Source organism: Syngnathoides biaculeatus, chromosome 15, assembly GCF_019802595.1.
Source record: "Syngnathoides biaculeatus isolate LvHL_M chromosome 15, ASM1980259v1, whole genome shotgun sequence".
Classification (NCBI taxonomy): domain Eukaryota; kingdom Metazoa; phylum Chordata; class Actinopteri; order Syngnathiformes; family Syngnathidae; genus Syngnathoides; species Syngnathoides biaculeatus.
Window position 1 is genome coordinate 16,143,864 of NC_084654.1, and position 1,044,567 is coordinate 17,188,430.

At 42.5% G+C, this 1,044,567-nt stretch overlaps 44 protein-coding genes, 5 long non-coding RNA genes, 2 other non-coding genes and 1 pseudogene across 129 annotated transcripts; 24 read left to right on the plus strand and 28 right to left on the minus strand.

Moving 5' to 3' along the window:
* Positions 1-473: 473 nt before the first annotated feature.
* Positions 474-77,666, minus strand: LOC133513501 (uncharacterized). 5 transcript variants are annotated; one of them, XR_009798508.1, is made up of 7 exons: positions 77,362-77,666; positions 66,999-67,084; positions 64,186-64,224; positions 43,495-43,617; positions 19,948-20,077; positions 971-1,155; positions 474-871 (listed from the first exon to the last, which is right to left on the minus strand). It is a non-coding gene; the product is annotated as an uncharacterized LOC133513501 (long non-coding RNA). The 5 variants fall into 5 exon arrangements; XR_009798510.1 differs by lacking the exons at positions 474-871; positions 971-1,155 and adding an exon at positions 11,890-12,233; XR_009798506.1 differs by lacking the exons at positions 474-871; positions 971-1,155; positions 19,948-20,077 and having other exon boundaries at positions 42,977-43,617.
* On the minus strand, positions 60,837-60,909 carry trnas-gga (transfer RNA serine (anticodon GGA)). The gene has a single exon. It is a non-coding gene; the product is annotated as a tRNA-Ser (tRNA).
* Positions 77,667-81,516: 3,850 nt separating the features above from the next.
* Positions 81,517-84,802, minus strand: colec11 (collectin sub-family member 11). The gene is made up of 5 exons (XM_061844122.1): positions 84,724-84,802; positions 84,584-84,655; positions 82,306-82,359; positions 82,124-82,219; positions 81,517-81,921 (listed from the first exon to the last, which is right to left on the minus strand). The coding sequence occupies exons 1-5, from the start codon at positions 84,770-84,772 to the stop codon at positions 81,530-81,532; spliced, it is 663 nt and encodes a 220-aa protein (XP_061700106.1). The 5' UTR covers positions 84,773-84,802; the 3' UTR covers positions 81,517-81,529.
* Positions 84,803-89,305: 4,503 nt separating this feature from the next.
* On the plus strand, positions 89,306-141,356 carry myo6b (myosin VIb). Of its 2 annotated transcripts, XM_061844108.1 has the most exons (33): positions 89,306-89,468; positions 93,415-93,561; positions 97,602-97,671; positions 97,749-97,822; positions 98,192-98,321; positions 98,749-98,854; positions 98,934-98,989; positions 99,073-99,170; positions 99,263-99,427; positions 100,320-100,400; positions 102,495-102,675; positions 103,035-103,179; positions 104,413-104,570; positions 105,777-105,868; positions 106,193-106,265; positions 108,693-108,820; positions 113,723-113,818; positions 114,182-114,352; positions 116,208-116,246; positions 116,336-116,429; positions 117,042-117,172; positions 117,279-117,356; positions 117,444-117,573; positions 118,176-118,266; positions 119,563-119,713; positions 122,535-122,743; positions 122,821-122,899; positions 129,736-129,896; positions 130,054-130,113; positions 135,607-135,710; positions 138,035-138,169; positions 139,591-139,809; positions 140,744-141,356. In XM_061844108.1, exons 2-33 carry the CDS (start codon positions 93,445-93,447, stop codon positions 140,941-140,943), a joined length of 3,822 nt encoding a protein of 1,273 aa, XP_061700092.1. In that variant the 5' UTR covers positions 89,306-89,468; positions 93,415-93,444; the 3' UTR covers positions 140,944-141,356. The 2 variants fall into 2 exon arrangements, with proteins under 2 accessions (XP_061700092.1, XP_061700094.1); XM_061844110.1 differs by lacking the exon at positions 130,054-130,113.
* Positions 141,357-142,741: 1,385 nt separating this feature from the next.
* Positions 142,742-182,432, minus strand: impg1b (interphotoreceptor matrix proteoglycan 1b). 9 transcript variants are annotated; one of them, XM_061843959.1, is made up of 20 exons: positions 182,358-182,432; positions 176,725-176,805; positions 172,741-172,931; positions 172,402-172,534; positions 166,010-166,228; positions 164,473-164,639; positions 163,734-163,762; positions 163,320-163,369; positions 163,196-163,242; positions 162,971-163,120; positions 161,182-161,240; positions 160,622-160,806; positions 160,161-160,541; positions 158,581-160,094; positions 152,732-152,951; positions 149,803-150,013; positions 147,142-147,327; positions 146,873-147,056; positions 145,393-145,476; positions 142,742-143,300 (listed from the first exon to the last, which is right to left on the minus strand). In XM_061843959.1, the coding sequence occupies exons 4-20, from the start codon at positions 172,469-172,471 to the stop codon at positions 143,217-143,219; spliced, it is 3,840 nt and encodes a 1,279-aa protein (XP_061699943.1). In that variant the 5' UTR covers positions 172,472-172,534; positions 172,741-172,931; positions 176,725-176,805; positions 182,358-182,432; the 3' UTR covers positions 142,742-143,216. The 9 variants fall into 9 exon arrangements, with proteins under 9 accessions (XP_061699943.1, XP_061699941.1, XP_061699944.1 ...); XM_061843957.1 differs by lacking the exon at positions 172,402-172,534 and adding an exon at positions 173,832-173,988; XM_061843960.1 differs by lacking the exon at positions 172,402-172,534 and having other exon boundaries at positions 163,335-163,369.
* Positions 182,433-188,940: 6,508 nt separating this feature from the next.
* Positions 188,941-230,076, plus strand: nt5e (5'-nucleotidase, ecto (CD73)). The gene is made up of 10 exons (XM_061843972.1): positions 188,941-188,991; positions 221,055-221,413; positions 221,502-221,724; positions 224,844-225,032; positions 226,212-226,409; positions 226,518-226,672; positions 226,917-227,025; positions 228,013-228,162; positions 228,485-228,685; positions 229,901-230,076. The coding sequence occupies exons 2-10, from the start codon at positions 221,078-221,080 to the stop codon at positions 230,074-230,076; spliced, it is 1,737 nt and encodes a 578-aa protein (XP_061699956.1). The 5' UTR covers positions 188,941-188,991; positions 221,055-221,077.
* Positions 197,202-198,723, minus strand: htr1b (5-hydroxytryptamine (serotonin) receptor 1B). The gene has a single exon (XM_061843892.1). The coding sequence runs from the start codon at positions 198,614-198,616 to the stop codon at positions 197,483-197,485; it is 1,134 nt and encodes a 377-aa protein (XP_061699876.1). The 5' UTR covers positions 198,617-198,723; the 3' UTR covers positions 197,202-197,482.
* A 1,619-nt stretch (positions 230,077-231,695) lies between the features above and the next one.
* On the minus strand, positions 231,696-258,017 carry LOC133513313 (sorting nexin-14-like). Of its 5 annotated transcripts, none has more exons than XM_061843967.1 (30): positions 257,848-258,017; positions 257,562-257,727; positions 257,374-257,494; positions 256,390-256,463; positions 255,362-255,440; positions 255,225-255,268; positions 254,985-255,072; positions 254,818-254,902; positions 254,564-254,720; positions 254,334-254,409; positions 254,174-254,218; positions 253,971-254,051; positions 253,743-253,857; positions 253,392-253,547; positions 253,175-253,299; positions 251,042-251,100; positions 250,831-250,857; positions 246,722-246,854; positions 244,104-244,290; positions 242,647-242,730; positions 242,424-242,524; positions 240,426-240,537; positions 240,170-240,210; positions 237,892-238,011; positions 237,129-237,252; positions 236,876-237,040; positions 235,461-235,556; positions 235,283-235,374; positions 232,052-232,108; positions 231,696-231,832 (listed from the first exon to the last, which is right to left on the minus strand). In XM_061843967.1, exons 2-30 carry the CDS (start codon positions 257,714-257,716, stop codon positions 231,794-231,796), a joined length of 2,838 nt encoding a protein of 945 aa, XP_061699951.1. In that variant the 5' UTR covers positions 257,717-257,727; positions 257,848-258,017; the 3' UTR covers positions 231,696-231,793. The 5 variants fall into 5 exon arrangements, with proteins under 5 accessions (XP_061699951.1, XP_061699955.1, XP_061699950.1 ...); XM_061843966.1 differs by having other exon boundaries at positions 231,698-231,835; positions 257,853-258,017; XM_061843965.1 differs by having other exon boundaries at positions 231,698-231,835.
* A 739-nt stretch (positions 258,018-258,756) lies between these two features.
* On the minus strand, positions 258,757-266,670 carry LOC133513315 (heterogeneous nuclear ribonucleoprotein Q). Of its 3 annotated transcripts, none has more exons than XM_061843974.1 (12): positions 266,391-266,670; positions 264,702-264,861; positions 263,762-263,880; positions 263,125-263,232; positions 262,867-262,980; positions 262,229-262,405; positions 261,869-262,004; positions 261,287-261,492; positions 261,055-261,204; positions 260,845-260,966; positions 260,434-260,759; positions 258,757-260,198 (listed from the first exon to the last, which is right to left on the minus strand). In XM_061843974.1, exons 2-12 carry the CDS (start codon positions 264,847-264,849, stop codon positions 260,173-260,175), a joined length of 1,632 nt encoding a protein of 543 aa, XP_061699958.1. In that variant the 5' UTR covers positions 264,850-264,861; positions 266,391-266,670; the 3' UTR covers positions 258,757-260,172. The 3 variants fall into 3 exon arrangements, with proteins under 3 accessions (XP_061699958.1, XP_061699957.1, XP_061699959.1); XM_061843973.1 differs by having other exon boundaries at positions 258,757-260,201; positions 266,391-266,666; XM_061843975.1 differs by lacking the exon at positions 264,702-264,861 and having other exon boundaries at positions 258,757-260,201; positions 266,391-266,664.
* On the plus strand, positions 264,883-272,676 carry cga (glycoprotein hormones, alpha polypeptide). 2 transcript variants are annotated; one of them, XM_061843976.1, is made up of 4 exons: positions 264,883-265,651; positions 270,166-270,277; positions 270,393-270,580; positions 270,992-272,676. In XM_061843976.1, exons 1-4 carry the CDS (start codon positions 265,646-265,648, stop codon positions 271,064-271,066), a joined length of 381 nt encoding a protein of 126 aa, XP_061699960.1. In that variant the 5' UTR covers positions 264,883-265,645; the 3' UTR covers positions 271,067-272,676. The 2 variants fall into 2 exon arrangements, with proteins under 2 accessions (XP_061699960.1, XP_061699961.1); XM_061843977.1 differs by having other exon boundaries at positions 264,883-265,541.
* A 1,816-nt stretch (positions 272,677-274,492) lies between these two features.
* On the plus strand, positions 274,493-294,915 carry znf292a (zinc finger protein 292a). The gene is made up of 8 exons (XM_061843955.1): positions 274,493-274,824; positions 277,172-277,326; positions 280,973-281,051; positions 284,622-284,757; positions 284,856-285,058; positions 287,740-287,876; positions 288,170-288,311; positions 288,396-294,915. The coding sequence occupies exons 1-8, from the start codon at positions 274,675-274,677 to the stop codon at positions 294,501-294,503; spliced, it is 7,110 nt and encodes a 2,369-aa protein (XP_061699939.1). The 5' UTR covers positions 274,493-274,674; the 3' UTR covers positions 294,504-294,915.
* LOC133513884 (5S ribosomal RNA) lies at positions 278,344-278,462 on the plus strand (annotated as a pseudogene).
* A 1,041-nt stretch (positions 294,916-295,956) lies between the features above and the next one.
* Positions 295,957-307,123, plus strand: orc3 (origin recognition complex, subunit 3). Of its 3 annotated transcripts, none has more exons than XM_061844685.1 (22): positions 295,957-296,040; positions 296,790-296,834; positions 296,981-297,176; positions 297,277-297,334; positions 297,404-297,501; positions 297,753-297,891; positions 298,010-298,114; positions 299,671-299,855; positions 299,941-300,068; positions 300,710-300,869; positions 300,970-301,083; positions 302,453-302,586; positions 303,211-303,274; positions 303,358-303,474; positions 303,561-303,640; positions 304,733-304,863; positions 304,975-305,063; positions 305,145-305,242; positions 305,305-305,446; positions 306,442-306,558; positions 306,746-306,825; positions 306,927-307,123. In XM_061844685.1, the coding sequence occupies exons 3-22, from the start codon at positions 297,150-297,152 to the stop codon at positions 307,030-307,032; spliced, it is 2,172 nt and encodes a 723-aa protein (XP_061700669.1). In that variant the 5' UTR covers positions 295,957-296,040; positions 296,790-296,834; positions 296,981-297,149; the 3' UTR covers positions 307,033-307,123. The 3 variants fall into 3 exon arrangements, with proteins under 3 accessions (XP_061700669.1, XP_061700670.1, XP_061700671.1); XM_061844687.1 differs by having other exon boundaries at positions 296,024-296,040; positions 296,990-297,176; XM_061844686.1 differs by lacking the exon at positions 296,790-296,834 and having other exon boundaries at positions 295,961-296,040.
* Positions 307,124-308,062: 939 nt separating this feature from the next.
* On the minus strand, positions 308,063-311,214 carry LOC133513347 (akirin-2-like). The gene is made up of 6 exons (XM_061844051.1): positions 311,059-311,214; positions 310,608-310,781; positions 310,352-310,489; positions 309,198-309,347; positions 308,713-308,784; positions 308,063-308,608 (listed from the first exon to the last, which is right to left on the minus strand). Exons 2-6 carry the CDS (start codon positions 310,777-310,779, stop codon positions 308,598-308,600), a joined length of 543 nt encoding a protein of 180 aa, XP_061700035.1. The 5' UTR covers positions 310,780-310,781; positions 311,059-311,214; the 3' UTR covers positions 308,063-308,597.
* Positions 311,113-332,064, plus strand: LOC133513348 (uncharacterized). The gene is made up of 3 exons (XR_009798461.1): positions 311,113-311,233; positions 311,377-311,459; positions 330,119-332,064. It is a non-coding gene; the product is annotated as an uncharacterized LOC133513348 (long non-coding RNA).
* On the minus strand, positions 314,512-315,888 carry LOC133513477 (cannabinoid receptor type 1B-like). The gene has a single exon (XM_061844325.1). The coding sequence runs from the start codon at positions 315,886-315,888 to the stop codon at positions 314,512-314,514; it is 1,377 nt and encodes a 458-aa protein (XP_061700309.1).
* A 2,701-nt stretch (positions 332,065-334,765) lies between the features above and the next one.
* Positions 334,766-372,090, plus strand: LOC133513502 (xaa-Arg dipeptidase-like). The gene is made up of 8 exons (XM_061844361.1): positions 334,766-334,786; positions 337,451-337,636; positions 342,674-342,807; positions 343,879-343,955; positions 344,084-344,256; positions 364,573-364,699; positions 369,378-369,418; positions 371,952-372,090. Exons 1-5 carry the CDS (start codon positions 334,766-334,768, stop codon positions 344,221-344,223), a joined length of 558 nt encoding a protein of 185 aa, XP_061700345.1. The 3' UTR covers positions 344,224-344,256; positions 364,573-364,699; positions 369,378-369,418; positions 371,952-372,090.
* LOC133513346 (gamma-aminobutyric acid receptor subunit rho-1-like) lies at positions 347,243-372,055 on the minus strand. Of its 2 annotated transcripts, XM_061844049.1 has the most exons (11): positions 371,937-372,046; positions 364,900-364,950; positions 364,303-364,409; positions 363,322-363,389; positions 362,975-363,198; positions 360,972-361,054; positions 360,140-360,280; positions 359,569-359,721; positions 352,853-353,049; positions 349,006-349,182; positions 347,243-348,878 (listed from the first exon to the last, which is right to left on the minus strand). In XM_061844049.1, the coding sequence occupies exons 1-11, from the start codon at positions 372,044-372,046 to the stop codon at positions 348,600-348,602; spliced, it is 1,590 nt and encodes a 529-aa protein (XP_061700033.1). In that variant the 3' UTR covers positions 347,243-348,599. The 2 variants fall into 2 exon arrangements, with proteins under 2 accessions (XP_061700033.1, XP_061700034.1); XM_061844050.1 differs by having other exon boundaries at positions 348,740-349,182; positions 371,937-372,055.
* Positions 372,091-374,774: 2,684 nt separating the features above from the next.
* Positions 374,775-393,448, plus strand: tonsl (tonsoku-like, DNA repair protein). The gene is made up of 28 exons (XM_061844239.1): positions 374,775-375,417; positions 375,512-375,607; positions 376,716-376,858; positions 377,132-377,312; positions 377,413-377,542; positions 378,824-378,995; positions 379,080-379,194; positions 381,532-381,683; positions 381,786-381,938; positions 382,015-382,140; positions 383,082-383,283; positions 383,368-383,423; positions 383,495-383,584; positions 383,728-383,800; positions 383,894-384,057; positions 384,422-384,551; positions 384,626-384,855; positions 385,884-386,325; positions 386,401-386,603; positions 386,814-386,920; positions 386,989-387,145; positions 387,210-387,288; positions 389,273-389,580; positions 390,723-390,894; positions 391,371-391,546; positions 391,669-391,742; positions 392,755-392,888; positions 392,988-393,448. Exons 1-28 carry the CDS (start codon positions 375,393-375,395, stop codon positions 393,185-393,187), a joined length of 4,290 nt encoding a protein of 1,429 aa, XP_061700223.1. The 5' UTR covers positions 374,775-375,392; the 3' UTR covers positions 393,188-393,448.
* A 2,415-nt stretch (positions 393,449-395,863) lies between these two features.
* Positions 395,864-400,598, plus strand: LOC133513669 (actin, alpha cardiac muscle). The gene is made up of 9 exons (XM_061844632.1): positions 395,864-395,946; positions 397,627-397,777; positions 397,854-397,982; positions 398,159-398,269; positions 399,239-399,323; positions 399,576-399,737; positions 399,815-400,006; positions 400,089-400,270; positions 400,364-400,598. The coding sequence occupies exons 2-9, from the start codon at positions 397,649-397,651 to the stop codon at positions 400,505-400,507; spliced, it is 1,134 nt and encodes a 377-aa protein (XP_061700616.1). The 5' UTR covers positions 395,864-395,946; positions 397,627-397,648; the 3' UTR covers positions 400,508-400,598.
* A 1,613-nt stretch (positions 400,599-402,211) lies between these two features.
* Positions 402,212-404,614, plus strand: olfm4.2 (olfactomedin 4, tandem duplicate 2). Its single transcript, XM_061844167.1, has 5 exons — positions 402,212-402,393; positions 402,470-402,637; positions 402,975-403,187; positions 403,541-403,682; positions 403,772-404,614. Exons 1-5 carry the CDS (start codon positions 402,337-402,339, stop codon positions 404,563-404,565), a joined length of 1,374 nt encoding a protein of 457 aa, XP_061700151.1. The 5' UTR covers positions 402,212-402,336; the 3' UTR covers positions 404,566-404,614.
* A 1,837-nt stretch (positions 404,615-406,451) lies between these two features.
* rps6kl1 (ribosomal protein S6 kinase-like 1) lies at positions 406,452-436,619 on the plus strand. Of its 2 annotated transcripts, XM_061842970.1 has the most exons (12): positions 406,452-406,772; positions 407,280-407,396; positions 408,362-408,524; positions 409,356-409,480; positions 409,625-409,717; positions 409,801-409,848; positions 410,369-410,501; positions 431,973-433,295; positions 433,363-433,452; positions 434,026-434,108; positions 434,390-434,485; positions 434,930-436,619. In XM_061842970.1, exons 3-12 carry the CDS (start codon positions 408,389-408,391, stop codon positions 435,038-435,040), a joined length of 2,238 nt encoding a protein of 745 aa, XP_061698954.1. In that variant the 5' UTR covers positions 406,452-406,772; positions 407,280-407,396; positions 408,362-408,388; the 3' UTR covers positions 435,041-436,619. The 2 variants fall into 2 exon arrangements, with proteins under 2 accessions (XP_061698954.1, XP_061698955.1); XM_061842971.1 differs by lacking the exons at positions 406,452-406,772; positions 407,280-407,396; positions 408,362-408,524 and having other exon boundaries at positions 409,372-409,500.
* A 143-nt stretch (positions 436,620-436,762) lies between these two features.
* dlst (dihydrolipoamide S-succinyltransferase) lies at positions 436,763-447,538 on the minus strand. The gene is made up of 15 exons (XM_061842974.1): positions 447,322-447,538; positions 446,090-446,123; positions 445,962-446,001; positions 445,619-445,680; positions 444,252-444,326; positions 444,103-444,158; positions 443,781-443,889; positions 442,780-442,959; positions 442,593-442,666; positions 442,389-442,486; positions 439,712-439,842; positions 439,359-439,432; positions 439,184-439,267; positions 438,480-438,647; positions 436,763-437,389 (listed from the first exon to the last, which is right to left on the minus strand). Exons 1-15 carry the CDS (start codon positions 447,382-447,384, stop codon positions 437,255-437,257), a joined length of 1,383 nt encoding a protein of 460 aa, XP_061698958.1. The 5' UTR covers positions 447,385-447,538; the 3' UTR covers positions 436,763-437,254.
* A 27-nt stretch (positions 447,539-447,565) lies between these two features.
* prox2 (prospero homeobox 2) lies at positions 447,566-464,165 on the plus strand. Its single transcript, XM_061842973.1, has 6 exons — positions 447,566-447,643; positions 448,658-448,808; positions 450,069-451,627; positions 454,581-454,691; positions 456,982-457,176; positions 463,096-464,165. Exons 3-6 carry the CDS (start codon positions 450,107-450,109, stop codon positions 463,261-463,263), a joined length of 1,995 nt encoding a protein of 664 aa, XP_061698957.1. The 5' UTR covers positions 447,566-447,643; positions 448,658-448,808; positions 450,069-450,106; the 3' UTR covers positions 463,264-464,165.
* On the minus strand, positions 453,431-508,101 carry LOC133512905 (uncharacterized). 2 transcript variants are annotated; one of them, XR_009798337.1, is made up of 8 exons: positions 508,001-508,101; positions 507,775-507,889; positions 507,276-507,404; positions 502,402-502,573; positions 497,033-497,130; positions 478,752-478,957; positions 477,032-477,185; positions 453,431-453,799 (listed from the first exon to the last, which is right to left on the minus strand). It is a non-coding gene; the product is annotated as an uncharacterized LOC133512905 (long non-coding RNA). The 2 variants fall into 2 exon arrangements; XR_009798336.1 differs by lacking the exon at positions 453,431-453,799 and adding an exon at positions 475,843-476,849.
* A 149-nt stretch (positions 508,102-508,250) lies between these two features.
* LOC133512906 (uncharacterized) lies at positions 508,251-513,697 on the plus strand. The gene is made up of 3 exons (XR_009798338.1): positions 508,251-508,374; positions 513,070-513,170; positions 513,251-513,697. It is a non-coding gene; the product is annotated as an uncharacterized LOC133512906 (long non-coding RNA).
* Positions 511,292-513,182, minus strand: LOC133512907 (uncharacterized). The gene is made up of 3 exons (XR_009798339.1): positions 513,045-513,182; positions 512,361-512,422; positions 511,292-511,460 (listed from the first exon to the last, which is right to left on the minus strand). It is a non-coding gene; the product is annotated as an uncharacterized LOC133512907 (long non-coding RNA).
* Positions 513,698-515,843: 2,146 nt separating the features above from the next.
* On the minus strand, positions 515,844-657,313 carry esrrb (estrogen-related receptor beta). Of its 12 annotated transcripts, XM_061843322.1 has the most exons (16): positions 657,275-657,313; positions 652,156-652,224; positions 629,595-629,660; positions 628,380-628,530; positions 628,076-628,155; positions 621,986-622,041; positions 610,137-610,212; positions 609,874-610,053; positions 563,689-563,903; positions 556,839-556,907; positions 547,945-548,354; positions 541,534-541,659; positions 534,663-534,773; positions 534,133-534,294; positions 523,114-523,383; positions 515,844-518,607 (listed from the first exon to the last, which is right to left on the minus strand). In XM_061843322.1, the coding sequence occupies exons 11-16, from the start codon at positions 548,339-548,341 to the stop codon at positions 518,363-518,365; spliced, it is 1,311 nt and encodes a 436-aa protein (XP_061699306.1). In that variant the 5' UTR covers positions 548,342-548,354; positions 556,839-556,907; positions 563,689-563,903; positions 609,874-610,053; positions 610,137-610,212; positions 621,986-622,041; positions 628,076-628,155; positions 628,380-628,530; positions 629,595-629,660; positions 652,156-652,224; positions 657,275-657,313; the 3' UTR covers positions 515,844-518,362. The 12 variants fall into 12 exon arrangements, with proteins under 12 accessions (XP_061699306.1, XP_061699303.1, XP_061699304.1 ...); XM_061843319.1 differs by lacking the exon at positions 556,839-556,907; XM_061843320.1 differs by lacking the exons at positions 556,839-556,907; positions 610,137-610,212.
* Positions 642,098-678,787, minus strand: LOC133513049 (intraflagellar transport protein 43 homolog A). Its single transcript, XM_061843330.1, has 12 exons — positions 678,625-678,787; positions 677,646-677,744; positions 672,042-672,112; positions 670,015-670,050; positions 669,245-669,291; positions 664,293-664,365; positions 663,660-663,735; positions 663,509-663,571; positions 658,867-663,322; positions 657,275-657,436; positions 652,156-652,224; positions 642,098-643,884 (listed from the first exon to the last, which is right to left on the minus strand). Exons 1-9 carry the CDS (start codon positions 678,667-678,669, stop codon positions 663,224-663,226), a joined length of 609 nt encoding a protein of 202 aa, XP_061699314.1. The 5' UTR covers positions 678,670-678,787; the 3' UTR covers positions 642,098-643,884; positions 652,156-652,224; positions 657,275-657,436; positions 658,867-663,223.
* A 1,473-nt stretch (positions 678,788-680,260) lies between these two features.
* tgfb3 (transforming growth factor, beta 3) lies at positions 680,261-701,546 on the plus strand. Its single transcript, XM_061843491.1, has 7 exons — positions 680,261-680,999; positions 688,538-688,701; positions 692,438-692,567; positions 693,503-693,610; positions 696,769-696,913; positions 699,909-700,062; positions 700,861-701,546. The coding sequence occupies exons 1-7, from the start codon at positions 680,654-680,656 to the stop codon at positions 701,017-701,019; spliced, it is 1,206 nt and encodes a 401-aa protein (XP_061699475.1). The 5' UTR covers positions 680,261-680,653; the 3' UTR covers positions 701,020-701,546.
* Positions 701,547-702,204: 658 nt separating this feature from the next.
* On the minus strand, positions 702,205-768,615 carry ttll5 (tubulin tyrosine ligase-like family, member 5). 6 transcript variants are annotated; one of them, XM_061843487.1, is made up of 32 exons: positions 768,306-768,350; positions 768,155-768,214; positions 767,924-768,046; positions 764,891-764,997; positions 763,497-763,579; positions 762,391-762,497; positions 761,758-761,888; positions 760,283-760,365; positions 756,814-756,883; positions 756,625-756,709; positions 755,699-755,800; positions 754,093-754,184; positions 753,906-754,013; positions 746,102-746,183; positions 745,474-745,535; positions 742,499-742,575; positions 739,967-740,059; positions 739,770-739,861; positions 739,321-739,383; positions 738,605-738,753; positions 738,098-738,353; positions 737,316-737,433; positions 736,725-736,871; positions 736,547-736,638; positions 736,304-736,452; positions 735,511-736,035; positions 735,223-735,410; positions 732,993-733,120; positions 726,682-726,880; positions 721,901-722,082; positions 715,598-715,680; positions 702,205-704,541 (listed from the first exon to the last, which is right to left on the minus strand). In XM_061843487.1, exons 3-32 carry the CDS (start codon positions 767,980-767,982, stop codon positions 704,495-704,497), a joined length of 3,759 nt encoding a protein of 1,252 aa, XP_061699471.1. In that variant the 5' UTR covers positions 767,983-768,046; positions 768,155-768,214; positions 768,306-768,350; the 3' UTR covers positions 702,205-704,494. The 6 variants fall into 6 exon arrangements, with proteins under 6 accessions (XP_061699471.1, XP_061699468.1, XP_061699469.1 ...); XM_061843484.1 differs by lacking the exons at positions 768,155-768,214; positions 768,306-768,350 and adding an exon at positions 768,358-768,615; XM_061843485.1 differs by having other exon boundaries at positions 768,155-768,347.
* Positions 768,616-768,798: 183 nt separating this feature from the next.
* Positions 768,799-770,558, plus strand: erg28 (ergosterol biosynthesis 28 homolog). 2 transcript variants are annotated; one of them, XM_061843419.1, is made up of 5 exons: positions 768,799-769,016; positions 769,105-769,242; positions 769,909-769,999; positions 770,090-770,208; positions 770,297-770,558. In XM_061843419.1, the coding sequence occupies exons 2-5, from the start codon at positions 769,110-769,112 to the stop codon at positions 770,383-770,385; spliced, it is 432 nt and encodes a 143-aa protein (XP_061699403.1). In that variant the 5' UTR covers positions 768,799-769,016; positions 769,105-769,109; the 3' UTR covers positions 770,386-770,558. The 2 variants fall into 2 exon arrangements, with proteins under 2 accessions (XP_061699403.1, XP_061699402.1); XM_061843418.1 differs by having other exon boundaries at positions 769,094-769,242; positions 770,297-770,555.
* Positions 770,559-770,627: 69 nt separating this feature from the next.
* On the minus strand, positions 770,628-795,087 carry flvcr2a (FLVCR choline and putative heme transporter 2a). 8 transcript variants are annotated; one of them, XR_009798387.1, is made up of 12 exons: positions 789,088-789,180; positions 785,415-786,064; positions 782,994-783,135; positions 781,340-781,480; positions 780,340-780,407; positions 779,973-780,076; positions 776,823-776,933; positions 776,247-776,352; positions 776,056-776,167; positions 775,819-775,883; positions 774,497-774,645; positions 770,628-771,700 (listed from the first exon to the last, which is right to left on the minus strand). XR_009798387.1 is itself a non-coding variant. In XM_061843413.1 (12 exons), exons 2-11 carry the CDS (start codon positions 786,027-786,029, stop codon positions 774,543-774,545), a joined length of 1,539 nt encoding a protein of 512 aa, XP_061699397.1. In that variant the 5' UTR covers positions 786,030-786,064; positions 789,088-789,180; the 3' UTR covers positions 770,628-771,700; positions 774,497-774,542. The 8 variants fall into 8 exon arrangements, 7 of the variants coding, with proteins under 7 accessions (XP_061699397.1, XP_061699398.1, XP_061699396.1 ...); XM_061843413.1 differs by having other exon boundaries at positions 774,497-774,617; XM_061843414.1 differs by lacking the exon at positions 774,497-774,645.
* Positions 795,088-795,394: 307 nt separating this feature from the next.
* On the minus strand, positions 795,395-804,167 carry jdp2a (Jun dimerization protein 2a). Its single transcript, XM_061843416.1, has 4 exons — positions 804,008-804,167; positions 800,140-800,357; positions 799,393-799,497; positions 795,395-797,664 (listed from the first exon to the last, which is right to left on the minus strand). Exons 1-4 carry the CDS (start codon positions 804,120-804,122, stop codon positions 797,479-797,481), a joined length of 624 nt encoding a protein of 207 aa, XP_061699400.1. The 5' UTR covers positions 804,123-804,167; the 3' UTR covers positions 795,395-797,478.
* A 3,009-nt stretch (positions 804,168-807,176) lies between these two features.
* On the minus strand, positions 807,177-810,269 carry LOC133513222 (protein c-Fos-like). Its single transcript, XM_061843765.1, has 5 exons — positions 809,944-810,269; positions 809,082-809,297; positions 808,706-808,813; positions 808,024-808,624; positions 807,177-807,937 (listed from the first exon to the last, which is right to left on the minus strand). The coding sequence occupies exons 1-5, from the start codon at positions 810,100-810,102 to the stop codon at positions 807,819-807,821; spliced, it is 1,203 nt and encodes a 400-aa protein (XP_061699749.1). The 5' UTR covers positions 810,103-810,269; the 3' UTR covers positions 807,177-807,818.
* A 751-nt stretch (positions 810,270-811,020) lies between these two features.
* LOC133512991 (acylphosphatase-1-like) lies at positions 811,021-827,499 on the minus strand. 8 transcript variants are annotated; one of them, XM_061843159.1, is made up of 16 exons: positions 827,405-827,499; positions 827,153-827,234; positions 825,935-826,024; positions 822,891-824,531; positions 820,962-821,141; positions 819,402-819,503; positions 819,214-819,293; positions 819,001-819,105; positions 818,200-818,269; positions 818,057-818,125; positions 817,837-817,945; positions 815,612-815,771; positions 815,486-815,509; positions 812,952-813,030; positions 812,709-812,860; positions 811,021-812,617 (listed from the first exon to the last, which is right to left on the minus strand). In XM_061843159.1, the coding sequence occupies exons 4-16, from the start codon at positions 823,168-823,170 to the stop codon at positions 812,546-812,548; spliced, it is 1,482 nt and encodes a 493-aa protein (XP_061699143.1). In that variant the 5' UTR covers positions 823,171-824,531; positions 825,935-826,024; positions 827,153-827,234; positions 827,405-827,499; the 3' UTR covers positions 811,021-812,545. The 8 variants fall into 8 exon arrangements, with proteins under 8 accessions (XP_061699143.1, XP_061699144.1, XP_061699141.1 ...); XM_061843160.1 differs by lacking the exon at positions 820,962-821,141; XM_061843154.1 differs by having other exon boundaries at positions 811,022-812,617; positions 820,962-824,531.
* Positions 827,500-827,596: 97 nt separating this feature from the next.
* LOC133512992 (serine/threonine-protein kinase Nek9) lies at positions 827,597-839,033 on the minus strand. 2 transcript variants are annotated; one of them, XM_061843163.1, is made up of 24 exons: positions 838,900-839,033; positions 838,232-838,440; positions 836,787-836,964; positions 836,658-836,713; positions 836,494-836,564; positions 836,300-836,405; positions 834,680-834,811; positions 834,487-834,597; positions 834,316-834,380; positions 834,193-834,243; positions 833,933-834,125; positions 832,878-833,022; positions 832,584-832,784; positions 832,414-832,460; positions 832,169-832,330; positions 831,920-832,028; positions 831,672-831,833; positions 831,435-831,602; positions 831,298-831,351; positions 831,004-831,191; positions 830,734-830,889; positions 829,625-829,729; positions 829,500-829,553; positions 827,597-829,104 (listed from the first exon to the last, which is right to left on the minus strand). In XM_061843163.1, exons 2-24 carry the CDS (start codon positions 838,415-838,417, stop codon positions 828,922-828,924), a joined length of 2,883 nt encoding a protein of 960 aa, XP_061699147.1. In that variant the 5' UTR covers positions 838,418-838,440; positions 838,900-839,033; the 3' UTR covers positions 827,597-828,921. The 2 variants fall into 2 exon arrangements, with proteins under 2 accessions (XP_061699147.1, XP_061699148.1); XM_061843164.1 differs by having other exon boundaries at positions 838,232-838,358; positions 838,900-839,026.
* Positions 839,034-845,448: 6,415 nt separating this feature from the next.
* LOC133513504 (CD209 antigen-like protein B) lies at positions 845,449-848,611 on the plus strand. Its single transcript, XM_061844362.1, has 5 exons — positions 845,449-845,611; positions 846,818-847,081; positions 847,168-847,331; positions 847,733-847,872; positions 847,956-848,611. The coding sequence occupies exons 1-5, from the start codon at positions 845,449-845,451 to the stop codon at positions 848,113-848,115; spliced, it is 891 nt and encodes a 296-aa protein (XP_061700346.1). The 3' UTR covers positions 848,116-848,611.
* A 504-nt stretch (positions 848,612-849,115) lies between these two features.
* On the plus strand, positions 849,116-854,072 carry LOC133513159 (CD209 antigen-like protein B). Its single transcript, XM_061843614.1, has 6 exons — positions 849,116-849,452; positions 849,568-849,684; positions 850,132-850,383; positions 850,474-850,637; positions 850,735-850,871; positions 853,879-854,072. Exons 1-6 carry the CDS (start codon positions 849,257-849,259, stop codon positions 854,018-854,020), a joined length of 1,008 nt encoding a protein of 335 aa, XP_061699598.1. The 5' UTR covers positions 849,116-849,256; the 3' UTR covers positions 854,021-854,072.
* Positions 854,073-854,135: 63 nt separating this feature from the next.
* Positions 854,136-860,380, minus strand: ttc8 (tetratricopeptide repeat domain 8). 2 transcript variants are annotated; one of them, XM_061843612.1, is made up of 14 exons: positions 860,181-860,380; positions 859,633-859,750; positions 859,498-859,561; positions 859,262-859,421; positions 859,090-859,179; positions 858,962-859,006; positions 858,782-858,867; positions 857,203-857,290; positions 856,583-856,693; positions 856,256-856,395; positions 855,998-856,172; positions 855,771-855,893; positions 854,645-854,728; positions 854,136-854,560 (listed from the first exon to the last, which is right to left on the minus strand). In XM_061843612.1, exons 1-14 carry the CDS (start codon positions 860,292-860,294, stop codon positions 854,444-854,446), a joined length of 1,515 nt encoding a protein of 504 aa, XP_061699596.1. In that variant the 5' UTR covers positions 860,295-860,380; the 3' UTR covers positions 854,136-854,443. The 2 variants fall into 2 exon arrangements, with proteins under 2 accessions (XP_061699596.1, XP_061699597.1); XM_061843613.1 differs by lacking the exon at positions 859,633-859,750 and having other exon boundaries at positions 854,138-854,560; positions 860,181-860,318.
* A 565-nt stretch (positions 860,381-860,945) lies between these two features.
* eml5 (EMAP like 5) lies at positions 860,946-910,563 on the plus strand. Of its 7 annotated transcripts, XM_061843928.1 has the most exons (43): positions 860,946-861,493; positions 870,854-871,013; positions 874,822-874,920; positions 875,328-875,396; positions 881,537-881,722; positions 883,811-883,946; positions 884,498-884,541; positions 884,614-884,699; positions 886,056-886,193; positions 886,284-886,540; positions 886,656-886,868; positions 886,932-887,099; positions 888,648-888,754; positions 888,841-888,959; positions 889,049-889,235; positions 889,331-889,436; positions 890,987-891,080; positions 892,971-893,071; positions 893,178-893,371; positions 893,524-893,635; positions 893,751-893,878; positions 894,615-894,756; positions 894,871-895,023; positions 895,112-895,243; positions 895,319-895,407; positions 896,215-896,391; positions 896,468-896,669; positions 896,766-896,892; positions 898,749-898,827; positions 899,086-899,215; positions 899,299-899,397; positions 900,728-900,748; positions 900,835-901,008; positions 901,100-901,308; positions 901,495-901,652; positions 901,760-901,874; positions 901,968-902,156; positions 903,679-903,851; positions 904,875-905,037; positions 905,119-905,222; positions 905,506-905,659; positions 906,346-906,446; positions 908,237-910,563. In XM_061843928.1, exons 1-43 carry the CDS (start codon positions 861,297-861,299, stop codon positions 908,271-908,273), a joined length of 5,829 nt encoding a protein of 1,942 aa, XP_061699912.1. In that variant the 5' UTR covers positions 860,946-861,296; the 3' UTR covers positions 908,274-910,563. The 7 variants fall into 7 exon arrangements, 5 of the variants coding, with proteins under 5 accessions (XP_061699912.1, XP_061699911.1, XP_061699914.1 ...); XM_061843927.1 differs by having other exon boundaries at positions 884,498-884,699; XM_061843929.1 differs by lacking the exons at positions 860,946-861,493; positions 870,854-871,013; positions 874,822-874,920; positions 875,328-875,396; positions 883,811-883,946 and having other exon boundaries at positions 881,644-881,722; positions 884,498-884,699.
* A 288-nt stretch (positions 910,564-910,851) lies between these two features.
* Positions 910,852-914,963, minus strand: isca2 (iron-sulfur cluster assembly 2). Its single transcript, XM_061844112.1, has 4 exons — positions 914,834-914,963; positions 914,481-914,649; positions 911,384-911,499; positions 910,852-911,312 (listed from the first exon to the last, which is right to left on the minus strand). The coding sequence occupies exons 1-4, from the start codon at positions 914,896-914,898 to the stop codon at positions 911,138-911,140; spliced, it is 525 nt and encodes a 174-aa protein (XP_061700096.1). The 5' UTR covers positions 914,899-914,963; the 3' UTR covers positions 910,852-911,137.
* A 269-nt stretch (positions 914,964-915,232) lies between these two features.
* LOC133513373 (NPC intracellular cholesterol transporter 2-like) lies at positions 915,233-918,861 on the plus strand. Its single transcript, XM_061844113.1, has 5 exons — positions 915,233-915,365; positions 915,580-915,683; positions 916,429-916,536; positions 916,631-916,803; positions 918,397-918,861. Exons 2-5 carry the CDS (start codon positions 915,605-915,607, stop codon positions 918,478-918,480), a joined length of 444 nt encoding a protein of 147 aa, XP_061700097.1. The 5' UTR covers positions 915,233-915,365; positions 915,580-915,604; the 3' UTR covers positions 918,481-918,861.
* A 332-nt stretch (positions 918,862-919,193) lies between these two features.
* On the minus strand, positions 919,194-923,083 carry gskip (gsk3b interacting protein). 2 transcript variants are annotated; one of them, XM_061844114.1, is made up of 3 exons: positions 922,853-923,083; positions 921,483-921,728; positions 919,194-920,387 (listed from the first exon to the last, which is right to left on the minus strand). In XM_061844114.1, the coding sequence occupies exons 2-3, from the start codon at positions 921,723-921,725 to the stop codon at positions 920,229-920,231; spliced, it is 402 nt and encodes a 133-aa protein (XP_061700098.1). In that variant the 5' UTR covers positions 921,726-921,728; positions 922,853-923,083; the 3' UTR covers positions 919,194-920,228. The 2 variants fall into 2 exon arrangements, with proteins under 2 accessions (XP_061700098.1, XP_061700099.1); XM_061844115.1 differs by lacking the exon at positions 922,853-923,083 and adding an exon at positions 921,805-921,882.
* A 166-nt stretch (positions 923,084-923,249) lies between these two features.
* On the plus strand, positions 923,250-948,523 carry atg2b (autophagy related 2B). Of its 2 annotated transcripts, none has more exons than XM_061844025.1 (43): positions 923,250-923,348; positions 923,823-924,223; positions 924,307-924,469; positions 924,561-924,713; positions 924,776-924,878; positions 926,249-926,411; positions 926,494-926,673; positions 926,766-926,862; positions 926,948-927,112; positions 928,088-928,239; positions 929,383-929,485; positions 929,660-929,903; positions 931,089-931,251; positions 931,348-931,440; positions 931,530-931,718; positions 933,177-933,450; positions 933,558-933,666; positions 933,744-933,945; positions 934,080-934,222; positions 934,529-934,686; positions 934,797-934,972; positions 935,064-935,214; positions 935,293-935,495; positions 936,844-936,924; positions 937,010-937,116; positions 937,236-937,328; positions 937,415-937,485; positions 937,562-937,638; positions 937,713-937,883; positions 938,741-938,873; positions 938,958-939,157; positions 939,483-939,712; positions 939,809-939,926; positions 941,112-941,303; positions 941,389-941,490; positions 941,579-941,657; positions 941,737-941,944; positions 942,028-942,097; positions 942,181-942,263; positions 946,153-946,274; positions 946,506-946,660; positions 947,576-947,725; positions 947,799-948,523. In XM_061844025.1, exons 2-43 carry the CDS (start codon positions 924,062-924,064, stop codon positions 948,027-948,029), a joined length of 6,219 nt encoding a protein of 2,072 aa, XP_061700009.1. In that variant the 5' UTR covers positions 923,250-923,348; positions 923,823-924,061; the 3' UTR covers positions 948,030-948,523. The 2 variants fall into 2 exon arrangements, with proteins under 2 accessions (XP_061700009.1, XP_061700010.1); XM_061844026.1 differs by having other exon boundaries at positions 939,824-939,926.
* Positions 948,524-949,102: 579 nt separating this feature from the next.
* tmed8 (transmembrane p24 trafficking protein 8) lies at positions 949,103-954,642 on the plus strand. 3 transcript variants are annotated; one of them, XM_061844533.1, is made up of 6 exons: positions 949,103-949,262; positions 949,569-949,680; positions 950,758-950,839; positions 950,918-951,008; positions 952,623-952,919; positions 953,684-954,642. In XM_061844533.1, the coding sequence occupies exons 2-6, from the start codon at positions 949,571-949,573 to the stop codon at positions 953,899-953,901; spliced, it is 798 nt and encodes a 265-aa protein (XP_061700517.1). In that variant the 5' UTR covers positions 949,103-949,262; positions 949,569-949,570; the 3' UTR covers positions 953,902-954,642. The 3 variants fall into 3 exon arrangements, with proteins under 3 accessions (XP_061700517.1, XP_061700519.1, XP_061700518.1); XM_061844535.1 differs by having other exon boundaries at positions 952,626-952,919; XM_061844534.1 differs by having other exon boundaries at positions 949,103-949,680.
* A 335-nt stretch (positions 954,643-954,977) lies between these two features.
* On the plus strand, positions 954,978-962,754 carry zgc:163014 (uncharacterized protein LOC100038766 homolog). 2 transcript variants are annotated; one of them, XM_061844531.1, is made up of 13 exons: positions 954,978-955,144; positions 955,227-955,397; positions 955,476-955,569; positions 957,052-957,165; positions 957,252-957,344; positions 957,497-957,674; positions 957,750-957,878; positions 959,435-959,622; positions 959,688-959,884; positions 959,974-960,065; positions 960,172-960,226; positions 960,378-960,475; positions 962,210-962,754. In XM_061844531.1, the coding sequence occupies exons 1-13, from the start codon at positions 955,083-955,085 to the stop codon at positions 962,422-962,424; spliced, it is 1,686 nt and encodes a 561-aa protein (XP_061700515.1). In that variant the 5' UTR covers positions 954,978-955,082; the 3' UTR covers positions 962,425-962,754. The 2 variants fall into 2 exon arrangements, with proteins under 2 accessions (XP_061700515.1, XP_061700516.1); XM_061844532.1 differs by having other exon boundaries at positions 960,404-960,475; positions 962,210-962,349.
* Positions 962,755-962,806: 52 nt separating this feature from the next.
* On the minus strand, positions 962,807-966,529 carry gstz1 (glutathione S-transferase zeta 1). Of its 2 annotated transcripts, XM_061843341.1 has the most exons (10): positions 966,254-966,529; positions 966,031-966,159; positions 965,896-965,947; positions 964,932-964,999; positions 964,776-964,856; positions 964,557-964,682; positions 964,394-964,469; positions 964,257-964,309; positions 964,140-964,189; positions 962,807-962,982 (listed from the first exon to the last, which is right to left on the minus strand). In XM_061843341.1, the coding sequence occupies exons 2-10, from the start codon at positions 966,046-966,048 to the stop codon at positions 962,856-962,858; spliced, it is 651 nt and encodes a 216-aa protein (XP_061699325.1). In that variant the 5' UTR covers positions 966,049-966,159; positions 966,254-966,529; the 3' UTR covers positions 962,807-962,855. The 2 variants fall into 2 exon arrangements, with proteins under 2 accessions (XP_061699325.1, XP_061699324.1); XM_061843340.1 differs by lacking the exon at positions 966,031-966,159 and having other exon boundaries at positions 966,254-966,528.
* A 473-nt stretch (positions 966,530-967,002) lies between these two features.
* LOC133513505 (uncharacterized) lies at positions 967,003-970,162 on the minus strand. The gene is made up of 4 exons (XM_061844363.1): positions 970,028-970,162; positions 969,455-969,646; positions 968,793-969,116; positions 967,003-967,310 (listed from the first exon to the last, which is right to left on the minus strand). Exons 1-4 carry the CDS (start codon positions 970,077-970,079, stop codon positions 967,003-967,005), a joined length of 876 nt encoding a protein of 291 aa, XP_061700347.1. The 5' UTR covers positions 970,080-970,162.
* On the plus strand, positions 968,310-1,005,379 carry fsip1 (fibrous sheath interacting protein 1). 8 transcript variants are annotated; one of them, XM_061843334.1, is made up of 10 exons: positions 970,149-970,874; positions 971,731-971,900; positions 972,393-972,474; positions 972,543-972,632; positions 973,000-973,130; positions 974,871-974,990; positions 976,748-976,891; positions 993,868-994,020; positions 1,000,775-1,000,827; positions 1,001,671-1,005,310. In XM_061843334.1, exons 1-9 carry the CDS (start codon positions 970,679-970,681, stop codon positions 1,000,811-1,000,813), a joined length of 1,125 nt encoding a protein of 374 aa, XP_061699318.1. In that variant the 5' UTR covers positions 970,149-970,678; the 3' UTR covers positions 1,000,814-1,000,827; positions 1,001,671-1,005,310. The 8 variants fall into 8 exon arrangements, 6 of the variants coding, with proteins under 6 accessions (XP_061699323.1, XP_061699322.1, XP_061699319.1 ...); XR_009798381.1 differs by lacking the exon at positions 1,000,775-1,000,827 and having other exon boundaries at positions 970,151-970,874; positions 1,001,671-1,001,880; positions 1,005,158-1,005,379; XR_009798382.1 differs by lacking the exon at positions 1,000,775-1,000,827 and having other exon boundaries at positions 970,151-970,874; positions 1,001,671-1,001,880; positions 1,005,202-1,005,310.
* A 32-nt stretch (positions 1,005,380-1,005,411) lies between these two features.
* On the minus strand, positions 1,005,412-1,014,035 carry LOC133513050 (thrombospondin-1-like). Of its 2 annotated transcripts, XM_061843332.1 has the most exons (22): positions 1,013,833-1,014,035; positions 1,013,652-1,013,735; positions 1,013,000-1,013,559; positions 1,012,835-1,012,913; positions 1,012,600-1,012,689; positions 1,012,137-1,012,246; positions 1,011,709-1,011,834; positions 1,011,375-1,011,471; positions 1,010,855-1,011,028; positions 1,010,600-1,010,776; positions 1,010,347-1,010,520; positions 1,009,987-1,010,267; positions 1,009,675-1,009,893; positions 1,009,477-1,009,584; positions 1,009,109-1,009,268; positions 1,008,884-1,009,002; positions 1,008,337-1,008,571; positions 1,008,023-1,008,250; positions 1,007,659-1,007,930; positions 1,007,481-1,007,578; positions 1,007,259-1,007,398; positions 1,005,412-1,007,182 (listed from the first exon to the last, which is right to left on the minus strand). In XM_061843332.1, exons 2-22 carry the CDS (start codon positions 1,013,713-1,013,715, stop codon positions 1,007,175-1,007,177), a joined length of 3,519 nt encoding a protein of 1,172 aa, XP_061699316.1. In that variant the 5' UTR covers positions 1,013,716-1,013,735; positions 1,013,833-1,014,035; the 3' UTR covers positions 1,005,412-1,007,174. The 2 variants fall into 2 exon arrangements, with proteins under 2 accessions (XP_061699316.1, XP_061699315.1); XM_061843331.1 differs by lacking the exon at positions 1,005,412-1,007,182 and having other exon boundaries at positions 1,007,248-1,007,398.
* A 3,245-nt stretch (positions 1,014,036-1,017,280) lies between these two features.
* On the minus strand, positions 1,017,281-1,017,364 carry trnal-uaa (transfer RNA leucine (anticodon UAA)). Its single transcript has one exon. It is a non-coding gene; the product is annotated as a tRNA-Leu (tRNA).
* Positions 1,017,365-1,044,567: the final 27,203 nt, after the last annotated feature.

Here is a 1,044,567-nt window from a genome sequence, read left to right on the forward strand (position 1 = left end):
GGAGCACTGAATATGAGAGGGCCTGGTGTCAAATGGATTTGCATCTTTAGTTGTGGTGCTTTGTCAATGCTGATGGACAATTATTCACACTGATGCTTTTGCAGAAAAACAACGAAATTATATCAACTAATATGCACATAGCAAACACATGCCTGAACGATTTGCTATATGTCCACCTCCCCCAAACTTAATATAAATGCCACTCCCCAAATAGACGCGGGACAGTGACTCTGGAAAGTGCCGTAGATACTCGACTAGTGGCCTCCTACTAGTGACCTCTTATTAATTTTGTGCCTCTATTAACTCAAACAAACAAGGTTACAAAGTAATTTTATTGTCAATTCTTCTAATTGCGTAACATACAGAGGAATTATACTATGGTACTCAAGGGCCCACAGTGCTACAGAAGACACTACAAATAGTAATATAAAAGTTAAATAAACTATAGTATCTAAAGTAGAAAAAGTATGAGTATACAAATATCAAAGGTCAGCCAACATGTGCAACAGTCAAGGTCAGAAAACCAAGGCAAATGAGACATTTATAAATTAGATGACAAAACCACAATGGTGTTAAAGCAGCTGCCCCGACCCTGAGTCTTGGGTGAGTGTGTGTGTGATTGTTTATATACTTGTTTCTGGGATATCAGAGTTTAGAATTCAGTTGGGCAGAGGACAGAAGAGGCAAAGCGGGCAGAGAGTTCGGATTCCTGACACCCTAATGGATAAAACTGTCTTTGAGTTGGATAGTCCCTGCCAGCAGAATCCGCAGTCTCCTGCCTGATCGCAGCAGACTGACGAGACAATGACGGATGAGTAGCATCCCTTGAAATGTAGAGGGTTTTTCAAGTGAGGCTGGTACTGTAAGTGTCCTGCAAGGAGAGAAGAGAGGTTCCAATGATTTTCTCAGCTGCCCTATCTATGCCACAGAGAGTCTCGCAACAGGATGCGGTGCAGGCTCCTCAACATACACTGATCCAGTTGGTCAAGATGCTCTCTGTGGTCCTTTGCGGACCAGCAGATGGTGGGGGTCGGGGCTCTGGATCTTCTCAGTTTGCGCAGAAATTGGAAACGCTGGTGAGCTTTCTTGGCTAGTGATGAGGTGTTGCTGGTGCAGGAGAGGTCCCCAGTGATGTGCATTCCCAGGAACTTGGTGCTGTGCATCCACACCACCACAACACAATTGATATTCAGGGTAACATGCTGAGAGTGAGATGTCTTGAAGTCTGCAACAATTAATTTGTTTTTTTTCCCACACACCCAAAATGGCCTTTTTTTCCTTTCAGTAAATAAGAGGTGTAATAACCTAGACAGTAGCCAAATTCCCACATGGCAGTGCAATTGTGTTTGGGACCCAACACATTGACTTGGTTAGCATTTACATCGCAGACATGACAGGTACTAGATTAGCTAGGTAGATATCTACATGAGCTCATAAAAACAAGAACCAAATTATCTTCACTCTCTTGATCGTAACACTTCATTTTTCAAACTGTACTTTTTGATTTCTTGTCTTTTCTTCCCACATGGCAGTGCAATTGTGTTTGGGACCCAACACATTGACTTGGTTAGCATTTACATCGCACACATGACAGGTACTAGATTAGCTAAGTAGATATCTACATGAGCTCATAAAAACAAGAAACAAATTATCTTCACTCCATGATTGTAACACTACATATTTCAAAGTGTACTTTTTGATTACTTGTTATTCGCCAACAAATATTGTAGTATTTAATAGACAAATAAAATAATGACACGTCACAAACAAAATCAGATCAGTCCTTATGTACAATGAGAAAATATATAATATAAAAATTTTCAAATTAACAGATCTGATAATCCTTCACATTTAATATTTCAGCTTTGATTCCATTAAAATGATTCATTTGGTGTATCTTGGAAGTTTTTTCATGTAAAACGTTTAAATACTGGAACAAACAACAGTGTTAGTCAAAAAGTTAACTCTTGCTAATTTAACTTAGTTTTGTATAAAAGAACAACAGGAATGTTCAGTGTTTGTACACATTCAAAGACAAGCTACACACGTGCAGGATTTTATTGTTATTTAACAATCTGGTATTGTGTCACTCTGATTTTACTGAGATAATATATATTTAACCAGCAGCTTCTCCATCCCCAAAACACATATGACTGCATATACCTTGACTCAAGCATAATTTATGTTTTGCTTACAACAGTGGAAAGCTAGATATTTTCTAAAATTTGCCGGATTACTTTCGATTGTCTGCTTCACACATGCTCTTCAAGCAAATGTGGAGTAACACACAAATAAAGGTCTCCTCTCAAATAGACACCTTCTTAAGATAATGAATTTAAATACACCTGCCCCGAATTTAAGAAATAGAGTATTATTTTGAGTTGGGACAAACTTTTTCTTTTGCATGCGTCCAAACAGATTGCTCCAATGCTGACAGCCTCTAGGGGACATATTTGTGAGTTTGGTTTGATATCCTGTGTCCATTTATTTTATTCTTTGGCATTTTAGCTCTACTGCAACATCACTCATGCAATTCCAGAGGGAAGAGCAATTTGTAATTATTCACTGTCATCCTTAATGTATTGCAACATAATTTTAGTTGAGCATAAATCAATTACAAAGCACTGGGATTTTAATGACCTTGAATATATTGAGTGAGAAACAGCTAATAAATGAACAAACCAAATAAGCGTTTACGGCATTTGCCATCAATCTGTCAAAGTCAAATTCAGGAGTATAGGAAGTGGCACTGTATAGGACTTATTATCTTCTGCCAGCTAATTTATCGACCGAGGACTTAATTGATTTGCTGACACTACCTTCAAAGTCACCTCACCTGATATGTTGCAATGAATCAGAGACACTGCTCTGGATGAACATAGCTTCTCATTAGCAACAGTAAAATGATCAAAAAGGCAAAACAGTGTTTAGGCTATGTTATAGTTAATGGTAATGCTCAAGGGAAGACAATGCCATGCGAGTATTTTATGCTCTTGTAAGTCGTAATGAAAATTACCCATGTTCTCAATACCTCCTAGATATTGTTAATAGTGCAGCAACAAGTCCAAATTAGTCATGGCCAAAGCCAGAAAAAGGTCAGCTGACAACAGCATCAATAAATAGGTCACAGCAGGAGAAACAGGGAGCAGACAAGGCAGACAGGCAGAGCTATTCCGAGATCCCAAGTCCTAAAAGAGCAACCCAAGTCCTCCCCGGGTGACTGAGTTCATACTGATGAAAGTCACCTGTGCAGGGATCTGTCAAGGCAGTTTCATTGAGATTTAGATGCATCAATCTCTAAGCCTCAAGAATGTGGCTGTGTTGGTTTAAGAACTTGATTGAAACACAACCAGGCGCTCTTTGACCATTTATTGGAAGAAAGACATCCTTTTTGGGGTGGGGGAGTGGGGGGACTTGTGTCAGCAAGCATTTTAGTCAATCTTACTGATTTTGTGGTTTGGCCAGGGGAACGTTTTCCAAAATTCAATTTGAAAATGGACTTATTTCTTTTGAGATAATTGCAGTAATATTTTCTTTTGTAAGAATGAGCAGATATGGTAATACCGCAATTACCATATCTGCTGCACAGTTCTAAGGTTCTGGGTTTGAATCTCTACTCCAGTCTTCCTTTGTAGAGTTTGCATGTTCTCCGTGTGCTTGTGAGGGTTTTCAGATAATCTGGGTTCCTCCCAGGTTCCAAAAACATGTTTTTTAGGTTCATGGTTAAGTGTGAAGGGTTGTTTGTCGATATGTAAATAAATTTAGCAAGAACACATTAAGGATGAGCAGTACAGAAAATGGATGGATGGATGGATGGATGGATGGATGATAACCTTTAATAGCGTGAATGTGAGTGTGAATGGTTGTTTATTTATTCCAGTGGTTTATCCCCAACCACTTGGGCATGTGTAATCAGGTCACACACCAGGATATGGGGCACCTTCCACTCCACCACGTTAGGGACATTGTGCCATCCCCCCATGTTTCAAGGATTTTGCTTCACATCAAGAAAACGAACAGTATTGAGCCTAATCTGTCGGCAATTAGATCCGTCGCCTCCCCAACCCTTCCACTCCGTTCCCCCTGTTGACAGGTGGTTGTATGTACTTTTCTGCTAGGAAATGTGCTTTGGAAATATCCAGCATTGACCAGGTGGTACAGCGTTCCTATTTTAAACTAAATGTTGCGGGTCCCCCAAATCCCCCATTTTGAAACGTCCTGGAGCAACAAACTGAACCATCAGCTATTCCCAAAGCTGGGTTTTCACTTTCCTATTGTGACTATATATTCTTTTCAGTATTGAGTCACTAGGTGAATGAGTTTAGTATTAAAGTTTTAAGAGTACTTTTAAGGTAGAAATGTGCTACATGGGATCCTCAATTTGCAGAGTTTCATTCATCCAAATGTGAATTGCTACAGTTATTGACCCTACAATCAAAAATATTACAGAACTGTCATCCTGTCTCGATGTATTAAGATTTTTTTAAAGGACAAGAATACATTTCAATAAAAATTACGACAAGGGGGAAAATAATCATCACCTAGAAGCTTGTTTTGGTTTATCTTTAAAAGATTACATTGCAAGAGTTTCATCCCGTCTATATCCATTTGTAGTTTTCTTTGGGAGAGTAATTGCTTGCCACCACTGGCTGTCACGTCGTGTCAGTGTCTCGTTAGCTTTGCCATCAGTTCAGTCGTTGCCAGTGTGAAAGGTCAGAGTGGCAGAGTTCGCACTGTCGCATTTCGATCAGACAAGGGGGACTCAACAGGCTTTATCTGACCCGATGTGGCAAGTCCGTTGGTCAGACCCTACGATTATTTATTTATTTATTTATTTTTTCAGAGGATTGTCGAAAGAAAGCTATCCAACAGGGGTGTGAACAGAAGCTTTCTGGAAGCATTCCCACAAATTCAAAGTGATGCAATTGTGGTAGAGCATAAAAAATAATTACAAAAAGATCAATTGACCAAGGTTTAGATGCAAAATAAGTATTTCAAAAAGTACAAGGTCCAGTGAAGACCCTAAAATGGAAACAGCGATTTCTAAAAGAAAAACAAACGACGCTAAGTGCTTTTCTTGTTATGGTTTCAAGTCCAGTTTCAGCTAAAAATATTTGGAATTACTGTAACACAGAGTGCAACAAAGCATCTCCTAAATGTGGAAACAAAGTGTCTGCTGGCTTCCCAAACAGTTTGAGTTTTTTTCACAGATAGATTCATGAAACTCATCATCGGTCAGGTCGGATTATATTCATACAAGCATCAAGCAGTGGACAAAATGTTTGGTGAATTCAAATGTTCCTGTTCAAATAGGCAGTGCATGGAGGATGGGAGTGGAGGGCCATCCTTTGAAACACCTTGGTGACCTGATGCCTGTGATACATGCCCAAACTATAATGGGAAAGAGACCCAAAAAAATACAATAAAAAAAAAGACGGACCAAATCTATTTCACTGCGCTGCTTCTCCATTCATTTTTTTTCACGACACCAGGGTGCTTATCAACTAACTATTAGCCGCATCAAATCAATGTGTTCATTCCTCTCTTTCCTCCAATGCGCTCTTCCCTTTTCTCCTCTTCTGCCAGACAGGCCAGATATTAGAAACCTGTATTATCAGTTCTTCCCAGGATGCTGGTGGAAAAGTTGATTTGTAACGCCTGATTGAATCTACTTATCCTTCATGGCGGCCAGCTGCCCCGGCAGACAGGAACCCAATGGCCTATCTACACAGAGGTGCCAACGAATAAAAATATCTACAGAAGGAAGGAGGAGGCTGTGGGCTGAGGGGGGGTCATGGTGGGGCAGAGTATTAGCCCACATGTCACACTGCCTTGGACAGCAAAGAGAGAGCAAGCCAAAGAGGTGGGGGTCATAAATGGACTCCTTTCCATCCCGATGCCTGGCTCATCACCTTTATCTGTTAGCATTATGCACGCATTTATTCATCAAAACAAAAAACATGTCATTCCATAATTCTAAATCAGATCACCCTCATATCCACGAGCTATATTTCTTTGCGGAATTAGTTAAATGATTGAAAGGAGACGAGTGGAGCAAAAGGTGACGGAGGACATTTATTAGAATGAGAGTAACTGGCCGCCAATGAAGGCAAGTTCATGATAAAGGAAAATAATTGTTTATCTACTGGGCAGGCTGCCGCTGCAGAGGCTGTGGCTGTCGATAGCACAAAAAGGCCCATTGCTACTTTATCTTTGTAAAAATAGCAGGGCAAAACCTGCATGGGGAAGGGATGATGGTGGTGTAAGTGACTGATGAGAAGAGCATAGAACTCTGGCTGCTGCTAGAGAAAAGGAGGAAGAGTACACACCATGGCAGCAGCGGGGGGAAATTGCATTAGATTGCTACCTCCATCGGGGGGTAGTGGCACAATATGCGTGTGCGCGCGACGATTTGTGAACGCAATTACTCCAGACCTCTAAGTCTGACTGCTGAATTGAATCAACACTATGGTAGCAACTCAATAGGCTAAATTTGCCCTTCATTCAGAGGACAAAATGGGCAATTTGAGTAATGATAATGGCAGGTGTTCTCACATAAAATCTCTGGGTAAAATACATGAGGATGAATACAGAACATTCCAGGACACATAACATTCCATGAAAATTAGAGAGAAGGGAGAGTAGGAGAGGCTAGCGTGGTAGACCAGGAAGTAGCAATGATTAGTAACGGAGACGCTAGAAATGCACTACAAGATGAAAAATGGAAAGGCAGTTGGTCCTGATGACATAACTGTGGAAGTATAGAAGCATCTAAGAAAGCTTGCTGTTGAGTTTTTGACTATGCTGTTCAACAGAACTCGAGTAGGAGAAAAGATGCCTGAGGATTGGAGAAAAAGTGTGCCAGTTCCCATTTTTAAGAACAAGGGTGATGTGAAGACATTTGAGAATAAAGTGACTTTGTGAGCTGCAATGAAAGCAATGCAATTATTGAGTGATTATGCCGAAACACCTTACCAGTTCTGTGTGAATTTAGAATTGTTTTGTCAAAGTTCAAAGTATCATTTGGATGTGAAACTTCAAAAACATTCACTAACTAAATTGTTCTTGTGACGTTATCTTTTATTTTGGGGAAAAAAGTCAAAAGAAAAAAGCAAATGCTTGTCCTTCGCCACTGTGATCTTGTGAAAAATGCTGACTTCATAAACTATCTACCATCTAAAAGCTGTGTGACTTTGGAAGTATGACTTTTGAGGTTTCACTGCATTGTGTTTTACCAAACTGACACCGCTACAGATTGAGTCGGAAGTAGTAGATATCAACATGGATGTCAGAAGACCAGAAGTGGGTGAATGGTCTAGGGCCAGGCTTTAATGACTAATCTCACATAGATGCCCCCCAGGGAAAACAACCTTGGGCACACCTGCATTTAAAGTTCCAAATTTGAACCACAACAACCGACAAGGTCTTTGGTTTTTGTTTTCTTTGTTGGTTCAAACTTCCAACCAAAATAACATTGGACTTATGGGCCTTGGAAACTTTTAATGGAGTTCATTCTGCAATGAAAGTGAATGGGTGAGCCAAGTGAACTTTGACTTTTTTTTTTTTTAAAATTGTTCAGCACCAATGTGTTTATTGTCCGAGATGACCAGAATCCCTTCGCTGGCCTGTAAAGGGGTCACTAATTTCAAGACAGTAAATGAGGCAATTAAAACATCCTGGGATGGTCACTTTCTATTTTAGTAAACTTTATATGCGTGACACAATTACATCTCCACCTAAACATGTCAAGTTTTCAGTCTGTCACCTGACACAAATGGTGAGTCCACCTTTGACTTCCAAATGGTGATTGTAAGATCACACAGTCATAGAATTAGTGTGGTAGCGTGATGAAGTGAATCTTCACTCACCGTTGAAAAGCCTAAAAAGGAATAACTATTAAAAAATAATTTTAAGTATGTTCTGTTACTGAAAATGAACAACAGCCTTCTGGTATTAGGAACGATTTAATTATAAAAAAAAGGCATGGAGAAAATACTTGTGATTGAAATTACAAATGTTCTCAAATTAGCGATAATCATATTTATGAATTCCTACATTAAATTATCCTTTTTTTGTTCGAAATATCTAAATATGACATATACTGAAAATGAGTGTGCAAGTGTGTATTAGTAAATATTGATGTTGTTAAATACTAGATATTACAAACATCAAAAAAGTGCAAATTAACTACTGTAATTTCCGTCTTATAAGCCGCAACCTTTTTCACAAGTTTTCAACCATGCAGTTTATGCGGTGATGCAGCTAATTTGTTCATTTCTTCTAACAGCCACAAGGGGGCAATCTAGCGGGAAAGGTAAGAGTGAGACCGGTGGAATATATGTGCAGAGGAAGTGACTTTTACCGGTCCGGCCTTGTTAGAGCTGCGCTAGCGTGTTACTGCCATGTCTCAATGATTTTTACCAGTATGTTTTTTGTTTTAACTGGCCCTGTTAGCGCAGCGGCGCTAGCGTTAGTATTAGCGTGCCGGCCCTAGCGTTAAACTCTGTGTACCGTTTTTCCTTTTTAAATATCTCATGTTTCAATGTGTGTTTCAATGTGGGCATTTGCGGCTTTTATACAGCTGCGGCGTATGTATGTACCAAATGGTATTTCCTTTACAAATGTACTGAGTGAGCCTGATAACAAGGTGCACTATGTAGGCCGGGAATTACAGTAAATTGCCCCTACACAAAAAAAGTTTTCAATTTTACCCCTTTTTTTCCCCCCTGACAAACACAATGAGTATACTTCTATTAAAATCTACATCTCTGCAAACATTTCTAAAGGGGAATGCATGATGTGTACAGTATGTACTTAACGTTTCATCCTTGATCACCATATTCGGGCACAGGATGAAAATAGAAGGGACACTGAAGAAAAAAATAGACATGTAAAATCTACCTTCTGATGCACGAATACAAACAAGACTCATGTTTACATTTTTTTAAAGTGAAGCGTTCTTTTTAGGAAGCAGAATTTCTTTCTGAAGGTGAGTGATTCATGGTGCCTGTCCTGTGACAGGGAAAGCAGATGGATGGCTATTAGGCGTGCCATTTCACTCTCTGCAAGACAGCGCTACAATTCAGGAAAGTATGGGAGAGAAGGGGCGGGGGGAAAGGTGCCTCAATCTTGTGAAAGGACTGCCTGTTTAGTTGTGCTCTGAGTGGACACCAAAGGTAGAAGCAGCAGTGAATATTGGAAAAGCTAATAGTAGGGCTGGTGTAATGACTGCAATGGTCGGAGGCGGACAGAAGCATCAAGCTCTCGTAAAGTACTGCAGACAAACATTACAGCGGGCTTCTGAGATGGAAGTCCTGGGAAGGAGGCACATGCCTGATTCCACAGGGGAAATAAAGGGCCTAAAATAGTCACAGGGGCAGGAAATGGATTTTATTGGAGAACTAATCAAGGAAGCCGTTTTACTAGGGCACAATTTAGATTTTGATTAGATTCCTAGTGACATCGAGCTTATCAATGCGGCTCATTCTGGGAGGTGTAATTTGATCTTTGGTGTCAACATTGTTGTCTTGATGTATGTCCTGCTGGATGGACAATGACTGCTTTACATTTGTTGCCAAGAGGGTGGTGGGGTTGTCGTACTTTGGGGCTATTGTTTTGATTAAACGTCATCATCTGACTTGAGTTCTTTTTAGGACCATTCCAAGTTACAGTTGGGAAATTGTTCCCCCTGTGCTCTTATAATAGAGCTCGTGCACCTACGTCATATAGTCACGTGACTTTTGTTTACGTTGCCATATTGCCGGTCCAGCAGAGCATTGTTCAATGCTAAGTCGGTTGGAGACGACACGAAAATATGTCTCATAGCACGACACCCAGAGTCTTGTCCGATGCCGTTAGACATTTAGAAGGTGAAAATAAACGAAGGGACATGGAAAAATTGGATAAACTCAGCATAGAGGACCCGTATTTAATGCCGAAGTCGATGTTTTCGCCGATAAGAAAGTGGACTGTTAACTCGCTTCCGCTTGTATTGGACAACTGGATATACACACGTATGTGGTGAGTAAGTCGTCAAGATTTACACGGAAGAGTTTGAAAGCGTAGAAAAGTCTGGACACATACAAATACTTAGTTGCTGGATCTGTTCTCAATCAGGAATAAATACCACATAGTGATGGGTTGATGGCTCATGAATGCGGAAGTCTGTTCGATGACACGTTAACCTTTGCCGGAATCCAATCTTTTCAGCTCGTATTCAATACAAATACCAATATTTAAATAAATGACCAATGGTTTCACACAAACTTGAATTCAGTAACTATGATTGAGAAAAAAAAAAGACGACGGGTTTTCGGCTCATGAACGCAGGAGTGGGTTCGCCAACACGTTAACCTTTGTCGGAATCCATCGATCTTTTCAGCTAGTATTCAATACAAATACCAATATTTAAATAAATGACCCCTTGTTTTACACAAACTCTCATTAACTATGAATGGATGAAAAAAAGGATGGAGTCATCTCCACAGAACGTACACGGAAGCGATTGTGGCCACATTTAACTTCCTTAACCCTCTGCGACAGTTTTTTTTTTAATATGCATTGTTCTCAAATGAGCTAACTTGGGATTATAAATATTTCTTGGTAATTGGAGATTGATAAGAATAATTCCTACCTGAAATAACGCAATTGCTACACAGGCATGTGTGTGTTTTGGTTGGGCACCATCCATCATGTTTAATTGCCAAAATCCATCGATCTTTTCTGGTCTTTTCAGATGTTATTCCATAGAATGATCTCTTCGAATATCTGTCTCGTCTGTTGTGACAACCAACAGTACAACAGGTCTCGGGTATTGTAAATATTCTCCTCCGCTTCAATGTCTCCCACAGTGTCGAGCAGCTCTGTTTGATCGGCAAGATGGCGCCGTGAAAATGGTGACGTCACGTGCACTAGCTCTGTATTTTGTGACATGTAATTGATTGTCAAATAGACAGCTGAATAAGTCCATTTGTTCACAAGCTCATGTGGGTGGTTAAGTATTCGAAAGCTAAACATGATTAATATTACAGAGGAAAGTTAAAAACACTTGATTAGCAATCACATTATGACTTTGTTGCAAAGGTGGAGTGTTTCAGGGTCTTCACAGTTTTTTCTGTCCTGATTATTAAGCATTAAATTATAAATTTCAGATCTGCTCTCTCCTCCTTCAGTTGAAATGCTGTGGTTACATTACTCGCTTTTATATGACGTGACGAGTGGAAGTCCTTCGCACGTACACGGGTAGCGAGGCAGTTATTGCTCAGCGGTGCTTGCCGAGAAGCATTTGAAATTGTGTTTTTTTTATTTCCTGTAATTAAAGTAAACAGAGTTGTTTTGGCTGCATCAGCGGTGTGCTGTTCACATGGATCAATATTAGAGCCAGAGACTGGCCCAGCTTGGCAGTTACAGGACAATAATTAAGAACAGAATTATAATGAATTGGCCGTTAGCAGTGAATGCTAACGCACATCTGTGGACAGCTGAAGTGAATTTACTTTCATTTAAATATTGGCTCCATACCCTTTGCTAGTCCGTTCTGCCCATTCCATTAGGTGTCCTGAAATGTGTGTTTATTGAAGTCGACATCTGGTGAGTTGACTGGTGATAACTGATCCTAATTTAGCTTCTGGCAAGCGCAAACTCTTCTGTCCAAAGACTGGACTGTGACTGGCCTTGTTTGCATAAGCGACGCTGCACTGTGTAGATAGATCCTTTTAGTAAGCTATAAAAACTTATGAGGACCTCTGAGCACACCCACAAAAAAAGCCCACTTAGATACATTTAGCTGACATTGATGAGATATCACAAGTCCATAAGGAGCCGACAAAGGTTTTGTAGGAGGAAACCTTTAATATACAAATATCGGAAACTCTGTACGCACATTAACAAGGTACACAAATGTTACATTCCAATTTGGTAATTTTGAAACACTCCCAGGTTTATCAGTGCCTCCACCATACCATTTGATAAATATAATGTCACACATTTGAATAACTTTCAATATCCCATTAGTGGTTTGCTAAAATTCCAGTTATCATGCTATGCAGAGATGAAGAGCACACTCTTTTCAAAGATGCAACACACTAATCCCGCTTCAAATGCAGCCAACACGGATGAGTGCCAAGACTTCATCAAAACCAGGTGGCTTTGATGCCCGCTCCAAGACTTGAGAGACGGCGGAATATGGCACTGTGAGGGGCAGCCAGGTGGGTGCCGCCTCATAGTAATTAGGCCTGAAACAAATTATAAAATAGCAAGGAATATGAATATTGCTTATTAGCAACATATCTTATGTGTAGAGGATATTTAGGGTGATAGGGAGGATCCACAGTTGCTATGGGAATGCCTTAAAACAGTAAAAATGGAACAACCAACTGAATTCATTAAAATTTCGAGGCGTGAATTCAATTGGATCGGAACTTTCAGAGACAGTAAAGAGAGAATGTTTGGCTTCATGTAAAAATAGCGTTGTCAGGGCTACTCCACCTTTATATATTTTTTCTTTTCAATTCATCACTCGTAAAGTCAAGTGTGAAAGTCACAAAAAATTTGGAAGAAAAATATTCCTTTTTGATCACAAAAAAAATGCATGATGAGTACAGTTGACCACAGGTCATGTCTTTCCCCCCCTTCTCTCTTTGGCCTTTAATGATACTAGTTACAAAAGAAGGAACACCCTCAAAAAGATGGGGTGAAAAGACAAAAAACAGAAGGGTCTCCATCCAAAATAAAAGCAAAATAAGAAAACTGACATTCAAAGCTGTAGTGTCAGCATCACATTATTGGACATCTTTTTAAACTAAACGATTCAGAATGTTAAAAAAAATGTGATGAGCGAGATGCACAGTATCGGTGAAATGATCCCCTCATCAATATGGCCTCATCATGAAAGTTGAGATTTTTTTACCTTTGCTATTCAGTGAGATCAAAACATGGAAGCCCTTGTTACAAGCAAGAAGCTATGATTTTAGCTCTCCAACTACAGCAACTGCAAGGACGTTTCATGGTTTGACAGCTTTGTCATTTCCATGCAGCTTAAAAGCGTTTCAACACAACATGCAATGTTTGCATTTGAATAGAGGCTCTAGTCAAGCCAGTATCAAATCACGTATCTTTCTTTTGTATTAAAAAGGAACGAAAATACCCAACAAAAATTCTCAGTGTCCCGCTGATAAAAGGCAATCCAACAAAGTATATAATTGTCAAGTCAAGCAATTATTGCCTGTATAACTATCGCCTAATGCTGAAATAATTAAGAAAGTCTCTTACTGGGGACTGAAATGCAATTATCACCTTGATGACAGTGGCTTACAAAGGCACTTGGAAGGGGTGCACAAAACGAGAGCGCGGCAAGTAACTAAAATGACGGCGATAATATAATTAGAAGAGGGCTGATGTGGAAGGAAACAAAGGGGAGACAGCCTTGAGGCTTTTTTCTAACAGGGTTGCCATGTCTACACACTTCATTTGCATCCTTATAATGTCAAACAATTAAACTCCATAAGCAGCCGAATCCTTGCAGGGAGCTCATGTAGCTACTTACGTAACTATTTCAACATCTTTGTTTCTCTAACTTTAATACTGTGGTTTCCCAATGGACAGCATGTGTCTGCTTGCCTAAGTTTAGGATTATTTGTTTGTTTGTTTCCCCAAAATCAAAGTACCTCCTTGTACGTGCAAAAACTGCACTGTTCTGAAGCTAATCAGTCGAAATGACATGCACTACCAAACGGAGGCGCATGAAGGACAAGTGTACAGTGGAAATGGAAATCAGGTGGGGCTGGTACCATCTGCTTGGTAATGTCATTGCATTTTAATGATCTGTAATGGTCCTATTGTACAAAATAGCCAGACCCTTTCCTATTTCATACCTCCATTGCTAGTTCTATGGTTTGATTTGTTACTTTTGTCTTCTTTGCTGTCAAATGGGACCCTTTCTATGGTGGCAACGGAGAAAACCAAACCCCAAAACACATCGGGCTCTATTTTTGTAGATTTGCTATGGTTCGTAAATCTTGGCATATCTTGATTGCTGTTCAAGCATAAGACTGGCTACCATATTTGCCAATTTGGCAAAGTTTCTGTGCCAAGATGAGCGTATAGCAATAAGGCATGCCCTTTGGCACCGCCCAGCGCGTGTCACAGTTTGATGACTAAAGGCCAGTCTAAATGTTCATAGCTCAAACCACGTCTAACTTTTGGTGGTCTAATGCCATTTTGGTGAGTTTGACTGAGGTGTATGCAGACACATATGCAAGAAACATAGACATCTATAATTTATCAGACATATTTAATTCATAAATATGTGAACAGGGGGCATCGAAACCTTTGAAGTATTGAAAAAAGGCATTCATTTATTACCATCATAATCATGATATATTTTTAATTACCCTGCTTGCCGGCACACAGCTATTATGGGGAGGCACATGTACAACGTGGGTGGGGATAGCTTCATGAGGTGTTTAATATTTAAGTTGCCCACTGATATCAACAGCTCATAATGCATTTGATTAGCAGTGACAAAGCTCCAGTCACATACGAATCAGAGTCCTCTTCCACTAAGTTGCAGTGGGAAACTATTGTCTCTTGGGTATTCAAATGAAATGAAATAACCCATTTCGATTGGACAGGACTGAAGTCAGAATGAACAAACCAGCGCACACAGTTCTCACAGATTCCACGGAGAAAGTCCTCTAGATGCTCACTGAGCCAAACTCTCACAAGATTAGCTGATTTCTTGCCAGATGATCTTTTAAAATCCAAATTTTCTTTTGACTTTTGAGTTATGTTGTTACACTTGTCATGCATTTGATGGTCAAGAGTAGTTTCAAATATTTGCCTTTAGAAAGAAATACAATAATGCTCACTTTTGATTCAAACTTTTGTTTTCCTTTATTTAAGAAATATTTTGTCAGTACATTGAAATTTACCTCAAAAATTGAGGACTCAGGACAGTCAAATATAAGGAAAGCAAAGCAGAGCAAACATACGCATTTATATCGTGCATTTCATACACCAGGTAAGTTGTGCTTTACATGATTCGAGTCAGGAATAATGGGAAGTTACTAAACATTTAAAACACGGGAATAAAATGTGTCCTCAGATTTTACAGCAATGACAAAGCACACTTGAAATATCAGTCAACCTGGTCCTAGAAATTTGGAATAGTACCTCGTTAATCCTGCACTCTTGAGTGCAAAAGTAGCACATCTCTAGAGGAGCTGCTCCTCTACTTGCACCAGCTTCCTCTTCCGACTTTCCAGCTCATTTGAAAGTTTAATTCAATAAGCATCCAGATGGAGCAGATGTCAAGCAATGCTTCGCTCTCGACATTTACTTAAACCATCATTCTCTTTGACTAGCCCAACAGCCCAATGTGCCCAAAGCAGTGCAATGATATCCTCTGCAGAAAGTGTCATATTCACTATAGCTTTATTACAGATAGCATAACGTGTAAGGCGCTGTATGATGTACTATGCAATAGTGGACAAAGTCATCGTATATAAGAAAAGTGGGGGAACGTACTATTCCTCATTGTGCATTATTAAAGGTGGAGATCAAATGAAATATTCAACAGATGATATGCTGCTTTAATATTCATAGAAATGAACTTTATATTAGAGAACACATTTTTATGGAGAGTGGACTGGAGGCTACTGATTAAATTTCATTGTTTGATCACTATGCAGGGACATTATGACGCATGATGGGAGCTGGCCAGTGGTTCCCCTCTTTAGTAAACATTTAACGAGCGGTCAGAGTGGCCACAATTTTTTCATAAAGTTTCAACTTTTATTTGGAATTTGAAGGTTGTTGACTTTCAAGTTGTTTTAATGTAAAAACAATATTTGATAAATGCAAAAATGTAATGTGAAAAAATTTTGCTCACTGATCAAGTTTTAGCAATTATGAAATCTTAATTGTAAAATCTATAACAGAGGAAATCTACCTCTCCTTTGAAAATGCCCATTTGACATACAATGAATGCCACTCAGCTCATGGTATTTTACTGCTACTGTAAATTAAAGTGTAATCATGTTTTTACACATATATTTGACATTGTTGGCAAAAAAATATATAAACTTGCAATGCTCGTGTTTTATTGAACAGCCACAACCCTTGGTAGGTTGCAAAGTTTCATTTCCATGTGGTAGCATAACAAAAAAAAAAAAAAAAAAAAAAAATTACGACACCAGTCCTGTCGACCCTCTCTGCAAATACCGGTAGGTCAAACATGATTTGTTGACATGTCTGATGATGGTTATTATCGCAAAAAAAAAAAAAAAATACATATGTCCAAATTGTAGCACTTTTAGCATTTGACAGAGGCTCCACAGTGGGTGCATTATGATACATGAGGATTTCTAGCTCAGTACACGTTACAAACAGTACTGATAAATAAAATAAGATTAAAAATAAATTCAATAAAAAAAGAGAATTGAGTGGTAAACATGGCCATCACAATATGTTTGGAAAAAGAAAAAAAACAGTTATTCATATTCATGCATTTACTGGCAAAGACATTACCTAAGGCGGGGAGGACTGTAAATATGAATAAATCAGTTAGAGTCCCTGTAGTGCCTTCATTTGCTAGAGTAGAGTTCTTATGTTGTTGTTTTGTTGTGCTCCCACATTTTGTTGTTTACATAAGCACATTCAAGAGTTAATTAAGTTTAAACTTAAAAAACAAACAAGAGCTCCGTTCCGCCGGCATCCAGAGACATTTGAGGAGACGTGCATGAGATGCAGAAGAGGGCGTCTAAACCTTTCATTTTAACTATGTATGTATGAAAACAACACACGTGCATGCACACGAGGAACCTTTAGGTCATAATTCTGGATTATCACACACACATTACTGAATGTTTTTAACTTCTTACACACAAACTACTGAAAACCTTACACACATAGCATTATACTGAAAGCCGCTGACACATACTCAAATGTTCTTGTTAATATCCTGAAGCGTTGTGACATTTTATGCTGAAATGCGTTCATGCTACACTAATACTATACTATACTAATACATTTCAGAGTAGAGAGGGAGTTTCAGTACTGCATGTTTGTCCAGTTCGGTGTGGGAGAAATCATTTCAGTTGTGTGCGTGTATGTGTGTGAGATAGAGAGTATTATACCTGTGTGTGAGAAGTACTATTCACAACGCTAACTGCTTGACATAGACAGACCTACACACACACACACACACACACACACACACGCACACACACTTCTCTTTCTGGTCAGACAGACCTGCTGCGACTCTTAACAAGATGGTATTCACAGAGGTCAGAGGTGACGTCTACATTTAAAGGGATGTGAAACTCGGCTCGGGTTTTTAAACAGTTATCTAATTGGATTAGGGCCTCAAACACCCACCCCGCTTTCTTTTTCATCCCCCTTCATGGCCGGCTTTTGTCAATTCACTGCTGAGCTCAAAGGGCTCCAGACACAAAGGAGGAGGAGGACGGGCGATGTATTAGGTGGAGGTATCCTGACCAATTAAGACGAGGCCAGGTACCATGCTGATTGCAGGAAAATGGAGACCTCGGCCTACGTGTCTAATTCCCTGCTCGCTGTACCGTAGCCACTCATTTGCGTAGCCGCCCTTTTCTTCTTCCTTTGGCGAGGAGACGGACTTTCCTTGACCCTTCCTGTCCACGGAGGCCTAATCAGTCTCCCCTGGAGCTCCCGTGAGCTCTGATAGCTGCTACCTCAGCGAGTATCCAACCAGAGATCCCTCAAGCTAACACTGCAGGTTTAGCACCCATCACACACAATCAGATGGAGGAATGTCAAAGAGCACAAAGGTGCCTTGCAAATTTGCTACTTCAGTGCAACAGCAAGCAATGAATGTTGATGAACCACAGACAGTAAGCCCCTTAGAGGAAGCTACAAAAAAATTAAATGAAACCCCAGCTGATTTTGTTGTGTTTTTTCACCACTTCCTTTCACTAATCTCATGCGGCACACAAATGCAGCGATTAGCAAGCAAACGAAATGGAGCATTTAAGCAGATAAAAAGCCCAAGTGGGAAACAAAAAAAGCGGTGGGTGAGGGGGTTGTAAAAACAAAACAATTAATGGATTTACATTAGCCACCTCAGCAAAAGACAAAGTGGTGTGCTGAACTTTGAACCACCAGTTATGGTACAAAATTTGCCCCAAAATTCAATAACTTTTAGAGTTGTCATGATATTTCCTTTTTTGGTCGTATTATATGATTGGACAACCTTTTATGAACAAAGGGCTACATTTGGCTCTGCGCAACGTGTCTCGTATTTGAGTCTAGTTTTTTGTGAACAAGCATCAAGTTAAGGTTTTCCCGATAGCCACAAGCCAGCCTCCACTTGTTATATTATATATTAAATCTAAGGGTTGTTTTACATTTTAGGTTCATCCTGAAAACTTCACTCAGAGCCAAAGCAAACTACGAGTAGTGTAAAACACAGTGGTGGTACCTTGAACATATAACGGCTTTGGAATTCATCCAAATTTGGTAAAACATTGGTCCTGAGGTTCTACACATTTTTCAAAGTTCGACGACAAAATTCTGTTGCATTTCTGACTAACTTTACCCCCCCAAAAAAAACCTTTAAATGGACCTATTATAGGCATTTAAATCTGTCGAGTCGAGCCAGGTTAATTTCCAGACTCGTATTAGCTTCTCACGCTCCCAAATGGAGTAGTTTTGTGTGTAAGTGCGTGTGGGTGCCCATGTGATTTTTTAAAAAATATTTTACATTTTATTTGCGGTTGTCTTTTCTCTCTCTTCTAATTTTGAAAACAATAAGTGCATAAATCACACATCATTAAACTAGCATCTAACTGACACACTTAATCATTATCTGTGTAAAAGTAGCATATAGTGTAAGTACAAGTTCATAATGAAGTGGCTGGTGTTGAATGTATGTTTAATGCAAAAAAAAAAAAAAATGTATTTGAGCTACTTGAGACTCTGTACTCTGACACTAAGAAAAACCATAACTGAATCAGAAAATGGCTGATTTATAAAGGTATACATGTCTTTTTTCCAGGTTTTCTTTACCGTGGGGCATTAAAATAAAAATTGTCACATGCAAACAGCCTCATATTCCATATTACATGAAACTATGATTCCCTTGACTATTAATCATAAAAAACAGCAATAATAAGAGCTTTTTCACATTATTTGGAGCATTAAATTATTCTAATATAGCCAAGGGCCAACTGAAATGGAAACAGGAGCATGCAGATCCAGTCTATTATGCATTGTTAAACGTTGATCTATGGTTTAATATTTGCTTGCCAACAGCGCTGACAATGTGTTATTACCTTGACAGGCGGCTATAATGTTCCTTGACACGCTGGTGATTATTTAAATAAGCTGCAACAATAAATATGACGCCACATGATATGCTATACGAGCTTCACGGAATAATAAAAACTAAAATATGTAGACGGGTGTAAAAAAAAAAATAGGATTGAAAGCAAGGTTAGTAGAGGTTGGGAGTGAAATGTGTCAATGAGATTTATCAGGAAAGCGGCTCAATGTAATTTTGAGATTAGGCTCAGGAACAAAGCGGAAGTCAGATATCGTGCAAATGAATTATTAGCATGTTAAAGCAGGAGAATTCTTGATTACCACCATTGTCAACATGGAAATGACTAGCCCTATATGCCCAAGGCCTGAACAGAATCAACCAAACCTGTTGTTTTAATCCCCACAGCTGTGCCTCAGTGCCATCATTCTCTTTTCTGTGCACAATGAGTTTCTTGTACACAGTTTCAACAAACACAAAATCAACATCTGATTATTGCCCAAACTTTCCAACGTCACTCTCAAGCTGCAAATGTGCCACTGAGCAGTTGGATCAACAGATAAAGATGCAAAATTGCTCCTCTGACAAAGACTAAATAATCAGGAGATATCAGCTAAAATAAACATAAAAGCCTCTTCCCAAACACCAACCGTTATGAAAGGCAGAAGATAGTGAGCATACTGGCATCCGCGGTAATTAAGGGAGAAGGGTTAGCGGGTGACTCTGCGGGTGCAGACTTGAACGGCCGCTCCGACACCTGTTCATGCGTCTGGCTCAGACCTGAAAGAGAGGAAGAGAGAGAGACAACTTTGTAGCGGTGCCATTTTAGCGCAGCATCGTCTAATGAGATTAGATGCTTCACTAATGAGCTCTACAGTGAGGGGAGTCAACTGCCATATGAAGGTCAAATAAAGTCTGGACTTGAATGTGTTGTTGGATTTCAGGAGTAATTAACTAAAACAAATAACTTGAAGCAATAAAATTGTGCTCAGTTATCTTTTCACTGACGACAAAATAATTGGGATGGTGCATTTGCTCATAAAAAAACAAGGGCAAATCTGTCACATTCACAGTGACGCCAGAGTAGTACATTTCAGTTTAGTTTGTTGATTGGAACTTTGATCTGTACTGTAGAAGTTACATACATAAAGCAATAAATTTAACATGACAGTCACTATCACAAGAAAATATTCTCCAATCCCATTCCTTGAGTGGCAACTTTCTGGAAACCAATCTGCAGCTCATTGTGTCTAGCTACACACTTCAGATAGCATACTACTGTAAAGTGTACCAGAACAGATTGTCGCACAGAATGGGATATTCGTGTGTACCATAAACTGTACAACCTGGTAGAAACACGTTTTAATGGCCTGTAATCCTAGTGAAGGAAGCAATGTGGGCATGGTTTGTGTAGAGTTGTCACTTGCATTACATAAAAGAAAAAGTGCATTAGAATCTCACTCAATGACAGAGTTGCTGGTGTTCTCTGAGGGGATCAAACAAGCAAAAAATGTACACCAACTTTGTCAGTCCACTATAGATCTATACTGAGATGCCATAAAAATCTATATAAGCTATACTCGCTAAACTAGATATAGTGAAACCTTGATAAAATGGACCCCACTTTAATGGATATCGGATAAAGTAGACCCTCAGGATGGAACAGTGTGTCCAAAAATTGTTTTCCCATGCATGTGTCTGCAGAGACACTCCAGAGACTTACTCGTTGGGGAATATTTTGGGTATCCCCTAACATGCAGATTGGTCCTACGGATGATTATAATTTACACACCCACTACTACAAGACTTCATCTGTACAACTGGGCCCACGACCCCTGTCCTGCATGCTTTCTCTCCGGTCCCTGTCCTGTCCAGTCACCTCCAATATCCCATAGTGTCCTTCCCTCAAAGGGTGTAGCACTACTAACTAGTATAACACTATATATAACAAAACATATACAACACCCACTGTGTCATAGTACTAGTTATATGATGCTTTATTTTCCTCATCTTGTTTACAGCTCTTAGTATTTCTTTGTCATCTTTTTTTACATTATATTATTACTTTTTCACTCTCTCCCCTTTGTGTTTTCTTTTTAAAAAACATTCTGTTCGACTGAATTACTGTTGATTAGAATACAAAGAAACCACAGTGGTAGTGTAAAAATTCTACTGTGGCACAGTAAAAGTGTTTCAGTGGTTTTGTGCCACATTATTTCTTGTAAATGAATATTTTTTTGAGCGGTTAAGTCAAATTTGATAATTTTCCCATGGCACACGAGAAGATTGCTCATGGCATACTAATGTGCAACGGCACACTAGTTGGGAATCATTGCATTAATTTCTCACGAAAGTACTGTGTACTATCGCAGCTATCTTCGAGCAGGAGGCGGTGTACACCCTGAACTGGTTTCCAGCCAATCGCAGGGCAACTCGAAACAAACAATTCACACTCACAAATCACACCTAAGGGCAATTTGGAGTGGCCAGTTGATGCATGTTTATGGGATGTGGGTGGAAACCGGAGTGCCCAGACAACACCCATGCAGGCACGGGGAGAAGATGCAAACTCCACGCAGGCAGGGTCGGTATTTGAATCCCGGTCCTCAGAACTCTAACCAACCCCACAACCGTGCCTCCATTCTAGTGGACGTTTGGGTTAAAAATAATTGGTCAAATGAATTGTGGAAGATACCATGACCATGCAAATTCAACAGCCATTAGAAATTTAAGAACTTCATTAGGGTCTTTTGAGATCAACTCACAACCTTTTCTCAAACTTGTGTCATTCATTTTTACCACCAGGGCAGCTGGTGACCACAACAGCACGGCAATGAAGAACCATTTGACTGGTACCTTTTGTAATGTGCAGACATGTTGCACCAGATGGGAGAAGGCAATAAAATAATGACCTATTCTTTTAGACAAGGTGTTAATCGTTTTATTTTTCCATTCCTCCCTATTGTCGGTTGAAACAGTGTGAGCTCTCTTCAAATGAATTTAATTGTCTTTGCCATTAATTTTATTTGCGATGGAGAAAAGCTGCATGGCTACTGAAATGTTTACATGTATGTCAGCATTTTATTGCCAATGAACTAAAATATTTACTTTTTGCACCCTTATTATATGGAATGCCCTGTTAAATAGTGATAAAATGAATTTCATTTTAGCTATATTAGAAAGATTTAATCAAGCTCCAATTTGTTTAAGTGCATAAGCTTTTTTGTTAGCACTGCATATTTGCAGAGGAAAGATTGCATGGGTAGGTGTATTAGCACAAGGATGGTTCCATGTATCTTCCGACCAAAACGGCAAGATCCTTGTCACCACTATCTCATGTAATCTTTTTAATAATGTTTATGTCAGCAAAATTGAGCATGTGGCATGGAATCACTAATGCCACGCACACAATTTAGTGACAAAACTCTACTGGGGCCGCTTATGGAGGCTGCACCCTTGAGGAGGCCGTCAGAATAGTAATACATCCTTTCTTCCACCTTTGTAAGCCTCAACGGCATACACCGAACACGGGGAAGTCAGAAACTACTGACCTCGGCCCTGGAAAAGTGAATTGAAATTGGAACTCAAAGTAGGAATTCCTTTTGAATATCTGCCCAACACCTCTGGAAATAGAATGCTGTAACATGCCTAAGGCCATTGTAGAGTTCTTTGGCTTGTTTAGCCAGCTAGTTGCAGTTGTTTTGGCTGCAGGAGCTTTTGCAGGCCGTTTAAAACCATGATACTGACAATTTTGCTATAGACTTTAACGTTTATGATATTACATATACTATATATTTATTGAATGTTTATAATGCGAATGCAGGCTAGTCCGTCACATTTGTTGCCATGTCAACACCAACTACAGAATATCATGTCTTAACAAATTAGCATATTTTCCCTCGGTCCTAGTAGAAGCTCCAAACCAATTTATCCACACTGAGACCCAAAATCATGTCCCACCTTTTGATAAGGCATGAGAGAACTTTTTCCCCTTTCAGACAGCATTTCAATTTTTATAAATTGTTCGGTCCCTGTAGGAACGGTGTCAGAGTTTGGTCTGCATTACCGGCAGTAAGTCGGACTCTTTTGTGGTGAGAGTTGGACTACGCCACGGCTGCGCTTTGTCACCAATTCTGTTCATAACTTTTATAGACAGAATTTCTAGGCACAGCCGTGGCGTCGTGGGGGTCTGGTTTGGTGGCCTCAATATTGCATCTCTGCTTTTTCAAGATGATGTGGTTCTGCTGGCTTTATCAAACCAACATCTCCAACGGTGACTGGAGCAGTTCGCAACAAAGTGTGAAGTGGCTGGGGTTGAGAATCAGCACCTCCAAATCTGAGACCATGGTCCTCAGTGGGAAAAGGGTGGCGTGCCCTCTCCAGGTTAGAGATGAGATCCTACCCTATGTTGAGTTCAAGTATCTTGGGGTCTAATTCATGAGTGAGGGAAGAAGGGAGTAGGATATCGAAAAGCAGATCGGTGCAGCATCTTCAGTGATGGAGAGATGGAGTGATAGATACATTGTGGTAAAGAGGGAACTAAGTCAAAAGGCAAAACTCTCAATCTAACAGCTGATCTTTGTTCCGACCCTCACCTATGATCACAAGATGTGGGTCGTGACTAAAAGAGCAAGATCCCAGTTACAATCGGCCAAAATGAGTATCCTCTGCAGGGTGTCCGGGCTCTCCCTTAGAGATAGGATGAGACGCTCGGTCATTTGGGAGAGGCTCAGTGTCAAGCTGATTCTCCTCCACATTGAGAGGAGACCGATGAGGTGGCTGGGGCATCTGAACCGGATGCCTCCCTGGTGAAATGTTCCAGGTACATCCCAACAGAAAGTGACCCCGGACAAACTGGAAAGATTACGTCTCTCTTGGCTGGCGTGGGAATGCCTCGGGATCCCCCCAGAAGAGCTGAATGAAGTGGCTGGGGAATGTGAAGTATGGCCATCCCTGCTAAAGATAACCCCGCGACCCCAGCCGGAAAAGTGGTAGAAAATGGATGGATAAATTGTTTCGTTTTGAGAAAAGAAATGTCACAACATTTTACGGAACGTTTATCATTATGTGTCATGGGGGGTGGGGGTACATTCCAGACCAGACTGCAAATCGGTAAAAATCAGCAATATAAGCAATAAGATAGACCATTTAGCACTAGACACCCCCACACATGAAAATAGACAAACACTAACACTTTTCTAGTGGATGCTCTCACTACAAAACACAGTTCTCCAGATAATAGGCCATACTTGCTTACTTTAAGATGGTATTAAAATACAGTGTATTGTGATAATTTCAGGGTTAATTATTTGCGCTTTTTATTTACAGTTGATGTGAGGGTTTTGTTTTTACAATTTAGTAGTTTGGATAAAATCCTCTTCCAGGTCACATGTAGCCAAGAGGCTTAGGTTTTCACACCTCTGCTATAGATAAAACAATAAGATAGGATACGGACATTTATATCTGTGTATGAGAGAGTGTCTTCTTGTGAGGATGATCTCACTGACCCGCAGGCCGGGGCCGAAAGTAGATGAGAGAGCTCAGGGTGACGACTTGGCCACTCACTTAGAGAACTTTGACTTATGAGGTGCGCTGCATTTAGCCAAGCTAATGCAAGTGAGGACCGTGCTATTAACCTCAGGAAGAGAAGGCTCGGCAGTATGATGCATTCCGATTGACAGAGGACAATATTTCACCATGACAGGCATTACCAATGAATAATTAAGTGTTTAATATAATGATCTGGAGAGGGAGAACAGGAAGAAAGAGACAGAGACAAAGGGGGCAGAAAATGGTAATTCCACAATTCATTGCCTTTAAAACCTATCTAACGTTATTACCAGGCATCGATGTATAGAGGGAGGGAGAAGGCTTTTGTTGAAACAAATAGGTTTTTGATGGCTCACCGAGAGTAGAAACGGTTATTAGGTTTGAGAACTCCTGCATGATAGAAGTGGGATCCTGCCGAGCGGGAGATCATGAAATTTTAAGTGGGGAATTTACAGCAGAGAGGCCACGGGACAGCGAGGCCGTCTGGGCAAAAGCCTGAGGACACATGCGTTTCGGTGAAGCATAATGCTGGGCTAATGTCACCGCAAATGAATAGTTAACAAGCTGGAGATTGTTGTTCTTGTTAGAGTGGCAGCCAAGTAAAATAGACCCTTTTTTTTAAAAAAAAAAAAAAAAAAAAGAATTTTTGAGGCTAGCATGCAAAAACATCTGTTATTGATTTCATAGTAGGAATAAAGCCAATACTGTATTAGCAAATAAAGAATACTGTACATCCCAATCTTTATTCCGCAAAGGCACCAATTTTCCATAATAAATTATAACAGTACAGCACACCAATCAAAAGTGTGACAAAAGCTATAAATAATGAATAAATGATGATTACGGCACAATCCACTCACTAATTGATTTGATCAGTATGAAATTTGGCTCTGTTAATTTGAATACAAAACTGATACATGCACAGAAGCCGTAACTTATTGGGTTGTATGAATGCCAACGGGTGGATACGTTGGTGTTGCTTTTTAGTCTAGTGGAAGAGCATTTATTTGTTCTGCATGTCATTATATTTTGCTGGTATGGCTTGATGAACAAGATATATTTAAAATGAATAAATTAAGTTAATTCATGAATTACCATGCTCAGGCATATCAAGTGAAATTGGAGAGCTGGAAGCTTTCAAGTAATTGGTCAGAAAATGGATATTTATGTATTAAAGATAATTTGATATTTGTTCCTTTAGCAATGTGATGAATAGTGACAGGCACAGCATTGTAGTTTATGTAGAGCTTATCATGACCCATGTTACAGTGTGACATGTTACATGATTCTTCCAAACATTTCAGGGTGGGAGGTGAACTGTCACAAGGCACATGGCATGAGTTCTGGGCTCCCCCGACCCTGCCACCATTGCGGTCCCCATCTTTGTCTCTCCTCTCAGGCATCCCTAACTATCCACTTTCTGTTCTGGGTCACAGTCTACCATCCCTCCCAGGGGGTGGCTGACCCTGTGTCGGCCCTGTTGGCAGGTCGGGGGTCACTTGCTCTCTGGGTGTGCTCTGGAGAGTGGGTTGGAGTGGTGGTTAGCTGAGGGGGTGGCTGTTGGTCCCTATATCCTTCTTCTGGTGGCTGGTTTGGGTTCCTCATTGGAACTGTGCTGGGTCCATGAGAGAAGGTAATACCCTCTTAACCAGGTTCCCACAAGAGAGCATCCTGTCCTGTGCTTTTTTTGGATGGGCGAGGTGGAGTCCTTCTTTACCATCGTGCTGATTCAGCAATTCTGGACAACTGAAGACCACCATGCATGTGTGACGGTGTTAATCGACAAATTGTACAAAATATTTCCAGAGAGACACATGTGGGATCAAGACGCCACTCATAGTGACAGAGACGTGTTTATTTTAATTAACTCTCTGGACTGCCCTTTCATTTTTCTCTCGAGAGTACCTGAAAGATTTAGGGATTACATAGCCATTGCCATAACAGACCAGTAACACTCCCAGGCTAACTACTGTCATCCTATCGTGTCCTACTTGCTAATTGTTGAATTCCTTCCTCATGGGGGAAAAGGATTTATGTACTGTTATTCTGCTGTTGTTTTTTTTAATTCCGTTATGCTCTTTGCGCCCTTCTTCTGTCTGTCCCCTAACAATGTTCATTACCAATAAATATCACAATACAAATGACCACAGAGGGAGTATTTCAAACTCTACTGTTTCACAAACCAACTCTTCCAACATAAAAAAAAAAAAATCCAAATTCAGCATTCTGAATGATCATGCACCTGATTTTTTTTTTTTTTTTTAAACGTTCTCTTCTCTCTCTTCGACAAATGTAATACGCTCGATGCGCATCCTCAGCATCCCTTAACGACTGGCCTGACAGGCATTATTTTCTGGTACAATATAAGTGTCGGCATTTTTTTTATTACAGTAGATATTTCTCTGCGTGGAATTACCAAATTATGTCATTGTGTTTCTGCTAACTCAAACCAAACTAAAGAAAAGAACTTCGGCCAAACTTCTCAATCAAAAGTGTCCTCTAAAAGTGAGACTACATTCACGCAGCATTAACATAATTCACAGTCCACCCACGCCCTCCAAACACTTCTTGCATGTCTCCAAATGCCCAACGAAGAGCTAATTTTCACGCCTTACACTAGTGACCTTTGGCATCACATATACGATATGAGCGGTGCCTGTTGCTTATATGACAGCTTCTTATGAATATTCATATTGATATATGGCCCACCCCACACGAGGCCCTTCTTACTCTAAAACACACAAGGCCACACACTACTGGCTGCTCTTTATGACGTCCGGTTGAGGGATGATTGTGTGAGTTTGGGAAATGAGTGTGTGTTTTCTTAGGGATCCACAGGAAAGTGAGATTCTTTTTAAAGATGTGTGTTGATGTGTGTGTTTGTGAGTGTGTGATGATGAGACGTCAAGAGTGGGAAGTGCGCAACTTGTGGGGGTGGTGCATTTGTGCAAGTGGTTGCGTCTTTTTAGAGGTGCGTGGGAGTGTGTTTGTGTGTGGTGTGGCACACGCTCACAAGCTCTTCTTGTTTGTGAGGTGAGAAGAGAGGAAAAAGTAGAGTCCCCCAGCATGCCTCCACCTCCTCTTGTTCCATCTGCCCATTTCGCTGCATTCTCCATAAATTAAAAACGCCCTACATCTGCTTTGGGGTGCATTGTTAGTTGTGTGCATTCTGTGGTTCCTCTGCTTATGAAAAATTGAACACTTTCCTGCATTGGATTAGTCCCCAATTCCCGAAAGCCCCAACTGCAGCAATGATGACAGGGGGGGATGAGTCAACCAACATCAACAGGAGTGGGCAATATCTCAAGTAAAATTGGGGGAGTAAAGGAAATAATAACATCTGTTTAGGATAATAGTGAGCACATGTGTGAAACCTGAAATTATTTTTCAACACTAGCATTAACACCTGGTTCTCACAGGATTTACAATAAAAATCCACAACACAACATTAGGTATACAATAGTCACTGCAGTGGAACCTTAAAGACGCTGGTTTATTTCCATTTCATAATTTCAAAACCATCTGTCTTACTGGAAATAATAAAATGTAAAACTCAAACTGTTGCCATCATAAAACCTTTCGGATCTAACAAACCAACTATGCTGGCAATTAGGTGTTTTGTGTGTACATTTTATTTCTCAACTATCATACAATTTTAAAGAGACATTTTTGAGTAAAACTGGGGGGGCGGGGGGTGCTGTACACATGATAAACACTGAAACCAGTCGAAAATGAGCAAATTGTAGCTATTTTCAATTGGGTTCATTTTACGGTTTTGTTTTGGAACTGGGCAAATAAAATGGACCAAAAATATAAAGTTAATGAACAAACGTTACATAACATACTGGCAGCAACCCAGACTTAAACACGCTAGCGTTCTTTAAAAAAAAAAAAAAAAAAATTACGTGATTTATTCATTGCAGGTACTTCTGACGACGATTCCAGAAAATATTCTTGCCTATGAAAGAAATTCGAGGTTTGGAGTTCCATTGTTGTTCTGAATGTTTGACGTCAGACGTATGTTAAATAGTCAGGAGTACTGTGTGTAGGCATCCTTGCTATTGCATTACTTTTATGAGCGTGTCGTCCATCCAAAGTTACGACTCGTTCCTCACTAGTTTAGCTACATGGAATGCGATGATACTTTGCTCCCACATGCTTAGTGTCGCCATAAGCACGACGCTGAAATGGAAATGACAGGTACGATGTCGAGAGTGCACTTTAATCGCGAGCTTCTGGTTTCCGGCATCGGCTTCCTGGTTTTACATCGGTTTGTCAGTGACTTTAAGTTTTAAAAGGAATGAGCTCTTTTTTTTTTTTTTTAAATCTAAGGAGTAGAAAGTACAGCTATATTTACAAAGTATAGAGTCAAAGTAAAGAGTCGCCAGAGAAATAAATCCTCAGGTAAAGTACAGATATCTGGAAAGTCTACTGAAGTACAAGTATTGTTTCTTCTCACCTCTCCTGATCAATGAGCCTGTATTGCATATGGATTTGATGCTGTACACACAGTATATTGTACTTTAACACAATCAAATCATAAGAGCAATAGTAAAAGGAAAAAAAAACTTGTTAGTAGATTTGCATCACAGTTCAGATTACCGGGTTCAAATCCAGCCTTGCTTCTGTGGAGTTTGCATGTTCTCCCCATAAAAGTGTGTATTCTCTGGGTACTGCGGTTTCATCTCACATCCCAAAAACATAGTTTGTTAATTGAAGACTCTAAAATGCCCCTAAAGTTTGTTTATATGTGTGTATATTGGTTGGTGAACCCCGCTGCTCGCTCTGAGTCTGCTGAGATAGGGGCCACCATTTAATTAATAGTAATAGATAAAGTAATTAATAGTAAAAGCAAGAAGCGGGTTGTTCGGGCGAGTGGATGTGTTTGAGAAATTTAAGGGAGTGGAGCTATTTTAAGAGGCTTGGTTGCTCCCATTCATTTCAAAATGTGCAGCTCTTTACATATGCACATATTTAGGCTCTTAGCTTCAATTTTTCATCCACAAGAACATTAGAAATTAAAAACAGTTAGTGTAGTAAAACAATTTTTGATGTGTTGTACTGCATACTGTTTTTGTAGCCATCACAGTGTACGTTTTCCCCATACTTCTACTGTACGCATCTGTTGGATCAAATGACTTTATCCATCCATCCATTTTCTGAGCTGCTTATCCTGACAAGGGGGTCCAGGAGCCTATTCTAGATCTTATCGGGCAGGATGACGACTGGTTTCCACCCAATCGCAGGGCACATGACGACAGAGAACGGTCACATTCACAATTACACCTCGGGGAAATTTAGAGTGTCCAATTAATGCATGTCTTTGGGGTGTAGGAAAAAACCGGAGTGCCTGGAGAAAACCCACGCAGCCATGGAGAGAACATGCAAACTCCACACAGGCGGGGCTGGGATCCGAACCCAGGTTCTGAGAACTGTGAGGCCAACGCTCAACAGCTCATTTTTAACTGTTTTTGGTTATATGACTTGTGCAATCACAGAAATCAACCTGAAAATGGGATAACTTCAACCATTATTATACTGGAGTTGTTTCACCTCAATTGTACGACTCCCATGTGCTGCGAGGCTCCCAAATGTGCACTTGCTCCCTTGCCTAAATGGATTCCCTTACAAGAGGACAGGCCTGATGAAAGATGGTCTCTAGTAAGTCAGGGCATCTGTATGCAAAGGGTGTGTGGCAGCAGATGAATAGACATTTTATAGGCCACTGTAGATAATTGGGACAAAAGGGACCACAAGATGCCCCCTTAGAACAGCCTGGCTTGAGAGGAATAATGAGTGTAATCAGAGGTTGTGGTTGCAGTGCCGCCCTATACAGAGCACCCAGGACACAGGGGAGGACCCGTGTTTGTCTTTGACATTAACATGCGAGGGCTAAGTTCAGCCATATTTGGCCATGGTTTGGTAAGCGGGAGCCCTAGCAGGAAGAACAGGTGTTGCAGGCCGACGAGGCCATCAATCTTGCGCTGGTCCGTCTCTGATGTATTCAGGGTTAATTATCGTCAAATAATCCATTAAAGAGAAAGATGGAAATGCGGAGGATGTGGGGATGCTAACCTTGGCAAGAGAGGTAAGTGCTTGGGGGGACGACAGCTGGGTATGGTTGTGTTGGCTTTGGTGGTTGCTAAGTTACACAATCTGACTCTAAAAAATGTGAATAAAAACTATACTGGGGGGGAGGCATTTTGGTGATGCAAAAAATAGCACTCCATACATGCTTATGTGTTTGATCCTCTCTTTCCTCCCCAAAAGTGTGTAGAGCAAATTACAACTACCATACACAAATTAATGTTAACTAGCAGATGCTTATGTACTATAAATACGCAAATCTAACACTAGGGAACACACACTGTTATTTAGTATAGCCAAACATCTGACAAAAAATTATAATAGCTCACTACTCAACTTGGGAGGTTCCAATGTGGTATTTAAAAAAAAAAAAAAAAAAAAAAAAAAGGGGTCTCAGGTTATCACTTCCTCAGGTAAAAAGTAATGAAAGCAAAGGTGAGATTGGATGTTAGAATTACATAGATTCATACCTTTATAAAACACCCTCATAAAGTGCTCCTTTTATTGCAGTGCACCTTTAGTCTTCATGGTATCCATCTCATTCTGGATTAGTCCATAACGTATAAATGGAAAATGCCATTCGGCTTTCTTTCCCTGCTCTTAACATATTAATTGGCATTACAGTAAATGTCGGTGCGTACAGTAAATTGTATTCAGAGAAGTCAGTGACACTTGCCCTATTGAAAATTTTACAGTGTGCTTATACCTTCATTTATCCGTTCAACGTGCCCATGAATATTTAAAGCTAACAATTAAACTCCGGCTGACCTGAAAAGATGGAGCTGGACCAAACTCTGTCAAAATGAGCAACCATAGTCATCAAAAGACAGAAAACGTAGTCCTGCAAGCACCCCACGCTCCCCAATGTGCCTGTCTGATGTGTGTACACAAAAATGCACGAGTTGTAACAATGACGCACTGTCATTGTGACGTGATGAGCATATTATAAATGTGTCGTGAGGAGGGTTGTGCGTATAAGTTGATGCACCCAAATATCCTGCTTCACCTTGAAGGAAATAAGATTTCCTCACATGGAATGATTACCTCTGCCAAGCAACACGTCTGCATTTTTATATAGGACAGAGAAAGGAGAACTAAGTCTATCCATCCATTTTCCATACCGCTTATCCTCACAAGGGTCACGAGTGGGCTGGAGCCTATCCCAGGTGACTCCGGACGTAAAGCGAGGTACACCCTGAACTGGTCGCCTGCCAGTTAAAGTGGAGATAGTGTCAGAGCTTTAAAACAAGTGGGGAAACATGTATATGGAAATTCCACAACCCAAGAACTGGATTAAATTATCTGAGACCCAACTCTTCCATTATCGGTCTTTGGCACAAACTTTTCCGGCGATGTAATCATCTGATTGTGAGATGGTATGTTGTTGGATGAAAGTGCACAATATTGTCGTCACTTACCTTTGTTTAAAATCCACAGGATGTTTATTAGCAAGGACTCAATTTTCATAGACAGCATATTTGCAGAGGGCCTTTTCATCTTTCCAAAATGACCAGATTTTATGCAACAGATGAATGTAAAATTCAAAAGGTGGAGGTGGAACCACAGCAATGCGACAAACATTTTTACAGGACTACGAATCCCATTACGCGGAAATGAGGCTGTCGGCATGATAAAGCGGCATACTGCAGTCACCTGACTTTGTGGTTCCCCTTAGGGCTATGGAGCACCAAAGTGTCTTTTAATAGCTGTTTTGGTATTCCTTTTACACCCCACAGTGGTGTCATTTACTTCGTCAACTTTTGTTTCCATAGAAGAAACAAAAACAAGTCCGAAACATCACTGCCTTGCTCAAGTTAGAGAAGCCATGTTCATAATTATAAAACGGGGAGAAGTCAAAGTCCAAATGGTAGGATTATTGTTAATAAAATTTGACTTGTGGTCAAAGAAACCACATTTATTTGTTTCGGATAATTTTTTGCCACATAAGATTTACTGTAGGTTGTGTGGTATAGCATCGCTATTCAAGAAAATGCCTGCAAATCCACTTTATGACATTTTTGGCTTAAGATTCTCCATGATCTCGTCCATGCAACATTAAAAATGTCAAGTCAAACAGTCAAAGAAATTATGTGTTATACTCAGACCATGTTTCTGAGTTCTAAAAAAAGTATCTCAACTGTCCATCAAATCACATCATTTTGCTTCGGACTACACTTATTCCATTCTTAAGCAAAAAAAAAAAAAAAAAAACCTTGTGCTTTTTAAAATGTAAGTGCTGATAACCTTGGTTAATGAAAGGCATGTTTTAAGTGACTAACAGCAAAAAGGGTATATTTTCCCTGTCTGCTAAATTAAAAGCAGACAAAGATTTTCTTCCAAAAATGATTTGTCAACGGAGAGTGGTGTGTCAAAGTGGGGGGGAATCTATTTAATTGAAACTATTGCAATTAATTCAACAGCTGCTAAGATGATGGAGAACAACACTAATGTTACAGGAGAGTCTCTGACTAAAGTGCAGTATATAACGTGATAGGACACCAACAAAATGCTGTATTCACTGACAGATATGCATCGGCACACCCCTAATGCAATAACCATCACAACCAGGCAGATTGAAGATACCTCTGTGTATGTGTGTGTGGGGGGGAGGGGGGTTGACCATGCTGTCACCTTATTTTCATCTCCAAACTCGGATTACTGCATGTGTCTGCCGAATGAGTCTTACAGCAGTCTTGGTTTTTAATGATGTAAATAATGCAGTGCTGCCATTGAAATTAAGCAGTCTTAAACAGATGTCGGCTCCTTTACTTCCCCATCTAGAGTGAGCCATAGCGTCTATAGGTCAGATTACTTTTTCATATGTCATGAAATATAAATGACATAAGCCTTTTTTTCCCCACCCCTTTTTTTACCTCCTCTAATTACTTTTCTATATTTTTATCACAGTGGCAATGCTGATAGGTGGAATGACTTCCCATTCTCATCATACCCTAAGGCAAGCTGTCCCTTTTTTCCATGAAAAAAAAAAATAGATTTCAAAGGACAGACGTGACACAGTGGAACATATAAATTCTAATACCTCAACTTTGGATTTTGAACAAAAAATTTAAAGGGAAAAACTATGCTGTAAATATTCAAATCTCTTTGACCTCAAATGAGCTCTTTTCAGCCAACATCAAAAATTCAACTCTGCTGAATTGCGACACTTCATATGAATGATGGATGGCGATAGGAAAAGAAACATATCCATTAGAAGTTAACGTGAAGTAAGGAGATTTAAGAAGACAAACCAAGACGACTCTGGGTATGTCTAAGTACTGTTTTCAGTGCTATGATAATCTTAGATGACTAAGGGTAGGTGTTGCTTCTGGTAAACACATTTTTTTCAGATGTAATTTTAATTGTTGCAAGGTTTTGACTCCCTATTTTTACAATTTTTATTCTGTAACAAATTATTACAAACAAAATTAAATGTACAGTATATATTTTTTGGAGAGTCGACCAAATTATAGTCAGCATCATGCGGCAGATTGTGGATGACCTTCAAAGTATTGCTGTATGTATGAATGAAGAATCCAAAAGTGCATTTTCCAGCATAGGAAAGTACCTGTATAATAAAACCTAGTCAGATAAACTTTCCCAACTTCCATTGATTCCACCGAGTGAACTCTTTTCCTGCAAACGTATATGGGGGGGATCACGAAATTGGTAGACAGGTCATCGCGTCCATTCTGGATTCTTGTCCAAGTTCTAAAGTTTCCATTTATGAAAAATGTCTGGTTAGGAGTCTATCATTACAGCAATCATTTTCCTCACTGTTGTATCATCACCCCTCAAGCACACATCCTATTTGAAGACCTGTAAAAACAGTCCCCGCTAGGGCCAGGGTCCCCCCCCCCCCAACACACACACACACACACACTATCATTTTGCACCGACAGTGATGTCCACAGACAATCTGCATTTAGCTGTGGCACACGTTTGCCATGGGAATAAGAATCAGACACCTGTCTGCAGTGGGAGGCTTTATTTATTTTTATTCCCCCCACCCAGCACTCACGCCCACCCAACACACCCACACACACACACACACACACTACAACCGCTACTGTGCAGCCAAGCGTATCAAAGCAGTGGAGTGAAAATGTCTCCTTGAGGAGTAAGAGAAAGGTACTTCAGGGTTGTAAAATAAGAGCAGCATTATGTGCTATGGTTATTTGGGACAAATGGCACTACTTTTAAAATGTAAATTTTAAAATGTAAATCAAACCAGTGGCAGTAGTGATGACAAACATAGCTTTTTTTGGTCAATCCAAGTCGATGGGGGAGGGGAGAGGTTAAGTTGTACAATTTGTTGAGCAACATCATTATTTCTAACATTTAAAAAAAAAAAAAAAAAAAAAAAAAACAGTAATGCTTGAAGTAGCAGCATTGAGGTTGTTGCCGTTGTTTAAATGTGTCCCGGGAGAATGCTAGCAAGTCTTGAGGGAAATAACGGCATTGGTGAATACCATATTGACAACATTGTTTGCTTCAGTTTTCTGCAGATCAGATCAAGAGCCGTAGTGAAGAAGAAAAAAAAAGGATTTCATAGAGTCACAGAGTACAATATATAACTTCAAGTGGAGTGTTTTGAAACCAGCTTTGGGCTTTGAACAATACAAGAAGTCAAACCTGCATTTTACATTCATTTGTGTCACTACTAGGGTATTTTGGTACATTAAATGATTATTATAAATTCATGCCAAAGTGAATGTTGATTGAGCAAGTTTTTAAGCCAGCAAATCACAATCAGTATCAGAATCCGCTTTAATGGCCAAGTATGTAACAACACACAAGGATTGCAATACTTGGCTGCCACCATGAGCAAAAGAGCTTTTGATTTTGTGTTTTTTTTTCTTTTTTCCCCTAAACAAGATCAACAGAACATCAGCTATGGGGAGGCAAGTACAACATCAGAGGCATCATTATTCTGTTCAATACAACACAGGAATGGTAAACAGGAGCTCAGAACATGTAATGACAGATTGTTTCACCCCCATAAAAGCAATACTAATTTGCTGAATATTATTTTCCGATAATTTAGCAAAGGTATTTTGTTCATCCGTAGACAATTGACCCCTCCGTACAGGGCACTTAACCACGCCCCCTGAAGTGACGTCACGCCATGTGCGCTGACGTAAGACAAACAGTAAAAATGGCAAATACAATACAATACATTCTGAACTGAGACAGACTCCATGCTTCTGATTTCATTCAAATCAACGATATATTATAGATTCTAAATACAATACGTTCTTAACTGAGAGAGACGCCATGCTTCTGATTTCATTCAATCATTCACACGTAGCAATGTTATGCTAGCGCAGAACGTCTCATTCATTTATACGAGACGTGTATTAAAAATCAAATTTAGGGCATATCTTCGTGCAAACAGTCTGGTTAAGCTTCGGCCGCGAGCCAGCAAGAAATCAATATGTTTGTGCAGTCCAATAGTCGCTAAATATCGCTCAACAAAGAATAAGTGTGGCAATCGTTCACACGCAGCAGTGTTATGCTAGCGAAGAACTTCGAATTCATTTATACGAGACATCTATTGAAAATCAAATAGGGCATACCTTCGTGCAAACATATGTGTTCCGGTTGATATTAGATGGATTTAGTTGATGCGGTCTTCCACAAAGTTTGATCCATCGAAGGCATTTTTCGTACTGGGTCTTCGATTTTGGAAAGGGTACGAATCGAACTCCACCAACTAGCCTTTCAGGATACCTGTCGTCACTATTAGAAAGTCCGTGAATACACCTCCTAACCATATTTTTTGTTAAATAACCCAAATACGCGATAAAACGCTAACTAAACCTATACTGGACCATTCAATGTCAGAGAAAATGGCAGGAGCAAAAACGGGCTTTGGTCCACGCAGATCTCTGGCCTCTGATTGGTCAGTGACGCGGATTACGTAATATCCACGGAGGGGTCAATTAGTCATTAATAGAACTGTCCACACCCCAGAAAAATCTTGAAACTCAAATCCTATTCTTTTCCACAATTGTGAAATAGGAAGTGCCTCGCTAACTGACAAAAACAAGGGGAAAAAATACAGTTTTGGTCTTGATACAGTCCATTTACTGACAAAATCTTAGACTGCATATCAAATGACCAATTCTTTTTGGATTTTGAATATTTTTACAGTTTATTTTTTAGAAACTATTACTAAAACCCTTGACTTTTAATGGTCCACTATTATGTTGGATGAGCCTGGATAATAGTATTGAGTTTATGTTATAGTTCAAGGTTGTGTGTGTAGTTCATAAAATAAAACCTTAAAATTTACTTTAATAACAGTTTAGGTTTTATATAGGAACATGTGAACCTTGGGACAAACAACCCAATTATTCCTTTAAGCTACACGCATTCCATTTGTAACACCATTAATTCTTCACAATTGCCTTATGCAAATCCAAACTCTTCTTATCGCAGAGACTTCATTAAACTGCAGTTCCATCTATTCTGGTCTACTTCTTGCTCAGGGTGTACCCTTCATTAACTCTACTTGACTTTTTTTTTTTTTTTTTAGGGAATGTTCAATCTTATGCCAGCCGGGTCAAACAATACCACATATTCCTATATTAATCTTGAAGAGGACGACAATATACTGTAGAGACATACCTGTTTAATCAACTCATATGGCTATTTTGAGCAGGTGCTGACACACACACACACACACACACCACACACACACACACTTTTTTTGTAGCAAAGAGGGCCCCAGAATGGATGGTCTGCTTGAGGACCCCTTGGAGTAATTTTACCCTGTATGTTTGAGGCTTTTGGGAGGTTTCAATTGGAGTCCCCTGCCCTCTCTCCTCTTGCACACTATATAAAAACCATTATTAATATTCACCGGGAATTGCCAAGAAGTGCAGCAGAGGGTCGCTACATCCAGATGGATGCCCCTTAAATCTGTCTTCAATTAGTCTCCACTAACTTACATCTTCCAGTTGAATTCTGATTAGCTGATCTGGCAATTTACTGAGCCGACGTGGAGAGCCCTCGGTTCCCCCTCGAGTGCAACCTTGCTGCTTTTGAGTATTGAGAACCTTTGATCAGCGCACTCTTTTTACCTATAAAACCCAATTCTATTAGATTTCCCCCATCCATGTGCATAGTGCTTTCTATCCCCTCATTTATATCAAAGAAAGAGAAGATTATTATCGCTTTTACTGAATATATACCTTATAGCTTTCCAGCACTATGATTAAACCTGTTTGTGGGCTGCCCTCTGCCTTCTCCTTAGCTTGCTACTCCCCTCTTGTGGCCAACCAGCACACACAGATGAGGTCCACAAGTTCACTTTATGGTCCTGTCTATACAATTAGGAATGTGTATCACGAAAACATTGCACAAACACTCTGTGCACCACCAGGGGAGCTACGCCATGCCTATCAACATATAGAATCTTTATTTCAATCCCATTCCCATTTCCATCCATTTTAAAGAGTAATACCAGCAGGCTGCTGCAGTCGCACCGCATGAAGGTGCGACTGAGCTTCACATTTGATCGTTTTTATCTGATTGCTCGGGTAAACAGCGCTGTGATGGATAAGATCTCATTACAAGAGGAAAGTGAGAGTTTAATTTCCTGTACATGTTCTGTCTTTATTAATGTCAGAGGCAGCGGGTCATAAATTGCATTAGAGGTCTCGCCGCTCCTCCTTGACACAAATGAGACCACAGAGCCATCTTACATGGGATTACATTGGGCACAATTCTCCAGCCAATTTCAATTTGGCCTTGTATTAAGGCAGCTTTATATAAGGCAAAGTGTAAAATACACCGAGGGTCTGATAAAAAGCTCAAATGTAAGCATTACACATTTCACTTTTAATCCGTGTGACAGAAAGGGCCTTCTCTCAATGTGTTAAGATGGTCGCTGGGGTGGTAAAACACCAGCTGCTAGAAGAAGCAGCCTTGAGTAGTTGTCTGTCAAGATGCCAACGAAATAAGAAGGCGATAACTGTCACACACAAACGCTACCCGTCCAGAGCAAGCAAAACTTCAATAATAAACCTGTCAACACTCAAATCTGAATACCCAGGAGCCACAACGTTGCTCCTCTGGCAATACGCATCAACATGGACTCTCCTGAGAGACCGCATCTATCAGTCTGAACACAATACACCCCGCACATCCCAGCATTTGTTTCATTATTTCCACAACGCATTTCAAAATAGCTCATCTTATCCAGGAAGGGAATGGTTGAGATCAATTTAGTGTTAACGGTTCCAAACACACAATCGGTTTTTACCCAATGAAGACAGTGTGGCGACCTGGTTTACCCGTTTCCTAGCTATAATCTTCAACTCATCAGAAGAAGCGCGTCTCGGTGGGCCTCTGTGGGCAGGAATAGAAAGTGCAAGGCGCCAGAGACTCCGTGTCCCTTCACCTGATCATCGGCATGCTAAATTTGTATCGATTGATGCGGCTCAAAAGCTAAACGGGAGTTATTCCCATGGTAAAACGCGTGTGTAGTCTCTGTGGTGGTGGGCTCCAGATAATCCAAGCAAAACCACAACATGTAGAATGTGTTTGGCCATAGATAAGGCTGCACGCATTAAACAGTCGATGTCAACCTGACCACAGCTTCACTGATGACCAACCATAGGAACACACGCATTGCATTTTTAAATACCTAAAGCTCTTTAACCCCCACTCAGCAGTGTACAAATACAGTAAAGTCTTTGTCAATACCAATGGACTCTTAAATGTGGCTTTAGGTCAGCCCACTGGAAACCTATTGGGAGCACTATAAATCTTTTATCTGTGGTCATTTTCATCAATTGATGATTTGAGGAAAAGGTAAAAGCTACTATAGTAAATCAAGGGAATGAAATTAATGAATAGGCAAATTCAGTCCAGCAGTCTCTAGCACATACAGTCAATGTACTTGACCTTGACATTAGCATCTGCAGATTTTGGGCAAATTGCCCGAGGTTAGGTTGAAATACTGCTGAGGCTTCTGAGAAAGTGGCCTTGGAGAGAGTGTCCAAAGGCTAAACACCCACAGAGAGACGAAAATGAAGGCAAAGAGCTCGGTAACCGAAGCTCACAGCGCAGCCCTCAGGGGAAAGCAGTAATTAAACAGTGATTAAATTAAGGGGCAATGCAGGCAAAGCCATGGCTGATTGACACTTTGCCCCCCACCCCCACTCCCCCAATTGTTCACTGCTTTGCTCTCAACTCTGTCGTAGAGCATTGCTTTGTATTGACCTCCAATTACTCCCTCACTCTGAATTCTTCGAGGTCCAGTTTTCAAAATCAGTTTTCCTAACGGTGTTCCATGCATGGATTGCAGCCCAGCTGTTTCTAGAGAGTGGCAGGTTTTGTGCTTCCAATATTATCAATGTTTACCTCAGATAAACTGAAATCTACAAATCATTGCACTGCTGTGCTGGGAGTACCATCAGTCATTGCTGGCAGATATGACTCCCAATCACAAGAAGTGATTTAGAAACTATATGCATGCAGAATCCCAAGCAAGCGTAACAAGCCTGCAGCCAGGCAGCCTCACGGGAGCTTTATCAAATACTTTTCTAAGGATCAGGGGGATGCTATAAATTATCTATGGTGACTCCTTAAAGACAAAGCAAATAAACATCTAGGCAGACATATAGGTGCTGGACAACAGCAATAAAAGCAGCTTTAACAAATAATCAGAAAAGGCAAGACACAGAAATTGCCTTCTTCAGGGGGTATACAATTCTCCACACGTTCCCAGCTTACCCTGTGTGCCACTGCAAATTGCCTGCAAACCCGTATATAGATTTTTAAAACGCAGGTCTTGTCTAAATCAAAATACATTGAGGGTCCTTAAACAATCTGTTAAGTCTTCTGGTTGTGAAGAAGGCCCTCTGAGTGTGTAATGAAAATTCAAATAGCAGCGCGGCGATGGATCATGGAGAGACAAATAACAGGAGCCCACTTTAGCGGATGAGCTAGAGATGACAGCTATTGATTAAAATGCTCCAAGAGTGCGGCAGTGAAAGGCCAGCTGATGCCATGACGGCTCATGAAAGAATCATACGGGTTCGTACTCGAGGTACTCAGCGATCACACAAGTGGTAGTGAGTGTGTCCAACTTCAGGCCATAGATTTCACAAGTTAATGATTTCAACATTAAAATAAAAACATTTTATTTTGCATTTTTAGAAGCTACTAGGTGTGTACGAACTATTGAAGGTAGGCTGTGAGGCACATGCACTCCTGTGTGGATGGATGGCAATCAAAACCCTCTCCAAGAGCCCTTGGAGGGATATCATTTCTTGATGTAAAATAAATAGTTGGTGCACCCGCCCAAGCTTGGATTGTGTTCTTCAAAATGTTTTCAACAATCCCAAGAAAAAGGTGACTTTAAATCCCCAAACTGCTCTTTGCCTAACTCCCCTCATCCTTGACATTTAACAGTGAGTTTCATTCTCCTCCAAATAGTTCAACACTAATTTGTATCCAAGCACCCAGCCAGGATGTGATGCGACTCCAACTGTGAACTATTTTGTGAGTCTGCCTTTACCAGAGGAAAGGTGGGTTAAGTTCCTGGCCGACTCCCCCAAAAGCCCTCTGATCCAAGATAAAAGTCAGGGTTGCGTCAGGAAAGACTTGACTTTTTCAAATAATGCTAGTTAGAAACACAACTCCCCGATGTTTTGCCAAGTTGGAGTGAGAGACTGAATGGGGACTGGCTCACCTTCTACCGCAATCTCGCTTGTCAAAGCGACCAGCCCAGTGCATCGGGGTTATTCGCGAAACAATTCTTCTTTGGAATGTATCCCTCTTGTGCACTGTCAAAAGTCTCTACATCCCTTGTTCTGATGGAAACCAGGCAATAAATGCTTGTTAAGCCCATCATGAATATTTAGCTTACTAGTCCGAGCTGCTGGTTCCAACCTCATTATCCTTGGCCTGAATACTGCCACGTTTGCTTGCCAAGTTACAGGCGGGATCACTTATGAAAAACCCTGAACACTGAACGCACTGCAATGCTTGGCTGTATTTCAGGATCTGAAAACAGAATTATCAAGAAGCTTTGCAGAGTTCAACTTTGACTTGTGAAATTTGGTTAAACCGTCCAATGCACTCCAACAAATCAAAATTGCTCATTGAGCAATAAGTCTTTTGGAGTGGAAACACAATCATTAAGAATGTATGGTTTGTTCTTTTTTTAACTCTCCATTATGGATGTCACTATATGTGGTATTAAAAAGCTCATATAAATAAATATAACATTATAGAAGCATCCAGAGTGAAATGATGTGTACCTGGAATGTGAATTTCACAGAGCCATGATCCAAATATTTTCGATATGCCACTTGTGATGCACGGAAGGCACATTTGACTTGATTACTTCTTGGCATTCCCCCCCCTCCGAGACTGAAGGCAATTGTCGATAAGGCAATCATGGCACTGACACAGTGTAAATATATAAATATACTCATTCATCCCGCTTGCAGATAAAGACATAAGGGCGCATAAATGCATGAATGTACTTGTCTCTTCATACCTGCCTCCCTGGCCGCCTGCCTGTCCGTGGCGGCTTGACAGTACAGCGGCATGCCCTTCATTATCACCGGGTAACGCTCATCACAATGTCTTTTCTCCATAAACCCCCTCCGACTCTCACTCACAATGAGAAATAGAGGGGAGATAAGGTGTGGGAGACCATTTCTCTTGACATCCATGACAGCAAACTCATCAGTCATGCTGTCAAAGGCGCTGGTATTGGCTAGTTTGGGATTTACCCATTTGAGGAATAATGATGTTGTAAAAAACAACAGTTAAAACGTTGTGCTTTTGGTTTTGCTTTGGGGGTGTTGTGTACTGGAGGAACACTCGACATAAAACCCAATTTCATTTGTCAGTGACCCCCCTACGCTGCCTTTCGAATTCAATCTTGGCAAGTTTGAGAAGGCCTGTTTGAGCTGGCCCTGGCATTTCCGCTTTACATGATGAAGGACAACAGAGGTGATATCTTTATTTACGAGAGAGTGATGCATTGCCTTTAATCCTATTCTGCAAGTGGCTCACATAAATGCTAATTTACATTTCCTTATAATTCCATCTACCCATCCATTTTCTGTACCAGTTATCTTCACTAGCATCGCGGGTGTTCTGTCGCCCATCTCAGCTAACTCTGGGGGAGAGGTGGGATGCAGCCTGAACAGGTCGCCAGCCACATTCAGGGCATCTACTGAAATTTCAATGTCATTTTGAAGTGCAAAATTGTTGAAATGTATAACACAACCCTTTGGGACCACAATCTAGGGATGTCTCCAGCCACTAAATTATTAGTTGCGCTAATATTACCAATTAGATTAATTACTTTTCTTAATGTATCTTAAGAGAGCGCACCAGGAGGAAGAGCAGCTTCTGAATAGACAGTCCATCAAGTGTTCCACTTTAAAGTGTATTCAATATATTCATGCACAGTACTTGTAGTTTCATGTTCCTCCACCTGCTATCAAAGTGCAACATTGCTCATAGCCACTGTTCGAATTACTCAAGAGAATTTGGGGCAATTTTTATTCAAGAACGCACGAGACCTCTTGAAGGTGGAGGGTACTTGGGACTGCATGGAAATGAAGCCATGAGATTGTAGCCGAGGGGATGGAGGATTGACAGCGACATTAGCCCCTCGGCACCTCGGTTGCATCACATGTCGGCACCTAAAAAAAAAAACTGAGACATAGATGGCAAATTAACTCCTCTTAATAGTAGCGAGGGATTTACAGTGTGTTTGGTTTGAACTGTTGGACCGCACGAGAGCGAGAAATGAAGTGTCGTGCTTTTAGCGGAATGGCATCAAGAGGCTGTGAAGTGTTTTGGCTAATTGGCATACAGCAACCAACTTCAGACACACATTTATATTAATTTGAAATGAACTCATGAGGAAGGCTCATCATCCGATACTTCAAACTAGTTCAAAGGGTCATAGGCAATTCATTTTGATATTCATTGGCTACATTACAAACACGGAATTACACTAAGGTTGCGCCGTTTACAATTCCTCTCTCTTGTCTAACCATTTACCTGGTTGTGCTAAAAGTAGCTGTCAATTGAAAAAAAGAAACATTTAAAATGAATCTGGCTTTATCCGAGAAGTTGGGGTAAAAAGGAAAAAAAATGTACTGCGTAGTTTTGAAAACCATCATGTTAACATACAGTCTTCAATCTGGAATGAGTACCTTCTGTCGCCGACTAGAGGCTGGAATTCCATATTACAATAACTGAGCTGTCTTGTTGATAAAAAGAGGATAGGTTGAGCTCCTGGCTTCAAGTGTGCGATCAGGTATCAGGTTAGGGTTAGGTTTTTTTTTTTTTCTTTTCTGAAGCACAGCCAGTTGATTAAAAAAAAAAAAAAAAGGTGGATGATTCAGAAGTAGTAATTGTTTTATTTGTGCTACAGAAATGCAACATTTTTAGTTTTATACAAGGGAGATAAAGGGCAGTCCAGGGCCAACATCGGTCCGTCATTTTTGAAAATGTCATTTGTGGTGCGCCAGCAAGCACAGAGCACACGAATATCACTGGTAGAAAATACTGCAAGATGATGGATGACCTGATAGGCTTGATAGCATTGTGTCAACTCCTCCAGAAGTGGTTTGGACGAAAACAACTTTTTTTTTTTTTTTTAACAACAACAATAGAGTTACCTGCTGCACCTTTAACACCGAAACACATTGATATACGTTAAAAACAACAACAACAAAAAAACGTTTTTGCTGATTGCGTTACCTTCCAAACAGGGTACGATGGGTAACGACATAACTCAATTCTACACCCAAACTATACAGCAAATATTTCAAGCAAAAGCGTCACATGCAATTTCGATCATTTCTGCAGCTGAACTGGCATTTTGCCTGGGTTGTTAAATGCATATGACACTTTTTCAGAACACACATTATGTCCAAGATGATTTTTGCCTCAAAAAGGTACACAGAGAACCCGTTGTATATTGTTTTCTCAAAAACACTTTCTGCTAGTTCAACATGCAGTGGCACAACTATGCTTTGACTACAAAGCATAACGTAGCCAAAGCCAAGTCGGCAAATCTTCGCATGCCTGCGCACACACTTAACAGTATAGGAGCTCCACAAGCAAGGGAGCAAGGTGTTTTTCAATGCATTTAGATGAGACCTTTAACAAAAGGTCCCTAATGCAGATATCAATGAAGCAGGGGAGTGGGCTATTGCAGCGAAATAGGCTGACGGAGGGATGTCATCCCATGTGCATGAAAAATGATGGATCCCATTTGTAAACTTCTTTATCCTGCTGCCTGCCTGCTACGTTCTGCCTCACAGACGTGTGCACCACCCCCCACACACCCCTTGCCAATTTCTTCCACAAACTGCTGGCTCTTAAACAAGGAAGCAAACCTGTGACTTTGCCTGAGAATAGCAAGTGGTCTGGTGAAATTGGCACTTCAGCGGCTGTTCTGAGCGAGTGTCAGGAAAAGCGGAGATGGCCGAGAAGACCTCATACATGACAGAATAGATTAGCATTGTGGCCATTTTTTCCCCCATCATTCTTTCATTCTCCACATCTCAAAATACATCAATAAAATGAAGACCCAAAGAGCTACCAATTTTTTTTTTCTCCAAATATTAAATTTTAAGGATAGGCTTGCTAAAGCTCCACTTTCTCCTCACTGATTTAAGAACCAATTGAGGAGACGCAGTACAGAAAATAGATGGATGGATCGCAACTCCGTGATCCGTCAAATAAACTGAAGATGAGCTCACTGCTCCAAAACAATACCTTTTTTGTGCTACAAAATAGATTTGATATCTCATTTAACCACAAGAGGTTCCAGATTGAGTTCACTGACAAACTCTCTAAGCCAGGGGTCAGCAACCCCTCCATTCTGCTCATAATACTCAAAGAAATGTTTGGACAGTCTCCTACAGGAAGAAAAACAAAACCATCAGGAGAAACAAAACCTTCTTGACATTTGCAGTGAGAATAATACTGCACATATTGAAAAAAACTTTATGTATATATATTGAAAAATTTAAGAAATCAATGAACTGCTACAGAGGGGGGAAAAAAGGGCACAGAGTTGAGGCTCATTTTCAAATAAAATAGTCAATGTCAATTTGATACATGCTCACATTCATGAAATTAAAGACAATCTTAAATTATTCAGCTGCGGTGAAACAAGACTACCAAACAAAAATGTTTTCTTTATTCAGTCATTTCACGAACAGTGGATCATGCAGTGAGCTATCAACTTGACTTAGTAAACAGGAACAGTCCGCTTGATAATTTAAAAAAAATAATGGTCAATTAAAATTATTTTACCTGGCTAATGTGATGTTTGTTTTATTGGTACAATAGTGCCATAATTGTCACATTTAGAGTTAGATTTGGAGAAATGAACCAATGAATTAAAATTAAAATTATTTGAATCATGACTAAAGGGTTTATAAATATGTCAGCATGACCGTGGAACTGACTACATCCATTTCCATTATTTGATGTGGAGAGAATTGTTTTGGAATGCTGTTTGAACAAACCAGAAATTGACCAAGGCACTGAAGCAGACCGCATTTGACCATAGTAACCATTAGAAAACAATGCTGCATTGCTAATTATCCCAAATTTTTTGGTAAATGAATACTTTCCTGCTAAATGTAAATGAGATTCTGAAAGCTGGCAATGCACTTTGGCTGATGCTGTGACTTTGGAAAGGTTTTCTTTTTTTGCGAACTGCCAATGTGTCAGAGTCATGCCTGAGGGTTGAGAGGTACATTTGACAAGTTAATCACATAATGAGGCCAATTAAACATCGGCACAAGTGGAGCAAAATGGGAGATGCCACAGAGCCTTCAACAAATGAGGTTGGGCCAATTCCCTCTGGACACGGGCCGGACAGCCATCCTATGGCCGTCTAGCGGCTCGTCTCTAGTATTTATCTAAAACTGGATTGTCCTCCAGAGGCAAAAAAAAGTCAATGGAATTGTGTTGTTGCTCCTGCGCAGTCCCTCAACTGAGGACAACAGCAACATTCATTAGAAAACCTCAGCTCCAGCATGTGGGTGATAAAATGTTACGGCCAGGCACATGTAAAGTCAAAGTAATGGCATCAGATTTTATGAGAATTATACTAACCTATAAGCCCGTAAATTTATACTGCATTGCATTTCATAAGATCTTGAAATCGGACGAACACACGGACCATCAATCGAGACGAATTAGGGGATTTCTACTTTTACCCTTCTATCCAAGTCAGCATAGGTCTGATGGATGTCGTTGATAGATTATGTTGTGGCGTGGGGTTTTGAGTGATTTTTTTTTTTCCCCCCTTCTTGAATGTTTTCGGGATGTGGGAGAAAACCGAAGTACCTGGAGAAAAGTCATCCACCGCGGTCCCCATGTATCTATCTATCCATCCATTTGAAAAATTACCGCATTATTAGAATAAGCTGCTTATGCTACCCCTTCATCACCAACAAGAATTTTCACTAGCAATGCTCCCCTTGATGGTAACTGCTGGAACGCGTTGACCAGAATATGTGAGCGCGAGAGTGCCACGAGAGTGCTTGGAAGAGGATAAATCACTCCAGCTGCAATTAGACCTTGCCGAGTGCCTCTACCATACATGTAAACATGGGGTTGGCAGGCACATTAGGTGGGTTAAAGTTCAAAAGGGTCGTATCTGAACAAAATGGATGGCAGCCAACGAGTAGATTTCGGGTTTATACATACACGTTCAAGGGTTGGCCAATTATGGCTCTTCACCATGTACAGAGCCTCAGTGCTTTACCCATACAGGATTTTGCCAAGTTAAGAGAATTTAATAGTTACCCAGGTGTCTCAGTGAGCCTGATGTGGTCGTGGGTGAGCTGTAGCCTATTCCAGCTGACTTTGGGAAGGGCACATTCAGACAACTAAGCATTCACTCATTCACTTTAGCCACTTCAATGAACCTAACAAGAATATTTGGAATGTGGAAGCCAGAGGATCCAAACTCCACAGAGGAAGGCCTGAACCCGGATTCACACCTGAACCCCACATTGTGAAGCTACTATTTCAAGGACATATTTTTTATTATTTTTTTTTTTTATTTTGTTTAGTTGAACAATAATGCTATATTGATGGAGGGCATTAAATTATGATACATGGGGAGACCGGTAAAATATTTCATTCAGATCAAGGCTGTATTTGTGGGGGAAAAATAATTAAAAAAAAATAAATAAAAAAAAATACAACCCACCGTGCTGCACTGATGAGGACTTTGAGGATTTGTCCCGACTAAGACAGACAAGGGAAATAAAGCCATGCCCGTTTTATCACGTCATACGTTGATGATTTGTTAAAAAAATTGCAAAGCGACTGAAGCATGCCTCTGATTTCGACTTAATCCGTCATTATCCTGCCTTTGAAGTGACCTCGCTCTTCATGTTCAGACGGGGACCTCAAAGCGCACTCGCAGCTTCTTCATTAGCTGCCATGAAATGGAGCCTCAGAAGCAACTTTGAAGTCCCCCCCCCACACACACGCCAGATATCCTTAGGTCTGTCTAGACTGGAACATGCTGAAACAGTATGTGTGTGTTTTTTAATCAATTATGGCTTTCACCTTTGGGGCCACACATTCATTACATATGATGAGAGCACCTTGGGGACATTATCTGAATTGCACAAAATGTGATTTTTCTTGCAAATCCAAATGGACAAATTTGAATAGTTGGAGGAGAGACAAAGGCTGACACTTTTGCACAACTCAGTATCAATGATTGAATTCACTGTCTCAAGATGAAATGCAGTCAATACAATAAAAAAGTAATGTATACATTTTTTATTGTTAACTAGTTTCCCATTGGAGAAAATAAATTAATCAATTTCTGAGTGTGCACAAGAAACATGTTAGGTTAATTGAAAATTCATAATTATCCATAAGTGTCAATGTGTGAGTGTTTGTCTACAGTGTATATGCCCTTTGATTGGCTGGTGACCATTCCAGGGTCTATCCCACCTCTTACTCAAAGTCAGTAGGGGATAGGCTCGAGGTTGCACAGGGGCTGTGACCGTGACTGATGTTTTGCAGAATGACTGGATGGAAAAAAAAAATAAATAAAATAACAGCCTGAGGGCATTTTCGAGGTAAGCACGTCTGCCTCACATTTGGGAGATCTAGGATCAAATCTTCAGTCATCATCTCTGTGTGTGGTGTTTGCATTACTGCCTGTGCTTGGGTGAATTTGCTTTAGATACTTAAGCTTCCTTTCACACAAACAAATGCATGCTTGTTGAAGACTTATTGTCTAATTCTCAAAATATATTTAAGTCTCGCAGGAAATAAATAGGTGTGGTAAAACAGAACAAAACAAAAAAGATACATCCATCCATTTTCTCAGACTCTGATCCCCGAATGGTCACAGGAATGCTGGAGCCTATCCCAGCTACCATCGGGCAGGAGGCGGGATACACTCTGAACTAGTTGCCAGGCAATCGCAGGGCACATGGAGACAGACAACATTCGCACTCACAATTAGACCTAGGGGCAATTTAGAGTCTCCAATTAATGCAAGTTTTGAGAATGTGGGAAGAGATTGGAGTGCCCGGAGAAAACCCACACAGACGTGGGGAGAACATGTAAACGCCACACAGGCGAGGCCTAGATTTGGACCCCAGTCCTCAGAGCTTTGAGGACAACGGTCTCACCAATTGTGCCACCAAGTCAAAAACAAAAAAAAGTAAGGTTGAGAGTTTAGATACATTTTCTTCATTTGTGTTTTTTTTAATTTGGCGACTTTGCTCTGGAATGGTCACCACAGTATATAGCTGGCCACATACTGCATAATACCAGTAGACAGACCGATTCACTTACAGTGTACTCTACATAGGCTTCCATGCATGTTTTTGAAATGTGATAGAAAGCCAAAACCCTTTTTCCTGTATGCAGCATCTTATCACAGGAGACCTAGTGTGAAAGTGGAGTATGGGTACACCCAGGACCAACAGACCCATCAGCCGTGGGAATGCAAACATCCATCTTTGCGAGGACAGCAAGGCTGGGAGTGGATAAGGTACAAGTAGTAGCAACGAGCAAGAGCAACGTCTGAGAATTTTGCTGAAGACAAGGTGAAATGCAATCAGAGGGTCAGCAATGCAGCAGTCATGTGGACATGTTGAACCAACGAGAACAATGCAACATCTACCATAACAAAGTAAACAAAGGGAGTTTTCATGAATGTTGACTAGTAACTATCACCAAGGCTGAAATGTATTTCAGTGGCAAAAATTGTTAACCATCGGTAACTCTGAACGGTTATTCTGACTACTGACACTAGAAGCGAACATTGTAGTGTGAATGTTGTGAAACGCGAATGATAACCGCAAAAAGCCACTGTGAGAACATCTGAACTTCAGAAAACCAGAATATATTTAAAAAAAAAAAATTTGGAAAAGGAAATTCAAACTAATACAGAAAAGAGGGGGAGAAGTGGTTCTGTTGATACTAAGCTACGGTCAGGCAGCCCAGCAAAGACTGCACTTACAACTCCCATGAAGATTATTCAGGATGTTAAGAAAAACCCAAAAGCCTCTTCAAACGACATGCAAGCTTCCGTGCAAAAAAAAAAAAAGGGAAAAAAAAAAAAAAAAGGAAAAAAGTGTCTTGGCTGTTTCATGGCACACTATAAAGAGGTACTAGAACAAAAATAAGATCCACTCTGGAGTTTTTAGAAGTAAGCAACATGACAAAACATCCCACTGACAAAATCTCAAACAGGTCCGGAACGAAGTCATTTAGAGTGACAAGACCAACATTTTTTTTTTTATGTCGACAACCATAAATGTTATGTTTGTAGCAGAGTCAAGAAGACTTATGATGAAAAGTACACCATCACGTCTTTGAAATAGGGAGGTCGCATCTTGATGCATCATGGGAGGGAAGGTGAGAAGGTCTTTTTTTGACACATCCTCTCTATCAGTGGAGATTTCAAGGCCTGTTTTTTTTTTTTTTTTCCAATTTTTCAACTTTCTGTCTGTGGCTGCAGGATGCAATAAAACCTCCATTATAGTCACATTCTGCTCTGGAAAAAGACACTTCATCAGAAATTGATCACCTGCAAAACAAAGCAGCATGATGGCTCATAACACAAGACGGTGGAGTCAAGTCATTTTATCCAGATGTGTCTTGTGATTTCATTTGGAGCACCTAAATGTTATTGGTTTGCAGAATGCACAATAATTCATCATCTAAAGTTAGCATTTACAATTGCAGGAACAAGCTGTGCATTTCGTACTTCTTTGTACAACAGTAGGAAATAGTGATCCATTTTCCATCTTTCATACTGCTTATCCTCACTGGGGTCATGGCTGCCCTGGCGTCTATACCAGCTGACTCTAGACGAGAAACAGGGTCCACCCTGAACTGGGCGCCAGCCAATTATATGCCACATATAAACAACCATTCACACCTACAGGGAATTTTGAGTCTTCAATTAACCTACCACACATGTTTATGGGATGTGGTAGGAAACTGCAGTGCCCGGAGAAAACCCACACAGGCACGGGGAGAATATGGAAACTCCAAATTGAACTGTGTGACAGAAGCGCTCACCACTCAGACATTGTGCCATCCAAATAGTGATGACGATGTGATGATGGATTAGATCAGTCTTTCCCAACATTTATTAACTCAAACCATTTATTTTACATTTAAAAAATTGACCGCATGCCACTATATAAAAAAACCTTCTGGCATCTACAGTACTAAAAGAGTTTCTAATGTTTTCTGCCTGTTACTAGACATCACACCAACACATAGATAAAGCTAGTTCTAAATGTTTAATTTTCACCCAAATTAGTGAAATTGAACAATTTCCACACAGTGGTTGGAAATCACTGAATTGGAAGGATGGATGGATGGAGGGAGGGTTTTGGCCAAAGGACGCATGGACGGGTAAATAGTTGAAAGGAGGGAGGCGGAGGCTGTGCTCGAGAGGAAAATACAGTCAGCTCAGCCTCTGGAAAGGGGTTGTGGTAGTTAGCCAGAAGCTTTTGGCAGTACCTCTAACTTTTTAACTCAATTGAATTAGCATCATCCAAATGTTTAAACAGCTGTTATTCACATCAAGCCAAAACAATAAATGCCGTTGGGGGTATTGTAACAAGAGTTCAAACTGTTCTATAGGTTATTGTTGCACTTGTCTTCTTCCTCCATTTGCAAAATATAAACCACTGATGTTACTCTTTCCTAAAAAAAAGTTTCAAGGTTGCACAGTGAACTTTCTATGATTCATATCTGTCACGTGTTTTGCTGTCAAACTCACAATGACTTGCTGTGAAAATACCCTACTCCTCCAAAGGCCGATTGGCTTGATAGCGAAGAACAGTGTGATGGAATACTGTAGTCCAGCAGGTCTGATAAATTGGCGAGGCTCCTTGTTGGTTTTGCTACTGGCAGTGGTGGCATTTAACAGCTGCTCAGTTTGAACGGCTAGAGTTGTTGATAAAATGAACACTCCCCCTCCCTCCCTGGCATGAAATCAGACAAGGTCAATTAGGATAGCCAAAAGCAAAATGTCAAAATGATGAGAATTTTTTTTGAAGATATTTTCTTTACTTTCTTATAAGTTCTATAAGTTTCTCATAAGTTGACATACATTTCATTTGTATTTGGCAACATTGCCTTTAAAGTACCGTTTATGACTTGGGTAAAACCTTTTTGCCATTTCTCTTATTTTTCTATTTTTGCTTTCACAAGCTTCTCCCGATACATAGTTGGCAGTTTTTGGGCGCATTCCTCTTGACAGAACTGGTGTAACTGAGCCAGGTTTGTAGGAGACTTTGATCGCACAAGCTTTTTCAGGTCTGTCCATCCATTTTCAAAGGGACTGAGATCAGGGCTTTGCGATGGCCGCTCCAAAACAGCCACTTTGTAACCAGTTTGACAATATGCTTTGAGTTATTGTCCCCTTGGAGAACTCAAAATTCACCTTTTTGGCCAATGTTCTCAGATGTTGTTGCTTCAGCATTTAAACACAGTACTATTACCCCAAGTAATGGATACTAAACAAATCAAGATTTGTAGTATCCCCTATCGCTCTGGATAGTGGTTTAAAAAAAAAAAAAAAAAAAAAAAAAAAAAACAAGTATCTGAACGGTAGGCTACCTTAAAAAAAGACATGCTAGGCTGTAAAAGACAATGGCGCCATTACTTTGATGACCCCTCCCTGAAAGCGACATTCAGCACTTTAGCGACCGTCTTCCAGTCAGAACACACGACCTGATTTAACATCACACGGAGAACAATAGTTCAGCTGTTCACTGGAGCGTTTCGGGTGGTCCGAGAAGCGTGCCCGTCGTGTGCGGTGACCGGTCCATTATTGACAGATGGCCAGGACCCCTTCCCTCCCTGAAGCAGACGTCTAACCCAAACAACTGGATACACATGAGGTGATCCTCACATCAATAGCAATCAATTATTCACAGATTTGCGCCGGCTTGGAAAAAGCAGATCGCCTGCAATGTGACGAGTGCGAGACCGGCATGCATTTTGTAGGAGCGAGTTCTGCTCCCACGGTTGTGGCGCAATGACTTTCAGCCTGTCAGAATTTGACAGAACTGCGATTAAGTGGGTCAATGATTGCCATTGTCTGCATAATGGCTATTAGCTTTTATGGCAGAATACATAATGTACGATAGCTCTGGTTTTCCAGTACATGAAGAGAACGTTGTTTTATTCATTCCAAATTGAGGCTCAACTTTGAACTGTGCATATTTGAGAAGAATACTTTGGACTGTGCACCTCATATATAGTGCAGAGAGACGAAAAGAGTTTTATACATGCTGCTTTTCCTCATCGCTGATGGGGCAATCCAGTGAGGACATATGGCTTGATGTGCTTCCAACACAAAGTTTTGAGTACACTGCATTTAATTAATAGATTGCTTCAGTACATTCTATCACCACTTCTGATAGAAACACATCAGTTGTTTTTGTTATCACTTTTTCTAGTCGCTTCTTGAGCACAACATCTAGATACAACTATGTATCAGAGCTTGCTCACCCATTGGGTGATACAGGAGAGTACTAAGGGCACCACACAGTTTGATATATGGTCTTCTGTGTCTGCTGACACTTGAATCCAAGTGCAAGTTTTATCAGAGCTTTTTGTGACACTTACTTTCGAACACATTAGCATTAGCAGCACTATAATTTGACGGGTGCGCACATGCCTGTGCGCCATCGCACTTTCAAATCTGCAAATCATGCGCGTAAAATTCGTTATGCCTAGAAATACATTGATACTGAAAGCCATTGCTTATTTTGCGAAGTCTTGACCAATGTTCCCTCTAAACTGTGCTACTGCGCACTTGTCGCACACTCTCAGCACCCATGAAAACTGATCCAGACTGCTTTCCCCCCCAACATGGAAACACACCGTCTATAACAACTGCAGCTGCTCAGCCTACTTCTACTTCCTAGTTTACCTGGCACCGCCGCCCTCCGCTCTTAAAAGAGTACACTCAATTACAAAGACAACATACCCGAAACTTTATATCTGTGGGCATGACTGATGGACCACACCCGTACATTTTTCAAATGTGAGTGACTGCATTAGGCTATTGTCAGTGTTTTTAAATAAATTCATCTCAATGTCACAAACCTTTTAAATACATTTATAGTCCTCTCCATTTTATAAAGGTTCAATTGCAAACTTTTTTTTTTTTTTTAAAGTTTTGAAGCACTCTGCGTGCTGACAAAACCTGGGTATTGCCTTTCAAGAGAAGCATAGACAAGGCTTCATGATTTCTGACTGTCATGAGTTTCACAGTACTTGGACTCAAGCAACAATTTGTAATGTGTAATATACAATAGGGCAGCACGGTGGGTCACCAGGTAAAGCGTTGGCCTCACAGTTTTGAGGTCCCGGGTTCAATCCCAAACCCACCTGTGTGGAGTTTTCATGTTCTCCCCGTGCCTGCATGGGTTTCCTCCAGGCCCTCCGGTTTCCTCCCACATCCCAAAAACACACAACATTCATTGGAGACTCTGAATTGCCCCTAGATGTGATTGTGAGTGCGGCTGTTTCTCTCTATGTGGCTGGCGGATGCCTGGCGACCAGTTCAGGGTGTACCCAGCCTCCTGTCCATTGACAACTGGGATAGGCTCCAGCGCTCCCCGCGACCCTTGTGAGGATAAGTGGCAAAGAAAATGGATGAATGGATAATATACAACAGCTCAAAGGGATGGCTTGAATGGAATAATTCACAGGATAAACGAAATATTTGGATAGAAACGTCGTAATGCAATATGTAGTTTTGTAGTCGCTGCTCTTGATCCAAAAATGAAACACACACACGCGTGCGCATGCACACACAAACACTTGCAAAAAATAAATTTATCAGAACCCCTCACACGAAACAGTGCCTGGGACCATCGGTTCTTAATAATTAAAGTCCACAATTAGGAATCTTAGCATGGGCTCAGTGTGGGTCTCCATGCAATATTCATAACTAGACGTAATTATGCAATATATTCACTGAAAGAAGGGGCCATATATCCACAGCGGGCCTGTCAAGAGCCAAGACATTTTTATTTGCTTTATAACACTGTTTCATTTTCTACATGAGCAGCTGGGCTGTGGAGACTAAAGAGAATGAAGACGTCTGGCCCGTGGCACATACTGGCTCATTGAGGGAAGAAGATGGCGTGGGAGATAAGCAATGAATGGTGATGCTTCCGCTATAGGACCCCACTAATAATGAAGCCTATTGCCGGACAACAAAGACACCTTGGTGGACTGGCGTCAGCTTAGTACATGATGCAGAAAGAAAAGCAGTGGCGCTATATGAAAATAGTTGCTCTCTTGAGATGGATTGTATGATATGCTTGGAAAACTTTTGTGTTATTGGAAAAAAAAAAAAAAAAAAACGTAAGGAATGGAAAAAAAGACCTTGATGGTGCCTGAAGCAAATAAGCAACAGCAGCAACGGTCTACAGTGGACACACTGTGGACAAGGTTGGCTTTCATCTTGAGATGCGCTTCAAAGCGAGCGGTGAGCCGCTCAACAAACCGCCAATCAAAGCCCCCGGCAGCAACCGGGCAGCGTCGCACTTCACAAAAGCTCGTCGTCCGGGCCGCGGCGCAGATCACACGATCAGGCACCGCTCGTATCACAATGGCTGATTTTTGTGTCTTATCATTTTACACCATGTGAGATTCCTCTTCGCGGTTGCTGGGACATTTTACACCAGAATGGATGAGAAGCAGATGTTTTCTTATCCAATTTGACTGTAGTGTTCCCCCCCCATCAAGCTATGCTCAAGGATGATTCCTTGTGTGCGATTGAATAACTGGTAGGTGCAGACAAACCATGGTATATTCTGTCTGAAATGACGACAAAAAAAAAAAAAAAGCCTTTCTGGACTGTATTTTATTTTAACTGGAATGGGCAACAGAGACACCAACTTAGTACTTAATCAGTTATTGAGAACCGTTCAATTAAAATACAGATATTCACTGCCAGATCTCCATGTTAACGACTTAAATACGATTCATTCATCCATCAATCAATTTTCTGAGCCACTTACCCTCACAAGGGTCGCGGGAGTGCTGGAGCCTTTCCCAGCTATCATCGGGCAGGAGACTTGCTACACCCTGAACTGAGTACCACGCAATCATAGTGACTTAATTACCATAAACTATAAATGTGGGCGAAACCCAGGGACTCTTGTAAGCTTCACATCGGGTGGGCCTGAGCTCAGATTCAAACCCATAGCCTTTTGAATGTCAGCCACTTGTGCTGACCATAATATCACCATGGTGCCCTGACATGTACATTATTTGTAAAACAAACAATTTCACTATTATCCAATCTTGTAGGAAATCTGCCCTTGCCATGCATGATTAGTTTGCCATTTATTGTTGTAAAAATTCAGAAACATTTACTAATAATCAGGTCAATAACCATGCAGTTACATAACTGAGGGACATCTTGCGCTTTTAATTGTTCTATAGCTCACGATCTGTCAAAGTATCCTCCTCCGGCATATCCTTCATGACAATAAACAAAACCTGTCTGCGTTAGTCGCCGTGTGCTGTACTGCCAAACAGTGACCTTTGTGAATACGGCGGCCATTTATTGTCGGTATAATACAGATGTGATTAACATAAATAAGAGTCAGAGTCAAATATGCGTAAAGGTCATCGCTTAGGAGTAGTTGAGACTCCGCAAAAGTGATTTACAACAACTTAATTTGACTGTGTGGAGTCATTTATCTGCCACAGAGGGAGCCATGCAAGTCTCGACGGGAGGGGACAATACGCCGTCGCTGCACACGTCTCGGATTCGACCAATCAGTCAAGATGCTTTACACCTTCTGTCAGGGACCCTAACAGCTCTCATAAATTACAGGGCCATTGTACTCGGTGCCAATAACTTTTGAAGGAGAATCTCCACCGAATGCACCGTACTGTTGTGGCATCTATCAGTTTTTATACATCACAGTAGATATGGTACGTTCAGAGTGTGAGGGAGACATCTTTATAAAGCAGTGACGTGCTTGAAAATACATTTCCCTGAATGAAATGATTGCCATAATTAAACTGAAATGATGTGGTAAAGTAAAATATTTTACTAAACTGAAGCCAAAAATATTGGAATCACTCAATATCATTCCACTACACTAAACTACAATAAAATGTTTAATGAAATTATGAATACAATTTTCTGTTTTTTTTTTTACAAAAATAAAAGTTCCAATGGTAAGTTGAATTATTTTCACATATGCATTTAATTTCATAAAATAATTGGTACATGTTGAGGTGTAACAGTACATGTGTTCATATTCTGATTTTGAGTTATGGACTGGAAATTGGTAAGTGCCAGCTAACTGGCTTGGACCCTAGCCACACACCAGCTCCTTAAAAAAAAAACAGTGAAGCTCGACCACTGGCTAGTGGATGTTTATGCATTTGACATTTTGTCAAACTTGTCAACTCAAAAACGGTATTACATGAATGTGAACATGAAGAAAACAACTTCTGACAGTATTTAAACCGCCTATTCCAAGATCATCTGTTGGAGCATAAAGCAATAATAAATGCTCTTGGCATTTTTATAATAATTTATTATGCTCAAAGTAATCATGTTACAGCATGCTTGAATTCCTAAAAGGGACTTTTTATTTTGTACTTAAAAAAAAAAAAAAAGTACAGAATTTCTAACATTTTATTTGAATATTTATTTTAATTTAATTGCATGCAAGGTTTTGGGGAAGAATATTAAGTTATATTTCATTCCTTTAATGTACAGAGTGGGAACTGAACAGTGACCTTAAATCTGAGATGCAGTAAACCCATACGATATGGTGGTTCAGTTTTTGTGGTCCCAGTATTGCAGCGTTTTTTTTAATTCTGGGAATGTTATTACAATTTTTTATACAGTTTATAAAATATTTTTGTTATACATTACTCTTGCACTCTCAATATATTCTAAGTTCAAATATTTTTGTAATTTTTCAAAAGTTTGTTTAAAGACAATTTTGTAGATTTTCCACATGTGGAGAGGGTCTGGAACTTAACCCCAGTGATGGAGGGGGTTTGATTGTAAATACAGTATCATAATTTCTGGCATATGCTTACTCTTACATTTTTTTTTTTTTACTAGTTTACTTTTTTGGTTAAAAAAAAAAAAAAAAAAAAGCTCTGGATAAACTCGTTCACTCATATTTTCACTTTTACCAATGTTCATCCTTTTTCCACTTATGTGGAAATCCAGTACTGGCTGACATTTATTCTGTACTACCATGCTTCCGGTGTTCCAACTGAAAGGTTTGACTCATCCTTTTCATAGATGTCATCCGCACACGCACCAGCAAGAGTGCTAGAAGGCGTAAATGATGCAGTCATTTATAAACAGAGACAACAATGTGATGGGGACAGAAATAAATATGAGCATCTGCTGTCTGCAAGCAGTAATGTGCTGTGATTCATTTCAAATGCCCACCCGTTGGGAGACTATTGATATTCTGTAGGAGAATATTGTCGAAAACTGCAATGTACTAGACCTCTGCTACCATCAATAAGGGAATAATATGCAGAGAATACAGGGAAACCATGTTGGTAAATGTGGCATATTCCACAAGTATTTGAACGATACTATTTAAGTGATGTTGGGAGCCTGCTGTTGTGCCAATGCATTCATATAAAGAGAATGGGTTCTTTTTCTTTCGGCTTGTCCCGTTAGGGGTCGGCACAGCACGTCATCTTTTTCCACCTAAGCCTATCTCGTGCATCCTCCTCTCTAACACCCACCGTCCTCATGTGCTCCCTCACAACATCCATCAACCTTTTTTTGGTCTTCGTCTCGCTCTTTTGCCTGGCAGCTCCACCCTCAGCACCGTTCTACTAACATACTCACTCTCTCACCTTTGAGCATGTCCAAACCATCAAAGTCTGCTCTCTCTAACCTTGTCTGCAAAATATCCAACTTTGGCTGTCCCTCTAATGAGCTCATTTCTAATGCTATCCAACATGTTCACACCAAGCGAGAGCCTCAGCATCTTCATTTCTGCTACCTCAAGTTCTGCTTCCTGTTGTTTCTTCAGTGCCACTGTCTCTAATCCGTACATCATGGCAGCCTCACCACTGTTTTATAAACTTTGCCCTTCATCCTCGCAGAGACTCTTCTGTCACATAGAACACCAGACACCTTCCGCCAACTGTTCCGTCCCACTTGGACCAGTTTCTTCACTTCCTTACCAGACTCTCCATTGCTCTGTATTGTTGACCAAGTATATGAAGTCATCCCCCTTCGCTATCTCTTCTCTCGGTAGCCTCACTCTTCCCCCTCCACCACTCTCATTCACATACATATATTCTGTTTTACTTCAGATAATCTTCACTCCCCTCCTTTCCAGTGCGTACCTCCATCTTTGTAACTGTTCCTCCGCAGGTCACAAGGTCATCTGCGAACATCACGGTCCAAGGGAAATCCAGTCTAACCTTGTCTGTCAGCCTATCCATTACTACCGCAAAAAGGAAGGGGCTCAGAGCGGAACCCTGATGCAGTTCCACCTCCACCTTAAATTCTTGTGACACACCAACGGCCCACCTCGGCGCTGTTCTGCTCCCCTCATACACGTCCTGTACTATTCTAACATTTTTCCGCCACACCAGACTTGCGCATGCAGTACCACAGTTCCTCTCTTGGTACTCTGTCATGGGCTTTTTCTAGGTCTACATCAATACAATGTAGCTCCTACTGACCCTCTCTTTTCCACGAGTATCCACAAGGCAAAATAGTGCACCTGTGGTACCATACTGTGGCTCGCAGATACTTCTGTCCTGAGCCTAGCCTCCACTACTCTTTCCCATAACTTTGTGTGGCTCATCATCTTTATTCCTCTGTAGTTTACACAGTTCTGAACATCCCATTTGTTCTTGAAAATGGGGACTAGCACACTTTGCCTCCATTCTTCTGGCATTTTCTCTCCCGCTAGTATTCTATTGAATAAGTTGGTCAAAAACTCCACAGCCACCTCGCCAAATTGCTTCCATACCTCCACTGGTATGTCATCGGGACCAACTGTCTATTTTTCCCCCCCATTCTGTTCAGTGCCTTTCTAACTTCTCCCTTACTAATCAAAGCCACGTCCCCGTCATTCACGCTTACCTCTTCTACTCTTCCTTCTCTCCCATTTTCTTCATTCATTAACTTCTCAAAGTACTCTTTCCATTTACATACAGAATTTCCATCACTATCCTTAATCACCTAAAATCAAAATCACATAAAAAATAAATCCTTCTTCTTTCGGTTTGTCCCTTTCGGGGTCGCCACAGCGTGTCATCTCAGATGAACGCACATATGTTTGGCACAATTTTTACGCCGGATGCCCTTCCTGACGCAACCCTTCTCAGGGAGTGGGGGCCCCAGTGGGATACGAACCCACAACCCCTGGTTTTCCAAACCAGTGCTCTAACCACTGAGCTACGGGGCCTCCATAAAAAAAATAAATAATTGTAAAATAAAAGATGTGAACCTCTACATACAATTCCATTTCTACAGTTCTACATGTTAAAGTGACCAATGGTGTACTTCCCTGGCTTGAAAACAAACTGGATATAGTCTGTCGGAAATTATAAGACACATGGGAAATTGAAAGAGTGGCACACCTTGACACACAAGTGCCTTTAACACTAAAATAACTCATCTGAGATTAAGGTTGGGGGGGGGGACCCATTCAAGGAGGCGGCTTCCAAAAAAGCATGGGTGCTAATGTTCCCCCAGATGTAGAGAGGTGCTTGCGGTTGGGCTGACACGCAACGCGAGGGAGGACCCGCTAATGCAGATTGTATTAGAAGCCACTTTATGGACGTGCTCGATGCTACGCAGGGGCGAGATGCGTGGGGCTCCACTTGTGAGCTACAACCTGGCTTTATGCTTTGATGCGCCTACCCTTGAAAAAGGTGAGGGAGGCTCGCCGTGAGAAGACATCACGCTCTCTAGCTTCCTGGAAGACATAAATCACTTTTTCCATATCATCATCTAGTCATATCCAATGCATATGCAGCCTTAATCAGTAAATCTTTCAGCTTCATCCTCTTTTAGTGATATATCAGACTCGTAATACTCTCGCACATATGCAGTACATCTCCAACAAAGCCTACTTTTTTCTATTCTGAAGAAGTTCACTCAAAACGGAGAGAGTGGCGCTCTCAGCGGGACTTCGGAATGAATTTCCACATTCCCTACTGAATACTGCAGAACATCTCAGCCTGATTAATGGCTGTACACTGTCTAATGAGCAGTAATTGAATGGTATAATACGGTCGGCCCTTGGAGGCCCAGAGGAGCAGTCTTGGGCTGTCTGTGGAAATGCAAGTGACATTGTCTCCACTTGATTATAGTTGACCTTGCAAGCGGAGAGGAAGGCCTCTGCAATGGCCAATGTGAGCATGGGGGAACAGGAGCAGCGAACAAGGCTTAGACACAAATGGATTTGACTTGCTTTGGAGAGACAACAGAACGGATCAATGGGGTGCTCGATCGGGGGTCGATTTTTTTTTTTTTTTTTTTTAATCACCAAATTCTTAAAGGAAGACGATTGATCAAGGTGTCCCCGGTGTAAATGACATTTCTAACAATATTAATTAAGAAAAATGCATAGCTGACTGCTTGATAAATCAGCCAATATTGTTAAAACAAAATGGTTGAGTCTGCTCCGATATATTTTTTTTTTCCAAATGTTGTGATGTGAAGGATAACACACACACACACACACACACACACACACACACACACAAAATCAATCAGCTTCTTAATGGAAAAAAGCCTGCGGAAAGTCCAACAAAAGTCACTCGAGTGATTATAGGAAAAGCTTTGACAAATGTGACCAGCCGGATCGTCTACATTTCCTCCCAGTGGACATTTGCACTTGCCAGAGTCCTGAATGCTGAATTGCATTATTCTTTATTTGGCCACCACCACACAGGTCAATATAGCAGGCACGCACACACACATAGTAAAGTATTCTGTGTCCGTGCATACAGTTGCGAATTAAATGCGATAAATCACTTAAAGCCGGAGCTGAAAATGTAATCATGTAATTGGATTTGATCATCAATATCTCGCGTACGGTACAGGGCGTGCAGGGGAATTTCACAAGTGCAAGGGAATGCGTTTTCAGTCTCGGGTCAACCAGTCACGGTGGTGCAGTTACCCCTCATTCATATTCACAGAGCAGTTTTTATGTAGACGGCGCCGACCAACAGACGGCCTGGGCCTCAAAAGAGGAGAAAGTGCACGGACAGCATCTGGACTCGTTTGGAAAGATTCACTGGTAGTGAGACTACTTTAGCAAGATCGTTGCTTAAAAAGGACAATACACCAAACCTCTAACTTGGACAGGATTTGAACTGAGAATTCAAATGTACTCAGACGAAACAATACTATATGAATTAATCTGTTACTCCACAGTGAAATAGTTGCTATTATACAACATTAATAAACTTTTATATGCAATGTTTTACACACTAACAATCTTAACTGTGATGAATGTGTAAAAAGAACTTAACCGCAGCATTGTAAATCTTTGAAAACAAATTTACTCACCCTTTGACACACGAACAGACAGTAGAACGAAGTGGAAAGCAAGGATTCCTGCAGTAGAATGGACCTTTCCAACCTGTCAATCACTCGTTCAATAATAGCCAGTCAGATAGCTGCATTGTCTTAACCCCTGGCTTGACACGCTCCTGCCGCCATGTTGTCCCACAAGCAATACCGGTTGTCAGTAGCGTGTGCTTGGAAAAGTTAATGTTATGAAGGAAATGGTCCTCAGATGCTCTTGGGGAACGTGTAATTCTGATGAAAGATATCCTGCTAGGTTACAAGGGGCCCACTTGATTCATTTTCCAAAGCCTAAAACACAGTTGATGAAGTGTCTATGATGGATTAAGGCTTGCGAAAGAGCGCACGTACAACTAAATGTAAACAATATCAAACACAAGGCAGTACGTTCGAAGGTAAGTCAGGGTGAAGCATCTTCTCTGAGTTTGATCGAATTATTATCAGTGCTTTATACATTGCAGGAGAACAACTTTCACTTTGTTTGTGTATCACTGACTTACCTAAATGCGCAATGTCATGCAAGAGAAATGTCTATTTGCCTATTTGTATCACATCGAACTTTCAAGACAGGCCACAGCCAAGTCAAATGAATACATGCACTCACTTATAAAGCCTACAATGATATTACTTGTGACTTTCCAATTAAATAGTACTTACCCTGCTTTACATGTGCAGTACGATTCCACTATTTTATCCTGTTGGATTTCAATATGAAGTTTGCAAGCAGTTTTTTTTTTTTTTTTTTTTTTTTTTGCATCGATCGCCAACATTTCACTGTAACTGACATTGTGTCCTGCTCCGTCCAAAATCTTAATTCTGTGTACATATCCTTGCGTGAAATAGTTGAGACCTCTATGTAGAACCCTCTTGGACAAGTCTGGTGCATTTGCCAAAAAACATACCACAATGTTACCAGGAATACACGATAGAGAATCCACTTCAAACCTGTTCTGCTCAGTCGCCATTTTCGAAGTTTGTGGGAGATGGCAACTGTAGCTAGGGGGGCAGAGCTGAAGATCACCAGTCGGAAAGGTCCATTGATTCAATTTATCTTATTTTTGAACACTCCAAATTCCAACCCAAGTAAAAAAATGAAATTCTTTACTGTATAAATTATAGTTAAGCATGGAAACTGCCTACTCACCCTTTTGATCACGGTTGTGTAACCTTCTGTGGTGGGATTCTAAAATAAAATCCAAAAACAAACATAAAAAACCCAACAATTAAAAGTTAAAACACTTTACTGGAGCTGTAGTCTTGTAAAATATTTTGAACACTCATTGATATTTCCCTGTCAAGGGAGAGTCCGATATGAACTGTATGTTTTTCTGCAGCCAATCTGAATCAGCAACATTCATGCAGGACTTAAAGCTATAAGTAATGAACGGAGATATTGATGAGGTCCTTAGCCAGGGTCATAACTGCCCCCCAGAAGTCAATAATTATTCCGATAAGAATATCTTTATGAGAAAAGTGCACACGACAGCAAAATCCTCGCCACACCAAAACATTCCCCCGCGGTGTAATTGCCACCGCTTGGAATTATAGTTTTCATTAAAATGGAATGTTCAAAGTTATTGATTGCTTAAATAAGACTCAATATCTTCTCATTTCAAAGGCGAATTAAATTGCTGGGAATGGTAATATCGGCCAACTGTTGTGCACATTCATTTCCACGTTAGGCTCCCGCGTATTGCCATCCCTCGAGCATTATCAGAGAGAAATAAGTGTATTTAAATGAGTGTAATTTCCACGGGGCACACATCCATGCAAAGGCGTCTGGAAAGCTCGGCTGCACTTCATCACCGCAAATGTACAAAATAACCAAAACACGCTTCAATTACAGGCTACACATACCAAGAATGGCCTTCTATGATCGCAAACACACATTTTCAAGTGTTTTTAAAGCTTGATGCAGTGGTCTCACAGGACACAAGAGCAGAGCAACATCCTGTTTACTGCACAATGCCGGCTTTAATGATACTTTGAGCCCCAAAGAAAGACACCAACTGCACAGTGAACATTAAGTGCGTTATGCGTTCAAGAGAAAATTTGTGTCGACCATAATTGCAAGTTCGGCTGTTTTCCTGTGACATAACCTGCAAAAAAAAAAAACAATGAACAAGAAAACTTGACTACTTAATGAACTTATAAACAATCACTGTACACTTTGTTGTTAGGTACAGGATCCCAAATGACATCCAGTACAAGAGCTGACTTTACCAAGATAAAAACAACAGAAACAACAAAATAAAGAATATAAAAAGAAAAGAATCTCACACACACACACACACACACACACACACACAAATACTAACAATTTTGAATCTGCAATTAACGCAGCATAGATTTTTTTAAATGTGTGAAGAAGCCAGACTATGTGGTGAAATCCCATGCAAGAGTGAAGTTGTACCCCCAGCGGAATCTCAGAACTGTGAGGAAAATGTACTTATCACTACCCAGCTGTGCTGCCACTCTACCAACAGTTTCTGTCATGTTTTTATTTATTTTGCTGCCTTGACTTTGAAAAGAAGTTCTTTATTGTTGTTGATGTGGGTTGCTGTTTGATTTATCGACCTTGTCTATCCCCTCAATATTTTTCATTTTATTTTATTCAGGCAACACTTCAGCTCGGTGAACATCTACAACTCAAGGACAAATGTTTTGCTTTTTCTTTGCCTGATATTGTTTTTCCATTTTATCAGTGATGGCAAAGAGGAAATTAGGAATAATATGAGACCACTGTGCTGCTTTTAAAGGGAATGAAAGAAGCTACTTCGTTGGGCAGGATTGAAGTCGGCTGTGATGACTCCCACACCAGTCCAAGCATCGCAAATTTAAATGCACTGGAGCTACGCTGGTCCACAAAATGAACAACAACAAGTGAGTTGGCTCCTCTGTACATGAAGTGTGTTGCGGCCACATTTTAAACTTCGGTAAACCTCTTCGTGACAGACTTTTTTTTTTTTAAGATATGCATTGTTCTCAAATGAGTCCAATGCGTATTTTAAAAAAAAAAAAAAAAAAAAAAAAAAAAAAAAATACTGCTGGGATAGGCTTCAGCCCCCGTACATGGAAGTGTGTTGCACCCACACATTAACCTACGTAAACCTCACTGTGACCGTAAATACGCATTGGACTAATTTGAAAACAATTCATATTAAAAAAAAAAAAAAAAAAAAAAAAAAAAAATCGTCAGGGAGAGGTTTACCGAAGTTTAAAGTATGTCCACAACATGTTTCCGTGTATGATGGAGACGACCTGTCTTTTTTTTTTTTAAACACATTATTCTCAAATGAGCCAACATGGCATTATAAATGCTTCTTGGGAATTTCAGATTGAGAAGAATAATTCCTACCTGAAATGAAGAGATTGCTACACAGTCGTGTGTATTTGGTTGGGCACCATCCATCACGTTTAATTGCTGAAACCCATCGATCTTTTCGGCTTGTATTTCATAGAATGATCTCTTTGAATAACTGCCTTGTCTGTTGTAACAACAACCAACAAATTTCAGGCATTGTGTATATTCTGCTCCAGTTCAATGCCCACCACACTGTCGAGCAGGTATTTTTGACCAGCAATATGGCGCCGTGAAAATGGTGACGACATCTGCACGAGCTCTATACAATGGTTAACTTCTTTTTCCCCATGTATGAAAATCTCAAAAACATTGGTCGTCTTTTCGATAAAGGTTTTGTGAGAACAATTTGGAAGTGAACTTGCATGAATGACAACCCCCCCCCCCCCGACCCCATTAGTTTGGTTGTCCAACTACATTGATTTATTAGATGCACGAAATCAACAGCTAATTGATTTGGATTTCCTTGTATTGGATTATGGATGATGAAACCAAGTGCCGTGTTGTACCATTTTTCTGAAAGGTATTGCGGTTTTTCCTTGTGTAATTGTCACAGTAAATGCGTTTTAAAGATATCCCGTCTACAGCTTGTTTACCTGAACAATGGGCAGGTGCACTTTTAACAGCAACAGCAGCGCTCATTCTGTCTTCTTTCTTTTGTTTGGCGCACTCGACATGCCCTCTGAGAAAAGTGATTAATCACAATTACTTCATCGGCTGGCAGCCTCCGCCTCATTCTTCTGCACGCTCCCTCTCCCTCCATCCCTCACTGGGCTCGTCTTCTTCCTTTCCATTTCCCTTCTCAACTTCAACAGAGATCAATGCCGCTGTCGAGCCATTTTATTTATTTAGACTGGTCCTGAGGACAAAAAGGGGGCCACGGAAAGCCGTGGCCTGGCCCGCCCGGCGTGGACTTACACTTTGGGGTTGGCTCTTGACAGAAACAGATTCTCCTTGATGCAAGTGCTTGTACAGCCCCGTCAAACAAACTACTTTTCAGCTGCGCTTCATTAATAGAAAACACAATTGGACACGAATCTACTTCAGTAGCCTCAAGTCATTTAATTTCAAAGGCAACAGTCTGCGGCTGTTGGATTAATTCCTAGTGGGAGCAATGTAAAGGCTTCATATTTAGTTTAATGGAGGTAGCAGACTGATTAAATAACACTGAACCTCTAAAACTGAACACAATCAATCCAACACTGGTCAAAAGTGGAAAAGAAATTGTCTGTTCTAGGGTCAAACTATTGCAATCATTAAACGTATATATTCTCTCAGTCATTCATTTTCTAGAGTGCTTTTCCTCTTTACAGTCTCGATTAAGACTGAGCCCATCTGAGCTGACATTGGATGAGATCCAAGGTACACCCCGAACTGGTCACTTGTATCAACCGCCAATTGCATTCTTAATGGTCACACAAGTGTGAAAGTGTGTTGAAAACTGGACGCGCTGTATCACATTTGACGTCAAATTTAAAGGGAACAACAAAATATTCAATACAAAGTTCTTATGGTTATAACTTACTTAACCTTCATAAGTCAGTAACTAAAAATGAGTCTATATATAATGTTTGTGGTTACATTGCCCATATATTGAGGAAAAAAAACATACCCATAAGTCAATAGGTTTGTATTAAAGAATTTCGGCAAATGAATGCACCAATGGAGTCTATTAACAATATAGCCTTTATGAATGTTAAACTGGAAAATTGGTTGTGATCAGCCTTTTGATATGATGCTTTTATCACTCCATCAGTATGATTCAGAACTGATTACCATTTTAATTCCAACATCAGATGGAAATGAGAGCATTTTGTTTTTCCCTTCCACAAAAGTTAACCAACAGGCCTTTCCGGATAAATATTCCACACAATGGCCCGATTGATTCATTTATCATTTAACCCCGCTTGACGGTGTTTGAAGTCTTGTTCTCGTGATTAATATCCACCGCAACTAACTGAAAAGCGGGCCAGAGTGGGGGAAGGGGGTGGTGAATGTTATGTTCGGAATTAAGAGTCCACTGGTAAAAACAGTGACCCATTTTAATACATAATTAACTAGGTACTCCATCTAGAATACAATGCAAATAAGGTTAACATTTTTTTTTTTTTAGAGGCTTACTGTATTTATTTATGTTTCTTTGCCTTTGAGTGGCACAGTTGTAGAGCATCGGTCTCACAGTTCTGAGAACTGGGGTTCAAATCTTTTGAAATTTGCATGTTCTCCCAGGCCTGGGTAGGTTTCCTCCCACATCCCCAAAACATGCATTCATTGGAGGCTCTAAATTGCCCATAGGTGTGATTGTGAGTGCGACTGTTGTCTGTCGCCATGTACCCTGCGATTGGCTGGCAACCAATTCACGGTGTACCCCGCCTCGTGCCCGATTACACCTGGGATAGGCCATTTTATTTTTCATTCATTCATCAATGACAAAATCATGATATGCTCATCTTTGTCTCCTTAGACAACATCTTCATCTTCTCCCACTCACTGGAAGAACATCGACAACATGTTTACCAAGTGCTTCAGCACTTTCTGGAGAACCACCTTTTTGTTAAACGTGATGAGTGGGAATTCCACCATCTCCGCTACAGACTTTCAGGGATATATCGTTGCCAAGGGACAATTACAACCAAACCTGGCTAAAATAAATGAATAAAAATAGGCAATCGTCCACTGGCCCATTCCCTCCACTCACAAAGAACTGCAATGTTTCATTCCTCCCACGAGTTGAAAATCCCCACAACTCCCTCACCAGCCACACCACAGGTATGAGTCACTTCATGGTATAGTCCGATTTCCAAGCCGCTCTGTTCAAGGAGTGGGCACATCCTGTGGCAGTTCCTTCAGTAGCACCTGCAGCAGATTCAAGCTATTTAAAAAGGACGTCAGAGAAGATTTTACTCATCTGGGCAAAAGGAATAAGCAGTTGGCGGAGCGTCATCATTACTCTACATCGGGATATAGGGTGGGTCGAATGCTGTTGCTCTCCAAGACCTCCCTCTCCGATCTGAGTCAAGTAAACTCACACCACACTTCATTTGGTCACCAAAATCATCAACCACCACATCGGCACAGGTTCTTATCTGGGTCCTGGCTGTCCTGTCAAGGTCCTCAAATGACACAGACAGCATATAAATTTATGACAAAAACAGTGAGAGATATAGAATTTCCTTCAATTTCTCTATGATTTATTATTAACATGCTGCTGATAATGGGAAAAAGATCAAATAAATTGTTTCAACATTCTCAACTGACCTCCATTTTTCTTGCATCTTGTTGGTCTCCCATGACTCCTACGCTATCGAATTCATCTGCCTCCAATACATCTTATGTGCACAATCTATCAATCACAGGGGAGTGTGGTCCTAATAATTTATTAATGAAAAGGGGGTAGAGAGGGGGGCATCTATGAATTTCTAACGGCATTTGTCTTATTTATCAAGGCAGATCAAACAATGAAACTCCAACAAGCATTAAGGTACCAGACAGCAGTCTGGTATTCATGAAGAGGAAGGGAGAAAAGGAGGTTTGGGACTCAGTTTGCAAGGAAGAGGTGGAGGGGGGGGGGGGGGTTCAGACAGCAGGGCACACATCTGAATTAAAGCTTCCCTGAAAAGGCAATTTTTTCCTCATCCTTTCTCTTGTAGGTAGAAAGGTGAGCTGCCTTACACAGAATGAGAGGCACAGGAAGACTTAATGCGTCTGTAACCACATCGCTCTTTTGTTCACTGGCTGCCATTCCTGTGCGGGCTATTGAGGTCGGGGGCGGGGTGGTGGTCGTGGCATGAAGTAGTGAGGTGTAGTGATCTCAAGCTTCCACCAGACTGCACTTATGACAGTGAGTTTTTGCAAGCTCACTAACATGGAGTCTGGGGGGAAGGCACCGTTGGTGCTACTCACTTGTTTGCTCTCTTAAATATATATGCTGTTGATATTCGGTTGAAATCCATGCAGCCTGTTGGTGGGCTGAGGAGTTTCGTGGGTGGGGGGGGATAAAAACAAGGGAGTGAGGTTCGCCTGGTGGGTTGGACGAAAAAGATGGGTTGAAATAGAGTTCACTCTCGCATGCTCTGCTGTGTCCACAAGCAGACGAGATTAAAGACGAGAAGAACAAGTGGCACTCTCACAGTGGTAGGGAGTGCTAATTCAATTTCATAAGATTAGTTCATGATTGAAATCAAAATATGTCTTGGCAAGCCCAAAAAAAAAAATAAATAAAAAAAAAATAAATAAAAAAAAAATTAAAAAAAATCAGCAAACTGCTGTCTCTTTACATTTCAATGTGATCGATGGTATTTGAATCAGCAGACTAAAAATCGAGATGCAGCCTCTTTGGGGAGAGGTGATAAGGCTGCAGTGGCGTATAGCTTGGGGTGGCAAGGACTGGCAAGAAGAAATGTTTATGACTGGATTATGCTACATTGTTCAAGTGATGCAATTCTGTACATTTTTTTTCCTTTGTATTGGAAAATTCACTAGGGGGCGGGAAGCTGTTTCGTGGTTAGCATGGCTGCAAACCTCAACTCTGGTCTTCCTTTAATGAGTTTGCATGTTCCCCCCGTGTTTGGTATTCTCCATGTACTGCGGCTTCCACCCACATCCCAAAGATATGCACGTTACGTTCAGTGGAGACTAAATTGTTTATCAGCGTGAATGTTATTCTCGTATCCTTTGTTCCATATTGCCGTAAGCAATTGCGATCACGAGGCCTCATGATACAGCAGCTGTAATGTGTTGCGTTTACTTCTGCGTTGTCAGATCTTGTGCTCACACCTTAGTCATAGAAACCTCCATCCATTCAGCCTCAACTCATTATAGCTATAGTCTGCATAAGTTGACTGAAAAAGTAAATCTATTGGATAAATCAGTAAACATATACCTCAATGGTTCATCTTGTATGTTAATAATATTTGCTGCACCATTGACTACCCATCCATCTACCCATCATTGTCTGAGCCCCTTATCCTCACAAGGGTCTGAAAGTGCTGGAGTATAGTCCAGCTATCTCTGGGCAGGAGGCAGGGTACACCCTGGACTGGTTGCCAGCCAATCGCTGCATTGGCCACCCTAAATGGGAAAAGCTGAAACAACAATGTTGCAGCTATGGGGCAGTCATACAACCATCCCTTTTTTGCAGTTTTCCCCCCCTCACAAGAAAGGAGTGCTGGAACCACTCAGGGTACAATTCTTGCTGTCCAGCAGGAGTCATTTTCCAAGCCGCTCATCTTCACAAGGGCGTGGGAGAACTGGAGCCTTTCCGGCTAACTTTGGGTAAAAGGTTGACTACACCCTGAACTGGTCCCCCAGTCAGTCACGGGCCACATACTGATGCAGTCACTGAGTGGGAACTGAATCCATGCTGCCTGCACCAAAGCCAGGCGAGTGTCCCATTACACTGAGTGAGTTCTCCTCAAAATTTTCTGTGAAAAAGAAATGAACAATACAGTGAACAAATCGTTTTCCCAAAGTAATTCTAGTGAATCATCCATCCATTTTCTTAGCCGCTTATCCTCATGAGGGTCATGGGAGTGCTGTCAAAAGGCAGGAGGCGGGGTACACCCTGAACTGATTGCCAGCCAATCGCAGGTCACATTGAGACAAACAGCCGCACTCACAATCACACCTAGGGGAAATTTAGAGTCCAATTAATGTTGCATGTTTTTGGGATGTGGGAGGAAACCGGAGTGCCCGGAGAAAACCCACGCAGGCACAGGAAGAACATGCAAACTCCACACAGGCGGGTCCGGGATTGAACCCGGGTCCTCAGAACAGTGAGGCCAATGGTTTCCATCTGATCCTCTAGTGAGTCACTACACTTCAAAGGACTGCTGTGCCCACCAAAACTGTGACCCAGCCACTACTTCATAGTGCTGCCCTCCTGAAATTTACATAATCCAAATGTCAAATCTACTATGACTGCCACAGCTACTACTGGTTCTTCTTTTTAAGAGGACAAGATGGGATTACAGTACAAGCATCAGGAAACAAGCAGTGGAGAAACTGAGGTCATCCATATCTCCTACAGTATATGATATCCCGTGGGAGCACACAACAGTGTACATCAGGGTGGGCCGCAAGCAAGAGAGGGAGAAAAAGTTCAGTGGAGATACTGAAGTGGTGGACTGCGTAGCAAGTAATCGACGGTCCTCTCCAGCGTCACATGAGAGGAGTCAACAAGAGGACACTGTGATATGATAGCCTGGAGGCCTAGAGGTGGGGGGGACGGCAGGGGGGCGGAGGTCCAGACCATGCGGGCCTAGCAGCCTCCAGCTAGCATGCGAGCTGCGGTATCAGCAGGATCCACTCCTTGGCCCGGTCCTCCTCGGAGAGCAGACACACTGGCAGCAGCAGGAGGTGTAATTTTCCACAGAGCGCAAATAGTATTCCTCTCACCTTCCTTCCCCGTTAGGATATTTTGGAATAGTGTTGAAATGGACAGCCTTCGGGATGTTTGCCCATCCTTCCACGGGTCTTTTTACAGACATGCTATCAGGTGAAGAATTTTACTTTCTGGAGGGGTTTCTTCTAAACACCTACCTGTACAGTGAATCCCCCCCACCTCCCCAATTTCACTGGTGAAGGGGATCATGCCCTGCAGCAAAAAAAAATAAAATGGGGGAAAAAAAAAAAAAAAAAAAAAAAAAAAAAAAAAAAGAATCTGCAAGTAGCCGACAACCACCCTGGAAATCTTGTCACCGGGATTCTACCATATGGTGCCAAATGACTTATTGCTTTAGCCTGAGCACACCAAAAAAAAAAAAAAAAAAAAAAAAATGCATGAAAACTGGGTTTTTCCAGCTCATAACCAGGCATAGAAAAAAAAATTAAAGAAAAGTTCAATTTGACTGCCCACCTGTGAATATGACGGCAGCATCACTGTACACAGTATCTCCGCTCATCTATTCATATGAATACAAGAGAAAAATTCAGCCTTAACTATATTGACAGAGCTATGGCTTTGACGGTCGACACCCACTTTCTGAGGACCTTCAAATAGCGTCTTGCTTAATTTCACCAATAGCAATATGCATAGTTTGACAGAAAAAGGAAAGTAATATGTAAACAGCAAATATATTGAACTGGCCAGCACTGACCTTGACTGGCCGGCAGTGTAGGCTCACTTGTCAATAGGCATGTGCACAGACATTTTGTAGGGCAGGTCCCCAAGCCCAAAAGGGGGTACCCATCCGCAAAATTATTCATACAATTAAGAAAAAGCAGTGTTCAACTTTGCATTTCTGTTAAAAGGAATCAATATAGTAACTAATACAATCGCGAACAAACATGTAAACCTTTACACCTCAAATGATTTAAAAGTGCTCCAAGTGGAAGAAAAATAATTGTCTTATAAACAAGGCATGGCTATGTTAAGAACTGAAAAATCACATTCAAACATGTTAAATCGTGAGTCATATCTATTAACCCCAAATACATTTCCTATGTTCTAGTAGGCTTTTTGTGATCATTTTGCTGTCACGTCTTACAAAACAAGCCATCGTCTGCAGCATCAGAGATTTCATTGTTGAAAAGGTGTTATAGTCAAAAGTAAGGTGCAGCAAAATGTTAAGTTCTGGCAACATAGTTCTCATTTCCTCATAATTTTGGCTTCTCATGCATGGTAGTCAAATATGACAGGCGATTATGAAGACCGATTTGGCAAAGCACTGCTAATTCTTACAACTGATGATGCACAATGATTCAAATTCCACAGTTACTCTTTTTAATCACCAAAGAGGAACAGTTTAGCTCATGCTGCCCACCACTTTTCACTGTTTAGCAGCAACACATCATGAACTTCCGCTGTTACTCATTAAACGTAATGCTCAGAATGACTGGATGGCAAGTCAATTCTCCACCAGACTGAAAGATGAGACCATTTTTTTTAAATTTATAAACTGTCAGGTTTTTACAGTGAGTGATGCACCTTCTCTATACGGAGGTCATTTAGATCAGCATTAAAAGATTAAAGATGAGAACTGAAGCCAAATAGCATTATTAAAACATTCTTAATTTAGGCATTCAGGGAAACAGCTACCTCAGCAGTGTAAGACCAACAGGACAATGGATGATGTCATCATTGTACCAAGTATGTATTCAAGTAGTATTTGTTCTGCTGCAGATGTCCAATTCGGCAATTCGCTGCCTGTGCAGCTCAAGCGCAGTTCCCCACACACCGCAGGCAAGGTTAAATTTTACACATCCTCTGCGGGCATCATTTTAAAAGATCTTTTTTATGGGGCATTTCTTAGACGACTGCTGTTTCTTTGAGAGATCGCACCGAGATTAATGATGCAGATGACCCCGTTAAATGGACACCTTAACAGGTGACAGATCGAGGCAGGGAGGGCCGGAATCTTTTGAGCCACCTAAAAGGGCCTTATTAAATTGGACACATTATGTTTACAGATATTCATAAGGGATCATTGAGGGGATTCAACCCTGGTACCATCATGTCTGCCTGCTAAATGGCTCGTGCTCCGACTCAGACTGGAGGAAGCAACAACACCCATATCCCTGACTCTGTTTCCATCTAGTGGAAAAATATGAAAAAGCAAGTTTTGTTTTCATTTGTACTTGGCCCTGACTGAAATACATTTTTTTTAAATGATCATTATGCTACAATGCTATATACTTATGATTCCATTTTATGATTATAGTAATATTCCACTTACTCATATATATAGTTCTGAAAATGTGTACAGTAATACACATGCAATTTAGTATGTTATGAGATCTTTTAAAATAAAAAAATGCAAACGTTATGTTTAGATTGAAACTATTCAATTTCATTACACCTTTTGTCATTGATTGCCTAGGAAAGAACACGGTGAGTTTATGAGTCTGGAATGAGTTTTTCCCAAATCATATAAAGGGGTATACATACACAGACGGCAATGTAGTGCTTGAGATGAATAGTAATATTTTAAATGTAATATATGTTATCACTTGCCCATTCAAGCCACTTGTTACAAATGTGCAAAATTACTTAAATACTTTTAAAAACACCTTGTAAAATCCCTGAGAAATCTGGAAATATTCCATTTACAATAATGGCATGATTGTTTTTATAAATGGCAGAGAGGTGGCGAGACTGGTTAGAGTGTTTGTCTCACAGTTCTGAGGACCGGGGTTTAAATCCCGACCCCAGCTGCGTGGAGTCTGCATGCTCTCCCCTTGCATGCGTGGGTTTTCTTCAGGCACTCCAGTTTCCTCCAACATTCCAAAAACTCAACTCAACTCAAAACTCAAAATTGCCCTCAAGTGTGATTGTGAGTGCGAATGGTTGGTCGTTTCTATGTGCACTGCGGTTGGCTGGCAACCAGTTTAGGGTGTGCCCCAGCTCCTCCCCGATGATAGCTGGGATAGGCTCCAGCACTCCTGTGACCCTTGTGAGGATAAGCAGCTAAGAAAATGGATGGATGGATTCTAAATTTCTTCAGTGACTAGGAGAAACCACATCGTCATGAGGTCGGTGGCATCCATTCAACCCAACCAACTCAAACCAAGCATGGCTACTTGTCACAAAAAAAGCAAATCCAATTTGCAGAAGTTGATATCCATAAATGTTTACAATTTGGTGCTGCTCCAAGTGAACAGCCTTGTAGGTCTGTGCTCCTCTGAATTACTTTAAAATTCAAACTCCAGCATTCAACATTGAACACTTGTCTTCTGAGACTTGCTGACATTTACAATGTCAGAGTTTAAGCAAAATGATGAACTCATCCAAATCATCCCGTTGAACTTTTTTCCATATTGCTGTAAATATACAGTACGCACTGTTGTGCAAATATATATGAATATATAAGGCGTCAGTGGATACATGTCTCATTTTTCTCCATATGAAAAACTGGCATGTCATTGTCATCTTTCATGGTTAGAAACATCACACATCAGGTGACACGTCGAGCTAAATGTGCATGTTCTCGTCTCCACCAAGACACGCAATCCTCATATGGATTCAAAGCATTCCAATGTCTACTTAATCACAATATGAATATGATTTTTTTTTATACTGTAAGGAGTCCTACTCTTGGTGCAAATGATCTGTGCACAAGTCCCACTGCACTTGATCAATTGGGCCAAGCTGCCACTGTCGGGATTACCCATCAAAGTGGAACGTAATGGTAACTCTGTGCCACATGCAGACAGTGATGGATGACAGCGGCGTTTCATAACCAATTGCATTGCCACAATATGTCCTGTCCGTGGAGAAATGTTAATTGAAATGCTGGGCATGCAAAACCAGACACGCTTGCCACATATCACGGGAGCAGGATGGAGCAGCAATATGTTTGCGTAAATAAGAAACCAATTCTGACGTGATAAAATTTACTACAACCTGGATAGTGGGAACATTTTGTAATTAGTATGACTTTTGGGGATTCGAAAGGTGCATGAATTATTGAAGTGGAGCAACTCCACGCATTGCCATAATGTTTAATATCTATCCATTTTCTTATCCTCGCTTATCCTCACAAGGGTCACGGGGAGTGCTGGAGCCTATCCCAGCTGTCAACGGGCAGGAGGCAGGGTACACTTTGAACTGGTTGCCAGCCAATCGCACATAAAGACAGACAACAATCGCACTCACAATCACATTTAGGGGCAATTTAATATGTCCAATTAATGTTGCATGTTTTTGGAATGTGGGAGGAAACCAGAGTGCCTGGAAGAAACCCACACAGGCACGGGGAGAACATGCAAACTTCACAGGCAGGTCCAGGGTTGAATCCAGGACCTCAGAACTGTGAAGCCAATGCTTTACCGTGCCGCCTGCTTAACATTGCTTATTTTATTAAATGTGAGTGACTCCACATTAGAAACAGAGGAGGGGGATAGAGCAAGTGTGCACGTACTGCTGTGGTATGGTGTACTTAAGATGATAAAAAACACAGAGCTCACATGTCGCAGCCCCAACCAACAATCATGTGTCTGTAGTGTAATAACCAGACTGACCTTAGAGAGGTAGCATCATGCTACAGGGAATCCAGACTGTATGTTGAAGAAAAAGAAAAAAGAAAAAAAAGTGCCACAGTCAGTGTGATGTAGGCAAGGCTGCGTGTGGAGGACCCAAGTGAAGCGAAGCAGGGACACAAGGCAGGTGTAAGGAATCTTAAACATATGTAATTCTTAAAGACACCTATACAAAGTAACAAACATAACTAAAATAAACCTACACCTGACAAGACATGGCACAAAGAGACATGATGACTGCAATGACGTAAAGAGCAGCACAAGACAAGGCAATGGACCGACAAGAACTTAAAGAATACAGGGAGTTAAATACACAGAGATTGGCGAGAGGATGAGAAACACCTGGACAGGACATGAGTGGCTGGCGGGAGCTGATTGGTCAACCCGAGGGAGGCGGTGAAACAAGAACAGGTGAACAACTAACACAATGAGCACACAAGACATGGAACACAGGAAACAAATAAATCGAACCCAAAACAGAGAACATGAAAGGAAGTATAAGAATCTAGACTGTTCAACCTGGAACAAAAAAAAAACTCTTGTCCATGCATTTTTATTGCAGCAGATGACTTCGGAGACACGTTATACAAACTATCAATACAACCAGTTGCCCTTCTGTGCTCAACAACAACCCGAGCTTCAACGAGCATCCTAAGATGTCGTTTCTACATTTTAGTTTAATTTCAGTTCGTAACTCGGCCGAAATCCGTATTGTCTTGACCACATACTTAAGGCCCGCCGCCCACCGCCGACCACCATTGAACAGAAGCTGTAATGTTGCAACATGAATCTTGATTTGAGCATTCCAATCATCATTGGGGATCGTGTGGACAATGCTGGCAGTGGGATTATGATTTAGGCAAGCTTCATTTATTGACAAGGATCACAGCTGCATTTTATTGATGGCTTTTGAAAGCAGAGACGAGTGACGAGATCCTGAGGCCCAATGTGTCATTTACCCATGACCATCAACTCATGCTGCAGCATGATAATGTCTCAACCCTGTGTTGGAAGGATCTGTACACAATTCCAAGAAGCTGAAAACATGCCAGTCTTTGCATTGTCACAAGTCACCGAAAATGTCACTCACTGAGCATGTTTAGGATTTGCATTAAGCTGATTGTAGTTGTTGTAGCTTCTAAGTTGTGGGAGCCTTTCCTGAGCTCTTCTCTTCTATTCGCTGGCCGGTCTCATCTTAAAGTGGCGCAAAGCCAGCCCAAAAAAAAAGTCATGTAAATATGATGCACCACAAAGAAAAGTAATGTTAACAAGCCTGCCAAGTTTGAATGAAAAACAAACCCCACTAAGTTCAAAACTTGAATCCAAAGTGCCACCCCACCACTCGGACGCTGTCTGCGTGTCAAAATGAATTTGCCAAAAGGATTGAAAGATATTTTATATGATGTACAGTCACATTAGGAGGCTCAACTTCAGACTTAAATAGTTATTACGAACTATGATCGTAAAGATAAGCACACAAGTCAACTAACCCTCGTTGTTGGTGACATAATGTCATAGTAGAACATGGTACCAGACGATTGTGGGATAATAGGAGGAAGCCCACGTAGTTGAAGACTTGGCACTGCCCCGTTCACTAGTATCAACTTACCCACGAAGCTATGTTGTCTCTGCTGCAAGTTTACAAAACTATCCATCCATTTTCTTTGCCGCTTATCCTCACGGCGGTTGCTGGGAGTGCTGGAGCCTATCTCAGCTGTCAACGGGCAGGAGGCAGGGTATACCCTGAACTGGTGACCAGCTGCACTCCCAACCACACCTAGGGGCAATTTAGAGTGTCAAATTAATGTTGCATGCTTTCGGGATGTGGGAGGAAACCGGACTACCCGGAGAAAACCCACACAGGCGCGGGGAGAACATGAAGAGTTTGTTTTCAAAATGAGACATATCCGTTTTTTTCATTTGGAGAAAAGGGCTTGGTATTGAAGTGAAAACAATAAACTCAATTTATGTTTCTAACTATTGGGGGATGGAAAGAGATGCTAAAAAGTAACTAAACACCATACTACAAAAAAAAATTGGCTTTAATATTCACCGAGTTTTTTTGATCACAAATTTCATTTTTTCTCCAAAATGAGACATATCCAAACATTCTATTCTTGGCAAAGTGAGACATATCCAAATTTCGACTTAAACCTTCAGGAGCAGCTGTATTTTTTTTTTTTAAATCAGTTGCTTTTGATAGGGAATCATGAAAACTATTTGCCTTTCAACATTTCAAGCATTTTAAAATAATATTTAAGACCATGACCACCACATTTAGAGAGTTAGGTATCAGAAATAAGGGTCAGTCACCAGTCACAATTTTCACAATTAGCTCACTAATGTCAGATGTTGAAAAAGGAGATGAAAAAATGGGAATTTCTTTTAAAAAGGTGTTTTTCAGTTATTTAGAAACTGTTTGTTTGTTCAGTACGAGGTCTTGGAAAGGCTGAGTTTACATCATTGTAATTTTGTGTATCAATATGCGATTCTGCAATCTGACATCTGCAGGCATTGTGTCACTCAGTTGATTAATTTTGTTTATAAGTTGATGTGAGATCATTAAAAAAGTAAACTGCTTCAAACCAGTCTACCAAGGTTAATATGGGTTGCGAGAGATACCAGCAGAAAAAAAAATAGGTAGTCGATCTCATACACACATCTCCAAAATGAAATCAGTTTCAAACTCACAAATTCACTGTTTGAAATCTGACTCATTGAGTCTGCTTTCTTTTGATTTTATTTATAGCTGTTGCTGTCGGGGGAAAGAACACTCCAGAATAGGATATAAGTCTGCAGTAATAATAACAGTATTCATAGTGCTCATAGACGGAAATTGAGTCTACTCCAAGGGTGTTGATTTCCTTTTAATGTCAACTTTTCTTAAGTCATAGCCGATAACTTTCCTTATAAAAAATGTCAAAAAAAAAAGATTGCATAGAATTATAAAAATTTATTCATTCATTCATGATCGTTGGTGAAATATTTTGAACAACAAAATTACTATTCAAGCATTACACAATCATAGACAAAACAGTATGTTTATTACATTCAGATACAATGGTACTTGGATGAGAACTGAAGTATTAAATTGCAATAATTTCATAAAGAATTAAAATTAAATGGGAAAAGCACCCTCACAATGGGAGAGCCTGGAAGTAAACCGGCACAATCACTGATTCATTTATTCGATATTATTAAACATTGATAAACCAAATACAAGACTTAGTTCAGCTTGAAAGCAAGAAACACTGTAAAGATAAAATCGACAAAAATGCATGCCAAGGATCCAAATAAAAAAACATGGTAAAATGTATCACATGGCAAAACAATGAAAAGGTTTGCTACTGACTGTACTGGATATTTTTCAGTGTCAACAAAAACATTCTGCAAAGATCAAGTCTTTATTTTCTTTCAATTCATAAGTAGAAAAGAAACATTACCGATTCACACATCAGTAGATTCTATTAAAAATAGAATTCATGTAAAAGAAAATCCAAATGTGATAAAAAAGGAAACAATAGGTCAACTTCACAAAGAGAAAAAATAGGGTCAACTATCATAGCAAGCGCTTCTTCTTTTCTGACCCCGTTTTCGCTGGGTTTCTTTTCCTTCCCAGCTTCATTCTCTCCGGTGTCTCGTACATAAAATCAAACTCGGCATTAGCATCTCTCTCAAACGTGGGCGCAGCCATTTTGGATGATGATGTGGAAGATACCGGAACTTCCCTCTAGACGAATTCTGATTGGATGCTGCTTGCTTCAGCAGCGCACGCTGATTGAATGAAATGATGTCGCATTTTGCTCTAAATAAGATCTCGATATGTCGCATTTTGAAATAAAACGCAATCTTCCTTGGCTGATATGGAACGACATGTCGCACTTTCAACAAAAATCAGAGTATCCCGATAACTACCATTCGGAGCTGGATAATTTTGGTGCGAGTTTCGTAAATCTGAAAAAAATGCCTATGTTTGAAAACAAACTCTTCACATGCAAACTCTACACAGGTGGGGCCAGGGTTCATTTACAAAAAGATAATAATTCACATTTACAGTATTACCTTCAAAGGTTTATCTTTATTTTGAAGTTGTACAAAACTTTATAATTTTGGCATCATGTTGTAAAAAGTCTTCTCATCCGATACCAACTCAGACAGCTTCCTTGTCGAATTCACACACAAAATACATTGTTGGATGGCACGCAACATCGGTCCACTCTCCGGAGGCCACCATCTCAGCACAGTCCTCATCGTCGTAAGCATTATTGGGCTCCCCTTTTCTCCATTTGCTGAAGGTGGACATAGGAGAGCGGTCCACGTACGTGAACACTCCTTCCACGTCCAGGTCGTGAACGCCGATGTAGACTCTGCTTAGACCCTCAGCCGCAATGTAGCCCGCCAAGGCCGTGTTGGCAGCCTCATCCTTGGGCATGGCCAGGTGCCCACCCCTCGCCTGGCAGTGGCGCTCGGCATCGGTGTAGCGTTTCTCCTCCTTCACCAGCAGGTACACCTTACTGTCTGTCTCTTTAATGCCGGCGACAGCTGCAGGGGAGGGCAGTGCTGAAAAATGAGCACTTGTTTTTCTATAAATTTCACATTTGACAAGGCTTGCATTTTGCTGGTCTTTGAGGTTGACAAGTGAAGCATTAAAGGAAACATTCAGGACGCACGCACGAGTGCATGCATGTATGCACAAACACGCATAGACAGATACTCGCACAAGATCGAAAAAATAAAATCCTACCATTCTTGATGAACTTCAGTTCAGAAAATAGCTGGGCCACAACGATGTCCATTTCGCCAATCATCTTTCTTATTGGTGTGCACTCACACGGGGCACCTAAAGAGCACAGCAAACATATTTCGTCAGACGTTAAATATCATGGGTTTAAAAACCCAATTTAACGAAAGAATACAATATGATACCTGGATCTCCATCTGGACCTCTTGGTCCTGGATCCCCCATGTCCCCCTTTATGCCTGTGGACATATATCATTGTTGTTACTTGTCAAGAGAAAAGTTCTATTACTTTGAAAATCAACAAAATCTTTGGATGAAATAAGCTTGTTAAAAGTCATAACGGTAAGCAAGACTTCACCAAATGTGGTGAAACCTCCGTTCAGGGAACATCTACAGAAGGGTTACCAAGCTCAGAGCTTTGTAGAATTTTTGATCAATGAAATGTGCTTCTGTCGTACTATTTAGCATTAGTTTGGCCATTATGATCTCTTAGGGCAGGGAGTAACCATTTCTCATCCATGTTTATTTGATAGCGCTTGTCCTTATTAGGATTGCAGGTGGCCGGAGCCTACCCCAGGTGAATTTGGGGAAGAGGCAAGTTAGACCCAGACTATAGAGCTCGTGCACCGACATCACTGAAGTCACGTGACTGGCCATATTGACGGTCTAGCAAAGCATTCTTCAAGGCTAAGTCGGTTGGAGATGGGACGAAAATATGTCTTATAGCACGACGCCCAGAGTTTTGTACGATACAATGAAACGTTTAAAGGTGATAATAAATGAAGGTACGCGGAAATATGAGAGACACTTGGGATAGAGGATCCATATTTAATGCCGAAGTCGGTGTTTTCGCCGATACAAAAGTGGCCTGTTAACCCCCTTGCGCTTGTCTTGGACAACTGGATTTACACATGGTCGAGATTTGGGTCGAGAGTCGTCGAGATTTACACGGAAGAGTTTGAAAGCGTAGAAAAGTCTGGACACATACAAATACTTCGTTGCTGGATCTGTTCTCAATCAAGAATAAATCCCACATCGTGATGGAGCCACCAGATTTTTTCAATACAAATACCAATATTTAAATAAATGACCCTCCGTACACGAAGCGTGTTACGGCCACACGTTAAACTTCAGTAAACTTCTCCGTGACAGTTGTTTTTTTTTTTCTAAATATGCATTGCTCTCAAATGAGTCCAATGCGTATTTAAAAAAAGAAAATAAACCGCTGAGATAGGCTTCAGCCCCCATACACGGAAGCATGTTGCAGCCACACGTTAACTTATTCAAACATGCATTGGGCTCATTTGAGAACAATGCATATTTAAAAAACGTCTGTCAGGGAGAAGTTTACCGAAGTTTAACGTGTGGCCGCAACACGCTTCCATGTATGTTGGTGACGACTCCCTGTCTTTTTTTTTTCCAACCCTAACCCTAACCAGCTCTATACCGACCTAGTCACAACTATACAATGGTGAAGAGCAAAAAATTGCTGTTCACAGCAATGAAAATGCCATGCACCTCTCTGACTCAAGGAGTAATAAAGTAGCATTCATAAAAGGGGAAGAAAACTGGAATGCACACAGCAAGTTGGCAGGTGGCAGCTGTGTTTCGTATTTATATAAAGAGACTCACCTCCCAGGCACACTCTCTAATCCCCTCCCTCTGCACATTTATCACTGTCAGTTAACAGCGAGTACACAATTTATTGTTTTTGTTTTTTTAATACAGCCCACTTACCTTACTTTTGTAACTTTATGACAATTGAAAATCTTAATAATGTGTGTGCATCGATAAATCTCTTTACAGCAAGCTAGCATCACACATCATCTGAATATGAGTAATTTATTTTTGTTTTATATAGCAGTAAACTTTTTCTTTTTTTTTTTTTTTACAATTGTTGGACCAGTAAGAACGTTACTATGGTGCTTAAAGCATAACCTACAAAACATTTTATGATGATATGAATTTGCATTCTTTTTAATATGGAGTATTTTCTGAAGTGTATGCAAAAATATTTATACTGACCTTTCATTCCACTTGGTCCCACTTTTCCATGATGTCCCATAATCCCCTTTTGCCCTTTCAGCCCAGGTTGACCTGAAACGTATGAATGCTAGCACTATGTACAGTATTCATTTATTACAAAATATATCACGTCTCATTTTCTTTAGATGTCGCACACCGCAGTCTATTTATACCTGGAACGGAAGCAGCCAGTGCAATTTTGCATGCGTATAACGAGCTTGAACACGCTCCACTTCTCATTAAACTCTTCCATAAACACATGTCTACTGCTTTGGATTGTGCAAGTCATTTCTCATCCAAATATAAACACCGGACCAGCTCTGATTAGCTTGACAGACAGCACATCAACAACTCGAGCAATGTGATTGTTCTGTGTGTGTGTAACCTTACAATATAGCCAATAACAGAATAAGACTAGAAAGGAGAAAAAAATTATACCAATTTTCCCTGGTGGCCCTACTCTTCCTGGTCTCCCTGGGGCTCCCTTTGGTCCTTTCTCCCCTGGTTCTCCTTTTTAGAAAAAAAATCACACAATATGAAAAGAAGTGGAATGTGTCACGAATCCTTGAAATCCTTACCTTTGAGGCCGGGGACAAGGATTTGAACAGTGCAGGTCTCCTCTGTCATGCGTTGTCCTTTTGACGTATGTAATGTCAATAAAGTCAGAACGTACATGACGAGGAACGATCGTATGTGCTTCTGGCCGTTCGTCATTTTACAAGGGCTGCTGAGTCGGCTGTTCAGGTGGGAAGACTTGGGTTACGAAATGACAAATTATTCACAAAAACCCAAACTATGACGATGCTAATCAATGGAAAATAAGATATGATAATGGCATTAAGTCATTATGTGCCAAAAAAATCCGATGCAATCTGCCTTTGTGAAATCAACAAAAAAAGCATTTTATTACAATAGTTAATATACTAACAAAATAAAGCTAACATTAAAAATTACACGAGAACTACAATGCATCATAATTATGGGATTTCTCTCAGATTAACCAAACATCTAGTATAATTTGGTATGAGAGAATCTCATCATCCAACTTTTCTATGATTGTAATTTGCCCCTTGCAACTTTTATTTGTAAAAATAATTTTTAATTGCTCTTGGACAAAACTCATTTTAAACAATAATAATAATCACTTTGGTTTATTAGCACATTTCCAGATATACAAATGCAATAAGAAAACAGATTTGATTTAGCATTAAGGAAACAGATTAAATAAATTGACAGAAATCTATCACATATCTAGAAAGCAATTGTACTCTGTCTCTAGTCCTATCACCATACATTGTAATTTATTTTTAGCATTTTATGATCACATGGCTCACCTGTAAACGTTTTTTTTTTCTCTTTGCAGTCAGAAGTAGAGCCCACTTGGTGGAGAATCCGTCGGTTTAAAAAGATGTGAAGAAGTTTCTAACACAAGCGTGGAGGAATGTCGGGATTTGGACATTCATAAACACAGATAAGGTCGGGTTCTGCAGATAATTGGCTGGGAAACTTGCTGAGTGATTGACAAGAGGAGTGCGGGGTGGGAATCGACCGATAGATGCTCACTTCTAACCTCTAACTTACTCGGACCAAAAAGTGCTTTTTCTAAGATGTGCAGAATTTAACAGTGCTTTCCGTTACTTTACTCAGCGACCGCAGTAGATTTGGTGCCATATTGCTTTGATTAGTGAGCTCCTTCATATAATTTCCAATCTTGGGAGTGTGTGGGTTTTGTTGTTGTTGGCTTTTTTTTTGATTCCACAATGGAACGTTATTACAGATGCCGACAAGGGAAAAGTGTAATCATAACCACAGAATAAAATGCCAAAAGTGACTAAGTAGAACTAAGTAGAGCAGAACACACATTTCAAAGTCACCTACAGTGTTTCACATACTGGATTTATTAGGTCACAGCTCAATGAAAGGTTTATGCCACAGATGGCCTGCTGGCTAAGACATTTGTAATGCTGTATATGAAGTGAAAAGATTCACCTCCTGTGGCAGATGTTGAAATGCTACATCTGCATTTTGTGACCACACGTCATCACTTTTATGGCAAGCACATCATGTATCACTTTGAAGTTTGGCTATGCAGCAGCTATTTATTTTTACACTTGTATAACAAGTACTGACTAGGTCTGTTAAAATAAAATGTAACACATGAAGTGGACTCTGTAACGGTTTAGAAGAGAAAAGTACATTATATATATTATAGTTTTCTTGGGCACGGTGGACCAGCTGGAAAGCGTTGGCCTCACAGTTCTGAGGTCCTGGGTTCAATCCCAGACCCGCCTGTGTGGAGTTTGCATGTTCTCCCCGTTCCTGCGTGGGTTTTCCCCGGGCACTTCAGTTTCCTCCCACATCCCAAAAACATGCAACCTTACTTAGACACTCTAAATTGCCCCTAAGTGTGATTGTGAGTGTGGCTTTTTTTCTGTCTCTATGTGCCCTGTGATTGGCTGGCAACCAGTTCAGGGTGTACACTGCCTCCTGGCCGTTGACAGCTGGGATAGGCGCCGACACTTCCTGCAAGAGAAAATAGATGGATGAATAGTTTTCTTGCTCAAGCAAAAAGCCTCAATCCCAGAGATTTAAAGATTGTTTTAAAATTAGGAGTGCCCTGGGAGTGGCTGACGATCAGCCCAGTGTATCCCAAAAGTATACTGGGATACGTTTCACCTCAAGCATGACCCTTAAAAGATGACAAGCGCTATTGAAAATGGATCATCAGAACAACCTGAAAGCCCATGAAAATCGGAGGTAGATTGGTTGGAAACTGCCCGCCCATACGTATCGACTGGCCTGACACCTCGAACTCAGAAACAATGTGAGATGGTATTCTCTAAAACCATTGGGAGCATTCGGTTTTCGCTTTGAGATCCATCCATCTTCTTCACCGGTTATCCTCATGATGGTCATGGGGAGTACTGGAGCCTATCCCAGCTGTCAACGGGCAGGAGGAAGGGTACACCCTGAACTGGTTGCCAATCGCAGGGCACATTGAGACAAACAGTCGCACTCACAATTACACCTCGGGGCAAATTAGAGTCTCCAATTAATGCCTGTTTTTGGGATGTGGGAGGAAACCAGGGTGCCCGGAGGAAACCCACACAGGCACGGGGAGAACATGCAAACTCTACACAGGCAGGTCCGGGATTGAACCCGGGACCTCAGAGCTGTGAGGCCAACGCTTTACCAGCTGATCCACCGTGCCGCCTCGCTTTGACATAATGAACAAATAATTTTGCACTTTTTGGAAAAGCTATAGGTCTCGCGTCACAGATGAGTGTGCCCACTAGATGGAGGTATTGTCCAAATAAAGAAAAATGGGGACAGAAAAGCATATATCACACTATGCAGTAAAGAAGCATTAACTTTTATTTCAAATAAGTGTCGTAAATGTAATGATTGGCGGGATAACAACCTATCAAATACGAAGAAAAAATGAATTAGCATAATAGTACTGTAGTGTACTTTTTTTTTTTAAAGCAGGATACATTTATACTACTTTTGTGATGATCATGTTTTACATTTAAAGTGGAACGTAAATCTTGAAAAAAGGTCAAGCTGGTGTCTCCGTCCTGTTGTCCAGTAACAGTAACGAGATACGGCTGAAACTTGGGGTATCGTGTGTCCGAATAAGATCCACAAACTCTGCAGCGGCTTTCAAAGGTGGATTGGGTGTCACCTTCAAAAATCCTCCTGAAAGTTTTGGGTAACATACCAATAAAATATTCACGACTCTCAAGGCAACATTTGAGATCTAATCATTGTAAATGTATTTCAATTTTGTCCCCCAGTTCACATTTGAAAGATTGTATTATTATTAAATAGGTTTTAAGTATATGCGCTAAAGATTGGGACATACAAACATGGAAGCTTAAGAGTCACAGGGGAAGCCCTGCATTGCATTTCTAGTTTTGAATACATATGCATGCAGAGAATACACCAGATAATGCACTATTTTAGAAGGTATTTGCAGTTCGCATCTGTACTAACATCTCGGACTGATGGTTAATTCTTTAATCTAACACTTTGACAAACAGCCCAAAAAATAATTTTTAGATGAATAAAAAAAAAATTGGAGGGCGACACGGTGGCCTCAAAGTTCTGAGGACTAGGGTTCAAATCCCGGCCCTGCCTGTGTGGTTTGTATGTTCTCGCCGCGCATGCGTGGGTTTCCTCCTGGCACTATAATTTCCTCCCACATCCCAAAAACATACGACATTAATTGGACACTCTAAATTGCCCCTAGGTGTGATTGTGAGTGCGACTGTTGTCTGTCTCCATGCGCCCTGCGATTGGCTGCCAACCAGTTCACGGTGAACCCTGTCTCATGGCTGATGACAGCTGGGTTGGTGCCAGCCCCAACGCGGCCCTTGTCAAGGTAAGTAGCTTGGAAAATGAATGAATGAATTAATTAATTAATTAATACAAAATATCAGGAAAACCCCATGGTCATGCAGACACATGTGAAACCCCTCAGGTACGTGGAAGAAACTGACCAAAAAACAAAACTAAAAAAAAAAAAAAAAAAAAACCCATCATGCTCAGTAATGTTCTGACTGTGAGTATGAACAAATAAAATCTGTCTAAAAACACAAGCCACTCTGCCAATGTAACAGAGGTAAAACTCTAATCAATTCCTCAGTTAGTTAAGATAATCAGCAGGAACAATCAAACAATATATGGATGGTATGAGTGTATTGCACTGACGTAAAGCATAGCAAGTTCATGTACAACTCAACGTGCTGAACATGATTAAACATTTAAAAAGAAAGAAACAAAAACATTTAAACATTTAAAACAGATCTGCAGCTGTAAAGTGTGGTGTTTATATGTGATGTATGAGTGATTATACAGTATTGGTGTATGCAGTTGTCCCTTGTGCCAAGTAGAAAGAAAAATCGCCTTAGGGTAAAAAAATAAAGGCAATCTTTAAATTTTGGAGAGAGACAAAAGGCAAATTCTGTTGATATCAAAGTTAACGGGTCAGAGCAACAACCATGATCTTGCTTTTAAAGTTGGGAGTAAAAACACAGGCAGCACGATGACGTGCCAGAAGATATTCCGAGCTGCACTTAAACGCACCGTGGCCCCAAGCTATCTCTCCTGTGCTGGGCTCGACTGTCTGCTGTCACCCACACAAGCGTCAGGTCGCTCCGTCCTGGGGACGACAAACATCATTTGCGGTTGTCAGGGGAGTAGACGTCAACAGCACCCCCCCCCCCAAAAAAAAAAAAAAAAGTCAATTGTACTGATAAAACGACACCCGGCGTGAGTTGACGATCTTGCACCAAAATTTGGAGGATAGCTGCAGCAACAGGTAGGCTCCACTTGTGTCTTGACTAAACTCGGTTACTTACTTTGTTTTGTTTTGATGACATTGTTGGGCCAATCACCACAATGAATGGGCCGAAATAATTGCATCTTTGTACTCACTTAGTCTGCGATGGACGACTTGAGCAAAACTATTCATTTTGAACTCTGATGACGTCAGAACGAGGCAGGCGTGCTGCTCGAGATTTAAGGGGTTTATTGAAAGGGGGGTGCCCCTACTCCTGCCGCATTCAATTTAGTGTTTTAAGACTGTCTGCCCTGACATGTTCTGAAAGTGTTATACAGTAACTTTATTCATAAAGTGATTTATTATTATCATTTTTTAATCACATATATCACCCTTATTGTCATCAAGTCCCTTCCTGCATAGACTCTGTACTCTACTCTATTTTAAATGTACATACTTCGGAAAACACAACATCTGTGTATGTCCGTCTTCATCCTGATGTATTTTCCATGTACTTTCAACCAGTTGGGAACAGGAAGCAGGAGGCAGGAAACAAGAGTGTGTGTTCCTGTCAGGCCCCGTCCATTCCCAAGTTTGCATTTCCCACTGCATCACAACGTTGGAGATGTTGCACTGATTTGCATTTTTTAAAAATAATTACTTGACTTTTTATTTGTTAGGTTTTAGACATCCCCCCCCCCCCCCAACGCCTCACTAGCCGCCATTGTCTGGATTAGGGTCAGATAGTAATAGGATTTAAGGCGTGAGCGGAGCACCGACGTATTTGGTTCAAGATGCCACTTTTAGGATGACGCTGTTGTTAAAGTCATATATTGTGCCATACTGTTTCCCTCAAATGTAGCACATTACATGCAAATGCCTAAGCCCCATTACTGTGAATCCTCGATCATGTACCACAAGTCACTGAAAAGTGGACTACTAACTCTGAATTGCCTTAACTCAGTGTGAATTAATTGAATTAACACCTAACCTCATATAGATGCCCAGCTTTTTTCCACTCAAGAATGTAAAAAATAACAGTTAGTGTCACTTGCTAGCTCCAGCCATCCCTGCTAAAAATTTTCCAAAGAATTTCTAAAGAACTATAGAACTTTAGGACCCAACTCCTATAGAATTTCTAGAAATTCTTATTATTCTGTAGGATTTCTATAGAAAATCAGAGCCAAAGTTCTATAGAACAAGTTGTTCTGTACAAATTCTATAGAATTTCTATAAACAAATTTTTAGCAGGGATGTTTCCAGTCACCAGAGTGGTACCGTTTGGCTCCCCACACTATATCCTGATTTTTTTTTTTTTTTTTTTTTTTTTTTTTTACGTTTACATGTGCTTCATGAGCTCGACATCAGCAGCAGTGCAGTGGATAACTTGCCAGTGAATAAAAACAAGTGTGTGGTGTGGCTATGATCTGTAAACATGAGGCGTAGCCCCAAATCCTAACCAGCTGCTTTTCTTCAAGGCTATTTTGTTATCATCATGTTCTTTAGCAAACAAATCTAGCGGTCTTTGTTTAAAAAAAAAAAAAAAAAAAAGCTATTAACCTTTATGCCAAAACCAATCCATGCAAAGATGGTTGAAATAACAACAAATCTCTTGTTAAATACACAATATAACAAACAAAACACAGTGGTTATGTTCAAGTAAGTAGAAATAAAATGGAATTCAATATACTTTGCCAGTCCCTCTCATCTGTCTGCTAGCATCATGTTGTGTATAGATGTTTGTCTATCATATGTATGTGATGGCAACTCAAACAACAATTAGTTCAGACTCCATTTGCAGTACATTATTGGGCGCAATAAGGGATTTTTTAAAAAAGACTCTAAGAGAAAGTATGTGATGTCAGGGAGTTACAGGAGATGCCCATCTTATCGTGGTTCAGCACGATGCATCTTTTCCTCAAATGTTTTCCTTTTTTCTTTGTTCAATTTTGGAAACCACCCAGAAAGAAAACCCTATTTGATGTTCACAAATAAAGAAAGAAAGCATTTGAGGTAGACAACTGTGGGAAATCTGAAGGACTTCAACCATGGTCTAACTTTTGGAGGTTGAGAATAAGGTGCGGTTATCTTATCCCATTCTGAGAAATAAAAATGTTGTCCCCCCCCCCCCCCCCACTTGCTCATACTGCATGACTGTGTTAAGATAATGGCATTCACTCCCCTCATCTAGTTTTAATCTCTGTTCCAGAGGAAATGTGTTTCGTGTCACTGACCTCCTTTATAATTCAGTTGCATGTCATTTCTTAATGCGAATTTGATGTTGTAGAGGTCAATTTCATTGTAAAAATTGGATAATTTTAATGCAATAAGAATTTGTATTCATACTTTGCAAACCAAGTCTAACAATGCAAAACACAGTGAAAGACTATTTCAATTATTTCAACTAAATTTGCGCATTCTCTATCATGTAAGCATTTGAACACATTCCCTTCGTAGACACTAGAAAAAGTTAAGGATCATTTAGTTCTGTGCTATGTACATTAATTTGAGAAACAGAAAGGAAGGGTAAAATAAATGTGGATTAACTGTAATTCCGAGTACTGCGTCCCCCAAGAAAGGACAAAGCAGCAGGTAGACTACAACTTACTGCTCACGTCGAATCTGCTGAGTAAGTTGACCTACTGAATTAATTTCAGTTAGCACGCCTGCATCAGCACTTTAAAGCGCCGATCCCCTCCGACATTTGACCACAGTCTCTCACCTAATTGGATACTCCAGCATAACGTCAGCTCTTAGTGTCGATGTGGTCATTTTAGGATTAACCCTCCAGAGCTGTTAATGGCGTTGATATAAAGCTTTGACGCTATCAGTGTAGACGCTGAGATTTTCAACGTGTGATTCGGACAGAAATTCGTTACCCGGTTGATTTGTAATTTGTTCTGTTGTCATCTGTTATGTTACTGAATGTAATAAAACAACACATCAATATACTAGAAGAGTAGTAGTAATAGTCTTTCTGTGGGAGACCAAACCACAACTTCAGTGAAGCTTCATTTAAGGTCCATAACATGTCCCATACAGAAATATCTAAAGATCTTGTTAGCTGTGGGTTATGGAGATTATTTTTTTTCCACCAAACTATAACAGAAAAGTAAGAGATTCTCCTGAATTGTATTCCTCAATTCTTCAGGAGTGATTTCAAATCAAGCTCCAAATAAAATAATCTATTGTCGCTAAGAGACTTACAGGTTCATGGAAAGAACAAGTGAGTGGGATTTGGTTGAGTACAAGACAGGCAGAAATTTGATTTGACATTAGGGTGTTTAGCAATTATGAGAAATAACTTGGCAAACTGTGATCTTCATCTAGATAGAATCATGGCAATGTGTAGTTTAACCGCTGACTCTTCACCTCAGCTTTTTGTCTTCACTCTTAACTGGCCATGATCAATATTTGAAATCAAGGGAGTGGAAAGAAGGTCATCATTTGATTAAAATGAGTTTTACTGTGCCATATTGTTGAGTTCATTGCATTGAAACAATCTGAAAGTCCCTTTGTAAACAAACAACAATAATTCCTGAGGGCAAAAGTTCAGAAAATGAAATGATCGCTGCTTCCAGTTCAACCAAACAAGAACAGAACAGAAGGAGTTACATTCTCCTATCCCATCCATCCATTTTCTTTGCCCTTATCCTCACAAGGGTCGCGGGAGTGCTGGAGCCTATCCCAGCCGTCAACAGGCAGGAGGTGGGGTGTACACCTTGAACTGGTTGACATTCTCCTATCCCATTTCAAGTAATACAATTTGAATAGTTTTCCTCATAGTCCATCAAGGACAGAAAGCGGGTATGAAGGCTCTTACCAGTATATTTCATAATTTACTACGTCAAGCTCGACTGGTAGCGCTTTTATTTCTTTTAACAGTGATTGTGTACCCTTCATATTGTAGTTATGTAGCCAGAAAAGAGAAGCAAAATAGAAGTATGCCCTGAAAAAATGTCTGTTCCTGTTTCCTCGCATTCAGGTGTAAGGCTGTGCTGACCGCCACTAAGCCATGGAGGATGGGAAGCCAGTGTGGGCCCCCCACCCCGCCGACGGGTTCCAGCTGGGCACCATTGTCGATATCGGAGCTGACACGCTCACCATAGATCCGCTGAGCCAGAAGGGCAAGGTGGGTCATTGGGCGCACAAAACCAGAAATAAGTATGATGTCATGATGGAGAATTGCAGCATGACCTATTCAGTATATTCAGATGTTTGGCCTGAATAACCACATTTCAGTCTGACCAGGAATAGCAATTTATATTGCCGCTATTATCTATTTTAGAACAGTAAGGACAAAACAACACGTAGTAAATGAAACACGAGAGAGAACACATTTTCACAGGCATGAATAAATAAAGGGAGAGGCAGCAGGTGCCTGATAGTGTTGCCAATGGGAGCTGCTCATTAGACGATGGAAGCCACCTGTTACACCTGAACTGTCACGCCTTGCATTTTTTTTCCCAAGTATTCCCATTAGGGATGGAACAATATCGATATTTCACGGTTCTGTTTTATCACTGTATGAATCTTACAGGACAATAATTGTTGCGATTATAATGGGGAAGATCATGGCATGGCAAGAAGACTCGCGGCAATGGAGGAAGGTTCACGGTATAGCTCGGGAAGAGCAGGAAAACTGAAAAACGTCATTTGTGATATTGTAGGATAATTTATTTCTCTGGGTAGCCTCTGTTTTCATTTAAAATGCTATCCATCCATCCATCCATTTTCTTTGCCGCTTATCCTCATGAGGGTCGTAGGGAGTGCCGGAGCCTATCCCAGCTGCCAACGGGCAGGAGGCAGGGTACACCCTGAACTGGTTGCCAGCCAATCGCAGGGCACACAGAGACAAATAGCCGCACTCACAATCACACCTAGGGGCAATTTAGAGTGTCCAATTAATGTTGCATGTTTTTGGGATGTGGGAGGAAACCGGAGTGCCCGGAGAAAACCCACGCAGGCACGAGGAGAACATGCAAACTCCACACAGACGGGTCTGGGATTGAACCAGGGACCTCAGAACTGTGGGCTCAGTTGTAATGTACTTGCTGCAGGATATGTTGTAACGTGGAGTCGGAATTTTTATTCACGCTCCATGTGATGTTCTTCTGACTTGAGATAAACACTCACTAGTATACCACTAAAGAGTGCCGCTGTAATAACGTGCCGGATCATCTCTTACAGGCAAAACGGTGGTGGCGGCCCACAGAGGGTCAGTTAGCGGCCACCAGGGGCTGGAATATGGCTTCACAAAGCCACTAGCAGAGGATGCCAGCCCGTAGGTTAGCGTTTCCTCAGATAGAGGCTCGTGTGCACAACAAGGCGCCCCTCACCCAATTAGTTGCGATGCGACTCTCAGACTGGCATAGTGGCTGAGGGATTCGGGCACCAGGTTGTTTCTCCCAGTCAGCCAATCGGGGGATTTTTTTTTTTTTTTGACTTACCACCTGGTCACATTTTTATGTGTCTTATTGGTTACGTTTCTACTCTTAATGAGAATGTGGAGCACTGTGGACTAGCTGTATCAGCCTGGCTACGCAGTGTGACTTACATAGCTGGCCCAAAACTAATTTCTCAACACAATGGGTATATATTTTGTATTTTCAATATTAAAAGAAAAACACAATAACGAGGAAGTTTTAATTTTGCGACATTATGATATTGTTGCATCCCCAGTTCCCATCTATACGACTGTTCGTAATCTCCAAGACAAAACAAGTTGTGTGGTAATGAAAAAAAAAAAAAAATCATTTACAAAATAGGGTTGCTGTTAGCAAATAGGAGTCACTGGAGTCACACTCTTAAAAAAATTGGAAGACCAAGTCTGAAACCTTGATTTACTGATAGATTTTGACCCGAGTTTTAACAGTCATCAAATCACTTACTAAAACTGACTCCTACCAGTTGAAGAACATATCCAGAGTGAAGGCTTACATGTGCTAAGGAAAGTAGGAGAAGCTCATCCATGCTATTATCTCAAGTTGACTTGACTATTGCCATGGTCTTCTGACTGGACCCCCCCCCCACCCCCCCAATAAAAATATTAGGCAGCTGCAACTCATTCAGAATGGTGCAACTTTGGTTCTGACCACAACAAAGAGGTCAGACCATATTAATCCAATTCTAAAGTGTTTATACAGGCTCCCAGTAAACTTTAGAATAGATTTTCATGTTTTGCTACGGATCTATAAATCACTAAATGGTTGAAGTCCTGAATGTATGAAAAAAAAATATTAATGAAATATAAACCGGGTAGGTCTCGGAGATCAAAAGACTATGGTAAAATCGCAGACCACACAGTCTAAAGCAAACATGGTGAAGCAGCATTTAGCTATTTTGCATCATACAAATGGAATAACATATCAACACAAGTCATGTAAAGTTTACCAATGAGAATACAAGACCTGAATAGAGTGATTCTGAAGATACCCGTACATATATTAAATGAAAAGGTAGTTTAGTGTATGTGGATGTACAATATAGTTAAACCCTACCATTAACAATGTTGTACTGGTGGTAACCCCCTCAAATTCTTTTCCCACCTGACTGTGTGATCTGAAAGCATCATTCCCGCTGAAGATCTGTCATGACTGAAATTTAATGACCACCGCAATTGGCTAGAATGCACTGAATTATGCCTCACTTGGAACGGCTGTGAACTTGATCGTCAGTTTATGCTTTAGTGCAAAACATAAACTATGATCCATTCAGTGAGGTAATGAAAGGCCCATTGAGTATCTCTCTCGCTCTCTCTTTCTCTCTCTCTTTATTGCAGTGCTGTACTCATTAGTGGCTGAGTTCAGTACACAACCATCGTCCTGGTTTGTCATTTTTATTGTCTAGGCACCTGTCATGTGGCTTTTATTGTGGCCAAATCAAACTGCGCAAAGTGTTTCTCTGTAAACGCTTCCATTCTGTTTTGTGAAAATAAACCATGTGTCAGTTGAGACCGTGCAAAACGGGAACCTGAAGTTAACCCTCGTTTGTCGTTCGTTTGCAATCATGTCGTTGGGTCCGATGGCTTCATGACAATGGTAGAACTCCACCTGGTGACGGTCTCAAACTCCTATGTCTCCAAACGTTTGGTAATGCTGGACAAGAGTACTGACAACGGCAGAATCTTTCAGCTTTAAAGGGGACATGTGGAAAATTTATCAGTAAGAGTGGTTGAAATTCCAGAGTGAGAGAATCAATTTGAAATGGCGGCTGAAGCGCAATTATACCAGGCCAAAAGCAACTGCAATGACACGGATTGGCATTAACTCACGGTTTTACCATTATTATCTCCAATATGAATAATCTCATAGAAGTGTTTGGTGATGTAAAATGGGGAAAGAAAAAAAAGTGTTTTTTATAACGTTTAAGGCACCCCAAATTTCAAAGTTAAGGAACTCCAAATTTTACAACCTTCAAAGCGATTCAGGTTACACTGTACTGTACTTGTGAATTTACTCCAGCTAATTGTGAAATTGGGAGTCTGTCTTATTTTAACACTGCATAAAGTTTATTGGTTTCGCACAGGACCAGCACAGAGTGTTGCCATCATCTTGCACACTCAATCAGTCAGGTGTCCCAATCCAGTTGCACTTGACACCAAATTATTCATCATACTGCCATGTCTGCCCTTGTTTCTCTCATGGCTCGCTTGATCAATTGAGTTTATTTCCATTAACGCTCCACTTGCCCGGGAACGTGTTCCTCCAGATGCCATCACCGTACCTCTTATATTAAAATATGAAGTATGTTTCGATATGTACCCTGCGATTGACTGGCAACCACTTCAGTCTGTAGTCCGCCATTCGTCCAACGTGAGCTGGGATAGGCTCCAGCACTCCCTCAACCCTTATAAGGATCAGCAGCTTGGAAAATGGTGATGGGGATGAATGATTCATGATTATGCATTGATTGAGTTATTTTTTTTTAGGTTTGATTTCACTCTCTTTTCCAGAACTCAAATGAACAATTATACACACACACACGCACACAAGTTTCAATAAAACTTTACATCCACCTGTTGCCATTCAAACAACAGAAAACTATCTATAAATGCTCATGTAAATTGGGTGCCTTGGCTCAATAAAAGATTGGATAGTAATATTAAACCCTGCGCAGGCGACTACATTCTTTACAACAGATTAATAAAATGTTCTACCCATCCCATGACAGACGTTCCTTTCTCCAATAAACCAAGTGTTCCCAGCTGAGGATGACGTCAACAAACATGTTGAGGACAACTGTAAGTTAAACCTTGTGCTGTGTTTAGCTCTCTAGCTGTTGTCATCCATCCAAACACAATTTGCGTTGTCTTTTCAGGCTCCCTGATGTATTTGAATGAAGCCACTCTCCTCAACAACGTTAAAGTGCGATACAACAAGGAACATATCTATGTATGTCTTTTTTTATGCTCTTACACTGACTCGACTCTCTATGCTACCTTACCTCACATCTGCATTACAAAAGCTCACTGAAAGTTAGAAGGCGGAGACGGGGGGGGGGGGGGGATTTCTATCATCAATCAAAGGGCGGAAAGGGCCAGGTGGTAAAGAGGAAGGGGCGATTATCTGAGGGTGACGGAGTGACTGTCAAACAGTATACCGATCCCAGTCACTCACTTAAGAAATGAGGGACAGCCGGTAAATGGGAAAATAAAGGCAAGGAAACAAGTCAAGGTGGTTTCTCTGACATCTTTTGTCTCACAAAGATTCTCTCATTTATGTTTGGCCGTTCTAATCTGCCTTTTATTGTTTCTTTTGCAGACTTACGTGGCCAATATATTGATAGCTGTCAATCCTTACTATGACATCCCCAAACTGTACGGCCCTGAAGCCATCAAGTTATACCAAGGGAAATCTTTGGGGACTCGGCCCCCCCACGTCTATGCAATAGGTGAGCGCTCACACCTTTAAAAAAAATGTACGTATATGATGAATGTGTTTGAGTGGTCACAAATAAAAAGCTAAGGTAACTGTTATATGGTAATACAGGGAGTCCTCGGGTTAAGACGGTCTTGACCTGAGACGTTTCGACTTTACAAAACAACTTGAACGTCGACCAGCACCACGGAACAGATTCTGTTCAACATTGGAGATTCCACTTGAACGCTATATAGTTAAACATAATAGCCAATTTTTTGTTATGTCAGTGCTATGACAACATGATGTTGATATATGGAAAGTATATTAGTAAGCCACAAAACTGAATAATTTCCAAAGTATGTATTGCCTAATTGTTGCAGTTCGGAGTATCCTGTTTTTGGCGCAGAAGGTTTACTTCGTGATGTTTTTTGTTTGATTATATTTGTCTCTTACTTTAGCTGACAAAGCCTACAGGGACATGAAGGTACTAAAAATGAGTCAGTCCATCATTGTTTCCGGTGAATCGGGTGCTGGCAAAACTGAAAACACCAAGTTTGTCCTCAGGTATGATTCTTAAAAAGAAAATGCATTTTGCCCTCTAACTCCATTGTCATTGTCTCTTAACTGCGTCTCCATCCTCTAGATATCTAACCACAACTTATGGAAGTGGTCAAGATATCGATGAGAGAATTGTTGAAGGTAAAAATACATGAACAAGGAACTCGATGTAGTGCAGATGGCCAATGTGATCTTGACTGTACAGTGTGTTCGTCCCGCTTCAGCAAATCCCCTCTTGGAGGCATTTGGAAATGCTAAGACAGTCCGGAATAACAACAGCAGTCGCTTTGGGAAGTTTGTCGAAATCCACTTCAATGAGAAGGTGATAAAAGATGAAATCTTTTTGTTCAGTTCGCTATTCTGTGTGTAGGCCGAGAAAATTGAATCTCTGTGGTTTTCCTCTCATGTTCCCAGAATGCGGTTGTCGGTGGATTTGTCTCCCATTATTTGCTGGAGAAATCAAGGATTTGCATGCAAAGTAATGATGAGAGGAACTACCACATTTTCTACAGGCTTTGCGCCGGAGCGTCTGAGGATATCAAGGAAAAACTGCACCTCGACTCCCCGGACAGCTTCAGAGTTAGTCCATTCCCTGTTTAATTTTTATGTACATTAAAATGGAATATGAGGGCTTACAATTCACCCAGTTATGAAATGAAGTCATAATTTTAATATAACCTCTTTTTCTTCTAATATATAATTGTGTTCTCGTTAAATAACGTTTTCTTCATAACGTTAAATTTTATTTTCTAAAATGTTGACTTTATTCATGTAATTTTTAGTCATATTACAACTTTATCCAGCTATCAGTTTTGTATGGATTATCCTGTTCATGGTCAAAATACAACTTTATTCATATTGCTACTTAATCCTCATATTACAACTTTTTTTCCTCAACAATTTTTTGTCTGATCATCTTTCTTTCAATATGAAAGGCCACTAGATGTCAGAATGGAACATTTTAGTCATATTGTATTATAATCTCTCCATCAATTTTCTATGGGGTTTGGGCAACTCTATTATCCTCAACCTGTTTTCTCCAACTCCAGATCTTCATAATTTGGAAATAAAATGTGATTTCTAAATTGAATAACTTTAGAGCACTAATCATCTGAAGGGGTGCATACTCAGAAAATCATATTACGGTAAACTTGCTCATCCCAGGCACAGCATGTTCATTTATTTGCCAAAATAATAATGCAAACAAGCAGCTAATTCTGTAATTAATTCAGCTTTCTAAGTGACAGCAACATCAAAAGATGGAATTCATATTATTGCGCTGCAATCAACTATGAGAGGCAATATGTACAGGTGAGAGGAAGTCTTCTCCATGCTGACAATCGATAGGAATACAATATCTGCCTCAGGTTTTCACACAAGGGTGAAAAATGTGTTCATGCTAAGTTTAGGTTTAATTATGAATAGATAATTGTTTCTGAAAATCTGAAATGTTTTTCTTTCTACGTTGCAGTATTTGAGCCGAGGCTGCACCAGATATTTTGCCAGCACAAACTCTGATAAGCAAATCATGCAGAACCGCAAGAGTCCTGAGGTAAAGTCAGTTTCACTGCTTGCATTTATTAGCTTTGCAAAAAAAAAAATAATAATAATAAATGCCTGCTATCCTTTCCAATGAAGTAAATTGTTTTCCTGACCATGATAAGAGAGGGAGGAGTGCTGAGAGCACAATATCAGCAGCAAAGGCTAAAATGTAAAGCATGTTTGCTCAATATTTATTTGATGAATAATGTACAACACAAACTGGAACCTGTGCTCTTGTTGACTTGAACCATGGAGGAGATACAGAAAATAATATCTTCAAACTATTGAATATACAATTGTGACGCAGTATGTTGCACTCCGCAAGTAAATCAAGGCAGTATTTTAGTTCCTGAGAGTTGGATTATATGGTGAAATATCAGTAAACGAAGAAACATTCCATTCTAGTCATGAAATGTGAATTGAGTGGTACCTGTTACTCTCTGTTACGGATGGGGATCGGTTATTGATGAATTAATCTTGTTGAATTCTGTGTGAAATGGATGTATTCTTGGTGCCTTGAGAATGGAGTACAATACTTAACGTGCATGTAATTAGCAGATACACTTGATTCCGACCCAGAAAGTGTGCTGTCAAAAAAAAAAGACCAAAGTGACATCAGTTATGGGAAGCTGAGCTACGTCCACAAGGAATTATGGCTTAATGCACCAGACACAATTTTTAGGCTCCATACAACACTAGCACAGAACCAGGAGATGAAGAAATTCAGTTTCCCATCCCATTGGGATTAAGAAAATTTAAATAGATTGATGGTTAATTTCCCATAAAGGCCTCAAGACCATTAGTCAAATGTCCATCCCTATGCTCGATTGGTCGGTGTTGGACTCGATGTCCTTTGCTTTCAGAACCATTATTTTCTACAATTTCCATGTTGCAACATGTTATTGTCTTAGGTGCATTTTTATAAGGTCTAATAAGTCAATATTTACCCATCCTGCATCGTATTTGTGATGAAAAGGACAATAAGGTGATGTCTGAGATTTATTGTACTTTATATTAAATAGAGCATTATTTTTCCTTCATGCTATTGTTTGTGCTGCAGATGTGAAGAAGTGCATGCCGGGTGGTGCCTTTTCTGATTTTTCTGGTTTTGCTGTGTTTAAACTTTCAATTTAGAATAGTACAAATACACAACTTTAATTCCTTAGGGGTTAGAGGGTACTTACAGTTCCACTGTCATGAAATGCATGATTTTTAGTATGTTATTAATGGGGAAAAAAAGGCAGCCGAAATGGACCCATCCGATTTCATAACATGATTTTGATGTATATGGCTTTTTGTAACTCCTGCCATGAAAATCCTCTCGAGGGAATTGTTTTGGAGAAGAAGCAGGAAGTGACGTTAACAGCAGCAGCACACTCAGGCAGGCTCGTATGTTTATACTAGTTTTACCTGTTGGAAGGGAGGTCTTTGTTCCTTCGGGTTAGCCAAAATGCCGGCTGAGTACGCTACATACTGTCATACTGTCGGGGAGTCTGTTGTTAGGTAGAAGTGATCCGCATATCATCTAAATATGCCTCTAAACGCCCCGGTCACTTTACTCGATTATGAGATGTTGTCTTCTTTGAAAAGACCTTCCGTGTCCCATAGCAAGTCCCACTACGTGTTTTCAACGGCAAATGTCCCGGTGTAACGTCTGCTGATGACGTTGCAGGCAATATGGCTACCACTTGGATGTCGGGTGAGACTTCCGCAACTTTGCGCGTGGATGACGAGCTCTCCGCTCATATTTATTTTTTCGTATAGACATTGAAGTGAATAATGTTGTATGTATTTTTCATTACGATATCTATTTTAGAATGTTTGTAGGTATGACAGTGGAGCTTTAACAATAAAGTCATCGTGGAGCAGCCCCTCGTTAATTCTGATTGTGTGGTGAAGCCATCACATTTCACACTGCATGCCTCTTCTCGCATTACTTATGCATGAACTGAATGAAATAAGCTCAGGTAGTCCATTTGGAAGAAGTCCGTTTGGTGTGTGCTGTTTAGGGTTGGGATATGGTGCGCTGATGAAAGCATTGAAGTATAAAACACTTCACACACTTTATTTCCATAATGACTTTCTCCTGCGGTTCTATCTGCAGCATGTGAATGTGGGCGCACTCAAGGACCCGCTTCTCGACGACCAGGGTGACTTTAATAGGATGTGCGTGGCCATGAAGAAGATTGGCCTGGATGACACAGAGAAACTGGACCTGTTCAGGGTGGTTGCTGGCGTTCTGCACCTCGGCAACATTGATTTTGAGGAAACGGGAAGTAGCTCAGGTTGTACAAATTAGATTATAAAGAACTTTTAAGTCGTTAATTTACATTTTATTTGGTTTTATTTTCAAAGAATAATTATATATATCTTTTTAATTATTCAGTTTAATTTACACGTTTTTAAACGTACATTTTTTTCCACCTATATCTTGCATTTTATTTCAGTTTAGATATTTACATTCATATTGAAATTAATTTTAAATTAAATGTAGCTTGTTTTTTCTTTTTTAATTAATTTCTTTATTAGATGTTTAAATTGAAGTTCAGTTTCATGTAATACAGTATTAAAAAACAAAAGTAGGACCATAGCGCAATTAAATAATTTTATAATAAATCTGATGTGTTTTTTTCGTATGTTGCAGGGGGCTGCGTTCTGAAGAATCAATCCAGACGTACTCTGGAGTATTGCGCTGATCTGCTGGGTCTGGACCAGGATGATTTGAAGGTCAGCCTCACAACGAGGGTCATGCTCACGACGGCAGGGGGCGGCAAAGGAACAGTTATCAAGTAAGACCTGACGCATTGTGGTCTGCCACATGATATATGAATTTGCTCAAGGCAGAAAGGCCATTAGAGAGCCAAAAATCATTTTAAAAAGAATTGTAAATTCATGAAAGAAGTAGAGGAGGTAGAGATTTTTTTTTCTTCAAGGCTTTAAAATATTGACAAAAGGTTGATTGCGTCTGTTCCATTGATAATGTCCTTTTGGACTTTCAGACATTCATTAGGCGCACAAGTACTCATAAAACTAAAATAGTGGTACAGATGTCTTGCTTATTGGATTTTATCCATATATCCCTTATTTAGCACTTAACAGTCCATACTAACATGTACATGTATAGGAGATGCGGGGTTTGAGTGATCTGACCGGGCTTGGTCAATTAATATTTGAAGAGGGCCAGATGCTGGCCTGGCCTGGAAGTGTTTCCCCAATATGAATAATGGATCTGGTATCTGAGGAGAAAGCCAAGTGGAGCTTAAACACCATGCAAAAAAAAAAAGGCCTCCGTTTTCAGGAGGAGGGAGGCGGGGCCTGCCTTTGTCAGAAAGCCCCAGACTGATTCACGCTGCCTTGGGGAGTTTGACTGCAGCATAAAGCAGTGGACGCTGTTATTGTATCACTCATGGCTGAATCTCTCTCCAGAGGGGATGTGAAACATTGCCACGGATAAAAATGCTTGTCAGATCTCTCTAACATTGGATGCGTGTTATACGACCTGCGGCATTTAAATTGCGCTGTTACAAAATGGAGAAAGTGAACGATCGGCATACTCATGACTGACTTTTTTTTTTTTTTTTTTTTAACAGAGAACTGAGTGGGAAAATGTAAAAAAGATCCATGATGGCTAAGATCCACATATATTAATATTAAATTCCCCCCCAGTTCTCCCAGCTAGAATATCCAAGTTGAACTCTGTGTCACTGTGGGCTTGCGCTTTGTCCTCACCATCAACCCTGATAAATAATGAATTAAAAAAAATGTCTTAAAATGCCATCTGAAAGTCAAGTGAAGTTCAAGGTTCACAGTGCGCTTTCCATTCATCTTTGGCGAAGAAATTTGACTTGAAACTTGACTGCTATGCAAAAAAAAAAAAAAAACTGCCAAAGAGATGACAACAACCCGCAGCAGTTTTTTGGATACAAAAAATGTTTCTTACTTTCTACATAAAGGTAATTAAATGTAGAGCTGGCTGTCCCACTTCCAGGCTGCCTGTCTTACCATATCATGTGCCCCTCTAGGGTCCCGCTAAAGGTGGAACAAGCTAACAATGCCCGCGATGCCCTTGCCAAGGCGGTGTACAGCCGCCTCTTTGATCATGTGGTCAAACGGGTGAACCAGTGTTTCCCTTTCAAGTCGTCCTCAAGCTTCATCGGGGTGCTCGACATCGCTGGCTTTGGTAAATCAAAGAAGAAGAAGAAAAAAAAATGCAGTCAAATGAAGAGTGACTAAATGCTTCTTCCAAATAATGACCTGAAGCAGTTTTGTAGTTCAGTGGAACCTCCAATTTTTTTTCTATGATGCAATCATAACTTTCAAGAACTTCTAATTTCATTTTGAAAAATTCCCACAGGAAATAATGCGTAGGGTATTAAACTGTCATCATCATAAAACTTCGGTAGTGGTACAGGAAGCATTTTTAAATAACACTTTCGCAATCCTCGCTCTCGGTCAAGCATAAATATTTTTTTTACCTCTGCATAATTGAAAAATAAAATACTCGCGGTGGCACGGTGGCTCAGCTGGCAAAGCGTTGGCCACACAGTTCTGAAGTCCTGGGTTCAATCCCGGCCCCGCCTGTGTGGAGTTTGCATGTTCTCCCAGTGCCTGCCTGGGTTTCCTTTGGGCACTCTGGTTTCCTCCCACATCCCAAAAACATGCAACATTAATTGGACACTCTAAATTGCCCATAGGTGTGATTGTGAGTGTGGCTGTTTGTCTCTACGTGCCTTGCGATTGGCTGGCAACCAATTCAGGGTGTACCCCACCTCCTGCCCCTTGACAGCTGGGATAGGCTCCGGCACTCTCCGCAACCCTCGTGAGGATAAGCGGCAAAAGAAAATGGATGGATGGATAAAATACTAACACTGAAGACAGAAATGTAATGGCGATGGAATGGAAAGATGTTTGTGCCTAGTCACATTATTATATCATTCAAGTCTTCTTATTTTAGTTCCATTATTGGCGTCGTGAACAAGTGTTAAAGCGAAGGATGAGTAGTCTTGTGTGGTGTATATGTGCATTCATGAGAGTATCTGCTTGGTAGAATTCATCTTTGATTAAATTGTATTCCTCCTTCAGTGACATTAAATTGTTCACCTTTGCTTTCAGTAGTACCCCTTTGTGCTAATGCCAGATAAAAAGACAATAATTTTTGTAGTTAATCCTGAGTATCAAAATGCTTGGGAGGGGATCCACTATAGAGTACTTTCTTTTGAATTAATTCTCATGTGCGAAATCTATCATGTGTCTTTCGGAAATAAATTAGAATGTGTATACAAAGATAATCTCACGAAATGGAGGTAAATGTGACATGTGCCCAAGTTGTTGTTTTTTTTTTTGCACACTTTTCATCCATTCATGCTGTGATCTTCCCTTTTCTCAGAGTACTTTGAGCACAACAGCTTTGAGCAGTTCTGCATCAATTACTGCAATGAGAAATTACAGCAGTTCTTCAACGAGCGCATCCTGAAAGAGGTAAATAGGGAGCGCCTTTTAATCGCCTGCAGAAATTCTTTGCTGTCGTGTCACAAACTCACAACTTATTCACACTTTTTAAGTGCAGCAGGACACAGTGGATGACATCCCCCCACCCGTACTGTATTTGTCTCTATGTGTTCCCGACAAAATTACAATGCTAATTTCCCAGGGGATGTGATGAGACTTCTTTCTCTCCTGTGATCTCTTAATGTGATTTTCTTCTAAGAGCTCCAATTAAAGGAGTACAGTTTTGAAGTTTCTTCAGGCACTTTCAGCCATTTATAATGGACTTTTCAGACTACTTTTGGACTTTTTGTGCAGGAACAAGAGCTCTATCAAAGGGAAGGACTGGGAGTGAACGAAGTGCATTATGTTGACAACCAGGACTGCATTGGTAGGTTCACTTTGAATCTGTGGAAAACAGGGACATTCCACAAAGAAAATATGTTTAAATAATTGCTGTTATATCATGAACGCGGGAGTCATCACAATGTGACTGACTGTGCTATATAGATTTTTTTTTTTTTTGTACAATTGCAATTTTACCATCTAATTTTTTTTCTGTAAATTGTGACTTCATTTCAAATATCATTATTGTTTTATAATCCTCACAGTGTACGCATTAGTTGTAAGAACTACATCTACCATACATGGCAAAAGTCTTGATTCACTGAGGAACATTTAGTTCTCAATTGGTGACACAATTTCTAACAGAGATTCTCATTAACTATCGATTGTTGCTCTTTGTGACCCTGTTAGTTTTGGCTGATTATTCTTTCACCAACCAAAGACTTTTCCAGTTTCTAGCTATTTACATACTGTATGCTGTTTCTATTTTTCAAGCAAAATGGAGCATCTGTGTCCATTTTATGCCAGAACAGTTTTACTTTGTCACAGTGGAGGTTTTAAGTTGCTGATGTGGTTTCTTAGTGTTATAGTTTGACTATTGAAAATCAGAGTCCATTCCTTAAACAGAAACAAATTTAAAAAAAAAAAAAAGCCAAAGCACTAACTGTAAACAAAAATTAGATCATTACATATCTGCAACAATGAAACATTAGCTACGTATGAGTGTTGTATGGTGCTGTAGTGCTATATCCTGTGAGGACAAGGACAGGACAAGATAGGGCAGGACAAGATAGGACAGGACAAGGTTCGTGAACCCGGCTGTACAAATGAAACATGCTACGATTGACTATAAATTATAAACATCTACAGGATGAGGGGATACCCAAGCAATTTGCATATTCTGTTATTTGTCGCAATCAGTGAGTGGCTCCATTGCCAGCGAAACATTCCCAGGGCTGCCTGGGAACATGTGCATGTGAATAGTCACCATTTCGCATGCACAGAGACTGACAGAAGTCCTGTAATTGCTGGGCCTGCCCTCGGAGGGTGAGGACCCCGCCCAACGAATCGAGGGGCGGGATCGGGCCAAGGGGTTCACCCAGGAGCATCCCGGTGGACGGGACATATCACACACAGAGGGAGCCAGGGTGGGCTGCCGGTTCCACCGAGCGCCCCGTCAACTGGCCAACGCCACCCAAAGGAAAGCCGCCCGAGCCCGCAATGCAGCCATTCCCTGGCCAGCCCGAGATTGGGAGCATGTCCTTTGTTCATTGAAAAGGAGGGCGGATAGGGGCACCCAACAAGGGAATGATAGTGTAAATAATTTAACTGAATAAGGCAATTTAATTTGAAATGGGTTTTCAAAATATTTGAACTGAAAAGGAAACACATCCTCTTGTTAGTATAAATAAACCAATACAGAATAATGGAAAGTGACCTTTTCCCATAGATTATAGAATACGTAAATATCCGATGAGAGTAACAATACACTAATCCAAAAGCCGCTTTTGAGGGTTCACTGATATCTTATTCTACATTCCCCTGCTTGTGATTTTCAAAAAGGGACCAGACACTCAGTTTTTTTTAAATGCCAAAAATCAGTCATGCATACAGGACTAAGTGCAGTAACCGGATATTTTTACATTTGGTGGCCTTCTGGCATTAAAAAAGCCACTTGGACAACACCCGGGGACATTTAAGATTTAGGTATGCTATGTGGGTTAAGATATGCAAATTCTGCAAGAGTGGGGAAAAAAAAAACATAGTTTGTATGCATAAACTGTCCGAGGACCCGACATTAGAGCCACACGCACCCCAGTACTAAGGAGGCTTGAAGTATGACATCAGTTCGCCCACGAGGGTTTCATTTAGACCATTATTCTCGCTCAGACTTCTGTCAGAAAGGCAAAAGTCTACCTGTCACTATGACAAAAGCGCAGATTTCTCATTATCCACGAAATGTGCGTCTGAAGGGAGGCCATATAATGAATGAATCATTGCAGCTTTTGTGGATTCTTTATTGGGACATGAAGGCGGGAAAAATGATACAATCTTGTTTCTTGTTGTCCCACATGTCAAGTAAATTCTGGAATTAATAGGATGGAGTAGCCCGTGTACCAAAGTGAAGTATTTTGATTTGTATTTCAAAGGCTGCGATTATTCAGGTGTGAGGTTAACTGACAGCCGTGAATAACATTTATGACTTGCAAATGACCATTTTTGGCCGCGCATTAATTCGCTCATCAGTCTTCAGGATTCATGCACAGGTGCTTGATCATGCAAATTTTTCTGGGAGGTCGTTGGCTATTAGATTATATTCCAAACACAGGATGCCATATGAATAATTCAGCCACGATACTAAATGAGCAGCCTGTTGAGCACGTTTTTGTGCTTTGAATATTCACACGGGCGGGACATTTCTAATACAGGTTACAAGATTCCGGTTTGCTAATAGATCGTCGTTTATTTGCAGATCTCGTCGAAGCCAAACTGGTTGGCATACTGGACATTCTGGATGAAGAGAACCGTCTTCCTCAGCCCAGCGACCAACACTTTGCACTGGCTGTTCACAGCAAGCATAAAGAGCACTTCAGACTTACGGTTCCACATTTTGACTCCTTGCGCCTCAACAGACACACACACACACACATCTCATTGTCTTTTATCACCATTCTCTCGTATTGTGTGTCCAGTGAGATCCACTCTACGTTAGATTCATCTTTTTGATCATTACTACCAGAGCTGTGTGGTCCGACACTTACATGACTAAGGCGCCCACTTACTCCCTGCCTTTGTTCATCTTCGTTGCACTTGTTTGTTTCAGCCTTCTCTTTGCAGGCTTGAAATCCTGTTAGAATGCATTCTCCTATTAAAGGAACTCATTAAATATTTTCTTTGAAAAAGGTAACCATATATCGATGGAAACTGTTGATAACCAAAACAGCAACTTCCCGGACATTTAAACATTTTCTCAGATTAAGTGAAAAGTGTGAAGTCTTACCTGCTGCCACTTTAAATTAGATACCTGCATAGCATTACAACATTCAGATTAAGCACTCTTTCCAGTTTGCCTAAGATTGATTGTTCATTTTTTCCCATTAAACGGCAGTTTCATTTTCCATAATTCTAGGTTTACTATGAGTAGCGCCTCTCAAGTATACAATACAGTAGTGCCTTGGTTCTTGAACACAATCCATTGCAGAAGGTTTGTTGAAAACCAAAACGTTCAAAAACCAAAGCATGTTTTCCCATTACAATGAATGGAAAATGAAATAATCTGTTCCAAGCCTAAAAAAAGTTTGTCATTTTTTTTTTTTAGATTTTTCCTGATAATAAACTGCATAGTAGAAATACATGTATATTTTAAATATTTTATATAATTAAATCATTTAAGAAATATATTTATTGTTTTGCTTAAAATGTATGCTTTAGCCTGGTAGAGAATGCTAGGCTGGGAGTAGCAATACCGTATCTGTAGCGACTCGGCCCCCAGTCTTGTAAACCTTTTTTTATTAACAAAAGTGCGGAAAAACTTTAAACAACCAATAATGAGAGGTGAAAAAAAACATTGTTTTTTATTTGCACAGAAAGTACATAACATGTAAAAAAAAATAATAACAATAATAACTTGTGCATTTATCCCCTCTCCAAAAGGTCTAAATAATATTTCCCCTTATGAGTTAATGTCATCCTAATTTAAATAACCAATCTACCATATAAACTCCCCACTTTTTTTTTTTTAACTGTCTTGCACATAGTCAAATAATAGACCTGGTTATGTAACAAAAAGTGTGAACATTTAATAACATTTAATAAAAAAAGGATGGGAAATCAAATATCTATACACGGCAAACAGTCAAATAGACAAAGTCAACATAACGGGTACACGATGCAAACCCAAGCTAATCTGACTTAACTTACTTTAAGGGCCCAAACAAATATGAACATAGCCGACAAAACAAAAGAAATTCAAGCCCCAATGTCCCTGCAGTGTTTCAGACGTCGAGGGTTGTGTCCAATGGTCCAGCCTCATCCTTGTCCTCACGGTCCGATCCGGTGCAAAGCTATTTCCTTGTGCTCCAATGCAGGCCTCGCTAGTGTTGGCTTGTCGCTAGCGTCCTCGTCTTCTTCCTCGTGGTCCAACACAGGCCTCCCTAGCTGGCGTTAGCTTGTCGCGAGCATCCTAGCAAAGTTCCATGCATCCACTTATCCTCTGTATTACCAGCTAACTCCACCACGTTACGACGTGATATGAGTAGTCCCCTCAAACAAAACACTATCACAATTGAACTGTCAACAGTCCTTGTCAAACACATTGATCAAAGTTGATAAATGTCCGCCCTTAACTTTTCTTTTCTTCAAACAACCACTGTACTATGCACTTCATCCCGCTTTCTTTCTCTCTCTTTCTCTCTTCCCCACCTCTCTGAATCACATCACTTCCTGTCCTTCTCAAACACTGCTTACAATAATAAAATGACAAACAAAAGTATTTATTTTCACAAATTAATAAAACACATTTGAATACAAATCCCTCCAAAAGAAAATAAATTCAGCACATACAAATATTCCACCATCTTGTATAAAGAAAAAACAATAACCTAATTGCTACCCTATTAATTTTAACTTTTAACTGTAGGAATTTTTTTAACCGGGTTACATATGGTATTGACATTAGATGTTTCAAGATGAAGGGCAGAGTGCAGTTTTTGCGTCATAACGTAAGAATATATGAGGGGCCGTGAGGGACATTATTCAGAATTGGCTCTCCCACTTACTTTTCAAATACTCTCAAACAAACAAACAACTGAAAGGTTAGGCTATCACTTGTCAAATGATGAGCACTCGTCAAATGCTCTTACAAACACTGCCAAACACTCATGCACGCCTGAAAGTCTTGCTCTCAAAAACATTCGTCAAGTGCACTCACGGGAGCGTGTAACTGGCGGTCACGTGCACTCGGCGGTGACATTCACGTGCAGCTGTCACTGACACTCGGACATGCATGTCAATTAGATTCGTGCTTGTCAATGGCACTCACGCACGTGTGTCACTGGCGTTTGTGTGGTCATCTCGCTGACACTCACGTGTGCACACATCACTGGCATTTATGCACTGACACACACGCATGTCAAAACACTTTCACGTCGATGATGCTCACGCAAATTGTGTAAATCTTAATTTAAATTTGCCTCACAATTCTCAGGATTGCAGTTCAAATCCCAGCCTCACCAGTGTGGAGTTTGCATGTTCTCTCTCTGCCTGTGTGGGTTTTCTCTGGGTACTCCAGTTTCCTCCCACATTCCAAAAACATTCATGCTCAGTTGACTGAAGACTCTAAATTGCCCATGGATGTGAATATGAGTGTGAATGTTTGTTTATATGTGCCCTGCGATTGGCTAGGGACCAGTTCAGGGTGTACACTGCCTCCCACCTGAAGATAACTGGAACAGGCTCCAGCATTCCCACGACCCTTGTGAGGATAAGTGGGACAGAAAATAGATGGATAGATTAAATCAGTGTGGAAAAGTGTTATTGTAACAGTAATCCACAAGCCGGCAGCACAGTGGAGCAACTGGTTTAGAGCGTTGGACTCACAGTTCTGAAGACTGGGATTTCAAATCCCGGCTCTGCCGGTGTGGAGTTTGCATGTTTTCCCTGTGCCTGCATGGGTTGTCTCCGGGCACTCTTTTTTTCCTCTCACATTCCAAAAACATGCATTAATTGGAGACTCTAAATTGGCCTTAGGTGTCATTGTGAATGCGACTGTTGTCTGTCTCCATGTGCTCTGTGATTGGCTGGCAACCAGTTCAGTACCCGCCCCCTGCACGTTGACAGCTGGAATTGGCTCCAGTACTCCTGCAACCCTTATGATGATAAACAGCTCAGAAAATGGATGAAGGGATGAACTATGATCCACAAGCACACGACACATATACATTTTATTGTATATTGATTATTTTTGACTCGAAGACATGATTAAAATTAGATGAGTCCCAAAAGCATAATATTGTTAGGAAGTTCAATTTAGCAGCATTTCAATTGTAAGTCTGACAGTTAATCCTGAATTATGGCCCTAACGGCTCCCTCATATTACACAGCAGGTATAGGAACTGAACTCAACATCCTTCCTATATGTGGGAAAAACTATTACCATTCTTCTTCAGTGACCAGGTTGGATAGGATTAGAAATGAGCTCATTAGAGGGACAGCCAAAGCTGGATGTTTTGGAGACAAGATTCGAGAGAGCAGACTTCGATGGTTTGGACATGTTCAGAGGCGAGAGAGTGAGTATATTGGTAGAAGGATGCTGAGGATGGAGCTCCCAGGCAAAAGAGCGAGAGGAAGACCAAAGAGAAGGTTTATGGATGTGGTGAGGGAAGACATGAGGGCAGTTGGGGTTAGAGAGGAAGATGCAGGAGATAGGCTAAGATGGCAAAAGATGACACGCTGTGGCGACCCCTAACGGGACTGCTGCCATCATACATGTCCTGTACTATTTTAACATACTTCTCTGCCACACCAGACTTATTCTGTAGAGCTTCCACTTTATTTTATTTTCCCTTTTCTAGATACTCTTTCCTCCCGCTTCTTCAAAAGAGTATACTTCTAATTTCTACACATCCCAGCCTCTTTTCTTTGTGAGGGAACAAAACTGAGTTAAGACTATATATAAAACATTATCACAATATGTACAAATAAAGAGCTTACCTAGAGTCTAATAGATGTTTAGTCCTCCTTGGACTAAGTAAGCACTCCGTTTTTTATTGTCAAATTTTTTTTTAATCAACTGCCTGGGAGTTCATGCAGTTGTACATGTCGTATTTAGTCCCAAAGGCTCGATTTTGAATGCCCACCTAAGTTGCCAAATAGGGTTCATTGTCGAGGAAATGGGCTTCACTTTTCTAGCGCTTTTCGACATTCAAGGTACTTGAAACACTCTGTCACCTCGCTCACCAACTGAATAATGACGGTGGCATGTGTTGCCATGGAGGGAACGTCTGAGGGCTTGATATCTTTCTCAGGGATCAAAGCAACAACCTTCAGTTTGCAAGGCAACTACTTCACTACCTGAACCAAGAAAAAAACTGCCACATTTTTACAAGTACCAATTATGCTTCTTATATAAAGTCAGGATGTATTACATAGTTACATACATGCATGGTACAGCACTTTCAGTGTGCCTTACAATGCATGTGGGGGGATAAATTGATTCAGGCAAGCAGCCAAGCAATCAAATGAATGCAAATGACACTTTTTTTTTTTTAAAGATTATTCTCTCTCTGGTGCGATATAACGAATGGAATCTTTGTCAGATTTCAGTCCAACTCCGTTGAATCAAACAAACCTTACACAATCGATACTGTTGCTGCATTCAGTTGATAAACAATGTTCTACTGCGTAGACAGTGATGGATAAGTCAGGAGTGAAATCGTTACATTTGTGGTTCAACGCTGTCAATATAAAAGATTTGATGCCTCTCCGTCTCACTTTGCCTCTCAGGTTCCTCGGAAGTCCAAACTGACTATTCATCGGAATCTCCGGGATGATGAAGGCTTTATCATCAGGCACTTTGCTGGAGCTGTCTGCTACGAAACGGTAATTTGTCCCGCAGTCTCTAATATACGGAGCAGTGTCGGCGTCATAAATATGCAAGGCTGCGTTGTGCAGTGACGACAGCAGCAGTGAACACAACGGTGGCAAATTACCAGGGAGCAATGGAGTTCGGAGTTGTTGATTAAATATTATGCCAGATGCTAAATTGGTGTCAAATCTGAATGCAGCGACTCACTTTAATTCTCATTTGTCATTTTGGCATAAATGACTATTGTAAGAAAGTTAATATGAATAAGGTTTGTCAGCTCTGTGTATTGACAGACCGCACTAGAAGCTGCTAGTTTTCTTCAAGTTATTTTCTTTTTTTTACGGAAAGTCAAATACTGACCGTGATTGTGTCAACAGACTCGTTTTGTGGAGAAGAACAATGATGCCCTTCACATGTCCTTGGAGAGCATCGTGTGCGAATCGAAGGACAACTTTGTCCGACAGCTGTTTGAGACGTCCACGTTCAACAAGGACTCCAAACACAAGGCGGGAAAGCTCAGCTTCATCAGCGTTGGAAACAAATTCAAGGTCAGAGAGGCCCCAGAGTTTGCCCCAATAGATGCACAAGGCGGTGAACAAGGTCCACGTGTTAAGTGATTAATAATATCAAAAGAATGATGGGCACTAGAGAAATCAGAATTGTCAATCTGAATATTCACGAAAAAATTGATAGAACTGAAGTGTGTTAACCTCCAAAACATTCATTCAGATTTTTGTTTTGTTTTTAAGACGTTCGTAAGTTGGCTTTTCTCAAGAGTCTTCCTGCTTCCTCCCACATGCCATAAACTTATACATTAGGTTCATGGAGCCTCTAGTCTAAATTGTATGTTGCTGTGAATGTGAGTGTGAATGCTTTTATTTTCATCCATCCATTTTCTTAGCCGCTTATCCCCACAAGGGTCGCGGGGAGTGCTGGAGCCTATCCCAGCTGTCAACGGGCAGGAGCCGGGGCACACTCTGAACTGGTTGCCAGCCAATCGCAGCGCAAATCGAGACGAACAGCCGCACTCACAATCTTACCTAGGGGCAATTTATACTGTTCAATGAATGTAGCATCTTTTTGGGACGTGGAGTGCCTGGGAAAAAAAACAGGCACGGGGAGAACATGCAAACTCCACACAGGCGGGTCCGGGATTGAACCTTGACCTCAGAACTGTGAGGCCAACGCATTCCAGCTGATGCACTGTCTCGCCCGTTTTTATTTTTATTTCTTTGTTTTTTTTTAATGCTCTATGAGCTTTGCAAGTTGCTGAACTACTCCAGGTTTCAGATTTTCTGCAACATTAATGCACAAGCACTAAAGCAAAGCAAAGTAAATTTATTTGGAGAGCGCATTTCATACACGAGGTAACTCAATGTGCTTTACATGAATAAAGGCATTTGAAAACAAAGAGATAAAACATTTAAAAAGCGATAAAAATGACAAACAAAATATTTTTAAAAAGACAATTCAAACCACATACAGTGCAAGTAATAGCATCAAAAAGTGGATATATTCCAAAAAGCATAAGAAATAGAAGAGTTTTCAACCTCACATCTCAGAGCTCTACTGGGTTTGTATTCTATAAGCATTTCTTTCATGTATTCAGGTCCTAAATCATTTAGTGATTTATAGACCAGTAGCAGAACTTTGAAATCTATTCTGAAGCTAGCTGGAAGCCAGCGCAAGCGCTACATGGATATACGGTGATTTACTTATAGTCAATAATGGTTTTACGATGGAGATGGAGAGTCTCGAAGGAATCAGGTCTTTAGAAATTATTTCGAAAAGGAACAATCTGGATCACAGAACAGATTGCATCTGACTGTAGAGCTTCCACTTTATTTTATTTTCCCTTTTCTAGATACTCTTTCCTCCCGCTTCTTCAAAAGAGTATACTTCTAATTTCTACACATCCCAGCCTCTTTTCTTTGTGAGGGAACAAAACTGAGTTAAGTCAGCATCAGGTATTACAGAGCAGTGATGGGAAAATTGAACAGCAGGTTGGAAGCAAACACCTGAAATGAGACACTCACAAAGAGTGTTTATTGAACCACAAGCACACAGTGTTCACGTCATCTGTTTGTTTCAAGGAGAGGAAGTCTGACCCCTCCCTTCCCCAAACCCCCAACCCTCCACCGTCAGGTACAAACTACGCGCTGTGTTTTTCAACAGACTTTATCACTGCTGAGACTGCTGCAGGGCTTTCATCACTAATGCACCAGACACGGACTCTCGCACAAAGATAATACAGAACCGTTCAATAAGGTGCTGGTGGCCTAAAGTGTGTTGCAGAGGATGTGTGGCACCCGCAGCTTATGTGGCCGGCTCAATTCATCTCATATTCCACAAACAAACAAAAAAAAAAACAACTTACAAGTCCTTGTCTGCTTCTGTTCGCAGACTCAGCTCAACTTACTCCTGGAAAAGCTTCGTAGCACTGTGAGTTCCAATCACCATGGCATCGTGGACTCAAATCAAAACTTCTGCTGGCAGGTGCACTCTCTAATGGTTGCCCTCGTTCTTTTCAGGGCTCCAGTTTCATCCGCTGTGTCAAACCCAACCTTAAAATGGTCAGCCACCACTTTGAAGGCGCTCTCATTCTCTCACAGCTGCAGTGCTCAGGTAATGTTTTTGTTACATCTGTCTGAAAGCGTAGTGCCTACTGGTATGTCGGAATGTAATTAGCTGGACTGAAACAAACAGCCAACATTGATTTTAGAAATCAATTAATAATCAGAAGGGTGCAGACAGATTGACTCTTTGCAACTAAAGACTGCACAAATTGTCAGACTTGAAGCAAGCATTAAAAACAGTAGGCACAATCAACAAACAAATTAATCAGCCAATAAATGAAAAGTATTGTGAAAGTGTGGCAACTACTACTGAGATTAATTACAAAACAAGACATTGGTAAGACCTCCGAGAGTGGAAGAAAGCTCATTGGTAGTAGAAAAATGATGGGATGCCAAAGGTCCCAGAATTAAATCAGAGCTGTGAGGGACATAGTGTATGAAATCCTAAAACTCCCATGTTTTAATATACTGGAAAATGAAAATGAAATAAAATGTAAGCTCGGGGAAAAAACTAACTTCCCAACAATGAATGTAAAATAAATAAAGCAAAATCTTGTGGAGGAAACGTGAAATACCAGTTTTTAGTGTATTGTGTATGTCGGGCCATCATGCGACTCTTTTTTTAGCCTATTGCATTTCAAGGTGTTTTTGTTTCACTCAGGAATGGTGTCTGTGCTGGACCTGATGCAGGGCGGGTTCCCCTCCAGAGCCCCCTTCCATGAGCTTTACACCATGTATAAACAGTACATGCCTGATAAGCTTACCCGGCTGAACCCGCGACTCTTTTGCAAGGTACAATATTTTCTCCCGAAGTGTTGCCCAGTTTTATTTAAGTAACACAAGTAATTCAGGAGAACAGTATTTGGCTGTTTATGATATTGTATATGTTCTTGTGTAGGCTTTGTTCAAAGCCCTTGGCCTGAATGACATTGACTTTAAATTTGGGTTGACCAAAGTGTTCTTCCGCCCTGGAAAGGTATCCGATCGAGCTCGTGTTCTGCAAAACACAAACACGCCCTCAAATGGCCCGGTCAAAAGTAAGTTTTGATTTGTGTGTTCTCAGTTTGCCGAGTTTGACCAGATAATGAAGTCGGATCCCGACCACCTGGCGGAGCTCTTGAAGAAAGTCAACAAGTGGCTTGTGTGCAGCCGTTGGAAGAAGGTCCAGTGGTGTAGCCTGTCGGTGATCAAACGTGGGTCCGGTCCACCACATATAATAGCTCCTCAAATCTGCAACATTTTCAATCCCCTCCAGTAAATTATAGTGCCCCGATGGTGTTACTAAAGTCATACTTCACACCCTTGAATTTATCCGTCATGTGGAAAGTAGCTTCAAGCAATTAGAAATTTGACTCCCAAAGCAGTCGGCGCTGCAAGACTTGATACCGGGCTTGCTTGTGGACTCCAACCGTTTAACAGCAAGCGTTCTGCTCTTTGTTTTGAAAACATTCAATTAAATTATGGAAGAAAATTGCCTCCTTGATGAGGCATTTCCTGCATAGCAGACCATACAAGTCTTTTATGGTAATTCAGTAGTCATTTTATTTTATTTTGTTTTGTGTTATTATTGTGTGTGTGCGTATTTGCGCGCGCGCGTGTGTGTCTGTGTGTGTGAGAGAGAGAAAGAGAGAGGATAATTTTCCACAGGGGTTAAATATGCTTTTAGAGGCCTTAATGCTGAATCCCATTACAGCATGTATGATGGAGTCAGATTTCTCTGTAATACAAGACTTTTGCTCCGGTTACAAATCTATTAAGTGTTCCTTTTTTTTTTTTTTTTTCCCACCGTCGACAGTCAGGAACAAGATGAGCTACAGAGCTTTGGCGTGTATTAAAATTCAGAAGACGGTGCGCATGTGGTTATGTAAGCGGAAGCACAAGCCGCGGTGAGTCTCCCCCTCAATATTATACCCACCTTAGTAGTTCAAGAGTCGCAGTGTTTGTTGTCATGGGCTGAGCAGAAACACAGCGGTTACACAAACCAAAGACATTTTTACCTGGCCAGTTCCCTTCATAGCACTTGAAATTAAAAAAAAATAAAATAAATAAAATGAACTATAGGGTAATAAAATCTACCGTGGAAAGCTCTAAGGTCCTAAAACCAAACACTGGTACAGACTCTGCTAAATTATGCTTTGTTGCCATTTAAAAACCAAATAATAGCAATAATCCATTCTGTTTCCACCTTTATTAAACTTTTGTTAACTGTGCATGAAATGTTTTAGGATTCTTAACAAATTTGGACATGATTTTAGCGAGAAAGTTTATAAATACAGGGAATCCTCGGGTTAAGACGGTCTTGACATAAGACGTTTCGACTTTAAAAAACCCGTCCCCGGCCGCCATTTTGTCCGCCTAATGCTCGTCTGTGTTTGTGCCCCGGGAGTATCTTTGCATTTTTCATCCTCCTTTTTAGACATTATCGCCCCAAAGAAGAAAGCTGTGTCTTTTAGTAATGCTTCTGCAGCCAAAAAAGTAAATCCATTATCATGGAAATGAACCTCAAGATCATAAAAAGAATGGAAAAAGGTGAGACCCCAACACCATCAAGGCTTCAGTCGGTCGACCGTGGTGACAATTATTAAAGACAAAACCCGTATTTTAGTGCACGTGAAGGGTTCTGTTCCTATGTTGGATACAATGATCACAATAGAAGCTTCTCTGATACTCTTGTTGAATTGGAGAGGATTGAGGACCAGGTTCTTTCGCAATAGTTAAGCACAGACTCCCCTTCTTCTTCTCCATCCACCTCTCAGCACTATTGCTCAGTACATCATCTTGTTTATGTCAATGTATTTGTTTTTTATACAAGTCTTTTGATGTAAATTCCGACTTTAATGGTGGAATCCGACTTAAGTCGAAATTCGAGTTAAGTCGCTACTCTAGGAACGGATCTCAGTCGTAGTTTGAGGACTCCCTGTAAAGAAATCCTGAACTAAAATACAAAAGACTTTGTAATAGATTTCCAGACAAATTCCAAATTGCACAATTTATTGCAGAGTTAAATTGTACAACTTTTTTAAACATAGTACTCCAAAACGTCTTTTGGGAATGTCATTGAGAATTAACGTCTTACTTTGCCTCTGCAAAAGAATCCCTGCACGCTGTTCTCTTTATAGGATTCTATTTTTAAAAGCCGGTAAAGGCAGCCATTCATAAAATCCGCTTTTATGTCATCACAGCATCGATGGTATGGTAAAGGTGAAAAACCTAAAGAAGCACATGGAGCGCTTCAACGAGGTGGTCAACGGGCTGAGGGAGGGCAAACAGGAGATGGCCAAGCAGGTCCAGGACATGGCGACCAGCATCGACTCTCTGTTAGCCAAGATAAAGGTGAGTCATCGTAAACTTTATGCCCTTCCTTCTCACGGCATCCAAGGATTATTGTCCAGTTATAAAGACTGATCTTATTATAGGGACTGTAAAGCTGCTTACTGTATGCCATCAGTCATCATCAGATAGATTCTCTACTTGTCATTCATGCTTATGAGCACAACAAAATTCTGCAAAACAGGTTACATCTTCCGAGTCAAATAAACGGCGGAACCGTATAGCGGGACTCTGGGACAAAGCAACTTTGGGAACTTTAAATATCTACAATGTCTCCTCTTTTACACAAAATGTCTTCCAGGTCGACCAAATGAAAACTAGCACATTTTTGGCATTGTCTGTGTTTACACATGTCCTATTTTTATGGATAAATGATGTGCATGTCATGAACTTTTGTATGATGTCAGCACCCATATAGAAAACTAATTCTTAGAACCATCCTGTCAGCATCGCATTGTTATGTGAGTTATTGCTGCATACAGAGGAAGTCAGCTAACTTGTCGCGTGATGTTCCACCTATAGTAGACTGAGATGTGCATGAACGATTTTGTTCTGAGTTTGCTTCAATTATGAGTGTTTGAACATTGTATTGTGACACTTGTGCACACAGTCTTCCTTGCTAAGTGCCCAATCCTCGTGTTTTCTCTCCCAATCGATCTTTTGAACTCGGCTCATGTGGAAGAAATCCTCTCTTCAATAATGTCGTTTAGTGTGGCCGTTTCAAACTTGATTAGGGAAATCCCAGTTCACCCCTGCGGCAATAAACGCGAACTTTCATTGGCGCCGCCAAGAACTGTACAACAAATCACCAACCAATCTACATCCCATTCAGTGAGCAGTCCCCACAAGTGCTGTTTTCCTTCAAACTGTTGCTCCTCACGCACCATTAGCAGCTACAATAAGTGAGCGGTGAGGATGCCTGGGGCGTCCTGACTGAAAGTGATGCAGGGTTGATTCCTGACCCTGTCTCTGCTTCATCTCAATCAGCCTCCTTATTCTTCCCTTAGCCTATTAGCAGAGCAACGTCAACACTCACAATGCTCTAAGCACTGCGTCGGCGAGTGAATAATTCATGCAATGCAATGCCTGTCATTCAGCTCTCCATACATTTGGGACAAGACCTTGTCACCTCCCATCTTTGTGTTCCCGTTAGTGACTCACTCTAATGAATCTCCACAATATACTGACCTCTCCTACCCTAATTAATTATCTGACAAGCACCGCAGGCAGTCAGTCGTCTTTTTTTCCCCCCTATTCTCTTTGTTGCTGCATGGTGCAATGTTGGCACCAAACAAAGGTCATGCAGTCACTGAAAGTAATGCAAACTTGGAGAAAACTTATATGTAAAAATAAAAGGTATCACAAAATCTTTAGCCTTTATCTTTAAATACAAAGTATTAACAAATATTTATGAAATATTTTACAGTTGAGACTACGTGAGCCCAGAGTGCAGGTCATGGAAAGTTTCTGTCCTAAACAACCAATGAAACCAAAGCAATACAGAAATCCTCCACTATATCACAGGTCTTGCTTTGCAGTCTTGCTGTATTATACATTTGCATTGCACTTATTACTGTCTTTAATACAGTTGGTACAATATTTTTGTTATCCACTGCTCTTGCTCTCTATCAATACGCGATAGCAATTTTTTTTACAACATATTTTCCCCAAAACTTTCAAGATAGTCAATAGCATTGTTGATTTTTTTTTTTTTTTTTTAATTATTAGTATTCCACAGATGTAGCAGTATTAAAGCATGATTAAGGGTTGTACACCTCTTACAAATTGTGCATTGGTAATCAAACATATCAGCGCAACTGTGTAATGTTCTCTCATTGAATAAATAAAAGTAGGGCTGCATTTCACAATATTGATGATGCAGATATTCTACGTTGCGCGCAAAAATAACAATCCAATGCAAATTGAAAGTATAACATATAGGTATTCAGTTTGTGGCATTTTGCAATGTGATTCAATGAGTGACTGATGACTGGTTGTTACATCCAATGGCACAATTCACATACATACTTTAAAAAATGAAAAGAGGAAGCCACTGGTTTCTTTTAAGAAGCACAAGGAACATTCTCTAACAACGAACGCTGCTCCGCCACACTCTCTTTTTCCTGGTATCCTTTACACCCGATCCCCATCCTACCCCTGCTCTTAAAGACATACACTCATAATTACAAATGTTACAGAAGTTATGCTGCCCATCAATAAGTTTTATAATGACAGCATCCACCACTCCTGCTTTAGTTACCAACACAGTCTGGGCAACGTAGAGCAAAGACGACCTAGACATACTGCCTATGTTTACTTTTGATATTAATGGAGAACGTTAAAAAAGAAATGCTGTTGCTTCAAGATGCAATGACTGTCGGAGTATGTGAATAATTGGAGAAAAACTGGTTAAACTGGATGAGATTTTCTCTTTTCCGAGTGGGAAAGGTCTGGTCTGAAGCAAAAGTAGAAAGTGCAGGATGAGCTGGTGTGTCATATTAAAATTCCACCTTGGCACAGCCTGATCCAGGATGAAAGCACAGACAATACAGTGCACAAAAAGCTAATTCTGTATTTTAAATATCGGAGGCAACACAACATTAACCTTAAAATGGTTTGGGAGCATCATCATCATCATCACCTCCCTCCCTGCCTCCCTCTGTCGGTAGCTCGCGAGAGGCTGGCTGCTTGAAAAGTAGATCTTGGGGTTAAAAAAAAAAAAAAAAAAAAAAAAAAAGTCTGGGCACCCCTGCTGTCGATCTATGAGTGAGTAAGCTACAGTATCACTGATCTTCATCTTTTGACCTCTTCTCCCCTCCGACAGAGTTCAGTTATGAATTGGAAAGAGATTGACACGGAGTACCAGGTGTTGGTGAAACGCTCAGAGCAGCTGCTGTCCTCAATGCAGAAGAAGAAACAGCAGGAGGAAGAATCTGAGAGGCTGAAGCGCATAGAGGAGGAGATGGAGAAAGAGAGGAAGCGGCGGGAAAAGGAAGAACAACAACGCAAGCAAGAAGAAGAGGAACGGAGACTGTATGTGGCAACAAGGGGAAAAAGTTAGGATGAAATAAGTTGTAAATGTGCTCACGGTTTCTGTCTCCACTCTCTAGGAAATACGAGATGGAGCTGAAACGGAAACAGGAAGAGGAGGATAGGAAAAAAAGAGAGGAAGAAGAGAAGGTTCTGCAGGTTTGGGCAGCTGTCATTTGTTATGTTTGTCTGTTTTGTATTCAACAAATTTAATGGCTGTATGACACTGCACAAGTTAAGAAAAGCCCCCACAAATTATGTTTGAATAAAATAAACATAGAGTAGTATTAATCTCTCCTCAGAAGAGCACTACTACCCACTGCTCTTCCATGATCACCATTGTCAGCGTCGCAATAGCATTTGGTCTTAGGAACTACCGGTAGTTGTCTGCGTCCAAAAGACTGTCGAGGTCTTGAGGGAAGCACCCCCACACCCACGCCCCCAAAATAGTGTAATCACCCATCACGGTCATCTCTCCCTGCATCCTACATATCTGTGAGTTACGGTCTTTCTCCATGTGGTTTGCAACTAAAATATAGCTGCTAATTGAATTTCCCCTTGGGGTATCGTAATGACTATATAATAAAGTTGAAAATGACTTTAAATTAAAAGTGGACCAGGGAATTCTGGCTGCCTCTATGCGGCTCTGTGCAACAAATTTACTTTATTAGATTCGCTCCCGCGGCTCTCGTATCTTTTTATTTGGACAACAGTGCACGGTGAAGTTTTCCCAGAGAAAGCTGGAGATAAAACAACTGCACTGCAGTAAACATACATTTAGAAATCAGCATTGAGAACATGGTATGCGGTGAACCATACGTTATATGTTTGTAGAAACACATTAGCAGGCTAATAGGAAAACATGTTTGTGTAAAAAGGTAAAAACTTGTTTTATTTCTTTCTTTTAACAGCATATGAGGTCTTACATTACGAGTCCGCCATTTCAGTCCAAGAAGTTTGAGTTGTATGTTAAATTGGTATTGAAAACTCAACATACAGTAGACTTTAAAAAATGGGGAAATTAAATCACATTTATTGTGCTTTTTTTTTTTTTTTTTTTTTTTTTTTTTACATAGTATAATTAGTTCAGAACAACGTAATGATCTCACAGTGCAGCTTTCTGCTCCCCTCCCATGGCTACATCCCGCCACACCATCGGTGCCCCACCGCTTACCCGCAAATGCTGGCATCCAAATATTCTTCACAATGTCTCCAAACTCGCTCCCACCAATTATTGTTTACTTGCCTGTACGGTCCTGGGTGAGCGCATCCCTGACTGGTGAACGATTCTGTTTCTGACAGTTTGGGCAGACGTATGCACACAAGTTCCTTGTGGGAGCTTATTTTAATTTGTTGGGCTCTCAAGGACAAACAGGTGGAAGAAGCAGATACAGTAGCTGTCCTACTGCTGGGTTGTGACTGTCTCTCTTGAGCCCTCCACGTCTACTTGTGTTTTCTCTTGTCATTGCTCTTGGTACTGCAATGTGCTAGGAATCTGCAATTCTGTGGACCATCCTATGTAAAACCGTTCCTTGCATTTGTCTTGTAAATTGCGACAGTTTCCCACCTTTCACAACATATTAGATGAAATTGATTTACAATGTTTATTTTTTCCTAACTGGACAACTTGACAGCCCATTATTGAGCTTGACTTTGAGGTAGACTGAGAGGATTAACAGTGTGTTTTTCTCACATTTTCCCACATTTCTGCCTAAATGAAGACAAGTTGGTCCTGACCTTGGACCCATTTCCCGAAGACTTCCCATGGTGTCTTGATTGATGATCCTATTCTCTGACAATTTTCCTCTGAACTCCCATTGTGTTCTCTTATTTGTTCGTTGTTATCCGTTTTACACTCGTGTTATTTGTTCCATCCATCCATCTTTGCCACTTCTACTTATTTGTAATTCTAAAGTTTTTGATTCTTCCTTTCCTATTCTTTCATATCTTTGTGGCTACAAGTAATTTTTTTCTGTACATTCTCGCCACTCACCAATTTAACCTAAACTAATTTCTCTCCATAAACACACACTAATAACAGCAGCCTTTTTCTTTTTTTTCCATCCAACTTTTTCACCAAACTCTGCAACCAGCAGAACTTTCAAGGGTATTTACAAAGTTACGCCTCTCGCATTTATTTTATTTTATGCTGCTTCAAGGACTCCCATGATATCTTGCCCCCCTCAGTCCTTAAATCATTGTGTTGTGGTGTCATTAGGGAAGTTCAGAGTGAGAGGCTTTGTGATTTAGGTTTGCTTTAGAATTACAAAACCCATGTAATAGCTCTTCCTTGGGCCGTACCGGGCTTTGTTGGGAACCATAAAATCTTTTCCTGTGCTCGGTGACTGTGGAGCAGCTCACCACTCAGATCACCTCATGTTTCACTCTGATCGTGCGTCATACATAGCTGCTGATTTGACCGTCGGTCAACATGAATAATACATTATTGGCCGGGAGGAAATTCATATTTAAAGCTGCTTCTTAAAGGAAATGACCCTATGTGGACATCATCAATGGCTGTAGAAGTGGGCGAAATGTTTCAGAGTTCAATATTCTGTGCATTGACCTGAACTTTTTGGGTGATTTTGCACGTCTGGTTCATGTTTTGCTGCACTTTTCAATAGGTATGAAAAGTTTCTACAGGGTAGGGGTCACCCCATGGGCACCACTGGGAAAAAATAGCTCACCAGCGGGGAAAAAAGCACTATATACACAATATAGGACAGGGCAGGACAGAAAAGGAAGCATGCAGAAAAGAAGTAGTGAACTACCACTGAAGTGCGCAGGGAATGGGTAATGTAAATTCTGAGCATCTTTAGAAATCAGTACCATAATTTCCGGCCTACAGAGTGCACCTGATTATAAGCCTCACCCAGTACATTTGTAAAGGAAATACCATTTGATACATACATAAGCCGCACCTGTCTATAAGCCGCATGTGCCCACATTGAAACACGAGATATTTACAAAGAAAGACGGTACACAGAATTTTTAATACCTTAGCTTAGCTTAACATCGCAACAACTTGGTAGCACGAACAGGCCTGGTAAAAAAAAAAAAAAAATAAAACATACCAGTAAAAAAAAAAAAATAGCCGCGGCAGTAGCAACACAGTAGCGACCGGGGGAACACAGCACTCACAGGGCCAGTTAAAGAAAATATATCTAAATCACTGAGATGAGGCTGTAACACAGCAGCAGCACGCTAGCGCGGCGCTAACAGGGCTGGTTTAAAAAAAAAAAAAAAAAATCACTGAGACACAGCAGTTACACGCTAGCACAGAGCTAACACTAGCGCAGTGCTAACAGGGCCAGTTAAAAAAAAAAAACACATACCGGTAAATCACTGGGACACGGCAGTCACACAGCAGCAACAGGCTAGTGCAGCGGTAACAGGGCCGGTTAAAAGCAAACATACCGGTAAAAGTCACTTCCTCGGCACATATATTTCACTGGTGTCACTCATACCTTTTCTGCTCCAGTGCCCCATTGCGCCCGTTCGGAAAAAATGCGCAAATTATTTTCAAGATATTATTTTCAAGAAATTATTTTCTTAGCGCGTGCTAACGCGTACAATATTGATTGTGAATATTTATTTGAGAGGTCGATGCTTAAGTCACAGAGTTGGCACAGTCTTGGGGGAAGTGGAATTCTGAAGTTCAAAATATGTGAGTGTTCTTGCGTGACCAAAGTCTAAAAGTATTGAGTTGGTGTGCATTCCCATATAGCACAAAAATAGGTGTCTGGAGTATTTTTAGTGCATTGCGTGCGTATGTTAGATGAAGAGGACCCCATTTTATGTATAATGTATTGAGTCAAGTGTGTTCTGTGGAGCACTTTGTATTGTATAAGCTCTAAATTCGGATATTTTGTCATCCTAAGTGTTACATATCTGCATCTAGCAAGTACAGTCAGCAGACATATTGTAAAAAGGTCTTCTTCCCATTTAGTGTTTGGTAAGTGCATTGATTTTGTACATGAGATTCATTTCACAAAACTCCCAATAATTTTCTGGGAGGGTGGGACCTTTACCTGGTTTTAGTAGTAGTTTGATTGTAGCTCTGTTCATATGGCTATTAAGTGGACCTTTTATCTTTTATCTCCTTCACTGTTCTGAAAAATATAAGCACCTAGTACTGGCAAGAAATGTTTAATAAATTCGACCAAAATTCCATCTCGGCCAGAAGCTCTTCCTGACTCCATATTTCTTTTAATGCACTTTTAAACTAATTCTGTGGTGGTTAACAGGGTGTCATTCCTGTTCTTAGTTTCTGTATTTAATAGAGGAATTTAAAAAAAAGTTTCAATAACTTTTTGGTCTGGGTTGTTCGAAGATGCATATCAGCTGCTACGACTATAAAACATTTCATTTATTTCTAGTGTGACTGAGTACACTTGCTGTTTAAATGTTGAATTGCTCTAATTAATGATTTGTCTTTTTTTACATTGAAGTTGGTTTGCAAGAAATTTGTCTAATTTTTCATTCCAAAAAGTTGGTGTGTTTTGTTATTGGATGAATTCTGTTGCTTTTTTTATGATGTTTACTAATTGACGGTTTGACTTTTGGAGTTGGTTTCTGAGTGTTTCTGTTGGATTTATTGCATACTATTGCATACATACTTGTTACATAAGAGGTATAATTTTTTCCTCAGTCATATTTTGGAATTTTAGCTCAATGGTTAGAGCATTGGTTTGGTGAACCAGGGGTCGTGAGTTCGTATCTCACTGGGGCCTCTACTCCCCAAGAGGGGTTGCGTCAGGAAGGGCATCCGGCGTAAAAACTGTGCCAAACAAATATGAGCGTTCATCTGAGATGTTACGCCGTGGCAACCCCTAACGGGACAAGCCGAAAGAAACTCTCAGTTCTGTTTTTCTCTTGTACTTGTTGTAGTTAGATAAGATTCAACCTCTCATTACAGATTTCCCGGTTTGATTAGGGAGTCATTGAATTTCAATGTTCATTGTTGTCCAGTGCTCTCCTCACAAATAAATCAATGTCCAGGACCTTAAAGATGCGTTAAAGTGCCCTGTTGGTGGGGGTACCTGATTTTACTCAGTGTTTTGATGGAGAGAAATGCATGTGTGATCAGTGAAGATGACTGGATGTACTTTGGAGGGTTTTTCAATGAACTACCAAACTGTTTGAGAGGGGGGAAAACATTCTTTAAAAAAAATGGGATACCAAAGGGGGACAAAAACTTTTTTCCTTCTGTTACAATTTAAAAAAAAAAAAAAAAACATTTAGACCTGATAGTGGGTGTAACCATTATTAATGCCAAATAATTAGAACAGTTAGTTCTTTGGTCTTGGGCGCAAGAAGGACCTCTGGACCTTATTACTGTATGTCATCTCATTGTCTCCAGAGATGTGATGCATCATGGTGGTCTGCAAATTTAATTACAGGGTTGTCAGCAGTTTCCTCCAACCTTCATTGTGCCAAGAGAGCAATTTTTACATTTGAAAAAAAATCCCACGGGACACCACCAACCAAAACACCAAAACAATGTTTATTTTCTCTCAATTTACTCACAAATGGACTAACTCAGTGTGAAATTGCTGCTGTTCCTGGTGGGAGACGGCAGTGTCGACTTCTGCGACAATGGCATCCTCTGTCGATCTGGGAGTTCTGTGTGCTAACTCATGTCAGTTGATTATAGGTAGGAGACAGAACATGATGTGACATTGAGCCGGTGGGTCAAAACACTTGAGATTAATTGATATCAGTCGTCACTGAGGCTGCTGATGCTGTATTTTTTTCAGCTTGTGGAGCAGGACGACAGTAGCCAACTTCAGGCACAGTGGGATGAGGGTCTGGATCAGTAATTCATTAAATCTCTTAAAGACTGGCCTGCACATTCTTAAAGGTCAAGTGTCATCCCTATAAACATTCTAAAATTGATATTGTAATGAAGAATACATATAACATTATTCACTTCAATGTCTATACGAAAAAATAAATATGAGCGGAGAGTGCGTCATCCAGGCACAAAGTTGCGGAAGTCATTCGACATCCAAGTGGTCACCATATTGGCTGCATCTCCTGTCTGTGACGTCACCCCGGACATTCGCCATGAAAAAAAACTGTGGGAGACAAACACGCCCCTTCTGACCTGGAAGCTCTTTTCGGAGAAGAGAACATCTCACAACCCGGTGAAGTTACCGGGGCAATATTACCCTATTGTTTCGAGCCATATTTACATGATATGCGGATCAGGGCCAAACCGGGGAGCCGACACGGCAGCCGTCTGACGTGCACATTGACACATTTAGCATTCCTGTCATATGTACGCGGATCTTTTGTTACGTTATGAGAGATGAAATACGTGGTCCGCCCCAAACGGATTTTTTTTAATAGCTGTATACACACCTACCTGTCGTTTGGGACCCACGAAGCTCTCGTCCTTTGCACCCGTGCAATCCATTTTTCACCACAAACCGGTTCTCTTATGAATTTATGTAGGGTAAATCCATCCTCTCGAGTGTTCGAGGAATATCCAGCAATGCAACAAGAAGGAAAAACAAGCTACCATCCCGCAGGTAAAACTAATAGAAACAAACGAGTCCGCTGGAGGGCGCTGCTTCCCCGTATGTCACTTCCTGCTTCTTCTCAAAAACAAATCCCTCTAAAGGATTTTCATGGCAGGAGTTACAAAAAGCCATGTACGTCAAAATCATGTTTTGTGGTGGAAAAAAACCCATGGGTCCATACCGGCTGCCGTTTTTTCATTCATAACATACTAAAAATCATTCATTTCATGACACTTGACCTTTAAGACATGCCCATTCAATCCATCTGGAGAAAACTATTGTTATGAAAGCGCTCTCAAATTGTTTTTGCCCTGTTTGTCTAGACACATAACCAATAAAGCTTTGTTATTAGTGGATTAATAGCTTTAATCAGGCGTGAGCATACACCAGAGTTTTGTTTTATAGATTCTGGCGAAGCAGACACCATCCGTATTAAACCAACATGCAGTTTGTGGGTGATTTTTACAGGCGGAGCTCGAAATCCAGTTTGCCCTGGAGCGTGAGGAGCAGGTCCAGCGGACTGCCATGCTGGAGCAGGAGAGACGTGACAGGGAGCTTGCCATGAGGATTGCTCAGAGCGAGGCCGAGCTGATCACTGAAGATTTTCAGCTGGACCCCAGTCTGCGCAGGTATGAGATGTCCAATTTTCAAGATGGGTAAAATAATGCACACGGTTGCATTCATTTTACAATGACGTGAATGAACAAGCATCAACGCCCACATGGAAGCGGCTGTCTGGCGGATTTGCATGCAAGTGTAACTCCTTTTCTCCTTTATATCACTCAGTCCTCTCAGTGATGAGCCGTTTTCGGATCTTCCTATCTCTGCATCCTCAGCCAAGGCCATGTAAGAGCTCAGCAAAACTTCGTAGTGGTGCAAAAATTCATAGTTCCGTGCATGCCTGCTTTGAGTAGATCAGCAAAGCAAAGCCCATGTCACCAAACCCACAGTTACATATCAAATGCAACAATAGAGTTTTTGATTAGCTAGAATCACTGGTTGGGCCGTTCCAATCAAACCACAATTTACTCTCCGTGTTTGCACCGTTTTCTTTTTTTGCTCACACATTGATGTTTGGGCATCACATCCAGAAGATTGATTAGAGCTACTCAGTATGGGCGCCAGTTGGGTGCTTTTATTTCAATTGATTCGCATCTTAATTCTTCATGAATCCATGATGGTTGCATTCAAAAAGGTGACTGTGTTCTTTTTGCTCTGTTTCTTTTGAAAAATACATTCATTTTTCCACAGCCTTATACCTGCTCACAAATGATGCTTTTCAATAGGCACACCTAGATATCACACCGTAGTATTTATCAGAATCATCTCTATTTTGCAAAGTTTGTCAAAAACACAATTTGTCTTCGGTAGTTGGAGCCGCTCTGGTACAACAACAGACAGGCAATTGGCAGAGAATATTTTGGAGACATAGTCATTGAAAATAACAGTCACTGAGCAATAAAAGGTTGCTAGTAATCGGTTATAACGTTACATTTTTTTGGGACAATTGTGTAAGAAGATGCAGAGTCCTCTGACAATTATAGCAGTTTAAATGACTAATTAAGCAATAGAGCTCGTGCACCTACGTCATAAAATCACGGGACTTTTGTTAACCTCGCCATATTTCCGATCAAGCTAAGCATTGCTCAATGCTAAGTCGGTTGGAGACGACACGGAAATATGTCTTGTAGGACGACACCAAGAGTCTTGTGCGATACCGTCAAACATTTAGAAGGTGAAAATAAACGACGGTACGTGGAAAAATTTGATAACTCTGCATAGAGGACCCGTATTTAATGCCGAAATTGATGTTTTCGCCGATAAGAAATTGGACTGTTAATTTGCTTCTGCTTGTCTTGGACAACTTTATATACACATGGATCTAGTTAGTAAGTAGTGGAGATTTAGAGGGAAAATTTTGAAAGCGTATAAAAGTCTAGACGCATATGAATACTTTTGCTGGCTCTGTTCTCATCAGGAATAAATCCCACATTAGTGACAGTTTTGACGGCTTGTGAACACGGAAGTGTGTTCGGCGACATGTTAACCTTTGCCGGAATCCACCGATCTTTTCAATTCGTATTCAATACAAATACCAACATTTAAATAAATGAACCCTGGTTTTACACAAACTCACATTCATTAATTATGATTGGAAAAAAAAAAAAAGACGACGGAGTCATCTCCATGGAACCTCTGGAAATCTCTGCGACAACACGCATTGTTCACAAATGAGCCAACTTGGCATTATAAATACTTTTTGGTCATGTGAGATTTGAGAAGAATAACTCCTACCTGAAATAAAGCGATCGCTACACAGGTCTGTGTGTGTTTTGGTTGGGCACCATCCATCATGTTTAATTCCCGAAATCCATCAATCTTTTCTGGTCTTTTTAGCTGGTATTCCATTGAATCTTTGAATATCTTTCTCATCTGTTGTGACTACCAACAGTACAACAGGTCTCCGGTGTTGTAAATATTCTCCTCCAGTTCAATGTCTGCCACAATGTCGAGCAGCTCTTCTTGACCGGAAATATGGCACCGTGAAAACGGTGACATCACGTGCACGAGCTCTATAGTCCGGTTCACTGACCATTGTGTAATGGACGCTGTGACTTCAAGAAATGTATGCACTCTAAAGTGTACTGCAGTAATCTGGGACAATGTTGATTGTGCAAGTGGTGCAGATGCTACTCACCCGCATTGCTCAACAACAGAGCAAATACACTTAACGTTGTGTACGAGTACCTTTTGAGTTAAGAAGTGTGAGGATGCTGGCGTATATGTTGCTGCTTAGCGACCGGTAAAAATACCAACTCAGTCATAGATGGATATACTCTTTTGTTTTGTTTTTTTTTAAGTACTGTAAATATAGTAGTATGTTAAGCCCACACAAAGCCTCCCCTTCTTGTCTAACTTGGACTTCAGTCATCCGCAGTGTCACGCTGGCCAGTTATCAACTCGTGGCTTTGACGCTAGCTATTCCTTCGTTAACATGGTACCCTTAATACAGTATAATGTTTTAATTACACCTTTGAGATATTTTTAATTAGAATCTCTATTTTGCCAAATATATAAAAACACATGGCATTTGTCGATTGGCAGAATACATTTCAGAAATAGAAAGACATTGTGAGAACAGTCACGGAGCAATAAAAGGTTGGTAGTAATCTTGCATTGGCGGAACAATTATTTATAATTTTTGATTGCTTTTGACACTATTTGACAAAGATTGTAATGATAATAATATACAGTGTGTATATTTATATATACAATAATGTAATGTCTGCTAGTCTACGTTTGCATTGTTTGGTAGCGCCTACTTCGAGGGAAGAAACTGGAAGAGCTGGCGATCAGGATGTGGACGGGCCAATAGAATTTTAAGTGTTCTTGTCTTAATTCTGGCAGCGTGCTAGTCCTCAAGGATGATTAGGGGTTACATTTATTATTGTCATTATATTGTTATTGTTATTATTATTATTACTGTATACATATCCATAATGTACAGATTAGAGATGGTGGCACTGAAAAAACAACAGGAAACAGTACTGGAGGTACCAGAAATGAAGATGCTGAGGTTCTCGCTTGGAGTCAAAAGATGGGTTGGGATTAGAAATGAGCTCAATAGAGGGACAGCCAAAGTTGGATGTTTTGGAGACAAGGTCCTCGAGAGTAGACTTCGAGGGTTTGGACATGTCCAGAGGCGAGAGAGTGAGTATATTGGTAAAAGGGTTCTGAGGATGGAGCTGCCAGGCAAGAGCGAGAGGAAGACCAAAGAAAAGGTTGATGGATGTTGTGAGGGAGGACAGGAGGACAGTGGGTGTTTGCCATGACCCATCGATGCAGGAGAAGACCCAAATGCAGGACTCCGGAGACGCAGAGGCAGTTTGGAAAAAGTGTTATTTCGTTCCAAGGTCGGGGATCAGGCAGACAGTCAACTGGAGCAGCTTTAGCCAGGACATCAGGCGTAGAAGGCAGGTCAGCGGGCAAGCAGGGATCGGTACACTGGAGATCAGTCAGGGAGAGCAGCAGTCTCAAGGGTGTCAAGCTTACGGGGTTGGTCGGAGGACAGGCGAAGGTCGCTACACAAGGGTTCAGGATCAGGAAACGAGGACGTGCCGGAACGAGGCATGGATGGCAACGGTCTGGCAAAGCCAGACCATCCGCTGGGTCCTATATATATATATATATATACTGGGGTTAATTATCATGTGCGCCTCCTAATCAACGCACGTGTGTAGGGGACCTGCACAGCCAGGGTTGGGACCAGCAGGACCATGACAGTGTTAGAGAAGAAGATGCACGAGATAGGCTTAGATGGAAAAACATGACACGCTGTGGCGATCCCTAACGGGACAAGCCGAAAAGAAAAGGAGAAGACTGTATACACATCCTGGAATGAGAAAATATCTAACATCCACTGATCCTTAAGATCTGTATGCTGCAATATGACACTCCACAGTCTCCACTTTGCTGCTGGGTTCCATTTTCTTACTCCCCTCAGTTTCCTCGCGTATGAAAACATACACAATCATGGATGTAAAGGAGACTATTGTTCATCTAACGGAAGGAGTGTACCCACAAATATCCCATGTGCTTCCGCATATAGCACAGAAAACTCAAGCACACTTAATTTTACATGCATGCAGTTCACCTACAGTATACCCACTTCTTGGCTTTGCTGGTGTATTCTCACAGAGTCTTATAATTGAACAAAATAATCATTTAGATTCTCTCCGTTCCCTTGCTGCACCAACCAAGCATTTCCTATTAGCAACAGCCCATCGCTTTACTCCCACTGCTCGTTTCCTGCCTGCACAATCCTACTCATCATGCTCTTCCCCGTGTTTCAGATAGAATGATGATGATGACAATGATGTTTTTCACTCTGTTTCACCATTTTAGTCAGCATCAATTATAAGCGGTAATCTGGATGATTAGAGCAGAGATCCTCTTCTCTTAGACATTAGCAGCTGTAAATAGAGGACTTAATTCCTCAGTATTATTGAATTAGCAGCCTCATCACTGCGGGAAAGCTTGGGGATGTGAGCTCAGACCTGCTGTTAACTGTCTGAAGGTCTGTCCCTCCCATTTGATTCATAAATTACGCGACAGAGCGCAATGCCAGCACATCCATGCCGTCGCTGAGCAGGTTGTAAACACACTGAAACAGTCAGCGGGAAAGGTGGGGGCAAATTGCTGCGTCTTCCCCTCCAGCCTATATGCTTGTAATGTGGATTGAAACCCGTGCAAAGGGTTAGATGTATCCTGAGGATTGTATTGATGCAGCAAACATCCACCAAAGAAGCCATGAAATGAATTGAGCATGCCTAAAATGTGTGTTAGCCAACACGTGAAACATTAGTTCCCACTTTGCGGGACGTCTTTATAGCTTCATCGACTGCAGGCACGGGGTGGCTGCCCTCCTGAGGACTTCTGGTAACTGTCCAATGAATCAAGAGGCTGTCAGTAGGGTCCTCAAAGATTTTGGGGTTGGAAAATTCTAAATGACAGTTGACACCGGATTGTTCTTTCTGTTTCATTGAAAACAAATAAAAACGTAGTGTTTGTTGTTACAAGCCCAGAAGTCGAAGCCATTGCTGTGACCACAACAATGACTCACTGCAGCGCCATTGTAGCATTTGTGGTAAAGTACGACTTTATTACCCTGCTAATGTGTCTAGCATTAATTATTGATCCATCTCCTCTTGTACCGCTCGTTCCTGTTAGGGTGGGCAATGAGATATCTAGTCAAAAACATTCATACTCACATTTGACATGGTTTAGGCTCTTCAATTAATCCAAACTGCACGTTTTTGTGATCTAAGAAGAAGCCAGAGCAGCTGGTGAAAACCCACACAATCGAGGGAAAACATTTAAACTCCAACCTGGAAGGCCGGAACCAGAATTTGAATTACAAACCTCTCGATTGTGCGGCAGATGTGCTCACTACATCCTTACCCTGCTGTCCGTCCTATTAATAAGTCCAATCTTAAAGCGGCACACGAATGTTGTAATAGAAAGCAAGTCATCCTGTCTTACTCTCTGTCACTCCCATGCATTTTCATCTAAAAACTGCACTACCACTTATGGTGCCTGAATAAATCCTTAAATATACTTTAAAGTGCTTCGGCTAAAATCATTGCAGAGCTGATGTTTATATCGGTCTTAAAGAATAAGACTCCTGCTTGTGAAATATGTACTTTAGTAACAACCCCACAGCATGAGCTCGTATTTCCTCCACGTCGGGAGACCGACTGTGTCCCTTTTGTGCACTGTCATTGTCTCCATCTGTATGCGTTGTACGCACACCCATCATCACCTGGTCTTTACCCACAGGGGCCCTCAGGTGCAGGCGACCAAAGCCGCCGCCGGAGTGAAAAAGTACGACCTCAGCAAGTGGAAGTACGCTGAGCTGCGAGATGTTATCAACACTTCCTGTGGTGAGGAAACACGGCTCGCTTATTTGTGTGTATCATTTGCCGCACTCATTTCTTTAAAGTATGTAGCGCGGTTGCCAAGAAAGCTGAGCCTGCAGCTGCATGGAGCATGCGGGCAGAGATCTTGCGCCCAGCAAATGAAAAGACCGATCAGTTGGTGCTTCCACAGCTGCTGCTGCTCTTTAGGCTGGCTTTTTTTTTTAATAAGTGGCACAGAAAGGAAGTTATCACCATTATGGAGGACGACGGACCTCTGCCCTTCCGACTCATTCTGAGCCAACTTCTACTTAGTCAGCATGAAGAGCAGATGACTTTCCACTGGCTGCACAGCTTCTGCCTTTATGGGGATACTGTTAAGTTGAGCAACTCGGATACTGGCTGTGAGATCCCAAGGACAATCTGGATCATCTGTGAAAGCCATTTCATGTAATGCTGCTGTTTACATAAATCACTTCTCGAAGGCTAATTCATGCGGGCCCAATATTTTCTCATCCAATATTTTCTCATCATGCGTGAAAAGTTGATTACCTCCACCAAGGGGAATATTTGTGTTCAACTCAAAATTTCGAGCATACGTATCTACCTGCTTTTTTTGTTCTGAGAACTTTCCTGATAAATAATGAATTTTAATTCATGTTTATTCAAGTTCCATCTGATTTGCCCATTTTTCATCAATTCATTCAGCATTCATAGCTTTGTCCGGTATAATCAGATCAATTTGTGTTTTGCTTCTGAAGAATTTCCCCCCTAGAGCAACCCTTGGATTCATTGTCATCCCTTTACATCAGGGGGGCCCAGACTTTTTTACCCCAAGATCTACTTTTCAAGCAGCCAGCCTCTCGCTAACTACGGGGCGGTGACGGTGCTTCCAAACCGTTTTAAGGTTAATGTGATGTTGCCTCCTATATTTAAAATACAGAATTAGCTTTTTCTGCACTGTATTGTCTGTGTTTTCATCCTGGATCAGGCTGTGCCAAGTTGGAATTTTAAAATGACACACCATTCATCCTGCACTTTCTACTTTGGCTTCAGACCAGACCTTTCCCACTCGGAAAAGAGAAAATCTCGGCCAGTTTAACCACACTTTTCTTTGATTATTCACATACTCCGACAGTCATTGCATCATAAAACAACTGCATTTCTTTTTAAACGTTCTCCATTAATATCGAAAGTAAACATAAGCGACATGTATAGCTCGTCTTTGCTCTACATTGCCCAGACTGCATTGCGAACTAAAGCAGCGGTATTGGACGCTGTCATTATAAAACACATTGATGTGCTGCATAAGTACTATTACATTTGTAATTATGAGTGTACGTCTTTAAGAGCGGTGGAGGCGGGGCGGGTGTAAGGTAAAGTAGGTAAAAGAGAGTGTGCCAACAAAGAATATCTGCTAATATCTGCATCAGCGGTGCACAATTGCGCACATGCGCAGTTTAGAGGGAACGTTGGCTGATGTTTTTTTTTTTTTTTTTTTTTTTTTGGCATGCAGTCCCGCTATTGACGCATTGAGCAACCCTGCTTTACATTAACACCAAGTTTTTGTCTGTCAAACGTCATGTTTAAAAGTACAGCTTTTGTAACAGTATAAGACCTCAACTTACGTCAAACGCAGCTATACTTTTTGTCCCTCATGGATTCAGTGACATTCAGAAAGTTCCCTTTGATTCCAGTTTAGATTGATCCATTGAGCAACCTTTATGGTACATAATATACAGTACTGCGCAAAACTCCCTTTGATTAGATGCTCCATTACATTTGCTGCTTAAGCAATTCTTTAATGACCATGTAGAACTAAAATGTCACTCAGTGGAGTGCAGACCCGTTCATTGTCATCAAGCGTTATGTTTATGTTCATTTATCCATCTGTTTGTCGGCTGCTTTCCAGTTTATGATCGATGACTAACTTCATTGTGGAGGCTCAATTCGTCATTCAAAATAATGAACTTTCATACCTTCCTATATTGGCACCTTTATCCAGATGTTCACCAAAGTGCTTTTTTCCTTAGTGGTGCCTATAAAATTTGCATTATCCCACAAGCGAGGTCACCAAGACACACAAGTCGCATGCAGGTCTATAAATATCAGTGAAATTGAACCCCCCTATATTATAAAAATGATTTGAAACATTGTTAATAACGGTTGTGAGAAACAATTTTCATGATCAGTGTCTCTACATAGAAGAATATCATTACTTACGAATAACAAAAGTAAAAGGGATTTGAGCTAATTTGTAAACTCTGGTAACCTTTGGCATTAATCTGTACTTTCAAAAAATGGTAATCCCTGATCTATTTTATGTATAACGGAATATTTTGTTTGGACAGACATTGACCTGTTGGCGGCCTGTAGAGAGGAGTTCCACCGGCGCCTGAAGGTCTACCACGCATGGAAGTCCAAGAATCGGAAACGCAACGATGACGGAAGCGATCAGAGGGCTCCGAAGTCTGTCACTGACTACGGTCGGTTCTGGAAATGTTTCTGTCCATCTTCATTCCAATGCATTTGGATACTTCATGAGCAGGGTTTTCCCCGTTTTCTTCTTTGGCAGAGATTAATGACCTGTCTGTAAATGGGCTGTCTGTGCTTGGGAAAATTCAATTAGTCTCTAAAATACAGCGCCCAGAAAATGCTGCCACCTCCTATGTGCTGAAAAATATTTATTGTAATTAACAAGTAACTGCCGGTCATGCTTTGTCAGGTTCAGCAGACGCTAATGTGACAGTTGACTGCTTTGCTCTTGCGCCACAAGTGAGTGCGCGCAAACGCGCGCTCAAATTGTTTAGCTGCATGAAAGCAGACTGCTGATTTCCATTTTGGCATCTTACATGACAAAAATGTTGATGATTGTTGATGCTGATAATGAAAAGGGACATGTTTGACCCTTTCCTGTTCCTTTTCGCCTGTTTACTATTTTATGATAATTCTCAATTCTCAGGAGACTCTTTTCAGAAGAATTTACTCTTGTATTTATCATTTGTATTAAAAATCCAATCCATCATTTTGAGATCAATTGTACGGTATTTGAAATTATTTCTTCAAAGCTAAATTATCAGGGTCATCAAACCAGTACTGACTATGTTGTTCAGTACCATGCCAACATTTTCATTGTCAACTATAATGAAACGTTAGCTAGCCTAATATTAATCTGTTAGAAAGGACAAAATGCCATTAAAATGACCTTTGATATAATGATACATTTTGGGGGTTATAAGCATCACACATCTAATTTTCTGTCACACAAATAAAAAATACACTTTAACCACGAGTGCAAAGTCCAATGAAACGCGTTTAAAATTTTGATGGCAGGCATATGGTAGTGAGCTAGACTTCACTCAGTCCCTATCGCAAACAGATGGACTCAAAGGCACAATACGAGTCACAGCAAATCCAGAATTTATGTTCCCTTTTTATTTAGTTTAATTCTGGCAAAAACGAGAATTAGAAACTGAGAAACATTCCTCATTTCTGCTCAGGCAGTCGCATGACTGCTCATCATCTCCGACTACCATAAGACTTAAACATTCGCTTGTGAGGTGAAGTGACGGGATCCTCCATGCATCCGTCCATTTTCTGCCGCTTTTCTGGGTCGGGTCACGGTGTATAATACACATATATGTACATAACATTACATAACGGTAGATTATCTACTAAGACTCAATGTCCCCTGCCTCCTCTGGGACGTGAGTAAAGTTCTTTCGGAGGTGGCTGCATGGGAGTTTGCCCAACCATCCTACAAGTGTTTTGTAGACTTGGTGAAGGCATTCGACCGTGTCCCTTGGGAAGTCCTGTAGGGGGTTGTTTGGGAGTATGGGGTACCGAGAGGATCCTTTTGCACTGAATTCGCTGACACTTTGTGCTCTGTGGTTCCATCTCATTGCAGCACAGCAGAACCCAGCCCCCGCCATGATGTCCCAGCACCAAGAAGTGGCCATGAACCGACAGCAGCGCTACTTTCGCATTCCTTTCATCCGACCGGCCGACCAGTACAAGGACCCCCAGAATAAGAAGAAGGGGTGGTGGTATGCCCACTTTGACGGGCCGTGGATCGCCCGGCAGATGGAGCTGCACCCGGACAAACGGCCCATTGTGTTGGTGGCGGGTGAGTCGAGAGTTCATTTTCACTAAAAGATCGGAATTAAGACAGGAATTTGGGTGTTTAAAATGTTGTACGTAGAGATGAAAACCGTTTCAAAAAGATATCTCCAAAAACAAGTGGCAACAGTTGACGAGCAGGATTGTGTGAAGAAAAAAAAAACGGGGCTTTTAAGTCATGAAAACTCAAGATATTTCTCTTTTTTTCTTTTCTTTATTTTCTTTTCTTTTCTTTTCCCCATCAACTGTCAATCAAATACCATTACTACAACCTGAAAAATGGCTGCTGTTCGTCAAGCAACTTTTTTTATGGTGGACCCCCCCCCCCCCCATTGTATTGCTAGCTTGTCACCACTAACGTTTATGGTTAACTAAACTTCGTTCGTGTTTATTCCTTGACAGGCCAGTGCATTGAACTTTTTTTCAGATAAAGCTTTTTCAGATCAAGAATTTTTACTGTTGAAAATTTTTAAATACCGTTTTATATCATGTTCTACTAATATTAGTTGAAATTAGAAATTATCATTTCTGAGTTTGAAATTTTCGTTTTGTATTTTAGTTATGTATTTTTAATTTACAGTTATGTTATATTAATAACATAAGTCAATTATTTTAAGGTCTTGAGATTCCATCCCTAATCACACCCGCAACTTTATCTGCAAACATGACTGACCACACCTGTACATTTTTCAAATGTGAGCGACTGTATGAGTGGACCCATTTTCCTCAACCTACTTATAGTTCCCAAATAGGATTTTACTACAGAAATATCAAAGTTATGGACAGAGAAGCAAAGTGATCAACATGTTCAAAAGCCTTGGGATTGCCATATTTATAATATGCTGTGTGCCCTTTCTTCCTTCCTTTCTTTCACATTTCGTCACACCCGCTTTCTTGAGGGAATTAGAACGTTCACTGTTTGGAATTGCCTCCCACCCCAGGGAAAGATGATATGGAGATGTGCGAGCTGAGTCTCGAAGAGACGGGTCTGACCCGGAAGAGGGGTGCCGAGATCCTGCCCAGACAGTTCGAGGAAATCTGGGAGCGCTGCGATGGAATCCAATACCTGAAGAAAGCCATTGAAAACAAGCAGGCGCGGCCCACGTACGCCACTGCCATGCTGCAGAATCTCCTCAAGTGAACTCGTGCAAATGCAACACGTGTCAAAAGGCAAGCGGGATGTGCTCGATGACGCAATCTAACCGGTTTCCTTTCATGCTGTGTTGTTTGTAGATGTTTGTGCTCACCACCTTTTGAAGAGGCCTTAAAATTGCACCTCACCAAAAAAGTTCAACCTGACACCTTAATGAACGACATGAATTGTTGTTTGAATTATGTGTGGAAAGCGTCTTATGTTGTTTCTTTAACATTCTTCTTTCATCTTTTTATCTCATCTTTTGACCTTTTTTTTTTGTATTGATGCCCACTTGATATGCGGGAGGACTTTTTTTTTTCTTTTCACGTTTGCAGTGTGTTTGTTTGCTTCTTCAGAACACATCATCGTGGCAGTTTTCTTTGTACTTTCACCGAACACTGTAGAGAATAAAATACACAGTACAATATCCTTCATTGTACGTTTTTATTCCTCATCCTATAGCCCCTGAGCTCATCAAAGTCAAAATATGAAGACTCGCGAGTAGCGGAGCATTTACTCGCAAGTAACTCCTAACTGGACCTGACGCCCTGATGGGCATTGCGGCAAACGAGATTAACGTACTGATTATTTCAAAGGGAGGCGAACGTACGGCCGCCGTTCATCCGATGCTCGCTTGCACGCACGCAGGTGATCAGCGGCATTAAAGCAGATTAAAGGTTCACTCCAGGCGTTTGTTCTTCAACTTGCGCCTTTCGTGCGCCTCAACAAGCTAAATGGTAAATTATCTCATCAAAACAACAATTTGTCTCAATTAAGCTATTTACAAATGCTTGGCGTCTGGTTATTTGCAAAGTGAATTGTTACTTTCCTGTAATTTGATGCGGGGCATCTGTTATGTGGGGGATGAAACTCGTTTTTTATTACAATTGAAGGTGATGTGTTTGTTTTAAGGGAGATTGTTCAAGAAATAGCTGCTGTTTTTTTTCCTGGTTGGGAAAAAAAAGGCTATTATGAGGGTCTTATAACAAGGATAAGATATTTACTTGTTTGAGAGGACAACATGACCAACAGGCAATTGGGACGATGCATTTGTTAGTGGAAAGATTTGTTTCCTCATCTGGAAAGAAGAAAAAAAAAAAGGTGTCATCTATTGAAGTGGTTTATTTTTTCCTTGGAGGAAAAATTGATTATTTGAGGCAAATGTCAGTGCATTTCCTGATGGGAGGGGAAAAAATTGGGTTTTATTTGACTTGAGGCTTTTATTTGCTTCAATAGACGACACACCCTGAGATTTTTGTATTGCATCCATTAGTAGAAATATATTCTTGCTAGGGGAAAAAAACATCCTGTTGGGGGGAAAAATATATAGATATGACGTTGAGGCATTTATTTGTTTTGATGGAAGAAACAGCGAGGGATTATTTGAAGCATGGCCTCTCTTAGCAGTTACATTTTTCCCACAAAAATAAAAAGAGCCATCTATTGGAGAAGAGTTTGTTTCAGTGCACGGCAAAACTTGTGAGCATTTAAGGCATGGCGTCTGTTAGCAGGAATATTTTATTCTGATTGGGGATTTTTTTTTTTTTTTTCTTCAATGGATGACAGCTTTTGAAACATGAAGTTGTGACATGGCGCCTGCTTCAAGGAATATTTTTACCTGACGGGAAAAAAAAAAGGAGACTTTTTTTTTTGTTGTTGTTGTTTCTGTGGACGATGCACCCAATGATGATTTGAAGGCATGACATTTATTATTAGAGATGCAATATACAGGATGTATTGCTACCCTTTCAGCTGCCATTAAAAAAAAAAACTTTTTGCAAAAGCATTTTATTCTGTATTGTAATAGTAAAATGTGTACAAAAAAGCCCAAATCCTCAAAGATGAATGATCAGACTGAGAGAAGCTTTAAACTAAACTCCTAATTTGTTTGAAAATATTATCAGCTCATACATTCTCTTATTTTTGGGATGCGACAGTGGCGCATAAATGTCTAAAGTGAGGTACCACCAAGTGTGTCATTTTGTAAATAATAAATACCTCATTGTGAGGAAAGAACTGCCGTACAGGAAATTTTCCTACCATTCATCATGTGTAATAAATATTCGATTCCTCATGAAAAACAACATCAATGCGCACATATTGCAATATCCATAGCGCTCAGTCTAGCAAGACACTTTCATCACTATGAACAATTCATGACCTAACACTCTACGAGGGCTTCGGTGGGGGGGGGGCGTGGCATCAAAGATACAGTTAAGCGCAGATCCTTCGCTCGGTTTGTTGCCGCGGCAACTCGGGCCCAGGACGCCACCGCGCTGTCACACCGCGGTGGCCTCGCCGCCTTCGCTGTCTGATGTCCACAGAAGAAAACACGGTCTGTATTCATCTGGCAGTCGCCATGTCTAAGACAAGAAAGGAGAGATACAAAATATAAAAAGAAGTCCGCACACTCTCTGGTTCCGGTGTCATTTAGCATTCTATCCACAGTCAATGCAACTATGGACAATGTGCAGCGTCTGATTAACCCCAGACAAAGTTCTACTGTTGTTGTGGGATTTTCCTTCCATTTCCAAAAGCGAGGAGGTCTGCAGAGAGCTTCCAAAGCAACACAGAGATCTCATTTTTTCAAGGTATCAGTCGGGACAAAGGTACAAAGCAATTTCCGATGTAGTACATATGCTGTACAATGGGACACGTTGTTACTGAAAATTGGACTTCACCCGGAAAATTGATTACTATTTAGGGAGGCTATGAGAAGGCCTACAGAAATTTCCGGCAGGTATTGGTTTTATCCTACATGTCATAAATCTGAGCGTTTTTTTGGGGGGGGTCATTTTTGTCACATTGTGCAACACAATTGGTCAGGGAGGCTGCAAGGAGGCCTACAGCAACATCAAAGAAGCTGGAAGAATTGCTTTTTTCAGCTCTTGGCTTTTTCCAACATGTTGACTGACAACAATCTCCTTTTTGTCATCTATCTGGGATTTTATTTGTCCTCTCTTTGCGGCCGGGTGGCTTTTTGTGGATTAGAGAAATCTGATCAGGAAGGCTATGAAAAGGCTGACAGCAACATTAAAGGAGTTGCAGGTATTTCTGACAAGTACTGCTTGTGTCCAATATTGTATATGACAGCAAGTCTGCAGTCTGAATGATGGGGTCGAGTCGGAAAACATCCAAGTCAGGATAAAATTAATGAAAACAGATACAGTAAAGCCTCAGTTCTCGAACGTCCCCGTTTTCGAATGAAAATTGGTACTCGAATGCTCCCAACAAAACCTGTAAATAACATATCGCAGGCGGCCAGACCAGCAGACCCATGACACGCTTCGTAATGAATTCCCGTGGCGCCGAAAAAACCCGGAAATAAAATAATGCACGTGTCGCAAGCAGTTCACCCACCCATGACACGCTTTGTTATTGTCAATTCGAACGTCCCCCCCTCCCGAAAAACCCGAAAACAACATAATGCACAATAATGCGGCGCAAACAGTTGACCCACCCACAACGCCTTTTGTTATTGTCTATTCGAACGCCCCCCCCCAAAAAAAAAAAACGAAAATAACATCACGTGTGGCGCAAGCAAGTTGACCAATCCACGACACGTTTTGTTATTGTCAATTAAAAGGCCCCCCAAAAAGAAACTCAGAAATGACATAACACACACGGCGCATCCAGCGCACTTTTGTTATTCGGTATAACGCAGCCTCTGTACACAGACGTGTCCCGGTAGTAGCTGTTGATTTTCTTCTTATCGAGGACTACCATATTAACCCCCAATCATGGTCCCAAAGAAGGCAAGTTGCTTGTTTAAAGTTATTCTGCACTTTTGTTAATAAAAAAAGTTTACCAGTCTGGGGGCCGAGTCGTTACATATACGGCAATGCACTCCCAGCCTAGAGTACTCTACTACTAAAGCATACATTTTAAGCAAAAAATAAATATATTTCTTTAATTGTTTGAACTATACATGTATTTCTACTATGCCGTTTATTATCAGGAAAAACTGCTTTAAAAAGGCTAATTTCTTTAGGCTAAGAACGCATTATTTCTTTTTACATTCATTGTAATGGGAAACATCGATTCGGTTTTGGGACAAATCACTTCTCGAACTATTTTCTGGAACGGATTTTGGTCAAGAACTGAGGCATCACTGTATGAGGCCGTGCCCAAATCCAGATCCAGTTGAAAATGTATCAAATGGTCTGACAACAATTTCTTTGTCCTGAGCAGACTGCGAAGCAACAAAACAATTCAGGAATGCACGTTTTGTTGGGAAGGGTTGAGTTCGTCTCATACCCACATTTAGCTTTGCATGTCTTAAAGAGCTATACAATATTCCATGCAAACATGATCAAATATTTACACTCACTTGAAGATAAAGTGCATATTTAACCTGAAGGGAGCAAAGCAATGTTTAATCATGAATCCATCTCGTTCCCAGTCCTGCTCTCCCATCCCCGCCCGGGTGTCATTTGACAGTCTGCGGTTTCTCACCTCGTTGTGCGGGATGCATTGATGGAAATCCACCAGCTCCGACACTAACTTTTCGGATCTTGTGGTGTAGAGTTGTCTGGGGATCTGTGGGGAAAGAAACGCACACATGCGCTCAAAGTGGACACCTGCTGTGTTTACAACACACTTCATTAATTGCTGGTGCCAGCAGTGGCGCCTGGAGAGCACGGAAGCAGATGGAGAGTAAATAAAAAGTGACGAGCACTACAGTACAACAAGCATTTTGACCTACAGCTATAACTACACAGCAGATGTCACCGTTGGAGGGTTTTGCACAGCAGATTTGAACGTTTTGCGATATTGTGGGGAGCCTCATCTGTGTTTGGCATCCTCAGAGCAGGTCCTTACACACTTTAATGCATGTACAGTGGAACCTCTAAAGTCAGGATTGGTATTCTTTGTGAAAAATTGCAAGCGAGCGAGAATAGAAAAGAGGCAGGTCTCCCCCAGGCAGGATTTACGGCACAAAATCAACCCGGCTTCCACCTTTGGTAATGGGACCACGAGGCATCCTGATTGAAGACAGAAACTTTTCTGGAGAGGCGGGAGCCAAAATGCACCAGTGTACTCTCTTTCTGGTTCAATAGAGCTGATATTATATTTTGGAGATTTGATATGCAGAACTATACATCAAAATGGAAATGTCATTAGTTAGAATATGACATGTTTGTTCCTGAATAGTACACGGAGTAACAATTTGATTCTGATTTCAAAGTCATTTGTTGCTGTCAACACAAATAACAAATCGGGATATAGAGAGTGAGTCCGAGCCATAATTTTTTCAGTAACATAGGCTGACATAATTGCTCGCGTTCCTGTTTGTGTTCTCATCACGCGTTTGTCTTTGGTTGCTCGGCAGCATTTGGGGGAAAAAAAAACGTCAAGTAGCAGTCACATCCAATTGGCTGTTTGAATAACAAATTAGGATTAAACTAAAATGGCATGTCGGAACACGATTAGAAATAAGGCAAAATTAGCCACTTTCAGTGATTAACTTTCTTTTTTTTTGTGACTTTCTGATTTGGACTGCTCTCATCCTTCAATTTCGTCATGAGAGTTACGTTCCATAACAAGAAAGCATCAAAAGATGTTATCTACATACACTATGTATTCATTGATCGCTTTTCACAATGCTTTTGCTGTTTTATTTGGATTTTCGTGGCTTTTGTTTTTTTTCCAACCTATTTTTTCCCCAAAAAAGATGGACTGACATCCAGAACTTCCCTTGAGAGCTCAGATTATTGTACAATACGTCTTCATTTGCCCAACAATGGGTTGTTTTGTTTCCTTTATTTCCTATGGGGGGGGGGGGGGGCTATTTCAAACCAATTGGGAGTTAGAGGTTCTGGTGTAATAGAAAAAAAAAAAATCCTGAGAGCATGTTAGAGCAGTGAGTCGGCTACTTGAGAGGTCAGTAGCGTGGCGGTTAGTTCGAGTGGCTGTGCCGCCCAGCGCTGTGTACCTCAATACTGAGATGTATGTTTTCAACTGAGGCGTACACTTCCTGCTCAGACCGGTGAGAGTGGAGTGAGGCCGCACTGGAGGGACACGGCAATGTGGACACCTGGCTTAAGATGCCATCGTCATTCTCATATACTGGGTTCACCCTCAAAGTATTTTCAGAGGCATAAGGAGGGAGGCTTTGCCTACAGGGGGGGTGGGAAGATGTTTTGTTTTTGTGTAAAAGCCTCACATCACATAAATAAGAGCGCTAAAGTGTTGCCGACTTACACCAAAGTCACCGCCTTCCTCGTCGCCGCGCACTTCTTGTTAATGAACACCAGAATGCCGATGATGGCGCACACGAGGCAGAGGCTCCCCACGAGGCAGGTTATAATTAGTGACGGGTCAAGCGGCAACGACACCAGCTCGCTGCAGCGCTCTCCGTGGTAGTGCCAGTATTTGCCAACAGGGCATCTGGAAATTATGTGGGTTAGGGAGAGTAGGGCACGTATGCAACAAATCACTTTGGGAGAGGAAAAAATATGAGTTCAAATCAAGAAAAAATTATCTGTATGCATGTCATGGCTATATTTTCTTCAATTCCAGTTTTTCTTCACAGTCAAGACACAAATGTCTGTAGCTCCTTCCGAACTACACAGCTGGTGTACATTTTACAGATGCAGAAAGATAAATCAACAAAATGGCTCTGAATCTTTTTTTTACATTTCTGTCACACATTGGTCCAGCCACTTGTTGCTAGGCAAACTAAGGCTGAAACATCACGCTGTTTGAGTGGTGAACTAATAGCCGCCGATGCTGTCAGCAGAAGGAGGAGATCGGGCATACGCGCCCGAAAGAAATTGATTTTTTTAACTAAAGCACCAGTCTGTAAATATGTATTGAAAGAAATGAAAAGCATTCACTCTTATTCCTCCCCAATTAGTGTGTTCTCCCAATAATGACCCTTAATTAACAAAACAATTAGTTTTACTTTTTCGTTGGCATTTTTGGAAAACTGACACCAAGGAGATAAACAACAGAAATGTTTGACTTCACTAGAGAGAGCCACTTATCCCAATGAGGTGTAAAATTACATAATAGTGATGTCTAATTAATAGCATGTATCTCCAAATGATGTTTTTTACATCAACAGCAAAAAAAAAGCTTTTTCTTTGAATGTTGAGGAATTTGCATTTGATCGGACTTTTCCAACATTCCCACCACATGAAAGCGAAATAATAATCTCTTGAATTAGTCTGACACTTACGAGTAACTTCAAGCCAATGAAAAAGCACGTAGATTAAACGTGCATTTTCATGCTAAAATCTTAAACAGCTCTTTTGCTTGAGGCATCATACTGGAGTTGTGATTATCCTCAAAGCCAAGAGGACCCGTGTCTGAATCTCAATCCAGACCATCTTTCATCTAGTTGAGGACTCTTAACTGTTTATTGACTATCTGAGACAGGCTCCAGCTCATCCGAGGTCCGAATGAGGACATGCGGGATGGAAAATGGACGAATGGATGGTTTTGTTGATCCACTGGTGCATTTAGGAAAAGTCAGACATCTGACATCCTGCCAAGTTCAGGGGCCGTGTCATAAAAATTAATGAATATATAGAAGGGGCAAGTGGTTAGCACAGCCGCTTCACTATTATGACCCCGGGGTATCAAATACGAGGGGTGCCTTCCTGTGTGGAGTTTGCATGTTTCTCCCCATCCATGCATGCATGCATATTTTTTTTTTTTTTTTGCGGGTACTCCATCTTACTCCCACAGGACGTTTTAGGTCCTCCTCCAAATCACAGAGCAGCAGTTTAGAAAAGGGCTACAAGCTGTACCGTATGCATCCCTCATTTTACATCCATGGACATGAAGTTTTCAATCCATACACTTCCTAACATAGTGGTTATGTTAGATATGTCATCAATAATCTAGTGAGCAGTCCTAGTTAGTTATAGTGTATGCGTGTAGTATTGTATTAATGTTAGTCTGAATTTTTCCAGTTATTTAAGCAGAATATATCGACCACTGTGTTCCAATCATATTTAAGTACACTTTAATCTCAATTTAAGAGACTAATAAGGAGGAGCGGCCGTCCATTAAATCGTATTGTCTGTAAAATTGAAGCACTTTTTTGTGGCCTAAAAACACCGGTATAGTACAAAATAAATTTGTATTCCAAATGTAGAGGTAATTTTTAGTTCCTGGAACTGGTCTAAACACGTTGGCCTCACAGTTATGAGGTCCGGCATTGATCCTGTGTTTCCTCCCACATCTCAAAAACATGCAACAATAATTGGACATTCTAAATAGCCCCTAGGTGTGATTGTGAGTGCGGCTGTTTGTCACTATGTGCCCTGAAATTGGCTGGCAACCAGTTCAAGGTGTCCACCCCCTCCAACCCGTTGACAGTTGGGATAGGCTCCTGCGCTACCCACAACCCTCATGAGGATAAGCGGCAAAGAAAATGGATGGATGGACGGATGGATGGATGGAACCAGTGTATTTCTCCTATTAATTGTAATGCTTGCATGTACTGCAGTATCCAGGAAAAACAGTTCTGAGACATGTAATCACAATCAAGTCATCAAGTCAACATTGCTTGGAAATATTTGGCTGCTTAAAATGCTGTCAAATTTGGATGGCAATGTGCACATTGGAACACAACAATCTTCATGGTGTAGACTGTGCTGCTTTTGAAATTAAAAAAAAATCTTTTATGAGGCTCAGACTCGTCATTTTACTCAAGATTATGAATACAAGGCTGTCGTAGCTCACCAAACCGGAAGAGTGTGAATCTTATCACCCGCAACGGATATGACATCACGCCGCTATGTGGAAAAAGCCCATTGTCTTAGGTGTGAATGTGAGTTATAAATAGTTGCTGTTTGATGTTTGTATATACGTGTCCCGAAGTTAGCTGGTGCTTTTTACTGAGTATTGCACCTGCATGTGGCTCCATGTCCCGGAATGATTTCACACAGGCCTCCATTATGGCAGTAGTCCGGCTGCAGGTCGCATGCGCTCTGACACGGAAGGCCATCCACAGCGCTGTAGCCCGGCTCGCACAGACACTCGGCCTCGCTGTTCCAACTGTTCTCCACGCAACGTGAAAACTCATTACAGGCAAGGAACTTGCACGGGTCCGCTTCGTCAGCTGCGGGAAAAAGCAGGAGAGTGACATTAACATGAGTGCGGTGTGCAGAGCCAGCCAGTCAGCCAACTAGCCAGCCAGGCAGCGGCCATCTCTAGGTTCAGAGAAGAAATGAAAGGGCGCTTTGATCGATGAGCAGCGAGGCGTCGACTTTTAATAAGATATACAGTTGGGAACTCGTGCATGCAAACAAGATGCATCACCTTTATGCTGGGGCTGGGGACTTTGACCTTGTGGCATGAATGAGCATATGACGTGAGTCCAGAACCGACCAAACTTCATTAGAGAAGAACAAGTCAAGCTCCGTAAATTTCCCATTATTATTCATAACCGCGCCATCGCCTGTGAAGTCAATGCAAGAGCGTAATGTGTGAGCTAGAACTTTTCTCAGTCCAAACACCAAATGCCTAGTTTATAGCACATCTGCCTCTCAGTTTTGAGGTTGAAGATTCTGATCTGATTCTGAATTTTGCATGTCGTCCATGTGCTTGCATGGGTTTTCTCCAGGTAGTCCAGCTTCCTTCCACTTTTGAAGAACCTGCATGTCAATCTAAGCGAAGACTTTAAATTGGGGGTGTCAAACTAATCTTGGTCACTCAAAACGTTGAACAGTGACCCGGTGCTACAAAGGAGATGAAAAGCTATTCCCTGCCGAGACAATTTCACCATCACAGCATCTCGGGTCAGGGGTTGTCAAAGCTCCGTCTCCATTTCCCTCCACCACCCTCCTCGGTGCTGCCTGCCTGCAGCTAGCCGAGCTGATGCCTGCCGCCCCCCTTCGTGAAGGCCCACTCACGAAGGATCCAGAAACTCTTCAGCAGTGAGAACATTGATTCTACCAGTAGTAAATATTTATGCTCTTGGTTGTTTTTTGTTTTCAGAAATTTGTTGCAATGACAATTAAGGCTATTTGTGTTCAATCTTTATTTATAGCTGCGGTTGTTCTTGTTCTTGTTCTAGAAACAAAAGTTCAGTTGAGTGTCTCAAAGATTAAACCATGGAAATCCAAGTGAGCACAGACCTACAGTATTCATACAGTGAAACTGTGAATGGCTCATTGAATGGGGCAAGATTGCTTCATTGATACTTGGATAACTTTTTTTATAATTCCAGCAGATCATGCCTGATTATTGCTATTGATGTGTGTTTGCCTGGCAACCGGAAGTTAACACATGGCCATATGAACCTCCAATGTGGAAGTCCTCCATCCATAAAGTCCATTCTTGTCGGGAACCGCAACTTGTGATGTACCTCAATCACCAAGCAATGTGAAGGTATTGGAGTGTTTATTGTAATTTTTCAGACAAATCGATCGCCTTTTTAAGAGCCGAAGAAAAGCCTTTTTTTGTAATTGCACATAGCCCGGTAAAAATTGTATGCATTTCAATGTGACCCGAACAGAACCCGTGACATTCACTCAGTAGGGGCCCCTGGGCAGTCGACACAAAGTTGGGTGGACATGTCTATCATGCAATGGACCTTTCTGACCTGTCAATCACTCATACAATAATAGTCAATCAGAAAGCCCCATTGTCTTAACCCCTGGCTTGACAGGCCCCTCTCGCCGTATTGTCCCAAAAGCAATGCTGGTCATCAGTAGCGTGCGCTTGGAAAAGTTAATATTAGGAAGAAAATGGTCCTCAGATGCGCTTGGGGAACGTGCAATTCTGATGAACGACATCCTGCTAGGTTACAAGAGGCCAGGTTGATTCTTTTCCAAAGCCTAAAACACAATTGAAGTGTCTATGATGGATTAAGGCTTGCGTAAGTGCGCACGTACAGCTAAGTGTGGACAATATCAACAAACACAAGGCTGTATGTTCGAAGGTAAGTGAGGGAGAAGTATCTTCTCTGAGTTTGATTTCATGATTATCAGTACTTTATACATTGCAGGAGTACAACTGTCACTTTGTTAGTGTATCACTGACCTGCTGAATGACGTGTGTCATGTTTTATGCCGAAGAGTTGGGTTAGTGATACGTAAATGCGCCATGTCATGCAAGAGAAATGTCTATTTGCCTCTTTGTATCACATCGGACTTTTAAGACAGAGCATTGCGTTCCATTACAAGCCAAGTCAAATAAATACACCCACTCACTTATAAAAACTACACTGATATTACTCGTGATCTTTCCAAGTAAAAAGTACTCACCCTGCTTTACATGCGGTGTACGATTCCACTATATACTATGAAGTTTATGAGGCGTCAAACTTTTTTTGCATCGATCGCCAACATTTCGTTATAACTCTGACATTTTGTCCTGCTCTGTCCAAAATCTTAATTCTGTTTACATATCTTTATGTGAAATAGTTGAGACCTCTCTGTAGACCTCTCTTGGACAAGTCGGACGCAGTAGGCAAAAAGCATAACCCAATATTATCTGGAATACATGATAGAGAATCAACTTCAAATCTGTTTTGTTCAATCGCCATTTTGTAAGCTTGTGAGACATGGCTAAGGGGGCGGAGCTTAAGATCGCCATCGGAAAGGCCCATTAGCATTCACCTGCAGATGAGCAGAGACTGACAAACAACAGCCTTAATACATCCTAAGTACAAATTTCTCAAGACATTTCAGCATTAAGATCCAACTGAGTGAACCTTTTTCTTTTATGGATTTTTCTAGTTTTTATGTTTGTACTCCTGAATAGGGAGAGAATACAAAATAAAATGTGTTTTCAGGGTGTGTAGCAGCGACTCTTATCAGTAAAGACATCTCACCTTGTTCTATCTCCAGGGAGCGGCTATCAATCTCAATGTCAAGCCGCTTGGACGCGGCGCTACAGAAGTCTTCGAGCACGCAGTGCACCGCCTCGGTCACGTTGTACGGCACCTCCTTGTCCAGCTTCAGCCTGCTGTTCACCACCACGCTGCCGTTACGGAAGTTGAGGATTTCCAGCTCTTTAAATCCGGTCAGATTGGACTCAAGGTAAGGTAAAAGCTGCAGGGAGACGAGGATGCAAATTAGATTTTGTTTAATTTCTCCTGACAAAAGTCGAAATATGATTTGATTTTCTTAGCTATGTGGCTAATATCTCGGTTAGTACTCGGGGGGGGGGACTGAATGTGGAAAAAGGGGTTGCAAGGTAATATCATAACAAAAAGAAAGTCTGTCTAGATCCTGAGAAGAAAAGACACATTTAACATCTACTTTCCCCACCTAAGAAGAAGACCACAGCAACAGGATCTATTTTGAATCGTCTGAAGGTTGAGATTGTCACTGCATCGTCCGATCCATAAACTATTTGGGTCACATTTTACAGTTTGATGGCTATGAATAGTTTCTGATTGAATTTTTAATGCGAGCATGAAATCCTGCCATGACGGCACTCAGCATAATAAGATCGAGAGGCGAAATTAGGGTTTGCATTAGTCGCACGGCACAGAATGTGCTAATTGTATTCACGGAATAGAGAGGAGAGAGATCATCCACTTAGCAAAAGATGTTCATAACAAGCAAGACCTTGCATGCAAAGGTAAAAAAAAAAGCTAACACACACACTGCAGACCACAAACATTGCTTTCATTTGAAGGAGCCCCAGTGGCTCGGGCCTGAAGCTGTGATACGAGGAAGTGAGGGAAAAAAAAAGAACCTATTAAGACTATAGAGACCGATGACGCTGGCGATATTTAGCGGAGGAGGAAGTCAACCGGCTCAAGTACTGGCCCCCTCAATGGGAATCGATCGCACTGCCAGTCCCGAGCTGCTTCATGTTGGGCTGCAGACGAAGGCAAACACCAAGCGGGGGGAGATTAGGCCTTAGCTGGATGGGTTGTGGAGCGGCAGATAAGAAGGCCCTTAAATCGCTCGTCTCTGATGGGGTTACTTCACATCTTCGCCGGCCGACACGTTAGTGACAGCCACTCCCCTGCGGGTAATAGTCTTCGGCAGGAACAGAGAGGATGTTATCCAACATTCCCAACTGTTGGACTCCGAGCGCCGATGTATAAATTATCCATGAACAATGGATTAGAGAGCAATCAGCGCCTCTGCAGCCTAGCCTGCGTAAGATCGAAGTACCCGTTTTATCGCAAAACCCCCACTACAGGCGCGTGGCCATCTAGGCGGGAGAAACTACTACTGGTTGTATCTACTGGTTCCCAGTGAAACATCCCTTCTCTGGTGTCACAAGGCCAAACGTCACAAGGAATAGGAACCTGGCTTTCCACAAATTGCAACATTGTCCATGAGTCATTCCAACCTCCATATCCAGTTTTTAGTGGTTGCTTCACAAACCAGTAGGTACGGGAGTACAGGAATGAAGGAGTTCAAAAAAAAAAGAAGGGGAAGCTTCATGTATACAAATCTATACATGTCAAACTGGGAGTGCAGCATCACTAATGGGGGTCTGACAAAACCATTTAAATGGGCTGTTTTATGTCACTTTCAAATGGTCCCTTCTTTTTTACAAATAGCCCATTTAAAGGACTATTCTAATGGGCTATTGCTGATTAAAGACAGTAAATACTTACCATCTCAATCGTCTGACCACATTATGGTTTGTGCTTCCAGTAAGCAAGGAATGATGAGGAGAACTGCACAAACCTTTTTTGGGGCAACCATTAAAGATTGGAGATGGAGAGGCCTTTCTTTTTTTTCCACACATTTGTTCATCAATACTTATCATTTTACTTTAGCAATTTGATCATGTGATGTCAGACATTCAGGAATGGGATTGCTTCTTTCTTTCAAGATAAATCAACATTGTCAACAAGATGAGTTCTTTTCAGAGAGAAACTAAGAGGAAAACGGCTGTTTTGAGAAGGAATCAGCTGCAAAGACTAAAAGCTCACCTGAGACTGAAAAAACACTTCAATTAAATTTCTGCTCCTTTGCTTTCGCACAACTTGACAAAATGGTAAACCCCTCAAACAACGCTGCCTCGAACGTCTAACACACCGGAGGTCATACAATTTGAAATTGGGTTGAATTCTTGGGGGAGAAGAAAAGCCTGAAATCATCATAAAACTTTACATCAAATTTAAGTTATTACAGGTGAGCTCTTTTTTATAACTGATTAGAAGTAAGAATATGAAGACGTAAAATGTATTAAGCGATGCCATTTCCTTCAACATTATGCCTTAATCATGGATTTCATTATTTATTGTTTTATATTTTTCTGAGAACCGTGGCTATGAACAGTCCTACCTATTAACTTCTCAAAATTTGTTTGTCAAAAATATTAAACAGTGAAATGATGTGATTCATACGTATTATGTCGTCATTAAAAATGCTTTAAAGGGGAATTCCACTTTCCAATGGTTTGCATTAACAATGTATTTTGACAATGTGATGTTAAATCCTCTCTCATTTAATAGTGTTTTGAGAAGATTTTTATCGACAATTACGAATTTTCAGGGGCGCTGCCATTTTTGTGAGGCACATGACCTACGTGCGCGCATGTAACGTGTTACGTGGGGTTCCAAACACTCAATTACATGGGACACCATTATGCCCAGTGGTGATTTCTCGTATTTATCCGCATCTGATGAAAAAATAGCAGTATCGGTTGATCAGGAAGACGGAGGAATACTTCCATACACAGCCGTGAGCGGCGCCGTTTTGTTTTTATTTTTACATTCACCTGCAGTTAAGTTGTTTTCATATTTAGGACAGTTGAGAATGTCAAAGTTTGATTCAACGGGAAACTCACCATCCCATCTTCCCTTCCTCAATAAAAACGGTACTTTCATTTGCTATTGGATGACAGAAAGGAATCCGAAAAATAGAAAACATTTGCACAAGACTTTCTTAACTTGCATTGGTCAATGAATTTTCTTTACGGTTGTGTGGTTAATCAATCTTTCAAGATGGTTTGTCAGATGATTTCAATTATTCATGACGCCGTAGTATTGCTTCTCAATGCAAACAAATTGGATTGCGTGGGTCTTAGAGGTTTACGCTCGCCGGTAGTGCTGGCTACTATAGATACAGCGTACTGTATATTCTCCCACAGGAGTGACTCAACAAATGCTCCACCAGCCAAAAACCTCAACCAGTACCAATTGTTCACCTTTATTTACATTAGAACTTACATCAAGGTTGTCTTTATATCCAAACGAGCACTCACGGGTTAATGTCCCAACATGCATGCATATGTCCACACATGGCACAAAAGCAGCTTGTAATGTGTGTGTGTGTGTGTGTGTGTGTGTGTGTGTGTGTGTGTTTATACAGTATGTGTGTAGGGCAGGAACTGACCTGAATAACAGAAAGCTTCTTAGCATGCACAAATGACAAACCTCCACAGTGACTAAGGCAAGCCAAGGTCTCATGATTCAGACTACAGTGCGTGGGCCGCTTTGCAACCCCAAACAGCAGCAAACAACACACCTGTAGCACCCCTAAAAACGCATCAAGGATGGGAATCCTCACTCCTAATGGTTATTATAATAACCATAATAATAATAACAATAAATCTCGAGCACCATTTTTCTCCCATAACTATTCAGTATTAATAATGTATTTGTACTGATAGCGGCATTAGTGCATTTGTTCAACTACAGATGGAGATGCAGATCTGTGTCATGGAGTTTAAAAATAAGAAGGAATATCTAGAAAAATATGCAGTCAGGTAAATGAGCGGATTCTATTTAAGGAAATATGGGAGTAATGTACAATTTATTCTAAAGAACAGACAAGCAGCGCTGTATTTTTTCCATCTTTTGTAAATGGTTATGGTCTTATGAATAGGAATACAATTTATTTTGTTTTACATTTCTAAAGTTTTTACACAATGTACAAAATTTACATGTATGGAATTACTATGTACTACTGTTTATAAATAGTCCTACTAATCTGTCGCAAGAACATGACTCTTTATCATTAATAAGGCCCCAACACATCAAAGTTATGTAACACTGAACGAATCGGAGCATGTTTCACTCCATCCACCCCCCACCCCAGCCCCAAAAAATAAACAAATCACTGTACTGCATTACATTGAATTCAACTGCAAAGCTTAGATTTATTTCATATAAGAGATTGGCCCTTAACCGTTAAATTTAATTCTGCTCATTTGAGCTTCCGGTTTGATGAAATATTGGTTAGTTATATTTAAGCTAAAACGTTAGCATAACAAGGTAAATTCATTTGTATTGAAATATTTATAATGTTTTAAGCGTGCGTTATCTGTGGGGAAGATTAGCTTGAATATTTTTTTAATCTCATAGTTTATCCTGGAACATGCATTTATAGAATATTTCTCATTATTTTGTCTTGCAACAAAATGTGTGCTGCCCCCTATTTGGTTTGGAATGTGAATAGAAATTTGCAAATTATTAAAAGTCAGCATGTTTGAACATTTGTTGTTCATTCTCATTTGCACAGTTTTATTAAAATATTTATATTACATATAAAGAATGCAAATAATCAAACATTTCTATATGATGAAGACAGAATTAAGGCAGAAAAAAAACACAAACGTGTCAGCAGCTACGGTGACGTCTACGATTAAAAGTGTGTTAGCGTGCCTTTAATTTGTCATAGTGAGTTAGGAAAGATGTGTTAGGAAATGGTTAGGTAGAAAGTTTGCGCTCTCTCTGAGACGTCACACAAGTGAGTTCCAATATGGAAAAAAAATACCGGTATGGAGGCTAAAGTTGTCTGTCTCCTAGGCCCAGATTTACTGGATGCTCCAGGATTTGGCAGCTTTCTAGGCCCAGAATGTTGAGTCTGAGTGAAACACAATTATATGAAGACCTTTTTCATTCCTCTTTGTCAACCCTTGACTTGACGTAAGCCATCGTTTGAGCTTAAAATAAAAATTATAAAGTCGTTTGTGCTGAAATGCTAGCTTGTAATGAGATGACAAGACAGAACCAACCCTGATTCATCTACGGTAGTGGTCTAAAATATTCTGAAACAGCCAGGACACTGCTCCAACTGTGTTAGCGCTAGCGTCGGTGCTAACGTCACTGTGATGAGTTGTGGTGGTATTTTGATATCCATGATGATATAATCACAATATTTGTCAGTTTTGTTAGTGTTTAGCACGTACATTCATTGGCTTGGCTTTCTTTAGCTTCTTTCAGATCTGGACTCGGTCTTTATCAGCAAATAAATGATAGCCACAGTCAATTTCCGTTTCAATACAGTAGAAAAAAAGTGGATATACTTCACAACTGTAGGGGCAGCCACGAAGTAAAAAGACAAAATGAAAATAAACGTGTTTTTCAATGAGTTCTGTGCATTTTGTCCTACTGCAAATCACTGTTAAGGTCCAGTGCTCAATTTTTATACGATTTAGTGGCAACAGCACGCTATTATGAATTTGGCCTTTGCTGAAAACCATATAATACTTGCAAATACAAATTTTATAAAAGAAATATACAGTATATACATATAGTTTGAGGACAATATTTAAATGTGTTACAATATGTTTGGTACGATTGGCAGCTGTGAGGATAAGGCTTGCTACAAAGTGCATCCTCACAAAGTCTGTATTGAGCTCCAATGACCTCATCAAATGCAAATAAACATTTTCATCACACTGATGTGTTCATAAAAGAAAATACCCAAAGCTAGCATGCATCAATATTACATCCAGCACAAAAGCTTGTGTACCTACCAGCTCAAGAAAGGTATTCTCCAGTGATCTATATTCTGGGGAGGTCTTGTTGAACAGGTCGTCAGAAAACATCATGTTTGTCACCCTCAAGCTAAAGAAAACCACCAACTCTCTGCTCTGCTGCACTGCGGCCATAATGGGTGTGCTGGCTTGTTTTGAGGCTGGGGCAGCTGTGGACCGCTCGTCAGCCTCTGACGGGTATATAACACTACTGCTTTCCATCTCCAGAGGCTCATTCAGTTCTGTCCCACCCTGTTTCGGCTCCACGTCATCCTGGATGTTAGAGTTTTCTGAAGGAAGGTTCGTCAAGGGTGGAGTGACACCGTTGTGTCCTCCACTGGAATCAGCTCCTTCTCTTTCACTGGGGACTGGGCTGGGGATCCCACTGGATACTTCACTGCTTGCTTCACTGGAGACAATGGTGGGGGCTTCTGTTGGGACTGCGATGGGGACCTCGATGGGCCTGTCACTTGAGATTTTGCTGGAGGCTTCATTAGGAAGTTCAGTGGGGACATTGTTGGGGGCTTCACTGGACACTGTGTTGGCGGCTTTATTGGGGTCCTCGCTTGGACCTTCACTGAAGACTTCACTGTGGGGTTCACTGCTAGCTTTGTTGTGGGTAATAATGGGATCTCCTGTGGTTACATCATTAGAGAGTTCAACTGGGGGCCCGGAGTGGACCCCGCTGAAGACTTCAGTGGGCACAATGCTGGCAGATTCACTGAGGCCTTCACTGGGAACTTCAATGGAGGCTGCACTGGGGACAATTGCGGGGTCTTCCCTGGTGGATGCAGTGGAGACGTCACCTGGAGATTCACTAATTACTTCATCGGGGGCTTCAATGGAGACTTTGTTCTGAAGCTCCCAAGGGGCCTCACTGGAGACTTCATTTGGGAGCTCAGTGCTGAGATTACTAGGAGCTTCACTGGAGACCTTGTTGGGCACACTGCTAGGGACTGCACTGGGGACTTCCATGGGGGTTTCACTAGATAATTCACTGGGGATTTTGTTATGGGCTATACTGGAGGGCTTGATGAAGGCTTCACTGGGGGCTTGACTGGAGACCTTGTTGGGGACAACGCTAGGAAAATCACTAAGGTCTTTACTGAAGATTTTGGTAGGAACGTCGCTGGGAGTTTCACTGAAGACTTCATTAGAAACTTCGTTCGAAGCCTCACTGGGGGCTTCATTAAGGGTTTTGCTCATTAATTCAATAGAAACTTCATTGGGAAAGTTGCTGTTGGCGCCACTGGAGACTTCAGTTGGGGCTTTAGTGGAAGCAATGCTTGATAATTCATTTGTGGCTTCTATTAGGAAATCGCCTTTGTCTGGAGGTGAAGATATTGGCTGCATGTCGAGCTCTGGCTCCATGCCTATAATTGCATCCTCATGAAACAGCGATGGAGATTCTGTGTCAGGGAGGTGAGCTTCATCAATGATCACTATTTCAGGATGGGAGTCTGATGGTGACGTGGTTAAGTAATCGTTCTGTCCTGTGTTTGGTGCTTCAGATTCTAGCAAAAGAAAAAGACTTTCATTAAGTGTTTACCCAAAGAGTAATTGTGAACTTAAGGGCTTACCTCCACTGTTCATATCCAATGAACTTGTTTCCTTGACATCCACCTCTTGTTCCTGCTCTGGGATAGCTTCTGCTGCTGTAGTTGGAGTGGTGACATCACTCATCTCCCCTGAAGGATCACCTGAAGACGCGTCCTCCACTGCTGGTGCAACTGGCGCCTCAATGAAGAGTGTGGGTTCAGAGGTGGGTTCTGGAAGGTTGGTCAGTTCGGAAGGCACAGAGGTGTGTACTTGAGGTTGGATTTTGGTACTTTCAAAGGTATTTTCAGTTGCTGCGACTGTGGGCAAGAATTTTGAGGTCGCGTCCCCTTCCATGACCTTGACTACATCCCCGCTCCCAGTGGTGTACATGGTGAGTTCTGCATCTGGGTAAGCTGTTGATACTGAGAAGAAAGACGTAAAAAAAACATGTTTAACTTTCTCTTCAACAGGTTTACTTGAACAATGTAAAAACTGTGCTCACCAGCTTGAAATGTTAGATTCTGTATATCCAGCAAAAGCGATGGCTCTTTTTGTAAAGCTTTCACGATCATGTGCCTCAGTTTAGGAGGATCCACATTTGTATGGCCATCTGGAGTCTGTGGGTCATCACTGAGCTCAGTATCGCCATCAAAAACCGCCGCGTAGTGCACAATCACATCCTCTGAGCTGATGCACACAACAAAACAAGTCACAAAGCCGCAAGCCTCAAACAGCAAAGCGTGTATGAATGGATGTTTTATGGTTTGTTTGAGGTTTTTGTTTGTTTGTTTGTTTGTTTATTTTGGGGGGTTGTTCTTTGTAACAATGGCCTCTTGGAAACAAGGTAGTCCTTCCGTATGTTCCACTCATCGTATAAGATGGACTGTCGTAGGATAATGGGCTACATTCATAATTTAACAAAACACCCCCACAACGTAGTATTTCGGGAACATATCAAACTGTATGTGTGCAGCAATTCTGTTTTATTCATTGTTTTCTACTAATCATTAGTTACAATGCGAGCTTGATACTATTTAACATTTTTAAAAACTGTGAACTCACCTGAATCCCAACATGCGAATTTCTTTGAATCCTGGAATTTTTTTAAGCACATGAAGCATCTACAAAAACAAGAACAGGCATAAAGTCAACTACAAGCCAGTTCAATGTTTTAAAATTTACTCCTTACTAGTTTTATCAAAAGCGTGTTTAATTTGGCTAACTTATCCTATATCTGAGACAGATTCAACTTTCCATCAGTCATTGCACATCTTACTCAGCCTGAGTCACTCACAGTTTCCATAAGCTTTGATTCTTGGGCCACCTCTGTTCTTCAAGTATATGCTACCTCTTGGACATCTCATACACTGGGCTATGATACTGATGATCCCAAGATTTCCAGCTCTGTTAAAATCATGGACTCTAACATCTGTCCCACACTCAAAAACAACCGCTGTATGGCCAGGAACTTGAAAGTGAACCGTCATAAAAGAAGTGATCATCCAGGCTGCAAACCTCCCCTGATGACATCTCAGAATCGGTGGTCACCCAGTTGCAAAAGTTAGCCCTGCTGCCTCACCTGGTTCAACTCTTGCTTCAACCCTGCTTAAAACCCTACTTTGTAGGGAATGTTCTGCATCATGTCTCCCTGTGCCAATGTGGGTGCTCTTAATTTTACAATCATCCATTTTCTAAGGCACTTGCACTTATTACGGTCGCAGGTAACCTTTCCCATCGAACTATGGCGAGAGGTGGATTACTCCCTGGTCGCCAGTCAATTGCTGGGCACAACTAACAACAGTTTGGATTCACTTCTAGCCATGAAACAAAGTGCTGATGATGACACAGCATCTGCATTACCCCCACTAAACCTCATGGATGAGTTAAATAAAGACAAAAAATGTTACTGTCCCTATTACAAAATAAAGTACCTTTAATTGCACTACTGTCAAATCCAAGAACACATTACAACCATCTTCCAACACATTCACTTGCTCTTTGTACAGCACAGGATCATATAAGCTTCTGCCCCAATACCTCAAGGACTTCCTTCAATGTGACAGCCCACCTCAGCACCATCAGATATAAACCTTCTGATCCTTATCACTAGGACCAAACACACCAACTCGGGGATAACGTTGCCTTTGCGATTGCTGCCCCAACCCTCTGGAACTCCAATCAAGACAACATCTCCAGCTCTAAACCACTCCACTGATTTAAAACGCTATTAAAAACACATTTATTCAGAAATGTCAATAATCCAACTCCCCTATTGCCCTCCCAAATCTGAACTCCCAGCATGGGAACTATCACTACCGTGTCAATGCCTCTAATAGATTGCTTTCATTTCCATAGCAACGCTGGACTCGCCAAGAGATCTGTGGCCCAAATGCAGCAATGAGTTTTCAGTCCATTCGAAGCTCTGCACTGCCAAAGGCTGAAAATCTAAGTTGATAGGGTATTGAATCATATCAGAGATGGTAGTCTTCGCTAACAAGTGAGAGTGTCAGGTGACATTGGAGTACTGTACTTATTCAACTAATTAGCCCGACACCTAACCTTCTGGCTCGTAAGCTACAGGACCCCCTGTGGACATAAATTCATGACTGTGTTTGGGCCAAGAGTAAAGTGGACACACTCAGCCATCTGTCAGGGAAAATACCTAGTTGGATTCAGTCCAGATCATAGAGTAGCTCAGTCTACAAAGCAATGCCAATACAACCTGATGATCAACTGACATTTACTTAGAACAGGCTGCAACTGTTTGATATTTGCAAGAATGTAATTTATGGAAATAGTTTAATAGGTAGACTAAAGTTTTCAAATCTGTGGATCCCTCATGAGGTCGTACCTTTGCGGTTATTTCTCCGGTGATGTCATCAGCATCCCCTGCCTGTGGGTCGCGCATCAGCTCGATGTATGATGGCTCCACAATGGTGGCGTTAAACTCCACAATGTACTCCCCAAAGTTGTTTTTTGTCAAGGTAGTCTCTTCTTTTGTCTGGTAAAGAGGAAGTTATTATTCAGGGCAACTGTTTTTATTTTAAAAAATAAAGCTGAAACTTTGTTTTAATACCATATCATTTTCTGTCGGAATGAGAATCACCGGTGGTGTCCAGGTACCTGAGACCAAATTAAATTAACACAACATACAGTTAGTCAACCAATGTTAAAAACGTATTGGTAAATCATCAACTCACTTGTTTTTAACTCGCATTCCACTCCCGGTTCTGGCGTTTCCATTACAACACTGGTAAAACCATGAGACAATAGTCATTAGAACATGAGCATTTTACCAAAGAAGTTCTAAAAACAGCAGACACTGTATGCTTCATATTTTTTTTATATCTTACTTGATAATGAACAAATAGATTGGAAGTTACATTTTTTTTTGTTATTTAACAAGTGTTGAATTGTATAGGTTAAGAGATAAAACATTTGATGACACAACCAGCAACATAAATTCATGTACATATTCTTATAATATTGTAGAAACTGTACTTTTTAAAAAATGCATCTGGGCCTTACTTGGTCAATGTACAAGTACACAAATGTAACCTTTAAAAACTGACACCAAACAGACATTAAACAATACTAAAGAAGATGAGACATACCCTTCAAGTTCAGCCTCCTCAGCTACTCTCTGAAAGACAAACAAATGTTCAATCAGTGGTTCTCAAAGTCTGCTATGTGTATTAAATGCATGCAAAATATTAGCCTTTGAGCTACAGCAGACATTTCCTACTTTGAGAGAACCGTATGGAGATGAGGCACTGTCTTGTTCTAACATGACTGTTCATCAGTGCACAAATCTAAATGTATAAAGACACGGATGAGTGAATTTAATGCGAGGAACTTGGCTAGCCTGCGGAATCCTGACCTCAACCCTATAGAACACTTTTGGATGAATTGAAGTGAAGAACGAGAGTTGAGCCTTCTTGTCCACTATCACTGTGTAACTGTCATAAATGGTCATCCAGCCTTTTTCTTTGCCGCTTATCCTCATGAGTGTTGCGGGAGTGCTGGAGCCTATCCCAGCTGTCAACGGGCAGGAGGCGGGGTACACCTGAAATGGTTGTCAGCCAATCACAGGGCACATGGAGACAGACAACAGTCGCACTTACAATCACACGTAGGGGCAATTTAGAGTGTCCAATTAATGTTACATGTTTTTGCAATGTGGAAGGAAGCCGGAGAAAACTGACGCAGGTACAGGGGAGAACATGCAAACTCCACACAAGCATGGCCAGGATCGAACCTTGGACCTCCGAACTGTGAGGCCAACGCTTTCCAGCTGAGCTACCATGCCGCCATAAATCGTCATATATACATGAAAAAAAAAATAGAACTCACTCGAGCCACCATCTCCAGATGCTCCTGAGAACTACTGAAATTCTGAGCCAGGTCGTCCATACAGAGGTTTTCGTGTTGGCAGACGTGAACCCACGATCGGTACTCCTCTGTGTTTGGCACCCTGTCCAAGAAGATACGAAAGGCTTCCCAAATGGCTTCCTGACAAACTGGAAAGAAAGAGCAGGTGTAAATTTGTGTGAATATTTGTGGGATGGGCAGAAAGGGGACCATTTTCACACAAATGACCAATTATGTTAACTTCTTTGCACGCGTTTGTTTTCCAATCTTTACTGACATTCAGTAACACCTGTAAATTTGTAACAAATACTCTCATACCTTCTTACTGTTTTTTTTTCATCAGAAAATTATAGCACTGAAAAAATGTATGCAATTTGCATACATTTTACGAGAAAAAAGAGGATTAATTACTTTGGGTTAATTATTGCATTCTGATCAATATTCATATATTCATTAAACTAATCTGTAAATTCACAGAACAGACTGGAACTCCTCCTAATACTGTTTGACAATGATCCCAAACAAAATACAATAATATAAATAAAATACTAAAAGTCCAAATTCTACAAAGGTCGACTTCTTCACGTTTTTAATTTCCCCCATTTGCATATCTTTATGAATATAAATATCCCAAACACGATGGCAACTTCTTGTGGCCACAAGATCCAAATTGTCCAACGGCATCTTTATTCTCTGGCAAATTAATTTCTGCGCGCAGCAATTACGGCCACAACAGCAAAGTCATCTTTCTTCTTTTTTTAAATGGCTCATAGGAGCGTTGTCAACGATTGCATTGGAACAGCCAAGGTGGCCATTTTAATGCACTGCTCGAATCAAACACCAGCCGCCATTGTCGACACTAACCATTTGCATATAAATGCTCAATATCAAGACATTCTTTGTGTGTTATGAACGTGTCGATTTTTTGTATCCCCCCTCCACCCCCACCCCCTGCAATTTTTTTAGTCTAGTACAGCATTTTCAAGGTTTTTCATGAGAATTGTGACAGGCAGAAAAAACAGCTATGCGTCACGATCAGACAGGTACGACACAGAAGCTGACAATCTGTATTGTCAAATAAAAGATATTTTTTCAAGATTTAGGTGAAAGGTGCCACGAGCACATCTAGATAAAAACGACTCAACTAAAAGACAAGACAGGCTTGTGGTGACACCCCTCTTGAAGCGAAACAAGAACTCAGGGCAGGGACACCGTTTGGAAGGGCAATCTGCAATATGATTGCTTGTTCAAAGGGTTTGTAAAGGTCAATAGTTGAAAGGCAACACGGACAAAAAGAAAAGCACCAATTTGCAAAAAATATATATATTAATGGCAATGATCATGTTAAAAATAAATACATGAAATGAAATCAAAGTAATAAAGAATTCATCATTGAAAAGCTTATATACAGCTATGTTGTCAAAATACAGTAAAAATCGTAAAAAAATAAAACACATTTGAGCATGTGAGTAAGGTTCACTTCAAGCAAAAAAAAAAAAAAAAACATGAGCGCATATACCTCGGAGCTTGTAGTACGCCCGATGGCTGCCGATGACCGCTTTTACAGACTCCTGGGGACATACTTTGACACCAGTCGTGAGAATGGATGACCTCTTTCTCCGATGTCCATCCTCATCGGCTCCTATTTTGTGACTGTTGTATTTAGTTGTTCTAGAAGCTTCTAAAAAGTGCCGGTACCTCACATCCCTGAGTCCGGAAATCCCATGGTCCTGGATGTCTGCAAGGAGGACGGACAGAAAATATGCATACAAAAAAATCTCATCAATCTGATAATATTTTATAAAAATCAAAACCTGGTCTCGTCTCTACAGTAAAAGCTTAGTTGCAGCATTCTGGATTCTGGCTTTGTTGGAATAGGTAAAGAAAGAACTGCAATAGTCTTGACGTGAACATGAACATTTAGAAACATTTTGAAGTAAGAATAATAAGAAAGGGTTACAATTTTAATGTGTGTTGTTTTTTTTTTTTTTTAACGTATGACCGGATTGTCTATGACACCAATGGACCGGATTGTCTATGACGCCAATGTTTCATAAGCAGAAGTGCACATTTTTAGAAAGTAATCATGAACAGCTGGCAACTTTAGGAGCCAAGTTGTTGGGGGCAGCATTTAATATTTCCTCAAGTACTGGAAAGCTGCATTCTCTTGATACAAGTTGTAAAACTTCCAGCAATCAAATGCATTCAAGCCATCAGCCATGCGACCGCATCCTTGATCACCTTAGATGGTCTCTTACAGTCCAGAACAACCTTTGCTGGTCTAATTGTCAGTCAGTCAAGGTAGCATGAGGTATCAGTTAGATATGTCATTCACTCTTCACTGACCACCCTACACTTCACTCAGTATTTTATCAGTACGAATGCGTTTTTTCTTTCTGTACTTGTAATTGTTCTGCCTGAATCTTTAATATTTAGCCGTTAAAGCAAATTAATCATTGTTAAAAACACAAAATGGCTGTTTTTTCCCCCCAACGCAGAGTGAAGACATGCAATCTGAATCGTCATATTTTGCAACGCTTATTCATGTGTAATTGAGAGGATCCTGTCCGGCTAAAAAAACGAGTGGTTTGGGAGCTTCTGTAAAGGAAGAAATCCCTTATGAGAGTTGTGTGCCTCGCCTGAACCGAACAATTTATACTGTGCCAGGCTTTTGTGTCATGCCTTAAGTATCGTAAATGACCCCACAGGTCTTCCTGCTGGCAGCCTTTTTGTTCTTCTCCCTTCAGGCAAGCGTTCCTATTCTATTAAATGCTCCAGCTCTTGTTTTGCTGAGAGTTTCATTCTCGCACTGTATCTTTATGTCAGGTGTTGCAAGCCTAGGAATTTCTTTTCCTCTCTCTTTGGTAATTTATTCTGTACATTAATGTATCCTTGTATAAGTGCAAGGTGATTATCAGCCTTGCATGTTTTCCCCTTCCAACTTTTATTGCTGCGCTTCTGCTCTTTATTTTGTTTATTACTGTTTTCCAATGCAGTGCTTCTACAAAAGGCAGACAAACACAATCTTATTCTGGTTCTTTCAGCATTTCTTCAACACCTTACTTCAGGGGTGCCCAGACTTTTTTACCACAAGCAGCCAGCCTCTCGCGAGCTACCAACGACGGGGGGATGATGATGCTCCCAAACCGTTTTAAGGTTAATCTTATGTTGCCTCATATATTTAAAATAGAGAATTAGCTCTTTGTGCACTGTATTCTCTGTGCTTTCATCCTGGATCAGGCTGTGCCAAGGTGTAATTTTAAAATTACACACCATTTCATCCTGCACTTTCTACTTTGGCTTCAGACCAGACCTTTCCCACACACAAAAGTGAAAATCTCGTCCAGTTTAACCACATTTTCTTTGATTATTCACATAGTCCGACAGTCATTGCATCTTAAAACAACACCATTTATTTTTTAACTTTCTCCATTAATGTCGAAAGTAAACATAAACAGCATGTCTAGCTAGTCCTTGCTCTACGTTGCCCAGACTGTGTTGCAAACTAAAGCAGCGGTAGTGGACGCTGTCATTATAAAACATATTGATGGGTTGTGTAATTACTGTAACATTTGTAATTATGAGTGTACGTCTTTAAGAGCATGGGGGGGGGGGTAAAGTAAACTAGGAAAAAGAGAGTGTGGTGGAGCAGTAGTTGTTGATAGAGAAAGTTCCATGTGCTGCCAAAAAGAAACCAGTGGCTTCTTGTTTTCATTTTTTACAGTACGTATGGGAATTGTGCCATTGGCTGTATCAACCAGTCATCCTTCACTCATTGAATCACATTGCAAAATGAAAAATTGAATAGCTGTATGTTCTACTTTCAATTTGCATTGGATTATTTCTTTTTTTGCGTGCAACCCAGAATATCTGCAAAGAGACTACATCAGCAGTGCACAATTGCGCACACGCGCAGCTTAGAGGGAACATTGGCTGACGACTTTTTGGTTTTTTTTTTTTGGCACTCAGTTCCGCGATCGACCAAGACTGCATCGACGCATTGATCACCCCTGCCTTACTGCGTAGTCTTAAAACTCACAAAAACAGTCATGTCATTAACGTTTCAACGGCAAAGGCCACTTGTCAAACGTTGCGCTAATAAGGATCCAAATTAAGATGTCTTTGAGCACGCACCTTCTACAACACTTTCATGTCATTGACCGCTGTAATTGTCATTCATTAGCAGGAGTACTTCTTCGCTAGCCAGCGTACATGTCAATCATCATGATGAATGTCAAATGTCTCCGGAATATCCTGTCGACAGCGTGCGGCTAAATTAGACCTGGATTACATCACGACAGGTGCCCAAGAGAGATTATTGAAGATCAAGAAATATGACTCAGAACACTAACACGGGCGGCCATGTGGGCACGGGCGAAGTGCGGCACACTGCCCACGAGCAGGAGACCTCGGCTCGCGCGGCGAGTACAGGCAGGAGCTAATTCGCTGCTGTTACACAAGCCGGCACACAAGTCGTCAGTATTGCACCAGAACTATTTGAGAAGAAAAGCCAGCATTGTGATGCCAGGTGGCAACCCTCAGAGTGATCCTTAAGACAATAAGCCAGGATTTATGAGCCTCCAAACACAGACAGGAAGTCATCAGCCCCCAAATAAAAAACGGGCCTCCTCTGGATTATCAAACAAGCTTGGAGGAAACACAACATTTTTATGTTGTTGTTCTTTGTTGTTTTTTGGGGGAGGAAGAAAAAAAACAGAGATCAATTGTGCAACGTGATCCTCTTCAGAATCTGGCAAGCGAGATGGAATCACGCACGCTGTGTGCAGAAGGTGGACAAACAGCGTGCAGCACAGAGCACTCGGATGGTGTTGCTGTGCAAATGTCTGAGATGAACACTCGCTTTGTTGTTTCAACGGCCTCCTTCCCAGGACTCACTTTGACATGAGACTGGACGCAGCTCAAGGAAATGGACTGATACAAGGTTTAATATACTGTACAGCCAGACACATTGTCAGGTATACTGTATTGTTGTTTTTCTTAAGGGTGTCCACAGTTTGAACTTGGAATAGATTATTTTTATCCTATCAAATATAACATTCCATCATGTTCTAAGGGACAAATTGTTAAAAAATATGACCCGCAACCATCGCAGCCAATACCCAATTTGTTCATTTGGCATTTTGCCTTCCTCCATCCTATAGCGCTTATCCTCATTAGGGTCGCTGTTGAGTTGGAGCATGGCCAAATTGACTACGCGGGAGTCGAGTTACACCTTGGACTGTTCTTCATTGTGTGTATTTATTAGACACTCGTTCATTTTGTCATGCAGATTCGTAGGAATATATAGAGTACAAATATACAGCAACTACAGTATGTGTAATTTTTGCATTTGAGTAATTTACTGTTTTCTGATTGCATTTCTACACTAGGAAATAATTATGTGTACTGTGTATAAGCACAGCCTTGCAGCATTGCTAAAAAAAATGTAAAGAGAAAAAAGGAAAATAAGTCTGCCTAAGAGTTCTGACATGACACAAGGTCACAAAGATGATTCTGGTACTGACAATGTGCTCCCTACGCATCGTTCTGCTAATTTGTCAGTGAAAAGGAAAGCTGATGAAAAATGTTCAGAATGTGATTTTGAGAGAAAGGGTGTCGCGTGGGTGTGTTGCCCCCTCGCCCCCACCCCCGACATCAGCCTTGGAGATCGACACGCCATAGCACGTCCTTTAGATTTCCACGTGAATGAGCAGCATCTGAGTGATATCTGATCTCTCGTGCGAGGAGACATTGGCCAATGAACTCAACTTTTGTGACGCCCATTGCGTCTTTTCGTTCAATTCTTTCTTTGTTTTTCCATGAGCCCGCTGTATTGTGTTGCGGTGACGTCCTTGACATCATCTTTGAAAGGCGATGGGCAATTGTGATTACTTTGCCTTGCACAAACATTGACTCACGATCTCAAATTAGAAATGGTTTCAAGATGAGAATTTGCAAACAATCGTTATCATTCTCATTTTGTTTTCTGCAATCACAGTTTATAGCCTTGTTTTAAGAAAACATCATCTTGACATTCAGTGCAGTGAAGTTGTGGTTTGCGACTCGGTCTCACAGTCAGATGATCGTGCATTGAATTCCTGGTGGAACATCTTTGTGTGGAGTTCCGTTTATTTGTGCCTGCCGGAATGATAGACCGAAACTTCACATTTGATTGAATTAGTTTTAATTTCTATTAGCAGCCTGCGATTGGCTGGTGACCATTTCAGGGTGTTCCCCACCTCTCGCCTCAAGTCGGTTTGGACGGGCTCCAGGTCACCCGTAGCCCTAATAAGAACACAAACTGTCACGAAAAAGATGCCACAAAAAATGACGACTGGATTCTCATCTGGGCCACTAGCCCTTGTTTCTTGCCTTTCGGGCAAAACTCGTTACTTTGACGAAACATTAGCATTAAAAGTGGTCTGGCATAATTTCTTTTTTTTTTTTTTTTTTTTTGATAAGACAGCCTTCAAATAAGGGTGTTTTTTTGTCGTTGTTGTTTTATCGTGCACATGCACAGCCACGGGGATGAGAGTGGGGAGGGGGGACGAGAGGCCTTAACGGCGAACGCAGGCGCATGAGGCTGCCTGGCGAAGTTACAAGCCAGAAAAGATTAGCGTCCTGTGACGCGGGGAACAGAATGGCTTTTGTTTCCTTCAGCGTAATGAGCTCAAGCGGGCACATCACACCAATCAAGACACTAGATGTTATCACATTATACTATCCACGCACACACAGCCACCTGTTTTGTTTATGCAGAATACTTGTGGGCTTCAACTGGCTTTTGTGCTGTCATTAAAAAAAAAAATTCTCATTTTATTCCGCAGTGTCGGCCTTTGATCATGCTAGAAAAACCACTGCCCAAACATTAGGTACACCTGCAACCTCTCCACATATGAGTGATATCAAATATTATGCACAGCATTGATTGGCATTGCAACGTCAATGACGTCATTGCATTTGCCTATAACATTTCTGATATTTTGCTCCTCCCCTGTCATTAAATAAATATTTGCAATGTATTTTTTTAATATTGGCAGGCTCTATTTAATTATCTTTTTTTCATAGTTTATCTGTTGTTGTTGTTTTTTTTTTTTTTTACCTGTTCTGGAATGTGTACAAGTTTTTTAAAAGCCTTAAAATGTTTAATATAGTGCATCAATTTTAAGCCATTGGCAGTCACAAGACGTATGGGTTACGTCAGGAAGGGCATTCGACATGACCTCCCCACGTCACCCCCAACAGGTTTAGCTTTTCCACTGAACTTCAATTTCATGGAATTATGTAAGTGTTATGCTGTTAAAAATGATGAAACTATATTTGAACTACAATCAGACAAACCCCAAACAGCACAATATGTGAGCTCGGCGACAGGGTGGACAATTCTTGGCAGCACGATTCTATTACCAAACTGGCCCTGTACTGTTTTGGAAATATGAAAAGTTTTTAAATCAATTTTCATTTCGCAATGGCAGAATCTTGAATGTTAAGCTTGAAAAAATATCCCACAATGTGATGAAAATTTCCAAACATGGGAGTAAATAAATCCATCTAATCACTGTTTCAGGCTCAACTGAAGACAAAAAGCTCATCCTAATTAGAAAACATAATTAAAACATTTTAAAGCAAGCAATTAAGGGAAAACCTTTTTACCAGTATATGTCAAAATGTCCACTTCCAATAAGACCTTAGAGTTTTATTATTCTGACTACATTTTCAGGATGACTGAGTGATTCAACAAATGCACTTTTTCGTGATAGTGACACAATTCTGAATTAAAAACACCAAGGAAGATGGATCCCTACCTCTTGGAATCAAAACATGGATGTCTTGATAAAGTGTAGTTTAATTATATTGTGTAGGTTCTATTTGCTAAAGACAAGCAAGCGTGAACTCTGATTGCTGTCTTACCTTTAACCTGACTTGTTTGGAGGCCGAGTGGACACCAAATGAAGAAGAATAGTCCTAATTTAAAAAGCATGGTGGGTTAATTTCCGAGGGGGTCTTCTCTTGCAGAGCGTGTACGTGTCCTCATTAGTGCCGTCTAAGTTTCGGGGCGCCGTGGGGGGATCCCCGTGGACAGCAGAGGCGGCCGCATGGATGGACAAGTAGAGGCAGCAAAAGGGAGGAAAAGAGGAGAGACGGGGTGGGACACGCTCGGAATCCCAACTGGAGCTCGGGCCGCTTCCCGTCAGAGCGGCAACAGTGAGGTTAAAATAACAGATTCTGTTTAGGGTCTAATCTCTTTACCTTCTTCTCGCGGCTCGTAATCCACCACGTGCCCACCGAGCCTCATCCCGTTAGCCACCTTCTGGACACGAACGAGCACTGTCATCTGAGGCCACGTTTGGGCCAGTTCCAAACAACCTGCTCAATGGCACTGCCCACTCCACTCTGGCCCGTCCCGGCCTGGCAATGTCCCCTGGTCCTGCTGAGACGAACTGTGGAGCAAAGTAGGAGGGAAGGCCTCTTTTTATGCAGGCACCCAATGAGCTTTACTCCTTACACAACCAAACATGTGCGCTACAAGGTGCTGCATGCTGGAACCTCTGCTGGATGATGTCAATTGAAAACAGATTCTTGCACTTTCCACCTTGAATCTAATGATTATCTTTTTTTTTGTTGTTTTAGGCTCTTTTCTCACCCCTTCAGGTGTAATTAGCATCGCTATGTTTTCTTATGCTATTTTTTATCTTTTCTCTGTGCCAGTCCAATTTAAAATGACATCCTAATGCCGAGGTATTCAGAGAGCCTATCTGTCCCTTCTCAAGCCTCTCCATCAACAGCTGTTACTGTTGTGTTTTGTTGTCATTTTGTCTATTTTATTTTATTCTTCAAAACTATATACTAGCAGCTGTTGTTTTCTTTTGCTATTTTTTTTGTTGTTATCTCTTTTATCTAAGTATCTCCCCTCTCTGTGGCATGGTAGACAACTGATTAGCACATCTGCCACACAGTTCTGAGGCCCTGGGTTCAAATCTGCCATCACCTCTGTGAAGTTTGCATATTCTCCCCGTGCCTGCGTGGCTTTTCTCCAGGTACTCTGTTTTCCTCTCATCCCCAAAATGTGCATTATAGGTCAATTGAATACACTAAAATGCTCATAGAATGTGAGTGCGAATGGTTGTTTAAATGTGGCGTGTGATTTGACCAGTTCAGGGTGTGCCACCCCTTCCTCGCCCAAAGATAGTTGGGATAGGTTCCAATATAACCGCAAACCATCAGAGGATAAGTGGTATAGAAAATGAATGAATGAATGGCAGTTCCTTCTCATAATTCCCAAAAGTGGCCCTTTCATCAATCTTCAGTTAAATACATCCAACCATCCGTCATCGCTTTACTTGTAACGTCACAGGACAACAAGATTGTGGAACGTCATCGCTCCCTCCACGGTTTTGGCAGAGTGACGCAAACGTGTTGACCTGCGTCCTCATATGTCGTTTGGGGCGTATCAGGGCGGGAAGTCTCCGTGTGGCAAGTCTCCGCCTTCATCTCCTGCTGTGAAGAGGATTAGCTGCTCATGTTAGTTGCTAACAAATTGCTGCTGTAAATAAGCCTCTTCAAGAGCAGCCTAATCCCTCCTGGCACTTTTCTGACACACTAATCTCAATTTGGAACCGGCAAGGTCTGATGCGTGACACATTGTGAAGCAATATTCAATAGCTGGTGTGCCGAATATATGTGTGCATACGTGCATGACTGTACGTGCATCTTTTATTGTACTAGTTGTGAATTTGGATGTGGGCGTTGGAAGTGAGCTGGACCCAAACCCGGGTGACTGTCCTCGAGAAACAAAGTACACCCTGAAGCCATTCGTAGCCATTCGCAGGGCAAACATAAAAACCTACTGAAAATTTTGAATCTTCTATGAAACTAAGTTGCGGGGTTTTTTGTCATCAAATTTGAATGCAGAAGGAAGCTGGAGTACCTGTAAAAATTCAACCCAGAATATTTCAACTGTGACATAAAAGTGCTAACTACTACATTACCATACTGAGTTCGGCACCCACAGATTCAGCGATTCAGAAGTTTTCAAACATTTGTCCCTTCTATATTTCTATTTCTTTTCTATTTTTCTTTTTTTTTTTAGGGTGTAACCACCCACAAAATGCTAATTGGCGTTTAATCCCTGTTTATTCAAGGTTTTTGAACACAATTTTAATGGGCATCAATTATCCGTGGATTTTCTCTATTCATGGTGCAGCCGGGGTCTCAATCCCCTACAAATAGCGGGAGTCTACTGTCCTTCATAATCCCCATCAAGTGAGCATAATCAGTGGTGTCTGTGGACTGAGCAAGCAAGGGAAATGCACTTTGCATTTTGTATTCCAACACACAGCTGCTCAAATACCTCACCAGAGAGAGTTGGGAAAATGTCAAAACGTTTGATGGATGACCTAATGACCTATGATGTCATGGTGCCAGCGCACGTACGCAATGACGTCCGGTGGCCACGCAGGGCTCACATTCGATGAAAACAACATGAGATCATGTTCCCACGTATTATTTTGTCACATGAAATCATGTTCAGGGACACCTGTTTGGAACAAAGGAAAATAAGAGGGGCGGGGGGTCGTATGGGCAATAAAAAGGTCATTTGTGATCATACATGTCAACGTCACGTCAACGGTTCATGTAACCGCCTTCTGAAGGCTTCAATGAGACCACTGCAAAGAAAGGTCATCATGTGACCTGGGCAGGTGAAATCATGTCATGTCCAGAGGTCACACGGTATTTTAATGCATTATGGCCCCATCACACCATGACGTTCTGGTCAACGTTCTCTGAACATTTCAATCGTTCTATTTTTCAGCGTTCTCAAACGAGGATGACACATCTGGCGTGTGATTAACATGTGTCTAACGCCTGACTAACGTGTGTCTAACGCACGAGAAGCGTGTAAAAGCGACCAAATAAGATACCCCTAAAAATCATTAGCGTCTACTAACGTGTCACTGGCGCGCGACGAGCGATTTGTCAATGTTAGACGAGCGTGTTGAGCGTGTGACTATAAGGGTGAATAACGACAGAATAGCGTTTTGCTGGCGTGTAATTTTTACAGTGGAACGGGAACGAAAACGTTGGAAATTTCATACTCACTTCAGTGAGTTTGAACAGTCAGCATCATGCCGCCTAGATGAAAAAAAGGTGGGGTGCAAACTTCAGCAACTAGCGCTGCAAGTAAGAATGCAAAGCATCGGTTTATATACCCATATGCATGGACATTCGGGATGGACGCCAAAGGACGTTCGTTTGACTTTAGTTACACGCTGTGTGCGCTAGGAGATTGTTCAGTGGTCGTTGACAGGTCGCCAGTGAGTCGTTCACTGCAAAGCAAACGATTAAGTAACAACCAAGTAAAGCTCGGGTTACGACTGACTAACGATAGCCAAACGCGTGCAACGCTCGTCGAACCTGAGTTAAACGTTCCACGAACGTTCTTGAACGTTCTGCAGCGTTTAAAATTAAACGTTGATGAACGCTGGTCTCGGTGAGAACTTTTGTGCATGTTCAAAACTTTTTTTCCGGACCGCCGTTCTCCGCCGATTCCCAGCGATTATTGACGTTCACTAGCGTTCAAACAGTGCTCTTCTGGTGCTATGGCGACCATGGGCGACTACCAACATTTCCTCAAACGATATAGAACACTGACAAGAACGTCATGGTGTGACGGGGCCATTACAACTGCACTTGTTTTTGATAAGAGCTTTGAGAATGAGAACAGAAAAAATACATCGTCTTGGCTAAATACTTTATTTTTTTCAGATCTTCTCTCATCTCGGACACACGATTTCACCTGCCCAAGTCACTCGAGTGTCCCCATTCTATGACATTGCTGTGTGACCTCTGGTGATGACCCCTAACATCTCAGACACATGATTTCACCTGTCCAAATCACTGGCCGCTTGCCAAGTGATGATGTCATGGGTCATTAGGTCATCCATCAAACATTTTGATATTTTGCCAATATTGTTAGTCTCTCACCAGTCAATACTTGAGTGTGTCTGGTTGCTGTGAAATCTGAGAGGGGGAGTTTCTTAATTTTCTTTGCTGTCATTTTTCTGTTTGCCTTCAGCCAATTTGTCCATCATATGTCCCACATATTTTTTTTCTGAATCTGAAATTGGCTTTTTGTACTTCCCCACAAGCGACCACTCTGCTACTTTTTGTTCTAGCTGCTTGCAGTCTGACGTGATGCTACAATTTAAGTGCATTTATTTTTCTTGTTCTTACCTTTGAATGTGGAGTAAACGTCAATGCTCCATTTCAGAATTCAATTTCAAACTCGTCACCACCACTGCAGTCTCCTGGAATCTTAAGCACAAAGAATGCAAATGTTTCAGTCCATTTTTCTTTGAATTATCGATTGTCACTGGGCACCGTTCTCCTAAAAGTGTCGTCCTTGTGCAATTTAGGCTCCTCCACCTGAAAAAGTGTCAGTGAAAGTCACAGCAGTGAACTCGGTGACCCACTAACAGCCGGTCTGAATAGTGTTGTCATGGAGACAAGTCCTACTATAAAATGTGCTGACTCAACTAAAATACAGAGGGAAGGAAAACATATTGTTGAATGTCCACGCAACAGGTGCCCACCTCCCGGGGGACCACAAATACTGTACAGTATCGAGAAAATTCTGCCCAGTGATAGCTGGGATGACAGCCCTCCTGCGACACTCATGAGCATAAGCAGCTCAGAAAATGGATAGATGGATGGATGATTTAAATACCTGGGCACCAAACTGAAGTACAGTACTTCCTTCCTTGCTGCATTCCTGCTTGAGAGCGCATCACCCAGTTAGTCCAGCCTGTACATCACTTACATAAAGTGACTCTCATCTCTCAAAATAGAGTCTAAGATTAAGTAAGATTAGCATTAACAATATCAACTTCGCTTGTGCGCCATCGACGTTTGTACTTCATTCGACTTTGCATGAACACAACCCAATTGCGGTGGATTCATTTTGCCATTGAAAAGAAAAAGAAAAAAAACGCGTGGCTGAACCAGGATTTGATGCCAACAAGCATGACCTTCTCATGCGGGATGATGACTTGAATCATCGTGCAATTACAGGTCACTTTAAATTATGCAGCAAGGGCGGAAAGGTCCACTTGCCATCTGTCAGAAGGACTCGTGTTGCAAATGCATCCAAACGCTATTCTATTATTCTTGAAGTGCTTACATCCCTCAACTGTAGCTTTGCATTTGGATTTTATTCGATTTGTTGTACTTTATCCATTCCAAAGGAGAAATTGTCTTGATAACGAAAACTTATTGCCTGAATTCCTCCACAATGAGAACAAGGGAAGAGGCAGTGTAGGCAGGGAAGAGTGATGGGGGTGTGCCCTCGGGCACTTTGGGGGTAGTTTGTGTGATTGATTTCCTTTTATTTATTTGTTGCAGCAGTGGCAACGTGGAAATGTTAGACCTGAGGTACACATTTAATTGAATTTGATTTAATTTATCAGTGCTGCATGGTGGAATAATGCTTGTCGCACAATTCTGCAGTTCAGGGTTCAACACTTTCCTCAAACTTTCCCTGTCCTTTCATTTGAGTAGCAAAGGTGTGACGGTTTTCTAAAATGTTACCCTTTTCTAGACATTTTATGTAAGAATATCACATAAGTACTCTGTATTACAGTACTCAATGCACCTTCAAATAATCGTCAACATGTGTGCTTACATACCGTCTGTCTACCCTTGTATTGTTTACGATGGCGTTGCAGTGATGTGACAGTCATCCAAATTGGAGAAGGGGAGGCTAAAGCCCAAATAAAGCCGCGATTGGCGTAACGCTTCCCTTTGGGAAAGTCCATTTGCAGTATAAACCATGTGGCGTTAGAGTGGCAATAGCAACTTTATTTTGTACGCGACGATTGTCCGAATCTGCCTTAACCTGTGCTGACGATCTAGTAACTGTTTGGTCAATCGGCCCCCAAGTGGCTAAGTGGATGATAAGCATCAAAAGTGGAAGTGTGCATCAATGGCCCACCATCAGGAAGCAGGAGGCAATTAAATGGTTTAATCGTGCTTCTGCTGGCCTGCTCCCCACCTGGAAGGCCACAAAGCAAGCAAAGTGGAGGCAGTCATTTGCTTAAGGTTCTTTTCCGGCCTGTTGTCGATTAGTTTGTTTTAAAAAAAGGAAATAATTATGCTGATATCAAAACTCTGGAGTTTTCCTTTCACCTGAATCAAGCAGAGTGCATGAGTGGCAACTCATGATGAGATTTTTTTTTGGGACAGATGTTCTCAGGGTGAGAGTTTGACATCCTTCCAAAAAAAAAGGATCCCCATTAATTTGCCTTTGATTATGTCGTATCTTTTGATTAAAGGAATATCATGAAACCTGCACATATTTTCATGTGCTGCATCGTTCAACAAATCTTCAGTGGTTTACTTGTAGCAGAATACTTGTGATCTTGGACAGAAACTTAATTTGAATATTAGTATTCTACTATCTTCAGTATATTCAGCTCTGAGCCCCTTCCTGTTTGCAGTGGTACTGGATAGGCTGACAGATGAGGTTAGACGGGAATCCCCTTGGACCGTGATGTTTGCAGATGATATTGTGATATGCAGTGAAAGCAGGGAGCAGGTGGAGGGTTAGAAAGGGTTAGAAAATTAGAAAGATGGAGACGTGCAATGGAAAGGAGAGGAATGAAGATTAGTTGAAGTAAAACAGAATATATGTGCGTGAATGAGAGAAGTGGAGGGGGAAGAGTGAAGCTCCAGGGAGAAGAGATAGCGAGAGTGGCTGACTTGAAATACTTGGGGTCAACAATAAAGAGCAATGGAGAGTGTGTTAAGGAAGTGAAGAAACGGATCCAAGCGGGTTGGAACAGTTGGCAGAAGGTGTCTGGTGTTCTATGTGACAGAAGAGTCTCCGCCGGGATGAAGGGCAAAGTTTATAAAACAGTGGTGAGGCCAGCCATGATGAACGGATTAGAGACAGTGGCTCTGAAGAAACAACAACAGGAAGCAGAACTGGAGGTAGCAGAAATGAAGATGCCGAGGTTCTCGCTCGGAGTGAGTAGGTTGGATAGGATTAGAAATGAGCTCATTAGAGGGACAGCCAAAGTTGGATGTTTTGGAGACAAGGTTCGTGAGAGCAGACTTCGATGGTTTAGACATGTCCAGAGGCGAGAGAGTGAGTATATTGGTACAAGGGTGCTAAGGATGGAGCTGCCAGGCAAAAGAGCAAAAGGAAGAGCAAAGAAAAGGTTGATGGATGTTGTGAGGGAAGACATGAGGGCAGTTGGGGTTAGAAAGGAAGATGCACGAGATAGGCTTAGATGGAAAAAGATGACACGCTATGGCGACCCCTAACGGAACAACCTGTAAGAATATATACATTATATATATTATAATATTATTTATGTCTATTCATGAAGAAAATAAAGACAACTGTTAATATATCTTGTGGTGTACTACCCTTGTGCACTAGCCTTTTTGTCTTTGTTTGCCCCACCGAATAATCATATCAAATTGTACTATCATGCTCTAAAAACATGAAACCTTCACCCAAAAGGTATGTTGAAAATGAACAACTTTATTCTAATAAGATTTTCTCTACTGGGTTTTGACTATTTTCTATAAAAAAAAATTGTTCTGATTACAACTTTTTCACAAGATTTGAAGTTTTTCTTTCAAAAAAAAAAACATAACATATTACAGTAAATGTATTTCTTTTTGTTTGGGGGGGTGACTTTTCTTAGAACTTTATTCTCATAACTAATTAGAACAAAACCAACCCAAGGGTTGGAAGCATAAAAGTACAATATTTTTCTCTGACGAATCATTCACCGGGCAAAAACACTTTTGGAGCAGATTGTTCTGCTGCCTCACACAGAAATCGGATCAAATCCAGTTAAGGCACTTTAACACGAGAGGCATCCATTACAAATTGTTGATTAACATGAGTAACATAAGATAAGTAAAAAGTAAAATATGTATGGATCATAGACATTACTTCTCGTGCTTTGTAGGAAAATGTTGACTATAAAATTGTTTGCATTATACACACACACACCTGCAGTTTTAACCATTTTGTTCCAGAGAAATCATTCAAATTGTATCTGTCCCATTTCTTCTAGTGTCCCGCAGGGCTCTCTCTCAGCTCCCCTGCTCTTTGTCACCTCCATCCTATCTCTTGACAATGTCTTCTATTCATGAGGTCAAGAGTCGCGATGTCATCCTCATCAGCACACTCCCCTTCCAAGCACACCTAAACAACATTACCCATTCTGCAAGCTTTCACTTCTAAAACATAAATCACCTCCATGCATCCCTTTTTGGTCTCCCCCACAAGTCCCTACAAAAACGACAGCTTCTGCAGAACTTTGTCACGCATATGATCACAAGGACCCCTTCTACTCACGACATTGCTGCAGCCTTGCAGTAACTCCACTGGCTCCCTGTCCGGTGCTGCATTGAATATAAAATGCAGATCTCCACCTTCAAGGCCATCAATTACCTCACTCTGCCATATTTTGCTGATCGCTACCAATTGACCTCTGAGCAACATTCTTAATTCACGCTCTTCAAATCCAAATTCAAGACACACCTATTCACTTTAATGTTTGCCATCGCATTCGTGGTTTATGTTTTATCTTTTTTATTGGATCGTTTGATTACTTTTAACTATGCTTGTGTGCTTGAGTGGCTCGAAAGGGGGTCATAAATAAAATCCTTGTCACTTCAGCCCTAAGCATTTCAGTCAGTTATTTGGAAACACAGGGAGAACATGCAAGCTAAACAAGGGGGTGGGGGGTATTTGACCCCCAGTCCTCAGAACTGTGAAGCTGACGATTAACCAGTCATCCACCTTTCCACCCAATTGTTGTTGTTTACAAATACAGTCAAACAAATTTGGTCAGATATGTTTCTTCCATAGTAAATGATCTGTTCTACATTTAAACTTGTCATCACAAAATTTTGTCAACTGCACTAGCAGTTTTTCCAATTTCTTTTGATCATGCAAATGTAAAAAAAAAAAAAAGTCAACTACTGCACTGTAAAGAAAGAGAAATTACATTCCGATTTTTAGGAGCTGTCCATGGAACCAAAGCCTTAAAAAAAATGTTTTAACAAACTGCACATCAAAAGATAATTGCTCAGTGTTTCCCATCCTTTATTGAGTAACGGCATCTGTTTTAGATGAGAAAAATCTCATGGCACCCCATCAGAAAGAATGTCACAAAAAGTATGAATACCGATATAATGATAATTTCATCACAATTTACTTACAAACTGACTTCATTTGGGGTCTGGGTCTATTTAATTAAACAGTGCGCCAATGAACTACCAGAAGCCAAGGCTATGACTTGTAATATGGCAACAGGTGGAATGACAACAAATAATATCCACGTTGTTATCATATCTGCTCCCATGTCACGCAGCGGGGTTTGTTTGTTTTCCATGTCACTATAATGTACGTCACTGGCATAGAAAGCTAAACAAACATAGCGTAATTCCCGGCCTACAGAGCGCAGCTGGTTACAAGCCTCACCGAGTACATTTGTAAAGGAAATACCATTTGGTACATACACCGCAGCTGTGTAAAAGGGGCAAGTGCCCACATTGAGACCGACATTGAAACATGATGAGATCTATCCAAAGAAAGACGTTACACGGAAAGAGTTTCACGCGAGTGCAGCGCTAAAGTTAGCGCTAATGCTAGCGATGCATATGCAAACGCTAGCGCAGGGCTAGCCCTAACGCTAACAGGGCCAGTTAAAATCAAACGTGCCGATAAATATCACTGAGACACGCCAGCAACACGCTAGCACAGCGCTAACGCTAGCACATCGCTAACAGGGCAGGTAAAAGTCACTTCCTCAGCATATATTTTCCACCGGTCTTATTCTTACCTTTTCCTATCGCGTGTTCCCTTGCGGCTGTTAAAGCAAAGCAAATTTATTTGTATCGCACATTTCATACACGAGGTAACTCAATGTGCTTTACATGATTAAAGGCATTTGAAAACAAAGAGATAAAACATTTAAAACGCAATAGAAACAACAAAAATGACAAACAAAATATTTATATTAAAACCGCATACAGTACAAGTAATATGATCAAAAAGTGGATGGATATATTCTATCACGCATGAGAAAAAAGTTTTCAACTTGGATTTAAAAACATTCACACTTGGGGCTGACCACACCTCTGTTGGCAACTTATTCCATTTGTGTACAGCATAATATTCAATTTATGTGCAGCATAATAGAAAAAAAATGCACAAATTAGCCATATCACTGCATAAACCGGAAAGTTGAAAGGGTGTGAAAAAATGTTGCGGCTAGTAGGGTTATTACGGTATACTATTTATAATTACTAAATAATTTTAGGACAAACTTTTGACAAGTTCCTTCAGAATATCTCACCTGGCAGCCTGGTTTGTAATCACTGTTTTAAATTAATTGGGCCTAATTATCAGTGTGTGCACACCCCACGTTTACAAAAAAAAAAAAAGACCCCCGACAAGGGGTGAGCAGGGATGATACATGCACTTGGCATGAATGGCATACATTTAGTGACATGTACTGGGAGATTGGCTTTCCTGGCATCTACTATGAAGACAGATGGGTGATGATGTCAACACTGTGTACTTTGAGCTTGCCTTGCAAAAAAAAAAAAAAAAAAAGAAAAAAAATACACACACAGAGCCTAAAACCAAATAAAATCCAAACAGCATGAATTTTAGAGATCTTCATTCTAATGTACGTCAACCTTATAGAGCGTATGCAAAGCAACATGCGAGCGTATGTCAAGGTAACCTGATAAGAGGCACAATTGTTTGAGCAGAAAGATGAGATTAAATATTGAAGCCGTTATCCCAGAGATGACATTAATTGTGACGCCGGGGAAATTTCTCCTGGAGACACTCTGATTAAGACGCTTCAGTGACAAGATGCTTTATGATGAGGAAGTAAGTGGCCCAAAGGTGTCACATGGGAGCCTGAATGGGGCTCACGTGAGGAATCATAACCTTCCTTGCTTATAATACAGACCACAGGTGGATGAAACGCTCACGTTTGGGCCCTGAAGGGATTCCAGCATCTATTGAAGGAGAAGCTGGAGGAGGAGGAGCAGGCAAAGTTGTGCAGGTAGAGGGAAGATGGAGCCATGAATCGTGCTATCCGGTGTGTAATATCCCCAGTGGGCTGGGTTCATTTCATCAAGCAGGACCGGGGAGTCGAGCGAAGTTGATGTGTGTGGCGGCGATAAGAAGCAAGTGAAGGACAATGGGCCAACGGAGGAGGAAAAAGTGGTGAAGCAGGATGTCGTGAAAGGGAGGCAGACACATAAAAAGCGCAGGGGAGGATGGGAAAAGTAATAACGTGGAGCGAGGACGCCGAGCACAGGAAGTGGAGAAAGAGGTCGAACAAAGTGGCAGCTTATCAAAGGTGACTGTGACTGCAGTGAGGATGAGCTCCATCGGTGTGGCGACTACTTAACTCAATCAAATACAATATAGTAACATAGTACAATACATAATACCATGTTCCATTGCTTGCTGCATAAACAGCTTGCTTATAGTTGTATATTTGTGCTTATCTATTTTTCTTAGATGAGAAATCTGACCAAAAATCAGACATTAATGTTACATAAATGTCATCAATTGATTCAGAAAATCTAATAACCTAAAGAGGGCAGCATGGTGGCTCAGTTGGTAAAGCGTTGGCCTCACAGTTCTGAGGTCCCGGACCCCCCTGTGTGGAGTTTGCATGTTCTCCCCATACCTGTGTGGGTTTTCCTCAGGCACTCCAGTTTACTCTCACATTCCCAAAACATGCAACATTAAAGGGGAAATCCAGTGCTTTGCATGAACAATGTATCCAGTAGGTCATGTAATATGTTCTCTATTTTGACAATGTCATGTTCATTTAATAGTGTTTTGAGAAGATTTTTATCGACAATTAAGAATTTTCAGGGGTGCTGCCATTTTCGCAAGTCACATAACTTACATGCGCGTGACCAAAGGCTCGATTACATTGTGCCCAGCGCTGATTTCTCGGATTTATCCCCATCTGATGAAGAAATAGCAGTACCGGTTGATCGGGAAGATGGTGTCTGGCGGAGGCTGCGAGCCGAAGCTCAGACGCCGAAGCTCGGCTCGTAGCCTCCGCCGGATGCCTAAGCACAGCTTGTGGCCTGCCGCAGGAGCTCGCTTATCAGGCTCCGCGTCATTCCCATCCAAAGAAACATTGCGTCTGCCGGCCCGGGGACCTTTGTTTACGCACTTACGTACCGCGTGTCGGCCTTCCAGTAGTCAGACTCCGGCGTCATTCCGCCCGAAGAACCATCCGAATATTCAACATTATTTACAGCCACAGGTTCAAATTTGTATGGAAGTATTTCTCCGTCTTCCCGATCAACCGATACTGCTATTTCTTCATCAGATGAGGATAAATCCGAGAAATCAGCGCTGGGCACAATGTAATCAAGCCTTCCGTGCGGCACCTTCCACTTCACATCCGCGCATGTAAGTCATGTGACTAGCGAAAATGGCAGCGCCCCTGAAAATTTGGAATTGTCGATAAAAAGCTTCTCAAAACACTATTGAATGAGAGAGGATTTAACATCACATTGTCAAAATAGAGTACATATTACATGACCTATTAGATACATTGTTCATGCAAACCTCTGGATTTCCCCTTTAATTGGACACTCTAAATTGTCCCTAGGTGTGAGTGTGGCTGTTTGTCTCTATGTGCCCTGCAACCAGTTCAGGGTTTACCCTGCCTCCTGCCCGTCGACAGCTGGGATAGCCGCGACGCTCATGAGGATAAGCGGTGAAGAAAATGGATGGGTGGATAGATAACCTAAAGAGAAGCTGATGTCATTTTCAGATTCACCAGTGCTAAACTGTCCTAAATCGGTTGAAAACCCCCCACCACCCTGAAAAAAAAAATTACAACCCAGTTTAATTTATGGAAATTTGACCCTGGACCAGAAGAATTTCCATTATTTCCTAAGGGGAAATGATTTCATCATAAGAAGAACTGTAACAGATGGTGTTTGACCTTGGACATTCCAGTGTGTGTAGAAACCGTCTTTTGTCCCAATACTTTCATCCACGCTGCGTATGCTCACTAGCCCACTTGTCGCTTCTGATCCTCATCCAATTTTCAGCGATGACTTTGTCACATAAAAGAAGTTCATCATTTTTGAAGCTATTAGCGGGCTTTTCATGACTCACACGCCCCTGCGTGCATCTATCAAATGATTTTCCCCTGCTCGCCCGAGTCTTGATTGCTTTATCGTGCTGTGAGCACGGGTTGTTTTATCGTCACCATGACAACTGCTTTCAAGAAGCGTTAGCAGACATGAAGCGAACCTTGAGCAAGTCACAATGATGGAAGGTGCAAGGAATGAACGCCGTGAGAGGATTCAGAGGAGGCATCAATGTGATTTTTAATCAATGAAGGCAACAATGGATGCGGATGCAGAGGATTATGAAGGTCAAATGTAGGGCGTTCTTGGTGAAGCGACCCCTAAAGCTGTTCCAAATACCAAACCTGTGTCAAAGCATCTGACAGCGGTGGTACGTCTGCGGGCAGCATGGGGAAATGCGCGCCGACAACAAGCTGGAGGCTTCTGGAGGCCGATGAGGAGAACGCCGAATTAGGCCCACGTCAGGCAAATTTCGCGCTAATAGCCGCTGTGACATTTGGTGTTGTTATTGCATGTGAAATTGAGAAATTACAAACGCCGTCGTCGGGTTTCCGTCTCGATGCACCTTCTCACGCTTAATATCGAAAGGTTAATAGACAATATGTAAATGGAGCCTCAAGGTGCAGGGAAAGCCCTCATTGATATTCCTGCAGGCTCGCCGCCAAGTCCAAGTCCACCCGTGTGGTGTTTTATTTTGATCTTTTTCCAAATGCAATGCGCATATAATACATACTAGGGATTTGTTGAGCAAATAATGTACTTGTATGCAAGTGTGTGACAGCCCAATCCCACTTTAAAGTTTGCCACACTGTTCTATCCTCCTTTTAACTTCTAGCATCTAAATCCCAATCTATTCTGCATTGTGAGAAAGGGCAAGTTCTTGACGCGCTGTCTTCCGCGTGGCGTGGCTTGTACACTCTGCATTTTAAAGCAGTTTGGGAGGAAACTGTGAGCTTGACCCCTCAGTGGGGGGGCCTTCAGTGGCAGAAAAGAACAAGACAGCTCATTGTTTCTTTTGTATATAATATATTCTTTTTTCCTCTGTGAAGGTCCAAGTGAAACTAAAAGGAGCCTTATTCCTACAAAGCCACTGCAAAGCCCATCAGAGAAAGGACAGCGCGAGGCAGGATGAACACGATGTCAGTCGAACACAAACAAAAGACATCGTAAATGCATGTGTAAACAAATTAAATGGAATAAATGTCTCTTTTGGGGTCTATTAAAATAAGAATAATGTGGCTCTTCATAATAATAAGCTGGGCAAAGAATTATTGAAACATTGACCAGTTGGACCTGTGCCTTCAAAATGTTAGAGAACCTTTCCGACTGGTAATCTTAAGCTCCGCCCCCAAAGCTACATTTGTATTGTCCCACAAGCTGCCAAAATGCTGACTGAACAGAACAGGTTTGAAGTTGATTCTTTATCGCGTATTACAGATAATATTGCGGTATGTTTTTTGGCTAATGCGTCAGACTTGTAGAAAGAGAGTTTGGAAAGAGAGGTCTAAACTATTTCATGCAAGGATATGTACGTGGAATTAAGATTTTTGACGGAGCAGGATGTAATGTCAGAGTTACAGCGACACGTTGGCGATCGATGCAAAAAAAGTTTGACGCCTCACAAACTTCATATTGAAATCCAACAGGATAAAATAGTGGAATTGTACTGCACATGTAAAGCAGGGTGAGTACATTTTACTTGGAAAGATCATGAGTAATATCATTGTAGTCTTTATAAGCGAGTTAGTTTCGATTTTCTACATGTAAACAATGGTGATTAACTCAGTCAGCACCAAAGTCATCAGATGAAAAAGTTTGACTTGGCTTATAATCGAACCAAGTTCTCTGTCTTAAAAGTCCGATGTGAGACAAATAGGCAAATAGACATTTCTCTTGCCTGACATCGCGCATTTACGTATCACTAACCCAACCCGTCGGCATAAAACATGAAACACTTCATTCGGCAGGTCAGTGATAAACCAACAAAGTGAAAGTTGTTTTCCTGCAATGTATAAAGCACTGATAATAATTAAATCATACTCAGAGAAGATACTTCTTCACTTAGCTTCGAACATACACTCTTGTATTTGTTGATATTGTCCGCATTTAGTTGTACATGCGCTCTTCCGCGAGTCTTAATCCATTGTAACGACTTCATCAACTGTGTTTTGGGTTTTGGAAAATGAATCAACTGGGCCCCTTGTAACCTAGCAGGATATTGTTCATCAGAATTGCACGTTCCCCAAGCGCATCTGAGGACCATTTTCTTCGTAATATTAACTTTTCCAAGCACACGCTGCTGACAACCAGCATTGCTTGTGGGACAATACGCCGAGAGGGGCGTGTCAAGCCAGGGGTTAAGACAATGCGGCTATCCGATTGGCTATTATCGTATGAGAGATTGACAGGTCGGAAAGGTCCATTGGAATTAAGTTCAGCTGTGAGTCTCGCCGCACATCGAGCGATGCGAATGAAAGCGTTGCACTTTCAGGCCACCATAGTTCAGTGGGCGGTGTTCCGTAATGTAGTTTTTATGAGAGGCCAGAGGTTTTCTGGCAATTCAAAATTCGAATGAATATCAAAGATATAATCGTCCATCAAAAATGCACATGAGCGTTCACAAAATAATAATAATATTTCCAGATTCTAAGCATATGCGAGACCCAGTTAGTAGCCGCAACAGGACCACGAAGCTGTACCAATGCAGTATATACAGTTAGTGCCCATCATTTTCATCCTTGACAACCAAAACCATACTTTGTGGTTTAATATGAAATAATACAGTACAGAATACCACATGAGGAGCATTAAAACCCGATACAGGGTCACAGTTTTTCCTTTACACTATACGGATGGATCTGGGCTTCACTTAATGAGTTGGTGAGCGGTGAAGAGTCGCCAATATCAAGTTATCAATTTGGATAAAGCTATGTTGATAGTGTGCCTTAATTGTTGTAAATCATCTTAGATTCATCCCGGAATTACAACCAACTTTTTGTCAGTAGTGTAAGTAAAGAGCCACAAGTTAAAGTAGTCGCACAATCAGACAATAAAAATGATGGTGCTGGATGTCTGGTCATATCTTGCATTGCTGTTGATGTCTAGCAACACATGGTTGTTACAGGGTTTTACTAATAAAGAAAATATTTTTCTTTCTATCCACGCATCCATTTTCTGTACTGCTCCCCCTCATGTCAATTAACCTACAATGCATGTTGTTTTATTTATAAAGTGGGAAGGAACCAGAGTGCCCACCCAGGCAAACAGAGAACATGCAAGCTACACACAGGGAGGGCCAGGATTTGAACTCCATTCCTCCAAACTGTGAGTCAGATGTGCCAACCATTCTTCCACCGCCCCACTCTTTCTATCCATTCAAAAGGAAAGTAATCAAATACCATAATTCCCGGCCTACAGAGCACACCTGGTTATAAGCCTCACCCAGTACATTTGTAAAGGAAATACCATTTGGTACATACACAAGCCGCAGCTGTGTAAAAGCCGCAAGTGCCCACATTGAAACACGAGATATTTACAAAGAAAGACGGTACAAAGGAACTTTAATGCTAGCGCCGCCATGCTAACGCTAATGCTAGCGCCGCGTTAACAGGGCCGGTTACAAAAAAAAACATATCAGTAAAAATCATGAGACATGGCAGTAACACGCTAGCGCAGCTCTAACAGAGCCGGACCAGTAAAAGTCACTTCCTCCGCACATATATTCCACCGGTCTCACTCTTACCTTTTCCGCTCGAGTGCCCCCTTGCGGCCGTTAGAAAAAAATGCACAAATTAGCCGCATCACTGCATAAACCGCAGGGTGGGAAGCGTGTGAAAACAGTCGCAGTTTATAGGCTGGAAAAATTACGGTACACTATCTTCACAATAATGCAGCCCTATGGGGGCACAAACCAGTGCAATCTGTAGGCCGGTCCCAAGCCCGGATAAATGCAGAGGGTTGCGTCAGGAAGGGCATCCGGCGTAAAAACTGTGCCAAACAAATATGAGCGTTCATCTAAAGAATCCCATACCGGATCGGTCGTGGCCCGGGTTAACAACGCCCGCCCCCGGCACTGCTAACCTGCAGGGCGTCGGTGGAAATTCAGCTACTGTGGGTCGAAGACAAAGAAGAGGAGGAAACCGGATGCAGCGTCAGAAGAAAAAGAGGAATGCACAGAGCCTACAACTGAGTGTAGGGACTTTGAATGTTGGGACTATGACAGGAAAAGCACAGGAGTTGGTTGACATGATGATTAGGAGAAAGGTTGATATTCTGTGCATCCAAGAGAGCAGGTGGAAAGGTAGTAAGGCTAGAAGTTTGGGAGCAGGGTTTAAATTATTCTACCACGGAGTAGATGGGAAGAGAAATGGAGTAGGGGTTATTTTAAAGGAAGAGCTGGCTAAGAATGTCTTGGAGGTGAAAAGAGTATCAGATCGAGTGATGAAACTAAAATTTGAAATTGAGGGTGTTATGTATAATGTGGTTAGCGGCTATGCACCACAGGTAGGATGTGACCTAGAGTTGAAAGAGAAATTCTGGAAGGAACTAGATGAAGTAGTTCTGAGCATCCCAGACAGGGAGAGAGTTGTGATTGGTGCAGATTGTAATGGACATATTGGTAAAGGAAACAGGGGCGATGAAGAAGTGATGGGTAAGTACGGCATCCAGGAAAGGAACTTTGAAGGGCAGATGGTGGTGGACTTTTCAAAAAGGATGGAGATGGCTGTAGTGAACACTTATTTCCAGAAGAGGGAGGAACATATAGTGACCTACAAGAGCGGAGGTACAACCACGCAGGTAGATTATATTTTGTGCAGACGATGTAATCTGAAGGAGGTTACTGACTGTAAAGTAGTGGTAGGGGAGAGTGTAGCTCGACAGCATAGGATGGTAGTATGTAGGATGATTCTGGTGGTGGGTAGGAGGATTAAGAAGACAAAGGTAGAGCAGAGAACCATGTGGTGGAAGCTGAGAAAGGAAGAATGTTGTGCGCCCTTCCGGAAACAGGTGAGACAGGCTCTCGATGGACAACCGAAGCTCCCGGAATACTGGACGACGACAGCCAAGGTGATCAGAGAGACAGGCAGGAGAGTACTTGGTGTGTCATCTGGTAGGAAAGGGGAGAAGGAGACTTGGTGGTGGAACCCCAAAATACAGGGATACTGAGAGGACTGAGGAGAGGCGAAAGGAGTACATCGAGATGCGACGTAGGGCAAAGGTAGAGGTGGCAAAGGCTAAACAAGAGGCATATGAAGACATATACATCAGGTTGGACACGAAAGAAGGAGAAAAGGATCTCTACAGGTTGGCCAGACAGAGGGATAGAGATGGGAAGGATGTGCAGGAGGTCAGGGTGATTAAGGATAGAGATAGAAATGTGTTGACTGGTGCCGGTAGTGTACTAAATAGATGGAAAGAATACTTTGAGAAGTTGATGAATGAAGAAAATGAGAGAGAAGGAAGAGTTGAAGAGGCAAGAGTGAAGGACCAGGAAGTGGAAATGATTACTAAGGGGGAAGTCAGAAAGGCACTACAAAGGATGAAAAATGGAAAGGCAGTTGGTCCTGATGACATACCGGTAGAGGTATGGAAGCAATTTGGAGAGATGGCTGTGGAGTTTTTGACCAACTTATTCAACAGAATACTAGCGGGCGAAAAGATGCCTGAAGAATGGAGGAAAAGTGTTCTAGTTCCCATTTTTAAGAACAAAGGGGATGTTCAGAGCTGTGGGAACTATAGAGGAATAAAGTTGATGAGCCACACAATGAAGTTATGGGAAAGAGTAGTGGAGGCTAGACTCAGGACAGAAGTAAGTATCTGCGAGCAACAGTGTGGTTTCATGCCTAGAAAGAGTACCACAGATGCATTATTTGCCTTGAGGATGCTCGTGGAAAAGTACAGAGAAGGTCAGAAGGAGCTACATTGTGTCTTTGTGGATCTAGAGAAAGCCTATGACAGAGTACCAAGAGAGGAACTGTGGTACTGCATGCGTAAGTCTAGTGTGGCAGAGAAGTATGTTAAAATAGTACAGGACATGTATGATGGCAGCAGAACAATGGTGAGGTGTGCCTTAGGTGTGACAGAGGAATTTAAGGTGGAGGTGGGACTGCATCAGGGATCAGCTCTGAGCCCCTTCCTGTTTGCAGTGGTAATGGATAGGCTGACAAATGAGGTTAGACTGGAATCCCCTTGGACCATGATGTTCGCAGATGATATTGTCATATGCAGTGAAAGCAGGGAGCATGCAGAGGAACAATTGGAAAGATGGAGACATGCACTGGAAAGGAGAGGAATGAAGATTAGCCGAAGTAAAACAGAATATATGTGCGTGAATGAGAAAAGTAGAGGGGGAAGAGTGAGGCTACAGGGAGAAGAGATAGCGAGGGTGGACGACTTCAAATACTTGGGGTCAACAATACAGAGCAATGGAGAGTGTGGTCAGGAAGTGAAGAAACGGGTCCAAGCAGGTTGGAACAGCTGGCGGAAGGTGTCTGGTGTGTTATGTGACAGAAGAGTCTCTGCTAGGATGAAGGGCAAAGTTTACAAAACAGTGGTGAGGCCAGCCATGATGTACGGATTAGAGACGGTGGCACTGAAGAAACAACAGGAAGCTGAACTGGAGGTGGCAGAAATGAAGATGTTGAGGTTCTCGCTCGGAGTGACCAGGTTGGATAGGATTAGAAATGCGCTCATTAGAGGGACGGCCAAAGCTGTATGTTTTGGAGACAAGATTCGAGAGAGCAGACTTCGATGGTTCGGACATGTTCAGAGGCGAGAGAGTGAGTATATTGGTAGAAGGATGCTGAGGATGGAGCTGCCAGGCAAAAGAACGAGAGGAAGACCAAAGAGAAGGTTTATGGATGTGGTGAGGGAAGACATGAAGGGCAGTTCGGGTTAGAGAGGAAGATGCAGGAGATAGGCTAAGATGGCAAAAGATGACACGCTGTGGCGACCCCTAACGGGACAAGCCGAAAGGAAAAGAAGACACTATCTTCACAATACAACTCGGTTACTGTTTTCTTGAAACCAGGTAAAACTAAAGTTATTGAATTACAATATAACTTTTCTGTGTTTGCTAAACATAAAATATATATGTGTGCATGTGTGTGTGCATGTGTGTGTGTACTGATGATAAAGATACGGCTAGGGTTGTTTGACCAATGCGACCAAGCAGAATCTGCTTTTTCCTCTCAAGGTGGCCATCATGGCTGCTCCTCTACAATGCCACACAAATCCATATAAGTAATTTTATGGCATTGTGCCTTTGGACGTGTGAGTGGCTGTGAAATGTGATACATTTCAACGGCGAGCTCCTTGTAGTGCAGCGTAGGCGCCACTGCAAGCGGAAACACGGGCAATGGCCTGTCGAGTAGGTCAAGGAAGCTGAGAGGTTTTTTTTCGTTAATTATTATTATTACTGTGTTCCTTTACAGCAAGCCCCATACAGCGTGTCCAATTGCATGATTCAAACAGGCAGCGGAATATAATATATTGTCTTCGTGGGCGACAAGTAGCGCTAATGTGAAGTGCCGGGGGTCTTTTAAAAGCACCTTTGGAGCACACGTGTGCATTGGAGCACGCGCTGCATAAACATGATGATTAATAAGATAAAATGTGCATTATGGGTGCCATCCATCGTACATGTTAGCCCCCGTTGTGGCTACATACTGTTTGACAAAGCAGAGAAGATATTAGGGCTTCTGTTTATACGCATTGATTTCAATTAGTCTTTTATTTTATTATTCATTTCCCAGGGAGAAGGCTTTATGCGTGGAAACGAGCTGATCAATCACCACAAAAACATGCACCAGATTGAATCCGGCGCAAACAAATGAGAGCATTGATGAGAAAAAAAAGTTAGTTTGACAGCCCTAAATGGTTCAATCTTCTTCCCTTCTTGGTTCGCTTAATAGATAACCTGCTGACTGATTCCGCCGCACGTCAAGGTCAATTGTTCTCACCTTGGTGGAGCAATTTATTTATAGCAGATGGGCCCGCGTGTTTTCAATTTCTGGTGATGAAAGCCACCGGGCCTTCCTGCCACCACCGTCGGGTAAAACTATAAAGCCGTTAACCAAAACTGCATTGAGTGCTGACATAGTTTATGACTCCATTAGCCATGTGTTGTGGCCATTAACATCGGCCTCCGTCCTTCACTCCATGCAAAGCAGCCAAGCAGCCCATTGGGCTAAGAGGAAGAAGCCACTGTTGTTAATCTATTTGTTCTCGGTACGCAATCACGCTGTGTTTGCCGGCGGAGGCACATAAAGGTGCACAAGCCAAAGGAGGAATTCCTTTGGATATGCAAAATAATATCAAGTGTCAAACAGAATCAAATGGATTCCAAGCATATGTGCACAAGATCCTACAAATTTTTTTAAAATAATTTAAAAGGGAATTCCGGTGGTTTGCATTAACATGACCTACGTGGCCGTATGTGACGTGTTACATGCCGTTCCAAACGCTCGATTACATGGGACGCCCTTGTGCCCAGCGCTGAGTTCTCAGATTTATCCTGATCTGATGAAGAAATAGCAGTATTGGTTGATCAGGAAGATGGAGGAATACTTCCATACAGATTTGAACCTGTGGCTGTAAATAATTCCACCGAGGCGTGAGCTGAGCTACGCCGAGCGGCGGAGCCGTGAGCTCGCGGGGGAGCGAGCGAGCTCCGCTGCTCGGCTGTAAATACTGTTGAATATTCGGATTGGTTCTTCGGGCGAGTCTGATGTGCTTGCTCCACCGAGCGGCGGAGCCGTGAGCCAGCTCCCCGGCCGTGCGAGCTCCAAGGCTCGGCGGGGAGCAAGCTCACGGCTCCGCCGCTCTGTATTGAAGTTTTCGTCCATCTTCCCGATCAATCGATACTGCTATTTCTTCATCGGATGGGGATAAATCCGAGAAATCAGCGCTGGGCATAATGGCGTCCCATTTAATCGAGTGTTTGGAACTGCATGTAACACGTCACATCCACCCACGTAGCTCATGTGTCTCACGAAAATGGCAGCACCCATGAAAATTCGTAATTGTCGGTAAAAATCTTCTCAAAACACTATTAAATGGGAGAGGATTTAACATCACATTGTCAAGATAGAGTACATACTGTATTACATGATCTATTGGATACATTGTTAATGCAAACCACTGGAATTCCCCTTTAAGCTTTGTTTTCTATTTCTGCAAAACCTTTCCATGAGCAAGCGTTGTCGGATTTTGAAGTATCCTTTGGTCTTATTTACACGAGACAGCCCCAGCACCAAGTTTCCCTGGCCATGACTAAGCAGCTGTAGGATGTTGTAGACCTGCCAGTTTCACAAAAGCGCTATCATATCAAAATCATTAGCTAACAGCGTTAACAGTGTAGTGATAGAGAGAGAGCTGAGTAGAATAGCCAAAAAGTTAAAGTATAAGGGAGTCCTCTTTGAATATCAGTATTTAGTGGCGGGAAAAAATGTTGAAGTAATTGGTAAGTTCCAATTATAGTTTGATATCATCAAACATATTTAAGGTTTCACTCAGTTTATCATGCATGTTCATGTTTATTTCTTGTGATGTCCTCACAAGACCCGACCCCAGTGCCAAGAAATCACCAGAGGCCCAGAAGTCCCTCCACCACACCTACCCGCTAGAGGCAAAGCACTCAGGCACACCGCAAGGATTCTAGGTTGGATGGGCCCAAAGGCACGTTCACCCTCGGCTCACCGCCCGTATAATTACTACTTTCCAGTTCAGTCGCACTTACCAAATCCCAGATTGGCAGATATAACCTTGGCTGCGCTGTCCTGGCGGTTTGCTCCGTTTAGGGCCGGGATAGGCTTGAAGACCTTGGTGCAACGCTGCAGGGCGGACGCAGCATGATGTTAGCTCGACGCATCAGCAAGCTGCAAAACTGCAGAATTGGTGCTCCATAAGTGTTTACACCTTTTATTCTAAAACTGAACATGATGGAAATCACATGTTCACATGGGTTGCTTGTCATACCGTTCACCCATAATAAAAATGACATCACAGTACAGTATATTGTTTCATTCAGTTTCTACTGACCAATTCATATTTGAAATGCAACCCTACAAAATCTGATATTTAGTGAAATAGCTTAGTTTGTCCACGATCTAAGGATGAAAATTTAAGAGGCATATTTTTGTTTATTGCTTGTATGGCGGTCTTTGAGCATAAATTCATATGACATACATAAGACCCTATCCTATCCAAAACCAGATTGCAAACTGTATATAAGTGTGATTTTGAAGTGAATCTCCCAAAATGGTCAACTGTGTGTGTGTGTGTGTGTGTGTGTGTGTGGTGTGTGTGTGTGTGTGTGTGTGTGTGTGTGTGTGTGTGTGTGTGTGTTGACATCATGAGCAGCCTTTTCTAGATGATCTAAGTTACTATCGCAAAGTTGTAAGCTGTCATGTGATACTGTTTCTCCGATGGAACAGACTACAAGGTTTTGTGAATACCACAAGCAAATGAGGGGCTCTGGAAAGTTTAATGAGGTTGCGCCATTGATAATAAAGCATCACAATGTCAATAGAAATAAAGAAAAATGCATTCCGTCTGTCTGGCGCGCTAACTCAGAAATTAGCTGCGTACCCAGAACAACTCATGGAACAGGCCAAAGAAATACTCATCTTTATTGCACAGCATTTCTGAGAAGAAAGAGATCAATCCGTGTGTGTGTGTGTGTGTGTTTGTGGAGGTCAAACATCACAATGCCAGACACACACGATAGCAGCCCACACATCTTATCTGTGTTACATTTGAAACCATAAGAAGCATGATATCAAAAGTGATCAGAAAATACGCACACATAGACAATCTGACTCACAACTGTGCAAAGCTTGAGACGGTTTCACAATGAGGATGCACCGCACGATCGAATGCAGGGGTGGAGAACCTCCTTCCTATCAGGGAACAGCCTTTTCATTGACTGAAGTCTGATACAACACTCCAACAAATGTTTATCTTCATCATATATTTTAATATTTTTTATAATATATATATATATATATATATATTATACTCATACATGTATGTATAAAATGGTTCAGCTGAGGTTTAAGTTGTTTTTAGAATTGCACGGCAGACTGGATGGAATGCTTTTGCGGGCCACATGTGGCCCACGAGTTATAGGTTTCCCACCCCTGATTTTAATACAATCCAATACAAGAGGTATACTAATAATTCTGCCTTTTTAGAAAAAAAAATGATGCAAACTCCTTTTTTTGACTAAGTGCGTATTATTGTGGTTGTGTACGACAAAACATATGCGTACACCCGCCACACTGCAATGCAAACCTCAACAATAAATAAATACAATTACTATTTCACATTAAGTGGAAATAGAATCTGCCCCTCAATGATTAAAGACAGCAAAATAAATAAAAGAATATACTCAATTTAAAAATAAAATTAATAAATAAAATAATATATTAAATTTAAAAAGTGTGAAATTAACACACAAAGCTGCACTTTACTATCTTTTTAAGGCAGTTTTTTTTTTATATGGATCTATTAGATTCTGCATTTTTTGGGGAGGGGGGGTGGCTTTTTGGTGTATTTTTATGCTTGACGACAACAGTCACCCTGCAATGGATGTCGGGTTTTTTTTTTGTTTTTTTTTTAGTACATGAATCTACTTTTTCCAAGTGCGTGATAGCAGCAATGTCATATCCAGTATAATAAATGAATCCGTGGATTCCCTCTGACAAGAATGTCTCTTTTTTTTCTCATCCTCTCCACCCGCCATGGCTTTGAATTGTTATTTATGGCCTCTGCTTGTATTGACAAAAAAAAATAATAATAATAATTTGAAGGGTCACCCTCTGCAGCATCTGAAGAGCACCAGTTTGTGGAAAGCTTTCTTGAAGTCCTCGTTGGACATGGTGTAAATGATGGGGTTGATGAGCGAGTTCAGGTAGCCCAGCCAGGTGAAGAAGTCAAAGAGCTCCTGGATGACGCAGGCGTCGCATGCGGCCACCACGAGCGTGTAGATGAAGAAGGGCAGCCAGCACACGATGTAGGCCCCCAGGATGATGCCGAGCGTCTTGGTGGCCTTCCTCTCTCTCGCCGCCGAGATGCGCTTCTTCTCCAGTGCCGCGTCCGACAGAGTCACCTTCACCTGGTTGTCGCTGGTCGACGAGTTGGTGTCGCTGCAGGACGGCGCGTCGTGCCTGCCGCCCTGCAAGGGGCTTGTGGAGGCGTTGGAGCCGGGGGAGCCCGTGGCCTGCAGGTACGCGGTGGTGAGCCTCTTGCCCGCCGCCTTCTTCTTCTTCTTGGGGGACTGCTTGAGAATGCGTTTGCGCGCCTCCACGTAGATGCGCCCGTAGAGGACGATGAGCAGCAGGGTGGGGATGTAAAAGGCGCCGAAGGTGGAGTAGATGGTGTAGAAGATGTGGTCCGTGTTGACGCTGCAGCTGGTCAGCTCGTCCGCCTTGACCTGCCTCCAGAAGAGCGGCGGCAGAGAGATGGAGATGGCGATCACCCAGGCGGTGGCCACCATGCCGGCCGCGCGCCCCGGCGTGCGCTTTTTCGAGTACTCCACCGCGTCCGTGATGGCCCAGTAGCGGTCCAGGGCGATGACGCACAGGTGGAGGATGGACGCCGTGCAGCAGGTTATGTCCGACGACAGCCACACGTCGCACACCACCTGGCCGAGCGTCCACTCGTGGATCACCGTGTACAGGACGCACACGGGCATGACCAGGATGGACACCAGCAGGTCGGTGACGGCCAGCGAGGCGATGAGGAAGTTGGCGGGCGTCTGGAGCTTCTTGGACTGGGAGATGGTGGCGATGACGAAGGCGTTGGACAGGCTGGTGGCCAACGTGATGGCGGAAAGGAGCGAGGCCAGCCCGATCTGGTAGGCGAGGCTGTGCGCGCCCCAGCCCGCCTCAGACGCGTCCTCGGGCTGGCTGATGTTGGAGGCGTTGACCGCCAAGACGCCCTCCATTACTTCTCCGGTCACTCTTGGCTCATATTCTCTGCCCGATCTCTCACGCTGCGGGGGGGAAATCCACACAAAGTCGCCTCCCGAACGCCATGGCACGAATCGTTCTGCTTTTTACTTGTAATCCACTACCCGCCGCGAGGAGAAAAGTTCTGCAGTCTTCATCGTGCCTGCGCGCCCCTCTGATGTGCTGCAGCTCCAGCGCGCGAGGCACATAATCCGCATGGAAGGTGAAAAGTTCTCCAGACGCGCACCTCCTTGGACGCCCGCGGAGGGTGACTGACGAGGCGAGCCTCAAATTGCGGCTTTTTATACGTTCTGTGACATCAACTGATGGCTCCACCAAGGGCCAGACTGTCCGCTGGGTCATAGCGCCCGCGAATCTTGTCACTTTGGTATGCCAATCACACCTCCAACGAGGTATCCGCATCTTGAGAAACGCTTAGCAGAGCCTTGTCGTGCAACATGAAATTTTTTAAAGCACAAAAATCATTCACGATGATGGGAAAAAAATAACTGTTTCAATGCTTAAATTTGATCCATAGTCTCCAGGTTGTTTTATTATTATTATGATTATTTGCAGTGTGTTTCAAACTCTCAAGTGTTTGGTGCATATCCACTGTCTATGAAAAATTTTGATTGTTTTTAAATATATCCTATGCCACACGTTGACAAAAGTAATAAAGTTCAAGGGTCATTGCTGTAATTATTAAATGGATGGTTGGTTTAAATCAAGTCACACTTTATTGTCCTGACATTAACCAAGCCGCTTATCCTCACATGGGTTGCAGGAAAGCTGGAGCCTAACCCAGCTAGCTTCAGGCGAAAGGCGGATGACACCCTGAACTGGTCCCTAGTCAGTCACGGGTCAGATATTGACACAATCACTGAGCAGGAATCGATCCCACGCTACCTACACGGAAGGCGGGCACGAGTACCACTCCACCATCAGTGACTCCCACACTTTAACCATAAAATTCAAACTGCTTTACATGTATTAAAATCGATCCCGCCACTAATCTTGAAGGACACAGGCACACTGGCGTACACATTCAGGTTAAAAATAATGATGCAATGACCAAAGGATCTGAGGCTGGGTACAGAGCATCCGGGTGAGGAAACCCCGAATCCCAGACCAGATCACAGGCCGCCAGTCACGTAGGTGTGTGTGTTTGTGTACATGGCAAGAACAGATGATTGGTTGGGTATGTGGTTGGGACTTGGGACATGTTGCTTCTTTCTAACGGCTGGATGGTTGCTCATTCTGTTGGTTAGTTTGGACAGGTAGGTCATCAAATTGAGAGTCAGGAGGGCGAGTTGGTTCATTGGTCTTTGGTTATGGATGAATGCATTGCTCAGTCATCACTTGAATTTAGATGGCTACATTGGTTATTGGATGGACAGCCGGTCAGGTGGACGGGCAGATCTGCCAGACTCAGTTTTCAGGAAAAAAAAGTTCCAAGTGTATCTACAAGAAAGCACGAGAACCACAGATATTGAATTGTGATAGCAGTTTTTAAGACACTTTTGTTTTGGTTTGGTAGTATAAAGGGCTTCCACAAGAAAAAGTCACTCCTCAGCTTGTTATAAAAAAAAAAAAAAACACCATGATAATAAAGCCACAAGTAAGAGCCAATCACAACGCATGTCGGCTGTCACCATGTAGCCTTGAATCACCCTTCTGGCTTTTCCATTCCCACACGTGCATGGTGAATTTAGGAGCTACTGCTCACACATTTAAGTTTGGCTGCTTTTGGCACCTAAACGGCTCGAGGTGATGTTGGTAACGGCTCGGCGGCACCAGGCTGCGAGGGCACGGCTGGAAATTGTGCTGTTTCGGCGGAAAGCATCTACGAGTTAAGTGGCAGGCTCAGATGAAACACGTGTGCAGGACGTTGTGTTTTATATACTCAGTGGACAAAACATTAAGTATACCTGTCCAAGAGCTGGATAAAAAAAAAAGTTGTTTTCACAAAAATAATTCTAAATTTTGACTGATACCTAAATGTCTATTATTAATGCAATTTGCCTTGCATGACACTGAGAGGTATTAATTTTCCTAACGTTTTAGTTAGGTTTTTGTTTATACTGTATAATATTTAATTGGGTGTTATTTCCGTAAAATAGGACATTCAGTATTATGAAAAATGTACTTATTATTGTTTGCATTTAAAAAAATGGTTAAAATATATCCCTGGAATGCCAACGTAACCATCAAGTGTGAAATGAAACAACAAAGTAAACAAAGACTCAGCTGCCTATTTCCTGAGCATTTCCAAACAGTCTCAGTGAGGCAAAAAATTCTGGGGTGTTGAGTGTACTATAAGACTTGATCCTTGGGGCCTTCACTAAAGAATGCTATGCATAAGTTATTAAGACATATGGAGCGGTTTTCAACTCTGGAGAAAAGGCATCAGATGTACAATACCCTCGAAGACAACGCAATGTATTGGCTCGGGTTCAAGTGTGTAGGTGTACCTAATGAAATGTCTGGACTTTGTAAAAAAAGATGTGCTTTGCATTCCTGGTGCCTCACTCATTATGCGGGGCCAGGATTCTTGCTAAAGTCTACGTAGGCACAAAAGCTTACAATGGCGTACGACCCCTAAAAATTGCCTTAATCATTCCGTGCATACGCAATGTTGATAAGTCAGGAACCCTGGCGTCTTGTTGGCAGCTATTTAAAAGCACCTCTTTCATTTTTTTTTTTTTTTTAGGGGGAAAATCCACATTCTACTGAAAAAGCAGTTTTAATCAAAAACAAGAAGTACAACTTTCAATGTACATAATTTCCGGTCTATAAACCGTGACTTTTTTCACACGCTTTCAACCCTGCAGCTTATGCGGTGATGCGGATAATTTGTACATTTTTTCTAACTGCCGCAAGAGGGCAGTCAAACGGAAAAGATATCTTTTCTTTTTTTTTTTTTACCGGCTCTGTTAGAGCTGTTCTACAGTGTTGCTACTGTGTAGCTGCCGCTGCTGTTTTTTTTTTTTTTTTACCGGTATGTTTTTTTTTTTTAAACAGCCCTGTTTATGCTACGTGTTGTTGCTATGTTAAGCTAAATTAGGATATTGAAACTTTGAACACTTTTTCTGTGTATCGTCTTTCTTTGTAAATATTTCATGTTTTAATGTGGGTTTAAATGTGGGCACTTGCGGCTTTTACACAGCTGCGGCTTATGTAAGTACCAAAAGGTATTTCCTTTTCAAATGTACTGGGTGAGGCTTATAATCAGGTGCGCTCAGTAGGAGGGAAATGACAGTACGTAATATTTCTGTATGTTTATGTAGATGAGATTTTTGCTCTAAAGAAGGGACAAATGAACAATCCCACCTCTATTTCATGATATTGCTTTTATGATGACTTTGCTATTATCATCATTAACTCTGTTATGCTATGTGACTTGGCCGATGTGAATCGTACTATTCTGCCGCCTTGCAGTGAAGGCTCGAAGTAACCATACGTGTTTCGCGGTCAAACAAAAAGGGCTATTACAAAAAGATGGTGACAAGTCAGAGCTGCCAGAAGCAGACAGATGGCCGAATGGCTGAGAATGAAATCTATGGTAATGGGAGAGGGTTGGAAATTGGTGCTCGTGTAGAATGATGACAAGAGAAGAGGGCCATGTTTGCATGTCAATGAGAAGATAAGAGTCACAGACAGAAACAGTAAAAGCTGAAGATTTGGTTGCAAAGAATGATTTGCATGGAGCACCTATGAATGAGCTCCCTTGCGCATTATTATGCCGCAAAACAGTCAGCGCACCCTCCTGCGAGTTCGCGATTGTAGTCCTCGACCCGCCGGGGCTGTGCGGCGCAGCCACTCTTCCAGCATCCACTTTCTGTTTTCACACCTTTATTCCGACACCCAAAAAAAACTGCAATGTCCTACTTTGTTCTGCCCATGTACCTCTGCCACCCTTTTTACTCTAACTCTGTTCCCTCTCCAATGAAAATTCAGATAAACAAATATTAGGTTTACACCAAAGCTCCCAGCGTGTTCCTTTATTTGCATTCGATGATGTCTTGTTACCAATTATTGTTTTTTTAGGTTACAATTTATTGTGTGCGACCCAGTTCAGCAGCAGCAGCAGTAGCAGCAGCAGCAGCAGCATTTTCTCAGATAACGCGCACCCCTCTGTGTAATCTCATCTCATCTCTGGGCACATTTGGGCAAAGCACAGTCGCAGACTACATATGCTATCTATCCCATCTCCCGCTGATTCCGAAAGGCTTATTTTTAGTTTTGTAAACCTCCACAACATTTTTCCAAGGAATACTATTTTATAGATAGAGTACGAAGCGCTTGCTTCTTTCCTACAGTTCCAAAGTTTGACGTATGTACAAAGCTTTTACTGTACAACGCAATTAGACTACAATAACGAGTAGTGAAATTGGAACCATTCGCCTCTATGATGGACACAAGAAGCGCCCGACTCTTCTCTCTAAAAGCATTTGATGCACTCAAGGTCAGAGTTCAAATTCTTCAACACCAAATCGATCCAATCATGCCATTATAGACATTGATCTGCACATACCCGGAACACGCAAAATGAACTTTTCAAATCCGTTGAAGCATGCAGTTGGCCAAAACATGTTGGAAAGGTAAATATTAACATATTTATTCTAAATGCCTCACCAATTAATTGATGAATGTATCCCGTAGTGATGTAGCATCCCCCCAGTATATGTCTTGATTAGTAGGGGGGGGGGGGGCTGTATTGGATTTTTTTCCTGGAAAAATAACTTGTGTGGTTAAATTTGACACAAACCTTCTTAGGGTATTTTGGCTTTCTTTCACTTTCCTTGCAAGTTGAAAACATTGAAGATTATAAATTGCTCATGAAATGGTTGGGGTTTTTTTTTCTATATGTGCCCTGCGTTTGACTGGCAAATATTCCAGAGTGTATCGCTCGCTTAAATTCAGATGGCATGGGCTCAGCTGAACCGTGAACCGAATGATGACAAGCGCAATCGAAAATCCACTGCTGATGCTCACCGCGCTCCTCTTCGCACCCCGCTCCCCCGACCCATTTAAGAATCTACGTTGGTCATGGTTATAAGCAACTAGGAGGTATTCCAAGTTCAGACCGCATTTGCAGTTTTTCCATCTCAGAATGACAAACAAACGGAAGGTGACTTGTGACAATGCGATCTAACCCTGCTTTGTTTTGATACACTTTTACTACAGTGGCTGGGGAAAAAAAAATCAGAATATCAACAAAAGAGGACAAGGATGTTCAGGTCCACTGGCTAGTGGGATAATATTTGCGATCCACATTGCAGTATTTCACTAAGCATAAAACAGACAAGTCACCCTGGAGTTCCCAACTTACATCCCAAAAACTGCCGGCCCCAGGCAATACAGCTCGTGCACCTACATCACTGAAGTCCATGTTGACAGTCTAGCAAAGCATTCTTCAATGCTAAGTCAGTTGGTGATGGCACGAAAATATATTTTATAGCACGACGCCTAGAGTTTTGTCCGATACCGTTAAACATTTCGCAGGTGATAATAAACGAAGGTACGTGGGAAAATGAGAAACACTTGACATAGAGGACCCATATTTAATGCTGAATTCGATGTTTTTGCCGATAAGAAAGTGGAGCATTAACCCGTTTGAACAACTGGATCTACACATGGATCTGGTGAGTAAGTCGTCGACATTTACATGGAAGAGTTAGAAAGGGTAGAAAAGTCTGGACGCATACAAATACTTTGTTGCTGGATCTGTTCTCAATCAAGAATAAATCCCACATAGTGATGGAGCCTCTCAGATTTTTTCAATACAAATACCAAGATTTAAATACTGTAAATGACCCCTGCTTTTACACAAACTCACATTCATTAACTATAATTGGAAGAGAACAAAAAGACAGACAGTCGGCTCCTCTGTATACGAAGTGTGTTGCGGCCACACGTTAAACTTTGGTAAACCTCTCCGTGACAGACGTTTTTTTTTTTTAAATATGCATTGTTTTCAAATGAGTCCAATGCGTATTTAAAAAAAGATAATAAATCGCTGGGATAGGATTCAGCTACATAAACATCACTGTGACCGACGGTTTATTTTCTTTTTTTAAATATGCATTGGACTCATTTGAGAACAATGCATATCAAAAAAAAAAAAACGCATCTGTCGGGGAGAGGTTTACCAAAATTTAATATGTGGCCACAACATGTTGCCGTGTATGTTGGAGACGACTCCCTGTCAATTTTTTTTTAACGCGTTGTTCTCAAATCAGCCAACTTGCCGTTATAAATACTTCTTGGGAATTTGAGATTGAGAAGAACAATTCCTACCTGAAGTGAAGTGATCGCTACCCAGTCGTGTGTATTTGGTTGGGCACCATCCATCATGTTTAATTGCCGAAATCCATCGATCTTTTCTGGTCTTTTCAGCCCATATTCCATAGAATGATCTCTTTTAATATCTGTCTTGTCTGTTGTAACAACCAACAGCACAACAAGTCTCGGGCATTGTGAATATTCTGCTCCGGTTCAATGTCCACCACACTGTCGAGCAGCTCTTTTTGACCACCAATATGGCGCCGTGGAAATGGTCACGTCACATGCACGAACTCTATGTGTCTGCCCTGCTGCGGCATATCCTTGCCGTGTTAACTACCATGATGAGACGGGGGGACAAAAGTTGTTAGTAAGCAAGTGAAAGATTGACATTTGGATGGATGAATGATATGTGTATGAATGGATGTACTGTATGTATGAATGAATGGATGGACAGACGGACAGATGGACGGCTCAAGACAGTCTCAATCAAAACGTGTTACATTGTGCAGGTTTAGCTAATGAGTTGCTCTGTGCCTGCCTATCCGATCACAAACCTTCACGAACAGCGCAAATGGGATCATGATAGCATTCATTTGAAAACACACTTTCAGACCACCTGCCATGAGGTGGCTGTTTTTAGAGCATCATTCACATTCTGTGCAGCTACACACTGCATCTGCTACAAAGTGAAACTGATGAACCACAAAAAAAAAAAAAAAGAAATGAGAAGTCGTTTCAGTCGGGCTGTGATTCTCCACAGGTTCACATCACAATGAGTCATAAATCTAGCTTTTAAAGTAAGGGGAGATTCTACGAGAAGGTGGGAATCTCGACACATCACGATTCCATTATGATTTCGAGGGCTACAACGCACGAGCCACCGTCACCCCGCCGCCTCTACTTTGGGGCCAATGTCGAGAATGGCTTTCGTTACCATGACAACTGGGGGCAGAGCTGGGAGGTTGAATGAGGCAAGCATGGAGGAAAACCCGTTTTTTTTTTTTTAATTAGTGTGTGAGTTTATAGATGTGGCGCATGCGGCCGACATATTGCCAAATACATACCAAGACATCTCCGACAACTCATATCGATAATTTCACCAAGGTCTCAAGTAAGCCTCACAACATTCCCTTAGTCTGCGCTTCTGTGTCCGTACAAAAATTAATCTCTTTTCTCCCAACCATCAGTTATAGCTCAAAACCCGAAACAAGTTTATATTTTCATTACACATGATGAAAAACAAGGTATGCCGTTGTGATGTCACAATGTCGGAAAAATTCTGAACAGACACATTTACAGAAATAGGATGATTCACTTTTTTTTTTTTTAAGTTCACATGGTGGGAAAAGCAGGCGGCATGGTGCAGCAGCTGGTAAAGCGTTGTCCTCACAGTTTTGTTCAATCCCGGACCCGCCTGTGTGGAGTTTGCATGTTCTCCGCATGCCTGCGTGGGTTTCCTCGGGGCACTCCGGTTTCCTCTCACATCCCAAAATCATGCAACATTAATTGGACACTCTAAATTGCTCCTAGGTTTGATTGTGAGTGCGGCTGTTTGTCTCTATGTGCCCTGCGATTGGCTGGCAGTCCCACGACCCTAGTGAGGATAAGCAGCCAAAGAAAATGGATGGATGGATGGTGGGAAAGCACTCAAAGGAGTTGTTTGTATCCAGGCAATTAAAAAATAAAATTTTCTTAACATCCATCCTTCCATTTTCTGAATTGCTTATCCTCACAAGGATCTCGGTTGCCCTGCCCCCTGGCTCAGCTGACTTCAGGTGAAGAGGCCCGGTTTTCCCAAAATGGTTGTCAACCAATCACAGTTTTCATCAAATCCCCTTTAAATATACAGTTTGTATTTATTGTGCTAGCAAGAGGAGGAAAAAGGAGGAGCTGTGTTAATAATGTGTTTATGTCTTAATCATCAACGATAATCAAAATGTATTAATCGATTCTGAATTGTTAACATTTTTTCAATACGACAACAGCCCTCATAACACTTATTTCATTTTCACTGGTCAGCTTTGAGCTCCTGCGGTCTTCTATCTGCAGTATATCTATCATTGCCAACGGCCAGCGTTGGTGACTTGGGACCAAATAGGACAAATCGAAAATGAGGGCAGATCCCTTGGTTGTCACGTCTCCCCCCGCTGCCTACCCAAAAATCACCACCGCAGGAAATGTCTTTATCTTGTCCAAGCGATAAAGGGACGACACGACACATTGGGGAGGCGACCACGCTGAGCAGCTAGGTCAGCCGCGTTGACTTTGGGAAATCTGGAGGGGAAACAAAACAAAACAAAACTGGTTATGTCATTGTCTGTGAGACAATATTCAATAAGTCGGTCTAGGATTGCCATGTTATGATGTGTGTGAGGGGGCGCTCTCTGACGGGTTCAAGTCACCATGTCAGGCACCAATGTAGGCCACGTGTTGAGTTCCAGGAGCTGCCCCAGTGCAGCGTGGCCCAGCTCTGGTCTGGTCGCATATGGCGCCTTGCACTCCGCCAATCCGCCTGCTGAAAGTGTGTCACAAGAAAGATAACCGCTTCAGAAGTGAACCATTATTTTGTGTGTGTGTCTGTGTGTGTGTGTGAGGGTTGGGGTCGAAGTTTTCACATGATTGAGTAAGAAGGGCCCGTGTGCCACTTTTTTGCGGTGGCCCTGCCCCAATTTTCAGACGACCCCTTGTACGTAGGTAACAGCAGCGAGTAGTATATTTGGTAAGTGACCACTCCAGTGGGGACTTACCCGACTTAAACAACTTCTTAAAACAATCACGAGCACATCGCAGTTAAAGAAAAAAAAAACACTAAAAAAAAGCACGCAGCCAAATGGCACAATCCACCTCCGCGGTGGCGATGAACAACGCTGGCGAGTAACGACAACGAATGCCGCGGCCATGCACACCGACACATTTAACACCCGTGACTTACATATTTTATTAAGTTATTATGACCCACATCTTTTGTTACTTCTGAGAGGATTATGTCGTCTCCCCCAACTATTATTTTTTTAATAGCTGTATACACACCTACCGGTCATTTGGAACACACAAAGCTCTCGTCCTTTGCGCCTGTGCAATCCATTTTTCCAATTTTCATGATGATTCAGGTGTTTTGGAAACGTGTAAAGCGTGAATCAATCCTCCCGAGTGTTCATGCAATATCCAACAATACAATGAGACGGCATTTTGGCTAACACGCAGGGAAAAAACTGCTACTTTCGTGCCAGTAAAACTGGTATAAACACATGAAACCACCAATGTGGGCATCTGGAAAAAACATCATTTCCTGCTTCTTCTCCAAAACGAATCCCTCGAGAGGATTTTCATGGCAGGACATACAAAAATCCATATACGACAACAACATCATGACGTGTGGTGAAAAAATTGATGTGTCTATTAAAAACACACTAAATATTATGCCATACATAGTGGTAGGACTTTGTTACAATAGCCAGCACTACTGTGAACGCATGTGATTCATTGGGTTTACGATTATGCGGGGGTATTGCCACAAATAGCAAAAACAATTGCCTAATGGTGCTAATGCACTTATTTTTCAATTAGAGAATGCTATCACCTGACAAATGACGCTTCCCCCCAAGTACAACCTGAGTATTTGGTAGCAAGGTGCCACCAAATGCCAAGAACTCAGCGAAAAAGTGACTCTTTTAAATACTAAACTGCGACATTGCCGGGGTTTCACGCTACAGATTCTGAAGGCCTTGAGCGGATTAGATTGACATGACAACAGAGAGGCTGAAAAGAAAAAAATGAAAATCCAACATCCACGCACAGGTGCTAGGAGCAGTGCAGCCGAGAAATATACAAAATAAAGAGAAAAGACTGTTGGGAATAAATTATTATGAAACAATGAGTGAAAGAAAATATTGGAGTTTAGGTTGGGAATGTTGGTCACTGCTTCATATAATGTTTAGGCCAACACAGAAGGCCTTGCTGACCATCTGCCAGTGGTAGATTAGCACTTGTGTTACTTTTTAGTGGCCAACCTAATAAGAGGAAGGTCAAAAGCCCATCTAACAAGCCAAGCGTGATGCGCAACTCCATCCCCGTTTGGGGAATACGAGACGGGAAATGAGGCGTGTTACCATGTTCCGGCCCGTTACGGCTAGTGCGGGAAAAGCCAAGTCCATTTGGTAGCACAATGGTCAGATGGGGAACCGACTGGCGGTTGTTTGCATGATCTCGAGGAGAGAGAGCGAGTCAAAAGCATGAAATTGATTTATCAAAGCTGTGGCCCTGTTGTTGTACCGGTGCCATTGTGGCAATCAACAAGGATTGCTTGCATTATGCATTTTTGAGGTCTAAACATTCCCAGAAATCAACCATAGCACCACAGATGGATTCCTCTAAGCAATTAATAGGAGATTCCCCAACGGCCCAGCCTGCAAAGAGTGTAAATGGCACATCACGATGAGGTATGAGCGAAATTAGACACAATTATTTGAGCGGGGTGAGATGAGGCTTGATTTGCAGCCTCCCGCAAGAATGGCAGCGAGGGGCGGGGGGGGGGGGTGAAAGACGTGTGCACTCGGTGTGTGTTGACACACACGAGGCCACTGACGCAGAATGTGCAGGCGTGTGCTAATCACGCGTCAGTGCTGGGCCAGAAGGTGAGGAATAAGGTTGGCGTTTACACCTGAAAAGTCAACTCGTTGTTCAGCCTTTGCCAAAGTTTTGAAGCCACGCACCTGCTTCAGTATCGCCAAAGGTTTTACGCACCCCCAAACACACACTTTACAGGAATGGCTACTAATTCAATAGAAGCATTATGTTTCATCAAGCAAACCATTTGAAGAGGGCAGTATGGTGGATGAGCGGTGGGCACATCAGACTCACATTTTGAGATTCATGGTTCAAATCCTGGTGCTTGGATTATTTTTTTTTTCCTTCCACATTCCAAAAACATGCCTGTTGACTTTATGAAAGACTAAATTGACCATGTGTGATTGTAGCACTGTAGTTGGGATTTTTTTGTTTGTTTGTTTGTTTGTTTGTTTGTTTTTGTCTGTATGTGCTCTCTTATTGGCTGGCTGGTCAGCTGGTAAATTAAAAAAAAAAAAAGTTAGTCAATTTTGTTCTGTTGCTTGAAATTAGCTAACAAAAGCCAGGAACACATATTTGTAGCCGTGATTATTATTTATTTATTATTTTTTTTTTTTGGTCATAGAAGAAGCTAGTGTGGGATTCCAAGTCTAACTTTTTTCAAATTCATTATTTTTTTTCCATTTTCTAAACCGCTTATCCTCACAAGCTTCGTGGGGAGTGCTGGAGCCTACCCGAGCTGTCAACGGGCAGGAGAGGGGTTACACCCAGAACTGGTTCCCAGCCAATCGTCGGGCACATGGAGACAAACAGCCGCACTCACAATCACACCTAGGGGCAATTTTGAGTGTCCGATTAATGTTGCACGTTTTTGGGATGTGGGAGGAAACTGGAGTGTCCGGAGGTAACCCACGCAGGCACGGGGAGAACATGCAAACTCCACAAAGGCGGGTCCAGGTTTGTACCCGGGACTTCAGAATTGTGAGGCCAACGATTTACCAGTTGAGCCACCGTGCCACCCAAATTCATTATATTATTTCAAATTATTTAGCTGTTATTTTTTTCATGCATGATGGAATAGTGGTTATCAAGTCTGCCTGAGTACTGAGGCTCGGGATTGGGATTTCATCTCTGGGCTTCCTCTGTGGAATTTGCACATTCTTTCTTAATTACTCTGCGTATTCAAGCTTCCTTCCACATTCCAATACAAATAAACAAAGTAAACACTCAGTCGTCCATTGGTGTGTAGTCTTATACAAGTATGTCCTATGCTGTCCTGTCCTGTGTCCTGCAATTGGTGACCAGACTTTGAAAATTTGTTTGATTGTTGCAACACGTTTTTTTTTTTTTTTACATCAAAGTGCCATATTTTACTAAACCAACGTTTTGTAGTATTTGGGATGTATACTGGCTCTGTGGTACTCCACTAAAAATGTGAAATAAGAATTAAAATCATCCTCAAATTCCCGAGTTATAGCTGTTTTTCGACTTTATCAAGCTTATATCATTAGTGAAGTCGGTCTTCTACATGCGGGTGACCAATTGGAGGAAAGGGGCCAGTCTAAGTCAAAGATGGGCAAAGCGAAAACAAAACTCGGTCAAACAGAAGTGGCTATCAGAGGATTTTTTTCTGGACACCCGTATGGCAAAACCAAGGTGTTTTTTTTAAATTAAATTGACCAGTCCATGTTAGAATGTCACTCTTTCGAGGTCTAAATCGCCAAAATATGTGACTTTTAATGTACAGAGTGTGAATCAAATCTCTTTAGGCTTTAATACATATATTATGAGCGAAAAATAAATTGAGAAATCGTTGGAAATGATTTCAAAATGAGTAGTAGTACAAGTTTTTAATTTGCTTGTTTGGTCCTTTTTTTTAAATTTGGCCCTCCATGGCTGCTGTTATCCAACACTGTCCTCCTCTCCATGAATTTCTCATGGCGTGAACAAATTGACGGATGTGACGGTGGATGTCTACCATCCTTAATCCTGTAGTTTCTGTAAAGATGCGTGTCATATTGTGGTCCACGAAACCAAATCGTGCGTTTTGGGGGGATATTTTTTAGGAGGCCATTTAACAGAATCAAATTCATAAAGGGACATCTGTAACACGCAGTTGCAATTGGATGAAAAACATTCATAACCGGTGATTACATCTTTTTATAAATAATAAATATTCCCCAAGCGTGCTCTCCAAGAAACGATAAATAAGATACATTTACAGTATCTTAGCCGTTAATGTACCAAAGGCTTTATTTGAGAAATGCCGGGCAGATGTCTGGATCAGATGAGGGATTGTTTACAAGCCTCAATGCTGCTGCTTGGGCTCCGTTTACACTGCGTTCCCAACGGCCACCGCTGCCTCGTTTCGGCCGCTGTGTACAAAACGCGATGATCGTGACAAAGTGGGAGGACAGGGTGGGCAAACGTAGGCGGAGATTGCCGTGGATGCCCGGCAAGCTCTTTAAAGTGTCAAAACATTTGCCATGGCAGTTAGGGTGCTAATGATAAACCTAGTCAGCCCTTGTAAAACGGGATGAACACAACTTGACCTTACAGTATATAACAGGGGTATCGAAACCTGGAGGTGGTCTGTATTGTGATGGAAAAAATATATATATTCACCGTCCATCCCTGCTGATCTTTTATTTTTTTCACCCTTAGCTACATGCATGTCACATCACGTGAGTCAGAGAACTTAGGGTTCTATGGTGACTGAGTCACAATAAAAGCCAGTTTTAAAAAAAAGAGTCTATGTGTATAAATGAGGTCAAACCTCCTTGACAGGAAGAGCAATGCTTGCTGGCCAGATTAGATCACCTGACGGGCCTGGTCCAGGCCCAGTAGCCATACATTTGACACCGCTGGTAACCGTTTTTGTAAACAAAAGTGCAAATATAGCTTTTCTACTTCCTCCACATAATTCCACAAGAGTGGGTCGGCTACTTTGGGTTACTAAAATTAGAATTTCCTGGCAGTTTCTCCATTGGATTCTGCATGCAGTTTGTTTTTCTGGCTGCTGAGACGTTAAAAATAATGCAGACGTGGTCAAACTACAACGGAGAAGAATCCTGGCCTTTATACTGTTCATTTGTGTTTGGTCGTAAAATGATTTTCCCAGAAAGACCACATTGCTTTTAACTTAATATTTTGTAAGTGAAATGTCAGCCTCTTTAGTATGAACAAGGAAACAAAAGTAGGCAAAAGGCCTTTCTTTAAAGGCTTTTCTTTTTTTTTGTTGGTGATAATTATTCGAAATGAAGGAGCAACCTCACCCAGAGCTGTTAAAAGAAGAATATTTATTTGATTTTTACATCGCTTTTTCATACATACTGAATAATAATTTAAGATGACAAAAACAGAAATTTGACAGATTTTGTACAAGAAATATACATATTCTGTCCGCTAGAGGCTCCAACCGAGGGGATGCCAAAGACCACCAAGGACCCGGGGAGGTCTCAAGCCCGACCGAAGCGCCCGACCAGTCCCAAAGGGGAGGACCAAGGTCACCGGACCACCACCCCCCATGTCTGCCCTGCACCCCCCACCCAGTAAGCCCATTGCCGGCAACGCCCCCACCACCTCCGGACATCATGGGGAGCCCAGACACCAACAGGGCCCATCACCCCCTGATCCCCCCAAAAAAATCATAGCTAAGCAAATGTTAGAATTATTGTTTTATCGTGCATTTGTTTCTATTAGTCTTGCTCTGAATTATTCTCTTTTTGAGCAGATGTGTGACCCAGAGTGTGACCCAGCGAACACTGGGAAGCGATGTCTCCCTCCTGACCTCAGGCAGATACTCCCCAACACTGGGAGGCGATGTTAACCTTCTAACCTCAGGCGGATACTCCCGAACACCAAAAACATCTCTTCAAATTATGCCGTGCTAATATCTAGTGGGTTTATCAGGACACTGTTGCAGCCCTAAAGAAACATTTATCTTTGTGTTTTGGTTAGTATCTGTGTAGCCATGTATTTCACCATTTGTACTGAGTGAACTTGAAACCATGTAACCTTTCCCTGAGAAAGTAATAAAAAGAGGTACAACGGTGAGGCTGACTCAGAATGTAGTTCGGAGGTGCAGCTGGTCAGCCGAACCCGTCCTCCTCATCAACCAATTGAAGACCTTGTTATTTGCATATAAGATCAGCAGTTCGGTGTTGAACCTGACATGTTGTCATTTTTCAACACTTCCAACAATTTTAATGTATTCGGGGAAAAAATAGTTTACAAGCACTTTAAGAATATTAAAAATAAGACCTACTTTAATAAATTGCCTGCAACATTAATACAGGGGGTCCTTGATCCTTCCTTTAATTAATCTGTATAGTATACGGCATATTACACCTACAGCCAATTTAGTGTCTAAATTAGTTTAATTATCTAAATAATTTTGGGGGCATCTGTTATAATTACATAAATTCTGAACACTCCAAATAAATACTAATGTCTCTACACATATAAAAATGGAAATCCATCGATCCATCCATCCATTTTCTTAGCCGCTTATCCTCACGAGGGTCGCGGGAGTGCTGCAATCTATCCCAGCTGTCAACGGGCAGGAGGCGGGGTACACCCTGAACTGGTTCCCAGCCAATCACAGGGCACATGGAGACAAACAGTCGCACTCACAACCACACCCAGGGGCAATTTAGAGTGTCCAATTAATGTTGCATGTTTTGGGGAAGTGAGAGGAAACCAGGGTGCGTGGAGAAAACCCACACAGGGACAGGGAGAACATGCAAATTCCACACAGGCCGGTCTGGGATTGAACCTTGGACCGCAGAACTGTGAGGCCAGCGTTTTCCATCTGATCCACCGTGCCGCCTTAATTGAACTACTAAAATATACCCAAAACACCTTGTACAATATTCCAATTCATTAAGGTGCACCTGTAAATGCACATTCTGCTGTGATAAGCGTTCCAGTATTTTGCAGCCTTGATGATGCCGCAAACGCACCTTGTACACACTCACAGACGCACAATAGTGTTTTTGAAAAGGATGGATGGAGGCATCCAAAGCTTGTCAAGATGTATTAACGCAAAGAGGAAGTGAACGACAACTTTGTTTGTTTTTGGGTGCACTCGGTATTTCAGAGAGGCACGGCTCCCGCTCAATAGGCTTTGGCTCCTTACCCGCGAGTTACTAAAGCCCGCAGGTCTCCATGGCGACAAAGCTGCCATGTGTGTCTCCAGCTTGCCTGCCGGGTAAAAGGACGCTTTGTGCACTGCGCATCATCGACTGACAACACCGGTGCGGCGTCCTCCGCATGCGAGCGAGCCGGCCTTTCCTCTGGTCATTTCTTATGCATTGAATTGCATATGTGACACCGTCGGGAAAAAAAAAAAAAAACCTGTGGATCTATTATTGTAGTTGCCATGGAGAAGAATAAGAGGGCATCATATTGAGAGGTTTTTCATATTGCGCCCCTCCAACGGAAAGGTAAACAAACAGCTCTCAGTATCTGCAACCGTCATAATAAATATCTAAAAGTGATTTTCATTGTGTTTGCAAAGGCTCGTTATTTATATTGTAAAGCCCTTTTATTAGAGCTTATTAAACTAATTGAAAATATGTAATTAAAGTCAAATGAAAAGATTAGGAGTCAAATATTATAGGTAAAACTGCATTTTTGTACCATCATAATAACAACATTAAGAAATACACAAGCGAGTTCAATAAGAACACAACAGAGATGTTATTTCTAAGGAGTATATATAATAATATAATAATATTTTAAGCCATGATGGTATCATGCAGTTTGATCATTGATATGTCACTTAAATATCAGTAGGAGAAAAATGTACTGAAATATTGATTCAGTTCAAATGTATTGAACAATAAAGTTAAGTACAACTAAACTGCACTTAGACGGGATTTTTTTTTCATCATGTACTCTTAGAGCACTGGTGCCAAACTCAAGGCCCGGGGGCCACATCCGGCCCACCACACGATGTTATGTGGCCCGTGAAGGCAAATCATCTTTATCAACTTCCAAGATTTTTGTTCAAATTTGTACCCAAATTTAAATTGTCATATCATAAATAAAAACATAGAGATATTCCAACCATTTTTGTGTAAGCAAACATTAACAATAGTTGATTTCTCAATCCAAAATCTATAAATTCCACGTGCAAATATGATGAGGTGATTAAAGATTTTTCATAAGAGGCCCTGTGAGGAAAACCGTGACTGCAACGTGGCCCGTGAGAAAATTAAGTTTCACACCCCTGTCTTAGAGGCTTCCCACAAACCTTACCACATTGTTAGCTAAGAGTTTGCCCGCTTGGCTTCTCACTTCTGTCTTTTCTGTGTATTTTCCAGCTAGATCTGCAAATAATGATGATGTCCACAAAAATGATGGCACTCTACTGCGATCAGACTTTGCAATTTACCCTCAAGTTGTCTGAACTTCAACCTAAGAAGTCTGGCACTGAATCAGATTAGGTCACATTGAAGAATGAGATGAAAAGAACAGGCTGCTGCAAGTAGCCACCGTTCACAGTAGACCCAGTAAAAAAAAAAAAAAAAAAAAAAAAAAAAGACAGATTCCACAAACAGCCAGGACCTTAATTAAAACCTTCTCAACACATGCCGGGGAGAAAGTGAAGTATGTAGTATAAGTGCAGTAGCCCACACATTAACCAGACGTGGGTGCAGGGTGAGTCGCCGGGAAATAACACAAATTAAGCACCCGCAGTTGGACATGACTCAACCAGACTAATTAGTATACTAGTCCAACAACGAATCCAGACATGACAGAATTCAGCCTCTGCAGGCCAGACTGAGGCCAGACCAGCGACCATTTGATCCCAGGGAATGCTCAAAAATTAATTTAGGTGGGTTTTTTTTGGGGGGGTCTTTTGCGATTGGAACTTGCTCAATCTCTAGCCAACTATCTTTTTTGTGAGACGAGTTATCAGATCCAAAAACCTTTTTTTTCATCTAAAAAGAAAAACCCAACGATTACTCAAAGAGCCTCCATAGAGTGACTCGATAACATGGATTAAGTATAAAATTGTCAATTATATTAAAAAAAAGATAAGAAAACACCTTGGTTTTGTCATACATGTTTCAGGAAAAGGGGGCTCTGACAACTTTTTTTTTTTTGTTTGGCCCAGTTTTTAATCCATATTTGGCAAAGACCGCCTCCTTTCCTCTGATTGTTGGCCTCCATGTAGAGGAGTCACTTGTAAGAGCACGTTTGAATATCCATCCATTTTCTTACGTACATATTATCAAAAATACATTTTTTGGGCATCTGTTATATTTAGATAAATTACTTCAAATAAATACTAATGTCTCTTCACATAAAAATGTAAATCCATCGATCCATTTTCTTAGCCGCTTATCCTCACAAGGGTCGCGGCAGGAGTGCTGGAGCCTATCCCAGCTGTCATTGGGGAGGAGGCAGGGTACACCCTGAACTGGTTGCCAGCCAATCGCAGGGCACATTGAGACAAACAGCTGCACTCACAATCACACCTAGGGACAATTTAGTGTCTAATTAATGTTGCATGTTTTTGGGAGGTGGGAGGAAACCGGAGTGCCCAGAGGAAACCCACGCAGGCACGTGGGGTTGAACCCAGGTCCTCAGAACTGTGAGGCCCACGCTTTACCTGCTGAGTCACCGTGCCGCCTCTTTATGTTTAGGGTTATTAGATTTTCTTATTAAATTGACGACTGCGGTATTCCAGCCTTGAACGCTTTGATTTAAATTTGAAAATGTATTCATGAAATACAAAATTGATGGGCATTATATTCATTGTCTAGGGTGTACGCATAAGCCTCGAGAATGAACGTGCAGACCAAAAACCAGCCAGGGACAAACAAATTGTCCTCTTTATAAATATATAAAGGCATTTCAGTTTATCACTGCAGCCTTTTGCCACCAATGAGATTTGTTAGAGAATTGAGGCGCAGGCTCTGGGTGCAGTGATGCATGCCAACTTGATTGCACACAAGTGTTTTCACTTGTCACTTATCGTTGTTCCGCACCTCCTGTGTGCAAGTATTATATTGTCAACTTTTATTGCTTTCCATTTCGCTCCCTGACAGCTGAGCGCCGGCTCTCCCGCTTTGTGTTTTTCCAACCCCAACGCTGTTTGTTGTGTTATCATCGCACAATTCATTTGTGACTGCGGTGATGTCTCGCGCCGCAAAGTCTCGAGACAGATGGATGTGGATCGCCCCCCCACTCCCCATTATTTTATTTGTATTGACAATAGCTGATTTGAAATACACATTCAAGCTCTACTTTGGCTTTTTCTGATGATATTTAAAGGTTGAAAGAATGTTTGATCAATACTCTTTCCACGTCTTTTGAACTAAACTCACTTCAGAGCTGTTATCTGAATCTGACTAAAGTTGTTTCTCATTAAAGGCCCAATTCAACTTTATTTATGAAGCACTTTGTGTTAAAATGTCATCACATTTATTTTTTTTTATCTCAAATGTTATATTTCACAACCAACAAATGTATTTAGATACACTATTGAAATATACTCCCACTTTTACAAATGTTTTCACAGTAAATTATGCAAAATGAATAATTTCCCTCAAATACGAGTTCAATAATATTTTAATTTTATCTAAACACATCAAAGATATAATTTGACTTTACCAATTAAATTTTCCCTGGAAAAGGGTTCAAGTGTTAAATGAATTATTTTTCCTCTGTAGCATTTTTATGGCCAAAACTTGGATTTAAAACACACATCTAAGCTATACTATGTCGATTTTAACAATAAACAACAAAAAGGTTAAAATTATGTTCCTCAAATATCATATTTATACAGACAACCAGTGTTTCAAACCTCTCCTATGCCCTACTTGGATTTATACTTATTTAGTTTTCCAAATAAAGACATTAAAATTATGCTCAATGAATATACTCAAATATTAAATTTATACTGTCAAAAGATGACAATACAAATACAACACTGGTCAGAAAAATATTGAGTCAACATTTTAACAATTTTTTAAAAATGTAAAAATGGATTTTAAAAAATGAATCTCAACAGGTTTATTCATTTCCCACCTCAACAATTAACCGTCAATTATCTGGACAAGGGAGGAATTGATGTTCAATTAATATTTTGGTCGCTCAAATATCACTTTAATCAGGAATTTTAAACATACATAACCTATATACAATTGAAATTCAATATTAATGTTATTTTCGTTCACGTGGGCTTCAAATGGCTCATACGTGATTCAAGCTTGCAAATGACTTTATCGTCGTGATCTCGCTTGTGCGACACCTCACTGTGTCCACTGTGGGTCGCCGTTCAAGCACAGAGAGTTGATCTTGAGCACAGGTGGCGAGAGTAGCCAAATATTGTCCTGTTCGTACTCAAATAAGAGTACTGTTACTTTTACTTATTAAGTATTTACTTGAATAAGTGTAAGAAAGTAAAAGAGTCATTTGTGAGTAACTTCAGATTTTTTTTCAAGATCAGAGCATGAGCATCAAATTAAAAAACAAATTAAGATATGGGAGTTGACACACACCTGCCACCATTGCTGTTTTTAACTTCCAATTTAAAAACGATCTGCTTTCTTCACTTCAATGACCTCACGAAGAAGCTTTTTTGCTGAACAGACTCAGTGATTTTGCGTGCACGTGCATTTTGTTCATTTTGCCACATCCACAGCCAAAACAACAGCAAACGATAAGGCCTCCAATCCCCTACTACGACTACTAAAAATAATAATTCAAATTAAAAAAAGCTTCCTCCGTCCACCAGTTCACTGAACGAATCACTCTTTAGCTCCTCAGTGCACCAGTAGACTTAATTCTTTCTCCCGCTTGTATGCTTTTTTGGGGGTTGTGGGAGGAAACTGGAGTCCCCAGAGAACACCGACAACAACCGGTGTGGGTTGTCTCCGGGTAGTCTGTGCACACAGACACCCGGAGAGAATGCAAACACCACACGGGAAGGTTGGAACCCAGAACTGAACCCACAAGCTCTGAATTGTGAGGCGGATGTACTAACTAGTTGGCCACGTACTCCTTACAGTAATTACTGTATTTGTATGAAAAACACTTTCTATGTTTTAAATATAAAACATTGAAAAAGTTAGTGGAGCAGTAACGTCTTGTGCAACACGACAGACATATTGTGTAACCTTGTCTAAACCAGACGTCAGGAGCATGGCACAAGGTCGCCCCCAGAAACCACAATAAGTAGCAGACGGGCGTGGTCTAAAATTAGATGACCAGTGATGGGACATTGTGGTTTTCTTGGACTATTGTAAAAGTGTGTGCCCTGGTACTAACTGGCGAGCAGTTCAAGGTCTAGTAATCTGTATTCCCCCCGAAGTTGGCTGGGATTGGCTCCAGCAGTCCCGCGACCCTTGTAAGGTTTAGCGGCTTGGAAAGTGAATGGATGTGTTGTAAAAGTTCTGAGGATTCAGGTTCAAATCTGACCTTGCGTGTGTGAGGTTGGCATATTCTCTCGTATATTTAATTTTTTTTTTTTGGGGGGGGGGGTTCTTTTGGTACTCCAGTTACCTTCCACATCCTAAAAACGTGCACAGCGGGTTAATTGAAGACTTTAAATTATCCATAGGTGTGATTGTTGATTAGTTTCAATTTGGCCTGCAATGGCCTGACAACCGGTTCAGAGTCCCCGAAGATAGCTGCAATAGGCCCCAGCATACCCGCGACCCTGGTGAGGATAAGCAGTGAAGCAAATGGGTGGATGGATAGTGTAAAAGTGATCATTTGACTATGGATAGGTTTCCAATTACACCATCTTGTGTGTCATAATGAGCACAGGTGATAGGTGAAGTTTGAAGTTTTTTTCTATTGTTAATTTATCCGATTAGGGCTGTGGTTACATCATGGGAAACCTATGCATATAAACATCCATCCATCCATTTTCTTTTGCCGCTTATCCTCACGAGGGTCGCGGGGAGTGCCAGAGCCTTTCCACGCTGTCAAAGGGCAGGAGGCAGGGTACACCCTAAACTGGTTGCCAGTCAATCGCAGGGCACATAAGAGACAAACAGCCGCACTCACAATCACACCTCGGGGCAATTTTGAGTCTCCAATTAATGTTGCATGTTTTTGGGACGTGGGAGGAAACCGGGGTGCCCCGAGAAAACCCACGCAGGTACGGGGAGAACATGCAAACTCCACACAGGCGGGTCCGGGATCAAACCCGGGACCTCAGAACTGTGAGGCCAACGCTTTACCAGCCGATCCACCGTCCCGCCTCCATATAAACGGTTGTAGTGATTTATTGAAATACGAATATGTACAATTTATTGTGAGAAATCATTAACATAATCAGTGCCTGCACGCAATGGATATTATTATGAACATTTTTAAAAAAGGTATTTGTGTGTGAAACTGGTAGAGCGCTATACTCAGGCTACCGAAGAAATACCTCCCATTTTGGAAATATGTTTTTTTACGCCTGTGGTCCAAACAAATCGTCATGGTGATGACGTACGGAAAAGAACTCCTCAAAAGATGGGAATGAAAGTGTCAAGACTCAACCCACAACTGTAAGTAAAGCCCACGCCTCTTTTTCTTCTCTCCCACTTGTCGCTGTCACCCAAGCAGCTCACGAGCAAAAAAAAAAAAAAATGAGCGTCTCGTGGAGGCTCGTCTGGCCTTTCCTGCACTTTCTGCTCCTCGGTACGTGCCACCGGGCTTGGAGCTTCGAGCTGACCCTGCTGCACACCAACGACAACCACGCGCGCATCGAGGAGACCAGCGTGGACTCGGCCAAGTGCCCGGCCGGGGGTCGCTGCTTCGCCGGGGTGGCGCGACGCTTCACCAAAGTGTCGCAGATCCGCAGGGACGAGCAGAACGTCCTGCTGCTGGACGCCGGCGACCAGTTCCAAGGCACCGTCTGGTTTAACTACTACAAGGGCGCGGAAGCATCTTATTTTATGAACAAAATTGGCTATGACGCGATGGTAAATGTCTTTTCAGAAATTGCAAATGGAAAATCTTGCAAGTGGAAACAACTTTTCCCCCCTCTTTTCTCCTCCTCCATGGTCGCAGGCTTTCGGGAACCACGAGTTCGACAATGGAGTGGAGGGTCTTATCGCTCCTTTCCTGCAGAATGTTAATTGCTCAGTGGTGAGTTCCAACATCAGACCGGACCAGACACTGGCCCCGAACTTGAGCCGCTATTACCGGCCTCACGCGATACTGAGCGTGGGCTCGGAGAAGGTGGCCGTGGTGGGATACACCACCGTAGAGACCCCCTTCTTGTCCATGCCAGGTAAAAACGGTCCCAAGTAGAGTCTCGCCGGTCATTTCGGGTCGAGTCAATGCCTTTGGCGTTTTAAGGCCACTCTTTTCTCTCATCTCTGTAAGACTTTAGTGTCTTCCATATTAGGAAAAGGAAAGTGAAGTACATCTCACACAGAGCACAGCGTGAAATCTGAAATATCAAGAGCCGGCTAGAGCACTCAAACCCGCTCGTTAAACAGAAGTACAGATTCTAAAAATGCTCTAGTGGAATTACTTTCAACTCTTTGCTGAGGTAAAATTCACCCATCCATCAATTTTCTGAGCTGCTTATCCTCACAAGGGTTGCGGGAGTGCAGGGTCCTAACCTACCCATCATCGAGCACCTGTATTGTGTTTTGTTTTTACCAGATTAGACGGTCGTGGGTTTGTGTTTTTTTTTTTTTTTTTTGACAAAAGGAGTAAAAATGCCCGATACTAATTTTCAAATGTAGAGCGTAAAAGCACCAGGGATGAGAATTTTCCGCGGATTCGCAGAATTCCGAGTTTTTTCACCTGAAATTGACATTTTTGTGAAACATGTAAATCCGTTGAGAATTGTTTTTTCTTGGGGGGGGGGGGGGTGTAGGTTATGGCTTGACGCAGGGCGAGGCTGTGATCAAGACCGGCCGCCAGCATTTATCGGCAACGCTCGTCGTGAAATTAGTCAACGCTGTGGTCGCGGAAAACGGCATTGCTATCCGTTTACGGCATTGCTATCTGTTTGCATTAAATTTGGTGTTTATAATAACACCAACATTTCGATTTCCGGCAACATTTTGGTGGTATGTCGTCGGTATTTCCACTCTGATGTGAATATTTCTTAGAGAAGCATTCTGTTTACTACGGCATAGATATAACTTACAGACATACGTATACATATGTTATCGAGCGGTCTCCACGTTTTCCAGTATAGCGAAAGTCTTGGAGCGAAACAATGAAAATCGTGCTAGGGAAATTGATAAAAACCACGGATTAAAAAAAACTGTTTCAGATGGGCACGGCGTGAAAAAAGTGTAACCGTGCAGATAGGGATGAAAACGGTATCAACATGTCTAACCGAACACATACAAAAAGTGGACGTTCCCGGCAAAGTGCCGTGCACTCTGTGTTCCGACAGGAGCAAAAAATATCCAGGAGCATATCCAAACCAGGAAACACAAAGGTAAGTTGGATGTAAATTTCTCAAATATTATATAATTGACTACTGTTAATACGATGAGGCCTATCTGTAGCACTGACCCTGTAGATCATGCATTTTATTGCTCACTTTTATATTTCATTCTCTCTCTCATATATATATATATATATATATATATATAACTTCTGTACTTATTTCTGAAGTATAACTTCTAAGTGCAGTAGCCTATTTATATAAATTTCACTCAGTCTACATTTTTATGTCTGGCAAGTTTGGCAAAATTATTTTGGTTGTTTGGACTCATATTTTAAGTTTTCAAAATATTATGATTGCCCTGTTTTTACACTGTTAGAACTAACCAGAGTTCACCATTTAACAGTGTGTTTTATAAAAAATGTTCGTGTCCAAGGGGAGGGGGGGCACCCCCCATTGAAGCTCTCCCCGAAGGCAGGCATTTTCAGTGTTTTTTCAAATTGGTCATTCTCATCCCTGAAGCACAAACTCACCAGAAAAATAAATACTCAAAGTGCAGATTCAGGATAAAAATCTATTTAAGTGGATTAATGAAGCGTTTGCGCGTTATTTCGCACTGCTGGAAATATCACACTAAAAATTAATTCAGAACACTGCTCAAAAGAGCCAAACGTGTCTCAGATCCAAAGCAATGATCAACATTTAATTTGTTTGATTACACAATCATTTCACTCAGAGATAATGAAATTGAATGCAAACTAACTATTAAATATTCTCAAGTGGCGGCCAAGTGTAAAAAATACTGAATGCCCCCAGCCCCCCTCGCCGAGTCAGCTAAAACAGGCCCCATTTCATCCACAATTCTCATGAGGACAAAACCTAAAGAAAATAGATTGATGGAGTTTTTAAGCGCTTGTATACAAATACTAGTACTTGGATTACTTGGCCACCTGTGAGAAATCAAACAACAAAGTCAACTGTTATCCGCCGATTTCGGAAACCGTGTTTAGAAGTGAAGCGTTCTGATTTCCACCATAACCTCTCACACGCTGTTTGCCCATGACTTGGATAGCTAGGCTGGCTAAAGCTCCAGATTAGAGCCACTTTCAAGCAATGACTAAAGGAGGAAATCAAATCGGCGCAGTCTTTGTGAGGGCTCACACACCAGCTTCAGTTCGCAATTACTTTTTTAATATTCGGGCCACAATGTGCAGCCAGCCTTCGCTTGCCCCGAGTCGTCATGCTAATGAAATTGATACATACCATTGGCCCGGCCGGGAGTATGTGATTGGGATCAGGGTGGGCTTACTTGCCTGAGATTTTTGCTTAAAAACTCAACTGTTTGCTGTTTGCTCAGTCCAAAGCAAAAATGTGTGCCCCCTTCACTCTTAGAAGCCGTTTGTCTGTTTATAATCAAACAAAAACAAAAAAAAAAGAACTTCAGCACCACACCCTTGACAGCACAAACTAAATTTAAAACATTTTCAGAAAAAATATACAATTATAAAACTTTTTGGGTTGCATCAATTACTCCCAATTTTCTTAGAGTAGCTATTCATGGCCAGGCCTGGAGTACTTACTTATCCCCAGAATAGGTTGAGACGCTCTAGCTAGCTGAAAATAAAATATTTTTTAATGCTTAGCACTTTTTAACGTTCTTAGCTGTCATAAAAGTATAAAAACTTAAGCGCCGTGATATCATGCTAAAAAAATATATTGTTAAATTCAAAAGCAATGAAGTGTTCCCTTTTATAAGTGTGCATCTCCACTATGAATGTAATTACAATACATTGTTTTAAATAGTGCTGCAGTCACAAATAACATTGAACATTTACATGTCCCTTAACACATTTATTGTCATTGTCTAATGTGCTAATGGCCATCAATATGGCTTTTTTTTAAAGTTCATTGCTCAAGGGCTGTTTGTATATTTACATTTAGAGTTGAACTAACTTGTTGCTGAGCCTTTCCTTCCTTTTTTTGTGTTTGCAAATTAGGACCACACCTGAAGTTTGAGGATGAAGTCACATCCCTGCAGGTTGAAGTTGACAAGCTGCTCACACTTGGCTACAACAAGATAATCGCCCTGGGACACTCGGGTTTCGATGTGGATCAAATCATTGCCAAGCGAGTTAGAGGAGTCGATGTGGTCATCGGAGGACACACAAACACCTTCCTATATTCAGGTACGCATTTTTCGTCTTTCTTCAGTCAATGTGCCGGCAGTCTTAAATTTACATGCCATAATTCCCTGCTACAGAGTGCACCCAGTTATAAGCCTCACCCAGCACATTTGTAAAGGAAATACCATGTGGTACATACATAAGCCGGACCTGTGTAAAAGCCGCAAGTGCCCACATTGAAACAGGAGATATTTACAAAGAAAATCGGTACACAGAGAGTTTAACGCTAGCGCCGCCCCGCTAACGCTAGCGCCGCGCTAACAGGGCCGGTTCAAAAAAACATGCTGGTAGAAATCACTTAGACACGGCAGTAACACACTAGCGCAGCGCTAACAGGGCTAAACCGATAAAAGTCCCTTCCTCGGCACATATATTCCATCACAAATTAGCCGCATCACCACCAGGTTCAAAGCGTGTGAAAAAAGTCGCGTTTTATAGGCCGGAAATGACGGTAAATCCAACATAGACTGGAATTTATCCCGAATTTACACGTTGTTGCTAGGTTATAACCACAGATCTACAGAGAGCATGCAAACTCCACACAGATGAGGCTGGATTTGGACCCAGATCCTCAGAACTGTGAGGCAGATGTGCTGACCGGTCGACAACATACCGGCATGATATTGATACTTTTTCACACTTTAATATGATGCATCATGAAATTGGGGTTGTTTCACCACTACTGCCAAATTAAAAGTCTAATAGTAAACTGTACCTGTGATTTGTAAGTGTATCCGTTTTCATAATATTTTACCCTGCTTTTTACAGATTATATTTTACAGATTACACGGCGCTCCTCTTCCTCTCTGCATCCCTCAACTGTTTTTTCTGCACTACTTGTTTGCGTGCATTCTGCTGGCAGGATCACGCCGGCCACGCTTATTCTCTTGTTTACCCGGTGCCGCTGATTCACATGACGGGTGACACAAAATCAAAATAAAAGAGGGATGGGCTGCCTGAAGCTGCATTTAACTTGGCGGTACCGTGTCAGCGAAGTTACACCTCTCTGATCAAAACTGCACCAGTGCATACTGCGGAAGAGAAACCATAACTCAAGTATCGTTCTCATGATACTGATACCCATCTATATAAATCACAACATCTTTATAGATATTTGGATCGATCCATCCAGCACAAGGGTTAGTAACTGAGTAATAAAGATTTTATTGTTCCGCCCTACAGGATCCGCTCCATCTATTGAAGTGCCAGTAGGTCCGTACCCATTCATGGTGAGGTCGGATGATGGCAGAAATGTGCCGGTGGTTCAGGCGTATGCCTTTGGAAAATACCTGGGCTACCTGAAGGTGACCTTTGACCAGGCTGGAAATGTCATAAAGGCAGTTGGAAACCCGATCTTGTTGGACAGTAGCATACCTCAAGGTAGACTGCAGTACTTGACCCAGACATGTCTGGCTGTGTGTGTCCCACAAAAAAAATCTTACTTCATGTTTTCATTTCCTTTTTTTTTTTTTTTCCCCCAACCTCCAGATCCCAACATCCTTGCTGATGTCCATAAGTGGAAGAAGAACCTGGATCAGTACTCGCGACAATATGTCGGCCAGACATTAGTTTACCTCAACGGGACCTTTGAGGAGTGCCGTTTTCGGGAATGCAACCTTGGAAACTTGATTTGTGACGCCATGGTAATACGTCAGAACTTCTGTCACGCATGAGCCGAAATAAACTGCGCAGTTAACCACGAGACAGCACGTTTAGTACACCAGCTTTGACACTAACCTTGGTTCCTCCCATGTGCACGTTCAGCCTGTCAGCTCTTGTGGGCTTTTAGGTTTTAAATGGCTGCAGACATGAAGCATAAGCACTTACATCAGAGTTGAAAAGCAGAGTTACCATACCTCAAATTGTTCTTTTCTTTTGTGGCGTTAGGTTAACCACAATTTAAAAGAAGCGAACGAGCTGCAGTGGAACCACGTGGGCGTGTGCATATTGAACAGCGGAGCCATTCGCACAGCAATTGACGAGCGCTATAAAAATGGTAATCTATTAAGCGGACACTTTTTTTGATGCTTTACCACTGTATGCACTGTACTTCATGGCATGTGGCCACAGGCTGTAGTAGGGAAGCAAATTACCATAAATTCTGGACTATAGAGCGCACCTGATTATAAGCCTCACCCACTACATTTTTAAAGGAAAAAGCATTTTGTACACACACGAGCCGCACCTGATTAAATGGCATGTGCCCACATTGAAACATGAGATATTTACTAAGAAAGACGATGCACAGAAAGAGTTTTCAAAGTTTTAATAATATACCTTAGCTTTTCTTTCCAAACAGTGTCTGTGACGCAGCAGTAACACAGTAGCAACACGCTAGCACAGCGCTAACGCTAGCACACCACTAACAGGGCCAGTTAAAAAAACATACCGGTAAAAATCACTGAGACGTGGCAGTAACACAGCAGCAACACGCTAGAACAGTGCTAGCGCAGCGCTAACAGGGGCGGTTAAAAAAATATATATACCGGTAAAAGTCACTTCCTCAGCACATATATTCCAGCGGTCTCACTTTTACCTTTTGCGCTCGAGTGCCCCCTTGCAGCCGTTAGAAAAAAAAATTACAAATTAGCCGCATCACTCCATAAGCCGCGGGGTTGAAAGCGTGCGGAAAAATAGTCGCAGTTTATAGTCCGAAAATTACGGTATTCAAGATGTGAAACTGACCACTCCAACAAAGCGGAAACTGTGGAGTGTGACACAACAGGGTCAACTAGCATAAATGCTTTTAGCATTTCAAGCTACAGTATGTATCCTCAAATGTTAGGATCAATCGACTTGACGAACGAGTGACCTGCAGTTGTTTACGTCACCCATTTGGTATGAAATCATCATAAGTAGTAGAAAACGGACCTGTTTTGACACGTGCCAATAATGAGGAACACTATGGCAAATCAAGTCAGTAGAAAACAGTGCAGTATATCTTATATTTGTGTTGTGTTTCTGTGTGATTCCTTCCTCTCAGGCACCATAACAATGGAGGAGATCCTCACCGTCTTACCATTTCAACAAACAGTGGACTTGATCCAGATAAAGGGCTCAACCATGAAAAAGGCTTTTGAGCACTCAGTTCACAGATATGGAGGCATGCACGGAGAATTCCTGCAAGTGGCAGGTCTGGTTTCTCATCAACTAACGTTGCTTTACGATCTCAGTATCAATCATTGATCGCAGTTTGTTAGCGCCGAGGTTGGCCAGTTAGATTGCACAAAAAGTAGAAATTTGTGTAAGGTTGTTGTGTAAGCGAAGTACCAAACACTTGTCATTTCCAGCCCACAATCAAAACTGCTGTTTCATTTAAAAATTATTCTGTAATAAACAAGGAAATAACCTACTAACTGCACAAAAAAGCACAGCCTTGGGGTCTGCATCGCACTACGTATAAATCTACTTCTGTTTTTCTTACCAAACCTCCCATTTTTTTCTGTTTTTGTTAGGCATCCATGTAGAGTATGACCTCTCAAAGCCAGTAAATCAGCGGGTCGTATCCTTGTCTGTGCTCTGCACCCGCTGCAGAGTGCCAAAGTACGAACCGCTGGACATGGAGAAGACTTACACGGTGGTCATGCCTTCCTACCTCGTGGCCGGAGGTGACGGCTACACAATGTTCAAAAAGGAGATGCTCAAGCACAATACAGGCGAGTAGAGGGACGTTTCAGCGGATTCTCTCACTACTGCGTTTATTTCCTATGTTACAAAGACTGTCCAGACTTTGAATCCTCTAAAGAGACAATTTGCAAACCCATTTCTCCTGCCTCATCAGATTTGAGTCAATGGCCATCTAAATTAAAACAGTTTTAAAAGCTACATAGATAACGGGGAGGACGATCCATCAAAATGAGAAAAAGGACCTTATGATGAAGTGCAAATGCCCGCTAAGTAATGGTCCATATAAAAATGCGAGACTGGTGATTAGTCAAAATTCGCCCAAAATTTGCTTGGTTGTTTAGAATAAGACATAGCATAGCACATGCAATACATATACCAAGTATACTTACCCCTGTTCAATATTAGTGACATTAAAAATGAAACCTAGATCAATAATTACCCATAAAGTGACCTATAAACTGTAACTAGACATCTTTAATAGATGGGAAGTAAAAATAAGTAAGTACCTGCCACCCTTTAAGTGCCTATGAGGAACAAAAGTTCAGATGCTCTAGTGGGATTTTCCTCTCATTGCTCATGGTACAGGGCAGCTGGAAAGCGTTGGCCTCACAGTTCTGAGGTGCCGCGTTCGATCCCGGACCTGCCTGTGTGGAGTTTGCATGTTCTCCCCGTGTCGGCGTGGGTTTTTTCCAGGCACTCCGGTTTCCTCCCACATTCCAAAAACATGCAACATTAATTGGACACTCGAAATTGCCCCTTGGTGTGATTGTGAGTACGGCTGTTTGTCTCGATGTGCCCTGCGATTGGCTGGCAACCAGTTCAGGGTGTACCCCGCCTCCTGCCTGTTGACAGCTGGGATAGGCACCTCCATGCCCCCCAGCCCTTGTGAGGATAAGCTGCAAAGAAAACGGATGGACGGATGGATGTCGGATGGTATAAGTCAGGAGAAGGGAACAAAATGGTTTCCAATGCATTAAATACACATATGTGGACAAAATTGTTGGTACCCCTCTGTTAATGAAAGAAAAATCCACAGTAGTCACAGAAATAATACCTTGAAAAAATACAAAATTAAAATATGAAAATCAGACATTGGTTTTTAATTGTGGTTAAACAGAATTATTTAAAAACAAACATGTGAATCAGCTCTGGACAAAAAATATTTTTCTGTGGGCTTCAAAAATCCCAAAAGTTCCCTTGCAAATTAATGTTTTTTTTTTTTTAATCATTTCTGCCTCTTGCAGGTGATATGGACATTTTGGTTTTGTCCAAATACATCTCCAACATGAAGCGCGTCTACCCAGCTGTGGAAGGACGGATCAAGTTCAGGGGCACTTCAACAAATAATAATTCTGCACCCTTATTGGCCCAAAGCCTCACCCTGCTGTTGTTGTGTTTAATTTTTTCTCTGACACTCTGATTGGAAATTCGGATCAGAAAAAAACAGCTAGGTTTCTTCTCAGGGGAGATTGAATAGCAAGCACGATATGTCCCATAAACCTAAAAATATTTAATGAAATGGGCGGATTTAAAAGCTGACACACCAACCCCAATAAATGCCTTTTTTTTTGTTTTGTTCTGTTTTTTCTGGAGTAAAATTATTTCCACAAAAGTGCCTGCCTGCTGCTAGTTTGTACATACCGAGACAGCTTTGGCAAATATTGCTACATTTTCGACTCACATTATGGCGCACATCAACCTTGAAAATATCCATTCACTCAAAACAAACCATGTCCTATTACAAGAATATCTATTGCTTTATATGCATTATATTATATTATATGCATGCGTTATCTGCCAGTAGTAGTAGTAGTAGTAGTGTTTTTCATAAGATCTATCAATGACAAGTACATAAATTGAATTGAGGTAGTGTATTTTGTTTAAAACGCTTTAAAAAATGTGTGTATATTGTTTTATAAAAATATACAGTAATTGAAAAGCTATAGCTATTTAAATGTACTTTCATAATCTCCCTTAGGGGAAAATCAGGTGTCCTGTAGCTTATATTATATGCATTCAGTGTACCCTTGCAAACGAATCTTTAGTCACGAAAGTATTTAGCATTACTTTGCTCTATATTTATGCAAAACACATTTTGTTTGTAATATTTGTTATTACAAGCTTCCATTGTCTGACAAGCCATATAACATTTTCCCAAAATTAACAAACACGCATCAAAATAACTCTTGCAGTGATTGTAACAGATATAGATCATAGCGTTGACTGCCATAGCCTTCATTTTAGCATCGCACTAAATGTTCTCAAATGTACAGAGAAGTAAATATTTGGCTCCGTTGATTCTCTTACTGGTAACTTAAAAACTTGATTTAACTGTTGCGTTAGTAAACAGTACTGGTTTTATTTCACAGTGACTATGATGACTTGATGTATGATACTTATTTCCATGTACTGTCATTAAAAAGGATGCCATGTCAGATAGAAAATGGGCAAGTTGTATTTTACTAGAACTTGTTTGAGTGTGTCCAATTCTCTGACTTAACCATGTTCAAATATCCAGTATTTACCGAACCTAATACTGACATAGTTCAAAAGAAATCGTTCAATTTTGTAATCCTTGTTACTCAGAACTGATTTTGAATGATTCCAAACATATATGTAAGAGTTCAGACGCAAAAGCAGATATATCCATTTTTGTTGTTTCAAAATCAAAGAATCTACAGAAACAACAAAAATTGATCCATCCGTTTTTGCGTCTGAATTTTTCATTTGTTCTTGTAAAAATTGATTTGTTCCAATGAAATGTAGCAATCCTATTTCATCCTCTCCGAAAGGTAACTAGATTTCTAAACTGCCATCAGAACCCAATTGAAATAAACCACAAACTAAAAATAGTGTTGAAAACATTTGACAGTATAATTTGAATTTGAATTCAAGATTTTGGTGCGTGATTTCTTTGGTTTATTCATTTATTTTGTAGCAGCTCAATTCTTTCATTTTCTCATGTACTGGTTTACTTTTGCAGTGAAGAATAATCATTCAACATTTCTGTATTGCCAGTGCTTTACTTTACAAATTAAAGTCCAAGTTACAGCAGAAGAGGAAAAAAAATGTCTCCGTAGACATAAAAGTGCATTAAATGTGCATTAAAATTGTTAGTTTCTGTCAGTTGGACCAAGTCACATCCAAGGAGCATTGATTGAAGACTCTTTCTGCACCTGCTGAGAGGATATGAAATGATCAACACTGAAAAGAATAAACATTTTCCATGTTTAAATATTCAAAATGAATGATATTCATTATGTTAATGATTCGACTGATTACACACACACACACACACACACACACACATATATATATATATATATATATATAAACACACACTTTTTGGGGTTGATGGTGTAAAAAAAATTGTTAATTAAGTATGACATGGTTACCTTGTTCAGCTCAGGAAAAACTTCTTGAACAACAATATCCAAAAGAACATAGGTTAGCTGAAATGGCAAAAACAACAAAACGTAAACATTGAGGCTGATGATCTTGATGTCTCCGTATGACCACAGATCGATTGATGTGTTGTATCGCAGTCTAAAACAAATAAAAGGATGAACCAAAACTTCCTCTAGTTAAACCACAACAAAATGGAGGCAACTGCTCTTGACAGTAAAAGAGGTTTGGTGGTGGTAAATACCAGGAGTTATTCGCTCAAAAACACAAGTGTGATTCATGTTACCAGTTTTCTTTTTCAAAAACTTTGAAAAATGAAAAAACAGATTCAGACCTGGCTTTCAAGAGTCATATATAATCAATTACTAAAAGCCCTTTCTACCAACTGAACATATCCAGAGTGAATGCTTGCCTCTGACCAGATGCTCATCCATGCTTTCATCTCAAATACCCTTGACTATTGCAATGGTCTTATGACTGGACTGCCACAAAAACAGCTGGAACTCATTCAGAATGCTGCAGCTCGGGACCAGAAAAAAAAGACGTCTGAACATATTATTCCAATTATATAGCCTCTACATTGGTTCCCATTCAGTTTTACAATAGACTTTAAAGTTCTCCTACTGATCTCCAAATCATTAAAAGGCTCAGAACCCCACCCAATCAATCAAAGGACAGGATCGGGCCCAAAGGTCAACCCAAGAGCTACCCACTGGACGGAAGACGTCCCACACCGAGGGAGGCAGGGAAGTTGGCCAGCTGTAGTTTTTTTCAACTTTAGCTCACTGCGCATGTGCAAACAATGACAGTACAGGAAGATACGGTGTCAGTGAGTCCCCCCCCCCACCCCCATTTTAAGCTCTCGCATAAGTAATCTTGACAAACATGAGTATGGATGCTGCAGTAAAGAAGCCAAAAACGTATCACTTTCATACGGAATGGGAGGTGGACTTTTTTTTCACAATGTCTTTTCGAAGTGCCTTTGCCTCATCTGCCAGCGTAGTGAAATGTGGAACAGCATTTTCAAACTGTTTATGGAAAATACGACACCGACATTCCGCCAAAAAGCAAGGTGAGAATGAGAAAAGTGAACGAACTAAAATCCCAATTGGCTGCACAGCAGTCACCGAAGCATCGTTTCCGAGTTCGTCACATCACACATAAAGGGGCATAGCTGACTCGTTGTTTAAAAATAAGGCGGGAATATTATCTTCAATAAAATCTTTGCAGCTGTAAAGGAGTACAGTTACATGGCGCTGTGAAGCCATGGCTGAAGTGTGGAAGGACATCGGAGATTGTGTTTCTTGGATGGACGTCAGTTGGACGAATCCACTGACGTGAGTGAAACAGCCCAGATGTGCATTTTCATTCGTATGGTGTTTAGTGATCATTAACATGAACTCAGATAGTTACAAAAAATGTTTAAAGTTAATTATGTTCTGTAAAATCGACTTATGCGGTTATGCAAGGCACACAAACATACATATACACATAAAGAATCCTCACTATACTTTAAAGTAATTATGTTTTGCATTTTTGTAGTGGGTAGATCTTTGTGACTTCGTGATTGTATTTCATCATTGGTCATCGTCACCCACCCGCCCCTTCGATTGCGAGAGACTGGATGCTTAAGAAATAGATCTTGGGGTAAAAAAAAGTCTGGGCACGCCTGCCGTAGGTCATGAAAAGGGAGCCCCAATGCCAAGCAAGCATCTAACTCGGGGAGTTCCGGCCTCAGGAGCTAAGGGAGGGGGTCACCAACGCTGTAGCCACGGGCGAATGGTAGCCCACGAGGACCATATAAGACGCCTGCGAGGTATGTTCTAAAAATACCAAAGCCCATAAATTGTTACTATTATTTGTGCTTTAAATTCTGAATCTGACTTGCTTACGCAAATTAAAATTTGAAAATTCCTGTAATGTCATTGACTACAATAAATTAAAACAAAAATATTTCATGTACATGTGATGAACGGAGTCTGAAATTTGCCGCAAACAGGTCACATAGCCCTTCATACGATCGGAGCTCACGAAGTAGTCCTCAGCCTCAAAAAGGTTGCTGCGCCCTGAGCTAAAGGCATCCAGCTAAGTGAGCACCCACCAACTCTCTCTTACTGCCAGGTCCCTGACTGGCAGTCAATGGCCCTATCCCGTGTATCGGTGCCCTGCCCTCCCACAGTGGTGCGGTGCATTAAAATCTGGAGAGGCCAGTGAGCTGAAATGGAGGTGTGCGTGTGTAAAAAGGGGGGGGGGGGGGCTTCCACGGTGCAGGCACAGCAATTACAGGACACTTCTGGCAGTCTTTCTGCATGTAAAATGGTGTCAATTCACTGGCATGTGCCCACAGCCACACATCCTTGGGAGTCTTTCACTGGGTGTGAAGCTGCTCACTTATTGCGATAAATACCTCATGTATATGCGAATCGCTTGTGTATCCGCTCACTTATGAGCTCGTCCCATGAGTTTATAATTCACTCAGTCAATCCCACCACACTTCAGTCGTGCAGCCGGGTTCACGATCCTTGTCTTGCGTGCTCCTTTTCCTGTCATTGTCCTGTCCTTCCTTCACAGGAGGTAGCACGTCAGCCCCATGCAACATTTACATTTAAAGTTTCATTGTTGTAGGTATGTAATACATGTAAGATGTAAAAGAATATTAAACGATGTGTAATAAAATAATTCACTCATTTTTATCCCATTACTTACAATCGACGTATGAGGCCCCGTAGCTCAGTGGTTAGAGCACTGGTTTGGTAAACCAGGGGTTGTGGGTTCGTATCCCACTGGGGCCTCCACTCCCTGAGAAGGGTTGCGTCAGGAAGGGCATCCGGCGTAAAAATTGTGCCAGACATATATATGCGTTCATCTGAGATGGCACGCTGTGGCGACCCCAAAAGGGACAAGCCGAAAGAAACACACACTTACAATTGGCATATAATGAATGAACCAATAAATAAAATAAATAAAAACCAGGACATGGTGAGGATATTTTTGTGTTTGACACTGGAGCGCGGACTAAATTCGGATTATTATGGTTCGCTCCATTAAATGCAGACATTCCATTTTACTGAAACAATCACATCCATGTTATAACAGACAGTATTTGCCACAGCTAAGCGAAGTTCATATTTCACCTGAACAGGACAGGCTATTCAAGAGTGGAGTAGGCGGAAGAAGAGGACGCGAGGCATGCATGTGATGGCGTGGGCGAGTGTTGTTACCTGCTTGTTGACAACGGGCTGCTGGAGCCCATCAAAGAGGAGACATAAGCCTTCATACTTGGCCTCTTCGCCGATGCATTTCCCCAGCAGGTCTGCAGATAAACGGCTTTTGAATTGGCAGCCAGCCTTTTAAACATCTTTGTGTCTTGTGAGGGGGAAAACGCTGACAGGAAATTACCAGGAATGTATCTCATCATCTCTGCAAACGTCCTTTTTGCTCTCCTCTGCTTATCTTGAGCTGAGCGAGGTGGACTGCTCTCACAGAAAACAGCATCTGTGGGAACAGGCAGTCATTTTTCCATGATTTTTTTTCTTCTTTTTTAAATGTATTCACACCATATCCATCTGAAACAAAACTACTTATTCACTGATTAAAACAAAGGCACTTTGATACACATCTAAAACAACAAATTTGCTCTAAAGACCTTTAATTATATATAAATGTTTAAAATAAATGATATTCATTGATGAGAACACTGATCATGTTCATGATTGATGACAATAATTCTAAACTATGAAACAGCAAAGTATGACTCAAATATGAATATGAAAGTTTGTATTTCTATAATTCTCTACAAATGTTCACGTTTTCAAATGATAACCGACATTTCTAGGAAATCACTATGTCCCATTTTGACTGACATTGTGACAAATTGAGGTATTATGGTCTTCACAACAGCGTTGCGACCACTATGATTTTGACCTCTGCACTAATATAGGATATATATTTATTTTTCTTTTTACTTAATAAAAAATGTAATATTTTAAAACACTTATGAAATCTTACACTTACATTTTTCCATTTCCTTTTTTTTTGTCACAGGTGTTTCTTCCAGATGTTTTGGGGCTTAAAGTACATTTTGCCTTTTCCTTTATAATTCCTCCAACATTTCAATTTTCAGGCAGAACAGTGGAGCAGCTGGTTAGAGCATTGGCCTCACTGTTCTGGGGAATGGGGTTCAAATCCCAGCTACGTCTGTGTGGAGTTTGCATGTTCTCCCTGTGCCTGTGTGGGTTTTCTCCGGGCACTCTGCGTTCCTCCCACATCCCAAAAACATGCATTAATTGGAGACTCTAAATTGCCCGTAGGTGTGATTATAAATGTGATTGGCTGACAACCAGTTCAGGGTGCACCCCACCTCCTGGCCGATGACACCTGGGATAGGCTCCAGCGCTTCCACGAAACTTGTGAGGATAAGCGGCTCAGAAAATGGAATAATGACACTTGTGCGGATAAGCAGCTCAGAAAATGGATGAATGGATCGATGGATTTCCATTTTTATGTGTGTAGAGACATAGGTATTTATTTGGAGTGTTCAGAATTTATCTAATTATAACAGATGCCAAAAAAAATTATTTTGACCACGTGTTGATGAAAACTGGAATTTAAACTCCAAATTACCCATTGGTGTGAATGTGAGTGTGAATGGTCATTTGTTTTTATGCACCCTGCGATTTTCTGGCGACCAGTTCAGGATATACCCCACCTCTATGTGTATCATTTTCTGCTTGGTCACGTACTATTTATTTAAAATGCGAAATAAGCGCAAACTATTTTGTCAATGGCCAATAGGAGATGTCACTGCAGCGCACCTCTGAGCAGGGTGATGAGGGAGACCAGGCGGTGCTCTTCCACCACGTGGTTCAGTTTGTGTTGAAGGTAGTAATCAGTATAGGCCTCCAGTGTGTTCTTGAACAGGATCCTTCCACCCATCAACAAGTGGTGTAACCAGTCAGGAATGTGGAAGACGACTCGGCCTGCCAAATAACAGGGGAAGTAAATGTATCGCGCAAGTACCGTTGAAATTTTCCCTTACATGTGGATTCTGGGAATACATATACTTACCTACATACATTAAATAGTCATACACCCCCTCCACAGTGAGGATTTCCATGAAGTAGTTCTGGTTGTGCCTCTTTTCTGCCATTTCAGACCTGTTTGCATTGTTTTTGAAGAGTTCGTTGAAGAGCTAAAGAAAAAATAACAATAAAAAGCAAACCTCATCATGTTCATTTCCGCCACATACAGCTTTTCTTCCTGTCTTCTCAGTGCCACTGTCAGTAATCTGTACATCAGGGGTCTCAAACATGCGGCCCACAGGCCATTTGTGGCCCGCGCGATGATATTTTGTGGCCCCCACCTTAATATGAAAGTATAATGGTAGTGCGGCCCTTGAGTTTTATATGGATGGCACTTTTATAGTGTTGTGTGCGGAACAGACCAATCCCGGTGGGGCAGATGGCTATCGGGCATGTGACATAACCTTGTGCTGAGGCTGCAATGGATAACAAAAATATTGTTAAAAAAAATCTCAATACTGTACTAAAAATCTGCAATAGAGCGGGATCACAATGCACAAACTGTGATACTGCTGAGTATTACTGTATCTGTATTCTGTGATGATAAAGTGCATGGACTAATTGTTCCCAGGCTGCTATTCTTGTTCCCATGACATGTGCGTCCCACATGTGCATGTACACTTTCATGATGAAATGACAATTTAAAAAACTAAACAAACTAGACAGTAATCCACATGTATGTACTGTATGACAGGGTCTTCTCTCAAAGTGCTTTGACTCTACCTGAATTGAAAGAAAATGTTGCAAACCTTCTTATCATTTTCTGAGGTGGGGCTCAGGATGGTGAGCTCAGGGCGGCTGGGTTTGGGTTTGGGGGACTCACAAGAGTTGAAGTAGGACTGGATGAACGGCTCAAGATGCTGTCCTTTCTAATGGGTAAAAAGCAAACAGTTACAACATTAATTCTTCTTTGGTGATTATGACAAACATTCATGTTTTGACTAATTAATGTTGAGACTTGATTTTTTTTTTTTTTTTTTTGCAGTCCACACAGACATGCACAACAAAATTCCTAGCAGTAGTGTGGACATGATGATGCTTCATGTTAATGGTGGAAAATAAATCAAGTAAATCTCAAGTCTGAATTGTTTGAAAAATGAGTCATGATGGTAACAAAGAAAGAATTCAGGGCCTCTTAACTCACAATCCAAAAATTTAGGAAGCCAAACATGGGTCAAGTTCGACCCTTTGACATAAAGAAGAAAGTCTTAATATGAATCATCTTAAAACATACACAGATTACATTGAAAGTTTAAAAGGCGGAGATAGATTTCAAATCCCGTAATTGTATTTTTTTTTTTAAATTAAAACTTATTATATACGCACAGGTATTACAGTATTACGTGTTTTGTATGCACTATTAAATGTTAGCAGTCAAACATAAGGTAAGCGCAACTCAAGTGACTGTTAAAATGTGATCAAAATACATACTTCCGAGAGTTTTCCAAGAGTTTAATAGTATCTCGGAGCACGCTTGAAAAGCAATGAACCGTAAACACCTATTTTGTAACAATTTAACAAAGACCCCTTCTTGAAATAAATTTTATGTGACCTATGCATGACTCACTCATTTCGCCTTCAGCTATCTTAAACTTTGGGGGGGTGCTTTTGTCAGCAATATTCTCAGTTCCTTTATCTTCAAAACCAGTGGTTCTTAACCCGGCTTTGCTCATACCCCAGGGGTCCGGTGAAGGTCACGCCACACATTGTGTGTGCCTGTGTCCGTCTATAAAAGCCTTTTCACACCACACTTAGTGGGGCCCAGCATGGGCTAAAGGAGCCCATTCATTTTGTATCTGCGTTGGGGGCAGGAGGGGGGGGACGACAGAACTGTTCACCATTGCCGTGCCGCTTCGGAGTTGAACATTATTCAACTCAAGGTCGCTGTGAGAACATACGACACAGCAGAAGAGTCGCCGCAGTAGTTTCGACCAGTGTTATTTATTGCGTGTTTATCAAAAATGAAAATAAAAAAGAAACATAAAAACTTAAATACAAAAAAAGAGATGTAATAAGAAACATATTGATGTCATCTGTAGCTTTTGTGATGAATGCCCTAAAATTGTTGTTTACTTGTTTTTGCACTGTCCATCTTCTAATTGGTCTTTGCAGGAATTGTGATTTTATCGACAATAACATTGAAAGGAATGTTCTGCTCGCTTGGAAGAATGTATTCTTTAGCCTCTTTGTAGATGTTTTTTTTTAAAGATCACATTTGGTACTTTAACTAATCTTTTATTGCCAATCTCAATGTAAGCATTCACATTCATTGTCGTAAATACCTTGAAAGCAAGCCATGCTTCACTGCGTTCCAAAACAAATTGCGAGAACAGTCTTTCAATGAAAACTATTACATTGCTTAACAAACCCTCACACCCCAAGCATAATAGTGTATGTAGCATAACCTTTTTAGCTTTTGTTATGTTTCCCTTCTTTGTCTTCCTTTCCCTTTCTTCATTTGTTAATCTTTTTCTTCAGTGACTTTTCTATTTGTATTGATTCTTATATGCCCCTTATACTGTGATAAGTGTTAACTCTCTTCCCACTTATGTTTTAAACAATCATGCATTGCAACTGCGATTGGCTGGGAACCAGTTCAAGGTATACCCAGTCTCCTTCCCGAAGACAGCAGGGATAGACTCCAGCACTCCCGTGACCCTTGTGAGGTTAAACAGCTCAGCTAATGGATGGAATGCTGGATGGATAGATTTCAATAAACTATAGTTACTGTATTTACATTACTCTCTAGGAGGCCGCTAAACAACTTAAAGTACTTCCCAATTTGGGCAAGCTTGCACTGTTGTCCCAGCTGAAGCCATAGAAAATAAAATCTGGACACTGAAACAAACTCACCACACTGTTCCGCACTGGTTTATACCACACCACGTTGTGACGTCCCAGGGTTTGGTGAATGTGAATATGAAATTTGCGGGATTCAATTTTTCCAACAATGTTCAGAAGCACTGTTTTAAATCTCATGAGAACAAATTGCACACACACGTACACTACTAGGAATGTATCACTCACCTCTTTTATGAGTTTGCTGGGGACTGACTTAATGATTTTCCCTATAAAACAAGCATGATTTTTTTTTTTAGTGAGGAATGATTATGATGAATGATTTGGCTGTTATCCACAGTCACAAACATCTTTTCAACATAAATCAATGTCAGGTTAATCAAACGTGTTTCTAACAAAGTCCCCAAACAATCCCTTTCACTGAACTTCACTCAGTCACATTCCTTTCTTCTTGTCCACATGCACAGTCGGTCTCATACTGTACCGAGGTTCACGTCAGGCAGCATCTTGTCCAAGAACTGAGACTCCACACTGTGCGGAGACAGGAAGTCGGCAAGAAGTTGGCTGTTGCTCAGCTCAGGGTGTTGCAGGAGCTTCTGTACAGTAAACACGTGAAAGGTAAACGTCAGTAAAAGCATGAGCAATACCATAAATTAAACTTCAAGTAGGATGCTACAGGAAATTTCAAAGGAAACGCATAACAGATGATAACCAAATTTTGTCACCGTGACACAAATTGTGGTTGAAATACTAAGAAATAACTATAAAAACGCAACATTTTCAACATTCACAAAAAAAATATGGCGAGGTTCATACCATTATATTGTGAGTTTTCAAATGAGATGCCAGTGTATCCCTCGAAACCTAAGATCAGTGCGCATCGAAAGGATAATAATTCACATGTTTTTGTGATGCCACCACAAGAGCGTGTGGTCATGGGAAGGAGGAAAGGTGTAATGATGAGTAGAAACAGAATTAGAATCGAATAATAGAACCGAAGAGAATGTATCTCTTCAGTACAATACAATCAGTACAATTACTTCATTATCATTTACAAAATAGTACAGTAATCCCTCGTTTTTCGCAGTTAATTGGTACCAGACCTACCAGCGAAAAGTGAAAAACCTTAAAGTAGGGGTAAATGTCTTTTTTTTTTGCTTCATAGGTCCTTGTCGTCTTGCTGGGGATGCCGCATCACATCACATCAATGTGGCTTCCCACTACAGTACTGTACTAATGTACGCTGGCAAAGGGCGCATTAGTATGTAGCGATCTGTCTTTTTTAACATTTTTTTGGGGGGGGGCAGAAATCCGTCATGCACTGAATCCGCGACAGGTGATCCGCAAAGTAGAGTTGGATTACTGTAACTGTTTAAGAAGATACATTTATCCACGACATATTTATTTATAAATGTCTATGAGGCATCTTCACACAGTGACTCGATTGACCTTTTGTTTATTTTCAATACATGGTGGTGAAATTACTTGAATACTTGTATGACAGCTAAAATGAAATGATAATTTTGAAGTGAACGAGGCACTTCCTGTGGAGTCATTGTTTTTAGTTTGTTTTTGTTTTTAGATGAGGCTGATCAGATGAATAATTCCCTTTCTGTTCTGTTTCCTATCTTCTAATTGTTTTGAAATAAAAACAACTTTGAAGTTGACTTACATCATAAATAGTGACTAACTTTGGAAGTTCACTGTACTTTTCAGTAATATATTTCCAGTGTTTTGAGCCGTAATTGGGAACGGTTGGCGTGGTTTTACTGCCTTTATAGTGAGGTGTCCACTTTTACTCATCAGAAAAATAAAAAAAAATAAAAAAGGTCAAAATCCCTGCCAACAAACTATTGCTCATCCAACACTGCTCTCAAATACTCCTTAATCAATTGCAGGAAGTGTGAATGAGTTTGAATAACAATGGGTGACCTTGTTATGTTTTCTCTTTAACAAAAATCATTTCTTGTCCAACACATCTGGCATTAGTGAGTGAGGTTAAGTGTTGAAAGGCCATGGACAAGTGGGGATGTGAATTTGGTCCCCTTAAAATAAAAAAAATAAAAAAAAAAGAAAAGAAAAAATAAGAAAAGCACTCTCAAATTATTCACAAATCCGTCCTTGTGGCTTGCCGTAAAGAGGTTCAAACCTGAGAGCTTCCAAAACAACACGGCCCTCTGACAGTCCACAGTGACCCCCACTTAAAATACCAATTACAGTAGTACCAAGCAGATTTAGCTGCGTGTGGAGAGGGTGACAGTGGAATCAACAGAAATGACTCCTGCATCTGCATGTCATTGTCACCCTGCATTCCCAAAATTAGGTTGGCTCAGAGTGAGGAAATTGTGAAATAGTGCTTGGCTTGACAGTGGGAAATACTACAAAGCATTGCATTTACTTGACACGAGTAGAGTCCACATTGGGCAAGCTTTTTTTGATCCCATCTAATGGAATTCATCAGCTGATAGCTTAAAAGACCCACCTGAAGATACTCCTGAAACTCCTCTCTCTTGGATGTGAGGAATTCATAATTTTTGGGGCCGATGATTCGCTTGGAAGGCAACTGTGCGTCAGGAAATGAACCTACATATTCAGAATTTCAAGAGAAATTCCAACAGAAAGAATAGTTGAAAGTCATGATTACGTGTCACCAATACTATTCATATTGCATGATGCATATTGCAGCTCTACAAAGAACAACCTACCGTGGAATTCGGTTAGCTTTGACTCAAGAACATAGAACTCCAGATATCTCCTGTATACAGACCAGTGCTCAGTCTCGTGACCCACTGTGGTAAAACACAAAAATAAAAGGTCTGCGCACGCCCCAACAAAAAAAAAAAAAAGCACACTCAATTGCTCTTGCAATCAATTTTCTACTAGCACATTGTGTGTGGGGGGGGGAGGGGGAGAGTATTTCCAAATAACTTCATTGAGAACGCATAATTTCATTTGTGAAACCTGAGATAAATTCCAATGGCTGATTTGGGGTCTTCAAAATATAGCGCCTGAAAGACAGGAACAAACGACACCACTCTACGTAAGCATGACTGAAGGGCAGAGGGAAAATGGAAGGTGGACGGAGAAGAGATCTTCCCCGCTTGAGTAAATATTTTGGAAATACTCTAAACAAAGACTATTGCGACACGTCATCTATTTAGCCTGCAGATTCAGAGCTTCTGAATAATCTAACGGCTGACTTGGAGCAAGTTGCCTCTGACAAAACTCCTTTCAACTCTCCATTTCCTGACATGTGGGTTATGTCAGCATGCCGTGATGATTGTATGATGCTAGCCTCTCCCAAAGCAGTTGAGCGATAGGAGCGAGATAAACCAAACAAAACATGGCTTCTACATGTTTGCATGCTTCACCAAAATTATTGAACGAAACGCATTTCTTTTGCGTCAGTCAGTAATATGTCTTCCAATGACACCTCCAATTCCATCACTTCAAACTTTATTCTAACCAAATGTTCCAGATTGAAAACCAGCATGACCTAAAAGACATAAACCTCTTGTAAATATGTGCAGTCTGTTAGAGGGAACATGTAATTTAGCACCCACTGTTTGGGATCTGAGGAAATCAGGGCCCAAGATTTCAACAAGCTACAAACTCATGCGCAGTTTAACACTGAAAGGAGTTGTACCCCTCCCCTTTGCAGCTGTAGCTTCCACTTTTCGGGGAATAATTTTTACAAGATATTGGTGTATTGCATGTGGGAAATCATTGTTTCAGACATGCACAGAAGTATTCTTGGATAATAATCTTGGATGACTGGGACCTGCTGGCTCGCCATTGATGTTCTAGTTCATCCAGACTAAAATCAAGAATGCCTTACTGTACGTATCATGACACATCTTTCCCAAACTGCTGACACAAAACTGCCAAAGCTTTTTAGTTTAAATGAAGAAATACGATTCAGGGGGTTCATCCGATAAATTACGCCACTGCTTAGGAGGTCCATGTGAGTAGTGACAAGTCAAATGTCATTGTCAATTATGTAAATTGTCATTTATCGCCACAACCTTTGCTGAATGTTCAGACTATCAGTAATTACTGTTATATATCTGAGCAAGACTTGAAGTTGTTTCATAGGGTGCAGCATAGATTTTTCCAATACACTGGAAATTTGTGTTGAAACATCAGGGAGACAGCGCTTTACCTGCTTTCCGGTCATTCCGCTCTACGTCAATGCAGAACACCGGAATCCTCTCCCTCTTCACGTCGTCATCATAGAAATCAATGTAAGGGATGGTGATGTTCCAGGCGGACAGGTTCCGTGGGGTGCTGGGAGTGGAAGCCGCCTCCATCGGGGAGTCATCCTCCAGCACCATCATGGCTTCCTCCACCTAGGTTGAAAGGAAGTGGCAGAGGTTTCAGTCTCATCCACATCATGTCAGTTTGTTCATTTTACAATGTGTTCTTTTTCTTGTTTTTCTTTCGGCTTGTCCTGTTAGGGGTCGCCAGTGTGTCATCTTTTTCCATCTAAGCCTATCTCATGCATCTTCCTCTCGAACCCCAACTACCCTCATGTCTTCCCTCACAAAATCCATCAACCTTTTCTTTGGTCTTCCTGTCGTTCTTTTGCCTGGCAGCTCCATCGTCAGCACCCTTCTACCAACATACTCACTCTCGCACCTCTGAACATGTTCAAACCATCAAAGTCTGCTCTCTCTAACCTTGTCTCCAAAACATCCAACTTTGGCTGTCCCTCTAATGAGCTCATTTCTAATCCTATCCAACCTGCTCACTCCGAGCGATAACCTCAACATCTTCATTTCTGTCACCTCAAGTTCTGCTTCCTGTTGTTTCTTCAGAACCACCGTCTCTAATCCGTACATCATGGTCAGCCTTACCACTGTTTTATAAACGTTGCCCTTCATCCTGGCGGAGTCTCTTCTGTCACATAGAACACCAGACACCTTCCGCCAACTGTTCCATCCAGCTTGGACCCATTTCTTCACTTCCTTACCACACTCTCTATTGCTCTGTATTGTTGACCCCAAATATTTGAAGTCATCCACCTTTGCTATCTCTTCTCCCTGGAGCTTCACTCTTCCTCCTCCGCCCCTCTCTTTCACACACATATTCTGTTTTACTTCAGATAATCTTCATTCCTCTCCTTTCCAGTGCATACCTAGATCTTTCTAACTGTTCTTCCACCTGTTCCCTGCTTTCAGTGCAGATCACAATATCATCTGCGAACATCATGGTCCAAGGGGAATCCAGTCTAACCTCGTCTGTCAGCCTATCTATTACTACCGGAAACAGGAAGGGGCTCAGCGCGGAACCCTGATGCAGTCTCACCTCCACCTTAATTTCTTCTGACATACCAACGGCACATCCCGCTGCTGTTCTGTCGCCCTCATACATTTTACGGTGTGAAGAAAAAAAATAAAATGGAAATTATGCCAATATCTGCCGTATACTGTATGCTACGATTCTATTTTAACTTATTCACTTCATCTTAGTTTCTGTTTATTAAAATAAAAACTAATAAATATTCCACGTGTTCAACCATCTAGCTAATCTTAAATCACGGAACAAAAAGCGGGGATCTTTTTGGCAACACTTGACAGCAAATAAAGGAAGTTTAATGGAAAACAGGATATCCCTTGACTGCAATGATAGGAAGATTATACGTGAAGGAGCATTTCTCAAGTAGCCTGTTGAAAACCTTTTCTGGGTGGGTCACAAAGAGTAAAAAAAAAAGGAAATACCACATGATTTAACATGCATTAATTGTTGTATTTCGATTTTGAAACGTATTCACTGGAAATGTGAGTGATTCAGCCTAAAAAATTGCCGTTGCGACAAGTGCTTGTTGCCACCCAAACCACAAGCATAAATACGACTAGTGGTGTTTAAACTATTTGTACATTGCAAGTAAAAGGAGACAGAAATCCAAATGTTTGATATGAGATTACATTTTCTGAGTTTTATACACTTTACAAATGCAGTCGGCATGTTGAAGTTCAACATCTATTTCACAACTGTATGAAATAGATTTGTGTTAGTCATCTACCTTTAGCTTTAATGGTTTTGTTCAAGGGTGATTTCTAATTTGGCTTTATTAGTCAGTTCTTTCACAAATTTGCTCTGAAATGCATGGTCAGCATTGTAATGATACACCTAATGACCTGTCTAATAGGGGACTCAGATGTAGTATTGTGAAATGACTTGTATGATTCCCAACCACTGTGCTGCAGCACATTCGTGTGCCCTGAGAGTTCATCGGGGTGTCATGTGGAAATTATAATTTGCATGAGGTACATTTGTGCATTTGTTATGATAGTAATGTATAGTGATAGGCAAAAGAATTAATTATGGCAGAAAGAACAATTACCTGTCTAGATTCCTGTTACCATTCATACAACAATTTTTTTTTTAAACATGATAATCATTATTTCAGTAGGCTGCACTACTTATTTTTATGGCATTCTTATTTAGTGGTGTGCTGTGAAATATTTCTGATGTAAAATGTATGTCATGCCTCTATAAAGGTTGCGAAAACTAAGGAGAACGCGTAATGAATGTTTAACCATGCGTTCCTGACTCACTGGCCCCCTCTTGTGGCAATGCTTTTGTGACCGTCCAGAACAGTGCTGATGAGACGTTCATATTTAATACAAGCATACTGTTGACTTTAATGCATGAGCAATACATATGTGCAACCCATGTTTATGACAATAAGGCTGAACAGGGACGAATCAGACCACATTTACTTCAATCTTTACTCAATTATCTAAAGATGTGCGTGTATGTTTGGCTTTGCCTCACCAAATCATCCTCTCCCTCCACCAGCCCGTAAGCTGGCAACATGGCTCCCTCCATGGTTGTGCTCTTGAAAACGCCCTTGATCTTGCTGCCAATGCGGCTGATCCCAAAGGACTCGCCTCTCTTTGACGTGCTCCTGCGATGGCCAAAGGGGGAGGGGGGTTATTAAACTGTGCTTAATTGAAGAGATGTGCTTGGCTTCAGAGGGGGACGAGAAAAAAAAAGCCCAGCGATCTTAAGAAAATGACAGAGAAGCAATTGTAGCACAAAGCGAGGGAGGGAAGCGCTTGCACACTGCAGCCTATTATTACTGCACATCTGGGAGAAAAAGAAGAGGACGCCAAACCAAAGCCACAGGACATTCATGGAATGTATCGTCTTAATCAGTTACCATGGGAACAAAAGCAAATAAAGCAAATAAGCAATTCATCAGCGGAGGTCTTGGGTCAACTAGAAAACAGCACACGGGCAATCGCCAATTGCTGACAGAGAGCTGACAAACACATCAGTAAGATCTTTGTGTTTGGCTACATCAAGCATCTTGAAAAGGTTTTTTTTTTTTTTTTTTTTTTTAAATCAGTTAGACATCTTGCTATGAACATTTCTTGTTAAAAAATATCTGACCGGGAGAGATTTTTTTATTTAATATTGAAAGATACTCAAGACAGAATTCAAAGTTAACATTTCTTGTTATGAAATGAGACAGTTTTGTACTTGTAAATCGTGAAGATAAAAAAATGTATCAATGGATCGGACCTCTGACCTCAGCGAGGTCAGCCATCCTGGGTTGTTAATTACAATCAAATAGGATCTCACTTTGAGACCAAAATGCTGTGAAGATGAAGAAAATCGATTTATCACAGCACTCTGGAGAGCACTACCGTCGTTAAAAACATGATTAAAGCTTTACCAAGAAACGTGGCGATTAAAAAAAAGCAAACACCCCTAAGGGTGTAAGATTCGTTAAAATATTTTAATTTATTTAAAAATATTTTCTTGGATTAACAAAGCCCAGCAAATAATCCTGAAAGTTAAAATTCAGTTTAAAGATGTCTCCGTGAGAGCGTTGTTGTGTGTCCTTATTCTTACGAAACTTGAGCGGTCATGCTCGTTCTTCCTTTGACAGAAATATTAATTCTGAACGTTCAGAATGTGACATTTGGCTGCCACCACACAGCATTCTTTAAATTAGTGGGGTTATTGCTTTGAGGCACTACACAGCAGAGAGTAGTAAAGGAAAATGTCCCAAAATATCTGACAAGGGGTGTATATCTTGGAAAGCACAATAAACCCGAAACGTTTGAAGAACATCACGAAGAATTTGTGACGTGTAGCGTGCTGAAAATATACCAAAAACTGAACACACAAGTCTTCTAATGCCAAGTAATCCTATCGTTTTAATCCGGACCACAATGACCATATTCAAGTTGTATCTGTAGCACAGAAACACAACATTTTGGGAGTAAACTTTATAGGAAATGACAATAAATTAATAGTAAGGATACAAGTAAGAAGGTTAGCTGCATGCTGGTGTTTGGGTCAGGGTCGGTGTGGGGGTTGCTACACTGGGAAGGCAAAGTGGACAGTATGACATCACACTGAACCACACCGGGAGGTATGGATGGACCCTGACTTACTTGGGTGACAAGGAGAGGCGGTGGGATAGTGAGCCGTATGGAAAAGTTGTTAACGCGGGCTGGGTATGGAGGGAGTTAAAAGAAGCAGGTGAAGAGCTGCCGGAGGTGGTGAACTGTGAAGAGGGGGACTCGGGGCCCCAGTCCCAGGAACTATAAGCAGAACAGGGTTATGTCCCCATGGACAAGAAAAGAGGAGAGGATGGATCATACCAAGGCAGGAAGCATGGCCGTGACAGAATCAAGAGTGCACACACACACACCACACACACACACAACACGACACTGCGTGGCGATAGGAGTCCGTACATGATACACTTAATGGAACAATGTTAGGACAGCGAGCCTGAGTGGATGAAGATGATGATGATGTTAGTTCAGTCTCATTCATGCTTCCGTGTTAAAATGAAATGTGAGTGTCTCTCTCTTCTGTTTTGAAAACTGCCTTCGTAACAAAGGACCAAAACATAACACGAAACACAACAAGCATCTGACAGTTTCCATATTCTAATCATATTTTTCAAACTATTTTCTGAAGTGATCAAACTACAGATTGAAAAACTCAACTTCAAAAATCATCAAAACTGACATTTTACTTGTACAATCTAACGCGATCCATACAGCTGCATTTTATTAACTATTAATTTAAGAATATGTTTATTATTCTGGTTGTGGTTTGTACAAATTTAATGTATAAAAAAATGAAACATCATATAGGTTTTTAGATTTTTTGGAGTTGCATTATTCACCTATATTATTTAAATACTGCAGTGCAGTTCTACATACCTGCAAACTAAAACAAATACATTCTAGTTTAAAGGTCAAGTGTCATGAAATGGATGATTTTTAGTATGTTATTAATGTAAAAACGGCAGCCGGTATGGATCCATCCGTTTTTTCACCACAAAACATGATTTTGACATATATGGCTTTTTGTAACTCCCGCCATGAAAATCCTCTCTAGGAATTTGTATTCAACAAGAAGTAGGAAGTGACGTTGGAGGTAGTAGCACGCTCAAGCGGACTCGTTTGTTTCTATGAGTTTTACCTGCGGGAAGATAGCTCGTTGTTCCTTCGTGTTAGCCAAAATGCCAGCTCGTTGTATTGCTGGATATTGCTCAAACACTCGTGAGGATGGATTAACCCTTCATATGTTTCCAAGAGGCCCGGTTCGTCGTGAAATATGGATTGCACGTGTGCAAAGGACGACACCTTTGTGGGTTCCAAATGACAGGTCGGTGTGTATACAGCTAAATAGTTTGGGGGAAGACCACATAATCTGTCTCTCATAGCGTAACAAAAGACTTTCGTACGTATGACTGGGGTGCTAAATCTGTCAATGCGCGTGCCGGACGGCTGCCGCGTCAGGCTAGCCAGCGAAGGCTGCCGCATCTGGCTCGCCGGCGAAGGCTTCCGCGTTGTGCCTCGCGGACGAGCACGGCTTCGGCCGGGCTGGCTCATACATACTGGGAGTCTGTTGTTAGTTAGAAGTGATCCCCTTATCATCTAAATATGGCTTGAAACAATAGGGTAATATTGCCCCGGACACTTCACTCGATTGTAAGGTGTTCTCTTCTTTGCAAAGAGCTTCCATGTCTCATAGAAGATGGGCAGACGACCCGCCGGCCAAGCTGCCGGCCAAGCAGACGAGGGGCACGGCTTCAGCCGGGCTGGTTCATACATACTGTCCAGGAGTCTGTTGTTAGAAGTAATCCGCATATCATCTAAATATGGCTCAAAACAATAGGGTAATATTGCCCTGGACACGTCACTCGATTGTGAGATGTTCTCTTCTTCGAAAAGAGCTTCCGTGTCTGAAGGGGCGTGTCCCATAGTAGGGGCCAAAGCGTCTTTTCAATGGCAAATGTGGGGGGTGACATCACGGACAGTAGATATAGCCAATATGGCGACCACTTGGATGTCGAATGAGGGTCCTGCAACTTTGCGCATGGATAACGTGCTCCACGCTTGTATTTATTTTTTCGTATAGGCATTGAAGTGAATAATGTTATATGTAATTTTCATTTCAATATCTATTTTAGAATGTTTATAGGGATGACACTTGACCTTTAAGTCGTAACCATTACATTTCCAAATGTCAATCAGAATAATAAAATTCTTTGCATTTCCGAGACACCTTTTTGTTTTAAGCGTTCATTCAGTTACAATGGCGTACGTAATTAGAAGTCAAGAAAGCGTAAATAAAATATTTTAATTAGCCAGACTCTTGATTGAGCTGAATAAGCTTTGCTTACAGGCGCTCCTATTTATACTTTCAGCACAAATACCACATTTAGGAGTTTGATTAGCAGAAAAGGCATTATTGTAGTATGACAAAAATGCTAATTGGCTTGCTTTTGGAAGGTCAGGCAATGACGGAATTGTTAAAAAGGCAGCCTCCTCATGTAGAAGAGTCAAGCGAGAATGGCATGTCAGCCAGCCACTGTTCAGATCAGGACACTGATGCCTTGTACTCACCGGATGTCATCCATACTGACGCTATTTCTAGAACAATATGCATAATGAGTTAGTGGCAGGGCTCTGGGCTACATGCGTACCCCACGTCATGACAGACAGAACCCATCACTCAAGTCACGTTGCTGACTTGGCAAACATACAACTAGCTCAATTTTGTCGCGTTCATCGTTTTTCTTTTGGGGGCACACACACGTAATAGAATGATACCTACCTGCTCATTTTGGAGTTCCTGGCAGGGGATTCGGCCCCCCTCAAAAGCTGGCGAAAGTACTACAGAACGGGGGGAAGAAAAAGAAAAATGCATGAGTCATCATCATAGTAAATATTCATACCGACAGCTTAATCAGACTACACAATGCTTTGCGTTTGGAGGCTTAAATACTGTAATACTAGTAGCGCTCATGTACTGTGGGTTTCTAGTAGAGCCATTCATGAAAATGTGGCATCACATATTTTATTTTCTAACCACTCGACTCAAGCAGAACGATAGCATGCTGTGCACAATGGGTTGCCTGCACCGCTCCCAAACTGTGCCCATCGAGACGACATATTAGGGGTGAAATTGGTTTCGGCAGCTGATCTTAATACCAGCATCGCCTCATTGGCCACAGTTGTGCGTCTCGTATAGGTGGCACTAAGTTACAGATTGGCCATAGAATAATTGACTCAAATTATCGCCAGTTCCAGAATTTCCTGAAACCAGCAAAATATGATTTTAACAATAAGACAGCTGTGAAGTGATTAGAAATGGGATCCATTGTGAGTCATCAAGAACTATTAACAGTTTCGATCTTATTCGTACAAATGTATGACTGCACGTTAATGAATGTTAAAAACGTTACTCAAAAGACTCAGTTCATTTAATAAAGAGCTAGGGGAGCATGATTAGCTCATCAAGAAGGACTCGGGCTTTGGTAATGGAGTGTTATGGTCCATTTCATCTTCCATCCCAGTTATAGTGTTAGGGTCGCCAGGCAACCGCAGGGCACATACAAACAAATTCATATTCACACCTACGGGCAATTTAGTCTTCAATTAATGTATGTTTTTGGGATGTGGGAGGAAAACCGGGCTGCACGGAGAAAACCCACGCAGGCACGGGGAGAACATGGAAACTCCACACAGGTGGGGCCGGGATTTGAATCCCGGTCCTCGGAACTGTTGGGCAGATGTGCTAACCAGTCATTGGTTCAAGTCTTGCTTATGTACAAAAATTTGATCCATTTTCATTATTTCCATTGGGATACAACTCCATGAAGTACTGTAAATCCGCATTTTTCTAGGGGGTTTATCATCCAAAAAGACCCAGGAAAAGTGAAAATATCCAACACCAGTTTTAAAAAAAATTATTTATATATATATATATATATATTTTTTTTTTTTTTTTTTTTAAGGGTACTGTGATTTGTGTTACGGTTGCTAGCAGTGGCTGTTCGGTGTGCTGGGCACCCTTGCTCTGCTTGTGCAGTAAATCGGGAGCGTTTACAGCAGGGGTCTCAAACTCAATTTGGCGACGCTGAAAGCACAGTTTGGCGCACATGTACGCTCACACAATTAAAGGTTTTTTTTTTAAATCCATCATTCTCAAACGTCTTTTATTTTTTAACATAAAATAAGATAAACAAGGACGCTGATGTAAACAATTTATGTGCAAAACTACTAATAAAACTCCATGGCAATGCTGCTGTAACTTCCACTGATTGAAAAATGTTTCTCTGCTTGCATTAAGCCAAGTCGATGTCACGCCCCTGAGAGCCAAATGCCCCATTGTGATTGGCAGGGTCGTAAGCTCCACACACACACCACTGCAAAAGCGCCATTCGAATAAAACTTGAGAACTGCACTTTAAAAACTTTCATATTAAGGTTGGAGGAACAACATTTCATCTGACGGACCATTTCCAGCCCGCATGTTGCCAGTTTGAGACACCTGATTTACAGCTTTTCAGTCGAAAATGGATGGTATACATAGTTATTTTTTTCCAACTGCTCTGGAGACTAAAAAAAAAAAGGACTACTGACTACTTTATTACCATCTTAGAAACAGACCATTATGAAATTCAATGCAAAGGCATAGGAACCTGCAATATAGTGTGGAAATCTGCACATAAAAATTAAAAATCTCTAAGTAGCCGTGGCTGTAACATCTCAACCCTGAGCTTAGTAGAGTCTATTTAATCTATCAGAGTTTGAACAGTATCCCAGAGTGGAAAGTGCTTCACTGTACTTTTGTGTGCGCCACCCTGCGACAAGCAGTGATTAACCTAAAAGTACAATAATGTGTATTTTGTTTACGCGCGTGTGTGTGTCTGTATGAGGATTTTCTTTTTGGGCCGAGAGCTAACCTCATCACTGTGGCAGAACATGGGCGTGAAAACGTTCTCCAGGAGGGATAGGACATGCTCATATGCTTCAAACAAACATCTCATAGTCTGAAGTTTCACCACCTCCTCATAAGGACCCTCAGCAACTGGGGATGCACAGAACACACAGCAACTGAATTCATGTAAAGCATATGATAGGATGATATGTTACAAATGGGAATTGAAGTATTTCACACACTGTTGCGTATCTCTTCCACAATAAAGGGATCGAAGCGGATTTTGTCAATACTCTCGTCTAAACAGTAGGTCTCGTATATCTTCTTCACCTCCTCGTGAAGCATCATCTTTTCGGAATCGGGCAGCTCTGGGCACAGTATCCTGTCGTTGAACTCCTCTGAGACATTAGAATTGAAAGCGTAACTTATGATTTAGAATTGAGGAAAAATCAGGTAGGTAAACGGTGCTTGCATGATCTACAAAAACAAACTTTCAAATAATCTCACTTCACAATAGTTTGTCGTTTAATACCTTTAAATAGTACAGTATACATTTACAAAAACTGTATTTGACAGGAAAGGGACACACTTACCCACTGCAAGACAGAACTGAAGCACGTGGACAGCTCCCTCTTGCTTCAAAAAGTTCATGAAACGGAAGAGTAGATCTTGCTGCTCTCGAATTTCCTTTAACTCCAGTTTTAGAACCTAGCAAATAATGTTTTTTAGACTACAATGAAAATCTGACTTTAATTGGTCAAGTGTAGTGAAAAGTTCTGTTTATTGTCGTTGTCAAGACACACATTAGTGCAAGTGCTTACTGATGGCTTTCTGCTACGTGGATCAGAATATTTTTGAAGGAAAGGAACCAGAGCTGACGTTGGCTCTGTGGCTTCTTCGGGCTTATGGAGAAAGATAAAATAAATAAATAAATATGTATTTTTACCTATGAATTAGTTATAACTAATTTAAATATCCAAAGTGTATTCAACGTTCGTGTTAATCCACTTCAAGAGTTCCTTACCGGAGAATTGTCGATGAAGAGCAAAAGCAAATGGTTCACCGTATCCTAAAATGTAAAGCAGCATACACAAATGTCAATTGCTGCAAGCACTGTCCTACGCTGATGATTTGGAACCGTCAATCCACTTTGAGACTTTAAGAGTCAATCTGACTACACTCACAGGATCAGCCAAGAAGTCCATTGAAGGAAGGAAGACAGAACCAGCCAGGACCTCTCTTATCAGCAAAGTGAGAGATCTGATAGCATTTAAGGACAAGAAAATTAGATATTAAGGAATTTTAAAAGCCAATATTGGCTTGACAACTTTTAAGGAGCAATCAAATACATTGAATAAATTGACTTTTAGGGGGTCATCGAATGCATGAATATATTTTGCGGCACATGGATTACCTGCAGTCAGTAGCCTTAGGTGGCAAGATATAAGGAAAAAGCATCTCAGTCAACTTCCTGAGGTAGAGAAGCTCATCTCTGCGACTGCGGAGGGCAACGTGAAGGTCAGGGCCATACTCCTCCAGGGCAGCTTGTTGAAGAAACTCAGTTCTATTCACTAAAGAGGAGAGAAGAAACGTTTCCTTTTTTTTTTTTTTTTTTTTTTTTATGAAGGATACAGACGATTATGATGAAGATGACTATTTCGACAGTACCTCTCTGCCGAGCTTTCGCAATTATTTCAATGTGCTTCATGGAGGCTTTCAGAAGCTTTCGCGTAATGAGAGACGCCACGTCAACCTGAGCCATAATTGGATAAAACAAATTACAATAATGTGCTCCTCATGTATTCTGAATTCCAGTTTTCAACATGACTAGTCACCTTTTGGATCCGGCGAACCAACACAGCAGCGAAAAAACGTAGAGTCACCCTCAGCTCATCGACAAACGCCTCATCATCTGTGACATCTCTGGGGGTGGGGGGGAGCGCCTGGTTACCATCCCCACAACATTATACAGAAGCAGTCGTTTAACAATGAAGTGTTGTATAAATGCACTGTATCATACCCAAAGGCATATCTAAACAAGTGTGTGATTCGTATGTGATAACTCTCAATCCTACCTATACCAAGGATACACAAAGTTTTCAAGAACAAGCTCCAGAATCTAGGTGAAGGGGGGAAAAAAAAGAAGATTTACAAGATTTATGCTGAATATTTATTAAAAAGTAGAAAATATATGTAATATTTTATACTTCACCTCCGAAAAGGAAGCATCCACCTTAGAGGACACTTTCAGGTCAAGCCATGGCTGATAGTTTTCCAGTAACAATGTAGGTCTAAAATAAATGAGATTGTGAACAAAAACATATAAATGATACAGGGTCTTCAGTTTATAATTGTAATGTTTGACGATTTCGAGATTAGTAACAACATGCGATGTACTGGTTTTCACTTTTTTTTTTTTTTTTTTATTAAGTGCTTAGAGATGAGAGCGCAAATAAAATTTCACCCAGAATAGGGAGCTTGCATTGGAATTCGATGTATATGCTATTTATTGTACTTGATCACATTTCTTGTAAATTGTAAAATCTAATGTAATGGTGTTCCGGTTTCTGTTAATTTGTTTTCCGAAAAAGTGTTCCACAATTTGTAATGTTTGGCCACTCCCAGGCCACTGTACCTTTTCAGTTTCCATTAGGGGGCGGTGGAACATTGCAAATGATTTGGCGATAAACCATAACAAGCCAAACACGTTTGAGAAACATTAATTAATTGCTGTACAGCAGGGGTGTCAAACTCGGGGGCCACAATGTAGTTACGGTTTCCCTCAGAGGGCCGTTATGACTTGTGAAATCATGAAAATCACTGACTGCCTAATCATATTCACATGTGGAATTTATGAAGTAGTTTTGGAAACATAAATCAAGGGAAGGGTTTTTCCAAATATTGTTTGAAGTTTGGCAACACAAAAATACTTGCAATATCTCAATATTATCATTTAGGATATGTCAATCAGAAATTTTGGTGCAGATTTTAGCAAAAAACGTGGAAGTTGTTACACATGATTCGCCTCCCCAGGCCACATAAAATCACGTGGCAGGCCGGATCTGGCCCCTGGGCCCTGAGTTTGACACCTGTGCTGTACAGTATTTTAGAAAGTAGCAAATGTACAATTATTCACACGATGAGTCGCATCACAGTCATTACCAGTTGTTAAGAACAAAATTAGATGTGACAGTGAAACGTACTTGTACTTCGCAACGGTAACTTGAGCAGATAACTCACCTGTGTCTTTTGCATCTGATCTTCCCACAAACAGCACAGCTGTGGCCTAGCGGAAACAACTCCTGCTGGTAGGACTGTCAAAACAAAAACAAAACAAAAAAAAACTAATGCATGAATGCAACTGGATCCAGACTGCATAATAAGATTAAATGTTTCAATTAACAATTACTGTACTATCATATTAACTCAAACAGTGGCCTCTGCAATGATCCTGTAACTCAATTAATTGTGGTATCTAAATATATGCCTTTGGAAAAAATGAAAATGAAATAAAACCAGGTGCAACCATAGATGCTTGCAGTATGACAGAAACCACAACAGACATGGCATCTGTAAAGCTCAAGTTTACAGGAAGGCCTGCTATATGGAGTGATAAACAAAAGCTAAGAAACATTTTAACATTTCACCTTCATGAGAAAGTGCAGTGCACAACACAAACATTGTTGAATTATTGCCACTCACATTAAACGATAGTGGGCATCTTTACAATGGCTATTATATATATTAATTCATTCATTTTCTGTGCCGCTTATCCTCACGAGGGTCACGGGAAGTGCTGCAGCCCATCCCAGCTGTCAGCGGGCAGGAGGCGGGGTACACCCTGAACTGGTCGCCAGCCAATCGCAGGGCAATTTGAGACAAACAGCCGCAGTCACAATCACACCGAGGAGCAATTTAGAGTGCCCAATTAATGTTGCACGTTTTTGGGATGTATGAGGAAACTGGAGTGCCCGGAGAAAACCCACGCAGGCACGGGGAGAACATGCAAACTCCACACAGGCAAGTCCGGGATTGAACCCGGGACCTCAGAACTGTGAGGCCAACGCTTTCCATCTAATCCACCATGCCATGCAATTATAAATATATATATTTTTTGTTTTATTTATTTTTTAATTAACTGCCATTACATTGTGCCAGAAATATATTAATTAGTTGTTAAGTTTAGTATACTAGCACTTTTTGCGGTCAGTCATTTACAGGTACCTTGATCTTTGGCTTGATGTTGACCAGGATGTTTGGCAGCAGAGACTCGGGTCCCAGTGAGCAGTAGAAAGTAACAACACCAGCCAGAAAAGACCAGACCACCATGATGATGTGAATGTACCTGCAGTGAAAATGGGAGGCTGGAACTGTAAACAGGAAACCGGTTGATGCGACCCTACTACTGTTACCTGTTTAACAGGACGGTGGACAGTAGCAGGATCAGTAGAAAGAAGCAGAAGACGGGATACTGTCGACCAAAATCTCTGAGTAGGTCCAGCTTCATTTTGCGTCGTATCCGTTGTAAACAAAACCTGATGCTTCCCATCGTTGCACCCTCACCCATACGGGAAAATGCTATCAAAAAGAGAACGCGTTACAATAACTGTATCAATAAGTCAGTGACAATCTGAATCGCACTTTAAAGTGACGTTTTGCACTAACTGTCGGAATCGTACGTGTTCTATGAAATCTTACCTTACATGTCAATTTGGTCGCGGGTGTAGGTGTGGGTTCACGTTTCGGTGTAGTCCTTCGCAGATGTTAGTGTGCCGATGAATGGAGAGGGAAAGGCGTAAACATCAAGTCCAGCCGATCGAGCAGTGTTGAGCTAACCGTTACCACCATTCTGTGCAATCATTTGAGGTTGGTCGAGGGGCGTCAAAAGAGTTTGGGGGTGGGGGCTGCGTGATGTCACCTCAGCTACGCAGGGCAGAAAGCGTTCGACGTACAACGCTTTATTAAAAACATCACATATGTATTTAAACAATGAAACCGCGTACGGTACTTTCAGTTGTCTGCGGTTATCGGTCGAATCGTCGCTATTTTTTAAATAAATTTACGCGTGAAAAGATAGCGGGTGTATGGTGTCAGCTTATTTGCCAAGTCGACGTGGCCATCTTGATAAAAATGGGCAGTAAAGTGGCGTTTGTGAGGCTTGGAAGCAGTTATTTTAGAATGAGAATGTACTAAATTTTAAAAGGTTTGGCACGGGACAAAAATTTTAAAAAAAAAGTCAACGGTTCCCTTAAAGTGTCTTAATTTTTTTGGTATTGACACGCTTTGCGTTCCCGTCCGTTTGCTAGCATGGTACTCGTGACTTGATGCGAAATTTAAACGAGTTAATCTTTAACTCCAGCACGTGAGTGATTAGCTGCCATTTAAAATGCACCAGCTCAACGTAGTACGGTTATGATTTTAACAAGTTGTTTTCCAACACTTAATATTTCCGTATGTCTAATTTCGTTCACGAGACCAAATATCAATCCAGACATTTACATTACCTAATCGTATAATTGTCCATAAACTTACGTTTTTCTGGTCCATCACAAGCCAACCTCCGCACGCTGGTAGTCATTTGATCAATCAAATGATTTAAGACACACATAGAAATCAAAAACTTTATTACAAAAATAAGTTACACTCACCTCCATTTTACAGTATAAAACAATTTATTTGCAGGAATGCAAAAACGTTGTTGGCCACCAACAATAGTTTAAAACTGCTAACATGTTTTTTTTTTTCTCAAAAGGTGGTAATGATTTTACTGAGGGAGTTAACTGTATAGAAAACTGTAATTGATTAACAGTTTCCGTGAAGCTATACCTGGAAATAGGATGTATTCACTGCAGCATCCCTTCTACCATGTGATGTTGACGATCCTACACCAAAACCATCACTTTAGACATGCTTTCTTTGTCTGGGCAACTAGCTCGAACACATTTTACCAGTCAGTGGGTTTAGGAGATGCACAAGGGACCTGTCCGATGTTAAACAATGTTTATGTTCACCTAAAAACAAAGCCATCGGATTGACAGTGGCACAAAAGGGACACTGCAGGGCTTTTATTTTTGTTATCGGTTAAAATCAAAGGCAGTCTGTTGCCCGTGACATTGAAGCCTTTACAAAAGTAACATTTTATCCCAAAAAAAAACAAAAAAAAAAAACTATACAAACAGTAACTACATACGCTGAAGAAGCAAGGCAGCTAATTCAGTTTAAAATAGGATAAAAGCAGGGCTTATTCCGACTCATCTTATGAGTTTGTTTTGCATGCCCAGTTTGACTGTTTGCAGTGTCAGAGCTGCAGTGAAAATGACTATATTACATTAAGTACATTGTTGTGCACTGCAGCTCTTGTGCATATTTTTTTAAGAGAACAAGCCCTGTTTTCATCAATATAGTTTCCCTATTTACAGTACAGGCCGGGTAGTTTAGTCCTCTGTACTGAGGTAGTCAACCAACCCTTTAAAGACAAGTTCTGAAAAGAACCACTTTCCTGGAATGCCTGACTTATCCATGCCAGGTGGGTACACCCTAAATAAAAACCTGCAAATGTTCTCTTTCAAACATCCACATCAAAACGATTAACATGGATATTCCAACATTGAAAATTGCGATTAGCACAAAAATATACAATAGCATCAAGCTCCTTCGAGCCACTTCAAACCTAAGAAACTTAAAAAGTGCAAATTCTTCAATAATTATTAAAAAACAAGATGGCATTCTCAGGAACAGGGAACAGGGGGAGATTGTTAGGGCAAAAAAATTGAACCCTGTATCAGGGCAAGCTATAGGAATTCATGGGCGAAAGAGGCTTAGGCGAATACATTAATTGTGTGGTCATCTTTTTCAAGGTGGCAGTTTCATTAAAAAAAATAATAAATTTGGGGCAGGGGAGATGCTTCTTCTGTAAGGCTGGAATATCATTGGACCTTTTTTGTCGCGCTTTTTGTTTCGACATCCTTTGCAGCTCAAGGTGTAATCCCACACGTCAAGTCAGTATCCGCTGTAAGTGACAGGTCAAGACCGCCCTCGGCCTCGCTTCCCTGCTGGACCAATCACAGGTGAAAACAAATTACATTTATAAAACCATGGAGTACGTAGCTTTTGGCAAGCTGACAGAATTGAATACAAACTCGTTTTGAATACAAGTAATTGAATTGATTCAAATTAAGTAATGCATTTAATTACCTCACTTAAAAGGGACAAATTACAAGCTTTGTTTGTATTCATCGCTATGTGGCTTTAAAAATACTAATAACAATAATTACAATGAATTACCTCTGCTTGTTCCAGGGCCACCCCGCTGCGAGAAGCCCAATCTCCCCCTAGGTGTGATGCCACCACGGGCCCTGGTCTGACCAACCCCGCCGCGGACACCACCCCTCGCTCCTCGACCTCTCCCAGAGCCCTGGAAATCGTCGTAGCTGTAGAAAGGGTCGTCGTAGCCACCTCGATAGTTGTGGTAGTCATATCCATAGTAATCATAATAGTCTTCATAGCTGTAGTATTCGGGAGGGTAAGAGTAGCCTCCGCGCCCGCCTCTACCGCGGCCTCTTGTGGGTGGCGGCATGTGGGGAGGCGCATAGTAATAGTATTCATCATACCTAGGAAAGGGGGAAAAATGTCTAACATGGAAGCCTGCTTTACAATCAAGTTTAATACCAAAACATTTGCTTTTACTCCTCTTACATTTGTGTTTTGGCTGCCTGCCTCTGTGCTTTGCGCTCTTTCCTCTTCTGGTCAGGAGGCTTGGCAAACACTATCTCAATATGTTCTCCTTCCAGATCTTTTCCATTAAGATCAGCAAGAGCCTGTGTAATTGTTCAAGACAATAGCTGCAATTAGTTCCCAGTGCAAGCACAACCAAAACCTTGCTCATGGCAAGCATTATTTCAGTACCTTGACAGCACCATCTCTTTCCTCAAAGTGAACAAATGCATAGTCTTTCAATTTCTTCACACGCTCCAATTTACCAAATTGACTGAAGGCCTTTTCAAGAATTTCCTCAGTTACAGAGCTAGCTAAGTTCCTCACAAACAACACTTTCACCTGTAAACAGAAGACAACATCATGACGAAAATTATGCTGGGCTGTACCCGAAAAGGCTGACCAATTACACTCTTGAGCTTACCTTAGCCATGACCTCTGGGTCTGGGTCCTCAATGGGATCTGCCCACTCCACGGTGACCACGTTGCTCCACACCTTCACCTTACCACTCATCAGACGCCGGCGGGCCTGAGCCGCTGTCTTGTGGTCTTCATACTCCAGGAAGCAAAAGCCACGGTTCTTCTTCTTGTCGTCAGGTTGGTGGTACAATATGACATCATTTAAGCCCTCTGTGCATCAGAAAAGTGGAAAAGGAAGTTATATCCACGGTAATAATTTCTTACCGACTAAAAATATCTTCAATGTTAACAGTCCAGAATGTTTCACTTTTAAAACCTAGAATATGAGTAACGGTAAAAATTAAAGAAAATTCAATAAAAATACACCACCTGTTTTGTAGTCTAGGGGGGAAACTGACCGGCAAATCAACGGGTATACTTGATACGAAGCTCAATATACCATAAGAACTAAGAGAGGTGTTTATAAGTATTTTGCTAACTTAGCTTCTTTGCAAGGGGAACACGTTACACTAATTTAAATTGCAATAGCAGTGAATTTGTATACAGTTGTCTTAAAATAAAGGAGGTTAAAGAGGTGGCACATCACCTGTGACTTTTGCAAATTCTTCAACAATCTGTTCTTTTGTTTTACTCTTGGGGATAGAGCCAACAAACAGCCGATTATTGGCCACTGAGATGCAGACGCCAATTAGTTTGCCAGGTCGGATTTCATTGTTGTTGCACTGCAGCGCAAAGAAAGAATAGAGACAAAAAGAACAATGTCATCAACATAAAGGGAACTCGTTTTATTTCTATCACCCAGACAAGTTTCTGCAGTGTAGTGGGGACCTTTGAACATTATATTTTATTTTAGACCCCCATCAAAACAATTCTTGACAATTATATCATAACCTTTCCTTTCACTCTCTCTCAACCTTTGGTCCAAATTGTAGGAAAATGAACATACCAATTTGACAGCCTGTTGTGCAGCCTCTTTAGTGCAGAAAGTGACAAAGGCGTAGCCTCTGTTCAGGCCGCTGAGGGGATCCATCATCAAGCGCAGGTCCCAGATAGGGCCAGCTTTTTCAAACAAAGGAACCAGCTCATCCTCAAAGAGGTCTCTGGGGATTTTGCCAACGAATATCTGCCAGGATAGAAAAAAGATAGCATGTAAATCTTTAAAAAAAATAATAAGATAAAGCCATGAGCAAAAATAATCTTGATTTAAGGTATTCTATCAGTGCTTCGTTGTAAATATCCAGACCGATGTTACTATAACATATTAATAAAAACTGTTGTGTGAACACTTCACCATCTTGTACTATAAATTTATATAAACTATTTTTATAAACTACAGCAGAAAGTCCAAGTTTGAATAGTTGCATTTCCGGTTTGACTGTTATTACACTTTTGCTCGTGTGTTCCGACAAAAACAAATCCTCAAAAAAACCAAACCCCTCTTGTGGGAAGTTTCAACATTGTAGAGGATAAGCGGGCTCAGAAAATGAATGGATGGTTCCCCCGTATAAATCTAAATATATCTAGTCTTCTATACAACTTAAGGTTGCCTCAATAACCTGCAAATAAATCAATGACTTTGTGTACCTCTGTCCCAACAGTCGGCTGAGCCCCTGAATGAGCTGACTCAGGTGGCGGACCACCATACTTCCTCTGACCTGTAGTGACATCAAGTGTGTAGCCAGTCCTCTCCAGCAATGCCTGACAATAGTTGTAGAGATGTTATAGAATACATGAGTCCTCAAAACAATACCTTTTTGTTTAACTTGAACTGCCCTGTTTTGTTTTATTCTTTTATCATTTGAATAATTCAAACTTTAATGCACTTTGTAAATGGGTACTCACTTTGATTTTGGCTTCATCTGGTCCTTTGTTGGTTTCTGAGACTTTGGTCCCTTGTTTCTCTCTTTGCCTGTATGTCTTCATCACGCCACAAAGAAAGGCACTTTTGTTCTGAAAGAAAGGGGGGAAATGAAGGAAAAAGGACAAATTGCTATCCAGTAGATGAGGCTAATGGCAACCATAAGATATTTTGTCATGACAAATTAACATTATCGCCACATGGTGTGAAGCAGCAATTTCCCAAATTGAAAAATTGATTGATTGCCCACTGAGCCGTCAACCTTTAACATTTTAATGGGATAGTGGAATCTCTATGAATGTTCTACAATAGTTTCCATGTCAATGACACAACTGAACAAATAAACGCTGCCAGGAGGTGTGGTCCCACAGTCAATGTTTTTGCAGATACAGTTCTACTTCTCACAGCTTTTTTTTTTTTTTTGCACAATAAACTATTCAAGAATGAATTGACAGAGCCTTTGCCGGTTACACTCAAAGTATCATTTATTTTGTCTCAGGCGATTAAAGAAAATGAATCAGCAATCAATTCCGCACCGGCAACTGAATTCCAGCGAAGGTGTTATTTATGGACTAACGCTAGTTTGAAAACCTATAAACCTTACGGTTACGGCAAACATACCTGAACATGTGAGAGGTCACTGTCCTTGAATTGCAAAAGGACTTGGAGAGCACCTTCGTCGTTGAACTCCTTCAGAGCCTCAATTGCTCGATCATCCAAGTCACTGTGTGACACCAATCCTGCAGTAGCGGGAGAGTAAACATGCAAAGGACTGAGTACCAAAATTTCAATATATTCCTATGCATTGAAAAAATAGGACAACTGAAGTCACTGTGCATATAAAAGGAAGAATGATAACTCCTGTTGAGGGGTTTTCACAGGTCAACATAAAAAACAGCTGTGTTGTGTCGCTGCAGGTTATTTTGCAACGAGCATTATACTGCAGAACTATTCACACCAAATGAGAAAGTGCAACTCTATACACACTCTAAACGTTGCTAATGAGTTGCTGTGCATTTAGTTCTACCAAAGGGCTGTCACCAGACAGCTGTCACCATTGTTTCTGCCCTGGACCCATCTGGCTCAAAGAGTTTTAAAAAAAAAAAGGCTAGACTAGTACTTTTTGTGATGTGGCTGATCAAACAAGTAGTAAAAAAGCTACAGATAAAGTTTCTCAGTAGCCCTACGAGTACAAACACACTTGTTAAAACTAATTCAAAACTGCTCCAAAGAGAAACAAATCGTGGTCGGGTTCATACTGCATAGGACACTGGATATGCTCGATGATACAAATAGTGAGGGGACAACTGATGATCTCACACCAATGGTCAAGCAACCATGTAGGGAATGCAAATGCTGCCACCGTTTACACTTTCACTGTTGTGATGTGTAATATAACATTATGTAGCACTGCAGTACCCATTTTGGTAGGAACCACAAAAAGTTGCTTCGGAATACCAATTCCCCCACTCAAAACGGTAATGAAGTGACAGTACATGCAAGAGATTTATCGACAAAAAGGTTGCATATTAGCATATGCAAATGTGTTTAAGTGTCTTACCTGCTATGTAAATTTCATCTAGTTTTTCAGCAACTTTCTGTGGTAAACCAGCTTCTAATAAAGTCTGGAAGTGCTCAGAATGGGTAACTGCAGCAGAGATGTCCATTGGTTCTTCTGGACCATTTCCATTAATATGTTCTGTGGCCATGTCCCCAGAAATCTGTGTAAATGCAATGAGCCAAATTAATTCTGGTGCAATGGCATGGTTTGGGATGCGTTTAGGATAACGGAATGTCTCAAACTTGACAGGCAGATCATTTCACATTTGTCCGTCACGGAGGCCAAGAGTGCTGAATTTATTATAGCTGGGTCGTCTCCACAAGTCTATACACTTTTCCCTATCCAAATTTATACTGCATCAAGTAACCTGCATGGGCTACACAGGCTGATTTTTGGGCCCAAAACAGACAACGTGCATACCCAATTCTCCACAACTATGAATAACACGACATCCTGTAAAACTCTGTACCAAGTCAGTGTGACAAAATTCCACCAAATTTACTTAAGACAAAGTTAGTGCTTCTAGTGCAAAAACCTCGCCTGCTCTGGTCTCCAAATTACATGTTAGCTTACCTTCTGAGTGCTGACTTCAGCACAGACAAGAGAGCTCATACACGTGTTCCATCCCTTAGCACTCCAGTTTCCGGCAGATGCCACTTACTTACATGTAAAGTGTGCACCTTTTAGCGTTAGGCTTCACGCTATCATATGATTACTATGATATTGGTGCTATAATTAAACTTTTTTTTTTAACTTTAGCTTCTTCTAACAGTCTATACTTAGGTAGGCCAAACAGTCTCCTCACATTGCAGCATTCGGTAACGTCGTTTCTGCAAACTGGTGGGTGCACTTTAGGAGCGTAAACTCGCATTAATTTTAACGTCTGCCAAAGCTGAACTGAACTTCAAAGATATGTGCCTTGAAGTGATTAACAGTCTACTGTCATGTCGGTAAGCACGTGCTTTCGATGAAAATGTCCACATCTATACGGCGTTCATTTTAAGGTTATAAATTGCAAAGGGGAATTGTAACGTACGCCAAAAAAAAGTTAATCCTACAGGAGTTAGACGCAGGTTTAAATTATTTAGTTAGGAGTGTGCCTCGCGCACGTTGGTCAAGCTAGTGGGCTAGTTTGCAAGGCTAATGCTATTCTAACTAGCCATGGATTTAGTGGACAATAACACAGCGCGCTTGTGTGAAGTCTTCGAGAATACGTCTGTATTTCGTGTTTAAAATGACAATCCGTCTCCCAAACCAATTAGTTTAAGAATATTGACAGCACCAATAGCCAGTTAGCTTCAGTTAGCATGTGATGACAATGAGCGTGTCAGTTCCATGATCTGTCAAAATAGGCTAGCTTACGCTAGCATGCTAAGTCGAAGGGAATTTCAGTGAGGCCATTGTTAGAACGGCGACGATCGGCACGGATTTCACTAAATGGGAAAATATCAAAATGAGAGTTTTATCGTATTGTTAAAAGTATGGTAAGCTAATGATTTAGCTTGCTAGGCGCGTGCGGTGCCAACGTGCCGCCACATAGGAAGAGTCCATTTTCAAAAAGCCGGTCAGGAGAACTCGTTCCCAGCCACTACCAGTTTCCACATTGTTTCAAACAGCGCCGCACCAGTAAGACTTTTCACACACAAACCGGGCAACACCAACGAGGCCAAACAGTTGCAATCGCCCTACCTGCCGCTGGCTCACCACTGTGTACGGTGTAGAGTAAAGTGGAAGATAGAGTTTATGTTTAAAAGACGGAAAAAGTGGAAAACTCCCGGCACGGGTCCGGCCTCAGTCATTCACTCTTGATGATGTAAAATGGCTGCCACGTTCACGCCTCGAGTTTTGTCTCGTCGATGGGGTTTCTTGGAGAGTTGTGCACGGGCTCTGCCTTGTAAGCGTTTGTACAGTAGGCGAGAGACCGACTAGTCAGGCTAGAGACACGGCGAGGCCGCCCGCTAGGGCCAAAACATCAAGGACAATAACGTACTAGTCGTGCTTATTCTTCCCTCCACGTACCTAGCACTTAATAAACGACCATTAGAATGGATACATAAAAGAAACAAAAACATAAATAAATAGATGGAATTGTGAAATAAAAGTTCACGTTAAAAAAAAAAACATTTATAAGAAGGTTATTAACGGTAGTTAATGGCTCGGCTACTATCTTGGTTAATAGTCAAGGTAAAAGGTCAAGGTAATCAATTAAACAGTAATTATTCGATTTATCGACAACTAATGGATCAGCAAATCAATCGACTGCTATTTTGATTGTTGATTATTTAAAAAAAAAAAACTTGAACTTGCAATTTTCACAATGCTTAGCCTCTCAATAGTAAATGTGTTCAGGTTTTTGTAGCCCTCCATGAAAGCAGATGGATTATCTTTGTGTTTAATTAAAATAAGAACTTTAAAATCTGCTTATCTGCTTTTACTTTAGAAAACACTGTTCACAATTTTGCATCTTTTCTTACATGGAACGTACCAAACCTCAAAGTGAATCATAATCAATTTGAAAGATTGTCCTGTTTTAAACAAAGGGATGGACATTTTTTTTATCTTTTTTTTCATGCAAATCGTTGACCATTTTTAAAACATTAACACATTTATCAGTTATTAAAATAACCATTAGGCTAAGCCTAAATATGTCAGAGATGTTATGACGTGTACATAACAGTTGGAATAGTAAACGATGCACTTTCACAAAGAACAAAATTGGTGACTGCTGAACTATTATTTCTGTAGGTTCCCGTTTCTCCCACACTGTGTCACTCTTCTCGTGGAGTTCACACAAATCAACATTGACAAAAGAGTAATAAGGGTGGTTGCCAAGGAAAGCAAGAGGATTATTTGCTTGAGCAGATGCAGCTAGTTTGCCCAAGTCTATTTATTTGTTCCTATTGTGGGGAATGCTTCCATTATTGTTTGGTGATTTTTGCATTTTCACCCTTGCAGAACAACTACAATGGCAAATCTTTATCCATTCAAGTACAAATTAAAAAACAACAACTGGTTATTGTCCATATGGGATGCCAAAGTTCAAAGCTGTTGACCGATATGTCTTTTTCTTTTGCTCACACTGATGAGGATACCTTCCAATGTTACTTGCCTTCAAAGAGAGTGAATTATGACCTTCATGTAGCATACTCAACATCCATTTAATTTTGCGCTTTAATGTTTTAAAATCAGGTCTTCCTCATGGGACTTTTTTTTTTATTGATGTACAGTACAAACATTCATACCAATATTTTAACGTACAAACTCCAATTCCACTGAAGTGGGCATGTTGTGAAAACAAAAACAGAATGATATGCAACTACTTTTCAACCTATATTAAAATGAATACACTACAAAGACAATATATTTAAGGTTCAGACTGATACGTTTTATAGTTATTCAGAAAATATTTACTCTGTATGATGCCTGCAACACAGACAGTTCTTAAAAAAGCTGTGATGGACTTGTTTACGACTGTGTTATATCTCCTCTCCTTTTCATAACAATTAATAAGTGTAAGGGACCACAAAAGACTTATTGTTGAAGCTTTGTAGGTGGAATTCTTGACCAATCTTGCTTGATGTAACTCTTCAGTTGATAAACAGTCTGGGGTCTCCCTTGTCGTACTTCATAATGTCCCACACAATAGGAGACAGGTCTGGGCTGCTGGCAGGTCTGTGTAATTAATGTTAATCGGTCCAAACATGAGCATATATTGTCTTTACAGTGTAAAGCAAAACAAGCATTGTACTCTCTTTTTATTTACATTTTACACAATGTCATAACTTACCGTATTTACGCACTATAAGGCGCACCTCATTATAAGACGCACCTCCAATGAATGGCCTATTTCAAAACTTTTTTCATATATAAGGCGCACAGCATGATAAAGGTGCATAGAATAGACACTACAGTAGAGGCTGGGGTTACGTGATGCATCTATTTGATGGAGCTGCACTAAAGGCTCAATATTGATTCATATAAGGCGCACCTGATTATAAGGCGCACTGTCAGCTTTTGAGAAAATGAATGGCTTCTAGCTGCACCTTATAGTGCAGAAAATACGGTAATTGGAATTGGAGTGAGTATTAATTTTTCACTTCAGTACAACCAATGCATGCATATACTTATAATATATTGTTGCTGGGGAAAAATGTGCTATGACTGAGAAAGATAGACTTTTCACTATGCATTAATGTTAGGACTATTTAAAAAAACAAAAACATTTTCACGGTAAATATGGTAAGCACTTCAAGAGATGTGGCTGTCAGACAATATTTTAGGATGTGGTGTTTCAGAGAAACATACAAATGTTGCAATATATAAACTGTAAATAAATCTATTTGTTTCAATGGGAGTCCTCCTCCTCCACTTTAATTGAATTAAAAGCCTTGGGATTTATTACCTGAACAACCAAGCATGCGAGATGAGGGTGCTTTAGTAACAAGAAACAAAATAAATTCATATTAATCCTTGACATTTCAGATACTGAGGGCGCGCAGATGTACCTGGCCTCTCAAACACTATCAGGTTTCTTTCTGTTTATTCACAGGTTCCTCTATCCCACCAAACCCTGCACCATGTTTTCAGCAGCCAAGCCACTCAAACACGACCAATAACAGCAGACATTGAAGGCAAAGTACATTTCTCTTCAATATCCAAATACTTTGGATTCCTCAAAATTGTATTACTCCTACACAAAGTGACTATTTATCCTAAATGTTAAATCCCAGATTTTTAAGTAATAAAGATGAAAAATCACATTATTGACTGGTACCATCTATAATTACTATGTTGAATAGTGTCACTCAAATCCATTGTGGTGCATAGTGTCTAAATGCAAAAACCAAATAAAAAAATAACCTCATTGTCCATACACGTTTTGAGCTTCAGTAACTGTCACTCGCCGCTGCAGTGAGCCTGTGTAGAATAGAATAGAGTAGAATAGAATCTTTAAATTAAAAGTAATACATTTCAGTTAATCTCCGTCTTTGTGTAATGACAATTAAATGTATTCATTAGTAACTAGATTTAAAAAAAAGTATTCATTCCAACAGCCATCACGGAAGAAAGGAGGATGTTGATTTTCCATGATTGCTCCTACTAAATTTCTCGATGCTTTCAAGGGATTATTAAAGAGGTCATCATGCACGAAGAGAGAGATGATAGATAAGGTTGTCAGGCTTCACTTAATCCAGGAAGGGGTGGAAAACAAAGGCCCACAGGTATAAAACAGCTTGTAACGGGTCCTCATTGGAAAGTCGTCCAGAGCAGAAACACTTCAAAGGTAAAACTTTAACTCTTACAATGGTAATGTAACATCTTACACATTTTTTTTCAAGTGTTGGGGTGGATTCCAGATCACCTGTGACCCTGAACAGGATGGGCAGTAGAAAACTGGTGGATATATTGGTCAGTTTTTATTGAAACATGCATTTGTCTCTATGTCTCTCTCGTGTAATTACAGGCAGCGATTGCAACCATGTTGGGATCTATGAAATCAGTTGGACCAGTTCTTCTCCTGTTGATGTCTGTTCTCTATGTGGCCAGTTCTTATTCAGACTTCGACTTTTCACACAGTAAGTTGGAATGTGGCTATTTCAGGAAAAACTGGAAAAGATCGTGCACTTTGTGTTTGGGTTTATTATGAGAACACTAACCACAAATTTTCCGACTTTGATTACTTTTCTACAGTTGGATGTAAGGAGTGCAACCTGCAAAAAAATGAATTTTTCTCACGGGATCGGCAGCCAGTCTATCAGTGCATGGGCTGCTGCTTCTCCAGGGCTTATCCGACACCTCTCAGAGAAAAGAAGGTCATGATGAACCCAAAGAACATCACCTCAGAGGCAGCATGCTGCATTGCAAACAACAGCCACTGGGTAATAAACCCCGCGAGTGTGAGCTTTCATTTCATTACATTTTAATACGGATTAGGGGTTAACTTGTGAAGTATATAAACGTGTCTCATAATTCTCAAAACCATGGACTCAATCGTATCCGTTGTTCTGGCCAATGGAACAAAAAGGACCCGTTCCCTAATGGTGACTGGTGACCACTCAGTCCCAGTCACAAACTAGATGACTTTGGGCAAGATGCAGGGTACACCCTGAACTGGTAACCAGTCAAGCACAAGGAACAACAGACAACCAATAAAACTCACATTGGGACTGAGTGGGGACTGACCCCGCACTAAGTCAGGGGAGTGTACAACAACACCATCAGTGAGTACGTCAGTGATATTCTAAAAAGAATATAGCTTCAGGTTTTTTTTTTGTCTCTTTATCCCACAGGTAAGAGTGGATAACCTCCCGGTGAGAAATCACACAGAGTGCTCCTGTGGGACCTGCATATATCACAAGATCTAACCGATGGGAATATTGAAATGAGTGAGCCAGTGTTCCTCTGCTACAGCGTGACTTGTCCTCAATGTGCACCAGCTTTACTCTATTTAGGAAAGAATGCTCTTTACAATGCCCCAAGTACCCAAACAACGTGAACCCACAGTTTATATTGTCACATAATATTATTCATATTATTACATACAACATTAATATTGTATGTAATACTGTATTGATGAATATTGTGTTGTTTATAATTTGCAATGGTTCTGTATGGCAGATAAATATAAAAAAATGTGTAAAAAAACAAAAAAAAAACCAAATCCAGTAGCTTTTTGTGGTTCAAAATATGCAAGCTAAATGTACTGTAACATTACACTAATGCATATCTTAGAATTGTTTTACTTTATCGAAAAGTAATAACAATTAACACCCGATGTTGAAATATATATAGTATATAGGGAGATAAGACCCCCTCAATGAATAAAATATCTATCCTTCCACCGGTTTTTCTTCATTAGAAATGAGCAGGAGCCTCTGCCCAGCTGATTTTGGGAAAGAGAGAAGGGACTGCCTGGACTGGTTGCCAGTCAATCTCAGGGCAAATAGAAGAGTGATTTCCAATCTTTATGGAGCGAAGACACATACTTTACATTTGGAAAATCTCATTGTGACACCAACAAACAAATATGTCACAAAAATGTGATCCCCAATAGTTAGTTCCTGCCGTCTAATAGAATAGCATTTATTTGTTCTGTCCATCACTATACCTCACTGACTTAAATGCAGGAACAAAAATAGATTATTTATTCACTACAATTTGCTAATTTCCTATGCTACACCTGAAGATCACTATTATGCCAACGCACACTGGTTAGGAATCACTGACGGACAAATTACCATTCACACTGATGTTGATGCCTACAGATGAAATTTTAAGCTTTCAATGAACCTAGCATCCATGTTTCGAGAGTGTGGGAGGAAGGTGAAGTGCCCAAAATAAGCACAAGCAAGCACGAGCAGAACATGAAAAATGCTCACAGGAAGACCATCCTGTCCAAACTTTAGAACAGTGAGAGACTCGCATTTACCACTAGGTCACCATGATGATCTCTAATCTTTTCTATATTGGAAATAATGTTTATCTAGCAAACTCATTTAACCCCCATTGTACCTTTCTCATCCATTCATCCATTTTCTGAGCCGGAGCAGGACATGTACAGTATAAACAAACAACCTTTTACACTCACATTCACACCTACGGGCAATTTAGAGTCACCAATTAACTTAGCTTGCCTGTTTTGGATGTGGGATGAAACCAGAGTGCCCAGAGTAAACCCATGCGGGCACAGGGAGAATATGGAAACCCCATACAGACGGGACCGAAATTCAAACCCTAGTCATCAGAACTGTGAGGCAGACAATCTTTTCTGCCCCATTGTAATTTATTTGAATTAAAATAGTTAAAAGGCTAAATTTACAGACTGTTAGCTCCTGACCAGTCCAGGTTCTAAAGCGGCAGCTGGGATGGACACGAGCTCATCCGCAACCATTACAAGCAGTGTAGAAAATGGATGGGGCAAGTTAGCAACGAACCAACGCACAGTTCTCAGAAGCATTGCACAATGCAATGCTGAATAATTGCAAGATATTAATGTTTGTCGTTCGTGTGTGTTTTTCAAATAAATAGATCATTAAATGTGTGCAACGGTGCCTCATTTAACCATCACATTTATTGTTGATTTGTGTTGCATTTTGTGTGTTTCGGTCAATTCTGCTGTACAATTTGTTAAATCCAACAGGGGATTGATTGTTAAAATCAACAAGATCCATCCATCCATTTTTTTCTGCTTATCCCCAGGTCTGGTCACAGGGGCAGTAGCTTTAGCAGGGAGCCCAGACTACCCTCTCCTTAGCCACTTCCTCGAGCTCATTCGAGGGGGTCCTGAGACGTTCCAAGGCCAGCCAAGAGATGTTGTTTACTCCATAATGAGAAACCCCAAAGATAGGATAGAGACCCTAGAGTCTTCTTCCTCATAGGAACGTGTCGGTGGAGGAGGTCTTTTTTATTCTACCCACTGACTTTGGGAGTTGAGGTCAGCAGTACCCCTACTTCATAATACAGTGTTGATGGTGCTACGCTTCCCTTTCCTGGGATGCCAGATGGTCGACCAGAATTTCCTTCAAGACACCCAGAGATCATTATCCATGGCCTCAACAAACCCCTTGATGGCGTCCTTCACCGTTGGTGTCCACCAACAGGTTTGAGGATTACCACCATGACACCCATCGAATACTTTCCAGCCACAGCTCTGGTCGGATGCCTCGACAATGGAGGTGGGGAGCATGATCCACTCGGACTCAATGTCCCCCACCTCCTTCGTGACGAGGGTGAAGTCGTGCTGGAGGTGGGAGTTGAAACGCCTTCTCACAGGGGATTCTGCCAGACATTGCCAGCAGACACTCACATAACATCTGTGCCTGGCCCAGCATCTTCCCCCACCATCTTAGCCTAGTCACCACTAGGTGGGGATCATTTGACAGCTCTGCCCGTCTCTTCACCCGAGTGTCCATGACATGCAGCCACACAAGTCTGATCACACAACCACAAAGTCGAGTTTCGAAGTGCGTCCCAGGGTGTCTTGGTGCCAAGTGCAGATGTGTACACCCTTACGCTTGAACATGGTCAGAACTTCTCAACCTCACACACCTACTTTGGCTCCTTCCCTGCCAGAGATGTGACGTTCCATTTCCCTAGAGGCAGCTTCTGTAGCTGGGGGATTGGATTGCCAAGGATTGCCTTTGGCTACCAGCCAGCTCAGACTGCACCCGACCCATATGGCGCCTCCCTCTGGTGGTGAGCCCGTGGGACGGGGGAAACATGTTACCCTTTCGAGCTGTCCCAGCCAGGTTTGATGGGTGAGGCCCAGCCACCAGGGGCTCGCCTTCAAGCTCCACCTCCAGGCCTGGCTCCAGGGGCGGCCTGGTGACCCGCATTCGGGCAAGGGAAACCTACATCTATTTGCTTTCATTTCCATTGGGGTTTTTGGACCCATGCTTTGTCTGTTCCCTTATCTAGGACCTGTTTGCCGTGGGTGACCCTACCAGGGGTGTGAATCCCCAGATGACTTCGCTCCTTGGATCAATACCCAAACGCCACCGCCTCGATAAGGTGACAGGTCAAGGAGCAGAAAATCAACAATATGTTTGCACAATTCGAGCGAAGTGTTATTTATTACCAACATTGAAACTATTATTGTTTCATAATTTTCTGTTTTATTTAGAATGACATAGGCTTTGTCAGAATACAAGTATACAATAGCAATCACGTTTGTACATCAATTGCATCATAATCTTTTTAGAAATAAAGGGGACAGAATTGTATTCCTGCAATACTGAATGAAAAAGATCCCCACTTCTGCTTTATAAGGTCGTGAACGCTTTGTTTACATTTTACGGTGTGTGAGTGTGCGACGCGCACCTCTTTAGGATAACCCCCCTCACCCCACTGACTGAGACCCACCCACCGACGACCCTTTCACCCCGCCCTCCCCCACCTCGCGTGCACGTGCGTGTGTGCCTTTCTGGCCAGCGTAACATCTGTGCGTGCGTACGCGGTCGTGATTGTTGTGAAGATGGCGGAGGGGGAGACGGAGAGGGAATATGACACACGGAAAGCGAACGACGATCTCCGCGGCCGCTTCCACGGTTTAACGGTGGCCCTGAGGGAGAGCTCGCAGTCGCCGCTCGAAGCTTCGCTGATTTTCTGCCAGGAGTTTTGCCAGGTTAGCCCACTCTTTGCTGTGCGTCCCTTTGGCTTCCTGGCCGAGGATGCCCGTCTACAACAATGTAGCTAAGGAGCTAACCGCACTGTTAGCTTGCTGCTAGCTCCGAGATGGGGAACAAGGAGGGGGTCTCCTGTGCGCTTTTCCGCTCTTCGTCCGGGGATGTTTTCACTGTTGTTTATTAATTCTTCATAAAGACCAGCCATTTTGGTAGCGGCAAGTCGGGCTCGTGTGCGCGGACTATCCTTGTGTTGCTCGCATTTTCCAGGCCAGATTGCTAGCAGGAGATCAATGTTGCTAGCTGGTATGCAGGGTCCCACTGTCCTGTGCAGTGGTCATGCTGTGGAAAAAAAAAAAAGGATAGCTACGTTAGCGAGAGCTTCGTGAGCGAATGTTGGCCGAAAAAAATGCATAGAATTATCTTATTACACTGGGAGCCGATGTGAAATCTAGCCGTGCAAACCACAGCAATTCGTTTCTTTTTGATGCATTTGATCGGTTGGGGGAAATGGGCTAGTTTTGTAAGGCAGGAAAAATCAATTATATGTTGCTAAGGTGTTAGCTCAGGCCTTATTCCCTCATTTTTTTTTACCCAGCTAATCACATATGACATTCTTATTTAAAGTCGCCACATTAGCATGTGATTTGACTGCAGCTTGGTGTTATTTTGTATAGCGGCAGTGGTCCTTCGACTTCAAAACTGTCCCACCTTTCTTTTATTTATTTTCCACGACCACATATATATATATATATATATATATATATATATATATCATATGTTGGCGTGCTCGATGACCAAACAGTTCTTTTAAGATGTAATGGTTGCGTAGTAGTCAACAAAGATGTGGCTCCCATTGAGGATTTCCTGCAACTTAAAGCGAAGTTCTTTGTGTGCAAGGGAGAGTGCAGTTTGCCCTGTGTGTAACTTATTGGAAGGAGTTGTTTCTTAATAGTTAAGACAAATTAAAGAAATAAAAGAGTCGTTCAGCGTCCAAATAAAGTGGAGGGATCTTTTGGGGCTGGGGCAACTTTAGAGTGAACATTCTTGGTCATAGATGAATTGTAAAGTACGTAACATTTTGTGTCCGTCTTTTTGTAACGCTGTGTATAATAAATGGGTTCAAATGCTTGTGGAATAAAATATTTCTGTTCAATTATGTAACTATTTTGCTATGAGTGTAGTCGAGCCTATCAAACACCAGTACTATGTCATATAAAAAAATACAACAAAATATGCTTTGTTGCTATGCATAAGATTTGTTATCCCAACAAAGATGTAATTACATAAGCATGGATAACATTGCAATTTTTTTTATCATTTGAAATTATTCCATTATAAAAAATGATAAAAACGTGATTCTTGAAGAACAAATACTCCTCATCATTCACAATTTGTATTTGCCAGATAGTATGACCAGTACTTAATGATTGGACACACAAAAATATCGAATGTGTTGTGATAATAAAACTCATGTAAAATTCTGTAAATACACTGCTGTGTAAAAGTATTTGCCCCCTTTCAAACTCATTTTTCTGCAGCCAATTTTTAGGTTTAGATAGCAATTACTTTTTCACGCAAGTCTAGGTTACTTTGAATAGTATTTTTTCTTATAATAATAAAATAACCATCTAAAAAATGCATTTTATGTTTACTTGGCTTTTTTTTGTCTGATATTTACGTGTTCGATGATCTTAAACATTTAAGTGGAAAAACTAAGCAAAAAAAAAAAAAGGAGACTCTTAGAAATACTTTTTCACAGGAGTCTTTTGGTATGATTTTCTTTGTTCCTCTGACAGTGAAAGTAAAGTTTCTATTCTAGTCTCTTCATACTAAATTGTGCCCTCTATGGCGCATGACCCAACTTAGTTAATCTCTTTGTAATAACTTTTGTTTTAGTGTATGTGTACACCACACAGTAGTAAAGTAACGTAAAAGTAAAGGTATTGGGAGGCAGGGGTAGTTCAAAATAATTTTGGTTTCATAATTGTCTTTTCAATGCTACAAAATTGTTTTGTTGAAAAATAGATGTGGCTGATATACACCATGCATGTAATATGCGAAAAGTATTGTAGACGACCACAATTTATCCCACCACTTCTAGTGTCTGTTGTTGTAAAAGTGGACGTTTTAATACGGATCTTGTGTTGGATTTTTAGTATAATATGGCAGTGGTCAGAATGTGGTCCAGCCAAATGGGATAAGAAAAATATAATGCCACATACCTGTACGATGACTAGAATCAAACAACTTGATCAAAGCAATGACAACTTTTGAAGCACTTTTCTGTTGGGAATGGCGTACTTTTATCAGCTTTATCCAATTTACTGCCTTGTGCTTTCTGGTCAGGCCCTGGTGGATTATGCGGGCCGTTGGAAAACCGATGAGGATCCACTGCCTTTGCTGGAGGTCTACACTGTGGCTGTCCTCAGCTTCGCCAATGCCACCTCCTGTCTCTCCCCCGAATGTGAAAATGTGCCACTCCTACTTGAAAAGTTAACATTGTAAGTGCAAAGCCTGGAAATGGTCTTCATTTAGTATTTTCACAACATGTGGACAGTTTATTTTTTTTATTTAAACAAGATATCACCACAGAACCATCAAAGAGGAAAAATAACCATGGTTTAAGCTTCCTTCATGTTTACATGTATCATATTTTTATAAATATATGATGTACAGGAATTTAACCTTCGTCTGAAGAAACCAGCCTTAAAGAAAACAAAACTTTTAGCAAGTTCCGTCACAAACAGTAATGTCATCAACCCTAGAGAGTGGCATACAGTCAGCTGTCGTATTTTTCCCATTGGTCATGTGCTGTTCTGCATATAGCAGATTGCTTGAAAACATTGCGTTTACTGTCTGAATTAATCTTGTTTTTCCATTGATTGCAAATGAGATTTGTCAATGTGCACAGAAAATTAATTTGTTGAAAATACGAGTACACTCAAAGCCTCATTTTTCCTTAAAATGTGTCACTGTTTCTTGAGAAATGGATTAAAAGATCACTTTACAATGGGGGTGTACTCATTCAAGTGTTACATTTTGAGTATTTTGTCACTGATTCACTGTTTACATTTTTATTTTTTGATATACACTAACCTGGCACAACATTACGTACATCTTCACAATCTAGTGAGCGCCGACACAAGATCTGAATAAAAAAAAAACCTTTGCAAAGATAATGTTTTGATTGACACTTTCAGACAGGCAGTGATTAACTGCTCAAGACATTGAGGTGTGTTTTAATATTTCGAGTTTGAACTTCAGCAAAATATTAAACAATAATGCTGTCAAGGCGTTCGTGTATGATGTTCAAAATGTTAACAAACCACATCTGCTGTTTCGAAGTGATTACATAGATATACAGGACAGCAGTCAAATCGATAAACATGATGGCGAATGCGCCTTCAGCTTTTTGCCTTCAGCCCCTTCCGGTCTTCGGCTCTATCAAGCCCTGTGAAGTCACACGAGCCAGGTTGTTCTTTCGGCTTTGTGTCTTATTATTCTATGCTGTTGTTAGGGCTTATGGCCATGCTACCCCGAGAACGCCCTATCTCATCAGATCTCGGAAGCTAAGTGGGGTTTGCCCTGGCTAGTACTTGGATGGGAGACCGCCTGGGAATACCAGGTGCTGTAAGCTTCTCTCCCCGGATAAATGCAGAGGGGTTGCGTCAGGCATGGCATCCGGCGTAAAACTGTGCAAAACAAATATGAGCGTCCATCTAAGGGGACAAGCCGAAAAGAAAAGAAGATTCCATGCTGTTGTTCCTGTCCTTGCATATTTGCTGTAGTATGATTTGGCAATGTCAACATTGTTTATTGCGTGGCATTTGGTTGTACAAATGGTTCAGGCAGTGTCGAGAGGGTTTTTTAAATTTTTTTTTAGCTTTCCAAGTATAAAAGGAATACATGACCAGTGGATAGGCTAAGTAAATTGATAGGGGAAGAAGCATGGCGAGCTATTGGGGCCTAGCAAGCATTCCAAACTCTGCTGATCAATTTGAACAGGCATAGTTTGAGAAAGACTTAGTAGAAAGCATTGGATACAGATGGTGGATGCAGAGGCAGAGGTTGAAACCTGTTCCTGTGCCTACTATTTATCCCATTACAGTCGGGACATCAGTCTTCAGCAAGAAATAAATCTTGGAGCTGCCACAGTTCCGTGGCGCAGACAAGAAGTAAGGATTTCCTTGAATCTACCTAGGACTCTCGCAATTAGTAAAAAATACTCATGCGGTACTTTTCAGTAATGTAGTCTGTGCTTTTGCCTATATCACAAGCCAACAGACATTCCGAAGACTTTCTGTGCAGCATGTTATAAAGCTATTTGAGCGAGGGGAGCACAATATATAGAAATACTGCATACCAAGTAAAGGCGTGTGCCATGTCAATGAAACATATGAATATATAATACTCATAGTCGTATGAAAAAATATTGGGACACCTGGAGTGCCATTATTTGTAGCCACAACTCTATAAAAAGTCATGCTTTGGACATACTGTTACATTGACCCAGTGACCCTCTTTCTTTTGTACAGCTGCTCCTTGACTGCTTGTCATTCTCACGTTCCAGCCGCCTGATTGGCTATAACATAGGGTTTGACAATGCCAATTTCAGTTTTCTACTCCTGTACATCAAAATCTTCCTCTATTCTAACACATTGCTCACCATTGTGCATAGAGTGGAGCGTAGATGTGTTTGTTAATTGCAACGTCACTTCTGGTAGCCCGTGCGATGGATCGAATAACCACAGCTCAGTGTCTTTAGGTTCAGATATGTTCAGGGAGTGCTCAATACACTTGCGAAAAAACACATTTTTAGCCAAATTATAGTTGACAACTTGCTGGAAGCTATGTGCTTGTATTACATAACATATAAATAATCCAAATATGAATGTTAACTAAACCCTTTTTCATCTGACCCTTTTAACACTTGTGTTCTATACCAGTGATTCCCAACCAGTTTGCTGTGGGACGATAATGTCCCCTGAGGACTCTTAAGGTGTGCATCGATCAAAATTCACTTAATTGATGAGAAAATTATTCATGAAACATAATGGATCTTTGTTCATCTATCCATGCCAGCGATGTTGAATGACAGATAGAAAAATTAAATGCTCTTCCATTAGATTGCAGAAAGTACATAGTTCACAGCTGGATCCATTTTTGGCAACATTTTAGTTTCTAGTTGTGCCGTGAGTTTTTTCCACATATAAAATATGTGCCTTGGCCCAATAAAGGTTCAAAATCACTGCCCTATACAATTGGATAACAGATGATATTCGGATAGAACATTTAAGAATTGACAGTATGCTTGACAACAACAAGGAGACCTTGTTGTGCATCTAGGTTAATCATGCACCAAAATCCACTTGTAAATATATTGAAATAATATGTGAAGTAGTGCTGCATTTACAACTTGACGCTTACACACAACAAATCCTCATGGGTCAGAACAAATACGCCCTACTCACAATCCGAGCTTCCACAAGTTTTTGAGACCCCGATCCAAGAGCTTTGTTTAAAGCTCTGTTGTCCTGACAAAAATCATGCTGATCCGATTGATTCTATTAATTACAAATTATACAAAACAAAAGCAAAATTTTAACTGTAAAACACTGTTACTATATGGTTGACTTTTTTTTTCAGTGACGTAGATATGGACTCAGTTTTATTACCTTATTTTATCTTACTGCAAGGGGGAAAATATTGGGAACACTTCTTAGTAATGGAACCACAAAAAGAAACATTGTTAAATTCATACTTTTCTGATAGCTTCAATCAAAACTTTAATATTATCTTTGTAAATGTAGATAGCTCCTGAATTGGTGCTCATTAGGTGGCAACGGTGAGGTGGTAATTCTAGTAATCCTCATAAATCTAGTAATTGTATATAAATATAGACACAAAAGCAGTATGCAAGCGTTTCATCATTTTGTAACTACAGAGAACGTCTGTTGTCATACACACACACACACACACACACACACACACACACACACACACATTATTGCGCCATATTTCCTGTTTACCATGGATGAAAAATGACATCACAGCACTGCTCTACATTTACGAGGTTGTACTTGCAGGCGACAGTGGTGATGTGACCTAAATGTGGTCTTAACAAATTCTGAATGTTTGGATTTGCAGGAGCTGTGCGGAGCTGGTACTCTTACTGCCCCAGCACATCCCTGGTGCCTTATGGGAGGAGTTTCAGTCCTCCATGAAGGTCAGTATCCTCTCAGCCGTCAGTGGGCTTCTTGGACACTTATCTTTGCAGAGATAGGCCAATCTGAAGTAATGGCAACGCAGCTGAGTTTAGCTAGACTTAGAGAAAATACATGGATATACACTAGGGGTATAACACAAAACGATTTTAATTGAAAAATTGTTTTTCATTACAAAGATGTGATTACACTGAGTAATGGATATGTTTAAGTACAGCTTGAACACGTCGATGGTTCGATCTAAAAAGACTTTATTTGGTTACCTCAGTTTGTGCTGTGCTTTCAGTTTGTTGAAGAGAAAATGTTAGGGAAATGCATGGAGGAATATCAAACTCAGAGAGACAGGATTGAAAACACTCACAGCAAGTTTAAAGTCTAAAGTGCGGAAGAAATTTAGATTTTACATGAATAATGGAGGAGTGCATAACCACTTGCAAAGACTGAAACTGATAAAGTACACTGGTAGCACTACAAATCTCCAAACCCCTTCCGTGAGATGACATGGGGAAACAGGCAAGGAGGAGGCTACCACAGCTATCACAAGGACAGACAAAGAGGCAGAGATCCGAGACTTCTTGCAGCCAAAACTCACCCACAACTTGGTGAGAGAAACTGTAATAATGGTGTCAGTCACAGTTTGTTGGTAAGGATTTAAAGCTTTACTGGCCATTGTCAAAGAGAATGAGGGCTTTTGAGGCATGATTAAAAACCAGGGATGTCCCAATCCCAACTTTTTCACTTCTGATCCGTTACTAGCATTGCAGCTTTGAATTTTGTTTTATCCGTGACAACGGTCTGATCCAATATCAGCAATAAACCATTCTTCCATAGATTTTCTACACCACTTATCCTCACTAGGATCGCAGGTATGCTGGAGCTTATCACAGCCAACTATGGGCAGGAGGGGGATCGGATGGGGGTACACCCGGAACTGGTTGCCAGCAAATTTCAGGGTATATATAAATAAACAACCATTCGCACTCACATTCATACCTCCGGACAATTTACAGTCTTCAATTAACCTACTGATCATCTAGAGTACCAGGAGGAAAACACACACAGGCAAATCCTTAAAAATAACTTCAATAAAATTAGACTTAACACCAATCTGATTGGTTTGAGCGATACCGGGGCCAACAGTTAGTGTTTGATGCTGATCACCTTTAATGTAATCGTCCACGTCATTGATCGTCACCACAAAAGAGATTTACTCCATGTCGCCATCGTATAAAGCTCGTGCACGTGACGTCCCGTTTTCACCGCGCCATATTGCCGGTCAAACTGAGTTGCTCGATATTGTGGGAGACATTGAACCGGAGGAGAATATTTACAATACCCGAGACCTGTTGTGCTGTTGCTTGTCACAACAGACGAGACAGATATTCAAAGAGATCATTTTATGGAATACCATCTGAAAAGACCAGAAAATATTGATGGATTTCGGCAATTAAACATGATGGATGGTGCCCAATAAAAATACACACACGTCTGTGTAGCAATCGCTTTATTTCAGGTAGGGATTATTCTTCTCAATCTCAAATTACCAAGAAGTATTTATGATGCCAAGTTGCCTCATTTGAGAACAATGCACATTAAAAAAACTGTCGCAGAAGTTTGCGGAGGTTAAGTGTGGCCGCAATCACTTCTGTGTATGTTCCATGGCCAGTCCAATCAAAGTTAATGAATGCAAGTTTTGGGAAAAACCAGGGGTCATTTATTTAAACATTGGTATTTGTAATGAATACTAGCGGAAAAGATCGATGGATTCCGGCAAAGGTTAATGTGCGGCCGAACGCTTCCGTGTTCACGAGCCGTCAGCTCATCACTATGTGGGATTTATTTCTGACGAGAACAGACCAAGCAACGAAGTATTTGTATGCATCCAGACTTTCATACGCTTTCAAACTTTTCCGTGTAAATCTTGATTTACTCACTAGATCCATGTGTATATCCAGTTATCCAAGACGAGCGGAAGTGAATTAACAGTCCAGTTTCTTATCGGCGAAAACATCGACTTCGGCATTAAATACGGGTCCTCTACGCCGGGTTTATCAAACCTTTCCACGTACCTTCGATTATTTTCACCTTCTAAATGTCTAACGGTATCGGACAAGACTCTGGGCATCATGCTAAAAGACATTTTCGTGTCGTCTCCAACCAACTTAGCATTGAACAATGCTTTGTGAGACTGGCAATATGGGAAGGTAAACTAAAGTCATGTGATTTTATGACGTAGGTGCATAAGCTCTAAACAGTATATTTCAAACCATCATCCACAAGGTCCAAAATATAATCATTCATTCATTTTCTGGACTAACTTTTTTTGAGGCATAATCTTTAAGTTTTCCATCTTGAGTTGATATGCACAAATAGAAACAGAGTACCTACATCTCCAGTAGTGATGCAGGTTAGAATGAGATGAAAATTCTTGGATGAAACAAAAATGACAAAACAAAAGCCCGAAAGACTGAAATAAATTATTGTGCCAATTATTAGTACAATTGCATTTATGGCTAGAACTTGAAAACTGCCAGTCTATAGAAATTCACTTCCAGAAGAATTTGTTCAAATTTCCATATTTTAAAAATTATTTTAAGAACGTGCGACACGGTGGCGCAGCTGTAGAGCTTTGGCCTCACAGTTCTGAGGACCGGGTTTCAAATCTCGGCCCCGCCTGTGTGGAGTTTGCACGTTCTCTCCATGGCTGTGTGGGTTTCCTCCCATATCCTAAAAACATGCATTAATTGGAGACTCTAAATTGACCCGAGATGTCTTTGTGAGTGCGATTGTCTCTGTCACTTGTGATTGGCTGGGAACCAGTTCAAGGTGTACCCTGCCTCCTGCCCGATGACTACTGTGATTGGCTCCAGTACTCCCATGACTTATGTGAGGATACGCAGCTCAAAAAATGGGACTTGCTTTTTTTTCTACCAAACGTTGAATTGGTAAAGGCATATTAATTTATAAATGGATATTTTTGACGACGAGATGTCTATCTCATATACTTTGAATGGGCCAGCAAATGTGTCTGTCAATACGTGGTTGATGCAATAAAAAAAAAGTAACAAATATTTAAATCACAATTCAGCAAGGAATAAGATTATGGACTAATGATTATGTTGTGCAATTGAACCGTATGCAAAATTATTTTTATCCTACTACATGATATACTGCAATAACTGTCCCATTGTATCATTCTTGACAAAATTTTGAAAATATAAAAATTCAGACATATTTGGAGAATTTTTTTTTTTCGGAAGTGAATTTCTGCAGATTCCCAGCACTGCATAATAATTGTCCTCAGTGTCAACTTCTGTCTTTGAAAAAAGTAATGTCTGAAAAATCCTTCTCTCTTCTAGTATTTAGAAAACGGAATACATTTGGAAAAGCTCAAGTCTGATTCCATGTCAGACAGTGAGGGGCGGGGGCTTGCAGAGCATATAGCAAGATGATGTATTTTTATGTAGTGTATGTAAACTTCTCGTTTCAACTGTATATTAGAATTATTATTTTGTGTGGGAAACCGTAAGTATATAGTCAGTGACTTCATATTCATTTGTGTTCTATTACAGTTGGCACACAGCCTTTTGCAGGAAAGTGGGAGTGCACAGCTTCGCCCTCTTTTTGCTCTGGCACAGCAAGATGGCATCTGGTCCAACACCACACTCAGCAGCATCTTGTCCAACACGATCCCTCAAACTGAGCAAGGTTTTTGCCCATTCCCTCACATAGTTGATTGGACATTGTTTATATGTCTTCCACATGTAGTTTCTCATTTTTTCTCTACCTTCTTTCTTATTGTTTAGTTCACGAGTATCTTGAGTTGGAAGGTCCCACGCTTCTCAGCATGCGCATAAAGCACCTTATCAAAGTAGACAGTGCTGATAAAGCAGCAGCCCTAGCAAAGATGTGCTCAGAGTATCCAGGGTATGAAGGAAAAGGGAACTTCAAACAAACCTACTTGCTCTGCATTTGCATGACCAAAAGTCAGGAGCAACTCATGGAAGAGGTAAGAAGCATCTCATCTACCATTTTGTTCCTCGATTAGCCTGCATTTCCCATCATCAGCAATAAACATTTTACGGTGTTTGGGTATCCATAAGATCTGATGCAAAAAAAAAAAAATTCTCCATGTTTGACTTATAATGGGAAAATTGCTTTATTCAGCACTGTTACCTATGGAACAATTGATAGCGAAGCACAGCTCTGACAAGCGTACTATGCCATAGCAAGTTGCAAAGTTTTTGCATCCCTTCCAATCCAGCCTTCCGGTCACATCATGTGGGCCGGTCAGCCAAACTGTGGATTGCTAGTGACATACCAACATGGTCCTATCAGTACAGTGTCTAATTGGGGTCCCTCAAGAGGAAGTAAAGCGTGCCAGCTGCCTGGCTAAGCGGTGTGTATGGAAGTAAATATGTGGCACTAGGATTTGAATTAAAAATACCACTGAAAATGTTATGTTGTATTTTTGTATACATATTTTTACTACATTTTAAAATTCACATTTTTATTTCAAAGTGATCACATTTTCAATAGGTGTATTTCGGTTTAACTTTTCAATGTTATCAAATTCAGCAGATTAAAAAAAAAATCAACCTTTCAAAATATTTTCAGTCTCCTGAGATTCAACTGGCTAAAATTTTGTGTCTGAAATTCAACTGGCTAAAATTCGCTGTTTGAAATTCAATGGCTAAATTTAGTGTAAAAAAGGCCGGGTTACTTCAGGTCACAGACATTAACAAAGGATGTCAGAACCCAACACCCAGCCAATCCAGTTACGCTCTCTTAAGTCATGTGACGTCACATAGTGGCACATATTTACTTTGATTGGCGTGGCTTTGTACAGTTGGCCCAAATCTCAACTTTAAGCCCATTGGCTCATTTTTAACTGAGACAAAACCCCAACGACATCAAGGCACACTTAATTTCACGACACCTCGAATATTTTGAGCTCCCTAAAAGATATCATTTCTCGTACCTGGTCACCTGTGCTCCCAAATGTGTTCAGCCAACACCATAGAGTTGGAGCGTATATGTCGCCATTGCGTCATTGTATCCTTTGATTCTACTCTGGTAGAAGTGTCAATCATAAACACACACTGTATCGTTAATTTAGCGTATTGGTGTGCCTTAGTTTACAGTCTGCCTGTATTATACTCCACAATCTCCACTTTGCTGCAGCACATAATTTGTTGCTGCTCTTAGTTTCCAGTCCATATGAAATTTGTTTCCTGACTGTGGCCTATGGCCACATGGTGAGAAATAAATACAGTAAATATGAATACTCTTCCTCCTCCATGTTGTTGGATGTACCCTTCAATGACGCTTTGAGTTTCTGGAGTTTCTGTATGGACTGCTTTAAAGTCAAATACTTCAGTAATTTAAAACATATATTTGATAGTAAAGATGTTTGACCCAACTGTATCTGGCAGAACAGTATTTCAAACAATTCTAGCCACCTTTTACCCAAGAAACTTATTCATTGTGTTCATGTCAAAGCCCCTCATTAAAATTCTCTTGTAGGGGCAGGCCATGTTTTAAAACTGCAGGCCAGAGTCAGCTCGTCAGACAACTTTTAAGCCCTCTTTACACTCCAATGTTCGCGCGGTCGACAACGCCCACATTGCATCAAGTGACATACGCATTCCCCTGCACAGCACCTCTGCATAGCTTGCCACGCACGTCAAAAAAATGTTTCTGCGCCGAAAAAGCCGTGTGATTGGTCCATTTTAGTCACATGCTGTGATGACGTAGTCGCTGTTCTTCCCAGCTCGACATACTCCCTACGTCGCTGCCTTCTTTATTGATAATAATTATTTTTTAAAAATAATAATCAGTAAATATTATATTATTAGATGTATCATTTGGTTATTTAGGCCCATCTCGTCAAGCAGACACTTCCATGGTCACCATTGCTCTTGCTTTGTTCCTTATTATGGAACGGAAAGTAAAAACTGCTACCAGAAATGGCCAAAATGTGCTGAGGAAACTCCACACTGTGGCTTCCTAGGCCAATACCAGCTGTAGTGACGCCGCTGACTTTGAGAAAGCAAACTCCGTGATGGATAACCACAGTGACTTCAGCGTGGTCAAATTTTATGATTTGAAACATAATTTGCAACAATAATCCTTCACGGTGGCGCAGCTGTAAAGCGTTGGCCTCGCAGTTCTGAGGACCGGGGTTAAAAACATGGCTCCTCCTGTGTAGAGTTTGCATGTTCTCCCCGTGCCTGCGCGGCTTTTCTCCGGGCACCCTGGTGTCCTTCCACATCCTTAAAACGTACATTAATTGAGACTCTAAATCGCCCCTAGTTGTGATTGTGAGTGCCACAATGGTCTGTCTCCATCTGCCCTGTGATTGGCTAGGAACCAGTTCAGGGAGTACCCTGCCTCCTGCCTGATGACAGTTGTGATGGGCTCTAGCACTCCCGCAACCCTTGTGACGATAAGCGGCTCAGAAAATGGATGGATGGATGAGTACTTTCCAAATTGTAGTTTTGTGTACATCCAAGAAATCTGGTTATGGCCACAGAATGCTGGTCTGGCCCACTGCAGAGCTATTTGGGGTGAATGTGGCTCATGAACCTCAGTGCGTTTTGACACCTCAGTTTTAAACAAACCCTTAAACATTTTGCATACAATCACCATACCACATACATGAAATTGCTGTTTCTTTGGCTTACATAGATATCATCAATAGACTGCAAAGATGCTCTGGAAATGATCTGTAACTTGGAGTCAGAAGGAGATGAGAAAGGAGCACAGTGCTTATGTTCTGCCTTTCTTAAGCGACAACTTCTCCAAGGAGACGTTTATTGTGCCTGGTAAGTGCTGATGTTTGTTTGGAACAAATACCCTTAGAACTCTTGCTGAAGAACTTTCAAAGTTGTCTGGGGGATTTTCTATTTCAGAGGAACAGAAACATCAGTATAAACACTCTCTCGAGCAGAGCCAAATAACTTATTATTGTTAATACTTCAAATACTGTCATATTTTTACATTGGCGTGTTTCTATGCATATCTTTATGGTACACCAGTTTGTGGGTAACTTTTTACTATAGTTTGGTTGTTTTTCTCGACAAATTCAGTTCTTTTAATCAACTTAATCATTTTACAGGGAACTGACATTGTTCTGGAGTAAGCTACTCATGCGTTTGGAGTGTTCGGCCGACTCCTTCCTCAGCCACAGCAAAGAAATGGCTCTTCTCTGCAGAAGTGTCTGTCACATTTTATTCCTTATTAAAGTCATCCAGAATGAGGTAATGACTGATTTAGTATGTCAAGTGAATTTAGCTATCCACTTTAACAAACTTCTACAAATCTTTTGTTCTGTCTGTCCTTAGGTTGGTGAAGTGGGGCTTCCGGTTTGCGTGGAAATGTGCATTCAAGCTCTGAAAATGACCTCAAGTGACCATACGGATAGCAAGTCGACGATCTGCAAGACTATTTCCTGCATCTTGCCAACAGATCTTGAAGTAAAGCGCGCATGCCAGCTGACTGAATTCCTCCTCCAACCTACTGTTGACTCTTATTACGCTGTTGAGTCACTCTACAACGAACCGGATCAAAAGCCTGAGGAGGATGGGAGTCTGCCGGTGCCCAATTCCTTACGCTGTGAGTTACTGCTGGCCTTAAAGACAGAGTGGCCTTTTGATCCAGAGTTCTGGGACTGGAAAACCTTGAAATGCAATTGCTTGGCACTGATGGGTGAGGAAGCAGCGATCGTGTCATCTATTGACACGCTTAACGACACAGATGAACAAGAGGTGGAAAGTACACATGGAAAACTCCCAGACTACAGAGACCTGGAGGACTTTCTATTAAACACTACAAATGAACTCAACGAAATCACAGATGAAAAAGAAAAAAACAGAGAAGCAAAGAAACTCCGGGAGCAAGGATTTGTATCGGCTCGTTTCCGAAACTGGCGAGCCTACATGCAGTATTGTGTTCTGTGTGACAAGGAGTTCTTGGGTCACAGAATAGTTCGGCACGCTCAGAAGCATTTTAAGGATGGAGTGTATCTGTGTCCTATTTGTGCAGACAGCTTTGATAGTAAGGAGGTTTTAGAGCCACATGTAGCATCTCATGTCAAGCAGTCTTGTAAAGAGCGACTTGCTGCTATGAAAACCGCAAGAAAGGGGATAAAACTACCGCAGTCTCCTAAAAGTATGAAATGTTTTCCCACAGCAATTAATACTCCTGTCAATAATGACTCACAAACTGGTGTCCAATCAGTGAACGTTGAACAAACTACGTCTGTCCCACAAATAAGTCAAGATTGCTTCTGCCCCGTTAAAAATTGCTCCAAAGCATTCAAGTTTTTCCGCAACCTCATGGCTCATGTCAGGTCGCACAAAGACGACGAAGAGGCCATGAGGTTTTTGGAGATACAGAAACAAAAAGTGGTGTGCCAGTATTGCAGGCGGCAGTTTGTCAATGTCCGACATCTAAATGATCATTTGCAAATGCACTGCGGCAGTAAACCATACATATGCATACAACTGGGTTGCAAGGCCAACTTTAATTCAAATTCCGAACTTCACATGCATAGGAAAACACACTCAGAATTTAAGGCCCAGTGTATGTTTCCGAACTGTGGGGAGATTTTCAGCGAGGCTTACCTTTTGTACGATCACGAGGCTCAACATTACCTTACCTACACCTGCCCGACAGATGACTGTGGTAAAATATTCTACTCGCAGGCTCAATTCTTATCTCACCAACAGGTTCACAATACCAACAATACAGTCAACAATGTGGTAGTCATACATGAGAACCCTCCCGTCATTCCCAGAGTTGAAATGCCACAGGAGAATATGGCATCCCAAGAAGACACGCATTCTGCTGTTGTTTGCCTTGATAAAGGTAATTCACATGCGTTCACAAAAGAAGCATCAAAGGGAAACACATCGCCATGCAGTTCCCCAGAAGTTGCTAAAGACCTCATTCCTGTGAGAGTCAAACATTCGATTGAAAACATGTTGAATTCTGTGGGGCATATCCAACTGAAAGATCCAGACAAATGTTACACTCCACTCACAAATCCGAGCTCAGCACCAGCTGACTTGAAAGCAGCCCCTGAGACTTCGCATGCTCACCAGGAAATAGTAGAGGAAGCAAACATTCCCCTCTACCCTGTCCCCAGTGCTATCACTCTCATGGCAAGTCCACCGGGCGAAGGTCATAAAAACATACAAGCCGATGAGTTTCAGAAAGCAACACCGCAAATTATTTCTCCCACCCAAATCAAGATAGAAATTCCTTCGACAGAAATCCCTTCTTCACTGCCTGGATACACACCAAGAATGCCGGCTGTATCCAGTAACGGGGAAAACCTGCACAGCTGCCCACATAATGAGTGTACAAGGGCTTACAGTACCAACAAAAGTTTGTCGAGACATGTGAAGAAGCAACATCCTGAAATCTTCGAGGACTGGAAGTTAGCCAAGAAATACAACAAAGTGGCCAAAATTACAGCAAAAAAGGCACCAACTGGAGTAGCTGCACGCAAACAGTATCCCAACGGTGACAGCAAGATTCCAAATCAGCCACCAAATCAGCAAGGACCTCTTTGTAACAAACCTGGGATGGATCAAATCGATTACCCCGCAGCATGTTCAACCTCACCTTCTCAGTGTTATCCTGGGTCAATGGACCCTGTGCCCATCACTCCAATGGTCAACCCCACAGTGTATGCATCCTGGGGGAGTTCCACCAATACCGGGGAACCCAGTCAGCCCGATGTGTCCCAGTCCTGGTCTTCACCCCCAATGAACAGCTGCTACCCAGATACCTTCAACATGAATGAGTACCCCTCCCGCAGCTATCCTCAGTGGCAGCCTGATCCCTATCCAACCACAGCTTCACTCCCAGCTGAAAGAGAGCCCTCAATGGCAGCTTTACAAGGATCAGTTGGGTCTCACGGTCCTTCAGATTCAAGTTTGATGTCCCAATACTTATCCAGTTCATTGATGCTTGACAATGGAGGGCAAATGCACAATGGCGTAAATCAATATGGACTAATGCCTCCCGATGGCAGGAGTGTTTCAGTGGATGGAAAGAAAACAAATAGAAACTTGGCAGGACAGTCAGATAATGGGGACAGCGTGTCTACAATTCACAGTCTACCTGAAGGAAGTTACCACATTCCCTACCCTCAGAGTGATAAGTCAGTGAGTCAGAGTTCACCTGTTGACGTTCCCATGAAATGTCTGAGTCCAGAGGCCCAAGAGACATCGAAAGAGTCAACAAAATTAATTAAAACAGAAAACATAGCAGTGTCTGGATATGAACATATGGACAACGCTGTGGATGGCATGCTTAACCCACAAACCATCACCACGACTGACTTCAATTTTGAAGGGGACTGTACTAATGTGGAATGCGAAGCTACTGATGATAAAGATGAGGGTGAGGGCCAAAAAGCAAAACGTGGTAAGCTAAGCAAGCGAACCAAATGGCCAGCAATTATAAAGGACGGAAAAGTCATTTGTAGGAGGTGCTTCAGAGAGTTCACAAGCACAAAGTCTCTCGGAGGTCATCTGTCCAAACGGTCACAGTGCAGGCCTTTAGATGAAATTGATCTGACTGCAGATCTGCCGACATCATTTCTTGATTTTCTCAATGACCCACATCTCCCAGAAACTAATGGATCCATTTTTAACTTGGCAAATGGTGATTTCCCACAGGATTCATGTACCTTGACCCCTCTAAATTCTTCCATGGCATTGAAACAAGAACCCCAACATACAAATATAACTGACTTCTCAAACATTTCTGCTGCTGACCTTGAAAGTAATCAAGAGAAAGCAGGAGGGCTTTCTTACACTGCTCCTGATCCTCCTCATCAAGAGGATCATTTGATGGAAATATCCAATGCCTTTCAAAGGTTGGATTTAATTGAAGCTGCCCAAGAAAAGATGCGGGGTAATTTGTCCTTAGAGCAAAATCTCATCCGTTGTGATACAACCTCCGACCGTAAAAAAAGCAAACCCATGCCAACCAAGAAAGATGACAAGGTTTTGGCAAAAATTTCCAAACCTTTTAAATGCGTCAAGGAAGATTGTGAGTACTCATTCATGACAAAGGAGGCATTATTCAGACATTTAAATAAAATGCACGATTACACCGCTGGTATGATTGAAGAACTGAAACGAAGTCCATCCAAATTGTCTCCTTACTTTTGCCAGATTTGCTCCAAAACCTTCACAAGAACAACGGGCTTGAGAATTCACTATGAGAAGGTCCATCGATTATCAAAGGCAGAAGCACAAAAGTACAAGATAAGTGCTCGAAATGGTCGACAAGCTGTTCAATCAAATGATATTTCGTGCACAAGGGAGGCTGATCCTGACACAAGTGGTGTCACCAAACCCACTGTTAGCTTTCCGTATATTAAACAAGAGCCCCTCGACATTGAAATTGAACCTCAAACTGACAGTGGAGACAAATCAGAAGCTCCTCAAATTGCTCCACCAGGAAATCCTGTAAATGATGCCCTCCCACATGCAACATCAACTGTCACCTGTTTGCCATTGACTGAAAGTTATTTAGATGGTAGACCGTTGGTTGAGAGCATGCAGGCAGATCTTGAAACGTCCCAGGAGCAGCTGACTCTGGCAGTTGCATGTCCAGATAGCCAACAGAAATTTGGTTTAACAGAGAATTGTGATCTCATGAAACAAAGAGAACATCCCACAGTCAGCAAAATAAGAGAACCTAAATTCAGCCTTCCAACTGGCTCTGCCTTATCGTCCCCAGAAAAACCAAGCAGCTCCAAAAGCACACCTAATCAAGAGGAAGTCCACAAAAAGCTTCAAAAAAGAATTGGGCTCAAAATGTGTGATGCTGACAACGCCTTCAGTCCCTATAGACCATATCGCTGTGTTCACGAAGGATGTACTGCTGCATTCACAATCCAGCACAATTTGATCCTTCATTACCGAGCCATGCATCAGTCGTCTCTACCCCCGAGCAAAGGAGAGAGCAGTCCCGAGAAGATGAGCGTACCAAATGGCCAAGAGAGCTATGACATTACAGGTAAAGATCACGAAGTCAGATGTCAAGTGAAAAACTGCTCACGGGTGTTCATGGGAGTCACAAGGTTATTGCAGCATTACCTTTTGCTTCACAAATTCACCCGCGATAAAGCCACCTCAATGATGGCCAGCATGGCCATAGGGACCTTCAACTGTGATCGGCCTGAGTGCGCGCTCCCCTTCAGCTCAGTGGACAAGTACATCGAGCACATAAAAAATTTTCACAAAGAAATTGCCATCTCGGAGAGTGGCTCAGTCGATACCACATTTAAGTGTGAGTATGAGGGATGCGAACGCTTTTACTCCACAAAGTCTAATCTTCTTCGCCACCTGATAAAAAAGCATGAATATGTCTATAATCCAAAATCAAGTGATGGAAGAAGGAATAGATCCTTAGTGCTGTTCCCAGCAATGAACAACGGAAAAGAAAATGTGGAAAACAAATTCAAAATGAAGAAGAAAAATCTAAAGAAGAAAGATGGGAAGATCTTTGAACATTGGACCAATTTTGGGAAGCCCACTCTTAAAACCCACGATGAAGCGTCAGCCATGTGCATTAAGAAGTGGCCATTGCAATATCCATGCATGCTCATAGGCTGTGATACAATTGAGGAAGCTGAAAAAAGTATTTTTAAGCATTATGTGACACACGGCCTCACCGAGAGATACATCGAAGACCAGAGGAGCCAGTTCATTTTCTGCAAAAAGTACAGATTCAAAGATGCAGACAAACCCGAGGGTGGATCGTGCACGTCCTCAGAGGAGACGGAGCCAGAAGAGGGCGACAAATCCACTGAGCTAAACATAGAAGAGGAAGTTGAAAAAATGGGCCCGGAGGACAGTAAGCTTTCGAACGACGAAAGTGTCGAGTCTCAAGTGTCAACTGGAACAGAGGGCGGAGTTAAAAGAGGGCGTCCCAGAAAACCCGTCAATCCAACACCAGCTTGTCCTGAGAGGATGCAAACCCTTCGCAATCGTACGACTGTTAGCAGCTCAAGAGAGAACTCAAATCCTGGCACCCCTGTAGCCCAAGAACAACAAGAGGAGGCGAACACCATGCCGTCTTTCAAACCTTTAGGACTGGAGGACTCTTTTCTCAAGTTCTTGGAAACTTCCGAATCGGCGCACCCCTGCAAACGCAAACTGAACGACAAGCCCACTGTCGAGTTGCCATCCAAAAGACGCCCAACTCACAAACAGAGGACTGCTTTGAGAACTAAAACAAGCGATTACTTTCGAGGTTGTGAGAAACTGGTAGACTTTAGAAATCCACATAATCTCAAATCAGTGAGCAATGTGAAGATAGTCATGGATAAAACGTTTTCAAACGGTGCTGATCTTTTGCTCAAGCAGCTACAATACATGAAGCCCATGGTCATGATAAAAAAGTGGCTTTACAGCGGATCATAGCCCCATGTTTTATTTCCAACTCCGTCTCACTCAGGATTTGAGAAGTATGCTGCAGAATGGTTTGACAATGCATCAAATTCCCAACTCTTAACAGTCATGGTCACAGTTAATGATGATATGGCCTATTTTATACATCATAAAGTTAAATGTCTTGGATGATTTTATGTATGTTAGTCCTAATAACCAGGTAATCCATAGGGCATAGATTTTAGATTCATGTTTGTATTTATGCTTAGTACTGAAGATGTTTTTTTGCTAAATGGATACTTTTAAAGAAAAAATGTTTTTATATATCCCTATGGGATTTAATGTTTTGTTTATATTTATTTCATCCTTTTTTCAACACTAGTAGACCTATCTGTAATATTTACATGTCTTCCACAAAGTGTTCAATAAAATGTTACTGTTTTTTTTTTTTGTAAAATACTGTCTGTGAACTTCGTGTGAATGGCATATTGTCAGCAGGATAAATTCTTTGCGAATACAATAAGTAGTAATTTCGTGTTACTGAATTTATTAAGACTTGAAAAAACTCACTCAATTAGGCTTATAAAAACATTTAAAAATGGGTAAAATTAAACTGCAAGAATACAGTACATTTGCTTTATTTTGGTATTAATATATAATCAAGGCGGGTCGGTTAGACAGTCTGCCTCACAGTTTTGAGGTCCGAGGTTCAAATCCCCAGCCCTGGTTTTTTGGAGTTTGCATGTTCTCCCCGTGCCTCCTTAGGTTTTCTCCAGGCACTCTAGTTTCTTCCCACATCCCAAAAACATGCATGAGAGGTTATTTAAAGACTAAATTGCCTGTAGGTGTGGATGTTTGTGTGAAGAGTAGTTTACGTGTACCCAGCAATTGGCTGGCAACCAGTTCAAGGTGTACCCCACCTCCTGACTCAAAATGGGTGGGATTGGCTCCAGCACCCCATGACCTTTGTGAGGATAAGCATCTCTGGAATTGTGTGGATAGATATATAATCAATGCAGTATGCATACAACAATGCGCCACACCTTAGGTTATGGTTTATAGTTCTTAAATTCCATGAATTACAATTTATATATTTCTTTCGAGCGTCACCACCACCCCAGTTGTCTCCAATTATACAAAATCATGAGGCACTTTGAGAGAAATGTTCCTGTTCAGAGTGCGCTCTGAGAGGTGTTACTATTTTGATCAGGAAAGAAGATCAACATTTAATTCATATTTAATGAATGAAACGTAACATTCAACCACTGAAATAATTCTCTTCTGGAATGTAATTTAGTAAATATGATTTCCCAATTTTAATGGGGAAAACAAAGGGTACTATTAAACTAGACAATCATATCTATGTGTAGACTTTTATTAAACTCAAATATAAATCCTGGCTGACGCTGATAGCGGACAGGTTCTGTACTGGGAACACCACTGATGTTTAAAAAAAAAAAAAAAAGTTGGATGGCTCATTGGCCACCAAAACTGAAGTCGCTACCCGCCATCTTGATACTCCCACAACAACCATGCCGACCTGTGCAATTAATCGCCTGTTTTGTGGCTGGTGAGTTAGAAAGATTTACTTTGACACTGTTAAACTTTGTTTGTAAAGGTTTTTATTTTATTTTATGACAATCTTAATTCACTTGAAGAAAGTTTTGTTTACGGTTGTGGATGTTACCTGTTTACTATCTGCTTCACTTTTATAGGCCGACGTTTTATTTTGCAAAAAGCGATGTAAATATTTTCCCAAACTTCATGAGTGGATAAGGAAGAAAACACATTTTCTGTGAAATTTGTGATTAATTTCATAATACAGAACTCTGCAAATTGAATTTTATTTTCAAATGCGAGGGAATAAGTTTAAAGTTTGTCGAAAATAGGACGTCTCAGAGACAACAAATGAACAATGCATTTAGCATGTATTTCCCCAGTACGAGTCCTTATTTCCAAAATTATATTATTATACTGATTGACTTAAAATTGAATGTTTTTATGACCAAAAAAATGCTTAGTCTTTTGCTATGTTATGATAATGCTTCACAGCGTATTTTGGGAAAAGTTACTCTTACCAAGTCGAATTCAAAATCCTTCATGTTACCAGAATTTAAAAAAAATGTTCAGTTGACACGACCAGTTTTAATTCTACATGCCAAACTGAGAAACCCCCCCCACCATAATCCAATCTGTAAACCGTGTCCTTCACACGGTTTGGGAGTACCAAGAAGGCGGCCACCTGGCTTCAATCAATCGACATAGCACTCCACGTGTATGCACTATCCAGTCTTTTTTTTTTTTTTTTTTTCCCCCAAGATCAGCGACTAGGACACGTTGAAAGACTTTTCTTCTGCCAACAAGGTAACTGCGGATGAGTGTTCAAAACCACAGATATTTTAAGTAGTCATTAACGCGGGAGTTGATGAAAACTGAAAAACGTTTATGCGGCTTGCCGTTTTAATTAATTTCCCTTTTTTTTTTTTTTTTTGATGAACACGCTCTATGAGATGTTGCAGGCAGGATTAGAAGTTGTGAACGCAACCCTTTTCCGGCAACGTCATTATGGCGGGAAGTAGCAGGCTCGTCACTGCCGGAAGCAGTCTAAGAAGGAACCGGTGAATGGTGTGGCGTCACTTTACGGTGTGACGGGACGCATTGTTCAAAAACAATACTGAAATGTCCACCACCTCGTCAGTGTCAACGGTAAGGCTTCATGTTTCCCTTATTTATTATTAGATGATGTGATTTATATCTGGGAGGAGGGGGGTCTGCGCACTTTCTGACGCTTAACTCCACATTCCAGGGTTGTTTTGTTTTCAAGCCAAAATCCAAGAAGAAGAAGAAAACATCCCCCAGTTTAGGTAAAGCATTACTTCCACCACAAGATAAGAAGCTGTTTTTAAAACTTTTAATCTACGCTTTTCCTACAGACGACTATTTCACTCGTGGTTGTGAAGATGCTGAGACCAGTGACATACGGTTCAGACTCTTTCATGAACTATGGAACAAGATTAAAACGGATACAGAGGTATCTAATACAGTGATATTCTGTGATGGGGTTGACACATTTACAAGGGGTTGTCTAGACATGACTTTAGTCCTTTAAATGCATGTGTTTTTGTGTGAGTGATAAGACCCCCCCCCCCATCCCCAAATTTTAGACTGTGCTGTAGACTACTAATCAAGAGGCGGGGTACAACCTGATGTGTTCACGAAGGCAGGGGACAGTTAAACAATTATTGTAGGAAAAGTATAATATTGTACTGTCTTCATTGTCAGCTTTTGCAGGATGAGCTCAACAGGCAAATCCTGGACAGCTTGCTGGACTTCACCAGAAAGTGCTCCTCCACTCGCCAAGACGACCACTGGGCTTCCCAGATGAGGGCCAGCGAGATTCCTACAGCGGCGCTAATGCTTGGTATGATGATAATGATGAGTTTATAGCTTTCTGTCTTCGTACCGAGAGCTAAAATGAATCTGAGGTAAATATCGTACGCTTTCAAAATATATATTTTGTCATCTCTTGTTCTCACTAGGGGTGAACATGCCTGACCACGATATGACCTTCCAGAGTCTGTCTGAGCTGCTTCAGCAGTCAGTCACACCTCACGTGGCCTGTGTCCAAGCCAAAGAGTGTGCAGGTAAGTTAATACTCCACATTGTGAACAAAGTTAAAACAACTAGTTACAATGGAACTCAAGTCAAAAACATAGTGACAGTTTTGAAAAGATACTTGATTTTTTTTTTTTTGTCTTTGGAAACAAATTTTATCATTGGAGATAAATTTCCAGGGTTCAAACTTTCACGATTATTAGTTAACTTTTCTGGCAATGTTTTCATTCATATATTATGTTTCATAACTGCCATAATAGTGTATACTTAAAGGTCTGGTGTCATCCCTATTTATATTTTAAAATAGATATTGAAATGAAAAATACATCTAAAATTATTCACTTCAATGCCTACACGAAAAAATAAATATGAGCGGAGAGCGCGTCATCCGTGCGCAAAGTTGCAGAAGTCTCATTCAACATCCAAGTGGTCGCCATATTGCCTGCATTTACTATCCGTGAGATCACCTCGGAAAGTCTCCATTGAAAACACGCTGTTGCACCTACTGTAGGACACGCCCCTCCAGACACGGAAGCTCTTTTCGAAGAAAACATCTCACAACCGAGTGAAATGTCCGGGGCAATATTATCCTCTTGTTTCGAGCCATATTTAGATGACATTTGGTTCACGGCCAAACCACCTCCCCGCCCTATCCACCTCTGCAGCGGTGATAAACGCCCACTTCCGCAACGGACAGGAATCACCCCAGCCAACAAGGCCGGCGGCAGGCTCGTCCTTGTCAACAAAGCCACGGCCTTTAGCAACCCTGATTTATGGGTTACGCACCCCCAACTATTGTATACACACCTTCCTGTCATTTGGAACCCATGAAGCTCTCATGCAATCTATTTTTCACAACAAAGTGGGTCCCTTGCAAACTTATGAAGGGTAAATCCATCCTCCTGAGTGTTCAAGCAATGTCCAGCAATGCAACGAGTCGGCACTTTGACTAACACGAAGGAACAATGAGCTACCTTCTCGGAGGTAAAATTAATAGAAACAAATGAGTCTTCTTGAGGGCGGTCCTGCCATATACGTCACTTCCTGGTTCTTGAAAACAAATCCCTCGAGAGAATTTTCATGGCAGGAGTTACAAAAAGCTGTATATGTCAAAATCATGTTTTGTGGTGAAAAAACGCATGGGTCCATGTCGGCTGCCATTTTTTTCATTAATAACATATTAAAAATCTTGCATTTCATGACAGTGGCCCTTTAAGTTAACCACACAGTCTTACGTTTAGAAAAATACAAATGACAATGTATATTGTGAGATTCTCAACTCACACAAGGATAGTAAAAGGTTGACCACTATAATATTTGAAATAAAACAATGTACATTTGTTTAGAAACTTATAGAATACAGCTAGCCAGCCAACCTGTGACTAGTTCCAGGATATCAGCTAAACTTTTCACTCCAGTCTGCCACGATGTATAAATGATGTATAGTCAGAGTTGATGCATGTTGTTTCTGAGTCTGCAGTATTGTGTAGCCATACAGCCATATTTTTCTCTAAAAAGTTGGTTAGACTTGGAATTTTTAGGTTTGGACACCTGTGTCTAAGGAAATGTATTTATTTTTTTTAAGCTTTGAAGCACTTGATGAAGAGGGTATTGGAGCGATTGATGCACACGGTGGTTGCTACTGCTGCTGATGATGAGGAAGAAGAAGAGCAGGAAGAGGTTGCAATAAAGCAGGGCATGACTCCGCTACACAAAAGCGTGCACTGCTCCCTGAGTGTGCTCTCCAAATGGTACAACACACAAACAAAGGTTGAGAGCTCACTTTATGTCCAATTATTCTCTTTTGCCATGTTTTTTTCTCCTCATCTATTATTCATCTGCCATTGCTTTTTAGAAATCCAGCACTCCTGGGAAAAAGCGCAGTTCTCCAAGTAAAGACCATCGTCCCCCGGTTGTCATTATTTTCAAAGATTTTGAAGCCTTCAACCAAAAAGTTCTTCAGAAATTCATTCTCATCTGCAGGTAACAATGAACTCTCTTGGAAGGTTCCCCTGGTGGCTTGAATGAATGAAAATGGATATATGATGTCAAAGTTTTAAAGTGCTACGATTTTGGTTCAACGTTTTTGCTTTACAACCTGTTCAAAAGATGTTTTAATAACTTACGTCCCTACTTTGTGAACTGATTTTAAAATATATATAAAACGTATATTATTTTAGAATACAGTATAGTAGGACAATCATAGTCAAACACAATGTGTTCTGCTGGTTGACTTTAAAGTTGTTCATTAAAAACAGATTTTCACATGGAAGTTGAATTAATTAGTACGCTGCATAGTCCAAATCTGTCTGGTGATGCTTTGAGTGATATTTTGCAACATTCTTCAGAATACATTAGCCACGGCATGATAAAAGAAAAAAATACAATACTAATGTAAATGTATGCAATAACAAAAATGTAAACTGACTTATTATTTGAAGACACCTGACAGACAAGTAAGGAAAGGTAACACAGAGGTCTTACTATCGTGATATTGTCAACAACCTGTGACTCACAGCATACATATTGCTGTAATTAATAATGTAGTAGTGTGGGTAATAAGTGGAAAATTGGTGAAAATATAACTAAGGTGTGTGAAGGTGACTACCCTGTCTGTGTTGCAGTCGATACATCGAGTGTCTTCCCCTCATGTTCATATTCGGCATTGCCACGTCGCCGAGCACCATCCAGCACATGCTGCCCCACTCAGTGTCGTCACTGTTGTGCATCGAGCTCTTCCAGTCTCTGTCGTGCACTCAGCACCTTTCCACTGTCATGGATAAGGTGCACATTTGCTCACTTAGCACAGAAGACCTCAAAACTTACATTTTTTTGTTGTTTTAACTAAATTATAGTATTTGTTTTGCTCAATTTAATTTTATAGTTGATCCTGACATCAAAGTTCCCTTTTAAGATGACTGGCAGAGTGATGCAGGTGCTGATTAGCCTCTTCCTCTATCACGACTTCTCTGTGCGAAACTTCATCAAGGGTGTGCAGGTATAGCTTCTGACAGCTTTGCGTGTCTCATCCTGGGTTCTATTGTGTATAGCCCCTTTCTCTTCTGCTTATCTGTTCTACATAAAAAGAACCAAACCTGCATTTTTTTTCACCTTCTGAGGTATTATAAGAGGTGGGATGACAGCTGTGTTTAAGGAAATGCCAGAAATGTCTGCCAAAAATGTTCAAATTTAAGACACATCCATTGAAAGCAGTTGCAGGTGTCCAACAAGTCTTTCATACTTCACACCAGATGCTAGCACAGATGTTATCACACATCTACCGGAATTTGTCATGTATAATGCGGGCCCATGTATATTGTAATACGTACTCCAAAGTTGACTCACAAATTATAGAAAACCCTTCTACCTATGTGTGATCCATTTTTACAAAGCATGATTTTACTTCTCCCCATATGATCAAAACATGGAAGTATTTTCTGCATTTTGTTCACCCCCCCCTCACACACACACAAAAGAATTATTCTGAAGTTAAGCACTTTATTTGAACACATAATGCTTTTTCATTTGCTCTTACCTTTTTTTCCGGCTGACAAGCCGCTACTTTTTTCAGGAACTGTGAACCCTGCGGTGTATTTAACGATGTGGCTGAAAGAGCCCCCACCCCCAGTGGCTATGAGTTTGACTCTTGCTCGTCTGGAATGTTATATTTGTTCTGAAAGTCGCTTGAAACTGTTATTTTATGTCAGTACCTGAGGTCCAGAAGTTCTTGCCGGCTGTTGCAGTGTAGTGACAAGGTATATGTGAGCAAAAAACAAAATACAGATAAAAGCATTGATTGGGAGAGACATAAGCCGCTCCATCCGTGCGCACCGCCATCCACCAATCAAGAAAATAATGCTTGTTGTTCAGTCATCAGTTATATTTAAAAATACAATATTTCACAAATTCTGCTAGGGTATAATCTTATGAGCACAATTGCACATATTATGCAATCATATGTGTCCCTGTCATATTAGAATGAAAATTTCAATAAAGGTTTAGGCTACATTTTTTTCCATTACCTCCAGGTGTTGTTGGTATATTACAATGAAAGTCTACACCTTTCTCATAAGCTCTGGGTGGCAGTGGCATATTGTAATGAAAGTATCCCACTTTTTTTGCAACATCTAGATAGAAGCATACATTTGTCAAATGAGACTTATTTTCCCCTGTACCTATGTATAATAATAATTAGTTATTATTCATAAGTCATAATACGTGAGAAATATGATTGTGTTTTGCTGATTTGAAGCGCACATACTCTTGCTATGACAATATGCTGCTTTCACCGGGTCTGTGCAAAATGGAATGTTTTGGGGGGATCACTGCATAAAAGAAGCTCATGCAGTAGACTTTTTCTGTTCAAGATGGCCCTCCTGGAGCACTTCCACTCACAACCTCTCAGCATCCTGTGCTGCAGCAAGCAGGAAGCACTGCGTAATGTTGCGCATCTCAACCACGAGAGCCTGGAGAGGATCAGGCAGCTGCCTTCGTTCAGCAGGTATGGTAGTCGCTGGTCAAAATATAAACGAACTCCATGTGGACAAAAGTACTTGGAAAGTACACACACATACATACAGTAAATCAACAGGTTATTTAAACAGACCATCTCTTGACCGGGTTTGTGGCCTGTTAATTATTTTTTTTTTTTTTGTTTGGTGATTGATCCCAAAAATCCTGATCAGGTAAAGTCTACTAATATATGGCAAAATCGTAATGCTGGTTTCAAAAGGTTTTGAACATCCTAACTTTGCACAGCCGGAAGTAGCTGTCAAAATAGTTGATTCCTTTGAAACATCAAAAAAATTCAAAGACTCGAGATAAAACCTATGGAGTCTTAATATCAGAAAATGTGTGCCTCCTTTATTTTCTATGAAATTTAATGTGTGCATTCTTCTGTCACGTTTTTCTCTAATTGAATATTACTGAGCAGCATTCTGAACCAAAACCTCCAAAAAGTAGCGCTTGATTGTCGCTAATTTGTCATACACTTAAATTCTTATTTGTACCAACATCTGTTTTACAGTATAAGGTGTGACTCAATTCTCTGTGTGATTCATGTTTAAGATAGCGTCAAATGGACTATGTGAGAATGTAGGCTCAGCATCTGCATGCTTTCTCAAAGGTATCTTGACAAGCAAGAATCCCAAGAGCAGGTTGGACTGTTAAAAGAGGATGCTCACTTAAAGGTACAATGTTCTCTTCTTTTTTTTTTATAAAACACTTACCTGTGCTGACTTGAACCCATGAGTGAGACTTTCAACTGTATTAGGAGGTTTGCCAAAAGCTGATAAAGGAACTGCATGAATACCACAAGAAGTATTATCCCACCCTGAGGTGTCTTCATGCTTTGACCTCCTCGCTGCCTCGCTATCCCCTTGGAAAACAGGCAAGAATTGAGTTTATCTCAACAAAGCCTCCTTTTTTTCCCTAATCTGTCATTGTTGCTGTGGTGTAACACTGGATTACCCACAGATCCGGGAGCTCCATTTAATTTGCCTGGAGAAGAATGTTTGGGAGACGGAGGATTATCAGTCAGCCATGAAGCTTCTTAAGTAAGCAGAGATAATTAATTTTTCTTGTCTTGGTATTTAAATGGCTCAAGCGTAAGCACTGGCTGTAATGCAAATGAGAATATACACTCACTGGCCGTAAGACTTGGTGAACCTGGACATACGCTCATCTCTTTGAAATTTCCTGCATGGTTGCAGTTAGCACTATTGTAATGCCATCCATCCATCTATTTTCTTTGCCGCTTATCCTCACGAGGGTTGTGGGGAGTCTTGGAGCCTATCCCAGCTGTGAATGGGCAGGAGGCGGGGTACACCCTGAACTGGTTGCCAGCCAATTGCAGGGCACATGGAGACAGACAACAGTCACACTCACAATCACACCTAGGGGCAATTTAGAGTGTCCAATTAATGTTGCGTGTTTTTGGGATGTGGGAGGAAAGCAGAGTGCCCCGAGGAAACCCACGCAGGCACAGGGAGAACATGCAAACTTCCACACAGGCGGGTCCGGGATTGAACCCGGGACCTCAGAACTGAGAGGCCAACACTTTATTAGCTGATCCACCATGCTTCCCTATTGTAATGTTGCCAGAAAAAAAGTAAACTTTACAAGGGGAGGGGGGGGGGGAGAAGAAATGTAGCAACATGTTAAAAAAAAAAAAAAAATAGTTACCAGAAAATATCGGGTCAAAATTCCCACAGCTTCTAGAAAACTACTTTAAAGTAGTATCTCTACTTACGAATGTCTCTAGTAATTAAAAATTCAGGTTATGAAACACCTTTTTGGAAAAATATTGTCTCATGTTACGAAGGATAAATTAAGGATATGAAAGGCAAAAATAGGTGCTGTATTTGCAGCCCAGAAATTCCACCAAATCTAAACACCCTGATCTTGGTTTCTTTGGTGCGATAGAGCTGCTCTCCAATTTGCTATCGTCGTCGCATCTTCCCAGCATCCCATTCGCTAGGAGGGACGTCAGGGAGAAAATGCTAACTCCACACAGGCGGGTTGCTATTTCAACCCTGGTCCTCAGAACTGTGAGGCAGATGTTGACCACTGTTTCAATGTGCTGCTGCTGATTTTTAATTTTTTGAAAACTTGGAACTGTTATGATCCTCCCGTTGTTCCTCCTCCAGGATGTTGGCCAAAGACGAACTGATCGCTTTGCTCCAAAGATGCGTGGAGATTCTGCAGCCCCCCAACTCAAAGATGAAGAGCGCCCTAGTCCAGTTGGAAGACATGCTCAGCAAATTTAAGCAGTTGGACGGTGAGTGCTGAGGAGCATCTGCTGAGTGTCGGCTTTACTTAAATGGCCTCGTTTCCTGAGGATTGTTACGACAAAAGAATTAAGCATCGCTTGCTGGTGTTTTGCATGCAGGGGCCAGTGAGGTGATGACATGTGACGATGAGATCCCGATTTCACCTATGAAGAACCTTAAGAAAACTGACCTGTACCAGCTGCAGAAGGTACTATCGCTCTCCACTGTGGGAGGTTACTTACAAATCTTTGTGGTGATAGCTGTCGCCCATTTCACGTGTTGTCAACAGGCTCTTCTGGAGATGAACGAGTCTAGAAGAAGGAAGAAATGCAGTCCCTTTGAGAATCTGCGAAGTGAAGCGGTCACATTTATCGACAACCTCGTAAAGTGAGACAAATGGATCTTCTGGTCGTCTGTCTCCTGTTTATGAACACTTACTTGCTTTGTAGGAGTCACCTGTCTCCTCCAGAGTCCCAGACGCTGAATGAAGTGTGCTACTACAGCTCTTCGTCGTCTGTGAGACGCTACCTTAACGCCACACCCCGCACCTCCATTCAGGCCGCACTCAGCAGCCCCTACTATTATCTTCGGGTATGTCAACATTATATGTAAACACTTTCAAGTCATACTTTTTGTACAGTTGCACACACATGGTGGGACTGGGAGATGACATGTTGATGAAGGACTATGTCTATCTCAAAATATTTTCAAGCTTTTCTTCTCTCTAAAACACAGAGAAACATACTGTTGAAGTTTCAAGGTTTTTTTTTCCCCTCCTCTTTTTGTTTTAATGTAGTTGATGCTTTAAAGGTAGTGTTTTTCATTAGACAGTGATGTTAAAGATCTGTTTTCTATCCCATTTGTCCTTGTTCACGTCGCGGGTGTGCTCAAGACTACACCAGCTGACTCTTGTTGAGAAGCAGGACTGGCCATCGCATGAAAAGTCAGCATATGTTAAAACAGCTTCATTGGAAAAAAGGGCAACCAAAAATTGCTAAAAAAAGATATTCTGTACATAATATATGAGGTGGCTCAGAAAGATTCTAGGACTTGTCACAAAAAATCTATTTTAAACCCAAACTATGTACTTGCAATTAAGTTGTAAATATATAAATTAATTATATAAGTAAGTTATTCTATTGTACTTATTATGAAATGATTATTTCACATTATAGAAACACATTTGCAATGGTTTTTTTTTGTTTTACAACAGAATCATTTAAAAATGTTTTTTTTAATTCAAAAAAATGTTTGGACAAAAGAGAGCGTTGAGAACTACTTAAGTTTAGAGATGTTTAATTGGAAATCAACTATTACAAGGAGGAGCTATGATGACACTCAATTTCTATACTTATCAAACTTTACCGCAACCTTCACTCACCATAAATAAAAATCAGATAAATCTCCTGAGGTTTGGCAACGTGACTTCACTCATGATTATGGTTTAAACGGCAGTGTTGTTTGACTTCCAAGTAATTATTTTTTTTCCCCGACATTTTGGTTGAACTCCAAATTGAACCACTTTTGGGAGGATCATTTTAAGTGCATTGTGAATGTCTTTTTAAAATAATGATTTCTTGTTTCAGAATGAAAGCCTAAAAACAGATGACGGGAGTGTTTCCAACGCGGCGCCTGACATCTGCATCGTTTACAAGCTGCACTCGGAGTGTGGCCGCCTCATCAATCTCTACGACTGGATGCAAGTGAGTTGATTCGCCTTAATGCCTCATTAACAATAACTTTGCCCTGATTAACATTGTATATAAACAATTGGAATAGGTTTATGGTTCTTAATGTTTTGTTTTTCCTTCTCCATGTTGGTTGTTTTGTGAATCAATGCTTTTGATGCAAAGGTTTGGATTTGCAGCGTGATGGTGTTTATGTTTTTAGGCCTTCTCTACTGTGGTGTCTGCAGCGGAGGGCAATGATCCAAATTCGGACAACTTTGGCAAAGTGGATGATGTCAAACAGTATCCTTTCCCAGCATGTTGTTTATATGTTCAAAATTCAGGGTATAAATCAGGTTTGCAAGGTATGACGTACAAAGGTGACTTCCTTAACAATGCTCCAGTGCTCGGTTCATCCGGGCTGTGTCAGAGCTGGAATTTTTGGGGTTCATAAAGTCCACCAAGCAGAAGACAGACCATGTGGCCCGACTCACTTGGGGAGGATGCTGACCATTAGTCCAATAACAAAATATAAATTCCCTCTGAAATGTTTTTTTTTTGTAGTTTTCTCCCATTAATTAAAGCTGTCTGATACCTTAGATCATGTGTTAATTTCTTAAAATATTAATTGAATGAGGTGATACTAGATGAGACGGGACACTGCACTTTTTCTAAATCCAATACCGTACTGTGTACACTATTGGATCTGGAGTCAAACCAAGAGGCAGAGCATCACTGCGTGGAACCAACCCAAATATGGTACAATTTCAAGTCATGCCTTAAAAAAAGTCATTGCGAAAACAAAGTGTAATAATAATAGCATCTGGATTTTTGGTTTAATTTATCACAACGCTATTTATCCCGGCAATACCTATAAATGGGGTCTCCGGGTGACATCGTTCTAACTGTTCTTTTAACCCCGCTGTTATCGCTTTTCAATCAGATATGTTGACTTAAGTGGTTTTGCCGTATTTTGATTTTATTCTGCTCTCTATACTTATTTGAGTTAAGAATGTTAGAAATAGCATAAACTGGTTAATTCACATTGCATTGTTTCCTGTAGGACATACTACACTTAGGAAGTCAACCAACATCATACAACTTCTTTGACTTTGTATGTTCCACTATATTAGGGACACAATCAAATGAGAGCCGATTTAAACGGTGCCAAAAGTGAGTTGGTGAGACTTTTTGTAAATAGCATGGTGAGTAGTGGTTAGCACATCCGACTCAGTTCTGAGATTGCAAAACTGCCAGGGTCGCTCGTCTCCAGCTACTTGAGCTTCCTCGCCTGTGCTAGAAACATGCATGTGCAAGATGAAATTGGCCATAGGTGCGATTGTGATGTCAGTTTGTGCTGTGATTGACTACTGACCTGACTTGGTGTACCTAATGGACGGAAGTTTTCAGACAAAGTCCTTCTCAACTATTGTACTGACTCGCATTATATTGTTTAAGTGTACCTAATGTTGTCATTTTTTTTTTTTGGGGGGGGGGGGTTATGTGTACCCTCAAAGGTCAATAGACTGCAGGCTTTAACATTAAGTCCTTTATTATTTTTTTCCTGATTAAGTACAATGGATTCAAAGTTATACAAGTAAAACAAATGAAAATAAATAAAATACTTGAACCGGGAAGGAAGGGAAGGAAAAAAAATCTATTTGACCTACTTAGTGCTTAATTATAAAAAGGAACAGAGGAGCGACTGGAAGCTTCCTCTGACAGCAAACTCGATGCTGCTCCAACATATTTACATGTAACAAGCTGAAGAGTGAACATGCCAGGAATGCTGGGAGTTATCACCAAAAGTGAGAACTGTCAGCACACACACAGCTTGGACCAACCACCCAGGTGGGAAAAGGGAGTGGGGGTAAGAAGGGGTCTGCTTACATCCGGAAGCACCGGGTTGCTTACAACCATTTGCCCAACCACAGAAATATGGCACAGTAAGAAAGTTTCATTTAAACCTAAACTGAATCTCGTAACAATGATGAATGTTTTTTTTTTTCTTCTTTTTTCCTTCCTGGAGGTGTAACGCAAGCTGTATGCAGCAATAGGCAGCCGTCCTTGTGTGCTCAGGAAACATCTGGGGAAGAAAGCCAGATGAACTCAAAAGTAAGAAAGCAGATGTGTAACTGAAGATTCCCCTGTGGGACAAGAATGTGGGAACAACGCACAGAGAGCACTCACAGCTCGCAGGTTGTTCACCGAATCGTCGCATTAGCTGGTCGTGCGTGAACTTCACAAAAGTGTCATATTGTTCTGCAATGAGAAACCACACACACTTGGAACATTTTGAAGACTACTACGGGTGCGACGACCCATTTGTGTCAAAAGACGGACTAGTGACATATGAATCCTGAGAAATTAAAGAAACCTTTTTATACAGCACTAGATTTAGCAACGCTATGATTATATTTTGATTGTCAAGGTCCAACTGATAACAAATCAATATATACCCTGGGATTATACGATGGACTTTCAGTGACTCAAATGGTGAAAATTTGCTTTATCCAGATCTCCAAACTAAACTAATCTGTGAAAAAGCTTGAGGAAAATCACCAGTCACATAATAATGCATAATCCTTGTCCCACTTCGCTGTCAACATTTCTGTTTGATCAGTAACATTTTTCCTCACCGTCTTGTGTTCCAGACAGTGGGTACATGTACCTACCTGCCAGTTTGGATGTCATGGTCTCCTCATACTCCTCCCGCACCTTCTCTTCCCTTTCTTTCAGCAGGCGCTCACAGATCATCCCGACTTGTTTGAGGGTGAACAGTGGCTGCTCCTTCCTCAGTGGGGAAACTGCTCCTGAAGGTGTTGCTGCAAAAGCCCAAAAAGCATCTTCATTGTTAGTCAATCTCCAGTTATAAAATGAAATGCAACTACAGCAATGTATTCCTTTAAACTCTAATTAATTAATGTAAAGCATGAGTAATATAACATTGATTAAAAAAAGCCTTACCAGACACCATGTGCCTGAATTTAAAAAAAAAAAAAAAAAAAAAAAAAAATAGTCCATAGGCACATGTTCTTTCCATGTCACGGTGGATTGTTTCTGTTTTAAGTCCAAGTAAGTTTAAGTCCTGCTGACCCATCACTTGCTCGTCATGTTTCACTTGTGTAGTCATTGAGTGGTGTTCATGACAAACTATCCAGTAACAGGCCAACTTTCAAAAGAAAAATGCATACATCACTGTGTATTCATTTGGCAAGCTACACCACAATAGCTAAACTTCCACTGGGCCACTTTGTAATTAGTGTTCATTCATGATTGTACCTTCACAAGCTGGCTTTTCAGTCACTGTTCATGCAATTGTTGGCCATCTACATGTAACAATGAACATTGTGATTGCCCCACTTGGAAAACTGTTCATGCAGTTATTGGGTCTTAGCGTCTATATTAACTTATAGCCAATAATTATTTCATGTCACTCATACTATATACACATTCGTCATTACACATGGCATCAAAGATTACACTGGGTAGAAAGATAATTTTTTTAACCATGTTTAATCAAATGTATAATGTCAATTTGGGTAAAAATAGGGAGGCCATGGAAAAAGATATCTTCATGAACTAAGCATGACATCACGTAACAGTGGATGTTGAAAACATTTGTAAATTTAATTAAAGATGATTCTTTTTTTTTTTTTAATGGGGCAAAAGTAATCAGCATCACAGATGTAATTAGACTGTTGTTAAGGTAAATACAAATCTAGACAGTAATACTGTAATGAAGCTAGTATAAATTGATAGCAGATTGTAATAAACAATGTATGACATTTTGGCAGTAACTCAGCCTTGGGTGTGTGCATCAACCAACCTGACATGGTGGACTGGGACTGGGATGGAGGAGATTCTGGAGAGCAGCAGCACTCTGGAGGCTGGTAGCCTCCAGCCTCTAGATGCTTCCTTTTTTGTATACGTTTGTACTCCTGCTTAATGCTATGGAGTATTTGTTCTAGGGAAAGGGGGACAAAAGGACTGTTGACAAAAGACATTATTGTCTGAAACGAGGCAGAACTCCATTTTCCTAAGGCCTCTGGGCTCCAACTTTGCTCGCCAATTAGGAAGATTACCTGCGCTGAGTCTGGAGGATGACTCCCCGAAAGGCGAGGGCCCCAAGCTCAGATACTTCCTGGGGGATGAGGACGACGGAGACACGGGCATGCACCTTCGTCTCTTGGGGGAAGCGGGATTCATGAGCGGATCAAAATCCATGGTTCTCTTCAGGGTAGCTCCGCACGCCATTTCTTGAAACGGATCAAAAAGGAGGAAGAGGTTGTCAAACCATGCCCCAAATGAAGAATCTACATCGTCAGACCTCTACAGTCGTAAGGTTATAATATTCGTCATCACAGGCTACTGTCATCGTTCGCGTCTCTACCAAAACCACACGGTGCCGCTTATCAGGCACATGATAATCATGTTGCGCAGCTGAGGCTTTAAACGGCTGCTAACGTTAGCTCTTGAAAACAAAGCTAACGGTAGCTTTAGCTGTCGAGTTCTCTATTTACTTTCATGTCTCACCTTTTAAAAGGGGGTGTCTTGTATCGTAAGTGAAGTGTCTTCCAAAAGTTCCTTCCTGAAAGAAAGTTGAGGAAGCTTGCAGCCCAGCAGCGGGCTGACTGCCGTGAAAGATAGCGGACGGAGCTAGCTTTAGCAGACGCGACTAGGCTGCCCACTTCGGCTGGTGGCGTCACAGGTGACCTCACTGCAATGCATGATGGGGATTGTAGTCAAGCGCGCTACTCAAAGGCGGACGACATACTGTGTCTACAACAGCGTTCTAAAATGGATGACGTTAACAGTTCGTTTTCCTTTTTCGGTGTTTTTCATCGGCATCAGAGGCTCGAGTGGCTTTAGTCAGCTGTCTGACCGAAGCACGTTCAAATCAAAATGAAAACGAGAGTCGTCGGTGTCCACAAGAGGTCAGTGTTCTACAACTTTAAACTATACCTATTTTATGTGTACTGTATATTCACTACTGGATACATATTTATTCAAATCCAGCGTCTGGGCAGACTCCAGGCTGGAAAGCAGGTGTTACCAACCTTTTTGAGGCTGAGGGCTACTTAATCAGCATCGGTCGTATGAAGGCCTATATGACCTATTTGAGGCAAACTTCCAAAACAACAAAACTTGTGCTTTACGAATATCTAAATACTTTATATTACAAACATTATTTAAAAAACATGTAACATGTAACCATGTCAGTTTTAAAAGTCAATGCACAAATAATAATAATAATAATGATGATGATAACAATCTGACGTGTGCATGTAGAGCATGCCTTGCGGGCGCCCTAAGTGGTCCTCCTGGGCAACCGTGCACCCGGCGGGCACGGCGTTGGTGACCCTTGCTGCAAAATATTCAGCAGTGAAAGTTTGATCTATAATGTTTGATTTGTCCCACTGATATTGTTCCCGTAAAAAGTGGTAGGCACACATAGAAATGTTTTTAATTCTTCCACATTCACAAAATGTGGATGGAAAGAGCCTCAAATTAAAGATGAAAGTCTGCAGTTGAACCCAGTCTTATTTCATCCCAAATCTATAATGGTGGTGTTTTGATAATGTGATCGAGCAAGTGTGCACACCAGTTAGGCATGATAATGTTCAGAATGAGTCAGATTTAAACTCCCGCTAGATGGGATTCACCGCCTGCATGCTAGCCCTTTGTCCAAAATTACCCCAAATTAAATCCGTCCTTCTCTGAGTTGGCTTTTGCTGGTCATGATTTTGCTTTCGAGCGGAGGCTAGAAGATTTTGTGTGAACAATAAATGCTATTTGGGACTATTCATAATTGCTTCAACCTTGACTAAGTCCCCCAGTTACAGCTGAAGAAAAACAGCCGGGTAGCACTCATTTGAAAGAGTGTCACTGTTTTCCGGACATATAAAGAAAATTGGAGATTGTTTTTATGTCCTAAACATCCAATACTTTCCAGAAATTCACACAGCTTCATAATATTGTTCGCCTCTTGCAAGCCTTGCTGACTAAAATTTATCTGGATTTTTAATCGACTTTTTTAATTTTTGGAATGACTTATATTTCTCGATAATGTCACTCTGGTGCCACAATTTCCCCCAGTTGATGATGACTGTCTTCGCAGTGTTCCATTATTTAATGGCTTGGAAATTCTTTCCACCCTTATCCTGACTAGGCAATATTGACAGTGGATTGCTAAATAGATCAAATCTGTTCTCTTCCGGCTTTCAATAATGCCTCATATTTTATGTAAATATGGCCGTGCCGTGTGGTCGGGGGTTTAGCATGACTGCCTTTTAGTTCTGAGATTTTGGGTTGAAATACTGGCTCTTCACTTGTGTAGTTTCCACGTTCTTCTTCTGCTTGTGTCAGTTTTCCAATGACTACTCTGGTTTTCTCCCAAATTTCCCAAAACACACTTCTCGGGTTAATCGAAGACTGAATTGTGGGCTCCAGCCCTTCTGTGACCCAAACCATTCAAGTGCCATAAAAATTGGAAGAATGAATTATTCCTCTCTGATACACACATGCATGAATTACTTGAATATTGGATCCACTCTGTTTGATGGTGTTTCATGTTTTTATTAGGAAAAAATATCACCTGTCTTCACAATTTCATGAGGAGAAAAAATAAGCAGATTTTCTATGTTCACTGAAGACAGAATGGCACTATGGATCCTTATGGTAGGATCAATTTGTCACATGTTTTACAAGCACACTAAACATTCCCACAAGATGCAAATATTTTCTGCTATGTAAAAAAATAAAAAGCCAGGCATGTTTCAGTTTTTGCCTTTACAAAGCCAACTATAGACTTCTACAGTACACAGTTGAAGAGTGATGAAATGCCAAACATCACAACATCTTACATAACCACCCACGTCTGCTTTTGAGTCAAAGATACTACTTTCTATCAGGTAGTTTAGTGGTGGAGCTTTCCAGTGGACATTTTGGAAGCCCGACAGCCACACTATTGCTATGATGATATAGAGCATTTGTGAGGAACCTGTTTCACGGGTTATACTATACCATGATTATCCTGCACACCATGCAATTTTAAATACAAAGAATACAAATGGGAAGCTCACAGAATCCGTTAACCCACAAATAGTCATAAATAAATAAATAAATAAATACTTGAATTAATATACATTTTCCCTACAATTGACTGCCGGCCAATCCAGGGTGTAGTCTGTCTTTCTCAAGTCAGCTGGGATCGTTTCCAGCTCCCTCTGATCCTAAACAGGATAAATGGAATGAAAAATGGATGGATGAACAAATAAAACATTTGTTCATCAATTTAGTATGCCCTTTGGAGGACTTTTTCAATATACTGGCTGGCTTTCTAATAGAAAAATGGTTTCCCAATGCCTGTAGTGTGGAATAGTATGAAAATAGTAACAATAAATATGGTTACTGTTAAGTGTTTTACGATTGAACCATAACACAAACAAGCACATTTTATAATTACTTAATATGAACGCCTGGACAACTGAGTGACATCCATGCAATAAAGTAACCAATGTGCAGAAAAAGGGGCTAAATTCAAGTAACATTTGATTGGAGTCTTGATAATGCTAGGTGGGTCCAATTAAAGAATGTAATTCTGGACGTGGCCCACAGAACATACTTTGCCGACCCCTGGTTTAGATGCAGGTAGTGCAGGTGTACCTAAGGAAGAAGCTGTAGGGTTGCTCTTCAAAGCAAGCTTCCAGTGAATGACTTCAGAGGAGTCTTTCTTTGACATACGCCACAGTCAAAAAGCAAGTACACTAAAAGAAAAATTTTAATTCAAACATGTACATCTCCTGTACATGATGAAAATCTATTTAACATATACTCTATTAGCTTTTTTTTTTTATGAAAAGGGGAAAATTACAGTATGTCAGTTTACCACACTTTCATCACAACCAAATGAAAATAACTTTTTGGGAGTTGCAGTTTATTTTACTCAATATTCATGAGATACTTGTACCACTGTCAGATGGATGTTTACACTGAATCTGGGGTAGAAGTCGTATCCGTCACTCCAGAAATATAAACTTGGGAAGCTTTGACTCGAATGTTCCCGCCACTTCCTGCGCTTCCGCTGTCCTTGCCTCTTACGCTCCTGCTGTTCCAATCGCTTTCCCCGCTGTTGTCCAGAGGAGTTGCGCTCCCTTGGCAAAGACTGCAAATGTTTCCGAAAGCCCTGCGCAGGTCCTTGCTCCTCATGGCGTAAATGACTGGGTTGGCGGTGGAGTTGAGCAAGCACAGCATGCTGCAGAAGGCGAACACGGTTTTTATGAAGTCGTCCACTTTGCCCAAGAGGTCGTAAACCATGATGGCGAGAAGCGGCCCCCAGCAGATGATGAGGGCCACCAAGATGAGTACAAGGGTCTTCGCCAACCGGAGGTCCATGCGGGCTTGCTCAGGCCTCACCATCTGAACCTTGGTGCCCTCAGCAGTGTAGATGATGACACTCCTCTGGGAGGTGCGGCTCAGCATGCGCACAGCGTGGTGGTGCGATTTCCACAGAATGAACATATAGGCGTAGATGATGAAGAGCAGCAGGACACTGGTCATCCCAATCCAGAACATGAGGTACCTCTGGTCAATGAGGGGGAAAATATCTGAGCAGACAGAGTTCAGTTGCTTGCAGTTCCAGCCCAGCAGGGGCAACAGCGCAAATACGATGGACACGGTCCACATGACGCTGAAAGCCACGATCGCTTTGGTCTTGGTCACGATCCGCTTGTACGCCATGGGCCTGTGAATGGAGATGTAGCGGTCGATGGCGGTAAGGAAGAGGCTGCCCACAGAGGCGGTGAAGGATGCGATGACACCAGCCAGCTTGAAGAGGAAAACTTCGGGGCTGTCTTTCCTTTGAAGGACGTGGAAGTCCAGGAAGCTGTAGACAAAAATGATGCTGCCGATGAGGTCCGCCACAGCCAGGCTTCCTATGAAGTGGTAGGACGGTCGCGATCGCAGCGTCTGCGAATGCAGGATGACGCATAGAACTATCAGGTTCTCCAGCACTGTGAATGTACCCAATGTGAGCGCCAAGATGGCAATGGCCAGCTGCTGGCCCGGAGTCAAGATCATAAAACACTCCATGTTGTCCACAAAGTTCTCCCCGCACTGAGCCGCCCTCACACCAGTTACATTAGTCAGCAGAACGTCTGACATGTTGGTGGGGAGAATGGGTGCGAGGGTGCTGTAAATGATCTTGTTTGCACTACTAATGGATGCCGAGTACATTTTCTCCGAGCGGAGTCCAGGTTTGACGGAACTGTCATCGTAGACTGCATCGTTGGAGCCCAGGTACGGTATGACTGTCGTCAGGGCGCTTGTAGTGGCGCTTGCCAGCCTGTGGAGAGCCAAGTTCATGGTCTGGGAAGTAGTGGTACAAGTGGGTCAGTGGACTGGTGTGCCAACAGTCTAAATACAATAGAAAAGGTTATTTTTATGAGACAATAAAGCCTTACACTGTCAGTACATCTCATACCACAAGGGGACACAATTGATTATTTAAAAAAACAAACCATTTAATTCAAATGAAAAGAAAAAACGTTTTTAACATACAGTGAAGAAAATTAGTATTTGAACACTGCTGTATTGCAAATTCTCCCACTTGGAAATCATGGAGTGGTCTGAAATTTTCATCGTAGGTGCATGTCCACTGTGAGAGAGATAATCTAAAAAGAAAAATCCAGAAATCCCAATGTATGATTTTTTTTTTTTTTTTTTTTAACGATTTGTGTGACACAGCCGCAAATAAGTAATTGAACACCTGTCTATCAGCTAGAATTCTGACCCTCAAAGACCTGTTTGTCCGCCAGATGCACCTGTGTGAGGTCAATAGCAGCATAAAGACACCTGCCCACCCCATACAATCATTAAGACTCAAACATGTAACATGGCCAAGACCAAAGAGCTGTTCAAAGATACCAGAGACAAAATTGTACAACTCCACAGGGCTGGAAAGGACTACGGAGAAATTGCCAAGCAACATGGTGAAAAAAGGTCGACTGTTGAAGCAATCATTAGAAAATGGAAGAAGCTAAACATGACGGTCAATCTCAATCGGAGTGGACCCTCATGCAAGATATCACCGCGTGGGGTCTCAATGATCCTTAGAAAGGTGAGGAATCAGCCCAAGACTACACGACAGGACTTGGTCAATGACCTGAAAAGAACTGGGACCACCGTTTCCAAGGTGACTGTTGGTAAAACACTAAGACATCATGCTTTGAAATCATGCATGGCACGGAAGGTTCTCCTACGCCCGTCTTGAATTTGCCAATGACGATTTGGATGATTCAGAGGAGTCATGGGAGAAAGTTTTGTGGTCAGATGAGACCAAAATGGAACTTTTTGGTCATGATTTCCACAAGCCGTGTTTGGAGGAAGACTAATAATGACTTCCATCCCAAAAACATCTCTACTGTGAAGCATGGGGGTGGTAGCATCATGCTTTAGAGGTGTTTTTCTGCACATGGGACAGGATGACTGCACCGTATTAAGGAGAGGATGACCGCGGCCTTGAATTGTGAGATTTTGTGGAACAACCTCTTTCCCTCATTCCAATAATTGAAGATGGGTCGTTCCTGAGTCTTTCAACATGACAATGACCCGAAGCACACAGCCAGGCAAACCAAGGAGTGGCTCCGTAAGAAGCATATCAAGGTTCTGGCGTGGCCTAGCCAGTCTCCAGACCTAAACCCAATAGAAAATCTTTGGAGGGAGCTGAAACTCCGTGTTTCTCAGCGACAGCCCAGAATTCTGTCTGATCTAGAGAAGATCTGTGTGGAGGAGTGGGCCAAAATCCCTCCTTCAGTGTCGGCAAACGTGGTGAACAACAGGAAACGTTTGACCTCGTTCATTGCAAACAAAGGCTATTGTACCAAATATTAACATTGGTTTTCTTAGGTGTTCAAATCCTTAGTTGCAGCTGTATCACACAAATAAGTTGTTAAAAAAAAATCATACATTGTGATTTCTGGATTTTTCTTTTTAGATTATCTCTCTAACAGTGGACATGCACCGACGATGAAAATTTCAGACCCCTCTGTGATTTCTAAGTGGGAGAACTTGCAATATAGCTGGGTGTTCAAATAGTTATCTTCACTGTATGGTTGCCGTGTGTATACGCCCCAAAAAATGTTCAAGCAGTTTTTGCTTCAACTACAGCACAATCATGTTTTTTTTTATATATAGACCTATTCAAAAATTGTGAGAAATTGCACCGTTCAGTTGAAGAATCAACAGGTGACTTTTTTTTTTAAAATACATGTAGCTTTAATTACAGTAAAAAATGTGATCAGAACATTTTCTCAAACTTTTAAAACAAATTATTTTGTAAAAAGGCTTTAGGTGGAGGAACACAAAAAATGTCTGTGCCTTTTTGTTTTTCCATCCTTTTGAAACATGTCTTTTGCAGATCTTATTACAATCTATTGTGATGTTTTATGATTGGCACTGTCAGAGAGACAATAATTACCTCCGTCAAGAATATTTCATCACATCGCAGATTGTCTTCATGCCAAACCTTTAATAATTCATTTCTCAGTGAGTCATGAATTGCTCTGAATGACAAACCTGAAGCAAGAGGTGAATTTAAGGCCACAATATGTTGCTCATCCAAATTAGTGTCATTGTGGTTTGTTAATATATAAATACACTAAGAGGTGTTTCTAATTCTGAACTGTGTATTCTTGTCTTATTTACCATGTGAATGGGTCAAAATATTACAAACAGATCTCACTGCAATGCAGTGCTGTTATACTCCATTGCAAAGTACAGGCACACAGAAAATTCTTGAATGTTTTTTCCTCAAAGTCAATCAAAAGTGATAAATTATCAGCATTTGTTTTTTGCTACATGCGTTTTATTGGATCCATAATGAAATTGTGGGCGTTTCCTCGTGAATGCAAATGTAGTAGGCAAAGCAATATGTTTAAGTGTTAAAAGATGCATGATGATGTCATTGTATCTGCTCGGGTCAATCAGTGCAGCTGACGGCAGAGCAGACAATAGTGAGAAAGTGAACAGTTGATGACAAGGTTGCACAGCCTCGGGGGAAATCACTGCATTTAAGTATGTAGGACAGTCAACGCTCGCTTGCTTGCTTGCTTATCAATTAAACTCAGGTCATTCAACGTTGGGCTTTTTAATTCAATAATCATCTATTTAATGAAGTGTCAAAATGTCTCCACAGAGATTTAAATTATGGATTTCAATTAGATATGTTTTGCATAAAAACTTTGGGTCGGTGGTTTACTGACTTGTGATGATGCATGAAACTTCCTAGAGCAATGGGAAAATTCCTGAATACACTTACGTGCAGTACTTCGGGACTAATTGACGAAGGATGGATGCAATTGTAGATTTATGTTGCATCAACATAATTGTTTACCCTTCATTTTTTCCATGCTCCTCAACAAGTCTTTTGAACATAATTAGACAAAATAACCAAATTGATAGGGTTAAAGTAAAAAATAAAAAATTGGGAACATTGTTTCTTCTTCCCTCTGCAGCATTTGTGATCATAATTTGAGCAATGCTGTCTGAATTTAAAACATTTATAGGGACTATTTAAAAGCGTTATAGATAAGGACTTGATACAATACTTCATAATAAATTATGGCGCTGATCAAAATTCAAATGAGAACTGTAAAAAATAAACATGCATCCACGTACCTCAACTTGGCGCTGGTCCATGATTCAACATTGATGTAAAGCATCAGATGTAAACATCATCTAATTTTGTTGCAGCAACTCCTCCCTCCCCAAATATAAGTTAATAAAATTTTACTCCCCGTGTTAAAATATTTTTTGTGATGACTTGCCCTCTATTTTATTGCATGTGGATTCAGATGATGTCAGTAAGCGTGCAAAGCTTGCAGGCAGCCAGTGGGAGTGTGTGGGTTTTGAGCGAGAGTGGGTGTCGTTTTTTTTTTTTTTTGTTTTTTTTTTTTTTGGTGTATGTGTGCGCGGCTGGTCACGTGGTGTCACACGCACGTGGGGTGAATCTGCGCGCGCACCACCTCTCAGCTCACGACCCAAACCACCTCGTTATTAATAAATGAACAGAGAGTCAACCACACGGGCACAGACACCAACAATTAAAACTATTAGCGAAAACGCATTATACGTTATTCTGTGAGTTGTTTAAAAAGTTGAAACTAAACCTATGATGTAATACTTTTGTTATTACAGTTTTTAATATTTATAATGTAACATTACATTAGCTAATTGGGCCTTTTAACACAATAGTGTGGAGAGCAACTTCTTCAATTTTTGTAAACTTTAAAAACATACTTTTGTTGTCAGAAAACCATACAGTGACGACGGAAAGTATCAGACCCACTTAAAAGTTTCACTCTTTGTTGTAATGCAAGCTTTTTGATGAAATCATTTGTTCATTTCCCCTCATTAATCTACACACAGTCCACAAAAAATGGAATTAACAACATTTTTGCAGATTTAAAAAAAAAAAGAAATAAAAGAAATATCACCGCCATAAGTGGTCAGACCTTTCCGCTCAGTATTTACTAGAAGCCTTGTTTTGAGGTAATACATGCAGGGTCTTTTTGGGAATGAACAGGTTTTTCACACCTGCATTTGGGGGTCCTCTCCAGTTCTGTTAAGATTGGATGGAGAATGTTGGTGGACAGCCATTTTCAGGTCTCTCCAGAGATGCTCAATAGATACTTTTCTGTATGTGTACTGTGGTATCTTCCACACTTTTTTGACACATCTTTTCGGAGGTCTTTGAGCTGTCAATATGTCTACTAGCACCCACAGTGAAACTTTGCTTTCCATGTTTGTGGTTGATAACGTGAACCTCGAGGCTATCGCTAACCATAGCTTTTAGTTGCACTTTTGCTAACTCGTGGGAGCGGGCTATGCCGATCGCTTTTTCGAGCATGAGCTCCGGCCCCTGCCTGAGTAACTTTTCGCGCACACACTCGGTGAGTTGCTAGCAAAAAGTATGCGGTCTCTGACCATCTCATTGCTGTTTGTGTCGTTACAGTCTTTACCCATCAGCTTGAGTTCTGTCACAAAGTGCTCAAATGACTCACAGTTACCTTGGGCCTTCTCGTGAAACTTATATCTAGCAATGGGGTTTGCTTTCGGAATGAGGTAATCAGAGAATTTTTCGTAATAAGTTTTTAGCAACTTATCTCTATCTCCAGTCACCATCCATGTATTGCCGGCATTCCGTCCTTTATTGCCGATCCACAGCAGGAGAAAACTGCACCTTTCCTCTTCAGCTTTGTTTTTAAGCGGTCCCGTGAACATGAGTTCGACGTGTTGCTTGAATCTCTGCCACGCATCTGGTAAATTGGATGAGTTGGAACACCGAACGCCTACTCATCGTCTTCATTTGTTTGTTTTTTTCCCTGTGAGTTCAGTTTTTTTTTCCCCCCCGTGAGTCCGTAGTTATACTACCGTCACTCTGACACCATATTATGATCTTGCTGTCGTGTTATTAAAAAACGTAGACGTGAGTCCAACTGTACTTTTTAACGTGGGTGATTATTTTGCTTTTCCCCCCGCCAACCTCTCTAGCTCACTTCCTTATCGTCCTGTCTCGTCGCGCCCTGCTGACGTTGACACAATCACACCACACTTGCTATATACGAGAAGTACTATATCTCAATCTAATAATAACGAGACGATATTTGCTCTCAAGTTTCACATGCGGCTTAATTCTTTATTCCTCACTCCAGCACAAGTGCCTCAATCGCCTCTGGTTACAGTGTTCGTTTGTCAAAGTACTTTCAAGATAAATTATCAGACGATAACCGTAGCCAAAACATCACAGTATACACTTATCACTTCCTAGCCATGATATGTAGACATGATCTTGCCGTCCAAAATGGCTTCAAAATGGTGTTGTCACGCTGACCACGTGTTTTTTGTTTACGTCAATGAAAAGTATCTATTGGGTTGAAGTCAGGGCTCTGGCTCGGCCATTCAAGAAGAGTAACAGAGTTGTTCTGAAGGCACTGCTTTGTAGTTTTAGCTCTGCGCTTGGGTCATTTTCTTCTTTGGAAGGGTCCTCTTTTCCCTTTGCCCTTTTCCTTTCCTTTTTCTTTGCCCCCTCTTACCTTCCCCCCCTTTCCTCCCCTTCCCCTTTTCTTCCTTTCCTTTTCCCCTTCCTTCCCCTTTTCCTTTTCTTTATTTTCCTTGCCTTTACTTTTCTTTGCCTTTCTTTTCCTCCCCTTTTCTTCTTTTTTTTTTCTTTCCGTTTTTGTTTCCAGCTGCACAATTATTTCCCCTATCCTCTCCTAGCAGAGCCATTGGCCAAATTACATGCCATTTGGACACACAACAACATGGCAAAAACAATTAACACCCTTGGGTGTGAGCTTGCAGGACTGCCCATCACTTGTCACTACAGTATATTAAGGAAAAAAAAAATCCAACTGAAGTAAAGTAAATCATGCTAATTCTAGTTCTATGCAAATAAGTGCGGCAAATCACATTGGTCTTGTCTTGAGTTGACTATGAATGTGTTTTCGGCTCGGAAAACACGATCTACCACGTCAAAAGGAGCAGCCAGACATCTATCACAGTAATTAGCATCATTATTTCAGTCAGGGAGAGAGATTTTTAACACAGGGCTCTCTGACAAATGACAAAGGCCTTGTGACTGTTTTGCATTGACCAGTATGAGAAACGGATGCTATCATTTTATGTTTACCTCGGCTGGCGAATGCGCCATGCAACTTAGCACGATTGATCTTGCTAGGCTTGCCTTTGAAATAGGAGGCCAACACATCTTTGATTTGATATTGATCTGTTTTTTTTTCGAAGTGCTTTCACACAGTTTCAACTTTTTTCCCAGAAGGAAAAAAAAAAAGTATGGATTTTGGTATTCTTTCAGCAACACTTTCTCGAGCTATTGTACAACCGTATGGTTATTCTCACAGATGGCTGATTATTTGCAATCAAGGCTGCAAATGCAGTGTTTCCACTCAGCATGTTACCAGACGACACTCTAAGGTGGGCGGGCAGTCTCTGGTGTCTTTGTGAGGAGGGAACAGATGAGAAGAAATGTGAGGATGAAAAAGATGCTGTTACTGTGATCTACTGCCTCCCTGGATGGAAAGGAAGTTTCATTTGAAACTGAAATGAATCACCACCAAACCAGCAAAAACCTCAATGTGTTTTCTCAAGTCAGGTACAAATAAAGACTTACCAGTATTTACAAACATCCATCCATCCATCCATTTTCTTAGCCGCTTATCCTCACAAGGGTTGGTGGGAATGCTGGAGCCTATCCCAGCTGTCAACTGGCAGGAGGTGGGGTTCACCCTGAACTGGTTGCCAGCCAATCGCAGGGCTATTTACAACAAAAAACAAGCTTAAATATTTTATTCAGTGGGTATATACTGATAATCAGGCCTAATTTCAATATTTTTCCTCCTTTATGATCAAAGTTAATAACAGCACAAATCTTAGATGTCACGAAATGTTATCACGATCCTGTGGTGTTACGTGTGTTCAGAATGATTTTTTTTTTTTTTTTTTCCTCCCTGGGGAGGTCAGGGGCTGTCAGTTGTAAATGTTGAACCCAGTCAAAATTTGTTCTCAGACTTTTATTTTTAGATGCAAAACATGCAGGAGCCATCAGAAGAACGCTAGCCAAGAGTAAAAGTATTGTACATCAACTCCTCAATGAGAAAGACCCGCATAGATAAAGGCAGATCAACATATGACTGTAAGTACATTTATGATCATAGTTTATGTAGTATTTGTAATGTTGCTTGTCGCTGAATATTCACAAATTGTGTGGTTTCAAATACACTGGGCAGAAATTGGGAAACATGTCACATTATTGGAAATTTGTTAAGATAAACAAGTTAGATCCGTCTTTTTTTTTTTTTTTTAAGAATAAATGCTTTATAGATTTAAATCAACAGCAGCTGATACAGTATAATGCTTGTGTTGACATTGTAGGATCTGAACCCATAAATTTTACTCATCTTTCATTAAATAAAGTGAACATTTGAACTACAACTATGACTATACAGTACAATGACAAGTCTGTTTGGATACAAATATTAGCTTGTTGAACTAATTATCAAAGAAATGTAAAAACTTGAAAGGAAAAAATATCAGAAAACTAAGTTGAGTTTTTAAAAAGAGGGAACTTTATATTTAAAGGTCCACTGTCATAAAATGCATGATTTTTTTTACCAAGTTATTAATGAAAAAATGGCAGCCGGTATGGACCCATCTGTTTTTTCACCACAAAACATGATTTTGATGTTCATGGCTTTTTGTAACTCCCGCCATGAAAATCCTCTTGAGGGATTTGTTTCAGAGAAAAAGCAGGAAGTGACGTACAGGGCAGTAGCGCACTCAGGCGGGCTCGTATGTTTCTATTAGTTTTACCTGCGGCGAGGTAGCTCTTTTAGCCAAAATGCCGGCTCGTTGCATTGCTGGATAATGCTCAAACACTCGGGAGGATGGATTTACCCTTCATAAGTTTCCAGGTGACCCGGTTTGTCATGAAAAATGGATTGCTGGAATGGAGAGCTTCGTGGATTCAGGGTAAGAGTGCATTGAGCTACAAAAAAAAAAAAAAAAACAACACCGTCGCGACGCTGGGCCACGGCGGTGATAAACAATGTCGCCCACGGCCAAACATCGGATGGGGAGGTGGTTTGACCGCGCTGTCGTTGTCGTCACTCGCAGCCGTGGCCCCCGTTGTTCATCGCCGCTGCGGAGGTGGATCGGGCGGGGAGGTGGTTTGGCCGCATGCGGCTTGGCTGTGATCTGCATATCATCTAAATATCACACGAAATAATAGGGTAACATTGCCCCAATCACTTTGCCCGGTTGTGAGATGTTCTCTTCTTCGAAAAGAGCTTCTGTGTCAGAAGGGGCGTGTTCGTCTCCCACAGTAGGGGCCACAACATGTTTTCAGTGGCAAATGTCCCAGTGTGACGTAACGGTCAGAAGATGCCGCCAATATGGCGACCACTTGGATGCAAAATGAGAATTCCGCAACTATGCACATGAATGATGCACTCTTCGCTCATATTTATTTTTTCATATAGACATTGAAGTGAATAATTTTATATGTATTTTTCATTACAATATCTATTTTAGAATCTTTATAGGGATGACACTTGACCGTTAAAGGGCAAGAGGAGCATGTTAGACCAGATCTGGTTTTGGTGCAATATTAGTCATACAAATATTTAACTTTTATTTAAAAAAAAAACAAACTATACAACAGCTATATGTATTTTATCAGTTTTTGTTGTATCGTAGTTGACTATCATTCCACACATCTTATGAATGCCGCTTATCATACTATATTTATCATGCGATGCGCTTTTTAAACGACCGCTGTTAACTAATCTAACCATCTACCCGAGAGCAGAGTGTTAGACTTTCTCACTCTGTAGTGTGGCCAGTGGGAAGCAAGCATCCCCTTCATGCGCCATTTAGTCACATTAAGATTGAATTTATCTGAGCTGAACACTGGGGGTGATCACAAAGACTTAGCATGCGCTTCAGTGGACCTTCTCTTGCGGAAACACTATGCAAATTACAGCTGTGGGCGCGCACAGACACACACACACACACACACGCAAGCACACACGCAAGCACACTCACAACAGCTTCAAATCAGGTTCATCCCTCACATATTTGGGGTGATGTTGGCACCTGGAGCTTCCCCCTCTAGTTTGGCATAATGATCTCCATGATTGCCAGCGAGGAAATTAACTCATGTGATGATCATGAAACTCTGCTCAAGTGGGGATGTGAGAGCGCGAGCCACGGGGGCCTCAAAGGGTCGTCGTCCTCGCCAAGTCACAGCCGCACTGTAATTCATTTGGCCCAGGAGCAGGTGCGCAGACCTTCCCAGAGTGACAAGAAAACCCAAATGGGCCTGACTACGGTGACGCAACCGTGGCTTTACCTGGAACCGCTCGGCTCTTTTCTGTCAGATGAATGATCCATGTGAAATGGAATGGGAATTTTTTTTCTTTTCTTTTTTTAGACCTCCACCTTGTTGTTTAAGGACATGTTAACAACTCTCCAAAAAAAAAAACCAAAACATTGATAACATTAGAAGTAACATAGGATACGTGTTGTGATGCGACTCAGGTGTGCGTGGTTATCTTCTGCCACTGTTCATTTGTCTTCATAAAACAGAAACTTTAAAGATCTACTGACACGTATGGCATGCTTTTTAGTATGTCTTCAATTTTAAAAAAAGGCACATCCGTTTTTTTCACATCATCATGATGTTGTCGAATATGGATTTTTGTATCTCCTGCCATGAAAATCCTCTGAAGGCCTTCGTTTTGGAGAAAAAGCAGAAAGTGACGTTTTTTTCCAGATGCCCACACTGGTGGTTTTGTGTGTTTATGCCAGTTTTACCGGCGGGAAAGTCGCTGTTTTTTTTTCTGCGTGTTAGCCAAAATGCCGGCTCGTTGTATTGCTGGATATTAAAACAACAATTTAAATAACACTCGGGAGGATGGAGTCACTCTTCACGCATTTCCAAAAGACCCAGTTTGTTGTGAAAAATGTATTGCACAGGTGCCAAGGACAAGAGCGTCGTGGGTTCCAAATGACAGGTAGGTATGTATAGAGCTATTAAAAAAAATAGTTGGGGCGGGGGACGACGTAATCCTCTCAGAAGTAACAAAAGTTCTGGGTCGTTGTTCATCGCCACCGCGGCGGTGGATCGGGCAGGGAGGTGGTTTGGCCGCGTGCGGGAGGAAAAAGGAGCTCCCCCCTCCCCCACCGGCCACCGGTGTTTCACCCGGCATGGGTTCTCCTGAGTCCGCCACACACTGTCTAGAAGTCTGTTGTTAGTTAGAAATGATCAGAATATCATCTAAATATGGCTCGAAAAGATACGGTAATATTGCCCCGGTTACTTCATTCGATTGTGAGATATTCTCTTCTTCGAGAAGAGCTTCCGTGTCAGTAGGGGCGTCGGAAGAATCCGAAAATCTCTGTTGTCGGTCTCCCATAGCAGGTGGCACAGCGTCTTCTCAATGGCGACTGCCCTAGTGTGACGGTTGTAAATGACGTAACAGGCAATACGGCTCCCGCTGGGATGCCGGGTGAGACTTCCGCAACTTTGCGCATGAATGACACGCTCTCCCCTAATGTTTTTTTGCGTGTAGAGATTGAAATGAATAATATATGTAAGTTTCACAGCAATACCAATTTTACAATGTATATAGGGATGTCGGTAGACCTTTAAGTAAAACAGCAGCACAGACCAAGACATGAACAATTGAAGTAAGTAAAAAAACAAACAAATACATACCTCCCCTCCATTCACACTTGAATTAATAACCTTGGCCCGTGGAGTCCATTTGAATTATGTTGCTAACCAAAACGGCACCACACACCAATGCACATAATCCCTCGGATAAAAATGCACAAAAGCACATAAACAGCCTAAGGTGAATTTAAATGTGGTAAGGGGTATCACCTAGTAGACAACCCCATCTGGATTCAATTAACAACGATCAGTTTTTGAGTACAGACTCAAATTTGGTCGCTCCAGAGTGCTGTGTACGACTACGCGTCCACGTTGATGCTCTACATCCCAGTTAGATTATCAAAGAAACAAAACATTAGATCACAAATAAATGTACTAGCATACTGTGTGACCTCCTAAGGAAAAAAAGTGGTAATTATGCTAGTAGATGCCATGTTCCAATTAGTCAGTGGCTTTTAACACACACGAGCACACTCACACACACACACACACACACACCACACACACACACACACACACACACACACACACACACACACACACACACACACACACACACACACTGCTGCTGAGCCAATTTTAACTTGACTGTGGCCCATAAACAGTTTCCCTATTCAAAAAAACATCTGGAGTTTTAACACCTTATAGAGAAATTACATGCACAGCATGATGATAATGCAAACACCGCATCTTTATTGGTCTGTTGAGTGGTGTTTTGCTGCATTTCTTTGTGACTATCCATTTGATTTACTTTTGACTTTGCTCTGCTGGTAATATTATTTAATTCCCCCCACCCCCCAAAATACATTTTAATATACCCTACCCCTAATAGACATCTCCTCACAACTGCAGATATAATAATTGCCATGGCCACTTTTGTGGAAATATGACTTAATACATCATATAAAGACAAATTCTGCTCATAGATTACGTCCCTTCCCATCCTGAAAATGCACCAAATCCATCATTGCCAAGTTATTTTGTGTTTTAGTCCTTTCGAGATCCCGAAATTGGGTTAAAGTGTCACAACAATGACTTTAAAATTGCTCTGGGATTTTGTGTCCTTTTGTTTGGCCAGTAATTACTAGAGGTGGAAAAGTAGTACTGACAGAGCCTACTGATTATGTTTGACATTTATTTATTTCACTTTCTTTGAACTGTTTTCTGCAGCAGCGATAACCTCAGAATTGTCACTTCAGACGCAAACAGATAGAAATAGATATATAGTATTTGCAAGAGAGAAAGAAACAAGCTTAAGTATTGTGTTAAACAGGTTACACAAGAATGTATCACGTGTAATTTGAGCATTTTTCTTCTCTTCTACTTTTGTGTAGATCCTAAAGTCAGTGTAGTTTAGATGTACTGCCCGAGTTGAAAGCCCAGGGCTGCCTTTGCACACCACTCCTCACCGGTTCAGCTATTTTTAGTGCTTTCTGGTCTTCTCTGCTGTACCTAAACACAATCAGAAACAGTGATGTACATTTCCGAGCACAATTATAATAATTATTTCTTGAAATTGAATGATTGTAGTCCCAATTGTTTATGCTCTTCATTTTGTAGCATTGTAGCTCTTGGCTGTTCTGCTGTCAGCAAGTGACGGTGTATGTTGGATTTTTTTTTTGTCCAGGCAGATTTCTGCTTCATTTAAATTGGAAATTCAAATTCTTCCTGCCTTCTGTCAGCAATTCTTCCTTCTTCAGGTTGGTTGGTCAGAGCCAAACCTGTTCCATCCAACTTTAATTAGTAAAACACATCTGTCGCAAGCTGTGCAACATTAATTCATAAATGTATTAATCAGCATCTTGGTGAGTATGATGTATTTTATTTAAAAAGTTTGTTCCACCCCCCGAACTTCCATGTCATCACATACATTCTTCTGGCAAAGTTGACTTCTGTTGTATTGCATTTTTACTTAGTACTGATGGTTTCTACAGCTACGATATGATTGTGGCTGTATTAAGAATAAGTCTGTTAAAACTCCTCAGAGAGATCCTGTACCAAGTACATGGTACATGTCTGTACAGTGTCTAGGAGTGGTGTGGGCAATTATTTTTACAGGCTACTCGAGTAACTAGAATTGTGTGAGAGGGCTGCACGATTGATAACTCACTCACTCACATTTGACGAGCGCGTTGTGCCCGCGCGCCATCGCACTCACAAATCTGCACAGTTCAGCACGAAAAATCACACGCGTAAAATTTGTTACGAGTAGAAAAAATAGATATTGAAAAACGTCACTTATTTTTTGTAGTTTTGACATTAATTTACGTGTTTATTTCATAAACGTTGGTAACAAAACAAGCCTGATCCGCAACAATCAGTATTCACCCGGAAACAGGAAATGCAAGTTAACCGTACTGAGCGTGTTCGGAAGTGATGCAAAAGCACATGTTCAGAGCTGCTTCATGTACTGCAAGCGCATTTACGTCGAATGTCTTCAACATCACGAGCCATGTCAAAAGAAATTCAGTCACACAAGGCGTCCTCAATGCGTTGATCGCGAGGCAGTGTTGGTTGATCGTGTGACGGCGTGCCCACCACCACCTCGTGGCTTGATTCAGGTGTGGCCAACACGTCGAGCACACGTTCTAGCAAGCCGGCCTCCTATTTATGGCAGTCGCGGGGATGCCCCTCAACCCCCCACCTGCCCCGCTAACTATCATAAGAATGCAATTGTGATTTACTTTGACTTGATCTAAGTTCTAAGATTAGACTAGTCTGTCCATATATCTAAATGCGAATAGGTCATTTTCCCCTGTGGTACCGTGTTATCTTGAAGTTGAAAACCTTTACTCTCTACATGCTTTAGGAAGATATAGATCTACTGCTATCTTTCATCAATGGACTGACAATAGATACCGTCATAAATTATGCGAGATTATAACAATACATCATGATGAAATAAAATGATTTATGTGAACATTTAGTTTTGAAATTGGATGTCTATTTACCTCTTTAAAAATGTCTGTCTCAGTTTGTGCAGTGTCAATATATTATGATTATGGTATGAGGTAACAACTAAATACTCGGGTATAACAACTCAGTAAGTTTTTTTTTCCAGGTCTTGAGATTCCATCCCTAATCACACCCGTAACTTTTTATCTGCGGGCATGACAGACCACACCCATAGATTTTTCAAACGTGAGTGACTGATAACTTAAACTTAATTCTCATCTTCGACGATAGCTAGGATGGGTTCCAGCACTCTCGCATCCCTTGTGAGGATAAGCAGCTCAGAAAATGGATGCATGTATTTTTCTGTTTTAAACAGTTTGAAAAGCAACATCTCAGCACACAGAAATATAGCACTGCTGATTTTCATTGTAATGCTTGTCATTTAAGACTCAAGCCGAGCCCCCTGAAAAGTAATCACAGCCATCCGTCCCGGAAAATGCACCGACGGCTGCAGCGCACAAACATCTCTGCAGGCCGCCCACTGCCAGCCATCCAGCGGAAATTGGCAAAGCGTGAGGATTCCTCTACTTTACACCTGCAACCCCACCACCCCATTAAACACTTCCACACACTTCTTATCACTTCTCAGCTTGGGGCATAATTGACTTGAGGCTGTCGCGTACGTGCCCGAAACTTCAATCCGTAGATATTATCCCCTGTGGCCCCAGCCCGGCATAACAGCTCATCAATATACAAAGTGAGGAAATGGTTTCTTATCTTCACTCCTCACCATCCAGCCAGACACACGCCGTTATGAATGTTTTTTCTGCTTTATTCATGTCTATGTACATACAGTATCTCTGTGTGCGCCCATCTTATATCGCTAGAAAACTCTGCAGACGTACACTCTCGACTCTTTTTTTTTTTTTAAAATGAAATCTCTTTCAAACGAGCTGCGCAGCAGTTTTGTGTGTTAAGACCTAATTTTTTAACTTTCTATTTTTAAACCTTTTTCAATGTTTGGTTACAGTACATAATTATTCATTTGCTTAACATTGTGTTAAGTCGCATTTCAAAGTTATTGAAAAATTGATATGAGCACATGGGGATCCGTCTCTGTTTTTGTGCCATGCACACATCACTCTACAAGGTGCAATGTTTACAGGTTGGACGTCAGCTCATTAGTGTGCGCCAGCTTTGTCTTTGCAGAGGTTGAAATCCCCGCTGTCAGTTACTCATCAGGTCAAAGGGCCGTGACCACCAGCGTCGAAAGTGCATTGTTAAGTTCTGATTGATTAATGGCGTGTCATCGCAGCGGCACCTGTTCCCCAGAGAAATCACACCGCAGTATTTATTTTTTCACAGATTATTCTCCCTTTTCTGACTCCACGAAGGCTTGTGATGGAAGTCTCGCTTTGCTTTAATGTGAGGAAGGGGAGGAATGGAGAAGTGAGGCTGTTTCAGTTATTTTTGTGACGCACAATACAAGCTCATGAAGTCTGGGACTGGATTTACGATATCATTAAAATGCAGGGGAGCCCCCCACCTCCGGAAAACCCAATCGCTTCCATAGTGCTGGTTGGGCTTTGATTTTATCGGATACCAAAACAAAATATTCCAATTTAGGCGACTTTTATTTGGAATAGTTAATTCCGGTAGCACAGTGGTTTAGGCTTCTCTCAGGTGAGAGTTTTCAGGTTTGAATCTTGGCTCAGGCCATCTTGTGGCAACTTTGAAGGTTTTCCCCACTTTCTTCCTTCCACATTAAAAAAAGAAACGTTAACTTAAGACTCGAACTTGGCCACAGGTGCTAAACATAACTTATCAGAAGCGACAAACAAGTTGGTTTAGAAAAAAGATGCGAATATGAACATGTTTGGAATTCAAGACAATAAGTTCCACAAGTGCCGTCATTCAAACTAAGTGATTCTTGTAATCGTCTTCTTTTCCTTTCGGCTTGTCCCGATTAGGGGTTGCCACAATATGTCATCTTTTTCCATCTAAGCCTACCTCGTGCATCTTCCTCTCTAACCCCAACCAAGCGCCCTCATGTCGTCCCTCACCACATCCATCAACCTTTTCTTTGGTCTTCCTCACGCTCTATTGCCTGGCAGCTCCATCGTCAGCACCCTTCTACCAATATACTCACTCTCTCGCCTCTGAACATGTCCAAACCATCGAAGTCTGCTCTCTCGAACCTTGTCTGCAAAACATCCAATTGATTCTTGTAATCGTTCCCCATCATTCGCAATCAGTTAATATTGTTCCATCCACACCAGCTCAGAAGGAATACGGAAGGAATATTGAAGGTGTCCATTAGTTAGGGATAGCTGTGTATCCGTGGCAATCATATTAAACATAATGAACAGTGAGCACCAAGCACAACACCGACAAGAATCCCCGGGAGCGCTCCTAATCCTAATTAACACTTCAGTTCTCTCCCTCACGGTGTGGAAGGGCGTGAGGCGCAGCAACACTGATTCATCCTCTTGTCATGTCCATACTGGGATTAAAAAAATAGTCAAGAGTTGCCATTTAATTGAGTTTACATGGACTCTTTAATGAGTCTTATTGTTCATAAGATTCACTTACCATCTGGTCCAACAATACAAATCCTTGTCATTTGAGTTTGCTGTGAGAATTCTTCACTGATAAAAGAATCAAAACTCTGCTTTCTCATTTTCTCCCTGCAGGCCCGACATCATCATTATTTACCGTAATTCCCGGGCTACAGAGCGCACCTGGTTGTAAGCCTAACCCACTAGATTTGTTAAGGAAATGCCATTTGGTACATACATAGGCCACAGCAGTGTAAAAGCCGCAAGTGCCTACATTGAAACTGACATTGAAACACGAGATATTTACAAAGAAAGATGGTACACGCAGAGTTTAACGCTAACGCCGCCGTGCTCACAGGGCCGGTTAAAAAAAAACCCAAAAACATCATACTGGTAAAAATCAATGAGACACGGCAGTAACAAGCTAGCACAGCGCTAACAAGGCCGGACCGGTAAATGTCACTTCCTCAGCACATATATTCGATCTCACTCTTACCTTTTCCGCTTGAGTGCCCCCTTGGGGCCATTAGAAAAAATGCACAAATTAGCCGCATTACTGCATAAACGGCAGGGTTGAAAGCGTGCGAAAAAAAAGTCGCGTCTTATAGGCCGGAAATTACGGTAATTTAACATGTGCTTGTGGCAATTATCTGTTCTGGATGCCTTCTTCCTCCACTGGAACATAAAACTGAAGCAATTCTTGTCCAACTAGAGTGCAGTGTCCAATGTAGAGATGAACCTATCAAGAAATCTGCTCACCAGGTACAAAATGAGGTGCAGGATTACGAAGGTTTGGTATCAAGGTTAGGAATTTGGGGCATCTTGGTGTTCAAAGTTATAGATTAGGTTTGTGGTTATGGTTAGTGTTAAAATTAGGGATTAAGGCTGAGGTTAAGGTTAATTCTCAGGCTAGTGAATAGTGTTGGTGATTCAAGTTAAGGGTAGTGTTGGTGTTCAAATGTTAGTACTAATGTTTGTGATAAGTGTGGGATTAGTGGTTGTAAATAAGGGGTTTTGGGATAGTGTTAGCATTAAAGCAAGGGATTTGGGTTCATCTTGTGTTTAACTGTAATTCACAATTATGATTTATTATTGTTGGTGTATTGTGCAGCGATGTCGCGTTTATCTTTGACGACAGGTGAAGACAAATTATTAGAAATGTTTCTCAGTGGTTTTGTTCACCGTTGCAAACTATAAGTACAAGAACATTCATACTGTATATTTTGAAGAGTGCATCCGCTCTCGAACGTAAATGTCAGTTCTGGTTAACACACTCGGCTGTCGTCTTCCCCCTCACGCTCGCACTATGAAATTGACGTGATTTGAGTTGACAGCACCCTTGCCACTACCGTCAAGTGAAGGAAAGGCTCATCTCCTACAGGGCTGCTCTCTAACGCTACATTTTCTTATTTTAGAGACAATTGCCGCTTTTTAGCGTTGCCATTTGAGCAGCACTGTGATTTCTCTTTATCAAAATATAGAAATTCGAACAATGCTACTCTTGCTTACACTCCCTTCATGCATTCTGATGGCTTTAACCACACGGGCCATCATGATTTTCTTCTCTAAATTACCCCTAGTCTGCCAAAATAGAAAATACCCCTCTAAAATAAATCCAGCTGAGTGGAAAAAAGCTTTTTGGAATTGCTTGCAGCCACATCAAATTATTTCATTCCGTTTGCGCTTAAATGGTTTAACAGAAAATACATGCATACATTGTTGTCCCATCTCCCCACCCCCATTCAAACTCCACACCCTGAAGATGTAGGACGAGGCGTTAATATATTCGAGCACCGAAAACACAAGCACACACTGATGCCAATGATAGAAATGACACTTATGCACACACGCGTATCTCCGAGACCTCGGGGTGCAATTGGAGATACGTTTTTGCGGGGTACCCCTTCCAAGCGTGAGATGCTGACAGGAGGTAGGAGGCTCAAACTGACACCATGTCAGCTTCAGGGCGGAACCTTCATGTTTAAAATCAATGCTCATCGACACCTTTCAACATTCTCTCTTTTGGAACGGACTGTTGTTAAAGTTGACTGCTGTTTTTTAATTGTTTTACTTTTGCACATTTCATGAAATATTTTCTTGTGACCCTTGTGAGAATAAACAATGTGGAAGAAGGATTGGTGGGTATTTCCAAAGGTTCTTTTGTTGTCATTTGTCTTACATCTTATGATGCTATTTTTCATCATGACATAATTGTTTATTGTATTATATAGCTATTTCAAAAATATTTTCTTTCTTAAATTATCCAATTGAAAGAAATGTACTATTTCCGTCCTGCTTTGTGGTAGTACCAAACGAATGATCTGTTCTAGAACTTCGCCAGTGGACAAATCCTTGACTAAAACAATGGCGTGACACATGGCGCTCCCTCCCCAACTCTTCAACCCTTCATTCCCCTTCCCTTCCGTGTCATTTAATTGATGCACACAATTGAGAGTGATGGAAATGTTCGGCGGCGCGTAAACCTCGTTGACGGACACATCACGTCAGGACTGTGACTAGCTGAGAGCTGTTCAACATGTCACCCCCCACCCCAAGTGTGAGTGACAGCCGCCCCCAATTAACCTCCCATTGCACAAACACATACACCTGCTTACTCCCACGCACTGAGCTGTGTCTCTATTCACTGCGGTGACCTCGTTCTGCAGAAGCAGCTCATTTGCATGTTCTGCAAACAACATACATAAATATATACGCGCACGTATACATATCTGTGTTCGTCGCCATTTCACAGAGGTCTAGGTCCCTCTAGCGTGTTTCCAGAGTGACGGCTAGTGGATTGGACCGGATCCCGCTGGCTTGCGTACGCTCTCATTTCTTACAGGCCTCATCATGTACACGATGGCCCCCCCAGTGACCTTTTTTCAAACAATAGTGGCACATTTCTTCCCTCATGCGTGACGTCAGCATGCAAAAAAAACCGAGTGGTCGCTTTTTGGAGGACATTTGCGATTGACAATTATCAGTGTTAAATTTCGTCGCGGGAATCGTTTCCTAAATAAATTTAGGTGTCAAATAATCTTACTGCAGAGTTTATAATGAGAAGGCTTCAAGAGTAGACCAGGAGATGGAGCCACTTGCTTCGGAAAGCCATCCAGCTATATATTATATCGTTCTAACAAATCATAATAAAAAAATGAGAATCATCCTAAAATATTCTGATAATGTGCACGGTACAGTACAACAAAATGCAAACAATAGGAAGTGATAACAGGAATATGTTCTCATTTTATTTGTTATTCTATTCTATTGATTTGGGTATATTATCGATTTTCTATATTTATACGTACATTATATGTATATTTTGAACCTGTTATTCATTTATTCAATTATCTGGTCACATATACTATACATAATGTGCAACTACAAAAATGCAAATTAAAGTTTTAAAAAATCCAATAAGATTTTCAAGCATTCTAACTGTATAAGGGAAAAAAAAACCTGGTAATAATTCTTAACCCCAAAACAGGTTTAGATTTATTTTTCTGAAAATCAATTTATTATTTATTAAAATTAAATTGAAATCATGTAAATTACTTTATCCCTTTCCTGGGTTAAACTGCCACCGTTATAAAACGATTACTCGTCATGACCATTTTAATTATCATTTTAGCATTGTTACTGGTCATCATCGTGTAAGAGGGGTAAAAAAAATCATACAGCTGTACCTAAAAACAAACTTGAATGACAAAGTCTTACGTGTACATTTTTTCAAACTTCTTTCACCAAAGTGTGAAAAGAGCAGATGTTGGCTGTGCACTCACCTCCTGCCAGGTTGGAGTCATCGGTTATCACCTCTTGCCAAAGTCTGCAACTGCTTGATGCAAGCAGCTGCTAATTTCTAAAATAATGAAAAAGTCTGGCCCTGAAAAGCTTGCAATCACACCCAAGGCCACATTGTTGAATAAAGCTGAACAACATCATTGGCGTTATCCCAAATATAGTACAGCAGTTTCTTTTTGACTTAAGAACTTTTCTCACTGTGCCTCTGCATGCCCACGATCTATCGCCCACTAAAGTAATAGTAATTTTTTTTTTCAGGTGTGTGGTGCATCTCTAATGGAGCCAGTAAATAAAGAAACAAAACCCGTTTTAAGATAACTTGTTACTACAACATTACTTGTTAGTTACATTTTGACATATGAGAGGGGAGAGCAGAACATTTTAACAGAAAATGAGATTTATTAACAAGGACAGGATTTACACAGTTGAAAAGAAAATGCAGTTGACAAAAAGGTGACATAAGCCATTAACTCGTATGCCATAATTTCTCTGACTTGAAATTTGACCAAGTTTCCTAACATGATGGACAATCGCTTACACGTCCCGCCAGCATCACTTGTTGCTAGGCAGTGTTCATTGGGGTGAAGCAAAATTGCTCCATTGGCAACTGATTAAAAAAGACAAATAAAATGGTGACAAATTTCCATTAGGCTGTTTGAATGAAAAAGCCCACGGCTAAGGACGCCATGCAGGACCACAAAAAGAGATTAAAAATGAATAATTATGCGCCAGTCTTGCCCTCCAGGCTGCTTGATTGGGGAAAAACTATATAGTGAGTAATCCAGACAGGAACACGACCAATAAAGACAGCCACGCTCATGAGTATCTGCATCTTTTTTTTGCGGCTAAATTGTTTGTCTTTGTTTCTGCAACAAAGAGAAAGTATAATTTATAATTTTAGGCTCTTTTGGCACATAGGAAAAGGAGCCGAAAGTTAGCAGGAACAAGATTTCAGTCAGACACAAAAAAAGGAACAAAGACGGTAATGTACCACTTCTCTGCTTGAAATACAAATTGCATTTTTGGAATAAAGTGAAGATATTCTGCTGTATCTGATGCAAGGGTTGCCATTCTAATAGAACTTCTGGCCACCCTCTTTGCAAGTAAAAAAAAAGTAAGATTCTTTTGGCTTGTCGATTGGGATGTAAAGGTGGCTGAGGAGAACATATAGATTAGCAACATCCGTTCGTGTAGGGCTTTGTTAGTTCCAGCAGCATACGACAAGGAGCAAGCACAATGGATTAAGAATCTGGTTCAGTCATCTATAGACAGTCACAGGAACGAGCTGCACAGGTTGAGTCGGGACATATGGGTCCATCTGCTGGTGAGAAAAACTTCGCCCCTTCACTTTTTCTCCTTGCACCCAGCTTTGGCGTCCAGCCTCCAAAGTCCATACGAGATTCTCACTGCTTTCCGCTAGGAGGCACGAAGGGACACTCGGTTCTCAACGTGGCCTTTCTGCAAATACGACGCCCAGCCCGAGATTTGTCACGCATGTGGGCAAAGCCTGATTGCTGGCGTGGGAGTGGCGGATGTTTTGGGTCTAAAAGCTGCTTTGGAGGGACAAATGCAACTTTCACTGCTGGTCACGGTCAGCACAGTGGATGTGAGAATCTAAAAAGTTTTTTTTTTTTTTTTTTTTTTTGAGGATAGATGACATAACAATGCCTACACCTTACAAATTACCGTTAATTAAAGGGGAATTCCGGTTTGCATTAACATTGTATCCAATAGGTCATTTAATATGTACTCTATCTTGACAATGTGATGTTAAATCCTCTCATTTGACAGTGATTTGTGAAGATTATTATCAACAATTACGAATTTTTAGGGGCGCTGGCATTTTCGCGAGTCACATGACCTGCGTGTGCGGCTGTGACGTGTTACGTGCCGCAACAAAGGCTCGATTACATAGGACATAATTATGCCTAGCGCTGATTAATGCGCGCTCTGGGGCTCGCCGGAGAGCTCGCTCCGCTGCTCGGCTGTAAATAATGTTGAATATTCGGATGGTTCTTCAGGCAGAATGACGAGTCTGACGAGCTCGCCCCCCGCCGAGCGAGCTCCAGGGTTTGCTCCCCGACCAAGCGAGCTCATAGCTCCACCGCTCGGCGGCATTATTTACAGCCACAGGTTCAAATCTGTATGGAAGTATTCCTCCGTCTTCCTGCTCAACCGATACTGCTATTTCTTCATCAGATGAGTATAAATACAGACATTGACCCTGGGCATAATGGCATCCCATGTAATTGAACGTTTGGAATGGCATGTAACACGTCACATACACCCAAGTAGGTCATGTGACTCACGAAAATGGCAGTGCCCCTGAAATTTGTCAACAAAAATCTTCTCAAAACGCTATTAAATGAGAGGATTTAACATCACATTGTCAAGATAGAGTACATATTACACGACCTATTAATGCCAACCACTGGAATTCCCCTTAAATGTTGAATTTAGAACAATATTTTGTGATATTTCATAGTTCATCCCTTGCAGGTAAATAACAGTCAATTATTGGTTAACGAGACCAAAACAGTAGTAGTGATGTAATAATATGTGTAGTTACATTCCAGTCACCTTTGGTATGTGCAGCGCTGGATCAATTCCCGCTCAGTGATGGTGTCGATATCTGCCCTGTGACTGACTGGCGACCCGTTCAGGGTGTAGTCCGCCTTACTTCCGAAGCGAGCTAGGATAGTCTCCAGCTTTCCCGTGACCCTTGTTAGGCTAACCGGCTTGGATAACGGATAGATGGATAGTTACATTCCAGGCATTTGGGACATTTCAACGGCAATGGCAAGGGTGAAAAGGTCGTCATCTGCCAGTCACACCTATGACCTGAGGGTGTCGCACAGGAACCGCAATGAAAAAGGTCAGAATGTTGAGGCGCCATTTATTTTATTTTATACTGCAGGTAAAGAAACCAGATCAAGGGAAAAGTTTTTAAAGCCATTTACTGAAGCCGACATGATGTGTGTGTGTCTGTGTGCGTGTGTGTGTGTGTGTGTGTGTGTGTGCGCGCGCTTTGCGAAAGGGCTAATGGTGCCGGTCCTGGGTGTGCCCTGCTTTTCGCCTCAAGTTATCTGGCGAGACTCCAGCTCATTTGTGACCCTAATGAGGACAAGAAAATGAATGGACGAATGGAGCCAAAACAGCTGAATCCCGAAGTCCCCGTCCACGCACACACACACACTTCATGGCTTTGAACAATTTTCTTTAGCGGTTATAACTGTTGTCATAGTTACAGTACATTAACTCTTTGCTAAGTTCACAAAAAGAAAACGGAGTTGAATGAAATCCACTGCAGTCAACATATTAATATGTTCAAAGAGAAGGTCTTCCATCACACCCAAGCCTGTTCCTCAAGTGTTGCCATGGCGACCACGGGTGTCATCTCGCGATTGAACTTAAGGAACAAGAACAACCTTTCGCTTGTCTCCCAAAGCAGCATATCCTCGACATTCCTGCTGTTTCATAGTCTCCCCACGTAGGACGCCACCATTTAAGGAGTTCGAGTGAAGAGGCCGTAAGCAGCAGCAGTCGTCAGCCCCTCAGGATACACCAAAAATAACCCCAATGCCAACGTTCGGATTACACGCTGCTGTGCTTTAGCTTTGCGATGCGGCACTCTTTACCCTTTGCAACGGCGTGCCCATTAGTCTCTTCTCAAATAAGATTGTCACTGTCACGTTAAAGGAGTAAATGCTGGGCACAATGTGACAGCCAAAAAATACCTACAGTAAAGAAAATAAGTATTTGAACACCTTGCTCTATTGAACGTTCTCCCACTTAGAAATCATGGAGGGTCTGAAATTTTCATCGTAGGTGCATGTCCACTTTGAGAGCGATAATCTAAAAATAAAAATCCAGAAATCACAATGTATGATTTATTTATTCTTTTCTTAACGATTGATACAGCTGCAAATAATCCCATCCCAAGAACACCATCCCTACTGTGAAGCATGGGGGTGGTAGCATCATGCTTTGGGGGTGTTTTTCTGCACATGGGACAGGACGACTGCGCTTTATTTCCGCGGCCATGTGTTGTGAGATTTTGGGGTCAACCTTTTTCCCTAGTCAGCATTGAAGTTGGGTCATGGCTGGGTCTTTCAACATGACAATGACCTGAAGCACACAGCCAGAAAAACCAAGGAGTGGCTCCGTAAGAAGCATATCAAGGTTCTGACGTGGCGTGCCCAGTCTCCAGACCTAAACCCAATAGAAAATCTTTGGAGAGAGCTCAAACTCCGTGTTTCTCAGACAGCACAGAAGCCTTTCTGATCTAGAGAAGATCTGTGTGGAGGAATGGGCCAAAATCCCTCCTGCAATGTGTGCAAACCTGGTGAACAACTACAGGAAACGTTTGACCTCTGTAATTGTCAACAAAGGCTACTGTACCAAATATTAACATTGATTTTCTCAGGTGTTCAAATACTCATTTGCAGCTGTATCACACAAATAAATTGTTAAAAAAATCATAAATTGTGATTTCTGGATTTTTCTTTTTAGCATATCTCTCACAGTAGACATGCACTTACGATGGAAATTTCAGACCCCTCCATGATTGCTAAGTGGGAGAACTTGCAATATTGCAGGGTGTTCAAATACTTATTTTCTTCACTGTACCTCTTAACTCTTAATTTTCTTACAATTTACAAGATAATCCAAATTCAAAATTACGTGTCGTCAGTTTAGTTACCTCTTGCCGCAACATGGCAGGCAGCCCTAAAATCTTTTGGAAGGCAGCCTAGTTGAGAGCAAGAAGAAGAGGCGGAGAAGGTCTCCAAATAAACGCATGTGGCCACATGAGATGATGAACTCTTTGGTTGTTATTGAAATTAATAGCGTTCAAAGAGCCATTTGAGAAGATGTGCTCATGAAGAATTTATAGTATCAATACAAAATTTCATCAGCAGCTTGGTGCCACTGGGCCTCAAGAAAATCTCTCTGAACACACCCCACACCCATGGTCGACTCTAGGATCAGAGGTTTTGGGAGGCGGGGGGTGCTGAGCTCCCAGCATGTTAAGGAAAATCTCACTGTTTTGTACATTTGAAATGAAATTCCATTCCTGCATTTCATTTCATTGTTCAGAAAACGTGCGTCCAAACACAGACACAAACACACGAAGCCTTGGAAATCAGGTATGACAAATGGCCACATGCACGCATGCACACACAACCCTAACCCTAAACAATTTCTCATTTTCATTGGTTTTGATCCCTCTTATAACTTTATCTCAATGTCAGTGGCTGAAATGAATTAATTTACACTTTGAATAAATTCAATATCATAGTATCGGCAAAGTTGATGCCATCACAGCATTCCTCAGGGCTCTGGTTGTAAATAGTTCCCCTTTATTACCTGTGTTCCATCCATCCATCCATCCATCCATCCATCCATCCATCCATCCATCCATTTTCTGTTCCACCTGTCCTCACAGTCATTCATTTCATCTCCTAGTTTGGAATACTTTCCCTTTAATTCCCTTCCTTTATTGTATTATTTAACTTTATTTTGCTACATGTACGGTCATTGAATGCTGTGTCATGTTTAGCCACCCGCTCCGTGTCTCTCGTTACCGCTGGCACCTCTCTGATATTACCTAATCGGTAATAAGCGAGACGGGCGTCTCTTTCACTTGTCTCCGTGATTCATCTTTGACACAATGTGAAGATAAAAATGAAAGGCTTCACTGCTGGTGGAGCACAAAAACATAATTGGAGATGGGCGGCAAGAACACTATGAAAAAATAAAGAAATAATATCTTGCTCAGCTACAGTGGTTTCGAGACCTTTTCACTCAAATTGTCTAAAACAGGACGCATAGTTTTGAGAGTATTTTACTGAATGTAGTGCTTGGAATAAATATTTCACTACAGTTTTTTTATTTTTCCTTTTTAGAGCCAGCATCTTCTTATTTGAAGAAAGTCACGTGTAAATCACTTACAGCAAAAGCAGATAATTCCACTTCTTTGTGGTCTGGATCCTCTCAAAACAAGTACTGCGTGTAGTTCTTATATTTAAACATTGTCTTTGCACTATATGATCAATAAAGAGTCTTCTGGGAAGCTAACGTGTGTTTTTGGGATGTGGGAAGAAGGCAGAGAAGCCGGAAAAAAACCCAAGCAAACGCGGGGAGATTGTGCAAATTAGAGATTCAGATCCTGAACTTCAGAAATGTGAGGCAGGCATGCAAACATATTAAGATGTAAAAATCAAATATCGTCTTACCTTTTGATAACAACGCTGAAGTCTTTTTCCCAACTTCTCCTATTGTCAAAATAAAACCCAAAGGAAAAAGTGTAATTGAATCCTTTTGGTGCTAGCTCAGCTGAGCTTTCATAAGATACGCAAACATCTTCAATAATGCATGACCAAGATTTGAACGCTGAAATTTTGGGTGACTTTGAAAGTGTTTTTGTTGTTTTTTTTTTTCAAACGTTTTAGTCTGACCTCTATCTGTCACTCAAATTCAATCTGATCCCTTTGAATTTAGGGAATAGTCCAGAATAGATGCAACATTATACTGGTAATGCTTTCTAATCAATTTTTTCCCCCTTTTGATTGTCATAGGCAAGGCAGAAGATGTGAAGAACATGATGAGAAAATGGTGTCATGTCGGCATCCACGCAATTTAAACGGCCCTCGTCATCAGCGTGCACTCACGAGCCCAACATCACACCCGCATACGCAGACTTGGAGTACTTTCTGCGCGCCGGCATCATGCAGCACCATCGGGTTTTCGGCTGCTGCCATGGCGACCGGTTGCCAAGTAAACGTCCGGCCGGTCACGTCCCCCTGCTATGTCACTTCATACCTTTTCGTGCTAAGATACAGATACAGTATCATCCTTTACAGTAAGCATATCAACAAGATGTAGATACTGTGGCTTTATGAAGTCTACACACCCCTTTTCAAATTCAAGTTTTTTTATGATTTAGAATTAAGATCATAAAAAAAATTCCACCATTAATGTGACCTACGGATAACCTGGGGGAAAAAAAAAGAACCATCATATAGAAACTCACGTGAACACCAATATCTTAAACTTTGATGGGAAAAATCATGCACAATCACAGTGGCTTCAATATTGCCACAGGTGTGTTGACAGCGAATGGTGGCCCATTGAAATATTGTACACTTCTTACATCACAGTAAAGATAAAAGAGCAGAATGGTCGCTACAGCTTCATAGCAACCATGTGACTTGCCTAATTTACATGCTTTGCCCTTCCATTCCTCCAAATGCAACTGCATAAATGGTCCTAACTACTCACTAAAACTATTACACTCTTGCTTTATACATTCGACATCCGATTGTTCTGAAACTTTCATGAATTTCTACATACTGTACCTATTCTTAAAAAAAAAAAAAAACTATTATGCAATCTATTTGGGCTTTCTGCAGCTGTGTGAATGCAAAATGGCTGACACATCCTGGCACTTCAGATCGCAGATCCCCCTGGTGTCTTGAAACAACGTAATTAGGTTCCCTTCGCTGGCATTAATGCTAAAAATAGCTTGGGTGATATAAAGGACCTTTTGTAAAAGATTCAAAAATAAAAAGCAAAGCATATTAAGCAAAAAAGAGAAAAATCCTACACTGTATCTCCAATAACATTTTGGATTAAAAAATGGTAAAGGCACTTTGGCATTGAAAGTACTGTATTAAAAATATTACTTCAGGAAAAAAAATTGCCCTCAGAAACAATTATCGAATGACTACAACCGGTATTACAAATACTCATACCCGTAAAATTATTGCAACCGCTTTTCAAAAGGAAAGAGTGCAATATATCTTTTCCTGCTATCAACGATTTTGTTGCATTTTTCAAATCTTGCAGCTTCATCAGACTTTGGCAACGTGTCGTCTATGGCTCAGACATGTTTAATCCCACGGAGGAATACGCCAACGCAGCAGGTAGTACAGTATAATAATACTCGTTTAAGCCTTGTTGCTTGCCTGTTTACTTCATGTCCATAATACCATCTCCTTCTCCTTCTCCTTCTCCTCCTCCTCCTGCTCCTGATCGGCTGTGTCTTTGCCAGGCGCTGAAGAAGCCCAGATGTACAGCCTAAGGGGGGCCGAGGCTGTGGCCATGACAGCTGCACATGTCGTGTGCGACCCACATCTGACGAGCCAAGTCAAAGAACACTTTGCTGTGGCCAAACTGAAGCAAGACAACTGACGAGAACCCACACCCACCTTATAACACGGAAAGGTAAAACAGTTTTGTGGGGGATTTGGGGTTTATACACCAGTGCAATTGATTACAAAGAATGCAAAAGGAGCTTTCAACTTTAATTCAAGCAGAGTCACAAAAATATGATATTTATCAGTTACATTGAAAAGTCTTTTTTTTTGCTGAGAATTCCGATTTCCAGCTAGTCAAAGAAAGCTGACATTGGACACAGCTGTAAATAAAACCATCAGTTTTAATAGTTAGATTGAAGTCAATAGAAGTCTGGAGGCCACATCATTTTCACATTCACATGCTCCCTGTTCGCAGAGCTTGTACTTTACATTTGTCTTCAGTAAATGAAAAACATGCTCTTCTTGCAAGAACACGTCATCAATTTCATCCAGCCATCCAATTTCTGAGCCGCTTATCCTCATGAGTAATGGTCAGGAGGCAGGGTACACACTGAACCGTTCGCCAGGCAATCGCAGGGCACACGGAGACTGATGACAGTCGCCATCACAATCGCACCTAATGGCAATTTACACTCTCCAATGAATGCGTGTTTTTCAGGATGGGGGAAGAAACCGCACTGCCCGGAGAAAACCCGTCCAGGCACGGGGAGAACATGCAAGTTCCACACAGGCGAGGCCGGGATTTCCAACTGGTTGGAGCATTGGGCTCACAGTTCTGAGGACGAGGGTTCAGATCCCGGCCCCGTCTGTGTGGAATTTGCATGTTCTCTATTAATTAAGGACTCTAAATTGCCCCAAGGTGTGATTGTGAGTGCGACTTTTGTCTGTCTCCATGTGCCCTGCGATTGGCTGGCAACCAGTTCAGGGTTTACCTCATCTCCTGCTCTTTGATAGCTGGGATAGGCTCTAGCGCTCCTGCAACCCTTGTGAGGATAAGCCGTTCAGAAAATGGATGGATGGATAATCTTTCAGCAAGTTTCTGTAGATTTTTTTTTTCTCACTCCAGAAATCCGTCTGTCATTATGCACTTGAAGGCAATGACATTGAATATTTTTCAGTGACTGAGTCAACCGTGTCCTTTTCAGATACTGAGGACAAAATTGAAGGTAATTGAGTGTAAAGCATGTTCATACAAGTACTGAATAATCAGTTTTACACTCGAACTCTACGTACCCATTCAAATGCCAGATTTTTGTGCTATAAAAAAAATTGTGATCAATCATTTCAAAGTTTATCTACCATTAATGTGACCTTTCACCTGTGCAATTTTAGTGAAAACCAGTACGATTTTGTAAAGCAGGCAATTAATCTAAACAACAGAGCTGATCGATGTGGTTGCCATCCACAAAAAGTTCAACCTTCATTTCATCTGACCATCACACATTTTTCCACATTCGTTTAGGAGATTTCAAGTGTGATTTTGCAAACTATCTGGGCCTGGATGTAAAGCTTCCGTCCGTGGTCGTAACTCAGACAAGAGATTGTTGTCACATGTCCTAAACAGCCAGTACTTGGCAGAAATTTCTGCGGCTTTATCAATGTTGCTCTCGGCCTCTTGGCGTCCTCTCTGATGAGATTGTGTTGTTCAATTTTGGAGGGACATGCGCTGCTGAGTCATGTAAATAGTGCGGCACATTTCAGATAATTCACGATGATTGTGTTCACTGTGTTCCACAGAACATGTTGTGGCTTGGCAATTCTTTGGTTCCTTTGTCCCGACTGATGCCTTTGACAATGTGACCGCTGGCTTTCTCTGAAAACTCTTCTGCAGATCATGTCTTTTGCTGTAACATGAGAGAACAAAAATGTCAGGAAAAGACAACTAAAACATCTGAACTTTGTTTTGGTTGATCGAGGGCACTTCAGATGGTGGCAGGTGTGTCCTGATTCCCATTTACATGCATTTAAATGGTTTTTAAAAAGGGGGGGGGGGGTGCATACATGTGCAAACATAATCGCAGATGTTTATTTTCACTTCCCCTGTCTAAAATTTTTCCTTTTTAATCATCGGAAACATTAATGGTGGAAAAAGATATCAGCGTGCGTGCGCAATTGTGCACCGCTGATGCAGTCTCTTGCGGGCGAAAAAAAACAATCCAATGTAAATTCAAAGTAAAACATACAGCTATTCGGTTTGTGTCATTTTGCAATATGATTCAATGAGTGAGGGATGACTGGTTGTTACATCCAATGCCACAATTCACATACATTCTGTAAAAAATGAAAAGAAGAAGCCACTGGTTTCTTTTAGGCAGCACACGGAACTTTCTCTAACAACGACCACTGCTCTGCGACACTCTCGTTTTCCTAGTTTACTTTACAACCGCCCCTCCCCCCTTAAAGACGTACACTCGTAATTACAAATGTTACAGTACTTACACAGCCCATCAATGTGTTTTATAATGACAGCGTCCACTACTGCTTCTTTAGTTCACAACGCAGTCTGGGCAACGTAGAGCAAAGACAAGCTAGACATGCTGCTTATGTTTACTTTCGATATTAATGGAGAAAGTTAAAAAAGAAATGCTGTTGTTTTAAGATGCAATGACTGTCGGAGTATGTGAATAATCAAAGAAAAGTGGTCAAAGTGGACGAGATTTTCTCTTTCGCGAGTGGGAAATGTCTGGTCTGAAGCCAAAGTAGAAAGAGCAGGATGAGATGGTGTGTAATTTTGAAATTCCACCTTGGCGCAGCCTGATCCAGGATGAAAGCACAGACAATACAGTGCACAAAAAGCTAATTCTGTATTTTAAATATAGGAGGCAACATAACATTAACCTTAAAGCGGTTTGGGAGCATCATCGTCATTTCCTCCGACACCCACCACTGTCGTCGGGAGCTGGCGAGAGGCTGGCTGCTAGAAAGTAGATCTTGAGGTAAAAAAGTCTGGGCACCCCTGTCCTATGGTATAAACAAAAACTGTGTGCCCAAAGTTTGCTGGGATATAGAGTCCAGCTCACCTATGACCCTAATGAGCATTCCTACAAAAACATTGTAACGCAACGTCTCAGATGTAACATGTCAGAGTAAAAGTTTAATAGTGCACCTGCATCTTTTTCTTTTTCAGGGGTAGGTTAGGGGTAATTTATTCATAAATCAGCAAAGTATGTTTTGAGTGCAAGCATCTAGGCAGGATCACAGTGAACCTCAAAGCTTCACAACACCCAACAAGCTGTACTTGTATGATAAAGAAGAAATAAAGTCATTTTAATGAGCGAGTACATCAGCAAGTGCTTGGCTCTTGAGTTATTTTTTTTTTCTTTCCACATTTGTAATTAGTTTTTAATGAAACATTGTCCGATCACAAAGATGCAATGCGATAGCTTCACAGCACTGATACAAAAGTCACACCAGGAAACATACAATGAGTCATATTCAGCGTGCTGATTGTCATGAGGAGCTTTAGCGTTGTGTGACTGATTGGCAAGTGTGCAGAAACATCGGATGCAATACGTCTCGACGTTCTCGTTCAGGGATCGGGAACCTTTTGCAGTGCGATTCGAAAAAGAGAAGAACGTTGCAAGCGGTGCCCACATCACAAAAGCGTCCAGGCAAGCTGTAAATATTCCATTTTTGTTTACATGTGCCATACCGTTGACCAAACCAGGGTGTACCCCCACTTAATGCCCCCAAGCAAGCTTGGCTGGACTCCGGCTCACCCAGAACCCAAATGAGGGATGGAGTTCATCAAAGTGTGAACCTGGGAATTTGCCCAAAATGGTCAATTGTTCAATTTTTGGTACGAGTCTTTGAGATTTAATCTTGCGTTTTGCCTTTGCAGAAATGTCCACCTAATTTCTTGTTGATCACTATTTTTTTTTTTTTTTAATTTGTTTTTGTAACTTTCCAAGGGCGCTATTGTGACATCAGGGAATTGCGTTCAGGTCCCCTTAAAATCGAGTTGACACATTTTAATCAGGATACACAAGTCGGGGGCCCCCAAAAAACAATTATGATGGTTGAAGCTGCAATTTAGTAAAGAAAATGTTTTCATCGGCTCTGGCACGCCCGCGAAAATAAGCAATACAGAAAATGGTTGCACGAATCCTCCAACTGATCATTGAACTTTGACACCATACTCCACCCACATTGCTCAATCGTCTAAAGAAGAATAATCAATGCTGCTGAAAGGGAAAATATTTCCACCATTTATGAAAGACTTCCAGGCATGTTGAGGCCTGCAAAAGGGCGACTGATTTTGTGTGTAGAATAACAAAGAACAATTCCAAGAAAGCCTCCACGTCACACGGTTCTCCAACCCTAACGAAAGTCCATTGCAACATTGGAAAAAAAAAAAAAAAAAGTCCCTAAACATTTAATGCTTATAATATATCATCAGAAACATATTTGTGCGGCGGTTGCATCAGTTCATCTCTTGAGCGTTTTATGAAAAAGTGCTGCTCTCCCCTCTCATAGCAGGTGTACATCAAGCGACAGCAAACGTCTTTTTGTAAATCCACAACAGTCACAGCATGACGGGACACACACACACACACACATGCGCGCATTTGGATCGGAACCAGTGCAAGCCACCAGTTGTACGAGGCTGTTGTTGAGAAGGCGGAGGTCCTCGTTCTTCGTTCCCAGTGGCGTTGCCACTAAGTCCTCCAAGTGTGGGTTCTTCTCAGCCGGGCGCCCTAGCGTGCAGTTCACCCCCGGTCGGACGTGACGGCGCTCCAGCACGCGCACCTTACGAGTAGATGGACCAGTAGATGATGTTGAATAGGATATAAGCGCTGGGAAAGACCACCCGCGAGTATTTATCTATGGCGTGCGTGTCGATCCATATGTTCACGTAACCCCTGGAGGGCTTCACCTGGCCCGTGAGCTGCGGGTCGTTTAGGGCCACCTGAGCCAGAATCCGGTCCTGTCGCCCGCCGTTCTCCGGCGTTGCGTAGTTCCCCGTGGTGTTGATGTCCACGGTGCCGTATCCGCTGATCTGGGGGTCGATCATCATGTCGTCCGGGTTGCCGATGCCGCACGTGCAGGGGAGCTGGGCGGGCAGGCAGGCACACGTTTAAAAAAAAAAACCACGATTATTAGTTTCTTCATCTTTAATCAAGACCTATAAATAACTGACAATATTCATGTATGAATACTGGAAATGTTCCTCGGGGGGGGTGTACGCGGTGGGTGATTTTGGCTCTGTATGCCCCGGTATTTGCCAGATGGAAATATTGTAAGATGGGTGAGTTCCAGGCCTGCATTGATTAGCCAAGCTTCCAACTGATGCAATTTAGAAAATAGTCGCTGCAAATTAACATCATATATTATTCATTCTCGTGTGTGCCAGTTTCTAATTTCCCTCATGTTGTGTTTTGGCTGGTTTATTCAATCGCGACTCTTGACTATAATTCATTTTAAAACCAGAGGAACTAACATGAAGTGGTTCAAACTTAAACTGCTGCCTTCATAGAACGAGGTTTAAGACATTTCAGTATGATGAAGAGCGTTCAATGTACCAATTTGTGCGCATAAAACAAGAACGTTCTCTACAGGCTACATTTAAGTAATGTTTTAACATTATCTTAATACCTAGCATACGAGTATCAAGCGAGAAAGAGTACCACAGAGGCATTATTTGCCCTGAGGATGCTTGTGGAAAAGTACAGAGAACGCCAGAAGGAGGTACATTGTGTCTTTGTGGACCTAGAGAAAGCCTATGACAGAGTACCAAGACAAGAACTGTGGTACTGCATGCGCAAGTCTGGTGTGGCGGAGAAATATGTTAGAATAGTACAGGACATGTATGAGGGCAGCAGAACAGTGGTGAGATGTGCCATAGCTGTGTCAGAAGAATTTAAGGTGGAGTTGGGACTGCATCAGGGATCCGCGCTGAGCCCCTTCCTGTTTGCGGTAGTAATGGATAGGCTGACAGACGAGGTTAGCCTGGAAGCCCCTTGGACCACGATGCCCGCAGATGAAATTGTGATATGCAGTGAAAGCAGGCGGAGGAACAGTTAGAAAGATGGAGGTACGCACTGGAAAGGAGGGGAATGAAGATTAGCCGAAGAAAAACAGAATATATCTGCATAAATGAGAGTGGTGGAGGAGGAAGAGTGAAGCTCCAGGGAGAAGAGATAGCGAAGGTGGATGACTTCAAATACTTGGGGTCAACAATACAGAGGAATGGTGGTGTGGTAAAGAAGTGAAGAAATGGGTCCAAGCGGGATGGAACAGCTGGTGGAAGGTGTCTGGTGTTCTATGTGACAGAGGAGTCTCTGCATGTTCGCAGTGGTGAGGGCGGCCATGATGTACGGATTAGAGACGGTGGCACTAAAGAGACAACAGGAAGCAGAACTGGAGGTAGCAGAAATGAAGATGCTGAGATTCTCGCTCGGAGTCAACAGATGGGATGGGATTAGAAATTAGCTCAATTGAGGGACAGTCAAAGTTGGATGTTTTGTAGACAAGGTTCAAGAGTCCAGACTTCGATGGTTTGGACATGTTCAGAGGTGAGAGAGTGAATATATTGGTGGAAGGGTGCTGAGGATGGAGCTGCCAGGCAAAAGAGGAAAGGAAGACCAAAGAGAAGGTTGGTGGATGTTGTGAGGGAAGATATGAGGGCAGTGGGGGTTCCAAGAGGAAGATGCACGAGATGGGCTTAGATGGAAAAAAATGACACGCTGTGGCGACCCCTAATCAGGACAAGCCCGAAGGAAAAGAAGATACAAGTATCAAGCTAACAACTGGAATGAAACTGAAAGAAAGTAAAACTACCAATCTCTCAAGAACATTTCCAGTTTGCGACGCATGGTCCAAAAAATGTTGGTCATTTTCATGTTAGTTATCAGCCATTGTAGCACATGCCAAGAATGTTCATCTTTGTCCAGTTCAATTGTGTGTGATTAATAGTTAATCAACTGTATTGCTCATGTTCTACTGAGCAGCCACACCCTCATCTCCATGGCAGAGAGTTCCATTTGTGGTTCTCTGGTGATGGTCACCCTGTTCTCTACACTTATTTGGTGTCACTACATTAAAAATAACAAAACAAATAAAAAAATCAAAGAAAAAGAAAAAGGAAAACACACTTTTGGAGTTGCAGGGGGCATATTTTTGGGTCACACTGTACCACTTTTAGGGTGTTCAATTTCAGTCTTGCATCCTCTTTCATATTTCACGTAACATTTTAACAAAAATTTAGGACTGTATATATTAAAATATGAAAATAATATACCTTAGCTTCAACTGCATATGTTGCCCTTAAAACACGACTAGACTATCTTATGTAATGCTGCCTCAACAGAACCCATCCATCCATCCATCCATCCATCCATCCATCCATCCATCCATCCATCCATTTTCTTAGCCACTTATCCTCACGAGGGTCACAGGGAGTGCTGGAGCCTGTCCCAGCTGTCAACGGGGAGGGGGTGGGGTACACCCTGAACTGGTTGGCACATAGAGACAAACAGTCGCAGTCACAATTACACCTTGGGGCAATTTATAGTGTCCAATTAATGTTGCATCTTTTGGGGATTTGGGAGGAAAACAGAGTGCCCGGAGATAACCCATGCAGGCAGAGGGAGAACATGAAAACTCCACAAAGGTGGGGCCGGTATTGAACCCGCGTTCTCAGAACTCTGAGGCCAACGCTTTACCAGCTGATCCACCATGCCGCCAATACATGTTTTTACAGTATTAGTGTAACTGTGTTATATTAATATAACTTTACCGAAAATGGCCATCGGCCGGATGCCTCAGTCCTGCCGTTTTCGAAATACGGCTACAGGTTTACATCTGAAATCCGACACAAACAAACAGCCACACAAACGATGAGATTTAAATTATTCTTTTTTTTTTTTTATAATGAGGTAAATCTCTCTGCATCTGTCTTTTCCATTTGGCGGATGAAAATAAAATATGAATATCCATGAGATGAAGTCCCAGCAATAATTGGCCGTAGCCCCGAGAGAAGCTTAAACCGATGCAATTTCAAAAATATGTATTGAAAATGGGCCTGCTAGATTGTGTTATTTATTAGTGCACGTACTGATTTCGAGCTGTTTTTTTGAATTAACATATTCAACCATCTGTCTCGTCATTCGGGTCACTGGAGCCTTCCTGACTCAGCTGTTATCAAACATTTATTTTGCCTGTCCCATCAAATATTTCCCGTGAGAAAATGTACACAATATTAATCTTTCTGCCTGTGCCAGTTTATTTACTATTTTACATGTAATATAGGTTTTTACTTTGAATTCACACCACTCAACGAGGCCATTTAAGACGTGAAATAAGATTTGAGATTTTAATCTGCTTTTTCCAGTCACTCATTTCATATAGTTCCTCTTCTCGGTCTCAGTTTTTTTGCACACAGCAGAATAGCAAAACAGCCTTCAGGCAAGAAGTGAGTATGTTTGTGTTTTCCGCATGGAGGGGGGTGAGGTGGTGGTGGGGGGGGGCTACGTTGATTTGAAGCAAAACAAGTGCGTTCTTATTGGCTTTAATAAATCACCTCTCGGCGTCACTTGAGATCAGACGAAGGCTTCGAACAGAAAGACGATACACATTTTTTTAATCTTCCCTGGGTAATTTGTTTGCTCAAGTGCAGCGCGTCGGATAATCACTGCAGGAGACAATGTGAAAGTGCAATTTTCCCAACATCTCTCAGGGTACCTGCTCAATTAACCGTTAAAAATGGCGAAAGCAGTACGTACTCTCTCTCTGAGCTTGCGCTCTTTCCTCTCCTGCACCGTGGAGAGGTAGTTGACGGCGGCGTACTCGATCACCGACAGGAAGACGAACACGAAGCTGACCCACAGGTAAATGTCCACTGCCTTGATGTAGGAGACCCGCGGCATGGAGGCGTTGACCCCGGTGATGATGGTGGACATGGTGAGCACGGTGGTGATGCCTGCCGTGAGAAACGCACAAAATACCGCAGCCATTTACATGCACATGTTAAATCAAAAACTCGCACAAAAATAGAAAGCAATACTGAACAGCATGATTATTTGTGCTCCAGAGTAAGGTCAGAAAGGAAGTACGCCATGTAGGACACGGGCAGCCTGCAGCTCTTCTCAGCGCTGCACCTCCGACTTTACAATGTCACATTAGGTAATAAACCAGCTTTTTATTTTGAAGGCTGGATGAGAAAATCACACTTTTGCAACCAGGAAGTGAGTTTTCATTGATGACACACGGCGGTTGGGGTGGGGGGGGGGGGGTAGTGTGCTATATTTACACATTTACTCATTACTCATACATTTCTGTACATTTGGGCTACAATGTACTTAAAGGGGAAATCCAGTGTTTTGCATGAACAATGTATCCAAGAGGTCATGTAATATGTAGCCTATTTTTGACAATGTGATGTTAAATCCTCTCTCATTTAATAGTGTTTTGAGAAGATTTTTATCAACAATTACGAATTTTTAGGGGCGCTACTATTCCGGCAAGTCACATGATCTACGTGGGCGTATGTGACGTGTTATCTGCCATTCCTTTAGCCGAGCTTCGGTGTTGGCGGAGGCCTTTAGCCGAGCTTCGGTGGCGGCGGAGCCCTTTAGCCTAGCTTCGGCGTCCGGGGCTAACGGCCTCCGCCGCCTGGAAGCCTAGCTTGCGGCCGGCTGCTGGAGCTCGCTCGTCAGACTCCGGGTCATTCCTGTCCAAAGAACCGTCCGCGGCTGCCGGCCCAGAGCTCCCGGGGGCCTTTGTTTACGCACTTATGTCGCGCGTAGGCCTCCGAGTAGTCAGACTCCGCGTCATTCCGCCTGAAGAACCATCCGAATATTCAACATTATTTACAGCCACAGGTTCAAATCTGTAAGGAAGTATTCCTCTGTCTTCCCGATCAACCGGTACTGCTACTGCTATTTCTTCATCAGATCAGGATAAATCCGAGAAATCAGCGCTGAGCATAATGGTGTCCCATGTAATTGAGCGTCTGGAAGGGCACGTAACACGTTACATCTGCGCACGCAGGCCATGTGACTCGCGAAAATGGCAGCGCCCCTGAAAATTCGTAATTGTCGTTAAAAATCTTCTCAAAGCACTATTAAATAAGAGGATTTAACATCACATTGTCAAGATAATGTACATATTACGTGACCTATTGGATACATTGTTAATGCAAACCACCCGAATTCCCCTTTAAAGTCGTTTTATGTGAAGCTTGCTTTTCACTTTTACTTGTTTATGTTAAGAACTGATACTTTTACCTTGTTACACTAGGCTACATGCTGCTCGTTACATTCATTTATCGATAATTGCGCACACGATCCATTTTTAGATTCTTGTTTTTGACTTCTGCATCGGATGCCCGTGCTCTAATCCTTTGAGCACAATGCTCAAGTTTAACAATCAAGCAACGCAAAGAAAGTTGCGTGTCTGCACACAATGTCTTCACACTACAAAAATCTAGTTTTGCTACTGCGCAAAATGTCTGTCCACTTCTGACTTGAGAAAACCCTGCAGTGAGTTATAAATGAATAGTATGTTCTGCTTATTTCCCTCTCTGAATTTCTTTCTCTCTCTCTCTCTCTCTCTCTTCTCTCTCTCTCTCTCTCTCCCTCACACACACACACACACACACACTTTAGCAAAAGGTCAGCAAAGCTCTTCTTTATTAGGTCAATTTAGTGGATAAAGAAATAGTGTTTCCATATGACCCAACCCGTGTTTTTTTCCACTTAAAAAGTAAAATGGTGACATGTGTGAGAACTCCCGTATTGATCATGAATTTGATTTGTGATCTGTCACTTCTGAACACAGTCACGTGTCACTTATAGAGGGAGTGCATCTTTGTGCAACCAGATTTGTCTGTAATTATCTCATTGAAACTATTTCACCAGGGGCGACATGGTGGAACAACTAGTTAGAGCGTTAGCCTCACAGTTCTCAGGGCGGAGGTTCAAATCCCGGCCTGTGTGGAGTTTGCATGTTCTACCTGAGCCTGCGTGGGTTTTCTCTGGGCGTTCCGCTTTCCTCCCACATCCCAAAAATATGCATCAATTGGAGACTAAATTGCCCCCAGGTGTGATTGTGAGTGTGACTGTTGTCTGTCTCTATGTGCCCTGCGATTGGCTGGCGACCAGTTCAGGGTGTATCCTTCCTCCTGCCCGCTGACAGGTGAGATAGGCTCCTGCACTCCCACGACACTCGTGAGGATAAGGAGCGAAGAAAATGGATGGATGGATTTGATTGGTGCTCTGATTTAAAAAAAAAAAAGTTACTCATGACTTAGTAGTATTTAATTATTTGTAGGAGTACTTTTGACTTTTACTTGAGTCATCTTATACTTGAGTACAATATTTGGATACTCTACCCACCTCTGTATGACGGATGGGTCTAATTGCTGATTAACGGATTGTGAACAATTGAGACAAGGCAAGAAGAAGAAAAAAATGTTTAAAAGAAAAACTCCTTTGCATGAGCAATGGAAAGTTCCTCCACGAGTCCTCTGGGCAACATTATTTTGCTTAATTGGATGGTGGCATGGAAACAGGAGTTTAGATGATTTAGATTCCCTCATCTCATTATAAATAATAATGTATAATGTCAAATAACCCAAAGGTCAAATTCCACCTAAATTTTGTCGAAAAACAATGCGGCTTTAACTGTGTCAACACCAAACCAAGTAAAACATCCAAAAGGAACATGAACTGAATATTTATTCATGAATTTCATACATATGAAATGTTTTCTTTATCCGTGACTTTATGAACCGCCACAAGTAAAACGCAGCCATTTGGGAATGGGTACAATAATTGATTATTTCTGGGTGGGCTCCCTTTTGTGGTATAAAAAGAATTACAGAATCAAATTTACAAACTGCAGAATGTTGTGATGGCTTTCTTTCTTTTTTTTTTTTTTAATCCAGAGCAGTGCATTTGTTAAAGTGATTCAGTGATTTAACATTTAAACACAATGCATTTTCATTTAATCATTTACAAAAAATATATATTTTTTTAAATAAAAATGTCTTCTTTTTCTTTCGGCTTGTCCTGTTAGCGGTCGCCACACTGTGTCATCTTTTTCCATCTAAGCCTATCTCGTGCATCTTCCTCTCTAACCCCAACCAAGTGCCCCCTTTCTTCCCTCACAATATCCATCCACCTTTTCTTTGGTCTTCCGCTCACTCTTTTACCAGGCAGCCCCATCCTCAGCACCCTTCTACCATTATACTCACTCTCTCATTTCTGGACATGCACCCTTGAACCTTCACCTTAAAATCATCTGTTACGCCTACGGCACACCTCACCACTGTTCTGCTGCCCTCATACAAGAGATGTCCTGTACTATTCTAACATATTTCTCCGTCACACCAGACTTACACATGCAGTACCACAGTTCTTCTCTTGGTACTCTGTCATAGGCTTTCTCTAGTTCCACAAAGACACAATGTAGCTCCTTCTGACCTTCTCTGTACTTTTCCACTCGCATCCTCAAGGCAAACAATTCATCTGTGGTACTCTTTCTTGGCATGAAACCACACTGTTGCTCGCAGATACTTCTGTCCAGAGTCTAGCCTCCACTACTCTTTCCCATACCTTCACTGTGTGGCTCATCAATTTTTTTCCTCTATAGTTCCCACAGCTCTGAACATCACCTTTGTTCTTAAAAATGGGAACTACCACACCTTTCCTCCATTCTTCAGGCATCTTCTCGGCCGCTAGTATTCAGCCACCTCTCCAAATTGCTTCCGTGCCTCCATAGGAATGTCATCAGGACCAACTGCCTTTCAATTTTTCATCCTTCGTAATGCCTTTCGAACTTCCCCCTTACTAATCATTGCCACTTCCTGGTCCTTCACACTTGTCTCTTCTACTCTTCTTTCTCTGTCATTGTCTTCATTCATCAACTTCTCAAAGTATTCTTTCCATGTATTCAGCACACTACTGGCACCTGTCAACACATTTCCATCTCTATCCTTAATCACCCTTAGCTGCTGCACATCCTTCCCATCTCTATCCCTCTGTCTGGCCAACCTGTAGAGATCCTTTTCTCCTTCTTTCATGTCCAACCTGGTGTACGTCATCATCTGCCTCTTGTTTAGCCTTCCCCACCTCGACCTTTGCTCTTCATCACATCTCAATGTCTTCCTTTCACCTCTCCTCGGTCCTCTCAGTGTCCCACTTCTTCTTCTCTAACCTCTTTCCTTGGATGACTTCCTGTATTTTGGGGTTCCATCAGCAAGTCTCCTTCTACCCTTTCCTACCAGAAGACATGCCTGTTTCTCTGATCACCTTGGCTGTCGTAGTCCAGTCTTCCAAGAGCTCCTGCTGTCCATCGAGAGCCTCTCTCACCCCTTTCCGAAAGGCCGCACAACATTCTTCCTTTCTCAGCTTCCACCAAATGGTTCTCTGCTATACTTTTGTCTTCTTAATCTTCCTACTCACCACCAGAGTCATCCTGCACACCACCATCCTATGATGTCGAGCTACACTCTCTCCTACCACTACCTGACAGTCAGTAACCTCCTTCAGATTGTATCGTCTGTAGAAAATATAATCCACCTGCGTGTTTTTATCGCCACTTTTGCAGGTCGCTATATGTTCCTGCCTCTTGTGGAAAAACTTCAGTCATTTCCATCCTTTTTGCAAAGTCCACCACAATCTGTCCTTCAAAGTTCCTTCCCTGGATGCGGTACTTACCTATCACTTCTTCATCGCCCCTGTTTCCTTCACCGACATGTCCATTCAAATCTGCATCAATCACAACTCTCTCGCGCTCAGAACTACTTCATCTCGTTCCTTCCAGAATTTCTCTTTAAACTCTAGGTCACATCCTACCTGTGGGGCATAGCTGCTAACCACATTATACATAACACCCTCAATTTCAAATTTCAGCCTCTCACTCGATCTGATACTCTTTTCACCTCCAAGACGCTCTTCCTTTAAAATAGCCCCTACTCCATTTCTCTTCCCATCTACTCCATGGTAAAATAATTAAACCCTGCTTCTAAACTTCTAGCCTTACTACCTTTCCACCTGGTCTCTTGGATGCACAATATATCAACCTTTCTCCTAATCATCATGTCAACCAACTCCTGAGCCTTTCCTGTCATCCTCCCAACATTCAAAGTCCCTACACCCAGTTGTAGGCTCTGTGCATTCCTCTTTTTCTGCCGAGGAATCCGGTTTCCTCCTCTTCTTTGTCTTCGACCCACAGTAGCTGAATTTCCACCATCCTGTCTTGTTAACCCGGGCCATGACTGATCCAGTATGGGATTAAATAAAAATGTATTCATTTTTTCATTTTCCGTATTGGTTCTCCTCACGAGGGTCACAGGCGCGCTGGAGCTCATACCAGCTATCATTGGCCGAGAGGCAGGGTACAATCTGAAGTGGTCGCCACACATAAACAACCAATAAGATTCGCATTCACATCTACGGACAATTTAGAGTCTTCAATTAACCTACTGTGCATGTTTTTGGGGTATTGGGGGTAAACCGGAGTACCCAGAGAAAACCCATTCAGGCATGGGAAGAACAGGCAAACTTCACACCTCCATCCACAGGTGGGTCCAGGATTTGAACCTTAGTCCTCAGAACTGTCGTCCACCGTTAAGTTTCAAATGTAATATGTTTTCATTGAGTAATTTAGGCACAGTTTTTTCCTTTTAATATATTTCAGCACATGCTATCAAAACGGTACTTTTTAGGACTCAAACCTCTGCCTCGTTTTTAATGAACACTTCTGTATTTTATTGGTGGTCATTATGTTGGTACTTGGCAAGGGCAGTATTTTTAATGGTGGTACGTTGTGTAAAAATGTCAACAACCACTGTCTTCGAGGAAAAACCTGAACAAATTTGACAGGAAAACAGCAGAAGCAGGATTTTACAAATTTTAAGCATGCATAGCGACCTCTAAAATTATAACTTTATAATTGTATATGAGTAAACTCTTTGAGCAGGATTACCATTTTGTGAGGATTAGAAACTTGCTAGGTTTTAGGAATTGAGGCTACGGTAGGTAGGTAATAGCATTGCAGTTTTTCCTCATAATATCATGGGAGGGGAGGGATCTCATAGCACTTACTTGGATAATCATATTACTGCGCCATAGTCGATTTGCTCTCTGCAGCTCGTTATGACAGAGTTTGATGCATTTACCAGCGCTTAAAGTCCCGCATTAATTTCTTTCCTCTTTGCATTACCCTAGGAGAGGGCATCTCGTGGCGAGGTTTTAAGGGAATTGCAACCTCTAATTGTCATTATAGTTCCAATTACGATGTTAATTTCCAAATTAAATCAGACTGAGCAGCGGCATATTTCAGAATAAATCTTTTTGTGCAAATTGAGGCTGCGGAGGAGCCCCGTCCCGTAGGCGGGGTTTTCTTGGAAAGTCTTCCTTTGTGAGCATTAAAGCCGCATTGCTCCAAAACCTGGAAGGGTAGATCCCCCGTGGGGTGGGGGCCGAGGGCCTACCTAGGGGGACTCTGGCGGGGACGGCCCTGCGGTCGATCCAGAAGGACACCCAAGACAACATGACCATGAGTGTAGCGGGGAAGTAGGTCTGCAGCAAGAAGAAGAAGATGTGGCGCCGCAGGGTGAAGTGGATGTACAAGCGGTTGTACCAGCCTGGAAAACACACACACACACACACAGTGGGTAGGACATGAAACCACTGGAAGGAAAGGTTCATGCTATTTCTGGCAAGGGAAGATAGCGCGCAAAATCCTTTAAACACTTGAAAGGCTCTTGTGAGCACAGAAGTGATGGGCGCTCAGAAAAGCGCCGGAGGGCATTCAAAGCGCCGCACAAGTTGTTCGAAGTCATTCGATTCATTCGCCGTTCGTGTGAAATTGAAATAGTAGCACAGTGTCCACGGTGGGGCCGTGCAAGCAGACGCAGTTTTAATTGACCCCGCGTTTGCTTTTTGGAGTATCTCGGCTCACCGGGGATCAGTGCGGGAGAGGCTGAACGGGTCGAATTGGAATCCTCGTGATGTGTGGATGCTCACATTTTTGGCCCGAGCACACCAGAGGGAGGAGATTACCTGTGCTGCTGTAGAAAGCCAACTTGGTGGTGGTGTGAAATTTCTGGATCAGGAACTGGGAAAGGGATATTCGGTCGTCCGTGTTGAGGGATTCGTTGCCTTTCTTCCAGTAAAGCATCAGATCGTCGTCCGTGTACGCGTCTGCGATAAGAGGGAACAAGCCGAACCGTGACGATCGTGTCCCGCCCCTGCCCTCAGAGACGTTTAGCACAGACATAACTTTGTATATCAATGTTCTGTTGTGAAAAATAATGGTTCATCTCTTTGAGTGAGTCGACACACAGCGACTAATTTGATTAATTGAAGGAACGTCCCTTGAGGAAATAGAATTCAGGAGGTCCTAAGTTTAGTAGTATCCTGAAGTTTGACGTAAATTGGAAAGTGCCACAGTTTATCATTAACCCACAGCAGTGGTTATACATACATAATTACAGTACGTATTTCTATGGAAAACATTTACAGGCCATAACTAGAAAAGAAATGAAAAACAGCATGTTGAGACTGTCCTATAACTGAAACCCCCCTTGTATATTAACGTGGTACTAAAATGATATTATTATACTGGTAGAGTCTGTTTCGAATATTCTAGGATTGTGTGTGTCATTTGTATTCTTACAAATAGGTCAGAATGAATGAATCACTAAAAGCACCAAGCTTATCTTCATTTCAGTCATCATACACGTATAGCGTACCACATTCGGTTGCATCACATGTGGCGGTACACAAGATATAAAGGAGGTGTTTATTTTATTTATTTTTTATGTGACTGTATCATTTGGGAGCCCGGGGGGGATGTGAAGCACGCGAAATACGAGATGATGAAACCACTCACAGCTTTCGATCTCAAGTGAGCATGTCTGAGTGTCCAGAGGGAAGCGGCTGAGGTCCATGTTGCACATGGCAGTGACTGTGACTCTAATTTACAAGACACACACACACACAGAGAAAAAAGAAAAAACACAAACAAACAAACAAAAAACAACACAATGACGTGAGTGGCACTTTGGCCGTGTTCTTTATTTGAATGGAGAGCTGCCTTCAAACACGCCCACAGTGCTTATTATGATTCCATCACTGAATTGTTGGGAATCATTTCATATTGTCTTGTGATGAACTGGAAAGCATCACATTCGTCTCGTACTGCGATTACAGTGATTATATGATCACATAACTCAGTCGTCGTACTCTTGCCGTATCAACCTTCGTCTCAAGGTTTGTTCCTATGCGGCATTTCACATGAATGATTCATTCTATTTGAATCCCATTGTGTTTTCGGAGAACAGCCTTTCTTTCTTTCACTATCACACAAATACGGCCTATGAATAATTCTTTCTTTTTTGTTGTCTAGGAAATTGCACACGACGGGTAGTTCCAATGGCTCCCTTTAATGTCCTGTATATTTTGAAGAAAGCCTGTTAAATAACTAATTGTCCATCTAGACAAGGAAGTTCCATCAATTTATAACGCAAACAACAGATGTTTGAAACTTCAGACAGAAGGTCAGATAAATGACTTATCCTTCCAAATGTACACAATATTTTCATTTCCTTTTCCCAGACTAACCCTGTCTAGATCTCGCACAACTGTCTTTATTTATTACAATACACTGGCTGTGTTCATAAAAAAATTATATCAGTATGATGGCATCCAAAGTACGATAAAAGCAATAAATGGCCAAGGAACGTATTATACTGAAGAAAATAAGTATTTGAACACCCCGCTAGATTGGAAGTTCTTCCACTTAGAAATCATGGAGGGGTCTGAAATTTTCATCGAAGGTGCATGTCCACTGTGAGAGAGATAATCTAAAAAAATCCAGAAATCACAATGTATGATTTTTTTTAAAGATATATTTGTAAGATACAGCTGCAAATACGTATTTGAGCACCTGAAAAAACCCATGTTAATATTTGGTACAGTAGCCTTGGTATGCAATTACAGAGGTCAAACTTTTCCTGTAGTTGTTCACCAGGTTTGCACACAGTGCAGGAGGGATTTTGGCCCACTCCTCTACACAGATCTTCTCTAGATCAGACAGTTTTAAGTTAGGCTTTGACATGTGCTGGTTTAAGCAGGGAACCTTCCGTGCCATGCATGATTTCAAACCATGACGTCTTAGTTTATTACCAACAGTGACCTTGGAAACAATGGTCCCAGCTCTTTTCAAGTCATTGACCAAGTCCTGTCGTGTTGTCCTGGGCTGATTCCTCACCTTTCTAAGTATCACGCGGTGATATCTTGCATGGGGCTCCACTCCGATTGAGATTGACCATTATGTTTAGCTCCTTCCATTCTCTAACGATTGCTCCAACAGTTGACCTTTTTTCACCAAGCTGCTTGGCACTTTCTCCGTAGCCCTTTCCAGCCGTGTGGAGTTTTGTCTCTGGTGTCTTTGGACAGCTCTTTGGTCATGGCCATGTTACAAGTCTGAGTCTTACTGATTGTATGGGTTGGACAGGTGTCTTTATGCAGCTAACGACCTCACACAGGTGCATCTGATTTAATACACGGAGTGAAGGTGGACATTTAAAGGGGGGCTAACAGGTCTTTGAGGGTCAGAATTCTACCTGATAGACAGGTGTTCAAATACTTATTTGCCGCTGTATCACACAAATAAATCGTTAAAAAAATAATCAATTGTGATTTCTGGATTTTTCTTTTTAGATTATCTCTCTCACAGTGGACATGCACCTACGATGAAAATTTCAAACCCCTCCATGATTTCTAAGCGGGAGAACTTGCAATATAGCAGGGCGTTCAAATACTTATTTTCTCCATTGCATGAAGAAAAATAGAAAAATCTACTCTCAAATGTCAGCCATCTCCCGCGTTTACCTGAGGCTGTAGAGGACGTTGCCGTCGGGATAAACCCTCAGCATGACGTTGTCTGTGGTGGTGTCGTGGATAAACGAGCGCTTGGAGTGCACGAAGAACATGTCCGGGACCCAAATCTTCTTCACCAGGCGACTGTCAAAGGTCATGCTCTGGTTGTTGGTGCTGGGGAACGACAGCCGCTCGTCTTTCCAGTAGTGACGCAGGTAGAGCGTCATGGTGAAGTCCTACACGGGGGAAAAAAAATGAAATAAAACACATTTCATAAGGTACGCCACGTCTAATGAAAGCTTGATCAGAATAACCGAACGTTGCTCCAATTTTATTGACACTTTCAGGGATTTACTTACCATATCCACTTCAGAGATGGTGTCCAAACTTTCCACCTGAACATCGACTCCCACTGGGATGGGAGGACCTGAAATAAAACACAACGGGGAATCTTGTGCAGACGGTCTTTCACGGTCACACTTCTGCAACAGTCAAAATATGTTCAATGTAATGGTTGAAGGCCGCAAATCGGTCCCGCCGGGATTCGACAGTGCATGTGACCTATTTCTGTTTTTGCGACTCCGCGGTATCATCCTGTGATAAAAGTGCGCGAACACAATTAGGTCGCAATCGCGGATCACCGTTGATGCAGCGCAAGGGATGAAATCCGGCCTGCGCTTGCACTTTAAGGATGTGCACTTAATACGGGGATGCAGGAAAATATAGGTTTGGTTATGCTCGTGTGTTGTGAGCAGAAGTTCCCCCTCGTGTGCATCAGTAAATTCTTCAAAATAGGGTTTAAAGCCAGAGAGCTGAATCAAATGTTTTGATTGACATTCAAAGGGGTATTCATTTAAAAAATATGATTATTACTGTGGTCGTACTGCACATGAATGAAAATTATGATCACCACAAGGAAAGAAATAATAAATAACAGATGATTACGGGTAATATAAAACACACAACAAACTTAATGTCCTTTCACATTTTTGCACACAGGAAGCATTTTCCTTTTTTCAATCTCATTCATGAAATGTGTGCAGAATTTACATTCAGTGTTGTTTCTGGATAAAAACAAGTTTCTGTGTTTATGCTACTAATATAATTGAGTCCACAATTCTCCAAATCTCTTGTATAATATAAACAGCTCAGCTCCGCCTGGCATAGAAAAACTCGACTTGATAAGCAAAGACCACGAGACCTCAGTTTACAAAAGCAATTTGGCCCGAGGAAACGATCGTACAGCACTCTCGTGGCTCCAAGCAAGGTCCTTTTTTACTTTTTTTTTTTTTTTTTGCAGAACCCAAACATGCGTCACGCATCCACATTTCTCGGCTGACCTCCAAACGCCGGCCTCATGGTGAAATCGTGGTCGTCTATTCTGAGAAGCTGCTCCGATTTTGTCATCAGAGATTTTGTCATGTCAGGGCTTCTCTTGTAGATTGGGCTGCGGGAGTAGACACAGTTTAAGCCGACGCGGGCCATTTGGCGACATTTCCCCGACGCGCGGTGAAGGAAATCAATGAATGGATTCATTGTTATGTGTTTGGTGTTACTTTTAATGGGACTCGATGATAATTAAATGCTCTGAACTCTTGTTTTCATTGCAGCGTAACGAGCAGAATAACGTTATGCCACAGTGGATGTCTGCAAGGATGTACAGTAGTTCACCATCAAATATTCCTGATATCGTGATATTCTCCAACATGCAAGCACAACTGCTGAATGCAGTTACATGTAAGTACCGCTTTTTTAATTTGACTTAATTACGACTCATCGTGGTCGCATAATCAAGTTAACGATCAAATCCACACAATCCATACAACGATCACCAACAATGAATACAGAATTTATTCCTATTGTTGTGGAATTTAGCGGTGGAATATCAAGGGTGAAATTAAAAATGTTATGAAACCAGTACTGTTGATTTAACTAACCTTCCTGTTTTGTGACCTGAACCTCCATCCATTCTTGTTTCTCTTCGGGACCTAATCATTGACATGAAAATAAAATATGAGTGTGGATTTGGTTATTCAGAGCCTTTCAGTACAACAGGATAAGCAGGAGAAAATGGATGGATTGGTGGATGGATAGACGGACAAATGTCAGCCATTTAGGGATTTGTATGTACAATAAATCGGAAAGCCCATTTTGAGGGGTTCTGAAACTGCCATCAAATGAATCCCAGCACCCCTTAAGGCTCAATTTTTTTCATTGTGTAAAACCACAATGCTTGGGTGTAACTGAATATTTTAACAACCAAAATACACCCCCGGGGTGCTATCTGTGCTCTATGATTGGTTCTACCTTTTCAAATAATGCCCAAAACTCCAACCTTGGTTTAATTGAACATTAATAAAAATGTTCCAAAGACGTGTGAAAACATGATTGCAAAAGATATATTTGGTGCAAATACAAAACTGCTCATCATCAAAAGCGCACCATACCGATTTTTTTTTTTTTTTTCAGCATAATGGTGGCAGCGTCATGCACTGGGGCTGTTTTTTTCCCTCAGCTGTAAACACGACCTCAGCAAGGTGGAGGGAGTTATGAACACCCCCAAATATGATTCCGTGTTAGCACGAAACCTTCAGGCTTCTTCATGGAAGGTAAAACCAACCAACAAATAATGTCAAGAAAACTCCACTGCAACAGCTAAAATGTATTTGGGGTGAATTGGAGGAACTTTAAATGAGAAAAAAAATTATTGAGTTCAGGCAGCTGGTAAAGTGTTGGCCTCACAGTTCTGAGGTCCCGGGTTCTATCCCAGCCCCGCCTGTGTGGAGTTTGCAAGTTCTCCCCTTGCCTGCGTGGGTTTCCTCCGGGCACTCCGATTTTCCTCCCACATCCCAAAAACATCCACCATGAATTGGACACTCTAAATTTCCCATATGTGTGATTGTGAGTGCGCCTGTTTGTCTCGATGTACCCTGCGATTGGCTGGTGACCAGTTCAGGGTGTACCCTGCCTCCTGCCCGTTGACAGCTGGGATAAGCTCCAGCACTCACGCGACCCTTGTGAGAATAAGTGGCAAAGAAAATGGATGGATGGATGGATGGATGGATGGATGGATGGATGGATGGATGGATGGATGGATGGATGGATGGACATGAGTTCAAATGTGATTGGTTCATCCAAAAAACAGACACGTCCTAATTATAAGAGGGTGTTCACACATGTGCAACTACATCATTTCCGTACTTTATTTTTTACCCCCCACCCCTCCCAAGGCTAAAATATTTTTTTCCATAGAGTTGTACAGGTTGTAGGTCACATTATTGGAAGGAAAGGTTTAAAGGGTTCATTTTGATCTCCATTCATCCATTTTCTCTAGCGCTTATCCCCATTAGGGTCACGGGTGTGCTGCAGCCTGTCCCAGCTGACTTTGTGCGAGAGGCTGGGCACACCCTGCACAAAAGGCCAGTTAACCGTAGGTCACATATTGACAAACAGACAAATCAGCGTTCCTACTCACGTTCACACCAAAGGACAATTCAGACAAACTCACATGCGCACTTTGGAAGTGTCGGCGTAAACCTGAGTACCCATGGAAAAGCACCACTAGCACGGGGAGAACATCCCCACAAAGGAAGGTTGGAACGTTCATACAAACCCGTGATGTCTGAACTGTGAACTGATCACAATAACCAGTCGGCCGCCGAGCCACTTTATATTTTCCCGACGTTTGAAAAGGGGTGTGTAGACCTTTTATATCCGATGTATGTCTGCACTCGAAACACCGCACGTGTTTTCTACCCTTCTGCTGCTTTTCCCTGCTTTAAGGAGCTATAGTGACCATGATTACATCAGCCGCACTTCAATCCCGGCATCAATCACACGGGGGCCAAAAGGGCATCATCTCCTCGTGGATTCCAAGTTGAGCGAAGCCGCCCTCGGCCTCGGCGCCTTCGGTGTGGTCGCGGCTTAGCTGGGCTTTCGTCAGACCGCGTACGGCACGAGAGTGCGAGAGAAAAGATGAATTCCAAGCCCTCGAAAATGGATTAATGGAGTCGAGCGTGTTGTGACAGACAGAGATAAATCCCTCTGACAAGCACAGACGAACATAAAGACGACGGCGCAGAAGCGAAGAAAGAAAGCAAGAAGGGAGGGAGGGGGAAACGGAAACAAGGGCAAATGACGATGAGGCGATGGCCGCGCCGATGGCCGACGGGCGCTACTCGTCTGCTTCCATCCAGCAGCTGGTTCCTAATCCTCTTGGCAGAAATGACGCTCCAATCCCCTCTCGGACTGTCATCGGAACACAGCCGACTGCCCGTCTGCACTCCGTTTTACCTCGCAGCGCTTCCTCCTGGGGGAGCCCCAGTTGTAGGCCTACTCAATCAGTCCGTAAGAGCCCCCGTGTTGCCGATTTTAATATGCAGAAGCGAGCAGCGGGGACGATCTCGGCTGCGTTTGACAAAGCCTTACGAGGCGTTTCTCGTGTGCCCCACTACCCGTCGCCTCCCCTCACGATTCGGCATCCTCGAGGCTGAGAGCGGGGAGGAAAATGGGACTTAACATTAAACGACCCCCCCCCCCCCAGCACAAAGCATTGGCATGTTTTTGTAATTTCAACTCTTCTGAGAGGAGGCGTTAGGCGACAAGATGATTCCCTGCGTGGTGAAGATCGTGTACGCTGTGCAAAATGGAACCTCATATCAGCAAACGCCCCCGAAGTCGTTACACATCCAAATCCAACCCACATTTTCGGGAAAAGTAAGTCAATAAGTAATAAGTGGGGAATCTTTTTGCGACTTCCGCTCTGCAAACATAAACCCCGCAAGTGCTTCTAATTTCACTTTAGTGTGTTTCCAAGCACGTGATCGAAGGATGCTGATGGCAGCAAAGAAGTGTGACGGTGATGAGTGTAGTGAAAAATTCGTTATGGTTGCTTTATAAAATAGGACAAACGGGGGTTGGCGTTTGACAAAATGGGTCCTCAGTTGACGAATATCAAAAGTTAACCCTAAAGAATCTTGCAATTTACGATTTAAATTCATCCAAGCTAGTAATTCAATTGATTTAATTATCAAATCAGTTTCAAAATCACTTGCATACATCCAAACAACATTTTTTTTTCATTACGGGTTTTCAGTCAAGAAAACAAGAACTGTATTGTAAAAAGACTGTAGAACGTAATAAAAAAATGTTTTCATAAAGAGGTGCCACGGTGGCTCAGCTGGTAAAGATGGTTGGATGGGGATGGCTGTGCATTGCTGTTATTGGGGGAGGATAAAAATTACCACATTTGGTTTCACAATAATCAGTAATCAGTAATAATCATTACTCTATAATTGTAATAGTTAATATACTATGGCTTCAATATTTATTTTACTGTATTTATAGCATCAATTTTGTAATTCTGGATGCATTTAAAGACAAAGATCTTCTCTTTTCGTATTTCCTGTTTCCACTATTGCGGCTGACATGCAAATTCCCCAATCTCGGAAAAATAAAGGTTATTTTCTACAGTGTACTCTAAATATGTGTTACATATACTTTATTATATGTTTTTTTTTAATATATATATATATAGGCGGCACGGTGGGTCAGGTGGTAAAGCTTTGGCCTCACAGTTCTGAGGTCCCGGGTTCAATCACGGACCCGCCTGTGTGGAGTTTGCATGTTCTCCCCGTGCCTGTGTGCATTTTCTCCGGGCACTCTGTTTTCCTCCCAAATCACCAAAACATGCAACACTAATTGGACACTCTAAATTGGCCCGAGGTTTGATTGTGGGTGCTCCTGTTTGTCTCCATATGCCCCGCGATCGGCTGGCGACCAGTTCAGGGTGTACCCCGCCTCCTGCCCGTTGACAGCTGGGATAGGCTCCAGCACTCGCCGCGACCCTCTTGAGGATATGCGGCTAAGAAAATGGATGGATAGTATCATAAAGAGTAATTATTATACATACTGTAACGATTTGTGTCATGCATATAAATGCAAAGATACACATAAAGCACATATTGGCCAATGGTGTAGAGGCATTGCTTGACACTGAGGAAAGGCAACCAGTGGGGGCAATCCACACTGGGGAGGTGCCACAACCTGTAGGCACAGAGGCCATTACAACTTGGGTAGGTCGGGGCAGATTCTCCACATTCTACAGAGACCCCCAGTCTCTCGGGTCTGGGGAACATCCCAGTGGGAAGGCCAAAAACACCTCCCAGCGTGGAGGCTCCCACGAGCAGAATTGAACTTCAAAAGAACAGGAGCAAAAAATTCAAAAGACTGTAAGATATCCAATAAACAAGGTAATAAATCCATCAGGGAGTAATATATAAATGTCAGAATAAATTATAAAGAGAGCAGTCAAAAGCTGAAGCAAACAAGTGAGTCGCAGATGTTTGTTTGTCAAACAGAATCCAAGCATTTACTGCCACCGATGAACATATTCTTAAAGTATGTTTTTCTACAGGCGACCAAGAGGGTCCGGTCCAGTTCGTCTGGGAACTTCAGGTTTGTAAAGCGCTGTAATGATTAACATGTTCCGATCAATCGGGGCATTGCGTCCGTTTGGATTTGAGATCAGCACCATTTTGGAGTTGAAGATAAAGAGTCGGTGGTGTATCATAGCTTCTCATGTCCATTATGAGGGAGAGAAATAAAAATAAGTTGGTAGTCGGATATGTTTAAGCACCTCACACTCAAACACCATAGTTGTATGGCATAAAAAGACTAAATGTTGCAATAATTAGGAGAAAGTGTGTGTCGCAGTCGTGAGAAGATGATCATGGAGTTCATGGAGTGGGTGGTGAACTGTGTGTAAACTTACAGTGCATTCCTTAGTTGAGTATCTGTAAATAGGTTATTATTTTGCCATTAGAAGCCCTTTCTCCGTTTTTTGGGGCAGTTGGTTCAGTGACCTCGCTCCGTAACTCAAATTTTGGCTCGCAACACAAAGCAAAACATCGTTTCCTAACTCAAAAACTCCTCATTGGATCACTCATAAGTCAAAGTACCACTGCATGTGTTTGTGTCACGTCTAATTCATAATCAATTTATTAATGTAAATTGACTGGTACGGATTCTTTAATAAATGTCTTGAATTTCCTGAATTTCTTTAAATTTGAACAAAAATATTAATAATTTCGAAAGGAGAACCCTAGTTACACCGCAAAGTCAGCTGTTTTTAGTCTTTATAACAAAAATTGGTGCCACGGTGGGTCAGCTGGACGACCGGGGTTCAAATCCCGGCCGCCTCCCACATCCCCACAACATGCAATATTAATTGGACACTCAAAATTGACCCTAGGTGTGATTGTGAGCGTGACTGTTGTCTCTATGTGCCCTGCGATTGACTGGCAACCAGTTCAGGGTGTACCCCGCCTCCTGCCCGTTGACAGCTGGGATCGGCTACAGCACTCCCCGCGACCCTTGTGAGGATAAGCGGCAAAGAAAATGGATGGATGTCAAGACTGCGCATATCTGAAGCACATGTTGTAATCTCATACTTCAGCACACCATCATAGTTAATGGTGGGTGAAAACATTATTTAAAACATTTACATTACGTTTCATAAAGATTTCAAGATGACAACAGATTGACCCTGGAAGGGATTCATTCTATTTGATTGTAAAATTGGATTTGATTTGATTGAAGACGCCCCCCCCCAAAAAAAAAAAAAAGAAAATGTACGAGGCCAGATTTGAGATGAACACGAGAGGCGCTTGCATCCACAAGTGCGCTCGTCGTCCTACTCGCCACCCGCCAATCTGTGAGCTGATTAGCGACAAAATGGTGCACAAATGACTTGTGGTTGATTGCCGCCGACGACAGCGAGGCGTTTAATGTCTCCGGTGATCTCCGAAAGAACATCTGGACAAACGATAGCGTCTGCAAAGGCAGCGGGATTATCTGATATGATGAGCTTTTGCTGTCGATAGACTTGGTACTTCTTATCATCCTCAACAGAAACCAATCAGAAGTTCATTGTGGCCACTGGCTACGGCTGAAACCAGTGGAGTATTTAATGAGAAATGCATTTTCAAAGTCAAAAGATGGTAACTTTTCCTTGCGTAAATACTTTTTATCCCCGCTACTTGAACCATCAAAACAGTCCGCTTTCATTTCTGATTAGACTATCATTTTTTAATGAAGTAATTTTTTTTTTTTGATGAAAAGAAAATCCTTAATCTATATCCCCGGCTCGGAAATAAATGTTTTCATCGACCGGATGGTTTATTAATTTAAATTCGCAACAATTGAATTAATCTTAGTCTAGATGTGTGGTGAGGGTCTTTTTTCAGCCATTCTACCTTTCAGAAAATATGCTACAGCGATCAAATAAATGTTTCTTATCATACATTATGAGCATTTTTTAATTATTTTATTTTAAGTCTGGCTATATATAGTTAATACGCAGTCTTTTTCCCAATCCCTGATTTGTTTGCCTAGCTACTCTACTTAATTAAACAAGATGCATTCTCCGGATATGCCCTGCCATTGGCTTGTGACCAATCCAGGGTGTCGCCCGCCTCTTACCCCAAAGTCAGCTGGGATAGGCTCCAGCGACCCTAATGAGGACACACAGCAAAGAGAATGGATGCATGGATTTTGGGGTGGTGTCCCATTTGGGGAAACAAATACATCCCACACACCAAAAAAAATTTTTAATTTTTTTCCACATCATATCATCATCTGAATCCTGAAAGCCGACAAGTTCTAATTGCATAAACGGTCAGCAGGAAGTCACCAGCGGGTGAAGGTATGCGCTTGCCTGCGGTGGTTGTGGGGCAAAACAACTTGTCAACGCTTCATAAATAGATGGAGGGATTTAGGTCTCCCTTGCTCTCCAAACTGCTGTGTGGGAAAAGAGGGAAAAAAAACCAACACCAACAACTAACGGGGAGGGGCGAAGTAGCGCACAGGTGATGCCGGCCCGCATCCCGTCCACCTAACCCTTCTTGAACTCCTTTTTTTTTTTTCGCGCACACGCGGCAGCGGCCCTTGTGACCGAAGCAACAAGCGTTTGTACCTGCTTTGCTTCAAGGTCTCCAGCTTGTGACCCCGCGACCGAGCCAGCTTCCCGGCGGCAGCCACCAGACAAACGCAGATGAAGAACACAAGCACAGTATCCGCCCGCATGGCTCACATTCCCCGGAGGATGGACCTCTCGCTCTCTCTCTCCCTCTCTCTCTCCCCTTCTCTTTCTCCCTCTCTCTCTTCAGTCAGTCAGAACGTGCTCCTCTCTTGGGCTCCAACTACTTCCTCAGGCATCCCCTTTGCCAGCTTCTTAGCTCTTATATTGAAAGACTGGAAAAAGGGGAAAAAATGTTTTTTTTTTTTTTAAATAAGCAGCAAGCAAAGCAAAGCTACACTGGTTTATTCTACAGCCCGAGTGGAAAACATCCTACGTCCTCCGGTGCTTAATCTCCACAGTGGGAAAAGCAATTTTGACTAAACCCATAAATCCTTGAGCGTCAGATGGTACAGATTTGATCCCTGCAGCGAGCGGCGGATGTGCCTGCCTCTCTGCTGCACTCACTTATGTGTGCTCTCTATTCCACTTTGCGCCGCCCAGAAAAAAAAAAAAAAAAAAAAAAAAAAAAAACAATTCCCACAATGATGCAGCATGCTCATTTGTAAGGTCAACGCTTTGGAGATGCGGACTCACAGAGGATGGCACGGTGAGGTGGCTGAAGGGGTGGTGGTCTGAGGTTGACGCAAAAGGATATTTAACTCCTTGTGAGCCTGTCACCACAAAAATCCGTTCCATAAATTGTCTACGCCACTTAACTTCGAGACGGATGAGTGTCGATTGGCGCCAATCCCAGATGACTTTGGGAGGGCGGCCGTGTGCAACCTGGACTGGTCGCCAGCCAATCGCAGGGGCTCAATTGACAAACATTCAGGCTCACGACGAGAGAGATGACAGTTTTCAATCATCTGAGAATTAAGTTTTTCGAAGGCGTAAGGAAGCCGGTGTATCCTGCGAGCTTGGGGAGAACGTACGCACCCCACACAGGAACGTCGGCGGCCAGATTCGAACCCTCAATCTTACAACTCTGAGCTGGTGGCATGGTGGCTCAGCTGGTAAAAGCATTGAGCTTACAGTTCTCATGTCCCTGGTTCAATCCCGGTCCCACCTGTGTGGAGTTTGCATGTTCTCCCCGTGCCTGTGTGGGTTTTCTCTGAGGACAAAGAGCCACACCTGGGGCAAATTAGAGGGTCCAATTAATGTTGCATGTTTTTGAGATGTGGGAGGAAACCAGAGTCCTCAGAGAAAACCCACACAGGCACGGGGAGAACATGCAAACTCCACACAGGCGAGGCCAGGATCGAACCCGGGACCTCAGAACTGTGGCCAACGCGTTACCCGCTGATCCACCATGCTGCCTTAAGCCATGCTAAAAATAAATCAAAAACTTCAATAATAATAACACAACTCTTATAGAAAATCCATCCAATGAACAAAATATTCAAAATTACATAAACACATTTCAAGAGACTTGTATACGTTGCTTGTCATTATAAGCGAAGTAGGTTACCGCGGGCCTATCAGTTTAGACCCTGGACTGGTCGCCATCCAACTGCATGCACATCCAAACAACCATTTGAACTCAAATTCACAACCATTTAACTTTTATTTAAATCTAACAGGTTTTTGGGATGTGGGCAGAAGTAGGTAGAAATCCAACATAAGCATGGGGGGAACATACAAACCTCACACAGGAAGTCAAAACCCTAAAACTCAGAAGTGTGAGGCAGATGTGGTTAAAAACATCTTACTTTACTTTTTTCTAGCAAAGTCGCCTCCTAAGTAGCATGCTTTTTCGACCCAGTTTCTTCTATTTTAGCATTTCATTTTTGCATAAAGACACACCAGTTGAAAGTATCCCAGTGCTGCCAACCCGGCTTTTATTTATTTGGCATTTTATCTTGCGTTTTTTTCTTTCTTTCTTTTTTTTTTTAAAACACACAGACAGTTGGATTAGAAGATCATGGATTTGGGTTAACTCCACGGACGTCAGGCTTGACAATTGGTGTAAGTAATACGGTATTAGGTTTTGTTTGTGCAGCTGTCTTTGCAGCGGCACAAATATGACAGCACAAGTTTGCCCTTGGCCCAACCACAACTACACTAATTCTGTCTTCCTAAATGTTGGGATATTGTCGAGTCTCATTTTATGTTTTTATATATATATATATATATATATATATATATATATATATATATATATATATATAAGATAGCGCCAGCATCTACCTGCCTACCGATCTAATTTATTATTTAAGAGAAATGAGACAATAAAGGGAGGATACCAGTCATTTAATATATCTTGCATTCATTCAGCTATTTCCCCCCAACCAAAATTGTTTGCTTAATTTATATTTATTCATTTTACTATTCATTCAAATCACTGAATAACTGGTGGATTGGGTGAGTAATAGTGTAAAAATATATAAACTTTATTTTAATAAGTCCTTGGTAAATAATTATAACTTAATTATTAAAATAAAATGAGAATAAAATACTTTACTTGCAAAATAAAATATTTTAACCATTTTACATGTAATGATTCATTCTTTGTTTCGTTTTTATTTGTTGCATAAAATAATAGCAGTTTGCCCAAACACAGTAGGACTACTTCTGCCTTTCAATGTTTTGGCCGCGAGACAAAAATATCCCACTAAGATATGTTTTCCTGTACTTTCAAATGAACAACTTGCTCGTATTTAAGTATTTACGGTTGCAATGTTTCTTAAGTCATACCATAATAAAAAATTGAGGGCACAACCTGTGCTTCTCACACGCATATGAATATTTACTTATTTTGCATCTCGTATCATGTCTTCTAAAATAAAAATTAAATCAAAACAAATTAATCAATGTACTGTACTGTATTTCTGAGGGTCATGACGCAACAGATTAAACGTCATACTGTTGTTTTCTTGTTTCCAAGCGTTATACGTCACGTGCACTCACGGTACCCAATCATTTTAGATTTTTTTTCTCATTTAAGTTTGACAGGCATAATATACACCTCGTTTTACGACGATTAAGAGAAAAATATAAACTTTCCTGTCCTGTAGCTTTGTTAATTAAATTTAAGTATTCATTTGAAATATTACTTTTCCATGTGATCAGGCAAAGATGAGTTTTACCTGACAGTCAAAATATTGGGCATATACACAGACCTCATATGATTGGTTGGCAACCAGCTGGCGGGGCTTTGCAAAGTTCCAGAAAGGCAACACAGTCGTGTTTGCCTCTAAAATCGTGATGTTTTCATATCGGGAGTGTTTCACGATCGGTAGCGTAAACTACCGGTAACGATGTGTACGCGAAAAGCTGCCGTAAAAGTATTGGAAGGCCCGTGAGTCGCCATTTGCTTTTAAATGTAACATATTGATCTGAGCGGGTTCGGCTGTCATTTTTTTCGCGAGCAAGCTAGCTTGTGGCTAGCGAGCAATTCTTCAAAGCTTCACGATGAAATTTTCACGAGAGATGAAGCGTAAGTATCGCCTTTCATTCCTTTGCTGTCTCCCCCTCGCCGCCATTGTTTATTTCTTGTTTGTTGCCGTTGGCGCCGATTGTTGTTTTTGTAGTGCTCCAGAAAGCGAAAAACAAAGCCCAGAACAGCAAGGACTTGAGAGAGGAGGCCACCATCTGCAATCAGCTTGGAGACCTGCTATCAAGAAATGGTCAGTGCTTGATTGGTGCCCTTAAAAAAAAAAAAAAAAGACCTTTTTATTTCAAGGATAAAGGAGACAATAACGGGGCGGGTCACGTCTCACTTGAACTGTCTACAAGGGTTGGTTAAAATCACACGCTGCAAGCTTTGTGGTTGACAATAACGCACGTAAAAAATTGAAAATTAAAAATGTATTTAAAAGTGCACAGATTAAGCACTTGAAATCTATCTGAAAGCAAGTAGGGATTGTAATCATTATATTTACATAATATTGTAGTAATCACATTATTTTTACATTAGCCAGCAACAGTTTAGTTTAGTAATATTGGGCTTTGAAAAACAGGCTTTGAAAATTCTGTGATATTGCATATCTAATGTTGTGCGTTTACGGAACATGAGGTTTTTTTTTTTCAAAGTTTGGTACGGTGAGGATATATTTTATGAGCAACATAAAAATATTTTCCCCATTATGATACTCTGCCACAACACTGAGGATGGTTGCAATGGCCACTTCAACCTTAGCACCAAGAATTTAGAAAACTGGATGATGGGTTCCCTCAAAATGGAGTCTTTTGTTTTGGACAAAATCAACTGATTTGTCTGCTACTCAGGAAGCCCTTCTCTGATTGGCTGACAAGTTTCAGTTAAGAATATCCCCCGATTAACTTCTCCTTTGTTTGGTATAATTGCAAATGTGCCCCAAATTTGATGATCTGATGAAACCATTTTGGCACTTTTGCGTAACCAATTCGTAGTTTTCGGTCACGTGACGTTTTTGTTCAAGTGAAACACACACCGACACGAGGTTTCATTTAATGAGCTTGGCGCAAGCCCTGATGCACCAGTGTTGCCGGCCCCCTGACTAGAATTTTATACGTAACATTTTCCCACTACTGTAAATACCTCAGCTGAGAACAATCCCACATGTATCCATCCACCAATTTGAGTAAGAAACAGTGTATGCGACTATGAGGTACTTTAAAGTATTTTTCTACATTTTAATTAATTAAAATTATAGGATAATCTACAGCAAGGAAATATTCCATATTTTTTGTTGTTGTCCCTTTTGCAAAAAAAAAAAAAACAAAACTTGTTTTTGTGCATTTCTTTCACCCAAGGTAACTTTGAAGCAGCCATCATGGAGCACCGGCAGGAGTTGTCGCTCTCCGAGGTGTTAAACGACACAATTGGACGAGCTGTGGCCAATCGTAAGATTGGAGAGTGCTACGCCGAGCTAGGAAACTTTGAGGCTGCACTGAAAGTGAGTTCATCTGCAGGACCAGTGTCAAACTCGTGGCCTGGGGGCCATATCTGGCCCGCCACGTCATTTTATGTGGCCTGCAAAAGCAAATAAAAATTGCAAATTGTGTTCTGAAAAGAAATGTAATTGAAAAATGTGTTTTGTAGGCTTCTCGTTTTGTCTTCATAGGTTTGTCGTGTTATTAGTTATAAATGATCATTCCTTTTATGTACAAATATTAATTTAGAAAGTGTATCTCTAAACAGGTTGCGTGTGCGTGTTTGTCTTGTCCAGCATCAGCGGTGTCACCTGGACTTGGCCCGCTCTGTCAACAATCTCGCAGAGGAGCAGCGGGCGCTCGCCACCATTGGTCGAACTTACATCTTCCGTTTCGAATCGGACCAATCGAGGAAAAGTCTGGAAGAAGCAGAAAATGCCTTCCGGAAGAGCCTGAGTATCGTAGATGACCTTCTCGGTGAGAACCTGCTGCTGTCTTCTCTCTTCTCCTTTCATGTATGAATATAATAATGACCTAAATGAATCTTTGTGTGTGGGTCTCTGTGTGCATTTTTAAGGGACAATGCCGGAGCTCGAGATCAACAAAATGAAGGCTGGACTTTTCCTCAATCTCGGTTTGGTTTGCAACCACCTGGGAGAGCCCAAGCGCTGCAGCGAGTTCATTCGGCGCAGCGTCTTGACCGCAGAGTAAGAGCAGCCTCAATAAAACATAGAGCGCCTCTTTGTAAAGTCAACTCTGTGAACCCTTTTTTGCACCTTTCTTTAATCTGTGTTTGAAAACATCATCGGGTCAAGGCGAGATACAAAATTATCTTTATTTCAAACATGGAAAAAGATAGTGATGGTTTAAAATTAATTCTAGAGTACTTTCTCTGACTGACGGCATCGCACAGCAGCAATTATTGCTGGCTTAAGGCCAAGTGTATTGTACATTCTGTATCTTCTGCTCTTTCTCGACCACGTATGTAAATAACCCTGCTCAATATTTACGATCAAAACTCGTGTGCGGAAGTCGTGATGCCGAGAATTGTGACGTGGAACACAATCCAGCCAATCAAGAAGCACACAAGACTGACGAGTACAAACAAAAATATCTTGTGTAAAAGGATGGTAAGATGTGCTTTCCAAAGGAAGACAGTTTTGAAGGACATTGCTGCTGTAGCAGTTTAAAAAAAATCTTTGTGTACCAGGCCCGAGTCTCAAGCACGAAACTCGTATTTTACAGGTGGCCTTTAAAACCGCTGTGTCCTTATTATATTATTTCAGTCAGTTCTTGCCAACAGCGCGAATCTCTCAAGTGGTTAACCTCATGTGAGTATGGAAATTCACTTCCCCCGAGAGCGTTTCTTAAATGTAAACTTGGCATTTTTATGTTTAATATTAACATAAGTTATTGTTTTGTAGCATAATTAAACCGTAACTTACCTGCAAGGCATTGCTTCTTCTCTTTAGATGTTTTCTGTTGGTTCTGTGATCTCGAGCGTCTTTGCGTAATCAGCAAAATTTGTTGCTGGCCTTGTTGATTTTAAGTATTTCTGCTATACTAGATTATAGGTAAAAATCTTTTCTTTTTTAAGGGTTGGTCAGGAGTAACCTATGCTCTAGTGGGGTTAAATGTTGCATCGAGGCAGATTTTACTGAGAGCATTTTTAAAATTCAAACACCTTTCATCCAAGTCCATTTGGTTCCTCTGTCTTAAAAGAAAGCAAAGTTACAAAGTTAAAAACTAGAAACCAGAAGGGACCATATTGTCATTGGATGTTACTGAGAGATGATCAACCATTTATTGCCTTTATCCCATTTTTGTTCTGGTATTTGATATTTGTTGGACTTTTGGACCATATTTTCCAAGAAATGTCATGCTGAATTTCACTGAGCTGCCAGAGAATCCTCCGCAATTTCAACTCTCAACTACCGTCCATTGCTTGGTTACTTGGTTAACGTTCTTCCCGTTTGCTGTTAAAAAAGGAAGAGCGGGCTGGTGGAGGACCTCTACCGAGCCAACTTCCATCAGGGCAACATCTTCTTCCAGAGCGGGCAGTACAGCAACTCCTTGCGCTCCCTCAAGCAGGCCAAAGAATGCGCCCGGAGAATGAAGGACAAGTTCAGCGAAAGCGAGTGCTTCCATTGCATCGGCAAGGTGACAACTTACTCTGGAAAAGGCATAACAAGACAGAAGCTGAATGAGTTTTGTGACTCTTCTCTCCTCCCCCAACATACTCAGGTCCAGCTTTGTTTGGGGGATTTTGTGACCGCGAGACGATCCCTTAAAAAAGCTCTGTTGTTGGGTTCCCAGCAGCCACAGGACAGGCAGGCGGTGAAGAAAACATTTAAAAATGGTAAAGGAGCTGACTTGCTTTTCAATATACTCTACATAACATTTACTGCTAAGTAATAATAAGTACATGTTTTTGGCCACGATTAGATTGTTTTAGAAATGCTATATTAAATACAAACGGGTCTTCCACGCTACTCAGTTTCAGGACGGTGACTTCTGACATGTTTTTGTGTTATTATATATTGCCCTTCAAGTGTTTGCATCTTAACCTTGAAGCCATGGTTTTCCTCCAGAATGTAGCCTGCTTAAAAGGTTCTTGCCTGTGAACACAGCCAAATATTTTGTTATCTGTTATCTTCCCTGCGTGGGCAGAGCTCGGCAGACGTTTGCAAGCAAAAGCTTGGACAAGTTGTATCTCTAGTTTTAGCCACTGCTTGTTGCAAATGTTTGTCGTATTACTGCAATGCTGAATTTGACATGGCACCAACGTTCCCTCTAATTTTTTACGTGTCTGGGCAAACACGCTAAGGCCGTGAGCGCTTCTTTTGACCTCTGTGAGCAACATCAGACGTATGCACTGCAGTCATTCAGAGTCATTCATTGAAGTTACATGCCTCATTAAAAGGTTCAGATTACATTCCCATCAGAACATTTTTAAGAACAATTTTGCGTTTTTGCAAACTTACACTGAAAATATATTTAAAAAAATACATTACAATACAAATATATATACCAAGCCAACTATTAACTATACATTTGAAATGTCGGTTCCAACTTTGTTTCATTTTTTTTTTTAACCCATAATGATATTCCCGTCTGTTTTTCTTGGTGTAAAACTGACTTATTGTTTGCAGAATATCTTTCGCAATGCATGTTGAAAGCGGAATGATGCTCCAAAACAGTTTTAATGTTATGTTGCCTCCTATATTTAAAATACAGAATTAGCTTTTTAGGCACTGTATCGTCTGTGATTTCATCCTCAATCAGGCTGTGCCAAGGTGGAATTTTAACATAATACACCATCTCATCCTGCACTTTCTACTTTGAGCAGACCTTTCTCACTCAAAAAGGAGAAAATCTCATCCGGTTTCAGCACTTTTTATTGTATTGTTCACATACCCCGGTGTTTTTAATTATAGGTGTACCCCTTTAAAATGGAGGGGGGGGGGCGGTGTCAGGTGAGGAAGTAGAATGTGTGGCCGAGCAGCAGCTCTTTGTGAGGGGCAGTGTGCTGTCATGTTTAAAAAAAAAAAAAAAAAAAAAACACGTCAGGCTGTAGTTCACTGCGCTGGATCTGTTTTCTTATGGGCTGAGAGTGTGCGCAAATGGGCAGTTGTGCACCTTAGACGGAACATTGCCTGGCACAGTTAAAGAGTTTACTTGTGTCTATTTCCTGTATTCCGGATTTAGACAGGAATGACCCCAAACGTAAGATGTGAAAGTTGAAGGCACATGACTTCCTGTTCCCGCGTACTTCAGAAGCCTTTTTTTTTTTTCTTTTTTTGGGTGTGGGGGTGGCGATTACAACCTTGTCCATACGATGTAATTCACATACAAAGCGCCCCATACTGGGAAGGAGGTGAGTTGATTTAGAGGAGTTGCTGAATCGTTATTGAATTAGGGGTGGAAATATTGTGTTACGTTCATTAATTGATATTTTGATTTTGACTTTAATATACTGGTAGGATAGCACAAACCAGTTAAGTCCAGTATTCAACTCACAGTCACGTATTGCACTCTTTATTACCTCAATTGAATGAAGACGACTAGTCGGCAATTAAGTCCACAGTTTAAATCCAAAGGATTCTTTCAAGAAATGGACACCTTATCCATCCTCAACCTAACTGCAGTTTAGGACCTGTGTTGCCATGGTAACAGGTCCGATGGCAAATAGGGATAACCATTTGACAACATTTCCTCAAATGAGTATGGACGGTAATGGTGAAGCCAGGACAAAGATACACACATACACCTTTCATTAATTCACCACTACTGTATCACATTAAGTGCCGTTTCCACTCCAGTGGTCATCACCAACACTTGTTTGCTGTCTCTGGTACCTTTTCGTCGTGTGCCCCTTTTGAGGATAAGCGACTTGGATCATGGGTGGGTGGATAAGAGACAAAAAGGCTGCAATCAAATGAGGTGCAATTGAGGCAAATGGCAGTATAGTATTAATATTGGTAGAACTAATGAGACACAAATGGTGAATTTACATGCATCTGCAACTTTATCCAGATTCTTGCTAAAATATATTTGCGTTTTGGTTGGCCTATGCACGCACGACAGCTTTTAAAAGTTCTGTGGAAATCTGTTCAATTTGTCTAATCCTGTTAACTCTATTTGCCCTGCTATTTATGTTTGTATACAAATGCACTTTTTTTAATCCATTCCATAGCCGACCGGGGCTGTAAGATTGAAGAGGAGTTGGGGGAGGATCTGACCAGGAAACTGAGCTCCCATGAGGCTGTGGGGCTGGCAGAAAAACTCGGAGATATTGCCTCCAAGGTTGGCTGCTTCCACAAAGCTGTGAACGCATATCAAGCTCAGGTGATATATTTTTTTTTTTTGTGTGTGTTTTAGGTAATTACTTTGAAAATGTCATTTACAAATGCACTTTTTAAATTAATGCCGCTTATCCATCCGGATTAGCTGACACTTGCCGAGGCGTTGGGTAAGCCCGCACGCGAGCTGGCGGTCATCCACGTGTCTCTGGCCACCACCTTCGCTGACCTGGGGCGGCACAGCGAGGCTGTGGGCCACTACAAGCAGGAGCTGACGTTACGGCAGGGCAGGCCGGCCGAGGTAATCTGATTTGCCAGGGATGGGTATAACGTACCAATTCGCACGTCAGCTGGATCTATGTGTGTGCGTGTGTCAGGAATGTAGCACTTGGCTAAACATCGCAGCGGCCCAGGAGGAGAGCGGCACTGCCCCCGAGGAGGAGGACAGCAGCTACAGGGCGGCGCTTCACTGCGCTCAGAAGAGTGGCCAGGCAGGATTACAGGTCAGGAGGCCTCTGAATCCAAGACAGGCATCTTGATTGCCTCTGGGCAATAATAATTGTATTGTTCCAGTCACTTGGAGTTTTGATTTAGATTTTTAGAATCTTGAAATGTTCTTAACTCTTCAGTCGAAGCCAGTTTTGTACTGAAAGGTTTTGCTCTACAGTGGATCAACTTCCTGTAGCTGACGTCATCTTTTCTTCATCGGACCACAAAAGAGTTGCCGCTGATTCGACAGGTTGCAGTCAAGTATTGCACACTAGTTTGCCTCCAAATTCATTCAGGTTATGTTTAATCCACAAGGAACTCCCCGTCCGTTTAACTTTTTAAGCAGAACTAAGATGAGCCTGTCACAGAAAAAGTCATCTCACCCACTCCGAAGATAACTGCAGTTTAGGATCTGTGTTGCCATGGCAGCAGACAGCAGTTACATCAGAATCATTCGCCTTTGCGGCTATTCTTTGGTAACATTTGTTTCTGTACACATACTGAGATGTGCTCCTAATCATTTGGTTATTATTTAGCACGTCTGCTTCACCATCGAGAGGTTATGAGTTCACTTCTCTTGTTTGGAACGAGCACGTCTTCCCCGTGCTCATCTGGCTTTTCTGCGGGTATTGTTAAAAAAAAAAAAAAGTTTAAGTTCAGGCAAGAATGTGAGTGTGAGCGCTCCTCTAGCTGTATGCACACTGCAATTGCCTGGCAACCACTTCACCCACGACTTATCGGGAACATTTGCTGGATTTAATTGAAGGACAGTTCTCCACACATTGCACTGGACATTTTAAAGGAATCTTTCTCTGTGAGTTTCATCGAATACAGTTGTGAAGGCAAATTATTTTCATGCTGCTTTTGTTTGCCATTACAATGCGCATGTGTACCTAATATTGCGGTCAGTCTGTGTGCATATGCCGAAGTCAGCTCAGGTTTCCTTCCTGTACAGAAGCGTGTTTTGAGGTTATGGTTGGCGGCCCAGAGGCGAAAGGGCTCGTCGGACGCCGACGACACTGAGGTCAAGCTGCTGGAGCTATGTGCCTCCGAAGCCTTGAGTCCAGATGGCAGTGATGGAGAGGAGGAGGTGGAGGAGGAGGAGCTGGAGAACAGTGAATCTCAGGATGAAAGTGATGTCGTCCTCTCAGACTCAGGTGTTTGTTTTTTCTTTCACTCAAAGTGTGCAAAGGATGCAGTTGCTCTCAAGTCGATCTCACAATGCCTCGTGTTGTTTGTAGATGAGGACCTGGAGGGATATGACAAGATGGTGTCTGGAAGGAGGAAACCAGGAGGGGTGAGAAAGATGGAGAAACATTAGCTCTCAATTTCAGTGTCGAATGTCTGCTGCAATGCGTGTTTCTGCAGTGGAACAAGAGGAATGTCAAGGGTGAGACGTGCCTGCACAGAGCGTGCATAGACGGCGACTTGAGGCAAGTCCAGTATCTGATCGAACAGGTGGGTCAAAAGTAGATTTCAACAGGGAAAACATACAAGTTCTTGGAATGCCGTCACAGCCTGTACTTGTGGTTGTGATGGGGGGCTTTGTTTATATTGCAATATGCTTTAAAATGTTTTTCCATTAATGAATTTGCTGTCAGGGCCACCCGGTGAACCCTAGAGACTATACTGGCTGGACTCCCCTGCATGAGGCCTGCAACTTTGGTCGCTATGGTAACTCATTTCAAGTCATCAAACCACCGTACTGTATACGTTTCTTCGGGAGGACCCTGTCTCACGCTCGGTGTGTCCTCCATTTTTCTCCAGACATTGCGGCTGTGCTGCTGGACCGAGGCGCCAACATTAACGATCAGGGCGGCGAAATGTGCGATGGTTTGACTCCTCTGCACGACGCCCTGAACTGCGGCCACTTCCAGGTGGCCAGACTTCTGGTGGAACGAGGGGCCGACGTCAACCTCCGCAATCAGAATGTATGTGTGTTTCATTCTCAGTGTGTTTTTGTGTCGGTCTTACGTTGTTATTCTGTGGTCATTTCTGTGAGTGTTTTGTGTGTCATTATGTCTGTGTTGGCACATCTTTAGTGTTTGTTTTATAGTGTTACTGTGTCTCAGGGAGTTTGTGTATTTTTTTTTCTCTCTGTTACTGTTAGTATGTCATTTTGTGCGCTTAAGCATTTCGCCATTGTCGTGTATCAAGTCAAAATTTAAGTGATTTGTTGACCATATTTCCGTGTTCCCGTGTGTCCATGGATATTCAGTACCACTTTTTCAGACTGATGCCACGTGTATGAGTATTCAACTCTTTCACTCTCAAGCTGTCTTTTCTTTCTCTCAGGGTCAGACTGCTTTAGACACACTCCGTCAGTGGCACAAGATATACAAAAAGGAGCTGGACCAGGAGACCAAGCAAGAGTGTGCAGCTACAGAGCAACTGCTTCTGAGGCGGTTGGATTACAAAGTGCCTTGTTTTTCTTATTCAGTCAATTTGCATCATTTAGCATCCCAAAAAAATCTGATCTCATTTTCCTGCCTTCCGCAGCACACATCACGGCAACCGCTCCAAAACCTTTTGACGCTCTGCAGGACAGCGAGCTGTTCGACGCCGAAAACTCTGAGCCACTTTTGTCCCCGCAAGCCGGCAGCCAAGACAGGTCCAGGAGCAGCGATAGGTTGGAGTCAAACGCTTGTCCTAGCCTCAAGAAGCGGCAACCGGGCACTTCATCGGAGCGACTCCAGGCCAGAGGAACAGAGTCCACTCTTCTTTATGGGGTAATAAGAGTTATTGTAACACACTACACACTACTCTAGATGCTTCATCGCCACCATAACTCAATTAATTGTCCAATGCCAAAAGTCGGCAATAGTTCCAAGTTTGTCAAAAAACAAGAGCGAGATGAATCATTTCAAAACTCATTATACCCTTAATGTGATTTATGATCTGTTTAATGCAACTGGAAAAAAATATATACATTTTTAAGAGGGGGAGTGGAAAAAAAAACCCAACTGCATCTCCTTCAACACGGTGTCGGCCTCACTGACCAGTTTTCTTCTCGTCGTTCCATCAGTTCTGAAGTGGCGTCCACTTCTTAGTAATGTCTTTTTTTAGCCCGTTTTTCTCTACTTGATGACTCACTTCACTGCGTTCCATGGTACAATATATTTAATGACTTGGAAGTTCTTTTGTACCCGTCTTCTGACTGATACCATTAAATAGTGAGATCCCTCTGATGCTTAGAAGTTCTCAATTTGGACCACGACTTGTGCTCTTAACGTCACGACCAAAATCTCAGAAACAGGCAGCTGGAACTTCTGATTTTTATTTGGGATTCATCAAAGGCACTTTAAATAGTAATGTGCTGACTCCCATTTTACACAAGATCGAATAGGACTGAAAAATACTGTACCTAAAATTTTCTTGAAAGACCATTTGGGATTAGCATTTGAAGTTGGTCATAGTCAAAAATAAAGTGAAACAGACTGATGGCTGTAAACAATAAATATCATCATTGAAAAGCACGTGTATGTGCAATTTGAAAGCCAAATCTATTTTTTCCCCTTCCTTGTGGTCTAACAGCCGTGCATCAATTGCAAACCTGTAAAGACGATCCTCACGATTGTAATGATAAAAGTACATAAATCATATACACTGTGACTTGTTTACAGCTTTGGCAACGTTAAATTGTCTTGTTGTACCCTCGTTTGCATGCATCCCCAGTACAAAATTTGACGTGAAGAAATGCTTGAAACTCTCTGCAATCGAGTAAGTACAAACTACATTTATTATGTTTTGTTTTCAGACAAACTTTTCAGATGACAGCGATTCCGACAGCCATGTTAGTCGTCCACGTCCAGCCCGCCAAAGACTATCTGTCCAACCAGCTCAGAGTCAAAAAGACACAACTCCAAATAAAGAAGCGGGTTCAGCTGCCAACCCCGGCCGGGAAAGTGGGCAGGATCCCCCCGCGGCCTGCATCTTCGCACAGGACGAATACCGCAGTGCCATTCGAGGATTAGGCAGCGCTAAAACGCTCCTACAAAGCCGCTCAGCACAGCCTCACTTCCCCAGCACGTCTGGCCTTTCGTCCAGTAGCAAATCAGCTCTTGTTCCCGAGGAGGAATACATGGAAGACGACTGGCTGGACGATGATTTGGGAGAGAGGCAGCCCAAGAAGAAGAGGCGGCTTCAAGATGAGCAGAACTCTACCGCGAGAGTTCCAAACTCTCAGATCTTCTACAGGAGTGAGATGAAAGGGAAAAAAAAATGTGATCTCCTTGTTGTGTCCATAGTTTTGAAAATATCTGTTGTGCTTTCAGGTTCTGCGCTTCCGCCATCCGGCACCAGGGGGCCCTCTTTGAAAAGGAATAGCTCACTGAAGGCACATCAGGTGAAAATGACTCAGATGCCTGGCATGATCCGTTTGGGAAGAAGAGAGGTCAACAGGTCACATAGCCCCACCCTGACTGATGACGATGGGAGGCCAGACACGCCTCTGCCACCTCAACCAATACACATGCAGGTCAGAAAACAATCATACATATTCATGTTTTAGGTGACATACTGAGACAAATGGGTTTCCTCTCTAATTTACCAATTCAGAAAATATTATAAAATGATCCTTTGAAATGCCATTAATGAATATATTGTAAATTATTATTTCTGATACATTCCAGTAGATTGTGCAGATCTCAATAATTACACATATAATTTAAGTTTTTTTTTCTTTTAGCCTCCAACCCAAACCATGCCTGCCTCTACCCCCACATCACTTCCTCCGCCAATAAGGGTGAGGGTCAGAGTTCGGGAGGACGTCTTCCTAATCCCAGTCCTGCAAAGGTTTGACGCAGTGAAAGCATTTTGTTGCATTTGCGTGATGTTAATTGTCAATCTGTCATCCACCGCAGCGAGGCCGACTCCTGCACGGTGTCATGGCTGTGTGACCAGGCGGCACAGCGTTACTACCAGAAGTGCGGCTTGCTGCCTCGCCTGTCACTGCAGAAAGAGGGCGCTCTACTCTCTCCGCACGACCTACTGTTGACCGTCCTGCACACCAATGAGGAGGTTTGGATTGTATCAGCGTATTTGTCGTAACAATTTAAAAGACTGATCAAAACTGATGTTGCAGGTGTTGGCTGAGGTGTTGTCTTGGGACCTCCCCCCACTTCAGGAACGCTACAAGAAGGCATGCGTCAGCCTGGCAGTGGGTGAGTGGTCAACACACACATTTGCAGACATGCTAATGCACTGTGCAACTTTACAGGGCCCATATTAGGGCAGCGATTCCCAAACATTTTTGCAGCACCCCGCTTTTGGTGATGAAATGTATACATTGTACAAATTCGGTTGAATCATTCAGAATATATTTTTCTAAATGAACCAATATCGTCTTTGAGTCGAGTCAGCCTCTATGAGTCGTGATCTGAATCGAACGGTTGCTTAAACGAATTGTAATACCCTTAATTTATATAAGTATTAAAGTGTGTGTCAGTGTGGTGCAATATGCTGAGTTTGGAGCATCTGGAAAAGATAATTTTAAAAAAATCACTTATGATGCTCTTGTGTGTACCATAACAGCAAGACTTTACACTGGTGTGACCGTGTATGAGGCATGCTTATGGCTCGGTCCCTTTGACAAAATAGTTGGCTCTTAAAAACAAGCCAGTTTCATCAGGTCAAAAAAAGTACTCAGCAATTATTGATCCTTGGCCTCATTTGATGTAAGCATGCCACATACCATAAATGCGCAGTTTTTTCCAAAAATGTTTTCAGAAAGTCAATTGAGCACATTTAGGTATGGATGAAAAAAAAATACAATCACACTGTATAGCCGCATACAGGTATATAGAGTGGTAAAAAAAAAAGGTATACATATAAATTTTGATATGATATTTGATGTCTTATGTTACACATTTATATATATATATATTATGGTAACGTGCACCACCAACCTGAACTCTGACCTCTGCAGGGGGGCGGGGGAGCTTTCGCATTTTACGATCGTTAGCGTAGCATATTTGTGTGTTCAGAGGCGAGAGAATGAGTATATTGGTAGAAAGGTGCTGAGGATGGAGCTGCCAGGCAAAAGAGCAAGTGGAAGACCAAAGAAAATGATGGATGGATGTTGTGAGGGAGGACATGAGGACAGTGGGTGTTAGAGAGGAGGATACACGAGATAGGCTTACATGGAAAAGATGACACGCTGTGGTAACCCCTAACAGGACAAGCCGAAAGGAAAATAAGAAGAAGAAGCGTAGCATATTTGTTGCTACTGCACCAACTATCAGAAACGACTGCCCGCGAGTTTGTTTTATAATTAAGACAAAAAATGTCGACTACAAGGGTTAGTTCTGCAGCCGCTTTTAAATGAAATGTTTCACCATTCCGGCCGATGACACGGCCACACTGGAAGCAAAATAATGTGGGCTGAAACTACGTAGTACAATTATTTAAAAAAAAAAAAAAAAAAGGGATAGCGCACACAATTGAAATGCTCGTGTGTTCATGAGGCTCATTTTGACATAGTTTGAGGTTTGGTTTTGATCGCTATGAAGAGCTGGGACCGATTGCAGCCGAACGGGTGCAAGAGGCTCTGCTGTTAGCACAGTGGACCTTCCCCTTGAAGCGCTGACAGTAATGACGAATAAAGGGAACCAAGACTCTTGGGATTCAAAAAAATGTTTCCTCACAAACGCCATGGATGGCACAGAAGATGACATGCTGTGGGAGCAAAATAGGATCACTGTTCATGAATTCAGGAGGCATCTGAACTAGGCCAATTCATCAAGGATGAGTTTGACAGTGATGCACAAAGGTAGCTACAATGGATATTTTTCACATTGGAGATGAGTCAGATGCTTCTTTTGAAGTCTTGGCCAAGGATGTGTAATGTAGTGAGTAAACTTCACTATGAACTAATGTTTTATGCACAAATATGTAATGGGAAAAAAGGGTTAGTACAAATAAAAAAACAAACCTGGCAAAATACAGATAATTGCTAATATTTTGAGCATATGGATTGCAGAAAATTGGCGGTGCGGATTGTTCATTGGTCGAAAGGTCAACTTGGGGGATGCATATTATATTTCAGGACGCATTATATTCGAGAAATTACGGTACATGTTATCAAGACACTTGGGACCTGTTTAAAATGGTGAGAAAAAAATGTCAACACATCTGTGTTCCACGCAGAGGAGAACAGGCTCGTGACCCAGCTGTGCGCGGTGCAGGAGGGGAGCTCCTCCATGTTGGTGTGCGGCCTGGGTTTGGCCTCGTCCTCCCTCGCCGCCCTCCTCCGTGCCCTCAAACTGCAGGCCAGCCTCACTGAGCTGCGCTTGTCGGGCAACCGCCTCAACGACAACCTCCTCGCCGACCTGGTCGCCACCGCCGTCACGATGCCTCGGCTTTCTCTGTTGGACATTTCGGCCAATCAGGTCACAGGGGAGGGGCTTGAGAAGGCTGCGAGTACCATAAAGGGACTCAGCCATCCTGCATTTCCCGTAAGTAGCATTTCAATAAGCGTTCTCATCTAGATGGCTGACTTTTATTTATTTTTTTAAATTACAAAATTTATAGCGAAACCTCCATGTTAAACACTAACTGTTCTCCGAGGCTGGTTCATAAAAGTATGAAGAAGAGTGAAGCACTGCATAATAGGATTCATACTAAGTACATAAAAGTACTCGGGCTTTGAAGACGGGTCACATATGTGAGGAAAATGGGACGGGAAGTGTCTTTTGTAGTATTTATCTTGATTATATTTATCTTAAAAATATATGTATATGCAGTCCTCGGAAGGTGTCTGTGCGCCAGCCAAGACAGATGGAAGGATGAATTTGTAGTTCATGTCGCTCCATCTTCAAAAATATCAGCTCCATTCCATTTCTAGCGCTATTGTGATCACTCACAACTTGTGGTGATGTCACAAAATAAAAAACTGAACTCGAACTGTGGTCACAATGTTCACAACATTTCAGAGCTCCTATTTATGAGACCCCGAGCAATACCTTTTCAAAAATAGCAGAGTGCCTCTTCAATTTATGCTGAGAAACAGTACATAAGGGAATCATTATCCATCCATCAATTTTCTTTTGCCGCATATCTTCATAAGGGTCGGGGGGAGTGCTGGAGCCAATCCCAGCTGTCAACGGGCAGGAAGCGACCCCGAAAGGGACAAGCCGAAAGAAACTTGCTTGCTTTGGGAGGAAACCGGAGTGCCCGGAGGAAACCCACGCAGGCACGGGGAGAACGTGCAAGCTCAACACAGGCAGGGCCGGGATCGAAACTGGATCCTCAGAACTGTTAGGCCAACGCTTTACCGGCTGACCCACCGTGCCGCGAATCATTACGATGTTCAAATTTATTTTCTGTGTGACAAGAAATGAGCCGTCTGCCTCCGTGTGCCCTGCGATTGGTTGGCAGTTCAGGGTGTACCCCGCCTCCTGCCTGATGACAGCTGGGATAGGCTCCAGCACTCCCGTGACCCTCATGAGGATTACCGGTTTAGAAAATGGATAGAAATGACCTGGTAGAATCAAATCACATTGAACATTACCAAAGACGATATACCTTGGAATAAGCTGGACATCAGGCTTCACCTGTGTGTGTCAAATCCTGAAAGTTTGTTTGTGTTTCCTGGCAGTGTCTGAAGGAGTTGAACCTCAGCCTGAACCTACTCGGTGACAACATATCAGAGTCTCTGTCCTCGCTGCTGTCTTCCTGCCCGGTCCTGGCTGAGCTGTCTCTGCAGGGCTGCGGCCTCACGTCGCGCTTCTTGCAGCAGCATCGTTTGCTGCTCGCCAGTGCCCTGACAGGTGGTTTCTCAAGGCACAATGAGAAAAGATGTCATTGCACATCACCTAACTAAATTGTCACATAACGTATACCGCATATGCTGCGACAACGATGCTGTCGTCTCACTTAAGGTGCAAATTTACTCTTAGTGAAATGTGGCCCTGTTTAGTTGAAGACAATGCTATTCTGTTGTATGAAGAGGAAAAGGTAGATGCACAAGTTTATTGGGCCTCAAAATAGTAGAGCACTTGATTTTTCGGCCTCTCTCTGTGTTACTACACATCACTGGGATAGACACAAATCGATGAACAAAGGTAACAACAAATTATTTGCAGTAAATAAGACTCTTTGTACCCATGAAGTGAAATTGGGTAATTTTGTCATCTCTCCTGGCAGACTAATCTGTTTTGGCACACTGGCTGGGGATCATCGGTAGCAGTTGTTTACAAGCCCGTCACCCCAGTAAATGACTATATTCATGTTGCTTACTTCCTAGGGACGGGCCACCTCAAGTCAGTGTGTCTTTCCCACAATGCACTGGGCTCCACTGGATTTGAGCTAGTGCTGAAAACGCTGCCTCTGCACACGCTCACACACTTGGACCTGGCAGGTGTGCGTAGGGGCACAGCTGATTATCTGGCACTGGAGCACCTCACCAACATCCTGTCGCAGGTACGTCCACTTGCGGGTCATAACGTTAGGAAGACCTGCACCGTGAATGAACCAATACATTTCCTGGTTCGCATATGTACAAATAGACATGTTAACAATGTGTTTTTTCTCCTTTTTAATAGGATGACTGTTCACTAACCCACCTCAGTTTGGCATCTAATGGCTTAACTGATGGCAGCGCTGCAGCCTTGGCCAGGTTCAGTAATAGCATGCATTCTTGGACAAAATCATTTTTACATCTACAACAAATGACACTGCAATCGCAGATGACCAGTCCAGGGTCTACCCTGCCTCCTGCCCAAAGTCATCCGGGATAGGCTCAGAAACCTTTGTAAATATCTGATGAATTTGTACATCATGTTGCTCCAAAAATATCATTCCATCTATTTTCTGTAGTGCTTGTTGTCACCTCAGGTCTTGGGATGGTAGTCACACCCTGGACTGGTCGCCAGTGAATCGCAGGGCGCTAAAAAATTACCATATTTCCCGGCCTACAGAGTGCACCTGGTTATAAGAGACACCCAGTACAAAGAAAGATGGTACACAGAGAGTTTAATGCTAGTGCCACTGCGCTAAGGCTAGCGCCGCACTAACAGGGCCGGTTAAAAAAAAATGGTAAAAATCACTGAAACACGGCAATAACATGCTAGCGCAGTGCTAACAGGGCTGGACTGGTAAAAGTCACTTCCTCGGCACATATATTCCACCGATCTTACTCTTACGTTATCCGCTCGAGTGCCCCCTTACAGCCGTTAGGAAAAAATGCACAAATTAGCCGCATCACCGCATAAACCGCAGGGTTGAAAGCGTGTGGGGGGAAAAAAAGTCGCGGCTTATAGGTCGGAAATTACGGTACTTTGAGCCCATTTTGTCAACTGCTGATCATCACATCTAGCGATTTAGAATTATTGTTTACTTTGTTTTAAAAGGAGACATGCTGTATTGTACATTTAGACAACTTAAAATAGTTCCCAAATGTCATCATAATCAAGGTGTTGAATTACATTTATCGATGAGTGTAGTGGTCAGCGCATGTGACGTAATGACAACACTGGAGAACATTGTGATCCATGCTAGTTAGCACAAGTTGACACTGGTAAAGGGACTACTACATAAAGGATAAAGAATACAATAATAAATATATGTATTATGATTGTAATATGTATTCTTCTGCTAATTTATCTTTAATTTTCACCCTCCTGTTCCAGGTGTCTCCCTACATGTCCCCACCTGGTGAGTTTGGACCTGTCAGGAAACCCGTCAATCACCTCAGTTGGATTCCACAACATCCTCAGCGCCCTCCGGGAAGCAAGTCGGTCCCTGACTGTTCTAAACATTCAAGGTGCATATCCAGTAGTAGTGTGATTATAATAAATAAAGAAAATGTATCAGAGGAAGTCCAGTAGGTACATTTGAATTCCGTTTGTCGCACCACCGTCAGGTTGCCAGGTGTCGGGGCCTTTGGACAGCGAGGATCTGGACACTTTACCAGAGTTGGTTCAAGAGCTGCGTCTTTGCTCTCAGGGCCTCAACAAGCTGGACCGGCAGACTTTAAAGCAGAGCTGGACTAGTAGGAAACCTCACAGCTATTTTCTAGACCGGAAAGCAGCGTTCTTCCTCTCGACTGGGCCCACTGTGTGATGTAAACGTTTGTGAAATGTGCTTACAGACTCGAGACGGTGTCATATTAGTTGTTCAACTGCGTGGAACCTGCAGCTGAATTTTATTTCTAAAAATTAAAACTCAACAAAACAACAAAGCATTTCTTCGAAAACCAGAAACTGCACTCTAGTTAGAACATTCTAACAGTTTTGTGTAAATACTTATTCTGATTGTATTTCTTATTTTTTGGCTTTGTATTTGTTCTAAAAATACTATTAAACAAGCCTAGTTTTAAAGGTCCACTGTCATGAAATGGATGATTAAAAGTATGTTATTCATGAAAAAAATGGCAGCCGGTATGGACCTGTCCGTTTTTTCACCACAAAACATAATTTGGCTTTTTGTAACTCCCACCATGAAAATCCTCTTGGGGATTTGTTTTCGAGAAGAAGCAGAAAGTGACGTACAGGGTAGTAGCGCGCTCAAGTGATCTTGTCTGTTTATACCAGTTTTACCTGCTGGAAGGTAGCTCGTTGTTCCTCCGTGTTAGCCAAAATTCCGGCTCGTTGTATTGCTGGATATTGCTCGAACACTCAGGAGAGTGGATTCACTCTTCATACTTTTCAAAAAGACCGGGTTCGTCGTAAAAAATGGATTGCACGGGTGCAAAGGACGAGAGCTTTGTGGGTTCCAAATGACAGGTGTGTATACAGCTACTAAAAAAAGTAATAGTAATAATAATCTGTAAATCAGGGGTGCTCAATGCTCCGAGGTGGATCGGCTCGGGAGGCGGTTTGGCCGCGGCATTATCGTCGCTCGCAAGTAGCGTTGTTTTTATCACCGCTGCGCGAAGGTGCATCGGGGGTGGGGGAGGTGATTTGGCTGCATGCGGTTTGGCCGTGATCCGCATATCATCTAAATATGACTCGAAACGATAGGGTAATATTGCCCCAGTCACTTCTCTCGCTTGTGAGATGTTCCCTTCTTTGAAAAGAGCTTCCGTGTCAGAAGGTGCATGTTTGTCTCCCACAGCGTGTTTCCAATGGCGAATGTGTGGGTGTGACGTCACAGACAGAAAAGATGCAGCCAATATTGCGACCACTTGAATGTCGAATGAGACTTCCACAATTTTGCGCATTGATGACCCGCTCATATTTATTTTTTCGTATAGACATTGAAGTGAATAATGTTATATGTATTTTTCATTACAATATCTATTTTAGAATGTTTATAGGGATGACAGTTGACCTTTAAGGAAAAAAATTCATGTATAGAGCCCAGATGAAGTAATACATTTTACTTGATTTCCCTAAATAGTGCCCTTCACTTATTATGGCACATCCCGTTTCCCAAACTTTTCCTTTGCGATTTCTACAAGCTGATCCTCCTGTTGCACAGACATGCTCGATTTGCTTGGTTTATTCGCAAATGAGTCACGAATCCACTCCTTTGCAGTTTGTGGGTCTTTTGTGATTGGGAAGTAGGGCTTAAACTTTTGTTAAAGCATAGATGGGTGTTTGCAAACCAGCTTGGAGAAAGCTCGTCCAGGAGATGTTTCTTTTAAAATCCCTGCTAATGTCTGAAACGTGTCAAAATACCCCTCCATTCGCTCTCACAATTCCAGTGTCAGGACTCAAAAAGTGTGAGAACCCCAAATTAAGATGCAAGAATTAAGACTGACTCTGCAGAATTAACTTATTCAGATGTAATACCCATTTTTGTTCTCTTCTAAATATGTCCATATATATACTCAGCATATATGAAATGCTTGTGGTGAAATGAACTTGTACATATTTGGAAAAGAATCGTGTTGGTGTCCCAAAACTGAACAACGCCACATAGCTCCCACCTCAGATCTCTGTCTACATCCTTCAAATGACTTAAACACACACTGTACTGTTTGCCTATGTATGTTGTAGTAGTAAAAGTATTTCCGCCCTCAGGACTGTTTGTGTCCCTCCCTGAGCAAGTTTACCTCATAAGGTTCACTATGCGTCAAAGAAAATAATCAGTTATGTGGGCGTCACAGATATGGAGCTCATCGCGGCGACCGGCGGCTCAGTCGCATCAGCGGCCGCTCATTAACGACTCCTCTGGCGAGCATAACCCTAGAAGGAGACGGCCGGGCCAATCAGGGCGCAGCAACAGAAGTCTGACGGCCAAGCCGCTCACGCGCGGTCCGAGCGCACTCGGGCTTTAGCGTCAGCTGTCGGCGCACATGGCTGAGGCTCAGCGCACATACCAGCCGCATGCTTCACAGTCACACATAAATGCAATGTTTTCATTTCCTTAACGAGACACCGAGCGGCGCTGGCCTGACTGGATCATCAGAGTGAGCCTTGGCCATGACTGGTGTGAAGAAAAAAAAACAAAAATGCAGCACTAAATCAAAATATGAGGCAGCCATCCCCTGTATTTATTAATTTCACATGTCGTTTTCGTGCATAAAAGTACATCATATAGTATACATGTGTAATAAACACCCTGCAATAATATTTCATCAAATAGTTTTTGCCTCTTTGCATTCCTGTAATTCCGACTTTGTTCTATCTGTGATCATAACGAAACAATTTTCCAGGGAAGCGATCATATCCCTATTTGCCAAACACTCTCCGGCCGGGGTTGTAGATTTCTTTCTCTTGCGGCACTTATTTGGAGTTGTGTGAACTTTCAGACACGCCCCCCCCCTTCCCCCCCCCCGCCCCCGGCTACAGACTGGGCCAGGGTCTTATTTAAGGGGGCTCATCCCAGCCCCAGTCCTTGTCCCAGTGGAAGCATCCATCTACGAGTGCACCTCGGTGAGTATGCTTCATTGTACACATCTTTTTTTCTAGTACTGTATATTCTTTTATTTCACGGGTTGAACATTGCGTGACGCTGATTTTATCTGTTGAGCATCACTGAAAAGAATGCTTGACCAGTTATTTGAAGGAGGGTGAAATGAACTTTTTTATAAATATCCTCATACACAATGGAGAAGAGAGGAGATAATATTGAAATTTTCACAGTGCACCGCTTGAGACGTTGCCAAATTACTACATTAGTTAGTTAGTACAGTAGTCCCATAAACAAGGTTACAGTAATTGTTGCTAGGGAACGGAGTGATGTAGTAAACCAAAAGTGTCAAAGCGTGGCAGGAGCGGGACGCCGGCAGACTTGAAATCGAGGGAGATGAGCCAAGTGTCACTTGCATTACCCTGTTAAGTACTTTGAGTGGTGGGGGGCCTAAAATAGACATCTGGCTCTCTGGCTGTTATGACCCTTTTTGGTGCTACCTCAGCAGCTCCTGGGAACAATCAAGCAGATATGATATCAGACATTCTGCAACAGGGGAGGGCAAATGTTTGGGCTCAACGGCCGCGTTCGGTTTTCAAAACTGACAGATTGGTGAGGCCAAATTGGGTATGAAGTTTAAAAAAAAAACAAACAAAAAAATATATATACGGCTAAATCTATATGTAATGGGTCAAATCTTTAGCCTACCAACAACATTTTACTGTATTTTTTTAAATTTGTATTTATGTTGATGCTGGCGGCACGGCGGATCAGCACGGCGTTGGCCTCACAGTTCTGAGGTCCCGGGTTTGATCCCGGACCCGCCTGTGTGGAGTTTGCATGTTCTCCCCGTGCCTGCGTGGGTTTCCTCCGGGCATTCCCGGTCCCCCCCCCCCCCCATCCCAAAAACATGCAACATTAATTGGACACTCTAAATTGCCCCTAGGTGTGATTGTGAGCGCGGCTGTTTGTGTCTACGTGCCCTGCGATTGGCCGGCAACCAGTCCAGGGTGTACCCCGGCTCTGCCCCGTTGACAGCTGGGATAGGCTCCAGCACTCATCCCGACCCTCGTGAGTATAAGCGGCAAAGAAAATTCATATTTTATATATTTGTTTCATGTATTTATTTATTTGTTCATATATATATATATATATATATATATATATATATATATATATATATATATATATATATACACACACACACACACACACACTGCTAAATCTATATGTAATAGGTCAAATTGTTAATCTACCAGTAACAGTTTACTGTTTTTTTTCAATTTTTGATTTATGTTATGTTTATGTTATATTTATTATGTTTTAAGTAACCCTCCTTTTGTTTCTCCATATTTAATCATAAAAAAGGTCTTTTTTATTTTAGTGAATAATAGAAAATCACACAACTATCACAACAGGAAAAAAAAATTAATGTAGCAGAGTAAAAGATTATTATAGGACTCTTAGTAATGTAATCGCTTGGCAGGCGAGATTGAATAATGTATAGGGCCGCATGTGGCCCACGAGCCGTACTTTGGAGAGGAATTTCACCTATGAGTTTCCAGAGCAAAATACCGGCACAGCCGAGTTAGATATCACCCGATATCGAAACATCAGTGTCAGGTCAAGTCACACGAATTGAATAAAAGTTTAGGATACTGCCAGTGAGCCACTATAAAGTGTCTTTGTGACTCAAATCTCAGACCTCTCCGGTGAAGCCTAATCATGTGTGACGACGACGAGACCACCGCCCTGGTGTGCGACAACGGCTCAGGCTTGGTCAAGGCCGGATTTGCCGGAGATGACGCTCCCCGTGCTGTCTTCCCTTCCATCGTCGGAAGGCCCCGCCACCAGGTCTGCTGGACTTGCCAGTGCGCCAGTTCTCTTGTGCTGGACGGAAAGTTGAACTCGCGTTGTATTCCTCCCACAGGGTGTGATGGTGGGTATGGGTCAGAAGGACAGCTACGTAGGTGATGAGGCCCAGAGCAAGAGAGGGATCCTGACCCTCAAGTACCCCATCGAGCACGGCATCATCACCAACTGGGATGATATGGAGAAGGTGCGTATGCCCGTCGACGGCATTCATGGCAGCTGACCTTGCGGATCCTCGACAATTCGCAGGCGGACCACCACCGCCGGAGCTATTTTTACCACCCCGGCCTCGCTTAGAGGACCGGGTCCCCGGACCTGTTGTTGTTTCAGTCCTGAGAGCGGCTGCTGTCTTTTGTCAATCAGATCTGGCACCACACCTTCTACAATGAGCTGCGTGTTGCCCCTGAAGAGCACCCCACCCTCCTCACCGAAGCCCCTCTGAACCCCAAGGCCAACAGGGAAAAGATGACCCAGGTGCCTCTACTTGGTTCATATTCTTTTATTTACATATTTATTATCATCTGTATGGTCTATATTAATCAATTCCACCTCTACAAAGTAATACAATGTGCCACCAATTCACCTTGCAAGCCTTACATTTCATTGCATTTTGTAAAAAAAAATGCATTAATGTGGACAAGACTGTGTACTTTCCAACAACAACCCAGGCTAAACTTAGCTCCTCCCCAATAGACCAAGATTACCACTTTACTATTAACTTGTGCTTTGGTGCTATTTTCTGGCAAATCAGAACTTTAGAGAAAGACCACAAATAGGTGTGTTTTTCAACAATTACCCAGGATAGGTTCTGTAAAAAACTTTTTTTTTTAATTTATAAAAGCAAATTGAGTTAATTTGTCACCCCCTCAAGAATTAAAGGGGATCATTGTCAAAATACACTCCCATTTTAACTACTGGTAGCTATTTTGAAAAAATCGTTTTAGTTAGTGTTTGGCAGCACGGTCCCTCAGCTGGTAAAGCGTTGGCCTCACAGTTCTGAGGACCTGGGTTTGATCCCAGCCCCGCCTGTGTGGAGTTTGCATGTTCTCCCCGTGCCTGGGTGGGTTTCCTCCGGGCATTCCCGGTCCCCCCCCCCCCCCCCACATCCCAAAAACATGCAACATTAATTGGACACTCTAAATTGCCCCTAGGTGTGATTGTGAGTGCGGCTGTTTTGTCTATATGCCCTGCGATTGGCTGGCGACCAGTTCAGGGTGTACCCCGCCTCCACAGCTGGGATAGGCTCCAGCACTCCCTGCGACCCTTGTGAGGATAAGCGGTGAAGAAAATGGATGGATGGATGGGATAGTTAGTGTTTTCTGTTTTGTATGAACGTTCACATTTTTTGTGACTCAGTTTAATATCCATGGGAAAGGCTTTGTGAGCAAAATACAGCAAATACGCTCACTCACGTAGTTTTGTTGTTTTTGCCTTGTTTTGCAGATCATGTTTGAGACCTTCAACGTCCCCGCTATGTATGTGGCCATCCAAGCCGTTCTGTCCTTGTACGCCTCGGGCCGTACCACCGGTTAGTCCATTTCTATATTCGCCGTACGCGGCATTATCTATATTATATGAGTCCGGAACTTGAAATGGTGCCACAAGTGAGAAATGTTCACACTTGGGGTGTCAACAATGTGTTGGGATTTCCCTGACTGTAAACAAAAGGTGTTAGTCCCACTTCAACAAGTTGTGTGCAACTAGTCGTCAATCATTTCGCTATAATACATATTTCAAGCGAGTTAACAGTTTCTGAGTCGTACTTTTTTGTTTGGCGAAGGTATTGTGCTGGACTCTGGCGACGGTGTGACCCACAACGTCCCGATCTACGAGGGTTACGCTCTGCCACACGCCATCATGCGTCTGGATCTGGCCGGTCGGGACCTCACCGACTACCTGATGAAGATCCTGACTGAGCGCGGTTACTCCTTTGTCACAACTGGTCAGTCCGCTCATCTTAGATCATTGCTTCCATCAAGCGCAAGTGTCATTTACTAACCGGAACTCCGCGCGGCTCAGCCGAGCGTGAGATCGTGCGCGACATCAAGGAGAAGTTGTGCTACGTGGCTCTCGACTTTGAGAACGAGATGGCCACCGCTGCCTCCTCTTCCTCCCTGGAAAAGAGCTACGAGCTGCCCGACGGGCAGGTCATCACCATCGGCAATGAGCGTTTCCGTTGCCCCGAGACCTTGTTCCAGCCCTCTTTCATTGGTGGGTGTCCATTAATTTTGGTTTCCATTCCCCCCCATGGTTGCAGCAACTCATGTCACGTGTTGTCCTTGTCACCTATCAGGTATGGAGTCCGCTGGTATCCACGAGACCGCCTACAACAGCATCATGAAATGCGACATCGACATCCGTAAGGACCTCTACGCCAACAACGTGCTGTCCGGCGGTACCACCATGTACCCCGGTATCGCTGACCGCATGCAGAAGGAGATTACAGCTCTGGCCCCAAGCACCATGAAGATCAAGGTAAAACAACTACATTTTTTTTTTCAATTTTGACTTGATTGTGCAAATTTCCAAAAAAAAAAACCCTGCATTTCCTGTTTTTCTGTATCTTAGATCATCGCCCCACCTGAGAGGAAGTACTCCGTTTGGATCGGCGGCTCCATCCTGGCTTCCCTGTCCACCTTCCAGCAGATGTGGATCAGCAAGCAGGAATACGATGAGGCAGGCCCGTCCATTGTCCACAGGAAATGCTTCTAAACGCACAATCGACCTCATTCTTCCTGGATTCGTCCACCCTTGTCTCCTGTACATATATGTTCTGTTGTAATAAAACAAAGCCCTTGTGAGAGTAGCGTCCCTGTTTGTCGTCTTGCTTCCGCTGCCTCGAGATTTGAGCGTGGACTGATTCTGCTGTAGCTGAAAAGTGAAGAAGTAATAATAATTATTATAAGGTCGATCAATGACGTAAACATCGGTTGTCATTTAGGCCATAGCCATGCAGATAGAAATCTATCATCACCAGCATTATTAGCAAAAAAATTTATGCTAATCCTGACTCAATATACAGTAAATGTTACGGGGTCCAGGGTAAATAATGTTTTTGTTTTTTTTACCAAGTTGATAAATTTTTACAACATTTAAGAACTCATTGGCTATTTTATGCAAGTGACATCTTTCACCCATCAACCCTTGCCCCCCCTGGCCCACCACCACCACCACCACACACACACAAAAAAAAATCATATTAAAAGCTTAATTGGCTGGGTTTAATATCCTAACATTAACACATAACATCATTTTCCAATGTCAAAACTTGTAAAACTTACATTTCGTTCAGTCCTGATTTTGATAAATTAAAAATGTCTTACTTTTTCAGTGACTGTTCAGCCACATAAGGCTAACATTTTAAAGTGAGAAAAGAATAACAGCCCTTTCCAAAAAAAAAAAGACCCACACGCTGATACATTATCATTATTATACATACATTATAAATTCATATAATTATTATATATCATCACTGCAGCTAAATGTACGTGTGTCAGGCAGGATCAATTCTGCTTTTTAGCCCTTTTGTTTGCATTGACAAATCTTTCCACTCAGCTTACCCAAAACTGAGCATCTCCCAAAATGCTTGACTCACTCGTCCTTCAGAAAATGTTACTTTCACTGCTTAAATAATACAAAACCTTCCATACAATATTATTATCGCAAACCTTTCACGGTACGAGACAAAGTGAAAATTGGCTTTACCATCTTATTTACGCCCCTTCTTATTATTGTTGTCTGTTGTCATTTTTGAAAACCAAAACATCTTCAGTTTATTTTGTGCACGCCGTCGCACTCGCTCCACTCAAGCTTCCACTCCTACGGATCAGATTTGTGCCAAAAAGGATTCTCGGACAAAAAAAAAATAATTTTTTGATAAAATTGCTTTTAATCACGTCAAGCGCAATGAGTTTGTGGATGAAATGCGTTATATAACTGAGTTTGATGTGGGGTAAAATGTAAAATGGGCCTATTTTTTAGATACATAAATGGGGCCACAATATGAAAATAAACGTCTACAACTTTTAATAAATTACAAATAGTGATAATTTCCTTGATCACTGTTAAAACTTCATGGAGGGTTGCGCATGTTGAATTTACATTTCTACCAAATGTGGGATTGCGTTCAGATTAATTTGAAATGAATTTTAAAAAAATTTATTTTTGAGATCATATGTAAAAAAATTGCATTCAATAAAATAGACACATGCATTGTGAATTCTGTTCTTAAAATTGCAAAGCGACTGCAATAAAAGTGACACTCCATCTGCCACGTTTGCACTAATCTACGCAAACAAATCGTAAACATACTTGGAGGTGTTTGGACTTTTACATGTGCAGATTTTCTCATCCGGCCTGTGGTAACGTTGAAACGGTCATCAAACAATTTTGTGTGAAGCGACAGCTGCGCTGGTGTTTCAGGGCGCTCCATAAATTTGGGAAAGGAAGAACATGTTATTTGATGATCTGATGAGATATTTTGTTTAAAAGGGCTTCAAGCAGGCTATCAAGGAGACACTTGAGAAGCGAACGGAGACGAGATGCTGTCTACTCTGTTCCTGCTACTACCGGTTTTCGGTCCCACTCTGGCCTGGATCGTAAGTTACGGTGACTAAAAGCTAACTTGAGTGTCATCGCTATTTGCTAACAAGGAGCTTTTCTTGGTTTTGTCAGCCAGTGGAGGACTGGGGGTCCGGCAACGTGACGTCGTCAGTGGGGAGTTTGGGTGAGTGTCTTTGTCACGTGTACCTGCCCGACACCACCTTCCCTGCCGATCGGGTGCAGCACATGCAACAGATTAGCAAGGATCTGATCCAGGAAGTGGAGATTCAAATCAACAAGGTACATCAGAGTAAGAAAATGGGCTCAGGTTAGGTACTTGTTGGACGTTATCTAAGTTAAAATTTTTGCATCAACGTGTTACAGGGGTGTGAAACCAAGTTCCAGCTTTACTTAGTAGTACGTACAGTTAGCACTTTGCTAACTATATTTCGATAAATCAGTTCATGTAGCTTGTAACTATAAGGCTAACAAAGTTGGGGTGGGAGGGGGGGATGATGTGACGGCCTTTGTGGCGGATTTTGTGTCAGTAACTGGTCAATTTCAGCGTAAATGGAAATAATCCGACCGCATCCCACTTTGACTTCTGTGTCTTTCCGTTCCTTGTCGATCGTGGTAGATCAAAACGTATGAAACCAAACTGGAGAGCCATTTGGAAGAACTGAAGAAACTCCTGGATCGAGTGGCCATCTTGGGCTCCAGCGCCGACGACTACATCAAACTGGACTTTGAGCTGCTCAGGATCGAGCTCCGAGAGTTCGAATCTCTGGTTTCTCAGCTCAAAGATGCCTTCAATTCCTCCTCACCCATGTTTGACTCTCTCTATACTGAGGTGAAAAACACATTTTTTTTATTGTACCCACAGGATATATAACCCCTGCCAATACTTATTTTTTAATCAGAATAATGATAATTTTATTTGTTAACATCTAGACATATGAGGAATGAGTAAAATGCCAACCTAGCTGTCTTATTTATTTTTTGAAAAGCTTTATGAAACTCCAAATGTCATGACAAACTTCCCAATGCACAACAGGACGTGCGTAACGGGATTTTACAGCATTGCGCTTGCAGCGTGGCGCAACAATGGATTTTATTACCATTTTTTAAATTATTTTTTGAAGCTGCCGGAGATCCGGTCCCTGGCCTGTTTGATGCCATTCGCTTTCTAACTTTTGCTCACAGATTCGCAACATGACTCACATTGTCAACACGCTGGAGTCGTACGACAAGAGCAACCTGCAGGTGATCCGCATCGAGTTCGCCAAACTGCAGAAGAAGCTCGAGGAGTGCCAGAAGGAACAAGAGTTCTTGAAGCCAGATATCGGTCGGTCAACTTGTCACCTCGTGTTCAAATAACAGATTTAGGAAGTCTGACCCTGTAAGGTTTTTTTTTTTTTTTTTTTTTTTTTCCAGGAAACTGCAATCACACAGGAATCATGAGACTCAGCAAACCCATGGTTAGCCAACTCAACTCTCATCTGCAGACAAGTTATGTCCTGGGCGGATGGGGGAAGGACTCCAAACCCGCTAAAGGGTCCGAATCCATGTACTTCTATAGCGGATCCAGTGGCATGATAACAAACCAGTTCTATTTTTACCCAGACTATAAACATCTGCTTCTGATGTCAACATCTGATTCCCTTGAGATGTCGCCCACTTACAGAGGCTATGGTAACAATTACATAGTCCACGGTAACAATATTTACTATCAGAGATACTCGCCATTTAGTATGGGCAAGTACAATCTTACCAGTAAACTATACGACTCGAGAGTGATTCCGACCGCCACCACGGAGTTCTCGTACAGTTACTGGGGTGGCCAGAACATGGACTTTGCGGCGGATGAAAAGGGATTGTGGGTCATGTACGCCTCTGAGGAGAGCAAAGGTAAAATAGTCATCGCAAAGATCGACGAGAGAGGCTTCGGCATCGAGAACGTGTGGAACACTGGCGCCTACAAAAAGATGACCGGCAATGCCTTCATGGCCTGCGGGGTCATGTACGCCACCAGGTCTGTGGACCTGAACACGGAGGAGATCTACTACTCTTACGACACCAAGAGCGGCGAGGAGAAACAGCTGAACATTCGCTTCCCCAAGTTCCAGGAGAGGTACGCCAGCCTGGACTACAACCCCACCGATCAGCTGCTCTACATGTACAACGACGGCTACTACGTGTCTTACCATGTCAAGTTCAACATGGCGTGACGGCCCTCTTCGGGATCAGCTGCATTTTCATTGATACGGTTGACCTTTAGACCCTTTTTGCTCAGTGTACGTTTACTGTCATCTCAATAAAAAAAAATCAACATGAAGCATTCAAACAACTTGAAGCGGGAATGAATGAATTCGTGGAAGCATTTCCCATTTTTTTTTTCCTCATATCCTGTCGCACTAGTTATTAGCTGTGTTGGCTGTTTTGCTCCAAATTTCTCAACCTCTTTGCATCAAGACCCAACTTTTACATTAAAAGAATCTCAGCACATGACTAAAAAAATGTAAATAGTGAAAAAATAATGAGCTTGTCTTAATTTACAAAGCATTTTACATCCATCCATCCATTATCTACCGCTTTTTCGGGTCGGATCGCAGGGGAAGTAGCTTCAGCAGGGATACCCAGACTTCCCTTTCCCCAGCCACTTCTTCCAGCTCTTCCGGAGGGATCCCGAGGTGTTCCCAAGCCAGCCGAGAGACATAGTCTCTCCAGCGTGTCTCTGGTCGTCCTCTGTGTGTCTTTCCGGTGGGACATGTCCAGACCACCTCACCGGGAGCCATCCGAATCAGATGCCCCAGCCACCTCATCTGGCTCCTCTCAATACGAAGGAATAGTGGCTCGACACTGAGCCACTCCCGGATGACCGGAAGAAACTAATTTCGGCCGCTTGTATCTGGGATCTTGTTCTTTCGGTCATGACCCACAGCTCATGCCCATAAGGTGAGGGTAGGAACGTAGATCAACTAGTAAATTGAGAGCTTCTCCTTTCGACTTAGCTCCCTCTTTACCAGAACGGATCGATACAAAGTCCACATTACTGCAGACGCCAGACCAATCATCAGTCGATCTTCCGCTCCATTCTTCCCTCACTTGTGAACAAGACCCCAAGATATTCGAACTCCTCCACTTGGGGAAGGATCTCATCCCTGACCTGGAGAGGGCATGCCACCCTTTTCCGACTGAGGACCACAGTCTCGGATTTGGAGGTGCTGATTCATATCCCAGCCGCGTCACACTAGGCTGCGAATCGCTCCAGTGAGAGCTGGAGATCACAACTTGACGAAACCAACAGAACCACATCATCTGCAAATAACCAATTTACATCGTTAATGTAAAATTTGTGTCTGTTTAACAGTGAAGGTTCTGGTGGGGGCTGACAATTCCAATTCCATATCACGGGGTAGGGGGGGTGGAATTACTTGATGAAAAGGAAGATCGTTCAGGAAAACGCGAAAGAATCAAACCTTTGCTGACTTTGAACATGCAAGGAGGGAAAATGTTGAAATTTGGACTTATCGTCGCTGTGTTTTTGCATGTACTCCTCATGCTCGCGAGGCTTTTCTCCAGATACTCTGGCTTCTTCCGAAATTCCAGAAACTTGATTTTTTTAGCAGTATTCAATGTCACGTCCCAATCCATGGATCTATTTCGAGTCATCGATGGCCCTAACGTGTATGTTTCTGGAAAGTAGGAGACAGGAGGAAGTGATGTAAGCACAGGGAGAACATGCGAACTCCATACGGGAAAGGACAACCGCTGAAATGTGGTGGTGGTGGTGGTGGTGGGGGGGGGGGGTGCTACCCACTTTTCAGATATGCTGACATGGACTAAGCAAAAATAGGGAGGGGGATAATAGATTGAATCAATAATGAGCTTTTAGGTGCAGGCACTTGCCACATCCTGTTTTGCATTTGAGAAAAGTCTGTTTCTTCCTTTATGCCCCCCTCCCTCCCTCTCAGGCTCTCTGTGAGTCATATAAGGTTACTACTTCCCCTCTGTAATCCTGCCCTTCCCTGGGGGGGGGCAGAGGGTGAGGGAGCAGCCTAGTTCCGTCTGGTACTCAGCGTCTGAATACGAGACTTCCGTCGACGGCGGCTGGCACATACAGGAAGGAAATTTCTCATTTTTACTGGTCATACAATTGATTATGCCGGAAGTTTGAGCCCAACACAGTTCAGTTTGCTCGTCAGGGTGACAAATGACAAGGCCCCGGTTCTGAGCACGCAAGAAAACAACACTGTCGCTTTAAATCAGACAGCATCTGGCAGGATGAGAGTGGGGGAAGTGTCAAATGGTACCCGAATGCGACGTCACAACGCAGCCAATCCCAGGCCGGGCCTGCCGCCTCTCCTCCTCTGCTGCTCGGACGAGCGTGTTGTGCGCGGGTTGATGCTGATGCTGCTCGGCCTCATCGCTTAAGGTACGCTGGGTTTATCTGTGCATTATCGGGGGTTTTACGTGGCGTTTCTAGTGCTTATTGTCACGGGAGAATTTTGAAGTGCCGACTACGCTTCAGTCCACGTCAAGTCGATGACGACTCCTAGATGATGATGTCGCCTGCTGGTACAAGGATGCGATGCTTGTGCTTGGCAAAATTAAGAGAATGAGAATGCTTTACATTATTATAATCAAATGTCCGTGATGCGGTTGATTGTCAGTTCAGATAACGTCCTCATGTCTTGTTTGGACAAATTATAAGAACCTTTTGTTTTCCCAAAGATAACGATCATAATAAAATTTATCATTAAAGTGAAAAACATTGACATTGTGGTTAGAAAGACTTCCTGACGCTGCTGTGATTAAACATTTTAAAAATGTATTCTATTTGCAGCTGTCCTTACATCTAAAATATCAGGCCCAAGTTATTTTTACATTCACTTTTCTTTCTGTACAAATGAAGGTTAACTGTTTGCTCGCACTTTTCCAGGCCATCATGTTCCGTCACAGAGGCCGACAGCTCAAAGTCACTGGGGGAAGAACCGCGATGAGCCCCGTGACGCCTACCAGAGGCGTGTCCTGCTCTTCATGAGACCAGGAAACAAAGGTGAGCCTCCGTGTCGGCTGAAAAACTGAATTAGAAACGAGTAGAAAAATCAGTCATCCTCACATTTGAATGACGTAACATTCACTTACTCTTTCAAGTTGAATGGAACAAAAATAGATGAACATCTGGTTGATCAGTATTGACTTCAAGTTATAGTTTCGCGCCCACCACTCACAAAACCCCAAATGTGACTAATTCAGTTTCTCGGGTGAATTATTTAACTCCAGTGAGCAACAAAATTGAAAAAGAAGGAATTGGACAGGTCGTTCTCTTCGAGACAATACTTTCTGAGATGAGATGAGCTTGGAAAATCACCACATATGTCACCATTCTCACCAGGTCATCAGGTTGTAGTTATATATATTTTTGGGTGTATGGGTTGTACATTCTTTGGTGGCACAGTGGCTCAGCTGGAAATCTTTGGCATCACAGTTCTGAGGGTTCGATCCCGCAGCCGCCTGTGTGGAGTTTGCATGTTCTCCCCGTGCCTGTGTGGGTTTCCTCCGGACACTCCGGTTTCCTCTCACAGCCCGAAAACATGGAACATTAATTGGACAGTCCAAATTGCCCCTAGGTGTGATTGTGCCCTGTGATTGGCTGGCAAACAGTTCAGGGTGTACCCCACCTCTGCCCCGTTGACAGCTGGGATAAACTCCAGCGACCCTTGTGAGGATAAGTGGTGAAAACAATGGATGGATGGATGTACATTCTTCAAACTGGTAACATTTTGTGTAATGTTGTGTGCTTGCTGACGGTCGGGAGAGCATAACGTGCTTTTAATTTTTTTTTCTTCTTTCAAGTTGAGTGAACTTGTGGTAGTTCTTTGGGCAGAGATGTGAGGGGGGCAAGGTGGTGGTGGGAGGGGCGGGGTACAAATATGAGGCTACATTTAAATATTGTTAACTGTTTGAAAACTGCACATTGCACTTGTGTTGTATTGTAAATCCTTCTGATACTGTGCCCAGGCCCAAGTGGACCTTGACAAGGTGAGGATGGCCAAGCGCGATTACTTGGTGGAAGCAGCCAAGCAGATTCGCATGGCGCTGGACAGTGAGGTCAACGAGGACTATGAAGCATCTTTCAGTTATTATAAGAACGGCGTGGATTTACTGCTCAATGGCGTCCAGTGTAAGAGGATCCTTTATTTTTTTTGTCATTCCTACTTCATAACCCATCCATCCATTTTCTGAGCCGGTTATCCTCATGAGGGTCGCGGGGAGTGCTGGAGCCTATCCCAGCTGTCAATGTGCAGGAAGCAGGGTACACCCTGAACTGGTCGCCAGCCAATCACAGGGCACATGGAGACAAACAGCTGCACTCACAATCACACTTTTGGGCAATTTAGTGTTTAATTAATGTTGCATGTTTTTTGGGATGTGGGAGGAAACCGGAGTGCCCGGAGGAAACAAGGGGAAAACATGCAAACTCCACACAGGCAGTTTCCGTGATCGAACCCGGGTCCTCAGAACTCTGAGGCCAACGCTTTCCAGCGGATCCACCATGCCGCCTACTTTATAATATTCTTCTGTTCTTAGCTACGCTATGTATTCCGTTATTATGGTCATATTTTCTTAGCTGATTGGCCAGTATATGATATTTTTGCACATAGTGTGGCAATTTAATACCACAACTCAAAAGTTTGCAAACACCACTTATTTCAAGAATATGAGCATGCGTGTTCAGACCCGTGACTTTCTGGTACTGTAGCTAAGAGTTGACCCAAACCCAGAGTTAATCCACCTTATCTGCAGTTGTGCACGTTTATTGCATCATCACCCCAGAGTGGTTAAATATGATATTTGTGCAGCACAGGAAACGTAACGGGAACAGACTGGACCAGAATAAACACAGGAAGTTATAAATCAAAAGTTCCACTATTCTCTTGTACTATTTTTTTTAGGCAAATACACACGGGGAGTGGCAATGATACATTTCAGTCTTATAGCGTTTTTCTTCCAGTGGACCCAAACAAGGAGCGTCGGGAAGCTGTGAAGAGGAAGACGACCCAGTATTTGAAGAGAGCCGAGGAAATCTTCATAACGCACCTGCAGGACAACCTCAGCAAAGGCAGCTCTCATTTAGGGGTATGACGATTGTACACAAGGTACAAAACTGGTTCTCCCTTTACGTGGTAGAGTCTCCCCAGCAACCAGAATCTTACAAATGCCTCGTTGACTTAAAAACGCGGCAACTAATTTAAACCTTGCCGTATTTGTCTGTATTACCAGGGCTACAGCAGTCTGAGATTCCGTCCGGTGAGACATTTGAGTTCTCCTGTGGAAGATCTGGAGATGTGTAAGGTGGTGGGCGTGAGCGACAAGGTAAACGAATCAGTGGAACTTCCGTCCGTGCAAATGGGTGATCGGCTTTGACATCCTTGTAATTTTTTTGTTTCTTTGCATAGGTGCTAGTTGTCCAAAGCATGGTTAATAAAGAGACGTTTGTAGTCAAGGTGGGTATTTGTTTATGTATAGCAACGGAGGGAGGGTAGTAGATGTTTTTGCCACGCTGAAGCCATTTGTCGGGGAGAGTCTCCTCCACGTTTGTCTTCAGCGAAGGAAAAGCGAGCGCCGTGCAACGACTCGGCCTTCAGGCTTTTCCAACTTTGTCACGTGATGTGGAATGCTTTGGGTCATGAGCTGTTCCTTTCTTTCTGTCGCCATTTGTACGACTAGTTACAAAAATCACTTCACTTACCAAAGACAAAAGTGAAAGCACCGAGGGCAATAAATACTGAGAAGTGAAGTTGGATGCAGTGAAGGTCTGGCAGCCAGGGAGGAAAAGAGAATTTAATGCAAAGTTTTGATATACTGTGTAAAGGCTCAATTCAAACACTTAGCTTAAAATAGATATATCAATGAACCGTGCTCACACAGTACAGTACAGTACAGGACCCAAGTATTTCTACAAAGTACTTTTTCGTGTTTTCCTTCCAGAGAAGCTTCAACAATGTCTCACTTTGACTTTGGCAGAGTCTGATGAAATCCAGCTGGGAGAGCAGAGAGCAGCCGACAATCATTCCTCAGGGAGTGCCGTACATGGTGAAGCTGCTGAGGTATTACGTCAGCGAGGACACGGTTTACCTCCATCTTGAACACATCAAAGGTAAAGACAACGACAAGACGGAAGGGCATCTTTAAAACTCGGAGGATTTTAGTAGGCGCGACTGCTTTGCTACTCACAGGAGACAGAAAGAGTTGGTTTATGTACACTTAAATCCCATTCCATCCGTGTCTCAAATGCAATAATTAAAGCTTTTCATTTAATATTACGATTAGTACTACATTAAATGTATATAGACGTCAAAAAGTGCAAAGATTTGCAACAATATTTGGAAAAAAGTTGAACAAAACGGCAACTTACCGAAACGAGGGTGTACCTTCCCAGTCATGAATCATTCTATGTTGACTTGTGAGTTGATGTTTAAATGGATTCTGGCAACCGAGCTCACTGTGATGGGTTGATTTGAGGGAGCCATGTGACGTCCAACTTCACGATGACTTTATATCGCATCCGGGTGATTTTATAAGAGCGTCATGGTGGCTATTTCTCTGATTGCAAAGATTTGAATCTTGTTGGTTTAAAGTGTCTCATATCTTCCTCTTTTTATCAGTTGACCCAAACAGAGCTTGTTGAATATATGCTACACCGCCGGTAATACCGCCTTCCTCCAGGAGGAGGCAGTGTAACGACCCCCCCCAAAACAAAAGTTCAGTTTGTTTTTTTAATAGACCCGCAGTGTAAAAGATGGCGTCTCGCTATTTTGCCAAGGCTGCCCTGCAGCGTCTACTCACGGGCGCGATCCCACTACCGAGCGGCACGGGGGCTTTGACCTGCTCCGTTTCCGACCTGGGCCGGTGCACCCCTCCTTAGGCGACCTGGTGCTCCTGAGCTCACCCGGGAGTGCCATATCGATACCGAACTTAGTGCGGACACCCACTCAACGTAGTCCACCGCAGATCAGAACTCCTGAGCTCAAACAATCCGCCAGCCTCAGCCTCCCAGTGACTTGGATTACAGGTACACGCCACCGCACCCGGCGAATGTGAGCACTGCGGTTGTTACAAGATCTTCATGGTGGCTATTACCCTGATTACAAAGATTCCAATCTTGTTGGTTTAAGGGATCTCATATGTTCCTCTTTTTACAAGTTGACCCAAACTGGGCTTGTTGAATATGAATATGGTACACATCGTAGTGCTACATTCCACCACGAGGAAGCAGTGTAATGACCCCCCCCCCCGCCACTCTCCAAAAAATGTTCTGTTTTTTTTTTAATAGAGTCGCAGTGTAAAAGACTGCGTCTCGTGATTTTGCTGAGGCTGCACTGCAGCGACTATTCACAGGCGCGATCCCACTACTGAGCGGCACGGGGGCTTTGACCTGCTCCGTTTCCGACCTCGGCCGGTGCACCCCTCCTTAGGCGACCTGGTGCTCCCGAGCTCACTTGGGAGCGCCATATCGATACCGAACTTAACGCGGACGCCCGCTCGACATAGTCCGCCGCAGCTCAGAACTCCTGAGCTCAAACGATCCGCCAGCCTCAACCTCCCAGTGACTTGGATTACAGGAACGCGCCACCGCTCCCGGCAAATGTGAGCACCGCTGTCGTGGGTTTTGACCTCAACTGATGTGACGTCATCAGAAGCTATGGCGACATCTAGTGGTCTCTTCCCCCAAACAATCAAACATTCATGACTTATTGCACCTTCCTTGCTGAAAGGGGAAAGCCACTGCTTTGCCTGAACAGTGTATCCAAAAGGTCATGTAATATATACCCTATTTTGTGAATGTGATTTTAATCCTCCATTTATGCCCAGCGCTGATTTCTCGGGTTTATCCTCATCCGATGAAAAAATAGCAGTATCGGTTGATCGGGAAGACGGAGGAATACTTCCATATAGATTTGAACCTGTGTCTGTAAATGTTGAATATTCGGATGGTTCGTCGGGGGGAATGACGCCAGAGTCTGACCACTCAGAGACCAACGCGTGGCACATAAGTACGTAAACAAAGGCCCCCAGAGCTCCAGGCCGGCAGCCACGGATGGTTCTTCGGACGGGAATGACGCGGAGTCTAATGAGCGAGCTGCGGCGGTGGGCCACGAGCAGAGCTTCCAGGCGGCGGAAGCCATTAGCCCCAGATGCCGAAGCTAGGCTAAAGGCCTCCACCGCCACCGAAGCTCGACTAAAGGCCTCCGCTGAAGATTAGCTAAAGGCCTCCACCAACGCCCAAGATGGGTCGCGAGCTCTGGCTGGGGAGGCCGTTAGCCCTGGACGTCGAAGCTCTGCTCGCGGCCTGCCTTTGGCATCAGCGGAGGCCTTTAGCGGAGCTTCAGTGGCGGTGGAGGCTTTAGCCTAGCTCCGGCGTCTGGAGCTAATGGCCTCCGCCGCTAGGAAGCTCGCTCGTCAGACTCAGCGTCATTCCCGTCCAAAGAACCATCCGTGGTTGCTGGCCTGGAGCTCTGGGTGCCTTTGTTTACGTACTTATGTGCCACGCGTAGGCCTCTGAGTGGTCAGACTCTGGCGTCATTCTGCCCCAAGAACCATCCGAATATTCAACATTAATTACAGCCACAGGTTCAAATCTCTATGGAAGTATTCCTCTGTCTTCCCGATCAACCGATACTGCTATTTCTTCATCAGATGAGGATAAATCCGAGAAATCAGCGCTGGGAATAATAGTGTCTCACGTAATCCAGAGTTGGGAGCAGCACGGTACACGTCACACACTTCCACGTAGATCAGGTAACTCGCAAAAATGGCAGCGCACCGGAAAATTCGTAATTGTCGATAAAAATCTTCGCAAAATGAGAGAAGATTTAACATCACATTGTCAAAATCGGGTATATATTACATGACCTATTAGATACACTGTTAATGCAAGCATCGGATTTCCCCTTTAAAAAGCAACACTGCTGCCTGACAGAACAGAAAAAAAAATAATTTTGTATGGACAGAGTATCATCATGAGCTGCCCCTTGTGAATTTAGCATTAACCAAAAATGCACATATAGCATTTTGATCACAGGTATCATTGTTTGGTATAGGCTCCAGCACTCCTGCGATCCTTGTGAGGATAAGTGGCTCAGAAAATAAATGGATGGATATTCCCCTTTTTACTAGTTGACCCAAACTGACCTTCTTGAATATTGCACATATCGTAGTACCGCGTTCTTCCTGAAGGAGGTCATGGAACGACTTACAAAAGAAACAATATGAGGGATTGGATAATGCAAAAATAATTGGAGCCGTTTTTGTTTTTTTGAAATAGAGCAGAAGTGTAAAAGTCTGCGTCTCGATGCTTCGCTGAGGCTGCACTGCAGCGTCTACTCACAGGCGCGATCCCACTACCGAGCGGCACGGGGGATTTGACCTGCTCCGTTTCCGACCTGGGTCGGTGCACCCCTCCTTAGGCGACCTGGTGCTCCCGAGCTCACCCGGGAGCACCATATCGATACCGAACTTAGCGCAGACACCCGCTCGACATAGTCCACCACAGCTAAGAACTCCTGAGCTCAATCGATCCGCCAGCCTCAACCTCCCAGTGACTTGGATTACAGGCACGCGCCACCGCACCCAGCGATTGTGAGCACTGCGGTCGCAAGTTTTGACCTCAACTGAGCTGACGTCATCAGAAGCTATGGCGACATCTAGTGGTCTCTAAAGACAATCTTTCCCCCATCATGGTGGTTTTTACAAGATCTTCATGGTGGCTATTACCCTGATTACAAAGATTTCAATCTTGTTGGTTTAAGGTATCTCCTATGTTCCTCTTTTTACTACTTGACCCAAACTGGGCTTGTTGAATATTAATATGGTACACATCGTAGTGCCACATTCCACCAGGAGGAAGCAGTGTAACGACCACCCCACTGCTGTCCAAAAAATGGTCATGGAACGACTTACAAAAGAAAAGAAAAGAGCGATTGGGGAAATGCAAAGATAATTGCAGCTGTTTGTTTTTTTAATAGAGACTAAGTGTAAAAGACTGCGTCTCGATGTTTCGCTGAGGCTGCACTGCAGCGTCTACTCACAGGCGCGATCCCACTACCGAGCGGCACGGGGGATTTGACCTGCTCCGTTTCCGACCTGGGTCGGTGCACCCCTCCTTAGGCGACCTGATGTTCCCGAGCTCACCCGGGAGCACCATATCGATACCGAACTTAGCGCGGACACCCGCTCGACATAGCCCGCTGGAGTGCAGAACTCCTGAGCTCAAACGATCCACCAGCCTCAACCTCCCAGTGACTTGGATTACAGGCACGCGCCACCGCACCCGGCAAATGTGAGGACTGCGGTCACGGGTTTTGACCTCAACTGATGTGACGTCATCAGAAGCTATGGCGACATCGAGTGGTCTCTTCCCCCAAACAATCAAACATTCATGACTCATTCCACCTTCCTTGCTGAAAGGGGAAAGCCACTGCTTTGCCTGAACAGTGTATCCAATAGGTCATGTAATATATACCCTATTTTGACAATGTGATTTTAATACTCCATTTATGCTCAGCGCTGATTTCTTAGGTTTATCCTCATCCGATGAAAAAATAGCAGTATCGGTTGATTGAGAAGACGGAGGAATACTTCCATATAGATTTGAACCTGTGGCTGTAAATGTTGAATATTCGGATGGTTCGTCGGACGGGAATGACGAGAGCGCTCCGGCGGTGGAAGCCGTTAGCATCATTCTATGTTGACTTGTGAGTTGATGTTTAAATGGATTCTGGCAACCGAGCTCACTGTGATGGGTTGATTTGAGGCAGCCATGTGACGTCCAACTTCACGATGACTTTATATCCCATCCGGGTGATTTTATAAGAGCGTCATGGTGGCTATTTCTCTGATTGCAAAGATTTGAATCTTGTTGGTTTAAAGTGTCTCACATTTTCCTCTTTTTATCAGTTGACCCAAACAGGGCTTGTTGAATATATGCAACACCGCCGGTAATACCGCCTTCCTCCCGGAGGAGGGAGTGTAACGACCCCCCCCCCAAAACAAAAGTTCAGTTTGTTTTTTTAATAGACCCGGAGTGTAAAAGATGGCGTCTCGCTATTTTGCCAAGGCTGCCCTGCAGCGTCTACTCACGGGGGTGATCCCACTACCGAGCGGCACAGGGGTTTTGACCTGCTCCGTTTCCGACCTGGGCCGGTGTACCCCTCCTTAGGCAACCTGGTGCTCCCGAGATTATCTGGGAGCGCCATATCGATTCAGAACTTAGCGCGGACACCCACTCGACATAGTCCGCCGCAGGTCAGAACTCCTGAGCTCAAACGATCCGCCAGCCTCGGCCTCCCAGTGACTTGGATTACAGGCACGCGCCACCGCACCCGGCAAATGTGAGAACTGCGGTCGCAAGTTTTGACTTCAACTGATGTGACGTCATCAGAAGCTATGGCGACATCTAGTGGTCTTCATATTAATCTTTTCCCCCAAATCAAGCTTTAAAGACTTATTGCACCTTCCATACTTAAAGGAGAAATCCAGTGCATGAACAGTGTATCCAATAGGATCATTGTAATATGTACCCTACTTTGGGGTCCTTTGTTTACGTACTTATGTGCCACGCACAGGCCTCTGAGTGGTCAGACTCAAGTGTCATTCCCCCCGACCAACCATCCGAATATTCAACATTTACAGCCACAGGTTCAAATCTCTATGGAAGTATTCCTCTGTTTTCCCGATCAACCGATACTGCTATTTCTTCATCAGATGAGGATAAATCCGAGAAATCAGCGCTGGGCATAATAGTGTCCCACGTAATCCAGTGTTGGGAGCAGCACGGTACACGTCACACACTTCCACGTGGATCAGGTGACTCGCGAAAATGGCAATGCACCTGAAAATTCTTAATTGTCGATAAAAATCTTCGCAAAATAGTCTTAAATGAGAAAGATTTAACATCACATTGTCAAAATCGGGTACATATTACATGACCTATTAGATACACTGTTAATGCAAGCATCGGATTTCCCCTTTAAAAAGCAACACTGCTGCCTGACAGAACAGAAAAAAAAATAATTTTGTATGGACAGAGTATCACCATGAGCTGCCCCTTGTGAATTTAGCATTCACCAAAAATGCACATATAGCATTTTGATCACAGGTATCATTGTTTGGGATAGGCTCCAGCACTCCTGCGACCCTTGTGAGGATAAGTGGCTCAGAAAATGAATGGATGAATATTCCCCTTTTTACTAGTTGACCCAAACTGACCTTCTTGAATATTGCACATATCGTAGTACCGCGTTCTTCCTGAAGGAGGTCATGGAACGACTTACAAAAGAAACAATATGAGGGATTGGATAATGCAAAAATAATTGGAGCCGTTTTTGTTTTTTTGAAATAGAGCAGAAGTGTAAAAGTCTGCGTCTCGATGTTTCGCTGAGGCTGAACTGCAGCGTCTACTCACAGGCGCGATCCCACTACCGAGCGGCACGGGGGATTTGACCTGCTCCGTTTCCGACCTGGGTCGGTGCACCCCTCCTTAGGCGACCTGGTGTTCCCGAGCTCACCCGGGAGCACCATATCGATACCGAACTTAGCGCGGACACCCGCTCGACATAGCCCGCTGGAGTGCAGAACTCCTGAGCTCAAATGATCCACCAGCCACGGCCTCCCAGTGTCTTGGATTACAGGCACGCGCCACCGCACCCAGCGATTGTGACTACTGCGGTCACGAGTTTTGACCTCAACTGACCTGATGTCATCCGAAGCTATGGCGACATCTAGTGGTCTCCAAAGACAATCTTTCCCCCATCATGGTGGTTTTTATAAGATCTTCATGGTGGCTATTACCCTGATTACAAATATTTCAATCTTGTTGGTTTAAGGGATCTCATATGTTCCTCTTTTTACAAGTTGACCCAAACTGGGCTTGTTGAATATTAATATGGTACACATCGTAGTGCTACATTCCACCACGAGGAAGCAGTGTAATGACCCCCCCCCCCCGCCACTCTCCAAAAAATGTTCTGTTTTTTAATAGAGCCGCAGTGTAAAAGACTGCGTCTCGCTATTTTGCTGAGGCTGCACTGCAGCGTCTACTCACAGGCGCGATCCCACTACCGAGCGGCACGGGGGATTTGACCTGCTCCGTTTCCGACCTGGGCCGGTGCACCCCTCCTTAGGCGACCTGGGGTTCCCGAGCTCACCCGGGAGCACCATATCGATACCGAACTTAGCGCGGACACCCGCTCGACATAGCCCGCTGGAGTGTAGAACTCCTGAGCTCAAACGATCCACCAGCCTCAACCTCCAGTGACTTGGATTACAGGAACGCGCCACCGCTCCCGGCAAATGTGAGCACCGCTGTCGTGGGTTTTGACCTCAACTGATGTGACGTCATCAGAAGCTATGGCGACATCTAGTGGTCTCTTCCCCCAAACAATCAAACATTCATGACTTATTGCACCTTCCTTGCTGAAAGGGGAAAGCCACTGCTTTGCCTGAACAGTGTATCCAAAAGGTCATGTAATATATACCCTATTTTGTGAATGTGATTTTAATCCTCCATTTATGCCCAGCGCTGATTTCTCCGGTTTATCCTCATCCGATGAAAAAATAGCAGTATCGGTTGATCGGGAAGACGGAGGAATACTTCCATATAGATTTGAACCTGTGTCTGTAAATGTTGAATATTCGGATGGTTCGTCGGGGGGAATGACGCCAGAGTCTGACCACTCAGAGACCAACGCGTGGCACATAAGTATGTAAACAAAGGCCCCCAGAGCTCCAGGCCGGCAGCCACGGATGGTTCTTCGCACGGGAATGACGCGGAGTCTGACGAGAGAGCTCCGGCGGTGGGCTGCGAGCAGAGCTTCCAGGCGGCGGAAGCCATTAGCCCCAGATGCCGAAGCTAGGCTAAAGGCCTCCACCGCCACCGAAGCTCGACTAAAGGCCTCCCCTGAAGATTAGCTAAAGGCCTCCACCAACGCCCAAGATGGGTCGCGAGCTCTGGCTGGGGAGGCCGTTAGCCCTGGACGTCGAAGCTCTGCTCGCGGCCTGCCTTTGGCATCAGTGGAGGCCTTTAGCGGAGCTTCAGTGGCGCTGGAGGCTTTAGCCCAGCTCCGGCGTCTGGAGCTAATGGCCTCCGCCGCTAGGAAGCTCGCTCGTCAGACTCAGCGTCATTCCCGTCCAAAGAACCATCCGTGGTTGCTGGCCTGGAGCTCTGGGTGCCTTTGTTTACGTACTTATGTGCCACGCGTAGGCCTCTGAGTGGTCAGACTCTGGCGTCATTCTGCCCCAAGAACCATCCGAATATTCAACATTAATTACAGCCACAGGTTCAAATCTCTATGGAAGTATTCCTCTGTCTTCCCGATCAACCGATACTGCTATTTCTTCATCAGATGAGGATAAATCCGAGAAATCAGCGCTGGGAATAATAGTGTCTCATGTAATCCAGAGTTGGGAGCATCACGGTACACGTCACACACTTCCACGTAGATCAGGTGACTCGCAAAAATGGCAGCGCACCTGAAAATTCGTAATTGTCGATAAAAATCTTCGCAAAATGAGAGAAGATTTAACATCACATTGTCAAAATCGGGTATATATTACATGACCTATTAGATACACTGTTAATGCAAGCATCGGATTTCCCCTTTAAAAAGCAACACTGCTGCCTGACAGAACAGAAAAAAAAATAATTTTGTATGGACAGAGTATCATCATGAGCTGCCCCTTGTGAATTTAGCATTAACCAAAAATGCACATATAGCATTTTGATCACAGGTATCATTGTTTGGGATAGGCTCCAGCACTCCTGCGATCCTTGTGAGGATAAGTGGCTCAGAAAATAAATGGATGGATATTCCCCTTTTTACTAGTTGACCCAAACTGACCTTCTTGAATATTGCACATATCGTAGTACCGCGTTCTTCCTGAAGGAGGTCATGGAACGACTTACAAACGAAACAATATGAGGGATTGGATAATGCAAAAATAATTGGAGCCGTTTTTGTTTTTTTGAAATAGAGCAGAAGTGTAAAAGTCTGCGTCTCGATGCTGCACTGCAGCGTCTACTCACAGGCGCGATCCCACTACCGAGCGGCACGGGGGATTTGACCTGCTCCGTTTCCGACCTGGGTCGGTGCACCCCTCCTTAGGCGACCTGGTGCTCCCGAGCTCACCCGGGAGCACCATATCGATACCGAACTTAGCGCAGACACCCGCTCGACATAGTCCACCACAGCTAAGAACTCCTGAGCTCAATCGATCCGCCAGCCTCAACCTCCCAGTGACTTGGATTACAGGCACGCGCCACCGCACCCAGCGATTGTGAGCACTGCGGTCGCAAGTTTTGACCTCAACTGAGCTGACGTCATCAGAAGCTATGGCGACATCTAGTGGTCTCTAAAGACAATCTTTCCCCCATCATGGTGGTTTTTACAAGATCTTCATGGTGGCTATTACCCTGATTACAAAGATTTCAATCTTGTTGGTTTAAGGTATCTCCTATGTTCCTCTTTTTACTACTTGACCCAAACTGGGCTTGTTGAATATTAATATGGTACACATCGTAGTGCCACATTCCACCAGGAGGAAGCAGTGTAACGACCACCCCACTGCTGTCCAAAAAATGGTCATGGAACGACTTACAAAAGAAAAAAATTGAGCGATTGGATAATGCAAAGATAATTGCAGCTGTTTGTTTTCTTAATAGAGACTAAGTGTAAAAGACTGTGTCTCGCTTTTTTGCTGAGGCTGTACTGCAGCGTCTACTCACAGGCGCGATCCCACTACCGAGCGGCACGGGGGATTTGACCTGCTCCGTTTCCGACCTGGGCCGGTGCACCCCTCCTTAGGCGACCTGATGTTCCCAAGCTCACCCGGGAGCACCATATCGATACCGAACTTAGCGCGGACACCCGCTCGACATAGCCCGCTGGAGTGCAGAACTCCTGAGCTCAAACGATTCACCAGCCTCGGCCTCCCAGTGACTTGGATTACAGGCACGCGCCACTGTACCCAGCAAATGTGAGGACTACGGTCGCAAGTTTTGACCTCAACTGATGTGACGTCATCAGAAGCTATGGCGACATCTAGTGGTCTCTTCCCCCAAACAATCAAACGTTCATGACTCATTCCACCTTCCTTGCTGAAAGGGGAAAGCCACTGCTTTGCCTGAACAGTGTATCCAATAGGTCATGTAATATATACCCTATTTTGACAATGTGATTTTAATCCTCCATTTATGCCCAGCGCTGATTTCTCCGGTTTATCCTCATCCGATGAAAAAATAGCAGTATCGGTTGATCGGGAAGACGGAGGAATACTTCCATATAGATTTGAACCTGTGTCTGTAAATGTTGAATATTCGGATGGTTCGTCGGGGGGAATGACGCCAGAGTCTGACCACTCAGAGACCAACGCGTGGCACATAAGTATGTAAACAAAGGCCCCCAGAGCTCCAGGCCGGCAGCCACGGATGGTTCTTCGCACGGGAATGACGCGGAGTCTGACGAGAGAGCTCCGGCGGTGGGCTGCGAGCAGAGCTTCCAGGCGGCGGAAGCCATTAGCCCCAGATGCCGAAGCTAGGCTAAAGGCCTCCACCGCCACCGAAGCTCGACTAAAGGCCTCCCCTGAAGATTAGCTAAAGGCCTCCACCAACGCCCAAGATGGGTCGCGAGCTCTGGCTGGGGAGGCCGTTAGCCCTGGACGTCGAAGCTCTGCTCGCGGCCTGCCTTTGGCATCAGTGGAGGCCTTTAGCGGAGCTTCAGTGGCGCTGGAGGCTTTAGCCCAGCTCCGGCGTCTGGAGCTAATGGCCTCCGCCGCTAGGAAGCTCGCTCGTCAGACTCAGCGTCATTCCCGTCCAAAGAACCATCCGTGGTTGCTGGCCTGGAGCTCTGGGTGCCTTTGTTTACGTACTTATGTGCCACGCGTAGGCCTCTGAGTGGTCAGACTCTGGCGTCATTCTGCCCCAAGAACCATCCGAATATTCAACATTAATTACAGCCACAGGTTCAAATCTCTATGGAAGTATTCCTCTGTCTTCCCGATCAACCGATACTGCTATTTCTTCATCAGATGAGGATAAATCCGAGAAATCAGCGCTGGGAATAATAGTGTCTCATGTAATCCAGAGTTGGGAGCATCACGGTACACGTCACACACTTCCACGTAGATCAGGTGACTCGCAAAAATGGCAGCGCACCTGAAAATTCGTAATTGTCGATAAAAATCTTCGCAAAATGAGAGAAGATTTAACATCACATTGTCAAAATCGGGTATATATTACATGACCTATTAGATACACTGTTAATGCAAGCATCGGATTTCCCCTTTAAAAAGCAACACTGCTGCCTGACAGAACAGAAAAAAAAATAATTTTGTATGGACAGAGTATCATCATGAGCTGCCCCTTGTGAATTTAGCATTAACCAAAAATGCACATATAGCATTTTGATCACAGGTATCATTGTTTGGGATAGGCTCCAGCACTCCTGCGATCCTTGTGAGGATAAGTGGCTCAGAAAATAAATGGATGGATATTCCCCTTTTTACTAGTTGACCCAAACTGACCTTCTTGAATATTGCACATATCGTAGTACCGCGTTCTTCCTGAAGGAGGTCATGGAACGACTTACAAAAGAAACAATATGAGGGATTGGATAATGCAAAAATAATTGGAGCCGTTTTTGTTTTTTTGAAATAGAGCAGAAGTGTAAAAGTCTGCGTCTCGATGCTGCACTGCAGCGTCTACTCACAGGCGCGATCCCACTACCGAGCGGCACGGGGGATTTGACCTGCTCCGTTTCCGACCTGGGTCGGTGCACCCCTCCTTAGGCGACCTGGTGCTCCCGAGCTCACCCGGGAGCACCATATCGATACCGAACTTAGCGCAGACACCCGCTCGACATAGTCCACCACAGCTAAGAACTCCTGAGCTCAATCGATCCGCCAGCCTCAACCTCCCAGTGACTTGGATTACAGGCACGCGCCACCGCACCCAGCGATTGTGAGCACTGCGGTCGCAAGTTTTGACCTCAACTGAGCTGACGTCATCAGAAGCTATGGCGACATCTAGTGGTCTCTAAAGACAATCTTTCCCCCATCATGGTGGTTTTTACAAGATCTTCATGGTGGCTATTACCCTGATTACAAAGATTTCAATCTTGTTGGTTTAAGGTATCTCCTATGTTCCTCTTTTTACTACTTGACCCAAACTGGGCTTGTTGAATATTAATATGGTACACATCGTAGTGCCACATTCCACCAGGAGGAAGCAGTGTAACGACCACCCCACTGCTGTCCAAAAAATGGTCATGGAACGACTTACAAAAGAAAAAATTGAGCGATTGGATAATGCAAAGATAAGCAGCTGTTTGTTTTCTTAATAGAGACTAAGTGTAAAAGACTGTGTCTCGCTTTTTTGCTGAGGCTGTACTGCAGCGTCTACTCACAGGCGCGATCCCACTACCGAGCGGCACGGGGGATTTGACCTGCTCCGTTTCCGACCTGGGCCGGTGCACCCCTCCTTAGGCGACCTGATGTTCCCAAGCTCACCCGGAGCACCATATCGATACCGAACTTAGCGCGGACACCCGCTCGACATAGCCCGCTGGAGTGCAGAACTCCTGAGCTCAAACGATTCACCAGCCTCGGCCTCCCAGTGACTTGGATTACAGGCACGCGCCACTGTACCCAGCAATGTGAGGACTACGGTCGCAAGTTTTGACCTCAACTGATGTGACGTCATCAGAAGCTATGGCGACATCTAGTGGTCTCTTCCACACACAAACAATCAAACGTTCATGACTCATTCACCTTCCTTGCTGAAAGGGGAAAGCCACTGCTTTGCCTGAACAGTGTATCCAATAGGTCATGTATATACCCTATTTTGACAATGTGATTTTAATCCTCCATTTATGCCCAGCGCTGATTTCTCGGGTTTATCCTCATCCCGGAAGAAAATAGAATCAGTTGATCGGGAAGACGGAGGAATACTTCCATATAGATTTGAACCTGTGTCTGTAAATGTTGAATATTCGGATGGTTCGTCGGGGGGAATGACGCCAGAGTCTGACCACTCAGAGACCAACGCGTGGCACATAAGTACGTAAACAAAGGCCCCCAGAGCTCCTGGCCGGCAGCCACGGATGGTTCTTCGGACGGGAATGACGCGGAGTCGAATGAGCGAGCTGCGGCGGTGAGCCGCGAGCATAGCTTCCAGGCGGCAGAAGCCATTAGCCCCAGATGCCGAAGCTAGGCTAAAGGCCTCCACCGCCACCAAAGCTCGGCTAAAGGCCTCCACCAACGCCCAAGATAGGCCGCGAGCTCTGGCTGGGGAGGCCGTTAGCCCTGGACGTCGAAGCTCGGCTCGCGGCCTGCCTTTGGCTTCAGCGGAGGACTTCAGCCGAGCTTCGGTGGCGGTGGAGGCTTTAGCCTAGCTCCGGCGTCCGGAGCTAATGGCCTCCACCGCCTGGAAGCTCGCTCGCGGCCCGCCGCTGGAGCTTGCTCGTCAGACTCAGCGTCATTCCCGTCCAAAGAACCATCCGTTGCTGCCAGCCCATATATATTACATGACCTGTTAGATACAGTGTTAATGCAAGCATGGGATTTCCCCTTTAAAAAGCAACACTGCTGCCTGACAGAACAGAAAAAAAAACTATTTTGTATGGACAGAGTATCACCATGAGCTGCCCTTGTGAATTTCGCATTAACCAAAAATGCACATCTAGCATTTTGATTGCCTGTATCATTGTTTGGGATAGGCTCCAGCACTCCTGCGACCCTTGTGAGGATAAGTGGCTCAGAAAATGAATAAATGGATATTCCCCTTTTTACCAGTTGACCCAAACTGACCTTCTTGAATATTGCACATATCATAGTACCGCGTTCTTCCTCAAGGAGGTCATGGAACGACTTACAAAAGAAAAAAAATGAGCGATTTGATAATGCAAAAATAATTGTAGCCGTTTTTGTTTTTTTTTAAAATAGAGCAGAAGTGTAAAAGTCTGCATCTCAATATTTCGCTGAGGCTGCACTGCAGCATCTACTCACAGGCGCGATCCCACTACCGAGCGGAACGGGGGATATGACCGGCTCCGTTACCGACTTGGGCCGGTGTACCCCTCCTTAGAGGACCTGGTGTTCTCGAGTACCATATCGATACCGAACTTGGCGTGGACACCTGCTCGATATAGTCCGCTGCAGCGCAGAACTCCTGAGCTCAAACGATCCGCCAGCCTCGGCCTCGAAGTAACTTGGATTACAGGCACGCGCCACTGCACCCGGCAAATGTAAGCACTGCGGTTGCAAGTTTTGACTTCAACTGATCTGACGTCATCAGAAGCTATGGTGACATCTAGTGGTCTTCATATACAATTTCTTCCCCCAAACAATCAAATGTTCATGACTTATTGCACCTTCCACGCTTATAAAGCAAGACTGGTGCTTTACAGAACAGAAAAAAACAAAAACAAAAATTTTATATGGCCAAAGAATCATCATTGTCTGCTCCTTGTGAATTTAGCGTTAACCAAAAACGCATATTGCAAGCATACAGCATTTTGATTTCAGATATCATTGGTTAGGACAGGCCCCAGGACTCCCGCGACCCTTGTGAAGATAAGCGGCTCAGAAAATGAATCGATGGATGTTCCCCTTTTTACTAATTGACCCAAACTGACCTTGATGAATGTGGTACATATCATAGTACCGCCTTCTTCCAGGAGGAGGCAGTGTAACGACTTACAAAAGAAAAGAAAAGAAAAGAGCGATTGGGGAAATGCAAAGATAATTGCAGCTGTTTGTTTTTTTAATAGAGACTAAGTGTAAAAGACTGCGTCTCGATGTTTCGCTGAGGCTGCACTGCAGCGTCTACTCACAGGCGCGATCCCACTACCGAGCGGCACGGGGGATTTGACCTGCTCCGTTTCCGACCTGGGCCGGTGCACCCCTCCTTAGGCGACCTGGTGTTCCCAAGCTCACCCGGGAGCACCATATCGATACCGAACTTAGCGCGGACACCCGCTCGACATAGCCCGCTGGAGTGCAGAACTCCTGAGCTCAAACGATTCACCAGCCTCAACCTCCCAGTGACTTGGATTACAGGCACGCGCCACCGCACCCGGCAAATGTGAGGACTGCGGTCACGGGTTTTGACCTCAACTGATGTGACGTCATCAGAAGCTATGGCGACATCGAGTGGTCTCTTCCCCCAAACAATCAAACGTTCATGACTCATTCCACCTTCCTTGCTGAAAGGGGAAAGCCACTGCTTTGCCTGAACAGTGTATCCAATAGGTCATGTAATATATACCCTATTTTGACAATGTGATTTTAATACTCCATTTATGCTCAGCGCTGATTTCTTAGGTTTATCCTCATCCGATGAAAAAATAGCAGTATCGGTTGATTGAGAAGACGGAGGAATACTTCCATATAGATTTGAACCTGTGGCTGTAAATGTTGAATATTTGGATGGTTCGTCGGACGGGAATGACGAGAGCGCTCCGGCGGTGGAAGCCGTTAGCATCATTCTATGTTGACTTGTGAGTTGATGTTTAAATGGATTCTGGCAACCGAGCTCACTGTGATGGGTTGATTTGAGGCAGCCATGTGACGTCCAACTTCACGATGACTTTATATCCCATCCGGGTGATTTTATAAGAGCGTCATGGTGGCTATTTCTCTGATTGCAAAGATTTGAATCTTGTTGGTTTAAAGTGTCTCACATCTTCCTCTTTTTATCAGTTGACCCAAACAGGGCTGTACCGCGTTCTTCCTGAAGGAGGTCATGGAACGACTTACAAAAGAAACAATATGAGGGATTGGATAATGCAAAAATAATTGGAGCCGTTTTTGTTTTTTTGAAATAGAGCAGAAGTGTAAAAGTCTGCGTCTCGATGTTTCGCTGAGGCTGAACTGCAGCGTCTACTCACAGGCGCGATCCCACTACCGAGCGGCACGGGGGATTTGACCTGCTCCGTTTCCGACCTGGGTCGGTGCACCCCTCCTTAGGCGACCTGGTGCTCCCGAGCTCACCCGGGAGCACCATATCGATACCGAACTTAGCGCAGACACCCGCTCGACATAGTCCACCACAGCTAAGAACTCCTGAGCTCAATCGATCCGCCAGCCTCAACCTCCCAGTGACTTGGATTACAGGCACGCGCCACCGCACCCAGCGATTGTGAGCACTGCGGTCGCAAGTTTTGACCTCAACTGAGCTGACGTCATCAGAAGCTATGGCGACATCTAGTGGTCTCTAAAGACAATCTTTCCCCCATCATGGTGGTTTTTACAAGATCTTCATGGTGGCTATTACCCTGATTACAAAGATTTCAATCTTGTTGGTTTAAGGTATCTCCTATGTTCCTCTTTTTACTACTTGACCCAAACTGGGCTTGTTGAATATTAATATGGTACACATCGTAGTGCCACATTCCACCAGGAGGAAGCAGTGTAACGACCACCCCACTGCTGTCCAAAAAATGGTCATGGAACGACTTACAAAAGAAAAGAAAAGAGCGATTGGATAATGCAAAGATAATTGCAGCTGTTTGTTTTTTTAATAGAGACTAAGTGTAAAAGACTGCGTCTCGATGTTTCGCTGAGGCTGCACTGCAGCGTCTACTCACAGGCGCGATCCCACTACCGAGCGGCACGGGGGATTTGACCTGCTCCGTTTCCGACCTGGGACAGTGCACCCTTCCTTAGGCGACCTGATGTTCCCAAGCTCACCCGGGAGCACCATATCGATACCGAACTTAGCGCGGACACACGCTCAACATAGCCCGCTGGAGTGCAGAACTCCTGAGCTCAAACGATTCACCAGCCTCGGCCTCCCAGTGACTTGGATTACAGGCGCGCGCCACTGTACCCAGCAAATGTGAGGACTACGGTCGCAAGTTTTGACTTCAACTGATGTGACGTCATCAGAAGCTGTGGCGACATCGAGTGGTCTCCATATACAATCTCTTCCCCCAAACAATCAAACGTTCATGACTCATTCCACCTTCCTTGCTGAAAGGGGAAAGCCACTGCTTTGCCTGAACAGTGTATCCAATAGGTCATGTAATATATACCCTATTTTGACAATGTGATTTTAATCCTCCATTTATGCCCAGCGCTGATTTCTCGGGTTTATCCTCATCCGATGAAGAAATAGAATCAGTTGATCGGGAAGACGGAGGAATACTTCCATATAGATTTTAACCTGTGTCTGTAAATGTTGAATATTCGGATGGTTCGTCGGGGGGAATGACGCCAGAGTCTGACCACTCAGAGGCCTACGCGTGGCACATAAGTATGTAAAAAACAAAGGCCCCCTGAGCTCCTGGCCGGGAGCTACGGATGGTTCTTGGGACGGGAATGACGCAGAGTCTGACGAGAGAGCTCTGGCGGTGGGCCGCGAGCAGAGCTTCTAGGCGGCGGAAGCCTTTAGCCCCAGATGCCGAAGCTAGGCTAAAGGCCTCCACCGACACCGAAGATGGGCCGCGAGCTCTGGCTGGGGAGGCCGTTAGCCCTGGACATCGAAGCTCGGCTCGCGGCCAGCTGCCGGAGCTCGCGGCCTGCCTTTAGCTTCAGCGGAGGCCTTTAGCCGAGCTTCGGTGGCAAAGGAGTCTTTAAGCCTACCTCCGGCGTCCGGAGCTAATAGCCTCCGCCTCCTGGAAGCTCGCTCGTCAGACTCAGCGTCATTCCCGTCCAAAGAACCATCCGTGGCTGCCGGCCCAGAGCTCTGGGGGCCTTTGTTTTTTACATACTTATGTGCCACGCGTAGGCCTCTGAGTGGTCAGACTCTGGCGTCATTCTGCCCCAAGACCCTTCCGAATATTCAACATTAATTACAGCCACAGGTTCAAATCTGTATGGAAGTATTCCTCTGCCTTCCCGATAAACCGATACTGCTATTTCTTCATCAGATGAGGATAAATCTGAGAAATCAGCGCTGGGTATAATAGTGTCCCATGTAATCCAGTCTTGAGAGCAGCACGGTACACGTCACACACGTAGATCACGTGACTTGCGAAAATAGCAGCGCCCCTGAAAATTCGGAATTGTCGATAAAAATCTCAACTTAATAACACTATTAAATGAGAACGGATTTAACATCACATTGTCAAAATAGAGCATATTACATGACCTATTGGATACACTGTTTGTTTGGGATAGGCTCTAGCACTCCTGTGACCCTTGTGAGGATAAGTGGCACAGAAAATGAATGGAGGGCTATTCCCCTTTTTACTAGTTGACCCAAACTGACCTTCTTGAATATTGCACATATCGTAGTTCCGCGTTCTTCCTGAAGAAGGTCATGGAACGACTTACAAAAGAAAAAAAATGAGCGATTGGATAATGCAAAGATAATTGCAGCTGTTTGTTTTCTTAATAGAGACTAAGTGTAAAAGACTGTGTTTCGCTTTTTTGCTGAGGCTGTACTGCAGCGTCTACTCACAGGCGCAATCCCACTACTGAGCGGCACGGGGAATTTGACCTGCTCCGTTTCCGACCTGGGCCGGTGCACCCCTCCTTAGGCGACCTGGTGTTCCCGAGCTCACCCGGGAGCACCATATCGATACCGAACTTAGCGCGGACACCCGCTCGACATAGCCCGCTGGAGTGCAGAACTCCTGAGCTCAAACGATCCACCAGCCTCAACCTCCCAGTGACTTGGATTACAGGCACGCGCCACCGCACCCAGCAAATGTGAGCACCGCTGTCGTGGCTTTTGACCTCAACTGATGTGACGTCATCAGAAGCTATGGCGACATCTAGTGGTCTCTTCCCCCAAACAATCAAACATTCATGACTTATTGCACCTTCCTTGCTGAAAGGGGAAAGCCACTGCTTTGCCTGAACAGTGTATCCAATAGGTCATGTAATATATACCCTATTTTGACAATGTGATTTTAGTCCTCCATTTATGCCCAGCGCTGATTTCTTAGGTTTAGCCTCATCCAATGAAGAAATAGTATCAGTTTTTCGGGAAGACGGAAGAATACTTCCATATAGATTTGAACCTGTGTCTGTAAATGTTGAATATTCAGATGGTTCGTCGGAGGGAATGACGCCGGAGTCTGACCACTCAGAGGCCTACGCGTGGCACCTAAGTATGTAAACAAAGGCCCCCAGAGCTCTGGGCCGGCAGCCACGGATGGTTCTTCGCACGGGAATGACGCGGAGTCTGACGAGAGAGCTCCGGCGGTGGGCTGCGAGCAGAGCTTCCAGGTGGCGGAAGCCTTTAGCCCCAGATGCCGAAGCTAGGCTAAAAGCCTCCACCGACACCGAAGCTCGGCTCAAAGCCTCCACTGAAGTTTGGCTAAAGACCTCCACCAACGCCGAAGATGGGCCGCGAGCTCTGGCTGGGGAGGCCATAAGCCCTGGACATCGAAGCTCGGCTCGCGGCTAGCTGCCGGAGCTCGCAGCCTGCCTTTGGCTTCAGCGGAGGCCTTTAGCCTAGCTCCGGTGCCCGGAGCTAATGGCCTCCGCCGCTTGGAAGCTCGCTCGCGGCCCGCCGCTGGAGCTTGCTCGTCAGACTGAGCTTCATTCCCGTCCGAAGAACCATCCGTGGCTGCCGGCCCAGAGCTCTGGGGGCCTTTGTTTACATAATTAGGTGCCACGCGTAGGCCTCTGAGTGATCAGACTCTGGCGTCATTCTGGCCCAAGACCCATCCGAATTTTCAACATTAATTACAGCCACAGGTTCAAATCTCTATGGAAGTATTCCTCTGTCTTCCCGATCAACCGATACTGCTATTTCTTCATCAGATGAGGATAAATCAGAGAAAACAGCAGTGGGCATAATAGTGTCCCATGTAATCCAGTGTTCGGAGCAGCACGGTACACGTCACACACGTAGATCACGTGACTTGCGAAAATAGCAGCGCCCCTGAAAATTCGTAATTGTCGATAAAAATCTCAACTTAATAACACTATTAAATGAGAACGGATTTAACATCACATTGTCAAAATAGAGTGCATATTACATGACCTATTGGATACACTGTTTGGGATAGGCTCTAGTAGTCCTGCGATCCTTGTGAGGATAAGTGGCACAGAAAATGAATGGAGGGCTATTCCCCTTTTTACTAGTTGACCCAAACTGACCTTCTTGAATATTGCACATATTGTAGTTCCGCGTTCTTCCTGAAGAAGGTCATGGAACGACTTACAAAAGAAAAAAAATGAACGATTGGATAATGCAAAAATAATTGGAGCTGTTTTATTTTTTAATAGAGCCGCAGTGTAAAAGACTGCGTCTCGATGTTTCGCTGAGGCTGCACTGCAGCGTCTACTCACGGGCGCGATCCCACTACCGAGCGGCACAGGGGTTTTGACCTGCTCCGTTTCCGACCTGGGCCGGTGCACCCCTCCTTAGGTGACCTGGTGCTCCTGAGTTCACCCGGAAGCGCCATATCTATACCGAACTTAGCGCGGACACCCGCTCGACATAGCCCGCTGCAGTGCAGAACTCCTGAGCTCAAACGATCCGCCAGCCTCAGCCTCCCAGTGACTTGGATTACAGGTACGCGCCACCGCACCCAGCGAGTGTGAGCATCGCTGTCGTGGGTTTTGACCTCAACCAATGTGATGTCACCAGAAGCTATGGTGACATCTAGTGGTCTCCATATACAATCTTTCCCCCATCATGGTGGTTTTTATAATATCTTCATGGTGGCTATAACCCTGATTACAAATATTTCAATCTTGTTGGTTTAAGGTATCGCATATGTTCCTCTTTTTAGTAGTTGACCCAAACTGGGCTTGTTGAATTTTAATATGGTACACATCGTTGTGCCACATTGCACCAGGAGGAAGCAGTGTAACAACCCCCCCACCCCCCGCTCTCCAAAAAAATTTCTCTTTGTTTTTTAACAGAGCCGCAGTGTAAAAGACTGTGTCTCGCTATTTTTCTGAGGCTGCACTGCAGCGTCTATTCACAGGCGCGATCCCACTACTGAGCGGCACGGGGGATTTGACCTGCTCCGTTTCCGACCTGGGCCGGTGCACCGCTCCTTAGGCGACCTGGTGTTCCCGAGCTCACCCGGGAGCACCATATCGATACCGAACTTAGCACGGACACCCGCTCGACATAGTCAGCCGCAGCTCAGAACTCCTGAGCTCAAACGATCCGCCAGCCTCGGCCTCCCAGTGACTTGGATTACAGGCACGCGCCACTGCGCCCGGCGAATGTGAGCACCGCTGTCATGGGTTTTGACCTCAACTGATGTGACGTCATCAGAAGCTATGGTTACATCTCGTGCGCTTCATATACATTATCTTCCCCAAACAATCAAGCGTTAATTTATTGCACCTCCCATACTTATAAAGCAACACTGTTGCTTCACAGAGCATTTTATAAGGGGGAGTTGTTTTTTATCAATCGCCAGTTGGGATAATGACTTTGGATGTGTGCAGTGCCGTGAAAACCTACTGGCGTCCTTATATTTTTGGAGTTTCCCCAATTTAAGCTCATCAAAACAAATGTGAATATCAGAAAAATAAGAACCTTCTGAACTAATCTTTTTCATGAACTGATTCAAATGATTGTGTGCACTCAAAAGAACTCCCATGGCCATCAGTAGAGGTCACACGTGTGTATGTATTTGTCTGAACTTTTCCCAAGGTGGGAGGCTCTTTTCCAAACTTCACAAGCTGAGGAAAGAGCGCGCCAAGGAACACCCAGAATGCATCACACCTGGCCAGCACAACATCAAGATGAAGAGCAGCCACACCTCACCTGCGATCTGCACGGATTACCAGCGCAGCGTCAGCGAGGAAGGCGACCCTCCGAAAGTCAGTGACCGGAGCCCGGATGTGGACGACCGGCGGTCCTGGGACGAGACCCAGCGGCGTCTGGACAGTTGCGGGACTCACTCCTATATCGAGGAGACGGGCTGCTTGCAGAACTCCCGCTCGGTGGCGTCGCACGCCGAGCTCGACCGTGCGACTTTGCTTTCGGGACCCGCAAGAACGCAGGTCGGCGCTCGCATTCATCCACCAGCTCCTACTTTGTGTTTGCACTCCTCTCAAACTCAGGACAAGCCCGCTCTTCCTCTGTCTTGCGCTCGCATCAGTCAAGCTCTGGACGCCATGTTAGAACTCGATGAGAGCAAAGCTGGGACTGGACTAATAGAGTGCAGCTCTGCCTTTGAAGTGGCTTGGAAGGCTGCAGATCCGGCACTCAAAGGTGATCAAACCAACGCCTATGCAGTTACTACTGACAGCGACTTGAACACGGCACCTCATCCAAAACTCACCTCGTGTATAAAAATGGGATTTACAAACACTAGAAGTCATATTTTAAGTTCCTCTCCAGCCATTTTGCATCTTCCTCTGCATTGCCAAACACAAGTTCACGGAAGGGCCTCTTGGGTCGCCCCTGGCTATCGCCAGGAATCGGTTGTAAGTGCAGCAGACGAGGTTACAAAGTCGGGCGCCAAGCATTCCAGCAGCAGTCCCGCCTCGGAGGAGCGAAATGGACTGGTGGTCCTTAAGAGCACGGACCAAGCTGTGTTCTCAGAACACCGGGAAGCACGGACAGGCTCGGGAAGCTCCTGGCCTTTATCCGCGAGGGATGACGTGAGAGACGGTGTAGAAGAAGCCTGTGAGCTTCTCACTCCAGAAAATGTAGCCCCGACCACGGACGGACCCTTTTCCAGCTGGTACTCGCCTCGCCTCGTCGGAGCCCCGAAGAAGACTGAGGACTCGCCAGTGAGGACGGCCGACCGAGGAGATGACCAGATCATTGAGGTGGATGGATGGTGCCACGTAACCCGTGCGGCGCTCAAACCCTCGGACAAATCCGGCTGCCAGACCTGCTGGGGGCTCCCCGAATCCGAAGTGCGTGTGTGGGGGGCCCAGATCCTGCTGGCCCTTGAGAGCCTTCATCAGCAGGGCATCTTATGTCGTGACCTCAACCCCAAAAACGTTCTGCTCACCAGCAACGGTGAGTCTCTTGCAGATGACTGACGTGGTTGACGATACGTAAAGTTTACTGCTTTATATTTACACAGGAAAGGTCTGCTTGACTTTTTTTGGACAATGGAGTGAGGTTCAGTCGGAAATCAACTGCGATGCCGTGGAACACATGTACTGCGCCCCAGGTAGCTCCAATATATTTGATGACTTGAAAGCATACATACTTCAAGGTCGTGAAACTACATGAGACGACAGCGGAATAGTGCATGACCAGAGAGCCAATCACAAACGTGTTTAGAGGGGGCACCTCGTGGAAAAATGCAGAGCTTTTGCAACAATTTTTTTCCCCCAAATGTAACTTAAGTTGTAATCCTGTTCCAAAAGCAACTGCAATTTAATTTTACATATTGTTAAAGGGGAAATCCAGTGGTTTGCATGAACAATGTATCCAATAGGTCATGTATCATCTGAATATTCAACAGTATTTACAGCCACGTAATTGTCGATAAAAATCTTCTCAAAACACTATTAAACGAGAAAGGATTTAACATCACATTGTCAAAATAGAGTACATACAGTATTACATGAGCTATTGGATAAATTGTTAATGCAAACCAGTGGATTTCCCCTTTAATGTAATAAATTTTAACTGCATGCATTTTTGTAATTACTGTAAATGACACAAGTTAGTAGTTACTCCACAACACTGATTATAGGCGCGTTCATGAATAGCATTGAGTGTCTACTTTTGTCACCAGAAATTGGTGGAGTGTCCAGAGCTACAGAAGCTTGTGATTGGTGGAGTCTGGGGGCCCTGCTCTTTGAACTTCTCACAGGAATTGTAAGTGACACACACAAGTATGCACAGAAGCACACATACATGCACACACACTGCATACAAAACATGAAGTATATTCGGCTTTCGGGTGAAATTTCAGAATGGATCTGACGTGCACTATTACCTTCACAGGTAATATGACATGTTCAAAACTTTTGAATACACAAGGGGAGGGCATCGGGGAGGGTCCAAATTTAGTTGCGACATCTCCACTCGGGACACGTTGATGCATTTCTTGTGTCGGACCCCCTTTTCATGCACATTCTCGCTCTCTGTGCTTTTAGCCGCTATGGCAGCTCCACCCGACGGGCATCACGTCCCACACTCAGCTGCTCATCCCGGACCACCTGAGCACCGCGGCTGCATCCCTGCTTTCTGAGGTGTGGAAAAAGTTATTTTGTGGCGACACCGCTCTACGTCAAGAAGTCTTCAATCATCCCCAATCTTTATTGAGCCAAGGCACATATTTTACAATAATATCAAGGCTCGCCGCCAAATAGTCTCACAAAAAGTATACCTGTACACTGGTAAATTTTCAGGATGAACGTAAAAAGCACTCAAACCTTTACAGATAAAAACAATTTGATGCTTCTCTAAACTTTTAAACAAATACAGTAGGTCCAGCTATTCGGCACTTTTTGTTGTTGTTGTTGTTGCACAACTTACACGTGTTTGATTCACGAATCAACTAATACATTTCAAGAATGGCTGCTTCTATGCCTTTCTGTAACTTGGCCAATAAAGTGAATTTAGGTCATTTTCCACATAACAATAACGTCTGAATTATTGGATGAGACAAGGCCTCTGCTTCCACGCTTCCACAGTTGCTGCAGTTTGACGCCGGCTATCGCCTGGGGTGCGGCGGTGGAGGTGTGAGCGACATCAAGTGTCATCCCTTCTTCAGCAGCGTCTCCTGGAAGGCTCTGAGCTGCTAACCCCGGTTAGGGGCAGACGCCGCTGAAACCGAGGCTTCTGTGATGCACTAGAAGTGAAGAACAGACGTTGTGCCCGCCCCCCCACAAAACAGAAAGACTACCAACATTAATTTCCATCAACAGCATATTCACAAAATGGTTACATTTTTATATATTCATGACTTTTTAAAAAATATTCATGCTTATCTACCATTACCACCATGCATATGACATTGGTTAATGTCGGGCAATTTTTTAGACCACCTGTCATGAAAATAAGACATTTCACACTCAACAGGATCATCATATCACCAGTCTCTGTCAAGAACAACTGGTAGTTGAAAAAAAAAAAAAGTTATCAAAAATATATCTGAAATTATTCTTAATAGTGAGAATCAAACAAATCCCACTACATTCATTCACAAACTGAAAACGAAAACAACAAAAAAAAACTTTTGGTAGGATCAAAGTATTCATAGTGCTGATAAAAGGTGCATGTACATTTCAAACTGGAAATTATATGGAAACATGGTGGCAGTTTCCATTTATATAGTACATAACCAACTACTGTACTATGTATTTTACTTCAGTAACAGATTCAACTGCAACTTTCCATTCAACAGGGATGAGAATTACCAATTTGGAAAAACAGTGAAAATGTCTGCCTTTGGGGGGGGGGGGGGTTCAAAGGGGGGTGTGCCCCCCTTTGGGCACTAATTTATTTATAAAACACACTGTTAAATGATGACCTCTGGTTACTTCTAACAGTGTAAATACAGGGCAATCATAATATTTTTGAAAATGTAAAATATGAGTCCAAGCAACCAAAATAATTTTGCTAAATTTCAGACATAAAAATGTAGACTGAGTGATAAATCAAATGGGCTACTGCACTTACAAGTTATGCTTCAGAAATAAGTACACAGTGTTTATATAAGAGAGAGATCATGAAATATAAAAGTGAGGGATAAAATGCGCGATCTACAGGGCCAGTGCTACAGATAGGCCTAATCGCTTCAAGAGTTGCCAATTATATAATATTTGAGAAATTTACATCCAACTTACCTTTGTGTTTCCTGGTTTGGATATGCTCCTGGATATTTTTTGCTCCTATCAGAACACAGAGTGCACAGGACTTTGCCGGGAACGTCCACTTTTTGTATGTTTTCGTTTAGACATGTTGATACAGTTTTCGTTCCTATCTGCACGGTTACACTTTTTTCAAACTGTACCCATCTGAAAGTTTTTTTACGCCGTGGTTTTTATCACCTTCCCATTTTTTCGCTCCAAGACTTTCGCCATACCGGCAAACGTGCAGACCGCTCGATAACATGTGTACGTATGTTTGTAAGTTATAACTAGGCTGTAGTAAACAGAATACTTCTCTATGAAATGTTAACATCAGAGTGAAAATACTGACGTAATACCGCCAAAATGCTACAGGAAATCGGAATGTTGTCATTATGAATATCGATTTTAATGCAAGGAGAGCAATGCAAAGCAGTTTTCCGCTATCACAGCTGACTAATTTCACGACAAATATTGCCCATACATGCTAGCGGGGGGTCTGGATCACAGCCTCGCCCCTCGTCAAGCCGTACCTTACCCAAATTTTCCTCAACGGATTTACATGTTTCACAAAAACGCCAATTTCATCTGGAAAAAAAAAAATAATCTGAATTCCGTGGAAAATCCTCAACCCTGACTCAATGAGACATGTAAGGGATAAATCAAGAAACCAAGTCAAGTAATGTAGATTTTTATTAAAAGACTCTTAAATATTCTACCAGAGCACGTAGAGAATGTTCGACATTGTTTTTGAAACAGCATCAATTCTCCAATTAGAGTTCTTAGCTTTGGACATAACATTGTGTTTTCTTGGTCTGAATGCATCCTTATTGTTCCATCACCCTGCCTGTTGACTCAATATTGGCCATCCCATATTACGTTGCACATGTTGTATGAAGAAAATTACACATGGTGACATACATGATTGAATATACTATTTGATCTAAACACCAGAACCTGGGAAATTCTCAGACGGTACCAAACCCTTATTTCACTGCGAATCCTATATTGCACAACTCAACTGTGCCCCCCAAAACCCACCAAAATAAATCTTTTTGAGTGGACCAGCTTTGTTTTGTTTTGTTTGTGTAAAGTCCGTCAGGTGGGTATCGCCGCTGGTCGTGGGAGGCGGTTCAGTCGGCCGGGCCCGGAGCTGTGAAGAGGGACTCACATGTCGAGGAGCAGCACCCTGGGGTCCTCCACCACGGACTTGATCTTCCGCAGGAAGGTGACCGCCTCTCTTCCATCGACGAGGCGATGATCGTACGTCAGGGCGACGTACATCATGGGACGGATCTCCACCTTTGCGTCCACAAAAAAAAAAAAAAAAAAAGTTAAAAAAACAAAACAAAACTGCACTCCACTCACTGGATGAGCAGTCTTTATGGAGTCTGTGTTAAACGAAAAAAATTTATCCTCTTACTCCATTTTTTAACCTTCCTCTTGTATAAATACAGAAGCTTAACGTGCAACTGTGGAAAATTTCAACCAAATGTAGAAGAGAGTGCCACTGTGTGGCATTTTATGGCGCTGCAGAACGTGGTCCTGGTTTTACTTCTAAACGCTTCATGCTACTCTAAACGCATACACTCACCTTCCAAAATTTTAAGCACCAAAACTCTAAATTGAGATAAGTTGTACAATAAATGCCTTTTAAAATATGGAGTTTTGATGAAGTTAGAGCTGTTTTGTAATGTATAGCGCAGAACTGCAAGACATCGCAATAACACGTTACCTACCTGTAGTAACATTTATGCAATAGTATACCATTGTCATGGCATCAGATAGCTTCAAAAATTAATCCAACCTGTCTTTTCTTTAGTGCTGTGATGTCCAACTATAAGTGCATCTCTGATACATTTCAATACTGTAGAAATGATCAGTTGAACTCAAAAAGTGACACTCCCAGCTATACAGACTCAACATAATATTGCCAATTCCTACCAAATATTCAAATTTCTTGAGATCGTCAATTTGGGTTTTTGGTAGCTGTAACGCTATCACTAAAATATGGAGGTTACTTTCGGCTTGTCCCTTTCGGGGTCGCCACAGCGTGTCATCTCAGATGAACGCACATATATGTTTGGCACAATTTTTACGCCGGATGCCCTTCCTGACGCAACCCTTCTCAGGGAGTGGAGGCCCCAGTGGGATACGAACCCACAACCCCTGGTTTACCAAACCAGTGCTCTCACCACTGAGCCTCTACGCTATCACTAAAATATATATACATTTAATTACAACGAGAATATTTTAATGTGTGGACTGAATCTATTGAGTTTCACCCTTTAATTTGAACTCTTCAAAATGGACCTGCAGTGTCTAGCTAATGTTCATTTTACTGCAATTTTTTTTCCTTTTTTGCACATATGGAGATGTGGGGAACACAAACCTTGCCAGCCACTGCCACGGGCCTGTCAAATATGCCGTGCATTCCTAAAATAGCAGACTGCGGCGGGTTGATGATGGGTGTGCCAAACATGGAGCCGAACACGCCGCCGTTGCTTATGGTGAACGTTCCTCCATCCATGTCTTCCACGGCCAGCTCGTTCTTGCGGGCCTACAAACAGATAATTACTGAAACTTTAGTTACACTTCAAATATACTATGCGGCTATATGAACGTAGAGACTAAATCTTCAAAATGTTCCCTTGAATGTGGAATCTTGCATTCGTTTACATTACTGCTTATCCTCATTAGGTTTACAAGCGAGCCGGAACCCATCCCTGCTGATCCTATCGGAGAGGCAAGAACATTGGTTCCCAATTACAGTGTCCCTGTATGCATCCCGCACAGTAATGCAGCTGCCGTGTGCCTTGCCTAGTGTCATTCCGAAGACCAAATAGGAAATTTGGCAGGCGTACATTCTATTAGCAGTTCCAAAGAGGTCCCGTGGCTTGTCACCTTTAATATTAGTTGACACACTGTATATTACAAACCACCAACATCACAGCAGACCCAGCAATGTGACTATTGTGCACACATACATTGCAATGGGGATGCTCAAATGTTGTCCAGCCCTAATTTAGATCCTGAATCTCAGAACAGTGAAGCCGATTTTGTAACCAGTACACTTGTGATTTTTTTTAAACACACCTTTTCACCTAACATATTGATGGTCTTCTCAATGTCCGCAAAATTCATCTCCTCAACATTCCTGATTACTGGAACAACCAGACCCTGAAGGAGAAGTCACATGAGGCTTTTGAAGTGTGATGTTGAGCACTTCCCATGAAATCGACACACACGCGCACGGACACACAAAACCTACCTTTGGCGTGGCCACAGCCACACTGATGTCTACGTAGTCCCTGTACACAATCTCTTTGGTTGTGTCATCAATGACTGGGAAAACAAAAGATAGCACACACCTGGACAAATATACTTTACATGTACGTATAAATGTGAAAACCGTCTTAGACAATAACCCCCCCACCAAAAAAAAAAGCACTAATACTTCACTGTGGTAACTAAGTAGGTCAGCATTAGAAAAGTGCTGTAAATACATTGGGTGAAGTCAGTGGCGGTTTTGAGGTTCGACACTGAAGGGAACTTGACAGGATGCACTGAGTGAAATAAAACCATAGCGTGATACCAGGCGGTCTTGTGTGGTGAAGTCTATACCAGCATTGACAGCAGGTTGGTCAGTCAGCGCGTAGGCGGAGGCCTTCACAAACGCAGACATGAAGCCCAACTTGATGTTGTGCTTCTTAAGGAAGGCGTCTTTGTAGGTCTTCCTCATCTCAGAGATGTTGCTGCAGGGGGTGAATGCAAGGAAAAGTCACAAATGAGCACAGACCATCCTTCTACAAAACATTCACAAGGTCACTTTCCCAGTAATTTCAAAACATGTCGTCAACATTCTCAGGTATAAGACATATGTGAGAGATGCAAACTCAAAGATTTACAGAGTAAAATATCTCATAATTTGGCTGATTACTGTTTACAACTAAGAAAAGAAAATTCAGCATTTCAAGAAATTGTATTTTTAATAGGCTAAACATTGGTCACCTTGTGTTTAATGACATTAAATGCAAATTTGACTTTTTAAAGTGAAGTTCTGATTTAAAATATATATATATATATATATATAAAAATAGTATATTCTAATTTGAGATGCACCGGCAAACCAAAAAAATGCAGTTTCAAAATGAAGGTGAGTTGCACCGTTACCCATTCCGCTTCCAGCACAGAAGACAATTAAGCTTTTTACAACTCTTGTTTGTGACAATTTCAAATGCAAAACGTAATTACTTTGAAAGCCCTGATAACAAAAGAGTAAACTTCAAGCCTGGATGTACTTTTGGACTTTGTAGGCTAAATTTTATAAAACTTGACAGATTCAACATCCTGGGAAAAGCATCAGTATAGTGGTGGGGGAGCAGCAAAGACCGAAACTCTTCTTCAGGAAATGTGTGGTAAGGACGGAGACAGACTCTATCTTGTCAATATTTGCCGGATAACCATTTGGTAGTGTGGAAATATTGCAAAACTTTTAAGCTTTAAAAGAAGATAAGAGCCCTTTTGGTAAACTGTTGCGATTAGCTTGCTAATCATTTTACCTTTGCTCATTTTTCACTTTTATCTTTCTTTTTGTTTGTTTTCCTGTCAGTAAAGCTCTAGGGTTTCTCTGCTAAGCTAATTAGCTCCTCCCAAGACACTGACTATGTGAGAAAGAAGAGAAGAAGCGATAAAAATCTTCTCTTTCCAGAGTGTGTAAATCTTATTGGGCTGTCATAAAAGCCCATATCGGCGGAGGCTGCCCTTGCACTCAGGGCGCAGGTCTCTGCGGGCCTGCGTAGATCCTGCCGCCTCGCGCTCTGACCGCCTCCTTCGGCTCCAGATGAGCCCAAGCCTGGGAAGTCTTCCTCCAGACCGTCAATGTCAATCCGATTAGGATACATGGGAAAGCTTCAATAGCCGAAAGCTGACACCGCACATTTGCGGAGGAAAGAAACCGTCAAAGTGTCCTCTTGAGCACCGGGAGCGAGGGCAGACAATAACATTTCCTTTTAAATTAATAAACCCCATTTTAACATTTCTTATCTTTGTATTCGATGGAATTATAACCAAATATTTACATTCAGGTGTTTCAGATGGGGGTCCGGTTTCAAAAAGCTTTTTCTGTTGGGCAGATTCCAATCTGTGACCATTTGTGTTAGTATCATTTGTACTTACGGACAGTAGTGCACTAGATGGTTGAAACACTTGAATATGCAAATACTTGCCACATTTGCTAGTAGAAGAGCATTTGAAAAATAAAGTTGGGAGGGGTAAACCTGTTCTTCTGGGTTACATTTCATTATTAAAAAACAAACAAAAAAAAAACACAAGCAGCTGGGCTAAGTCTTTTGCAGGTGGTAAAAAAAAATAAAATTGAGGAAACTTTTTCTGATATTGCTTGCAGAAAATCTGGTTATTAAAACAAACAACTCTTTCAAATTAGAGCAAATCACCCATCATCCATTGCTTTCAAAATTGTGAAAACATTTCCGCTCAAATATAAGTTGCAACTGGAGCAAAACTGTATAACTTGACTTGCATAAACCAAGTAATGACTGGACTTGACTTGCTTGATTCCCCCGCCTCCCGCAGACTCCAACATTTATGACTTATTCCCAACTCTGCAATTGACAATTTACCATAATTTCCGGCCTACAAGCCGCGACTTTTTCCACACGCTTTCAAACCCTGCGGTTTATACCGTGATGCAGCTAATTTGTGCATTTTTTCTAACGGCCGCAAGGGGGCACTCGAGCAGAAAAAGTAAGCGTGAGACCGGAATATATGTGCCAAGAAAGTGACTTTTACCGACTATGTTAGTGCTGCGCTAGAGTTAGCACTGTGCTAATGTGTTGCTGCTGTGTTATTGGCGTGTCTCAGTGATTTTTACTAGTAAGTTTTTTTTTTTTTTTTTTTTTTAACCGGCCCTGTCTGTGTATCATATTTCTTTGTAAATATCTTGTGTTTCAATGTGGGTACTTGTGGCTTTTGCACAGCTGCGGCGTATATATGTACCAAATGGTATTTCCTATACAAATCTACTGGGTGAGGCTCTGTAAGACGGGAATTACGGTTATTTATTTGTAATAAACAATCATTAATCAACAAAAGGAAATATCTTAAAAAACAAAGACCTTAATCAATTTTAAGCAACAAAAGTTTACTCGTCACAAGAAATATTACAATATCCTAATAATTTTACTGCTTGGTGGGGAAATTTAAGAATGGAGTGGGCAATCTGCACTCAAATCATGGTGTAAAGGGAATGATGAGTACAGCTTAACCAATATAAGCTTACCTCATGTCAATTTCATTAAAGGTAGTCAACATTGCACAAGTGTTCTGGGCTTCCTTCAGCCTTTGGGCAATTCTCAGTCTCATGCGGTTCATCTTTACCTAATTTAGAGACAGAATTATTAGCCCTAGCAAAAAAATCTCACTCTGCTTTACTCAATTACTAGCCTCTAAATTCTCCCCCAATATGTATAGTTTATTGCTTTACCCTGCTCTCTGTGCGGGCTGCTTTCGCCCCTCCATCCACAGGAGCTGCCGGTATAGTAGGCTTGATGGCTGACACTGTGAAAAAAACAAAAAGTTGTTGAGGACTTGTTGGTCACATAGCCAAAATAACAATTAACCATGCATTCTAGAGGGTCAAAAATTGTGAGGCGGGCACACAAGCCGCGAACCTGGTTTGGCATCCATAGCATGTGTTGGCACAGGTGGCACAGGGGGCATCGTGGTGGGAATGGGGCCAACAGCTGAGGGGGGAGGAGGTGGAGGTGTAGGCGGGGGAGCAGAAGGTGGTGAAGGGGCTTCTGCGGCCGGGGCCTCAGCTTTCGGGGTTGCTTCAGCTTGCGGAGCGGCAGCTAAAAGGTAAAAAAACTGACAGTTAAATAACACTAATAATCGTATAATCGGGTCAAACTAGTTAATACTTTTCAAACAGTATTTGTCATTTTTAAATGTGTGCTTTTCAATTACACCACAAACAAACCAATTCACATATTTTACATCGGTAACAAAGCAAAAGCACACTGCAATGCAAATACCGACCTAACTTGGGATAAACGTCACATTCATGTTCAGATGGTTCAGGGTCAGCATCACGTGATGCGTTTAACACACCGAAATGTATTCATTCTGCTACCGAGAGGAGCCAAGAGGTAAAGCTGTGACACGAGGGAGTGATTTACATGAAAGCTCTCAATCATAATTGTTTTTAATGCGCCCAAATTCAATGTAAATGCGGGCTAATCATTCAGATGGCACTTTTTTTTTTTTTTTAAATATATCAAGGGTCCCACACATATGCGCTTTTTAAAAACTCATTATTAAACAATCAAATACGATTTTGCAGACCAAACAGTGACTTTTAAGTCGCTCCCTTTTTTTTTTTACTAACCCATCTGAAGCAGAGATGTGTATAAAAACATGAATTTTTTTTGTATCAGATAAAAAAGGATTTGATATCATCGTGAATGGTATGACATGACACAGCCCTATCATTCTTTCTCCCAATAGGTGGCACATTGACAATCCAATACGTGCTGCACTCACATATTTAACCAGAACTACATTTAATAAAAGATTATTGAATAATTTACAATGAACAATTGATTATTCCTCACACAGCAACACTGCACTATACATTACTGACAACAAAGCTTTTCTATTAAGATCTACCCACGGCCTTTTCGAAGCTTGAAGAGAGGCGTCCCTCCCTCGACTTTCCCTCCATCAGGAACCAAAAGCTCCACGATCACTCCAGAAGAGGGAGATGGAACCTGCACGGATGTCTAGCAGAGAAAATAATAATAAAAAAATGAAGATGTTTAAAGGTAACTTTTGACCCTTGAATTGGGAAAACATGCAACTATTCCCATACTACTAGGCCATCAACACAATTTTAAGACTGTACGTTTACGTGACGAAGATGCTGTCACAATGATAAACAAAGTTGACTGCTGGACTTTTACTTGCTGCCAGTGGTCTTTATGACATGTACTTACCTTATCAGTCTCAATTTCACACACCACCTCATCCTCTGAAACGGTGTCCCCCACAGCTGTAAGAAGAGAAGTTTGTTTCAAGATCAAAATGTTAACTCCACCTGGGCCACATCAAAAGCAAATACTGAGCTAAGGATGAAATTTGTTACCTTTCTCCCACCTCACGTCCCCCTCTGTAACAGACTCCGCAAAAGCAGGAGTCTTAACGGTGAGGACTTCATCTCCTTAGCCACAAAGAGAAGATTACAAATAGTTGTAAATCCAGTTCACGTTGTATCTTGTGCAGCTATGCAATTGCGTGTATATGTACAATAGGTACGTCTACGTAGTATACAAGTGCATCTCAAACATGGTAGAATAAAGATTTACATCACTATTTCAATTCAAAAGGGGAAACTCATAGATTCAAATAAATTTAAGAAGGAAAAATTTAATTTTAGTGTTTGTTATGTACTGGTAAAATTCATTTTCCTTGAAATGCTGAATTCGGAGTTTTAATTTCCTTGCAAGTCACTCATCCATCCATTTCCTATGGTGCTTCTCCTCATTTGTGTTGTGGGTAACCGGGAGGCTATCCCTGCTAACTTCGGGTGAGAGGCAGGGTACAGCTTGCAATGTGCGCCAGCCAATTGCACGGCACATGTAGACAGACAACCACTCACAGCAAAGGAAACTTGGACTCTTCCATTAACATAACAGGGATTTTGAAGATGTGGGATGAGGCCAAATTAATAAATGTTCTCCCTGCACTACACAGGAAAGCTGCAGTCTGGATTTGAACCCCCACCTCAGAAATGTAAGACAGATATACTAACCACTCATCCACCATTAAGCTATCATCAAAATTTCATTAAAAACGTATGAAATTATGAAACATTTCACTGATTGGAGATGCGCTTTTTGAATTGAATGAAGAAAAATTTTTCCACGATGTTGTAATTAGGCGATGCAGCATCTAATATAGTATTGTTGTACAAGTACAACTAAAACATTTTGAATATCGTGAAAAAGTTTGATATTTTTTGTCAGTCATTCCCGAAAGTGAACAGAATCATTACACAAAGACTGAAAAATTACTGAGAATCACAAGACAAAAATACAACTACCCCATTATAAATGTTATAAATGAAACCCCCCCCCCCCACATGGTACCATCATTTTTGTCCATGCCTGTTTGAGTGTTTTTAAAAATAAAAAAAACATTTGTTGAACCATAATTAAAAAGCAGTGTCTGATTTGCATTGGTTGACTTTCATTTCCAATGTAACAAAATGTAGTTATATTAATTACTTTGTCAGATTCATATTATTTTTGTCACCACTGTGGGCTCCCCCGAGCCCCTAATTAACAGCAGGATAGCAACAATTTTGTCCATGTGTACATCAATATAAAACAGGTTTTACTTCTGAAATAGCTAACAAAAAAATATTTAACTTATTTCCCAATAGTCACATTTTTAGATCTACCTACATATCAATATATTTATATGCATAAGTAATTTACAACACAGTCATACTGTATGCAACAGAGGTCCTGAAGTACTGGATTTGGAAGACACTGGAGCGTGGATCAGATTTTCTGTAAGAGAAAATATTACAGCGTGTATTAAATGTCTGTTCAACTGTTACTCAAACTTAAAATTACACACTGTCACTACAGTTGCCTTGAATTTAAATCAACAGGTATGTGTTGTTCGTTTTAGAACTATTATATTTGTCAACCTGAAATGCTTCTCAAATCAAAAACGCAAGATACAACAATCGTTTACTCATAGATGGAATTATTTATGCAAATGCAGTAGGGGCAGAGCAGTGTGTTTTCCAAAAAGTATGGTTTTCAACATCAGTGTGTGCTCTTACACAGTGTTCCTGAGAGTGAAAGGGTAGGTACTTGATATAGCTGCGGAGAAAAAAAAAGAAGCACAAATAGACAATAACTTGACAGCGGCATTAACACAAAGAAGTGCAGGTATGGACTTCACACATACCTGCTGCACCTCTCCGAGTCAACACATTATTTCCCTATAAAAAACACACGACATAGTAAAACAACAGAGTGCAGTGAAAACTCGCCCATTCGCACATTTTTCCATGAAACCCAACAAATGACTATTCGATCTATAACAACTAATCACGCCTATCAGCATAGTTTTGCGCTATTTCGCAATTGTCAGTACGTCTAATTGGAACATAGAAAATGGTGTCTAGGAGGCATGTTCAAGTAATGTATGTCATCGGTTCTGAAATCTTTGCATGTCAAGGAGGAGTTAAATTTGGCCAGACATGTTATCAGAAGTGACAGAGTGAATCTGTGTTTTTCCTCATCTGAGTTGCTATTGAAAAGCTCAAGTAAACAAACGGAGGCGGTATTGTTGCTTCACAACTGGTATTTTGCATTGGTACATTTTTCTCCCCTAACATCAAATCTGTATTACATTAAGTGTTAAATTATGTCAGATGACCACGAAAGGACAAGTGTTTTTGGATTATAGTTCACGATACGTTCAGAGTTTGAACTTTTAAAACAGAAAATGAAAAGTGATGCCATTTTTTTTTTTTTAAATTGGGGATATCATTCTTGGTCCCTAACGTCATCATCTCATACTATAAGTGCATGTTAAAGTAACAACTTCCAGCATTGACTCGAGCTGGCAGTTGTGAGTTAAACTACAAAGCAAGGAGAGTCAAAGGCAGGAATAGCATCCTGGGTCAAAGGTAAAACGTGAGACCCGTGTGAGAACACTTAACGTTCGTCCAAAGTAATATACTCAAATTCATTAAAATCTACTCACGGCTGTCTACTTCTATTTTCGAAACATGGAGATTCATAATGAAAAACTATATTGGACTTAACTCTAGGTACCTTTGTTAAGTTAAGCTAGTGCAACATAGTGACTAATAACATCCGAGTTAGCATGTCATTGCTAGCTGGAGACACAAAGTTTAACCCCAATGCTACCGTTACGTTTTAATAATGGAAACAATTTAGGGCGGTACAGACAACAAAGGCGTATGTCACTGTTGTCAAGAATATCAGAGAGGACACAAAAGACTTAAAACGCAAAGTGTCATACTGTCCTTGGCTCACAATGTTACGGCCTGTTCCGTGGCCTACAGTGGCGAGGCTAATGCTAGCGGTGACAGCGGCCGAACCGACGCACGCCCAAAGCGTTTCAAACCAAGAGTCCTCCTCCTGTGGTGTTTGTGGCTTTTGGCCTACCTGGCGGATCGCAGACAGGGAACGACCAATATTCCTGGAGAGACACCGGGAACGGGACAACATGTTGGCGGTGTGACAGCTGCCTGTCAACGGAGGGGAGCGGGTCAAAGAGAAGGGCTGCAAATGGACGAAGCGCTGAGGGACAAACCAAGTGCACCGAGGCGAGAGGGGTGCGAGCCGCAGGCCAGCACAGTGGACTCTTCTGAAACGGACGACCGACAAGTCAACCCCTGCAATCCGGGAGGAGAATCATATGCATCCACGCATTGTCGATACTTTTATTCTGGTCAGGAAAGCACGCGGCGTGCAATACTAAAAGGAGGTCCGTCTCATGCTCCATTAATACGGGAGGCCATAAATACATGTTAACATGCAGTTGTTTATTTGGCATTTTATTGTTATCATTTACAATAAATCAATGATTCCTAGGGGTCGGGATGGGTGGCATGTTTTAAGTATGGCCCATGCCAACTATCAGTTTTTAATACAAATAAATTGAAACTTGGACATCAAAATACTGTAGAATTAGAAGAGGCTCGTTGCGATCACCTGCAGGCTGCCTCAGAGTGCACCTCGAGGTGGAACCACGGCCACGTAACGTTGCACGGAATCTTAGCAGTTTGATGTTGTATCTTTTGGAATGTACAATCAGTTCCAATTTTAAGGGACATGATCAACTAACCTGACGACTTGGTGACAACTGTGACATGACGTATATAGTAGTTTTTCCATACTGGCCCACGTGCCGTCAACATATACGCCAGTTATCTACAATTATCTTTACCTTGATGTGGAGTAGAGAAACAATTCCTTTTTTAAATGAAGAAATGAAGAATGATTTGTCAACAGATCATTTTAATAATATACTACTGTCAGGTCTAGAAAGTTTGAACATGTGAGAAAAAGTGTTTGTAAAAAACGCAAATTGTACCTTTAATTGAATAATATAATTTAAATAATGAATCAGCATTGTTATTATTAAAAAATAAAATACAAAACATTAAAAATTATTTTTTTTGCATTTATGTGGTGACTTAATTATAATTAACCAAGTAACCCCCCCCCCCAAAAAAAAAAAAAAAATCACAATGACCAAGTAGTTTGCGGTACACGCTTGGTCAATTTATTTAATTTAATTACAATATCAGATCCTACAAAACTTAATTTGGACCAATTATTTTACATATATTAGATTGATATTTTTTCCCTTTCCTAACATACGAGTGCATCCGTTCCAACACATCAGTCGGCTCCACTCTCGTATGTTGTACTCCTACAATCCAATCTAGTAATCGAACATGGGGATATGCACACACGCGCTTTGCTTCTGGACCAGGCAGGTCCGAGGAGCCGAGCACGGGCACCGGCTGTCTGTCAACTTTCCTGGCGAGTGATGCGTTCATGGTCACGCCTCCTCGAGCACTTGAGCGCATCTGCTGCCGCACTCCTCACATCACAGTGAGCGGAGGCCACCAGGCGGGCAACAGGTAAGAGGGATCGCTGTCACTTTACTCCCTCTTTTTCTTCTTTAACAGACAAGTGGTGTCCGAACTTTTCACTCCGCGGGTTTTCCTGTTTTCTTTAAGAAGCTGTGATCACGTGATAGTTGAGCTTTTAAGTTTCAACAACGTTTCCGGTTTTTAAAAACACGTTTAGATACAGATTTGTTTGTCAATCAAATATTTCTTGAAACGTAAACGATTGAGGACACTCGTCCATACATTGATTTAAACTTCTTATTCCGTTCATTCAATCACTGTTTTGAGAATTAAGTAAAACAATCAAATTTTACTAGTCATTTTAATGTTAACTTTTATATCTTGATCAGTTTTGCTTTCTACAAAATGTGCATCATTGTACCCTTTTCAAAGAATTTAGAAAAAAGACAATTTCAGCATTTTAATGGCTTTAATTTCATTTACACTTACAAATAAAATTATGTTAAAAGGAAGACTACTAAAAATGACCATTTAAAAATAGCACACGTCAAATTGGAAATTTTACTGAAAAAATAAAGTGTAATGTACAAAAACAAATTGAAACTGCCATTTTCAAACCGCATCTATTCCAGTTGCATGTTGTTGTTTTTTTTTTTTTTTTTTAAAGAATGCACTAATGGTCCATGATTAAATTTGTGACAGCCAGTGTGCAATTGAAATGAAATGAAAGCCAGCAATGGGGACACGATGAAAATGAAAACGCAAGTGTAAATGGATATTTGCTTGCCGATGAGATGAAAACAGGATTCAACATAATAGCCCTTCGAAATCATTCATACACAGTTTCAAATCACATTTCTTTTATCCTTTGCGTTATCACACGATCAAAAGGAAGAAACTAATTGGTGCAAATTAAGGTTTAGCTTCCTTACCGTCGTGAAAATACTGCACGCACTGTTTGCCGATTTTTGCTGTGTGCAACAAACATTTTGCATGTTCAAGCAGTTCTGTAACTTTCAAATATTACTACACTTTAGTGGATACATCAGATTAAGGCTGAAGAAAGGTGGAAGTGTTTGGTGAAGATTTTTTTACACAGTATATAAACTACAGTGTGTATATTATTTATACTGTATACGCAACAATATTTAGACAATGTCCTTCTGTGCATTTTCCTTTTCTGATCACACAAAAATATAAAACTATTGAGACATTTTTGAATACATAAGGATTATTTGTCTTCTTGGAAAACTGTGGTCCCTTGGTTATTATTTGCTGAATTATCTTCATTGTCCCCCATCTTTTCAGATTCTGATTTTGCAAAGAGTGTGCAGAGTTTAGCGAAAATGAACCTCAGCCCTTCAGACCAGACGGTGCACAACGCCAATGAAGGCTGCATGGAGGATGACAAACACAGTGTGATGCTGCCTTGTTTACACAGAAACATCTATGATGAGCCGCTTTCCTCGTACGCCAACGGGTCCATCATATCGCAGCTCCTCCGGAAGACCATGCACACCAAAAGAGCACTAGATGAAAACCACTTCTACCTTTCCAACTCTACTGCCACTGACTCTGGACAGGAGGACCGCACCAGTGTGTCGTCAAAAGACAGCACAACGGAAGCATCCTCACCTAATTGCCACCTTTCTGCAAGGTGCAGCTCAGAGGGAGAACCACCCATGACGGACCACCTTCAAGCAAAGCGAGCCCGAGTGGAGAACATCATCAGAGTCATGTCAGGTTCTCCAAGCAACAGGCCACATGGGGACAATGAACGGCCTGACGTTGATCCCCGAGACACCAGAGAGTCCCGAGAGGCGTACCGGGAGAATAAACGCAAACAACGGCTACCTCAACACCAGGAGCACAGCATTGGAGCGCCAGCAAGTCAAAAACCTGCAAGGGATCACGATGATACTAACACCAAGGATGAGGAGTGCCACAAACTAAAAGAACAGCTCCACAGTATGCAAAAACTTCTATGTCAGCTCCAGGAAAAATTCCTTCAGGTTTACAAGCAGGAAGATGGAGCTCATGATGACAAAGCAGCTGTAGCTACTGATTGTCACACCCCGGTGGGAAGCAGCTACAAGGGCACCGAAGATGGTTTCGAGAGGAACAGCAGGCTGATTTCAGAGTGTGAGGACAGAATGAAAGCTGGTCAACCGGCTCTCCAAAGAGAGAGTCAGAAACTTCGGGAAATCTTGAAGCAGGAGCTCTCCAGAGCTATAAATGACTGTGTGGACCGGGTGTTGACCAAGGTGTCCTCGTCAGGACTTGATCTGTCCTCCGAACAGCGAATGTGCCCGTCTCCGGAGATGCAGATCAGTTTGAGTGCAGGCCAAAAGAACCAACAAGACGGGTCAATACAGGAGCATCTGCAAGCTGAAGAGATTCCCGTTAAGACCCACACTTTGGAGTGTTATGATAACTCAGAGGTCCACCAGGACCAGACAGAAGCACTCTCACTGGTGGTTCGCAAACCAGTGACAAACCCTCTGAGCTCAGTCACCACCACAGTGAAGAGGCCCTATCCTGTCCACCAGACGCCATTCCAGTTCAACTACAATGCCCCTCTGCACGAAAGCCAGATCTTGGAACACCTTCTCAAGTACGGGCCACACTCTAACTTTGCGGGTCTCCACTGCATGCCCCATTCAATGGACAGGACCTCCCCAGACCCAGTGGACCTGCCTTGGGACACCATTGCGTTGCGATCCAAAGTGGCACCCAGTCACATCAGCCACCACTCTCGTCCCTCTGCGCTGGGGCCTGTGACGGTCGAAACTCTGTGCCTCCCTCATGTCAAACTCGAGTGCGGTGAGCTGCAAAGTATAGCCGAACGAAACCCCTACATGTCCCTCAACATATCCTTTCACTAAAGTAGCCAGTGTGGGAGACTGTTTGTGATTTTCACGTTTTATGTGTGTCCAAACATGGCAGGAGAATTGGTTAGCATAAAGAAAATGAGTAGTCCAGACAGTTCATAGAATTTCTTCAAGTATTTTGAATTTGAAAGAGGAGACCAGAAATAACTTTATTAAAGACGTGAAATATCGAAGAAATAAAATCCATTGAGGAGCACAATAGTGATGAATAGTAACCACAAAGCAATCCTTAGATATCACATTAGGGATAGAACTTTCACAAAGTATCCTTGATTAATTCATGGGGAAAATGGACAAATTCTTGATCATTTTAAAAAATATTCTAAATGAAGGAGTAGGAGGATATCGCTCTGAATATTTTAAAATGCAGTTTTGTATTTAATTCAATGGAACAATGCGCCATAGTGAAGTTTTTTATCAATGTAGGTCGGCCTCTCAGGTGATGTGATGTTGTTGCAAACTAGTTGAGGCCAAAACTATCTAGAAAACAACATCTGGACAGTGACTTCTACAGGCATCATATTGACATCCAAATTGCCATGTATGTAGTGCAATTGAGTACTTACAATATGTAAAGGATACTCGTAATACAATTGTCAAGGCTGATATTTGCAAATACCTTCACTAATGTTAGACAGAAAAGATTTTCTACTACAAAGTCCAAACAGTAGTTTCCAAATATAGTGAAATATATATGTCTATAGATTTACCTTTTTTTGTGAAACAATGCATTTTCCTGCATGGGTGAAAGCCTACTGCAACACAAACAATTTTGACCCAAATTGCCAAAAATCAAGTTTAAAAATGAAACAAAAAAAAAAACATTTAAGGCTAACGCAAAACCGTAGATATTCCGGGTTGACAACAAGGTGTCCATAATCCATGCCATGTCAAGTTAACCAATTACAGAACAGTGCAGGGAGTTCAAATAGTGACCCGACTTTGTTTTCTATGGCTTTGGTAAAGACTAAATCAACAGCGGCTCTGCTGGTTCCAGCCAAGAGAACACAATTTTGCCCCAGTTGCTGCGAAACATGATTCATTCAAACAATTATGCAAAGTTTGATGTTATTCTTCATGATCTTAATATTCCTGACGGCGTGGCAGCAGATCAATCTGATAAATCACTTGAGTGAGTCCCTCAAAGCAAAGCCACAGCAGTAGTTGACGAGTATTTGTTTTGACAAAAGCAACAGGTAACCCGTCCGTAACAAACCAAACATTAGTTTTGAATGTGTTGATCTGAGAGCAACTTCTTCTCTTTCAGAATGTTTCTAAAACTTGTGATTTTTTTTTTTTTTTTTGTACGGATCAGATTTATCCAATTTTTTTGGGGCCGTTCCTGATCCAACAGTTACTATTTAATCCATCTTTGTGATTGGCCGTTGATGAAATTCAGGGGAAATGAACAAAAGTGAAACAGTAGACTACCAACTATCTTTAAGAATATTATTAGGACTAAAAAAAAAAAAAAAAAAATTGAATTTGATGCACAATAGGATTATAAAAGCATGTAGTAGCTCTCAGTAGTCACAAACGTGTTATGTTGCAAGGTCTCTTAAAAAAATATGTTGGAGAAAAATAAAGTCAATCAAATCACTACAGTGCTATAATATCGTTATAATGACACAATGTTTGGCGCCGTCTCATCTTTTTACGCTACCTTCACTGTAATTGAGCTTTGGCACACTGGTCAGTTTATTCTGGTCATGGGCAGCGCCAGTAACTTCAAGGAGAATTTATTGCTTTGATCTTGCTCCCCCCCCCCCATTGAAAATTACTGCATCTTCTTTAATCTGAACAGAGTAATGACTTTAAGTCCGCAAAAAGACAAATAAAAAGGAATACAAGGCTTTGATAAGAATTGCCAGGAACAAAAGCCGACTTTTCAAAGGCAGAGAAAGCATCGTGTTGTTACAGGAAGCGTCATTTTTTTTTCCCCCATACTTGAAAAGGTGCAGGATCTATTTCTCCATCATCATAGTGATGGGGGTGCGCAGAAAAGGTCACATCTGAGTGCTGGTGGAAACCACAAGTGCCTCCCAACCATAACACTTGAGCTCTTGTCTTGAGTATGTACCTTTGTCAGAATGCACACAATTGTACGAGAGTACAAGATGACAGCGGCAGCTCGGACCTGCGTGAACGCTGAAAGAAAACAAGATGCTCCGTTCACATCCTCCGCTTAAACCAGGTGGCATCTATCATTAGTTTGATTACATTTATTATACTTCAAGGAGGAAATAATTCAGTCAGTATATCTTGTGTGGGAGAAAGATGGGATCGTGATTTCGTTTGGCTTTTGAGTGCAAATGGAAGCGCAATCTCTTTGAACAATAGCACATTAATCTTTCATCCCTGTAGCCATGTTTCAAAGCTAGGCTTCACTAATAAATGTATCATGTTGTGTCCTGATGAAGAAATTTTGTGACCCGAGGCATTGTGGTGGACTACAGAGGAAATACTCCATAGCATCTTCGTTGCCACGGGGGGGAAAAAAACCTGAGTAGAAGCCGCGCTCATTAAATTGCTGTGTATAACCCTGTAAATATATAGGTTTGAATCTAAAACTGAAAAGTAACAAAATAACCAGAAGTAAAAACCCCACCTTGAACCCCCCTGTATGTATTTATTTTTGTTTTTAAAGAAAAAGCGTGTGACATATGCTGTCTTTAAATTAGCCCTCCTTCGGTTTTTAACAGCCAGCCATGAAGTGCTTTGCTCGCTAATTAAAAATCCCTAATCTAATTCTTAATTCTGTTTTGCCAATAAGCACATGTTAGGGTCATTATTGACTCGAGCAACTCTTCAGCCAAATGAGATTTTAGCCCAAGATTGATGCAACACGATACTCGGCTCCACTATCACCTTGCACCCCACTGCGCTCCGCGTTACTGTTTGTCCGGGATTCTGCCTTAACGTGACGGTGAACATCCAGGAGGGTCTCACCCCGAGCCACTTGAAGAAGGCCAAACTGATGTTCTTCTACACCCGCTACCCCAGCTCCAATGTCTTGAAGACATTCTTCCCTGACGTCAAGGTAACATTCTCTATATAACCTTTAACAACTCCTAAAACGGTTTCTCCTGCGTCTGACTCCCGGTATCAACTCGTCAGTGTGTGTTTGGGACGGAAAAGAGCCGCAGTGTGTCGGAGGAGAGAAACAAAAACGCAGAGGGTTTAAATAACAAAGCCGCTGAGCTGCTAGTGTGTCCTCGGGGCAAAGGGAGCCACAGAGCCATTCTCTGTTTAAAAAAAGCCACTCCAGTCAGCAAATGAAGTGACAAAGGACTCTGTAGGCAAGGCATTGCTATTGAGTGTCAACAGAGTTGGTATTAGAGACTTGCTGGCCCTAAACACAACATCCTGTTGGCCCTGGTCTTGTGTCTCTCGCCGTTCTTCGCTCCCGGCTTCCGTTCTTTTTTGTCTCCGCATCATTTCTTTTCACAGCATCGCTTGCCACATTGTACAACTTCTCCAAAACGCTTCTTCTGTCCCCGCCTCTCGTCCCTCGTCCTCCCTCGGTCCGGGGCCCCTGCCTCCCCAATCTATGTTGACCCCCTGGGTCATGGGGGAGGACGCCGCGGCGGCAGCCTGCGAACGTCTCCTCCTTGCTCACAATCCGGGGGTGGGAAGTGGCACCGAACAAAAGAGCACCTAATCCCAGTGTCTGATTCCATCCTATCAGCCTGAGTCAACGAGAGGGAAGCTTCCTTGTGTCCTTACCGCTCCGCGTTCACACCCATCACACCAGTGGGAAGAAGCGTCTTTGATGCCTGCCCAGCCCTTAGGCCTTTTTTCTTTTCTCTCCTTCTTTCACCCAGCTTTCTGGATGACAAGATAGAACAACACAACTAATGTCAAGACTGCCTTTAGAAACACAAAAGCCTGGCAGGTGTTTTTTTTTTTTTTAAATACTTTGGACATTGGTGGGAAAAGATCAGCGCAATTTGTGTCTCGCATAAATGGGCTGGCAGACGATTAGCCGGAATTTTGCCCCACAGGTACCGAACGTAAGTCAGCACAGTCAATTATTGCGAGGGCCTTCAATAACACACATCTGCCACAGAGTCAGTTTTAATGCGTTTGATTTAAAAGCACAGGGCATAATGATTTTAATTGGATTGAAGTCTCATATAGGAATGAGCGATTCACCCTAAACATACCTGTCAACTTTACAGAGCGCCAACATGTATAAACTACCAAAAAAATCCTTATAGAGAGCAAAAAATCCTTATAACATATCGAAGCAAATTATATGTCAAAATAACGGAGGGGAAAAAACACAAAGTTTTTCAATGATTTTTATTGTAGATCTCCATAATGATAATATCTGAAGTTAATGTCCAATTCTACTAGGTAGAATGATCAAAATGATGGTTATTTATCAGCCAGGCTACAATACCTCAGATATTTGTGAGAGAGATTCACCAAAGAGAATCAGTGATGGGAAAAGAAAAATGTTCGGAAAGATTACATTGCTACTGAATGCCGATGATCAATTCCTTATTTTTAGTGAATAAGGAAGGAGTTGATCTGTATGAAAAGGCTAAGAATAAGCTACACATGAACTCACTGATGTTAGCTGTTGTTCCTATGAGGCTATTGTCAATCTTAGTAAATGGATCGTCTATCTTGACATACAGTACATATGACACCCTTGTGGTGAAAGTACAGCATTCTAGAATGCTAGCAAGAAGAGTTACAATGTCAGCTACAATAATCCCATGTATTTGTAATGAGGCCCAGATGGCTAACTAGCGAGTGTGCACGCTACATTAGCTATGAGCTAAGACACATTAATTTGAGCCACAAATGATTAAATTCAGGATAAAAAAAAATGACACTCACTTTTTGTTGCAGTCAAGTAATATCCCCGTATAGCTCCTATGTCGATAAGTCAGCATCACCAATGGCGTATCGTTAACAATTTGATCGATTGTGACAGGTAGCCGAGAGCCGGCCAGCAGCTCCTCGGCCACAGCCTCCAGCGGTGCTTGATCCGGGCCAAGGATTTACTGGAAAGTTACCGGAAATGAAAGTATTTTGCTAATCTAAAACATTTGCCGCTGCGCTAAACATCACGCCTGCTGTGACAAAAATCTTTGATGCAGGCTACCTTTGGAATTCCCTAGCTTGGTGTTTTCCCCACAATAGAGTAGACTAGCGCTATTCTGGGCAAAAGCAAACGGAAATTTTCAGAATCCATATGATTTGTGATATACGGCCGTATACGTAAGATTCACCACAAAATCCGTATGAACAAAGCCCAGACCGTACGGGTTGACATTTGCCTTCTAATATCGAGTATTTTATTTTCCTGTTCCCAGTTCAATCGCTGCATCACATCTCAGCTGATCAAGTGGTTCAGTAACTTCAGGGAGTTCTACTACATCCAAATGGAGAAGTTTGCCCGGCAAGCCATCGTGGACGGCATCAGTGAAGTCAAAGAAATCACAGTCAGCCGAGATTCCGAGCTGTTCCGTGCACTCAACATGCACTACAACAAGGCCAATGACTTCCATGTAAGTGCTGCTTTTTACACTGCATGCTGTATTGTTACCTTGGCCAGGCAGGTTCGGGTTTTATCGACGTGGCTTTGTTGTCCAGTCAGATCAGCTTTTAAATTGTGTTTCTGAAAGATGTCTAAGGTGGATTTTAAGAGATTTAACCCATTTTAGAGATTAGGATCCAACAATTGCTTTAACCTTGGAGGAAGTTTGCACTTGCACAAGTGTTCTGTTGTTGTGTATTGTGATTTCAAGCTCAAAGTATTTTTTTTTTCTTAAATTGTTCAGTTTTGTGTCAGCCTTGTGGGTTTGATGATCCAATTTCGCTTCATTTGTCTGAGAATTATTTATTTATTGATAATACAATAAATCCGGTGACAGACAGAACAATTTGATGCTCTTCCATTAGATGGTACAAACCCCAATTCCAATGGCGTTTCAACATTGGGTAAAATGTAAATACAAATTATTTTCAATATTCAATCATATCCATTGCAGAAAAAAAGCAATTTCATGGGCAGGCAAAAGGAGCATACTGTACCTAAAGGCTCATTTGTTCACAGGCAAGGATGAGGTGAAGTTTGCTACTTTGTGAACAATTGCATGAGCAAATACTCATACAGTTTCTGAACAATATTTCGGAACATCCATCTATCCATTTTCTTAGCCACTTATCCTCACAAGGGTCAACGGCGAGTGCTGAAGCCTATCCCAATCAAAGGGCAGGAGGCGGGCAATGTGGGAGGAAACCGGAGTGCCTGGAGAAAACCCACACGGGCACGGGGAGAACATGCAAACTCCACACAGGCGGGGCCGTGATCGAACCCGGGTCCTCATAACTGTGAGGCCAACGCTTTCCAGCTGACCCACCGTGCCGCCATTTCGGAACATACGATTGCAAATTAATTTATGGATTTCATAATCTATAGTCCTTAATATCTCAAAAGAGTTAGAAAATATGTATGAATCTCTGCACATAAGGCCGAAAATCAACATTGGAACGCCCGTGACCTTTGGTCCCTCAGGTGACTCTGCAAACCAACGTCATTGTGGAATGGTGATTGGCGTATTGGCAAAGGAACACTTCAAAAAAACACTGTGACTTAACGCAGTTCGTCGCAATACCTACAAATCAAGTTAAAACTCTACTATACAATGCGAACGTCATACATGTCAACAACATCCAGAAATTTTGCCGGTTTCTCTGGCCCCGAGCTCATCTGCGATCGAGTGTTACATAGTCTAACTGTGTGGTGGGGCATGACGGGTCCACGTTTCAAATTGTTTCGGGAAATCGTTGATATTGAAGATAAAAAAACTACCATCTAAATTGTTTCCAGCCAAAGTTCAAGATCCAGCGTCTGTGATCGTATAGGGGTGTGTTAGTGCCTATGGCATAGCTAACTTGCACATCTATGAGGGCAACATCAACGCTGAAAGGTACATACAGGTTTAGGAGCAACATCTGCTGGCAAGATTTTTCTTCAGGAATTGCTCTGGTTATTTCATCAAGAGTGTGCCTTTAGAGTAAAAGAGTACAAGTACTTAAATGGCTTGCCAGCAGTCCAGGCCTGTCCCCCCGTCTTGAAAATGTGTGGCACATTTGAATCACAAAATATCACAACGGAGACCACTGACCGTTGAACAACTGAAGCTTTACATCAAGCAAGAATGAGAAAATTCCACCAACAACACTCAAAAAATTATTGTCTTCAGCTCCCAAACACTGACTGAGTGTTGTTAAAATTAAAGTTGACGTAACACAGTGATAAAAATACCCGTCTTGAGCTTTTTTTGGAATGTGTTGCAGACGTCAAATTCAAAATCAGTGAATATTTATCAATATAAAATACAAGTATAAATGTTGGTCAGTTTGAACATTAAATATCTTGCCTTTGTTGTATTCAATTGAGCAAATATTTGGAAATCAAAACAAAACATGGTATTCTGTTTTGATTTGCTTTTTATACAACATCCCAATTTAATGGAAATTGGGCTTTGAAGAGGGTACAATAAATCTCTCAAAATTAGTCATTTTATTCCCGCTTGTTCATTAGCTTTGCGTTCAATTAAACAAGTGCAGACGTCACACTGACGAAGTACATTTGTGAGGAAATAGACGAGCTCATAATTATTTACTATTCGTAGGGTTTGTAACCTGTTTGTTTTGGTGGTGTGTAAAATGGGTGGCTTGAAAAAGGTTGCGAAATACTTCTCCAGATGAACTTCATGCTCAACTGTGCCAAAGGCTTAAGAAAGATCAATAAAAAGGGCAACACAATTAAGTTTTATATCCGAAACGTGCAATATCATTCACGACCTTCATGGTTGCTGACACAGTACTATGCTCGGCAGTAGCGTCGAACTGAAGGGGGAAAAAGGGGACCAATGTCCAAGGGGCCCTGAGCATTTGGGGGCAGGGGTGCTGTCAGACAGGGGGCCCAAAGACGCCCCCCTCCCCCAAGGGTAGAGAAATAATTTTTGCAGGGGTCCCTCAATGAAGGTGCTGTATGTGGGTCCGGAATCAGGAACAAACCCCCTGATGCCCAGGTGTAAAAACCAACTAGGAAATGTTTAGGATATCATATTCTATTTAGAAAGAACAAATATGATCGCTTATTAGACGGGATAGTCTCGCCAAATAAGGTATTTGTCGATACATGACCTGCGTTTGGGTGGGGACCAAAGTCTACCCTGTCTCTTGCCTGAAGTTACTTAGGCTCACTAAGGAAAAGGACTATAAGTGGATGGATGTTCAATTGTCTTTGATTGTTTACTTAATGGACCTTTCCGATGGTGCTCTTAACCGCCGCCCCCTTATCCTTGTCCCACAAGCTTACAAAATGGTGATTGAACAGAACATCTTTGAAGTCGATTCTCGATCATGTATTCCAGATAATATTGGGGTATGCTTTTCGCCAAATGAGTCAGACTTGTTCAAGAGAGGTCTCAACTATTTCACGGAAGGACATGTACACGGAATTAAGATTTTGGACGGAGCAGGACGCAATGTCAGAGTTACAGCGAAACGTTGGCGATCGGTGCAAAAAAGTTCGACGCCTCACTTACTTCATATTGAAATCCAATAAATAAAATAGTGAAATCGTACTACGGATGTAAAGCAGAGAGTACTTTTTACTTGGAAAGATCACGAGTAATATCATTGTAGTCTTTAGAAGTGAGTGGGTGTATTCATTTGACTTGGCTCGTAATCCAACCCAGTGCTCTGTCTTTAAAGTCTGTGATACAATAGGGCAAATAGACATTTCTCTTGCATGACGTCACGCATGTACGTATCACTGACCCAATTCTTCGGCATAAAATATTACACACTTCATTTAGCAGGTCTGTGATAAACTAACAAGGTGAAAGTTGTTCTCCTGCAATGTATAAAGCACTGATAATAATTCCTTCATTTACCTTTGAACATACAGTCTTATGTTTGTTGATATTGTTCACATTTATTTGTATCTGCGGTCTTCCGCAAGCCTTAATCCATCGTAGACACGTCGTCAACTGTGTTTCAGGTTTTGGAAAATGAATCAACCGGGCCTCTTTTAACCTAGCAGGATATCTTTCATCAGAATTTCATGTTCCCCAAGCGCATCTGAGGACCATTTTCTTCGTAACATTAACTTTTCCAAGCGCACGCTACTGACAACCAGCATTGCTTGTGGGACAATATGGCAAGAGGGGCGTGTCAAGCCAGGGGTTAAGACAATGCGGCTATCTGATTGGCTATAATTGTACAAGTGATTGACAGGTTGGAAAGGTCCATTAGGTCCACCACGGCTACTCTACACTGCAGAATTTGAAATTGTGCAGTGGATGACAGTACTTTGCTGTCTGTTTGCGGGTAGTCAAAGAATATTCACGTTAGAGCGACAGGAGGCTATCGATCAAGGGTATACGCTCCAACTTGCGCAGTCAGCTAGAGAAGGTATATAGAAGTAGAGAATACTGCATTCGGAAAGAATAGCCACATCAGCATTCTCATTACTACCTTGCCGAGTTTTGTCAGAGCTCCTGCATGTGGCACAATCCTCACCTACGTCCTTCTACTGACCCGTGTGTGTCACACTGCACCTGCGGCTTGCCAGCCTTCGCGGCCATTATCAAAACGCCAGAGTGATGCTTTATCAAACTGTGGGAAGAGGAAGCCGCGAAATCCGGCTAAAACAACTCCGGATTAGGGGACCGGTACGCCTGAGCGAGGCCCAGATTGCTACTGATGCGTAATGCTGAGAAAGACGCTGTGGATTGCGAGGCAGAAGGCCACTCAGTGGGAAAGGGATGAGACCGTTTTCTTTACCTTGGGACTAAGACATTCCTTTCCCAGAGATGCTTTGTGTCGGGAGATGAGGGGAAAGAAAACTAACTAATGCCAACAACTAGTGCCGACTGCCTGGTCAGTTGATGGGAAACGAGGGTTTTTCTCCCAGCATCCCTTGTCAGCGGTGATGTTATTGTTTGTTTATAAACACTGTTTATATTGTTATAACTGAACTTTGTCACATCTCACCTCTGGCATTACCTCATGTCTTTGGCCATTTTTGGGCATCTGTGCACGAGACTTTACTTGTACGCATGTAAACAGACACAAAACTTTAAAGTCTTTTTTGTAAAGAGCAAGCTTCAATCCTTTTCGACTGCGATACATCCATTCACTTTCTGTACCGCTTATCCTCTGTGAGGTCAAGGGTCGTACTACAGCCTATCCCAGCATTCTTCGGGTGAGAGGGCGAGTACCCCCTGAACTGGTCGCCAGCCAATCGCAGGGCACATATAAACAACTGTTCACACACATTCACACCTGGGGGCTATTTAGAGTCGTCAATGAAACTACTAAGCATGTTTTTGGGAAGTGGGAGGAAAGAAAACCCACACAGGGCACGGAACGAACTTGCAAACTCCACACAGGCAAGGCTGGGATTTGAACTCCAGTCCTCAGACATGTGAGGGAAATGTGCTAACCAGTCATTCACCGTGCTGCCCACCCTTACTGTTTTAAATATTTCTATGATCTTAGTTTTTCTTTTCTTTTATTAGATTTTATATTTTGTGTGCAGGGACTATCTGGATGGAGTGTATATGAGTCAATTTCTGTCACATCAGTGTTTACGTTTTTAATGATAGGATTTACAAAATGGGCGGCACGGTGGGATCAACTGGTAAAGCATTGGCCTCACAGTTCTGAGGACCTGGGTTCGATCCCGGCCCCACCTGTGTGGAGTTTGCATGTTCTCCCCGTGCCTGCGTGGGTTTTCTCCTGGCACTCCCGATTCCTCTCACATCCCAAAAACATGCAACATTAATTGGACACTCTAAATAGCCTGTAGGTGTGATTGTGAGTGCGGCTGTTGGTCTCTATGCCCCCTGCGACTAGCTGGCGACCAGTTCAGGGTGTACCCCGCCTCCTACCCATTGACTGACGGGATAGGCTCCAGCACTCCCCGCGACCCTTATGAAGATATGCGGCAAAAGAAAATTGTTGAATGGATTTACAAAATGTGAGATTGCATGAGTCACAAAACTTCAGTTAATGCAAGAAAACAATCCTCTAAACAATCAACTGCTATTTACTGCCTAAATGCTCTTTAACCATTCATCAATTTTCTTCCGCTAATCGAAAACAACCCAAACTGCCACAATTGCTTCAGAACAAGATTATTGATCAATCAGTGCTTCACATTATTAATGATAAATTAATTACTGGCCATGCCCGCACTCTCCTCGGAAGAACAACTGAGGAAAAACTTTACCAATATTTTGCTTTCTCGTGTCAGGAAATTATTTACTTTAATACTTTCTGCTTGAACACGCTCATAAATCAGTCCTGATAGAACATTTTTATAATGTAAAGTTTTGACGTGAACCTTATTCATTTTAGCTGCAGTACACTGCTCTTCACTATCCATTTGCCTTCTTTTCCAGGTTCCCGACAAATTCCTGGAGGTTGCCGAGATCACGTTGCACGAGTTTTACAAAGCCATTTCTGTGGCCAAAGATTCGGACCCCTCCTGGAAGAAGGCCATCTACAAGGTCATCTGTAAATTGGACAGTGACGTTCCTGACGAATTCAAGACGTCCTCCTACTTGTAGGCCAAAGCGGATAAATGTGACAACGACTAAAAGAATTTATGGCAACGTCAATTGAATATTCTGATCAGTTCTTGTAGTGCTTTTTACTAGTGAAGTGAAATGTAGCTTTTGGATTATGTTGGATGACTAGAATGTAGGTTAATATTCTTGTTACATCACGATGAAATGATGAATTATTGCTTTTCGTGTATTACATTGCTCACGTTTACTTATATAATCTGCCTCAGTACAATTATTGAGTTTGCAGTTGTGCCAAATATTTACCCCAAAAAATTGAATCCTTATTCAAGGCCATCAATAGGGGCCGAGCCTTTGAGTACATTTCATTGATTGACTATGAGAGGTTAATTACTAGAAATTCCCAAAAATATACATTTCAATAAGATGGGAAAGTTTTGCTGAAAATGTTCTGGATTCATATTTCGATACAAGTGTTTTATTGGGCTGAATGAATATTGCAGCCTACAGGAGTTGTGCCATAGCATGGATGGAGCTCAAATTCCATTATTATTATTATTATTTAGACCACAAACTTGCTGCCGGCCTTCATCACTTCCAGAGGAAGTTAGCCCGCAGTCAATTAAATATCAGTTTTCAATTCGAAACAACAATTTAGCGATTTAATTGTTCATCATGCCCATCCAAGTATCAGCACATAGTTTAGCTTGATTGTCATTTAGATGGTACATTTCTTCAAAAACAAAAAAACATACACAAAAAAAAAACCAACATGCACTCATGCTTTTCGTGTCAAAATGTTTTGTGATTTTGCTATAAACTAGTTGCCTAACAAAGCACATGTGGAAATAATGCAAATGATAAAGGTGAAAAACCTTTAAGTACAATCATTTTCAGATGTTTCAGAAATGGACAATGTAACGGACGACATTGGAATTAAAGATGTAAATTATGACGTAAAACCAATTGACTATGTTTTCTCTCACAGGAATCAATCATTGTTTTCATTCAATCAAAAGCTTTGTTTTCAGCCGCGTGTTGAAATATAAAAAATACCACGTCCCAGGCTGCGAGCCCTGAAGGTGCCTCTAATCCACATTGACCCCGACTATTCTGTTCACATTGTTCACCGGAGCCAATTCAAGTCAACTTTCTAAGGCCTACATTCATTGTGGAGCCGCTGCGGATGCCGACTACTGCCATTTTCTTAAAAAACGGCCACAATGCATTCCCTCCTCATGACTAACGCCCGAGGTGACCTCATAACACAGTTGTGCCACCGAAGCAGAATTCCACAAACCCACTGGTTCTTTCTTCCAGGCAGCCGGCCGCTCAAAGCACGCCAGTTGCAAAAGCGTGCGCGCAAGTCGGATGACATCGAAACACCGTGCTGCTTTTCACGCCCCGAGCTTTTCGTGCTTCATGACAACAAACAGAAGATGATTCAATTGGAAAGTTTGTTTCGCAATGGAGGAAAAACATGGTCGGAAAGCATTTTTTTTAACATTTAATGTTGTCCTTATATAGTGTATCACGTATAGCTAAGCTAAGATTTATTTAGTTGCTGTCCAAATACATTTGAAGCGATGTTAAAGCAAGGAATGCTGCACGAAAATGCCCAAAAGATTGAAGTTACAATAAGGCGCAGGTGTCAAACTCAAGGCCGGGGAGCCACATCATGTCCACCACATCATTTTCTGAAAGCAAATCACCAAGGCCCCTTTTTAAAAGAAAACATTTAAATAATCACTCAACAAATCATTTTCTGTGATCGTTCGGCGACCAGTTAAGGGTGTACCCGACCTCTCGCATATAATCACCTGAGATAGGCACTGGCACATCTGCAACCCGAGTGAAGATAAGTGGTCCAGAAAATGGATGGATGGACAAATATTTTTTACTGCCTTCTGATTTCAAACTAGTTATCCATCAAGTGTTGATTTTTGGTGTCTGTAATAACATGACATAAATCCAGCTTGCTGTTGGCAAATTTTGACACCGGTCACATAGGACCTGAACAGCTCCGTATTGTATTAAAACACCCATGGCAACCCCCACAAGCAACCCCCTGAGGAACTTTACCCAAGTCCACAAAGCACATGTACAGTGAAGAAAATACTGTAAGTATTTGAACACCCTGCTATATTGCAAGTTCTCCCACTTAGAAATCATGGAGGGGTCTGAAATTTACATTGTAGGTTCATGTCCACTGTGAGAGAGATAAACTAAAAAGAAAAATCTAGAAAAACACAATGTATGATTTTTTTAAATGCTTTATTTGTGTGATACAGCTGCAAATAAGTATTCAAACACCTGAGAAAACCCATGTTAATATTTGGTACAGTAGTCTTTGTTTGCAATCACAGAGGTCAAACGTTTCCTGTAGTTGTTCACCAGGTTTGTACACACTGCAGGAGGGATTTTGGCCCACTCCTCCACACAGATCTTCTCTAGATCAGACAGTTTTAAGTCGGGCTTTGACATGTGCTGGTTTAAGCAGGGAACCTTCCATGCCATGCATGATTTCAAATCATGACGTCTTAGTGTATTACCAACAGTCACCTTGGAAACGGTGGTCCCAGCTCTTTTCAGGTCATTGACCAAGTCCCGTTGAGTAGTCCTGGGCTGATTCCTCACCGTTCTAAGGATCATTGATACCCCACGAAGTGATATCTTGCATGGGGCTTTTCTAATGATTGCTCCAACAGTGGACCTTTTTTCACCAAGCTGCTTGGCAATTTCTCCGTAGTCCTTTCCAGCCGTGTGGAGTTCTACAATTTTGTCTCTGGTGTCTTTGGACAGGCCTTTGGTCTTGGCCATGTTACAAGTTTGAGTCTTACTGATCATATGAGGTGGTGGACAGGTGTCTTTATGCAGCTAAGGACCTCACACAGATGCATCTGTTTCAGGATAATACATGGAGTGGAAGTGGACTATTAAGGGTGGACAAGCAGGTCTCCGAGGGTCAGAATTCTAGCTGATAGACAGGTGTTCAAATACTTATTTGCAGCTGTATCACACAAATAAATCGTCAAAAAAAAAAAATAAAATCATACATTGTGATTTCTGGATTTTTCTCTTTAGATTATCTCTCTCACAGTGGACATGCATCTACGATGAATATTTCAGACCCCTCCATGATTTCTAAGTGCGAGAACTTGCAATATAGCAGGGTGTTCAAATACTTATTTTTCTTCACTGTAGCCTGTTTGGACACTCTTATCCACTCTCCAGAACCCTTGTCTCATGAGCCTGAGATTCCTTTACATTTATTTTCAGTGAACGGAGACAAGACAACATAGCACAGTGCAAAAGGGCCATTTTTTCTTGTCACTGTGTCGGTAGCAAAAAACAAACATTTTAATTGGAAAAGTCGTTTGGTAGCAAAGCACCAATTACAACAGAAATGATAACATTAAGGAAATTGAAGCATTAGTTGGATTTGTTGATGAGAAAGACAGGAAACAATAAACCACACTAATCTTTTAATAGACGTGTCTTTTCAATTAGAGCTGCCTTCTTCAGCAAATTGATTTACATCCTCCACACAATTAAAATGCCTCCGGTTGGAGCAAAGTGCTTTGCTTCAATTAATTTGTCGGGTGACATTTCCGGAACAAGACTTGGTAACCTCTGATAGAATGAAAGAAACAAAGGAAAAATACCTTCAATTGCCTCTGGCTGACAAGGCTTCCACTTAAATGCTCTGATACAAAATTGTGTTTTAGGTGAAGCAACGTGCGTCAACAACGAAGATGGAAAAAAGGGCTGCGGAGCGAGATGAAATTGAAATAGGAAATCACACAGTCATTTACTGCATGTGGATTTCTGAGAAAAATATGAGCCTAATGAATCTTACGCCAAAACTGTTGGGCTGAACTTGAAGAAAGGAAAGTCAAACACTACCATCTAGTGAAAAACAAAGGTAATGCGTACACTCCTGCCTCAACACGAGACCTCGAAATGAAATGTTTAAAAGTTAAATATGGCCCTAAATTATGCCAGAAATAATTACTGCTCGCCGTATATAAAGAATGCACAAGAGCGAGCAGCATTTTCCATGCAATTGAAGTGAGGGTGGCTGAGCGGATCCTCTCGAACAGGGAGGATGAAGACGGGATCAAGCGGCTCCAGGAGGCCGGAGAGGAATGGAATCAGTCAAGTGGGAGCCCTGAAACGTTCTGCCTATTTAATCTCCACGCTCATGCTCATATACAAGCTTTTTTGGCATCGCGAGCAAGGGGAGTGCAACTTGACAATGGGGGGAGGCTGACTTTAGGCTGCCCTTCAGACAGCCACTACTTAGTGTAGTTTTGCGCGATCACCAGTAAATCTTTATTAATTTTAATTGGAGCCTCCATTTAAAAGAGCAATTAAAGCGGATTAATCGAGCCCATCCCGTATAATGTCTTCTGTTAATTAGTTTGTCAGCACTGTTTTAATATCGCTTAATGACTTCATATTTCAGGGATGACATTAAAGGGATGCTGAAGGAAAAGAAATGGCCTTATCACAGTGGGCTGCTTTAATAGAAGATGTCCCCAACCGGTGTAGGCAAGGTCAGACCCGTGGCCCGCTGGGAGGAAGATGCTGCAGGGTGGCACCGGGCTGCTATGCTCCTGGGATGCAGACATTAGCTCACACACACACACACACGCACACACACTATGCCATTTAGTAAAATGTATTTCGTCATGCACTATTACTAGGAGACCTCAAAGTGGGGGAGGGATTGAAGATGGAAAGTATAACTCTCAGGTCAAAGTGTGGAAAAAGCTTGCATGTGTTACCAACATCACATCTGTATTAAATTCAGTCATGTAAATGATTTCTGTAAGGTAAGCATTTTAGACACTTTTTAAAAAAAAGCTGTGCTGAGTAATATACACCATGCATTCCTAATAGCAGTTATTAATTCAATTTCCACCGTACAGTTCGAGAACGGGGCCATTTGGACTGAAAAATTTGGAGATGCTTGTATGGGAGTGAAATAGAATGCACAATTAGGTCCCGAAGTATTTGAACGGGGCGGCATGGCAGATGAGCTGGTAAAGTGTTGGCCTCACAGTTCTGAGGACCCGAGTTCAATCCCGGCCCCCCCTGTGTGGAGTTTGCATGTTCTCTGTGTGCCTGCGTGGATTTTCTCCGGGCACTCAGGTTTCCTCCCGCATCCCAAAAACATGCAACATTAACTGGACACTCTAAATTGCACCTAGGTGTGATTGTAAGTGCGGCTGTTTGTCTCTTATGTGCCCTGCAATTGGCTGGCAACCAGTTAAGGGTGTACCCCGCCTCCTGCTCGTTGACAGCTGGGATAGGCTCCAGCAGTCCCCGCGACACTCGTGAGGATAAGTGGCAAAAAAAATGGATGGATTGAAGTATTTGAACAGCGAGTTTATATGATTTTGCCTTCATACACAACCACAATGGATTTGGAAATGAAATGTTTGAAGTGTAGGCTTTTAGCTTAATTAAAGAAGTTTCTCAAACATATGGTATTTACTATTTGGTAATAAAAAGTATCTTATGGAAATAGTCTGGATGTTTGACTGGCCCATATTATATACAGACCCGTTACCTCATTGAAAATGTGAGGTGTATTATTAAGTGCAAAATATGACAAAGTCCCTGGAGTGAAGTTGTACATGTAGTAAAAATGTGAAAGGTCGAGATCCAGATTTAATTTTGGAGCACGTTGAAGGCATTAAATTTCTAAATCGGTGAATATTTGGGGGCGGGGGGGGGGGTAAATCCCTCAGTTTGATTATTGATTATTCTATTATTTATTATTCTAGTGTATTTTTTGTTGTCCAAGTGTCAATGCGCAAGCAAATGAAAACAGATGAACCAGAGTAGTAACAAGAGAAAAACTGAGCAAAAAAAGTAACTCCTGGCAGGTCTCAAATCAAACACAAGCAGCACAACAGGCAACGGACCATTCCGACCTGTCAATCACTCGTACAATAATAGCCAATCAGATAGCCACATTATCTTAACCCCTGGCTTGACACGCCCCTGCCGCCTTGTTGTCCCACAAGCACTGCTGGTTGTCAGTAGCGTGCGCTTGGAAAAGTTAATGTTACAAAAATGGTCCTCAGATGCGCTTGGAGAACATGCAATTCTGATGAAAGATATCCTGCTAGGTTAAAAGAGGCCCGGTTGATTCATTTTCCAAAGCCTAAAACACAGTTAAGAAGCACAAGGCTGTATGTTTGAAGGTTAGGAAGAAGTATCTTCTCTAAGTTTAAGTTCATTATTATCAGTGTTTTATACATTGAAGGAGAACAACTTTCATTTGTTAGCGTATCACTGACCTGATGGATGACGTGTGTAATGTTTTATGCTTAAGAGTCGGGTTAGTGATACGTAAATTTGTGATGTCGTGCAAGAGAAATGTCTATTTGCCTATTTGGATCACATCGGAATTTTAATACTGGGTTCCATTTTGAGCCAAGTCAAATGAATACGCGCACTCACTTCTAAAGACTACAATGATATTACTCGTGATCTTTCCAAGTAAAAAGTACTCACCCTGCTTTACATGCGCAGTACGATTGCACTATTTTATCCCGTTGGATTTCAATATGAAGTCTGTGAGGCGTCAAACTTTTTTGCATGGATTGCCAACATTTCGCTGTAACTCTGACATTGCGTCCTGCTCCGTCCAAAATCTTAATTCCGTGTACATATCCTTGCGTGAAACAGTTGCGACCTCTCTGTGGAACTCTGTTGGACAAGTCTGGCGTATTTGGCAAAAAACATACCCCAATATTATCTGGAATACGCGATAGAGAATCAACTTCAAACATGTTATGTCCAATCCCCATTTTGAAAGCTTGTGGGACATGGCTAAAGGGGTGGAGTTTAAGGTCGCCATCAGAAAGGTCCATTGCAACTTTCAATGACAATATCTCAGGCTCTCTCTCCTGGATCTGAACACCCTGCTGATCGGGATTGTAAAACGGTGTGATGCAGCAGACTCCACCCACAAAGGCACCCTGAGGAACTGCAAACATGCAGGAACAGGAAATGAGCAAACAAAACCAAACATGGCAGGTTTTACCGAATATCTCCACTTGATTGGAATTGGGGTTTTGCAGTTGCATCGTGTGATTGCAGCCTAGCCTGGCTCGCATCCCCGCTAATTTGAGTGTGCCCTCGCACCTCAGCAGATTCATAAATCTCATTCCCATTATCCCGCTAATTAGCCGGGATTACAGGAGCATGTAATGCTCCTACTTCCCAATAGATTGATTGGAGGATGGTCCCTTTGTTTTGAAATCACTTCCTGATTGATGTACAGAGCCCTAGTTTGCAATTGTAATGGCCCAGATGTTAACAATCAAATGCGTTTCCGCTCCAGGAAGTAACAGTCTGTCATGGAAGAGGAGCCAGCCGAGCGTGTAACGACACATCACAGGAGTGTGGGGAAGGAGGGATGCCAGAGGAGGGGGGGCGTGCAGGGATGGGAGCGAGGGCAACTGCAGGAGCCCCGGCACGCAGATGGTGCAACGCCGAGGTCCATGTGTACAAAGTTGACTGTTGTTGCGATAAAATACTCGGTTCTGGGTTTTCGATTTCTTTCTTCGTTTTCTTTGGCCATCCCATAAAAGAGGATTCCCGTTTGGTTTAGTTATTTAACGAAATAAGATAGAGAGAGGAGTAGATCAATGTGTCTTATGGTTATAAACACAGATGCGATTCCCCTAAAGTTCATCAGAGCATCTGGCCTGACGAAATGATCAGATGGAATCGGGACAAGCTACAATCAGTAGAGGGCACTATTGTCTTACTAAACCGCCTGCTTCACTTTCTCATACCTTTCCCCCCCCCTTACCCTTCACCAATAAATCACTTTCGCAGATAGTTAATGGATATAGAAGCAGATCATGAGTGAGCTATCTGCGCGGCGATAATTTAAGTGAAGATCCCCACACTGATTGCTGTGAAAGGTTATTTATTTCAACAATAATACGGGACACAAAGGGGGACTCTGGGCGAGATTACCTGCAGGTGCACGCTAGAGTGCTCATCTCCAATGGAGCAGCGTGTAAATTGGGTTCACTTTCCCCCAATGAAAATACAGACTGCAGTTTATTTCTACTTTATGCACATGGAAGGCTGTGCTTCCCGCTCAAGGGTGGCTGGGGACCCGGAGATGGCTCGGAAGGGAGGGCGGGCTGAGACCTTGAAAAATGTCTCTTTTGTCCCCGAGTTTTCTCAAGGCTAAACTGTTGAGGTTTGGTTGTCCACCCGACGGCGTCCACTCCCAGCTAATTAAATACACAATAAGAAAATTGTCTTTTGCGTCGTGAACTAAATCAGAAAAGGCCCTCCAATGTGCCCTTGATGAACGCTATATCTCGCATTCGTGCATGCGCACATGGGTGACGCGATGGGCACTATTGATTGTCTGTGTCGGTGGAGCACCTTGGGGCAAAGAAGCCAGCTTGGAACAGACTCTCCGCTTCTCCCCTCATGCAGAAAAATGCATGATTAAGGCCTAACTGACATGTCTAAAAAGTCCTGGGGAGAGAGAAGAGGAAATGGCTCCATATGCTGCCTCATGTGGTCGCAACAACCCAAATAAAAAAGTGCGGCGGCAGTGGGTGTCTGCTGGGTGCCTGGCGTCCGATCGCCTCTAATCACAGTGTTCTGCCAACAACTGCAAACGTGCCGCTGCAGAGGCGCCACAACCTAAAAGCCTCCGTGCGTGATTCTCCGCACACTCGGGTATACAATGTATACTTTTACATGTCTGTCATGCTGCGGGCTTTTTGACTACACTGTCAGCCGAGATATGCATCAGACATGGATCCAATGCAGTGTGAGATATAAGCGTTGGGTGAAAGGATAGTGAAAGGAGCCCTTGAGCTGCATGATAAGCGCTGTCACATTGACATAACATATGTAGCTATGCCATCCTTTGCTAAGTGCTCCATTGGGCTTTGCCCGACTCTACCTGGAATCGCGCTTGAACGGCGGGACGTGACAGCCAGCAGCCCAAACAGCTTCATCGCTGCGACTTGGAAGTTAAACTGGAAGCTTCTCCAATTGGGCCTTGTGATCACTGATCAGAAATACCAAAAATCCGTAGGTAGATGTACATGTACTGTACCTGTGATATAAAAATAAAAACTATATTGATTCCACTCATCATTCTAAAAATGTAATAAGCATATTTGGACAAAGTAAGGAGTACAAAGTAGAGATCGGTTTTCAAATATTGGCAGAGTTGGGGAGTATCTAATTACATATAACTAACTAACTAGATTCCATAATTTAATGATAGAATTGATTGAATTGTAATCTATTACTGGGAAGAAATGTGTCATTTAATAGCTGTTGCTTTTGGAAATGTTGACGATTACAATTTAAGCTATGTTGGGACAAAGGCCCCAAAAGCTTTAATTTCTTTTATATCACTTCAGTCATCTAAAACTGAACTCTTGCGATGGATTATGTCTGTTCATGTGCAATTCTGCCGTTGTTTAGAACATAACCTAACTTTCCAAATCTGACCTTGAAGCCCCACCTTGTGGTGCAAGCTGTTGGTTGTCTGATATTTTGAAAAGGTTGTGAACAGATTAAATAAAATTGACTTTTGAATAGGGTGCCACAGTGGAGCAGCTGGTAACGTGTTGGCCTCACAGTTCTGAGGACCCGGGTTCGATCCCGGCCCCACTTGTGTGGAGTTTGCATGTTCTCCCCGTGCCTGCGTGGGTTTTCTTCCGCGCGCTCCGGTTTCCTCCCACACCCCAAAAACATGCAACATTAATTGGAGACTCTAAATTGCCCCTAGGTGTGATTCTAAGAGTGGCTGTTTGTCTCAATGTGCCCCTGCGATTGGCTGGCAACCAGTTCAGGGTGTACCCAGCCTCCTGCTCGTTGACAGCACTCCCCACGACCCTCGTGATGATAAGCGGCAAAGAAAATGTATGGATGGATGGACTTTTGAATAGTTTCATCTTTATAATTGACTTTTTGAAAATGTAGTTATTTTGTTTGTCATATAAAGCAAAATTGTCTTACTTGTACATGTTCGGTGGTTTTCCACATGCTGTGCACATTTAATGAGAAAATATTTTAATGATGTATTTACATTATCACATTTTGTTATGTATTTTTTTGCGTAAAGAACAAATATGTCCATACATCCATTTTCTTTCCCGCTTATCCTCACGAGGGTCGCGGGGAGTGCTAGAGCCGATCCCACCTATCAACGGGCAGGAGGCAGGGCAGACCCTGAACTGGTTGGCAGCCAATCGCAAGGCACATCGAGACAAATGGTCGTAATCACAATCACACCTAGGGGCAATTTAGTGTCCAATTAATGTTGCATGTTTTTGGGATGTGGGAAGAAACCAGAGTGCCCGGAGAAAACCCACGCAGACACAGGGAGAACATGCAAACTCCACACAGGCGGGGCCGGGATCGAACTCAGAACCGTGAGGGCAACGCTTTCCAGCTGCTTCACTGTGCCGTCCAGAAAAAATATGTGATTAATCAAAAATGAATGATGTAGGGTTTTCATCCACTTTTTAGAGGAAACTTCTAATGGGTCTGGCATTCATTCAAAATTAAGAAAAGTCACCAAAATGTTATCAGTTTAATTAGTGATATTACTTTAAGGAAGTAGTGGAAATACATTAGTATTATATTTTCCAAAGCCTAACTTGCAGTTGTTACTGACTACGTTTCCAAAGTATTCTAAGCAACACTGAATATAAGGGGCAAAGGCAAAAAGTCATTAAAAAAAAAATCAATGTTCGGGTACAGTACAGTACAGATATCTTAAAAAAAAAAGCGACTTTGCGCAGTGACAAAATATTTTCCCACCACTGCACTCCGTCCTCGGGGAGAAAGAATCAAGCAGGCTTCAAACAGCCCGCTGTCCAGATGGACGGATCAAATCCCAGACCCAAATCCCAAATGTCTGAATGGAGGAGACATTTGGGAGGCCTTTCCCAGGGGAGCACAAGGAAACCTGTGTGAGACTGGCAGCTGTATCACTCCCTCCTGGCACAGGACACCCGGGGGTGGACCTGCTGCTCAACTTGTGCCATGGCGACGTGTGACAAATGGCGACACGCTTCCGCTGCCCTGTTTCGTTTGATCACAAGAGCCGATTGAAGGACAACAGCAGAAATTGACCAGGATGATCTTGAGAGTTGCAGATGGGGGGGAGGAATGAAAAGGCCGTGGAGGGTGTTTTGAAACCCTCGCAGTCAGACAAATGAAAATAAAGCAATATCATTTGAGCACATAAACACATGCAATTTTCCACAATAATGGGGCAGCGGAGATGAGCCATCGTTTTTATTTCCATATGGATGAGTCAATTTTTGTTTTTATGCATGCTGCTCTCTTCATTATTATGTGCACTTGAAGTCAGTCATTCACAGGACGATCATATTTCACCGAGGAATAAGGGGAGTTCCAAAGCATTTTGAAGAAATAAAACAAGAAAGACCCCCCTATCCCCACCCCACCCCCCGTCACCCCCCTGAAGTTCAAGCGGCCTTTATTAAAAGTGCGCGATGATTGATATCCTGTCAGTCATGGGAATAATGGCGGCCAATCCCGTTTGTGGAAGCCAGCTCTGCTTCCCGCCCTCATCCTTTATGCCCCTATCACCCCCGACACATCCACTTGCCATTGAAAACTTGTAATTGAATGCGCTTTTTGTCATGATTGTGATTAATCATATTAATTTGAACTAATTAAGAGATGTGTGAAGTTATGACAATTAGATTAATGAAATTAGTTTTTTTTTTTTTTTTTTTTTACTTATCTTAGTTTAAAAAAAATACAACAACCAGACTAGCACTGCTATGAAAACCCTGGAATTTTGCTCTAATTGAATGTCTGATTTTATTAATGATGAAGTTTATAAAAGTCCATGAGGGGAAAATGAACACAGATTCGGTTCCTAAGAGTGGAAAATTAATTAAAATTCCTTCTGATGTTCCTGGCGCAAGCGGCACAGGGCCTGTTAACCCCGGTCCTGCCGTGTGTACACAAGAGGGCCCCTGAGGTAACTACGAGCAGGACTGAAGGCTTTTAAAGGATGGCAAATAATTGTTAATAGCCCCGGAGATAAGTGGCGTATTAGGGGACTCGAGTGTATTTGTCCAGCCTCTTTATGGTAACTTATACAATCAACCTAGGCTCTGCCTTTGTCCTTACTACCATTGTACAACAATAAACACTTGCTTCATGTTTTAGACCTGACTGGAGAAGGAAATGAACAAGCCGTCACTGTAAATGTTGTGGTCCACATTCTGGGCTTTTATGGAACAGGCTTGAGATGGATTCACATTGAATGCCTTCTTTAAAATGTCCAGACGGGCTTCCAGACCCTGTTGTGAGACTGCGCACGGGGGAAAAAATATACCGTATGGAAAATACACATTTGAGAATTCCAATTTTTAGTCGACCACCTATTCAACTTTCTCCATAAATAGGAAACACACATATGGTATAATGTGGCGTCCTCCTTTTCATTACTGAAAATTGCTGTAATTTCTCGTGTATAATGCGAATAACCCCCCCCCCCTCCCACACACACACACATACAAGATTGTCAAAAGTCAACAGGGTGCATTATAGATAGATATACGGGAAAACAGATGGCCACAATTGTTTTCTAATTTACAAAATAAAAGTAGGGCTGTGAGTTTGAAAACAAGGGTTTTCCAGAATCTTGAGGTCAACTTTGGGAGTGTGTATTATACATGGGTGCTCATTATACACAAGAAAATACGATACATCACCAGGCCTTGCTTCCAGGTACATTTAATGGAAATTTTCTATAGTTCTTTATGTTGAAATTGATACTCAGTGAAAATGATCAGTGTCTGCTTTGTTTTCTTTAAATATTTGAAACTTTTCATTTGACCACAATTATGCTTTGAGAAATTTTATGCCATAACTGATACACAGTCATGAGTTAATGTTGGATTTTTGGGAGTTGCCTATGTAAAATTAATTGCAACATTTGACTTTTTGAACAATTTCTAACTACAGTATAAGACTCCATTGCAGTAGCACAGTGGAATAAAAAGTAACATCAGTCTCAGAATCTGGGTTCAAACCCCTGCTTGGGCTATAAGTGTGAATGTAACTGGGAATGTTATATGCTCTGTGATCAATTAGCAATCATTCCCGAGTGCGCCTGTCACTCACCCTGTGTCAGCTGTGACAGGCTCTAGCTCACCCCCAATCATAATGAGGACAAATATTATAGAAAATACATGATAGATTGCATTGCAAGTATGTAGTTGCAAACAGTAGTCAGCTCAGTTCATGTCAGGTGAGTTTATGGCACTCGTTGTTGGACTGTGGTTCTTCAAAAACACACATTGAGATTTTCTTTACTAACATCCAGTAGCAGGTTTGCATTTTTTTTTTTGGTGCTGAAATGAAAAATGTGTACATTTTTATGAGTCGAACTGTAGTTTTTGGGTCAAATCCAAGCATTCCTTGTACTGTTCCCTGGCCTTTCCCAATGATTGACACCCAGGTCAAGCTCCGCCACTTCAGGTGCAGTCGGGGTCTGACACTTGTGTTGCATTGGCTCCGCGTGCCCCCTTTAGCTCTGCATATTCACTAGGCTGTCTCCCACTCTGTGGGCCAATTCATAATTAACAGCTGTTGGCTTGTCAAGAGAGGCCCTGGCCATGGTCCGCGTGCACACTCACTCACGCACACACACATATATTTATATTCACCGTGAAGACCCCCTTGCCATGGACGGAATGTCAGAGGCCATGAACCCATCGTCTTTTCCTGAATGATGGACACTCACCTGAAAAGCTGAAATGCATCCTCGGCGGAGCCGCTCTCAGCATCCCATCACAGACTCCCTCCTTTTCTCTCGGCATCTCACTCATTTATTTCCTCGCCCGCCTGCTCTGCGCCTTCTGTCAGGAACTTTTGCGTGAAATCCAGCTCTGCCTTACCTGAAAGAGAGGAAAGTGTATGCAAATGAGGCACGACCGCGGCTGGCCCTTTGCTATGTGTGTTTGTCATGCCTGTTTAGCTGAAGTTGAAATGTAAATATAGACCACGGGAGATCTCGGCGCCGATAGGCTGCTTGAAATTCCAATGAACAAGTAGCTGTCCACTAGTTATAAATGATACCCATAAAAGGGGGTGATTCCCTGCGCAGATAAAGATGAAAAGTAATTGTTTGTGCTCACACAAAATTAATCAGATCAAAACAGGGGCAATCATTTTAAAGAGACACCAGACCCATAAAAAAGGCAGAGCTGTGATAAAGTATTGGCTATCAGGCACACAGTCTGGAGGTTACTATTACAATATTATTGAGGGCCGGTATTCATGTGGCTGGAGATAGCATTATTGCATATATTCATATACTTATGTTGCATACACGCAGATTCACAAAGGCGCTCGAGGTACAAGGTCATAAGAAGAAGAGAGTTTTGCCGATGTTCAAGCCCAGTTCAAAGCGTGTGGACAATGTTTGCTCTGATTATATAATATTGCCTTAATTTTTTTGCCCAAAAATTTCATAGAATACTTTAACTGTCCTCTACATTGCCTTCGTAGATTTAACAAAAGAGAAGTTAATATGTTTGTTTCTCACTGCAATTTAAAGTTTTGATTTTGATTTGATTTAGCATTGTAAAATGAAAAATAATGAAAAAAATAAAACAAAAGTTTTTTTCTGGTGTCTTACTATGGTTAATTTTCCCTTTTTTTTTTTTAATAAGATGATTATTCAATTTGGTTGGGGGCCCATTTTATTAAGACTCCCTCATTGGTGGGGTTTTGAGACTTAACTTCTGTTTGGAGTTTTCAGCTCCCTTCCCACACTCCTAAAATATCCATATTAGGTGAATGAAGTCTTTAAAATGTCCATAGGCGTGAATTTGTTCACCTATGCCCTGTGCTTGATTGGTTTATAGTCCCAGGTGTATTCACGACCAATAATAAGCAAAATTAAAAGCCTGTGTGAAGTTTGCATGTTCTCCCCGTGCCTGCGTGGGTTTTCTCCGGGCACTCCCGGTTTCCTCCCACATCCCCAAAACATGCAACATTAATTGGACACTCTTAATTGCCACTAGGTGTGATTGTGAGTGCGGCTGTTTGTGGCCTGCGATTGGCTGGCAACCAGTTCAGGGTGTACCCCGTCTCCTGCCCGTTGAGAGCTGGGATGGGCTCCAGCACTCCCGTGACACACGTGAGGATCAGCGGTTAGGAAAATGAATGGATGTATAGTTTATCCAGAGAAGACAGACTCCAATAGGGTAAAATAAATACAGCATTAAACTAAAGTCAATAATGGGAAATTCATTAATACTATATTTTATTATTGTGATTGTACTTCCCAACTATAGTACGTACCAAAAGGTGTCAACAATGGCATTGCCGATTAAAACTGACCATTCTAAAACGTTGGGGGAGTAAGTTGTGGCCAGTGAGTTTCTTTGATTAGAATTGCAGTAACTTTGCGGCGCTCCAAATGAATGAAGGGCACGGACATTTTTGCTATTCAATACCTGATGGCATTTGTCTATCACGACATGGTCACGCTCGGATCGTGTTTGCTCTGCCGTGGCTGCCACCGTGGCATGCGGCTGAAAGTAAACTCGTGGCAGTGCCAAGCCGGGGTGTCCCCACCGCCCACATGCCAGTGACCAACACACGGTGTGTGTGTGTGTGTGCGTGTGCCGCTCGCTCTGAGGACCTAGATATGACAGATCACCTGGAAAGAGAAAAGGCAACGCAAACATGGTTATTTTCACAGCTTTGATGTACTAAACATACAAAAGCCTCTCCAGCGTTAAAAAAAGGGGCCAGTTGGGGCTGCTCGGCGATCAGTCGCTCACATGCTGAGGACGCGGAGCAGCCGTATTGAGCTCTTGTGCACTGGCTCTGGTCCTACGCAGCGTGTTTGGAGAGAAACACCACGATGCACACAAATAATGGAGCACAGTTCCTGGAAAGCATCCATACTCTTAGTTGTTGTGAGAGAACCTAATTTCTCCATTTTATAACTTGACTTTTTACAGGCACTTTCATGAGATTTTTTTTTTTCTGATTAAGTTTTCAATACTTTCTGAAAAAAAAGTTAAATGACAGTGAGCTGTTTTTCCAATTTGAGTGCCTCCATACCAAACTTGAGCCCAACGATGGTGTCAAGTGGAGGTGATCAACAAGTCTTCCACTTAGCAGTTGTCCTATTTGAGAGGGTCCCGAGGCTCCGACTCCCCAGTAGGGTATTGTATGCTTTGGCAAGTGTCTCATCTTGTTACTTTTAAAAATGTAAGCCCAGCGGCTGACGACGGCTCTTGTATGCAAACGCTTTTTCCTCTCTTTCCTCTTCTTTGGCAGGTTGTATTGGAGTTAATTGTACAATAAAAGCTATTCTCTAAATAATTTCCTCTCTGTCCAAACAAGATTGATCACAGAACCAATCCTTTCTACTGGTGTAATTTTCATATTTAATGAGCGTGACTCCCAAACTATTACACTAATTAGTCAAATCTCACATATCGGTAATGATGCTCGCAGTAATTAATATTGTATTTAATTAAAAAAATGACCCATTTCGATGGCTTGCATGCCTGGAGGGGGGGGGACGTTGGAGAGCGGGTGTGTGAGAGGGGGAGGGCTGTTGGACTACAATGGGATGGATAGAGAACTAGAAGACGTGGTGGGGAGAGTCGGGGGTGTGGGAGAGGACAGGTGTAGGTGCCCCTCCTCCCTCTTGCTGTGGCTTTGCAGGTTCTTGCAGCATATGTCTGTGTGGTTAGGGTGTGCTAAACCCCCCCACCTCTTTCCTGCAAAGCCAGCAGCCAAGCTGCGTGATTTATGTGGGGTCCCCCGTTCCACTGTGCATACACTGGAAAATCTCCAGTTTACACAAGAATTGCTTGAAAAATGAGATCTGTGACTACATTCTTTTCATTAGGGGCTTACGCTAGCATGCAGCCTGGCAGCTTGTGAGCTCCTAATGATGCGCAGTGCAGGCCCGCACACTTGCAGCTGCTCACACACACACACAGACACACAGACACACACACACACAGACACATACACACACACACACACACACACACTCATTACCTGCAATATCTGAGTCACAAACACTCCTTTTTTTAATTTACACAACAATTAAAAAAAAGAAAACTAACTGAATTCATGCCGCTTGAGGCAACTCGATGCTATGTTTGTGCACGGGTATTTAGATGAAAATGAGCTATTATCAAACGCCTTTCAATATTTACTTTCAATTTAAAAAAAAAACAGAAGCAAGGTAGGAATTTAAGTAAATGTGGAGCTAATGTGAAGCAATGCATATATTTCCCAACCTGAAATATTTGACCTTTTCCCACAGGAAGGTCAACGTGATGTACAGAAGCAGCGTTGAATTCATCTATCACCTATTTTTAAAAAATGTGTACGGATTGTGACTGTGCAGTAGGTACATTTCCCACCAGGTTATGCCACTTTCAATTGTCAAATATTTAGGCTCCAGAAAACACTTACAGGGGAAACCCCCCTTCCCCCCATACCCCCAAGCATCCTCTCATAGCCCTGACATGTCCCCTTAAATACCACAGGAATTATTAATTTTTTTAAATAGTTCCAATGTAAATATTTATGACCTGCTCAATGAAAAAGGAAACCACATAAGATTTAATCAAATTAAATATTTATCCATTATCACCAGCTATTACCAATTCCTCCTCCTTTGTATTTTCTGGCAGTCTTGAATCCCCAGTTGCACTATACTGCCTCTCACAAGTCCATATTTGTGGTACTAGTACTGTATTTTCCAGCAGCATGAATTCCAAACAGAATTGGAGCATTCCTGAAAAATCTGTGGTCCAATTAATCGAGAAATTAACATTTTTCACTATCTGACTAGTGTACAGTAATAACCTTACCTGCGTGGAAAATCTGGGGTGGTGCACTCAGCCTGTATGGCTGGCCCCTCCCCCTCATAAATAACACAAACCGTGCTTGGCGTACCGTGTTGGTCATCTAGCACACCATAAGAGAAGCAAGCATGCATATGGTGATATTTTCCTCATCACGTGTGTGGTCTCTCTCACATGTAAAAAAAAAAAAAGTCTCTTAAATCGATGCGTGCATCCCGCTTTTATCCAAGAGGTTAATGAGGGCCACTGCAGCAAAGTGGAGACTGTGGAATTGAATATTGCAGCGTCCAGAGCCGAGCCACAACAACTTAACACGTGTGCTTGGATGTGATGAAATAACAATGAGAACCTACATCGGTTCTTGACCAGGTATGAGAAAAAAACGTGTGTATGCGATCAATAAAATTCTTGTTGGCAGATCCGATTGTGCCAATGAAATCAATGCATTTGTTTATCCAACATAATCGGTTGAAATCATCCCCAATGCCGGTCTCTGTGGATTGCTTTGAAATACTGTTGGACTATTATGAACAACCATCCGTTTTTTTCTACAGTTTTTTGCCAGCATTCAAAAGTTGTTTTTTTGCGGTAACTACTGATTGTTTTCGAGCCATGCAAAGAATATTCAGGCTCTCTTATTTAACGAAACAAGAAAGCACCAGATCTTCTCACACAACACACACATATAAGTACACGAAAAAAAACGCACCTCATCCCCACTTCCCCAGCCATCAGTAACAAACAATGACGCTCTCATCCCAGGCAGCAGTTCAGTTCTCTTATCTAAATAAGATTTAGCCTTCATTTAAACGGGACCTCCATCAGTTGGGAGAGATGGCAGAGGAATAGTCAGCAGGATGGAGGACCTAGGGCACCTCATTTTATCTTTATTTATGTCTCTCTGCCTCGCTCTTTTACCAGCAGCAGGACTGCTTGTGCACATGCTGCCGCTGCGACGCACTCAACAATGTAATTGGGGTGATGAAAAATTATCGTGATTGGGGGCACTGCTTCTTTCCCCCTCGCCGCCCCCCCTGGTCCCCGGGCCTGGTCCCACTCCTCTGTACGCCATCTCCCCCGTGCCTCCCCTAACCAGTAATAACATCTCCGGGCCCATCTGTCACCATCTAATGTGACAAAGTTTTTATCGCATGTATTAAGGCGGCCAGATTAAAAAGTAAATACAGCAATCTCACCAGGCCGCTGCACTGGCAGGTTATGGCGCATTTCACGGTGGCCTGAGCACCTCATCAGTGTTCCGCCGCCTGTGCCCCTGGCAGGGAAACAAACAGGCCCCCAGGGAGCAGAGCCGGAGGGGGTGGAGGCAAAGAGAACCGTGCTGGGCTTGCGGGTGGGCTGCAGGGGGGAGAGGAAAGGGATGGGAGGTGCTCAGCACCCAAGGGGTAGGGTGGAATGTGGGGGATCAGGGTTAAGGAGATGTTAACGGATACCATTAATGTTATATGTCTTCCTCCCCAAGAGGTAGACAACAGCCGAGATCGGGCCTTTGTTCCCTCTGTGTTTTCGCTCCCGGATCTCTACGGGCTTAAAAAGTGGAATGAATCGGGAAACTCTTTTGAACGCTCAGGCAGAAAGTCTCTCACGCTTTCTGGCTGTTTGACCAAGCTTAAAGTCACCCTCTGCTTTCCTGCGTCACTTTACACCTATGGTCAATGGCTCGATTCTAGACCGGGCGTCCATCTGGCCCACCCGTCCCCGCTCGCCACTCAGAAGGAACCCACAGCGACTCTAAGCACCCTCCCTGGCAGATGGGGGACTGAATGCTGTGTGCCTGTCAGATTAGCTGTTGTAATGGCTCATTTGGGCTCCTATGAGGAGATATTAGCACATGTGTTCCATACGTCTGTGTTGAGCTCCATTAAGCCACCGGGAGAATCCTTCATGAACACGAAACACACCACAGGAGTCATGTGAACAGAACACAGGAGTGAGTACACTGGCCACTTGGAACTTGTAATCGCAACCTCAGGCAGTAGGCTGGTCAATGGCAGCTTGTTCAGATTTCGAATTCATTATAAGCGTTGCAACAATAACAGCAGCACCAAAAATCTATGCGCAATCAACCACATTCTGGAAAAGAAAATGACGCTTTTCTTTCTTTGCTTTACATTTATGACAATTGCGACAAATCTAATCAAAAGCCAAAGCTATTGTCATTAAGTGACTGTGACTATCCACACTACAATAAAACTATTTTGGTTTAAATACACAACATTTAATTCTATTTTTCTTTACAGTATGTGTGGGAGTGACGAATGAACAGCTGGAAGCAAGAACAAAGGATTTTTCCTCTTATTTTGAGAACTGGGTGACCAAAAGAGTAATAACAGGTGGAAAAGAATATTTAAAAATGTATGTCTTAAAAATAGGCTGTTGTAACAAATTTAAATATGTTTAAAGACTGTGGGAGGGGTCACACTCTATGCAGAATACATATAAAAAAGTAACATGGTCACTCTATTTTAGAGATTTTTAGATTATACTGGTGAGTTTGGAACATGGTCTTGTATAAATTGCCATCTGAAAGTTATAGTTGGGAAAATTACTGGATCTGAACAGAAATTTATAATGGTAACAATTATCTTGTAGAATATTACTTGCATAAAAGTGAAAGTGTCCGACCTTAAATGTATTCAAGTACTGTATCAAAAGCATTGTCTCACATTAAATTACATATTATAAACTGTATATTTAATTGAGTGGAAGGAGTTTTTATTCAGGTTTTAGCTTGTCTTTTTACTTTTATTTTTTATCTATGTATTTAAAAAAAAAATCTATTTAGTGAGCATGTTGGCTGATGAGCAAAGTTAGCTAGCACACGTTAGCCTGGCCATCAAATTAAACGCATGGCTGAACAAATGTTAAAATTTGGAATTCATCCAGAAAATTTCAGGAAAATAACTTGTCCGGAATCCTCAAGAGATCATTTTAGGCAGGTCACACACTCCCAACGCTGATCTTGGGCGATTTCAAGGTTTCAACGTAATTCTCTCCTCAAGAGTACACGACAGCACAAAACAACTTTCAACAGCAATTAAAAGCAGCAAAGGGCTGTTTACTTGTGTCCGGCACGTGTTTAACGAAGTGACCAAGATTGCTTTAAATAAAGCCGGGCCTTAATGAACCACGGCAACAGCAGGCTTGGCGGAGCAGCAGACAGAAGCGAGCGCGGAGATTGTCAGGCGAGCACCTGGGATAGGGGGGCCGCGTGCTGGGCCGTGCGGGCTGACGGCCCGGCCGCTGACAGCTTTGTGACAGGTCGGTGTCTGTGCGCGAGCGCTATCTGTAGCCTTCCTCCGGTGGGAGAGCCGGCGAACATGTGTAGCTGTCTCTCCGCCTGTCATTAGGGGCTGCTTAGCGAGAGGGCCCCAGAGCGCCACTCCAGTTCACAATTAACTTTGCAGGAAGCTGCAAAGTGACAGACTGGCGAGCGCAAGATGCTTCCGGGCCGACGGCGAGGACAGGGCGGCCGCTGTGCCGCTGTCCCGCCCGCAACAGATGCGGGTTCACGTTGCCTGGGACCATTCGCAGTCTTGCGGATATGAGAAGACACTTTGGCCCGAAACCAGCAAATACACTTGTCACGTGCATCAATTTATGGTCTGGTGGAATTCGCAGATTATGCTGAAAGATTTGCATGAAATCAAAGCCAGTCTTGTGGTTTCAAGGTTCTTTGGTTGCAGATCCTTCACATACCACCGCTTGGAGATAACTACAATCTTTATTGAAAACATACAGCTGCCTTTATAAAAGAGTCTTCATAATAAGAAGGATGCGTTCACTGTATCTAAGTGACAAAATAGGATGATATCATCATATGTTTCGGAATGTCGAACTATCGTGCAAATAGACTAATTATCGTACATCTGGCATCATTGCGCTGACGTCCATCGGTTGCAGATGGAGGACACCTGCGGTGCTTAAAAGGCCAGGGTCAAACGCTCTGAAGTCCATTGAGCAAATAGGAGGCCGTCGTAAAAGGTCAAGTGGAGGCGTTTCTGCATTCGGGGAGGAAGACGCGGAAGAAATCAATTCATAATCTGCTACAACCGAACACTTTTGTGTGCCCGCAAGCGAGCGGGCCATCTTTGCTACAATATGTCTTTTTCTTGACGTGCGCTTTGTTACTGAATGACCTATTGTGTATAAAGTGTCGACACACACGCATACGGTTCAGTCACAACACTCACCTTATCCTGCTTTTACAGGAGGTGCGGGGGAGAATCTAAATAGAAACGCAGCTACGTGACTTTACTTCCTGCGTAGATGAAGAGAAGTTATTGTTGTGTCTTTTCAGGACTCCAAAGAAATATTTCACATAGTGTAAAAAAACACAAATGTGATACCGGCACACATTTTGTTCTCAACACCTCAGCGTTTCTGCCAAGTGGACATCTATCATTGATTCCCGCAGCCGTCGTGATCAGATATGTGAATGACCTCTCATTAAGTCAAATACAGCAGATTAATCAGGGCCATTGGGTCCCGTTTAGTAGTAGGATGGGAATAGGAGGAGAGATGTAATGACTGGGGTATGAAATGAGACCGAGAGGGGGAGGAAAGGGATGTGGAAAGACACAGAGAGAAATGGATCAGAGCTCAGAGGAAGAGAAAGTCTCCAAAAGTGGAATTTAGTCAGGATGACTAACCCGAAATATTTTGTTTATCTGTACAAGTTAGATCTATTGACTCACTCGTATCAAAGACTCATGTACAATATTAGGTACATATGCAGGGTAGATATCTGGAATGCAAATGTCACGATAGAAGAAGCTTATCCATCCATCCATTTTCTGTACAGCTTATCCTCACTAGGGTTGAGCCAATCCCAGCTACCGTCGAGCGAGAGGCGGGGTACATCCTGAATTGGTGGGCAGCCATTCGCACCCACACTCAAACCCAGGGGCGCTTTAGAGTCTTCCATAAACCTACCACGCATGTTTTTGGGATGTCGAAGGAAATCGGATCAGATTGGGGAGAATATGCAAACGCCACACCGGCGGGTAAGCAGGCTGAAGACCTTGAAAATGTCAAACAATTTTGGTTATTGCTCTTCTTTGGCTGTGGCTGTTGGGACCAGGTGGGGTGTGTGGAGAACACTGGGGGGCAAGGTCTGCCTTTGTGGATATTTTTACCATCACTTTATTTCTTAAGCATCCACCTTTAAGTGTCTTTTTTTCCTCAGAATAGCATTCGCGACTGAATGAACACTTCAATTAGACCAGATTGCGTAAACACTTGGCTAATAACTGCAGAAACCTGCGCGTAAGCGGCGCAAACAATTGAAGGAGTTTCACTCATTATAACAATGAGAGCAATTGTGTCACACAAATGATGATTAGGTGTCATTAGCACATACAAAGTGACTTCATTAAGGATCAGGAGCACAAGCACTTGAGGTTCTCTGATCAAACTTCCTAGGAATAAATCCAGTAGAGGTTGAGGCTTTACAAGCGCAATCACCGGCGCAAAAACAAAATATGTATAAACAAAGAAGCATTCCTTATGCGATGTGTTTTATCATACTCGCAGGCTCCCTCTTATCTTCCCAAGGTTTTATTCATGGAATATTCCTGCGGTAATCTGTAGCGGCCCGAAGCATCCCCCATTGCGACAGGGAGATGGGACACTCACACCTGAACTTTTGATACTCTTTAGAATAATTGCATATCAGCATACAGCATCACCGTGGTGCACACCAAACAAGCTCTCAAGCATGGGCAAAAACCCCACTGTTTGCATAAGCCCATTTATTATGAGTGATAGCGCTGCCTTCACTGACATTTTGTAAACTGGAAGTGCCTAATCTTGTTTGGGCTTGATACTTATTAAAATACCAGAACAGTCAGGCAGCCAGTGTCCAAAGCGGCACTGGCCGTGTCCCGATAGGAGGCGTGTTTTCGGTTACAAATATAAATACATTTGTCTTACAGCCGACTGTGGCTGCCTGGGTATGTCCAAAACGCTGTCCGAGGTGAGAGGAGCCCCTCCGACTGCTTGGCTCGGTCACATGATTTACGATCTGAAAGAAGAGCGCAGGACGACGACGGTGAATGGTGAGGGAAAAAAGTCCTCATTCAGAACAAACGTCAGAACAGGGATGCCGTCAATAGGACCGCGAAGACCATCAGATGTGAAGGTGGAGGGGTAACGCAACTGGGAAGCCCGCAGTTGACGACAGGAGGGGGGTAGTGATGTTGAAATAATTGAATTTTACAAAGACTGGCAGATATCTGAATGTGACTTTGTGCGGTTCCAATCCTTTATCCATTCTCGGTTCAGAGTATTGACAGCTAAAAACAACAGCCATTATCTGTTAATTACATTAACATTTTATCAGCCGTCGGTCGCTGGTGTGCGTGTCCCACAGCTGGACGATATCTGCCAGTCAGCAACACAAGCGCCGAGGATGGCCCCAGTCCAGAGGGGGATTCGGAGAAGCAGATCTCGCAGCCCGGTGGCGCCGACGGGGGCTTGCCATCACCTATCCACACAAGACAGGCCAAGATAACCACTGACACCTGCCAAGCTGGACGCCCCCTCTAGGGGAGGGGGGCTGACACTCGCCAATCCAAAACATCTATTCGGGACAATGGACTCGAGACACATGACGTGCGATCAATGACGGCTCCTGTGGACGACTAATGTGGGGGCTGTTGCTTCTGAAGCCTTTTCTTACAATCACAGATGCTGAAACGGTACTGGCGGCCCAGACAATTGCCTTGGGCAGTCGCTCAAGCACTACCTCAAAAAGAATACTTTACAGGTGCTCTCCAAGTACCACCTTCATGACCAAACGTAAATGTATATTCAGTAATATTGTGAGAAGCTATTTAAATAAAACTTTTAAATCAGTGAGAATGTTTTGTACTTAAACATTAAGAACTAAGCTGTGGACTGTTTTTCATTTTTATTTTTTTTTTTTTGCATATGAGGGAGCCTGAGCATCACTAGTGGTGCAAATACCAAACTTTAAGAATCAGTGGACTGGGGACCGAGTGACGTCTGACATTGGTCTATATTAATGACGCAACAACGGCACCGCAAGGTTGGTGATCTCACACATAGTGCCCCTTACTGGCTCTGAGACTTCTTTCAAGAGTCTGCTGGTTGTGGAGACGTCTCTGTGGTGTCATCTGATACCTTCTGGTGACTTATTTGCTCACTATAAACCTTTTTCGTAGACTGTCCCAAAACTGCAATCACTCTTCACCAAAATGCATACAGATATCTCTACTTACTGTATGCCCACTTCAACTTCAGAAAATATCAGATCACCATACCATTTTGGATTTTGAGGACGTGAAAGTATTACCTCCATACGACACGCACACAAACATAATATGCATTATGTATTTCCTTCACAAGGGTCGTGGGTGTGCTGGAGGCTATGCCAGCTATCTTTGAGCGAGAGGAGAGACAGACCTTGAACTGGTTGCCAGCCAATCGCAGGGCAGATGTAAACAAACATCCATTCCCATTCACACTTACGGGCAAACTAGTCTTCAATTAACCTCCCAATGCTGATTTTGATGTGGGAGAACACCGCTGTACCCGAACAATACCCATGTAGGTACATGAAGAATATGCAAAATCCGCAAAGGTGGTGCCAAATTTCAACTCAAGTCCTTAGAACTGTGAGGAAGATATTATAGCCAGTCAGTCACCATGCCACCAATTTTATATTTATTTAATGAATTTTATATTAGAGAGATATATGTGTATATATATATATATATATATTATATATATATATATATATATATATATATATATATATATATATATACGTGTATGTGTTTGTTCAGGTGTGCCCAGTGATTTGCTGGCGATCAGCTCAGGGTATGCCCTGCCTCTGTATTGGATAGGATCCAGCTTGCGCATGACACTAATGAGGATAAGCGTTTCAGAAAATGGAAGGATGAATGGATGGATATAGGCCCCTATATAAGTGACATCCGGTTGAATTGGTTGTCTCCTTCTCTGGGGAGTGGAAAGGTTTCTCAGGCTTATTCCCGGTGAGAGCACAAACAATATTTTGGTCTGTCTGGTCCCAGAGTCACCACAATGTCTATGCCAGGGAAAGCTGCTGGCTAGAAGGGAACCCCGAGGGATGGCTGATATTTGTTCATATCAGCACGTTTAACAAAATATTAACAGAATATGCTTCGGGTAAGAGGGAATCTTTTGCCTGAGTCGTGAGGATGAAGACTAATTTCAAACCAAAAGAGAGGTTCTATGGCGCTTGGATATGGAAGACAGCAGCTTTTTTTGCACAAGCTAAGAGATGCGTGCTTAAAAAAAAAGCACAGATATTGTTCTGAATGTGGTCTTGGGACAAACCTGTGAGCGATTCTTCTTCCCCCATTTCTTTTGTTTTTTTTACGTGGTTGTGTTTTAATATTTTGAAAATTTTGCACCTTTCAGATTTGTATTTTAGGAATACAATGTATGTAAATCTTGCTTCCATTGTGTTTTATTTTTTTTTTTTTGCATCAATTGTTCAAGAAAATATATTTCTGCTTATACAGTAGATTGTTCTTGATTTAAATATTTTTTTTGGGGGTGGGGGCTGAACAGTTCTTTTTGCCCGGGGACCACACATGGTCTCGAGACACCCCTGCTTACAACTGGAGTTGGACTCACTCCCCTGGCCCGGCAGCTCCTTTTCTCATTACAGCTCTCATATGTTTTATTTATGCCGTCTATAGAGTGTCCAGTTGGGCCTGGCTGTGGGCATGGGTGGCGCTGCCAAGTGGAGGATAAAAGCAGAGGGTGCCAGCTAGCATTGCGGGATTTGGCAGAGGGTTCCTGTGTGGAGGCCTCACCGTCGAAGGCTTGGATTCAAATGCGCCTGCAGGACTTTGGGGTGATCCGCAGACCTCAATCGCATTACCCCCTGGCTCGTCGGGCCTCTGCCATCGGGACCAGGTCCCATCCCTCATTGCTTCTGGGCCTGTTCATTGATTAAATGTGTACTTATAACTTAATATTTCACCTGCTTCCTTTTCCCCACTGAGGCCGCGGCACTGCCTGTCAGAGGGGTGATGAGGGATCAATGGGAACCTTGTGTGAGAGGGGGAAGGTCTCAGCAAGGGTCGTCCGCTGATTGACAGGAGCCTGCCGTTCACCTGGCAGCGTGACAGCTCACGGTCAACGAGAAAAAGCAGTGTCACTGCGGCCACTTCGGGTCTCTTTTGCAATTAACAAAGTCGTCGTGTTTTTACATGCGAAGGGATGGGGAGAGCCTCCAGTCACCGAGGGGTTGCAGGCCACGCGCCGGACCGAACACACACAAACACCATGAAGCAAACTATACACAAGAAGTGCCAAGAACCACGAATGACAAAGAGAGAGTAAAAAAGAAAGAGATATCAAGTGTAGTAATCAAAATGAAAAATGGGTCCCCGGCTACTTTAAGCACGAGCTAATTTATCACCAGAAAGTACGGATAAGTAGCCGAGATGTTGCCGTTCAGTAAGTACCCGTTCTGCACCAAATTATTCCACCCCTGCCTGCGTGCAACCATAAATCATACACTTCCACACATCTTTTCCTATTAGCAGCCTTGCTAGGCATGGACGCGTGCTCAGCTACCAAACACAGACTAATAGGCTACAACTTTTAATTTTACGAATGCACCCCCGCCCCTAAAAGCTCCCCTCCTCCAACCACACATTTTCACATCGAGGTCCCCACACTACTGTACTCTCATCATGAACATGACAACCGCGCTGTCCAGCGAGGCAAGGCCCAGACAGCAAACCCTGTCCTTCCCCCATGTTTCTTGTTTTCTAGGAGGCTTCCTGTTCCTGTTCCAGACAGGAGCACAACCCTCTTTGCTAGATAGAGCTGATCTTTTGCCTCTTGACACAGCTGCAACACCTGCAAGCTCAGCGCTTATGTAGACGACGGTCATCAACCGAGAGGATGGGGCTACTGCAAGTATGCATCGAGAAAGTCAATGTAGAGAAATAGTGTATATTTGCCGAGCCCACGTCAAAACAACAAGAATTCAAAACTATAATGTCTGTTAATCTATTCCAGGATAGGAGATACCATACAAATACACCCTAATTGCAGTAGTACGCAAGTTACTTCAACGTCACATGCCAAGTCACCAGGCTCTACTTCTTAAAGGCACACGCATGCACGTAAAGTACTGATACAGTACTAATATACGGATTTTGTTTTGGCAGATTTTCTCGTGTTGCGGGTATGTCTGGAACATAACCCCACGAAAACCACAGGTTCACTGTAGCTTAGTACACCCTGAACTACCCAGCACATTGCAGGGCTAGATTCTGTCATTTGGAAAGTAATTTGTGAATTTACAAATCTGGTTAATAATCTGGTTGGACGCTTCGTATGTGCTATGATCTTCCAAGTGAAGTGCACTCATGATCTATTGCCACAGTATTTAATTTTTCTCTTCTTGCAGGATAAAAAGGGAAAAAGGCAGGGAACCTTGTTTGGTAATATCAGTGTGTGTATGACCCCGCTAATAAGAAGAAATTATAGAGAGTCCTCTCAAGCCATTTTTCATAGAGAATCCTTCGAATTATAATTTGACACCATGCTATGTGCACGTTAGATGAAGGAGACAAAAAAAAAAAAAAGTAATTTAAACAAATTACCAAGCAGGAGTTCAATAAAGTAGGTACAAGCCCAAGAATTTGTCCAAAGTGGTTGCGTCAGACCAAAACATCTGATGACCTGTTCCATTTTTTGCAAGACATTTATCGACATATCCATCTGTAAAATTGGTGAGTTTTAGGACATGATGCTTCAAAAAAAAGGAGATTCATTGGTCGGGATTTGCTGGATCGCATTCCAGGTCACACCTGGTCACCAGTCAACCTTACAGCATTTGGATGAGTGCCCCATCCTTATAATACGTGCTAAAAGAAATAAGCAGATCACATTTCCGCACCTCCAACTACTCAGAGGAACAATGGCCACGGATTAATCACGACATCCCCGATGAGTCGGACTGTGAAGTCTCAGCGAAGAGTCAGGTGCTAAAGGGACGCGCCAAGGTGATGGATGGAGTCTTCGACGAGCAGGGGAAGTGGCATGGCGGCCTGGCATCTTCCTGAAGTGCTCCACTCCGCATTGTGACCAAACCCTGTTATGTCGCCGTTTCATTGTGGTGACAGCATGAGGAATTCTCGGGTTTGTTCTCTCCACTGTTGCTATCCATCATCCGTGGACAAATAGGAGAGCTCAATGGCAATCGTTGCCGGGGCACCTACAGGAACTCCCCCACAGCCCTTCCAAATCCCTCTGTTGAGACATCCTGCCTTTGCCACAATACAGCCGCTCCACGCGCCTGCACTATCCCTACTGCTTTTCACAGACTCAACACTCTATTCCGCGGGCAGCAGAAAGGACAGAAGTGGAGGTACGTGCTGCAGCTCTATTCAGGAACACTTAGCTCGTAAAGGCAGCCTCCCCTTCCTCAATCAATTTGTTACTCAAAGGCGGATGTAATTGGAGCTCAGTCAATGTGCCCGCTGTTGAAAGCATCCTGCCGCCTGCTTTCCCTGACCTGAAATCACACGCACGTAGGCGTGCACGCACGCACTCACACACGCGCGCACGTTTATGTCCGAGCATCTAATTAAAGTCTCACTTGATCACATTCTGGAGCAGTCAATTGGTGGGGAGGTGTAACAGTGTAATTACTCCCACCCGCCCAACATAAAAAGTGCTTGGAGCTAATATTTAATTTGAAAATAAACAGAAAAGGCAGGCCTTTGTATGCAATCATGATCAATGAAGCGCAGCAAGATCCTATATGATAATAAGGGGGGGAAATTCCAAGCTTATTGCCACATAAAAGGATCATAATTAGTCAAACGTAATTAGCAGAACATTACAGAATGACTGGGCTGCACAGCCATGTCTTTCATGCTTGTGCGAGGAGAAAACAAGGAGACGACTCATCTATGCGCCGACCATTCAGCTGATATGGAGAATGATTATGTACTCAAGCAAAACCTGCACGACTTCACAAATATTGCAGTCTTACTACATCTGTTTTTCACGAGGAAACCAGATGCTCAATGAATGGAATGTTTAGAAAGTTGAACTCAAAATGATTCCTGTTTCATATTAACATTTGTTTATATAACGTCTTCTAGATGGAACTGACGCAATCATGGGGCAAAAGATGTAAAGATATGTCAAGGGTTATGTATTATTAGTATGATCTTTTTCTTTCGACTTGTCCCGTTAGGGGTCGCCACAGCGTGTCATTTTTTTCCATCTAAGCCTATCTCGTGCATCTTTCTCTTGGAACGCCCACTGTCTTCATGTCCTCCCTCACAACATCCTTCAACGCTTTCCTTGGTCTTCCTCTCGCTCTTTTGCCTGGCAACTCCATCCACGGCAACCTTCTTCCAATATACTCACTCTTTCGCCTCTGGACATGTCCAAACCACCAAAGTCTGCTATCTCTCACCTTGTCTCCAAAACATCCAACTTTGGCTGTCCCTCGAATGATCTTTTTTCTAATCCTATGTAACCTGTTCACTCCGAATGAGAACCTCAACATCTTCATTTCTGCCACCTCCAGTTCTGCTTCCTGTTGTTTCTTCAGTGCCACCGTCTCTAATCCGTACATCATGGCCGGCCTCACTACTGTTTTATAAACTTTGCCCTTAATTCGAACGGAGACTCTTCTGTCACATAAAACACGAGACACCTTTTTCCAACTGTCCCACCCCGCTTGGACCCGTTTCTTTACTTCCTTACCACACTCACCATTCCTCTGGATTGTGGACCCCAAATATTTGAAGTCGTCCACCTTCGCTATCTCTTCTCCCTGTAGCCTCACACTTTCCCCTCCACACCTCTCATTCATGCACATATATTCCATTTTACTTCAGCTAATCTTCATTCTTCTCCATTCTAGTGCGTACCTCCAACTTTCTAATTGTTCCTCTGCCTGTTCCCCTTTTTTCACTGCAGATCACAATATCATCTGCGAACGTCATGGTGCAAGGGGATTCCAGTTTAACCTCGTCTATCAGCCCATCCATTATTACAGCAAACAAGAAGGGGCTCAGCGCGGAACCCTGATGCAGTCCCACCTCCTTAAATTCTTCTGACGCACCTACGGGCTTATCTCACCGCTGTTCTGCCCTCATACATGTCCTGTACTATTCTAACATTTCTCCGCCACACCAGACTTGCACATGCAGTACCACAGTTCCTCTCTTGGTACTCTGTCATGGCTTTCTCTAAGTCTACAAAGATACAATCTATTATTACTATGATCAAAAATGTATATGTCAATACCTGCATATCCAATGTTGTAAATTATCCTTTGATTGTCTGGGTTATACTAGATGAACAGAAAACAGACAACTGTCTAACATAGGTTCTTACGGTCATTTTACCATTTTTTTTTTGCATTATTTCAAACTAGATGTTACACAAAACATCACTTTAAAGACCCTGTAAAGAGAATTCAGAAATTGGTTAATAAAATAATGATTCATGGTTAAATATAATCGCATCCGTTGAAATCCAATAAAGGTTCTGAAACTTTCAAGGAAGTGTCCTGCATCATAATGAGAGGTGTTTCTACACTTATCTACTTTGCTAATTGTCTTCATTAGGATTGGCAGTGAAATGGAAGTTATTAATATTATCAGTATTTTCATTACTTAACACTGGGTCTCTTTTAAGTGTAGCAGGTGTTTGTGACAGTGCGTATGACGAGCTCAAGTGTTGGGATGTCATCGGATAAAAAGGCTTATAAATGTACAACCATGTGATGTCACATAAAAGCCCCCTCCTGATTTATTCCTATTGATCAACTGCTGAGGACCGTGTCAACCCCGCGACGGGAATCAACGCACGGCTGCGGCGGGCCTGCTGCGCGCGAAGACCGTCGGGATTAAAATGGAAATTATGCACGATTTATCATGCTTCACTTGAACGTAACTCCACGAGAGGGAGCACGGCGTGTACTGTGCGGAGCGGCGCAGACAGGTGGACGTCTAGGAAACGCATGAATATTGCAGGAGGAAGCCAAACAAGCACTCCATCGTCAACTTTGGTGAGCTTTGAACAAACAAGCAGGCGCGAGCTGACAAGTATGCTCAGCGTTTATGTGACATCACAGCTGACCAGGGCTAGGCAATGACCCTCAACCTGTCGCTGTATGGTGCCTCAGAGGTGTCATAAAACCTGGCCAGGGAGCTTTGCACGGGATGACAGAGTGCCAAGCGCTCTCCCACCAGGACCTCATTTCCCCTTGTGAAAATGGATAGCACGTCCCTTGCGTAGCTTAGTTTAAAATGCAAAATGTGGACATTATCTGGCATGGAGATTCAGCGGCATCCATCACGCTATGCTAATTCGGCCCAGTGGTTAAGATATTCTAATGTAAGCCACCCTGGAGATGTAGAGGAATTAACACAAACAGCGCAGGGCGGCGAGAACACAGAGGGGTCAGGAGATATAGGACTCGGGGGTGGGGGCTACTCCTGAGACAGGGGTGAGAAGCCGTACGCCCGCCCGCACTTATTCACGCACAAAATGAATGAAAAATTCACAGCAGGAGTCTTCAATTAGATGAAATGTGCGGTATATTTGTAATGTTAAGAGAGCATTTGGCAATTCTTCAGCCTATTTCCTCATTATCTTTTAGAGAGCTCCACATCCCGAGTGTTTGTCTTTTTCCACGCCAGGGCAACAATGCTGACAATCAGGCTTGCTGACTAAACAAAATAACGCATAATCTTTAGCTGACTGTCAGGAAACAATATTTGGCCCTGTAAAATAACACGATCTATTAAACTATACACTTGCTGGGAGCAAATAACAAAGGTTAAATCTCAGAACGTAGTTTTTTTTAACACACATAAATACCAAACATGTTTGACAATTGTTGGCTCCAATGGACCTTTCCGACGTGTCAGTCACTTGAACAATAATAGCCAATAAGATAGCCACATTGTCTTAACCCCTGACACCCCCCTCTCGCCATATTGTCCCACAAGCAATGCTGGTTTTCAGTAGTGTGCACTAGGAAAACTTAATGTTACGAACAAAATGGTCCTCAGATGCGCTTGGGGAATGTGCAATTCTGATGAAAGATATCCGGTTTGGTTACGAGGGGCCCGCTTGATTCAATTTCCAAAGCCTAAAACACAGTTGACAAAGTGTCTACGATGGATTAAGGCTCGCGGAAGAGCACACGTACAACTAAGTGTGGACAATAGCAACAAACACAAGGCTGTATGTTCGAAGGTAAGTGAGGGAGAAGTATCTTCTCTGAGTATGATTTCATTATTATCAGTACTTTATACATTGCAGGAGAACAACTTTCACTTTGTTAGCGTATCACTGATCTGCTGAATGAACTTTGTCATGTTTTATTCCGAAGATTCGGGTTCGTAATAGGTAAATGCGCAATGTCATGCAAGAGAAATGTCTATTTGTATCACATCAGAATTTTAAGACAGAGCACTGGGTTCCATTACGAGCCAAGTCAAATGAATACATCCACTCACTTATAAAGAGTACAATGATAATACTCGTGATCTTTCCAAGTAAAAAGTACTCACCCTGCTTTACAGGCGCAGCACAATTCCACTATTTTATCCTGTTGGATTTCAATGTGAAGTTTGTGAGGCGTCAAACATTTTTGCATCGATCGCCAACGTTTCGCTGTAACTCTGACATTCCGTCCTGCTCTGTCCAAAAACCCAATTCCGTGTACATATCCTTGTGAGCAATACTTCTGACTTCTCTGTAGAACCCTCTTGGACAAGTCTGGCACATTTGGCCAAAAAAAAAAAAAAAAACATACTGCAATGTTACCGGGAATACGCGATAGAGAATCCACTTCAAACCTGTTCTGTTCAGTTGCCATTTTGGAAGATTGTGGGAGATGGTAACTGTAGCCGGGGGGGAGAGCTGAAGATCACCAGTCGAAAAGATCCACTGTCACCTGAGAAGATCAGGAAGGAAAAAGAATCCATCTTAACACATCTCACACCACAGGTAGTCGCTCAGGATCATCCGGCCTGGACTGACAGTGATGCTCATTTTTGAGCCCCATTTTAGAAGCATCCAATATTTTCAGCCACCTCCTGCTTTCAAATTGATTATGGACACATGCTACAACGCATGACAGCGATGAACTAATTGTCAACACTTGGCTGAAGTGCGGTGGAGGAGCAGTGAATCAGTTGCTGCCATCATGCAGGCTGCACGGGCGCACTCACCGCAGCCTCTCTCCACTTTAACAGCGTGTGCCAGGGCCCCGCCGAGCTGTACGTGCACGCATTATTATCATTATATTAATGTGACATTAATTGCTTTTACTTTTTCACTCCATTAAGTGTGCTCCATCTCTTTGGGAGCCCGGCCAGATGGTTTATCACTTCCCGTGCTGTTGGTAGCGCCATTAATGGGCTAAGACACCGAGCTATAAAATAATTGCGCCGCTGTGTTGGAAATGTTCGGCGTGCTAATTGAAAAGTAATTGCGGAGGTATAGTGCAACTGTCACGCCATAAAAGGCTGGCGTAGGGGAGGAGGAGGGCTCTCTAGTAAAAAGGCTATTGTTTGCTTTCATACTATAAAGTGGTCAAAGACATGGAGCAACAGTCTTTATGTTAATGGGGGGGAAATGATCCATTGAAAAGTCCAATGCTCACCCTCATCCTCCGAGCATGTAAATATATCACATTTTATACTCCAGTCATTTACGTGTGTGCATCTACATATAGTAAAATTAACATTGTGAGCAGGAGTCAGTTAGGTAACAATGGCAATGGAAGAGCTGCGATATGACTTTGGAGGGGGGAGAGCAGGAAATATAGTATGATGAAGCAAGTCAAGTGTTTTTCTTGCTTCTGTGGAAAATGACTCCCTGCATAAGCTGAAACACAATAAAAAAAATGTTCTTTATACTGTACTCACGCGCGTGTGTGAGCCAGATTTCCCTTATCCACGTAGGACAGCATCTCGAAAGGGATTTTGCTGCGCATCGGGACACACCTCGAAACCCCAAACCCAGATTATTGTACAACTTTTTACAACCGCCTGAGCCTTTGTAAGAAATGTTACGGCAAATGAACCGAAGAAATAAATCAACGCGTTACAACATTATACGGAGCCTTAAAAGATAGCAGTTCATCATCTGGGGAGAGAAGGAATGCCAAGGTTTTTACCACCCTCAAACTCAGAAATGTCAAACAAGAAATTACTCTTCCTTCAACTATTGTATGCAAATTTTGAGAGGTGGTTAATACCAGCAGTGAGCTGCGTATTATTTGGTACTTGGGCCTTCGTTTGGGATTCATGCCAGAAGCAACTTATTAAATGCATTTGTGCGTCCTGATCGATTTGTGTTTTACAGCTAGAGAAAACATTTTCTATCAACAGACAGTAGCGGATCTAACTCCACCTTGCACAAATAGCCTCATTTTGAATAAAACACATGGCACGCTCTGCAAGTGAGTACCCTTGGCAACATTTGAGGAAATACAAAATGGATGGATGACTAAAAAGGGCTTTTTTTTTTTTTGTCTTCTGCGACTGTGAGCAAAGGGCTCAAAGGCTCCCCAAGTGTCAGTCCAGAGACTTTGGTGTCCGTCGCATTATTGATGAACGCTCGTTGGTTAAGGTGATGTCGGGTCAACGAGAGGGCCGCCACGCTCTCATTTAAGCCGTCATTATGAAAACAAATCAGCCTCTTGCTGCTTATCAGCCTCTCATCGACTCCCTTTCGAGCCGCTGTCGACCGGCCAATCCAACGTATTGACACCCATTGACCGGGACTTGAGGAAGAAGAAGATGGTGAACTTGTCCCACACAGATCAGGGTCAGGCGAAGTGAGGGGGGGGGGGATTGGGGTGGGGTTCGGGGCCTTTGTTTGTGTATCTGAAAGAGATCCAATAGTGCTGCGTGTGCCAAAACGAATGGGATGAAAATGAGGCCTGGAACTGGACTGATTCAATCTACTAGGTATGATTTCACATCCTGTTTTGTTGTTGTTGTTGTTCTGTTTATTTTTTCCACTACAGAGAGCATAACGATTTGATTAAAAGAAGAAATATCATCCCTGTAGGTCAAAGATCCAGTAGGAACCGCACGTCTCCTCCCCTCCACGCCGCCTCCTTCCTCTCAAGGTCAGCTCCTTCCAAAATGGGTCCAAGGAGGAGGAGTAGGACTCCAAGCACGGTCACACCTTCCACCGATGCCCGCTCAAGGGCTTCGGGAGGGAGTGACGGTATGTCAGACTAAAGTGAAAAGTGTACCCATTGCCTCTTTATGTCTCCATTTGGCACCCTCATTAAGGCCCTTCATGAGCACTTTGGAAGGCCCCGGCACATCCGCCCCCCCGCCACACCGTTGCCAATCAAATAATTCTCATTAAAAGTCCATTGGAGGAAGAGCGGGTCACCACAGTGCTTGTATCCGTATAGTGCCATCATACTGATGTAATATTGATTGCCCCTAGTCGCCACGGCACCAGGACAATAGTCCAGTTTTACAGGCCTCGGGTCAGGCCGGGGCTCACACACTTGGGCGTGTTTTGGATCCACGCAGCAGACTGAAAAGCACGGCTCGACGCGAGACGGCAGCGGCAGACAAAATGGGAGGACAAAAATCGAAATGCATTCATAAACATTGTCCTCAAAGAGGCAGCTCCACGCCGTCGTAAATCTCCGCCTCGTCCCGTTCTCCTCTCAATTCCCTCCCCCGGCTGGCCGTTGCCGGCCTGTCAAGCTTCAGAGGGAAGTACAAGAAGTGTGTGAAAATACAGCGAGGTGAAGTGTGCACAAATGTGCAGCTCACGCCAAGTGGTCCCCTGTGACTGTATGTGCAGCAGTACACAGCCCAGACCGGACCGGGGGGGGGGGGGGGGGGGGTGGGGTGGTGCTGCCCGGAGCCAAAGGATTTGTTTGTTCTCACACTCAAAACACTTGACCGCTTACATACAATGAGAAAATATGCGTTTGGAGCGCGCTTTTCTTTTTGAATTGACGTCAGATTGCATTCCAAATCCCTGAGAGCGTATTCTTCGGTTTGTTTTGTTGGGGACAGCTGTCGGCGTCCGTCCTGCAGACCACACAGAAACAAGCCGTGAGACATGCAGGGGGAGAAAAAGAGAGGAGACCGTTTTCAAAATGTCTCAGTTGCTTGATCATCCGTGTCTATTTTTGATTCAAGTGAGTGATTTGCATAGAAAAGTTCATAAGCACGAGACATAAGGATACGGCCGTAAAAGCCGGCGATAAAATTTTTTACTATGACAGAATATTAAAAGTGGCAGTAAATTGTGGCAAAGGCGGCGACTTCGTCAGTCGGGACCGCTAATCTCGGGCTCACTGTACACAGAGAATAAAACATCACCTGCACCGCCCTGACAGATCCGCTCGGCTCTCGCGCTCTCATCCCGGCCGCGTTGTTAAGATTTAAGATAATGACACAATGACTTTCACATTGATGCCGACATTGAATCTTTTTTAAGAGGCCTCCCGCCGCACAGCTGCGTCGGCCTGTCAGCCGTTGGCAGTGAAAGAGTTGAATGTCGTTTCCCGACGTCGGGGAAGAAATTGTTCGTAACATCGGGCCCTCGCACTTGTCTCAACTCATTTATTCCATCCAAGGTCTACGGATATAAATAAAAGGAAACGTTACTGCCGCATTTCGACTCAGAGCTAGCCTTGAGAGCGCTAATGTAGCCACATATCATCAAAAGTGCTGAATCTCCTTTTGTCACCACACATGACGTGCAATTCCTCCAAACATATTCACGCCGGTTACCGTTCCGACAAATAAATAACCGCGCAACACTCAGGACGGACCCTGAACATCAGCCCGGGAGGTAACGCAGAGTGTCCATCAGACTGAGACAATGGCAACATGGACCGAGTGCGAGACCAAGTGCCCAACGTCACAATTTAGGCTTCAAACAAAATTCTGCACTGAAGGGGGGAAAAAAGACCTCAAAATTCTAATAAGACATTAAATTCCAACCATCTGTAATGTGTTTTTCTTTTTCTTTGGCTTACTGCGTTTTTGGAATGATATTGCAGAAGGGTGTCAGGGAGCAGGGCCGTCAAACTCATTTCTGCTGTGGGCCAAATGGTTTTTCTCAGGGGCCTGTTATGACTGAAACCATATGCGTAAATTGCCTCATCACAAAATTATACACGCACATGCACAAAAAATTAGTTGAAAAGTAATTTTTACATAAGAAGTCGAGGAAATGGCGGGGGAAATGAGTTTTAAAACTAAAACTGCTAAAAATACTTTGCTAAAAGTGAAGATATTTTGAGTGAGAAACATGGAAGAATCACATGATTTGAATCAATATCATAAAGCACCTTCAGTGTCCTCGGAATCCCTTGGTCGACCATTTCCACACATACAGCTGATAAGTCTTAAAATGTGGTCGACTTTGCTATTTTTAAAAATTGGATAAATATTTTTTTAACTGGATAGGCTATTTCCCACGCACTCGTGTAACTACTATGTGTAATAAGTGACACCATTAATGTCTATCAGTAATTTAACAAAAGAAGTCAATGCACATATTTTTTCATAATATTAAAAATTTTGCACGTCCCAGAAATTTCTGTCCCTCCTGTCATTACGGAGTAACCGCACAGCTACGATGTTTCAGTGACATTGTGACCAGAACTTTGTCTCTTCGAAAAAAACAATGTTGTAGCTCTCATCATGTCATAGTGAAATATTAACCAAAATAATAAAAATGATTCTAAAATTTTAATGAGTTTAAATGTACAGCGTCTGCTTGCTAACCATGTTGCCAGGTTCAGGTCCACCATGTGCTCATATGTGCAAACATTGTCTGCACTGTCAGCAAGCTCACATATTTTCCCATTTCGACCAATATGCGTAACATCGACTTCATACAACGAATATGAAGTTCAGATGAAATTCTCCACTTTGTGGAAGGTGAAACGGAGAGTCTCAAAAGCACCACATGGCTCTATTGATTGCTTTCCTTAACTAGGCCACATGAAAGGATTTGACCCCTCGGCCTTGACTTAGCACGGAAGAAATTGTGATGATAACCATAGAACGGACGATGGAATTAAGGACCTTGCTTTTAGAACTCAAGGCTCGAGTTCTGAAAGGAAAATCTGCTTTCTGACCACTGCTGAAGTGTCCCTGAGCATGGGAGCTTGAGCCTGAGACACGCCTACCAACCCTTCCCCCAGTTCAAGAGAAGCGTGCACCTTTATCACTGACTTCAGTGGGAGATGGTTTTGTGTGTCATTGTAGTTTAACAGGTGGTCCATAGGTGGAGCTCTTCACATTAGAATATACATGAAATGACGTGAGATTACAGGGCTTCGTTCCTCAGCAGCATCTGCCTCGAGGATTCCGTCTTTTCTGCCTTCTGGCTTTCTGCACAAAGGAAAAAGACATTGAGCGAAACATGTACCGCCTTTCAAGTGTCACTCCTTTGAACTTCCCGAGTCTGAATGTCCATTTGTGCTCCTTTGCCTGTACTTAACAGAGCGCACACCCTGTGAGAGAACCACAAACTGACGGGTCCCCCGGAGCAAGGATGACTTAATTGAGCTATCCTGGGAAATCTAATTACAATAATACACAGAGGATTGTGGGCTATTTCCTCCGCTTCTGCTCCAACACCGTCACAAGTGAACGGGCAGAGGGCAGTGGAAAGAGGCACAACGCACAACTGTGAGAAAACATTTATTGGGAGATGTTTTAATCACAATTCATAAGCCAAGAAAAAACAAAACAAAAACAAAACAGCACAGGTCAAAACAGAGACACTTTTACTTGATGGGGCACCGGCCATGCATTTGGATTCCGAGGATGAACTCAAATTAATATGGCTCTTAGTACAATCTATGTAAAGAAAATACTTCAAACTCAAGAGATGCTGATTATAAAATGTGTTAGCATGTGCAGATAGTTACAGAGATTGGTTTACTCCTCAAAGTTGTCTGGAGCATGTTTTGCTCTGAATCACCAATCAAATGACGGAAATATGCTGACGGTGTTGCGGGGCGGATAATACAGGGATCCCGGAGAATGATTGACAGCTCTCTTTTGACCAATCAGTCAGCGTCATTTTCTGTGTAGTCCTGTTTATATCCGATTCGGAAATATGGTGCTTCGATGTGGCTGGGGAACGTGTAATGGAGATCAGAGCTATCCACAGAGATTACTGGGAGGGTATCTGGTGTGCTGTCCCACCTCGAAGCGTATTTTAGATAAATGCAAACGGTGGATTAAAGGTCAAGTGTCATCCCTATAAACATTCTAAAATAGTGAAATGAAAAATACATAAAATTATTGACTTCAATGTTCATATGAAAAAATAAATATGAGCAGAGAGCGCGTCATCCGTGCCCAAAGTCTCATTCGACGTCCAAGTGGTCACCATATTGCCTGCATTTACTGTCCGTGACGTCACCCTGGACAGTCGTCATTGAAAACGCGCTGTGGCCCCTACTATCCTCCTATATTATATGCGGATCACTTCTAACTAACAACAGACTCCCCGACAGTATGACAGTATGTTCCGTACTTACCAGCGAGAGATGATAAGACCGGAAAGCGGCCCGAATGATGAGCCACCCCGGCCGAAGCCGCGACCGGCAGATGCAGCGCCGAAGCATCGTGCCTCACGGACAAGCACGGCTTCGGCCAGGCTGGCTCATACATAGTGCCACGGCGGTGACAGACTCCCAGAGAGTATGTATGAGCCAGCCTGACTGAAGCCGCGCTCGTCCGCGAGGCACGATGCAGCAGCCTTCGCTGGCGAGCCCAACGCGGAAGGTGTCCGACGCGCACATTGAAACATTTAGCACCCCTGTCATACGTGCGTGGATCTTTTACCATGAAAGACAGATTACGTGGTCCACCCCAAACTATTATTTTTTTTAGTAGCTGTATACACACCTACTTGTCATTTGGAACCCACAAAGCTCTCGTCCTTTGCACCCGTGCAATCCATTTTTCACGTCTCTTCAAACTTATGAAGGGTAAATCCATCCTCCTGAATGTTCAAGCATTGTCCAGCAATGCAACGAGCCAGCATTTTGGCAAACACGAAGGAACAACGAGCTACCTTCCCGGAGGTAAAACTAATCGAAACAAACAAGTCCACTTGAGGGCGGTCCTGCCATGTACGTTACTTCCTGCTTCTTCTCGAAAACAAATCTCGAAAGGATTTTCATGGGGGGAGTAACAAAAAGCGGTATACGCCAAAATCATGTTTTGTGGTGAAAAAAACGCATGGGTCCATATCGGCTGCCATTTTTTCTTTAATAACATACTAAAAATCATGCATTTCATAACAGTGGCACTTTAAGGCTTGTGGCCGACCTCACGACCAGCTGAACGTATTGAAGATGAATCAGCACAAAGCTGTCTGTTCCAAGGTAAGTTATTCAATTAGTCGGAGTAACAACTATAAAGTATAAAAATGATGATGAACATCTCCTGGAATGTGACAAAGGACTTGCTTTACAAACTGACAAAGACCATCCCATTATTTTCACTATTATTCATTATTTTAACCTGTAGTTCATATGGGTCTGACAAAGAATCGGTTTTCTACTCCTCCTTTCTGTTGGTCGAGCTGCAGCGACTTCACTCATCCGCACTGGTTTGATTTTGGACCCTCTGGGTTTATTCCACTGCTGTGGCAGACGTGCAGCTCTGCTCACACGGCACGTGAGAAAAGTTATGGCGTTTGAGCCCTTGTAGACTTTGAATCAAAGCAATAATATGGGAGTACACAACAAACACCAACCAGCCAACACGTTGCAGAAACTTTGACATTATGAAAATATCCTTGTTGAAAGTAAAGGCCTTTCTGTACACTCTGACATTTCTGATACCATGGGCATAAATGAAACAGAAATACTATCGGGAATTCGGTCTAATGAATCGCTCATAACATGTTTCGGCCGCACTGCGTCTGCCATTATGATCGGTAGCTTGGGGTGCCTAACAACAGCAAGTAGGCGTGGCTTAGGCGCCCTGCGCGGATCCAGCCATTGGCCCTGTGGTGCAAATTTGAAATGTGAAGGAATACTGTTGCTAATATAGTCAGTGGTGCGCAAGATGGGGCGCGGGGGGATGGCAGTTTGTGATATGACCGATATGGGCCAGGACTGCCTCTACAGGGGGCATCCAACTGGGTTTTGCTGGACATTAAATGACCCCCCTCACCACCCCCACAACCTCCACCACGTTGATTTTTTTTTGCTGTGCCCTAGGCAGCAACACGCTTTTGCTAACCACTGAATACTCTATAGATTCAGTTACATGGGCCAGCACATGGGCAAATTACATTGACCTGGCACCATAGGCTGAAATCTGATTGGATCAAAAAAAAAAAAAAAATACAAAAGCAGAGCAGCCAAGAGAAATCCTGCGAAATAAAGAGAATAGATTGTTGGTAATAAACGAATATATCATTCAGGTTGTAAATGTGGGTCAGTTCCAGGGCACCTTTTCAGATCGTGTTTAGGCCAACAGATAAGGCAAAGTTCCTCCCGAAGGCCCAACATGGGAATAAAAATGTTTTTTTTCGTGATTTCATTTTTGCTCACGGCTCCCCCAAAAGAAGACCCGCATCAGGGCGGACGTGTGCCAAAAGAGGAGCCATATTAGTGTGAAAACACACTCAATTTACGATTGTTCCGTGCAGCTGGGGAACGATCATTGCCACATCAGCGTGCAGCGTTATGAAGCAAATCACCGCAATTCAAAAGTATGTCGTTGTTGCCAGCGCCCTGTAAATATACCGCAGAAGCGTTACAGACGCACGCTGTATTTATTGGGATTTATAACGCACCATGTGACTGCTCACTGACGACGGCATGAAAGTGTCTCCTGTGATCTTGTGCTGAGGTAAAGAAAGTGTTTTGGATGCAACTCCTTATAAAACACAGATGCTTTAATGTTAGGAATGCAAATGAGAAAAAAATATATGGCGAAATGTCAACACATTTGTGGGACTGACTGGATTTTCCGTTAACACTGCGGACATGAGAATGGCGTATGTGCTTTCTTATGCAGTCGGTAGGAGCGTGCGCGTTTGTGATTGAGAGCAAGGTCAAAAGGGACGCCACGCAGGCTTGCCAATGGGGGAGCGGCGGACGACGACAGAGGGACGGGCGGTGGGGGCTTGGCGTGGGGCTGCGCCCGTGCCCAAGGCCAAAGCCACACAGACGGACACCATATTGAAATTAGCAAATGGACTGCATAGTGTCGCTCGCTGCCCCATTTGCGCTCGCCTCCTCTGGATGATATACACATGCGCTCAGCCAAGGGATGCCGCACTTTCAAAAGGGCAGCGATGAGGTGCGGTGCAGGGTTGGGGGGGCTGCTGTGGGAGTGTCTAACCTCCCCCTGTCCTAAAACCAAATGGGTAGGCTCTTATTTATTTACAGCATGTTTTGCACTCATCTCATAACACTGTAAATTACCTGCACGGTCAAGGATTCCCCCCCCCCACGCGCAGAAGAGTGAAGGGACACTAAAGCATTTGATCTATACGAAAATTTCATCCAGGAATCACATGCGATGCGTCTATTTCAATACATCACACTTTACGAGTCATATTTTAAATACACAATCAAGTGTATATGAATACAAATGTGTAAATTATGAGCACGCGCGGGTGTGTGTGTGTTATATGACGCACAATATGTCTGTAGGCTTGCGACAGACAGAACCTCTTGCAAATATTTATGAGAGTTGTGAAATATATCTGGGAAAAGGATAAGGGATTTTTGATGTCCCTCAAGCGGTCTTTGGGGGCTGATCAGATACTGAAAATATAACCGCATATATCAGTACAGTCGAATTCTGACTGGCAAAATAACAATCCATATGTTATCACGGAGAGCGACGACTAAAAAAAAAACAAACTTTCAAAATAAACACTTAACCGAATTTCACATCTACTCAAATGTCTCATGTGCGTGCACGTAGACAATTCCATGGGAAGGAATTCTCCCGGGGCCCCGCAGAGACCGGCCTTAGCTATAAGAGGCGGGGGGCTCATCCATTATGGCGAACAAGTACATTTGTTTTAAGGCCAGTGGAGATTTCTAACCTTTGCTTGACACGCCGCAAAAGGTCAAGCCCATCTGCGGCGTCCCTCCGGAGTTGAGCCAGACCATTTCCTCCTAGCACCTTTGGGCCCTGATAAAATCCTGGCATGAAGGTTTCACCAGTCATCAGTCTGGAAGACATTCACAACATTCAACAGCCGCACCGATATGACGGTTTTAAAAGTGCTTATTAGTCCAGTTTTTATTTTAGGCAACTGAAAATATAGCAAGCTATAATTCTCATTAAACTCTTCTGGAAAGATATTTTTTAAATGTCTATCTTTTTTTTTTTTAATGTGCCCTGGTTTCTTAAGAAATGTAATTCAATTTTTGTTACCCTGTTGAGGCAAAACTTTAGCGGACATAAATGGAAGGAGGCGAAGCAGGAATTGCAGGATTGTGAAAACAGCTTTTATTCAGACACAAAAAAATAGGCGAGCAAGGTTAACTGAAAATTCTTACCACTAAATTAAGAAAGTGCCAGAAAACACATAAACTCACCAAGGTAACATGACGAGATACGTGACTCCAGCAACATCAACCAACAGAACTAAATACAAGCTGGGTGGCGAGCTCACGAGCAACACCTGGACAAGACACAAATGGTCGAAGGGAGCTGATTGGTTGACACGAGGGACAACAACAGGTGGAAACGAGAACCTAACATGAACATGTGACGGGAAAAACTTGCCCTAAAACCAAAAATGAACTAAAGAAAAAAACTGACCTTGGCAGGTATCGGTAATTCCATTTTTGCAGAAAATTGCTTTAAAATCTTGCTTGCCTTTTACTTCGGTGCAGTGTGTTATGCGGAAGCGAGATGCTATTTCAAAACAAAACCACAACAAAGCAGTCAGAGCATCTAACTCCAATCCTAAGATCCTTGCGGTGGCTTCCAGTCAGCTTTAGAATAAATTTTAAAGTTCTGCTACTGGTCTATACATCATGAAATGATTAAGGTCCTGAATACATGAAAGAAATGCTTCCGGTAAACAAACCCAGTAGAGCTCTGAGATCGACCCACTCAGGTTAAATAGTGGAGCGCCGAGTCCCAAGCAAACATGGTGAAGCAGCATTTAGGGATTGCTGCACACAACAAAGGTGAGGTCAGCCCCAAGTGTGAATGTTTTTAAATCCAGGTTGAAAACTCTTGTTTTTTCTCATGCTTTTTAGAATATATCCACTATTTCATCATATTACTTGCACTGTATGCGGTTTTAATTGTCTTTTTTAAAATATTTTGTTGGTCATTTTTATTGTTTTCGTCCTGTTTTAAATGTTTTATCCCTTTGTTTTCAAATGCCCTTAATCATGTAAAGCACATTGAGTTACCTCGTGTATGAAATGCGCTATACAAATGAATTTGCTTTGCTGTTGCTTTGCTTTCACACATCACCAGCTTTGATAAAACATTCGTTGGTGTGGTTGTGAGTATAACAATGACAAATGAATGAATGAATGATCTTGTCTTTGGTATCCAGTCATATACAGTACATCGATTAATGAATAAATAAATACACACATAAAACATTTTCAGCCAATTGATTAAGAAAACAGTTATGATATTATAAATAATGGACATAATTTGAACATATCACAATCGAAACATATACAGCATAATGGTCACCAAAAAGAAACCATGATAAATAAATAAAATGATCATAAATAGCTTGGTGTAGCAAAAGAACTACTTTAAAAAAAATCAAACTGATCTGGACAAAAATTGGGATACCCTGAACATAATATCCATCCATCCATTTCCTTACCCACTTATCCTCACAAGTGTCACGGGGAGCTCTGGAGCCTATCCCAGCTGTCAACGGGCAGGAGGCGGGGTACACCTTGAACTGGTTGCCAGCCAATCGCAGGGCACATGGAGACAAAGAGCCGCACTCACAATCACACCTAGGGGCAATTTAGAGTATCCAATTAATGTTGCATGTTTTTGGGATGTGGGAGGAAACTGGAGTGCCCGGAGGAAACCCATGCAGGGAGGAGGAGAACATGCAAACTCCACACAGGCAGGGCCGGGATCGAACCCAGGACCTCGGAACATAATGTTTTATTGTAAAAAAAACTCTCGATCATCACTGCAACCGAATAATTCTCTACAATGCATATTTCATGTTTTTTGGCAGATGTTCAATAGGGTTTAGATCTGGGTTCAGCAAAAGCCAATTCAGAATAGTCTGATGTATTGTTCTTTGGTAATTTGGGCTTATTTCAGATGTGTGTTTCGGGTCTTTATCCCGTTTATGACCTGTCCATGATACAATACATACCAAGCTTTGTGCCTGTATATAAGTATAATATTTATGACTGCCATTGTCAGAAGTATAATAAGTGAACCCTTTGGGATTACTCGGACCTCTGTATATATTTGTCATAAAACGTGATCTGCTTTTTATCCAAGTCATAACACCGGGCAAATATAGTTTATTTGAACGAATACCGTACCAACATTTGGATTTGATGGCTGATCCAGCTCGACCAAACATTCGCATGTAGCAGCAGATCAGATCAGACCAGCACAATCTGGCATTTCATACCATTTGTCTAGTTCAGCAATATTCCTGGAATGTTTGGTGTGGATTGAGCGCTTGAGCTCATGCCAAGGCATCTCATTTGGTTTGAGATCAGGACTCTGACTGGGCTACTCCAGGAGACATTTTCTTCTTTTGAGCCCATTCCATTATTAATGATATGTAATTAAATGTCTTCCGAGAGCTTTGCCTGAAATTCTGAAATATGAGGATTTCAGAAACCCAAACTTTCAACATTTTTTTTTTTGTAAAACCCAAGTGTGGGTGTGCAAAATTCATTTCAAAGACACCAGTGAAATTTATTCTCCGATCTTCACATCCATGACGGTAAGTGCTTGCGACTACAACTGCACTTTAGACAGTAATAAAAACTCCTAGCATCAAATGTCCTCAAACATCAGATAGCTGCAATACCCTAATAATGGAGTTCAAGGCGGTGCCTCAGTCCTCGGTAATAACGCTGCAATGAGCCCGTGCGGCTTTTTCTCCATTTGATAGACGTATCCCGCGCTTATCAGTGTCCCTTATCTCCCTTCATTATTTCTAAAGCAGTGTTTAAATTGGAAAAGCCCATAAGAACGTGTAAATACATGGCAGAGGCAATAAAACAGTGAGAGAAGACCCCCCTCCTCAAAACACACACGCACGCATTCACAACTACGCACACCTCCCACTATAGTCCTCTCAATGGTCGGAGGTAGATACATTCTGGAGATAGTTGGAAATATTTCAGCTCCCTCACAGCTTCATCCCGCAGATAAAGATACAGAGCAGCAAATAAATCTCAAAGCGAGGGACAAAAACCCTCGCCGCACAGTTAGCCAGTGTGGCTTTATTGTTTATTACCTCGCAGCTTCTATACATACGCCGTTCCAGCCAGCGGAAACACACTTTTGGCCTAAATGCAGCAATTTCTCAACAAGATTGCAGAGTCTTTGCCGCCGCCGCTGGTGCATTTGTCTCTCCGAGGCCTTAATTGTCCTTGTGTTTTTAAGCTCAAACGAGGACGGCTAATGCCGCTGACTCCGTTTATTCTTTTCTTTTAAATCATCTATTTTAGATTGTCCCCCGTAAGAGTCAGCCAAAAGTTCCCGAGCAGAGCAGGACAAAGGTCCGCTTGTGTGTACCGTGAGGTTTTTCGGTCAGGACAGTCGGCTCAGCTGTGCATTAGCGCGGAGGAGAGCCGCCGCGTAACCTGATAAATGCACTTAAAACAGTGAAGACGGACAATGAGACGGCGAAATCTCAGATGGCCTGCAGTCGCTGCGCCTGCGAAGCACTTTGACGGCCTATCGATCGGCCGCAGGAAGCTGTGGGCGGAGTCAGACCTGCGAGATGCACCAGGTACAGCTGGTCAGCAGTAACACGGCGGAAATCATTTCAACAGGGTGACCACAGAGTCGCTTTACAAATGATATCGGAAAGCAACCACAAACATCAAGTGCATTATTATTACGTATATTTTGGACATTAATTTAAAAAAGAAGAGAAAATAAAGAACATTTTTGAAATCCATGCAATATCTGGATGTGTGCCAGCTTTCACAGCCAGACCCGGAAGAAACGTCCTTGACCCCGCCCCCGTGACCTCACCGAGGCTTAGCATTCCAGACCATTCTTCGGTGCTAGACCAAGATGCTGACATCTGTAACAACAATGAGATAACGCACCCAAAGTTGTCATTCTTTAACCTCCTGTGGGGTAATTTAATTATTATTGTTAATATAATTATTAATTAATTAATTAAAATTATTTTTGTTTGTAATTATTTTTCACAAAAGGCCAGATAGTGGACGTTCTGTGTTCGGTGAAACTGTATCCACAAGCTTTGGGGTCAGAACAGGAAGCACTGCAGATGTGGCAAACGCTGATTGGCTGTCAGTTTTCCAGCCGGATTCATTGGAATGTCTGAGCGAGAGAAGAATTTTGATAATAGTTTCCAATTTAGAGATGTTTCGAGGTGAAATCTGTGGATAATTGTGGCATGAAAAGAAACACTGAACCCTCATCTACTAACTTTTAATGTGTGCTCCCATTCCCATTTTTTTCGGCAAAGTCCTCCTTTAAAATGTCCATGTGTGAATATAAGACTGAATGTTTTTGTCGTTTGTGTTTGAGTCACCTTTAGTCAATTCGGATTGGGCCCAGCTCATATGTGACCACAATAAAGCAAAGAAAATAATTAAATGGAAAAATTATTTTACAAAGACAAAAAAAAAAGGTTTGTAATGCACAACAGGTCAAATGTTGTTCACACTGCTTTGTAAAGATTCAGAACACCGACTGCTTTTTCTCCCGTCTCATTCAAAACTGCTTTGTTTGCATTTATCCATCCATCCAGTGTCTTAGCCGCTTATCCTTACAAGGGTCGCGGGGAGCGCTGGAGCTTATCCCAGCTGTCAACGGGGAGGAGGCGGGGTACACCCTGAACTGGTTGCCAGCCAATCGCAGGGCACATAGAGCCAGACAATTTTCGCTAATATGACTGCATTTGCACATAACCAGAAAAAAAAAATCTTTTGCAGCTTTAAAACTGCGAATGTACCTGTAATGACGTCGTCTTTAAAAATGTCCCCTTTGAGACCATATAAGGTTAGCATTTTGAAGCTGAAAAAAAAAAACAACAACAACAAAAATTATGGCATAAACAACACTAAAACGTTAGTACAGATCGTTTCTCATCCAGGGAAATCGGTTTGGGTTAAATGATATTTTCATACAGCGAGCAGTGATTCCCAACCACTGTGCCGTGACACAATAAAGTGTTGCGAGAGCTCATCGGCTGCGCTGAGGGGAATTTCACCGCACTAGGAGAAAATTATTACAGTAAATATTGACCGTGTAGTATCTCTTCAGAAGGATATTCTTTTACAACGCACGGAAATAACGTAATAATGTCCTTTGTCAGCTATGTGATGTAATGTCTGAAAAAACTGATATTATTGAAAGGTAACAGCTTTGTCAGGCCTGGGCCTCCAATTTCACAAATGGAGCAATAAATAGAAAATACAAAGGAGGGTCTGCACCTCAAAAAAAGGGAACAGTTGTTTGAAAGAGAGAGAGAGAAAGAAAGAAAGAAAGAAAGAAAGAAAGAGGTGTCTCAGTTGTGGTTTATGTGCCAGCAGCTCTCTTGGGCCTCGGCGCGCTCCGTTTTCAAGCGAAGTGTAATTTGAGCATGGTCTTGATACCAAAGAGTGTGCAGCGGCTGTGTTCAAAGCCAATCACTCACCCTGACGTGTAATCCTTTCCCTCAGTATCATCAGCGTTGCTTAGGGAATAATGAAAGACACTTAAGCGACGCGGCAGCCGGAGCTCGGCGAGCGGGGGCGCGCATTTCGACGAGGTGCCCCGGAACGTAAGTCTCGACAGAATGTGCTTGGACGACTGCCACGCCTTTCCTTGATCTGGGGCCAATATCATGTTTTTGTATTTCAGGCAATTATTGGGGTTTTATGGGATCTGGCATGTCTGAATTTAGAGTTCCCGGCCTTCGGTGTAGTACCAAGTTGTGCCACAACATGCCAGGCAGCAACGAGGTCGACTGGATGAGATGTAGCGGAATTAACAAGAAGAAGAAGAGGAGACAGTCGTGGGAGCACTGGAGCCTATCCCAGCTGTCATCGGCCAGGAGGTGGGGTACACCCTGAACTGGTTGCCAGTCAATCACAGGGCAGATGGAAACCGGAAGGCCCGGAGAAAACCCACGCAAGCACGAGGGAGAACATGCAAACTCCGCACAGGGGGATGCCGGGATTTGAACCCCAGACAACAGAAGTGTGAGGCCAACCCTCTACAGCTGCCCCACCGTGCCGCATATCATTAAAATTGATTCCATTTTAAAAATGAAATTCAGTGGCCCATGTCTTTGCTGTTATTAATAAACTTACCCGAATATGAAAATAACCCGTATGCTTGTGAGCATTATTGCATGCACTGTTAAAATGTGTTACTGCTGCTATATGTGTGTGTGTGTGTGTGTGTGTGTGTGTGTGTGTGTGTGTGTGTGTGTGTGTGTGTGTTAACGCTTTCCGGGCAGGGGTTGCAAATTTTAAGTCCAGAGTATTATTTTCTGAAACTATCAGATTTTTTTTCTCTGCAGAATTTCATTTGGTCCAGAGAGGGTTAATGTCACAGCTGTTTGAAGGGTTATAATTAGAGGAACAGCTATGCTAATTTCTGTTAACCCATCTATGTTGTTTCACAATGTACAGTAGTATTAAACCAGGTGACTTTCCTTCAATTACATTATTTGGTTTGGTTGACTGTTTTGACAATTCAATTAATTCCATTTATTATTGTTATTGTATGTCAGTTTTACAGTAACCTTCAATTGGGAGGGACAAAGAAAAATCCGGAAGTCAGCACACAATCTTTTTCTTTCCGCGAAATTGTTATCTGATGGTCTCCCCTTCCTTGACAACAAGTGAGAACGGGCACAAAGGAATATACTGTAGGTGTCTTTTAAAGTAAACGAAAAAAATGTTTGTGTCATTACTTTATATATATATTAGTATACTGCACCTTTTTGCCTCACGTCACAAACAGGTTCCTTCCTTTCATTGTCTTTGCCTTCATCCCTCAACTACACTATCCCTGATGATGTTTCCATGTCGGGGATTATTTCAATTAATTGGCTAGCGAGACATTATTTCAAAAAGGGAAATTGGCTCATATAATTATATAGAGAAGGGAATACTTGAACTCCCTGGAATATCAGCTTCCTGGAATAATACGGCCCCAGCTCCGTTCCCCATCATCCCCGCCATCATCACAGCGAACACGTTTGCGGGTCTGTTTCCTGTGACGGATGCATTCGCGATGCTCGACGGCCATAGTGTGGAGGCGATGAAAGCCACTTGTGCCACTTACCGCCACCGGTGTCTGGTCTCCGGGGGACGGATGAGATATCGGCTGCCCCCACCCGCCTCCTCACCTTTCTTTGCTTGATTGGCGGACCAAAAGAAGAATGGCAACGCGGCCTTGATGACTCTCCGGGTCGCGGTGAAAACACCTGAAATGCAGCATGGATGGATGTGTGCGTGAGATATATATATATATATATATATATATACATATATATATATATACATATATATATATATATATATATATTTATAAATACATACACACATATATAGATATATATATATATGTATACACACAGATATATATTTATGTATACACACGCAAACATTCATACATATATGTATATAAACACACACACACATATATATATATATATATATATATATATATATATATATATACATATAAAGGTGCACACAGTTAAGAATCTCCTCAAAGTTGACTAGAGCACACGTTTGACAAGATCAAAATTAAATAATCAGTCTTTTTTTTATGTTTTTAAATGTGTGTGTGTAATATGTTAATAGGTCAAGTTTATAGAAAAAAGAAAAGCGGTTCCTGGAGTGCATTTTGCCTTTTCTTGTTAAAATACCACTTTTATTAATTTTTTAATATTTTTCCCCCTTGATCAGACTAGGTCATGTTCTTGTAATTTTGGTCTTGATTTGTTTTTTTTTTTCTCCCACAAATCACTACAATTGAAGTTTTCCTTGGACCAAGATGTATCATTCAACATTTTTTTTAATGCAAATTCACTTAAAATTTACCAACATCTGACTTATATTATTAAAGTACAAATGAGTGAACACAATCCATAACCTCGCGCCTCATGCTTTGCAACAAAATTAATAATTCATTTACACCTGTCTACTTATCCTAGTGATTTACTTTTCGCGCCGACTCGTAAAATCTTCGGGACAGCTAGCTGTCATATTTGATAATGTTACGTGGAAAAGTGCATTGTTTGAATAAAAAAGTTAAAATAGGGGAAAAAAAGAATCACAGATTTCAGGGAATATTTAATTCATTGATCCCTTACCTTACTGAAAATCAGAATGGATACAGAAACTGGCGACTGAATGACCAGAGATAACAAATGTACACCATTGCAAATGATATATTTCACACCATAAATACTCGGTAACGCAGGAGAAGTGGGGGGGGGAGTAAGTCACCTGTCCCCCCCTGTCTGGAGTCCATCACTGAGAGACCAATTGTGATACACTGTTCAAAGGAAACGGGAACAAAAGAAACACACGTACCCGCTTTGTAACCACCATGGATAAGGGGGGGAGGTAAGTGTAGGGGGGGTTGACGGTAAAGTTATGTGAGTCAACGTGAAGCATGCGTTACCTTTACAAACAGATCAGTGAACAATGAATGGGACGGTCATCAATTACAGTTCCAAATATATTTGGCAGGAGCGCTGAGGGAAGATTAAAAAATCAAAACAAAAAACAAAAAGAAAAACATGGATGGCTCAGGTTAGGTCACAGACATGTAAAGATGATCAAAGGGTGCTGAGTCAGAGAAATATTGACATATGATAATGAGGTAGTAGTCAGCAGGACGCTGCATACTTTTATTTTCAATGGTACTTCGGCAACCTACTGCAATGAAGGCTGATATATTTACACACTTAGCTCGTACTGTAAGACATTTTGACGTTAAACAGTGCTGCATTACAAGGTGGGCAAAAATAAATAAAAAGGGAACCTTTTTTGTTTGGTAATCATTATCCACTACAAAGGATTTCTTTAAAAAAAAAAAAAAACATTTCCTGTATAATGCAGTTTTATTTAAATGACCACAGGTTTCTTGACAGTGGAGCAAAGTAAATACATTTCTTAATCTTCTTAAAACAGATTATATGTGATTGACGAGAGGGATTCAGGATGTTATTTATTAGCAATAGAAATTTTGTGACGATATCATCCAGAAGTGGTCCTTGTTGTATTTCACAACAGCGCTTGGACTTACAGTGTTACGCTACAATGGACTTGGTGGGGAAGGGGTGGGGGTGGGGTCGATTGGCAAGGAGGGCCTGGTACTGTGAAACCTGGAAAATTGCTGGCCATCGCTATCGCGAGCTCGACGGTGGCCGCCTCTACTCCTTTGATCACAGTATCGTATTTTGGTGACAGCGCCGCCCGTTTATCACGTAACAAAAAAAAAAAACCTTCAGGAGTATAAACGCGCACAATTGAGCTGGACTGGACAGGACTGGAGATCACGGATGGCGTGACGGACGTGAAACTAAAGGGAGCCTCAGATCTCCTTCTCCCAGCAGGGTTCACACCTTGTAGTGGCACATTGTTGGCTGGCTGTTACCCTCGGGCGTATGCCGACACTTTGTTTCTTGCATAGCTCGGCCATCCCGCCCTCGCTCGGCCGTGTCGACGGCGGGGGTCAAACAGCGGCCCACGTGCCCGCCGTCACGCAGACGACGACCTCGTGCGAGCTTAAATATAAACCTGGTGCGAAGTGCCTCTGCACCTGCCGTTTACCTTGGTGCGGTCCGGCCTCTATAAATGCCGACGCGGCTATTTAAAGACAGGAGGTGTCTACGATGGTGAGAGCAGATGCTGGCCACCTTGCTCCTCAGTGAGTGGGATGACTCTGCCACGAGCTTAAAGGGTTCCAAAATAGAGCACTCTGACATATGGGCCTCTGATTGTTTGAACACGGGAATCTCCTGGACCGGCGCCACTCTGCAGAAAGCCTTCGATACCGACGATCGGCTTTCACCTACGGACTTCGGTTAGCTCGGCCCATTTTTCACGGGTTTGTAAAGGACGCGTTCGGGGCTCGGCGGCTGACACGAGGAGGAGGGTGGGGGGGGGACCGCCGCACGTGCTAACCGTTGAACGGGACTAAGTGAGCGGGCGCGGCCTTGGGGCAACAGCAATCGAATGGTAGCACACGAAAGATGAAGGTTCCCACACCGTCGTTTATTGCTGAGTCACTACAGAAGAAGACTACCTACTAGTGTAACTGCCTATGCTAGTTTGGTTAAACAAGCCTTCCATTCTGAGACACGTCAGATCAAAACTATTCTTGAGAGGTACTGTACTGTTATGTCCCGAGGACATTTGAACTGTTAACAGTTCACATTTTAAGCAGTTCTTTTTTTTTTCTTTCCCTCCCTCCCCTCCCTGCAGGCGGAGGGTGAGAGAAAATGGCCACCAGTATCAACAGACTTTAAACTGTACACTCAGTCTCCTAGTAATAAATATATATTGTACATGTCCCAGACAAACACAGTGAGTGTTGTTGTTGTTGACACCTCTGCTGTCGTCAGAATGATTTCAATGAGCAAAATCATTTTTCTTGTTACTGGCATCTATTTTTCTGAAGATGCTGAGGGGGCATCTGGGAGCATGAGCAACAACAATTCACAAAAGAAATTATTACTGTACATAGTATTTCTTATATATTTTAAATTATTCTTCATCATTCTTATATTTATATTAATAACCAAGTTTGCTCTGGTTCTTTTTTTTTTTTCTTCCTTTTATTTTTTTTAAGATGGCGTCCCAGTGTTGCAGAAGGAGGGGAGGAAGGAAGGAGGTCAGCCAGTCTGCGTGCTGAGGTGTCCCCCCCCCCCTCAATCCCGAGCACCCCCAGAAATCTTCCTTCCAAAAAAGTCTGAGTGTGCAGCACTAAAAGCAGCTCCAAGAATCAGACCTTGGCCTCCAGCATCTCCAGGAACAGTTTGTGCATGGGCACCTTGCCCTGCACCTTGATGCTATAAAAGTGCTGCACGGCCTTGGTGGCCGTCTGCCGCAGCAGTGGCAGGGTCATGAGCAGTTTTCCCGCCCGCCGCGGGTCCTCCGGGTGCTGGCCGCTCTCGTAGTCCTGCAGGGCTTCGTGCAGGGCGTCCTGCAGCTTCTGGACCGCCTCCATGTCCTCTATGTGCATGGAGTCTATCAGGGTGACAAGATTTAAGAAGAGTAAGAAGAAGAGATGTGGATTTTTTATTTATTTTGTATTTTTTAAATGAAACCCCAAGATTGATATGAAGTGCTATCGGTGCAGCGAGGTGAGGTAGGGAAGACGTTATCGGACTTATCTCAACCACAGACAGGACAAAGAATGGATCATAAAAAACAACAACAACAACATGTGCTTTGTTTTCTTTATGTCCTTCCTAACTCTTCGTGGTGCCGTGCGGCTTATTAAAACGGCCTTTGACCACCCACACTGAAAATCAATGTTCCCCCCCAGTAACGACGGTGTGAATCGTGGGCTAATAGTACACATTAAAAACCCCATTTAGGAAAGACAGACAATTATTAGTAGATATAAAGGAGGGCTCCATTAGAGCAAGTCTGCAAATCAATTAATTTTCTTCTTCTCTCTTTTATGTTAGGGAAAAAAAAAACATACTGTATTTCTCGTGTACTCGTCAAATTTTTCCAAGACTGCCGTATCGACCTTCAGTGTTCATTCACGCCTGCATTATGCAAGATTTTTCAGCAATAGTAGTGAAATTAATCAGCAATTTGTATTTATTTATTTAGTCAGTCCTGATAAATTCTTATAATAGGACAGGTTTGGTATATTGTTATATTTCACCTTGATACAATGTAATCTGTATTTTGGATAAAGACGATGCACATTTACAAGTAGGAACAATGTATGTAGCAACATAAATTTAAAATTATAGTGTTTATAGAAGAAATCATCATTCCTGATGGGGGGCAATTCGTTCAATTTGGGTCTTTTATACCTCCACAAATACTTTGGCAAGACTGTAAACTAGTTCATTGTGCTATTTTATATTTGCCTACATTTTGTACCATTGGGTAAAAATCGTTGGAGTATTTTTGTATGTTCGTTTTAATTTAGTTCATATGTTAAGAAATGATTAGACTACGCTCGTTCTTTTTCAGTACTAATGTTTTAAAACTGGCAGTTTAAAATTCCCAAAGAGCAAAGAGACTGTAACATTGCTGTATACGCTGTTTGAATGTGTTACTGATGTGTGTGTGGGTGTCGTTCCTGTCATACTATGTTGCCTGTTTTTTATGCACATTAAGGACAAAGTTTTTAAAAATTCCTCAATAACAAAAATAAAAAACACCATTTAAGCGGGACCTTTATCCTCATGTTTTTGAGATTGTAGGGTGAAAGCTGCTGCTAGCTACTAGTATGGACTAAATGGGTGGCAACAACAGGAAAATAAAATGGCTGAATGGATGAATAGCCAGTCAGGAACATCCTTCCATTCATCCATCCATTTTCTTTGCCACTTATCCTCACGAGGGTCGCAGGGAGTGCTGGGAGTGCCTGTCAACGGGCAGGGGGCGGGGTACACCCTGAACTGGTTTCCAGCCAATCGTAGGGCACATGGAGATAAACGACTAATTGCACTCACAATCACACCTAGGGACAATTTAGAGTGTCCATTTAATGTTGTATGTTTTTGGGATGTGGGAGGAAACCGGAGTGCCCGGAGAAAACTCACGCGGGCACGGGGAGAACATGCAAACTCCACACAGGCGGGATTGAACCCGGGAACTCAGAACTGTGAGGCCAACACTTTACCAGCTGATCCACCGTGCCGCCAAGTCAGGAACATATTTAAAAAAACTATGACTTGATTCATTTTTGACTGGTAAACTTCATTCGAAATTTAGAATTCAGAACTATGAGCTGAATCTACTTCATCCTTGGAATGATGAACTGAACTTTGAACCAGTGGGTGTCGAAGATGAATTTTCCCAAGAGTGCTGCTGACAGCATATTGCGAGCCATCGAGCCAGAGGTTGAGCTGCGTTGTATTGGTTTATGAAGTAAACTAGCGACTTCAGCAGAAGTGAGGAACATTTCCTGTTGCTTGTCTACTGTAACATGTGGAGACTTGGTATGCCTCTTGACTGTAGGTCTACCCAAAAGAATAATAATAAGAAGAATATGAATATGTTGCTGGTGGCAACCCCCTTTTAAAACATGACAAAACCATAAAAAAATACCAATAATTTTACCTTTTGTTTCCATTGCATATATTCCCCTGCCGTGGCTGGAATGTATCCCCTGCGACAAACAGGGGTTGACTGTACACGCACAAACTTGGACTCAATTTTTAATTGACCACCTGTGTAGTCTTGAGTTCAAATACATGTCTGGAGCATCATTACGGGCGCCTTTCTCATTGTGGCCTTTTGTTCTGTTGCTATCAGCCGTTCATTTAACAGGGAGTCTCCGCGGTGGCACGTCCCTCACTGGCTAACCACCGTCTGACACCCCGGAGGCGGCGGAGTCATTGGACGCCTCGCACGCACTCAGCTTGGCGCCTGTGCATTTGGCCACGTGGCACGATGAAGGCAAAACAGCTTTCTGACTGGGGCCCGTATTCATTGACTGGAACAAGCGTATTCCCAAAACCTTGAGACATTTTTCAACCTGACGGCTTTCCAGCCCGCAGTGGTGACGTGAAGTAGGTCATTTGGAAAAGTACAAGGCGGGGGGGGGGGAACATAATTATCTCATGTTGGAATAGAAAACAGAACCCTTAATGAGCATTTTTACTCATCAGAATTTTTTTTCCACATATTAAACTTGAAGTCACACATTTCAGCCCCAATTTAATTTATTTTACAAGAATGTTTGAAGGAACAAACAGAGGCCTTCTGCAAAGCTGAAACATTAAAAAGGGATTTTCCCTTTTCTTGACTGTGTATGTTTCTGCTAAGTTTAGCTGCAAAAATATTTAGTTTTACCAATTATAAACAACAAGGAATTTGATAGGCCTACTCGTTTGTGATCCAATCATTGAGAGGTCACACTTTAATTGGAAGATTCTTGTAAGAACATTTAAAAAAAAAAAACGTAGGTTGGTGTATGAAAAGAGGTCTAAGGGGCAAACTCCTTGGCAGAGGTAATAAAAGAAAAAGCAAGCAGTGTGTTGTGCTTGTAGGAGGGATGGGCTTAAAAAAACAACTTTGAAGAAACAATTTCCTTGCAATCCATCAGTGAGCCCACGTCGATGTGATTGATAAACTGCTAATTACAAAATCAATGGCTATGAATTTTCACAGCTGTCAGACCGGAGGTGTGTGTGTGTGTTGGGGGGCTTCCCAAGAGAACAATTTCCCAGAGACCTTGTTCTAACGTGGCAGACACCCTCCTGCTTTTCGTCTTCACCCCCCAGCCCCACCTCGCGACCAACGCTCTCCTGTCTAAAAGCAAATAGCTTATATCAGCATTTTCATTTTTCAGCCTGGACAAAACAAAGTAGGGGTGGTGGTGGTGGGGGGGTGATCCCAGCGGGCATCGATCAGAAGGGGGCGGGACGGGGGTGGGGGTGTCTCCTCAAAAGGAACCTGTCAATAGCAGGGTGCTGTCTTCACATTGGGACAAACGAGCTCTATCACGGCCTGATACTCATTCCATTCGACTTAACACATTTTATTGACAGCCACTGTGCTCCTAATGAAATGCTAAATTTATCTCCAGTGGCTGCTGTGCCCTGCAGCTACTGTTATGGAGATAGCGGAGGAGAAATACCACAACTCGGAAGGTGTTCAATTAAAAAGCCCCCTCCCTTCCGTGCCTCTTTCCCGTGCACTGCCCTTATCTTCTCCCCATCTGTGCAGCTCACGCTCCAAACGAAAGGTTACACACTAAAACTCTTGCAAAAGTGAGAAATGTCATCGAGGAAACTGTTGGCCAATAGCTCGGTTTCAATGTGTGGTCAGCATACACATCGGCCAAGTAAGAAAATTGTTAAATCTAGCAAAAAGCATTCATGTATTTGTTGACGTGTTTTAGATTCCACACTATCCTTATATTTAATCTAGTGCACAGGTGTCAAACTCAAGGCCCAGGGGATAGATCTGGCCCGCCACATGATTTTATGTGGCTCGCAAAGCCAAATCTGTGTGAAGTGTGAATTTCTGTGATTGTAAAAAGTCTGTACCAAAATGTCAAATTGTCATATATCATAAATGATAAAGTTGAGATATTACAAGCATTTTGTGTTACCAAACATGGATAGTTGAAAAACACATTACCCTTGATTTCTGATTCGAAAAGTAGTTCATAAATTGATGATGTAAAGAGATGTATAAATATTTTTGTTCCACCGTCATAACAGCCCTCTGAGGGAAACCGAAACAACAATGTGGACTGCGAGAAAAATGAGTTTGACACCCCTGATCTAGTGTATGAAAAACTAAAACGTTAGGATTGTGAACTTTCTTATTTTTTATTTAAGGATTATTTGTGAATATTTCATTTAAAAGTGTGTATTCAAACAAAACCATCACATGAGATGTAAAAAAAAAAAAAAAAAAAGGACAAATAATTCACTGCCATGAGTAGTGGTACTCATCAAATAGTTTAGTTTTAAAATATTTTATGTGATTTGTTATTTAAAAAAGGACCAGTGTGTGTGTATGTGCGTGTTGTTGTTGTTCCTGGCCCACCTGAGTTGGCGAGAGCAATGGCCTTGAGGGTGACAAACTCCTCCTTCTCCACCTTGAGCTTCTTGCATTTGCGGACCAGCTGCAGGATGGACACGTAGAGGTCAAGCAGCCCCGTCAGCCGCGAGTGCTCCTCGTCCATGATGTAGTCCTCGGCGTATACCAGCTCGTCCTCGTAGGGCAGCGAGCGGAACACGATGCTGAGGATGAGGATCTCCATCCAGGCGCTCTGCAGCAGACTCATCTGGTCGCCCAGAGACAACGTGGAAAAGCCTGGAAGGTAAAACAAGCGGATGCCGGGTGAGGTCAGGGGAATAAATAAATACATTTTGAACCACAACCGTGCTCAAAATAACGCAACCTCCTCTATTTTTGTGTGGCCGCACATTGCATGCAGTAAATAAATAGCATTGACCTGCAGTATACATGAATTGTTGTCATTAATGCAATCATGCATTATTCACAGAGAAATTAATCAAAAAGCTACATTTATAATTTAAACAAAACTGTACTTTTGTAGATCTACAATGGTGTGTTTTCTCCCACCCCCCCACCATTTATTCTGCAGTTTTTTTTTTTGGTTTGTTAACTAGACAGAACAATAAGGACAATGCACGCATCCACCAAGCCAAAATTATTGACTTGAATCAGCATTCAGTTTCAGGTATTTATTTATTTGTTTTTGTTTGCTTGTTTTTAATTCTTCATTAGCAAAAAATATCTGTAAAATTCTGCAGATTTTTTTGTATTTCTTTTAGATATCTTGTGAAATTTTTCTACCTAACAGACTGTTGGTGGAGGTAAACACCAACACTTGTCATTTTCCCTGGACATCCCCCCCCTTCCAAAAAAAATTGTGGGTCAAATATGAAGCTCAAGCTTGAGCGCAAAGGGTGGCACTGCTTAAATTTAAATGCAAACAGGAAAGACCTCTTTGAAGCAGGTGTCAGGGTGTTTGAGTGGGCTTTACTGTGAACGAGGACAGTAATTCGGTGCAAAGGTCTAGAACGCACAAAGCCAGGTGGTTACACCTCGCATCCTGTCAAACTTGCACTGGTGAGCCGGGGATTAACGCTCGGACGAGTTCTGGTTGCAGAGGTTGAGGACGTGACACAAATGCATGGAGGAGAAAGAAGGTGATGACAAATCTTCACAAAGTTACACCAACACACGCCGTCAAAGAAAAAAAAGAGACACACGGGCAAACATGGGCCTGCCAAAATGCCCAAACAAAATGCACACATGGAGACAGAAAGCATGGGGGAGGCGGGGTCACATGGCTGACACCCACACTTAAGACAAATCACAGCGTTGTACTTTAACAGAAGCTGTGGATGGCCTCAAATTGGCTAAGGCACATCAAACCTCTCATGTCATGTTGCCATGTGAGAAATTCAAAAGGACAAAAAAAAGAAAGAAAAAGATTTTAAAGTCAATTTCCCTTGATATTAGGCAGCAATAAACTGCCAAGGCTACCCCCCCCCTCCCCATGCAACCCGCCCTTTCCCTGCCTCCCCCTTTTGTGCCTGCAGGCGGCCCATTCTGACAGCATATTAGGCTCTCCAGCTCCACCCATGATTAACATGATTGCTTTTACAAGTTTGCCGTTGCCATGCCACCTGCCACTGCGTGATTAAGAAGCGATAGATTACAGTATTGACCCGGCCCGCTCAACACATCTATGCCCCGTGTTTTCTCTGAGAATAAATGATCACACTTGGGGACCGCCACAAGCCCTTGTGTTTATCTGTGCCTGCCCGGGACAACAAAGAACACACACACACACACAAACCCACACACAGAAATAAAAGCCGTGATGTGGAAGCAGCGGGAAAAAGAACCAGAACCCGGCAGAGTGGTACCTGTGTTCAATTCCCCTTATCGTGGCGATGACCACTGCAGGGGGAGAGCTGCAGGATACATTAATTAAGAGATTGGGATCAGAATGTGCGGGCCTTCACATTTTGAAGGGGAATCAATAGTCGGTAGAATAGAGTGCTAACGGTCCGGCAGGACCGGTCGGAGGGCTGGCGAACGAGACCACACAAACAACTGCCGAAAGCACTCTAAGTACTTCACTACTATCATTGGAGGCAATAAACCATGGTTTGTAAAAGCCCACGCCATTAAACATATTTGGGTTGCGAATGTTAAATGCTTTGTCGTGTTATTTCCTTGTCTGCATACGTGTCTATTAAGCGGAACCAAATGCGGACCGGCCAGAGGGAAACTGTCATCCGAGCAAAGGGGCCCCTCTTGATGGCCGCGTCAGGTTGGCATCGCAATCACAGGCGAAGCTCTGTCGAGCCTTTTAATGGCAAAGAGGGACGAAGCGGAACTAAAGCGCCGCTCCCAATGTGACAGCCCGCGTGAAGGCCTCGTTCAGTTCCTGTTGAAGAGGCGTCAGAGTTGCTCTGATACTGCGCACGGTCCTCGGCCACATGCACACAGCCCAGCAGCCTACAATTACCTTTGATGCTAAAAGTCCTTAAATTTAATCCGCTGTTGTGAGATGGAGAGGTGGTGTTTTCCCGCCGCTCCATCCATTCTCGTCAGGGCCTAAATTATCGCTCCAAATGGAATCCCGTGTCGTTGCCTCGACTTTTTCCACTCAATTTAATCGAGTAATGAAGTGACTTCCCGACTCCGCAGGTCACAAAGCGCTCCGGCCGCCGCACTCTGAAGGTGGCCCGGTTAAGTGCCGCCAGAGTGGGTGATTTCCTCTAATGAAATATCAATATTTACATCTTCATTTCCAGCCCGCTGCCGATAGTAGGGTTTGACCAAACATGACACGATATTGACCAAATCACAGAGGCCCGCCTGCACACTTGAATGCCCCTTTCCACTTCACTTCTGAGCGGATTAAGAAGTCCCGCGCATCCCAAAATAATAACGTTAAAAAGAAAGCATGGCCTTATCAAGTGCATTTCGCTCTGATTTTCATTTTCAAGATAAAAGGACATAAAACATGTTCAGGACTATGTTCGCGTCCATCAGGTTTAAAAAAAAAGGATTGAAAGTGACAGAGTTAAACTGGATTGTGCTCAAAAAGGTTGGGGATAAGAGCAGCAATGAGCCAAAAAGCCGCCCCCACCCCACCCGAGAAAAGAACATCACCTCTGGCTTTATCTCACCAGCGGGCCTCTACAGGAGGGGGCAGCTCAGACCCATAGACGGCCAACTCAAGCCTCTCAGAGATTAATCACAAACCGTTTCGTATACCCGGAGACGGGATGGTCCAAAATGAAATGCTGGAGATTTCTGTTGAGCTGGAGCTCATATTCTATTAATTTATTATTGTTTCCCTCTCCCTGAGGGCCATTAGCGTGGGTAATAAAAAGAGATGTAATTACGAGGCACGGTGGCCCCCTCCAGCTGCAGCCCCCTCATAACTCACCCTCAATCAGACAACAGAGAGGAGCGAGCGAGGGAGAGAAGGTAACAAAAAATGGAAGCAGAGTGAGGGACTGAATTGCAGGATAAAAGAGAGAAGAAGATACGGGCAGAGAGGAGGCAGATAAGGACAAGGGAAAAGGAGACCAGCGCGCAAGGGGGGGTGAGGAAATGGGAGATAGACAGTCATGCTGGCTGGACAGAGGCTGATCTATCATAGCCAGCTATCAGAAGGACAAGCAGGCCCTAAAGACTCGTGCCCGGCAGCATTCTCACCCCAGCCAAGGCAAGTGTTCTCTGGGCTCCAGTTGGACTCAAACTGCCTCGAACTGCACCCCAGAGATTCTGCACATCTTTCTTTTATTTTTTTTTCCCCACCACTACATCCTCAAACTGAGTAGAGGGATCATGCTTTGAGACACTTAGTTTATATCAAAGCTTGCTATTTCAGATGGCGCATAAAATATAAAATACATCTCTGATTTTGTAGAACTCTCAAATCTCCCATACTGTGGGATAAATTGTAAAACCAATATCACTAAATGTAGGAATGTGTGAACCATGATTTTTCTTGAATTGATAAGACAACATCAGGATTAATTACAACCAGATAATAATGTGGCGATTAACGTAATCTTTCCCTTAGCCAAACCAACTCACATAAATGTTCAACAAACTTGTGACAACATCCAGGAAACACTTTTGTTTTACTGTGCACCCCATGACCTCCTGACCCCAGGATTGGAAGACCCACCTCCCAATCTCAATGTTAGATATCATTGAATGGCTCCTGGAAAGAAAAAAAAGCCTTTAATCATTGCCATAATTACACATAATTTATTTCTCCAGCCACGAAGCGGCACAGTTTAATGAGGGAAGAAGCTGTGTTGACGATCTCTTAAAGGCATACAACCATTACCAGCAGGAATTTCTGATATATATAAAACACTAAACCACTGAATGTCTGACCTCAAACCGTGGCTTCTCTTTTAATATCCTGTAACTGTGACCCAATTCCACCATCCAATTGAACAAATACAATATATAGCATGTCACATCTCGTAAAAAATATAAATGTTTATTGTTATAAGTTGTATTTGTGTATATACAAAGCACGGTGGATCAGCTGGTAGAGCGTTGGCATCACAGTTTCTAAGGTACCGGGTTCAATCCCGGACCCGCCTGTGTGGAGGTTGCATGTTCTCCCCGTGCCTGCGTGGGTTTCCTCCAGGCACTCCGCTTTCCTCACACATTCCAAAAACAAGGCAACATTAATTGGACACTCGAAATTTCACCTAGGTGTGATTGTGAGGGCGGCTGTTTGTCTCAATGTGCCCTGCGATTGGCTGGCAACCAGTTCAGGGTGTACCCCGCCTCCTGCCCATTGACAGCTAAGATAGGCTTCAGCACTCCCCGCGACCCACATGAGTATAAGCGGCGAAGTAAATGAATGGATGGATGGATATTTTTCCAAGATGTGGAATTGGGTCACAGTTACAGGATATTAAAAGAGAAACCACGGTTTGAGGTCAAACATTCAGTGGTTTAGTGTTTCAATGTGAGGTGAATGGCTATATACCGCAAAAGATGTGTGAGGTGACAGTAAAATTATTTCCATCGCATATTCAACCAAATTGTGAAATTGTCAAATTGTGAAAACATTCCAGTCCAAATTTGTAAGTATTCCAGTGGGACCAAACATAGACTGTAGGCTTCCATTCCAGTTGTCATCATGATGGAGGGTGTACCTCCTAATATCTGGGAAAAAAAAATAAAGCAAAACAAAACCCTCCCCCATCCCACCTGGCAGAACTCCCCATTGCGGCGTCGCTTCGTCCTCCTGACTGTCTGCCTGTTTACGATACACTGTGTCGCATCTCAGTCTCCCTCACCTTCCAGCAGCTCTTTTCCTGTTCGGGTTCAGGCCTCAGCTTGCACCTGATTGCTCAATCTATCTTTATCTCCTGTGTTGAAGCCTACATCAGAGGGTAAATTGAATACACTAAGAGCTGTCTGTTGATGTCTATATTTAATAAAGTGCACTGATGAGGTGCTGATTTATTGCTGGCCAGCATTCACACTCTATTACAAGGAGATTACGCAGCTTGAGTGGGATCAGGCCGGCAACTGAGTAAGTAGATTTCACAATTTAATGGCGAAGAGAAAACAAGAGCTCTGTGGGGGAGGAGGGTGGGATTGGGTGAATATTATGCCGAAGGGCTACAATGATGCTAACATGACAACTTACAACAACTCCTAACACGGCAGACGGCTGTCAGTCAAATGAAAATCTGACAGAAAAGAACAAGTTTACAGAACAAAGCAAAAAAATATATCATTAGAATTTGGTTTAATTCTAATACCAAGATATGCAATTACATATGAAGAAGAAGGGTTTTTTTTTTTTTTTAGGATGACATCAGTGTGTTTCCAACAAACTATATTGTATGGGTTACATACAAAATGAAAAATACATTTTATTCTTTAGGAGAAAGGGAGCGGCTGCAGCAGAGTGTCAATGTTTGCTTGGCCCTTTCGCCTTCCGAGAATTCCCAGGTGAAAACACTCGAGCCTCGGAAGCTGGGGTGGGAGTCGGCAAACACTGCACGACAAGCCCCTCCTGTATACGTCGCATGCATAGCAGCTTTTACATATGAGCGCATGACATTCCCACAACGGGTGGAAAGGAATTTAGGGTGTAACAGGGGGAGAAGGGCGGGAGTGGGGGTGGGGCAGGGGTCACAATCACCTCCTGTCACTCCTGAAGAAGACAAAAATGTCAAAGTAGTAAACAGCCTCGACCACACTATAGCTATGGCTATAGGGAGTTCCCTGTTACACTAAAGCTCTTGGACAAAGTGAAATGCAGGTTTATGGGATGCAAGGCGATAAGATGGGTGGATGGTGGACTACGTATATGTATGTCAAAGGTTGTTAGCACCTATAGAAGCAAGTAGTCATCTGTCAGCATCCCTCTAACACTGCTACTTATGACCCTCTCCCCCCTTAGGCAACAGCCGTGTTAGACTCAACTGCATGGCACTATTTGGAGCAGGACAGTAGTGAGAAGAATATACACAGTCCTTCCAAGTTAATCATCCATCCATTTGGTTTGCCGCTTATCCTCACAAGCGTCGCGGGGAGTGCTGGTGCCTATCCCAGCTGTCAACGGGCGGGAGGGGGGTTACAACACCCTGAAAACCCTGCTATATTGCAAGTTCTCCAAGTTGGAAATCATGGAGGGGTTTGAAATTTTCATTGTAGGTGCACAATACATGGCCGCGGTCATCCTATCCTTAATACAGTGCAGTCCTACTGACCCTTGTGCAGAAAAATACCCCCCAAAGCATGATGCTATAAACCCCATGCTTCATAGTAGGGATGGTGTTCTTGGGATGGAAGATGGGCACTCATCATTAGTCTTCCTCCAAACACGGTTAGTGGAATTCTGACCAAAAAGTTAAATTTTGGTCTCATCAGACCACAAAACTTTCTCCCATGACTCCTCTGTATCATCCAAATGGTCATTGGCAAACTTGAGACGGACCTTGACATGTGCTGGTTTAAGCAGGGGAACCTTCCGTGACATGCATGATTTCAAATCATGACATCTTAGTGTATTACCAACAGTCACCTTGGAAACGGTGGTCCCAGCTCTTTTCAGGTCATTGACCAAGTCCTGTCGAGTAGTCCTGGGCTGATTCCTCACCTTTGCAAGGCTCATTGAGACCCCATGAGGTAATATCTTGCACGGGGCTCCACTCCGCTTGAGATTTACAGTCATGTTTAGCTTCTTCCATTTTCTAATGATTGCTCCAACAGTGGACCTTTTTTCACTAAGCTGCTTGGCAATTTCGCGGTGTGGCGTTGTACAATTTTGTCTGTGGTGTCTTTGGACAGCTCTTTGGTCTTGGCCATGTTACAAGTTTGAGTCTTACTGATTTTATGGGGTGGACAGGTGTCTTTATGCAGCTATCGACCTCACACAGGTGCATCTGATTCGGGATAATACATGGAGTGGAGGTGGACTTTTAAAGGCGGACTAACAGGTCTTTCAGGGTCAGAATTCAGGGGTGCTCAACGTGTCGATCACGATGTTCAAATACTTATTTGCAGCTGTATCACACAAATCGTTAAAAAAAAAAATCATATATTGTGATTTCTGGATTTTTCTTTTTAGATTATCTCTCTCACAGTGGACATCCACCTACGATGAAAATTTCAGACCTCTCCATGATTTCCAAGTGGGAGAACTTGCAATATAGCAGAGTGATCAAATACTTATTTTCTTCACTTTATGTTAGGTCGCTCTCTGTAGACAAATGGGAACTATGAGAGCGGGGGATTTCCCAGTAACCGGTTACTACGTACCCAGAGTTCCCCTGTTAGTAACGCATGCGCATTAATCGCAGGGGGACTTTTCAGCACGGGGGAGCGCTCAGACCATCACACCGGGATTGAACCCGGGTCCTCAGAACTGCGAGGCCAACACTTTACCAGCCTACCAACACCCTACTTTGATCATGTTTAGTGATAGATACAAGACAATGTATCCACCATATAAAAATGTAAAGAATATGAAAACATAGCTAGTAAAAGGTAATATCTAAACTCATTAGAAAGTTTCTACATCTTCTGTTTTGCACCTCATTCTATGTGCTTCATTCAACATGGATAAAAAAAAAAAAAAAAAAAAAACTTTGGACTTTAGTTATCGTCCTATCTGTCAGTGGTCTAATCAATGTGGTGCAGTTCATAATGAACTGTTAATCTTTTTAATTCCATTGCCTATGGCCTCAGAAATCTATCAGAATGCAATCACCTCCTGCCCCCACCCCCTTTTTTTTTTGGTCCCCCAACAGACTGCAGCACACTGCAAACGCACGGTACACTACCCTGGGGTTGCTTTGGTGCATGGAGAGTTAAGAGCGTGGAGTGGCAAAACCACTGAACCGTCTCTGATCAGGTTCAGCCATGTACAACTCAATTATGTTGCTATTTCATGGCCAGAGGACACCCACTGTGCTAATACAGACGCCGAAAAACGTGGCAGACAAAGCACTCAGCGACCAGTCGTCTTTATTTTGCCAACTTGTGTGTAAAGAACGATAGATACTGTCAGAAGATAGCACGTATAAAACAGATGCGAGCAGGTTTATTTGAAAGCAGACCGGAATAATCTACTTAAGAGTCTAGAGTACTGCAGGTAGTGTACATTTGTTTAGCAGAAGACACTCTGGCTTACTGCCTTAGGTTTTGGGTTAAATGATAATTACCGCGGCATTTGGAATGACACAAATCCCATTATCATTATGCATCTATGCAATATGTGTTCGTATAATCTTATTATCGCAACACTGTCACTCTCAGAAAACCTAGTTAATGTACAAATAGTCCACGATACAGCAATGATGCGTTTTCTTTTATTAAAAAAATTTAAGACTATTGTGTGTCCTCGTCTGAGGAAATATTCTGTATTTTAAACGTAATGGACTGGGCTCCAGTCTATATACAGTAGTTCATATAAATGCACACACAAGCACGATCCAGGTTTGGGCTTAGCTACAAATCTGTGGGAACTTTTTTGGGACCGGACAATGAGAATGTGTGTTACCCGGTCACCTGAGGTCGAGTCCTGAGTAAGCTCCTTGATTAAACTCTCAGTCTGCTGACCGTGCACGGCGCATGGAGAGTTATCCAAACAGTTTAGATGCATAACGGGCCGGGGCTGAGGCCGAGGGTCGGGAGCATATCCATCGGTAATCTCCTTACTATCAGATCTGTAAGTGATTAATACCCTACCTTCTGAGAAGTACTTAAGACCTTTTCAGCACAAAATGCACCTCGCCGACTCGACTTTGATGAAAAGAAATAAACTGCAATTGGATGTTGAGTATAGCTTCACCTGTTTTGACATCTTGCATAATAGTGCTTGTGCGAGAAATAACTGACAGTGTATGTGTCACTGTTGTGTTTGTGCTACTGTGAGTTGTGCTACTAAAAGGAGGTTATGAAACTAAGAGAGTGGCACACATTCATTCGTCTTTTGCCCCTTCCCGAACACTACTGTGATGTTAGAGAGCAGGGGTGCTCAACGTGTCAATCACGAGGCAGTCCCTCGAAAATGCGCGAGTGCGCAATTGTGCACCGCTGATGCAGTCTCTTCGCAGATATTATGCATTGCTTGCGCAAAAAAAAAAAAAAAAAATCCAATGCAAATTGAAAGTATAACATAGAGCTATTCAGTTTGTGGCATTTTTCAATGTGATTCAATGAGTGAGGGATGACTGGTTGTTACATCCAATGGCACAATTCACATACGTACTGCAAAAAATGAAAAGAAGCCACTGGTTTCTTTTAGGTAGCACACAAACTTTTTCTGACAACGACTGCTGCTCCGCCACACTCTCTTTTTTCCTAGTTTCTCAATTACCAATGTTACAGTACTTACGGAGCCAATCAATGTGTTTTATAATGACAGCGTCCACCACCGCTGCTTTAGTTCGCAATGCAGACTGGGCATCGTAGAGCAATGATGAGCTAGACATGCTGCGTATGTTTACTTTCGATATTAATGGAGAAAGTTAAAGAAATGCTGTTGTTTTCAGATGCAATGACTGTCGGAGTATGTGAATAATCGAAGAAAAAGTGGTGAAACTGGACGAGATTTTCTCTTTTCTGAGTGGGAAAGGTCTGGTCTCAAGCCAAAGTAGAAAATGCAGGATGATATGGTGTGTCATTTTAAAATTCCACCTTGGCACAGCCTGATCCAGGATGAAAGCACAGACAATACAGTGCACAAAAAGCTAATTCTGTATTTTAAATATAGGAGCCAACATACCATCAACTATAAAACGGTTTGAGAGCATCATCATCATCATCCCCACCCACACCCTCCAACCCCCAACCCCCGTCGTGGGTAGCTCGCGAGAGGATGGCTGCTTGAAAAGTAGATTTTGGGGTAAAAAAGTCTGGGCGTCCTGTTATAAAGTTATGGGGTCAAGCTGAAGATCACGGAGAACTGTCCTTGGTGGCAAAAAAAAAAAGACGGGTTAAACAATGTGTTCTTTGTCAAAATCAGAGCAAAAATGTTCCAGGAAGCAAAATCTCTGCTGACGTGAGATGTGCTGTGTCCTTAATTCGACAGCCTCTTCTAACCTAACACCTCGTCTATTAGAATGTCTATGGGCCGAAGAGGAAACACGATTATGCCCATCAATAATTCAACACGTGTGTGTGCCTGTGCTGAGTGTGCATTCATGTGGGCATATGTGCATCTGCATGTGGTAGGGTTAGGATTGTGTTGTGTGAGTGGGCAAGACCCCAACTTTACTCTATATCTCCCTTGTGATTACAGCATGCAATGGCAGCAGGTCAGTGTGTTCCCCTCTCCATTTAATGTCGGGATTTTAGATGCACTCTATTGATTTGTTTCTTGCACAGCTACGTCCATTTCACAACCCCTCCATCCCACACGCCCCGTGGCGTTGTGAGCTTCTGTCATTAATTATCTGTGTGAGCGTGTGGCCACATTATATTCGTTTAGCATGAAACAGAGGATAGGAGAGAGAATGGGAAAAATAAGGCAGCGCAAAGTGGTTAAAATAGCAGAACACGAGATTATACCTGGGATGTGCTTGGCCCACCCAATGATGACGACCAGTTCACGGTCAGCCAGGTCGCACAGTGTGGTAAGAGCCTTTATGTCACTCTCCGGCATGGTCGGGTCAGGCATGGCGTAGATCTTCTCTGGCTCTGCCACCAGCAAGTGAGATACTATCTTTGTGACTGAGGGTAGAGGAGAAAAGGAGGGCAGACAAAACAAAATAAATGTTAAATGTGTTTTTAAATAAGCTCCGCGAGCCGAAACACATCTTTGTGAGAAATTTTGTCTGCAGTCAAATGAAGGCCTACAAATCTCTTTTCAAACAAAAACAAATGTTTGGGTGCAAAAATGGGACACTATTGTATTTGAGCTCCTGAATAATACCGCCCCACATTTTCGGAACAATAAACTCAGAATTGCTCAAACAACAGACAGGGAGGGGAATGTTATTTGGCCTTATATTTTGCTCAACCTTTACCTGATTGCTGGCCTGGCAGAGGAGGCGCGACGGAGAAGGGAGACAATGGGCTAGTGACGGGACGGTACTCACGAGGCTTTTTTGTAGGAGGGGGGAGCGCCAAGCCCAAGTAGGGGTTGTTTTCAGTGTCCAACCTCCTCTTGTATTTCTGTCTGCCCCCTCGAACTCGATCCAAGCGAACCCCTACGGAGGACAAATTGAGAAGACCACAAAAATCGACACAATCAGCATCAAGCACATTCGCGGAAAACTTTAGCAAAAAGAGATATTGAAACCGGAATGTTACAGATACACTAGGCAGGTTTAGTAAATCTAAAGTGCTACTGTGAGGGATTGTTTGGGCTCTAGTGTTGAGAAAAAAAAAACACAAAATGACTGCATGGGGCAGTAAAAATTGCACGTGTGTGTGTAAGCATGCATATCAGTGGGCGTGTGGATATGTCAGAGGAAAGCCTGTCTTCCCATATGTGGTCCATGCCTGGCTGGTCTACTGTGACACAGCTGAGCCCAGAGCAGGTCAAAACATATGAATATTTAACGCAGGGTCAATGATCTCACAGACTGGCCCTCTAATTATTTAGCTTTTGGATGAGGCGTTCTGCATACTAATTGGCTCTTTACTTGTTTGTGCGTGGGTGAGAGCGCTGTTGTGTGTGGTCCTTAAGATCCAGTAAAAGAAACGTGACCAGCCAACGAGTCAATACACTGTCTCCCCCCCCCCCACCCACACACACACACAGCGGGAAAAAAAAAACATCCGCTGTCATACTCTCCACAGATAACTAGGTATTGCTTCCTCATAAAAGACCCTTATTTCACCCCTCTTTCAGTGGAGTAGCAACAGAGCCTTATCACCCCCAACCACACCTAGGGGTCCGGGTTCCACACCGATACTGTAAATGTCAAACCAGCCTAATCATAACATGAGTTATTTATTGTCTCATTATTTGATAAGAATGTTTCTATTTGGATGTATTTTCTATTCCATTCATTTTCACTATAGTTAAAACACTTAATCTACGTTGTTCTATTTATTTGATACGACTGGGCAGGTATTCACTTATTCAATGCAAATGTATGCAAACCTTTATCCTCCATCCCCATATTTGTATCAGGCTGTCACTGCTTCCACCCAGCCTAAACATCCCTGATATCTTAATCCTGTCAAGAGGGAAAATCCCTTCAATTTACCTTGTATGAATAAAGCAACCTCCAAACAAATTTAATACTATAGGGTGGATGAGAAGAGCCTCAATGAAATGCGTGAGGTGGTGGTGGTGGGGGGGAAGAGTTAATTTGTTAGCTGGCTACGTCCTCCGAACGAACAACACCAAGAACCAGAGCACTTCCTTGATGATTTCATCACTTTATAACAGAGAGGACGGTGTCAAACCTGCGCATTGTGTGGCCACTGCAAATGAGCCTAATACAATTTGCCCATCAGCAAATGCTCTTGGAGAAGATGAGTTTGGATGAGTCCCATGCATGGCCATTGGCAGTCACACACTCGATGTGGGAAATGGAAAAATCAGATGATGTAAAGCACAAGTGCCGTTTACCAAAAAAGGGATTCCAGGGCGGATTTATGTAAAATACATTCTTGATTTTAGTTGCACTTCTGTCGCCACGGCCGACAGCTACCCTACGTGGGTGGGGTCGTAAAGCGTAATATCATCTAACTGTAAAATAGAGATTTCTTCCACTTATATAAATTATTTGATTCCCTAGGAACACAAATCTGATTAGGATTGTCTTTCAATTTCCTGACACTGACAACCCACTAACCTAATTACCCCCAATTCCCAACAGAGATTCATCCTTCCCAGCAAGAAACGGGGAACAATCTGATGGCAACTATACCTGCACTTTACATGCACACTCACTGACAGCTTTCACTTAACATCAATCAAGTCAAGAAATACTGATGATTTTTTTTTCCCAGCACGTAATCTCTGACTGTGTCCTTGGAAACGTTAAAAAAAAAGAAATAAATAAAATCCACTTGCCGCTGTTTATTACAGGCAATGCCAGAGTCATGGAAAATTCCTCTCACGGTCCAACGTGATGTCACCACTTTCTACAGTTTCTTGCGGCTCACCCGATGAACCCGAGCGCTGCCAGGTGGCTGCACTCCCATTCTCGATGATCCTTTCGACCGGTTGAGTCATGTGGCTCGGAGAGCCGGTGTAATGCCTGCATTTGAAGGTAGGTGGGTGCCTCTTTTAATTAGAGCAGTCTTGGTCATAATTAACAGATGCTGACAGGAATTAAAACTTGGCATGATCCAGCCTCATTTTTCTGTCCAAGAGGGCCAGAGACGGGTCCCGGAGAGGAGAAGGGTCATTGAGAGCGGCTACGACTAACTGACTCATTCGCTCCCGCTGCCAGGCACTACGGGCGGAACATTATTGGGGCCTTTGTGAGGTTCATACTGTATGTCCCCTTGGTGGCCCTCAGCCGTAAGTGGTCTGACTCTGCTGAGCTCTCTCCATAGTAAACAGTAGGTGTGTTATAAATGTGCGAAGAGATTTAACTGCCACCTCATCTAAAGTCATCTCACTCTTTTATGGGCCGCCGCGCAGAGCGGCGAAGCTAGCAGAGGTTGAGTGCGGGTATCATCTCTTCAAAGCGGGGTGCTGGGGGAGAGGGCTTTTGGCCAAAGCGGCTGGCATTTGTGCACGGATTAGCACGGGCCTTAGGGTGGGGGCTGGGGCCAGCTGACCTGCGGCTCCGCTTTCTCTCCAAAAACAATAATAATCCCCTTCCAAGCACACTCCTACAAAAGAGCCTGTCTTCACTCACTTTGTACGGCCAACCATGATAGGGGCCCTTATTTTGAGTCTCTCACCTGTTCTGTGTCTCTCTCCCTGGGGAAAGTGTCAGGATGTCTGGGATGGTTGGCAATGCCAAGGGGGGCTTAGGCAGACCCTATTTTAGCTGGGAAAATCAGAAGGCCACATGGCAAGGCATGGTGAACCTCGCCTTTCAAGGAAGCCGCCCTGCTAAACTGCCGTCAGCACTATTTCCAAAGACCCCCGTTGCCAGTGTTGCGTGCTCGTCACTGTGTGGCAGCATTTTTAATCACGGGCAGTGATGAGAGAAGGAAGCACGCTGACCCCTTCCTCATAGTCAAACCCAGGGGGCTGCCGCACTGACACTCTTGTCACGTATTCCATTTACAGGTTAGCTAGATGTTCCCAGGTGAGTTGACATCCCTGCCCCTACTGCTGTCTGAAAACACTAAATGGTACTTAAATTACACATTAGCACAATAGTAGTAAAACTACTAGAAGAAAAAGTTATTGTACATCAATAGGTCAGTCCATTAATGACTAAAAACGACTATTACTACCACTCATATTTTTTATTTATGCAGCTGATGAACGAGCCCACTTGTTATATTGAGTGCATTAAACATTTTAATGCATAGATCTAGTTCGACTTGCTATCAATTATGAACAATGATGTTACTTTACGTACTTTAAATGTTTTTGTGGGCTCGCAGACCACGTTAAAGCATTTGAAAGATTTTAGTGCTAACATTTCTTCCTCAAGGCGGATCAGATGGTAAAGTGTTGTTCTGTAAAGTTCTGAGGACCCGGGTTCGATCCCGGCCCCACCTGTGTGGAGTTTGCATGTTCTCCCCGTGCCTAGGTGGGTTTTCTCCGGGCACTGCGGTTTCCTCCCACATCCCCAAAACATGCACCATTAATTGGACACTCTAAATTGCCCCTAGGTGTGAATGTAAGTGCGGCTGTTTGTCTATGTGCCCTGCGATTGGCTGGCAACCTGTTCTGGGAGTACCCTGCCTCCCGCCCGTTGACAGCTGCGATAGGCTCCAGCACTCCCGCGACCCTCGTGAGGATAAGCAGCTAAGAAAATGGATGGATTTCTTCCTCACAGTAATCAAGAGTATACATGCCTTGATTATACTGAGGCTATTTCATATGCAACTGTGTATTTTTACAGGAATCTGTGTTGGGTTACACTTCAATTGACCAAAAAAAGCTCGTTTTCTGCACTAATGTGTGCGACCTAGTAAGTATAGGATTTGTGTGTGTGAGTAAGCAAGAGGGAGAGGAAGATGGCGCAAAGAGCAACTGTCACGGAGCGATGTCAATGTAATCTTTCAATAGTATCTTGTCTTCTCCCTTGCTCTAAGCTCTAACCCGTTTCCATTGATCAGAGGAAGAACCTGTTGCCTCTGACATTTGATTCTTTTATTGATCACTTCCTCCTTTATACAGTGGGAGTGAAAGTACAGCGGCTCGACACAAGGTCTGAGCAGGTCTCCTGTAATCAAACTGATGAAAACCATTTTTCTTTCCACCATGTGCGGCCAGAGAAAATGATTCGTGTAAAAGTAAAAAGCAGTCCTCCAAAAAATTACTTTAGTAGAAGTGTTTTCAGTGAAATGAGTATGAACGAGTATGAGCGTCAAATAAGCAAAAATATAGATTGGGAATATACAAATTTAGATATTGACCAACAATATCACTAATCTGAAGTAAATTCAGCCACAAGAAATGGTTTCAAATTAAAATGATTTGTTCACACTCATGAAACAAATAGCGCAATAGGCACAGCAGGGAATAATTGCACAGCAGACTGTAAGATGTTTTGACAAGTTTCAAGATTAGTTCTTATAGTCTGAAAGGTGGATTTTTTTTTTTTTTTAGGGCTAAACAGATGACAGTGTTTGACATAACTGTTCTTTTTTGTACTCACAAAGGCAAACTGATTGAATGTGAGGCCAAGAATGTGTTCTTTCTCGTTTGGCTATGAGTTGGGCATCTTTGTTTCTTTTATTGTTTCCACCATGCTTCAATAGATTTGTCACATTTTCTGTGGGGCAGCAGAGACTGTGTGTGCAGTCCTGTGACTGCCGAGCTCCGTTTGATTGGCGAAATCGAGTCAAATGTCACTAAGGGTAATAATGGATTGGTGAAACAGTCATGTGACAGCACCCGAGGCAGAAGTCCCACTGACAGGGCCCCAAAAAACAAAAGGCTTACACGAGCGATAATGAAAGGAATCAGTGTGCCCAATGTAACTTTTTTTTTTTAACTTAACCATAATACGAGTGCAAAGTTCAATTTCTCCAATAAATTATGCACCAGAGTAAACGTAGTGCATTACTATCCTACTTTATGTACTACTTTGGAGACGATATGAACTAAACCTTTAAACAATTGTGAGAACAACCTAATTTGATCTGATGTCATTCATTTTTATTATTTTTGTTTTTCCTCCTTAGAGGGTGACGGGGCAGTGCTGCACCTTTGTTGGAGCAGTAAAGTTATAATTAGGCGATTTTCCATTGGCACACAATGTGACCTTTCTGCCGTAATGAAAGTAAGTGGCAACCACAGTCACATGAGTGGTAGCCATTTCCACACTCGGGCCTGAGCACGGCGTTGAGCTGACGGCTTCGTAGAGCTTACGGTGGACGCTGACCACGTGTCTCTATTTCCATTTCGTTTCAATGACACTTATAGATGGTCTACCTAAAGAAACCTTATGTATGTAAAAAAACATACGGGACCTCTCATCGCTAATGATGGCAATGATGTAATGCTTTTAATTGTGAACCAGATCTGAGACGATTATCAATGTACTGTGATGACAGATGTAAATGTGCTGAATGCAAAGAAGTTAGCATTTGAACCTCTGGCTTAGTGGTGAAGTCTGCATATTTGCGTTTTACACTCTTTTTACTCCGACTTGACACTGGTCATTCATCTATAGCCGTGACTACATATTTTTGTAGTCTCATACTCTCCAAGATGATATATTGGCATAAATTTTTCATCAGATAGTAATGCGATTACTCTGTCTTTCTGGCACTAAGGCTTTATCTGGCTGCATGCAGTCCAGGGGATTCGGTTTCCGTGCAGAGATCCATATAGGTTACGACTCTGGCTTCAGGTGGCGGCTGGATATATATGCATCTATAAATCCCTCTCTTTGGTGAATAATGGGAGGAATAATGTCAGAATATATACAGTGCGAGTTTGCCAGAGAACATCAAAGTAGGCAATTTTATGCAGAATTGTATCTGTAAGGGCCTCGATCCGGCAGACAATTGAAGCTACTGAATAACCATGAGGGGGCAAGCTTACTTTAAAAAGTGTCTCCTTAACTATTTAATCATCAACATTTTAGAAAAATCAAGTAATGCAACAAAAACAGCTAATCACAATTTTGAACGTTATTCCCACAGGAGAAGTGAATAAGTATAACACCACAATGACATTTCAATCCAAAGGCACTCATTATATATTGGTACATATTATCTGCTTTATTATTTTTCTTTTTTCTTTTTTTAGTATTAGGAGTAGCCAAACAATAAAAAGAGAAGCACGGAAAGAGCACATCCACCACTAAAGCACTGGAGTAAGGGAGAGGAGATACTGTCAGTGTTTTTCTCATGGGGGTCCTTGGGGTTGGGGAGAGGGGGAAAAAACCCACTAAGACCATTCCATCGAAAGTATGTTTTAATTGTCAGGGAATTCTTGGGCGGCATCCACAGGACGTGACCCAACATGTTCAGAAAACATTGAGGGGATCAATAATCCAGGGGGAGCTGACACTGTGCCGAGTGAGGGCATTTTGCAGATGGAATACGCTTATATTCTTATCACTCAGAAGGTGGAATGATGCATTACAGCATATTTCTTGTCCCCAGCAAGGGGGAGCAAGGAAACCGCTGTCTTGGGGCCACCCAGTGGTTTGTATTTGTGGGTAGCAAGAACTGTCTAGTTTAAAAGTATTTCAGAGCCTGTGTAAAAAAATTATCCGTACATTAAGTGTTTAGGGCTACAAAATGTTCACATTCACTTCAATAAATGGTGGTTGCGTGTACAGTATGTTATATTATCAAAGGTATAAGTGCACAGTTTTTAAATGTATGGGTGCAAGAGGAAATAAAAAATGCTCTTACTCTTCTTACCTTCTTTCAGCATCCCCACTTTGAGGCATTTCATGAAGCGACAAGCCTGACATGATTTGCGTCTCCGTTTCGTGATCTCACACTCATTTGTGGCAGGACAGCTGTATTCAATGTTGCCTAAGAAAAGGAATAAACAATATTCATTAATCAACTGAACTGGATTTTGAATGAACCATAAAAGAAATGATTGATTGATCAATGTGTGACAAACTTTGTGCATTTTCAGATTATGTTAAGAAATGATAAATAAGGAGAATGTTTTTAAACTATTGTGCTAATGGCTCGGGTGTAGTTTAGAAAAAAAATCCTTTCAGAACTGAGACCCAAAGGAGAAAGTGCTCATACCTGAGTGGGGAAACAGTTGGGCTGGAGGGGGGTTGAGATAAAACTACAGTGGTCCTCAAGGGTAGATGCAACCCTGGTCCTCCACTAAATTGGCCTTGTTAATTCTGCGCATGGTCCCTTCAGGCCCCAGGCGCAGACCATGTCCCCCCTGTGCTCAGAGGGGCCTGCCACTGCTTCAATAGCAGGTCAGAGAACCAAACATGCTGACCACTTTACATAATACTCCTGCAGAGTCAAACCTGTTCTTAGGCACAGTTGCCAGTGTTCACTATTTACATACAGGACAGGCAAGAGGCCTTATGCATTATTCAATTTCAGCATATGATCCCGGGATGGCGCAATGAAAGAGTTTCATTGCGCCATAAAAAAAAAAAAAAAAAAAAAAATGTTGTTCTCAACTCTAACATGGACAGCAGGACATCCTTTGCCTTCGTTTAATTCCCTATATTTTACTGAACTCGAGGATTTGGGGATTTTCAATAAACGGTTTCAGTGTATTACAGTCCTTTGGAATTTGAATTACTTTCATTTCAACTGGCCTGACATTGGTCACACAAAACTTTTTACCGAAGTCTCTGACAAATGCCTTTATCACTGTAACCGCATGGATTTTCCATCTTTTCCTCATTCACTTCAATACGCATTTGATCACGTGACTCCAATGATGGGGATTTTATGAAAATGCCATATATTTTGTACAGTATAATTATTATTTTGCACAGTGAACATGTTAAACAATTGATGCCCCCCCCCCCAACACACACCCTCCTAGGAGCTTTGCCCCTCACTTCCCATCCAGAGAACCAGCAAGCTGTGTAATATTCCACTGGTGTTTCCTCCACTGGCCCTCCAACACCCTTTGACAACTTATGCAATTATGTTAACATTATTGCACAGATCAAGTCAGGGGTCCCAAGATGTTATAAATAATTAGAAATTCCTCCTTATATCTGGGTTAGAAATCATTATGCTAATTCCACTCATCTCTTTGGGATTGGGGGTAAATAAAGGTGTGAGGCAAGCGGCTGATGAGCTTTGATTGTCTTTCCTGGCTCTGTTTTCTCTGTTGTCATAGCAGAAGCAGACCATAATCATCCTTTTCATTTTCACACATGCCAGGAGAAGACAATCTGTGTTGCCCAGTGCAGGAATCATTTTTCCCCCTTTTTTATTTATATCATAATTGATCAGCTAATCAGTCATGTGTAATGGTGAATACTGTTAATTACCGGAGCATTAAAAGCACATTGTTTAAAAGTCATCGGTACTATGTCTCCAAATGACAAAATAGAATAAAGACAATTGAAAGGATGCAGCACATTCCCCCCATTGGTAACAAATTGTGAAAGCTGATTCATTGATTCCGTTTATTTGTCAGCTAATGTGGCCAAGACGGCGGTCTATTTTCATATTCATTTCATGTCATCATCATGGAAATGCAGTCAATTGACCCTGTTCATCCCAGAGGGCATTTTAGCATTCAGGTTGTTGTTTTTCCCTCTTTCTCCTATCCTGTACTTCCCCTTTATCAGGGTTTGAGTGAAGATGCTTACAAACTGCACCAGGTGGTTTACTAAAAGAGCTACAGTGCTTTGATATTCACCCCCCCCCCCCCCCCCCGTCCCCGCAAGCCCCAACAAAAAAGCATGCATTCACACACTTGTGCTGCAGCATACACATGTTCTGTCAAGCCCTTTGCACATCTGCTCTTCCGTCAAAGGGGGCTTCTCGTAGATCAGTGATGGAGACAAGCATCTTAAGTAATTTTTAATCTCTTTATCTCCTTATGAGTGTCCAAGTATCAGTCCACAGCACAGACCCTGCTTTATACACCTTAACAATTACATCAGTCAATAAAGGGGACTGCTCGAAAGAAAATAAAAAATGAAGGTTGAGGTTGTGAACTGGACAGCATGGTGCATGACTGCACATGTGCCTCAGAGTTCTGAGAACCTGGGTTCAAATCTGGCTATACCTGTGTGGAGTTTGCATTTTCTCTCCGTACCTACATGAGTTTTCTCTGAGTACTCCGGTGTCCTCCCACATCCCAAAAAACATGGATGGTAGGTTGACAGAAGACTCTATACTGTCTGTCACTTTGAATGAGAGTGTGAATGGTTGTTTATATGTGCCCAGCGATTTTGGCTGGCTATCGGTTTAGGCTGCAGGGGTCACCAACGTGGTGCCCGCGGGCGAATGGTAGCCCGCGAGGACCATATAAGGCGCCCGTGAGGTATGTTCTAAAAATACCATAGGCCACAAATTGTTACTATTATTTGTTCTTTAAATTCTGAATCTGACTTGCTTACGTTAATTAAAATTTTAAAATACCTGTAATGTCATTTATTACAATAAATTAAAACAAAAATATTTTATGTACGTGTAATGAACTGAGTCTGAAATTTGCCGCAAACAGGTCACATAGTCCTTAATACGATCAGTGCTCACGAAGTAGCCCTCAGCCTCAAAAAGGTTGCTGAGCCCTGGTTTAGGGTATACCCTGCCTTTAGCCCAAAGATCACTGGGACAGGCTCTAGCACACCCGTGACCCTCGTGTATTCATTTGTGCATGACTTCGTTATCATATTTTCAGCTGTAGAACTGTCTTGCATCTTTCTGACACTTTATAATCGCTCATGGCTAAGTATGGTGAACATAATAGCTATTTTGTCTTTCGGTGACATTTTGCATATATACTTTCACAGCTCTCATTTTCAAGAGTTCCACATATTACCATCAGCAAACTGTTTAGAAAAAATCTCTCTCTATATATATATACAGTATATATATATATATATATATATATATATATATATATATATATATATATATAACTAAAAATTACAGTTGCCAATTTTGCTACACACCAACAAATTGAGCACCACACATCTGCCAAACCGATGCAAAAGAAAACCTGTCACTCCATACCAGGGTTGGAGGGTCCCCAAGCAATATACTATACTGTATTAGTATTGAACCACAAAAAAAAGGTACTCCGATGGTCAAGGAAGAAGTCACAAAATAGTAAAATAGCAACGACAAAGAACAGAGTTAGGATATTTTGAGAGGGTGTATACAACAACAGATTCATATCTAATAAGGAATATAATTAGGTATAATTGTAAAACAGAGCCGCTTAGATCCTGTGAAATGTTTTGGGGGTGAAAGCTTGTGCATTTCTGATTGGCTGTTAGATCTGTGAGGTTGCGACAATCGATTTCAGTCAAATGAGTCACATGTCCATCCCGAGTCGCAAATTATTGCAACAGAACATATTTGAGTATCATCAACAGAAAGGAAGCCCTCTGGCCATTCTTTGCTTATAGACCATGCAGGTTTATCTGTCTTTGGAGAGGTTATGGTTTGGTTGCCAATAACATCGCAGAGTGAAGGGAGAAGAAAGAGATTTCGCTTCTTCTCTTGATAAGTATCTCTCAATCTATTTTATGGCTTTTCAGGACCCGTGCCAGGACACAGAGGGGAAAGTCAGGTCTTGTAAGTAAATTACAATAAAATGGCAGGTATTTCTCATCAAAATCTAAACTGACTTTTACAGGCTGACTGTCAAGGTCTATTACTTCATTTCAAAAAGGGTCACCGAGTTCAGTTGCTTTTGAAAAGCGTTTTTCACATGGGATCAAAAAGTGGAAGAAAGCATGGATCAGAAGGTTTTTGTTTGGTCGGGCACGTGAGGTGCAGGGATTGGCGTGTGAATAATGCAGTCCAAAAATTATTAATGCCTTACTGTATGATGCAGTACTGTTCTACATAATGCTACAACTTCAATAATAATAGCATCTTTGAATAAATTTCTGTCAATGTGCAACTTAAAAAGATTAAAAAAAAAGATTTGTGACTACTGTATTGTTCAATTGTATCCACAGCTTTGGACGGTGAGTGTATGGTTGCACACAAACATAATAATTCATGTAAGCATCCCTAAAAAAAAAAAAGAAACAAATCCAAACACTTTATAATATGAAGTCGGGCAAATGAACATAAGGTGAGTCCAAGGTGATTGGAATGAAAAAAAGCTCTCAGTATGGTTGTTAACATCAACTTACCATGTTATTTCCCTTAAGTGCAGCAATGCAATAAAGGGCTAGAAACGAGGGTGTCTTTGTTTTCGTCTCATTAACAAAGGCCGTCTCACACTCCAACCTTGACTGCCTCGTTATTCCTTTAATTAATCAGTTCTCATCAACCTCACCTTCTCGTCTCAAATGCTCTACATCAATCTATTTACAGTTTCCATGTTCCTCTTACCTGCACTGCATGTGATTCTATTATCATTTGGGTGCGCTTTAACCTCCCCCGAAAAAGTCCCCGCATTCTCTTTCCTGGGACCCCATTCTGATTATTATGCCATTAAGCCTCTCGTCTTCTCATGTGAAAGAGCAGCAGTCCCTCTTCAATCTAAAGAAGTCCAGGGTTTTCTTCCCCTCCTTTCCCTGAAATTACCCGGCGACGCGTGCCTGAGTTTCTAATTGGCATGCCCGTCCCTGGAGACGGCCCCCTCCCTTCTTCCTAATGAAAAGCCTCGGCCTTAATTACACTTTCCAAACGCTGATTGTTATTGACAAAACTCCTGTGGCTCGGACAAACGACGGCAGATTAGCTCCATTACAGGCAGCCCTCCAAGAAGGGAAAGAGAGGGATTTCAAATCGACAATGCAAAGTGGGGGGAGTCGGAGTGTGTGTGTATGTGGGTGTGTATGTGTATGTGGGGGAGTTGCGGGGGGTAGGTGCTTTCAATTTCTTTCTCCATGTACCTTCCTCTTAATTGTTTAGGTCCGTGCTTCACTTAAGACATCTCCTTCTTCTCTGATGCCTCTTTTCTTTTCCATTGTGGTGCTCAAAGCGAAGGGACAAAAGCGCAGCTATGTTACTTGGGAGAAAATGTTCATCTTTTGTCAATAGACGGGATTGCTGATGGCAGCAATGGTAAACATGCGGATTTGGCCTAATGCTTTTGTTTGCCTGAAAAAGGTACATAGACTGTCTAAAGCTGATATGGATGCGAGGTCCAAAATCAACACCTCCCATCAAGACAGGCAGCATATTCATAACGCATGCAGTTCTACGCGGGTGAATATCTGCTGGCAGCAATAGGTGGAATCTGTCAAATTCATTTACCTCAAATGTAAATATTCTTACATTTTCACTTCGTTTATTTAGTTAAGAGCATGAAAATGGATGGATTCCACTCTTAAAACGAGTAGATTTTGACACGGATAGCTGTGCCTGTTGTACAAACTTCCAATTTCTTCAACCTGAATAATATCTGTTGTTGTGGGTAAGCTGTATGTGTATGTGTGTATTGGGGGGGGCTTTCATTGCATCTATAATGAGAAGCTGTGAAACATCACGCCTTATAGATAGCCAGTCGGTCGTACCCTGGTCCCCAGATGCAGCACACACAGAGAAAGGAATAATAATGCCTGTTCTGGGAAGCATCTGGACAAACAGACCATCGTACAGCACCAAAAATGACCAAGCTGTGAGGGTCTACCATCAACCATGACAGATCGTGATGACATATTTGAATTACACGTAATCTCATACCAAATGGAGAGTGTTTCAAAACTAGTCCAGATATTGTGGAAACAAAAAAAAAACGAAATCATACTTAAATCTACAACAGGAAGTTTTCCAGCATTTGACCTACTGCAGTGACTTGATAGCATCTGCCAAAGTCTTGGTTTTTTAACTATAATTGTGAGTTAGCAAGCTGAATAAGTGACTCCACAGCCAGAAATGAACTTTCTACAATCTTGCTTTAAAATATAGATTTTAGCCAGACAATTGTTGTCAATGAAAACGTACAGCAGCCGTTGTTTGAAAGCCACATTAGCGTTCTCAATCGCTATCTGATATCTTCATGAAGGCGATGACTGTAGTTTTATACAATAAATCAATGAGGGTGAATATATTTCACTCTTGTAATATCAGAGGTGGTCTGTAGAGGTGTTTCTTGTGTGGAAAAAAAATTGTATGAAATCATATCTATTCAGTGTGTTCAATGTTTGGTTGGGGGGGAGAAGTGGGTGAAAATACCTTGTATTGTCCTTTTAAAAAAGGCTTTGCAGGCCTCACAAGAGGCCACACCATAGTGATACCCCGAAGCTATATCTCCACAGACCAGGCACAGCCTCTTGGGGAGGGAGTTCAACATGTATTCGCACTTTATGGACGAGTCCTCCATGATGGTGCTGGAGCAGTCATCATAGCGCTTGCGGCAGGCGCCTGCTCCGAGCCCGCCGGGGGTGAACATGGGCGGTGAGTCCAAGCCATTGGAGTGGCTGTTCATGGTGCTGACATAGCCACCGCTAGCGTCAGAATTGCCGCTGGGACTGTGGTGGCTGACCGTGTCAATGACCGAGGATGGACTGGATGGCTCTGTTTTAATGTAGGACCCGCAGCTGGAGGGTAGGTGCCGGTCATCAGCGGCCATTCTATTCAGCAGCCTGGAAGAGGTGTGGCAAGAGACAGGACAGGGAGGAAGAAGAAAGACAGATTATTAGCAAGTGATTTTTATAGATTATGGATATATTTTGTAAATGACTGGAATTTATTTTGAAAAACAAGCGAATCACAACACTCAACACACAGTCACGTCACATAGGACAAAAGTAACCCCACAAACTAGCAAAAATCAATTTTAAAAAATGTTTGGAAAGCTTCTTCAAAAAACGGGAACATACCAAACAACGAAACAGAAGAAGAGCCTAAAACTAACGAGAAAAATATACGATAGCTGTATTAGGAGTCCAATCTGTGGTTTGGGTTTATTGGTAACTCCGTCACACATGTAACCCACTCTGCATTACATATCGCTATAGCCTCACAAATGAGGCAATGAAGAAGCAAAAAGGCTTCAACAATGTCTTTGTAATTTTTTTTTGTAAGGAAAAAAAAATCTGTTCTTTAAAAAGAAAGAAGCGCAGGGCAATGTAATGGCATAATGGTGACTTCCATCCGTCCATCCATCAATTTACTAAATCCTCACAAGGGTCGCGGGAGTGCCAGAGCGTATCCCAGCCATCTTCGGGGAGTAGGCGGGGTACACCCTGAACTGGATGCCAGCCAATCGCAGGGCACATAGAAACAAACACCCAATCACATTCACACCTATGGGCCATTTAGAGTCTCCAATCAATGCATGTTTTTGGGATGTGACGGGAAACCAGAGTGCCCAGCAAGAACATGCAATGTCCACAGAGTTGGGACCACGATTTGAACCCCGATCCTGAGAACTACAAGGCAGACGCTCTAACCAGTTGTTATCCTAACTTGTACAATACATTTGTTTTAATACAGGTCTGTCAAAATGTCTTTACATGAAACGAGTCGGTGGTGCAAAAAATGTTGGTGACGCTGCTCAAAAAGACATCTTTACATGGCATTAACCAAATGTCAATTATCTCTTACATGATTAAATCCAAGTATGATTTACAGTTGCAATGTATGGTCGCATATGCACATGTAATTGGACAAACTCAAAACTATGGGGGTGAGAGTAAAGACAATTCTCTACACATACTCCACAAAGCAGGAGGGAGAGTGGACCTTGGTTTGTCTCCTTGAGTCAGCATTGAACCAAAAGGAAACAGAATGACAACATATTGACTTCTCGTCTGTCTGTCTAATAACTGTGTTTTGGAGTACACTAGGTCCACGATGTAGCGTGTGCAGGATAAAGTGCAGCAGCATTTTGGATAAGGACAGAAGAAAGCAGTACAACATACTGTATTCCTCGCGTACATCAACAATAGGCCTCATGCTGCGACCTTTAGCAGTGAACTGAAAAATACGAGAACTGCAACTTTGCTAAACTAATGTTTTTTCTTTCCTGGCAGCAAATACAGTCAACTGGATTGGTGTGCTGATAAATGGAAATAACTCATCGGTGTAACGTGAAGATTTTGTGATTTGTTAAGCTGTTGGCAAGGTCATACATACACTTGAGAAAAGGGACATCTATTTGCATTACATACAACAGTGGAGGTAAAAGGTCACCTGGACTTTCCTGCATTAACAAAATTGAGTATTGCATGGTCTCTGCAAATTTTACACAAAGGCTACATACTGGAGAACAGCAGCAGTGCAGTTAAATTACAGCCTTAGCATATTACTCCACCCGCATATAACCAATGAGTGGTAATGTTTACATATTTGACATCAGAACAGCATTTACATTGCTGAACTCAAGTCGCCTTGCTTGGAATTTAGCTGTCAAGTCTGCGAGTGCTTTTGCTGAGGACAGGAAACCAGAGGCCTCTCCCATGTTTCCAAACCGCCTCTCGCTCTCTGAGGATGATTTAATTGAGAGGTTGGGTGACAGAGGTGTTCAGGCCCGGGGGGGGTCATCGGGTCAACCTTATTTTCTCACCCCGGCCTCCGAAGCCCGTGGAGATGGGGGTCAGTGTGTCAATTTAAATCTCATTCCTGGATTTCTTTCCCTGCTGTCATGTATATTCATCGGAGCTCCAGGTGCCTACACCACTCCTGGAAATCCAAAAAAAAATGGTTAACTGCTAAAATAAATAATTAAAAAAAAGCTCTCTGGTACACCATTGACCTTGAGGAATAAGCCCACCACCATCCAGAACTCGTTTTTTTCTCCTCATATGAATGTCCAAACGAAGCAAAAAAAGATTTGGTCTTTTAGTGTTGATTCAAAATACACACAAGTGTATTTTATATTACGAATGGCGTTGTGTTATTCAGATTTGCTGCTTAAATTTTTTTCCCCCCATTTGTACTCTTAAACGTCCTTGCAGACAGAAATTGAAAGGTGAATCAATTTCATGCCTTTCTAAAATAGAACTTGCCGCTCTTGATAATGAATGCAGATTGCGTCTGCGTAAATTAATGCATGGGTGTCTGTTCATCTGCTTTATGTTCTCCGTTTCAGATGGATATGTGCACCTGTGCGATGGGGGTACCTGCACTTGGCTTATTAAAGGCTATATATTAAAACGCAGGCACACAAGATGGCTCCATTTAGCTTTTATTTCACAAATTCGGAGTAAGCCTAACCTCAGTTCAAAGGCCATCTTCAGGGTGACACTTAGCATAATTGCATAAATGTCTTAACTGTTTCGCCTCCAGCTCAATGTGGCCATTTATTATAAATGTGCTGGCTACAATTCCCTTAGCTCATTTTGCTATGACACATTAAACCACCGCTATGCGTATGTTTTTAACAAGTCTGCATATATTGATTAATGACACTGAGGGAATACTAACCACTTGAACTTGCAGTATTAATCAAATAGTGTAGGGGAAAAATGTCTATAACTATTCTCGATCTAAAATGGTACTGTACTAATTGACATTATTAACATAAATTATGAACTACATATTTTGACAGTCACAATAGGAAGTAATAAATATTTCAATATGTGGGATAGGTGCTAATTAGCAACTGTGCTGCCCAATACTACAAACACCTTTTAGCGTTAAATCGGTTTTACTTCCTTTCCCAAAATAAGTACAAGCATTTTATATACTATTGTCTGCCTGCTCAAAGAAACCCAGCTCTTTTTAAATACAGTATTGCTGCTTTTTTCATTTTTTTTCCTCACTTCCTTCTCTCTTTGGATCGGTCAAAACGTATGCCGAGCAGCGGGAAATGGGTGTGTTAACACACGGCACAGTTTGATTCCACGTGGTCTTTCGTTCAGAATTTCAGATCCCTAAAATCATTCCACTGGTGCTCCTGCGACCAGGATTAACCTGACTAATGACTCTCTTACATACGGTTCCTGAACATCTGAGAGAAGATGTGAAGAACATTTGTTCTTCCACGGTTTGACACTTCATCCTGCTGCAAGCGAAACCCAGACAAGACTGTCTTGAGAACAGCTGTGATCTAATAGAGCCAATTTGTAAGTATTCCTGTGAAGACCCTCTTGCTCACTTCAGGGGGGGTAGTGACATTCTCCACCATAGACTAAGACTCATGAAACACACAAAGCGATGCTACAGGCTCAGCTCATACAGCGAGTATAATTCCTGATGTCCGTTTAACCGGCAAGGCCACCTGATGCCAAAAACACAATTTGAGACCATTTACTAACCTCATCACAAGGTGTCACATGCCTGCTACCTCAAACTGAGTGAGGATGGGGGTAGGGGGGAGTGGGGGTTGACATCTGCAGGCAGGGTGATGGTGATATCAGATGCCCCAGTAGGGGCAGATCTGTCTGGAAGGCCCCAGGCGATGTGGTCTGATAAGCCACTGGTCCTGGAGTCAGGCGGAGGTAGGACAAACTCAATTAGCTCCTGACAGACCTCCTCTGAGCCCAACTCAGTCTCTAGCAGAGTCACAATCTACTTGCAGCCGCCATCCTGACCTCTTCTCGAGGTGCCACTACCACATTTTACAGCTTCAACACACAACCAGGGACTCGGTGGAAAACCAATGGCTGACGGAGGGTGAGGGGGAACCTTAGAGACAAAAAAAGTCAAATGAAGCTTGCAGGGTGTGTTCACATTGGACTAAACAGACGAGGACGAGCAACAGGGTTCCAGAGAGACCTAGGAGCAGCCCACAGGATTCAAACATGCAATCACCTTAGCAATAAATGATCCCTTTTGTCTAACTGGTTCCATGTTAATAATCATCATGGGAATATTGGGCAAATGTACTCCCAGCGAAAGTAATTTTCACCATTGTCGAATGAGTTTGTGTGCTTGTTGATCTAAATATATTTTTGCTGCAGACCAAATATGACAAATGGAATCCCGGTGGGCAAAAGTGGTCTGCCGTGGTTGCGCTCCTTGGGGACACTTTTGAATCTATGAAGATGAGGCCCCTAATTTGGTAAATTGCAGATCCTTTGTCTTGTTCTGCCATTAAAAAGAGTGGGGGTGGGCAGGAGAAGAGTTGAGACCTGTTTAGACCCCTACGTCCGCTTTTCATCATGTGACCTACACATTGCCCCGCACAACACCTAATTTGCCGCGCACACGTCAAATAAAGTTACTGTGCGGAGAAAGCCGCGGTGATAATATCTCGTGATTCGTCCATTGTGATGGCGTACTCACCGTTCCTTCCTGCTCCACATACCACCTACGTCGCCGCCTTCTTGATTGATTTTGCAGCATAATTAAATGGATCATCTGGTCATTTAGGTGGACTTGTTCAAGCACACACTGTTCCACAGTCGACATTGTTGATGCTTTGTTACTTGTTACAGAAAGGAAAGTAAAAACAGTCACCAGAAATGACCAAAAAGTGCTGAGGAAACCACACCTTGTGGTGTCCTAGCCAATACCAGCTATAGCGACTCCTCTGACTCTAAGAAGAACTGCAGCACATTTTCAAAACGGCAGGTGGGTTGCGCTTGAGTATCAAGGCAAACTACGCGTAGGAAAGCCGCAGTGACGCCAACGCGGGCTCCGCCTGTGCGAGTATAAAGAGGCCTTTAGGCTTAAGGAATGCAAAGGGCTTCCACACAGCAGGGAAAGTTTTGGATGTGCAAAATGAAGTTGGACAAAAAGAAATTTACAAGAAAGAAATACAGGAAATGAGAGAAAAGGAAAGTAAGCGATACGTAACTAGAGCGTTTGTGGTATGAAAGGAGATTGAGGGGCCCCAATCAATAGTCCATGGGCCAGCGGCTAGTGCTCTGTTCCCATTGCAGGGTCCATGCGCTCTGCAGCTTCAACAATTAAGTCTCTCAGTCTCCGGCACAGGATTATATTTAGCTGCTCCAAAGCAATGCTGCTATCATCTTTATAAAGCAATGAGCTCACTCCACTATGACAACATGAGCCCCACGGTCCGGCAGCACCATACGATAGCCCAGACCAAGAAATACTGTAGATCACATCTATTGATCCGCCGCCTCCCGCCACCTCCTGCTCCTTCCTGTTGGAGATGCTGCCGGCACATACTGTAGGCTACGCTTTTCGTCTGACGTAAACCGTCTGGGCCGCACAGGGCAGATCTAGTTCTTATAGGGGGCTGAATTGAGGAAGTTGACGGAAGCAAATGGCTTGTGATAGAGATATTGCCAAGGGGGGAAGCGAGAGCGGGGCCTGGCGACTGACTAAACTTTAGATTTTATAGAGCAAAGAAGTACAATCTTCTTCAGAACTCTGTGGGGAACTTCCCTGCAGAATTGAACAGCTCATCATGCTTTATGGGAAAAAAAAGAAGCTCATGATAAGTCTAGCCCTCAATGCAGTACATTTGGGATTAAATGTCTAATTGTGTCTTTTTCATTTGAAGTTCCCATTATATCTGTTCTGTGACATTGTCATGGTATAATTTCACAACATGAAATCACAATGGCCCATGAAATATTGAGTATAAAGTAATTAGCATTCCACTTTTTGACTACTGGTGCTGCAACAAAACATTTTAGCACACAAATATTTTGTATATTAAACGTTGTTTTCGAGCCATGCAATACGATGCATCTGATCGCTCACACCTGCAAAATGGCATCATGCAATTCCTGGAGCTTATCATCAAATCACACTCCATATTTTCAGATTTACTTCAAATATTTTTTAAAAATGAGCTATTTTTCCATCCAAACGCGGCATGGTAAATTATCAAATTTCACTTACTTTAGTGTAATTGCTCACACCCGAAAAGTGGCATTGTGTAAAAAATTGAATGTTGTTTGTACATTGAAGACATTGAATATTTTGAACATTTTTACTATAGCTGTGTGACACTTATTGAAAAAAATGTTTGTGACGTGGAGAAAAAAAAATGTCAGCGATTCATGTGGTGTCGTTAAATGTGTTTGCGTGGGTGAACGCAGAAATATTATTATAAAGGGTAAAGGCTATTTAAGTCCGGCGTAGCTCACAGGTTTTTGACACAGCGAGTGTGCGTACAGAGAGACAGAAGCATAGCGCCATGCATGAAATTGCTTCATTAATCTTCCCCTGATAGGCTGTTCTTGTTTAGGAGGCAACTCTACCTGCTTGAAACAAAGAGCCTGTCCTGCCTCCACAATAAACTACAATTCCAATCAAAACAGAAGTCAAATACAAACAGGCCATAACAGTCCTCATATTCAAAAAATAATAATAATAAAATGTCCTTGATTTTTTTCAGAACATCAGTAATTGGGCATGTACGTGTTTGTATAGGTTACAGTCAGTGTCCCCTGTTATGAAGCATAACACAAAATTCTAAGTGTCTAAAAATTATGCACGTATCAAGTCAGACTTCAAATTTAGATGATAGTAAATTAATTGATGCTATGATGATGTTTGCGGCTGTGGCGCACATCGTCATAGCAATGGCCTCTGGCTTTTTACAAGCTCATCTCTACCAGCTGCCGCATAATTCCCATAAATAGTGTTGGTAATAAAAGGCGGGTGGGCCTTACTGATTTATATGGTAAGGTCCGGCACCACACCATTCAGAAATAATTAAACTTTGGGGATATTTCATGAATTAATGCGTTTCCTTCAGGGGGAAATCTAAACATACATTTTGGAGTGCGCCACGTCTGGTGTCCGCGGACACACAGCAAGGGAGGTGTGTCGGGGTGCTCTGCCTCCAAGGGGGCAGGTTCAACAACCAGCCACTCAATGTAACTATTTGATTGCACTTAGCCCTGTCGTGGTCCTCTCATAAGGGAGTGATTGAATTTGAGCATATTTTGTGACTGGTGTCCAAGTGGACCGGAAAACACAAACTGATAAATGAACGCGGAAAGTTGTGAAGAAAATACTTCAAACGGGGGATGAAACACCCTGAGGACGAATAATTTCCATCACATTTAATGGTAACGCATGTTTTACATTAAGTGTATATTGTGCAATATTTTTTTTTTCATTTTAACAATTATAGTTTGCTTTATATATATATACATATATTTTTTTTTTACACACCATGCATGTCTGTGCAGATGCATACACAGGCCTGCCATTTTCTCACAGCTTTCAAAGAACATCATGAAAAGCGCTTTGTGGAAGGGTGCGAGGCTCGCCCGGCTTACGCAGAGGAGACTTGGCGAAGCTGTCAGTGGGAATGGGAGCTGCTGCTGTGACGGACGCTTTCCAATATTGATTTCATAAATAAACAAAGCTAACCATCGATCCTAATGTTATTTTGCATTTCAATTACTGCTCAGAAACATAACCTTCAAACAACGGGCCGCTCAATACCAATAGCCTTCACTGATAAACACCCATATAGTTATCCCCTTACATCACTTTTCCAACCGAGTGGGACCAAGTGGCTCATTTGTACTGGGTGAAAGTTTGCAAACTAATTTCATGTTTTCTCCCACATTTATTATTTTTTCTTGAGTTTTTTTTTTTTTTAAGGAATTTGTATGAGCAATATGGGGCAATGCGTGTGTTTGCGCATGCAAAAATGTGTCTGTAAATGAAGAGGAGCCCTTCACTGTTGGAGCAACAGGAAGAAGTGCTGACGCGCTGTGTCAGTGATAGCACTCGGCTGCCACAAGGGCATGAGAGCCCACGTAGGCTAGCATTATCCTTCTACACTAATGGACCTGGTTATTTTTAAACAGATTCTCACAATGCAGCAGAGGTCTCCAAGGTTACCATGGATGAAAAATCAAGTCAGGGCACATGTGTCGATGCTAAGTACGTCTGGTAGATGAGCAAAGATGGAAGCGTGCTAGCTCATCGCTGAGCGGTATGACAAACAAACATGGCTCAGGGTCCACATTGGGGGACTGCGTATTGTGCTCATCAAATTGATAAAACTTGTATTAAAGCTATTTGAACACAATTAGCAGAAATTTAGATGAATGATGTATGTCATTTCTGTATGAAAAACGTTATGGTTGTTTAGTGCTGACATAAAAAGAGAGAATAGTGAGCATCCATGCAGTATTAATATACTCTGCATCCCCATTTGGCCTAGGGACTCACTCCCCCTCCCCTCTTCAGCTCAAACTGAGTGACACATTTACAGTGAAAGTAATGATACTAGATACCAGAAATGAGAAGGCTCCAGCGTGGCCAGTGGACTCAGGAATCTCTCTAATGAATTGGACAACAAAGCCCTGTTGGTACAAGGAAGAAGTATTTAGAATGGGGTGACAAACTGAATTTTATAGACATCATAGACGCCACAATGCCTCCTGAGTGCAGGCAGCACGGGAGAAGGCGGCCCCGGTCAGCTGGGGCGGCAGCTTCAGAGGCTACAGAGGCTCGCGTCTCCTAGCAGGGTGGCCATTCTCAGCCAGGAACCACGTCTTGCATTGTATTCTGAAACCAAATCATTGTAAACTGATCCCATCTGGATAGTGTCTGTGCACGGCCGCTTTGGTTACCCACCATTGCCTCTACCCAGTGATACAATCTCCATGAAGACAGCAGAAATCTGATTATCCCAACAACAAAGAAACACTTGGTCAAAGAGCAAAGAGCTTTTAACTTAAGATACACTAATGTAATTCCCTCGCTTGTTTTCCGAAACCCAATAAGAATCTATCGGATGGACTCCTGCACGAGTGTTTGCGGGCTACAATGCAGCACAAGCTGGGAATAATGTCAAATGAATTCAAATCTAATCCATCAATGTGTGCTAACTTCTTTCTGCTTCTCTTAAAAATAAAAAAAAAAATACATGAAAAAGGTCTAATTTCACAAGGCCCTGGCTCGGATCGCGCATTTAACTGTTTAAACTGTTTAAAGCAGTGGTGGTGTCAGGCTAAAGGAAAGCCAGCGTGTTGACGGAACATTTTTAAGAACACACAGAAGTCACATGCTTACTGGCTGAAAGCGCCGCTACATGGTAATGTTCAGCTCTTAGCGTAAAGTAGTCACTTTAGTTGTAAATAAAACAATAATGGCCTGGTTTTGAGAAAATACATATGCAGAAAAACGCAATTAAAACTATTGTTGATCAATTTATTATATAACATTTCAAAATGAAGGTCTAGATTTCAGGCAAAGGCGAGGTCCTCGAGTCCATGTATAAAGTCATGCTATCGTGATTTTATAACCATAACCGATTACACTGAGACCACCCTGCACATCTGACCAACCTTCACATCCAACAATCTGAGTCCCATTCAGTTTCACGTGTGTGATTCCAATGCCACTAAACACTAAACAGGAGGGGGCTCCTGCAAGTTCAACCAAAAAAAACTCCTGGAAAAAAATGATTCAAGTCTTTCAGGGTTTACAAGTAGACAAATGATTTTTCTCTATTTGGCCTGGGCATTGGTTGGGGGGAAAAATATGATCATACATTTTACAGGACATATTTCCCAATATGTCTACAGTACATTATGCCTACGATAATTCAACTTTCGACTCTGAATCCTGTGATATGTATGAAAATATCAGTGTTAATGAGCAATGATTAAAAAAAAAAAACAACCTGTACTGAAAATATATAGAAAATCTGGAACTTGACATTTAAGTAAGTGAAAAGAAAGTTGTGCTTTCATCTGTTTTAAAATTCAAGTAATATCTGTGTGTGTATTTGTTTGTGTGTGTGTGTGGTGGTGGGGGGGTTAAGTAGAATGAAATGGAAAAATCTTGACAAAAACTACTTTCAATACCTAGGAAATTTGAAATGTTTTTGCTTATTTATGGCATGTTGAATTTGTCTTAGAAATTAATTTGTACGACTTTAATGAGTGGATTCTTCTTCCAACTTTACAGATAATCAACCCAATCCACACGATTTACTACACTAAAGAATCCAGCAAGTAGTCTGAAAAGCTGCTTTTGAAAATACTAATATCTTTGTTTTGTGAAAGTAATATCCATGCCTAAAGTTATTACATCAGGTGTGTTTCAGATGACACATTCTAATTTTATAATATGATTAAAAATGTACGTGCATAAAGGGAACAAAGAAGAAAAGCAAGTCCACAGCTCTTTAATTTTCATTTCATTTATCTTGAAATTATTTCCGCTTTTGTTTCAATTAACAAAATCAAATGTGCTGAATTAGGCAGCAGGTAATGATAACGTCTAAAAACTTTTATCATTTGAATTGGCAGAGACTGTTTAACAGTTTAATTAAGGGCATCATCATTTCTTAATTTCACTCATGTATGCTAAATTAATTTCTTTGGGTTTAGATGCCAAAATGTGTTGTTCTTAATTAGAAATTTTGAATGAATCAACAATCCTTGAGAAAATATTCCCCCTTCAGGATTGCCAATATCTTTATTTTTATTTTTGGAATTGAATAAATTTATCTACAACAACAAAAAAAATATGTCACACACGAAATTTCCATTTACAAATTTTGAGATGGGTAGCGATGTCAAACGAGATGGATCAGACCATTGAACGGAGGTGACAGCTTGTTTTGCGTGCCGCTGCTGGGACAGAGCAGCCAGCCACCTTTCCAGTCTTTTCGTTTATTTTGTCCGGGCCTTTACTGTGCAATTTATCTTCTCCACTGCTACATACATTTACTTTCAGCCTAAAACCTAAAACGTTGCTCTCACATTTATCAGGTGACCGTCTATACAGCCAAACTCATCCCCTTAAGTAATGAACAAGCTATGATGTTTTTATTGGGAAAACACAAATGAATCGATCGTTGACGTTCACAACGCAACATGTTCAAGGCCGAAGATGTGTTCACACATGCTCACACGTACAGAGTTTCTCTTACTCTGTCGCTTACGCAAAACACAGTCATCCAAAGTCCATCCTGCATGATTAACAGGAAAAGTTCATGCGCTAAATAAAAGTTGGATTGACAGAAAAGTGCAGACCGAGTGAAACGAGATATAACGTGCGCGGAAGCGCAATAAAGGTTAGACAGAGGTGTTAAAAAAGTAAAAAGAAGGGAATGAAGAAAAAGAACAGGAAAGAAAAAGAGTGCACCTACTGGTTATGATAGCTGAGAGGGTCTGGAAGACAAAGTTCTGAAATGTCCATCAGTCCAGTTTTAGCATTCCAGGAATGAGAGGAAGAAGAAAGGGGAAAAGATAGAGAGCCGCTTCTTTTTCCGAATGACGGCAGAGCCCCCTCAGAGACGTCGAAAAGCCCCGCCGGCAGCGCTTCCCCCAGCCTGCACAGGTATGGTGGACTCTGATGGACTGACTGGGTGCGCGGGTGAGTAAGGGGACATGTGTGTTGTGTATGTGTTTATGTCTAGATGTGTGGCAAGAAGACTGCGTCTCTGATTGTGTGAGAGTGCGTGTGTGTGTGTGTGTGTGGGACAGAGAGAGAGAGGGAGAATGAGAGAGAGCGAGAGAGAGTGAGAGAGAGAGAGATGTAGGCAGTGGTGGGATGAGGACTGAGATGGAGAGCGCATGAGAGCGACAGCGAGAGGAATGACTCTTTCCACAGGCGGGATAGGGCTCTTTAAGACTCAAGGGCTTGATGAATATGGAACAGCTGCTGTTGGCTGGCTCCGAGGGGGGAGGACTTAAAGTGACAGAGGGGCCGGCACAGTACTGGGAAGGAGGGATCCAAAATGCTCACACGCCATGTATGCACGGACACAAGGCGGAAACGCACGCACGCACACACCACAACAAATAAATATTTGAAGCCGTATAAAACTTCCCAAATATACAGGAGGTTACGATAAGCAAGCGGTATTTGTCAGCGCAAAGTTCACAGCCGCCGAGAAGACCTCTACTGAGGCCAAACATTCAAAATAAAGAAATAAACTCCACACTTTATAGATGCCCACCACCTGCATAAAGTATGCGTGCGTTTTGTCATCGGTCACTGAAAAATGAAGAGCACGCCGTCAACCAAATCCACACTCCAATTCCATTTTCCCCCAACAAAGTCGCCGGAGTTTTATGGAAATCTATAGCTTTTGCCTAATCCTTTCAAAGTAACGGCGACAACTTCAATCCTAAAATTGGATTAATCACTTTCTCTGTAGCAGGCGTCCCCAACGTTTTTGAAACGGAGAACTACTTTTTGGGTACTAGCACTTTGATACACATTTAGGAAATGACAAATGTGTTCAAATTACCTGTAATTACATGTTATGAGCTATGATAACACTGATTTGTGTTCATGATTTCTCACAATAATCATCACCACTGATTGAACAAGCTAAGAAACTGTTGCATAGCGGTACAGAGCATGTTATTTCTATACATCTCCGTAACTGTTTTCCATTTTACAATTGATCACTTCTACAACATTCCTACAAAATAAAAAAGCCCATCACCGGTGAGCTATTTTTTTTAGGATAAGTCCATGGGCTGCTCATGAGGTCCTTGGGGGCTTCGTGGTCTAAAGAACCAAAGACTATGCTCGAAATGCTGAACGTATGGTAAAAAAAAAGTTCAAATAACAGTTGCGAACCTTACTTCGTAGTGACCTACTCCAAATTTGACAGAGTCAAAAAGAAAAAAGTGCAGCATGCATGTGTAAAAGTGTCACAAAATGTGAACGTATAACACATAAAAAGAGTGATGCAGCCTCAGCCTCAGCCACAGTATGGACGCTGCACCACGCAGTCGAGTGCATTTGCAGCACTTCACTTCCAAAAAGCAATAGCTTTCCATCTACTAAGGACAGTTAATGTATTTATCGAGCTGCGTCGCTGGCTCCATTTGCGGGCGTTACATGTGAGAGAGCATCGTGAACCTTTCGACACCTGCGAGAGACGATCTCGAGCTATAACTCATGGCGTGGAGGCCCATCATCTTCTAAAGCGGCGGAAAATCCAGCTCTGCTCCTCTAAACCCGGCTTTAGAAGGGCCTGTGTTTCAGTGTTGATCAAGCTCAGGAAGAATGCAGAGAATGCAGATAGTATTTCACAGTCAGCAAGGGTCGCCCTGTTACTGTATCCTCAAATTGTCAGAACAGAGCGAGTGGCATCTTTTGGGCAAACCGCCCAAAACGCCCCTTTCGAGGCCAACAAAAGTTAGTCCCGACGCAGGTGGGAGCAGCTCGGAAGGAGGAAGAAAAAGGCAAAGTGGCTTCACGCAGCGGTTTTGCTGGATGCGGAACAGGAACAGTGTAACCCCCGGAGAGGAATCCTGTTCCATTCATCGGTTCACGTTTCTATAATCAATGCAAAAACATCACGCAATCCCTATTGATCATCACAGGCCTATTGATGTGCAACAATAGTGTCTCCACAGTGGCACTCGTTTTACAGCATCTGCTCTCCTCTTTTTGGACAAAAACAAATGACTAAATAAATTCAATCAAATTAAGACCGGTGCCAAATCCAGCACCTGTCAGCCTAATTCCTGGGATAGGAATAAACACACTGTCAAACAGAGTTGTAAGACTCCAATAAGACACCGCACTACAAGCGGGGATGGAAATAAAACGGAGGGTGCAAAGCAGATGATGCGATGCCTTACAGTAAGGCTTTGTGTTTTATAGTGTGTTGGGCTTAAAGTCAAATAACCACGGATGAGCCCAAGGGGAATCAGAAGAAGTGGAGATGCTGTCATGATACAATGCACAATGCTATTATCCCGTTTTCTAAAATGCACGCTGCCTTTCACGTTTGGTGACTGCCTCCATGAGACAAATCTCATATCTGCATGTTTTCATGTGGCTTGGCAAAGCTTTTAAGTGACATCCTGACTTGTGTCGCGCCGTGTGAGCTATGAAAGCCCCCGCCGAAAGCTGCTATCGCGCCTCCTTATCAGCGCCGTTATGAAAAATCACAGGATGTGACAGTTGATTTGACAGAGAAGGATCCGATAGAAATAAAGAATAGAGCCACGTGAGGCCGGCACTCGATCACACGGCATGAAAAGTTAAAGCAGTAACAGGAGTAGGACAGGGGCTGATTATGTAATCTGTTGGAATTGTTACAAGCATCATCTGAAAATAAGTGGTTCTTTTGTCTCAGTGTATATCAACTCAGCTTGTGTTATTCTCTATGCTTTGTACAAACTTGGAGTAGTTCACCAACTTCTCAAGATTTCAAATAAGGAAAAATTATATTTCCAATCAGTTGTACGGCTAAAGTCTGCTGGTGAAATATAAATCTGCACATCGATTTAGATATTTGTTGAATATTCTGGTAAAAAAAAAAAAAATGCTGACTAAATTGCAGTTAATTTAATGACAGTAAAAGAGAGAGCTTTGTCAGAATTTAAATCAAGTGCATGTGTTTAATTGGGGGTCCGGTCTTCTTTTTTTTGGAAGAGAGCGGTGAGAAAACAAGGAGTTAAAAGATGAGGGCAAACTTAGTTCACCAATTCATGTGACATCATCACAAGCTCTCAAAAACTAAATGTGATTTAATGCTGCACCTTAACACCTCAAACAAGTAAATACTTGGTCACTGTAATAATGTGCACTGCTGCTGAAATAGATATTTACTATATAAAGTGAAACAATGTGTGCGCCCTGCTAAAAAATTCTATAGAAATCTATAGAATTCTATAAAATTTGTACAGAACAACTTCTTCTGTAAAACTATGGCTGTGATTTTCTATAGAAATTCTACAGAACAATAGAATTTCTATAGGACTTAGGTTCTAAAGTTCTTTAGAAATTCTTTATATATGTTCTATAGGAATTTTTTTAGCAGCGTGTGAGTGGAACCTCATCTGAAAAATACAGATAACACGATTGCAATTAATCCATTTTTTACCCTGACTGAATATTTAAAAAAAAAAATACCACTCACCAAATTTTTTGAAAAATTCTAAAGTGTACAGCCAAGTGTGCTGTACACAACCGCAATTTGGACTGCTCGCGCAGGAGTGTCATTTAGCTAAATATAGCTAAAGGTGAGTCGTTTGAACACGTGAAAGGCAACGAAACAACTCAAGACAGGCGTGAGGAGAGTGGGAAAATGGAAAATATTTCACCTGAGAGTGAGAAAAGACTTGAGAAATGTGAGCTAACTAACGTATAGGGTACCTTTCTACGTCATGTCGCTGCCCTAGGAGACAGCTGTACCGCCAGGCAAGTGATGTTGTCGGGTCTCTCTCCGCCTCTGGAGGTTCCAGTGGCGGTGGTGGGACTCAGGTTGTTTCGCCGCGTGGTACGATGGCTGTTTTTTTCCACGACGTCCCGTATGGCAGTCGCGCACTGGAACCTCGCTGGCAACCCCGCCTCCGGCACGCGTCCACCGCCTAAAACAAACACTCCCACCCCCAAACGCCAGGTCAGACAGAAACAGTGCCAAAACAGGTTCATGCGCTCCATGTTAGATTATTCTCATAAAATTACAGATTTTTTTTTCAATAGTTTGTGATTTAGCTGAATAAATGATATAAATATATATAGGTATAGATGAATATCATTCACTGCTGCAGTTACAAGACAAAAATACTCATGGGGATAATTAATGTGTCCTAACTTTGTGCGTTTTACATTGCCCAAAATTTATGTTTCCAACTGGAAAAGCAACATGTTCAGCACTAACACTGCAGAAAGTGACTAGTGTTCCCCTAATGGAGGGGTCAGCAAGGTGGTGCCCGCGGGCGAATGGTAGCCCGTGAGGACCATATAAGGCGCCCGCAGGTATATTCTAAAAATGCCACAGGCCACAAATTGTTACAATTATTTGTGCTTTAAATTCTGAATCTGACTTGCTTATGTGAATCAAAAATTTAAAACACCTGTAAATTTACAACAATAAATTAAAACAAAAATATTTTACGTACATGTAATGAACTGAGTCTGAAATTTGCTGCAAACAGATGACGTAGCCCTTCATACTATCGGTGCTCACGGAGTAGCCCTCAGCCTCAAAAAGGTTGCTGAGCCCTGCCCTGATGCATGGATGTCAAACTCGAGGGCCCAGAGGCCAGATCTGGCTCGCCGCATCATTCCATGTGGTCCGCTAAAGCAAATAAACCGTCTGTACTTTCTCTCTCTTGTTCAATAAATAGGCTTGCACTTTTCATTTACATTTAACAGGCAGCATACTTTTATCCCTTCTGATCATAAATTGAACCAGGCCAAGATCCCGTGGGAGTTTCTCACACAGACCGACAAACTGGTCGGCCTAACAGAGTGGCGGTGGATAAACATCAGAAGACGGCGGCCGTGATAGATGTAGCAGTCCCGAGAGCAACAAAAGGAACGCAAAAAGCTCGAGAAACACCTCGGCCTGGAGGAGGAACTAGCAAAAATGTAGATGGCGAAGGCAATATTGGCGCCTGGAATCATCAGGGCACTGGCGGCATGAAGCAGACACCAGGAACAACATTGACATTTGTGCGCAGAAGAATGAATTATGGGGAGATCCCAAGCATATATATATATAGGTTCTGTGCAGGATATATACACATATACAACCAGTTCAGAGTGTATTGGGATAAGCGCCAGCACTCCCACGACCCTTGTGAGGATAAGCAGCTCAGAAAACAGATGGATATGCACATACATATCGGACATCACAGACATAACAGAAGAATAAACAATATTAATCAAGAATAATGTGATTTACAAAAATCTCAGCATTCAGAGCAGGTTTTTCCCGCCTCCCTGCTCAGATCCAAAAGTTGGCTCATCTGACTACCTCAGCTGCGGGCTCAGGCTTGAAAGAGCAGTAAGTACTGCAGTCCTCTCCACTAGAGGGAGGGCTCTCTCACAACAAAGCCAGAGGAGCGACAGCGGAGGTGCCTTTATTAATTTTGTCACAAAGACGGAGTTATTCAAAAGGCAAAAGAATGACAGCCAGCAGAGTCCCAACAAGCGGGTGGACAATGGACACGCAACTGCTCTGACTCGTCAGAACAAAAAAAGCCTCTCCTTTACAAACATGTAATTACTGTCCCTAATAGTTTAATTCACGCTGAAAGATAGAAATTGACTCCAGACTATTGATGGAATCATTTCAGGGAGGAAATTAAGTGACATTAAAAGAAAGATATTGCCGGTCGTGAAAGTATCATTGATTCTTCTCGAATGCAATTAACTGTATTTGAAACTGGGACCCGGACATTGAGCCGTACATTAGGACCGCTGAGGATCACTTCATTTGAGAGAGATATAAAAACCAAATTATCCCATCAAAGAGAAAATCTATAAATGTAATGGTCCAGCCCCGTTGCGCTAAGGAACGACAAAAAGGCCCTGATCAGTTCACTCTGTTTAGAGCACTAACTTCTGGTCAGTATTTAAAAAAAAAAAAAAACACGGTGGATTAATTTTACCTATTTTAACAATAATATTTTCTTAATTTTTTTTCAAGACTCACAATGTTATATTCCCTTATAATGTGTCATTTAAATTTGAGCCGGGACAAAAAGTGTTGTTAACAAGCCTGGCAAATCTGAATGAATAAAACAGTTTGCAAGTGTATGAAAATCCTGAAAAATTGAGACTGCACTCAAATCCTGTTGAGGTGTCTGCTTGATAAATTAAAAACGTCCCGTGTATAACTTTCAACTGTCCCTCAAATATGTTCGCAGGGTTAGGATTTGTCTACACATGGATATAAATTTGAGCTCCAAAAATGTACAAGTATCCACTTCACGCCTCTGATAGCTCCAATATATTCCAGACAATAGCCACCTCCTGGATCGCTGGCTAACATATCTGGACGTCGCTATCCGGCAGCAGGGTTATCCAGAATGTCACAGCCATATTCGGTTATGTTTGCATAACAGAGGCTTTTCAGGTTTAAGTAAGCCATTTATTAAACACAACCGCGTTATTCAACCTGTGGCTCATACTGGTGCATTTGAAGAATCCCACTTATGTTATAGGCACATCCCACGCCAATAATACTGGATGCACAACACACCACGCTGCGATATAATTGGCTGCTGTATCCCAGTAGAACATGCCCTACTGGTTCTGGCTGGGAAATGATATAATTCAATTGTGGCATCATAAATATCCATCCATCCATCCATTTTCTTCACCGCTTATCCTCACAAGGGTCACGGGGCATGCTGGAGCCTATCCCAGCTGTCAACAGGCAGGAGGCGGGGTACACCCTGAACTGGTTGCCAGTCAATCGCAGGCATCATAAATATGAATCCCACTAATCCTAACTCCCTCTAATCCTAAACCTGACCCATTCTAATCCCAACCCTAGCCCTAAATTTAACAATAACAAACATCTTGGTTTTTATTTTTTACAAATACGACATATCAGACTGTGTTTGGAATGGTCATCTTGTGGGAAGTGGGATTCATTACACCGACAGTAATTTCCTGCTAGTCGTGAACCCCACAGTGCTTTGTTTCATGTTATTCCGGTACCTCGAATAACACAAAACTTAAAATGGGAATTTAAATAACGACACCGCGCTGTTCCGTAAATTCTTGCATCTAAGATGCATTTTTCAGGTTGTAGCCATAACTTGTCTTTTAGTTGTAGAAATGGACCTTGTAATAGAAACCCACAGTTGCAAAGTTAAAGAGTTTAGGATAGGTATCAAGATGAAGGAGACTGTGGGACTCTGGAGGCGGCTGGTTCATACTGGCAGGGCGAGTGCAATGGAGCTTTGGTGCTCGCTGAGGAACATTGTGGCCATGGGAGGAGTTTGGTGATGCCATGGAGAAAAAACTTTGGGTTTGGATTGTGGTCCCCCCAGCTGGTGTCTAAGGAAAGAGAACCAATGCACCATCTGGATAGTGAGGATGGGCCGCTGCTGACCTCAACTCGGGACGTTGTGAATCGAATGGATGAACACTTTGAAGATTTCAGCTCAACTGACACACCTTCCTATGAGGAAGCAGAGATCTGGGACGCTGAAGTGGGCTCCCGTATTTCTGGGGTTGAAATAACAAAGGAGGGTGAAAAGTTCTCTGCTGCCACAGCCACAGGGGTGGATGAGATGCACCTTAGACGGGGCTCTTAATGTTGCGGATTTTGAACCTTCGCCGCTGATCCAAGCAGGTTCTTTTTTCCCTTTGAATGAAAGTTCTCTACAGACACACCGAAAGAAGCTATTTATTATGCAGTACAGTGAAAAATTAGTGGACCCGTTCTCAAATTCTTATACTTTTACATAGTTTCCCTACTTTAATATTTAAGAGCATCAAACAAATTCAAATACCCGACAAATATAACTCAAAGGAACGTAAAATGCTGTTTAGAATTGATTTCATTTATTCATTAAAAAAAAACAACCTTCACAGTTGGCCTTGGGCCAGTGTGAAAAAATAATGCCACTTTTTAAAAATCATGAATTAAATGTGGATAATGACAAGGTTAGGTTAATTTTCACTGATCACATCAATCAATTCAGAAATCACAATTCAATTCACAGTTTAATTGAAAAAATCATCCATCCATCCATTTTCTTTGCCGCTTATCCTCACGAGAGTCACGGGGAGTGCTGGAGCCTATCCCAGCTGTCAGGCGGGGTACACCCTGAACTGGTTGCCAGCCAATCGCAGGGCCCTTGGAGACAAACAGCCGCACTCACAATCACACTTTGGGACAATTTAGAGTGTCCACTTAATGTTGCACGTTTTTGGGATGTGGGAGGAAACCGGAGTGCCCAGAGAAAACATGCAAACTCCACATAGGCGGGGCCGGGATTGAACCCGGGTCCTCAGAACTGTGACGCCAACACTTTCCCAGCTGATCCACCACTTGAACTGAATTTTTCTCGACAAAATCAAATCAAACAAGATCTAAAAAAGTTACTACAAATTAACAAGATCCAAAGAAATTCCAGAACAGTCGAGAAGTGAAGTAATAGACATTTATTAGTCTGGAAAGGGATACAAAAAAACATTTGGAAAGATTTCGGATTCCGGCCAACCATAAGGAGAACCACTCTAAATTGCCCGTAGGTGTGAATGTGAGTGCGTATGGTTGTTTATATGTGCCCTGGGATTGGGTGGTGACCAGTTAAGAGTGACCCCGCCTCTCACCTGAAGATAGGTGAGATAGAATCCAGTATGCCATTGACCCTTGTGAGGAGAAGCAGAAAAAAAGATTAATGAATGAATGTTCAGACAGAGTTATTACATTGTTTTAACAGTTTACAATTAAGTTTTCTTAATTTTACAGGTAAATCACAGGCAAATTTACATTTCATTTGTCTCAAAATAGGAATAAATAAATAGGAAATGGGAAAAGGAATGACACCATTTTGGAAAAATAGTGTTTCATACAACAGTTTAAGTCTGCATTTGACATTTTCACCACCAATAACTACAAACCAAATAGTCAGTAACCAAACTCAGGTGTGGAACTTTGCTTTTATAGATACAGATATAACAAATAAATGTGGCAATGTTGAAAGCAACCAATTGTTCTCTCCAAGTGGAATTTAATAGGGTGTGTGTGTGTGTGTGTGTGTGTGGCCTCTCTCAAAGTCATCCTCAATCAAACTGCGATTATCGCTCTCTGCTGCTTGCTCTGATGGCCCGATGCTTAACAAGTGAAGTGCTCTAAAAATACATTTTTGACACAAGTCAAGCTAAAGCACTTTCAAATTAGAAAGGATGAAGGAGCACACACAGAGAGACGCGCGCAAAAACACACACAAGCGATATCTCTTGATATATTACATATTTATTCTCCTACTTTTAAACCCTGTGTATGGCATGTATTGTTTTGTCGACTGCTATGTTGTGCAGTTGCAAGCGCACTTTTTGATGGATTCTTCTGCAAAGCCTCAAGTGCGGGATCTGCTGCTCCGCTCAGCTCTTTAACTCAGTTACACTGTTGGTACTGCAGCGAAAGAAATGCAGTAATAAAAAAAAAAGAAGTACAATCGAGTGACAGACGTGAAACATGTTGGGCAGCAGCGCCGTTATCTTGCTGCCATCTTCGGAGGAACCGGGCATCCATCTCCGGTCGTGCAACAACCTGCCGCATAATTCAAACCTGAGCATTTGGACCTGTGATTGCGATTTAAACTGAACCAGAAGGTTCGAACCAACGCTTGCTCTCCACCTACTGTCGGCAACCTTCAATCCAGCCCCCCCCCCCCAAATGTCATTTAGGAGACATCTTACTCCCCTTCCCCTGCTCTTTGATGCGGCCTGCGTTGCCATCCCCGCTCTCTCTCTTTGAATTCCATGCAACCGCGGCCCTTAGATTTCCGTGCTTAACAAATATGGACAGGGGGCTTAAGTGGTTTTTGAAATCTTCAAATGGACTTCGGACTGCCGGTTGTTGTGCTCGGTGGCGAGAGTCTCCCCGTCTCTCCCTCGGCTTCAATCACCCGCCGCGTGTACTGTATCTGCCATTGTGTGTGTTTGCGTGTGCACGTGCGCGTCTGCGCGCCGGCGCATGCGGCTGCACTGGGTGGAGCCGCAGTCTGGAAATGAGATAAGGATGTCTGATTCATAGGATCTGACAGGAAATCTATATCCTGCAATGTTTATAATCCAGCCATTACTACACAGCCAAATGAAAGAACAATAATCCAATCATTTACTCCCATATTTACCTGAGGCACATTCTCGGCTTTAAAGGCAAAGCGCGGCCGCGGAGGCTGCAAAACGGACGAGACGGGCGATGGTTGGCAAAGGGTGGGAAGGGGGGTGGTCGAGAGTGAGCAGAGAGTGGGACATCTTGTAGTATGACCATGAAACATCCTCTCGGGAGATGTGTCCTCGGGAAGCGGGACGGTTTACCTGCTTGCTTCCTATGGGGTTAAAGGTCACTCATTAGTCATCATTTAGGTTTTATTGATTGATGTGTAAAGAGGAGGAATTAGAATATGTAAGGAAGGGTAATAACAATTCACTGTCACGCGTTTTCTGCTTCTTTGAGAAAGAAGGGTGTCATTCCACTCTCTCGCCCTGATCCGCTGTTATCCATCAGAGAGAAGTCCTTAGAGGTAACGTCTCGCCATATAAGCATGGTGGAATTCTCTGGTGGTGGTTTACTTATCATAGAGTCTTTCGTGACACTATGAGCTGCTCTTCATTGTGCACGAGGAGGGTGGGGGGTGGGGGGGTTATCTTATTTGGAAAAGTGACGGGGAGTGGGGGAGGGGGCTGCCCTTATCTGTCAATAAACAGTAATTAGATTTTGTGGCCGATAGCGTCGATTGGTTTCTAATCTAGCTGTCGCTCCAGACGTGTGTAATTAAAATCCCGATTGATAAAGGGGGTAAAAGCCCACCCACGCTACCACTTTACCGGGCCCTACCCCCGACCCCTTGAAAGCACAAACAAGGGAGATATGAAAGAATGCCTTAGGAGAAAACTGCACTTCTTATTGATCCGTTCTATCTGCCTTCCTATCAGTGACCTTTTTCCACAATGGAGGGGCTCGTACAAAGGTTGCCGACGTAAAACTTCATAGCTAATCTCCATCCGACAGATATTATCCCTCTTAATAGTCAAACAAAAACAACAACTAAAACATTTGAGGGAGTTATAGATGTTTTGTTAAAGATGTGGTATCAAATGTCAAAGGGAGCCTTCTGAGTGTTTAACCTGCACAGAATTATCGCTGCCCTCCGTGGCTGCCATCGGCTTTGTAGAGCTTCATTGTGACGTTCAGTTCCACCATTTGTTCAAGTACTTCACTTTTGAAGTCGGAGTGTTGCTTGTGAACTATCAGTAGTAGAAAAATCGGTGAAAATAAATTGGGATGAGTGAACAGTAAAATCTCAATCCTCAGCCTTTTTGCTTGTTTGTCTTTCTGTCCTGTTTGGCTGTAAGATCAAGCAGAAAGGAAGACCTGTATCCCTTTAAGGCCAGAACAGTTTTATTGTGTCACAGTGAACTTTTTAAGATGCAATTGTGATTTATTTGCATTCTAATGGATATTTTTTGATATTTTTTATATGGCGCACCGACAATGAATGGCCCATTTTAAAACTTTTCCCATATATAAGACGCACCACACTATAAGGTGCACTGGTTTATAAGGCGCGTAGAATAGACACTACAGTAGAGGTTGGGGTTACGTTATGCATCCATTATATCTAGCTGCACTAAAGGCCCAATATTGATCCATATATAAGGTGCACCCTCGGCTTTTGAGAAAATTAAAGGCTTTTAGGTGCGCCTCATAGTGCGGAAAATACGGTAAATAATGTAGAAAAAGAAGACAACAAAATACAAAGTACTAGCTGTAAACAAGATGAGGAAAGTAAAGCATAAAATAATGAGTACAATGATACATTGGATTAGAGTGCTGTATGGGTCAGTAGTGCTAAACCCAGTGAGGAAAAGACAGGACAATATAGGACAGCATTGGACAAGACAGGGACACAAGGGAAATGTACAATTGAAGCATTGTGGGAGAGGATATGTACTGTAAATTGGAAACATCTGTAGTACCATAGTGTAAGTGACGGGATACCCAAGAAATTTGTATAGTTATAGTAAGTTATTTGTCGCAACGAGTGAGCGGGCACACACCCAGAGAAAAAGACGCTTCGACAGGTCCCAAAAAGCGACGATCCAGAGGAGGCCACGGGGACTCAACGCCACTCCCCAGTTAACTCCCACCCACCACTGTTACTTTATTTTGTGTACATTATTTCCTTTTTTTTTAACTTTAAAGATATATATATATTAAAGTTAAAAACGTAACGTATATGTATGTATGTATATATACATATATATATATATATATATATATGTGTGTGTGTGTGTGTGTGTGTATACGTTGCCTAGAAAGAGTACCACAGATGCATTATTTGCCTTGAGGATGCTAGTGGAAAAGTACAGAGAAGGTCAGAAGGAGCTACATTGTGTCTTTGTGGATCTAGAGAAAGCCTATGACAGATACCAAGAGAGGAACTGTGGTACTGCATAAGTACGTCTGGTGTGGCAGAGAAGTATGTTAAAATAGTACAGGACATGTATGATGGCAGCAGAACAATGGTGAGGTGTGCCTTAGGTGTGCCAGAGGAATTTAAGGTGGAGGTGGGACTGCATCAGGGATCAGCTCTGAGCCCCTTCCTGTTTGCAGTGGTACTGGATAGGCTGACAGATGAGGTTAGACTGGAATCCCCTTGGGCCATGATGTTCGCAGATGATATTGTGATATGCAGTGAAAGAAGGGAGCATGCAGAGGAACAATTAGAAAGATGGAGACATGCACTGGAAAAGAGAGGAATGAAGATTAGCCGAAGTAAAACAGAATATATGTGCGTGAATGAGAAAAGTGGAGGGGGAAAAGTGAGGCTACAGGGATAAGAGATAGCGAGGGTGGACGACTTCAAATATTTAGGGTCAACAATCCAGAGCAATGGTGAGTGTGGAAGTGAAGAAACAGGTCCAAGGAGGTTGGAACAGTTGGCGGAAGGTGTCTGGTGTGTTATGTGACAGAAGAGTCTCTGCTAGGATGAAGGGCAAAGTTTACAAAACAGTGGTGAGTCCGGCTATGATGTACGGATTAGAGACGGTGGCACTGAAGAAACAACAGGAAGAAGAACTGGAGGTGTCAGAAATGAAGATGTTGAGGTTTTCGCTCGGAGTGAGCAGGTTGGATAGGATTAGAAATGAGCTCATTAGAGGGACAGCCAAAGTTGGATGTTTTGCTGACAAGGTTCGAGAGAGCAGACTTCGATGGTTTGGACATGTTCAGAGGCGAGAGAGTGAGTATATTGGTGGTAGGGTGCTGAGGATGGAGCTGCCAGGCAAAAGGGCGAGAGGAAGACCAAAGAGAAGGTTTATGGATGTGGTGAGGGAAGACATGAGGGCAGTTGGGGTTAGAGAGGAAGATGCAGTAGATAGGCTAAGATGGCAAAAGATAACACGCTGTGGCGACCCCTAATGGGACAAGCCGAAAGGAAAAGAAGATATGTATACGTTGCCAGGAATTTGTGCATGTTAAAATAGGACTACTGGGACCATACATGCCTCCATAATTCCAATTTTTACAAGTTGACACATAAATAAACGGATATATACGCAATAGTTATAATCTTGTAGTACTGTAAATCTGGCTCCACATAGAAAGCTGTCACGTTAATGGTAATGATGTTGAACTTGATATGTGACCTGATGATGATGTTGATTGCTCTAATAATTAAAGGTTTTTATGTTTGCATTATCTAGTAATAGAGACAATTCACAGGGATTGTTATGTCATTCCTCCTCGAGGCATCACCTTATCGTGGTGGATGGATTTGTGGAGCTAAGAGCTAAGTTGTCTGGTAGGGTCACCCATGGCAAAAAGGTCCGAGGTGAGGGACCAGACAAAGTACGACTCCAAAACCCCTATGACGAGTACAAAAATCAGATCTTGGTTTCCCTTGCACGGATGCGGGGCACCGGGGCCCCCCTCTGGAGCCAGGCCTGGAAGTGGGACTGGAAGGTGAGCACCTGGTGGCCAGGCCTCCGCCAATGGGGCTCGGCCGGGCACAACCCGAAAGGGTGACATGGGACCCCTCCCCATGGGGTCACCACCTGCGAGAGGGGCCATAGGGGTTGGGTGTGATGTGAGCTTGGTGGCGGGGACCTTGGCGATCCGATCCCCGGCTACAGAAATTCTAACCCCTAACCTGTTGTGGTAAAGAGGGAGCTAAGTCAAAAGGCGAAGCTCTCAATTTACCAGCCGATCTAGTTCCTACCCACACCTATGAGCATGAGCTGTGGGTCGTGACCGAAAGAACAAGATCCCGGATACAAGCGGCCAAAATTTGTTTCCTCCATAGGGTGTCCGGGCTCTCCCTTAGAGATAGGGTGAGAAGCTCGGAGGTCCGAGAGGGGCTCAGTGTCGAGCCGCTGCTCCTCCCCATTGAGAGCAGCCTGATGAGGTGGCTGGGGCATCTCATTTGGATGCCTCCCGGACGCATCCCAGGTGATGTGTTCCGGGCATGTGCCATCGGAATGAGACCCTGGGGATGACCCAGGACATGTTGGACAGACTATGTTTCCTGGCTGGCTTGGGAACGCCACAGGATCCCTCCTGAAGAGCTGGAAGAAGTGGCTGGGGAAAGGGAAGTCTGAGTATCCCTGCTGAAGCTACTTTCCCCGTGAGCTGACGCGGAAAAGTGGTAGAAAATGGATGAATGGATGTTATGCCATCAGAACACAAAAAAAATGGTCTGAACGATGCATAAATGCATATAAGTTTGATTAAGTGTGCATCATTTAATAGACAATCAGGCACATACAGTACCTCTTAGAGAGAGGAGTGAATGTTGCAAGCGGACTTGATCATCTGGTCCATGGAGGTACAGGAAGAACTGCTGAGAGCTGGCAAAATTCAGGAGGAAAAAAAAAAGTGGATAGAGCTGGTTGACATCCACTTTAACTTAATTCACTCATTTAGTCAACAAACAACTTGAAATATTAAACAATTACGTTATTGAAGTAGAAGGATGTCATGTGTTTGAAATACGTTTGCTACTCTGCAGGGTTTTTGAAGATGTGTAAGCCAGAAATGACCTTTCTTGTCTGACACTGGTCACCTGCTGTCACATGTGACCACCAACCATCACTGAATGATGGCTGCCTTATGTGTTTCACCCCCACCATCACACACTCACAAAATGAACATGCACACATACTGTGGACCCACAGCGGAGAGAAGAAACCAAGCAGAAGCTGTGATACAACCATACAAAGAACATAATAAATCACACATTAGCAACAGTCGCTCATTGGTGGGTGTATGTTCAAGAAAAGCGGTGGTGTAGTGGTTAATTTGGTTCTTAATGGAAGGCAAAATTTCCAAAGGAAAACTTTCATCGGGTGCAAATGACTTTCCTGAGTTTTCACTTTCGTAACACAGAGAGAGTGTGATTGATAAATGCTGGCAGTGCAGTGCCAGCCCATGCATGGCGTTACCTCATTTAGCGGATTTCTGTAATTTCCCCATAAACAATGATTAATAAATGGCAACCCGCACAAGTGAAAGATAGACAACTCAGATGGCTATTGCTGAGAAAGCTTTTTTAATTTCTACATTGTAAATCAGACGGAGAACTTGTCTTCAGGATTGTTCTTTGGCATCTTGAACCATTGTCATTATTTCCATGGTATTATCTGCTATCCAAATCATGATTTTATTTCCATTATTTTTAAAACATTTTGAAACTGGATAGTGCCGTAAGATTTTCAGGTCAATTGTTCACACTCTTTGAGGTATCTTTTTCTTTTCAATGAATATCACCCCAAAATGTTGAATGGTACTTTTTCATTCATATATTGCAAAAAAAAAAAAAAAAATCTTTTCTTATTAGAATTCATTCTAAGTCACAAACCGTGTCCCTACGAATTTAACCAAGGAGTGATATGGCTTGATATATCATCCGGCTAGCACCTTCGTCTCACAGTTAAAGGTTCTTGGTTCAAACCTTGACTAAGACCTGTAAGGCACTTCATGCTTCGCCCGAGTTTGCGTGTGATTTCTCCAGGTTCTACGGTTCGCTCCCGCATTCGCAAAACATGCTGGTCGGGTTTATGAAAGACTCTAAATGAAGTAGGTGTGTATGTGAGAGTGAATTGCTGTTGTTGGTGTGCCCTGTGATTGACAGGAAACCATTCCAGGGTGTACTGCAAATCTTGCCCAAAGTCAGATGGGCCTCAGCTCACCCGTGAAGCTAAAAAGGACAACCGAAAATGGATGAACTGCCAATTGGAGTCAGGTTGCTCTCATACCATAACTGCACCATGTTCATAGCGTGAGACAACCATGTCCTCTTTTCTGAATAATTTAACGTCACATTTCCCATTACATTCTTCTTTAAAATGTCTTGTCCCCTGATAATAAGGCCAGATCACCCGTGTGGTGCCACTACAGTCAAGTGACCTTGTTACCAAGGTGCCATGTGTGTCACAATGGGAGAGGCCCGAAGGGAGAATGGGTGAACATATCATTTCCCTGCATGCTTGGTACCCATGCCCCACCTTTCTTTCTCTCACCACAGGCCCGGCATCACGATGGCCCCGATGCAGAGAGGAGAGCGGCTCCAGGCCCTGCCGAACATGACTCCAATTAAGCAGTAGAACCTGGGCCTCAACGCTTCACTTCCTTGGCCCACTTGTCCTACAAAGAGGGTCGTAGAATATTGCAAAAGTACATCCTGCTTTGCATTAAAAGGCAACATGATCAGAATGAAACTTGCGGTAGAAAGACAGAAGGGAGTTAGTTGTGATAGGAGTTTGTTTAGTGTTTTCGTAGGGCCAGAGGTAAAAATAAAAGACAGTCAAGTCAAACATACAATAATAGATGAGAGCGATTGAAAGGCCCACTTCTCCCTTGTGATTAAAAATGTATGTTGCCACACGCAGCCTTTGGTGTGGGACTCTTCTGGAAAAGGAGCTGGTTAATATTCAGGTCCATGTCTGGCTAATGTCTTAAAGTGATAAATAGGAGGGGGTTACTGCCGTTTGATTGTTCTTCACAGGCAGGCTGGGAGATGCAGCACAGGGGGATTTAAGGTGGAGGAATCCTCTCAAAGCTCCTCATTCATTCGTACGCAGACGCCCATCATTAATTGGGCCTGTCGACATGATTCCTCTGTACCCGGCGCCACTGGCGAGCTAGCATGGTGGATGAGCTTTTTTAAGAGAGCTCAAAAGAGTCCGTGCCTCATGAAAGGCATTCAAATGATGTGAAATTGCATTCATGTCAAGCCTTGCAGGCATATTCATACGGTACACCGGTATAATGTTCTTGTTCCGGGTCGGGTATTTCTGTGTGACTCCATGATCAGCCTCTTGGGACCAAGTCACTCCATAGAGCGTGTTGCTTGCTCAATATTAGTGCTGTCCAAACCCATCTATTTTTTTTTTCCAAAATAACTATATTGAGATAGAATAATCATGCAGTACTGTACAATGACAAGGAAACATTAACCAGTCAAATGGAAGAAAATGTATAAGATGTAAAAAATATACCGTACGTTTCTCAGGCCATTCATAATAACTCAATACATAACTGAGGTGCATTTGCAGCCGTCTTTGCATTATAAACTGCTTTGTGATAGAAAGCAGGACAAGGTGAGTCTAGCCTAACTATGTACAGTTATTACAAGATGTAATCACAAGACAAGGTGACAGAAAGCATTTTTTTTAATAACAAAGGGTTATACAATTGCCCCAGAAATTATAGCCAGGCCATATTTTTGGTTGAAGCGAAATTAAATCGGTGACTGGTTGGTTATCCTAGGCTGGCAGGGGCACAGGAAAGTATAGGAAAAGCCCTACAGGCTGATATTAAACGAATCGTATTATTTTTTTGGGTAATGCATTTTCATTCCTTTTATATTCACAATATTATTCATATCATTGAGAAAAACTTGAGGGAACAATATTCTGCACCATTTAGAAGGACGTTTACAAATTCAAGGACAATCTACAGCAAAAAAAAAAAAAAAAGAAAAAAAAAGAAATAAACAATCGGTCTGTCTTAACAGAATGTATTACACTCTTCACATATTCTGGTGTAACTATTGGGTCTGTGATTGTATCGGGAAGAAATCTCATGGTGCACTTTGCATGCTTTGGAAGATGCGAGGTCAGGGGTCACCAACGTGGTGCCTGGGGACAACCAGGTAGCCCACAAGAACCCCGTGTGTTGTCCACAGCTCACCAGCGGTTGGACATTGTGATTTCCCAAAAATGTTATAGAAGTATACCTCTGAAAATGTTCTTCCAGAGACTTCCAGTTTGTTGACATAGATGAAAAATAAATGAAAAATAATTATGAAGAAACGTAGTTGAAGTTAAATTAGCAAATCTTTTAGTTCAGAAGTATCACAGTCTTTCACATTGATAAGTACCCCAAAAAGTAGCTCTCGGTTTTAAAAATGTTGGTAACCCCAATGCTAACACATTATTAGCGCATCACACAAATAATGACACAAAAAGATTACACTGAAAAATTAACTTGCCTATTCATTTGATTCAGTTTGAATCAGGTGGCCAATTTTTCTGCTACTTGTGCAATAGGATAAACTAGAAAATAAAGAAAGAATTTTCCTGATGTATGTTGCCCGACAGCAATCGCACAAGTTGACGAGAAAGCTTTTAGTCGGTGAACTGTCTCTTTGAGGCCGCACGCAGCATTGTTAAAACAAGCCTCTTCGCATCCTGTGTCTCAATTTGATATATTTACATACTTTCCTAATCGCATGCTCGTTGTGAACCCTCCCCTCCCCCTCTGTCTGCTGTGGAAGTAGTTTCTGTTATGGCAGCGGGAAGGCTAACCACAGCGGGAGAGCTCCTAATTAACAGCCTATTCATTTGCGTGGAGGGAAGCGCTCGTGCACTTGTTTTATGGTGGCGCTAGGGAGCCCCGTCCAGGGATTTGGAGTGGGATAATTGCCTTTGCCGCAGGCTGCAGTAATCTGGTGGGCTAATTCATTATTTTAATAAGTTAGCTTCTCCTCGGGGGTGTGCTAGCTGCGACGCGCCTCAAACCTTGGTGGTGCACCTCGTTATTGTGGCGCTCTTTTTACACCGCCGCCCGCACGGGGTTAATAACTGTTATTAGCCTCTCTCCTCATCCTGCAATTTCTCGTTTAACTGGGGCGATTCAAACGAAACCTTTGCGAGCGTCTAATAATCAACCTCTCTGCAAGCAGGGGTAATCCCTATGAAGGGGCCCGCATAGTGGAGAGGGGTAATGGATGCAATCGCCTGAGTGCCTTTGCCTGCGCTCCTTTTATTATGGCTGCTGATGTTGTTTATGTTGTCCATGTGGCTCTTGTTTTTACTCAATTCCTTGAAAATCATTTGAGGGAGGAGATATTTGCCTCCAGCAAAGGGAAATGGATCAGGTTCAGACACTCAAATAGGACGATCATTAGGTTTGCGTAACTAATGGCTTTATTTAGTCCATCATCTTCCATCTCTCTAATAGCTAGGCAGTCGCTATGATAGGTGTGTGTGTGTTTTTAATGACTCGGATGCAGTCAGACATTTTGTGGATTGGATGATTAAAAACTATGTCATTTCACAAGACAAGGAATAATGCAGTGGTGGTGGTATGTATGTTTGTGTGTGTGTGTGTGTGGGGGGGGGTGTCTTTATGAATAGAACTTTTTTTTAAAGACCAATATTCAAGATGGTGATGGCATGATGCAGGAAACCTTCAGCTAGAATCCAATTATGAATAGTGCACTATCAGAGTTAAAATGGTAAACACATGATTTCACTTTGTGTAATAAAAACGGATATCCTAATTCACTTTTAGATAAAAAGCAATGCACAGTCATATCCTATTATGTGTCCCGTCAAATATTGGTTGTACAATAAGCAGAAGAAGATGGATTGGTGGAGGGATAGACACTGGCAAATGAGAGCTCATCAGCTGAAGTGTTGCTAAGCAGGAAGTTAAAAGTTTTGAGTTTTTTTTGCTTTTCTCACTACTTTTCATAATACTGTATTATTGTAAGCCACTACAAATATGCATGTTATGACCAATAACACTGTGCTTAAATACAACAAGAAAAAAACTACTTAGTATTCAATTAAAACAGATTACACAGTAAAGTTCAATACAAATTTGTTATGAAAATATTGTTACGTTATGAAAGATTAAATGCATATGTTGAACTTCAAAGTGAAAGTGTCATGCCTACAAACATTCTAAAATAGATATTGTAATGAAAAACATAACATTATTCACTTCAATGTCTATACGAAAAATTGAATATGGGCGGAGAGCGCGTCATCCATGCGGAGAGTTGCGGAAGTCTCATTCAACATTCAAGTGGTAGCCATATTGCCTGCATCTTCTGTCCGTGATGTCACACTGGACAAACGCCATGGAAAATATTATCCTATCGTTTCCAGCCATATTTAGATGATATGCGGATCACGGCCAAACCGCATAGGACCAAACAACCTCCCTGCCTGATCCACCGCTGTGGCGGCAATGAACAACGGTGGTGGTGAACGACGATGACACCGGCCGCAAGCAATGACGACGGCGCGGCCAAACCGCCTGCCCATCCGATCCACCTCCGCGGCGGTGATAAACAACGCCGCCCACGAGCTACGATGACGCTGTGGCCAAACCGGCTCCCCGTCCGGTCCACTTCCATAGCAGTGATAAAAACAACGCCACCCACGAGCAACAACGACGACGTCGCCGTGGCCAAACCACCTCGCCGTCTGATCCACCTCCGCGGCGAAGATGAACCACCATGGCCCAGCGCCGCAACAAGCCACCCCGGCGGCTCCGCATGCGCCGATCACGGCTTTGGCCGGGGTTGCACAGACACATTTATAGCACCCCTGACTTATGGATTACGTCCCCCTCGCCCCCAACTATGATTATTTTTAGTAGCTGTATACACACCTATCTGTCATTTGGAACCCACAAAGCTCTCGTCGTTTGCACCTGCACAATCCATCTTTACGACGGACCAGGTCTTTTGGAAAAGTATGAAGAGCGAATCCATCCTCTCGAGTGTTGGAGCAATATCCAGCAATACAATGAGCCGGTATTTTGGCTAACACAAAGGTACAACGAGCTACCTTCCAGCAGGTAAAACTGGGATAAACAGACGAGACTGCTTGAGTGCGCTACTGCCATGTACGTCACTTCCTGCTTCTTCTCAAAAACAAATCCCTCGAGAGGATTTTCATGGCGGGAGTTACAAAAAGGCCATATATGTCCAAATCACGTTTTGTGGTGAAAAAACAGATGGGCCCACACCGGTTGCCGTTTATTATTTAATAACATACTAAAAATCATGCATTTCATGACAGTGGACCTTTAATAAATGTACTTTACTGCACCCCAAAAATAAGTTTAAGCCACTTTAACGTGCCAGACGGTTTGCACATTAAATTTTGTGATTCTTTTGTGTCCCACTACAAGGAACCTGTGAACAATTAGTGGTACTCGTACTACAACGTTGAGAAGTACTGTACATTTTGACGTTATTTTCTTGATAACGGCGCATAAGGAGCGCTTGGTGGGCCTTGGCGAGGAGGCGACTGACTCGAGTTCGCATACTCAGCGTGGCTTATGTTCTATCTCGTTTGCCGGCTTGTTTAGCTGTCATCATGCTGCAACCTGCCAGCCACAAAAGAAATGGGCTCCTGGATATTAAAGAGGCTATCTCCTCATCTATATCCTTAACCACGGTGGAATGGCATGTCACATGACCCTGGCTCTTGGAACGGAGAGGAGCGATAGATAACATGCAGAGTGGAAAATGTCGCAGCGCTCCATGCTCAGTCATACGACTGAAAGATAAACATTCTCATTGATGTATTTCCTCATCAACTCAGCTGTAAGTAGTTCAGTCAGCTGAAATGTTGTGCAATGTTTATCCAAGAGCGTGACGGTCTATGAATGGCTCTCGTGCTTTTATCTGCACTGAAAAGTTAAACCTGCGCTCAGACGTGCACAGGAGTGGCGGTTGTGCTTCATAAAGTAGGCACATGATAGTAAATGACCTGGTTCGCTATTAACTATTATCCCCTTAATGTCCTTTCTGGCTTATGGCGCATGTGGAGCCTTGGCCACGTGCAGGCCTACGAGGCCGCCTGGGGCTCGTTCGGGGCCACGGCTTTTCAAAGACCTCTCTGCCATCTGCTAGACCAGCGGCCCGGTTCCTTGCGTCGGGCCGACGAGGCCGCGGCAGAGACGGGAGACGTGCAACTGTCCCGCATCCAGGTGTTCGCCGCAGTGTCATGCATTAGGATTTATTTATTGTCTTGTATATAGTTGACATTTGACTCATTTGTATGGCCCATTATTGCCCAAAGATCATGTGCTTTGAGATCAGAAGTGTTGCGCACATGCTCGGCGATGCGCAACAAACTGCTCTGGGCGCTCAACCCCTCCCTCTATTATTCATCAAGTTTCGGTAAAGAAAGTAATGTGATGAATGCTAACTTCTCATCTGCTATGTATTTTAATCATCTTTTTATACTATAATAATTTTACCTGTGGGACATGGGGAATGGGGTGGCCCAGAGAAAATAGGTTCAGAGAGAGTGGGTGAGCGGGAGGGATTTATTATTTTTTTCATAACCTGTTTTGTGAAGAACAATCCGTTGCTTTAGCTATAAAAGATTACTTAATTTGTAAATATTATAAGCCTCATTGAAGCAACCAAAACAGAACTTGGGGCAGTGAGGGGAGTTTGTTTTAACATGCAATATTAAATTTTAAATAGGTACATCGATGCACAGTTTCAATGGATAGGGGTGGGGATATTGCTAAAACAAGAATCCTAGACAAATCTAAATACTAAATGAACAAGGTTTCAGAAAAACACGAATAAAAAGTAACACCAAGAAGCAAAACTAGGAACAGCAACAATGCTCTGACAAGGACTGAACAAACCCAATGAACTACTAAACAAAATCATGAGACAAAGGGGCACAGGACAGGACACGACTGGCTGGAGGGAGCTGATTGGTTGAGGGCTGAGGAGAACAATGGACCTTTACGACTGGCAATCTTAAGATCCGCCCCCTTAGCTACAGATGCCATGCCCCACAATCTTCCAAAATGGCGACTGAACATAACAGGTACAATTAGGTCAATAGACATTTCTCTTCCATGACATGGCGCATTTACGTATCACTAACTCGACTCTTCGGCATAAAACATGACACACTTCATTCAGCAGGTCAGTGATACACTAACAAAGTGACAGTTGTTCTCCTGCAATGTATAAAGTACTGATAATAATTCAATCAAACTCAGAGAAGATACTTTTCCTTCACTTACCTTCGAACATACAGCCTTGTGTTTGATGATATTGTGCACATTTAGTTGTACGTGTGCGCTTCCACAAGCCTTAATCCATCATAGACACTTTGTCAACTGTGTTTTAGGCTTTGGAAAATGAATCACGCGGGCCTGTAACCTAGCAGGATATCTCTCGTCAGAATTGCACGTCCCCCAAGCGCATCTGAGGACCATTTTCTTCCTAACATTAACTTTTCCAAGCGCACGCTACTGACAATTGCTTGTGGGACAACATGGCGGCAGAGGCGTGTCAAGCCAGGGGTTAAGACAATGCGGCTATGTGATTGGCTATTATTGTACGAGTGATTGACAGGTTGGAAAGGTCCATTGGAGATGAAAAACAAAGCGAAAGACAAGACATGTGCATGTGAAAGGAAAACTTTACAAAACATGACACAAACTAATTCCAATCAAAGCCAGGGGTACCAAACACAAAATCGAAATTGTCCACAGCAGGGTGACGGGAAGGAGGCAAGGAGGCATGCACGAGTCTAACCCATCGGGGTAAGACTGGTGGGGATTCAGGAGGCTACACATGAGGTGAGGAGGCCATCATGGGCCTTTCAGGTGGAAGGTTATAATGGCGTACCCAATAGCATTGCAGAGGCCAGGTATATTGACCACAATCCACCAGAGCAGGGTCGTATGGCGACCGCTGGACCTGCACTGCTGGAACAGGGTCGGGTGGCGGCCGCACAACATAAGCAGCTGGAGCAGGAACGCAATTGTTGCGGCACCTGCACTGTTGCCAGCTGGCTCTGCAATGAAGCAAGCAACCGTGACGATCCAGGATCAGCTGAAGAGTGTGCCCCTGCTGCTCCAGCCGAACTTCCTATTACGGTAGAAGCCGGTGAAGAGCAACAATGTCATGGGGTCCATCCTTGATTTGAGCATTTGAAAACAATCAATCAAATGTTATTCATATACCACATTTCATACAAAAAAATACAACCCTAATTGCCTGACAGAGATAAAAAAAAAATAATTAAAATGGCAGGAAATACACAAAAACCCACTACTCCTATCCCCACATAACCTAAATCTAAATGCATCCATATGAACGCACGCACACACTCCACCTATTGACTAATATTATAGTGATGTTGCAAGGCACTGAGGACCCCAGGTGAGGGAAGACAATCTGTGTGATTCATCCACAGCGAGAGGCGTCACAGTCCGCAACCACAGAGGATGCCACCACAGAGACCACCACAATTGGGGTCGTTTGTGGCCCTCTCTACATTGTACGTCATAATCCTGGTCCTCTGGTCCAGGTAAACTGCAGGGTAACATCCCAAGGGGAAGACCAGACGCACCTCCCTGTGTGGAAGCTTCCACGAGGAAAGACTGGAGTAAAACTAAGACTATTAATAGACTATAGACTAGATAAAAACTGAAAGATAACTAAATAAATCAGGTAAAAGCTAAGCCAAACAACCCAACAAACGGGGTACACCCTGAACTGGTCACTAGCCAAACGCAGACCGTGTGCAGGTGTACCTAATATTATGCCCAATGTGTTTACATTTTTTTTCCTCCCGTATGCCTGACCTCTCTCCAAACTGGACACCACCTCACTTTTTAAAGAGCTCAAGTACGTCACAGATGGAATTGCCTTCATCGCCAGGGCCCTCTTCCTCCTATAAAAATAGCTTAGGAGCGTTTTTCTCATAATGACAGCACGATCGATATTCAGTCCTATTTTGGCCGCCCTGCCCGTTTGCTCGTCCACAACCCCTGGAATGGGACAGCTTGCAAAACTCAAACACCAGCTCAGCTAATCACACTCCTATTGCTTCAGTCATCTGTACTCTGTCGCTGTCTCGCAGCAGCTATGGCTGTTACCCAGGGGTCATCAGGCTGTCCACCGCATCTCCATCCCAACTCCCCTCCCGCCAGGTGGATCAGAGGGAGGCTGACGTTGCTCCTATCGGCTGAGAAAATGAGATCACACCGCCGCAAGTGGGGAGGTGTGTGTGTGTGTGCGTGTGTGTGTGTGGGGGGGGGTTGGCTTTCGTGGATCTTTATTGCGAGCTACAAGATAATAGCACAAGACCATTTGCATGAACAAAGTGGGCATTATAATTATTCAGAAAGCATGGTAGATCCACTTTGTTTTTAAAGACTAAAGAGGCCTTTCACTGCCATTTACTTTTAAGTTCTACTATATACAGCCATCTGTGACATTTTTACAAATGTTTAAAGCTCAAGTGCCATCCCTATAAACATTCTAAAATAGATATTCACTTTTTCACTTCAATGTCTATATGAAAAAATAAATATGAGCGCAGAGCGCATCATCCATGCACAAAGTTGCGGAAGTGTCATTCGACATCCAAGTGGTCGCCATATTGGCTGCATCTCCTGTCCGTGACGTCACCTCGGACATTCGCCATTGAAAACACGCTGTGGCCGCTACTGTAGGAGACGAACACGCCCGTTCTGACACGGAAGGTCTTTTCGAAGAGGAGAACATCTCACAACCGAGTGAAGTTACCGGGGAAATATTGTTTCGAGCCATATTTAGATGATATGCGGATCACGGCCAAACCACCTCCCCACCAGATCCACCCACACGCGGCGGTGATAAAAACAACGCTGCTCGCAAGCGACGAAGACGCCGGGGCCATACCGCTTCCCCCACACCTACCTGTCATTTGGAATCCATGAAGCTCTCGTCCTTTGCACCTGTGCAATCCAATTTTCACGACGAACCGGATCTTTTGGGAAACTATGAAGAGCGAATCCATCCTCCCGAGTGTTCGAGCAATATGCAGCAATACAATGAGCCGGCATTTTGGCTAACACGAAGGAACAACAAGCTACCTTCCAGCAGGTAAAACTGGGATAAACAGACAAGACCGCTTGAGTGCGCTACTGCCCTGTACGTCACTTCCTGCTTCTTCTCAAAAACAAATACCTCGAGAGGATTTTCATGGCAGGAGTTACAAAAACCCATATATGTCAAAATCATGTTTTGAGGTGAAAAAATGGGTGGGTCCATACCTGCTGGCATTTTTTCATTAATAACATACTAAAAATCATGCATTTCATGACAGTGGACCTTTAAGATTCCATATATTGCTCCTAATATTTTAATTCGCCACGAGCAAACACGCACACACACAAAACAGTCTTATACACACAAAAAGACAAACTTAGAGGATGCCGATTCCCACGGGGAACCTTGGAGGGCAACATATGATGGCCTGAGGCAGTGTCTCTGTGGTTGAGGCATCAGACAGCTCCCTCTAGGTTGCCACTGAAAACATAAACAAACTGGATTCTTATATTTAGAGTCTTCAATTAATCTACTCTGCAGGTTTTTGGGGATGTGGGAGGAAACCAGACTACCCAAAGAAACCAAGTGGAGAGAACATGCAAACTCCACACAGGTGAAGCCAAATTTCAATCAATCAATTCGATCATCAGAACATTGAGAAAGTTGTGCGAACCAGTCACGCACCGTGCTGACCAAAGGGACTCCACAAGGGTGTGTGCTCAGCCCACTCTTTATGCTCCTGACTCATGACTGTGTTCAACTGAACAGCTCCATTCATCCATCCATTTTCTTCACCGCTTATCCTCACGAGGGTCACAGGGAGTGCTGGACCCTGTCCCAGCAGTCAACGGACAGGAGGTGGGGTACACCCTGAACTAGTTGCCAGCCAATCGCAGGGCACATTGAGACAAACAGCCACACTCACGATGACACCTAGGGGCAATTTAGGGTGTCCAATTAATGTTGCATGTTTTTGGAATGTGGGAGGAAGCCGGAGTGCCCGGACACAATGGTGGTGGTCCACATTACCAATGAAGATGAGGCCAACTACAGGAAGGTTATTGAGCAACCTGGTCGACTAGTGCACAAACAACAACGACAAGATACTAAAAAGATTGGTTGTAGACTTTACGAGAGGTCTTGCACAGCACCTCACCGCTTAACCCCCGAGCATTGGTGGCGCTGATGTGTAGAGTACTGTGTTACAATATATAGAAAACATACCATATTTTCTGCACTATAAGGCACACCTAATAGCCTTTAATTTTCTGAAAAGCTGACAGCGCCCCTTATAATCAGGTGTGCCCTATATATGGATCAATGTTGAGCCTTTACCACAGCCCATCTAATGTATGCATAATGTAACCCCGAACTCTACTGTAGCGTCGATTCTCTGCGCCTTATAATGCGGTGCGCCTTATATATGAAAGAAGTTTTAAAATAGGCCTGTCATTGAAGGTGTACCTTATAGTGTGGAAAATACGGTATATTGGGGCAGGAATACAGTACCTGAGGTACACAAGAGCTATTTAAGTTGCCAGCAGTTTTCACCGGCACATTTTGTTTTGAATGGGGGGACCCGCTCACATTGTCTGTTGCCACGCGGCCAAGAGCAGCCACAAATGCTCCAGTCACGCACGGATTGCTACGATTACACATCGTTCGCTTCATGGCTGATGTTTTTGACTGGCTGGTGTTTGCTGTGTTTGTGAATAAGTCATTTGATTGTCAGAAGTCCTGACAAGGAAACTTTTTTTTCCCCCTGCATCTCCTGGGCAACATCATTGTTGTGTTATGTGAAGTCAGGCCAAATCGATTTGTTCTGAGTTACAAGGAGGAAACTTTGTCTTGGTGACAAAGTGCTGGTGTTCCAATGCACTTTCCTGTAGTAGGGGGCAGGATTTTACCGTTCAACTCTTTTTTTTTTTAAACAAATGTCATATACGTGTCCCAAAAGGGGCTGTTAATTAAAAAGGAAGTAGAAAGAGCCAAGTAGGAGCTATCTGACCCCTCCTCCTCCTCAGCATCTCGTTGATCCCCTGCAGCCCACTGAATGAGACGCTGCAAAGAATGAAAGGGAGCCATGGATTATCAATATATTCAATATGGTGTTGTGTTACACGTGCCCTCTGACCTAAGCAAGCTGACTAACTGTGATGTCGGCACAACAATGGCAAAAGATTTTTTTTTTAATGTACCTGCAGTCAGCCACTAATGTTCTGATGAACCAGTGAACGGCATCAACATTCATAATATTTTTTTCCTGTTAACGATATCTGTATTCACGAGTGCTTATTGTAAACAGTATTTTCCAAGGTTTAATCTTAATTTCTCATTTATCTGAAGATCTCAGATAAATATGCAGATTATTCACAAAGGATCATGGAGTCGCTTCATCAAAGCGTGATCTGTTCATTGCTCATTAGCATCCCGTTCACACCGAAAAGATCGATTTAACGTACTACATTGTGCACATCCCAACCAGCAATGCCACATGCGTGCCGAAAAGTGTATCAGAGCTGCTACTTGAATTCATCCCGAGCATTCCGTGTTTAATTTTTAGCCTCGGTTGCCCAGAGGGACTTTAACCCTTTCTGCTGTCTCACATTAATCGGAGGCTTTTTTTTTTCCTCGTTAAATGTTTAACTTAAATTGGGAGCCTCATAAATATTCCAAATCACTCGTCCTGTGTTTGATGAGGAAATGAGCTTTGTACCCGCTGTGATTCCCCTGGCAAAAAAAAAAAAAAAAAAAAAACCTACAACTTAACTCTTGGAAGCAGACCTGTCTGCGCGGCTCTGACAGCCTCCATTAACAATCAGCAAATTGTTTTAACAATGCGAGGTGCGCCTTTGTGTCGAGATAATTATGATATTGCTTTTCCTTTTTGGGCGTTACATCCTGCTGAAGTAATCATAAAGTTGTATGCTGTCACAGTTGCATATTATAATCTGAAGTCAAATATCAATATCGAGATATCTAATGACTAAAAGTAGAACATTTCATGACGGTGACTGTTGGAGCAAATAGCGTGCAGTATTATTTTAAAAATGCTATCGTATCTCAGCAAAGGGCAAACTCAAATCTCTGAGTGCCATTTTTTCGTCAAACAGGTCATTTGAGAGGTAGCCAAACGTTTCGGGCCGTCTTTTTCATCCCTCGGCTCTGCGGTCATTAATCTTGGGCGCAGGTGCTCAGGACTCCTGACCCTCTGCTCCACTTCCTCCATTAGCGCCATGACAGCTCAACTGGCAGGTTCATATGGGGCTGCCTTATTCCCACCCCTTTTCTCCCACGCCACTTCACCTGGGTGGAGGATGGAAATCCAAAGTGTCCTTTTCACACTCACGCGTTCATTTATATTAAAGAGACCCAGCCGTATCGAAGACGGCACCTCAAACGAGGAAGGGAAAGTAGAAGGGCAAAAGAATGTTTTTTTGCTTTCAATTGAAAAAAAAAAATGCTTTCATCTTTCAATTGCAAGCAGAAATGCAGTGTGCTGCGTTAGTCAAAACATTCCATTAATAGGAATATTTATTAGAATTACAGTAACACTCCACTGACTTGTAAATTTACAGAAACATTTTAAAATGTTCTTGGCCGCTTATTCATTGGCAGTACTTTCTTTATCTAATGGTCGATAGACATTTAAAATACTGTATTTATATGGATGTTCTATGGCTATCTATCTATCTATCTATCTATCTATCTATCTATCTATCTATCTATCTATCTATCTATCTATCTATCTATCTATCTATCTATACAGTATATATATATATATAATATATATATATATATTATATATATATATATATTAGGTTTTCGAACATTTTGGTTTTCGTACAAATCGGTTTAAGAAAAAAAAATCGGTATTCGAACGCCCCGACCAGGTGACCTACGACAATTTGTTATTGTGTATTCGAACGCACGCCCGAAAAAAAACGAAAAAGACGTAACGTGCGCAACCACGCGATACGCAAACCAGTTAAGAGGTCTTTTGTTCCATTAACCATACCTCGAGTTGCAAGTTTTTTTTTTTTTTACTTTATGTACTTTCTGTGCAAATAAAAAACAATTTTGTTTTGTTCCCCCTCATTATTGCGTGTTTAAAGTTATTCTGCACTTTTGTTGGTAAAAAAAAAAAAGGTTTACGAGGCTGGGGGCCGAGTCGCTACAGATACGGTAATGCACTCTCAGCCTAGCGTACTCTACTAGGCTCAAGCAAACATTTTAAGCAAAAAAATAAATATATTTCTTAAATGATTTAATTATATAAAGTATTTAAACTATACATGTGTTTCTACTATGCAGTTTATTATCAGGAAAAGCTAAAAAAATTGCTTCAAAAAGCTATTTTTAGGCTTTAGGCAGTATTTCATTTTCCATTCATTGTAATAGGAAAACGTGGGTTGGTTTTCGAACGTTTTGGTTTTCAACAAGCCTTCTGGAACAGATTGTCGAGAACCAAGGCACCACTGTATTTGTGTAGAATGTTTATACTGGATGTCATCCATCTCCATATTTCATATTGAATAAGGTAGATCTGATTGTCCCTTTCATGGCACAGTCGCATTGGCAGGTATACAATTCATATCAGGTTTTCAGGACCTATGAACAATTTAGAGTCAAAATATTTGTTAAAACCCACAGGGAGACAATGCAAACTCCACAAAGGAAGACCAGAAACCTACCATACTTTATAGCAGTAAAACACATTTTGCTAATCACTTGAGTTTTGATCCGTGACCCGAGTGTGGATAAGCGTACAGAAAATGGATGGACTTAAGTCTTGTCCAAACTGGCCTCTTTCACGATAGATCATAAATGGAGCCAAACACCGGACTGTAGTTCTTCAGGACATGAAGTGATTTGTATACACAAATCGGTTCACCACCCTGTGTAAATGTGTGACATTTTCCGTGCATCCATTTTGACTTAACAGTTGAGGTCAGGCGTCACTGACGGCCTGTAATGACAGCCTCAAATACACGCCAGCTAATTGCGGCGTAGTCTGACATTGCGAGTCGCCGCTGTGACTCGAGGTCGCGACCCCAGATGCGCGCGTTCCCTTCCGCGGGAGAGCGAGTGAGCGCACAACAGCTGGGCTGACCTGCACCCGTGCGCGCGCTCTCACATCACACGGCAACATAAACAGGCATAATTCATGCAGGTGGTGGTTTAACATATGCAGAGGCTTGCGTGTACGGCGCCTCGCGAGCCGCCAGACGCGCGGGCCCAAGGCAAAGGAGAAGACAAATGTCAGTCAGGATGGAGGAAAGGTTACGGCCCAGCACAGAGATTGATACTGTTAATTTGCTCCCTGGGGTTCATGAAGTCAGCTCACACACTGATCTGACTCTGCTAACTCAAGAGATATATTCCACACAGCTGTCTAGTCCTACGGTAGCCTGCAGACATGTATGATAAAGAACTTTGATGACAATAATCTTTCCTTTCTATACGCAGCTATGAAACTCATTTGAGGAGGAGGCTGCAAAGTTTACTTCGAGATGTAGTACATGCGAAGTATCGTTTACGCCTCAATTAAAAGTTAAAGAGGATCATTTCGTCAAGTTAGGGTCCAGTACAAAATTTAAATCATGCCAGTTCACCGAGAAAGAAAGACGTGATCGAACCACCCTGCCCAGCAGATATCACGGAAATCTAAGAATATATTATAAATACTATATATTTTTATTTATTTATTTATTTGATGTTTATATATATATATATATATATACATATATATATATATATATATATATATATATATATATATATATAATAATGTACAGAAATAGGCGTAGGCATGAAAAATTTCAGTTGCTGCATTCTTTCTCGATGAATAACATTTTCCCTTATTTTATTCACTTTAATATCAGGTCTGTGTTCATTTTCACATTTGGTTTAATTACACTCTCTGCTTTCTTGCAACTACTTTAGATGTAAAAAAAAATTTTAAACATTAAAAAAATGAAAATAATAATAATAATAATGAAAATGTGTTTTTCATGCCATTTTTACAACAAGCAAGAGCACCTATAATAATACAAAAAATATTAATAGTATTATAATTAATAATACAATAATACAATAATCATGTAGTAAATGTTTAATGCGTTGTTTGCTGAACAAACTAGGATAAAAATTAGGGGAAATGCTTGATCTGCCACTGAAAACTAATAATGCCCTCACAACAAATAAAAGATCTTCCTACACTTCCAAAAAGTTGTGACTCAGCAATTAATTAAAGGCTGCTTTAAGAAGATAAAGGACGGATCCAGCTGTAAAACCCAATTTTCTATAAATGTTATAATAATCCATTCACAAGATTTACACCTCCACACGCATATTTGCGTCCGTACACACACCTGGCGGTGCCGTCTGTACGCCGCTCTGACTTTCAGTGTGCCCCCGCCCCTCCCACACTCGCCCGCCTCGCCGAGGTCACCTCGCCGCTATCGCAAGCACAGCAGTCACATTGCGCTTCAATGCAGACAGATTGCTTATAATAACCTTTCATTTTTCCTTGTCAGCAATTTGCGGGATAATTTTGGCACCCTTTAAGGATCCAACTGTCCTAATAAGAGGATAAAAATAAACAAGGCACTATATTGGGATGGCCTAATCCTATTTAAAAGTCTGAATGCACTCTGGGCAATAAAACGAGATCCCTTCAATATTGCTCCATGTGGCAATTTTCAATTTTTCCTAAACAAGCAATGGAAGAGCGTGACGCTTTTAGATTCTTTGGATTTGACAAAAGGATGAAACGTCACTTTTCAAATGTCATTACCGACACATAAAAGGGTCGGTCATCAGTTCCTGTGCAACAACACGCATCAGTTGCACTTCTTCGGGATCCAGCGATTGATCGGTTCAGCAACAGATTTACATTAGAGGTCTATTTTAATTGATTTTATGCTGTCAAACTTTCTGAGGTTGGCCATATTGATTCCTCACTGCCTGACAATAATGTTATATATCAATCTATAATCGACCAACCACAAGGAACCGTGAATTTGCAGTTTAAATGAAAGGACATACCATAATTTCTTGAAAATAATGCACAAATTTTTCCAAAAGTATTTTCAGAAAGTTAATAAAGCGCATTATATTTAGGTATGGATGAAAAATAAAAAATACGATCACATTGTATAGTCATATACAGGTACATAGAGTGGTAAAAAAAAAAGGTATACATATACATTTCAATATGATATTCGATGTTACACATTTATTACAGTAATGACCTCCTCGGGGAGCTTGCATTTTACGATCATTAGCGTAGCATGTTTGTTGCGACTGCACCAAAGATCAGAAATGACTGCCCGCAAGTTTGTTTTAACTTAAACCAAGACAAAAAAATGTCGGCTACAATGGCTAATTGTGTAGGCTGCTTTTAAAATAAATGTGTCATCACTCGTGCCGATGACGCCGCCAACCCGGAAGTAGCGCCACAGTCCAGAACAACGATAGCTCGTTTCAATGGCTTCAGGTGGGTATAAAAATAACGTGAGCTCAAACTACCCGTCATGGGCACATAAAAAAAAGAAACGGGGAGAGGGTACACATTTCAAATGGTCAAACAGTGTCAAAATATTTAAGACTGCAATATAATGAATATAATGTTATCAACAGTATTAATAAAATGTTATGCCATCGTTGAGCATTTATTTTACTTGGTTGAGGTATTCTGTTATGACAATTACAGCGTCCGGGAAAAGCATGTCCTGTGGCCTGTCCCGAGAGTATATTACAGCTACATCAGCACATGCACAATGATTATTATTAACGATTGCTGTAGAAACTGTTTTTTGAAAAACAAGTACAAACCTAACAAAATATAAATACAGCTAATTCCCCAAATTTTTAGCATATGGGCAGCACCAAATTGGTGGTGCGCATTGTACATTGGTAGAAGGGTTTTCCTGAATTTTTTTTTTTTCTTCGTTCAACTTTGGGGGTGCGCATTATACATCAGGACACATTATACTTGAGAAATTATAGTAAGTTTGAAGGACTGCGCACAAATGTTAGCATATGATGAAAGAGTTCCAAATAATACAGAAAGATTCATCAACAAAGGCCGAAAGACTAGCCAACTAATTTCAACTCTGCCGTGACATGATGGACACAGAAAAGCAGAGATCACTACACACACACACACACACACACACACCACACACACACACACACACACACACACACACACGTACACAAAACACATAGTCCGTCGATAAGATCTATCCATTACAGCCGTGAACAAGTTTAATGCAGCTTTCTCATTAAAATAACCACTTTCCGGTTAAACATCAACATCCCCTCACACACAGGAGACCAATATGTGTAATTCCTCCACACGCCAGCACGAGCTGCAGTATTGCCCGACTGTGCAGCGTAATCTATGCATGAATAATATGCGCAGGGAACCTATAAAACGGTGACTCAAAAATGGGGTTCACGCAGGGGCACTGAAAGGGAGCGACAAAAATACATATATAAACGTGACATTAACTCTCTGCCTATATTTATGCCATTTCCCCGACTCCCTTTATGTATCTAATATTTCTAATTTAGCACCGTCCAGGAAAAGTGACACAAGGCGCCATAAATTCCCGTCTAATTCCAAATAATTCCGATTACATGGACGAGTAGTTTTCAATCAGAAAGATAATCTGGATGATAGATGGTGGGATAATTGGCTGTCTGTGCCACGTAAATATTGTGTCGTTCTATTAATCTTTGCCGAATGAAGTGTCAAGCTGTCACTCATTCGTCAAACTGAATTAGGAACTCCAACGGATAAATATATGCATGCGGTGGGCGTGTGTGTGTTTGTGTGTAGCGTAGTCGGATCTAAAATGAGAGCAGGCGGCTTTAATGGACTTGACTCAAGTCAAGAAAAAGGCCAGGCAAACATGAGTGTTGTGGTTATTAATGTGTCGAATGAATGATTACATTTTTTTTAATGATGGGAATATTTCAGTATTTCATCAGAATGAATGCTCTTGTAATCATTTGGTTTTCCTTGTCCCTTAATTTTGTACCCCGCCTTCTGTAAGAATAAAAATACACCCCCAAAACAGATCTGGTTGGAGAGAGCCAAATGGTACATATTGCAATTAGTATGGAAGAGGGGATATTTTTTCCAATCATTCCAAAGGTGATAAGTATCTTATCTTCTCTTTAACCTGTAGGACGAGAAGATAAAAAAAAAAAAAAAAAAATCAAGCAGTGACATCCTCTTAATTTAATTTATAAAGATCATAATTAACGAGCTGGAGGCTGCACGAGACCCCATTTCACAGCAAAGAAGAAAAGGGCTCGAGCAGGAAGTGTAAAACGCCAAGTTTTCATTGAATTTGGAATGAAACCTCAAATATCAGTCATTTCACGGAAAAGGTCAGCCGTAATGGAGTTCCGCCCGGAACTTTAACGACTTACAACCCCTCCTGAAGGAGCCTACCTGGTACCAAATGGCTCACTAATTGCGACCTGTTAATAAACGAGAGCGTGTTTGGAAATGCAAAAAAAAAAAAAAAAAAAAACACCGGTTTGGTCGAAATGTGACGTGGTTATTATCTACGTCCAGGTAAAGCGCAGCCTTGATGCATGACAGATTAGATCTCCAGTGAGAATGGGCTGCCCATTTATCTGCCTGATAAACTCACACCCCCTCTCCATTTTCAATCGGCAGAAAGGAAATGAGATTAGCAATGTAATGATGCCAACCTGCTAGCCCCCCCCAAACCTCCGACTTGTACACAGAAAGAAAGCCACCGTTTATCTCTGTTTTGATTAGAGGCAAAGGAAGAGGCATTAGTGAAGGATGACATTATTTGAAAGTTATATTTATGTTTCATGCGTGAATCCCGATCTTTTCTTTGTGTATGTGTGCACACTTCTCCGAGACTTTATTTATGTACTTGTGCAGCCGTGCTGCGTTTCCGCCCCACCCCGCGGCTCAGACCGGTCCCTTCCCCTGCTGTCCCTGACATGCATAGCAAGAATCCTGAGCTCATCGTAAAGCTCATATCTTCACTAAACTATGCTAACAAGGCTGCGGTGATTTGTATATGTTCCGCTCAGTGGCACGAGGCCTTTTGGTTCGGCACTTGAAGAAGGCGGGTGACCCGGGAAAGGAGGAGCAGAATCTACTTGTGTGGCGAGGGGGGGCTCATCAGAGCACTGCCACGAGCAAAAGGTGCAAACATACGAGCTTTAAAGAGATCTGAGGGTGGACGTGGACTCAGGTGACAGATGCAGGGTCCAGTGAATGTCAGCAGTTTATCGAGTCGAGGGTCAACGGCTGCTGCGTGTGACGCCTCGGCTCCGCTCATGAGATATTTTACTGAACAACAAACATCCACAGCATCGTCAATATAAAAAAAAAAACATTGAACTGGTGAAAGGCTTCCATACCTCAGATGGTGCTCGGATGATGATTACACGAACAATGCTATTTTACAGGCAAAAAAAAAAAAAAGAACATTCACCACTTGCCTAAACAGAAGGCGTTGACATACTCTCCATATTTCCATCCATCCATTTTCTTTGCCGCTTATTCTCACGAGGGTTGCTGGGAGTGCTGGAGCCTATCCCAGCTGTCAAGAGGCAGGAGGTGGGGTACACCCTTGAACTTGTTACCACCCAATCGTAGGGTACATCAAGACAAACGGCTGCGCTCACAATCGCACCTAGGGGCAATTTAGATTGTCCAATTAATGCTGAATGTTTTTGTGATGTGGGAGGAAACCGCAGTGCCCGAAGAAAACCCACGCAGGCACGGGGAGAACATGCAAACTCCACACAAGCGGGGCCGGGATTGAACCTGAGACCTCAGAACTGCGAGGCCAACGCTTTCCAGCTGACCCACCATGCCACCCACTCTCCAAATTGGTTTCATGAAATTGAATTAATTAATTCCAAAAGTTCATATTATCTTCATTCTGTAGTGTTTCTTGTGGCTGTGATGCTTTCAGTACGTGTTTAGATTTCAGTGCGGAATGGTGGCATGGCTGTAGAGCGTTGGCCTCACAGTTCTGATCACCAGGGTTCAAATCCTGGCCCCGCCTGTTTGAAGTTTGCATGTTCTCCCCATGCCTGCGTGGGTCTCCTCGCCCATCCCAAAAACATTAATTGGACACTCTAAATTGCCCCTAGGTGTGATTGTGAGTGCGACTGTTGTCTGTCTCCATGTGCCCTGCAATTCGCTGGCAACAAGTTTAGGGTGTACTTTGCCTCCTGCCCGTTAACAGCCAGTACTCCCGCAACCCTCGTGAGGATAAGTGGCTAAGAAAATGGATGGACCTGTGTGCTTTTTTTCCCCTTTCTAAAACAATTTCTGTTTAACTGTTCAATTTTGAAGGTTTCACACTCCCACAACCCCTGTGAGGATAAGCGGCTTGGAAAATGGATGGATGGATTAAGTAAGCCACCATTGTTTTCATAGCATATGTATACACTGCTATCCACTGTAGTGGTATTTGATTGACAGCAAACAATTGAGCGGGTTGTGGTTCAGCACATTTAACGAATACGTCCACAATGTTTGGGAGAGAAAATCTCATCTTAATTATTCACCATTTTGAAGGCTCATTTTAAATACTATACTTTGTAATTTTCTAATCCTTCAAATTTGGCCCACATACATTTATTGTGGCTTTTCAGGGTCATAGCCATAACAAGGAATGAGACATTTATTCCAGGTCAGTTGTACAATCACTTATATAAGATCAAAATGTTTTTTCCCTGCGAACTGACCACATATTTGATCTTCATGCTTTTTAAGTGTACGCATACAGTACACTTATTGAGCATCGGTATGCATTTGTGCTGCATCTATGAATAGCTGTAGCGGAGGCGCTTGGTGACAGAAGCATGTCCACCGCACGCTCGCCGGTGATTGAAGGCCCCCGACGTGGCTTTTAGTGACCGACAGGTGAGGCTTATTTGAAGCCATCAATGAGCGCGGCAGCCCAGTCGTGACCCGGCTGCTGCCAACTTCAGAGGCTCACAGTTAAAATTAAATTACGCTTCATTAAAACACACCCTTTTTTTTTTTTTTTTTAATGTGTTAAATGTGACATTCAGGAGGTGAACAGTTAATGAGATCATTCGAGGGCCTCAACTTTCAAGTGTGTAGTTGGTTAAAGGGATATATGACAAGGAAAGAAGCCCAGTTTTTTTTTTTATTACTTTAACTTGTTATTATCGTTGGTCTACTTTTTGAAGCTAGCATACTTTGTACTTTCTGCAATTATCATATACAGTAGCTGTGTTTGGAGGCGGTGGGGCAACTGGGTGGGCCACACTGCTCAGACGGCACATTTTGCTAAACACACACACTCCACACAGCGCTGCAGATGTCTCTACATGCAAAAGAAGATTCAGCGATCCATGTGCGAGTAGCGCAGGATACCGTTAATAAATACAGAATGAGCTGGTGGGGGAAAAAAGCCCGGCGACTTGGAGTGAAAGTGTCCTCGGACCTCAACGATCTAGACCTCCTCCGACGATGGGTGGTTTCTGCCTGTAATTCCATATTGTGTATCGGGAAATTAGTCGGGCATCGTGAACGAGTTCATTTCTGTCATCACCACACTGAGTGGGCTGTGTGGATTTACTGCCGGACGGTATCAAATTTCCACCGTCTCCACTGCGGCCTTCTGTCTCGCTTGCCCCCCCCCCCAGTCATCAATGGACTCTTTGATGGGATGGCCGACGTCTTTCAGCCGTGGGCCTCGCCATGATCCACAAGGCGCTGCGTTTGTTGCGTGACAACACCTGGATGCATGCGACTGAGTGGAAACAAAAGCCACTCTGTATGAAGTTTATTGGGGATTCAATTACAATATTTTAGCGGATTCATCTGGGCCACATCAGTCTAATAAGATTTTGAGAGAGATGAATATCGGAGGCTGATGAGCAAAAATACACAGGTATTTCAAATATATATATATAAATATATATATATATATACACAATATTGACTGACAGTTGGTTTGACCAATCTTTTTCTGACATTTGTCACGCGCATGTGCACTCTAGCAAGCTAGCGAGTTGGCCTCCAGTTTATGTCTTCTAAAATTAAGGGTGTAAAAATGAGTGGGGGAGCTGGACCAAGTCAAAAGATGTAATAAACGAATTATCAGGAGCGACCGTGACACGACGCAGTGAAGCCGTGGACTGCAGACTGCGAGTGCTTCTCACTGCAGCTGGATGAGTCTACAGAAGGTGAGCCCAGTTGTGCATTTTTATTGAATTCTGATCTCTGTGCTTGACAAATTCATTTTACCGTATAAGGGGCTGGGAAGGCATAACTGAGGAATAAGAAGCGTCCAAGGTAAATAATAAAAAATAGGTAGATCACAGGATGGGGGCTGCTTGAAAAGTAAATCATGGGGCAAAAAAGTTTGGGGACCCCTGGTATAGACAAACAACCATCTAACACTTCTTCTTTTGCTTTCGGCTTATCCCGTTAGGGGTCGCCACAGCGTGTCATCTTTTTCCACCTAAGCCTATCTCGTCATCAACCTTTTCTTTAGTCTTCCTCTTGCTCTTTTGCGTGGCAGTTTCATCCTCAGCACCCTTCTACCAATATACTCACGCTCTCACTTCTGGACATGTCCAAACCATCGAAGTCTGCTCTCACGAACCTTGTCTCCAAAAGATCCAACTTTGGCTGTCCCTCTAATGAGCTCATTTCTAATCCTATCCAACCTGCTCCCTCCGAGCGAGAACCTCAACATCTTCATTTCTGCTACCTCCAGTTCTGCTTCCTGTTGTTTCTTCAGTGCCACCGTCTCTAATCCGTACATCATGGCCGGCCTCACCACTGCTTTATAAACTTTGCCCTTCATCCGAGCGGAGACTCGTCTGTCACATAGAATCTACCATCTACGCTATATCCATCCATTTTTTCTGAACCGCTTATCCTCAAGGGTCACGGGGACGCTAGACCCTATCCCAGCTATCTTCAAGCAGGAGGCGAGGTAGCCCTGAAATGGTTGCCAGCCAATCGCAGGGCACATAGAAATCATTGAAAAAAAATCATAAATATTTGTATACAAGACAAATGTGTTTCACTGTCACAAAATATTTAGAAACTCCAACACAGATTCCAGGTGGAGATGACACCAATTGCCGTTTCAAATAGCCGCAGGATATTTAAGTAGTTTGCGTGGTTGGTGGTCTGTCAAGGTCATGTGACGTGAACTAAGAATCATGTCACCTTGATTGTACACACTAATAGGATTCCTTGAGCAAGGGGAAACATTAGCACTGCTATTAAGAGCTCATGTAGAAAATCATCTGATTTGACTTGTCCCTCTCCAGTTGCCATACACCTGCTTCTCTCCGCTTGCCCCCGCCCCGTCTTCTAGTCTGCTGCTCCCGCCAGTCCCACCAACTCATCCCTCGTGTAGTCCTCTTCCTGCCTTATCTGGACTTCAAAGCACGTTGACTGAATTATCTTCGGCCCAGAAGAGAAGAAGGAAACAACTGTCGTCAGCCTTTGGTCAGCCGGAAAGAAACTTTTCTCCGACAGCTGGTTGGCTAACTGCTCTTTGCGGCCTAATCCTGAGGTGGAGGGACGGAGAGGTGAGAGTGTAAAGACTCATCACTCGGGGCACATGAAGCCCCCCCGTCGCAGAGGTACAAGTTCAGTGTTTCCCCTATTGGGCAGGAGCTGTCGTGAGATTTTCATGCTGAGGATGAGCGGAAAGCGAGGTGTGAGTGCCCGCGGAGGGTGCTTGAATGAGGTGTTGAGAGGGGGCATGGGGGCGGGGGGTGGGGAGCAAGCCCACACGAGGACACCGAAGGGAGACGTGAGTGCCGAGCTGAGGGGGCAGTTGAGACTCTTGAACCAGAACACACCAGTTCACACATCAAAGGAAAATGAATACTCGGGTGTCAGATGCGCCGCCGCATCCTGCCCAATACAATGAGGTCCAAGAACCGGAATGACAAGAACCGTCGTTTATCAGGAAGACCGAAGCCAGCAATACAGAGAACTGCTCTCGCACACCCACCCGTCACAGGTGAAAAATCAGTGATATACATATTACAGATCTCATATACAGTATTTTTCACAGTATTTAGTCAGAGTTTTACACCTGGTGCACACAAAATACATTTTACCTTCCAAAAACACAAACTTACACACTTAAGCCTGCATGCTTGAAGCTGTTTAATTGTCCCGCCCAGATTACGTTTGTTATAAAACCGCTACAGTCTATTTGAAAAAATAAATAAGTACAAATAAGAATCTACAACACAGCTCAATCCATACCTTCATACAGTACGAGCAGGTAGAGAGAGTTGATCTAAAGGAGTCCAAGTCCCACCACACAGTCACAGAGATGCCCCCTCCGGCCCTCTCGTCTGTCTTTGAGCGATGGAGCGTGCACAAGGTCATCCCGTAGCCAGCCACGACACTCCAATTAAGGCGACTGATGGACGCAGCTAATTGGTACGATTTACAACCTCCCTTTTTTTAAATGCTTTATGAGGAAAGCAAGTGGAGGGAATTACCATTTGCAGGCCCCGGGCTCCACGCTGGATCACTGTCAGCCGGGAATCGTCCGGCGTGACACCCGAGTGCTGCGAGTACACACATCCGGGATTTCCGAGGGAACGTGGCGCAGTCCCTTTACCTTTGCTGTTTGGGTTTTTGATATAATGGCAGTGTACAACTTAGCTATGAGCTCAAAATGAAGGAGAAGAAAGTGAAAGGGATAGGATGGTTCAAATATGGGAAGACGAAAGGCAGTTCAAGATCCAGCGACGCCAGAGAAGATACCCAAGCTAGGCAGGCAGGTGAAGGCGGGCAAGGATCCTGTAATGAGTGTGCGGTTATTGATAGTATTTTCAGGGGGAGGTGGGGGAGGGAGGGCGAACGGGGGTCCCGTGCGCGATGGGCCCCCAGTCCATCTGTGGACAATGCAGTCAGTTACACCTCACTGCTTCGTCTAATACAGAACAGGCAGATTGATGTCACCGGTGAGGTTGAACTCTGCCTAACACTCACCGGGCCGAGCGCACGTTTACGCACACACGCGCGTAGCAGTAGGTCAATGCTGAAGCTGCAATTTTTGATTACTTCTCAGTGAAGAGAAAATTGCAGGAAGTATTGTTTGCAGTTAATCCTATGCATGAAAAAAAATCATTCAGCTGTCCATTTTCTATGGCCTACCGCACTTATTTTGTGCAGGGTCACAAGTGAGCTGGACTGGATACTAAATCCTGGACTGGTCACCAGTCAATTTCAGGGAGCGTACTGTATAGATAGGGGCGGTTTCCAGTATGGGTAGAGAGATGTTTCTCTTCAGTTTCCCTTTCGCTTTAAAAATATATATAAAATATGACACAATACAGACCGGCTTGTATAAAAAAAAAAACCGAAAAAGTTTGTCATAGAACTCTCTGGTCAGCTCTTGTTAAAACACATTCTCTTATTTTACAGCTGTGGACGAAGCCACAAGACATAAAAATCTTTTTACAGCGTTTGCTGCTGATTGGCCCGCAGATAACATCAGCAGCCTTTGACAAATAAATGGCGCAAGAAGTGGAAGTCAGCTAGTTAAAGATGCATCCTTTAGCAGGAAGTCAAAGCCGCCGCCCGAGCAGTCGGGACGCACCGGAGCAGCGCGGCCACTGTGGTGGCGTGGCAAGCGATTACTCCTGTGCAGCCGGCCAAAACACAAAAATCAATAAACAATCTCAACGTTTTGGAGGGTCTTTCGTCTGGCTTAATAAATGTCTCAATCCGTTGTTATGACTTCATTTTGCACTAACTTCTTTCTTCTTCTTGTGCATCTTTTGCTGATCAATTAGAAAAAAAAAAGAAGTCTGCGTTTTTCTGTCAAAACTTCCCTCCGTCTACAAACGGACATCCCGGGCCCATGCACAAGAGGAGCCTTTATTTGAGTCCCATAAATCAGAAATCAGTTAGTGAAAGCACGCTCTTAAATGGCCGTCTTGTGTTATTTTTTTATCTTGGCTCAATTTGAGGAGGAAGATTTTTCTCAGCAATATCTTAGCTCTTAATAAAAGACCAAGAAGAAAAGGCATAGAAGGTCCAAAACTCAATTCCAATAATAGCCATTGTTGCCCACAGAACAGAGAAAATTTACCCATGAGTACAATTGTATGCTTTATTTGAATGTGTGTATCGTTTGAAGGTTTTTAATTATCATACATTGTTTTCCATTAGCCTGATTATGGCGTTTTGCGTTATTGTTAGCATTAAGCTATCAGACTTTCCTGAGACAAATTTATTTGGTTAGGTTGAGCATTTTGGTGTTTAAATCTGCAATATTTAAATTGCTTTTGTTTCATGTACCAGTTTTGTAGCAAATTTCCACTGGGAGTGAAATTAACAGCTGGAAGCACACTTTGCCTGTTTTTTGCAGAACTGTGCGAGAGAGAGAGAGAGAGAGAGAGAGAGAGAGAGAGAAAGAGAGAGAGAGCGAGAGAGAGAGAGAGAAAGAGAGAGAGAGAGAAAGAGAGATCAGGGGCTCAGGAATGGTTTAAAAGTGTCTTTTAATAAGTTTATACTTATTTAAGGAATTTTGAAAGGGTAAAACTAATTTTAAGGGTACATCACGACCTCACCCATCCATCCATTCATCCGTTTTCTTTGCCGCTTATCCTCACGAGGGACACGGAGAGTGCCGGAGCCTATCCCAGCTGTCAATGGGGAGGAGGCGGGGTACACCCTAAACTGGTTGCCAGCCAATCGCAGGGCACATCAAGACAAACAGCTGCACCCACAATCACACCTAGGGACAATTTAGTGTGTCACGGGGAGAACATGCAAACTCCACACAGGCGGGTCCGGGATTGAACCCGGGACCTCAGAACTGTGAGGCCAAAGCTTTACCAGCTGATCCACCGTGCCGCAACCTCACCTATTATCCAGTACTTTGCCAGTCAAGTTTTGACTCAAAAATGTCGTCTAGGTTACCATCTCCCAGCTGTCAGTGGCCAATGACGAGCAGAGCATCCTCCTCTCAGGATGCTCCAGCTGTCACAGGCCTTAATCCCAGCGCTAGAGGGATGACAAGCGAGCTGAGTCAGAGCCTTTGGTCTGTGACTGGAAGCTCCGGGAGAATTTCACGCACAGCACCCTCTTGTTTCCCATCGATTCTGCCACTTCCCATTATTGTCAATCAGCGCGGGCCATCTCTATCAGAGACGCTGTTCAGCACAGCACGCGACTGCCAGGGCGAAGGACTGCAGGGAGCAGCGCACGGTCAACGTGCCACCATGGGTAGCGACTCAGGGTGGGCGTAACATATCAATGCATTGATTTTAATGCTCACGAATTTGTCAATCACTTGGGAATTCTGTTGAAATTCGTTTCATCTATTTAATGATGTACAGCGGCTGTGACTTGAAGCGATAAAGGTATCAACCAGCAGAGGGTGCAAATAATTCAGACCCTTCTGGTGCGCTGCCCAAACAGGTTGGTGTGGAAACTGAAAAGCAAGAGCAAGACTGAAGTTTGATGAAAGGAATATCCTGGTGTCGTGCAGGGGATAGAGACCAAGCCGTGTTTCAAATTTAAAAACACTACAAGTAACTGACGCAGTCACTAAAGACGTTTCTGATAGCCTATATGACTTGTTAAACAAATATATCACAAACTAAGTTCCCAAAAAATAATGGGTTATGGATGATTTTTGTAAAAAGCACGAGAAATATGCGTGTACATGCACATGCGGTAAACACTATATCTTCCAGTTCTAACCCAGGCTAAACTTAGCTCCTCCCCAATTTATAAAGATGTCAGTTTCTCAGTTGAGATGTAGCAACACACCTCCTTGACACAATTACTACATTCCTATTAGCGAGGGTCGCACTACGTTACAGAAAGAGCAGAAAAATGATTAAATACAGAACTGCACATGGGCAGGGGTTCACTGTGCTCTATACAGCATACACCTACAACACAGAGGGGCAGTTGGAGTGCGGTACCCTAATATGGTAAAATAAACTTTGTTCGCGTCGGGTGTATTTTTTCCAACCAGAGTCAGTAAAGGGAACAAAACATAATTTAATTACAACTAGCATGTAAATTTAAATGTACCGTAATTTCCGGCCTATAAGCCGTGACTTTTTTCACACGTTTTCAGCCCTGCGGTTTATGCGGTGATGCGGCTAATTTGTGCATTTTTTCTAACGGGCGCAAGGGGGCACTCGAGCGGAAAAGGAAAGAGTGAGACCGGTGGAATATATCTGCCGAGGAGGTGACTTTTACCAGTCCGGCCCTGTTAGTGCTGCGCTAGCGTGTTACTGCCGTGTGTCAGTGATTTTTACCAGTATATTATTTTTAACCGGCCCTGTTAGCGTTAAACTCTTTGTGTACCGTCTTTCTTTGTAAATATCTCGTATTTCAATGTGGGAACTTGCGGCTTTTACACAGCTGTGGCGTATGTATGTACCAAACGGTATTTCCTTTACAAATGTACTAGGTGAGGCTTATAACCAGGTGCGCTCTGTAGGCCGGGAATTACGGTAAATTGGCTTAGCTCAGAGCCTCGAAATACGTTGACCTTTTGTTATGTCGGCTAACAATTAATGGAATATTATTTCTCCTTGAAAAATGAATTCCAATTGTTGGTGCAATGTAAAATCAAATTTCTAACGAAGCATCTTCATCCAGACAATAGACAGTTCAAACACTAGTTCTGCAGACCCATTAATTTTAATACCATACTATAATACATTATTATTGAATCCCGAAACTCCTCCCCAGGAGCTGTTGACCCTGAGTGGGCACCCATCTTGGTGGTGTGCAGGCACCCCGGTCAGGTCGGGCGACCAGGCAGCAGCTATAAGCCGTGGAGATTGATGGGCGAGGTGGCCTCCCTCCCTGCACTGTAAAAGATTATCCGCTCACCCGCTGGAAACAAAGCTGTGATGGAAATTCGTCTCGCATCATCAGCAACAAAATATCTACACGTCCAAGCGGGAGTCTCTCATTTTTCATGGGCTATATATTAAAAAAAAAAAAAGGGGGGGGGGCATTAAGGAAAAAAATGGAAGGAAGAAGTCTGAGTGATAGTGCTGGTTGGTATTTTTTTTTTTTTTTTAAATGGGCGACTTGAATCAAGGAGATTACAAGGTTTTTATTGGCTGTCAGGAAACACAACTTTCTGCGTACTTCATCCGCTGAAGCTTGTAACGCTCTGATTAGAATGCCAGCCGAAATGAAAAGAGATGGTGCTTGTGTAAAGGCACAGGAGGAGGCACAGTGGGGAGGCACAAAGATCCACTGGAGTCCGCTCGCCCTCAAATACACATAAGGGGCCAACGAGTATGAATGCCGAGGGTAACTGAATCAGCCTGGAAACCAAATTTCACTGTCAGATCTCGTGTCAGGATCGGGTTATGCTGCGGCGGGAGACCGTGCGCCTTCTGACCCTGATACATGAGACAAATCAGGCAGTGTGTTATCTCGCGCTAAGTGAATATTGCATTCAGCAGATATGTGATATTTGAATTTCCCATTAGAGGGCGAAAGGCATGTATCTGGGGGGAAAAAAAAAAAAAAATTAATTTGACTGCAGAAAGTGTGAATGTAAGCCTTCCTTTTCGAATGTGACAAAGATCCGGTACACACATGAAGACAATCGAGTTGCTTTTGTCCCCCCCACCCCCAAAGATGTCAAATGCCACACTATCTTAAGTCTTAAGAGATGTGTGTATGAGATGATGTGAGATGTGTTAAGTTTAGATTTTTCCCAATAACAGATTGGAACCAAAAATCTTTTGTCCTCCAAAAAAGTATTTTTTTTTTTTACATCACCATCATTTTACAAGGCGTTCAGTCCTGGCAATCTTCAGAAACACACTAGAAATATCGTCGCATATGCGTAAATGTTTCTTCTTCGGTTTGGTTAGCTCACATTTGAGCATTTAAGATTTTGCCTTTTCTGCCACAACAGCTTCCACTGTTCAAAGAAGACTTTCTGCAATATGTTGAACTCTGTCTGTGTGTGGGATGTTTTGCACATTCACCCAGAATGGACCTTGCTTTGTGCACTGGGGCACAGACCGACTGGAAAAGCAACGGGCCTTCCACATAAGTTGCAAATGTAGAACGATTGTCAAAAAAAAAAATGAAGATGGAGGAGCATTAAAGGGGTTCAAAACTTCAATCCTCATAGAGTACGTAATTACTGAAGCTTTGGAGCGAATGAATCGTCTTGAGAGATTCCGTCGCCGTCACATCTGTCACTTAGTTTGCGCTCGGCTTTCAATTTCCCATTGTAGAGCGAGTGGAACGGCAACCTCTCCAACGTGACGGAGCTCGCGCTTTGTGACGAGAGGTGGCCATTGATTTTTTCCCCTCCATTCCGCCATCAATCTGGAGGAGGAGAGGTGGCTGTGGGTGCTCAGACAGCTGATGATGTGATTTTTAACCGTGGGCCACCGGTGAGCACAAGGCAAAGCGCAGACAAACGTCTTCAGCATTGAGTGGCGAGATAAAGAGTGAAGGGAATACACTGATAATCTTCGTGGGTCCAGCAGGGACAATACAGTACTTCCTCTTACAGCCACACTTCCAGCCACTCTTTGTATTCTAGGGGGACTTCTGCCACAATGCTGTCTCATCTCATCACGAGCATTATTTTACACCTAAAGGACATTTTTAACCTAACGACAATTCCAACAGTGGGATGGCAACGTCTGAGCTCCACTTTGAGAGGCTCGTAGTGTGCCAATTCAACCCCAGATGCTAGCAGAATTCTCAAGGTGTCTTGGGTCGATTTGCAAATGAGAGGCATAAAAGATTTAGTCGGAAATGCTACATAAAAGTTAAGCGCTAAATTACGTTCAAATTACAAGTGATACGGCACCTCGATGAGCGACTTCCCCAGTAATGTATTCCTAGCTGTGCTAAAAGTGATATTTTTATCAAAGAAACTCATCGGGCTGCTGAGCTGAATATGTAATATATATATATATATATATATATATGTATAAATATCTGAATATGTACAGTAGTATAGTAGTGTACAGAACGTTGGGAATGTTGTACTATATTTAGTAACCGTGTTACCTTGAAGATTTTTTGGGGTTAAAAAAAAAAATGATAATAAAGTAATTTCCACCCAAGCAGCTAAAACTTCTTTGACTGAATTCCAGCATCAGGTTCCGAGAGTATGACTTTAATTGCAAGAAACTGATACATTAATTTTAATTTATAAACAATGGAGAGTTATAGTGTATATATAGTGTAATAAATTAGGCCTTATATTATAAATGCCTATCTATGTAAGGGAGTAAAACCTATATTTACATTTTCAATTCAGCAGTATCTGGCTTAAACTAATCGTTATTTTGAGCAAATGCTCAAATGTAATGGTCTTCTGACTGGACTCCCCAAAAAGAGTATTAAACAGCTGCAGCTCATGCAGAATGCTGAAGCTCACGTTCTGACCAAAAACAAAGCGGTCAGCGCATATTATGCCAATCCTAAAGGCCTTGCACTGGCTTCCAGTCAGCTTTAGAATAGATTTTAAACTTTTGCTACTGGTCTATAAATCGCCAAATGATTTAGGTCCTGAATACATAAAATAAATGCTTACGGAATACAAACCCAGTAGAGCTCTGAGATCGACTGACTCAGGTCAAATAGTGGACCGCAGTCCAAAGCAAACATGGTGAAGCAGCATTTAGCGATTATGCTGCACACAAATGGAATAAGTTGTCAATAGAGGTGAGGTCAGCCCTAAGTGTAAAAAAAAAATTAAAAATCCAGAGTGAAAACTCTTCTTTTTTCTTATGCTTTTTAGAATACATCCACTTTTTGACCATATCACTTGCACTGTACATGTTTTTTTTTAATATATTTTGTCATTTTCATTGTTTTTATCCCGTTTTAAATTTTTGACCACTTTGTTTTCAAATGCGTTTAATCATGTAAAGCACATTGAGTTACCTCGTGTATGAAATACGCTATACAAATAAATTTGCTTTGCTTTGCTTAATAATTATCTTAATGAGTCTTGCTGCATAAATGTCGCACAGCAAGGCTGATTGAATTTTACCACTGTTGTATCTTTTGGAACATCTAAAACTCTGCAGGCTTCTTGGGGAGGTGTAATCCTCTGTAGATCATTTGCAAAGCAATTAGGCATGCTTTTACAACTATTAAATATGAAGATAAGAGCCTGCCAGATAAGATGCTATTTGTACTCCGTATCAAATTGAGTTGGCTGCTTAAGAGCGTTGTTATCATGGAGATATATTTAAGTCTCGGTAAATTAAAATGTTTAAAAAGGGAGACATACCTGCTATCCATCATCTAATGATTAGTTAACCGACGGGTAATTATGCATCTCTTCATTAATAGCACACTTATCAACCGCAATGTTTGATATTGATGCAGACGTTGCATTGAACAAGGCAAATATAGAAATAGTTGGAGCTGCCAAGAACGTGGGAGATAATGTAAAGTATATTGATTTTTTTTTTTTGCTGGAGCAGCCACAGGAAACTCCAGAGACCACGCGATGTCGCATCTCGCGGCGAAAATGGCGCCCGACGCTTTGAAACCCAAAGTGAGTTGAACCAGGTGACCCACAACATGCATTTGTCAGCAGGGACCAGAGGGCGTCTTTTGCATGTTTCTAGCATCACCGCGCACTACATCACTGAACAAACGGCGCAGACAACAAAGGAGCTCACGCGGCATCCAAAAAAAAAAAAAGAAAAGGAATCTTCCACTGACCTGTGACCCCAGAGGTCAAAGAGACAGGGGGTTCAAACAGAGTTCATGACAGCATAATCTCTCCTCTTCCTCATCAGGGTTGCACCCACGGGTGGACGCGAGGAGCCGCCGCGGTAGCGGCGCAGACAGAGCAGGCATCACTCATTCACTCGCCTCCTAGGTGCCTTTGTCAGGTGATTGCTGGCGGAAAAAGGAAAACAGATCAATACATCTCCCGTGGGTCTGACAGGTAATCTTTACCTGGGATGAAATATAAGCCGTACCAGCCTGCTGAATTCCTTAACTGTAACAGGGCAATTGACAGGCTGCGTGGACGCCATTTCCCCCTCTTCCTGGCCACTGGAAATTCATTTTGGGGTAAACGGTTCAGCTAAGACGTCCTTATTTGGACTGCTAATTAACGCGGTGGCAGTGAGGTATTCCTCTTGTGCGACTAAATGAACTTTAACTCAACAAATGTGTCTTCATGCCTCGTCGGTCTCTCGGCAGCAGGTTGAGAATACCTTCTTAAAATATGCCATGGGTAATACATAGCAGCCATTAAAGCCCAATTGTCAACCCTATAAACATTCTAAAATAGATTTTGAAATGAAAAATATATATAACATTATTCACTGTCCATACGAAAAAATAAATATGACCTGAGAGCGTGTGATCCATAAAGTTGCGCAAGTGTCATTCGACATCCAAGTGGTCGCCATATTGGCTGCATCTACTGCCCGAAATTGAAAACACGCTTTGAACCCTACTATGGGAGAGGAACACGCCCTTTCTGACACAGAAGCTCTTTTGGAAGAAGAAAACATCTCACAACTGAGTGAAGTGACCGGGGCAATATTACCCTATCGTTTTGAGCCATATTTAGATGATATGCGGATCACTTCGAACTAACAACAGACTCCCAGACAGTATGTATCACCCAGCCCAGTCGAAGCCGTGCTCGTCCGCGAGGCACGGCTTGACCGACGGGCACATCGACACATTAAGCACCTCCGACTTACGGACACCGATCTTTTGTTACGTTCTGAAAGGATTATGCCCTCCCTCCCAACTATTTTTTTTTAGTACCTGTATACACACCTACGTGTCATTTAGAACCCACAAAGCTTTCGTCCTTTGCCCCCATGCAATCCATTTTTCACAACGAAACGGGTCTCTTGGAAACCTATGAAGGGTAAACCCATCTTCCCGAGTCTTCGAGCAGTATCCAGCAATGGAACAAGGCGGCATTTTGGCTAACATGAAGGAACAAAGAGCTACCTTCCCGCAGATAAAACTAATAGAAACAAACGAGACCGGTTGACTGTGCTAATGGCCTTAACATCACTTCCTGCTTCTTGTCGAAAATGAATCCCTCGAGAGGATTTTCATGGCGGGAGTTACAAAAAGCCATCTACGTCAAAATCACGTTTTTTGGTGAAAAAACAGGTGGGGCCATACTGGCTGCCTTTTTTCCCCATTAATAACATTAAAAATCATCCATTTCATTACAGTGGTACTTTAAGGTACTCATCATATTTTTTTTATGACAAACATGCTACATGATTATAGGTGAGATTTGCCTTGGCATCCATTTAGTCGATTGTGCGAACACAGCATTTATAAATGTCATCACAGACAGCTTTTCCCGTGAAGATGTGTAACTCATTTTAAGTGCCAAATTCCATTGCACTAAATGCTCACTTTTCTTTTTAATAAAGCTTGTCGTGGGATTGCCGTGTCGGATCGCAGTCAAATAGTTCCACATCCCAGTAACCTGTGATGATGTGGTGATTTTTCCAGAAATATGGAACCTTTACACTAAATATGTTACCTTGAGTGGAGTTAATATTTAACTGTTTGGGGGGGGAGAACATGCACATAAATTAGCAGTAGTGGCTCAATAATCATGTTTAATATTTCACAATCAAAGTGAGGACTGGTGGAGTGGCGTGGTCACCTGACTTCGTCATTAAAAGGAGGACAGTACCGATGTTAAAGAGACACGAAAACAAAAATGGCTTAATTGTGGTGCCATATTTTCTACAAGTATTTCAACCAAGGGTCAGTGACCCCTTGTACCCATCTGGTATTCCGGTTTACTCCCAAAGAGGTTTGTTTGAAACATTTTTACCATTTCAAAAAAAAGAAAAAAATCCCAATGTGGTTTCATGTGATGCGTTTGACTCCTGAGCAGATATGCTGTACATTTTTCAGCATATGTCGCTTGTTTACCAGACCGACTGCGTCTCCTCTCAACAGACGCTCGTATTGATCTTTTAATGCATCCGATGCCGAGGGAGACGAGGAAACGATACCGTCTGTAAAACGTTTCCTTTCCGTTGGGCTCGTTGGCCGGCCGCACAGCTCGAAAAGCAACAAACCCGGCGCTGCTGGGAAACAGGCTGTTCAAACGCATTCGCAGCCAGCCTTGAACTTAAATACGTTTGGGTGCATTTGAATATGGAAGCCAGGCTAAAGAGAACAGAGGCAGTCCTCTGAGGACCAAAACCACTCGCCCTCTGTGTTGTGCTAATGAGCAGCTTTGTTTAAAAACGAGAGACCTGTACCTCCCTGAAGCCGGCAGCGACAATTTGACGGGCCAGAGACGAGTCGCCCGGCCTCGGCGGAGGATGCAGAAAGTGTCCCGCTGACAAGTGACGTGACACAAGAAGGGACATGATTGTAAGAATGTCGGTTCGCAGGCGGTCTTCTGTGTGTGGAGTCACAAACTCTTGAGTCCGGCGAAGAGGGCCGAGCATGCCAAGGCATTAACAAGGCTTGATTGCATTTACATCTCTGGCGGTTAATAGACCTTGGTATAACTGCTGATTGGAATTGGAATTATGCACGTTAAGTCTCTTCTTTGTCGTAAAGTTGGTGCAGCAAAAGTTTCCGGAGCGACTGCTGCTTGACTTTTCCCGCATGCATCCATGGCTCCCGCGTCATGTTCAGGGGTCCTCATTTGAGGATCGTTTTAATGTGTCAGGTTTGGACCGAGACCTTCTCTGCCTAAAAGGTTGGGGTCTTAATGGCACCGTGGTCTTTCCCTCTCTGGCAATCCTTGCCCCAAAAAAAAAGAGCATTAACCAAAATTTGCAAACAACAAAGGAACATTTTCCAGTTAGACCGTTTCACCGCACAGCCTCTCGTGTAAAAATGAATTTCGTCACAGGCTATGCATCGCTCTCCGCTTTAGGTATGTTGAAATAAAACTTTGAAGCACTCCTTTGCTAATAGGTTAAGTATTAATGAGGTTTTGGTCAAGTGAGCCAAATCCAATTTGGCCCCGTATGACTTGCGGTCATGGTTATTAAAAGGCCAATCTGCACAGCTGCCCGTGGCTTAACTCCCCCCCTTCTTCCCGTTAGGCTTTGTAAGGCGCAGTGTATTTTTCACTTCACCCATCGCACATTCACATCTCACTCGCGGTTTTTTAACATCTTTCCTTCGTGCTAAACTCTAAAGCATTGTCTTCAAAGAAGAGCCAATTGTAGCTCCTCTCTTATGCCACTGTGATAAATCTTTACCGATTCTCTGCCTTCCCCACCAAAAACAAAGTTAGCGCGGGTCGGACAAGACATTTGCGAGGCAGTCGGAGAGCAGAGGACAAGCCAAGTAGAAGTGACATTGTGGCGGTGGGCTGTCTCAAAGGATTAGGCATTACAGCGTTCACTGGCATGTGCTTGCGCTCGCTCCCATTATATTTGCTTGTGCCTCTTTCCAGATGACTTCTCCTCCAAACCGATCCGGCGGGCAAGATAATTGATTAATATTACTTGAGGGAACGATGACTAACCATTGCTGAGGTTCAGCCCCAAACACTCGGCTTAAACAAGGTAATGCGCTCGAGCCTCTGGATCGAAATGGAGCCGTTTTCCAAAGTATATCGTGAAGATATGAGTGCACGCCAAATGGCTGGGGACGTTCAGTCACTAAAAGTTTTAACACCAGCTACAAGCTTCCAATTTTGGGTCAAGGTCAAAAACTATGTCAACGTAATTATTTTGAGAACCCAAAAGAACGACAATTGACAGTTACAAGTCAAGGCTTCTCTTCTGGTGTAGATGTCTTTTTGGTGCTGCATGTGACAGAAATGCGACTAAATTTAAGGAAGGCTTCATTCTTGGACAATAATCTTGGATGCGGTGGTTATAAATATAAATACTAGAGAATGTGATTTCCACTTTGGACACCCACATTTGAGCTAGTTCTTCTGCTAAATCAGAAAAGAATCAAAAATAGCATTCAACCACTGAAACAAATTGTTCAGGAATGGAAGTGAGATGGCACGGTGGAGCTACTCGTTACAGTGTTGGCCTCACAGTTCTGAGGACCGAGGTTCAAACCCTGGCCCCGCCTGTGTGGAGTGTGCATGTTCTCCCCGTGCCTGTGTGGGTTTTCTCTGGGCGCTCCGGTTTCCTCCCACATCCCAAAAACATGCATTAATTGGACCCTCTAAATTGCCCCGAGGTATGATTATGAGTGTGAATGTTGTCTGTCACCACATGCCCTGCGATTGGCTGGCAAACCGCTCAGGGTGTACCCCCCTCCTGCCCGAAGATAGGAATAGGCTCCAGCACTGCCATAACCCTTGTGAGGATAAGCAGCTCATAACATGGATGGCTGGATGGATGGAATGTAAGTAAATGAAGAAATCATGCTTTACTTTTTGGGTGGGGGGGTTGGAAATTATTACACTTTAGCATTAAAATCTAATTTGGTAAACAGTATTATGTATGTTTTATGTATTAGCATTAAAGAAACGTAACTGTTGAGTAAACAATAAATGTAAGAGTTCCAACAATAATTAAAAAACAAGTTATATAGGCTAATTCTAACTTGCCATAAATACATTTTTTGTATTTTGTAAATATCTTGTGTGTGAGGATAATAAACTGAACTCTTTGACAAGATATGTAGATAATACGTAAGATTATCTACCCACTCAACCAGTTTTACATCAAAGTCACTGATCACCTAAGTTTTTTTGGTTTTTTGTTTGGGTTTTTTTTTGTCCAAGGGATGAGAATTACCGTACATGCATTTCTTGCGGGTGATAACGGGAGCTTGAATGGAAGCGTCTTCCCATTTGAATAAGCTCTCATGTGATGCTCTTTAAAAGCAATCATTACAGGCCTTCCTGGAGCACTCGCCTTCCCCCTGTTTATTAATCAGCTAATTACACATTGACAGTCATGGGTTTGCTGATTCCCACACTTAAATGAACAAGGCTCTTTAATGATTAAGCCCTCGTGTGTGTGCGGTTCTCTCTCCCTTTTCCCTCTCTCTCTTTCTCTCTTTCTCAGAGCAGGGAGTAAAAACACAAGTAAAAACGCGACAGACCTCCCAGGTTGCCCACATGTGAATGGAGAGCACCTGACTGAATGTCCGTCTCCATCTCAACAACAGCGTGTCACACATTAAAATAATCTGAATGGTGAACGTGGGGAATGCTTGCGTACATGATATCAATGACCACAAAACAAAGTACTTGAGTACTTTTCACCTATCTGAAAACATTTGCACGATGATTTCATTAATGCCTTACTTTTGTAAAATTGTAATAATTCTATACAGTATGTACCAGTGCCTAAAAAACTAAGTGTGGAGAGTCTCTGTCACAGAAATACAAAAGCCTAGTCAATGAATGGTACGATCACTGCCAATGGCGTTTTTCATATCCACACTTTCAAAATACTACGATAGTATACAGCATATGTGGGGCCTAAAAACGTTATTTCCTCATACAGCTTGGGGTTGCAGTTTTTGTTGCAGTCACCCTGGTTTGCAAGTGGGATATGTCAACTTTTTTTTTTTCCACGATTGTCCAGTTCAGTCACGTTTGGCCGTACTACTAGGTGGGCGGCGGACCTAAAAGTAGAATCTGACCTCAGAACCAGAACCCCGGTGAAACTTTGTCCAGGCAATTCAGACGCGGACCGTTTGGAGACACATGTGTCGTTGAAGGACGCGTGGGGTGCTGAGGGGAGGCAGGAGAGGGCAAAATAGTGCAGGGGGGCTGCATTTCTGTCAGCAAGAAGTGATGGCTGAGCGCAAGTGTTATTTGTCTTGTGCTGCCAGGCGGCCCTCGTACCAGCCTGGGCATTAATGAGAGGAGGCCGAACTGCAGGGTAGGAACACGACGCGCCTCCGTCGCAGGTAATCTGTCACACAGGAGACACATGAAAGGAAGGAGAGGCACCCGCACCAACTGATGGGGCCGCATGGCACACTAGAAAACACGTTACTTCCCTCTGTACAAAGATAACGTTCAACGACTGAGGCCGATAACTTCGGTCAACGCAAATTACTCCACTCACAACTCAAAATTCTTAATCAGATACATCTGGTCTGGGTTCTTTCTATCATCCCAACATGGCGAAGAAGATTAATTTCTAATCCTATCCTACCTGCTCACTCCGAGCAAGAACCTTAGCATCTTTATTTCTACTACCTCAAGTTCTGCTTCCTGTTGTTTCTTCAGTGCCACTGTCTCTAATCCGTACATCATGGCAGCCTCACCACTGTTTTATAAACTTTGCCCTTCATCCTCGCAGAGACTCTTCTGTCACATAGAACACCAGACACCTTCCGCCAACTGTTCCACCCCGCTTGGACCCGTTTTTTTAATTCCTTACCACAATCTCCACTGCTCTGTATTGTTGACCCCAAGTATTTGAAGTCATCCACCTTTGCTATTTCTTCTCCCTGGAGCTTCACTCTTCCTCCTCCGCTCTCACTCACGCACATATATTTTGTTTTACTTCGGCTAATATTCGTTCCTCTCCTTTCCAGTGCGTACCTCCATCTTTCAAACTTTCCCTCCGCCTGTTCCCCGCTTTCACTGCAGATCACAATATCATCTGCGAACATCATGGTCCAAGGAGAACCCAGTCTAACCTCTTCTGTCAGCCTATCCATTACTATCGCAAACAGGAAGGGGCTGGAACCCTGATGCAGTCCCACCTCCACCTTAAATTCTTCTAACACACCAACGGCACATCTCACCGCTGTTCTGCTGCCCTCATACATGTCCTGTACTATTCTACTGTACTATTCTATTCAGAGTATCATAGTTCCTCTCTTGGTACTCTGTTATAGGCTTTCTCTATGTCTACAAAGACACAATGTAGCTCCTTCTGACCTTCTCTTTTCCACAGAACTACACTAATCTAGAAAACTAAAATTTTAGATACAAAGAAATATCTAAGGTCAAACACAATTTATAACGGGGTGCTATTCCCCTTCAGATGAGCCAGTGTTTACCATGAGAAATAATGGAAATAGAATTCATCTGTTCCCAGTCAAAGGTCACAGAACACATTGCTAACCACTTGTACGAGGCTGTTGCCAATTAGTACGAGAATATCACCAGATAAGACATGTAGGAATGCTGGCAAACGTTTCATTCTCTTCGCGCGTGGTAAAGAGTTGTTGGATTAAGTTGGAAGGCTGATTGATGGCACAAGAAAAGTAGGAAATGGCCAATTTGAGGTGGAGAAATGAAGTGGCGATCTCATCCAAACAGATACCTGCTCTCTTCTGTTATTGTTCTATTTCCTTCTTCCCAAATTCAACTCCAGCACTACTGTGGAAGGGCTAAAAGGGTAAAGAAAGAAGACGAAGCAACAGCTGGGTACCGCCAAGGTAATTCCCCACGGAGCCCAGGAAGACACCTCGGGACACAGAGCATTTTCACTCTTGATTACAAACGCTCAAATCAAGCACTAACTGAAACAACAATCCACTTCCTGTGGCTCACTCCAAAAAAAAAGCAGGCTGATGTGTTTGCCAACGGCAATACGGGGAGCTCCCTTGCTCCTTTTTGAAGAAATCAAGACGAGTTGAATGGAAAACAACGGCACTCTATTGGGTGTTCTTTTTGCACGTTTCCATCAAGAAGGAGACCCCAAAATATGAACAGAGCGGGCATCTCCTGGCAAGACTGCGATGACAGGGTGCTTGCCAAAGTGAAGATTTATACCGAGCGGTCGCAGCTGCAGAAACTGACATTGGAGGGCATGAGATGCTTGTTAAATCACAGTGGACAGCAGATACTAGACTCAAGAACCAGGAAAAACTGTCAACACAGCTGATAGGGGTGCTGTCAGTCAGTACACAATACCTAGTAAAACATCTTCACACTGACTCCATTTGTTGGCGTTTTGATGATAATATCAGGGTTTAAAATACAGATAAACACAAATGTATGGTTTATTCTGTCTTAACCCAATAACTGTAAACCAACTTGTAACAAAAAAAGAAATGTATCCATTTATTATGCCATCTTTTTTTTCTTGGGGTTATTTTCAAAAATGTATTGCTTTTAAAGTTGAAGTGTTCATCGTAAAGGCAATCCTTCTTAATAGAACAAATGGTGGTGACAATTTTTGCATATTGATAAAGATACAAACAGCTTCATATATGTCTGGAACTGCAGTGTTATTTTCCTCACAGAGACATGGCTACATCAGCCAATCCCAGATGTTGCAGTTTCGCTAGCGGATGGTACGCTACACCGGCAGGACAGAATCATAGTCTCGGGTTAAGAGCCGAAGAGAGGGAGATTTGTGTTTCTGTGCACAACAACAGCGTTTATTGTTCTTGGTGACGTCCAGTATGTGAAAATACCCTGGACCATGTGCACTCCAACATTCAACATGCATACAGGGGCACCACCCCCGCACCATCTTGCTGAATCCGATCATGTTTGCGTCTCCCTCACCCCCACATTCATCCCCATACTAAGACAAACAAGGCCACAAACAAAGGATTGAGAAAGCACTCTCAGCTGCAGGACTGTTTTTCATGCATTGTTGTGAGTTATTTGAACATCAGAACCTCCAGGAATATAGAATATAGAGAAGAGTGTTCTTTCCTATATCAAAAATTGCATAATCAATGTAAATGTTGATAGACAGAACCGGGGTTTTCCCAATCAAAAACTCTGGATGACCCGGGAGAGTCAGGTACTCCTGAGAGGCTGTAATGCCGTCTTCAGGTCAGGGGACAGGGCAGCCTACAAAAGGAACATTGAAGAGTTCTTCACAGAAAATAACTCGAAAACAGATGTAGGAGGGATTACAACACATCACAAACTACAACAAAAATAAACAGACGTGTGCCAACACACAGGCCTTACTGGCAGAGGAACTAAACCATTTCTTTGGCCGCTTTGAAACTGACGGATCAGATTCAGTCTCACCACAACCACCTCCCATCAGCAGGACACTGATGCTTCAGGAACATGAAGTTCGACGTGTGCTCAGGCGTGAAAACACCAGGAAGGCTGAGGGCCCAGATGGAGTGCCTGTGCTGATCAGCTAACTTTTTTTTCTCACAATCATTCCCTCCTGCCTGAAATCCGCAACAATCATCCCACTGTTCATCAATGGGGAGCACGTGGAGAGGGTCCTTTCCTTCTGATTTCTGGGAGTCCAGATCACAGACAAACTCACCTGGACTGTAAATACCACAGCAATGGTGAGAGAAGCCCAGCCGCAACCCCAAGAGTGATCAATAGTCCCCAGAAGATCACTGGCTGTTCTCTCCTTTCCCCAGAGGACATTGCCAGCTCTCGCTACCATCGCAGAGCTATTAAGATTGCTTAGGACTCTTCCCACGCTGGCAACCACCGGTTTAACCTGGTGCCCTCTGGCAAGTGTTACAGGTCCCACAAAACCCAGACAAAAACATACTCAAAGACATTTTCTTCCTTAGGGCTGTCAACACTTTGAACTCAAGACGACTGAACATAAACACTACCTCATCTGCACTTCCTTTTGTATTTGCTTTTCTTATTTCTCTGTGCAAAAATGGAGTACAAATGGGTCATAATCTGACCAATGCCTGGACATGGGCTGTGAACATCAATGTAATATATTTGCTTCATTTTTTTCCCCCCACTTCACTCAAGACACAATATAAGTGAAGCTCGCTCGTATTCCCAAATTCTGGCTCGGTCCAAAAACCCCAAAAATTTGACCAAGGGTTAGGGTTACAGCTACTGTAAGTCATGATAGCACTGTACTGTACATATAAAAAAAAATTCCAATAACTTCAAGGATCCATGAGACCCTTTTAATCTATGTTATGTAAGATCCTCTTATATTTAACAACCCAATGTGGGTCGATCTTCTGTCCAGAAGCTGGGGGAAACCCCAACTTCCTCATATTGAATTTAATGCATCGTGAAGGGGCAGAGGAGAGTTTTTTTCTTTATTCTGATGGCAAGTGGTTCTGCACAGGAGAGGTGAAGGACAGAGTCACTGCCCGTTCCATCACTCAGCACAATAAATGGATGCAATCTGTAACCAAGTAAAGCAGCGGCTGGTTTTAAATTCCCCCCTCTTTTATCCAAATGAATGATGGAGCCCGGTACAGTGCACTGTGCGGCTATATTAATAAACATCAGAGGCCTGCCCCCTGCACTAAATCAAGAAACGACCAACATTTTTTATTCAAATGACAAACGGCAATGTTGGAAGTGAAGCACGGGAGAGGATGCAGAAGAAAAGCTGGACAAACCAATTCTGAATTTAATCCGGCAAATACACCGACTGAACTTGCGGCCATCACACTAATGAAAAAAGGCACGCCCAAAAACACGAGTGAGTGCGCGTCCAGAATGAAGCCCAAACGTCAGACTGGCTATATCAATGGTGTCAAACTCAAGGCCCGGGGTCAGATGTGGCCCAACACGAAATCTGAACAAAGCTTCAAATTTGTCATATGTAATGAACAATATTGTTGAGACATGGCCTTTTTCTGCTAACAATGTCCTTTTCAAGGTAACTTGAGCAATAGTTGAGCAAATTCTTCTTCTTCTGATTTTAAAATTAGTTATCCCTTAATTTGTTGTGCATATGAATGGTTTCAGTCATAACAGCCCTCTGAAGGAAATTGAAACGACAATGTGCCCCTCGACAAAAAAGAGTTTGTCACCCATTGTCTACATTGTTGCAATGGAACTACAACGACACTTAAAAGTCCACTGACAACAAAAGCATGATTTTTAGTATGTTTTTAATAAAAACGAGAAAAAAAGGCAGCCGGAATGGACCCATCTGTTTTTTCACCACACAACATGATTTTGACATATATGGCTTTGTGTAACTCCCGCCATGAAAATCCTCTGAAGGATTTGTTTCGGAGAAGAAGCAGGAAGTGACGTTGTCAACAGGAGCCCAGTCAGACGGCCTCGTGTGTTTATACTGGTTTTACCTGCGGGAAGGTAGCTCTTTGTTCTTCCGTGTTAGCCAAAATGCCTCCTTGGTGTGTTGCTGGATATTGCTCGAACACTTGGGAAGATGGATTCACTCTTCATACTTTTCCAAAAGACCCAGTTCATTGTGAAAAATTGATTTCACAGGTGCTTCGTGGCTTCCAAATGACAGGTAGGTGTGTATAGAGGTACTAAAAAGAATAATAGTTGGGGGGCCGTAATCCTCTCTCAAAACAAAACAAAAGATCCGCGTACGTAAGTCAGGGGTACTAAATGTGATGTGCTTGAGGTGCGTGTCGACGGCGCCTACGCCGATCACTGCTTCAGCCGGGGTGGCTCATTTCGGCACCGAGCCAGGCTGCTTTACGGCACTGTCGTCGCTCGCGGCACAGTATGCTACATACTGTCATACATACTGTCGGGGAGTCTGTTGTGAATTAGAAGTGATCCGCATATCTTCTAAATATGTCTCGAAACGATAGGGTAATATTGCCACAGTCACTTCACTGGATTGTGAGATGTTCTCTTCTTTGAAAAGAACTTCCGTGTCAGGTCAAAATCCAAAAATCTCTGTTGTTCCTCTCCCATAGCAGGTGCCACTACCTGTTTTCAATGGCGAATGTCCCAGTGTGACGTCTGCTGATGACGTTGAAGGCAATATGGCTACCACGTCGATGTCGAGTGAGACTTCCGCAACTTTGCGCATGGATGACGCGCTCTCCGTTCATATCTATTTTTTCGTAATGTATTTTTCATTACAATATCTCTTAAAATGTTTCTAGGCATGTCACTTGGGCTTTAACATCTGCCACATGCAACATTTAAAGTCTTTCTTTGAGCTGTGTAAACTGCTGGTTTTTATTTCCAAATATGTTTAAAGTGTCATACAGGCCACAGGTCTATTACCTGATTATGTGACTGGGACTGCATCCCTCGTTCTCATCTCAGTGACGTTAGGGTGTCTGAGGGGCACATAAACATACATGTTAGTCACAAATATTGCTACCAGCAAATAATGCACAATACAAACTAATCTAGCAAATCATAATTCGTGGCCATTAAGTAAATATTACGTCCCATTTGTCGTCATTAAGGTGTGTGGTGACCAATGAGAACATATTTTGGTGATGCTTGTGGGCACGTGCAGAGCTTGCATTAACAATTTACATCTGCCCTCGTGTGCCATATGTCAGATGCTCTGAAATAGGAAAAGCCCCCACCCCCCAACCCACACACGCACACCACCATTATAATAGCCCTGACTTCTGAGATGTAAACTCGAGGTCAAGGTCCGTTCCATCAGTGGCGGACGTGGATAGGTGGGTCGGGGTGGGTTATAGTGGAGGTTGGAGGGTGGGGGGGATTGTACTGTGACAGATGTTTGTGTTTGGGAGAAGGTGGACGGATAAATGAACGATTAGTTAATTCTCATTCACAACTAGAGTGGTCATGGTATGGCTATATCCCATTCTTTTTCTTCTTTTTTTCCCCCCAGGAATGCACCTACCTGCAGTCTTTTATTTTATTTTTTTTAGATTTTTATATAACTATATATATATATATATATATATATATATATATGCAGTATTAATCACACAAATATTGATTAAAATTCAGTAAAATTTCAATATTCAGATAAAAAAATAGATTTTCCATCTCTGGGGCTCTAATTGGCACAGATTCGCAGACAGAAGACTTTTGTTTCATTTTAAATCCTACAATGGTCCCGAATGTCACAGCCTCTACAAAGGTTTCTGGTAACTGTGAATGTTAGCTTGACTTTTTTTAAAATCTACTAAATTGTTTTTAATTACAACTTAATTTACATGTATTAAACATTTTTTATTGAATCAATCATTATTTAAGTAACATTTTTAATTTTCTATATCAAAGAGGAGTGCTAATGTTTACACTGTACATATTGTTATAGCGAGGTATTCCATAGATTTATTTTAGGATGCAATTTAATGTTGGTCATGCTGGTTGTACCCGGAGGGATTTTTTTTTTTCAAGCGGTACTTGGCCTAAAAAGGTTTAAGAAACACTGATCTGTTCACAGCATACAGCACTTTTCAGTACTGTGTTGCAGTATTCTGTATGCTTTTTGCTTGCAATTTTTTGGGGATCGTCACTTGTGAATGGATCTGGAACGTCCATCTGACAATTAATAGGCATTCACTATAATCTGTACTGTTGAGAAGAATTTAGAAAAAATTAAATGGGAAAAAAACCTGAAAAATGCCAATAAAGAGATGATGACACACATTCTCGTTATCCCCTTGACTAATCTGAGACCAAATGGCAACATAAGCATCCCCGCCAGACAAGCGCTACCACGAGACCCGATAAGGGCAGCTTCTAAACAGGCAGCATGTTCCATAACCTCCACACCCATAAATCACAGGACGGACGAGCGGTCGCGTGGTGTCGGCAGCCCTGCAGTGCTCCCTTTGAGTCTCTAAGTTGTATAATCAATAGATATAAAAATAAATGGCCTAACCGTTATTCTCTCTCTGCTACCCCACTAATAAAATTCCACTAATGCATATTTCATTTTCTTTTATACTTATTGATCACCGGTTGTCCAGTTAGTAAATCACGCGCCTATCGATCCCTCAATCGTACCTCTGTCGAACAGCACATAACCAGCCATTTGCGCGTCTGACAAAGTGCTCGGCCATTCAACTCCACACACTAAATCTCAATCTCTAACTTTTGAATTCTTAAATCGATGCCTGTTTAAACGTCTCATTAATTGAGTTCACGCCAAAAGTATTAAAAGCAATACACTGACGCACTTGGTGTTAATGTAAGGAGGTCTGTCCATCCATGTTGCTTGCATCTCGGCCACTCGCAGACCCAAACGCGCAGTGGGTTTTGCATGCAAAGGATGCTAAAGGGGAGCCTCCATTGTTTTGTTTTTTTTTTCCTGGGGTAGCCAAGGGTTGTTTAAAGGTCAAGTGTCATTCTTATAAACATTCTAAAAAGATAGTGAAATGAAAAATACATAACACTATTCACTTCAATGTCTATATGAAAAAATAAATATGAGCAGAGCGCGCGTCATTCATGCGCAAAGTTTCAGGAGTGTCATTCGACATCCATCCATCATCCAAGCGGCCAAAGCGCTTCCCTGTCCGATCCACTTCCGCGATGGAGATGAGCCACGATGAGCCACCCCAGCCGACAAGGCCGAACCTTGTTGACAAGGCCAGTGGGGATCCACAAACCCCGCGGAGGCCGTCCTTCAGCGGCTGCTGCAGCCTTCCGATGCACACATCGACATATTTAGCACCCTTCACTTTAGGATTACGCCCCCCCCCCAACTTTTGTTTTTTTTAGTAGCTGTATACACACCTACCTTTCATTTGGACTCCCACAAAGCTCTCGTCCTTTGCACCTGGGCAATCCATCTTTACGACGGACCAGGTCTTTTGGAAGAGTATGAAGAGCGAATCCATACTTCCAAGTGTTCAAGTAATATCCAGCAATGCAACGAGCCGGCATTTTGGCTAACACGAAGGAACAACGAGCCACCTTCCCGCAGGTAAAACTAGTATCAACAAACGATCCCGCCTGAGTGCGCTACTGCCCTTTACGTCACTTCCTGCTTCTTCTCGAAAACAAATCCCTCCAGAGGATTTTCATGGCGGGAGTTACAAAAAGCTGTATACGTCAAAATCATGTTTTGTGGTGAAAAAACGGATGGGTCCATATCGGCTGCTGTTTTTTCATTAATAACATACTAAAAATCATCCATTTCATGATAGTGGCACTTTAAACACTCCTGATCATAGGGGCAAGCAAACAACAGCTAAATTCTATCAAAGACACAAGGACACGGAGTTAAAAAAAAAAAAAAAAGTCTGAGGGATGGATTTTTTTTTCAGGTCACAAGAGACACTTCTTAAAGGAGGAGTGGCCCCCGAGGGTGCTAACTAAAAGATCGTTGACAGCGGGTCAATTGCAATTTTGGCACTCACATCTCAAAGCAAATACGTCAATTAAAAAGAATAAACCAACACAGAGTGAAGTGCGGTAGTTTACAAAATGGCTATCTATTTTCATCAGGGTACGCGGCGCTTCAGGTGTGAGGAGGATCTCAAGATTAATAGAGCCATTCAAATGAATCAGAAAGGATTAGGGTCTCCAGGGAATAGAATCGATAGCGCCAAATCAATAATCAATAGGCCACTCACACCAATATACTAACTGCTGACACCGAGATCTCACAATTAGAATTAAAATGGGGAAGGGAGGGGCATAAGACTATGATTTATCTCACGGTGCAAAATAAGTCAATACGGAGTCAGGTGCGAAGCGTCTGGGCATTCTAACGTGCCCGCCGGCCCGCGCAATGCAGTTTTCGGGCAGGTCGCGCTCCGAGGTGCGGATAAAGCGGCACGCACGCTCATCTCAGCCTTCATCGCTTAACTTCAAATCTCCCATTGTTGCCGTCACTCCGCTCCAAACAGGAGATGACAGCTTTTATTAATATAATGTCGTTTCAGCGTGGATGCAGTACAAGATTAATTCCTACACTCGGCCCAGAGGGTAAACGCTTTCCTCTCGGGCCTCGGGCGGGGGGGGGGGGGTTACAAATCCATCAAGTGCGCACGGGTGAGATCCTCAAAAGAAATGAAATTTTTTGAAAAAGGAGGTCATTTAGAGTTTGTTTATAGCGGGCATTGGTGATTACACCACTGCTACATACTTTTGTTTTGGGGGAGCAAAGCAAAAAGCAAGCTAACGGGTGCCGCGTGTTCCCGAGCCGGGTCGTGCGCACGACTGAAGCCACCTCGGCGGAGAGTGGATTTCAGCAGCTCAGGGAGACTGATTTAGCCGGTGCCGTCCGGTGGGACACATCAGAAGCCCCCCCCCCCCCCCTCTCGCCAATCCCTCCCTCTCCCGCGTTCATTTGAGAGTATGATTTATACTTTTTGAAGTGAAGGGTCTTGAATCCCACTATAAAGGAATTAAGAGGTCTCCCCTGAGTCTGCCATTCAAATGAGAGCATGGCAGAGATATGAGGGCTTTTTAACACAGTCAAATTAGTATTCACAATGCCTCAAACTGGAATCTGAACGAACCTTTCAGGTGGAGAAGAAAGAATCTGTTTGGAGAAGAACGCCTTAAGAAGTCGGGGGGTGGGGGGGGTCTTTTAGTAGCACGCGTGTGTTTGCCCCTCGTCGAGGTGAGCTTTGGGGAAATAACCCGAGAGGGGCGGGGGTTGGGCTGTGTAAAAGCGTCTGTGAAACCAAATTAAGAATGCGCCATAAATAGGCAATCAGTCGTCCCGCAGTTGTGAGGCCAAAGGGGGCGCTCGCTTCTCAGTGACACCCCACCACTCATCCCCCCCCACTCGTACAAATGCAACAGTTCCTGCTATGACTGGAAGCCATGCGAGGTTTTCTCAAACATCTTTCAGAGAAACTTTTTCTTTTTCCCACCAATGTGTAGCCTGAGATTTGTTGGCATTACAATACATATTCCATTTTGGAACTGATACTGACCTTAAAAACTTTTGAATTAAAGTTCTATACATCCAACTACTGCAGTCATCTCAGACTTCGGGCTAACAAAACACGAAGAGATGCAGCTTCACTTCTAATTCACTGATCATTGTGTTAAAGTCATCAATGTGGACAAAAGGAGCTGCTATAGCAGCATCGTACAAAACTCCCCAAATTCATCCTAGAATAACATGAACACATAGATTGCAAGTACATTGTCGATACCGTAATTTACGGCCTATAAGTTGTGAATTTTTCCACACGCTTTCAACCCTGCGGCCTATGCAGTGATGTGGCTAATTTGTGCATTTTTCCTAATGGGGGCACTAAAAGGTAAGAGTGACACCGGTGGAATATATCTGCCAAGGAAGTGACTTTTACCGGTATGGTTTTTTCTTTCAACCAGCCCTGTTAGGAGTACGCTGGCCTGCTGCTGCTGTGTTACTGCTGAGTCTCAGTGATTTTTACCAGTATGTTTTTTTTAACTGGCCCTGTTAGCCCCACGCTAGCGTTAGTGGCGCGCTCGCGTTAGCTTTATTGCTGCTGTGTTACTGCCGCATCTCAGTGATTTAGGTATGTTTTTTTTTTTTTTTAACCACCCCTGTTAGTGCTGTCCAACTGTGTTGGTACTGTTGTTTTTTGTTTACCAGTATGTTTTTTATTTGTTTTGTTTTAACGACCCCAGTTCGTGCTACCATGTTGTTGCTATGTTACGCTAAAATAAGGTATTAAAACTTTGAAAACTCTTTCTGTGTACCGTCTTTCTTTGTAAATATCTCGTGTTTCATCTAAACTGGGAAAAAAACAAATTCCGAACCTTTGTACTGCTTTTTGTAGTAAATTTCCCACATCACTTATTTATATATCATCAAGTCATACAGCAATAAAGGCCAGGTCAGGCAAAACACAATGAAATACATTCTGGGGTCTGTTACCTGTTATCGTAAATGTCGTGTGGGGGTGGGGGGGGGGGACACTAACCTAATGTTGTTAACATACTGTGGATTTCCTTAATTAACAGCGACCTGCCCACTACAACGGATGCATTTAAGGGAGTCTGTGTTGATCAATAAATGGAACTTCATTGGAAAAGACGGAATTGTTTCTCCAACAGACCTGCGAGAGGATTCGAACAGGTCATCAACGACCACATTCGGCAAGATGGCTGAGGCCCAAGACGGGGAGAACACGAGATGCAATAAGACATCCCAGTAGGGCGGGACAAAGGCTGTTAACGAACATTGAAATGATCAATTATGTTTATATGTTGTAAACTATGGGGGAAAAGGTAAAATGATGCAGAATTTTGATTTCCTTTATAACAGAAAGATCAAATTTGAGTGAGATGAAAACAAAAATGATTCTGATAAATGCAAGCGATGGTCTGTATTGCTGATTAAGACACGGGTGTCTCGGGTCCTCCACAAGTATGCATGTGGTGTTGCACTGCAACTGAGGGAATTTAACAATATAATAAATTTACCTTACTGAGAAGCCCCCTCCTGGTCCTCTTCATGTATGTGGGAGCAGGGCAGGGCAACTGATTTTAAATTGAATGCCGGCCTGCAACAGAGGGCGGAAGATGATCTTTAATGGCCTGTGTTTAAAATTGTCAGATATATGTCATGAATAGAAAATAACAGTGGTCAGCATTGAGGTGTAGTTATGCAAACTTAAGCAGATCAGGAATCCAAAACAAAAATATCCAGCAAACAGAGGGGTCAACTAAATACAGTATATTCATTTTGTCAGTCAGGCTTTATCAAGTCTTCTCAATGGTGCACAACCTCGGTGTCGGCTACAGGAAGGTGGGCGAGGGGAGGGGCAGAGGTGCTCAGCTGCTCATCTGTGGGATTGTGATTGGGTAGCTGGTAGCGAACGTGTGACGAGACAACTGCAAGATGCCCTCAGCGAACCAGTCGCCCAGCTCATCATCACCTGCAGGCACGCACACACGCTTTTACATGACCACAGAGAATCACAAACCATACATGTTTAATACAGCTTTATATTATAATTGAGTTTTATTCATGATTGAAGTGGACATTGTACAAAAACCGGATTTTAATTTGCTTTTCCCCTTCGATTACTGTGTGCACAAGCAAAAAGCCTTGCATCACAAAAGACATACTGTTGCATAAGAATAAGTAGTTTGTGTAGTTTTTGGGGGCCACATTCATTATCTGTAATGTCAATATGAATTATATACATCTACAAATTATGTACATACAATATGTTATGTCCATTGGCATCGTTTTAGATGGCTTATAGTTTACGAGTCACCATTTCCTCAACAATTCTAACATGTTGACCATAGCCACAAGCACACCAACTTTTTATAATTTACTGCTGAGTAGCTCGTGAAATTACTCCTTCTCGAAAACATTCGGCCAATCACATTGGAGAGATTCTGACTGACATCAAAACGTGAGCGATTGATAGTTTTGTGGATGTGGGAAGAAGATGGAATAACAGAGAAAGATTCAAACCGTGATCTCCTGGCCGTGAAATAGATTTGATAACCTCGCTATCATACAAAAATGTCTTTTCCAGCATTAGCTGTGAAAAAGGTTGTGATGAAAATTCTGAAGCCCCATCTGTTTGTCATTACAACAAAGCCATGTGCATTCGTGAGTTAATTACTCCTATAAGTAGACGGCACTGGTGTGGTCTCCGGACAAGCGGCTCCTCTTGGACCTGTCAGTCAACAGAGCTGGAACGGGCAGCATGCCTCTCATAGTCAAGGTGTAGTGACAACTGTTAAATCAGAGGCCGACTGGCCCCACCACGGCTAATGAGATTAGCAAAGGCTTCAGCGCTCATTAACACGACATGACAACGTCTTATTAGAGTCGCCCGGCTGCCCAGCAAACACCACGTTGGAGCAAAACAGCCCGTTTTGGGTGCAGGTGAAATGAGCAAGGTTTGGTTGGAATTTGATGCTCAGTTGTCTGATTTGAATGATTGACGTGTACGGAAGGATGTTCGAGTATTTTGTGTACCTTGCCGCCCTTCATCGTTGGTGAAAGGAAAGGCCCGTGTCAGGACTGCGGGTACTGCTTGTTTCTCTGCAAAAAGAAGAGCAAATACACATGAATAGCGGGGACGTCTTTCTCGTCAGTGACATTACAGGCCGGTGATTCTTTTTAAATCTCCATTTCTAAACCCAATGGGTCCTTAGGTCAAACCGTATTATAGCATCTGAAAAGTGAACAATGGTCGCCTAGAAAAATGCACATGTGCCCTGTCAAGCCAATATTTAGCATACACCAATCAATAATAGCAATAAAGTAGTAGTCTGGAGCTGGAGGTCGACATAAATGGAAGTGGCACAAAAAAGGCAGAGCGTGCCATGTGATCCCTCGCCGGGATGGCAAACACAAAGGCGGGAGCAGCGACTCTGATCCGAGCCACCGAGTGACATGCACAATCTAATTGAATATCCTCCGCTGTCAGCTCCAATCTAAATCGGGCTGCCGTTGTGGAGGATGACAGGAGAGAGTGAAACGCATTCGCTGCCCCTCCCTCTGGGTGTGCCCCCCACATGGTGTAGCTGCCTCCATGCACAGCAACTGGCCAACATCTGCTCCATGTTGCCCGGACCCCCCCACCCATCACCGCAGCTCCGGGCGCATCTCTGCCTAAGTCACACCTCGGACCACTTGCTCCGTGACCTCCAGATGCTCCAAGGTCGTGATGAAGCTAATGTAACCAGAGCCTAAGATGATTTTTATCACCAAAATTACAACTAGTATGACTTAAAGGTCAAGTGTCATGAAATGGATGATTTTATGAATGATGATTAATGAAAAAACGGCAGCCGATATGGACCCACCCGTTTTTTCACCACAAAACATGATTTTGACGTATATAGCTTTTTGTAACTCCCGCCATGAAAATCCTCTCGAGGGATTTGTTTTCGAGAAAAAGCAGGAGGTGACGTACGGGGCAGTAGCGACCTTCAGCGGACTCGTTTGTTTCTATTAGTTTTACCTGCGGGAAGGTAGCTCGTTGTTCCTTCGTGTCAGCCAAAATGCCGGCTTGTTGCATTGCTGGATATTGCTCGAAGACTCGGGAGAATGGATTTACCTTTCATAAGTTTCCAAGAGACTCGGTTCGTCACAAAAATGAATTGCACGGGTCCAAAGACCGAGAGCTTCGTGGGTCCCAAAACAAAAAAAAAAAATAGTTTGGGGCGGACCACGTAATCCATCTCTGGTAACGTAACAAAAGATCCGCGAACATATGACAGGGGTGCTAAGTAAGTCGATGTGCGCGTCGGACAGCTGCCATGACAAGGCCAGCTGGCTCGGCCTTTCGTCCTTGTTGGCCGGGGTGGCTCGTCACCGCCGCGGAAGGGGATCGGACGGCCAGGCGGTTTGGCTGTGATCCGCATATGAACTAAATATGGCTCGAAACAATAGAGTAATATTGCCCCGGTAACTTCCCTCGGTTGTGAGATGTTCTCTTCTACGAAAAGACCTTCCGTGTCAGAACGGGCGTGTTCATCTCACACAGTAGGGGCCACAGCGTGTTTTCAATGGCGGATGTCCGCGGTGACGTCACGGACAGGAGATGTAGCCAATATGGCGACCACTTGGATGTCGAATGACACTTCCGCAGCTTTGCGCATGGATGACGCACAATCCGCTACCTCTTGTGACTTCCTGTGTTCCGTTTCTCTCAGTGCCTCCGCGGGTTTTCTGCAGGTAAGCCATCTTGGTCAAAGAATCTAATTTGCCCATTGTTATGAATGTGTCTTAATGATGGTTTGTCTATGTTTTTCTATATGTACATTTTTGCATAATTTTACAATGTCTTACAATACAAGAGGTGTATACCTCGAACAAATAAAACCCCTTACCTCCATTTTGATGAACACTTGGGCCTACATTATGGTGGTACTTAGTGTGAAAGGTTTGAGAACCTCTGTCCTTGACTATCCCTATTCTTCCACAACATGCACAAATCGGAATGCTATATTAGATGATTTTCTTAAATGGCTTGCATTTTACATGCTGTTTACCATGAATGACCTTGGAAAACACTGGAGGACTGAGGGTCCTCCATGTGCCGATACATTGCATTGGCATATTGCATACGCCTGCCAGCACTGGCAAGATCGGGAAAAACGCCTGTCCGGTCTGCGCATCCTCCTGGCCAGATGGTCCTGCATCTTCACCACAAGAAGCAGATGTGAACGGGTGCAGGCCTCTCTGGGGAATCTGGACCATGTCTGGCCCTTTCCAGACTTACTCCCCAGGCCACAGCTCAGCTGTACTCCACCTCTGGAAGCATCAAACCGGCTGGCAGCTGGAGCGCAACGCACAGCATCATCACAGGACACAATAAGTGACGCCATTAGCAAACCTTTTGTGCTTTGGCTTGGGGTGGATCTTTTTAATACATGCTGCATGAATAAAGTAACGGATGTCTGATTGTGCCTCGTTCCATTTTCTTGTATATGTTTGGTGGACATTTGCACATAATATGTTTCGACGATTACCACACATTAAACACACACAGATGCAAGAGTACCACAGATGCATTATTTGCCTTGAGGATGCTCGTGGAAAAGTACAGAGAAGTTCAGAAGGAGCTACATTGTGTCTTTGTGGAACTAGAGAAAGCCTATGACAGAGTACCAAGAGAGGAACTGTGGTACTGTATGCGCAAGTCCGGTGTGGCGAAGAAATATGTTAGTATAGTGCAGGACATGTATGAGGACAGCAGAACGGCGGTGAGATGTGCTGTAGCTGTGTCAGAAGAATTTAAAGTGGATGTAGGATTGCATCAGAGATCTGCCCTGAGCCCCTTCCTGTTTGCGATAGTAATGGATAGCCTGACAGAGGAGGTTAGACTGGGTTCCCCTTGTACCATGATGTTCGCAGATGATAATGTGATCTGCAGTGAAAGCAAGGATCAGGTGGAGGATCAATTAGAAAGATGGAGGCACGCACTGGAAAGGAGAGGAATGTAGATTAGCCAAAGTAAAGCAGAAAATATGTGTAAGAATGTGGGGGGGGGAGGAGGAGGAGTGAAGATTCAGGGAGAAGAAATAGCAAAGGTGGACGACTTCAAATACTTGGGGTCAACAATACAGAGCAGTGAAGAGTGTGGTAAGGAAGTGAAGAAACAGGTCCAAGCGGGGTGGAACATTTGGTGGAAGGTGTCTGGTGTTCTATGTGACAAAAGAGTCTCCGCTACGATGAAGGGCAAAGTCTATAAAACAGTGGTGAGGCTGGCCATGATGTACGGATTAGAGATGGTGGCACTGAAGAAACAACAGGAAACAGAACTGGAGGTAGCAGAAATGAAGATGTTGAAGTTCTTGCTCGGAGTGTGCAGGTTGGATAGGATTAGAAATGAGATCATTAGAGGCACAGCCAAAGCTGGATGTCTTGGAGAGATTAGAGAGAGGAGACTTCGATGGTTTGGACATGTCCGGAGGCAAGAGAGTGAGTATGTTGGTAGAAGGGGGAGGATGGAGCTGCCAGGCCAAAGAGCGAGAGGAAGACCAAAGAAAAGGTTGATGGATATTGTGAGGGAGGACATGAAGACTGTGGGTGTTAGTGAGGAAGATGCACGAGATAGGCTTGGATAGAAAAAGATGACACACTGTGTCGACCCCTAATCGGGACAAGCCGAAAGGAAAAGAAGAATATATTTCGACAATTAACGAGAGCCACACACGCGATATTTATCCACATCAAAGGATGTCATGTACTTGGCCATGTGAGACTGTTTCCATTAAATGCTGCCTAATTAACGCAATGAATTATTCACCCGCCCATTTTTCTAAGGACTAAAAGAACCCCTCTTCTCTATTTGACCTTTAAAGGGGAATTGACAAACATTGAAAGATAACTTGGACCGCTTAATATAGAAGTCAAAGGATATCCGAAATGATGCTCTGACTGCCACCCACTTTTAAATTACTCTTGAACGGATTATGTTTCATAAAAAAAAAAAAAGGTCTTAATGAGCTGAAAAGCCATAAGACCACAAAACAACAAAGGCAAGGGCAAAGAAGAAAATGGCATCTCAGTGTTTTGGTGCCGAATTTAACCCCCAATGGCCCCATTGTCTCGATACAAGGCAAAGAAGTGAGGCAAAAACACAGTATCCAGATGAGCACTAATCATTAGGATATAATCCTCAAGTCCTGGGAGAGGCCGACCAGTTTGCTCAGAGATTACAGCCTCGCCGCCATTTATTGAGCTGGGCTCATTCTGCAGAGGAATAAAGTGGAGGCACAGACAGAAGGGAACACAACGCTGATAACAATGGATTTGCGGGCTCTTCAAACAAGCCATCGCAACCCAAATCCATGCCCTCTTCCATGGATGTCTGATTATAAGGTTATTCCTCCCTCCCTGAGCTGCAGTAATTGGATTAGGCTCAGAGATTTATGAAAATTAACTCGGGCAAACGGCGCGCAGCTTTGCTCAAAACTCCTTGAGGAGTTTTCAAAATATAAATTACAGCAAGACGGAAGCCCACAAACAGCGGCATTGTTGTGCTCTCCCCCGGCGGCGGGGCGGGAGTCACCCCAAGCTCACGTCACGTGTGGCGTGGAACCCACAGGTGAGGCCTGCTCGCGGGCCAGCCGGGTCGCCGGGTGACCGCCACCCCCCCTCCCCCCCTAGATCCGCCAGGCAGCACCCGCTCCGCCGCAGAAGCCAAAACGGAGCGGCCAACATCTGCTTCCCTCGCACTTGGGTGGCTGATGGCATGCGAGCTCTTGATGCGCATCACAGGGGTGACCTTGAGAAGAAGCACGTTCAAAGGAGAGCGCACAACAAAAGGTTAATGGAATGAACGGGAGACCGACGGAATCGGAGCGCTTCAAAAGGCATTTTTGCAACGGCGTCAGATGGAGCGTACACTGCGGGATTATAAATACTGCTGTTGTACCACTGTCAACCCCTCATCGCTTGTAGCACTCTTCCGAATGGTTCACCTCCGCCTGGACGTAACCATTAAGACTGCTCGGCCCCTCACATCAGTGTGGCAGTCGATTGAGCGGCAATCAAGAGCTTTGGCGTTGTATAAGTGAGAAATGATTGACAGCGGCCTGCGCCGCTCCCATTTATTTCTTCTCCGGAGCTGTTTTCTGTCAAGACGGCTATTGATTTTTCCATAAAGTAAGAAAACAAGTACCGTTAAGGGGCTAGGGAGGTCAGCACGAATTAAACCACAAGATGTAAAGCCTTGCGCTTTGTCCCATTACTGCTCACCCAAAAAAAAAAAAAAAAAATTCATTTTGTTTAGACATTAATTGGATAAAGACATCATTGAACTAAAGCCCTGCACAGGACATTGACAATCTTTAATATATTTGTCATACCCATAAAAAATTCATGTCTAAATATTTAAATAATAAGGACAATGATTTGGGTGGCACGGAGGATCAGCTGGTAAAGTGTTGGCCTCACAGTTCTGAGGTCCCGGGTTCGATCCCGGCAACGCCTGTGTGGAGTTTGCATGTTTTCCCCGTGCCTGCGTGGGTTTACTCCGGGCACTCCGGTTTCCTCCCGCATCCCAAAAACATGCAACATTAATTGGACACTCTAAATTGCCCCTAGGTGTGATTGTGAGTGTGATTGGTTGTCTGTCTCTATGTGCCCTGTGATTGGCTGGCAACCAATTCAGGGTATACCCCGCCTCCTGCCCGTTGAAAACTGGGATAGCCTCCAGGACTCCCCGCCACCCTCGTGAGGATAAGCGGCAAAGAAAATGGATGGATGGGGAATGATTTGGTGTGTCGACGGCACAGTCCGATAGCGGTTCACCTCTAGGTCTCATAGATGTGAGGTTTGGGGTTTGAATCTCAGCAAAGGCCATCTTGTGTGCAGTTTGCACGTTTTCTTCTTTTCTTCCAAAACAATTTTTAAAGCACGGTAAGCAACTGAAACCTTAAAATTGTGCTGAGGTGTGAATGTGCGTGTGAATACTTGTCTACATGTGCCTTGCAAGCGACTGATGACCAGTCAAGAGTTTATCCTGCCTCTTGCCCAAAGTCAGCTGGGATAAGATCCAGCCCGCCATGATGTGGAAAAGTGTGATACAAAATGGATGAATGAGTGTATTGGCTCTTTTCACTAAAGCGGTGGAATGAAGAATCAAAAGGAATGGAATATACAGCTTCTTTTTTTCAGGGTTTTTATCAGCTGTATCAACTTGAGCGCTTTCTTTTATTGAACATTAATCTGAAACTGAATACTTGGGTCTGTGGGTGACATACTTTGAATCATGCATGACATCACTTTTCACACTAGCTGACGGTCACAAACATAACTGTTTAGATGCAGAGTTAATGTCATCATATAATGTCAATCTCTGCTGCCATTTGGCTTCACTAAATCAAATTCATGCAACAGAGTGCATGCTGGGAGACTGGCTTGGGCATTGCTTTAATTACAGCGACACACAAGGACGTTATTTCCAAACAAATCAATACTAAAGCAAGTCACTTATTTATTTGTGACAATATTTCTGGAAAGGAAATAATGAGCTAGCAGATGCCCCGAGGCACAACTATCAAAGATCCCTTCCCTGGTGATCGTTTGGGCTATAGGAGACGACAATGAAGAGGCTCCATCATTCATTTTTAATGTCAACTCCATACTTGAAAGTGGAGCAGCGCGATTGTGATCCATTTTCGGAGGGTTTGGGGAGGGGTTGAGTTAAGGACAGAGTGAATAGTGACAAGTGGCCAGTTAAGGAGAGACTACATAGACAAACTTGTCGACCCTGTTTTGTTTGAATGTGCTTCAGAAATGAATCTGGATTCAGATCGTTTTAACAAACCGGAAACAAAAGCTAATTGTCTTCACTGCTGCTTTGGCATAATTACTATGTCATTGGTAGAAGTCTTTGTCTAACAGAAAAACAACGGCAAGGAGTCTATTTTCAATGTAAATATGAGTTTGAGATTACTGCACCTTCATCTGTAGTCTCTGTGTTGCATGGATTCGTCCGGAGTCCTTCTTGTCCACCACTGTATCCCCAACAGCCTCATTTGAAGAGTCTGACCCAGGCCAGGAGATCCGTCTCGGCCAGCTTGGAAGCCTGACGGGGGAGTGGTTGGCGGCGGCAGTCGACATCCGACACTATCGAAGCCGACTGAGATTTTCGCCAGCACTTTTGAGGAGCTTCTTCTCAGCCGGACTCTGATGCTTACAGCCAACGGGGGCTTTACTTGTGTGCACGGACCGAAGACTCACTGCGACGCTCGCGGCCTCCGCGTTGGCGAACCTGCCGACTCCGGTTAAGTGAACTCAAAAGCATTTTCTGCCACAGCTCTTTGAAATGCTCCGAAGTTCGCTTCGAGGCAGACGCCAGGTCCTGTGCCAGCTCATCCAGCGTGATCCTGAAATCACACATGGTGATGGCCCACATGGATCAGGCTATCTTCTCATCGAGACCCTGCTTCACCGAAATTCTCCCAAGTCCACATAAAATAGATAAAAATACAACTCTTAAGTAAAATTAAAGTTGTCATATAATGTTGTTACACTGTTATTGTTCGCTTGTTGGTTTTTTTTTTTACTCTGTTCTCTTATTTCTCTCAAACCTTGTCCTGTCCAACTTCATTACTGATACACTTTTTTTGTGACAATACAAATAACCACAGAGGGAGGATGTCAAACTCCTCGGTTGCAAAACAAAACTGTTCTGGCATAAAAGGGCATACACGTGCACTATACTGCTTGAGAAAGTTGCTGAACAGGACAAGGATACAAAAAAAAAAATTGTAGAAAATCTGGTGGGTTTTGGAGATAAAAAAAAATATGACTTCAAGTCTATTGGATAATGCGCGTCACCTGTGCACACACCATAGAATGTATTTTATTGCGACTGCATCCTTATATTGTTGGGATTTATTTTATTTTTTAATGTGGATGACTGCTTGATGAAGCTACTTTATCAATACGACGCGTTTTGAGATGTATTTGTCTCATGATGCTCTCTCTGCAACTAACCATTAACTTTGTGAGCGTTCCATGAAGCAAACCTCAGACTAACAGGGATATAGCAAACCTTAAGCGGGGGCACAATTAACGCTGAATATCGTCATGCTCTTGAGTTGTTCATGAGCCACCGGGAAGGCCGGTATTCCAGATACATGTAAAACACAATCTCAGACCATGTAAAATGTGTCATTAGCTGTTGATTATGAGATTAGGATAATTCTCTCTTCCCCAGCACTTTTTTTTTTAAAACAATAGCGGGACTCATGTATGACATCGTTCAGCAATGGCTCACTGGCGCACTGAAAGCCAGCGTGTTGCTGAATGAAGAGGGGAGGGAAAAAAAAGTAATTTTGCACTCTTCCCATCTCTAAGTCGACGAGCGAGCAAATAATCTAAAAAGAAAGTGTGTGAAAATGAGTACAAAAGCCATTTAATCTGTTTCATCTTCCTCTTAATAACTGCAAATGTCCCCTTGGGCCCCTGGGAGAAAGCCTCCATGTGCCGCCGCCACCTTATCTGCCGCCGCCATATTTCGGCGGGCTGAGCTAACTCCCCTCAGTGCGCAGCCGCGGGCCTCCTCTCCTCGGCCCTGCGGGGAAGCCGGGCTCCAGGGCCCTCCATTGTTCTGGCCTGGGAGGCAGTCCGGAGAGAGCCGGGAAGCGGAAGTCTTAAAATTAAAAAAAAAAAAAATTCCAAAAAAAAAACTTGAGCCACTGCTTCATTAAGCCAGCGCCTTTCACAAGCAAACATATCAGAAGCAAAGTCCTTTCAGAGGCAGTAATTAGTAATTTGGAAAGCTTTCCCCCTCAGGATATACACTTTCAATTTAGTCAGCAGCTTTAGATTCTCGGTCACTTAATATTCATTGTTTCTGCACATCTTTCCAATTCCTCAATGTCCATTGTCTCGTCTTTCACTGGCGATAAAGTGCTTTATCTTTCGTGTAATTCCTCTTTTCAATGAGCCCTCCGCAAGGGAAGTTACTTTTTATTCAGGCACTTCGAAGGGGGCTCGGACCGGGTGTGAGGGACGTCGCAAAGTGCTCCTCGGGTGCCGAGTTGACCGCACCGAGGGGGGTGGGTGGTGTCCCGGCTCGACTGATCCTGTCTGGGAAACTTTGTGACGTTAGCGAGTTTGTTAGCAGAGTGAATGAGGACACTTAAGGATGTAGTTGCAAAATGAATAACAGCTATCGTCAGCATTAAGATTTAACCCCAGTGTTTGCCTTTGTTTTTTTTTTTTAAGTGTATATATTGGTGCAAACAGCTTGTGGGGACACCTCACACGTGTTACCTCTGAGGACGGTGACTGTCACTTATCTTTGGTACCACTGAGCTTTTGTTTTAAAACGCCGCCATTCATTTGCAACCGCCATTGTTTAATAGAAATAATTGATTTCCCCCCCCCCCTTGCACCAAACAAACGGAGGAAGAACCCCTGCGATTAAACGTTTTGTCCGGAAATCAGAATCGCGAGATCCTCATCGACGCTTGAGCAAATTTGGCAACTCATTAAAAGCCAGAAAGCATCGAGTTTGAGATGTGAAAAGAGGAAGGCAGGCAATGAAATAATAAATGTGGTGGGAGTGAGCTATCTTTCCTGGGCAGAGCGCCACTTGGGATGCAAACTCTCCGCCAGCAGAAATGAGCTACCTATCTGAGAGAAGAGTGACTGCTCCATCCTATTTGATTTGGCTCTGCTATCATCTCTTAAGAAGATGTCAGCCTTGCTTCTTCTATTGCTCTGAGCCTTTATCAACTGCCACACTTTTTTCCCCCCTTCCAAAAAAGAGGAGGAGGCATTTCAGTGCCTTTCAGGGAGCAACACGAAAGAATAAGTGTTATGCGATAAAAAGGGGGTTTGTTAAATAGATCTGTCTATTTGTATGGTAATAATGATCGCTTAAAGACTCAAAGCTCCGTGACTTGTAGAACAAGGAAACAAATCTGTATTCTGCTGTTGTGCTAACACGACTCCGCGAACGACCTTGGGAAACTTTCATACAGGAAAAAAAATGAGTGGGATTCTTGATGGGTTTTTTCTTTGTTTATATCATTCTTTTCCTGTCTTTTTAAAGTCGAGGTGCTGCTCAACTTGTGAGCGAGCTGAATTTCTTGAACTCTCTCTCTTGGGGCCCTTTGGATGCGAACGATGCGGCGGACTCAGATCTCAAATTTGATTTGATGATTTGAGTAGTTAAGAGACTGATAAAATCAACAAACAAAAGCATCATATAGAGCTCGTGCACCTGCGTCACCAAATCACCTCACTGGCCGGAAGTGGCGGTCAAACAAACCATTCTTCAATGCTAATTTGGTTGGAGACGACATGAAAATACATCTTATAGCATGAAGCCTAGAATTTTGTCTGATACCATTAAACATTTGGAAGGTGATAATAAACGAAGGTATGTGGGAAAATGAGAGACACTTGGGATAGAGTACCCATACTTAATGCAGAAGTCGATGTTTTTGCCAATAAGAAAGTGGACTGTTAACCTGCTTCCGCTTATCTTGAACAACTGGATCTACACATGTCTGGTGAGTAAATCGAGATTTACACGGAAGAGTTTGAAAGCGTAGAAAAGTCTGGACGCATACAAATACTTCGTTGCTGGATCTGTTCTGAATCAAGAATAAATCCCACATAACGATGGAGCCGCTCAGATTTTTTCAATACAAATACCAATATTTCAATAAATGACCCATGGTTTTACACAAACTCGCATTCATTAACTATGATTGGGGGAAAAAAAGACAGCGAGTCAGCTCCTCTGTACACAAAGCCGCACGTTCAACTTTGGTAAACATCTCCGTGACAGACGTTTTTTTTTTTTTAAATATGTCCCGTTTGGGGTAACCACAGCGTGTCATCTTTATCCATCTAAGCCTATCTCATGCATCCTCTTCTCTAACGCCCACTGTCCTCATGTCCTCCCTCACAACATCCATCAACTTTTCTTCCCGCTATCTTGACCAAGGCTCCAGTGCAAGCTGAAGAAAATCTGCCCCAAAGCATGACGCTGCCACCGCCATGCTCCACGGCAGGTATTCAGTTCTTTTGGTGACGAGCATTGTTGAGTTTGCAATAAACATAACCTTGGAAGTAGGGCCAAAATATTCAACCTTGGTTTCATTGGACCAGTGAAGCTCGTGGCAGCATCATGCTTGCGGGGTCGTTTTCTCCACATAAAACTGGGACGTCAGACAACATGGAGGGAATTAGGAACACTTCGAAAAGGCAGTCATTGGCGGGACAAAACCTTCAGTTTTTTTCCACTGTAATTGCATGTAATAGGTTCATCTATTACATTAAAAAAAAGATGAAGTCCTTTGAACGTGTTAACTAGTGAGTGAAGCTTAGCTGGAAGCATCTAATACTGAATCCTTTAAATACAGCATGTAAAAATGTGTTTTCTTTACTTCTGGGTAGCTTCCGGCTTGATTAGTATAATAATCGTGAACAATTAACTGCAAGAATTCACAAGCATATAAACTGCACTCACACCTGCTGATTATGAGAATGGCGAGCCCACCCTGATGTCTCGCATTAGGATGCAAAGGTGACAGTTGACTTTTCCCGGGTGACACAAAGCTATAAACAAAATGATCAGAAAATGCGGCGAACGAGCCTCTCGAGCATTGCTTTGTTGTCAAGGAAATCAATGTTGTTGTCGTTCTCGGGCATCCTCCTCGTACATTGTTTAGGAAGCAGAACTGCCACGGCTCACCTCGTCAACCGGTTTCACTTAGGTGGTTTTGACAAGCCAATTTAGCAAATGCGTGTTGAGGCTGAGCCCAATTACTGGTTTGGTGATTTCATCATCTCGCGTACTTGTGGTGCGAACACTTGGAACATTGTTTTTACTTTAAACAAACAAACAAACAACAAAAAACGATGTGGGGAAGGTGTCGGTGGTTACATTTTTAAGATTGGCAAAATGCCCAGTCTATTCACGTTTTTTTATTTGTAATTATTTAACAGGGAGAGAAGTAGAAACTTGGAGGAGGGATGAGGAGGAGGAGGAGGAAGCAGATTACTGTTGCGGCCCAGGCTTGATGTTGAAGGCACTCGAGGTAAATTGATTAGCCTGTTCATTTTGGTTGATTATTCAGGCCCGTTAGCACAAAATGAGCACCATTTGTGGCTGATTATCAACCTCGTCGGCAAAATCTTCTTGAATAATCTACAACGGATTGTGAATAGCTCAATTTGCGATCTGAGAATTTCATCCTGACTGATTTCTTGTGTCTCTGCATAAAGTTCTGGATTTTTCTGTCGCATCGCACCTTATTTATAAAGGGGAGTCATTTGGGTTGTTCCCTTATCTTTTCTTTTCAGCCCCAATCTAAAAATGCATTCAGTTCAATGTATCCCTTCCACTTCTTTTGGAGATCGCTTATATAAAGTCTACACGAGGTGTTTTAATGTTACAAATAAGACGAGCACAATGTCAGTTAACATTTATATAATCTCAACATTTTACATTTTGTTTCAGGTGACCAGCCACAGCTTCAACAATAATGTCAAACTTTTGCTTGTGGTTTTATTAACTTTTTTTGAATGCAATCAAAAAACAGATGAAGTCAAGAATGCTTTTTTTTCTGGATGATTCTGAGACATGACAACAAACCATCTGATGACTGATTTGTTCTGTTTTGACAGTGACAATTGACAAGTAGTGTAATGTGTCAATATTCGAACACAAAAGAGAAAACAGTTCGATGTGTTTGCAGGCAGCATATTCCAGTTTCTCGAAAATATTGTGTGGTTTCTAATTGATTTGCAACAATTCATCGATTAATCAAAAACAAATTGGATAAAAGATGATGATTTTTGATAACTGATTAATTGTTCAGAGACCTCGTTTAACAATCAGAATTTCACCCTATGAACAGTAAATCTAACAAATAACCGTATTTCCCGGCCTACAGAGCGCACCTGGTTATAAGCCTCACCGAGTACATTCGTAAAGGAAATACCATTTGGTACATACATAGGCCGCAGCCGTGTAAAAGCCGCAAGTGCCCACATTGAAACGTACATTGAAACACGACATATTTGCAAAAAAAAAACGGTACACAGAGATTAACTGTAGCGCCGCTGCGCTAACAGGGCCGGTTAAAAAAAAAACATACCGGTAAAAATCATTGAGACACGGCAGTAACACACTAGCGCAGCGCTAACAGGGCCAGACAGGTAAAAGTCACTTCCTCGACACATATATTCCACCGGTCTCACTCTTACCTTTTCCGCTCAAGTGCCCCCTTCCGGCCGTTAGAAAAAAATACACAAATTAGCCGCATCACCCTAACCCTAAACTGCAGGAATGAAAGCGTGTGAAAAAATTTGTGGTTTATAGGCCGGAAATTACGGTAAATTTAGTGTAAAGATAAAGCTGTCTGATTATCTTTATGTTTGTTCAGATATTTGCAAACTTTTTTTTTTTTTTACTGAAGCAAACAATTATCAATGTTTTTGCTTATTTGATGAAACGTTACCAAAACAAATAGCAAAACCAAACTGAACCAAAAACAATAACTGAATCCTAATCAATTTATGGTTGTCCATTTTCTGTCCTGTTTTTTAATAAAGGGATGGTGATTATCAAGTGTTTTTAATCTGATTCATCAATCCAAAAAAAAAAAAAATCAGCAGATCAATCGATTATTTAAATAATTGTTAGTTACTGCCCTAATGTCACACCAAAGCTGTTATATTAAAGATTGTTTTTCCTGCAACTGAAAGATTCTGTATGGTTGAGGTCAGATACTTAAATCTTTTCTTAGTACCAACTAATAATATGTGGCCTTGGGAGGACCAGGTTTTGTGTTGTCTTTTCTTTTAAAAAAACAATGCTCCAGTGGAATGTGGCAAACCACAACAACGCGCTTGACTGTGCTGACTGAAAGCAAGATCTCGATGTAAAGTCACTCTGACCTCTCGCGTTCAATTGAGCTCGATATTGCTGACACTTCTGGAGAGTGGGCACCTTTTTGCCCTGGGAACTGTGGCAATGACCCTTTTCATCTCGTACAGTTCACTCTCAACGATGCTGCCCCCTTCCCCCTTACTCCCACGGGGCTGTGGCACAACTTTAACTTTTGTTTCTACAAACACAGCACTCACAAATTACAACTGTTTCAATCGTGTCAAATGGGCATCAGGACGTTGCTCCAAATTTCCCGTTGCGGTCATGGCCGGCAAGGTCTTGGGCGGTAACAGTAGCACACCTCAGCCGAATTCTCCAGGCCCGCAGCCCAACCTCGCTTCTGAGTGGCCTTTCCCAGCCTGCTCACCCGTTTCCAGTTATCTGCAGGGATAAGTATAAAAATCTGTCATGAGGCAGGGTGGTTTTTTTTTTTTCGCTCGGCTCAGCCCAGCTGGCAGATTGAGAGCACCCTGTAATGCACAAGTCTGTTTTTATTATTCTTGCTGGGGGAACACTATTTCATCAAGTGCATGATTCCACAGAGAAGAGAAGATAGCCCAGGCCCAGCTATATTTCTTCCAATCAAACGTTCCAAGGGGGGGGGCGAAAAAAAAATGAAGGAGTGTCATCAAATCCCAGAATAATGCTGCCAGATTTTATGTAAAAAGAAGGACTGATGGACAAATACAGGAAGGCAAGACAAGTTTAATGACGTGTGTTGAGGAGGTGAGATTGGAAAACTGACAGAGAAAAGCAGCCTCTTTGCCGGAATATAAATTGTTGTGCGCTGTAAAAAGGCTTTTATCTGGAGTGAATATGGGACGTAATACACAGGTCAGGGTTAAGTCATTTTCTCCGGCAAGTTAAGCGAATAATGAAGGCGAAGCCGCATGGAGAGGAGCACTGCGACTGCCAGTTTGTCTTCATTTATTATGCCAAATCTCATGATTTTGGCGATGGCGCGGCGAGTGCTCTGGCGCGCACCGGTGGACGACATATCGCTTAATTTACACAAGGTAATGAAAGCAGGGAGCGGGAGGACAAAACAATTTACCTGCTGACATAGGAAGAAGTGATTTGCGAACATGGGGGGGGGTGAGCAAAGAAGCAGGCGGCGGCCGGAGGAAAAAGAGGGGGGATGGCTGATGGGTGGATGTGGAGAATGATGGAACAGACAGAGGGGACTCAAGCCTCAGCAGGTGATGATGGACGCTTCAATGAGGCGACAGTAAACTCTCTCTCGCCCCCGCCTCCGACCCCCCCCCCTCACAAAAACACGCAATCAGGGGGCGAGACTGACCTCAAATCTGAAGAGTGTGTGCTGACAAGGCCCTTGTTTTAGCCCTCCTTCAATTCCAATCACTTATCACAAAGCCACTTGTGCGGCAGATGCAGCCCTCCCCTTACCCCCCACCCCCCCAATCAGCATCGGCAACAGGTATCCAGCCACAAAAGACCAAATCACTGACAGCGGCCTCCAAACAGAGCCACCACTTTGTTCATGTGCAAATTGCGGTGGTGGAGAAACAAAACTGATTTAGTGAAGCAGGATATTTGCCATCCAAGTCTTTTAGAATAATTGCTTGACGTTGTTGTATCTAAGATTGATTTGTGGCGAATACGTTGTCTTGCGCCAGTCAACAATATGTATACAGTAATCTGGGAGGCGAAAAAAAAATAACGTACAAGTAAGGTGTTTTTTTGTTTGATTACCCTTAAACCCAGTTTAGCATATTTGGTCACTCACTCGTGTTGATTTTGTTTCGCACAAAAGCTGAACCAACACTAGCACCTAAAAAAAAAAACATGCATGTCCACTGTGCCAAGTTATCACATGGATTTTACATAAAATTGACAGTAAAAATTATTTTCTACTTACCACTTTTCCATTTCAGTATGGATCAGCGTGTACGTTCTTACTTTTACTTAAGTACAGTAGTTGAATCAGTAATTCGAGGTTAGGTTTTTTTTTTCCTGAAAAGTAATTCTACTTCTACTAAAGGGTAATGTGTGAACACTTTTACCGGCCTTGTTAGCGCTGCACAAGCATTAGCGCTGCACTAGCGTTAGCACTGTGCTAGCGTGTTGGTGCTGTGTTACTAGCGTGTCTCAGTGATATTTACCACTAAGTTTTATTTTAACCAGTCCTGTTAGCGTTAGCACTAGCTTTAGCGGGGCGCTAGCTCTAGCTAGCGTTAGCATGAGCACTAGACCGGTGGAATATATGTGCCGAGGAAATGATTTTTACTGGTCCGGCCCTGTTTGCTCTGCCCTAGCATGTTACTGCCATGTCTCAGTGATTTTTACCTGTATGTTTTTTTTAACCGGCCCTTTTAGCGCGGCGCTAGCGTTAACACGGCGCTAGCATTAGCATGGCGGCACTAGCGTTAAATTCTTTCTGTGTACCATCTTTCTTTGTAAATATCTCTTGTTTCAATGTGGGCACTTGCGGCTTTTACACAGCTGCGGCGTCCGTATGTACCAAGTGGTATTTCCTTTACAAATGTACTCGGTGAGGCTTGTAACCAGGTGCGCTCTGTAGGCCGGGAATTAAGGTACGTGAAATCGGCACATGTTAAAATTCTACTTTCATTTGTATCAAAACATGCTTCAATCAGAGATGAGGAACCCAAACAATCCCTCTGATATTGATGGCTGTTGTTCTAAAAACGTTACAATTGCCCATTCAAGCGAAGGCCGAGTCTGTCCAAGCTGACAATATGTACTGCACTGTAATTTTCCAATCACCGGCCCTTGAGGCAGCGCCGCTCCTCAGGGCAGTGAGATCAGACGAGCTGAGGCATTTTCTCTTGTAAGAGGCCCAACTCCATTTGTCTGCTCACAGGAACCAAAAAAAAACAAGGGAGTCACGAGAGAGAGAGCAGCCTCTCTGGAGAAAGGCCAAAGGCAGAGGGGGTGGTGAGGCGAGGAAGAGTGGGCGCAGTGGTGTGACACAGTTAACCGGTAACCCCCCCCCCTCCCCTTCTCCACTACCATGCCTCGCTGCCTGCTGAGGCTGCTTGGCTGCGGTGATGATGAACGTCTCAGCTCCAGGTCCTTGCTGTCGCGAGGTTCTCTGCAGGATGGGACAGGGACAGGAAGTGTCACACTCTGCAGGCCTGCTGAGACAGCCTGGACACTGCTGAGTCCTACTGTTGGAGACTTCACACAAATCAAAACACGCCAACAACAACCCCTGCCCCCGACCTCACCAGCGGGCTATTTAGCATTATAGCCGCTAGCCACCAGGCTGCGAACTGATAACGGTCTATGTAAAATTCTGTAAGAATTGATCGCCGCATTCACTGGCAGTATTGTATTGTTTTATTTGGCCGTTGACAGCTTAGATAGGCTCCAGCACTCCCCGAGACCCTTGTGAGGCTAAGCGACAAAAGAAAACGGATGGATAGTTTGTCTGCAAAAATATTTCCTTACGTGAAACTGGGCACAAAAAAATTTTGAAGAGCGGTAACTAAGCTTGCCGTTTCTCAATATCCGCTACTACATGCTGGCCATACGCAGACCGGCCCAGGTGACAACTGGCTCCGTCTGGTCCTTGCGACGGGGTCTCCCCCCCCACCCCACCCCCCGCTGCCCGCCACCATCTCCTGGCCACACCGCTTTCTCTCCACAGGCTGATTTCCCCTCGCAATGAGAGGTGACAGTGAACAGTGGAACTCGTCAGTGTGAATAACACACAGTCACGCTTGGCAGGACCCTCTGGTGGAGCGCGACGCACACGCGGCGGCTCGAGGGCCCCGCGGCGGGCACGCTGTCAGCCTCGCTGCGCGCCCTTCCATTATAGCTTAACAGGGGACAGATTGAGCAATCTGATGGGTTACGTTTGACATGTTTGCTGGTTTGACCCGCTTGAGGCACTGTACAATTACTTTCCATAGTTTCGTGGCATAGGGAGAGGGAACCGAGGCTCTCGGAGAATTCAATCATTATAAGCACTCGTCTCGGAAGTATCTTCACAAACGGGCCTGTGCGTGTAACCCGGCGATATTCTTGCAGTGTCCTTCCATGGCTCCTAATAAGCGCAGTTCATAACACATGCAGTGGTCAGGCTTAATTTACCCACTTTCTCTGTCCACTGCCCCATCAGCATATAGTATCATATAACTGCTAATGGCCTAATGGAGGAAGGAGGTAGGGGGGTTGGGGGGGTGGGGGGCGAGCGAGGAAGACGGCAATAGATAGGGAAGTGGAGCTAAGGTTCATCCAAACATTTAATAACTTATCCAATCTGGAACGTTCGCCTCTTACCTGGCTAATTATATCATTTAACTGGCCTGGGCGAGGGGGGGGGGGGGCGGTGTGGACACTCCGTCTTACGGCGTCATCACATAATTATGACTTATGCCAGTGCCGCCTCGCAAGCTGGATGAAGTCAGCTAGCTATAAATTTTAATGATCACCGAGACAATGCGAACGCTCCTGGGGGGGGGTTCCACAGTGTTAACGGGGACAAATGTGAACGTCACAAAAAAAACTGAAGCGAGGACAGAGCGGATCCAAGTCTTTGTCGGGTTTGGCGAAACAGTTGCTTGTGTTACGTTCATGTTCAACTTTGCAAAGTCAGACAGTCAGACGCTGGTGAGCCAGAGTTTTATGAGATAAGACTATGAAAAAAGAAAGGCAGCGGGTTTTGATTTCACACCAGTTTTAGAGTCGTACTTGTACCACGAGTAGGAAGTGTCCATGCTCAAACTTCGCGTTTATAACGTTACAGCGGCTTAAAATAATCAAAATACTTTTCAGGAATAAAGCTGTCTCTTTTTTAATGAACACTTTGGCCTACTACGCTATGGTATTTTAATGTAGGTCGTGATTGTGGCACTTGGAAAAGTAAGTATCATTTAGGCAGTACTTTGTGTCAAAAGTTTAATCACTGTTTTAGAGAAAGTCGTTTTGTATTTCTGTGAGCATCAGAAGTTCTAATAACTTTGAAATGGAGAGAAAAAAAGAGAGCGAAATGGTCATAATTTTGAGAAAATAGATGGGGCAGAGTAAAAAGGACTGAGAGTCTATAAAATGGCTAATTAGTTATCTGTGATTGATCATTGAGGGATCGCTCACTGGGCGCTTTGGAGTCTCACGGACTCGAGGAGGTTTCTGGTGACATCATTCTACATTTGTGCTGTATAATTAACAAACCTTCCGTGACCTTTAATTATTTTGACATATTTAACTCCAATTGGGCTCAGTTTTTAGGTTAGATTTGATGAAAACAGTGTAGAAATGTGAATAGAAACTAAAATAAGGAAAAGGAGTTAGAAAATCCTTGTGATCTGCTTCTTATAATTTAGCTGCATTGGAATTGTTAGAAAAAATGTGTTTTGGTGGGGTTTATTTGTGGAAAATCCCTTTTAAAATTATTCATATAACATGCAAATGACAATCAATTCAACTTTACTCCGGGTGCCTTATTGTGTTTCCATATTCATCCATTAATTTGAAGTCTATCCCAGCTGATTGAGTGAGGAGCAGGCTACAACTGCAACTGCAGGCCACATATTGAAAACCATTCACACCGATGGACAATTTTGAGTCTGCGATGAACTAACTATGTATTGGGCATGTCGGTAAAAGATGAAGTACCTTGAAGAAAACCCACACAAGCATGGGCAGAACTCCAAAAGGGGAGGACTTGACACGTGTTGTCAAGACTGTCGTCTTTTTTTTTTTTTTTTTTTTTTTACATGTACACATTTTCAATTCCACAACAAAAGGTGACCTTACTTTTATACAAACAATGCATATCATCCCATTCATGGCCACGGTGGCAATTTTTTGCCTTATTGAGATAAAAGTCTCCTAACAGGCCACAATCAAGGAAATAACCCTTCTTTTTCATTTATTGCATAAAACAAAGGGCAAAAAAGATGTACCCTCTCGCTTGGGACGTGTATGTTATCAGTTCTGTGAAGTTGTACATACTAGAGATATGTTTATTCATTAATCCTTATTCTAGAACAACATTTACACATGAATAATACTGATGGATTAGCATTTTGAAGACAAACTTGGTTGCATACTGACCTTTCTTCTCTTGGAAAATGCTCCATGTGTACTTGAGGCAGCCATGTTGGGTCAGGAAGGAAAGGGAAATAACTCCGTGCTCACTTTGACCGATGAGTTATCCTCTCCTGATACCAAATTATGGCTTCAGATTAAAACACTTAAATATTGTGACATACTGGAGGATATAATGCGTGAAAATCATGATATCCCAAAAATGGGACACTGCCCACGATTGGGTTTCACTAAGTATGTTTCTTCATTGAAGTGTTTATAAAATACCCAACTTGGAAAACTGCAATAGTTTAATTTTCAGGCATTGGATATCTTATTGCAGTGTTTAACTTTTCTTTGTACTGTATTTCTGAATAAATGCCAGGGTGGGGGCTACTTAAGTCTATTGCTCTTGATATTGCCATCTCGGATCTGTTGTTCCACGAGGACTTTGCGACTGAATGACAAAGATCACCTGTTCGGAAAGCCCCGCGAGACAGCTGATTGATAATGCATGACACCAAAATGTTTTTGTTTACCCACCGATATGACTTTGAGGGGTTGTGATGTCTTCCCCGCCATCTCTGTTGAAACCTGATTCACTACAACTAAGTGGATTGAGGGGCACCACGTAGGTCAGGAGGTCTCCATGACGGAGTCGAGTCTTCTCAGCAGGGGGTGGTGGGGGGTCGCGCATCCACTTCATATTCCGCCCATTCATGCCGCGTTGTCCTGGAGGAGCTCTAACATGAGAACAGAATCTCCCGGCGCAACTCCTTCCACGCTCGGCAGCATTAGATTAGATTGGAAGTTGCCGGCACACTTTCGTAGGCTCGTCAAATGAGCCGTCAGTCAAGCGTCAGAGCCAGGCCCCTTGCTCATCTACTCTGATACATCACACCGCTTTTTTTTTTAAGGATCAGCGTGAGTGGGAGTCGCTACACAAAGGCCGGCGGCGGCTCCCTCCCGCCGCCCCCTCGGCACACTTGGTGATTGATAACGTTTCACCAGCCAGTCACACTGGCGCCCGTTTGTACACTTTGTTGCTGCGGGTTCCGTTGCTGACATCCACGGCGGCCATTATCGCCTACCGCAGAACAATGACATCAGCCTCTGTATCACAACAATTGGCTCGGACGTGTGCCAGCAGCGTGCCGCTTATCCCCATTCATAAAATGCACCGTGACAGCAATTGACACCTGGCTCGTCCGAGGGAGCGATATTAGTGGTTTCAACAATAAAAGCAATTGGGGGAAAAGAGCTCAGGTGCCACTTGGTATTAAAGATGTCAGCTATTAAATCACGTAGCCTGCTGCTGATAAATGTTTATTGCTCATTAGCATGTCAGTGCAGTGTTAATGCCCTCGAAACAACCGCCGACTGCTGGTGTGGGATCCAGAGGATGTTTTGCGTAAAGTCCTATCGGCGTACTGGTCCGGTTAACGGCCACTTGGCTCGCAGACGGCTATCCGTCGCTATGTCGGCTTCGCTAATCCAATTGAGGCAACCTGCTCATCTGTCTATACCCCTCATTAAAGGGTCTCGTTGAGGGACGGTGTCTTAATGTGGCCTACATATTTTAACAGGAAGTGGAAAAATACTTTGCTACTCATCCAGCTTCCTAAACTCATCAGTATCGATGCCACTTTTTAATTCAATTGAATTCGTGGGCAGCGTCCCATTTTTGGGACATCATGATTTTCACGCATTATATCCTTCAGTATATCAAACTATTTAAGTGTTTTAATCTGAAGCCATAATTTGGTATCAGGAGGGGATGACTCATCGGTCAAAGTTAGCACAGCGTTATTTCCCTTTCCTTCCTGGCCCAACATGGCTGCCTGAAGTACACATGGGGCGTTTTCCAAGAGACGAAAGGGAGAAAGGTCAGTATGCAACCAAGTTTGACTTCAAAATGCTAATCCATTAGTATTATTAATGTGTAAGTGTCGTTCTAGAATAAGAATTAATTAATAAACATATCTCTAGTCTGTACCACTTCACAGAGCTGATAACATACCCGTCCCAAGCGAGAGGGTACATCTTTTTTTGCCCTTTGTTTTATGCAATAAATGAAAAAGAAGTGTTATTTCCTTGATTGTGGGCTGTTAGGAGACTTTTATCTCAATAAGGCAAAAAAATGTGTGATTTTGACAGCCATGCCCATGCTCTGGTCCCCCCCATTTGTCCTTATGGTGATTCAAATTGCTTTACATTACTTAACACGCTATGGATATGCTCACGTGCATCGTGTGTCCTGTCAACTCCTCACCGTGGATCTGAAATCGTTGCAGCCCCTTCCTTTTAATTATATATAAAAGAAAAAAATACTTGGGGAATCTGAGTATGTGGAGGGGGTATTGGTACAACTGACCCAAAGGTTCAGCTGATGACAGGATAGGTCAGACTTGCCCCTGTTCATATGCCAGATTGTGTCCAGCCAGTCTGGCATTAAATTCCACACAAATTAAAAGATGCCTGTATAATCAGAAAATCTAATCTTAATAATGTGACTCAAAATTGTTACATTTTAATCCACACACAAAAAAAAGACATCATTTCAGGATCTCAACAGTTTCACCTTCTTTTAACATTGATTTCAAAATAATCTGAAAAAAAAAAAAAATTACTCACCTGGAAAAACAGCAATCCCAGGAATCTGACTCAGGTAGGCTGGCCCCAGGGCAGATCGGTAACCACAGTCTAAGGAATGAGAGCATAAAATTCCCACATTAGGTGATGGATAATTGGATTTTGCGTGTCCTGTACGGTGGGCGGCGTGCTTCTGCAGCTGTGACATTATCAAGGTAACGTAACCTGAAGGCTGCGGTGCAGGAGCACAGGCCCCGCAAGGCCTGTCCTCCGGTTCCACATGGCTGCCTGCTTGGCTATTCATCCTGTGGACCCTCCAAATGAAATTATGGGAGGAAGAGCAAAGGACATTCTTTGGGAATTAATCCCATTTATGCCTAAACCCACTCCCGATTTTTATAGTGAGCTCGTCTTAAGATGTACAGCGCATTCACAATTAGAGAAGGCCTGAAGGGGATTGGGGGGGGGGGGGGGGGGAGTATCCCACTGTGTGCGTCGGCTTGTTTGGCGACTCATTTGTGGACACAGACAGGAAACAGAATCAATGTTATTTTCAAATATCAAAAGTCATTGAGAAACTTCTCCGCCTGATCTCAAGATCAATGCCATTTGACTGAAGCATCTCAAGGCTGTTTTCTTTAGAATGTTACACTCGCAAGTTGACAAAAGAGTTGTTTGATTTGTGAACAAAAGCAATAATGAATAATGACTTTTAAAATTAAAATTAACTCTCTTTAAAAATGGCATGCATAACAGTTTTCAGTTAATGCCAGAGCAAATTATTGAACATTCATTTTCCATTATTTTACATATTTTTGGGGCACATTTCCCGTAGTTTGCAAATCCACCCCCACCCCCCCCCCCAAAAAAAAAAAAAACAATCCAACTATATAAATACAACAAACCGGGAATCAGTGTGTGAATATATTTATTCTGGATAGGTAAAGTATTAATTTGATTGGATTTGTTTAGATGCACCGGCTTTATTTTACAATATGTTAAAAGAATCTAAATTCCATACATAGTTTCAGAGCTTCATTTAAAGTTATAAAAATTAAGCTCTGAATAAAGTATCCTTTGATAACATTCCAAATCTAAAAAAAAAATACAAATGAAGATACGTAAAAAGTCAATTTTATAAGGGAAAAAAGTATTTTAAAATTTTATATGTATTAAATGTGATCAAAATACCTCTAAATTGAACTGCATTTGACAAGAATACGTGTTTTAGGACGACCACAAGAATATAATTAGCCGTCTTTATACTCGCGATAGATTGCAGATAAACACTGCCCCCTAGCGGCAGATGGCAGACGTAACCACTTCATGTAAAAAATAAAATAAAATAAATCCCATCACGGCACGGCTGTGACACAGAACCCAAAACAGGCAGTCTTTTTTGTCCATTAAGAACGAGTTTTTAATGAAGCCATTCTCAACTTTTCAATTTTTAAAACAGAATTGGATCATCTTGACAAACGCATGATGCTATTCTTATGAACTTGTTTAATGCAATTAATAGATGTTAGCCCACCTAAATAATTTAGCTCCGACAACACCAATGTAATAAAAAAGGATGATGTAACTAATCATTTAAGGGAGGTGAAGTAATCCTGATATAAACTTTAAACCTGGAGTGTTTTTCACACTGACTCTCATAACCAGAGAAAAATAAAATCCACATTCTTTTCTGCCAGTGATCAAATCAACGCTTTTGAATGATTTTGACACTAACCAAAACACAGCAAATGCTGATTTGCATATTGCTGCGCTGACTTTAATTAAAATCATTTTATTAGATTTGCTGAATTACATAACGTACATGTGCACGCAAATTATACACGTCGAGCCCCTCAGAGCTGAGGACAGACACGCGCACACGCGTCGGGCACAAAGGCTGGGATGATTACAGCTACTTGACTGTCCTCATCAAGACCTGAGCAGGCCGCAGACAGGACGAGAGCCTCCCCCAAATACACACACATTGGAGGCACAGGATGGCGGGGCCTCCTCAGGCAGCCGCACAGTACACGCAGGTCTCCGCCATTATCCCGTCCTCTACCCTAAACACGCAGTTTTAATTTTAAAGCTCTGATTAGCTGATGATTGCATGACAGCCGCCAACGAGGTTCCCTTTTCGCCGGCTCCCAGACTGCAACTCAATCATGCCCAATTAGTGGGTCCCCAAACACTCTCTCTTATTAGAGGACTCATAATCGACTCATTGTGTCCTGATTTGGCAAATAAATCACTCTGGAGGCGGCTGACTCCCCCCCCCTCCCCCCTGCCCTCCTCTCGCACCCCTCCTCACTCTTCTGTCTTTCCCTGCCCTCTCCTCATCTTTTTCCTTGTCCAGGGGTTCAGTGACAACGTTTTCAGGCGTGCTATTCATTGGAGCTGACAGTCTGAGCAACGTCGGACTCGCCTTTTTTTTTATTATTATTATTCCTCCTCCTTTTTTTTTTTTTTATTCCGCCAGAAGAATGAAAAATAATTTAGCTGCTAAGGCAAGGCAAGGCAAGGCAAGGCAGGTAGCATGTGGGTGTCCTTGTCCTGCAAGGTTAAGAATGTATTCCATCTGAGCAAGAAAGGAGAGAATTAAAATAAATGATGGCCAGATATTTATTGTGAGTTTCTAGATGAGTCCGAGTCATTGTTGGGCTTCGGCGAGGCCCGAGTGAGCTGAGTGACTCTCCGGCTGCCAAATTCAATGTCACTCATGAACCGCATTTTGATATGGTATTTATTTATATCCCCCTCATTTTAATGCATGCATTAGGGTCTTCAAATGAGATAAGGAAGGATATTAAGTTATAAAATTGTGTGTGTTGAAAAAAAATAGGAATTTGGTTAATTATAGATAGTGCAGTCATTCACATAGCTGATCATTATGCATAATCCCTGCTCAAAGGCACTTTTCGCAAGAGACAAACAACTGAGTGCATTGGTAGTCACAAACCCGAGGAACCCAGATACTGATGTTAAACATCTTAAATGAGTTTTGAAATGGGAGCGACCCCGCACGGGTCGTCACCGTTTTCACGGCGCCATATTGCCGGTCAAGCAGAGCTGCTCGACATTGTGGGAGACATCGAACCGGAGCAGAATATTCACAATACCCGAGACCTGTTGTGCTGTTTGTTATCACGGCAGACGAGACAGATATTCAGAGATTATTCTACGGAATACCATCTGAAAAGACCAGAAAATATCAATGGATTTCAGCAAATAAACATGACATATGGTGCCCAACCAAAATACACACACGCCTGTGTAGCGATCGCTTCATTCCAGGTAGGAATTATTCTTCTCATATCTCAAATTACCAAAAAGTATTTATAATGCCAAGTTGGCTCATTTGAGAACAATGCGTTTAAAAAAAAAAAACTGTCGCAGAGGTTTACGGATGTTAAGTGTGGCCGCAATCGCTTCCGTGTACGTTCCATGGAGACGACTCTATCCTCTTTTTTTTTCCCAATCATAGTTAATGAAAGCGAGTTTGTGTAAAGCCAGGGGTCATTTATTTAAATATTAGTAATTGTATTTAATACTAGCTGAAAAGATTGATGGTTAATGCGTCGCCGAACACACTTCCGCGTTCACAGGCCGTCAAAACCGTCACTATGTTGGATTTATACCTGATGAGAACAGATCCAGCAACAAAGTATTCATATGCGTAAAGACTTTGATATGCTTTCAAACTTTTCCGTGTAAATCTCAATGACTTACTCACCAGATGTATGTGTAGATCCAATTGTCTAAGACAAGCAGAAGCGAATTAACAGTCCAATTTCTTATCGGCGGAAACATTGACTTCGGCATTAAATACAGGTCCTCTATGCCGAGTTTATCCAATTTTTCCACGTACCTTTGTGTATTTTCACCTTGTAAATGTCTGACAGTTTCGGACAAGACTCTGTGGGCGTCGTCTCCAACTGACTTAGCATTGAGCAATCCTTAGCTTGACCGGCAATATGGCGAGGTAAACAAAAGTCACGTGACTTTATGACGTAGGTGCACGAGCTCTATAGTTCACGATATATTCGTGGTTAACAACAACAAACCAAACACCATGATATTCCCCCAAGCCAAAGCAAATATCTGATGTAGTACCAAAGTGACCATGTGAGAAGTAGCACGGCGCAAAAAAAACAAGATAGGCTGACTCTTAGCTTATTTGATAACTGGATAGCTGTTGCAAACTCTTGAATTGTAAATATTGAACAGGTTCAACATTTGCGATTGTCGGCCGCGATACTTTTCTAAACACATCGGAGGGGAAGATCACACCACGTAACAATGAAAGTTGTCAGGACAATCTTTTAGCGACATCTAAAAATCAGGCTTGGAGTGACTTTAAATGGCTCAAATTTGGCACAGTTGTTGGTTTGGTGTTTGGTTACCTGGGAGACGCTCCAGGCCCTTCTTATGTGTTATTGAAAATGAAAATAGATTGATGGAATTGGATGAATAGGAAAGATCCACTAGCCACATTGTATACATCTCTCTTATCCATTTTCTGCACCCCTTATCCCTACTAGGGTCTCGGGGATGCAAGAGGCGGGGAACACCTTGGACTGGTCCCCAGCCAATAACAGGTTGTTTATGAACGACCATTCATATTTACACCTGCTGACAATTCGGAGCCGTCAATTAACCTGTCATGCATATTTTTGGGGTGTGGGAGAAAACACATGCATCCGTGGGGAGAACATGCAAACTCCACACAGGCGAGGCCTGATTTGAACCCAGGTCAGCAGAATTGTGAGGCGGATGTGCTAACCGATCGTCCACTGATCCCCCAACATTGCACATGTGTAGAATCTAATCTTGCTTTTGTCTGAGCGGCGCTGTGAACTAGCTGCATGGTGTTGCGCATCGTTAGCCTGTTAACATAAGTCATTTTTAACCTACTATCACAAAATTAATATTAAAAAAATGCCTTTGTGTTTGAAAATTTGTCAATGTAGATCGTCAGTCACCCGGATCAAGGTAATCTGATTGAACTGGGTAAATTGTTCTATTTCTTTGTTCAAAAATAAAGTAATTACGTTACGAAGGTAACAATACGTGGAATAGAGTGAGGATTCTGTGTAACGGACAAATGATGGCTTTTGCAACTTTGTGTGTGTTGTGGGGGGGCCTATTAGTGTCTGCTTACATCGGAGAGGGTCAAGCCAGCTGGTCTATGACGTGTGATGTGCCACTTGGTAGTGCACCACTGCGAGACCCCCGTGGCAGAGGACTCAACTCTTCTCCCCGGGCAGGCTGTAGAGTCTGTGGTGAGCCCTCAGCAGATGGAGCCTCCGGCGTTTCTCCTCCCCTGCAAAATATTTTTTTTAAAAAGCAAGAGTGAGTTCGGGCGAGCAGTGGAAGTGGGACCAGGCCCTGCCTCAACCCATCACGGATGCCAGGAGAAGGCATGGATTGAACCCCACCCTCCTGCCGGGAGGGTCCAGTTGGAACAGGTGCGGTCTCATCTCCCTCGGTCCTTTTGTCAGCACCTCAGTGGTGAAGCTCGTCCTCTCTTCCTGTCCCGGCTCCTTCTCATTCACACACTTGAGAGGTGTTGTGGGACTACTTCCAGCCCCTCCTAAAAGCCAGTCGCATATCTGCCCGTGCGTTCTCCGTTCTACGCGCCAAGCCCCGCTCCCCCGCTGCATTAGCCTTGGGTGATTCCTTTAACAGGAAAAATATTCACGCAGAATGGAGAGTTGCTGACCTTCACAGGTCAAACGGTCGAGGTGCGTCGCCCACCCTTGCATCGCCGAGATGCAAGGTCCGCGCTGTATACGGCACCCAGTGTGATGGAAAGGGTTTACGACAGGCGACGCAGGCGGCGAGGCCCGACAGGCCACCTTGACCTCACCGCGCTCGGAGGACCTTGGCGAGCCCCGTCCCGTTGGCCCCGGAACCCCACTCCCGCTCCCCCCATCCCCCGACCGTTGTCTACCACCTCTGAGTTATTATCATAATTTCCCAGAGAGTCATTGCGGGGCTTCCACAAGCAGAGAGGCATCTGTGTTTTACAGAATGTTTGGTGTTTTATTGCCTTTATGTCACTCCTAGGCCAGTGCAAAGGGGCCCTCCAATGATAAGAAAAGCAGCCATGTGAAAAATGAAGGCCCTGGCAGATAGGACTGAGAGGTGAAAAGGCAAAATAATAAAATACAAGACAAATGTGGAGCTTGACTGTATTTCATGGCCAAACCTTTGTCTCTCCTATATGGTCCAACCTGCCATTGCTGGAAAACAAAGCTTGATTACATGCGGATTCAGTTGAGCACCTTATAACAAAAGCAACGGAGGTGGTCATTCAATAATATTCCAAAACGAGATGCCCTCAGACATTTAAAGCTTCCACCATCCCAACCACAGCAAAAACACAACAACAACAACAAGCTGAGGTGTACAGTATTGATAAAAGTATACACGGGACAACACAGAGTGATAATGCATTTGTCCAAGCTTTAGCACTTGTATTAACAATAGCAGAGCACTGCCATAATAACTTACAGACAATAACATTCTCCCTTCTGTTTTACAAAATATGTTAATTGTAGAACCACTCAAGATGGTGATATCCGATGGTTCGGCCTTGTTCATGTTGGCGAATATCATATTTGTATAAATAGGTCAACAATATACAGGGATTTCACTTTTTCTGAAGACAACACCATTGAAGAACACGAAATTTTGGCAAATTCGGCTTCAAATTAATATGCCATCAACCCGCAGTCATATGAAGATTACCTGCACCTCCGCACTGGAGCGAGCCAGCATTGATTGACGCCTACGAGGTGGCCATGTTGGCAGGGGCGACGTTCCCATCAAAGGTAATGCATACACATAAAAATTAAGTTTTACCTTGCTCATTTCTCAACCGCTTTTCTTGAAGTTGACGTTTTTCAATGCCAAATCGTCTGCTCTCAATACAGGACATTTTTCATTTTCCAGTGAATTTGTCGTAATTGTACGCAATGCGGTGTCATCTGTGTTCTTTAGTTTTTCTTGTCAGTGTGGCATCAGCGCTGATGACTTTGACCCTACTAGCTCATTGTTGCACTTGGCACGCAGGGTAAGAAAAAAAAAAAGAGATTACACTTTTAATCTCTTGTGAACGCAGTATACACGGGAAGTCCGCGAAATTGTTTTCCGGACGAGGTCACGTGATGTAGCAGATTGTCAGTTTTGATTGACACTGTCATTAAAGTATTTGATTGCACAGTTTTGCGGTGAATTTTGTATTGCTGTAGAACTGCCAACGCAGCACTGTACTGAGAGCTGTTCTCTCTCTCTCTCTCTCTCTCTCTCTCTCTCTCTCTCGCTCTCGCTCTCGCTCTATGGTATAAAGGTACAAATGTGTATTATAAAGATTTTTTTGTACCTTTCTTGCGCAGGTATTGATGTAACATCAAGACAAAATAAAGATAAATCTTTTGATGATTTTTTTTAAACGCCTTTTTCTTGGTTGCGTGGAGACAATAAATACCACTATCAATTACAGGTGGCCCTTGATCAATATTATTCCACATAATCCATGTATGACTTCTACAGATTGTGCAAAGGGTTGGCATCCTTCCACTTGCATTCTTGTCTTTTTTAGACCACTAATCATGACTTCATGACAGACTGGCGCTTTGGCTGGTTCCGCGCACCTGAGTGATGTCGTGCTGGACCAGTTACTGACAGGGGACCTGTGACCAGCACGTGGCCCCTGATAGAATACAACTGGTCCAAATATTGCACAAGCCTTGGCATGTCTGTCCTCACCCCTCACTCTGTACCTGAGGGGCCTGGACAATCGCTAAATATCCCCATTTTCTTTAATTACAGAACACTATATTGCTTTTGGACCTCGTGGAAGCCAAATATTGAAAGCAGATAGGATACATCAATGTCTGTCAACACCACAGCATATTAAAGCCAATTAAGTATTCTAGCCTTCCAGTTACACCCCCCCCCCCATATCAAAATATATGCAGGGGGAGGGGGGAAGTAATCAGAGGAAGTAAAACAAATAGTATGGTGCAAGGTTGCTCTTGGGTTCATGTCAGTTCCATCAATGTACCAACCAAAAACAAAGCAAAGGGAAAAAAAGAGACGTCATCAGCAAAACGTAAGAAATTACTGTATGTGGATGAAACCTGCTCTAATTTGAGATGGTTTTATATGGAAGTAAATATGTGCAACCAAGATTTGAATTTGAAATGCAACAGAAAACAGGATTTGAATTTGAAATGTAAAGTGATCACATTTTCAATGGTCATATTTCAGTGTAATCTTTCAATGTTAATTCAACTGGCTGCAATTCGCAGTCTAAAACTCACAGTCTGTGGCACCAGGTCAGAAGCGAACAGCCAGCCAATCGCAGTTACGCTTTCTTAGGACGTGATGTCAGGTGACTAAAAAAAAGCGTAACTGCGATTGGCTGAGTGTTCTGCCTGGTGGCACGGATGGTGAATATTAGACAGCGAATTGTAGCAACTATTGAAAATGTGATCACTTTACATTTCAAATTACGTTAAAAGTAGATAAAAATGAATTTTACATTGGGGTTTCTGTGCCCAAAAAACTTTGTTCATATTGCTTTGACAACTGAGATCATGTGGTTGTGCCGGTCACCATGCACTCTTCTGAACCGGGATGTGGCTGTCTCAGAATTTACCATGTAACATTCGAAATGTTAAATGGGGCTCAGCACACACTCGCCCCAATTTAAGTACCTCCGATCAACCTTAAGTACATTTCAGCTGTTCCGGTAGGATTTCCCTTTTTTTTTTCACTTTCTGGCAAAAGCTTGAATGTTTCGTGTTAATGATTGCTAATTCAAACTGTTCACAAGTCCCTTCACAAAATCTCCCAAACACGAGTGAAGTAAAAATGGGTTACAATTTGACAAGAGCAAGGTTGATATAAGTGCGACTACTGGTAGATTAATTGATGACTAAATTGCCCGAGAGTGCGAATGACTGTTTTTATGTGGGCTGCGATTGGCTGGCGACCAGTTCAGGGTGTACCCCGTGTCCTGCCCGAAGATAGCTGGGATAGGCTCCAGCACCCTCGTGAGGATAAGCAGCTCAGAAAATGGATGGATGTAACCTTATCATTGTTAAAAATGACCAGGGTTGATAAGAAAAAAAACAGAACTAATAACAGGCATAAGCGTTCCAACATTGTACACTGGACTTCAGAGAAGAAGTTCGTCACTCTACTAAATTTGAAATAGTCATCGCTGATCTTGGCAGGGGTTGGGGGGCGGGGGGGTCAAGGAATATATTGGGGCATCTGGGCTGTAAAAGCTCCATTATCATAATAGAGATATGACTGAGAAAAAAAACCCAAATGGCACCCTAAACCTTTGTGCGGTGGGTCTCCTACCACCTGACAGCCAACACGGACTCAGCCTGACTTCACCTACCGCTGACACCGTGTTCATCCGAAAGCTTCTGCCGTAACTGCCTCACAAGAAATATTGTTGTTTTGATGTGATTGAATTCACTGCACCCAGACAAGAGGAGGTCATTCCGAGACCTGCCGCCGCATCCCAATACACTGTAGATAATAAGCAACATGGGGAGAATAAAGGAGAGCATCAGGATGAGGCAGTAGAGAGGTCACTTTGAGAACCTGGATGAGAGCACATGGCAAACAGCATCTCCGCATTCCCCACTCACCACCCCCCCCCCCATCCTCTCCCTCTCAATAATCCACTCTCTGATGCACCAATGTTCGCGGCATTTTTTGGAGGCGGGCCGCGACCCGCGACCACCGGGCCTTAATCTGAGCCCTCGCAGCGGCCGCGGTTCACCTCTGACAGCGGCGGCCGGCTGCCAGCGTAGGAGTGGCAGGCTTAGCCTTCTCCAGAGAGACAGCTAGAGGTTGTCTGTACATGGATGGGCACTTCGCGGCTCGGCGGGGGCGGGAGGAAGGGGCAGCGTAGCAGCTGCTCAGGACATATGGGCAGAATTCATTAAATCTGGCAAAATGAGCCAATTGCGGAGGTGGCAAGAGTGAGCGTTTGTATGTCTAATAGGGAAATACTTGCTGCACTGGAGCTCCAGTATTCCACAGCATATAAATATTCAGAGCACAACTAAGCTGCATGATAGCTTCATCCAGAAGAATTAAACTTGATGGAGCAGATTCGAAGCCCAACTAACGGGCGGGCGAAAAAATAATAAATAAAATGGCATCGTTTTGATGGCCAGTGACTGAGCTTGTTAGATGCATAGACTTTGTGTCCTTGAGGTCTTTGGCTGCGCATCTTCAAATGTCAGGAGAGCGCTCTGCGTCTCAGACATAAACCTAATCACAATCTGTAAATGTTACAACTGTTTCCCTAATAGACGTGCACGCACATTGGAGGTCTCCATTGAAATTCACACACATGAACCGACCAAAGACGAAACTGAATGCTGATTGACGCGACTGGCTCGTGTTCAACACGCACCACGCCAAGCATTTCGTGAATTAAACAAATTTAGCATGAACGTGTCGTAGCAAACGGCGTCCTTGAACCTGCGCTGTCCTCATCGTATCTTTTTTTTTTTTTAACTTTAAAAAGCAATTTGAACAAGAGCCAATTTCCACGTATTCCTGTTTATCCAATATAAAGGTGTAATGTATGCTAATCCACCCGGTGTCAATAGGAACTGTGTTCAATGCATTTGAGATAATAGTGAAGGGGTTGCTCCTATCGAAGAGCTGCAAGATAAAGTCAATGGCACGGTCAATAACAATAGGGTTGTGGACCTTAATGAGGAATGTTAATTTGAACACAATCAACTGGATTTCAGCTTAGCTGATTATCAACCTTGGACTTGTATGAGGGTGTTGATAATGAATGCTATAGCCAGGACAGGCCTTCAAAAAAAAAAGTTACTACAGTGGTGAAAGTCCCAAAACAAACCTTCAGGGATGCAAATCCCAGAAAGTGTTCATTTAGCAAAAAAAAAATGAAAATGCTACTACTGCACACACAGATTTAGTTAAGAAATATAAATTGTAGATATCACACTGTAAGTGAATATTTTCAGTGATTCAAGTCACTGGCTTCTCAGTTCCCACTGGAGCCGTTCAGTCCAGACGTTTGTGTTCAGGTTGTAGGCTATGAAGCCTGCTCGTCGCTCTCTCCTTGATCCCATTCCATGAGCAGCTCTGAGGACACCTCTGTAAACAGATGATCCCAGTCCCAAAGCACATCTTCCTGCGGAGCAGCCAAAGAGGAATTGGGGGCAGACAGAGGAGCGCAGAGAAAAGAGAAAGCGAGGAAAGTGGGGGTAGAAGAGGGTGTACACATCATAAATCCTGATTACCAGGGAGGCATGCGGACGACAGCTGGACACTTCTTTGCTTGGTGCTTAGAGGCGATATTTACTAAAAATTCACTCACCTCCTTCACCTCCTGCTCTGGTGCTAAAACCTTTGTGAGGAGCTTCAAGTCGATCTCTCCATCCTGAAGAGACACTCCAGTGTATATGTTGCATGGAAAACTCAACTGATCACCTTGACAAGTTGAAGTGAAAATCAAACTTTTGACTTACAAGAGTCTGGAATGCAGAGTAATATTTCAGATCATTGTCCAGGTCCCGGTAGGTCATTACCCGATTGACTTGAACACTAATTACAGGACATAAAGTGAGAAGATTTTACCCTAAAATCTGGTTCCATGCAACACAACAGTTAGAAGAACATGAGAGAAGCTGGTGGACGCAAAGACTTCAAGATCAGAAAGCAGGAGGTGGTTGCCAAGTGGTAAACGCCTCAAACCGAAACCCAGCTGCTTATCTGCGGGTCGGAATTGAGTGAGGGGGCTCTGAAAGTGGCCGGGGCCTAGCGGCGCATGCCAGTCCTACTTATTGCACATTACACGCTACATTGCCCCTGCAATGAGTTCAATGTGGATATTATCTCGCACTGAGAGCGAGCCCCAGCCTAATAACCTCCACCACTGTCATAGCCTCGCTACATACTCGACACATGTCGGCATGCCTCTCGCTGCCCTGTAAAGGACCCGTTGGGTAAGGACCCAGTACCGCGCTTGCATGAATCACACCCAACAGTTATTTGTCCATCTAAGGCAGATCAGTTGACACACTTAGTGACACCGGTAAGAGTGGAGGACCATCTCATTCTGCAGTTCTTGCATTTGGACAAAACTGGTCTTGGGGACCTACCTTGGTGGAGCGGCTACTTGCATGTTGAGATCTTCTTCTTGCACTTCCTCCAAATCTGGAATGACTGGAATATCTAGAAAAATAATCAAATGTATTGGGATTTCTGGTTGGACAGTGAAAGAATCTTTAAATACATGAAAGTAAATCTATGTATCTATTTTGGAAGTGTGTATCAGTGTGGCATTTCCACCCCTCCCACTCTCACAAGAGCGGTCCTGTCACAATAGCCATGCGGGCATGAATATTCACGAGTTGAGGCGGCAGCTCTTCCCGCTGTGAGAGGGGCTCTGGCCAGGGGCTCCCCAGAAAGCACCCCCCGCTACCTTAGCATTTGGGCCCTGTCAGCGCTGCCCACCCCGAGGACCCGCAATGGCCGGTGGGCCGACCTCCATGTCCACTCTGCCACTCCGACTGGCGCGGCGTCCAGCCATGTGCGGGAGCGTTCGCTCGCAGGCCCATCTGTGTGGGGTCGGATGTCACCGCGCGCGGAGAGCCGCCAGCCCGCTGCTCAAACAGTGGGAACCCGCTTTAATTGGCAAAACGCAACAGGAGAGGGGATGGGTCCGCTCCCAAGAAGGACAAGGCAAACTTTCACAGAATTCCGCTTCGACATTTGTTGGAGGAGGAAAATAGGAGCAGAGATAATGAGATATACAGGGCGACAAGATGGAAATGAGCTGTTGAAATGTCTGCGCTTGTATTATCAAAAGGTTAATTTGTTCATTGTTGTCCTAATTTATGTAAAAAGTTTGGTTTTGACACGCTCACCTCATTAAATACACCTGCGCCATTTAATGGCATCCGACTGAAATGCTGCAGTGTTCACAGATTGACTGACACCACCGTCAAACAGTATTTTTGGTATTATTAAAAAAAAAGTCATTATTTGTGATTGTGGCTGAACTGTGTACTAGAGATGAGCAGGTCTGGCTCACATTGGTGAGGTTTCAGGTTTGAATCTCAAGTTTCCACCTTTCTGTCTGGCGTTTGCGAGGCCTACACTTTCTCACGTGGGTTTCTATAGGAGAAAGGTGAGGAATCAGCCCAGGACTACACAACAGGACTTGGTCAATGACCTGAAAAGAGCTGGGACCATCGTTTCCAAGGTGACTCTTGGTTATACACTAAGACGTCGTGGTTTGAAATCACGCATGGCAGAGAAGGTTCCCCTGCTTAAACCAGCACATGTCAAGGCCCGTCTAAAGTTTGCCAATGACCATTTGGATGATACAGAGGAGTCGTGGGAGAAGGTTTTGTGGTCAGATGAGACCAAAATTGAACTTTTCGGTCAAAATTCCACTATCAGTGTTTGGAGGAAGACCATTGATGGGTTCCATCCCAAGAACACCATCCCTACTGTGAAGCATGGGGTTGTTAGCATCATGCTTCGGGGCTGTTTTTCTGCACATGGGACATGACTATTGCACTGTATTAAGGAGAGGATGACCGTGGACATGTATTGTGAGATTTTGGGGAGCAACCTCTTGCCCTCGGTCAGAGCATTGAAGATGGGTTGTGGCTGGGTCTTTCAACATGACAATGACCTGAAGCACAGAGCAGAGAGAGAAAACTAAGGAGTGGCTCCGTAAGATCCATATCAAGGTTCTAGCGTGGCCTAGCCAGTCTCCAGACCTAAACCCAAGAGAAAATCTTTGGAGGACGCTGAAACTCAGTGTTTCTCAGCGACAGCCCAGAAACCTGTCCGATCTAGAGAAGATCTGTGTGGAGGAGTGGGCCAAAATCCCTTCTGCAGTGTGTCCAAACAACTACATGAAACATTTGACCTCATTAATTGCAAACAAATGCTATTGCACCAAATATTAACATTGTTCTTTTCAGGTGTTCAAATACTTATTTGCAGCTGTATTGCACAAATAAATCATTAAAAAAAAATCATACATTGCAATTTCAGATGTTCTTTTTGGATTAGCTCTCTCACGATGGACATGCACCTACGATGAAAATTTCAGACCCGTCCATGATTTCTAAGTGGGAGAACTTGGAATATAGCAAGGTGTTCAAATAATTATTTTCTTCACTGTAAGATCGTTAGCTTTATTGAAGACTCGAAATTGTCCATGGGTGTGAATGTGAATCTGAATCACTCTACAAGTGGCCTGTGACTAACTGGCGACCAGTCTGGGGCGCCAGCTCAACTGAAGCGCTATAAAATCTGAATGATGGATGAATGAAAGACTTTTTTTCAATCTTATTTTTCCAGTCATGGGAATAAAGGGCTTTAATCAAATTATGAGAAACACCTCTATGGATGATCCACTACATTTCTACACCACTTAACATAATGACAGATGAAAAACGGACCATTATTATTATTATTGTCAAAACGGACTTTTGCCTGCATTGGAGACGCAGATGTGTACCTAATGTTGTGGCCGATGGGTTGTTACGCAACAATCAGTACTTTCTGCGTCTCCTGGTGCAGTTACCTCAAAAACCGGCGACACCTTTTGGAAAATGTTGCTTTCCTGAAGACTGTTTGGTCTGGATGGGCCATCAGACTACACGTGCTTATTAGCGCCCCCACTCAGTGTTGTCACTGACAGCGACAAGCACGAGAGTAACAGCCACATGGTGACAGAGAAATGTTGAGTTGCACTGCGTGAAGAGGGCTGTCAGTAATCTCCAGCCCACAGTACTGCGGCCTGAGGGCAAAGTCAATAGCAGAGCTGAACTGAGGGAGAGGAGATGGACGTCTGCATCCTCTGACGTGAGGAAGTATCTTGGCATCTTTGTCGCGGCGGCTTTCGGGTAGCTCCAGAAACCAAACGGGAGCACGATGGCTCACGGGGCTAACATTGCATTTTATGACGACAAAGGAAAGAGAAATAAACAGTCTTGACTGTGATTATTTTTCACATATAATTATGAGAGTTTCAGAAGTTTCTGTCAACTTTTGGTGGAGTTAAGAAAAGCACCCCCCCCTTGATAACTTATTTATTTACATTTTTTTCTAATTAAAGTAAATTAAAAATGCCAAACTCGTTTATCCACTGACAAGATTCATCTGTGTTTCTGATATCCAAATAAATGCAGGCGCAGGTATTTCATATTCATGAGGCCCCGGTGACACTTTGTCCTCCCGTTTACAAAGCACAGCGTTCAGCAGAATCCGTCCCCCCTGGACCCCCAATCAAATTTAATGGTCTTAGCGCAATGACATCAAAAGCCTCGCCATCCGGCTCCTCGCAAATAGCATCCTGGCCTGTCTTTTTTGTCTACACCCACTTTGACACGACTTCAGCCAGAACCGTGCGACTTGAAGCACACTGTCGTCGATGCAAAGTGTGCTATCCGCCGGAAAAGAGACAACATTTGGAAATGAGCTGCAGGTCCAATCGAGAGTGGAGGTCAAGCAGGACGAGAGCCCCTCACGAGGAGCCATTTCCTCTCCGTCGTCCGCCACGCCCACCGACCTACTGTGTACGGACAACCCCGCCTGGGCCTGGACGTACACCATCAGATAAAGGCTGGTGGCGAGCGGCCTGAGCAGATCCTTTTTACACGGTCGGCTTCTGCGTTGACGCATGTAAATACCAAAAAGGGGATCATTTGCGGTCAATGTAGACCTTCCCCCGGCAGGCACACGCCAGTCGGCGACTTTGAACGGGACGTCTCGCCACATCAGTTGGGGGCCTCTTATAACGGACGTAGGGGTCCAGTCAAATGATCAGCTAAGCGTAAAATCCATTTTGAGAAGGGTGATGGGATGATATTCAACACATCAGCGGTTCGGTGTAAGACGGTGAGACGTGTAACAGATGTGTGCGTGTTTGCAGTCAGCGCTGCTATTTTAAGTGAACGTCAGGGAGCCGCGGGGGCAGCTGATGGTGCGATGGGAGCCGCGACCCAGGCTCCCCTCTTTTCTCCCAGCTAGTAGCCGGTGGACACGTGGGATAAGCGACTGGGACACAATCAAGATCGTAGGGGCTATCTCACTACCCCTCAGCGCTATAATTTCCAAAGCCCCTTGCCTCTCTGCCTCTGGCTCTGTTTTAAGAGCTCTCTCAGCACCGTGAAATCGTCTTTCTGATAACATTAAGAGCGAGAGAACTGAACTTCTTCAATTCAAAAATCTGACCATTTTTGACTGTCAACACAGGCAATATGCGAGGTCATTCACGTGGATTGAACCCTCAACAAATTATACCTTGAAGTACTTAATTTTTTTAATGATCTACAAAATTTAAAGTGCTTCACAGTTCAGCATTGTACAGCAGCAGTGGCTATGTTTGCAGTCATTTTGATTATTTTTTAAAAAGTGGACTAAAGAATTCACTCATTATTAAATCCCGCAAGTGGCCGTCAACCAGTCAAGGTTCACGGTACCACTTGCTTGAAGTCAGCTGCGATTTGAACTCCAGTCCTCACAACTGTGATGCAGATGTATAACAGTCTATCAATATTGTCAACTCCGTTTTGAGCTGTTAATTTCACCCTATTTTACATGCTCTTTTGGATCGACAAAGAACCCGATTTTACATTGCAAAGGTTTTTAGTCATTTCACAGTTTAGTCCAGATGTTTGTTTTTCGCAGAATTGGACCTTCAGGTGAGCCAAAGCAGACATGTTCTATGAGATCAGTTTTTGTGTGTATATATATATATGTGTGGTGATTAACCGTGTTGCTTTTGAGCAGGGGCTGGGCACCCACTAAATTCCCTCACCACAATTCAATTCAAAAAGGTATAAAATTCTGCTTAATGAACATGTTTACGTTTATCAAAAGGTGAGTGGTTATTTTCAAGGCGTCGGTGGTCAGCGTCAGTGCGCTACCTTCACATAGCTTCCGAGGAAAAATGTCACCGGCTACAATCTTGACGGCCCGCTTATCTGCACTATTGCTCGGAATAAATGTGCTGGGGAGGCACCGGAGGGTTCCTATCTGCCCGTGAGGAGAGACACGGAGTGGGGGACTGTAAAGGGGCTCTTACCTCCATCATCATCGGATCCTTGGGGAGTCTGTGGTCGCAGCCGGCGGCTGTGGAAACAGAGAGCGCGAGAGTATTCATTATTGAATACTTTCTAATGCAGCCTAAATGGTGAGGTCATCTTAAAAAGTGGAATACGCGGTTACTTGGTTCAGTTACACCCCCTTCATGGAAGCTTGGAAACTCGCTAGGATTGGTCCTACTATGGGATTCTACTCTGTGCGACCAAATTAGCCACCTGCAAAGGATCGTTTCTAGAAATAGCTAAAAAGCACTTTTGTTTTTTTTCCGATGACGAAAACCAGACAGTTTAGATGCAGTGCATCATGTTTAGGCGTCAAACTGGGCCAATCGACCTTAAAGCCTTTTAATAGAAAGGACCAGCTGCCCTGATGCCTCAAAAATAGATGCCTGCATGCATCCTCTACCTGCTCTCCACATGACCATGTCTATTCTAATCACAGCTTCGCTGTTATTCCAAGAATAACAGCAGAGCTTGGCTCCTCACAGTAATAAAAGTGATGACAACTCAGTCACATTTTTTTTTTTGTACGTGTGTTCAATCATGTTAAGTGATTGTTGCTCGAAGGTAAGGATGAGGTGCATCCAAGGACAATCTCAATGAGCGCCAATTCCACTTGACTGCGGAGGGGAACATTTAAATTTAAAGACCTATGTTTATCCACGCACAGAAATGTAACTGTCATTGAATCCAATCAGCGGCGACAAATGCACTTGGAAGAACGGATGATGACACGGCTGAGTCAGCTTACTCTTCCAGGTCGTCCGCGGCGGCTCTTCTTGAAGATCTGTGTACATGGGAGAAAGTAAAACAAATTGTTCGTTTAACTGGTGTTAATCCCGCCTGTACAATACCAGTCTTCAAACATATCTTATGATAGTAATTCTGATCTCAGCATGGTCAGCGACACGCTTTTCCCTGGCAGATCTCCTGCCGAATCATGCTGCAATCTTGTAAGACTACACGGCACAACGTAGTGCTTTAATAACAACTGTTATTTTCAACATAGGCTCTCCGTTTCAGCACACGGAACAATCGCATCGGGTCAAAAAATATATGTATGGGGTCACGATACAGTTGATGTTTTTATGGTAAACAGCCAAGTTAAATTTGGGTTTAGCATAGCATGTCTTCATTAGCAAAGACAAGTCGTCTTCAAGCCAGTGAATCCAGTTTCATTCTGCAAAATATTGGGTCGTTTTTTGGTTACATAGTGCCCCCTACTGGTTAAAAAGATGACACAGTCTGAGCCGGAAAAGTATTTCAAACTGATGTGATTTAAAACTATTCCACGTTGCCAACAGTTATAATGTATGTAAAATTTTGCACTTTGCGTGATGCGTTGGCCTTAATTCATAAATCATGTCACAGAGTTGTTGTGTTGTAAGAAAATTAAATAGCAGTCTGACAAATACGGACAATTTGTGTATTGACAGGGATAACCTTTAGTCCCATTTTATCTTGTTGTTACCGGCAACATAAAACATTTTTATTCATTATTTTATCTACGCTGTAAGTAAAGCTCAGTGCCACCGATAAAGCCCTCACGAAGAACCGAATAGATGCACGCGCTCATCATGCTACCGGCACCTGAACAGAGCACTATAACTGATTTGTATGTTATAAAATAATGTACTATAAGCAACCTTTAGGAATTTATGCCGTATTTACTATTATTCACAAGAATTCTTAATGACTTCTGACATTGCAAAGCCAACGGTAAAGAAAAAGCAGGTGTCCAACCAGGCGGGGCAGAGAGGAGCTGAGAGAAGAGCCGTGAGAGGAGCCTCGTGTTACCTGCCTGCCCTTGGACCGTGTCCTATCTGGGCGGAGGCGGTGCGGGTTCAACACTTAAGACACATTACTGGCTCCTTGATTAAGACTCATGTAAGGCAAAGCGATAGACATGGTAAAACTGTCTGGAAAAAAAAAAGTTGTTAGGGATAAAATATATTGTGACAACCTGGTTTCAAAGGTTCATCAATAAACTGACAGATCATTTAGTGTCAATTAGAAGTGATAGATCGACAAATCCTGGGATTTCTGCGCTGGGATTAGTGGGAGGAGGGCCGAAGTGATTGAGCACGCGGGGTGACATTGAAGGGAAAAGTCCTTGCTGGCTCCAGGGGGGGCCATTACTTACTTTGTTTCAGAGAGGATCAATGCACGTGCAAAACCCCTTCACACCTCCTGTATTTCAATTGCTTTGAGGCCGGGAATTAAGTTGGGTGACACAAAAATGCAGAGAAGCGACACGCTGACCTTCTGCTGAGAGGAGGAAAGCCATCGAGTTTGCTGCTTGGCCTGTTTGCACTGACGCTGCAGCAAACAACACGAGTTACTGATCGCCTCAAAGTTCCCATGCGCGCGCTTCAAAAGAAAAGCCTGGAACTTAAATGGCCGGCACCCCACCAATGTAACATATTAACATAGATGTTCTGCCCTAAATATTTAATGACTGTCTCCATGTTGTGCTGTGCTCTCCATGTACAGCAGCTCAGATGGGGTGATTAAGTGGCTGGTACCTCTGTGATGGAGGGACTGGCTGGCTAACAGTGCCCTCCTGTGGCTGATATATTAACCATGTCAATTACCACCTTGCTTGCAGATGAAGACAAATGAAAAACGGCCTGCACAGATAGGCTCGCTCTAACCTTGTTGATTCACGGCGCCGGGGCCGAATGTGCGCTGACAAATAAACTCGTTCCACAGCATCAGAGTCCATTAATAAAATGCAAAGCCAGAACACAGCTGGCCGAGACGGAGAGATGTACGTACTTGCCGGAACCGGACGTGGAGCTTTCTTCTGCCCAGCCGCCCTGCCTCCTGGGTGGCTTAGGAGGGGGACCCTGCAGAGGGAGAAAATTAAACAACAAAATGTGGAAAATACCAATTTGTAAATAGTTTAGTTATGAGCCTATAAAAAGGTCATTGGGGTTCGATCTTATAGAATATCAGCAATTGCACATCTGTACATTCATTGTTTTTTTTTTCTATAGCATAGCAAATTTATTTATATAGCGCATTTCATACACAAGGTAACTCAATGTGCTTTACAGGATTCAAGGCATTTGAAAAGAAAGAAATAAACATTTAAAACGACATAAAAACAATAAAAATGACGAAAAATATTTTAAAAAGAATTAAAACCGCATACAGTGCAAGTAATATGATCAAATAGTGGATATATTCTAAAAAGCATGAGAAAAAAAAAAAGAGTTTTCAAGATGGATTATAAAACATTTACACTTTGGGCTGACCTGACCTCTGTTGGCAACTTATTCCATTTTTTATTTTAATTTTTTTTTTTGCTGCTAGACCACGTTTGCTTTGGACTCTGCGCTCGACTATTTGACCTGAGTCAGTCGATCTCATATCTCTACTGGGTTTGTATCCCGTAAGCATTTCTTTCATGTATTCAGGACCTAAATCATTTAGCGATTTATAGACCAGTATCAGAACTTTCAAATCTATTCAAAAGTTGACTGGAAGCCTGGGCAAGGACTTTAGGATTGGAGTTATATGCTCTGACCGCTTTGTTTTGGTCAGAACGCGAAGTGCAGCATTCTGAATGAGCTGCGGCTGTTTAATACTCTACGCTATTGGTGACAATTTAATGTCATATTTATGCACACAATTTCTGACCAGGTGGAAGCCAGCAAAAACATGCAGGTTAGCTTCATTGAAGCTTTACTGTTTGTTTATTTATACCGCAGATATAAAAAAAAAAAGTCACCACGCTCCGATTGAATTTCCAGGTTTCTATGTGATGAAAACAATGAGCCAGACAAATCATTTAAAAAAAAAATTTGCACATTATGTGACCTACAACCTGTATAATCTCAAAAAAAAAAAACGTTTTTGATCTTTTCAAGAGAGGAAGTAAAAATAAACTACTGAAATAATGTGGTTGAACAAGCCTGCACACTTACAACTTGTATGTGTCTGTGTTCAGAATTAACCAATCACATTCAAATTTACGTTAAATGGGAATTAGCACTCAATTAGTGCCTCTAAAAATTGCTGGAGCTGCTATTGCTAACCGTTCAGAATTCCTTCCATCACAGTTGCAGCTAAAGATAAACAGCCCCAGAGCACAGCAGTGCCACCAACATACTTCACTGGAGGTATGGTGTTCTTTTGGTAAGAACCAGTGTTGTGTCTATTTTGGAATTACTTCCCCTCTCGGAAAAAAAAAAAAAAAGTCGAGCTGCAAGGTTTATCATTCCATACCACATTGAAAACTGAAAATAAATGATTTACTTTAGTGTCATTACTCTCAATGAGGGAAATAATTATTTACAAGCGTATAAATACTTTTAATATTCACTGTATGTGGCATGTGATTGGCTGACAACTAGTCCAGGATATTTCCTGAATGCCCCGCATGAGGAAACTAAAGCACAATCACAGGTTTCCCGGCCAAGCCAGTAGGGGGCGTTGCTTGTCTGCAACAGAAGACTCCAGATGTCCACCATTGAAACAGAACAGACCTAAGAGCTTAATTGAAATGTTGTTCTGAGGATGTGATAAGCACGAGTGGACTCAAGTAGTTAAGCTGCATCCATTTAGCTTGGAACAGCCACATGTCCAGGACCGCAACATATGGAGCGCAGAGTGTGGGAACAGTCAAGCGTCCTATGCGAGTCTGACCTTAAAATAGATTAACAGGGGGAAAAATTGACCTTCTCCCTATCGTTCTTTGATTCTGAAAATAGTAAAGCAAGTATGCATCTTGATCCTGAGAGTGGGACCCTGAGAACTGCCCTTGAATGAACGCATTCCTCCGAGCTCAAGAGCGGGGGCACGAGACAAATGAATGTGGAAAAAAAAAAAAAAAAGGCCACAACATTTCTCATTACCAAATTGAGTCTGCAGAGGACAAAGTGCTTGTGAAGAATTTCTTTCATTTATGATGAAATAGGAAATAATTTTTCATGGCTGGCCCCCTTCACCCGAGCTATTTATAAATCTGGGCGTCACTTATTGGGCACGGGATGAGGGAAGCACACGTACACACACACACACAAATGGACGCAACCACTTATAGGGAGGATTGGCCTCAACAAGCACAATCAATTTTGCACGGTTTTCGGCAACATTCTGTTGGAATATATGACGAACAATTTACAACAGTTCAGGAAACATGGAAAAAATGAAAGGCTGGTGCAGGTGTCCTTTAAAAAAAAAAATTCCCCCCCATAAAAATCACATTTCTGATTTCAACCGAATTTTCCTTTTCGCATTTTAAATTGTATTTTTTTTTTCTTTTTATTTATGGGGGGCAGTAGTGCACATCATAAGAAAGCCAAAAATAATACCAACCTCTAATCCCACCCCACCACAAAAAAATTGGTAATTGTGCTGTCAAATGAACTAAAATTAATCTCTCAAAGCGATTGTCAGCGTCCGTCAGTATGAGCTTTTCAGGAAAGTGATACTTAATGTTGGTGATTTCATGTTTAAGCATTATAGCAAAACAAATTTGCATTCTGTCGTTAGTTATTTAGCTGCTCAGTGAGCTTAGTTTTGTTTGAGTTTTGAAACCTATTTTTCGAGAATTCGCTTTTACTCCAAATAGTTTCCCTTTTGAAGTGTTGCGCTTCCATCGGAGGGTCCACTTTATTCCAAAGCATTAGGTCACTTAAAATTCTCCGGATTTCACTGTAAAAATATGTGCCCTCATCCACACTCGGCCGTGCCTCCAATTGCTCATGACCAAATATGTTCGTGCTGTTAAAACAATTAGCCGTGCCCTCATGGTTTCTAAATTGGGATTCCGTGATGGTCTGCAGGGCAAGGAACTTGTAGCGTCCAAACCGTATGAGTCCAAAAGGCAAGTGGCGTCTTTGTTTAAAAGGATGCCAGGAATGTGACCAATCAGTTGGGTATTTCAGGCGGAAGAGGCCAGCCTTGATAAACGAGGACTGTAAATAAACGCACGGCACGCTGGAAAAATGTATTGCGTTTGCAGAGCAGGTCAGAGGGGGCACGAGAATACTGGTGGCCGCATTGAGGAAGTTGGCCTAATTTGGGAAGATTAGCCTAAAGCAACAGCATTGCTGGGATGTTTCATGCTTAAGTGCTGGCTGCATGACAATTTACCAATCCAGACGACGTGACTGATTCCATAAATGCCAACGATGAAGTGATAGGAATTGCTCTCCTTTCACTGCCTGTGCTGCTATGACTTGTCTCGCATATTTTTGTCCTATATTTAGACGCTGTTTTTGCATCGCTGAATACAAGTATTTTGAGCTGAAACATCACCGGTGAGATTGTCCCTGAGTCTGCGAAATGTTCAAGTGCACTGCAAAAAAAAAAAAAAATTCCATCCATATTGGATATATTTATCAAAGTACTACTTGACCAACAATTTGTCTGAGGAATGTTTTTTTTATTACATAGCCTTTATCCACGTAACATGCGGTGACTTATGTAACATTATGAGAGTATAAAAAATGTAAAAATAGGTGAAATGCCATCTTGATGGGAAGAGGAAGATATAAACTAAACACAGCTCATTCTACAGTGTGCATTTTTTCAGTCAACTTTGAAAACTATGCTGAGCAGCCAAGACATACACTCACGTTTGTTAATTCATTTATTTATTTATTTGGGGAGCGGTAGTTGCCATCACTGGTACGAACCTATGGCAGAATAATAAACTTGGCGAAAGTTTACTTTCATTGTCATCAATGAGCTGGCTATATTTGTTAAGATCGCTTGTCACATCATGGACAGCGATGTTTGCAAGACTAGATTTTGTACCCCTTTAAAGGCATATTGGCCAAGAAAATTATATTTTCCACAGGTGACAATGCAATTACTGAAGTACTGGGAAAACATATGAGATTGTTTTTGTTGTTGTGGAAGATGCACATAATCTGTACAGTACCCCAACACCCCACACAATCTGCAAGAGTGCACTAGCAGGTTCTGGGTTTGAATGTAGGGTATAGAGCTCGTGCACGTGACGTGACCATTTTCACGGCGCCATATTGCCGGTCAGACACATTGTGGGAGACATCGAACCAGAGGAGAATATTTACAATACCCGAGACCTGTTGTGCTGTTAGTTGTCACAACAGATGAGACAGATATTAACCCCAAAGAGCAAGACAAGACAACGTGCAGTCCAGAAAAGACCAATGGATTTCGGCAATTAAATGTGATGGATGCTGCCCAACAAAAATACACACACGCCTGTGTAGCGATCACTTAATTTCAGTTAGGAATTATTCTTCTAGTCTCAAATTATCAAGAAGTATTTAGAATGGGTATTTACAAAAATAAAATTAACCGTCTGTCGCAAGTAAGGTTTACGGAGATTTACATGTAGCAGCGATACGCTTCCGTGTACAGAAGAGCCGTCTCCGTCCTCATTTTTTTTTTCCAATCAAAGTTAATGAATGCGCGTTTGTGTAAAACCAGGGGTCATTTCTTTAAATACTGGCATTTGCATTGAAAGAATCTGAGTGGCTCCATCACGATGTGGGATTTATTCTTGATAGAGAACAGATCCAATGACTTAGTATTTGTATGCGTCCAGACTTTTCTACGCTTTCAAACTCTTCTGTGTAAATCTCGACGACTTACTCACCAGATCCATGTGTAGATCCAGTTGTCCAAGACAAGCGAAAGCGGGTTAACAGTCCCCTTTCTTATCGGCGAAAACATCGACTTCGGTATTAAATATCGGTCCTCTATGCCAAGTGTCTCTCATTTTTCCACGTACCTTCAGTTTTTTTATCACCTTCTAAATGTTTAATGGTATCGGACAGAACTCTGGTCGTCGTGCTATAAGACGTATTTTCGTTTCGTCTCCAATCAACTTAGCATTGAACAATACTTTGTTTGATCGGCAATATGGCTAGTCACATGATTTCGGTGACGTAGGTGCACGAGCTCTATAACCAAGTCTCAAATGAAAAGTTAACTCAAACAGGACGACAGTTGCTGAGTGTTTTGGAGCATTTCATATCTACTCAAAGAAAGAACAATGCAACTGAAACAGTTTAAGCATAATACTAGTAAACAAATCACTCCAATAAACCTTTATACCATGTTTGTCAAGCTGGTGTTCGAACTGCATGCTATAATTTTTAATAGACAAGTCTTTAAAAACTGGAGAGGAATCAAAACCAAGTAGTTAATCTTCACTTTTAATATGATAACTGAATGTTTGTATAGTATGGTATAAAGATTGTGGAGTGTTTGCAACAGAAGCAGTACAAAACCACCACAATGTTCAAGCAACCTACCTCATCGTCATCCTGGATTAACGCATCCATTTAAGAGATAATACATTTTGTGGTTATTGCTCGAATAATGCCCTGTAATAACATGGAAACAATCGTCGTACATAATGAGCTCACATACTTCTCCGGCAGAAGCGGACGTGGAGGGCTTTCTGGCGCTGCGGGCATCTCCAAGTGACTGGTCTGCTCCGAGACGGGCTCTTCGTCCAGATTTCGCAACCTGCAAATGACAGTATTGAACTCAAATTAGTATTTGATACGAAAGATGGTAAAAATTTCCATCTAACAAGAAAACAACAATGGATTCGGGAATATATTTTACTATTCCGCTTCTCTAAATCCGAACGATAAAACATGACGGTACTTTAAAACCCATTTTCAGCTATATCAATCATTCATTTTCAATATAGTTAGTGATTATTTGGGTCGTGCGTGAGCTGGAGCCTGTCCCGGATGACTTTGGGGTGAGAAGCAGGGTACACCCTGGACTGCTCACCAGTCAATCGGAGAATATATAAACTGCTTTTAGGAAAATCTGATTTGAGATTCGAATCCAGATGAGTTAACAACTAGTACACCATGCCTCAATATAAATGACTGCTGTATGTCATAGAGACCCCTCAAGTAAAAGGAAATTATATAACATGACTTAATGGGGACAGTTCCTACATCTACAAATAATACAAATATTGTCTAAAAGATAGATACTACAGGCATACCGCCTATTTTATTCTCTTCAGTCTTCAACTGTACTTGTGAGTAAAGGTATAAATTCTTTGTCAAGTAGCGAAACAACTTTTATACACGCTAACAGCTATCCTAGTCTTCCGAAAGCCAGTTTCTTAGCATAGCTAGCTTAGCTTTCGCTTGACAAAGATGGAGGCTTTTCCCGTTGCAGTTTATCATCCGAGACAATGAATGTTGTCACATATTTGCTAGGTAGGGGTGACACTAAACATGGAACTACCTCACATGCATGCAAGCTGACTCGGGTTTTAGGTCAACTTGGTTCAAGCGGCTAACGCTAGCGTGCTACGTCGGGTGCTTCCATGCTTCGTACGAAAAGAGCCCCGCTTTTCAATTCCCCCGGTAAAACTCACGTTTTTAACGGGCCCGCTCTCCCCCAGCTGCACGCCCTCATCCATGGTTTGCTTTGGTGTAGTTCAGGCCCCCATTGTCTTAAACTTCGCTCGGATGTCAACAAGCTTCACGAGCAGGCAACGGTAACCATGGTAACGGCTGGAGGAACGCGCATGGCTGATCGGTGTTGAGCACATTTTCAAAAATAATAACTATTGTGTAGTTTTTGCATTTACTCCCGACTATTTATTTTTAAAATCAACACAAATTGGAAAAAAAAACCTCATCAAATCGATAACATTGTCTATTAATACCACTTGTAGTACCCACTAACGTCCACTAGGGACCCCTGTTGTTCATCTTTTGAGCGTCCACTACTTGCTTCTCCAGCGTTGTCACCTCGAGCGTCAAATCAAAAATCATTGCTCGCTTTATACGCGTTTGCAATGCAGTGGTATTATTGGCATCGCTTTAAAAACGACCGTATGATTTACGACAGTTTCATGTAATCTAGTGGTGACTTAATAGGGCCAGCAAGGGCTTGGGTGCTGGCCTACATGTTCAATCTAAATGATATTTGTTCCATAAAATTGTATTAACTACTAACACTCCTGCTTCTAGTGTGTGTGTCAATGGATGTTGCTTTTTTTTTTTTTTTTTTTTTTTTTTTAAATCTAATTTCAGCCTCTGAGTGTTCCCAAATCAAAATAATCTGCCTTCAGAATCACGATAGCGCTGGCCTATGTGTTTTCCAACCGGAAACTATTTTACATCCAGAAAAAAAACGTCACACAACGTGAATTCAAATGCTAATTTTGTAGCCTAAGCTCCCGCCATGTTGCGGAAGAGCATTTATTTCAGGGGTGTCAAACTAATTTGCAGTTATAGATTCCCTCAGAGGGCCATTATGAAATATAAAATATTTAATCGGCTCATCATATTTACATCAATTTATGAGCTATTTTTGGAATGAGAAAGCAAGGGTAATGGGGTAATGAGTTTTTCAACTATTTTTCATGCTTGGTCATTCAAAAATGCTTGTAATATCACAATGTTATCATTTATGTAATACAACCATTTGAAATTTTAGTCCATATTTCACAAGTTGACAAACTAGATTTGCCTTTGCGGGCCACATAAGATCATGTGGCGGGCCGGAAATGGCCCCCGGCCGTTGAGTTTGACACCTGTGGTTTATTTGTTCTGGCTGTCACAACATGTCGCTGTCATAGATAGTTGAAGAAGGTAAACATTGTCCGTCTCCGTCCATTTGTGGTGATTTTGTTTTTCTTTATTTTTTTGTGGGATTGGAAAATGTTCTCACCCGCTCTGTCATGACGCGGTGGTTGGTTGATTTCAACTAAATTAGAGAATGAGCGCTTTTCCATCTTCTGGTCGGTTGGTGAGAGCAAAACTTCCAGTCACACTCTGATATTGGTACACTTAATAATCAGCACCTCTGGTGCATACGGGATGTTTCATATAGGCCTATTTATTCCGAACTGCTGCTGTATTGTTGCATTTACAAGCCATTGCGCTTTCTGGAGTTGCGTTGTTGCGGGGCGGATGAAGTCAAGCGAGTCCAAATGCACGCTCCGACGCTGATTGCGATCAGTCCCTAAATTGTCGCTGAGCCGCCCCTCCCTCAGCGATCGTCACGCCCGGAGAGTATAAAGCTCGGAGTGAGCGCGGCGCTCGGTGCACTGCGCTGGAGGCTCAGGTCTGCTGAGCGCTGCATCGCCCGCTCGGGCCGGGTTGGAAGGACGCGGCGGAGGCGGCGGACAACAATGGCGAGAGTGACCCGCGCGGGGCACAGCGTGCGATGAAGCCGGGACGCGTCGTTTGAAATTTCTTCGGCAAGCATGGCAAGGATCCGCAGTCTCGCAACGGCGCACTTTGCAAAGATGACCTAGCGCTCGACATCATGGGACTCATCCAGGAGCCGAACTCGCTCACGACGTGAATGAAAACAGGGAAGGGATTTCTGTGGGCTGCGCTTGTTTCCTTCTTCCATACCTGGGCGGCTGCGAGCAGAGCGAGCGTGAAACTATGAATCTGGGCAAAGCGCTTCTGTTGCTCCTGCTCTCCACTTGCGTGACGATGGTGCTGTCGCTCTCCACTTGCACCACCGTGGACATTGACCACATCAGGAAGAAGAGAGTGGAGGCGGTGCGCGGACAGATCCTCAGCAAACTCCGGCTGACCAGCCCGCCCCAGATCACGGGTCCGAGCCAGGTCCCCTTCCAGGTGCTGGCCCTCTACAACAGCACCAAGGAGCTGATCGAGGAGCTGGGGCGGAACCGGCAGCAGAGCTGTGGACAGGATAACACGGAGACCGAGTACTACGCGAAAGAGATTTACAAGTTCAACATGATCAATGGGCCGCCTGAAAACAGTAAGTTTCACTGGATTTCGAACCTTGTCCTTGCGCGTGCGAGCCTCCTGTATGTGGACCATTGTTGTCCTTGTAACCAAACAATTGCAAGTCAGTCAAATTTGGACTTAGGTTGAATTCTCGTGTGTTGAATTGATAATGGGCAGCGCAGGGGTCCAGTGCCAATCTTATCTTCCATGCATCCATTTTCTTCACCGCTTATCCTCACAATGGTCGCAGACAATCTTATCTTCACAAAAAAAAGAAAAAAATCCCAAAACATCCATGCTGGGTACAATGAAGACTGTAGACTTATTGTTGAATTATGACAAAGTAATGTTTTTCTATGCTCAGAACATAGCTGCAGGCAGAACAATGAAATGCTCTTTGATTCGACCACATAAAGCACATTTTGTGACTTTTTTTCATGTTAGTTTTCTATAGTCAAATAGTGTAGCGTCTTGTCTCAATAAACGTCGGGAAACATTTGTTGTTTTATGTGCCCAGCGATTGACAATACAAGGTCTATCGTGCCTCTCGCCCAAAGTCAGCTGGGATCAGTTCCAGCTCACCCAGCACTTAAATGAGGACAAGTTCCACGGAAATTGGACGATGATAGATGATTAGAACGAGGCAAATGATGGAAAAGTGTGTTAGCAGTTCATTCAAAATAAAAAAAATCAGTCGGAATTGACATTGAGGGAGAGGCGGGGTACACCCTGGACTGGTCGCCAACCAATCGCACCGCTTTCTGAAGATACGACTGTCATTTTTTTAATGACTCTATGTTACAATAGTAGTTCAATCGTCTGACTTTGGTGTCGGCAGGGTGAGCTCAGTCACCACACAGTTTATGTCTGCCCCATGACTGACTGGTGACCAGTCCAGGGTGTCGTCACCTGGAATGGGCTCCGGCATCCCTCAACCCTGACCAGGAGAACAGGATATTTAATTCAACTTTCTAAAGTCTTTTGCCATTTCGAGTCGGAGGATATCCATTCACCGAATGAAAATGTGGCCAGCATATGAATAATTGTGGGCTCAAGTGCGCGTATTAAAATGCTCTCATCTGTTTGAGCAGTTTTTACACGTGCGCAAAAGGGGAGACCAAAGTAAACAGTCTAATTGGAATGAGGACCATTCCTCATACATACCTCACTCTAAAGCCATGGGAACTCCAGCTTAATTCTGACACATTCCTAAATGGGGGGGGGGGGGGTTCTCAGGCAGTTAGCTTTCTACTATCCATTGCCTACTCCAATACCTCATTTCCATTTTCAGGCTGCCAGTATCCTAATATTTTTCATCCTCCTTTCGAAAGTTTCTCGCTCCCGTTCATCTTGCCGCACTAAGTCGCCGAAGTGATCCCAGCGTTTTCATCCCGTTCCCTTGTTCATCCGCGCTGGTATTTCCTGTGCAAAAGGCGCCCCGGTTTATTGTTCCCGACAGTCAGGAACAGAAGTCCACCGCGTGACCCTCCAGACGGAGTTTGTTTCTGAAAGCGGCAGGGGCGCTGTCGCCCGGGTTCAGCGCGGACCAACAGGTGCCCGTGCCAGGCCGAGCCTTTTTGAGTCCTGAACCGAATCCGCGTCGCAGGTTCCCGCCGAATGATCCTGACCTTCCAAACACTCAAGTCCGAGCTTCATCCACTGGTCAGCGGTAACGAGCACAGCTTCCAAAACAAACACAGGTCCAAAAAGCGGGCACCCCGATGGCGAATTGTCATACCCGGATGTGATCTTGTGAGCTTGATTTACTCCTGGAACCCCCTGTACAGCATCTCCGCGATACATATAGAATCCCAAACTGAGCCAACATACATTAAATAGTAATTTCTCTTCTCTTTTCCATGATATCATTTTGAAGAAAGCAAGGCATGTTTGGCCCTGCGGGAACGTAACGTTTGTCACCTTGATAATTCCGTTCATTTTCATTCCCACAGGATATAATGACTTTTACATTCGCTCTTTTTTGGAAGGTGGGAGCATGTGGGAATATAGTCAAGTTTTTCACGCCCTGTTAAAAACTTGAGCAGAGCCTTTTTCTCTCATTCTTCCCGGAGTGTTTTTTTTCCCCCCGTAGCCAAGAATACCAATGTCAAATATTTGCTATTTACAGGGAAACTCTTTAAAGTAATACACAAATATGCAGATTGTCACTGACACCATTTTACTGTTCAAACATAAAAAAAATAAATAAATGCTGACCCAGTGTCTTGCGTGAGCACAAGCATCTTATTTGGGTCTTTTCACAAGGGCTTAACGCAAGTGCATCTGATTTTTTTTTTTTTAATTTATTTTTTTTTACAACTGGAAGTTGTGTAACAGAGTGGATAATCACATCTGCACTTTTTTATTAGGTCAAGGCACTTCAGCAGCTGGCGTGCACCTGCAGCCTCGTGCTTCCTCTTTCCCTTGTTTACTCCTGCAAAAGCTCTGGAGAGAGTGACATCACAGACAATCCTCCAGGCGACAGGGGAAAAGAGAGGAGATTCCCAAGTCCTTTTTTTTTTTTCTCAAATCTGATATGAGACAGAAGAGAGGAGGAGGAGGAGGATCAGCATTAGTCTGTTCCTAAAGCAGCCCCCAGCTCTCTTTTCCACTGTGAAACAACACAAAATTCAATTTGAATGCAACAAATTGCCAATGAATCAATAGTCACACTTGAAGCGGAACCTCTAAAGTTGAAAAAAATCGATTCGGTATCACAATGGGAGCCATTTTAGCACACTTAGTCCTCATGAGTGTTAGCTGAGGTTAACCACTTTTTAATAAAACGAAAATAAAGTAAAACTCCTCTCCCGTTCAGGATGGCTGGCATAGGGTGCCCCAACAAAGTCACCATTTACAGGAAGTCCTCGAGTTAAGACGATCTCGACCTAAGACGCTTTGACTTCCGCCATTTTGTCTGGCTAATTCTTGTCCGTGTTTGTGCGCGGGGAGCGTCTTCCTGTATTTTTCGCCCTTGTTTTTGACATTATCGCCCCCAAAGGAGAAAGCTGCGTCTTTTAGCAATCCTTCTGCAGCCAAAAGAAAATCCATGACCTTGGAAACGAAGCTGAAGATGATAAAAAGATTGGAGAAAGGAGGGACAGTAACACCAGCAAGGCTTCAATCGGTCGACCGTGGTGACAGTTATTAAAGACAAAGTCCGTATTTTAGCGCATTTGAAGGGTTCCGTTCCTATTTCGGTTCTATCAAATTTCTTTGATACTTGTCGAGATGGAGAGGATTGAGGACCAGGTTCCTTGGCAATGGCTAAGCACTGCCTCCCCTTCTTCTTCTCCATCCGCCTCTCAGCAGTAATGCTAAGTACATCCATCATCTTGTATATTTCAATGTATTTGCATTTTACACAGTATTTTGACTTGAATGGTGGAATCTGACTTAAGTCGAAAGTCAAGTTAAGTCGCTACTGTAGGAACAAATCTCAGGTGTAGACCGAGGACTCCCTGTGCTGCATTCCACTCCATTTTTTTCAATTTTGTTTCACGTGTCAAGTCATCAAGATTTGACACCTTGCTAATGGCTCGCCACATGACTGACAAAACTGCTGCCTGGCAAGACGTTTTTCTGTCACCGACTGCAGTTTGAGAAGCTTTATGAGCGTTGCGCTGCTCCAAACACGGAGTATAATTTATGCTATCCACGGAAAGTTTTTTCGCAACAGGATCCGTTCTTGACAAACCACACGGAGGAAGGCCTGCTACCACTGCCAGTGATGAAGAACTTCTAGAGCAGGCATTTTGCTCAAAGCCGAGTAAAGTCCATCCGGACGGGTGCTTGTGAATGCTAAAGTTGTTGGGCATCATAGTGTTATGTAGTTTACAAGTACAGTATATTCACATTACCAACCGCTTGATCAAATTAATGTGATTCGTTCATTTCTACTTCGATGCTGCACTTTTCCTCTTTGCCACTATTCATATTCCTCACCTCAAGAAAACGCTCAACAAGCGGAGTTATATTTTCGATTATCAGCAAACTGAAGTCTCAGAAGATTTGCTGATGTATCATGTTTAACTCCAAGTTTTGTTTGACTTTGGAAGCCCATTCCCCCCCCCCCCCCAGAAATTGTTGGTTGAACTCCAAATTATACAAATTTCGGGGGCCTTCAACTTCGGCGGTTCCACTGTAAAAGCGGTTGCTTCACATACTTTGCATCAGAGGTTTGCCTCAGCATGTGACTCATTCAAATATTGGGTCATAAAATTTAGTAAATACACTTCATTTTAATTATGTAAGCTATCCCCTCCGTTTGCCAACATGGAACAAATTACCTTTCAGACCCTTGGCAAAAATAAGCCGTAATGTGAAATCCACCTATAAGTGCTGCAATGGGGAAAATGAGGTCATCCAAAAGGAAACCAAAGACTTGATTAGAATTTCAAATCTCCTTTTCGAAAAAAAAAAAAAGGTGGGCGGGGGGTTGGGGGGGCTTTCCGCCTTCAGTGGGGGTTCGAGCGGGGGTGGTGCGTGGAGGCAATGAGCGAGTAGAGCAAAGGGCTACTGAGGGTTCGCTCCTTGTGGACTGCGTGGAAACACCGGGCAGATATACGGCCCGGGATGAATGCTGAAAAGGTCGACTATAAATAGGAGAACATTTGTGGAAATATCAGATAATGGCTGGGAGGACGCTGAAGCAGGATTACGGTTCAAATGAAGTAATTGGAGAGGTTTGCACGATGACAAATATACACAGCTGCATTTGTGAGTTTCCATTGTACGAAAACAGCTCAAGGTGGGGAATCAGCTGAGGGTGGGATAGCCTCGCTAAGCTTCTAATAGAGTTGAAGCTGGGGGTAATAAATTAGCCACAGCTTGGCTGTAAATGACTGTTTCCACTCGGCTCGTAAAATGTTTGCTATGCGCTTGTTTAGCTCCACGCCGCGTGTGCTTAGCCCGTTAAAATAAAACTATACGTCGATTTGGTGAAAAGAAGGGCGAGCCTCGGGTGCAACAGGAAGCCTTTCGGATAGAAGCACAATGCGGACGTTTATATCCCGCTAAATGCTGTTTTACCAAGAGAGGAACTATGGTACTGCATGCGCTAGTCCGGTGTGGCGGAGAAATATGTTAGAACAGTACAGGACATGTGTGAGGGCAGTGGATTAGCGGTGAGGTGTGCCAGAAGAATTTAAGGTGGAGGTGGGACTGCATCAGGGATCCACGCTGAGCCCCTTCCTGTTTGCAGTAGTCATGGATAGGCTGACAGACGAGGTTAGACTGGATTCCCCCGTGAACCATGATGTTCGCAGATGATATTGTGATCTGCAGTGAAAGCAGGGAACAGCCGGAGGAACAATTAGAAAGATGGAGGCACGCACTGGAAAGGAGAGCAATGAAGATTAGCCGAAGTAAAACAGAATATATGTGCGTGAATGACAAGGGCGGAGGAGGAGGAGTGAAGCTCCAGGGAGAAGAGATAGCGAAGGTGGACGACTTCAAATACAAGGAAGGAAGTGAAGAAACTGGTCCATGCGGGGTGGAACAGTTGGCGGAAGGTGTCTGGTGTGTTCTATGTGACAGAAGAGTCTCCACGAGGATGAAGGGCAACGTTTATAAAACAGTGGTGATGTACGGATTAGAGACTGTGGCACTGAAGAAACAACAGGAAGCAGAACTTGAGGTGGCAGAAATGAAGATGTTGAGGTTCTCGCTCGGAGTGAGCAGGTTGGATAGGATTAGAAATGAGCTCATTAGAGGGACAGCCAAAGGTGGATGTTTTGGAGACAAGATTCGAGAGCGCAGACTTCGATGGTTTGGACATGTACAGAGGCGAGAGAGTTGGTAGAAGGGTGCTGAGGATGGAGCTGCCAGGTAAAAGAGGGAGAGGAAGACCAACGAATAAAGGAAAAGAAGAAGAAGAAATGCTATCTTACAAAACGTGCGTGCGCCGGTCTGACAAATGATGGCGCTTGCAGAGCACGTGCAGTCAGTGGCGTTCTTGCTCACTCATTGTTGGGATATCGTCCTAGTCCACAGCTGGGTCCTCTTATCCCTGAGCCCAAGTTCCTCGGCTTCTTGGGATATACAGTATTTGAACTTCTGTCTGAGTACCTTTTGGTCGTGTGGTTTTCATTATCAATCCAGCCATGGAATGCATTCGGTTGCATGTTATGTTGTCAGTGGGCCTAAAATGGACCTTTTAGCACTTTGGTAAGAGGCAAGATGGACAGAGTGGTGGACTTTAAGGTCAACACGGTGCAAAGTTTCAAAAGAAGAATTACCAAAGTACTAATTCTAGTACTAGTGGTGGAGATCATTGAAAAAAAAATTATGAATTTGAGAGTTCAAAGGGATGCCTTCTGATTGTTATGCCTACTACTTTGCGCAATTCCTCTCGACTTTCCTCTTGTCACCCGTACGTGCTTATATTAATCATTCTGTGAAATTGATTGTACATTCAATATTGTCGCAGTATGTGTGAATAGTGAATCACATGTACAACATGGGCGCAACAAAGTTGCTGTGAATTCATTCTTGACTAATTTGCTGTGTAAAAAGGGCAAAATGATTTGGGCAAGTTGAGCCACATCTGTGCACAAACTCTTATGGGCAACACGGTAGACCAGGGGTGTCAAACTCATTTTTGTCACGGCTTACATTGTAGTGATGATTTCCTCAGAGGGCCGTTAGGACTTTGAATCCATGAAAATCTTTCGCCTCATCATATTTACACATGAAATTTACGAACTGGTTTTGGAATCAGAAATCAAGCGGAATGGGTTTTTCAACTATCGTTTGATAACATAAAAATGCTTGCAATAGCTCAACTTTATTTATATGACTATTTGAAATTTTGTTACAGATTATCACAAAAATCATGGAAGTTGATATACATGATTTGCCTTTGCGGGCCAGATCAATTCGTGCGGCAGGCCGGATCTGGCCCCCGGGCCTCGAGTTTGACGCATATGCGGTAGACGTTCAAAAAGATATTTGACTGTGACTGGCTGGTGACCAGTCCAGGATGTACCCAGCCAATAGCTCCAACTCGCCAGTGACTCGAAGGAGGACAAGTCCTATTAAAAAAAAAAATGGATGAATGCATTTTTCCATTTGGTTAAAAAAAAAAAAAAAAAACAGATATTTGTTACTTCCCTTTTACCATTATGGATAATGCCTTAAACATGCATAATATAACTTGCTCAAAAGCAACAAGGAGTTGTTTTGGCTGAGTCACGCTTTAAGTAAAGTTACGCAAAAGCGTAGACAAGGATCAATACTTGAGCGGTGGAAGTGATCGGTGATTCAAGCCCTAAGTGCTGACAATCCCCATAATGAACGGCACTGGCTGAACGGAAGCCGTACGGAATTAAAAAAAAAAAAAAAAAGGCCACATCTGAGAAAGTCTTTCTGAAAAGTCATGTAAATCATCACAAGATAAATATGTTCATCCCTGTAAAAATATCTGCGGAAAATAGCTTTTAATAATATACCCAATGAGGTAAGAAGTGAATTTATGTTTTCAAGCATTCTGCCAAGAGTAACATTTATCCATGGGAGTCCCACATAAAAAGCTACAGTTGAGTCATGCTTTTTCCATTTTACCTGCAGATGACCTCCTCTACTGCCCGAAGGGAATCACCTCCAAAGTGTTCCGCTTCAACGTCTCCGCCATGGAGAAGAACTCCACCAACTTGTTCCGGGCCGAGTTCCGAGCCCTGCGGATCCCCAACGCCGCCGCCAAGAAGAGCGAGCAACGGATCGAGCTCTACCAGGTACGTAAAGTCGACTCGCTCGTGCCCACTTGCTCCGCCGCACGGGCCAGCGGGACGACACCACGGGCCGGCGAGCGGGATCTCCAACTCCATCCTTGTTTAATTGACTTGGTGTTATCTTTATTAGCGCTAAAGATCAAAGATATCAAGTCCAGTGTTGCCCTGCTATCTCAAATTCATCATTTGCTGCCCAGCTACATTGCTGACCTTGCACCAATTGTTTTTTTATTTGTGCATTGATCCCCCACTTAGTTGCAATTTGCCATTCACATTTTTACTATTCGCTCATTGCGTAATTAGGAGATAAGAGAGGCGGAGAAGTTGCACAACTAAATTCTAGTACTACTCGTTGCTGTCACAGAGCAGAAAGAATACAGTAGAGTACAGTGGTACCTCGGTTTTAGAACATCTCTGTTTTCGTACAAATCGGTTTTTGAATTATTTTTTTGCCCTGGATTTCGAACGAAAATGGGTAGTGACTTTTTTTTTCTTCCGATTGAGCAATATTAACCCCCGATCGTGGCTCCAAATAAGCCAAGTGGAACTGCTGGTGCTGAAAAAAGGAAAGTGGTGCGTGAACTGTTGACTTGAATAAGGATTTCATAGCTGAATACAAATCTGGTGTGCGCGTTTCTGAGCTATCGAAGAAGTATGGCATGGTGAAAACGACAATCAGCACCATTCTGAAACAAAAGGATGCCCTCAAAGCAAGTGACGTTGCTAAAGGAGCAACCGTGTTGACCAAGCAGAGGCCACAGATCTTGGAGGAAGTCGAAAAGTAGCCTCTTATTCCGATGAGGCTGAAGGCAGGAAGGATGTCGCAAGTGCCCATACTAAAGCGATCTGCGCTAAATAGAACGACGTTCATAATTTTGTAGAACTCCATCACCCTAACAAAGCAGAATGTTGCAGAGCACTGCAAAAATTTCAATGACACTGTTATGAGCCACTTCAGGAAGGTGCTCAAGAGACGGCATAAACGGTCTACATTAGATTCTTTCTTCGTTAAAAATGGGCCAGTCATCCCCACCGAAGTATTTAAACTATACATTGATTTCTACTCAGCAGTTTATTATCAAGAAAAGCTAAAAAAGGCTTTAAAAAAAAACCTTTTTAGGCATGGAACGCATTATTTCATTTTCTATTCATTGTAATGGGAAAACACGCTTTGGTTTTCAAACGTTTCGGTTTTCAACCGGCCTAACGGATTGTGTTCGAAAACCGAGGCGCTACTGCATATGCCTGTGAGTATCCTTGTATGCGCTCTTTGTATGCGTAGCTGCTCCATGTGCGGTACAGTCACATTTACTGTAACGTCTGCATTCATTTCCGTTAGCCCATCTATGGCATATCACAATGTAGCATATGTTAGCATTGAATTAAAATGACTTTCCTTAAATCACGTTATGCAGTTTGGTGAAACATTTTCGTGTTTAAATATATTCTTTGTGATTTAATTCTCTTTTGTTTAACGTTTTATTGTAAACACTTAAGAGTTACTGATGGTGTAGCGGTACACACGCCTGACTTTGGTGCAGACAGCACGGGGATCGATTCCCGCTCAGTGATGGTGTCGATAATCTGCCCTGCGACTGACTGGCGACCAGTTCAGGGTGTAGTCCACCTTTTTCCCGAAGCTAGCTGGGATAGGGTCTGGGTCTCCCGTGACCCTTGTGAGGATAAGCGGCTTGGATGATGGATGGATGTAAACAACTAGAAGCAAGCACGCTTTACCTGTTATTTGGAGAACTGAGAGTGACAGACACAAATATACTTTTTTAAAAAACTTTAAATGCATAGACTAAAGTATAGTATGCTCAATTTACAGGGTGGGTGGGTCTGGAACACGTCCCCCCGCGATAAACAGGGGTTCACCGTACACATGTTTTTGTGGCATGTTTGTCAAGCGTCAAAGATTTTCCTTATTAATCTCCCATGAGAGACTCGAAATAATGATCGGGTTCCGACGTTTCCTGCCGGGGAGACGAGCGTCTCCAGAGTCCGTCCCGCCTCCGAGGCAGCCCTCCGGGCCAGCTCCGAACGCGCACTGTCAGCCCGGCAGATTGTTTCCAGGGGCCCGCCAGGAGATAGAGACGGGGTCACCCCCCGGGGGGTGGGGGGGTGGAGTAAATGGAGCTTGTCACTCATTCGCCCACGCACTCTTCACGCCAGAGCTGGTTGGCAGAAGCCCGATACTGGCAGCCCCCGGACCCTCATTCCCACAGGAAGTCAGATTAGATTCTGACATTGTTCGGAGACCTAGTTAGGCCGAGTGGTTCACACTAATGACCTCCAAGATGAAACACAATCTGTTCCGGGATGTTGGTTGACCTGTGATCAGTTTGGATTGCAAAGCAAATTTTCTCATAGGAAGTTATGGAAATAGTTCCAGCGTTGAAGTGCTAGCATGAAAAAAGTCATATTAACTGCAGCGAATGTTTTACATTGATGTATACATTTTAAAAAAATCTTAACTATCATGTGTTAAAAGACGTCAACCACAATGTTCAGCATACAATCACAGCACTCTCATTCTAACCCCTTTTAATGTGTTTCTACAAATATAAACAAAATTTAACCATAAACACAATAACACGTGTATAACGGTACTTTTGGAAACCCTCAATTATTGTGGGGGATGCATTCCAGACCCATCCCAATAATTTTTTTTTTTATTTAACCCCTCCCACATACTTTCAAAACTTTTAAGATCCACTTAGACTCATTAAAACACTTTTTCTTTTTAAAAACACAAACATATTTGAAAAAAAGGATGGTGGCTCAGCTGGTCAAGAGTTGACCTCACAGTTTTGAGGTCCCGGGTTCAATCCTGGCCCCGCCTGTGTGGAGTTTGCATGTTTTCTCCGGGCACTCCGGTTTCCTCCCACATCCCAAAAAACATTAATTGGACACTCGAAATTGCCCCTGGGTCTGATTGTGAGTGCGGCTGTTTGTCTGGATGTGCCCTGCGATTGGCTAGCAACCAGTTTAGGGTGTACCCCGCCTCCTGCACGTTGACAGCTGGGATAGGCTCCGGCAATCCCCGCGACCCTTGTGAGGATATGCGGCAAAGGAAATTGGATGGATGGATGCTGTAGATATTCAAGTGTATGTTAGAGACTTGCATTTGCCTTTAAGAGGTGGGGCCTGGTGGGGTGCCATGTGATGTCATCAAGTCTGCATGTGAGAGTCTAGTAGGGAGCTGTGGACAGCAGCAGCACCAGCGTGAGCGTGCTGGCTGTACTTTACTGTTCTGTCTGCGTTCAACCAAAGGTTAAAGTGCATCAGGCGTTGGACTTTAGGGACATTGGAGGGAGCTCATTGGAGGTGGCAAATCCACTTCCCTCCTCAGGGCGGCTCACGGGCTAAGGCGGCGGACAGCTTCTGCCGTAGTACGACGCTGCCCCGTGGGCCGTGTGGCACCGCCGCTCGTGCACGAGCTGCCGATGCGAGGGCCGGCCAGGTTCCCATTGGCAAGAGGGTAACGCGCAGGCATTAACTTGCAAAAAATGGGGATATCAACACAGCCAGTCACTTTTTCCATGAAGAGTTAGACATTTGGCCCAAGGCATCCCGGAGAGTCTGGCTCAGACAGACAGCTCTGCTTCTGTGTGTGTGTGTGTGTGTGTGTGTGTGTGTGTGTGTGTGTGTGTGTGTGTGTGGTGTGTGTGTGTGTGTGTGTGTGTAAAAAGAGAGAGTTTATGCAGCTGGGTCACATTTTCATCCTTCCTTGCAGATCCTCCAGAAAGACGACCCCAAAGCCAAGCAGCGCTACATCGGGGGCAAGAACGTCCTGACCAAGGGGACGTCCGAGTGGGTCTCTTTTGACGTTACGGAGACCGTGAGGGAGTGGCTCATGTACAGACGTGAGTGGGGGCGGGGCGGGCCAAATTCTCTCCTTCACCAGTTCATGAGATTAGCTTAGACTTTGCCTTTGTACGACACCACGACAAGGGAATGAAATGCTAACCAAAAGAGCAGATATAGTATGTACAGTATGGTGTATAAATACAGTATATGGGTCGTTTTCATGTAATTTGATTAATAACATTAAAGACATTTAACACTTGTTAGCATTTTTTTAAAATGTCGCTGTCGTTTTATAGCTTGCGTAAAAGACTCCCGTTCTGAAACAGTCAGCCTTGAAGTGGTATTTTCAGAATGTTCTCAACGATTTCAAATTTTCGTCCATAATGGTAAAGATGCGATAAATACACTCATTTCAACGTGGTCCAATGCAAATGTAATGTGAACAGCGATATTGTTTAAAGCACTGTGGGAAAAATCAAATGATGGTAACGATTCAAATTGTACTTTTAGAGCCTCGTTGCTAGAACCCAAAGCAAATATAAATAAAAATATAGCTATTACATAATAGTAAAAACATAAACTGCCTTATTGAAGTGATTGGAGTTCCACAATTTACATGCATTGCCCTTCAAACTGTACAAACACAATTGCACAAACGATCCCAACTACTTAATAATAAACCCCGTAACACTCTTTATACAATTGTAATAACAGTTAAATACCTGCAATTCTTTACCCCAACACGTCAAATTCATATTCATTCATTCATACCGGTCTGCTGTTGTGTGAATGCACAATCCCGTCACTTCCGATCACAGAGCCCACCGGTGTACTGCAATAACATAATGAGGCGCTTTCCATTGGTCTGTGAAGACAGCTTGAGAGACAAAGATGCATGAATTGTGTTATTAATAAACAGCACTACAAATCTATTGGTGCTAATTTATGCATCCATCTTATGTTTTTTTTTTTTTTTCCTGTTTCCCCTCAGAGACCAACCTTGGTCTGGAGATCAGCGTGCACTGTCCGTGTCACACCTTCAAGCCCAACGGGGACATTATCGAGAACGCTAACGAGGTGCTGGAGGTCAAGTTCAAAGGTGAGACTGCGGCCGCGCTTGATGTCTTTTGGTGTCACGGTAGATCCATCGCACTGGAAAGGGTTGCGTGTCAATCACAGGGCAACAAATAATAATTCTAAGGATGGTTCTCGCCAGGTTTTGAAAAAAAAAAAAAAAAAGCCAGAGTAGCCACAGAAAAACCTGCCCAAGTGTCCGTAGAAGTATCAAACCCGAAATCTCATAATTGCGTGGCAAATGTGCTAACCACTCCACCACTGTTCTGCAATATCAGTCAACTATTAATGAGTTGTCATCTCATAATTATGCTTAATTTTATGGACACAAATATGCTTCCCACCCTCCACGTTGAAAATGTCACCACATAAGGGACGTTTTTTTGGGGGGCTAACATAGTTGATTTCATGCTAACCTTTGCATCAAACAGAACTCAGTGCAGCTCTCCTTACCTTTTGGGTTTGAATGTAGTTTTTCACCTCTCCAGTTTAACTATCCATCCATCTTCTGTACTAACGCTTATCTTGATCAGGGTCTCAAGTGTGCTGGAGCCTATCCCAGCTGACTTTGGGCAAGAGGCGGGTAGACCCTAGACTGGTCGACTGCCAATCGCGGCGCACTAACGACAAACTAATTGATTTCACATTGGATAATGGGTGGGCAGACACTATTATTTGTAAACATTAAAAGCTCATTTTCCAATAATATGTCTCCCTCAAGTAACTTCATAGGGGAAAAAAAATAAAATAAAATACACTGATCACGCTCTTCAAAATAAAATCTCGTCATATCTTGAACAAGAACAAATTTGGGGAAAAGTGAATGTTTTATTTTGACATCAGTATTGGCAATCGCGACTGAAGTTAATGGAAAAAAGTTGCCACAATGTTAAGTAGCTCTGCTCTAGATTTTGTTTTCCATTGCGCCATGCATAAGTGCTCCACATGTTGTCAATATTAGAATTATTATTTTTTTTAAATCTACTTTTTGACCTCATCTAGCTAACTGACAGACAAACAAACGAGAAAAATCTTCAACTGTCCTCTCGGTATCACCTAATCAAAAAGATCCAGATAAAAGTATGAATACGGAATTCTAAATTTCATTTTCATTTACAGCAGGGTCCACCAAGCATTTACAGTACATACAGTACATCAAATATTGCATTGCATTAAGGAAGCCATTTTTCCCTCATATTGGTTAATTCAAATGTTCATTTTTTTGTAAATGTATCTTATGCATTGCTTCATTGATCACTTTTAAATAACACGATTAAAACATTTAAAATAAAAGATAGTGTGCATATACACTGTATATTTAACATTCTATGGAATAATCAAGTCAATTTATCACAAAGAAACTAATGAAGACAAATACCATACCATCCATCCATTTTCTTTGCCGCTTATTCTCACAAGAGTCGCGGGAGTGCTGGAGCCTATCCCAGCCGCCAACGGGCAGAAGGCAGGTTGCACCCTGAATTGGTTGCCAGCCAATCACAGGGCACACAGAGACAGCGGGGCGGGGAAATACTGTACCATTAGAAATGAAAATTTGTTTATGATTGAATTTAAAGTTTTAGGCAGCACTGTGATTGAGTGCTCAGCAGGTTCTCAGTAATTCTCAATTTAGTGGTGTTCTCCCCGTATTCCAGGTACTTCCTCCCACATCCCCAAAACGGGCATGTTAGATTCATACAATACTCGCAATTGTTCATAGGTATAAAAATGTGGTTGGTGGTTTATATGTATGTGTCCTGCGAGTGGCTCGTGACCAATCCTGGGTGTGCTGTGAAAATGGCGGGATAAAGTTTTTTCCTTCCCTTTTTTTTTTTCTTAACCTCTTCTATAAACGACCTGGAACATAAAAATCTCTTTGCCTACTTCTGATTTACACAAAATCCTCTGTTAGTTTCCTGAGGCGTTATAGATTTATTTCTCCTGCAAACAGAAAAACTATACTCAAGTTTGCAAGATAACATAGCAATGGTTACATTTGTCTAAAGATCCAGTGTTTGTTGACCCATTTGATCCGACCAAGATGACCGTAATTCCTGGCCGACAGAGTGCACCTGTTTATAAGTCTCACCCAGTACATTTGTAAAGGAAATACCATTTGGTACATACATACGCTGCAGCTGTGTAAAAACCGCAAGTGCCCACATTGAAACAGGAGATATTTACAAAGAAAGACAGTACACAGAGAGTTTAAACGCTAACGCTAGCGCCCTGCTGATGCTAACGCTAGGGCCGCACTCATGCTAACGCTAGCGCCGCTCTAACTGGGCCGGTTAAAAAAAAACGTCCCCATAAAAATCACTGAGGCACGGCAGTAACACGCTAGCGCAGCGCTAACAGGCCCAGACCGGCAAAAATCACTTCCTCGGCACATATATTCCACCGGTCTCACTCTCGAGTGCCCCCTTGCAGGTGTTGGAAAAAATGCACAAAATAGCCGCATCACCGTATAAACCGCAGGTGTGAAAGCGTGTGAAAAAAGTCGTGGCTTATAGGCCGGAAATTACAGTATTTGTTTTGCTGTTGGTCGGTAGTTTCTGTGTGATGGGGGTTGGGGGGTCTGTGGTGCGCCTCAGTTTAAGTGTCACATATACAGTATAAGCAAAGTGGACCCATCTGCGTTCCTTAACAAAGGCCAGTAGTTGAAAATGAAATTCGACACAAAGTTCTCGTTTCACTGCTCTTGCAGACGAATGAATGTTTGAGTACTCACCATTACGGCGTCTTTGATAAAGATAATGGCTCTCCGTCCTGCGAGGAAGGCAGGCCGAGGATCATGGGAACGGCATCGACCTGGTATCTCACTTAGCACGAGGGGCCCCCGGCCCCCGGGGTCCTGGGAACGCTCCGGAACGGGCTTGGCCGCAAAGAATGTGCTGCCATGGCGCTCAGACGTTTGGCCCTAATTAAAGCGGGGCCAACATATCCACCAGCGGCGTCTCTCCTGAGATTTCTGCTGCTTTAGCCATCAGGTGCAGAGCGGACGAGCAGACGGCGGAAAGAAGGAAGTCGGAGAATGACTGCTAGTCAAAAAGGATGAAAAGGAAAGCCTAGTCTGGACGCAGGCCCACAGTTGATTATCAGCGTCATTAGTTGTGTCTTGTGTCTGGAGCACCTTTTTTTTTTCTCTCGTGTGACCATCTGACCCCCCCCCCATCCCTGCAGGTATGGAGCCAGACTTTGACGACCGCACCGTGAGGGAGCAGCTGTACCCCCATCTCATCCTCATGATGCTGCCCCCCCACAGGCTGGATGCGCACTCCTCGTCTCGCAGGCGCAAGAGGGCACTTGACACCAATTACTGCTTCAAGTAAGTCAACTTTTCGCCTGCGGGGGTGGGTCAACATGTTTGCTCTACGGGGGCCAAATCCTGGGGGAATGTAGCGCAGAACTTTTTCGAGCAGCCGTTCTCAAAGTGCGGATCCCAGGACATAAATTATGTCGTATCAATATAAATATTCCACTGTACAATTTTCAATGGACTACGTTTTCTATAGAGGTGGTATAATGAAATAGTCTATCACTATAACTGAGGGGTAAATTCTGTCTTTACAGTAAATATGTCTATAAAAATACTTCGAGGCTATGAATATGTGTCGTGTCATTATCCAAGCCGCTTATCCTCACAAGGGTTGCGGGAAAGCTGGAGCCTATCCCAGCTAGCTTCGGGCGAAAGGCGGACTACACCCTGAACTGGTCGCCAGCCAGTCGCAGGGCAGATATCGACACCATCACTGAGCGGGAATCGATTCCGCGCTGCCCGCACCAAAGGCAGGCGTGTGTGTACCACTACACCATCAGTGACTCGGCTATGAATATACATCCATCCATTTTCTTTGCCGCTTATCCTCACGAGGGGTGCGGGGAATGCTGGACCCTATCCCAGCTGTCAATGGGGAGGAGGCGGGGTACACCCTGAACTGGTCGCCAGCCAATCGCAGGGCACATGGAGACAAACAGCCGCACTCACAATCACACCTAGGGGCAATTTAGAGTCTCCAATTAATGTTGCATGTTTTTGGGATGTGGGAGGAAACCCACGCAAGCACGGGGAGAACAGGCAAACTCTACACAGGTGGGGTTGGGATCGAACCTGGGTCCTCAGAACTGTGAGGCCAACGCTTTACCAGATGCGCCACCGTGCCACTCAGCTATGAATATAAAACAATCACATGAAAAACAGTCATTTCAGTGCTTATGCTGTGTGACAACATACTTCCACACCATAGCACAAACAAGATCATTGCTCCCTGCTAGTAACCTTACGACATGGTGGTCCCGTATTAAAATCCAGAATGGCCTGTAATTTTTTTTTTTTTTTACTAGCTCTCCAACCCACTTTCGGTTCTGACCCACCAGTGAGGAATCACAGGTTTTAGGGGAAGTGAGGAACCACAGGCCGCATTCAAGACCTGCCCACTTTTGCATGCTTTAAGAAGAATGCGGCCTTCGCCAGGCGGAGGTCTTCTAGACACAAGTCACGACTGAGCATTTTTGTGATTCTAACGTGTAACACAATATGATTTATAATAATACTGAACCAATATTCATCACAATGACTCTGAGATTAGAATCAAAAAATTTTCCCCTTTCATTTTCTATTGAATTGTCCTCATTAGTCACAGGTGAGCAGGACCTGTTCCCAGCAGACTTTGGCTGAGAGGCAGGTCAAATAACTATTTAACACGTCACCATTTTTTCTGATTAAATATATTTTTGGAGTTGGGATAAGGTCAGAAATTAAGTGTAATAATGTGATATGACACACGGTAAAAGTATTGAACATGCCAACTGGTATGCATGTAACAGTTTGTACAAAAGCCTTGGCAGGGCGAATGTGAAGTTCACCAGTGCCATTTGTTGGAAAGCAGCCCCACACCATCATGTTCCCACTTCCAAACTTCACTGTCGGTGTGGTGTTTTTGGGCTGATGTGCGTTGCCATTTCTCCTCCAAACATGCTGTGCATTGTGACATCCAAACAGTTCGATTTTGCTCTCATCAGACTAGACTACATCCTCCCAGTATTTAACTGCTTGTCCAAATGTTCTTCAGCAAACGTTAAACGAGCTTTGACATGCTTTTTTTTTTTTTTCTTCAAAAATGGGGTCTTGCGTGGTGAGCGTGCACGCAGGCCGTGACGCTGGATTGCATTCCTCACTGTTTTCCTTGTGACAGCACTACCTGCTAATTCCAGGTGTTTTTGAAGCACTGCACAGGTGGTCCTTGGCTCTTGGACAAGTCTTCCGACTGTCCTTTGTACTCCTCTGTCAGGGGAGGACCTGAGTGAGGCAAGTTTATGGTGGTATGCTGGCCTTTCCGCTTGGGTATGATGGCCCCAACCGTGCTTAATGGAACGTTCAGCGGCTTTGATGTGCACCTGTAACCAATGTCGAGTTTGAAATGGTCTTGAGACAGTTCTCCCATCATAAGATGTGTCTTGACTTCCAACTTGACCTGTTCCGTCGGATTTGAACCACCTGATAGTCATTTGCACTGACACGGGGTTGAATTGTTGTTTGATTAGTGATACATCTTCAGTGGTGTTTTGGGTCTCCATTCCTCTTTTTCATGTGTTCAATACTTTTCCATTTCACATTATTACACACAACTTAATTCCTGAGTTGATTTGCTCTACTTTCTTTGTATGTATGGATTACTCGGGTTGTTCCCAACATCAGGTGAAACTTGTTTAATTTCACCTTTGGAATTATGGTGACGTCAAATACTTATTTCAACTCCACTATGAGTAAGAGCGGTCTTAGCTGGATTATGAAAGAAAATGATATTGTAATTATATGATTTCTTGATCTCATATAGTAACACAATATATTTCTGTGGATAAGATAGACAAGACGTGTGTGTGATGCAACAAGTGACGGAGTTGGCGGCGCACGCTCTACTGGACAAAGCGCACGTTATCATTTTCAGCCATTATCCACATCTTTGTCCCCCCGTTTACGACGAGCCGCATGCGTCTTATCGCGAGCGGCAAGCCGACATGCGGGACGATCTCGCGTGTTAATCAGCGAGACGCGATGATGACATGATACAAGTCGGGATCTGTCCCTGCAGCTACTAGAAAATGCTCGCCACTCTCACATGCCAAGCATCTCCTCGCCTCCCATATCCTCTTTCGGGCTGACAGACACCTGGGCTAACTGGGAAGGGAAAATAAGGGCACACCTAAGAGTGGAATTTGTGAACTTTCCTCTTCTGTGGCAGCAAGGCCACAGGGAGGAAATAGTTGAATTACACTGCCGTGTTATAAAGAGCGCTAATCTCCTCTTGCCTCCTTGTCTGCAGCAATTACGAGGAGAACTGCTGTGTGCGATCACTTTATATTAATTTCCGCCAAGACTTGGGCTGGAGGTGGATCCATCAGCCTGAGGGCTACTACGCCAATTTCTGCTCTGGTCCGTGTCCTTACCTACGCAGCGCTGACACCACACACAGCACGGTGAGACAACAACACCGCACCACAAGCTCGGGGCTCAAACAGGGGCCGGCTGTTTCATTTCAAGTTTGTGACAATTTCAAATTTTAGCCATTCCGAGTCTTAGAATAGACTAAGTCTGGAAAGTCTGGAACATATCTATTTTTGGTACAGCAACAATTTTTGTCATGCCGTTCGCCTTTGGCGGGGGATTTGAACATCAAGTAATTGGTAATGTAACTAAGTTACCATTAAACTCAAGTAATCAGTAAAGTGACTAAATTGCTTTTTCAAGGTAAATGTGGCAAGTGGCAACACTACCCAGGATCAAACTACCGTGATTCCCGGCCCACATTGAAATCCACATGCAAACACGAGATGTATACAAAGAAAGATGATACACAGAAAGACTTCAACACTCGCGCGGTGCTAACGTTAGTGCTAGCGCTAACGCTAATGCCACGCTAGCGCTAACACCAATGCTAACAGGGCCAGTTAAAATAAAGCTTACCGGTAAATATCACAGAGACACGGCAGTAACACAGCAGCAACACGCGAGCGCAGCGCTAACAGGGCCGGTAAAAGTCACTTTCTTGGCACATATATTCCACTAGTCTTTCTTACCTTTTCCGCTCGAGTGCCCCCTTGCGGCCGTTAGAAAAAAATGCACAGATTAGCCACATCACCCCATAAACCGCAGGGTTGAAAGCGTGTGAAAAAAAAGTCACGGCTTGTAGGCCGGAAATGACTGTAAATCACTGAAAAAAAAAAAAAACAAAAGACCTGATGTTTTTCTCTCTGGCCTGTTCTCTCCACTTAAAGCTTCTGAGCCTCTACAACACCTTGAACCCAGAGGCGTCTGCCTCACCCTGCTGTGTCCCCCAGGACCTGGAGCCCCTCACCATCCTCTACTACGTGGGCCGCTCGCCTAAAGTGGAGCAGTTGTCCAACATGGTGGTCAAGTCCTGCAAGTGTAGCTAAGAGCCTTCAGGGACCTTAGAGACACCTTCCTGCACTACTCAGGAGCGGTCCGGGGGAGTTTGGGGAGGGTCTGCTGCCCCTGTTCTTCAGACTTGTCCTAGCTCCATCTCACTATTGAAAGCCCCACAGACATTGGCAGCATCTGGTCCAGTTTGACTGATGTGGCTGCGCTATCAAACCCAACAGACCTCTTGATGATCGTCACCCTTTGTTTTGTTTTGTCATTTTTTAACCATCTTTCTTATGTTTTACTTAATATTCCAGCATTTTTGAACAGCCTGTACCTCAGTGTATTCTCATCCTGTTTTTATCTAAAGAGGAACGGAACAAAAATTGTCTTGGAATGACCACTGCATTCTTAAGGACAAGAGAGGGTGGAAAAGAAAGAAAGAAAAAAAAAAACACGAGAGAAGAGAGACTGAACTCAGCATGACAGGACACGTAGGACACGTTTGGATGTCCGAGCTGGAAAGCGATGCCGCGCTACACTGTGTATTTAGGATTAAATAAAAATGATTTTAGGAAAAAATGTTAAAAATGCTGGAAACCAACCTAGTCAAAGTTGTATTTCAATGGTGATGTTAATACCTCTGCATTGCAACGGGATGGCGATTCCAGGGATTATTTCCGATGAAACTGAAGCCTTTCTTTTTGTACGTGAGCCAGGGATGAGCCTTTGGCTACATTTCCTTCATGGACTGCGGGGGGAAAAATGAATTATCAATTCATCGATTATTTGCGATGGGAGAATCTCTCCCTGGATGCTCCGAACTCCTGACACCATGCCAGTGTTGTATTGAGCATAGCGGAGGTCTGCGCGGATTTTAGACCTTAGCCGGCATCATTTTGTTCTTTAGACCAGACTGGATCAACAGCGCCTCTGCTGGCTGCAGCCAAGTAGTGTTCTCTATTTTGCTTCAAGGTGTGACTAATCAACCATCACGTGCAACCCACCAATCGATCGAAATCCTAGCGATTGATAATTACGCCCATCCCTAATGAGAGCATGGATGTCAAGTGAACAATTTCCTAGACCCCAAACTGTAAATGATGTTCTTCTTACTCTTGGAAACTCCTTTTTTTCTTTCATTAAAATGACAGTTGGGTTTAGTATTAGGAATGTTGTGTTGTTTTTGTTGATGACTTTAATTTAAACGAGGTGACCGCAACAAAGCGGTCATCCGATTCCACTTTATTTACTGTAGGTTGAGCGTACATTTGGACATGATCGGCATGGAGTTCACTGTCTCACTTTGCTACTAACGGCCTCAGGGACCCCCACAGGACAAAAACAGCTAACAATTCCATGCACGAGAGTTGTAAACAGTTAGGAATCAAACACATTGCCTGTAAACTACACTGCATCAACGCAGTACAACATTGGATTTTGATTCATGCGATAAAGCCTATTGCTGACATTAAAAAAAAAAAACACATTTGACGTGACAACCAATGACAATCCCGATATTGAAAGTGACTCAATCTGCGCAAACCAAACACTTTAAATCAACAACATTTGAGAATGACATGCTTGAAATTCAAGTATTTCAGTTAAAGTGATAACAAACATACGTGATGGTGAATGTAAAGCTACACGGCAGAATGGTTTTATTAACAATACGCCCTGAGTGACCTCTCTCTACATCCACGAAAATGCTGGTCTACATATGCACCATTAACTTGAGGTTTTCCTTTCTTTTTTCCAGAAAGGCCTACTTAAAGGTCAAGTGTCATCCCTATAAACATTCTAAAATAGATATTGAAATGAAAAATACATGTAACATTATTCACTTTAATTCTATACGAAAAAATAAATATGAGCGGAGGGCGGGTCATCCATGCGCAAAGTTGCGGAAGTGTCATTCGACATCCAAGTGGTCGCCATATTGGCTGCATCTACTGTCCGTGATGTCACCCCGGACATTCGCCATTGAAAACACGCGTTGGACCCTACTGTGAGAGACAAGCACGCCCCTTCTGACACGGAAACTCTGTTCGAAGACGAGAACATCTCACAACCGAGTGACGTTACCGGGGCAATATTACCCTAATGTTTCGAGCCAAATTTAGATGATATGCGGATCACGGCCAAACCACCTCGCCGCCCGATCCACCTCCGCACGGCGGTGATAAAAACAATGCCGTCCGCAAGCGACAACGACGACGCCGCAGTCAAACCACCTCCATGTCCGATTCACTTCCGCGGCAGAGATGAGCCACCGAGGCCCAGCACCACGATGAGCCACCCCGGCTGACAAGGCCAGCGGGTGGCTCGGCCTTGTCGACAAGGCTGGTGGCGATTCACAAGGTATGCTTAGGCCGTATTTCATGGCTGCAGCACGGAAGTCTTCCAATGTGCACATCGACACATTTAACACCCGAGATTTACACCCCCCCTCCAACTATTGTTTTTTTTTTTTGTAGCTGTATACACACCTACCTGTCATTTGGAACCCACAAAGCTCTCGTCCTTTGTGCAATCTATTTTTCACGACAAATCGGATTTTTGGAAAGGTATGAAGAGGCAATCCATCCTCCCGAGTGTTCGAGCAATATCCAGCAATACAACGAGCCGGCATTTTGGCTAACACGAAGGAACAACAAGCTATCTTACCGCAGGTAAAACTAATAGAAGAAAACAAGTCGGCTTGAGTGCGCTACTGCCTCCAACGTCACTTCCTGCTTCTTGTGGAAAAAAAATCCCTCAAGAGGACTTTCATGCCGGGAGTTACTAAAAGCCTTATACATCAAAATCATGTTTTGTGGTGAAAAAACAGATGGGTCCATACAGGCAGCTATTTTTTTCCATTAATAACATATTATAAATCATCCATTTCATGACACTTGACCTTTAAGTACACTGTAACAACAACAATAATTTACTCATGATATTAAGTAGGTCCATCCATAAAAACATCCACTTGTCAGTTTAAGCAAAGGTTGCTATAATTGAACAATCTTTTGGCCAGTGAGGATTTGGTAACGGTTTGCTTTCATCCTGGACTGGAAGTCAGCTTCTAATGCCAGGAACTCGTTTGCGTGCTTACCATTCGCGGGATGTCTCTGGTCGGTGGCAGGGGTGGGTTCATGTGAATAGCTTGCATACTAAATGCCAGCGGGGCAACTGTTGAAAGCTATCTGCCTGTGAAATCTTTCCGTGGCATCGGTAGCGCGGAGAGAATGAGTGAGGGAAAATGTTGGCGCGGAGACCGCGCGCAGGCTGGAAAGGCCATCTGATATTGGGCTGTTGCGACCAAATCCCAACCTGCGTCAAAGCTGGGAATTCCGTGCTCGGCACGCAATCTCCTACCGTGTCTGTGGCAGTGTGACGGACATATTAATAAGAGCCTGGCACACTTTACGCTGTTGTTCCCTCCCAGAATACACCGGTGTGCCTGGGTGTATGGGCGAGTTACATGCAGAGACACCTGTCCGTCAACCACGTTGGCAGGGTGCGCTTCTGGTCACGCTGGTGTCATCTGGCCTCCCGGGCCTGCAGCAGTTTGCGGTACACAGAAAGTCCTGCATGACAAGGCAACGGACATTTCAGTTAACCTTGCCCTCTGAATTCCCTTTGTGTAAGAGAGCCTGGAACCAAGTTGAAATGCCATCATAGCATTCGGGCTAATCGCCCAGACAATTTAACTGGCTGATATAGTGAAGAAAATAAGTATTTGAACACCCTGCTAGATTGCATCCTCTCCTTAATACAGTACAGCCTAAGTACAGTCATCCTGTCCCATGTGCACAAAAACACCCCCAAAGCATGATGATACCACCCCCATGCTTCACAGTAGGGATGGTGTTCTTGGGATGGAACTCATCATTCGTCTTCGTCCAAACACAGTTCGTAGAATTATGACCAAAAAGTTTCATTTTGGTCTCATTTGACCACAAAAATGTCTCCCACGACTCCTCTGTATCACCCAAATGGTCATTGGCAAACTTAAGACGGGCCTTGACATGTGCTGGTTTCGGCAGAGGATCCTTTCGTGCCATGCATAATTTCAAACCATGACGTCTTAGTGTCACCTTGGAAACGGTGGTCCCAGCTCTTTTCAGGTCATTGACCAAGTCCTGTCGTGTGGTCCTGGGCTGATCCCCCACCTTTATAAGGATCATTGAGACCCCACGAGGTGATACCTTGCATGGGGTTCCACTCCGATTGAGATTGACAGTCATGTTTAGCTTCTTCCATTTTTTAATGATTGCTCCAACAGTGAACCTTTTTTCACCAAGCTGCTTGGAAATTTCTCCATAGCTCTTCCCAGCCATGTGGAGTTGTACAATTTTGTCCCTGGTGTCTTTGGACAGCTCTTTGGTCTTGGCCATGTTACAAGTTTGAGTCTTACTGATCATATGAGGTGGTGGAGAGGTGTCCTTATGCAGCTAACGACCTCACACAGAGGCATTTAATTCAGGATAATACATGGACTAACTTTTAAAGGCGAACTAACGGGTCTTTGAGGGTGAGAATTCTAGCTGATAGACAGGTGTTCAAATACTTATTTGCAGCTGTATCACACATATATATCGTTAAAAAAAATCATACATTGTGATTTCTGGATTTTTCTTTTTAGATTATCTATCGATGAAAATTTCAGACCCCTCTGTGATTTCTAAGTGGGAGATCTTGAAATACAGCAGGGTGTTCAAGTACTTATTTTCTTCACTGTATATCCTTATTCAAATCATCAAAAAGTGGATCTTTTTATTCCTTTAAAAAAAAAAAATACAGATTAACACATTCCATCATAAGACAAAGGTAATAGTATTCAAACAAACAAACCAAATTTCTGAAAAAAAAAAAAAACAAAGTCAGAGAGTAATCATGAGTTTGGTATTGGTTTGAAATAAAGTGGTATTGAACATCCTTACGAAAAAAAAAGTCAACTGACTGGGGTGATGATTATCTGCCAGCCAGCAAAACGGTGGTTAGTGGTTTGCTTGCCTCGCGTCTGCCTCACAGTTCTGAGTTTGCATGTTCTCTGTGCTTCCGTGGGGTTTTCTCTCAATATTCCAGCCACCTCCCACATTCACGAGGGGCTGATGTGGGCCACAACTCAAACCGTAGGCCACGCACCATAAGGCACAAATCCAACACACAAAAACTACAGTAAAGCTATTTTAGTTTAGATTCCATTAAAGTTGTTCATTTGGGGGGTTTTTTTCTGTTATTGAAAACGTAACAAAAACTGGTGGAGGATTTCGGGGAACTGGAATGGATTAATGGCATTGCATTTAATGTGAAAACTGATTTGATGGAAGAGTACATAATTGAATTACAACCTTGGTCACATAAAAAAAGTGAGTACTAGTATGTCAAGGTACAAATTGTCCCTGCTGACCTCAATCAACACGGCACTCCACTGTGTTCTGGATACTGGGCTTCTTCAGTAACAGACTACGGAATGTTAGAATCTGAAACATCTCCTACACTCGGATCGCGAACACGGGACACCTCAGGGATGTGTCCACAGTCCCCTCCTCTACTCCCATTTTACACAAATGCTCTCCAATCCACCCCAAACAGACTATTGTTATTCTGTTTTCGAAGGTCCACTTAGAAATGGATTCATCACTGTTCTCCTCCTTATGGCAGCCCTGCCTGTGGAGTTAATGCAGCTTTCATGACGATGATGGAGTAAACGGTGCCCAACCAGGGAGGGATACCACTGAGATGCCTCCTTTAGATGTGCTCAGCGCTTGGCGCCCCATCCCATCGCCTGGCACGCTGCCAGACATCCAGTAGAAAAGGCATTCCGAGTACAGTTTGAGCTGCCGTGTGCATTTGTGCTCCCAAACAGTATTCCCTTTCATTCCCTCTATGCGCACACTGTTTATTTTGGTGCTCGTCTATGCCGTGAGGCCTGACTGAGATGGAAAACTGACTTCCAGGCCGATGACATGACGGCTAGAAGCAGCTTCCTGTAGCTCAGTCAACGAGAGATAAAGGAAAAGCATTCCCCTTCCCATCCAATTCCATGTGGCGCTTCTAATAATTCATCTAAAGTGGGTAACAACACAGTCCGTCTTTGCAGGCTCCAGTAAGTCCCAGAGCAGAAAGTGCTGATTAAAGCCCAAGTGTCATCCCTATAAACATTCTAAAATAGATAGTGAAATGAAAAATACATATATTATTCACTTCAATGTCTATACGAAAAAATAAATATGAGCGGAGAGCATGTCATCCATGCGCAAAGTTATATTGGATGCATCTCCTGCCCGTGATGTCACCCCGGAGATTCGCCATTGAAAACACGCTGTGGCCCCTACTATGGGACACGCCCCTTCAGACACGGAAGCTCTTTTCAAAGAAGAGAACATCTCACACCCGAGTGATGTGTCCGGGGCAATATTACCCTGTTGTTTCGAGCCATATTTGGATGATATCCAGATCACTTCGAACTAACAACAGACTCCCAGACAGTATGTACAGTATGAGCCCCCCCCGGCCGAAGCCGTGCTCTTCCGCAAGGCACGGCTTCGGCAGCGGCTCGTCCGCCCACCTACTATGAGACATGGGAGCTCGGCCGAATCCGTGATCGGCGGACACGGCGTCGACGAGCACATCAACACATTTAGCACCTCTGACTTACAGACGTGGATCTTTTGTGACGTTCTGAAAGGATTACGTGGTCCCTCCCAACGATTGCTTTTTTTTAGTAGCTCTATACAGACCTACCTGTCATTTGGAACCCACAAAGCTCTCATCCTTTGCGCCTGTGCAATCCATTTTTCACGACAAACCGGGTCTCTTGGAAACTTATGAAAGGTAAATCCATTCTCCCGAGTGTTTGAGCAATATCCAGCAATGCAACGAGCCGGCATTTTGGCTAACACGAAGGAACAAAGAGCGACCTTCCCGCAAGTAAAACTAATAGAAACAAACCAGTCCGCTTGAGTGCGCTACTGCCTCCAACGTCACTTCCTGCTTCTTCTTGAAAACAAATCCGCCGAGAGGATTTTCACGGCGGGAGTTACAAAAAGCCATACATGTCAAAATCATGTTTTGTGATGAAAAAAACGGATGGGTCCATACCGGCTGCCGTTTTTTCATTAATAACCAACTAAAAACCATCCATTATATGACGGTGGCACTTTAAGGCAGCAATTATCTTCAGTCTAATTTCCACCAGCTCATACAGTTTGGTTAAAATCAGTCAAACACCTACAAAGCTTTAAAAAATAACTGATTGATGCCCGTCTGTCGGGGGTCTCGTAGTGAGTGGTATGATATTTTAATCGCAATCAACACATTGTCGTCTGTCGATTCATCGTACCATTCAGAAAAGATACTGTAAAAGTTTGAAAGACATTTCAAGAATCTTGTTCATGAATTACCTTTCTGTTCTTTCTGAATGTTTGAAATTGACATTTAACAAATCCAGTGAACCCCCATTAAGAGGCGGGGCCTAGTATGGTGGTGTGTGGTGTAGGCTCAAGCTATGGCGGGACTGCATGTGAATGTCTGGGCGCCGTCAACTGTGGCTGACAGCAGCTGGTGTGAGTGTGTTTATTCTAATTATGTATTTTAATGCTCTCCCAGCATTCAATAAATGACTGAAAAGTGCATGAGTGACTGTGGCTCTCCTTTCCCACATGCAAAGGCATTACAGTAAGTATACTCTAAAAATCCATAACATTTTCTCTAGAAACTGCAGATTTCTATGTTAGATAAAGATTTCTGCAATTGATGTGTAGATATGTTCCACAAAATAATCTGGAAAATAGCGGGGATGCGGTAGATAAATCATGATTTATTGATGGTGGTTGAGGACCATAGTTTGGTCTCTCACTGGAGTTCCCGCCCGCCCAACATTTGTGAAATTACAAAACCAAATAAATCTTTTATCTGTCCATTTCCGCTCTGAACTTCCACTCCACTTTTACGGAAAAATAGAGTTCATTTATTTACTAACTGCCCCCAACACTGAATTTCTCCACAAATGACATAATAAGTGAGGGCAAGATCCAGAGCCATTTTTAACTCATTCCCAAACAGTTCTCCACGTTAACATCAACATTTGAACTCAACAGCCGACTATGGAAGTTCTAAGATATGTCCTTAAACTGCCTGGAACATCATCGTATCCCCCATATCCGTGCCGTCATGGTTGCGAGGCCTCTGCTGTAACATCAAACACAAAACGTAAGATGAGCTGCATCGACTTGTATTGATGGCGATGTTCCCTAAGGCTTCTGAAAAACAGTACACACTTGATTGCTTGGTGCAGTTGTCGACCTGGTGGTGGGGTAATTCTGTTTTTCTTGATTTGTAAACATGACATACCCACAATTTAATGTACAATAAGAGATAAAAATAATGGGGACTCGCAAATGGTTGTGGTGTTGTACATGCTGCTACTATTTATGAAGATAACGGGGATTTGATTGCTATATCGCAATTGACTCAAAGGGAAACTAAACCCAAGATGTCAAGTGTGCCAGTTTTGAGAATTTGATGTATGTTCACTAAGTTCGCTTGCTTTATTTACAAAGAAAGCCATTAGTCAATAAATATTCAGCAATTACTATGTATTCAATTTTACTATTACATTATTAGCTCAATAACAAACAATCATAACATCACCATCTACAGTATATGTACTGAATGAGCTGTGAGCCAATCTAGATCTTTTTTCTTTCACATCAAGATGATGTAGAACACTTTTACACTTCAAACATAATTAAATTCTAAAGAAAAGTAAGTAATATTACTTATTTTTAGATGTCTCCGTTACAAGACATGGTGAGCATATGGTGAGCATATCCGCCTAACAGTTCTGAGGTTCAGGGTTCGAATCTGGGCTCCACCCATCCTGCGATGAATTTGCATGGTCTCCCTGTATTTGCATGAATTTTCTCCGGCTTCCTCCCACATCCCAAAAACATGCAACTCTAAATTGTCCATCGGTTTGAATATGAGGGTGAATGCTTGCTTGTCTCCATGTCCGCTGCGATTGGCAGGCGACCAGTCCAGGGTCTACCCCACTTCTCCCCTACAGTCAGCTGAAATTGGCTACATCTTAACCACGACCCTAATGAGGATAAAGTGTAGAAGATTGATTTGTAACTGGGCATGTTGTGCTGTAATGAGGTCAATGTACAACTCGGCAAAACAAACTGTCCGTCAAATGTATGAAAACCAAGGCCGGGTAAACCGAACTGAAGTGTATTTTACGTCAACATGGCTTCCGTTCACTCCTTTGAGTCAGTCCTTCAGTAGCTTGCACCTGAATGAGGCGATGGCAGTCGACAACACGCTTCATCTGCCTGATTCTGATAAAGAGTCCTCACCCCGACACGATCCGACACTCACTCATTTCCTCCTCAGACTGAAGGCAATAAATCTTTTCTCAGTCAACGGCCGCAGAGGCTTGAGAAGCAGGAGACACGGGCCAAGAGGAGGCCTGTGCAACACATGCGAGTCATATTCCCCCCGGGATTGTTCGCTTTGATTGCACCTCCAAAGGAAAAAAAAAAAGGTGCCTTTTGCTTTCATCTCACAACAATTGACAATAGCAACACACCGGAGAGACGGGAAAAAGAAGGTGCACAAAAGGAGCGTTGTTTGAGCAAAGAGAGGATGAGATTAGGAGAGTTTACCAGAGAGAGAGAGATAAAGGGAAAGCGTGATTAATGGCCACTGACAGCTGATCACGGAGAATGTTCTCCATTTGCAGTCGCTGTCACAGTCGATCAGTGCGGGGCACTCATCTCGCTGCTAAGGTAAACTGGGCAGGAACAGAGAGCCACAAAGGCTGCGGCCCTTCTAATAACACCCTGCCCCTTCCCCCTTCCCCCTTCCCCCTCCACACCTCCCTCCTCCCCAACACCACACTGCATCTCTGTTTCGCTCCACTTTCATCATCGATGCAACGACAGACTTGACCTGCACACTTGGGTTCTGTTACTGAATAGCTCATAACTCATTATTTCTCCAAAGGAGACAATCAGGCTTACAAAAAGATATCTACACTAGGTTGGTAACAACTCATTTATATACGTTTTCTTGTATATTGAATCCATCCATCCATTTTCTTAGCTGCTTATCCTCACAAGGCTCGTGGGAGTGCTGGACCCTATTCTAGCTATCATCGGGCCGGAGGCAGGGAACATCCTGAACTGGATGCCACCCAATCGGAGGGCACATGGAGACAGTCGCACTCACAATCACACCTAGGGGCAATTTAGAGTATCCAATTAATGATGCATGTTTTGGGGGTTGTGGGAGTGAAAGCGGGGTGCCCGGAGAAAACCCACACAGGCAATGGGGAAAACATACAAACTCCACACAGGCCGGGCCAGGATTGAACCCCGGTCCTCAGAACTGTGAGGACAACACTTTACAGCTACGCCACCATATCACCTATATTGAATTCAAATAGAAATAATCGTGAACCTGAAATATGAAAAAAAAAAGGATTAACTGGCAGTTAGTAATGCAGTTAGTAATGCAGTGAAAGCAGGGAGCAGGTGGAGGAACAATTACAAAGATGAAAGATGGAAAATGATGGAACGATGGAGACATGCACTGGAAAGGAGAGGAATGAAGATTAGCTGAAGTAAAAAAGAGTATATGTGCATGAATGAGAGGGGCGGTGGGGGAAGAGTGAAGCTCCAGGGAGAAGAGATGGCAACAATACAGAGCAATGGAGAGTGTAGTAAGGAGGTGAAGAAACGGGTCCAAGTGGGGTGGAACAGCTGACGGAAGGTGTCTGGGGTGTTATGTGACAAAAGAGTTTCTGCTGGGATGAAGGGCAAAGTTTATAAAACAGTGGTGACGCCGGCCATGATGTACAGATTAGAGACAGTGGCATTGAAGAAACAACAGGAAGCAGAACTTGAGGTAGGAGAAATTAATATGTTGAGGATCTCGCTTGGAGTGAGCAGGTTGGATAGGATTAGAAATGAGCTCATTAGAGGGACAGCCAAAGTTGGATGTTTTGGAGACAAGATTTGAGAGAGCAGACTTCGATGGTTTGGACATGTTCAGAGGCGAAAGAGTGAGTATATTGGTAGAAGGGTGCTGAGGATGGAGCTGCCAGGCAAAAGAGCGAGAGGAAGACCAAAGAAAAGGTTGATGGATGAAGTGAGGGAGGGCATGAAGACAGTGGGTGTGAGTGAGGAAGATACACGAGATAGGCTAAGATGGAAAAAGATGACACGCTGTGGCGACCCCTAATCGGGACAAGCCAAAAGGAAAAGAAGAAGAAGAAGTTGTCGTAATGCCACCCTATGGGGGGAACAATCCAATGCAAAATTTAGTCTGTTCCCAAAAAGATGAAGAAGGAAGAGTATTGCGTGACTTTTCGAGAAGAGGTGAGACAGGCTCTCAGTGGAAAGGAGGAGCTTCCAGAAGACTTTATCTATACAGCCAAGGTAATCAGAGACAGGCAAGAGAGTAGTGCGTCTGCTGGTAGGAAAAGGGAGTAATACAGGAAATCATACAAGGAAAGAGGTTAGCTAAGAGGAAGTGGGACGCTGAGAGGACTGAAGAGAGGAGACAAGGATACATGGAGATGAGACGTAGGGGAAAGGTAAAGCCCAAACAAGAGACATGTGATGACATGTATCCAAGGTTGGACACCAAAAGAGAAAACGATCTCAACAGATTGGCCGGACAGAGGGATAGAGATGGGAAGGATGTGCAGCGGGTTAAGGTGATTAATGATAGTGATCAAAATCTGTGGAAGGATGATTGTGAGGGTGAAGGACTTTAAATACTTGGGTTCAACACTCCAGAGCAATGGCGAGTCTGGTAAAGGAGCAAAGAAATGAGTCCAAGCAGGTTGGATCAGTTAATGTGTACAGTGAGCCACTGCCCATTTGCAATTCACCATTGGCGAACTCACCAGCTCACAAAATTTTTAGTAAAACCCAAATGATGTCGTTTACTGAAAAACACCCATTTTCACGAATTCACGTATTTTTGTGCTCTCTATGTAACAGACAAAGACACCACTTAAACATCCAGCTACTTATTAAGTGCAATGTTAGCAGAATAGCCGAAAATATTGTACACCACCTGATAGCCAGCCTGACAACTAACAGTAAACTTCTCAAAATAATGCATCGAAAGGTCCAGATCTCGAGAGGGAGTGTTGGAACTTAACACCTGATCAACTATTGAAGGACGCTCAACGTAAACTACAGTCGTAAGTAGCCAACAAAAGTTGCAAAGTTTACATATATTTTTTGTCTCACAGAATTTTACATTATTTTCTTTGAGGTCATGGCTTTGGAAGCTCCTGATAGGTTAACTGACAACATGTAAGTTAATTGATGGCACACTTGGGGGTGTGTTGAAGGCCACACCTCAAACAGTTCCTTATTTGAAATCATGGGAAAATCTAAAAAAAAAAAATGGCCGGCAAATGAGAGAAAGAATTGTGGAGCTTCACAAATCTGGCTCATCCTTGGGTGCAATTTCGGGATGCTTGAAGGCGCCACGTTCATCTGGTCAAACAATTATACACGAGTATAAATATTATGGGAATGTCCAGCCATCACACTGCTCAGGAAGGAGATGAACTTTATGTTCCAGAGATGAACGTGTTTTGGTCCAAAATATGCAAATCAACCCCAGATGCAGGATGAAGCTGGTAAGAAAGTACAGACAGTACATAGTGAAACCAGTCCTGCACCGAGATGGGCTGAAAGGCCACTGACCGAGAATGAAGCCATTACTCCTAACGAAACATGAAAAAAAGACAGCTTGCTACCCTAACCCTAACCAAGACAAAGATCTTAACTTCTGGTCTGATGAAACTAAAGTGGAGATGTTTGGCCACAATGACCAATGTTATATTTGGAAGAAAAAAGGGGAAGTTTGTAGACCTGAGAACACCATGCCAACTGTGAAGTAGTATCATGTTGTGGGGCTGTTTTGCTGGAGCAGGAACTAGAACTCTTCATAAAATAGACTGCATCACAAAGAAAGAACATTACATGGATATACGAAGGCAACATCTGTGAAAGGTTACCTCAAACATTTGACCCAAGTCACGCAGTTCAAAGAAAATGTTACTCGATACTAAGGAAATGTTGTAAACTTTTGACCTCAAAGAAAATAATATAAAATGCTCCCAGTAATCCCCCCATCATTGTGGCATTTAACAAAATTAAATAATTTTAGTGATCCTGACTGACATGAACCAGGAAAAATTTAATGTGATTTAACTTCAGAGCGTGAGTCAAAAAATGAAATGTATCAATGCACAGTGTATGAAAACTATGGCTTCAACTGTATGTACTGTATTTAAAAAAAAGTATCTCTGTATTACTGGAAAACGTAATAATATGGCTCATAGGAAACTAGTATTTGGTATTTTTATGGGCTGCAGAGCATTGGCATACAGGCCAGAAAGCTCGCACATCTGGTGCATTCATTTAAATCAAATTGATGAATGGTGATGAAATAACTCGTTTTTCAACAATAAATGAATTTGTTCGAGAAAAAAAAAACGTTTGTGCGTGAATTAATAAATGTATTTTTCATTTAAAAAAATGTTAATTACAAAAAAGAAAAGTTTTCAACCAAATTTGTTGCGCTGTACTCATTTGTACATTAACGTAAAGAATTGTAAAACGTTGGCGATAATGTTAGTTTCCAGAGTACAAAGTGTATGTGAAAGGTCAAAAGGCTTCCACTGTCTTTGTTCAAACTCATAAATGCAGCATCCACCCCCCCCCCCCGTGCCCCCTTTGCCCAAAATGCTGGAAAAAAAAATCCATTGTGAAATGCAGAAGCTGCTCCCAACGGATCCAGTTACAGTAATTGATGCGTTTCAAAGATGTTCGTTAACCTATGCCAACCTTCATACTTTGAAAAGAAATGAAAAGAAATGTTCTGGTCACACAGACGCACACATACAGGCAGTCACATACACACACAGTTTTTTTTTTATTTGGTGGGAGGTGCGGAGCTAGCGTATTTTTCCGACAGCTCAGTTTGGACGAACGCGGGCTGATCCCTGCTTGGGCTTGACTGTGACACTCAAACGCAGTGATGAATGGTATGATTTGCTAATGCTAATGCTGCGATGGAAAAAGGCTCGTGATCAGACAAACAGATGTGCGGCACGTCGGCGAAAACTGCTTAATATCACCGGTGCTGCAATAACCTCAACACTTCGCCGGGCCGCCGGCTCGTGATGGAAAGACCGGCTCAGGTCCTGAAAGATGACGGGACACACGTGAGCGACGAAACCCGCAAGTGCGGCGCATTGGCCACAATAAACCCGAAGCTGGATTTTTGATTCTCTCGGTGCAAGTGAACAAGCTTTTGGCAAACGGAGAGTAAGTGGAACTGGGGAGAATTGTCCAACAGATGGGAATGTCCTCTCTGTTTCAAGATGCCATCATTGTTCAGCCTCTTATTCATCCTTCGGCGATGACATCACCTCTGCTAAGTCATTCTAATCTATTTTACTGCCTTTACACAGCACGGGGAGAGCAACACAGAGGTAAAAATATCCTGTGGTGCTTATCGCTCCTCCGTGTTCTGGCTCGGGTCATTCATACAGGCACCCGAACTTACAATGCACGTGGGGAACTGCAGCATACGACCCACCTGTCTTAGCGCAGAAGGCGTCGTAGACCAAATGCTGCCCGCCGGTCACATTTCCATTGGCTGACCTCTGAGTGGACGTCTGCCTATATCGAGACACAATGAACTGGATTTGACTGAGGAACCCAATACTTCGTCCGTGTTACTTTCAGAACACATTTTCGACTCTGTGAGTGATGTCTGCTGAGTGAGTCAGCACATGTAAAGACTGTTTGCCAAGTCAGACATATAAATTCCGTTCCCGATGACCACGACATCGACGTGTACGTTGTGATATGTTTGCGGTCCGCCACTCGATGGCCACAGCACAGCATTATGACCGGACAATTCAAAATTTAATTCAAGAGCCAGCTCCAATATACTGCATTTACAAAGATAATAGTTTTGATGGGTGCTGTTAGTCTGTTTTCAATTTAACAAAGTTTTTTTTATATTATTGATGTTGTTTACAGTGGGTAAGCAGAATTGCAAATGGATACATAGGTGGACTGTTTGTAGTGGTGTAACATTACTGCATCATGAGAGAGGTCTAATATTTTCATTGCTGCAACTTCAATAGTAAATACCACAAATGTTTGTTTTTCTCCCCCTAGATTAATCGTGCTGAATGTGTAAGAACGAGTTTGGGAAATGATTTTAACATTGTGATGATCTTGGCATGCAAGTGTAGTGAGCAAGGTAAGCGGAATAGAATTCCAAGCTACAGCTTTTAAGTTAAATGCTAGTTACGTTTTTAAGAATTTATTAAAGGTCAAGTGTCATGAAATGGGTGATTTTTAGTATGTTATTAATGAAAAAACAGCAGCCGGTATGGACCCATCTGTTTTTTCACCACCAAACATGATTTTGATGTACATTGCGTTTTGTAACTCCCGCCATGAAAATCCTCTGGAGGGATTTGTTTTCGACAAGAAGCAGGAAGTGACGTTGGAGGCAGTAGCGCGCTCACACTTGTTTCTAGTTAGTTAGTTTTACCTGCGGGAAGATAGCTTGTTGTTCCTTCGTGTTAGCCAAAATGCCGACTCGTTGCATTGCTGGATATTGCTCGAACAGTCGGGAGGATGGATTCGCTCGTCATACTTTTCCAAAAGATCCGGTTCGTTGTCAAAAATGGATTGCACAGGTGCAAAAGACGAGAGCTTCATGGGTTCCTAATGACAGGTAGGTGTGTATGAAGCTACGAAAAAAAAAATAGTTGGGGGGGGCGTAATCCGTAGGTCAGGGGTGCTAAATGTGTCGATGTGCGCATCAGAAGACTTCTGTGCAGCAGCTGCTGAAGGACGGCCTCCGCAGGCCTTGTGAATCCCCACCGGCCTTGGCTCATCTCCGCCATGGAAGTGGATCAGATGGGGAGGCGGTTTAGCCGCGGCGTCGCTCGCAGGCGGCATTGTTTTTATCACCACCGCGCGGAGGTGGAAAGGGCAGGGAGGTGGTTTGGCCGTGATCCACATATCATCTAAATATGGCTCGAAACAATAGGGCAATATTGACCCGGTCACTTCACTCGGTTGTGAGATGTTCTCTTCTTCGAAAAGAGCTTCCGTGTCAGAAGGGGCTTTTTCGTCTACCACAGTCGGGGCCACAGCTTGTTTTCAATGGCGAATGTCCGGGGTGACGTCACAGGCAGGAGATACAGTCAATATGGCAACCACTTGCACTTCCGCAACTTTGCGCATGGATGGCGCGCTCTCCGCTCATATTTATTTTTTCATATCAACATTAAACTGAATAATGTTCTATGTATTTTTCATTTCAATATCTATTTTAGAATGTTTATCGGGTTGACACTTGACCTTTAAGAGGCAGTAAGCAACAATCAAAGCTGAATGGGGTTAACTTTGTATGAATGGCCCAAGTTGTGGCATAAGGCTGTATAAGTGGACAAATACACACACAGACGTCTGTCTTAGAGTGTGAATAGTGAATATGTGAGCTTTTACATGGTACATTTACATCAAAGTGTTTCATAAAGATGCCTGCAGACTGCATACATGACACTTGACAGAGGCTTTTTTCACAAAGTCAAATAGCAAATGTAGTAAATCATTGTAAAAGCCAGCGAGGCGTGGAGCAGGCATGTCTATAGCCGTATACATTCGCTCTGTTAAGTATTTTTTTTTTGTTTGTTTGAGGTACGGGTGGGGGACAATAAATAAAGCTTAGCTGGTATTAACCTCTCGCCCCATAGCCGTCGCCTGCCAGAAGCGCATTAACCAGGTAATGAGGGTACACACTGCCTCCTTGTAAGGGGCTGCACAGTTGTTCTTTCATACCATTACACAACCACAAATAGAATTGGCCCACTTTAAGCGTGGCATACTTTGACAGGAAGCAACTCCTTTCATATGGAGAGCGGGGGGGGGGAAAATACATAAATTGACCCCGGGGTTTTTCACATCACTTTCTTTGTCAACAGTCTTTCATTCTGTCATTCTGGGAGCCAGGCAGCCATAAACACAGCAGCATGCGGCTTCAACTTGGAGAGTGTGACCACACGTACACCTTGTTGTGCTCACAGGTAGCTCGCCCGTCGTAGTGTTATTCGAACTGACCAAAGGGGATCGTGTTTAAGCATTAACAACGCTTTTGGCAGCGCCAGCGTGCGTATAGTATCCTGTGCAAATAACTCCCCTTGTAGCGGATTAATAGGGAGCGAAAGCGGCAGCGAGGCTGACATTAATGGCACTCCTGTAATTGTCACCCTATTAGTAATGCCGCACGACAGCCAGCGGTTTCCGTAGTTACAACTGCGAACCGCCAAAGCGTGCAAACAAAATACCAAACAGGTCCATTTATTTGTGTTACAAATTGCTACTTTCAAAGCCTTCACTTTAGACCTGGCAGCGCCCCGGGTTGGCAGCTGTGGTATGTCGATGGGACAGAGAGCCCAGCTCCACCCCGTGTGTTACCGACTTGAGGCACGTCTGCCGCACACGAGTGTGCCACATGTTGGCGCAGCAAGAAAGCCGGCAGCACAAAAGAAAGGCTGACACCTTGCCGCTTCAATGGTCTGCCTGGACTTTGGAGGAGACGGGTGTTCGATGGTTAACTGTCGCTACAAGCGAGGGCGTTTGTGATGCTGCCTTGGGTTTGCTTCCTCGTTAGTTGTCCTTACACCCAAGCCACAGTGCTGGTTTCAAACTTGGATAAATAAATTGGTGAATTGCATGAAAAAAAGGGCCTACGGCGTGAAAAGAAATTAGCATTACAAATCGTGGGAGTTAGAAACGTGACACACTGGAACGGCCCTTGAGAACGCGAAGGGGAAGATAAGTTGCGACATCTTGAAGCAATGGAATAATGGTGGATTTGTCTGCAACCAGTTGAGACGGCAATTAATTCGACCCTATCTAGTTTCCTGTCTAAATGGGCTATGTTAAATGACAAAGTAAACAGGAAGAGAACCAAGCGTGCTGCATAATCATTTTGAACTAAAACTTTATAGCAGTATTTTATACAGTACACCTACAACACATCCTGGTGGTAAAGGAGCGGATTTTCTCAGCTGCGTGAAAGGTTGTGTTCACGTTTGTCAACAAGAATTCAGCATCCATCCATCCATCCATCCATCCATCCATCCATCCATCCGTTTTCTTTTGTCCCTTATCCTCACAAGGGTTGCCAGGGGTGCTGAAGCCTATCCCAGCTGTCAACGGGCAGGAGGCAGGCTACACCCTGAACTGGTTGCCAGCCAATCGCAGGGCACATCGAGACAAACAGCCGCACTCACAATCACACCTACGGGAAATTTAGAGTGTGCAATTAATGCTGCAAATTTTTGGGATGTGGGAGGAAACCGGAGTGGCCGGAGAAAACCCACGCAGGCACGGGGAGAGCATGCAAACTCCACACAGGCAGGTCCGGGATTGAAACCGTGACCTCAGAACTGTGAGGCCAACACTTTAGGATCCTCCTATTCAGAATATGTCCAACATTATTTTACTTTGAACTATAGGCTTATTAGGACTTGACCCACATTCATTTTATCGCCACACGTGACCACACCGCCATGAAACCAGCCTACAACTGCAACATTTCTCTGATAAACATGAAACGAGCCAGTGTCACACCGATCAGTGGCGCGTTTGTGTGGTGCAGTGTGCAGTTCAACGCCCGGCGAGAAGATGGTGGATAACCTTGAACTGTATGAATAAACCGAGCACAGTGATTCAATTGTAAGTCAGACAGGCTTCGGCATACACTGGGATGAATATCAGATAACAGAAGGATAGGGTTGCCGCTAAAATGAGCACGAGAAGGGAAGCAACTTATTATCCCGCCATTCTCTGCAAACAATCATCTCCATTCCATTGGACAGAGTTGAATTTTCTGTCACTCGTTTCCATTCTCTTTCTTCTTTCATTTCATTGTTTCCATCGCTGCTTTTGGGTCCCGAAGCTTCCGTTTTTCCCACACTCTCCCCTGTCACACTGGTCGACCACAAAAATGCAGGACGGAGGAGAGTGTTGGGGGGTGGGGTGGGGGTGAGGGGGACTTTGGGGAGCGGAAGGTTGCACTGGAATTCCACAAGCAGTGGGTAAACACGGCAACTGCCAGGAAGACACACACACACACACACAGGAGCAAACACGGCACCTCGCCGGCTGCACTAACCTTCACTGCAACCCCTGAGCTGCACCCATACCCGTTTAACTCTTAGCTCGCCACCCCTTGCAGGGTTTTGCGGAGCCTGAGTAAGGTGTATGAATGGAAAAACCATCGACAGCGAAGAGAGCAGAGAGAGCGCTCCCGGGCCAGGATCTAAAATATTAAAACTCCTTTGTCAGACTTTCAGCAGCACTGCTAAGATCCACATCACTTGAAAACGTTGAGAAATATACTGTAGTATGCAGTCAGCACTGCTGAAACCTCACGGGCCGACTTTATGAGCGTGATTAAGGCCTCGCACCTGCAACAAGCATTAAAATAATAGCAGCCTCTTGATCACAGAGGTTTGTCTTTGTTTTGTAATTTGGCCAGATTTTGTAGTAATAAAGTCATAAAGGGAGTGCGGGAACTCGCTGGACGTTAAGCACTGTTTCATTCTTTTCCTTTAATTTTCCCTTCTGTACTCTTCAGCTTATCTCCAAACTAAACAGGATTTAAATGGCGCTCCGAGCCCGGGCCCTTCCACTGAACCACGTTGTGTTTATGGTTCAGGCAGGAATCGGGCCTGTGTGGAGGGTTGTTTACTAAAGAGGCAGATCCACCCTGCAGCCAAAAGATGTGGTGTACAGCACACATGTTGGAACTTTCATTAGAATTAACTTTGTCCTTTTGAACTCCACCACGCCATATATTCTCACGCCACAACAACATTAAAGTGCCACTGTCATAAAATGGATGATTTTTAGTATGTCATTAATGGAAAAATATGACAGCCGACATGGACCCACGCGTTTTTTCACCACAAAACATGATTTTGACATATCCAGCTTTTTGTAACTTCCGCCATGAAAATCCTCTTGAGGGATTTGTTTTCGAGAAGAAGCAGCAAGTGACGTACATTGCAGGACCGCCCTCAAGTGGAGTCGTTTGTTTTTATTAGTTTTACCTCCGGGAAGGTAGCACGTTATTCCTTCGTGTTAGCCAAAATGCCGGCCCGTTGCATTGCTGGACATTGGATGAACATTCGGGAGGATGGATTTACCCTTAATAAGTTTGCAAGAGAACCGGTTTGTCGTGAAAAATGGATTGCACGGGTACAAAGGACGAGAGCTTCCTGGGTTCCAAATGACAGGTACGTGTGTAGACAGCTACTAAAAAAAAAAAATAGTTAAGGGGGGAGAGGCGTAATCCATAAATCAGGGTTGCTAAATGTGTCGATGTGCGCATCGGAAGGCTTCCATGCAGCAGCCGCTGAAGGACGGCCTCCACAGCCCTTGTGGATCGCTACCGGCCTTGGACTTGGCCGTGATCCGCATGTCATCTAAATATGGCTCGAAACAATAAGGTAATATTGCCCCGGACACTTCACTCGGTTGTGAGATGTTTTCCTCGAAAATAGCTTCCGTGTCTGAAGCGGGTGTGTCCTACAGTAAGGGTCACAGCATGTTTTCAATGGCAAATGTCCAAGGTGACGTCACGGACAGTAAATGCAGCCAATACGGCGACCATGTCGAATGAAACTTCCGCAACTTTGCGCATGGATGATGTGCTCTCCACTCATTTTTTTTTTTTTTTTGTGTAGACATTGAAGTAAATAATGTTATATGTATTTTTCATGACAATATTTGAGAATGTTTATAGGGATGACACTTGACCTTTAAGAATGAGTAGTGAATGAGATTCAAAGGCAGCTCTTACTTGACGAAGCGCGTCGTCGCTTGTTTCCTGATCGGTCCTTCTCGGGCCTCGCTGGGTGGCTTTGGGGAGAGGACAGGACTATCACGGGTCCGGACGTGACTGTGATGAGGTGGTCCGGGGAAGCTGGAAGATTTTGTGGGAAACTCAGCGTGGGGAGTGCTTGTTTCGTCTGCATGTTGATCCTACGGGACAAGAAATTTAAATTAGACACTTGCCCTCCATTTTGTATATCATGTGCAGGAAGAGAGTATCCCAGCGAATCTTTACACTAAAACGTCATTCATCTATCCATTTTTTTAGCCACTTATCCTCACAAGGGTCACGAGAGTGCTGGGCCCAACCCAGCTATCAACGGGCAGGAGGCAGGGTTACACCCTGAACAGGTTGCCAGTCAATCATAAAGGCAAGTATCAATACCATCACTGAGTGGGAATCGATCCCACGCTGCCTGCACCAAAGTCAGTGACTATACTAAAGCGCTTCCGTTAAATTAACAAAGCAAGCTTTTGTGTGCTTTACTGTGGAAGTGAAACCCTTTTATCAGGCATCATTTTCTTTCAGTCTGTCCACAAAATTGGAAACCCTGGACAATAGTTGAAAGCTAAATTCATATTTACTCACAGCTATGTTGAAAAAAAAGTGTTTTCCATTTCCTGTTTATGCGATGTCAAATGGGATTAAATACAAAGTGTTTAAACACAGTAATGTAAGGGCAGTTATTAAAACTGCTGCTATCTGCATTTACACTAAATGTCCAAGGAGGAACTACAGGGTGGAGTGATTCTTTTTTTTTTTTTTTGTAAGATCATTATAATGAATGATGCCACTAAATGTTACGGCTCAAAATGTCATGCCATACTGAATGAGAACAAGATTGTCTTTTTTTCTTTTTTATTGCAATTGGCCACAGTAAAAAGCAAATTCTTCACATTGTTTGCCTGAAAGGAGTACAGTACTTCAAAGGGTTGGGTGGAAGAGGATAAAAGTTATTTCTGACATAATATTTTAGGGATGTACTTCATTCGATCCATGTTCATCATTCACTGTCATGTATACCGGCATGCGATTTTCTCGACGGCTTCATACGTTGACCTTAAACGCCGATGGCCATCCAGCTTCACAGTACAGTTGTTCAAAGGACCGCAATTGGGATTGAGAATTTCTGATGTAATTCCTGCGATGATAAATGAGAATCTGAGTTTCCAGGTTGTAAAGCCTATGGCTGCATTTCAGCTTGAGCAAGGCCAGGAAGGGCACCTTTGTTTGGCTGCCAGGTGGCCCGAGGCCAAGCTCGTGGAGGAGCCGCACAGTCTGCACCCAATAAGTCAAACGTGGAGTATGGAGTCAGAACAGCCCCCCTGACTATTTCTCCCTCCCGGAAACCCAACAAATACGGACACTCGGTCTTCCAATTGGAGAGCCAGAAAGGTGTGCGTGAGTAGCCGCAGGCCAAATTTGAAAGAAAAAAACCAACACACTGAGTAAAAATATAATGAAGTCATGTCGTCGATGGGATTGTCTTGCACAATATTCCTGGACAGCCTGAAAAAGAAGAATAGATTTAACAGGCAGTGAAGAAGTTGTCAGGACAAACTGTCAAGAAGACGCAGGTGGGTGGAATGAACAGGAAATGACAGCCAAGGTTTGAGGGAGGGTTATCAAATCTGTTGATGAAATTCTTGTAACCAGATTCACCCTTTTGTGGAGCAAGCGATTAGATGGCTCCAGCTCTTTATTCACAGAGCTGTTGAAGAGGATATTCCTGAGGCCGTTTCGCCTGGAGGCTGACTTTAAAGAAAAATGTAATCCGTTGAGTTTCGACTCAGGGCGAAAGGAGAATGGCGAAGAAACGGAGGAGAATGATTACATTAAAATGCCCTTCACGGAGCTGCTGGAGCAAGCCAAGACAAATGTCACCTAAATTGCATGAATTAAGGCCCAGCTATGAGGATGAAAAAACAATGAGGTGGGAGCCACGGCATTGCTGAGAACAGCTTGGAAAAAAGTGCTTGCTTCCAGTCATTCCACACTGTAAGCTGTCCCATGGCACCCTACTGTCTCCACTTTTTCTCCATCCTTGTGTTGACTCCACAAAATCCACTGGAAAATGAATAAATACGCTCCTCCTCGCGATCGTCTTTCAGAGCCACTGTGCAGAAACATGGCGGCGAAGACGGCGTGTTTTTCCCCTAAGAAGTAAAATGTCTCATATATTCAGAGAGACGCCGTTACGTGAAAGTCAGGCAAGTACAGTAGATCAGAGAAAAGTACATTGTTTAAATAGTGACACCACACTTTTCCATGTTAAAAGTAACACCTCGTGCACTCATGCGTAGCGTTCCTTGATTACTTCAAATACAAGACTGGCTGTTACATATCCAAACAAGCTAGTTTTGAGTGAGGAGTCATGTTTGGCTCTCCAGGAATGAGCTCCTATGAGGCGGGATGTTCCCTCTGGCTTGGAGGGAGAGTCAATGAATAGCTTTAGACATGCTAACATGAAAGCTTCCCCTTCATGTGGGTGCTTTTTGGACAGCATAATGCTTAGGTAAGGTAAGTTTTTTTTTTTGTTTTGTTTGTTTTAAACATGAGGGAGTCATAACTCAGCAGTTCACTGACAAATCACTGGGATTTCAGTTTTGCTGAGCTTTCACATTTGCTTTTTCAAAGCCAAATTCAGATTTCACCATCAACCCGGAGCATAAATAACTCACGGTTAAAATATGGAGAGCCGCTATCCCGAACAGGAAAAACAAATGCATCTAAGATGTTGTACACCAAAGGGCCTGCGTTCAACAGCAGTCTCTAGTGGCCTGTTGAAGTTGTCGATGGCTCCCTTTTCAGTGGATGATATTTCATGTGCACAGCAATTCCCTTCATATTTATTACTCACAATTCACAAATTCACCTACTCGCCTTTTCTTTTCTTTTTTTTTTTACAGTGAAACCAATCTCGATCTACATTTGAAGCCACAAGTGTACCTACACTGTACAAAAACACGTTTTATTTTTTGTCTCACTACCTGAAGTCAAACCAGTCTAAACCTCTCCTGTTTGTTGTTTTAATCAAGATCACCAAAATTATTTAATTGTGTTAAATGCCACAACAATGAGAGAGAGAATTTCTTTGAGAATTTGAGATTATTTTCTTCAAACTCAAAATTTTACATAAATTTCCTTAGTATCAAGTAGAATTTCGTTTGAACTGCATGACTTGGGTCAAATGTTTTGGGTAACCTTCCACAAGCTTCTGTCAGTACTCTGACAGATGTTGCCTTAATATCTCCATGTAATGTTCTTTAATCATGATTCCATCTATTTTATGAAGAACTCCAGTTCCTGTTGCTGCAAAACAGCCCCACAACATCATGTTGTCACCTCAATGCTTCATAGTTGGTATGGAGTTCTCAGGTCTATCAAACTTTTTCCCCCAGATGTAATGTTGGTCTTTATGGCCAAACAGCTCCACATTAGTTTCATCAGACCAAAGGGCATGATTCCAGAAGTTAAGATCTTTATCTTGGTGTCTTTGTGCAAACTATAATTTCGTCGGGACTAATCACTTCATTCTCGGTCAGTGGCCTTACAGCCCATGTCGGTGCAGGACTCGTTTCACTCTAGATAATGACAGTTTCTTACCAGCTTTATCCAGCATTTTCACAAGATCTTTAGCTGTGTTCTGAGGTTTATTTGCCTATTTCAGACCAAAACAAGTTAATCTCTGGGTCACAGAGCTCATCTCCTTCCCGAGCAGTGTGATAGCTAGACATTCCCATGATGTTTGCACTTGTTTATATTTGTTTGAACAGATGAACGTGGCAGCTTCAAGTATCTGGAAATTGTACCCAAGGATGAGCCAACCTTGTGGAGCTCCACAAAATTGCACCCAAGGATGAGCCAGACTTGTGGAGCGCCACGATTGTTTCTCTGAATCCTGGCTGATTTCATTTAATTTTTCCATGATTTCAAACAACGAAGGAGAGTGTTTGAAGTGTGGCCTTGAATACAGCCCCAGGTGCGCCATCAATTGACTCATATGTTATCAGTTAACCTATCAAAAGTTTCCAAAGTCATGAACTCATTATCTGGGCTTCCCCATGTTCTTTAAAGATATAGTACTTTTTGTGTATGAAAAGTTTTGACCTTGAAGAAAATAATATAAAACACTCTAAGAAATTCTCTCATTATTGTGACATTTAACAAAATTAAATAGTATTAGTGATCCTGACTGAAACAGTGAGACAAAAAAATAAAATATGTGTTTTTGCAAAGTATGCTTCTTGCTTCAACTGTATTTGGTGAAAAGCTCACTTTTTTCTGTATTTTGTGTTTTTTTTTCTGAAACACCCTAAGATGCCACAAAATGCCACGAAAGCCCTGTTGAAATAGGAAACCTGTACAGTAATAGGTGACAAGTTTATACAGTATAATGAAGTGATGCAACAAAGACAAGCTTTGTATGTCGAGGAGAAGCTCAGTTTAGTCTGGGTTGTATAGGGAGTTAAGGAGTCTTTTTTTTCCAAAATCAAATGATCTGTAAAACGTTTGAATCCAAGATAAGTTTGAAATTTTAATGAAACTGTTTTGGGATTATAGTTTGTAGTATATTTATGGTTTAAACTATTAATAAGGGTAAAAATGAACATTTTTTGGGGGCTGGGGCATGAATCACTGTTTTGTTTTTTTCACTATTCACAGCAGGGCTCGGTTCCTATCCACCGTGAACGGCAGAAGGTTAACGATAACGAAGAGTGAGTGACCAAGTGCCTTCATGCATGTACCTGGTGTCCACAATGGTTCTGGTCCAAGAATTGTCGTGGGGGAATTCTTTGCTGTTGCAGTTGCTGGGCAGCAAACTGATGCTGATGGTTTCCTTGGGCAGGATGCCAGATTTCTTCAGGACTAGCCCCCATCACGGAGCTCAAGTTGCTGCGATTCTGTCTGTCAGTGGTAGCCTCTCCATTATTCATCCACCCATGACTTAGAGAGCAAAGATGTCAGAAAGGAAAGTAATTAGTCGACAGGGCTACTTTTTGTATGTACGAATGGTGTATGAAAATAGTACGGCCTAATGTCCAAACAGCAATAAAGTATAAATTATAAAACTATTTGCCTTCTGTTGTTTTCATCCTGGATACTAATAGAGCAATTAACTACAGTAAAAAAAAAAAAAAAAAAAAGAAATAAGCAGAGACGGTACAATCTTTGTTACAATCTCATGCTATAACGGTTGTAACTGTTGGAAAGTTCTGCCTGAATATTTCACACATTTAGCTTACTTATGTTGAAATTGTGTTTGCGTTATAAATCGTACTTGCATCCAAATATAAGGCAGCAGTGAGGCTCGGCGTGATTTTCTCGCCTCGGTTTCAACAAGTTAAACGTCCATGATATATCTATAGACTCATCTAGCAGCTCAAATCGGGCTGTCAGGAGACATTGGTCTTAAGTGTGCAAATCACAGTCAAAGTGGAGGCCAAAGCTTGTGGCAGCCTTTGAGCAAACCAAAACCTTTGCTTCAGTACTCCCAGAACTTCACGTTCCATTCACATCACAAAGCCACAACCTGGAAAGAAAACCATTTGACGATCGCCACAAGTTTGTAACTGGATTATCTGTTATTAGAACTAAGCCATTCGTTTTTTCTTTTTCTATTTTTTTTTTGTTACCAGTGTTGCAGAATAGAGGAGCCCGGCCTCATCGTCAGACATACTAAAATTGAATCAATTGCTCCCTTATGACCCAAAGATTCCAGAAGCAATGGAACTAATTTAAGGAAATTTCTGCATTTCTGTTTTACCTCATCTAAGGAACCCACTAGACCAGGATATGTAGATGCATGATGACATAAACACACGAAACAGAATGGTATGGCATTTAACACTACATCACTGTCTTTTCGGCCTCTATGTTGTTAAAATCCAACGTTTTATTAATTGAACAGAAGGTGCAAATGGAATAAAGTGTTCCACTAATGGTCAGGTAAATTAAAAAAAGAGAGAAGTGAGATTTTAAAATATACATGAACAAATGTTGTAGCAAAGATCCATCCATCCATCCATTTTCTTTGCCGCTTATCCTCACGAGGGTCGCGGGGAGTGCTGGAGCCTATCCCAGCTGTCAACGGGCAGGAGCCGGGGTACACCCTGAACTGGTTCCCAGCCAATCGCAGGGGACATCGAGACAAACAGCCGCACTCATAATCACACCTCGGGGCAATTTAGTGTGTCTAATTAATGTTGCATGTTTTGGGGATCTGGGAGGAAACCAGAGTGCCTGGAGAAAATCCACGCAGGCACGAGGAGAACATGCAAACTCCACACAGGCGGGACCGGGATCGAACCCGGGTCCTCAGAACTGTGAGGCCAACGCTTTACCAGCTGATCCGTGCCGCCAAGCGTTAAATCAAATAAGGGAATTTCTTCTTCAGTCTTGACCACATCTTATAAGCCACTGAAAGACTTTTACTTTCACCTTGGTTTTAACCATCACATCATCGTGTAAAGCAGACGACCACTCAACTGATATAGGACCAAAAATCTATGCCGAGTTCTAAAGTCTCCTGAACCGACCGTCCTGGTGTTTGCGTCTGCATTGTGATTTAGTTTTTACATGACAATAAATGCTTTTGAAAAGCATAATCCATCAAAGACAAACAGTCTGTGTGTAGGGTGTGCTGCACTACTTTGGGCTAGCCCCTGCTAAAAATAATGCCCTAAAGAGCACTATCGGGAGCAGTGAGGAGAGATCGGACAAAAATAGAGAGGGAAACGAGCCCAGCTGAGGAAATTAGATCCCAAAGGGGTCTTATTGAGAGGAGAAAAAAAAAATTCTTGAGAATTCCCCCAATTCATTTCTCTACTGCTATAGTAATCTCTAGAAAACAAATTAAAGTACAGTAGTTCAATTAATCTCAAATAACAATGTTTGATAGTTATCTTGTGTTGCTGAAGTGAAACAAACTCCTTCCCTTGTGCGGCCAAAAGAGAAAAAAAAACAACCCGCCCGTGCGTTTCTCAGATCACATAATAGGAGCTATTTTACAACAACAAGCAGTGTAAAGGTCAATTCATTTTTTTTTTTCACTCCTGAAAACAAAAGCTTGTCTGTGGACATTTTAGGTCAGAGGCCAGCAGACAGAACTAGAACTCATTCTTTGTTTACAGCAGTCGTTTCTTTTAATGGGTTGGATTGGACAACAGGAAGCTACTTATTGGTATATGGATTGACAATTTGTTATGTCGACTTCTAATTTTAGCTTTTTTGTTGAGACGTATAGAATGAGTCGACAGGAAAAACAAATGAGTGAATAGAGCAGCTCTTGCAAAATACACAAGACTTCCTGTCTGACTCCCTGCCGCGCTCACTATGCTTGAGTCCACTGATATGACTTCTGGTCAAACAATGCAGCAGTGTAAGTTGAGCACATGTGCGGCATCAAGCTAACTAAGTGTGAATGTGGGAAAAAGGACAGTGTGGGATGATGTTGTTTCGCAGTATCTCAAAGCTCCGCCCGGCCAGCCCCCTCACCGGCGGTGATTGCTTGAGAAAGTGCATCTTTTACTCATTTAAAAGACAAACTATTATTGACAACAATCATGAAGTGCGGCCCTGCATGCGTGTAGTAACACGGCACGCTGAATAGCATAAAACCACCCGCCCTCCTATTACAACATCTGGCTCCAATCAGTCGCGAATAAAAACATCTTTTAAATTCAAAGGCGGAGAGACATCAGGCCAATTTTGTGGAACTTTTGGTGAAAATGCTCAACTTCTTTGATGGCAGACAGTCTTTTTATTAGGCGGGTTTGTTAGTTCAGCGAACTGGCTGATGTAAAATTCTCTGGAATGTCCCGACAATATGCAACCAAGTCAAACAACAGTGTGACAAAGCACTGAGGCGAAGTAAAAATACCACATGCGCACAGAGACAATAGTTTAGATGTCTATTTCTGTGGTGAGGGTGCTAACACAACCCGAGACCCTCAAATGTGTTAACATTACACAAGGGGACAACCGGCTACAAACTATTGTTGATTTAATACAACCGTGAGCTTCGTGGGCAACTATTGTTACATGGAAGTAAAAAAAATCCAAATATTTTCAATCTTTTCACTGACAACATTTATGGTACCAAAGCTTGGTGTGCTGCTCTCAGTGTCGTAAAAGATGCACCATAGACCATTTCAAAAGAGTTCAGAATCGAGGTCAACGTGCACGTGCCAGGTGAAACATTTGACGGAAGTAATCCGAAAGTTTACAGTGCTTGTAATGGGACAAGTAGTGTTGTTTCCTAGCCAGCTAATGGTCGGCCCGAAAGAAGCAGCCGCTGTTGAGAACGCTGATGCGGCATACCTGCTGGATCCTGGCAGCGGCACTTCAAAGACTCACAACTGCTCTTTGGACCAGATCATAATTCACCCCTGCGGTTGCTTTAAGAGCCAGTGAGCTTAACTTTTTCAGTATGTTTGGCACAAACCGCCGGGCCAAGCGTAGGTGGAGGTTCTCTAAGCGGCAGGGAGACAAAATTATCCTAATATCTGTACTAATATCTTATTAAAGCTTACTCAGAGCCGCAGAAGGGCAACGAGAAACCAAAGGGTCCGGGGGACTCGAAAACAAGGGAGCTTTGTGTGGCAGGTCGGTGTACGCGGGCAACATAAGCTATTTGTGTCACCTCGGGAGCTATTACAAAAACACTTTATGTGAATGTCTAACTTGTAGTGTGCCATTAATTAGTAATCTTTAAAAAAAAAAAAAGGACATTTAAACACCGTGTTAAGTCAAGAAATTGACTTTAAAATGTTTCAGCATAATTTTCCCTGGCCAGTCGTCCCAACATTTTCACTTTGGACTTCCACAATGATAGCAACTTGGATTTGAAGGTTAAAATGTGCAATTCCAGCCAGCAGTGGGGAAAATGGCAATGGGGTCTGGTCTATTCCCTGAGGGTAGTTTGGACGGTCTAAGAGGAAGGTAGGGGTAAAAACAACAATGTCTTGATTGCCTGGCAGCCACTTGACCCCCCTAAGCAGTGTCATTAGAGTAGCTTGGTTCCACTGGGGTTTGAACCTAGGACACGTAAAGCAGATGTGATTACCACCAAACACTATAAACCTCCACAAAACCTCCGCAAAACACACTAGGTTCTCTGAATAAGTTCTCGTATTGTGGTGCTGTTTGAGATTTGGTTTGTATACGACAAGTCCTTTTAATGGCCTCTTCGATCAAAAGTAAAACTTCTCATTCACTAATGTGACCACTATGATATTAGCTCAACCTTATATGACAGTGTGATCATATTTTTGACATACTATTTCAAATAAGTACAAACTACTGTATTTTACGCACTACAAGGCGTACCTAAAAGCCGACAGCGCGCCTTAAAATCCGGTGCGCCTTATATATGGATCAATATTGAGCCTTTAGTGCCGCTCCATTTATTGGATGCATAACGTAACCCCGGCCTTTACTGCAGCATCTATTCTTTGTGCCTTATAATGCGGTGCGCCTTATATATGAAAAAAAGTTTTAAAATAGGCCATTCATTGAAGGTGCGCCTTATAATGTGGTGCCCCTCATAGTGCAGAAAATACGGTATGTAAAACTACTGATCTACAAAATGAAATTTGATGTTTGAAAAATCAATGGAATTTATGAAATATTAACTTTTTTTTTAGTCAGCTGGTTCAACAAAATAGGACAACAATATGGTATTTTAATACCTTTGAAAAGCGAATTTAAGGCTGAGATGTCATTTATATATTTTTTTTTCCTAGCTCCACAGACATCAGAAAAAAGGAACAGCTAGCTATCTGCTACAGTAAAAACAAAAACAAAAAAAAACAAAAAGGAAGAAACTCTCATTCATGATTTGTGTGAATAAAGTATTTTAAAAGGGAAAAGCCAAACATTCTTGGAATTCCCTCACAGGTCCAAAACTAAGGAAGTGCTGGACAGGAAAAACAGTCTGGATCGAGCAACATGATGAGGTCAAATCTCAGCCATGAATGGTCATCTACTTTTCAGGATCAAGTCAATGAGATAGCGAGCGTTCTAATATGATGTGTTCGTCACTCAGTGAAACTTGATCACCTTCTGTCTGTCACTATTTAAGAAAGTAGAGTGCAGGCAGTGTGCTGAGTTCCCCCATCTTACACAATCCTAGAGCAGCATTAAATCGAGACAAAAACACATTAAGTGATTAAGTGTCAATTGAAACTAGTCTGCCCAGAGGGCGGTGTCCATTCCACCATCATTACTGTGGCACTTTACAATCTACAGGTCCGTGTGAGACCACTCAGAGGGACTTCAGATGGTATTGAGTGTGACCAAACACGCTCATGGGCTTAAAAACCCTCCAAGTGTCTAAAGTAAATCATGAAAAGAAAAAAAATAGGTCCTCAGGACAGGAATTTGGAGAAAGGGAACAATACTCGATACCGGAGCTGCTCCTATGAATCATTTATCTTGCCGGAGCTGTATAGTAAGAAAACATACGACCTTTAAAAGTTAAACATTCAAATGCAACACTGTAAAAGTCTTTGGCCTGGGAGACATCTGGAGGGAAAACAAGAACATGCAAGAAAGTTGAAACGCAAGCACTCTCAACATACAGTCACTGTTTAGCTTTGCAACTAATACTAATGAGTATGTGCTATGCAACATCTGAAGCTGTACAAATAGGTTGCATTTTTGCAGATTTATACCGCAAATTAGGGCTATCTTATACTGTAATATGAAACAAAAACAGTCCATTTTTGTTTGTAGTTTACCAGGCTTTCTGGAATAGCAGATAAACATAATTGCATTTACAACATTGGTTGCACGTAGACAGATTCGACTATGATGGAAAGATAAAAACCCACCAAAAGCCTTCAACTGGATGAATGATTTGTCAACTGGAAAAAAAAAGACTGAAAGTATTAGAGAACAATTTCTTTTTCATCTGGGATCCTATATTGAATTATCTGAAATCACTCAAAAAAAACTGGCAGGTATGACAATTATCTTTGTGAATGTTCACTTTGTGTTTTTTTTAGGATTACAAACAAGAAGCAATCTGCTCTTTTAATCATTTCTTTTGACTTACTGTGTCCTGTTTCTAAGGGGATCAGTTCCAGAGTTGTCCAGGCCATTGAGTCCTTGGCTATGGGCAAACGGGGGCATCTTTTGCTTCTCTCCACTCAACATCCGGCTTGCCATGTTTAGCCTGGTAAACTGTGGAGGGCGGGGAAAAGTTGAAAACATCCAACAATTTAAAACTGTGTCATTTGTATCATTTATAGAAGAACTGGGAACTACTATCCTTCCCCATGCTTCTAGTGTTCTCTGGTCAAAACGCTATCAGTACTTGTCTGCACTCCCCGTATTGACCAACGCAGTCTTGCATTGACGTGGAGGTAAGGGAAAATTTACACACGGTATGTGACCAAACATACTCTCTACTCAGCATTAAATCCAGGTTGGCCACTCCCGCCCCCTCTAAAAACGAAACAAACTCATAAACAGACTTGCTCGTTCAAATCTGTTTACAACCCCGTCGGTTCCTCAAGTGCTACTTTCCCCTGGAAAAACTAAACCAGGACCACGTGCTCCTGTGTTGTTATTTGCATCACTTGCCTCTTTTGGCACTAAAAGGCGAAACATTGCGATGATGCCAAGTCTCACAGGATGTAAAAACCGTGTTAGCTTTTCCACTACAATGAGCAGCGTGTCACACCACTGTGACGGTCTTTCACATTTAAGTGGACTGGGCTTATTATTAGTGGCCCTGGGGGGGGTTCCTCTGTCACTACGGCTTCTCTGCACTCACACGTCACATTGTCGAGTTCATTACATGAGTCATTTAACGACATCTTAGAGAAAGGACACACGCAATATATTGTTTGTCTCCCGTGTTAAATTACAAAGCTCACTGCAGACCTGACTGGCCATTTAACAAAAGCAATATTTTTATATTCTGCATCTCATACACAAGTTAACTCAATGTCATTTACATGATTAAAAGAGTTTAAAAGCAAAAGAGAAAAAAAATTACGTGCATGCATTACTGAACAAGAGTGTATTTATTCTATTGTTAACGAGATAGCAGGTGCAGCCAGATTTTTTTTTCCAAATTTCTGTCTTTTGTCAAGATGAGAGCAAGTAATCACTGTGAGCGTAGAGGTTATGCAGCACAAAAGGGAGTTGTTCATGTTTACAAAGTAGTCCTCTTGCTTCAGCTCGTGATTTAATGACTTAGAACTGTGGTTTTCAAACTTTTTGGGGCGTGTCCTTTTTTTTGGGGATAGACTTTTTCCACATCTGCGCCCCCCCCCACCCATCCACCCCCCCCCCCCGTGAAATTTTCTCTCATGGGGGGATGGTGCTACTGCTGAAAATTTCAAAAGTGTGTGGGGGGGGGGGCTAGTACTAAAAATTGTAAAAGCGGGGGTGGGTGATAATGCTGAAAACTGTAAACAATCTGAGCCCCTCCCGCCCGTCATTACACTGCGCCCCCCCCAGTTAGAATTTTTGGCTTTTACAAAGTCTGTCTGGAGCGCACAGGTCTGATTTGCTCTGTAAAACAAATTGCTGCCATGTCCTGGATTCACAACTCAAAATACAGTAAACACCTTTCAGATCAGCAGAATAATGTCTAAGTAGTGTAACTGCCGCCTGTGTGGTCCCGTGTCAACCTAAGAAACTCTGGCAGAAAACATCCAGTGAAGCAGACAAGTAGAAGGAGGAAGAGCAGGCAAAGGAGGTGGGAACGACGGCTGAGGGGCTCAATGCACCAACTGACTGGGATAATATGGGAGAAGTCCGTGAGGAAGCTGATGCAAAGCACCGCTTTGTCACATTCCTGTATTTATAAGCATCAATTACCACAAAAATGGCGGCTTGTTCAGTATCAACAGAAATCACTCCCCATGGTGCATCTGATAATGAGACCTCACACAGAGCGGGAACACGATGCTCCACACGGGCAGTTTCAAACCCTGAACCAGAAGCCACCCCCGCAAAAAACCCACAGTCGGCAGGCAACCAAGAGCGAGGAAGGTGCGCCGCTCGCGGCTGCAGACCCTCCGGCTCCGACAGGTCTGCTGGAAGAGTGAGCAACTAGATGACACCGGTCAGCAGGGGGTCAGGAAAGAATTAAACATTGCCAGAGAGAAATATAAAAGACCTCACAGAGAGAGAGCCTCCTGCAAAAGGGCCACATTTGTCTTCCCTCCGTGAAACATTGTTTATTAATTCGACATACTGTACATTCTTATTTGAACAGAGCCTTGACCAAGGTGGGACCATGTTGTTAAGAAAAGCGCAAGTGAACTCACATGTTGCGTCAGGAGGTTGACATGACTGGAGGGGGCAGTGGTGCGAGCAACCTGCTTGTCTGCCAGCTTCTGGAGGGCTGAGATGAAGGCCTGCTGGTTGGACTGGGCCTGGTCAGTCAGAGAGTTCAACTCCCTGAAGCCTCCCTCGGAGTTTGACTTCACCTTAGTGGAACTGTGCATTTTGGGCGCTGCAATAAAGACAGAAAAAATGTGTCAACAAAGCAGAAGTTGTAGGAAGAAGCCAAAACCACTTACCTCCCTTGGCAAATAGCGCAGCAAAGTGTTTACCTTGGCTTGCAGATGTTGGTCTAGAGAGCTTCTTGCTATAGATCTGTAAGGCACTGGTGAAAGAAGAAGATGCTCCGGAGCTTGATGTGAGCACTGGAGAAGATGGGACCCTCCAGAAAACCTGGGTTGGTTGTCCCATAGACACGGTGGGAGGGGTGTAAACAGGAGCGGCGCTGAGTCTCTCAGTCTGGCAGAATTGAGACTTTGCCAAGGACTGTGCATAGGATGGAGGATGCGGGGGAAGCGGCAGAGGTGGAGAACGATGACGAGGCAGGGATGAAGGCTTGATGGAGGAGCTGTGCTGATGGATACGGGGGAAGTCTGAAGTCACGGGAAAGCTCGAGCAGGGTTGAGGAGGCTGGCCTTGTGGGTGGATTTTTGCGTGTCCAAATCCGGTCAGCTGGCCTTCAGACAAACAAACCAGGGTTTGACTTTCGGTGACCTTGCTGTCTGTGTCACTGCTGACTTTTCCTGTGGAGGGCGTCGATTCTAACGAGCTGGACTCCTCTTTGGCCACAGGCACAACTGTTCAAAGGGAGAAAGAAGCCAGAGCTCCTTTATCACCAGTAAGCCATTCCATGGCTCTGACACAGATTTGTTTTCACCAAATGAGACTCGTTTGAAAGTGACCCTCACTTCACCCTGGATGACTCAATCTTTTTTCATTTATTTTGGGAGGGTTTACAGATCGAAACAGCAAAATTCCTGTTTACTGTGCTTGAATGATAAAATATTAAACATAAACCAGACCAACAGTAAGAGAAGCATGAAAAAAACCATGGATTGGACTCACTTTTGGAAGTCTTACAGTTGCCTGGCTCTTCTGAGGCACGTATTTCACGAAAGACTTTTTTAACACGCCGGACTTTTGTTCCGAGGAAGACGGTGGCTGATTTATTTTTTTGTGTGTAGAACGTCAGTACTTCCTCCAGATCACTTTCACTGTTAAAAAAAAAAAAAAAATGAGAGAAAGATGTGTTTTTCAGATTGCAATCCATCCACTGAACACTGGAAGAGGACTTGCCAACTGACTAACCTCGCAGCCGTGATGTAGTCATGAAACACACTGGCGGCAACACACTTCTCCTCTGTACTGTTCTGTTGTTTTTGCACTATATGCTCAGTTTCCTATGAAGATAAGGAAAGCAAAAACAGAAAAGAATTCACACAATATCTGCTGTGTTTCGGTGAAACCACATCCTGAGAATACGCACCTTTTCATAACATTGGATAAACTCTCCTAGTTGGTGGGACAGGATGCGTCTGCGGTCTTGGACTGGGAGCTGGTGACTGGGCAGAACCATCTTAACATCTTGCTGGAGGTTACTGGCGGCCCTTCTCAGGAAGCGGACTACGAGATCCTGTGAAAACAACAGATAACACACACATCCAACACACGCAAAAATATTTTGAATCAATGATAATTACAAACATGAATACAATTTTTCTGCTTACACTTTCAAATCACTGCCGGGGATATACATGCATAGACTTATGAATCAGCCAAACATCACTAGGATGTTCCTAAAAGGTTTGAGGTTGCTGCTGATGGAGATAATGATGATACATGCCATAATTCCAGTACACCAACATAACTTTCCAATAAGGCAAATTTCTTCAGAGGCCCCATTTTCCTCCATGTATTCAATTCAACCACAGCCAGGGCACAGATGAGTAATAATAAGGGGAAATCTGGCATATAGTGCTGATACATCAATAGAAAACAATGTTCCATCCCGGGTACTGTATGACACTCCTGTTCATTAAGAGAGACTCCACTACTGAGATGTTTTAAATACTTGTACCATTTGGTCATTGTCCTTGGCTATCCAAGCTGGAATCCCTTTGACCCTGCTCTCTTCCAAAAGTCTCTGTTGAACCCGCTGTAGGTAGGAGGAAAAGGTCATCCGGGCCTGCACTTTACTGCAGAGGAGACAAAAAGATGGCAGTATTTTGTCAATTAGGTGAAAACTGATCTTCTGGTAAAAAAAAATCTTTTCAAATAATTCTAAACAAGAAGACAGCAAAGTTTGGCGAGTGATCATTTTGAACTTAAAAATATTCAGCATCCATTTTCCAGAACACCTATCCTCATCAGGGTCACGGATGAGCTGGAACCAATCTCGGCTGACTAGGCCAGCCAATCACATGGCATATGTGAATAAACAACTCACACTCACATTCACACTCACACCAAAAGACAATTTAGAGTCTATCAATAAATCTAGCGTGCACGCGATTGGAATGTGCAAGGAAGCCGGAAAACCCACAGAAAATCCACCCAAGCACAAACAGAACATGCAAACTCCGCACAGGAAAGCCTGGCGCCAGGAGTCAAACCACCAACGTCAGAAGTGTGAAGCGAATGTGCTAAACACCTCACCCCACCACCCCCCACCACTGTGGGGCCCAACTGAAGATCTTAAAGTTGCCATTAAAACACAAGATATAGTCCCAATTTATTCTCCTCCCCTTTGGTGGGAACAAACATGCCCTTCATGTCATTTTGCAAGGAAGCAAGCGTGAGAAAATAAATTCAGGGAGGCTGATGAAGGAGTGTGAGCAGCCATCTGGAACACAACCTGACCTGATGTCCCAGCCCTGCTGGAGGAAGTGAAGCAGGTTGACATGGGGCCTGCTGTTGCGCGTTGCTGCCTGCGAGCTGGACACAGCCTCGCTGTGAGAGTTCTGCACTGGTGAAGCCACTTGTTTTCTTTGCTCCGCTACCAAATCCTTGTGCGAGACTGGCTTGAGAACACGTTTCATCTCCGCTCCTTCCTCCTGTATGCAGTCCTCTCCCTCCAGGCCACTGCTCTCCATCAGGGAGGCCTTGGATTCCTTCCCTGAGGTATGCAGCATTGCGAGGGGGAAGACATATGTCAGTTGCATCACCAAACCTTTCGTGAAAATACCCACACACAGAACACTCAAAATAGGCTTTTTGTTTTTGCTGCGATGACATCAACTCATTCAGAGCCATATTTGGCTAACCTTAGTGTGACACATGGGAGTTTTTTATTGGAACCAAAAGTGCACTCCAGAACTGCAGTTAGAGCACAGTTTGCCGAGCTGAAGTAGCATACATCAGGCCTACCCCATTTCTTCTTTCCAGCAGCAGAGCGATGACTCAGGTGGTGCCGTCTCCTCTTACGGGTCTCCAGAGACGGCAGCTTCCTCTCGTACTGGACGGCGTGGTAGCCATCAACTGCGTCCATCTGCAGCTGCGCATTCCCGCTCGCATTCCTTAGAGACAGAAGAAGACATGTCAACACAACCGTGGTGACAACAACAATACCAGTGATTTATATGGAAATTAGCATTTCCAAAAAGACGTTGCAGAGCAAACTCTGAGAAAGATTAGTAAGTTGGAGTAGTTTTTCCAGATGTTGACATGACTGACAGTGATGGTCCAAAGGAGAAAGGATAAATGTTAAATAATAACAGTCACTGAGGCATTTAAATATTGAACGACCTCTACAGAGCCATTCTCCCGAGCGATGTCCGTAAAAAAAAAGCTTGAGACAACGCCAACAAGTTATTGCTGGACCAACAATGAAGGTCATTGATTGAAATAATATGTGAATTTCTGTAACACACAATAGTAGATGTCACTTTCTCTTCCTGGTGCCCACGTTGATGCCACATAGACAGTGGGCACACTGGAAAAGTTGAGTGTATATCCTCTTCTCAGCTGTTCCTCTCACCTACCCAAGTGAAAGACCAAACAAACTCCATGCTGGAATCCAACTGCTTCCATAAACTGAAGGAGCGATCCAGCCCCCTGATCCTGACCACAATGGAAATGCTTACCTTCCATGGAAAAGTCTGTTTGCCAACATTGAGTTCAATGATGTCTTGGACTCCAGATATCCACTGAGAAAGGGGAGATAATCAGCAAAATCAGAATGACCATAAAGGCAAATGAGCTTTAATCTCGTTATTAGCGGCAAATAACTTAAGAGGATGGAAGTAGCTGCGAAAGAGCCATGCGCCTAATCAAGCAACAAATCCTCATATGGGAATTTGAACTGTTGGACTAAAAATGGATTTCCTCTTCTAATAATGGTTTTGATGGGATTCTAACATAAAGCAGCAGCTCGGGGGGGAGAAGGGCTTCTTTAATATGTGCATGGTGTACTTTTAGGGAGTAATCTGAGCCGAGTCATCTGAGGAAAGTATAATAATGAGTAACATAATGGACAGATGGGGATCTTGGAATTCTAAATAATCATTTTTTTTTCCATCTTGGCTCAGCTTACCCATAGAGCTCCCATGTGTCTTCAGTGGGGAATATTCGGATGAAGCCTCCTCTCCTTTCATACTCCTCCCTTGTCCTCCTCAAGACTTTGATCTACCACAGTGAAACGAAACAAAACACATGTTTTGAGACGAGCAGGCCTTCCGAAAACGCCGCCTAAACGTAAAGCGGAACGCACGGCACATAACAGGACCGTACCTGCTCAACAGTCAAGCCCAGAATGCTGTCTCCTCTCGGTTTGTCTTTCAACTCCACTGGTTCACTGTTAGCGGCTGCTGGGGGCCTCTGCCACTACAAAACCGAGGGGTTGAGGACAGATCGGCAATTAAAAGCTCAATCGTGCCATGTATTGTAATTCAACATGAATAGAAACGAAAACTAATATTCAAACAACGTTCCAGTTTTTCACACTTTTGTTGTCTCTCTTAACAAGCACTACCGAGCTGTGATTGACAAGCTTTGGCACGCAGGTCGGAGTGGAGATCAGGACGGCGGAACAGCGCCCCAAAGGATCACATTCAGAGAATGTCATCCAAATAGTACCAGGATTACTTTTAATTCGTCTGACGTGACTGGGGGGGATGCAGAGGTAGCCAAGAAGTGAAAAGGCCTAAGCGCTCAATAAAAGGCTCAACTGTTGCCCCTGTCAAAGTAAAGGAAGACGACAGGTTCTCTCAAGGCGGTCCGAGTTCTTCAACAGCCTTTATGACAAGTCTAATTTATAGTAAGGCTTTTGGGTTTGTCACAGGGAGTCTATAAAGAAAAGTTCAGAGCTTTTTAGCCAAGTGGTGCATTGCAGTATTTCAAACACAGACCTATGCCGGCCACTTTGCTAATGTAATGAGAAATCTCCTAAAATGCTGCATTAGAAAACCATGGAGGCCATTTGCCTGTCACAATGAGTAACAGTAAAAGCAACATAATCAAATCAGGAAAAAGGGCAAAAGCTAGTTCTTACCGGTAATGTAGTAAACATCGGGGAATTGCAAAGGGGATAGAAGTAAAAAGGAATTAATATGGATGGGGGAGGAAAAGAACATGAGAAGTGGCTGTAAGTGCAGTGAAAGGCTGCTAGGAAGCGACAGGTGGGCAACGTCTGTTATGCAAGCACATCAGCAAAACTGACATGCGACCTTCACATTCAACATGGCACCATGAAACACTTCATGTGTGTCTAAGCCAGAGGTGGGAGTAAGTCTCGAGTCACTGTGGTGGGTGGGGAGTTGAATCAAGTTGGTAAAAGCAAGCCGCATGTCAAGTCATACAATTTTGCTCCAGTTCTAACATGTATTCAAGTGCTCATAAAATAATATTTTCCCCATAACTCAATTTAACTGAAGAGTAATTCTAAACAAATGACAAACTCTTGTGGTTCTGGAGAAAACACAATTAAGGAAAAACAAAGACTATTTTCTGTTGTTCAAATCTAATTAGATGCGAACCTAATAGACTAATGGAGAATGAAACACATTCATAATCAAGTGAATAAAATGTGACATAAAATGTTGCCATCCTTTAAAAATGAAAAAAATGTCATGTGGAAAAAGTCTGCAATCCTCCAGTGTCCTCTACTTTTAATAAAATCAACTTGTTAATCTATTTAAAGCACTGACTCAGGACGATTGAATATTGTCATTAGATTAAAAGTTGTGTTTTCATATGCTATGGTCTCCATTTTTAAAACGGAGTGCAGAGAGCTTTATCACAGAGCCGACACAACGGATGACATTTTAATGGCGACCAATAAACACGTTTGGTAGTTTGAAAATTATATTCACATGCATGCAGCTACTCACTATTTGCACTGTACTTACTAATAGTGGAACACACTTTTGTCCACGACTCTTTTATCGCCATGATTGTAATGCGCGGTGCCTCCATAATGCTGACCTCTAACTCACTTGGCATCTTCTTGTGCAAACTCTTTCGTCATGCCCCCAAACATCTCTGCAACGTTTTTTTTTTTTCCATCTCTACAACTCCAGCAATGCCGGCTGACTTCTGCATTTCTGCAGTTGGCATTATATTTTAGGAGCTACTTCCTGCTCTAGAGTGCACGAGGGGGAGAGAAAAAGAGAATTTTTGCATGCCCATGAATTAAACAAAATGTTGGGACGATGATCATAAACTTCCCCAAACCTAGTTATGTCACCTAGCTGTACTAAAATGTTCACATCGTTTTTTAATACTCCTAAACCAGTCTATGAAACTTATTGTTTGAACACCTAATGAAAATGTTAAATCACATTACCTGTCTTTGTATGTTTTGTAGAGAAGAAGAGTTCAAAGTTATCATTGTTGTTGTCTTCATTCGATTTGCAAGCCATGCAAGTTGCCATCCTTTTATTGCAGACTTATTCAAAAACATAATCCTTGAGTCCAAATTTTATGATATTTGGAGCTCCTTTCATCATTGCTCATGCACCAACAACACTGTCTCAGTTAAACCGAGTCGAAGCGAGATGACTTGTCAAGTCATGTAGTTCGAGTCAAAGTCAAGTCAAATCAGTTTGGTACCAAGTCTAAAGTCAAGTCTTTCTGAAGGAAGTCGCAAGTCCTAAAACTGGAAACTTGAGTCAAGTCATTTGAGATTTGAGACATCCCATCTCTGGTCTAAGCACTCGCAGGAACAAACTGCCATACAATCATCATAATCATAATAAATCTCGAAAGGGGGAGCACGACTCAGTGCACTCCCGTGCCGCTCGGTTGAATGCGTGCGCGCACTACCTGTGTTCTTTGGCTTGGCTGCTTGAGGCTGGGGTCGGAGCGTGGCTTCCTCATCAGAGGATCCTGACACACCAAGCCTTTGGGGAGATTATACAGGCTTATTACATAAGAATGAGGTATTTGTATTAGAACTTCAATGCCGGAACACAATTAAAATGCCATTTGCTACATCTTAAACAACGATCTTCACAGAAAATGGGACAACTGTAAGTAGCACTACTTTTATTTTTTAATAGCAACAGACGAAATAAGATGCATTTCGATTGTTAGATATTCTTACAACTGGCTCAGCGGGCAGCTCATGTGGTCTTTGGGGGCTACCTGTTGCCTGCAAGCCCCAAATTGGTGACCAACATCAACAGTATACACGCAGTCTCATTCAACAGATTCCTTCTGATAGAATCCTGAGTAATCAGGAGCCTGCAATACTTTCTTTTAGAGGAAACGATAAATCTTGACTTAGTGTTGAAGGGGGGAATAAATTGCCTTGACAGGTTTTAATGATACTTTTATATTCAATCACCTTGGGGAAATTAATTTACGCTCTTGCTGATGGTGAAAGATTCAATTCAATTCACACAGACCAAGTACACGAATTCTAGGCGTGAGACAGATTGAATAGGAACTTAGTGCAACGGCACTGCGCTCCAGAACAGGTCAGGAGGTTAGGTGCCTTGCTCAAAGGACCCTCTGCAGTTCTCTGGAATAAAACTAGAATGTTGAATTGATCAAACACAACTTTCTAGAATCCAAGCCTCTTCGATCAGGACTGCGCTATCACCGTGTGGTAAGAATGAGGATAATGACAATTCCCAGACTGCCAATTTAGAAAGGAAGAAAAAAAAAAAAACAGAACAAATTGCATACAGGAAACATTAATTTCACTGGCAAATGACATCCAACGTAAGAGCTTTAGAAAAAAAGAAAAAAAAAGTTCATTGTAGGTTTACATATCACATGGGTCGTTTTAACAATAATTATTGTTTAATACTGCAGGTTCAGTTTGCAGCAGTGTAGAATCGCAATATCTCATTCTAAGATCTAATATTACCAATATAATCTTTCAAAAAGCATATTAGATTCTGCAAGAATCTGCAATCTGCATGTTGAAGATCGAGTTAAATGCTACGATCACACTTTTGCGTGTCCACTAAAACAATAAATAGTTAAACATGTCGGTGCTGCCGGCTACGCAAAAGCAGATGAATGCTAATGGAATGTTGTTACCTTTTACAGATCTGACACGCAACCCCGATTATGTGATATCAGTCAGAACTGATTGGCATTATCGGGTACATATTTGAAGTGTAATATTTTACAAGCCACTACTGATTTTCACTTGGCTGGGTGTAACGTCTCATTCCAAAGACACAAGCAGATTATAATTCGATCCCTCCATTAATGACGTGATTTTGTTGCTAGAGGCCATGGCATCGTTGACTCATACTTTCATATATGAATGCACAAGAACAAAGGCATATTTTATCTCTTCTGTATGATTGAGAGTGAACCACAGATGTTCTAAATGGATCCGTTTGATTGACACCTACTAATAGGTTGGCTCTATATGCAGTGTTTTGGTTATAATTAACAGGAGCCTGCAAAACGATTATAATGAACTTTCAGATTTTATGTGCTTGTATGAGTCGTTGATGAGAAAAAACACACACTATCAATTATTAGGGGAGGAGAGCTCTTGTTCAAACACATTTAAGCCTTGTTTACGCTGCTTCAGGCTATTATTTGTTTTGTCTACATGGCTAAGATTCGTTTTGTTTTATTTGTAGGTTGATCCAGCTTGTCAGCAACGGGGAGCCCATCTCCGCACGCAGGCACACACAAACACACACCACAAACCCACTGTAATTATAAGTAATTACCAATTTTGTTTATCAAATGGTCAGAAATGTGTCAGAGCATGTAACATATTGCCGTTGTATTTCATTTAAAAGAGAACTTGTATCGCGTAAACAACAAACATTGGACCACAAGCAACACAATCATGACTTCATCTCACTGTGGATCAGCATCAATTTGATGGACTGGCACATTTTACAGACAATTCATCCAAGTGTCTCCACTGACACTGGCGCCTCTGTGTAGCTAATATTTGTGGTTTTGAGCAAAAATGTCTTGACAACTATTGATTGATTTCCATGAAATCGCTGCTTGTCTTACTGAGAGTGACTTATCATCAAATCATTGTCATTATTTGTCATCTCTTGGCGTGTTTGCCACCAAGATTTTGCTTTAAGGCCATAATATTGATGACATACCCATCAAGCTAGTTGTACTTTGTGTTCTGTGCTGCTAACCGTAGATACCTTCCGTGATAAAAACAAATATGCTCTTGCACAAAAGTATGTATTACAAGCTGTACAAATTGAATGCGGTCAGTGACCAACAATCAGAACTGCAATGTTTTTACTTATTAGATAGAGGCATCATGTCAACAATCAACTACCTCTCATGAGAATATTATATCATTAAAATACATTTGAACTGAAGTAAGTGTCAGGAGTCATTCAAGAAAACAATCTATATATCTATCCATCCATTTTCTTAGCTGCTTATCCTCACAAGGGTCACGGGAGTGCTGGAGCCTATCCAAGCTGTCAACGGGCAGGAGGCGGGGTACACCCTGAACTGGGTGCCACATAGAAACAAACAACCAGTCTCACTTACAATCACACCTACAGGCAATTTAGGGTGTCCAATTAATGTTGCATGTTTATGGGATGTGGGAGGAAACCAGAGTGCCTGGAGAAAACCCACGCAGGCACAGGGAGAACTTGCAAACCACGGGCCGGGATTTTAACCCTAGTCCTCGCAACTGTGAGGCCAACGCTCTAACCAGTTGGTCAACCGTACTGCCATGACTGAATATGTGCCACGAAAAGCAAAAGAATCAGGTTACAAGAACAAAGGCAGCTCAAATTAAATTATGTTTCAAAACTGATTGAGAGAGTACTAACCCACAAGGGAGAGCATGTCTGCAATCATGCTGGCCTTTATCTTCAAATCCAAGGGGGCATCGCTGCAAATAAGCAGAAGTTATGCATTTATATTTCAGCCAAGATGTTAAATTAAATAAACAAACAATTCTTCCATTATCATCCATCCATCCATCCATTTTCTTTGCCGCTTATCCTCACAGGGTTACAGGAGTGCTGGAGCCTGTCCCAGCTGTCAACGGGCAGAAGGCGGGGTACACCTTGAACTAGTTGCCAGCCAATCGCAGGGCACATAGAGACAAACAGCTGCACTCACAATCACACCGAGGGGCAACTGAGAGTGTCCAATTTATGTTGCATGTTTTTGGGATGTGGGAGGAAAACCGGAGTGCCCGGAGAAAACCCTCGCAGGCACGGGTAGAACATCCAAACTCCACACAGGTGGGACCGGGATTGAACCCGGGACACCAGAACTGTGAGGCCAACGCTTTCCAGCTGAGCCACCGTGCCACCTTCCATTATCATATTTTGGAGAAACAACATTTCCGATGCATGATGGCACATTCTCATGAATACAATAACCATATTTTTTTGTTGTTGTAAATGTTTGCGTGTGATTAAGACGGAATTATTGAAAAGTGTCACTCACCAGGCCAAAGATGGAGAAAGGTTAACCTCCAACAACCAGGGTTTTAGGTTGGAGTCAATTAGCACATCAAACCCATAAAGTTCTACAAAGAGAAAGTCACAATGAATCAAAAGCTTTTCACTGCAAACTTGGAAAGTCAGCAAAAATCAGTCCTGATTGCTGTAAATAAGCAGGATTGCTGAGGAGTCTCAAAGGCAGTCCTTTCCAGAGGTTTATCAGAGCCCCCTTTTGTGGCATTTGGCAACTGGACCGATGTCTCTCTGCTATGGATTACATGCATGTTGTATACTCAGTCAGTCAAAAGAGAACACTCATCCAGCGCTGCTACTGAGGGATTGGCTCTACTACACAAACTAAGTGCATGCACATTTCATCAGTCGTTAAATGCTTATGTAAGGCAGGGGATCAAAAAACAAACTGCGGTCTTGAATAGTTTTGTAGATACAGGCAAAAAAATGTCCTCATGGCTGGGAACGGTATGTCCAGCGACATATTGTCAGAACTTGTTAACAAGAGAACAGCCCTCAGAAGAGCGTCACCCTCATCATTAAATTTAGTATCTTATCCATTTGGAGAGAGACACTTTTCCATCTTGTTTCCCACACTGATACACTGTTTCGTCTCAGTGTCCCGCTTTTGAATGTACCTCCTAAAAGTGTGTACTGATGTGGGGAGGGTCACAGTGGACCCAACTGCATAGTACAGGGAAACTACACTTTTTTTCTTTTTTATAGGGTTAGGGCAAAGCCCGGCTGAAATATGAGCGAGAGAGAAAAAGACACAAGCCTTTAATGGAACTTCAAAAGAAAAGAACGTTGAGAGCGGAGTTGGGGAGATGAAGGTTTCAAATCCGCGGCAACTTGCACTGTTTGCTCAAGCATCTCAGGTCAGTGCCAGTGTTAAACACACAAGTGGCCAAGGGACAGCGAGTAATGCTGAACGTGTTTAGTCGCTTTTATTAACGCCTTCAACTTTTAAAAAGCCTAGCCAACATCTTTAAAGTCACTAAATCACTTGATGACTCTAAATTATCTGTGGGAACTGACAAAATGATGCTCTTATTTAATTTTTTTATTTTATTTATCTTCCCGGATGGAACAATGTGTTGATTCAGCTGAGTTTGTTGCAAAACATCAAAACACAAACAATGAAGAGCCATTAGTAGTGTTCTAGAGACTTAATGGTGTTTAATGGTGGCCTAATACTTGTTTGGCATATTTAAAGGGGAAATCCAGTGGTTTGCATTAACAATGTATCCAATAGGTCATGTAATATGTATTCTACCTTGACAATGTGATGTTAAATCCTCTCTCATTTAATAGTGTTTTGAGAAGACTTTTATCGACAATTACGTATTCATTCGTCATTCATTAGATGACGATAAATCCGAGAAATCAGCGCTGGGCATAATGGTGTCCCATATAATTGAGCGTTTGGAACAGCAACGTAGGTCATGTGACTCGCGAAAATGGCAGCACCCTGAAAATTCGTAATTGTCTATAAAAATCTTCTCAAAACACTATTAAATGAGAGAGGATTTAACATCACATTGTCAAGATACAGTACATATTACATGACCTATTGTATACATTATTAATGCAAACCACTGAATTTCCCCTTTAAGATGGTTTATTATAATAATCCAAAAAAAACAAGTACACTGTCCAAAAAAAAATTAAATGAGAGTACAGCCACGATCGTGAAAAATACTCTATGCAAATCATACATCTACTTACTTTACTTACACAATTCATCACCTTTAATAGTTGCAGCCCAGCACTATAAGAAAAATTATGCAGTTTTACAGAAGGCACAGTAGCCCTTGAGGCTGGATAATCTACATTTTTAGCAAAAATTGATCTTTGTTGTTGTTGTTCCCAAGAAAGGTTGAGTAAAAGTAGTACAATATGCATTACATGACGTATTTATGCCTCACTAATTGGCAGGCGCGTTATCAGTTCATCAGCACAAAGCGGATCACTCTGATTTGTTGTTAGCTCGTGAATCACCACGACAAGCAAACATAATGACAAAGAAAATGCACTTAATGGTAAAATAAGCTCAGCTAAATGTTGATCATTACTTAGATTTGTTCCTGCATGTATTATGAGTGCGTCAGGTTAACGTTCACAGTCTGTATGTACATTTCATTTCATAAAACCGTGTCTGGGGATTGCAGGAAAGAAAACAATTTCTCATGCTGGAAGATCCTGTGGAAGATACCAGACTTATGCAGTCTTTCTATAAGTCAATTGGCACTACGCTTGCTTTGAAAGACTTAATACTGCCAAAATAGGCGGACCTGCATTAGTGAAGTAAATCAACCAAGAGAAAACACAGATGTTGAGGAACAAAAAGTATACTATCCTCCACCTCAACTCAGGCACTGTGGTTGAAAAGTAACCAGAAGTATAGGGTAGACTTTACCCCAGTTTTGGAAGAATTTTATCACTACTCAGTTCAGATATTCTTCACCCAAAATATGTATATAATAGAATTTTCCTCAAAGTAGCTGCCGATTTATTGGGGTTTGTTGCAGTGTACACCAGGGTACTCAATGTGTCGATCGCGGCGAGGCAGTCTTGGTCGATCGCGGGACGGCGTGCCAAAAAAAAAAAAAAAAGGCAGCCAATGTTCCTTCTAAATTGTGCGCGTGCGTAATTGTGCAGTCTCTTTGCAGATATTCTGCGTTGTGCGCAACAACAACAAAAAAAGTATAACATAGAGCTATTCAGTTTGTGGCATTCTGCAATGTGATTCAATGAGTGAGAGGCATGACTGGTTGTTGCATTCAAGGGCACAATTCACATACGTACTGTAAAAAATGAAAAGAGGAAGCCACTGGTTTCTTTTAGGCAGCACACGGAACTTTCTCTTTCAACGGCCGCTGCTACGCCACACACACTGTTTCCTACTTTACCTTACACCCCCCCTGCTCTTAAAGACGTACACTCATAATTACAAATGTTACAGTATTTACATAGCTCATCAATGTGTTTTATAATGACAGGGTCCACCACCGCTGCTTTAGTTTGCAACACAGTCTGGGCAACGTAGAGCAAAGACAAGCTACACATGCTGCTTATGTTCACTTTCGATATTAATGGAGAAAGTTAAAAAACAAATGCTGTTGTTTTGAGATGCAATGACTGTTGGAGTATGTGAATAATCGAAGAAAAAGTGGTTAAACTGGACGAGATTTTCTCTTTTCCGAGTGGGAAAGGTCTGGTCTGAAGCCAAAGTAGAAAGTGCAGGATGAGATGGTGTGTAATTTTAAAAATTCCACCTTGGCACAGCGTGATCCAGGATGAAAGCACAGACAATACAGTGCACAAAAAGTTAATTCTGTATTTTAAATATAGGTGGCAATATCACATTAACCTTAAGCATCATCATCATACCCCCCCACCCCGTGTGCACTATATAAAGAAATAAAATACACAACATTCGGCTCATTGTAACGCTGGGATCATCCCCTATCAAGTAATATCATCCATCATTTTCCCCACTCCCCACCAAGGAGATTCAGTCAAATGTCCGTTCCGACTTGAATTGCTCGCTATGTGTCATCCAAAATCTTTCCATCATAATTCATTGTATTAAACTGGTCGGACATCCAAAACGTGGTAGAGCCATGAGTCGGAAATAAACTGCAAATTCTATATTCATGATGGAACAGAAGCATTTTTGCCATTCACCTCAAAGCCAAAATCTGCAAAACAAGTTGCCTTTTTTAACATCAGTGGATGGACAAGACCCCCACTACTGAACACATGTAAGGATTTTCGTTTCCACTTTGGAGGCTTATCCTTTTTTTTTTTTTTTTTTTTTGCCATAACACACACCAAGATTAAAATGAGTGGGTAAGTATCCTCAAGGCACCAAGTATTAGTCTTGGGGAGCGGAATATTGGTTAACTGTGCTCGAGTGTCTGGAGAGCCTCACTGGTGGCACCACAACAACAAGGGGAAAATGGGGAGGTGTTACACCACCTCACAGCCCCCGACAAGCTGACTCCATGTGCCACGCATTTTTCCCCCCAATTAGGAGCAGACGCCGCGCCTGCCTGGCCCACGACGAGCCCGCTGAGCCACTCGCAGCCAGACACATTGATTCTGCGGCTCTGTTAAACGGGCTTGTGACAAGTACCGCAGACGAGGAGAGGAGTGGCGGCAAACATCCGCGACAGGCCGGGGGAAAGAGAAAATGTGACTGAAAAAGGGATGATGAAGACCTTTTTTTTTTCATTATTAGTGGATAAGCACTGCTGGAAATTTCAGTACAAGACAAAACACCGCAAAAAAAAAAAAAAAAAACTCCCCCACCCGTGGCTGGGCAGCCACAATCACAATAACACAGAGCATCTTCTTCGTTGAAGTACTCTTGCATCGCCGTGTCATAAATGAACCCGGTGCTCATGAAACCACTGTCAAAGTCCAAATTAAAAGCCGTCATCCCTATTATGAATGCCGGGGTCTGATTTTGATCAGCGGCTGTGTCGTCACAGCCGTAAATACGAGCAGTGAAAACGTGGGAGTGTCGAAGCAATGTAAAACCAGGAGACGGGGGGATCCGACCACACTCGGCACTTAATGAGGGACGCTCAGTGGAACACAGGACCAGTAAGTGGAATGTTTTGTGTGTAACAAAATAGGCCTTTGGCTTGGCTAATCAGATCTTAGTCAAAACATCTCGTAATCAGCATCCCTCAGCAAAAAAAAAAAGCCTGTCCATTAATCACACAGCCGTGGTGAGGAGCGTCATGGGTGGTATTTTCCACTCACTACTGACACACGCGCCCCGCCCGCATGCAATTCTTAGCGATGTCAAACGAAAAACCTGTTGGGTTTATATTTCTGCCCACATGAAACGCTGCAGTGCTATAAAAAGATTTAGTTACACAATTCTATTTTAGATACGCAGTACCAATTGAGCAAGTGGAAGAAATCCTTTATGACAATACTAAAAAACTGTATTGAAGCCATTAATAGATTTGAAGCAATTTGTAGTAAATTAATGTCCTTCACTGTCTTGCCTGGCACTGTTCCAGACAAGCCAGTGAGTGTGTAAAAATGAACAATAAGTGCTTTTATAAGTACCTACAATTCACATTCGTATGTATGCATTTACTGCCATATACTCTGATAAGTTACCTGCTTAAAAGCATCTCGCAGCTGTCAGGTCCAAGATAAATGCTAATGGAGGCTGCCAAAAGAGAAAGGAAAGCGAGTGTGGGGTATTTTTTTTTCTAAAGATTCACTCTCGAATAGAATTTCTCCAATAGAAGAGCCTGCCAGTGTTTCTCAGTCTGGAGCAGAGAGGTTTTGGGTGAACACCAGTTTCCGTGGCTCTGATTCTATCCTGTACTTTCTTTGTCAAAAAACAAAACAAAAAAAAAAAAAATCTGATTCGCAACGGGTTTAGAATATTGGTATTGTTTATCAGGGGTTGTGAGACTGAATCATGCTGGGGACTAAACATTTTGCCATCCTTCATTCTATATGCGCCACACAGAGACAATCAGGATTTGCACATACTATCAGTACAAAACCGAACACGATCAAAAGGAGGGTGGTCCCGTTGAACTGTCAATGTCTGACTTTTCGGGAACTTAATCCTCTATGCAAGACTGTAGATACCATGATTGACTTGCTTGGAGCTATATACAGTGAAGAAAATAAGTATTTGAACACCCTGCTTTATTGCAAGTTCTCCCACTTAGAAATCATTGAGGGGTCTGAAATTTTCATCGTAGGTGCCTGTCCATTGTGAGAGAGATAATCTAAAAAGAAAAATCCAGAAATCACAATGTATGATTTTTTCAAGGAGTTATTTGTGTGTTACAGCCGCAAATAAGTATTTAAACACCTATCTATCAGGTAGAATTCTGACCCTCAAGGACCTGTTAGTCTGCCTTTAAAACTCCACCTCCACTCAATGTATTATCCTGAATCAGATCCATCTGTATAAGGTCGTTAGCTGCATAAAGACACCTGTCCACCCCATATAATCAGTAAGACTCGAACTTGTAACATGGCCAAGACCAAAGAGCTCTCCAAAGACACCACAGACAAAATTGTACAACTCCACACGGCTGGAAAGATCTACGGAGAAATTGCCAAGCAGCTTGGTCAAAAAAGGTCCACTGTTGGAGCAATCATTGGAAAATGGAAGAAGATAAACATGACGGTCAATCTCAATCGGAGTGGAGCCCCATGCATGATATCTCCTCGTGAGGTCTCAATGATCCTTAGAAAGGTGAGGAATCAGCCCAGGACTACACGACAGGACCTGGTCAATGACCTGAAAAGAGCTGGGACCACCGTTTCCAAGGTGACTGTTGGTAATCCACGAAGACATCATGCTTTGAAATCATGCATGGCACGGAAGGTTCCCCTGCTTAAACCAGCACATGTCAAGGTCCGTCTTAAGTTTGCAAATGACCATTTGGATGATACGGAGGAGTCATGGGAAAAAGTTTTGTGGTCAGATGAGACCAAAATTGAACTTTTAGTCATAATTACACTAACCGTGTTTGGAAAAAGACAAATGATGAGTTCCATCCCAAGAACACCATCCCTACTGTGAAGTATGGGGGTGGTAGCATCATGCTCTGGGGGTATTTTTCTGCACATGGGACAGGACGACTAAACTGCGGCCATGTGTTGTGCACCTACGATGAAAATTTCAGACCCCTCCATGATTTCCAAGCGGGAGAACTTGCAATTTAGCAGGGTGTTCAAATACTTATTTTCTTCACTGTACATCAAATAAAATGACAGGAAACTCGAAAGTAAGGGATAACAGGTGCTGCACTTATAGAGTACGTCTCTTTGGTACTTTTCTTGCACATTTCTAAAATATATAACCAGCTGTACAAAGCAATTACTGTCTCGCTGTTTCAATGTTGAATGAGTCAAACAATTGCACTACTGATAATATGTCTGATTATATTTTTTCATTGTTTTAAGTGTGTGTAATATCATTGCCGTTTCTCGATGTGTTCTAACAGTGTCTAAGAACGAGACGTGCAGCTCAGTCAGGACTTTGTTCAGTCCAAGTACTTATTGGCTCTGAAATAGGGAGAGTTCTTAAAAGCAAAATGAATGACTACGCAAAAAAAAATTAAAAAAAAACTTTCCTTTCCGTCACAGCTCCAAAGAGCTGCATCAGCTCGTAGGTATCGTGTACGGGGCCAGGCTGGAAGTCAGTAAATCGCTATTCCAAAATAATACCCGCATTTTCATCATTCACCCCCTGCCTTGTAAATGTGTAGCAGCGTGAAGATAACATTTTGATGCAGTTGCGGGTAAAAATTCCATGTTGGCACGAGAGCCCACAACCGGGCTGGTGGTTGTTGTGTTTACAGAAGTCACTTCCGCTTCTGCCCTCATTAATTTAACTAACTCTGTGGTGGCGATTTACAATTCTAAACATATGAGTACAACAAGGCTTCAGTCACGACGCTCATCAATACCTCTGATAATCAGTCAGTAATCCATAATCACACAACACTGTAGGCACAGAAAATGTGCAAAAAGTAAAGAATGTGATTCTTTTTTCTTTTTCTCAGTAAGCGGTCTTTTTCCATTGTCCCAAATTATCAAAAGAAGTATTACATATACTAACTGACTTTGAAAATATTTTTTTTAACTTTACAGGAGCAAATTTCGAAAGACAATACAGTTTAAAAGTACATATATTTGCCACCGCCCTTGCAAGGTATACATAATCTGGAAAGTTAATGTTGTGTGGCACTTATTCTAGTTTCTGTGACTTGCATTTGAGGCAAGAATATGCCTACCAAAGCAGTTGGTCTGGTAAGGAATGAACATCTTGCAGGCGGCAGCGATCTGCATCTGAGCACTGAGCACAGCTTTGATGATCACATCCTCGACCTGTCTCATCAACACTGCGAGAAAAGAAACAAAACATACACATTGGAGGACAAACGTACTCACGGAATGGAGATGATCAAAGGTCAAACTCACAAGTGGTGTCCTTCCCCTCCTGCCTCAAGTAGCGCAACACTGCACTCATACTCCACTTGTTGCCGTAGTCCTCAACCTCAGGGTCATCGCAGCTGAAAATGGAACAGATGCATTTACGATGAATGAATGAAGATTTCTATTATCTGCAACTAGGTGAAAAGATGAATGATATTCTACAGGGCTCAAATGCATTGGGATGCATAGCCGTACCCCCACAGCGAATCGAAATACAAGAAAACGTGGAGTATTTCAGTTTAGGAGCATGTCTGTGTCAGTTTCTATCCATTCATCCAAAAAGTGAATCCAAAATTTGCCTGTTCTCGTTCGTCTAAAAAGGTGTTCAATGGGTCATGTTCTTCCACGCCAAATTCAGCCACGTTTGCTTTGCACCCTAGGGAGAGAAAGGGGGCTTTCGCAAACTATTCCCACAGAATAAAAAGCATAGAACTGTCCAAAATGTCTTGGAAAGATGAAAAATCAACAGTGGAGAGGCAAGCATGTGAACCAGCAGTGCCAAAATCTCGATATCAGGGGTGCTCAATGCGACGAGCCAATGTTCCCTCTAAACTATGCGGGTGCGCAATTGTGCACGGAACTTTCTCTACCAATGACTGCTGATCCTTTTTCCTAGCTTACCTTACACCACCACCAAACCCCCCCCACCCCCGCTCTTAAAGACATACACTCATAATTACAAAAGTTACAGTAGTTACGCACCCCATCAATGTGTCTTATAATGACAGCGTCCACAGTCTGGGCAACGTAGAGCAAAGACGAGCTAGACATGCTGCTTATGTTTACTTTCAAAATTAATGGAAAAGTTAAAAAGAAATGCTGTTGTTTTAAGATTCTATGACTGTCGGAGTATGTGAATAATCAAAGAAAAAGTGGTTAAACTGGATGAGATTTCCTCTTTCCGAGTGGGAAAAGTCTGGTTTGAAGCCAAAGTAGAGAGCGCAGGATGAGATGGTGTGTAATTTTAAAATTCCACCTTGGCGCAGCCTGATCCAGGATGGAAGCACAGACAATACAAAGCACAAAAAGCTATTTCTGTATTTTATAGGAGGCAACATAACATTAACCTTAAAAGTGTTTGGGAGCATCATCATCTCCCACGCCACCCAACCCACTCGTCGATAGCTCGCAAGAGACTGGCTGCTTGAAAAGTAGATCTTGGGGTAAAAAGTCTGGGCACCCCCGCTCTATATTGTCATTACAATTTCCCCCCAGAAGGCTGCTATGATTGTTAAACCGTATTGACGTATACTCGCCTCATCATATTGCATATACTGCACACATCAAACTGTAGGATAACTAGTTTTAAAACTAGTGAATCAAAGAAAATAGTTTGTTCGACTTTTGTTCAAGTTAAAAGGCCGGTTGCTCACAAATCACACAATCTTCTTGTTACTAAACATGAAGACAATTTCCAATTTCGGTATCTGAGGCAGATGATTTTCTTTAGCGGGCAACATAAAATAATGTGGGTGGCTGGATCTGGCCCGCAAGCCTTGAGTTGGAAACCTAACTCCGAATTGATTAATGAAATGTTTCGGAGGTGCCGTCACACGTCTGCCTCCTTAAGTGTAGTTCAGATGAGGATTACCTGACGTAATCGCTGCTCTTTTTGTTCACACTGTAGTTGGTGAGATGCATGAAGTTATTCTTAATATTCTTCGCAGTCCTGTCATACTTGACGGTGGCAAATCTGAGCAAAGGAAGAAGTTGTTTATATATATAAACTGCCATCCCCAAAAAAGTAATCACCGCATTTCTCTAAATGATTAGCTTACGCTTGACACTTTGTGTAGAGGTTAGTTTTCTGGAAGTGTTTCAGAGGTGCGGATGCCATGTGCGCAACAATGAGAATTCCTTGGCACATATTATGCACCTAAATTCCGACACAACCCAACGGAATGTCAGGAGATAAAAGCTGGACCAGGAATTTAAGCCCCATTTATCGCTCACAGTTGTGAATCGAGCCAGAAGTTGACTTCTGTTGTGCTGCTTGTGCAAAAGTAAAAATGACACTGGCTAATTTGTCAACCTTGTAATAATTCTACTCTATATTTTTACCTGTATATATTTAAACCTGATAATTTCCTCTGCTTGAAAAAACATTATGGCCTCTAATATCCAAATTCCTCCCATGATCCAAATACAATAGGCCATTGCATGATTATATCTTTATACCTACTAATGAACAATAGAGAACTTTGTTACAAAGTCCAAAACCCACTTCTCACATCAGACTCGTTTTAGTGTGGCATGCTTAGCCTGCCCTCTGCCGGTCAATGAGGGAATAACAGTGAGGAGTTCTAATACTCATGGTAATCAGCCACACATTTTAATCCTTACCAATTGGATGGAGAATTCTTAACCTTTGTTCAGAATTTAGTGTGCACATGTGTAAAGCTCTGACAAAGATTCAATTGTGGCATTTGCTTTCTTAAAAATGTGCTTTTCGTTTTGGAGAGATTCGACAAACTTGGTGCGAGTGGGGGTGGGGGGGAATTCCCAATGTACGCTCACCTCGCGAGGCCCTCCTCATATACATAAATGAGGAGTGGATCATAGGATGTGACCAACACATACAAGCGCACGTCGAACTTGAACTCTGGAGAACAAAATGTACAATAAAGGGAAATCAAAAATATTCTCTATAAAGCCAGCAAAACGTGCAACTTCCATCAAAATTTTAGTGATTACAAAACAACTCACCGTCTATCAGTAGAGGGTTATGAATATAGCGGGACACCAACATGTTCTCGTCAACTGATATCTGATTTGGCTGCAGGATGAAACCCAAATGAAAAAATAAGTGAATAATACTATATTTTTACAAAACACACAGCATTTTCCTGATTATTCTTATATAAAATCAAAATAGAAAAAGGTACAATCTGGAGGTAATCTCCACAACGTAGCCCCACCCATTGGTGGTCCATGTTCCACTTGCACTGAGCAATTGAACATTTCTACACTAAAAAAAATAACAACTTCACCAACCCCCAGAAGTTGGAATTATGACATGGAAAGTTTGAAGAACTCTACAACAGACTTTTTGGGGGGTTTTGACTCCCATTAAACAAGTCACACCCACAGACGTGTGCGACCGTGTGCCTGTGGAAGTGTGGCTGGTTTATAAAATATTGGGTCATATTAGATGAGTGAGTGAAGAAATTTACAACAATGTCTTAAAAGTGTCGTTATTGATCTTTCACCCAAAGTCTGAAAACGGTAAAACTGAATGATGTTGTATATTACATAGTACAGTACCATGCAACGGATTTAGGTCACCATCACTTTTGTGGCTTTAGTAATGCTATACTGTAATACTCATAAACTTGTAGAATGTCATTGGGCGGCCATAGTTAAAAGTGAGCAGGTCATTTCCTTGTTGTTCCAATGAGTCCAGCAAAGAAAACTAAGTTATTAGAACAACATTAGTGGCAGCCTAAAACATCTGCAGTTCTATAAACCCTCTACTGCAATGATTATCAAAGTATGGTATCGGTGTACCACTTGTGGTACATGGGCCCTTTCTAGTGGTACAAAACAGTATCACTACATTAAATGCTCAAACTGTATACAGGCAGTCCTCGGGTTACGAATGATGCTGGTGATGTAACTCGAATTTTATTGTAGGTCGGATTTCACCTTTAAATTGATGTCAAAATACTTTGTATGAAACAAAACAAATGGATTTGAATAAAACCATTACTGCTGAGAGGAGGCTGGTAAAGAAGAAGGGGCGGTTGTGCTTAGCTATTGCGAAGGAATCTGGTCCTCGAGCTATCACGGAAGTAGCCTCTGCATCTCGACAAGTATCTAAGAACGTTTTGTCATCACTGTATCCGACATAGGAACGGAACCCTTCGTATGCGTTAAAATACGGGCTTTGTCTTGAATAATCGTAACCATGGTTGACCGATTGAAGCCTAGCTCTTTACCGATGTTCATCGTTGTCTCTCCTTTCTCCGATCTTTTTATGATCTTGAGCTTTGTTTCCATGGAAATGGATTTTCTTTTGGCTGCAAAGAATTCCTAAAAAACACAGCTTTCTTCTTTGAGGCCATAATGTGTAAAAAGGTGGGCGAAAAAGGTAAAGATAGTTCCTAGAAGGACAAACACAGATGAGCACTATGCACAGAGAGTGTTTTAGCCTAAGGACTCCGTGTACAGTATAGAAGGTTTATTTTATTTATTTTTTAATTTTAATTCTGTGAGATACATTTGCTAAGTACATGTTGGACTCAAGCAATACATCGGTTAGATCCAGAGTGGTGGTTATTTATGTTTTTATGTGCAATAACATTCAATAGAATCAATCATCAAATTAAATTGAATTGTAACTGAATATAGCAACAGGTTAGTTGGTTTTCACCTGCATTTAAAGGGGAAATCCAGTGGTTTGCATGAACAATGCATCCAACATGTCATGTAATATGTACTTTATTTTGACAATGTGATGTTAAATCCTCTCTCATTTAATAAGTGTTTTGAGAAGATTTTTATTGACAATTACTAATTTTTCAGGGGCGCTCGGATGCCGAAGCTCGGCTCAAGGTCTCCGCTGGACGCTGAAGCACGGCTCGCGGCCCGCCGCCAGAGCTCGCTCGTCAGACTCCGTCATCATTCCCGTCCGAAGAACCATCCGCGTCTGCCGGCCCGGAGCTCCGGGGGCCTTTGTTTACGCACTTACGTCCCACGCGTAGGCCTCCGAGTAGTCAGACTCCAGCATCATTCAGCCTGAAGAACCATCCGAATATTCAACATTATTTAAAGCAACAGGTTCAAATCTGTATGGAAGTGTTCCTCCGTCTTCCCGATCAACCGATACTGCTATTTCTTCATCAAATGGGATAAATCCGAGAAATCAGCGCTGGGGACAATTTAATCGAGCCTTTGGTGCGGCACCTTACACGTCACGTAAGTCATGTGACTCATGAAAATGGCAGCGCCCCTGAAAATTTGTCATTGTCGATAAAATTCTTTTCAAAACACTAGTAAATGAGAGAGGATTTCACATCACATTGTCAAAATAGAGTACATATTACATTATCTATTACATACATTTTTCATGCTAAGCACTGGATTTCCCCTTTAAGATCAGTCTTAATGTTCAAACTATGCATAATGTTACAGTGGCATACAATAAAATAAAATAAATTTATTTTTAGGGTATGAAATGCACGCTACTGTTTTGTTAAAGTATGTCATTACGGTGCTCGTTCTTTGAGGTAGTACTTGGTGTAAAAAGCTCGAGAACCACTGCTGTCCGAGTGCAATCAGTTATCGAAAGAAGACTGAGGGTGAAGTGGCCAACAGAGGTCTCGCTTGTCTTCAATGAGTTTGAAATATGCTGCAGTTGACCAAGTTAACTTAAAAGACTGGTGGGGAGTGTTTAACCTCCAAGCTGGCTCCACTACAGAGAAAACACGCACCAAAAAGTATACTGTATATCTGTATATCACTCTTGACGTTCCTTTCATAAAAATGCCACAGAAGAAGAAGAATCGCCCAAATGTTTTGAGAGTGAGAAGCTTGTGGAGCTGCTCCAAAAAGCAAAATCGCCTTGGAAGTGCGTGATTTACGCCGCCAAATTAATTCACGTTTCAAACACGAGTTGATAACTCTTTCGACTGGAGCGCATGCTCTCACGCGGAACATCTGCTCAACCGACTGTTAAGTGCTGTAGTAGAACTCACACGGGATTCGCTCATAATTAACTGCAGCATAAGCGGAACAGAAAAATGGATGGATGGGTGCTTATTACTACGCTCACTTTACACTACAGTATTCTCATACCAGTGAAGAATAATGACTTACACATATAAAATCCATCCATCCATTTTCCAAACCACTTATCAAGTTGAGAGTTGCATGGAGCTGTAGCCTATCCCAGCTTTGTGTATATAAATACACTGTACATTATACATTACATACAATATTAAAATACATTTCCTCATTTCATTGCGACTGCAAGCTGAAACACAAATATTAAGAGCCTTGACTGGCTTGTCATAATTCCCAAATTCCAACACTGAATGCTTTTAAACGTGCCAAAAATGATTTTCTCTGTCACTGCATAGAAATAGTTTGGAATTCAGATTTGTCTGCATTTTGGAGGACTGTGTTCAATTCCGTGCCATCAAAGCAAGAACAATCCAAATGAAGAATCACTCACATTGCTGACTAAGTAGATACCTCGTCCTCGTGAAGATGCGACCGGTTTAATAATCCACGGGCCCTTGTCCTTGGCGTAACAGCCTGAGATACGAGCAGGAAGTACAACAGAATATGGGATTGGAAGCACATTTGATAAAGAACTGTATTCATTTGATTGAGTGCAGAAAGTGCAGTGAAGAAAATAAGTATTTGAACACCCTGCTATTATGCAAGTTCTCCCGCTTGGAAATCATGGAGGGGTCTGAAATTTTCATCATAGGTGCACAATACACGGCCGCGGTCATCCTGTCCTTAATACAGTGCAGTCATCACGTCTCATGTGAAGAAAAACAACCCCAAAGCATGATGCTACCACCCCCATGCTTCACAGTAGGGATGGTGTTCTTGGGATGGAACTCATCATTCGTCTTCCTCCAAACACGGTTAGTGGAATTCTGACCAAAAAGTTCCATTTTGGTCTCATTTGACCACAAACCTTTCTCCCATGACTCCTCTGTATCATCCAAATGGTCATTGGCAAACTTGAGACGGGCCTTAACATGTGTTGGTTTAAGCAGGGGAACCTTTTGTGTCATGCATGATTTCAAACCATGACGTCTTAGTGTCACCTTGGAAACGGTGGTCCCAGCTCTTTTCAGGTCATTGACCAAGTCCTGTCGTGTAGTCCTGGGGTGATCCCTCATCTTTCTAACGATCATTGAGACCGCACAATGTGATATCTTGCATGAAGTTCTACTCCGATTGAGATTGACCGTCATGTTTATCTTCTTCCATTTTCTAATGATTGCTCCAACAGTGGACCTTTTTTCACCAAGCTGCTTGGCAATTTCTCCGTAGCCCTTTCCAGCCGTGTGGAGTTGTACATTTTTTTTCTCTGGTGTCTTTGGACAGGTCTTTGGTCTTGGCCAAGTTACAAGTTGGAGTCTTACTGATTGTATGGGGTGGACAGGTGTCTTTATCCAGCTAACGACCTCACACAGGCGCATCTGATTCAGGATAATACATGGGATGGACGTGGACTTTTCAAGGCGAACTAACAGCTCTTTGAGGGTCAGAATTCTAGCTGATAGACAGGTGTTCAGATAGTTATTTGCAACTGTATCACACAAATAAATCATTTAAAAAAAATCACACATTGTGATTTCTGGATTTTTCTTTTTACATTGTCTCTCTCACAGTGGACATGCACCTACGATGAAAATTTCAGACCCCTCAATGATTTCTAAGTGGGAGAACTTGCAATATACCAGGGTGTTCAAATACTTATTTTCTTCACTCTAATATTGATGACAACTGTAATATTAGAAGCTCACTGACAGTCTGAATCCAAGCTTTGCATTATTTCTTCATAAATGCAACCTATGTATTGGATCTCATTATAATGGGCACGTGTACCTACTGTACTTTTTGGGCTGTATACTATGTACAAAAAATGAACAGAAACTAGCAGTACTTGGACAAGCAGGTACTTACTGCAGAATTCTTGGTATTCCAACGGAAGCACAAAGGTCTGTGGAACTATGTGGAAGTTTTTGAAGCCGTGGGCCTCCTGCATTCGTTGGATGTTTTTATAAAGCCGATCTTTGCGGGTCAGTTCATAAGATCTGCAATTCCGCATGACAGTTAAATATGGCTATTTCAGGAACGTGAGAAGGTTCTGATGGAGCAATACTGTTTTCCACTGGCGTCGGTAACAAATATGACAGAAAGCAGGTATTACAGTCAAAGGATAGAAAAAATGAAATGGAAACCGTTGGAACAAAATAGACATTTTAACATTTAAATACATTTGTATGAAAACTATCCATACTTTCTCTTGAGACTTCGGGTCATTCAGGTTATTCCCTTCAATATGAGCATTGCAACATATGCAGTGGTTAATTTTTAAACTTCCGTGTCAGTTAAAATGTTAATTCAAAAGTCACATGGAAAATTAACAAAGTTTTGCTGATGATAGAACTTTGACTGTCAAAATAAATTACCTGACATTCAACAAGTCAACAAGTGTCATGGTCATGCTGACGTTCGAGTTGTTGGTGGTTTTAATATGATTTGAAGACCTGAATGTGAAAATGATTATGACACGAAAGGATAGTTTTCGCCTACCTCGGAAAGTGGTTGACCTTCTGGAAATCTTGAAGGCTTCGGAGTAGGTAAGGCTTCATGTGGGATCCCGTCCACATCAGGTTGAAATTGTTGCTATTTGAATGAACCTGAAAAATATATACGGAATTATTTTGCAATTAGCAGGCCTGGAATTGAATAGCTTTGCTTTACTATGCACCGAAGACTCGTATTCATCTGGAGACCATATTTTAAAGGTCTTGGACTTGTCTTGGACTCGACTGACAAAGGTTTTGGTCTTGCCTTGGTGTCGGACTGGCCAGACTCTGGATTTTATGTCATGTTTGGTCGAGACGAGGTCTTTTAACTTCTGTGAGTGACGGTTTTTACGGTTTGGTTTTGTCTCAGTCTCAACTTAACTTGATCTTGGTCTTGACTTGGCCTCGCCTGCCAAAAGTCTTATCTTATCTTGGTCTCGGTGAGTTCTGGTCTCGGATAGTGCAGCCTTGAGCACAACACGAGCGTCCCAACATTTTTCGCAACGGCAAAACTGAACGTCGCTTCATATGAATGACAATGTCGTCACGTCGACATGTGATCCAGTAGAAGGTAAAAGACAGCCTCACGCTATGCTGGAGAAATACCCTTCGATCCACTGAAACGATGACAAAATGATTGGTAACTCGCATACTCATCATCATACTCTGTTTTGCTTGATTTCAGGCATTCATTAGGATGCAGGCTGGATTCACATGAGCTCTCGGTGTCTTGAGGAGACAGATGTTTGCAATAAAGCCTTATTAAATTCTGGCTCTGGCCATTCACTGTGGTAGACACTCGTCTGACTTTGATGATGGGTTACTGGGAGTCAAGAAGTATTGACATGAAATAAAAAAAAGAGAGAATTAATTGTAACTGCTTGGAAAGAGCAATAATGGGGATTGTATGGCCTTGTGAAACCAGATTAATGTTCTTGAGGTCATTTTGGTTCTTTCCATGCATGCGTTCCCAGGCTTTGACATCGTTACTATTTGGGTGTGGGGGCGCAGCCCTGTTCTATCCTACACAGAGGAGGTTCACATAAATAGCATAAACAGTCATTTTGAAGCAAATCTTTTACATTCGCCTCATCCGTTGGAGAACATTACCTCATGGAAACCATGATTGGTCAGTATCCCCCGCACCAGGCGACTCTCTGTGCGCACAATCTTGAAGGTCATGTTGTATCGCTCTGGCAAATGAAACAGATCTTCATTTCACAGGTAGCGGAACCACCAAAATGCTACAAATATTGTAACATTTTCAGTTCAACTAAAAGAATGCCTCAAAAGCCAAAACGCAGAGGTCTAACATTGTATATAACGTCACAGAAACGTGCAATACTTAGAAGGCTTTGGTTCTGTGAGCGGTAAGAGCGACACCAAGATACCAAACTTAAACTTGTTTTTTCAATGTATGGATTTTTTTTTTTAATTCCAGCAATATTGCTAAAATGAAACTAGGTGACAGTATCACCATTCAAAGAACTTTTTACTAACAACTTTTATTTTCGCTTTATAATATAGCAGTTAACTTGTTATACTTGCACAACAATCAGAATGCTTAAAATGTTACTTCACATAAAACTATTTTATGGTAGCGAATTTTTTTATTTTTTATATTACACTGTTTGTGGAACAAATTACCGTAATTTCCGGCCTACAGAGCGCACCTGATTGTAAGCCTCACCCACTACGTTTGTAAAGGAAATACCATTTGGTACATACATAAGCTGCATGTGCCCACATTGAAACACAACATATTTACAAAGTACACAGAAAGAGTTTTCAAAGTTTTAATACCTTAGCTTAGCTTAACATGGCAACAACACGGAAGCATGAACAGGGCTGGTAAGAAAAAAACATACCGGTAAAAAAAACTCCCACAGCAGCTACACAGTAGCAACACTGTGGCACAGCAATAATAGGGCCAGTTTAAAAAAAATATATATATACACCTAAATCCCTAAGACGTAGCAGTAACACAGCAGCAACACGCTAGCGCGGTGCTAACGCTAGTGCAGTGCTAATGTTACCATAGCACTAACAGGGCTGGTTAAAAAAAAAAAAAACATACCGGTAAAAATCACTGAGACGCAGCAGTAACACAGCAGCAACACACTAGCACAGCGCTAATGCTAGCGCAACGCTAACAGGGCCGGTTGAAAAAAAACACACATACCGGTAAAAGTCACTTCCTCGGCACATATATTCCACCGGTCTCACTCTTACCTTTTCTGCTCGTGTGCCCCGTTGCTGCTGTTAGAAAAAATGCACAAATCACCTGCATCACCGCATAAGCCGCAGTGTTGAAAGCGTGTGAAAAAAGTCGTGGTTTATAGGCCGGAAATTACGGTATATTAAATTATTTTAAAACCGCCAGCATTACAAAACTGGTTGTTTGGCTTTGGAGTTTCCACTCAACAGTTTCTCTAAATATATGTTTTGAATCCAGAGCAAGTATAATATTTTTTTTCCACATTGCAATAAGAACTACAAAGTACCTCCACGAGCATAGATAGTTCCATCCTTCGAAACAATGGCTTCAGGGAAAAACAAGAAGATTGGGATTGTCCGGCTCAGGCCACTCCAGGCAATACAGGGATGGTCCCTACTCATTAAAAAAAAAAAAAAAATATATATATATATATATATATATAATATATATATATATATATATATATATATATATTTAAATAAGACACCATCAAATCAGATTTACTCAATAGCATTATTAGCTGGAAAAGAACAAAACTCTCATACTGTACTAACAAATGATCTTACACTATCTGAGTGTACCAGACAGTGCTTGCTTATCAATCTTAAAATACGATAAGACAGCATGTTGATGTGGAAGAACTCAATCAGCCGTGGCTGCTCCTGATAAGGGCGCGAGTCGTGAAAATAATTGCTGCCCCCAGTTTAGGTATCCAGGTTTGATACACAATAGATCAGATAGCATCGTCACCGTTGTTTTCTTTGGACAAAAACAATGATTAAGGCCAGTGAAATATTATGTACTGGCGATGCAAATTAAGTTTAAGAGACAGAACAAGGACGGCACGGTGGATGACTGGTTAGCACATGCGTCACACAGTTCTGAGGGGTTTACATCCGGCCTCGCCTGTGTGGAGTTTGCGTGTTCTCCCCCGTGCCAGTGTGTGTTTTCTCTGGGTAATCCAGTTTCCTCCCGCATTCCAAAAACATGCATGGTAGGTTCACTGAAGACTCTAACTTACCCATCGGTGTGAATGTAACTATGAAAGGTTGTTTATGTGCTCTGCTATTGATCGGCAACCACTTCAGGAAGTACCCCACCTATCGCCCGAAGTCATCTGATAGGGAACCCAAGACACACGCGACTCTAGTGAGCATATGCGGTTCGGAGAATGGAAGGCTGGATGGATGGAGGCAGAACAATTCAGATTGGGAAGAAAATAAATTAGAGACACGTATTAAGCAGAAATGTCATGCATGGTCTTCAGTTGCCACACACTTTTAATTTGGTATATTCATGTTCATACTCCAAAGGTGTCTACTGTGCACTTTTTATCGTCCTTTTGTCATCATTTTTTTTTTTATATACAGGTTTCCGAACACCCATCTATCCACTTACCCTCATTAGGGTCAGAGGTGAACTGGAACCTAACCCAGCAAACTTTTGAGCAAAAGTCGGGCTACCGACGCCAGCTAATTAAAGGGCACACGTAGACAAACGACCATTCCCTCATATTCAGACCTATGGGCAATTTAGAGTTTTGTACACTCATCGTTTTGTAATGTAGAAGGAAGCACAACATGCCAACGCCACAGGAAATTGGAGACAAGATTCTAACCGCAAACCTCAGACCAATGAAGCAAATGTGGAAACCACTTTTCACTGCGCTGCCCTCCGGCAACATAGTTAGGGTCAAATAGGAACCCCCCCCCCCCCCCCCCCGTTATCAAGAGTGTATTTACAAACAAAAAACACATGCATAGATATATCCATCCATCCATTTTCTTAGCCGCTTATCCTCACGAGGGTCACGGGGAGTGCCGGAGCCTATCCCAGCTGTCGACGGGCAGGAGGCGGGGTACACCCTGAACTGGTCGCCAGCTAATCGCAGGGGACATGGAGACAAACAGTCACACTCACAATCACAACTAGGGCCAATTTAGAGTGTCCAATTAATGTTGCATGCTTATGTGATGTGGGAGGAAACCGGAGTGCCCGGAGAAAACCCACGCAGGCACGGGAAGAACATGCAAACTCCACACAGGCGGGGCCGGGATTGAACACAGGACCTCAGAACTATGAGGCTAACGCTTTCCCAGCTGAGCCAATGTGTCGCCGCATAGATATAATTTAATCAATTTTAGGACAATCAACAGCTAAATTAATGTAACCAATGATGTAATCCTTTTAGTAATGTAAATGCCTGGTAGTGCAGATTAAAAGTGCAACCTTGAAAAATGAGGGACATAATTTTTGAGTCTTTTGAGATCCGAGCCATCGCCATGCAAATATATATTTTTTTACTTTGACTTGCAATCAACATTTTGAGTTAAAAGCACCAGATACTGACCATAAACCCAACTCGCTTCATAATAGGAAGCAGTTTGACACATAGTGAACAATTCTACAAAAGAAAGAGATCGTTTATAGCCGGTATAGTCAATATTTATATAAAACTGAGAATTACATTTATGTATTTAAAACAATCACTTAACTCTCAGCGTTCATCTGATATGGCACGCTGTGGAGACCCCCAACGGGACAAGCCGAAAGAAAAAAACCGTAACTGTGCCTGTAGTTTAAAGCGACAATACGATGTAAAATGCCATAGATGGGCTAACGAATAACATTGATGTTGTGGTGAGGTAACACTTTCAGCAACAGATATCGAAACAAAAAAAACTATAGCAACAAATCAGGGATGAGAATGACAAATTTGGAAAAACACTGAAAATGAGATAGAGAGAGAGATAGCAATGCCGTTTTGCGCCATCACAGTTGTGACTAATTTCGTTGCTGATAGATGCTGGCGGCCGGTCTTGATCACAGCCTCGCCCCACGTCAAGCCGTATCCTATCCCCACATTTACAAATTTTCTCAACGGATTAACACGTTTCACAAAAATGACAATTTAAGCTGGAAAAAAACTCGGAATTCTGCAAATCCGCGGAAAATGTTCATCTCTGAACAAATGTAGTAGACTGACGATATTACAATACTCACAGGCATATATTCTTTATCTTCTGTGAGAACAATAATATTACAGTAGCTTAGTTATGAAAGTCTTCTTCGTGTGTTTACGTGGATCGGGATTACACTCACCCTCTGGTGGTAAAGGTGCACACACAAAAGGGAGCACAATGTCGGTTTGGAACATATCATTGGCATTTCCATTTATTTCAATGGGGAAAGACGATTTGAGGTTTGGTCATTGGCCAAATTAAACCCATGGGTCAAGGCTCTCTCGAGCACTGGAGGTGATCATACAGTAGCTATGTTTTAGGAATAAAAGTGGAGGTACAAAAGACTGAGAACTCACTCATGTTCGTCTTCAGAAGAGGATTCCGAGTCCTCTTTATCCCGGGCAACTGCTGGCATCTCCACAGGGAGAAAGAGAGCTCAAATCCTTCTTGGATCAGGTGTCTGCCATTGTAGCTCCCTCCTGAGGCAAACCAAGAAAAATACAACATGCTTGGAATTATCGGGAGCGAATAAATATACGATAACGAACGGTTTGTCGCTCTACTTATAAAAATAATCTGCCTTTTACCTTGAGGAGAAAACAACGCGTGTGATTACAAATGAAAAATCCAGACAGTCGAACAAATAGCTACGAGAAATTGACACACAACAAAATATATTCAAAAAACATCATCGTATAGTTATGTCCAATGTGAGCTACGCAAAACGAACGATATTACGTGCATCTTTTTGAAGTGGGGAAAAAACACAGGGAGCAAATATTCAACTTGCCTTTATTTCAGGGAGACTGCTAACAGCTAACTAGCCTTCGCTGTTAATCTTCCTGGTTACTACAACAACTAAGTAGCAACACTACACTGCGCATGCGCACTTGCACATTTATTGTAAGTTTTTTTTTCTTCCACTGTTTTACTGATGTAACGCAGAGTAATGAAAATCTCACATGTAAACTAAATAAAAATACATATAATAAAATAACAAAAAAAGCAGCGTCACTGGTAGTCGTCAACTGATCCATTACGAACGTCGTCCTGGGGCACCATCTTGTTCTTGGAAGTTACTCTTTGTTAAAAACAACCACGCTAGTTCAGTCTTAATTTCTACTGGTTAAAAACTTAAGTAGGCGTAACCAAATGCTCAAAGTAGCCAATCACATTGATGGTACGACGATATTGAACCATTCGTTCTGGTTTCTTATTGGCTGTACCTGAGTATGCAGTAAAATATCACTGTTTACTGTTTTTACTTTGTTTTTGTTCATTTGAAAAAAATAAAGTCTTTTATATTACTGTTTGATGGACGCCGTTCGGAAATGTCCCCATTAGTGCCACTGTACTTTATTTGTAACAAAGGTTTACGGCAGCGTTGGTGTTCTTTGTCATATATTTTGCATCATCTGGGGTCGAGTACTCCGTTCAGGTAAAACACAGGTAAGACATCCAGCAGCCTCTCTGCAACGTGACATGTTGCGTTTGTAGGGGTTTAAATGACTGTGCTCTAATATAAGCGCTGACGCAGACGAGATGGGTCGTTTCCTAAATGTTCTTCGGAGCTGGCTCGTGATGGTCTCGATCATCGCGATGGGCAACACTGTGCAGAGCTTCAGAGATCATAGCTTCCTGTCCGAGAAACTTTACACTGGCACGCCTGAGTTTGGTAAGCAAAATGCCATTCAACAACCAAAACAACAGTGCTCCCTTTTTCTTCCTCTTCATTTGGATGAAAACGCATTTTTTTGTGTGTGTCAAGAGCAAGGAATTTATTCTCGACAGAATATTGGTTTAAAAAAAATGCAAAAAAAATTATGCAATGTAAATGTTATACAACGTTCAGTTTATTAAGTGAAAAAAAAATATTTCATCCCCAAGCAAAACACAATTTTGTACCAGAGTGTACCTATTCGTAGTTGTTGCAAAACCCTTGTTTTTTTGTTTTTTTTTTTTTTGAGAAACTCGAAATTTTTCTAGTTGTTTGGCTGCTGCTAAGAATCTCGAAGCTCCCTTCAGAAATTTAAAAAAAAAAATTGGGGTTTTAGTCAATGTTTTATAACCCATGGCTTCCTCCAGGTCTGCACATCATGTGATTTATTGAGCAAGTTGTTTTCTTGCTGACTGAGGTCCTTATTACCTTCAAATCAAGTTCCTGTTTTGTATTTTAAGACTGCTTCTTTCCCCTTATCGATATCTTCCTCACCCGTGCCTTCCACTTTGGAATAATGGCGCCTTCTCACCAAGCCTTTTACTGATAGTTTTGCAAACTCACAAATTCAGCACGGAATCAAAATGATTTCCTCACTGTATATTTCTCTGCGCTTTTCTTCAGTCAACGGTCTTCAAGCTCGGACATTTGGCATTTGGACGTTGCTGTCATCCATCATTCGCTGCGCTTGTGCCATTGATATACAGAACCGAACGTGAGATGGCTCATTTATTACATATTACTTACAGTGGCTTGTTTTAATGATGAATATTTAAAAGGCTTTCACATTCTGTGTCATTGACAGGTTATATCACATCACTTTGTGGACATTTGTGCTGGCGCTCGGTCATTTTCTGTCCGAGGCCTTCATCTACAAAACTGCACCCGTCACCATCGGTGTCATGGCACCTCTCATTGTGGCCAGTAAGTAACGGCCACTGTTGTTCATTACAATTGGTAAATGTTGAACAGAGTCTTTAGCGGGAAGCCATTGCGTCATTTGTTTTTCCAGGTTTCTCCATTGTAGCGATGCTGATGGGTTTCCAGTGTTTTCCAGAGACTCCAGATGAAGCGGGAGCACACCCGAAAAAACGGAACTGAACGTCCCCTCGTGTCAGAGTCCACTAGACGTGTTTAGATTGATTGTGGTCTGCTGCTTCCCATTTTGTCATTTTTTTAGTATTTCCTACTGACTCAAGCTTTCTCAGAGCTCTACGTGTGAATTCTCATGCTCTCAACGTGTCATAAAGTTGGAAAATACAAGATTTGTTTCACAAAGAAACAGAAAACCCAATTGAAGCCCTCATTCATTGCTTTCCGTGTCGTACAAAACCACTCAAAAGTCGGATGAGGTCCCCAATGGGAATAATTTATTTCATGTGTTTGAAATATCAAGGAGTGTCGGATCTTGTTCCCAGCTTTTTTTTTTTCAGTCCTAAAATTCCATAAAATGATAAATTAGCACCTCCACCAATCACATAATCCGTAAAAGAGAAACTACAAGACAAAAAGCCACAACATATAAAGTGAAACTATGCATTTCTCTGGAATAAGTTTAAAAGCAAAACATATTTTTCATTAGTAAAATATTTATCTTGTGCAAAATAGCCGATTCGATTCACCTGCTCATCTTTCATAGTAACGCAAATACCTATCAAGTTTTTAAGTCGGTGGCTCAGTGACAACTGGTTAGCACATCTGCCTCACAGTTCTGAGGACCCGTGTTCAAATCCGGCCTTGCCTGTGTGTCATTTCTATCTTCTCCATGTGCCTGCAAGTGTTTCTTCCAGGTACGCCGAATTTCCTCCCACATCCCAAAAACGTGTGGTAGGTAATTAAAGACTTGTAGTTGTGAATGTCGGTGCGAATGGCTGTTTATATAGTGAGGATAAGCGGTACGGAAAACTAATGAATGAAAAAGTGCTGCCGCGGGATCCGAAACGACAGGCGGAAAACCTTCCAGCTGCCGTGACGTGAAAACAGTTCTCTTCATGTTCTAAAAACAGTACTTGAATGAAATCCTTCTGGAAAGTAAAGCTTGAACGCCGTTATATTAATGACAAACAAAAATATTGCAGTAAGAGATGTAGTAGTAGAGCATTGGGTTTGAAAGTTTAAACTTAGAGGACATGAAAAGGTCTCGCTCCACTTGACATTTAAGCTATAAACAAAGAGGTTCTAAGTGCATTGTTGTTGTGCTTGTTGTTTTAGAATCTGTGTGTCGAGTCTCCAGTGTAGTGTCCTTACGGCGCAGCCCTTGAAGTTTGCTTTGGTTGGTACGGCGACCAATCATCCTCACCCAGACTTTCACAGTGGAATGCATTGTGACTACTTCTTCCTGTACTCCTACTTAAAACTGTCCTCCTTTTGAGATCTCCGGGGGAGGCAGGCTTTCATCTAGAACAGTGGTCATGTCCTGGTAAAACAAAAAAATACAAAATCGGTATATTTTTTACAATTAGGATTTAACAGGATCTGGCCCTTTTTCTCCAACAATCTGTGACATACAAGCAGGACCCGGTTCGACTCGTCTTGTTCTACCTCCGCTCTTTTAAAAATAGACAGTGGAAAAGGGCGCCTCGACCGAAAGAAACCAGAGCTTGAATGCCTTGCGACTTATCACGGGACAATTTTTTAGCCCTGTTGGTTGCAACATGCAGTACGTACACAGTATTTGAATAGCGGAACCTCCAAAGTTGAAAGCAATCCATTTGAAATGAATTCTTCCAAAAAAGGAAAAAAAATGCAGTTAGTTCTAAGCATACATTGTCACATTACAAAGCCTTTATTTATTCTATAACTTGTGTTTTATGCAATATTTTAACATTCTTAATTGTGTGTAAAGTGACCGACTACTGTGTATTTAAGGGGAGAGCAAACGTTTGTGCTAATTAGCCATATCTGATTTTTGAGAGCTGCCCAGGTGTTATTTATTATTTCTAATAAATTATCCATCCATGCATTTTCTTTGCCGCTTATCCTCACGAGGGTCGCGGGGAGTGCTGGAGCCTATCCCAGTTGTCAACAGGCAGGAGGCGGGGGACACCCTGAACTGGTTGCAAGCCAATCGCAGGGCACATGGAGACAAACAGCCGCACTCACAATCACAATTTAAATCTCAATTTAGAGCGTCCAATTAATGTCGCATGTTTTTGGGATTCGGGAGGAAACCGGAGTTCCCGCAGAAAACCCACACAGGCACAGGGAGAACATGCAAACTCCACACAGGCGGGGCCGGGATTGAACCCGGGACCTCAGAACTGTGAGGCCAACGCTTTACCAGCTGATCCACCGTGCCGCCTATAATAAATTAAATCAATTATTTTACTGAATAAATGTAGGAAACTTTTGTTTTCAATTTTAGTAAAAACAGCTAATTAATGAAACAAATCAAGTATAAAATACTAGTAGGGTTGGAATAAGGAAGAGAGTGGACTGCATGTGGCATGATTGCACAACTTTATCCACGACCAGTAAAAATTGAGTAAAACTATTCACAATGGAGTGGGAATAAAGCATCTGCAGAGTAAAACTCACCTTTCGTACGTATTTCTGGGATTTATGATTGCTATGTAGTCTTAATATGTTGACAGTATTGAAATTACAATAGCTTCGGGGTGGCAATATTTAAATTTTGTTCCATTTTTGGTTCTATGATTATTTGGAGTGCAGCACAGTGATAAATTGTTAGCCACTCTACCCGTGCTTGTGCTGGTTTTCTCCTGGATTTCCTCCCACATTGCAACTACTTGCACATTAGGTTAATGGAAGACAGTAACTTCTACACGTGTGTGAATGGTAATTTGTCTATATATGTTTTGGGTTAATTAAGTTTAGGGCGTAACCCTCTTCTTGATGCAGCTCACCTACAACCGTAATGACGATTAGTGCTATAGAAAATGCTTGATTGTTGTTAGCATACTTCCCTCTTTCTTTGGTGGCATTAAAAAAAAATAATAAAGGACATTCTAGGCGTGCATGAATTCATTCAACCTCTAAATGTTCAGGACATCCTGTAGCACACGGTGTCAGTTTTAGCTCCCAATTTTCTGGACTTTGGAGGCAATATTTTAAAGAAAATCTTGGGTTAAATTCCAAACTGGACGACTTTTCTCACAGTTGAGTTTGGAGTTTCCAAATGTAACTTTAATTGATACAGCAAATATGCTCAAGGATCATGAAAATTAGTCAGTGTTGTGAATCCTACACAATTGACTCCGCCTTGGATATTGCGCAATCCGTGTCACTGACCACTCAGAGGCCAGAGATCTGCATAAACCACGCCCCTTTTTGCTCCCGCCATTTTCTCAGACAACATTGCATAGTCCAGTATAGGTTTTGTTAGCGTTTTATTGCGTATTTGGGTTATTTAACAAAAAATATGGTTAAGAGGTGTAGTCACGGACTTTGTAATAGTGACGACAGTTATCTTGAAAGGCTAGTTGGTGGAGTTCGATTCGTACCCTTTCCAAAACCAAAGACCCAGTCCGAAAATGAATCAAACTTTGTAGAAGACCGCATCATCAACTAAATCCATCAAATATCAACCGGAACAGATATGTTTGCACGAAGGTATGGCTTATATTTGATTTTCAATACATGTTTCGTATAAATGAATTCGAAGTTCTTCGCTAGCATAACATTGCTACGTCTGAACGATTGACACACTTATTCTTTGTTGAGCGATATTTAGCGATGATCGGACTGCACAAACGTGTCGCTTTTTTGCCGGCTCGCGGCCGAAGCTTAACCAGACTGTGTTTGCACGAAGATATGCCCTATATTTGATTTTTAATACACGTCTCGTGTATTAAAAACCCTACATTGCTACGTGTGAATGATTGAATGAAATCAGAAGCATGGCGTCTCTCTCAGTTAAGAATGTATTGTATTTAGAATCTATAATATATCGTTGATTTGAATGAAATCAGAAGCATGGCGTCTGTCTCAGTTAAGAATGTATTGTATTGTATTTGCCATTTTTACTAATTGTTTGTCTTACGTCAGCGCACGTGGCGTGACGTCATTTCAGGAGGCGTGGTTAAGTGCCCTGTACGGAGGGGTCAATTGCACAAAAGAAATAACACTACATCTCTATTGGATGTGTTTGTCATGAATTCTTACAACCTTAAAAATGAAATGTGGTTTTACGTCGACAATGTAAACATTTGTGTCGATGGGGAGTTGATTATTAAAAAGAATGTGTCCCTACCTTGGGAGGTGTGTGTTTTGGTTTTTAGTGAGCTTGTAAGTTTATATCAGGATTGCCGCTGCCAGGGGCTGCTGCAAGATGTGCCCCCGTAGTCCTGAACCGATGCCTCAGAGCCTGCAGGCTGGAATAATAGCTAAGGCGTCATGTCTCTGAGAGGGGCCAAAAAAAAAAAAAAACTACATGCAATACCACATGCACTGGCAAAGATCAGGACCCGGAAACTCCTGCACACCCAAATAAAAGTGTGCTGCCTGTTCACTAGAACAGTACAGAAATACAATTTATGTTTGGTTTTGAGCATTCAATCCGCTACTTAACTAGAAGAAAATGACAGTTAAATAAAACTGTGTGTGCAGGATTTCTGGTACTTTCAATTTTTTTTGTCAGATTTTAATTTTAGAGAGGTTATAAAGAAAGATAGAGGTTTTGAATATGACAACAGTGCAAGTTTAAATTGTATTTTTTTTAAATATGTTGTGAAATTCAAAGTTTAATTTGAAATTGTTTTGTTTGCAGTTTCACTGAAATCCTTTAAATTAGTCATATACTGGTATACAGTAGTTCCCCAATAAGTACAGCGCACTGCCATAAGTCACAAAACTCAGGAAGTGATTTAATTGCCTACAGATGACATAAGATGCTGTAAAATCTCAATTTTCTATTAGACAGGGCTTTGGTCTGTCTGATAAAAAGTTTGGCATCATGTGGTGACAAGATGCCACATGATGGCATCTAATCATGCCTTTTATATAATACAGGGCTTTTGCCTGAGCACAAAAACAGAACACGCCAGCAAAAAACAGTTGGGGAAAAAACAAAAAACACTTAAGTAAAATACACAAATAGAGAATGGGGGAAACACTGTATTACATTCAAGAATCCTATGATTACTTCTATTTTTTCCCAAGTCAATTTGTTGTGTTTCATATTTCAGTGAAACACAAACAAAAAAATCTTGCTTCAAAAGTTTATGTAGCAGATGGGCAGACTTCATTCCTGTTAGCATGACCTCTCGTGCTGAGGCCGTCGGTTTGAGGCCATGCTGAGAGACTATAAATAGGGCATTCTTGCAAATTTTGAACCTATATTTGTTTGTTAAGTGAGCTTTGAGAACAAGGAGCAGATTAGTCAGTCAAGTGGAGAGGTTTGTTTTAAGCATGCTGTGAGAGCGCTGCCTCCAGCTTGCATTCATTCATGCCTGCAGCAGTACAACGCCGTGGAAGGTCAGAAGCCCAAAATGAACCAGCAGCACAAAATACAAAGACGGCCTTCGACACATCGCCTCCATTGGGATGTGAAGATGCCATCGGCGCTATACTTACACTCACTGATTGCCCACCACCCTGTAAATTCGCCTTTTGCCTCCGGAGGTCAGACTTAATGAATCCTGCGGTGCAGAAAAAAATGAAAATAGAAGAAAATAGAGAAGAGGCAGTATATTTCAATTTTACCACTAGATGGCAACCTTATCCTTTTGAATACTTGACTAAGTGACCTGGAAAAAGGAGATTTTATTTTTCTGAGTTAGTGTGAGTCATTGTTTCAAAATGTTTCCTCACCTGTCATGATAGCTCCTATTAAAAGGAATATACACAGGAAAATGTTTCCTGCCAAAGTGCCCCATCGGTCAATTATCGTTCCCTGGGCGATGGTGAAGATGATTCCAAAGATCTGAAACAAGATTAGATTGGTGAAATAATTTTGTAAAAGTGTTAATTGGGAACAAATGAGTGAATGAACTTCTGCCGACCTGTGCTGAACAGTTGAGGAGACCAGATGAAGTTCCCTCTGATTCTGGATAGGTGAGCTCTACAGCAAATTCAAAGCCCAAAGGAAGATATCCTGTCATGAAGAACCTGCAGCAAAACAATAACACTCAAATTAAAAATCTCTTGTAAAACCAATAAAAAAAAAAAAAAAAAAAAAATTACACACGGGTACATTCTTCTTTGAAAAAAAAATAACTTAAATTGCTATGGTAAAATTTCCATAGAAATGGATGTGGACATCATAAAGTGATTGGAGGAGCTTTTGCCCTGATTTTTTCAGTCAGTTTACATTTTTCTTAGAATATCCAGTGCAATTACTAGCAAAGCTGAAAACTTTAATTTAGACATCATAAAAGACACGTTAAGGTGACATTTGGTCATACATAAAGCACCAGAATGTATATGGAATTGAAAATAATATTTATGTGTTAATGTGGCTATTGCTACATATTACTGTACCATATTAAAATAAACACATACCACATGGAGTATTTAGACAACTGCCACAATGTTTTCTTTGTTTTGCGACATTTGTTTGCTGTGTCATGATGACCCACCCTAAAACTCCAGCTGTGATAAACACCACCCACAGGTGGCCGAGGTTGAGTGTGGAGGCGTACACCAGCATCCCAATCAGGGACAGCACATATACGGCCAGTGTGGTCTGTCTGAAGAGAGGGAATACAGTACAGTATATAATGTTTGCAAAGAAATACTGCAAACCTTTTTTTTTTTTCTAAAAATCCATTTTTTCCCTCCAGAAATCCATTTTAATCAGATTTGGCAAAAAAATGCAGATCTCGGTCTTGTGAGCTGGCTTATAATTTGGGGGCAAGAGCTACTCAGAAGACCTCAATCCTCCAGCATACTTTCACAAAACCACTTAAAGAAAACCGAATGATCTCACGTCTTTTTTTTTTTTTTTTTTTCAAATGTTAGTCGGTACCGTATATAAAATGGACAGTTTCAAGTTGACACTTATTTTTTTCCCCAATGCATTTAAAAAAAACTACAACCGAGAAAAACGTATCCTATGCAAACGCCGATTTAATTTTAAATCCTAAATTGACCTCTTGTGAAAGCAAAGACCATCTGCACCAACAGGCTTATTCTGGTCTAGCAGTTTTTTGTACAACCATGCGTAAAATACTGGTTGTGCTAACATAACGTCCTCGGACTCACTCGCGCATACAGTACTTTAATACAACAGGGGTAACGATTGCAATCTGGACCTGTCTGCTTCGACCGCTGAGCATCCAATTACCATAAGAAGGAATCGAAGGCATTTACCAAGTTTTTACAGATGAATATGAATGAATGAATCTCAAAATCATTGATGAAACTGCACGCTTAAGACTGAATTTGAAGTTTAGTGCAGGAAAGCACAAACCTTGACATAATACATGGTAGGGCTACACTAGTCTCGCCTGTCAGTTTAGATAAGCGGAGATGGACATCAGAACAAAAACTCAAGTCTTCAGTTCTGCCTTGCACAGATCTCTCCTAGCTCGGCTCCCTGCGAACAGATAACGTTTAGACAACCACGCAAGGACTCTCCAGCAAATAGCACACAATGTCTTCTTTTCGCAAGTGCTTCCGCTCCCACAGAGCCACTTAAATCAAATGAGCCAGACAATTGATGGCAATGTTGTGGCGTCAGAATTTAAGTCTTTTGATAAACCCCAAAATGCTAACATTTGAGGAGATTTCCCTTTTTTTTTTTTTCTAAAAATCCATTTTTTCCCTCCAGAAATCCATTTTAATCAGATTTGGCAAAAAAATGCAGATCTCGGTCTTGTGAGCTGGCTTATAATTTGGGGGCAAGAGCTACTCAGAAGACCTCAATCCTCCAGCATACTTTCACAAAACCACTTAAAGAAAACCGAATGATCTCACGTCTTTTTTTTTTTTTTTTTTTCAAATGTTAGTCGGTACCGTATATAAAATGGACAGTTTCAAGTTGACACTTATTTTTTTCCCCAATGCATTTAAAAAAAACTACAACCGAGAAAAACGTATCCTATGCAAACGCCGATTTAATTTTAAATCCTAAATTGACCTCTTGTGAAAGCAAAGACCATCTGCACCAACAGGCTTATTCTGGTCTAGCAGTTTTTTGTACAACCATGCGTAAAATACTGGTTGTGCTAACATAACGTCCTCGGACTCACTCGCGCATACAGTACTTTAATACAACAGGGGTAACGATTGCAATCTGGACCTGTCTGCTTCGACCGCTGAGCATCCAATTACCATAAGAAGGAATCGAAGGCATTTACCAAGTTTTTACAGATGAATATGAATGAATGAATCTCAAAATCATTGATGAAACTGCACGCTTAAGACTGAATTTGAAGTTTAGTGCAGGAAAGCACAAACCTTGACATAATACATGGTAGGGCTACACTAGTCTCGCCTGTCAGTTTAGATAAGCGGAGATGGACATCAGAACAAAAACTCAAGTCTTCAGTTCTGCCTTGCACAGATCTCTCCTAGCTCGGCTCCCTGCGAACAGATAACGTTTAGACAACCACGCAAGGACTCTCCAGCAAATAGCACACAATGTCTTCTTTTCGCAAGTGCTTCCGCTCCCACAGAGCCACTTAAATCAAATGAGCCAGACAATTGATGGCAATGTTGTGGCGTCAGAATTTAAGTCTTTTGATAAACCCCAAAATGCTAACATTTGAGGAGATTTCCCTTTTTTTTTTTTCATTTCTTTTTGCGGGGGGGCATTAAAATGTCTTGACAGGTTGTTTTTTTTTAAATGAACTGTAGCATTCTTTTTTTGTGGGTACCCTCTACTGGTACGGAAACGAATCCCAAAATTAAATGTTCAAAATGTGCATAATGTTGCAGGGGCTTAAACTTTTTTTTAATCCATTTAAGTACAGCAGGGTTTTCTTTTTTTTCCCACTATATAAGATCAGTGTTAATGTTAAAACTGTGCATAATGTGACAATGGCTTGCAATAATTTTAGACTTTTAGACACTTTTTAGCTTGTATTTTTAGTGCATTTTATTGTTGTTTTTTTATACTTGTAGTAGAGAACCAATATTTTTTTAGGTTGTCTTGGTGTAATTTTGAAACAGAGCATTGACAAATATGTACACAGCAACTGAATATGAATTTCATTCCCAGTTGAAAAGGTTTCATGCACTCTGTCTCAAACAATATTGTCATGATTGTTAGTATTTCATTGCTCTAACCTGGTTAGAGACCTTTTCATCTTTGGAAGGATATTCATACATGGCCATGCCATATACAGTAATAAGAGTATACTTTATTTTAAAATGTATTATTTATTGATTATTGCGATTGGCTGGCAACCAGTTCAGGGTGCACCCTGCCTCCTGCCCGTTGACAGCTGGGATAAGCACCACCACTCTCGCGACCCTTGTTGGGATAAGCAGCTAAGAAAATGGATGGTTGGATGGATCTTTATTGATGAATACATTTATTTTTATCTAATTATTCAGTCAGAAAATTTACCACCACCCCAAGAGGCGATATGACAGTTTTTCAGCTCGTTAGTTAACCATTAACTGTGCTTTCTGGTTGACTTTTGTCACATCAAATCAAATTATCTGCGGATAGCAACCTGGGACTGTGTCGAGAAAAACTTAGACATCACTCATGTCTAAGTTTTTAATGCCATTACAGCAAATGCATACTGCAATAGTAAACAACATTCCAGAGAACGTACTTGTAGGTTTTTGTCTTGTCCAGCCAAATTCCACAGATGAGTGATCCCACCATGCCTGCAATGACAATGGTCAACCCAATCCGTCCTGCATTCACCTCCTCGCCCTGTGAAGAAAAACATTTTTACAAGACATTTGTTACATTTTGTACCCTGCATATTTTTTTCCAGAGAGCTCTGAGGCGCAACAGTTACCGATCTCTGTCAGCGTGATTCTCCTGGCAGTTTTATAGGTCTCAAGAGTCGAAAGCTGAGCATACAACTACTACTCTTCACAAGGAATAAGCGAAGAAAAAAAGCACAGAATAGGAAATACAAACTAAATTACCCTGAAATAAAGCATAGGTGACAGAAGTAGACTCAGACTTACAGGATAGTGTTCAATGATCATTCGGTTCAGAAGTGTTGACACAGAATAAAAGCAGCCAACATTCAATCCTGCAAAGACACAAAAATATAGTTTGCATGAATATTGCATTCATACTTAGTGATATATTGTATACAATAAAAAAATCGAACACCCCTAACAATTCCACAGTGATTTTTCACATGCCCAGAAGTTTTATAATTCATATTTATATCAGTACAGCAGCTGATAAAATATGATTACGACACCTGTAGTAACTATATTGGGGATTCTACAGCACGAATCGATACACAGTGATCACAATGAGGCAATTATAGTATTCATTTTCTGTTTTCACTTACATGTGTGTTTTCTAGTATTCAACAACCAAATTGTATACTTAAAGATTAATAGGCAGACAATTGTGTGTGGGACATCTGCTGTACCTAATTGTCTCACATTGTGCATTATAAACATTTGGACTATGATTTTATTGTAATTATTTTTTCATTTAAAACAAAGCCCAGATGCAAGTAAGCAGTGTAGTGTGTGCTTTATTATGTGTGCAGGGCACACAACCCTACAATAATTCTAAATAGTAGATGTCGTTCTGTCTGTGGATTGCTTCAGTTTATGTTTTTGTGGGCACTGGAGGCTTGTAGTGGAAGGCCTAAGGCCAGGGAACCACCGAGCCAAGATAGGAGTGCACGAGTTTCACAAATTACATTTACCATAGTTCAAAAACAAAGAAGGAAAACAAGGATCTAAATATTGAATTAACAAAGTCCAAAAGGAAAACACAACATGACAAAAAAATTTGAAAAAAACACTTGAGAACACTCAAAACAAGAAAAAAGGCGTGACTGGTGAAATAAATGAGCAACACAATTGGCAACTACAACATGACAGAGACACAGGAAAACGTGGGGAAAACAAAGAACACAGATCCCGACAGTTTGAAATCAATATGTAGAAAGTTTTGTTTAAAATGTCTCACAGTTGGCGATAGAGGACAGAAACCCACCATAGCTGACCACCAGCAGCATGAAAGGCTTGTTGCGCAGAAGCCTCCAGATGGAAGCCAGATAGGAGTAGCTTTCTGGAAGGATGCACCTGGCCTGAGCCTGTGCCTGCGTGGGAGGGAGCTCTGGTTTCTCTTGGAACACTAGAAACACAGTTTTATACTGTGTTTATACATATACATCAAATGGAAAGCGTTGGCCTCACAGTTCTGAGGTCCCGGGTTCAATCCCAGACCCGCCTGTGCGGAGTTTGCATGTTCTCCCCGTGCCTGCCTGGGTTTTCTCTGGTCCGGGCAATTTGGTTTCCTCCCACATCCCAAAAACATGCAACATTAATTAGACACTCTAAATTGCCCCTAGGTGTGATTGTGAGTGCGGCTGTTTGTCTCCATGTGCCCTGCGATTGGCTGGCAACCAGTTCAGGGTGTACCCTGCCTCCTGCCCGTTTACAGCTGGGATAGGCTCCAGCACTCCCCAGCACCCCTGTGAGGATAAGCAGCTGAGAAAATGGATGGATGGATGCTCTTGCAACTACTGTTATAACCCATCTAAAAGCCCTTTATAAACAGTTAAACGTTAAAGCTGTTATTATCAAACTGACACACGGTATCTGTAAGACACAAATATAACTCAAATACAACAAAAATTATCCATCCATTTTCTTTGCCGCTTATCCTCAGAAGGGTCGGGGGAGTCCTGTAGCCTATAACATAAATTTAAAAAAAATTAAAACCTCAATTTCCCCCATACAATTTATTGTTGAGTTTAACCCAAATGTTGTGGAAAACTGGTCAATCCTGCTTATCTCCTTATTCCGTTGAGAGTTGCAGGTGGAACTAACTCGAGGCTATTCCAACTAATGTAGGAGTAAAGGCAGATCAGCCCACACCCTGACTTGGTTAAAGGGTGAAAGTTCAATGAATGGCAATTGAGTCAAAAATGTGAACTATTCACTTCCAAAAACCCTCCCGAAATAGGTTTGGCGCTACAATGAACAAGATCTGCGGTGAGGCTTTGCAATGAGTCCCTGTACGTCTGGGACTTCCCATAACTTCACTGAGGCTGACCGGGAAGCTGGGTCCATACTACCATTATGTAACTTGAGCCCCTGCTTGTGTTTCACAGTGTGTCAGAACACATCGCGTCAAATACAGTAGGTCCGCAATTACATCAATTACCACAGCACTGGACACAGAGACATTGGGGAACGTCGCCTCAGGAGTGCCACAGATAAAAGTCCAAAAGTAATACTGTTGAGACGGCTTAATGACAATACCATCCATCCATTTTCCAAACCGCTTATTCTCACAAGATGGAGCCTATCCCAGCTGACTCCTGAACTGGTCGCCAGCCAATTGCAGTACACGTAAACTAACAACCATTTGCAGTCACATTCACACTCACGGACAATTTAGTCTTCAATTAACCTATCATGCATGTTTTGGGACACACCGGTGAGGCAGGATTTGAACCCGATTCTTCAGAACTGTGAGGTAAATGTGCTAACCACTCATACACTCTGCAGCCTTAATGAGAATATTTTGCTTGTACTTCCCAACATGGCCTTTGAAATTTTTGTTAGAAGTACTACTGCGAAAAATCCTAGACAGATAAAAAACTACAAGCCTTGACTGTGAGTCTTCCTTGAGGACTTACCGATGATGACAAGGATGAAAATGATGGTGGCCACACCGGCGCTGATGTAGAACATGATCTTAATGTGGTGGGCCAGCTCCTCCACATCGTCAACATTGGGAACGAGGATTGGGGGGACCAGAAACCCAATCGCAATCCCCATCTGCAGGGAAGAAGCAACACAGTGAAAATATAAACAATACTTTGAGAAGCCAAATATTGAGTATTTGTCAGCTCCTGAATAAGGACCTAAAATCTCAAAGTTGGAACCACTTTTTCCCCAAACAAAATTTGGGAAGACTGACTGGGTCTGAGATGTATTGGATTGCTTCAGTCCTAAAGCGTGGTTCTCTAATCACCCTCATTAGAATTTCCTTCAAAAATCGCATCTGAAGAGAATTTTTAAACTTCGTTGCAATCGAAATATACAATGATAACGATGTGAGTGGATTTATTGCAGCACTGCATTGCCAAACATAATTATTTCATTTTCAACTAAATTCAAATTGGCCAGAATTTATCTCGTAACTGGTTCATGTCTCTATTTGGCAAAGCATTATGATTATTGATGGAATTATCTTATGGATGTGTACACTCCCTTTTTTATGAACATTTCATATATTATATGGAAAGCAACAAAACACATAACATCACGGCGGGTGTGTGGATGTCAAGGACAATGCATTCTTTCATCCATCGCCGCAGGCTATGAGAATAAGTTGAAAAACAAAAACACGCATAACAATAACCGGTATGAGGTGTTTGGTCTAACACAGGTAAAGGAAGCCATTACTTCAAATAACATTTACTTTTGGTATCTTTTGAGGATCGACATTTATTTGAACAAAACGTCTACTTTATATATACATCGTTAGAAACGGGAGTGCACTGGGGGTCCATTTCCATGAAAACAGGACGGTCAGTGAAAACGGCCAAATTGTGACAATGCAATTTCCGAAATTCAGAACAGCAGTTACTTTATCTACACGTTGTTGCTTTTCTGTCCATCATCTTCTTGCAGAAAAAGTCTACTACAGGGCTCAGCAAGCTTTTTGAGGCTGAGGGCTACTTTATGCGAACCGATCGTATGAAGGGCTACGTGACCTGATTGCGGCAAATTTCAGACGCAGTTCATTACACGTACATAAAATATTTTTGTTTTAATTTAGTGTAGTAAATGACAATACAGGTATTTTAAAATTTTCATTCACGTAAGCAAGTCATACTCAAAATTGAAAGCACAAATAATAGTAACAATTTGTGGCCTGTGGTATTTTTCGAAGATACCTCGCAGGCACCTTATATGGTCCTCGCGGGCTACTATTCGCCCGCGGGCACCACGTTGGTGACCCCTGGTCTACTATTACAGAACCCTTCTTGGGAGAATTTACAGTTATTGTGAAAGTTTTTTTTTCCCCAGGCTGTCACAGATAATTTTCCATAATCTCTCCCATTGAATAAAAAATACTCTATTAAATGATCATATAATTAGCGATGGTTAATTAAAAGAATAATGTACCGTAATTTCCGGCCTATAAGCCGCGACCTTTTTCCACACGCTTGCTTCAAACCTGCGGCTTATGCGGTGATGTGGCTAATTTGTTTTTGGTTTTTTTTTATAACGGCCGCAAGGGGGCACGCAAGCGGAAAAGGTACGAGTGAGACTGTTGGAATATATGTGTCGAGGAAGTGACTTTTACCGGTATGTTATTTTTTTATTACCGGCCCTGTTACCGCTGCGCCAGTGTTAGCGCTGTGCTAGCGTGTTGCTCCTGTGTCTCAGTGATTTTTACCGTTTTTTTTTTGTTTGTTTTTTTTTTAACCGGCCCCGTTAGAGCCGCTCTAGCGTTAGTACCACGCTAGCATGTTGCTACTGTATTATTGCTGCGTCTCAGTGATTTAGGTATGTTTCTTTTTTTACCAGCCCTGTTAGTGCTGCGCTACCGTGTCGCTACTGTGTAGCTGGCGTGGCTGTTTTTTTTTACTGGTATGTTTATTGTGTTTTTGTTTTTTACCAGCCCTGTTTGTGCTACCGTCTTGTTCCTATGTTAAGCTAAGCTAAGGTATTAAAACTTTGAAAACGCTTTCTGTGTACCATCTTTCTTTGTAAATACTGTATCTCGTATTTCAATGTGGGCACTTGCAGCTTTTACACTGGTGCGGTTTATGTATGTACCAAATGGTATTTCCTTTACAGATGTACTGGGTGAGGTGCGCTCTGTAGGCCAGAAATTACGGTAATATGCCATTTCCTAGTCATAGCTCTCATCCTCTTCCATACTAAACTCCTCCAAACATACCTTTATGGAGCTTAATACACCCGGGCACAGTATTGCTGGAACAGAAAACACGCACGTGCGCACAAGCACACAGGCACACAAACATCCACTCTCTGCCAATGATCTTGAACCCCGACAGGCACACTGGCGAACCTGGACACACCTGGTTTCCCAGAACGCCAACGGAACAGGCTGTGGACACCTCCTGTTGCCCAAACCACAGAGAAGCAAGTTTGGATGGGATGCCAAGCAGGAAAACAGTCCCCACCGAACACACAAACTGTCCAACGAAGGTCACGCCAAACGAGTTGGGGTGAGCCGTGCTCGTTTTGATCCAAGCCCCGATGCAGTTGAAAGCAGATCCGACCACGACAACCTCCCTGAGGCCTCGGTTGTCCAGCAGCCACGTCACAGGCACGATGAGAGGGATGTAAGTGAAGAAATAAATCATAGACAGCCAGTTGATGGCCAGGTCACCAATGCCATAAAAGTGCTTGAAGATGTTGCTGATGATGCCATATTGCAGCCACATCATGGCGTTGCTCATGGAATAGACGCAAAAGAGGAAAAGCATAACCCAACGCCGCTTGTACAGTTTGGTCTCCATGAGCGGGAAGAGCTGTGCGCTTTCCTGGACGGAAGGGTCCAATATGAGGCTGGAGTCTCCCAGAGAGAGATGGCGACTGAACTCTCCAAAACTGGTTCTGGCTTTTCTAGACGGAGAAGATCCATCATGGCTGTCCATCCAGTCATGACAGAGCTCCTCCTGACTGCTCATGTCGCTCCCCTCTTCTTTCAGGCCTCTGGGATCAACTGGAGAGAAAAACAAACAGTTCTCCTTGTGTGTGTACATACGGCAGCCATTTACCTGACACTCCTCTCCCGGTCAGCTGGTACAGCGCTTTTTTTTCCAAAATGGAAAAAGTTAGCCTCAATCAAACTGATGACTTTCAAAGGGTAACTTGAGCTTGAGCTGCAATTGGCAGGGCGTACCTTATCACCCAAAGTCAGCTGTGATGACGGGCATCAGCTCGCCCACAACCCAGTGAGACAAGTGCTATAGGAAATGGATGGATGGATGGATGGATGGTTGGATAGATAGATAGAGTTCTAGGTTGAGGTAGCACAGTGGAAAGCTCTGCTAAAAGTTAACATCTGAGGCAGGCTACTTGTCCACAGTGTCAAAGCTCACAAGATTACACCTCATTGGTCATGTGATTCTTTTTTTTTTTTTTTAAACATGACTGTTATTGAACAGCACATATTCTCCTCCTCCTCCTTCTAGGTTGCGTCACTCGTACACTATCGGACTTATCTTGTCTGGTAGTTCAACTTAATTGTGTTGCTAAAGCACAGCACATGACACGTGCAGAACGAGAATGACACATACTGCAAGTTCATCCAAATATGGATTGTTTTATGTTCAGGGAAAGGTCAAAGGGTAAAAGATCATGTTTCTACTTCAAGGTTTCCCGGATCTCGACGAAGGTCGAAACATATTCTCACAATCCCTTTGGTACAACACCATCAGCCACTATGGCTCCTATGCTAAAGCTAAAGTGTATGTATTACATTTTACAGGTGTAGGTAATTTATGTAGTCACATGAGACGTAAAGATTACAGACCTTAAAAAAAAAAAAAAAACAGCACATTCTAATCGCAATCCCTCCTCATTTGTGCTACTAAAGCTTGGAATATTTAACTGGACTAGTTACACATGTAGTTATAAAACTAGATTAGCATTTTTGTGCAGGATAATTACAGAATCCAGATTGTTTACTTTAAAATGATGATGCTTAAGATTACGTTTTGTCCCACATATTAGCTGGGTTACAGACCGGAGTGTAACCAAGAGTCACTTTGTTCATTGGTTTGTCTTACTTAGGTTAGTTCACAAAGAGTGTGCAGCCACGCTATACATATCAAAGAAAAATAATGCAATAATAGTAAATGGATAAATCCAACAGGGTCAGGCATACAATATCCCCTGAAATAGTAAACGCTAAAATTGATGCAGTGCTCCAAATCTGATGGGTGCAATTTAGATGGCTTTAATTATCTTTATTATGACTGATAACGGCTTTAATTGTCTTTATTACGACTGATAACACCATGTCACAATAGAAGACATTACCACGATACACAACACCTGCATTGCTTACGAGGTGAAAAACTAAACATTTCCACACTGACCCGGAAATAATTGGGGAATGGGGGGAAAAATGGGAATGAATTAGAGCAAGCTTTGCTGCAGGGCGAAGGAGTTTTTTGAGTGGATTTATTTCCTGCAGAACAGTGGAGAATAGTCCGGAAATAAATGATGACAGAGTAAGTGACAGTGAGTACGGGAGAACATAATGCAATATAGATTTTTTTTCTTGTATGACACAATTAATATACATCCTAATTATTGAGTTAAATTCCATTTGTAAAAAAAAAAAAAAAAAAGATTTTTCAATTTTGTAATCTTATTTTCGGCGAGAGGCAGTTACTCATTTGACTAGTCACCAATCAATCACATGGTACAAATCCATCCATCCATTTTCTTCGCCGCTTATCCTCACGAGGGTTGGTGGGAGTGCTGGAGCCTATCCCAGCTGCCAACGGGCAGGAGGCGGGGTACACCCAGAACTGGTTGCCAGCCAATTGCAGGGCATATAGAGACAAACAGCTGCACTCACAATCACACCTACGGTCAATTTACAGTGTCCAATTAATGTTGCATGTTTTTGGAACGTGGGAGGAAACCGGAGTGCCCGGAGGAAACCCACGCAAGGCACGGGGAGAACATGCAAACGCCACACAGCCAGGTCCGGGATTGAACCCGGGACCTCAGAACTATGAGGCCAACGCAGCCACGGTACAAATCGACAAATGAGAATTCAGACCTTTGGACAAACTGGTGTCCAATGAACCTCGCATTTATGTTTTTGGAAAGTGTACCTCAGATTGAACTTGAGAACTTTGTATCAGAAGTGCTAAATACTCGACTGTCTAGATGTTGTTTTGTTTCTATTTAACTATTTACTGTAATTATGATCTGACGTAGGTAGACGATAGACCACCGGTCGCAATGTTCAAATTCGAGTTACGGAACTCTGTAATAAACCGAAATCAGTCTATAAAGAGCAGGCTGTTTTGTTTTTTCAGTTTTTTGTTTTTTTAGGTGGTCTGACTGACACGTTGCGTAACTAATGGGACTGATGAATGCAAATTGGATAAATTACAGTCACGGATTAAATCGATATATCATCATTTGACAGTAATCCAGAAGCTGGCTATTTCGAAGTGTGGGTTTGCACGAACAGATTATCATACAATATATTCTTGAATGTGCAGTAATGTATTAGACGGCGGGGGTCACGTGGAAAGTGCACTTCATTTTAAGAAAACAAACGATGCTTAATTCAGCCGTACAGTAGAACTGTATTGTGTAGCTTCGCCCATTCACGGTCACGGTTCAAGTAAGCTAGCAAAGTACAGTACTGTTGTATTAAATTAGAGCCTCAAGTTTGACGCGTAATAGTTTCTTCACCGGCAGCCGACTCTTATATGTTTGTTGCCAGCTCATTTCTCTGTGATTCAAAAAAAATCCAAGATATTTGTCACAAGAACATTAACTATAGTCCGCTCATTCCTCGTCCCGGTTTTATATTTTGTTCCTCAACTCTTGTCGATTCAACCATAGCCTGCATTTACGTCCCCCCGACAAGCTTCCTGGAAGTGGCAAAAAAAAAAAGTGTATATACTGTATAGACAGAGTAACTACTATAAAGTGCGAAGATTTCCACTAAAAAGCAAATCAAATGTTCAAATATGTTCAACTTTAGCCTACCTGAAGCGCCAGTTTAGTCTCACTTAGCCAGACATACTGGAACGTACACTAGCGCCGAGTAGGCGCAAGATGGCGACCTTGTGCAAACATGGCACGTCATTTCCCATCTCAGTGCCAAAACAGTGCAGCACTGTATTTTGTCGTTGTTTGAGAAGCTGACTCGGAAAACAAAATAGGAGCCCAGTAAATTTACAATAAGAAAAAAATGACTTTTTTTTTTAGACCTAGTACTTAAATGTTACAACACTTCCTCAGGATTTTGTCCCATTTGTCAGTCATCACAAGAATTTCACGAGTCACTCAACAACGGGAAAAGTTGTTAAATCCTCATCACTACTTTTCTTCCACAGTAAATTATTTGGTGTTGTTACAGAATTCGTTTTAATTAGCCAACTGGGAATTTTTGAAAGTGTCCAGAGGTTTTTGAAACTGCAGTACATACAGTGATGAAAATAAGTATTTGAACACCCTGCTACATTGCAAGTTCTCCCACTTGGAAATCATGGAGGGGTCTGAAATTTCCATCTTAAGTGCATGTCCACTGTGAGAGAGATAATCTAAAAAGAAAAATCCAGAAATCACAATGTATGAATTTTTAACAATTTATTTGTGCGATACAGCTGCAAATAAGTATTTGAACACCTGAGAAAACTAATGTAAATATTTGATACAGTAGCCTTTGTTTGCAATTACAGAGGTCAAAGGTTTCCTGTAGTTGCTCAACAGGTTTGCACACACTGCAGGAGGGATTTTGGCCCACTCCTGCACACAGATCTCCAGATCAGTCAGATTTTTGGGCTGTCGCTGAGAAACACGGAGTTTCAGCTCCCTCCAAAGATTTTCTATTGGGTTTAGGTCTGGAGACTGGCTAGGCCACGCCAGAACCTTGATATGCTTCTTACGGAGGCACTCCTTGGTTTTCCTGGCTGTGTGCTTCGGGTCATTGTCATGTTGAAAGACCCAGCCACGACCCATCTTCAATGCGCTTACCGAGGGAAAAAGGTGGTTCCACAAAATCTCACAATACATGACCGCGGTAATCCTCTCCTTAATACAGTGCAGTCGTCCTGTCCCATGTGCAGAAAAACACCCCCAAAGCATGATGCTACCACCCCCATGCTTCACAGTAGGGATGGTGTTCTTGGGATGGAACTCTTCATTCGTCTTCCTCCATACACGGTTAGTGGAATTATGACCAAAATTTTCCATTATGGTCTCATTTGACCACAAAACGGTCTCCCATGACTCCTCTGTATCATCCAAATGGTCACTGGCAAACTTAAGACCGGCCTCGACATGTGCTGGTTTAAGCAGAACCTTCCGTGGCATGCATGATTTCAAACCATGACGTCTTAGTGTATTACCAAGAATCACCTTGGAAACGGTGGTCCCAGGTCTTTTCAGGTCATTGACCAAGTCCTGTCGTGTAGTCCTGGGCTGATTCCTCACCTTTCCAAGGATCAAGACTGTAGTGTACTGCGGCCACATCATGGCGTTGGTCAGGGAGTAGATGCTCAAGAATAAATACAACACCAACACCACTTGCACAACTCGGTCTCCATGAGTGGGAAGAGTTGTGAGCTGTCCTGAATCCATGTTTACGAGGCTAACATCTCCGAGCGAGAAGGCCCGACCCACTTCTCCCAAACTGGTTCTGGCTTTTCGAAATTGAGACGAACTTCCTTCGACTCCTCATTTTGCCACTTCTTTCAGGCCTCGGTGATCAAGCGACGAGAAGCGTAAACAGTTTTCCTTGTTTGTGTAGCAACTTAAGAAGAAGGGAAAGAAGTCAAACATTGACAGCTTTGTTTGCTTACTAATTTTGCATATCATCTGCATCTGGCAGAATCCTCACAATTCGAAAACCATCACTTTTTCATGAAGCCAAAAAAAAAAAAAAAAAAAACATTTGTTGAGCCATTCACTTTGCGTTGTCACAGAAATGATCCATTTTCACCACCTTTGGTTTGGTCAATAATTTGTTTAAAATCAACAACAAACTCAGATGCAGCTGACCAACAGTACAGACGTGTGGAAAAAAAAAATAGATTGACCAAATTTGGCAACCACCAATTTACAGTACATACTGTATATTTTATCTCTTTTGACCAGCAAAAGCAATTTTTCAATCACAGAATATCGCCATCTCACGCATGGGCCGGCCAAGTCTCCCCGTGGTTAAGTTGTACCCTGAGACGCCCCCAGGCAATCAGTCTCTTCAATCTTCTTCAATTTGCCACATTGTTTGGTTTACACTGATGTTGCCGGTAGTCTGGGGCCTCACGAGTGGATGGAGCAGCAAGCTGTTTGGATTTGCATTTATATTCTGTTTGGATGCCTCCTTTGGCTTCAGTTGCGAGTTGGGTTTTTGGTGCCCCTGATCCTCCTCTTGGAAGGCAAATCAGCATCGTGAGCGCATGTCCTGGTTAGGATAAATTCTGTATAAAATGGAATTCGATGACAAATACTTCACAGGCCACGATCTTTGTGGATGCTGGTAATCATACTTTACATCTTCAGGAGGGAATAACTAATGCCATGCCACCTAAAGAAATCATTATTATTATTACTATATTAATTTATGCTCATATAGATGTTAGATTGGGAAACAGTACTCATTATGAAAGGCCTGCCGCCTTCTAGACTAACACGGCAGCGTGTATTTGACAGGACCAAAAAATAACTAAGATCCATCTATATTCTTCGCTGCTTAGCCTCACGAGGCTCGCGGGGAGTGCTGGACCCTATCCCAGCTGTCAAGCGGCAGGAGGCAGGGTACACCCTGAATGGTTGCCAGCCAATCGCAGGGTACATTGAGCCAAACAGCCGCATTCGCAATAACACCAAAGGGGAATTTAGAGTGTCCAATTAATGTTGCATGTTTTTGGGATGCGGGAGGAAACCGGAGTGCCTGGAGGAAACCCACGCAGGCACGTGGAGAACATCTAAACTCCACACAGGCGGGGTCCAGGATTGAACTCGGGACCTAAGAACTGTGAGGCCAACGTTTTACCAGCTGATCCAATGTGCTGCCCTATTGAAGATAAATTGTTACAATTTCATTGAACACCTATCATGATTTAGGTTTTAAATGTAGATTAGTGTACAGGCTTTTGGTTCCCGTTTGACCCATATTAGAGTGTGGTCCACATCGCCGGCAGTAAGTCGGACCCCGGTGATGGTTGGACTCCACCAAGGCTGCCCTTTGTCACCGATTCTATTCATAATTTTTACAGACAGAAATTTCTAGGCACAGGTGGCCTCAGTATTGCATCTTTTGTTTTTGTACAGTAGATGATGTGGTTCTGTTGGCTTCATCAAGCCGAGATCCCGGATACGAGTGGCCGAAATGAATTTCCTCTGTAGGGTGTTTCGGGCTCTCCCCTTAGAGGGAGTATGACAGGCTCGGTCATCCGGGAGGGGCTCGGAATTGAGTCGTTGCTCCTCCTCATTGAGAAGAGTTACGTGAGGATGGATGGGTCCTTCTAATCGTGTTTAGGACATCAGAGAAGGCCTTGCAAGACTAAATTCCCTGATGAACAGATTGATTCTCTCCTCCACAGCCTCCGGTGGCCATCTATGATATTATTTTTTGAAATCATGATTATCATAATCCCTCAAAGAGAAATTACTCCTCACATTCTAAACTTTTAGTGTAAACAAGCAGCACTGTAAACCTGTTTAAAGTTGCAAGCAGCCTGCCAGACAGCTCACGTGCCTGGCCGGGTCAGACAAGTAATGTATTTACCAATGGAACTTTTATATGTGATTAATTTCACTTCTTAAATTCTACTTCTAGGATTCAACACAAGTGTGCTCCCCCCTCCAAAAAAAAAAAAAAAAACCAGGGAGTTTTGCTTCATTTAGTTTCTCACACTAACCACATGACACAAACGCAGTAATGACTTGTACCTCATGTTCATAACAAAAATAGCTGCTTTTTTTTACTATGCTGTCATGTTCGGGATTGAATGGAGTCTCATCTGAGCTTCATCAGTTAGTTATTTTTAATTCCATATTTAGTCACATAAACTTCATGCACAGTTGTTTTGTCGTGTCAATATATTTGCCGCTAATTTTGGTAAGTGATTTCAATTTTGTCCAGACTCATACCCCGATTATCCCAATCATTCAATTGTGCACGACTTTCTGTATTCACGGACACATGTTAAGTTACGATAGAAGGATGGATTGTTGTGAAGTGAGCAAATTACAACGGCCGATAATATTTCATCAGTCGTTGAACAAGCGCGGTTAACTTTGCCGCCAGCAACAATAGGGCTTGGGCCTGTCTTGAAAATAAAACAAAATTATATGGAATACTGTAATAATAATGATAATAATGACACCAGTGTGAAGTTATATCTCATTCATTATCATTATCACATTGATTAAACAGACATCACATTAGCATAGCACATTCATACAAGGGTGCTACTATAAAAGTAAAATCATTGGATTGAAGTTTTATGTTTGGAATATACAATCAATTCAAAAACAAAACTGGTAAACATACCAGTCAGACAGAGATGTTGCTAATTCTGCATCAATTCTGAAAACTCTGTCTGGGGTCAATTTACTCTGCCTCGGTTTGCCCATCTTTATGCCCAATTTTTAGCAACTGAAGGATGGGCATCTTTCTCCCCCAAAGGCAAATATTCCAGAATACAGTACTTGCTTGCAAAGCTCCTGAAGCCCAAGCTAACAGGTCAGCTGTGATAGTGTCCCTGCGAGTGCAAGGCCAATAATTGACACCTTATCGGTCTTGCCTTCTGCCTCTGATAGGTGGTTCTTACTTGGGTCTGTTTATTTTCTTTACTGAAAAAAAAAAGTTTACTACCATTTTATTACAATTTAGCTATATTACAATTAATATAATATACATTCCCATTTAAACATTTTAGTCTGGTAGTATATTAGATGAATAAAACCTCAGTTGATTTTTTAAAACACTTTTGGGGATACTTTTCTCCTGTAGAGCTGTTATTTTTCTGTTGTGTTTTGTTTGTTTGTTTGTGTTGCTACAACTTGTTGAAAAAAGTTTGAGAACCACTGCAAAGCTTTTTTTTTTTTTTCTGCGTGAAAAGGTGAAAAACTTGTTAGGGTGAAAGATCACAACCAAAAACAACAACGACGGAGATGTCCAAACCAGAACTCACCTGATTCCCGAAGACTCCAATGGAGCAGGCGGTGGAGACCTGATCCGCCCCGAACCACACCGAGGCCAAACGAGAGGGCATCCCGAGGATGAACACCTGAGCCAGGGAGCTCGCGAACTGGCCCAGCATGGTGACCCAGAAGAGGCCCGGCCCGACGCTGGCCACTTTGGTCCACGTCCCCACGCAGTTGAGCGCGTTGGCCAGCAGCGCCGTGACGCGCAAACCCTTCTGGTCCAGGAGCCAGGTGACGGGGAAAATGAAGGGGATGTAGGTGAGCATGTAGATCATGGACAGCCAGTCCACGGCGAACGCGTCCACCTGGTAGAACCGGACGATGATGTTGCTGATGATGCCGTACTGGATCCACTGGTACGCGTTGCTCAGCGAGTACGCGCTGAAAAGGAACACGATCGCCCAGCGCTTGAAGTACACGCGAGTCGTGGGAGCGGGACCGCTTTCGCCGTTCAGGACGGTGCACGGCTCGGCTCGCTCATTTGGACCGTTCTCCTTTGCGTTTATGCTTCTGTCTCCCATATTTATTCCCTGGGCTGTTTTCAACGTATTGCCCACCACAACTCAAGGATTTCACAGAGCTTTCGAGCCCAGTGAGAAATTTGCGCAGGCAACTAAGCCCGAACTCCTTCCACCAGGATCCTGCCCAGATGAGATAAGAAACTACAATGAGCTCAAAGGAACTGCAAGTGTGCAAGACCTTCAAAAAGTCTCCCACCAGGCGGCCTCTCGCGCCTTAAATACTCACATTTAGAGTTCGTGCACTACCTGGTGGTCAAGGTGGAACAATGCAGTTACAAAAAACATTTTACAATACCCACAAGTGTCATATTCTAAATCCATAAAAATGTGTCAATTGGAGTATAATTAAAACAGAAAACAATAGAAATGGTGGGGAAAGTAAAGCCCGTGGGCCATTTACAGCACACTCCGTTCTTTAGTCCAGCCCGCCAAGCATGTCAAATATCAATTTAACTTTTGGTGCATTGCATTAAACCATTTTCCCTAAAATTAATTATTTTTTTAAAATCATGGATTCATGCCTCTTAATTAATCGTAGACAAAATTTTACAACATTGGTGAAACATGTCATTTTAGCACATACTGGTCCTCATAATTTAAAAAAATAATTACACTGATTATAATCAACTTCAAACAGAAGGAGTCATTTATTCAAAAACATTTAACACATTTTGGCTCTTCAGTTTAACTTTTGCAAAAGAGCTGATCCTTTGGCAGCGTATAAAAAAAACAAATATAGCCCTTGGGAACAAAAGTTTGTACACCCCTAATTTATAAGCAAACGCACTATTATAATTATGAGCATTACACAATTATGCCATTACATTCTTGTCTGTTGTCAGCGGTAAAGATTTGTTTGAATAACATTATCATAGCCCGAATTCTTTTGAAAGTATTTGGAACAATATTTTTTTCTTTAGAGTAAGAATTGTTTTTGGGTCAAAAACCGGTCTTCCTCCATTCAGCCACTAGATGGCGGTGTTCACCACAATGAGCCCAAGATGTTCCCCAAATCCAACAAATGCCAGTAAAAAAAAAACGAAACTAGACAGACTTCTTGAGTGATACATATTGCATTTCGCTTATATAACATCATAAAAAACGTATAAATGTATACAATTTTTTCGTAAAAACCATAGTCTAAATAAGGTACAATATTAACAATCCATAAGTACTGTATATTTCATATGTAAAAAAATACATGAATACATGACGCCTGCGCCAAAATATGTGTGAAATGGTAGATAAAATAAGCCACTAAATGTAAGACCAAAAAAAATTCGTTTATCAATTTTTCATAATATGAAATTTTCCATGGGAGAGAGCCAGGGGTACAGTCAAGATTGGTCACCGTTAAATCACAGCAAACGTGAACAGATTAACAACCATTCACACCCAACAGACAATTTGGATTCTTCAATGAAACTAACATGCGTGTTTCCGGAGAAAACCCACACAAGACCAGGAAGAACATCTTCATCAACGTTCCACCTTATTTGTCCCAATGATACAATAATAACGCTGATATAATTTTTAAAAATACAATTTCGTGCCCACATGATGTACCTGTACTGAGATTGCAGCTTGCTTGAGTTCTGCAATGCTGGACTTTTTTCCTCCAAGAAGTCCACCGAGAGAAAAACGACGACGCTTAGATGATGCCCTGGCTTGGGGGTTTTGAATTCAGCTCACGGCAGAGTTTCAGAAACACTTTTGAGCGGCCACCAACGGCTAAGCAGAGCTGCATTGAGCTTTTATAGGATCCTCATTTTAATGGCACCTCACAGAATTAGCTCCCGGTAAGCGGGACGATTGCTGGGTGGTGGCGGTGCTAAGGTGGTTTGTGTTTGGCAATGTGTCCTCCCCGTGGATCTAATCGCTAATCAGCGTAACTCAATGGCCTGGTCTTGAAGTGATGACTCCACGAGAGAAAATACAATCCATGCTGTCTTTGGTGGTGGGGGGGCTCACAATCGCAAGTTTGCAATCGCTTGAAAGTGCAGCCACCCCTCGTCGTCATGGTAAGAAAAATAGGGTCTCGCCATTGGTCCAGCAGTTTGACGGGATAGGGGGTGGCTCACTTGCGAGAGAAGGGGGGCGGGGGGGGGGTCATCCCCTCAAATAAGGCTAATCTCGGCAAGACCAAAAATATGTGCTCAACAAATGCATGTTGAAATTGTGGGTGAAAAAAAGCATAAAATGATGACCTTATCAATGTGCATGTTTTTCTGCTTTGAGGTTGCACCTTGTAAGCGTCGCTAGCAGTCTGGAATGCAACGTAAATGTCTAATCAGACAATGTCATCACCATTTGTGCTCACAACAACAAAGGGGACATAATTAATTGTCCATGGAGTGCGATGATATGCTGTACTGTGCAGTACTTTGTCTTTTCTTTCTTTGGTATCGTGGCTCGGTGGCGGTAACTCGCAGCCCGCACAACTTCACAAACCATTTCTGTTGACGATTCCAAAATGTTTCTCAGCTGCAACTTATAAAATTCTTTTTTTTTTTTCAAATTTGGTTGACGGCGGAACATCAAAGTTAGAGGAGAGTATGTTTTAAGTGCCACAACAGTGTCCAATCCACGTCTTGCGGTGTAACACATCCTGAGGACTCACGTGCTTCTCCGCCGTCTTACGGCTCAAAAGCCAAGTGCTTCTAGTTGTCTTGTGTTAGTGCAGAACATCAGTGCAGCTTCACTCGGCCTCCAGCTGCCGCAGCAGCGGGTTCACCTCGCTCTCGGGCGTCTGGACGCTGTCCGTCCGGACGATGCACGTGGGGCGATGGCGGTTAAGCATGTGGATCAGCTGCTGGCGTTCAAGCTTCAGCTCCTCGATCTGGGCTTTCAGGTCCGAGTTTAACGTCTCTAATCTTTCAGACTCCTGTGAGAGGACCAAAGCAACAACGGTTGTTTGAATACAGATGTAATAGTCTTTGTTTTGTTGAGTTTTTGATCATGCTCTTCGGCTGAGAATGGCAATAGAGCTCGTGCATGTGACGCCACCATTTTCATGGCACCATATTGCCGGTCAAAAAGAGCTGCTCGACAGTGTGAGGGACATTGAACCCGGAGCCGAATATTCACAATACCCAAGACTTGTTGTGCTATTGGTTGTTACAACAGACGAGACGGATATTAAAAGAGATCATTCTATGGAATACCAGCTGAAAAGACCAGAGAAAAATAAATTAAAAAAAAAAAAATCAAAAAAAAAAAAAATCGATGGATTTCGGCAATTAAATGTGATGGATGGTGCCCAACCAAATACACACAACTGTGTAGCGATCACTTCACTTCAGGTAGCCATTATTCCTCTCAATCTCAAATTCCCAAGTATTTATAATGCCAAATTGGCTCACTTGAGAACAAAGCGTATTAAAAAAAAAAAAAAAAAAAAAAACACAGGACGTCGTCTCCAACGTACACAGAAACGTGTTGCGGCCACACGTTAAACTTCAGTAAACCTCTCCGCATCAGATGTTTTTTTTTTTTTGGTTTTAATAAGCATTTTCTCAAATGAGTCCACTGCATATTTTAAAAAAAGAAAATAAACCGTCGGTCATACAGAGGTTTACGTAGGTTAACGTGTGGCCACAACACGCTTCGTGTACAGAAGAGTCGACTCCGTCTTATTATTTTTAACTCATTGTTCTCAAATGAGCCAACATAAATACTTCTTGGGAAACCTTACGAATGAGCCGACTCACTTGTCCTCTTTTTTTTTTCCCAATCATAGTTAATGAATGCAAGTTTGTGTGAAGCCAGGGGTCATTTATTTAAATATTGGTATTTGTATTGAATACTAGCTGTTAAAGATCGATGGATTTCAGCAAATGTTAACGTGTAGTCAAACACACTTCTGCGTTCACGACCCGTGCCTGCGTTGAGAACAGATCCAGCGACGAAGTATTTGTATGCGTCCAGACTTTTCTACGCTTTCAAACTCTTCCTTGTAAATCTCAATGACTTACTCACCAGATAAATGTGTAGATCCAGTTGTCCAAAACAAGCGCAAGCGGGGTAATAGTCCAATTTCTTATCAGTGAAAACATCCGACTTTAGCATTAAATATGGGTCCTTTATGCCAAGTGTCTCTCATTTTTCCACCTACCTTAGTCTATTTTCACCTTCTAAATGTTTAACGGTATCGGACAAAACTCTGGGCGTCGTGCTATAAGACGTATTTTTGTCTCGTCTCCAATCGACTTAGCATTGAAGAATGCTTTGCTTGACGGGCAAAATGGCGAGGTAAACAAAAGTCACGTGATTTGATGAAGTAGGTGCACGAGCTCTATATACAGCGTGGGGTCACTTGTTTTTTTTACAATATTCACTAATATCAGCCAAACTGCTGCTTGACATGAACTGAGTTGTCACTTCGAACTATACAGATCTCATATTTCAAAAGCAAGTGAAAGAAAATAAAAACCAGCTCCTATATTGAAAAACGGAGCAGTCGGACCACTCGTATCCTGAAGCCCACATCTTTTTCAGTTCAAGACAGTGGTAGTCAAATACTTTCTGCCGCCTGTAAGTTAAACATTATTAAAAGGTGCATAAGGATTAAGGTAAGGATGAAGATGAAAAGATGGAGAAAAAAAGATCCCACCTTTTGTAAATAATCCGTCCTCTCTTTCTTCTTGTTTCGACATCGCGCAGCAGCCACCTTGTTTTTCTCTCGCCTTCGTTTCCTTCTATCGTCCTCTTCATCTCGCTAAACAAGAGCACGGGAAGGCACCAAATATTTTAGGGACACCTCCTGTATCTGTTGTACACATTTCAAAGATTTTACGGGCTAGCAACGTGTGGGAGGGCCCAGCTGGGTCAGGTGTGTAGAGAGGTGGGTGGCGGCCTAAGGTCAGGACGTTGGCAGTCTGACCCCCGCTACAGAAACTCATTCTAGGGATGTGAAACGTTACTTCTCTGACAGGGGCGGAGCCTCAAAAAACGGAAGGGGACCTTTAAGCACACGGAAGAAACCCCAAAAACCCCCACTGATTCACAAAAATTAAGATTGTTCAGCCGAAGTGGAGAGCTATGCCATTGTACCGCGTTCTAAAAAATCTCTAAAAATCCGAGGTGCAGCATAGTACCATTTAGTCACGTCATTGTCCAAGCCGCTTATCCTCTCAAGGGTAGCGGGAAAGCCGGAGCCTATCCCAGCTAGCTTCGGGCGAAAGGCGGCCTACACCCTGAAGTCGTCGCCTGTCAATCGCAGGGCAGATTTCGACACAATCACTGAGCGGGAATGGATCCCACGCGGACCGCACCGACGGCAGGTGTGTGTACACTACACCATCAGTGACTCCCAGTACCATTTAGCAACAATGTTTATTCTCTCTTGGACATCCCGTACCTCTGTTTTGATGACAAGGGGCCTCTTTCCCAGGCTGCTCATGAAGTGCAGGGGCGACAGCATGGTCTTGAACTCATGGAGCCGACCAAACTTGAGGGTGTCAGTCAGCAGGGCGGCCGAGATGCCGGACAGCGGACCCAGACTGGGCAGGGAGCCTGCCGTGACCGAGGGATCCGGAATTTGCCCTGGCATGGTATCAGGCTCGGCCGTGACCACAGCTGGGGAGGCACACAATGGCAGACAAACTCGAGACGCGGCCTCATCCCAATTTATAAATGCCACATCAAATTGGTCTTGTGAATAAGCAGAATGTTTCTTAGAAGAGTCATCCATCCATTTTCTTTGCCGCTTATCCTTACGAGGGTCGCGGGGAGTGTTAGAGCCTATCCCAGCTGTCAACGAGCAGGATTCAGGATACACCCTGAAGTGGCTGCCTGACAATCGCAGGGCGCATTGAGACAAAAAGCTGCACTCACAATCAAAATCAAAATCACACCTAGGGGCAATTTAGAGTGTCCATTCAATGTTGCATGTTTCTGGAGCTGTGGCACGGGGAGAACACGCAAACTCCACACAGGCGGGGCCGGGATCGAACCCAGGTCCTCAGAACTGTGACTCCAACGCTTTGCCAGCTGAGCCACCGTGCCTGTTTCTTAGAACATTGATATCCAATGATAATTTGTTTTCTTTTTCCTGCTATTTTTTTCCTCGCGCTAATTCCAGTACATTACGTCAACAACCCCACAAATGACCTAGTAAACGTCAACAATTTATGCTTGATTGAAAGGAATGCTAAAGATAGCTTCTACCAAGAAATCGCAATTAAATTTATTTCGGGGAAGCTGAACAGAACTTCTCCGCAGCATCTTTTGAAAATATCTTGATGAAGACACTTGTAGGTGGCACAGTTCTAAGGACCGGTGTCTAAATCCCGGCCCCGCCTGTTCGGAGTTTGCATATTCTCCCCGTAGACTGCGTGAGTTTTCTCCGGGCACTCCGGTCCCCCCACCCCGCTTCCCCAAAACATGCATGGTAGATTAACAGATGACTCTAAATTGCCTGTGAGTGCGAATGATTGTTTGTTTTTATGTCCCCTGCGGTTGGCTGGCAACCAGTTCAGGGTCCACCCCGCCTCCTGTCGGAAGAAAGCGGGATAAGCTCCCGCGACCCTTGTGAGGATAAGTGGCTCAGAAAATGGATGAATGGAAGACACTTCCGGCAGCATGTTTGCACATTTACCAAGGGACTTTGTGTGGAAATACTGAGAGCAGACATTTAAATATATCCATTGACAATGGGAAAGGTAAGTATCAGCACAATAAGCTGGCAAAGGCACAGGAAATTCCGCTTAAAAGGGTCTAAAAAAACCACAATGCCCTTGAGAAAGACCATCTAGGGTCAGCTGACAGACATTTATTGCGCCCCATACTGACCTGCGGTGCACATATGCTGCCGCCCTTCACTTTTTATGGTTAATAGTATTATTATGGATTGGGTGAACACAATTTACTGTATCTGTACATATATACTTAGCTAAGTACAGAGTTCAAGTACTTTTGCACCCTCGGCTTAGCAGCACAAATAAGGTCTCAAATGTGGAAGTCCGAAGGAATTATCAAGTCTTTACTTTCAACTCTCAAACGAGACCCAAATAAGGCTTTTATCGATCAATTTGTTTAACGTGTATGTATGTATAATACTTCTTGGCATAATGCACTCCATATTAATACAACAACGTTAAAAATCATGTAGTTTAACATGTGTCAACCAAAACACGTTTTATAATTTGAACAATTTCAGCTTGCCCTGACCCCCCCTCAAAAAAAAAAAATAAAAATGTCAGAAGCATCCTACTCAACTCAGCAAGTCATTTCATTTTATCTTTAAATTGAAAGTAGAAAATGAACAATGATTAAGTCTGTCAGGTCATAACGTCAAGCCTCAAGTCATCAAAACAGCGACTGAGTCGCAATGACTCAAAGTCCCCAACTGGCGAGAAGACTCAACAAAATCCAAAAACGTCTTGCTTGGATTTTTTTTTTTTACCTCAGGTACCAAACTCAAGGCTCAGGGGCCAGATCCATTTCGTAGCTTCATTTAATGTAGCCCTAAAATTCAAATCACGCGCATTTAGTTTGTGTTTCTTGCTAAAATTTAACTCAAAATGTGCTAATTGTCTGGATTTATAGGAATACTGAGATATTGCACATATTTTTATTAGAAAAAAGCCTTTTTAATGAATTAAATTGATTTGTGATTTTAAAAACTACTGGTAGTTTTAAGTAGACTAGTAGTAGAGTATTCACATGTAACCAGATTACATAATGTAATTACATTTACATACACATAAGGCTTCACATTACTTGGAGAAGCTGTACAGTTAAAATAAAATTGTTTTGAAATTTCCATAATTAAAATTGGATTTACATTTTGAGAGGTTTTTTTTTTTCTCCAAGTGACTTCCTCCTTCTAAAGCCGATATTTGGAATCAACTCTGGTCTTGTGCTATTCTGCCATAATCTCAAATTTGACGTTTACAATATATGACCTGGAAGCGCCATTTTGTGGAGATTTTCAAAAGAATATTGACTTTTGAACAGTTTCATCAGTGTAATTTTTGGACTTTTTTTTCTGGGTTGTCATGAAGCGATAGTGTCGAAAATGTGCACATTTGTCAGTAAGTCAACATGGTTATGGTATGGGGGGTTTTCTAGATGCTATTATGCAAAAAGATCTATTTACATTTCATCATGTTTAGTTATGTGAGTTTAGTATGTATTTATGTGGAAAAACAAATACTGTAATGTGGTTAGTTCCAAAATAATGATCGATAATTTTAACTCACTATTTTTTAAAGGAAAAACATCCAACATTAAGAAAGAATCCATCCATCCATCCATTTTCTAAGCCACTTATCCTCACGAGGGTCACGGGGAGTGCTGGAGCCTATCTCAGCTGTCAACAGGCAGGAGGCGGGGTACACCCTGAACTGGTCGCCAGCCAATCGCAGGGCACATAGAGACAAACAGCTGCATGCACAATCACACCTTGGGGCAATTTGGAGTGTCAGTGTAATGTTGGATGTTTTTGGGATGTGGGAGGGAACCCGATTTCCCGGAGAAACCCACGCAGGCACGGGGAGAACATGCAAACGCCACGTAGGCGGGGCCGGGATCGAACCCGGGTCCTCAGAACTGTGAGGCCCACGTCGCCCCATTCAGAAAGTAATCAAAATGTAATCGAATGTAATTCCTTGTTACTTTGAGAAAATAATTGATGTAGCTCAACAACTTCCCAACGCTGTCCATTAACCGTTAATTTGTGGTCCACGGGTAATAATATGATAAATTTGAAATCGTTTTAGTAGTTTCCTTAATGTGACTCGCGATATTTAAAAAAAAAAAAAAGAGCTGGACATCTTTAATTTTAACCTTAGGTCATTGCAGTAACATCATTTGAAAATGCTGACGGGGGGGGGGCATGGCGCAAGTCCTCCAAAGCGGAAGTTTGATCCCCCCCCCTCCTCCTCTCAAGTACAGTGTTCATGTTTTTACGCAACTTTGTGTTTTCATAAGGGAACAGCACAGCAGCAGGAATCGTTGCAATGTCGAGACTGTGCGTTTAAAAAAAAAAATCAGTGCACGACACGCATTATCGCAAGAATAGCTCGTTTTGTTTTTTAGCATTAAAGCACACAACGGGGTGTTTGTGGGACTATTCACCCGGCAATGTTAAAAAAAATAACTAGAAATGTCAGACTACAAAGAAAGGAGCGACACGAACTAGCAAACTCGGCAGCCCCCCTTCCCACTCCCGTTTTTTTTTTTTTTATTTTTTCTTAACTCGTCCTTCCAACATGTCCACTGACCTGACTTGGAGCCCGTCTGGAACAAATGTCCTTTCTTCTGCTCGGCCGCGGGTCGAGTGTAGATTTTATAAAGTGGAAACCGTTGCATCAGCCCGACTCTAAACGTGATCCCCATCTGGGAGGATTCCGGAATGCGGAAATGAGGAGCTCGATGCCAGCAGCGGGGAAGTGAAAAAAAAAAAAAAAAAGTAGCATAGTTGGAGGGGGGTGATGGGAGTAACGTGGTAAGTAACGAAATACAAATATTTTGTTGCTGTCCTTGAGAACATTTTTCCAGTTATCTGTATTAAATGTGTATTTTTCCTCAACTCATGTCGAAACACTCGTTTTTCAACTTGCACGATTACACCAGACAGAGAGATGTATATGAGGAATATTTTCCTTCTCTGAATATGAAAAGGAAGACATTCCTCATCCGGGCCTTGAATTGTGTGATTTTGTTTGGCCTCCCAGCGTTGTGTCCTGTGTTAGTCCAAAAACTACCAGAGGGGGAGCATCATCCAATCTGTAAGAACGACAACAAAACGTGTTACGATTATCATTAATCAAGTTTGCATTTGTTGAGGTCACATTTAGCAAAATTATGGGCGGGGGGGGGGGGGGGTCTTTCTTGATCCTGAGGCGCCAGGGAAGAAGTCGCTAACGATCTGATCTGGAGTCTTTAAAGCAGTGGTGACATGCGTACGGACGTCCCTGGGCCAGAACCGGCCTGGGGAGGGCAATATAACAAATCCGTCCATCCATTTTCTTCACCGCTTATCCTCATGAGGGTCGCGGGGCGCGCTGGAGACGATCGCAGCTGTCGACGGGCCTGAGGCGGGGTACCACCCAATCACAGGGAACCTAGAGACAAACAGCCGCACTCACAATCACACCTATGGGCAATTTAGAGTGTGCAATTAATGTTGCATGTTTTTGGGATGTGAGAGGAAACTGGAGTGCTCGGAGAGAACCCACGCAGGCACGGGGAAAAGATGCAAACTCCACACAGGTGGATCGAACTCGGGACCTCAGAACTGTGAGGCCAACGCATTACCAGCTGTGCAACTGTGCCGCCCAATATAACAGTCATTGCAGTTTTTCAACAAAAGTAAGTTTTGTGGCTAATTTTTGTCCCTCGGAGGTGATACTGGCGACAACTTCAATTGTTTCAAGTCTGACATTTGCAACTACTTAAGATTCGATACCCGATACTGTATTGATGCACTTGGGAGGGCTAAAAGATGTCAAGTTTCAGGAGCAAAGTCATCCTACATGTACATTTAAAATGCTGTGCCACTTTTTTAATGTACAAATATTTTGAGACTGAACATATTTGTTATTTTGTCATTTTTTTTAAACTTTTGAGATTCAATGCGTTTCCACAACTTGGATGTTTTTATCTGTCACATGCAAATACTAGGAAGTAAGTAGGTAACGTAGATTCATGTTAAAACGGAGCAAAAATCTGTTTCTTTGCTCAGTTTTAGTTTGGCTTTTAGTAAGTTTCATCCCATCATGTTGCAGTGTGAGAGTACAACAGTACAATATATGAAATATAATGCTACATGACAGGGCCCTCCAAACCATTTTATGCCCCTGGTACTGTGAAAAAAAAAAGATAATAATGGAACCTTTTCATTTCAAATGGGTAAATTGAAAATATTGTTCTAATTTCATTGACCCCTTTGGAATTGTCATAATTTTCATTATCCTGTTGTGGGTCACGGGGGTGCCGGTACCCGACGCAGCTGACTTTAGGCTTAAAGGTCAAGTGTCATCCCTAGAAACATTCTAAAATAGATATTGTAATGAAAAATACATATAAAATTATTCACTTCAATGTCGACACGGAAAAATAAATATGAGCGTAGAGCGTCTCATCCATGCGCAAAGTTGCAGAAGTGTCATTCGACATCCAAGGGGTCGCCATATTGGCTGCATTTACTGTCCGTGACTTCATCCCGGACATTCGGCGTTGACAACACGCTGTGGACCCTACTGTGAGAGACAAACACGCCCCTTATGACACGGAAGTTCTTTTCAAAGAAGAGAACATCTCACATCCGAGTGAAGTAACCAGCGCAGTACTACCTTATTTTCGAAATATGGATCACGGCCAAACTGCATGCGGCCAAATCACCTCCCCGTCTGATCTACCTCTGCGCGGCGGTGATAAAAACAGTGCCACCCGCGAACGACCCCGCCGCGGCCAAACCGGTTCCCTGTTCGATCCACTTCCGTGGTGGAGATGAGGCATCGCGGCCCGGCGCCGTGACGAGCCACCCCGGCCGACAATTTTCATTTTCGGCGCCGAGGTGGCTTATCACGGCACCTAGTCAAGGCACTTTACGGCTTTGTCGTCGCACGTGGTTGACTGCGGCATTGTCGGCAGCGTTGTTCACAGCTGCCGCCGTCGGCGGCGTTGTTCATCGCTGCCGTCGTGAGCGATGAACAACACCGCCGAGCTGGGCCACTTTACAGCGCTGTCGTCGCACGTGGCTAAGTGGGCCATTGCCGGCAGCGTTGTTCATAGCCGCCACCGTCCGCGAGCACCGACGCGGCAGCCTTCGCCAGCGAGCGATACATTTAGCACCCCTGTCATACTTAATTTTGTTACGTTATGAGAGTCAGATTACGTGGTCCGCCCCAAACTGTTATTTTTTTTTAGTATTTGTATACAAACCTACCTGTCGTTTGGGACCCACGAAGCTCTCGTCCTTATCACGCTTGCAATCCATTTTTCACGACGAACCGAGTCTTTGGGAAAAGTATGAAGAGTAAATCCACCCTCCCGAGTGTTCGAGCAATGTCCAGCAATGCAAGGAGCCGGCATTTTGACTAACACGAAGGAACAACGAGCTAGCTTCCCGCAGGTAAAACTAATGGAAACAAACGAGCCCGCTGGAGGGCGCTCCTGCCCCGTACGTCACTTCCTGCTTCTTCTCGAAAACAAATCCCTCGAGAGGATTTTCATGGCGGGAGTTACAAAAAGCCATACACGTCAAAATCACGTTTTGTGGCGAAAAAAACGGATGGGTCCATACCGGCTGCTGGTTTTTTTTTTTCATTAATAACATACTAAAAATCATCCATTTCAAGACACTTGACCTTTAAGGGGAACAACACCCTAGAGTGCGCCCGCGGAGGAGAGAGACAAATTCATGATTCAGATTCATGCTCACATTCGCACCTTTACTGAGTAGGAACTGAAGACACGCTGCCTGCGCCGAAGTCAGGTGAATATGCCACAATACACCATCAGTGAGTACAGTACATTTTTATATAGTGTTTGTTATTACAAGCTCAATTTTTTTTTCGTAGGATCGCTCACTACTAATTGTAGCACAATAACACACAACTCAGAGTCGATTTATGGTCATTATTATTCAGCAGCATAGATAAGCACTCAATTGCTCAGTCTCCTCCCACTTTAACAAATTCAGACAGGTAGAAAAATAAATCATAAGTTACATCTTGATAGATATATATATATGTATATATATATATATATATTTTATAGCACTGGATGTTTTCATGGAAAACCTTCTCAACAATGAGGTCAAAACCACAGTCGGTGACATTGAGGTAAGAACGAATGATTGCGTGTGTGTGACGACAGCATTAATAGCGATCAATACACGGACCGACACCGAAACACAAAACCCTACAGTCACGTCAAAATTCCACACCACACCCTAGATCTAGCAACAGATCATATATTGATATATATTCATATGCTGTACAGGATATATGTTTTTGAGAAGGACCCGGGAAACGTCTGCGCATGCGTTGAAACGGAGAGCTCACTCTTGTCAAAGTAAAAGCCATGCTACATCGTCACGTCGTTGGCTACGTGTCTTTCTTGAACGTAGTCTTCCTCGGACCGGTACCGCATACACACAGCGGCTGATGCGAACTTGCTCACTTCTTGTTTCCGTCGCGAGGAACCTGCAAGATACACCATCGCCGATTCCTTTATAAGGCCAGCAGAGTTGGCGAGTTGAGATGGTCGACAGACTCGGATTTTCCTCCACCTTTATGGCTCTCCAGTCCCTCCGTGAGCAAGTCCAGCTCAGGACAGGAGAAGGTGAACACGGACAGGTAGCTGCTGCAGGTCGGGGTGGAGGTCACCACGGGGGTGCTGAGGGGTTCCAGGTCGCCCGAGACGGACTTGTACAAGGTCTCCCAGTCGGAGACCCCGAGGGAGCTGCTCAGGTCGATGTCTGGGACGGACCGGGCCGTCTCTGCGGGGTGCTTGTCGTCCAGAGCGGGCAGCATGGAGTCCAGGAGCCCTCCCTTAATGTCCAGAGAGGGCTCCAGATCGCAGATGTTGATTTCGGCGCTGGCGCACAACAGGATGTTGGAGTTGCCCGAGATGGCCGCGGACGGGTCGTCGGGGATCTCCATGTCTTGGAGCGAGGGGGCTTCCTGAATGCCGTCGTCCGGAAGCTGGTCGTCCTCTGGACTAGGTGGGATTTCTGGGGATCCGGGGGAGTCCTGGAACGCCACGCCCTCAGACAATTGGCATACCGATTTGTGCGTGGCCAGGATGAATTCGAGGCGCTCCTTCTCTTTGAGGAGGTTGGCGATTTCTGTCTCCAAGGATGCCTTTTCCTCCTCCAGCTTGTCCGTCTCCTTTTTGGGGCACACAGGGACAACATCCACACGTGAGCGGGTGCCGATCGGTTAAGCAAACGCGTCCCAATGCGTACTCACAGCTTGCAGCGTATCCGTCAGTTCCCTCCGCCGGTTGCGACACTTGGCAGCAGCCATTTTATTCCTCTCCCTCCTAATCCTCTTTTTCTCCTCCTCCTCCGGAGACAGCTGGCATGGGGAAGAAACAATTGAGTGAGAAGCGCCGAAAAGCCATCCCCTGCCGTTCCCAGATGCCCGCTACGCATCTCGCCGCCAATTAATGCAGCCTCTGGAGAACGACGCCGAGCGTGTTTTCGTGGCCATGCGTCTAAAAATAGGCTATTGTTGCAGACTTGCTGTGACCTGAATATCAATGGAGCGCCTATATGAGGAAGATGCACGGCTCGGTCGGTCACAGTGAAAACGTGCGTTTGACCGCTGCGAGTTGACCCAGTACCTGCTCCGCTTTTGCCTTCCTCGCCGCGTTCTTCCCCTTGTTCCGGCCCTCTCTAGCGGGTGTCGCCTGGCGAGAGCGCTGCGGCTCATTGGCTCGCTCGCAACCCGGAGACGGGGAGACAGATGTGATGATTGTAGGCTGGACCATCCACTGGAAATCGGGGCTAGAGGAGATTGCGGTGACGGTCGGAACGAACGCGGCGTCTCCGCAGATGTCCTGAGGTGGAAAAAATACATTGAAATATTTAATAAGATTTTTTTTTTTATTTTTTTACCCCCTTTGGGAATCATGATTAAACTGAGGAAAATGGAAATTTGGCCAAGATTAGATTGCAGTGCCTGTTAAAGCGATTTCTGAGGACGAGACCCGAGCGGGGTGGTGGTGGGGGATAAATAGAAATAATCAATAATCTAATGTATTGATCCCTTTTGGAACCTACGCCTACACGGGTCTGACCGTGCAAAGTGAAGGACTAACCGTTCCTTGACATGTAGCCAAACAGAAATAGCCCTCTCCCCTCCCCTCACCCCCCCCCCCATCAATATTTGACTTTATCATTGCCGATGACGTCAACGCTGACGCAGGGATGCTGTGGAGTCTCCTGAATGGATTCCTTTTTTTTTTTTTTTTTTTTTTTCTCAATGAACCTCTGCATCGACACGCTCGCATCTGGCCCACAGCTCGGTGACACGTATAATCAATAAAATCATCAATAAATCAAATAAATAAAGAAAAGCGCGACCAGATGTGATTCATGCACTGCCCCGATCATAGTTTAGGAGAAAAATAAGACGAATATATAAACAATATCGCAATGATTTAGTATTTAGACTGTCGGCCGACATTCAAAAGGTTGACTCACCTTTGCGTTGAGCCCCGAGGAAGAGGAGGAGGACGAGGAGGAGGAGGCAGGCGAGCTCGCCTCCTCGGCCGTCTCCTGGCACCTTGTCCCGGCGGGAGAGTCCGCCCGGCAGGTGGGGGAGACTGCCTCCGTGTCGGGCGTCATCTCGTTACGAATCATCGCGGAGACCCACGAAGCGAGGGGACTTAACAACAATGATGATGATAATAATAATAACGGGAATAAAATGGAAGAAGTAAACGCTAACTGAGAGCGTGCAGAGGTTCAGTCGTCCAGGTATAAAGTCTACCTGGTAACTGGACGAGCTGGATGCAAGCCCCTCCTTTTGGAGCCCTGCTACAATTTTATGAATGAACCAGGACTGTACCATTGTCGGAGGGGCGGGGGTGTCCGACTGACAGCAACAATGGCTGTCCATTTTTGGGAGTTTTGTTTGAATTTCTTCATGATACGACAGGACTTGATGACTTATAGGATTTCAAGCGAGGGCAAAATTGATGTAAATTAAAAATATAAACGTCACCTTTATGGGGGTGGGGTGTTATTGATACACACGTGACCATACTTTCCTCAGCGATGTCATTGGGTGCGTTTGTTCATCCAACCTGCGCGTTTCTCAGCCTTCATTTTACACGACACGTTCGTGGGTGGGAAGACAATCACAGCGTTAAAAAGGCTAATGGACCCCGCGGTGTGTTATTTAGTCGCGAAGGGAAAATAAGCGAGACGTCACGCAGCATTTGTACTCTGGAGGTGAGGAGCAAAACGTGAGGGTGCACGAGTCACGTGACTGGGAGGCGACAGGCATCCTCCTCCTCCTCCTCCTCAAGGGAAGGCACACTGCTGCTTTCCATTCTCTTTGAAATCTGCCAGACATTTTCATGCTTTTTGCAGGGAAACGGAGTGTTGACAATTGCTATTTGTGCGGCCAGAACATCATCCAGGTCCAGCAGTTTTTCTGATTCCATGATGTTTGTATTACAATTGTGCGTCCAAAAAAAAAAAAAAAACACACAAAAACATCTGCCACTTTCTCCCCATTAAATATTGTCTGCAATGTACATACACAAATGAGCTCCAGTACAGAGGTGTCAAAAAATCTGCTCATATTAACATTTGCAATCGTATAGTCTGTCTATATTGTTACAATACCACAAATTAACTTTACTTCATATTCGATATTACTGGAAGTAGGATAAATATATACAATATTAGGTACACTTAATAAGGTTAACATATTCAGATGTTGTAAGGTAGTAATCAAAACTACAAAAAAGGGTGTTAAATTAACATTATAGTGGTTGCAGTTTGCAGTGGCATCACGCTGAAAGGTTCATTTTTCTTTTTTTTTTATTATTATGCCACAATAGCTAAGTAGCAGTCTGATTTTCTCCATCATAAACATTTATTATGACACGCTCTATAAAATCTTTACAATAACAGTAAACAATAAAATACTTCATTGGAAGAGAAATTGTCAACCACATTTTTTTTTTTATCTACTCAGTAGTTACCAAAGATTGAAATGCATGGCATCATTTGTGTTTAGTTCATAAAATGTGTTGCGAACACCCACCCATAAAAAAAAATAAAAAACGAAAAAATACTCCAAAAGAAAAGATCCTTGGTTTATTGAAACAAAACTTGATAGGCAGACTCGGTGGAACTACAGCATTACGTATGGAAAACATTTACAGTTCTGACCATCAATTCGTGCTTCACATTATTATTAGTGCCCATAGCAAACAATAGCAAAAGTACGTCATTTCATAAGCACTTCCACAGACTTGTATATTCACTTGCTTATGTAATAAATATGGTAAATGGTAAAGAAACTTTATGAACACCCAATATGGGCTGATGACTGTACTGTCCATACTCGTGTCCCATTTGAGGGTGTAAAAAAATAAATACATCCTCATTATTCTGAAGTTCAGCGTTTGAATCTTGGCTCAGGCCTTCCTGTGTGGAGTTTGCATGCTCTGCCTGCGGGAGTGTTAAAGAAGTGGGCCGGTTGCGACAACCACATCCTCACGAATACGCACCTGACAACTACTACTGTTAACAGTAAAATTATTTCATATTAAGCTTTTACATATGCAAACAAACTATTTACAACTAAAATAGTATTAAGATGTTCCCAATGCCTCATGAAAAAAAGATTTCAGAAACGAGAATGTTTTTCTCCAGTTTCTGCTCTGTTGTCCATGTCTGATTTGTGAATATCCCTCCATTTTCTTAGCTGCTTATCCTCACAAGGGTCGCGGGACTGCTGGAGCCTATCCCAACTATCATCGGGGAGGAGGCGGAGCACACCCTGAACTGGTTGCCAGCCAATCGCAAGGCACACAAAAACAACCAGTCGCACTCACGTTCACACCTATGGGCAATTTAGAGTGTCCAATTAATACAGGTTTTTGGGATGTGGGGGTGGGGGGGTGGGGGGGGACCGTTGTGCCTAGAGAAACCCAAAGCAGGCACAGGGAGAACATGCAAACTCCACACAAGTGGGGCTAGGATTTGAACCCCGGTCCTCACAACTGTGAGGCAGAGACTCTAACCAGTCGTACATAACCATTATACAAACCCATTTATTAAAAAATTACCTATTCCCATATAGCACCCATGCTTTGTACAATCTTCTTAACTTTCCAAGGTTTGGTTTCTGGGGTTCCTGTGGGGGAGGGTTGGGGGACAAGAATGATGAGCCACCAGCAGGTGGGCTGGCAGGTGCACTTTTTAAGAGGACCTCAGCATTCCGGTACCTTTTGGTTGGGCTCCAAATGGACGACATCGACGAGCGGCGCGATGGACGGGCGACCGTGGGCACACTGGAAGGGCAACTGGCAGGACGACAAAGACGCCACCAAGCTGCGACACTCGTCTCGATTCAGGCGGTCGTTGAATTTGATGGCGCCTGTTGGAATACGAATGGCTTTTCAAGTCCGACACTTGAAGCCAAATGACAATCGCCGGGATGATGATGAATAGGAGTCGTTTGTCCTTACCGTGGCACGCGAGAGAGGCGAGGACTTTCAGCACTGTGAGTGGTAGAGTTCCTTTCATTCGACCGGTAGAGCGCAGTAACTAACACACAAAAAATATGGAGGGCGCCTTTATAGGGGTTATAAAAGGTCTACACATCACTGTATAAATATTGCATCAAATAATAATACAGTAAAGCCTCGGTTTTCAAACCAAAATGTTGAGATTTTTTTTTTGCTTCTGTTTTCAAACGCCGCTGAAAAAAAAAGGGCTGACATCAAAGCCATCTGTGCCAAGTGGAACGAAATCCATAATTTTGTCGAACTTCATCACCCCGATAAATATGAATGTAGCAGAGCACTCCAAAATTTTAATGATGGCGTGATGAGCCACTTCAAATTAGATTCGTTTTTTGTTAAAAGGGGGCCACCCACGAAGACATTTGATTCATACAGTTGTTGAAGCATTTCTGCATTTTTGTTTTGTTAACTCAAGTTACGAATGTTTTTGTGTTATTTTCTGTAAAACTAAAAAAAAAAAATGCTTTTTTTCCCTCCTCATGATTATTTAAAGTTATTCTGCACTTTTTCCCAACAATTCACTTTTCGAACCATTTTCTGGAACGGATTGTGGTCGAGAACCGAGGAATCACTGTGTATAATACATTACATAATACATATTATATACATTTTTGTGCTATAGAAAAAAAGACTATGCTAAATAATTTCAAACCTTTTTAAAAGGAAAATAATAAACTGCGATAATGTGCTTGCACAAGTGTGCACATCCTCCTGTAATTGGGATGTTGCTTTATTCAGAATTAACCCATCACATTTAAACTCGTAGTAAAGTGTCGGATGTGTGTGTGTGTGTGTGGGGGGGGGGGGTAAGCACAAACTTGACACTATTTAAAAGACTGCTGATTAACTCCAAAGAAATCTCAGATTTTTTTTTTTTTGCTTTCAAGTAGAATTTTCAAGAACTTTCAAACTCAAGGTTGAAGTTTTTGCCCATAACTTCAAAAGGCACATCATATTGCCAAAAGTGTATGATTTTATGGCTTGACTCACATATGCTCTGAAGTGATATCCCCTTCTTAATCATCCATCCATTTTCTTTGCCGCTTATCCTCACAAGGGTCGGCGGGGAGTGCTGGAGCCAATCCCACCTGTCAACGGGCAGGAGGCGAGATACGCCCCGAAATGGTTGCCAGCCAATCGCAGGGCACATAAGAGACAAACAGCCGCACTCACAATCACACCTAGGTGCAATTTAGAGTGTCCAGTAAATGTTGCATGTTTTTGGGATGCGGGAGGAAACCTGAGTGCCCGGAGAAAACCCACGCAGGCACACAGAGAACATGCAAACTCCACACAGGGGGGGCCGGGATTGAACTCGGGTCCTCAGAACTGTGAGGCCAACGCTTTAGCAGCTGATCCACCGTGCCGCCCCTTCTTAATCAATATTTATTCCTACAGCGAGAACAGCTTTAACTCTTGTGAAAAGGAGGACAGCGTGTAGTGAAATTTTAACCGTTCTTCACAAAATGTGCATTTGTAGTCATTTGGTGATGTTGGACGAGAAGGCCTGAATCTCAAACTGGAAGCTGACATTTTTCAGGACACCCAGCAGGTCCTGCAGGTCCCGCGAGATTCTTGTGGACCGCGTACCCGGAAGAGTTAAAGCTGTTACTGGATCGCTGCAAAGTACGAAGGATGTCATATTGAACCCTACCGATTAGGAACGGGATGCCACTTACTTTAAGTTCAAATCTGAGTCAGGACAGGTGAACAAATATTTTTGGCAATATGATGTTTTTGATGCAAATGCCACTTTATTTATCACCGAATGAACACCGGACCGACAGGTGAGCACGGTGGTGGCATCATTTTTTCGAGCAGTTATTCTTCAGTTGCAACTGGGGCCTTAGTCAAGTCAGGGAAAAACTCACGAGAACAACTGAACTTTATTTGGAGAAAAGCCGCTCTTTAAAAAAAAAAAAAAAAAAAAAAATCAGATCTTTCAAATTAAAATCATTAAATGGTGACCGGTGTGCGTTAACGCCCATTTAACATGAGTTTGAATGGGATTGGATCATTCTGAACGCAGTCGCATCCCCAGTTATAAAAGGGTGAGGACACTTGTGCAAATAAATATCGTGGTTTATTTTTGCTACCTGTTTCAAAATGATTTTTGCGTGGGTGGAAAAAATTATTTCACAAAAGCCCAGAATTTGAACAGGGGTGTTTATCCGGTGTCAAGCCAATGAAAGTCAAAGTACAGTTTTTTTTTTTTAGCTTATTTTTACACTTGCGACAATAAATAGTTATTTGCACTCGAAACATCTTAATACAAATTTCTTGTTAAAGGCCTGACATAATGTTAAATTAATAAAGTTTTTATGATGGTGGCATTTCCATTACGTGAGGAAAACAATTTAAAAATAAGAGCAAATCTGAGGTCGGCCGGCCGGCTTCCAGGAACTGCTTGTACTCAACGCTGGGAGGGTTCAAGGTAGTTTTAATATTCTAACCAAGTATGACTATTTCAATCTTACCTCCATCTGCTCTTGAAGGTAATCCTGATGTATGATTGCAGATAGGAAATGGGGAAAAAAATACACAGAATGGTGAGAGCTGCTCATCTGAACGATTTTTAAAACCAGCATATAGCAAAGTCCCACCTCAACAACACGCTTGACGACAGACGGCCTCTTCCGCCGAAGCTCGTTATTTTCCTTTTCCACAAAACAAACGGGCACCTTCCCGACGAGCACCTCGTCATTCTGCCCCTGCGAGAACGTCACTTCCAGGCCCAAGCTCCGCAAATGAGTCTGACAAGACCTGGTTGAGAGCACAACCGGTTGCTTGTTGCGTATTAAATCAATATGTAACATGGGAACAATTCCCCAGTGTGAGCAAGAAATGAAAGGAATTATGGCGCTGGTTAGATTCACACACAAAAATAAGATTGCAATATTCAGTGGTGTCCCACTATGCGGCATCATTCTGGAGTAAGTTTCAAATATTCAAAATAGTTGAGAGGGTAGCTGCAAGAACCACTGACTTTACATATTCATTTGTCACATTAATCCCCCCCCCCCCCCCTCAATTGATTTTTCTTTTGCGGCTTCCATAGTGCAAAGAGCACCCCCTCTGATCCCCTCCACTTGCACTGCAACATGGCTGCGGAGAGTGGAGCCAGTTTACAAAAGTAATAAGTTACCAACTTAAAGGTCAAGTGTCATGAAATGCTTAATTTTTAAGCATGTTATTAATGAAAAAACGGCAGCCGCTATGGACCCATCCGTTTTTTCACCACAAAACATGATTTTGACGTATATGGCTTTTTGTAACTCCCGCCATGAAAATCCTCTGGAGGGATTTATTTTCGACAAGAAGCAGGAAGTGACGTTTGAGGCAGTAGCCCGCTCAAGCGGACTCGTTTCTTTCTATTAGTTTTACCTCCGGGAAGATAGCTCGTTGTTCCTTTGTGTTAGCCAAAAATGTCGACTCGTTGGATTGCTGGATATTGCTTGAACACTCGGGAGGATGGATTTACCCTTCATAAGTTTGCAAGAGACCCGGTTCGTCGTGAAAAATGGATTGCACAGGTGCAAAGGACGAGAGCTTTGTGGGTTCCAAATGACAGGTAGGTGTGTATATAGCTACTAAAAAAAAAAAAAAAAAAAAAAAAAACAATAGTTCGGGGGGGGGGGGGGACCACGTAATCCGTCTCTCACAATGTAACAAAAGATCCGCGTACGGATGACAGGGGTGCTAAATGTGTCGATGTGCGCGTCGGGCAGCTTCCGCGTCCGGCTCGCCGGCGAAGGATTCCGCGTCGTGCCTCAGAGACAAGCACAGCTTTGCCCGGTCTGGCTCATACCGTCTATTGTTAGTTAGAAGTGATCTGCATATCATCTAAATATGGCTCGAAACAATCAGGTAATATTGCCCCAAACACTTCACTCGGTTGTGAGATGTTCCCTTTTGCAAAAGGAGCTTCCGTGTCAGAAGGGGCGTGTTCGTCTCCCGGAGTTGGGGTCAAAGTATGTTTTCAATGGCGAATGTCTGGGTCGATGTCACGGGCAGGAGATGCAGCCAATATGGTGACCACTTGGATGTCGAATGATACTTCCGCAACTTTGCGCATGGATGACGTGCTCTCCACTCATATTTATTTTTTCGTACAGACGTTGAAGTGAATTATTTTAAATGTATTTTTCATTCCAATATCTATTTTAGAATGTTTATAGGGATGACAGTTGACCTTTAAGGTGTTAGTCACTTTCACACCTATGGGCAATTGAGTGTCTTTAATTAACCTTCTGTACGTGTTTTGGGGATACGGGAGAAAACCAGGGCACCTGGAAAAAACTCGAACCCTCAGAAATGTGAGGCGCATGTGCTATCCAGTTTTCCACCATGTCGCCTAAAGGAGTCCAATGTAAATCATGGTGAACATCACAAAGGACATCGTGTCCATTTTATAAGTCACAAAATCAATTATTTATCTTCAAGATGGTAGCTTTTGAACTGTTATATTTGTTTACATATGTTTTAAAAAAAAGGATGTTTCTCTAGTTTTTCTTATCTGTGTAAAAAAATAAAAAAATAAAATTAAAAAAAAAAAAAAATGTATATATATATATATATATATATATATATATATATATATATATATATATATATATTTCTGTGGAAGTTCATGCAAGTTAATACTGAGGGAAAAATGTTTTTAAAGCCTGTTGGGCATCAGGAGATAGGCTAATCCCAGATGGGAGGAAAAACGAAACTTACTGGCCTTTTAACCTTAATTAAAATTGGTCCTCTGATTGTCGTGTAAAAAAAATAATTCTAATCAGATTTAATTTGCTTGCTGCGTTGCACATGGAGAAACATTCACCTGAGCAGCCTTTGGTCCTCTTCTGTCACACAGATGTGCAGAGGCGGCAAAATAGTGGATGAACACAGACGTCTCTCACCGGGTGCATTTGGATCGTCCTCAAAGGAATCTGTAATGGAACGCGGCACTTTGAATTCAGTATTGCAAAAGTACCTCTTTTTAACTTGTAAGTACTGCATATCGACTGTATCATTATTTGTTTTTTTGTTTTGTTTTGTACCTGCTATTAGGTTTTCAAGACGGACTCTTTCATGTGCAGCATGTTGGTCCAACAGTACCACGAGGTTCCCTGCGATTTAAACCCGAGAAATATTAGAGACACCAAAACCAATAAGAATAACAAGCTAATATAAACCATCATACCTTCACTGTCTGTATCATCAGTTGTATTCATAAGGCACGCAAGGAACTTGTTATCAACTTGATTGATCACCTGCAAAAGTTTTTTTTCGTTTTGTTGGATTATTCAAAGGGGAAATGTAATTCAAATGTTTTTACCAAGAATAAGATTCTTTTTTTTAAATATCCCCTTCCTTCATTTTTAATTATTGTCAATTGGCCAATTAATAGGGAATGTGATCTGAACGGAAAAAAAAAAAAAAAAAAAAAAAGAGAGATCATCATGTGCTCCACTTCATTAGAATTGAACATGCCACAATTATCATCAAGAGTAAAAATGACTGCAAGCTTCATTATTTCATCCATTATTACATCATATATTATGACTACAGTTAACTACAGTTGTGAAACAAAATGTATTCTTTATAGACCATTTTTATAACTCAGCAGCAGCTGAGTGTCGCTTACTTTAAAACCCAGAAAGGCCATGTTGCCGTTCACTTGAGCGGAAGGGTACCAAACACAAAGAGGGAAGGTACTTGAAGAATGAGTTAATTTTTCGTGCCACAAATACACAGAAATCTGAAATGGTCGGTTTTTCAACCCTTACGCTCTTTATTGCCATTTGCATTCGATCGACAAATTGTTAGCGCATGATTATTTCAATATCGATACGGTAACATTTGTGTTTGTTGGTGATTTGCAGTGATATTTTTTTTAATACGTCTCTCTGCTTACAAAATGTTGCCACACACTGCTTTAGGACATTCTGGAATGCTTTTAAAATTTGGGTCTCCTTCAAGGTAATCTTTTAGTGAGCCTTACCTTCATAGACTGTATCATGCCTTTGGAGAAGCGGTAAGGAAACAGGATGTTGTGGATCTTTACAACCAGCCCATCAGCTTGCCCACTTGAGATGTCTATACCCACCTTTTATCACAAGACAAAAAAAAGAACATGTATAAAATCTTAACTTGTAAAGTACACGCCACAAAATACAAAAAGCAAATTGTGGAGAAGCACCAGAAGATGGTTTACCTCAGGAGGACGAACAAACACAGGGTTGTGCCAGTTTGAGTACAAAGATGAGAGTGAGTTGGTGATCTTGACACTTTCACCTGAGGGAGGGGGCGGGGTGGGGGGGGGGGAGAGATAAAAGCACACTTAATGTTGTATAATATAGAAAAAGCACTGGTACTTTACTCGGATCATTCCTGCTTCAGTACCTGTGTCATCTGTCCCTGCACTAAGCACTCTTTCCCTTCCAGCTTTCGGCAGGAAGGGCAGCACTAGCCCTGCCTGGAATGGGTAACACCTGTACTCCATCCCTACAGAACAATACAGGAGCATAATACGGCAATACAATGAACCTTTAACGTGCCACTGTCATGAAATGCATGATTTTTAGTATGTTATGTTAATGACAAAAACGGCAGCCAGTATGGATCCCTTCACCACAAAACATGATTTGTTCTGTAATCCTCTCAGAAGATAACGAAAGATCCGCGTGCGTAAGTCAGGGGTCCTAAAATGTGTCGATGTACCCTTCGGGAATGGCTCCGGCGGTACCTCGTTCACCGTGGATGGCTTCGGCCGGGGTGGCTCGTAATGGCGCCACCCGGGTGGCTCATACATACTGTCTGGGAGTCTGTTAGTTAGAAGTGATCCGCATATCATCTAAATATGGCTTGAAACGAAACGATAGGGTAAGATTGCCCCGGTCGACTAAAATAGTTGGGGGGGGGGGGGGGGACATAATCCTTTCAGAACGTAACAAAAGATCCACGTCGGTAATTCACAGGTGCTAAATGTGTCGATGTGCCCGACGCCACCGTGTCCGGGTGGACAGTAGAATCAGCCAATATAGATGTCGATTGACACTTCCAAAACTTTGCGCATGGATGACGCGCTCGCCGCGTATATTTATTTTTTCGTACAGACAATGAAGTGAATAATGTTATATGTATTATTCATTACAATATCTATTTTAGAATGTTTTTAGGGATGACACTTGGGCTTTAAAGCAGGGGTGTCAAACTCATTTTTCTCGCGGGCCACTTTGTTGTTCCTGTTTCCCTCAGAGGGCTGTGATAACTGCGGAACAAAAATATTTAATCATCTTATCATATTTACATCATCAATTTATGAACTAGCTTTGGAATCAGAAATCAAGGGAAGTGTGTTTTTCAACTATTCACATTTGGTAACACAAAAATGCTTGTAATATCTCAACTCTATCATTTATTATATATGACAATTTGAAATTTTGGTACAGATTTTAGCAGGAATCATGGAAATTGAGACTCTAGATTTGGCTTTGCGGGCCACATAAAATCACGTGGCGGGCCAGATCTGGACCCCAGGCCTCGAGTTTGACACCTGTGCTTTAAAGGAATACAATGGAGCCCTCTTAAATCTGTAATTAAAATTATCTGAAAAATACTCCCCTTCTCATGGATGATCTCACGGGATACTTCAACTCAGTCATAGGAAATCTTTTGCTTCATCTTTGTTTTGTTTTTTTGTGATTCGACCACTGAAAAGATTCAGTGATTTTGAGGAGGAGAAATGTGATGAGGAAAGAAGCTGAACTGGAAGCTTTTCCAGGAGGAAAGTTCTGGTACAATATGGCGAAAGAAACAATTAGTTGACATCTATGATATTATGTATAATGAAAGGATCCAATTTTAGGATCAATATTTAATTTATATATATATAATAATACAAATAGATTTCTCCCCAACTGTGCAGGTTTTAGGTTACATTCAAAAATGCTGGGGGCTCACCTGTTTCAGAGACGACACTGACGGCCATGTTGGTGACATCAGATGTGCAGCGGGCCTTAGTTTCTTCTGTCGGCGGTTCCTGGTATTTGCTGAGCCCGGTCACTTTGTTGACGTACACGGTTTTTCCCACTTCGGTATCGAAATGATGCAGCCAGTCCGTAGGTGGTTCGGTCGCCACCTCTGCAACAGGTTCGGCACTAGTAACCGTCTCATTGTTCTCGCTGTCTTGAAAGACTTCGTCGCTTGATTTTTGATTTGATTTTTCTCGAGAAGGACAACTAGGTGGTGTTGCGTTTTGTTTTAGGTGCTTAAGTTTACCTGCTAAAGATTGTTTGGCTGAAGTGTGTTTTAGTTTGGTGTACCCCGAAAGAGCAGCTGAGTTTTGGGGGCCACCTTGGGGCTCTTTGACATCACTTTTCAGTTGCTGGTTCTGGGAAATAACACAATTCTGGGGATCCTCCACAACGTTTAATCGAGGTAGCCCAGTGCGGGTCTGACTCTCCAGCGGAGTGACCTTCGTCTCCGCAGATTTTCCATAAATTCTTCTGAACTTGTCAAGTGACCCGCATTCCTCGGCTACAGTGTTGGGAATGTTTGAGGGGACAGGGTGGGAAAAGTTTCCGTGTGTTCTCAGCGACACTCTATCGTGGTGTGAGTCAAGGGAGATTTTGTGCTTTGGACGCTTCTGATGAAATTGGGTCCTGGTGTTGTGGGAAGCGACCTGCAGACAGTCGTGGATGAACGGACAAGAGACACGGATCTTTCTGAAAGAATTTTCTTCCCTCCCGACATCCCGGGGAACAAGAGTTGCTGGATTGACAGTTTTGTGAAAATTGACATTCCCAGTTGTTTGTGATAAACTGATCTCTTTTTCCAAGTCTACAGCTTTACTAAATTTGGTTTCCTCCTCTTCTGCGACGTCGTCGACAGGAACCTGCCGAGTCTGATCAACATGTTCTTCGCTTTCAGATTCAACCGCACTGGATTCGACGCGAACCTCACGCTTACGATAAACCGATTGCGATGCCAGTGTCGGTGCACAAATGGAGGCTGTACCGATACTCTGATCAGCCCTGCTGTTTTCTTGGGGAGCCACGTCGACTTTAATCAACCTTGGCGACGCTTCCTGCGACTCATGTGGGGAGAGCACCAAGTTCTCCCTGCACAGGAAAGCTTTTATGGCTTCTTCTACGCACAGCAAAACACCATCCCAGTCTTTGAACTCGATTAGGGTTTTGGCAGGCTCAAGACTAATATCATACTCTGAATAAGGACACTTGATATTAATTATGTATATTCCGTGAAGGTCTTGGCTGCGTTTCTGCTTGGGGCTCCTGACGGCAGACTGTTTTTCTAAGCTGTCGGTCCTCTGAGTTGGACTGCTAAGCCTCCGTAGAAGGGAGTTCAACAGCGAGTGTATGCGCGTCCTTAGGAGCAGTCTTCCATTTACATACACAAACTGCAAGCTACCGTTGTAGTGGCCCTCTCTGCCAAGGTAACCCGTCACCTCAAACTGGGCACACGTGTGCTGGATCTCTCCCAGTTTCTGAGCTCGGGCCAGGCTGTGGATCTGGATGAACCTGTGATAAGTGTCTCTGGCCTTGGGGAGCTGCACCATCATGGCTCCCGTGCAGTCATTCTTCAAGGTGAAGGATACAGAGGGGTGCATTAGAGATATGGCCTCCACCCGGTGTCTGATCCTCTCACTTTCCAGGACCAGGTCCATCCTCTTCCTGCGCACGGGCAAGTTGTGGAAGAAGTTACAGACGGCGACCGTGGTGCCGGCAGTGGGTCGACAAGTGTCTTTTTCGAACACGCCCATCCCCTTGCCATTTGTGAACATCCTAACCATCGTCCTGCCCGTGTTTCTGGCTCGCGATGAGATTTCTACAAGCGTGGCGAGAGCAACGATATTCGCTATGGCCTCACCTCTGAAGCCGTAGCAGCTGAGCTCGTCCAGGTCGCCCAGTGAGTGACATTTGCTGGTGTGGTATCTGTTCCCCACGCACTCCATGTCCTCCGCGCTGATACCGACGCCGTTGTCGATCACGTGCACCTTGAACCCCCCCAGATCCATCCGGACGCCCACACACGTCGCCCCTGCGTCGAGGCTGTTGAGAAGGAGCTCCTCGACGCATTGTTGGAGGGACGGGACGCCGGCACCGGAGCGAAGTTTCACCCGAACCTCTTCCGACAGACATTTAATCATAACGGTTGCATATTTTCACTGGTTTGGGAACGTCGCCGTTTATTTTCCCGAGTACCCGTGTGGTGACAGAGGAACATTTTCACCACTGCCACGAATTCGTTCTTAAAATGAAGGAAAACAAACGAAAATCGCTCATCGGTTATTCGTAGTCACCGGAAGCTACAACTAAACGTGCTAACGTCTCGTGTTGTGGAGGAAACAAATGGCCTCGCCATTCTCGTGCGCCCTCTACTGCAGGGAATGTGATGGGGTTTCATTTTTGTGCCTAGCGGCGCTAACATTTTGAATCAGAGAACTTCTTTTAATAATTAATAATTAAATCTCGTTTGATACACACTCGTGAAATAAAAAAAATGCTCAAATTATTAATTATCAATGTGAAAACACTCGTCACCCTTTATTCCCAACAATATCAATATGCAATACTGTACTTGATTTCTGTAAACCCCACTAGTGTTTACATCCTTTGAAATGAAAATATACCATCACGGGTGAGCTCTATTTTTTTTTAATACTCGTAACAGGCCCATTCAACCCTGAAAGTGTCGAGCCCAGGACACTTCAGTATTTTTTTTATACCAAGTATGTAGCTCTTCAGGAACTGCCCATCATTACCGACATTAAAATATAGAATAGTCAAAGTAAAAAAAAAAAGTTTAATTCCTAAGAAGTACAATTAACCAACAAAACCATGATGCAGTTGAAACTTTTATATTGTTTGAATACAGCAAAAAAAAAAAAAAAGTCTGGAGCTACTAAAATGATTCCATTTGAATGTGTTGCACGCGAGTTAAATTTTAAACAAAAGTTTGTAAAAAAAAAAAAAACATTGTAAAAAGTGAAATGTGAATAAATTCTATAAAGTTGAATACAACTGAAGTGAATTCATGTAATAATTCTTACGCATATCACTATAGCAGAAACCACCCACACTTTTAAGAACTGGTATAGCCAATGGCACCAGAAGCAGCAGAGTTATCAGACTCTGTACTAAACCTTGCATAATTTCATAACTAAAAATGTCTTGGATGGGCAATACATCCATCCATTTTCCAAACCACTTATCCTCACAAGGGTCACGGGGAGTGCTGGAGCCTATCCCAGCTGTCAACGGACAGGAGGCGGGGTACACCCTGAACTGGTTGCCAGCCAATCGCAGGGCACATAGAGACAGACAGCCGCACTCACAATCACACCGAGGGGCAATTTAGAGTGTCCAATTCATGTTGCATGTTTTTGAGATGTGGGAAGAAACCGGAGTGCCCGGAGGAAATCCACGCAGGCACGGGGAGGGCCGAGATCGAACCCAGGAACTCAGAACTGTGAGGCCAACCCTTTCCAGCTGTTGCACCATGCCGCTCCTGACGGATACAATACAATACAATGAAACTGAATCAAACATTTTACATTAAGACAATAAAATCTTCACCCAAATTGGCTGAGATAGGCTCCGGCACTACTGTGACCCTTGTGAGGATAAGCGGGTGGGAAAATGGATATACAATTTAATGTAGTTAACATTTGTTACCTTAACGCAAACATATAATATGAAAAGGCCGCAAGCGTAAAACATGTAACAAAAAAATCTAGATTACATTAATACAATTTACCTCTGTGTACTGTATGTATTTTTTCCAGTTTAGATGTAGATTTTTTCACTATGAAATATGCAATTTGATAACTTGATAGAACAACAAAGTGCAGCAGCAAAACAGCTTTCCTCTTTTATTAACTTGCATAATGCTCACAATGACAAGGCAAATAACCCCCCCCCCAAAAAAAAAAAAAAAAAAAATCAGTATTACATTTCCTAACAATAAATGCAAAATTAGTTCATGGTAAGAGAAGAAAAAAAAAACGAAAGAAAAAAAGAAAATGACATATCTGAAACTGACTTAAATGCATTACAGCATGGGTGTCAAACTCATTTTTATCGCGGGCCACATTGTAGTTCCAGTTTCCCTCAAAGGCTATTATGACTGACTGTGACTGTGAAACCATAAAAATGGTTTATCGCCTCATCATATTGACGCGTGAAATTTATGAATTACTTTTGGAATAAGAAATCAAGGGTGATGGGTTATTCAACTATTGTTGATGTCTGGTTACGTGAAAACACTTGCGATACTTCAATGATATGATTTGTGATATGACAATTTGAAATTTTGGTACAGATTTGAACAAGAATCACAGAAGTTGACGTACATGATTTGCCTTGGCGGGCCACATAAAGTCACGTGGAGGGCCGGATCTGGCCCCCGGCCTTGCGTTTGACGCCAGTGCATTACAGTATCTAATATCCACAATCTAGTTATGGAGTAAACCAGGGTAGTGGGGAAACTCATGCAAACAAAGAAAGAACATGTAAACACACGAGACGGTTAAAACGTGCCCGACGTGGTTTTAAGCCCTCCATATTCAAATGTCAGCAAAGGAATAAGAAACAATTCTTACAGCCCTATTGATGAAAGATTTATAGTTTAAATTGAGAATAGGGGGATTTTTTTATACATTTCCAAATTAAGATGTTAATGAGTGATTTAAATACACTGTGAACATTTTCAAAAAAATACCATGTAATGTATTTCAATAAATAATAATGGAAAAATAAATAAGCGCATGTAAGCTAATGTGCATGTCATTTCACAATGTCAAAAGATGAATGTTCAAGGCTGACAAGTGTTTTCTCGTTCTTGAACTCTGCCTTGATAATCTCCGATTTGGGACTCCCGGTGGATTTGAGCCATTGTTGCATTTCTGTCACCTTTTTGCGGGGGCCCTGGAGCTGCCCTTGCACAGTTCCCGCACTCGTGTTTTGGACCCAACCGACCAGGCCGAGCTTCTTCCCCTGGGCCTGCAAAGTCCAACAGACAGAACATGTCCGGTGACATTACTGCGCATGGAACATTTCTGAAAATGCAAAGAATACGCTTTCATCATTTTGACAAATGCGCAAGTAATTATGAACACACAATTTTACGCTAAAGAAGCAGTTACAGTGAATATTAAAACAATAAAAAAAATCTACACACCCCGATTAAACTGTCACATTGGGGGTTTTAAAAAAATGAGCCCAATTTAAATAATTTCAAGTTTGAAATATTTTCAAAAGAGGAAATAAAATATGGTGGAGCAGCTGATTAAGCGCTGGCCTCACAGTTCTGAGAACCCAGGTTCGATTTCGGCCCCGCCTGTGCGGCGTATGCATGTTCTCCCCGTGCCTTCGTGGGTTTCCTCCGGGCACTTCAGCTTCCTCCCGCATCCCAAAAACATGCAACATTAATTGGACACGAAATTGCCCCTAGGTGTGACTGTGAGTGTGGCTATCTGTGTGCCCTGCGATTGGCTGGCAACCAGTTCAGGGTGTACCCCGCCTGCTGCCCATTGACAGTTGGGATAGGCGCCAGCGTTCCCCGTAACCCTCATGAGGATAAGCGGCAAAGAAAATGGATGGATGGAATTACAACAGGTAGTATTTGGAAGTTTATAATTCCCACCAACTTGACTAAGGCCCCCCACTTGATGATAAGAGCCCCAAAGCATGATGGCGTCACCGCTATCCTTTGCTGTAGATATGGTTGTGGTTGTTATTGTGATGAGTAGTGTTGTATTTGCGTCAAACATTTCTTTTGAAAATTGTAGCCCAAAGGTTCAACCACAAATAAAATCCACAGTCGAAATCTCCCAAACACGTGAGAGAATAGTGTTATTGTTCTTTGAAGACAAGGTTGATTTTTTTTTTTTTTACTTCGCCAGTGGACACGAAAAAAAAAATCGAGTTTGTCACATTGGGGAAAACGTTTTCAAATAATTTAACCTTGGTCTTATTTTGTATCAGACAAAAACCTGTAAATATTAAAAAAAAACACTTAGCCGTCATATATGTATAAACGAGAAAAACTGCAATAATTGATTCATTTCTGAGGAAACGTATGTCGACAGTCGTGATTCAGTTGAGTGCTTAAATTGATGTCAAACGTACCTGTGTATGTTTTCGAAAAAAGACGCCCTGGACTCTTCCAAATACTTCATAATCCACAGAAATTAATTCTCCGTCTGACATGCTGCACATTAAAAAAAGACGAATGGCATTCGACACAAATTTTGTAAACAAAACAAATGGCCTCCACTGTAGCCACATGCTATAATTCATTGTCGTCAAAATTACAAACAAAAGTATTTCGTGGATGCGTGTGCATACTTATACTTTGTCTCCAGCGATACCAATATTTACCTGAATGTTATTCAAATTGAATGGACGTTATGAAACGCTGCAGTTTGAGTTCAACTTCCGGAAGTGACGAACTATGACGTACTAAAAAACGCGACGTACGGACAAAAATAGCAACAAGCGACATTATTGGTCAAAAACGACCTTTATCGTTTCATCTCTATTCTATAATAACATACGTGGCAAATGTTTGATTTAGATTAATTTATGTATTTTGCATACAACTTGACATTTGTGACTGTCTTTAAGCGACAGCTTTTCAAATAACATTTGAAGCTGTCAACACACTTAAAAATACAGTATATCCCATAAGACACAAACGTATTTACACAGGTTTTGGTTTCAAAAGCTTAAGACATGAAGCATCATGCGAAGATAATAAGTCTCACAATAAACAGTTTACTGAACAAAGGTTCAAAAATATGATAGACGATGTCGTGTGAGTTTATCTAATAGATAGAACCAAAGTCAAACAAAACAAGGTTGTTTTGCCACAAGGCAAAAAAAAAAAAAGAGCATTTCACATACAACAAAAGTATTTTCCCATTCTAATAAAACCATTCAAGTGTGTGTGTTATGGCAGACTTACACCGCCAGGCTAAAAAACAAAAACGGCAATAAAAGACAATGTCCACCATTACCTCGTCAGTAGTTGCACCAAAGAATATAAAATACTTGCACATTTTGAAAGTATATATTTGCATAAAACATGAACTTTCGAATATTCTACATTTCTGAGGATATAGCTATATTAGTCGATTTAAAAAATTCTGTTAAATGAAAGTCCCCTCCCACGAACAAAAAAATGACAGCCTGATGGTAACATACGTCTTTGGTGATTTTGAAGTTTGATTCAGAGTTTTTAAAATTACACCGTTTTGGAGTGAGTCATTTTCGATAACTGCAAACAAACAAGCACCCAAGAGTGAATGCAGTCCTCTGCCGAGGTCTTGTTTGAAATCCATAACCCAGGCACTCCCCCACCATCAAGTTTGTGGAAATAACTTGGGTATTTTTAGTTTTTGCCTAATCTTAGCCAAACAAAAACACATTCAACCAATCTGTTTCAAGGCCCCACATTTCCGCTGAAAAGGTTTTGAAAGGTTGTTTAAGCCTGATGAATGATGGACGGTAGAAGGCGAGCACAAAAGCCTCAGGTTGACAGCACGAGAAGTAAACATAGATCACTCATAAAAAGGACTTCAGATTCACATTGTGGATGGAAGAACACCAAGATTGTCTGACGCCTCATGTTGAACCCAGCCAACATTTCAGTCTGTAGGAAGCCTGTGGGTAACATTTGCATGAGAACAACTGTGCATATGTAATAAAAGAAAAATGCAACTTGGTGTTCTGTTAAATACTGTTCGTAATAGCACGCATGACGCTCGTTAAGGTGTGTGACGAAGCCTTCTCCACTGCAATTGGGCTTTCTCCTCCCACATAACCAGGCTGATGAATCCCGAAAATGCAGAGTTTCGTCACGTCGCCCATTGAGGAGGGTATCAGCAAGCTGGGCATCACAGGCTGGATCCCGCAGGTCTGCCCCCGTGCTGTGTGAATACAGATGCCCGTCCTCCACCCCCGTCCTCAGTTACATTACCGGCGCAGTGGTTGCCATTATCGTCACATCGGGCTTCCAGTAGCGACAACTGGTTGAATGCCGCCAACAATCTTTCGTTGTCCTTTTGCTGATCACTGACCTGCAACAGTCGTGGGAAGTAACAAAGAAAACCAAAAAGCCATTTGTGAACATAGAAAAAGTCTTCGATTGGTGCAATACAGTATTCTGAAGTGTCTCTTGTTCTTTGTTTTGTTTGTTGGGATCTTGTGTGATCCCAATATTTATGCCTTGGAGGACTTGTTTTGAGATTGAGCCGTAACAGAATATTTGTGTGGAGTTGTGTTGAGATTGTCGGAGCACGGCAGAGAACACGACCAGATTTGTTCAAGGCCTGATTTTTATCTTCATGTGTGGGTTTTGTCACAAATAATAGATTTGAAAAATCTTTGCATGCACTATTCCTCAAGTATAGCCTTGAGTACTTTTGCCACGGGACAGCATTTGCTCTGCGGTAGAAGTAAAGCTCTGTCTCACCTGCTTCTCCAGCATCTGGATTCTCATCTCTTGCTGAGTGAGCATCTCTCTCAGCTGTAAAGGAAACCCTTGTGTTAACATAGTAACCTCATTGTCCGACACCGCGACCCGGACCGGAGCGTCACCTGTGCCACCTCGCTGCTCGCTCTGCAACACGAGACCGAGTCGCCTTTGCACCAGACGCCTTCCTCCTCGAGGCCGTTTAGTTTGTCATCACTCATTCGCGTAGTCTGTGGGAACCAGCAGAGTTCACCTTGACATTACGACGACTCAAATAGCAAAAGGGAACTTTACGAAGCAATTTGATTTGCTGTAACTCGAGTTGGTAGGGGACATCGCCGACAAATTTGCATTTTTCAAGGAGACGGCGCATGCTTTCACAGTCACACGGTATCTACAATACTACAATTGGGCTGGATTTACATTGAATAGTTCAAGTGACTTTTCCATCTATTTTGGCTCAAAATGGCACAGTTGAATGTGCATCACGGCAGCATTGAAAAAAAAAACAACCCACAGATATTAAAATGTAAAAAAAAAAAACAGGTAGAACACATACACCACACACTTGAATCTACAGTTTAACGCCACAAATTTAACTTTTACATAAATTTGTGCATGTATGCATTGTCACTATTTTTTAAGAAGACATAATTCACTTCTTGACAAGAATGTAATTTTTGATTTCTTGTAGACCTGAACACAAAGAGTAGTAAAAGTTGATGCCAGGAAAACTTGGCTTACAAACAAATCCATCCATTCATTTTCTGTAGCATTTATCCTCACAAGGGTTGTGGGCATGCTAGAGTCCATCCCAGCTATCTTCGGCGAGAAGCGCAAGAAGTGGGGTACACCCTGAACTGGTCGCCAGCCGATCGCAGCAAATTATTACAGGCTGAAATAGTTATTTTTGTTGTATATTTGCCGAGTCGATCTATAGCACATTTGTTTGGCAATGTCGTTCAACTATCATCTTAATAACATACAGTGCATAGCTAAAGTATTCACAGCACTTCACTTTTTCCACATTTTGGTATATAACAGCCTTGTTTCCAAAAATATTTTTTGGTGTCTCCGTGACGTGAAAAACATTATTTTTGAATACTTACTATGCATGTGATTTATTAATTTCTTTTTCCAAAAACATCTTCTCAGATGTTTTTCCCAAGTTGGAGAAAACTATGATTAACAAAGCTCTCCAAAAGAAAGCAAAGAAGAGTGACATTAATATTACCGATAGATCATGTTCACTGCTGACAGCTGCTGCGACAGCCTTTAGCTCTTTCAGCTCATCATATGGTAGAGTGGTGCTCTCTGAGAAAGACGGGAGTTCGTCAGGAGGAAGTTCTGACTCGTGTGGCATCGGGATAAACTCAGCATCCTCAAGCTCCTGTATTGGCACAATCAGCCAGAAACGATTCACATTATTCACATTTCATTGTCCAACACTGTGAAGGCCACCGGTCGCACAAAATAAGATGCTCGTTTTGGATTGCGAACTCGCCTTTCTCAGCCAGAGAGGACAAGAACTGTCTCCTGTCTGATTCGCCATTGACATCATTGGCGTCTCCAGGTTGCAAGCATCAAGATCAATTTCCGCCGTACCGCCGAGCCCCCTGTCAGGGGACTCCGTCTCTGAACCCGCCTCCATTTCCAGATCCACAGTGCCGATCGATCCGTCCTGTCCGATACCTACAATTGACACACGAACACACGGTACATAAATGCTCCCTCGCAAAGTTAAAGAGAAAATGGAAAGGAGAGAGAGAGAAAAAAAAAAAAAAGGATTCACTACTACCAATTGACAATCCACTGCTGTTTGAGCGAATTGTCTTGGAGTTAAGCACTTTTTCTGCAAAGACACAACAAGAAATAATCAGACAGGAAGCTCTGAAAGCCACAATGTCATTATGGTGATTAAAGGAAATGACTGACCCATGATGATAATGGTATGCCAGCCGCGACAAGAAAGGTCTGGAACGTGGTGAAGCGAGCCAAAGATGGGCCTGGGCATGGCAGGACAAACCTCTGAACCAAAGCCCTTATCAGCAGGCATTCCGAGTCGCCCATTTCCTGCATTTCCCCATGCAAAGATCTGATTGTCTGCAAGAAAGCAAAAGGAAAATGTCATGTTGGTAGCATTGAAATGCGAGCGTTTGTGTGCGCTCCTACCTTCGGTGACCGCGATCGTGAAACCATCCCCGCAAGAAACTTTGGTGACTATCTTTCCCCCAAACGGTCCTACCAGGACTTGCACCCCTTGGTGTTTCTTAAAGTCTTTGACACCGAGTTGCCCGTACTTGTTGCACCCGAACGTGAGGAGCCGACCACGTTCTGGGAAATTGATTTCAAGCAGAGGGATCCAAATATGAGTCACAAAATTCCGTTAAAAATTTGTGTCCTTCTCTTCCTTGCAGTACCGTCAATGGCAGCTGTGTGGTTCCTCCCCGGAGCTATAGTCTGGATCTTGAAACGCGACAGCTGCTTTGCCAAAGTCAGTGTAGTGATATATGGGATGCCCTGGTAACCCTGACACGTGACAGAAAATCAAAAACGTTAAAACTACACATGTAGCAGCTGCAACCTCGGTTTATCATCAACATTCTGGGGTAAGAGAAAACAAACATGTAATGGTGACGTGATTTATTATCATTTCCGATCGCCAGTACCTCTCCCGGGTGGTTTTTGAGACCAGAGAATTCCAGGTTCAGACCTAGCTTGTTGAATTCATTGTTCCCACATGCCAGGACTTTGCCAGTGTCAGTCAAAAAGAACGTTCCATCGCTGCTACATGACACAGAAGAGATGGTGGCGCCTTTGGGGAGCTCCACCTGGAGAAAATGCATTACATGTCAAAGTATGTCACGAGAGTGATAACAGCCTGCGATACGTTTACGCTAGGAACAAGTCTTACTTGCATTGGAGACGAAAAATCATCCTCACATTCTAAGCCCAGACGCCCTGGAGATGAAGACGAGAAAATGAAGAGAAGGGAAAATGAACAAGCGGGTGCTTCTGTCGCCATCTGCTGGTTGAACTAATAACAAAAAACACATTTAGGTGGAAATGTAGAAACGTCCATACCGTATTCTCCACAGCCCCATGAGAAGATGTCGCCGCTGTGGGTGAGCACCACCACATGATTGTCTCCACAAGAAACCTGACGAACTGGCCGCTCCTCAAAAAACTCCAGAAGCACTGGCTCCAGGCTCTGCATACCCATGACACCCTCCACACCAATGCAGCCATAATAGTCGGAACCAAACATGTACATTTGATCCTCATCTGCAGGAGAGCAAATCAGACATATATTTTAAAAAGTGGTTAATTTCTTCCTTTTTGTTTAATGTTTTTGTTAACAGGTGGTCATGGGCTCACCAGTGATGCATGCAGTGAAGTCAGTACCGCACTCCACCTGTCGGATGGCTTTTCCCTGGAGCTTCTCCACTCTCTTGGGCTGCCTGTACGAAGCTTGGTCTCCATGCCCCAGTTGGCCCACCATCTTGGCGCCACCTTGAACATTCTGAGGAGAACATTCTTTGTTAGCAAACGCGTGAGATAAAGTGCACCCGACGTGTAGTAACAGTGTTGCTCCATTGCATACCATCGTTTGGATCTCAGCTACCTCGTGGATATTTAAGGGACTGATTTTTATGGGTTAGTCCAAATTTCTGTTTGTCCACTTTCCAATGGCCCGTCAATGCCTTTTTGTATTATATGTTAGCATTAAGCTAGCGAATGTTAATTGCACAAAATTATATAGCAATCTATCCATTTTCCAACCCACTTATCCTCACAAGGGTCACAGAAGTGCTGGAGCTTATCCCAGTTAATTTGGGTGAAGATTTTATCATCTTAATGTAAAATGCTTAATTCAGTTTTACTCTATTCGTCAGGGGCAGCACGGTGGAACAGCTGGAAAGCACTGCCTCACAGTTCTGAGGTCCCGGGTTCGATTCTGGCTCACCCCGGGCCTGCGTGGGATTCCTCCCACATCCCAAAAACATGCAACATTAACCGGAGACTCTAAATTGCCCCTAGGTGTGATTGTGATTGCGGCTGTTTGTCTCGATGTGCTCAGGGTGTACCCTGCCGCCAGTCCGTTGACAGCTGGGATAGGCTCCAGCACTCCTGCAACCCTCGTGAGGATAAGCGGCTAACACAATGGATGTGTGTATCTATGTGTCAGTTCTTAGACGTTGACAAATGAACAGCTTGACGTAAAGCACACTTTGCCTTTGAGCAAGATAGTGATCGCAGGCGAAAAAAGAATATTGTACTCTGAAAAGTGTTCTTTAATAACTCTAAATGCGTTGGAAAAGTGCGACACCATATGCGGTCTCCCGATAGTGCACATTTTCACCTATTGGGAGGTGCGTCTAGCAAATATTCCCCCGCAATAAATGGGAGTTCACTGCATTCTTAAAACGTACTGCCCAAGTGTAGAGTTCTTTTTCCACCGTCACCACAGCAAAGTGACTCCCTCCGGCGCACACGTGTTGGGCGCTGCTGCCTCCTTTAAAGGTGTCCAGTTTCTGGGGTGTGAACTTGCCTCCACCCCAGAAATACACCTCCCTTGAGCGTGTGGTCACCACGGCCACGGGGGTCTCAGTCGCTGTACTCAACCTAGCGACATAATCAATTGGAAAATATTTGGTAGGACAAAAATAAGTCGACAGCAGGACAAGCTTACTTTGGTTTCTTCATTGCAGAATTTAGGAGGGCAACCCGCTCCTCAAGCTCCCTGCCAGAAAAGAAAGTTGTTACATCTTTGTCGTGCGTCTACCTCTTGACATAAAAGCTGACTCTCACTCACTGTCGGCAGCAGGACAGGACCGGCTGGTCTAGAACCTCTTCTGCCGTCGGTCTCTTTGCAGGGTCCTGTCATGGAAAATTTATCACAACAGCTAGCTTGTAACGTTCAAGAAAGTGACAGTCTCTTTGCCCTGCTAATATATCACAACACCATTTTATGGAAACCACTCACTTGATCGAGACACTCATATACCAGCTTGATCAACCCAGCTCCATAAACATCACGGTTGACATCCATAGTCCAGTTTCCCTGGACTATTTTGACACACAGGTTTAGGGCATTCTGCCAGGATGCAACGTAAATCCGGTCAAAAATTCCACACAGATTTTGGTAAAGCATTTAAACAATCGCACGTGAGTCTTACCGTTGCATCAAAGGTTCTTGAAAGCGTTAATACTTCAAAAAGCACACAGCCCATGGCCCAGATGTCAGATTTAAAGTTGTACTTTGCTCCCTGGCACAGTTCAGGCGACATATAATAAGGAGTTCCAACACACTGGACATAAAAAAAAAGGAGAGAATCACATACAAGATATGACATCTTGTGCTGTGCCTCATCTTGGTGGCGCAGCACTGCTAGCACGTTCTATCGCGCTGACATTGCTCCTGACGTGCATGTGTTTGGTCTGCTTCTGTGTGGTGCATTAGCCTAACATTTCAAACTCTAGGTTACAAACGATTAGACTGCATATGGTTGTAGATGACCAAAATGTATTTTGAACGATTTCTTACAAAGCATACACAGCGGTGCCTCGGTTCTCGAACGCAATCCGTTCCAGAAAGCCGGTAGAAAACTGAAACGTTCGAAAACCAAAGCGTGTTTTCCCATTACAATGAATGGAAAATGAAATAATGCGTTCCAAGCCTAAAAAAATATTTTTAAAGCTTTTTTTTTTTTTTAGCTTTTCCTGATAATAAAATGCATAGTAGAAATACATGTATAGTTTAAATACTTTATATAATTAAATCATTTAACAAATATATTTAGGTTTTGCTTACAATGTATGCTTTAGTAGTAGAGTATGCTAGCCTGGGAGTATATTGCCACATATGTAGCGACTCGGCCCCCAGCCTTGTAAAAAGTGCAGAACAACTTTAATTAAGCAATAGTGTAGGGGGGGAGAAGACTATTTTTTTTTTATTTGCACAGAAAGTACGTAACGTACAAAAACATTTAACTTGCAACTAGAGATAGGGTTAATGGAACAAAAGAAAAAAGCAATGCAAAACAACTGTTTCAAATGTCTTTTGTGGGGGTGACTCCCCGCTTTTTACGAAGAAAGAATCTAATGTTGACTGTTTCTGCCGTCTTTTGAGCACCTTCCTGAAGTGGCTCATAATGTCATTGAAATTTTGCAGTACTCTGCAACATTCTGCTTTGTTAGGGTGATGGAGTTCTACAAAATTATGGATGCCGTTCCATTTAGCTTTTATATCGGCACTTGAGACATCCATCCTGCCTTTAGCCTCATCAGAATACGAAGCAACTTTTCGACTTCCTCCGAGATTTGTGGCTTCTGCTTGGTCAACACGGTTGCTCCTTTAGCAACATCACTTGCTTTGAGGGCAATCTTGCGTTTCAGAATGGTGCTGATGGTCGATTTCACCATGCCATACTTCTTTGATAGCTCAGAAACACGCACACCAGATTTGTATTCGACTATCAAATCCATCTTGATTTCAACAGTTTTACGCGCCAATTTCCTTTTTTCAGCACCAGCAGTTCCACTCGCCTTCTTTGGAGCCATGATCGGGGGTTAATATTGCTCAATCGGAAGAAAAAAAAGTCACTACCGGGACACGTCCTCGTACAGAGGAATGTGTGGGTCAACTGGTTGCGTCACGAAATTTTCGCTCGAAAACCGATTTGCGCGAAAACAAAGACGTTCGAAAACCGAGGTACCACCGTACTGTATATCGTGCCAACTGACCTCCGTTCATCTCAAACAACTGTAACTCCAATGTGAGCCAAATTAACACGTACCGTTTCTGCCATTGAAAACTCTGAGCCGAGTTTCTTTGCAAGACCGTAATCACCAAGCTTGATGAGGTCAGTCTTGGTCAGGAAAATGTTGAGAGTTTTAATATCCCTGCGAGAGAAAAAAAAAAAAAAGTGTGACGATGGACTATAAACATCTCAGAGAGAAAGATAGAGCCACTGTCATCTGAGCACCTCACCTGTGTAAAATGCCAGCCTTGTGAATGTGGGCCACTGCTGACGCAATCTGGTACAGGTACCAAATAACCACCTGCAGAAAATAGAAGAGTGAAGATAAAATCTTAGTGCACACACATGCGCGTGTGTGTGTTTGGAGTGTCATCTGTATTAGAGTGCGTCTTACCTCCTCATTAAAAAGTTTCCCCTTCTGTTGTACAATTTTGTCATAAAGATTCCCTCCTGTGGCGATAATGTCATTTAGCCTTCAGTCACACTCGCTGTCAATTAAAATGAAGAGACCGGCATCTCTCACCATTGCAATATTCCAGTTCGATGAGCAAAGTGTTTTTATCCATGAAATGATTGAAGTAGGCAATGATGTTGTTGTGTTCCAGGATGGACAGAATGCTTATCTCATTCATGACGTCCCTGCGCTCGCGCTCGGAGAGTGAGTTCAGGTCCACCTCCTTCCACACGACCAGGGAGTTGTCCTGGGGAAGTAGGAAAGCGTTAGCTGCGGTTAAATTATATAAAGGATAATCTTGTTTTATCCATTTGAACATTGAAGACATTACAAAAATGATACAGATCAACTTACAATAAAGAATAAATGTATTAATGATGTTTTCAGTCTGAAACAGGAAAATAAAGTGCATCAATTTCTCTGAAAATCGATGCAAATCAAGCTCAGGGTCTCACACGCCCCCTCCGCACCGCATTTGACAAGTACTGCTCTAGTATCTGGTGTGTAAAATTGTCTCTATAGTGCCTCAGTTAAAGATATGAAATATGAAAATCGTCAAGACTTTTCTGCCAAAAGGCCTGCATTTACCACTCACTAAGATTAAAAGCCAGTCATATTTGTTGTATCAATATATTTATATTTTCCCCTAAAAATTGATTAGCTAAATTGTATTTGTTTATTATTCATTTACAATTATCAAACAATGACTTTATTTACTGAAAATAAAGGAAAACACATACTAGTAAAATAATACATTTTACCAATACGGTATGCTTGACGGGCAGCACGGTGGATCAGCTGGTAGACCATTGCCCTCACAGATCTGAGGTCCCGGGTTCAATCCCAGACCAGCCTGTGTGGGGTTTGTATGTTCTCCCCGTGCCTGCGTGGGTTTCCTCCAGGCACTCCGGTTTCCTCCCACATCCCAAAAACATGCAACACTAATTGGACACTCTAAATTGCCCCGAGCTGTGATTTTGAGCACGGATGTTTGTGTCAATGTGCCCTGCGATGGGGTGTCAACCAGTTCAGGGTGTACCGCACCTCCTGCCCCTTGACCCTCTTGAGGATAGGCGGTGAAGAAAATGGATGGATGGAATGTTTGACTCATTTGACAATGAATAGTAAATTATAAAATTAAAGATGAAATGGATATTTTACTATTATTTTGCACATCTTATACACAATATATATTTCCAGTTGATCTATGAATTAGGTAAAAAAAATATTTCCAAGAATGACATTATTTATTTATTCGCCTGAATAAAATAAATGAGCCATGAAAACGGGATTGTAACACTTTGTTCACATTTACATTACAAGACTGTCACGTGCTTTACTTTTTTGTTTGTTTTTTTTTTGGGGGGGGGTTTAGCCCTCTCCGGTATTGTTGATATAGTATGATTTTCAGAAACGAAACGTAATTGTTGCCTGGCAACGTGTTGACTCGGTCTTGGTTCTCAAGTCAAGTGTTCCTCAGTTGAAGGAGCCGAGACGGGAGAGGATGAACTCACCTCGGTTCTCCTGTACAACGTCGCCTCACCGAACGCCCCCCTGCCGAGGATCCGGATGGGAATGTAATGTAACTTCTCCTCTTCGCCATTAAACGTGGCCGACGCCGAGCCCTCGCTCTGCACAGACCTGCCGGCCAAATCCGAATTGAGCGAGTCGAAATGTCTCTCGTACTCGGCCAGTGACATTTCTGTGTTAGCCACCAGCTGCACTGATTTGAACACACACAAATAGGCCTGACTTGAAAACTCCTTCGGAAAGACTCCCTTGACTCAAAGCCTCACCAGTCAGACATGTCACACAGCTCGACCGGTAAAAAAAAAAAATCTGGAAGTGTAGCGTGTAAAATCGGGAAGCTAATTCCTGTCAAATTCTGAATACTAGAGGGGGAAAACAACCGAGATGGGGGGAAAAAATGCGTTGAAGTTGAACTAGCGTCAAGCATCGTGTTTCACACAGTAAGATCGACAAACTTCTTAAGTTTCAAAATAAAATCTTGTGGTACAACTTCCCCTTGGTGTATTTTACGATGAAAGTAAGAAATGGATAGTTCCTGCGAAGGCGGTCGCTCTGCGACAGTAATTCGGGTCGTGGCAAGCAGCACTTTTAAATCATTGCCGGTGTGGTTTTACTCTGCAATAAAAGAAGAGGAATGTAATCACAAGCTTACACTCGTCTAAAACAGTTTGACGCGTCCCTCGCACTCGACGAATAGGCGACTTCTCAACTTTGCTAAAAACAAACCAAAACCGGAAGTTGTATTTGAGAGCTTCCGTTATCAGAGGCGACACAAGTACAATACTCTTCCCCGGCGGTTATGGTGTCATTTATCCTGACACTCGCATTTTGATATTATGAAAGACACAAGTCCTCGAATCTCGTGCATACTATGTTTGCTGGTATGAAAAAAAAAATTACAAACGTAGTCAAATACCTTCCTCTCTCTCTTCACTTCATGGCATCTATAACACTATCCATTTATCCATTTTCCAGATAATTATTACTTCACTCGAGTCGCGGGAGTGCTGGCACCTTGAGCAAAATTCTAAACTTAACCAAAGCATAATTGCAGTTTAATTGTAAATAATGCTGAAATTTAGACATTATAATTCAAAAGTCAGGGGTATCAAGGTTTTGACACCCACTAATAGACACTCTGAATTTTCAATTTTTCTTGCTGCTGAAAGCGGTACAGAAAATGGATTGATCAGGGGTGTCAAACATACGGCCCGCGGGCCGGATCCGGCCCGTCTGGTGGTTTGGTACGGCCCGGGGAAGAAAGGTGCATTGAATAAAAAAAAAATATGAATTTTCTTTAAAATTTGTAGTTCTTGTATTATCCGCTAGGGGGCGCAGTGTTTTAGTACGTGCAGACAACATGAAAGCAACACTGCGGCGGAACTAGGACCACCTTGACCTGGTAAAATTGAACGTCTGTACAGCGTCTATGGCGACAATTGCATCTACTTTTCCGTTTGCCTCGCACCCTCATCAGCAAATGTCTTTGTCAAAAAGGGGAAAAGTAGACACAGTGTCGGACTTTTCAAGAAAAATGGACATGTTCTTATATGTTCACGGAGGTGAATGGAAACCCGTGTGCCTGGTGTGCCAGCAGCAAGTTTCGGTGCTTAAAGAATACAATATTCGGCGCCATTACGAAACTCAGCATGGTGAAAAATACAACAGTTTGCATGGAGAATTGAGAAAACAGAAGGTAAATGAAATGATGGCGCGTCTGAAGAAACAGCAATCTGTTTTCACCCGGAGCCGAGAAGCCAGTGATGCTGCGGTGAAAGCCAGCTACCTAATTGCGAGCCAAATAGCAATGGCATCAAAGCCGTACAGTGATGGAGAGTTCATCAAAAACTGCTTGCTGACGGCTGCTGAAATTGTGTGTCCTGAGAAGCGACATGCTTTCGCCAATATAAGCTTGACAAGAAATACCGTGGCAGACAGGATTTCGGAACTCTCTGCAGATTTGGACCACCAACTAAAATGCAAAGTGGAGTCATTTGTGGCATTTTCTGTTGCGATCGATGAGAGTACTGATATCATGGACGTCGTTCAACTGGCCATCTTCATTCGTGGAGTTGACAAGACTTTGAATGTCACAGAGGAGTTTCTCGAGCTGGTGCCGACGATCGACACCACAACAGCTGAGGACATTTTCAGCTCCGTCGTCGGAGCGCTGGACAGAGTCGGAGCGGACTGGTCACGCGCCGTAAGCCTGGCTACTGACGGTGCGCCGTCAGTGATCGGTAAAAAGGCAGGTGTTGTGACAAAGTTCAGAGATAAAGTACAAGCCGCAAATGGGGGAGGTAATTTTTGGACATTTCATTGCATTTTGCATCAGGAGGCATCATGCAGCAAATCGCTAAGAATGGATCACGTCATGGAGGTGGTTGTCCGAACTGTTAATTTCATCCGAGCCAGAGGTCTCAATCATCGTCAATTTGACAGCTTTCTCAGTGACTGTAACATTATCCATGGTGTGCCTTATCACACGAACGTACGATGGTTAAGCAAAGGTGCTGTGCTAAAGCGCTTCTTTGATTTACGTGATGAAATCGGACAATTCATGGAGAAAAAAGGTAAATCTGTTAAGGAATTACAGTGCCATCTGTGGCTGCTGGACCTTGCGTTTATGGTTGACATCACTGAGCACTTGAATATTCTTAAAATGTTGCAGGGACGCAAAAAAATCGTAACACAGTATTATGACAGCATACGTGCATTCAAGTTAAAGCTCGGGTTATGGGAGACGCAGGTGGCAAGCGGTGACCCTGCTCATTTTCCCTGTTTAATGATATGTGCGCAGCAAGCCTTAATTCTGACGTGAAACGGTACAAAGAGAAGATTTCAGGGCTGTTGATGGAGTTAGAGAAAAGATTTCAGGTTTTTAGCGAACTCGAAACAGATTTTGCAGTTTTTCGCTCACCATTCACAGTCAAAGCTTCTGATTTGCCCGTTGCCATGCAACTTGAAATCATTGATTTGCAGTGTGATGTAGAACTGAAGGACAGATTTGCCTCTGTAAGCTTGGACACATTTTACAAGTACCTCCTACCAGGCTATCCCGCATTGACAGCACTAGCTGCTAAAACATTGTGCATGTTTGGGACAACCTACCTTTGTGAGCAAGTTTTCTCACTAATGAACATTAATAAAACAAAGCTGCGCTCAAAGCTCACACATAAGCATTTGAATGAGATTCTGAAATTGGCTGCTTCTCAGGACACGATGCCTCATATTGATGCACTTGTGCAGGATAAACGATGTCAAGTTTCAAGGGCAAATTCCAAGCACGACGAATAATTGCTGTGAAAGTTATTCATTTGTTCAAATTGCTTTCCAGATGTTGAAAAACAGTGTTTTTAAGTTCCACAAGGCTGGTACTAAATGTTTTTGGAACATTGTTACTATTTCTGTGATCAGTTTTATGTACAACACACTTAAATATATGTTTCACTGTGTAAAAGTGTTGTTAAAATTGCACATACTTTATTTATGTTCTTATGTTATTCTCTTGTTCATAATATATTGTTCATAATGTAAAAGGAAAATTCTGTTAATAAACATTTTGATAATTTACTCATTCTTTGCACTAATTATTAGTATTAGTGACTAATACAAAGGAAAAAAGTGGGCTTATTGTTAGTTCTATGTAATTTTGCAATGAGTTTACTGGTCCGGCCCGCTTGATCTCAAATTAAGCTGTATTCGGCCCGCAGACCAAAGGGAGTTTGACACCCCTGGGATAGATCATTCTAAAACAAAAATGCTGCATGTCTACTTTTTGTTATTGTATTTAATTTACTGTGAAACCTTAGGTCACTATCTCACATTGTTAGTCATTATAAAAAGTATCCCAACGGGTACAACATGTGGATTTTACGTTGAAACAACGTCCAGATCCAACGTTGACAATTCGTTGTTTCAACATTGTATTTGCAAATTGCGACGACGTCACAATCTAACCTATAATCAACAACGTTGAAACAACGTCCAGGTCCAACGTTGAAAATTCGTTGTTTTAACATTGTATTTGTAAATTGCGACGACGTCACAATCTAACCTAGAATCAACGTTGAAACAACGTCCAGGTCAAATGTCGAAAATTCGTTGTTTTAACATTGTATTTGTTGATTGCGACGACGTCACAATCTAACCTAGAATCAATGTTGTTTTACAAAGATGAAACAACGTCTAGGTCCAACGTCGAAAATTCGTTGTTTTAACATTGTATTTGTAAATTGCGATGATGTCACAATCTAACCTAGAATCCACAATGTTGAAACAACGTCCAGGTAGAACGTCGAAAATTCGTTGTTTTAACATTGTATTTGTAAATTGCGACGACGTCACAATCTAACCTAGAATCAACGTTGTCTTACAAAGTTGAAACAACGTTCAGGTCCAAAGTCGAAAATTTGTTGTTTTAACATTGTATTTATAAATTGCGACGACGTCACAATGTAACCTAGAATCAACGTTGTCTTACAACACTGAAACAACATTGCTTTTACATTGTATTCGTAAATTGCATCTTACGTGACAATCCACCATAAAATCAACGTAGCCATGCTACATGGAAATTGAGCCATTAAAACATTATAGATTGAAACCTTTATTATGCACTGTCAAACTACAAACAACTACAAACAATTAGGTTATACAGCCCACAGTAATACATGTATGTGTAACATTTAGAACAAACAAAATAAAATATAGTGTCATTGAGAGAGTGGAAATGGCGGCTAGCTAGCCTCTCTGCAGCAGATGTTTCACCACTCACGAAAGACGCCTCAGATGGTGTGTGGGAAACGTTGTTATTGCCTTCACAGCAGGAAAACACAGGGGGGGGGGGGAACAACGGCCTGGACGGACGGACTGATAGTTTAGATGTAATTCATTACGATAAAAATTGTAAATCACAATGAACGATTGCTGACGATTTGAAAATTAGGAATGGCAGCATCACGTGCAGTGCATCATCGGAATATTTTCAGACAGTAACTGACACATCACGTTAGTTGCGACTTCCACGAGGTATCAACGTAAAAAATCAACTGTGGAATTTACGTTGAATCCACGTCTTGTGCCTGCTGGGATATTTGCCAATATTTTCAATTTTTTTTCCCCCATCATCAATAATAAACACGTACTTACATACGTATGTGTATATGGACTGATACTGTTACTTTTTAATCCATTATTTATTCATTTTTAAACCTAAATTGTTCTGATCTGCACAAAAAAGAATGAGGGGATATTTATAACATCTATGTAACTGTCCATATACTCAAATATGTTATTCAGGTGCAAATGATATTGCTTTGCAAATTCACAGAATGCCTTTTTATTCAGGATCCACAATGTGACGCCACTTCTAAAGCATGTTATTGTTGGTGATGAATGCAAGTACACATTGACAGTGTGTCTAACGTTAGTGTCTCAAAATAAGAGAAAGAAATCGTACACACTGGGTTGCAGTTCCTGCAGGGATGGAGGATGAGCCCAAATCTTCTGAGCACATACGTACTCTTACGTGCTGAAATCATTTCAAGTTTTGCTCAACCACGGTGGACCCTCTCACTCTCACGATAAAATGTTTGCGCAAGGTACAATGCAGCATTTTTATCCATTTTTTTTGTTTTCCTTCTCTCTCTGAATAACACCGTTATTGACATGTTGCTGAATTCATTCAAGTAAAATGTAAATAAATAAAGAATACAATGACTTTCATATCCTTCTCAACCTATATTCAACAGACTACACTACAAAGATTATATTTGATGTTCAAATTGATGAAAGTTACATTTTTTTTCCAAATAATCTTTTATTTGGAATTGGATGCATGCAACACATTCCTAAAAACAGGAAAATGAACTACAATAGACTGGAAAAGTTGAGGAATGCTTGAAAAACACCTGTTTGGAACATCCCACATGTGAGTGTTATGATTGGTGTTGGATTTAAACCCAACTGCTGGACTAAATATGCAAATGAAGGGAAAGAAGAGGTCTTGAATTTGGCCCCGTCCGGGGAGAAAGAGTTTTGGCTGACCAGCTGCAACTCCGACAATCGTTCAGAGTCAGCCTTACTGGTGTCCCTCTTTTTATTAGTTTCTCAGGTCAAAAGGTTACAAGGTTACAAATTCAAATGGTGAAACAGATGGAAATACCAACACAAAGACAAATACTAAAGTTAATATTTCTTCAAAGCTGCAGCATTGTCCTGATGAACCTCCTAGAGATCAGCGGGGCATCTGATTTACAGCATGTTTATGGTGTTGAGGAGTATCTGATTTGAAGACAGCACCGGGGTGCATTACTCCTCAAGGTGTCGCTGGGTCACACTCCAGGTCACACAGCCGCTCGAAAGGAGAACAATACCAAGGGAGAATAACGGAAACAAATACATGATAAAACAATTAATCTAACAATCGGCTATAAAGGCTTTACACTCACATTCACACTTAATTAACCCAACATGCATGTTTTGGGGATCTACCCAGCGGAAACTCATTAAAGCACTTGGAATACATTCAAATTCCACACGGGAGCATCCGAGTTGAGATTGGAACCTTGGGCAACATTGCAACTCCATGGCAGACGGGCTAACTGCTATAGTCTACATTACAATGGTGCCTATTTTTTTTTCAATCAAGTGCAAATCTGTTGGCAAATACTGAACAGGGCACCACTTGTGACTATTTTGGTAAAGGATTGCTTAAAATCTGTGACTTAATGCTCAATAAAACAATGGTGGACCTAAAATGGTGCAAATGTCCCAGTTTACAAATTTGTTAATTGTTGCTCGATGCTAAAATGGTCACGGTTAATCATGATATAATATTACATTGCCAAGTCTTGTTTGCATTAAGGGAGCCCAGGAGCAAAAAAACTGGTTCTTACTGTCACTTTAATTCAACTTGTGACCCAACACACATGGAGACAGAAACCTTGTCACTAGTTGACCAGATCAATAAGCACCACTCGCACAAGGGTACAATGGAGAACGTTCAGTCGCAGTTAGACCAAGGAAGGGAAACACCAACGGAGCAAAATATTTCAGAAGAGTTTCACACAAGTCGGCGTTCAAGCTCTAAGAAATTTCAACAAGGTAGTGCTGATTTTGAAATTTTAATATGCTGCACGCAATGAAATAACCTTTAAGTCAATTTTGTATGCTAACATTGGTTTAAAAACCTCTTAAGATGTCAGAGTTTGAGAGATTTTCTGATGGGATATTCACCCAAAAGAACATTTTCTTTACAGTGGGAGCTGGATCTTGCATTCCACAGCACAGGGTGACTGTTCTGGTTCTGGGCCTGCTCAATGGTGTTCTGCTCATAGTTGCCGTTGTTCTTGCTATTTACTGTGAGTATGAACAACACTTCATGCAGCTAATAGGATCAGTTTTCCAGACAATGGTGAGCCGAGATCAGTTTTTGTAAAATAAAGCCTCATACTCCAACTAGAGTGAGCTATTACGACTACTACTACTGCTCTTAAGCTACTCTCAAATCCACAAACATTTTCATCAGATGACCCTTTAAGAATCAAAAAAGTAAATAGATTTTTACATAAAAGTGGCGTGGGCCACCATTGAGTAGGTACACAATCTCATGAGCGCTATGATTCCCAACCGGGCTACCGTCAGACACCATCAAGTATACCCCAGGAAATCATGCAAATCAAAACTTAGTTGTGAAAAAAAAAGTACTACGGATAATGTATTGTTGTTCATTTACCTAAACCTCTGATGTAGTTGTAATTTCTTTTGAATTAATGTTTGTGAAATTATGTTTGGCCCAAGAAACCTTATAGAAAACACTGTCTTCAATACAAGAGCTGTATACAACAACTAAAAAAAAATTATTTTGATTTTGATTTCCCACTGTTAGAGAAGCACAGTAGGTATTTATGGTTGGTTTTAGTTTGCAGTGGTGTTGAACTGCATCACAGTAAGTGTCAGGAACCAATGGTGCGGGGACTGACCCAAATGGAGGACTTCGAGGCAGAGGCATAATGTTCAATGTAGTTTATTCCAGAAACTGGGTCATACACGGTTTAGCAGTCTGACAAGGCACAGGCAGAGAAATGCTAGGCGGGATCCAAAAGACATGCAGCAAGGGTTCGATGAACCTGAAGCAAGCTAACTAAACCAGCAGGACAGGATCAAACTAAAAGGCACAGAATCGCTCTGACTAGGGTAGGTAGAAGCGGAGAGTCCCACAGGCAGCGAAAGCAACTCACTAACGCAAGGCAACGAACTGGCAAATGTCAGTGACAAAAACTCCCAACTTAAATGCCTGTCTAATTACAGTCCCAATGTGAGACAGCTATTAGTGGTAACAGGTGTTAGCGCCCAGAGCAGTGGTGTGGCCACGCCCCCCTTCGCAGTGGCCAAGCCTTGCTCATGACACCAAGAGGTGTTTCTAATATTTTGGTTACACCATTTAACTATACTGAAGAGGGAAACATGTCGGTATAATGCTTTTGGGACTATAATTCTCTGCAGTATGATTCGAGGACAATCTAAGTACAAATGTGCTTTTTTTTTGTGGGGGGGGGGGTCCTCAGGTGCCAGCGCCAACGAAGATCACCTTCTAACTCCAAATTCGGCTGTCTCGTCCCTCATCATCGAGCGTAATTATCTACGCAACAACACGGACATCCTGAAAGCGCAGCAGGACACAGAGGCAGCGCTAGTCAGGGAGCAGACGAACCAAGTTCAGATGAAGCTGACGCTGAGAAAGAAGCTGAGACTGGGTGACACCTACCGAAACCAAATTGAAATACTTCAAACGGAAAAGGCTAATCTGGAGTCGAGAAAAGATGTTATTGGTCAGTCTGAGATTATGGTTCAGTCAAATTTTGAATCGATTAGTCATCAGTTAATCAAAGTGGGGTGCTATCTTTCGTTGTAACAGAGCAAAACTGCAATAGATGTCCACCAGGATGGACCCTTCTGAAATCAACCTGTTATTATTTTTCCCTCCGTGACCCCACCGCCAAAAAGAACTGGCCAGACAGCAGAGCCGACTGCATTCAGCGAGGCGGAGATCTACTGGTGATTGAGAACTTGCAGGAAGAGGTAAAAAAAGAAAAAATGCCAGTTTTATGGAGGAGTCAGTCAAATGTACCATTACACCATCAGTATCAAATATTATCTCTGAAAGTGAAAGTACGGTGTACGGTACACCCATCACACGGAGAAGAAATCTACATACAGTACATGTACAGTATTCTGTAGGCATGCAAGGAAAATATATATTTCATGGGACATGTAAATTATGACTGCACGTTACCTGAAGTTGGTCAGATGATGGACAAAAACCAAAAGTCCACCACTTGAAATACAAACATTAATTCTATCGCGTTTTCCTCTTGAAACATTTCCTTTCCACAGTGGATTACAAAGTTGACTAATTATCATCGATTTTCATACAATTAACCATCCAAAGTTTTGCACCGAACCGGTTTTCTTCCTTCCAGCTACTTATAAGTGAAAACATTCCAAAATCGACCGTCACTTCTGGTCTGTGGTGGCAGAATGGTTTCTGGATGGGTCTGCGGGACACAGACACACGGGGAACATGGTTGTGGATCAACAACGCAACTTTGACTGAAACCGGGTGCGGACTTACAGTAAAGCATTTATGCTTTTATTTAATGCAACAATGCCATTTCTCATAATGACCGACTTGATTTACTCAAGGTACTGGAGGAATAACCAGCCCAGCACCACAGGGCCTCAGAGTGGAGACTGTGCAGCTTTTTTTTATTTTGATGACGCGAGAAAAACGTGGTACAATGGAAATTGCCAGGACCACCAGTACAACTGGATATGCGAGATGGCGGCGAAGCCCTCCGAGTAAAGTGAACTCGCAAATCACGTTTCTGCAAAATGTTCCAATAAACATTAAAGGACAAAATATGATCCACCCAAGCACGTGTCCATTTTTTTTTTTCTAGCGTTTGTCCTCATTGGAGTCATGATTCGTGGGTTGGTTGGAGCCTGTCCAACTTGATTTTTAGCAGAAGTGGAGTACACCCTGGACTGGTCACCAACTTATCCCATACAATCATTCACACGCAAAAGAGGCATCTATGAACAATAACTCCTTCTTTTCCTTTCGGCTTGTCCCGTTAGGGGTCGCCACAGCGTGTCATCTTTTTCCATCTAAGCCTATCTCGTGCATCTTCCTCTCTAACAGCCACTGTCCTCATGTCCTCCCTCACAACATCCATCAACCTTTTCTTTGGTCTTCCTCTCACTGTTTTGCCTGACAGCTCCATCCTCAGCACGTTTCTACCAATTACGCTCTCTCTTGCCTCTGGACATGTCCAACCCATCGAAGTCTGCACTCTCGAACTTTGTCTCCAAAACATCCAACTTTGGCTGTTCTTCTAATGAGCTCATTTCTAATCCTATCCAACCTGCTCACTTCGAGCGAGAACCTCAACATCTTCATTTCTGCCACCTCAAGTTCTGCTTCCTGTTGTTTCTTCAGAGCCACCGTCTCTAATCCGTACATCATGGTCAGCCTTACCACTGTTTTATAAACTTTGCCCTTCATCCTGGCGGATACTCTTCTGTCACATAGAACACCAGACACCTTCCGCTAACTGTTCCATCCTGCTTGGACCCATTTCTTCACTTCCTTACCACACTCTTCATTGACCCCAAGTATTTGAAGTCGTCCACCCTCGCTATCTCTTCTCCCTGGAGCATCACTCTTCCTCTCATTCACGCACATATATTCTGCTTTACTTCGGCTAATCTTCATTCCTCTCCTTTCCTTTCTGTAAACAATAACAATATTTGAAAAAACAAATTATTTTGGAAAAAAAAACTCCACACAAGGAAATCTGAGTTATTATTTAAACTTGGGACCTGTTAACTGGGAGGTCCAAATATGATGTGAACGTTCATGATTCCATTGGATTTGTAACTGAATTGTGGCCCCAAAACACTGTAATTTTGATCCAGTTAGAAGTCTACCTTCTCTGCGTCCCATGTCAATATTTAACAAATGGGCCTCTTCTATTTGTAATCTTGCGTACACGGGGCAATGTCCTCCCAAATACTCACTTTCCACAGCTCTCACGAGAACAGTCAACATGGAGGAGGGTGCCTATAACAAACTGATACATCAGGAGGACATGAGCGTGGACGAGCCGCCGCTCCGCCCAAACCGGGAGAACCCACAAGGTACACGGGTACTACATGTCCAGTTAGCGCAATTGTTAGTTTCTGATTCTGTGAGTTTATTGACACTGACCTTCTACTCAAGGTTCTTTTCCTCTTTCTTTGTTTCTTTGTGAAGTTTCCTTGTCAGTGGCGAGGCCTTCATCCACTTGGACCACTCACAGAGTGCTTGAAATCACACTGGCTGTCCTTGCCGCAGTCCTATTAGCAGTGGATATTGGCCTGGGAGTCTATTGTGAGTCCTTCTAAAGTCGTTATGCGCATATTAGATTGCAACAAGCTGGAAGTTAACAACCGAGGGAGGGAAAAGTACGTAAAACCAGAGCAGTTAAAATTTTCACGATCAGACTGCTTGGCTCTTTAGGTCTTAACGTATGAATGTCAACTTATGTTATCATTTTTAAAGGTAGCCCTGTTTGGTCTCTTATCAACCCTGATCAATTTACTTAAGAGTTTTGCACCAGCTGCTTGTATTGCCATAGTCAGTTTTACTACTTTTTATGGGTATGGATAAGTTTTCAATTACATCACCACCACCCTTAGACCAATCTGATGAATTAACTATAGAAAAAAACTTCACGCTTCACCTGTGTTTTCTGACCTCTATGACACACAAGATGGCGTAATTGGAAACCTATCCATCATGTTTTGTGTTTGACTGCACCTTTTTCCATGATGACAGACAACAACCTCACAGATCAGTTTTCGGATGTGACGAGCATCAGCCGCGAGGTGGCCGCGCTGAACGCGGCCCACGAGGCCGCCTTAAAGAAACGAGCTGAAACCGACATGCGTTTGGCACACGAGAAGCAAAAGCATCAAGTGATCAAGTGGGAGCTGGAATACCAAACCAAAAGAAGCGGGTACTACGCGAAGCAGGCCGACAAAATCCAAACGGACATTTCAATCTTGAAATCCCACGTGGTAATGATAGGTAGGAGAATTTTTGCAGGGCCCGCCGCTCTGGTGGGTCATTGACCAAAAATCTTCGTGATCAACACAACATTAACGTTTCTTTCTGCAGAGGAGGGCTGCAGACACTGTTTACCAGGATGGACTTTCATCAGCTCCAAATGTTTCTTCCTTAGCTTCTCTGACACATTTTCGCGCAGGTCGTGGGAGGAAGCCAGGGAGTACTGCAAAAAGCACGACAGTGACCTGGCTGTGATAGACAGCTCAGAGAAGCAGGTGAGACAAGTCTCCAGCAGTCAGTGCATCAAGGCAATGTTTGTTATTTCTGCTGGTAACAGAAATATGTGCTTTTCCGAATCCCATCACCTATCAGCTGAGAATAAATCAGCTAATAAATCTTCATCAAGACCCATCAAGATCCTTATCCTTTAGCGGCTTCTGGATCGGATTGCGAGATGCAGAGAGTGAAGGTGTTTGGAAGTGGCTGGATGGAACACAATTAAATGAAGGGTAAGTGTACTTAAAACATCCATTTTTTTTTAGCCAGTTATTCTCACAAGGGTCGGGGGGGGAGTGCTGGAGCCTATCCCAGCAATAGAGCTCGTGCACCTAGTCGTAAAATCACATGACTTTTGTTTACCTCGCAATATTGCCAGTCTAACAAAGCATTGTTCAATGCTAAGTCGGTTGGAGACGACACAAAACTATGTCTTATAGCGCGACGGCCAGAGTCCTGTCCGATACCCTGAGACATTTTGAAGGTGAAATAAACGAAGGTAGGTGGAAAAATTAGATGAACTCGGCGTAGTGGGCCCGTATTTAATGCCAAAGTCTATGTTTAGCCGATAAGAAATTGGACTGTTAATTCGCTTCCCGCTTGTCTTGGACAACTGGATCCACATGTGTAACTGGTGAGTAAGTCATTGAGATTTACACGGAAAAAGTTTGAAAGCATATAAAAGTCTGGACGCATACAAACTACTTCGTTGCTGGATCTGTTCTCAATCAGGAATAAATCCCACATAGTGACAAAGATAAATTCCTTCCTGAAATGAAGCGATCGCTACACAAGCGTGTGTGTAGTCACCATCCATCATGTGCAATTGCGGAAATCCATCGATATTTTCGGGTCTTTTCAGCTGGTATTCTGATATCTTTGAATATCGGTCTCGTCTGTTGTGACAACGAACAGCACAACAGGTCTCGGGTTATGTAAATATTCTCCTCTGGTTCGATGTCTCCCACAATGTCGAGCAGTATGGCGCCGTGAAAATGGTGACGTCACGTGCACGAGCTCTATTTACGGGCAGGAGGCAGCGTACACTCTGAACTGTTTGCCAGCCAATCGCTGGGCACATGGAGACAGACAACATAAATTTATAAAAACAAACAATGCCTGTAAATGCATGAATACTTAAAAGGTCAATATAACTAAACTGAACATTCAAATCCCTGTGATTCTTTCAGAGGGATCTCCGTACCACACTTTGGCAAAGACTGCATTAAGAAATCATTAAAAGTCATTGTACTATGTTTCTTCAATAACTGCATGTTCATCCAGCAACAATGTTATAGTGCAATGCACTCCACAATCGTTGGAGGCTAGTCTTTGGTATGCTACACTGGAATCACAAACATTAAAGTCCAACTGACATGCCTATAAACATTCTAAAATCGATATTGTAATGAAAAATACACATAACATTATTCACTTCAAAGTCTATACGAAAAAATACATGTGAGCGGAGCGCGTGTCATTCATGCACAAAGTTGCGGAAGTCTCAATCGACATCCAAGTGGTAGCCAAATTGCCTGCAACGTCATCAGCAGACGTCACACTGGGACATTCGCCATTGAAAACACGTAGAGGCACCTGCAATGGGAGAGGAACAACAGAGATTTTCCGATTTTTCCGACGCCCCATCTGACACGGAAGCTCTTTTCGAAGAAGAGAACATCTCACAATCGAGCGAAGCGACCATTGCAATATTACCCTATCGTTTTGAGCCATATTTAGATGATATGCGGATCACGTCTAACAACACACTCCCTAACAGTATGTAGCGTACTCAGCTGCGAGTGACAATGCCATAAAGCGGCTCGGCCGTGTCAAATCACCGACCGCGAAAACCCACTGCGGCCCGGCGCCATGAGTGTTGTTGTCACTCGCTGAAAGAAGGATTATGTCTCCCCGCCAGACTATTTTTTTTTAATAGCTCTATACACACCTACCTGTCATTTGGAACCCACGAAGCTCTTGTCCTTTGCACCTGTGCAATCCATTTTTCACGACGAACTGGGTCTTTTGGAAAAGTATGAAGAGTGAATCCATCCTCCCGAGTGTTTGAGCAATATCCAGCAATACACCGAGCCGGCATTTTAGCTAACACGAAAGAACAAAGACCTACCTTCCCACAGGTAAAACTGGTATAAACACACGAACCCGCCCGAGTTGCCGCCTGCTGATTACGTCACTTCCTGCTTTTTCTCCAAAACAAATCCCTCGAGAGGATTTTCATGCTGGGATTTACAAAAACCCATATACTGTAATTTCCAGCCTATAAGATGTGACTTTTTTCACACGCTTTCAACTCTGTGGTTTATGCGGTGAAGCGGCTAATTTGTGCATTTTTTTCTCACGGCCGCAAGGGGCCACTCACACAAAAGGTAATAGTGAGACCAGTGGAATATATTTGCCGAGGAGGTGACTTTTACCGGTCCGGCCCTGTTACCGCTGTGCTAGCGTGCTATTGCCTCAGTGATTTTTACCGGTACGTTTCTTTTTAACCGGCCTTGTTAGCGCGGCGCTAGCGTTAAACTCTCTGTGTACCGTCTTTCTTTGTAAATATCTCGCGTTTCATTGTGGGCACTTACGGCTTTTACACAGCTGCGGCCTCTGTATGTACCAAACGGTATTTCCGTTACAAATGTACTGGGCGAGGCGTATAACCAGGTGCACTCTGTAGGCCGGCAATTACAGTACGTCAAAATCATGTTGTGTGGTGAAAAAACGGATCGGTCCATTCCAGCTGCCTTTTTTTTTTTTTTTTTTAAATCAAACAGATACTAAAAATCATCCTTTTGCTGTCAGTTGGACTTTAAGTAGTAATGATTTCGATGGGAGTCAGGACATTCTGTTGCGATGACGGCATACACAAGTAAGCCAAACGTGTGTTGTGCCATCAGTCTGTTCAAAAGAGAATAGAAATGTGTGACTGTGTGAAGGAGGCAACAGACGAATTTGAATACAGTGGTGAAACGGTGCCGTATAACTGCTGCCCATTCAAAATTAATGTACATGGTAAAAATACAATATTGCATCTATGAGCGACTTAAGTGTGAAGCTGTTTATTTTACTGAGTGGTAAAATGAAAATAGATTCTTTTATGAATATTTTATACTTTTGTACTGTAATAGAATGCTTCATTCATCCTTAAAATGATTTATGATTGTCAAATGAAGGGTACCTAGTTATTATGTAATCATGCTGAGCAATATGATCTGTCATTTGTTTCAGCTACTGGAATGATGGGGAGCCCAATAACGTAGGCGATGAGGACTGTGTGGCCACCTACCCCAGAAACAACCCCTTTAAGGGTTGGAATGATGCCCCGTGCGTAAACAATCTAAAATGGATTTGTGAAATGTCAGCCAGTTAGTGTCTTTTTTTTTCATTGCCAAGATTAAAGGAAGTCAAGGATTGTTACAATTTCTGTCATTTATTAATAAACTACAAAATGTCTTTATAAACAATCAATAAAATATTTCTTGTTACCACTTACAGCTTGCTTTACATGTATGTGCACTATTTTGCCACTTGCCCTAAAATGACCGACTCGCATATATTACCATTAACCAGACTTACACACCAGCAACTAGAGCCTCAGTAGCAAACTTAACAAATATCTTGAAATATCGTATACATAAGTTAGGATTGACTGCAGAAACCAGAGCCTGTGAACAATCTTCATTCATATACTGTAATACAAAGAAAATGCTGTATCAAAACTTACTTCTCATGCATTTGATGAAGAAATGTTTTGAAAATCTTAAAGCGGCGTTATTCAAACCGCTCCAATAGTTCACAGCGCTGCAAAATGCTGCTGAAGTTGGACCAGGATCTGCTGAGTGTCGACGTGTTCAGGGAAGGCGTCTTTAGACTTTTGGGCCGCCATGTAGCTGGTCTGTAAATCTCCAATCTACACAAACAGAAAAAATATGAACAAATTAGTGAATTCATTCATTTTACAATGCAACTAAGGTGCTTAGCGGATTTAAATTACCTTTTCAGAGAGAATGGACAGATTGTAGTGCGGCTCGTACATGTGAGGGGACAATGTAGCAGCCGTCTGCAGGAAGGCTTTTGACTGGATATGAAAAGAGATGAATCATAGTCACAGAAAATGGCCTGGGATAGCACATAAAACTTGATCAATAAACTATTATTTGATTTAAAGCAATTGTTATTGTTTCGTTGTGTTACTTTACACGCCTAAAACCATCAAAACGATTTCTCCACATGATCTTTGTGAGTACTCCCCCTCCCTACTCATAGAATAGACTATCTTCTCAATCCGCACGAGGAGACTTGATTCAGGAACAGGATAGCAAAACAAAAGGTACAAACTTGTTGCCAAGCTGTAAAAAAAAGGATGGTTTCAACTTTTTTCACGGAGCCACTGAACGTGTGAAACTGACAGTCAACAAGAGCCAGACACTAATTGCAGTAGCACTGCTGTCGGTGTCATCTGAGAGGGAGCCAGTCGAGATGAAATGAGCGTCATAAGTGTTACCTTTTTCACCAAGATGTGAATCATAGACCAATCAAAATGGTAAAAAAAACATTAAAGGCGTTAAGGTGATTCACTTGTTATATAAGAATCCTCAAGGAAGCTTTTAAGCACTCTACTGTATGCAGCTCATTAGATAGAATCTTCTCAATCTACACACATTTTTAGTTGATACTATCCATCCATTCTCTTCACCACTTATCCTCACGCGGGTTGCGGGAGCGCTGGAACCTATCCCAGGTGTCTACGGGATACACCCTGCACTGGTTGCCATCCAATCGCAGGGCACACAGAGACAGTCGTACTCACAATCACATTTAGGGGCAATTTAGAGTGTCCAATTAATGTTGCATGTTTTTGGGATGTGGGAGGAAACCGGAGTGCCCGGAGGAAACCCACGCAGGCACGGGGAGAACATGCACACGGGCTCAAACCCTGGACCTCAGAACTGTGAGGCCAACACTTCACAGCTGATCCACCGTGCCGCCCTAGTTGATACTAAGCATTAATATTTGAAATCTTTGCAGTGGAGTGTACAGATGCATAGGGCCCCATGACTGGGTTTACTTTGGGCCCCCGAATCACTAAATAGCCCCTGGATTCAGATTCAAGTTTTTACCTGTTCAACATGACCTTTGCGCAGCTCCAACACTGCAAGGTTATTGTACGCTTCTGCGTGGTCATTATTAAAAGCCAACGTCAGTTTAAAACACTGGTAGGCCAAAGTCAGGTCTCCGATACCCTGCAAACACAGAACACGTACTCTTTGTGTTTTCAATTTTGCCGCATGATATGAGCTATTAGGTAAAGAGTAGCAATGACGTGTTTTTAATTTGGCTAACGAACCACAGCGACTTGTCCGACGTTGTACCACACGTCAGCCTGCTCTTCATCGTTGGCCACCAGGGCCAGCGCTCTCTCGAAAGATGACAGCGTCATGTCGTACTGCTGCGCGTAGAAGCAGCACAGGCCTAGATTGTTGTACAGTTGGCAATTATACACTCCCATCTGGAGAAGCCGCCTAGCAAACAAAGAATTGGGTCACTGCTTTATGGTCATAATCATGAAATGTGCACGAAATGATCCCGGGAGGTTTTGTCCGACCTGTAGAAGCGCAGTGCTATCTCGGGTTGATCTGAGTAGAAGTGATTGCTGCCTATACACGCAATGGCCTCCACGTGTGTGTTGTCCTGCTTCAAGACGTCTTTGTAGTATTCTGTGGCTGACACCATGTTGTTCATCTCCTGCGACGACAAGATTACAGCACGGACAGTGATTAGCTCAAGAATGTGATTAGACCCTGGGTTAACACTGACAGACTAATAAAGATAATAAAATCTATATTCGCAAGTGCCTTTCAAGGTCCTCGGGGACATTTTGCTTTGATCACACGTTAAAAAACATAATTCACAAGACAGTAATACCCTCTACCTCATGAATTCGGGCGATTCCCGTCAGGAGGGTGACCTCGCCGGGAAAGTGGTCCAAGCCTTGTTTGAATAGGTTGAGAGCTGTTATTGGTTGATCCAGGCGCTGATAGAGCTGATGGGCAAACATGTCTTATTAGTAAAGGTGGCAAAAGTGCTCACACTCGAAACAGGAAAAAGATACTGTGGTAAAAGTATAGTAAATTAAACTGCTTTACTGAGGAAAAAAAAATAGAAAGTGAAATTTGAGAACAAAAGTACACACAAATTTTTACCCTTTTTTTCAACTTAGTGTGCACATATTCAGGCGTCCAGGATGAGAAAAAAACAAAAAAAAATTAATTTAGTTAACTAAAACACCTGTAGACTGTATGTTTCTCTAATTAGTCGGACAATTTTAGAATGCAAGAATCTTGTGGTTTTTAGGATGCCACAAGACAAGGAATCTGCCATAAATCCTTCTTATAACAGACAAGATTTCTTAAATATTGCTATTAGTGAGGATCTTGTTTCTATGAAAATGTTGCATCATCTTTGTTAATGCTCACTTGCTCAGCTTTCTCCACTGCTTATTATATTCATTAGTCACTCTTGGATAAGTGTTGCACACCAGTCCGTCATTACCTTAGAAAGATAGAGGTATGTATCCACCATCTCTTGGTGGGTGAGAGCTGATCGAAACTGTTTTTCGGCCTCTCGGTACAAACCGAGCCTGCAAACAATGGACAGATTCTAATTTAGAAGAAAAAAAAGAACATAAACAATGAAAGCTCTTCATCCATCTATTTTTCTCAAATGCTTATCCTCACTAAGGGTACCTCTACTGAGTGTGGGCAAGAACTGAACTGGTTGCCAGCCAATCGCAGGGCTCAAACAACCATTCACACTCACTTTCATACCTACAGACAATTTAAAGCCTTGAATTAACCTATCTAAAGACAAAACATGCAAACTCCACACAGGGGAGGCCGGAGTTAAACACAGGACCTCAGAACTGTGAGGCAGATATGCTAATCAGTCATCCACTGTGCCGCACTTTGAATGTCAAGAAGTATGATTTAGAATATCAGGAAGATTTAGGGTCACCCTATACCTTGAAAGCAGGGGTGCTCAATGCAGCGTGCTGAGAAAAAAAAAGACATCAGCCGTGTTTTTTTTTACTTTACCTCACCGCGCATGTGCAAACAACGACAGTACAGGAAAACACGCTGTCATTGAGTTCCCACCCCTAGTTTAAGCTCTCACTTAAGAAATCTTAACAAACATGAGTATGGATGCTGCAGTAAAGAAAACAAAAACTCTTTCATACGGAATGGGAGGCGGACAATTTTTTTAACAATGTCATTTTCGAAGTGCGTTTACCTCATCTACAAGTGTAGTGAAAAGTGTCGTGGCATTTTCGAACTGTTTATGGAAAATACAACACCGACATCCCGCCAAAAAGCAAGCTGAGAATGAGAAAACAAAGTGAACGAACTAAAATCCCAGTTGGTCGCACACACACACACAAACACATTTCAGATTGTGAGTTTTTCTCACTGCAGTTGGACAAATCCACTGACGTGAGTGACAAAAGCCCAGGTGTGCATTTTCGTCCGTATGGTGTTTAATGATCCTCAACGTGAACTCAGATAGTTACAAAAAATGGTTAAAGTTTTATTATGTTCTGTCATATTACCTCATGCGGTTATGCAAGGCACACAAACATACAGTTACACGTAAAGAATCCTCAATATACTTTCAAATAAATATGTTTCGCATTTTTGTTGTGGGTAGATCTTTATGACTTGGTCATTATATTTCATCATTGGTCATTCTAAAAAAAAAAAAAAAAAAAAAAAAAAAAACAAAAAAAAAACACCCCCTGCCCCTGTCAATCGCGAGAGGCTGGATGCTTGAGAAGTAGATCTTGGGGTAAAAAAAAAAATGGACACCCCTGCTCTAAAGTAACACATTATGAAAAAAAAAAACAAACTAGCATTCTCACAAAAATTAAGAACGTATGAAGAAAAGCACACAGCTGTACAAAGCACGTCAGTTAAATGAGGGATTTTAAGATAGCAAAATTTTGACAGCAATATCCTAGGAATACAAATGCTTCCAAATCCAAAGTAAATCACAGGTGGCCAGAACGGTTTGTATTCTGCTCTAGATGAGAAATAAGAATGTGTCCTGTGCGTCAGTGTGTTCTGAGTCCACTCGCCTGTAGTAGCATTTTCCTAGCTGGACTTTCCACCACCAGTCTTTGAAATGAGCCTGCTCGGTTGCTTGAGCAGCCAAATCAAGCGCCTATGATTGAACCAAAACACTGATTGAAAAAAATAATACGATACAACAATCGTGATACTGACCAGTTTTTCAGCAGTTAAAATTCACAACTTACGTTTTTTACATCATTTTCATGATGGAAGATGTACTCGAAGAGTGTCTGAAAAGATAAATGGTGGGTATTCAAACAATGTAACAACCCCAAAAAAGCTTTCAAGCAAGAATGCTAAATTTAGGCCTCACCCTTGACAGATTGGGCTTCTGGGAATACTTGGACATATTTAGCCTTGACAGGTTGATAAATGGTCCCTCTGGATTGGTTAACATTGAAGCCTGAAGGAAACAACACAAATATTACAGTCCGTAAACTTCCCACCCTTCCACAAATTCACACAAGTCAGTCACATTCAAGCACCGTTCCCAGACGAATGAATCGACCCGAGGCGCTGGTGACGGGTCGGGCGGTACTTCCGGTGCGTGGCGTCTTAATGGCCTGCTCCATCGTTCCGGGACGCCCTGACTGTGTGTTGGGCCTCACAAATCCTGTGATGGGTCGTCCCGACTGAGTCATAGGCCTAGAAATTGGAGGGAAACGCTTGATCTTACCCAAGTCATTTATAAGAACATCAATTCTAGCTGTATTGTTTGTACCTGACTGCAGGTGTGGGACCACACCCCTGACTTGTTCCAGGCAGTCTCAGAGAAGTTCCAGGACCTAGAGGAGGGTTTTGTCAGCAAAGAATAATTCACTGTCAACACACAGGCACTGAAAGAGTTGATACGTACGTGCAACTTGAGCAATGGCATTTTCATCTAACATCTCAGCAATCCCTTCTTGATCAACCTCAATTTCATCAATGTAAACCATCTCAGTAAGAGCCCTTGTTTTTAGGCTCCATGCAGCCTGAGAGGAAGAAAAACAAATCACATGAATCCCACTTTATAGTCCTTTAACAAATTAAATTATGATGATGGTGATAAGAGAGAGATTGTTATTGTTACCTCAGAAATAGACAAGGAAGGGCCCTAAGAGAGCATGCAAGTAGTCGAAAAGAGGAATGTTGAGGACAGGCATGAAGAAAAACCAGGGAGAGGAAAAGGCGCAATAAAAAGGTGAAATGTCAACAATGAGGTGCAATTAAAACGTGAAATGTCAACAATGTGATGGCGCCCAACACTCACCGTTCAGATATCAGTCATATTACAAAATAATGGCGACGTAAATGTATGAGGACAACTCTATGTCGACTAATCGGAATTAGTCGCATTTGCTAGAAATGGACTACGGTACCAAGCTAGCAAGTTGTGCTAGCCCGCTAACTGAGGCGCATTACCTGGTCATAAGGGCTGTCTTGTAATATTTTGGAACAAATTTCGGAGCACTCTTGTAACTTCCGTCTCCTGAAGTAACTCCACGCAAGAAACAGGGGATCCATCGTCACCTCCATTGCTTCAGTCTGTCTGGGTGCAATAGAAGCGAAAAAGCGAGAGGATTAGTTACGGCGACTCCAAAGCTTCCTTTGTTGCTAAGCGACGACAGACGAGGGCTGATCTTAACTACGCAACTTCCTCTAAAAGATTAATTTTCTTTTCAAACAAAAACTGAATTGAAAATATTCACTTCACAATAACAATCACACAAAAAAAGAGTCTATATCAATTATAATACCAATACTACCGAGGACTGGAGGGGATTTAAAATGTAAATAAACATTCGAAGAAGAACATATGATAACGGTATTAAATGTTTTTTTTAGTTCAATATTGTTTTCTCCTAAAAAAACAAAATTTTAATTTGCGGAAATTTCACAAAAATAATGATTTGGGATGGGGTCAAGACCGTTTAGCGCATCTGCCTCACAGTTCTGAAGACTTTGTGTCGAGATTTTATGCCCTCCCTGTGTCTGCGAGGGTTTTCCCTGGTTACCCCCCCCCCCCTCGGTGAGCTGGGATATGCTCAGAAAATTGATGGATGGACGTATGGATGGATATTCTGCAATTTTTTTGTTTGTTTTTCGCGAACGCTTGACAGACTCTGATTGGACAAGAGGCCCTGTCGGTTATCCGGGTAGGCGGAGCTTTCGGAATAACAGCGCAGCTCCATCTTTGTTGGAAGGATTTGACAGGAGCTTTTGACCCGTGTGGAGGAAGCCGGACCGCGACGCCGAGCCGAGCAAGTATGATGAGCCCGCTCCCACTCTCGGAAACTCACCTCCCTAAACTGCTTTTCGACTAGCGAAGGAGTGGTTCCACTCAGGCTGAAAGACTATTAGTTCATAGCACCCCCCACTCCCCAAAAAAAAAAAAAAAAAAAAAAAATGCCACATTTCTACGCGGCTCGCGCCGGACTGGAGAAAATGCCGGGGAACTGATGGGAGCCGCGGGTTTGAATTAAATCCTAAACGCTGAATGCCACTGTTTGAGATTCCCTACTCGACAGAAGTGCCGATATGGCTGACAGAACTGCCCCCAACTGCCACCTGAGACTGGAGTGGGTGTACGGATACCGGGGGCACCAGTGCCGCAACAACCTCTACTACACCGCCGCCAAGGAGATCGTCTACTTCGTGGCCGGCGTGGGAGTGGTGTACAACACCCGTGAGCACAAGCAGAAATTCTACCTGGGCCATAACGATGACATCATCAGGTACAGTGCGTTGAAGAAAAGGGTTACTTTTAGCACCAAGAAGCGGGCGTCACCTTGTGTTCATGGCATATGGTGGAGTCCCTGCATGTGTGGGGACTGCAAGGTGAACTCGGTAACGTGCATGTGAGTGTCTAGTGTAGCATGCCTACAGTGTTTGTTTTTTTTTTTTTTTTGCTCAAGGACACTTCAGCACTGCGTCCTCCACCATCATCTTTCACGACCCTTCTAGGTTATTCTATCAGGTTTAATTTGATCCACACTGTTCAATAAAGGGATGATTCTCCAGCGCTTAAGGGGGGGTTATGGTGAAGCGAGGGGGAAATGCATGGTATTGGTGTAATTTCAAATATGTTTTAATCAATATAATTGATTTACAATTGGAACGTTTTCATTGCATTGTGAAGCTGACAAATCGAGCCTTTATGAAACTGAGCTCCATCTTGGGAAGGCTACTAATTAATGTGAAGGGCTACTAGCGTGAGGTACAATTCTGAGGGTGCTTCAGATTACACTAGATGCCAGTTACAGCAAGGGCGTGTATTGGTTGAGTGCTTTGGCTGGGCTGACCCCATGACCTATAAAAGGTTTCCCATAGGTGGAACAGTAGACGAGTAGTTTGGGAATCCACTTCTCAAGGCCTGAGCTTGGTTCAATTCTCAGCTCTGTCCTGTGTGGAGTCTCCCTGTATGTGTGTGGGTTTTCTCTGTGCTGCTCCAGCTTCTTCGTGCATTCCAAAAATATACTTCTTGGGTTTATTGATTATTATGGGTGAATGTGAACGTTTGCTCGTCTGTGTCCTGTGACATTCTTCCGAGCAGTCCAGGGTGTACCCCGCCTCTTGCCTGAAGTCAGCTGAGATAGGATGGATAGCACACCCGCGACCCTAATAATGATAAGCAATACAGAAACAGGGTGGATTTTTTTTCCCATCTAGAATAATTATCTCTGGCGTCGGGCTGAATCCTGGTACTGTATCTCCAAAACCATCTCTTTTCAGGGGAAAAAAAATTGCGTATTTGTAGAGCCATTAACATTGATTTGTAAAAGAGAGCAAGCAATTTTCAGCACTTTAGATTTTTCATCCATCCATGGATTCTTTTTGCTGCTTATCCTCACGAGGGCTGCAGGGAGTGCTGGAGCCTATCCCAGCTGTCAACGGCCAGGAGGCAGGGTACACCTGGAACAATCGCAAAGACAAACAGCCACACTCACAATCACAGTTAGGGGAAATTGGGAGTGTCCAGTTAATGTTGCATGTTTTTTGGGGATGTGGGAGGAAACCGGAGTGCCCGGAGAAAACCCACACAGGCACGGGAGGAACATGCAAACTCCACACAGGCGCAGCCGGGATCGTACCCGGGTCCTCAGAACTGTGAGACCAAGGCTTTACCAGCTGAGACACCATGCACCCTCATTATACATAAAATGTGTTTTAAAAAAAAAATCTTTTTTTTCCCTTTCTGCTTGCCCCGTTAGCGGTTGCCACAGCGTGTCATCTTAGAACAAATATTTACATCATGCAACAGTATTTTAAAAATTCCATTAATGTAGGCAAGTCATATTTTTAAATTTAAAGCACAACTAATAACAATTTGTGACCTAAAGTGGTCCTTGCAGGCAACCGTGTGTCTGCAGGCACCGCGTTGGTGAACCCTGCTCTACAGATATGGTTGCAAAAATGGGTGAGTTTTGCGTCATGTTGAGGTCTTCAAAATGGCAGAAAATAATATTAATTAGGGATTGCAAGATTCAAATAAATCCATCAGAGTAGCGATTGTACAAAGCTAAAACAACCTTTTGCCTACCATCATAATATTTGAATACATTTAGGATGGTCCTTGAATGACGTTTGAAGAATTGAAATGGCACCATGGGGAGATGATTGTCTTGAACTCATCACATGGAAGACATCTGTGTGCGTTGTGAAGGTTCATCAAACATTGAGGCACATGTTTTTTTGATCCCACGAAGACAATGCTGCCTCCTCCCACTGATGATTGTCGCAGCTTTCCCAGCATGCCGCACAATAACAACATGTCCAACGCACCAGTGCTTGTGTTGACGTGTGCGTGCGTTGGCCTGGAGATACTAGACTTGCGTACTGTACCGTTTCGTCGCTCAGCTGGGCTCCTGCTCCATTATTCATTGGACTACAGCGATACCAAACCGACGCCGCCTTGTAGATGAAGCAAGTCGCACGGGTGTCAAGTGACTGAAACGTGTGAATTTACGGTAGCAGGGAAGCGAAGAGCAGACATGTTGGATTGGGTAAACAGAAGTTGCGCTATAGTTTGACAGCGTTCTTTTGCTATATCCATATGCTGCAAGATTTCAGATTAAATTCCATTCGAATCAGAGTAAAAACTAAGACCCTGGAAAGTGAATTCAGAAGATGCTCATTGTAGCGGTATTTGATTAACAGTTGGTAGCTGAGAGGGATGTGGTTTCAGCTTATGCAGTGAACACGGCTGCGGTATTTAAGTGGAAATAATGGCTTGATATTTTTTTTTCATGATTTTGAACTCTAATTTGATATACCATCCATCCATTTTCTAACACTTTCCTGGGCCGGGTCGCGGGGAAGTAGCTTCAGCAGGGATACTCTGGCGTCGCTTTCCCCGGCCACTTCTTCCAGCTCTTCCGGAGGGATCCCGTGGCGTTCCCAACCCAGCCGAGAGACACATTTTCTCCAGCGTGACCTGGGTCGTCCCCGGGGTCTCTTTCTGGTTGGACATACCTGGAACACCTCACTAGGGAGGCATCCAAATCAGATACCCCAGCCACCTCACCTGGCTCCTCTCAATGCGGAGGAGCAGCGGCTCGACACAGAGTCTCTCCCGGATGACCGAGCTTCTCACCCTATCTCTAAGGGAGAGCCCGGACACCCTGTGGAAGAAACTAATTTCGGCCGGTTGTATCCGGGATCATGTTATTTCGGTCACAACCCATACCTCGTGCCCATAGGTGAGGGTATGAACGTAGATCGACTGGTACTCTGGAACTCTTTCCCACAACGGACCGTTACAAAGTCCGGATCACTGTAGACGCTGCACCGATCCGTCAGTTGATCTCCCGCTCTACTCTTCCCTCACTCGTGAGAAAGACCCCAAGATACTTGAACTCCTCCACTTGGGGCAGAATCTCATTCCCGACCACGCCACCCTTTTTCCGACTGAGGACCGTGGTCTCAGATTTGGAGGTGCTGATTCTCATCGCAGCCGCTTCACACTTGGCTACGAACCGCTCCAGTGAGAGTTGGAGATCACGGCTTGATGAAGCAAACAGAACCACATCATCTGCAATTTGATAAACTTGGTGGGTAAATTAAAAGAAAAATCATTTCATTTTGGCAGGTATGTGTCAAATTTACATTTTCACTTTACAGGGGCTTTCAGCTAAATTAGCAGGGGGACTTTTTCTTAAAACCCATAAGATTTGATGTCAGCATTTTTCTATTCTCGATTTTGATAGGAGCAAAATTTACTGCAGCCAAGTTTCCCTCCCATAAAATGTCTGCATCTTCACCCAAACACTTGGCAATCGGTATATCAGGTATGTATTTTATTGATGTAAATATGAATTCTTAACTGCTCCATATGATGACTAAATAGTTGTGATGTTATAGTGGTAGTTTGAGGAAGTGGATTGAGTGGGGGTAAAGCCCCACTGAAAGCCCAGGTCCCAAGCGCCAAACACACCACCCCCACTGATTTTTATTACTGCTGTAATAACCCTACTAGCGTTTTGAGATGACTTTGCACCTTAGGGTGAACTGTTTCACCTTCAATCTTTCGTTCATTACGCTTCTAATTATCTATGGATCAGTGATTTTTTTTTCCTCCTGGTCTTAACTCCTGCTTTGACATGTACTGCAACATATTTTTCCATCTTACGGAATGTTTAATAGCTGGAAAAGTAGACAGATTTTATTGGTGATATCTTCTTTGGGTGCAGTTGCAGCATAGTTGCTCGCACCAATTAGCAATTACTAAAAGGTGCTTTGGCACTGTGAGGCTGTAGAGTTTGTGCAGTGTCTGCAATTCAGCACAGTCCAGCATTGGATGCTTGCAGTCCTTTAAGAAAGTATGCTAGATTTAGGTCCACAAATACAGTATTTTAAGGTTTGAATGGGTCCTAATAGTGATCACAATTCAAAATGTATCACCCATTTTGTGGAAAGTACCTAAATTTTTGCAGCTTTACTTGAAACTATTTTGACAATTTACTTAGTTGTAGTTACCATGCAATTACAAATACATGAGTGAAAGGTATTTGCAGTATGACGTCCATGGAGCTCATCAAATTCAGAGTTTCTTCCATGGAGGTTTACCAGACCTTCACCACAACCATCCGAACTTGCTTTTGTGCTTGTGGGTCTTGCTGCTTTCACTCTGTGTCTTTTAGGGTGTGGAAAGCAAGTACAATTAGTGACACCAGGCCACTGATTTGGGCCTTTGTCTGCATTTAAAAAGTCTGTCACAGTATGGGACAGGGTAATTGTAGTGAAGCTTGGCCATCCGTTTGGGTAGAGCGTGTATGTGCATACACCATTCAAGGCATGTTGTTACTCCTGTCAGCAGGCACATCAATGACATCGATAAACACAAGTGAGCCCTTTTCATTTGCCTCCATTGTCCGTGCCCCTTCCCCAAGCTTTACGTCTACCTCTCAATGTGCAAACAGCATACTAAATTTGATGACTGCTGTGTATGTAGAACTGCCTCGACAGCTCCTGTGGCACGCCATGATTCCTCAGACGTTGCAAGATTTATAATCTATGCTGGGGCTTTTTGAAGATGGAGTTAACGTTGGTCTCCCACTTCAGGACCTGAGATATTGTAGCTCCCAGGAACTTGAAGATCTCGAGTGTAGACACAGGACAGTTGGACAGCGTGAGCGGCCGCTGTGCCGAAGGATACTTCCTGAAGTCCACAATCATCTCTATGGTCTTGAGCGTGTTCAGTTCCTGATTGTCAGCCGCACCGCAGCTTCAGCTGTTCCACTTCCTGTCAATCGGTAGACTGGTCACCATCTTTGATGAGGCTGTGGTGTTGTCTGCGAACTTCAGGAGTTTGCCAGCCGGCTGTGTTGCGGTACAGTGATGTGAGGTTGTGTCCCCCAACCTCACCTGCTGTGTCCCGCCTTTTGTAATCTAGGTTGAGCTGGGTTTCATCTGTTTTATTCCTTATATTTTTGTCTTTATTTCGTGTTGTGTAACTTGGCTTTCTTGTTCTCGAATGTTACCATTGATTTAGACATTGTGGTAGAGCTTCTTTATTTATGTTCATGAAGACATCCCAGAACTGTAGATTCAATCACATCTTTAATTTAATATCCAATACACTATTAAATGTATAAAGGCAAAGTCATAAAAAAACATCTATGTAGTTCAATAAAAGATGGACTCATATATTGCAGTAGTGTATCTTGTTAACCTTAAAATGAAGCACCGCCAGGGTTATGGATTGGACATGTTTATGGGCCTGGAGGTTGCTTCAAATCCCATCTTCCATATGTCACGCTTGTTTGGCACACTTCCCAGCAAGAAGCACATCACCCTATTTTCCCGGCCTAACTGGACACGGAATCTTTGGTTCAGATTAAATCATGTCCGTCTTGAACAAAGCACAGCATGAATACACGCCAGTGTGCATAATTCTTTGAAATTAAAATGGGTTTCTTCCAATCTCACGTTACTATTTTTAGTTTTAAGCACCCCAGTGCACGGTCAGGTGTCTCAGATGAGGTTCTGTGCTGGGTTAAAAATGCCAAACCTCTGGAAAAAAAAAATCTCTTGCCTACCCCCAGCGATGGTTTATTCCTGTCCTCCTTTTAAATCACATGAAAGTAAAAGCAGACAAAGCCAACCGCTGCTGGAGAATGTGACTCAGTGTTTTTGCTTGTGTTGTGCTGTGACTCATAAACTGATGGTTTGTGCCAGAACGGGTCAATAAGAGGGAATACGTTATACCTGTAATGTCTCAGTGGTTGACGGTGCCATGTCTGTCATGCCGTAGCTCTGCTTCCTCTCCATGCAAAATTGTCTTTCTGTACAAGATATTTAGCTGTAGTTATATTAGTGGATGTTTTATTGAAGGGGTATTTAGCAAGTGTTACATATGTATATAGCAGCTGCATCAAACAGCCGTTTTTAAACAGACTGTGGCATTACGCCGCGGGCTAAGTCGTTTTGTTGCAGTGTTTAGCGAGCACTTTAGCTGAGAGAAGGTAAAGGAAATGAGCTTTTGTTGTCTCATGGCTGACAAAGTGTTTTCTCTTTCGTACATGGGCAAAAGGGGCAGTGGGGACATGAGGAGTCCATTCTGGGGGGGGGGGATGCATTTGCATGCTATTATAACTCATTTTTTTGTGTGTTTATCACTAAAATCATTTTGAACTTCCTCGGTTGACCAGAGTCCATTCCATGATACTGGTCAGCTTCTTCTTTATTCAGTCTTTTTTTAACCCCCATTTTTTTACATAAAAAAAAAAGAGAAGTCATCACCGTCATAAATTATACTAAAAATTCTCTGCTGGCAATGTTTAGGTAATGTTTTCCATTCTCACTATGTTTCTATATTTGGTTAATGGCTATGAAAGTGTGAAAAGACATTTACCACCTATATTAAAAAAATAGCTCTTATAACTTCAATCATGCATCCTATATGCATATAAAAATCATATTCCATGTGGCTTGTGCATATTTTTTTTGTTTTTTTTTTACATTAACTAGCAGTTCAGAAAGAAGATACTGGGGTTTAATGGGAAAAAAACAGTCTACCTTTTGCTGCCATTGATGATATGTACAGCATCTAACTAGCAATTATGCTTATGTTGGTAATTCTCCTATTGTGAGAACTTGTGCGTGTGTGTGTTTATATATAATATAATATTTTTCCCCCGCTATATTTGTGAGTGAATTTATGGTCACCTTTCTTTGCTTTTGCAACATTATAAAGTGTTCCAATCATTTGTCTCCTTGTCTGAATGTTATTTATAGCAGCGTTGCTCTGATTATGTAATTTGTAAAGAAGTGAGCTTAGAAACTATGCCAGGTGGGTAAGAAGTTCCACAGGGAAGTGGCGTGCAAGAAGCGCTTGATGATCGAGCCATTTGCATCCTTTCGAACTATATTATAGCCCATTGAAATTTGCAATATCTATCCATCACAAACTCTATAAAAACTCTGTGGCATAGTAAAATTATTCCAGCATAAAAAGTATACAGATCCTTATTTCCGCTTGACCGAACAATGGAACAGGTTGGTTTGTTCTGTCCATCGGTCAGGCCCGCTCCTGATCACTAACCCTGTTCTTATAACATTCTGGTTGCGGCTTGTTTAAACAGTCATTCTGATTCTGATGTCGGGAGCTCTCGACCAGCGTGAAATATATATGCCAGGAGGAAGAACGCAAAAGGGACAAATTGCCCATTGAATCTGGAATGTGACCGGCGGCTGCTAAAAGGATAAGTGGGGCAGAAAGGGGTGGTGAGACAGCTTTATAAAGCGTGCTGTTGCCCAGCTGTAGACCAGGAGTGCTTCAAGTCGGTGGACTGTGGAGGATTATGTAAGAGTGTTACAAACATATGTCTGGTTATACGAGGGAACCCCCCCCCCCCGATAAAATTGGCTCGGTGAATGGGCTCGTGATTGTTCAAAATGTTGGACTACAAAGTACAGTGAAGAAAATAAGTATTTGAACACCCTGCTATATTGCAAGTTCTCCCACTTGGAAATTATAGAGGGGTCTGAAATTTTCATCGTAGGTGCAAGTCCACTGTGAGTGAGATAATATAAAAAGAAAAATCTTGAAATCACAATGTATGATTTTTTTTTAATGATTTATTTGTGTGATACAGTTGCAAATAAGTATTTGAACACCTGAGAAAACCAACGTTAATATTTGGTACAGTAGCCTTTGTTTGCAATTACAGAGGTCAAATGTTCCCTGTAGTTGTTCACCAGGTTTGCACACACTGCAGGAGGGATTTTAGCCCTCTCCTCCACAAAGATCTTCGCTAGATCAGACAGGTTCCTGGGCTCTCGCTGAGATACACGGAGTTTCAGCTCCCTCCATGTTACAAGTTTGAGTCTTACTGATTGTATGGGTTGGGCAGGTGTTTTTATGCAGCGAACGACCTCACACAGGACTTTTAAAGGCGGACTAACAGGTCTTTGAGGGTCAGAATTTTAGTTGAAAGACAGGTGTTCAAATACTTATTTGCAGCTGTATCACACAAATAAATCATTAAAAAAAAATCATACATTGTGATTTCTGGATTTTTGTTTTTAGATTATCTCTCTCACAGTGGACATGCACCGACGATGAAAATTTCAGACCCCTGCATGATTTCTAAGTTGGGGAACTTGCAATATAGCAGGGTGTTCCAATACTTATTTTCTTCACTGTACTCTGCAAAAGTAGTAAAACTACCATTAGCTTCTTTTGTTTTAGTGACTGTGGTCATTTTTATACAACAGCATAAAACTATTCACAAGATATATAGTATGCCCTTGCACATTCCTGGTTCACCATTCACGGCCTCCCCCCACGATGTACCGTATTTTCCCGACCATATGATGCACTCAAGTCTTAAATTTTCTCCTACATAAACAGGACACCTTATAATGTGGACCGTTTGTGCACACCGAGTTCCAAAATCTGTAAATGGTGTTTTGTGCCTACTCCAATAAAGTACAACCGAACAAATGCACATCACATTGTTAGCATGCGTGAAAGCTACCGCGTGATGGCCACCAGTTCACGAGGCGGTGAGGAACAATTGCAATTTCACACATGTAAGCAGAATAAGCTTACATCCCCCCACGCACTGACAGTGTAGGAAAGTCATTAGTCAACATTTGTTTGCACTCCCGGTGTCATATCAAAACTAAAATTATCACACCACAGCAAACAGAATCGCACAACTAGCAAATAGTAAAATAATTGACACAAAACATGCCCATTCAACGCTATTTACATCTTTACGTGGTGCCTCCCAGCATGCTCCCTAGCGATAATAGCAGCCCAAGACTTTGTACAGTGCTCTTTTGATCAAATGAGACAATTTGATTCACAAGACTCAAACTGACTGCTGTCAGAACAGTCTCCAGGCACACTTTAACTTGGTCGTGCGCGTGCGTGCGTGCGTGCGTGCATGCGTCTGTGTTCACTCATCCATTTCAACTCGTCAAGCTGCCCTCTCCTTCGCCATTCAGTCACAACACGGGTTTAATGTGTTCATCTCATCCCAGTGTTTTCCGCTGGAAGATGAATCTGTCTCTTGCTTGCTCAGGACAGGCACACAAAATGGCCATGAATGCTAATAATTTTGTTGTCTCTTCTGCTCTCTTTACAGTTTAGCTCTGCATCCTGAGCGTGTGTTGGTGGCCACGGGGCAGGTGGGCAAGGAGCCGTACATCTGCGTGTGGGACTCCTACACTGTGCAGACGGTCTCCATCCTTAAAGACGTGCACACACATGGCGTTGCCTGCCTGGCGTTTGATCTTGAAGGACAGGTACGGTTTGGACACTGCAATGATACAGACACACTACATCTACAGTACGTGCATCAAGAATGTTATCAAACTGTGTGCATTTAATATGTATCAATTTTTAAGATGTTCCCAGCCAGGGGTGCGAGATCTGTCATGCCTTTGGCCATTCATTTTCAATCATTTGGTGTGGCGTTGGGTGGGATCGATTAATTGTCAATTACATGACCCAGTACTCTACAAATGTCCAAACTTAGATTTGGCACATACAGTGAAGAAAATAAGTATTTGAACACCCTGCTATGTTGCAAGTTCTCCCACTTAGAAATCACGGAGGGGTCTGAAATTTTCATCGTAGGTGCATGTCCACTGTGAGAGAGATAATGTAAAAAGAAAAATCCAGAAATCACTATGTATGATTTTTTTTTTTTACCAATTTATTTGTGTGACACAACTGCAAATAAGTATTTGAACACCTGTCTGTCAGCTAGGATTCCGACCCTCAAAGACCTGTTAGTCCGCCTTGAATAGTCCACCTCCACTCCATGTATTATCCTGAATCAGATGCACCCGTGTGTGGGCGTTAGCTGCATAAAGACACCTGTCCAACCCATACAATCAGTAAGACTCAGACTTGTAACATGGCCATGACCAAAGAGCTGTCCAAAGACACCAGAGACAAAACTCCACACGGCTGGAAAGGGCTACGGAGAAAGTGCCAAGCAGCTTGGTGATAAAAGCTCCACTGTTGGAGCATTCATTGGAAGAAGCTAAACATGACGCTCAATCTCAATCGGAGTGGAGCCTCATGCAAGATATTACTTTTTGGGGTCTCAATGATCCTTAGAAAAGTGAGAAATCAGCCCAGAACCATACGACAGGATTTGGTCAATGACCTGAAAAGAGCTGGGACCATCGTTTCCAAGGTGACTGTTGGTAATACACGAAGACGTCATGATTTGAAATCATGCATGGCACGGAAGGTTCCCCTGCTTAAACCAGCACATGACAAGACCTGTAATCATTCACACTCATGACAATTTAGAGTCTTAATTGAATGTAAGAAACATGTTTTGGGAATGTCAGAGTACCTGAGAAAAACCCACACAAGCATGGGAAGAACATGTCGACATAGCCAGGGTTTAAAAACACAAAACAAAACGAACAACTTTGAGGTAATTTGTATATGGTTATGTCAAAACGAATTTCATCCACATCCGATGGAAGTTGCAGATGAGTGAGCAAATTAAATTCAAATAGGAAAATTCTACTAATTTTAGTTCAGATGTCTGAATGAATGAAGGACAATTTCCTTTCAGTTGGGAAAAGATGTTGCTTGCGGTTGACATTGTTTTCTGTCGGTGCCAAATATTTTTAACCTCGGCTGAGGTCTGTACTCCAACCGTGATACATTTTCAGTGAGTGTCTAAAAGGCTCAGCACAGATAAGCTTAGTTGCAAGTGCAGAGACAGTCAGAACTTATTTTTAATGAAAATGATTACTTAAGCAGTTCTGCCTGGAAAGCTGTACTCTGGCATGTTTCAATTATAAAACAATCGTAAATGTCATGATATTATGAAACGCATCCTGAGCCAAAGGTACGGTTTCCCAATTTTCAGTCAAATGATAACTTTGTCATAACACTAATGTATAGGGGACGGGTGTCAAACTCATTTTTGTCATGGGCCACATTGTAGTTCTGGTTTCCCTCAGAGGGCCGTTATGACTGTGAAACCATAAAAATCGTTTATCGCCGCATCATATTGACACGTGAAATTTATGAATTAGTTTTGGAATAACAAATCAAGGGTGATGGGGTTTTCAACTATTGTCGATGTTTGGTAACAAACAAACACTTGCAATACCTCAACGTCATCATTTGTGATGTGACAATTTGAAATTTTGGGGCAGATTTGAACAAGAATCACGGATGTTGGCACACATGATTTGCTTTCGCGGGCCACATAAAATCATGTGGCAGGCCAGATCTGGCCCGCGGGCCTTGATTTTGACACCTGTGGTATAGGAGAACCTCGCTTACACAGACAAATTTGGCCATCTGTTACAGCTGATTTTTCCATTCCAGTTTGTCCTTTTCCATTCATAGTTTACCGTTCACGGATTTTGCTCTCGAAGATTATTATTTTTTTCCATAATGCACCACCATATTTTCACGACTGTAAGGTGAGCTAAAAAGTCTTCAATTTTCTCCTAAACAGATGGGGTGCTTTCTTGCACAACATGCCTTATGGGCACACTGAGTTCCAAAATCTGTAAATGTTTTGCGTGACTAGTCCAATGAAGTACACCTGAACACACAGGTTACATTATTAGCAGGCACGCTAGCATCTTCATTAGTGTGTATGTAAGCTACCACATGATGGCGCTCACAAGGCAGTGAGGAACAATTGAGATTTTACAAATGTAAGCAGAAGGGGTGTCATATCAAAACTAAAATTATTACACCACGACAAACAGTATAGCATCCATCCATCCATTTTATTTATCACTTATCCTCATGAGGGTCGCAGGGAGTGCTGGAGCCTATCCTAGCTGACAACGGGCAGGAGGCGGGGAACACCATGAACAGCCAATCGCAGGGCACATAGAGACAAACAGTCGCACTCACAATCACACCTAGGGGCAATTTAGAGTGTTCAATTAATGTTGCATGTTTTTGGGGTGTGGGAGGAAACCAGAGTGCCCGGAGCAAACCCACGCAGGCATGGGGAGAACATGCAAACTCCACAGAGGCGGGGCCGGGATTGAACCCGGGCCCTCAGAACTGTGAGGCCAATGCTTTACCAGCTGTTCCACCGTGCCGCCCTGGATAAACAAACCCTTTTGCAAAAAAACCCCCAAAAAACATGCCTGCTTGGAAATCAGTAAAATAATGTGTCGGGTAATTTAATCTTATTATCTGTTGATCTACTGAAAATCAACACTATGAAGGAACCATGTCGTGATTTTTATCTTTATGTCCCTCACGCGAGTGCTTGTGGTGAAATTACCTCCTGCATTTTTGCTGTGCGAAATAACCCAATGTTCTTTTCCTGCGCGGCTAACTAGCTGCGGATTTGGATGGAAAGTGACAGTATTTAAAGCAGGAGGAAGCTGTGTTGTTTCCCCAGTGCGGTAGTTCTATTCAACACTCCCACTCAAAAGAAGTCAAGAGAATGCCGAGGGATCTCTGGTGCGATTAGGCAGGCCAAATGAAAAAGCAATTAAAAAATGTGCACAGACGTCTCTCAGTGTGGTGCTAACTAGAGAAAACATTAAAATGGCTGTTGTGACTTTTCTGGCCCTACCGGCGCACCAGTGTTACCCCTCGAGCATAGCAAAAAAAAAATAGGACTTTAGTTATTAACATGGTGATGCATTTTTTTTCAGCCCCCTCGTGTGCACATATTTGCTTAAATGTCCTCATGCTTCTTGGCATTAAATTTCACACATCTTAAAACAAGCAAAGAGGGAGCCATCTGAAGACTGATTCGGAGTCGGGGGATCAAAAAGGATATCCCTCTGCCATGCTAAGCAGGCAGCCGAGTGGACTTGCATTTCCATAAGAGCGACTATGTTCACTTCTGCTCGGTTGCCCCTGCCTACTCACTCAGTCAGCTATAGGAAGCTCCTCTAGCAAAAAAACACTCCAATGAGCTCACTGGAAGCGCCGAGGGCTGGACAACTGTTCTGCTCTGCTCTGTAGCCGTTATTATTAGCCTTTTCATTGTGGCCTGCGCATGCCACAGTGGAAACCCCGGTGCAGCTTTTGCTCATAATTTGCACAACAAGCTCTAATGTTATTTTCTGTGACGTGTATTTCTATCTACAGTGCTTGGTGTCTGTTGGTTTGGACTCTAAAAACACAATCTGCGTGTGGGACTGGAAGAGAGGGAAGGTTCTGGCAGCCGCACCGGGCCATACAGACAGGGTAAATAAATTCTTCCGCCCTTTTCTGCATCAGCACATGAGCGTGGAGCAACCTCATTTGCGAAATTGAGGGCCCATCGAATAAGGAGACAAGTAAATAAGTCCCCGTCCCACACACTTGATCGTGAGCTTTGCAGGGACTATTTTAGACGCCACGCGGCTAATCCAAAGGGATTTTTTTTAAATGTTGTTGATGATGATGATACAGGCATCTGTTGTTTTCTAGTACAACCCCACACTCTGTAATACAGTCCACTCCAAACACACTCCTTTCATTTTTCTGCCACAGATCTGACAATCATTAGCCTAGCTGCAGAATAGATGAATAAAGAATAAGCTTTCAATATATAGTACCTGGAAGTGTCATGTTGAGAACCCATCTCTGATATATCGCCTTATCCCCTACAGATATTTGACATATCGTGGGATTTGTACCAGCCGAGCAAGCTTGTAAGCTGTGGAGTCAAACACATCAAGGTACAGACACTCTATCGGCCTTTCGCATTTTTGCATTTATTACATCGCAGTGCCGGAATAATTTATTTAATGTCTGAATACAGATGTTTTTAATGCCATATATTGGAATTGCACAGACAATTTCATTTAGAGAGTTGTTATGACGCATTACCAGACAAGCAGTGCAGGCAAAGACTCATTTTATGTTCACGCAAATTTGCGGCAGTCTTGACTACAAAGAGCAAGGAATGTTGTCTTTGTATGATGAACTATGACTCTCTTTAAATGAGCTTTTCACAGCTCTCCACAGTACAACCTGCAGCTGCTCTAGCGTTCTTTTTTTTTTTTTTTTGCATGCCATGGTTGCATCACTACCACATTCTCCATAAAAAAAATTCAATCATTCTACGGTGTCACTGCCAAGCTTTCCTTTTGATATGGCACAGCATTTGCTTTGGACCAATTAGGAAATAACATGGAGGACAAAACACTGGAGAATGTCCCAAAAACATGAGAAAAATGGTAGATCGTGTTTATGTAGGATCGCTGTCTACTATTCACTTCAGGCAGCGATAGGAATAAAGAAGTGTTTCACTTCCGGAAATATGTTCTTTTGTTAAAAGTTGTATTTCAACGCAGTGTAGCAGTGGTCACATGTTTTAGCTGATGCTGGAACAGTAGGAAAAACATATAATAAGGCAGATATTCTCAATAGGAACCAAACACCTTGCTATATAAGGAGAATGACATATTCTTGGTTTGTTTTGACTTTTTTTTTAAGAAGCGCAGCTTCCTGCCAACTTCAAGTAGTACCAGTACTTCAGTACAGTCCAATACTTGGGAGGGGTAGACAGAGAACAGGTGATAAAAAAATCAACACCATTACAGAACATTTGTTAAAATAGTAGTTAAAAATTAGTTCAGATTTGTCTATATCTGAACCATCCATTCCCTGAGCTACTTAGCCTCACAAGGGTTGTTGCAGTGCTGGAGCGAATCCCAGCTGTCATGGGGCAGGAACCAGGGTACACCCTGAACTTGTTGCCAGCCAATCGCTGGGGACATGGACACAGACAACAGTCACACTCACAATAACACCTAGGGGCAATTTATAGTGTCCAATGAATGGATGGTTTTTGGGATGTGGGAAGAAACCCGAGTGCCCGGAGAAAACCCACGCAGGCAAACTCCACACGTTTGTTCCGATTTGATTTCTTTATCCTTTCTCATCAGTGTGAAAATAAAAGAATAAAGGTTATTGGGATGAAATTTGTTGACATTGGAGTGTTTTTGACCCATTGATATTTTCCTGAACTGGATCTATGGGCCTGTAGTTGTTTGATTAGTTTATTAGCTTTTATACTATTTCAGTCTCAATAAAAATTGAATTGGCAGAGAGGAAATTAAGATATTAATATGTATAAATTGCAGTTATTGAAATGATAGTTGGATAGTACTCTGCTAAATTTCCATTGTGACAAATAAATGTTGCATTTGCCCTACTGCATATATTCAGTATAATGTCCCATTTTTCAAGCTCATATGCCCTGAACTCTTCCCACAATTTCTGTGGCACAGAAACCTGGGCTGGCTCACCCCCACCTCACCACAATGCCTGCTTAGCCCTCTCCCTCCTCCCGCTACACTGGTTTCCCGATGGCAGGGCAATCCAGCAATTGTCCCACATAATTCCCCAGCCTTTACCCTACAGACCATGTGACATCTGCTCCCCGGGCTTGCGTTTTGCTCAGTGATTATAGCACTCAGAGCATCCAGGAGATTTAGTGGCAGTAATCCACTCACTCGTGGGCTGAGGGAAACACAACCTCATTGACAACAACCTGAGCTGTGGACAGTGTACTCCCTTTTACACAGGCACAATTGCACATCGGGCTTATTGTTTAGCCTTCCTATGCGTTGGTTTGATCAACGCAACTCGAGCTTTGGAGTTAACATCTTGCGTACTGCAAAAATTGCTTGAATTGATGTGTTCAATTTTAATATTATGGCCTAATGAACAAAAGCAACACTTATTTTGGATTGACATTGATGAAGATCATCATTAGATATTTTACTTAGTGTAATTAGCTACAGCACAGGAAACTACAGTCACAATAATCAACATATATTGTTGGATCAATGGCTTGCAGGGTTGATGTGCTCACGTTCTGTTGTGCTGGATTCTCTATTGATGTGGCACTGAAGTCATCATGACTGATACAAGAGCCTTGGATGATGTGTGGTACAGATACAGCTCAGTAATGTAATGAGAATGCAGGATGACGCACTGTAGGTAAATCAAGAGAGCCAATTAGTGTTACAAAGACAGAACAATTTAGATTACAGTACAATAAAGCCTTGATTCACGAACGTCCCAATTTTCAAACAAATCGGTTTTCGAACAAAAATTGCAATTTTTTTTTTTTTTTGCTTCTGTTATCGAACGAAAATCGATACTCAAACGCCCCCAACAAAACCCTGAAGTAAGATATTCCATGCGGCCGGACCAGCTGATCCACGACGCGCTTCGTTGTGAATTCCTACGCCGCTGAAAAAAATAAAAAAACGGAAATAACATAATGCGCGTGGCGGAAGCAGTTGACCCACCCACGACACGTTTTGTTATTGTCAATTCGAACACCCCCCGGAAAAAAAAAAACAAAAAAAATGGAAATGACATAACGTGCACGGCGCAACAGCGCACTTTTGTTATTCTGTATAACGCAGCCTCTGTACACAGATGTGTCCCGGTAGTAGCTGTTGTTTTTCTTCTTATCGACCCCCAATCATGGCCCCGAAGACGGCAAGTTGGTTGTTTAAAGTTATTCTGCACTTTTGTTAATAAAAAAAGTTTTCAAGGCTGGGGGGCGAGTCGCTACAGATACGGCAATTCACTCCCAGCCAAGTGTACTCTACTACTAAAGCATACATTTTATGCAAAAAATAAATAAATTTCTTCATTGATTTTATTATATAAAGTATTTAAACTATATATGTATTTCTACTATGCAGTTTATTATCAGGAAAAGCATAAACAAAATGGTTTAAAAAGCCAAATTTTTTTTTAAGCTTGGATCGCATTATTTCTTTTTCCATTCATTGTAATGGGAAACACGATTCGGTTTTTGAACAAATCACTTCTCGGACAGTTTTCCGGAACGGATTGTGGTCGAGAACCGAGGCATCACTGTAATAGAAAACTGCTTTGATTGTCACAGACATTTTAGACAAAACATAGAGAGAGGCTGAGCAGTGAATCTTATCAAATCATAAAAATATATATAGTCTTGCAAATTAAGTGTTTTCGTGGCAATCATGTGAATTCTCACAGGGCTGAGCTTGACTCAATGTAGATGGACAAGAACTGCTGGAACACCACCTTCCAGCAATGCTCCTCTACTTTTTTCCGAGTGCTCTTTGCTGACCCCTGCTAGCGTAACAGTTAACACTCTGACATCGCTCAGGGTTATTGTAGTGTGAGAGGGAAAGGAAGGGGAACTGCTGATGAAGTAAATTACATTTAGGATGGCTGTCTTAGATTATAGCGCATCTACTCCAGTCTGTTGCCATGCCAGGCATTCTCAAATTGTGTGAAACTGTCATTGCCTACCAGTGAAACGACAACATTCAGCTTTCAATTTTAATCTTTGAAAGGGAGATTCAAGATCAGCATCTATTCTGATTGGCATGTTCGGGATCATGGAAAAGTCTAGAGCCAATCCCGGCTGAGTTTAACGATCCTGGACTGATCACTAGTTAATCACAGGGTGACTGTGAAAGGCACTTTCAATGATAATCAATCTCTCCGCACACATTTCATGGTTCATGTGTAAGCAAATAGTGTGTGTTGAGTTTTTTCATTCCTGATCACATCTGTACCAAAATTTAAAATTGCCATGTCATCTAATAAATGTTGAGCCATTGCAAGGATTCTTTTGTTCCCAAGCTTGCTGACGATTGTATAATTCCGGAGTGCTGTGTTTTCAGCAGCAGCTGTCTCGGGGGTACAATTTTGTCTCAATTAGTCTGGTGCCTAAATTGGCTGCAGAAATTAGAAGAACAGTTGTTGGATATTTACTCCCGCTCAGGGTTTGTTTTCAGAGTGTATTCAGTTGACACTAATGTGATTAAAATCATCATTGACAAGTAGCTGTCTCTATTTTTTCAGTACATTACAATATGGAACAAGAGGGGGTAATGCACTGAAAAGGAACAGCTCATAAACCAAATTCATGCAGAACATACACGGTAGAACATAATATACATATACAGACACAATATTGCCAAGTATTCACTCACCTCCTTGATGCAGATGAAGTCAAATATTATCCTATTCTTAATCCAGTCGGTTTAATATGATTTAAATCCACACTATATCTTGCATCGTTACCTATAACAGCCTCAACTCTTTTGGGCTCTTTTTGGGATTTCCACAAGGGAAGAACGTGTGTGTGTGTGTGTGTGTGTGTGTGTGTGTGTGTGTGTGTGGAACCATGTGGGAACAGGAAGAGGCCCATCTTCTATTTGCACAAAGTTTGCAAAGTGTAATCATAAAAATAAAAACATTTGCCCTTTGGTTTCTGTGAAAGGAACTCTGAATACTTGAGCATACCGAGATTTTTTTTTTTCTTCCCCCCACCCATTTCCACCTTCCCACTTTCCCCCACTCAGTTTTCTGCTCCTGGCGCTGGCCTCATCATAACCCCCTTCTGGCTTCTTGTCTCCTCTCTGCAATTCAAACAGCAAAGGGATTAGCTGGGGCTCGAGTCTTGCTGCTTTATCAGTTGTGGGCAAGGAGGGCTGCGCAGTCACGCTGCAGCCATTCCTTCAGCCTCTGTAGTATTCTGGGGTACAAGAATCCCCCATCCCACCTACTTCCACATCACTTCCAAATCAATTACTCGTGCACCTGTGATTGTGTACAACTTCATTTTCAACCCCACTCACAAGATCACAAAAACACTCCCTTGTTGTTCGTTTAAGGATTTAGGAAGGTCCTGGCCAGTACAGGATTTGTATGGCAAAATATGCACTTTATTGGGAAACTTGTCATTGAAATAATCAATCAGGCATTAGACAATCCTCTTTTTTCCTGATGTTCACCACATTTAATGCAAAATTGGCATTTTGTTTCTAAGTTTATGCAAATAGTTTGGGGATAGCCCTGTACAGTTGCACAAGGCGAGGTTTATAAAGACATGCTTGGATGATTTTGGTGTGGAAGAACCGTAGGATGTGAATTTTGAAACCGCTTTGGCCTGAACTAGAACAGAGATTTTGAACCAGGCCCACAAAGGTTCTATGACGACAACCAAATTTCCCAGAGACAGTCTAATATGTTGCAGTCTTCCCAGAATAATGAAAGTAACTACAAAAAAGTTGAATGAGAATTTCTTCACTACTCATTTGCGGTGGGTCGGAGGGCTAGATTTCCCAATACTTTAATCCATATTTTTGATGACAGGTGGTATTCATGCTCATGATCCGTGTCTGTGATAATCAATGCCCCTTATTAACCCTCAAAAGGTTTTATTGCTCTGGAGGCGAATTGTAATCTTTGGTATGTAGGGATGTTTTTGTCGAGTAGATTTATCACCCTGTTAACCGCCACCAGACTATAAATAAACGCATTGATAACGCGTTACAGTAATCAGTATTATTTTCCCTACTCTGAATGCGTCTTTTTCACATGTCGACAGTCATCTCCCAGCATTTGCGAAGCTCTTTGCGATCTTCTCTACACACACAAAGGGAGCCTTCCTTTAACTCTCACCTCCTCTTTCTGATGGATTTAGCAGTCAGACGGGGCTGTGCCCATGCATCCCAATGACCTTGCTTATATATGGCCATGCTTCTGTCTGCATGTTGATCAGATGGTTACAGCCCCCACTCATGTGTGTGTGTGGGGACGCGTCTGTGTTTGTGTGTAAGCCGAGGTGTATGTATTTGATTTGGGTGTGTCTCAATGTAGCCGACATCCATGTGCATGTGTGTGGGTCTATGTGTGAGCTGAACTGTACACTGCTGGGTTTTTTTTGTTTTTTTTATTCCTATTGTATACAAACACTCCATAATTGTCCACTTGCTGTGTCACAACAGGATTACGCAAGGGATTATTAGCCCACCACCGTGCTTTTTTACTCCTCCGTATGTGTGTGCAGTTCTGGAGCTTATGCGGCAATGCTCTCACGCCCAAACGTGGAGTTTTTGGCAAGACGGGGGATCTCCAAACTATCCTCTGCCTGGCTTGTGCCAAGGATGAGGTCACGTATTCCGGTGCCTTGAACGGTGACATCTACGTGTGGAAAGGGGTCAACCTGATGAGAACTGTGCAAGGGGCTCATGGGGTAAGTTTAAAACAACCACAGCAGATAAGAAGTAATGCAGTAAATACATAAATGAGGATAAAGGTATGCAGCAGCCGTGCATTAAGTACCTGGGCCTCTTGTTAATACCACCTATATCATGTTGTAATTATAGAAACTATCAATACTGTTAAAAAGCCCAGTATAACAGCAGGAAACTGTGCCACATCAGGAAAAGTTTAGAATCAATATTTATGTCATAGCATTACATAAAATTGTAGAATTTAAATAAAATACATCATACTTGGGATGTACCAAATCGTTTTAACAACAATTTCAGTAATATCATGATTTGTGGTAGAGGATTCCGTTGAAGAACGATCATGGTTCATTTGGAATGATACGATCCAAAACAATTCAGTGGGTTCTGTCTTGAAATCGATTCAGTAACTTTTTAGCCTAAATTTCAACCAGTGTGATGGAAATAAATACCTGGGTAGAGTTCCGTTGCTATAACTTGTGGATTCACTGTATTGCAGATTCTTTTTTTCTCACCGGATTCTGAGTTAATTCTGAAATTATTTTTTTTTTTGGGTGGGGGGGGTAAGCATAAAACAAATCTTAAAAAAAAAATCAATAAATCAGAATCTTTATTTTGCCAGGTACAGTATGCCCTTGCCAATTCGCAGTTCACCGTTCGCGACCCCACTTACTCGCGGATTTTGCTCTCGAAGTTTTTTAAAAATGTTTTTCTATAATGTAACATTTTCACAACCATACGGTGCACTTAAGAGTCTTAAATTTTCACCTGAACAGACAGGGTGCCCTATAATGCGTGCCTTATTTGCACACCAAGTTCCAAAACATGTCATTGTTGTTGTGCAATTACTCCAATGAAGTACAACCAAACACACTGGTTACATTGTTAGCACACATGCTAGCATGTGTTTCTGGTGCACGAAAGCTACTATTTGATGGTGCTCACATGGCACTGAGGAACAATTACAATTTAACGTATGTAAACAGAAGAAGCTTAGATTCCCCCACACACTGACAAGTCATTAGTCAACATGTTGTTCAGACTCATGTTCTATCGAAACTAAAATTATCACACTAGAGCAAACAGAAGAGCATAACCATCAAATAATAAAACAAATAAAACAACAACTGAAGAAATAATTGACACAAAACCTGCACTTTAACCACTATTTACATCCTTAGTGGTGCAGAGCATGCTGGCCCCACCATTGGAGCACAATCATAGCGTGATCATTCCTTGCTTTGCGACTCCTCATCTGGATTGCCATGCAGGGGTGGAAGGGTGGCTGTTGGTGGGCATTCAAAACGAGTTTAGCATATGTCGTCCGGTAGACCACCTTGCAGAGCAAAGTTCGATGTAATGGAATTTTATGAATATATTGATACAGTGATGTAGTAGATGAATCGTTACACCTCTAATGGTCACCAAAGATGCTGATTATTAAATGTGTGCAGATTTTTACAGACGCATTTGACAGGTGAGGTCGGCTTGAACATGTTCTGCACTGACCAAACAAATAAAGAAATAAATGGATAAATAAAGAGACTGCAGGGAATATATTCATACAATTTGACAAAACAAATACTCCGATTTGGGTTAAAAGCTAGGTCATTGCTTCTGAGCAGCTGAGAAGGACTTCAGGCCCTGCTGGCTCACCACTGGCATCCAGCCTAGGTAAAGATGCACATGCTTGCTTGATTCAACTCAATAGAGAAGGATCAGTTTTTTTTTTTTTACTACCCAGGATTAAATTATATCTATGGGATCAACAGCTTTGTTAGGGAATTGGAGTATGGGGGAAGGGGATAATAACTACAGTACATGCTGATTCCTGCTCTTTGTCCCACCAAATATTTCACTCGGGATTCAACAGCAATGCTTCCTAGTATTCGTTATGCCATGGGGAGAGGAGTGATAATAGCAAACAACTAACAGCAACGCTTGCTCCACCTTTGAGGTCTGTGCAATTTTGCGGCTCTCGTAGCAGGTGTGCAGCTGCAAAGACCTTGTTAAACAGTTGCCTTTGCCGCACAGAATCGGTTCTGTCATGGCCCGTTTATCGCACACTAACAGTCTGTCATTTCCTCCAGTCGGGGATTTTCAGCATGAACGCTTGCGAAGAGGGTTTTGCCACCGGGGGACGAGATGGTTGCGTCCGCCTGTGGGATCTCAACTTCAAACCAATTACCGTTATTGATCTCAGGGAAACAGACCAAGGATATAAAGGTGACGTCACAATGCCTTGACTCGGTAAAGGTCGCGTGTCAAATTGGGCTCACCTCACTAAGTGGCATATCTACACCATGCTGCTTAAGCCATTCTTTTCTGTTCTCCCTACTAATACTCACTTTCTTCTTTCTGCCATTTCCTCTTTTTTTTTTTCCTTGTATCGTGGACCTAACAGTAGCTAGAGTTGAAAATAGCAGAGGTGGGTAATGCGTTAAAAAGTTGGATTTAACAGCCGTGCCAGTTTGTTTGTAGCTGTCCCCATATTGTCCTCTTGTCGTTAAGTGAAACAGTTATGCGACATCTTTTTAGATGTCATGGTCATGTATAAAGTGAAGCGTATGCTCACTTCATCCACGTCAGTTACATATAGTATTAGCTTGGCAACATGTTACGCTTTATTATGAAACCTCTGCTTGGTTAATTAGCCACCTGACTTCTATTTATATATCCTGTCTTCATGTTACATGTTCTGTCCCCTTAATGAAAGTTTAATTAAACATGCTTGGATTGTATTGTGTTGATATTTTCCTCCGTGTGTGTGCGGCCAGGGCTGTCCGTGCGTAGTGTTTGCTGGCGGGGAGACCACATCCTGGTGGGCACGCAAGATAGTGAGATCTTCGAGGTGGTGGTCCACGACCGCAACAAGCCTTTCCTTATCATGCAGGGTCACTGTGAGGGCGAGCTCTGGGCGCTGGCTGTGCACCCCACCAAGCCTCTTGCTATGACAGGCAGTGACGACCGCTCTGTCAGGTGAGAGTTGCAACAAGTTGTGGTGTTAGCGTATTGATATTTCAATGTACAAGGAGTCCTCGGGTTAAGACGGTCTCACCCAACGTCGTTTACACTTTACAACGCCCGTCCCCCGTCCGCCATTTTGTCTGGCTCATGCTTGTCCGTGTTTGTGCGCCGGGAGTATCTTTGCATTTTTCGCTCTCCTTTTTCGACATTATCGCCCCCAAAGAAGAAAGCTGCGTCTTTTAGCAATGCTTCTGCAGCCATAAGAAAATCCATTACTATGGAAATGAAGCTCAAGATCATAAAAAGATTGGAGAAAGGAGAGACACTAATACCACCAAGGCTTCAGTCGGTTGACCGTGGTGACAGTTATTAAAGACAAAGCCCATATTTTAGCGCATTGCGTGTTCTTATGTCCGATACAATGATCATAAAACAAGGTTCCTTGGCACTTGTCAAAATGGAGAGGATTGAGGACTTGGTTCCAATAGCTAAGCACAGCCTCCCCTTCTTCTTCTCTATCCACCTCTCAGGAGTAATGCTAAGTACATTTATTTCAATGTATTTCTTTTTTATACAAAGTATTTTGATGTAAATTCTGACTTTAACAGGGGAATCCGACTTAAGTTGAAATTCGAGTTAAGTCGCTACTGTAGGTACGGAGCTCAGTCGTAGACCGAAGACTCCCTGTACTCTATCATGAAATCACTTGTCTGTTTAAGCCCTGATTTAGTAAACGTTTACACTTGCATACAGTGCCACGAAAAAGTATTGGCCCCCTTGTCAAATTCTTCGATTTTTGCAGTTTCCCCCACATAGTTTAAGATCCGTCCATCCATCCATTTTCTTTGTTGCTTATCCTCACGAGTGTCGCAGGGAGTGCTGGGGCCTATCCCAGTTGTCAATGGGCAGGAGGTGGGGCACACCCTGAACTGGTCGCCAGCCATTCGCAGGGCTCATAGATACAAACAGTCGCGCTCGCAATCACACCTTGAGGCAATTTAGAGTGTCCAATTAATGTTGCATCTTTTTGGGATGTGGGAGGAAAACGGAGTGCCCGGAGAAAACCCACACAGGCGGGGCCAGTTTAAGATCATCAAACAAATCTATTTATCACACAAATATAACCCAAGCAAACTTAAAATTCAGTTTTTAAGTGGGGAGTTAATTTATTAAGGGAGAAAAAAATTCCAATTTACTGGACCCTGTTTGACAAAGTGATTACACTCCGCCTTCCTTTTTAAATTATGGATTAAACGTGGCTAATTACAATTCGTGGTTAATTTTCACTGATCACAAGCAACAAACACTGGAGCATTGGGTTATTTGCTCACAAATTTGAATTTATTTATCTATTTGCTCCTGTACAAGGATTTGGAGCCTTATCGACCATGCACTGATAGCTCGATGTAACATGGAAGAGCCGATCCGCTGTGCAGCTGTCAGCACCGACGGCATTCATTTGGCCCTGGGAATGAAGGATGGCTCATTCACCGTTCTCAGAGTCAGGCATGTACACGATCAGAATGAAAGACTGCGCAGGTTTCTACGTCTTACCATGTGGAGTTTATTGAAGAGCCTATTTTTGTTCGCCTCCAGAGATATGACAGAAGTGGTCCACATCAAGGACAGGAAGGAGGCTATCCACGAGCTGAAGTATTCCCCTGATGGCGCCCATTTGGCTGTCGGCTCCAATGACAACTCAGTGGACATCTACGGTGTTGTGCAGAGGTACAAGAAAGTAGGAGAGTGCATTGGCTCCAATAGCTTCATCACCCACATGGATTGGTCCACGGACAGCAAGTTCCTACAATCCAACGATGGCAGTGGCAGGAGGCTCTTCTATAGGATGCCAAGTAACTCTTCTTTGCTTACATTTTTCAAACTCCATGGTGTGAAATTTTGTCGATTTAAAATAAGTGAATTAAGGTTCAAGTCCGTGTCGTGAAATAAGATCTGTCTTTTGTTCAGGTGGCAAGGAGGTGACAAACAGGGAGGAGCTGAAGCTGGTGCAGTGGGCATCGTGGACGTGTGTGCTGGGTCCTGAGGTTAATGGAATATGGCCCAAATACTCTTCTGTTAATGATATTAACTCTGTGGATGCTAACTTCAACAATCAAGTCTTAGTAACAGCCGACGACTACGGATTAGTCAAACTTCTACGATATCCGTGTATAAAAAAAGGTAAAGAAAACAATTGACATTCTTAAAGCAACGTCGAGTTCACGTTATTTCTCTTGGTTTTAGGTGCAAAATGTAAAAAATATTTAGGTCACTCAGCCCATATTACCAATGTAAGATGGTCCCATGACTACCAGTGGGTTATAACCATTGGTGGAGCAGATCACTCAGTTTTCCAGTGGAAATTTGTTCCAGAGAGAAAGTCAAAGGAAGCTCTGCACATTGCACCACAAGGTGAGAGGAAGTCGCCCAGTCAGTAAATGTATCGACATTATTTGAACAGTAATTGTGTTCCTCGAGACAACCGCTCACTCATTAGTGGACCGCGGACCCAGAATTAGTCCCATTAGGACCCACACCATAGCAATAAAAAGGTTATGATTCAAGATATACACGACGCCTCTATTTTAAGCGGCACAGCATTACAGGGTTTGTGGTAGTGACGAACCATACCGACCAATCAGATAAGAGTTCAATTAATCAAATCTCCATCTCTGGCTGTAATCATGACTGTGCGCAGTCCAGATAGAGAAGAGGGAAATTGAGCAGGTGAGAGAGAAAGAGACTCAGTGAGGAAGATGAGCTAAAGATGGAGAAATGCTGCTACAAAACAAAACACAAATGTTTTGAACATTGAAACAAACCCCTTAAAATGGCTAGAGTTGTTCAAAATGTCGTTGTCGTGTCAATTAATGGAACACATTTTAAAGATAAGCACTTAATATGGCCATTTATAACTTTTTATCTGCTCTTATTTTGAAATGCGCAGTCATACTTTTATATAGTGAATGAGAGAACAAACAGTGATGTTCATGTTTGAATACTAAGGCGGAACTTGTAAGATAAAGACATTTCTTTAAATAAGACAAGAAGGACCAGACAAAACACATTTAATTTTATTTTCTTATGAGAATCAAATGAAAGTGTTAGGGATTTCAGAAAAGAACAATCATTTCACAAAACATAACAATGAAAAAATGTACGTCCCTTGTTCAAGGAGTGTGTAACATGATAAGGAAAGGCTTGTTGCGGTCGTGGACCACCACCTCGAAGATTCAGTCATTTAAAAACAAAAATATACAATTATTGTATTACACATAATCTGTCAGGGTTTGTAATCATATTGGGAGAACAGTACATATCAGCAGGCATACATATTTTTGTTTCGTGTTACTTCAGGATAATAAATCTGGTATTGATTGACACGAAGTGCTGACATTTATTTCAACAAATTTTCTTGATCTGGACTTTTTCATTTTTAGTTGAATATCCCTTTTGTAAACAATTGACATGAATAGTGTTCTGCCTACCTCTTTTCAACTGTACTGCTCCCACAAGTCTTAATGGCTTGATGCGCTAAACCATCATGCTAAATGGTTCCAATTCCGTAATATTTAAACACACATCCATTAAATATGAGTGTAATAATTGCATTGTCATTTCCAACTCATTTTTCTTCCATAGACAGAGTGCAGCTGATCGCTCTAAAATTAGAACACACCCTACTGCCTTTCCTTTTCATTTTCCTAATGGACTTTGGGAGGAGCACTTGTTAACTCAGTTTATTGCCTTTTTTGGCTCAACATCAGTGTGCAGCATCAGCGTAGTTAAACCTTCGGCTTGGCTGCTGAACGGGAGGGAAACAAAACTATAACAGACAGACAACACATATCACATTTATTCATATGGCACATGTACTTTTGTGTATGATGATTTTGTGAAAGACTTTTATTTATTTTTTAAACCAGCTAGCTTTAAGTCCAACTATGTTTCTATTTTTAGAGATCTTGGCAGACTCTAACAGCGAAGAATCCGACTCTGATCAGTCAGATGTGCCTGAAATGGACTCGGAAATCGAGCAGGAGACGCAGCTAACATATAGACGACAGGTTTGTGATGAACTCGGTGATCTTTGATTTTGGACAGCCGTTGATTTTTATTAGGCACAAGTGCACACCGTTATGCGTGAATTCAGGTTTATAAAGAAGACCTACCTCAGCTCAAAGAGCAGTGTAAAGAGAAACATCGAGCAATTGCAATGAAGAAGAGAGAGAGAGCCCCCGGGAATGGATTGAAGCTCCACTTTATTCATGGGTAAGCTTGCACATGAATGCTCAATTAGAAGCAAACGAAGTGACAAATAGAGGCTTTATCATAAAGTTTGTATTGTTTTCTTTTTGTAGCTACAGGGGCTACGATTGCAGAAGTAATTTGTTCTATACCCAGACTGGTGAAATCGTTTACCACGCGGCTGCTGTTGGGATTGTGTACAACAGACAGCAGAACACTCAACGTTTCTACATGGGCCACGACGATGACATTCTCTGTTTGGCTATCCACCCCCTCAAGGACTTTGTAGCAACTGGCCAGGTAGCTGGAGATTCATGCGGGGAGACACCAGCTATGCATCCTTCTCTCATCTGTACGTGAAGAAATTGTTCAAATAATGATTTATTTCAAACCAGGTTGGTCGAGATTCCTCCGTCCACATATGGGACACAGAAACGTTAAAACCAATGTCTGTGTTGAAGGGTTTCCACCAGCTTGGAGTGTGCACTTTGGACTTTTCAGGTATTGAGTCAATATCACCATATTGACATTCTTATTCATTGATTTAAAGGTCTAGTGTCATCCCTATAAACATTCGAAACTACATATTAAAATGAAAAATACATATAAGATTATTCACGTCAATGTCTACACGAAAAAATAAATATGAGCGGCGAGCACGTCATCCATGCGCAAAGTTGCGCAAGTCTCATTCGACATCCAAGTGGTCGCCATATTGGCTGCACCTACTGTCCGTGACGTCACCCCGGACATTCGCCATCAAAAACACGCTGTGGCCCCTACTGTAGAACATCCCCCTTCAGACACGGAAGCTCTTTTCGAAGAAAACATCTCACAACCGAGTGACGTGTCCGGGGCAATAGTACCCTATTGTTTTGGGCCATATTTAGATGACATGCGGATCATGGCCAAACCACCCCCCCCAGCCCCCCCTCCGCCCTATCCACCTCCGTGCGGTAGTAATAAACGCTCACTTCTGCGGTGGACATGAGCCACGGCGGCGACGTGCCACCCCGGCCTATAAGGCTCGGCCTTGTCAACAAGGGCCGGTAGGATCCACAAGGCCTGCGGAGGCCGTCCTTCAGTGGCTGCTGCATGGAAGCCTTCTGATGAGTGCATCGACACATTTAGCAACCCTGATTTATGGACTACGCCCCCCCCCCCCCAATATTGTTTTTAGGGTCATTTGTCATTTGGAACCCACGAAGCTCTCGTCCTTTGCACCCGTGCAATCCATTTTTCACGATGAACCGGGTCTCTTGCAAACTTACGAAGGGTAAATCCATCCTTCCGAGTGTTCGAGCAATGTCCAGCAATGCAACGAGCCAGCATTTTGGCTAACACGAAGGAACAACGAGCTACCTTCCAGCAGGTAAAACTAATAGAAACAAATGAGTCCACTTAAGGGCGGTCCTGCCATGTATGTCACTTCCTGCTTCGAGACGATTTTCATGGCGGGAGTTACAAAAAGCTGTACACGTCAAAATCCCGTTTTGTGGTGGGGAAAAAAAAAAACAAAAACGCATGGGTCCATGTCGGCTGCTGTTTTTTCATTAATAACATACTAAAAATCATGCATTTCATGACAGTGGCACTTTAAGGTTGATGCTGTACTATTAAGAGTCCAGAAAAAAATCCAGGAAATATTTCAAGAGATTTATCATTATATTGGGGTTGTGTGGTAATGTAGCAAAGGCTTTCAAGGTTCTTTATTCTGCTACTTTTCACGATGACTCACTGATTCTGATAAGGACGCCTAAGCCACTTTATAGGAATATTGGCTCTAATCATCTAATATCCCAGACAGATCTCTTAAAGTATAAGTGTCAGAGTTCACATTTTTTCCCCAGGGGTCTTGCAGTTATACAGTATCAAACTAGTAGTATTTCTTTTATTTGGTTCCCCACGGCGACAGTCGGGGTGTCAATCAATTGCCTCTCTCGACTTCTGCCAGGCTTCTTATATCCTAATAAAAATGTCCACATATCAAGACAAACATGGTGGCTAGATCGAACTCGGCTAATAACACAGGTTTGATTTACACTCCACAGCGGACGGCAAGCGCCTGGCTTCTGTGGGGCTGGATGACAATCACACCATTGTGCTTTGGGACTGGAGGAAAGGGGAAAAGCTCTCAGCCATGTGGTGAGTGGGGTTACTTGACATTGTTTATATGCTGCTGTCTGGAAACGGAGAGCGCTCTCACAGACCTTTCTGGTAATATTCAAGATTATTGGAGGTTCTCTCTTTAAATAATAAACGAGGATTAAATCGTAGCCAATTTGCAGTGCACGGATGACAGTGTGATTTATGGTTAGAAGAGGGAAGAAAGGGAATTGGCTTTTAGATTAAGAGGCCGCTACGTTGCGACACTTAAGCCTGCCTAGTTTGAATAGTTAGAGTATACCCCAAGGCGCCAACTGTATCCATAATGAATGAGAATTACTTTCAGTGTGTTCGTCTTCTTGAGAGCGTGATATGTCAGATTTTATTTTGACAAGGAGACCATATTTCCCAGGTACAACAACATTATATCATAAGAAATGGGCCATCAAAAAGTAAGCAGTAATGAAAAGTGGCAACAAGAGAGTCACTGATTGTAAATGGTCCTAATAGCTGCCGTAATGAATATAAAATCATAGCTGCAGTGCTAGAAACACAGTCTGTGACTGTAAAACATTCACATCTATGTATTTTTTTTCTTTGTGGCTCGGCCCACTTGATGTTTATATGAAGACCCGACTGAATTTAAACTGGGGGAATGGGTTAGAGCGTTCACCTCACAGTTCTGAGGACCGGGGTTCAAATCCCGGCCCTGCCTATGTAGAAGTTTACATGTTCTCCCCATGCCTGTGTGGGTTTTCTCTGGGCACTTTCCTCCCACATCCCAAAAACATGCATTAATTAGAGACTCTAAATTGCCCCAAGGTGTGTTTGTGAGGGCGACTCTTGTTTTTTTTCCATGTGCCCTGCGATTGGGTGGCAACCACTTCAGAATATACCCGGCCTCCTGCCTGATGATAGCTGGGATAGGCTCCCCCGCTCCCAGAGTACCCAGAGAAAGCCCACACAAGCACGGGAAGATCGTGCAAATCCTACACATGAAGGCCTGAGCTGAGCTTGGAACCGTGAAACTCAGAACTATGACACAGAAATGTAAACCACTCTTCACCACACTGTTCAGCTTTTTTTTTTTTTTAATTCAAGAGGGTAATTTAATACAAAATTCATTTTTTAAACCTGGCCTTTATCCATCCATCAATTTTCTGTACCGCTTATCCTTACGAGAGTCGCAGGGGTGCTGGATCCTATCCCAGCTGCATGGGTGAGAGGCGAGGTACACCCTCGCAACCATTCCCACTCACATTCACACCTACGGTCCATTTCGAGTCTCCAGTTAACCTACCGTCTGTTTTTATGATGTGTGATGAAACCGGAGTACCCAGAGAAAACAGGGAGAGCATGCAAAATTTACCCAGGTGGGGCTCCATTTGTAACACAGTTCTCACAAACTGTGAGGCTAACGTGGCAACCGGCCGTCCACCATGCTGCCTTAACCTGGATTTATCATTTCAAATTCATTATATCAACATCTTTGTTCTGGGGAATAAATTGTGGTGCCTAAGATGGTTTGGTGCAGATTTGATGAACTCCTGGATGCATTCACGAGTCACATGATGTGGTGAGCTGCAGTTCTACTTTTTGAAGTATCAAAGCGTTTAAGCGTAAATTAAAGATCTGAAGACGGATTAATACTGTTTCATGGGTCTCTACATTTTGTCCTCATTAGGTTTCATAAGCAAAAATAAGTTGGAAGGTATTTAAATGATGTCTAAAGTCTGTGTGTGGCCTCTCTAATTTTAGTCCCATGTTTGCCTGTCCTGTCAACAGGATTACACAAAATTAAGGGAGTAATTTCCATAAAACCTGAAGGAGGGCTCGAGGTCGGGCTCAGGAAGGACACACTTTGTGTAATGTAGAATTTGGAACACATCCAGTTGGTTTCATTAATAAAAAATATTCTTGTGTTTTCAGGGGAAGCAAAGACAAGATCTTTGTGGTGAAAATAAATCCCTACCTGCCTGACAAGCTCATCACCGCCGGTGTGAAACATATGAAGTTCTGGCATAAAGCCGGTACGAGCCAGTCATCCGATTGATGCTGACAAGCAGCCATGATAACAAGCTGAAGTCTGACTTTGAAGTGACGTCTCTTACTGTGCGTCTATCCTCACTCTTTCAGGTGGTGGGCTAATTGGGCGGAAGGGGAACATGGGAAAGACGGAGACAATGATGTGTGCCGTCTACGGCTGGTCGGAGGAGATGGTCTTCTCAGGCATGTGTACTGGCGATATTTGCATCTGGAGGGACATGTTCCTGATGAAGACTGTCAAAGCCCACGACGGGCCCGTGTTCAGTATGCATGCTCTTGAAAAGGTAATGAAAGAGCTTTTTCTTGCTAATCGGACTGATTAGATGTTATAAATGGCCCTTTAGTAATCTTCCTGGGGGGTGCACTGTGAAATGAATTTTGTCTGATAGTGACATGTTCATTGATCTTTAAATATGTCATTATACTATCGCTGCAGGGCTTTGTGACTGGAGGGAAAGATGGTATCGTCGCGCTCTGGGATGACACATTTGAAAGATGCCTCAAGACTTATGCCATCAAGAGGGCAGTCCTAGCTCCAGGCTCTAAGGGTAATATGGGCATCTTGCACCAGATTCAGAATACTGCATTTACATTACTAGCTGGAAGAAATTCCTCATGAGTCCTGGTTCAAGGATGATTTCTTTTATATTTTCAACCCTGTAGGCTTGCTTTTGGAGGACAACCCTTCCATACGTGCCATATCGCTAGGCCACGGCCACATTCTTGTGGGAACTAAGAATGGAGAGATTTTGGAGGTTGACAAAAGTGGGCCTATTACTCTGCTCGTCCAGGTGAGATGGCAAAACTAAGACTATTACTTGAAAAAAACTTGTCCATTAAATAGGATATACTATTGCTATGAAATAAAGGCAACAAACTTAGCATGTTCAAATCGTATTGAGTAAAGATTTTAAAGGGTGAAGAATTTGAATAGTTTAGAAGGATCCTTTTTTTTCCATCTTAATTCTGTCTTCACCGGTGCAGTGCTAATGGGTAACAACAAACCTTGTTGCGTTTTGGAGATGTTAGTTTTCCACCCGACACCAACGGTATGTAATGGATGGATCATATTCTGGGGAGGGAGTTTCACATGAAAAGGTACAAACAGCCCTCAGTGTTATTGTACCGCCTGCAATATAACCAGAGGAATTGCCTATTGACAAAAATAAATTGTAGCTATGAATGCTCGTTTGTTAATTTTGTTAAATGGCTTGGCTCTGTCTCTGAGTGAGGCGCCCTTGTCTTTAAGCTGTCACCGTAGTATTGATTCTTCTTTTTTGAATGCTTTACAGCTACAACTGTATTCTGACTGATGAGACCAATCGATGGGGAGAAAAGTGAACTCAGGGTTTTCCTTAATTAGCTGCTGCACTGCAAACTATCAGATCGCTGTCAAGAAATGTACCCAAAATAATTACCTTAGCGTTCTTTCTGGTCCTCAAAGCCGTCCCTCATCTTTAAACCCCACAGTAGATTATATTGTACGGTACATCTAAAGGTCCTCAAGCGCACCAATTTATCATGCAGGGTCACATGGAAGGTGAAGTCTGGGGCCTCGCCACCCACCCCCATCTCCCTCTGTGCGCCACAGTCAGTGATGACAGAACCCTGCGCATATGGGACCTTTCTCCCAGTCACTGCATGTTGGCAGTGCGCAAGCTCAGGAAAGGTGAGTCACCAACTGTTGATCATAGTGTTTCCTATTTCGTGTCTGGTGCATTTATCCTGACTGCAAGTGACTAGGTCCCGAGCCATTGACCCATGCCCTGCCTGTCCTCCACAGGTGGCCGCTGCTGCAGCTTCTCCCCCGAGGGCAAAGCTTTGGCGGTAGGTCTGAACGACGGCAGCTTCCTCATTGTGAATGCAGACACCTTAGAGGACCTCGTGTCCTTCCACCACCGCAAGGACATCATCACAGATATCAAATTCTCTCCAGGTTTGTGTCTCCCTTGTGACTCACGAATCTAGGTTTGGAAAACAGGACTCTGTCAACCAAATAGTGAGTTTGTCTTCTCTCTGTTCAGGTTCTGGCAAGTATCTTGCAGTGGCATCAGGAGACACATTTGTGGATATTTACAATGTAATGAGCAGCAAACGGGTGGGAGTGTGCAAAGGATGCCTCAACTCTATCACCCACTTGGATTGGGACAGGAGAGGTAAACAACTTTTATAGTTGATCTTTTTTCATTGACCGCTAATCACTGTGAGTCCGTGGGTTCTTTAATTCACAGGAAAACTACTCCAAGTAAATACCAGTGACAAAGAACAGTTTTTCTTTGAGGCGCCTCGTGGCAAGAGGCAGACCATCCCTGCCACAGAGGTAAGCTGGTAGAAGAAGCGCCACAGCAGCTGGAGAAAGAGACAAATGTCAAGAAGTTTAAAAAAAAAAAACTAAATTGAATTAAACTCCAAATTAACCATAGGCGTGAATATTAGTGTGAATGGGTATCTCAGTGCCCTGTGATTGGCTGGAGACCAGTCGAGCACAGGGCCCAGAAAACTAAACCAAAAAAAAAAAAAAAAGGTATATAAGGAAAACAAATACTAGTAAAATAATACATTTTACCAAAACGGTATATTTGACGGGCGGCACGGTGGATCAGCTGGTAGACCAATGGCCTCACAGATCTGAGGTCCCGGGTTCAATCCCAGACCTGCCTATGTGGGGTTTGCATGTTCTCCCCGTGCTTGCGAGGGTTTCCTCCGGGCACTCTGATTTCCTCCCACATCCCAAAAACATGCTACATTAATTGGACACTCTAAATTGCCGTTGTGAGTGCCACTGTTTGTCTTCATGTGCCCTTTGATTGGCTGGGAACTGGTTCAGGGTGTACCCCCCCTCTTGCCCGTTGATAGCTGGGATAGGCTCCAGCACTCCCTGTGACCCTCATGAAGATAAGCAGTGAAGAAAATGGATGGATGTACTTTTATGAATTGGCCTGTGGCTCAACGGTTGGCAGCTACTGGTCTAAACTCCACCTCTCAGCCAGTCTTAGCTGGGATAGGCTACAGCTCACACTACTAAGGATAAGCGGTATAAACAGATGAATACATGAACTTAAATCTTAACAAAATATCCAGTTGCCTCTGATGCAAAACATATTATAATCATATCTATGTATCTCAGGTGGAGAAGGTTGACTGGAGCACGTGGACGTGTGTTCTGGGTACGTCTGTCGAAGGCATCTGGCCTGTGATCAGCGAGGTCACAGAGGTGACCTCCGCTTGCCTTAGTAATGACAGGAAGGTGCTGGCAACAGGAGATGATTTAGGATACATAAAGGTCTTCAGATATCCCGTCAGAGTAAGCTGCTCGAGAGTTGACGCACAGAATAGCTTTATTTTAGCAACAAAGTTGATGAAAAATGTTTCTATTCCAGGGGAAGTATGCAAAGTTCAAACGCTACGTGGCTCACAGCACGCATGTTACAAATGTGCGGTGGACCCACGAAGACAGCCTACTGGTGACGGCTGGCGGGGGGGACACGTGCCTCATGATCTGGGCCCATGAACTCGAGACCCACAGGGAACTCAGACAGTGTGACAGCGAGGAGTCGGACATCGAGAGCGAGGATGATGGAGGTGTGAGAGCAGCTTCTTTGACGTTTTTTTGCAGGAGGGGGGGGGGGAATATCTCGGTTGTCAGTATATTTTTATCACTTTTTTTTTTTAAATCAGGTTATGACAGCGATGTGACAAAGGAGAATGAAATCACCTATACCATCAAAGCCTTATCCACCAACATGCGCCCCATGACTGGTGTGAAACCCCACTTGCAACTAAAAGAGCCTTCTGTGGATGAGAGGTATTTTTCACTGAAGCTGTGGAAAGGATTTGAGTATACAAAAGAAAATAAGACTTTTGTCAACAAGACCTTTTTTTTCATCACCGTCTTTTTCCTTAGCTAGAAATTCAGCTCTATACCGACCCTTTTAAAATAACTTGCACGTTTTCTGCTCTTCTTTCTTGTAATGGCTGCACTCTTTCATTGTCCTGCTTCCTTCTTTAATTCCATCTGAAGACAAGGTGTGGTCAGGTGAGTTGTTTTGTTCCATGGTTGATGGTATTTCATCCAAGTAGTCTTGATTACACGTAAATGCACAAATTTGAGGGTCAATACCCCATCTTTAGACGAACATTATTGCTCATGAAATCCACTTACTTGACTATCAGTGTGTCTGTTTGGGGTCCGTATAAATTATAGATGTATAAAGGTACTGAAAATTGGAAGATGGAGCAGCCTCCACTCTTCTTGGAATACTTTTCACAATATCTTGAATCTGTGCAAAGAACATTTTAAATGAGAAGTCCTCGCTTACAGTCTGTTTTCGTTAATGTCAAAATTATTATTATTTTTTTTGGATGGGAGTGAGGTCTGTGTGAGCCAGTCAGGTTCTTCCAAGTCAAACTAATCAACTATGCTTTTATGGAACCTCCTCTCTGCACTGATGCACAGGATTACCTAAATAGCTGAAATGTGCTCCACAATGTTTTTCTGTGTAGTTTATGAACATTTATATGTCATCAAAACATGTTTATACAGTAAGTAAACATTAACACTTGCACACTGTCAAAACAAATAGACTTCCTAAATAATAACTATGGATTGGAAATGCAAATAGTGATGAACAGCCCCCTCTTCATGTCATATCTTTGAAATGATCATCAAACTTGGCTCGTAGTTTGTCAAAGTATGAATCCAGTAAAAACCCGTAAAAATAATAGAAATCATGCAATATTTTGTTTATGAGATCAAAATGGCGGCACAGTGACTCAGCTGGAAAGTGTTGGCCTCACAGTTCTGAGGTTCCGGGTTCAATCTTGAAACCGCCTGTGTGGAGTTTGCATGTTCTCCCCGTGCCTGCGTGGGTTTCCTTCGGGCACTCAGGTTTCCTCCCACATCCCCAAAACATGCAACATTTATTGGACACTCTAAATTGCCCCAAGGTGTGATTGTGAGTGCGGCTGTTTGTCTCGATGTGCCCTGCGATTGGCTGGCAACCAGTTCAGGGTGTACCCTGCCTCCTGTCTGTTGACAGCTGGGATAGGCTCCAGCACTCCCGCAACCCTCATGAGGATAAGCGGCTAAGAAAACAGCTGAATGGATGGATAGATGAATGATCAAAATGAAGAGAAACTCTCATGGAATAGCTGAAATAGTCTATGAACTAGAGTGTGCAAGCACAGAGAGATGCCCTTGAAACGGACTTTGGTTGTCATGGTTGCAGCATGGTGCTGACTTCTCTATTTTATGTCCTCAGCGGCAGAGGTGTTGTTGAAGTGAGCAACAGGAGTGAGTATTGTATGAAATATGCTGAGTAATTCTCGTTTGTTTTTTTGTAATTGCTGCCATGCAGAGGTTCAAGGTGAGTTGCTTGTTATTGTTATACGTGTGCACAGTTCAATTGTGTGTGTATAGAAATTAAACAAGCTGCTGTTCAGGAAAGATGTGTTATGTTATTTGTCGTGGACTTTGAACTGTATCACTAGTTACAATACTACTTTTGAGTGCTACTTTATAACCACCACATTCTAATCAAAGTAAACATGCTATGGTTTATATCTTTAAACCCCTTGTAATTATTTTTTACATAACCACATCATTAATACATCGCTGGTGGCGGTGAGAAGCAGCCTTTGTAACACAGAAGTGTTTTCCAGGCCTCCTGTCAGCAGAGCCCTCCCACAGCCTGAGAAGCTGCAGACCAATAATGTCGGCAAAAAGAAGAGACCCATTGACGTAAGACTAACTTCATGATGAACCGCTCGTTACAAACAATGTAAACGCTAAAAATGTGGTTTCTGTTGTTTCAGAACAGCAAATGTTTAAAAATGCTTGCACAACATGATTGCATTTGAAAGTTTGTGTACTGCTCAAACAACCTCTCTGCCTTTGCCCTTAATCAAACGATTTCAGATATGAGTTGGCCGTGGACGTCTTTGTTGTCATGACAACCGTCTTTCTTACTCTGCCTGCCTGCTCTGACTTTCTCCATAGGATCTGGTGTTAGAGCTGGTGTTCGGTTACCGTGGCAATGACTGCCGCAATAACGTGCATTACCTGAACGAGGGGGCAGACATCATTTACCACACAGCCTCAGTTGGGATCGTGCTCAACTTGACCACCTGTTGGTTTTTACACAGGGATGTAGTTTTACACGATTCTGTAGCCAGAAGTGATAACAGCTTGTGTGTATTTGTTCTCTTGCAGCCTGCCAAAGTTTCTATGTTGAACACAGCGATGACATTCTGTGCCTGACAATCAATCAACATCCCAAATTCCCCAACGTGGTGGCAACTGGCCAAGTAGGTATGTTTGTTAGACGACAGCCGCTTGCTCCCATTTCCCTTTTCTCCAATCTACCAAGTAGCCACTCCCCCTCCCTTAAAGGTCAAGTGTCATCCCTATAAACATTCTAAAATAGATATTGTCGTGAAAAATACTTATAACATTATTCACTTCAATGTCTATCCAAAAAAATAAAAAAGAGCGGAGAGCTCGTCATCCATGCGCAAAGTTGGCATATGTGCTGCATTTACTTGTCCGTGACGTCACCCCGGACATTTGCCATTGAAAACACACTGCGGGGCCTACTGTGGGAGACGAACACACCCCTTCTGACATGGAACCTCTTTTCGAAGAAGAGAACATCTCACGATCGAGTGACGTGCCAGCCATATTTAGATGATGTGCGGATCACGGCCAAACCACCTCCCCGTCCGATCCACTTCCGTAGCGGAGATGAGCCATTGCAGCCCGGCGCCACGACAAGCGGCTGGCTCGGCCTTGTCGACAAGTCCGTGAAGGCCAAGCCAGCTGAGGTGGCTCATTTTCGGCACCAAGGTGGCTTATCACGGCGCCGAGCCAGGCCGCTTTACGGCGTTGCCGTCACATGCGGCTGAGTGCGCCATTGCCGCCAGCGAGCCCGACGCGGTAACCTTCGCCAGCGAGCCAACGCGCACATCGACACATTTAGCACCCCTGTCATACAGATTATTTAGAGACGGATTATGTGGCCCGCCCCAAACTATTTTTTTCAGTTGCTGTAAAATTGTGCCAAACAAATATGCGCGCATCAAAGATGACGTGGTGTGGCAACCCCTGACGGGACAAGCCACGAAGCTCTTGCGCTTTGCACCGGTGCAACCCATTTTTCAAGACGAACCGGGTCCCTTGGAAACTTATGAAGGGTAAATCCATCCTCTCAAGACTTGGAGCAATAACCAGCAATGCAACAAGCCGGCATTTTGGGTAACACGAAGGAACAACGAGCTATATTCCCGCTGGTAAAACTAATAGAAACAAACAAGTCCGCTGGAGGGCGCTCCTGCCCCGTACGTCACTTCCTGCTTCTTCTCGAAAACAAATCCCTCGAGAGGATTTTCACAGCGGGAGTTACAAAAAGCCATATATGTTAAAATCATGTTTTGTGGTGGGAAAAAAACAGATGGTCCATACCGGCTGCCGTTTTTTCATTAATAACATACTAAAAATCATCCATTTCATGACATTTGACCTTTAAGCTTTCTCAATGCAGTCTGCTTGCAAAAATCAGTCCATCAAATTCACTTATTTTCATATAAAAAGTTACTGGAGGCCGAATGAGCGCCTTAGTGAAAATCCATTTCTGTTCCTTTAGGTGACACTGGTGACATGTCAGGTAAGAAATGATTGTAAGAGTCTAAAGGTTTGAAAAAAAAAAAAATCAACAGTCTTGTTTCAATTTCTGCTCTTTTGCTTACTCAGCCACATCTCCATCTATTCACATCTGGGACGCCATGACCAAGCAGACATTATCGGTGCTGCGCTGTTTCCACTCAGGCGGGGTGTGCTCTGTCAGCTTCAGCGCCACGGGGAAGCTCTTGCTGTCTGTGGGCCTGGACCCAGAACACACCGTCACCATCTGGAAGTGGCAGGAAGGTACGAGTTGATCTCACGTGGGACCTCTTTAGGCAATCTTTCGAACTCTGACTGGCCACACTTTTATTTGACCTTCGGGTTTGTCTCTCAGGTGCAAAAGTGGCCAGCCGCATCGGTCACACGCAGAGGATCTTTGTGGGCGAGTTCCGTCCAGACTCAGACACTCATTTTGTCTCCGTGGGGATTAAGCATGTCCGCTTCTGGACACTAGCAGGGCGAGCTTTGCTCAGCAAGAAAGGAGTGCTGAGCTCTATCGAAGACGCCCGCATGCAGACCATGTTGTCTGTGGCCTTTGGCGCGGTAAGTGTCTTTAGGTCATTGTCGGTCACCATCAAGTTGTCTCGCTGTTGATCTACGAATGTTTGTTTTAAAATGCTTCTTTGCTACGTTATTTTTCTCTGATGAATTGCTGCTGAACGATTTGTATGCATTGCTTGCTCTGCTCTCTTAGACCACTAGATTAGTGCAGATTTGTTTTCTTTTCAGAATAACTTGACATTTACAGGTACCATAAGTGGGGATGTATGTGTGTGGAAAGATCACATTCTTGTAAGGATAGTGGCCAAAGCCCACACGGGTCCCGTGTTCACCATGTACACCACGCTCAGAGATGGCCTCATTGTCACTGGAGGCAAGGAAAGACCGTAAGTTACATGTCCTTGTTATGCATATTTCGTGGCTATGGGTTCAATAAATTATGATAATGCTCAGTATGATTTTTCATGCAGGCCATTTCTGTTTTCCTCTGCAGGTCAAAGGAAGGAGGCGCTCTCAAGCTTTGGGATCAGGAGTTGAAACGCTGTCGAGCTTTTCGATTAGAAACTGGACAGGTCATTGACTGCGTGCGTTCGGTATGCAGAGGAAAGGTAGCTATGAAATGAAAATCATAACGCTTGATCACGTCAGTCAGCAAAATTCTTTTCCCCATCTGAAGTTGTTTTTGCTCTTTGCTGTGTTAGGGTAAAATCCTGGTGGGAACCAGGAATGCAGAGATCATTGAGGTTGGTGAGAAGAATGCAGCATGCAACATTTTGGTGAACGGTCACATGGACGGCCCAATTTGGGGATTGGGCACTCATCCGACCAGAGACGTGTTTCTGTCTGCTGCAGAGGACGGGACGGTTCGACTTTGGGACATTCCGGAGAAGGTCAGTCACTCCCTTCACTCAGCCCAGCACCTCCTTGTCAGAGGTTAATTCAATTTATTGTCTTCAGTTAAGGTTTTCATTTGATGTGCTTGTGTTCTTAAAGGTCAAGTGTCATGCCTATAAACATTCTAAAATAGCTATTGTAATGAGAAATACATATAACGTTATTCACTTCAATGTCTATACAAAAAAATAAATATGAGGGGAGAGCGCGTCATCCATGCGCAAAGTTGTGGAATTCAACATCAGTTCATTACGTCACACCGGGACGTTCGCCTTTGTAAACACACTGTGCCACCTACTATGGGACACGGAAGTTTTTTTGAAAGAAGAGAACATCTCACAATCGAGCGAAGTGACCGGGGCAATATTACCCTATCGTTTCGAGCCATAGTTAGATGATATGCGGATCACTTCGGACTAACGACAGAGTCCCAGAGAGTATGTATGAGCCAGCCCGGCAGAAGCCGTCCACCGCGAACACAATCGAGTGAGGTGACCAGGGCAATATTATTCTGTTTTTTTGTTTCGTTTCGAGCCATATTAGATGATATGTGGATCACTTCTAACTAAAAACAGAGTCCCAGAGAGTATGTATGAGCCACCCGGCTGGCACCGCGATGAGCCACCGCGGCCGAAGCCGTCCGCCACGGACACAATCGAGTGAAGTGACCGGGGCAATCTTACCCTATTGTTTCGTTTCGAACCATATTTAGATGATATGTGAATCACTTGTAACTAACAACACACACCCAGACAGTATGTATGAGCCACCCCGGCCGAAGCCGTCCGCGGCGGACAAGGTGCCGCCGAAGCCGTCTGCGGCGCCGACGGGTACATCGACGCATTTAGCATCCCTGACTTAGTTACGCTGATCTTTTGTTACATTCTGAGAGGATTACGCCCCTCCCAACCAACGATTGTTTTTTTAGTAGCTCTATACACACCTACCTGTCATTTGGAACCCATGAAGCTCTCCTCCTTTCCACCCGTGCAATCCATTTTTCATGACAAACTGGGTCTTTTTGAAAAGTATGAAGAATGAATCCATCCTCCCGAGTATTCGAACAATATCCAGGAATACAACGAGCCGGCATTTTGGCTAACACGAAGGAACAAAGAGCTACCTTCCAGCAGGTAAAACTCGTAGAAACAAATGAGACCGCCCGAGTGGGCGTCTGCTACTAACGTCACTTCCTGCTTCTTCTCCAAAACAATTCCCTCGAGAGGATTTTCATGGCTGGACTGACAAAAAGCCCTATACGTCAAAATCATGTTGTGTGGTCAAAAAACAGATGGATCCATTCCAGCTGCCTTTTTTTTCGTCCATAACATACTAAAAATCATGCATTTCATGACAGTGGCCCTTTTCGTAGAATCATGACATTTTGTCCCCCTTATATCAAGTTTCAGTTCTAGATTAAACAGGACATCATTTTATCTTTAAACATCCAAGTCTAGCTGTTCAGAGTGTGACTATTGACTGACTATTTTAATTGTACTTTTACTCATGGGTCAACAGAAGATGCTGAATAAGGTGAACTTGGGTCACCCGGCGTGCACAATCAGCTACAGTCCCGAGGGAGACATGGTGGCCATTGGCATGAAGAATGGCGAGTTCATCATCCTGCTGGTTGCATCTCTCAAAATCTGGGGGAAGAAAAGGGACCGGCGCTCCTCTATACAGGATATTAGGTGAGGATGGTGGGGGGGGAAAAGGTCTAAAGTCATATGTCAGGCAAAGGCTTTAGGAAAAATAATCATATTCTCAAGTGCATTGACTCTCTGAGAGCACCATGTTGCATGTTTATTTATTTAACATTTGGTTACATCCATGGTGACAAAGGCTGCAGTCATATGCTGCAGGGTATGATGCCCAGTTCGGATGCTTTGTTAAATACAGACCCTTTCCAAAAAAAGTTTGAATGTCGTGGAAAGTTAATTTCCGTAGTTGTATTCAAAAAGTTACACTTTTGTAGCTTATCGATTCAGGGTCCATAATTTAAACAATTTCAAGCACGTAGTTTTAAATAGACTTAAAATTATGAATACCTAGTTATAATTGGCGCAACGGTGGCTCAGCTGGAAACCATTGGCCTCACAGTTCTGAGGTCCCGGATTTGTGGAGTTTGCATGTTCTCCCCGTTCCTGCGTGGGTGTTCTCCCACATTCGAAAAACATGCAATATCAATTGGACACTCTAAATTGCCCGTAGGTGTGATTGTGAGTGGGCCTGTTTGTCTCTGTGCCCTGTGATTGGCTGGCGACCAGTTCAGGGTGTACGCCACCTCCTGGCCGTTGATCGCTGGGATAGGCTCCAACGCTCCCGCGACCTGCGTGAGGATAAGCGGCTAAGAAAATGGATGGATGGATAAATAGCCACCCAGGCGGGTCCGGGATTGAACCCGGGATCTCAGAACTGTGAGGCCAAAGCTTTACCAGCTGATTCACAGTGCCGCCCAGGATGGATGGTTCTAATTATTAATTAATACAATGGGCTTCCACATCAAAACCCACAAAATACAGAATTAAAACAAATAATGTGACGAAACCAGACCAAATTTTGCAGGCCATAAATGTTTTCTACTACACTCAAAACACCTGCACAAGTCTGCCCACGTTTTATTAAATTAGTTCAGTTTTGGTTCGATGGTCTGACTTTAACTAGCGTCTTGAAACACGGTGAAGATTTGCAATTGCACCACGTCCCTCTTGTAGGTTCAGTCCAAATTCGCGCTACCTGGCCGTCGGCTCCTGCGAAAGCGCCGTGGACTTCTACGACCTGACGCTCGGGCCGCAGTTAAACCGCATCAACTGCTGCCGGGACATCCCCAGCTTCGTCATGCAGATGGACTTCTCCGCGGACAGCCTGTACATTCAGGTGCGGAGCCGTCGGTGACGCGGTCGCAGTTATCCGTCCTGGCCCGTTCCCATCGAATCCTCTTTTGGCTTCTTGAATCAGGTGTCCACGGGTGCGTACAAGCGTGTGGTGTGCGAGGTTCCGTCGGGGAAGCCGGTCACGGAGCAGTCCCACATTGACAAGATTACCTGGGCCACCTGGACTAGGTGAGATAAGAAGTACTGCACGATACTAATCCCTTGCATATTTGTGGTTCACGGTTCGTAAAGTCACATTTTTTTTTCGGTGGAACCTGAAACTCACATATAAATAGAAAAACTCATGGTATTTATGCTCTTTCTGGAATGTTCTAAAATCCTACAGCGTGGTGCCAAAGCTCTGTCTAAATATGAAAAGTAGTACTGTAATTGGTCCAAGGAAGTATGTTGAAGTCATATGGGAAGTGGCACCAAGTTTTACCACTCACCCTTCCTTTATCGCCGTGTCCAGCGTTCTCGGGGACGAGGTCGTAGGCATCTGGTCGCGGAACACGGACAAAGCGGACGTCACTTGCGCCTGCGTGTCGCACTCGGGCCTCAACGTGGTGACCGGCGATGACTTCGGAATGGTCAAGCTCTTCGAATTTCCATGTTCGGACAAGTTTGTAAGTACCACTGGATACTACTTCTACTACAGCGTTATTTGTTTTGGATTTGTCAAGGAAGTTGCAGCTTTTTTACAGAATCACAGATGTGGAACATAGCACACCCTTGTGGCTAAAACAGCCAATACTATTTCATGCTAATATGTGAAATTCTAGAATTATGTAAATGTACAAGGTTTTTATAATACATGTATTTAATCCTCCTAATACTAAACATTGAATCATCTGACATTTATCCAGTTATACAGGGGTGGATGAACTTTTGTTTTGCCCAAGTGTCACATTTGATTTTTACAATAAACATTGGCCATTCGGAGATAGGTTTGTTTGATCAAATGAAAAATAGAAATTAAGTGTATATGTACTTGTTGTACTGTTTATTGTAGTTTTAGCATTTACCAAAAAAAAAAAAAATCAACTAACCAGTTATTTCAAAAATGAAATAATGGTAATATTACCAATTGAAAGGAGCTTGATCGGATGTCTTCATATTTGCCTCTAATTCATCCCTGATCTAGCCTCAATCAGTTTTTTTAATGTTTTTCTTCCTTTCATCTTTTATCGTAATTGGCAGATGGACATATACATACATTATGTAACACGATATAATAGATGTTACAGTTAAGGGCTAGATTTTTTTCTCATACTATCATTTGATAATGTGACTTTTCAAAATTGTATTTTAGGCAAAACATAAGCGCTTTCTGGGCCATTCAGCTCACCTGACAAACATTCGCATCACAAATGGAGACCGCTTCGTGGTGAGCGCTGGTGGAGATGACAGAAGGTAGGACTTCAAATCGCATCAGAATCCCTTAAAAGAGACCCATTAGTATACATTTTGTACCACAATTTCAAAATAGTTCTCAGTTTTGTGACATCCAGTTGGCAAAATAGCTTAGCAATGAAGAATTACTGTACATCCCACTCAACAGACGCCATCTTTTCTTGTTAAGTTTTGAAAGGTCAGTGATACACTGTTGGGCCATTGGTGAGTCTGATAAACAGAAATGCCCTTGTAACAAATTTCATTTATTAATTTTCCCCATCACTTATCCTCACGAGGGTGCTGGAGCCTATCCCAGCTGGTACACCTTGAACTGGTTGTCAGCCAGCTGCAGAGCCCATATAAACAAACGACCATTTGCACTCGTACCGCACGTGAGGGCAATTTGGAGTCTTCAATGAAGCTACCATGCATGTTTTGGGGATGTGGGAGTTAAACAGTTACCCAGAGAAAACCCAACCAAGCACAGCGAGAACATCCACACGCCACACAGGCAATGCCAGATTTGAATCCAGGTCCTCAGAACTGTGAGGCAGATGTGCTGACCAGACATTGACCGTGCCAGATATTAATGAACTTGTAATTTTGTCAGGCGCCACGATTGATATACAGCAGAGGTCATCAACCTTTTTGAGGGTGAGGGCTACTTCGTGAGAACTGATTGTATGAAGGGCTACATGACTTGTTTGCAGCAAACTTCAGTCATAGTTCATGATACGTACATAAAATATTTTCGTTTTAATTCTTTGTATGATGTGACATTACAGGTATTTTAAAAATTGACATAACATAAGCAAATCAGATTCAAAATTTAAAGCTGCGGTATTTTTAGAACATGCCTCGCGGGCCCCTTAAATTGTCCTCGCGGGCTACCATGCGCCCGCGGGCACCCCGTTGGTGACACCTGATATACAGTACGTGCCCTGCGATTTGTTGGTGACCAGTTCAGGGTGTACCGTGCTTCCTGCTGGGGTAGGTTCCAGCACTCCAGTGACCCTAGTGAGGATAAGCACTACTGTACTAAAAATGAAAGAATCTATTTCGGTCAATATGTCATTATTCATTCACTGGCACACTACTTTTCCTTCTGCACCAATTACCGTAATTCAATGCCTACAGAGCGCACCTGGTTATAAGCCTCTCCGAGCATATTTGTAAAGGAAATACCATTTGGTACACACATAGGCTGCAACCGTGTAAAATCCGCAAGTGCCGACGTTGAAACTCGACATATTTACAAAGAAAAACAGTACACAGTGAGTGTAACGCTAGCGCCGCTGCGCTAACCCTAATGCCAGCACCGCACTAACAAGGCCGGTTTAAAAAAAAACAAAAACATACTGGTAGAAATCACCGAGACACGGCAGTAACACGATAGTGCAGTGCTAACAGGGCCGGACCGGTAAAAGTCACTTCCTCGGCACATATATTCCACCGGTCTCACTCTTACCTCTTCCGCTAGAGTGCTGCCTTGCGGCCATTAGAAAAAAATGCACAAATCCGCCGCATCACCGTGTTAAGCGCAGGGTTGAATGCATATGAAAAAGTCGCAGCTTATAGGCCGGAAATTACGGTATAAGCCTACTGCTATTTGAGGATTCCCCTGGAGTGCTGTTTTTGGAATTTTTCTTTTCACTTATTGGTTGCTCCTCTTTTTGTTGGTGTCGATCTATCAGTCTAATCTAGCGAATATATCGAGGTTGCGTCACTTACTGCGGGGGTTGGTTTGCAATATCAAAGGACAAATTTCCATCAGGTCTGTCAATGTTCTCTCATGTCTCCTTTTGTAGCCTCTTTGTGTGGAGGTGTGTGCACGCCCCTCACTGAAAATTTGACAAGCCCACCTGGCATGACTGCCCAATGACGTGTGAAGGAGGAGGCTGCGTGCCAGGCCCTGCAAGGAAAATTGTGCTAATTACTGCCTCAAAATTTGGCGCCTGCACTTCATGGCAAGAGTTGTGAACACAGGTGGCGTGGATTCAGACCCACCGGTATCATTACAGACTGGTACCGGTCCGTGGGACGTATAAACAAAAAAAAATCTAAAGTCTAAAAGAAGTTTATTTAGAAAATCAAGTGGATCCACCTGTGCCGCTGTGCACGTCAAACCACTTGTCTCAGCCTTGTGGGGAGAAAAAAATAACCACAATCTAGCAAATGGTGAAAAAAAAAATAATCTTTTGAGATTTTCAGAAAGGGCAAAATGGTGAGACGGAAGTGGAAAATGTGTTTTTCATTCGATGGAAACAACTTAAATGAACTTTTGGGCCGTAATTACAAAAGGTACGTTCGAGGCAAACAAGTTGCTTATCACCAAAAGTTATATAATATTTGTAAATAATGACGGGCACTTAAAAAGGTGCAAGGTGTGTGACACTCCCATCGAACACGAGTTTGAATTGCTCGGGTTTATCTACGTCACTAGTGAAGATCTTCTGCCTTCCCTTTCCGCTCTCGAGCCAACCCTCAACGTAAACGGGTCTTCTCCACGGAGGCAACCAATCAAAGGAAAGGAGGCGGTCTTAGCCAAATATGGACAAAGCGGATACGAAAGTGGGTCAAACAGAAGTAGTTGTCAGAGGGGTCTATTCTAGATGTGAGTATGTAGTAATTAAAAAAAAAATACACTTTTATACTGAGTTCATGTTAGAGATTCTAATTACCCAAAATATGGGACCTTAAAACAATTTCTCTTGGTCTTGTTGTATATCACAAACCCTGGCATTTGGACAGGGTTATATACATTTTTAAATTCACTGACAATACAGGATTATCGCTATTGGTAATTCTCACATACCAAGCAATTTCCGCGTTATGTAATTGAGGCGATGAAGGCCTCAAAATTGCCATAAAAGCACTCGATTCCATTCCAACGTCTTAATGCAAACTGGGATTTTCTGCAATGACGGAAACAAAAACAAAACTACGGAGGAAATGGAGCATAAGTAACAAAATGAAACTGCCGTCCGTTACCCCAAGATGGGGGCCAGCTCTCGAAGAGAAGCCAAACAACAACTAGTTTGAGCGTCATGGGAGGTTTTGTAGTTTGCATGTTTCAATGCCGGTCCGTCAAAATATTGTTGAACGCGAAACTGTTGTTGATGAAAATGTTTGGGGACCGATCATGTAAGGGATGCATCACTTTTGTAGGATGAGTATTCCTGTCCTACAATTGAAGGCCTATTGTTTACTGACGAAGACATTTGAAAAAAGAATAAAAAACTTACTTGTAGCAAACTCAATTAGCCTTAATGTGAGTATTACGAGTTTCCATTTTGGATCACATGGTCATTGGTGTTATTGTTTTTTTTTTGTTTTGTTTTTTAACTGTTAATTCCAAATTGTGTGGCCTTCCTCCTGAATGTAACATCCACTGTTATGTTCTGGATGTCAGCATGCCAAAGCAGACTATGCACTGTACACCCGACCCAGTCACTGTGTCACCTTGATGGTTCATCTCTGTGTTTTGTGTTGTGGTGCTGCTGGTGGTTGTTGTTGTTGTTGTTTTTGTTGAATGGTCGAGCCCGTTCATGACTTGTTGATGAGGGCAGATGTGGTTCGTGTTTGTTTATGGGTGTGCATGGACCACGATCCATCGAATCCCCCCCCCCCCCCCCCCGCTCACCATAAAAGAAAATAGTAATTTGTAACTGTAACTCGATGTTCCGATGCACGATGAACTATTTCGGTCACTTTACAGTGCGCTGCTACAATGTATTATTGTTACATTTCCATCGATATGAAGGGTGTAAATTTGCATTTTGTGTAATTGGACATATTACTTAAACGGAATGTGTTATCTGAAACAAAAGTGCAAAAATATTTTGCTTCTTTTAAGACACTATATATATATATATATATATATATATATATATATATATATATATATATATATATATATATATACACTATATGAAATACTGCATATTTTGATTTACACCAGTGTAAATATCATTTGTAGATATTCTTTTTGTATATTTTCGTGAGATGTTTCTTAAAGTCTGCTTTAATAATTAATACAAAAAAATGGGGTTCTAACTTCTGAGTGTATGATGTGTATGAAACAAAAATTATTTAACCAAATGTGATCAAATTATTGGTGCTCAATTATTAAAAAGATTTCCTGACTGCTCTTTTGTCTTGGCTCATTTTTGGACATGATTTATATTTCCAGATTGAATTTGAAACGAGTCTTGTTTTTTTTTTTTACTATTAAGGCATTTTGTGAATGTTCTAAATTCCCATTTGTATTATATTAAGACACATTTTGGAGGAGTTTCAAATGCGTGTGTATAGTATACGCTAAATCACAGTCCATCTATTTTGCCTCATTTGTTTTAATAATCCATAATCATTCACATATAATTAACTGACTCCCTTAAAAAAAAAGTCATCTGTTGTGGGATGAAATGCACATTTTCACATTTTATTTTCAAACAAATTTACTTGTGCTATTTACATACATATATTTACATGTATTGCATGAACTGAGAACTGTAAATCTGCAACAAGCTATGGCTGATTATAGTGAATTTTGCCATCAGCCAGTGAAATTCAATTGTAGTCAGAAAATGCTAAAAAAAAAAAAGAAAAAAATGTTTTTCACGTTGGCCAATGTGTAATGTACATTGTCTGTCTGAAGCGGGGAGTATTGCGCATGCAGGTGATGCAGACCACAATTGTCGTGCCACTTAAAGTTTGACAGAAAAGGAGCTGCCGCAGGAGCAGCCGTGATCCGCTTGGGGGTTCTTCAGCACCTGGAAGGTGGCGCGGATGAGTTCTTGGCTGAAATCCACCGTGGCCCCTTTCACAAACTCCAGACTATCCTGGTCCACGACTATGCCCACCCCGTCCTGCTCGAACACTCTGAAATTCACACGGACGTGGACCGCGTTACTGTCTTTCGAGAGACGTCAAAACAAAAGGACGCGTTGCACCTGTCGTCGTCGCTCCTGTCGGCGTCGACCGAAAACTTGTACTGGAAGCCTGAGCAGCCTCCCCCTTCCACACGTATTCTCAGGTACTCTCCTTTCTCCATGATTTCACCAAGTCTCTGAATCAAAGTATGTTGTGGAAACATTACTTTATAGTGGAGTGTGAAACTAAAAGTAAGTCTAGTGTTGTTGAAATTCCCTTTTTAGGGATTATCATGAGTCTTAACATTTTTTCCCCTATTTTGGGTTTACTGTTTTAATAATAATCGTAATGGATTACACAGCACCCGACGCGTTTCAATTTCAAACGTTACACTTTTTGTTGAGTTATGTCTGACAACTTTTTATCAACACAATTTTTGGGTCTGGAATCCAAATCCATAGTCAGTTTTTCTCCATCACGTCTCGTTTTTTTAACAAAGCGGAACAAAGGATATCTATACATATGTAAATAAAACTAGGATGGAATAGTTACAAGCTTTCAGAACTGAAAAAAAAAAAAAAAAAACGAAATGGAATTTACAATGGACTGCATCGGTATGCAAGGTTTAGCAAAAAGCCAGCACAAATCCTCTTAATTCCTTCTATTCTAGCTTTCTGTTTGCAGATATTGATGTAATTGACACCAATCTCCACTATCTCCCTTGTGACTGCACAAACAAGTTGCCACGTAGCTGTAGATGAGTCCAATTGTAATGAGCTGGCAAGTCTCACTACGGTTAATCAGTGGACCTTTGCTTATCTGGAGAATCCAAGTGATTTTTCAAATTGTTACCCAGCGTTCATTCTTCAGTCACAGCCCGGAGCAGGCTGCCATTTTGCTCATACGGCCCCTCCGACCACCACCAAATTTCCAACCGCATTCATTAATAGGCAATGTCGGTTAAGTGTATTGCCCGGGAACAACAAATATATGCACTCGGGGGGCATACACTTGGCCTCTAATTAATCCAAGCCACCCACAACTTTTGGCATCTTGAATTATGAATGGATGCCCTTCCATGTGCCAATCCTCCCTTTTTAGCACGGCTAAGCAGCAAGTTAGCGTCAACAGTGAATTACAAATTGTGTATTGAAGGAATTGATTCAAAGTCTGCTAGTTCAGTGATTTCCAACCTTTATAGAGCCAAGGCACATATTTTACAATTGAAAAATCCCACGGCACACCAACAAAAGTAAATGTCACCAAAAATGGATTGATTTAATTACTGTATGTACTTCCTGCCATCTAATAGAAGAATAGATTTTTTTGCTATGTCTGTCATTGTGCCTCACTGGCATAAATAGATGAATGAATAAAGATACATTATTTCTTGGAATAATTTTTCTTTAGCAATTACATAAAATTGGATAACTTCCCATGGCACACTAGTGTACCCCGGCACACAGTTTGGGAATCACTGTGCTAGCTTATTGCTAACAAGCAATGCAAAACAGCATAGAAAGGCTAACGAAACGAGTATGAATGGTGCAGTAGTTGTAGCAAATATCAAACGCGCTATACAAATACATTTGCATAGCGCATTTGATATTGGTCTTTGATTTTTAAAGATAGAGAGTCAAGGTGTTTACTAACAGCAATTCTCTTTTCTTTATTGCCAAAAACAATTGTCTCAGTTTTGTTGTGATTTATTTGAAGAAAATCATCCAAGTTATTTATCTTATTTAGACAGTGGCACAATACCTCAATTGAACTGTAGTCATCTGGAGACACTGCTAAATATAATAACTGTGTGTCATCTGCATAACTACGGTAGTCAAAATTAAAGTTTTGAAGTATTTGACCCAAGGTTTAGCATATACAAGTTGAACAGGAGAGGAACAAGAACTGACCCTTGAGGAACCCCAACGTTCACAAAGAAGCTCCTTTCCTCCAGGTAGGACCTAAACCATGTAAGGACCGTTCCATTTAGTCCTACCCACATTTCCAACCTGTTTAGGAGTATGTTGTGATCTACCGTATCAAAAGCCGCGCTGAGATCCAACAAGACCAAAACTGACATCTTTCCTGACTCAGTATTCAACCTTATATCATTTAGCACTTTGATCAGAGTAGATTCTGTATGTTCATAGTGACATTGTTGACATACAGTTATCATTGCTGAGTCGCTTGAATGATGCGAGTAAGTCGTGTGCTTCCTCGTTTCAAATCCGTTGACAACGACTAACGGCTTGACAAAAAATAAATACTGTAGCAAAAATAGCATGTCCCAGACACCAACGACTCGTGTTTTATATTCCTTAGAGCCGCGTCACTCTCTGTTAGTGACCCATGCAAATTAGACGACAGAACCTTCATGACTTGGCTGCCAGGTCAATGCCGCACATTCAATATGGCCACAACAGGCGAGCACGGCGGGCCTGTCTTTTGGAATCAGATCTGTTCATAATTGTACTGTTTAGTGTATGTGACCTGTTAATAGGCGGCACGATGCCGCAACTGGAAAGCATTGGCCTCACAGTTCTGAGGACCTGGGTTCAATCCCAGCCCTCCCTATGCTGAGTTTGCATGTTCTCCGGGCACTCCGGTTTCCTCCCACATCCCAAAAACATGCAACATTAATTGGACACTCTAAATTGCCCCTGGGTGTGATTGTGAATGCGACTGTTTGTCTCCATGTGCCCTGCGATTGGCTGGGAACCAGTTCAGGGTGTACCCTGCCTCCTTCCCGTTGACCGCTCGGATAGACTAGGGCATTCCCGCGACCCTTGTGAGGATAAGCGGCAAAGAAAATGGCTGGCTGGCTGGATGGACCCGTTAGTCCCATGAACCGCTTGCACTGCGCCACAGCGCCGGTAAACAACTGCGGCCAATCATGGAACTGACAGATTTTGTCAACAGCTTTTTAACTGTCAAATGGAAACTATTTTTGGATACATGGTTCGGTCTCAACGGTCCGTTTCAAGCGATATCCATTATATTGGGGCTTTTATCGAGGTTCCACTGCATATGAGGCGGAGTGATGACTGGTTTATTTTCATATGCAGCTTTGTAAACAATATTGTTGCAACGATATCCCTGACGATGTCAATCAATCAGTCTGCCCCTTGTATTGATTCTTAGAAGGCAGGAGTCATTGCAGTATCAGCAGTTGCTGACCTTGACACAGGACTTAGTGAGGTGGACCTTGTCTTCGCCTTCTTCTGGCTTCTCCTGGCTTGAAGCGCTGCTGAGCGGTCGAAGGCTCCCGGTGGAAATGCGCAGGGGACTGCGGAGGAGGCGATGAAGGCGTTGTCTCGCCGCGATGTTTGCGAGGAGCGCGGAAGCCCTGCAAAACAACGCTTTTAGCCGTCATGTTGATGTAATGTCAATGGCGTAACGGAGAAATCTGACGCAGGCGAGATAACGAACGTCAGATGGACGGCAACATTGAACATCTCGCATTACAAATGAAGATTATTGAAAAAAATAATGTTGTGATGTGACCGACGCAAGCAAAATCTTAGTTGTACCTGGAAAGCCTTAAAACGTTCGACATTGAGGCAGATACCATCGCGAGTCCCCCCACCAGTGACATTTTTCATAACAAACACAAAGGAAGTCCCGCCTACAACAGGCGGAAGAACGCGTTTAGCCAATGCGGGTCACAGCAGAACTCGGATGAGTTCAATGCTGTAAAACGATTTGTTGAAAAACCTGCCAATCATAAAGTCTTCATTTCTATTAAAAAATACCTCATTTTGAGCTGTCAGGCACAACGGTCTCAGGTCGTGTTCCCTCTGCTAATAATAACCAACTTCTACAAGCTTATATTTGTTTAAATACAGAATAATAATGTCTTTAAAGTATTTTTTGTTTTTTCCTTGTTGTATAGCATTCTACTTAAAATTTGTGTCCTGTCAGACTATATGGCGGGCATACTTGCTTCTGGAATTGGGCGTTACTTTGGTCTCGTGATTTGAGGAAATAAAACGTGCTGTGCTGTTTCCCGGTTGGTTACTTACGCTCCAGCATTCCAGAACTAGTGCGGAATTTTTAAAACAGGTTACGGCTAATTTTCTATCCTTTTTTTTTTTCCTTTTTAATAATACATAAACTGTATATTTAACTTTAAATGCCGAGTTGCCTGAAAGTACGCAGGTGCCAGTGGTTTAACTTCGACCGCGATCTGTTTGCCGTGAAATGAAGACTGAACACATCCAGCAAAAACCTTGAAATATTTATTGATTGGTTTTTTTTTTTTTTTTTTTTTTTTTAGGTTTTCTGAGGGGACAGCAAAGAAGATGGATTTGAGAGCTGCTGTCGTTTTGCTCTGCTTAATCGGGCTCACCTGCGCGGATCCAGTCAAGTACACAGACTGTGGTAAGTCAGAACTTTTGTCTACTTGTTTCTGTAACTGTAGGAAAATCCCATAAATAGTCAAGGGGGAAAGTGTTCTCTTGTGTGTCACCTCACATTACATCGAAACTAATTGTAAAACTTTATAGAAAAGGGCCTTTAAAACATCTATCCATCCATTTTCTTTGCCGCTTATCCTCAAGAGCGTCGCGGGGAGTGCTGGAGCCTAGCCGTTATCTTGTGGTGTGTTCATTTTTCCTCCCTGATCTGCTTTTAAAGCGTTCAAGGCCGATAATCCCAAATATTAAACCAGTTTAGGGTTGACCTTTTTAAGAATCCATTCATTTTCTTCACCACTTATCCTCACGAGGGTCTCGGAGCATGCTGGAGGCTATCCCGGCTGTCGACGGGCAGGAGGCGGGATACACCCTGAACTGTTCACCAGCCAATCGCAGGGCACACGGAGACAAACAGCCGCACTCCCAATCACACCTAGAGGCAATTTAGAGTGTCAAATTAATGTCGCATGTTTTTGGGATGCGGGAGGAAACCCGATTGCCCGGAGAAACCCACGCAGGCACGGGGACGGGATCGAACCCGGGTCCTCAGAACTGTGAGGCCACCGCTTTACAACATGCTCTTTTTAAACTTGAAGATGGGTCAATTTGTCCAACGTCTAAAAATGATTGCATTTGTTGATTTTTATTTAAAGAGCAAACTCCCCCGCCAAGTTCTCGTTTTGAAGGCTTCCCTTATCTCTTATCTCCAGGCTCCCCTTCAGGCAAGGTGACCATGGTGGACATTACTCCTTGTACCTCGCAGCCTTGCCAGCTGCACAAAGGACAGTCCTACAGCGTCAACGTGACTTTCAGTAGCGGTGAGTGCTTCTTATTGATTATTTAAAAAAAAATAAATAAATAAATAAATTACTCTCACCGCTATCTCCAAACACTTTGGTCTGTTTTCCGCAGGCGTGCAGAGCCAGACGAGCAAAGCTGTGGTTCACGGCATCATCGCCGGGGTCCCCGTCCCCTTCCCGATCCCCGTCGATGACGGCTGCAAGTCGGGAATCCGGTGTCCCATCCAGAAGCAGACGGGCTACCACTATGTGAACGAGCTGCCCGTCAAGACGGCGTATCCCGCGGTAAGGCTTGCTTTTAGCGGCGGTCTGGAATTATTTTCCATCGTTTGCGTTCGCCGATGCCCACGCTATGTCCGCTGAGAAACTAAAGAAAATAGTCAAATAAGACACATCGTCAAAATAAGTTTTGTTGACGGTTTTATGTCCTTGACGAGTAAGCAGTTGGAGCGATTAGAACCAGTCTGTGCTAGTTAGACCTCCTTTTATTGCTTATCTATCTTTCTCTCTCTGTCTCTCTCTCTCTTTGTCTCTGTCTGTCTCTCTCTCTCGCTCTCTGTCTCTCTCTGTCTCTCTCTCTCTCTCTCTCTCTGTCTGTCTCGCTCTCTCTCTCTCTCTCTCTCTCTCTCTCTCTCTGTCTCTCTCTCTCTCTCTCGCTCTCTCTCGCTCTCTCTCTCTCTCTCTCTCTCTCACTTTCTCTCTCTCTGTCTGACTGTCTGTCTCTCTCTCGCTCTGTCTGTCTCTCTCTCGCTCTTTCTCTCTGTCTGTCTGTCTCTCTCTCTCTCTCGCTCTCTCTGTCTGTCTGTCTCTCTCTCTCGCTCTCTCTGTCTGTCTGTCTGTCTGTCTGTCTCTCTCTCGCTCTCTCTGTCTGTCTCTGTCTCTCTACCCATCTGTGTGTCTCTCTCTCTCTACCTCTCTCTCTCCCCCTGTGTGTCTCTCTCTCTCTCTCCCCCTGTGTGTCTCTCTCTCTCTCCCCCTGTGTGTCTCTCTCTCTCTCTCCCCCTGTGTGTCTCTCTCTCTCTCTCCCCCTGTGTGTCTATCTGTCTCCCTGTGTGTCTGTCTAAATAAATACCAGTGCTGAAAGATCCATATTTCATGCTAATTCTGTCAATGAAAATTTTAAATGTCATATTGGAGAGTTAGAGAATATACCTTGGAAACTTCATATTGGTGTGTTTAATTGAGTTCTTTACCGTTATAAACTGAATGTTATTAGTACCCCAAAAAAAAAAATTGGGCAATTATTATGCGATTTGCTCACGAATCAATTGGAGAGTCTGTTCTTAACCCATTCGTGGGCATGGTGGAAATTTTTTTGCTTTGAGATAAAAGTCTCCTAACAGGCCACAATCAAGGAAATAACACTTCTTTTTCGTTTAATGTTAATTATAAGATGACTTTACTAATTTATAATCTCGTCCCCAAAAATGGGACGCTTCCCGCGAGAGGGTACTTGGGTTTTCTTAGATCGTCCCAAATATCAGAATCAGTTTAAAACACTTACATTTTTTTGATATACTGAAGGATATGCGTGAAAATCATGTCACGAATGGGTTAAATAAAAAGGGAGCCAAGGTGACTGAATAAGTGGTTTGACTAATTAAATCAATTTCAATAATAACTATGCTTTAATTCAAGAATCTTGTTATAAAAAGCACCAAAATGTATGCAGGTGTAGCAATAGAGGAAAAAAAAAAAAATCTGATCACGTCTGAATCTCACCAAGGTTCCATCTGTTGTCCAAAATTCTTTTGTATATTTTTAAAAGTGGAAGGCAGAGGTATCGCTTGGCTCTTTCACTTCCTTTTACTTTTCACTTTTTGGAAGCGATGCCTTACAAAGTGAACCAATTTTATTTCGCTTTTGTTCAACTTCCAGATAAAGCTGGTAGTGGAGTGGGAACTGAGAGATGACCTCAATCAAGATCTCTTCTGCATTAGGTTCCCAGTACAGATTGTTTGAATCGGGTTATGTGCACGAGTTTTTGTTTATTAAAAAAAAAAAGGGAACGTCAACCACTAAAATGTAAATGATTCTACATACAAATCATTGTTTTACTCACTCTGCAAATCGATTTTTATAATGCATTTATGTGCTACCTTTTCATAGCACCGCACCAAATGTTTAACGACGTTGCAGGAAAAAAAAATGCAGTAAACGTTTGTTTTTGTCACATCTTAATGCAGTTACTACACGTCCTAATGGCTGCTGTGTAGTCTGAATTCACGCCGCAAACATTTCTAGCTGTTCAAACTTTTTGTAATTTCTTAGTCTTTGTGCTTTATATAATATGGAAACTGTAAATGTGATAAATAAAGAACTTTCTCAGTGTTGTGATTCTGACGGGGGAAAAAAAAGAAATCAGGTTTAACCTTTTTTTGGTTCCATTTAGTCAAAGAGCAGATGAACAAATGACTTGAAACTTTTATTGGTCAGCTCAAAGTCCAGCAGCAAGATGAAACATCCCAAATCAGCACTTGAACAATTTGAATTGAATTCTTAAACAAAAATTCACACTAACTGGGGGAAAAAAAAACAAAGCATAAACGACATTCATTCTATTATGCTGTAGATCACAGGAGTCAAACTCGAGGCCTTGGGGCCAAATCTGACCCCGCACATTTTACATGTCACCTTCAATGATTGTTGCTCAAATCTGTACCAGAATCTCCTGTAAACTAATTTTTACAACTTATGATTTGGGATTTTTTTTTCCCAGAAATGTCAAATATTACTTTTACATAACATTTGTCTGTTTTGTTGTTCGATAGCTCTTAGCAGACTATTGCTGTGCCCTTGTTTTGACTACTCTGGATTTTCAAAGCATGCAACCATTCCCATAAAGATAAGTTTGAGTGCAGCTGCACCAAGCAAATTCTGTGAGAATGAGGGAGAATTATTATTTCCCTTTTGTAAAATGAAGCTGCATTTTTGCTTGGGCCGTCAGTCAGGGGTGACAACTTGTAGCTTTTCTGCTTTTTCCAAAGAGTTTTTTTGTAGCTAAACTCACAAAGACAAGATTGTGTCATTATTTAGTGTCAGAAAAAGACTTTCCATATCACTTGCACAATAGTTGAAACAAACTATTACCCTTGACTATTGATTTAATAACTAGTTATCCATCTTTCTGCTCTCTATTCCATGTAATAACATGTCATAGCTCCCAGACGGTATCCATAACTGCAACAAAAATGATTTTGACATCCCTGCGAGTGGAGAGTAACGGCATAACACAAGAATAGCTTTGTTACATCTTGACATACCTTTTCTATCTCTGTAAATAAAAGCGATAGAGGTATGCTGTACTTCTCTAACCGAACCATCGTTAAGGCAAAAATATCTGTGGAGCAAGGAAGGAAATTCAGCTTTGGCCCTTGAACTATTTTTGGGGAAGTTGAACAGATAGCGGTCGTCGGGTCACAGCGGCGGTCCGAATTTGCATCGCAAACGAGTATAAAAGATGGTGAATTGTTGTGCACTGGGTGGAGTTGGAATACGTTCTCACACTTTTAAAGGTCAATCAACAGCAGAATGTTGCAAGTGAGCCCAAGCAGCCAGTCAGGAATGAGCTAACATGAAGTCACTGCATGATAAGGAGCAAACCAAACTCGATAGGGAAGGTCCCCCTTGTTATACCGCCAGGTGGACATTCTGTCTTCCATCTTTTTCGCTCGTATTTATCAGCTCGTCGCAAAAGGCCGGCTCTGTTGTCACTGCCCGTTTTGCTTGAGGCTTTCCAGCCGCTGCAGCAGAGCGTTCCCGAAGGCCTCCCTGTAGCCTGGACTCAGCGTGTCCAGAAGCGAATAAACGGTCTCGTGGTACTGAGTGCTCAGGTCCTCGTCCATTTTGTTGAAAGCGTAGCCCACCACCTATTTGGACAGAGATAAGTGCAAATGTGGAGAATATAAAACCCAAGTATTAGCCCCAAACCATTCACACACATGTTATTGAACTTTGAAATGATGTCAAACTGTTTGTTGACACCCTGTATAACAAAAACGTTTGTTAAAATCACTGCACTGTGATTATGTTACCGTAATTTCTGGCCAATAAGCCGTGACTTTTTTCACATGCTTTCAACCCTGCGGCTTATGCGGTGATGCGGCTCATTTGTGCATTTTTTTCTAACAGCTGCAAAGGGGCACTCGAGCGGAAAAGGTAAGAGTGAGACCGGTGGAGTATATGTGCTGAGGGAGTGACTTTTACCGGTACGGCACTGCGCTAGTGTTAGTGCTATGCTAGCATGTTGCTGCTGTGTTACTGCCGTGTATCATTGATTTTTATCGGTAGATTTTTTTTTAACCGGCCCTGTTAGTGCCGCGCTAGCGATTTCTGCTGTATTACTGTCGCGTCTCAGGGATTTAGGTATGTTTTTTTTTTTATTTTTTAAACCGGCCCTGTTATCGTGTTCCTACTGTGTAGCTGCTGTGGCTGTTTTTTTTTTTTTTTTTTTTAAACCAGCCCTGTTTGTGCTACCGTGTTGTTGCTATGTTAAGCTAAGCTAAGGTTTCTGTGTACAGTCTTTCTTTGTAAATATCTCGTGTTTCAAGGTAGGTTTCAATGTGGGCACTTATGTATGTACCAAATGGTATTTCCTTTACAGATGTACTGGGTGAGGCTTATAATCAGGTGCGCTCTGTAGGCCGGAAAATTGCGGTAGCTTGTCTTCTTAGTGTCAAGGCTAACTGGGGGGCCTTTCCGTGCAAAAATGTTGACATAACTTCAAATACAAGCTTTTGCTTTTTGCCTTCCTCTTTTTTTGTTTCCCCTCGCCATTGATTTGTTACTGTACTGAAATTGGTTGCGTTATTGCACTTTGAAATGATGTCAAACTGTTTGGTGACACCCTGTAAAACGAAACATTTGTTCAATCACCGCACTGCGATTATGTTGCTTTTAATTTATCGCAAAACTAACTAAAAAACTGAAACGGAGCCTGATTTAAAAAAGAAAGGTTTCCGCACCCTCAGCCCTGCTTCTGTGAGCTCCAGGCAATAGCGGTTGCCCTCCCTGGTCTCCACGTTGATATAAGCCACGTCTGGTGAATTGTTGAGGTTTTGAGACACGTGCATTTGGGCCACCGCGAAAAGGACGTCGTTGACGACGGCGTCCGCCTCCAGTCTCATATCCTTGACGTCGCACAGCTCTATGCAGTCGTCTTCGAAGGCGGACACCATAGGGTCCTCGGGCTGGCAGTCCACTTCCATTTCCTGTAACACACACACAGGATGACTCATCACAGTGTCATCAAAAGATGAAAATACTGCACAAGACAAGAACTATGACCTCTTAAATAGCATGCCGTTGCATTTAAAGGCACATCGTCGTGGGCTCGTAGTCATGCAGGTTAATTATACACTTGTGTACAGTCGCTCATCTGTGAATAATATTGATTCCATTCCTCTTGTTTCTCAGGGGGTAAAAAACAACAACCAAAGCCTAGCAGCACAACAGGCAAACAAGTTGACACTTGTGCGTGTTTATTTCCTTCATACCACCAATCATGTCATGACCCAGCACATTTTTACGGAGCAATAATAAGGTTGCAATCATGGAATTACACACCAAAACACATCTGAACCGATGAGGAATGATGCTGGCTGCTGAACATCAGGTCCTCGGGGTTAAATTTAAAATTATCTAACAGTGCGTCCAGAAAGTATTCACAGTGCCTCATTTTTTATGTAATATGAATCAGACAAGACTCTGAAATAGGTCTTCAATTAACCTAAGAAAAATATTTTACAGATGTGGGATGAAGGAAACCCTATGTAGCCCCTTGGATGACGTACAACACCGCATAGCCTTCTGTGGAGGTGCATGTTCCTCAGAAACCGGATATGAACCCCCAACCTCAGAACTGTGAGGCGGACATGCTTTTTTGGGGGATAGGCACTCAAATAACAAGAACAACAATTCACATAATCACACCGAGGGGCAATTCAGAGTCTCCAATTGATGCATGGTTGGGGGATGTGGGAGGAAATCAGAGTGACACGGGGACAACATGTAAAGACAAGCGGGGCCGGGATTCGAACCACAGTCCTCAGAACTATGAGGCAGAAGGTCGGACCAGTGCCCTCGTTGAGCTTCTCACATCTTGTCACTAGTTTGTGTAATAAGCGTTTAATTTACATGCTGCAGATATAAATTAATACTTTTTGCTTCGTTTCCGTCTCCAGTCACTAAAGTAATCCACGCCGTGTGGGCCACGAGGAATGATGAATTTGCATCGTGGTGCACATGAGGCTACGACATTTATTTCGTTTCATTGCAATCGAATAGCCATAGTAGAAGCTGTATTAAAAAAAAAAAATGCGTGGCCTTTTCTCACCTTCTATTAGCTGGTTTGTGTTCTTCCGTGGAAGCTTCCAGCCGTCAAAAGTGAGCTCTCCGCGGGGGATGGTTGATGGAAACCCGTCGAGCCGTTCTTTCAACTAAATCTACTCTGCTAGGTGTTAAAACTGTTTTTGAATTTGTCGGAGTTTGTACCTAACTATTTGCGTTTTTAAAAAATGGATGAAGTCGATTTACCGTAGTGACATGGCCATGTTATGACGAGTTAGTCCCACCCATAATGTAAGGGAGTAGCAAGTAAAGGAATTCTATTGGCTGGAAAGTGAGTGAGGCGGGATTTATATCGTATTGGAAAAATTCAATTGGTTTCTGTATAGACTGAAGGATGAACAGACCAATCACATGCCTTTATATACATATTATTACTTTGCGTCATCTGCTGCTCCAACCGAGCACAATCAACGCTCGGGAGAAGTGTGAAGGCTCAGTTGGTGCGGAGTCATGAGACTGTTTGTAAACAACACATTCACAAGGTAATTTAACAGCCACCTTTAATTCCTTCAACTCCCCTCATTCATCTTATCTACTCGCACCCCCCATTTGCCTACGCGCGCGACTGAGTGACAGAGTCGTGACATGTTATGGTGAATAATTTGACCGTATTTGAAGCTTTGCAGGCAACGTGCTAATGTTGACAGGCCTTGTTATGTTGACATGCTAGCCAGCTTTGGCCGGCCGGCTAGCAAATGCCAATAAAATGCCGTCTTTGTCTCCTGCCGCGACAGCTTTGCTGAACGCAGCTAATCACTAGCAGTATAATGTCGGAATGCTAAAAGGGGTCTCCCCCCCCCCCCTTGACGATGGATAAACATGAAGGCTATTATAACGGTTTTATAGCACTGCAGGCTGCATCTCTACTTCCGCGCTTTTAAGTCGCCAAGTTATTTAATGAGTGTGATGTAAACGTTGTGTGTCAAAGGACTCCCGTGTGTTTTTGTTTTGTGCAGGAAACCGGAGCCCGAGCCCGCCCTTCACACATCTCTGCGTTCAACACATCCACCACCACTTTGGGATGTGAAGGACGTCAGAAGTCACGTTTTAATTTCTCTCAGTGGACAGGATGTTAACCCACTGATTCATTCCTAACATTTTTTTTTTTGACAGACCATCATGTTTTAGCTGAAGAGCTTTCATAAGATCTTCCTTTTTATCTTTGCACTGTACTGTACGCGTATTAAAAGTCAATATGCCTTGGCCGTTTTCCGAGTCCATTAAGAAGCGGGCCTGTCGGTACCTCTTGCATCGCTACCTTGGCAACTTTCTCCAGGAAAAGTTGAGTTTGGATCAGCTCAGTTTGGATCTTTACCAAGGCACTGGATCCCTGGCGCAAGTGCCTTTGGATAAGTGGGTATGTTTACTTTAAGGAACTTTGATAAACACATCATCTGCCCTCACTAGAATTGGAGTTAACATAATTTTTGTGTCTTTCAGTCTCTAAATGAGCTCCTAGAGACTGCAGATGCTCCCTTTGAGATCATCGCGGGGTTCATTCAGACTATTTCTCTCACTGTCCCGTGGGCAGCCTTGCTGCATGATAGCTGTGCCCTCGAGGTCAAAGGTTTAGAGATGGTGTTTAGACCAAGACCAAGAGTGGGTAAGCAGGTTTTTACACCACTAAAATTTGAGGAAAAACGTGGCATTGTTTGATATTGATTGCTGCATCTGAAAACTTGATTTTTTTCCAGCATCTGGTACCGAGCCCATGTATTGGTCCAGTTTCATGACGAGCAGCATGCAGCTCGCCAAAGAATGTCTGAGCCAGAAGCTCACAGATGATATGGGAGAGAGCTTCCAGCCGTTTGAAGGACTGGAGAAGTTTGCGGAAACCATAGAAACAGGTACATCTTACGTCGAGGAAGCACTTGGAAGTTCAGTCGACGATGAATTGTCTCTCCTCTAGTTCTGAGAAGAGTCAAAGTGACATTTTTGGAGACAGTTCTGAGGATGGAACACATTCCGGAAAATTCTAAAACTGGAATTGCTCTCGAGGTTCGAATCAACAAGTAAGTTGGGACACATTTTAAAACAGCAATTGTAGTCATTTTTAGGTTAAAAACCTGCTGTCTATTATTGTCTTAAAAATGAGCTTAAGTCTGAAATAAAATAAATAAAATTAATAAAATAAACGTTTGTATCGAGAATTCACTATTAATCCTTTGTGAACAAACCTTTGTGCTCAAGGACCACATTTGATTTTTATATGATGGGCCTGATCAGAAATTGTCAAAATATATATTTGAAATATGTGAAGTACTTCACTACACGCATAATTATAATTGGAAAAAAAAGCAATATGCAGTATGTACAGTTGAAGCCAGAAGTTTACATACCAATATATAATATAAACTGTAATCTGGCTTTCCTATATTCCTTTAGGAGTAATGGCATCATTCTCGAAAAGCTATGACCTCATCATCACGTTCTTTAAAGATTTAATACTTTATGTGTACGTAAACTTTTGACCTTGGAGAAAATAATCTAAAATTCTCTAGGAAAGTCTCTCTCTATGTCGATGGTGGCATTTAACAAAATTAAATAATTTTAGTGATGTTGCCTGACCTGAAACGAGCGGTTTACTCTGATTTGACTTCAGAAAGTGAGACAAAAAAAACAAAATGTGTGTTTTTGCACAGTAATGTAAACGTCTGGCTTCAACTATGTATCTATATCCATCCATCCATCCATCCATCCATCCATTTTCTGAACCGGTTATCCTTACGAGGGTCACGGGAGTCCTGGAGCCTATCCCAGTTATCATCAGGCAGGTGGCAGGGTACAATCTGAACTGGTTGCCACCCAATCGCAGGGCACATAAAGACAGACAACAGTCACACTCACAATCACACCTTTAAGCAATTTAGGGTCTCCAATGAATTCATATTTTTGGGTTGTGGGAGAAAACCGGAGTACCCCAGTGAGGATAAGTGGCTCGGAAAATGGATGGATGGATATAAATGTTTACAAACTGTTTTTCTTTGTTTTCAAATGCTTTTAAACATATGTGTAGAAAACGCGCTATATAAGTACATCTGCTTTGCTTTTTAGAGAACATTTTAATATTAAGAACATTAGTATGCTGTAGTATACTTACCTCCCATTTTACTGATTTTTTTTTTTTTTTTAATTTAATTTAATTTTTTATTTTTTAAATAGAGCGGGTGACATATTCATTACCTTTTTTTGTGTTGTCTACAACAAATCACTTGATTTTGTGCAACATGTGGTCTTTATTTTAGCAGTTACCAAATATGGTTCCGACAAAGGTTAGAAAAAGTCCTTGACTGTAGTAAATGGAACCGAAATCTGCTTCTCTGCTCGTTGTCTTTTTTTAAGTGGCTTTTTTTTATTAACCTTGTCCCGTTTTTATGTCAAGAATTTTTTACTCTGATGAAACTGGAGAGGAGAGCTCAAGCGTGAACGTGCATCAGCCAATCACATTTGCGCACAAAAAGCTGAAGATGGAAGGCATCACCATATTTTGGGACGAGTTCTCTGATGTGTCGCGGGCTGGTTTTAAATCTTCACCCCCTCCAACGGTTTGTCTTTTAAGATTTTGGATGAACTGGTTGCGTCCACCTGCAGTCGGAACAAAAATCCACTTTCTTGCTTACTTGACAGGAAATGGAGCCAAAACTATCTCCTAGCTGGAATCCAAAAATCATTTGTGAGCCTCATCCGCAGTTTACAGAGACGGTATCCACGACAGCACCCTTTCAACCTGTGCAAGTTGGGAGCCTCTGTGGAAAAATTGAGCTTTCCCTCACGCTGAAAAACAACCTAGCCATGCCTGGAGCAAAGGTAATCTGTGTGGCGTATAACAATGTTTGGTCATTTAATTTTTCTACTGATATTTATAGACAAGAGGGTACTAATCTTTGTTTGCCTCTCAGCTGGATGTCGCTGGTCACATTGACACTTTGCTCATTTTGCTCTCACCACGCCAAGTTCATCTCCTTCTGGACCTGTGTGGAGCTTTTTCCGGAGAATGTAAGCGCGTTTTGTGTCACGTAAAAAGCCCCGCAGTGTTACGAAATATTGGACGTTCCGAGCATTTCTTCCATTGTGGATTAAGGTGCGCAGAAATTGGCCAAGGACAGAAAGAGTCGGCCCATGCAGCAAGAAGATGAGTACCGACTCCACATGGAACTTAACCGCTGTCTGAAGAAAGACACAACAATGGCGGGAGCGGAGGCCGAGCTCTTTGAGAGCCAGACAACCCGAACTGTTTCCAGTCGAGGTTTGGCTGAAACTCTCCTCCACAGTGGAACCTCAAATATCCAGCACAATCCAAATATAAATCTGCTATTCTAAACTATTGCAATTGTAAAAGCAATTCATGTATTTTATCATTTTGCAGTAGTCATAACACAGTGAGAGAAGTTAATTGCTCTTCTCTGTACAATTCTCAAATGTTAAAGTCAATGGAATTGAGTGGTTAAGTCAATGAGTTGACTAGTTTCAACCTCTAATATATGTACACATACATAGTATTAAGGTGAGTTGTGTTACAGATTGTACAGGCAAGTATGTAATTGAGATATCCGCTATCAAAATGTGAAAACAATACAACCACCTTAACAACAAATAAGATTGAGTGTATTCCTTCAATGTGAGTTAAATTTTTGTATGATCCAAGTATATGGAAGTAGATTACTGCCACCAGGATTTTAATTTGAAATGTAAAGTAAAATAGGATTTGAATTTGAAATGGCACAGAAAAAAGAATTTGGATTTGAAATGCAAAGTGGTCGCATTTTCATTAGTTGATACAATTCGCTGTCTGAAATTCAACTGGCTGCGATTCGCCGTCTAAAATTCACCGTCTGTGCCACCAGCCGGAACGCCCAGCCAATCGCAGTTACGCTTTCTTAGTCACGTGACGTCACATACTAAGAAAGCGTAACTGGATTGGCTGGGTGTTCGGTTCTGACCTGAAGTAACCCTGCTTGGTGGCACAGACCGTGAATTTTAGACAGCGAACTGTAGCCGGTCGAATTGTTAACATTGAAAACTTACACTGAAATACAACTATTGAAAATCTTATCACTTTACGTTTCAAATTCAAATCTAGGTGGAATGAATCTACTTCCATGCAAGTGGCATTACATTTTTAAAATTCTACTGGATAGTGTTTTAAAAATGACACCGTGACATTATAGTATAAAGGAATATTCTTTTTGTCTTTCTCGAAACAAACCTGTGGTTGGAGTAGATGATGTCTTCTTCTCCATGGCTGACATGGACATGTCCCACAGCTTGTCATCCCTTCCTCCTCTGGGGGAACCACTCACTGTGGATTTGGACTTGTCACTCAATAGCAACTACTCAGCCTCTCCAGGAGAATCCCCCGTGGGAAAGACCACTGTAAGTCTACTGTGCATCATTCAATTAGATTGTGCAAGCAAATTGTAGTCCAGACCGATCATGTACATCAGGGGTGCTAATGCATCGAACACGATCGACGAGTCAATGGCGAGGCAGTCTTGGTCGATCGCGGGACGGCGTGCCAAAAAAAAAAAAAAAAAAGACGTCAGCCAATGTTCCCTCTAAACTGCGTGCGTCCGCAATTGTGCACTCCTGATGCAGTTTCTTTGTAGATATTCTGCGTTGTGTGCAAAAAAAAAAAATAATCCAATGCAAAATTGAAAGTACAACATACAGCTATACAGTTTGTGGCATTTTGCAATGTGATTCAATGAGTGAGGGATGACTGATTGTTACATCCAACGGCACAATTCACATACGTAGTGTAAAAAATGAAAAGAGGAAGCCACTGGTTTCTTTTAGGCAGCGCACGGAACGTTCTCTAACAACGACCGCTGCTCCGCCACACTCTCTTTTCTGGGTTCACCTTAGTCCCCCAAAAGACGTACACTCATAATTACAAATGTCACAGAACTTACGCAGCCCATCAATGTGTTTTATAATGACAGCGTCCACCACCGCTGCTGTAGTTAGCAACACAGTCTGGGCAACGTAGAGCAAGACATGCTGCTTGTGTCTACTTTCGATATTAATGGAGAAAATTAAAAAAGAAATGCTGTTGTTTTAAGATGCAAAGACTGTTGGAGTATGTAAATAATCAAAGAAAAAGTAGTTGAACTGGATGAGATTTTCTCTTTTCCGAGTGGGAAAGGTCTGGTCTCAAGCCAAAGTAGAAAGTGCAGGATGAGATGGTGTGTAATTTAAAAATTCCACCTTAGCACAGCCTGATCCAGGATGAAAGCACACACAATACAGTGCACAAAAAGCTAATTCTGTATTTTAAACATAGGAGGCAACATCACATTACGGTTTGGGAGCATCATCATCATCCCCCCATAGTCGTTGCCAGTAGCTCGCAAGAGGCTGGCTGCTTGAAAAGTAGATCTTGGGGTACAAAAAAAAGTCTGGGCACCCCTGATGTACATGGACGAGAATTAGAACATCACATAATGATCTTAGCAGTTCATGTACTCTGATGAACTGCCTTCATAAACCTGTGCTCAATGTGTTTTGCGGCGGTAGGCACTGTGGGACGATTATATGGAGGTGCCACGACAGAGAGAGAAGCAGAGTCATGGAAAGTCAAGGGAGACGCAACTCCCTCAAACATTTTTACGACAAACTTGTGAGTGTGTGTGTGTTTTTTTTTTTTTTTTTTTTTTGGGTGAACACACTTTCATTCAAATCAGAGATAGTGTTGAGTCACTCCCAAATGAGTTGTAGTCTGCAATGGAACGTGCATCTGTTTGTTCGGCCTAGTGGAAGCATTAAACTTCCTCATTGTCGTATTTGCTTTCAGCACATCCGTCCAAAACCCACGGAGACGAGTCTAGGCCAGAGCTGGTGTTCAGTCTGACAATGAGCAACATGGCAGTCTCAGTCCTCCACATTGACCCACTGCCACCGCTGGACGCTTCCCCTAGTCCACTGGGCCCGATTGCTCCCCACTTCTTTAGCATGGTGGGCCCTGGGCACCTCAACCCCACTGCCTTCCTTCAGTCTCGAGCAGTCTTCAATCAGGCCTGTCCCCAAGATCACCTCAGGTGTGCATTTTTGTTTATTTTTTTAAAATTACAGTCTGTTGTCGTGTCACATCTTGGACAGTAATCTTAAATAGGCTTAAATATGAAGAAAGTTATCGTCTTACTGTTTTCCACATGATTGTCTTATATTCATGAATTTGTGTCTTCCAAAATAATATTTATTGTAATTACGGTTTTATGAATACGTTAGCATTGGTTAGTGATCGAGGATATATGTGATTCTGACTTGGGTACAGATTAGGGTTATATCACCATCCTAGAAGCGCAACTTTGAGAGTCAAAGCAGTTGAACTCCAGTGGGATCCTCTAATTTTTATCCAGCATAACCCTACACATTGTCACCTTGTGTTGTGACAGTTACGATCTGTAAAAAATTAGATGTGTGAACTCCACATGCGACACAAATTGACTTTCTCTAAGTCTACGTTCATGCTGTAGGGCACGAAACCTAACTTGGATTTTTTGTTGTATTTTTAATTTGATCTCACTCTTTTTCTGCATTACAAAAACAAATGCGGCTTGTAGTTTGGATCCTCTGTGACATCATATTCACGTGCACAACTGCGAGGCGGCAAGTTCACCGAAGTAAATGCAGCCCCTCGCAGAGTTCTCGTCACGACACATTTGTGGTGATTTCAAAGATGTTTTTTTTTTACAACCGAAGCCGACATTTTATCTCGTATTTATCTGTGTCTGCTGAAACGTTTGTGATTGTGGCAGGATGGTGGCGCAGCTGTAAAGCGTTGGCCTCACAATTCTGAGGTCCCGGGTCAATCCCAGCCCTCCCTGTGTGGAGTTTGCATGTTCTCCCCATGCCTGTTTGCGTTTTGTCCGGGCACTCCGGTTTTCACCCACATCCCAAAAACATGCAACATTAATTGGACACTCTAAATTGCCCCTAGGTGTGATTGTGAGCGGAGCTGTTTGTCTCCATGTACCCTGTGATTGGCTGGCAACCAGTTCAGGCCATACCTCGCCTCCGGCCCGTTGACAGCTCGGATAGGCTCCAGCAACCCTTGTGAGGATAAGCGGCTAAGAAAATGGATGGACGGACGTTTGTGATTGTGACACTTTAACCCTTAAATTGAGGTGGACTAGCAACCTGGAAGTGATTGGTTTAGATCTCAATAAATGTCCTTAACTGGAGCATATAAATTTCATGCTGACATGTTGCTCTATCTGCAGATTTGTGGGTCAGGGTCTCAAGATAAACTACGAACACTGTCAGGGATCCAGTTTACGGACTTTTAGCACTGACGTTTCCCTTGACCAAATGGAGTTGCTGGAGTGTTTGTTCCCCTCAGAGAGCTTCACTGGTGGCTCTCAGAAAGGCGTTCAGTACACTGAGGTCGGTGATGCAACGTTGAGTTCAGCACATGCTCTGCATGCATTTTTGGGGCGGATTCACAGCATGGCACTCACACGTTTCTCTCGCGCAACTCAGCTCCTGATGTTTGGCACTGCAGCCAGTGGCAGCACACCGCTTAGCACCTGCTTTCACCTGCTTTACAAACAGGTTGAGCGAAGAGGCCCCCAGGTAAAAAAAGAGAGAAATTTTGGCAGCCATATACATTTACAGAGCTTTTGTCCGAGCGGTAGCTCAGCCCAAGCTTAACATCTGTGCAGGGTGGCCAGGTGAGGCTCAGCACTATCCCAAGAAAAGCTGACATGCAGGTCGAGCTGGGCCCCGTGCGCTCCGAGCTCGACATCAGCATTGTGGACCGTCTCAATTCAGTACTTCAGCCTCAGAAGCTGGCCACCTCGGAGATGATGACCTCGCACATGTATACGTCCTACAATAAGCCTATCAGCTTGGTAAGAAGCTTTACTGAAGATCGTGAAAATCCACATTATATTTTATGTTTAATTTGATGATGGGTCCATAGCTTGATGCTTTGATAACTCTTATCAAAGTGAGGTAACCAAAATAACAATAAAATTTAATGCACTGCAGTTCGATGCAACTTTAAACAAGATACTAAATTGAAAAATTGTGTTAAATATATACCTCAGTGACAGTTTCAACAATACAATCTATGTAAAGGCAAACTTTGAGATTCTGGTCTTGTGTTGGATGTAAATTGTACAAACGGTCATACTATTGTAGTGTCAGTGTATGTATGTTCATGATAAACTAATCGCCACGCACCTACATATTGATTACTCAGTCATTCACATTTGACGGGCGCGATAATGCTCGCTCGCCATCGCACTCGCAAATCTGCACAGTTGAGTGCGAAAAATCATGCTTGTAAAATTTGTTACGAGTAGAAAAAATAGATCTTGAAAGATGTCGCTTATTTTGTGTAGAGTTGACATAAATTTACGTGTTTATTTCATAAATGTTGGTAACAAAACAAGCCTGCTACTAAACAATCAGTATTCACTCTAAAACAGGAAATGCAAGTTAACTGTACTGAGCATGTTCGGATGTTATGCCAAAAGCGCATGTTCAAGAGCTGCTTCACGTACAGCGAGCGCATTTACGTTGAAAGCCATCAGCATAATGAGCAATGTCAAAGGAAATTCAGTTACACCAGGGGTGCTCAATGGGCCGATCGCGAGGCAGTTTTGTTTGATTGTGTGACCCCCACCGCCCCGCTGGTCGATCACGCGAGGCTGGCTGCTTGAAAAGTAGACCTTGGGGGCGAAAAAAAATCTGGGCACTCCTGAGTTACATTGAATACATTTCTGGGATATCACACAAATAACGTTTCAGTATCTAACTATAATAAGTACGACATTGTGAATTACTTTAACTTGATCTAAATTCTAACGTTAGACTAGTCTGTCCATATTTTCCCCAGTGGTACCGCGTTATCTCGAATTTGAAAAGTTTTCCCCTCTACGTGCTTTAGGAAGATATAGATCATCTACTGCTAGCTTTCATCAATGGATTGACAATAGATAGCGCCGTAAATTACGCGAGATTATAACAATGCACCGTGATGAAACAAAATGATTTGATTATATGAATATTTACCTTTGAAATTGAACGTTTACTGACCTTATTAAAAATGTCTGCCTCAGCCTGTGCAGTGTCAATAAATTATGATTATGGTATGAGGTAGCAACTACGTACTCTGGTATAACAACTCAGTATGTTAGTTTAAGGTCTTGAGATTCCATCCCTAATCACACCCGCAACTTTATATCTGCGGGCATGACTAACCACACCCGTATGTTTTTCAAACGTGAATGATTGGATTACTGATTGCCTTTGTTTCATGTTCACTCTCAGTAATGTATATTTCTATGTTCTTTTTTTCGCAGCACAAGGCATTTGCAGAGGTATTTCTCGATGACAGTCACACCCCCTCCAACTGTCACGTGTCACTGACAGTTAACGCGCCAATATTGGGCCTCGCGGTCCGGTTTCCCATTCCCGACCTGCGCTCCGATCAAGAGAGAGGACCCTGGTTTAAAAAGTCCTTACAGAAAGAAGTCCTGTACCTGGAGCTGGAAGACCTGGAAGTCAAAACAGAATTCAAGGGTGGCAGCACTCCGGATCAAACCAAAATGGAGTTTACTTTCAGGGAGCTTATTGGTATGATGAGGTCAAAAGTCAAGAAAGTTACCATAAAGTTAAACATATTACCCAGTGAATGCACCCTAACGCAACTATCTGTATATTCCTTCATTTCCCTTCCACAGGCAAATTCCAGGAGGAGCCGGATCAACTAGCTGCCAGGTTTCTCAGAGTGTCCCACGCCATGGACGGAGACATGACAACATCTGAAACTGTGAAATTTGATTGGCCACGGTATGGAAGATTTGCCTTCACATCTGTGTCCGTCTGTCCCAAATAATCTCCCATTCGCTGCACACTCCTCCCAACAGAGTCGTCTTGAAAATGAACCCCACCACGGTGCACTCCATCCTCGAGCGCGTGACGGCTGAGGACGACGAAGGGGCCGAGGACCTTTCCCTCGAGGAGGAAGAGGAGGAAGGGGCTGCCCACTCACTCAAGGATGTTTGTGACTTTGGGAAACCAGAGCCATCGCCCTTTTCTTCTCGTAGGGTCATGTATGAGAATGAAGAGGTAGGTTCCACATTTATCGCCAACGGTCATTGCTGTGCGTCATTATTCAAACCGCAACATCAGCACCACTTTGGAGTTGAGGAACCAGCGGATGACAAGCCCTTATTTTGAAACTTTTTTTTAAACAATTGTAGATGGTCATACCCGGCGATGTTGGTGAGATGACCGAGTTCCTGGAGAAGACTATGAACAATTCTCGTTTTGTCCTCGAGCTGTGTTTCCCGAATGCGCAGTTGGCTCTACCCAGCAAAGCGTTTTATGAAAAACTACACAACAGGTGAGTCCTTAAAAATGCACACTGAATAGTAAGAGATGGCAAAGCGAAAATGCATAATCGAGGACTGTGATAGTACCGTACATAACATCCTTGTAACAATTTCCCGACATATTTACTGTAGATATAAAACGAATGATGTATAGATATTTTTTTTAATGCACAACAGGGTTGGTGTGAATGCTTGTCTCATTCACACAACAACTGGATACACTAAAAGAAAAATAATGACCCTTCAGGACTGAAAAATCTTTGTTTTCACCATCCTGATGTATAAATTGTAAAGAATTTGTGTTTATTATATTACAGAATAAACAATGATCTCCTCCTGTGGGAGCCCACTGCTCCTTCCCCTGTGGAAACAGTAGAAAGCATGCCATACGGTGTTGGACTCTCGGTTGCCAGCCAATTGATTAACGCCTACACTAAGGACAGCTTTAGCACATTTCGTTCGACGGGGCCAGAGGGTGAGACGGCTAAAACTAATACTGCATGCAGACTGTTTCTGAGTATTTGATGGAATTCAAGTGTCGTTAAATGAGGCAGATATGATTGACGTTGTTTGGTGTGCTTGTAGAAGATACCAGTGGATCAGATGAGGAGTACATGCACTACTACTCTCCCTCTTCTGACCGAGGAGTCAAGTCTCAAAAGAAGCAAAAGCAAAAAGCTCACAGTAAGAGCTCCCAGAGCTTGTTCTCTGTCATCATCAACGTCAATCACAGCTTGATTGCTCTTCAAACTAACACTCGGGTACATTTATCACCTTCTTCCTTACAATCTCTTTTGTCACTTTTCTATTTCGACAATTCTGTCTAAATTATTATTTATTTTTTTATTTTAGAAGGAGGATAAAACACTACTGAAAAACAAGCATGGGGAATTCTGGCTGGAGGTAAAAAACGCAGTGCTGTTCAGTGTCACACAGCATGAAGGATTTAAAGACCAGCACTATGTCTGCTTCCACACCACCAATACCTCTATGTATCACCAAGGTAACCACCTACATTGTTGAATATTTGACTCATATGTTACCTGTATGAACTCATTTCCATCTCTGTTAATACGCGCAGGACTTGTAGATGGAGGCACCTCCACCTCAGACATAAAGCTGCCGTGCAGGTCACATCCACACTGGCTGGAACCAACCATCTACCAATCAGAGGCGTCTCCCGAGAGATCCTCAACTCCCTCAGAGTGTATCGGCTTGGAGGCCCGCTGCATGGTGTCTGTCGCGGTCAAGATCTCATCGCAGAATGCTGAGCGCAGTATCAAGGTAGGCTAAGATTTCTTCTTTGATATGGGACTAATCATTCATGTTTGTATTACACCAGCGCGGCGCTAACGGGGCCAGTTAAAAAAAACAAACAAAAAAAACATACTGGTAAAAATCACTGAGACACGGCAGCAACACAGCCGCAACAGGCTCGCGCAGCGCTAACAGGGCCGGACCGGTAAAAGTCACTTCCTCTGCACATATATTCCACCGGTGTCTCGCTTACCTTTTCCGCTCGAGTGCCCCTTTGCAGCTGTTAGAAAAAAATGCACAAATTAGCCGCATCACCGCATAAACCGCAGGGTTGAAAGCCTCTGGAAAAAAGTCGCAGCTTGTAGGCCGGAAATTACAGTACATGCTTAGGGCTATTCAACCAATATTTAGTCCCACTCGAGAAAATTTCTTGAAGCAAAGGTCTGAAAGATAACTTTAGTGTAATAGATAACACTTTTTATTTTATGACACGTATATGAACATATACGTATAACTGCTGCGTATCATTGAGTTCATAAATTACATAACCAGGCAGAGTTTGTGATTTATTGGATTTACATGTACTTTATTTATGTATTTTACATATGAATGCACCAGGATCGTGTCTTTATTTTATATTCCAATGTTTTGTTTCATGATTCATAATAGTTGTTTTGCCGATTCACTCATGTTTTCTTTTATGATTGGTACACATCGTACAAACTCAGCCAGAGTATGTAAACAACTGTGTAATGCTCTTATATTTATAAAATAAAAGGTCTGCATTTCTGTTATCCCGACAAGACTTTCAACAGTCATATCAAATCAATTGCTCAAACTGCCACTTGCCAGTTGGGGAACTTAAAGAACAGGAGAAGTTCGTTCATGGTTTTCATCCCAGATAGACTTGACTATTGTCAGGGTCTTCTGATTGGAGTCCTCCAAAAGAGCATTAAACAGCTGGAGCTCATTCAAAATTGGCCGAGTACAGTCGTGGTATGGCTTAATTCACATGTAAATTTTGTTTTGCACTAAACCGCTACAACTATAAAGCCTACAATGGCTGTGCTGCTTAAAATAAAAGCACACCGTGAGGTTTTCAGTCCATTGTAAGTAACCCTTTGTTTTTTACTGTAGGTCTGGATCTGTTTGGGACAGCTTCCGGTTCCGAATACGGACCGTGGTCTGCTAGTTAGTGAGCTCTCATATAGACATTTATTTTAAGAAAACCATATGCCTATTAAGCTCTGGTGGACCGTATAAAATGAAGTGGTGGCCTGGTTTTGGTCTTGACTCTTCTATATTTATTGTGTGTAATACTGGAATTCCTACTCATTTGTGATTTTTTTTTTTTCTTTTTTTTTTTTGCATGTAGGAATTTTTGGTTGCTGTCGGCGTGAGAGGAGCAACAGTCCAGCACAGAGTGGTCCCTCCCAACCAGGGCTGGTATGATCAGGTATCAACGCTAACCACCTTGAAGTGACACATAATTCATTGAATGAATACAGCCGAAAAACAAAAGACCAATTTGTTTGATCCAGATCGTTGACTTTTTGAATGTTTCTGATGAGCCCGTGTTGGGTTACGCTCCTCCCACGTCTGTAAGCACTCTACATCTACATTTATGGAACTGCTCGCTTGACTACAGGTGAAGTAGACTTGACCGGTAATTCCCAAATCAATTGTCGTGTGTGTTTGAGCAAATAGGTGCATCTGCGTGTGTGTATTCTAACATGTAACACCCCCCCCCCACCACCACCCCCACAGGCCTTTTTATTTACCTCTCAGATCACTGCTAGTGGTAGAAACATTTAGCATCTCTAGCAGCGTCTCTCTAGACAACTCTTCCTCAACACTCAGGTATGAGGTGACTTTCACTAAGAGTTTGAAAGACAAGGTTCTGTTACCATAGAGAAGTTGGGTCACAGTTACTGACTCTTTTCCAGGATCATTTTGGATGAAGCTGCACTGTTCCTCTCAGACAAGTGTAACGCTGTGTCTGTCAATTTAGCCCGTGGTAAGTTGACCTTCAATGAAAAGACTGTTTGAAGCAGGTTTTTAACCAATTCTCATCCTAATGTTTTTTCTCACAGACTATGTTCAAGTGGTAGATATGGGAACTCTGGAACTGCGAATCACTGCCGTCAAACCCGCTGTGGATGGTAAACTGGTAGGAAGGACATTCCTAAAAGACTTCAGCGATCTTGCATTTTTCACACTTTCTGATGTTGTTTTTGGTAATAGTCCGAGCCGAGATTTGAGCTTCGATGCTCGAGTGACGTCATCCACATCAGAACATGCGCCGATTCCTGTGCTGCCCTCATGAACCTAATCCAGTACATTGCCAGCTATGGGGATTTGCTCCCTCCTGGAGAGCCAGAGGCCAAGCAAACCAGCTCCAGCCAGAAAAACAAGGTAAGTCCTGGCACCATTTATCAGTAGTGGGATGTATGTGGATTTTTCAAGTATTTATACTTTACTTCAGGACTATTTTTTTCTGACTCACATGTTACCTTTATTTCCTACATCTGAAAACTGATATTTATAGGCTTACTTTTTTTTCAGATTGATACTATGTAGGAAAAAAAAAGAGGGGGACGGCACAAATAGGGATGCAAATCAACAGCAGGTGGGATCGGGGAAAAAAAACTGGGACAGCAGTTTCGTGAACCAGGGAGCATTAATAAAGATGGCAATGCTCAGAGAAGCAAGATTTTCCCCAAAAATTATCTGTGGTGAACACATTGGCTAGCGCAAGCCTCAACATCTGGCTTTAAAAATAATGTCTAATCTGAAAAAAATATATATACAAGTAAGCTGTAATTTTTATTTATATATTTTAACGTAAGCAGATTCTGCATTTTTTTTGTTAATCAGTTCAAGTTAGCGAGGCTGTAAGAACACGACTAGCGCTTGGTTTAAAGAAAGATGTGACATAATTTTTTGTCTTTTTAGGATGAGCACTATAAGATAGGAAGGGGGAGACTGTTCTGTGTGCAGGGAAGTTTGTTTTCCTGTTGTGCCAAGATAATAAACCATACTATTTATATAAGTGACTGTAAAAAAATCAGTTTTACTTAAAAATGGTGAGAGCATTTACTTTTTCTTAAGTACAGGAGTTTAATCACTACGTTGATGTGTGTGTTTTAACAGAAGTCTATGTACTTGCCCTTAAATACAGAGTGTGAGTTATGACTTTGATGACAAAATGATTCAACAATCATTAAAATCTATATCTCAAAGATGACTAGTCTGAATTTATGTTTGGACAGGCAGAGTTTCCCGGGCGGCTCGTCTCTCAGACTCCGTTGCTCGCCGAGACGGAGCAGCAGATGTTGCAGGATCTAATGAGCGAAGCGATGGAGGAGACTGATGGGCAGCATGCTCTGGAGCTACAACATAACGGTAAGCCTTTGGTTCACAATGATTCTTGCAGTGACCCTTTGTACTATTTTGTGCTATATCAACAATATTGAATCAATTTTGCAGGTGCTCAGGAGGAGAGGAGTCATGATCATGAGCCGCCTCGCTCCGACTTGTTCCTCTTCCCAGATGAAACTGGGAATTTTGTCCAGGATTCCTGCCCCGCTTACCCTATCCTCCACTCTCCTCTCATCACTCCTTTCCCCAACCTGGCACAGGAGACTGACGACTTTTGTATTCTGGAGACGCCCGGTTCCAAAGCAGAGGTCAGCATGTGTTGATATGTATCATAGCCTGACATTAATTGACTTTGGAATTATAGTACCAGTCTAACCAGTCCAGGATGAATCCTGCCGCTTGCTTGAAATCAACTGGGATTTGTTCCACCCCACCAAAAACCCCCAATTAGGACCTTGAATCGACATTTTTTTTTTTTTTTGTAGGGTTGAAAGGAATGTCAGTCGTGTTTCATACCTCATTGCTCTGAACACCTCAATTTTATCTGCCAACTTTTTAAAACATTAGCAGAGATATACTGTGGATATCTACAACCATGCATTGCTTAAAAAAACAAGTAACAATGTGTTTCAGGATGCTCACCAGGAGCCCGTCATAAAGGTGCTCACGCGTGAGCCCGTGCTAATCAGATACGATCACTTCAGTCAGCCTCTGGATGGAAGTGACTCCAGCCGCGGAGCCTTGAATTTTCCCATCCCGGAGGTGCGTTACCTCATCAAGGAGATCTCGCTTGTGTGGCACCTTTACGGTGGCAAAGACTTTGGCAGTGTGACGTTTACGGCTTCTCCCACCAGAAGCCGGGGGTGAGTTAATGAATTTTTTTTTCAACTGTTTAAGATTTGTAAAAATCCAAAGACAAAACAACCAACATTTTTTCCCCTCCTTTCTTTGTAATTCAGTGCTACTCCCCACAGTTCCCCCTCCCAAACTCCAGTTAGACAGGCCAGACTTGCAGGACGTGCTGGAGGCGGAAAAGGAAGGAATCCCGATGTCCTGATGGAGATCCAACTTAGCAAGGTAATTTCCTGATATTTTCTCCTTCATGGAGCTTAACAATTTAACGTAATTATCATGAGCGCCTAACGTTGAGCTAGTACACCTAACGTTGCTGCCAGTTAGTTTTTGTCAGATGTCCTATAGCAGGGGTGCGTCGATCACGATCGACTGGTAGTCTTGGTCGATTTCAGGACGGCGTGCCCAAAAACAAAAAAAAAAAACGTCAGCCAACATTCCCTCTAAACTGCACGCATGCGCAATTGTGCACCACTGATGCAGTCTCTTCGCAGATATTCTGCGTTGCGCACACAAAAAAAATAATCTAATGCAAATTGAAAGCATAACATTCAGCTACTTTTACAGTTGTTGGCATTTTGCAATGTGATTCAATGAGTGAGGGATGACTGGTTGTTCCATCCAATGGCACAATTCACATACATACTTTAAAAAATGAAAAGAAGAAGCCACAGGTTTCTTTTAGGCAGCACATGGAACTTTCTCGAACAACGACTCTGCTCCACCACACTCTTTTTTTCTAGTTAGTTGCTATAGTTTTTCTTTACACCCCCCTCTGCTCTTAAAGATAATACGCTCATAATTACAAATGTTCTAGTACTTACGGAGCCCATCCATATGTTTTTTAATGACAGCATCCACCACCGCTGCTTTAGTTAGCAACACAGTCTGGGCAACGTAGAGCAAAGACAAGCTAGACATGCTGCTTATGTTTACTTTGAATATCAATGGAGAAAGTTAAAAAGAAATGCTGTGGTTTTCAGATGCAACGACTGTCGGAGTATGTGAATAATGGAAGAAAAAGTGATTAAACTGGAGATTTTCCCTTTTCCAAGTGGTAAAGGTCTGGTCTGAAGCCAAAGTAGAAAGTGCAGGATGAGATGGTGTGTCATTTTAAAATTCCACCTTGGCACAGCCTGATCCAGGATGAAAGCACAGACAATACAGTGCACAAAAAAGACACTGTAATTGTGTATTTTAAATATAGGAGGCAACATCACATTAACCTTAAAACGGTTTGGGAGCATCATTGCACACACACACATCCACCTACCCACTTGTCGTCGGTAGCTCGCGTGAGGCTAGCTGCTTGAAAAGTAGATCTTGGGATAAAAAAAAAAAAGTCTGGGAACCCCTGTCCTATAGTGACTTTTAACCCCTGTTTTTACAAATTATTGACCACCTTCTCAGGTGAGGTTTCAACACGAGGTGTACCCAGATGACCAGGAGGCCTCCGGATCTCTAGCAGAACAGCCAGTATCTCGCCAGCTGTTTGTTGTTCAGGACTTGGAAATCCGGGACAGGCTGGCAAGCTCTCAGATGAACAAGTTCCTCTACTTGTACTCCAGCAAAGAAATGCCCCGCAAGGCTCATTCAAACATGGTGAGGGAAAGGAGCAGCACGCATGTATTCATCGACTGAAGTCTCACAGCAGTGTACTCTAATTTCCTGCTTTTCCTGTGCTCAGTTGACAGTAAAGGCGCTGCACATGCGTCCCGAGTCAGGCCAGGCTCCACAGGAGTGCTGCTTACGTGTTTCCCTAATGCCTCTCCGCCTCAATATTGATCAGGTAAAGCATTTTTCCTTTGTAGGATTGACAATTAAAAGCAACATTATCAACATTTCAAACATGACTATGCTTTGTTATTTTTTGGAAGGATGCACTCTTCTTCCTGAAAGACTTCTTCACCAGTCTTTCCACAGAAGTGGAGTTTTTCTCCCCACCTAGTCAAGATGGTAAATCATTAAACTGGACTTCAACATCAATATGTTGTCAACTTGCTTAAAAATGTATAAAAATGTTTTTATGCCGCAGTGTGCGTGTCCATGAAGAAAGCCTCCGCCCCGGAGATCTCGTGCAGCTTCTCCAAGCACACTGGCACCAGTCAAGACCCGGCACCCATTATCTCCGTGCCCGCTCAGAGACGTTTGAGCCAGAATGGTTGCGCCACGTTTGAGCGAGAAGAGCCTGGTGACGATGACTCATCGACTGCATCCTTCTCAGACCAGCCCATATTCTTTAGGTTGCCCCCAAATAATTAAATTAATGAAAGAAAGATCAAAATTGCTTTCCAGAGCATCCCAATTTACTCCTTTTTTGCTCCAGGGAATTCAGATTCACCTCTGAGGTTCCCATTCGCTTGGATTATCATGGAAAACACGTCTCATTGGAGCAGGTACTGACTTTTAACACGACTTTTGAGTTCATTCCAATTACCGATCGTTAGCTCTGATTGCAGTTCATTGTTTTTCTTCCCAGGGGACATTTTCAGGGATCATTATAGGCTTGACACAACTCAACTGTTCAGAGCTCAAACTGAAACAGCTGTGCTACCGGCAAGGGTACGTATTTTTGTTATTACAAAAAAATTATGTAATAATGCAGGTAGTAATACAGTTGTACATTACCCAAAACTCAATTCAATCAAGATCAAATTAAGGTACTATATATACTTGATTAGTGAGATACCGGATTTACCGATACTTTCTTTCTTCACTCGCGTGTTACTTTTTTAAATTACTCGTTTTCAGTTAATTGGATTATCAATCACTTTGGGTTACATTTTTATTACCCATTTCATTATTGCGTTTTTGGTTTGTTAACTATCATTAAAATAAATCAGTTATTGGTGACATACCCACAGTATATGCATATTATAGTATGGTGAAAACTTCAATTGTTTGTTACAGTAAATTAACCCATTCATGGGCAGGGTGTCAATGTTTTGCCTTATTAAGCTAAAACTCTCCTAACAGGCCACAATCAAGGAAATAATACTTCTTTTTCGTTTATGGTTAAGTTATATGATAACTTCACTAATTGATAATCTCGTCCCAAAAAACAAAATCAGAATCAGATTAAAACACTTAAATATTTTGATCTTCTTCTTCTTCTTCTTTTCCTTTCGGCTTGTCCCGTTAGGGGTCGCCACAGTGTGTCATCTTTTGCCATCTTAGCCTATCTCCTGCATCTTCCTCTCTTAACACCCCAACTGCCCTCATGTCTTCCCTCACCACATCCATAAACCTTCTCTTTGGTCTTCCTCTCGCTCTTTTGCCCGGGAGCTCCATCCTCAGCATCCTTCTACCAATATACTCACTCTCTCGCCTCTGAACATGTCCAAACCATCGAAGTCTGCTCTCTCGAATCTTGTCTCCAAAACATCCAGCTTTGGCTGTCCCTCTAATGAGCTCATTTCTAATCCTATCCAACCTGCTCACTCCGAGCGAGAACCTCAACATCTTCATTTCTGCCACCTCCAGTTCAGCTTCCTGTTGTTTCTTCAGTGCCACCGTCTCTAATCCGTACATCATGGCCGGCCTCACCACTGTTTTGTAAACTTTGCCCTTCATCCTAGCAGACACTCTTCTGTCACATAACACACCAGACACCTTTCGCCAGCTGTTCCAACCTGCTTGGACCCGTTTCTTCACTTCCTGACCACACTCTCCATTGCTCTGTATTGTTGACCCCAAGTATTTGAAGTCGTCCACCCTCGCTATCTCTTCTCCCTGTAGCCTCACTCTTCCCCCTCCACTTTTCTCATTCACGCACATATATTCTGTTTTACTTCGGCTAATCTTCATTCCTCTCCTTTCCAGTGCATGTCTCCATCTTTCCAATTGTTCCTCTGCATGCTCCCTGCTTTCACTGCATATGACAATATCATCTGCGAACATCATGGTCCAAGGGGATTCCAGTCTAACCTCATCTGTCAGCCTATCCATTACCACTGCAAACAGGAAGGGGCTCAGAGCTGATCCCTGATGCAGTCCCACCTCCACCTTAAATTCCTCTGTCACACCTAAGGCACACCTCACCATTGTTCTGCTGCCATCATACATGTCCTGTACTATTTTAACATACTTCTCTGCCACACCAGACTTACGCATGCAGTACCACAGTTCCTCTCTTGGTACTCTGTCATAGGCTTTCTCTAGATCCACAAAGACGCAATGTAGCTCCTTCTGACCTTCTCTGTACTTTTCCACGAGCATCCTCAAGGCAAATAATGCATCTGTGGTACTCTTTCTAGGCATGAAACCATACTGTTGCTCGCAGATACTTACTTCTGACCTGAGTCTAGCCTCCACTACTCTTTCCCATAACTTCATTGTGTGGCTCATCAACTTTATTCCTCTATAGTTCCCACAGCTCTGAACATCCCCTTTGTTCTTAAAAATGGGAACTAGAACACTTTTCCTCCATTCTTCAGGCATCTTTTCGCCCGCTAGTATTCTGTTGAATAAGTTGGTCAAAAACTCCACAGCCATCTCTCCAAATTGCTTCCATACCTCTACCGGTATGTCATCAGGACCAACTGCCTTCCCATTTTTCATCCTTTGTAATGCCTTTCTGACTTCCCCCTTAGTAATCATTTCCACTTCCTGGTCCTTCACTCTTGCCTCTTCAACTCTTCCTTCTCTCTCATTTTCTTCATTCATCAACTTCTCAAAGTATTCTTTCCATCTATTTAGCAGCACACTACCGGCACCAGTCAACACATTTCCATCTCTATCCTTAATCACCCTAACCTTCTGCACATCCTTCCCATCTCTATCCCTCTGTCTGGCCAACCTGTAGAGATCCTTTTCTCCTTCTTTCGTGTCCAACCTGGTGTACATGTCTTCATATGCCTCTTGTTTAGCCTTTGCCACCTCTACCTTTGCCCTACGTCGCATCTCGATGTACTCCTTTCGCCTCTCCTCAGTCCTCTCAGTATCCCACTTCTTCTTCGCTAATCTCTTTCCTTGTATGACTCCCTGTATTTTGGGGTTCCACCACCAAGTCTCCTTCTCCCCTTTCCTACCAGATGACACACCAAGTACTCTCCTGCCTGTTTCTCTGATCATCTTGGCTGTCGTCGTCCAGTCTTCCAGGAGCTTCGGTTGTCCATCGAGAGCCTGTCTCACCTCTTTCCGGAAGGCCGCACAACATTCTTCCTTTCTCAGCTTCCACCACATGGTTCTCTGCTCTGCCTTTGTCTTCTTAATCTTCCTACCCACCACCAGAATCATCCTACATACTACCATCCTATGCTGTCGAGCTACACTCTCCCCTACCACTACTTTACAGTCAGTAACCTCCTTCAGATTACATCGTCTGCACAAAATATAATCTACCTGCGTGGTTCTACCGCCGCTCTTGTAGGTCACTATATGTTCCTCCCTCTTTTGGAAATAAGTGTTCACTACAGCCATCTCCATCCTTTTTGCAAAGTCCACCACCATCTGCCCTTCAAAGTTCCTTTCCTGGATGCCGTACTTACCCATCACTTCTTCATCGCCCCTGTTTCCTTTACCAATATGTCCATTACAATCTGCACCAATCACAACTCTCTCGCTGTCTGGGATGCTCAGAACTACTTCATCTAGTTCCTTCCAGAATTTCTCTTTCAACTCTAGGTCACATCCTACCTGTGGTGCATAGCCGCTAACCACATTATACAGAACACCCTCAATTTGAAATTTTAGTCTCATCACTCGATCTGATACTCTTTTCACCTCCAAGACATTCTTAGCCAGCTCTTCCTTTAAAATACCCCTACTCCATTTCTCTTCCCATCTACTCCGTGGTAGAATAATTTAAACCCTGCTCCCAAACTTCTAGCCTTACTACCTTTCCACCTGCTCTCTTGGATGCACAGAATATCAACCTTTCTCCTAATCATCATGTCAACCAACTCCTGAGCTTTTCCTGTCATAGTCCCAACATTCAAAGTCCCTACACTCAGTTGTAGGCTCTGTGCATTCCTTTTTTTCTTCTGACGCTGGATCCGGTTTCCTCCTCTTCTTTGTCTTCGACCCACAGTAGCTGAATTTCCACCGACGCCCTGCAGGTTAGCAGTGCCGGGGGCGGGCGTTGTTAACCCCGGGCCCCACGACCGATCCGGTATGGGATTCTTTAGATGAACACTCATATTTGTTTGGCACAGTTTTTACGCCGGATGCCCTTCCTGACGCAACCCTCTGCATTTATCCGGGCTTGGGACCGGCCTACAGATTGCACTGGTTTGTGCCCCCATAGGGCTGCATTACTTAAATATTTTGATATACTGGAGGATATAATGCGTGAAAATCATGATGTCCCAAAAATGGGACGCTGCCCACGAATGGGTTATTAAAAGAGTCTCACCCAAAAAAAAAACAAAAAAAAAATCCATACCATGATACCCGAGTGCTGTAATTCTTTGTAAATGTTGCTGTTTGTTTCTTGTAATTGTTTTGGCAGTTTATTAGGCGTGGATAAACTCTTTTCCTATGCAATTAATGAGTGGCTCAGTGACATAAAGAAAAACCAGCTTCCGGGCCTCCTGGGTGGCGTGGGGCCCATTCACTCGCTGGTCCAGCTGGGTAAATATGGGCTTCTATTGCATCCATATGAGTACAAGTGTTTGTTTTTGTAATAATTGAAAAAAAAAAAGCCGAACAGTGCACCACTTTCAGTACTTTTGTTTAGCAATTCTTCCTTTCCCAGTCTGAATGTGTACCTTTTTGATTCTACTTGTACTGGTTGGATATTTGAGCTATATTATCCTAGGCTATAAATGGACACGTAGCCCAACGCATAAATGTTCTGTTCAGTCCAGGGATTCCGGGACTTGGTGTGGCTCCCAATTGAGCAGTACAGGAAGGATGGTCGCATCGTTCGTGGGTTTCAGCGTGGTACCGCCTCATTCGGAACCTCCACAGCTATGGCTGCCCTGGAGCTTACCAACCGGATGGTGCGGACCATCCAGGTAAACTGGTATCTCAGTTAGTGACTAAGACTGGATTTACACTTCAGGTCCAAGACCCCAATTTTGACTGATGCCTGAATCTGTTTTTTTTTTTTTTTGTCATTCCATTTATATATACATTTGAAAGTGACACATATCTTGTATGACAGTGTTTACATTGATTTAAACTGCCAAAAATTAAATAGGAACGTGTCAAGAATGTATGTGAAAATGATGCATCTTGGCTAAGAGACATTCTTTGTAGGTTGGGGAAGAACTACGTTTTAGCCTGGGTTGTTAGTAGAAGTTGCAGAATCTCTTTTACTGCATGTACCCTTGCACTTCTGGTGCATTTTTTTACATTATTTTTAACCCATTCATGGGCAGGGTGGCAATGTTTTGCCTTATTGAGATAAAAGTCAGGGAATAACACTTATTTTTCGTTTAACGCATAAAACAAAGAGCAAAAAAGATGTACCCTCTCACGGGCAGTGTTCCAAAACTGGGACAGGTATGTTATCAGTTCTGTCAAGTGGTACATACTAGAGATATGTTTATCAATTCTTATTCTAGAAGGACACTTACGCATTAATAATACTGATGGATTATCATTTTGAAGACAAACTTGGTTGCATACTGACCTTTCTCCCTTTCTTCTCTTGGAAAACGCTCCATGTGTACTTGAGGCAGCCAATTTGGGTCAGGAAGGAAAGGTTAATAACTCCGAGCTAACTTTGACCGATGAGTTATCCTCTCCTGATACAGAACTATGACTTCAGTTTAAAACACTTAAATATTTTGATATACTGAAGGATATAATGCGTGAAAATCATGATGTCCCAAAAATGGGACGCCTCCCACAAATGGGTTTTCAAGGTTAATGTTGTGAAGAGAATTTAAAATAAAATGAAATTATTGTGTGATGCGTTTTGTTAGGCAGCAGCGGAGACGGCCTACGACATGGTGTCTCCGGTGGCCAACGAAAGAGATGCAAAGAGGGTAAAACGGTTCTCCCACTACGGACTGGCTCATCAGCCTGTTGACCTGAGAGAAGGTGTAGCCAAAGCCTATACAGTGGTGAAAGAGGTACCCAAGCGAAAGAAAAGTATTCGTGCAACGGTGCCGTTTCTTAATGCTGTATTGTTGTTGTCCTCTGTAGGGAATCACAGACACAGCTTTGACCATCTACGACACGGCCACCCGGGAACACGAACAACGCGGCATGACCGGAGCAGTGGGCGGGGTTCTCCGTCAGTTGCCGCCGGCGGTCGTCAAGCCGCTCATCATGGCCACGGAAGCCACCTCCAACGTCTTGGGCGGCATGAGGAACCAGATTCACCCCGACGCCCGTCAGGAGGAGTCTCAAAAATGGAGGCAAGGCGAGGAGTAACTGAGGCGATCCTCCGTCCCGGTGTAAATAACCATCATCTCGTGACGGTTGAGCGCACCCGTTGCCTCACCAGTGCCTTCATGTTCATGGTTATCAAACCCTCCAATCAAAGGGATGCATACAAGTATATCTTGATTAGGGTTATGTTTTCTCGTTGGAAAGATGCACCATCTAAACATACAGTAGAATTATTAAGATGATATGTTTACAAGTTCTTCCGTTATCTTAGTCCCCATCAGTCGTAATATCTCACTTGTGACCCTGGATTAAAAGTACACGTATTTATGTGGGCTTCGTTATTTACTGTAAATATTCTAATTTGTTAACATTTCATGGAAATATATGAAGATGAGGAGGGTGTGGTACTGTTCTGTGGAGTTACAGCACTTTTGAGGAACTTGAAGGGTTACTGCTTTTGCCTAAAGAAGTGAAACACACTACAGTGCAGTGTTTTTTTTTTCATTCTTATTTTATTTTATTGGGGGGACAAAATATCCATCCATCAACACTATCAGGTTTCCACATGTAGCTGCTTTAATTGTTAAAACCAAATTTTGGCTTCTCCTAAAATATTATGATCCAAAGTCTAAAAATACTGTTTGTATGTTCTCCTATGAATTTGGGCTGAACTCATTTTGTTTTTTGTTTTTGTTTGGGGGCGGGGGGTAACTTGTACATATATCTACAGTTCATTCTTTGTATTGAAAGTATGACAGGAAATTAAAAACCTACATTGATCAACATTAATTGTGATGTGAATTTTAATACAAACATTGTCAGTGCTGGTGTTGGCATAAATCTTTTGACTTGTTGAATCAGAAATTGACGTTGCCTTAGCAACGTAGTACCTCTCAGCTGAAACTCATGGAAATACAGTAAAATTACTCCACATGGTTCTCGTTTGGATTACAGTATTTCGAAAGCATTTCTTGCGTGTGACTCGTCAACCCCCAAAAGCCAGTGTATCATATTTAAAAAATCTTAAATCTAAAATCATGAAAGTTTGAATCCAAGCGAAGGCTCGTAAATTATCACCAAAATCTCGCGAGAACACCCGTTTGACTGCGCGGCCTCTCGCTGTGCTACCTTCACGGAAACACGGAAGTGTCTCGATTTCCAACAGAACCATCACATGACTGGGGCGACATGGAGCTCTGTTTCACCGGGGACTGAGTGAGACCACGATAAAACCGTCCAGAGACCTCGCCTTTCAGTTCTCGGCATTATATCGTGGTAGGAACCTTTTTTTTCATGCTGTCTAGCTGAAGTTACGACCCCCGCCCCCTTCCCCTTTTCCCTGCTACGCCAGCTAACGTACGCTAACCAGTTAGCATGCTGTAAAAAGCACCGTGAAAGAAGCTGACAGTATTTCAGGGCTTGCAGAGTTATTTGACCGCCGATTACATCATATGAGACAACGTGAATCAAACATTAATTTTACAGCAACTCTTTAGCGGGCCCTCCTCTGTCATCCGGAGGGGCGGCGCTTCATCTTCTCGGCAGCGTCCTCCGGTTTTTCTTCCGTTTCTGTTTTTCTAGCCATGGAGAGATTGGAGGGCACGTCGGAGCTCCAGTCGCGGCTGTCATCGCTGTCCTTCTCCTCTTTCCCAGGAATAACATCCAAGCACTGCGAAAGCGTAGAATCTGACAGGTGAGCGACTCCCCCGGGAGCCTCTGTGTGTTTTTGCTTGGGTCATTTAGTGTAAAATGTTGCAACTGAACATTTTCGAAAAACTTAGTTTAATTGTGTGGCTTGGCTGTTAAGTGGTGCACCGTTTTATATCGGAAACATCTCACAGCACAGCACGGCAACAAACAAAAAAACATCCTGAAAAGTATGAATACTGGTATAATAATCATCCGGTTCTGTGATAAATATATGCCTGTTTCATTGAAAACAAAGCTAAGAGTAGCAAGAAAACATGATTTATTCTGTTGTATGAATGGCATCAGGTGGATACACGGGTTTATTGTTCTTACGGCCATCTAATGGACAAGCATTTACTTGTTCTGCTTCTTACTATACTTTGCTGGCATAGATGGATGAATTAAGATGTTTATACTAATAAATAATACTTACATAACTTCCCATATTTGATAATCTGTCATTGGGCATGGCACATTAGAATATAATGCCTTTTATTGCCGCTATACACATGCAGAATGAGATTGAAGCCCGACTGTGCAACAGCACCCTGGTTCGGAACCACTAGATTAAATTACTTGGAGGATACTGGCAGCCGAGTAATTAGCGCATCCGCTTCACACTTCTGAGGTTGAGGTTTTGCATCTGCGGTCCAGGCTTCCTGTGTGGGGTTTATGTTGTTTTTCATTTCAAATTGGATTGTTCTGAGGCGTTACTCTACTTGTGAAATGTTTTTGTGTGTGTGTGTGTGTTTTGTGATTGGCTGGCGATCGTTCCAGGGTGAATAGGGTTCACTGTCAAGAGGCTCCAGGTCACCCTTAATGATGATTGGAAGTAATAAGGATGACACCCCTTGATGCCAGAGTGTGTTTTCCCATGTTTAAACATTTGACTTGGTCTTCCTGTACTGTATTTTTTAATCCTGGTCAATTTACACAGAGCGAGGTATCAAAATCCGTGTTTCACTCATCCTGTGATGCGGATACCGACATACTCCTCATCGCTGCTTTGCAATGAAAATGAACTGCGTGAGGATTTTTTTTTTTTTAAAAAAACAAAAACATTTTGTTCTGTTTACTTCAGGCTCCAAAACACAGACCTCTCCACCAATCTGAGCCAGTCCCCCGAACCAGCTAACATGGATGCGTCCGAGCAGTGCGAAGAGGTGGTTTGTTGTGTCCGTCCGCGAGGTGCACGTTCGCGGAGTGTTTCTGCTATAAATGTCTTGTTTGTGTGTTTCGAGGCTAATGAAGAGGCCCCCGCTGAGCACACCTCAGGGGACCAGGGTGAGAAGAACGGCGCAGAGCCCCCTCCGCTCTCCGCCGAGATTAAAGGTTCGTGTGGCGTCACGATTGATGTTTTATTCCATGCAGGGCTTGGGTTTAAACAGCAGTTTATAGGTGGGTTCAGAACCGCTTCCTGTTTACTATATAATGCCCTTTTGTAGTGCCGTTCGAATGTGTAGATTCTGATTCTTTACTGTGCCCTCGTTGTATCCTACAATACGGGAACACCCGATGGTCACCAAGCAAATAGTATACCCCCCTGATTAATTGTCCCTATTATACAATTTTATCCTCGCTTATGGGGTATTGTTTGATTTTTAAGCCGAGGTAAATTCATGAGTTGTGGCACAAAAATTATCTCCTAAACAAGTAGAGCAACACATAACAATGTGGAAAGATACATTACTTGATTTATGATAATTTTGCTGCGATTGGCTGGCAACCAGTTCAGGGTGTACCCGGCCTAATGCCCGTTGACAGCTGGGATGCTCCAGCATTCCCCGTGACCCTCGTGAGGATAAGCGTCAAAAGAAAATGGATGGATGGATGATAATTTTGTTCAACGCATCCATTCACAAAATTAGGCAGGCAGTCTCATACAGGCAATTAGTTGATTAATTTATGCACGCTAGGTACAGAGTAGATGGTGATATTTGTCACGAATCCCACCAAGTATCTCGTGGGACGAGAGGGAAGTTCACTGTTAATAACAGGATGGGGCCGGAGCGAGAGTGAATTTGAATTTTGAATTTGAATGTCACAGGGAGCGGCGAGAGCAGGAACGAAAGTCGCCGGGAGTTGAAACTATGACAACAAAATCAACAGGAGTTGTCGAAGCCATGACGGCAGTGGGAAACGGGGGGAAATGTGTTTTGCAGGATTCTGTGATATTTTGGCTCGGGATTGGGATGGAATGGAATCAATATCTGTGGCAATTGGGACACAGCGGCATTTCAAACACTCACTCGGGAGTTGGGGGAAGTGGGATAAACCTCTGTGGGAATGGGAGGGGGCAGGAGTCCAACTCATGCATCTGCCTCTGGTACAGAGAAGTATGCAAATGAATTGCTCGTGAGACCCGTGAGGTAGAGTTTCAGTGATAAATATTTAATTTCCATTTAACACATGGGCTGTGTTCATAATCACTTCCCGTCCGCTATATAGCGCAGTAAACGAGTTAGCCATTTTGTAGTGCTGTTGGAAAGTATGTGTTTTCCATTATATATCGCCCCAAATGTATCCCACAACGCAGCTTGAAAAGTAGCAAATAAGTGATGATCACTCGGTAGACATTTTTGGACCGCATATCCCATCATGTGGAGTAGGTTGTGGTGTGAAAAGAGCTTTAATCTAAATAGAGCAACACAGATGGAACACAAATGACTTTGTCATAATTAATTTGGTGAAATACACTCAGCTGAAAATAAGGTTGTTATAATTGCCAGTAAGTACATTGTAATTACTCAACGCCATTTATGTCATTAACTGTGCGTCCAAGCATCATTCAAAAATGTTATTCATTTGACTGATGAGTGAACGATACAGTCTGATGTATAAAAAGCAAACATGTAGTCATGAGGGAGTAGAAAATGAGTAAACGGTTGTGAGCGCAGCCTCTGAAATCCCGCTCAACATGCCGCTGTTACTTCCTGCTCCCGCCAGCAGCCGAGACACCACCCCTGAAACCCCCGTCGACATGGACATCTGCGGCCCTCAAAGAGCTCAAGGCCAAGCTCCGAACGGAGAAGGACAGCATGGTGACGGTCTACCGGGGCGACATCATGACGGTCCACGTGCCCACGGTGCCCGAAGCAACCAAGGTGTGCTGGGAGTTTGCCACCGACGGCTACGACATCGGCTTTGGGATCTACTTTGACTGGACTCCCATCACAAATCGGGCCATCACTGTGCACATCAGTGAATCGAGTGACGATGAAGATGAAGAGGAAGAGCTCCAAGGTCAGCATTTGTTAAAAAGAAAAAAAAAAAACACCAAAAAGTGGTCAGAAAAAGAAGTCTCTGCGCCCTTTTTGAAATGCCAGGTTTTTGCGTAAATGGGACCCAAGATCAATAATTTCAGAACTTAACCCATCATTAATGTGACAATTCAATTGAAAGAAAGAAAATCTTTTTGAAAAGGCAAATCAATCTAAATAACTGGGATAATGCAGTTGCAAAAGTGTGCACACCCCCAGATAGCGGGGATATGTCTGTGTTCGGAATTCACTAATTACATTCAAACCCATGTTGGGAGTATTATTGGCAGAAGGGTGCTGAGGATGGAGCTCCCAGGCTAAAAAGCGAGAGGAAGACCAAAAAAGAAAAAGGTGGATGGATGTTGTGAGGGAGGACATGAGGACTGGGTGGTGGAGAGGAGGATGCACGAGATAGGCTAAGATGGGGAAAAAAATAACACGCTGTGGCGACCCCTAACGGGACAAGCCGAAAGAAAAAGAAGATTCTGGGTTCTGCTGTAAAGCAAAAATAAATGTCGGAAAATGCCTAATGGAACATCCGAACTTTATTTGGGGTTAATCAGAGGCACTCTGAATGGTGGAAGGTGTGCACTGACTGCCATCTAACGTAAGTTTGAATGTGATTGGTAATTTGATCTATGGTCTAACCTCTCTTATTTTTGATATCACAAAATCCTGGCATTTAAACACGAGTGTGCGGACTTGTCGTAGCAGAGGTATTGTAGTGTACGTGATTTCCCATTGCAGGCCCGGTCACCAACGGAGACGTGGAGAAGGGCTCAAAAGCGGAAAGCAACTCGAACGTGGTTGAGCTCATACCCGTCTACCGGCAGGACAGCCACTTGACAATCTACGGCGGCAGCCACGACTTCCCGGGGGAAGGCACTTACCTCTTCAAGTTTGACAACTCCTACTCTCTATGGCGAAACAAAACACTTTACTACAGAGTTTATTACAGTGCCTAAAACTCCAAATCTTTATGAATGTACGATTTAAAGAGACAAGAAATACTCCCATTATGAATGCTAGAGCTATTTTAAATGATCTAAAGTTCAGATAAAGCATAGAGGATAGATGCGTACGGGCATATCTATTTTTTACCACTCAGCTTGTGTTGCCAAATGTAAAATTTGAAGAAGCCTTTCATGGTGACGCCTTCCACCCCATTAAAGTCGAATCTTAAACGTGTATTGACATCTGTGAAGTAGCGATTATCAGGGAAGATCTACTCGACATCTACTTGCTTGGTGTTCTTAAGTGCTCTAAACGTCTATTATTTGCTATGATTTTTTTTTTTGAAACCGCTCCTCAATTAAAGCTAATGTGTGTTAGTAGGGGACATAAATCAAGAATGTACTGAAGCAAGCGATGGCTGATATCCAGTGTGTGTGTGTTTTTATGACACAATTTAACCCACGCGTTATCACATAAAGCTCTTATTATGTAATAGTGATTCAATATTTACATTTGCCGAGGGCCCCGGCTTTAATTTGCTGAAGTAATGTTTTACCCATGTGTAGTTTGTGCACAAGTCTATAAGTGAGTGAAGGTCACCGTGTTTGTATGTTCTGTGTTAATTGGACGTGTTCCTCCACACTTCAAACTACCTAATTTCATTTCACACGCTTATTTGTTTGTTCCGTGTGTTTAAGTTATGATGCTCCTGAAAAAGGTATATTCCACAATAAAGACGATGTTTACTTTGCTGTGTGAATCTTGCAAATGTGCTTAAACTAAACATGGAAGCGTATTTTGACTCAAAATGGTAAAGATGTGTTTTGCAGGAGCCAACGTGCTGCTCCACAATTAGAAATCGTCTCCCGTGGTTGCATTTAATGTGCCGTTAAGGGAGTGATGTAACCGTACCGGGATCCTGATGAAACCTTGGTTTATTTTCAGATATCCCCACTTGGCCACAAAGACTGCAGGTTTAGCCCGTTTTGCTAGATTATATACACATCTAAGTGGTACAGGAAGTGGTACTTGGTGTAAAAGAGTTCGAGAACGGCTGAATTAAAGGGAGCAGGTCACAGGTGCGAGCCTCTCTTTACTTCCTTGTTCTCAACCAATCAGAGGCCACGGCGGGGTTTGATATTTTGACGAGCCACAAACACAAACATTGCCTTCGCCGAGCCTCAGCAAAATTATGGGAATACTCAATTTTTATGTCCTTTGGTCCGTCCGTGACGCGCCGCGACAGTTTAGCAGGTGTGTAAACTTTCTCATGCAGCCCGTCACATTCAATTGCGACGAATTCGGGGAAAATTTGGTGTCTTCGGCCGTCCTGCAGCAAGTCAAACAGAAGATGCTTCCACGTCCACGTCCCGCTGCCTCTGCCTAAACAGCTGGTGATCTTCGGACTCGGCGAGTGGGCTTGCGAGGAGACCGCCATCTCCGCGCAGGTCGTGGTCAGCGCCGACGTGCGGCCCCAGGTCATTGGCACCATCACCTCTCGAGCCAGGTGCGCGCGAGCTGGGTCGGTTGTGTTTGTCTATCGGCGTGGAGGATGACGCGTGAGCGCTCTCCTCTCATCTTGCAGGTGTTTGACGTTTGAGGAGGGCTGGAGGCCTGATATCGAGGCGGTGGGGGCAGAGAGGGGCAGGCGAGGAGTTTACGGCAAGATAGTGCTCACAGTGAGTGGACACGTGCATGAATCCTCATTCTTTAAGATCTAACAACGAGTAGCACTTGTTTACCTTTTACATCTGAAATTCTAATAAAGACGTACTGTATATCTTCCTTGACATTCTATGCAAGGTCCCATGCCACCATGAAATAATATATACTTCATGTCTCTTCTGAAGGTCAGCAATATGGGTTGAAAATGCGCAGGATGTCCTAGTTTGTCTTTTTCCTGGCATTTCAGATTGCCAGATTTCATATGTGACATGCTTTCCACCGACTGGATTATTGATCTCAATTTAAATATGGAAAACATCCTCTCTGAGTGGCCGTTGACTATCTATTTGACAAAGCATTCATAGCGACCTAGATTGTGTGCACATGTAGAGGAAATGAGAGCAGAAATGAGGCGGGGAGCGTGACAGACTAGGGGAAGTAGGTGAAGGTAAGACATTAGATAGCATCTAGTGCAGGGGTGCTCAATGTGTCAAGCGTGATCGACTGGTCGATTGCGGGACGGCGTCCCAAAAAAAAAATACGTCAGCCAATGTTCCCTCTCAACTGCGCGCGTGTGCAATTGTGCAGATATTCTGTGTTGCTCCGATCCAATGCAAATTGCAAGTATAACAGTTATTCAGTTTGTGGCAACCATTGTGGCAATGTGATTCAATGAGTGAGGGATGACTGGTTGTTACATCCAAAGGCACAATTCACATACATACTGTAAAAAAAAGAGGAAGCCACTGGTTTCTTTTAGGCAGCACACGGAACTTTCTCTAACAACGACCGCTGCTCCACCACACACTCTGTTTCCTACTTTACCTTACACCCCTGCCACGGTCTTAAAGACGTACACTTATAATTACAAATGTTACAGTACTTATGCAGCCCATCAATGTGTTTTATTATGATAGTATCCACCAACGCTGCTTTAGTTAGCAACACAGTCTGGGCAACGTAGAGCAAAGACGAGCTAGAAAGGCTGCTTATGTTTACTTTTGATATTAATGGAGAAAGTTAAAAAAGAAATGCTGTCGTTTTAAGATGAAAATACTGTCGAAGTAAGTGAAAAATTTAAGAAAAAGTAGTTAAACTGGACGAGATTTTCTCTTTTACGAGCGGGAAAGGTCTGGTCTGAAGCCAAAGTTGAAAGTGCAGGATGAGATGGTGTGTAATTGTAAAAATCCCACCTTGGCACAGCCTGATCCAGGATGAAAGCACAGACAATACAGTGCACAAAAAGCTAATTCTGTATTTTAAATATAGGAGGCAACATCACATTTACCTTAAAACGGTTCGGGAGCATAATCATCCCCCCCAGTCGGTAGCTCTCGCGAGAGGCTGGCTGCTTGAAAAGTAGAACTTGGGGTAAAAAAGTCTGGGCATGTGTTATCTAGTGTACTGATTTTTGTTGTCTTGAATAGCAAAACTTCAAGGATGTACCCTCATTTTCCCCACCGTTTGATGACCAATGGTATGCCTCCCTGTAACAGGTCCAAGAGCAAGGCAGTAGTGCTCCACTGCCACAGAGGAAATGTCTGTTCCCAGAACAGCTCAGCACCACCGATCTATCAGGCACTTCACACCAAAGTGTTGCAGAGGACACGGTGAGATTACGGACTTGAAAATACTGTACGGCGCTCCAGTCCAACTCTCACGTCTTTCTCGGCATCTAACCCTCTTCTGTTCACAGTTGGGCAACAGTGTTTGCTCTGGCGAGATCCAGATGAATAAAGTTGACACCACCATTTCAGCCTCGGGAAGTAAACTTTTGCGCTGGCCGACGGTAAGAGTCATGCTTTGTCCGTAAATGTGAGTTCCGTCCTTTTTAGTTACAGTCGTCACTATCACATTTTTTCGTTAAGAAAGTCAAAGTCAATTGTACCTCTAATGCCATCAAATTGTTGAGATGTTTATTCTGTGACTTCCTTTTGAAAGGAAGAGACCCCCAGAGAGAATGTCATCAGCAGGAGAGGTTATTCAAAATGGAGCTCCGATGATCCGGACCGACCCGTTGAGAACATCGGCCGAGCATCGACTCCCAAAAAAATGAGGCTGTCCAGGATGAACAGCCAGGAAGAAATGACTTTGCAAATAAAGAAGGACGATCGAGAAGGTCAGAAAATAAGTGTCTTTACTTTAATTAAAAAAAATAAAAAGTTCAACTGCTTTTGACAAAGGTCTGCTTCAGTTTCAGTGCGGCCGTCAAAGCGATGGAGCCACGCGATGTGCCTCAGTGACCCGGACACTGCCATTCTCATCGGTGGGGAAACTTCTGATCAGACCTCTTGCAAAGACTCCCTCTGGAAGCTGGAGTTAGGTTAGTAGAACTTCCCAGTACCCTTGAGCAAAGACACAAGTGCCGTAGAGCTCGTGCATCACCGAAATCACGTGACGAGCCAGAAGTGCCAGTCAAGCAAAACATTCTTAAATGCTAAGTTGGTTTGGAGACGACACGAAAATACGTCTCCCAGAGTTTTGTCCGATACCGTTAGACATTTAGAAGGTGATAATAAATGATGGTACGTGGAAAAATGAGAGACACATGGCATAGAGGACCCATATTTAATGCTGAAGTCTACGTTTTCGCTGATAAGAAATTGCGCTTGTCTTGGACAACTGGATCTACACATGGATCTGGTGAGTAAGTCGTCGAGATTTACATGGAAGAGTATGAAAGGCTTAAAAAGTCTGGACGCATACAAATACTTCCTTGCTGGATCTGTTCTCAAAGGGGAGACTGCTCATGAATGCGGAAGTGTGTTCGGCTACACGTTAACCTTTGCTGAAATCCATACATCTTTTCAGCTGGTATTCAATACAAATACTAATATTTAAATAAATGACCCCTGGTTTCACACAAACTCGCATTCATTAACTATGATGGGGGGGGGGGGGACAAGCGAGTCGGCTCCTCCGTAGCGTTTCCCAAGAAGTATTTATAATGCCAAATTGGCTCAATTGAGAACGATGCGTTTAAAAAAAAAAAAAAGACTGAGTCAACTCCATCGTACACAGAAGCGTGTTGCGGCCACATGTTAAACTTTGGTAAACCACTCCATGATCGACTTTTTTTTTTTATTAATATGCATTGTTCTCAAATAAGTCCAATGTGTATTAAAAAATAAAATAAAAAAATAAAGTACTGGAGTTAGACAATCTGTATAAAAGGAACCTACATGAACCCCTTTATTTTTAATGATTAAAACGCCCAGCTTTGTCAGTGTGGTTTACAAACAGCACCGGTTTCCGCTTCTGCGCTACGCATGCCCAAAGTCGAGTTATTCATATCCGGGTCACTCAAACGCTAGTCAAACATGTCGGTTGCTAAGCGTAAAAGACAAACTGCTCATGCCTGCTAAGGCTTTATTCTGAAGTACATGTAAAAACCGGTTCCCATGAGCATTATCAATCGGAACCGAAAAATCGTTTCCCAGGACAAACATCAACAGAACCGAATGATCGGTTGCCGTATTTGCCGAAATCCTCATGCCTGCTACCGGTTTCCTCCCACATCCCAAAAAGATGAAACATTAACTGGAAACTCTAAATTGCCCCTAGGTGGGATTGTGAGTGCGGCTGTTTGTCTCCATGTGCCCTGCGATTGGCTGGCAACCAGTTCAGGATGTCCCCCCCCTCCTGCCCGTTGACAGCTGGGCTAGGCTCCAGCACTCCCTGCGACCCTCATGAGGATAAGCGGCAAAGAAAATGAATGGATGGATAATCGATATTACCTCAATGGCAACCCCACCTTATTTTGTTGCAAAATGACCATGGTTTTACTTTCAGCAGTCGCTGTGAAGATCCAGATAAGGATTAGTCAACGTTGAAGGGGGGTGTGCTGTATAACGCAAGTCCACGTTGTTCTTTTTGCAGACAGTGATTTCTGGTACCCAATGAGCTCCTCTACATCTGGACCCGCGCCGCCTTGCACCAGAGGACACGCAGCGACCTACGACCCCGACTCCAAGGCTATCTTTGTTTACGGTGGCCTGAGGGAGGGCCAGCGTTACAGCGAACTGTATATCCTCAATACTCTGACTTGGAAGTGGAAGATTATAACAGTGGGTTTAAAAATGCTCTATTTTTAAAAAATGAGAGGAAAACCTGTGACTTTATTTCTTTTTAGGCGAAAGGGAATATTCCCAGCTTGGCGTATCACACTGCCGCTTTTTATAAAAAGGAGCTTTTTGTCTTTGGCGGCGTGCACGCGAGTGCGACTTCGGGGGAAAAGTTGTGCAGTAATGCTTTGTACATCTTTAACCCGGAGTTTCAAATCTGGTACAAGCCTTTAGTGGATGGAGACAAACCTCTGCCTCGCTTTGGGTCAGTGTCCGCAGCTATTTGTTACATCAATGCTTTTTTTTTTTTTTACTGGTGTCATCTTTTTTAACGTTCTCGTTTTCATGCAAAAGCCACTCGGCCACACTTTTGTCACAAAAGTTGGTCATATTCGGTGGTCAGAAAACTGCAACATACCTAAATGACCTCCACGTCCTCGACCTCGGTAAGATTGCAATTTCATTGATGGTGCACGGGCATCATATTTTGTGTTTTGAAGTTTGCACACACATCATTTTTTCTTTTTTCTATCCCTTCTTTTCCGGGTGAAGGTTTCATGGAGTACACAGCTGTGAAATGTGGAAACATGCCACCGCTGCCCCGGGGGTAAGTGCAGCGCTTGGTGACCTTGAAAACTCATTCATGCGGATACTGAATCTGAATCTAGTCCATCTAATAATTTTGACATTTCTCGATACTTGTATCCTAATTGGAGTGAAGTACACTTAAAAATCATACCATGAATTTACCTGAACAGGTTTCATGCTGCCCTTCCGGTTTCAGACAACAGGATTTTAGTGAGTGGGGGCTGCAGCGCAATTGGAGCCTTGCAAGATGTACACATCTTTAACACTGGTAAGTATTTTGACAAATTTTCATCATCCAAATACAGTGGAACCAGCTAAATTGAACATGTGTGCGTGCTATTTTTCAAATTTGTAAATAATATTTGTCTTGGGAAATGATCTGCTCGGGCTAGAACACTCACCATCATAAAGCCTTAAAAATATTTTACCATTGACACAAGTGTAAAAATAATCGATGCGAAGGTGAGACAGGTTGCAGAAGTGAATGTATTTATTTTTTTAAATCAGTCTTCTTTTTCTTTCGGCTTGTCACGTTAGGGGTCGCCACAGCGTGTCATCTTTTTCCAGCCAAGCCTATTTCGTGCATCTTCTTCTCTAACACTTACTGTCCTCATGTCCTCCCTCACAACATCCATCAACCTTTTCTTTGGTCTTCCTCTTGCAGCTCCATCCTCAGCACCCTTCTACCAATATACTCAACTCTCTCGCCTCTGAACATGTCCAAACCATCGGAGTCTGCTCTCTCTCACCTTGTCTCCAAAACATCCAACTTTGGCTGTCCCTCTAATGAGCTCATTTCTAATCCTATCCAACCTGTTCACTCCGAGCAAGAACCTCAGCGTCTTCATGTCTGCTGCCTCCTGTTGTCTCCTCAGCACCACCGTCTCTCATCCGTACATCATGGCCGGCCTCACCACTGTTTTATAAACTTTGCCCTTCCTCCTAGCGGATACTCTTCTGCCACATAGAGCACCAGACACCTTCCGGCAACTGTTCCACCCCGCTTGCACCTGTTTCTTCACTTCCTTACCACATTCACCGTTGCTCTGTATTGTTGACCCCAAATATTTGAAGTCGTCCACCTTCGCTACCTCTTCTCCCTGGAGCTTCACTCTCACACACATATATTCTGTTTTACTTCGACTAATCTTCATTCGTCTCCTTTCCAGTGCATACTTCCGTCTTTATAATTGTTCCTCTGCCTGCTCTCTGCTTTGACTCCAGATCACAATATCATCTGCAAACATCATGGTCCAAGGGGAATCCAGTCTAACCTCATCTGTCAGCCTATCCATTACTAGTCCAAACAGGAAGGGGCACAGCGCGGAACCTTGATGCAGTCCCACCTCCACTTTAAATTCTTCTGACACACCCACGGCACACCTCACCGCTGTTCTGCTGCACTCATACATACTCCCTTACTATTAACATATTTCTCCGCCACACCAGACTTGCGTATGGAGTACCACAGTTCCTCTCTTGGTACTCTGTCATAGGCTTTCTCTAGGTCTACAAAGACACAATGTAACACCTTCCACGAGCATCCTCAAGGCAAATAGTGCATCTGTGGTACTCTTTCTAGGCATGAAACCTTACTGTTGCTCGCAGATACTTACTTCTGTCCTGAGTCTTGCCTCCACTACTCTTTCCCATAACTTCATTGTGTGGCTCATCATCTTTATTCCTCTGTAGTTTCCACAGTTCTGAACATCGCCTTTGTTCTTAAAAAGGGGATTAACACACTTTTCCTCCATTCTTCTGGCATCTTCTCTCCAGCTAGTATTCTATTGAATAAGTTGATCAAAAACTTTTAAATCATAGTAAATATTGAATTTCCTTCCACACTCACCCAGCCAATTAAACATGCAATCAGATGTATAGAAATTTGGGCCAATTTAGAAATCGCACAACTGGGGGTGGATTCAATTTCCGAGGTTCCAGTGTACAAATATTTCAAGCACATTTGGTCCGACGCAAATTCGCCTCTTCACTTCCTCATCAGACACCAACATGTGGACTTCGGTGGCTTTTTCCGAGTTGAGCTCCAAGCCTCGCGCCGGACACAGCATGATCCATTTATCCTCGGCAGACTGTCATACAACCTGGGAAGACGAACCTGCCAAAGTTCTCTGCACGTTGCTCGTGTTTGGCGGCTCGGACTGTTCCGGTACTTTCTACAATGACACAGTTAAGTGCACAGTGGAGATTCCCTCATAATGAATGGTTTGGGGTTTTTTTTTTTTTTTTTTTTTTTAAATCTAGAAAAGACCATGAAGTTTTCAAAACATGTTCATGTAATATTTGTTAACAAAAAAAAAAAAAAGTTACTCAATTTTAGCAATTGTGCAATTCAGCCTGATCCTCTTTTAATGGCTGACTCCATTATCCACAATTCCTTCAAGCAGATGGTATGCTGCAAGCTGTGAAATGTCTGACTTTGCATAGCAAATCTGTAATTTGCACAGTTTTGCACAATCAGGAGTGTATATTTAGGACTATGTTTCTTGGTTTCGCAATAATGATATTAATAAATGCCAGTGTTTTCCAGCTAAGAGTTCCCATGTTATTTCAAATGACACGCCATACAACGTGATTAACTTCAAAGCATTTTATTAACAAAGTGTACATAGCGGCAGAGCAGCGGTTCTTTATGCTCGGAGGTCAACAGGCGTGTCGGGTTGGCAAGATGGATGGCTCACTTGGAAGGCGTCAACCTCCGCTAAGGTTTGATTCAGTCTTTGGATAGTTGGAAACAGGCTCATGTCCACTTTAAATCTGCAGCACACAGTCAATGCAAAGAAGTCAGATGGGGTTATTCAAAATTTCATACAATTAAAAGGGAATTACTGTAATTCCCGGCCTACGGAGCACACCTGGTTATAAGCCTCACCCAGTACATTTGTAAAGGAAATACCATTTGGTACATACACAGGGCCCAGTCGTGTAAAAGCCGCAAGTGCCCACATTGAAACACGAGATATTTACAAAGAAAGACAGCACAGAGAGAGTTTAAAACTAGTGCCGCTGCGCTAACAACACAAAAAAAAACATTCCGTTAAAAATCACTGAGACATGGCAATAACACGCTAGCGCAGCGCTAAGAGGGCCAGACCGGTAAAAGTCACTTCCTCGGCACATATATTTCACCGGTCTCACTCGTACCTTTTTAAAAAAGCCACTCAAGTGCCCCCTTGCAGCCGTTAGGAAAAAACGCACAAATTTAGTCGCATCACCACATAAACCGCAGTGTTGAAAGCCTGGAAAAAAATTGCGGCTTATAAGTCGGAATTTACGGCATGTTCAAAAGGGACAAATGCACTTTTCACAATTTTAAACAGTGCCCAGTTGTCTTGACCCAGTGACTTTCAAACATTTTGGAGCATGCTCCCGCCCGCGTTACAGATACAACAGGGGTGTCAAACTCACGGTTTCTCTCAGAGGGCCGTTATGTCTGTGAAATCATAAATATCTCCGACCCCCTAATCGTATTTACACGTGGAATTTATGAAGTAGTTTTGGAATCATAAATAGAGAGAATGGGTTTTTCAACTATTGTTGATTGTTTGGCCACACAAAAATGCTTGCAATATCTCAATATTATCATTTAGGATATGACAATGGGAAATTTTGGTGCAGATTTGAGCAAAAATCATGGAAGTTGATACACATGATTTGCCTCCGCGGGCCACATAAAATGAGTTTGACACCTGTGCGATACGCCTAGAACAACTCACAATGGCAAGAAATATGCCGTAACAATGCATTCATAATTATTGATCCCTAGGTTATTTTGATGAAAAGCAAGCCACAGACATTGACACTTGAACTGTCAAGTTCTAAAAATAAAAAATTGCATATCCCTGTCATTTTTTTTTTTTAATTTAGGAACACTGTGTTATATATTAAAAAAAAAAAAAAGGCCAAAAATATACCTTTCTGCATTGTAGACTTGTGGGACCAGACAGATGTCAGCCATGGATATCTAAAAGGTAAAAGGACTCTGATCTGAGCTGTGCTCTTCACATTTTTTTATTTTTGAAAGCCCTTACCTCATCACCCACACAATATTTCCCGGCTGTTTGCTTCAGCAGAGGCTCCAGAGCTGGATGAGTGCAAATAAGAACGTGATTAATATTCATACGTCTTGCTGGTCGTGCGGTTCTGAAAGGATGTGTCGCCCACTGACCTTCAAACCCTCGTTTAATGAAGTATTGCGCCCACTGCACTTTCTCTGCTCCGATCTTTTGGATTACGTGTAGATTCTGAAACATCCGGCAGATGAAGTTCAGCAGTGCTGTGACGGCGACTATTTTCTGTCCATGTAAGCTGAAATATGAATAAATGCTCACCTGCAGAGGTTGTATCCCAGAGGCGATGAGATCGCTTATCATCCGAACCTGGGCCCTTTTTTTGGGGTCAGACGGAAGGAGACGCGGTCCGGGCCTGGTCTCATCGAGATACTGGATCACCGCCAGCTGCAACGTGGACAAAACCGTCAGAAATGTCACATTTGAGAGGAAAAAGTAACATTTTTGTCATGACTGATTCAATTTTTGGGCGTGACTCACCGACTGACAAAGGGTGATGCCGTCAATTTCCACCGCGGGCACTTGTTGCATCGGGTTTAAAGTCTTGTAGTCCTCCGTAAGCTGCGATGCACAAAACATTCCTGTCACAAAATTTCATGTTGCACTTCGACTTCGATAGCTCGTGGAAACCTGTACCTGCTGACCTCCATCTTTGATGAGATTGACTGGCACCTGGTCATATTCGATACCTTTCAGGGCGAAAGCTGACACAAAAAAATTAAACGACGTAATAAAGTAAAAGAGGAGTGAAGAGCAGTATGGTGATCTACTGGTTAGCATGTCTGCCTCACCGTCGTGCCATTTGAATCTGTGGCCCCACATTTACAAAAAAGTTAGGTTAAAGACCCTAAACCACAGGTGTCAAACTCAAGGCCCGGGGGCCAGATCTGGCCTGCCATGTGAGTTTATGTGGCCCGCGAAGCCAAACCTAGAGTGTTAATTTCCATTATCATTGTAAAAATCTGTACTACAATTTTACATTGTCATACGTCATAACTGATACTGTTGAGATTATTACAAGCATTTTTGTGTTACCAAATGTGAATAGTTGAAAAACATTACCCTTGATTTATGATTCCAAAACCAGCTCATTGATTGATGATGTAATTGTGATGAGATGACTTCCGATATTTTTGTTTCACAATCATAACGGCCCTCTGATGGGAACCGGAACAACAATGTGGCCCACGAGAAAACTAAGTTTGACACCCCTGCCCTAAACAGTCCATATATGTAAATGATTTTCATAGATGTAAATGGATGTGTGCGTGCCTTGTGATTGCATAGCGACCAGTCCGGGGTAAACGTCGCCTCCTGTCCAAAATCACCCGGATTAAGCTAATCGACGGTTGTCAAACTCAAGCCCCGGGGGCCAGATCCGACATGATTTGTGATTTTTACGTGGCCCGCGAAGGCAAATCTTGTGTCAACTCCCATGATACTTGTGAAAACCTGGACCAAAATTTCAAGTTGTCATATCATAATGTTGAGACAACGTGAATAATAGTTGAAAAATCCATTACCCTTGATCCAAAGCTAGTTGATACATTTTGTGTTAAACCGGTCGAGGCTGGAAAGTGGACAAATATGTATAGCTTACCGATGCGTACCCGCCACGAGCAGGAGCTTCTGAAGTATCCATGCAAGACGGGCTGGATGAAAACAACAAAAGGACATTGTTTTCATTGACATTTAAATAAAGCTCGTGCTCCGAATCATCCTTTTTTAATTTCACCTTGGTTTGCTCAGACATTGCTGCTCTCAGTCAAGTTTGCACACTGTAAATAAAAGTTCTACCCAGATGAGCGGAGCCACGTCCTCTGACAACCAATAGGACGCGCTCCTCGCATCCCTCCTACCTACCCTTTGGTCCATGACCAGGCAAAATTAGGGTCGCATCTGCCAACACGCACTAAAAGGAGAAACTAACAAACAGCGACGCTTATTAGTTGCAATACCTTTGCCAGGAGAACGCAGGACAAGCGCATAGTCGGGGACGGGGTAGGTTTTTTTTTTTTTTTTTTTTTTCAAGCTTCCTTATTAGTGTCGTTGTGAACGCGTCCCACTCTTTTCGTTCCAAAACGTGTTATTGTGCCCTCTCCATTCGAGAAGAAGGAAACTTTTTTTTTTCGTGAACGGACTGAACTGAATCAGTTTATGAAATTAAGCTTGGCCGCTGGGAGCGGAAACGGAACTGCCGAAGCGTTCTGAAACCTGGGGGAATGGCCAATGAGCAGACAGCGTGTAGGCGGGCGCGGCACCTCATTCGACGTTCTGCCTCGTGATTTGCGATTCGCGGGCGTTGTCGCTCACTTCGGCCGATGACCAATGAGGAACCGGCATACGTTTACCACAGTCGTGAGCGCGATTGTTGTTTTTCTCTATGTGCCCCGCGAGTGGCTGGCAACCACTTCAGATAGTTGTGATAGACTCCAGGGCTCCCGCGACCCTTGTGAGGATACGCGGCTTAGAAAATGAATGGAATTTTTTTTTTTTTACAAGATGACCCAAACTGATCTTGTTGAATATGGTAAATATCGTAGTACCGCCTTCTTCCAGAAGGAGGTCGTGTAACGACTTACAAAAAAAAAAAAAAAAAAATAGCGATGATGAATAATGCAAATATTATTCTTTTTGTTTTTTAACAGAGCCGGGGTGTAAAAGACTGCGTCTCGCTATTTTGCTGAGGCTGCACTGCAGCGTCTATTCACAGGCGCGATCCCACTACTGAGCGGCACGGGGGCTTTGACCTGCTCCGTTTCCGACCTCGGCCGGTGCACCCCTCCTTAGGCGACCTGGTGCTCCCGAGCTCACCCGGGAGCGCCATATCGATACCGAACTTAACGCGGACGCCCGCTCGACATAGTCCGCCGCAGCTCAGAACTCCTGAGCTCAAACGATCCGCCAGCCTCAGCCTCCCAGTGACTTGGATTACAGGTACGCGCCACCGCACCCAGCGAGTGTGAGCATCGCTGTCGTGGGTTTTGACCTCAACTGACCTGATGTCATCCGAAGCTATGGCGACATCTAGTGGTCTCCATATACAATCTTTCCCCCATCATGGTGGTTTTTATAATATCTTCATGGTGGCTATAACCCTGATTACAAATATTTCAATCTTGTTGGTTTAAGGTATCGCATATGTTCCTCTTTTTACTAGTTGACCCAAACTGGGCTTGTTGAATTTTAATATGGTACACATCGTTGTGCCACATTGCACCAGGAGGAAGCAGTGTAACAACCCCCCCACCCTCCAAAAAATTTTCTCTTTGTTTTTTAACAGAGCCGCAGTGTAAAAGACTGCGTCTCGCTGTTTTGCTAAGGCTGCACTGCAGCGTCTATTCACAGGCGCGATCCCACTACTGAGCGGCACGGGGGTTTTGACCTGCTCCGTTTCCGACCTCGGCCGGTGCACCCCTCCTTAGGCGACCTGGTGCTCCCGAGCTCACCCGGGAGCGCCATATCGATACCGAACTTAACGCGGACGCCCGCTCGACATAGTCCGCCGCAGCTCAGAACTCCTGAGCTCAAACGATCCGCCAGCCTCGGCCTCCCAGTGACTTGGATTACAGGCACGCGCCACCGCGCCCGGCGAATATGAGCACTGCGGCCGCGGCTTTTGACCTCAACGAATGTGACCTCACCAGAAGCTATGGTGACATCTCGTGGTCTTCATATACAATCTTTCTCCCCAAACTTTGGGGGCCAAACAATCAAGCTTTAATAATTTATTGCACCTTCCATACTTAAAAAGCAACACTGGTGCTTTACAGAACAGAAAAATAGAAACAAAACTACTCCCATGTTATATGGACAGAGTATCATCCTTAGCGTTCGCCAAAAACTCATATATAGCATTTTTATTTGCAGGTATTAAAACCGGTGAACAGGAAACGGTTTTTCTTCGCCGATTGGTCAGAATCGTATTGTAGACGGGATTTCATAAATTCGCTGGCGATTATTGGACCGACGTCAACAAACCAAGCTGTTATTTTTTCTTAAAGGTGTACACGTACCGACCGATGGTGAGCTTTTACATTTGCTCCGGCCCCGCCCATGCACAAATGACTGAAAAGTAAACGCGGTCGTGCTTTGGCCGGCCTCTGCTCACCTGTGAAGTGAACTCACCTGCTCAGACATCATCTCCACCACGGCCTCCTTAATTGGCTTTAAGATCAGCTATCAAAATGAAGGTATGACTGAATCAAATGTGAAAACTTTTGTCCATGGTGCAGTAAGGTGAGCCACTTTTCCAAGTGTTTACAGACTGTGAAAAGGTCATTCGGGTTTAGACTTGTTTATACAGTTCTCTCAGACAGGACTGACTTCACTTAGTATCCTCTCCCAAAACATTTAAGCACATTAAAGTAGAAATCCAGTGGTTTGCATTAACAGTGTATCAAATAGGTCATGTAATATGTACTCTATTTTGACAATGTGATGTTAAATCCGCTCTCATTTAATAGTATTTTGAGAAGGATTTTTATCGACAATTACGAATTTTCAGGGACGGACGTGGGCCGAGAGGGGCCAGCCACCGGCGCCGGTGGTTGGGGCGGTCCCTCAGAAAACACGTTATGCACGCGAGACACGGGGCTGGGAACCGTCGCCGAAGCAACGTTATCGCTGACCGGCTCCTCGTCCAGCGAGGAGGTTCTGAGGACCGGCGTCCTGGCAAGATGCACGTGAGAATGCTCGGGCCGTCTGGCGGGTAACCGGGGTCGCAGCTGTACTGCAGCACGGTGCCAACAGCGAACAAGCCCCTGTTGGTTTCGGTGTGATGCGCCCAGCTGTTTTCAACCACGTAGGGCCTCACGCATCCTGGGAGGAAGACCGGAAGACCGAGAAATTCTGGGAAACTGTTGTTTTCATTTGAATTAGACTTACAAATGTTTTTAAACTGGGGCACTGCTGTTTTCACTTTTACCGCTGCAACAAATATTTTCAGCCTGGTTTACGGCCATTTACCCGGGGAGACCAACAATACCAATAGGCGCAATGGAATTCTTTGGCTCTTCTGGATTTTCTCACACATTTTAATAGCCACAACACTTGGGGACTTTTCAGTTGTACCTAATAAGGTGTCCAGAGAGTGCACATTTGCATTAATATTAAAACACTAATCAACGTGTGCCCACACGGGCTGCAAGTGACTTTACCGTTACTGTGTATGCACTTTGGTGGTTCTGACGACCAGTGTCCCAGTGCGGTGCAGGTGAGGACGTTAGGTCCATTTATCAGGTAACCAGAATCACAACGGTACTCTACAACGGTCCCCACGGGGAAATAAGCCATGTTGGTTTTTGGCACGTTAGCCAAGCCTTGCTCAACCATGACAGGTCTGAGACAACCTGGAAAAAAAAGGAGCCATTTTGAAAAATATATCCTTTAACAATGCAGCACTCACAGGGTTGCTATATGTACCTTGAGACTAGGGCTGTAACAAAACTTAATGCAAAATATTTAAAGATTGGCACACTTTTTATTATTGTTGACAAACCCCAATCTTAATCAAGTATGGGCGTTGTTTAAAATGTGACTAAAAACAGGATAGTCATTTTCAAATCCTTTTCAATCTGCTGTATATTCAATTGAATACAGTGCACAGTCAAGATAATGTTCAAAATGCTAATGAAGTTATGCTAAAGTGATTCTTTCCAATCCTGCACAAAGCAATCATACTGTATTATGCAATTAGGGTGGTTGTTGTTTTCATGTCAACAAATACACACCTTCCCATACCCAAAGTACGGATTTAAGGCCACTGTAGTGACAATATTTCATCGTCAAGTGTGCTGCCGAGTGAATAAACACGTCACAGTGACCAAATAAGGTCTAAGGTTAGCTACCTAGCTGATGGAACGTACAGTACGTAATGGACACACCACTACATGACAACACGGGCTGGGATACTTCCCCCTCGGTTTCCTCACAACGGTGACATTAAAAACAATGTTTTCAGACCTTTGTTATTCAATATTAAAACCTAGATATATTTGTAAACGGGGCAAGCTACCTGACGGCTAGCCTGCCCCTAGCTAGCTGAAGGTAGCCAAGGTAACGCCTCCATGGCAACGAATTCCAGTTGTTGTTTCTACATCCGAGAGATTTGGCGTCCGTAGTTACCACGCATTCGACGCAACAATTGAAAATACAATTTCGCAGGCTATCTTTTAAAACAAACACACACGCGGGCGAGGAAAACCATTAACCAGCTAATGAGCAAAGGTTCAAGGGGAAATGGTAGTATGTTTAAATGTTATGGTATTAATACTGCATTCGCGCAAAGAACACGCGTCGATTTAACGTCAGAGAAAGTCTTTGTTATGGTCGTGAATGACATCGCGGTTGTGTCCGAGCTAGCAGACAACGGTGGAATCTAAATGAATTATAAATTGCATTTTTTTTTTCATATTTCGCTAAAAGCAAGACTAAAGTACGTACTGTATATAGTTCCACGCTACACACCATTAGTATTGGACGCATTATATTTGATAATTATCATGGAAATTAACTTGGGAGGTTTAGAAAGCATTTCTCGACCTCCATCAAGAGAATCTTCTGAGACCACAGAAAGAGGTGAGTGAAATGTGACGTGGACCAATGCACGTTTTTTATTTTTAAGCAATGAAGTACTAAAATATGAAAATGTGTTGGGGTTTTTTTTTTTTAATGGGTGAAAGTCCAAAGTCCCATCATTCATTCATTCATTCGTTCATTCATGAGACTCCCAAAGTAGGCCTTTAATTAATATTTCTGGAGCATCTGTAACATTATGCAGTTTGAAAACCAATTAAAGGATCGTCAGTACCACTTGATGGTGCTGGTATTCAAACGGAGGAACAAATGATTTGTGTTCTACAAAACTGACTCAAATTTCATACCGAGTTCGTAAATTTGTCGGTAACATTTAAGAGATCACTATTATTTCATTTGTATATATTTTGTGCTTGGTTTTTCTAACCAATTTAGCATTCAATTAACCTAATGTGCATGTTTTTGGAATGAGGGAAGAAGCTGTGCATGCGGAAACATGCAAGCTACACAGAGTAGCCGAGATTCGAACTTGTACCCCATAAATGAAGCAGACTTAACCACTAGCACCCAGCATTGCTCATGCGCAACAGTGCGATTACAATACAGTGAAACTCGGCTATTTACAGGGGATAAAAACTGAACCCAACCACGGATGGTGAAAATCTGTATTTGTAATTGTAGTTATTGTCTTAGCCTGAGTGCAAAAACAGAAACTAGGGACATTTCAGTGAATAATGGAAGATAGGTTCCCCCCAAAATGAATAAGATCAGCAATAGGTAAATCTAATAATGCCGAACCATTAATATGTAGGGGTTTACTGTGTGTGTATATATGTGTGTGTGTGTGCGTGTGTGTGTCAGGTCAGTAATACGTACTGTATATTAATTCACCTTTCAGGTCAATATGATATGAATGCAACTGATGAAGAGAAGCAAGACCCAAAGCTCCAGAGGGCAATTGAGGAGATGAGGAGGCTTGATGAGCTTCTGTCTGTACGCATGTGCAGAGAAAAAGAAGCCAAGCGTCAAAGGAAACAATGCCAAGCTGAACTCTGGAACGAGCTAATGGTAAAGATTTTTTTTTTTTTGGGCTCTATTTTATTGGGTTCTTACGTTTATAATACAAGCACCAGTGGGTAGAGAAGTCCAAAATTGTGTTGAGGAGTCATATGACTCAAAATTAAAAAGTAGTTCTCCAAATAATTGCGCATACACTTGAAGAGTTTGTTTTCCAAACGAGACATAGGCATTTTTTTTCAGATTTACGAAACTCGCGCCAAAATTATCCATTCGGAGCTGGATAATTTTGGCGCGAGTTTCGTAAATCTGAAAAAAAAATGCCTATGTCTCGTTTTGAAAACCAACTCTTCGCTTATATATCAAAGTGGAAGAAGATTGAAGTTCAGTGTCATGGAGTAAAAGTACAATTTCTTGTTTTAAAAAATATATGCATGGCTACGTAGAGTAAAAGTATGATGGATTAAAACCCCTCAAACTACAATTTTTGTTTATGCTTGTGCAAATATAACCGCGTTAATAAGTGTTGCGTATTTTTCGAAGGTGAGCTTACCCGAAGGCCACTCAGAAAGGAGCCATGAGGCCATGAATGCAAGGCTGTTTTGGGCCTTGGACTCACCGATCGGTAAGTAATAGAATAACCAAACATGTCAAATGTCACATTCACCTAAAACGTGTTTTGTTCCGTTACAGGCCCACCAGAGAGGACGGATTTTGTGTCGCTTTTTAAAACTCAGATCGGTGACAATGATCTGGATAGAAGACTGCAACAATTGTTAGAGAGTACGTCTGAGCATATTAAATGGAGGGTATTATTCCAGAAACTACTACACGCCTATGTACAGTATTTATATGGTGGAAGCTGATGTGTAAGGAGACAGATGTGCACTAGATGGCACTACAAGCTCAGTATAGACACAACTGAAGTTCTTTTCTCTCCTTTATACTGTTCAGATAACTGACAGCACTGCAACCACTTGGAAATACACGCTCATTTTGTAGGAGAACTTTGTACATAACATCTCTTAGAAGAATTCAACAATGAACATATAATTAGACAAGCCTAACAATGTGCTTTGCCAAAAACATGAAATTTCCTTTCCACGTTTTTCCTTGTGGAATCTAAAGTTCATTCGTTCCCGTCCGTCAGGTGAAGAGAGAGCGGACGACTTGAGCGAAACATCCGAGTTGACGTGCGAGGAGCTGGATGAAGCGAGCCACGGCGACGCCTCCAAGGGCAAGAAGAGACAGCAGAAGAACTTTGTCAGGAGAAATATTGAGGTATGTCAAAGGTCACGCGAGGCCAAGGGCAGTTACTGGAATCTTCATATGATTTGGACTAAGCCCCCCCCCCAACCTATTTGTTTTCCCCAGTCTGACTTGACTGACTGAGCAAAGGGAAAAAACACATTTTGGAATTTTTAAGTGTTCCATGTAAGACAATGAAATACTAATTCTTCTTCTTTTCCTTTCGGCTTGTCCCGTGAGGGGTAGCCACAGCATGTCATCTTTTTCCATCTCAGCCTATCTCGTGCATCCTCCTCTCTAACCCCCACTGTCCTCATGTCCTCCCTCACAACATCCATCGACCCTTTCTTTGGTCTTCCTCTCGGTCTTTTGCCTGGCAGGTCCTTCCTCAACACACTTCTACCAATATACTCAAGTCTCTCGCTTCTGGACATGTCCAAACCATCGAAGTCTGCTCCCTCGAACCTTGTCTCCAAAACATCCAACCTTGGCTGTCCCTCTAATGTGCTAATTTTTAATCCTGTCCAACCTGCCCACTCCGAGTGAGAACCTCAGCAACTTCATTTCTGCCATCTCCAGTTCTGCTTCCTGTTGTCTCTTCAGTGCCACCGTCTCTAAACTGTACACCACCGTTTTATAAACTTTGGCTTTCATCCTACCAGAGACTCTATCGCACTTTATCTTTGCCATCCATTAATCCACCTATTTAATGTATCTGTGATATGGACCCACCTGTTTTTTCACCACAAAACATGATTTTGACGTATACGGCTTTTTGTAACTCCCGCCATGAAAATCCTCTCGAGGGAGTTGTTTTCGAGAAGAAGCAGGAAGTGACGTACCGGGCAGTAGCGCACTCAGGTGGGCTCGTATGTTTCTATTAGTTTTACTTGCGGGAAGGTCGCTCTTTGTTCCTTCGTGTAAGCCAAAATGCCGGCTTGTTGTATTGCTGGACATTGCTCGAACACTCAGGAGGATGCATTCGCTCTTCATACTTTTTCAAAAGACCCAGTTTGTCGTGAAAAATGGATTGCACAGGTGCAAAGGACGAGAGCTTTGTGGGTTCCAAATGCCGGGTAGGTGTGTATAGAGCTACTAAGAAAAAAACAAGAGTGCTAGATGTGTCGACATGCCACCCCGGCCAAAGCCGTGATCGGCGGACAAGGCGCCGGGCCACGGTGGCTCATCTAGGCCGCGGAGGTGGATCGGAAGGGGAGTCGGTTTGGCCCCGTCATCGTCGCCTGCGGGTGGCGTTGTTTATCACCGCCGCGAAGGTGGATCAGGCAGGAAGGTGGTTTGGCTGCATGCAGCTTGTCCGTGATCCGCATTTCATCTAAAAATGACTCGAAACGATAGGGTAATATTGCCCCGGTCACTTCACTCGGTTGTGAGACGTTCTCTTCTTCGAAAAGAGCTTCCGTGTCAGAAGGAGCATTGGGAAAAATCCAAATATCTCTGTTGCTCATCTGCCATAGTAGATCGCACAGGGTGTTTTCAATGGCGAATGCCGCGGCGTGACATCACGGACAGAAGACGCAGATGCATGACATTTTTGACCTTTAAATAATACACGAGTCAAAAGGCCTGTACGATGTGTGTTTGCCCTCCAAGCTTGGGCAAGCATGCTTTCGATTTTGGATGACATCTGGTTAAAGGCAGTCAAGTTTATTTATTTATTATTTGTTAGCACGTACTTGTTTTCTTCCATTTGCAAACACACTGCCATCTGCAGTCAAGGTCTTTTGTCTTTTCCAACGTTGTGTGCTGCACTAGCTCGTCAGGGGCAAATGCGGCCAAGTGCTGTTGACACAGGCGGAGGAAGAGCGTCTGGCCGAGCTCCTGCGAGACATAGATGAAGAGGAAGAGGAGAGCGCCAGAGGCGCAGACAACGAGGTAGGCTGCCATGGGAGCGCAGAACAGGGAACATACGACTTTTGTAAGATCCTTCATACTACCCCCACCCCTCCTCCCTCCCTGTCTGGAGATCTTTGGAGTCACATCTTAGCAGGTGGCGATTCCATTTCACTGCGTCTGCTATCGACATTCTGCGAGATATTTTTATATTTTATGGGAACCAAAGTTTGTTTCCACTATCAAATAGTCGCGCTCACATAGTTGAACGGAGGCCTTTATCACGGTCACGATAGCTTTTTGCATTTTACAGCTAAGCACATGGAGTAACGCTAACCGCTACGCATGTTTTGACGTCTGCTTGGCCACCGAGGAAGCTACTGGGCAGATCGTCCTCGCTACCCATGAGCCAGATGTCGTTCGCGAGAGGCCACATGGTGTGGATTATTTTTTATGTCACATTTTCAGAATTATTCCATCCGTCTTTTTGAAATTAAGAATCTTTCATACATACTAAGAAGGATTTTCATGAGGAAAAAAAGGAGGGTGTGGCAAAAGAGCTGAAAGTCTGAATCTCAAGGGCAGATAATGAGGAGAGATCTTACAGAAAGCCCACTAATACCATCTTTTACTTTGAAAAACATTTTATTTTTTTGTTTTGACCGTCCCAAATAGGCTTTTTGGCAGGTGTGAGCCCCGTCGGGAAGCATTATCTTTCACATACGTTTCCGTTTAGCTTGACTCCCAACAGCTTTGCATCCTTGGGAGGCTCCCAGATGACTCCAAACGCCACGATGCTTTATTTACGATGTTTAACTTTCAGAACAAAAACCGCAGCGATTGTAGTGGCGGCTACCAAATGGATGAGAGTACAGTTGGTCAGATTTCCATATTTTACTGGCTCGAGGAAGACATCCTGTTATTGCAAAGCATGCTACAGCGAATGATCACGACAGAGCATGAACATTATTTATGTCACTGGGACTTTGGCAGGGAATGGTCTTCAGGACTGAGGTCCAGTTCTGGGTAGAATCCGATGGGACGTATCAACTTGATGTTTCTGCTCTGGTTGTCTTAATGCTGTTGTGATCTTTTTCCACTGTTATTTGTATCAGGTAAACTAAGACAATGCATTTAACAGTTAATAGTCTCTGGGATGGAACTACCCGGACAAAACTCACACATCCACGGGGAGAACAGACAGAGATGGTACAAATAATACATTATTATGACAACATTTTTCTCTCATCACTTTTACTAGACTGAATCATTCATAATATGCAAGGACATTCTGTTCCACTCCAGCCATGTGGTTGCGGCGCTATCTGATACGTAAGAGTTTGACACTTTCCCAGTCCCCTAATGCAAGTGGACTGTAGCGGCCACCCCTGCACAAAGTCTCACAGCAATTAGTTGTGAAATATTTGCATCACAGACAAAACATAAAATTCATTTGTCATACAGTAAAGTCAAAAATAATCAAATAGAAAATGAGAATACTCGGAAGGCCAAAACTCACACCCTGAGACTCACCAGCCAAGTCCGGCCATCCCGATTTGTGATCTCGATCTTGTCTCACTACTGGACCCCAATGATCTCACCCCTTTTCCAGCGTTTTTTCCCCCCTCTCTTGGGGCATGAGACCGTTTACTTGGCACTCCTGCGAGAATAGGAGTAACCCACTATCTCATTCGTGTTACCAAGTTACCGATATGCAGTATTGAATATCTCCTATTTAGGTTGCCACAAAATAAAGAAAGCCTATCCTATGAGTTTTTCGACTGATGCATGTCTTCCAGGAGAACATGTGGGCTGTGCCGGTGTCGACAAGCCAGGGTTACACCCCGGAGACGTCCGACATGGAGCGGCTGATTGCCATTGACTCCAAACTTCGCCTTTTCCAGCCAGTCGTAGAACTCCCTTCGCATACATTTTTAAATGAGGTACGTTTCCAACAGAGCCTTGTCCGTACTTCTCAGAACTAGTACTCAGTGCTGCCATGCAGACAGGATTCAGAGCTGATATGTGATGACATCATTAAACTTTAGTACAACCCAGCAGGGCACTGATGGCAACATCTTGTAAAATTCTTTGCAATTAACCTTTGTGGAGTCTCAGCACCATTGAGATACTTGGAAAAATGGCATAGTGCTTCCAGTGGTAATCGGTTTTCCGTCTTCATTTCCACATAAATGATGCACATATTGAGCCTCTTGTGCATTTTCCCGTGACAAATCTTTATCAGGCTCAGCATCATTCAGTCTTCTATTTTAAACACACGAGTGACTACTCACTCGTAGTCGCAAAGCCAGCGGAGGACAGGCTAGGGATGTAAATACAGTACACATGGTGCAGTATTTTAACAATGACAGACTTCATGATTCTTCTCCAATTCACCACCATCATTTATATGACATAAACCAGTCAATGTTTTGACTGAAATGTAGAAATTCCGCCTCAAGACAAGAGGGTTTCAAAAATAATTTATTCACCATTTTGTACCTCCATTTCCAAGGGAGTTCAAAAGTATTTGAACCTAGTGATATAATTTTGAACGTGGTTTTTAATACTTGGAGAAAAATTCTTTGCATAATGTCGGGAGCACATTATGCAATTGTGTTTCCCTGAAAATGTGGCTGTCTTCAGTAAGTGAAAAGCATACTCTATTAGGTTAAGATCTGGACATTGACATTGAATTGAATATTTGATTGCAATTCTTTTAGGGCCAGCAGATGATATACAAAAATATTCATAAATTTACAGTCAATATTCATTCATTGAATGTCCCTGAAATTTAGGATTGTCAGTATTTGACAGGAACCTGTTAGACCAGGGTTCAGCAACCTTTATGAGGCTGAGGGCTACTTCGTGAGCACCGATCGTATGAAGGGCTACGTGACCTGATTGCGGCAAATTTCAGACTCAGTTCTTTACACGTACATAAAATATTTTTGTTTTAATTTATTGTAGTAAATGACATTACAGGTATTTTAAAATTGTAATTCACGTAAACAAGTCAGATTCAGAATTTAAAGCACAAATAATAGTAACAATTTGTGGCCTTTGGTATTTTTAGAACATACTTGGCGGGCGCCTTATATGGTCCCCGCGGGCAACGCGTTGGTGACCCCTGTGTTAGACAATCCACACATTTTTATGTGTTGCGCTATAAGTTTATTCGATCAAATTATCCTGCGGTCTGAGGTGGTAATTTCTACCGATAATAAATTTCGAGACAGGTCGCGTCCGACTTAAATCTTACACATGTTTAATATTTATCACAAAAAATCTTCATGTGTGTGTCGAAAAACAACAGCTCTCAAGTCGCGACTCTGTGAACTGTGACGTTGGAATGGAATGCAGCCAATGATGAAGAAGAATGACCGTGAAAAAGCAATCGTGTGCCCCCCCCCCCCCCGCTTTTTATCATCATGTGTGCAGTCTCTGTTTGTAACAGATAAATAATAATTGAAGATTTGAAAACTCTCTATCTGTGTACCAGACCTTGGACCACAAAGGGAGGAAGTCTGACTCTGTGACGGCATTACATGTCATGCACTATTGTTACTCCGTCTGACTGGAAATGATGCTCCACCGAGTCAATCTTGATCTTCTAAAATAATCCCATCATGAGCATTTTTTGTTCATTTCACAGAGCAAGGCCCAAAAAGACCAGAAGTCGTCTACAATACGTTGATCGCAGCATGTCATGCCCTGTCATGACTTTTGCAGCGTGTTTTACTGCAAACAGGTCTCAACTATATTAGTTCTGACCTTTCAAAAATAGTCCCGTCGTCACCAGCTGTGGTACATTTTGTCAAGAAAAATCCAGGAAAGACAAAAAGTAGTACTATGAAATCCATCCCCACCGTCCCCTCCTTTTAATTTCTTCTTTAGCCATCGCTGTCCCTCCATTTTCTTGTAGATATTCTGCATCAATACCTGTGAGGATTTTGTTCAGTCAGACCAAAAATGATATCAATTAAATGATCATAAAGTATTTTAGTCAAGGGCCTGATGCGGAACATCACAAGTGAACCGGAAAATATTAGATATGGTCATCTCTAGTAGATGTTGTGTAAAACAAAATGTGCGAATGTGCCATTGTTTATAGGTCTGTTTTAGCTTTTTAATTACATTAAAATTAGATTTACCGCACACCTTTATGATTGCTGCAATTTTAAGGCTTTTACAAAGATGAATAATGCTTTTCCTTAGAACATTCATTGAGTTTCCAGTCTGATCTCTGTAAAATTGTCACATCAAACCAGTGCAGAAGTGTCCACACATGCAGACTCAGATCCTAAAGAGCCACGGACATAACTACAAACATTCTAAAAGAAATATTGTATAATACATATAGCATTAGTCACTTCAATGTCTATACGAAAAAATAAATATTAGCGGAAATCGTGTCATCCATGCGCAAAGTTGCGGAAGTCTCACTCGACATCCAAGTGGTAGCTATATTGCCTGCAACGTCATCAGCAGACGTCACACTGGGACATTTGCCATCGAAAACACGTAGTGGCACCTGCTATGGGAGAGGAACAACAGAGATTTTCAGATTTTTCCAACGCCCCTTCTGACATGGAAGCTCTTTTCGAATAAGAGAACGTCTCACAATCGAGTGAAGTGACCAGGGCAATATTACCCTATTGTTTCGAGCCATATTTAGATGATATGCGGATCACTTCTAACAACAGACTCCCCGACACCATGTATGTAGTAGCATGTATGTAGCGTACTCGGACGTGAGCAACGACAACACCTTAAAGCGGCCCGACGCGCACATCAACACATTTAGCACCCCTGACTTACGTACGTGGATCTTTTGTTATATTCTGAGAGGATTACGTCCCCCCCACCTCCAACTATTATTTTTTTTAGTAGGATCCACACCTACCTCTCATTTGGAATCCACGAAGCTCTCGTCCTTTGCACCTGTTAAATCCATTTTTCACGACCAACCGTGTCTTTTGGAAACTTATGAAGAGTAAATCCGTCCTCCCGAGTGTTTGAACAATATCCATCAATATAACGAGCCGCCATTTTGGCTAACACGAAGGTACAATGAGCTACCTTCTGAAGGTAAAACTGATATAAACACACGAGGCCGCCTGAGTGGACTCCTGTTAATGTCACTTCCTGCTTCTTCTCCAAAACAAACCTTGAGAGGATTTTCATGGCGGGAGTTACAAAAAGCCATCTACGTCAGAATCATGTTGTGTTGTGAAAAAAAAAACGGATGGGTCCATTCCGGCTGGCTTTTTGTTGTTGTTGTTTTTTTTATTAAAAACATACAAAAAATCCTGCTTTTCCTGTCAGCGGCCCTTTAAATTGAGGCCGTGCTTCCAAACGTGAGCTCAGGGTTATCAAAGGCTCTTTTCACCCGGCATCCGCATGACATGCTGGACTTTGTTGATCAAAACTGATCAAAACTTTTTACATTGTATAAACCCAGATAGGTTTACAGTGTATTTCATCCATCATTGTTTTATACCATAACATATTGGAAAAATTACAATAATTGAAGCCAAGTGCTGCAATCCATCTCCGTATCCAAAAAGGAGACATTTGTGCGTTAATATTATCAGTGCAAAATATTCCAAAGTGGAAATGATGAATAAACTGTTAAAGATGGGGAGTGATATGAGGCTGATTGTGCCAAATAATCTGGATGCAATCTTATAAATGAGTTAAGTGACCATGACAGGAAGTAGTCTGTTCATACAAGGTCATTTCAGTGTTAGGTGGTTCATCTGAATTCATCTACCGTAGAAAAAAATAACACGTTCTCTCCGCCATCCTCTTGCCAGCAAGACCGAAGCTCATAATTAAAATCGTCTTGACTGTTTTAAGATAAGACAATGCAGTCCTTGTTTGAGTCCCACGTTCTGAATGAACGTTTGGCTAATAGTACAAAAAAAAGAAATAGTGCTATAAACGGCCAGCTGGATGTGTTACTTTGAGTGACCTACTTTCTTTGCTTGCCTTTAATCTCGCACGATTCAAGAGATTTCGGGAACGTCATATTCTCGACCATCATCTGTCATCTGCTCTGTATTAGTGCTGACGTGGTCAATGCAGGTATTGTTTTATTTATATATTTATTTTTATAACCTCAACAATACCACACTTTGCTGTGGTGCCACTTAACCAGCAACTAATTTATCAAAGCACAGACCAATTTTAAAATACTTTTTGAAAAGATGGTGGGCACCACCAGACGAAACGGTGGCTGATTCCTCACCTGCTAGTTTCTATCACAAGGGATGCTGCTTGGACACTAAATCTTTTTCAAAGCGACATTCATTCATTCCTAAAGATCTGAAGGACTTTTTTTTGTTTTTTGCAGTTACCTTTGTTGCAGAAGCTCACTCTAGTCAGGGATAAAAACTAACCAAAACCAGTTTGACTGCAGGCCCGTGTGTGCTCGTTCACGTCAGGGTCGCATCACAGCAGGGTTTTTGGCACCATTTTTCTTTTTTATGGCAACATCATAGAGATGATCTGTAATTATAAACAAAGAGCGGGTCCCATGTCTCTCATGGGCGCTGGCTTATATTAAGGATGAGTCAGGACTTGCACCTGCGACTTTATGTGCTGATCTTTCACAACGCAAGTTGTGGGGAAAAACAACTCTGATCCAGCCAATCAGTCGAGGAATCAATCTGAGCAGTCAATCCACGCGATTTGTTAGATTGGAATATCAGAATTCTGGTTAATGCAGTTCCATTCCAGTCCCACAGGCACCAAATCTGCTTATCACCAAGGCTGATGCGACCCATATCTTGATACATTATCAATAATGCAATCACATGAGGTTAAGGCTGACAAAGCTGTTTATTTCTTGGACAATCAGTCAGGAGCGATCCTCCGAAAAATTCTACATCGGTATTCTCGTTTAAGTCTGTCCAGAAAACGGAACATGCCTCTTCAAAGTAACAAATACTGTTGAGGTAGTGTCACGAACCTCCGGTGCGGGGCTGGACCCAAATGCAGGACTCCAAGACGAGGACATGATGTTAGGCGTAGTTTTATTCAAAGATGAGGTAATACACTGTGTAAGTAGTCCGAGAAGGCGGAGGTACAGAAACGCTAGGCTTAAGCAGTATCCAAAAGACACATGCAGTGAGGTCTGATGACGAGGAGACAAACTGAACTAGGACTTGACTATGGAACATAAACTAAGACGGGATAAACTGAGGTGGCACAGAAACACTGTGACAAGAATAGCTCAACACTACACGTCCCTCTTGGCCGTGGTCCAGCCTGGCTCATGAGAGGTAACATCGATCACGTTTTACATTCCTATTCGATAAACCTGACTTTCCCTGGGTATGTGGTTCCTGTTTGTTTACCATCGTAGTTGTAACCTGCCTGGAAAAGCAAAAAAACGTATTTCGCATGGGTGAGCCCAGCTTGTTAGGTCTTGTATTAACCAAGACGTTGGCACAGCGTTTCGTCAAACCCCCCCCCATCAGAACGTAATTACAGGGTTGGTTGAGGTTAAGGAGGAGGACCAGCTCCAGAAAGGGAACAAAGTTTTCTCTTTCATCGCGAGGTGCTCGGACACGTGGAAAGGCTCACAACTCATTTTCCACCGAAAGTCGTGTGATTTGCCAATCGTTTGAATTAGCATCTTTTGTGGTTGGTCAGTCCACAGAGGTTCCATCTCAATATGAGTGGGAAATCTCAAGTCACTGATAATTATACTATTGCTCTTATGATATTGGATATAATATTATTGCTCTTTTTTTTGTAGTCACCACTTTTTCTTTCCGTTTGAAAATTTTCTGCACTTGTCTCTGTAAAAACACGTTTATGGCATAGGATTTATAAACAATAATGTTCTCAGTGCTCCCACTTCTGAAGTTCAACAAGAAAATACCATAATAATTACTAACATGGGCTCTTTTAATAAGGATATTTTCTTAGGGTCATCTTTTTAAAAAAAAAAAAAAAATGTAGCTACTTGAAAATTAATAAAGACAGCCATGGTTTTTTGTTCCATTCATTTTAAGTCCATTTGATTGCATCAAATTGATGTTTCTTGACAGGGTCACCAGCTGTGTTTGTTTGCTGTTGGTTAGCAGGCAAGGAGGTCACGTCATGCGGTTGCTCATGAGCACTTATATTTTTAACCGCACTCAATTTCAAACAAGTTTTCGTCATGAATAGCGGCTCAGGCCAAGGTAACGTGGTCAACTTTTTTTGGGCTCATGTAATTAAGGAATACTACATCCAAAACCTTCTGTTAGCTCTTTATCGCAAGCGTGGATAAGATTTCATTGATTGAAATAGATGAAATCAGATTGTTTTACAAAAATGATTGTATCGCCATCCCATTTTGGGAGCATTACGGGTGAGCTACAGCCTATCCCTGGTGACTTTGGGCAACATGTGGAGTACATGCTGATCTGGTCACTAACAAATCACAGCGCCAGTGGAGGACTTAAACATTAGGCAAATGTAGGCAAATTCTTTATTTCCAGGAAATCTCAAAATCTTTGTCTCATAAAAACGCTTTTGTTTTCTTTGGTTGAAAGCATTTAGGAGGCACGGTGCTGCAGCTGTAAAGGGTTGGCCTCACAGTTCTGAGGAACCAGGTTCAATCCCAGCGCTCTCTGCGTGGAGTTTGCATGTTCTCTCTGTGCCTGCGTGGTTTTCTCCGGGCACTTCGGTTTCATCCCACATCCCAAAAACATGCAACATTAATTGGACACTCTAAATTGCCCCAAGGTGTGATTGTGAGTGCGGCTGTTTGTCTCTATGTGCCCTGCGATTGGCTGGCAACCAGTTCAGGGTGTACCCTGCCTCGTACCCGCTGACAGCTGGGATAGGGTCCAGCACGCCCCGCGTCCCTTGTGAGGATTAGCAGATAAGAAAATGGATGGACGGATGGATAGATGGAATGGGGTGAAAGCATTTATTATTGTTTACAGTGTTAATCATCACCAAAATGTTATCATGTTCATTTTGAGTGCTCTCCTTCCCTCTCATTAAATGGATGATTCCATTTTTTTCCCCTGTGCATGTGGAGACGTGATTCAGAAAGAGGGTTGCAAAATGAACTTGTTGGCTCATTGTAAGGAAAATATGCTGAGGTATTCTAATAGAGCAGAGAAGCGAGGAAGATGAGAGGAAAACATCCATCCATCCATCCATCCATCCATTTTCTTTGCTGCTTATCCTCACAAGGGTCACGGGCAGTGCTGGAACCTATCCCAGCTGTCAACGGGCAAGAGGCAGGGTACACCCTGAACTGCTGTTGCATATTTTTGGGATGTGGGAGAAAACCGGAGCGCCCGGAGAAAACCCACGCAGGCACGGGGAGAACATGCAAACTCCACACAGGCGGGGCCGGCATCGAACCCAGGTCTTCAGAACTGTGAGGCCAAAGCTTTACCAGCTGATCCACCATGCCCCCCAGAGGAAAATTTATTATTATTTTTTTTTTCAAACAACCAAAGGATTCAACCTTTTCACGGTGTGCGCGTGAGAAACACCAGAAAGAACCAAATGCTTTTTTCCAGGTGTAACGGCTGAGGAGGATACTGTATAAATTAAGTTGAAGAATGACACTTGTTGCTTTACATCACGAAGACGTTACTAATAAGAGTCGAAATGTTCTTTATCAATTATAAAGCAGTAAAAGGATGTACTTGTTCATCATAAGAAAGATTTTAAAAATGTTTATCTTGCATGCAATTTTCGTAAGACTGTTCGGCTGATGATGATTAATACTTAAACTGTACGCAGTACACTGATGTGGAGGGCCCCATGACCGGGTTTGCCCTGGGCCCCCAAATGACTAAATATGCCCCTGCGCAGGGCACATCTGGACAAACAACCATTCTCACTCACATTAACATCTTTGGATAATTTATAGAGTACTGTAATCAATTAGTCTAGCATGCATGTTTCTGGAATGCATGAATCCACACAGAAAGGCAAGAGCTGAGACTCAAACCCAGAACCTCAGACCTCTGCGGCAGATGCGCAATCCGCAGTCACCAAGCTGCGGATTGTACAAGTAAAAGATAAGTCAAACTTAACTCACCTTTTTTTTTTATATTACTGTAACTAACGATTGGATCGATATTGTAATTGCTCATTATATGTATTAAAAATTAACCCCAACCCTCTTCATTAACCGGGAAACATTTGGCAAAGAGTTGGGAATTAGTCATCACAATGACGGTGGAACATAATGTAAAGACCAGGAAACGACCATCTTAGCTTTGATAGCACGTCTCACCATAGACAGTGGCAAACTGTTAGCTTTGATGAAAAACTGTTTTACTCAGTACATCCATTCATTTTCCAAACCGCTCATCCTCACCAAGGTCGTAGCTTTGCTTTAATGACATAGCTCAACCTAATACCATAACTTGCCCCCAGGACTCTTCAGTCCTATTAGTTACGCCTATTGTAGACTACGCCCAGTTAACATCAACTTACCTTTAGGAAAGAATGGAAATGTAAAAAGCGGTCAAAACTATTGTTAGTGATTAAAAAGTAATATTTGAACTTTTTGAATGTCAGACAAGTGTAAAAATAAGCGACAGTTCCTCATCGAGCCATGAAAGCAACCAGTTTTATTGCCTCTGATGGGTTGCAAAGTGGACTCAGAAGGTAAAACAAGTCTGTTTTGTAAAAAGAGTGTAACCGCTGTAAATGTGAAAAACAACTGCAACACTACGTAAACTTTGCTCTGCCTTCTCTTAATACCTTGTTGCGGCTTCTGATTCTTTTGGAATGAGTGTTGCGGAGGACAAAAATAAAATAAGTAAAAGTTAATCGTTTGAGACTTGGATTCTTGCTCAACCCAAGGCTCATGAATTATACTGAGGTCTTGCTTGACGACATGCATGACGACTTTGAAGTTCTGTGTGCCTGGCAAAAAAGATTTTTCCCAGATATTTGGATCAAATTCCGAACAAGCAGGTTCTCGGGATCGTTCAAACTTCAGAGGTTCCAGTGTTTTTTTTTTTTATTTAATGGAGAGCAAACTCATAGTTTAATGTAACGTGCACGATTTAACTGTATTGTTCTCACTGATACTATTTATAGCTTATAGAATATTTCAGTGCTGTATCATCCACAACCAGGCATCCATATCTTGTTGTTGGCAGTCGATTCTTGCAGACTTACGACTGAACGCTGTCTTGGGGGACAACCAAAAAACTCCTTGATGTACAATCATCTTCAGCCACTGTAGACATAAATCCTCAAATACTGGAAGAAATTCTGCTAAAGTATTTAGCACCCCAAGGAAGGTTTCCTACGATCCAAAAATTAATGTGGGAGCCTTTGAGGGATCACAAATGGGAGTTTGTTCAGCAAATAAAGTCCAAATCAAAACTAACTCAAGGACCTTTACATATTTTTTTTTAGCAAATAGAGAAAACAGCTCATGTGGATGTAGGATACATCTAAAATTTTTGAATGGTTTCCAAAGGGATTTCTCTGGACCACCCCAGTCCAGATGACCCGCAAATTAATAGTTCCTCACACTTCAGGAATGTTCAGCTATCAGCAATCATCTACAAGTCAGGGGAGTTTGGATATCAAGATCATCTACAAGTCAGGGGAGTCTGGATATCAAGATATTTGTGGAGAATTATGCAAGCGTTTTGGATGGACGAGGTCTAAATTACTGAGAAATGGAAGTCAAATTGACCACACTGATATGAGTTCAGCCATGTCCTTTTCCCAAAAACACATGATGGGACATTGAGAAGCTTTTACACTTGATTGAGCGTTTTCTCGCAAATCTATTCGCATGATATAGCACACGGCCGCGTCCCACCACCTCGAGCACTTGGCAGATGCAGGTCAAGCCTGCAAAAAAAATGTCTGCGAGGAGAGAAACAAGAAAACGAGAGCGCAGTCAAGAGTCTCAGCCATAGCTTCCGAACAGCTCTCACAGGGTGTGCTTGTGGCAAGCCAAGGCATGCGGACAAGACTTGGCCGGCGGCCCCGGTCCACGTGGCACATGCAAAGTTTTGACTGCACCATCTGCAGGCAACCAGAAAAAGTAGAGGCGCACCGATAGAGCATACTGTTCTTAACAACACTCGCCACAGTTGAGTGGCTCAGCCAAGATGGAACAGAGACTTGCTGTGCTTAGCCAAAGGCAACATACTCCATTCTAGAGAATATTTCCAATAAATGGTATTAATATGCGGAGACGGAGCAATTACGGCACAACTATAACTTATTTTAAGCCTTGCGATATGAAGTCTGAATGTCACCAATTTTGGAATTGTACACTCTTTATGGGTTACAAACGTGGGAGCCCGACTGATGAGTTGTGCTTGCATATGAAAAATGGGTAAAAGTACACTTCATACCAAGAAGACTACATTACTCTTTTTTACTACCTGATGTGTGTGTTTTTATGGCCAATTTCTTTTTCCAAAAACAATGTTCTGAATGACACAAACAACACAAATCATTTATGTTTCATTAGATGTCGAGCAGGCACAGCAAAAAGATGATTCTTCAAAAAAAAAAGTAGATTAACATTCGCACTCGGTCTGTCTTCCTGCTTGACTGGCCATTTATTGAAAGGATGAGCTAAAAGGTAAAATCGCAAATGTAGAGAGGAATTTAGTTTCTCCATTTGACCTATTCCTGAGTAGTGAGCAGAATTGTTTCACCCCCAGGGACCATGACACCTTTTTTTGTGTTAGTTTAGACCAAAGCGTGCTGGTGGACAGTTATGGCTGAGGTGAATTGGTATTTTTTCCCACTATAGATCTCTGTAATCGTAAACTAACTAGATTTTATGTACTTAGCTGTCCCGACCATGTGGTTTATGAGTACTTCTAGTTCAATCCATTAAAGCTAAGCTAACGGCTAACAAGTTTCAAGTCTTTATGTTGAGCTACATCCTCAAAGCTACCCTAATTGCTAGCAGTTGTCCGGTCTTTACGCTGACTTACATTAGCAAGACCAGGCTAACTGCTAATGGGTTTCCAGTCATTTGGATGCAATGTGTCAGCACCCAATCAAACAGCTATAGTTGAGTTGTTTTGCCACCCAATGATCATGGGTTTGAATCCTAGTTCAACCACAGATATAATGTGGGTGTGTGTGTTTCTTTCGGCTTGTCCCTTTCGGGGTCGCCACAGCGTGTCATCTGAGATGAACGCATATACATGTTTGGCAGTGTCCTTCAGTTATTCCTGATGCGACGTCATCACTGGCTGAAGGAGAAACATGCTCTGAGTATCTTGAAGTTAAAAATGTGATGCACAACTCACCCAAAATGTCAAAAACATCTTTTTACAGTTTACAAAATTGGATTATTTGCATAGAGTAACCTAATAAATGGGGAACTCTTTTAGAATAGAAATAAGCAAGAAAGAGAAAGTGACCCCCATCCCAAATGTGCCAAAGACGGATATTTCAGTCATACTGTATGGTCCCAAATCATGACTCATAGAACAAGATTGAGCATTGTATAAATGTGTTTTAAATTGACCACGATGACTATTTCATATGTGAAAACGGGGTCATCTCACCCCCTTGTCCCTACAGAACCACCTTTAAACACCCCATTCCTAAAAACACCTGACCTAAATAACGAGTGGTCCCATGCGTGTTCTGCACTGAATGCAGCAGTTGATTTTGGCAAGTACGTACCACAGAAGAAGAGGCCCACGTTGGACCACAGTGTCACTTTTAAAATAGAACGAATGATTGACGCAGAAGAAATATATGTCAAATGAAAATGGGGCATTGAAGAACTGCTAAGTACACGTGTCAATGTTTTGTGTGTTTCTGTTTTAGAAGGATTATGAAAAAAACAATGTTTTCCACCAGAACATTTATTTTGATGTCAGGTCTGTATACATCCAAGAATCTGTGAGATTTTTTTTTTTTTTTAGCTGGCGAGATTAATTATTGCTCCAAGAAGAGATTTCAATTCTGGGGGCTGTTAGTTTGGCTAGGCCCCGATCCCCTTTGACCACAAGTGCGCTAAACAGTACTAAAAATTTTATTCTGTGTTTTATTATTTAGGACTGTGTAACTGTATTGATTGCAATTTGGGCTATGGTTTTGGCAAAAGCCTTGCTTTGCAGTGATTCACAACCAGAATGCCGTGGATACACAAACGAGGGTTATTGGAACTATTCTTATTATTCATTTATCAAGAATACTCTGTTTTTAGTAGCCTAGCTATGCAAGTGATGAAGTGACTGGCAGAACATTTCTATGGCTGTATACTTGTGTCCGCTTTTTGTGGCATTTTTGTTTGGTGGTGGGCCATGAGATTTTTTTTCAAAAGTAAAATACGTGCCTCGGCTCACAATTCTGATGTTTTTGTTATTATTCATGTCAGCATTGCAAATGGGAATATGTTCTCAACAATAACAATATCTAATAATACTGAACTACTTGGCATAATCAACAACATTAATGATTTGGTTTTGCCTTGTGGTATGGTACATTGCCGTTGAGCCACTGCATCTTTTTCTCCAGTTGTCACAGTGACAACTCCCGTGTGGAACATGTTGAGCTGCTGAAATTGCTCACGAGTGTGAAATCTGCTTGCTTAATCTTCTGAAAAGGATTCAAGTAGCACGCTGAGTGTGTTTATTTGTTCGTGCTTCATAATAGTTGGCAAGCCGCCTTTGTTCCCGCATATCGTGGGGAAGTAAAATTAGATTTGTGCTAACGTGACTATATATTCTCACGCGTTGTCACCTCCAGCATGATTGATCCTGTTCTCTTTTTACTGACGTGCATTTGGAGCCTCTAAAATGTCCTTCTTCCAATAGCGTAATGGGCCTGGCAGCCTAAACGCCGAGACATTTGTCTGACATTTCTTGAACAGTTTGACATACTTTTGTTGAAAAATGTAATAGAATTTGACGTATTTTTCAACCCTCCCGAAAGTCCAGTGACCCAGATAGTCTTGGTGGTGAGATTCCCGAAGAAGGTTGTCAAGAAGCTTCTTAAAGAAGAACAAATGCTGTGACGTATGCTAACAGCCTCTGGAGTCAGTCAAGGTCAAGAACTGATATTCGCTCCAACAAGTGAATCATGACTACATTTAGCCGGAACAACTGCTGAGACTAATCTATTCAGATTTGCCAGTGCCTCGACAAGGAATGTAAACACGTGTTTATTATTTCTTATGGCGCAAAGCAACAAACGGGCTAAAGACCAGAGAGATTTAAAACAAATCCCAGTGTCAATGTACGAAGGAGTGACAAATGTAAGGAAAACAACGTGCGTCAGTGAGTTGTGGACCACCATGTGCTGCCAGCGTGGCCTCAATGCATCCTGACAAGTCCAGGGAACGTGACTGCGGGAATGAAAGACATTCTTTCAGAAGATATCATTTTATCGATTGGATTGTACAGAGGTCTGTCGTATTGCTATTTGCAAAAAGTCCCACAATTAGGTCACAATCTGGAGATGGTTCGTCACCATGTCTGAGGACACACCATGCCGTGACCCCTTTGTTCTGCACGACTGCAACTCCGTCCCATATCGTCACTGTCATCGGTTCTTTTTGCGTAATCTACGCACTGAAACGTCATCCAGATTCAGATTTAACAAATTAGATTCTATACTTTCTGTAGTTGGTGATTACTTGTGCCTTGTGATAGACTGATGACCATTTGATATTTTCTTCGTCTTGGGGTAGTGTCTCCAGTTCCAATGTCTTTCGGGGGGATGCATTTATTTGACCAAGTGGACCACACAACCTGTGACTAATGGAGCCACGTTTTCTATACGAACATTAGGCCAATATTTGTGGAAATACAATACATCCCCTCTTTTGCATTGTATGGCACTAATCTGAACCAAGTTGAAGTCATACTGTTGCAGGATATACAGTATATTTACATAGAAATAATAAATCAAAACACAAAGTAGCACGCATGCCAGAATTAACTTTTGATTTGGCCTTCAACCAATCTCAGTGTTGGAGCCAAAGTTCATGAGTTCGAGTGGGTCCACCGTCATTTCTAAATCAAATAAACTTGCAATGATTCTTTTTTTTAGTAACAAATAATTAGTGGCGTGAGAATTGTGGTTAAAAACAGACTTTGATTTTGATTTTTTTTTTTTTTTTTTCTGGTCGGAACACTATATTTTCATAACTGGGATTTGCTGCTGGATTTTGTAGTCTTGATGAAGAAGACAACTCCAGTAAAGACCACTTTAAATAAGCCTGAGATAGAAGCTGTCATTAGTTCAACCAACAGAGATGAGGAGATGAGAGATAATTAAGGCCTCAGGATATAGTTTCAGATTTACTTTTAAAGTTGACTGGTAGGATGGTCCTACCGCCGCAACCCCATATTGTACAAACATATTTAGACTTGTTGTCATATTACAGGATAATCATTTACAGTCTACCGTTCAAACTACACTGAACTCAGTGTTAGCGTTCACAAGTCCTCAAAGTTCTGTGAGACTTTATTTCAAGCCTTATTTAGCTGTTTGCAGCATTGACTTGTCTCCATGTTCTAACTTGACCCATATGTACTCCAATTAGGGCTGAAGTGCTGATGCATGTATTCTATATTAATGCCCACCAGAACTCTTTATTGGACGGCACTGCTCAATCTTCCTGACAGTACTGCATTCTGTTTGTCCCACATGGTATAAATCCACTTAAAAGCTTTTCTTCCAACTCTTTGCTAACATTCTTGTGTAGTGAGGCGTGTTCTGTTCTTGTCAACGGACATCAGACTACCCCCCCCATCCTCAATTCTTTTTGGGTCAATGTTGAAATATTTAGCGGCTTTTTGCGACATTAATTATCTCGCAAAGCAATCAGTTCCAGTATCTATATTGCTTTGATCCTTAGCGGCATTCAAACCATCGACTTCAAGTCAAATACTTTTTTTAGTTTTGGAACTGTGGAGTGCTCTTTAAAAATAATAATATGGTAAGTTATGTGCTTGGCGTACATCAACAAATTTTATCCAGAGAGAACATTTATTTTAATTTTTGTTTCATATCTAAAAAACAACACAAACGCAGAAAAAGGCAAATTCTGTATAAAGCTGCAATTTTCCACAGAATCAGTGGAATCCTTCGGAAAATCAACAGGTACATCTTATTTATTTTAAAATGCTAACATTGCACTACAAGCAGGAGGTCTCGTTACCATAAATGGAACTTTCAACTACTGTTACTTAAAGGGGAAATCCAGTGCTTTGCATGAACAGTGTATCCAGTAGGTCATGTGTTTTGAGAAGATTTTTATCGACATTTACGAATTTTTAGGGGCGCTGCCATTTTCGCGAGTCACTTGATCTAGATGCATGGATGTGACGTGTACCGTGCTGCTCCCAACACTGGATTACATGGGACACTATTATGCCCAGCGCTGATTTCTTGTATTTATCCTCATCTGATGAGCAAATAGCAGTATCGGTTGATCGGAAGACAAAAGAATACTTCCATACAGATTTGTAATTAATGTTGAATGTTCGGATGGTTCTTCGGGCGGAATGACACGGAGTCTGAGTCCTCGGAGGTCTACGCGTGACATAAGTGGGTAAACAAAGGCGCCGGGGAGCTCTGAAGCTCGGCTAAAGGCCTCCCCCGCTGTCGAAGAGCCGAGCTTCGACGTCCTGGGAAGCCGTTAGCCAAACATCTGCGGCGGCAGAGGCCTTTAGCCTCGCTTCGGCGTCCGGGGCTAACGGCCTCCACCGCCTGGAAGCTCGGCTCGCGGCCCGCCGCTGGAGCTCGCTCGGCAGACTCCGCATCATTCCCGTCCGAAGAACCATCCGCGGCTGCCGGCCTTTGTTTACGCACTTCTGTCACACGAAGGCGTCCAAGTAGTCAGACTCCAGCGTCAAAGAACCATCTGAATATTCAACATTTTTTACAGCCACAGGTTCAAATCTGTATTCCTCCGTCTTCTCGATCAACCGATACTGCTATTTCTTCATCAGATGAGCATAAATCCAGAGAAATCAGCACTGGGCATAAATGGTGTCCCATGTTATTGAGCCTTTGCTGCAACACGTAACACATCACATACGCCCACATAGGTCATGTGACTCGTGAACATGGCAGCGCCCCTAAAAATTCGTAAATGTCGATAAAAATCTTCTCAGAACACTATTAAATGAGAGAGGATTTAACATCACATTATCAAAATAGGGTACATATTACATGACCTATTGGATACACTGTTCATGCAAAGCACTGGATTTTCCCCTTTAATATTATATCGTGGTGTGTCGTGAGATAATTTTATTTCCATAATCTTTGTGTTTTTCTCCATCTTTACTTATTTCACATTATTTCCTGGTGTCTATCTGATATGGTGCCTGTAAACCTTCAAAGCCCTTCTGCCTGCTTCTCTCTGAACTTTCCTTGGTCAAAAAATAGAACTTCTCAAAAGGAGTGCAGACAGCGGAAGGCCATGTTGGTTACGCAAGCTTGACAGCCGTACCCTTAGAGAACAGTTAATTTCACAGTGATATGCATTTGTCACAATTCATTCAATGGGTTTATTTTTTCACGAGGGCCAAACCTTTCTTCCATCAGATGTCTGGAGAAAGGCCCCTGAGTCCAAGTGTCCTATTGGCCATTTTCACAGGGCGCCTTGCAGCTTGACGTCGTCAACCAAGAGCACATGTGTGATTTATGTGAGGTTGCGGCTGAGGTATGCTTCTTGTTTGCGTACCTGATGTGATTCTTTGCTAAGCAGCGGCGAGCCACAGCAACGAGCGTCTCGCAAATCTTGAAGCAATTTGAATCTTTCAACTCAAATTAATGATGATGAACTGCTACGTGGATCGGCTCCCAAATGTGGGAGCCATCAGCTGCGAGTGTGATTCTAGGACGGTGCCCAAGTGCGTCCGCATGCTCGCCGACCCGTTGGCTCTGCGTGACAGTCTCGCGTGCGTCTGTTGTCTATCAGGACTGCGCCTCGGACACCGGCCCGAGGCGTGATGGCGACCCTCAGCCAGGAGAGAAGGTCCTGCAGGAGATCAAGGAGAGGAGGATGCAGGAGATGCAGCTCCTGGAGATCCAACGGCAGCTGGATCTTCTGGGCCAAGACCAAGAGATGACAGTGAGTTGGCAGCACTCATATTTTCTCACACACTCACAACACAAAAATGCATTTCATCAACACACCACCTGTGTTTCTCATTAGAACCCCCTTCTTTGTTTATCTCGTCCACATACATGACAAATTATTACAAGCACAAAGTTCATATCCAGTGAGGATGATAATAAACAGTGCAGCATTTGTGGCACCACAAACCCGCTGCTGTGGTTTTCAGTTGCCGTTTTCAGCAAGCTCAGAGTCGTTACAGTTAATTAAGTTTGCTTCGGTCATTGCACGCAGACGAAGACAAGGACGATCCGCCGACGTCACTTTGTCCAACATTGTGTTTGGTGCCTTTCTGGGATTCTTAGTTGAGACATTATGTCCGAGTGCCACCGTGCTCCTTGGAAACCATTTTGAGTTCTGTCAGCTGTTAAGCGCCTTCAGTAGAGTTACAACTCCCAAGGAAGGCCCACTCACTCGCCAAACTTGAAAGTTACAGAAGGCAAAACAAGAAGGTTTTAGAAAAAAGGCGTGAAAAACCTTCAGGCCAACAAAGCTGTTCCAGGAAGCTAAGATGTGACTGTGTTGCTCTTCAACAACCCACCTGTTTCCTTCCTCTCCTGGTGGAATATTGTGATTTTATGACCGTCATAAAGCATCTTTGAGTAGTAGCCTACAACATGCTCAAATAAGAATAAAAAAATATATATATATATATATATTATTGCATAGTCAAACATATGGACTGATGCAGATGAACTTTGGCGTGATGTAATATGAATGACTAATTTGAACATAAAAGATGGAAGGGGTAATAAAAACACTGACATGGAAGTAACAGTCTGACTTCAAACAAGATGTCATTACATGGAACCAAAACCTGCATTTGGTTACATAAGATATTTGTTTTTCTTTCCTCATTCCTGAGATATTTGCATTTAAACTGGGTTTCACTGTGCTATATACTGTATACCACCACTAACGATTGAAGCACTGACTTTGCATCTACGCCCGTTTGTTTGAGAAGGTTCATTTCTGGAGAAGGGAGGCTCTCTCCACTCTGATCTACTAGAGCTATAAAGTTGATTTATGTGACAGTCATAACTCAAACTCATTATCTTGTAATGTGTGAAAATTATTCAAGTGTGTTGGACGTTTTGTGCATAGTTCTACTGATGTCCAAAATTCTCCAAAACACTATTATTGTGTTGTTTTATGTCACTTAGTTATTGTTGTATAACTATTCTGGGAAGTTGTGTTCATTTTTTCTAGCAAAAGTAGATGGGCCTGCAGAGTCTGAGAGAGCTAGGTGGTTTTTTTTTTTTTTGGTAATGATGTAAAATAATAATACTTAGCTTCAGTTTAGTTTGTCTGGAAAACTCAACTATTTATGCTCCAATCTATCGTTGGGTTTTCCAACACTACCTAGTGCGTCCTAACAAAGTCTTGTTGCATGAACTGATGAAGCCTCCTCGGACGATGGGGAAAAATATCCTCGATGACAAACAGAACAGTCCAGTTGTGATCAATTCAGTACCCTCGGAATGCATTGAATATTCAACTGTCTTGGATTACAGGAAAAACATGTTTACCAAATTTCCTCAGATAATTGGCTCTAATCTAATAGGTGCCATGCCTGAAATAATTGCACCAAGTGTCATCCATTTAACACCCGAGTAAGAGGCCTCTTTTTTCTACTTTTGTTCCTCAGAACGCCAACTACATTAATTTGAACATTAGCTTGGAAAAAAAATTGTAAACACACAACAAAGAAAACGCATATCAGCAGGGTCTTACAGCTGTGCAGCAAGTGCAAAAGTAAGTCAATGTAATCCTTTCGTGCCTAAAACGTGTCTCATGGTCAGTTACTAATGACTGAGGAGTGCTCGTGCTCGTCTATTTCGGCCTTACTGTTCGAGCAGGTGCATCAATCTTATGTGACAGTGAGGGAACAATTAACAAGCATCCAGCTGCACTGCATTGTTGAAGGATAAAAGGACAAACAAATGCAGACAGCTTTTATGAGTCACGCAAAGGGGGACATATTTTGGAAACAATTGGAAAAAGTTAAATTAGTCAGCTGTGGGTTTGCTTTCTCGCGTTTCATTTGCAGTCTGGACCCGCAGGGGTAAACAGCGTTTGAGCGCTGAGTTTGCCCTCGTTTCAATCACGACTCCCGAGTGCTGTCTCCGGTCGCCCCGGTGAAGACTGCTGCACTTGGCATTTCATTTGCATGCCACCGCCTATCCTCACAAGGGTTGCGGGAGTGCTGGAGACCATTCCAGCTGTCAACAGGCAGGAGGCGGGGTACACCTTGAACTGGTTGCCAGCCAATCACAGGGCACATAGAGACAGACAACAGTCGCTCTCACAGTCACACCTACGGGAAATTTAGAGTGTCCAATTAATGTTGCATGTTTTTGGGATGTGGGAGGAAACCGGAGTGCCCAGAGAAAACCCACACAGGCATGGGGACAGCATGCAAACTTCACACAGGTGGTGCTGAGATTTGAACCCGAGTCCACAGGACTGTGAGGCCAACACTCTACAGCTGCTCCATCCAATTTTATATATATAACTATCTATATATATATCTCTCTCTCTCTATATATATATATAGAGAGAGAGATATATATATACATATACACACACATAGTATATGTAGGCGTCAGACTGACTCTATAAGCAGAGCTCTGCTATATGACAGCATCAGCTTCAGGCAAGGCCGCCCTGTAATGAAAAACAAGTGAACTCGGCTCAATAGCCGGCCTCTTTGGATCAAAACAACCATAGTCTAACATTTGATAACTTGTTTTTAATCGTCGGGATTTATGACGTGGATATGGAAAATGTGAGACCTACATTTACTCAGGTTTAGTCCTGTTTATAATATGCATCAGTGCTCGGCGTGGAACCCATTTTGTACTGTACTGGATCCGCAGTCACATTCTTACGGCCTCCAGGCAACACTTGTGAGTGCTGAAACCGAAATTCACTGACACCCCAAATGCTAAAATTCCCATCAAAACGCTTCGATTACTCGTTTTACCAATTCAATGATGTTCACTTACAATATAACTTGTACATACTTCACAAAGACTTTTATCACATCTGTTATTTAGCCAGCAGGCTACTTCCTGGTTTATGAAGCATAGTGCCAGATATTAGACGGTTGCATTGATGCCATCAATACTCCGAAGTGTACAAATAAAACACTGTACCCATATATCATCATATCAACGAGTTCTTAGTTGGCCTGAATTTTGTGGAAAAATTTGGAATTATTTTATTGTTTTTGTTTTTTTTTCAACAAAATACATTATGATGATTGTTTTTTTTATTTTATTTTTTCATTTCATGAAGTATTCTACATAGGCAATATTATTTGATTTCCTCTCCAGGAAAAAAAAAAAGATTTGATGTCTTCCATTGTATTATTACCAATGATACATACCTTTCCAAATAAATTAAAAAGAAAGCAAACAATTCCAGCAAGAGGAAGCGCAAGGTTACTTTTCCTGAAACTTCATTTGGCCCCGCTCCAGGATCAACGTGGAAAAGGAAGAACAATCCCACCATTTACAGTAAAGTGGGACTGTTCCAAAACAGGGTTTTGCTCGTAATTAGTCGAATATCATCAATCATACACTCGTTGTTTGCAGTGATTCTCCATTATTAGCCAAAATCGTGGGACTTTTCTTCCACACTTTGGACAGTTTAAATGTACACCATCTAGTCATAGCATTAAATACACCTGCACAATTTAACGGGATTTAATACAAGTGATCTGCATAAATATCTTCCCCTATTCAGATAATAAAACTCTGTTTTGAGTGACACTTTGAGAGAAGTTTTCTTAATATGGACAATGTCTGAGTTGACAGAAAAATGACATTGAAAAGTGGCATATACGGATCGGTCATGGCTCCACGGGGGTAGACGGTGAACTCAACTTTAGGTCGACAACAATAAGGGTAAGAATTTATTATTTCAATCATAGGTGATCTTTTTTCTGTTTTGAAATCCAACAAATTACAGTTCATTGCACCAAGTAAGAGCAGTAGTTATTTTGCTGACACAGCAAAAGTCCTGCGGGGTGGCCCAGTGGATTATGGTGGCTGTAAGGTATTCTATCATTCTCTGTTTTGAACGAAAGCAAAGACCGCAGCGCGTGTAGAGCCAGGAACAGAAGTATGCGCGCCTTTCTCCTGCACGGAAAGCCAACTTTTATGAAAGGATCATTCCTGCGGCGAAATATTGTTCAAGTGTTGAGGTGAAGTGAGGACGAGGTATCTGAGCCTCTTGATAACTGGATTATGAAAAAAAAAAAAAAAAAAACCGAGGCACCTCCTGACCAATGCATCATCTCGACAACTGGCAAACGTCTATCTTTGATGATATCGTGTTTGCTAATGAAAAAAGCATTGCCCGCCTTCCTTTGAAAGGAATTCCACGTGCAGAGGGGAGCACATGGCTCGAATATTGCCTTGCGCATTCGGTGGCCCCGGGGGTGTGTAGACTATTAAGTTGACTTATGTGACTGGAGTCAGTGACCATGAAAGCCAACCTGCGGCGTTGTACAGGAGCGAAATAGTAAGCGAGGGTTTTGTGGGGTAGGTGAACTACTGCGCCTTTGTCATACCTCCACGAAAGTGATACTGGATAGCTTCATCCTGTAAGGTCACCATCGATTCCTTTGTCAACAGAAAACAATGGTTTCTCTGATGCTACCACGCGCGAGAGCCAAATAACCAGACGCAGTGTCTGGTCATGTGGTTTGTGTCTAGCCGCTGGACACGATACAACAGGGATCGCTGGATCTGGTTCTGGAAAGCAGGTGGCAGAGAAGAAGTTCAAAGGGGGAGCATTATTGGGATGCTTGGTGAATTGGGCCGATTAGACAAAACCCACTAAAATGTTCTCTCGCACCGCTCCGATCATTTGCTTCCTTGTGAAGTTTTCAGATTCAACATACTGGATTTGTTCCTGTCTTAGCGGTAATTCCAGTGCAAAGAGGGAGCTGTACGTACATGGAGCGTCTTTTCTGCGGAATCTTCCATCTGGTAAGATACTTGGAAGTCCTGGATTGAGAGAGCTGCTGAAAAGACTTTGGACGATTATCTGGCGCTATAAAATAGGGCCAGATACTACGAAGACCCTTGGCCCTCGTAATGTGTAGGAAAATGGAGAAGAGGTCAATATCTTTTCAAATAACAAAAAAATCTGTCTTGAGTTTCTTCTGGGAAAATTAGGATCAATGCATGAGAGGCATCTCGTAAAAATGAGAACCAAATTGAGATCAGCATAAATGTCAGTTTCTTTCGGCTTGTCCCGTTAGGGGTCGCCACAGCGTGACATCTCAGATGAACACTCATAGTTGTTTGGCACAGTTTTTACGCATGGCCCTGCAAAAAAGGTGATCATTGCTCGTCACAAGGGATGCAATCTAGACCAAACCTGCTATCAGTAAAAACTGATATTGGAAAGCTTATTGAAATATTTTTAAACACAGTTATACTTTTTCAAACAGTGGGGCAGTTCCTCCCCCCCATTGAGGAATGGATGTATCTGGCTTACTTTTGTAATTGTATACAATTGCCCTCAAAATTTGCTATCACCTCCTAAACCATTGCCTCCCAACAAATGTGTAGTCCATCCATCCATCCATTCATTTTCTTGGCGTTTATCCTCACAAGGGTCGCGCAGAGTGCTGGAGCCTATCCCAGCTGTCAACGGGCAGGAGGCGGGGTACACCCTGAACTGTTTGCCAGCGAACCACAGTCAATGTGTAGTCCATGGTAATTCATTAAAAGTGCATTACAACTCTATCCACTTTTGTTTATTTTTGGTTTGTGAGCTGTGAAATGTTTCTCCCATAGGTCAGGTCAGGTCAGGAATCCCTGATCTAAGCGCACAGCCCCCAGCTGCAGCCTTTTTGTTTCAAAACGCTCCCATGCAACCGCGTCTTCAACTTTTGAGTCCTTCTGCTTGGCCAAGGACGACTGGCAATGTTGAAAAGAATTTCATGCCCAGTCACTGGGATGTTTTGAGTGACCTAGTCACAGGGAGTCAAAATACTGACAAAACTAATTGAACACAGATTTTTGTTTTTATTTCTCCGTATGCCAATTAATGCCAAAGTTAGCAGTTCTCAAGTTCCATTCCACGTTCCAAATGGGTCAACAATAACAACTTGAAACAGTAATTATTAATGGAAGTGACGCATATCCAAAGTGCTGGGAGGCACAAAGTTGAGATTTTTCTTTTTTTTTTTTAATAAAATGGGGGAATAACCACTGAGTAGACGCCAATACTATTTTCTCTCCGATGTGCTCTTTACGATCATTACTCAACCCTAACAACTAACCCTAACCTATTGAATATGAAGTACTTCTCAGAAAGTGTGTGTTGAAGGTCAAGTCCACCGTTTCACCTAAGGCCAAAAACGTGGCGGTGCCTTGGGAGGGTGTACTGAGACTGGAATGCGTTCCCCGTGGGCCTTGTGGACTTGTGTCTGTGGAGAAAATGATATACAGGGTCTGGGTGTTTGAGAGGGGGTCATAAATGACTAACACGGGCCAAGCCTCCATGACTCCGAGGCTGTCATTAAATTGTGGCGTACTGCTCCTGTAGGGGCGATTTCGCTCAAAAAGTGAAAACGTGCTACTTTTCGCAGGGTGGTCTGCGTGCAAATGATCGATGGCGAGTATTAGCTGCAGCTTGTCGGGATAGATGAGACGCAGGAATGTGATTTTTTTTTTTTTTTTTACAGGGGGGGCTTCCGTGTGGGTGCCGTGGAGGTCGGCAGTGAAAACATCTGCACAGGTGTCATGTCATTTGAGTTACAAATTAACTATCGACCTGACTAAGAAGTACAGTTTTCAGCCAAATCCCTATTTTTATTTAAAAAATCCAGGAACAGTAGTGGGGTGCTGAAATGAAAGATATACTTTATGTCGAAAGGCAGCACCATGTACCACTACACTACCAGTTATAATTTATCAACTGACTGAGCCACTTATCCTCAGAAGGATTGCGGGATTGCTGGAACCTATTTACATTTCCCGGTACGGCGTAAAATCGACCTGACCTCTGCCACGCTGTAGCGATAGTTTATTGTGTTTTGAAATAATAATGACTGCAGCTGTGGCTAAAAAGAGAAGTCAGTTGGCGATTCTAATTTGTTCACAATTTTCGAGGGCAGTCACATTCGACCGATTCGCTCGGTGTGCGACGGGCCTGAAGGAAACTCGCGTGCGTAGCTCGAGGCCTACTTTTGCGAGTCAGATTTTTCATTACACAATAAATCCAACAGCTAACAAGGCTTACATCAATTGGAGTGTGTTTTCCTTGGATTATGAAGAAGGAACATCCACTCCGCTGCCATACGTTATTATGATAAATAAACTAGCGCTGTTAGGCCGGTTTGCAGTGATTAGTCAAAAGCTGACCGTATGCCCGGTGAAGAATGTTTGCCGAGGGAGCGTATTTAGGGAGGACGCTGAAATAAGATGGAAAGCACATAGTGTCCACTCTTGTTATAAACGAGAACAGGCGCGTAAAATGTATGATGTGGCTGTGCACCGTATGTGTCCGAGTGTGGCTGGTGCAAAACTCCGAACCCTCCGTATCAACTAATATACTGTATATATTTGTGTCTGTGTGCAGAGCGAACAGGAGAGCCTCAGTGAGGAGCAGTTACTTAGCCTGCTGGATGGTTGTGAGCTGACAGAATCTGAGCCAGAACCTTGACACAAACATAGACTTCCTCCACACGAGGCCCTGCTGTCAAGACGTCCGTCAAACTGCGTGCCATCGTTGACGTCACGCTTCCTGACTTGTAGAGTAGGAAGCGAGTGTAGCAGCGAAGATTGCCTGGTGTGCAGTACTGTTTTCATTTTCATTCTTTCAACTCGTAAAAACCTGAACGATCTGCAGTCGTTTTGAATGTTAAGGAGTTAAACGGAAGCAATATATAATATGTGCTTGAAGCTGCTTCATACAACGGACATTTCATTTGGGTCTTCCGTCATGGTTTCATGAGAGATGAGTTCCTGCACTTTAAAAAGATCTGTGGCAAGTCCAAGGGGTTAATAAGAGTATTAAAACGGCTGTAAAGTATCAATCATGACTCCCCCGCCCCTGGAAAAAAAGTAGGGATATTTAGCTCATGAGTGAAACTTCAGGATGAACCAGAAATGCACTACAGCCTTTACGAGGGAACCTAATTTGGCCTGGTCTAAACTGTTGAATCTCTCAGTAGTTTTTGCACCACTTGTTATTTTCATTTGTTGATTACAATTCTCCAAGGAACTGAACGGCGACAGTCACAAGAGGTGTTTGATCCATTCTATACCACTGTGCGACTCTTCTAGTCTATCCAAATCTCTGGCAATTCAACACTTCCATCGGAGAATGTCGTCTCGTTCTCATGATATCAGCGCTGTTTGAATAACAGCTATAATTGAACCAGGAAATGTTTTGGTCAGCTCATTGATCAAACGTGTTGTGAATTTTACACTTCAAATCCCCCCCATGTTAGGCAAAAACAACTGAAATACTAAACAGTTGAAGGTTTCGAGGAGGTCGTATTAAGTTCACCTGCAAACGTGATCGTGTCCTGCCTGAGATTTCACCGGTAGGTTGTGAATGATGAGCTCAGAACATTGATGTTGTGAAACCAAATCACCGAGTTTTCTGGTCTCAGAATGTTCACCGGGAATTAAGGCCTTACGTCTACAGGAACAAAAGTCATACCAACGGTTTAAATGCAATAAATTCTTTTCAGTCCTGCCTCTACAGGTGATCAACTACCAAGATTTGATTAGACCTGTGACACTTCTCTACCTTCATTTTCTTTTTATTCTTTTTTGGAGGCCTGAAGGGGGGGGGGGGCGTTACACTTACGAGAAAGAAAGTAGATAGCTGAGTGCTTTCAGGTTTTCTTGAGAGGTCTTTTTTTTCTGGTCTGTTGACGGTTTCTGTTTGCTGGTGCTTGCCCAGTACAAGTAGCAACGCCACACCCGGCTGACACTGATGGCCCCGTTCATCTCACTCTTCAGCTCACATCGAGACCTTGTGCCGACAGTAGCAAGAATCTCACATTCCTGCGAATTGAAAACGTGTCAGCCAGGAAGAGCCTTTGAGCTCAGACCTGGCCAGAGTCTCACTATAAGCTGAATTTTATAACCTTTTCTATCTAGGAACTTAAACAGTTATAAAAGAAAGCTCAGCACTTTTTTGTTTCCTGAGCTGAGCTGATACGTTTTGCCTAGTTTCACAAACGCAAAAAGAAGGGAGAGATGAAGCATATTTGTGGTGGGTAAAGTGTGATGCGCCAAGCACGGCAAGAATGAGGTAAGTGTTAATGTCTCTATGCAAAGAGACGTACTGCATTCTTAGACTGTCTGGATTCTTTGGCCAGACGTTCCTCTATACCATATCTACAGTACACAACTCGACAATCTGGATGCGTTTCCATTGGAAAAAGTAAATTCTTCCTACCATCCTTTTTGTATATCGCTTGCCCTAATGACGGGGACGAGTGAGCCAGACCTTGGACCTGTTCTCTCTGACTTGGGGCAAGAGGAAGGGAACACAGATGGCAGGTCCCTCTGCCTTGGACCCTTTGCAGTGCACCTATCAGGAGGTGGTAGTGGTATAGGACACCATCTTAGTACTCCACCGAGCAGTTTCTTAGTAGAACAAAAACTTCTCAAGTGCCTTCAGTACCACCCACACTCTTCTACATAGGGAAAAAGTGGGCATTAGTTCACACATTGTGGCATCTGGCTCTTAGCGTGCTACCTGACAGGCAGACCTCCCACTTTGGTTAACAGTATGGGAGTGCCTCAAGGGACTGTTGTCTCTCCTGTCACCTTGTGTGCATTGGGTTTAAAAGTACAAAGGTTCACAAACAACACCTACTGTGGGTTATATCAGAAGTGGACAGATGGAGAAGTACTTGGCACTGGTTAAGGACTTTATTGCATGGCGTCACTCCAACCACTATCGCCAAAACCTCAACAATACTAGGAAACTAGTGCCCTGAGGGAAGCCTTGACCTCAGCGTGATCCAATTTGCATAAATGGTGACAATGTCAAGATTGTACAGATGTACAAATACCTCTGCATGCAGCAGGATGAAAGCCTGGATCATGTCCAGACAGAAGAGCAGCCATCTAGGCATCCATACCTCCCTCCCTCCATTGAGTGATAACGTACAGACTATAGACAATCAATGGTGCTGCTACAATGAGTGACTTGGACATAGTCTCATGATTGCATGGACAGTGACTGAAAAGCCAGCCAATAACAGCTATAAACTGCAGGGACAGGCGGGACATAAGCAGAAACCCAAGTCAGAGGGGGGGAGGTGCAATACACATTACGTCTAGTACCTGCTCAGCCATGTTTCCATCTTGGTGACCTAAATTGTTACCGAGCTCCTCATTGGTTGGGCCAATTGCCTGGTGATTGTAAATGAAGTTTTGTGGCGCGTGATCGCAACTAGCCCCGTAAGCGGCAGTGTTGGCTCTACATTCTGCACTTTTCTGCCTTGTCTAGTTACGTGTGGCCTTGTCTCCCCTTCACTGAAATTTATAACTTAAATGGTAAATGGACTGCACTTATGTGGCGCTTTATCTACACGATCTCAGTCGGAGCAGGGATTCTAACCATCTATCCTTTGGACACTGGACAACCCACTCTACCTGCCGAGCAACTCCTCCTTACCACAGTCGTTCTGCATTGAAAATCCAAGAAACTCATTCTCGGTTGTTGTTTTTCACGTTGTTGTCGGGTTCAGTACAGCATGTTTTCTTGTGGGAAACCACCAGCCCAAACTGAAGGGTGGCATTTGATTGTCGCTCACTGATCTTAAGATCCCAATTTTTTTTTTAGCAGTGCTGGCTTTGTCCCTCCGCTAAATAGTTATTAATTGTAGAGTTTTTATTCATTTTAAGAAAACCGTAATTTTAATGCACATTCCGCTCAGTGACAACGTGAAGCAGAAAGTTGACAGCGCTCGAGAGGGAGAATTTATCTCTGTGGCGTGCTAAATTCCTCAACGTCTGCTGATCACATGTAGCGCTCGAAAGTTTAAAGAGATGCCTGTGTGATGTGTAATCATATCTGTATGAATGTGCTGTTTCAGAGGGTTATTATTCATGGTGAGTTTTCCTGCTGTTGACTCCCAAGGATACTCCCTTTCTCCGAGACTTCAGCAGACCCGACTAATGGATTCCAGTTGCTTGACACAGCGTGGCTCGGCTCTTTTTTGCTTTTGTAAGGACGAGATTTCAATCAATGTAAATATAACATCCAGGGTCTTGAACTATCCAGCCAACTATCCAAAACTATTCAACTTTTTGTTTGACGGGCCCTCGAAAAAATAAAGACCACAAATGATGAGAGGTACTTCTTCCTGGAACCGTTTATTTTTCTCTTGACATCATAAAATAACAGTAGGAGTATAAACAGCACGGCTCTCGGTAAAAACTATAGTACAAATGTTTATGGAAAAGCATCATCAAAATAAAAAGGCATCCTCGTATCAGTGTGCAAATGATTTTATACAGACGAGCGTTTCCACAAGGCTACGCTCCGAGATAAATTATTTAAATAGCATATATCTACACAAATGACATAACTTCAATATCATAATAATTTATCAAAACAAAGGCACTGGAAAATACACTTAGGACAACATCATCAAGACAACATTTCCTTAATTTTTTTTCTGCTTGGGCTTCTTTTTTTCCTCCCCTAGAAAAATATTTTATATACAGCACATGACTGATAGAAAAAAAAAAAAGTTGAAGCCATTAAATTTGTTCTAGGAAAAGTGATGTTTTTGTCTCTTGCTGGCCTCAATACAAAAATCATGAGGTAATATTTGTACTCAAAGGACATCCTTTTGTGTTTTCTTGTTCAAAAATATACAAACAAGCTCCGGCACGCCTGTCATGCAAGCTGCGCGCACACAAAACAGGGTCCAGGGTCTAATGTTTATTCATGGGTAGAATAAGATTAGAGTTTAAAAAACAAAACAAAAAACAAGTATTTGTTTTGGGTCTCCCTTTTTTTTTTTTTTTTTTTGTTACCAGGGATGGACATTTGATGGAGTGTGGATTTACATAAATAATCTCAAAGGAAAAATTCTGACCTGTTACAATACTGAGCAAAGAAGGAGTTGCTACATGGCGTCATTCCACTCCTTGAGACAGCAACTCGCTGAAACTCAACAGCGCCTCTGCTGATTGCATTACGTAGTGCACTTCATTTTGCTTCAGTTGCGCCAAGCTACAATTCATCACCCTACATTCGATTTAATTCTGAACGATGGAACAGTCGTGCCCCCCTTCACAATCAATCAATAATTATGCCCGTCCCTGCTATTTTGTCCCTTCAAATATTCATAAAATATCATAGATGAACTACATATTATTTGCCAAAAATCATTGTTCCAAAGCATTACAAGATATACTTGCTTTGGGCCCTGTGCTCTCCTTTTTGTGCTCTTAACCTGAGAAGTTCTACCGTTTGGCCAACCCTATGTAGAAGACCTATAATAAGGTTTGGAGAGGTGACTGAGCAGAATGGCGGTTAAAAAAAAAAAATAGCCCTTTTGTTTTTGGTCATACTTTTTAGAAGCTAATACACGTGCACATTCATTCAAACCACACCTACAATCGTAGATCATTTCAGTCATTCTAAACTGTCCGCGGTCCCTCATTGGCTCCTTCAAGGAGGAATAGTCCCCCAGTCAAAGAAAGTTCTCCTACTGCTTTCTTCAAAACAAATATCTAAGAGTCCACAGCAGATGTAGATTAATGCTCGAGGATGAAAATAAATGAAAACAAGAATCCTCCTTCCTTTCCAGAGGGATACCGGCAAAGTTCAGGTGTGCAAAGCAATACATGTGGTTTCCATCCCCTCCCCTACCACCGCCTTTATGGCTGAAAAGGAAGGGGCCAAATTCTTCTGAGCAGAGCTGCGCTCGCAATATGAATTTTGGTGCAGAAGTATCATTGATCTTTCATTTGGGTTTTGAGTCCTGAGGTCACGTTACCTCACGCTACTGCTTTTGCTCATCATTCCTCCAACGTTGCTTAGATTGTATCATCAAGTTGATAGACGTCCTTCTGTCAGGATGTGTCTTATGAATTGGATTATGCATCTGAAAGAAATTGAAAAGGAACATTTTAAATGTTTGACAAAGACCTAAGGTAATGAACGTGGATTTTAAATCTTACCTCTACATTCATATTTCAGGTCAGAGAAGTAAACCATCTCCTGAGAGAAGACGTACAACCCTAGTCGTCCCCCAGCGTAGGTTTTGTCGTAAATGTTTCCAGAGTCGGCCATGATTCTCTTGCCCTCGTACATCACCACTCTAAAATCCCAAGGAAAATCAGGTGAGATCATTTTAATTCATAAACATGTCAGGATTTCTATCTTGACCTTTCACAACTTACCTGATAAGTCCACTCTTTGGTCTATGGATCAGGTGCCATCTGTAGGCGGTGAAGTCCTTCCAGCCAATGTTCTTGGGGTCGTGCCACAAAGTACGAACCTGCATATCATTGTAAATGGTCAAATGAATTCCAGTCTTTAATTAATAGGACATCTTGAGTCAACAAATTGAGTGCTCACCTGTCCTGGTGTGTCTCCAGTGTGCCACAGTGCGTTCCTCAGGTGCTCACCAGGGCCGGTGGTGGAGTTGACCACTTTGATGGACAGACCTGAGTACCCTTGAGCCCTCGTGGGAGTGTGAGACCAGTAGGTCTGCGTGATCTGCTTCCACATGACTGTGTAGAATCGAGAACTTGACTGGTAGCCAAACACAAAACCAGCGTAGTCATCATCTCGGTCTGTGTTGACAAAGAATGTTCCACTGAAGTCGACGGCGCTGAACTCATCAAAACCTAGTTGGGAGGGGAGATGGTTTAGGTTTTGCCAGGTCCTACGCAGCTTTAAGTGTATCTTGAAAGAGGTATGGGGGTATGTAGTTTCATACCAACAGCAATGCCAGGGTCGCAGTTGACAGTCTGCACCAACTCCTTGCCCTGATGTCTGACCACCCAGTTGGGATCAATCTGGGAGGTGCCTTTGGGATCAAGGGGAACCATCTGGAATCGGCGGAAGTCAGTTTCGCTAATGGCAAAGTTTTCTGGGCAGACATCATAAATATCTAGGACGTTGTCTTGGTCGAAATCATCTTTGCACACGTCGCCTCGGCCGTCACCTAAAATGAAACATACATTTATGAGACACAGACATTTAAATAAATTATGTTAAAAAGTGAGAGGAGTGACTGAAGGACTAACTCACCATCAGTGTCCAGTTGATCGGGGTTAAAGGCCAGCCGGCAATTGTCCTTGTCATCAGGAATGCCGTCGTTGTCATCATCGTGGTCGCAGGCGTCACCCTTTCCGTCCTTGTCGTGGTCTGCCTGGTTGGCATTTGCTATGTAAGGACAGTTGTCCAAATTGTTCTGGTGGCCATCCTCATCAATGTCCTGGTTGTTGTCACACTTGTCTCCCACAAGATCCGAGTCTGAGTCAGTCTGTGGAAGAGGACGGATTCTTAGTTTGATGGGCCCAACCACTGTGAGACTATCACTGTTTAGTATGAGAGGCGATTCTCTGGAGAGAATTTAGATGTAGAGCCTTGTGTTCAGGCACGCAAACTAGAGCTGAGATCCGCAAATTGCATTTGGGTCGAAGTTGGACGAGGCTGACACATTCCTTTCTTTCTTTAAAGTCAATTTATAATATTTATGACTTCCAGACGAATCTTTGACATTTTTTCACAGCAAGCCACCGGTTCACGCTGAGAAACGAATAATGTAAACGTGCAATCTGAGAGCCGTCCTTACCTGATCGGGGTTATGCTCGAGAGGGCAGTTATCGCAGTGGTCTCCCACCCCGTCCCGGTCTGTGTCCCTCTGATCCACGTTGTAAACATATGGGCAATTGTCATTCTCATTCAGAACACCTGTTGAGTTGAAGCACATGTTTGTGTTAGCTTCCAGGACCAGGCTAATGTTTCTGTAAGACCCTGTAACATAATGACACTGTTGGAATAAGAAATGCTCACGTACCATCACCGTCAATGTCCACAGCGCAGGCATCCCCCTCCCCATTATTGTCAGTGTCAGTCTGGTCAGTGTTTGACTCGAAAATGCAGTTGTCACAGCTGTCACCAACATCATCCCTGTCTGCATCGTACTGGGCGGGGTTGTAGACTCTTGGGCAGTTGTCCTAAGGAAATATCAACAAAAGGTAATTCAGTTATTGATTTTAAATACATGACAATATATGTTTTTTTTTTTTCAACTCAAATAAGCAAACACACAAAGAGAAACCTTTGCATTTCTATTGCTGTACGTAAGGCTGATTTGTAGCCATGGCTGGTGTGTGGGGAAGGCACGGTGTTAAACCAATAAAATACACTGTTGGGATTACTCACCCTGTCATCAGGGATACCATCATTGTCATCATCGTGGTCGCATTCATCACCACGGCCATCCTTGTCGTGATCTTCCTGACCAGAATTTGGAAGGTTGGGGCAGTTATCCTGAATAGAAAGAAAACACAAGCAGTTGGGGTTTAAGAGTTTTGTCATGGACTTGCGGCCTTTTGGATTTCTGAAGTAGTTTGAGGTTACCTTCTTGCAATGGTAGGTCGCATTCGCCACACACAACAGGTCAGAGTTGGGCCAACCATCCAGATCAGTATCCTCGCCACAGATGTGGCCATTGCCGGCATACCCCGGCTTGCACTCACAGCGGAACATGGACTCGGAGAAGACGCCCAAGTAAATGCAGTTGGCGTTTTTGTTGCAGTTGTGGCTACCATCTTGGCATGGGTTACGTGGTTTGCAAACCTGAAAATAAAACAGCTCAGAAACTTAATAAACAAACATAATGGAATAAGCTAACATACTGATCAAGAACAAGCGCTGAGTAATAATTCAAACCTGTTTTTTCGCAGTCGCCTGCTCCACTCCCCTTCCGAAGGGCTGAGGACCAGAGTAACGAGCAGGGCACGGCTGGCAATTGTAACCGGGCTCCGTGTTCTCGCAGCGATGGACTCCATTGTGTGTATGGCAAGCATCGGGGACCTCCTTGCACTCATCAATGTCTTTGCAGATGATGCCGTTTCCCTTGTAGCCCAGCGGACACCTGCCACACTTGAACGAGCCATCAGGGAAGCTGATACACTTTGAACCAGAGAAGCACGGGTTGGAGAGGCAACCGTCTGGAGAGGAAAAATTGTTAGGTCGTATGTAATGCAAGAAGAATTTCAAAATAAGTCAGAGATATGTCTATGTGCTTACCGATGGGACAGTCCTGCTTGTTACACACTTGAGACATGGTGCTGTCACCAACACAGTCCTTTCCACCGTATTTTGGAACAGGATCAGAACAGAGACGTTTACGGGTCTGGATGCCTCCATTACACGTAACAGTGCACGTGTCCCATGGTGACCAAGGGCCCCAACCTCCATCGACTGGAAGTTTACCAAAATACAACCATCAGTTTGTTGTTCTAGATGGTGGAAGTGTTTTTGTCTGTAAAATTGAGCTTACTGGGACAAGGCGACTTTTGGCAGATTTCAGTTTGCCGTCCCTCTCCCTGGCATTCCATTCCGCCCATCTGGGGTGTCGGCGAGTTGCAGAGGCGTATGCGAGTGATGACCCCGTCCCCACAGGTCACAGAGCATGAAGACCAGGGAGACCAATGGCTCCAACCTCCGTCTTGTTTAACTGTGAATGCCAGACACACCATTGATTCCTCGTCCTTTATCGCTTCAGCAGATAAAATTTGAATGAAGTCTTACTTACAGCGTTTGTCACATTCTTGGGGGAAGCAGTCCCGTGTTTGGACTGAGGTGCCCTCACAGTTGCTGTTGATGCGATCGCAAGAACGTCCACGCTGCTGGATGCCCCGACCGCAAGTCACCGAACAGCGGGTCCACTGAGACCAGGGGGACCAGTCGTCCTCTGCAGAGTCATTTGCTGTAAGAGGGATGGTTGCTTAGAATCATGACATTTTGTCAGGACATAGACAAGAATTGAACAAGTTCAGCGATATCTTGACTTATGAGTTTAAGTCCATGACCGAGCTCGTCACTCATTTTACTTATATATGAAATGACTTTTCCCAATTAAATGAAATTGAAATTGTGCTGTTCTAGCATTTTCGTAAAAAAGAAAAAAAAACAACAAATAAATAGCACTGTGTTGTATAAAATATAATAAAAGGGGGGGGGGGGACAAACTGGCTTCATAATATGTAATTATTCTACACCGTGACAAGCCAAAAGTCACAAGAACTGCGGTATTGGAAGAAAGAAAAACTTACGATTTCCACATCGGGGGCAGCACTCTCCCTCTGGTACGGTGCCATTGGTGCAGGGAATCAGAGGGCAGGAGATTTTTCGACACACAGTGGCAGAGTTCTAATCGGAGGGACAGTCACATTAGAACAAGAACAATGAGCTACATCAGTGGCTCTAATTTACAACATTGTGATGATTATCAAGGGCTTCACACTCCCGCTCGGTTGAAATAACCCTGACTTTCATGAAAGGAAAACGTCCCCAAGTTTTGTTTATTTTAAGGAACTCTTTTGCGCATTAAGCTGTTCACATTGTGTTGGCATCGGCAGTAGGAAACACAACTGTATCTCCGCTTACCTGGCAGGTACACTCGGTGCAGTCGTCCACGGTCCACTCGTCTTGGTCTTTGTGCACAACTCCGTTGTGGATGCAAACGGTGCTGCGGTTCTTGATTTGCGCTTGAATCTCGTTGCTGACCTCAGTCTTTGGGGAAAAAGAGGATGAGAGTGAGTGAGGGGAGTGAAGGGAGGGGTGCTAGCTGGGGACTGAGGATGGAAAACTTTCACTTTGCCAAAGTTCCAGCACAAATGAATCACCATCCAACATAATGATTAAGACATAGCCTGACTCTAGTGAAGCCATGCAAATATAACCAACGCAGTTGTGTATTCACATGGCTCTCATTAGGAACTTGGCTGCGGGCTGCCGCGACTGCGACAAGTGGCATCGGGAACGCGCCGCTAACTTGGATCCAAACAGACGAGGAGCGGCTCGGCAGTGCTTACCACTTTACGCAGCTCGTCGGTCACGCGCTTCACCACTACGCCGAGTCCTCGCAGTTCGTTGAACAGGCCTGCCATGTCCTCGCAGGAGAGGCCGCAGAACGACTGTAGACCTGCGTGGAGCCGAGAGAACCCGGTCACCTAACTTCCAAAAATGACCGACAAGCCATCTTTGTTGCAAAGAGACCCATATGAGTACATTTTATTCATACTCCATAGCTCGTTTTCACAGAGATGACTCCCAAAGTCAAAACTTTCTAGTTTTACTGGAATGCCACCAACTGTACAACAAATGTTTTGAACTAATTTTTAAACATGTCCACTGAAGAGGCTGCTCTTAGCTCAAAAGCATTACAGAATTTGGGGTAAGGAACTGCACGTCTCTACCTGACCCTTTAAGTTTTTTTGGTTTTTTTTTTGACAATGAAATGAAACGAAAACCACCAATTATTGGAGAATGTCTCACCTTTAGTTTTGTGGCCGGTGTAGTCAGTCCTAATGGCAGGGCTGGAGCCGTTCACTGGATTGTCCAGAGTCAGGACGTCAGTCAAGGCAGCTGCAGGAGGGACCACAAAGCAATGGATCAATAACATTTTTTGCACATCAAAAAATAGCTGTACTCTTCAGTCCCCCAACCCAATCCCATTTTAATGATCTCGTCACAGTCACCCAGTCTTCTACCTGACTTGGTGCAGCCTTACCTCCACTTTGGCATCCTTTATTTCTCAGGACGGTCTCCATGGACGTCCCAAATACAAATCTCACATTCTGAAGCACTCCCTGTAAGAAAGATTTCAAAGATTTAACATTTCTTAAAAAATGTTCCAAACAAGTATGCAGCATTAAAGAGAAGACTGAGTCCTTACCATAAATTTGTCCCTTGTTGCACCCTTCCCAATCCTGAGCCTGACCATGTCCGCCATCTCCTGGGACAACACTTTCTGGATGGTCTCGTCCATCTCGGACACGTTGATTTCCTCGCAGCCCACAAAGAGTTGCACGCGGTCGTCTTGGAAGAAGAGCGTGATTTTCTTCCAGTGTCCCGTCGCTAACTGAGCCTCCTCGATGGACACGAGCTGCTGGTGGGTGCCGGTGGAGTAGAAGACATCCAAAGTGTTGGCCTTGCCGTTGGAGATGATCTCCAACACGGGACCGGAGCCGTCTTTCTTCTCGATGGTGAGGAGGCTTCCTCTGTTCCTCCTGGACTGCTTCAGGTTGGCCAGGAGGATGAAACCCCTCTCAGACTGGATGGAGTCGATAAGGTCCCCGAAGGAGCTGTCGGGGACCGGGGGGATCAGGTCTGCATTCAGAACCTTGTACGCCGGGCTGTAGGGGTCAACCCCTTTGACCAAAGTCACCCCATTGTGCCTCTTGTCCACCCGCACCAGATCGAATAAATCGTAAACACTGTTGTCATCACGAGTCTCTGTAGAACATGGAGAGATTCACATTTTTATATACATCAGGAAATCGGAACGCAGATTCAACTCATTTTAAGTCATTTTTATGCATTCCCACCTGCCAGTATTCCACCCTCACAACTCCAAAGCATCAGCAGCAGGAAGATGCCGCACAGCATCATCGCTTATTCTCAAGTCAAAGCTAAAGTCAAGACAAGAATAAATCACAAATGACATCAGTTCGCAGCCAAAATGATCATTTGTGAAGACTGGTAAATGATAGAAACATGTTTACAAACCTTAAAAACAGAAGACTGAAAAAAAGACTTTAGTTAAAACAGGATGTCCTTCTGTGATTGTTTATCCCGTCGTTCTCTCCTTGCGGCTCACGTCAAAAATTGTAGAATTTTGTTCTCGCTCTCGTTCTTCCTCTCCCTCTTTTTATTATTCCAATCGATGCTCACAAGTTCTGTTGCACTGAGTGACTGCTTGCTGGGCGCAAGTGGAGGCTATTTGAAGGCTTGAGGGGCATTCCTGAGGTGCGCGGAGCACCAATGAGAAGCTCGAGACGCAAGATCGGGTGGGGGGGGGGTGGACTTGGGCCTCTTACCTCACACAGCTCGTCTCAGTCACATCCGAGACGCGTACAAAAATGCATTCCACAAGTTCTGCTTCCATCAGCGGACAAATATTCCATATCCCCCCACCCCCGGCTTGCCGGGGAAGTGGGGGGCATTTCCGGTCAAATAAAAGCTCAATTGCCCATTTAAATACTTATGTACTATTACTGAGTAATATCGTCTAGGACAATATCTGAAGGCCCGGATTACTTGGAGACTTTATAGACGGGTCATATTTATTTATACAAATAAAAACTTCATGCATATTTTGTTTTTTTATTTTCTTTTAATCAATTTTGGTTGTTACATAGAAACTTCGACTCCAATGTAGCAACAATGTCCAGTTGAAGGAGATTCACATTGTGTTGTTCCCCAATATGGCCACCAGGTGACTCAGTGAGCAACACAGTCAGACTTCTCTGTGCCTCGCAGGAACAACACCATATACAGCATCATCACAAAGTAATAAAAGTATTAAATGTAGTTCGGGGTGCATTTTTGTTGCAGTCCTTCTGAGTACATTTTAAAATTCATATTAAAAAGTTGCATCTTTTTCATGCACACTTTTGAAATGCTTATTTGTGTTTGCTCTGATAGCGACATTGCTTGCAAGTATACAAATCCTTATGTATTGTGTTATGATGACGATGATCATGATTATCATCATTACTATTATTATCTGTCGGTCAGTTATGAAAGTTTCGAAAATAGAGGGAACCAATATGAGAACCCCAAGCTCAATGTGTGACGTAAACAAAAATGTTAAAACCAGTTATCAGTTCATATAGATGAGTTAATTCCACATTTATTCACTTGCTCATTAAGACAATCGATGAACAAGGCTGAAAAAAGTTTCACATTAAATTATGAAATCAACAAGCAAACTTACGTCTTTTGTGTGTGGGTGCGTGTGCTCAGTGTTGGGAAATTTTCCACATGAACCACTTCAAGGTGCAGTTCACTGTTCAAAAAATGAGCTACTTCAGTTCATACTTCGAAATATTTTACTTGATTTGTTCTTATAATACAAAAAATAAATTCCACATCATGACAGTGTGGTTGTACAGTTTTAACTGTAGCATCCTAAATATTAACGTTCTCAGTCATCAATATTTTTTCAATGATGTACAGTACAGGATGTTACAAAAGAGCCACGGAAGTCCACATTCACTCCCATTTATGTGTTGTCCCTCGGCGCAACTTGCGTTGCAGCTGCGACGTCCCTGCAGTTGCACTACGGCCGCACTGAATTTGTTGCCAAATACAGCGATTATCTGATGACATACTAAGTAAAGGCTCATATTTCGTGGATTCAGACGGGTTTGTCTTGAAAGTCCCTAACAAAACCTGGCCCGCTTGAATGAAAAGGAAGTTTTGTTCAAAAACTGATCTCTGATGCTAGAATGAGCATGTTTTCAGTTACACTCGTTAGTTCTTGTTCGTAGGAAAACAGAATATATGTGGATGAATGAGAGCGGCGGGGGTGGGGAGAGTGACGCTCCAGGGAGAAGACATAGCGAGGGTGGACGACTTCAAATACTTTGGGTCAACAATACAGAGCAAAATGTTGACTGTGGTCAGGAAGTGAAGAAACGGGTCCAAACGGGGTGGAACAGTTGGCGGAAGGTGTCTGGTGTTCTATGTGACAGAAGAGTCTCTGCTAGGATGAAGGACAAAGTTTATAAAACAGCGGTGAGGCCGGCCACGATGGACGGATTAGAGACGGTGGCTCTGAAGAAACAACAAGCAGCAGAACTGGAGGTAGCAGAAATGAAGATGCTGAGGTTTTCGCTTGGAGCGGATTACAAAGAAGCTCATTAGAGGGACAGCCAAAGTTGGATGTTTTGGAGACAAGGTTAGAGAGAGCAGACTTCGATGGTTTGGACATGTCCAGAGGCGAGAGAGTGAGTATATTGATAGAAGGGTGGTGAAGATGGAGCTGCCAGGCAAAAGAGCAAAAGGAAGACCAAAAAAAGGTTGATGGATGTGGTGAGGGAGGACATGAAGACTGCGGGTGTTAGTGAGGAAGAAGCACGAGATAGGCTTAGATGGAAAAAGATGACACGCTGTGGCGACCCCAAATTGGGACAAGCCGAAAGGAAAAGAAGAAGAAAAAGAAGGTCACTTTCGTAGGAAGTATGAACTACTTCGCGAAGAAACAGTTTTGTTCATACAGTAGGCTACGTTTGTGACGGAAGACATGCGTCCATGTCGTAAAGCCCGAAGGAGGCGTGAAGGTGTTAACTGGTCCAAAAACCGTGATTCAAATGGAAAACATTGTGGAGGTGGGAGTTTTCACCCCGGTGGGAAGGATGATTGCTGATATCAGCCAGGTGGGACGACTACGCGGGTGTGACCTCACAGCGTGGGAGGAACAACTGACAAGACCGCAGCGCCAGAGGACTGATGAATTCCCACCGAGCCGAGCCAACAGCCTCGGCGGAAGCGACCCAGAGATAACAAATAATGACACTGCGCCTCCACCAAACACAAACCGTCTATCTGGAAATCTCCGTGCTGATTCATATAAATACATGAGCGCATTATGCTCATTTAAATCACAGTGTCAAGGTAATTTTATTTTTCAATTAATTAGTAGTACGCTGCAACTGTAGTCATGATAATAATATCATACCTTAGAAACCGTTTCAAGTATTTATTATGATGTTGCCTGCAGCAGTAAACGGTTTTGAACTTTCTTCTCTCTGGGAGGAGGCCCGCCACACCCATGGCATCTGCTTTAAAACGGCCCGGGGGAGGCCCTTCCTACGTGGAGTATCAGTGGCGCTTCAGGTAAAACACACGGCCCGTGTCTCAACAGAGATAGTGGAAATCGTGCGTAAGAAGCCGCTGTGGCTACTTGTCAAACGCACACCGCCGTGACTCACTCAAAAATATTAAAAGCGTTTGGACGTCAACCAGATAATCGCCGCCGGTGTTCAGTGAATCACTGAAAACTAATCAATCAGAGCTAAGCAACGACCTCCACCAAGGCAGAAAGAGTAGTTATGCAGCAAATTGCAAGGCGTGACCTCTTTCGTTTCGGCTTATTCACTGAGAAAAATGTTGAAAAAGCAGACGCTTTTATGTAATAAATACAATTTCAATTAGTGGACTGTTGAGTAAGTACCAGGAGTGGGGTTCGAACCCACGAGGACTGCACATCCATTGGATCTTAAGTCCAACGCCTTAACCACTCGGCCATCCTGGTTGGAAAACTGTTAAAAATGTAGTCCCTAAAAATTAATAACTTGAATTTTTAGCGCAGCTCCCCAAATGGACTTTTCCCATCTTTGCGTGGATGCCCACTTGAGAAGTTCAGTTTTAATCGGTGGGGGGGTGTTTCCACTGTTTTGTTTTTCCTGCTTAACTGCAATCGGCGATGAAAAAAAATTTCATGCCAGGTAATTTTGCAACACTGTTCCAATTTCGGTTGGCAAGCCACGGAAAAAAAGGAAGCGTATAGTGAACTTTGGAACACCGAGTAAATACTGCAACTGAAAACGTGACTCTGCATTCCGCTGATAAATATGGATCAGTGTCATCATCTTCATCATCGTGCTGTTTATCTAAGTCTCCAACCATGTCAAGACCAAATATTTGGTGCAAAATGTCTTCGCAAGCTATCTCAAGTGGCTTCTTACCAGGAAGTTTGTGAGTCATGAAATATTTTCCCCAAGAGATCCAAAAGCCTTGAGTTGGGAAAGGTTTTTTCTTTTTTTTTTTTTTGCATTTTTTTTTGGATCTCTGGCGCATGCCTGAACAGTGGCTACCACCGTAAATCACGAATGTGAGCCATTCACCAGCGCCTCTGTCAAACGGGAGGGGAAGTGACCTTATCTGTAACAGAAGATAATCTCTGTTTTTGGTAAAGAGAAAAGTACAAAACATGCTCGGTTTCCATCGTCACCGTGAATCACACACTTTTTTTTTTTCATTGTAGTATGCATGAGAGGCGAAAATGCATGGAAGAAAATGATAAGTTGGTGGCAGTGAATACGTTCAAACACGGCAAGTGTTGATGTCATGTCGTGATTATGTTTGATTGTTGGGCATCTTGCGCTCATACAAGTTAACCACGCTGCCCCTTTCTGTAGTTGTGCTGTGGTGTGCGAACACCTTCTTCAAGTCGACAATACACGTAAAGACTGTTTGAACAAACTCGCATTCAACCTCTGGAACCCTGCCGAGGGTGTAGAGCTGGTCCACAGTTCCACAGCCAGGACAAAACTGTTCCTATCGAATCTGAGATTTGACTTCTTGATGGACCGTCCTCTCCTGAACCCCTGAATAGACCCGTATCAAGGAGGCTGAGGACTGTGATCCCCCCCTATCTTAAAAATGGAGAACACCACTCTGACCTGCCAATACACTGTCCCCATTATGGTGTGTGTTAATCAGGACAGGCCTACAACATCCAGAGCCTTCAAGACGTCTGGGCAGATCTCATCGACCCCAGGGGCCCTGCCACAAAGGAGTTAGCTCACCACTGGGTGGTGGTCAGTTGATCGCTCCTCCCCCCTTTTGGCCCGATTGTTCAAGACGTGCAGCCGCAAGTCCACTGACACAACCACAAAGTCGCTCATTGAACTGTGGCCGATGGTGTCCTGATGCCAAATACACATGTGGTTACCCTTAGGTCTGAACATGGTGTTCATTATGGACAGTCAGTGAAGAGCACGGACGTCTGCAGTCTGTTCGGGGCACAGACACAAGCCACATTCAGAACTTGTCCTGCCACCTGGAAGTGGAGCGAGTCTACCCTTTCGTCTACTGGGTGAAACGCAACATACAGGTACCGAGGCGGGGGGCAATCAGTACAGCCACACCTTCTTCCCAACTTTCACCGTGGGCAAATTAAGAGTGGAAAGGTGTACAACCATTCTCAAGGAAACTGGTATCAGAGCACAAGCTATGTGTTAAGATCAGTCCGACTAGGTCCAGTCAGAATCACACCACCTCAGGCTCTTTCCTTGCCAGAGAGGTGACAGTCCACATTCCTAAAGCCAGCCAGGGGTCGGACTGCCAAGGTCATTTGGCCACCGCTCAACTCACACAGACCATGTTACCCTTTCAGTCTGTGCCCCAGCCGCCAATGAGCCCCACCTCCAGGCCTGGCTACACAAGGTGGCCCCGGTGATCCACGTCCAGGCAGGGGAAAACGTGGTTCAAGAGTTTTTATTGTCCTTGGGGTTCTTTGAGTCTTACCTTAGGACCTGTTTTTTCATGGGTGACCCTGCCAGGGCCAGTAAGGCCCAGACAACATAGCTCCTTGGATCATTGGAACACAAAAACCACTCCACCATGATAAAGTGATGGTGGGAAAAGAATAAATCTCCTCCAAAGTTAGTTTAAATATCACCCTTATTTATTATTTTTACCTTGTTTTTTTAATATTAAAATTAGCTAAACATTGTCTATGTCAGTTGGTAACATTTGCCCTAGCATCTAACCTGGAAAAGTTGAAAATTGCTCTTTAAGTTATTTTTTTAATGACCTTTCCGTCTTTTGTGTATGTAGCAACACAACAAAAGATTTTAAGACCGTTAACAATCTCACTTAACCATAAAACACCCAAAGGATCTAAAGATTTGGTGTTTCTCCCCACAAAAACCTTTCAATCCCACCGTGTCTCCATAGGAAGTAGTCCAAATCCAGTGGGTTTAACAGACATAAAGTATTTCCTTGTCCCTCAACACACATTTCCAAGCTCCACTTGCTGTGGCAACTCCGTGTTTCCTGGCCTCGTCCGTGTAAAATCTCAGCTCTGTGTTTAGGAAGTGTGTGCCGTCCCCGTGGAAACGCAGATATTAAACACTCTGGCTTTTCACGTCCCAAGATCCCAAGCAGCATCCCCCGTACAATTCATAAAACCTGCCAACTCGGTGATGAATGCCGCCTCATTCTGTCAACCTGGAAATATATTTGTCCTCACACGGTAGATGGATGGATGCTTTATTTGGCATTTGGAGGAATCTGGAATTCCATGCATCCGTCCATTTTCTGAGCCGCTTATCCTCACAAGGGTTGCGGGAGTGCTGGGACCTATCTTTATGTGGCCGGGATTCTTCCATACCCAATCATGACACTCACCTGTCTCCAATTAACCTGTCCACCTGTGGAATGTTCCAATTTTTCTTGCCATTTTTCAACTTTCTCTGACTTTTGTTACCCCTGTCCCAAATTCAAAATAAGAATTTTCGGGGAAAAAAAAACAACAAAAAAAAAAAACCCCAAAAACCTCATCAATTTGAATATCATCAATTTTTATGTCGTCTCTGTTGTGTATTCAATTGAATATACCGCAGGTTAAAAAGGATTTGCAGGAATTACGATTTAAAATGTGTTTTTACTTTAACTTAATTGCTGTAGTTGAACCACAACTTCCTCTTTTTTTTTTCTCCCCACACAGATGTACTCCTGCTTGAGTAGACTAAGTACTTTTGCTATCTTAACGGTTTTCTCATTGCGTCTTGTACTCCCCCCCCCTCGTGTGTTTTCCCTTCCCGCTTCCATTTGATCTCAGCGCAACGCTGTTCCTGTGCTCCCTTGTTTGCAATCCATCTTTGTTCTTTCTTCCAAATGTTTCTATCTGACCCACTTTCTTCGTGGCTTCTCTGAAGCCTTTAGGCTAACGACGCAGATTCCCCCGCTTTCTAATGGAAACAACACGCTGCCTCAGCAAAAAGAATTCTACGCATCTAGCTCTCATGTGAATACTCGGACTGTTTCATGTCACCATATGTTTTTTTTTTTTTTTTGGTGGGGGGTTTGGGGCCAAAGACATCATGTGTAGAGTTTTGGGGGGGGCCTTAGGGGTGTTATTAAAAACACACTGCTAATACACCCATTGCAAGGGTTCATCTTGTTTCATATTGACGTGAACGGGTTTCACGTACAACAGAGTTGATTAACAGCAGGATGCATCTCGAGTCGAGGCATTGCGGGTTCCCACAGTTAACAACATTGTGCAGCAGCAAATGTCAGATGAAAATGTGTTGAAGCGAACAAAGTCATAGATCGAGGAGAACCACAAAGCATCGTTCTATTTTCTATAGTTCAAGTCCTCATTAAGGTCGCAGGTAGGCTGATGTTTGGTGAGACGGGTCGTGCGCACCCTGCACTGGTTGACCAAATCTCTCTTACCCATAATCACCTGGGATGGGCTCCAGCTCACCAGTGATCCTAATGGGGACTAAAACTACTTAAAATTCCTAAATGAAGAAAGCAGAGGCGTAGGTTGCCAAGGCCTGGGGTGTGTCAGCTATTTGCAACACACAGAACATGTTGTCATGTGAATGTCTTCAAGTTTTTAAATAACAGCTCATGTGCAGTGTTGCTATGTTTCTGTCTGCTGATGTAAGATAGAGTTTAATTTAATGAGACACTATTGTGATAATACAGTTTGTTCCTTGAAGCCTGAATTACAATCAATGTTTCCCATATATAGTCCTAATAGATATTGAAAGAACGTGAAGTACGGGGCCTGGTCCGGCTTGATTCAGTTCCCACTCAATGATCAGGGTATGCAGGTATAGCTGAAGGTGCCCATCATATTCCCTGATTTAAAAAAAAAAATTCTGACAAGAAATGGTGGGAAGGGTCATACAGTCCCCGCAGTCAGGAAAAACCTGTCTAGCGGTGAAAGATACAGTACGTGTGGCTCGACAAGGATCCGCTCCAGTCATGTTGGGAAAGTGAGGCCAATTCCTTTCTTGTTGCTGTACAATGAAAACATTTGGGCTTGACATCAAAAGATGAAAATGAGACCAAGAGACCAATAGTTCAGGTTTTATGTTCAGGTATTTACAGTGCATCTGGATCTGATACGCAACTTAGAACATCAAAGCAGTATTCACAACAAGATACATATTTGAGGTGAGTGAAAGTCTTCTAACAGTTTGATTAAAGTAAGATCAAAGTGACTGAAACATTACAGTTAGGGTCGGAGGAGCTCAGGAATAAAAGATCGGTTAGGATTGGGGTTGGGGTTAGGCGAGAGAGACTGAGCATCCCCCAGTCGGAGCCGGGAGAAGAAGTCCACGGTCTTTCCTTCTGAAGATGTGAGACCAAGCGTCTGATGTCCCACGCAAACCACAAATTAGGTTACAAAACACACTTTAGTCAGGTTACTTTTCCCTATACATATTAATTTTGGATATTCAATTATGCGTGGCACCTCCTTCCTTTTTAAACCCAGTTAGTTTCAACCTACCTCCAATTTTAATAATAATATTCCAATTAAAAAAAACCATCAATATGTTCACGAGTAAGTTCTTGGCGCAACGTTTCGGCATGAATGTGCCTTCGTCGGGCGCAGCTTACTGTCAAATAAGTCGGGTCAAAATGGCGTCAGTAGTGTCACAAAGGACGTCAAAGTCAGTTACCCTCAATGTACAAGTCAAATTTAAACGTTCTCCAATTAATTATTTACATCAACTATACTTTTGGAATTTAGAGTCATTAATTGGCCGAATTATAAGTTCCTACCTCCTTCCAAATTTAAAGAAGTTACCGCCATCCTCCTTAATTAACAAATTAAATAAATAATTAGATTTTGATTGGTTATGGTTAGGGAAGGTTTTGGGGAAGGTTTCGATTAGTTATGGTTGGTGAAGGGTTTGGAGAAGGTTTAGATTGGTTTTGGTTAGGGAAGGGTTTGGGGAAGGTTTGGAATGGTTATGTTTGGGGAAGGTTTCGATTGGTTATGGTTAGTGAAGGGTTTTGGGAAGGTTTCGATTGGTTATGGTTAGGGAAGGTTTTGGGTATGGGGATAGAGTTGGGGTTAGGGTTAGGGTTAGTTAACCCCAACATGATTCACAATTTTTTCTGGATAGGTTGATCTCACATCATCAGACTCTAGTTCACAGTCAGGTTTATGGACGCCATCCACTTCATCCGCAGCTTTTGTGATTGTTCCACACAGCCGGTGTATATATAGTCAGAACATTCTCGGTCATTTTTAACGTGATGTCAGAACATCCGCAAAGAGCGAAGCCTGAACTTTATCACCTCGCCACGGTCACTGCATGGGCGGACGTTTGGAGGTAAATGTGTCACTGGGGGTCCTTTAAGACCTTAGGCACATGACTGAGCTACTTTCAAGAAAAAAGACGAGGCTACTTCAGGATTTATTTTAAAGATGTGGGCTTAAATATAGACGAGTAGCCTCCTATTGTTCCCATCCTGCAGGCAAGCATTCCAGGTATCTATTCTTCTTACTGCAAAATTTACGAGATACTTCTTACGTACTACTTTTTAGGCCCAATCTTTGGATTCCTTACATTCTTACACATGTTTTCACTCAATAGAACCAGGTGGGAGCTTAATATTTTCCAGTAGCTGTATGGCACAAAAGTGCCTTAAACTATAGGTGATTCCACTTGAACATGTGCTGGAATAGCCCAGTCTACTCTGCATGTGATCGCATTTCGCATCACACGACTTTTATGACTCATACCCTAGAGCCCTGTAATGTATATTTCTAAGTATAGTTTGCAGGAACTATAAATCAGTGCATGACGTATATTTGTGAATGAATTTTGTGCTGTCTTACAATTCTGTTCCATGGGGCGGAATTTTTTTTTTTTTTTACCATGATACCAATGATGATTGGAGCTTGTGTAAAAGAAAAAAAGTTTCTAAAAATATTTATAGATAGATATGCGTGCAAGAGCATGTTACATTTAGGTTCCAATGGAAATGATTAAAGTTATGACTTGATTCTTCTAATGCTGTTTTTGGGTCACAATAATGCGACTTCATTCCCATCAAGTTCCGGAAATATAACTTTATTCACATCATTTTGAAATTCTTTCACATAGCGCCAATACATTGTTGATGTTTAACGTTGTTTTTGTTCTTTTGGTTCACCTTTTAGATAACGAGACATGTTTTTAGCAAATACTCACTGATATTAGCAGGTTAATAAACAGATACAGATGGCAACCGCAAGTCTCAGACTGCATTTATGTAATAATTTTGACATTCACCAACATTTTTACAATCTTACATTTTTTTCCTCGTAATATTAAAACTATTCTCTGAATTTTCTTTCCTGACTTTATTGTGATAATTGAATTTCCCCTCGAGGGCCTAGCATTCTTCTGATTAAAAAAATATATATTGCCATTTATTTTTCATAACATTTGGATGTTCTCTGTTCTTGGGGAAAAAAGAAACATCTTTCGTTGCATAATTTTTTTTATTCTTGCAGATGAACATTTTTTCCGCATTTTTGCATCGTTGACCTCTGTAAATGTCACAAGTAGCATATCAGCATTAATTCAAGACACGTGCACTACAAGTGAGTGCCCATTCCCTTTTTTTTTTTTTTTTGCTGTTTCGCCAAGTCATTCCACGGCGCTTCTCCTGGAAACTCTTCAATGTTGTCTGCTGCAAGTTTCTGTGAAGAAGCTAATAAGCAACAGGAGCCACTTCTTGTTTTTTTTTTATGATCGTCTTTGTGCTTCATCATGCAAGGTCCCTTTTTTTAATTTCCATCTTCTCGTGCAGCTCCTTCCAGTCAGTGGCGAGACATTCGGCCAATGCTCCGAAGCGCTTATTGAAAGGCCTCAATTTTGCAAAATTATTCACTGTATTTCCACCAACAATACAACCGACTACCCTGCCTGACACGTGCATAAATTTCATCCTTGTGCTTCTTTTTATCTGTCTATCAGTAACTTGGCAACTGCATCGTGAGTGAGACAGAGGCCAGTTTTCGGTGCCCGGGAATGCTGCCGAAGAATGAGCCAAACACAAACACGGGCTCGTCTTTATCTCCGAAATCCCGGCAGAGCGGCTCTGACGCATTTTAGTGGTTGAGTTTATGTCTTTCATTAGAAAAGTGTGTGATTTGTTGCAGCTGCAGGGGGTCGGACGAGAGCACACGTGAGCGAAGCTGACGGCTCGCATTGTTAACGGTGAAATCTGCACCAAGATGAATTGTTACATTTTGCTGTCAGGTACCTGAACAATGTTCCCCCCGCGATATCGCAGTTCATCATCCGGGGCCTGGGGCCTTTCACTGTATACTGTACTTACAGTTGAAGTTGCGCCAACCAAACTGAACGCTAATGTCATTTGAATCCAATTCACCAATCAGACAACAGAAGCGAGTCACACGACAGCACACATAGCCTTCGTGAACCAATCTTCTTCTTCTTTTCCTTTCGGGTTTTTCCCGATTAGGGGTCGCCACAGCGTGTCATCTTTTTCCATCTCAGCCTATCTCGTGCATCTTCCTCTCTAACATCAACTGTCCTCATATCTTCCCTCACAACATCCATCAACCTTTTCTTTGGTCTTCCTGTCGTTCTTTTGCCTGGCAGCTCCATCGTCAGCACCCTTCTACCAACATACTCACTCTCGCACCTCTGAACATGTTCAAACCATCAAAGTCTGCTCTCTCTAACCTTGTCTCCAAAACATCCAACTTTGCCTGGCCCTCTAATCAGCTCATTTCTAATCCTAACTAACCTGCTCACTCCGATCGAGAACCTCAACATCTTCATTTCTGCTACCTCCACTTCTACTTCCTGTTGTCTCTTCAGTGCCACCGTCTCCAATCCGTACATCATGGCCGGCCTCACGACTGTTTTATAAACTTTGCCCTTCATCCTAGCAGAGACTCTTCTGTCACTTGGAACACCAGACACCTTCTGCCAGCTGTTCCAACCGCTTAGACCAGTTTCTTCACTTCTGTACCACACTCGCCATTGCTCTGTATTGTTGACCCCAAGTATTTGAAGTCGTCCACCCTCGCTATCTCTTCTCTCACTAGCCTCACTCTTCCTCTTCCGGCCCTCTTATTCACGCACGTATATTTTGTTTTCCTTCAGCTAATCTTTTTCCTTGCCTTTCCAGTGCTTCGCAAGCCAATCAAAATGACTCCTTTTGTGCATACATGTCGACATGTCACAACAGCTTTTAACTCGCAGCTCTTAAATTGTGACGACCCAAACTTGGCTATTTCATCCCACTTCTAAGTTTTACATTTCTGTATAATATTGATGGCTTATAGCAGATAAAAGTCGACTAAGTCCCCACTGGAGGCCCAGGTACCAAATGCACAGCCCGCCGCTGGTATTAACCGACATTTCTTGGCGGCGTTTCTTTTTTTTCCGGGCACAAGCAACAGGTGCCACCTGTCATCGCAACGACATATTTCCTTTGTAAAGCATTAGTCTGCACGTGTCTTTTCTATTTGCCTAAGTGAATCGGTGCCTTGCCAATTGGTGACTCAGTGGCTCACAACTGGCAGCTCTCTGGCCGCCGGGCAGATTGTGAAAACCAAAGTGTTCCATGTCCTGCAAAGTGTGGGCATCACTTCCAGTTCTTCCGAAGCGCCATTTTTATCACGTTCTCTTCAAGTCTGTGAATTCGTACGTTTCAACACAGCATTCCTAGTGGCGGATTGGAAGATATGCGCAAGATCATGAATGGCCTTTTGTAATTGAACATGTGCTTGCCAGATGTGGTGCACATCTCCAATAAACAATTAACAAAAACAGAATAAATTCCTCCATGAGGATATATTCAAATATGTGATTAAAAAGAAATGTACAGATTTTCTATGTTTTCCACACAGTTTATGGGATGACCCAAAATAAAAGAGGGAAAATTCTGAGAAAAGGGGGAACGAAGTCATCATTCTTGAACAGTTCCGGGAACGGCCGCCTCCCCTTCCTCATGCCGCATGTCTTTCCATGCCCGGCGAAGTAAAGGTTCCCTCCGCGGCTCCAGTCATAACTCTTGGTGTCATGTCTGAGCATTAACGGTAAAACAAGAAATATGCACAAGTTACGTCTTGGGGAACCGTGCAGAGATTCCACAATTGTGAGTTGGGGTCTGCTCGGATGTCTCTGGAAACAAGCAAGGGCTTTCCCCCGATTTCAAATGAGTGGGTGGATGATGAGCCGATTGACAGGAACTGACAGTAAATGTCAGTTTTGTGAAAATATATTCAGTGAGAGTCTCGATGCAGAAAATAGTTACTTGAGGCTCTTTGATTTTCAGCCAGCAGTAAATGTACAGAAACACATTTGTCTATTTTTATTACATGTACACATCACCACATGCGCATCACTATAACATATATCTATATCTATCTATCTATCTATCTATCTATCTATCTATCTATCTATCTATCTATCTATCTATCTATCTATCTATCTCTCTCTCTCTCTTCTCTCTCTCTCTCTCTCTCCTCTCTCTCTCTCTCTCCTCTCTCTCTCTCTCCTCTCTCTCTCTCTCTTCTCTCTCTCTCTCTCTCTCTCTCTCCTCTCTCTCTCTCTATATATATATATATATATATATATAATATATATATATTATATATGAGGCAGCAACACACTTACAAACAAAACACACAGCTTATTAATGACTACTTGGAATTGAAATGAATATAAAAATAACATTTCCACAATGGTTTCTCCCGCGCAATCTTTTGGGGCCCTTCCACATCTGCCCCAATGCAAAATCGCACTGGTATTATACTGTCGCATGCAACTGCAAGGGTCCATTATAACCCCGACTAACAATCAAATCAATGTTAGTTTGAAAGGTTTTTGTTTTGGTTTTTGGAAAGTCGAGCCCTGCCGACGGTGGGCTGAGTCAACAAGTTGAAGCCTCATTTACTAAACACTTCAAAACACTCGGGAAGATAAACTGCCGATAAGAGGCACTCCTTTATTATGTCTGCTTAGTGTAACTGACAACTTTATGCTACTTCAGTCGAAATAAAGTGTGCTGACCATTCATCCGGCTGTCCAATTTTTTTTTCTATCGCTTATCCTGTTATGGGTCAAGGATGAGAGGCGGGATGCAGTCTGGAGCTCTCGCCAGTCAATCACAGGCCAATTACACACACCGATACACTCACATTGTGGAGATCATATACTGGTACTAGAAGAGAATCCAAAGATATTAACTGGTTCTATGAAGTCTAATCAAGCCGAAGGTCTTACATACACGCGCACACACACAAGAATGAAAGAGTTGGACGTGAAGTTAAAAGTTTACAGAAGGTCAAATTAATTTTTCCCCTGTAAAGATTTTCATGTATTTTAGGTTCATTGTGAATTTTCACCCAAAATCCCAACATCCCCAATTTTCTGGGAGTAGGTTATTTGTTTGGGATTGAACACCAAATCCTTTTCAATATGTCACAGTCAGTACTTCAAGTGGTACCGGTATTTGTGCTCAGCTTTGAGGTTCCTCCCCATGAGGGCATTTGATGACAGCGACTTTAAATTTGATGCGACACTTTCCCCAGTGAAGCTGATCTACACGGAGGCTGCCCGCTCCCAGGTTAGGACTTTTCCGGAGAAACCGTCCCTCAACTTGCAGATGCCATAGTCTCGTGACTGACATTTTCCGGTGGTGCTCCCAATGGGAGGCGCAATTCGGGGGTGCATGCCTGCTGGGCTGCAGCACTTGGGGTGGGGTGAAGTGGAGATCCTTGCGAAGGGTATATGATTTCCAGACCAGGATGAAAGTTGGGGGAACAATACTGTAATTTCTCTTTCATTTCCTTCCAGTTTTCAAGGTGGAACTTCATCAGTGCTGCTTTTGGAGACTGTAATTTAGCTTAAATGTATAGTCTATAACGATCTCATATGTTCCGTCAGCGAGTGACGCAAATGGAATTTCTTATCCTACTAAGGTAAACAAGAAGCAGTAAAACCTGAAATGTTTTCTTTTTCCCCTTAAAACATCCATCCATTTTGTTCCTGCACGCATTCTGTTCAGGATCACGGGGAGCCAGATCATAGGTCAGCAGACTTTGAACTCACATTCACACCGTCACTGAGCGAGAACTAAATCCACACTGCCGGCAAAATCATAAAAATGACCCAAACACCATCAGCGGTTTCGACAATTTACGTTATTTCCCACGGAATAATGGAATCTTCTTGATGACAACATTTAGACAAATACTGTTAGTGTCAACATTAATCGAGAGTGGCAAAAGACTTTTAGGTGTCTTTTATTGTCTGGAATATGAATTTAAAAAAAATCAGTAATAATCGGAAGAAGCTATCTTTTGACATTTTCTTCAGTATTTCCATCCAAAAGATATCCATTCAACACATAAAAACTGATGATCATCAATTAGCCAGTGTATGAATAACTGAGGGTTTAGTCGTACGTATGTATTTGCGAGGGTGTACTATTGAGTGATGATTCAAACAATTGGAAGTACCTTGCCGGTGTTTCTATTCTTTAAATTGCCGTTGCAGATTTTTTGGACACACCTCCTTCCTCACCTTTGGGTCCTGACACTCAAGCCAAATAGAAGTCAGTGTATGGAGAAAACGATCCCGTACGGCTCATTTCCGCCAATCCGACAATAACAACGGTAACAGAGTTCAATTAGTTCCCGCAACTCACTTCTCTGGTGCTGCATTTTTATTTGACCGTTTTCAGTGGATTTATGTTGACTTAAGAGCCTAAAATCACATCTGAAGGCCATTTGTGTCAAAATAACAAATGGGTCAGTCGCGAAAGTGAAGAAACAACAGAACGTGAGCTACATTTGGAATCCTTAGAATAAAATCTTTTAACAGAACCTCGAGCTTTTCTTTCTGCTACGATGCTCATGAACTGTCACATACAGGATGTGAGCACGCTGAACATGCTTAGAGATGACAACCAATCGCGGTATAATGACTTGCGATCATGTCATGGATCAGCTCGGCGAACTATGACAATAAACCCGATCAGGATAAAATACTCCTGATCAGCCAATACCGATCATACTGATGAAATCGGAGTAAAGCCTACTAGATTCTAATCAATTCATTCACAGTGAATGTGCTTTTTCTGTACGTAGCAATATGGCTGCCATCTCTGTTAAGGCTGAGTTTGTTTCATTGAGGCCAGTTTTTATCTTCACCGGCTGAAGGATTTATTAGAATCGCACTTTCCTCCTGAGGGAGTCTCGTTTTTCAGGGCAATCTTTGTTGCCATATGTTTTCACAATTGCTAGTGTAACCTCGCAAATATTTATTTGGTATTAGTTAGGACTAATCATTATGTACAGCACAAACAAATAGAGGGAGTCCTCGGGTTAAGACGGTCTCGGTCTAAGACATTTTCGACTTTACAATGCCCGTCCCCCGTCCGCCATTTTGTCTGGCTCATGCTTGTCCGTGTCTGTGCGCCGGGAGTATCTTTGCATTTTTCGCTCTCCTTTTTAGACATTATCGCCCCCAAAGAAGAAAGCTGCGTCTTTTAGCAATGCTTCTGCAGCCAAAAAAAAAAACCCCATTACCGTGTAACGAAACTGAAGATCATAAAAAGATTGGAGAAAGGAGAGACACCAACACCACCAAGGCTTCAGTCGGTCAACCGTGGTGAAAATTATTAAAGACAAAGCCCGTATTTAAGGTTCTTTGATATTTGTCCAGATGGAGAGGATTGAGGACCAGGTTCCTTGGCAATAGCTAAGCACAGCCTCCCCTTCTTCTTCTCCATCCACCTCTCAGGAGTAATGCTAATGTAACCCAGTTAAAATTTGCTCTAGTTATCTTAGGTCTGCATTGTGTACCTGTTATGTTGACTTTGTTTATTCGACTGTTTGTTGTGTATACATCTTTGGTTTTTCATCCTTTATTTTGTTATTAAATGTTCACACTTTTTGTTACATAACCAGGTTTATTATTTGACTATCTGCAAAACAGTTAAAAAAAGTGGGGAGTTTATTTGGTAGTTTATTTAAATTAGGATAACATTAACTCATAAGGGGAAATATTATTTCAGAGACCTTTTGAGAGGGAATAAGTGCACAAGTAAAGAGTAAAGTTGTAATAGAAGTTTAGAAAAATTAACATTGTGTTAATCGATAAGTTCCTAATTTAGATTGAGGAAAGAACTCAGGTTAGCTACCTCTCGTCAAAGTATTATATACTTGAGAGGCACTACACGAAGTACATCATCTTATTTCAATGTACTTTGATGTAAATTCTGACTTTAATGGTGGAATCCGACTTCAGTCGGAATTCGAGTTAAGTCGCTACTGTAGGAACGGATCTCAGTCGTCGACCGAGGACTCCCTGTACACAATATAAATTTCACAAACACAAAAATCATCCATTAATTTTCTGTAGCGCTTGTCTTCATTTAGCCAGGCTGATGTGAGCAGATATAGACAACTCTTTCCCACACATACACATTTCCACACATATGGACAATTCAGACATCAAGTTACCTCTCGTGAATGTTTTGGAATTGTGGGAGGAAACAGAAGTAACTGGATAAAACTCACGCAAGCACGGGGACAACACGCAAACCCCACACAGGAGATCACAGGCCAGAACCTCAAATGTGAGGCAGACGGGCTCACGACGAGGTCACCGTGCTTGCTGCATGAGGAATTCAAAATGATACAATTATTTTATTTCTGTTATACACATGTATATAAATTTGAAAAAGCAGTTGAATGCACACCTCTGAAATAACAGCTTATATTACCTTTATTTATGTCAAAGCACACGGCTTGCGTTACTGATTTCTCACAATAATTGTCAGCAATAATGTATCAAGGTACGAAACAAACAAAGATGTGAGGGTTTCCAAGGATTTTCTTGTTTTTCCTGGTGGTGAGTGAGCATGGCTACAGAGTCCCGGACAGCAGGAAGCTATTGCACATCAATCACTCCCACAGAAGAAGCTACGATGAAAACACCAAGACGGAGCATCTTTATTTATATTTCACCTCTTCAGGTATGTGTTAAATAATCATTTTATTGTATTGATTTACTTATCGTCAATTGTGGCCGTTCTGTAGGCCAGCTGTAGCGCGGCGTGTCGTTAGCATTCGGGTCATTAGCAAGATGGAGGAAACAGAACTTCCTCAATCTTTCTGTGTCTTATTGCTTTATCCATGTAGTTCTTATAAAACAAACCTCATTTTAAGACTTATAAAGTGCACATTTTCTCGTTATCACATTTCTTACTAAGCTAAAACATTTAAAAGCATGTTAAAAAAATGTAGCATGTTAAAGATGTGACTGGCACATGAACTGACAGGCTTTTTTGAGAACTTGCCGTTTAGCAAATACTTTTGCTGCAGTCGGAGGGAAGCTGCTGTCATTTTCCGTGATTATTGCCAAGTTGAACTCCTCCCCCCATTCATCCTACATGTCTTGTTCTCTTATGTAAGTTTTGGGCACCTTACTATATAGTGTTGTCTCGCAAAGTGAAGATGGGACAAAGACATGATGGGCATTTTCTCCACGAATAATTTATAGAGTCAAATATAAGTAGTTATCAAATGGGAATTGAGCTTTCCAACTGCTCCTCTTAGCTTATTTTGGCCTAAAAGTGTATCATAATGTCAAGGATGTGGCTCATGATTGTGACATTTACCCATGCAACAGACTCCAGAAACTGTTTGTCAGTAGAGTCAGTCCAATAAAATCAAGCAAAGAATTTCCACTTTACCGCTCAGATTTTCTTAAAAATTATTTTGGTGTGGTTGGAAATTGGATTACTGATTGACAAATGGACTTTTTACGTAACTACTCATTTCAGAGCAGTTTTACACATTATATTTGGAGGGGATTTATATATAGACCTTTGAAATGTGTAAACTTCAGGGAAGAAAAGACAAAGACAATCAGGCCACTTTTATCCCAGTTCAGCCCCTTCCTCACCAAGGACGTTAAACAGCAGACTCTTTTATGTTCTGTAAAATGACCCTGTAAGATTATCGTTCTTCTTCTTCTTAATGTGCCTCAAGAGTGGGTTTGTCCCAATTATAGGGTCCTAAAGGTGTCGGGGCCAAAAATTCGAAATGTTGAACGCGTTGAAAATCTACAGCCAATCTTGTATGTGTGTAGAAAGGCAACTTCTTCAAATATGTCTTAGCCAATGCTGTGAGTTTGTATAAAAGTGGGTTCTCCACATAGTAAATATGTGCCCCATCAAAGACGGCGATGAGTCTGCGTCTCGACAGGAAGTGGACAGGCTGGGGCTTTGGTGTGGCAGACAACCTGTAGCGAAATGCACTAAAGACTGTGGAGATGATTGTGGACTTGAGAATCAGAATCGGAATCATATTTAATGGCCAAGTGTGTAGAACTCACAAAGAATTTTTCTCCAGCAGTCGGTGCATCCCTGGTACGACATACAAAACAGAACACAGAGAACGAGCAACAACATAGCAACAAGAACAAGACGTTTCTGTTTATAGGAAGTATCTTTCAGCACAACCGCCCTCACGCCGTCCAACTGTACCGTGTCAACTGTCGAGAGCTTTAAATTCATCAGAATTATAGTTTCAAAGGACCTGAAGTGGGAGATCAACATCAACTCCATCCTCCAAAAGGCCCAGAAGGCCTGCCCCATGAGCTCCTGAGACAGTTCTACACAGTGGTAATCAAATCAGTACCGTGTACCTCCATCACGATCTGGTTTGGTGCTGCCGCCGAAAAGGACAAAATCATACTGCAACGGACAATTAAACCTGCTAAAAGGATTGTTGGTACCCTCGTTCCCACCCTCGGGGACACACTACCCGAACTAGGACAAAAGCAGACAAAATCCTCTGACCCTGCAGATCCTGGCAACCAACTCTTTCAATTCCTTCCTTCGGGACGGCACCACCGAGCAACGCAAAACAAAACTAGCTTCTTCTCCCTCGCAATCAACTTCTTAAACAGTTAAGTTCCAATACAAGTGCAACATGCTTCGAATTTTTTTGTCTTGAGTTCGTTGTCACATTCTGTCGGGCCAATTATTATTATTATTATCAAATCGTACGTTATTCGCCCACTCCCTGTCTTAGCCGGACGCCATTGCACCATCGCCACATCTGTTGTTGACCAATACTCGCCTCTCGCACCTGAGTCGCATCTGCTCCACTTGCACAATCGACTAAAGAATATCTGCAACACTTTCATAATCAAGACTGTCCCAGATTACTTCATGACTAGTCACTTTAAACTGCATACATTTTTGGAAGTATTGACGCCCTTTGCACAATCAATGGTCATTGCACTGGACGATTGCTCTATTAGGTACTCTAAGTGCTGTCGCTGCTCATCCTTTGCACAATTGTCCCCCCCACCCAAAAAAAAAAAATCCATCATTGCCAGTTATTATCAGCGCTTATTGCTCCATGACTGTTACTGCAATGTCTTCATGTCTCAAGTGACCTTCTGTCTGTTGTCGTCATGGATGTCGTACTAGAGCGGCTCCAACTACCGGAAACAATTTCCTTGTATGTTTCTGACACACTTGGCGAATGAAGATGGTTCTGATTTTGATTTCGTTATCGTCCACCCCCACAGTAAGTGAAAACCACAATACAGAAATACCATAATTAATATACCTTGGGAATGTATTTGTAGGAGATTAAAGCTCTTACATTTTTTTTAAAAAGCTCTTTAAACCCAATTTTAAAACAGTACAAACACATTTAAATATGAACAATACATTGTGAGAGAGCAAGAGCAATGGATAACAAAATGTAACAAGTGTAATAATTAATATATCTGTTTTGTGAAAACAGTCCTGGAACTTTTCTCACACAAATTATATAACTGTCTTTTTTCAGAGGTTCGGAGCAGACATTTTTTCATGTTCTTCTCCTTCTGTTTCCAACCCCACCTCAAAACTGAGTAAAAATGTGAGAGGTGAAGGGAAAATTCTTGGTTTATTTTACATGGAATGACCCGGTGTGGATCGTTTTCCACGGGGCCCTCACACCTGCCTGACCAAACACGGGTTTTGCCTGCGGGATGACAGAGGGGGTCGAACTCTTCGTTGATGATCCTAAACACAAGAAGAACTTGAGTCGTGCTCATCACCTGTCAGCTGCAAAAAAAAAAAAAGAAAAAAAAAAAGAAACAAAAATTGACACATGGCTTTAGGAGCAAATTTATCTGCAGAAGAAGAGCAATGGAGGAGCTCCTCCTCGTGTACTGTTGGTAGCCAAACAGCAGAATTCCACAAGTCATCCATCTATTTTCTTTGCCGCTTATCCTCACAGGGCACATCAAGACAAACAGCTGAACTCACAATCACACCTAGGGGCAATTTAGACTATCCAATTAAGTGTGTCCAAATAATGTTGCATGTTTTTGGGATGTTGGAGGAAACCAGAGTGCCCTCAGAAAACCCACACAGAGACGGGGAGAACATGCAAACTCCACACAGGTGGGGTTGGGATCGAACCCGGGTCCTCAGAACTGTGAGGCCAACGCTTTACCAGCTGATCCACTGTGCTGCCCTACGCTGTAAATAAAGACTGAAATATGTATAGCCACGCTGGAGAGATATTTAATAATTAGTCTTGTGCGGTGGACTGTGTTAAGGACTACCTGTGAAAACCAAAAAAAAAAACTGCTGGGGTCGTGCTGCGTTGCCTCAGAAGCAACTCGTCTAGTCAGCTTCCCTCGGGGAAACTCGGCAGGGTTCCCAAGTCCAGATGTGTCTGACAAGTTCTGACACCCTCACTGCATGAACTTCAGTTGACAGCAAAGTGCTATTTTTTGGTCCATCACAGGAGACAAACCTACCCAGTACATTTTTTTGTCTTAAGAAATATTTGAACACAGCTAACCATCATCAGCATGGCCAGCATGTCAACCTCACAGTTCTGAGGTTCAGGGTTCACATCTCAGCTGCGGCCTTCCTGTGTGGCATTTACATGTTCTCATCTATCTATCTATCTATCTATCTATCTATCTATCTATCTATCTATCTATCTATCTATCTATCTATCTATCTATCTATCTATCTATCTATCTATCTATCTATTCTATCTATCTATCTATCTATCTATCTATCTATCTATCTATCTATCTATCTATCTATCTATCTATCTATCTATCTATCTAATCTGAACCTAAAATGTATACAATGATATCGTGTATTAATTGGCCTCTCTAAATTGCCCCTAGATGTGATTGTGAGTGCGGCTCTTTATCTCTATGTGCCCTGCGATTGGCTGGCAACCAGTTCAGGGTGAACCCCGCCTCCTGCCCGTCGACAGCTGGGATAGGCGGCAGCACTCCCCGCGACCCTTGTGAGGATAAGTGGCAAAGAAAATGGATGGATGGATATCGTGTCAATCCAATTGAGTTGTTTTGCCTGGCTGATGCGGGAGCAATGTGACCGCATGAGGACCTCAGGCCACGTGGCTCACGTTTGCATATTCGAAGCTTCTAAGCGTAATCTAATTTCATTTTTGCACAGCGGTCAGGCGGCAGCCGTTGATAACTGATGCTGATTGTATCACTTTCGCACATCTGCCTCCCGGCGCACTTGGATTGCACGTGCGGCCAACGAACACGAGCGGGGGAAAACTTCTGAGGGTACGCAGAGGTTGCCATGTGCCTGTGACAAGGTACGACTGATTATTTGTTGAGATTATCGAACTTTTTTGACAATTAACTACTATAAATTATAAATATGGATCCAAACTCAGTTGTGTATGACTGAGAATCAACCCATTTTTTTTCATCATGCACAAATGTTAGGATTACTGAAGACTCAAACTTGCCTAAGGTGTGAGTGGTTGAGAGTCTATATGGGCAGCTGTGGATCAGTGACCAATAGCTGTACCTCTATCAAAGAGCTGGGATGGTTTTGCCCAGGTAATGGGGAAAATGGAACGATCCATTAATCAGTCAGTTTCTATTTAAAGTCAAATGTGACAGTTTTTATTTAGTGGGATGCTAGAATCTGAATGTCATGAACTCATGTTGTGTTGCATTCAACAGTTGCCATTTGGAGAAAGGCCATCATGGATGTAACTCAACTTCCCAAAAGCTGACGACATATTGATTTCCTTAGATGGCAAAATTAATTGACTGAATCAACAGTCCCACTGCAGATTGGAGCAAAGCAGTGCACTCCATTTCTGCCTCAGTTGCTTCAAGTCAAGTCATTATTATCAAAAATGAACAAGAACATCAACATTTCTAAATAACTAAACTAACAAAGCCCCCCAAATCCAGATGCAAAACAAAGAAACACCAGGACCCAAAACACCAACTAGTAGATGACAAAACTAGAAACATGACTTGGCAAACTAATAATCCAAACCAGACCCAACCAACCGAGTGAACTAAATACAAACAAGTTGACAGGACAATGAGGAACACCAGGACAAGTGGGTGGAAGGAGCTGATTGGTTGACAGAAGGTAGCTCGAGGTAGATAAAACCAACATGACACATGAAACTAATTTCAACCTAATTAAAAGTCAAGTCAAATTTTGCTTAACCAGACTGTGGCAAGATCATAATAATAATGACATATTATTTTTTAAGCACCTTTCACAACCCTCTTGGACAACTTACATCAAATAAAACAATAATAAAAAACAGAATTATACATCCATCCATCCATACATTTTCTTTGCCGCTTATCCTCACGAGGATCGCAAGAGTGCTGGAACCTATCCCAGCTGTCAACGGGCAGGAGGCGGGGGACACTCTGAACTGGTTGCCAGCCACTCGCAGGTCACATAGAGACAACAACCGCACTTACAATCACACCTACGGGCAATTTAGTGCCAAATTAATGTTGCATGTTTTTGGGATATGGAAGGAAACCAGAGTGGGTTAGGGTTACAACATGCAAACTCCACACAGGCGGGCCTTGATGGAACCCGGGTCCTCTGAAGTGTGAGGCCAACAATTTACCATCTGATCCGTCGTGCCGCCAGAATTATACAGAGAATAAAAAATATATAAATACCATTACAGAGCAGTGTAGTTACAGGGAGAAGGTGATAGTCGTGTGCAAAAAACGAGATTCCTCGATGTTAAATAATGTGAAGTACGGAAAAAACCAAAGCAGTAGTTATCTGAAGAAAAAAAGCCGTTCGTGAACCAAGGATTCACTTTCTTCAGAATAATGCAATGAGCTCAGAAACGGTGTTGAAATACTGTCTAAACGGCATGAACGCACACGGCGCCGATTCCCAGAATACATAATGGCGGAGAAGATTATAGCGACAGTGGAATGATTCGGAAAGGCTAGTAGCCTGCGATGTACAAAGTATGTCTGAAGCAGCCGGACGTGAGGACGTATTGAAAGCAGATGTGGACTGGAATGTCCACCACACGGAAAAGCTTGATTTGTGCCTATACCTCAACGGTAATAGGGGAAGTAACAGCCAAAAATATACTAGACAGATTTGACCCTCCCCCAGAAAAGCCTTCTGGAAAACTGCGGCATTAATACGTCGGGATCCGCCTCCTGCGTGGGGCTCTTTTTGTCTCTGTCTGCAGTTGTGTCAGATCTTTTGGACACCGACGGCATGGATTTTTGAAATGGAGCGAAATATATGTTGTCGGATATCAAATGAGAACTTGCAACATCACATTTCTTTTATATTCAGATGGGGATTTGCAGACTGAAGCTCCTAAAACATAAATCCATATGCCCGCCTGTCTGTTCTGCGGATTATCTGGCGCTCAAAGAATGCCAGGACCGCAGTGAGTTGTTTTAAACTGAGTTTCCATCTTTGGAACGATGAACTGTGTTAACAGCACTGAGGGAGACGGGCTTACCTGTCTCTGCGTTGCAACGAGAACGTGGAGACAATAAATCAAAGTGTAAACCTCACTTGGAATTCACTTTTTATTCAACGGACCAACAGGTTTTGCTTCGTTTTTCCAAAGACACACTGCTCTCCCATTTGTGAGCCTTCCTGCAGATTGGACCTATTGTAAATAAGAATGTGCTAAAGGAGGTCGGTGTGTCCTTTCAAAGCTATTATACAGTGAAGAAAATAAGTATTTGAACACCCTGCTATATTGCATGTTCTCCCACTTTGAAATCATGGAGGGGTCTGAAATTTTCAAAAATAAAAATCCAGAAATCACAATGTATGATTTTTTTTTAATGATTTATTTTGGTGATACAGCTGCAAATAATCCCATCCCAAAAACACCATCCCTACTGTGAAGCATGGGGGGTGGTAGCATCATGCTTTGGGGGTGTTTTTCTGCGCATAGGACAGGACAACTGCACTGTATTAAGGAGAGGATGACCGCGTCCATGTATTGTGAGATTTTGGGGAACAACCTCTTTCCCTCAGTCAGAGCATTGACGATCGGTCGTGGCTGGGTCTTTCAACATGACAATGACCCGAAGCGCACAGCCAGGAAAGCCAAGGAGTTGCTACGTAAGAAGCATATCAAAGTTCTGGCGTGGCCTCGCCAGTCTCCAAATCCAAACCCAATAGAAAATCTTTGGAGGGAGCTGAAACTCCATGTGTCTCAGCGACAGCCCAGAAACCTGTCTGATCTAGAGAAGATCTGTGTGGAGGAGTGGGCCAAAATCCCTCCTGCAGTATTTGCAAACCTGGTGAACAACTACAGGAAACGTTCGACCTCTGTAATTGCGAACAAAGGCTACTGTACCAAATATTAACACTGGTTTTCTCATGTGTTTGAATACTCATTTTTTTCACTGGACTGTACAATATATTCAGTAAATACTGGAGGTTAAGGACCCCAATTTCCTCCCATCTAGTGGTGTGAGTTAACAGGTATTTTAAAGTGTAACCAACTTGCCAGACTCTAAATGTTAATTGCCTCTGGCGGGGGAAACATAACATTTTACCTTCGGCTCAGTAGCTCAACAGAGAGGAATATTTATTGTGATTTGAACATGCAATCATGGAAAACCTGCATGCATACCTCTGCGCAAACCTCTCTGTAGACATAAGCCATCCAAGTCCCCTCTGCTAAATCATTTAGCGCTCTGGTAGCTTCACCGACTTCACGTTGATCTCACTCTAGAGACACAGAAAAGAAGGTATCCATACCACGAATGTCGGGTATCAGACTGTTAATGGTTTTGACTTGACTTTGGCTCTGTCATCCTGCTAATATTTCCAGCCTAAGTTTTTCAGCAGGCTAGCAAAGCTCTCGCCGCTCGCCGCCTCACTCCCAAATACGCCCGAGCTGACAACTGACGTCTGTGACGAGGCGATCGTAGATGACATTACAACGCGGTCCGCGGGGAAGCGTAACAATGTAAACTGACGAGCCCGAGAAGTTTACAGACTTAGATCATGTCTTTACAAGCACCCGGGAACATAACTGTGGTGAGTCTGAGAGGCTCATCAATAAAGATTCAATGGTAGCGTCGTCCACAGCGCGTCAGCTCTGAGGCCCACAGATAAAACCAGATTGGCTGAAATCACAGGCTGTGTGTTTTTAACGCCTTCTTCATAGAAAAACCCTGCACGTCACAGTGGCACCATGTGATGTTTCCAAAACATTACACATGACAAAAAGGGACATTTGTGATACACCGCGATGCCACCTTATCAGTTCCTCGGCTTCTCGAAGAAAAAACCTCATGTGTTTTACTAATCTCCTCATGCCGAGAGTGTTTTTCTAATTTAGCAAAAGCAGGACATGTAATATTGCTTAGGTAATGCTCTATTCATCCATCCATTAGCAAACCAGCCAGCGAGCCAGACGTTCATTATAGTTTATCATTTTATGCTATTATAGTCATTTGTACCTATTTAATTGGTATAACTGCTTTGGAAGCAGAGGTCTTCCAAGCGCTGAATCATGGCGGGACTATTTAGCGTCGTCATTTCCTCATCACTCAATCTTCTTAAGTCACAATATCGTCATTGTTTGATTTCAAAATTTTTGTGACTACCATTTCAAGCAAAAAAAAAAAAAAGTTCCTTTATTTTTGTCTTTTTGCACTGGAACCTGCTTTCCACCTCTCCTTCATCTTCCACGCACAGCAACTGAATTTCCACTGGCGCCGGACATCGTTATAATCCAGGGCACAAGCGATGCAGTATGGAATTCTTTGAATGAATGCTCATACAGGATTTGTTTGGCCAACTTTTACTTCCCGACGTAGGCCTTTGCATTTATCCCAGCTTGGGAGCAGTCTACTGACGGGCTGCATTGTGCGGAGAAAATTACATGACCGCTTATTAGCTGTGCTTTCAGTTTCACTTTTGGCACCGCGCGAGGTACATCCAGGGGCAGTATCCCTTTTTTTTTTTTTTTTTTTTTTTGGGTGTTGTTGTTGTTTTTGGCTGTTACCCAAAGCATGACTGCATCCGTGATGCTGTACAACAATTAAAGGCAGAGGAAAAACAGCTGAAAGTATGTTGAAATTTTATTCAATGTTCCACTAATCAAGGGGGAAATTATGTGCTTCCTGCTAAATGGCCCCGTTGTAAACAGTCTCAACAGGGATGCAAATGAGACAACCGCAGAAGCTTCATTATTCTCTTACACGTGGAGATTTTCCTGAAATTTTCACCATGCGAGCAGCGTTGGCACACGTTTCATCTCTCTGGGACGAACAACTGTAATAAATAGCTTTGGAAATGACTCCAATTAGATGTCTGGAGCTACTGAAAGCATTCTCGTCTTCTGGTATTCAGAGTGTCAGGAAATGTTTCTCGCATAGAACGGTTTCATGCCCTTAGAGACCAAGCTAACCAAAAATGTTTTCTACAGTGCAACATTCGACCAAAATTTTCAGAAATAAATGCGCCGCAAACGTCGCGCAAAAAAAATGTAGCAGTCATTTTTCCAAAACCCAAATGACTGATAGGCCGCAAAGTGTTGCGAAGGCCAGAAGGAGAAGTATTGTGTATGCTCGGGCCGTAACTCTCTTAACATTAAGGGGGAAGAAAAAGGGAAAAAATTCTGTTCGTTTATTGTTGATGTTGAATTATTACAGCCATGGCGAGACGTTTGGACCAATTTAGCGTGTACGCTAACACTTCCGTTATGTTCCATTTCCCGGCTCAGGTCATCATCAGATTTTTCTTCTTTACCATCACCGAGAGGTACAGAGAGATCAGACAGTTGAAAAATAATACTGACAAATGTAGTTTTATCCTGGCTAGACCATTGGAGGAGAAGGGGAAGCAATATATTTTATTGAAATATCCAGAGTAATTACACGGGCTATGAGCAGAATAAATATATTCAGTCACCGTCGCGAAGCTTTGGTCGCCACAATGAGCGTCATGCACGAGGTCCGCCCTACGAGACGCTGAACATTCGACGCAAATGAAAACATTATTCTCCAATTTTTATTCTGCTTATACCCACAAATATTTGTGCGCTTGAAACAAACGTGTTGCCTTACAGAAATAAAAATGTCATGGATGTGGTTCCGTCTGTGTGCCACATGATTACGGACCTTTCCCAGCCAAAACAAAGTCTGTGTCGGGGATTTGAATAGGTCTATTCAGTAGCTAGCTTGTTATTCTCAGAGGGCCTCAACGTGATTCTGTTGATGTTAACTTACATATTTGGAAGAAATTTATGTGCAATGTCAGTTCAGATCGAAATCAATGGTAATGTTCAAAGTTTCGACTAAAGTGATTTTATTTTCTATGTATGTCAGGTCACTATCAAACAGTTCAAGCTAGCATTTATCATACAGTTTAATATGCACACATTTATTTCATTAATCTAAATGTATTTTATTTCCATTCCTCACCAGATTAAACATGGTGAGTTTCGCATTTAGCATATTCTTTGCTGCTGAATTTATCTTTAAAAAACAACAACAACTAAGTGTAATGTACGGCGCCCCTAAAGGGACATTGAAAAAAAACCTGACTTTGTTCTCATTGTAATGAGTAAGTTACTCATTGTAATGAGTAAGTTTGGTGTGGTTGACACAACCTGGAGCTGAATGCACTAAAGACTGTGGAGATTATTTTCGACTTGACAATTGACAAATCATTACAATGAGAAAGTTCGTCATTGTAATGAGGAAGTTACTCATTATAATGAGAAACAAGTTTATTTTTTCAATGTCCCTTTAGTGGCTCGTAGTAATGCGTTATCAATGAATATTTTTTAGTGATTGAATTTTATTTGTACACAAAAGCATACTGGCTTTCAGACAACAAAGCTTTTACAAGCACACCACACACCAGGAATTAAAACCACCTCCAACCACAATTAATCTATCATCAGTGAATATTTATTGCTATGAATGCGCACTGTCTGCTCTTTCTTGCATCTAAAATGGAACGAACTGTTACCATCTGTACCAATTTTTCATTAGTACGTGTGATTAGCACTTTTATGAGACGGCTCCAGAATCATCCCATGTTTGGGATGTCTGAAAAGGATAGTCATCTGGACCAGTGGAATAGTTCTTTGGGTGCCTGCTCGCAGGAGGAACAGTAATTGTGACTGGAACGCTGTGGCAAACCACAACTATGACTGGAGTGAAGCTTCACATAAACACGGTTGACTTGTGTGATTCCACATTTGTTACGTTTCTAAAGACAACTGGGTATTATATGCGGAATATCCTCAGACCCATGAGTGGGATGGGAGTCAAGTGTCTTGACTTTCCAAAGTTAGAAATTCACTCCATGAGTCACATTCAGAACAACGCTTTTCCAGACTAAACAAACATCATTATTTGTTGTGTGGGAATTTTCTCGACAATCCTTATCAGTCACCCTAAACCTTATTTAGAAACACTTTTTTTTTTTTTTTTTTTTTTTAAACAGGGCAGCATCAGCTACCGTCTTCCGAGTTCACGGACACATTCGAGAGGAAATGATGTGTTCCTCACACTGTTCTTGGCCAGAATTCTTCTTGCTGACAAGAATAGCCACAACTGCTGCTGAAAATAAATCCTCCATCTTTAGTAAAATCATGTATACACTTTTACAAAAATGACTTTTTTTAATCTTTGATAACCAACTTAAAAAGGATGAAAAATCATTGATACACAAATAAATGTACATTAGTATCTCCACTTGCAAGGTTTTCAGGTGCCTGTAAATAAAACAAATGGAAATATTAGACCTTACACCAATCTGATCAGGATGATGGGAATCGGACGATAATTAGCATTTCAGGCTGGTTGGCCGATCGACTTTCATTTCATAATTTGTCGAGCCGATCAATGACGTCATCGATGGGCTCGGCAAAAGATATTTACGCCACGTCGACATGACGTATGAATCCAAAGCTAGTTTATTTTTAGCCTCATCACGTCTTCTGTCGTAGCATTGTCATCATCTCCTTTTTCTTTCGACTTGTCCTGTTAGGTGTCACCACAGCCTGTCATCTTTTTCCATTTTAGCCTATCTCGTGCATCTTCCTCTTGGAACACCCACTGTCCTCATATCTTCCCTCACAACAACCACCAACCTTCTCTTTGGTCTTCCTTTCCCTCTTTTGCCTGGCAGCTCCATCCTCAGCATCCTTCCACCAATATACTCACTCTCTCGCCTCTGAACATGTCCAAACCATCGAAGTCTGCTCTCTCGAATCTTGTCTCCGTAACATCCAACTTTGGCTGTCCCTCGAATGAGCTCATTTCTAATCCTAACCAACCTGCTCACTCTGAGCAAAAACCTCAACATCTTCATTTCTGCCACCTCCAGTTCTTCTTCTTGTTGTTTCTTCAG

Bases quoted from the DNA above. Each gene is read 5' to 3' on its own strand.
- LOC133513159 (XM_061843614.1), top strand. From the start codon at position 849,257: ATGTCAATATTTAACAAATGGGCCTCTTCTATTTGTAATCTTGCGTAC. The intron at 849,453-849,567 runs GTACACGGGTAC...TTCTTTGTGAAG, and splicing joins AAACCGGGAGAACCCACAAG to TTTCCTTGTCAGTGGCGAGG. The intron at 850,638-850,734 runs GTGAGACAAGTC...ATCACCTATCAG, and splicing joins TAGACAGCTCAGAGAAGCAG to CTGAGAATAAATCAGCTAAT.
- LOC133513313 (XM_061843966.1), bottom strand. From the start codon at position 257,716: ATGGGTGAGGGTGCAACGATGGGAAGCATCAGGTTTTGTTTACAACGG. The intron at 255,441-256,389 runs GTGAGTTATCTG...CATTTATTTTAG, and splicing joins ATCAGATGCAAAAGACACAG to ACCTACATTGTTACTGGAAA. The intron at 231,836-232,051 runs GTAACCATGTCA...ATATCCTCTCAG, and splicing joins TTTTTCCTGAGCTGAACAAG to CAGGTGCAGAAAGAGTCTTC.
- LOC133512991 (XM_061843154.1), bottom strand. From the start codon at position 823,170: ATGATTAAATGTCTGTCGGAAGAGGTTCGGGTGAAACTTCGCTCCGGT. The intron at 819,294-819,401 runs GTACTGAAGCAG...CCCCTCCCTCAG, and splicing joins TGCAGGGACAGATGACACAG to GTGAAAGTGTCAAGATCACC. The intron at 817,946-818,056 runs GTACAAAACAAA...GTTCCATTACAG, and splicing joins TCTTGAAAACCTAATAGCAG to ATTCCTTTGAGGACGATCCA.
- zgc:163014 (XM_061844531.1), top strand. From the start codon at position 955,083: ATGGGAATACTCAATTTTTATGTCCTTTGGTCCGTCCGTGACGCGCCG. The intron at 955,398-955,475 runs GTGCGCGCGAGC...CTCATCTTGCAG, and splicing joins ACCATCACCTCTCGAGCCAG to GTGTTTGACGTTTGAGGAGG. The intron at 955,570-957,051 runs GTGAGTGGACAC...TCCCTGTAACAG, and splicing joins ACGGCAAGATAGTGCTCACA to GTCCAAGAGCAAGGCAGTAG.
- erg28 (XM_061843419.1), top strand. From the start codon at position 769,110: ATGGGTCGTTTCCTAAATGTTCTTCGGAGCTGGCTCGTGATGGTCTCG. The intron at 769,243-769,908 runs GTAAGCAAAATG...GCTTTTCTTCAG, and splicing joins CACTGGCACGCCTGAGTTTG to TCAACGGTCTTCAAGCTCGG. The intron at 770,209-770,296 runs GTAAGTAACGGC...TTGTTTTTCCAG, and splicing joins GGCACCTCTCATTGTGGCCA to GTTTCTCCATTGTAGCGATG.
- prox2 (XM_061842973.1), top strand. From the start codon at position 450,107: ATGAACCTCAGCCCTTCAGACCAGACGGTGCACAACGCCAATGAAGGC. The intron at 454,692-456,981 runs GTAACATTCTCT...TCCTGTTCCCAG, and splicing joins CATTCTTCCCTGACGTCAAG to TTCAATCGCTGCATCACATC. The intron at 457,177-463,095 runs GTAAGTGCTGCT...CTTCTTTTCCAG, and splicing joins ACAAGGCCAATGACTTCCAT to GTTCCCGACAAATTCCTGGA.
- ttll5 (XM_061843484.1), bottom strand. From the start codon at position 767,982: ATGCCAGCAGTTGCCCGGGATAAAGAGGACTCGGAATCCTCTTCTGAA. The intron at 735,411-735,510 runs GTAAACACTTTG...TCTTTATTGCAG, and splicing joins ACCAACATCTGCAAGCCAAG to CGCCCAAAATGCACAGTTCC. The intron at 722,083-726,681 runs GTACATGCATGA...CTTGTCCCGTAG, and splicing joins AGAACCATTGTGGACACCAG to GATCAACATGCAGACGAAAC.
- olfm4.2 (XM_061844167.1), top strand. From the start codon at position 402,337: ATGCTGTCTACTCTGTTCCTGCTACTACCGGTTTTCGGTCCCACTCTG. The intron at 403,188-403,540 runs GTGAAAAACACA...TTTTGCTCACAG, and splicing joins TTGACTCTCTCTATACTGAG to ATTCGCAACATGACTCACAT. The intron at 403,683-403,771 runs GTCGGTCAACTT...TTTTTTTTCCAG, and splicing joins GTTCTTGAAGCCAGATATCG to GAAACTGCAATCACACAGGA.
- cga (XM_061843976.1), top strand. The intron at 270,278-270,392 runs GTAAGTTGGAAT...ACTTTTCTACAG, and splicing joins AGACTTCGACTTTTCACACA to TTGGATGTAAGGAGTGCAAC. The intron at 270,581-270,991 runs GTAATAAACCCC...TTTATCCCACAG, and splicing joins TTGCAAACAACAGCCACTGG to GTAAGAGTGGATAACCTCCC.
- esrrb (XM_061843317.1), bottom strand. From the start codon at position 563,535: ATGACACTCCTGCGCGAGCAGTCCAAATTGCGGTTGTGTACAGCACAC. The intron at 548,355-563,452 runs GTGAGTGGTATT...CACCTCTTCCAG, and splicing joins AGAATTTTTCAAAAAATTTG to GCTGCTGAATAGAATGGCCG. The intron at 534,774-541,533 runs GTAAGAGCATTT...TGTCCTCCGTAG, and splicing joins GCTGAAAGAAGGTAAGAAGA to GGGTTCGCTTGGATCGAGTT.
- jdp2a (XM_061843416.1), bottom strand. From the start codon at position 804,122: ATGGGGATCACGTTTAGAGTCGGGCTGATGCAACGGTTTCCACTTTAT. The intron at 800,358-804,007 runs GTCAGTGGACAT...GTGCCTCCCCAG, and splicing joins CCAGACGGGCTCCAAGTCAG to CTGTGGTCACGGCCGAGCCT. The intron at 797,665-799,392 runs GTGGGATCTTTT...GTCCTCTCACAG, and splicing joins GGACGGATTATTTACAAAAG to GAGTCTGAAAGATTAGAGAC.
- tmed8 (XM_061844534.1), top strand. From the start codon at position 949,571: ATGGAGAGATTGGAGGGCACGTCGGAGCTCCAGTCGCGGCTGTCATCG. The intron at 949,681-950,757 runs GTGAGCGACTCC...TGTTTACTTCAG, and splicing joins GAAAGCGTAGAATCTGACAG to GCTCCAAAACACAGACCTCT. The intron at 950,840-950,917 runs GTGGTTTGTTGT...GTGTGTTTCGAG, and splicing joins CGTCCGAGCAGTGCGAAGAG to GCTAATGAAGAGGCCCCCGC.
- LOC133513315 (XM_061843973.1), bottom strand. From the start codon at position 264,849: ATGGCCACAGAACATATTAATGGAAATGGTCCAGAAGAACCAATGGAC. The intron at 261,493-261,868 runs GTGATGTGCCAC...TCTGATGCACAG, and splicing joins AGAATTTGCAAAAGTCACAG to AGGGCTTAAATGATGTCATA. The intron at 260,760-260,844 runs GTAAGAGGAGTA...CCCCTTTCCTAG, and splicing joins CAGGCAGCCAAAACACAAAT to GTATGATGAATACTATTACT.
- isca2 (XM_061844112.1), bottom strand. From the start codon at position 914,898: ATGTCACTGGTGGGGGGACTCGCGATGGTATCTGCCTCAATGTCGAAC. The intron at 914,650-914,833 runs GTACAACTAAGA...GTTGTTTTGCAG, and splicing joins AACGTTTTAAGGCTTTCCAG to GGCTTCCGCGCTCCTCGCAA. The intron at 911,313-911,383 runs GTGCAACGCGTC...TGTGAATTTCAG, and splicing joins GACAGGAGCGACGACGACAG to AGTGTTCGAGCAGGACGGGG.
- LOC133512992 (XM_061843163.1), bottom strand. From the start codon at position 838,417: ATGTCACTGGCCGAGTACGAGAGACATTTCGACTCGCTCAATTCGGAT. The intron at 836,406-836,493 runs GTGAGGTGCTCA...TTTCTCTCGCAG, and splicing joins AAGGCTGGCATTTTACACAG to GGATATTAAAACTCTCAACA. The intron at 832,461-832,583 runs GTATGGACGTTT...CTTCATCTCCAG, and splicing joins ATGGGGCTGTGGAGAATACG to GGCGTCTGGGCTTAGAATGT.
- LOC133513505 (XM_061844363.1), bottom strand. From the start codon at position 970,079: ATGAAATATTGTCACTACAGTGGCCTTAAATCCGTACTTTGGGTATGG. The intron at 969,647-970,027 runs GTGTGTATTTGT...TTTTTTTTCCAG, and splicing joins CGTACTTTGGGTATGGGAAG to GTTGTCTCAGACCTGTCATG. The intron at 967,311-968,792 runs GTAATTGTCGAT...ATGTCGCCATAG, and splicing joins ACGTCCGTCCCTGAAAATTC to CTTCGGATGACATCAGGTCA.
- eml5 (XM_061843927.1), top strand. From the start codon at position 861,297: ATGGCTGACAGAACTGCCCCCAACTGCCACCTGAGACTGGAGTGGGTG. The intron at 887,100-888,647 runs GTGAGAGGAAGT...TTCTATTTTTAG, and splicing joins TCTGCACATTGCACCACAAG to AGATCTTGGCAGACTCTAAC. The intron at 901,009-901,099 runs GTACGAGTTGAT...TTTGTCTCTCAG, and splicing joins CATCTGGAAGTGGCAGGAAG to GTGCAAAAGTGGCCAGCCGC.
- dlst (XM_061842974.1), bottom strand. From the start codon at position 447,384: ATGTTGTCCCGTTCCCGGTGTCTCTCCAGGAATATTGGTCGTTCCCTG. The intron at 444,159-444,251 runs GTAACAAATTTC...CTCTTCTTACAG, and splicing joins GGACGTGAGGTGGGAGAAAG to CTGTGGGGGACACCGTTTCA. The intron at 437,390-438,479 runs GTTTGTGTTCCC...GTGGACGCAAAG, and splicing joins CCGTGGCAGTGGCTGGCAAG to GTGGAGATCCGTCCCATGAT.
- znf292a (XM_061843955.1), top strand. From the start codon at position 274,675: ATGGCGGAGGGGGAGACGGAGAGGGAATATGACACACGGAAAGCGAAC. The intron at 277,327-280,972 runs GTAAGTGCAAAG...TTGGATTTGCAG, and splicing joins CTACTTGAAAAGTTAACATT to GAGCTGTGCGGAGCTGGTAC. The intron at 284,758-284,855 runs GTTTTTGCCCAT...CTTATTGTTTAG, and splicing joins GATCCCTCAAACTGAGCAAG to TTCACGAGTATCTTGAGTTG.
- myo6b (XM_061844108.1), top strand. From the start codon at position 93,445: ATGGAGGATGGGAAGCCAGTGTGGGCCCCCCACCCCGCCGACGGGTTC. The intron at 99,171-99,262 runs GTGATAAAAGAT...TCATGTTCCCAG, and splicing joins AAATCCACTTCAATGAGAAG to AATGCGGTTGTCGGTGGATT. The intron at 119,714-122,534 runs GTGAGTCATCGT...CCCCTCCGACAG, and splicing joins CTCTGTTAGCCAAGATAAAG to AGTTCAGTTATGAATTGGAA.
- htr1b (XM_061843892.1), bottom strand. From the start codon at position 198,616: ATGGAGGGCGTCTTGGCGGTCAACGCCTCCAACATCAGCCAGCCCGAG.
- LOC133513669 (XM_061844632.1), top strand. From the start codon at position 397,649: ATGTGTGACGACGACGAGACCACCGCCCTGGTGTGCGACAACGGCTCA. The intron at 399,324-399,575 runs GTTAGTCCATTT...TGTTTGGCGAAG, and splicing joins CGCCTCGGGCCGTACCACCG to GTATTGTGCTGGACTCTGGC. The intron at 399,738-399,814 runs GTCAGTCCGCTC...CGCGCGGCTCAG, and splicing joins TTACTCCTTTGTCACAACTG to CCGAGCGTGAGATCGTGCGC.
- LOC133513477 (XM_061844325.1), bottom strand. From the start codon at position 315,888: ATGAACTTGGCTCTCCACAGGCTGGCAAGCGCCACTACAAGCGCCCTG.
- fsip1 (XM_061843333.1), top strand. From the start codon at position 970,679: ATGAATTATAAATTGCATTTTTTTTTTCATATTTCGCTAAAAGCAAGA. The intron at 970,875-971,730 runs GTGAGTGAAATG...TTCACCTTTCAG, and splicing joins TTCTGAGACCACAGAAAGAG to GTCAATATGATATGAATGCA. The intron at 994,021-1,001,670 runs GTGAGTTGGCAG...GTCTGTGTGCAG, and splicing joins GCCAAGACCAAGAGATGACA to AGCGAACAGGAGAGCCTCAG.
- colec11 (XM_061844122.1), bottom strand. From the start codon at position 84,772: ATGACAGAGGAGACCTGCACTGTTCAAATCCTTGTCCCCGGCCTCAAA. The intron at 84,656-84,723 runs GTAAGGATTTCA...TTTTCTAAAAAG, and splicing joins CCTTGTCCCCGGCCTCAAAG to GAGAACCAGGGGAGAAAGGA. The intron at 82,360-84,583 runs GTATAATTTTTT...ATATGTCCACAG, and splicing joins AGGGCCACCAGGGAAAATTG to GCATAAAGGGGGACATGGGG.
- nt5e (XM_061843972.1), top strand. From the start codon at position 221,078: ATGAGCGTCTCGTGGAGGCTCGTCTGGCCTTTCCTGCACTTTCTGCTC. The intron at 226,410-226,517 runs GTAGACTGCAGT...CCCAACCTCCAG, and splicing joins GGACAGTAGCATACCTCAAG to ATCCCAACATCCTTGCTGAT. The intron at 227,026-228,012 runs GTAATCTATTAA...CCTTCCTCTCAG, and splicing joins TGACGAGCGCTATAAAAATG to GCACCATAACAATGGAGGAG.
- atg2b (XM_061844025.1), top strand. From the start codon at position 924,062: ATGCCTTGGCCGTTTTCCGAGTCCATTAAGAAGCGGGCCTGTCGGTAC. The intron at 929,486-929,659 runs GTGAGTGTGTGT...ATTTGCTTTCAG, and splicing joins AACATTTTTACGACAAACTT to CACATCCGTCCAAAACCCAC. The intron at 946,275-946,505 runs GTAAATATGGGC...TGTTCTGTTCAG, and splicing joins TCACTCGCTGGTCCAGCTGG to TCCAGGGATTCCGGGACTTG.
- LOC133513502 (XM_061844361.1), top strand. From the start codon at position 334,766: ATGTCACCCCCCACCCCAAGT. The intron at 337,637-342,673 runs GTGAGAATCTAA...CACGCAATTTAA, and splicing joins TCACGGTCAGCACAGTGGAT to ACGGCCCTCGTCATCAGCGT. The intron at 343,956-344,083 runs GTAGTACAGTAT...TGTCTTTGCCAG, and splicing joins GGAATACGCCAACGCAGCAG to GCGCTGAAGAAGCCCAGATG.
- LOC133513050 (XM_061843331.1), bottom strand. From the start codon at position 1,013,715: ATGATGCTGTGCGGCATCTTCCTGCTGCTGATGCTTTGGAGTTGTGAG. The intron at 1,009,585-1,009,674 runs GTAACCTCAAAC...CTTTCTATTCAG, and splicing joins CGACCTACCATTGCAAGAAG to GATAACTGCCCCAACCTTCC. The intron at 1,009,269-1,009,476 runs GTGAGTAATCCC...ATATTTCCTTAG, and splicing joins ATGGTATCCCTGATGACAGG to GACAACTGCCCAAGAGTCTA.
- LOC133513504 (XM_061844362.1), top strand. From the start codon at position 845,449: ATGTCAGAGTTTGAGAGATTTTCTGATGGGATATTCACCCAAAAGAAC. The intron at 847,082-847,167 runs GTCAGTCTGAGA...TCGTTGTAACAG, and splicing joins GTCGAGAAAAGATGTTATTG to AGCAAAACTGCAATAGATGT. The intron at 847,873-847,955 runs GTGCGGACTTAC...GATTTACTCAAG, and splicing joins GCAACTTTGACTGAAACCGG to GTACTGGAGGAATAACCAGC.
- gstz1 (XM_061843340.1), bottom strand. From the start codon at position 966,283: ATGCGCTTGTCCTGCGTTCTCCTGGCAAAG. The intron at 964,857-964,931 runs GTACAGGTTTCC...TGTGCATCGCAG, and splicing joins TCAAAGATGGAGGTCAGCAG to CTTACGGAGGACTACAAGAC. The intron at 964,683-964,775 runs GTGAGTCACGCC...TCCACGTTGCAG, and splicing joins GCATCACCCTTTGTCAGTCG to CTGGCGGTGATCCAGTATCT.
- LOC133513347 (XM_061844051.1), bottom strand. From the start codon at position 310,779: ATGGCGTGCGGAGCTACCCTGAAGAGAACCATGGATTTTGATCCGCTC. The intron at 310,490-310,607 runs GTAATCTTCCTA...CCCTTTCCCTAG, and splicing joins ATCCTCCAGACTCAGCGCAG to AACAAATACTCCATAGCATT. The intron at 308,785-309,197 runs GTAGGTACATGT...TTCTCATTGCAG, and splicing joins CATGACATCCAAACTGGCAG to AACAATATGACACTTTTGTG.
- LOC133513346 (XM_061844049.1), bottom strand. From the start codon at position 372,046: ATGCGGGCGGATACTGTGCTTGTGTTCTTCATCTGCGTTTGTCTGGTG. The intron at 363,199-363,321 runs GTAAGTAAATCC...TCCCCCGTGTAG, and splicing joins CCATCTCTGAAGTGGATATG to GACTTCACCATGACGCTCTA. The intron at 353,050-359,568 runs GTAGGCCCTCGG...TTCTCACGGCAG, and splicing joins CCCCGCCAGAGTCCCCCTAG to GCATCACCACCGTGCTCACC.
- LOC133513373 (XM_061844113.1), top strand. From the start codon at position 915,605: ATGGATTTGAGAGCTGCTGTCGTTTTGCTCTGCTTAATCGGGCTCACC. The intron at 916,537-916,630 runs GTGAGTGCTTCT...TGTTTTCCGCAG, and splicing joins CAACGTGACTTTCAGTAGCG to GCGTGCAGAGCCAGACGAGC. The intron at 916,804-918,396 runs GTAAGGCTTGCT...TTCAACTTCCAG, and splicing joins TCAAGACGGCGTATCCCGCG to ATAAAGCTGGTAGTGGAGTG.
- tonsl (XM_061844239.1), top strand. From the start codon at position 375,393: ATGAAATTTTCACGAGAGATGAAGC. The intron at 381,684-381,785 runs GTGATATATTTT...CATCCGGATTAG, and splicing joins TGAACGCATATCAAGCTCAG to CTGACACTTGCCGAGGCGTT. The intron at 387,146-387,209 runs GTTTGGATTGTA...CTGATGTTGCAG, and splicing joins TCCTGCACACCAATGAGGAG to GTGTTGGCTGAGGTGTTGTC.
- LOC133513049 (XM_061843330.1), bottom strand. From the start codon at position 678,669: ATGGATGAGGGCGTGCAGCTGGGGGAGAGCGGGCCCGTTAAAAAC. The intron at 670,051-672,041 runs GTACGTACATCT...CCATGTACACAG, and splicing joins TCCACGTCCGGTTCCGGCAA to ATCTTCAAGAAGAGCCGCCG. The intron at 664,366-669,244 runs GTAAGAGCCCCT...TTATTTTTCTAG, and splicing joins AGGATCCGATGATGATGGAG to ATATTCCAGTCATTCCAGAT.
- ttc8 (XM_061843612.1), bottom strand. From the start codon at position 860,294: ATGGAGGTGACGATGGATCCCCTGTTTCTTGCGTGGAGTTACTTCAGG. The intron at 856,396-856,582 runs GTAGAGGGTATT...TTGTCGTCGCAG, and splicing joins GAATCGCCCGAATTCATGAG to GAGATGAACAACATGGTGTC. The intron at 856,173-856,255 runs GTCGGACAAAAC...TTTGTTTGCTAG, and splicing joins ATAGCACTGCGCTTCTACAG to GCGGCTTCTCCAGATGGGAG.
- impg1b (XM_061843956.1), bottom strand. From the start codon at position 172,825: ATGACAGTGCTCGTTCGTGTCCAGAAGGTGGCTAACGGGATGAGGCTC. The intron at 161,241-162,970 runs GTACGACCTCAT...TTGTTTTTGTAG, and splicing joins CCGGAGAAATAACCGCAAAG to ATGCTTCATGTGCTTAAAAA. The intron at 147,328-149,802 runs GTGCAATACTCA...CATAATTTCCAG, and splicing joins GGACATGGAGCCACATGCAG to ATGCCCTGTTGGCAAATACT.
- tgfb3 (XM_061843491.1), top strand. From the start codon at position 680,654: ATGAATCTGGGCAAAGCGCTTCTGTTGCTCCTGCTCTCCACTTGCGTG. The intron at 681,000-688,537 runs GTAAGTTTCACT...TTTTACCTGCAG, and splicing joins CAATGGGCCGCCTGAAAACA to ATGACCTCCTCTACTGCCCG. The intron at 688,702-692,437 runs GTACGTAAAGTC...CCTTCCTTGCAG, and splicing joins AACGGATCGAGCTCTACCAG to ATCCTCCAGAAAGACGACCC.
- orc3 (XM_061844685.1), top strand. From the start codon at position 297,150: ATGTCCACCACCTCGTCAGTGTCAACG. The intron at 305,447-306,441 runs GTATGTCAACAT...TTCTTGTTTCAG, and splicing joins GCCCCTACTATTATCTTCGG to AATGAAAGCCTAAAAACAGA. The intron at 306,826-306,926 runs GTATCCTTTCCC...ACAATGCTCCAG, and splicing joins AAAGTGGATGATGTCAAACA to TGCTCGGTTCATCCGGGCTG.
- rps6kl1 (XM_061842970.1), top strand. From the start codon at position 408,389: ATGGCCAAGCGCGATTACTTGGTGGAAGCAGCCAAGCAGATTCGCATG. The intron at 408,525-409,355 runs GTAAGAGGATCC...TTTTTCTTCCAG, and splicing joins ACTGCTCAATGGCGTCCAGT to TGGACCCAAACAAGGAGCGT. The intron at 433,453-434,025 runs GTAGCTCCAATA...TTTTGTCACCAG, and splicing joins ACACATGTACTGCGCCCCAG to AAATTGGTGGAGTGTCCAGA.
- LOC133513222 (XM_061843765.1), bottom strand. From the start codon at position 810,102: ATGATTCGTAACGAGATGACGCCCGACACGGAGGCAGTCTCCCCCACC. The intron at 809,298-809,943 runs GTGAGTCAACCT...TTTCCACCTCAG, and splicing joins CCTCGGGGCTCAACGCAAAG to GACATCTGCGGAGACGCCGC. The intron at 808,814-809,081 runs GTACTGGGTCAA...TCCCCATGCCAG, and splicing joins GGAAGGCAAAAGCGGAGCAG to CTGTCTCCGGAGGAGGAGGA.
- flvcr2a (XM_061843410.1), bottom strand. From the start codon at position 786,029: ATGAGCAGTCAGGAGGAGCTCTGTCATGACTGGATGGACAGCCATGAT. The intron at 780,408-781,339 runs GTGGGTTTCTGT...GTGTCTTTGCAG, and splicing joins GCTGCTGGTGGTCAGCTATG to GATTGAATGTTGGCTGCTTT. The intron at 776,168-776,246 runs GTCGGCAGAAGT...ATCTTGTTTCAG, and splicing joins TCCTCAACTGTTCAGCACAG to ATCTTTGGAATCATCTTCAC.
- gskip (XM_061844114.1), bottom strand. From the start codon at position 921,725: ATGGAAGTGGACTGCCAGCCCGAGGACCCTATGGTGTCCGCCTTCGAA. The intron at 920,388-921,482 runs GTGCGGAAACCT...CTGTCCAAATAG, and splicing joins TCACAGAAGCAGGGCTGAGG to GTGGTGGGCTACGCTTTCAA.